The sequence below is a fragment of the Triturus cristatus genome, chromosome 5_2 (assembly GCF_964204655.1).
Source record: "Triturus cristatus chromosome 5_2, aTriCri1.1, whole genome shotgun sequence".
NCBI classification, from domain to species: Eukaryota; Metazoa; Chordata; class Amphibia; order Caudata; family Salamandridae; genus Triturus; species Triturus cristatus.
Genome location: NC_140588.1, coordinates 42,593,869 through 43,403,274, shown reverse-complemented (window position 1 = coordinate 43,403,274; position 809,406 = coordinate 42,593,869). Strand labels below are relative to the sequence as shown.

The window sequence follows — 809,406 nt, the reverse complement described above, 5'->3', positions numbered from 1 at the left end:
TTGTAGCCCATCTGTAGGAGTCACAGTTTTTGGGCCTGCCCTGATTCCCCAGAGGGTGACTGACCCTCTTTGTTTGTTTGTTTGTTTATTATTTATTTTCTACCACGTGCACTAGACACCACACCGCGTTCACTTGGTCCTGAAGAAGCGCCACGGATCCCACAGGACCTTACAGGCGCCAATCATGTCAACCTTTTGAGTTACCCAGGCTCATTACGCTTTGTGGGGTAACACTCAACTAATGGGTTTTTACTTTGACAAGGGTACCGCCACATTAAAACACATTCTCCTGGTAACCCTTAGTCAGTTTTAAATCACTGCAAGCACTTGTACACCTCTTACTTAGGACTCACCCCGCACACCCCCATGCACCATACGGCAGTTCGCAGAAGATCTCTGACAAAGTGACCCTTCGGGGGACCCGTAGGGCATTGCAGCGCCGGCCCGACGAGGAGCAACTGTCCGATGATGAAGCATGACATCTTTCGGGATGTGTGAGGGCAACAAGGTTCAAGACTTGTTCTTCCCTCTCACCAGTGGGTTCTAGGCCTAGGATCCCTGTCTTTCCTTTTCCTTCTCTTTCTTCTAAGGGAGTGAGTGACACACTGCCCCCCTCCCTAGGAACAGTGCCCCAGTCTTTTTGACCTTACCCTACCCTGTTGCACATTCCATGCCACTACTGTTCAAGCTTCTAATTTCAAATTAAAGTCTGTAATGCTTTCCAATGTTTTGTGTTGGTTTGGTATTAGCTTGCTTATTTAGTGACGCTGTTTCCTCCCTATATACTTGCAGGTTTCTGTTATATGCTTTTAGCATAACCATGATCATAGTTGAATCTAATATAAAAGCTAACGGTTGGTCTCACGTGCAGTGACTATAAATCCCATTGAGATGTTTGCTCTTCAGTTCTTGCCTGGCATTAGAGCAGAATATCTTCACAAACAAGATACTCTATTCGACTTCATTAGAGCACAAACACTTGGCGCCTTCTATTTTTTTCTATTTCGTTATCCATCACAGCCCAGGGCATTGATGTAAGATTTTCAAGACGATCAAAACATGTTAAGGCTCTTAATTAAGCAAGTACGTCAATCTTAAAGACAGACTATTTAAAGAAGCTTTAGGTGCGATTGCAGAGAAGTGAAACCATCATCATTTTCCATGATAACTCGATAATTTTGCTCAAACTTGCAGCTGATACTTATTCTAATTTTGAGACAAGGGGAGTGACAAAATCAAGAAAAAGCAACAAATTACCGTAATGAAAACACCCTCAGAAAAATTCAGAAATGAAAAATTAAATGTCCAATTATTGGGTATATAAAACCACAGTTAAAAATAATTCTAATAAAAAGCATTGAAACAGTTGCAGCTAAATATAACTAACTTTCACAAAAAGGATAAACAGTCTAAGCACAAATCATAATCCCTCACAGACAGAAAACACAACGGGGCTGATTCACAGAACTAATCTGAGATAAAATCCTAAACTTATCACCTTTGGTATTCACAGAAGGCATTTAGTAGTAGTAAAGTTAGGACTCCTAACTTTACTGCTACTAAACTGGGATACAATCCTAAACTTACTACTTTTGGTATTCACAGAAGGCATTTAGTAGTAGTAAAGTTAGGACTCCTAACTCTACTACTACTAAATTCCTTCTGTGAATACCAAAAGTAGTAATTTTAGGATTTTATCCCAGTTTAGTAGTATTAAAGGTAGGAGTCCTAACTTTACTACTACTAAATGCCTTCTGTGAATACCAAAAGTAGTAAGTTTAGGATTTTATCTCAGATTAGTTCTGTGAATCGGACCCAGTGTAGTTGAAATCAGTAATAGTGGTGTGAAGAGTGAACTGGTCTTATGGCAAATGCTAAATGAGGTAAAAATGGTATCTGGTGATTAAACCAAAAATGGAATACAAGTCCATTGGCTTCTATATATGAAAATACACATGGCCTAATGTGAAAGGCATTTATCCGCCTAGTGCAGGGAAATCAGAGTACATGAGTAGCCATGCTTAAATGTATCAAACATTATTGGCGAATATCTTTTAATCTGATCTTAAGAATACTATTCATTTATATAATCGTACATGTTTGTAATGTTTCCCTTTAGTGATTCCTAAATTGCAGATCAACCCCACCAGGTACCACCAGGTGGCCAGAAAGTGCAGTGTATGGGTGAGGGTGGGGTAGTTTGCTCTCCTCCCAGCAAGAATGGCAGTGAAAACCCTGAAAATTAGAGTATTCATACACCAGGGTAAATCTATGCAACTGTCATCTTGTGTGGAGGATGCACAAGGCCTCCCTAGGCATAAAAAGGTTTGTATTATTTAGGTGCCAGATGATCTGAGGCTCAGAGCATGGACATTTTTGTTCAAATGATGGTCACAGAATTACCGATGTGTAATTCAGCTTTTTTAGTTCTCGCCTTGGTAGTGCATGCATGCTGTCTCTTCGAGAAATGCTGTATTTACAATATGAGCTTCAAGCACCGTCCATCTTATCATTGGTTCTTCTTACTGTCCTTTGTAAATGTCAGCTTTTGTTTGGTGAATACGTTTAGTATTCCCTCCTTTTGGACTTTTGTATCCTCCCATGAGGACTACCCCTTTTACATGTGCTCTTACTCTTCACGTTATTTAGGATACTTTGAGAGCATCTTTTTTTTTGTTGGCCTGCCTTTGCTCGTGTTGATTATTTGTGTTTTGATTACTTTGAGCGCCGACTTGCTCCTCTGTTGTGTTTGCGCACTCTTTTTGTTTTGTTGCAGAGTGCATGGTTTTCCTGGCTGAGTGAGCGCCCGCTTAATGGACTCTGTGCTTTATCTTTTACAGATGCTTGCTCTCCTCCCCGTTATTTACAAGACAGCAGCAGTGAAAAGCGCTCACCTGGCTCAGTTTTGTGATGTGCCCTAAGGAGTGATAACAAACATACTTGTTTTTTTCCCGTCAAGATCCCCTTAAAAATCACACAAAGGCACCAACAAATGGCAGCATTTTGTTGGCTTTTGTCACTGTCCCAGCATTTTATTTTTGGAAGGCATGGGGAAAGGCAATGCAGAGACTCGAACCCTGTTCTCCAGGTTCCAAAGTCGGCAGTTCTGACTGTTAAGCCACATCCTCTCTCTCCGAAGCAATCAGCATTGTTTAGGGATTTGTCTAGTTTTCCTCACTGAGTTATCCTCCCACCATGCAACCACCCTTAACCTTTTCCTCCCTTTTGTTTCCCTGAGCGCCCCTTGTGAGCTCTTGGGAAAGGCGTTCCCTCGATTACAGTGAAATATACTGTTAGGAGGTAGGCACTGGCGTTGTGGATATCACGTTATGCTATTTTTTCATCTCTAAAGCAAGAAGAGTGCTGACAACCTGTATTCCTCCATTATACAACTGGGTCAGACTTGAAGCATTTGCAGGAGTCACCATAATGGCTTTCTCAGGTGCATGGCAGGACGTGGCGTACAGCAACGGGGTGTTTTGAATGGATGTACTGAATACTGAAATCAAATTCATGTTATCAGGTGAGACTCTTTTGTTTGGTAAGACGGTACCTCTGTGTTGGCATAATATTATGTGTAATGGGTCACTCTGGAGTTTGCGTAGTGTACGATCGTTTGCTTCCTTTTTGTAACACCAACTTTTCTGAATGTGGGCATTTACTCAATATTAATTATTCAGACTTTTAACACTCCTTTCCCATGGCTCCATAAATGTAGTAATCCTTCTACTTAATCCCACAGCTGTTAGGGTCGATTATGTGTGGCATTTCTCCATTTGTTAGGTGTGTAAGCCGCAGCCACTCTGGAAAGGAAATACCCAATCTCTTTAGCTATGCCCAGTCAAGACACCATGAGAGAGGAAGACCCGCGCTCAGGATTTCCTCACGGTAAGAGATTTCGGAAATCTTAGAGTATACTAAGGGCCAGATTACGAGTCTGGCGGTCCGAGGACCACTAGACTCGTGAAGGTGAGCTGGTGGCGGTCAAGCCACTGCCGCACTGGTGGTCTGACCTCCCCATTAAGACTTGGGAGCTCAGACCACCATGGGACTGCCACCGCTGCCAGGGAACCGCCACTCCGTGGCAGTGGCGCGGGTGTCCTGAGGTTGTAATATGCTTGGTGGGTGCGCCGCGGTCCTGCCAAGCAAGCATATTTCCTCTCTACCACGGTTTTCGTGGCAGTTCCACTGTCATGAAAACCGTGGCAGAGAGGAAGCATAGGGGGCCATACAGGGCACCCTGGTGCCTCACGCCATGTAGATGCACACCAGTTCCTGCACAGTATGAACTTTACAGACCATGCCGTGCAGGAACTGTTTTTGGCATTTCAATTGCGGTGCCCATTTTTAGAGGCACCACTGTGGAAACACCAAAAAAAGCCCACCAGACAGAAGGCAACACCTAATCTGGTGGGCGGCCCTACCACAGCTTTAGCATAGCGGAAGCATGGCGGTGGCGTACCTCCCGATGTCAAAATCGGGCCCTTAGTGTGGGCAGATTTCTTGCTTTGCAAGTCCCTAAACTTCTTAAACACCATCAGCGCAACCGCAGTGGCTCCCTCCCTGTGCATATTGTTCCTTCTTTAGTAAGACTTAAGTGCCAGGATGCCCTTTGTTAGGTGCGCCCTGTAAAAGTGCAAGATGTATTTATTTAGTAGTGAGGGTTTTCTTTATGCTGCACAGCCTCAGCTTTAAGTTGCACACCGGCACAAGAAATCTAGGGATATTGAACAGTCTGATGGGTTAGGGTTAATTATGTTTTTTGTTTGCCGCGGCTATTGTGGCTTTGCAAACAAAACGCAGTCAGCTCAGAAAACAATTCTAGTTTTTTTTGCAGTTTTATATAGCCTAACTCGACCTCCAGGAATGGGAACGCTTTACATGAGCACCAGTTACATTTCACAAGGTCACGTTTTTGGTACAGGAAGATTAAGTGATTTGCCGAAAATCACAGCTTCCTTAGTTAGAAAGTCAGCAATTCCGACCGTAGTATCACTTCCCCTCCCAGTAGCAGATATGGGGTGGCCTAGGGTTTTATCTTATGCTGCGAGGATTTGTGTTTTAATCCCAGCCTCAGCAATTTAGCATAAATCGTGTAATTCTGTCTGTGTTACAAATTGAAAATATATGTGATCTAATATATCAAGGCTGTCTAGTGTTGGTCCCTACCCACTCCTTGACATATACTGGTCTCGGCAATACTATATGTAAAATTAAAATTGGCAAGATCTCAGAGAAACAAGTTTTGTGGTTTTATGCTGCCAGACTCACCTAGTGTTGTGTAGTTCCTATAAAACCTATAGAGGAGCTGCACGTGTAGACAACATACACTGTAGGATTGGTGTTAAACTGATTCTAGACACCCCCACCGGGTATGTTGGCCTGTGTACCAGCTAGCTCACAGTGCCGCTAGAAACTCCTCTTATCAGGGAGAGAATAGTTCTTGGCAACCATCGAACATGACAACATTGATCCCTCAGAACCGTGGAAACAATGTACTACTTTTCGCTTAATCACTCGTGCTCACTTAGTCTCAGTCTCAGAGAGATACACAGAATAAGCATTTATTGAACAGTCGTTATTCTAGTGTAAAATAGGTGTGTTGAAACAACCATTAGACAGTAACAGATATAAATGATTAGAAGCACTAAGAAAGTAAAAGGATGATAGATTTCTACCATTTTGCTATAACCATCAATACAGGCAAGTACATAAAATACATGACAATAAAATGCGTACTCCTACGATGCTACCCTAACTAGATGTACCTAAGTGTACCTAGTATGTATGTAGGTGTTAAGCCAAGAATACCTCCAGGATAAAGTCAACCCCATTACCTGAAGTGAGAGACAGTGGGACCCCATCTTGGTCTCGAGGGATGTTAGACCACTGCGAGCTGGAGTATCTGTATGCAGGAACCTCAGCGTCTCACGTCAGTGTGTCAGCAGGGAAATCCTGATCTCCTCTACTTATCTCCGTAAGATGTGATGTTTTTATACCTAAAGGTCTCCCCGGGGGTTCTACCTTGTTGTGCCACTTGTCGGACTTAGGATGACGTCGGGAATGAACATTAGTTATTATTCAGGAGATTGTAGTCCCGCTGAGTTTCCAAGAATCCTCATGCATAATGTATGAGGCTTTTTCTAGAGAAAATTCCGCATTCTGTGTGCAGTGTCATATCTAGGTAAAAGGTCAGTCCCCAAGAACCGTTATGTGTTTAATGTAGGGGAGAGTATAGGTGAAAGGTTATGATGTTAACTGACCCTATATTGGGGTACCTATATGGAATATAACACTAGAGGCGAGCTGACTGCCTGGGGATGTCAGCTTGTCCCATGAGACCAATGACATATGCTCTCTTGCAACATTGCTTCAGACAAGCAGGGGGCGCGGGGAGGCATGGTCAGGCTTGTGTCTCAGACGGCCCTCCCTCCTCAATGGGACAAGAGCAAAATTAAATGAGCGTCTGCCGATTTTTTACTGAGGCGCTTTGCTTAGGTCACAGAACCCTAATTTTACCCATTCCCTAAAAGTGCAAACTTGAAAACTTGCATCTGGTAAAACTGCTCAGTTGGTCAATGCACATACTGCAAAGACGTGTGTGAATAATGTTGTTATGCAGTTTGGAGGAAGTTGCACCATTAAATGTGAAATAATACCAGCTATCAAGCATCTAGAGAAATTTCAGGATGCTGTGTTCACATCATCTGCATTAAGAAGCAGTTGAGTTATCTTTTTTATCACCTGCTCAGGGATATAGTTTATCTCTGTGTTACATCCTTTAGTCTGCCAAGAGTAGGATTACCATAAATCCTTATATCACTGTGTTTTCTTATTGTATCATCTATACCTTCAGGTCACAAATCGGTGTATTCCAGGAGTTGTAGTCTTCGTTCAGCTGAATTCAAGTAATTGGACCAGCATGTCTGAAAAAATAATCTGGAAAAGGAAAAGTCCAGCACTGGAAAGTGGTATCATTGTGAAATGAAGTCCTCCACTTACACTTAATAGTATTTAATTACCTTCCCTTAAATCCACAGCACACCATGCCACATATTTCCAATACACAACTCCACAGCATACCACACCACACAATCCCACAACAAACAATTCCAATACAACCTATCTCTATATCGCACTTCCACCAACCCTGTTGTCTCTCCTAAACACACCAACTGCCCCTCTCATCTCTCCCTCACACTCCCACTAGCCCCTCTCATCTCGCAATTACACTACCCCACTCCCTATCTCCTCTCTATACTGCCTGCTCACACATGCTACCTTTCTGTACCTCCTCGCGCTGTGCACTGACCCACCTCTCACCTGCCCTCTTGGGGCCCCTACCACTCGTCCCTCTCTCTCTCTCTCGCACTCTTTCTCACAACTCTCTCTTGCTCTCTCACGCACTCTTCCCACCTCTCTCATACTGGTTCACTTCAGGTCTTCAATCACAGTATCTTTCTTTCCTGTGCCTTTTAAAGATTTCCATCCCTCTAACCCATGCTCTCCTCCTATTCTTGGGGTGCCTTGTGTGTACACAGGTGCCCCTCATTTATGTGTCTGTGGCCTGCTCTCCCCTTCTTTCTCTCTTTCTCACATACTCTTTCTTTGCCTCTGTCTATAATTCATTCACCACTTCATGCACAAACTACTTTTCCTTCTCTAGCTTCCTTTCTATCTATTCTATGCAGCTATTCACCATGCCATATCATTAATCTACACAAATACTCTACACACCACCCATTTCTACCCCACACAATTCCACGAATAACAATCTCAATTCAACCCACATAATTCCACTACAAACTACAAACATCCAGTCCACCTCAAACCAAAACCATGGGTAAAATACATTTTCATTTGCAACGCCAATAGCTCTAACTCACGCAAATGTGCGCCCGATTGCACTGAAAATGCTTCTTTTGTTTGTAAGGACAGAGAGGTCATCCGTGTCTCACCCCCCAAAAAAACCTGGCACCCTTCCTAGGACAATATTTGAATGTCTCCTCAACTTTGGAGACATAAACACTATCCTGCCAGCTGAAAGAATGCACAAATCACTCATGTTGGAGAACATAAAGGTGCTCGTTTTCTGGACTTTTAAACAGGTGATGCAGCATTACCATCATACCATTAAGGTTTTCAAGTGGGAACTAAGGGACTAAAATATATAATGCTCTTACCTGTTTGCCTGAGGGTTGAGTCAGAGAAAGAGCCATGGCACTTTGTTATCCTGGATGATGTCAGGGACTGTTTAGAGTGGTGGCATACTTCAGACAAGAAGACAACTGAGACTCATCAGAGATAGAAAAGGGGTGTCCCTAGTGAGGTGAAGAAAACAGTCTTCAAGTACCCTTATTCAATATAGGGTACAGGAGAAGCTGCTCCAACTGTATCATGCACATCCTGGGGCAGGTGAGGAGATCCCACTTAGATGCACCAATTGGAAATCCTCAAAACTGGCCATGATTACCTTTTAGATCCATCTCAATATGGATTCCGAGAGGGGCACAGTACTGAGACGGCTTTGGGCATGGCTGCTGAAGAGTTCAGATCAATTCTAGATACTGCTGGTAAGGCCGCCCTGATTCTGTTAGATCTATCGTCGGCTTTTGACACAGTGAACCATGAAATACTGGCCAACAGGTTATCAGATTTAGGGATAAGAGGCACTGCCCTTAAACTGGTTTAATCATTGCTATCTAATAGGGTTCAATCAGTACAGCTGGGAGCTTTTCTATCTGAGCAATTACTCTAAATAAAGCCTCACTACCCTGAACCTGCCAATCTTTCATCCCCAGATGGATTTTGTGTCTATTGTGTCCCTCCAATAGTCAAAACCTTGTATAGACAGTTGGGAGATAAAAGGAGCTGAATATATAAGATTGGTGTTTGTCAGCATAATTTTCTTCAAAGTTGCATTCGTCTGTACTAACTTATTGTAATATAACATCGAGTCCGATGTATTAAACCCTGAAAAGTATGCAACTTTCTGTGTGAATGTGGCAAAACTACCTTTCGGTGGTGTCTGGCAATGTTCCCATGGCTGGTAAGTGTTTACAGTGCGTGGAACACTAGCTCTATGCAAAAAGTGATCACCATAGTTCTGATAACAATACATACTGTCGAAGTCAGGTGTATCTTCGTACAATTCCCTGTAAGAAAATGTAGCAGATTGTTCTAAATCCGAGAGCATAGTATTTACAGTCTCAGGGGTAATGAAATCATTCAATAATAATAATAATAATAATAATCCATATTTGTAAAGCGCGAACAATCACCCGTAAGGGTCTCTAGGCGCTGGGGGCCGTCGGGAAGATTAAGCAAGCTATTGCCCAGAGTTACATGGTGATGAGCCAATCTGCCGCCGGCGCCGAGGATCGAACCATGATCCCCGGACTCTGGAGTCAGTCGCCCTAGCCGCTGCGCCACACCTCTTCCTTCAATTCAATGAAATTTTAAATACGTGTGAAATTTTCAAATGTTCAATAGGACCAAATACACCATATGAAACCCTACCCCAGACTATACCATCTGGTACTGGAACTGCTGTAATGTTCACTAGTAACAGGTCACTTTGTTCACGGTGTGATGACGTATGTGGTTTTAAGACCAAGTTCACAGGTTGTACTGCAGAGCATTGTGGGAGGTGATGTCCATTCAGTAGCAGGAAAAAGACAGTTTCTCTGCCAATCCAAATTAAAAGGAACAGGATTCCCAATGCAATCCAAAAATGCAACCTAGGTGACACAAAGTAAGTCTTTTTCAGCCAGAGATAGAATTGTTGAAATATTTCTTTTTTGGAAATGGGTGGTGTTTGCTCAGGTTCACTGGGATCCGAAGAGAAGTCATCGAAGTTGATGAAGTAGCCAGACGCAGTTCGATCTATCTTTGGTGGCTCAGCAGTGTTTGTAGAATGGGCAGTTGCTTCTTGTAAAGGCACGTTGATGTAGATTTCATGATTGGGCCAAATTGCAATTTGCGTTTCATATGCATTTGAATGTTGTTCAGTTTCAACTGGTGTGATTCGGACTCCGTTATTTGCTACTCCGGCACCTTGCGCAGAGGAGTCTTGAAACGTTATTATTCTTTCTATCTGAACTTCCTGTATAGTAGCAAGAGGAGATCTGCGGCTACTCAGGACTCCACATGGCCTACTGTTGAGAATCGGCCACATAGTGTGGTTTGATTAGATCAATGGAGACAGTTCTTTTTTCTTTTTTGCTGACAAGAGGCAGAAGAAGTACTCTTCTTGTACCTTGAGTCGCCAGGACAGGTACAGGTATTCTGTAAGATGGCCCAAACTCATTCTTGTCCATGATCTTTTCTCTGACCAGGCCCCCAATCTTCTGGACCCAAGCAGGTCTTGCCTGAACCAATTTCACTTTCCCAGTGGTGGTGCGTTTGACTTGGACGTTGCTTTGTAATGCTCGGAATTCACTGAGTTCCTGTAAAACAGCCAAACGATCATTCAATTCAAATGGTTTTACATCTGCCACTGTGCTGGCACAATTGAGGTGAGGTAGCCACATTCTTGTCCCTAACAGGATCTCATATGGGGTACATCCTCCCAAGGATTTTCTTGGCATGTTGTTTAGTTCACTCTGGACCCCATATTGGTGATCGACCCAACTACCGCCGGCACCTCATACCCTTGTTATTAAGGATTGCTTTATGTCCTGGTTTTTCCTATCCACCTCCAAATTTCCCTTGGGGTGGTAGGAAGAGGAGTACCGCAAGGCCATGCCCATACTTTCCATGGCTTCCTTGTAAGCCCGTGAGCTAAACTCAGGGCCACGGTCGGAATGTAACAGGTCGATTGCGCATGTCCAGATAAAGACTCACAAATCCTTTATAACTGTTCAAGCATCAGCCGAGCGCTGAGTCCAAACCCATAGAAATCTAGAGCATGAATCCACTGCCACCAAGATGTGCTTGTAAGCCCCGTCTGAATTTAAGGGGCCGCAGTGATCCAAATAGACACATGCCAGAGGTCTTTCTGAAATGAGTAATGCTGTTTGTGGTGGCCGTGCTACGGTGGAACCTTTAATCTGCTGTCAGATGTCACACTTTCAGACATAGCCTTTTTCTGTCTAGACAAACCTGACCACCAAAATCGTTGCTTCAACAATGGAATTGTTGCAGTGACTCCTGCGTGTGCTGAGCCCAGGCCATCGTGTGCAGCTAGAATTAAACCTAATCTGCCATCCATGTTTGGTATGACTCTATCGCCCACTCCTGGAATTTGAGCATACGGTGTATTTTGCACATCTAATTTATAGGAGTATTTAAGTTCAAAGCCCTTCGGCACAACAGAGCCCTTTCCCGAGGCGTTGATAGCTATCAGTATGTCTCAGTCTATTCTCATGCTAGAACGAGCTGCACTGTAGCACATGCTGTGCTATACTGTTGTTCACTTCCAATGGCAGGCTAAGCAGAACCATCAGTATAGATGATATATTCATATTTTTCTTGAGGCAGGATTTCATTTGGGAGAGGGTATTCTTGTTCTTACAGTAGGAATGCTTGTGTCTTTAATGTAGAATTGTATTTGTAATCTACATCTGTTGCAGTGAGAGAATTAGCCCATTGGATCCATCGTGGATGCAGTGCTTTTGCATTTGGAATGCTCACTTTGGTAACCGCTTCGAAAGTCGGTACCGGAGTTACAACGATAATGTGTTTTCCTTGTGCAAGTGCTCTTTCTCTCACTACAGCAGTACTGTCAGTATTTTTTCTGTCACTCTCAAATCAAATCTTAGCATTTGTATATAAATGTGATTTGTATGCAATTGAGACTGCATTACCTTCACTAAAAGTGATGTATGTATATCCTGAGAAACCCGGGACTACCCGGATCACCAAGTTAGTAGTGTTTACACGTGTGTGAAAATGATTGAAAGCTAGCATGTCAGCCTGAACTTAATGGAGAGTATCTGTGTGTTGCTGTATCCACTGATGTGGTGTGAAATCAGGTCTGAATAAGTCGTAAAAAGGTTTTACTCTTTCTGCATAATCTAGAATGTTTGTTCTGCCAAAACTTAGGAATCCTAAAATGGATTGCAAAACCTTCAGAGTCTTTGGAGGTTGAAGCAGCACACACTTTTCTAAAAGGTTGGCTGCCGGGCTCTTGCCTTCCCTTGATAGCTCGCATCCCAAATATAGGCCATTGAGATGGGCAATCTTTGATTTCTTGAAAATAAATTTGTAGCCCAAGTTGGCGAATCCTACAATTATGTTGTTCACCCTGCTTAAGTGTTCAATTAATTTATCATCCGTCAGGTAGATATCATCTACATAGGAGACTGCCTCCTTGGCGCATGTTTGTAATAATTCTGAAACTCTTGCCGGGAATAGCCCCGGGCTGTTCTTATACCCCTGGGGCAAATAACGGAAGTGGCGCTGAGTGGCGAGGGCAGAAAATGCTGTCAAATATCTGCTTTCTGGAGCTGTATTTTGGCACAAGAATCCATTCAAAATATCTAATGTTATTTTGTATTTCTTCCGCATAATGTTATTAATTAATGCGGCACTATGTGCGTATTGAACTACAAATGTTCGCGTGCATATGTTCAAATGTCGGTAATCTAAAACTAGATGATATGTGTTATCAGGTTTCATTACGGGAAACAAAGGATTGTACATGGGGAGATGCAACTTTCAATCACACCTTTGAATTCAAGTTGGTCAAAGAGATCTTAGACCAACTTGAATACCAAGGTGTGATTGAAAGTTGCATCGTTTTTATAGGCTCCTGTCTCTGTGGATTTGGAGTAGTTTTTAATGGGATGTCGTGGTGAGTAGACTCCCCGTCCCACCCTACTCGGTTGCGGTATAATGCCAGAGCTAGCGCTAGCGCCCAATCCTGCGTGTATGAATGTTTTAAAGATTCTGGAACGAGGTCGGAGAAAGCAGGCAAAATTACGCTTTGCCCTCTTGGGCAATCCAACACAAACTCAATCAATCAATCACACCTTTCTTAAGTGCTACTACTCACCGTGAGGGTCTCAAGGCGCTGGGGGAGGGGGTTTCGCAGGTTAAAGTCCATCAAGGAGTGGGTCTGTCGAAGAGCCAGGATTTGAGGTTTCTTGTGAAGATGGGGAGAGATGTTGTCTGTCTGAGGTGGAGAGGGAGGGCGTTCCAGGCTCTGGCCGTGAGGAAGGAGAAGGAGCGGCTGCCTGATCTGGTCTTTCTGGTGCGGGGGACCACAGAGTAGGGCAGCTGGGCTGATCGTAGGGTCCTTTGGGGTGCGTGGAATTTGAGTCGGCTGTTCAGGTATGCTGGTCCAGTGTTGTGGAGGGCCTTGTGAGCGTGGGTGAGCATCTTGAAGGTGACTCTAGCTTCGATGGGGAGCCAGTGGAGTGTGCGCAGCTGTTGGGAGATGTGGCAGTGTCTTGGCAGGTTGAGGACCAGTCTTGCGGCGGCGTTCTGGAGGTTCTGTAGCTTACGTGTGAGGTTTTTGTTTATTCCGACGTAGAGTGTGTTGCTGTAGTCGAGTTTTCTGGTTACCAGGGCGTGAGTGGCGGTCTTTCTGTGTTCAAGGGGGATTCATTTGAAGGTCTTGCATAGGAGGCAGAGGGTGTGGAAGCAGGAGGACGAGACAGCGTTGATCTGGCGGTCCATTTTGAGTTTGGAGTCCAGGATGATTCCCAGGTTGGGTGCTTGGTCCGTGGGGGTGGGCAGACGACAGAGGGCGGGGGGCCCCCAGGTGTTGTTTCAGGCATCGGGGTGTGGGCACATGATGAGCACTTCTGTTTGGTTGGTGTTTAGTTGAAGGCAGCTGTTTTACATCCATTTTGCGACGGCTTCCATGCCTTCTTGAAAATTGTGTCTGGCGGTGTTGGGTTCATTGGATAGGGAGAGGATGAGTTGGGTGTCGACTGCGTATGACACAATGTTGAGTCTGTAGGTTCTGACGATGGGGGCATGCGGAGCCATGTAGACGTTGAAGAGCGTAGGGCTGGGGGATGGTCCTGGGGGACTCTGCAGGTGGTTGGTGTAGGGTTCGAGAGGAAAGAGGGGAGTCTGACTCACTGTGTTCTGCCAGAGAGGAAGGAGCGGATCCAGTCGAGGGCCTTGTCTTGAATCCCTGCGTCTTGCAGTCTGCGTATTAGGGTGCGGTGAGAGACTGTGTCGAACGCTGCTGAGAGGTCGAGGAGGATGAGGGCTACTGTTTCTCCTTTGTCCAGTAGGGTGCGGATGTCATCTGTTGCGGCGAGGAGGGTGGTTACCATGCTGTGGTTTTTTCTGAAGCCGGATTGGGAGGAGTCGAGGATGTTGTGCTCTTCGATGAATGTGGCGAGTTGGCTGTTGATGGCTTTCTCGATGACTTTCGCTGTGAAGGGGAGCAGGGAGATGGGTCTGTAGTTTTTGAGGTCAGTGGGGTCCGCCGAGGGTTTCTTGAGGAGGGGGGTTGATCTCTGCGTATTTCCAGTCTGTTGGTGTGGCAGAGCATGGGTGCGATGGTGTCGGCGGCTCTGTTGAAAATGTGGTGGGGGCAGGGGTCCGTGGGGGCCCCAGAGTGGATGGAGTTCACCATCTTCAGTGTGCCTTTAGTGGTGAGGGCTATCCAGTTGTTGATTGTTGGCTTCATGGTGTCGGGGTGGTTGGTGAGGGTTCAGTGTGCTGGTTGTCTTCATCAAAGTTGTCGTAGATGCTCTTAATTTTGTGGTGGAAAAAGGTGCTGAGTTTGTCGCAGAGGTCTTGTGAGGGTGGGATGTCAGTGGACTCGCTCGTAGGTTGGGTGAACTCCTTGATGATGTTGAAGAGCTCTTTGCTGTTGTGTGTGTGGTTGTAGATTCCGTCTTCAATCGCTTTTTTCCTCATTTTTCTGATGAGTTGGTGGTGGACTTTGGTGGCAGCTCTGAAGTTGTTGTGGGCTTCTGTGGATTTGGTGTTCCTCCAGTCCTTTTTGAGGCAGCGGCAAGTGCGTCTGGACTCTCGAAGTTCGCTGGTAAACAATCTAGCTTTCTTGGCGTGGGTGTTGTTGTTTTTCTTGAGGGGGGCTAAGGTGTTGGCGCTGTCAGTGATCCATCTGTGCAGGGTTCGAGCTGCGGCATTGGGGTCGTCATTTTCCACGACGGTCGGAGTTGAGTTGCTAAGTGATGAGGTTAGCTGGTCGGCGGTGATTCTAGTCCAATTTCTTCATGGGAGCAGGTGCTGGTGTCTGTGGATGGTGGGTGTTCTGAAGGTGAAGTGGACGCATCGATGGTCGGTCCATGGGAGTTCGGTGATGTGGCTGAATGTGATGGAGTTTCCTGTTGTGAAGAGAGGGTCGAGGGTGTGTCCTGCTGAGTGCGTGGGTTCGGTCACAATCTGATGGAGCCCAATGTTGTGGAGGTTGTCCAGGAGGGATGTGGTGCCAGGGTCGCGTTGGTTGTCGAGGTGGAAGTAGAGGTCTCCCAGCAGGGTGTAGTTGGTGGATGCGATGGCCTGCGGGGAGATGATGTCCATGACAGATTCGGCAAAAGGTCCGCGGGCTCCAGGGGGTCGGTAGATGAGGGTTCCTCAGAGGGTAGTGGTGGGGCTGGCCAGTATATTGAAGTGAAGGTGTTCCATCAGGTCTGTGAGCTCGTCGGGGAGTATGCTCAGGCGGAGAGTGGATTTGTGGACGGTGGCGATTCCTCCTCCCGGGCGGTTGGGGCGGTCCTTCTTGGAGATCTTGTATCCTTGAGGGATGGCGATGGTGATGTCCGGTCCCGAGGAGGTGTTGGTCCATGTTTCGGTGAGGAACGCTACGTCCGGGGTGGTGCTGTCGAAGAGGTCCCAGATTTCGGTGGCGTGTTTCTGGAGGGATCGGACGTTGAGAAGGATGCATTGCAGGGTCTTCGGTTCGGGTGTGTTCTTGCGGGTGGGTTGCGCTGGGTCCGTGGCTTGGCGGTGCTGCAGGTGTGCTGGCAGCGGTGACAGCTGATGGGTCCATGGGTGTCGGCCGATGACGCTAGCTTGCAGTTGTTGAGTTGAGGGCGTGGAGTGCCGCTGGGTCGTAGCGTTGGCGGTGCGGAGATCCAGGGTTCCTGGTGCTGGTCGCGGTAAGGCTACCGACAGGCGCAGACGGGCTTGCCTTTAGTGCACAGCGGCCACCATTAAGTAGGGGTCGGGGAGGGTTGGACAGCTGGGAGGCGAGAGCGGGGAGGGGATTGGCTGCGCTGGTCGTGCTGGGGGGAGGAGCCACGGGGGCAGCAGCGACGGGGAAAGAACGGGTTGGAAAGGAGGAATAAGAGGGGAAAAAAGATGAAAAAGAGTGAAATAAGGCAGAGAGCAGGGAAAGCACAGAAAGTAGAAAAGTGCAGAAACGATTTGAAAAAGGGTGAAAAATGAGTGAAAAACAGACCGGACCGCAGAGCTAGACAAATGAGAACAGAGGTCCACTGGACCACCAGGGAGGCTAGGGAAATAAGGAAATTAGTTGAAAAATGAGAGAAGACAGAAAAAGTGCAGAACATAAAAAGACAGGGAGAAGCAAAAACTAGTGAAAAAAAAAGGAAAGGAGAGCGGAGCGAGGCAAAGGAGAACAATGGGTCCACTGGACCACCAGGGATGAAGCGCAGGTGATCCTGTGGGTGTAGAAGGGCCTTGAACACCAGCACACACGAGAGTGCAAGTGTAGGGGCAGGCCTCACTTAATGGTGGTGCTGTGAGGGAGGGGGAGCAATTTCACTGACAATGAGTCAGTGGTCAAACTCAGACGGCCAATCTTTCTCAGCTAGCAGTATGTTATATCCAAATGTTAATTCTCCCAAAAGAGACCCTTAACTTTCCTTGAGATGTCCCCCTCTATTTGAAGTGTTATTTCGTATAGTCTATGTGGGATACTCACTCTGGTATCAGGTGTTTCCACCGTGATATGTTCATTCAATACTGCTGTCACCAGAAAATCCTCCAGGTTCTGGCGAGCTATTGCTACTTCTGCTGCTCTGTCTAGTATTGTCAGTGCCTATTCCCCGCTCAGAAGCTGCGTCCTCAGTAACCTGGGCATGTCTAATGTTCAAGCCAGCTACTTTCTTCTTTTTGAATTGAGGTTTTGCTTTAGGTTGCTCTTCCTGTTTGATAATATAATTTGAATTTTGATGTGTTTACCTTTTTGTTTTTGGTCGATCTTCATGCTTTTGTTCTGATTGTCCGTCCCTCTCCAAGCTTTTTTGATGAACCCTGAAAGGAATGAAAGGAACGTGTATCAGTGTCCTGATACCTGTCAGGTTTCCTAATGTTACCATGATTCCTAAGGTTATACTTCTTTTCAGAGAACTCCTGTTGGAGAGACCCACCCCTTGATTGTGAATTAATTTCTGAATTGTTATTTTTAGAGTTTTAATTTCCCCATTTCTTTTTAGAAGAAGTATGTGCTTGCTTTGAGTTGTCCTTGTCAGGACTACCTGCCATTTGTGGCTTCCCTGGTTTGGCTCCTAAACTATCACTAGCTAATGCAGCATAGGTTTCATCGATAACGTTTGGTAACTCTCGCTCCTTAGTTACAGGAGCTATTTCCCTTAAGCGGTGGTGTATAGCCACTGCTGCTGCCTCCCCTTTTATGTTGCTCAGCATGATTGCAGAGACTTGGTCAAAATTACCCATCAGTTTCTTCCCCAAGTCCAGGGCAGGTCCTGCCCTGTATTCATTCTGTATCTGTTTCAATACTTCTGGAACGACTGCTATGGAAGGGGTACCGTGTAGTCTTATATAGAAGGCAGCACATATTGTGCCCCAAGTGGTACAATATTCAATTGAGGAAACCATCCCTATTGGCAAGCAAATAGTTAGCATTCTATGTTTTTCCCCCGGACCTGTATGGGTCACCGGATCTGCAAGCAGGAACGGAACCCAAGAATAGAATACCTCTGATCTGAACACCTTGTGTGCCTCAATCACCAAGGTAACAGCCACCTGTTAAGGGTACGCGGTGTTCTAAGAATTTTATTATTACTGCATGTGTCTGTAATGTTGAGAGCATTAACCAATTCGTCTTCACCTGAACTACTCGAATTGTCAGGCATTTTGAATAGGAGAAAAATAATAATTTAAGAGCTATGTTTTGCACAATGTGGGAACTTTTTTATCCTTACAAGCTTGTTGAAACCTTCAGCCAATACCCAGGGTATACCTGCTCAGCTGAGGCGGATTTCCATTCCCACTTCAGACGTCACTGATAAAGTGTGAGTAGGGCTTTCTGAGAAAGCACAACTGAACTTCTCAGAATTTCACTGTTAAAATCAGAACCAAACAAACGTTGGGTGCCATGTCATGCAGTTCCCAGAAATCCCCCAGGACCTGCGTTATTTGGATGAACTAAACTGAGGGCTTGGTGTCCAAGCCAGCTCCAGACCCCCCCACTAGATATGTCAGCCATTAGACCAGCTAGCTCTACAGTGACATTACCACCCTCCCTGTATTCTACAGTAGTGTAGGTAGTTTCTGGCAACCACTGAACATGACAACCCTGATTCCTCAGGGATCGTGGAAAACAGTACAGTACTTTTCCCTCAGTCACTCATGCTTGCTTATTCTCAGGAAATACACTAGATCGCGATTGGAATGTTTTCAATAAGTATTTATTGGTCCAGGGACAGTCTTGTGTAAAACATATGTGCTGCGACAATCAGGAGACAGAAGCATATGAAAGAAATTGCCATTGCTAATATGGTAAACAGTAGATTCATTGCTACCATAGTGCTAAGAAGATGAACATATACAGTTCAGATAAGACCAGTAGCATTTGCATACTCCTGTCGTGTGTGCCTAAATGTACCTAGCCTAGATATGTAGGTGTAGCATGTATATGTGCATATGTGAATGTCACAGACAATTTACAGTTGTTCACAAGGAACTCATTTAAATCAAATCAAATTATGTCTTAACAAGGTATTACCTTCTTGTACTGATTTATTCAAAATTAGCATACAATATAGTCAATATGCATTACATTTATTTTTCTTCAAAGAACACATATGACTAGCAAGAAATAGTCCCACAAAGCAGTTCTTATGCAACCCTCACGTCAGCCAAAGTAAGTGCTTTTTATTTTCAATTGTAGTTTAAGAAATTAGAAAAATATCATACATTTATACTGTGTATTGACACTATTTACAAATGCATAATGAAAATTTGTGACTTATGCGACCCCAGTGGAGTGACCATAACCAAAATAGTGAATATAGCTACAGTGACAATTCTTAAAAGGGGTAGTTGGTTATTGGAGTAGAAAGGATGTCCATTAATATTTCAGAGTAATTCATAGGTACTAGAGTATGTTCTAGTGTTTCTTGGACTATCCTCTACCAATTGTCGATGACTTTTTGACCCTCTATGGTTACTAGATCTCTTCAGGATGGAGATTTTTGGGACCTAGGCACTTCAGTTATGCCGGTGGTATAATTTAGTTAGTCATCTAACATCAATATTCAGATTAGGGACCAGTCTGTACGTTCTTCTCATGGATAAAATACCAGCAGCATCACTGCAGATGCTGGAAGTTCATCGGTGAAACTGTCCCATGTATTAGATACCGGATTCCAAGTTATCCATAATGCTGGGTGAATTCTAAATACCCCGACCCATCTACCACACCATAAATCGACTACAGCAGCAAGGTGTCACTTAACCCTTCTGTCTAGCAAGAACACGTCCACGGAGGGTAGGACATATGGGTTGTTTTTTTTTTTGTTGAACATATGTGTATGTAGCCAAGAATCACCTAGGGACGAACCACCCCCCTCACCTGATGGTAGAGAATGAAGGACATCATCTCTCTTTCGAGCATGACACCCCGCAAAGGATGTCAGACCGATGCATGTTGAAGATTGAGCATGTAGGCCCCCGTATCAGCTCAGAAGAAATTCTCCTCTAATTTGTAAGGCAAAATGAGGGTCTTATATACTAGAGTAGACACTCCAGGGTTGCTTCTAGAATCAATATGTTTTTAAAACAATCATAAATGTTTTTCCAAATAAATGCGATCATGCACAGTGAGCTGTTGGCCAAGGATGAAAAAAGTGGTGAGCCTTATACAGAATAAGTATGCCATGCCTGTGGACATGTTTATGTACGTCATGTGCAGCATTGTTATGATACTATACTAAGAGACTGTTTACGAAGAAACAGGGTTAACTACTCTGTAAAAGGTCCCCCCTCAGAACCGTTATTGTTATGTGGATGGGACAATATATGTAAAAAGGGATATACATGACAGGACTAGCCTACGTGCATGACAATGCCTGTACTTGCTATTGTATCCAACAATAGGGCAACCCACTTAACCCCAAGGAATTGGGTATAATATATATCACAATAATAATCCTTGAGGATTTATTCAACTTCTGTTAATCAATTCAATAGTCACCGTAGTGAACTTAATTTGTAAAAAAACTCAGATACAGAAAGAAAAATACAAAAAAGCCACAATTCATTCTTTTGTATTTGCTTTTATCTGAAATTAATCTTTTTTCGAGTGTTTTCATTGATTTCATGCACAAACGTACGGAATATACAAATCAAATTTGAACATTGGCAACACAAACTACTGTCTCAATATGAAACATCAGCAGTAGTTATTGACACTTTTCTCTCCAATATGTACCATCCACAGTTGGTCATATAACACAAACCATTGGTTTCAACAATTATAATGTATATTGACATCAAATGGAATTTATTTGCGTCAAAACAGTGTCACAGCGTCGACGTTTCGGTCTCCTTATCTGTAAGATTATCCACCGAGACCATCATCAGGACCAAAGTTGCACCCTGTATCTAATATAGAAATACATACGTATATTAAATAACACATAATTTTTAACAACATCTGAGTTCTACTTAAAGTATTATCAGTACACCGAAGGAAGACAGGTCAGCAGGTGTGTCCCATTTACACCACCAGAACGGGTGTAGAAGTACTCAGTCCCCAAGAACTATATAGCCACCAGTGTACAAAACGCAAACCACAATGTTAGCGTAAGCCACACATAACTAATAGTGCCACACTTATACCTTCAAGAAACACCCTATAGTGTAAAAAACACTCATATTAAAAAACTTATAAACACTTACTCCTTCAATAAAGATCTCACTCTCTTTAAATTGTCTCGTTTTTCACGGAAGTACTAAATTTAAAAGACAACCAAAAATAAAACGAGGGAACAAAATCTACAATCCCAATCACCAGAATAAGAAACACAAAAATCAAATACTGCTACAAAAAGCCGTTTACTTACAAAGAAGCAGCTGCTTTCGTCTGCACTTCTATACTCTGAAAGTAACCAAAAGCAAAAAAGTCAAAAAGATCAAAAAGTCAAAAAGTCAACTAAGACTCGTCTCACTATATTCCCTAAACACTGCAGACTCCTATATAGCGTGTCCAGCTTACCTCTTAAACCACCAAGTCGACTTCTCTGGTTCCACTCGTCAAACAAGTCCGAGCAACAAACTCGGGTTGGGGCGGAAGTTAGTTATTTAACAGGCAGCGTCATAGAATCAAAAAGATAGCCACCGACTGACGGGAAATGGATCGGCCATCTTAGAATGTAGTCCTCATTATATATATAGCAATGGAAAAAGAATGAGAATAAAATCTGTCATTCAGGGTCAGAGACTTAAACGTCACCCAATATTAACGAAAGAGGATCCATTACACGAATGTAATCTGGCAATGGGGGTTTACCGCTTAAACATCACCTCATATTAACGGATGATGGCAACAATTAAACGTATCCGTTTCTCAAGACTATCGCTACGTTGTATCAAAGTAGAAAAAACAGTTGTAGTTAAAACGTATCAGCCAATATGTCCCAATAAATTATCTGTCACTCTTAAGTTAGAATGTCTCAAACTAAAGGGGACAGCACTTTCAAAGTTGCAATGTCCAGTATCCAACGGGTCAGCATAACAGTTCTTAAAACAGTTTATACAACGTGTGGCCAGTCTAACTGCAGCAATAAAAAACTCAAAACGTGGGCCCAGAAATGCAAAAATAATCCTGGCTCACTGAAGACTCGAGATTCTCTGTACAGAAACTAAGGCCTGTATAGCTCAACACCAAAACCTAGGTGGCTATATAGTTCACAATGTTGCCAGAGTTTGCCATTCAATGTACGAATTTAATCCCCTCTCTACTGTTTTAGCAGACCAAATCCACCTGTTTTCCTTCAATGTAAGTGATCGATCCACATTTTGTCTGCGTTTTGTGTTTTTCACAGTCTCTAACACAAACCATTTCATATCTGAGGGGGTATGTTCTTTTGTCACATAATGTTCCACCAAGGGTGCTGTGACAACTTTACATCTAATGCGTGATTGATGTTGGATTATACGCTTTTTAATCTCTTGTGTTGTTTTGCCAATATAATATAGAGCACAGGGGCATTCTATGCAATAAATCACATTCTTGGTAAGACAATTTGTATGTTGTCGCAATATCCATTCCTTACCATTTATGACACAAGATTTTACCACCGAAGTAGTGGGGCAGGCTACACAATGTCCACAAGGGTAGTGACCCATTAAGGGTGGTAATCCCCATAGGTTTGTCAGGGTAGTAGGAACTGGTTCTTTATATGCCCTCACAAGAGAGTCCCTCAGGTTTCTAGCCCTCTTGAATGCAAAACGAGGTATTGTCAACTGTGGTTCTACCTTCTGGATCAAATGCCAGTTTTTTGTCACAATCTTCTTGATTGAATTGGATTCGGTTCCAAATGTTGTTACACAAGTGATGGTTTCTTGTGTGGTTACTGGGTCATCCTTAGTCTGTAAAAGTGCCTCCCTGTCGTAGTACCAGGCCCTTTTGAGGGAGCGTTTGACTAATCTATAAGGGTAGCCCCTCATCACCAATTTAGTTTGTAATATTTTAGCTTCTCTGAAATAATCCTCCCGTCTAGTACAGTTTTGTTTATTACAAAGAAATTGTCCAAACGGGAGGTTATCTCGTAAGTTACGGGGATGATGACTGGTGTACTTAAGCAATGTGTTCCTTGCAGTGGGTTTTGTAAATAGACTAGTAGATAATCTACCTTCATCGTTCCATATCCGCAAGTCTAAGAAATTTATTGCTTGTTCGTCATACTCTAAAGTAAATTTTAGATGGTTATTCTGTCGGTTGAGCCATGTATGGAACTCATGTAGTTTAGCAGCTGATCCCTCCCATAACAGGAATACATCATCGATGTATCTAAGATACTTTTTTATCTCATTCTCAAAAGGGTTGTTATTGTAAATCACTTCTTCCTCAAAGGCGGCCACATACAGGTTCGCTATATCAGGAGCAAAAATTGCTCCCATGGCGACTCCCTACTATGGTCAAGTCAAGGGAGTCGCCATGGGAGCAATTACGAACAAGCAATACATTTCTTAGACTTGCGGATATGGAACGATGAAGGTAGATTATCTACTAGTCTATTTACAAAACCCACTGCAAGGAACACATTGCTTAAGTACACCAGTCATCATCCCCGTAACTTACGAGATAACCTCCCGTTTGGACAATTTCTTCGGATTAAACGAAACTGTACTAGACGGGAGGATTATTTCAGAGAAGCTAAAATATTACAAACTAAATTGGTGATGAGGGGCTACCCTTATAGATTAGTCAAACGCTCCCTCAAAATGGCCTGGTACTACGACAGGGAGGCACTTTTACAGACTAAGGATGACCCAGTAACCACACAAGAAACCATCACTTGTGTAACAACATTTGGAACCGAATCCAATTCAATCAAGAAGATTGTGACAAAAAACTGGCATTTGATCCAGAAGGTAGAACCACAGTTGGCAATACCTCGTTTTGCATTCAAGAGGGCTAGAAACCTGAGGGACTCTCTTGTGAGGGCATATAAAGAACCAGTTCCTACTACCCTGACAAACCTATGGGGATTACCACCCTTAATGGGTCACTACCCTTGTGGACATTATGTAGCCTGCCCCACTACTTCGGTGGTAAAATCTTGTGTCATAAATGGTAAGGAATGGATATTGCGACAACATACAAATTGTCTTACCAAGAATGTGATTATTTGCATAGAATGCCCCTGTGCTCTATATTATATTGGCAAAACAACACAAGAGATTAAAAAGCGTATAATCCAACATCAATCACGCATTAGATGTAAAGTTGTCACAGCACCCTTGGTGGAACATTATATGACAAAAGAACATACCTCATCAGATATGAAATGGTTTGTGTTAGAGACTGTGAAAAACACAAAACGCAGACAAAATGTGGATCGATCACTTACATTGAAGGAAAACAGGTGGATTTGGTCTGCTAAAACAGTAGAGAGGGGATTAAATTCGTACATTGAATGGCAAACTCTGGCAACATTGTGAACTATATAGCCACGTAGGTTTTGGTGTTGAGCTATACAGGCCTTAGTTTCTGTACAGAGAATCTCGAGTTTTCAGTGAGCCAGGATTATTTTTGCATTTCTGGGCCCACGTTTTGAGTTTTTTATTGCTGCGGTTAGACTGGCCACACGTTGTATAAACTGTTTTAAGAACTGTTATGCTGACCCGTTGGATACTGGACATTGCAACTTTGAAAGTGCTGTCCCCTTTAGTTTGAGACATTCTAACTTAAGAGTGACAGATAAATTATTGGGACATATTGGCTGATACGTTTTAACTACAACTGGTTTTTCTACTTTGATACAACGTAGCGATAGTCTTGAGAAACGGATACGTTTAATTGTTGCCATCATCCGTTAATATGAGGTGATGTTTAAGCGGTAAACCCCCATTGCTAGATTACATTCGTGTAATGGATCCTCTTTCGTTAATATTGGGTGACGTTTAAGTCTCTGACCCTGAATGACAGATTTTATTCTCATTCTTTTTCCATTGCTATATATATAATGAGGACTACACTCTAAGATGGCCAATCCATTTCCCGTCAGTCGGTGGCTATCTTTTTGATTCTATGACGCTGCCTGTTAAATAACTAACTTCCGCCCCAACCCGAGTTTGTTACTCGGACTTGTTTGACGAGTGGAACCAGAGAAGTCGACTTGGTGGTTTAAGAGGTAAGCTGGACACGCTATATAGGAGTCTGCAGTGTTTAGGGAATATAGTGAGACGAGTCTTAGTTGACTTTTTGACTTTTTGATCTTTTTGACTTTTTTGCTTTTGGTTACTTTCAGAGTATAGAAGTGCAGACGAAAGCAGCTGCTTCTTTGTAAGTAAACGGCTTTTTGTAGCAGTATTTGATTTTTGTGTTTCTTATTCTGGTGATTGGGATTGTAGATTTTGTTCCCTCGTTTTATTTTTGGTTGTCTTTTAAATTTAGTACTTCCGTGAAAAACGAGACAATTTAAAGAGAGTGAGATCTTTATTGAAGGAGTAAGTGTTTATAAGTTTTTTAATATGAGTGTTTTTTACACTATAGGGTGTTTCTTGAAGGTATAAGTGTGGCACTATTAGTTATGTGTGGCTTACGCTAACATTGTGGTTTGCGTTTTGTACACTGGTGGCTATATAGTTCTTGGGGACTGAGTACTTCTACATCCGTTCTGGTGGTGTAAATGGGACACACCTGCTGACCTGTCTTCCTTCGGTGTACTGACAATACTTTAAGTAGAACTCAGATGTTGTTAAAAATTATGTGTTATTTATTATACGTATGTATTTCTATATTAGATACATGGTGCAACTTTGGTCCTGATGATGGTCTCGGTGGATAATCTTACAGATAAGGAGACCGAAACGTCGACGCTGTGACACTGTTTTGACGCAAATAAATTCCATTTGATGTCAATATACATTATAATTGTTGAAACCAATGGTTTGTGTTATATGACCAACTGTGGATGGTACATATTGGAGAGAAAAGTGTCAATAACTACTGCTGATGTTTCATATTGAGACAGTAGTTTGTGTTGCCAATGTTCAAATTTGATTTGTATATTCCGTACGTTTGTGCATGAAATCAATGAAAACACTCGAAAAAAGATTAATTTCAGATAAAAGCAAATACAAAAGAATGAATTGTGGCTTTTTTGTATTTTTCTTTCTGTATCTGAGTTTTTTGCAAATTAAGTTCACTACGGTGACTATTGAATTGATTAACAGAAGTTGAATAAATCCTCAAGGATTATTATTGTACTTGCTATTGGGCATATGCATATGTCAACAATATTTACATGAGAACTGTTAAAGATCACACCAGTAAAGACTTCATTATTAACTGTAAATATATTCTTTGTGTAAGATCCATTTCCGATTGTGCGCTAAATAACTCTTCTTCATCACACAGCCAGAAATGTATAATGTGAATGTATACATTCTGTACACAGGTATCTCTGAACAAACTGTTGAGGAAGCTCATTAATAAGATCTGCCACATCTTTTACAAATATATCAAAAATGTCACAACCGTTTATGAAAGAGCTGTTCTCTGGTGATTCCAGCCTGGTGGAAATGCCTTTTCTTCGAAGTACTTCAAATGTGAATTCCTGGATACCAATTCAAGGACCACATCTATCAGTGGCCAGATTGTTCTGCTAAATGTGTTACACCGGTATCTACTCTACCTTGTCGAGATTAAGAGATGGTCTCTGGCTAGTTGACATTACTCAATCTAGACTTGAGAGCGCTCTCAGAATCTCCTGTGCCGAGCTCTTTAGCAATGCAACACTTGAGTAAATTTCAGTTTAAAACAACTTAAATTTGTACGTTGTTTTGTGTGAGGCCTAAAGTTATATCGGCTTACCTTTTCTTTGTTATTCTAGGCAGTCTAGAACTAGAATTGAGGTTTGTAGTTCCATTCGGCAGCCCTTCTGGGCTCTGGAGTTCAGAATTGCAAGGCTTTGATGTGCCAATAGATGAAGACATTTTTCCACGAGTTAAGTGATGAGCACAGTGTGCCACGGCAGGGCAGTCATATGGTAGAAGCAGCTAGGAAAAGGGACCTCAGAGGTAAAGTCTGAGAAGGCACAGGCATTGGTAGCCAGAGTAGGGGCTTCTATGGGATCTGGTGTGATACTGCCTTTCTTTTGTTAAATAAGGTAATTTCTGTGAGTCTTGGGTTCATGCCTTACTCCCCACTCTATTGTCTTTCACTTACAAATGATGTGTGTTCAAAAATGCCCTTCATTCAATTGCAAGTATATCTACTGAGTGTAATTATCTGTTGATAAAGGGATACATTAAGACTAACAACTAGTTATATTGGCATACGGAGGTTGGAATTAAGTAACTTAAGAAATTTCCAGATGGAACCAATGATATATCTCATAGGAAGGTGCATAGCATCATTGAGCCTTTCTTTAAAACCCCACAATCATTGTCTAAACTGTCCGTGATGATAAAAATATTGTCAAGCGTCAGGTTTCAATTAGGATTTGTTATGCATCCTGTAATCTAAAGGGTGTAATCACGTACTTTAACGTTACAAGTGTCACGCTGTAAAGTCAGAACACTGTCCCAGCTTACCTTCACAGGCCACTAAGTACTACTTAAAACTGCCAAATGGATTCTCAGAATGTGTTACATTTCACCACCTTACTCCTATGCTTGAAAAGACATGTATCTCTTTTGGCGGCAAACAACAATACCAACTCAGTTAGGCCTATGAGTCAAAGGTTTAGTATGATGGGTACGAAACCGACCTTTGTTTTGAAATCATGAAAGGCAGAGGAGATTTCTTTTCTACTTAATGAGCATCAGAGAATGTATCCAGTTCTCCTGCAGACTGCAGGAGAACTATCAAACAAATTCTAATTCTAGTAGGAAAAGTAGAAAGTGTCTTTTTATGCAGAGAAAAACACTCAGTCTGCCACCTTTGCAAAACAAGTCTTTAAAATTACTAAACCCCCTGCTGACCCTGAGTGTTGCTCCATTTGTAACACACGTTCTCATGAGTTCTGGTATTCACTCTCGATTTTTCATCTGTGACAAAATTGTCAACATCTGCAGTTCACTTGCCTCTTTCAAGTCAACCAACTTCTTGGTCACAGCCCCTGACCTCCTCGCTCCTCTCATTCCACCAATGAAAATGTTTTTCTGCCCCATGCGAAAAACTCTTGAACTTCTTTTGAGCACCAATTAGGATTTTTGCTTGATTTCTCTCCTGCTTATAACAAGCATCTATTCCCTTTATCTGGAAAAGTTCTCTCTTGTTGGAAACAGGCCTTTGCGGTTCATCTCCTGAGTGAACGTCCAGGAGATTCTAAAGTATCAAGTAACTATCAACTCATCTTACTTCTTGCTTTGCATGTTAACATATTAGCAAAGGAAGTCAATCATCATATCTCTCAGTTCATCAACTCTCAGGATATCCTAAATCCCAATGAATCTAGGTTCCAAGTTTTTACATCACCAAGTCTACACTATTTTCTATCCTTGAAAACTTAGGCCGCTCATAGATCAGGGCGGCAATGTCACATCAATCCTTTTAGACCTATCCCCAGCCTTCATTACTGTCTCTCACCTAATCCTTCTTGACTGTTTGTTCTGCTGGGATTTGAGGAGCTGATTTCGACTATAGAGAAGACTTCATTCAATACGTTTACATCCCTCTTTCTTCCTCTGCTTTTCTTGAAGTCACAATTGAGGTAACCCAGGGCTCCTCTCTGAGTCCTACTCTCTTCAACATTTACATTGCTCATTTAGCCTATTTCATCTGATAACTGGGCTTACCTTTGTTTCATATGTGGATGAGACAAAGATCCTGTTCCTTCTTTGTTAACTCCTCCTTTTCCAAGATCACCAGCTTCCAACACTGCCTGGTTTCAGTAGTCTTTTACTTGACCCACAACTTACTAAAAATCATTACTAATACAACTAAAGTTCAGATCTTTGGTTAAACCACTGCAGCATATGTCCCCAGTTATGGTGGCCTTCAGAACTTTATTCCTCCGCTGCCCCAGTCAAGGAAGTTTGCAGCTTGGGTTTTTGGCTTCATGACTCTCTCTCCCTTTCTGTTCATACCTATAAGACATCTTCTTTATGTTTTCTATCACCTATGTCTTGTGAAAAAAGTTATTCCCACCCATGAACTTGTTGATTCTTTGTAGGCTGTATTTTTATAAGTCACTCTATCTCAGCCTTCCCCACTATTCTATCTATTGGCTCCTTCAAATTCGATTCACAGAAGCCAGCAGCAAGAATCATCTTCAATCTTTCTAAATACATGCACATGTTGCAGCATCTTGTCAAGCTTCACTGGATGTCCATGCCTGCGCAGATTTGTTTCAATTGCGCCTTACTCTCGTACCCGTTATCTCCTCTCTTCTTCCCTGCAACTCCTACCCATTCCAAAAATCTGATATTCCTGATTAGGAGGTTGCTAATTCTCTTAGCTGGCAGCCAAAATTTGGAATTCAATGTCACTCTCAATTTGCCTTATGAATGATCATCTTGAGGTCAGCAAATCACTGAAGACCCACTTTTTTAGGTCTCACCTGAAATGCAGCGCATACGCTGCTCGCTGGCGAGAAATTTTGTGAGAGAGGGATTTCAGAAAAGGGCTTTAAGCCCCCGCCCCTCATTTCCACTGACTGGCGTCAACGTTTATGCTAAACGGTGGCCTGCCATTGGAAATGAGGGTTTGTTGTGGACGCCCTTTCGCCCCCGATCTGACTGGGTCGCCTGCTTTGCTGCTGTCGCAAAGCACTTTCTTATCTTTATGGGGCCACGTGTTTCTAATTAGAAACACATGGCCCCATAAAGACAAGAGATCGATGGTTGTTCTATTTATTCCTCTCTGTTTCCACTATTTTACTTATTTCTCTCTCGCCACTTCCTTCATAGCGCATGCCACTCACAGCCTCAAAACCTCTTTCCTGTTATTTCATAACAGTGTAAGATGCTTGTTTTATTTATTCCTCTCTGTTTCCACTATTTTACTTATTTCGCTCTCGCCACATCCTTCATAGTGCATGCCACTCACAGCCTCAAACCCTCTTTTCTGTTATTTCATAACAGTGTAAGTTATGAGCATTTTGTCGGCAGACCTGCAGATGAAAGGGGTCGTATAAACAAGTGATTCCCTATCCACGGAACCTGGACCTGGGAGACACTAGGTAACTAGGTAACAAACATGGCAACTCTTGGACAGTCTGGCAGGAGTCAAGTTCTCTTTCCTACGGCTGTTCCGAGGCAACCGGTGCTCCTCGAAAACATAGCCGCACTACTGCTTAGCAAGGCAACCTTGGTGTCTGAAACCTGTCTGAAACCGGGTATATCCCATTGACATAGAAGTAGGACTAGCATGCTGCATCGACTGAGGGACGCCAAATGAGTTATAACAACACTGAAAATAGATAACGACACTCTAAAGGGAATTATATTCAGTTTTTAGACATCTGTGTTAAGCTTGCCTACCTCTGTCCTCAGTCGAAGCTCACCTGCTCTGAACGGGGAGGTGTGCTTAAACGTATGGAAATTTGCTGATACCTGATGACTCCATGTCCTCTGTCACATCACCGTTTTCAGGTGTATTGGGCCATTTGATGCAGTAGACTGAAACCAAGACTATAACTCCCAGAACGCAATAGATTTTGAATAGAAAGTCAGAGAAAGGGTGTCCCTCGTGATGTGGGCACCTCTTTCTGGCGGTTCTAGAGTTTGCAAGCGCCTCATTGGCATAATTTGGCATTTGACCAGCTTCACGCTGCTTGTTGCGGTAATGCTCGGGTGCAGCACATCTCCGCTCCAGAGCTGCCTGGTATCTTGATTTTCCCAGCACTGATTTTGTCGCTCTGAGAAATCCTGCCTTTAATCATATAATTAGGTCCATCTGCAGCCCACCCAGGCGCCCCGCCCTTTGTTTCCTCAAGCCTTTGGTCTCTGAGGACCAGAGCTCTACTGAGAAAAGGGAGCACGGCGCGGTGCGCGTTCACGTCAGCCAGCGCTTTGAGGCTGATTCCCCAGAGCGCTGTAGTGAAGCAATAGTTCATTCATAGCAGGTTCCAATTATAGTCACTGTTGAAGAGGTCTGGATACAGAGGCCGCGGAAGATTTCACAACGTCACCAACGACTCAGTGATTCTGTTCTGGGCTTTCCCTTTACAAATCATTGTTTTCGACTTGGTTAGTTTTATTTGATGCGATTTTATAGAGCACGAACATTACCCAAAGGTGTCAGAGCGCTTTACAAAAGAACCAGTTGCGTTACATAAGGACTTTGGTTTAAATAAGTTACATAAGAGATACGAACAGAAAAAAATTGCAAATGTACAAGTTGTAAAGTCACTCAAGGAGAAGATATAAACAGAATTTTTTTTGTTGCAAATGTACAAGTTGTAAAGTCACACAAGGAAGAGATACAAACGGATAAACTCTAAAATCGCATAGGAATGGTAGTAAGTACAAAGGTCTACTACATATACTAGTGGTGAGAGTTCTATATATCTGGGTTTACAAGGCTTCTCCTAATATCCAAGTGGTTGAAAATAATTTCTTTCGGAAACTGCTGTCTCTACCCCCCTCTGCCCCCACTTTTAATATTCATGAGGACTTAGGGATGGGTTATATCAGTGACCAAATAGCAGTGGCCCCGCTACTAGGCTGGCTGAGGGTTTGGGCACAACAGCCACCAAACTTAAACCAACAAATTATTCAGGACTGTCTGTCCTTGGAAAAAGCCCTGTCTATTCCTTGGTTAAGTTACATCAAAAATGAATTGACTTCAATAGGGTGTTCGGAATTGTTCTCTAGTCCTTGTGTGATTAGTAAAGAGCAAATTAAAGCTATCAAGACCCAATTTTTGTCAAGAGTAATGTTGTCAAGAGAAAGTGATGAGCTGGGGAAACCGACAGTGAGGAGGTTTGTGATGTTGAGTTTAGGGAACAAGATTCAGCCCTACCTAACCTACATTAATAAACCTTTCCATATGTTTTTGCTAATAAGATTTAAGCATGGTTTGCTTCCCTGGCTCTTGGCATACCCAAAAGGATTTTTTAAAGAAGGAACTCTGGGGCCCTGTCCCTGTGATAATATTTCTGAACAAAATTTGTTGCACATGATATTTTTCTGTAAATTTTACTCTGTACAGCGGAAAAAATATATCTTGCCGATTTTAAAAAATTGCCAATTTAAGCAAGTTAGGCCTGCCTTGGCTTATTTACAAATGTTGGAATCCCCATTGATTTGTTTTGGGGTTGCCTGCTTTATAGTGGGTGCCCTGAGAGTCAGAAATAGGGCCCAGTTGACATAGTTACCTGATAATGATTATTGTGCCTACTACGTTGTCGTAGATGAAATGTTTTTTAAGGTCATTATGAAATTTTACAATGTTTTTAGCTATAGGAATGAATTCTCTAAGTGTTATTTTATTGTACATTGCGCCAATCTGTTTTGTATTTATTATTTGTGTTAATAATTTTTCAGTAATGCATTTTCCTCTATTTTGTCTGCTGTTTTGTGCTTTGATGGTTTTAAATTTTAACCGAATAAAGCAAACTTTGAGTTCTATATATACAAATAGTAAATTCACTCAGGATTACATTTAACAGCGATTAGGCTTGGACAATTATATACTGCATATTTACATATATATTTATGAGTTACAGAAGCATGGCTCAGGCATAGGGAAAAAGCAGGCAAGGTGAGAGACATTCAGGGGAGAGAGGAAAGGAATAGGGGTGGTAGAAAGAGAGTTAGAGAGGGAAGAGGTAGGAGAGGGGTTGATGAGCGATGGGATCGGAGGCATCAGCATTATTCACAAACGATGAGTAGATCCGTGGAGAAGAAAGACGATCGAAAGGTCGCCCAGCTAGAGACTGGCAGGACTGGAGGAACGGACCAAGGTCGCTAGGATGGCGGATAGGACAAAAGTGTCTTTAGGAGATTGTCCCAAAATGGCGGGGTGCATATGAGTCCTAGTCCAAAAGTTCAAAAAGAGTAGATCTTACCTCCGCTCAAATCAAATAAAAGAAATAAACCTCCCAATAGTCCCAGACGTCTTATGGGAGGCGAGGGAGGCGGGCTAGCAGAAGGGAAAAGTAGTTCACCTGGAACGACTAAAGTGACTACACCTCCCAGAATGCATTAGAAAAAGAACACTCTGAACTGGACAACCACATCATTGGTGACTGACCACTTCCTCGGGCTCTAGGGTCTGAAGCAAAGCTGTCGATATGTCGCTTTTGTTTTTCAGCTAGCAACGGTTACAAAAAAGGGTAAACCCGGAATCAGTGGGACCTGGGTACTAGACAGTATATCATAGGGTGGTCCCACCACAATAACATCATTAGTATTGAACGGGGAGAAGATTCAAAAGGAAATCAATAGCAAAAAACAACATATAAACAAACATAAACTTTTTGTTGCAGTGTTATTTAAACACACTGAAACTGAGCGTTATTTCTTTCAGACAGATTTAAAGAGCATACATTTGTAGGTTAGGGTTTCAATATGCCAGTGCCCAAAAGGAAGGAAAGAGGAGGGGAAGGTTGTGATTCAAGTGTGGTAGTGAGGTAAAGTAAGCAATAGTGACCAAAAAATCACAAGCAGTTATGGCATATATTCATCATATGCCGGTACAACGAGTAATCAATAACATATTCATCACAGTACATAATATCTGTACAGCTTAGCCATGTAGCACAAGATTTCACAGTAAAATAAGTACTGTTGAAAGGACTGGCAATTTTCAAGTGTTGACGTTTCGACCCCAATTGGTGTGTAGGTTGTTCAGACCTTACTCGCGGGGTCTTCCTCAGGACAAGTGGAGAGTGGTGTGGGGTGAGGGGGCACCTAAAAAAGACAAAGGATGGGGTGTCACATCCTCGCAAATGCTAAAAGCACAATTAAAAAAGTCCCAAGGGCTTGGGCTAGATTAATATAATTACCGTGAGTGCAAGGGAGGGGGACCTCTCACTAGTGAATCGGTGGAGGATCGGGGGGCTCCGTGGCTCTCAAAGGCTTGAAGGTAAGAGTGAGAAGACACCTGTGGGAATAAGGTGTCTATCAGCCAAATGTAAATATCCAAGGATTTAGGAAACAATTGTGGTAAAGGAGGCTCTGGAAACTAAGAACTTACTCAGTGTGATTTAACAAAGGAAGCTAATCCAATCAAGACAATGATCCATCGTGCTCGAGGTTGTATAAAATCCCAAGACTTTAGAAAGAAAATCCGGCGCCCCGAATCAATCAAGGGAGAAAATAGGATTCAATCTGAGAGAAGAGAGACAAGACCAGCTAACATTCACGACCCAGCGAACAATGGTCACAGTTACAACTTAATATGGTAAATGTATTGCCGAAAGTGAGTGGTTAAACTGCATGTGGGCGGAGTGTAAGATTACCTAACAGCGTGTGGAACACTACTGCTCATGGATTGTCAACCTAATGACAGTGACTGATGAAAAGCGGTATGGATTACTGACCCAATCAAAAACGCTTCGAATTAAACTAGGAGTGATTTCAAGGTGAGAGGCATGATTAAGGGGCAGCATGTGGAGATGCGTTTTTTAGGTGCCACCCTCACCCCACACCACTCTCCACTGTCCTGAGGAAGACCCCGCGAGTAAGGTCTGAACAACCTACACACCAATTCGGGTCGAGACGTCAACACTTGAAAATTGCCAGTCATTTCAACAGTACTTATTTTACTGTGAAATCTTGTGCTACATGGCTAAGCTGTACAGATATTATGTACTGTGATGAATATGTTATTGATTACTCGTTGTACCAGCATATGATGAATATATGCCACAACTGCTTGTGATTTATTGGTCACTATTGCTTACTTTACCTCACTACCACACTTGAATCACAACCTTCCTCTACTCTTTCCTTCCTTTTGGGCACTGGCATATTGAAACCCTAACCTACAAATGTATGCTCTTTAAATCTGTCTGAAAGAAATAATGCTCAGTTTCAGTGTGATTAAATAACACTGCAACAAAAAGTTTATGTTTGTTTATAGGTTGATTTTTGCTATTGATTTCCATTTGAATTTTCTCCCCGTTCAACACTAGTGATATTATTGTGCTGGCATCACCCTATGATATACTGTCTAGTAATCAGGTCCCAGTGATTCCTGGTTTACCCTTTTGTGTAACCTTATTAGAGCAGGCACACGCCTGCGAGGTATTCTTTGTGATACTACACACCCCCACTCAAAATGGTAGAGAGTGAGACTTTGTCATACACAGAGGAGTATATCAACCAGCTACTTCTTGACCCAGCTAATAAATTTCTCTCATCTGACACACCCAACATTGACTTTACCTTAAATGACAAAATTGCTAAACTTGAGCGCCTGGAGAAGAAGCTCATCCGCACCCGACTCCATGGACATCTACTCACGAAGTATCTACAGGCTAATATAATACCCATAGGACTGCAGATCAAAAATGAACCCACAATCTTCATAGATATCCCCAAATTTAAAGAAGGGTTCAGTTTCGTGGCAAACAATGCATCCCGCCACTGGATGGTACTAGGGGTTGAAACAGTGGCCGAGCAGGTTCAAATCTTATCACGTGAAATTGCGGCCCTTAATCAAGAAATTGCGGGAGATTCCACATTGACCGATGCTAAAGAGGCCCTCGACAATCTGGGAAAAAGTCTGAAAGACTTTGAAACAACGACTCAAAATCAGAAATTGGATAAGTTATCAAAGGATATTTGTTTCTATGACAAAAAGAACATGTACCCTTACATAAACTACGACTACTATAAGACAACCAGGGACGGTTCACAGGAAGGGGCCGAGGAGGTTATAGAGGCAGAAGAATCTACACCACCTTTTCGGACTCGTCTGCGAGCACCGACAGCGACAGTAACCAACAGGGCCCGAGTGCTGGCTACGGGTATCGTGACAACTGGTATCCGCCCCAGGGTTACCCCCTTTTTTAGGTGAGGGCCAATGGAGACCCCCGAGAGGACGGGTTCGAACTGGCCCAGTGGTCCCCCGAGGGGTCAACAGCCCAGCAACCCAGACTGGGAGAGGCCGCGGAGCGGGGCCCAAGCAAGTCTGTTTCCAACCAGAGAACCATGGGGAAATCTCCACCCGCCGGAAGGTCTACAGATGGTAGCTCTCAACAACAACCCGGTGGTTAACATTTCTTCATACACACTGAATGACGATGAACAAAGAATCCTGTCGAAAGGTCATGCCTTTGTACCAACGGCTCACCCCAATATTTTCAACACCAAAACCGAACTACACAGATTCTTTCGAAAACTTTGCCTCAGGTATTTTTTCAGAAACTCGACAAACGCGCCCACGAAGTCACTCACTGGTTTAAGAGTTCCCGCAACCTTTTTTCCATCTACCTATGCCATATCCAACAGATTATTGGCTTATGAAAGTATGGTACTCAAAGATGTGTCCATATTACTCAAAACATACAAGCCCACTGTCACAAACACCACTAAGTCCGAGAAAGCAGCCCTTGCTAGCTTGAAAAACAACAAGGACATTGTGATCAAATCAGCGGACAAGGGAGGCGCCATTGTAGTGCAGGATACCGTGACCTACAAAACGGAAATCATGAAGCAACTGCAGGATGGAGTCAGTTACACTCCACTCAGATCAGATCATTCAAAAGATCTGGCAACTGCAATACTAGATCTCACATCGAAAGCACTGGAGCTGGGTTTCTTGAGCAAACTCGAATTCGACTATCTTAATCAGAAACATCCTCACCTGCCCACCATTTACACGTTGCCAAAAATCCACAAGGATATGTCCAACCCACCAGGCCGCCCAATAGTATTGGGCTGTGGATCATTGTTGGAGCCCCTTTGCAAGTACATCGACTTCTTTTTAAAACCCATCACTGAGAACACTCAAGCCTACCTTAGGACACCATGCAGACCATAACCTTGATCGATGCACAACCTTACAACCCGGAAGAGCAACTACATAACATGTGATGTGGTAGCCCTATACACGAGTATACCGCAAGACCCTGCATTGGAGGTGATGAAAAAAGTTCTGAATCAACGACCCGCCCCAGTTGAGGTGCCTACTGATTTCATTATCGACTTACCCACAGTAGCAATGAAGAAGAATTTCTTCTATGTTCAAGGTCAGCATTACGTCCAAACCAAGGGCGTGATGATGGGGGCAGCCTTCGCCCTGGACTTCGCTATTATCTACATGGACAATTTTGTACAATCATTCGTCTTTGACAACAGCCCCTTCCAACGGCGGATTAATTTGTGGAAAAGATATATAGACGATATCTTGATGATATGGACTGGAGACAAGACCGAAATGAACCTCTTCTATGAATGGTTAAACCAATGTGACCAGGACATCAAATTCACACTGCAATCAGATGCGCTTTACACTACCTTGTACCGAAAGCCATCAGAACGCAACTCACTCCTAAGGTACAATAGCCATCACCCTAGGGCCCTACGAGATAATCTCCCAGTCGGCCAATTTTTGCGCATTAGGAGGAATTGCTCCAAGGAAGAATCGGATGATCTTTGTGCCAGACTTCTGTCAAGAGGATACCCCAAGACAATGGACAGAAGAGCACAGAAGCCTGGTTCAGCCCACATGATGAGTTCTTGATCCCCAAGGACAAAAGTGATATCTCACTACAGAGGTTAATCTGCGTGACAACTTTCTCGACGAGGAGCAATGCAATAAAAAAGGTCATTAATAAACACTGGAGTTTAGTTTCTGAGGAGATGGAACAAACAACCCCACCAATGCATGCCTTCAGGAAAGAGAAAAGCATCAAGGACCATGTGGCCCACTCCTTTTTGGAAATGGAAAAGAGCCCAACCATCCAATCAATGTGGAATCTGCCACCGATTAAGGGACAGCATAAGTGTGGTCAGTGCAAAGCCTGTACCACCACTATTCAGACAACAAATTTCACATACAAACAGCATATGATTAATCTACAGGTGTTCACAAACTGCAACGCTATGAATGTGATTTATGGCATTATATGCCCCTGCGGATTATTGTATGTGGGCCAAACACAGCAGAAGGTCAAAGATGAGAATACTCCTACACCAAAGCAGAATAAGATGCATGGTCCAGGGGGCCCCCCTTGTTGAACATTTCTCTACCCAGGGCCATAATCCAGATCAACTACAATGGCTGGTGCTAGCGAATGCTGAACTGGGACCCAGAGGTGGGAACATTGGTTCCATTCTGAATACCCGTGAGTCTAAATGGATGGTAAGCTTGGACACGATCAATAGTGGGCTTAATAAGTCAGACACCAGCAACGCTCAACTAGCCTGCATGATTACAGAATGATAGACACATGTCAGCAGACTGCCCCTACCCATTGCCCTCCATAAGCAGCCCCCACGAAACCTCAGTGGCTTGGACAAGTTCAGGTCTATTCACCATTGTTCTAACATGTATATTGTACTAACCACTACTGCTTTTTTGTCTATGTGCTTTCTAGTCTCCATGGCACGTTTTGTACCCAAGTATAGAGCAAACACCTTCTTAACCATTGTGTGCCTCTATAAATTGACTTCAATCTTTTGATGAACTTTGTATACTCAAATCTTAGTGTATGGAACAGAACCACTTCAACACAAATGTTATCTCATGATTTGCCATGTCTTCAAAAATGCTCAACCATTAATTGAGTTCAACTGTGTTTTGATTTTTTCAAACCATACAGTGAAGGTTTACCCGGCAAAATGTATGTACCCACATGTTTCAGTTAGTGTATGGTACAGAACCACTTCAATACTAATGTCTTCAAAAATACTCGACTATTAATTGAGTTCTACTGTTTTTTTCAAAACTAGACAGCGAAGGATTACTCGGTAAAGTGTTTGGACCCACATGTTTCAGTTGCACCAACATCTCTGTCCTTTTTTTGACCTACCCATCCGACATACTTGTCTCTTTGTTCAAATTAGCTGCGACAGTTAGCTAGTGACGTTACATTTGTGAAGTCTTTCTTCGCTTCCCTACATTGTCCCGGACGAATGGCATCCAGCGCCGGGTAGGTTCTACGCATCACGCCCGGTGGAGCTCGTGCACGCATCTCGCGCTACGTACCGAGCATAAAGGAGCTCACACTATCCCGCCTCGGGGCTCCACTTCAACGAAGGTTTGGACATTCGAGCGGTGAGTACGGGTTTGCCTTCTAGGCACTCTCGCAACTTGTCTTTTAAGACAATAGACATATTAGTAGGCACCTCGATCCCGTTGGTTCTTTTGAAAAGGTTTGCCCGCCAGTGTTAACATACGCTTTGCCATAAGACTAACGGGCTCATGAGCATCTCGAACACGCGTAATACTGGCATGTTATTCTGGCCGATCACTTGTTGTTAATTTGGGCACTCTTTACAGGGCTATTAATGTCTTTGCATACTGCTTCCCGTCACACCGGTTTTATGTACGCACAACAATATTTCGCTATTCACGCCGATCACTTGTAATTTGAGTCTGGCACGTCCTCCAGAGTGTACAAAGTTCTCGAATCTTGTCCCTCGACACCCCCGGTTCACGTGCGTTTTACCGTCACAACTGTATACATGCCGCGTGCAGTGTGTTTTGAAACGCCTTTTCCGCGCATTCACCGCTGATTTGGCATCCTGGTGCTCACGCATCTACACATGCTGCCCCTTAATCATGCCTCTCATCTTGACATCACTCCTAGTTTAATTCTAAGCGCTTTTGATTGGGTCAGTAATACATACCGCTTTTCATCAGTCACTGTCATTAGGTTGACAATCCATGAGCAGTAGTGTTCCACGTGCTGTTAGGTAATCTTACACTCCGCCCGCATGCCGTTTAACCACTCACTTTCAGCAATACATTTACCATATTAAGTTGTAACTGTGATCATTGTTCGCTGGGTCGTGAATGTTAGCTGGTCTTGTCTCTCTTCTCTCAGATTGAATCCTATTTTCACCCTTGATTGATTCGGGGTGCCGGATTTTCTTTCTAAAGACTTGGGATTTTATACAACCTCGAGCATGATGGATCGTTGTCTTGATTGGATTTGCTTCCTTTGTTAAATCACACTGAGTAAGTTCTTAGTTTCCAGAGCCTCCTTTACCACAATTGTTTCCTAAATCCTTGGATATTTACATTTGGCTGATAGACACCTTATTCCCACAGGTGTCTTCTCACTCTTACCTTCAAGCCTTTGAGAGCCACGGAGCCCCCCGATCCTCCACCATTCACTAGTGAGAGGTCCCCCGCCCTTGCACTCACGGTAATTATATCAATCTAGCCCAAGCCCTTGGGACTTTTTTAATTGTGCTTTTAGCATTTGCGAGGCTGTGACACCCCATCCATTGTCTTTTTTAGGTGCCCCCTCACCCCACACCACTCTCCACTTGTCCTGAGGAAGACCCCGCGAGTAAGGTTTGAACAACCTACACACCAATTGGGGTCGAAACGTCGAAACTTGAATATTGCCAGTCCTTTCAACAGTACTTATTTTACTGTGAAATCTTATGCTACATGGCTAAGCTGTACAGATATTATGTACTGTGATGAATATGTTATTGATTACTCGTTGTACCGGCATATGAGGAATATATGCCATAATCGCTTGTGATTTTTTGGTCACTATTGCTTACTTTACCTCACTACCACACTTGAATCACAACCTTCCCCTCCTCTTTCCTTCCTTTTGGGCACTGGCATATTGAAACCCTAACCTACAAATGTATGCTCTTTAAATCTGTCTGAAAGAAATAACGCTCAGTTTCAGTGTGATTAAATAACACTGCAACAAAAAGTTTATGTTTGTTTATATGTTGTTTTTTGCTATTGATTTCCATTTGAATTTTCTCCCCGTTCAACACTAATGATGTTATTGTGCTGGGACCACCCTATGATATACTTTCAGCTAGCAACAGCAAGAATTCTGTGACTTGCATGCCCATTTTATAATAAAAAGTGAAACTACACGTCCCAGTAGGCTACTTGCTGTTAGCAGAACAAAATACAGTGTGCCCCCTCCACCCTCCTGTGCCACTCCGTGTTGTTGCTTGCCCCTTGCCATCCCTTTCTGTGTTGCGTTGCTTGCCGCCTCCCACCGTCTTGCCCGATCTATATTGTTGCTCCCCCCTCTGTGTTGTTGCATGCCCCCCACCCTTCACTGTGTTGTTACTTCCTTCATCCCAACCCCCTCCTTCTTGTTCCCTCCCACTCTTGACAGTGTTGTTGTTGCCCCCACTTACCCATCTCAGTTTCTTCTTGCGTCCTTCCATTCCTCTGTGTTGTTGCGTCCCCGTCCCTCCCTCCTTCCCCTCTCCATTCTTTTGCTTGCCCCCTCCAAACCTACTCCACCCCTTGCTTGCCCCCTCCAGTCTCTTCCTGTTGCTTGCCCTCTGCGCTGCTGTGCAACATGACTAAAGACATTGACAAATCAAATAGCTTGCATGGGTTAGACTTATTATATACTTATATGTGCCTTCCAGGAAACCTGGTCCATAGAACCGATTTTCCACCCTGGTTACCTAAACGATTACATCCCAGCAACTCAGGGTGCTAGGGGCTGCCCACCGGGGGGCCTCACAATCTGGGTAAGACAAGACATAGGTCTCAAGATCCGGGCACTACTCTCAGAGTGCAGTGACATTCTTGCAATTAGGGTGGTGCTAGGGGCATATGGAACTAGTGTCATCCTAAATGTATATGCTAGAGGCCTGAGTGGGGTGCAGTTATCAGTATTAATGACCTAGGCGGGCTTTTAGACACCCTCCCAGGGGAACCCAGAGCTGACGTAGTTGGGGATCTAAACACTACACTCAAACCTCTTGATAGTGAGGATAATGATCTAGCGAGGGAGGAGGATGAGTACTTGGGTGTCACACTTCTGGAATTACATCAATCAAACGTTGGACCGAGGCTGCCATTCAACTAAAAACTATTTTTTTGGAGCATGGTCGGCAGCCAACGGCTGATCCACATCCGAGTTTCTGTGCTGGAAGTGGAGGGGAGAGCACTGAGACAAGACACAAACCACTGCAATAAGTTTGAACAGTGTGCCATTACATCTATGACACACTTGGAAAGAAATTGAGAATTTATTAATTTGTTAGTTCCCTTGTAGGCCGATATTCAAGGTGATTGATTTTTATGTAGGTTTTAATGGAGAGTCCCCAATTCATTGAGAAAGCGCTAAATGGGAAGGGGCATCCATTGGTTGAATTGTTTCCACCACCAGGATAGTATGGTTGAGGAAATGCGAGCCTTGCTCGAGCTTTCAGTGGTTTGCCCGCCTCTACCTTATGTGCTTATCTCTCCCATATTGCTTGTTTACCCATGTGCTTCTCCCCCAGCTCCACATTGCGCTTTCTCACATCCATTGCCTCTCACTCCATTTACTGCCCCTACTTGTTTCTTCTTCCACCCACTTCCTCCATGTTACTTCCCCCCATCTGCACCCTCTGTGTTCCTTCCCGCCACACGCATCCTCTTAGTTGCCTTCACAGGCCTCTGCCAACCTTCTCTATTCCTCCCCACAACATCGGTGCTATTTTCCTTTTTGTTAACTGATCCAACTTGGAGTAGCAAACAAAAAAAGACAAAAGTGCTCACGTCATTTTGTAGAGAACCTTTTGTTGTGTGCATCTACAAAATGACCTGGCTGGTTGCGTCATAGACTTTTTTTCTTTTTAAAAGCTATGCTGCACAGCATCAAGGATGCTGTCCAGCATGGCTAGAACCATTTGCAAGCCAATAGGTCACAAAGGCGATATCTATTGAGTTGGCCAATGCCTGTTATAAAAAACAGTGCTCAATTCCAACTAGCCTCACAGGATACTGCTAGCTGTGATGCAAAGAGACAGCATGTGATATTTGTAGGTTGGGCATTCAAGACCTCTTTTATATACTTTAGTATATACTTAAATGTGTATGTACTTTGTGGGCTCTGGAGATCAACCTTAGGACTTGTCTGCTTCCGCTAAGGGACTTTTTATTCTGTTCAACTGCTTCTATTTAACTGTCTTCTCTAAATTCCAGTCCATAGAAATTGTCTTCCACGAGCACCCGTAGACAATAATATTTTATCAAATCTTGTGTTTTCAGTGATATGACCACCGAAGGCCCTGATCTTGGAGCCTGGAGCAGGGTGCTCACAGCGGTGCTGCACCCGGCCACTTTGGTGTGCGAGTGGGGGCCAACTCTATACTACCGCCTGATCACCGAAGTCAGCCAGTTACACGGGGTCCGTGATCTGGGTCCACCATCTGGGCGACTTTGACCAGTTGCTTCGATTGCTCTGGGCTGCTGGTATACGTCTTGTTATTGCCAGTCCTGTTCTAGTTCTTCTAGTCGGCCCCCCTCCCCTCGGGACGCTTAACTCCTCCTTCCGATAATGTTTGCCACTGTGAGACACCTCCTTCTGACCTATGGTGCTCCGGTGCAGAGAGTAAAACTGGCCCCAGATCATGTGTTTTTTCCTATGACACTAATCTGGACCGTGGGCTTGTGGACTGCGAATTTGAGATCACACTGATGTACTATCTTCCTTTGCCGGTTTTGACTAACTTCTGTCCGTTGCTCCTGCTGCTGGACTCCTTTCCCACCAGAAACACTGTTTGTTATTAACACGGTGCCCGAGTAACCTTGGCTGATGCCTGGTGGAGCTGTCCTATGCAGCTATAGAGGAGTCTGGCTCAGGTTCACCCCCTTGGCCGTCACCTACCCAGCCGGACATCGGACATTGTTTTCCCCGTCTCCCTGTTGTATCTCCTTCCCTCCCCAACCTCCTCCTTCCTTGATTCTTTATCTTTCCGCCTGACTCAATCTGCATCCCTCCCTCCTGTTCACCATTCCCCCCCACCCTACTTTACCCGTTAAGACGTGTTCGCCTGGCTATTTTACACACTAATAACTCATATTATTGTATAACCTCTTATTTTCTCCCATATAGCCACTCTTGGAATAATGTGCAACTTGTAACTGATGTAACTTTGCAACAATGTAACCTCTTGTAAAGCGGTCTAGCCGGGTCTAGCCAGTGCTATATAAAACTCATCAAATAAACAAATAAATAAATAACATTTTATATTAAAAACAGAGCTTCGGACTATACCATTTCCCGCTGAAAGGCAATATTTCTCTCCATGTGTTTCCATACCTGGCATGTCACGCAGTTTGTTGCTTACTTTCCCTCCATGTTAAAGCACAGTAGATGTTTCAGCACCCAGGCTAACGTGCTGTATAGTTAAATGCATATAAGGTCCCAAAGGCGAGACCAATTGCATTTTTAATGCTTGTTTTATTAAGGGCATGAGGACCTTCTTGCTATGGTTTATTTTGAGATTTTCTTACAAACAACTTTAGCTTACTCTAAACAGCTTTCTTGGGGCCTCATGTAGGTAGCCCAATACCGGTCGGTAACGGCCGATTTTCGGTAAATATACCGTTACCGACCGGTATTTTGGCTTTTGAGATGTAGGGGGATCATTTCTGTATTCGGTAATTTACCGAATCGGTAAAATTACCGAATCGGTAATTTTACCGATTCGGTAAATACCGAATACAGAAATGAGATGTAGGGGGACTGTGTGGTGGGTGTGGGGATTCGTTATTTACCACCAACTAATAGTTGGTGGTAAATGACGAATATGTGTGAAAATGCATTTTTGTGCACTGTGAGGTGTGCAATGTGGCAGACATACATGCCCCTAGGGCATGTATGTGCGCCACATGTGCACACATGGACGAATCAGGGGTGCAACAGGGTGTCAATGTGACACCCTGCCACCCTTGAATGTGCTCCCCCCATTACCGAATCGGTATTTACCGATTCGGTAATGAGGCATACCTTCCCATTGATTCAATCAATGGGAAGGTATGCCTCATTACCGAATCGGTAAATACCGATTCGGTAATTACCGACTTACTCCGATTCGGTAACATTTACCGAATTATTACCTACATACACTTTACCGATTCTTAAATACCGAATCGGTATGATTCGGTATTTTAGAATCGGTAAAGTGTATGCCACCTACATATGGCCCTTGATCTTTTGTTGCTAGTTCTTCCACATATACATACAGAAGACTTCTAATGCTGACCACAGAAGTAGTACTCTCTCAGCTCATGCTGTTGACTGTTTGTTACATCATTCCACCAGTACTTGCATTGCAAGGAGTGATATAGGGCCACATGTAGGTAGCTAAATACCAGTCGGTAACGGCCGAAATTCGGTAAATATCCCGTTACCGACCGGTATTTAGCTGTTCGAGATGTAGGGGGCATATTTCAGGATTCAGTAATATACAGAATCGGTAAAATTACCGAAATCGGTAAAATTACCGAATCGGTCAATACCGAATCCTGAAATGATATGTAGGAAGCACTCTAATGAGTGTTGTGTGGGAATTAGAATTCGGTATTTACCACCAAATATAGGTTGGTGATAAATACCGAATACATTGCAAAAAGCAATATTTTGCTGATTTGAGAGTGCCATGTGGCAGACATACATGCCCTTAGGGCATGTATGTCCACCACATGTGCACACATGCACGAATCAGGGGTGCAACAGGGTGTCAATGTGACACCCTGCCACCCTTGAATATGCTCCCCCCATTACCGAATCGGTATTTACCGATTCGGTAATGGGCATACCTTCCCATTGAATCCTATGGGCCTCCAGGCCCATAGGAATCAATGGGAAGGGATGCCCATTACCGAATCGGTAAATACCGATTCGGTAATTACCGAATTTTTCCGATTCGGTAAATTTTACCGAATTATTACCTACATCACATTTACTGATTCATAAATACCGAATCGGTAAAATTCGGTATTTATGAATCGGTAAATGTGATGCTACCTACATATGCCCCATAATATTTTACATCTGGTCAGAACTTTTGTGAGAGCCTGAGAATAATATAGTCCCCTCATTGTGTTCTCTGTTTACTGATCAGTAGGTCTGACCACAAGATGAATGCCTTATACAGTCCCTCCATGGGAGAGTTGAGCAGAGCTTTCATACACCCGCACCAACCTGTTCCACTTTGACACATACTGCCAGATCCTCGTGCTCAGCGGAGATGTTGCCCGAAACTCCAAAAAGTCAAAAAGTGAAGGGTGAACAAAACTGCAATTCTATAAACTGCGGCTCTATAACTGATGGACTGTTCTCTCATGTGGTGCCATCAGGAGTGTAGACCACATATGTGGATTCACCGGGGAGAACGAAACTGCAGTTTAAAAACTGTTGCAAAGTTCTCTCCCTCGATGTGATTTGTTATTGTAGAACAAACTGGTTCACAAAGCTAGTTGCATGTGTGAGTTCCCCTTACACACGCAAAGGACATGTTTATTTTATGGAATTTACAATGTGTAATTCACAAAATATGGCTTTGCGCTGCTGAATATAATTACATGTTCATGTGACTAAATCTTCTCTTGTGTGCATTCCACAGTGGGGATGCACTGGAAAGCTGGTGGACACTTGCAAACACAGGACCTGAGTCACAAAGGTAAATTTCACTTTTGAGTAATTTACACTTTTGAGAACTTTTTCTACTTTTTGCCTATTCACAAATTCCCGAGTGTAAATTTACTCATAAAGTGTAACTTACACTCTGATTTTGTTCATAGCCAAAAAGTAATAAACTTACTTAAAAGTGTAAATTAGTCAGAATTGTATAGTACCCAGGCCCTTCAATTTGGTGGAGGCATGTAGGTTACACTTTTGGAGTAAACTCACACTCAAATTTTGTTAATAGACAAAAAGTAGTAAACTTACTCAAAAGTGTAAATTGCTCAAAAGTGTAAGTTCTATGTGAATCTGCCCCTTAGTCTTATGGGTATTCACACTTTTCTTTACAACCATTCCCACTCTGGAATCAGTCAGAATTGTACTCCTTTCAAAGGCAGGAGTAAAATAGTTTATGGGTTGGCAATGGGAAGGCAAAATCGGTGGAGGAGTAACTTACGTATTGTCCACAAGGTAGGGCAGAGTGAGAGGGTGAATTAGTTTACTGGGTAAAAAAAGCTACAGATTGCAATGACACTTCTTACAAGGCATCTTCTCTTTTGCAAATATATTCTATGTAAATGGCACATAAGCTCATGCCTTTACCTTATTCTATTTGGAAATTCACAAACGTTTTCCAGGACTACTTCTGGGAACTTCCGCGTGTGGTTTCCTCAATGATGTACTCCAGGCACAATATGGAATATGAGCAAACAAATCTGGTATTTACTCGAAACAAAATAATTGGATACATGTTTGGACTTTTTCGTCAATCAAGCGCTTGCATTTGTTTCCATTACTTGGACTGTCTAGAAGGGAAGCACTTCCTGCATGACCCACAGCATAAGGGTTCCAGGGGATGTCATGGATCTGAAGCACGGCAGCCTCACAGAAAATTAACACTCACAAAGGAGAGTACTCAATTTTTACATTTTTGTATTTTTATTTTATTTTATTATTATTATGACTTTGGCAACTGAGTAGTTTTCCATCAGAATTGTATGTCAGTGCATCATTGTCTTATGCAACAACATCTCATCTTGTAGAAGAGCACGAAGCATATGTTACCTCATAAATAAAAACAACATCTCCTTCTCAGTGCAATCCGAGAACAAAAACTGTAAAAAAAAAGTTATGAAACTGAAATGATGCAATTTCAAACTGTAAAAAGCTCACAAGGAAGTATTGTCACACAGATATTTGGGTCATGATATTGGTATAAAAATGAAAATATATACGGTAGCTTCTGTATGTGGCGTTCTCAGTCATGTTCACTCACTTTAAATATAAATGTATGGTAAGTTAAAACACAGCAACATTCACAATTGTGGTCTTTAGCCCTTAGCTGTTTTTAATGTGAACCAAAAGCAAACATTTCTAATGTGCAATTGAAACATTAATAGTTGCAGCAAGCAAAATAGCCGCAATTAACCCTTGTGTGCTTTGGTGTGGTAGTTGTGTTGTATTTTTATGTGGCATTTAAGGCACCAACAAAGACCATACCTGTTCTCCTGCATCAGATTCCTGCTCTACAATATAAAAGGCCAATATATACCAAGGAAACATGTAGCCTACTAGTGTTTTTTCCTAGGGCTCTTCACTGGTGCCGAGCTATCTTAGTGAGGAAGTCTTAACATTTCCATGCTACAGTCAAGAATCACCTGTCTCTTGGTGCTGACCGCTAAGGTTTCACTGGTGGTCCCAAAAAGATAAACTAGGTTTCAATTTAAGCCATCTTTCATGATTTCATCTGTACTTCCTCGTTCTTACCTTACTAAGCTTGCCGCGGCACCATGTATCGTGTCATGGCACTGCTGATAATCAAACATGAAGCTTTACAGGATGGAAAAGGGACAACGTTTTGCCTGACACGTCATCTACGTGCTGTTCTAGCCAAGGTATGTTACTTCCATATGGCAGTTTAAACCAGCAGCCACAAGGTACCAGGTACTGTTAGTACCAAATTAAACACAAAAATGGTCTCATGTTTCCTTTTTTAATTGTGGGGAATATTCCACCTAGGGAATATGTACTTTGCATAAAGCATTGAAAATCAAAACACTAGTCCTGCACCTGCCACCAAACATGACCTCTGCCAGTGACACTTGTGCACTTGTGCTGCTGCGGGCACCCCTCTCCTCTCAATATGGCAGCAAGATCTGCTACTAGTGATCAAAAACCTGAGGTGAGAGAGAAGCCCAGTCCATTGAAGTACAGATATGGCACCTGGGTCCCTCCCGCTGCTGGAATATAGAGCAATCTTTCCAACTTCTGCCCCATCCAGCCAGTGGAGGAGATCTTCTTCCAAGGCAATGCGATCACTTTAATTTCAGACTGATGTGAGGTTACTGCAGTGGAGACAAGCATCTAAGAGAATATAGTCCGTCCCATCTGAACTGAGAAGCTTGTCAAGCATCACACCTTTGCGAAGAATACTGTGGCATATTTCTACTCATAAACTTTATCTAAAGTTTTATTTACATTTTTTAATCAAAGTGGACACATAATTGTTAACAGGTGTCTGTGTTCAACTGGTGCCGAAATGAGGTATTAAAAAAATTATGACTAGCAAATACTTACACAACAGACCCAAAATAAGAGAATACATGTAATGTCTGTCCTATATATACTTGTGTGAACAAAAGACTATTTGTTATTTGCCCTTTAGACCACTGCTGTATGGATCACTGTTACCAAAGTCCACAATTTGAAGCCACCTGAATGCTCAACCCTGAAACAAATCCCTTTCCAGATTTTCCTGGCCATCCACTCCCTGTTTAGCAACCCTACTTATCTAACCTTCCCACATACGTTTACCGTGCTTTTCCTACTGCTCACTGAAGTTGCATTTGACCCACACAGTCGCGAAGATATGCTATTTTTCTAGTAATGCACCTTCTTGCTTGGAGAAAAGTTATATTCTTTGAAATCATAAGCAAACAAATCACGATCTTTGTAGGAAGAATGGTGAGATGTTGTAAGAATGGGCCTGAATCCATGTGGCCTGGATCTGGCCAATACAGATGCAGAGGGGAACGGTAAATATCTCAAGCACATTTGACACCAACTTCTAGATATATTGGCATTTACCACACTTTTCCACTGGTCAAGTTTCAGCAGATTTCACCTGCCGAAATTCACCAAAGAAAATTTGCAAGGAGTTTACTGCAAACCTTGAAATTCTAATCCTTGTGCAAACAGATTTTCACAGGAATAGGAATTTATCATCTCACTTCTAATCGAGGCCTAGGTAAAAGGTGAACCTACCTACCTGTTTTGCATGTGCCTTTTAAATGTTTTCATAAGTGTGAGACAGTGTTGACTTTCTTTAACGTAGATTTATTTCTGTATTGTCACTTGAAAACACACCACTGCTGTATGGACCTTCTAATGTAGAATGAATCACTTTGGACTATACATGAGTGAAGAACCAACTACACGGAGTCACGCGCTGGTTTATTAACAAACTGTCCATGCGAAGTCAATGCGTGAATGAGGAAGTGAGTGGCTCTCCACAAAAGTACACTTCAGGAAACACACAGCCATTGCCCCAAAGACTGCACTGAGTTAGGAATCCTTTCAGTAGATGCCTGGTGGCCATTTTGAAATGATTGCGCCTTAACCTCGAATAAGAGTGCTTGGTCTTGTTCAGGATTTGGACGCAAGTTTATGACTTTACAGCTAAGAAAATCTAACCTAAGTTCAGCAGTCCAAAACAAGTGCAGTTTACCAAACTAGCTGTATGCTTGGAAGGTTGTAACCATATGACACAAGCAAACTTCTGAGATATAACAGTGTACTAGGCCTTCTAAAAAAAAGATGACTGCATGGGCAGTGTGTTTGCACAGGGCTAGCCTCTATGTTTTCTCTGACAGCTTTTCGAGCCTTAGTGCCATGAAGCCACCCAGAGTACATTTTTATTAACATTAACATTAACAGTCCTTCACCTAAAGGGAAATCCATAAACATCCTTCTAAAAATATTTCGGAAGAAGAGCAACTTCTTAAGGCAGCATCTGTTAATGAACATGGCTGCCTGATGAGACCGTCAAATTTAATATTTCGAAATAGTGCGCACTGCTCGGCAAGGCCTGAATGCCACGAAATGACTAGAAAATCACAAATTTGTCAAAGATTTGGCATAGTTTTGAGTAATGCCGAGCTTTTGTTTTGACGGATCTGAATAGAGATACTCAAAACGAGATGCAAAGCAGTATCATTTCCCAGCACTATATTTAATTGTAATATTAAAATGGAATAGAAATACTTCTGAAATTATTGATGAATCATGGCTCTTTTCCACTGTTCTAGACCATAATTAGATCAAATAAGTAATATTACCTATTCATGTTTTTGACGGTGTGTTTTGGCAGCAAGATTATGAAATGGCTTTATTCTGGAAATCTTTCTAGAAAAAAGTGAAATATTTTTAGATATGTCTTGCAGACCTTAAACCATGAAGGCATCATTTCACATCTGGCCATTAAAACAATCTAACTACATTTTGATATTCCTCGAGATATGTGGGTGGATATTTCTCACTCGAACAGTGTCTTTTTCTTGATGTTCTAGATTTCCAGCGGGTCGATTACACATTTATGTCATTGGATTCCTTGCCATGGCAACAGAGTGCCATGCCATATACCCAGGGGAGAAGAGCATGCCGTCAAATGAAAACCGAAATTGTCTGTAGAAAAAGCGCATGAGGAATGCAGAAAGCACCAATGCCACAATAAAATGCTCTTTGTCAAGCTTCACGCAAAGAATTATTTTTAAAAACACCGCTTTCCCAAATACATTGACAAAGATGTAACTCCCGCAAAAATGGAGTCCATTAGCTCGATCTGTCAAATATTGCTAAATGTATGTACACTGCATGAGAGCTTTGATCAACATATAGATAATGGATAGCTTCTGTCCCAGTATGCTTCTTATTCCACCTTATCTTCGTTGACATTATCTGGCTACCACTTACAGACATAGATAATTCTAAATAATGGCTTCTTTAGAGACTGGCAAATGGGACACTCGGTCACAGCATGGCCAATATCCCTTCTTAAGTGTGATAGGGTATAATGCACTTGTAATTCGGTGGGTGGGACATCCACTATGTTTGTGACAAAAAAGTCTAAATAAGGCCCATGGACTTTTAGGGGACTAGTATCCCATAAGAGAAAAGAAAGGCAGCGCGTGAATGCTTTTTACATGATCCCTGACTGCTATACATTGAGAATAAACACAGTAGGTAATGACACCAACGAATGTGTGAACAGGTCTACCATAACACACACACACACAAGAACATATATGTTACACAGATATCTTTTCCATGATTGAATACTGATTGTTACAGAACTTTTTCTTGCATAACCACCACACTAATTCTTGCTTATGATAGCTTTATATCCAGCAGCGGGGCTTCGTCGTCCATTCTGTGCTCATCTTCCTGTTTCAAGGTGATTTTCTCAGTGGTGGGGGAGGGTTTCTCATCAAAGGGATAGTAGGGCCCTGTGTTGGTGCTGGCCTCCTTCTTCTTCACGGTCACCACCTCGGTGTAGGTGATCTCTTCGCTGATGATTTGAGCATTGCCGCTGTCCAGGGCGGCGTCCACTCCGCCCTCCTTGCTGCCCTCCTGACCTTCGGCCAGCGTGCGCTCTTTCTCCTTCTTGCTGATCTTGATCTTAAAGTTCTCTTTTTTAGGCGCTGCTTTAGCGATTGATTGCTTGAACCGTTCGCCGGACTGCTTCAATCTCTCCCCAGACTGCCTTATTCTCTCTCTTCTCTCTGGGGTCACGATCCGAGTGCGAATACTGCTCACCTTCTTGCCAAAATTCTGTTTGGTCTTCTGCATTTTTTCCTTGGAGAAGGCCTTCTTGATGTTGTCGATGCGCTGCATGCCGGACTTCTTCAGCCGCGTGGTTCTGGTTTCAGCCACGGTGTACTCCTCATCAGAGGAAAGATCTCCAGGGGCACAGAATTCCTCACTCACTTCCCCATCCAATGTGCTTTCTTTAGTAACAGTGAGTTTAGTGGGGCATGGAGTATTCTCCTGCAAGAAAAAAACAAAGTTTGTGTCAATTTATGAGGACCGTAACACTTCTGTTGCATGATGTATGCAATTGCATATGCAGATACAAAAGTCAACCATACAGAAGAATTCTTTTGATGACCTTGTTGGTTCTGTGTGAGGCTTTTCCCATACCTCACTCAACCTAGGTTAAAAAGTTTCCATAGATAAAAATACTTTCAGTAGTGAGCCAGTATACAGTTACTTTCAGGTTCAGTCACTGTAGAAGAGCTGTAAATAATAAAGTGTTGATAAAGCCAATAGGTCTAACTTTCATATTGCGCATGCACGCGTAGGCATGCAATATTCGTGCACATTTGCAGACAGGCCAAAACACCAACAGCCTTTCAAGCACACACACCACTAGACCTTTAAGCACCTATGCACACATCGCCAGAGATGCAGACTTTCATGCACACATCCACCAGACAATCAGATAGTTGTGTACAGGTAGCTACCAGTACCAATATATACTGAGAAACCCATTCACCCACACAAAACAAACAACATGTATGTACCCTTGTACAAATAGCCAACACAAATATGGTGCATGCACAGAAAGAGAAACAAGCAGACTCAATTACCGCCAGACTACACACATACAAGCACACATATAGAAACAGTGGTGATTGACAGCTGGAAGGATAGACTGATAAAAGCTTTATTGTCGCTAGAGATTCCATGTATAGAAACGTTAGGTTCTATGGTCCTGTGAGTCATTGTCACTGTTGACAACATTAGCGACTAGAAGACAAGTGAAAAAAATATTCATGATAACTTTGTATACTGTGAAATTTTACTTGCATGATAGAACATAGGTACAATGGGTTTGCTGTGAAGAGGCTATAGTATATAAATGAATTATGCTGTTAAAAAGCATGAGAAGTGATACTGGTCAGAAGAAAATTGCTTATGAAGTAAATTTGAAAATATTTCAAGTGGATCTGGTGATTTATTCACAAGACTATGGCCCTCCTTATGAGCGTCCTGTTAAAATCCACATTATTTCTCTTCTCCGAGTTTACCATTGCCGGGAGTCATGGTAATTTAAGAGAGAGGGAAATAATGGGGAATATGGGATGGTGGCCTGCCAGAGTTGCAGACCACCAAGCCTGTGGTTGCTTTTAAATAAAGCAATCTTTTTTGTCAAACGCAGTCGTTTTCCTTAAAGGAAAACAAGATGCATTTCACAAGAAAAATTAGATGTTTATTTTTTTCTAAGAGCAGGCAGTGTATTTTTTCAAACATTCTCAAAGAGGAATGTATCCCAAGGGAACTCCGTCCCATTTATGAGTGGGCTACCACCAACCTTTTTTTGTTTTTTACAACCAACATAAAAAGGTTGGTGGTAGCCCATTCAAATTTTTTTTTTGAATGAGAAGTACATGTCAATATATAAACAATTCATCAAAAAAAGACAATCAATAAATCAAATTATGGCTACACAGTAAAACACTGTTAGACCTTGCATCTTTTGGTGTGGTTTCTCCTGTATTTTTGCCTCTTACCTCCTGCTTTTTGACTGTGTGCTGCATTTTTTTTCTTGGTTTTAGGATCTGGGCACTTTACCACTGCTAATCAGTGCTAAAGTGCAAGTGTTCCCTGTCTAAATTGTATTAGTGATTGGTTTATCTATGATTGGCATATTTCATTTACTAATAAGTCCCTAGTAAAGTGCACCAGATTTTCCCATGGCATGTAAATCAAATGCTACTAGTGGGCTTGCAGCATTGATTGTGCCACCTACAAAGGTAGCCCTGCAAACATGTCTCAGGCCTGCCACAGCAGTGTCTATGTGGGCAGTTTGAAACTGCCATTTGGGCCTGGCAAGTGCACCCACTTTTACTACATGTAAGTCACCGTAAAGTAAGCCCAAGGCAATCGCATGGGCAGTGTGCAGTGTATCTAAAAGGTAGGACATGTACTGGTGCGTTTTACATGTCGTAATAGTGAAATCATGCTAATTGTATTGTTCACTATTGCACGACCTATCTCTCCCATACGGTAACATGGGGATTGCCTTGAAATATCTTTTAAGTGTAATTTCCCATTGGGAGCAGATGGAGATTTGGAGGGTGGGGTCTCTGTAGTCATAATTCCAAAATGACATCTTTTGATGAAGTTGGTTTTTGAATTGTAAGTTTGAAAATGCCACATTTACAAAATGGGCATTTTCTTGCTTAACCATTCTGTACCTCTGCCTGTCTGCAGAATAAATGTCTGGGTTGGCCGACAATTGGTCTCATGAACATTCACTTCAGACAGTCACACAAAGGGAGCTGTGTTGTGTGACTTGCATATCCTGATGGTCCACCACCAGGCTGATGGACCTTCCTGAGCTAGTGTGATGGGAGGAGTTTCACTGGCACCTGAACAGGGCTGTGCGTGTCCTCACACAGAGTTGTCTCCACCCCCTGTAGTGTGTCTGGATGTGTCTGGATCCTGGTCAGGGAAAGACAGGGTCTTGTATACTACAAAGACTTTCCTTTGATTTTTGCTTACTTCAAAAGGCAGAAAGGGGGTTAAGAACCGGGCCTCTGACACCTTAAACTCAGAGCACTTCTGAACTGCAGACATTCTGCCAGAAAGAAGAGCTGGATGCTGTAGGAGAGACAGCCACTCTGCCTGTTGCTTTGTTTTGCTGGGCTGCATCTTGCTGCTTCTGTCCTGGGAGTGAAAGAACTAGACTTTGCTTTCTGTATCCCGCTTCCAAGGGTCTCCAAGGGATTGAGTTGAGCTTGCCTCCTGTTAAGAAGTCTCAGGTTAATCAAAGACTTCACCTGCCAGGACTTGGGCTCTTCTGCTAAGAGTCCTGACTAGCAAAGCGGTGTCGCATCCAATTCCTGGGCCCTTTTAAGTACAACCTGGTTATGCTATGGAGTAAATACATGCATCGACTCCCAGCGTCTTTTTTATTGATGCATCGCTGCAAAAGATCAAAGCATCGCCGCTGCCGGCCCTGAAGCGTGGTTCACGCTTGATGCGCCGACCGCGGCTTTTACCGCAGGCCCCAAGTCACCATCGTAGAACGCCAGAAGACTCACCGCAGCATGAGTTTTGAGACCCATGTCGCGACGTCCGTAACACTTTCCCTGACTCTGAAGCTGCGCCTGCTTCGTGAGCCGCAGAGCCTGCTAGCCGCTATCGCAGCAACGATGTGTGTCTGGATTTTTGATGCATCATCCCTGGGTGTTGATTATTCATCGACACCACCCCATAATGAGGAACTGAGGCCATGTGTCCAGAAACCGACGCATCACCTCCCTTGCCAGTAAGGAACCGATGCATCACCTCCCCTACCAGTAAGGAACCAACACAACACCTCTCCTGCATAGTAAGAAACCAACGCATTGCTTTGCTTTCCAATACCTTATGTCCGCTGCGTCTTGCTGTGTCTTTGATTTTTGACGCATGTAAGCTACTTTGTGCTAAAACAAATGACAAAAAACAAAAAACCCTAATTCGTCAGAGACCTCTGACGAATTAGGGTCTATTTCGGATACTGAATATGCGGAATCGGGCAACTTGAAGACTTTGGCTTTTGTCCGTATCATTGGACGAAGTCTGAATTTGTACTATACTGAAAGAACGGGACCACTTGATGTCATTTATTTGACATACACTCGCACTCTAACTGATATTTCTTTACCTTGTGAATTGACGTTGAATGATGTTCTAGAAATTGCCCCGAATATAAATACACACCGGTATATTACTATTTACGCCCTGAAGAAGTCCCAAGTTGGACGAAACGCGTCGGCTGCTTTGGCTGTTCTTAATGTCATTATAACAAATGAACAATTAAGAAGAATTTTTTGAAAAAGAAAACGCATCAAGTACATGGACTAGTTTAACATAATTTACATTTGTGGAAGTGGTGCACCTTTTGCTGTTTGTTCTCATTTTGCCCCAGAACCTGGGGAAGTACTGTGCTGGCGGGTGCTATTCAAGAGTGCACACGTACTTAAATTATCACCAATCAATATAATGGGTTAATCGATAATCCGGTGCTGTCCTAGAGGGATACCGCTAGCTTTGCTCTTTCCTGCCTATTTTTCTAAACTGTTGTCGACTGCTTTTGTAGTGTTTTCACTATGTTACATTGTGTGTGTGTGTGTGTTTGTACAAATACTTTACACATTGCCTCTTAGATAAGCCTGACTGCTCGTGCCAAGCTACCGAGGGGGTGAGCAGGGGTTATCTTAACTGTGTGACTCCCTTACCCTGACTAGAGTGTGGGTACCTACTTTGACATGGTGCAAACGACTGCCAACTAGAGAACCCATTTCTAATAAATACTATGAATTGTTAACTTCTCAGATTTCTAACAACGAAAAGCATAATAACGATATCAATAGACACAATATATGAGATATTCATAATGCATCCGTATCTGTGAATTAGATCTTAGAAGAAAGACCTGAAAAGAAGACCTGGAAAGAAGGAAATACGGAAAGTAGACAAGGGAGGGGATGATGTAGATATTATACAATAGGTATTATGTCATATATTATAGGTAATTAGAATATAGTAGAGCTAATATAATACAAATCCCCAAGTATAACATTTCAAATGGAGATATTCCTGCTAATTCAACAATGTCTAATAGATGATCAGTAAGTCCTAATTCAATTAACAGTGTTAATGGCTAAAGTATCAAAAGTCCTAATAATTATAGCATGAATATGAATAATGATGATAATGAATTAATATGGAGAGAATAAGATGAAAAAGGAAGGGGCTCCTTATTGTAGTCCCTAATTTGGAGGAAAGATCTTACGTAATACCAGAAATAGAACGATGTGTTAGTTAGAAAGGGTTTCTAAATTTGGAGGAAAATTCCAACTTTATCATGCAGTCTGTAAATCAGTTTTTCATATGATGCAATACATTTTTTTTAAAAATATCTTTTTATTGATTATAATAAACAAACAAACAGTCGGCAAATCACCAGTAATTGAGATATGGCATGATCGTGTACAATATTTCACAAGGAGCATAGAGCAGATACAGTAAACAATTTTGTGGTGGATCAGATATTCAAGGTGACAGGGTTACATTGTCGATGGGAGCAGCTGGTGCAACACAAATATCTCCTCTATAGGCGTTCCATTTGGCCCAGACTCGGGACCATTTCTGGGGGCACCCTCTTGCGACATAGACCGTTTTCTCACGAAACATGCACCAGTCTACGTTTCACTTCCATGTTGTGACAGTAGGGGTTGCCAGTCCTCCCCATAGCTGAGCAATATCTCTTTTGGCAACCGCAGCTCTCAGTGTGACCCACAATGTCTCCGCCCCTCCCAAATCAGTGGGTTTCCACACATTAAGGAGACATCGCTTGGCCTCAGGTTCGACAGATTTGTGCAGAACTTCACTCATGATCCCATGTATCCCCCTCCAATACCTTTGAATTTTCTCACACTCCTAAAGAATGTGCATAAGAGTGGCCACTTGTCCACAGCCTCGCCTGCAGTGTGTGCAGTCGTCCCGCCCCATGCGGACCATCTGTGGTCCCGTAATGTAGATCCTGTGTAGGATTTTCAATTGTACCAAACGGAGTCGCTCAGAGATCGCAACCTCCCTGGGGGAGGCCACTGCTTCCCTCAATTCCTCATCATCTAACAGAAGACCATCCGCCTCCCACAACCCCCGCAGCCTGACCAGGGGATCCGACATGTTGTTTACCAGTTTTTGTAGGTCAATGAAATTGCCTTCTGTGGTAGCAGCCCATCCAATAGCCTATCTTCGAAGGGGGAGGAGTCAGGGAGGGGGTAGTCCCCAGTGATTGCCGTGGTTAGCGCATGTCGGATTTGTTAGTAGTGGAAATATTCAGAATCTGCGAGTTCATATTGCTGTTTCAACTGGCTGAAACTGAGCATTCTACCCTTTACCCATAGGTCGCCCACCCGGGAAATACCTATGAGGTCCCATTTATCAAATCCCTTAGAGCCGTGTAAACTGCAAAGTAGCTCCGAGTCCCACAAGGGAGTTGCTAGGGTAAGTCTCCGATCCCAACCCAGGCTCTTATTGAATGCGTGCCACACTTGGACCGAGTGGGAAGTGGGCCCAGTAAGGAGAAGCTTCCTGGGATTAGCATAAAGGGCTCTATTGTACGTCCCGCCCGGCAGCAGCCATCTGTCCATGGCATATCCTGGGTCACCTGGAGCACGGTACGTACCCTGGTTGACGGCAGCAAGGTGGGCCACCCAATAGTATTTTTTAATGTCCGGGAGACTGATGCCGCCGTCGTACCAGTTGAGGGTAAGTTTGGGAAGCGCTATTCTCGGTCTTCCGTCCCAAAGTAGTTGTCGCTGGAGATCTTCGATCTGTTTGAAATATTGCGCTGGGACCAGGACAGGGTAATTTTGCATATGATGCTATTTAACAAATTTCAATAAGCTTCACATCATGTGTAGTACGTTGTGTTCTCCAATTTCATAATATACACATCTTTGTTACAAGTGCAATAGCTATCAATTGTCTCGTATGGTTTGTTAGATTTTGGAGATTAGTCACAACATGTAATCTAACTAATTTTTGCACCAAAGGAAAGGACACATGTACAGCTCTGTGTAGAAAGGTAGTTATGGAAGACCAGTATTCCTTAAAAACTGGATATCGGAATAAAATGTATAGTATATCGAAGTCCTCCTGTGGGCATCTTCCTCAGACAGAATCGTGTAGTAAACCTTCTGTCTTGATTTATTTTGTGGTGACCAGTACCAGTTATGAAGAATTTTGAAAACAGTAAATTACATGCTGGACTCTCTGATTCCTCATCCATTTTTATAATAAGATCCACCCACTACTCATTGAAATAAGCTATAGTAAGTACCCCTTGCCATTTGATGTGGAGTTGTGCTAGTAATGGGCATGAGTACAGTTTATGCACTATGAGATTATAAAAACCAGAGACCGCTTGTTTGAAATCCCTCAAATTTGTAAGTATTCTAACACTGGGGAATCCTTAAGTAGCCACAGATATGGCCCTAGTTTACTAAATACAGCGTGTTACAGTTGTAAGTTTTTTGCCATTTGGGAGTTAGGGAGTTGAAATTCTATCTGAAGAATTTTAAAGGTTTTAAGCTCACCTTCTAAAGTGAGTAAGTGATCCAACATTAGAATACCTGCTCTTTCCCATATATCTCAGGAAATAGACTGTTTACCTATCCTAATATTAGCATTATGCCATTTAGGAGCCTTTTTATGTAGACTCAGGGTTACTCTTAAGGAGTTTTTGGTGTGTGGCCAAATAGTACGCATCGATTGAATGATAGCATTGTAAGTTTGTAAAGCAGGCGATTTATGAGTATAAAACATTCGTAAACTTGAAGTTGCCTGCACAGATTGTCCTTCAATAAGAACCCATAGTGGGGGATCATCCAGTCGGGCGAAAGATAAATCAATTGAGATAAATGGAGTGCTGTATAGTAATGCTCAATGCATGGTAAACTAAGGCCACCATATTGCTTGCGAGGACTCAATTTGGAGATTTTAAGTCTAGGTCTCAGAGAGCTCCAAATAAAGGTTTGAATACCTTTGTCAACTCATTGCAGTATTGATATTTTAACTGCCAAAGACAAAATACCTAACACATAAGTAAAACAAGGCACTATAAACATTTTCACTGCCTTTACTCTACTCCAAATGAACAGGTTAAGATGGGACAATTTTTCATACTCTGACATCACACCCCACCTGAGAGACCTGCACTGGCTCCCCATCAACAAGAGGATAACCTTCAAGCTCATCGCCGACGCACACAAGACACTCCACGGCACCGGACCAGCGTACCTCAACAGCCGACTCAGCTTCTACACCCCCACCTGCCAGCTCCGCTCTGCAGACCGCGCCCTCGCCACCGTCTCCCGCATCCGAAGAGTGACCACCAGCGGCAGATCATTCTCCCACCTCGCCATCAAGACATGGAACACCCTCCCCATCCACCTGCTGCAGACCGAAGACCTCCTAACCTTCAGGAGACTCCTCAAGACCTGGCTTTTCGAACAGTAGCAGCGTCCCCCCCCTAGTGCCTTGAGACCCTCACGGGTATGTAGTGCGCTCTACAAATGCCTTGATTGATTGATTGATTGATTGATTGATAGTAATCTGAAAATGTATTAGCAATTGCCTGAGTCTCAGTTATTAGCTTATCTTCAGAATTATAGATAGCTAGAATAGTTGTCATAGCTTCTCTCTGTTTTAAACGTGCTATTAGTAAATGGCCAGCTTTTTTTCTTTGTTTGTAATTGCGAGTCTTAAGTCCAAATGGAATATATCCTGCTTTTGAAGTATATAGTGTATTCAGTTCCATCTTAGCCTTTTCCAATCTACATCTGGAAGTTTCAGTTGGATTGGTAAAAAGAGCATGTGTCAGCGTTTTGATATAAGTTTTGAAAATAGTCTGTTGTTCTGTTCTACGTTTATGGGCCATGGCAGAATCTCTCATAATTTGCCCCCTAATGGTGGCTTTTGCAGCTGTCCATAAAATTTGTGGAGAAGAAACTGATCTTTTGTTGTCTTTCATAAAAGTAGCCAAATACGATTGCACTTGTGTCGTTTCTGCTGGTAGTTTATATCAAGATATGTTCAACGCCATGGTTTCCTACAAGGGCATTTCAGACCTCAATCAAGCTGGAGACTAATAGGAGCATGATCTGAGAGTGCAATTTCTAAAGTGTCACAATCTAGTACTTGTGGTAGAATAGAATGTGAAATGGGGAAATAGTCTATTCTAGAATGGTTATCATGTACTGCAGAGTGATATGTAAACCCCTTATCTGATGAATGTAGTAAATGCCAGATGTCAATCAAACTATGATCTTCTCAGAAGTCTCCCAGTATCGTTCTATCACTGCCGTGTTTCGTATCTAGGGGGCTTGTCTTGTCTAAGATTACATGCATGACGAGAGTACAATCGGCCCCCAGAACAATTTTGAAAATTCCTGTTTCTGTTAGAATTCTGTTTAGCTGGAGAACAAAGGGACTTTGGTCCCAACAGGACATAAATGGCACCTACTCCTAATATAATATCACAACTTTAAGCTTGGCAAAAACAAACGACCATCCTCATCTGACCATGACTGTAGTGTTTGACACTACCGTGCTTTCCATATTAGAATGGCTACACTGCTTTTTCTAGTCATACAACGGGATATAAGACCTCATGACATTTTGAGAAAGGGGTTTTGCAGCTGTAATGAATCTGGCCTACCTGATCTCATTTGAATTTTTCTGATTCCATACCAGATAGATGTGTCTCCTGAATGAGGACAATACCTGTATAACTGGAGGCAAATTAGGAAATCATTTTCTTCCTTTTAATGTAATTAGTAAAGCTATTGACATTTATAGAGACAATTAGGATAGAACTCGTTGTTATGATGTTGACTGGAAATGTTAGGGTATCTTTGTACTTTGTGAGAATGGGCCAAAAGGCTAAAAAGGGGACAGTACTACCAACTTTTAATTTGTGGTAAAGTGCAAATGTTTTTGACCTCATTTTGGTCGCAAAGCATTACTACATACCATTCAGATTCCCTATTTGAAATGGACACTTCTAAATAGTGATTTGTTTTTTGTTCACAAACCCAAAATGTTATTTGATAACAAGTTACTGAAGCAGCTTTTGGTGTTTGTACATTACAAAAAGTATTTTTGATGTTGCAAATGGCCCGATTTGCATACAACAAAAATGCTTTGTACATCTAGCCCATAATCCTATGTCATTCAAAGTGCTGGACGGCAACATATTTAGGGGCAGATTTACTAGATTCTCATGGAGTGCAGTGCAGCAGCTGCAAATGCTGCACTGCTTGAGAAGGAGATTGACATATTTACAGAAATATAGCACTCTCATCCCTTAGACCTAGCGCCGGCGCAGAAATATGCTTCCGTGCACCACGGACACACCTTTACACGATAGTGCAAGGGAGTCTCTGTAAGTCTAGCATAGGTTTTGCACTGGAAGGGAACTCTTCCACTACAAAATACCATGCTTACACCAACTTGAAACATTTTCCTACTTTTTAAGTGTGCTGCAGAGTTTAGCACACATACAAAATCGGAAAAGAAAGCAGAAATGAAAGCATTTCTCCTTCATAGTATCTATTTGAAATGGGTGCTTTTTTCTGACGCTAAACCCTGTCCACCTTTTTAAGTAAATAGGGCTTAGCGTCAGAATCCGTGGGTGTTTGCATGGTAATGCCCATGCACCACACATGGTACAACCCCTTGGCGATAAGTAATGCAAAGCAGCGCTATGTACTGCTTTGCGTTACTTTTAAGCAATTTTTCTGCATAAAACAGGTTATACGCTAGAAAGCAAAGAGCTGAAAAAAGATTTAACGTTGTCTTGCGTCACTTTTGTGATGACAACATGGCAATAAATCTTAGTAAACAGACTCCTCCCCAGTATCATATAAAACAACAAGCTAGGTAAAAATATTTTCTCCACTAGTTCTGTTGTTTTTCAGTTCTTGGGTATCCCCATTGATAGACCGAATATACAAGTATCAGCTATTTCTGAGCAGTTGCTGCAGTGCCAATTGTAGCTATTCATTTGGAAAGTGAAGGAAATTAAGCAAGAAACAGAAAAGTGTTACTTGCACAACCTTTGCAATGCTATACAGTTAGGGATTCATTTACAAGGCCATTGCGACGTCGGTGTGTCTCTTTTTTTGATGAATCGGCGGTGCCATGTGCTTGCACATATTTGAAAGGCTACGTAACGTCACCCTGCATGACTATTCATGGTCTTGTAAATATGGCCCCTTGCACCCATTACTCTGCGTGAAAGGGCATTCCATAGATGTGGCTGTGGATGTTCCCATGCGGCATCCATGAATCCTGACATTACCAGATTTACAAAGTTTTGTAAAACTGGGAATGCGTCAGAATCCTATTCCTCCCCCGTGTAGGCGTAGGAGTGGTGCAACGTGGAGAAATACTCGTTTTATTCTCTTGCTTTACATGCTGCATTCTGCAGCATGCATAGAAAGGGGAAAATGCTATCAATTATTGTTTTTGTCCAGGAAAGTGTCCCTCCCTGCACAAAAACAATCATCTCTCGAACACAGGCACCCTTGCAACCTCACACAAGGGTGACTGCACTGGCGCATTGCGGCCAATTATGCGCCAGAGCAGGGGAAAGCACATGGAGGTGCCATATTGTTGTTAATGCTTTTAAGATGACACAGCTCGGCACAGCAAAATGGCTTGCAGTGCTGCGCTGCGTCATTTTTTAATGTGAATGAGGCCCTTGGCACCTCAGAGGTTTATAGTGGAAGCATGAAAACTAAAGTGTTGTACACCAAAAAATGCTCCCATCCCTCCCCCCCACAAGGCTACAGAATCTATTGTTGCATTAGCTGGACAATCCATTTTTTGGTCGAGACTAGGCAGAGTGTGCGCTTTATCTGCTGTATTCACTCTGTGGGCTTACACCATTGGATCTTTATTCATCACTTGGGTTATCCTAAAAAATGGCTTGCTTGCTATTGGGTAATCTTTCTCCTGATTCACTCCTTGTTGTCTTTTGTTTCCTCCCACAGAGCAGGGACCAAAAACTGTATCTTCATGCTTTGGTTGTTTATCTGTTAATTTTTTGGTCAATTTGTTTTCTTTATATCTTGCTCTTGTTACTGTTTACCTGTATTCAGCTTCTCCCCTTTAGCTGCTTGCATTTTAAAGCAGCATGTGTCTCTCCCACCTGCTTCCATGTGGTTTGCAAGTGCACAAGGCATTGCAGAACCTCCCACTCCCTCTTGCCAAGTATGGTGGCAACTTCATGATGTTGCACATCTTATTTTCTGCATGTGCCTACTTGTTTTTGTACACGCAGGGAGATTACGTGATGTTGAAGCCAAGGCTCAAACCTGGTTCCCCAACTCCATCATCAGCAGCTCTACATATACGCCACATCCTCTCTAAGTAAAATATTGCTCAATTAACAATGAAAAATAGTGTATGCATGCAAACTGTATTTGGAAACATTCATCTGAATACAATTTGAACTAACACCCTTCACTATGGCTGCCCGCTGTTCTACTGTATTTCCATGTGTATAGCTGCATTTCAGGCAAAGTGTCCGGCCCTTTCCTACTGCACCTTCTGTTGGCTATGAAGTTCCTTCAACTGTACATGCTTGGTGAGTCCCGCATGGACCGCCTTCCTCCTAAGAGTATGTATTTCCCTGGCAACTGGATGCCGCACACTGGTGCAAGTGGTGCTGTGGCTTGTGCAAAGAGCATGAGGCTGAGTCAGGACACGGTTAAACTACTCTACTGATCATATTGTTCGGCTTCCCCTACTATTTCTTACGGCTTAGGAATTAAGGTTCTGTGCAGGGGTGTAACACAAGCCCCCGCATCCCCCGCGGTGCGGGGGCCCCCAAGCTTCAGGGGGCCCCCTCAGCACAGTAGTCGGCCTGAGAGCTCCGAATTCATTCCGGAGCGGTGCTCCTCCATGTGGATTGCGCCCTGCCTCAGTCAAGAGTAATTGCTTTGAAATGTGAATGTCATCCAGTACCACAATACTCCATTTGGACTCCATTGGGACTTTTCCATGCATTTGCAATTGGATATGGATATGGGAGGTTTGTTACCTGCTTTTCCTTGTTATTTTTCTTCTGTCATGACAAACATGAATTCTTTCACGCCAGTCAAATGCAGAGAATGTTTGCAATGCCTGTCTGCATTAGGAACAAAAGCAACAGTCTGTTTTCACCCTCTTACATTTCCATGTTCCCTCTCTCGCATCAAAAAGTACAAAGCGTAGGATTAGAAACAGTACTTTCGCATCCCATAAAAGTGCAAGGTCAAGGTAACATTGTTGTGCTGGTTTTTTGTAAGTTTTTGCTATTGGTGAGCTGTGTTCCTTTGTTTTGACGGATTACAAATTGGTATCTCTGGATTTAGTGATTACTGTTGTCTTCATAGTCTATTTGAAGGTTCCAGAGGATAGAACACAATTTGATCATAGTTAGCTCTATGGGATCGACCCGGCTATTTTAGCTTAGGGACCTCGCACACTACATGTTTTACAAATACATAACTGCTGTTCCATTTCTGATGAGTTTTCTTGGTGTTACATAAAGTGCTCAACAGCATGGGACCACCAAATATCTTGCCTAAATGTAACTTCTACCTAAAGTGCAAGGGTACATGAAGTTTCTTTTGAATGCAGTCTACAAAAAATCTTTAGGTGTATAGTCCAGTGGTGTAAAATTGCACATTTGATTTGTAGCTGTTTTCAAAGTTTCTTATTATGTTAGACATATGGCTGATGGGTGTCCAACACAGGTCCAAAAGGAGTGGATTCACACCAGAATTTCTAGAAAACCACTATGTAAATGATTTTCATTTCATTTATTGTATATAAATGCATGTTGAACACACAGTGCTTATAAACCTGAGCTACAAATGATATAAATGTGCCAGTGTGATGCTTTTTGGATCGTAAAATTGTTCATGGCACTTTTCATTACTGGAATATGGGAATCACAGGTCCCATTTGTCTTTGGGGGGATCAGGTAGTAATGCCAGGGTGAAAGATGTTTTTAGTGGTTGCATTCACTAAGGATGGTTATTCAAGGGGCTACTGCTGTTAAGTGTGAAAGTATCCATCTCTAAAATCTTTATGAAAATAATGGTTCACTTTCTTGGCTTACTAAATCCCTCATATGAGATTTGTACCAACCAAAGTATTGGTTTCTCTGAATGTAAACTCTGCACATATGCCATTCTGATCAAGTTCCTGTGTTGCAATAATTGTGACCTTCTAGTCCACTCTTTGTGGACATGTGCAGCGGATGCCAAATGATCACTCGTATAGCAGAATGTTAAGCTTGTATTTTATGAGTGTATGTGGATATTTACTATCATGTTTTACCATCAAATTGAAATGTATTGTTTTTGTGCAGCACCCACATTACCCCAAAGATTGCTAATGGGCACTATAAAAGAGGAGGGAAGATGCAGTAGCTTTTGAAACAAACAAAACAAGTGCCAGGGACAAGGTTGTTTGTAGTTCAAACATCAGTCATTAGAGAAAAGGCCTTCAGCTCTTTTCTGGATTTCCAAAAATCCGTCTTAAAGGACAGGGATGCAGGAATGAGTTCCAAAGGACAGTGGACACCAGGCCGTGTGCTGGGAGTAGTAAAAGAGGGTTGTTGGAGGCTGACCTTAGGAGATATTAGCGAGCAATACAATGTACCACTTGGTGGTTTCTGATCAGACAAAATACATATGAAAGTTATCCCAATGTTATAAAAAAACATCCTTTTTCCTTTTTTTAAACTTTACATATATTGGCAAGCATTGGTGGAGTTAATAAATCTGGTTTTAATGTGTCAACACATGGAAACACAGCCATACATAAAATCAGCTTGCCTCCTGTAGAACATTCACGCCAGACCTCTTGGCTTCAGCAATGCTTGTTGTGCATTTCGGCAGTAATCCTAATTTGAATTCTTCTTTTACGCAGCTATCCAGTTGCACTGATGATTCCCAGTCTCTAGTTTTGAACATCACATGCAATCAAGTGAGGCTCCTTTTGTCTCCACACCAGAAGTGAACAATTATTGGCATCTTCAGGGGTCGCCATGTTTTTTACTGGGACGGGAAGTCACAGGACCAGCATTTTAAGCGTCATCATCATAATCTCACGAAAAAATGCTCAAGTAATACACTGGGTAACAGTCACTCTTGGCACCTTTTCACCACAATTCTCCACTTTTCAGTGTTGGCCTATGGAAGTGTGTGTCACTCTGCGATTGGCCACGCAATGTATGTTAATGACATTATCAGTCTGTCTCAAATGCAGATACTTATTTGACATGTGCATGTATAGTTTATTCTTCATTTTCATCCCTCAAATTTTTCATGACTGAATCATGGTTGGCAACAGTGCAGGCCAGTTGAGACAATACAGTATGGGAGAAGGCAGCTTGAGGGCCACAAAAGCTGAATAACAGGACTGGCTGGCGTTGTGGTGCAATAGAGCATGGCCCGTCAGTGCTGTCCTTTTCCAAAAACACAAGCTTTCTCCCTTTTGGTATCTGTTTGCAAGTGGCACTCATGCATTTTCATATTCAGAAAGATTCCATGTAGTAACTACTTTGGGAATCTTTGGAAGGAAAAAGTACAGCGTTGTTAATTTGGACACTGTCTAACGTCTTCACTCCTCAGTCACCCATTGTTCCAGTTTAAAGCACTCTTAGTGTCTGGTTCCTCTTGTTGCTTTTTGCTACGCAGTATTAGTGCATGCCCCATTATTTTTAACATTTATAAAGGAAACAGCTTCAAGATGGCCACACACAGAACGTTATACCTGCTGTTGACTTGTGTGAAACCACTTGTCTTTCTGTCTGTGCGTTAAAAAGCCTTGGAATGTGTCCATAAATGTTTCCTGAGGCAGACTGCATGACCCAGTGTATAGTAATTGTATAGCACTTCCCTGGCAGCACAGCACCCAGGATAATGTGCTGCATGGCTAGACACTTATAAGGTCCCAAAGGGGAGAACTGTTGGCTATGCCAATGCTTGCTCAATCGTCTTCACCAAGGAGAACTGAAACCCTCTTGCTCGGTATACATTAGAACACCAATGGACAATAGAAAATGCTATCAATTATTGTTTTTGTGCAGGAAAGTGTCCCTCCCTGCACAAAAACAATCATCTCCGTAACGCAGGCACCCGTGCAACATTACACAAGGGTGACTGCACTGGCGCATGGCAGCCAATTGTGCCCAGCGCCCTGAAAAGCTCATGGAGGTGCCATATTGCTCAAAGAGCATGGCTGTATTCCAAAATACCTTTTCCAGAATGTCTTGCTACCATAATGCCATTGGCAAACATCGGCTGCTGGGACCCAGAAAGAGGCCAGCAGGAGTGACTCGATGTGGGAGGCGGCCGGCGGCGTCAGGTAAGGTTTTTAAATTATTATTAATCCGTCCCATGTACCCCCTCCGCTCGCTCTCCCACCCCCCTGTGCTCCCAACACCCTTTGTTAGTGGCGGCCGCCACTGCTGGATACGTGACTGTACTATTAATAAAGTGCTGAAGTGCTGGTTGTTCCTCATTAAAATGTGAGTATTTCAATTATTTTCTTAGTTTTTTTAGGAATTGAATTGTTGAAGTGAAACCTCTGAAATAGCAAGATCCTGTGGGTTTCCGGTGGTTCTGTATTGTATGGTGCTTTGGTGCTGGGGATTATATTGAAAGGTATAACGCATTGTGTTTGCTGTTATGAAACACTAGTCTTTAGCTTTATAAGTGGTTCTGCTCTGTTGCTGTTTCATGAGACACTATATTTGTCATAAACAAGGTTGGTGTGCTTTGCAACATGTGCTTCCTCTGTGGTATAGACTGCATTATGCATAGAGTTTCATTATTATTCATAGTGTCCTTGCATTTTTGATGAGAACGATTTATTGACATAGGGGACCGAGAGGAGGAGGTGCATTAAATCAAATTCAAATTTAGAAATAATCCTTTTCTTTTTTTGTTAAAATTAAGTCTCCTTTACAACAGGGTGTTTTTTATGCGCAGATTAGATCCTATAAAATTGTGAGCTTGCATCACACAGAAATTGAGAAAATGTGTCTTTATAATCAAAACGGGGTACATTGTTTCTTGGACTGCATGGTGAAACAAGTGTAAATACGCCACTCACGCCTTTAGTGACTTTATTACTCTCCCGTTAGGCATGTCTGAGTATTTAAAGCACTGAATTCTCTTGATGCTCATTCTGCAGATGCTGTAAAATACTTCCTTTTCCAAATACTAGCAAGAGTGATTTCCAGTTCGTGTCAGGTGTGCAGCATACACGCTTCGGCCATGGAATCCATACATTCAAAACTTCATCAGGTTCACTTCAATTGAAAATCCGTTTCACGTGAACATCATCTGGAAAGATAGACTGTTGCTGCATCTCCATACAGTAATAATTGTAGATGTTTAATTTGTGCAAAAGGATAAATATGTTATTCACCAGATTTATTTTTGGGAACCGGGTCTAATTTTTCATCGTCAGACTTTGATTCACAGGAAGAGAGAGAAAGGAAGAAAAGGCAGAACGTTGAAGGAAGAGAAAGACAGGAGAACGGGGAAAACAGAGAAAGATGGAAAGAAAAAGAGCTCGGAAGAGTGAGATAAAGAGAAAGGAAATGTAAGGTGTTGGAAGAAAGAGGGATGCGGTGCAATCAAGAGTAGGCAGCTTTGGTATACTGCAGTGTCTCCAGCAGTCTCCAATAAAAAAAATTACTTTTGTTTGTTGTTTTAGGGGTTCTTTTGTATATATATATATATATATATTTAGAAATTACGCACTGAATTCTTCAAATAATCCTCGTGAGCTGCTTTGTAGTGGATAAATAAAGAGCGAAAAATAGCAATGTAAAGTGAAAATGTCTCTTGGTGATGTACAATTAGACCATGGTTAGAGACTATAATGTACAGGAAAGATGACCGTATTAACCCAATGTTGAGTTATTTTTTGTGCGTTTAGAGGAGCAACAAGAGACTTGTTTCTAAAGGTCTATGGGATGGTCATACAAATTCGGATACTGCCTGGAAAGTAAATCCACTGCTCTAATGGAGCTTTGAGGTTCACAGGCATAAGAAGGGTCAGAATCAAGGAGACATTAGAGGATAACGGTGAAGCTGCATCAAAGCTCATCTGTTAACAGCTCTTGCAAGTTCAGTCACTCTTGCTACAGCTGATCAAGAGTGTGATGGGTTTGATCCTTTTGGGACTTAAAGGAGTACTCAGGGAGGATGCCAGCTTATGTCAAGGCAACGATTAGCCAAATCCTTAATAATCAAATGCTTATCTTCATGAAGAAACAAAGGATGAGGAGGAGATATTGGGAATTAAATGTCAGCAGGATAAATTACTATGTTGATTTGGGGATTACGCTCAGCTGGCAATGTAAAATGATTTCTCAGTGTGAAAAGTGGTAGGGAAGAATTAACGCCATCAGGAAGAAGTGCTTGGAGTTTCTGCTTGTCTTAGACATTAAGCCGAGCCAATCAAAAAACACCTTGTATCTTTCGCTGGCGAACATTGAACTTCATGCACATTTTCATAGTAGGAAAGCATTTCTACGGGCGCTTCAATGGTTATATTCTAGTGGAGTGGCAGCCGCATAGAAATGCTAATTTAATTCAATCTTGGAAATGATGTTTAACACCAGAGGTTTGTCTTTAAAATGGATATGAGAAGGACATCTAATGCTACAGAGAAAGGGGAAATTAACTTAATTTTTTCAGTTCTCATCTCTCAGTCAGAAAGAACTTTAAACTAGGGTATGATGAGTTAATATTTTCAAAATATTTTAGTAGAATTTCAATAGCACTGTAAGCCCCTGGTAGATCAAGTAGGCACCGCATGGTTCATTCACTGAATGAGGGCGGGTGACAGAAGGCTTACAGCAGGGCACCATGCTGGTGTCGATCGGGAGGGGGGGGAGATAGAGGGAAAAGAAAGACTATGAAGAATTAAAACCCCTCCTACTTATCCTTCATTGTTACCGGTTGCATACCGCTGTGAGAAGATGAGGCATGCTGCACTATTATGGGTTATTTTGGTCACCAACAGTGCTTTGAGACCTCATGTATGAGAAGATTAAGAAGGTACCACCCAAGACCCAAAGGACGCCATACAGACATGACAGCAGATGCTCAAGCTGTCACGGAGGAAGGTGAAGTGAAGAACACCACCGTCATTTTAGTACACCATGTTCTTTTCTCATTGCTGTAAAATCTTCAGAGCCAGACTCTGAAGAAAAATCACACCTTAAATGTTTGTCCCTCAACCTGTGAGTGATGCTAGGACTGGAGGTTTTCAACCCTTGATAGGGATAAATAAACCAAATATTAGTACAGAAAATACCACATTATCAGAAGCATGGAACAAAGGAAGGTGGATGCCTAAAGTGAATAAAAGAGCATCGTCCAAACATACACAAAGCCATATTTTGATCCTGTTGTCTGTTCAAGGGGAATTCTTTAGATCCCCGACCTTTGTTTCACAGCCAACATTTAATGAATAAACTTGAATTCATCACAGAGCCTTGGAATGTTTGTGTTTAATTGTACATTATTGCAGGTGGCAGAAGAGTCACAAGTCACCAATCATGACTTCCCCTGCTCTACTCCAGGGATTAAAATCACGCTAGGAATTCCATAATACATACTCTAACATGCCTTTGGGTACTGTCCTGAAACCTCTAACCTGTTAATAAAAGTATAAAGAGAACACAGCCCTTTCTAGTATTTCTAATTGTATATGAATATTTTTTTAATATTCACATTTTATTCCCCTTTTAGATGTTTTGGTTTTACTTTTCAAAAAGCTTTGTAAGAGTACGTAAAAGAGCACTATTTTATGTACTGCAAAATGCTTAGTGCATAGGTCTCTTAAAATTGATATGAAACTTCACTGGTAAATCTGGCTGCTGTATAACTGTTCTCATTAGATCTGAGTGGTAAATAATTCTGAGAGCATATTATGAACTGATCCAGATGATCCAACACAATTGGCACATCTGATACTGGAGGGGACACTCTATTCTTCCCCACGATAGTTAAGGTGGGTTTTAACTCGGCTATGTCTAAAGACAAAAAGAGAAAGGTGACGTGATCCAGATTCCTGAGGTTAGTGTGCTCTTAACATCTAAAATGAACTACTAGACGTTTGTGGATACTTGGAGCAACAGCTCCAAGGGCAGAGGATGTAGCCTTACGGCTAGAGCGGTGGACCTCAAAGCTGAGGAACCGGGTTCGAATCTTGGCAACGACGCTCAACATCCTGTGATTCTGGGCAAATCACTTAATCTCCCCGTGCCTAATAAAAATGAATGTGTCCATCTGTAACGAAACTGGTGCTCATGTAAAAGATCTCTGTTATCTGATTTCTCTAGTCTAGTTCGCACTATACAAAACTCCCCAAAAAACGCATCCTTTTTGGAGTGCTATATATATATGAGTAGCAATTATAAAAGTAGTGGCAGATCTGATATTTGTTTCTTTACTTCAAATGTGTTTAATCATACAATAATGGATATTTCTCCTATTGTAATTTTGGTCACCTATCAGTGAAGATCTTAATTCCAGGTATAAATTATACCCATGTTTATAAATGATCACCAAATTTATGCCGCTTGCAGCATCTTGGCGAGCTTGAAAATAGTGGGAGAGTAGAAAAATTAAAGACATATATTTTTTTAATGAATGGAGACAATTAATCTCCAGCAACATTCTGCTGTGCTTTAAAAGCATAAATGAGGAGTTTATGGTTAATTGTCTCTTGCATTTTATATTTTAATTATGAGAAGCATGAATGATGGTAGAATACTAACAGTAGACTACTAAAAGATCTTTGGAACCTTTGGCACAATGTGATTTCCCTTAAGAAGAAGTCAATAATTTCTATAAGGAGAAGCAAAGAAATATTAAATCATAGGACATTTAGACAGAATTTATATGAGGAAAGAGGTAAGTCCATCAGACTCCAGGCTTGGGAGCCTATAGAACAAACTCTTCAACATAGTATCACTTATCACTAGTTTTTGACACTTGAATGTTATTACTGAGAACAGAAGTGGAGAAGGGTTTCTAAGCTCTTTTGGGCATTATACAGTGAAGACTTGTCAAATTTCACACAAACTTTTTTCTTTCTTTTACAAATTATTCTTCATAAATCGACCGTAGGTCGGCATTTTTTTCGATCAGGAAATCATAGTGAAATGAGTTGTGGAAACTATGAAGTATGTAGCTAAGGTGAGAACTTGGGAAGAACATAGGTTTGGCTCAGGGGTACTTCCGATCAACACCAGGTCCAAAACTGACAAACTGAATAACATTACATTACAATCAAGACAAGCTACAGAGCCATTCCTTAAAGGGGTGTTCCTATCTTTCTAAAAAATCTAACCAAAAATAGTCAACAAAGCAAAACGTACAGATTTGTAAATCTGCTTAGCTTGGATAATTACATTTTTTGCAGAGATTAGGAACACAGGGGCATTTTTACAAGCGGAGATAAAACTATCACCTATTTACAAGAGGGTGCTAACATGCATAATCGCATGTTAGCATCCTTTTTCCCAAAGCCTCCCTTTGCACCTCTGATGAGATGCAAAGTGGGCATCACTGGGCTGGACTACCTTGCAAACATCGCTGATGTTCACATCGCGATATTTACAAGGCTGCCCCTGCATTTTAGCACACGTTAGTTTTTGGAGAAAAACGCTGTTTTCTCCAAAAACTAACGTCTGCTAAAATGCAGACTTACCTATCCCTAACATTGGGGTGGATTTTGCTGATACAACCCTGTGGGTCGTATCAGCAAGGTTATTGCCGTTTTGCAGGGAACATCGCTGGAAAACCAGCGATGTTCCATGCAAAACGGCGGAACCTCGCTATCTCTGGAATTTTTATCACCCTGGAGAAACGCGTTGTTAATAACGCCCTACCAGGGCGATAAATTCCAGAGTTAGCCTGCGATAACAAAATTATCGCTAAGCACGGCCAACGATAATTATCGCTGGCCGTTGATAATATGCCCCGTAGTTTGTTATTTTTATAACTGGATTGATCCATCCAGTCATCACAACGTAACATGAGCCCCTTCCACTAGAAATGTGTCACAGATTACAGGAAGGAGGGAAGAGATGAGGGCGACCAAGTGTTAACTTTCAGCTGCTAAAGTTGGATACAAGTGACAGACGTTACAGTGTAGAGAAGTAAAAGGACCGGATGACCGTGAGACTTTGTATTGCGGGAAATTCAATAACATAAGAATGTGCTGGGTGTAACTTACTTTTCCCTGTTGTCTTTTTTCTGTCAGACAGTGCCATAGACGTTAGATAAATACATTTCTTCCAGATGTAATAAAAAATATTCTTTTATTCCTTTGGACGATTGGTCATCATAAAAGAAGCAGGAAGATACCGTGTTGATTACTTTGGAATGGAGCATTGACTCTAATTTGGAATCTACTATGCTACTGCTGCACTACTTTACATGAAAGAAGTTTTACGCTCAAGTAGATGAATATATAGACGAATATATATGTCATATATATATATATGTATATATACATATATATATGTATGTCATGTACATGTTAAACATCACTGGTTCCCCTGATCAATCTGTACATTTAACACCCATTTGTTGCTGAAACAAAGAAATAGGTTCAAGATTCGCTGATTTGTAATGCAATTGTGTAAAACCCCTTAAGTGTTTGGAGATGGGTGATTTAATTTGTCTGGCTTTCTTGTGGCCGAATCTGAATTGAGGGCCATAGGAACAAGCGAAAATGAAGGCTTTGTGTTAAAAGAAATACAATTACTGAGAATTAAATGGAAATGCACGCTTATTTTTAGAATTAAAACTTTCAAAACTATTTCTTTCAGATGTACAACTTCTCTCCTTGTTAATAGCCAGGATATTCCTTTTAAATGGAGGATGAAAGCCGAACTTGAGCTGTACACCTTTGCATGGAAGAGACTTTGCACTCTTAGGGACTCTTACTGTGGGGATCAGGCAAGCGTCCGACTACCATCGTTTCGTGGAGGTGTCGAGACGACTATATGTTGGCAGTTCCACCTGCCCAATTACAATGCGACCACCATGCAGGCAGTCGAAAAACAGCTCTTTTCCATTGCCGCTTGTGCTGCGGCTTAAAAGGCCGCAGCACAAGCCGCAGTTGAAAAGGACAGTTCTCAAATACCCATGCACCGGATGTCAGCCACTATGTGGTGCCTGGCACACGGTGCATGCATGTTTTGGGGGGCACCACATGTGCCCCCTTAGGTGCATAGCAGAGGCCCACAGTGGGACAGGGCCCCTAATAGGGACCCCCAAAGTGTCATTCTGCCTGCCTTTACATGGCAGTCGGACCGCCATGTGAAGGCAGAGGGAAGAGGGCATCATAGGCACCTCTCCCATTTTATGGATTACGCTCTGACCGATGACCCGACGGGCTCCTTGAGCGTGTCAGAGATGTTGGTCGGTCCCTCCGCCAGCTGCGCTCTGACCAACCACATCATTATGCGGTAGTCGGATCACAGCCTGAGATGTCGGTTGAACCTCCCCCGATGGCCTGTCGGTGGTGATCCGCCCGACATCATAATCGAGCCCGTAGTCTCGATTGGTACGAACGTGCATTAGATGCAACAGTGTTATATATATATTATTGGCAAAGGACTCCTATTAGACTGATTAATGTCACCCCTGATATAGCATGATTTTGTTCCTGGTGTAAACAATTTCCCATTTCATAGAGGCATATATCTTGAGAATGTCAACAAATCCAAAAGCAAAAGGCTAGGATTTTCAGTACTCAGAGAAAGTTTCTTGAAGGCTGACATAAAGTAATGCTGCTTGGTTGAACAGAAGCCACCCCATGCTCCCATGCTTTCTCCCTCAAATAAGATGTTTATCTTTTTGTATTAAATACATTAACGGCTCACTCACTGTCTCCTGGGGATCTAAAAGGGCGCTCGCCTTACAGGATTAGTTGAAAGAGATAGATTTTATAGGGAAAATTATTTACAAACATATTGGGAAGGCCAAGACGTTCTTGGAGAAGTAGTTTTAATTTTAGCACACGTACTTGTACTTTTGTCTCATTAGCAGGAATCTAATAATAGGCATATTACATAGTGGCACATAATATTGTTAAAGATTCACTAGGACTTGGAATGTTTTGGACAAATCAGCTACAATAATGGCCTAACAACCTAACTCAAATGATTGAATTGCTGCATTCATATTTTGATTCTCTAAAAGGCAGCTGTTAGGGATTCCCCTGTTGGGTGTAATATGGAGGAAGAATGTGTATTGTGTAAATTAAAAGTGATACTGCATGTTAAACAAGAACACATTGTTAGATACAAGCAAGGGCTGGCTAAAATTGTCACACATGTATGGGTCTAATTGTCAGCCATGAACATAATTACCATTTTGAAGATTTCATTCATGCACAGCCATCCCTTTTTAAAACACGCCCTTATAAGTTGCCAGCATTGCAATTGCAGGCCTCTGTAAAATGTATGCCGGGGCACCCGATGACTGCCTAATGGCTAACTTTGTGCTGTCAACTATAGCTATTTCAGCAGTCATTATTAGTAATTAATCCCTAACTTCATGCACTCTCAGGTATGAAGAAAGGAGAGACCATGTCCAACTGCATTCCGCTTTGACATCCAACATTTACATCCTGCTCGGACGCAACTGACAAAATTCATTACTAATTTCAAATGGCAGAGTGAACTAAAGCCGTTCATGCCTGCCTTAGACGGATTAAGCTTCATGAGGGCTGCCAGCCTTCACTCGCACCAGGTTCCTCCAATGCAGACACCTTCTCCTTCAGCGAAATCTATGGCACCTGCACTCACCTCCAAGCTGCTGAGTACAGTGCTCACTTGATGAGCAGTTAGCACTCACTGAAGGACCCTGAATCCATGGCAAACTTATTACAGGTGGGGTTTCTAGCATCCTTTGAGGCATGCTCACCCTATCCACTACTTGTTTTTTTAGGTCTCGCCTAGGCAGCGCATGCGTTGTATTGTTGAGACATGCAGTATATGCTTTACTAGGTGAGTACCCGCCTCCCTTTTTCAATTTGTTATTGAGTGTGTCTTTCAAAATTCACTACTTGCTATTGGCTAACAGTGTTCCAAGTCCCTCCATTTTTCCTGTTGTGTACACCTATGGCCATTGGCCCCTTTACTTGTATTAGTCCACTTTTTTTTGGTCTGTTGTTTTGGGGAGATCTCTTTTTTTAATGCGCCTTGGTTTTTGACAGAGCTGAAATGTTTCAGCCTGTGCCGAGTGTGTTTCCCGGCACGTATAATTTTTTTTACTTCGAAGCAAGCGTGACTTTTGATCTTGTGCCGAGTCTGTTTTCCGACACTTATAATTGTTTTTGACGTGTCAATTTAAAGTATTTGCTAATAATTACGTATGTTGAGTCAACAACAAGGCTTGAACACTGGTCCCCAGCTCCCGAGTTGGCAGCTCTCACGGCTGAACCATAACCTCTCCCTCCGAGAGCAGCATACAGTTCCCTCTACATGCTTGATCCATTGGTAAATGGCTGTTGGCTTTAACATGTGCTTTGCACCACGAAGACGTCTTAACTTTCTTTCCTAATACACACATCATCCCGATGGCATCTGTTGCAGTATTTCCAGAGCCATGCTTTGCCATAACCCCTCAGTACTATTGTGTGGGGTGCAACACAGGCAGGCTTGTAGAACGGAAGTGGGCGGGACCTACACCCCTCTCTCAGAGTGGCCACCCTTGGAGTTGGGGAAGCAGGCTAGAGTCTTGGCGGAGACGCTCAAGCATCCTGAGATTTTGGGCAAAACACATCATCTCTCCGTGCCTAACACAATAATGTGCCTGTCTGTAATGCAACTGGTGCTCATGTAAAGCACTCTGACATCTTCCTGTCAAGATCGTGCTAGATAAAACTGAAAAAAACAGCTATTTGCTAATAATTGCGTCCGTTTATTTGTTTATTTTTAATTTAAAGTATTTGCTAATAATTGCATATGTTGAGCCGACGACAGCTCCTCAGTCGGCAGCTCTCACCGCTGAACCATAACCTCTCCTTCCAAGCGCAGCATACAGTGCTCTCTAAATGCTTGATCCATTGGTAAATGGCTGTTGGCTTTAACATGTGCTTTGCACCATGAAGACGTCTTAACTTTCTTTCCTAATACACACATCAGCCCGATGGCATCTGATGTAGTATTTCCAGAGCCATGCTTTGCCATAACCCCTCAGTACTATTGTGTGGGGTGCAATACAGGCAGGCTTGTAGAACAGAAGTGGGTGGGACCTACGCCCCTCTCTCAGAGTGGTCACCCTTGGAGCTGCTTCGTGCACAGAACAACAGTAAATGTTGCTGTACCACAATAATATGCTGCATAGCTAAATACTTATAAGGTCCCAATGGCGAGACTGATTGCATTGCAAATGCTTGTTTAGATTAACCAGCATCATAGCTTATCCTTCTGGAACAGGGAAATAAAGGAAGGATTCCAAATACATGGGGAGCTTATATTGAAAGGGATGACTTCACTTATCCTTTTAGGCACTCCTCCACAATCAAATATGGATTATTCCTTTCCAGCAGGAAGCTTCTGATATGTGACACAAGACGGGTAATAGAAGACCTGAAATTCAAAGGAACTGAGCATCGCAGTGGGTTGGTTCTATTTTTCTGTTGTGTTCTTTGCCCCTTGCATACATTGTTTTGATTCGGACTGCATTTATACAGCACTTACTACCCCTGAGGAGGCAATGAAGCACTTTACAGTGAGTTTCACGCTACTCCAGAACCCAAGGTTAGTGGTTAATCTAGTGCTTACAGCGATTAGTCAAGTGCCCTAAAAAAAACTGCATGCATGTACTCAAGTTACTTTGTGATAGATTATAATAATACCAGTGAAGTGTGATCATTAGTGGGGGCTATGTTTTTTCAAGTGAATGATTTATGAGCTAGGCTGGCAGACATTAGGTAATGTTAGGTAACAGGGATACGGTTTTTAAAGAGGAGAGGTTGTGATCTCTGAAATGAGGTTTCAGCCAAATGCAGGATTTGTCTGTGTGAGAATGGCTAAAACAAAATCTTAAATTCCACTTATAAAATAGAGATGCATGCATTTGGTGGTTCAGACAAGAAAGCTATTCCCTTTTTTTGCCCACAGAAACTGGGAAGTTCACAACATACAATGGTGGAAATGGGAAGACTAGGAAATTCTGTTCAATGATGACATGCCATTTTCAACCCAAATCAATGCTGTGGTCACGACCGTACACCATCAGCTATCTTTGTTCCAATAGATTCTTGTTTTTGGCAAGGCTTTATTACTATTATGTAGTATACATTAGGGCTTAAAAACTGATTGAAAAAAATGCAGTGATTGCAAAATGATGCTACCAGCCTGTGCCTGAACCTTTGAAAGTATTGTTAGACGGCTTATACGTTCGCAGTAAAAACTGTGCATTTGTGGGACAACATAAATGTCATACCTGTGCAAGACTGATTCTACGCACACCATCAGGATATGTTGGCCTCAGTCTTGCTAGCTCACAGTGCACCATCTGTACCCCTAACCAGGAAAGGTAACAGGTGGAATATGCAACCACAGAACATGACAACCCTGACTCCCCAAGGTTCTAGAACCCTTTTGTTTGGTAACTCATGCATTCCCAAAGAGATACACAAGAAATATACAACATGACCTTTCAATATTTATTGAAGTAGTGTTATTCTTCAGTAAAATATGTGTGCTGCAATACTCAATAGAAAGAAACAGAATAACATGATTAGCATTATGAGAATGATGAAGAAGATTAACAGTTCAACCATTTTGCTATTACAGAGAATATATGCATCCATATAAGTACACTAATATATTGTACTCCTACCTAGCGCTACATATCCTAGTGTGCCTAGGTTGGGTGAATCTGCCAAATTCCTTTCGGGTGCTCTAATTCCTCCATTACCTCTGGGTAAGTGTCATCTGGAAGCCAGTCTTGATGTAGAGCTGGGCCTCATTCCTCGCAAGAGGTAAAGAGGAATCAGCTGGGCTTGAATCCTGGCATATGGCAACCTCTCAGTGCCACTGAAATGCTCCTCTAACTAAACAAGCGAGTGATGTTGTTTATATAATTAACATCACCCATGTTGCCATACCAAAGTCCCAGTCAGGCCACTATTGATAATTCTATTGTGATAGCTCAGTCGCCTAATGGACAATAACAAACAACAACATTTTGCTCAGTGAACATTGCCCTTGTACAGAAAGTTCGAAGTATTTGATACTAAGCCTACGAAGTGGAAATGTAAGCAAAGCTGTTTTAGAGAATATTATCCTGCACAGGTACGCAAGCAATTGTGTGTCAAAAATCATAATGTTTTAAGAAAAGAAGGCAACTTAAAAATGTGAGCGTGCAAAATGGCAGTGTTTCTATTGGAGCCTATAATGTGACCACATGACAGTATCACAATGTAAAGCCAGCATTGAAATCCCTTCTTTGCCTGCCAGTGAAAGAGAGAATTAAGTTTAAAGGTCTATGTATGTAACAAGAGCATTCCTACCAGTATTAGTCCCATCAGCTACATCACTTTGGATTAATCAGCAAATTTAAAAGAGACTAAACACACGGGCTGACCCATAGAAGTTCAAGGCCCAAAGTTAAGGAATTCTGTGACCACTAACTTGAAGGCATAAAACAAATATGTGCACAACAAGAAACTCCTGGACACTTAATTATTCAGTTTAGCCCAGTGGTTCTTAACCTGTGTCCAGAGACACCTGAGCATCTGCAACTCCTACTCAGGGGGTCAGCGACTGCTTAGAAAATTAAATTGTATTAGCACATTAATACAGTGTACTTAAATAAAAAAGCAAAATGTAAAATTGTAAATTTTAAAACGTTGAGTGAACATCAAGGAATTTCCAATTGGAGGCTAAAAATTAAGTTGGTATCCTCAGACTGCATCAGTGCGAATGCATTAAACAAAATGTATTATTGGCGATGGGTGGCCTCAGTTGAAATTATAAAAGCCCCATCTTTCCCATTAAATTGGAAATTTAGATTTTTAAATATTTTTTTTGTGAAAGTAAATAAAATATGTTATCATTTGTATATGTGTGTGTTTGTTTGATGAATGCATTTTTGTGTATTGTTTTGAGATTCAAATCATCGAAATTGCTTAAAGCGGGGTTCCTGACTTCCAGTTATGACTCAGTGAGGGGTACCTAGATTTCAATAATTATCCAGTGGGGGTCCCAGGATTCCAGTAATGATTAAATTGCAATCAACAGAAATCTAAATGTTAAGAACCATCGCATTTTACTTGATCTCAAGATTGTTTGCGGAGGAGAGCGATGAATAATGGATAGAATTCATGGCTCAGACACCACTGGACTCCTATTAACAATAATGGACTTTCCCACATCCCAATTGGCGCTCTTTTTTAGCAAGGCTGTTCTATTGCAATTCCGTGTGTCAGGCGTTCAAAGACCGACGTGCAGCTATTGATACACAATAAAAAAAGGCATAGCTCATGGATTAGCCATATCAAGTAAAGATTTTGCTCAAGTGCAAGAGAACATTATTTTGGACCATTATTGTTCCTAAAATATTAAGGGACAACCCCAGGCCCGTCTAACTTATTGGAAAGTGGACTTTTGCGTACTCTTTTTTTACAGTAAAAGCGAAAATACTCCAAAGTTGCTTTACTCAAGTTTTTTGTCATAGTGAACGCGCTAGACGATTTAGATCTCAGGGGCATATTATCAAGCACGGCGTTAAAATTATCGCCGCTTTAACGGCAGAAAACTGGCGGTAAAGCGGCGATAATGGGCTTCATAATATGCCGCAGAGAATTCCATTAGAAGCCCATGTTGACACCAGAACCTGAGCTTCTATTGGAATTCTCTGCAGCATATTATCAAGCCCATTATCGCCGCTTTAGCGGCAGGTTTCTGCCGCTAAAGCGGCGATAATTTTAACGCCGTTTCTTGATAATATGCCCCTCAGTAAGTTAAAGAGGCTCGATTTCTTTGAATAATGGAAGCGTCGAAAAAGGAGTCTGTGACGTTTCTTAATAATTTGCAGGAGTGAAAAATCATAAACCCAAATTTCCACCGAGGCATTTGTAAATGTTCTGCATTAAGCTGACTTAGGTTGCATACATAACTTACCCTTGTTATGTCAATGGTTCCCTGACGTGTACTTAGCAATCTGAATTTCTTATTTCACATTGATTTACTAGGCCGCATTAGTGTTCGGCGATAACGCTAATGTGTTCAGTTTCTAAGCTCTCCTGCTAAATAAATCATCACTACAAAATGTATGGAAATTTTTGGGGAACATATATTTGTTTTCGTCAAGGACCCCTAACAGACTGCCTCTGGTTGTTTATTTCGAGTAAAGCATGTGTTTCAACCTACCTACGGTAGTATTATAATTTCCGTGTAGTCAAAGACGTTTCCACAAAGGTGTCTGTGCTGAGGTTAGGCGGGCAATTAGCGTGAGGTGTGCACGACATACTATAATAACATAAAGCCAGTAGTTTACACTACGTTAGCTTCAGAAATCGAGATTAACTCTCCCTGTAGTATGATTCCACATTCTAGGGAATTTTTGAATTTTAGTGATGATTTTTTCATTTAGTGAATTTGTGACATATTTATTCAGAAGTGATGAGGACAGAGTGGCTGATTTTGGCAACAAATTATGATTTATCAATATAAATACTTCATCTTTCCTCTCAAAAAATTCTCACATGCTTTCGGTGTGGTGATGTGAAGCACACAAGGCTTAGGAATTACAGTAATATGCAACTAGATAAATAAATAATAAATACTTCCTTTGACACTCACTAAGCGACCATACTGGAAACACTTGTGAATGAGAAGCCACATGGACCTTCATGCTCAATGGGTATTTTGTTGCCTTTTCTTATTAACTATGACTCAAAGAAAAAAAAGTTAGATACTAATGGCTGGCACAATAATAAAGTGGAAAGCCACCCAGATTAAATGGCATGTATTGCAATTAATGTGCATTAGCTCTGAAACATGACCTTTATCTCAGGAAGATGAGGTTTTGTGGTGTTTTGCCATTTTAAAAGGTGCAATGGTAACAGTGCTGTATTTACAGATGTATGTTCTTAGTACAGAGTTCATTTCAACAGTGCAGGAAAAGTCACTTGAGAAAAAATCACTTTTTTCCTGCATCTCAGATTGCATGCAATAATTAACAGAAGGAAAAAACTCTCTTAATTGTAGCATTTCTCTTCAGTGTGATTTGACCTTCAATACAAATGTAACCCTTAAGCTCTGATTCTGGTTAATGAGCCTTTTTTTTAAAAAAAAACAAATACACATGGAATATGCCATGGCTTGACCCAGAGTATAGTGTGTTATTTATAACGATTGTTGTAGGAGGGGATGGGTAGCATGACTCACTCAAGGTTTCTGCCATCGGGAGCCTAGGACCCTCCCCACACTCAATAGTGGTAATAAACAGTATATTACACTCTTTATACACACATACACACATACACACACAAGCGCATGTGCCCAACCCTCCAGCGGTAACTGCCATGCAAGCTTCCACCTCATGGTACTGCCGGACCATGCAAGCTCACTCGTAGGTGCACCATGTAGGGTGAAGCTTGAATGCTCAGTACCTCAGGACTGTGATTGGTGCTGTGAAACCAAAATGGCCAGTGAATGAAAAAAGTTCCTTCAGTCAATCAGAATGCCCTATTTATCAAATTGTTGGTACTGCATCACTCCGTGGGACCAACGGTCCAGATATACATACATTTTTAACCCCGTTCATCATATGATACCAAAGTTATTAGCAAAACAAAAATGCTTTTCCTATGGAAACTAGGTCCTAACTATATCTACCTACTGGTGACCGCCAATAAGTAATATATATATATATGTCACCAGTAGGTAGTTACTCACTTCAGCTGCTGTCTGGAAAATTTGAGACATGACTACAGCCCAAACCGCTGAACGGAATGACATCAAATTTGGCAGAAAGCTAGATCTTGGTCCTGAAAGATTGCTTTCTGTAATTTAGTGCAAATCCATTCAGTAGTTTTTGAGTTATTAAAGAAAAAGATGTACAGCTAAGCACAGATATCATGGTGAGATATGATGGGCTGCCAGCACTTCAACCAGGAAATGTGGGCTGCCATCCTGGGACTCGGACTCAGCCGAAAGCATAACGACAGTTTTAGTCATGTGAAGTTGTGTGCCAGTCCCAGTATTCATGCAGACTACATCTCTCTCTCTTCATCACTGCCTGATTGGAAAGTGTCTACACAAACTAAACCACCTGTCTCCGGTGCTGCGTCAGCAGAAGCTTCTAATACTAAGGTGCTGGACCAGCATGCATCTTTGGTCTAATCCAAGAGAGCTGTCCCTTGTTTCCCATTGATGTCCCAGGCAGCCGTGTTGGATTCCTTAACAGCCTCTCACACAACATGGCAGGTGATGAGCCAGTGGTGACACTGGGGTAGCCGCACCTTTTGCACCAACATATGTGCTCCTTGGAGAGCTGCACTGCTGCAGGGGTCAGGTGAAGGGGTCCGAAAGACCCATAGTTTCTAGGCACAACACAGGGTACAGTGACCACCAGCATGCTGGGTTCTGGAGAGGGCCATACGAAGGGGAAGATGCAGTGTGAATTCATAAATAAGGTTACACTGGGGAATAGTGGTATGACAACTAAGCAGAGGCAGATTGAGAATTTTTGATTGTATATGTGCCAAGGCTGTGAGTGCAGATTGTTATGTTAGTACATTTTGGAGCATACAAATACCAGAAAAATTTCTTAGCGCTAAGGTAGAGGGAAGGAACAAGACAATGGTAATGGGAGAACCAGGATATTGGAAAAGCTAGGTAAGGTTGTAAGCTTTGCCTGAACTTAGTAGGACATGAAGTAGATTTAAGGGACATTGAAGAGGCACTCCAACCCTGAGGGCAGCAGTACTAATCTTAAGATTTGTGTCTGGGTGCTTCAGCATCACCCTTTTAGTTGCTTGGCTGGAGACGGTGAAGATATGACATTGGTATATTCACTCCATCTACAAAAAGTGAGTTCTTGTGGCATGGTTACTGGGCGCTGTGTGGCTGAGTTTGGGGCTGCAGGCATTGATGGAGATGTTAAGGAAAATTTCATGCAGTTGTTTTAAGTGTACTTTGTAAAACCCACAAAATGTGCTGAAACAAAAATTTTCAATAAACAGTATGGTTGGCCCAATTCTGAGTCACTTTATTAGCATTTCCATCGTGACGCTGCAAGTTCAGCGAAAACAGGTAGATAAGGGTGTTTCCCTCATCTAATATGGTTGCCAGATTGAATGCAAATCTGGCAGGCGCACCAGGTACACACCCACGTAAGTGCTGGGTGGCAAAGCAATACAGCTTGTCAGATGGGCTCAACCATGTTGTCTTGAACTAGGGGTAAAATGCTTATATTAGCTGCAGTTTTTTAATTTGTTAAAATTACTGCTTACTTTTCACCATGCAATTCAGTAATAGTGTGGAGTTGGATGTATAGGTAATCTGGCATGTGCCTAAGTATTCCTTGGTGTTGCCTACATTTCACGGCTAAGGCTGTGATAGAATGAATTTGTTCCAAGTCTACATGTCTCTCTGAGATGATCCTGGAACGTGACTACAGTACTGCCAAGTTATCCCAAGTTGTATCTGCCACCTTCAGCTGGTCTGGGCTTGTTGGCCAGCAGCACACTGACTTCTGGGACATTGTAGTTTTGCCTTATGTATTATAAGAGCAGGCTCCAAAATATTATCATAAGGAGTACTATTACCTAAAATCAACACGTCTGACTGCGTGTATTGTACTTGGCATGGGGTCACTTAGAAGATTTGGCAAAGAGGCAGATTAGGAAGAGGCTGTCATAATGTCTTGTTTTCAAGACATGTATTGCCTAAGCTAATGCAAGAATTAATTTATACAGAAATGGCAACCTTTGTCATTGTATTTCCAGGCTTTCATCCATGGCCAGATTAATTTCCTTACTTGCACTTGGAAAACAGACACACCCAGAAGAGGTCAGAACAGGGTTGGATTTCAGTCTCCAGGCCTACAGAATTTCTAGAACATCAAACAAGCACTGACCCTGGCTAAGAAGATTACCTGCTTCACGCTTCAGTAAAAAGAGGGCAAACAACTTGGCCTTCGGTTTGTGGTAGTCATGAATAGTACTAGTCAAGCACAGTTTTTGCATGTACACAGTGAATAGATCCTTGCATAGATGTGGGGTGGCTTAAGACCCCCGTCTCCTCCTGCCTAGGTAACTGAAGGAAGCGAAGAAGTCTGGCAGGAGGATTATTGGTACACCACCCTGTATAGGGTCCATCAAGAAGAGTTAGTTACAATTAGCATCCTATGATTTTTTCACTAAGTTGATGAACACAATGAATAACAGGTGTAGCTCAATCAATAAATCAGGGGGCTTTTAAAGCGCACTACTCACTCGTGGTTTCCAGGTGCTTGGGGGGGGAGGGTGCAACTCTGGGTCAGCCGAAAAGTCAGGTCTTGAGGCTCTTCCTGAAGGTGTGCAGGTCAGAGAAGCGTCTGATGTTGACTGGGAGCTTGTTCCAGGCCTTGACCATGAAGTGGGAGAAGGCTCTTCCACCTGCTCTGGATCTGCGGATGCACGAGTCTCTGCTAGGGCGAGGTCGGCAGAGCGGAGGTTTCTTTTGGGTACCTGGAAAGAGACTCTTTCGTTGAGGTAATTGGGTCTGATGTTGTGGAGGGATTTGTAGGTGTGGGTGAGTAGTTTAAAGGTTACTCTGTTCTCAACGGAGAGCCAGTGGATGTCTTATAGGTGCTGGGTCATGTGCTCATGTCGTGGGGTGCCAAGGACGAGTCTGGCTGCAGTGTTCTAGATGGTCAGGAGTTCATGTAGCAGGGATTTGTTCATTCCAGCGTAGAGGGTGTTACCATAGTCCATTTGTTGGTTATGAGTGCATGGGTGACGGAATTTCTGGCTTCAGGGGGGTCCACTTGAAGGTCTTGCGGAGGATGCGGAGGGAGTTGAAGTAGCTGGTTGCTAAAATCTGGCGGGTCATGGTGAGGGAGGAGTCTAGAATGTTGCAGAGGTTCCGGGCATGGTCCATCGGGGTGGGTGGGTTTCCAAGGGGGGTGGGCCACCAGATGGTATCCCAGGCAGTGGGGGAGGGTCTGTCTTCTTGAGTTGAGCTTTAGGCAGCTGATGCTCATCTAGGCTGCGACGTCTTTCATTTCTTTCTGGAAGCTGACTTTTGTGTCTTCGGGGCTCTTCGTGAGAGAGAGGATGAGCTGGGTGTCATCTGCGTAGGATATTATACTGAGCCCATGCTGTGTGACGATGGTGGCGAGGGGGCCATGTAGATGTTGAAGAGGGTGGGGCTGAGTGATGATCCTTGGGGTACTCCGCAGTTTATCTCTGTGGGTTCTGATAGGAAGGGCGGGAGTCTGATCCTTTGTGTTCTGCCGACGAGAAAGGAGCGGATCCAGTCGAGTGCGGTTCCCTGTATGCTGGCGTTGTGGAGTCTGGCTGCAAGAGTGTGGTGGTAGATGGTGTTGAAGGCTGCGGAGAGGTCTAGCAGGGCTGAATGCTGCGGTGTGGCCCTGGTTGAGTAGCACGCAGATGTTGTCAGTGGCGGCGAGGAGGGCGGTCTCGGTGTTGTGTTTACTGCGTAATTCAGACTGGGAGGAGTCGAGGATGGCGTTCTCGTCGATGAAGGTGGTCAGCTGGGTGTTGACGAATTTCTCGGTGACTTTGGCTGCGAAGGGAAGGAGAGAGATGGTCCGGTAGCTCAGAATTTCAGTCCACACTCCTTATGAAAGCTCCATATTGGTACAAAGATATGCACTGGTTATTGTGTATTACTCAGAACACCACGTTGGGAAGAATTTAGATGTATACAGAGGTAGATGCAGGATACTTTGACCTCAGACCATTAACTGTCTGGCCAAATGAGGTATACATAGAAGTACAGAAATATCTGAGACACTCTGAACTCCTTTGTCTAATAAGGAATACAGAAAATGCAGCAGTGGCTTAAAATACTCTGATTTCCCCACTCACTGACCTATACAGCTGCTCACACACCCACTCACTGACCCATACAGACACTCACACACCCACTTTCAAAGATTACAGTTTACAGTTAGGAAACAAAATTTAAAAAACATTAGTAAATTACAAAAAAAAACAAAGGTTACAGGGACTTTATAGTTAGAAAATAACATTAAAAAACCGTAGAAATTCACTGAAAAAAACAAAGGTTAATGGGATATTACAGATAGGTTCAAATTTTACATACACAAAACCATGGAAATTCAGCAGTTATAGTTACCTAACCTAACTATAACTTATGCCCCCGTAATGCACTGCTTATGACCTCACATAGTATATCACTCATGACAAGGTTAGTGACATCACTGATGACATCTCAAATGACTAGTCACCAAACCCACCCACAATGCAGGACACACGCTAGACCCCATATTCACTGCCATCAAGAGAGTCAAGTACAGCCCTTTCATCAAGCTCACCAGGACATACCACGCCATCATCCACTTCACCATCACAGGATCCCACTGCACCACCACCAAGCCACTCAGGACCTCAAACCACAGCAGGAGCAAAGTATCTGAGAGCCAGTGGACCGACGCTCGCAACACCGCACACCAGATGGAGTGTCTGCACTGAGTAAAATACACCGAGAACAGGCTGTCAAGAGCTTCTGCACCTGGATCACCGATTGCTCTGACAGAGTCACCCCCACCAATCCCACCAAACCCAAGAGATCCACCAAACAGACCAGTTTGTACACCACAGAACAGAGAAACACAAAATGCAACTGCACGCGTCTAGAAAGGAAAATGGCGCACCAGCAAGGAGCCCACAGACCAAACTACCTTCAAGACTTCCCTCAACCAATACCACCAGCTCCTGAAAGAAAAAAAAAGGAAAGCCCAAGCCGACCAATATTGAAGCAAGTTCTAACCACAGCAAGGAACTCTTCAACCTCATCAGAGAGTTCTCCAACTCCTCTACCACCAAAAATATCATCACCCTTTCCCAAGAACTCTGCAACACCCTAGCGAGCATCTTACATGACAAGATCTCCAACATCTACAAAACCTTTGAACCACAAACCACCGCCTTTGACATCCTCAGCCTTTTCAACCAGACAGAGGCTAAACCTGACCACCTGCTCACCACTTGGGACCAGTTTACCACACAGAACACCACAGCCATCATGAACTCTGCCCACTCAGGAGCACCCACAGACCCCTGTCCCCACCACATCTTCAACCTTGAAAGCAAGAAGATAAGCAACAATCTCCCTACCATTTTCAACACAACCATCACCACTGCCACCTTCCCCGAAGAATGGAAACATGCAGAAGTCAAACCCCTTCTCAAGAAACTGTCCGCCGACCCCAGCAAACTCAAGAGCTACCATCCCATCTACCTGCTCCCCTTTCCCACCAAAGTCCTCGACAAGGCCATCAACCGCCAACTTTTGGAACACCTGGAGAACAACAATCTTCTGGACACATCCAAATCCGTATTCCGCACCAACCATTGCACCGAAAACACCCTGATTGCTGCCATGATGATATGAGAGCCTTCCTTGACTGGGGACAAACAGGGGCCTTCATCTTTCTTGACCTCTCAGCAGCATTCTACACAGTAGCACACCACACCCTTATCAAGAGGCTTCGGCACATTGGAATCCAAGGAAATGCTCTAAGATCAATTGCTTCCTTCCTCACTCTGCGCATGGTCTGTAAAATCTTCAAATGGCTCCCAGTCATCACCAGGCGAACCGTCAACCAAGCCCTAGTCAACAGCCGGCTGGACTACCGCAAAACATTCAACAAAGGAATCACCACACACCTCCTGAAGAGATTGCAGATCACACATAACTCAGTGGCCAGACTCATCCTCGACCTACGCAAATGGACTCACATCACCCCACACCTCAAGAAGCTCCACTGGCTCCCTTTTCAGAAGAGATGGCAATTCAAGATGCTGATCCACACCTACAAAGCTATTCACAAGCTCTTACTTGCTCATTAATAATTTTGCAGTAAGTCTGTCTCCCTATTACATGTTGAACATTTACTTAAGTCTCTTTCACCCACTTCCAGCTCCTCTTTTAAGTCTCCTTCCATCCACAACAAAATACCTTTAACTAGAGAAAAGTAGAAAAAGGCTTCTGTCCTAGTTGGCATTTCATTGCCCAAGACTATATGAGGACCATCTTCTCTAAACCCAGACCCAAGCCTTCAAATTTGGCTGCTTGAACTCTCTGCACACTGCAAAAAATACCCATGTATCTTCTTCAATAACTAATAATTATTTGTTTGGGTAAACAGGACAGCACTTTCTGATCGCTATTTGGGGCACAGTAAAACCTTGATAGAGGTGACATTGACAGTAAGGGAATTATTTTCTTGAAAAACCGGAGCACTCAGGGTCTTAGTTACAAATACAGATCCATAATGTGAATGGTGGTGTTAGAGTCTGATCAGAAGGTAGGACCATGTCCGATATCTTCATCGTAGGCCCTTTGGTGTATGCGGTCAGTAGTAGGCAAGTTTGAACACATCTGTTTTCAGTCATTTTCTGAAATGCATGCAGTTGTCTTTGGCTCTCTGGTAAGGATTCCAAACATTTTAAAGTTTAGGGTCTTGGACCACAAAGGATCGAAGTCCAAGCTTCACCCATTTGATGGTACCTTGGTTTACAAGTTTCAGGTTGTCAGTGAATTTGTTCTGGAAACGCACCATACTGAGTTTTCATTTGCATTTTCTAAAATCAAATTTGTTATAAAAAAAACTTGGATGTATTCATTCGGCTCCATGTTTTCTGGTATTTGGTGTGCCATCTGATCTTTTAAGGATAGCTCAAATTTCCAAGAGAATCCATTCGGACCACATATTTTTCAGAAACAACTTCAGTCACTTAAAATGATAAATAAATCCACCCCTCTTCATGCCTTACCAAGAAAAGGCGTGATTTTTAAAAACCATCAGAACAATGTTCAACTTTCTGTGACATTATTTCTGCAGGAATTTCCCCATTTCATGCTGGTGTGTGGAGGGATAATTAATAGTGTAAAGTCAGCAAATAATATCACCATTTCAGCAGTGCTCATTTCTCGAGAGAATTGGGTATAATGGAGAATGTGTGGACTTTACTCGGGTGATTTATTGTCATTTCATACATTTTGTTTTCGTTCTGTTTTAAGACTCACTTTCTTTAAGCTGTAGCATTTTTTAAGATCGTGCTTCCATACCTTTTATATAAATACATTACTACAGAAGAAGACAGGGGGTTGCTATGATTGTCTCTCTTTGCAGAATAATACCTTCTAAGAGTGAAATGAAATCTGGAAGAGCTGAAAAGCCCAATGGGGTATTGCCACCTATGTGACATACAGAATTTATTTTACGTGATGTATATCTCCACCCGCACAGTCTAGTTTTTGTCGGTTTTTCTGTTTTCCTCCATTCCGAATATGTTCACAGTATCTTGAAATAAGATGGCAATATTAAATTGTGCCTTGCAACGACCCATAATGAAACCAATTTGGGTTTTTTAATCATGGGGAATTATTTTCTAGTCCTATAAATGATCATCTTCTATATGAAGAGTAATACCACATCATGTTGGCTGCCTTATCATCATCTCAGGAGGTACTGTCCGCTGGATTTGCGACAGAAGCACCCTGCGACATATATATATGGATACAGAACGGAACACAAAGGTGTTTGATATGAATGTAGTTGTACTCTGAGGACATTTAAGTAGCCCAGAAGGCCCCTCGTAATGATTTCAGCTTCAGAGATGGCTGGGGTTGTGGCTAATGCTAGTGACACACAAAATGGCTTATTAGGTGTACATGTCTCTTTCATTCAGGGAAACCATTAAATATGAATAGAACATAAGTGACTCTCTGACAGGTCAAGCTGAGAAGAGAGAGAGATGTGGCTTTGATTAGCAATAGATTCCTTCCAACAGGGAAAGCCTTTTGGAGTCCTTCGGCCCCTTTGCCACAAATGGCCTGGGGTATCAAGGGCCTGTGGCGCAGTATGGCTGCAGTGATGAGGGGTGTGGAGCCCGCATGAGGTGCCTGATCAGAGAGGTCACTCACATGAATGAGACATCCACCACAGCGTCGAGCATGCTAATGGGGGCTGACTGTGGATAACCCCTTAGTCTAGAAGCGAAACCAGAGACAGACACCGAGGGCCCTCCCAGTGTGATATTCTCTGTAACTGCTATACTCCTATAACGCTTTTCAAATGTGGTTTCATAGTAATATGTGATTGCACTTTAGTTGTTCAAGGGCTATCCTGCAAAGTTTCTACAACTTTTTGAACAGCCTCACAAACATATTATGTCCATCTCACAATACTGAATGAATATTTATCAGACTTTCAAAGTCATGCTTAACAAACGTCATGCAACATTACACAGTGTTAAGGCACTAGCCAAGAGTAACTTTGTCTATTATTGTATGGGATTGTGATTATTTTAGTGCAAACATAAATGTACTGGTGGGTATGGAATGAGGTGTACAAGTTTGGCAATACACAAACACATCTTAGATCACCATCCACCAATACATTAAAACTGTGCTGCTACAAGTGGGCATCTATTGTCCAGTTCCATGAACCAATGGATCTGAAGATTGAACCAAGACAATAGTTTTGACTAATCATTGTGCAAGGTTTTACATTTTGATGTAAACTTTGCACCTGATTTAGACTTTGGTGGGCGGGTACTCTATCACAAAAGTGACAGATATCACTTCCACCTTATTACAATCGCTTTATTCCCTAATGCACTTGAAATATAGCAGATGGGATACCAATCGCGTTTGTGACCGAGCACCCATCTGCCAAACTATAAATCAGGGCTTTGTAGAAAGACAGGAAATCTCCTGTTAGTGATGTGTAAAGCCTGGTAATATAACTATCATGACAATTCCTGTCTGTAAGGCTCCTTCAGAAGATAAGGCTTAGGGCCATATGTAGGTGGGCTAATACCGGTCGGTAACGGCCGAAAATCGGTAAATTTCCCATTACCGACCGGTATTTAGCCCTTTGCGATGTAGGAGGCTGGATTAAAGGATTCGGTAAAATACCGATTCCTATATTTAAGGAATCGGTAAATTACAGAATCCTTAAATCCTATGTAGGGAGCACTCAAGTGAGTGCATTTTTGGTTTAAGGATTCGTTATTTACCACCAACTACAGGTTGGTGGTAAATACCGAATACCTTTTAAAAAGTAATTTTGTGCTTTTTTTAAAGTGCCATGTGGCAGACATACATGCCCTTAGGGCATTAATGTGCGCCACATGTGCACACATGCAGGGTATGTGCGCCACATGTGCACACATGCAGGATTCAGGGGTGCAACAGGGTGTCAATGTGACACCCTACCACCCTTGAATATGCTCCCCCTATTACCGAATCGGAATTTACCGAATCGGTAATAGTGAATGGCTCCCCATTCATCATAGGAATGAATGGGAAGGTATTCCTTATTACCGATTCGGTAAATACCGAATCGGTAATAACGAATATTACCAAATCGGTAAAATGTACTGATTGTTTACCTACATTCTATTTACCGATTCTTAAATACCAAATCGGTAAAATTCGGTAGTTAGGAATCGGTAAATAGAAATTACCTACATATGGCCCTTAGTCCATTAGTTTAGATCAATATGGCATTGGTTGAGTTACAGTATGACCTAGCCATTTCTTGATTATCCTTCTGAGGTCCAAAAATAACATTTGTAGTATATTTGGTTCTTGGCCAAGATAAGGCACGAAGAGCCTTTGGCAGATATTGCAGGTATCGTCTTACTCAATTCATAGCCATCTCTTGACTGAAGTGCCATCACTACAGCTGCACATTTGGATAGCAGTGCATTCAATAGGGTGTGCTCTACATTGTTGTATACAGCTCCTGATACAAGTAGTGGCTCCTGGAGGGAGTGGTGCAGGGCGGTGGGGAGGGGCGGGGGAGTGGCAGGGTGGGGGGTAGTAAACTCCGGCTCACGGCCGACCAGAGTAATGTAAATAAATAAATAAAACAAATTCCATTGCGCGCACTGAAAAGCCAAATGGCGATGCAGCGCGCTAATGAAATTTGTTTTATATATATCACCAGCTTCGCCTCCTGATGTCCAGTTTCCCTGGAACAGACGAACGCGGACCCAAAGATATGGTGCAAAATAATTTTATTTACTGCCCTGCACCACTGCCATTGCGCGTTTTGGCCTCCCAAATGCCTTGATCACATGATATATATATATACATATATATACATATAATTTTAATCAATTGATTATAAAAAATAAAATAATTACAAAAGAATAAGAAACCAAAAAACATATGAAAAATTTCCTTTAAAAATAAAAATTGTCTGCATAATCTACCTTCACACGCCAAATGACCATGATTCTACACTATAGTCTGCACAAATTACCCCATTGTGTCACTTCAGAGGAAGTTGGGTAAGAAATTAACAAGGACAGGTCTGCAATTTCTTTGCTAAAAACCAGTCTTAGGAACTTGCACCTTAGGACTTCATAAACTTTGCAAAAGAATAAAGTGCAAAGAAGATTGGGTAGAAAATGAGCTATAAAGACAAAAACTGTTACAAAAGAAAGTTTCTATATGGAATAGTCTACCACACAACAGCCAATTTAAAGCACACTTGAACATTTATTTAATGGTGGCTAGAGGTTTAAAGTAAGTGTAAATAAGGGTTCGGACCATGTCAAGTTTGGAGAATAGCTTTACCCTTGAGGAAAGAGTTTTAAATTCCAATGATTTCATTTCCTCCGCAAAAAGAGAGCATGCCATACTCAACCCACTTTTTTTTATGACAATGCATAATCTTCCCCCTGTTTTCTTAAATATTCTCTATTTAGGAGAAAAGCAAATTTCAACAAAATTGTCCATGAGGCTTATTTAATAATGTAATTCTAGTCCCGCAATATTTTAGTTAACATTGAAAATTCCCCAAGTATATTACGAAAAGAGCAAAAAGTTGCGATTTAGGATTATAGAAAGTGCAGACCTGATGGCCACACTCAAGGCAAAAAACTAGGAGTACCAAAACGTATCTTTACAAATACTGACTGCAAAGAGACAAGTTAGTTGATGACATAAGAGTAATCCAGAATCAAAACATTCCTGAGGTTTAATCTTGTTAGAATGACATGTGGGTTTGTTCAAATCTAAACCTAAAGAGTTAAATCGGAACATTTTATTATATTCTACACGCATTTCATGCTGACTTCTTTGTGAATTGCAAAGGTGGGGGAAAACATTCTCCTATGAGCCCATTTTTTTCTGACAGCAGAGAAATGATATGCACATACTCCCATAAAACTCTGCTGTATAATGCAATTGGAACACTTTTTGTCGAATTTTAGCTAGTAAATGTTTTGGCAAATGACAGAAAAAATCTCTGAAGAGAAAAATAAAAAAACTCGGGGCTGAAGGTAGTGAGTGCTCTTACCAACTTAAAATTCTTTTTTGATTTAGTGAAAATCTTGCTTATAGTGGTCATAAGCCAAAATCTTGGCTTGCATGGAATCAGATTGTAAAGAGCTATTTTTTTTTTGCTCCAGAAGTAGAGGATTATTCAGGTATGGATAGTTGAGTGTGAACCAGGAGAAAAGGATGCACATGTCCTGGTTGCTGTGTGAGTGAGAGCCTTACATTGAGGGAATCGAGGGATTTTGCTTTGCTTTTAGTATAACATGGAAGTGAATGTGTTTTCTTACACTCCCCTCCATCTTCTCTGTGAGCCAGATGTAAGATCATGGCTAAAAAAAAGATAGAGCTTTCTAATTCTAAATATTTGGATAAAAAGCATGATGATGAGAATATCTCTTTCATTACTCCTTACAGCAGCCAAAGCCATAAACAATACAGGATTTTAAAAAAACACTGGCATTTCCTAAATGTAAATGCTACACTCATGAAAGTCCTTAATAAGAATCCTAACATAATGCTCTGTAGTGCACAAACTATCAGAGACAATAGTTCTTAAGTATCAAAAATGCTCAGGTGCATTTGGCCCACATTTCATTTAGCAAAGGACAGGACAGGGGAAAGTTTGGAGCATATATTCTCTTATTTTAACTATGTCGACGGTGGGAGCATTAACAAGCAAAGCCTTGTGACTTTCAATAACTTCAGCTTACTCTTACCAGTAAGGTTTTATTTAATGTTTTGGAGAATCCTTCTTTTATTTAAACTCTATTAATGGTGGGAGCACAAACAAACATAATTCTGTGACTTTTAATAACCTTTTCTCACTGTTGTTAAACAAAGGAGTTGGTGTACAGTGTAAATAAATGCACATGGATTGTATAACACAATGCAAGTCTCAAAATAGATGGGCTTACAAATCCCGTCACTTTTCATTTTTACTAATTTAGAGTTGTCAAAGAAATATAATACCAATGTGGCTTTGTTTTAAATGGACAAGAAATAAGGCAGGAGTGATTCATATGCAGTCAACTCATCTGCCTAATTTATTTCTGTGCTAGGTGAATGATTATAATTAAATGAGGTACCTGCCTTCACCTCCCAGTGATTATGTGAACACTGGGAACAATTAGTTACTCATTTCAACAACAAGTCTTACATCAACAATTTCGTGATGACTAATTTATTTTACAGCTTATCAGGGCTGCCTATGCCGGTGTTGCCCACGACTGAATAGCTGCACCACTTCACTTGCGGTCGGTTTTGATATAGCATTTTACCTGGACTTTTGGCGGGATTTAATTGATGATACAGTTCACTCTCCTCATTTTGGTTATAGCTTGAAAATATTGATGATAAACAGATGAGGACGACTACATTTGTTAGTAGGAATAAGTCGAATAAGCCGCAGGCGAGGTGGGTCTCTCATTACCCTTTATCTCCATAAACAAATTAATAGTTGGACATGAATTATTTAGGACCCCCATCCCTTTTCAATGCAGATCACCTTGAAGAAACATGTGCTCTAGCACCTATATCCTCTTACTTCATGTGCTATTGCTAGCAGAATAAGAAAAGCAGTTTCTACTCACACACTGAGTCCTTAGCGAGGATTACCAACTAAGGAATCTGTTAGTCATTTTTAGTATCAGCACACAACTCAGCTGAATTCTTTTGGACTCAATCATGTTCTATAATTTAGTGAACCACTTGCCATTTCAAACTATAATAATCTTAGGTCATAATTACACTTTTTCTACTCTTCACTGGTTGATTTAGTATGCATTACAGGATATTCTGTTCTGTTTGGGTCACACGCCCTTTTCTCTCTGGTGCACTTTTCATGATCTCAGTTCACCCTTTCATCCAGAACATGGGTGCTCCATCACAGATACGGCTATAAAAACAGAATGATATTTTGTCATTTTCTTTTTTCTTTTTACATTTTGACAGTTTTTTCAGGTATTGCTTCAACTGTGCTATAGCACTTGGCAAGTGTAAGGAGCATTATAAGTCTGCTATGGCAGTCTCTCTTCGATTCACTTTTAAGTTCCGCTTATACCATCGACAGCACTAAGGGTGGGCGTAGTTCGCGAAGTAGCACTTCGCGAAGCTACGCAAAGTGAAGTTCGCACTACGCGAGCTACGCGTAGCACTTCGCGAACTGCGAAGTAACATGTTCGCACTGTGCAAGATGTTGTTTTCAATGATTGAACAGTGCGGACAAGCAACCGGCACTGTGCAATCATTGAAAATGGCATCTTGCACAGTGCGAGCTGTAGTTTTCTGCTGCTCGAGTAGATTTTTACTCGAGCTGCAGCTTTCTCAACGCGAACTGGTAGTTTCTCATCGCGAGCGGTCGCGAGCATACGCGACCCCTCGCAATGAGAAACCTGACCTTCTCGCGTTGGGAATCTCGCCGGGAGGTTTATTTTCCATGCTCGCGATCGCGAACAAGGAAAAAGTCTCGCCAGGATGTCATTTTGCTTGCTCGCGGTCGCCAACTTGACGTTGAGGACCGCGAGCAAGCAAAAAATGACCGCAGCACTACGCAACACTACGCTACGCGTGTTCGCACTGTGCTACGTGCAGTTCGCGTAGTGCGAAGTAGCGCGAACTTCGCAAACTACGCGAGCGTAGCGTAGTGCTTCGCCCAGGCCTAGACAACACGCAATACATGTAACTCCGATATTAAATGGACAGATTCTTGTTATGTTTTCTTGTTATTCTTTTCTGAATTTCCTTACCTGCATAGTGTGAAATCATAATTGACATTTCTGTGATGCTCTACCACTGTCTGATGCAATATTTGCACCTACTGGTGTGCTGGGACTTGTAACTGAGAAACATGGGTAGAGCACTGATGTGATCTTAAGGTCATGTAATTATTATTTTAATGCATATGAAAAAACAATAAAAATGTTTTTTTAAAACGATTACATTATTTTGATATATATTTTTAATGATTTTAAATCAGTTATACTTAAATTTGCTAACCCCCGCTGTGCATGGTGGGTTGGCAACAGGGCCTGGTCTCTAGCAAAGCCCTGCATTCACCACCCCACAGCCAGCCAACCCCTGTGCACACTCACCACAGGGGAGGCCAATCCCCTGCACAACCAGACAACAAAGGTACTCATCACATTCCAAAGGAGTGTCATTTTAAATAATACAAGTCTACTTTTCTCAAGAGGTCTACACATCTATATTTAAATGGCAGCCTATTGGCTTTGTCAGAAGGTGACCATTTCAATATACAAGACAAGCCTATTGGCTTTGTTAAGGGGTCATATACAAGGCAAGTTTATTGGCTATGTCAAGGGTTCACACCATCAATATACATGATAAGCGTAGTAGCTTTGACAAGCTGTTATGACATCATTATAAAAAGACAAACCTATTTGGCTATGTCAAAGGGTTATCACAGTATTATACAAAATAAGCCTATTGGCTTTGTCACAGAGTGAGCACCTAAGTATGCAAGGCAAGCCTACTGGCTTTGTCAAGGGATCACCACATCAATATATAAAGTCAAGCCTATTTACTTTGTCAACAACAGTAAACACTAACAGAGTCTTTCTTTGACACTACTCAGACCATAATGTAACCTAAGAACAACCACACAGAATTTCAACAATTATCAGCAAAAATACAAAAGCTCCAGCATGAGCGAAGTTTGAAAACATAATTTACTTTTCCTGGGATCATCTTCTACTGACCCCAGGAAAATAGGGTTACATTTAATAAATGTTTTCTGGGAGGCTGCTGCACTATTTGCAGCCCCTAAAACACTGTTTTAACATGCTGGTGGTACCCTCGCCAGATTGGGTCACCAAAAAGCACAATTGAGTATGCAAATTAACTCATGAAGAGCATCTTGGGGCACTCCTGGCAGGGAGCAGGGAATAATGAGTGAGTGGCTTTGGCCGCTTATTTATTAATCTTTTTCTAGTCTTTCCATTTTTAGGTGCCCAGTCCCACCCGGGACACTCACGATGTCTTAAAATGTTTGGGGCTGTGGGGGAAGCTCCAAGGCCCCTGCAGCCTTGTCGCTTCCCGCATACAGCCCCTGAGTTAAGGAGCAGCGCAGGAGCAGACACCAGTCTCTGTGTTTCCTGAAGCAACCTTTTTCTTTTGGCTACACCTGGCTGTAGCACAGCACTGTTTCCCCTGATGCCCGCTATGCAGGCAAGGAGAAAAATACAGACTCTATTCTGGGGAATAGGGTTTACAGGACAGCAATCATTGGACCACATGGGGATGAGGGTCTTCTGGGCTGAAAGTCAGCTAGGGGAGGAGGGACCCATTCATGCCCATCACAATCTTTTCAAATAATTTAGTGTGCAGACTCTTCCCCAGCCCACACCAGGGGTTCTTAAAAACTAAATGCGGCTTTCCGATTTTAAAAAACAGCCCCACAAGGCATTGGGAGTCAGAGTATTCACACCCTGCGCCTTTATCTCCTTTTTGAAAAACCAGGTCAGTCTACGAGTCCTGTAATGGCTGCTGCAACGTTTTGTTTCATTTTATAGACAGACAATCAGAGTGCTGGCTCTGAAAAAGACCCACTCATCCACAAAGTCTTGAATTTCTTAGATTCCAAGAAAAAGATCCAGATATGCACACATTTTTATCCTTAAAAAACACACTTTCTGGGTAAAGATTCGCATTTCTGTCAAATTTGGTGCAATTCTCTTCTGCCATTTTAGCTGCTGGGCTGACATTTTTTTTTTTGCCTTTGAATCATTTTAATAATGCACTGATGTTTCCAACATATCCTCATATTGGTATATTGCACATTGTACTTTGAAAATTAAACAGTTTTTTGCTTGTTTTTATACCTAGTCGTTATGGTTTTTATTAACTAAACAATAAAGTTCACTACTACTACTCCTACAACTACTATTACTACAACTGCTACTACTGTTCTGCCGTTTTGGCTATAGTGGTGTCTAAGATTCACTACGAAAATTGCATGGGGAATTTGCATCCTCCTTTTTCCTAGCCTGAGCTGGACTGGTCCCCTCAAAACTTTCCAGGAAAGAGCTGAGGTGAAAGAACTTCTTTTTTAGAAAGTTTTGTGCAGGTTTGTCAAATGGTACCAATGTTATTAGCAAACCCAAAGTCCATTTACTATGGTAACTGAATCCTAGCTATATCTACAGTGATGCCTGCCACTGGGCTATAAATACATATACACACATATATAATGTACATATTATAGACAGCATATGTTGTATATGTAATGTAAGGATATATGTATTGTCATGTATTTAATTTAAATAATGAATGCACATATTGTTATGCTATTGTTCATCTTCCATCCATAATCAATGTCAATCATCCCATCACCTTTTCTACGTATCCACAAAAAACTCTACTCTAATACTGTCGCTATGTATAGCATTTTGTGTCAAAATGTTCAAAGAATTTTTATTCAATCCTTCACCAAAATGTATCCTTCCACCATGGCTTTTCAGGAGTCACCATCTGAGCACCCGAAAACTCTCAACTGGATTTGTTTCCCTAATGAGTTGAGTTTTGGTAGGATGTTTAAGAGGCATTTGATGTGCCTTAGGCCATTTCTTTTTTTACTAAACCCTACTATAGGATAGTCCCTAGAGATTTAATTTTAAAGCCATGTTCTTCTTCTCGTTATAAAAAATCTTCCAGTGCCTCTCATGTAATTCAGGATGTGCTGGATGAGTAAACAGTGCATATGTGTTGGAATTAAAGGAGTCAAACCTGAGAAAAGCGGTTCCCGCATATATATGAATCAGACATTTGGATTTCAGGTTTTGCACTTTTTCTTTAATTTTGGTGTCTACAGAAAGGGTTAAATCTCTTCCACCTTCTTGGTAGATTTGAATACTGGAAGAGAAGGAACTCATGGAGTTACCTCCTATTGTGCAGGGCCATTCAATGGAGCTCGTGCAGCAGAAGTGATGTGTGCTATTGCTGGACATTTGTTAAGCAGTGGCTAGTGCTCCTTGTTGCAAATGATTATTGGCTGAAGGCTAAGGAATTTATGGTAGCCAGGGCAGTGATTTCTTTGTTTTATTCTGTGTACATGTAAAGTATATTTACCATATATTCACAGATGAGTAGAGTGTAATATGCTATTTAGTACCATTGTTGAGTGTGGGGCAGCCATGACACAAGAAGAGATAACTTGGTGGGTTATGATGCCTCTCCACTCCCTCAACAATGGGTATAAATAGCAATTTACTCTCTGCACATCTACATATATAGTTTATGCCATGTTATTCTTTAATGTGCAGTTGTTATTAACAGAAATATTTTAGGAAGACACAAAAAACATTCTCATTCCATATCCTACAGCTTCAGCAGTGAAGATCCAGGGTATCATCGTCTACACTCATATCAACTCTACTATGGTAATACCAAGGTGTTAGACCCTTGCACTGTAGTATTACACATTTGAATATGCATTTATTGCCACACTTGATGCATATAACATTCTTATTGAGCCATATTTGTTTTCACTGGTATGGCATAAACCTTTCTGTAGAACAGTAAACTCCCTTGTGCTGCATTATACGGCTATAAGTATTTTTACTACTGTCACAAGCATCTCATCCTCATCGCAATCTTTACAGCTCTCTCCACCTAGCAGTGTAGACGAAGCTTTGACACATGGGGGGGGGGGGACATTTACTACTATTTCAATCAATGCCGTGTAGCAAGGGAACTTGCTGTGCTGTGTTGAATGAAAGAGAGAGGGAAGAAATGTTACACATTTGCAAAGATATGGTGCATTTCTACTCTCTTCTTGCGCTGGAACACTATGTGCTGCTCAGTGCCAATGGAAGCACCCTTGCACCATAGTGCAAGGGTTCCTGCGTTACGGGCAGTATTGTTTTTGTCGAGGAAAAGATGCCTGCAAAGGCCTAATTTAGTTTCAACAGGACTTGGAACTGAAATAAACACTCTGGCCATTTGTTATTCTGCAGGAAACAGATAGCAGCAGCCCAACCAAGGAACATACATACTGCCTTTGAATGACAGGGATTGGAAGTTCATGCAGCATGTGAAATGCAGGAAGTAAAACAAAAGCAAGCCGATAACGTATGCTCTCTTGTCCACCGTTGAGGGACAGCATTTAGACCAGTCATCTTTACATATTCCTCCACCTGTCATAAAAATCAACCTAAGCATTGCACATTCCATCTCTGAAAATAAAACTAAGTTCACTATGCCATCGTTGAGTTAGAGAAATCATATTCTCAGGCCTTATTTATTATTCATCATAAACACAACATAGATCTTATCAACATAGCATTAAAGAGCAATGACGGGAAATATGTATATTATTTACACTGCAACAGCATTGCAAGCAACCAACACATTGAAACCTATATTACATTGGCATTCTTGACTTCCCCTCAGGTCCCTTTCCTGTGGCATCACCCAAATTCCATTGTTCTGGACCAAGAGGTAATACCACATTTGGTCGTTCAATTCGTTGTACTTATAAGGTGAATCCACCTGTCCCCTCAGTATAGAGGAAACCTGGGCCTGCATTGAACTGTTACCCAGCAGCATATTTCACCATGCCAGGGGCCAACCATTAGGGTATCCCCCTAGCCACCATTTGAGGATGACCTGGGCCATACCTGGACCTCCCAATCCTTCAAACACCCATTGGGGCAGCATAAGGTAAGGCTGTACACACTTACTGTAGCAGACGCCACTAGCCCTTCTCTAAATATTGTGTATTTGTGCCCTACGTTGGGACATCAGCTTTAAGGCCAATTCCCTTGTGGATTTGCCTGCACTTATAACTGATGCCAAGGTTGTCCACCAGTTTAATAGGCAAACACAACTCCTTTTCTGCCCTCGCCCCCGCCAGCCTATGGTGAGCTAGGGGATGGTGGGTGGGAAGAAAGCGGGGTGACCTGGCTGCTGCTGGCAAGGCAGGTGTGTCAGCATCTGTCAGGCTTGTCCAGGGAGTGAGGTAACAACAGGTAAAGTTGCCCTCGTATTAAAGTACCCCTGCAGGACATCCAGGTGATGTCCTGCCAGCCCAAGGTAGCCAATGCAGTGGGGGCCGAGCCAGTGAAAATTCAAAGTTTCTGCCACCACTGGCAGCCTGGTGGGACCTTCCGAATCAGAGCCGCACTTGTCTTGGGGACCTGCCAGCCTGTGGCATCGGCCCCTACTTGCCAATCCTAGCAACAAAGTACTCGTTTCTGTGCTTTTACAGAAGTGCTGGGAAGAGTGAGGAGCAATGCTGAGAGTGAGGGAGGTGTGTGCGGATTAAAGGCAGCACATGAGGGAGAGATAAACAAATGCACTCCTGTGTAGTGTGTAGTAAACAACAAGGGGGACAATGAGGGCTTGATAAAGGTCCACCGTACTTGCCCTGGGTAGAACCTCTTTTGTCTTCTACTGCTGTGTAGTGCACACAGAAAAATAAACAAGCATTGGGAACGCCAACAGGTCTCGCCTATGAAAGAGCTATTGGCTTTGCCAATGTGTTTTAGCCATGTTGTACACCAGAGTGGCTGCTGTTCAGCATGTCTAAAGATTAGTGGCGTACAGCAGAGCGGAGTGGCATGGAGTGGCGTACAGCAGAGCGGAGTGGCATGGAGTGGTGTGTCTTATAGTGGAGTAGAGTGTCATAGAGTGGAGTGGCATAAAGTGGAATAGAGTGTCGTGGAGTGGAGGGGAGTACAGCGTCGTAGAGAGGAGTATTGTAGGGTGCAGTAGTGTAGAGTAGAGAAGAGTGTTGTAGAGTGAAGTGGCATAGAGTGGGGTAGAGTGAAGGGCCATAGAGTGGTATAGAATGGTGTGGCTTAGAGTGGAGTGACGTAGAATTGAGTTGAGTGTCGTAGAGTGGAGTGGCAGAGTACAGTGTTGTAGAGTGGAGTGGCGTGTAGTGGAGTAAATTGGAATGGCATAGAGTGGAGTAAAGTGGAGTGGAGTAGTATAGAGTACAGTGTCATACAGCGGAGTAGCTTAGACTGGAGTTGAATAGAGTTGAGTAGCACAGAGTGAAGTAGTGGCCATAGAGTGAAGTGGCATAGAGTGGAGGAGAGTATCACAGAGTGGAGTGGAGTAGAGTGGCATATAGTAGAGCAGAGTGCCATGGAGTGGCATCGAGTGGAGTAGAGTGTTGTAGAGTGGAATGTCATTGAGTGGAGTGATATAGAGTGGAGTAGCATAGAGTGGAGTGATGTAGAGTGGAGTAAAGTGTTGTAGAGTGGAGTGTAACAGAATGGAGTAGAGTGGAGTGGCATATAGTGGAGTGAAGTGAAGTGGTGTGGAGTGGCGTAGAGTGGAGTGGTATAAAGTGAGGTGGAGTGTCATGGAGTGGTGCAGAGTGGAGTGGCATAGAATGGAGAGACAAAGTGGCATAGAGTGGAGTGGCTGGGAGTGAAGTGTCGTAGAGTAAAGTGGAGTGTTGTAGAGTGGAGTGGAGTAGAGTCATGGAGAAGATTGATGTAGAGTAGCATAGAGTGGATTAGGGAGGAGTGACGTAGAGTGTCAAAGAGTGGAACAGTGTAGACTGGGATAAAGTGGTGTGGAGTATTGTATGGTGGAGTGACAGAGTGTCGCAGAGTGGAGTGGCGTATAGTGGAGTAGAGTGCCATGCACTAGAGTGGAGTAGAGTGGAGTGTCATTAAGTGCGATGGCACAGAGTGGAGTAGAGTGGCATAGAGTGGAGTAGAGTAGAGTGGCATAGAGTAGAATAGTGTAGAGTGGTGTGGTGTAGAGTTTAGTAGAGTGAAGTTTTGTGGAATGAAGTGGCATAGAGGAGAGTGGTATAGAGTTGAGTAGAGTGACATGGAGTGGAGTAGTATAGAGTGGAATGGAGTAGAGTGGCATAAAGTGGAGTTGCGTAGAGTGGAGTGGCGTGGCATGGAGTGAAGTGACAGAGAGTGGAATGGGATAGAGTGGAAATGAGTGTTGTAGCGAGGAGAGGCTTAGAGTAGCATAGCATGGAGAAATGTAATGTAGATTGGAGTGACATACAGCTGAGAAGAGTGTCATAGAGGGGAGTGACATAGAGTGGATTTGAGTGGAGTGGCGCAGAGTGGAGTATGCATAGTGTGGCAGCTGTACAAACAATAGCCCAACCACCAACAGGCTGTCGTGGAAGTCTGCCCAACATCCAGGGCAGTGGTCAGACCACTGCATTTTTATGCAGCTGGTTAGACTGCAGAGGTCGGGGCAAGACTGCCGCCTCCGACAGGATCCAAGATCCCATTAGGACGGCAGTCAGAATCTGATCCCTACAGAGGAGGTGGTAACCTAGCGATTAGGATGTCCCTTTCTGAATGCCTTTTCATGGTGGTCCCAACTCCATGAAAAGGCAGATGGAAACGGAGTTTGAGGGCCCCAAGCAGGGCCCTCATCCCCCGTGCCCCCCAGACATCCATGCAACATGTGCCAGGCACCACTAAGCTGCAGTAGAAAAAAACACTTTCCAACCACCATGCTGGCAGTCTGATCATAATAGGACAGGTAGGACAACCGACTCATTGTCGGACATTCACCTGCCCGATGCGATGGTGGTCGCGGTCAGACCGACCGCCATCGTAACTAAAACCAATGTGTGGAATTGGTATCACCTAGTGTGTATTGATTTGTTTTAATCATATTTAAATGTTTGGTTCCACCATACTTAAGAACTACAAAAAAAATGCTTCTTTGTGCTTTCCTAGTTCTGATATATTCTGAAATATTTGTGCAGTTAATTTACTGGCATTTAAAAAAAAATGTGCGCTAGAAAAATATAACAATCTACAGCATTTCCTTTCACACCCCAGTACCCAGCAAGATTTTCACATCAATCCACTCACTTTGCAGTCAGAGAAAGAAAAGTAAACACCAACCCTCCTTGGTAGACAGAGCCTAACATTTGACCTCTATCTTTGAAGGCACAGCAAATATGACAAGATAAACACAGAATTTAAAGCCCTGGTAATTGCTTATTCACTTCTGAACTCCAGTATGGTTATTTTTAGGTGTGCTTAAGCATCCCTACTCTTTAGATTCCTGCGAATATGACATAGTCATGAAATTGAGGAAGAGGATTATTTAAGTTATGCCATTAGTAAAGACCACTGACTAAAAAGCCTTACCTTCTGCAGCACATAGCGCTGAGACACCTATGGGTATTTGCGCACTTTATAAGTTCTTCAAATAAATAAAATAAACAATCTCATAGACAGAAAATTGTTCCTCACAGACATGTGAGATTCATGAACTGGTAGCAGCAGAGATAAGTAGGATCAGTCAAGCAGAAAGTTAGGAGGCCGGAAACTTTTACAAAGAAATACACCACGTTTACTGCTGTGAACTAGCTTAAAAGGGAGACAACTGAAAACACATGTACTCATCATGGAGTGCTAACAAAAAAGAAAGAAAAAGTTCCCAGAAAGCAAGCACTTGTGGAAGAATACAAGGAGCCAGTCAGAGAGGTGGTAAACAGGTCATGCTTCACAGGAGGGAAGAAGACATGCTGGACAGCCTAAAACAAATAAAGCCAGCAAATAGAAAGCAAGCAAATGTGAGTTACAAAACCCACATCCAATGGTAAGCAATGGGTGGGATGCATTCCTAGGGAAGCTTTCAGAATGCCCCCCAAACGTCTCAGCAGCCAGACAGCAGTGTTGTCTGGTAGGTTTTGATCTAAAAAGTAGATCCCTGATTGATCCATAGAAGGATACAAGTCAACCAATGAAAAGTATGTAAAGAAGCTATGTTTCAAAGAGTAGCAAATACAAGAAGAGGAAAAAAGCCATTGATAAGAAGTAAAAAAAATGGATAGGAAAGCGAAAAATGTATAAGCAATGTGCTGAGTCAAATTCCAAAGCTGTCTGTAGACAAGACCTAATAAATACATGCAAATAGAAAGAAAGGAAGGGCAATGGGGTACCTTTCTTGAGATTACAACATCTATTTTATTGTTTTACTAAGCATGGTGGAAGCCTCAGAATTTAAGGAATGGGACAGGGGAAGAAAAGACTATGAAGGATTAACTGTAAATAATGTAGCCATTTATGCATGACCTCTTTCTGAAGGTGTCAGACTGCAATGCCTACAGTTTAGCGGCTGCTGGGAGTCTTTACATACTATAAACCTACAAATGTCTGCAACCTATTACCAAAGAGACACAGTGACACACAAGTGGCGGTTGACCCCCCCCCCCCCCCGATATGATCCTGTGTGCAGCAGGCTAAAAGGAATCTATTACCAGAAAACAGAGAATTGCCATCATTATGCTGTCTTCTATCCAGCAATATAAAGCTAAGGGTGGGCAGAGTATGCGTAGTGGAGCTCTGTGTACTTAAAAAAACCTCCCTGCTCCTCGCTGCAGTGTCTCCCTTCTTCCCTCGTCCTCCTCCTCGCATCCCTGTAGGTGTTACGTCTTCAGTTCACGCATGATGTAATACCTACAGGGCGGCGAGGAGGAGGACGACAGAAGAAGGGAGACACCGCGGCGAGGAGAAAGGAAGGCAGAAGACAAGGTAAGTGGTGTTTTTAAAACTTTTATATGGGGGGCTAGCATCGTACTCCGCTCCGCCATGGAGGCAGAGATTTGCCCAACTTCGCGTTCCCAGCGGAGCGCGGAGTTGGTAAATCTCCGCTGGCGGAGCGGAGTACGACGCCCAGGGTTATATAAAGCATGAGTACCTGCCACCCAACAATCTACTGCTTGAAGAGTGTAAAGCTGGAAGACATACCGGTTTCATATGTTTGCCGTGCTTGATATCTTTTACCCAAAGCAGAATCCCTGAACAGTATTGTTGCTGGATTTCCTATTACAATCGGATGCCTTCACTATGCAGTTTATCACATCACAGCACCTCAGAATACTGAAATCATTTCCATGTCTGTCATTCGAACAATAAGGAGATTCACAGAAATCAATACATGCAAACATCGTCAACCGTGACATCTTTCTGCAAAAGGGAGTTGAAGTAAAACAGTTTCCACACACTCAGCTCATCATTGTTAATGAGGTCTGCCGTCCACCAAAAGATTTATATGAGAGGAACGGATTAATAGATATATGGTTTTCCTAATTGTCCAATTGCTCTAGGATTGGGAACAGTTAAACATAATCAGGTATTTTGCCATAATTATCTGATACATGCAAACATTCAGACCCCCCAGGATATTGTGGCATAGATTACCAAATTTTGTGGCATATAAATGGAAATTTTGTGGCACAACAATGGACATATTTTGTGGAATTATTACCACAATGTATCTTACTCTTAATCATTCATTTTCAGCCATAAATCAAACTCTTTCGTCAGAGAATTCCACTTTGAAATAGTCATATTTAAATCATCTGGAAGTGTTTGCTTGGAACACAATTTTTTGTAATAAGTCTGGAGCATAGGCAGGGCCCCTGGAATTATGCGATATTGTGGATACGGTGCTTTCGGCATATTTATGAATTTGCTGCATTGTTCCACAATCTGGTGCATAATCTACAGATTTTAACAAAAACAATTGTTTCTAGCTCCAACATTGCTAAAAAATGCAACGCATGTTCTTCTGTAGTGAATGTTCTATCACAAAGATTGGCTGGTCTTCTTTCAGTTGCTCACTGCTGTTGTTGGGTGCTGCAGTGGTACTAATAAAGAGAAATCTTTTTCCAGGCAGTATTACCATGTGTACAAATGACAAAATATTGAAGTGGTATTATCACAAAATGTGCCACATTACATCACATAATTTGCCTTATCTTGCTGCATAATTTCATCCTGCTATGCTGCATAATTCAGTACAAGGTAGCCAGTCGTTCTGTTTACTGTGAGACTGTGCTGACTTGGGGCTGACTTGGGGCTGCTTATCCCATGTCCCAAAGACACCAAATGTCACAATCTTTGCCAATCAGAGATGATAGAGCACAGAAGGGGATAGGCGCTGGAGGATATGATTTATGGAGGAGGGCCAGGGACGATTCGTTGAGCATCCTGGCAGGGTATCCTTCTGTCACCTTTCTGTTCCATGTGATGTCAACTTCATGATTTTTACATACGTTATTTTCAGCGGCAAACAGTGGTTTACACAATGGCTGGAGGGAGGAGCTGAAGCAACACAGGTGTCCTGCACTAAGCTAATTCAATGCCCTGTTCTCCTAATGATCGTTCTATACATGTGCCGGGTGGACCACAATTTCAACATCAATGTGATAATCTTACCCCAGTGACATTTACATTATTTTGGCAGTTACATAACTCGCAGCCTTTATGTTTTTTGTTCTTTGCTATGGATTGTGTATTATGTAAATCTATTTTTAACAGTGGCAAGCGGTAGAAGAATTGACATGCGTGAAGGATGTTTTCAGTATAGAAATTAAAGCTTTCAGTTTTCAGTGAAAAGAAAGATTAACTCAGATCAGAGGAAGTTTATGATCTGAGGTGAAGGGTTTCAATATGAAAATGGCATACTTCTTTGAAGCTAGCAGACAGAAAGTAAAATGGCATTACAATTTAGATGGTCTGGAACAAACACAGTGCACTCTCACTCACACGTTGAGGATGGTAATTTTTTGTGTCGTATTGCATCAAAACAGTTTTCATCTGAGAATGGCAATGTCCCTGAATAATAATTTATTTTTTAAAAGTTGCTGAATACTGCAGTCCTTGGCATTTCAATGCATTGTACTCACATTACTTTATTGCAGTTGGGTTTATCGTCCTTGGTAGGCTGAAAGTCTGAATAGATTCAAGTGGGACTAAACACATACATTATTGGTGACACCAACATGTAAACAGTAAGACGTTAACTCCTTCAGCCATTTGGTCCTTAAGCACCTTATTATTTCTCTGCCCTTATCTTATATTCACCACCTTTAAGCATTATTCTAGCACCCCATGGACTAAAGCATAGTACTATTTAAGTGATCAGAGCTTCACCATACTGATCCCTATTTTACTTTAATTCTGGGATAATTGAATGCACTGTTGCAACAGTGTATGGCAACGATGTATCACGAAAATAAATTGCAACAAAGAATACCATTAAGTAATAGATCCAGTACTGTGCGCTTTGGCTACCACACCTCTCGCCCAACGGACTACTACCTCCCCCAGTTTTCTCCTCACCACTTTACTAACTCTCAGCTTTAAGATCTTCATTTACAAAGTTTTCGAAAATGGATCTTGGAGTATGAGCCTGGTCATAAGTCCTTTCCGTTCTGCTCCTTCTGACTCACACTGTTTAGGAGAACTTATGGAAAGCCATTCACGTCAACATTACAGAACTCCATATAGGACACACCCTGAAATGCATAGCACACTTCAAAATAAATATTACACACATAAGAATAAATGTAATATGTGTCAAAATAAATAAGATACCTGGCAGAAGGAATCTGACTCATACCAGAACAAATATAAAATCATGGCAGAGTGAATATGCTTCCAAGTGATTAATATCAATAACACACACTCTGAATTCAATAAGAGATATACTGAAATATATATCAGTAATACTGAAATGAATATGGTCCTCACTGTAAACAAAGCAAGCACTATAATGAATACAATATACATCAAAAAGAATGAGACATTTCTTGAAATGACTGACAAATAGCAAGAGGAATATGACATACGTTGAAATGAATGTAACAGCTTGAAATGAGTATCAGTTGAAACAGTGAATATTTTATATTCTGAAAAGAATATATTGTACAGTGAAAATAATATCACTTACCTTGAAATTAATAATACATATGTTGCAGTGTCTATGAATTGCGTTAAAATAAACATTACCGAGATTGAAATGAATATGAGATATACGTAAATGAATATGAGATGATATAAAAATAATATGACTTGGGTTATAATTAATATATGCCCCATTGAAATTAAATTGATATGCATTGAAATGAATATTACCAACACTGAAATTGTTACGACATTTTTCAAACTGAATTTTACATGCATTGAAATTAATATGGTACGCATTGAAATAGATATGACATAGGTTAAAATGGATATGAAGCATGGTAAAATTAATATGGCAAGTGTTACTATGATTATGACATCCGTTGAAACAAATATAACATTGGTTGAAAGGAATATGACACATGCTAAAATTAATATGACCTGTAGTAATATGAATATGAGCTCATTGACATGAATTTGATTTGAATTAAAAATGAATATGAGTAACATTGAAATGAACATGACATTTACCAAAATGAATACGCCTTGCATTGAAAGTTGTATGATACAAATTGGAATGAACAATATAGGTGCTGAAATCGATTTGGCTTTTGTTAAAATGAGTATAAGAAGTTTTAATGTGAATGCAACATCAATTGAAATGAGTATGACACATGCTAAGATGAATATGAAATGCATTGAAATGAATATAAGCTCCATTGAAATTAATTCAACATGTGCTAAAACTTCAATGAGACTCATTAAAATGAATAAGGAATACTCTGAAATTAATATGATACACATTGAAATTAATATGACATGTATTAAAATTATGATAACATATGTTGAAATGTATATGAACTACGTTAAAAATATTATGTCAATGTGAATTCAACATCCATTGACATGAATATGACATTCATTGAAGTTAATTTGACACAAGTTAAAATTAATATGAACCACTTTTAAATGAGACTGAAACCAGCCGAAATTATTATGGCCCATATCTAAATTAATATGACATTCATTAAAATGAATATATGACACTTTTTGAAATGATTATGAATCTATGTGAGATAAATATGGCATGCACTGCAATGAATAAAGCACATATTGAAATGAACACGAGCCAAGTTTAAATTAATATGACTCATGTTTAATTGAAAATGGATGGCACTGAAGTTAGGTTCATCTGCTTTAAGATTAATATTAGATATTTAAATTAATATCACATATTCTGAAAGTATATGATATGGACTAAAAGGAATTAATGAATATAACAAATATTTAACAGAATACAAAAAAAGGAAACACCCTTTACCATGTATTCATTATCATGCAGGTAAGTACCACACAGGTAAGTATTTCTACCTTACCCACACAGTACTTTACTATGCAGGTATAGTATTTTTTCAAATAGCATAATTTTTTTACATGCAGGTAGAGGTAACTGGAGATAAGGGTGATTTTAGGGGTTAACGGTGGGTGGAGGTAAAGGGAGGTAAGGTTAAATGTAGGATTTAGAGTATTGCACAGGTGTACAGTGGAGTGGTGTAGAGTGGAATACCATACAGTGGAGTGGGATAGAGTGGAAGGTCATACAGTGGAGTGGCATAGAGTGGAATAGTATACAGTGGAGTAGCATACAGTGGAGTGGCGTACAGTAGAATAGCATAAAGTGGAGTGCCGCACAGTGATGTGGAATAGCGTATAGTCGAGTAGCATACAGTGGAGTTGAGTGGAGTAGAGTGGAATACCATGCAGTGTAGTGGTATCGACTTGGAGTTACGTACAGTGTAAAAATGTAAAGTGGAGTGGCGTAGAGTGGAGTGGCATACAGTGAAATATTGTAGAGTGGAATAGCATATAGTGGAGTGGTGTACAGTAAAATGGCGTGGAGTGGAGTGCCATACAGTAGTGTGGCATAGAGTGGAATGGTGTACACTGGAGTGGCGTACAGTGGAATATCGTAAAGTGGAGTGGTGTATAGTGGAGTGGCATACAGTGGAGTGGCATATGGATGTAGTGGAAATAACCTTTAATAATCATGGTGTGGGTACACAGTAAAACAAAAATAGCAGAAATTTCAACACAAAATCTGATAGTGTCTATGCTGATGATATCACACTGTACCTATCCAACCCAAAACAAAACATCAGCCTAGTCACCCGAGAGTCCACCTATTCCTTTTTAAGACATCCTCATCGCTCACTCCACATCCCTCAGTCATCACCCTTCATTCTTCAGCACTCATTCCTTAAACCTTAACTGCCATACATCACTCCTCATCTGCCACTCCCATTCTTTATTACCTATCTTCCATGTCTCATCTCCAATCTCTCAATTCTCAGTAGTCACTCCTTATCTCTTGCACCTCATCACTCATTCTTCTTCCCTCACACGCCCTTCATTCTTCCTCACCTCCTATACATAATTGCTAATTCTATATCTCTTACAGTTCACCTTTTATTCACTTTGTGTGATGACTGAAATTGACAAACAATGACACCCTGAAATGTACACCACCCTGCCTATTTGAGGGAAACCTAGTCCCTTATGCCTCATGCCTATAGTCTCATTCTTCATTCCTTATCACTCATCCCTATCTCCAATTACCATTGTCCTAATGACTTTCTCATCACCCCTCATTGAACACACCTGCTTCCTTATCTCTCACCCCACATCCCTTCAAAAAGTTGGAAAAAACAGTGTAATACACTATATTTCACTAAAATAATGTACTGTGGTGTATTTACAATCTTTAACATATTTAATACTTAAAAAAGTCTATATTTACAATCTTTAACATATTTAATACTTAAAAAAGTCTATGAGGTACTGCAGTAATACCTACAAATGACTCTGCTACTTAGAATTTGTTTTAAAAAATATATATTTTTTAACATGCTTACTAGGTACTAGCAAGATACTCTCTAAACTTGTTTGAAAAATATGTAAAAAATTATTTTAAAAATGTCCCTACCTATTACCACTTTAATGAAGTGGTAATAGGTAGCGAACAAGACTAAAACCTAGTAGTTACCTATATCTAGAGCCTTTACCTAGAACACATCGTAGTGTAGGAAAAGCAATATGTCTGCCTTTTAATTTTGCACAGACAGCCATTAGCCAATCATATACTGCCTTGTCATTGCCATGTAGCACGCTATACAGTGAAGTTACAGTGGTATACCAGGGCACAATATATAATTATGGCCTACCTGTAGTATTGTAATGCATTACCCTTGCGTCACGCATGGTGTTGCATGGGCAATGCAATACTTAATTCAGATGCACAAAGCAATGCAAGGCCACCATGCGTGACCCTGCATTGCTAGGTAAATCTGTCAATTTGCTGTTTTGCATTGATCTTCACACCATAATCTACATTACTGCTATATTTCAACTACATCCATATGCCACTCCACCCTATTCCATTGTATGCCACTCCACCATACACCACTCCTCTTTGCGGAATTCCACTGTACACCACTCCAGTGTACACCATTTTACACTCCATCACTCCACCATATGACACTCCACTACACGCCATTCCACTGTACTCCAGTTCACCATACACTATTCCACTCTACGCCACTCCACTCTATACCCCTTCACTGTATGCCTCTCCACTCTACGCCACTCTCTATTAATTCACTGTACGCAACTACAATCTACACTACTACACTGTATGGTATTCCACTTTACCCCACTCCACTGTACGCTACTCCACTATATGCTATTCCACTCTATGCCACTCCACTTAACACCATTCCACTATAAGCTATTCCACTATATGTCCTTCCACTGCACGACACTCCACTGTGTGCTATTCCACTGTATGCTACTTCACTCTACACCACTCACTCTAAGATATTCCACCGTATGCCACCCCAATCGCCACCACTCCACTGTATGATATTCCACTCTACGCCACTTAACTGTACATCTGTGCCATAATCTAAATCCTAAAATTACTCTTACATCCCTTTACCACTACCTACCCCTAAACCCTAACATCACCCTTACTTCCATTTACCACTACCTGCACTTAAAAATATTATGTAAGTGTAAACGTAGAAATACTTTCCTGTGTGATACTTAGCCTGAGTGGTAAACGCATGTGTGGTAATGAATACATAGTAAAGGATGTGTCCTGCTTTTATATTCAGTTAAATATTTGTTATATTAATTGTAATTAATTCATTTTCATTCATATCATATACTTTTAGAACACGTGATATTAATTTCAGTATCTACTAATAATTTTAAATCAAATTGACATAACTTCAATGCATGGCATTTTCAAATAATCATATTAATTTAAACATGGCTCGTGTTCACTTAAATATGTGCTTTATTCATTGCACTGCAAGCCACATTTATCTCACATAGTTTCATGTTCATTTCAAAAAGTGTCATTTTCATTTTAATGAATGGCATATTAATATTGATGTGGGCCATATTAATTTCAACAGGTTGCATCCTCATTTAAAAGTGGTTTATATTCATTTTAGCATGTCATAGTCATTTCAATGAATGTCATATTTGTTTCCATGGATGTCATATTCACATTAACACTTGACATATTAATTTTAAGGTCGGCCATATACATCTCAATATATATTATAATTATTTCAATGTATGTCATATTCCTTTTGATGTGTATCATATTAATTTCAGAGCATGCAATATTAATTTGTACGAATGTCATTGAAATTTTAGCATTGTCATGTGCATTTTAACGCATGTTGAATTAATTTCAATGGGGCTCATATTCATTTCAACGCATTTCATATTCTTCTTAGCTTGTGTCATATTCCTTTCAATGGGTGTTGCATTCATATAAACACTTTTTACATTCATTTTAACAAAACTCACATCCATTTCAACACATAAAATATTAATTCCAATGTGCATCATACGACTTTCAATGCAATGCGTATTCATTTTGATAAATATCATGTTCATTTCAATGTTACTCCTATTCAGTTTAAATTCAAATCAAATTCATTTGAATGAAGCTCATATTCATATTAGTACATGTCATTAATTTTAACATGTGTCATATACCTTTCAATCGATGTTATATTTGTTTCAACGGATGTCATAAACATATTAACACTTGTCATATTAATTTTACCATGTGTCATGCCATTTTAACCTATGTCATATCCATTTCAGAATGTACAATATTAATTTCAATGCATGCCATGTTCATTTTGACAAATGTCATGAGAATTTTAGTGTTGCTCATATTGATTTTAAGGCATGTCAAATTAATTTCAATGGGGCTTATATTAAGTTCAACATAAGTCATATTCATTTTAATCATCTCATATTCATTTTCATATTTCTCATATTCATTCCAATCTCTGTAATGTTTATTTCAATGTAATTCATAGTAATTACAACATGTGTAATGTTCATTTCAAGGTATGTGATATTATTTTCACTGTACAATATATTCTTTTCAGTATATAATATATTCATTGCTGTAACTGATATTCAAAGATAACTGATGCCCTGAGCACATACAATATTAAAGTCCAGAAAATGAAGTAATCAAGTCTATATGGGAATCTGTAATTTTGATGTGCACGGCTTCCCATACAAACTGAAAGTCTGTCATATAGTGGCAGATGCAAATATCATGGCTGTTAGGGTGGCACATAATATTGTGTGTGTGTGTGTGTGTGTACAGCCAATAATCAGTCAGTTTTTTTTTTAACAAGAAAGCAAATTCTTTAAATATTTCTTTGTGAGCCAGTGAACCTTTCTCTGTGTGCCGGGAGAACTGTTTTTTTTGCTGCAACAACACACTGATTTAAAAAACAAACCTATTTAGTACTGTCAAACCTAGGACATCGTTTTTTTTTTTACATTTGCAACCACTTTCACTTGCTGCAATATTTTGTTTACAAAAATGGGAAAAACTGAAAATTATAGAAATTTCACATTTCACTTTATCGCTTTAGTGGCCCAGAGTGTAGCAGAGTGGCATAGAGTGCAGTGGCGTAGAGTGCAATGGTGTAGAGGGTATTGTGTCAGAGTAGAGTGAAGTGGTGTAGAGTGGTGTGGTGCAGGTTAGAATGGAGTTGTGCAGTGCAGCCTGCAGTGGCGTAGAGTAGAGTGGTGTAGAATGCAGTGGCATCGAGTAGAGTAGAGTGGTATAGAGTGCAGTGGTGCAGAGTATATTGGATTGGTGAAGAGTAGATTGGCTTAGAGTTCAGTGATGTAGAGTGGATTGGTACAGAGTAGAGTGCATTGGTGTAGAGTGTATTGGCTTAGAGTGCAGTGTTGCAGTGTAGAGTGACGTGGAGTGGCGTAGGGTGGTACAGAGTAGAGTGGCATAGAGTGAAGTGGTGCAGAGTAGAGTCGAGTGGAGAGGCATTGAGTGGTTCAGAGTAGAGTGGCATAGAGTGAAGTGGTGCAGAGTAGAGTAGAGTGGATTGGCCTTGACTGCAATGGTGTAGAGAGCAGTGACGGAGAGTGCAGTAGGGCTGAATAGAACAGAGTGGAGTAGAGTGCATTGGCATTGAGTGGTGCACAGTAGAGTAGACAGGAGTACAGTGATATGGTGTACAGTGCAGTGATGTGGAGTGGAGTGGTGCAGAGCAGAGTGGAGTGGCATAAACTGGGGTATGTATGGTGTAGTAGTGCACTGTCATTATAGACAACACACTTTCAATTGAAGTGACAATTACATTTGCACAGACATACAGTTTAACTGATAAAAGTATACAGTGCACAAACGATAATGTGTGGAAATGTCATCACCTAGTGTATTTATTTGTTTGGTCGTATTCAAATATTTTTTCCACCATACTTCAGACTAACAAAACATGTGTTTCATTTGTGCTTTCCTCATTCTGAAATATTGTGAAATATCTGCACAGTACATTTACAGACATTTAAATGTTGTTGCATGCCAGAAATAAAACATTTATTTCACAGCAAGGTTGTCACATAAATCCTCTCAATATGAAGTCAGAGAAAGAAAATTAAACACCTGTCTCCCTCAGAAGGCAGAAACTAACATTTGACCTGTCTTTGAATACACAACAAATGTGACGAGATAAGAACAAGATTTAAAGGACTGCTTACGGAAAGGGAGCACTTGGAAGACTACAGTAGTTATGCAATGCTCAGAGGGGGACAAAACAAATAATGCATGCAAATCGAAAGCAAGCAAATGTGAGCTACAAACAGTAAGGCCAGTGGTAAGCAATGGGTGGAATGCTTTCCCAGGGGAAGCTTTCTGAATGTCCGCAAGATGTCTTTAGCAAAGGAGAAAGCTGCACTGTCTAGTAGGCTTCGACCTAAAAAAAAAGCACCACCGTTTTGTGCCACTCCGGGACCACAGTAGCTTGCACCAGGACTGTGTCTCAGGAGTGCAGGCCTAATGAGCCAATCAGAAATTTTACATTGTATTAAGACAATCACTTGATGTAGAATCACTGCAACATTTATAAACAATCGCGTTCAGATGTGCGCAACACCTTCAACGACCCTGGGAAAGGATGTTTTGCTGTTTCTCTTATTCATGTATTTGTGAAAGAAAACGGTTCCATTTTGCGTATATTAATGATTCTTGTGTGTAAGATGTGGGATGACCGTCTTAAACAGTTTATAAAAATATTATGAAATCTGCTCATATTTTTCCATTTCCCATTTATGTACAACAATGTCATCTCTTTGACATTGCCTCTCTGTCCCTCTCTTTTCATTCAGTATAATCCCATTGCATACTATGTTACTCCTATGTTGTAGTCTGAGGTGTAAGGTATATGATGACATTGTGTAATTCTCTACCTCTGAAGACCAGAGAAGAAACAACATCACACATTCTTGGACCATAAGCCAATTAACTCTTCAGGATAATAAACCCTTATTTAGAACTATCATAAACAAAATATTTCGACCAGAAGCACAACAACATCTACAAAGCCTTCATCAAGAAGCAAAAAGGATACAATACTTATCCAGGACTCCCAATACAAAACCCGCCACTAGGGTACACAAAAGGATCTTCCCAAATTGTATTAACCGAGAGTGCACAACTGCAAAGATGACTCCATCTCAAGACTTCTGTAATTTACTTCAGACTCATGCCCTACGCAATCCTACCACCTACACTGTTGCTACCCTATCGATAAGCAGCTTCAGCAACTTATCTCCTTTAAAACCTCCCAGCAGAATTCAAGATATCCAACATTTGACCATTTCAGTAGAGGAAAAACCTAAACCCAGCAGATTCGGCCAGCTACAGACCAATGCCTAATGGCCTATTTCTTGTAAAATGTATTGAAAGTGCATTGTTCGCTCAGATTTGCAGCTTCATTGAAGAAAAAAACTTGCTCCCAAATCAAACCAGGCTCTGCCCTGGTAGAGGCAGAGAAACCACTCTAATCCCTGAGACAACCAGTCCTTAAATTGTAAAAAAAATAGGTGCCAGGGCCCTTCTCGGAAAGCCACTGCAGCCTTCGCCACGCAGTGCCTCTACCAGTGCTGCCAATGACAGTACCAACAGAACTCCTAACCAACGCACTCCAGCAAGTGTGATAATTAAGACTATTTGAGGCCACACAAGCTAAAATAATGGCTTGTCAGAGTGCTATTATTTATTTTCAGTGCAATTTGGCGTAGTAAACACATGTCCTCATCTCAAAATTAAACATAAAGTGGCCAGGGCTGTCACTGACTAGAGACAGTGCTGACAATTAAGTGCCGGTGCTGAGCACTGGAAACCACCGTCTCAAATTAAGCACTGGAGACAAGATGAGGAGAACCGATGGCAGAAATGACATTACTTCAGTCCTACTGAACCTGTCCACTGCATTTGACAGGTGGCCACCACCTCCTTCTAGAAAGATTACAAGAACTCAGCATAAAAGGAATCACACTTGACTGGAATGCCTACCTCTTGACAGATCGGGCATCACCTAACGTCCCCATTAACATAACTCCTCTTTTATATCAATACTAAGATACCTCAAGCATGATTCATTGCCCCACTGTTTTTCAGTATCAACCTACGCCCACGATCTATGGTCTAAACTAGCCAAGTCCTTTAATCTGACATGCTACAGCTACACCAATGATCATTCTGAAGCTAACTGAAAAACAAAAGGGACCTGTGAGGATCAGGATATGACCAATGTATATGAAGGATTGATCAATTGATGTGGACAAACTGCTTTAAAGTGAACTCATCATAAAGATAGATCTTGACATGAAGAGACTGGAATAAGTATCACCACACTTTACTTTGGGCTACAAGGAGCTGCAGCACCAACACCCACATTGGCAGAAGCTTAAAATCTGGGCATGATCGTGGCTTACAGCTGATGTAACCCAAACCATGGGAAGTAACAGCTCCGGGCAACCATCTCCCGTGTCATGCCAGGTAATGAATATGCAAACAGACTTGGACCATGACCTCACTCTCATTACTTAAAAGACTAAAAAGAATCGAGAATGCTCTGGGAACACAAATACTAGTGCCGCATTTACTATTTTTTGATGCATGGCAGCGCAGCATGCATTCCTGCTGCGCTGCCGTGCGACAAAATAAACCGGCAGGAATGCGCTGTATCTACAAGCCCATTGCGCCCCCGGTACGTCACTTTTTTGATGCATCGGCAGCGCAATGGGTTTGCCCATAGTTACAAGGCCACATAAAGTCACTCTGGGTGACTTTTTATGACCTTGTAAATCAGGGCCCCTTTCACATATTACTCTGCGTGAAAGGGGCGTTCCATGGGTGTTGCTGTGGGTGTTCTCGTGCAACATCCATGGAACCTGACACGATCCCAGATTTACAATGTTTTAAAAAGCTGAAAATGCGTCAGAATCATATGCCTCCCCAGGGGAGGCATAGAAGTGGTGCAACGAAGAGAAATAGTTTTATTTCTCCAGGTTTCTTCCTCTTTCTGTGCGTGCTCCATTCTGCAGCAAGCATAGAAAGAGGAAAATGTAATCAATGATTGTTTTTGTGCAGGAAGATGTCCTGCGCTGGCACATGGCTGCTGTTTGTGTGCCGGTGTTGGGGAGAAGGTTGTATCTTGTTGATACAGCGCATTCCTGCCCTATTATTTTGACGCACGGTAGCGCAGCGGGAATGCTTGCTGCGCTGCCATGCGTCAGAATATAGTAAATGAGGCCCTAGATGTGTATCTACATGACCATATCTCATGGCTCGAAAAGCACTTCATTGCCTACCTATTGCCAGGCATTCAACTTTCAAGACCCTGGATATCAGTTTTAGGCCACCAATGATAAAAGCCCAGATTTCGTTCAAATGAAGCTCAAAAGATGTTCACAGAGGACAGCCCACTATTCCAGGCTGGAGTCACACCTGACCATACCAGCAAGTAAGAAGGAACACACAGGTTGTCTTTCTTCTGTTCAAGGAGCCAAGTGCTGAGGCTCTGTCCCAACAAAGATAATAATCTTCAAAATGCACATGCCATCGAAGAAGGGGTGTACCCCTACATGTTCCCAAAGTGATACAATGATGAATACACCAAGCCGCAGAGCAGTGACTAGTACCACAGTACACCAGTGCAGGAAGACAATACTATGGTACCCTTGATGGCCTGGTGCCCAGGCCCACCATCAATGGCAAATCTAAACTTTTAGTCAAGCAAATCTCAAGTGATCTCAGAAAATCAAACACTGTTCTAGCCAGCACCATGCAAGACTTTGAACCAGGAACACTTTCTCTATGCAAAAGGCTATGTCTAATGAATTCTCTTTTGGTGAATATAAGAACCACCATAACCCACCTAGAAATAAGGAACACTGGGAGAACTGAGAGACGTGTATTGGTATAAACAGTACCTCTGACATAAAATATTACTGCTGCATTATCACTGTCACACTACATTATCTGTTGAAAGCCACTATAACACATTGCACATGCACATCTAGTTAACTGCACCTTTCGCATAAGATGTAAATGTCTGTATAAGAATTATTGCATCATTAATATATTTAAGCTACACATTAATTTGATATGTATTCTTGGCCTGTCTGTGCTGCACTCCTCAGTTCTGACTACACTGCTTAAACTGTTATCGCTCACCTGAATTAAAACAGAGACTTACTCTTTCCCTTTCACAAACATAAAAAACATAAAATGCAATTGTTTTTCTACTCTTATTACAATATCAAACCTGTCTGCAGGTCACCTGAAATGAAGTGTATTTGATGTACACGTTTTTAGTTGGCTGTATGCGTTTTGGAAGAATAACCAACTTAAAAAAGGGGTTCTGATAAAAATGTTTTTAACAAACCCCTTTCTCTCCCTCCGGCCTTAGTCCCTTTTTCAACAACAAAAAAACAACGTACTACCCTCCTGTTTTATTCGTGTTTTTTTTTTAACAAGCTCTTTATTCCTCTTGCTGTTTTACTACCTTATTGAACAAAACCTTTTTTCCTGTTTTTACTCCCGTTTTTTTTACAAACTGCATCACTCCACATCCCACTTTACTCCTGTTTTTTTTTTTTTTACAAATTCCTTACTCCTACTCTTGCTTTAGGCATTTTTAAAGTAGCCCGTTATTCCCCATCCCACTTGACTCCCTTTTTTAACCTCCCACTACACTCCTGTATTTTGTTCAAACCCTGTACTCCACCACCTGATGTACTCATGTTTTTATTTCAATAAAATCACTTACTCCCTGCCTACTTTACTCTAATTTTTAACAAACCCCTTATCCCCCTCCTGCTTTACTCCTTTTTAAGTAAATCTACTGCATTGTACCTCCTTTTATTTTATTTTTAAAAAGCCCATTTACTTCACCTCCCACTTTAATCCCACATACCCTTTTATAAATAGCTCCTCCTTTTCTTGATAGAAACAACATAGCACATTCAATGGTGGGTTTTAAAATGTCCAGATCATATGTCGCGGCTGGTAACATAATGTCTTCCTCCAGCGAGTGTAATTGGTAATTTACAGTGCATGCAGATGTAACTACAGCACCAAAGGTGCCACAGTCATCGGGCATAAATGTACATGTCACAAATATCTCCACAGCCAACATGTGCACCCTTGCATGGTAAGTCTCTTCTCACACTTTTCTTACGCCCATACAAAGCAGCGATGAATACGCCTCATAAACACAACGTCAAATTACTCCCCACACTTGCCACAAGACACTCACACACACCCTATTCATCCACCCAGTATCAAAAAAAATCCTTAAGTAGTGTATTCCTTTCTCCTTCTTAACATCTGCTCCAAGTGTAGACCCAGGGACACAGACTTAAGAGCCAAGCTCTGGTTCTTACCTTCAAAATCATACACTACACAATGGAAACACACAATCTTCTATCCAAATCACACCCATGAGCTAGTGTGATAATACTCTCCTTCTGCTGAAGAGTATCTTATTTGTGGATAAAGGAGGGGTTAACAGAACAAACAACAGTTTTTTACCCTGTTCCAATCAGAATGTCTTAGGACTGTATCACTGGCCTCAGCGTGATAAACAATAGCATGTCTGCAGCAGAGCGAAGGGTAGACTTAGGAGGTGATGGGTGTATGGCAAGCAGCAAACAACACAACTGTCTTTCTTTAACAGCGGGAACATTAATTCACTTAAAGGAGATTTTCATATTTTCAGTTGGTGGGCTGGGGTGATGTACTGTATCTGTGCTGCTGGTTATGTATGGACTCAGTGATTCGGTGGGTGGGTTGCTTGCTTGCATTGCCAATGGCAGTGAGACAGGTTGAGCTTCAAGTTACGCTGTGTGCGTTTGCAGTTGCTCAGTCGTACTCGAGTAAAGGGAGAAGTGACAAAGGAAGGTTGCTGCTAAAGTGTTTTATAGTTCGCTTCAGAACGGGCTGCAATTAAAGCAAGGCCCCGAAGTGGAAAGTTTAGACAGGTTGGGTGTGATTCACAAAGGTAAACTTACACTTTTGTGTAGGTTTACTACTTTTAGGTATTCACAAACTACAAGCGGATTTTTACCACTGCACATTCCCTATACGTAGGTGTGTGGTTCTGCGCCCCAATTGCTTCCGGTGCAGAGAATTCTGCACACATAATTATAGGGAGTGCAGAGTCGTAAAACTCAGCACATAGTTTGTGAATAGCTAAAATTAGTAAACTTACCCAAAAAGTGTAAGTTTACCTTTGTGAATCAAGCACTTGGGGTCCAAGAAAGACCGCCAAGGCAGTGGAGAGCCAGCCTGACGGATTATGAGCCTAATCCAGGGGGCAGCCGGTGCGGCAGCGGTCTCACGGCAGTGGCTTTGTTAGACTTGTAGGAGAGCCTCAACAGCATACCTCCACGGTGAGAGTGCCTGCAGCAGGTTCCTGCACGGTGTGGCATGCACTATGTTGTGCGTGCCACACCGTGCAGGAAGTAGAATGCAAATTTAGGGGGGCACAACATGCACCTCCACAAGTACCCCCAGTCCCAGATTTGGCCGAGGTCCCCATAACCTGCATGTCTGCCACCCCCTTCATGGCTGAGTCCCCACCATAAAAAGGGCAGTGGATATACAAGTCATAATATGCTAGGTGGTGCCGGAATCGGCACCACCAGCATATTCAGGCCGCTTTGCGCACTGGATCCCAGTGGAGACAGCAGTCCCACCGCCACCAGCATAATATGGAGGACAGTCCCGCAGTGGTGGTGGTGTTTGGAGCACCACCAGGAGTACAGTGGTCCCAGGGCCGCCATACTCGTATTAAGGCCCTTAGTGTTTACGAGAAGGAGAGGTAGACTTCTACTCCCCCACCTGGTAAAGCCTCTGAGTGTTACTCTTGAAGTGCAGCTTAACATGGTAAAGGCTGGAGGGCTTCATGCATAATGCCAGATTAAAAATGGCCAACGAAATGGTGGGACATGCCAGCAGTTTCATACTTAACTACCAGCAGGGCCATCGCTTCAATGGCTGGTACTATCGAATGTAGTATGTCTGAGAAACAGGAACCTAAAAAATTAAAAATATCCGAACGTGACGTTGAGCCACCCTAAGCTATGCGCTCAGGCCCACATGGCCTGATGGTTAACCTGGCATTAGTCCTTCTCTCTCCTTATGTGTCTCTGTGCGGCTGTCTGGCTAAGGTCGTCTCTGCCTGTATACTTCTCTGTAAGCATCTCGGTCTGTGTTCTGTCTGATTTCACGGAAAAGGTAGAGGCAGTTGCACATGTGCTATTCTTCTCAAATAAGTATTTTTATGTATTTTGCTTTGCAAATTTGAACATTCCAAGAGTGTGCCTTCTATTCTTAGAAATGAGGTTGGCAGGTTCCAAACAGAAGAGACAGTAAATGCTTTTGACATATGGTGGTGAAATCTACACTCCAAGGGAAACAGCATTATGAACGCAGGCTAAACTATGCGTGCCATACAACGCAAGCGGAACAGCGCTTGCCTTAACCACGCATATGTCTTAGCCATGCATATGCCATAACCACGCATGTGTGTGGATAAGGCAGTCAGCAATCTTGTTTCAGAGCAGATGGGTGGGGAGAGTAACAGGAAGAATCAGGACAGGAAGGACTGGGACGTAGCTTTGTGACTAGGGCTGGGGACCAATTTTAGGGCTCAGGGAAAGGGTGGCTGGGGTCAGGGTAGTTTTTGGGGTTGGATACCAGTTTTAGGGCTCAGGGCGGGGTGGGGGCAGGGTATTTATTTGGGCTGGAGGCCATGTTGTAGGGCTCAGGGCGGGGGTGTCGGGTAGTTTTTAGGGGGTGGATTTCAGGGCTGGGGGTTGGGTTTTAGGGCCCGGGGTGTGATCTTTCTACGGATATGCCTTTACCAGTCATGCCCTTACAACAAAATTTGTTGTAAAGGCATGCGTAGTAAAGATGCAGTCGTGGTTGAGACCACGTTGTTTAGGCATACTTTGTTTATTCATGCGTTGTTCTGTCCTACAACCACAATCCAATAATGGGGAATGTGTTGGTTGTAGTTCTGAATTATCTTTCTCCTTAGCCCCTTTATTTTGAGGCAACTGTTTCAAATTGAATAGAGGTCTGAATTAGTAGTTTGTCCGTACGTTAAGTGTAGAGGTTTTTGCCATCAGTGTCATTCAAAATGTTCTCTTGGTCGCAGTGCCTGTGAGGCAACAATCTCCTGCAGGCCTCTTCCGGTGGCCGACTATTCTTGTTGGCAGATCAACGTTTTAAATTCCATGCTGGAGTCCCAGCAGAAATCCTTCTAAGATGCCCAATGAAGCCCATCTCGCTACTTTTTATCTATAGCCCTCTCTGAGATGTGCTGTTCTGTTAATCATTTTCATTTTATTTTTGTTGGTCGAAGGTGACGCTGTTGGTTAGAAGTGGGAATATTCTACAGGATCTCTCTACCTTCAGGGAAGTGCACATCAGAGGCTCCCACTGTAAATGTGCCAGATAATGGGATAAAGTGACTAGAGCAATTTAGATAAACCACAGCTCTCGACTATCATGTCATAGAGTAGCCTTGTGACCTACCTGAAAATGGATGCTAATAATGACGTCACGAGTTAGCATCTACTGTCAATTTTCAGTTCTGTCAATCCGAGTAATTGCATGGTTTGCTCTTCTAAAATTCTAGGTATGATTAATTTAATATTTCACACACCATTACCAGAAGAATTTTGAGGGGATAAACTACATACTCTTTTAGCAGCACAAATGGAGATGAAAGTGTAGCTCCAACAGAGAATGTGTACACCTAAAGCAGGATGCGAGGTTTGTGTGACAGTTGTTATGCTGTTATACAGGTGTAAGAGCATTATGATAGGGGCCACAATAACACACATGCTCCAGGGGCAGAAATCAAACTGAAAGTGCATGAGTGAATGGCCAGTCAAAGTAGAACCTATAATCAAACGTTCTCAAACTTGTCATTGGAGTGGTGGTCCATGATATAAGCAAGAGAGTGCGTGTACAGTAACAATATCAAGTGTACATATTCTTCTGGAAAGTGGCTAAAACTATAATCAGACATTCTCCAAACCTGTCTTTGGAACCCCGCTCAATGTATGCATATATGACCGCCATGACGTGCAGGGTGATGACATCCACTGCAAGTATTACTCTTATAGGTGGCAAATAATTCCCATTGTTGAATCACTTGATCAGATTAAGTGTGATGCATGGCCTACGTTTGGCATAGGCTTGGCTTCCTTAGATTGGCTTTTCTTGCACCAGGGCCGGCTCCAAGGGGTCTCGCGTGCTCTGGAGGGTGCTGGTGGACTGAAGCAACAGATGCCGCCGACCCCTCCTCGGTTGCCCTTCTGCAGGCCTCTCCCGGATTATGAGCACGCGAACACGCCACAGCTGCTGCATTTTACAGCAACGTGAAGGCTCTCGCTTTATATTTGGAGCAGGGTTGCTATAAAAACAGAACCCCAGGGGGCACATGCTAAAATAATATACCAACACCGCTAACTGGGAATTTTTAGCTGGTAAAGGATAGATTAGCCATGAGATGCTTTGTAACCAAAAATTTAAAAACCAATATTTTATTCAAACGTTATAAGCGATTATGAACACATGTTGATTTATGGTCCTGTACATTCAAGTCAACGGACATATGGTCACACGACATGGCAGTCACGGTTACTAAAACAGGCAGAAATACTTAAAACGAGGCTACATTTAACAAAGACAACATTAAACACACTCTTTTTCCATTTGTCGTCTGGCTTCTTTGAGAAGGGGCTGAGGAATGCCGCTGTTCGGGGATATTTAGCAACAACAAGTTGAACTGAATCTCATTTTCAGAGCATGGTTTTAAACACAAACTTTCTTGACACCAGTTGTTAGCTCTCGGTTTATGAAGCAATATAAGACAATTGACACATTTAGTCTCATTAGTAAACCTCTGGTAATTCCGACCTACAGGCTGCTGCTATTCCAAAGCCCTCATACTGAGAATCTCTCAAATGGAAACCCCGAGGAGGTGTAATACTGCATCCTCGCATTTTCTGCAGACAAATTTTACACTCCTTAAGCGCAAGATTGGCTACTGTATAATTAGAAATAAAATAATTGTGCACCAAATGTCATGGTGAGTGAATCAAATATTAAACTAATAGACAGACAGACAGACAGACAGACAGACAGACAGACAGACAGATAGATAGATAGATAGATAGATAGATAGATAGATAGATAGATAGATAGATAGATAGATAGATAGATAGATAGATAGATAGATAGATAGATAGATAGATAGATAGATTTATTGATCCATAGATAATGTTAGATTGACAAAAAAATGATATTGAAACCTAGAGACACAGACACGCAAGTGCATAATTGACATTTCTAGTGATATACATCTACAGACATAGACATACTTGTTTAACATGGCCAGTGCTTTATCAGTGTCGGCAATGACAGCAAGTGTAAGTATATGGTGACAAAGCAGGAATTAAGGACACAGGCCAAGTTTGGAGAGGAAGCAAGGACTTGCATTGACAAGTTATTTAGACCTAATTCGCAATCATAGGTTTTCATGTCAATGGCAGCATTTATATTACATAATTTGTACATACCTAGAGCCCTACATAATCAATTCTGCATACTTTTCACTACATTTCCCTGCTGGAAAAACCTCCCCATGGAAAGATCACAATGAAAATGAATGAGGAGAGGAGCAGAGAAAGTTACAGCGTACCTGGAAAATGACCACACGGAATTTGTTTTTCCTCAGGAGCTCCTCTTGCTTTGATTCCACCTTCTGGACGTGACCACTTTGCTTATCCACACGTGCTTTCACATCTTTAACGTTGGCGCTAACTTTGCGGGTTTTGTCCAAGAGCTTGTTGACGGTGTAACTTGTGTTGGCATGAGCCTGTGCCAGCTTTAAAATGTCGATCTGGATAGACTTAATGGCGTCCTCCATCTCTCTGTGCCGCTCTTCGATCCTCTTCTGACTGACCTGCACATTCTCCACAATAGTCGCCACCTTATCCAGGACCGACACGATTGTCAAAGCTGCATCTTGCTCAACTTCGTCCTCGCTGACCACTGACAATCGATTCAGGTGGATATTGTCAGCCTCAAGGGTGGCTTCGTGGAGATCCATTCTTGTTGGTGGGCTGCCGGCTCTGAGGTGGCTGAAGAGTGACTGTTCCTCACTGTGACCGCGTCTGCTCAGGGCTGGAGTTTTGGCATGTGTGCAAGTGAAGGAGTGTGACAGCTGAGCTCTTGGATGTGAGGAACAGGGCGCAGAGGCTCCACCCCTGGAGGCAGGTCAAACATTTATAAATACGACATATTTCAAGAAGATTGTCCACATGCCTCTGGCAGCATGAAACCCTCTAAATTAGGAAGCAGTGCTGCTTCTCGCAGCACGAGAGACAGAATGCGCCAGTCTATGCAAAATATCGGCAAAGTGTAGAACAGAAAATTCAAGTAAATGACTCCATTTGAAAGACATCAAAAGTAGCTTTATTACATTAAAAGGAAATGGCTCCCGGAATGCCGGCCCCCTTTCAAGACAGCCTCTGTGCTCAGTTGTCAAACACCCTGCCACCCAATTCCAAAGCAACCGTTGCACATTTTTTTTATTTATTTAAGTAACTCGGAAACATATGGCAGGAGTCCCAGTCACAACAGCACAACTGTCTTCCAGTTGTCCGTTTAAAACCAGCGTTAAGGTATTTTACATAAGTCTTTGAAAAGGTCCCAGGTTGTGGCTATTGTGTTCACTGTACATTTGAAAAGGTACGTAAAGTGCAGCTCGTGCCGTCGTGGGCAGACGTCAGCTGCTCGTGAGCTCTGCCTTGACGTAGCACGTGCAGCTCGGTCCGGTAGCAGCAGAGGCCATGCGAGGACGTTTCTTTCTACGGTGAGTAGGACGCTTTGTTCGCGGGCATTTTCTTTTTTTCCAAGAAGCATAACAATATACAATCCGAAACATAAGATCATCAAAAAGAGAAAAACTGCTAATTCTGCTCAAAAAGATAATTGCTCTAGGATGCCCATTTCCTGAAGGTGTTGATATTTCAGTTCACATGCAATGTTGGGAACCGGAACCTAGAAGCACACAGATAATAGCCGGTGCTGAACAAAGAGGTGTCGGGAGGACGTACTATATATATGCTTTATTATGGCTTCTCATTGTTGTGGTAGGAGTAAAACCCCTGAATGAGTGGGATTACCTTCTTACAAGTCCTTCTACAGTTGAATATTCCCAGGAGTTAACAACGGAACAAACTGCAGAGTGAAAGGGATGTCCGTTCATTTTTCCACTTTTACGTTTCATGCAGAAAATATTTAAATAAAAAAATAGGCACACCCAAACATGAGAATGTAGTCAAAAGTTTATATCGTGACATGCCCTTCTAGTTAAAATGTTTAAAGCATTTTGTAGTTTATTCTTTTTAACAAATTAATAAATCCTACATGCAGAATTCTGACAGCATAAAAACGAAGTGTTAAACAGCTGAAGCATCATATTTCCACAGTTCCGTATCAAGACTATCGCCCCATTTGCAATAAAATTACCACAGGTAGATCGTTTTCAGAAAACCTTTTCTTTGCATATCTTTCTCGGAAAATCAAATCCGCAAAAGTTTTAAGTCACTGGCTCCCTGACTTGCAAACACACCTAGTCTGCAGTTGACTAACTCTTGGCATTGAAACATGAACACGCTTTTATCAGAATTAAAACATCTTTAATTGGTGTTAGGTCTTCTTCCAACGAGGTGAGATGCAAGGTGAGTTCTAGAGTCAACTTTCAAAAAACGGCTTCATTTTAATCATCCAAAAGAAGCTGTTATAAGTTCCAGTTGTTTTGTTTTTCATTATTAAATTATATTGTCACTCAAATGAAAGTGTTAGGAACGTGAGGGCGGCAGAGTACTCCACGTGTTCCCATTCACGATTTTAAATATGTCACAACTACACACAGTACACAGCTTCACAGTTCATGCAAATTGGCAGTGTCTAAAAAATTGTTTACTAACTTTCAAAAACATTGAGATATCTATAACACAGTGTCTCCTAGTGTCTGGTAAGAAAAAAAATGAAACTGTAAACATTGTTACCTTTTAGCTCATGCCCAGGTTGTTCGGTAACATTTTTTGTTCTGTCGCTTTTTGTGTTTTTTTTTTTTTTTTTCCATTGAATTTTATCTATAACCATTGGCAACGTTAAGTCTGTGTTCCCAAAAATATTACATTCCATGAGTAAAGCACGGGTCTATTATACAACCATGTGATACAGATACAGAAAAAACAGCCATCTTATTCAAAAGAACAGAAAAGGAGAAGCGCTGAAGTCAGCCCACTGGGGTCAGGGCTGATGCTCACTGGAATACAACAGATTGACAGAGCTACACTACAAAAATGTCCAAAAATAAGGCCTCTGAAATAAATATTTCCATTTTAAAAAAAGATATAATAAAAATGTACATCACATGGCCAATGCAAGTATAAAAATCATCGAGCTAAACCATCCTAGAGGACGCATCTGATGTGAAGTGGCCAAGGTTTTGCTTCTGCCGACGTCCTCTATTGTTCTTGGGGCATTTTCTGCAATACAGAAGTCAACAATAAAGAATGGTTAGTTTATTTCAAAATATGGTTGCCTTCTTCTACTTCCTATGAGTCTATTTTATAGCACCTGATTCTTTCAATTGGTTCGGGTGACATTAAGAATATTCTTTCAAGTATTTACAGTGGACTGTCCAGGATTTCTTTTTTAAGTTCTGGACCAATTACCATAGTTACAATTTATGGGCAAGCTTTTTTTTATACAACAATAACTGCTGACAGAAAATAATAAAACCATATCTAGTTTCCACTTTTCATAACAAACTCCGGATCTATCCTTACAAAAGAGGACACCCTCTTTCACCACTCTGGTGGTTTTATTAGTGACGGCATAAAAACATACATGCCCATCTACTCCCAGGGGCTCGTGGAGTCAATATGTTGTCTTTGCTGGCACTCTTCTAGTCTCCTGGGACTTCTAAATGTGACAACCCAAACATTCCTCTCTGGAGGAGTCGCCAAACTGTTTCTGCCACCATGACTCACCCTGGACTGGAACTACGATTAACACCCATTAAGCTACTGGCTAGGGGCAAGCCAGGTGTCCTGAAAATATGACTTGCTGAACTTGTCCATAACCAGCAGAGACCCCCCCCCCCCATTCATATTTTCAATAGCCACTGTCTAAGCCAAAATGTTTACAATCCAAGAAGCCCTAAAACTGTCTTGAAATAATTAGGTGGCCAGAATGTCAATCCATTAGACATAAAAGTAAAGTAAACGTTTGCCCCACTCTTGAAAGGCAGTCAATAATTTTACTACTTGTAATGAACAAGAAGTGTTATCATGTTGGCATGATATGCAGCAAATGTGACACACTCCCAAAGCCTACTACATTTCATAAAATATTTTAATGCTGGTCCCAGAAGTACAACGCATCCCGGGGAAAGTTGGCCAAAGACCCTAAAGCATAGTATAACTTCCTTCAAATTCCGTATAAGGTTGCAAGAGTCATCTCTGGACTTGTCGTGAAGGACAGTGAGGCACTTATAATTACCCAAATGGCTAAACATGGATGGACATTGGCTGGATTCAGGAACTGCAAGCACTAGGGAATCATGCGAGTGAGAAAATGAAGAGAATTGGACCAAGTGAGCAATATGAGTGGACAGCATGCGCAATCTCATGTAGAACACAACAATCTTACCAGGTGAATCGACAGATCTTAACCTAGGTCAATTTATTAACCTCTTCCATGCTCATGACGTCTTCCGGCCGTCATGAGTCACAATGGGCGTGTGCGGACGACGGCCGGGAGACATCATGACCACGCCCACGAATGGAATGTCCAGCACTGCGGCAGCGCTGCGGCGGAATTTGCACCGCAGCGAAGAGGTTAATAGGGTGTAAATATTTTGAACGACATACCTTGTTATGCACATGACGATTGCAACTATAATGGCTATCTGTACTGCTCCAATTATTGCTGCAATGAGGACATGAGTAAGCTTCTGTCTGCTCGGAACAACGTAAAGAATATTAAAGTCTGTTTTTTCACAATATTGACCGGTGTATCCAGAGTCACACCTACAACAAACAACCAGAAAATAAGACAAATTAGCAACAAGTTCACAGTTGTGCATTCAAGACGGAGTAGTTATTGAGACAAACATCTTTGACTGTGTACGTTCACCACTACTAAAAACATGTCCTCTGCTTAGTGTCTGATAATAGGAGTGTTCGGGGGAAATTACAATTAAGATGCACTTTCACCTGTGGCGTGAGCATGTTCGGACCATGAAATCTCTGGTACCGAACTCATTCATATCTCATTTATAAGTCATCTCCCTGGTCCTAATAGTGACTCCCTGAAATCAATGCATGTAACTATTTCCACTTCTAATAGTTCTAAAATGGATACAGTAACATCACACCCCCTAAAAGGAATGAACCGATCCCTTAACTTTATCCCACTTGGTTATCGGGTAGAAATTATCACCTAACATCACCCTCCCTACCTAGGTCATTCATCAAATCAGTTTCCCAAAACTACAGCCTCTTCGTGGACACTTCCTTTTGATGTATATATTGACGAGTGTGTGATTGTTTTGGAATATATATACAATAAACCTATCTTTGGAGCACTGACACAATGTACTTCAAGCTGCTCAGGAAGTAGATTGGAGTTCATGAAACACATGGGATGGCTGAGCCTTTTCCGTGTTGGGGCTGAGTTGAGGGGGCAGTTGTGTTGCTCCTTGAAGAGATGTGCTTTCAGCTCTATTCTAAAGCGTAGAAGTAATGCAACAGACTTGGGGGCTTATTTACAAGCCCCTTGCGCTGCCTGTACACCACTTTTTCCCATATTAAAAGTGACGCACCAGTTGTAAATAAGCCCCTTGATGTTGATGGATGGTCAGGGCCGGACTGGGAACCAAAACCGGCCCTGGCAAAGTGCTCGGCCGGCCCCCGGGGCTTGGGGGTGCCGCCGAGCTCTTTGCCAGTGCCGGTTTTCGGCCGATTTTGTTACAGGGCCGATTTTGCAGCTATGCTGCAAAAACGGCCCTGTAACAAAAACGGCCCCCAGGGCCCCAAAACCGGCCCCCACCCGTGCGGCACACCGGGGGATTGCCCGGTGCCCGGTACGGCCAGTCCGGGCCTGTGGATGGTGGTTCAGATTCTGGGCACACACTTTGGAGAAGGCTGGTTTCTGATTTTAAACATTTCTTGATCCGGTCTGTAATGTGTTGGCTTCTTGTGTGGTGTTGAGGTGTTCAATATCCTGCCAATAAGGCTTGGGCTCTATCACTGCTTTGTATATGATCCAATGAAGATACAAAGAAGATGATGCAAGGCACGAGGATACAGAGACTGCCTTTTCATCGATGAAGAGGAAACATGGACAGTGGCAGTCTATGCGATGCAGCTTGTCCTGAAACTCAATTGATATTCATGCAGAAGACAAAATGCACCAATCTCTTTTTGCAGTTGGGTGGCAACTGCTTTTTTCTATTATTGATTGATAGGTTGGAGAATATTCAGACATCTGCAATGTCAGAATTGTCTAGGTTGCTGGGATTCAGGTTGTCTGCTACACTACTTCCACCTTTTACCTGTTTCCCCAGATATTTATTTCAGGCTTCGCACATAGTTATTTTACTATGCCACCTCTTGATTATCCTTAAGTTCTGGCCTGCTTTGATTGTAGTAATGCGGTGTACCGTGCCTAATTAAAACTCCAAAATACAATAAACAAATTAAACTGAGGTAGCGGTACCATGGTGCCCCCGAAACATCCCTGCAGCCTGTGCCAGGCTCCACATGGGGCTTGACACAGAGTGCAGGGATGTTTCCAAACATGACGTTTAGCATTGAGGCTTGTGCTGCGGCCCTTTTGTGGACCGCAGCACAAGCCTCAATGCAAACAGTCATGTTTCTGACTACCTACACGGCAGTCGGATCATAATTTGGAGGTCGGGACCCTCGCCTACTTCTGGGGCAGTCCCAATCCCAAAACGATGTCGGTCGGACGCTCGTCTGAACGGCATCGTAATGAGGACCACAGTGCGGAGGTGTAAAGCTTTGCATGTGAGGCAGGGAACTCAAATAGTGCCTCTAACACCAATAGCCTGTAATTCAAGTAGGACCCTGCACACGTTCAGGAAGGACCTCAAGACCTGGCTCTTCGACAGATCTGGTGCTGCACCCCCTCCCGCCCCTAGTGCCTTAAGACCCTCACGGGTGAGTAGCGCGCTTTATTAACCCCTGATTGATTAATTGATTGATTGAACTGTTCATTTTTTTGGTGTTGGTTAGTAATCTTGCAGCAGGTTGGAAGATATCTTTTAGTGGAGCTGGTGGGGTGAGCTGAGTGGTAAATATGATGGTAAATTACAAAATTGTCTTCTGTTAATTTCGTATTTTGAATTTGAATAGAATTTGTAGGGCGCACAGCTACCCAGAGTGCAGAGAGTATATGTTTTAAGTTTTTAAACTTTTGGAATTATGCAAGAGTGTTTTGTCTCCAACAGCATAGTTTTACATGATCAATAGTAGATAGAAATCCAGAAACTCGTCTCAATTCTGCTCACCTCTATCAAATATCACAGTTCTGTCTTCATACCCATCCCGCTCGTGCTTCAAGACCTCAATGTCACTGCATCAAGGGCACCCGCTAGATTACTAACTTGGCATTTCAAATGCCATGCAATGGTCCACCCTCCTTGCCCAGCCAGCCAAGACTTGCAGGTCAACTGTCCCCGCCACTGTGATGCTACGTTTCATTTTGCTATGGCAAGACCTATTTGTGAGGAGGTTAATGGACATCTAGCGGCCGCAAAATCCCAGTGGGTATAAATCAAAGCCAGCTTTGGGGTGACTTCTATATCTTTTCTTGGTTTGAATCAATTCCCCTCAAAAGATGTAGAGTCAAGGGCATACCCAGAGCATGTGTAGAAAGGCACTCCTCGATTTCAACCTGGAGGCATATTCCGAGAGCGGTTGTGGGCAACACGCTAGTTTTTGTCTTGTACAGTAGTCCAGTAGCGGCTCATGGAGGGAGTTCAGTGGGGCAGTGAGGCGGGGCTGGGGAGGGGCAGGGTGGGGAAATGTAAACACATAAAACGAATTTCGTTGCGGGCGCTGCATCGCAAAATGCGATGCAGCGCGCGCAAAGGAATTCGTTTTATTAATTTAAATGTGTACTTACCTCCGTTCATCCATATTCCGGTGTTTACATTTCCCTACCCTGCCCCTTCCCCGACCCGCCTCACTGGCTCACCAAACTCCCTCCACGAGCCGATACTCTACAGTACAGTAAATTGGATCATATGGAATTGCATTGAAATGGCCACATCACGTGGAGGACTATTCGGTAGTGAGCTTACATCTCCCCCCATAACGTATATCTGCCCCAAAGCATTTCAGCTAACACTTCAGATCGGATCTGCAGCTTATGTCAAAGGGCCCTCCGTGCTTATTCAGACTGCAAATCCTTGACACTTAAACGAGGGTTTATGGTTGCAGCTTGTATATAGTTATATCGAAATGCCCAGTACACCGTTATAGGGAGCTAGCTTCTGGAGCCCCCCTAAATACCCACCAGGCGGCGCCAGATCATAACAAATGGCCCAGAAAACTCTTGCTTTTAGTGGAATTGGAGCACCCAAATGACAGAACATAACTTTAATTTTGCTTCGGACTATGGGAATCACCGGTGCCGAGTCTCGGCCACCTATTTAACTAAGGCATGATGCTATACATATACACCATACCTGTCACCGATGCGTGAGCACATTAACCCATTGATGATCATAAGACACATCTGTCTGAAACCATTGCTACTGAAACCATTGCTTCATGTTACAGCTCACAAGCTCCTCTGCAAAGCATAATAAAATCCACCTTTCTTATTTTCTCTTTTTTTGCTTCTGCTCGCTCCCTTACTGACTTACCGACAGGACGCCTTCTGCGTGGAATATGTTAATTCACATTTCCCGTGCACACAGTGGCTGTTGGCCTTTTCTGAGCATGGGATGGAGTTTCCAGCATAAATTTCCTCCCTTTGATCACCGGCATCTGAAAAAAAAAAAACCACAGAAATAAATGTCCTCAATATAAAAAAAAGCTGGAACACGGTGCAACCTTCAGGCAAGACTCGTATTTCTGCGGTTCATTAGTAAGACCTTGGATGCTGCTGTCAGAGTCAGCCTGGTTAGGGAGATGATTGAGCCGAGCAGACTACAAATGTATTCCAAAACTAAGGCACATGCTTTAAGAAGATAAATCCCTCTAGTTCTTGTTGATAATAAGATATGTTTGTTTGCTGGCTCGGTAGAAGTATTATTTCATTCTTAGCTCTTTTATATTTTTTATTGAAAAACTACTGTTCTTTATTGCTTTCTCTGTTTCTCAAAATTTATTTTGTTGTGGGAATTCATATGTATAAATGGGCTCAAAACAGCTGTTATGACTGCAAAAAAGGCTAAAAGCAGACATTTCAATTTATACACAACAATCCAATATTTCATAATATTCGTAACAAATTATCGCCTCCCTATACCCACATTACTGACCCAGTACAAAACTCAGTGTTCAGAGACAAGACAGGTAATCAAAGAGAGTGTGTAGATCAGTGTAGAACCGTAATATTGAGAATAGAATATTGGATAGCCACAATATCCTGACCAAAATATCGAAAACCAAACTATCGACAGGTAAGTATATATAAATACACATGGATTACAACCAGGGCTTTAAGAGGGCCGGGTCTCACCGGGTCTGAGCACCGGCAGTTTTTTAAGGGGGCCTCGAAAGGGGTCTCTATTAGGGTGGCCAACTGGCATTGGCGCAAATTCAGGACGGTGAGTGTAAAAATTCAGGACAAAGGGTCAAAATTCAGGACACAAATTCAGGACAGGAGGTCAAAATTCAGGACAAAACTTCAGGACAATAGATAAGTTTCACAGACACATCAGAGGAGGTCGCGCAATAGTATATAAGTAAGCCCACATATTCAACCATTTGCAAACCTATCCTTCATGTATCCTTCCATCTATCATTTCACTCATCCATCCATCCATCCTGTCACTCATCCATCCATCCATCATCCATCCACCCTATCCATCTGTAGACTCATCCATCCACTCTTCTACCCATCCATCCATTCACTCATCCATCCAGCCTTTTACCCATCCAGCCATCCTTTCACTTACTCATCCAGTCAGTCACTCATCCTTCCACCCACCCATCCACCCTTTCAGTCATCCATCCATCCTCCTTTTCTCTCTCCATCGACCCTTTCACTTAGCCATCCTTTCTTCCTTCCATCCATCCACCCACCCACCCATCCATCTACTCATCCACTCATGAATCCATCCATTGACCCTATCACTCATCCATCCTTTCTCTCATCCATCTATCCTTTCACTCCTTCACTCATCTATTCATCCTTTTGTCCATCTACCCTCCCTTTCACTCACTCATCCATCCTTACATCCACCCTTTCACTCATCCGTCCATCCATTCACCCTTGCACTTATCAATTCATCAATCCAGCCATCATTTCACTCATCCATCCACTCACTCATCATCCACCTTTTCACTCATCCATCCTTTCACTCATCCATCCTTTCACTCATCCATCCACCCTTTTACCCATCCAGCTACCCTTCCACCCATACATCCAGCTATTTACCTTTTCTCTCATCCATCCTTCCATCACTCATCAATCCATCCTCTCTCGTTCTTCATCTATTCAATCTTTAATTCACCCATTCACCCTTTCACTAATTCATCCAGCCATCCACCCATCCCTTCACTTACTCGCTCGCCCACCTTTCCATATTAATTTTGAGCTGATCCTCTTTGAGAAGAGGCCCATCAAGAACTCCACCCTCGCTGCAGGAGCCATTCCAGGTCAGGGGCAGAAGCCACCCAGGGCGGAGACCGGATCCACCACAGGGGGGACAGGAGCCATCACAGACAGGGGGTGGGGGGGGGGGACAGGAGCCACCACATGGGAGGACAGAAGCCATCAGGGGGGGGGGCAGGAGCCATCACAAGAGGGGGAACAGGATCCACCAGGGTGGGCACAGGGGTGGGCATGCAGTATTCAGGTATCATCTTGGCCCTTCCAGGGTGGGGGTAGGGCTCCCTCCTGGACAAGACAACGAGAAGACAGGCTCTCTTTCTAAAATGTTAGTTTTGCCACCCCACACTGATGTACAGTACTTAAAGGAGATACTCCAAGAGAACTGATTTAACGAATTGTCCTCCATACTTTGTTAATCAGTGTAGGTGCGATTGTGCCATTTCTTTATTTTATTACATTATAGACTGCATGTTTGAAGAACCGAGGTTTGCTTACAATTTTGTGACAGTAATTAAGCTCTGTGAAGAGAACCACGTGCTGCCTCGGTGTAATCAGGGCCAGTTCTAGGATGTTTGGGGCGCTGGGCAGAAAGGGAATGTGTGAGGCCCCTCTAAATTGCAGAAGGGCTGTTTGCATCTGAATAGATGCCCCTGCAGCTACAGCCCCTCCCTCTCAGTCACCTTCAAAACCTCTTAACAGCTCATCAAGGGCTGAAGGTGTGAGGGTTGCCATCCCGCTGTGCCTCTCCAATGCTGCTGGGTATCTGAGCCTTGGTACAGCATCAGAGTCAAGAAGGGAGGTGGGTGGAAGCTGTGCCGTTTTTAGGGTGGTGCGACCGGTGCCCGGTTAAAATTACGGACAAATGGCGTCCGTTAAAGAATCCTTCACGGACAACGGACAGACGGCCGAAATTACGGACTGTCCGTGAAATTTACGGACGGTTGGTCACCCTAGTCTCTATCGTGCTCTGTTTTGTGCGCTGGCACAGACGGTCCGTGTTTTTTCCGGACTGCAGTGACAGCAGTCTGCTGTCACTGCAGAGCACAAAACAGAGCACGCTAGAGACCCGTTTCCAGGCAGCAGGCACATTGATGTACCCTGCCCACACTACTCACAAGTGGAGAAGTTGCGGCATGACGTCATGCCAGGTGAGCGTTGTAGGGGGAAGGGAAATGAGTCATTTTCTCACTGGGTTTCCCTTCTCTTTTTGAAACGCAAGAGCAGCAACATTGTCGTGGTGTCACCAGGGCTTTTACTGTAAGCTTTTTCAATATTCTAAACAATCCATAGTTGCTGCTTATTAATCTCATGCAACTAACAACCATTGACAAAGCCAATATTCCTGACTTGTAGGTATGATGTTACTTGTTGTATCATATCTGGATGCAATGACAGAAACAGCAAAATACAAGTCAGGCGGCACAGTATGCTAAGCACAGATTTTTAACCTACTGTTTTTAAGCCACACCTTTAATTACATTGGCCACTCCCCTTTGAGAGACCCCCCCCAGTTTTTTCATCCCCTTAAAGCCCTGATTACAACTGTGTATTCATACAGCTGAATTACAAATTGGCAGCAGAGCAAGTAGGAGGTGTGTTAGAATATCTATGTTTTTTACCTTAAAACATGGTTTTAATAAATTGGATTTTTGATTGCGGCAGGTGAAAACCCTTCCCACACAACAACCACAATCTCAATTTACACAATTTAATGACTTTTGTGGGTCACTCTATAGAGTGACCCACAAAAGTCATTAAATTAACCTGTGCTTGGCCCTCTGGTAGTTTTGCACAAAAGTAGTCAGCCCTAATTAAGAGTCACTCTGTAAAGTATTTATGCAGAACTCAAAAGTAATAAAGTGAAAACACATCTCAAGAAAAATCCCAATCCATTTTGAAAATAGAGTAATTTTTAATAAATAGACTGAGACCAAAACAACAAAACCCCAATCAGTAGAACCAGAGTTATTCAGTTTCAAAGGTTTTAGGGAAAATTGCCTCTTACAAGCAAACCTAGCCAATTATGGTTATCTGGTTGTGCTGGACAGGGGCAAAGACACAAATTCAGGTCAACCACGATGGAGCACAGGCCGGCCACAGGACAATGTTTGGCCCGCTGAGATAGTACCTTCCGTCCTTTGAAATCAAGATGCAGAGTCCACGTCGGCCTGTGCCACACTGCGTCGATCGAGTTGCCAAGTAGGATATGCAATTCGTGATCCTGCGTCAAATACGTTGTGCAGGGTCAGTGTTGTCGAACAGGAGTTGCAGTGCTGCCGTCAAGATGAGTTGTGTGGAATCAGTGTGATGAAGCCCCTTATCCAGGGCTGTATTGCTGTGGTGCATCACACTGGGTTGGTGCAGCCACTGATCAGGAGCTGTGTTGCGAGATCCGGCGTCGAGGTGCAGCACCCTGAGTCAGTTCCAAGGAAGCCACCAGCTGGGAGCTCTCGATGCGAGGACTTGCATCGGGAGGTGTTCTGCTGTGTTTGTTCCTATGAATTCTCCAGCCAAGACCCTGTTGTTTATCTGTAGCTCAGAACAGGAGGCCAGTGGACTGACTCTTGGAGACATTCTGGTAGTAATGTGTTCAAGCAGCAAGGCAGGTTTCAGGACTCAGGGCTGTCTAACACAGCTGGGTAGTCCTCAGGCAGCAGGGCAGTCCTCAAGCAGCTGGACAGTCCTTCTTCTTGTAAAGTCCGCATGTCCAGGAGTGATCAGGATAGTGGGTCTCAGGGTCCAATATTTATACCTGATACCAGCTTTGAAGTGGGAGAAACTTCTAGACTTCCCCCAACCTCTGGTTCTGGAATTTCCTCTCTTCCCCTGCCCAGGCCCCAAGATTGCTGAGGAGACAAAAGGCTAGTGTGAAGCCCTTTGGGAGTGCAGGAGGCAGCCCCTATTGAAGTGTAAGTATTGTAGATGACAGCTCCGACCCCCACCCACCCTGTCAGGATAGGCCATCCTGATAACACCCAGTCCCCCTTTGTGACACTTTCAGGAAGGAATATACAAAGGCCAACTGCACTTAGTCATGTGACCCAGGGCACATATTGCAGGCAACATATGGTTAGGACAAGAAAATTGCAACTTGCTAAAATTAAGTTTCAAAATGGGGTTGGATCCAGATCAGGAATAAGGTACCAGGAACCTATGTATAGACAAACATTAAAGATACTCGCAACAACCATAGATTCAGAACAATCTTACAATATGCCTCAAACTTATCCTGGGTGTATGCAAACCGTTTACTCAATAGGACTTCACATTACCTAATTTACCCTATGAATCCTGGAGAACTTTCTGAGATTTAACTTCTCTGAGTTTAAAGAAAATCTTGAAATCATACCAACACTGGATTACAAGTAGGCTTATTCCATTCTTTTTATTTACCAACTTTATGTTGTGGAACATACAACTTAATACAATAATCACATCAGAAATATCATATAATAAATGAAATCAAAAAACATTGAGACAATATTAACAAGGGTGCCACAAAAACAAGTACAAATACATTTAAAAGCGTCCGTTGCTTACATTGGATATATCATACAGAAAAAAAAATGAGAAGTGTCCAACGATTGTTATTTTTTGTATCAACTCATACTTTAAGGCGCCTAAGTCCATAGCCCACAGGGTGTTGGGGGCAAAGAAATCCTCACAAGTACCTTCTGGATGTACAGTAAGTATGTGTTTCTCTACATTGGCAAATGTTATCACTTATTAAATGTAATATAGCAACCCAATGTTATCCCATAGACGAGGTAGGCTTTACAGTATTATAAAATGAATTTATGCCTTTCTTGCTACCAGGACATGTAAAACTTAAAAGTACATGTCCAACATTTTAAATGCAGTGCACCCTGCCATGTGGGCTGTTAAAGGCCTACTCTAGGGGTGACATAGATACATTAAAATGGAAGGTTTAGGTCTGGCAAAAGGCTTATTTTGCCACGTCGAAAAGGAGGTTTAAAACTGGACACGAGCTGCAAGTGCAGGGCTGAGATGTTTTAAAGGGGCTACTTAGGTGGGTGGTAAAAGAAGTGCTGCAGGCCCACTAGTAGCATTTAATTTACAGGTCCTGGGTACAAGTTCTACAGCTTTACTAGGGACTTAATAGTAAATTAAATGTGGCAATTGGGTGTAAGACAATTTTACCATGATTAAAGGAGTGAAAAAAAGCACTTTACCACTGGTTAGCTGTGGTAAAGTGCACAGAATCCTAAGAACAAAAAAAACAGATTTGGTGTCTCTAGTCCGAAATATCAACGATGGATTATGGAGATCCTTGATATTCTGGATCTTTTTTGATTCTTAAAATCTTGTGATTCTTATTATATTGTCATTACTTTTTTTTTTTTAAATATGTGCAATCTAATTTAAATTTGTATAATACAAAAACAACAAACTCAACAGTGTAATGTCTACATCTGTCCCAGATCCTTGCCTGCTACCTCCCCATCACATCCTTGTTTTGACTGAACACACAACATCATGTTCTATTTTGTCTTAATTTGAGAGGTTTTTGTTACCCGAAGGTGGTTCTCTGTAAAGCACTTCTTTTCACCATGGTGCTAGGTAAGTGCTACATCAGAACTACCAAGAACTCCACTTCTACTCATCTTTTTAGTGTGCTCCCTCAGTTCACTTCACCCATAGCACTCTCTCTGGGATGGTCACCAAACCATGTCCTCTGTGTCATTATTTCAGATTATAGGATAAGAAACAGCAACTCTTAATTTCATTGGTATATTTTAAAATAGACTAAGGGCCTTTACGAGTTTGGACGTCATGTGGACTGCCATATCGACGGTGTCGATCTGAGCATGGTGAGCTCAGTGGTCCGACCACCGTCTTAAGAGTAGAGCAGATAGGCTTAGCGAAGACCGCTGCTGGACCGCCAAGTCCACCAGCAGACCACTGGTTTTGCTGTCGGGGAAAGGTAGCTGTCATAGGATGGTACAGGGGAACTACACTGCCATGCGCATTACGAGTTCCATGTTCCACGAGTGGACCATGGCGGGCTGACCGTCTGCTTGAAGGTGGTAGTGATAAAGGATTTGTGGTGCGTACTCACCCCTTTCTTCTTCTTCCAGGCATATCTTGACTTGGATCCCTTTCGCCAAGTCTCCTCTTCACAGCAGGATCTTCTACCCGAGGATTGCAACCCTGTTTGCGGCAATCTTCAGGTGAGTCCTTTTCTAACCATATACTCATTGCCAGGACTGCCTGCATATGGGCTGAAGCCTGGTAATGGGTATATGATATTTTTCCACATATATCATGCATATGTGTGCATCCAACACATATGCAGTTGAAATGCACACACAGGCATCAATATATTTGTGAAATATACACACCACTGCATCCACACCGCCGGCCCCATGGTAAACTCGTGATATGGCGGTCTTTGCACCGTCAGCGCCTTGGCTGCTGTGGGACCAGATCTGGTTCTATGGCAGTCGGACTTCTAAACTCATAATAAGGCCGTAGATACCAAGCTGGCACCGAAGCAGCCTCTGGGCAAGGATATAACTGAGCAAACAGAAGCTACAGGGAAGGTGAAAAGCCTTGGTCTTGGAAGAAGTGTACTGAGTTTTCTCCAGTGTTGGCAAACCTCCAGAAAATTGATCTCTAAGGCAACAGAGTTCCAATGCAGCGGCCTGGACAGAAAATTATCTTCAGACCTGTTGTAATAATTGCACAATCCATTTCAGTTTCTGGACACAAAAGGAGCTTTGCAAATTCAGTAATATAATTCTGTTTAACATGATAAAGATATTATGAATTTGCCCACTGCGGTATAGCCATAATGTGTAACAGGTGGTGTAGCCATAATGTTTAACATTTGATAGTAGTTGGACCTGAGTAGTGTGATGTACTAAAATGTTTAATCAGCATATTTTATTGTGATTCCAAATATAAGGAAATACTGTTGACAAGGGCCCAGATCCAAGGAATGGAAAATGCTCATTAAAGCTCACACCAAAGAGGTGGTGAAACATCCCGTATCCAATAAAGTAAGAATCCTTTACTATTACGATCAATAGTTAGGTGACCTCTGGATTTAACATACCTGGTAGGGAACTTCTCAAGAATAGATTAAGAGGGGTCCACGGATCCTACATAAACAGGCTACAGGAGTGGAAAGGTTGAATATTTACCGCTTGGTGAAGCAGTTCCAAAATCAGTCCACGATCCTTTAGGCTCTAGTGCTCATGTGTTCTGACAATTTGGCCACCAAATATGCATCAGAAAATTGTCCTTCTAGCAATAAAGCACTATCTAAAAGAATCGGGGACAGTCAAAAGTGGAGGCTGCTGTGTGGAACAGGCAAGTCTCTTAGGGATCGCAGATGCTGAGCTAAGATAGGGACCAATTCAGGAGTTGGTATATGGCTTGCCTGGAGTCTGTGCAACTGGCTTCAGGAGAAATGAGATTAAGTAGGATAAACTTGGCACAAACCAAGAATGTCTGACATCTTAAGAAAGAATTGACTTTTAGGTCACCACTCTGGGAGTCAGTGGCGTACCACAGACATCGCAGTCCCCGCGGTGCTGGGGGGGCCAAGCTCCAGGGGGCCCCCTCAGCACTGCACATTGGCCGGGGAGCTCCTGATTGGATCCGGAGGGGGCCCTTCCACGTATCTTGCAGGGGGGCCCCTCAAGTTTCGGTACGCCAGTGCTGGGAGTTAGACAAACAACTTCAGTAATCACATAATGCATAATAGTACATTTAACAATAAGAGTGTTCGCAGTCTCTGGGTATATTTGCTGGGGATGGAGAATCGGAATTAATGAAATACCTAAAAAATATAAAGAATGATCCCAGGGACACAATCTACGTGCACTAGGTTGCATTTATTTATTGTTTTGTGTCGTACTCACACAGTCACATGGCAGCTTATAAAACATTCTAGAGGTTCTCCTTGCAAAACTCTGATAGTGACAGCTTCCCAGAAATACTCCTGAAACCCTTTGTAAATTACCAAAAAGTTAAATATTTACTTCAGACTAGGAGTAAACTGTATGATTTAGTCAATCTCGACATAATTTGGGTCTCCATTGCTGCATAATTCCAGTAGCCTTTGTTACAGCCTGTGTAGCGGAAAGTCTTCTTCCTCAACCTTGATTTCTACTCTTCTGCCAATAGTGCTCTCTAGGGCTGGCCTGTGCCAGTATCTTTATCAGCTTTCTTTGATGAAAAGTTGCAAGATACCTTTTCACTAAAATGCAGCTTTACTTAAGATGACAATCAAATTAATTATATATTCAGTAGTTCAAATTTTATTAAATTTTTTTTGATAAACCAGTCGTGTTCGAATCATCAAGGGTTTAGGGATCTTTGAACATAAACTAGAAAATAACCAGAATTTGAGATTTTGTAGAGATTAGGCCAAAGTACTGAAAATGCTTGCATACAATGGATGGGGATCATAAGCAGAGACCTCAACTAACTGAGAAACCACGGGCAAAGTATAATTAGTGTCTGGAGTTTGAAATGTAAGTACATTTTAGCTTCTGTTTTAGGTGCAATTAAAACATAGAATTGGTGCTGATTGTAACTCCCAGAACATACAATTTGGTACTTAAAATCGTCTATGACATTCTAAAGGCAAAAAACAAATTATAAACAGATTAGACCCCAATAAGACAGACGTCATACTCTTATGGTAAATGGTAAACACTGATTGTACTAAACTACTGATCCTCCTGGAAAGGGAGGGAGCTTCCAAACTGCAGCAAATTGGTGAATGTAGCAGAAAATCCCTCATTCCTTTTACAGAAAAGCTCCGCCCATTAATGAAAGCATGGCATTCCAACAAAGCACTTATTAAAATATGCCATACCACGAACACCATTACAAGGCTCAAGCCGCACCATTCATAGTACATATCAACACACTACAGAATTTGAGTGTAGAGTATATTTGCTTTGCAAGTGCTGGAAAAGTACCATATTGATGTTCACCCCACATAACAGCCATCCTCAATATGAACAATCTCTGAAATAACACATCCATTCACACTATACCGCACACTGTTTGCCACAATGCCAGCTACAAAAACATATTCTGACAAGAATAGGGACCACTCTATAAGACCAGATCTCCAGTGCAAAGCACAAAGGTGTTAGACTCCTCACACTCTGACATGAGACTATCCTCACACTCTGACATGCTTCATGGATGACAGCTTTTGTTCAGAGGGAATGTGATAAAGCTCATACTCACCTTTGGAGTTCAAGTGAAATGACTACACATTCCATGCCTTTTAGGCCATTTGTGCAGAGGTTAAGGAGTAATCCATTTACCTTCCTAGCCACAAAACTTGCCAACCTTAAGTGTGCCCAGATGCGGATGGAGGAAGGTATCAATACTTACCCACAGAATACACATATTAGACAAGCTTCGCGACCTGCAGAACAACACTCCAAAGGCCGATAAACAGTTTGGGCACTTATTTATAAATGCGCAAAAAAGTCTGCTTCTATGCCAAGGTTAGGTATTGTAGTGGTAAACCTCAATTACTTCCACAAAAGTGTCAATAGGTAATTCTGAGCCCGGCAGAATTGGTTGATATAGGTGTGCAGGAAAGAAATAGGTTTTAAAATGTTGGACAATCTGGCTGCTTCGAAAGCTGAAGTAACCACATCAAAAATAGTATTGGATGTGTCAAGTTGGTTAGGGTATTAAGTCTTCCACCATGCACAAAGGTGAGCTCAAATGCAGATCTTTATATTTCTATAGGTATAGGTATTTCTATAGGTTTCTGGGAGGCCTCCGAGTAGGCATGTGCGCTATACAAAAACATTAGACTAGACTAGACTAGACCATAGGTGAGGTTGACGCGATGTTATTATTAAGTTGCAAAGATGAGGGTGTGGGTGCAGATGAGGTTCTATCCATGGCCTTCAGCAAAGAAAAGGATGGAGAAGAACGAGAATGCTTTGTGGACGCTGTTGAAGTGTGGCCAGATTGTGTTAGGCAAAAAATGTTTTTGGCGATAAGTGACGGGTGAGCCATTAGGAGGAAAGGCTAGAGAAGAGTGACCATTCCATGCAGATAGAAGAGACCAGAGTGGGAGTAGCCAACACATGAAGAGAGAAACCGAAGGCATGGTTGGAGAGGATGTAGCATTGTAGTTGTTGATGTCCCTTAGTTCTCATTTTGGTTGGAGTTCAGTGTCCTGAATGGAGATAGATCAGGCAGAGTCTTCTGCTGGCGTCTACAGGTAAGTAGTGGTAGTTTTATGTCCACAATTCAGAATGAGTTAGATGAATAACAGAATCATATATATGAGCTGCATGAAAACTGAAGGAAGCTGTGTAGAAAGGATAATTCTTTCTGTACTGTCTGCCTGTCTCTATATGTTTCGATCACCCCATCATCAGGCTATCCTTCCCATCCCCCTGGCGCCTTTGATTTTTGTAAATCAGCACTGGTTTTTGTGCTCCCTTCTGTTTACAGATATCTTGATTAACCCCTTCAGTGCCACGCCCTTTCCCCCTCCTGTGCCGGGCGTTGCATTAGTGGGTGGGGTTCATGACGAGATAGTCTCGTCATGGGCACAGCGCGACCGTGCTCCATGACGAGACTATCTCGTCATGGGCACAGAAGAGGTGAACAAATCCTCAACTGAGGGTATACTCTCTACATTCTAACTGAGGGGTGATGTTAAGACCAGGCAAAAAGACTAATGTGATGCCGAAAAGGGTGCAGGTCCACTCAGACTGGATGATAATATTTCTAACCAGACACTACTTAGAAATAAATCTTCAATTAGTAAAAAAAATAAAAAAAATAAAAATAAGATCATATTATAGTCTATCTGGGTTATATATTAATGTTCATTACATTTGTCTGGAGAAAAGGTAGATAATATCGAAATATCTTTTGGAAGCTTTTTTAGACATAAAAGCAAAATAAATTTCCCAAAGGTTTACTGAAAATAAAAATAGCATAGAAGCGTTTGTCTTTTTTTCTGTAGGTTTTCATGAAAAAGAAGTCATTAACGTTTTGCCTTGAGTTTAAGAAAGGAAAGCTCCGCCTGCTGCTCTGAAGTGTGAAGTGAGCAGAATTAGAGCAGCATGAGCATTTATAGATGCATTTGCAGGTGCTTGTTTACTGATGCGACTGGCTGAATATCTCCCTGGTGCCTTGCATCTTTCTGATTTCCTAACTGTAATTTCCACAGTTTACATACAGCATAAGTTTGCAATTGAACATTTCTCAGTAAAGAGCTGTTGTCATCCAGCCGAAGCATCCTCCACAATATTTTATTTCTCGTTTCAGTTGATTTGCAAAAAAAGTTATTTTTGAATCACTCCTCTGCCTTCTTCATTTTGATTTCTTCTCTCATTTGGCCTGCCCCAGCAGCAGGGCAGGACTGGCCGTAGCGGGCACCGGGCAATCCCCCGGTGCGCCGCACGGGTGGGGCCGGTTTTGGGCCCCTGGAGGCCGTTTTTCTTACAGGGCCGTTTTTCGGCCCTGTAACAAAATCGGCCGAAAACCGGCCCTGGCAAAGAGCTCCGCGGCACCCCCAACCCCAGGGAAGACGGGGGGGGGGGGGGGGGGGGGAGGGGAGCTGCCGAGCACTTTGCCAGGGCCGGTTTTGGTTCCCAGTCCGGCCCTGCCCAGCAGGGGTGGAGGGTGGGTGGTAGGTGCCCTCAGCTACCATAAGCTAAGGGGCATTGAGTGTCATTCCTTGGTTTGAACCCCACAGACCTTCATATCCCCTTCATCAGTCATCTGTGGAAAATACTACCATCCGGACTGTGCGGGCTACAGTACAGAGGCTGGTTAGTGATACAAAGAGGGATGCACACATGCTATTGTGATCAATGTGTCTATTAGATGGTGCATGTCAGCACATCTGGAGGACAAGGTGAGCCAGAGCAGAACCACTGGTTTAAAATGCGGGCCAAAATGAGTGCCATTCATTAAAATTGATAATTTACTTTCACTTACAAACATTAAATTACAAATCCCTCTCACGAGTAAGTAATACAATGGCATTGCCAAGAGTGAGACAAATGACAATGGTAATTCAGTTTGTGATGCATAGTATATACATGAACAATGATGCTGGTATGCATGGCGAGGCATTATGTCGTTTTAAACCTTATAGGAGTAAGGAGACATTGCTGCCAGGTGATCGCAAATTTAGCCGCGTCATAAAATTATGTATAGAAAGCCGCTTGGGATCCCGGAGTTTGGTCATTCACAGTCTGCAATTCAGGCACTTTACAATATCGGCTCCTTTCCCTACTTTGACACAAAACAACAATGCGTTGTGTTATCAGGCCTACTCTGCTTTGAAGACAGTACAAAAGGTTTTTGAGTTTGACTTTCTGTAAAACACAGAGATGAAGATCTTTGAGCATGGAGAAATGTGGTCCACTTTTTTCAAATGAGGCAGAGCTTAGGTACTTGATTTTGCAGGCTGTGTATCTATGTGGCCTCCTTCTCTGGAACTCCGGCACAGGTAAAGCTACAATAGTCACAGTTTGTGAGCAGCAGGGTCCTAGTACGTTCAATGTGGTATGGCAACTGGAACAGTGGCAGGATCCTTCTTAGTAGCCTGGGAAAGAGGGTGGTCCTTTAGCCACTCTATTGATTAGGTGTGTAAATCAAAGATGATTGTTGAACTGCAGTCTTCATGGGTTGTAGGCAGTGCTTAATTTGATCCAGTGATTTCTGGTGCTCAGCACCGGCACTTAATTGTCAACGCAGCACTTATGACAGCCTGCCACATGGTGACACTGTTTGTGTAATTTGGAGATGAGAACAACAGTTCTTATTAGTTCAGTATACATTAAAAAAACTACTAATACCTGCCTCCCAAGCTGCTCTTATAGCTTTGGGGGCCTGGAATAGTCTTACCTGTCACACCTGTAGGAGTGTGGTAGTTAATAGTTGTGTTGTTGCTGGCACTGGCTGCACTGGTGGGGACAATGGGTGGTGCAAGCTGTAGTGGCCTCCTGAGAAAAGTGCCGGCAACTATTGTTTTACAAATTAAGCACTGGTTGTAGGCGTGATTGATGGTTCCTACTTCAGTCAGCCATGCAAATGGCAGGGTGTTGTCAGGAGCACCCTCAGTCTGAGAATGCTGTACGAGAGCCGGTTAGGCATTAATACCCCCCTTCGCCCAGTAGGAAATGCAATTCCGACATGAAGATGTGGCTTTAGAGCAGTGTTTTCCAAACGATGAAAAAGGAGTCACATAGAACTTCGTTCTCAACTTGAATGATTAAAAGATGATGGCTGATGCCTGACTCAAAGGACAGAATAACCTTGCGCTGATAATGGAAGAAGCTGCACTTTCATTCCCTGTGGTACAAAGGATCGTCCAGGGGAGACACATAACAAAATGAAACAGGTCACAAACACAACCAAAGGTGCTCTTTTCATATTGAGACTCAGTTGACGTATCACATTTATTTATACCTTTCACTTCAGGGCGATTATGTAATCCATCATCTTTCTTTCCCACTGAAATGCTGTCCTCCATTCCTAAACAAGAAAAAGTTTCAAGGCTGAATTTATTATGTTTTCACATATTGAAAGCATGTGCAGTCTGCAGAAAATCACTGTCAAATATTGTAACATGGACCACACCATTCATTTGGCAGATATAATATTTAGTTACCAGGAATCATATCAAACATTGGTTATATTTTAATATTACTGCCCACAATTATTGAGGCAGGGTGCAATTAACAATTAGATACAGAGTTCTTTGTAATCAAATATAAGAATATGTTGAGAATGGGGGTGCCCCGATGAAATGTAATGTTTCTGGCCATGGGGAAAACTGATGGCAAGATTAAGTCTTAAAAAGTGACTGGCCACTCAAATTCACTGGCTTTCCCCACACTGTCTTCAACTCCTATGCCAGCATATTCAACCTTAGTCCTGGTGCTTGACTCAAGAAATATAATAGTTTGCTTGTATAATGTGTCAGTTCAAGCTAATGTCACTTTGTGGTTTTGTTCCACTACATTCATCCAACAAAACTGCCTTTAGATCACGCTGTGTAGGAGGAAATAACATCACACTTCAAGATCTAAAGCTATGAAACACGCTCCCTAGGCCTTCTCATACAAAGCAAACTACCTCACCGTCAATACGAAACCAGAAAAACCTGAAACTCATCACTTCTACTTACTCTATCTGCCAATTCTTTCTAATCAAGAAACACGTGGAGGAGAGATAGTTTACAGTGCTGCACTATATATTTATTTCCTCAATTAATTTATAATTAGCTTGTTCATTCATGTTATTATTTATACACTCACTATAAATGGCAAGTGTACTAATACAAACTTACCAACACTCTGTTACTCTATGCAAACTATAGATACATGATCTAAATCTAAACGTTGCTGGTCACATATAGCTCTATGCAGAAGTTGCAATGAGCTACCAAGATACCTCAATGTTTTAGAATGACATGTTATGTGCCATAATATGGAAGGCAGAGTACATTACATTTGAGCACAAAGACTTTCATTCTACCCTCACACAAAAGTATTTTGAGATAACTGGTTCACTTTGTTTTGTGTTAAGCACCACTTCTTTATTCTGTGTTTGCCATGTGGAAACCCTATTTACATTGTAGTGAATATCCAATAGTTCAAATAACAATACATATTTGAAAATGGAATAAAAGATGCTGTAAATACTTGGCTAGAGAAAGGTTTAACAAACTGTACTGGCTAACTTCTTCAAAGCATCTGTATAGTTTTACGTATTTATTGGCCTGTTCAATAAGTAGGCTGTCCTGTTTTAAGTTTAAACCTATAATAACTGATAAATCCCCACCTAGGGGAACAGCCGTGATCAGTGTAAACATACAAACTCTGATAAATGGTTGCAAAGCCACAAACTAAAATCCATTTGAAAGAATAGAAAGTGAGAGAGAATGAGTCACGTTTTATTTCTTCCTCAATGGCGCTAATTCAATGTAAGTTTTATCATAAAAGGTAGGAGCAAGAAATATATGTCTAAGATTATTCTGCCTGAGTTTTGCAGTTTAGGGTGTCACTAAGATATTGGTTCCTCTTCCTTTTTTTCCTTTCAGTTTTTTGTGCTTGAATTAAAGGTGTAGGGATCAGAAGCATGTTTTTGGACTCATTATTTATTTTGAATACTATAGAGAATCTGGGAATATTAAAATCATATTTGATGTTTTGGCAGTGCTTAATTCTTTCACCGATAGGTGAAATGGCTGGCCAATATGTACTATCACATTTTCCCTCATGGTAAGAATGGGTAAAACTATTTGGTACATCGGTCCCCTTTTCTAACAAGCCAGTATTGATAGCAGGTCAACTGCCAAATACCCAAGACTTTAAACATTAAATGCATGGTATGGTGACAGGTATTTGATAAAAGAGTGCTTTCACCATGCACTAGGGATACTGGTGAAAACATGACACATAACTTTCCCCATTGCAAAAACATTCATAGCTGCTAGGTATCGTTGTAATGTGTTATACCGTCAGCTAATCCTGGATTTTTACCCAACTGCACTTTTCTGCTAGTGTTTTGAGCCCATAGTTATAGTGTTAGCAGCACAATTTCAAGTTCTAGAATACAATCTGGTTTTCTGTTAAAAGGGCAGGGCTGACTAAAAGTGAGACATTCACCATGGGGACACTTTGCAGCTATGAAGGTCCACACAACAGCAGCACCACCTTTATGTAGTCTGGTAAAGAGAGTAGAAAAGAAATGGCAAGCATGCCTACCGCATCAAATTTCAGGTAGATTAGAATGCAGGGTTACAAGGATTCACAAGGTGCTATGCTGTTGGCAAGGTTGGCTCACCTACGCCTTACTGCGTTCAGTAAGGAGTAGGTGTCTGTATCCAAGATTTTTTTTAAAACAGTTGAACGGAACACTCCTTTTTAGGTCTTGCCTGACCCAGCGCATGCGCTGGTCTGGCGAGACTTATTGAGAGGGCTCCAAAAAGTGCTACCAGGCCAGCCTAGAGCTACAGTGCATGTGCGCGGGCGCGCGCGCCGCGCTTTACCGCGATTACTTTCACTTTCGCGGCCGCTTTGATGTGTGATGGTGATCGCGATCACTTTCACTTTCGCGGCCGCTTTGCATAGCCAATAGGTCTCGCTTTTGGGACCTTATAAGTATTTAGTTATGCTACTGTTGCATGGCTAAATCAATCAATCAATCAATCAATCAATCAATCAATCAATCAAGGCATTTGTAAAGCGCGCTACTCACCCGGGAGGGTCTCAAGGCGCTGGGGGAGGGGGGTAAGTTACTGCTTGAACAGCCAGATCTTGAGCTGCTTCCTGAAGGAGAGATGGTCTTGGGTTCGCCGAAGGTGGGTGGGGAGGGAGTTCCAAGTCGTGGCTGCCAGGTAGGAGAAGGATCTTCCTCCGGCGGTGGCTCTGCGGATGCGTGGTACGGTGGCGAGGGCGTGGCTGGTCGATCGTAGCTGGCGGGTGGGCATGTAGAAGGTCATGCGGTCGTTGAGGTACTTGGGGCCCAGGTCGTGGAGAGCCTTGTGTGCGTGGGTGAGGAGTCTGAACGTGATTCTCTTGCTGACGGGGAGCCAGTGCAGGTCTCTCAGGTGTCCGGTGATGTGGCTGTGTCGGGGGATGTCCAGGATGAGTCGTGCGGAGGCGTTCTGGATGCGTTGGAGTCTTTTTTGAAGTTTGGCTGTGGTTCCGGCGTAGAGGGTGTTCCCGTAGTCCAGTCGGCTGGTGACGAGTGCCTGGGTAACGGTCTTCCTGGTTTCAGTGGGGATGCATCTGAAGATCTTGCGGAGCATACGCAGGGTGTTGAAGCATGAAGATGAGACGGCGTTGACTTGTCTGGTCATCGACAGGGAGGAGTCCAGGATGAAGCCCAGGTTGCGTGCGTGGTCCATTGGCTTGGGAGCGGTGCTCAGGGCCGGGGGCTACCAGGAGTCGTCCCAGGCGGAGGGTGATGATCCCAGGATGAGGACTTCCGTCTTGTCTGAGTTCAGTTTAAGGCGGCTGTTCTTCATCCAGTCGGCGACGTCTTTAATCCCTTCGTGTAGGCTGGTTCCGGCGGTGGTGGGGTCGTTGGTGAGGGAGAGGATCAGCTGGGTGTCGTCGGCATAGGAGATGATGTTGAGGTTGTGTTGGCGTGCGATGGCTGCGAGGGGGCTCATGTAGACGTTGAAGAGGGTTGGGCTGAGTGAAGATCCTTGTGGTACGCTGCAGGTGACTTCGGTGCCCTCGGATCTGAACGGGGGCAGGCGGACTCTCTGGGTTCTTCCGGCGAGGAACGAGATGGACCACTCCAGTGCTTTCTCTCGGATTCCGATGTTGCTGAGGCGTTTCACTAGGGTGCGGTGGCAGACAGTGTCGAATGCCGCAGAGAGGTCCAGGAGGATGAGGGCCGCTGTTTGCCCGTTGTCGATCAGGGTTCTGATGTCGTCGGTGGCTGCGATTAGGGCGGTCTCGGTGCTGTGGTTGGCCTGAAATCCGGACTGCGAGGGGTCGAGGGATCCGTTCGTCTCGAGGAAGGCGGCGAGCTGTCTATTGACGGTCTTCTCGATGACTTTGGCTGGAAAAGGAAGGAGCGAGATGGGACGGTAGTTCTTGAGGTCGGTGGAGTCCGCCGTTGGTTTCTTCAGGAGGGCGGTAAGCTCGGCGTGCTTCCAGCTCTCCGGGAAGGTGGCGGTGTGGAAGGAGGAGTTGATGATGTCCCGGAGATGGGGTGCGATGACGGAGTCGGCCTTGTTGAAGACGTGGTGGGGGCAGGGGTCGGTTGGTGATCCGGAGTGGATGGAGTTCATTGTGCGGGTGGTGTCTTGGGTGCTGATCGGGGTCCAGTTGCAGAAGGTGGTGGTGGCAGGCGTTGGTTCGGTGGTAGGGTGCGTGGTCTGTGCGTCGAAGCTGTTGTGTATGTCGGCGATCTTGCGGTGGAAGAACGAGGCGAGTGAGTCGCAGAGGTCTTGCGAGGGAGTGATGTCGTTGTTTCCGGCGCTGGGGTTGGAGAACTCTTTGACGATGCTGAAGAGTTCCTTGCTGTCGTGGGCGTTGTTGTCCAGTCGTTCTTTGAGTGCCGACATCTTGGTGGCGCGGATCAGCTGATGGTGTTTGCGGGTGGCGTGCTTGAGGGCGGTCCTGTTGTGTGTGGCCTGGTCGAGCCGCCAGGCTTTCTCGAGGGTGCAGCAGTTCTTCTTGGATTCCTTGAGTTCGTCGGTGAACCAGGGGGTTTTCTTGCTGCCGGGTCTGCTGGGAGGGTTCTTTAGTGGTGCGATGTCATCGGCGCAGGCGGTCAGCCACTTGGTGAGGTTGCTGGCTGCTTCGTTGGGGTCCGTTGTGCTGGTGGGGGTGTTCTGGCTGAGGGAGGCGGTGAGCTGCTCGGCGGTGATCTTGCTCCAGCTCCGGCGGGGAACCTGTTGCGGGTGGTGGTGGGTCGTAGTTCTTCTGAAGCTGAAGTGGACGCAGCTGTGGTCGGTCCAGTGGAGTCCGGTGGAGTGGCTGAAGGAGATGTGCTTGCTGGATGAGAAGACGGGGTCAAGCGTGTGGCCGGCGTAGTGGGTGGGGGTGTTCACCAGTTGCTTGAGTCCGAGGTTGGCGAGGTTGTCCAGCAGGGCGGTGGTGTTTCTGTCATTGTTGTTCTCCAGGTGGAAGTTGAGGTCTCCTAGGAGGATGTAGTCGGCGGAGGGAAGGGCGTGCGGGCCGATGAAGTCTGCGATGTCGTCACTGAATTGTGTGCATGGTCCCGGGGGTCTGTAGATGAGGGTGCCTCGGAGGGTGGTCTTGGGGTCGGTGTGTATCTGGAAGTGGAGGTGTTCGGCGGCGGTGAAGGTTTCGTCGGAGTTAGTCGAGATGCGGATGGTGTTCTTGTGTAAGATGGCGATGCCTCCTCCCGTCTGGTTGACGCGGTCCTTCCGGGTGATCTTGTATCCGTCCGGGATGGCTATGGCGATGTCGGGCGCTGAGGAGGCGTTCATCCAGGTTTCGGTGAGGAAGGCGACGTCTGGTGCTATCGCGTCGAGCAGGTCCCAGAGTTCCACGGCGTGCCTGTGGACGGAGCGGGTGTTGAGCAGGATGCACTTCAGGTGGTTGCTGCTGGTGCTCAACTTGGCGGGGGTGGTGCAGGTCCGGAGGCAGTTGAATCGGCAGACTTGGCAGGCGAAGGGTCCGTAGGTGCGTCTCGGGGTGGCTCGGAAGCAGGCAGGGTTCCGGCCGGCATTGAGAGCGTTGAGGGTGGCGGCGTCGTAGGTCCGTCGGGTAGTCTTGCGTCGGCGGGGGCCAGGGGTCCTGGCACTGGGCGCGGTCCAGGCGTGGACGGGTGCAGACGGGCTTGCATTTGGCGCGCCTTCGGCGCACAATCGGCGCGCCCGCTGCGCATGACTGCTGCGCGTCCGTGCGGTCGCCATTTATGGCTAAGTGGGAGGGAGGAGCAGCTGGGAGGCGGGAGCGGGGATGACGCGGGAAAAGAGGGCGTGGCCGCGAGAACGGCGGCGGCGGGAAGCGGAGAGCGGGGCAGGCGGCAGAGCGGGAACAAGTACAGAATAAACAATATTATACACAATGAAGCACAAAGTACAACAGTTGAACGCAGAAACAGTCGAAATAGCTGGGGGACAGAACGGCAGGCAGACGGCAGAACCAGGCTGCGAGCAGCAGCTACGGCACACGAGGGGAAACACACACAGCTGGGGGCCGTGCGGCGCGGGGGTGTCCTGAGAACAGGTCACACTCACCTGCACCGCGCGGTCGCCATTTATGGACAAGTGGGAGGAAGGAGCAGCTGGGAGGCGGGAGCGGGGATGACGCGGGAAAAGGGGGCGTGGCCGCGAGAACGGCGGTGGCGGGAAGCGGAGAGCGGGGCAGGCGGCAGAGCGGGAACAAGTACAAAATAAACAATATTATACACAATGAAGCACAAAGTACAACAGTTGAACGCAGAAACAGTCAAAATAGCTGGGGGACAGAACGGCAGGCAGACGGCAGAACCAGGCTGCGAGCAGCAGCTACGGCACACGAGGGGAAACACACACAGCTGGGGGCCGTGCAGCGCGGGGGTGTCCTGAGAACAGTCCCCTAAACACTTATAAGGTCCCAAAGGCGAGACCTATTGGCTATGCCAATGCTTGTTTAAAATCTATTAATAGCCTCGTAAACCAGACAGAGCTCCGACAGAGTAGGTGTGAGAGGAAATGGGATGTGAGAGACTGTAATGAGATGTGAGTGTGAGTGAGAGTGCAATATACACTCTTTTATACGTCCATTGAACACACCACCAATGGGAAGACACTACATGCCCTGCATCAATTCTCCTTTAAATTAGCCCCTTGAGTGCTCAGGATGTCCTGGAGCTGTTCACCGCTGCGGTGCTTGGGTGCTGTGGAAGCCTTTAGCATGTCCTAGCCCCCACCATGGGGAAAGCGCCGGTGCTCCCCCATGGGCCCACCTCACCACATGCCCCACCAAGGATGGCAACGGAAGCATTTCTGTTGCCACCCCTGACCCATCCCCCGGCGATCCAATGACATGAGAGTGCACATGGTGCACCAACATCATTACCATTTGCTTCCAGCACATAAAGGAATATGCCCCCCATGGGCTGATGAGCCAATTTCTAGTCTGATCTGCACCCAAGGGGGTGGAAAACGACAAAACACTAGGGAGTGTACTGCTTATGAATGTTGGGGAACGGCCCCTAGTGCAAAGATTGCTTCCCATTATCGGGGACATGTTTGGCTGTTTTCTGTCCCGGGGGGGGGGGGGCAGAGCAGCCAAGTTTTAGGCCGATCAGCTCCTGGAGGGTGGAGGGGGGGTAAAAGCTCTAGACACCAGGGAGTATATTGTTTATGAATGTTTTGGAGCAGCCCTTTGGGCAAGTGTCACTTACCATTTTGAAAGGGGGATCTATTTTGTTTTCCATCCCTCCACCACCTCTGCCCCTGGGGATAGATCGGCCATTTTTTAAGTCTAGCTGTTTGTGGCAAATGAGAGGTATCATTTTGAGGTAACTATAAAGTTCATTGTGTGGTTTGTATTGATCGTTTTTTCCAGATAATTTATGTCAGTAATGATATTTACTGTTTTGATACAGCCACAGTTTGTTGAGCTCTAATTTGCACAGTGTTTTTATTGTTGTCTTGTTTGTTGTGTTAGTTTTAGTAGTAAGCAATATGGCTGCACACAGTCTGACCGCCCATGCAGTTGTTGGATTGCTTTTTGGATCTGCCTCTGAACATGGCTCTCACACTAAGTGCCTCATTACGAGTTGGGCGTGCAGGAGTGGGACCGCCCTACTCCTGTACCGCCAAACCCATGGTAGAACCGCCCGCAGAGTAGGAGTTTTATTCTGACTGGTGGGTGGTTCTTTGGCAGTCCCACTGTGGTGCCTATGAAAGAGGCACAGCAATGGGAACATCAAAATTAGTACCTGGATGGCATGGACTGCTGCAGTCCATGCATGCAAGTTCTGGGGTGCATGCACACAAAGGGCACAACATATACTACCCTGCATGCACCCAATGGTCCTGAGGCACAAGTGGGCACTGTTGGGCCCCCTTTGCTTTCTCTCCACCATGTTTTTCATGACGGGCTCACCACCATGAAAACCGTGACAGTAAGGAAACTTGTAATATGCTCGGTGAGACAGCAGCAGTCCCGCCAAGCATATTGCAATTTCAAAACCGCCACACCACCACCAGGAATCTCTTATTCCTAGCGGCTGAGGTGGTACTAGGGTGGCCTGACCACCCTGGTCATAATAGGTCCCTGCCACGCCCCCCGAGTCTGATGGTCAGTGGACTGTCAGACTCGTAATAAGGTCCTAAATCTGCATCTGAGGCAGAGGACCAAGTTGAAGATTCTGGCAGTAAATGTTCTGTAAGAGATTAATTGTCTGATGATGAATCCACTACTAGTGCTGATGAACTGTCTCTTTTAGAGCAGGACACTGATATCTATGTACGTAGTGCAGCAAGAGCAAGCTGGAGTGCAGCGTGGGGCTGGAAGGCTTCCGATTGGATGTGCCGAACCCTGAGTTGGCCCATATATTGTGCAGCCTGTTTTGTCAGTCTTTTTGTGCTGTTGAATAGTGCAGAATCAATGAAGAGAAGTTTTTGATTATCAATTTCTTCAAATTGTTTATTGATGTTGTGTTTTTGAATGATATTGTTGAGCAGACTAATTTGTATGCAGAACAGTTTTTGAGAGCCGACAGTGTAATTAAGTCCTACTCTAGAGCTACCCAGTGGACTCCCACAAATCTTCATGAGATTAAGCACTTCTGAGGTTTAACTTTGTTGATGGGATAGGTAAAGAAGCTAGAAAATGTCTGTATATTAGTTTACTACTCCTTGATAGCAACTGCTATATTTTGAGCAACAATGAATCGAGATTGGTATTTGTTTCTGCAGTAGATGCTGGATTGTGTTGATGATGCTACAGCATTGCCATGCGATCACCCTGATTGTGACTGTCTCTTTAAGATTCAGCCTGTCCCTGAACACTGAGCAGATAATTTCTCAGATATCTATGTTCCCAGAAAAGATATCTGTGGATGAGTCTCTCATCCTGTTCAAGAGCTGTCTGGTTTTCAGTCAATACTTTACCAGCAACAGAGCATATTAAGGTATTAAGTTGTATATGCTGTGTGAAACTGTCACTGGATATGAATATAATTTAAGGATGTACACTGATAGGAATTCTTCGATTGACCCCCCTGGTTGCCCTTTCACTTTCAAAGTCAGTGAAAACATTGTGCGAGAACTTGCCAAAGGACATTTTCTTTCAAGTCTTTTTATTGAAGATATTCAAGAAAACATATACTAATAGTGCAATAATCTGCATATGTTCGAAGTCCAACTTTTACAAATTGTAATGTTGTCATAATAATCAAGGCAACCAGAGTGTATGCCAGTATAGCTAGTAAACAAAGTTGCATAAAATTTGTAGCAAGGAAGACCTCTAGGCATTGGATCAGCCAAACAATAGGATAATAAAGCAAACAGGGGTGTGACAGGGTTCACACATGTAGTGAATAGGAATAAACTCAAATTAAAGAGAATGAAAAAATAGTACAGAAGAAGAAATCAAATTTAGGTCTAGGGTACAGCAATATTGTTAGACCTGGCACCATTGGCGTGAGTCTCCCTTCCTTTTTTTCGCTGTGTCTCCTCTGTTTTTGCTGGTTATAGATGCTCTGGGCGCTGTGCCGCTGCCATTCAGTGCCACAGCGCGAATGCTCCCTTTGTAAAGATGACATATGAATTGGTACATCCATGATTGGCTTATTCAGTTTACCTGTTAGTCCCTAGTAGCTTGGCCGGTGTGTGCCCAGGGCTGGTAAACCGAATGCTGCTGGTGGGCCTGCAGCACTGGTTTGTGCCACCCACAGAAGCAGCTTGTAAAGTGTGTCTCAGACCTGCCACTGCAGTGTCTGCGTGCAGTCCAGAACTGCCATCTTGGCTGTGAAGTGCACCCGCTTCCCAGCCCCTAAACCTTCTCTTGGCATCATGTAAGCCCCCCTTATGATAGGGCGCATTGTATGTGTAAGGTAGGACATGCCCTGTTGTATGTAGCATGTCCTAGTAGTGAATTACACCCAATTTCGTTTTTCACTACTGTAAGGCTACCTGTTCTCCATAGGCCAGAATGAGAGGTCTGGGCTATTACATCCTATAGTCCTAACTGACCCACAGAACATGGTAGAAAAACGAATCTAGTATGCCTGAGCTCAGAATATTAAAATACATCTTTTAGTGAAGGTTATTTTTATATCCTTGGTTTGATACTACCACTTTTAGAGTATAGGTACTTTCTTGCCTAAGCCTTCCAGTTGCTCTGCTATTATGTGTATTGGCTGTCTGGTTTTGGAGGGACAGGGCAGGCTGAGTCAGACCTGGGTTGAATAGAGCGACCTGCCTAGGTGTGAGGGGAGGGGTAGCTCCTGCACTTGAATAGGGCTGTGCCTGGCAAGGTGAAAGCTGGCTCCACCTCCCACTGTGCGTCTGAGGCAGACCCCCTCTTTCTGAAAGGAAGGATGCAGCCTGATCAACAAAGTGCTCCAGGGCTGGGCAAAACTGGTTCTGGCCGGGTTCAGAGGCTTGAGACCCCTAAGAACAAAGACTTTGGGGGTATAAATATTTGTGCACAAACCCCTACAATTGGTATTGCTCCTGGATAACAAGAAGAACCTCTGTCCGTGTGGCTACAGGAATCTGCAAGAGAAGGACTGTCCTTGTGCCTTGTGTGCTGTTTCTGGGACTGGCCTGCAGCTGTTACTACTGGACTTCAAGAAGAGGAAAGGAACTTTGATTGGACTTTTATTTCTTTTGCTACAGCAACTACCCAATGGCTAGGAGAGAGCTAGCCTCCTGCTGGAGTCTCAGGCACATCAGACTCCACCATCAGCCTCCTGTTTCCTCCCAGCGAGGATTACTATCTGCAGGTGAGGCTCCTGTGTGTTCCAGGACCTCTATTTCTACTGTTGAGAAAATAGCGCTGAAAATCGTCGCTAACCTCCGTTAGCGAGCCGCTGCAGCTGGTGAGCGTGAGAAAAATCGCCGCTCCGCTGTCGCCGAGCGTTCGCTAACCCCGAAGATCGTCGCAGCACCTGTCTGCGGGCCTGAAAACGCCCGCTATCCGAAGATCGTCGCAGCACCTGTCCGCGGGCCTGAAAACGCCCGCTATCTGAAATCATCGCAACAGGATCATCGCAGCGCGGACGCCGAGCGTTCGCCATTTTCCCCGCATCGAATCCGGATCGTCGCTCCCTCGCGTAGCGCCATCTTTGTCAACGCAGCAAGATCGCACACGCAACAGGCTCGGTGCATCATCCTCCCTTCGCGGCAAGGATTTCATCGCATCACCGGCTTAGCGTGAGGAAGTTTGTCGCTTTGTCCTGCCCGCAACCCAGCGCATCATCCTCCCTCGCGGTAAGGATTCAACGCATCGCTGGTTAGCGTGAGGAAATTTCTCGCTACAACTCCTTAGTGACATTTTTGTTGCTTTGCTCCAGGAACCAGATACTTTGTGAGTAAAAGGGTCGCAGAGACCACTGCCTTGAACTAAACATCATTTTGCGCATCCTGAACTATTTTCCCTTGCAGCATTTCTAAAGTAATTATATTTTTATAGTATTGTGGATTTTTACTGTTATTGGTCTTGTGATTAAGTCTATATAAAAATACCTATTTTTCATAACTACTTGAGTGGTGTCCATTTGTAGTGTTCCTCATTGTATTACTGTGTATGGTCATAAATGCTTCACACACTGCCTCTGAGATAAGCCTAGCTGCTCGTGCTACGTTACCACAGGGTTGAGCAGGGGTTGTCAAAGGGTGTAGGCTGCTTACTCTGACTTAGGAAGAAGGGTCCCTACTTGGACAGTGGCCAGCCATTGCCAACTAGAGACCCCCATTTCTAACATTGGTGGTCAGCGGTGAGGATCTGGACTTGCATTTATGATTGCATACAGTAATTATAGTGTACACTACTAGTGAGTGCAGACCATAACATAACCACGTATGTTGTTGAGATTTTTTTATTCTATTTTTGATCGTTATTGCCAGTTATTGCCACAATGGGCAAGCCCAGATCAAATGCCTCTGAGGATCTCTCCTGGGAAGAAGAGAAATTAGACACCTACAATGCCAAGCAGCTCAAATGTTTTTGCAAACGCTTCACGGTCCCTATCACAGGTATCACTAAGAGGGAAGAGTATTACAAGGCTCTGAAGGCCTGGTTAGAAGCCAGGGATGCCCCTAGGAATGAGGAAGGGCCTGTGGAGGGGGGAGAGAATGCAGGAGAGCAGCAGGAAGAAATTGTAGATTTGGTAGGGGATAAAGCAGTTTCCAGCCCGGGCACTAGCGTGTCCTCGAGGGGTCTGTCTCCAGAAGAGATGGAGGACAGGGAGAGAGATAGGCGGCATAATATGGAGATGGCTAAGCTCAAATTGGATGGTCAGAGAGACCTAGAGAATAAGAAGTTAGAAGTTGAGATAATGAAGATGAAATTTGAACATGAGAGAATTTTGAGGGAGTTGGAGATTAAGGCCAAGGGTATTGAGATCTCCCCCTCTGGTGGCAGCATACCAGTAGTGCATACTGAGAGTAGAGTGTATATACCTAAAGAGGTTATTAAGGATTTTCATAAAAGTGAGGATATTGGGCAATGGTTTGCCGTGTAAGAATTAGCCATGGTGTCCCACCGGGTCCCTGAGAAGGATTGGGGAGCGGGGTTGTGGGGACGGTTTGTGAGTGAGGGGAGGGATACCTTGTTGGACCTACCCCCAGAAAGTAGGATGATTTACGCCCACATGAAGGAAGCTTTGATTACCCGCTATGGTTTGACCCCTGAAATGTACAGGCAGAGATTTAGAACCTGCAAGAAGATAGAGGGTACCACATGGGTTGAATATGTGTCTTTTTTTGGCAGAGCAATGGAGCGCTGGGTAAAAGGCAGCAAAGTAGAAACTTTTGAGCAACTGTATGACTTGATTGCATGGGAGCATTTTTCTAGTAACTGTTTTCCTGAGCTACGCCAGCATCTGATAGATTCCAAGCTGACTAACCCTAGGAAGCTTGCTGAGGAGGCGGACCGCTGGGTGAGCACCCGGGTTCGCAAGGGTCCAGTGGGAGACTTCGCCAAAGGAGGGCAGGGTCCCCAGCAGAGAGGTGGGGGGGACAGGGGTAAACCAAGGGAGTTCCACCGAGGGCCCCAAGATAATTCCCAAGGGAACCAGGCAGTGGTATCCCAGCCTCCCCCAGATAAGAAGCCAGTGCCTCCAACAGGTAATCCTGTTCCAAGGAGGCCCCCTACTTGTTTTAAGTGTGGCCAGGTGGGCCACAGATACTTTGACCCCCAGTGTCCCCAAAGGGATACTCCTGCACCACCCCGTGCACCGCCCCGCCAGCTTGCTAGTGTAGCCCTGGGGGAGGAGGAGATGGGTGCCCAAGGTGGGTGGGACCCCGTAGAATTGACCCTTGTCTCATTAGGAGACTTTGAAATGGTTCCTAAGTCTGCACTGCCTGATAACACTAAAAAATACAGGCAGTGGGTAACCATCAATGGCCATAGAGTGGAGGCTCTGAGGGACACAGGAGCCAGTGTAACTGCTGTCAGCTCCCGGTTGGTGTCCAAAGAGCAGGTTGTGCCCCATGCATTCTACCCAGTAGTGTCTGCAGACAACACAGAGAGCCACTGTGAGGTGGCTCAGGTTCCCTTTGAGTGGGGGGGGGGGGTCTCAGGAACTCTTCAGGTAGCTGTGAGGCCCGCCATGCCTGTGGACTGTCTGTTGGGCAATGATTTGGAGAACTCCCCGTGGGCTACGGTGGAGAAGAGAGCTCACTTGCAAATGTTGGGACTGCCTGAGTGGGCATGTGCTACCACTCGGTCCATGGCAGCCAAAGAGAGTATTGAGAAGGACCTGGAGCCTGAGAATATGGCCCAGGTCCCTGCCTTAGAGGGAGGGGGCAGGGGGCGCGGGAAACCGGCCCCCTTGGTTCCCACGGCCCAGGAGGGAGCAGACCCTGAGGGGGATGCCCTGGAGCCTACCGGGGAGCAGAGTACCGACCTGGGGGACCTGCCTGAGCTGACCCAGTGGCAGCAGGAAGGGGGACCCACCAGGGAGGAGTTTTGTGAACAGCAGAGAACTTGCCCCTCTCTTGAGGGTATGCGGCAACAGGCTGCAGCCCAGGCAGCAGGTGATGTGTCTGGTTCACATCTGATTTATTGGGAGAAGAGTCTCCTGTATAGCGAGCCTAAGGTTGCTGAACCAGGGTCAGCCCGTGTGCTGGTGGTACCCGAGTGCTTCAGAACCTTCCTACTGGGGTTGGCTCATGACATCCCATTGGCAGGACATCTGGGGCAGACTAAGACCTTTGAAAGGCTGGTCACCCACTTTTATTGGCCCCAGATGCGCAAGAGTTCAGATACGTATTGTAGGACCTGTGAGACTTGCCAGGCAAGTGGGAAGAGTGGGGGGAAGATCAAAGCCCCACTCCAACCCTTCCCAGTTGTTAGCACCCCATTCGAGCGAGTGGGCATCAACATTGTGGGGCCTCTGGACCCCAAGACAGCCATGGGCAACAGGTACATCCTGGTCTTGGTGGACCATGCCACCCGGTACCCTGAAGCCATCCCGCTCAGGACAGTGACGGCCCCCGTGGTGGGACGTGCACTGATGGGGATCTTCTCCCATGTGGGGTTCCCCAGAGAGGTGGTGAGCGACAGGGGGACCAACTTCATCTCCCAGTATATGAAGTCCCTGTGGAAGGAGTGTGGGGTGACTTACAAGTTCACCACTCCTTACCACCCCCAGGGTAACGGTCTGGTTGAGAGATTCAACCGGACCTTGAAGGGCATGATCAGGGGCCTAGAAGAGCCCCTGAGGCGTAAGTGGGACATCCTCTTGCCATGCCTGTTGTTTGCATACCGTGAAGTGCCACAGAAGTCCTTAGGGTTCAGTCCCATTGAACTGCTCTATGGCCATCCGGTAAGAGGACCTCTGAGTTTGGTCAAGGAAGGCTGGGAGCAATCTCCCAGGAAACCTCCCCAGGATGTATTTAGCTACATCCTGGCCTTCAGGAACCAAACTCGGCGTTTCAGAAAAATTGCTGAGGCAAATCTGGAAGCCAGCCAGGAGGAGATGAAACGTTGGCACGACCAGAATGCCACTCTGGTCGAATTTCAACCTGGTCAGAAGGTTTGGGTACTGGCCCCAGTGGAGCCTTGTGCGCTCCAAGATAAGTGGACCGGTCCCTTTGAGGTGGTGGAGCGCAAAAGTCAAGTTACCTATTTGGTGGACTTTAAATCTCCCAGGAACCCCCTGCGGGTCCTGCATGTGAATCGCCTGAAGCCCCACTTTGAGAGGTCTGAAGTGGGCATGCTCCTTGCCACAGATGCAGGGATGGAGGAGGAAAGTGAGCCTCTTCCTGACCTCCTGTGTGCAGGAGAAAAGGATGGGTCAGTGGAGGGTGTGGTCCTCTCCACCACACTGACCCCTGAGCAACAGTTAGATTGCCGCCAGCTGTTGGGGCAATTCCCTGATTTATTTTCCCAGGTGCCTGGTGTCACTGACTGGTGCGTCCATGAGGTGGACACCGGGGACAGTCCTCCTGTCAAGCACAAGGCTTACCGAGTGACTGACCGGGTAAGGGCCTACATCAAGGAGGAGGTCTCCAAAATGTTTGCTCTAGGGGTGATTGAGTCCTCTAGCAGCCCCTGGTCCAGTCCCGTGGTCTTGGTACCAAAAGCTGCAGTGCCTGGTGACACTCCAGAACTTAGGTTCTGTGTGGACTATCGAGGTCTCAATTCGGTCACGAGGACCGACGCGCACCCCATCCCCAGAGCTGATGAGCTCATAGATCGGTTAGGGGCTGCCCGGTACCTCAGCACGTTTGATCTAACGTCTGGGTACTGGCAGATCGCCTTAACTGATGGGGCAAAGGAGAGGTCAGCATTCTCCACCCCAGATGGGCACTACCAGTTCCGTGTGATGCCCTTTGGAATGAAGAATGCCCCTGCCACCTTCCAGAGGTTGGTCAATCAGGTGTTGGCTGGGCTGGAGGATTTCAGTGCCGCCTACCTGGATGACATTGCAGTATTCAGTTCCTCGTGGGAGGACCACTTACACCACCTCTGGGAAGTGTTGATGGCGCTGCGCCGAGCAGGCCTCACAATCAAGGCCAGTAAGTGCCAGATTGGGCAGGGTTCGGTGGTGTACTTAGGACACCAGGTAGGGAGTGGCCAGGTGGCACCTCTACAGCCCAAGATTGAAACCATCCTGGCGTGGGAGCCCCCAAGGACCCAGACCCAGGTGAGGGCCTTCTTAGGACTCACGGGTTATTACAGGAGGTTTGTCAAGGGGTATGGCAGCATCGTTGCCCCCTTGACTGAGCTGACTCACAAGAAGCAGCCCAAGATTGTGAACTGGACTGACACCTGTCAGAAAGCTTTTGATGCCCTCAAAACTGCCATGTGTACAGCGCCCGTGCTCCTGGCGCCCAACTTTGCTAAGGAATTTATTGTCCAGACAGACGCTTCAGAGCATGGGGTGGGGGCTGTTCTGTCACAGATGAATGAGGAGGGACTAGACCAACCCGTAGCCTTCATCAGTAGGAGGTTACTGCCACGGGAACAGAAGTGGAGTGCAATTGAGCGTGAGGCATTTGCTGTGGTCTGGGCACTGAAGAAGCTGAGACCACACCTTTTTGGGACTCACTTCCGGGTTCAGACAGACCACAGGCCCCTCAGATGGTTGATGCAGATGAGGGGTGAGAATCCCAAGTTGTTAAGGTGGTCCATTTCCCTACAGGGTATGGACTTTACGGTGGAACATCGCCCTGGTACAGAACACGCCAATGCTGATGGTCTGTCCAGATTTTTCCGCCTTAGTGAAGAGAACTTCCAAGGGGATGAGTAGTTCTCCCCACATTTCAGCTGGAGGGGACGCGTGTTAGACCTGGCACCATTGGCGTGAGTCTCCCTTCCTTTTTTTCGCTGTGTCTCCTCTGTTTTTGCTGGTTATAGATGCTCTGGGCGCTGTGCCGCTGCCATTCAGTGCCACAGCGCGAATGCTCCCTTTGTAAAGATGACATATGAATTGGTACATCCATGATTGGCTTATTCAGTTTACCTGTTAGTCCCTAGTAGCGTGGCCGGTGTGTGCCCAGGGCTGGTAAACCGAATGCTGCTGGTGGGCCTGCAGCACTGGTTTGTGCCACCCACAGAAGCAGCTTGTAAAGTGTGTCTCAGACCTGCCACTGCAGTGTCTGCGTGCAGTCCAGAACTGCCATCTTGGCTGTGAAGTGCACCCGCTTCCCAGCCCCTAAACCTTCCCTTGGCATCATGTAAGCCCCCCTTATGATAGGGCGCATTGTATGTGTAAGGTAGGACATGCCCTGTTGTATGTAGCATGTCCTAGTAGTGAATTACTCCCAATTTCGTTTTTCACTACTGTAAGGCTACCTGTTCTCCATAGGCCAGAATGGGAGGTCTGGGCTATTACATCCTATAGTCCTAACTGACCCACAGAACATGGTAGAAAAACGAATCTAGTATGCCTGAGCTCAGAATATTAAAATACATCTTTTAGTGAAGGTTATTTTTATATCCTGGGTTTGAAACTACCACTTTTAGAGTATAGGTACTTTCTTGCCTAAGCCTTCCAGTTGCTCTGCTATTATGTGTATTGGCTGTCTGGTTTTGGAGGGACAGGGCAGGCTGAGTCAGACCTGGGTTGAATAGAGCGACCTGCCTAGGTGTGAGGGGAGGGGTAGCTCCTGCACTTGAATAGGGCTGTGCCTGGCAAGGTGAAAGCTGGCTCCACCTCCCACTGTGCGTCTGAGGCAGACCCCCTCTTTCTGAAAGGAAGGATGCAGCCTGATCAACAAAGTGCTCCAGGGCTGGGCAAAACTGGTTCTGGCCGGGTTCAGAGGCTTGAGACCCCTAAGAACAAAGACTTTGGGGGTATAAATATTTGTGCACAAACCCCTACAATTGGTATTGCTCCTGGATAACAAGAAGAACCTCTGTCCGTGTGGCTACAGGAATCTGCAAGAGAAGGACTGTCCTTGTGCCTTGTGTGCTGTTTCTGGGACTGGCCTGCAGCTGTTACTACTGGACTTCAAGAAGAGGAAAGGAACTTTGATTGGAATTTTATTTCTTTTGCTACAGCTCTTTTTCCTTTCATCCATGAGCTGCTGAGTATGCATCCTCCTGCCACGCTAGCCTGCTAATATGGATATATGGTCCCCTGTATGTTATCTCCTTCATTTTTTCCTGGATGACGTCCTCCTTGTCGTTGTTGTTCTGCAGTTTCCCGTTCGGCGTTCCCTCTCCCCTGTGTAGTTCCACCACCCCCATCTTTTTTGTCTTCTTGTGGCCTCCTAGTCCCCTTTCTATGCCTATGCACCTCTGCTGAGCCACGGCATGCCGGTTAAGAATAGACGCGTTCACCTCCTCTGTTCGTTTCCGGATGGTGGGCGGACATCGGAGTTTGGAATTGTGAACCAACCCGTGCTTTACCAAGTGATTGTGACGTTCTCTTCCAGCGAAGGAAACGAATACTGATAGCGACCCTTTGCGCTGTGGGCTGGCAGTGAGCCGTCATTTGAGTTAGGGAGGTACTACAGACTGCCTAGGACCCTGTCAATTCGATTTAGCGCCTTATTTTCAAATTGTGGCGGTGGGATTTCTTTATTTGAATATGTCAGCAGTTATGTGTTAACCCTGTCCTGAGGAGGCCGAAGAAGGAGTAAGGCCGAAACGCGATTGCGTAGACACTTCAAAAGGAGGAGTCGCGGAAATATAATATTGTGTTGATTTTGTTTAATGGTACACTAGGTTCTTTGCTCCTGAGGCGGAAGCCGGGAGACGCTTTGTGTTTTACTCTGGAAAATTGTGTTTTAAAACTGTACCTTGCTGCTATTTGCTCTTTCCACACCGAGGGCTCCGTGTAGCGGTTCCAGCGCTCACGTGACGCCCTCCTGCCGGCTGGCCACGCCCACATCCAGGCCACGCCCCCTTCCCGCCCTTCTTAAGCGCCAGCTACCGAGCGCTCACTTGGTTCTTTGCTCCTGAGGCGGAAGCCGGGAGACGCTTTGTGTTTTACTCTGGAAAATTGTGTTTTAAAACTGTACCTTGCTGCTATTTGCTCTTTCCACACCGAGGGCTCCGTGTAGCGGTTCCAGCGCTCACGTGACGCCCTCCTGCCGGCTGGCCACGCCCACATCCAGGCCACGCCCCCTTCCCGCCCTTCTTAAGCGCCAGCTACCGAGCGCTCACTTGGTTCTTTGCTCCTGAGGCGGAAGCCGGGAGACGCTTTGTGTTTTACTCTGGAAAATTGTGTTTTAAAACTGTACCTTGCTGCTATTTGCTCTTTCCACACCGAGGGCTCCGTGTAGCGGTTCCAGCGCTCACGTGACGCCCTCCTGCCGGCTGGCCACGCCCACATCCAGGCCACGCCCCCTTCCCGCCCTTCTTAAGCGCCAGCTACCGAGCGCTCACTTGGTTCTTTGCTCCTGAGGCGGAAGCCGGGAGACGCTTTGTGTTTTACTCTGGAAAATTGTGTTTTAAAACTGTACCTTGCTGCTATTTGCTCTTTCCACACCGAGGGCTCCGTGTAGCGGTTCCAGCGCTCACGTGACGCCCTCCTGCCGGCTGGCCACGCCCACATCCAGGCCACGCCCCCTTCCCGCCCTTCTTAAGCGCCAGCTACCGAGCGCTCACTTGGTTCTTTGCTCCTGAGGCGGAAGCCGGGAGACGCTTTGTGTTTTACTCTGGAAAATTGTGTTTTAAAACTGTACCTTGCTGCTATTTGCTCTTTCCACACCGAGGGCTCCGTGTAGCGGTTCCAGCGCTCACGTGACGCCCTCCTGCCGGCTGGCCACGCCCACATCCAGGCCACGCCCCCTTCCCGCCCTTCTTAAGCGCCAGCTACCGAGCGCTCACTTGGTTCTTTGCTCCTGAGGCGGAAGCCGGGAGACGCTTTGTGTTTTACTCTGGAAAATTGTGTTTTAAAACTGTACCTTGCTGCTATTTGCTCTTTCCACACCGAGGGCTCCGTGTAGCGGTTCCAGCGCTCACGTGACGCCCTCCTGCCGGCTGGCCACGCCCACATCCAGGCCACGCCCCCTTCCCGCCCTTCTTAAGCGCCAGCTACCGAGCGCTCACTTGGTTCTTTGCTCCTGAGGCGGAAGCCGGGAGACGCTTTGTGTTTTACTCTGGAAAATTGTGTTTTAAAACTGTACCTTGCTGCTATTTGCTCTTTCCACACCGAGGGCTCCGTGTAGCGGTTCCAGCGCTCACGTGACGCCCTCCTGCCGGCTGGCCACGCCCACATCCAGGCCACGCCCCCTTCCCGCCCTTCTTAAGCGCCAGCTACCGAGCGCTCACTTGGTTCTTTGCTCCTGAGGCGGAAGCCGGGAGACGCTTTGTGTTTTACTCTGGAAAATTGTGTTTTAAAACTGTACCTTGCTGCTATTTGCTCTTTCCACACCGAGGGCTCCGTGTAGCGGTTCCAGCGCTCACGTGACGCCCTCCTGCCGGCTGGCCACGCCCACATCCAGGCCACGCCCCCTTCCCGCCCTTCTTAAGCGCCAGCTACCGAGCGCTCACTTGGTTCTTTGCTCCTGAGGCGGAAGCCGGGAGACGCTTTGTGTTTTACTCTGGAAAATTGTGTTTTAAAACTGTACCTTGCTGCTATTTGCTCTTTCCACACCGAGGGCTCCGTGTAGCGGTTCCAGCGCTCACGTGACGCCCTCCTGCCGGCTGGCCACGCCCACATCCAGGCCACGCCCCCTTCCCGCCCTTCTTAAGCGCCAGCTACCGAGCGCTCACTTGGTTCTTTGCTCCTGAGGCGGAAGCCGGGAGACGCTTTGTGTTTTACTCTGGAAAATTGTGTTTTAAAACTGTACCTTGCTGCTATTTGCTCTTTCCACACCGAGGGCTCCGTGTAGCGGTTCCAGCGCTCACGTGACGCCCTCCTGCCGGCTGGCCACGCCCACATCCAGGCCACGCCCCCTTCCCGCCCTTCTTAAGCGCCAGCTACCGAGCGCTCACTTGGTTCTTTGCTCCTGAGGCGGAAGCCGGGAGACGCTTTGTGTTTTACTCTGGAAAATTGTGTTTTAAAACTGTACCTTGCTGCTATTTGCTCTTTCCACACCGAGGGCTCCGTGTAGCGGTTCCAGCGCTCACGTGACGCCCTCCTGCCGGCTGGCCACGCCCACATCCAGGCCACGCCCCCTTCCCGCCCTTCTTAAGCGCCAGCTACCGAGCGCTCACTTGGTTCTTTGCTCCTGAGGCGGAAGCCGGGAGACGCTTTGTGTTTTACTCTGGAAAATTGTGTTTTAAAACTGTACCTTGCTGCTATTTGCTCTTTCCACACCGAGGGCTCCGTGTAGCGGTTCCAGCGCTCACGTGACGCCCTCCTGCCGGCCGGCCACGCCCACATCCAGGCCACGCCCCCTTCCCGCCTTTACGGCCGCCCTTATTAATGTGTCAATACAGAACGCGCAGCGGACGAGCGCAGCGGGAGCGCCGACTTCGCGCCGAAGTCGCGCATAAGTCAAGCCCGTCTGCGCCCGTCCGCGGCCGAACGGGGCAAGGGGCACGACGCTATGCTCAAATAATATCATACTCCTCTAAAGACCTTATCGCCCTCCAAGGCACCTGGCCACTTCCGGACCCTGTCCGTAGACTCGTCGATTCATTGGGCCTTGCCCCCACCCTCCCTGCACTGCCGCACTCCCCACCGCAATCTCCCCTGCCACCCTGCCTCCCCTGCCCTGACCCACCCCCCTCCACCCCAGCTCTGTCCGTTATTCTACTCAATACCAGGTCGGCGGTCAAGCATCACCACGAGCTGTTCGTCTTACTCGATACCGAGAAACCTGACCTACTGCTCTTGACCGAGACCTGGTACTGCGATACCTCCCTTCCCGCTCTCCTGGCCACCCTTCCACCGTCTTATGTGGCCCTACGTGCCGATCGACCGGCCGGCAGGGCGGGCGGTGGGGTCGCGCTAATTACTAGGTCAGATCTGCACTTCCAGTTACTTCCCTCTTCCCCTATGGCCCCTGTCGACTTCCTGGTGGCCCGTTCCCTCCAGACCGCCCCTCCCATCACTTGTCTCCTCATGTACCGCCCCCCTCAGCCCTCGCCTTCATTTCTACCTGCCTTCCAAGACCTGCTGGCAAACCTGGCGGTCAACTTTGCCTCGGTCTTGGTGCTGGGGGATTTTAATTACTGGCCCTCAGACCCACACGAGTGCTCCGCCTCAAAAGAATTTACTGAATCTCTGTCTTCCCTCAACTTTGTCCCACACATTTCTGTCCCCACTCATCTTCACGGGCACACACTTGATCAGGTCTGGGCTCTTAACCTCCCACTGGCTTCGGTGGCGGTCTCCCCTTGTCCTTGGTCCGATCATGCCCTCATCTCTTTCTCCATTCCCCACAACTTGTCCCCCAAAACCCCGCTTGCCAAAAACACCTGGGCGCGGAACTGGAACAGGTTGGATCTCCCCTCCCTGACCTCCCTGCTTCACAATTCCATCCCCCCCCTCTCTGGCTTATCATCGGCCTCACAGGCCAAGGCCATTAACACCTGGCTGGCTGGAGCCTGTGATTCAGAGGCCCCCTTACGACGCATCTCCATCCGCCGGCTTAAGGACTCTAACCGATGGTTTAACGACCATCTAAAAGAACTCAAACTGGGCGTCCGGAGGGCGGAGAGGCAGTGGAGGAAGGACTACTGCCCGTTATTAAAAACCTACTTTCTGACACTGTTGGCTGATTACAAATCAGCAATTCTAGCTGCAAAGACCGACTACTTCTCTACGAGAATAATGTCGGCCGCCAACAAACCCAGGGCTATTTTTGACATCGTAAACGACCTGGCGTTCTCAGATCGAGCCTCGCCCCTAATCCCTCCCTCCCAGCTTCTCTGCGACCAATTAAACAAATACTTCGTGGATAAGATCACCAATATCAAGGCCAATATCCCTTTACCCTCGCCTACCTTCGTCGATCCCTCCCCCCCCCCAGTACAAAATCATCTCACTGTCATCCCTCCCCTTACTCAGGAATCCTTTCTGTCGATTCTCCCCAAAGTTAAATCAGGGTCCCCGGGGGATGTCTGCCCCGCTCGCATCCTACAGCAAATCTATTCTAGCTGCCCTGATCCCCCGATTGCCTTCCTCAACAGCGCCTTGGCACAGGGTGTGGTGCCCCCGGTACTAAAAGCAGCCACCATAGTACCACTGCTGAAGAAACCCGGCTCGGACCCTTCTATCTCGTCCAACTTTCGCCCCATCTCCCTGCTGCCCTTTCTGGGCAAGGTGATGGAACGCCATGTTACCGCGGTTCTGAGCACCCACATTGAGGCTAATGGGGGGCTGGCTTCTCGTCAGGCAGGATTCCGCCCCAGGCACTCAACAGAATCGGTCGTAGTCGCCGTCCTAGACAACCTCAGAAAGGGCATGGATGACAACAACCACCAGGCACTGGTCCTCCTCGATCTTTCCGCCGCCTTTGACACGGTGGACCATACCATCCTACTCACCCGTGTCAAGGCGGCTGGCATCAGGGGATCAGCTCTTGTCTGGCTCTCCTCCTTTCTGAGGGACCGCACTCAGGCGGTCCGTCTAGGCGACTTCACCTCCACTCCTCTCCTTGTCACCTGCGGTGTTCCCCAGGGTTCCTCTCTCTCCCCTCTTCTCTTCAACCTCTATATCTTTCCTCTCATCTTTGCTCTCCAGCAGCTGGAGGTCACCGTCTTTAACTACGCGGATGACCTCCAGCTCATCTTTGATCTATCCCCCTCTTCTCTCTCGGTCTCCAATTTCCAGTCTACTATGACATTTATCAGGGACTGGATGAATCACAACCATCTTAAACTGAACCCTGATAAAACCGAGCTGGTTCTCACTGGTGGTTCGTCCAGTCCCTGGAACTCTCTTTTCTGGCCCCCCTCTCTCGGCCCTGCACCCTCCCCCTCCACCACTGTCAAAACACTGGGTGTCAAAATGAACAATCAGCTCACTCTTCACTCACACATTAGCTCCTTGGTCTCCTCCTGTTTCCTCACTCTTCGAACCATCCGCTCTGTCTCCCGCTTCTTCACCCCTCAGGCCCTCAAGACCATCATGGCCGCCCTGGTAATCTCGCGTTTGGACTACGCCAACGCTCTTTTTCATGGCATCCCTGCCTATAGTTTGCGTAGACTCCAAGCCATCCAGAACCAGGCGGCCAGACTGATATTTGGCCTCCCACGTTATCACCACTCCACCCCCCTCCTAAAGAAACTCCACTGGCTCCCCGTGAAACAACGTTCCCTCTTTAAAATCGGGTGCATGGTCTTCCAGGCCCGTCAGGGCACTGCCCCTGCTTTCATCACTTCACTCATCAAACCCTACGTCCCCGCAAGAAATCTCCGGTCCTCCTCCAAGTCCCTTCTTCTGATCCCCCGTTTCTCGCGCAAAAAGTGGGGTGGATCCAATTTCTCTACTCTGGCCCCTTCCTTCTGGAACTCTCTCCCTGATAACCTCCGCTCCGCAACTCAGTACCTTTCCTTCCGTGGAGACTTGAAAACCTTCCTATTTAGCCAGGCTTTCCCCGCCTAAATTTTCTCCCCGGTCTTCCTTCCCCTCAGCCACTGAACCTTCAGCGCCAAGAAACCGCAAGGTGTATGCTGCGCTTTATAAGCATTTTAAATTAGAAATTAGAAATTAGCAACTACCCAAGGGCTAGGAGAGAGCTAGCCTCCTGCTGGAGTCTCAGGCACATCAGACTCCACCATCAGCCTCCTGTTTCCTCCCAGCGAGGATTACTATCTGCAGGTGAGGCTCCTGTGTGTTCCAGGACCTCTATTTCTACTGTTGAGAAAAGAGCGCTGAAAATCGTCGCTAACCTCCGTTAGCGAGCCGCTGCAGCTGGTGAGCGTGAGAAAAATCGCCGCTCCGCTCTCGCCGAGCGTTCGCTAACCCCGAAGATCGTCGCAGCACCTGTCTGCGGGCCTGAAAACGCCCGCTATCCGAAGATCGTCGCAGCACCTGTCTGCGGGCCTGAAAACGCCCGCTATCTGAAATCATCGCAACAGGATCATCGCAGCGCGGACGCCGAGCGTTCGCCATTTTCCCCGCATCGAATCCGGATCGTCGCTCCCTCGCGGAGCGCCATCTTTGTCAACGCAGCAAGATCGCACACGCAACAGGCTCGGTGCATCATCCTCCCTTCGCGGCAAGGATTTCATCGCATCACTGGCTTAGCGTGAGGAAGTTTGTCGCTTTGTCCTGCCCGCAACCCAGCGCATCATCCTCCCTCGCGGTAAGGATTCAACGCATCGCTGGTTAGCGTGAGGAAATTTCTCGCTACAACTCCTTAGCGACATTTTTGTTGCTTTGCTCCAGGAACCAGATACTTTGTGAGTAAAAGGGTCACAGAGACCACTGCCTTGAACTAAACATCATTTTGCGCATCCTGAACTATTTTCCCTTGCAGCATTTCTAAAGTAATTATATTTTTATAGTATTGTGGATTTTTACTGTTATTGGTCTTGTGATTAAGTCTATATAAAAATACCTATTTTTCATAACTACTTGAGTGGTGTCCATTTGTAGTGTTCCTCATTGTATTACTGTGTATGGTCATAAATGCTTCACATACTGCCTCTGAGATAAGCCTAGCTGCTCGTGCTACGTTACCACAGGGTTGAGCAGGGGTTGTCAAAGGGTGTAGGCTGCTTACTCTGACTTAGGAAGAAGGGTCCCTACTTGGACAGTGGCCAGCCATTGCCAACTAGAGACCCCCATTTCTAACAAATATGAATTATGTTTGTCCCAAGGAAGGATATAGGCATAGGGATATCTCGGGAGGGAGCTTTGGAGATTGTGCATAAGGATCTGGGTAAAGCAAATCGATGGCACTACAGGAAAGAGCTAGTCCCCTCTCTGTGGGATGGGATGTCAGGGTCCAATGGAGATGTGCTTAAATAATTGAGGAGCTTTAAGCCAGGCGGTATGATCAATTAGGGGCTGCTTAAACAGCCTATTTGTTAGGAGCTGTTTCTGCACCATTTTTAAATAAGGATTGGCAGGAATATTTTCCAATAAACTATCTTTTTCTTCCTCCAAATCCTTTTTTAATGTTTTCACTTTACTGCACTGCACTACTTATATATCATTTCGGCATATACCCACACATTTTGCCTTTGCTAGTGGCTTGGCTGTCTTCTCTCCTTCCCCCTTCCCGGGCCTCATACAGGTGCTCTGGTCATAAACATACCACGAATGAAACTCCAGGATGGAGTGAATCACAGTGGTGGGAAGGTTTGGATATCCAGATGATGACATTTACCAATCACTGGTTATTGATGGAAATCCTACGAAATCATACAGCATTCTGAGGCTCTTTCTTCATATTCTACGCTTATTTCTATTCCTTTGGTGACTGTGCCCACTTTTCAGACTGACAGACTCCTTGTTGTATTAATTACCAATCAGAATGTGTCATTGCTGTCAGTGTGAGAGGCCGAATGTTGAGTATGATGGTGGTATATGAGTTCGGGAGAGAGAAGCCTATGGTTCCTTTAATGTGACTCAGGACCTCTTTCCAATATAGGGTAAGCGGGGGCAGGACCAACAGATGTGCAAGAAGTCACTTGTTGCTGATTGGCAACACCAGCAGTGCGGAGAGGAAGTGGGAAACATTCTCCGTAGTCGTGTTGGAGTGGATTACTAGCTAGTCATTAATTTCTTGACTGTTTCACACTGAGAAATGCTTCTGTTTATCTTGGGGATTTCACACCAAAGTTGCTCCCATTATTTCTGGGAGATACCTTCTGTGGATTCAGCATGCCAGTGCACCTAGTAGTTGTGTGGGTGTACAAGAGTAGAGTGTTGTAATATGTGCTAGGTGCATGAAATCAGGTCTCATGTCCCATCAAAAGATCTGGCCAGCACTTCAGAGGGGGTAAGTTGTCCTGTCACCCCTTGGGTGTTGGGGTTGAAGCAACCAGTGCTGCAATTGATAGTACTATGGTTGGGCAGTGTCAGGCAGTTGAAAGTCTTTTTTGCTTTGATCAAAAGTCTAAAACGAACCCCCTAAAAAACGTACTGAGCATGCAACATTCTCCCTCCCTCCAGGTGGGGAAGGAATGAGGTTGTAAGGCTGGGGAGAAGTCTGGGTTACAGGCCAGGGGGGTATTTGGAGACTGGAAGGTGGTGAGACCCCTTTTAATTGCTATTTTGTCCCAGATCTCGAGGACAGTCCTAGTAGGAGTGGCAATGTAAGCACTGCGGGGTCTAAGATATCTTGGAAGCCAGGCCAAATCTCAGACGAGTCGGCATGCCACTCCACAGTCCATGTGGAACCAGTGTTTTTTGCTCTCGTGGACAACCCATTCTGAGATATAGAATAAGTGTGCCTCCCAGTAGTTTTTCGCTCTCTTGGACAACCCATTCTGAGATATAGCATAAGTGTGCTGCCCAGTAGTATTGCAAAATATTGGGGTACAGCAATCCCCCGGTCCGTGGGGAGCATGAAGATCGTTTCGAGAACCTTGGATGCTTTCCGCCCCAGATGAAGGTGGGTAGGTCACGTTGGTGGGGAAGGATTGCATCTTGGAGGATGGAGATGGACCGTGTCTAGAATAAATACAAGATTTTCGGCAGGATGGACATTTTAACCACGCTAAGACAGCCTAGCCAAGACACTTGCAGTGGTTTCCATCTGCGTAGGTCTTCTAGGATTGATCTCCTACATTCCGACCAACTGGCGCGGGTCCTCGTTGTCAAAGATGGGGTTAAATTGAAGCCCAGATATCGGAGTGAACTAACTGTTATTTAATAAGAGCTTATGTTGTATTCAAAAGGGTTCTCTGAGCATTCAAAGAATCCATCAGATGTCGAGGTCGATAAGTCAAAAGTTTTTTTATTAGCCTTACAATAGGACTTCCACTTGCCCACTTGCCAACACGTGTTTCGCCTATCGCTGCAATCGGAACAGCAGACTTCCTCAGGGCTCGTTCTCAATCTATTCGATTAAGTCCTTTTGTTGAAGTTATAACTTGCACCCCAAGGACCCGATACTGCACAGGACCACTCCTACTATGGAGACCACAACTCCATAACCATACTCACTCTCTACACAACGCTTTTGAAAATATTAAGAGCAGACTACTTATTCTATGACCATCTGGACAGAACGAACTAGATAGAGTTATAACTTCAATTACCAGTTGTATGGTTAGCCGCACACAAGTAATGCAAATTCATGACGGGTAATGAAAAATCTGACCAAATCGGCATTGTCATTCTTTTCAGAACAGCAACTGTTATGTCTGTCTGACATGATGGACAACAGTTAGGAACAGTAAAATACTGACTGCAGCAAACTTCCATAAAATGTTTGATAACAGGTGTGACAACTAGTAATCCCATTTTTATTAGGTCCATTTCATGAGTAAACGGCACACTCATGATCTCACTACTAAAGCACACGTGTTGAAGAACAGAACTGCACTAACATTTAACTCCACTTCAAATCCTTTTTTACTCTGTTAGACATACAAGACATCTGCAAGAAAAACTTTTCTACAGCTAAACATTTATAGTCCCCAGGAGAAATGTAAAGCTCGAACAACAAACAAGTAACGTCTGAGACGTTGTATACACTTCACCGACCCATCATATTTAACTGACAATCTTGTTACACAAATGTACTTAAGCAATAATTGTGAAACCAATAGAACTCACCCTAAAGGCTATCCAGAAACCAGCTGGCAGGCACATATAATGATCATTGCTCAAGAAAGGAGGTGGAGAAGACGACATTTTCGGGAGATGTCCTGCTACAGGACATTCCCCGAGTCTCCAACTGACTTGGCATATGTAGAATTTTGACATGCTCTTCGGTAGAAAGAGTGTTCTGAGAATCTCTTTTAGTTTGTGAGCTATGGTATCCGTTGTGGATTGGCTCTATTAATTGGTGTGACAACGATGGTGAAAGCACTTTCCACTTAAGATGTGTCAAACATCTTTGTGCATGAATGGTGGTGTTTAGTAGCAGCTGCCATCGACCAGGGGTGGTGGGCCGGGTGGGGGCAGGGGAAACGACGGAGCGGGGTAATAATGAAAGAAACAGCACTTGTTTTTTTACCGCTGACTGTCGTCTCTTCTTTCTCCGTCCTCCTCTTGGCAGGAAGAGCACAGCCTCACAGAATCCCCTGACGAATCACAGCGCTGCCTTAGCAGCATTGTGATTGGTCTGAACGCCGTGGTTCGGCGCTCAGACAGGGGCTGGCAGGCTGTGCATGTTCTCCACCCAGGCTGTAATACAGGACATGCAGAATGCACATGACACTTTGGTCAGCCCGAGACTACCGGGCAAAGCGTTATGCGCACTTTAGGTGCCACCACCACTCTTCCCCGTGTGACGTGGGGAGCCCAGCCCCGCCCGCCTGGATTCAGCTGCAAGCTAAATGCAAAAAACAAAATGATAATAACGAATGTTATTATCATTTTATTTTTTGTATTCAGCTTGCAGCTGAAGCAGTGGGGCAACGCTCCTCCGCCTTAGCGGAGGAGCCACCTCTAGTGGTTTTATCAGTGTGGCGAGGATAGCACTCTGGGCTAAACATGTAAGTGGCTATTTGAAAGAAATAGACTCGCTATTTATACCTTCATGAGATATATGGACTACTGGAGTCTTTCATAAGGTTTCGGTTGTTGATGTTTTTCTATTAACCATCAAGGCTGCTGTGTGTTCCCTGATGGAGAGGTACTTAAAAATCTAGCAGGTTTGGCCCCATCTCTGGGTCACCAGCAGTGTTTGCTTTTTTTCTCTTACTGTTAAGCAAACAATTGACATTAAAATCCACTGCATCTCCTGGGAGACAATCCCCTCTCAGCCTGGAGAGAGTGGGTGACCGCCCGACTGATATTGCGCAGCAGAGAACCAGGACGTAGGCATGACAAGCTTTCTCAAAGCTTTTCAAGATTAGCATTATTTGGTTCAAAATAAAGGCCAACAGTGGGTGCAACACAGTGCTTAATTTGAGCCGGTGGTTGCCATTAGGGAGCAATGGCACTTATTTTTGGGTACAGGTACATATTTTTCGCATCAGATAGTTTCCGAGTGCAAGAGAGGGAAAAACACACTGATCAGAAATACAGAAAAAGGTAAAGATGGCAAAACCGTAACAAAGAGAGAAATAAGGACCCTGCAAGAGTGAGAAAAAGCAGCAAGGAGTGTTTGGCAGTGGATTAAAGACTACCGGCCTTGTTATGTGGCACTTTGAGGACTAATTGCACCATTGCTTTTTTTTTTTTGATAAACAAATTTTTATTTTCTGATATACAGTGAAATCAAAAGGCACATATAACAATCCGATTAACTTGGCATCAGCAAGCCCTGTCACAGAATCATTACTAAGCAATCGCAAGATCCCCCACTCCCTCCCCCACTCTTCCGCTCCCGTCTCTCGTATTCCTCCCCCTAGAACAAGCCCCCAAGCCATTTCCCCCATATTCTGCGAAACTTTTTGGGGCAGCCCCGGGCAGTGTACAGCGTCCGTTCCTGTGCTGCGCACTAGTCCACCCCTCTTCGCCATTGAGCACCCTTGGGTGGGTTAGTCTGCTTCCAGGCTGCTGCAATGTCTCTTTTAGCCACCACCAGAGCAGTAGTTAGGAAGTATTTATCAGTATGGGAACCGTCCAACCCATCTGTTATTCCCAACAGAGCCAGCCTAGGGTCGTGGGGGACCTCCCATCCTAAGACCTCGGTTAATTCAGTTTCGATCTCAGCCCAGTAGTTCCCCAAGCGTGGGCAAGACCAGACCACATGAAAGAAATCCGCCGGATCTACCCCGCACCGAGCGCATGAAGCGGCCTGGCACAGGCCCGCACGATATAGGCGGTCCGGGGTCAGATAAGCGGCGTGGAGATAGTAAAGCTGGATGAGCCACAGTCTAGCCGAGGTGGTGATCGTCCTGGGTGCCATAAGGGCGTCCCTCCAATCATTTTCGTCCAGAGGACCCACCCAGTTCTCCCACCGCTGCCTCAATCTGTTCCAATCCACCGGGGTGTTATTGACCAGGGACCGATAAATACGGGATATACCCCCCCCCCCCCCCCAAGACATCCCAGCATCACCTGAGCCTCAGGTGGGCTATGGTCGGGAATCCTGGAGTCCAGACGGACGTGAGATTGGATTGCGTGGCGCAGTTGGAGATACTTGTAGAGTTGCGACGAATGTAAAGAGAACCGGTTCCGGAGCTCTTGGAAGGAGCACATATGGCTCCCCTGCCAGACATCACCCAAGCGGGAGATCCCCAGAAGATCCCAAGAGCGAAAACCTTCAAGCCCCGATACCTCCCGCAGCCAATTACCATGCCAAAGTGGCGTAACCCGGGTCAGTGTCTGCGACCAATGGGTGTGCTGTAAGGCGGCCCGCCACGCCAGAAAAGGGGCCCGCACAACCTCCGGAAGTGACCGAGGGATCGTCGCCCCATAGACCATGTTCTGAATAGAAGAGAACCCGGTGATCTGCACCTCTAGCCTATAAGCCGGATCATCCCAGCCGCCAGAGAACCAGTCATGGACCACCAGCAGTTCGCGTGGCCAGATAGTACAAGTAAAGATTAGTCATGCTCAGGCCTCCGTCATATGAAGGAACCCGGCAACGGTCTAAAGCTAGACGGGGCCTACCGCCACCCCAGAGAAATTTAGTCGCGGTCCTGTCCATGTCCCGGAACCAAGAGCGGGAGAAGGAGCAGGGCGTGTTCTGTAGCATATATAGAAACTTGGGGAGGACCATCATTTTATAAAGTGCAATCCTCCCCAGCGGGTTCAACGGGAGCGACTGCCACTTTGCCATATCTGATCTGGTCTTGTTGACCACAGGGGCCACATTAAGGGCCCAACAGAGCTCCGGAAGAAGGGTGACCCAGATCCCCAGATATTTAAAGGAGAGTTTCCGGAGGGGAATATCCAACTGCCAGTCGAAACACTCCCTAGACGGGTGCAAAGGGACCAGGACAGATTTCCGTGGGTTGAGGTGGAGACCAGATGCCTGACCAAACCGGCAAAGAATCCGGCGGACTCGAGGACCTGAGACAGCCAGATCCGAGAGATAGAGAAGGACATCGTCCGCGTATAGGGCAATTTTATCAGGGACCATACCCGGCCAGTCCCATCCACGGAGAACAGGATCCGACCGGATCAGCACGGCCAGGGGCTCCATTGCCAGTGCGAAGAGGAGGGGCGAGAGCGGGCAGCCCTGTCGTGCCCCCCGCCCTATGGAAAACGTGCGGGACAGGGTCCCATTAACCAACACTCGGGCCCGTGGGTTCGCGAACAAGACACGGACCATGGCGCGAAACTGGGAGCCAAAACCCATTCGCTCCAAGGTCTCTCCGAGGTATTCCCACCCCACCAAGTCAAAAGCCTATTCGAAGTCAACCAGAAGAAGGGCCAGATAAGGAGAAAGGCGCTCCCGGTGGGCCAGGGCAAGATGCAAGCGCCGCAGGCAGTGTCTGGTCCCTCGGTTTGGCATAAACCCGCATTGGTCCGAATGGACCAGTGAGACAAGAAGCGGGCGCAACCATTGCGCAAGGATGGTGGCGTATATCTTGAGCTCGGTGTTGATGAGAGATATCGGTCGATAATCCGAGCAGGACTGTGATGGGGGTTGCGTCTTCGGAAGGACGACTATAGTGGCTGTGTTCGTTTCCTGCGGGAACGAACCCTCTCTACCACTTCGGCAAAGAGATCCAGAAGCCTCGGGCGAGGGTCTCGCGGAAGTGAGCATAGTATTCCTGTGGGAAACCGCCTGGTCCCGGGGTCTTCCCGGGCGCCAGGTGACAGATTGCGTCATCAACTTCCTGTCGCGTGATGGGCGAGTCAAGAATCTCACATGCTTCCTGCCCCAGCCACCCAAGGGCCACCCCGCTCGCCCCCATCAACTCCGCAAGAGAGATCCCCGGCGCCCGGGCCCGGTATAGTTGGGAGTAATAATCCGCAAAGGTCTGAGCTATTCCCACGGAGACCGCGCGGGTCACGCCCGCGGAGTTCATTTTGGCAGGAATATTCCGGCCTGCCCGGGGGTAGGTAGGCAGCCGATGGAGAAGCGTACCATTCTTATCCCCCCATCCGTAGACCCGGAACACCGAGGAGCGTCAAAGAGTCTTTGCTGCCTCCAGAGAATGCATGCATATCTCCTCCCGCAGAAAGGCCTGCCGTCGCGCCCGCATGGCATCCCTCAGCGCCTCCTGGTCTCGCTCAAGCTCCAAGGCCTGTGCTTCGCAAGCTGCGAGCTGCTGGGCTTGACGTCGGTGCTGCTCTTGCAGATGCCCCTTCGCAGCCCCCCTAATAGTCGCTTTGCCAGCCTCCCAGAGGGTGGCCGTGGAAGAGACGGAGCCCACGTTGTGAAAGTAGTAGTCAGTAATCGCACCTCCCACCATCTTCCGAAAGTCCCTGTCCTGAAGGAACCAGGCGTTCAGACGCCACATCGGGCGGGCAGAAAAGGGAGGCGGGCCAAGAGCGATAAGCATTGGCGAATGGTCAGAAAGGCCCCTCGGAAGAATGCGGGCGTCGCAAATCCCTGCACAGTCGGTAGATGGAACAAAGATGAGGTCGATCCGGGCATGAGAGTGGTGCGCCGCCGAGGTGTGGGTATATTGGTGAGCATGTGGGTGCCAGATCCTCCAGACATCGCACAGGCCCTGGGCTTCAGCCCAGCTCGACAGTTGCTTCGCGCGTGCGGCTCTGGCGAGGGAGATCGGGCCTGTCGAGTCCAGACGGGGCGTGTATACAGCGTTAAAGTCTCCCCCTAGGACGAGCGAGCCCGCCGGAAGTTTTGAAAGTAGATCTGTGGTGTAGGAGAGGACAGTCTGCAACAGGGATGGTGCCGCATAGAGGGACAGCAAGGTGAGCGGCCGCCCCTCGAGAGTGCCACAAACCTTAACAGCCATTCCCTGGGGGTCTAGATGCACCTGAGCCAGTACAAAGGGAAAGGACCATTTAAGTAGAATAGCCACCCCCCGGGAGCCCCTAGCAAAGCCTGAGTGCCACATCCTACGGTACCCATACCGGGCTAAAAAGGGACAGTTATTGCCAAGAAGGTGGGACTCCTGAAGAAGGAGCACGTCGATCCCCGCACGCTGCACATATTTAAGGACCGCCATACGTTTGAAACGGTCCAAAAGGCCATTTACATTCCAGGACAATACGCGCATAGCGGCCTTAGGAACGGGTGTGTCTGCCATAGGGATAATCAGGGGCACGCCATGGGCACTACGCCCACACCAAGGCTGAGGGGGGCGTGGGCGCGTGAGCTCCCCGAAGGGAGGGACAGCGAGAGATCGGACAGGAGATCAAGTCAAAGGTTACATGATGCCTCGGAACAACAACAGGGAGGATATCACCCTCCATCAACAAAAACCACCCTAGGAGGAAGAAACAACCCCAAACCCAGCCCAACCCCTCACCCCCCACCCTATACTTCGAGAACAGAAGCATCTGTCGCCCTAACTATGTGTAACAACAACCAAGCTAAAACGCTCGGGCTTGAGAACTGGTGGACCCCTTAATAGATCAGAACAAGCCCAATTCATCCGCCCTGGCTGAGAGCAGCACGTATACTGGAGCATTGAGGTCCGGAGTCTCATTCCGACAGCGTGGTCAACAAATCCCCACCCCCCCGTACAAATATCACAGTCAGCTGATAGAAGTCAAATGACAGGGCTGCGGGAAAGGTCCGAGGTGTCACTGGCGCGGCCGCCCCGTGGAGCGCGTGACGACCACCTCTCCCTCTGCGCGCCTCCGGGGCAGCGTGCATCGTCGTCGTCGAGATCTTGATGGGCGGGGCGCCTCCCGTCCCCCCCGGCCGCCCGCCGGTGACCCCTGTCCAGAGCGATGCAGGGGACATTCCTCCGTCAGCCAGGTCCAGGCTGCTCGTGGAGTGTCCAAAAATATTGCCTTGTGTTGGAAAATAACTCGAAGACGGGCCGGGAACTGCAGCTGGTATTGGAGGCCCAGGGATCGCATCTTCTGCTTCACCTCCGTGTAGGAGCGTCGGAGCTCTTGGACCTCCCGGGTGTAATCCGGAAAAATCATTATAGTGTGGTTTTGATACTTGAGAGTTTCTGAGCGCCTGGCCTCACGTAGGATCGCATCCCTGTCTCTAAAGTTAAGGAGCTTTAGGATGAAAGGGCGGGGGGGCGCCCCTGGAGGTCTGGGAGCCAGGGAACGATGGGCCCCTTCCACCACGAACCAGGCCGACAGGCTGTCCGCCGGCATCCAGGATCTGAACCAGCGCTCCAAGAAGTCATCCGCGCGGCCCGCCAGAGCCCCCTCCGGGAATCCCACCAGGCGGAGGTTACTGCGCCGGGCTCGATTTTCCGCATCCTCGACCCGGCGGTGCAGCTCCTTAGAATGGGTGTTCAGTTCACGCACCTAGTCCTGCAGCTGGCGGATATCGTCTTCAGCGGTCGATATTCTCGACTCGGCTTCAGTGATGCGGGTGGTGGCGTTGCGCAAGTCTTGCAGGAGAAGGGCCACGTCCATCCTGACCTCCCCCACCATACCCTCCAGGGAGGAGCGGGACGCAGTGATGGCCTGCAAGATGGCAGCAAGGTCCGTGCTGGGGGTCGGAGCCTCCTCCCCGGTGGGGCCCGCCCCCTTGTCAGAGGTTGTGAATTGGTCCATCTTGGTTTGGGTGGCCGCGGGCGTCGGCCTGGATGCCCTGTCCTTACCCATGGCGGCGGCACCCTGGACAACGGGGATGCCCCGGCCAGTCAATGGGCAACGTGTGCAACATGCAGAGAGTCCACGGGGGCCAGGGAGGCGGATGGCAGGAGGGAGGGAGCACGGTTAGGGCCCCCGTCTGTCCAAAGGGCCAGTCGCCGCAGGCCCCACAGGGTACTTCCCGCGTACTGCCCGATATGGCATCCGGTAATCTCTGGGGGTCCGTCACCAACCCTCAGCCCTGGCCCTCCAGGTAGGCGTGCCATCCTCCGCCGCACACCGCCGCCAAGGCCAGGCCTCACCGCTCCAGCCGAAATCCTGAGGCGTGCAGCCAAGCCCCGGACCTCCTCCCGGTGTGTCCGCCGCCACTACGGCCTGTACGCAGCTCCAAGGTCAGATCAGTTCAGCGCCCCCCCCCCCCGGGGGCTCGAACAGTTGCACCCCCAACGCCTGGAACGTAGTAGCCGAAAGGGGGGAGGGGGGGAAGGGGATGCCACACACACCTCGACCGCTGGCCTGCGGCCCGATCCTCGAAGGCGGCTCCGCACCCACCAAAGCATCTCCTGCGGGCTGTGGAAAGCCCGGCCCAGGGTCCGCGACGTAGGCGGGGGGAAGGGGGGGGAGCCGGCCCCCGACCGTCGACACCCGGCCCGATGGGGGGGCGTCCCCACCACCTCCGGTCCCCACAACAACTCAGGTAGCCCCGCAGGTGCGCCTCCCTGCTGCCGCACTCACCGCCTGTTTCGCGGCCCGAATCGGCTCCTCGGGACCAGCCCCACACCTCCTCGAAGTCCACAGGTTGGCCCCGGCTAGGAGCCTCCGCTTTTCTCCCGGGGGGGGGCCTGCAACTGCAGCAAAGGCGCCTCCTGCAGGCCGCCGGCACTCCCGGGCCCAGACACCTCGTGGGCGCCGCGGCCTCGAGTAGCAGCTCGCCCGCACCCCAGGACCGGGAACGCAGCCTCCTCTCGGCGGTCAGCTTCAGAGACGCCGAGTTGAGCGCCGAGGGGGCAGATGTGCTCCAAACCCGAACCAGGGAGGGCAGGACGGTTCCGGACACCAACGCGCCCGGAAGACACCGGCCAGGGCAGCTGAGGACGGATTAGGGAGGATTTGCGGGGGCCGGCGCCCAGAGCTTCACCGCGGAGCGGCCATGCTGTTCAGGCGCCACCTAGCGCTCTGCACCATTGTTTTTAAAGTCGATGGCATTTCGATCCCAATAAAAATGACAAGATCATCATCAGGGATCAGTGGGATACAGTGAGCCTGAGAGAGAGATTATGAAAAGGTAATGCACTTGGTAAAAGAGGGGGTCCCTGGTGACAAGCTTCAGGAACATTGTTGCCAGGAATAGTCTGAGCTGGAAATATGCTGAATACCCAGAGGGGGCTCCAAACATCCCACAGTGGGAAGCATGCTTGTGGTCTGGGTCTCAATGTTGAGTGCCAGATTCCTTCACTTGATTGAATCAGCCTAAAAATGGAGATTCACTGGTAGCACTGACTGGCAGCAGGGAGTCCTTTTGGGACATTGAGCTACTTCGAGAACTTATTATCATTGATTTATTGGGAACTAAACACTGTACATTGTAATAACAGGGACCCTATTTGATTGTTGAGAATTTATTGTAAAGGACCATGCTGTTCTTTTGTTTGTGATGCATTTGTTGATCATGATTTATCACTTGAGTGTATCACCTCCTCAGAGAGCACCAAGCACGTTTATTTTGCAACAAGATTCACTGCGCCGCTATGTGTCTTGAAATTGTCTTTCATAAACTCCTTTAAATACATTTTATTCGCCATTTGTTTTTTTTGCATCTAAAGTATTGTTACTATGGACCAGTGTGTTTTTGCTAAAGTGTTAATGTAGCAGACCTATTGGCAATGCACTATTGGCTATGGCAATGCTTCTGAGATATATACTTATACATGATACTTTACCTGTGCATTTCCCAAGATGTTTCACTTCAATATGTTCTTGTCTCAAGCATGATGCTTCTCGCACAAGGCAAGGATTGTTGTAAGAACTTCCATCCGAAGCACAGACTGGATTTAAGTTGTGACCACTGCAGTCTATGTTGCACACACACCTGGCAATGGAAAGATAGATTTATTGGCACGTTGTAAACATGAGGAATGAAGGTTTCTATTTTTTGCATGAAAATGAACAAAAGGCCACAGAAATGTTTTTACAATTGTAAAAGTCTATTTGAAAAATGGAAGGAAATATTTGTTCTAATTTTCTGAATTTTGCCTGTTATTTACTTTAATAACCATGATGATTTCTTTACTTCGTCAAAAGACTGAACGTCAGTGTAATCTAGAACTTCTGCCAAAAACAAGTTTCGTGATTCACTGAAATTCATACCAGAGTTTTATTTAAAGAGACCAGGCAGCACAGATTGTGACAGGAGACTGCACACCAGGCTCCTTATTACATGAACTGCTTCGTGGGCATTACAAGTGTATGGGCTTACTTTACGAGCCCCAGGAGCGCTTTTGTTTTTCAGAAGGGGTTGCAGATCTTTATGCGGGCCATTCTGTAATACAGTTTCTACCAGCATACATGTAGCACTAACATTATACTAAAGGGACATTCTTCCATTTGCATGTTGATATGGCACCATGCAATTGAGAAAAGGACTTTGCCTCTGTGCCTGCACCATATTATGGACACAGGTGAGGAGAAAAGAGGCTGCATGGAAATGTACTGACAGTGCCAGGAAGTGGTTGCAAAATCAGAGCACCTCCTGAAGGGCAACCCTTGCAAGAGAGTCCCATGAACCCTACAGAAATCCCCCAGCTGATGGGTGCAGTCACTCTCTGAACCCACCTACAGGGGGATCTCTGTTCCCCTTTAAAGTGCAGGTTGGGTGCCGCCTGCACTGGGAAAGATAGAGTGCTGTCTAGAGGCCAGTGCATTATATTTAAAATGTGATGCACTGTCCATGCTTGCACCAAGTGCACCATGTCAGAGGGCAATGGCGGCACAAACAGAGACAGTGCACCATCTATATAATACAGCACCAGGGGTTATACTACCCAGGTGCCCTGGGGATGCAACGGGTGCTTGTACACATTTTGTGTACCCCATGGCATGTTCATACCACAGACGTGACCAAAACACTTGTGCAGCACCTTTTGTAATGCTGGTTGCACAATTTGAGCCTGCACGACCTCAAGGGTGTGGTTCCTCATTTGGATGGAGATATGGCCCCATAGAAATGAAGGAAAATCTTTTTCACTTGTGCAGTATCACCAAACCGGCTCTCAGTACTCTGTCTGGGTGCCATCTTTGAAGTGGTGCACAGTTTCTGCATTCCTGAGGCTGTGAATGGGGAGGACTAAAGGGGAACCCCCTAGGGGCAACCCCTACTGGCAGGTGCAGTTTAGCAGACCTGTAGCCTGGATATGGAATCCTTTCAATCCTCTGTCATATTGGCCACTGGCATTGAGAAGCAAAACAATGTTTTCAAAATGCAGCTCCACCGATCAATGCTATGCTCTCCCCAAGACAAGTATCAGCTCAGAAGTTTGTCATTGTACTAGGAAGAGCTAATTTTCTCTGTAAACCAGCACCCAGTCCTTTTCAGTGATGGGCACATCTAATGAATGTGTACCCAACACAGACCTGGGTGTTCACTGGTTTAGAGTAATACAGCTGCAGGCCTCTCTACATAGTGGGTGGTGCTCAATACTGTAGACAATAACATTTAATAGACCAATGTTATAAAATGATAGCCCAGATAGCGATCAATTCCAAAAGGCAAGAATGTCCTAACTGCAGTATCTGTAAGCTCCTTCTAGGATGAGAGAGTGCAAACAGGGTTAAAATCACACACAGAGGAATTTGAAAAAATGAGCATCACTGTATTTACTTGCATTCAGTACAAGTATTTCTTAATCACTTATGGAAAATATAAAAGTTCAAATGGTTACGTAGTCAACAGTAGATTGGTTGACATGTATGGTTGGCCTATAACTGCTGAAAAGCTCTGTCTGCCTTACTCCCTGGCACCTAAGTGGAAAGAATTCCTGATGGACTCCAACTGGCAGGACATGCCTAATACAGAAAGGTGGTCCAAACCTGGTCCTCTTTATGATAGGCAAGGGGTTGTCGTGCCAAGACACGCACACAAAATTGCCAATCTTTCTGCCTCTCCTGGGTGACAGATAAGGGTAAGAGGCAGAAGACCACTAGGCACCCGAAATTTATTTTTTAAATAAACTTTAGGGTGGGGGCTGCCCACCAGGGCATGGCCATGCCACAAACCCACATGCATATAGTAACAGTCTTTCTGCCCCCCAACCCAGGGGAGCAGTAGGGGTAATTATCTGCTCCCTTGGGAGGGCAGAAAGCCAACAAAACACCTGGGTATGTTTTAATTTGTGCTTGATACAGGGGTGGGGGCTGCTCAGCATGGTCATGGCCATGCCCTCTCCCCAAATAAATGGGACAACAGTGTTTCTGACCTTGCTGGGTGGGCAGATGGGGGTAAATACTACGTCTAAGTCTAAGAGATGGCAGGGAATGGTTTTTTTTAATATAGGGGAGGGGCCACTATGGGCATGGCTATGCCCCCAATCCAACTGAATGGAGCAAAAATCTTTCTGCTCCCACCTGGGGGAAGATGAGGGTAATTACCCCTTCTTAGCTTCCCCCAGGGCTTGAAGCTCATTAGATACCAGGGACTGAATTAATGCAATATATTCTAATTCTCATATATTCCAGGCATGGGCCAGTTCTCCACTCCCACCCCTGGGCCAAATACACTTTCTGCCCATCCTGAGGGGTGGATAGGGTATTCACCCCCAACCTGTCACCCCCCTACGAGGGGGCAGAAGCCCCACTAGACACCAAGGATTTCAAAATGGCACTAAAACAAACTAAAGGATGGGGTCGCTTGCCCTGGCATCGATCTATACCTCTACCTCAGAGGGGTCAATAGTGTCTTTCTGCCCCTTCCCGGGGGAAGATAGGAGTCTTGCCCCAACTAGGGATGTTGCCCCAAATTTGACCCCTGGGGGTAGAAAATCCATCTGACATCAGGGATTTTGGCTTGGGACAAAGGAATGTGGTGCAGGTGCTGCACTCTGGCATTGGCCACACCCCAGCCCACCACACCCCAAAAGAGACAAACTGGTCATTTTTCACTCCCAGGGGCAAACAGAGGGTGTGCCCCCAATTTGCCTCAGGGTGGGGCAGAAAGCCCACTGTATAGCAGGAATATATATTTTTAAATAAAATAACGGGGTGGGACTTGCCCATCCTAACATCATGCCCTACTGTAGTAACCTGGCTCTCTATATAGTGCACTAAAATTAAGTACACTGTGCAGAGAGTCCAGTGAGACCCAGATTGGTATACAGAGGCAAAAGTAGATAATACTAATAATCTATTTGTGGTAGTGTGGGCGAGCAGTTAGGCTTATCAAAGGGTAGTGCTAAGCATTTGTTGTACTCACAGCGGCAATAAATGAGGCAAACACTCAGTAATAAATCTGAGACCAATTTCTGAAAATAACACTGATTTTTATGTAATTTTTCAGACCAAGAAACTCATTCTACAGTAAGTACATTTTGACAAACTAATTTTTTTAATTCGCAAATTATATCACCTTTGTGCGCAATTGCGCACGATTGATGTCAATGAGGAAAATAGAAAAATGCATGTAAAAGCATACAATTGGATTTCGAGGTTCACCTTCAGGATTGAGGTAAGTAGCAAGGCCAGGCCCACTGTTGCACCAGCATCCCAGATTCAGCTGGGAGCAGGGTGCTGAGGTCTTTGGTAGTTGGTGCGCTACGAACAAGGGGGCCACCTGAAGACACACTGCACAAGAAGATTTATAGGTAGATCCGAGGGGTCCCACTTGAGGGAGCATGTTGAATGGGCCTCAGGACCATGGGAGCACAACTGGTTCGTGGGTACCCAGGCCGGGTGGGCTGGGTGCAGAGTGGATAGGTCAGCCGGGCCACGCATTTCCAAGATGTCCTTGCGGTCAGGGGCAGACAGTTTGAAGAGGCGATTACTGGACAGCTGGGAGGCTCACAAAGTGGGTCTCAGGGGACTTGACATTCCTCAATGGGTGCTGGCTTCCTGCATAGTTGGAGTCCGCTTTGGACTTTTCGTCTCAGTGAATGCTGCAGAGGTTCCAGTACCCCGGGTATTGGTGAGGCGCGGCCCTGGTAGGTCCTGGTGTCTTCAAACTTGGTGGGGACACAGACCTGACCCTCCAGAGTTTGCGTTCGACTTTTCGTTTGAGTGCTGCATCAGAGTCGCCAGGTAGTAGCAAGTGAGGAAACGGATAAGGCAGGTTCGGGCCTGTGGATTGCCAGGGGAGTAGTACCACTACTCCAAGGGAGTTATTTAGTGATTTGTAGAAGACTGGAGGTACTCCGGGTGTCTTGGAAGCCTCACAGTTGCAGGACAAGACAGCACACCACTATTGTCAAGTCCTTAAGGCAGCAGGCAGGGTTTGGCAACAATGTTCTGCACCAAGACTCCAGTCCTTGGGTCAGCAACTTTTCTTTGTCCTTTCCATCTCTGTGTCCATTGAATCTAAGTTGCAAGGTCCAGGGATGCCATGTAAATATTACATTTCGAGGCGTCAAAGGAGTGAGCCAATGGACTACCTACCTTTTATTGACCACTTCCTGTGGGAGGGGGCACTACCCTGACCCTAATTGGCTAATTCCCCATGAAACCAAGATGGAGGGAAATGAAAAGTGAGCTCCACATTGCTTGTCCCACCTTAGGGGTGGTGCTGGCTGTATGGTGACCCACCTCTTAATTTACCTGATTTTCCCGCCTGTCCTCTAATCAAATATGGAGCAGGAAATGGGGATTAGCATCCTCCACTATTTGGAGATGCCTAGATTGCATTTCAAAGACGGCATCGCCTTTGAAGCTCCCCACCTTGGCCTGGGAGATGTATGAAGCCCCTCCACCCAGAGCAGGCTTTGTTCCTCGACTCTGAGAACACAGACCCTAACCCCATGAGGTCAGAAACATGTCTGATGCTGGCAGGCTGCCTAAGACTAGTCCGAGACCACACCAGTGCTTGGTGGATTTTCAGGAGACCCTCTAATATTAATAACTCCAACACTGGTGTCAGTGAGGATTTATTAACACAAGATGTTTGGTACCAAACATCTTAAGGTGCAGTGAAGCCATCATGGAGTTAAGAAACTCGTAATTACAAGTATCCAGCCCATGTATTCTCTATGGCTTCACTGTGCAATTACAATATCCAAGAATGGCTCAGATATTGCAGGGTCATATCTGCTCATGCAGATATGTCCACACATGGGATTTAGTGCACCTTGCCTTATGGATGTGAGGCCTGCAGTAGAGGTGACTTGCCTATACCTCATGCACTGTATGCGGGCAAGGCCCACAGGGCTGAGTGGCTTGTAGGCTCTTCAGTTTTCTCTGCACCAAGACACGTAGCCTGCAAGGCACCTTGCATGGCCTTGTGAGGGGTTTCTGGTGTGGCACAATTTGTAATGTAGTCCCAATGCCCTAGGTACCAGGGGTACCATATACTAGGGACTTCCAAAGGTGGCTAAAGTTGTACCAATCATGGTACAGTTTAAGTAAAGAGATCTGCCAGTGGTAACCTGGTTAGCAGGGACCTCATGCACTTCCAATTCAAAATCACATCAAACACCAAGCAAAAAGTGGGGGCTAAACATGTCAAAAGAGGCACTTTCTTAAACCCACACTTACCCTTAAAAATTCAACAGCCGTTCTGCTTCCCTGCGGGCTAAATCATCCCATGCCAATGTTGGGTGGTGTTTTAACATATGAGCCAGAGGAGGGTTCACTAATAGAATATCGCCTCCCAAAATATCCCCATACACAAATATCGAGTTAAAAATATCGATGTCACAAATATCGACATCCTATATTTATAATGGTAAGTACAAAAATAACGAGAAAAAAAAAACAATGAAAAAATATACATTTTAACAAATATAAAAAATAAATATAATTTAAAAAAAATGTAAACATATGTATATTCACTGAAAAAACCATAGGTTTCGGGGGCGTTATAGTTAGCTGGACATTTCCCTCGTACAAAACCCTAGAAATTCCCCTGTTATAGTTAGTTCAGCTAACTATAACTCGCGCCCCCGCAATGCACTGCTGATGACGTCACATATTACATCACTCATGACATCTGCATACAGTGCCACTCTCCTTTCCCACTCTCCTAGTTTAAAAGGGATGATATTATGATCTTCTCTTAAGACCTGTGCAAAGGGTTCTATATATAAATTAAACAGGAGAGGGGAAATGGGGCAGCCCTGTCGCGTTCCTCTGCTGATGGTAAAAGGATCTGTCAGAGCCCCATTAACAAGTAATCTAGCACTCGGAGCTTTATACAATAGTTCAATTGCCCGGCAGAAGCCGGCTCCCAAGTTAAACTTTCTCATCACTTCCAAGAGGTATGGCCAATAAACCCGATCAAAGGCCTTTGTTGCGTCTAATGTTAAAACTGCCAAGGGAAGCGAAAAAGAAGATGCGATGTCGATAGCACCTATTAGATCGTAAGTAAGATCTGTTAATTGTCTCCCTTGGATAAAGCCCTTCTGATCTTGATGGATAATCTTGTCCACTACGCCCCCTAACCTTTTTGAGAGGATGGCGGTAAAGATTTTATAATCAAAATTGAGGAGTGATATGGGGCGATAAGAACCACAGTCAGTAGAAGATTGTCCTGGTTTTAATATTAGAACGACTGTCGCTTCACTCCAAGACCCCGGAGGGTCATCTCCATCGACCAATATGCTGTTAAAAAGTCGAGATAGCACAGGAATTATAGGTTCTTTAAGAAGGCGATATAACTCTGCTGGAAGGCCGTCAGGCCCTGTCGCCTTGCCTTTTTTGGAGTTATTAATTGCCAGTCTGATTTCGTCTTCAGTAATTTCACTATCCAAAAGATCATGCTGTTCCCTCGAGAGACTTGGTAGTTTAATCTTATCCAACCAATTACGTCTTCTCGCAGGGTCCTCAATGGTGTCGTTGGTGTATATCTTCTGAAAAAATTCTCGAAAAGCCGCCCCGATGTCTAAATTAGACGAACGAGGTAGACTTTCTCCATCCACCACTATCTGCTTAATATGGTTCCGGACCTGATCAGATCTTATTTTCCACGCAAGCAATTTACCAGCACTTTCCCCAAATTCAAAATGGGAGATTTTGCTCGCTTCCCATCTGCGGGAGATTCTATCTTGGAGAATACTCTCCAATTGTTTTTTTAGGGAGTCTAATTCTACCAGATCCACCTTAGAGTTACTTCCTGGTATAATATTTAAATTTGATTGGACTTTAGCGATGTCCTCTTCTAACCCCTTAACAACATTAATGAAATTCTTCTTACTAAAAGAGGCACGATTAGTGATGCAGCCTCTCCAATAGGCTTTCAAAGTATCCCACACCGTCGATATTTTCGCTGAGTTCAAATTTAGGTTGAGAAACTGAATAGTCTCAAGATTAAGAAATGTTATCTCGTCCTCCACTAGTAATAAAGTGCGGTCAAAAGACCACGATCTAGGTTGTTGCTGCTGCGGAAGTGTTAAGGAGAAAGCTAATGCAGAATGATCTGACAGATGGGATGGAAGATATTCAATAGATTTAATCCAATCCCTTAACACATAGCTGAAGAGGGCATAATCAATCCTAGATTTATGGTGATATTTCATATTAATAAACGACAGCCCAGGTTGGTCCCCTGCACGTTCTCTCCAGACATCCGAGAGGCCGATCTGTCTCATAATACTTAAAAGTGTAAAGCGCGATTTAGAGGGAACCCCAGCTCGTGACTGAAGCGATTTATCTAATCCAGGATGTAACACAATATTAAAATCTCCCATCCAAATAATGGGATCAGGAAAATCGAGCAAATGAGTACTAACTAGATCTAAAAAGGAAGGATCATCTTGATTAGGTCCATAATAGACTACCAAAGTGAAAAGCGAATCGGACAGTAATGTTTTTAATATAAGCCATCTTCCACTGAAATCCTCCCTACATTCTAGTACCTGAGCCTTTGCTTGTTTTTTAAAGAGAACCATCACCCCTCTAATATTGGCCGTCTGATCAGTACAGGCAAAGACATCAACCCATCTCTGTTTAGTTAAAATTTCAGAGGACTCTGCTTTCAGAAAATGTGATTCCTGGATTGCAATGACTTGCGCAGGTGAATCCTTTGAATATTGTAGAATTCTAGCTCTTCTATTCCTTGTACGCAAGCCATTTACATTCTAGGACAGAAAGTGGATTAATGCCATACTAAGATTCTTATTACGACCTTTGATGCCATTCCATCGGCCCGACAGCACAATGAGCTTACAAAGACAGTGAATAAATTCTGCGTAAATTGTAAAAGAGAATTAAACCAGAGAAAATAATACTGGGGCAACAAAAAATGAGGACTTTTATTGCTATTACCCTTCCCAAACCCTCTCCCCCCTCCCATGGGAAACCCCCACCTAGTTGCTATGGCCTGATGTAAGGCCATCTTTACGTCACATTGCTTCTGCTGATCCCCCCAAACCTACTGCTAAAGGATTAAGATCTGCAAGACAGAAGAGACGTAAAAAAAAAAAAAATAACAAAAAAAAAAGTGGCCGATAGCACAAGAAAAAAAGACACAAGTGATGTCCATTTTTTTTTCTTTTTTTTTTCTTTCCCTCTCACTTTTTTTTCTATCCTGCTCTCCCTCTCCTCCCTTTTTTGTTTTTCCCCTTTTTTTCCCTTCCTTTTTTCCCTCTTTCCCCCTCTCTTTCTCTTTCTCCCCTTTTTTTTTTTCCCTTCTTCCCCCTTCTGCCCATTATTATTATTTTTTATTATTTTTTTTTTCCTTTCCTTTCTTTATCCACCTACCCCTTCTCTTTTATTTTACTTCTCCTCCCCTTTCTCATCTTTCTTTCTTTTCCCTTCTAACCTTCACCTTCCTAGCAGTGAGTGGGGGATTTGAACTTCCTAAAATGAATCCGTTCAGACTTTCTCGCTACTGCTTAAGGACTCTAATAGCTCATCAGCCTCACAAGGAGATCTAATATTAAACATTTTGTTGTTATACATAATCTTGAGGAAGGCGGGAAATCTCATCTGGACTGTGGCACCCAGTGCCCTAAACTTGTCCATCCTCTGACCCAGTTCCCACTGACGCTCCAAAGTTGCTTTGGATAGATCTGAACGCACCTCATACGAGAAATCCGCACCCTTTAATGACTTCGCCTTAAGAGCCAGGTTCAGGATCTTCTCCTTCAGTGAATATGTGAGGAAGTTTATGAGGATTTTCCTTGGTTTCATTTTCCCAGGACTCAATCAAAATGGATCCCTGTGGATCCTCTGGATATCGTTTCCAAGGAACTCTAGTGACTCTTCGAGATTGAGAGAGTCTTTAAGCATAGCCACGATATATGCCTTTAGGTCACTCCCCTCCTTCCCCTCCGGAATCTTTAAGAGGCGTAAGTTATTCCGTCGTGAATTATTTTCGAGTGACTCCACTCTCTCCCTCAGGGCCTCTCCGTCTCTACGTAAAGCCTGAATTTTATTCTCAGCAACCCCTAGATTAGCCTTAAGAAGCTCAACAGAGCCCTCCAGATTATCAGTCCTCGCATTCAAAAAATCCACTTTCTTTTCTAGGGCATCACATGCAGCTCTTATCTCAGCCTGGTTCTCTGAGGAGACCGCAAACCCTTGTTTAATGTCGTTTTTTAATGAGATAAAGAGAGCCTCTATTGATTGAACCCCCACTCCTGCTGCTCCTCCCTTCTCAGAGTCGGTCAGAGTTACAACCTGGATTACAGCCCGCTTCTGACCGTTCAGAAAATCAATCTTTTTACGGAGGTGTACGTTGAAAATGAGCACAGGCAAGATTTAAAAAGCACGTGGTTATGTGAGTAATAACTTTACTTAAACAATGCAGGCACTGAGAAGGAATCGCTAATACTGAAGCTGAAAAGGGGTAAAAATTACTATTCCCACTCCAGTGAGTACAACAGTAGGGAAAGTGTTAGATAGCGGAGAGGTAAAAATTTATATTCCCACTCCAGTGAGTGCATAAGTAGGGAAAGTGTCGGATAGTGGAGGGGTAGAAAATGCGATACCCCCTCCAGTGAGTACAACAGTAGGGAAAGTGATGGATAGCGGAGGGGTAACAATTAATATTCCCACTCCAGTGAGTGCAACAGTAGGGAAAGTGTTGGCTAGCGGAGGGGTAAAAACTTAATTTTCCCACTCCAGTGAGTGCAACAGTAGAGAAAGTGTTGGATAGCGGAGGGGTAAATATGACGATTCCCACTCCAGTGAGTGCAACAGTAGGGAAAGTGTTGGATAGTGGAGGGGTAAAAATGACTATTCCCACTCCAGTTAGTGCAACAGTAGGGAAAGTGTTGGATAGCTGATGAGTAAAAAATACTATTCCCACTCCAGTTAGTGCAACACTAGGGGTAAAAACTTAATTTTCCCACTCCAGTGAGTGCAACAGTAGAGAAAGTGTTGGATAGCAGAGTGGTAAGAATTACTATTCCCACTCCAGTGAGTGCAACAGTCGGAAAAGTGTTCGATAGTGGAGGGATAAAAATTACTGTTCCCACTCCAGTGAGTGCAACAGTAGGGAAAGTGCTGGATAGCAGACGAGTAAAAAATACTATTCCCACTCCAGTTAGTGCAACACTAGGGAATGTTTTGGATAGCGGAGGGGTAAATATGTCTATTCCCACTCCACTGAGTGCAACAGAAAGGAAAGCGTTGGATAGTGGAGGGGTAAAAATGACTATTCCCACTCCACTGAGTGCAACAGTAGGGAAAGTGTTCGATAGTGGAGGGCTAAAAATGACTATTCCCACTCCAGTTAGTGCAACAGTAGGGAAAGTGTTGGATAGCAGAGGGGTAGAAAATACTATTCCCACTTCAGTTAGTGCAACAGTAACGCAAGTGTTGGAAACCGGAGGGATACAAATTACTATTCCCACTCCAGTGAGTGGAACAGTAAGGAACGTGTTGGATAGCGGAGGGGTAAAAATTACTATTACCACTCCAGTTAGTGCAACAGTAGGGGAAGTGAATGCTAGTGGAAGAATAAAAAGAACTATTCCCACCACACTAAGTGCAACAGTAGGGAAAGTGTTCGATAGTGGAGGGGTAACAATGACTATTCGCACTCCAGTTAGTGCAACACTAGGGAATGTTTTGGATAGCGGAGGGGTAAATATGACTATTCCCACTCCACTGAGTGCAACAGAAAGGAAAGCGTTGGATAGTGGAGGGGTAAAAATGACTATTCCCACTCCACTGAGTGCAACAGTAAGGAAAGTGTTCGATAGTGGAGGGCTAAAAATGACTATTCCCACTCCAGTTAGTGCAACAGTAGGGAAAGTGTTGGATAGCAGAGGGGTAGAAAATACTATTCCCACTTCAGTTAGTGCAACAGTAACGCAAGTGTTGGAAACCGGAGGGATACAAATTACTATTCCCACTCCAGTGAATGGAACAGTAAGGAACGTGTTGGATAGCGGAGGGGTAAAAATTACTATTACCACTCCAGTTAGTGCAACAGTAGGGGAAGTGAATGCTAGTGGAAGAATAAAAAGAACTATTCCCACCACACTGAGTGCAACAGTAGGGAAAGTGTTCGATAGTGGAGGGGTAACAATGACTATTCGCACTCCAGTTAGTGCAACAGTAGGGTAAGTGTAGGATAGCAGATGAGTAAAAAAGTACTATTTCCACTCCAGTTAGTGCAACACTAGGGAAAGTGTAGGATAGCGGAGAGGTAAAAATTAATATTCCCACTCCAGTTAGTGCAACAGTAACGAAAGTGTTGGATAGCGGAGGGATACAAATTACTTTTCCCACTCCAGAGAGTGCAATAGTAAGGAACGTGTTGGATAGCGGAGGGGTAAACATTACTATTACCACTCCAGTTAGTGCAACAACAGGGAAAGTGTTGGATAGCGGAAGAATAAAAATAACTATTCCCAGTCCACTGAGTGCAACAGTAGGGAAAGTGTTGGATAGTGGAGGGGTAAAAATGACTATTCCCACTCCAGTTAGTGCAACATTAGGGAAAGTGTTGGATAGCAGAGGGGTAAAAAATACTATTCCCACTCCAGTGAGTGCAACAGTAGAGAAAAGTTGGATAGCGGAGGGGTAAAAATTACTATTCCCACTCCAGTGAGTAAATGTAAATGTTTTTGTACTTGTATAGCGCACAGCTACCCGCAGTGGGTTTACCGGCGCTTGTACGAATACCGCAAGGGAACCCTTCCTGGTTTTCCTTGTGAAGTGTCCACTCCTGGGCACCCCCATGGTGAAACCAGGCATCCCTCGCGTTGTGGGGGCCGTTGTGGAGACTAAGCAAGCTATTGCCCAGAGTTGCAGCGTGGGACCCATGATTAGAATAGGCACTGAGGCGAGAATATCCGGTCAGAGGAATTAATGAGCCCGAGACCCGCCCAGGTGGCAATCGAACCCTGGTCCCTGGCCAGAGCTCTGCATCAAGGTCTGCCTGTTCTAACCATTGAGCCACACTTCTCCAGTGCAACAGTAAGGATGGTGTTGGATGGCAGACGGGTAAAAAATACTATTCCCACTCCAGATAGTGCAACAGTAGGGAAAGTGTTGGATAGCGGAGGGGTAAATATGACTATTCCCACTCCAGAGAGTGCAACAGTAGGGAAAGTGTTGGATAGCGGAGGGGTAAATATGACTATTCCCACTCCAGAGAGTGCAACAGTAGGTAAAGTGTTGGATAGCAGAGTGGTAAGAATTACTATTCCCACTCCAGTGAGTTAAACAGTCGGAAAAGTGTTGGATAGCAGAGTGGTAAGAATTACTATTCCCACTCCAGTGAGTGCAACAGTAGGGATAGTGTTGGATAGCGGAGTGGTAAAAATAGCTATTTCGACTCCAGTTCGTGCAACAGTAGGGAAAGAGTTGGATAGCGGAGGGGTAAAAAATACTATTCCCACTCCAGTGAGAGCAACAGTAGGAAAAGTGTTGGATAGCGGAGGGGTAAAATTACTATTCCCACTCCAGTGAGTAAAGTAGGGAAAGAGTTGGATAGCGGAGGGGTAAAAAATACTATTCCCACTCCAGTGAGAGCAACAGTAGGGAAAGTGTTGGATAGTGAAGGGGTAAAAATGACTATTCCCACTCCAGTGAGTACAACAGTAGGGGAAGTGTTAGATAGCGGAGAGGTAAAAATTTATATTCCCACTCCAGTGAGTGCATAAGTAGGGAAAGTGTCGGATAGTGGAGGGGTAGAAAATGCTATACCCCCTCCAGTGAGTACAACAGTAGGGAAAGTGATGGCTAGCGGAGTGTTAAAAACTTAATTTTCCCACTCCAGTGAGTGCAACAGTAGAGAAAGTGTTGGATAGCGTAGGGGTAAATATGACGATTCCCACTCCAGTGAGTGCAACAGTAGGGAAAGTGTTGGATAGTGGAGAGGTACAAATTACTATTCCCACTCCACTGAGTGCAACACTAGGGAAAGTGTTGGATAGCGGAGGGGTAAATATGACTGTTCCCACTCCAGTTAGTGCAACAGTAACACAAGTGTTGGATAGCGGAGGGATAAAAATTACTATTCCCACTCCAGTGAGTGCAACAGTAAGGAACCTGTTGGATAGCGGAGGGGTAAAAATTACTATTACCACTCCAGTTACTGCAACAACAGGGAAAGTGATGGATAGCGGAAGAATAAAAATAACTATTCCCACTGCATTGAGTGCAACAGTAGGGAAAGTGTTGGATAGTGGAGGGGTAAAAATGACTATTCCCACGCCAGTTAGTGCAACAGTAGGGAAAGTGTTGGATAGCAGACGAGTAAAAAATACTATTCCCACTCCAGTTAGTGCAACACTAGGGAAAGTGTTGGATAGCGGAGAGGTAAAAATTACTATTCCCACTCCAGTTAGTGCAACAGTAACCAAAGTGTTGGATAGCGGAGGGATAAAAATTACTTTTCCCACTCCAGAGAGTGCAATAGTAAGGAACGTGTTGTATAGCGGAGGGGTAAATATGACTATTCCCACTCCAGTGAGTGCAACAGTAGGTAAAGTGTTGGATAGTGGAGGGAGACAAATTACTATTCCCACTCCAGTGAGTGCAACAGTAGGGAAAGTGTTGGATAGCAGACAAGTAAAAAATACTATTCCCACTCCGGTTAGTGCAACACTAGGGAAAGTGTTGCATAGCGGAGGGGTAAATATGACTGTTCCCACTCCAGTGAGTGCAACAGTAGGGAAAGTGTTGGATAGCAGACGGGTAAAAAATTACTATTCCCACTCCTGATAGTGCAACAGTAGGGAAAGTGTTGGATAGCGGAGGGGTAAATATGACTATTCCCACTCCAGTGAGTGCAACAGTAGGTAAAGTGTTGGATAGTGGAGGGATACAAATTACTATTCCCACTCCAGTGAGTGCAACAGTAGGGAAAGTGTTGGATAGCAGACAAATAAAAAATACTATTCCCACTCCGGTTAGTGCAACACTAGGGAAAGTGTTGGATAGCGGAGGGGTAAATATGACTGTTCCCACTCCAGTGAGTGCAACAGTAGGGAAAGTGTTGGATAGCAGAGGGGTAAAAAAATACTATTCCCACTCCAGTGAGAGCAACAGTAGAGAAAGTGTTGGATGGCGGAGGGGAAAAAATTACTATTCCCACACCAGTAAGTGCAACAGTAGGTAAAGTGTTGGATAGCGGAGGGATACAAATTACTATTCCCTCTCCAGTGAGTGCAACAGTAAGGAACGTGTTGGAGAGCGGCCGGGTAAAAATTACTAATACCATTCCACTAAGTGAGACAACAGGGAAAGTGATGGATAGCGGAAGAAGAAAAATAACTATTCCCACTCCACTGAGTGCAACAGTAGGGAAAGTGTTGGATAGTGGAGGGGTAAAAATGACTACTCCCACTCCAGTTAGTGCAACAGTAGGGAAAGTGTTGGATAGCAGACGAGTAAAAAATACTATTCCCACTCCAGTTAGTGCAACACTAGGGAAAGTGTTGGATAGCGGAGGGGTAAATATGACTGTTCCCACTCCAGTGAGTGCAACAGTAGGGAAAGCGTTCGATATCGGAGGGGTAATAAATACTATTCCCACTCCAGTGAGAGCAACAGTAGGGAAAGTGTTGGATAGCGGAGGGGTAACAATTACTATTCCCACTCCAGTGTGTGCAACAGTAGGTAAAATGTTGGATAGCGGAGAGGTAAAAATTACTATTCCCACTCCAGTTAGTACAACAGTAACGAAAGTGTTGGATAGCGGAGGGATAAAAATTACTATTCCCACTCCAGAGAGTGCAACAATAAGGAACGTGTTGCATAGCGGAGGGGTAAAAATTACTATTACCACTCCAGTTAGTGCAACAGTAAGGAAAGTGTTGGATAGCAGACGGGTAACAAATATTATTCCCACTCCAGATAGTGCAACAGTAGGGAAAGTGTTGGATAGCGGAGGGGTAAATAGGACTATTCCCACTCCAGTGAGTGCAACAGTAGGTAAAGTGTTGGATAGCAGAGTGGTAAGAATTACTATTCCCACTCCAGTGAGTGCAACAGGCGGAAAAGTGTTGGATAGTGGAGGGATAAAAATTACTATTCCCACTCCAGTGAGTGCAACAGTAGGGAAAGTGTTGGATAGCAGACGAGTAAAAAACTACTATTCCCACTCCAGTTAGTGCAACACTAGGGAAAGTGTTGGACAGCCGAGGGGTAAATATGACTGTTCCCACTCCAGTGAGTGCAACAGTAGGGAAAATGTTGGATACAGGAGTGGTAAAAATTGCTATTTCGACTCCAGTTAGTACAACAGTAGGGAAAGAGTTGGATAGCGGAGGGGTAAAAAATACTATTCCCACTCCAGTGAGTGCAACAGTAGGGAACGTGTTGGATAGCGGAGAGGTAAAGTTACTATTCCCACTCCAGTTAGTGCAGTAGTAACATAATTGTTGGATAGGGGAGGGATAAAAATTACTATTCCCACTCCAGTGAGTGCAACAGTAAGGAACGGATTGGATAGCAGACGGGTAAAAATTACTATTACCACTCCAGTTAGTGCAACAACAGGGAAAGTGATGGATAGCGGAAGAATAAAAATAACTATTTCCACTCCACTGAGTGCAACAGTAGGGAAAGTGTTGGACAGCAGACAAGTAAAAAACTACTATTCCCACTCCAGTTAGTGCAACACTAGGGAAAGTGCTGGATAGTGGAGGGGTAAATATGACTGTTCCCACTCCAGTGAGTGCAACAGTAGGGAAAGTGTTGGAGAGCGGAGTGGTAAAAATTGCTATTTCCACTCCAGTTAGTGCAACAGTAGGGAAAGAGTTGGATATCGGAGGGGTAAAAAATATCATTCCCACTCCAGTGAGAGCAACAGTAACAAAAATGTTGGATAGCGGAGGGATACAAATTACTATACCCACTCCAGAGAGTGCAACAGTAAGGAATGTGTTGCATAGCGGAGGGGTAAAAATTACTATTACAACTCCAGTTAGTGCAACAGTAGGGAAAGTGTTGGATAGTGAAGGGGTAAAAATGACTATTTCCACTCCAGTTAGGGCAACAGTAGGGAAAGTGTTGGATAGCAGAGGGGTGAAAAACTACTATTCCCACTCCAGTGAGTGGAACAGTAGAGAAAATGGTGGATAGCCGAAGAATAAAAATTACTATTCCCACTCCAGTGAGTGCAACAGTAAGGAAAGTGTTGGATAGCGCAGGGGTAAAAATTACTATTCTGACTCCAGTGAGTGCAAGAGTAGGGAAAGTATTGGATAGCAGAGAGGTAAAAATGTATATTTCCACTCCAGTGAGTGCATAAGTAGGGAACGTGTCGGATAGCGGAGGGGTAGAAAATGCTATTCACACTCCAGTAAGTGCAACAGTAGAGAAAGTGATGGATAGCGGAGGGGTAAAAATGTATATTCCCTCTCCAGTGAGTGCAAAAGTAGGGAAAGTGTTGGATAGCGGAGAGGTCAACATTTATATTCCCACTCCGGTGTGTGTATAAGTATGGAAAGTGTCGGATAGCGTAGGGGTAGAAAATGCTATTCCCACTCCAGTGAGAGCAACAGTAGGGAAAGTGATGGATAGCGGAGGGGTAAAAATTAATATTCCCACTCCAGTGAGTGCAACAGTAGGGAAAGTATTGGATAGCGGAGGGGTAAAAATACTATTCCCACTCCAGTGTTTGCAACAGTAGGGAATGTGTTGGATAGCGAAGGGGTAAAAATTACTATTCCCACTCCAGTGAGTGCAACAGTAGGGAAAGTGTTGGATAGCGGAGAGGTAAAAATTACTATTACCACGTCAGTTACTGCAACTGTTGGGGAAGTGTTGGATAGCAGAGGAATAAAAATAACTATTCCCACCCCACTGAGTGCAACAGTAGGACAAGTGTTGGATAGTGGAGGGGTAAAAATTACTATTCCCACTCCAGTGAGTGCAACAGTAGGAAAAGTGTTGGATAGCAGACCGGTAAAAAATACTTTTCCCACTCCAGTTAGTTCAACAGTAGAGAAAGTGTTGGATAGCGGAGGGGCAAATATGACTGTCCCACTCCAGTGAGTGCAACAGTAGGGAAAGAATTGGATAGCAGAGGGGTAAAAATTACTATTCCCACTCCAGTGAGAGCAACAGTACAGAAAGAGTTGGATAGCGGAGGGGTAAAAAATACTATTCCCACTCCAGTGAAAGCAACAGTAAGGAACGTGTTGGATAGCGGAGTGGTAAAAATTACTATTACCACTCCAGTTAGTGCAACAACAAGGTAAGTGTTGGATAGCGGAAGAATAAAAATTACTATTCCCACTCCAGTGAGTGCAACAGTAAGGAAAGTGTTGGATAGCGCAGGGGTAAAAATTACTATTCTCACTCCAGTGAGTGCAAGAGTAGGGAAAGTATTGGATAGCGGAGAGGTAAAAATTTATATTCCCACTCCACTGAGTGCATAAGTAGGGAACGTGTCGGATAGCGGAGGGGTAAAAATGTATATTCCCTCTCCAGTGAGTGCAAAAGTAGGGAAAGTGTTGGATAGCGGAGAGGTAAATATGACTATTTCCACTCCAGTGAGTGCAACAGTAGGGAAAGTGTTGGATGGCAGAGTGGTAAAAATTACTATTCCCACTCCAGTGAGTGCAACAGTAGGGAACGTGTTGCATAGCAGAGGGGTACAAATTACTATTCCCACTCCAGTTAGTGCAACAGTAGGGAAAGTGTTGGATAGCAGAGAGGTAAAAAATACTATAACCACTTCAGTTAGTGCAACAGTAGGGAAAGTGTTGGATAGCAGAGGAATAAAAATACTATTCCCACTCCAGTGAGTCAACAGTAGGGAACGTGTTGGATAGCGGAGGGGTAAAAATTACTATTCCCACTCCAGTGAGTGCAACATTAGGGAAAGTGTTGGATAGTGTAGGGCTAAAAATGGCTATTCCCACTCCAGTGAGAGCAACAGCAGGGAAAGTGTTGGATAGCGGAGGGGTAAATATGACTGTTCCCACTCCAGTGAGTTCAACAGTAGGGAAAGTGTTGGATAGCGGAGGGGTAAACATTTCAATTCCCACTCCAGTGAGTGCAACAGTAGGGAAAGTGTTGAATAGCGGAGGGTAAATATGACTATTCCCACTCCAGCGAGTGCAACAGTAGGGAAAATGTTGGATAGCGGAGGGGTAAAAATCACTATTCCCACTCCAGTGAGTGCAACAGTAAGGAACGTGTTAGATAGCGGAGGGGTAAAAACGTACTATTACCACTCCAGTTAGTGCAACAACAGAGTAAGTGTTGGATAGCGGAAGAATAAAAATAACTATTCCCACTCCAGTGAGTGCAACAGGAGAGAAAATGTTGGATAGCAGAGAGGTAAAAATGTATATTCCCACTCCAGCGAGTGCATAAATAGGGAACGTGTCGGAGAGCAGAGGGGTAAAATTGGTTATTTCCACTCCAGTGAGAGCAACAGTCAGGAAAGTGTTGGATAGTGGAAGGATAAAAATTACTATTCCCACTCTAATGAGTACAACAGTAGGGAATGTGTTGGGTAGCGAAGGGGTAACATTTGCTATTCCCACTCCAGTGAGTGCAACAGTAAGTAACGTGTTGGATAGCAGAGGGGTTAAAATTACTATTACCACTCCAGTTAGTGCAACAATAGGGAAAGTGCTGGATAGCGGAGGAATAAAAATAACTTTTTCCACTCCAGGGAGTGCAACAGTAGGGAAAGTGTTGCATAGCGGAGGGGTAAAAATTAATTTTCCTACTCCAGTCAGTTCAAAATTAAAAGCAAACAAAATATCACCAACACAAAATATTAAAAAAGTAAAATCAAATCAAAAATATGCAAAGATATTAAACAAATCTAAAAAATAAAAACATATTATAATGTTAAATATATATGACAAATACTTAGAAATATTATATTAAATACTTTGTAAAATAATTCACAAACAACTATTATTAACAAAAACATTAATTATTACATAAATGTAATCTTTTTTATTTCCAACCCTATAACACCGCACAATTCATAACACACATTTAAATTCTTTTTAAATGTACCTCCATAATTACCATAATGAACTATCAATTAACTAAAAGTTATTAATTAAAAAACATTTTAAAACAGATAAACATTAATTTACTCCCCAAACGTTACCCATATAAAACCAAAACTCACACAAAAAGAACCAATTACCCTATTTAATCATCAATTGATAAATTAATATTAATGATCAACTATTTATTAATTAAACATAAATACCTTCCACCCTCTACCCCTATAAACCCCACAACCCACACCTAAAAATCATTACACAATGTCCATAATTAATAAAAAATATGTATCATTTAACAACAACTTAAGAATTAATTAAACATACATTGCTCCCCACCCTTTACCACTATAAACCCCACAACTCACATCTAAAATTAATTATACAATTAACATGTTTACATTTTAAATTAATTAGCATTAAATAACAAATATTTATTAATTAATTTAAAATTAATGACTTCCCAACCTTTACCCCTATAAACCCCACAACCCGTTCCTAAAAAAAGACACAATTAACATAATTAATTACCAATTAATTAATAATAATTAACAATTAATAATTACTTAATAATAAAGTACTTCCTACAATTAGCATTATAAAATCTAAATTAAATAAATATTAATACATTTAAAAAAATCATTAATTTAATTTTTCCCCTATATACCCCACAACCCGCTCCTAAACAAATAACACAATTACCATGATTCAGTACCAATTTATTAATTCATATTAATTAACAACCAATTAATAATTATTAATAAATTACTTCCCATGATTAACACTATAAAATCTAAATTAAATAAATATTACTAAATAAAAAATACTCATTAATTTCATTATAATTAAATTACTTCATACCCTATTCCCCTATAAACCCACAACTCGCTACGGAACTAAAAAACATTAATTAAAATGAAATTGATAGCTACTAAAAATGTAACATATATTAAGAAACAAAAAAAATACGTATACAAAAAAAATGGACCACATACATTTAAAATACATACTAAAATACATAACACTATTTACAAAATCGATATTTTGAACAACTATATTTTGCAAACGATATTAATGACTTCAATATTTTAAAAAACAATATTTCTTACCTTAAAGTCTATATTCTTGACCACAATATTCTTGTAAGTCGACATTTCCAACTCGATATTCTGTCTGCATACCCCGAAGGAGTATTGCTATTCCCAGTATTGCCCGACTTGCAATGATGAACGGCTGCACGTTTGGGTCTTGGGTAGGCTTCTACCTGGAAAGACCTACCAAACCCAGATAGTTCTGAAAATTGGACATCCGAGGGAGTCCAAAATGATGTGCTTCGCATGCATCCCACACCATTTTCTTGCCCACAATGTCCTGCAAACCTCAAACTTTGACTAAAAATAATATTTTCCTCACATTTCTGTGAGGAAAACCTCTGGAATCTATGGGGAGCTGCAAATGTCCTTCCACACAGCATCCCCCCAAGTCTGTCAATGAAAATGGTGCCTCGCATGTGTGGGTGGGCAAAGAGACCTTGACACCAAAGGCCCTAAAGTGCTACATGGAGAGATAAACAATAGGGGTAGCTGCAGATTGTGGGGCCATGCTCGGCTGCCACCCATGGAAGTCAACCAACCACAGACATTTTTGAAAACCAGACAACCAGGTGATTCCAGGGTGGCATGCCTTGCATGAATCCCACAAGGTTCTCTTACCCATAACGCCCTGCAAAACTAAAACGTTTCCTGAAATCATGCACTTTCCTTATATGTCTATGATGCAAACATCTGGAATCCACTTGATTCCCACCACCCAGCATTGACGCACTTGTGCCGATAAAAATGCGTTGCCACTTGTGTGGTTGGGCCTAGTGCCTGTGACAGGAATGGATAAAACTGATGTAAATGGGAGTCCCCCTGCAAGGTACAATTTTTATCGGAAGACATCTAGGAGCACAGAATAGGTTACCATTTGTTATTACCAGCTAGCAGTTAAGGGGTGAATACACATCTGTGGCATTAGTGGGTACCACAGTAACTTTTCCAAAATACATAAAAAGGGGGATTATTGATGTAATCAGATTTTGCATTGAGAGCACTAATGCAGTATGTAACAAATTAATCTGACCAACACATTTTAAGGCTTTATATGAAAAATAACTTCTGATTCAGACTATGACTTAGCTAATTTACATGTTGCACTTATTTTGTCCTATTTGAACAAAACTTAAATTGCCAACAATATAGTTGTGTTTTTTATTTGATGGATGATTCGATATTCCTCTGGTGTGATTGTTGTACTAAAAGCACTGTGACAACATTCTGATACTTGAAACATTGTGCCACTGTTTCAACTAAATACTATTAATTTATTTTTACATTTAATGAACTTTTCTCTGTACTTTACCATATGGGGACCTCCACCTACATGTGACAAGTATTAAATTTACACTCTTAAATTAGGGTCCACACCATAAATTCAGGGTTTGAGGACATGTGAGTCCTCACTTTGGACATATTTTGCGTCTCTAAAAGGAAAATCAACTAAAGTAGTAAAGTTACTCAAAACGTTTAAGAGTAAACTTTCATGAGTAGGTTCATTTGTATGTAGGTTTGCCTTTGTGAATAGCCCCCTATCTCGTTTTGATAGAAGTGCAAAGCAAGAAATATTGTTTTAGAGAAAGAAACCTACAGAAACTCTTTTTTGGTCAATGACCGTTCTGGAAAAAAAATCCGTAAGATTGACTGAAAAAAGAATACTCAGAAGCAGAGCGTTTTAAAAATGTTGTGAACTTCCCAAGTGAATAAAATTCAATACAGCATGATATCAGTAGAGTAAATATGATTAACAATTTGAAAATAGTAGTGAATTAAAAAAAAAATCAATGCTTTAAAAAATCGGATTGTGGTCATCGGTTTTTATATCTCTGTTAACCTGTATAGGAAGCAAAAGGATTACTGGACAAGGAGAGAAGGACAGGAAAATGGCATTAAAGAAAACAGATAGGGCGGAAAGAGGCATGAACGATGGTGAGGTGCAAGTGATACAAGGCTATTTGTAGTCATGAGAAAGCTAAAAGGGGAAGGTGAAGGATGAAAGAGCATGCATGGGGGCTAAAGGCTGAGCAATGTAGCAAGATGAATGGAGAGGTAGAATACCAAACCCAGCAATCCAGAGTTTCGAGAGAGGCCGGGGATTATAAAGGCTCTTTTCCTCCAACAAGGCAACATTAAGAATTTATATATTGCAATGGAAAAATAGCAGGGATGTATTGAAGCTGCAATCATCAATCCATTTGAAAACATGGACACATTATTTCTTATGAAAAAAATCAAGAAAATGAGCATGTGGAGTAAGTGTTTACAGAATAGGCTTTCAAAAGTGTGTGTTTTTTGGAGAACACAAACAACCCTTCATCCGGCAACCAAGACAGTACTCTGGTGACATCAAGCATCATGGCGCTGGGAAGAACGTCCTTTCCACACTCCAATCCCTTTAATGAGGTGAGGGCGTTGTTTAAATACCGTTTCCCTAACACAAAAACCCTGTCCTCAGGAAGTATTCATCCCAAGTCTCACTTCTGCATCGGGTTTAGGTAACTGTCATGTTTCATGAGATCACTACACTATTTTTCAAATGGATGGCAATGTTTAGGTGCTGTGAGGCAGTGCTAATGGCGTACGGTGAGGGCCAATAGGTGCTAAGCCTTTTACTGTGACCTCAGGTGAGTGGGTCAAACAAACTATTGTCCAGGCATAAGAGGCAGAGCCACAGATAATTCAGGAGGGATTGACAAAAGGCATGGCGCTCGTGGCCCAATTTCAATGGTGTATCCGTTTGTGATATTTGTAGAGGCAACATGGTCGACCCCTCGCACTTTTGTGATGCGCCACCAGTGCTTTAAGTGGCCCAAAACTGTCAGGGACTGAGTACCTGTATTTCCCTTTTTTGTGATGGAGGGTATCTGCACTTCTCAGCAGATGGGAAATACTATTAGTTGGAGAGTACGTGCACTTCTCAGAAGCAAGTAGGTCTATCTGTCCATTGCAAGCATTGTGCACTACATATTACCACTGGGTGACTCCGCCAACACAAGCATTAGTGAGGTCATCTTGACATCAGATGTATGTTGTATTTAGCTTTCCTACTAAAATGTGATGTTTTAGGAGAAATGCTAATGGTACGCTCCGTCCCTACGGGGGTGGGGGTACGCTCCGTCCCTACGGGGTGGGGTGGAGGTACGCTCCGTACCTACGGGGGTGGGGGTACGCTCCGTCCCTACGGGGGTGGGGGTACGCTCCATACCTACGGGGGTGGGGTGGGTGTACGGCGCGTACATGGGGGGGCTGGGGGTACGGCGCGTTCTTGGGGGGGTGGGCTGGGGGGGTGTTTGGCACGTATGCGGGCACATGTTTGGACGTCTCCATGGTTGCTATGGGAGTTCGCTCCGTACGGTGTGTTTTTCCATACGGTTGTGCATTCGGACGGATGGGACGGATCGTACTTGCGCGCTCGGACTTCAGTTTACCGATTCGTACGTAAAACTGTCCGGGGACGTGTCGGACACTTTTTCTGACCCGAGGACGTGTCGGGGAATTTTCCCTATGCGATTTGTATGGATTTTTTAACATACGAATCGTACTTGCCAGTTTGTACGGGACTTGTACGATTCGTACGTAAAAAAATCCGGATAAGATTCGTACGGGGAATATTTTTAACGGATCGGAATCGGCACCATAGTTGTTAAAAACATTGTTTTTTTAGTTAGTGTTGTGTATTTTAGTATGAATTTTAAATGTATGTGCTCTATTTTTTGTCTAAGTATTACTTTTGTTTTTAATATATGTGTTAAATTTTTAGTAGCTATTGATTTTATTTTAATTCAATTTTGCGTTTTAGTTCCGTAGCGGGTTGTGGGTTTATAGGGAAATAGGGTGGAAAGTAATTTAATTATAATAAATTAAATATGGTTTTTTCTTTATTAGTATTTATTTAATTTTGATTTTATAGTGTTAACTGTGGGAATTCATTTATTATTAATTAATTAATAATTGGCTGTTAATTTTTGTAAAGAAATTAATTAGTAAATATGTTAATTGTGTCATTATTTAGGAGCCGGTTGTGGGTTTATAGGAGAATAGGGTGGGAAATAATTTAATTTTAATCAAATTATTATTATTATTTATTCAATAATATTTATTTATTTAATACTTTATACTGTTAATTGTGGGAATTAATTTATTATTAATTATGTGTTAATTATTAATAATTAATTGGTGATTCTGTTAATTGTGTCATTTTTTAGGAGCAGGTTGATAGGGGAGTAGGGTGGGAAGTAATTTAATTTTAATAAATGTATTAATATTTTTTATACAATATTTATTTAATTTATTTTATAGTGTTAATTGTGGGAATTAATGTATTAATAATTATTTATAATTTGTGTGTTAATTGTTATTAATTAATTCATTGTTAATTATGTCACTTGTGTCATGTTTTTAGAAACGGTTGGTGGGGTTTGTAGGGGAATAGGGTGGGAGGTAATTTATTTATAATTAATTAATTATTTGTTAATCAATGCTAATTAATGTATTAACATTTAAATATGGTAATTGTATAATTAATTTGATGTGAGAGTTGTGGGGTTTATAGTGGTAAATGGTGGGAAGTTATTTTTTTTTAATTAATTATTGATTTGTGGTTAATTGATAATAATTTATTAATGTAAAATTAGTTATGGAAATCATGTAGATATTTTTAGGTGTGTGTTGTGGCGTTTATTGGGGTAAAGGGTGGGAAGTAATTTAGTTTAAATTAATTAATAACTACTTGATAATTATTATTCATTTATTACTTGATAAATATTTTTGGTAATTGTTTATTTTTATTTTGTTTGTGGATTTTGGTTCTATAGGGGTAACGTTTGGTTAGTACATTCATTTTCATCTGTTTTAATGTGTTTTCAATTAATAATATTTGTATGAATTGATAATTAATTTGTGTTAATTATGGAGGTACACCTTTTTTTAATTTAGATGTGTATTGTAAATTGTGTGGTGTTATAGGGTAAGAAAACATTAAATTTATGTAATAATTAATGTTTTTGATTATAAACATTTCTATTACAAAATATTTATTTGTTTGTAAATTATTTTTACATTTTTGAAAATTGATCTTTGTATGTAATTCTTACTTTTTTTAACCTTATGTTTCTATTTTTCTAATTTCTTATATTTTTATATATGTTTTGTTTTTATTATCTTTTGTATTGTAGTTGATATTTTGCTTGTTTTTAAATCTGAATCGTCTAGAGTAGCAATAGTAAGTATTCCCCTCCGCTACCCAACACTTTCCCTACTGTTGCATTCACTGGAGTGGGAATACTAAATTTTACATCTCCGCTATCCAACACTGTCCCTACTGTTACACCCACTGGAGTTCGAATAGTAAATTTTAACCCTTTGCTATCCAACACTTTCCCTACTGTTGCACTCGCTGGAGTGGGAATTGTAATTTTTACCTATCCGCAATACAACATTTTCCCTACTGTTGCACTCGCTGGAGTGGGAATAGTAATTTTTACCTATCCGCTATCCAACACTTTCCCTACTGCTGCATTCGCTGGAGAGGAAATAGTAATTTTTACCCCTCCGCTCTCCAACACTTTCTCTACTGTTGCACTCAATGTAGTGCAAAATGTAGGTTTCAAAAATATTAAATATTTTAATATTTTAATGTATAATATATTTTTTTTATGAATTTTTATGTTACTGGTGTATGTATATATATATATATATGTATATATATATATATATTTATAATTGTTTATATATTTATAACATTTTAAATTAATTAAAATTATGATTTACTAATTGTTTTGAAGTAAATATATATATATTACATTTTATGTGTTTAATTTTTTTTCAATTAAATGTATTACTTAATATTTTTACAATTTACAAATAAATCTAACAAATTTTTTTAAAGTTACATTTATTTTACATTATTTTTTATACATATAAAAACGATATTTTGTACATCGATATTGTTTACCACGATATGTACTTATCATTATAAATATAGAAGGTCAATATTTTTACAACGATATTTATGGCCCGATATTTGTGTAAGTCGATATTCTGTCAGTGATCCATTTAAAAGAAGACATGAAACTCATGATTGAACCTGGATGCTGAATTAAAATGTTTCTGGCTTTAGAATAGTTAATTGTTATGCAGTGGGAAATGTAGAAGCTGATAACCTAGACACTTTGAGGTTCCCATGAGAAACCAAGTAAAATAATTACAAGTTTGTGAATGTTTTGCAACTAACTGATCCTTTTCGACTGTATCTTTCCTCATCACGTGTTTACAATGGGAACAAAACAAGAAGCTGCAGGCCCTCGGATGAATACTTTTCATTGGCTGAAGATGACCCAACACCGGAAAACATTGATGCATGTGTTTGTGTTTAATATAAGTGCATGTTTCCTAACTAGAAAATGGTACATCTTTAGGAACTACTCTTCATGAAGAGTTATTTTCCTGACTCTCTCTGATGACCTTTTTTGCAGACTTTAGCTGAAAGCTATGACTGACAACTCTTTACTTTCTGCTACTTTGGTGGTGACTTCTATTCTTTATGCCCAAAGAGTGTATAGCTACAGCAGCACCTGTTGATTTCTGATGCAGAAATTTGGCTGAGTTTCTTGAACTGCTCTTTATGGGGAATTCGACCTCTTAAATGCTCCACAGACCTTGCTCTTTTCAAGAACTGTTTGCTTTAATTTTATGGTTGTCTCTAACCACGATTTTTCTTGATAGTTCTTTAAATGGATTTATCTGACTTACTAAATTGAATAAAGCAAATGAAGAATTTACTAAGCTCTGAATGAGAAAATAAAGGTTTTTAAACTTATCCAAAGCTCTCATCATTGACTGTACTAAATTGCGTGTAATGATGATATTTATCAAGATTATTTTGACTTATGCTCCATTCTAAAATGATGACAAAGATTCAATCGCCTGAAGAGGAACATAGCGCGGAGTCGGAGTCCATATCTCGTAAGTCAAGAGCTGAACTGTTGATTTTAATCGACTTCAGCTCTATCACTAGCATGTTGTCATTACCAGTCAAAGCATGTGCTTACTGCTTTGTTCGGTGATGGACAAGAAAGAGAAATTATATGGCTATGGTAGTGTACATATCTTCGTTAAATGTAGTCATTTCTTCCTTGCCCTGGTCCTCGTCTTTATCTTACCCTTTGTCCTCTGTTGCTTCAGAGTAGTGAAGGTAGCAAAAAGGTTTGTGGCTTGAATCTTTTCACTGAAATTTCACAAAACAAACAACTGTTGTATCTAGCCAGAGTTCAAGTGTACCACACCTACTTTAAAGGACAGTTTAATAAAAAAAAAACTCTTGACATCAACATCACAAACATATATTGCTATATTCCAGCTATACCCCACCAAGGGAAACGCAGGTAGAGAAGTAACATTCAACTCAACTGCATCAAACATTAGCTGCTCAAATGAAATGAAGAGCAAATATCTTTGAAGGATATTCAATACAGAGCAGATTCTTGAGGGCTCCCTTGACTTAAATAAGGGTAAACGGTTAGAGCTATCAAACTAGCACACTCTATCTCAGGAAGGATGTGTTTGGCAGTGCTAATCCCAAATGCACACATCAAAAATGTCCTTTTAGTCCCCAAGAATTCACTAGTAGCCTCCGGTTGTATAAACACAAAAGTCTTCACCTCACCTCTAGCCCTGAGCCTTGCTGGATAAAATATGGTGATCCCCAAGTGCAATGCATTCAGTTCCTTCTGCATTTGCTGCAAATCCTGCATCCCCCTCTGTCTTGCCAGGCTGAGGTCCAGGTAGATATGCACTCTAAAACAACTCACCTTGAGATATTTAATCTGAACAGTTGTCGACAGTGCCTAACAATATTGGACCCAGGATACTTGTTTTCAGTCCAGGGAGGACCTGGCTTGGCAGCTCGGGCCGGACTGTTCCCATGGGGAACAGGGTCAAGATCGATTTGCATATGGCTGGGTCTAAAGTGGGGTGGCATGATGAGCAAAAGAACAATGGATTTAACCCAGATCTATTGACTGGGGGTGAATGTTTGATTTGCTCTGCATTCCGTCCATCATCTGTGGGTCTTTAACAATAATAGTTAGCATCTCTCTTTTCGACCACCACGGTCAACAGACGTGTCTCACCACCTAGGGCACCTAAGAGTGTCAATGCATTGCTTTCCTCTTTTTCATTAATACATCCTTGTTATTATAAAAATGTACAGCAAGAAGAAAGTGTTGCACCTTGCATTTCAAGTCACCAGCCTCAGTAAGAGTAACTGACCAAAGATCCAGATGTTAGTATAGCCTCCATTTCAAGATTTTGCAGTTTACTCTGAAAGTGCACAAAGGAGGGCTGTGTGCACTTCTCAAAACTTCTTTGTGCCTTTGTTAAGCTTCTTCCTTCTTCACAATAGTCTTCTCCATGGCCCAATTGAGGCATTCCAGACTTATTTTCTGTGATAATCACACATGGTGTCCGAGACACTTCCAAGGTAGACATTTTATTCCCTTTTGCAGTCCTCACACAGTTGCCATGATAAATTGCACCAGCTTCATTAACTAGCTCCTCTACTCCACCACTTGGAGTAAAGGACCTAGTCAACCAGGGGTTGACAACCTTACCTTAAACAAATCTGCTTTCCTCTTGGTAGTTTCTTGGGTGGCATTGGGTTCAGCGGGTGTGCATCTTCACTCCTTCTCTTTCTCTTTAAGTAAGCAATGTTCACATAGTTCCCCAGGTTGCCAGATCGTGCCTTGACATGCAGACCTGCCCTCCCCACTCTGCTCCTGCTTCTTTGCAATACTCTACAGCTGCCACCAGTAGCCAGATAAACACCCTAGGGGTGTGTTACACAACTATAGATATAGAGGCAAAGGAGCTGTCAGGAGACGCAATCACTGCGTGCATCAAAGAGATGTGCACTATCTTTGCAGCTCCTGATATCACTCCTTGAAAGGGGTAGAAAAGGGGTACCATTGATTCTCCAGGCATTTCCCTATAGATGGGTGCAGTCACTCACTGCACTCCGTTGCAGGGCTCATGCTGCTGTCACTCACTTCACCCCCTTGCAGGGATCCCGCTGCTGTCACTCACTGCACCCCCTTGCAGGGATCTCTCTGCTGTCACTCACTGCACCCCCTTGCAGGGCTCATGCTGCTGTCACTCACTGCACCCCCTTGCAGGGATCTCTCTGCTGTCACTCGCTGCACCCCCTTGCAGGGAACTCTCTGCTGTCACTTACTGCACCCCTTTGTATGGATGCATCTGCAGTCACTCACTGCACTCACTGCACTCCCTTGCAGGGATATCTCTGCTGCATTTCAAAAGCAGGACACTGTGCTGCCTATACAATGAAAGGTGCACGATTTCTTCAAACATCTAGTCCGCCTTTCACTAATGCACTGCATCCAGGACAGGCATGAATGCACATCGGGCAGCGCACTTATTGTATTAGGGTGTACTTACTTGTTCTGAATGTGGTGCACCTAGTTAAGGGTGTGCCACAGTGTGCCGTGCATTGTGACATGTACATAAAACTGCCCCAAGTGTCCGTTCGGTTCTGATTAGGGGTCACGTGTGCATTGGGTTCCCAATATCTGGAACGGCCTCATTCAACTGCATTCTAGTCACTGACATCATGAGTGTCATTTCATTCCTTGAGACAGTTCACTCCTCTCAAGAAAGCACTTTGTAAACAATAGTTGCACAATGGGTCTCCTGATGAACCCATCTCATTAGAAAAGGACTGGGACAAGAAAGAGATGACTCGCAGCAACGAAGATTACCAGTAATGCAGGCAATTTCATCCCACCAAATTCCTTTCTGCTAATCCATACACAATTTTTTTTTTAAAGGGTTAATTAAACTTTGCCTCCTTAGTGTCACCAAAGCCAGTAAAAGGCTCTGGGGAAGCCACAGGACACGTGAAACTGGCTTTTAGACGCTGGCACAGCAGTTTTTATATTCATGGTCCTCCCCTATTACAGGAATTCTAACACCATTAATAACCAGAGGAAAAGATGCTGTCAGCCACCGAGTGATCTATGCGCGTATATCATAGAATTCCTGTCTGATTACTGCACACCGCATGCACACACTTCTTTTGCAATGTGATAAACGCAAATGAGAATTGTGCACGACACAGATCTAGGGGCAGGTAAATAGACACCGGTGCATCGCTGGCAAACCTCTCTTGTTCACATAAGTTAATACAATGCGAACAAAGCTGCAGGGAGAAGGGATGATTGTTCTCTTGAGATAATTTATGCAGCCAAGGCTGTAATCTGCCTTTCTCATTAACATAACACATAGCAGTAGGTGAAAGCGGACGCTGGAAGAGAAAGAAGAAACATTTATAATGCGTGGCAGGTCAGAAATGCAGGCGTTTTTATGATGAGGCATTGCCGCTCTCCACTGGGCTCCTCCGGGGCTCAAAGCGGGCGCCGCCATATTGGCGAGTACCGCTAGTTATCTGCTCAGAGCTTGCCAAGCCATGGCACTGATGGAGTGTAATTATCTTAGTATGATTTGCCTCGATCAATTCCTGCTCATTGGATAGCGTGATACTAATACATACTTAAGAAACATGACTAACAATGTGACTAGTAAACCACGTGAGAGTTCAATCTGCATCGTAAAAGCATGCAGAACGGTCACAAACCGGATTGAGAAGAAAATTATACATGAGAGAGAGGGAAACTAATAATGTTAATGAATTCACGATCAATAATGTGCTATGGAAACATGCAAATGTCATAATGTGTGACGCAATGATATAGCCTTTAACAAAAATGACTATGAAAATGCTAAAATAAAAGCTTATTTAGTAGATGAAACCTACAATTTTCAAATGTCGAGAGAAATGTGCTTGATCACTTATAAATGATTCGCAAATGAGTTAATGCTTAATTGAAGATGAAATGGTGTTTGCATGTTAGTTGTAATGAAACAGTATAATCGTAGGAGAAATAGAATTTTCTTTATACAATTAAACGTTTGATATCTTTCAGTAAATAATGATTTAGCATGTCTGCACGCATGCCTTAAAATGCATTTCTTTCATTTCCTTTGAGTAAGACTAGAAATGTGGACCTGACTTTATTGCCCATTGTGAGAACTTCTTTCTCTAGTTTTCGAATAAAGGACACCCTAACTGTTATTACAAAATTGTGTCGACTTTGTTGCAAGCTCACAAGAGAGATCTTGGGAATGGACATGATAAGATACAAATGAACTACTTAGTTCCGAGGAGGGATGAAATTTTCCTTTTAGCAAAATAATGAACATTGGACAATGGCATTACGTATAATTTCCGGATCTTTTTGGTAAGGTAACGATCACCACATGGACAGATCATAGACTTTGGAAAATGGAAATCATGCAAACTGTGCAAAAGTTACTTTGTGGAATGGAACTATGAATGATTGGAAGAATAACTGCCCTGTGGGAAAAGGTTTGGTGCGGCTATACTTGCAAAATTTCCTATAGGCCTGACATGCTGTCGGTCTGAACTCTGACTTCCATGAACTGACCTCTCCTGTTTCTCCCCCCTCCCCACTTTGCCAGCTGGTAAAGTTGAACAGGCTAAACCTTTCGGTTGAAAGACTCCAGCGATTACACGCTGTGACTTTTCATGTGTATGTCATTTATTAGTGTTGAGTCATTTGATATTTATGTACATATGGCTTGTTAGAAAGGCGCTTCTTTATTCCAGGTCCTCATGAAAGAGTGTCCAACCGTCTCTGATTATCCAAGTGCCTATTAGCTCGATCAAAAGATCCATCAGAGGACTCTTGTAGTGAAGTGATTTGGATTGATAATAGTTATGAAGAGTATACATGGGCCAAATTCTGTGGTATTTTGAGTTGTGGTAGCTGAGGTTGTATGTATGGAAAATGTATAACATCCTTCCGCTGCATCAGCAAGTGCAGCCAAGTATGAAATACTTCGGTAGCAAAAGACTATAACAGAGCTGGATTTGAAATGCTTTTCATACAACAGATAGCAAATAAGGCGTCAGGATTGAGCACGCTCATGGGAAAGCTGTGGGCAATGGATGGCGGGCCCAGAACCGTCTGGCCTGGTCATTACTTTAAAGAATCTAAACGAGGGTGCGCATGTATGAATGACTATAGTCTCAATGAATAAATGGACATAATCCACTGGCAGTGGACGAGGCCTGAAGAATTTATGCCAAAAGTAACAAGTTCTTGTTGAGATAGATTCAGACTTAATATTTTCTCTTGCAATGTTCTTCTAAACCAAATAACTACTACTAGACACCATACCCTATCTGGCTACTTCGCCATTCAGTTGTCCATGGCTCTTCCTTGCCACTTCCCTCCCTCTTTTGTAACCAGCTACCGCAGGGCATTTCATCTGAAGGCCTCAGTTTAGGATTTCTTTAAAAAAAAATTGTTGAACCTTCAACATAACATTGCACCCCTGCCTGGACCTCTTTTTACTGAGTACATTTTTGTCACACTCATTCATGCTCTGTCGCTACAGCTTTTTTAGTACTTATGAGTCCTGTAAATAGAAGGAATTAAGCAATGAAGCTGGTATTGACATGAGTCCTATCCATTTGCCTCTTTTTAGATGTTGGGGGTCTGGGTCCTTAGAATGAGGATATTGCTAACTGTTAAGCCTTACTCTTTCTAGGTGGACATCTTTTAACCTTGCCTCAATCCCTGAAGCAAGCTGCAAAATACAATGTCTTAAGTCCTCACTGCAAGGTTTGCTGTGAACTACGGGATACTGTTTGAAACTTTCAGTCTTATTTAGATGTAATAATCCTTCCCCTCCCCGGTCCCTTTATATAGCTCCATAAATAAATGTGTCCAGAGATTATTTTCATTTTTGATTTGTGTTTTTGGGTCATTAGAGAAGTAATTTAGCTTGACACATCTAGAAATAAAACAAATAATACTGGTTTTAATCTTTTATGTATGCACCAAATAATGTTTATGATCTGAATAAGAAAAGAAAAAAAACACACTCCTGTTTTAGACACATTTTCATAGTTCACGTTATTTATTTGTTTTGGCAATCGCTCGTGGTACATTTGCCAAATGTTGAACATTTGAGAAGAGCATATTGACAGGGACATCTTTTAGTAGCACAGGTTTTGCAAGTACATGTGCGTGTACGTTCTGTGGGTAGATGCTTTAGAAATATTGTAGGTTTTAGCACCCCATCAATATCTTCCCAACCAAATTCACACAGAACTTTCTCTACATATGCATGTTCCAAAACATTTACACATCTTCTGATCAAGTATAACGCTCTTTTAATGTGTCCACGCACAGAATATGATGTTAGTGGAAGGTCACGTAGCAGGACTGATATCTTCAACTCACTGTACCGAAGATCGTCAAATATGGGACAGTCAGAACTAATTTTTTACACACGCACACTGTATTTTTCTGTCTTTAAAGTCACATTCTTCTTCTGTCTCAGCAATGTTTTTTAGAAACTTCACTGGTTCAGCAGTTAGAGCTCCAAGCTTTGTCCCACGTTTGCACATAGCATCATTGTAGTAATTGAATACCACAACGTCGATAGTGCTGAATGAAGTTTATTCAGGTTACAGCTACACAGAAGACAGGAGCACGGTGAAGGGCTGGCTTCTCCACCAACAGCTCCACAAACTGTCTAACAACAACACTGACAATAAGTTGCCTAGCAACACTTAAGATTCTATGACAGAGTCTACTCTGTCAAACCAAACTAAAGAGGTGAGATATAACATATCCTCTCTCCTCCCAACAAAAAACAAAAAAAAACGATCAAATCACCAAAAACAAAAAAAACAGATAGATAATCACATTTCAATCCCAGAGACTATAAAAACATATGTCTACATTATCAATAACGATAACTGCAAGAAACACATATGTCAACATCATCAATTACGATATCTGTAAGGTACACTCCTTGTTCTGTTGCTTCTTCTCGGAATTCCCTCTACAATATTATGTTGAGAAACATGTGAGGTTGAAGGTGACAAAGGTAAACCCATAACCTCCTTAACCTTAACAATTTTGTTAGCGTTCCACCACTTCCCTCCAACGACCTGTACCGCATTCCTTCCCACCTTAATAATCTGTACAGGACAACCAAACTTAGACTCACCTTTGTTTACATGCAAAGGAGTTCTAATACGAACAAAATCGCCTACAACAACATGTACAGATTTGACCCCATGTTTGTTATCAAACCAGACTTTTTGTTTACATTGGGAATTTGCAACATTTTCACGCACCAATGACATAAGGCTGTCAACATCAGGAATAGAAGTAAGTAACCTATTCATCAATGCAGGTTTGAAACTTGAATTGGCTCTTCTACCTCTTAAAAGTTGAAAGGGAGAAACTTTGGTAGTTGAGTGTGGGGTAGTTCTATAGAACCACAACATATTATCAATGGAACTAATAACATCAGCATTCCGAGACCTAGCCCATCTAATGCAATCACCCACCACCCTGTTCATGCGCTCAACAAGACCATTTGATTGAGGGTGATAAAGCGAACTTCTTACATGCTTGATATGACAAGAGCTCAAAAAACATTCAAACTCTGAACTAATAAACTGTGTTCCATTGTCTGTAACAACTGTACCAGGAAACCCTTCCCTCAAGAAAACCTCCTTTATAAAAGAGATTACAAAACGTGAGGAAGAATCCTTCACAACTTTAATTTCAGGCCATTTTGACGAATAGACAATCAAGACAAAAATAAATCGACACCCCCCAGGCAATATTTCCATTGGTCCCATTATATCCAGACCAACCTTAGACCAAGGTTCTGAAGGACATTCTATAGGAAGAAGAGGAGGAGTTGTCACCTTCAAACCCTTATCGGCTGAACGACAAATCACACAGTCATCAATAAGTTGATTGATAGCACCATCCATAGCAGGCCACCAAAAAGACTGGCGAACCCTTCGCTTTGTAAGCGTAGCACCAAGATGACCCTCATGTGCTTTAGACATGATACTCTTTCTGAGACTATGAGGAGCAACAAGCTTGTCCCCACGCAACAGTACACCATCCTCCACAGAGATTTCAGACGCTACTTTCCAAAACGGTTGTAAAGACTGAGGGAGCACACGTTCTTTTGGCCACCCAGATTTAACTAACTCACACACACGCTGCAAAACTTGATCCTCACTTTGCGCCTTAACCCATTCATCAACTGAGTCAAAACCATGCTCATGAAGATCCACAGAAGCTACAAAACAATCTTCAGAGTCATCATCCCCAACCTCACAATCACCCAACTGCGAAGTGTCAAAAGGAAAACGCGATAAATAGTCCCTTCTAAGGTTTCTACCTCCTGAAATATGCTGCACATCAAACTGATACTGCATAAGTCGAGAAACCATACAAAGTATCCGTGGAGAGCATGATTTTCCAGAACAGGAACTCAATATACTAACAAGGGGTTTATGATCAGTTTTCAGAGTGAAACGTTTTCCCCAAATGTATCGTCGGAACTTTTCAACAGCCCACAAGCATGAAAGAAGTTCCTTCTCGATCACAGAATAATGTGACTCAGCATCTCTCAACACTCTGGATGCGAACTCAACAGTATTTTCCCCACAGGAAGAGTCTTGAGTTAAAACAGCTCCCAAACCAACCTGGCTTGCATCAACTATGATACAAGTGGCAAGAGTAGGATCATAAGGTTTAAGGGCTCCACCCTTAACAAGTGACGATTTCACAAATTGTAAGGCCATTTCACACTCATCAGACCAAGCAAAGGTCGTCCCCTTGCATAAAAGAGAACTGATCGGACGAACAATAGTAGCATAATTCGGGACAAACTTGGAATAGTATTCCAGCAACCCAAGCAGTGATTTTACACCGGCCTTGTCCGAAGGTGATGGTGCATTAGTGATAGCATCGAGTAAACCTTGCCTAGGCCTGATACCATCACTTGAAATCAAATGTCCAAGATATTCAATTTCATCACAGAGAAATTTGCATTTCTCCGATTTAACAACCACCCCTTGATTTTTTAACATATCAAAAACTTTCTTAAGCAGTTCATCGTGTGAGGGGATATCTTTTGAGTGGATTAAAATATCGTCCTGAAAAACAAGAACCCCACTAATCCCACCTAAAATGTTTTGCATCACCCTCTGAAACACTGATGCTGCAGAGGCAAGTCCAAATGGCATTCTTTTATACTGAAAAGTGCCAAGAGGTGAAATAAATGCAGTAAAATGACGAGAGGAAGGATCTAATTCAACCTGATGATAGGCACTTGCGAGATCTAGTTTTGAAAAATACCTCAACCCCTTCACACTTGATAAAAGATCAGAGATCTTAGGTAACGGGTGGGAGTCGACCCAGATCTCCTTATTAAGAGACCTCAAGTCCACACAGACCCGAAGTTTGCCACACCTTTTCCGGGCAACTACCAAGGGAGAAAGCCAATGTGAGGACTCCGTTGGCTCAATAATTCCCTGTTTACATAACATTTTAAGTTCTTTGTCCAAATCATCCCTCACACTAAAGGGAACACCTCTCAATTTGTGTTTTACTGGAAGAGCACCTTTCTTTACTATAATTTTATGTTGAAAACCCTTAATCGTGCCCAAACTTTCCCCAAAAACAGAAGGGTAACGTTCTTTCCAACTACCCAATAGTTGATCCTCAGTAATCACTAAAACCTGTTCACTTGTACCTGGTCTGAGTACCATTCTGAATAATCCTTGATGGTACCAACCAAGAATGTTAAGACCCTTGACAGCAACGTAAATCTTACCACAAATTTTCCTGTCTTTAAAAACAAGTTCGTCTTCAAAAAAACCCAAAAGGTCAATTTTCCGTCCCTCATACGAGACTGGGGAGCGATCAGGAGGTTGAAGATGTCTATCACCCCATGTATCATTAAACAACTTTTGAGTAATCATAGTAATTCTAGCCCCTGAGTCAATCAAAAGCTGTAGAGATTTGCCGCCTACTATAATCTCTTCAACAGGATCTACACATTCAGAAGAATCATTAACATTAGCCACCATATCATGAAAATCAGTAACCACAGAAATTATTTCAGGATCAGAATCTTGATCCGATTCAACAATACAGGCAACAGATTTGAGTGGTTTTTTCCTCTTCATGCAGACTTTAGCGAAATGTCCATATTTTTTGCAATAATTGCACATGACATTTGCTCCTGGGCACTTTGATCCTTTTTGGTGTGGTGGATTTCCACATCGGTAACACATGTTCTTTGTAAATTGTGCTTGATAAACACTGTTTCCTCCGCCAATGTCTTTTCGTGAACTGATCTTTGTCGATGATGATTTTGACAAACTTAGTTTATCTTTACTTTGAGACGTAATAACATTAACAGATTCTGTAAAATTCTCCTCCAGTTCTTTCAAAGAAGTTACCGAAGTCTCAATACTTTTAGCTATTTTTATAGTTTCGTCAAGAGTGGGATTGGCTAGAGACAGAAGTTTCTGATGGATCTGTTTATCTTTGCAGTGGCAAACAAACTGATCACGGATCAATTGGTCAGTAAAATTTTCAAACTGACATAGAGAAGCAAAATTGCGTAGAACTGAAATATACGAATCCACATCTTCAGTATCACTCTGTTTGCGTTTGAAGAATTTGTGTCGTAACACCATTAGACTGGGTTTCTTGTCAAATCTTAACTTGAGTTTTGCAACAGTATCTTGGAACGCATCAACAATTTCATCAGGAGCATAACTGATTTCAGGAAGAAGTTTGAAAATAGAACGTCCTTCGAAACCAAGAGCATGTAGAAGAAGATATTTTCTTCTTTCACTTGAAAACCTAGATGCTCCAATGGCACCCAGGTAGGTCTGAAATGCATCAAACCACACCTCCCACCTAACCAGAGGTTCACCTGGAGCTTCTAAAAATGATGGAGGCGGGGCTACAGACTGCATGCTGTTGACCAAAAGAGATTATGTCTAACTAAAAAAACATTTTACCATTCACAGTCTTAGAATTTACATATATACTCTAGCATTAATAACAGTTGACAATAAAAACAGGACTGCAGCAAAACTATTTATGAAGAGGTGTAAACCAACATTTTTAAATAATAAAATGTTTTCACTACTGTCCTAATTTTGCCAAATGTTTCACAATATAGACAAAGAAAATGTGAACCTAACTTAAATACATACTTTTTTTAAAAAATAAACATACTCTTTTAATGCCCTAAATCTCTTTTTTTGTTTAAAAATAAAACGTGTCAATTTTCGTGTGAAACAAACACAGCTGATGCCTTTCAAACGCAAAACTGCAGAAATTTGCAAGACGAGCTGAACGTCGTAGGAAAACAATACTAGAAATGCCTTTAAATTTTCGAACAGCTGAGACGGAGTTTAGCCGTGCCAATCGTCGTGATTGGCTGAACTGAAACTGACGAGGCTCAAAAAATACCGTTGCGCGTCGTCCACGTTGATGACGCGATGTCCCGACAAGCTCTGACTGAAATGCTGCGGCCTAGGTCAGGCAGATCAGGCAAAACGAAACCAGCAACCGTTGTTGCGCAGGTGCAAAGATCGGCCAGCAGCTCTAGGTTTACTGCGCAAGACAGGACAAAAAACGATCCTCCACATAAACGGGAATGAGCGTCGTGCAAGGTAAGAAAATAGTCTCTACTGATCTTTATGCACGCAATGGCTCCTTGTAATTTAAATATGTCAACAGTCATCCGCTCAGCGCATATCGGACAGAAGACTTTGCGGTAGCAGTGAAACGAGATGATCCTTTTTTAAGCAAATAAATAGTCTTACCGCAATTCGTCTTCAACTATAAATAGAGCTTGTAAATCAGCTTTGCGCGCGTAGTCCGGGACGTTTCTGTGTAGCACTGGATCATCGCCACAATAATTGTAGTAATTGAATACCACAACGTCGATAGTGCTGAATGAAGTTTATTCAGGTTACAGCTACACAGAAGACAGGAGCACGGTGAAGGGCTGGCTTCTCCACCAACAGCTCCACAAACTGTCTAACAACAACACTGACAATAAGTTGCCTAGCAACACTTAAGATTCTATGACAGAGTCTACTCTGTCAAACCAAACTATAGAGGTTCTGTCTTTAAAGTCACATTCTTCTTCTGTCTCAGCAATGTTTTTTAGAAACTTCACTGGTTCAGCAGTTAGAGCTCCAAGCTTTGTCCCACGTTTGCACATAGCATCATCACCCGTAAGAATATGTGCCTTAATAAGAACACTGGGCATCTCTGGGTCAAGTTTCTTGTACAGAATACGAAGAAGGATTTAGTGTCTTTTCTGACATGTTCCATAACGCATTCATAACTCTGAATGTCCTTGACTTATGAACATTGCAACAAATGTAAGTAGCACAAAAATAACATCTGTGTCATTTGACAGTACTATTAACTCAAGTGGAACCATTTCGAACAGCTCACTCAACATGTGGCACAACACGAAGGTCAGCTTCATCCAATTTGCTGTTAAGTTCATGAACAATAGGGCCCATAACTTTTGAATATATCTCTGCAGGCACCTACTCCTCGTTGATAATCATTCCACTTGCAATAATTGAACATTCAGGTGCCAATTCCGATCCGGTAAAAAAATTCCCCGTCCGACTCGTATCCGGATTTTTTTCCGTCCGAATCGTCAAAGTAGCGTACAAACTGCCAAGTACGATTCGAACGGAAAAAAGTCCATACGAATCGCATTGGGAAGATTTCCCCACACGTCCTCGGGTCGGGAAAAGTCACCGACACGTCCCCGGGCGAGAAACCCACCGTGCGGAAAAATAAAGTCCGACTGCGCAAGTACGATCCCTCCCGTCCTCCCCATTTCACAACCGTACGCAAAAAACACCGTCCGAACCGAACTCCCATAGCAACCATGGAGACATGTGCCCGCATACGCGCCGAACACCCCACCACCCCCCGCCCGCGTATGTACGCCCCGAACCCCCACCCGTGTATGTACGCACCAAACACCCACCCGTGTATGTACGCCCCCGAACCCCCCCCAGCCGTGTATGTACGCACCGAACCACCAGCCGTGTATGTACGCCCCCGAACCCCCCCCAGCCGTGTATGTACGCACCGAACCACCAGCCGTGTATGTACGCACCAAACCCCCCCCCCAGCCCTGTATGTACGCACCGAACCACCAGCCGTGTATGTACGCCCCCGAACCCCCCCCAGCCGTGTATGTACGGACCGAACCACCAGCCGTGTATGTACGCACCAAACACCCACCCGTGTATGTACGCCCCCGAACCCCCCCCAGCCGTGTATGTACGCACCGAACCACCAGCCGTGTATGTACGCACCAAACACCCACCCATGTATGTACGCCCCCGAACCCCCCCCCCAGCCGTGTATGTACGCACCGAACCACCAGCCGTGTATGTACGCCCCCGAACCCCCCCCCAGCCGTGTATGTACGCACCGAACCACCAGCCGTGTATGTACGCACCAAACACCCACCCGTGTATGTACGCCCCCGAACCCCCCCCCAGCCGTGTATGTACGCACCGAACCACCAGCCGTGTATGTACGCCCCCGAACCCCCCCCAGCCGTGTATGTACGCACCGAACCACCAGCCGTGTATGTACGCACCAAACCCCCACCCCAGCCGTGTATGTACGCACCGAACCACCAGCCGTGTATGTACGCACCAAACACCCACCCGTGTATGTACGCCCCCGAACCCCCCCCCAGCCGTGTATGTACGCACCGAACCACCAGCCGTGTATGTACGCACCAAACACCCACCCGTGTATGTACGCCCCCGAACCCCCCCCCAGCCGTGTATGTACGCACCGAACCACCAGCCGTGTATGTACGCCCCCGAACCCCCCCCAGCCGTGTATGTACGCACCGAACCACCAGCCGTGTATGTACGCACCAAACCCCCACCCCAGCCGTGTATGTACGCACCTAACCACCACCCCACCAGGGAATGTACGGACCGCACCCCCACCAGTGCATGTACGGACCGTACTGACGCCAAAAAAACACGTACTGAACCCGGACAAACCATATTTACACAAGGAGAGTCAAGTAGAGTTTCCCCACACCACCAAACAGGCCCAACAACCCCACAAACATCACATACACTCACCTGCAACTGCCAAACTGCCAAACAGAGGCCCAAAACTCAATCACTCCTCATAACACACCCACACAAATTTCAAACACAGCCACACCCACAAATGGACCAATAAAAATGGACCACACACACAAACCATGAGCCTTTGCAACAGACCCACTGCTGCCAGAGCCCACAGACGACCCACACCACCATACTTGAACCTCACACTTGCATACCTTCACACAACCACCTACACAAACACCCCCTCATCACATTCACACACACACCTCCACTACCACACCCACACACCCACAGCCATCCACACCCACACCCCCACAACCACACCCCACGCCATGTCCACCACCAAGAATCCAAAGTTCACAAAGGAGGAGCTGGAGATCCTTGTCGACGAAATCCTCAGAGTCGAGCCACAGCTCTTTGGGACATTGGTCAGACAGACCAGCATATCCGAAAAAACCGCCATGTGGCAGAGGATCGTCGATTCTGTGAATGCTGTTGGGACAACCAGAAGGACCAGGCACGAGTGCCAATCCAGGTGGTACGATCTGCGGAGGACGGTCAAGAGGAAGATGACTGACAATCACAACCAGGGGAACATCACTGGAGGAGGGCCGCCCCCCAGACCGGTACAATACCATCCCTGGGAGGAGAAGGTGATGTCCACGCTGGCGGTGGAGGGACTACACGGACTGCCAGGACTCCCAGACCCTGGTGAGTACACAAACAACTCACCTCACATGGGGGGGATGCCATACACAATCAATCATGCATGCCACCCCCCCCAAGCCACCACCGGACACAACAACACTCCACAAACACACACATGCCACTGGCACCTCCATGCCCCATGCATCAATCAGGGCCATGCCAAGTCACAGGCCACACAAAACACCAACACAACACAGGATGTGGTCGATGCTGGGAGTGGGGGCAGCAAAACTAACATTGAGCAACTCACAAGCACACAACAATGCCCTCAGCCCATATGGCCCAGGGCACAGCCATACAAACTGTGTGTACCCACACAGTACTGTCTTGCCTGCAAATGATGGCTGCCATGCAGGATGCCATGGGTCTGAAGGCACAATTTGCACATAACAGCAGACAATGAAGATGCATCGCTCTGATAGAGTCTCAGCACACACCGCCACAGCAGCAGCCTACACTCAGACACACTGCCCAATGGGTGCCCGGAGAACAGGGACTAACTCACATGAACAAGCCAATGGCCATTCAAAGACCGGCTAACTGTGTGTGCCCAGGAAGCTGGCCTGAGGTGACAGAGAGTGACAAAGAGAGGGAGGGAGAGGGGGAATGAGAGGGAAGGAGACAGAGGGGGGACACAGGGAGACAGACAGAGGGAGGGAGTAGGGTGACAGAGGGAGACCGACAGAGGGAGGGAGGAGGGTGACAGAGGGAGGGAGGAAGGGAGACACAGGGAGACTAAATCACCCTTGGGTGGTGTGGCCATGTCCACTCGTCAGCCGGTGGACTGTGTGCATGCAGACCAGGTCTGGCAGTGCCTCAACCCCCCCTTCCGTAGATGAAGACCGGTCCATGTGTCAATCTGTGCACGAGTCCATCCGTGCTGCAGGCACAGACCTAACCACACACCCAGTATACCCACCCACCGTGTCGGTAAGAACCCTGTCACAAATGCTTCAGTCCCCTACCTGCAACATCAAATTGCCTTGCCAAAACACCATTTGGCCACGTACAGTGCAACACGTAAGGCGCCTCTGCATGGCTCGCTACGCCCGCACACCACACTGCTGACTGTGTACCCAAATAGATGCATCAACTAAGATTGTGTCTCACACATGCGTAAAGCCCTGACAGCTGTGGCCAAGGGACATAGCCATGCACAAGTGCACTGTGAGAGGAATGCAGGACAGATCCAACTACCCAGAGGAAGAGTGCCAAATCAGAAATGCATGCAACATGGATGCCACATGTGACACTGTTAACATTGTCTCTCTCACACACAGGTCAACGTCGACGAACACCCCCCAACACTGGGGGGGAAGTCACACAGGACCAGGCTCCGCGGGATGATGACCCCACCGCCAGCGATGACTCTCACCACTCCGTGGATGACCCAGACCAACCTGGCCCCTCTGGTGTCCAACCACCTGCAGCACCTGCGTCAGGTACAACTGTGCCAACCACCACCCCCATTCCTGCCACATCCCAGGAGACGTCCAGGAGCCCTGCCCGCACACGACCACCCAGCCAGTCTGCCCAGGAGGGACACGGTCCTCCGGGCACCCAGGAGGAGGCAGGCGGCAACGCAGATGCCATCCCTCAGGGGTCCCGGAGACCCGATGCACCCACAACGGCAGGCCAGGTGCACGTGGGCAGGGGTGGCGGGAGTGGAGGACGGCGGAGGCGCGAACCTGACCAGGCAGCTCAGGACCCGGTAGTGTCCCAGGTCAGCAACATCCTGGATACATACCGGCGTGACACCAGGGGCATGGACCAGATTGCGTCCACCCTCAATGACATCAAGGGGACCCTCCAGGAGATGAAGACCCTGCAGTCCCAGCAACATGCCTGTCAACTGCAACACCAAGGAAGGATGGAGGATAGACAGGCTGAGCTCGTGGCGGTGCAAACCCAAATGACCGGTGTACTCCGTCGGATTGCCGACAACATGGGCAACCCTCCCTGTGGCACCAGGCGAAGGCCATTACCAGACACAGGGAGGGATCAGGAGGAGGAGGATTCATCCGACGGAGCGTCACAGACATCGTCACGGACTGCTTCCGAGGGTCCCCGCAGGAAGGTGGGTCGTCCACGAAAAAGACTGTGAGAGTCAGCAGAACATCACCATCTCCCAGGTCACCTGGCCTGGCACCTGGCCCTCTGGCCCAATAGCAGCACATGACATTCTCTGCCACATGGACTTGCTGGTCACTGTCTGACCTATGTTGACGAAGACTGTGGCATGGACTCTGACATTTTGCTACGACAAGGATACCAACTCCCCCAGTGAACTTTGGATTCTACACTCCCGCTGTGCACCTCTTGTCATCCCCACAAACCCGTACCCCACCACAAATAAATTAATCACACTTACAAGATGATGCCGTGATTCTACATTATTACAATACATGTGTGTGTCGTACAGTCAAAGCATGCCTGATCTCAGAATTAACTCCAACCATCCAAACCGTGGGGTCGCAGTCTTGCCCAGGACACACATGGGTCCCAATGTCTCATCTGATACAGACATGGAGTACCAAACTCACCTGTGCTGGGCCCAACCAGCTGAGTGGTTCCCGCACAACTGTGGCTACAGACACATTCAGGGGAGCAACAGTCATGCGCAGAGGTCAGGGATCATGTGGAGTGACCTGGCTTGCCGCTCCCAGGTATGTCTAGACATGTGTCCCTACAATGTGCAGCATGCTTGCGTCAGGCGGATGTTGAGAATGGTGGCTAGGCCAAGGTTGGATGCATGGAGATGCCAGAATGCAGTTTAGGATCACTGTGCCACATGGTTGTGTTGGGGTTGTGGGCTGCATCATGAGTGTGGGCGTGGATCTAGAAGGTCATCCTGCAGCTGGCTGTGAAACATTCCCCCCATCCCGTTAGGACGTTGATGTGGCCTGGTTGCCCGACGCAGTAGCAGAGCTGTGCAGATGCACTCCGGATATGGACAAGTACCATGGGAGTCGTGAGGCACATGTCCGTAGACTGCAGGGTAGGATTCTACACAGATGTTGTAGTTTCCCTGGGGGATGGTCTCTCTTGCCTTGAGGTGGATGGAACTGTGCATCTTGTGCATAATACAGTTCCCACTCCCTGACAAACCCCTAGCATCTTGTCACTCTACACATAGACACATATGCACCACCTATGAAAACTATGCCAGACCTGCGGCACGCACAGTGGCAACAGGGCACCATTGACAGGGAAGAGGCACCTTGGAGACAGAGGGACAAATTTATTAGTCATGTGTGTTGGAATGACAATGATACTCTGTCAACACATACACAGGTCATGTGGATGTACATGTGGGAGCAACACTGGCACCCCCCATTGCAACACAGATGCTGGCATCCCATTGACCTGGCACACAAGTGACGGATAACAGCTAAACACCCCCTGCTGCCACGGAGAGGCCGCTATACACCATTGAGGCCCTGATGGGGCAATCACACACCATGTCAACCCGGTGCAACCTGTATGTTTCCGAGGCCAGTGTTACACACAATGATGGCCTCATCACAATCCCCAATCCCCTGCCACATGACAGTCACCAAGTCTGAGCATGGCTCCAGGTGAAGCCTGCCCCATGTCATGTTCCCCATGTAGGATCACCATGTATGCAAATGGAACACACATGAACCGGAGAAGTGCACACAGACTACAAACAATTCACACACCCAAAACGACGTGAGGCATCCCTTACCCTGAGGAGATTTCAACACTTGGCCGTGCATGTGACGCTGAATCAGCACATGTCGCTGTGTTCATGAGGAGTAGCAGGAGCACAACAATGCCACCAGCAGACAGCATGCACATGGACCTGTGGAAGAGAGACACACAAGGATTCAGCACAAAGGAGCACATCCGCAAGCATGTACTTAACACGTATCATGTTGTTAACATGACAGGTGACAATGATGACCCTCAGACAACATCCTTCCATTGCGCCATCACTTGAGTGACACTTCAATACACACCACTGACTCACTTGGCAGACATGCAGATGGACACACACATTGCAACACATGCCACACACGGCCCAATGCGTGCACACTCAGACACTGGAACTCACCACTAAGCAAAGAAGTTGCGTATGAGCCGACTCCGCATGTCCTCCACAGCCTCCTCCTCCTCCACATCACTTGCCCCGTCACCAAGCCCTTCATCCTCCACGGGTGGATGGTCCTGGTCATCTTGATCCAGTATGAGTGGAACAGCTTCCTCCACTGCCATGTTGTGCAGCATGCAGCAGACGATGATGATCTTGCACACCTTCACCGGGGCATATGGGAGTGCTCCGCCGGTCTTGTGGAGGCACCGGAATCGGCTCTTCAGAAGTCCAAACGTCCTCTCAATGACTCTCCTGGTCCGCCCATGTGCGTTGTTGTAGAGGTGCTCGGCAGCCGTGCTGGGGTTGCGGACAGGCGTCATCAGCCATGGCATGTTGGGATAGCCAGCGTCCCCTACAAGGAAACATCATGGACAGAAGTGTGTCAGCACAGGCAGTGAGATTGGAAGATGACGCCAAACACTGAACTGCCAGAGTCTACCCACCAACAATACATGCTCGCTCGTTCCGCAGCTGCAGCATCATTTCTGGCACCCTGCTACGCCTCATGATGAAGGCATCGTGTGCTGATCCTGGAAAGCGAACACAGACATGTGAAATCACCATGTTGGACAGACACACCACAAGGGCATTAATGGAGTGATAATGTTTGCGATTCCTATACACCACCTCCTGTGCCTGTGGTGGTACCAACGCAACATGTGTCCCATCTATGGACCCAATGACATGGGGCATCCCTCCCAGGGCATAGAACTCACGCTTGACATCTGTCAACTGCTCACGATTTGGGAATTTAATGTACTCATCCAGGTGAACCAACATGGCCTCTAAGAAATCATGCAGAACACGGCTGAACATCGTCTGGGACATGCCCCCGACATCAGCAATGGTATGTTGGAACGTACCCGTGGCAAGGAAATGTAGGGCTGCCATCACCTTCAACTTGGGTGTCAGTGCACTTGGATACCTGTGGCGCGGGAGGAGTTGTGCTTCCAGCCGGCCAGTCAACTCATCAATCAACCGTTGGCTGAATCTGTAGCGGCGTATACAGTCCCGTTCATGCAGGGCAGCAATGTCTGGCATACGTCGAGGGAGAGGCGGAGCCCTGCAGTGAAATGGAAGGAACACCTAAGAGTGAGCACTGTACAACAACATCGTCAATGCACTGAGCACATGTTACACAGCCAATACACATATGCCACGTTGTGAGTCAGGTCTGTGCCACAGTTCCTGGACACGAACGCCAGTCAGGTTACACTCCTACCAAGGGACAGCCACTAACGGAGGGGGGCAAGATCACGATGACATGGCATGAGACTAGCTGTGGGCCAGTGTAAGTGAACATGCACACGCATCACAGGATTCACAGACATCCACACATGTGCAGAGGTAGTATGCGTATGGTACAGACAGGTAGTTGGATGCGATATGCACTGGTCACATGTCATAGGAATAGGACAGGCCACACACATTGCCTTTGAGGAGTACATGTCGAGACAGAACATACATAGGGAGCATGTGGATATGTACTTGTGTTGATACTCCGTGTAGTTGGATACATACACACCTCATGGCAAATCACATATGTGGGCTGGTGTGCGGAACAGTGTGCCATGCCCATCGACACACAGACACATGTTGGCAGCAGCAACTGCTGACACATTGAATCACACACCTACAGCAAAATCATGGAAAGACATGCCACACACATGACATGGTTGCAGCATGCAACGCAGCCATACACGTGTCATATGTAATATTCCGTGTACCTGGCATCAGGGGACAGGTGCGGGTGTCCGTGACTGGGACATGCAAGTGACTCATGGCTCCACTAGTGTGTACGACATGCACACATGTCAAAGGAGTGCAGGGGATGTGTGGTACAATGCGCACCATCACACACGACATGTGTACACAGCTCATCGTACATGTGCTTTGCCCACACCTCAGGGGTAAAGTGCCACATCACATCCTGACACACCTGTGTCACACACAGGTGGTATTGCACAGACAATGCATTGGTGTCCACCCTTGGCAATACCTGTCCGCTCCATTCCTGTCTGTGTGCCGCCTGTCACCACTGACAGTTGTTATACGCACCGTACATACGCTCGGAGCGCGTGTATAGGGTCCCTGGGCCAATATTGCCGCTGGCGTATGCGTACGCCACAGTAGTACGGACTGTACACGCGCTTGTGCGGTCCGGATCACAATATGGGCGCTGGCGTATGCGTACGCCACAGTAGTACGGACTGTACACGCGCTTGTACGGTCCGGATCACAATATGGGCGCTGGCGTATGCGTACGCCACAGTAGTACGGACTGTACACGCGCTTGTACGGTCCGGATCACAATATGGGCGCTGGCGTATGCGTACGCCACAGTAGTACGGACTGTACACGCGCTTGTACGGTCCGGATCACAATATGGGCGCTGGCGTATGCGTACGCCACAGTAGTACGGACTGTACACGCGCTTGTACGGTCCGGATCACAATATGGGCGCTGGCGTATGCGTACGCCACAGTAGTACGGACTGTACACGCGCTTGTACGGTCCGGATCACAATATGGGCGCTGGCGTATGCGTACGCCACAGTAGTACGGACTGTACACGCGCTTGTACGGTCCGGATCACAATATGGGCGCTGGCGTATGCGTACGCCACAGTAGTACGGACTGTACACGCGCTTGTACGGTCCGGATCACAATATGGGCGCTGGCGTATGCGTACGCCACAGTAGTACGGACTGTACACGCGCTTGTACGGTCCGGATCACAATATGGGCGCTGGCGTATGCGTACGCCACAGTAGTACGGACTGTACACGCGCTTGTACGGTCCGGATCACAATATGGGCGCTGGCGTATGCGTACGCCACAGTAGTACGGACTGTACACGCGCTTGTACGGTCCGGATCACAATATGGGCGCTGGCGTATGCGTACGCCACAGTAGTACGGACTGTACACGCGCTTGTACGGTCCGGATCACAATATGGGCGCTGGCGTATGCGTACGCCACAGTAGTACGGACTGTACACGCGCTTGTACGGTCCGGATCACAATATGGGCGCTGGCGTATGCGTACGCCACAGTAGTACGGACTGTACACGCGCTTGTACGGTCCGGATCACAATATGGGCGCTGGCGTATGCGTACGCCACAGTAGTACGGACTGTACACGCGCTTGTACGGTCCGGATCACAATATGGGCGCTGGCGTATGCGTACGCCACAGTAGTACGGACTGTACACGCGCTTGTACGGTCCGTACTACTGTGGCGTACGCATACGCCAGCGCCCATATTGTGATCCGGACCGTACAAGCGCGTGTACAGTCCGTACTACTGTGGCGTACGCATACGCCAGCGCCCATATTGTGATCCGGACCGTACAAGCGCGTGTACAGTCCGTACTACTGTGGCGTACGCATACGCCAGCGCCCATATTGTGATCCGGACCGTACAAGCGCGTGTACAGTCCGTACTACTGTGGCGTACGCATACGCCAGCGCCCATATTGTGATCCGGACCGTACAAGCGCGTGTACAGTCCGTACTACTGTGGCGTACGCATACGCCAGCGCCCATATTGTGATCCGGACCGTACAAGCGCATGTACGGTCGGTATCACTGCTTGTGGGGTGCCCTAGGGCGTGGAACGCACCGTACCTGTGTGTAAATGTATGAAAACACATAGGGGACACATGAGGGACAAGTATAAGGGCCTAAATGCCTGATGGTTGCCATGGAGACTGAGTTAAATTTTTGAATTTGAGCACCAGGTGCACAGCAGAAGTCAGTTTGAAAGAATCTACATTGTTGCAATGTGGATGTTGACTTGACATCATTATCAAAACTGAAACCATGCAAAGCCACACACTGGGGTAGGTTTGAAGGGATTGGATGAAACGTAGGATGCTAATGTGACTGACCAATCAATCTGTACTCCTATACATGAACAGGCCAGCCAGGCATATATAAGGCAGCCAGGTCCCATGAGAGAGCACTTGCCTGCACATCCATTCATCCATGACCACTGCTGCTGATAGTGATTCCTCTGGCACCATGTCCAGGACTGTGGAGAGGTCACAGCCATTCACCCAGGAGGAGAACCTTGCCCTGATAGATGTGATCCTCCCACAGTTCCAGAGCCTGTATGGTCGACCAGGGGTTCAGGTGAGTGCAGACTCCACTAGCTTAGACTGTGCCCCTTTTGTGTGACAGTGACTTCTGGCATTGTGTCCATGTGTGACAGACATGCACTGTTGTTTGGAGTGGGTCCCAGGGTGTGGAAGGCCTCATGTCACCCATGCAGAGCATGCTGTGTTTCCTGTGTGCACTCCTCACTTGCATAGTGCCTACTGTGACAATGAATGCAAGGTGCATGCCACATTCTGCCTGCATACTCCTCCTGGGGATGTTGTTTCCACAGTCCTGATGTGATCCTGTGTTCCCCCCAGTGTGACAGGTGTCAGTACCCATGGATGTGTGTTTGTTCAGTGTACCTGTGCTGTGAGTGTCCAAAGGCCGTGTTCGTCCCCTGCACATTGGTGTGTGTGTTAGTCCCCTGTCATGTGGGTGAGTGCATATGGGGAGTGTTGCACACAAGCAGCATGAGGGATGGATATGGCCTGGCCATCGGATGTGAGCAGGGAGCAGTGCTGTGTGCATGCCGTGCTGAGCCAGCCCCACACCTGTGACACCCCCGTCTACTGGCACATGGGCAGAGTGAGGTGTGTACCCGCAGTTGGCAATGCCATGTGATTGTCCTGTACCTGTGTGTGTCTGTGTACTCTGCTGAGGTAGCATCAGTGTGCTGGGGCAGGTGACTGCTGTGAGGTGCTGTACATAATCCTGGTGTAGCCTGTGAGGCACAGTGTGATCCCTGGTCAGTGAGTGTGTGGTACCCCTCATGCCACCCGTGTGCTTCCACTGGCACGTAGTGCATTTGGCCTTCCACAGTGGATAATGTCCCTATGACAAAGGTGCAATTAGTTGCATGCATACCATGGCCTGTTCATAATGAGGATTGTTCTATATGTGTGTCTCTGTGTCTTTGCTCATGTGGATTAATGTATTCTCTCTTTTGCATCCTCACAGGTAGGCGCCATTGCCAAGGGGGAGATCTGGAGGGAAGCCGTCAGTGCCGTGAGGGGTACAGAGGGTCGGAGGCGGAGCCTGTCTCAGGTGAGGAAACGCTGGCAGGACATCCGGTGCTGGACGAGGAGGATTGCACGGCTCCTGCTGGGGGACTCACCTGAGAGCCGTAAGAACCGTGGCCGCCGTCGTCTGACCCACATCCAGAAGCGTGTGCTGGCGGTGGTCTTCCCCGATATGGACAGGCGCCTACAGGAGAGGCAGCAGCAGGAAGGGGGTAGGTACATGTGTGTCAGTTGTGTGTCCCCAGCCAATGTAAGTGTGCAGTTGCATGGATACACTGCCAGGGTTTGATTGTGCAGTGCGTCAACTTCTCCACAAAGTAGCACAGTGCTGTTCTCACTCCCTCCCTTCCCCTCCTTGCAATGTGTTCCCTGGTCTGTCGCCACTCTTGCACAAGGTTATTTATGCAGGCAGTTCATGCAGGTGCCCTATGCTATCAGCATCATGTGTGGGGGTGATGTGCCACAGGTATGGGGACCTTGCGTGTGCCATGGCCAATTTCAGTCATTGTGGTGTCCATGTCACTTGGCACTGATTGTGAATCACGACATAGGGGTGTGTCTCCAAAATGTACAGCCTTCCAGCATGCATGTCCAATTGTGTGCCCTCTGACATGATGTGCCTGAGTGGGAGGCCTGCTAAGTGCAGGGACGGTTGCTTAATTTGCAGTCATGTCCATCCTGGACCATGGAGGAGTGTGGGCACTACTGTGCCCTGGGGCACCTCTTCCTAGGTATCATGTGCGTCATCCAACAATATGGCCATTCACTGTGTCTTTGCCATGGGTTGCGTAGGGTGGCATTGTACCCTGGGCTCAACTGTTAGGACCTACAGGTTGCTACATGTGTCCACTGTACAGGGGGACCCATTTTGCTTGTGCATACTCACAGTGGGCATTACCTGTGTGTGTTGTTGAGACAATCTGATGATGTTTGCCTGTCAATGATGTGTGGACATGGCCACCAGGGGCTGTGTGTTTACAGTCATGAATTAGTGGAGGCCATGTGTTTCCATCCCAGAGTAAGAGGTGTACATACTTTCTCCGTCTCAATGAGATTGTCTCAGGTGTGGGTGGTTTGTGCGTACAAGGCCTACATGTCAGAAGCTTCATCCTCCTTGCTGGGTTTAGCCTGTGTGTGATGTTTGACTGGACATACGCTCAAGGTGCAGTGACCCTGTCATGTGTGGCCTGGTTTCATGTATTGCCTTTGCAGCATGCGGCAAGAGTAAATGGATATGATTCATGCTCATCCCTTTTTGACGACGCAGTGTGGTGCAGGTGCTGTGCACATTTGTCCCCAGAGGCTGACTCCTCTCTAAAAATTCAGGTGCAGTGATTTGCTGTTGTGTCATGATCTCCATTGTGTCTCAGTGGCATGGTGGGTAGAAAAACTGTGTGTTCCATGGCCTACATGTGTACATTGTTTTGTAGGTGTTACTCCTGTTGCTTTTCAGGCTATGCAATGTGACCTATGTATATTTGACTCATGTGACATAAGTGTACAGGTGTCTGATTTTCTCCTGTCTCTTCACCTTGCCCACAGCATCGCCGGGGGACACGGAAGGAGACACTAGCACGGACCGGGAGGAGAGATTGAGCACCAGTACCAGCAGTGCTGTCCTGTCTGGCACATGGAGTGGCACGGAGGCCGAAGGGAGTGAGGCGGAGGACCTGTTGACTGCCAACACAGACTATGACGCAGACGGGTCCGAGGCTGAGCTCCCAGAGGTGGCGGAGTCTGCCCCCCCAGCTGATGGCAGCCCTCCACATCCCCCCGCCACCTCAGGTTCCATCACCGGCCTCCCACATGCTCGTGGCCCTTCCCTCCGTGCTCGGTCCCCACATGTCTCCTTCCTGCCAGGCACCGCACCCCCTGCCCCTGTCACCACTGCTGCGGTGAGTGCGGAGTCTGTGGACATCCTGAGGCAGTTGCAGGTTGGTCAGACTGCGATGCTAAATGTCCTCCATGCCCACACCCAGGTGCTGACCCAGATGGAGGCATACATGGAGGGCATGTCGGCTGCGCAGTCTGACCAACGGCAGTTGCTGAGGTCCATAGACTCCACACTGACTGCAGCACTGGATCTCCTGCAGCGCTGCGTAACACCCCCTACCCCTGCCCCATCCACAATTCCCACTCCCGTGCCTGTCCCACGCACATCCAGACGTCAGCGTGCACGCACCCCAACAGACACAGGCACCACACCACCAGGGAAGTCGAAGCGCACACCTCCTGTCACGCACACACAGGGTGAGGAAGGCACACCCACTGGGTCGGGGGGGAAACGTAGAACACGCAGCCACAGTGGGAGTCCGCATTCCACACAACCCACTCCCTCCAAATCCACTCCCCTTAGCTCTCCTGGCCAACAGTCAGTGACAGCATCATCCACTGCGAGTGTGCCCCCCAGCCCCAGGATGACACCACCCCGCAAGCGGTGGAGGCGGGACCCGGCCAGGGGAGTTGAGTCCCCCACCCTGTCCACACCCTCCCCCAGTGGCGCTGCGACCCATCCCTTTGCCCCCCCCCCCTCCTTGGGGCCTGTGGTTGGATTGGGTACGGGGGAGTCGCTGGGGGAACTTGCCGACGTGTGCAGCGCCATTCTGTCCTCCACCTTTGGCGCTGGCACCCCCCCTGTGGCAGATTCATCCCTCCCTGCACCCACAACACCTACCCTTTCCCCTCCTGTCCCTGCGGTGCCTGTTTCCACCCTCCCCCCTGATGCCCCCTCTTCTGTGGATGAAATGGACTTGTGAACTGTGCAGGCAAGCTAGGGGACACACGTCCCGATGTGTACCCCCCCCCCGGACATTGCTGCTGGGCTGGCCCATGGCCCTTGTACATAGTGGACATTTTCTCTGATATATTTTCCTGCTGAATAAAGCCTTTTCTTTTTGTTTTGCACACTGATGCTTTCCTGGACTTGCTGTTGGTGCTGGTGCTCCCTGCGTTGGGGTGGTGATAATGTGTTAGGGGTCTGTGAAATGTTGGAGTGTGCTGCTCATGGGGTGTACCCTGCCATCTGCGTGCCATCACAAAGGTCTCTGCAAATGGTATTTGGTCATGTTTGCTCTCACTGTATGGTGACATTGTCCCAAGGTGTGTTCCGTCCTCTGTGGCCCAGGCCATTTTTCCTGCAGGGTGTCTCCCAAATGCTGTGCTGTGCTGTGTCTACATTTCCTGGATGTGTGAGGGTTGCCTTTCAATATAGCCATGCTGGCTCAGCGATGGCTCCGCCTGCATCTGGGGTATCACCCTTGTAGGTCACTGAACTTGTTGATGGGGTATATTGTCCGATGTCTGGGCACTGCTGGGAGTGATAGGTACACACCCCTCCTGTGTCTGGGCACTGCTGGGAGTGATAGGCACACACCCCTCCTGTGTCTGGGCACTGCTGGGAGGACCCTGCACCCACCCCTCCTGTGTCTGGGCACTGCTGGGGGTGTTTTGCACACCCCATTCTTATAGCAGGTTCGGTGCGTACATGCACGGGTGGGGGTTTGGTGCGTACATACACGGGTGGGGGTTCGGTCCGTACATACACGGGTGGGGGTTCGGGGCGTACATACTCTGCTGGGGTGGGGGTTCGGTGCGTACATACACGGGTGGTGGTTCGGTGCGTACATACACGGCTGGGGTGGGGGTTTGGTGCGTACATACACGGCTGGTGTGGTGGTTTGGTGCGTACATACACGGGTGGGGGTTCGGTCCGTACATACACGGGTGGGGGTTCGGAGCGTACATACTCTGCTGGGGTGGGGGTTCGGTGCGTACATACACGGGTGGTGGTTCGGTGCGTACATACACGGCTGGGGTGGGGGTTTGGTGCGTACATACACGGCTGGTGTGGTGGTTTGGTGCGTACATACACGGGTGGGCGTTTGGTGCGTACATACACGGGTGGTGGTTTGGTGCGTACATACACGGCTGGGGTGGTGGTTTGGTGCGTACATACACGGGTGGGGGTTTGGTGCGTACATACACGGCTGGGGTGGGGGTTCGGTCCGTACATACACGGGTGGGGGTTCGGGGCGTACATACTCTGCTGGGGTGGGGGTTCGGTCCGTACATACACGGGTGGTGGTTCGGTGCGTACATACACGGCTGGGGTGGGTGTTAGGTGCGTACATACACGGGTGGGGGTTTGGTGCGTACATACACGGCTGGTGCTTCGGTGCGTACATACACGGCTGGGGGGGGGTTCGGTGCGTACATACACGGGTGGTGGTTCGGTGCGTACATACACGGCTGGGGTGGGGGTTTGGTGCGTACATACACGGCTGGTGTGGTGGTTTGGTGCGTACATACACGGGTGGGGGTTTGGTGCGTACATACACGGCTGGGGGTTCGGGGCGTACATACCAGGGTGGGGTGGGGGTTCGGGGCGTACATGCACGGGTGGCGCTTGGGTGCGTACATACACGGGTGGGGGTTCGGGGCGTACATACCAGGGTGGGGTGGGGGTTCGGGGCGTACATGCACGGGTGGCGCTTGGGTGCGTACATACACGGGTGGGGGTTCGGGGCGTACATACCAGGGTGGGGTGGGGGTTCGGGGCGTACATACACGGGTGGCGCTTGGGTGCGTACATACACGGGTGGCGGTTCGGGGCGTACATACACGGGTGGGGGTTCGGGGCGTACATACACGGGTGGTGGTTTGGTGCGTACATACACGGCTGGGGTGGTGGTTTGGTGCGTACATACACGGGTGGGGGTTTGGTGCGTACATACACGGCTGGGGTGGGGGTTCGGTCCGTACATACACGGGTGGGGGTTCGGGGCGTACATACTCTGCTGGGGTGGGGGTTCGGTCCGTACATACACGGGTGGTGGTTCGGTGCGTACATACACGGCTGGGGTGGGTGTTAGGTGCGTACATACACGGGTGGGGGTTTGGTGCGTACATACACGGCTGGTGGTTCGGTGCGTACATACACGGCTGGGGGGGGGTTCGGTGCGTACATACACGGGTGGTGGTTCGGTGCGTACATACACGGCTGGGGTGGGGGTTTGGTGCGTACATACACGGCTGGTGTGGTGGTTTGGTGCGTACATACACGGGTGGGGGTTTGGTGCGTACATACACGGCTGGGGGTTCGGGGCGTACATACCAGGGTGGGGTGGGGGTTCGGGGCGTACATGCACGGGTGGCGCTTGGGTGCGTACATACACGGGTGGGGGTTCGGGGCGTACATACCAGGGTGGGGTGGGGGTTCGGGGCGTACATGCACGGGTGGCGCTTGGGTGCGTACATACACGGGTGGGGGTTCGGGGCGTACATACCAGGGTGGGGTGGGGGTTCGGGGCGTACATACACGGGTGGCGCTTGGGTGCGTACATACACGGGTGGCGGTTCGGGGCGTACATACACGGGTGGGGGTTCGGGGCGTACATACACGGGTGGTGGTTTGGTGCGTACATACACGGCTGGGGTGGTGGTTTGGTGCGTACATACACGGGTGGGGGTTTGGTGCGTACATACACGGCTGGGGTGGGGGTTCGGTCCGTACATACACGGGTGGGGGTTCGGGGCGTACATACTCTGCTGGGGTGGGGGTTCGGTCCGTACATACACGGGTGGTGGTTCGGTGCGTACATACACGGCTGGGGTGGGTGTTAGGTGCGTACATACACGGGTGGGGGTTTGGTGCGTACATACACGGCTGGTGGTTCGGTGCGTACATACACGGCTGGGGGGGGGTTCGGTGCGTACATACACGGGTGGTGGTTCGGTGCGTACATACACGGCTGGGGTGGGGGTTTGGTGCGTACATACACGGCTGGTGTGGTGGTTTGGTGCGTACATACACGGGTGGGGGTTTGGTGCGTACATACACGGCTGGGGGTTCGGGGCGTACATACCAGGGTGGGGTGGGGGTTCGGGGCGTACATGCACGGGTGGCGCTTGGGTGCGTACATACACGGGTGGGGGTTCGGGGCGTACATACCAGGGTGGGGTGGGGGTTCGGGGCGTACATGCACGGGTGGCGCTTGGGTGCGTACATACACGGGTGGGGGTTCGGGGCGTACATACCAGGGTGGGGTGGGGGTTCGGGGCGTACATACACGGGTGGCGCTTGGGTGCGTACATACACGGGTGGCGGTTCGGGGCGTACATACACGGGTGGGGGTTCGGGGCGTACATACACGAGTGGGGGTTCGGGGCGTACATGCACGGGTGGGGGTACGGGCCGTACTTCCACGGGTGGGGGTACGGTCCGTACATACCCCTGCCCACGCTCTGCGTGCCTGGGTACGGGCCGTACCCATGCCTTTGGTGTGTGGGTACGGTGCGTCCCACCATTGTTGCGGGCCGTGGGGTCCGCACCGTACACAGGCCTTGGGGGCGTGGCTACGGGTCGTACCACGCGTACCCCTACATGACCCCAGCAATGCTGGTACGAGCTGTACCAAGGCCTTTCTGACGTGGGTACGGGCCGTACCGCTATTGTTGGAGTGACGTAGGGGGACGCGTGGTACGTTCCGTACCCACGCTCTTGCGGCCTGGGTAGGGTACGTACCGGTTCGCGTGACCATCCACTTCCGTTGTGGCGGACGCTTGCGTTGCTGGCCTTGCCCCCACCCCCTGGAAGTGACCAGGCCCTGATGGTCAGGTATGTCCAGGCCATGTGTGATTTGGTACCATGTGTTGGTGTTGTGTGTCCTGCCCCTGCCCCCCCCTTTGCCCCTGGTTGTTGTGCTGACCTTCTGCGGCGTCTGCGTCGGTTCCTGTACGCCAGGTGGACTGCTAGGAGGGCAGGGATGGCACGTAGGTTCGGGTCCATGTCTGTTCGTCGCGTCCAGCTGCTCCTTGCGTGTGTCGTCCTGATTTCCCGGCAGTTTTTGGCAGCCGGTAAATATTTTCCGTGCGGGATGACGTCGGTTCGAATCGTACTTCCTGGTTCGTGAAACGTAGGCTGGATGCGTACCGACGTCACGTCGGCTCCTTTCAGGATCGGAATTGTGTTTAGTTTCTGTTCGGTCGGTGTTTTGTTCGAATCGTACGGAAATGGTGTTTCCGTATGAATCGTACTTGCATTTTCGGATGGATTTCGCACCGGGTACGAGTCGGACGGAGAAAAGGCTCCGTCCGACGGTTCGTACCCGGTTTTTACCGGATCGGAATTGGCACCTCAGTGTTCAGTGAAGCATCAGCAATGTTTTGGTGTGTTAACATATTCAAGTTCATCTTGCTCGATAAATATGATAACCAGAATTTATCAAGTTGCACATGTATAAATGTCGAATGTTCGATGCAGGCAAGGTCAGTTGTTCCACTTGTAGACATTTGTCTGATTCTCTGACATTCTTTAACAGATAGTTCAAGATAACTGTCAAAGGCAATGTACAGTTCTTGCAAGGTGCACACTGACTTTGATATCTGTAGAACAGTCTGAACGACCTTTCTGAAGTTTTGCATGGATGAAATCTTGACCATTCGCAATTGTGACATACAGTCCACAACAATAGCAGTTTTCAATTAGAACACCTTTTCGATCTGACATTCTTCAGGTGAAAGTTTTTTTTCGAGCTCTTTTACAAGTTTCTGCTTTGCTTTGTGGTTTGGTTGCAGATCTCCATCAAATGAAGTGTTTGTTGGAAGAAGATCATACGACAGAATGTCCTTGATAAATGAACCCCTTTCTTTTGCTACAGTCATGTTTCTATGTGATTGCGAAAGTTGTTTTTTGTATCCTGTTTTGTAGTGGCTGGTTGGATGAAACTATGATTATGCTATGTTATTAACATTTATAATGCGCACAGCTACTCAAGAGTGTCCCGGCGCGACAGCCAAAAGAAGAGGAGCTGAGAGCCAACTCAAGATTAAATGAAGAGCAGAGTTTTTAACCATTTCCTGAAGATTTTAGGATCATGAGTGCCTTGAAGATCGAGGGGAAGGGAATTCCAAGCCTCCACTGCCTTGTAAGCCAGAGAACTGCCCCACATTCTCGTAAGGCTACATTTAACAGCTTTTTCTCTTTCAATACAAATCTCCCCTGATTCAGTTCTGCGTATAGTTTTGTTCCATGTTCCAGGACATCCAGTAGACGTGTCTTTATATCGTTATCCACATATTGTTTGGTCACAAAGCTTTGTAGTCACACAGGCTCAGTCATTTCAAAGGGGTTTCCGTGCTGCTGCATGAAATGAAGAAGGCTGTCAATATGTGTATTACAACGTTCCTCTCTCTTTTCCTCAAATTTGTGGTGAGGAACAGTTTCACGATGGTCTATTAATTTTGAATTTGTCATCTCTCAACATTGCACATAGAAAGTACTTCATGGTAAACTAGCTACGATTGAGCAACATATTCACTTTTACGTGTCTGACCAACAATTCCTTCTGAGCTTTTCTGTGATCTCTGGATCGTCTGTTCCAGTTTCATATCTGGAGTCACAGCATTGAATCTTCCCTCTCTGTCTTTCACCACAAAATGTCTTTGGATGAATTTTCTGTAGAGGTATGGTTTTTCCACCTCTAGCTTCTTCACTCTTTCCAAATACCAGAACCCATATCTCAGGTAGTTTATGCAATTGCATTTGCGAAACAAAGTAATAAGTGACCCCAGAGTCTTCATGTGCAGCTCCCAATCACCAATCTGATCAGCAGTACCAAGTTTTTCACTAGAGCTATCATATGTAAAACATTTCCCCAGTGCTTGCAAAGTTCTGTTTTTTCTTCACATTCTTTGACAAACTCTACTAATTTGGTTTTCAGGTTTACTGATTTTGAACTGAGTGTTTTGAACATTGTCTGGCTTTGCATGAATGGCTTTTGAATGAAGTGCACCATGTGCCTTGTTCACTTCTGAGATAATATATGCAAAACCTAATTTGTCATTTTTGTTCCAGAAAGCATTCCAATGTAATGTTTATATAGCCTCAAATATGATGAGCATACCTTGTAACAAACTAACATAACAAGTTCTGCTCAATACTGACTGGACAGATTTGCTTCCAAAGATTTCAGACTCAATAAGTGCATTGTCTATTCCACATCCACTGAGATAACTTTTTGCACAACACAACACAACTTTTGTCATGTGAAAAAAGCCCATCATTACATAAAGATCATCAACTCCACTGGATTGCTCATAAAAATGTCAACTACAAGATATAAGACACCATTAACGAAGAAAATTGGCAGGACAGGCTTGTCTTCATGCTGAGCACGCACATTTTGGAGATATTTTAGAGCTGTATATACTGTTGTGCAGTTTGTGCCTGGAGATGGTATTAGTGGTAAAAACACAACCTTCTCCAGTGTGGCAGTATTCTGGAAAATCAGAGCATGAATTCCAGCCCACAGAGTAACTGGCTTTTCTTCATCTTCAGTCTGCACCAAATAAAGGATATGATCAATTCAGTTAAACCAGCTTTGTGGACCGCAGCATCAGGTAGAGGAAGATCCATATCCTTAGCCTCTTTGAAACTTTCTGGTAGACTGGGAAGTGTTGATGACTTGAAGGGATTTTGAAACACGTTGGCAAGGCAGTTGGGTTATAAGTTTGTAGTTTTGTTTGTTTATGCCTACAGCTGACTCAGCTTCTTTTCCAATAGCTACTTCATTGGTACAGTTTGGAAAAAGCAGCATGGCAGTATCATATGTGCTGGATATTTTAGACAAAGAAGAGCTGTCTTCAAAATCAAGATTATCAACAGCAGCAATTGTAAATCCTTTCCTGGCAAAGTGAATTGGAAGAGATGTGCTGTCGGATTCACAAGATTACAGCATGAGCTGATAATAAATTCCTGCTCCGTACTATGTCATTATAACTTGTTGGTTCACCAATCCTATTAATTGAAGTGATTAGCTCTCTACTTTTGCACTTGTCATAGATTGTGTGGGCAGTCATCGTGTGCAGCGGAGTTTTCTTTTGCCGTGATGTAATTCATAAAACATGATTTGTAAAAGAAAATATATTTGAACAGTATAAGCCTCTTGGTTCATGGGATTGTCTTTGACTTCACATAGTGGCTTCAAGGCCATCATAAATGTCTGTTTCTGTTACAAATTCAGAAACTTTAGTTTGTAACAGTTTTGCTTTGTTGATATTAAGCAATGATGTAAAAAAATGTTAAGACAACATCAGGCATTCTTGTTGACTTCCATGATTTGCGGAGTTTTGAGGCAACACAACATTTGTCATTAAGTCCAACATCTAAATCTTTCAGGACGTTTCTTAAAATGGTTCCTGCTGATTTTACTGCATACTGTGATCTTACTTTGGCATCAAGTACTTCAGGAGTCAAATCAGCTGAGAACACCATAAGTAGCTCATTCTTTTTGCTAGACTAACAAAAATGAATTCTGTCATGTACATTCTCCCCAGAAAAATCTTAATTTGGTTATTATGGATCTATACAGTTTCATCAATGTTGACCATTATTTCTCTGATCTCACTGAGTGTTAACCAGTAGCCAGCACTCAAGAGGGGCTTTAAAACTTAATTTGCTTTATCAAAGAGTGAAATTTTACCTGAAGGTTGGCAGTTACGCTGCTGCTGGGAGATCATTGTACATTCATATTTTCGAATGCATGCTCGCATGCAGTTCAGGGGGGTATAAATTCACCTCGCTGTTTAGATCAGCTACTCCGCTGAAAACAAACTTCATCTTGGAAGAAACTAGCTGCAGATGAAAGCATGTTTTCCCTTTGAGACTCACATACTCTGTTCTTTGTTCTTTTGTCAGTTCCTTTGGCCCTTGTCCTGGCTAAACCAAAGATAACACATTGAAGATCCTCTGCTTTTTGATCAGTTGTTGGCAGTGAATGAGGGGTAGCCATCAATCTTCTAAGTGGATGGGCATTGGATTTGGTTGTCATCGCTTTCTCAGAAGACATGGATTCTTGTTGTGATTCATTGGTTTCTGCTATTTGTTGATACATTTTTTCAGGCTTTTTTCCATTGCATACGAATTGTAGCACTTGTCACAATGAAAAAAAATATTTGATCATCTTCACCAATCAGTTTCAATCTTTGTGAACTTCGTCTTGCCGTATTTCTGCAGCATCTCAAACTCTCTTCTGTCCAACCTCAGTGGATGTTAGCTTTTCTTTCGGATTAGTTTGGCATATGACACATTCTTCTTTGTTGAAGGAGTCCTCAGATTTTGTAGTTAGCAACCTTCTGTCAGGAGGTAAAGATCCTCTGCTACCACCTGCTTTGCTCATGTTTACGTATTTGAAGCTACGGAAACCCTGAAACTAAAATAATATTAAAACACATTACCAATGTGATGGCTAAAACACATTATTATAGAGCCGCCATTTTGGAAAATTAAGGTAGGGTTGCTCTGAGGAGTTTTTTTCTGTTTCTATAAGACTACTTGACCCCCACAATATATGTTTTGACACCAAAATGAAGTATATAGGTCTGTTGGTTCCTGAATTATTACATCATTACTGCAACACATCTGCTATTTTTAAAAATGTTGTCCAGAATAATTTCGCCCGTATTAGCAATGTCTACCCAAGCTAAATTACATCTCTAATCATACAAAAACACAAATCAAAAATAAAAATCTCTGGACAATTTTTTTACGGAGGTATATACTACCTATTTTGTATTTATGTCAATATGTAATAGAACATTTAGGTTTCCAACAGAAGTTATTAACAGAATCCCCAGAACACAGCATTAGAATGTAGTAGAAGTAGTTTCAAGCCATAACAGGAGAAGGGCCACAAGAACAGTGGTGGCTGGTGACATTTGATAGTGGTGGGCGTAAAATTATTGTTGTTCTGCACTGCAGCGAGCGAGCGTATCGAGTGAGCTCAAACAACCGACGAAGGGCCCGGGAGAGTTCTCCCCCCGAGAAAAGTTTGAAAAACAAGTGGACAAATGGTGCATTTTCAAGCAAATTTGAGAAAGCAGGAAGGTTAATAAAGCAATACGATTTAATTATTTATCATTTAAGAAATTGGCAATTTTTATGAGCTATAGAGGAAAATCTTTGCGTATGCTGATGTTATCATTTGCCCATATTAACTTTTGAACACACTGATACACTTGTAATGGTTTTAACTATACAATAAATACATTCATTGACTGAGCAGGGCTGTACATCAATATGATGACACTACTTCCTTAAATTAGTTTTCTGTTTTCATGCAAGAAACGCCATTTAAAAAAAAGTGCAGAAAATATGAATGAATATCAAGTAGTACTCAGTGTAAAATATGTCTGCATGTAACAGCAAAGGCTTCCCATGTTATAGTTTCTACTCGTGGAGTTGCCACACACGGAAACAACACACATCCTCATGCAGTCACTTCACCCTAATGAACTTTACATCTACTGACCTCCCACTAAACTCGGGCATTTCTGTCGCATTCACCAGTTAGCACATATTGACCACTTGCACACCAGACACTCCTCTGGCCACACACCCACCGCGTACATAGTGCACTGAAGACGCTGCAGGTGAGGGAGAACATGTCAGTGCACTCAGCGCCGTGTTCTGCAAGAAAGAGCTGCTAAGCGTGGATATTCAGATTTATTTAAGGGAGTTTTGGCCTGGGGGGCAATCGGACTTAAATCAATAACCACCAGTGGTGACGCACACAAACAGCATGTTCCTACCAAGCTATATAAATTGTACAGCATACAAGGTATGTGTGAACATTGTAAACCCAAACCCCGCTCCGGCTACCTGCCAAAAATCGCTTGGTTTCCCCTGCCTGGCTTTACTTAGCTGCCAAACCAGGCTGACACTTGCAGAGCTCCCTCCCTTGTAACAAGCAATACATCCAGGCACTGACATTTCATATACCGAGGGTTCTCAAAGGGAACTGAGCCATTGGTGATAAATGTACGACCTCGTCATGTGAATCAGGACGCTTTCATGTTAGGTCATGTGTAAAACAAAGGCCTTGTTAGCGTGACACGTACGTTATACATCCCACCTTGCTTCAGGTTTCCAGATTCGGCTCAGATGGCTACAGTACAGTAAACATGAAGGGAACGCACCAAAAATATTAAAGGGGCAGAGACGTCGAGCTCTCTCAAGATAGTGGCGCATCAGAGTTGAAAGACATTGAAAGTAAGGTTCGAAGCTTGACTCCAGGCCCCCCCCCCCCCATGATTAATAACACGATGGTCCTAAAAGCACGAAATTGGGCCCCAAATGGAGGTCAAAGCGCCGCACACAGATTTAATGACCCCTAAAACATGTCAACAAACTTTTAAACAGTGACATAAATAAAATTGAGGACGTGGACCACTTGTAGACACTCCCAAATGAGCAGTACAGTGTGAGTGTGATCATTGGCATTGACGGTGCCCGGCCTGTAAGCCAAGATGCGAGTACCTTTACACAGCATGATCATCAAAAAGACTAGAACAATCCTCTTTATCATCATTTCACACATCAGGGTGAATTGGCTCATGTCCATTGGTAGGTTTTCACACGCATATAGTACACTAACATTTTCCATCCTGAGTTATGACACCTCTGTTGACCTTAACAACGTTCAATGGTTTAGAAAAATGGCTTTTGCCTTTCTCCACACATTTAGGGATAAAAATCTTAACAATATCTCCAACTCTGACATCGACTCAATTGCATTATGCAGCCTATCATAGCGAGTTTTTTTTACCTCACTTGGTGTCAATAGATTCTGATGTGTGCTTCATCTGTAGCATTTGAAGAATAGTTGGTGCAGGGTGCCTGGAACTTGGACTTAAGCCACCATGGACAGATGGGAAAAAATTGGTTTTCTACCTCTCAGTGATAGAAATTGTGACACACCTGTGACAGATGTGGCTGTGAGCCTTGAGTCCAAAGCCTTTCTCTGATGGCGAGGGCTAAAGAAAGCTTTCTAACTAATGTAAGATTAACACTATCTTTGAGGTTCTTATTAAACTCATCAATTTTACCATTGCTCTAGCAATCATACAAGGCAGTTCTAATGTGTTTCATCTTATGTGTTCAAAGGATATCCGTCACATCATTAGAAATAAATTACACTATTTCAATAGATTCAGGCAAACCCTGATGGCTAAAAGCCTCAGCGAGAAATTCTAATATTGAAGCAGTGATAACTATTTCAGTAAACATCACTTTGCGCCATTTTGAGTCATAATCAAAGAGAACTACTGTCTATTGCAAGCTAGTGGGTAGATGTAAGAAAGTGCTCTCTTTTTGCATGGTTGTCTCCACCTTTTGCTAAACTGGTGTTGCATCCATTCTGCGCTCCCAATCAACACTCGGAGGCAGCCTGCTCGCACATACCGGGCCCACACTAGACATTCCTAGATCACAACCCTATCTCACCGGTTTAATGAGGTGTGATGGACACCTCGGCTCTTACCCAGCTCCTTGCAACCACCTGAGGCCCCGGTGCCCACTGCCTGCGAGGGCAGCTATCACCTTTGAAGAAAAACAGCTACCAGCGCGGCCTCTGCATTCAGCTATCTATCCATGTACAGAAATGCTGGGCGCCGTCAGCTGTGTATTTGCACTAGCGACCATTATCAAGTTAAATGAAAAACTTGAGCTGCTGAAGGACGGCGGTATTCGACACTGACTTTCGCGTTGTTTCCGACTGTAGGCAACCCGGAAGCAATGAATACATTTAAGAATCGTGTCTATAAGACCAGCGCCTGGCTTACGTTACAGCAAAAACATGGAAATATCCATCCAGTTTCTAGGTCAGGTGAATGATATCCGAGGGGCTTTCACTCCAGGTGACCCTGTCAAGTGTCACACCCCTGTCTAAGGCGGTGCTGGACATTATCGTCTGAGTGAAAAGGGATTGGCCTGACGCTGATCCATCGTCTGTGCAGTCCACAGAAAGCCCAGATTGTTTATACGTGAGCAGTCGAGGCCAACATGACGGGCAGGTGTGGGGGTCGCGTGGGTTCGCAGGGGGGGTTGGGGAAAGAGGGGGTATTTAATTATAATAAAAAATAACTTACCTTCCCCCGGGTCACGCACCACCTCAGCTCTTGGGGCTGGGTCACGCTTTTTCCTGCTGCTCCTGGCCGGGTTTGCATTTTCCGCAGGCTGCTCCCTCCCCTCTCCTAAGCTAATCACAACGTTGCAAGGGCAGCGTTGTGATTGGTGGGGACGGCGCCCAGCCGGGCGCTTATTAGGAGGCCATTTTCTCTATGTAGGCTGCATGCAGCCTACATAGACAAAAAATGGAGAGTGAGCAATGACTGGTTTGCTACAAAACATCAATGGGGGGGAGGGAAAAAGAAGCAGTGGTCTATTCAGCTTCCAATGGTTAGTACAAAAATCAACAATGAGGGGGGGAATAGACCACTTGTCCTGTGTACCAGGGTCTTATTTAACGTGGATGCTCGTCGTTAAAAAACCCTCATATACGTACACAAGTATTGGGCGGTATATGTTGGTTCTCCGCCTTCGTGTATCGTAATAGCATGATCATTGGGCTTTTTTTGTCCATATGCCTGCCTCCCCATGGAGGAAGACCAACTGGTTCTACAGTAGTGGTCAGAGAGATAAAAAAGAGGGTGTGCTCGTGCTCAGTGAAAAGTGGTTTTGAAGATAAAATTCCCGGTTGTCAAAACTCGTTTCCTTTATTCTTGAGATATATGACTTTGGGAAATTAAAATCGTGAACGTGCATATGAAAACCTAGTTATTGGTCTAATGCACTGACAGTGATCTAGTAAGGTCTGGTCTACATGTTTCAGCCTCGTGTAGAGTCTAGAGGCTTTCGTCAGGACCAAAGTTGTTTAGGGGAGCATTACTGGGCTCACCTGGTGAATTCTGGGGGTGGTTATTGTGTACTCACCACCCTCGGTGTAAGGAGTCAGATCTTTTAGTATCTGTTCCTGTGAAAAGAAATAGTGCGTATTATCACATTCTAACAACACATTAATTGCTAGTGTTTCTCTTAGAATTATGCTAGAACGAATATTTAATCTTCATAAACAATCTTAGTATACTGGTTTAATTGCGCATTCCTGGCGCTTTTAGTACACAGAGCGGACTGAAGAAAGGTTAAAAGTCGAGTTAAAACGGAGGTAAAGCAAACACCACATCGGTTTTCATTACTTGTTCTTATTTGTCAGAATGTGTTCAGAAAGACTGCTCACGTTATATAGTCTAAAAAGTCGTCATTTACTGTCTGGGTAACCTGTAATATACCGGTATGAGTCTATGCGTTCGTATTAAGACTAAAAACACTATCGCACATTAGGTAGATAGCTTCTCTTTGTTCATCACCTATGTGATTCATGGCGTAATGATAAAAGTCTGTCTGTAAATTCACCCTGTTACTGCTACCTTTACACACGCGATGCCTCTGTTTGGTCTATTAAGAGTAGTTCGAGAAAGTAAGGCGGTTACCTTTTTTTGCGATTAGGACATCTTTCTTCAGGGTGTCAGTCAGATGGTAGTGAACCTTTTGCTGTTGGAGAGGGGGAAAAAGTTAGTTACTTTACTCACTGTTTGACGCTTTTCGGAGACAGCTTCAGCGTCGCTTACCGGTTCCTCTGGCAGACCCACTTGTTCTGACTCTGACGTTATCCTTGGGATAACGTACGTTCCGGTAGACTCGCGTTACATAGGCCGCCGCTAGTAAAATCAAGGTAGGACTTCTCGGTTTTGGTTGGCATTAGGCTAGGTGAAATGGTTGGCATTATTGCTCTTGGTTGTCAAGGCAATGCGCAATGGCCAGTAATGGTGGAGGATGAAAGGACACTTTATAGGTTTTGGTTGGTATCTTAGGTGACTCATGTGGGTGACATTTCCATGATTGTATAAATGTTTTTATGCCGTTATAAAGGTCAGTGTGTTCTGGGAATGAAAATAGGACTAATGGGTCATGGTTGGCATTCCGGTGGGCACTTGTGGTTGGCAATGTTGTTGAGATAGGGTGCCCGAATTGGGTGGATAATAATTGTCATGTTAGGGTTCCTAATTATATGGAATTTGGTATTCCTGATGTTGTATCTTCATGAGGGTTACCCTCTCGTTGATCTTTCTGAAAGTGGTGGGTGTTCATATAGTTAAGATAGGTAGTTGTTATCATTTGCAGAGAGTAGACCAGGGTATGGTGTCATTCAGTCCTTCTTTATCTGTCTTGAGACGATGGACCCAGCGTTGTTCCTTTTCAAAAAGTATATGTTCCACATTGTGGTTTTTGAATACTAGGGTCTCTAGGATTACCTAATTAAGATCTTCTGGGGTATGGTTCGCTTCAATAAAATGTTTGCTCATTTTTGTTGTCGCTCTTTTGCATGTAATGTTGCTGCGGTGTTCAATGATCCGTTGTTTGGCCTTCCGGCAGGTCATTCCTATATACCTAAGGTCGCATGGGCAAACAATCATGTACACCACATGTGTGGTGTTGCAATTTGTGTGGTTGCGTAATTCCCATTTGAGGTTGGGAAGAAGTTGTAGGGTTTTCGTCATTTTGGTTAACTTACAGACTGAGCAGGAGCCACATGGGTAGTGACCCACTACCGGACTTAAGTTCCATGCTGATGTTATGGTTTCTCTTATAGTTGCGATCCTTGGTCTTGTGTGGACCAGAATGTCTTTAATGTTCTTTGTCCTCTTATTGGCGAATCTTGGTTTGGGCCATTTCAGTGTGTTTGAGGTTAAAATTCTCCAGTTCTTATTGATGATTTTCTTTACTGTGTTTGATTCAGTATTGTATGTTGTTACACACGTCAATAGGTCCTTTGGTTCTTCTCGTTGTACAGAGGCTAATAGACTTTCTCTAGGCTGATTGCGAGCTCTCTTTTGGCATTTTTTTATCGTTTTGATGGGATAATCTCTTTTGGTGAGTTGATGCTCTAGATATCTTGCTTGCTGTCTGTAGTCCTCCAAATTACTACAGTTCCGTTTCAAACGGAGGAACTGACTGTAGGGGAGATTGTCTCTTAGAGGTTGAGGGTGAAAATTTTTGTAGGAGAGAATACTGTTTCTTGCCGTTGGCTTGTAGAAAGTCCTAGTATGTAGTGAGTCGTTCATGGAAAAGATAGTTACATCAAGAAAGTCCAGTTGTTGTTTGTCTGCTGTCGATGTAAATTTAAGGCAGTCATCCCTTGTATTGATCCAAGTCAGAAAGTTGTTTAAAGCTTCTTGGCTGTCTTCCCATATCATGAACACGTCATCTATGTAACGTCGCCAGAACTTGATCTTTCTGTAGAAGGGGTTGTTGGGGGTTTGTATGTGTTCCTGTTCGAAGTTGCTCACATACAACCCTGCTACACTAGGAGCAAATGTACTGCCCATCGAAGTTCCGTGGCATTGTCCAAATAAGGTCCCTTCGAATTCAAAGTAATTCTCCGTGAGGGCTAATCTACAGCATTCCAACACGAAATGTCTGGGTGTTTTGTAGGTCCAGTCACAAGTGAATAAGATGTTTTCAAGAGTGTTTAGAGTCTTCTCTTGGGGTAAGCTGGTATAGAGACTCTCAACATCTAGACCTACTAGGAGCATGGTGTTTTCGTTGTAGGTCTGACCTTCAAGTAGGTTAAGGAGATCACAGGTGTCCTTCAGATAAGTGGGAGTCTTTTGTACCAAAGGTTTCAGGAATTGGTCGGCAAATTGGGAAAGTGGTTCTAGGACGGACCCAATTCCTGACACTATGGGGCGTCCTGGTGGTGGTGTTTTGTTCTTATGAATCTTTGGCAGAGAGTAGAAATAAGGGACTCTCGGTGTTTTGGTTTTTAGAAAGGCGGCCTCAAGTTTTGAAATCCATTCGTTAATTTCTGCCTCATCAACCATTTGTTCGATGGTTCTTTGCAGTCTTATGGTGGGGTCAGACGTTAGTTTGATGTAAAATCTTCCATCTGAGAGAAGGTCAGTACATTGTTGATTGTAGCCTTGGTTAGTTAGTAGGACAATAGCTCCTCCTTTATCCGCTGGTTTTATTATTAAGTTGTCTTTTTTGCTTACTTCGTCCAGCGCTCTTTGTTCCTTCTTTGATAGATTTATGTAAGGTCTTTTGATGTTGGTACTTAGATTGTCTACTTCTTGCATGATTGCTTGTTCGAAGGCTTGGATTTCAACTGGTATGAGATGCGTAGGTGGATTGAATGTAGACTTAGGCCTCAGATTTGTATCACTTTCTCTGGATTGTGTTTCTTTTTCTTTAAAGAATGTCTTGAGTTTAATTTTCCTGCAGAATTCTGCTAGTTCGCATTTTAACTTGAAAATGTCGAGCGGTGGAGTTGGAACGAAGCCAAGGCCTTTATTGAGGACGGTCTCTTGGTCGTTGGTAAGTATGGTTTCCGTAAGGTTAACTACCAACGACTCGTCGAGCTGGTTCCTGGTTGTTCTTTGGTCATGCTTCGGGTATGCATTTGTCTTTCTTGCTCGTTCCAAGTAACTCCCTTTCTTCTTCCCCTCTGGCGTCCCGGACCTCTCCCTAAAAAAGGAGAGGGTGATGGTTGTGCATTCATCATTTGGCCCATCTGTGGTGGACCTTGGAAGTATGGATTCATCCATCCTGGGTAGTTTGGCATATAGGATTGGAAAAAAGGTGGTGGTTGGTCATAATATCTGGGCATTTGCCAGTTGTTTCCTCTTTGGCGTCGATTTCTCCTGTTTTGACCTCTCCCTCTTCTTGTAGTGGTCCCTTCATCACTACTCCAGTCAGAGTTGTTGTTTGAACTTTCTGCTGAGGAATCGTCGTCTTCTTTGTAGTCCGGAGTGACGTAATCTTCCCTTGAGTAGGGGTGCATCTTTTCCATTGAAAACCTTTTGAGGTCTTTGTTCAGTTTTTGAATTTTGTTTTGGGTGATGTACTCTTTCGTCTCATTCATTTCTTTGTTTATTTCTTCGAGTTTTTTCTTGAAGACAGAGATCTGAACCATAGTTTTTAATTTGGCTTCACTGGTTTGTATGCTGATTGTTAATGTTTCAACTAGGCGTGTCGCTGTTTTGATTATTAGGACTAAATAGTCTTGGGTACATTTCCATGAAATGGAGGACCAGTCTTTGCGGAAGAGTACATCTTTCAAAAAAATGCGTGGAGCATTTTGTACCCATAGGCCTTTGGGTGCTGACTTTGCGTGTAAATATTCTTTCATGATCATGCCATGAATTGCTGTTCTGACTAGTTCTTTCTTGATCTCAGTGAGTTCATCCCACTCACTTGTTTGTGTTAACGTTTGTGCCAAGTCTCTGTCTTGCAATAAAGATGATTCTGATAATATGGCATTTACTTCCTCCTCCGTGTAGCTCATTCCTTGCATCTCAGCCATGATTACTTCTGTATGCAAACAGATTCTTGCCCGTATTTAACCCACTTTCAGGGTATGAGGGGGCTTGAAGGAGACCGTTCTCCCTGGGTTTGATGTGTATTTCCCACAGCTGTGCGCTGCTTATAACTACAAAACATCAATGGGGGGGGAGGGAAAAAGAAGCAGTGGTCTATTCAGCTTCCAATGGTTAGTACAAAAATCAACAATGAGGGGGGAATAAACCACTTGTCCTGTGTACCAGGGTCTTATTTAACGTGGATGCTCGTCGTTAAAAAACCCTCATATACGTACACAAGTATTGGGCGGTATATGTTGGTTCTCCGCCTTCGTGTATCGTAATAGCATGATCATTGGGCTTTTTTTGTCCATATGCTTGCCTCCCCAAGGAGGAAGACCAACTGGTTCTACAGTAGTGGTCAGAGAGATAAAAAAGAGGGTGTGCTCGTGCTCAGTGAAAAGTGGTTTTGAAGATAAAATTCCCGGTTGTCAAAACTCGTTTCCTTTATTCTTGAGATATATGACTTTGGGAAATTAAAATCGTGAACGTGCATATGAAAACCTAGTTATTGGTCTAATGCACTGACAGTGATCTAGTAAGGTCTGGTCTACATGTTTCAGCCTCGTGTAGAGTCTAGAGGCTTTCGTCAGGACCAAAGTTGTTTAGGGGAGCATTACTGGGCTCACCTGGTGAATTCTGGGGGTGGTTATTGTGTACTCACCACCCTCGGTGTAAGGAGTCAGATCTTTTAGTATCTGTTCCTGTGAAAAGAAATAGTGCGTATTATCACATTCTAACAACACATTAATTGCTAGTGTTTCTCTTAGAATTATGCTACAACGAATATTTAATCTTCATAAACAATCTTAGTATACTGGTTTAATTGCGCATTCCTGGCGCTTTTAGTACACAAAGCGGACTGAAGAAAGGTTAAAAGTCGAGTTAAAACGGAGGTAAAGCAAACACCACATCGGTTTTCATTACTTGTTCTTATTTGTCAGAATGTGTTCAGAAAGACTGCTCACGTTATATAGTCTAAAAAGTCGTCATTTACTGTCTGGGTAACCTGTTATATACCGGTATGAGTCTATGCGTTCGTATTAAGACTATAAACACTATCGCACTATAGGTAGATAGCTTCTCTTTGTTCATCACCTATGTGATTCATGGCGTAATGATAAAAGTCTGTCTGTAAATTCACCCGGTTACTGCTACCTTTACACACGCGATGCCTCTGTTTGGTCTATTAAGAGTAGTTCGAGAAAGTAAGGCGGTTACCTTTTTTTGCGATTAGGACATCTTTCTTCAGGGTGTCAGTCAGATGGTAGTGAACCTTTTGCTGTTGGAGAGGGGGAAAAAGTTAGTTACTTTACTCACTGTTTGACGCTTTTCGGAGACAGCTTCAGCGTCGCTTACCGGTTCCTCTGGCAGACCCACTTGTTCTGACTCTGACGTTATCCTTGGGATAACGTACGTTCCGGTAGACTCGCGTTACATAGGCCGCCGCTAGTAAAATCAAGGTAGGACTTCTCGGTTTTGGTTGGCATTAGGCTAGGTATCCCAAGGAGGGGTTTTCATATGCACGTTCACGATTTTAATTTCCCAAAGTCATAGATCTCAAGAATAAAGGAAACGAGTTTTGACAACCGGGAATTTTATCTTCAAAACCACTTTTCACTGAGCACGAGCACACCCTCTTTTTTATCTCTCTGACCACTACTGTAGAACCAGTTGGTCTTCCTCCATGGGGAGGCAAGCATATGGACAAAAAAAGCCCAATGGTCATGCTATTACGATACACGAAGGCGGAGAACCAACATATACCGCCCAATACTTGTGTACGTATATGAGGGTTTTTTAACGACGAGCATCCACGTTAAATAAGACCCTGGTACACAGGACAAGTGGTTTATTCCCCCCTCATTGTTGATTTTTGTACTAACCATTGGAAGCTGAATAGACCACTGCTTCTTTTTCCCTCCCCCCCATTGATGTTTTGTAGTTATAAGCAGCGCACAGCTGTGGGAAATACACATCAAACCCAGGGAGAACGGTCTCCCTCAAGCCCCCTCATACCCTGAAAGTGGGTTAAATACGGGCAAGAATCTGTTTGCATACAGAAGTAATCATGGCTGAGATGCAAGGACTGAGCTACACGGAGGAGGAAGTAAATGCCATATTATCAGAATCATCTTTATTGCAAGACAGAGACTTGGCACAAACGTTAACACAAACAAGTGAGTGGGATGAACTCATTGAGATCAAGAAAGAACTAGTCAGAACAGCAATTCATGGCATCATCATGAAAGAATATTTACACGCAAACTCAGCACCCAAAGGCCTATGGGTACAAAATGCTCCACGCATTTTTTTGAAAGATGTACTCTTCCGCAAAGACTGGTCCTCCATTTCATGGAAATGTACCCGAGACTATTTAGTCCTAATAATCAAAACAGCGACACGCCTAGTTGAAACATTAACAATCAGCATACAAACCAGTGAAGCCAAATTAAAAACTATGGTTCAAGCGGGTGCTGCTGACAAGATTGCTCTGCTTACTTTGAACATGTTGCCCGGGAGTGAGTTGCCTAATTTCGGTGGGCTATCACTGTACGCCTGCCCGTACTGCACTCTTGGGGATAACACTGTCCTGCTTTGGATGGCGATTACTGGCTGTTGCCATCTCTCTAGGTGGTCACATCGGATGCTCTTCCTACTCTACGGGGCTACGCCGCAACTGCACTTTGCTGGCGCACTGGAACGTAGGGGTCAGGGTTGAGTTTGTCTTTTTCTTGCCTTGATACCGGTCACTACATTCCTGGGACTGTGCTGGACTGACGAGGAAGCTGGACTTTGGGTATGGTTTGCATAGGGGTCCGGGAAGCGATGGCCGGATACACTCCTGTCGATTATTTTTGTTATCATGGGTTGGCCCTCCTCCGTTGATAAATGTTTTGCACCGTTCTGGCGAGTGGGGCAGCCGGGGACCTAGTTTTCTCTGAGTGACCGGGACATGTATCGGTGGTGCTAGAAGACTATTGCGGGGGCTTACGCTTATCAATCATGGCTTGAAGATTCCTTGTTGATATTTTGGATGTTTCGGTTGGGTGTTGCTGCCTTACTTACCCTGCGCGCTGCTGCTGTGACCCCAGTTTTCTCGTCATATTGGGCATGTTATTATTATTGGGTGTCAGACTACTGTTGCTATTATTGGTGCGAGATGGCGGAGCTGGGGGACGAATAGTGGGCTCCTCCCCACCTTTCTCAATTTTATGAGAGTCTTAGGCTTCTATCCTTTTCTTACTTTCTATATTTCGGGACTCCTTTTCTTGGGCGACAGGCACACTGCTAGGGGGGGACAGGCCGTAGCCAGCTGCAGGGGTGCAGGGTGGGGTTGCTTTCTTTTTTGTTTTTCTTTTTTGTTCTATGGGCCTTCTATTCTTTGTCCTTTTTTCCTTCCCTGGGGTTTAGACGTTCCTTTCTGGGTGCCACGCAGCGACTCTGGTGTTTTCTTCTGCTATAAGATTATCTATCCTGATTGTCCAACACCAGTATTGACTTGTTGTGCTACGATATCCTGCTTATGTCTATCCTACAAGGAAAACTTTTAAAACTAGACCTCAGTCCTTCTGTAATGTATCCTCTGTGCTTTCAGTAAGTTGTAATGTACCGTATGTGTGAGCCCCCAGGGCTCTTTGTTGATTTGTATTTGTTTTTTTCTCTCAATAAAGGTCTTTCAAAAATAAAAAAAAATAAAAATAAAAACTATGGTTCAGATCTCTGTCTTCAAGAAAAAACTCGAAGAAATAAACAAAGAAATGAATGAGACGAAAGAGTACATCACCCAAAACAAAATTCAAAAACTGAACAAAGACCTCAAAAGGTTTTCAATGGAAAAGATGCACCCCTACTCAAGGGAAGATTACGTCACTCCGGACTACAAAGAAGACGACGATTCCTCAGCAGAAAGTTCCAACAACAACTCTGACTGGAGTAGTGATGAAGGGACCACTACAAGAAGAGGGAGAGGTCAAAACAGGAGAAATCGACGCCAAAGAGGAAACAACTGGCAAATGCCCAGATATTATGACCAACCACCACCTTTTTTCCAACCCTATATGCCAAACTACCCAGGATGGATGAATCCATACTTCCAAGGTCCACCACAGATGAGCCAAATGATGAATGCACAACCATCACCCTCTCCTTTTTTAGGGAGAGGTCCGGGACGCCAGAGGGGAAGAAGAAAGGGAGTTACTTGGAACGAGCAAGAAAGACAAATGCATACCCGAAGCATGACCAAAGAACAACCAGGAACCAGCTCGACGAATCGTTGGTAGTTAACCTTACGGAAACCATACTTACCAACGACCAAGAGACCGTCCTCAATAAAGGCCTTGGCTTCGTTCCAACTCCACCGCTCGACATTTTCAAGTTAAAATGCGAACTAGCAGAATTCTGCAGGAAAATTAAACTCAAGACATTCTTTAAAGAAAAAGAAACACAACCCAGAGAAAGTGATACAAATCTGAGGCCTAAGTCTACATTCAATCCACCTACGCATCTCATACCAGTTGAAATCCAAGCCTTCGAACAAGCAATCATGCAAGAAGTAGACAATCTAAGTACCAACATCAAAAGACCTTACATAAATCTATCAAAGAAGGAACAAAGAGCGCTGGACGAACTAAGCAAAAAAGACAACTTAATAATAAAACCAGCGGATAAAGGAGGAGCTATTGTCCTACTAACTAACCAAGGCTACAATCAACAATGTACTGACCTTCTCTCAGATGGAAGATTTTACATCAAACTAACATCTGACCCCACCAAAAGACTGCAAAGAACCATCGAACAAATGGTTGATGAGGCAGAAATTAACCAATGGATTTCAAAACTTGAGGCCACCTTTCTAAAAACCAAAACACCGAGAGTCCCTTATTTCTACTCTCTGCCAAAGATTCATAAGAACAAAACACCACCACCAGGACGCCCCATAGTGTCAGGAATTGGGTCCGTCCTAGAACCACTTTCCCAATTTGCCGACCAATTCCTGAAACCTTTGGTACAAAAGACTCCCACTTATCTGAAGGACACCCGTGATCTCCTTAACCTACTTGAAGGTCAGACCTACAACGAAAACACCATGCTCCTAGTAGGTCTAGATGTTGAGAGTCTCTATACCAGCTTACCCCAAGAGAAGACTCTAAACACTCTTGAAAACATCTTATTCACTTGTGACTGGATGTCAGGAAGGATCTGAATGTCATTATCACAAGGCTTAAGACAGTGGGACAGCATCGGGTGTTGGTGAAACCTTCCCTCTGCAATTACTGGACTAGTGTCTAAAGGCTATGGACTCCGTTCTAAGATGGCCGCTCAATTTTCCTTACTAACTAATGAAGTTACGAAGTCTCGCGAGAGAGGAGACTTCTTTTGCTCACGGAGCGCGTTTTGCCGCGCACTTCAATTTAGTCACAGTCGAGTGAGGTAGCTTTAGTTCTCGCTCCTCGACTCGAAGTTTCCCTCAGTAATTTAATGTATTTTGGTCATAGCAGGTCTCTAAGTGTAGTTAGAGACATTAGTGAGAGAGTAATTCTGAATTAGTCTGAGCCAATATAATCCTTGGTCAAGTAGAGATAGAACCCAGAGTGGGAGAGTAACTTGACTCCGCCGTCTCCGAAGATATTTGAGGTAATTCCAGGGTCTCCTTACTCCGGTAGGCTTACCGTCGAGTGAAGGAGACCGGCTGCAGTATTTGAAGATAACTCCACACAAGTAAGCCGTTACCGGAGAGATTTGAGAGCACCAGAACTACCACACAAGTAAGCAGATAGCAGAGAGACTTGAGCACACCTGAACTTCAGTAGATGAAAACCGTTCTTCATCTGTTTGCCTCTACCCTAACCCTCCTTGCGACTTACCTACTCTTACCTTCCTCTGTCTACCCTACCCTGTCCCTTTTTGCGCGTAATCCAAGTAACGCAAGAAGGACACAGTGAACTGCATTCTTCACCTAGGAAGCAGCTTAGACTAAAACTTCTGTTCCAGTCAGTTTGTCAACCAGAGTGGCAAGGAAGGCTGGGAGAATTGGTAAGAGGGCACAAGGGTAAGAAGAGTATAAGAATTGAAGAAATGAATAAGACCTAACCAGTTCTTTTATGTGTGTATTAGGTCTTCCTGTAGAACAAAACCAGTGATCATCGAACTGGGAAAATAAAGAGAGGCATAGCTCCTGCAGAGGAACTGGTAGGGTAAAGGTCCAGGGGAAAGCACATTGTCTAATAACACCAGTTAGAATGTTGAATGGAATTTTGTTCCCTTCTGTGCATTAGGTCTTCCTGGGCAATTACTGAAAGACGAAGAGGGAGCCAGTTTTGCACGAGTGTCTCTTTTCTGTCCACTTCCCCTTTCCCCCTGCCTGGAGCAGTTGAGTCAACGCAGCTAGCTCCGGGAGGTGGGCATTGGGAATTCAGCTTCATTCTGCCTCCGTGAAGATTCCGTCTGGCCTTCCTGATAGATTGAAGTGCCCACGTAGTTCCTTCACCTGGGCAGAATGGCAGAGGGTTTCAGTTTAAAGGCTTTAGGAGAGATGTTGGAGGGTATTCAAAGAGAAATAGGGACCTTAAGTGAAGAAAATAAGAATTTAAGGCAAGAAGTAATGGCCTCCAGACAGGAGGCAATATTATTAGCTCAGAAGGTTAGTGAGATATCCTCGGGGGCTACACCCGCTCAAACCTTTCCTAGGGAAACCCAGTCCAAGCAAGACCCGCACACAGTAGCTCAGGTTGTTCACTCTGTTTCCCCCATCATTCCACTTGCCCCTCCCGAAAGATATTGTGGTGATCCACAAAAAGCTCAGCTCTTTCTCACCCAATGTTCTTTGCATTTTATGTGTCGAGCAAATTTGTTCCCAGATGCTCAATCACGGGTGGCCTTCATCTTGTCTTACTTGGGTGGGGATGCTGCTAATTGGGCCATGCCTTTAGTTACCCGTAATGATCCCTTTTTGTATAATTTGGAACAGTTCAAGGCAGAATTCCTTAGGATTTTCGACAGACGCAGAGTTTCTCAGGCTACAGACAATGAGCTCTTAGAATTGCGCCAAGGTAACCGGGATCTAATCTCTTACCTTACTCAGTTCAATAAACTGTTGGTAGAAACAAATTGGCCGGAAGAGAAGAGATCTGCCTTATTTTATCGAGGATTACGTGATGACATCAAAGATACCCTGGCGCAGATTCCAAAACGACCTATGGAATTCTCTGAGTTGGTGGATTTGGTTTTGGAAATCGATTTCCGAAGCTCCGAGAGAAGAGGTGAAAAGAAGACAAAGGATCTTCGCTGGAATTTTCCACGCTTTGATCGGATAAAGACAGAAGCAGGCAAGACTTCAGGTGGAACTGTCGAAAATGAACCTATGCAGATTGGATCTGTCCGGGGACCACTAAGCAAGGAGGAGAAGGAGCAAAGGAGGCTGAAGAAGTTATGTATGTACTGTGGGGGATCGGGACACTTCGTAAGAGAGTGTCCGAAGAGGCCGAAGTTTTCGAGTTCGGGAAACTCTCAAAACCATCTGTAGGCGGAGTCGCTCAGATGGCGAAGTTGGAAGATCAGACTCCAAAGTTGCATCAAATATCGAATACCCTTCAGACTCGGACACCACATGTAACCCTACAGATGAAAGTGAAATTTCGAAGCCAAGAGATTGAAGGAGTGGCGATAATGATCGATTCAGGTGCCACTGGCAATTTTTGCGACATAAATTTTGCCAAGAAGATGGGAATCCAGGCGGTGCGCAAGGAGCAGAAGGAATCAGTCCGGGCGGTAGATGGTACCAACCTCTCTTCGGGTCCGATCACCCATCACACTGAAATTTTGGAATTAATTCAGTCTAATGGTCATCATGAGGTCCTTCAGTTCAACTTGATCGACGCCCCTCAGTTTCAGTTAATTTTGGGACTTCCCTGGCTAACCCTGCATAATCCAACCATCAATTGGGAGGATCGAACCATCAAAATGGACTCCTCCTTTTGTGCGGAACACTGCTTCTCTTTGGTTTGTGACACCCATGAACCATCCGTGGCCACCTTGTTGTCATTCAGTGGAGAATCCATTGGGGTCATAAACACCTTAGAAATTCCCACAGAGTATAAAGAATTTGAAGATGTCTTCAGTGAACAAGAGGCTGAGAAACTCCCTCCACATCGTTCTTACGATTGTACCATCGATCTCGAACCTGGGGCAGCGCTACCTTGCAGTAGGGTCTACGCTCTAACAGAAGCGGAGAACAGTTATTTGAAGGAATACCTAGATCGTTACTTGGCGAACGGATTTATCCGGCCGTCACAGTCCCCAGTGTCGTCGCCGCTTTTTTTCATTCCTAAGAAGGAGGGATCACTGAGGACTTGTATCGATTATCGTGCCATCAACCGGGTGACAGTAAAGAACCGCTACCCCCTGCCTCTGATTTCGGTCCTTCTAGATCAGATTAAGGACGCCCAAGTATTTACTAAACTGGACCTCCGAGGGGCGTACCATCTCATTCGAATGAAGGAAGGCCACGAGTGGAAGACTGCTTTTAGAACTAAATACGGGCTATTTGAATATCAGGTCATGCCCTTTGGCCTGTGTAATGCTCCGGCAGCCTTCCAGCACTTCATCAATGACATCATGGGAGATTTGGTGGATCGGATAGCCGTGATTTATTTGGATGACATCTTGATATATTCCACCGATCCCAGAGATCACCCTGATCATGTCAAGTTAGTTTTGGAAAGATTACGAAAACACCAACTCTACGTAAAATTGGAGAAATGTGCCTTCAGTGTGCATACAGTGGAGTTTCTGGGATTTGTGTTATCTCCAGGAGGGATCACAATGGAGGCCAAGAAGGTACAAGCAGTGGTAGATTGGCCATCACCTAAGGATGTTAAGGAGATTCAGAGATTCTTAGGATTCGCCAATTTTTATCGGCGATTCATCCAGGGATTCTCGCAGAAGATCATCCCAATTACCAGACTGCTCAAGAAGGGAGTTAAGTTTCATTGGTCGGCAGAAGCAGAACAAGCATTTGAGTTTCTAAAGAAGAGTTTCACTTCGGCACCCATCTTGCTTCATGCAGACCCTGCAGAGCCTTTCTTTGTAGAAGCAGATGCTTCGGATCAAGCGATTGGGGGAATCTTGTCCCAGCGGCACAAGTCCACCGGGCAGTTGCATCCTGTGGCTTACCATTCACGGAAGTTGAATGCAGCGGAATTGAATTACACCATCGCCGAAAAGGAACTGCTGGCGGTTAAGGACGCTTTTGTGGAATGGAGACACCATTTGCTTGGGGCACGGCACACAGTTACGGTGTTCACCGATCATAAAAATCTTCAATTCCTTAAATCAGCAAGAACCTTAACTCCACGTCAATTACGATGGTCTCTTTATTTCGCTGATTTTGATTTTGTGATTACATACCGCCCTGGAATTAAGAATGGTAAGGCAGATGCCTTGTCCCGGATCCAAACTGAAGTTACTGAACATTCTGTGGCTCCGCAACCAATTATTCCTGAATCAAAGATCGTGTGCGCAATGTCTGGAAGCAACTACAAAGAAGGAATCAGGAAAATTATGTCTTTGACGGAAATGGCTGAGTGGGCTAGTCAACAGAAAGGTCGAGAGGTAGTGGATTCCTTGCCGTACCAAGATGGAGCTCTGTACTTACCTACCAAAGAAATACAAGAACAAGTGCTGAAAGACTGTCATGATCAGCCGTTAGCAGGCCACAAGGGTGCCTTGAAAACTATAGATCTGGTTCAACGGTACTTTTGGTGGCCCAATATGATTTCTCAGATTAAGAAATTTGTGGAGACTTGTGAGGTTTGTGCCCGAGGAAAAGCTAGTAGGCAAGCTCCACAGGGATTGTTACGGCCCTTACCCACCCCACCACATCCTTGGCATACAGTCACGTTAGATTTGATTGTAGATCTTCCACTGAGTAAGGGTTATAACACAATATTGGTAATTGTAGACACCTTCACCAAGATGAGCCATTTTATTCCTGTCAAAGGGGTCCCTTCAGCTCCAGAGTTGGCCAGGCTATTCAGAGAGAACATTGTAAAGATTCATGGGGTTCCCAAGATTGTGATTTCAGACCGTGGCCCCCAATTTGTGTCACACTTTTGGAAGTCATTCATGAAGGGAATGGGAGCGGAGGTCAGGCTTTCCACCAGTTATCACCCAGAGACAGATGGTCAGACAGAGAGGGTAAATCAAGAGCTAGAACAGTATTTACGTCTGTTTCTTTTAGATCAAGGGGGTGACTGGTCAGATTTGCTTTGGATGGCTGAATTCGCACATAATAACGCCAAGAGTGTCTCTACTGGCTATTCTCCATTCTTCTTAAATTTTGGACAGCACCCTAATCCTTTCAGTAATCAGGGAGATTTTGGGGTTCCAACAGTCAACAATTTGTTAACTAACTTAAATCAGGCCCGCAAATCTGCAGAGTCCAATCTCCACAAGGCTAAGGCAGGTTACAAGAAACAGGCAGACAAACACCGGAGGAAGGCCCAGCAGTATCAGGTGGGGGAGTCGGTTTGGTTGTCTTCACGGCATCTTAGGTTAAAGGGAAATAGGAAGTTTCAGCCTTGTTACGTAGGCCCCTTTATTATTGAGCAAGTGCTGGGTCCGGTAACTGTTAAGTTAAAATTACCTACCCAATTAGGCATCCATCCTGTGTTTCACGTGTCACTCCTAAAGAAGACAGCTCCTAATCTTAGATTAGAGAAACCACCCCCTCCTTTGTTGATAGACAAACATTTAGAGTACGAAGTAAAAGGAGTTTTAGATTCAAAGGAGACAAAAGGAAACTTATTCTATCTAGTCGACTGGAAGGGGTTTGGACCTGAGGAGAGATCATGGGAACCAGCAGATGACGTACATGCCCCTAGACTGGTAAAACGATTTCATGCACAGCATCCTTTGAAACCAAGACCGAGAGATCGGTCTTTGAGAGGGGGTACTGTCAGGAAGGATCTGAATGTCATTATCACAAGGCTTAAGACAGTGGGACAGCATCGGGTGTTGGTGAAACCTTCCCTCTGCAATTACTGGACTAGTGTCTAAAGGCTATGGACTCCGTTCTAAGATGGCCGCTCAATTTTCCTTACTAACTAATGAAGTTACGAAGTCTCGCGAGAGAGGAGACTTCTTTTGCTCACGGAGCGCGTTTTGCCGCGCACTTCAATTTAGTCACAGTCGAGTGAGGTAGCTTTAGTTCTCGCTCCTCGACTCGAAGTTTCCCTCAGTAATTTAATGTATTTTGGTCATAGCAGGTCTCTAAGTGTAGTTAGAGACATTAGTGAGAGAGTAATTCTGAATTAGTCTGAGCCAATATAATCCTTGGTCAAGTAGAGATAGAACCCAGAGTGGGAGAGTAACTTGACTCCGCCGTCTCCGAAGATATTTGAGGTAATTCCAGGGTCTCCTTACTCCGGTAGGCTTACCGTCGAGTGAAGGAGACCGGCTGCAGTATTTGAAGATAACTCCACACAAGTAAGCCGTTACCGGAGAGATTTGAGAGCACCAGAACTACCACACAAGTAAGCAGATAGCAGAGAGACTTGAGCACACCTGAACTTCAGTAGATGAAAACCGTTCTTCATCTGTTTGCCTCTACCCTAACCCTCCTTGCGACTTACCTACTCTTACCTTCCTCTGTCTACCCTACCCTGTCCCTTTTTGCGCGTAATCCAAGTAACGCAAGAAGGACACAGTGAACTGCATTCTTCACCTAGGAAGCAGCTTAGACTAAAACTTCTGTTCCAGTCAGTTTGTCAACCAGAGTGGCAAGGAAGGCTGGGAGAATTGGTAAGAGGGCACAAGGGTAAGAAGAGTATAAGAATTGAAGAAATGAATAAGACCTAACCAGTTCTTTTATGTGTGTATTAGGTCTTCCTGTAGAACAAAACCAGTGATCATCGAACTGGGAAAATAAAGAGAGGCATAGCTCCTGCAGAGGAACTGGTAGGGTAAAGGTCCAGGGGAAAGCACATTGTCTAATAACACCAGTTAGAATGTTGAATGGAATTTTGTTCCCTTCTGTGCATTAGGTCTTCCTGGGCAATTACTGAAAGACGAAGAGGGAGCCAGTTTTGCACGAGTGTCTCTTTTCTGTCCACTTCCCCTTTCCCCCTGCCTGGAGCAGTTGAGTCAACGCAGCTAGCTCCGGGAGGTGGGCATTGGGAATTCAGCTTCATTCTGCCTCCGTGAAGATTCCGTCTGGCCTTCCTGATACTGGACCTACAAAACACCCAGACATTTCGTGTTGGAATGCTGTAGATTAGCCCTCACGGAGAATTACTTTGAATTCGAAGGGACCTTATTTGGACAATGCCACGGAACTTCGATGGGCAGTACATTTGCTCCTAGTGTAGCAGGGTTGTATGTGAGCAACTTCGAACAGGAACACATACAAACCCCCAACAACCCCTTCTACAGAAAGATCAAGCTCTGGCGACGTTACATAGATGACGTGTTCATGATATGGGAAGACAGCCAAGAAGCTTTAAACAACTTTCTGACTTGGATCAATACAAGGGATGACTGCCTTAAATTTACATCGACAGCAGACAAACAACAACTGGACTTTCTTGATGTAACTATCTTTTCCATGAACGACTCACTACATACTAGGACTTTCTACAAGCCAACGGCAAGAAACAGTATTCTCTCCTACAAAAGTTTTCACCCTCAACCTCTAAGAGACAATCTCCCCTACAGTCAGTTCCTCCGTTTGAAACGGAACTGTAGTAATTTGGAGGACTACAGACAGCAAGCAAGAGATCTAGAGCATCAACTCACCAAAAGAGATTATCCCATCAAAACGATAAAAAAATGCCAAAAGAGAGCTCGCAATCAGCCTAGAGAAAGTCTATTAGCCACTGTACAACGAGAAGAACCAAAGGACCTATTGACGTGTGTAACAACATACAATACTGAATCAAACACAGTAAAGAAAATCATCAATAAGAACTGGAGAATTTTAACCTCAAACACACTGAAATGGCCCAAACCAAGATTCGCCAATAAGAGGACAAAGAACATTAAAGACATTCTGGTCCACACAAGACCAAGGATCGCAACTATAAGAGAAACCATAACATCAGCATGGAACTTAAGTCCGGTAGTGGGTCACTACCCATGTGGCTCCTGCTCAGTCTGTAAGTTAACCAAAATGACGAAAACCCTACAACTTCTTCCCAACATCAAATGGGAATTACGCAACCACACAAATTGCAACACCACACATGTGGTGTACATGATTGTTTGCCCATGCGACCTTAGGTATATAGGAATGACCTGCCGGAAGGCCAAACAACGGATCATTGAACACCGCAGCAACATTACATGCAAAAGAGCGACAACAAAAATGAGCAAACATTTTATTGAAGCGAACCATACCCCAGAAGATCTTAATTGGGTAATCCTAGAGACCCTAGTATTCAAAAACCACAATGTGGAACATATACTTTTTGAAAAGGAACAACGCTGGGTCCATCGTCTCAAGACAGATAAAGAAGGACTGAATGACACCATACCCTGGTCTACTCTCTGAAAATGATAACAACTACCTATCTTAACTATATGAACACCCACCACTTTCAGAAAGATCAACGAGAGGGTAACCCTCATGAAGATACAACATCAGGAATACCAAATTCCTTATAATTAGGAACCCTAACATGACAATTATTATCCACCCAATTCGGGCACCCTATCTCAACAACATTGCCAACCACAAGTGCCCACCGGAATGCCAACCATGACCCATTAGTCCTATTTTCATTCCCAGAACACACTGACCTTTATAACGGCATAAAAACATTTATACAATCATGGAAATGTCACCCACATGAGTCACCTAAGATACCAACCAAAACCTATAAAGTGTCCTTTCATCCTCCACCATTACTGGCCATTGCGCATTGCCTTGACAACCAAGAGCAATAATGCCATCCATTTCACCTAGCCTAATGCCAACCAAAACCGAGAAGTCCTACCTTGATTTTACTAGCGGCGGCCTATGTAACGCGAGTCTACCGGAACGTACGTTATCCCAAGGATAACGTCAGAGTCAGAACAAGTGGGTCTGCCAGAGGAACCGGTAAGCGACGCTGAAGCTGTCTCCGAAAAGCGTCAAACAGTGAGTAAAGTAACTAACTTTTCCCCCTCTCCAACAGCAAAAGGTTCACTACCATCTGACTGACACCCTGAAGAAAGATGTCCTAATCGCAAAAAAAGGTAACCACCTTACTTTCTCGAACTACTCTTAATAGACCAAACAGAGGCATCGCGTGTGTAAAGGTAGCAGTAACCGGGTGAATTTACAGACAGACTTTTATCATTACGCCATGAATCACATAGGTGATGAACAAAGAGAAGCTATCTACCTATAGTGCGATAGTGTTTTTAGTCTTAATACGAACGCATAGACTCATACCGGTATATAACATGTTACCCAGACAGTAAATGACGACTTTTTAGACTATATAACGTGAGCAGTCTTTCTGAACACATTCTGACAAATAAGAACAAGTAATGAAAACCGATGTGGTGTTTGCTTTACCTCCGTTTTAACTCGACTTTTAACCTTTCTTCAGTCCGCTCTGTGTACTAAAAGCGCCAGGAATGCGCAATTAAACCAGTATACTAAGATTGTTTATGAAGATTAAATATTCGTTCTAGCATAATTCTAAGAGAAACACTAGCAATTAATGTGTTGTTAGAATGTGATAATACGCACTATTTCTTTTCACAGGAACAGATACTAAAAGATCTGACTCCTTACACCGAGGGTGGTGAGTACACAATAACCACCCCCAGAATTCACCAGGTGAGCCCAGTAATGCTCCCCTAAACAACTTTGGTCCTGACGAAAGCCTCTAGACTCTACACGAGGCTGAAACATGTAGACCAGACCTTACTAGATCACTGTCAGTGCATTAGACCAATAACTAGGTTTTCATATGCACGTTCACGATTTTAATTTCCCAAAGTCATATATCTCAAGAATAAAGGAAACGAGTTTTGACAACCGGGAATTTTATCTTCAAAACCACTTTTCACTGAGCACGAGCACACCCTCTTTTTTATCTCTCTGACCACTACTGTAGATCCATTTGGTCTTCCTCCATGGGGAGGCAAGCATATGGACAAAAAAAGCCCAATGATCATGCTATTACGATACACGAAGGCGGAGAACCAACATATACCGCCCAATACTTGTGTACGTATATTAGGGTTTTTTAACGACGAGCATCCACGTTAAATAAGACCCTGGTACACAGGACAAGTGGTCTATTCCCCCCCTCATTGTTGATTTTTGCAATGACTGGTTTGGTCAGCCCCAGAGGGCCGACCAAACAGTCAGGGCCCACAACATTGGGCTAGCCATACCTCCCCTGCTTTCCAGTAGTCCTGCCCGCCCCCAACCAGGCACTTATGCTTTCTCGCAGTGCTAGAAGCAGAAACATAAAATGGTAGTTTTACCATTTTATGTTTCCGCTTCTTGCACTGTAAGAAAGCAGTGGGCCGATGCCCCTCCACCGTAATGGAGGACCCGCCCCTGCACAAGAAGGGAATAAAAAAAACATAACTTCTGTAAATATGGGATTCACATAATGGCACTCTTTTCTAAGGCCTGGGTTGGCAATGGCCAATGACTCTTTCTTACTTAAGGAGATAGATTAGAGCATTCATTAGGGATTTGCATTTTAGTTCACTAGTATAGCTTTGTAGTGGAATAAAAGGAGGTGAACAAAAAAATCGCAGTGGCGGCAGGGTGAAGGATTGAAATGATAAAGTAGAGAGGGCTTGAGAGTAAACCGCATGGTAAGCAAATCAGCTTTGAAACTGACAATCAGGAACTTAAACCGTGTTGATTATATATTGTGCGCTAGATGACATGATGATGGAAAGACTGAGATGGGGATGGATTCAGAAAGTTTGAAAAAATCTATGGGTGGCAAAATTAAAGGCTTTTGGGCTCATTTATGAATGGGGAGAGAGTTCCACCACCCTGCTGTGGTAGCAGAGGCCAATGACTTTGTCACCTGTCAGAGGCCCAGTCACCATATCTAGAGAAAAAGGCCCACCATATAAGATGACTGATAAAGCACTTGAATTTCAAAATATAAATTTTTACTCTGAACTCTCACATGAATAAGTGAAATCTCCCGGATTCCATGAACTTACCCAATATCTTCCGCATCCTCATCACACTCACGTCCATATTTGCAGACACCACACTTCGAAGGTTTTCGATGAACTTCTGTCCCCGAGCCTTCATATTCTATATGAAAGAAATCAGCAGTGTCAATCAAAGATTTTTCTTCAAAGAAGTACCATAAACAAATGTAAACTACTTCGAGTAGAGAATAAAACTGTTAGAAAAAGTTTACCATTCCAATAGCTGGAAAATAGGGGACATTTTATAAGAGAAAAAGCAAAAAACAACATCTTTTGAAATCAGCAAACATAATTTGATTTCTCATTTCTCGCCTCTTCTCTGACAATTAATTTCAGCCCATTCCTCGCGTAGTTTTTACCATCCCTTTACCTTCTACTTTGGGACGATTTGTCCGTTCTATCTCCTGCTTTTTTCGACAATGCTCTTTTAGAACGTCTTTCTGGGTGCCATCTCTTAATGTATTTTTATATTATCTGAAGATCTCTCTTCCGTTCTGACAGATTATGTGTCCATAAGACAAGGTACAGCAGAACCCCCTTAAAGCATCAACTAGTGACGATGGCAAATTACTGAAAAGGGTCCGAAAATTGCCTCTTTGAGTGCTTGGAAAGCGCTACAACTGGCACGATTCTGTTTGGTTTGCAGCGATGAAAATTCTGACAGGCTCAGCAGCATTTCTTGCACTTAGATCGAAATGCAGACAGTAACAGCTGGTGGACTGATGCAGCATAAACCCCTTCCCTAAACTGACCGAGCCATTGAGGGAGGCAAGCTTCCCTTCCCTTCTCGCCCTGGATAGCCCGGGAAGGTTCTACCCCAAGGAACACTTGGAAACATCGGAGCCAAATGTTGCATTTAGAGAACAATTTTCAGAGAGACTGGCTAAAGCGCCCCAGCCTAATTCTTCATGGCCTGCCGATCGTCCACAGGTTTATTTAAATAGGGGTTGTTCCCCAAGAGAATCTTTGAATAAATGAGGTGAGCAGCACAATTTACAGTACAAATTCTCTCACGTTTTGGCTTAAAAACATATTTTTTACAGGCAATTCAAATGGTATAGGTATCTAATGTATAATTTCATGATACATTTCACAATTTATGTTGCACCTTTCTTCACTTCACAGATCCGCTTTCTTTCATTTGTCTCTCCTTCCCCCATCCCAGTAGATTCTCAGTCATATAGTGTGGTTGAGATTCACTTTAAAGGAGATGGATGGGAACATGAAACGTTGCTCTGGTGTTACAATCTCTGGCTAGAGACAGCAGATCTTTCCCTCACATTAGGCATATTTTACAGGAATAGCCAGCAAAGCAACTGCTCAGGGTACACAGACCACACATATTCACACAGATATTGCACTTATAGCCCAGAAATTGTCTCACACTTGGATCTACTGTATCAAAAATAGACCTGTGATACACACATACATATGAATGTATACTGGAATTATACCATTCTGTGATGAATGTATTGATTTCACATTGTACCCTTGCTCTCTAACTTTTATGTTTTTAGACATTGTTTATGTTTCCCTTTTTGATTGTTTATATGAATTTGAGTGCACAATCACTGATATGTGGACAAATTGTTATTAATAAATCACAATATTAATTTTTACTCTATTTGGTTCTTTGTCTTTGAGATATATGCGGCTATTGTTGTGGGTATTTTAGACCCTTAGTAGAGTTGGTTTGCATGGTCGGAGTGAACTTGACATGGTTGTAGCTTAGGTGATCTTATACACCCAAGAGAATCTCTTTTTTATATAAATAAGAAATGCCTTCATAAATCAAGAAATAACTGCAATAAGATTAGGAGTGGCTTGGCGCCAAGCAAATGATGCCATAATATAAGGAATAACAAAATGTGAGGGCTGGAATGCTTGAATTAATTTCAGTCAGGAGTACTTAGGGGTCTACACTCGAGTCCATTGCTCGCTATACATCTCCAAATAGGAATGAACCTCATACAAGTCAGACCTAGTCCTGCTTCAACAGAAACAGGCGAGAATGAACTGCCAGGGCAGCTCCCTTCTAGAATGGAACGCAAGCCACCCTAGACTGGCTTCTGTGTTCAGCTTCATCATTGACATGTAGCTTGAGCCATCACTAGGACCTCGCACAGTAGACGCCTGGAGGAACAAATAACCCTGGGCGTAGTTTGCGATACGCATAGCTACGCGAAGTGCACTTTGCACGACGTACGCTACGTGTAGCTACGCGAACTGCGTAGTGCGATAGGGATATGCTGTTTGCAATAATTGCACAGTGCTGGATGCTTGTCCGCACTGTGCAATCATTGTGAACAGCATAATGCACAGTGCAAGCGGTCGTTTTCTGCCGCTCCAGTAGATTTGTACTTGAGCGGTAGCTTTCTCAACGCTGACTGGTAGTTTCTCATTGCGAGCGGTCGCAAGCATACACGACCACTCGCAATGAGAAACCTGACCTCCCCGGGTTGAGAATCTTGCCGGGAGGCTTATTTTCCACGCTCACTATCGGCAACTTGATGTTGCCGATCGCGAACAAGGAAAAAGTCTCGCCGGGATGTTGATTTTGCTCGCTCGTGGTCGCCAACTTGATGTTGAGAACCGCGAACGAGCAAAAAATGCCCGCTACGCGTTTTTGCACTGTGCTACGTGCGATTCGTGTAGCGCGTAGTTGCGCAAACTACGCACACTCGGCGAGCGTAGCATAGTTTTCCGCCCAGGCCTAGGAACAACATGCTGCATCTTGAGGGTAGGGTTCTCCGGAGAGAAGAACGGAGGGGCCTTTGTAAGAAGCCTAAAACAGATTTTAAGCAGGCAGCTGCAACGGTGACAGACTACCTTAAATGGTAAAAAGGAGTGCCCCCTCAACGATATTTGTTCCCTGACTGCATAAGTCCCTGGCGGTGATTGCCCTTATTGCAACTGTGACGCGATACGACGTATTACTAAGAATGAGACTCCTTAAGGACTCGAATGGAGCAGCACCGGAATGGCATCAACTTGATAAGATTGTGTTGATGCCAACCATCGCTGACACCGTAAGCAGCTTTATTGACCAGTCAAACTGAGATAAGCGTGTGCCTATGGGCCACTGCAAAATGTGACTCTAGTGTGGCTTCCCTGGGAAGGAAGGAGTGGGTGGGAGTAGAGAGGGAGGGAGGGAATTAGTTTATGTTCATTAACACAGACCAGCATGTCAAGTACTATGATGTCTGATATGAGATATGCAATATTCTGCACTTACTGCTCTCTTCTTACTGTTACTGCAAAAGCAGTAATACTTTTTTTTTTTAAATCAGTGACTTGCAGCTTGAATGATATGACACAGTGAGCATCAATAAATGCTCAAAGGTCAGGCGCAATGAAAGGACATTGTTTAAAAGACTGACATGGCTTACATTTCAGTGCTTCCTGGAGTAGGAACCTCCAAATATGATGTAGATTGGCAGCCCAAAATCCAGGTGACCTGAACAGCACTATTTCGTTAGTGTCTGCACCACTCAAGTGAAGCTGGTAGACACGCTTTTATCAGAATGGCTACCTCAGAATAGTAGGGCAGAACAGTGAGGATACTTCGGAATTTCCAACATTTGTTTGGCAGAAGTTCGATGACTGTAGTCGGCCTCTTCTGAATCAGGGCCAGGCGCATGCAGTGTAGTCTTATACAGACGGCCGCCACCAATGCACCGCCCCCCCCCTCCCCCCTCGATAACCTTAGCCAAGCCTTGCACGCAAGAAACCTACTGGGTGCAAAGCTCGTCCTGGTACATCACAGCAACCGAATCAGAGCTACTTAAAGAGTGCGCGAGCCTTGCACCAGTCCTGCGCGAGATACCGCAACAAAAGGTCAACTCGAAAATGCAGTCAGATCCCACGCGTCCCTCTCGAGAACGCTAGCTTCATCGGAGAAAGGAAAACGTGAGGAAACGAAAAACAGAACTGAAGGCTGGCATCCGTCGCGTTTAAAAAACAAGACAGGACCGAGAATAGGCAGACTGCGCTGTCAGGTCACTCCAACGCGCAATCAACAGGTATTTTTAGAAGAGGGTAAATGTCAAGGATTTAAAATGCTAATGCTCATGCAAGTCTGACAGGAGACCACAGCTGACACCCGCGGGTAACCTCGCCATGCGGTGAGGGCAGACAACAGGTGGTGCCCTGATAAGACAACATCACACGGGGCACCGCACTAATGACTGCGGCCGCTTCACCACGTGAACCTCCAAGAAGCCTGCGCACGCGGACAGCCCGAATGAAATATTAATTTCGTTTTGTTTGACAACATTTTATTATGTAGCGCAGAAATCTGACCCGATCCTATGCCATCAGCGTTCAACTCAGAATGCAGGATGCGTTCTTTCAACGCATTATTACATTTTCGCTTCGAGCTAGGCAAACACACAGGAATTATACGGGCATTTATCTTTACATAAAGAAGGTACTCAGTGATAGGAAGTCTGCACTTAAAATGCAGTGTAAGCACGGCCCTCTACCCTTACAGGATTAGCCTGTGCCATGGGCTGGCAGGAGCCCCTAACTCCGTGGTACTGCCAATCACGGCGAGCCTCACCGCCCTGCACATGCTCCGCTGGGGTGGCGAGCCGTTCCGTATTCCTTGTCCTGCCGTGTGGGTGGTCTGTCCCGTCGTCTACGCTCAGCTGGCGAGGGACTCCAAATGTCACGCTTTTTGCTGTTCACAGCGATCTGCCTAAAGACACCTCAAGCCACCTGGCAGGGGGTCCACATCCCACTATGTCAGCATATATGAGGGGTGTAAGAGGTGCCGGTCTGTGGCTGGGAGGGGGGGGTGGGGCTGCAGGGTCACAGGAGGACCCCTGCACAATGCGGCTTTAATGACACGTCACCGTTATAGGCAGAGGCGCAACTAGAGCCACATTTCGGGGGGGGGGCTGAGCAAAAATTTCGGGGGGGGGGGGCTGAGCAAAAATTTCGGGGGGGCTGAACTTTTAAGCAATAGGCAGAGTGGAGCTGCAGGGGCTCTTAGAGGGGGTGAAACAACAGCAAGGCCTCATTAACATGCAAATGGTCTTTTAAAGACCTGTGAAGTGCTCGGGTGCGGCTGCTTTTTTGCCCGGGAAGGTGTCTCAGCCCGGGTTGCCACACAGGACGGGGGGGGGGGGGGGGGGGGGGGGCTGAAGCCCTGTGAGTCCAATGGGTGTTGCACGCCTGGTTATAGGTACTAATAGGGTTGCTTACGCGCAGGTGTCAACATTCCCCAAATGGGTGAATGAAAAAACCATGCCCGGGCCAGTCCTGGGAATATACCCTTTATGTTTATTTCTTCCTATAGGCCTCTTTCAAGGTGCACACATATAGGGGACAGGAGACAGAAGCCCTCTCTGCCCACCCTCCCCCGACGTAATCTCTAATTCATATTATTATTTTTTTACCACAAATTTGCTAACAGCTAAATTGATTGTAAATGCACATAATCTTAGAGAAAAAAAATGAGGACAGAGGAATAAATCCAAAATTTGATTTCTCAAGACCACATCATTTAGCCAAATAGGGAGGCTGGGAATGAAAACCATATCCCTAACTCCTCAGTTTGACAACTAGCCCACTAGACCACAGCTGAGGGAGCAGGGATTACAATAGAAAGGCCAAGGGACTACCTTCACTGGGAAGTGCCACTGTATTGTGGGCCCTGTCCAGATTTATTATTCAGTGCTCATTTCCAGCATATTTAGGTAAAGCCAGGGTCAGATGTTAAATGTTAAGTCAACTACAGTTGTCTTCCCAACCCAGTCAGTTGCCCACCTTGCTCACTCAAGACTTGAGCCGTGGCAGGTGAGCAGGATGGCAGGCGCAGCATCCGAGCTGGAACCTGATGGCTGCTCGGTGTGGGCAGTTGTTGCCTATGGCACAAGATCACTAGCATTGCTTGTCTGGCAGGTGCAGTCTCTGGGTTAGTGTGGAGCAGATTCATCAATAACCTGCTGGTGCAGGGAACACCACTTCGCCACGGGTTCTTATCAAGTAAGGAGGAATCAACAGTGGAGCGAAGTACAAACCATAGGTAATTTATTAAGCATTCAGAATGGGTCTCCATCCAACGAGTACCATGGAGTTACTCAATGAAAGGAGCACACTTGAACAATGGCTACATGGGTTTTTATAGGGAAGATCACAAACAAGGAACGCCCAGAGGTAAATAGAACTTTGGAAAGAACACACAAATGAGCTAAGGCAAGAATCTGACAGCCTCGGTGTTTTGTTCAATTTCTACATTTTAAGACTGAACAACAAAATGTGCTATCTGAGTAGACTTTACTTAAGGATTAACTATTGCCTGAAAACCTTTGTGCAAGCTGACTCTGCATGTCTACGCAGCCTACAATGTCTCAACTTTAGCTTTGTGACCTAATGTTTGTGCAGGTAGCGTCAGGGACAGAATCAGGCTGAAAACAGATCAAAGGTGAGTATGAATGAAGCACAGCTAAATTAAGAAAATGAGAGATTCAGATTTTAAGGTTTCACATTGGGGTCAGGCTTCTGCTTCGACTGCAACAGCAGCTCCTCTTCTAGATTCTCTTGGATTTAGGCAGCAGTAGCACCAGACTTTGCAGAAACACATGGTTACTTCTCAGGTCTGATTTGTAGACGTGGTCCACAGTAGAGGCTGCAATGGGAGGGCAGTGAGCAACTTCTGGGTGTTCCGCATGCTGGGAGCACAGCTGAATTCTCCTCTTGGAAAGTCTGTCCTCCTACATAACCACAAGAACCCTCCTTCCCTCTCTGAGCAGGTAGGCAGGGTTCTAGGTGCTAGGCAGACATCCGGCTTCTCCAGCAAGTTGTGCAGATTTCAGGTGATGTCTTCTCACCTCTGGGAGCCTAGTTATCAGGCAGACACCAGCCCTGGTCACATAGCAGTCCTTTTAGTACTCTGCAGAACACTTCCTTCCTTGGCCATAAAGAACATGGAACTGTAATAAAGTGGGGTGGCTTGAATCCCACGTTTAAACAGATTTTCTAGACAGCAAAAGTGGATCCCCTGCCTAAAGTTTCATAACAGGATTGGGGCGTTCCCTTACAGATGCCCTATTCTTGCTGTTCCTCAGAAACAGCATTTGTGCAATGGGATGACTTTCACAGCAGGTAGCAACGGGGCAGGCTTCAGGCATCTCTGCAACTGGCTGTGATCAACCGTCCTTAAGCAGTAATCAGGGACAGAAAGGCAGGCCCGTCCTATAACCTTCCTCATACTGAACAATAGAAACTGCAGTCACACTCTTTCACCTCCACTATAACCAAATTTCAGTGTTCAGGAAGAATTATTCAGCAGACATTTTCTAACAAAGTTCTCAATTAATGAATAAATGCATCACTGCCTCCATCCTCCCTTACTACAGTGTTTGGATCTCCAGCCACAGGAATGCAGTGAACACACTTTCACTGTCTGTGGAAGCCATACGTATCACCCTTCATCTTGTGTCTTGCTAAACCATTCATTCTATGCCATGCTAAACCAGGGGCCATCCAAAATGGATCTCACTGGTCCAGTACTCTGACTCATACCACACAGAGAGTCCTAGTATTACTACAAAGTCCTACTAACATACTTGTGAGCTACACTCATTGCACATACATACCCACAACATGCACACAATGTCAAAGCAAGGTTCTGGAGTTCACATAACAGCTGAACTTTACATGAGAGGGTCAGTAGACTTACCTCTCCTTGACAAAAAGAAAAATATCTGCTCACACTACTGGTTCACACAAACTCGCTATGTTGGCACCACCGCTTTATATTATTCTACCAGGGCACGAACCGTAGTCCTACGCCCATTATGAGGGCAAGATTTGCGCGCTCGTCAAGGACACAGAACTGGGTCAGGATCTTGCAATGCTAGAGACAGGCATAGGCTGCTGTGCACGTTAGATTAGCATGATGGCAGGGCCATAATAAAATGTTGGAATACCAGTTTCACATACAGCTGAGTATACAGGTCAGGGGAATATGCCTGTTTACCATGAGCTTGCTTCAACTTTGTTTGGAAAAGATCTGAAAACATTACCCTTTCCTTGATGAGATTGCACGAATGCTTGATGAAGGAGTAAGGTACCTTGAAAGTCCTTTAACAGGTGCAGTAAAAGGACTTCCATCTGGATATTTGGGCAAAGTGCTTCAGGATTAACAACAGAAACCTAGCGTTAGCCTATCAAAATATATGCATCTCCTGGCTAAAAGGCACGTATGATTTGTGGAAGGAAAGCCGCATACACAAGGCTCTGTCATTGAAGTTATTTGCCCATACAATTCTGCATCTAAAGAAAATCTCTAAAGTTGAGCTATTAACTAATTTATAGTTTCTTACCTGAAGGTGGAGTTTTGCAGCTTGAAGAATTTTCTTGATTCACATGCTGTGCATTATTCCACCATCTAGTGGTTGCGTCTGGAATCCTCCACAATATTTAAGTCCTTCTTCTATTTTTATCTTTTGTTGATGTTGGGAGCTGCTGGACAACCCATTTGGTCTATTCTGTGATGTTATACTCCCTCCTCTGGAAGCTTCCACCTTTGGTACCATCTTCAGATTCTTTTTTTTGTACTCCTCCCATCTTCTTGGTGGAGGTGTGTGGGTCCCTTGTGAATACAAAAAAATCTTCAACCTGCAAAACTACACCTCCAGGTGAGAAAATATATGTTTTGCAGTGCGAATCATTTCTGGATTCATATGTTTTGCATAGATTTAGTAGCGTTTTTGTTACTCTTGCAGTGGTTAGGTTGAAGATGAGTTTTGGTCTGTAAATAGATGTCATAAGACCCTTTGTCTTACTGGAGCTCCCTTGTTCATTTGAATGTCTATGCAGTAGTGTTTTGTGAACATGTATACAGTTGACCACATTGCTACCATGCATATTTCCTGCAGTGGTGTATGTGCTAAAAAGGCAATGGTCAATCCTTTCTTCCTTGTTCAATGTGCTCTTTGTGTGGAGGTCAGTTTTTCTCCTGCACTGGTGTGAATAGTCTGTGATATCCATCTGGCAATTGCACCCTTAGTTACTGGTTTCCCTATAATATTGCCTGCAAAGGAGACACATAGTTGTGTTGTCTTTCTGCTTGACTTTGTCTGTTTAATGTGGTACATTATTGTATGTCTAACGTCCAGCGTATGTAGATCCCTTATTGCATGCGTCTTTGAACTTTGGAAAAAACTTTGAATTTGTATTGTTTGATTAATATGGAAGTGTGACACTACTTTGGGTAAGAATTGTGACTTTGTGCACATAATGATCTTGTCCTTGGGCCCTTGAAGGTATGGCTCTTGAACTGTGAGTGTTTGTTTCTCACTTACCCTAAGCAGAACTGGCCTTGTGCATTGGTTTAAATGGTGCCTTCATTAATTGTGTGAGTGCCACATTTAGATTCCATGTGGGTGCAGGTACTTTCCTAGGTGGTGCAATTCCTTTTGCCCCTTCCAGAAAACGTTTTATTACTGGAGCTGTGAAGAAGCATCTTCAAAGACTCTGGTTCTGGGTGTGATACCCTTCCTTCTTCTAATGACAATAAATCTTGTTGTGTTGGTAATTTCAGAATGTTCACTTGAGCTATTTACATTATCTCTCAAAACTATGTCTGCCTCGCCCTTTGTGGGGCAATTAGTATTAGTGTCATATTGCTTCTCTTGCATTTACTGATCACTCTGTGCGGTATCGAGGGAAAAGCATGAGCAAATATCCAGTCTAGTAGCAGTGCATTCTCCATGGATTGGTGGTATGTTTGTCTGGAGGCAAAACTTTGGCATCTTGCATTCAGTGTTGCTGTGACTAGATCTACTGTTGGTGTTCCCCAACTTTAAAAGATCTTCTTGAGTACTTTTTGGTTTAGTTCCCATTTGTCGGAGTATGAAGCTTGTCTGCTTTGTCTGCTTCTATATTACCCTTACCTGGAAGATGATCTGCTGTTATTTTTATCCTCCTCTGTATTGCCCACCTCCAGAGTTCTTGGGTTAGTCTTGATAACGGCGGTGATTGTGTTCCCCCCTGCTTTGATGTAAAACATTGTTATGTTGTCCGTTTGTTTCAATATTGTCTTTCCAAATAGCTCTTTCTGAAAGGCTTTTAAGGCTTGGTATGTTGTTTTCAGTTCCCATACATTGATGTGTTGAGCTGCATCTTCTTCCTTCCAAATCCTTTCAACTTTGCGAGCCCACGTGAGCTCCCCAACCCATATGTGAGGCATCTGTTTTAATTGTCAATTTAGATTTGGTTGTGCAAAGTACTTCCCTTGAGTTATGTGTGATCTTTTCTGCCACGCCATCTCTTCCTGCAATTTTTGCATGACAACCACTAGATCTTCCCAACTCCCTGTTGCTTGTGACCATAGGTTGTTGAGCTATTCTTGAATTGGTTTCAAATGTAGTCTCGCATATGCAATCAAAGGGCTACATGAAGCCATTTTCCACAACAATCTGCCCACCGTCCTGACTGTTAGAGCTTGCCCCTATTGGTACAGGTGAGTTTCCAATAATAATGTCTGTATTTTTTTTTTTCGCTCGGATATACTTTCTCCTTTATTGAGTTGATCTTTGCTCCTATAAACAATTTTTCTTGCTCTGGTGTTGGTGATGACTTCTATATGCTTATTGAGAATCCCAACTTGAATAGAGTTCTTGTTACCTGCTGTATATGTACTTTGCACTTATTTTGTGCGTTTGCTCTTACTAATCAGTCGTTCAGGTACGGATAGACATGTATGCCGTATCTTCTTAAGTGAGCTGTCACTGCCGCTAGACACTTTCTAAAGACTCTTGGCAATGATTTTATCCTAAAAGACAGTACTCTGAACTGGTACTGAGTTTTTTTCGACCACAAACCTTTGTGTTTTGTATTCATTGGGATGCGCAAGTAGGAATCCTTTAGGTCTATAGTTGCCATGTAATCTCCTTTTGCAATTGTGGGATGACTTCCTGAAAATGTGTTCTTTTGAATCTTTGTGTCTTTATAAATTTGTTTATAAATCTGAGGTCTAAAATTGGCCCTGGCGAACCGTCTACCTTTGGGATGAGAAAATATGTTGGGTAATTTCCTTTATTGATCTCCTCTCTTGGTACTTTTTCTAATGCTCTCTTTTCCAGCAATTCCTCAACCTCCTTGAGTAGGAGAGATGTTTCTTCCTTTGAATGAACCTTCCTTTTTGATCCCCTTCTTGGAGGAATCTTGTCCATTTCATTGCAATATCCATGCTGAATTACGTTTAGGATCCATTTGTCTGATGTTATCTTCCTCCACTACAGGAGGAAGTTTTGTATTCTGCCTCCCACTGGTGTTTTATGTGAGAGGCTGTGATTTCTCATTTTGCCTCTCACTGGTAAATGTTTGTGAAAAGCTGTGATTTTTCAGGATGTCACTTGTTGGTGGAGGTTGTGCCTTCCCTGTGAGGCTGTCCCCTTCCTCGTGTTCTCCCACGAAAGGACTGTCGTCCTTGTTGCTGGTATTGCCAGGGCTGTTGGAGTGCCAGTGTTTGACTGCTTTCCTGGAAAGCCTGGTGTGATGGTCCTGCCTGGAAGCTGCCTCTTCCTGAAGGTCTACATGATGTCAGTGCCCCTCTTTGCATACCTCCTCTAAGAACTGTAATGCCCCCATGAACATTGCTGTTTCATTGTCCTTTTGAGCTGGTTCATGGTGTGATCTACCATGCTCACAAACAATCGTTCCCCATTGAATGGGGTATTCACAATGTTAGGCTGTACCTCCGACTTGAATCCTGAAATTCGCAGCCATGAGTGATGGCGTAAGTTGATCCCCATCATCACCTGGCAGCTAGAGGTGTCTGCTGTGTCCAATGCCGAATTGAGGCATGTGTTGATGATGGTTTTGCCTTCTTCTGCCAGATGTGCAGCTCTCTACTTGTACTGATCTGACAGGTGCTTCATAAGCTCCTCCATATCCTCTAAGTGCTGGTAGGTGTGTCTCTTTAGGAGAGCATTTGAATTTGCGATGTGCCACTGGTTTGCTGCAATGCGATCACATTTGACCCATGAGGTACATCCTCTTGCTCTCCTTGCCCGTAAGCGGTCCTGATATTGAGGGGATGTTGGCCCTGTGCTGTTGAGGTGATGATCAAATCAGTCGGCACTGTACCCTTGATGTATACTAGGTCGTTAGATGAATAGTTGTATTTCTTTTCTGCCCTTGGAGCCAAGATCTACAAGTTGCGGGTTCTTTGAAAGCTTCCATTCCTTGGTCTAGCATGCTTGGAAGCATTGGCAGGAATTGGTCCCTGGCTTGTGATGACAAGAGGGTCTACAGTAGGAAACAAGACTGCAGTTTTGTTCCTCCAGCTACACTCCATACTTATCTACAGCCTTTTTGATAACTTGGTTGTACATGCCAATATCATTCAGAGGTGAAGGCCTCGACGGATAGGAGTCTACCCTTTCCTCTGAGGAGTTTGTCTCTAGGTCTTGCCACTGAGACTCGGTGTATCTGATTTACCTGAGCCCTGATACATGCCCTCTAGTTATTCCTCTTCCTCTTTGTAAAAAAGTTCCCCTTCTTCCTCCTGAGGCTCTGGTGTTGAAGGAGGTTTGATCCCCTCAACAACTTTCTCCCCCTGACCTTTCGGCATCAAAGTGTTTGGTAGTATTTGAAATCCCTATACTGATTTGTGAAATTATTTTCTTTTTTGAAGTAATGCGGCCTTTTGACATTGAGGCGCCTTTTTTATTTTCAATTTCCACCAACTTTTCTTTGGCATCGAGGCTGGACATCAAATTTCTCTTGGATGTTGAAGAATCCTTCAACGAGGTATCGGTCGTCGAGCTTATAAGTTCTTCTCAAGATCTCTCCTTTTTCGACATCGAAACATCTTTCCCTTGACCGTCCTTCAATGAATTGGGCTTTTTTGGAGATCTTCCTGCTGCGGTGTCCCTTTCAAGGGATCTGAGGGGTTCCCTCTCTCAGGGTTAGCAAGTGTTTTGACGATGAGGCTCCTTTCGACGCCCTTGAGCCCGATTTTTGGGACACTTGCCCTTTTTTCTGCATCTCTCTTACCTCCTCTTCTTGGTTGCGTGAGGTTCAACGTTGATGATCCTCAAGTCCATGTCCGATGTTTCTATCTTGGCACCTTCAGCGATGTTTTCCTCCTCATAGCTCGGCAGACCCAGATCTCTCAGAGACGCAGCTGTTCCTTGTCCATGCATGGTATGATGCGCTTGTCTCTGCCGCTCGCTCACCCTCAGCCTCTTCGATGTGAACACGGCACAGGCGTTGCAGTCTTTGCTTCGATGTTCCATGGGCAGGCAGAAATTGCAGACCCAGTGTTGGTCCTTCTGCGAGACTCTGTGGTGGCAATTTAGGCAGAACTGGAATGGAGTCTTCTCCATTAGGCCACACAGGAAGCCCCCTGTTCGTGCATTTCTCAAAAACGTGAAGGAAAAAATCGTCTCTGTCCCTTCCAACTTCTCCTCCGTTACCACTTTGTCTGTGTTCTTCTCCAATTTTGATGCAACTTTCGGCAAACTTCTCACAAACTTCTGGTAACTTCTTCTTCCTCGTGCTGGAGAGCCTTCAGCCAAGCATTCAGACCCAACAGCAGAACGAATTTGAAGATGGCGACCAAAGGTGGGAGCTTACGGAGGAGGGAGTACAACGTCATAGGATGCACCAAATGGGGTGCCTGTCAATGCCCAACAACAAAAAAACAAAACATAGAAGGATTGAAAAATACTAGAGAATTCCAGACCCAGCCACTAGATGGCAGAATAATTCACAGCCTGTGAATCCAGAAAAGATTTGTGTGGGAAAATACAGCCTGCTCCAATGAGCACCCCATGTGTAATCACTTAGGAATTTGCAAAACTGTCTAACTTCACTTCTACAAAGTTCACAAGTTCAGTGAAAAAGTTATTTTCATGTATAACACACAATCTCCAAAAAGAGAAGCTGTGTAAGAAAAAAACAACAAATGAACCTTTCGTGGCATTTAATTTCAGGAAAATAAGTAAACCAACCACAGGAGCTTTTCTTTTTTCAATGCATAGAACTAGTTTTGTTCTTTGGATTGGAAATCCATTTTAAATATATCCCATGTTAGTCAATGTCATGCTCCGGCTTTTATTGCAGTCAATCTGCTTATTTTTCATACTGTGCTCTAGCCTCTAATTGCTGATGGCAAACCCAGCTTCAAATGTATCCCAATGACTGGTTACTAGAAATATGTTAGTGAGAGGATAAGTGTTCAACCTTTTTTTAGTAATTTCCATGTTGCTCTTCCTTTATTCCCTGCACGAAATCTCCATCCACTGCACCATGGGCTCGGACTTAACTTTTTTAGGCATGGAATTACAGAAGAAAATCGGTACTTTGTTTCTATTGGTTTACAGCACATCCTGCTGTTACACACAAGGACATATTGAGGAATCCTTCCCATGCTCCAAGCTGGGATCACACATCTAAAAGTCTCAGACTGACACGGCTGAGGTTTATTTCTGAGTTATACATCACATATTCTGTTGCATTGTAATGTTGAAGCACATTAGTGGATGGGTAGCAAGCTGCACCGTGGAGTATTGCTTGGTTGCAAGAGTGTTGAATTGCAGGTGCATGAGTGGGAAGTGTTGATGCAGTGCCCAGATTGGTGCTTTTAGCCTGACTGTGGTCATTGTTCCTAGGCATGTGATGGAAGGAAAAGAAGTGAGGTATACAATTCAGGACAGGATGTGGTGTTATGGCATGAGCGGTTGACTTTGGAACTGGGGAACCTGGTTCAAGTTCTGGTGTCAGCTCAACATCCTGTGATTCTGGGCAAATTACTTAATCTCCTTGTGGCTATAAAAATGAGTTTGACCTTGTGAAGTGTAACTGCTGCTCGTGTGAAGCCCTTAAGCTGAGTTCATGCAATATAAATCGTCAATACAAATCAAGGTAATCTAATTTAATGTTGGGCCTTATTGAGCAGGTCTCTGTAGAACTCACTCAGGAGAGACAAAGAAACAGTCTATGGGATACAGGCTGACATGGCACACCCTTTATATAGTACCTGTCTGGAGCCACAGGTCAGTGCCTACAGGCAAGCACTGTATACAGCCAGTCACAGCATCGATTGATGTCTATTGAGTGAGGAGCAGTAACTGACAAAGTGCACTTTGCCATATTGAGTGCCTTTTAGGGACTTTCCAGGTGCGACCCACAGAAGTCCTTGGGTACCCAGATACAATGTCCATAGAGTCCACCTAGAGTGAAAGGTCGAGCAGCCAATGGACATGCCTTGGATACAGGCAGCCATTGTGAAGTATGTAAGGAGTCTGCCTAGTGGCATTAAGGAGTAACCTATTGGCACGCACAGGAGAAACTAAGCCATAGTGAGAGCTCTTCCAAGTCTACTCATGAGCTATATCTTGGCAATTAGCACACATTCATGGGCATCAAGCTCATAATCGGTCATACAGGCCCACAAACAAAGACTCTATACACAAGAGACAATTAAAGTTTGATAAGTCAAAAATTAGCAGGCTACAGCTTATTGTCCAACTCGTGCAAATTACATGCACCCCTATGTCATCAAGCATTAGCAGTTTCACATTGATTTCAGAATTTGCTTGTTAGCATTCACAGTGACGTGACTGAAGAGCAGCCCACACATGAACTGGCCAAAAACAGCCAAGTCAAATACCCTAATGGGCACACCCAGGAGCAATGTATGTGCAATCCACAGTGTGCAATCATTATAGAAAGCCATGATATGTTCTCCATAGGATGCATACAGGAGAGACACAGAAGTACACTTACACATGCTAATAGGTAAACAATAACACAAGCACACAATTCAGTGGTGTGTGGTGCAGGGAATGTAGCACATCCTGCACCCCTCGCTTCCTAGCTTTTCCTTCATATGGGCTCATGTTGCAAAAGATTTGCAATTACTTAGAACTGTAAACAAAGCCTTGCTGTTTTCAACTCACTGGTACTTATGTTAGTTAATGGAGGGGTGTTAAAAAGGAATTTTTGGCCGTAAACACAAGCTTGCAGGAAAAAAAACACTTTTCAAAACTCCGTAGAGTTTCCTTGACACTGGGCAAGAGGGTTCAATAAGGGCCGGCCCTACAGGGACCTGAGGCAATGGACACTGCCCCTGTTAGCATACAAAAGGACGATTCTGATCAGTTGTCACGACTTTGTGGTGAGGACTGCTATTACTGGATCCAGGAACCCCATTTAAATTAAAGTACTCGGTGGTTCCTTTATTTTCAAATAACTCACTGCCTCACAATATTGGGCTCTGAGTATTTGAAATTTCTGCTGTTTAAAAAAATGTTCATAGAACATGTTATTGTTTTTGTAAACTAGGACAAAACAATGCGCATAGCACTGTCACAGCAAAATACGTCGTGTTTACATATTCCACAAATCACATAGGAAGCAAGACAACTTGGCACAGGCCCTGGTATGCACATCATTTCCTCCATATTTTGGCATGTTTCCGAAGGCACATAGATCGGTTCCTCATGCTTCATGCACCAGTCCATGCCAGAGCACCATTCAAATAGGGAGTGGGGCCTTCAGAGTTCCAGTACTTGGCAATGCCTCTTTAAGCGACCACTGTTCCAGAACCCCACCAAGGTGTGGTCTCTGCAGTTGCCCCCTACATCATTGAGAATGCCTGTGAGTGCGATTCATGGCGAGGGCCTACCAATCGCCCAAGGACCCTAGAGAGCATGGTAAATATTCTTTGACAATACCTCGTTACAACTGGGCAGTCCAATACCACGTGGAAAAAATCTCCAGTGACGTTGGGTCAACGAAAGTGTTTGGGTTCAGGGAGCTTTTTGAGTATTTAATCACATTCTTCTCATTATCATTATTACTGTATTTGGTAGTAGTCGTAGTAGTATAGTAGTAGTAGTAGTAATAGTATATCATTGTAACCTGTCTAGTCATGTAACATGTCAATTTCAATAGCTTACAGGAACCCTCATTCTCATTAAACCCTACATTATTTAACTTTAGCATAAGTGTCAAGTCTTAAGTTGCCAATGTCAGACTGGCCACTCTCTAAGAAGCATTGGGAACTCGATAAGGTTTGGCTTCTTGTCATGTGGTATATTAAATGACAGGGAAAACTCATTATATAAATCAACAATGTCAAACAAAAAATTGCTTTAGTTAGCCAATACTCCCACACAAATTATTGCATCTACATCAAAGAAAATAACCATTATGGAACCAACATTTTGCAAAGCCACAAAGCATTTATCATCTGGACCACACAATACTGGAATGCATATTAAAAATATGAGCATAGTTCTTTAATAGTGAAAAGGTTACTGTAGATTGGCCTGACAATAATATGCTCAAACATATTTGACTCCTTTGCAAAGCTCAATAAGGTACGCATGCAAGGAACATCCTTCTTCAATGGGAATTGTCTGAGAAGGTCTTGAGTTAAACATTTGTCTTCAATTCTACCTCTGCCCTTCTTTTACTTTCTCCATGTACTCATTGTACTCTACCTCCACAAGTACCTTTATGGCCATCGTTTTCTTTTGTGTTGCTCCCCCTCAGAACTCCTACCTTTCTTCAACCTCAGCCTAAACCCAGAAGGGGAGACCTCTGCACTCTCCAATTTCTTAAATGTACCCCCTTGGACCTTGCTTATTGTATTGAGGGGTAAGGAGACAAGGGTGTCGACTGTTGGCTACCCAATGAGGGCCAGGAATTGGTAAAAAAAACGTACAAATTAGTAATCAAGTTTAAATACACCACCCTCAATACCAAGCTGTAAAGGTAAAGGATAGCCACGGGAAGTCCAGACCTCCTGAAGAAGTTTAGTCGGGCCAAATTACACAGACCAGTAACTCAGCTGTTCCGATAAAGAACAATAATAGCAATATCTGATGTTCTGTAAATAATCTATGACTATCCCTGCTATACATTAGAAAACCAAATAACCTATGCACAGTCTTTGTACAAAGAACATTTGGATTAATTTTATAAGATTCAGACAATTAAGGTTTTGTTTATTTATTGTATTAAGCAGGTTTAGTATTCAAGACAATAATCAGCATTTAGAAAATGCAGTCAGAAGTCTCAGTATATAGTTACAGGTGTTGTATAAAACTACGCATACAAGAAATAATAACTCTCAAATCCATAAAGAAAGATTTTAAGTAGGCACGTTAGCAAGGTAAAACCTTTAAAGGGCATTTGTGAATTATTGGTCAGGCCAGGAAGACCAAAGAAAATTAACTAAGCAAAGGGGTTCCTGCCACCAGTAAGGGCAGGGGACAGTTTGTAAGAGTCTCCCAGCATAGGCATAGGATGTGGTCAAAGTCCGCGACCAGTAAGTCTGTAAGCAATGACAAAGGGGACTGCCACACGAATGGGAAAGAAAAGGAGCTTGTGTGCAATCATCTGCACTTCCTGCATGGGCTGCACTCCTCTCTCTGCTAAACCCTATACATCAGTGAACCCCCACGCCCTTCCAGGAGAAATCACTATAATAGTGTGACTAGTCCGGAGATTACATCAATTGTCACACCATCTTGGTTCGATTCACATACGATCATCATCTGGTCACAAGGTGCAGAGGTAGTTACTTTTACATTCTTTCCCACACTGTTTGTGGGAATAAGTTGTCCATTCTGGTCACAAAGGTTTGTCCACAAAGAACTATTCATTACTGCAGCTTCCTGTGTGTTAATGTCAAGAGTTTGAATCACACAGTAGTGTCCATTTACATACTGTAACATGTATCATTTTCATTCAGGAATACAAGAGTGATAACAAAGCAATATTTATTTTTACTAACACCATAGAGAAAAATGCAGACCTAAGGAATAAAGATAACTTAATCTAGTTAAACACAGTGCATCTTAATTCATAGATGAATACATAAGTAAACTCAAGCGTAGTGTTATTCAATTAAACATTTGTGTCAAATAATTAAATGGCATGAATTGTTTCATAGAAATGTTCAGTCTCAAGTATGGCCCATTGTCGCCACAATTTAAAAGTACATACATGTAAAATATTCTTACAAAGAGATTACACTTTTTTGTTTTAGGGAATCTAATAAATTAATTATTACTAAATATTAAATTAGTATAAAGCTTCAGCATAGAAAGTTTCATTCATCTAAGTAATTGTGTATGGATTTTGCACCAACTTTTCGATGTCTATGGTGCATTACAATAAAAGTAGTGAAAGATGGTACACATTCATCATAATAGTCTAAAATATGGTAGCTGAGTCTCAATAATGCATATATATATATATATATAAATATATATATATATATATGTATATATATAGTCGACATATTTTATCTACTTATTAATTGCATACATTGCAGAGAATAAATTTTTTGAGTTTTCATTTTTATCATTGTTTAAGTCTTATATGAAATCAACTGTTAGACAGATTAGTCACTCCATATATGTAAATCTTCTATTTCTACACATCTAAGCACTGTTTTACAGTGCTTGTACTGTATTTTTCTCAGATTTATTGTCATTCTCTAAAACGTGTGCAAGGTGCACATTCATCTTTATGTTTTTTAGTGCTCATGATCAGTTTATATGTTGTGTAAGAAATGATCAGCTTTTAAGATGCATAGAGCCTATGCAGCCAACAGGCCATATCAGAAAGTATACATGCCATAATATTACTATACTAGATGACCGCAATGTAAAGAGAAGGCATTTGGGACCACAATGTGTGAACTGGAGTGTTGTTCTCAATAGATGCTGGCAAACTGGAATGAGCAAATTCAAAAAGCTACATTTACAGAGGCATACTTTAAAACCAATGCTAACATACAATTACGTGGTGAGACTTAAATTGTTTAATTAGAGGAACACAAATGCAGTAATAAAAATTGTATATAATCTTATCATATAATGCCGGCTATGCTTTACAGTAGAAATATATTTTTTAAAAACTTGCTTAATTGATGCTAAAGGCAATCCCAGAAGAAAGTTACATTTGCGTCTTCGACTTCTAGCTAAAGAAAGAAACTTGTAAGCTTAAATTAAACTGTGACACTACATCTACTCGGATATGAATTTTAAATGAAAATTTGAATTGCATATTAGCGTTTGTAAATAATATATTTTGAATTTAGCTGTGCATCAAACAGCAGATCAAGGCAGAACGTTGACAGATTTGCTTTCTTCCCACGCTTACCAGTAACATAGCATCAATCAGAAACGTGTTCTTGCAGGATTTCTTTCCATCGGATGTACAAAAATAAACAAAAGTGACGCAGATCTGTATGTTGGAAGGAGAAAGTATATTTGCTAAACAGTGCATCTGAAGAAAGGCTGTGCCATAGCCATAGCATCCCTCTAAGAGTCGAAGGAAGGAGAGGTATGACACAAGGAAGTCGATTTAACTAAAAATAAAAATAAAACGTAACCATCCTATCTCTTGAGGATGAAGACCTTCTCAGAGTCAAAAGTAGTCACTAGACGTGAAGTAATAAAAGAGGAAACATTTTGATTCATCACTGCATACTGCTAGACCTCATTACATTAGACATACTACTAAAAGTATAGAGTTATTCGCCTGAAAATACAAATCAGCATGTGGCAAGTTGTCAAAAATGCAGTTAAAAATAATGTGACAATCTGAGCAATATTGTAATTATGTGTAAACCTAACTCTGTGATGCTTCTGCTTGTGGCATGTGCCACCAATAGCAAAAAAACTACACAAGATGTATATACACAACAGTGCTGATGAGTAACAATGTGTGAATTGCATCAGCAGGCATAGTGAGTATGTAGTATAAATAGGTGGTCACTTTATGAATGTCTGGTGACTACACCAAGCACACACTTTATATAGCCACAGCTAGTTATGCTTTTGACATTTAAGACCGCCCAGAGAACTTGTATGTCAGAATGTGGTACACAACAATATTGCCTGCTATAAATATCTTGGCCTAAATATTGTTTTCAAATATTTAGTACCAATGGGTATAGATTTCTATTATTAACTCAAATGGGCGATATTTTTTTATAAATGATCTCTATGAAAAAATATTTAGGTCAGACAATATCTTGACAACTATATTCTGGTATCATACCTCCCATACAGATTTAAAAAAATCTACTATCGTGTTGCCTGACCACACCATAAGTCACATTTCCTTCATTGACTTTGCTTCCCCAACAACTGTCATCTAGTTTACATGCATTAGGGGAGAGGATGTGGTCTAATGGCTAGGGCGGTCGCCCTCAAATCTGGGGAACGATGCACAACATCCTGTGATTCTGGGCAAATCACTTAATCTCCCTGTGCCTAACAAAAAAAAATTACTGTCTCCTTGTGTAACGCAACTGGTGCTCATGTAAAGCGCTCTGATACCCAATACCTTTGGGGTCAAGTTTGCGCTATATAAAAACGCTGGAAAAAAATGCATGTATGTGTGTGTGTGGGATTTCTAAAGGCCAAAGCTTGCTACAAAACAATGAACCATCAAGTGCGGTTGCATGGAGGTTGAGAAGAGACTTAGGACGTTATTTAGAGTTAAGTGGACAAGAAACGTTGTTACAAACATGACAGATATTCCATCTACCATACTACAAGGGCCACAAGGTATAGTGCACTTATAGTGCACTTGTAGTTCGGTAAACAGAGCAGCAGCCATGTTTGTGACGAAGTATCCTGTCGGTCAAATTTGGAATAAGGCTGAAGGAAAGCACTAGTGAAGTAGTGAGGTGGGCTGCAAATGGAAGTGAAGGAGAGAGCGGATTATACACCTGAGGGGTGGGCAAGTAGGAGACGTAGTTTCATCCAAGTGAGATCCAGTATATGGATGATCACAAGGAAAGGAAGTGTAATTTAAAGAGATGGGTCTTCAACCCTTTTGGAAATGAAGAAGTCAAATCTGGGCCGAGATGGAGCAAAATGGAGTTCTGGAGTCTTCCTGCAAAACAGAAGATGGCCTGCCATCTCATCTTCTCTTTCATACACATACTAATTTGAAGTTTGTTGATACTGCTGCTGCGGTTGTGGCATTGAGACGCTGGACACATAAATCTGGGTTGCCTTTTATGTCGAAGAGCTTATGTTTGGGGGTGATGTAGCAAGTCTTGAATGTGAGGCGGATGGGTAGACGAAGCCAAGGCAGTTCTCTGATGTATGGTGGAATTCTCATCACTCCTAAAAACCTTTTATTAGGTGCGTCTCAGAACACCGCACTCTCTCATGGGGTCAGGTGTGACTCTTGGACGCTGGCTAGCATGATATTGTCCCCATAGTGATTGAGGAGGACAAGTGGTCAATCAGAAGCTTCAAAGCTGGTTGTTGACGCTGTTATTGGTGTGTATGTAGAAACTCAAAAACCTAGAGCTGCCAGTGAATTGACAATTGAATCTATCAATGTTTATTGGTGACAGCCAATCTTATCCTTGCTGTTTCTTGCGTTCACTGCAAGAAGATGAGTACGCATGGCAAAATTAGTAGCGCAGTCTGTTCTTGAATTGTGATGGGGCAATCCATTAGACAGTCAATGTTATAACAGAGGAGACTGCCCGGTGCAGCTTGGTGTCATTCATTTACTGAAGGATATTAACATCCTTGATGGCCAGCAGGACTGTGAGGCGCTCAATATGCACACTTCAGATCACTGCTGACGCACTAACGCCTTGTGGAATTTCAAGGGCTACAGCAATGGGTTTGGAGGCCATTTGGTGAGTTGGGCTCTGTTCTGCAGATAGGATATGAACCATTTAAAGACAGTGCTCTGAAATGCTATGATGGAGGCAAGGGTCTTGAATACAGTGGATTAGACAGCAGATGCCAATGCCCTTTAGCCTACTCTGAATATCTTCATCAGACACTCGTTATTCTTGCCTACCATACATGGCTCCGTTTTTAAAATATGCTGATAAGTTGTGGTGGAGAATTCTCCAGCCAGAATCTCATCTCAAAAACTTTCTTCTAAAGGTACATTTAGATCAGTCAACCAAGTCATTTGCAGGAGTAATTAACTATGTATTGTGATTGTAAATTTTAACAACTATTTATACATATATGATACCGACCGTGTTTTGAACACCAACCAAGCCAAAAATGGTACTGTAAGGGCTCTGTGGCTTCTTCCTTCACACCACCATAATGGGTATTCCGCCTACAGAGTTTTTCATTGGTGTACAGACTTTGTTGGCTCCCATGGTTGTTGCACGTGTGATTTAGAAGGGCTTGGGAGCTACATAATGAAACAATACGTTTTTCAGGTACAGATGGTGGATCATGACTCCAGAGATAGGGCTGCAAAAGGGAACCCCTTAGTAAATGTCCGGATGTCACGCAGAGCCCCTGTCTTGGCAGATGACTTGAGGAAAAGAAGAGGAGATCTTCCTCCTACAGTTGTGGTGGCCAATGGAGGAGGGGCCAGGAAAACTCTCCAACAAAAATAGTATGAGAAACAAAGAGGTGGGAGACACAAAGTCATTCATTTACCATCAAAGTAGAAAATTATTTGAGAGGGGAGTGGCTCAGTGAGGGAGGAGTAAATGGGAAATGGGCAGTCAGAGGGGAGATGCGGGACCGATTGGTGGCTTTTTGGCAGCTACATTTATCTTTCTCAGACATTTAGCTTTCTAAGGTAAAGGTATAATTCTGGGGGAAATGGGTGATGCAGGCAGAAAAGTGAGGGAGCAACATGACAAGATGATGATTTTCTGATGACTATCTTTTCTTTTTCTCAGGACATGGACCACTATCAGTTCAACATTCTGGATGTAGGACCAGGAAAGAACTTGACTAAAGGGGATTTGCCTAAGGTACCTCGAAGTAACGAGCCCTATACTAATGTCCCCTGGAATTACTATACCTTTGATGGAGAGTATTAAGGTATGACAGAATACCTTAAACAATTATACAGAGCTTATCTAATAAATGTGTGAAAAAGATATCATATGTGGTTAGCCGGAACGAGTTTACTAGCCCCTCCTGCATTTGCAGTTCATTTTAAATGTAAGTTTACAGTCATTCTTTTCAACAATGCTAATCTCTTCTTTTTGCAAACTTTGTATTTGAATTTCAAACACTCAATATTGACCATGCACCTGCTGTCCCACATTTGTGACAGAATATTGATACCAGCAGCAATCTCTTGACTACCAAAAGTTGGACATATGTCCAATGTTTCAATGTAGGATAATTCCTAAAGTCATTTCAAAATTCAACAAATGGTCCAAAGCTATCAGATTGATAAAGTCTTTCAATCCCAAAAGATAGTCTTTATAAATATATGTCTGATCCCTATTTCTGGCCTTCAAAATTCAAAAAGTAATTTAATAAGTAGGGGTTCTAACGATCTAGACTACATTTCCATTCTTTGCGTTTTAGTGTTGTCACTATATTATAACCCTAACCAAGGGGTGAGAGTAAAATGGAGTAAAGTAAACCCCGTTGAATTTGAAGAGAACATCGTATGGTCCAATATTGATAAGGTTATGATATGTCTATCCGATGTTCTTATCCCGGAGGAGGTCATACAGGGCTTTGAGGAAATCTGTAGAGACGTGGCTGGTAATTTGACTAGTACCATAAAGAGAAAAGAACCACAGGATGTAAAATGGTGTAATGCTGCATGCTCTAAGGCCCAAAAAGACCTTTTGCATATGGTCCCCCAATCTTAGGAATTAATCAGGAAAGCAAGACAGACTTATAAATCAGTAATTGAGAAAAGAAAAGAAGAGTTAAGAAGCCTTGCCTGGGATGACCTGGAGAAAGCTGGTGCCCTCAAGGATTCCAGAGGCTTCTGGGAAGTCATAAATCGCCCTTTTTATTTACAGATGAGGTCAGAAATATGGAATCGTTAATAAGTAAAGAAGCATGGGTAATGCATTTCTCAATTTTTTTTAATCCTATGGGTGTATCTTTGCAACATCAAAAAGAAGACTTATCCGTTGACTTCGCAACTGCAAACCAACTGAGTTTGTCTATTACGGTTGGTGAGGTTGAAGCTGCTCTGTTTAAGGGTATTTCTGCAAAACCCCAGTGCCAGATGGTGACCCTTTTGATATGTTTAAAGGTAATCCCATAATATGGGCACCATTGCTGGCAAATGTTTTTAGATCGGTAATAGTGGGCCGTATCCCTGATTCCTGGAAGGAAGTCGTGGTGGTTCCAATATACAAGAAGGGCAGTAGGAATGATCCATCTTGTTACAGGCCTATCTCCCTAATTGACGCAACATGTAAAGTCTTGAGGAGGATAATCCTTGCCCGCCTGGAGCTCTGGGCTAATGAGACCGGCCAGATATTCCACTCAAAAATACGGCTTCTGAAAGGGGATGGGTACTAATGAACAATGCCTCAATTTGTCCTTGGTCATGGGTAAGTATATGAAGGCCAAGCGGGGATTGATACACTTGGCCTTCATGGACTTATCCAGTGCATTTGACACAGTTAATAGGGGGAAGCTGTGGTCACTTATAGAAGAGATGGGCTTTGAAGAGGCACTTATTACCCTCTTACGTAGGATGCATTCATCTACCTCCGTCTCTATACGTTATGGACCAGGAGGAGACAAATGCAGGTCCAACGCATCTACAGAGGGCGTACGACAGGGATGTATTTTGGCCCCCTTTTTATTTCTTTTATACACAAATGGGGTGAAGAAATATCCTAATAGGGCAGCACTTGGATTATCCTACAGTAGGAGGAAATCCAGTTCCACTGTTATCATATGCGGATGATACCGTATTAATGACTTTGATGACCAATAGTCTCCAAAAAGCCTTGATTGCTTTTACTGATTTTATGACGAAATTGGATTTTAAGATTAATTTTAATAAGTCTTTTATTATGGTCTTTGGCCCGAAAAACACAAAAACGAGGACATTTGTGGTAAATGGAAGAAACATCGAAAAGGTCCCTTCTTTTACATATTTAGGGAATGATTTTAACAATAAACTAAACTGGGAAAATTTGATCGTGACTAGGGCCCAACAGACCAGTAGAATTATAGAGGACCTGTTTCGCTTTGCGTTCAAATTGGGTCATAAGCCAGTGGCAGAAATTTTAATCTTATACAAATCAAAATGTCGGTCAGTCACAACTTATGGGGCTGGAGTATGGGGAAGTCAAAAAAACAGTCAACTGCAAATTTTGGAAAACAAGTTCATTAAAAAATTGCTGATGGTTCCCATAAGCTCTCCTTCAAAATGTTGCCATGCAGAGCTGGGACTGGATTTTGTCGAAGATAGAGTCAAAATCGCGCCGCTGATTTTATGGGGGAAAGTGTGGTCATCAGAAGAGTTAATACTCATCAGAGCGATTAAAAGGGATTGTTTAAGTTTAGAAAATGTATCGTCCATTCCCTGGCTCTGTTATTTTAAAAATGCTTTAAGTAAAATTGGTCTAGGACAATATTTTAAAAATCCAGATAGTATACCAACTACCATAAAATCAATGATTAAAAATGCTTATTATAATGAGCCAGCCATATTCAATCTGGATGATGAGACCCCACTCTATGGGTTGCCAAATATCCAACAATTTCATTTATCTTTTAGCACCCATAAACATTCCCGCTTTCTTCTGACAAGGTTTCGCCTCTGCACATTGCACTTTTTAGTGGCTTTCCCTATCCAGGCGAGTTGGTGTGAGAGACTGACTCCCTGCCCATGCAATAATTCAGCTGAACAAAGCACGGTGCACTTTATGCTGTTTTGCACTTTATATAAAGATGTTAGGGCACGTTTTATTAGGCCCATCCGGAGGGAAATTGCCCCCTGTCCATATCAGGATGGTTTGAATTACTTACGATCTTTGCCCAATGCCGCCATTTGTTGTGCTGTGCTAAATTTTATTAGGACTGCTTTACAACTTAGAAAAAGATATGAACTTTGATAATGAAATTGGGAATTAGGGTCTTAAGTAATTTTAAGCAATTTATTTATTTTGATACCCCTGGATTGACATGAAGAAATGGGTAGTTTATAGAAAACCATGCTCTGAAACTATATATGCTGCTTGATTATATTTAGTTTTGTAAAATGTAACTTGGAATAAATTGTATGTATTGTTTTACTGTTTTAATTATGTACTTTTATGATTCGTAAGAATCGAATAAAGTTTTCAAATGAATGAATGAGTGTTGTCACTACTCAGCCAACCAGACAACTGAAGAGCTATGTAAGATATTACATAAACTATCAAATCTCGAAACTTAAATTCTCCTCCACGTCTAAGTGTATAAAGTGTGTGTAAGAAAAATGTTGATTACACACACTTGTCCCACAAACATTAGCATAAAACTCTATAGGAGGATTTCAGACGTTCACTTTCATAGAAAAAGAAAACGATTCATTAAGTAACATTTAGCTGAGACAATATATCACAATCACCCTTCACCTTTTTCATAATCTGTTCAATATAGCTGCTCAATTTTATTTCAAATGATTTGTATTTGCAACATTCAGACCTAAATTTGAGATGGTGGTTGCTGATGAATTTTTGGAGTTCAGCAATTATTATTCCCTATCAGACTTTGAAATATAGCAAAAAGAGAGAACACACAAAAGTTGAAATCAAGAAGGAATAGAAAGACAGAAATACAGTGACAAAGCAAGAAGTGTGAAAAATAACCCGAAAGAGTGAGAGGATTGAAGGCTATTTGATATTCACTGCCCTGACATTTAATAGGACCGGGCACGGACTTCTGAGCACAACCATGGATTGAGCACCTGCACTTATTCTTTCACAAATTAAGCACTGATTTTAGATATCATTCAAGGACTTTTCTATAGTTCTACAGTATTTTTAAGTCCTCTTAATAGTGGTAAATACCATGCCGAATTTAAGAAACCATGAAAACAAACACACATACAGTTCTGTATGTGGCAACGTACTAACCATTAATATCTACTATCATGATTCCAAAATATAATGCTAAAATATTATCTTAATTCAGCCAAAACCACCTACAAAAAGCAGAGTGGTGAGATATTTGTCCCTCTCAGTATTAACTTGTAGGCCTCAATAGTGGTACACAGATAATGAAGAGTAGTGCTAACAAAACTGACTCCAGCCTACATGAGAACCTCCACATCAGGATGTCTCAAAATAAATGTGCTTTAGTTCTTAAAAACTAGCAAAGTTACCACTTTTGTTATAAGGGAGTAGCAGGGCTGTTAGCAATGCTTAATTATTGAAAGAATCAGGAGGCCACTGCAGCGAGCACCAGCCCATCGCTCCTGCTAGCGCCTTCAGCGACAGAACCAACACAACTACTAACCAAAAAAGTGTGACAATTCAGACCATTCCAAGCCCCTAACTCTATAGGAATGGCTTTGTAGGCATGTAATGGTCATTTTAAGGTATATTGATTTAATAAATAACTGTTGTGCTCCTGTCTATATTAGACAAACAGTGCCACCATGTGGCAGACTGTCATGCATGCCGGTGTTGACAATTAAGTGCTGGTGCAGAGCACCGGAAACCACCTGCTCAAATTAAGCACTGACCATTAGAATATTTTATTGCCCGATATCTGTGCTTTTTCCTGGCCCAGACCTCTTTCTTTAAAATCTATTTACAGGTTTGTAAACAAGGGGGTGGCAAAGAGGTGGTCCAGCGATCCATAGAAAGCACCGGCAGTGGAGGACTGACCAGGTGAGCGTGATATGATCTTGGGGTCGTGGCAAGCCAAACATAGTAATATTTTTGGCCAGAATTACAATCTACACTTAGGGGGCGGCCTTGGAGGCATGTCAGTGATAGGGGCTGCTGGCAAGGCTGAGGCCTCCCCCACAATTTTACTCCTGGGTCAACTGGCTGAAGCTGGCATTCCCCCCTGGGTCCCCACGATGAGCTGTGCACTGTGGAATGAGAGCGGAGATTGCTGCTGCCAAGAGGATCGGGCCCAGATGCCGGCCGAGAGGTCTCGGCTGGTGGAGCTTCTCGTTCTTGATTGTGTGCTGCTCAGAGAGACAGGCAGAGTGGCTAGCCACACTAGTTGGTTTATAGGCAGTGGTAGGTGGCGACCCCGCCTTTGCTCATATCCTTTCAACACTTCCACAGGCCCAGAATCTGACCCTAGACCCCCCCATGCCACAGACGGATCTCCTCTGTGAGTGCCCTGGGTGGCACATTGACCAACACTGTCATGCACTGCTGGGGCTCTGGGCCGCACCCAACAGGTCAACATCGCTGTGCCTGTGCATTCTTCTAGTAATCGCTGTCCCGGGTGACAGGTGCAAACTCTACTGTCTCTTTGGCCTCCCTCAGTCTCCATTATGGGCAAAGGTGACCCCAAGCAGTGCAAACTGAAATTCGGAGCAAGCAAGACGCCCAGATGGGGAGAGATGCATGGAGACACTATCAATCAAGCAATCAGGTGTTTGTTAAGCGCGGCTACTCATCCGTAAGGGTCTCAAGGTGCTGGGAGGGGAAAGGGTTTGCAGGTTCCAGTCCATCAAGGAGGGGGTCTGCCGAAGAGCCAGGTTTTGAGGTTTCGTGTGAAGATGGGGAGCGATGTTGTCTGTCTGAGGTAGAGCGGAAGGTTGTTCCAGGCTTTGGCCTTGAGGAAGGAGAAGGAGCGGCCTCCCGATCTGGTCTTTCGGTTGCAGGGGACCACGGCGTAGGAGAGCTGGGCTTATCGTAGGGTCCTTTGGGGTGCGTGGAATTTGAGTTGGCTGTTCAGGTATGCTGGTCCGGTGTTGTGGAGGGCCTTGTGAGCGTGGGTGAGCATCTCAAAGGGGATTCTAGCTTTGATGGGGAGCCAGTGGGGTGCTGGGAGCTGGGAGATGTGGCAGTGTCTTGACAGGTTGAGGACAAGTCTTGCGACGGCGTTTTGGATGTTCTGTAGCTTGTGGGTGAGGTTTTTGTTTATTCTGACATAGAGCGCGTTGCCGTAGTCAAGTCTGCTGGTGACCAGGGCGTGAGTGATGGTCTTTTTGTGTTCGAGGGGGATCCATTTGAAGGTCTTACGTAGGAGGTGGAGGGTGTGGAAGCAGGAGAACGAGAAGGTTGATCTGGCGGTCCATTTTGAGCTCTGAGTCCAGGATGATTCCCAGGTTGTGTGCGTGGTCAGTGGGGGTGGGCGGGCTTCCGAGGGCGGGGGGCCACCAGGTGTTGTTCCAGGCATCGGGGTTTGGGCCCATGATGAGTACTTCCGTTTTGTTGGTGTTTAGTTGTAGGCAGCTGTTTTTCATCCATTTGGCAACGGCTTCCATACCTTCTTGAAAGTTGTGTCTGGCGGTGTTGGGTTCGTTGGATAGGGAGCGGATGAGTTGGGTGTTGTCTGAGTATGACACAATGTTGAGTCCATAGGTTCCGACGATGGGGGCGAGCGGAGCCATGTAGATGTTGAAGAGCATAGGGCTGAGGGAGGACCCCCTGGGGTACTTCACAGGTGGTTGGTGTAGGGTCCGAGAGGAAAGGGGCGAGTCTTACCCACTGCTTTCTGCCGGAGAGAAAGGAGTGGATCCAGTGGAGGGCTTTGTCTTGGATCCTTGCGTCGTGGAGTCTGTGTATTAGGGTGCAGTGAGAGACTGTGTCGAACGCTGCTGCGAGGTCGAGGAGGATGCGGGCTGCTGTTTCTCCTTTGTCCAGTAGGGTGCGGATGTCGTCTGTTGCGGCGAGGATGGCGGTTTCCATACTGTGGTTTTTCTGAAGCCGGATAGGGAGGAGTCGAGGATGTTGTGCTCTTCGATGAATGTGGAGAGTTGGCTGTTGGTGGCTTTCTCGATGACTTTCACTGGGAACGGGAGCAGGGAGATGGGTCTGTAGTTTTTAAGGTCGGTGGGGTCCACTATGGAGAGGGGCGGCTGACCTGGCTGACTCTGAGCCACCCACTATGCCCACGGCCATACTATTGAACCTGAAGACCGGCCTGCAGTCCATTCACACCAAGCTGGATTCAATGGCAACAGAGATAATGGACCGGCAATACCTACTAATTGATAATGCTGAATGCAGTATGTTTTGACCTGAAAGACAACACCTCTAAAAACAGAGCGAAACTCGACAAAATGGAGAAACAACTGCTACCGGCCTAAAATAGTACTCGAGGAACAGCAGCATAAGCATTACGGGCATAGCAGAGTCCATGAACACTAGCCCCACTGCCACCTATGTTGAATCTCTGTTTATAGAGCTCTTTGATCGCAACAGCTTTACAGCCCTGTCCTCTGTGGAGCGTGCCCACAGGTCTCTAGGTCTGCGTCTGTCGCCCCCCCCCATCCCCCAGCCGATAATTGCCTCTGCTGAACTCCTGGGATTGTGATGCTGCTTTATGACCGGCCCAGGAAAAGGGTCCCTTGCATCATCAGGGTTCTTCCATCTCGATATTCGCAGACTTCACAATTGTGGTGTAAGAAGCATGCCTTAAATTCCTAGGAGTTAAATGCACACTCCATGGTCTTAATGTCAAACATCTGATGCTGTACCCAACCCGATTGAAAATAAGCTGGGAAGGGAAGTCCCGCTTATTCCAAAATGCGACTGAAGTGGCCACATTCTCCAAAACTGTCATAGCACCCAGCTCACCGCACAATTGGCTAGGATATCTCATAACCACTGTCCTCCAAGACTCTGATTTTCTCTCCAATGTTGAGGATTAATGCCTGGACTGATAACTTTCATCCTCCTCTTCTAATGCCCTATACTCTCATGTTCTTTACTTTACAGGCCATGCCTCGGAACAATGCAACGTCTCATGGTGTGGCTCAGCAATAGCCACTCACATAGTTTTCATTCCCTTTTGATCTCCCTGTTTTTGCTGACTCTGCTTGTGATGCTTGACTGGGGATTTTTTGCATTGAAAGTTGGGGTGTTCTGTGTAGGTGGGAGATTGATGGGTTTGTTGATGTTTTCTTTCATTTTAGTATGTGCATCAAATAGCAACAACACACTTTGTAATTCTTGAGGAGGCCCCTTTAATATTGGCATGTAAGTTCTTAACCATTTGTATGAGATGCTGACATGGCCCCAGTCCATAGGACACCAGTGACCGGGCTCTCATGGAACATAAGAGGATTTAATGATCACGGCAAAGGCCAGCAGGGTTCTAGCATAACTGGATAGACACTCTATAGATATTGCATTCTTGCAGGAGACCCATTTGTCCCTCAGCAACCATACCACATTTTCCCTCAAATGATGATTACACAGGTATTTTTCATCTTACAGTCTGTATGCTAGCGGGGTATGCATCTTGGTGCACCCATATGCTCAGTTGGTACTACACCTCACAATTGTGGACGCCGAGGAGCACTACCTCATACTTTTCTGCACCATGTATTCACTTAAGCTGGTTCTCATCAATACATATGCAACTAATGGAGATGATCCTATATTCTCCATAGAAATATTTGCCAAACTTATATACATGAACATGGATACAATCATATTAGGGGTTCTAAACCTTGAACTTGACACTCCGAAAGATTGCTCTGCATCACATCGTCTCCATAATACTCAGGCTGCGAAAATTTTAAATAATTTACTTGATCTCTGTGGATTGTGGGATGCTTGGCGCACCCGCCACCCCAATGACAGGGAATACACATTTTATGCCGCTCCTCACAAGACTTCTTCTCAGCTAGATTACTGGCTGACCAACTTCAATCTAGTCCATTCACAGATGTCATACATTTACCACATACACTTTCAGACCACTCCCCTGTTCGGCTAGCCATGGCCCTGACATTACAAATTCCACAGCCCATATTGGCGATTCCTGGTGAACTCTTTGCTAGAACCAGTTTTCAGGGCGACTCTCCGGACCTCTATCACTGAGTTCTTTCAATTTAACATGGATTCAATGCGTAAGCAGACAACTTTATGGGACACCTTTAAGGTGCTCATTAGATGCGAGATCATTGCTAAGCATCATGGTGTCGTGAGGGACACCTGTAGACAATAAGCGCAAACAGAGACATACCTAGAAGAAAAAAATCACCTCCCAATCCACTCACACCCATTTACTTGCACACACCACACTTCTTCAACAGTACAGGGAACTATCCAACAGGGAAGTTCTACATTTAAGCAAATATGCACTAGCTCAGCAAAAATTAGAGGGGGAAAGAACAGACAGGATACTAGCCTAGCTCCTACGGAAAGAAAGGCACAGACCGTATCGTCAGTGATGTGGGTGGCACTCTCATCGGTGGCGAAGATATACTTACAAAATTCATACAGTATTATAAACAACTGTATACCTCTATTGTGGCGCGTACTAGGGTTGATACAAATACTTATCTAGACGAGGTTGTGTTGGTCTTGCTCATAGAGTCTCTTAGGGAATTTCTCCAACACCCAATTAAAAAGGATGAGGTCCTCGCTACAACTGACTCTTTGGCCAATAGGAAAGTCCCTGGTTCTGATGGGCTTACCGCAGTCTTTTATGAAGCCACCAAACACCTGATAGCTCCGCATCTTACTCTAAGGACCTGCAAGACAGAGTGCCTCCACCTACAATGCGTTGAGCGATCACATCTATATTTCCTAAGCCCGGCAAAGATCCCAATAAGTTCACATCCTACCGTGCACTTTCACACCTTAATTGTGATACAAAAATGCTCTCCAGAATTGTGGCCACTTGACTTTCCCTGCTGTTGGAGGTCTTGCTCTCTCCCGCCTATTCTGGATTTCTGCCAAAATTGTGGTCACTCGGCTGTCCTTGCTGTTAGAGGCTTTGGTCTCTCTCGCCCTATCTAGATTTGTGACACTTAGCTATACTGCACTGAATTTACATACAATATTTGTAGTGCCCAACCAAATCAATTACCTCTCTAAACCTATGCCTGTCTCCCTAGGTGTTTCCCAGGGTTCTATTCTCTCTCCTTCTCTATTTAATCTCTTCATGGAACCCCTCACCCTCATTCTTAAGCAAGCAGGAATCAACTATTACCTCTATGCTGACGATACCCAGCTTTACTATAAAATCAAATCCCAAGCAGACATATTGCACCTCAATAATGCCCTGACTAAGATTCAACAATGGTTCCATCACAATCACCTTAAACTCAACCCTAAAAAAACCGAAGTCATTCTCTTCGCTCCTAAAAACAACCGGCTCCCCATTCAGCATTGGATCTCTGACCTTAAAGCTCTCAACTGCTCTTTGTCCACCTCCAACTCAGTTAAATCCCTCCAAATAAGCATTGACCAAAACCTCAGCCTTTCCCCCACATAAAAAACGCAGCTAACGGCGCTGTCTTCTCTCTACATCACCTCGCGGCCAGGCTTATTTCGGATTGGAAGAGGTTTGATCACATCTCCCCCATCCTCAAAGATCTCAAATGGCTTCCCATCGAAGGCAGATCCACCTACAAGAATGCGTGCATTACGCTGAAAGCCTTACATCTTCATACCACCTTGTATCTCTCACACAAACTCCACAAAGCGGGCTGTTCTAGAGAAATGAGGAGCACAAATACTCTCAAGCTGGTACCTCCCTTGGTAAACAAGAAATCTACCCAGTTACACTCTTTCCCCGGAAATGCGGCTAGTTTCTGGAACTCACTCCCCAAAGATCTACGTTGCAACCCCTCCTATCTCAGCTTCAAAAAAGATCTCAAGCGGCACCTTCTCAACAAATACTGGGGTCCTTAATCCTGCCACCTAACAAGGTCTCACAACCTGCCCATGACGGTGCTATGTTCTCACCACATTATATCTGACTTACTACCCCCTACTCTCATTCTCACATATACTTCCACCCTCCTCCTACTAGTTCTCTTATAATCACTGCCTACTCCTACATGCTATCTCCTCTCCCATCACCCTCCTCAGTTCCACCCTACCTCCATACTTTCCCCCCACCATCCCTGACCAACCACACTAGCACAACTATCCAATTCTGGTTATGGACTAAATGTACTCCTTATTTTCTTGTCCATGTATTTATTATTCTTTGTATTTTGCTCATATTTTCTTGCAATTTTCCTTTTTGTACAAATGTTATATTGCAATTTGTTCCACTTCCAACCCCTGTAAGGCACTCTGATACCTTTGGGTCTAGCCAGCGCTATATAAAACCGTTTAAATAAAAAAAATACCAAAGTGGAAGTGACAGTTACTTGATGCCAAAAAGATATTTGATTCCCTCAAATGACCCCTCTTGGAAGTTCTAAAGTGCCATGGAATACCATACAGTATAATAGCTATAATCCAGTTACAGTATGCCAGGCCTGAGGCGAGGGATTGTGTTAATGGCCTGATCTTGGACCTATCCCTTGTGCCGAGGGGGACGAGGCAGGGTTACCCTTTCTCACCCCTGCTTTTCATATTAGCTATGGAACCACTGACCAGGCTGCTGCAGGAGAGACATGCCCCAGAGGACTATCCTTCAGCTGTGGATGTTCGTTACATTCCATTCCATCCTACATTCCATGACATCCTGCTTTTTATTAAAAACTCTGAAGTAAACGTAAATCCAATAAATCAGCAGATTATCAACTTCAGAGGGCCTTCCTGGGGTCTCCATGAATTAGCCTAAATTGGAATTATTCCTCCTCACTGATAGCACAGTTCCCTGTGCATTGGACTACCCTACTGTGAGTGTGGCGGACTCGGTTAAATATATAGGGATTATTCTCCACAGTGAGCCTGAACGCACGATTTGTGCTAACTACGGTCTTGTCATAGATAAACTGGTGTATCAAATTGATGCATGGTTGACACTTGCTCTGTCCCTAGCGGGTTGGGTGGCTCTGATAAAAATGGAATTCCTCCATAAGTTTCTATACCTATTTATGAACATCCCCAATCCTCTGAGTACCCACTTTCTCTCTACTTTTAGAGTCCATCTGACTAATATAATTTGGGCGTGCAAGTCTGCCTGGAAAGCCTGGCACACTATGACATTACTCGTACTATGACTCGTAAGGGGGTTTTGAGGTACCAGATCTTGAGATGTTCTATTTAGCTGTGCAGTGTCCCTTTGCCAAACTATGGTACTCTACTGATATTCACCTACCACACCTCCTTCCAGAAAGTTATTAGGCAGGCAGTACCCCCTTGCTGCTTTGCTAGCGCTGGGCATGGTGAGGCCACAGAGGTATGTGAAGACGGTAGCCACCACTTGCTGAGCTAAGAGGATTTACACCGAGAGCTCATTGGAAGGTTCTTATATCTACCAGCTCTTAAACTAGCACAAAATCCATTGCTCCCCCTAACGATACAACACACTGTTCAAAAGGCCCTCTTCAAAATAACTTTGTCACACTTTGGCCATTTATTCATAGACGGGATATGTCCCCCGCCCCCCCCCCCCCCAGAAGATTTCCCTTCAAGAGGGGACACTGTAGGTCTAGATAATTTTAGACACATGCTATAGCACAACTCACTTAAAGACGAGATACATGAGTTTCCGAAGGAGCCGCCCAACTTCCCCCCAATGCCACACCTCAGTACCTCACCAGACAACAGTAGATGGGTCTCTTTATATGCTAGTAGCACAGTGCCGCTGCACCAGCACCGTGCAGGCCAGGCTTGCCTGGGAATCCAATCTCGGCGAGACTCTGTAGGATGCCTACTGGACCATTTGTTGCCCTCAAACTGAGGTCATTTCTATGAACTACAGACACAAACTTATCCATTTACATTTTTTGCATTGGGCATACATGACCGCAGCCCAGCAACACAGGATGGGAAACGGCCTTAACAACGCAGGCTGAGCCACGCATGCTGTTTCCCCGCAAACCATGCCATTATTGCCTTAACCACGCATAAGCGTGGTGAAGGCAATGCGCTGTCTAGTTGCCGAGCGGAGGCACAGGAAGGGGAAGACAGGAAGAGGAAGGACTTTCAGGAATTGGGAGAGGAGACGGTGAGGTAAGTGGAACTGGGCCTTGGTCTTGGGGGATGGAGGGGTAGTTTTTTGGGGTGTGGGTAAGTGTTAGGGTGGGGGACAGTTTTTAGGGCTAAGGACATAGTGAGATAAGTTGGGCTGGAGCTTGGACTTTGGGGGTGGTGGGGTAGTTTTCCGGGGTGGGGGTAGGTTTTAGGACTTAGGCGGGGGTTGGGTAGTTTTTAGGGTGGGGACAGTTTTTAGGGAATAAGGGCGGGGGGAAAGGGACAGTTTACAGGGCAGGGAGCAGGGTCGGGGTAGTTTAGGGATGTAGGGGATCGTTTTTAGGACTCAGGACAGGGGGGCTGGGGTTGAGGTAGTTTTTGGGGTGTGGGCTTAATTTTTAGGGCTCAGGGCAGGAGGGGTGGGGTCAGGGTAGTTTTTGGGGTGTGGGTTTAAATTTTAAATGGCAGGGGGAAATGGGACAGATTACAGGGCAGGGGTAAGATCTTTAGCGTGCATGCCTCTTTACCCATCATATCTTTACCACGAAATTGCGTGGTAAAGGCATGCATGGTAAAGGCATGCATGCTAAAGATTCGTGGTACAGGCATGCATTGTTCAGGCATGTGTTGTATCATCATACAACCCACAGGATAGACCCTGCACACACACATTGCTGCACCCAGTGCAGAGCACAGGCGACTGCGCTGGTTTCTTGCACTTAGCCTGGAACTGTCCACACGTATATGACTATTGGACAGGGGTATTATTGATGATCACTGGCGAGATGACGGCATATTCAATAGAAGTGGACCCATGCATTACCCTGTTTGGGCTATGTTAAACAGATTCCAAAGTCTGTGAGGCGCCTCGCTGCACTATCCATGCTGCTGGTTAAGTGGAAAGTGGCCATGAACTGGTGGAAGACTAGGGTACCGACTAGAACGGAGTGGCTAAAAGACCTGCTGATATGACCGAGCTGCCACCTAAGCCCTGATGCAGCCTCCCACATCAAAACCCAAAGATATATGGGAACCCATCAGAATGTATTTGGCAACCATGCAAGAAGCCGACACTGATGAGTCGGAAGCAGGGGTATCAAGGTGAGCTGAACTTGACTATAGTGGCTCGTGTCCAAGGCTGCTGAGCTGACCCTCTTGGGCCATCATGGAGTTTTCGACTTGCCAGAATGTTCCACAGATAGCCAGATGTCCCTTGAAGTCTAGCATGATGTCGACATGAGGCTCCATTATCATTTATACTTTGGACAATGTATCCTACTATGCATATCAATGGATGATGATAGGCCGGTCCTTACGGTCCGGATAATAGGAGCCATTCTCAACCACTGCTTCCTTGTATGATGATGTACGACCTACTATTGTGTTCTTTTGTCTTTTCTTCTGTTTTGATTTGTATGCCTCCTTATCATTCCATTTGTTATAAAGTAATAAACTAAAATAAAAAATTGGGAGACAGCTAACATTGCTATACATCCAGGTGGCACCTGATGTTGGAGCCGCAGAGCGTTCTTTTTCCTTTGAGGATACATTTTTTAACTTAGAAATAGGATCTTCTGCTTTGAGGGGCCCTTCATGAAACTTTAAACCCATATCTTGTAAAAACCTCTGAAATGCCTGTGGAGTAGAGAGATTTATTACATGTCTTCTAGTTATCATCTTTCTCACCTCTTCTAATTTCTGCCTAGCTTAATTCATAATGTGCACTGATACTATCGAAGTCAAAACAAATATGTTTAGGTGCAGCAGGAAGAGTAATGGGATGTTTGACTTTCCTAATCTGGTGAGAATTCCAACGACGCGGTTACAATTTTTGTATACATCCAGCTGTTGCATACAGGTTTTTGGACGTTGAGTTTTACATCGTCAGAGAGTAAAGAATAAATGCCAAGCGAAACCAGCAAGAATCATTAGAAACTAAACACAATTGTGACCAGTTCTCCTGCCAGCACATAAGGCAACTAAACAAAATTGTTTGCAGATACATCGTCAGTGTAAACATGAGTTTCCAAACATTTTTGTATTACAGTCATTTGAATTTTGTCAGGTCACACCAGTTGCAAATCAGGCAGACAAATAGTGCACATGCCAGGTTTGCAAGCCTCAGCATGGAGAATTGCGTATGCAATACTCCAACGTGGATACATAACGAGTAAAGAATTGCAATCAATATTTACTGGGTGTGCAATTTGTGCATGAGGAGGTCACGCTGCTTTCATGCTTGTAAGGATGGTATCTAAATGTCCAGATGAGCATGCACAAAAATTTGGATTCATGAAATGATTTGCAGCCTAGCTGAAATGTCCACAATGTGCTGTTTGGACTCAGTACCCCAATCTGTGCCCTACAAAGCATATCTGTGGAACCCTAGTAGCGGTTAAAGCAAATGCTGCAGCGTGCATTGGCCCAGAGCTTTCTCTTTTCAGACAATGGGCCAATGCACTGAGCACTTTCAGGCATTGCTGAGTAGAATTGGCCTCACATATGGGATTTTTAGGTCTCGCCTACGCAGCGTGCAAGCGCTGTTGTTGGAGTGACCTCTTGGAATCGCTCCGGGCTTTATTGGGCACTCGTGCATGTTTTGCACTGCTCCCAATGAGCCCTCGTGCATGTGTGGCATTTACCTTGCAGGAGCGAGCAGCAGCGCCATCTGTTAGCAATTATCGCGCTCGCTCCCTTAAGGTAAACGCTTGTCTTTCAACGCTGCTCGCTAAACAAGGAAATCCCCTGCCCGTATAAAGCGCGCTTCACTTGCACCGATTTTCTGTCACTTTCAAACACTGCCCTGACTTGCACGAAGTAGCCCTCTCGTCTCATCTGCCCCCTTACATCCCCTGTACTCAAACCGCTCCTTGCCCTGTGTTTTTTTATCACTCCCTACTGTTCCTGTGTGCTCATTTGCCTCTAATTGCCGTCCCTGCATCCCTCAGCCCACTCCTTAACCTGTTTTATTCACCCCTTCCTGCCCCTGTATTCCACTCATATGTGCACACATCTGCCACCCCAGCATCCTTCTGTTCTCATCCCCTCCTTGCCCTATATTTTAATCATAACTTCCTGTGTTCCACTCTGAGTGCTCATCTGCCACTCTTGTAGTCATCCCTCTTTTTGCCCTGTGTTTTCTTCACCTCTTCCTGCCCCCTGTGTTGCACTCTGAGTGCCCATCTGCCACTTCTCGACTCCCCTGCTACCCTCTGTTCTCCTTTCCTTGCCTGGTGTTTTCATCGCCCTTTGTTGCCCCCTATGTTCCACTTCTCTGGGCACACATCTTCCACCCTCTGTTCTCACCCTCTCCTTTTCCGGTGTTTTCATCACCCCTTCCTGTCACATGTTTTCCATTCTTTATGGTCTCCTGCCACTGCGCGCTGCTCCTGCACTCCCCTTCGCCCCTGTTCTCATCCCTGTCCTTGCCCAGTGTTTTCATCACCCCTCTCCTTGTTCTGTGTTTTCATCACCCCTTACAGTCCCGTTTCCACTGTGTGCTCATCTGCCACTAACCGCCGCCCCCTGTACCTCTCTGGTCTCATCCCTCTCATTGCCGGTGTTTTCATTACCCATCTCCTTGTCAGTCGTTTTCATCACTCCTTCCTGTCCCGTTTTCCACTCTGTGCGCTCATCTGCCACTCCTGGCTGCTCCTGCAGCCCTCTGTTTTCACCACTCTCCTTGTCCTGTATTTTCATAACCCCTTCTTGTCCCATGTGCTCATCTGCCGCTTTAGTTATCCCTCTTCTTGTCTAGTGTTTTCATCACCCCTTCCTGTCCCGTTTTCCACTCTGTGTGCTCGCCTACCACTCCTCGCTGCCCCCTGCACCCCTCTGTTCTCATTCCTCTCCTTACCATGTATTTTCATCACCCCTTCCTGTCCCGTGTGCTCATCTGCCGCCCTAGTCATCCCTCTCATGCCCAGTGTTTTCATCACCCCCTCTGTGCCCCTGCTCTTTCCCACCTACACTAAGCCCTATAGCTGAAACCTCTGACGTCACCATACCTGCTGCAAGTGCTTCTAGTTCCTCCCCAAAACTAGCTTGGTTTCATAGACACATTTTTTATTAATAATAAAAAGCACCTCGTTCCTCACATTGCAATAAACTGTTTACTGATGAAGTGCTGTGAATGTATGGTTTCATGTAAGTGCCTGGAATGGCCACTGTATGTTCCTTTGTGGTCAGTGTCCTAATTCCGTAAGTGTTTCCAGCGTATATGGTTTATTGTTTTTGGCAATAATGTGCATTTTGTGACGAGCAGTACCTTCCATGGTACTTTAAAGCTTGTGTTTTGCTGTTATGTTTCGCAACGTTACCCCCTAACATGTGTCTGGATACAGCTGAAATGTTGTCATCGTGTTTAATTGGTGAGCCTACGGGATGGCTCGGCGTGTGAAGCGACCTCGGGCGTGACCTACTGGTCACAAGGTCGAGTCCCAGCAGGGCCGACACAGCTCTTGATTCTCCCGAAGCCGTTAGTTGAGCTCCATTACGTTGGTGTACTAGGCGACGCCTTTTATGTACAGCGTTTAGGAGTTGCAGTCTCTGGTCATATGAGCCATGGTAATCCCGCACAATTTATTGTAATTGTTATCTTGAAGTAGTTTGTGCATTGTGCGCGCTTTTCATTGGGAGCTTGTAGAACTGTGGCCCTCTGTTCCCGGCTGCCACATAAATAACTTTGAACTGAGGAGGTCTTGAACGAAGAAGCGCTGTTCTCTGCGAACACTTCAAGAATGTTCTTTGGCGCTATACATACAGATACGTGAACTCAGATGACGTGCTTTAACCATTTTGTAGCGGCGAAAGTATGCGGTATCTAGTGCTTAAATGGAAAATAGAAGTGGGGGTACTCTGTATTAGAGTACTTCCTTGTTTCTGAGAAGTGCTGGTACTCTCTAATTAAAAGTATTACTACTCGCTTGAGAAGTGCAGGTACTCTCCTCTAAAAATAAAAAAAGTGCCGGTACTTAGTATCGGACAGTACCGGCCCATTTAAAGCACTGGCATCCGATCGCAGACAGATGGAGGGAGTAAGAGTATGTACGTGGTGACAGTAACAAGTGAATGAGGTAGAAACGGAGGCTCCGATTAGTCGTAATTTTTGTATAGTGCTTAAATGTTTAGTCATGTGATCAATGAGTTAAAGACACAAGGGAGGGTGATGGAGTTGTGTACTGATGACAACGATCGCGAAGTAAGGGGTTTCTAATTGGTTTTGCTTGTTTTAACTTTTTACAGTGATCTCTTTATATTGCTTTTATTTGTATTATGCAATTTTGTTCATGAGATATATGCTTATGTAATAACATATGTAAATTGATTACACTACTACAACTTACTTTTGTGCAATAACACAATAACAAGTCTGTTTATAACAGCATGAACAATACATTCTGAAGTGTTGTACACGTCAATATTATGTACCAGCCTTATACTGAGCAATTTTAAACATTGAAGCTGCATTCCTGTCTAATAAAATTCCTGATGTTCTCATATATTGGACTTTGTTTTAAATCGTGCTTGAATGTTGCCATGTCTCAAAGTCCTTGCATGGTTTTTTTAGGGATGCCCTACGTTTAGTAATGGAGTTGTTGTTACAATAGGGTTATCGCTGTGTTAGTTGGACAGCCCCCTCCAGCCCCCCCCAACAATTCCAGACAATCTGCGGGTGAGTAGTAGTTACTTGTAAATAACTTCACGTTTTGGAAAAATATCAATTATTTGAAAGCAACTCAAGTTATTTGTCATAAAATAGTGCTAAGTAATACGGTGAGCCACCACACACGTTTGTTCAGTATGGAAAGAGTTAATGTACGTGTAACGCACCGCACCACGTGACCCCTAATAGAGGCATTCCTGTACATTACCTCAGATAAAAGCCCGCCTGAGTGACAGTGTGCTGTGAAATGAAAGCTTTTGACTTAATTGAAGGACAAACACCACATAATGCAGCGCAGATACGCCACTGCTGCCTGCATGCAGCACACAGTGTACAGTCTCAAGCCGCTAAATACACACAGATCATAACTGCCGCACAGGGCAAGCGGGGTCGTGCTTGCAGCTCCCGGACTCGGCAAAACCTCAGCAACCCCGACACTAGACTAAAACACTGCACCGCATAGGACACCTCGTACCACCACCAGGCCTGAAACCCATTTCCTTACCACCAAACCAGCACGGCAATACACTAACAAACACTGCCCCGGACTGGACCCACCCCGAGGCCTGCAGCCCCTTTCCTTACCACCCCCCCAGAGTGTCACTCCACCACCACCACTTGAATGTGTGTTGTTATCCCCCATTCTTTTTCCCCACAGGGAATCACAACGCGGTCGTTACAACGACCGCGTTGTGATTCCGCATACCATTACTCTGCAAGTCGGAACAACGACTTGCGGAGGGGGGGCGCTGGATGTTGGAATAGTATAATTTACTATTCCAACTCCAGTGTGCGCGGACAATAGAGAAGGTGTTGGATTTTAAATCCAACATCTCTCCCCCCCCCCCCCTCCGCAAGTCGTTGTTCCGACTTGCAGAGTAATGGTATGCGGAATCACAACGCGGTCGTTGTAACGACCGCGTTGTGATTCCCTGCGGGGAAAAAGATTTGTGGTAAACGGTAAACGTTGTTTACCCCACCACTTACTGGAGGGAGGGCACAGACCCTCGTCTACACTGGGCGGCAATCTAGCATAGTAAGGACCAGCCAGCAGCCTGTCCCACAGAGATATAAAACAAGCATTGGCATAGCCAATAGGTCTCGCCTTTGGGACCATATAAGTGTTTAGCCATGCAACAGTTGATGTTGTTGCACCAAGGATATTGTGCTGCATATCTAAATATGTATAAGGTCCAAACAGCCAGACCTATTGGCTATGCCAATGCTTGTTAATTAATTGTAAAAGGGAGGTGACGCTAGGAGTGACTCGTAGTTTCACTTGACCCTCGACCCTTTTTAGGGTTTCATCGCTCTTAAAATATCCTCCAATCACAGCTCTTCGCCTTGCGGAATGGGCAAAGAACAGATATAATTTCCCTGAAGTGTACGCTCCGCGCAGCCAGTTCTCGCGCCCTGACTGACGCCTCTCGTCATATCGCCCGTTCATCTCATCTGATAGAGGCTAGCACGTGTAATGAGTCTAATCACTCGTCACGCGGCAGCTTTCACGTAGAAAAGCTCTTATCAGTTGTGCTACCCGATGCCCCCCGTGTTTAAAGCCGATCAATAGATTTCGTTTGCTTAAGAGACATAAATTAAATGCAAGAATCTAAGCGAGGCTTTAGCACCACGGAAACATTCTTTTATTTACCGCGCTCCGTGTGGAGTACACGTCTAGCTTCCGGGCACGTTTACCACAGAAGGAGAAAACGCGAAACCTTTTCCTTAATTGTCCGTTTAGACGGTTATTAGTTTCTGCGGTGATGAGGAGCGTGCTTCCGCCGTGTTACAGACAACATCCACCAGCGCTGCAGTTTAGTTTTAATATAGAACTTCTGCCTTTTCCGAGCACTGTAAACAACAGGTGACAGCGTGACGGTTAACCTAATTTAATGATACGCGTTTTGACTCTGTGAGAAGGAAGGAATACTGATTGAGCCTGGTTAGGATTGCATTTTGGCTTTCCGATGTCAGCTCCAAGCCATCTTGCCAGTGTAGGCGCCCTTCACAAAATCTAAATATCAGAACATAAACCTGAGAACTCGGAATACACTTAACAACCATGTGATGGCCAAACACCTATAAAAATGTAACACCTGAAAAATTTAACACCTCATATATTGGTAATAAGGGGGTTGCAGAGGTTGTCATTTTCACTTTAATTCTCGTTAGGGAGAACATGAAAACACTACACACATTCCAGTGCTCAATTTGTAAAAAAAGATACCTCAGAAGACCACTACAGCCTGCACCACACATTGCCCCTGCCAGCGCTGCCAATAATAGTATCAACACAACTACTAGCCACCACACTCCTATAAGTGTAACACTTCAGACCATTCCAGGCCCCTAAAGCAATAAGAATGGCTTAGGCGGCAGGTAATAGTCATTACCTCCTCTTAAGTCTTCCAAATTACCATTCCATGCCTCCCATCCCTCCCCAACATGGCCGACCACCGTCACCCTTGACCCAGTATAAGGAGAGGGTCAACTCACCCCACTTCCTGTTCTTTTGGTTCTGCACTGAAGATTCTCAGGAGCGCATCAGGTAAGTGGGGGCAAGGTCCTGCTCTAGCAGGTCCACGGCCCTGAGGAGGAGGCCCTGAGTGAGCGGGCTCATTTGCTGGGTTCCCCCCAACCCAGTAACCCTTGTTACAAGTGGCCCTCTCGGAAGCAGGTTCCTAAGTTTTGATCGGCCCAACACTAGTGGGCTCACCTGCTTCGAGGGTGTTCGGGCAGCGGCGGAGTTTCAGTCAGGCGCGCCCGTTCCCGAGCAGTCTGTTCTCACTATGGATCAGCTTCTCTATATCGGTCTGTTCTCAGACGTGGGGTGTGAGACGCTCTCCTGCGCGTTTCTTATTCAGACGCTGCGGTAGGGCGACTGGAGGAATTTACTGCCTCCGGTCTTCTAGCCTGTCCTGCCTCCAGGGGGGCAGCGCCTCACATAGCCGGCTTCCCGCTTGGTTAGGCGTTGCCTGGAAAGGTGGCTTGAGGCTGTTTTTTTAGATTCCTGGTATGTTTCACGACATAGTTTGCGGTATTTAAGGGGTCCGTGAAATGAATCCTCTTAAATGCTGCCTGTGTCGCGCCAGGTACACATTAGCCACTGCTGTTTTTCTTTCTTTTTTGGTGACCTCACCATGGATCCTGGTGATGGTCATCCGGTGGAGGCTGGGCCCAGCTCCCAGCTTATGGCTGATTCCCTGTCACTCCAGGCTATACAATCTATGATTCAGGCTGCTGTGGCTGCAGCCTTTAAGGCGTTTGATGGTCCCTCTTCTCCCAAGACACAGCTCCTGGATCCTCCTGCCTGCAGTGGGGTGAGGGTGAAGAGGAGGAACTCTGGGTTGATATGTGCAGGGCCAAGAATTGAAGGAAGTGCTGCAGCACATTAAGGATAACATGGCTTTTTCTGTACCTCCAGTGGAGGAGCAGGCGGAGGACTTCTTTATGCAGTACCAGAGATGGGAGCCTGAGTCACTGCCCTTACATCCTTCAGTCAAGAGGGTGATCAACAATGAATGGCAGGAGGTGGACAAACAGGCTTTCCATTGCTACCTCTCTAAACGCTTCACCATCCAAGAGTTTGCTAAAGATTTCCCATCTTCCATTAAGGTTGACTACCTGATGGTAGGACTGTCCTCTCATGGGTCCATCATTTCGAAGGATGCCTCTTCCTCGGATCCTGTCTATAAGAGAGTCGAGGCGGCCGCTAACGTCTCCATGAGGGCTTCCGCCTATTTTTCATATACATTCCAGTCCCTATTGAAGGATTTCCAATCTCTGGTCGAGCAGTTGGAGCAAGGGGCTGACATCCTGCCTACGCTGGCTGTCATGGATCAACAAACAAAACTGTTATTGGATATCTCCAGAAGATGCCCAGACAGCCCTTCTTATGAAGATCCCTTTTTCTGGGACCAACTTGTTTGGTTCCTCCGTGGAGGATATGGTGAAGAAGGCAGCTGAGGACAGGAAGCTATTGGCACCCATTCGTCCTTCTTGAGGACGATTATTTGGCGCCAAGAGGGCTTTTGGTCCTGGGTCTACTCCTAGAGGGGATTGCCCTTTAAAGGACGGGGTCGCAGCTGGGGCACCCCATTCTCCAGCAAATCCCAGTCTAAGCAGACTGATTCGACTCCGCTTTCAAGTCCTCTCCATTACTGGTTCAGGGGGAAGTTGTGGCTTCCTTGGATCTGCTGGATGCTAATCTCCATGTGCCGAACCACCTGTCATCTCAGCGATAGCCTCGGTTTTGTGTGGGGGTCAGGCATTTCCAATTACAGGTACTTACCCTTGATTTGTCTCCTGCCCCGAGGGTTTCACAAAGGTGTTGGCCCCCTTGGTAGGGATCCTCCACAGGGAAGGTATTTGGGTATTCCCGTACCTAGATGACTGGCTGATCTCTGCCTCTTCTTTCTCTAAGGGGACTCTTCACGCCCAGAGGGTCTGCAAGGTCCTGGACCATCATGAATTCCTGATCGACCAGAAGAAGTACCATCTGTATTCTACCCAGGACTTGGTGTTCATCGGGGGTCACCTGAACATGGTCAAAGGGGATGATGTTTTTGCATGCAGGGCGGAGGGCAACCTTGAGGAGGGACCTGGGTTATCTCCTGGCCTTGGATTATGCCCCAGTCCATCAGTGGTTGAGGGTACAGGGGTTGGTGTCTGCGGCTATCAATTTGCTTCCCTGGGCTTGTCTTCATCGCTATCCGTTGGTGAACCATCTCTTGTCTCATTGGGCTCCTTGTTCCACGGATTACGATCTGCCGGTGGTAGTGTCTCCACAGAGTCGGTCCAATCTAGGTTGGTGGAGTCCAATCTTTTCAGGGGTCTTCCCTTTCAGGTGTCCCCTTCCCGGGTGGTTACGACCAATGCCAATCTGTTGGGCTGGGGGGCGACGTTGGATTCCCGGTCTGTGAAGGGTCAGTGGGATCGTCTGCAGGCGGGTTGCTCATCCAACATTCGGGAAATTAAGGCCGTTCATTTGGCCTGTCTGGAGTTTGCACGGTAATATTCATTTTTATTATATATTGAATTGATAAACAACTGGTGTTGTGTTAATCTCTAAATTAGACCAACAGCAGTGCCGGACTGGGAACCAAAACCGGCCCTGGCAAAGTGCTCGGCAGGCCCCCCCCGGGGGGGGTTGGGGGTGCCGCCAAGCTCTTTGCCAGGGCCAGTTTTCGGCCGATTTTGTTACAGGGCCGATTTTGCAGCTATGCTGCAAAAACGGCCCTGTAACAAAAATGGCCCACAGGGGCCCAAAACCGGCCCCCACCCGTGTGGCCCACCAGGGGATTGCCCGGTGCCCGCTACGGCCAGTCCGGCCCTGAGCACCACCATGTGACAGACTGTCACAAGATCGAGTATTGACGATTAAGTCCTCGAGCCGAGCACATGAAACTACCAGCTCAAATTAAACACTGGGTGACCCCACACATTGTATTTTCAAGAGCCACGCAATGGCAGGGCCAGCACAACTCAGTACTGGAGCAAACTGCAATAGCCCAGGGGCATTATAGGCCCTCGAAAAATTTGATTTTCGTGTGAGGTTTGTTGACAAGCTTATTTTTTGTGGCCCTTGCATCACATTAGTGATCAGTATGTGTTCATTTTGGCTGGACTTTAATGCATAAGGTTACCTTGACCAAGCCCATAGGTGTGGCCTTCACAAGCTGGGGCAAAAGTTACTTATTTATTTAGTTATTTATTCATTATTGCAAGCATACAACACTAAATGAAAACAATAAATGCAGTAACCTACACATGGCTGCAATACGCTTTCAATAAACATTTTAAACTAAAAATAATTCACTGATGTAGCTGTTTTACTAGTGATGAAGTCTTTCAGTTGTGTCATGCATTTAATGCATTTTATTATTATTATTATTTGAGAATGAAACTAGAATAAATCACCATCTAACCAAATGTGGACGTACAAAATATAGAGTAGGTAATATTGGCTTGCCACAATTTGGTAGTCAAGATATCGAGCACTTAAATATCAAAAGGTAGATAGTTATCAGTAAATATAGGTTTATTATACTAAACACCACATCTGCGTACCTTGAAGATATGTATATCTTCAACAAAGGTAGAAGTGAAGTTAAGATAGTAAATTTATACTCATCTATTTGCACCTACTTCTTCTATATTTTGGTTCTCGATATTTCGGCTCGAAATTCTGGTAAATCAACATCTCATACTTGATACTCCTTACTACAAACCCTAACCAAACACTTAGACTGCAGGCAACTACAGAGTTATAATGTCATTTAAACACCTTATAACCACACCTTTAAAAAGGAGATGGAAAATTAATTACCAACTTATCAGGAACCAAATGTGCACTCAAAATACATACCTGGTATTTAAAGTTAATATAAAAAAATGTAACTGAAGAGCAAAGAACTATTTTTAACGGAGCTGAATGTTGCGCATAGATGTTGTGCAGTCATTCCAAGTGAAGGGAGCAATTGGTACAGTGGGATGATCTATTGTACTATGCAGTATGATATGGTAGGGGAAGCAAAATATGAGTGACAACTGAACAGACCAATGACCAAGGCCACTGAGCAGAAGCCCCTCTATGTATCTTATGTATGATTATGTTTTGGCAAAACAATGGTCTCGCAAGACAGCTAAAGTTGTTTCAAATCTATGAGTTAAAAAATGCTTACAGACAACATCTGAGCATAGGTTTGATGTGAGGTACACAAAACATGTCAAAAGATGATATTATGAGGTAAGGGTACTAAGCACAGATCAAGGCTGAACATCATGTCGATAGCATGCAGATGGGTGCCCCAAAGAATATGTCTTGTGACTACAGCATGCATGGTTATGTGGCATGGCATAGCTAAAAGCCATGCAGTTACCTTGGTACAGGTTCAGTACTTGGAGCAGTGCTCCCATGCCCCGTGGGTTTTCCAGGAAGCCAGTCACGCAAGCACTGTGAGAACTGCGAATAATGCAGAAATATGTAAACGAAAAAGGCCATTTCCTAAGGCCACTTACTGCAGTGTTGAACATCTCTCCCGGTGCTTAGGCCTCTGTTCTAATGCATCACGTCAACTATGGCCTGGTGTACTACTGTCAGACTGCATCTCATAGACTATTTTTGTGCATCATATGTGGAGTGACCCAAATATATTTTTGCACTGTGATGCCTCAATGCAAAATGTAATGCACAAGGATTCACAGATTCTGTGCCACATTAAATGTAATCAATGGCAGATGGCATGGCTAGCGGGTGGCGGGGCGGGCGCTGGGGGGGTTGCATGGCAGGGTGGTCACGCATGGTGCAAATATATTTAAAAAAAAAATATATATATATATATACTTACCTTGCCGCCGGGTCCTGTGTCTCTGCTCCTGCTCTCCACATGGAACTCAAGGAACAGGAAGCAGGCCCCTCTGACCAATCAGAGCGCTGCAATGCAGCATTGTGATCGGTGAGCACCCAGGCTCCCCTGACCGATCACAACACAGCAATGCAGCATTGTGATTGGTTTTGAGCATCCTGGTTCGATGCTCAACCAGGGAATGGGGGCCTGGGCATGTTCTCTGTGCAGGCTGTAATGCAGCCTGTATGGAGAACATGGAAAGTGCGCATGACTGTTTGGGGAGGCCTGAGAGGGCCAACAAAACAGTCACTGCACACCCAGGAGTGGGCAAACCACTCCTCCCCTGCTCTGCTCTGACAGCAGAGCAGCGCACCCACCCGCTGGCACGCAAAGCAGCAAGAAGCATAAAATGATAATAACTCAAAGTTATCACCATTTTATGTTACTGCTTCGCACTGCTTAAAAGCAGTGGGGCGACGCTCCTCCACCATAGTGGAGGAGCCGCCACTGAATTTAATAAGGCAAGATTCCCTCTGTGAATCTTTGGGAATGTCTCAAAATGTAGGGATAGTGGCCTCTGAGGGAGAGAAGACCTCCATTCCTACATTCAAATTTCCATAATGCCAACATTGCAGCTGCTGACCCTTAAGAGAACAAGGGCTGCATTTGAGAAAAAATTGACATGATGCAAGGGTACATAGATATGAGGAGCAATAAGGAGTCCTCTGGACTGCTGGGTCCTGGCTGCTTAGCACAATGTTTGCAACTCCCAGTCAAAAAAATACATAGGCACTGCCCACACCTATGCTTCTCAGCTCAGGAGACCATCTCCAGGAGATTCACATTGATGTGTGTTTTATGTGCACAACATGTAAATTCATGCAATACATAATCTAAGTGTGTTTGTTCATTCTTATCTTGGTTACAGTTCCATCAGCTCACAGATCATTCAGGAATACCAAGCTGGTAGAAATAGCATCTCCGGAATCCACAGTTTTACACTAGTGTAGATCTGGCTCAAGCAATCCCTTCCCTGCACCATCACTCTGCGGAACAAAATCCCACTGTCTCATGAGCTCTACTAGAACACATCACCATCGTACAGACTGGGGAGGGATGCAACCGCTATTGTGCGTGCCTTGACCATGGGCACTGACTCAACAGGCAGTTACCTGTTCCATCACTGCAGCTGTCTGATGCTTCCATGGGTTCTCCTCCCAATTGCCCTACCAGCCCAATCAACGCTCGTGGCCAAAAGAACAGAACCCTGGTTTCAGAGGTCTATTTTGATTAGCTGAGAGCTCGAACCGGGCAGGGGCAACAACGGTCTTTCTCTTTGGCACTCACTTCTGGGCTTCAGAATTTTCCCTAGTCTATTTCAGCGCGTTCTCTGCTAGTCAGCACCAATCAGAACAGTGTGCTGGACTATCTGTGCATCAGTGCCTTAATAGTCTGATCATTGAAGATCAATTGTGTTTGAAATCTCAAGCATGGTTTTCTGGCAGCTACTTTTAAAGCCCTAATGTTGAGAGGACGTTGTGAAATAAGTGACTAAATGGTGAGATAATAGACAGAAAATCTGCTTAAAAACATAAAACAGAAGCTTGATAATATGTTTAATGCCCTCAGACGCAAACAGTAAGATAATTGAACCACAAAGGAGGCTTGTGTCTTCATAAAAAAGACTAGCCCATAAAAGTGCTATTGCCAGCAAAGTCTATATAAAATTCTCTCAGTGTCTAGAGCACATAGCTGTGAATTATTCTGCATTATGGGCATTAAAATATGATGTTTTAGGGAGAGTGTCAGTAAAATCAAAAATATATTCAAAAGTCTCAGACTTTGGGCTGAAATGTAAAATACAACACGCTTAATTTTAAATGGAAATTACACACTAGTATATTTCTGTTTTTCTTTGACACATTTCACCATTTATACACACGGACAGAATTTCTGGCAAATGGCGAGATAGGACAAGTACCTTGTTTAATAGAGAAGCAATAAAACATTGTTATCCTGCAATGATTTCCATTATACAACATATGTTATGTTTACTTTGGAAGGTCCTAGCTAATTTCTATTTGTGAATGCATTGGTCCATCACTTCACTGTTCTGTGTAAAGTGTAGACAGGAAACATTTCCCTGCTAATTAGGCATGTGTGGGTGAGACAACCATGTTTTCTACACCTACAGTTGAAAAAAGCCAACATCTGCAAAGACTAATGTTGAAAAGGGCAAGATCTGTGGCGTAACATTGGCCCCCGCAGCCCCCGATCTTCTGGGGCGCCCCTTTGGCACTATGCACAGGAGGTGGGTCCCTGGCCTGATAGCTCCTGACTGGGTGCAAAGGGGGGGGGGGGCCTCAATGTACTTTGCAGGAGGGCCCCTTGAAGTTTTGTTGCGCCATTGTGAAAGATCAACGTTTTTGAAATGACACCTTCTCTATGACGAACCTTTATAATAAGTACTTGCTCAAGGTATATCATTCTCGGACGTCACTAGAATCTCCTGTTTTTTTTACTAAAAGGAATGCCCTGCACTAATGGTCCTCTAGGAAGTTTGCACTGCAGGGATGCAGTATGGTACTGCAGCAGTGTAATGCTCCTACTGTAATACTGAATGCATAACCACCAATGTTTACTGAGGGCGCATTATCAAATGTGTCCTTCTCTTGTTTACATTAAGGTATTTTATAATGAAGGTAAGAGAATCCCTTTAGGCTCTATGCATGCTTGAATTACTGGAGCATGCATATTGGGATCCTCATTTATGTTTTTTTTGCCGTAGGGCATCACAGCAGGTCTTGCTGCTGCACAGTCACGGCTCGCATGAACAGGAAGTAGGCATCCTCCCTCCCCTCCCCTAAGCCAATCACAACGCTGCATTGGCAGCATTGTGATTGGTGCGGACGGCACCCAGCCAGGCGCCTGTAGGGAGGCCATTTTCTCTATGTAGGCTGCATGCAGCCTAAATAGGGAAAATGCAGAGTGTGCGCTTGACTGGTTTGGTCAGCCCTAGAGGGCCGACCAAACAGTCAGGGCCCACAGCATTGGGCAACCCACTCCTTCCCGACCCGCCCAACCGCCTGCCTCCCAACCAGGTGTACAGTTCTGCTTTCTCGCAGCGTGAGAAGCAGAAACATAAAATGGTATTTAAAATACCATTTTATGTTTCTGTTTCTCGCACTGCGAGAAAGCAGTGGAGCGACTCTCTTCCGCCCTAATGGAGGAGCCGCCCCAGCTGCTGCACTGCCCTGCGGCAAAAGATAAAGGCGGAAATGTGCCGTATCTATGAGATACAGCGTATTTCTGCCCTTTTCCCCTGCGTCGGTGCACAATGGGCTGCCGAGCACCAACGCAGGCACCTTTGCACCATGGTACAAGGGTGCCTGCGTTGCGCGGATGATTATTTTTATGCAGGAAGGGAAACCTTCCTTCACAAAAACAATCACAAGAGGCTTTTTCCTCTTTCTATGTGTGCTGCAGAATGGAGCACACATAGAAAGAGGAAAAACAAGGAGAAATAAAGATATTTCTCCTCGTTGTGCCTCCCCAAGGGAGGCGTAAGTTTTGGGCGATGCCATAGACTTACAATTTCTCGTAAATCTGGGGCAGTGTCGAAAAGCCATGGATGTTTTCTGGGAACGCTGCAAGCAACACCCATGGAACGCTCCTTTCACGCAGGTTTCTGCATGAAAGGGGCACATATTTATAAGGTCATGAAAAGCCACGTAACATACCTTTAGGTGGCCTTATAAATATGCCAGAGGCACATTGCACCACTGGAACGTCAAAAAAGTGACGTTCCGGCAGGGCAAAAGTGCCGGTTGGTCCTCATAAATGAGGCTCTGAATGTATATCTCGCAACCGGGACATTGTTTTATCAAATACTTACCTTAGTGCACACTCAAAACTTCTATTTTAAATGATTCCTAGGACTGTGCTGATCTTTACTGATTTGCCCTTCTGCGGTATCATTCCAGCGAAAAAACATTACATTTCACAGGAGCAAATTCTGGGGTGCTTCTAGCTCCTAGTACTTCTTTCCTCTTCATCTTCAAAGAGACAGCATTGGAGGTGGAGTGCTTGCAGCTCGAGACCATCACAAGTTGAGGATAAGTGCACATTGAAGTACAAAACGGAACCATTCTAGTGTGACATGTTACAAATCCCAAATTAAAATTCTTGCTCCGGCGACTAAAAGGGAAGTGAGGTCTCGCTGCATCTCAATCACCTGCATTCAGAGAGGCAAAGTACATTTACTTAGAAAATTGAATTGTTATGTTATGATTCATTGTGTGATGTTAATGGATGTCGATATTTATGAAGTAACCAATCTAACCACAATTACAGAGGTGTTTCAGTCACCTTTATTGTCAAGGGTAGATTGGTTAGTTCATAAAACATTTTAGTTTTGCTAATGAAACTTTCAGTATATTTCAATCCTGCCTGAGACTTCAAAAAAGCAATTTCACTTTATCTCAATCTATGCAAATGATATTCTGTTATATATTGCGGACATGTATGCCGCCCTAAAGAGACTGGATCAGATATTTGGAATATACTAGGAATATACAGGACTGAGTATTACCCGGGGGAAACCCCTGATCTATACTCTAGGAGGATTGACCCTGCCAGAGAAGATTGCCACTGCTTGTGAGAGTTGAATTTCATTATTTAAATAATTAGGACTTTGGATCTCAAGAAATGCTCAGACTCATTACGATGACAACTTAGGGCTCCATTACGATGGCAGGCGGACTTTGTCTGCCCGCCACCGTAACGGAAAATGGGACGACCGCCAGAGGTGTGGCGGTCCCACGATTCAAATTAGGATGCACCAGCCACACTGGCGGGCGCTGTCTTGCCTTTAACATTGCGGCGGGCGGTGCTGTAAACAGCACCCGCCGCAATGTTAAAGGGGCATGTTGTGCATTGCAATGCACAACGTGACAGGCAACGTGTGGTGCCTGCCACCTTGTGTATGACAATGAAGGGGGGTACCACGGGTACCCCCCCCAGTGCAGCCACCCTCCCCCACCTCCGGGGGCCCGCAATGGGCTCCCAAAGTCATTCTCCGCATGCTTTTCCATGGTGGAGTCTCCGCCATGCAAATGCATACCCACCGCGCTCATCATAGTATGGATGGCGGTGCCTGCAAGGCACCGCCACCATATTGTGGGCCTTTTCCGCCCGGCAGGCAATCGTGACGATTGCCTGCCGGCGGCAAAGCGGCGGACGGTCTTTCCGTCCGCCACGGTACCCCCGCCATAGTAATATGGCGGGGTTAAATGGCGGTTGGGCGGGGAGTTATGGCGTGCGGATCGCCACCACTGGTCGGGCGATGGCGATCCGCATGCCATCATAATGACCCCCTTAGTCTCTTTATTGTGTAGGTTAAAAGAGTAACTAAACTGACCTAAACTCCTGATCTCACTAGTAGGGAGAGCTGCCAGGTATAAAATGATTACTCTGCCTCGCTTCGTATATACCATACAAAATAACCCATACAGGACGTTTAAAAAAAAACTCGACCAGATTGTTCAAACACTGCTATGTGCAGACGATCCACAACAAATAGCACTCAAAACCTTGCAGACGCCAACCTATGTAGAGGGGATTACACTCCCAAGTGTCCAGAAGTAATATGGGAATTCCCAACTCTGTACATTAATTGAATGGGCATATGCACCCTTAGATGACCCAGTATTTAAAATGGGTAGACGGATAGGAACAAAGGGGTGTCTGCATTTGTTGTGTGGTGGGAAAATGGATGACAAGCTCCCCAATGATAACAGTGACTTTCGAGAAACATCTTCTAGATGGAAGAATGAAAGGAAAAACAATTTCATACATGTATAATACTCTTGTACTAAACTTACAGAATTACCTACTAGGGCTAATGGCATGATGGGAGAAAGATATCAGAGACCTAGACAATAACATGCGGGGCGATGCATTTAGATTCCCCAGAGACATAGGGATTAGGACTAGTTTTAGATATATAGAATTAAAAATATTACACAGAATATACTAGAGCAGAACACTCATGCATAAGTGGGGTAAAGCACAAGACGAAAGATGTCTTAGAGGATTTGGATAAAAGGGCACTGTAGGAAAGTGCCCTTTTTGTATGGTCATCCCCCAACTTTTTGCTCCAACGCTGATGGTTATGACTCTAAAAGTACACTGGAGCCTGCTGTCCAGGCCTCGGTGCCAGTGCTCTCTCCCTAAAACTGATATGCCTGAATTAGTAACCTCAATTGGCAAGGACTTTAACCCCCCTATAAGTCCCTAGTATATGGTACAAATGGTACCCAGGGCATGGGGTTTAAAGAGATCACTATGGCCTGAAGCACTGTTCGTACCACCCTGAGTGACCCAAGTAAACTACTGACAGCAGGCCTGCCATTGCAGACTGCAAGAGCAGTGCAAACAGTTTGAATTCAACTTTGCACTCACCATGAGTGGCAAAGTCAATACAGTATGGCAGTCACCCCAAAGAAAGGCTCCTTGAGCCCAGGAGGCAAGCTGCATTACATTAAAGGCATGGACATGTAAGTGAAAACCTATATGTCCCTATAGTGGCCTTCCCATTAAAAGCTACTATAAGTGATCGATGGTCCATAGGAAAACATGGGCTGGTACCCGAGCAAACCCGAGGTTGTCAGCTGCATTATGATACCACCTAATAATGTCATGTTTGGTAACAAACAATGTGCCTCATCACCCCAGGCATGAATCTCGTGTCAAGGGCAATGTGGCAGCCTTAAAGGTTGCCCACCTAGTTGTCCCAGCCTTTCCTGTGCTCGGGCTGCCAGCCTGAGACTGCTGCCCCCAAAACAGGAATCTGACCCCCTACCAGGAGGTGTGAACTCTGCCAGGAGTCAAACAATGGCCTGGAAGGGAAGGAGGTCACACCTCCCTCCCTGACAGGATGGCTAGTGAAGTGTCACATCAAGGCAGTGACCTTTAAAGGCTGCACCAGATGCGATATGCAACAAGGCTGCCTTGCAAAGGCGGAAATATCCACCCCCCCCCCTGCCCCCAGGCACATGTGATCCTAGGCTGGTGGGAAAATTAGGTATTCTGCAGGTGTACACCCCTAGAAGATTAGGCACACCTCTAGGGTGGGCTACCTGGTAGGTACAGCTAATGAAGACGTCTGGTATTTTTAAAAGTGGTAGAACAGAGTGTTTTGGGTAGAAAAGGTGACCTACACCCCATGAAACGGTCACCTCAGGGGCAGATTAGCCCTTGGGATTAGTAACCCATTAGACACTTGCACCCACACCCTTAATGCCCCTAAATCTAGAATTTAAGGGTCTACCATTCACACCAGAACCTCAGTTCTTATCTGACTTACAACAAAAGGACACAAGACGAGACCCGAGCCTGCGACAACTGGAGCTGCACAAACCAAAGGTGTGATGCTCTGCACCTGTGGCAACCTTCCTAGAACTGCATGACTGTGACTCATCCAGGACCAAAGCTCAATTTCCCTACACAGAGGGACCCATTTGAGACCCAAAGGCATCACCAGACTCCCGTGGACTAGTGGCACAAGTCCCCTGCAACCGCTGGTAAAAACCATGTACCAGAATTAAAGAAACACTGGCCATCTGGCCCTCCGAGGGATCGCTCAGAAGTGAATGGTCCAGTGCATTTTGGGAAAAGTAGTCCTGACCTCCACGAAGTTGCAGGCAGCTACCGTGTTCCTCTGGACCTCTGGACATCGAATTAACTTTATTCTGTGCCTACCGCTGCCAAGGCCAGCTGGTCACCAGTCTGGCAACCACCCCCTTTACTCAACACTGCACTTCAAGGGAACTCCACAAAACCTTCATCCACTATAAGCAGTGGCTTTGTTGTCAAATTTTTGCACCCTGCTCCCCACCAGCATTGTGTAAGCGATCAAACCGGCTCTCCCATGGCTCCTGCTTCAGCACCAAGGATAGCCAGGACAACTCTGCACCCGGGCTTCTCAAGCAAGGTAAAACGGAACTGACTGCTGTTGCTTCTCTCGGGTTCCAAGCAACCCGACTGCAAGTGACTGATTGGCACAAGTGCTTTTTCCTATTGACCGCAATGATACCATTTTGCAGTACTTTTTGCACTGATTTAATATTGCTTCTAAATTCCATAACTTCAGTTATACTTATCTGAATTACTTACTTTGATGCCTAAAATTATGTAAACATCTACTTTATTTTTATAAATTGGTGTCAGATTTCTTTCGAGTCGTATCAATTACTTGTCGTTCATGTTGATACTCTGAAATGCTTAACACGTGGTCCGCCAGTAAAGCCTGACTTTTCTTTGCCACTCTAGATTTGTTCATGTGAATTCAAGGACCATCTTTGAGGTACTGAGAGAGTATTGCATGGTGAAGCCTAACGATCAGCACTACATAATACTCCATCTTCCTGCAGGCACTTTCTATCATATTATTTGGAACTGACCCAAAATCCATGAATATTGGAGGGAGATAGAGAGTCAACTGATGGAAATAACAGAGGTCCCTCTAGAGGTAGAGGCGCCTCTGTTGTTAATATGGGGACAAATTGATGCCAGAAATTACAAGCGAATACTGATCAACTTGGGATAGGCAGCAGCGAAGAGAGATATTGCACAAAAATAGGGAGGGGCTGAGCCACCCCACCTCAGGGACTGATATAGAGGGGTTGGATATCTGCATGGTCATGGATTAATGGATTTGTAGACACACGGGATGCCCCCAAAATCTTGAAGAAAATATGGGGAGGTTGAGCAGAGATGCGGGATGAGGGTTGTTGAAGGTGTGTCTGTGAGGTGCGGGAAAGTGGTTACATAATACTTGACTTATATCAAGATTAGGTCCGGGAGAGAAAAGGGGGATATGGAAAGGATACTAAAAGAAGGCACTACACAGGTGATAATAGGTAATTAAGAAGCGACCATGAAGTATGTTGCAGAACACATGTAGGGTTATGTGCATGAGATACAGATATACAAAACGGCTGGTGCATTCATTGTGTACAATGTCTGATATGAAATTATTAAAATACAAATATTTTTTTTAAAACAGTTTTACTTCGGTTCCGGTCTCATATATTTTTTGAGGGGATTGGTGAACAGAGTCAAAAGTTATAGGGGAATTCCAAAGCAGAAAAGTGCATCTAAAAGCTCCATGCTATTTTTTGGGGGAGAATAGTTAGTGCAAGAAGTGAACAGGACGTCGCCAAATTTTACGTAGGTACAGAGCCCACATATGCAAGTTTCTGGAACATTTTAGTAATTTTGATGTTTTTTAAAATATACAACGTTTCTATATTTTATCAGGGAAATAGTTCCTGTTCATGTGTGGACCTAAGGATTTACTTTACTGAGAGTGATTGGTTAGAAGTGAACACTTCCTTAATCAATAGCCAGCCCCATAATTAATCAGGAGAGAGGGTGGAAGTACTCCTTCCACCCACAACTACTATTCGGGGATCTGACATAGAATTCCTAAAAAATAAAAAAGATAGTATCTTAGGACAAAATAGTTTTTTTGAAAATTGGCAAGCTTTCGTTTGGGAAACGAAGTTAATCCAAGACAAAAAAAACTTTGTTTCATAAAGAAACGTGCGTTTTCAGGAACTTGCGAGTTGACGTTTGTGGAGAAATGTATTGCATCTCCTAAATGCATTAAGGGCTCTCCGCCCGTTGTCTACCTTGCTTGCCTCACTTTAACTACACCCTGGCTCATGTCCGCATGTGTCTAGATTAAATGTGCCAACACCATGTTAGCACATGGAATCTATATCTACAGGGTTTGCTAATTACTGCTTCAAATTATTTTCTGGATGGGAACACCCTGAAACCCCCTGTTGGTAATGTTACATAGGTGGTTACTGGTAGCATAGCCCAGAGAGATTAGGGCTTGCATTTAAGATTGGTATGACATTTTCAGGTACTGGATAGTAGTGTATCTGGTAGAGTCTTTAATTCTTCAGTGGCCGATAATAATATAATCCATATTTGTAAAGCGCGAACAATCACCCGTAAGGGTCTCTAGGCGCTGGGGGCCGCCAGTAAGATTAAGCAAGCTATTGCCCAGAGTCACATGGTGCTGGGCTAATCTGCCACCAGCGCCGGGGATCGAACTGTGATCCCCAGATTCCAGAGTCAGTCGCCCTGGCCGCGGCGCCACACCTCTTCCATAACAAATTATAATATATAAACATGCAAATGTCTTATGTCATGCACTGTGACAGATACAGCCGGCGTTAATGCGAACGTTTCCGAACTGAGCCGATATAACACGCTTTTGTTTATTTTTGTAAACAATCGTATGCTAAACCATTACCATTGTGCTACACTACAAAACAGCTTTCTTTTTTCAAATTTCGGACTAATGAGGCCTAATTTTATCATAGTAATTTGCATCATCAATTTCATCCATATTATTACAAATTCAACTTAGTGTGCCCTGTTATAGAATCTCAGTATACAATTACTAGTGTGGCCATTCATCATTATAATGACATACCTATAAAATAGCTTTAATATTAAATTAGTAATCCCGTGAGATTGACAACAAATTCCTCATTTTGATTATGAAGATGAATGGATCTCTCGGTTTCCTGTCCTAATGGTTGCAATGCTGGTACAATATGAGAAGGATTCAAATCTGCAAGCTTAGGATGTTACAGGTTCAAGAAGGAAACCACATACCATGGAGCCATACAAGGATACCATTGGGTGCAGAGGGCAGAAGCAGATGAGGGTGCATTACGATAACTGAGCTCTAGAAGTGCTAACTTCTCTCTTTCAATGGTGGGCTGCTTGCGCACCTGGGTGCCAAAGCTTTTATTTAAAAAAAAAAAATGTGCATTAGCTGCTTATGCAGATGTACCTTTTTGGTCTCTTTGTACACCCATGTAAACTATATTTTTGGGCACATTCAGGGCAGTGTACTGCTGTAAACCCATCTCATTGCATCCTCAAGATATAATGAAAAATTGGGAGATATTTTCATTTTCTAACTCAATACTTTGTTGCATTTCCAAATGGACAAGCTTAAATCCCGGAACACTAGCCAAGTAAATGCTGTTCTGAATGTCTGGAGTCTGACAATACAAAATGTGTGATGGTTCTCCTAGGAAATCTAGTCTGCACAATCAATTATGTTACATTATCACTGATCACAAAATGTTGGCTTAATCACTGTTTATGGCGCCCTGCCATGATTTGATGACAGATATCAAACTTAGTACTGTATAGAATGTATAAAAACTATATATTCTAAGTCTTCACAACCAAAGGAATCCATTAGAGCAATCCAGACCTTCCCTTCCCTGACTGGCTGGCCAGTAGAACAAACTGAATGTGGCGTTTGTCGAATTTCTTGCATCGTTTTAAAAAACATCATAATTGCCTCAACTTTTGCTCATGCAGGAAGATATTCCTGCCCAGACATGACCTCCTTCTTTCTTCCAGTGAGCCGCCTGAGGGCAACAAGACATTATGGCTTTATATGGACTCAAGGTGCCTATAGGGAATATCCTTGTATTTTGGAAATTTAGAAAGACGGTGCACTGATTAAAACAGTACCCTACATATGGGGGTGGGCCTACAGCACAGGGCAGGAATGGGCCAACATTGTCAATGTCAAAACCGCGTTGATAAGTATTGACTTCACACAGTCACATATTTGGCCTGCTCCTGGCAGTTACAATAGGCCCACCCACACATGTGAGGTATTGGTAGAAGTGTGAGAACACTGTGTGGTGGGAGTTGTGCTGTTCTCCACATATTCGAGAACCCTCTGCCAAACCAATGTTTGACCTGTGTGTGGAATTCTGGATAGAAAAAGTGGAAGTATTATCGCAAGCCACACGACTCAGGACTCCTCAGGATGTCTAGTGTTCAGAGATGTTTAGGATTGGCAGGTTATCCTCACTGCCTGATGACCACAGATCCAGAAGTGTGCTTCTATGCCCCAGTGAGGAGCCAGGCGCCCTTTTTATTTTTTTCTGAGGCTCTGAAATAATTGAAATAGCGTCTTGGCTCCTCACTGTGGAGCCAGCATTTGTTTCCATGGGAAGCACTGGGAGTGGAAAGAGCTTTCTGAAACTGAATTAGGGAATGGGAATTTAATGCAGAGAGACTAGAAACAATCTTAGTCCATCTCCTCTCAATAGCCATCTCTTAGTTTGTTTCTTCTGTTGTTAAGTTGGTGGGTGGGAGTTTGATAGAAGCTGGGCTGCTGCTCCTGTCCTCTCTCCTGCCCTCCCACCAACAGAAGAAAATGTGGCTCAAAGTATTTGGAAACACTAGAGAAGAACTGGGAGCTGTAAGAGCATCCTTAAGCCACTCCAGCAGCTTTGCCCACTAATTCTCTGCTTAAATGGACCTGGGAGGGTCGAAGGAATCCCTTCCAGTCCCATCTGATATGGGTGTTACACAAATACTCATGATGTGACCAAAAAGTGATCATCTCATTCTGGAGTTTACTGGTGCCCAGAAAGAATCGAGCACTGGCAAAGTCCGTCGCCTGACCTCAGGGCCTAAAGGGAGCTTGTCCCCCAGGGGGACACATAAAAAAAAACGGAGGTTCCCTCTTCACCATTCATGTGTATGTATATATATGTCATATGTGCACCAATGATATAATATATATAGGCTTTCCTGTTTTCAGTTTCTATTTTTGGGAAATTCTGGTGGTGTTTTTTCAGTGTTTTCCAGTGATTTCAATACCACAAAAAAACAGTGCTTTTCAGTGGTTACTCATTTTAGCGCCATAAAAAACAACTGAAACAGTGTTTTACCGGTGTTTATGGAACTCTTTGCTTTTATTATTGCTTTTTCCATTTTTCTTCAGAAATTGTATACTGCTCTACTTTTCAGAAGCTTAATACAGTCAGGAAATAATTTCCATTGTCCTTTGATTCTGCAGCTCAGATTTAACAAGCATTTGCAATGCAATGGGTCTCGCATTTGTGAGTGCAAAACCCTAAAAAGCAATGTATAGGGTGACACGGAGTTGCAAGATTTTACGTATGGCAATGCTGCCAAGTTAGGTCTCCTTCAGTTGCCATCATATGATCTGAACCACAGTGACGAGGCCATGAGAATACCCCATTACCATAGGGCTTTATTCCCTTCATTATTTTATTTTATTTTTTGCATATGTTATATAGCGCAAACTCGACCCGAAGGTATTGGAGCGCTTTACATGAACACCGTATTTACATTACACATTCAGGCACGGGGAGATTAAGTGATTTGCCCAGAATCACAGGATGTGGACGCGACCTCGAGGCTCGAACCCTGGTTTCCTGGCTGAATTCCAGACTGAATAAACAGCACCGAGCCCGTGGAAGGTGTAGTCTCAATCACTCACGTTATGGTCACTTTGTTAGACATGTTCACCATTTTCTCTCCACTTCTCCGTGTTGGTGAGGCCTCTTCAGCACCCTCTTCTTGTCAGTGTCTCCTACACATTCCTGTATCTCCTTCGCTTCACCACCCCTAGACACACAGGGCCTGGCCCACCCCCCTACAAGCGCTGCATTTTCTAATTCTTTGCTTTGTCAATATTTTGCACAGAATCACACTTGTAACTGGAATACATGACCACTGCTCTGAGCACTCTGCAGAGAGGCCAGGGATTGGATGGGAACGTTATTTGAACACCTTTCTGACCCAGGGATCTGAGAGTCAAATTGCCTTCAGCCTCGACTCCGGAGCACTCTGTCGAGGCTGACAGAAACGGACTCGTTTCAATATTCGTTTTTAATTACTAGCGGGCTTGAGACCCGGAGGGTTAAGCCCTGCCTATGGTCCACTATCGATGAATGCCTCCTGCCCCTCTATGTCACACCACGTGGTCCATCATTTGCCCCACTCGCTACCATTGCCTACGCGTGGTCTCTGCATTATGCCATCCAGCTCGCCCTACCATGGCAGGGTTCACCTCTAAAACACCGCGTGCATGTTCGGGCTGCTGCCTATGGCCACGTGGCTGGACTTTGTAGAGCTTAATTTGTCCAGAAGCTTTCTTATCTAAAGGCCCTTCTCCTGTTACCAAAGGTCACGCCCTATCCTCCTCAGTGGGCATGGCCATGAACCCTGGCAAGGGGTGCTTTGCCAGCGCAAACATTGGCATGCCCACTAGTGGCTGCGTTTTATTCCCAGTGCCAGCAGTCGGCTGTGCAGGGGTTCTGGCAGTGGCAGTGACGACGAAGCCAGGGATGTGCAGTGAGGAAGTCTGAGCAAGTAACACCGCAGGAACGCGCACTACAACGTGATGTTTCTTAGGATGAAGAGGCGAGGGGGGAAAAAGATTCTGAGAGTTTGCGTCTGCGGAGCCATTTCCTGAATTTCGGGGCCCAGTCGGCGGACACACGTCACTTTTGGAGCGATGGCTACAAGCCTCCCTAAGCGGCCACCAACCAGCCCTGTGGAGGAATGTCTGTGTGTACTACCAGGTGGTATCTTTCTTGCACACATGTGGCCACTTTGCTGTCGGTGATCGCAGCCCTAAGTGTGTGGCCCCTGCGGGATAAGCAGCCAATGGTCGTGCTGTGCCCCTGCTGCACTTGTAGGAGTGTGATAGTCAGTAGTTGTGTTGGTTCTGCCGCTGGCAGTGCTGGCGGGGGCAGTGGGTGGTGCACGCTGCAGTGGGCTCCTGACAAGGACCCGGGCATATTTATTTATTTTTCTTAACAAATTAAGCACTGCAGTCACCGTGCATGTAGCTTCTGACCCTTCCCGGCCGCGGCCTGGCACCCAGCACCAAATACGACTCCAGCCCAGGCTGCAGCGGGTGCTGGCATCTCCTGCCCTCTGCTCCACAGACCCACCTGTGTGACTCCAGCACCCAGGTCCAGTTTGGAAAATAAATACGAATGCCTTCGCCCCCTCCCCCGCGGGCAGCTGGACTGCTCCCGCTTTTACAGATAGACTCGGGAGCAGGACAGGAGGTGCTTTAAACCCCTGCCACTAAGAGGAATCAAATCAGGAATCATAAATTCGGATTAAAGAGCTTGCAGTGAGGTTCCCTGCTTTCTGGGCGCTGAGGGCCGGATGGGCGCTGCCCCCTGCTGGCGCTGACCCCTGTCTGGACACCTTACAGTGCCCTCCACCACCCCATGGTGCCCCCTGCACACTCCGGGCAGCAGGCAGTGCCCTGAGCCCTTGCGCCAGTGCAGAGGCGCCCACAGCTCCCCAGTTGCACCGTTAGGGTTGGGAGTGAGAGTGAGAAGTGAAAGTGAAAGTGAGAGTGAAAGTTCAGTGGCGGCCCTTCGGTGTCTCCTGTGGGTGGGCAGATGCTGTGCCAAGCACAGTGCCAATAGGCTTGGGCAGCAGCTGGCCTGTCACTGAGGCGCCGGCTCTCTCGCCCCTGCGTGTGCCCTGTAGCGGTTGGCACACATGGCAGGATGGCGAGGCTCACACCGAGGCACCAACGCAGCTCCAGGGCTGAAGACCGTTTCTGCGCTCAGCCTCGCCCACAGGGGCTCAGAGAAGGGGCGAAAGAACAATAAAGCCTCGTTATCTAAATGGTCTTTTTAAAGACCTGTGAAGTACTCGGGTGCGGCCGCAGTCAGAGAGACGGCAGTCCACAACAGCTCCTCTACCCCGTCAACTATGAAAATCAGTGACACTCGGTTTAAACCGGGTCAGCTGATTTTCATCCGGTAGGGTACTGCCGGTCAGATTCGGTTTAAACCGAATTCCGGACAGCCTAAATATATATATATATACGAGTAGTCTGGTTTACTGAAACCTTGACTCACGGCCCGGCGTGATTGTGCATTGGGACTTGAGCGTTTGGGGAGCAGAGGAAAACCTAACAGCGGATGTTTCATTTGGGACTTTCAATCGGACATCCCGCATTTTTAGTTTGACATCAAGCCCACAGGAGCAAACAATTTGAATAGCTCTCCCCAGGCAACACTTACCTAACCCAGCTTCCTTCTGGGAACTGTAGTTTAAAAGGTGAAACTGTCATCATGTGACCAGTGGTCAAGCGGACTACCGCCTATGGGAGAGGCTTGTACTGTTTAAATGCGGGGTGGAGCATTACCCTAAAACATGGCGGCATCTGAAGAAGGCTTTTTAGCCGAAATGCATTATGCCCGTTTTATTTGCTGGATTAAAGGTTTTTCAACGTTCCCCTGTGAGGTCTCTGCTTCTTCGTTTGGAGGAGGATTTGTGCTATAATTTCGCGCTTACCAGTGGCGCGGTGGAGACTCCGTTCTGTTTGAGGCCGGATCGATGCTGGTACCTGCTGCTGCAGTTCTTGCTTTATCCGAGGGATCGGAAGGATTTTGGCCCGTCCCGCAACGCAGACCGTGCCATGGGCTGCTGCCTTGTGTAGCTCGTGACTTCACGAGTAGTCTGGTTTACTGAAACCTTGACTCACGGCCCGGCGTGATTGTGCATTGGGACTTGAGCGTTTGGGGCGCAGAGGAAAACCTAACAGCGGATGTTTCATTTGGGACTTTCAATCGGACATCCCGCATTTTTAGTTTGACATCAAGCCCACAGGAGCAAACAATTTGAATAGCTCTCCCCAGGCAACACTTACCTAACCCAGCTTCCTTCTGGGAACTGTAGTTTAAAAGGTGAAACTGTCATCATGTGACCAGTGGTCAAGCGGACTACCGCCTATGGGAGAGGCTTGTACTGTTTAAATGCGGGGTGGAGCATTACCCTAAAACATGGCGGCATCTGAAGAAGGCTTTTTAGCCGAAATGCATTATGCCCGTTTTATTTGCTGGATTAAAGGTTTTTCAACGTTCCCCTGTGAGGTCTCTGCTTCTTCGTTTGGAGGAGGATTTGTGCTATATATATATATATATATATATATATACACACACACACACACACACACACGCACACACACACAGTAAAAGGGTTGAGATACGTCTCTGCTACGTGTTTTACCAGACTGGTGTTTTTACTTATTGAGGTGCTGGAGCAGCTATTTCATCACCCTGGCTAGGGCTATATGTCATTGAAACTTTAAAGGGACATGCTTCTTTTGGCTGAAAATGTAGCAGCATTTGTTGACATCTCTAAAGTAAACAGCAGAACACAAAACAATAACATAAAGCAAAATAAAAGCTAAAACGTAACATGGCACAACACAACAAAACAATGAAAACATGACTCGACACAACAACTACAATAAAACACAGCAACAAGAATGCAGCATGAAACATCACAAAAATAGCACATCACCCACACAACAAAATATAATACAACAAATATGAACATACATTCCTGTCACACATGATCACCTCTACAATTGTTTTCATAATACATTTTTAAAAAGTACTACATACATGCGCTGTTACTGCACTGCATTAACCCACTGAGAACAACAAACAAGTGATGGGTGGATTGCTTGATTTGTTTTCAATGTCAGGTAAATACTATGGGCTGAAATCCAATCCATCATTTCTTTTTTCTTTCTATGCCTCGTCAGACAAGAACTAGCCATAGGCAAATCTACCTCTGTCCTGCTTCAATAGGAACAGTCCATCTCAAACTTCCAGGCAAGTTCTCTTTGAATGGGATCACAAGAAACACAAAATCAGTTTCAGGGCTGGGGATGCCTGGCATTTCAGGATGGACTTTTCCTATTGGAGCAAGACCAAGACTTATTTGCATATGGCAAGTTTCGAGCTTGAGTGGCATAGTCGGTGAAAAAGACAGTCTGGAGTGAGGCCCCTAGTGACCGAAGTGCCCCTAGTGAGACGGTTTAAAGCATTATTTCCATCATCTCTTGGTGTGTTATTTACCACCAAGGGTCACAGTCAACAATATATTGTGATCCCGCCCATATTGTTTATATGGTCGTTGTATTCAAAACTGGCCTGATTGCAAACATCACAGCTCAGAAACACAGAGCAGTCCTGCCCTCTTAATGTCTCAGAGATAGGCTTACTGCTAGACTACATGGAGATTTTCCAAGGTAATGTACATGCTGTAGACAGAGGAATTTAGGGGAAAACAAAAGCCCAGACCCCGTGTGCTTCTAGTATGGACCCTATAGGCACTGACAGTCTGCGCTTTGAATTGAGGAGGTGATCAGAGCAGAAACATGACACACATTCAGTTCTGTAAACAGCAGCAGACTGCCTGTGTTATTAATTTCACATGAGAAATAAGGCAATATGTACAATTCAACTACAACCGCCAACACATATCTTGAGGAAGCAATGACAAAATATTGTTTTTGAAAGAAATCATTTTTCATATGATATTCTTTTAGCAGTAAGGCATCACATTAATAGGCAAAGATATTTAAAAAAATGATAACGCGCTTCTTACCTCCTTCTCCAGACCCTGAGCCGTTATCTGAAAAGACAGAAACCCTGGTTATAAAATTGGCTGCTGATGTGAATATGCTTTCGAAAGCAGTAATAAAATATTAGAAGCCGCAAATTCATAATTGTCACCGTTACAAAGTAATCTCATTGATATCTATTACAAATCACCAAACCTCCACACAGACATTTACAGATCAACTTCATAACAAGGAATTTAAAAAAACAGGAGGACACAAGTACAACCCCAGGCTGGTGAATCCCCTCTCTCCACCTTCACACAGTGCTTAACCTGCTCAGCTGCTTGCAGCCCCTGTGCTCAGTTTTGGGCCCAGAACGTACTTTTCATCAACAGGCTTTGGCCCAGGGCAAAAGACAGAGAGGCAGAAAAGGAAGAAACAAGAAAGACGAGAAAGGAAGGCAGCGGGTAGGAAGAAAGGAAAGCAGAGGGTAGGAAGAAAGGAAGGATGAAAACCAACCTCCAAGAGGAAGATAAAAGGGAAGAAGTGCACAGTGAAGGAATAAAGAGGGATTACAATGAAAATGAATCAAGGAGCCAAGGAATAAGGCAAAGGGCTTCTCAGAATATTTTGGGTCCCCTGCACGTACCCCTTTGCCCTACAAATTAAGCACTACTCGTGCCGGATTAGTCCTCATTGCAAGTATTTTCAAATGGGGTGGAAAAGCTCCTAAATAAGATTGTGGACAATTTTTTTTTTTATTAAACTTGTTTCCCTGGACTGCTACAGCCAGAAGCTGAAGTCTGAAATGTCATCAGCCCAATCAGTAGGCGCAGGAGGATTTATCACAAATGGTCAATGGGTGGAGTCATGTCCTACAATGCTGGCTGCTGTTTGAGCTTTTATGCCGCCTTAAGAAGGGAGAAACCGCAGGAAGGAAGAGGGCATGACAATCTGTAAAGCAACCATTCAAATAATTTATAAAAAAAAGAATGTATACGAGTATCAAAAATACATCCTTAAGCAATGAGATGATAAACAAATTTCCCGATATTCATCAGCAACAAGGTATATAGTGTATGTACATTCATATGAAAAAAACGGACATTGAAGTTCACCAATATTTAACTCACATACAGCACCTTATTCCTGTCAAAACAAGCACTTGCAATGCAATAGGTCTCGCGTTCACAAGAGTTTGAGCTATTGGCTTTGTAAATTACAATGCCTTATATTTATGTGCTGTTTTTAAAACAGATAATTAAAATGCATTGTCATTTACAATGCCAATAGCTTAAAAAAATTGCAAATGCGAGACCTATTGCATTGCAAATGCGTTCAACACCTGTGCTATAAAGAAAAAAACAAGCTTTAGGAGAGGGAGTGGCCTGCAGGCAGGACAAAGCTATTTGAGGTCGGAGGATTTTCAGTGACACGCCTCAGTAATATCAATACCCAGTAAACAGTATTGATGAGTGGCAGTGGAAACACTACCAATGTTAGCTCGTATTAAGTTGAAGTTCCTGTAGGCATTTGTGCAAAAAGCCTTTTTTTTTCAATTTTCCTTTATCACTGAAAGTGCCGATGGTACACCTTAAATTCTTTTCTCTCAATTCAAGTGGGAAAATGTATTCACTTGTGCATGTATTTATTTCTGGTGAAACAAAATGTGTTACAATAATAAAAGCGTGTAGCGAAATACATATGCTGAGTTGGAACCCTATAGGGCACAGTGCACTGGCTTGTGCTAAAGCAATTTCACATACCACAAATTCCAGAAATTAATTGGTATGGCCCAGCTATATTGCTAGAATTTTTCCATTTCACATACCTCTACAGTATAATAATGGTTGCCAGACGACAGGCTCTTTCACGTTTTATATGGCAGGTTTAAAAACAAAAAAAAACATATTTAAATGAGATACATTGTTACAAGAACTAAAGGTAATTATTCAAGTTTTAAATTATTTCTGCTTTTAGAAAAGCGCACCTAATTCTCAGTTTCATTGTCGAGGTGCAGAAAAAGGTCAACAATCTGTTCCTGCCCAAGCCTTCTGTTACCCAGCTCTGATATCAAAACATCCATGGTTATTCGGACATAGAGGAATAAGAACAAAATACATAAATTACATTTTCATATTCACATGACCCAGGGGAGCTAGAGCATCATAGAAATGGATGGAAAAGGATGAAGTGAAGCTGGGAGCACAGCATCATGGCCGGCTGCCTGACCCTCTTACCGTCTGCATATCCAGTAGTAAATCAGGAACTTAGGGTGTATACTTGTAAGGGGCATATGCACAATTCATTTCCTGAATCGAGCTATCCTCCCTATTTTACCACTAGCTCAAAAATCATGTGGAAAAAATTAGATATGAAAAAAAAAAAATCAAACGTATTGTATATCATCAATATTATATTTCACCATCCAGATTAGGTCTCGCCTGCTGACAGCGCATGCACTGTTGCTGCGAGACGGATTGCATTTTATACAGGGGTTGGAGCCCTTGCCCATTGAATTTCCTGTTCTTTGGTTAGGAGCATGGACTAAGTACTGATTGATTTACCTTGAGTAGTGTCCTTCCACTATCCTTCCACTGCTTGCTATAATTCGGGGACAATTTTTTTATTTATGCTTCCTTTATGCCACAGTTTAACCATAACCTTCCAATTCAAAACCTTTCAGAAACACCCTCTTGATCAGCATTTAAATGTTGCTAGGAATAGGTCTCTGAAATGTCTATAAAGGTTTATCGATTCCATATCAAATATGGCCAATATCAATATTAGAAGATTATTATTTTTTTTTGCTTCCCATCCCACCCCATTGCATCTTCCCTTGCCATTCCATTGTTGTTTATGTTGCTTCTCCACCTCCAACCCCATACTCTTGTCTGTATTGCTGATTACCCTCTCACCCCCACCCTTTTCTGTGTTGCTTCTTACCACCCACCCACACCCTCTCGCTGTCAGTGTTGCTTCTTTCCTCCCACCTTCCACCCTCTGGTTCTCTGTGATGCCCCCCCCCCCCCGCCTGCCATGAGACTAAAAAGCACAATGACGCTGTCATAGCTGGCAGCATTAGTGCTTTTATTTAGCATTTCCACCATCCCTCTTGTTGTATGTACTGTTCACCCCCACCCTACTCCAGGTGTCCGTGCTGCTCATCCCCACCTGTCATATGAAAAAAAGCACTATGATGAAGCCAATGCTACCTTTGCTTTTTTCTAACTTTACCTTTAGCCATGCTGCACAGCAACGCTGCTTTACATGGCTAAAAGACATTGGCAAAAGTTTTATGCTGACAATAATTTCCCTATAATGTTTTATGTATGAACCTCCCATTTGAGACACTCCTGCACAATAAAAAACTTTTGTGGAAAGTGTTCTGTTCTTCTTTCGAGGCAGGTTTGCAGAGGACTACATACTCAAAACACATAAATAATATATTGCATAAAGCAGACAAATTTATATAGTTATTGCTCCTAAATAAATCATGTGTTTTCCAAAGAATTGTAATATGTTTTGTATGAAGAGCTAGGCGCAATAAAATAAAATATTAGATACATTATAATACCACAGCTTGTGCCTCATTAATTAGTTTTGATCACATAATATGCTTCATAAATAGCCTCTTTTTTCAAATGCAGTCTAGTTTCGCCAACCGTACCAACATTTTATTCTGCCTTTAAGCATTATTTTAGTGACACAGGGGTTGTTTCTCCATAAGGGCTCTGGCTGTGCCCCTCTGAAACTCCTAAACACTTACATCAAAAAATATAGATCCATTTATTTAGAGATACAATTGTATCTCTAAACAAATCAATGTATTTAAGTGTGGGCTGTCTTTCCCAGGCTGCCTGCCCAGCCTTGCTCATAACCAGGAGACAAATGCCAGGCAGTAAATCAACTTTCTGCAATGTGCCACACAACACAGGGCTTACCTGTCTAAAGTCCTTCACTGCAATTGTAGTCTGTGGTAGTATTAAAAGGAGGCCAGTGGCGCTGTCAGTGCCACAGTTTTGGGCATCAAAGTTTGCATCCCTGCGTGAAGCCAGACGTTGCTCATTCACTGGCATATATCCCACCCTTTCCTATTCGTCACGCGGTTAGACTGGATGCAAGCACCTGTGATCTGGCGCCTTGTCCTCTGTAATGGTAATGGTATAATGCTAATCCTGTTTATGTATATTGTGCTGAGACCCTTGATCATGCTAACCTTCACCACTTTGGCCCCCCAGTCCCTGACTGCAGGTCACCGGCCCCTGTAGAACTGGAGCTGCTGTATTTGTACCCCCACTAAATTGATCTGAGCGATGAGCAGGGTTTATGCAATGCCAGCTGGCATTGATCGGGTGCGGGCAGAAACAAAAAGAATAAAAAACGTACCTCTTTGCTGCTGCGTCTCTTCTCATAGTCCCGCCTCATCGTCTCTTTGCTCAAGCCAGAAGCAGGAAGGACCCAGGCTCCCCTGAGCCGATCACAACGCTGCAGTGCAATGTTGTTATTTGTCTGAGCGTCGTGGCTTGGCGCTCAGGCAGGGACTGTGAGACTGGGCATGTTCTCTACCCAGCCTGTAATGCAGCCTGCGTGAAGAACATGCAAAGTGCGCATGGCGGTTTGGCTGGCCTGAGATGGCCGGCTAAACTGTCATGTGCACTGATAACAGTGCATACCACGTCCCGTGCTGACCTGTTATCCCCCTAGCCCCCCACCAAGACTCTAGGACCCAAAATAAAACAATAATAAACCATGATTTATTATCGTTTTATTTTTATTATCTTTGTGCTGTTGGAAGGGAGTGTTGACACTCCTCCGCCATAGCAGAGGAGCTGCCGCTGGGTTTGTGTTCCATGGCGAAGTTGAGTCAAATAACTGTAAAAAGAAACACTATTGTTTGCATGTGTTACAATACCACTGTATGCCATGGGAATCCCAGTGTCCACACACACCACCATCAGCCAACAGGTAAATATGGTTTCATGTTCCCTTAAAACCTATGGAAAGAAACCTCAAAACAGGAATGTTGTACTTCAAATGTTTGTGCTTGAGATGTTCTTCTCCTTTCCATCTGGTAATCAGGGTGGGAAGAAGGATAACAGTCAGATTTTGTGAATTTGTGTACAAGTAATGCTTTAAAGGCCAGGTAGCACTCAGCTGCCTCCAGTCTGAAGCACCCACAAAAGAGGCACAATGAAGTGTGACATCCTGCATCTGTCTAATTCAGCCTTCCTGTAGGAGTAATCAGACACACAAAAGGAAAGGCCTGTGTATATTATGGGAGGAAAAATGAAAATGAAGAAAACGGATAGAGCTTCTTGACGAGCAGAAACCTACTTGAAATACAAGTTTTGAAATAGCTTATTGAATGTTGCAAATAGATAACATTGTTCTTCCAGAGAGAGAAATAATTACCTATATTGCTAAGTTGGGCTGAAATCTAATGAATCAGTAAATCAATTACCAAAATATCACATCACATCACCATAGTGAAATGACATTATAATGAATCTGAACGACGGTAGCAGCCTGGAAGAGGGACATGGACTGGTGTATGTTCTGAGAAAAGACAGTCTATGAAGCAAGAGGGTTGTCCAAAAAAATGGTCCCATATCTGGAATGACTGGAATGAATACCGAGGCCGTATATGTACCCCCCTACCGCACGACACTTGACGACCCACCATCGCCGTGAACAAGTTACCAACCAAGAAAACATGTTTCATGTATCTGCTGTAAGTTAGCCGAAACGTATTAAGTGAAATTCGTACTGTGAAATACCTTGTAATGTCGATTCCTATTTGTTTAATAAAAAGAAATATGAAAAAAATATATAACGAATCTGAAAAAAACGGAAAATTCATAAGCAGCCCTTAAATTGCATGCGATGTTGTGTTTTGTATCTGCAGACATGGCCAGTTTCTTGGGCATTCACAGATTATGGAGGTACTCCAAATCATGGGGGCATTGCACTTTTGTAGTGAAAAGATGTATTGTAATTGGGAAACATCTATTACTATGATTGCGAAGTTACCACGAGTTCCATTACAATGTAAGTCATAACAACAACTTGCTTTAGGTAATGCAGTGTGTACCTGGTGTTGGATTTTAAGTCCAACACCTTCCCTACTGATAAACTGACTGGAGTTGGAATAGTAATTTAAACTATTCCAAAGTCCAGCGCTTCCCTTAAGCAAGTTGTTGTAATGACTTGCGTTGTAATGGAACTCATGGTAATGACACAGTCGTGGTATTGACTGCGTTGTTAAGCCACGTGTAGTTTTGGCATGCATGTTAACAGATGCTATTCATTATAATGGATATCTGAATGCTAGCTAGCTGATTGTCAGAAGTTGAATTGTGCAGAGTAAGCATTGTAGACTATTGCTGTTAACAGTGCAGGCCTCCTTTACGCAGCTTCTCTGTATTTTGTTACTACTACCTAGTGTTGTGGTACTGAGGGCTTTGAATCTCGTGCTTTCCTGAGTGGGCAAGCAGCTGAGGGAAAGGAAGCAATGAATACATGGTCTTGCTTCTTAAGCAAGAATAGCTTTATGGCAGCTGCATTTTGTAACCTCTGAAATCAGTATAATCAGTATAAACACAGGTACTGTTGCTATAAGTCTCTCTGGAGAGCACATCTGTGGATACATCTTAGAACCTGTGGGCAAAGGACCGGAGAGACAGAACCGTCTTTAGCACTGTAGGGTGGACAAAGGCTATCGGGTGGACATTGAAGTTAGACTTCCAAATAAATCGCACATTTCTCACTTTAGGAACAAAAGTGCGGCAAGTCTTGAGAGATGAACACTATGTGGAGTCGGGCCCAAGCTCCCAGTGAGAACTCCACGATTTCAGTCTGGGGACTGTTGTTTTTATGTGAGGCATGAGGTATTCCAAATCACGGCTATATAATTTAATATTCGCCACAACAGAGGGCTCTAAAATCACGGTGAACAAAACCAGATGAAAATGCTTATATATCAAGCTTGAAATGCCATTAAGTTTAAATGGAGCCTCCATGAATCCCACATAAAATTTAAGCAAAACTATGAAATATGCCACAGTTTAACCATAACCTTCCAATTCAAAACCTTTCAGAAATACCCTCTTGATCAGCATTTAAATGTTGCTAGGAAAAGGCCGCTGAAATGTCTATAAAGGTTTATCGATTCTATATCAAATATGGCCAATATCAATATTAGAAGTTTTTTTTAGTTTAACCAGGGATCGGCGGCGATTGTAGTGTTTTGGGACGCATACAAAGCTTTTTTAAGGGGAATACTTGGTGCACTAGCGGCAGAAAAAAGGCGGCAATTCTATTAAGAAGTGTCAGCATTGGAAGAGTTGGGTCGTTTTCTAGAAAGGGACCTGATTAACCCCAGGGCTGATGAAAAGGCCCGGGAAGGATTGCTTCAGAGAATAACAGAAGTAAAATCCAATATGGCCCATTTTGAATACAGCGAGGGATGTAGCAAGCTGTTGGCTTGGAAAGCCAAAAAAGAGCAGGTAAGAAACAGGATAAACCTGGTAAAATGTGATCAGACAGGAGACCTGATAGGTGACAATAAGGGGATTGAGCAAGCCTTCCATAGGTCCTATACTAAAGTTTATCATGAAGAACTAAAAACCACTGAAGAAGAGGCCAGGTTATGGCTAGGACAAGGTTGCGCTGAACCCCTTTCACCTGAGAAGAATAAACAGTTGAATAGGGATATTAATTTTAGGGAAATAGAACAGGCAGTAGGACAGGGTAAGACAGGGAAGGCTCCCGGGCCAGATGGCCTGCCACATGAAGTCTATAAAGCTTTGCCGAATGTATTAATCCTTGTCTTAGCAAAACATGTTAATGACCTTTTTGTTGAAGTGTCAGAAAAGCCGGCTTCATAGAAAGATGCAAATATTACGTTAATTTTGAAACCAGGAAAGTGTCTAAAATATTGCGACTCCTATAGGCCAATATCGCTTTTGAATTGTGAGTATAAGATTTATGCGAAAATTCTGGCTGATAGGCTTAATGGATCAATAGCGGGACTGATACCTGAAGACCAAAACGGTTTTATAGGAGGAAGATTGTTAAAAGAGTTGACCCATTCATTAATTGGCTCTATGGTTCTGGCAAATGCCTATGAGCTCCCGCTTGCGGTGGTGGCATTGGATGCCACCAAGGCATTTGATCGGGTTAACTGGGCTTACCTACAATATGTGGTGAAATCTTTAAATCTTGGGACAAATTTTTGTCAGGCCATGATGGGATTGTAAGCAGTTCCAGAAGCTAGAATATTGGTCAATGGCTCCTTGACCGACCCGTACGTATTATCAGGGGAATGAGGCAGGGCTGCCCTTTATCACCCCTTTTATTCAACCTTTATATCGAGCCCCTAGCCAGGAAATTTAGGGAAGAACCAGATATTGCACCGTTTCAGTACGACGGCTGGTGCAAGAAACTGGGTCTATATGCTGGCGACATACTCATTTAAACCCACATACAAAATACTTTGAGTCGTATAATGACCCTGACGGAAGATTTTGGGAGGGTTTCAGGATATGACATTAACAGGGAAAAAATGGAGATTATGACCTGGAATATTGGGGCAGGAGTTGAGGTTAGTAGAGGCGAAATGAGATACTTTGGAGTAATGATACAACAGGATATCAATAAATGGACCAAAGTTAACTTCGAAAAAGTTTAAAAAAAAGAGGTTTGTGGATTTCTGAAAACCTGGTCCCGCCTCCCGTTTACCTTGTTCGGACGTGTAAACTTAATAAAAATGATAATCCTCCCAAAGTTTACATTTCATTGACTCAGTTCCCCTGCCTTTTAAGAAGGAATGGCTTAAAAATATGCAAAGTCAAATTAGCAGCTTTATTTGGGCATGCAAAGGCCCAAGAATAGCATGGAAGAAATTAAGAAGGAGGATAGAAAAGGGAGGTCTAGCTTTGCCAGATTTGTTGTTTTACTCATGGGCCTTTTTAATGAAGAAAGTGAGGATGCTGTTTAATAGACCTACACCCACTGAGATTGGGAGATTGCTGGAGGTGCTCTTGAGGCAAAAAGCAGGGGGCAATCAGGGCTTTATGTTTAAATATGCTGACCCTAAGTACTTTGAAAAGGTCAGGCTAAAGATCTTGGCAGGGCTGGCTGAGACCTGATATAAGATTAAAAGATCTCTCAAAATACCATACTATAGCTTATTCGCCCCTATCTGGGAATCTCCTGGTTCTCCGGAATGGACAAAAGATGCTCTGGCAGTTCCATTACTTGATGCGGACATTACACGATGGGAACATATAATATAGGATGGGCATTTGTTTTCATGGTAAACGTGCAAACAAAAATCGGATTATAAAGTTTTGAGATTTAAATATTTACAAGTGCAAAGTTGGTATCAAGCACCCGGCACTATAATAGGGTAACGGAATGAGCTTGAAGACAGACTCATGCTAGAGACAGTACCTAAGAAGGAACTTGCCCGCATCTATTGGCTGATGGTCGAATTGGAAGATTGAGCCTTCACTCTGCCATTGGATCTGTGGGGAAGATGCTAGCCAGAGACATCGTTGGAACACCAATGGCAAGTATCTATGTCTATGTTGCACAAAACAGTTAAACCAGCATATCTTAGGAGAAATCATCTCTTCACTCTCCACAGAGCCTACTGGACTCCACAGAGATTGTCGAAGTTTGGGAATGGAGGCAAAATAGCCTGTCCGAAATGTGGCAGTAAGAGGAAAGACGATGTCCATATGTTTGTGGACTGTCCAGCTATCCAGATTTTTTGGAGAGGCGTGAGTAAATCTCTGTCTAGTATGTTGGAGATCAACATCCAGGTAAGTGTCCTGATTGCTATTTTCGGATGTCTAGACTCTCCAGCTAGAACTAACAAGCATTTTCAATGCAATAGGTCTTGCAATATTCAAGTTTGAGCTGTTGGCATTGCTAATAATAATGCAACACCAATAGCAGCTCAAAGATTCAGTAATGTGAGACCTATTGCATTGCAATAGTTTTTTTTTAGTTTTTTTTATATAGCACAAACTTGAGTGAAAGGTGTGTATTTACGTTGCATTGAGTACAGTGTAATTATGTGTTGTGCTATTATGTGGCACAGAGTGGTATTGTGTGGAGTGTTTTATCTTGCATTAAGTAGAGAGTAATTATGTGACGTGCAATTATGTAGTACTGAGTGGTATGTGGAGTGTATTTATGTTGTATTGAATACAGTGTAATTATGTGATGTGTAATCACACAACCACACCCAACCACACACACACAACCACACCCACAACCACACATACAACCACACAACCACACACACACACAACCACACACACTACCACAAACACAACATACACGCACATACCCACAACCCACAACGACACACACAACCACAACCACACACACAACCACACACACAACCACACACCACCAACACAACCACACACATAACCACCACAACCACACACATACCCACAACCACACACACATACCCACAACGACACACACAACCACACACACAACCACACACACAACCACACACCACCAACACAACCACACACATAACCACCACAACCACACACACAACCACACACACAACCACACACAACCATATACACAACCACAACCACACACACAACCACACATACAACCACACACACACTCAACCACACATACAACCACACACACACTCAACCACACACAACCACACACACACAACCACACACACAACCACACACACAACCACACACAACCACACACACACAACCACACACACAACCACACATACAACCACACAAACACACACAACCACACACACAACCACACACACACAACCACACACACAGCCACACACACAAACACACACACACAACCACACTCATACACAACCACACACACAACCACAAGCACTAAGTAGAGAGTAATTATGTGATGTGAAATTATGTAGTACTGAGTGTTATGTGGAGTGTATTTATGTTGTATTGAATACAGTGTAATTATGTGATGTGTAATCACACAACCACACACAACCACACACACACAACCACACCCACAACCACACACACAACCACACACAACCACACACAACCACACACACACAACCACACACACTACCACAAACACAACACACACACATACCCACAACCACACACACAACCACAACCACACACAACCACAAACACAACCACCACAACCACACACATAACCACCACAACCACACACACAACCACACACACAACCACACACACAACCACACACAACCACACACACAACCACACATACAACCACACAAACACACACAACCACACACACAACCACACAACCACACAACCACACACCCACACACACACAACCACACACACAACCACACCCAACCACACTCACACACAACCACACACACAACCACAAGCACACACACACACACACAACCACACACACACACACAACCACACACACAACCACACACACACAGCCACACACACACAGCCACACACACACACACACAACCACACACAACTTAAGGGAATCGGGTAACGGAAAGAGAAAGAACTCCATCCAAAATCACACGTTTTCAGTCCAGTCAGAAAGTATGACTTAGCCCCAATGAGTCCTTGTTTTGTAGCTAAGCAGATACAGTCAATTATTTCAGTAAGCCTGAAGCGACATTAGAAAAAGAGAAGTATAGTGCAATTATTAGGCACGCATTGTTTACCTTGTAACCACGTAAATATTTGCTGCGCATTTTCATTTTTTTTAGCTTGTAACCGCCATCATATATTTTACCTTGTAACTAAGTAAATATTTGCCGTGCATTTTCATTTACTTTGCCTTGTAACTGCTATTTTACCTTATAACCGCGTAAAGATTAGCCACTCATTCCTCCCAATTAAGCAACAAACTGTATTGCAGCCGCAAAGCCACAAGTACAGTGATCGCAAAAGTGAAAGCAAAGCCACAAGTAAAGTGATCGCGAAACCGAAAGCAATCGCTTTTGGAAGCAGAGACAGCCGCCAATGGTGCGCGCGCGCCACAGACAGCCATATGCTTTCAATTATCGCGCCTGTGTCTGGGCACGATAATTGAAACCAGTTAGGCTTTAGTGCTGTAACAGACACCAATAGGCCGTGGGCGGAGCGATGTGCCCGCCTTTGGACTATTGCGTGCTCTGTCTAAAAAATACAGCCACTAAGAGCCCAATAATAGAAGACAAACCAAAAAACACATGCACGAGTGTGTACAATTCCAGGGTCCATTTTTGAACCCCGGACAAAAGGACTCTCGCTGCGCGAGCACTGCTGCGCAGTGCAACGCTAGGCGTGAGACCGAAAATGGACCAGGCAAGGTTGATTTTCTACTCCATTTAATTGCCCCGTAGAGAGATATGTAAACATTGGATACTTTCTGTTAAGGATGTGGCCAGTCTGGACATGGTGGGGCCAAGAAAGTGTGATTTCTGGCTCCCCATACTTAGGTGGTGTGAGTAATAGGATTAAGGAGGATGAGGGGTCCAATGATTAGGCCTACTCCGCCTCGTCTGGCACTTTTGTGTCTTCCACCTGTTTTCTTCAATTTGTTAGGAGAGAGTGGAAGTATAAAGTGTGAAACTGAAGAAGAGGGAGGTAACAATTAAGGGCGGCAAAGAGAGATAACTCCCAAAACCTTTTCTTCTTTTCTCTTTCCGGCAAAAAAGGGCAGACTACCCTATTTAAAGGTGTAAATGGAATGGTGTTAAGAGGCATATGAGGACAAAGCAAAAAAATATTAGATACCTCCAAAATCACAAAATATCTCCAAAACTAGAATGAAAAGCCTTGTTAAATCAGCAGAAATTCAGCATTAATGCCCACTTCTTAGAGTAAGGCACTCGCACAGGACGTTAACCCCCTTTAGGGAGATGGTAGTGTAATGACGAGAAGGGCAATTAACAACATTAAATGCCTGACAGTGTGTGGGTTATTGGCTTTTAGTACCAATCCCCCGTCCCACGCCAAAGGCAGAATCACTGGTCAATTGTTGCTGTCTGCACTATTTTTTCCATTTTCACATTCTCACTACAAGTAGAACTCAGCGAAAGCAACAGTACTTGATGAAACGAGTCTAAATTTTGCCTGGATGAGCCAATCTCACTATTACATACAGGGTGCTATTGAATTGTCCAATGCTTTGAGTGCTAACAGAGGTTAGCGCTTTAAGTAGCGGGTGATAACTTTTGTTAATTCCTTTAACTTCACTCCCCAGGTACAACAGGTCTTATAATGCCATCGAGAGCAAGTGTAAAAGCTAGCACAAATTCCAAATCGGCAACCATAAAGGGGGTAGGTTTTGGGAAATCAGTCTGGGGGTTTGAAGGGACAACTCTGTGGTAAACACACTCCCAATTGCAGACAGTATAAGTGCAGTCCAATATATCTTCATTTAAAATGTGTTGGATCACCGACAGTTTAATATTTTTGTAATGATGATGACATTTAACCCAATATGAGTAGTAAGGACCAATGGCATACTGATATGGGACCAGTGATAAACTGGCCCAGACTCTCCCGAGACCTGCATAAGACAAAAATTAAACCAGTGGGCCAAAGCATGCCGTAATGGTGTGAATGTTTGAATAAGCTTTATTCAACATAAATTGTCATAAAAGCTACAGTTTAAAAAACACATTTTTCCTTTAAACCGGGAATACATATATAAAACATTTCCATTATGCATAAACAGTTAATACAATGAAATAAATACTTGAGCCTTTAATCCGACGAACGATGCTACATTTTCAGAGTATTAAAAGGACAAGATAACCTTGTAAATCAATTTATCAAATTTGTTTCTACAATTAAACAGTATAAAAACAGTCAATTCATCATCAGAAATGGTGAGGACCACTTTCCTTAAAGGTTATTAAAGAAAGTGGTGTGAATGTTATCTCAGAGAGCATAGCATGCCTTCTTTCTATATGAACGATCATATTTTATGATAAATATTAGGCTACTACCACATATTTGTATTAAGTAGATCTGGTTAGTTCATTCTGAGGATAATTTGGGCTTTCATGTTTAATACTTCAGAGCTGAAAATGGAGGTAAGGTTAACAGGATAAAACATATCTTCAGGCTTGGAGTTTGCCATGAACATAATGCAGATGGAGATAAGAGTAGCTTTGCCTCAGGGGACAGCAAGGGCCTAGCTCTCAGTGGTTTAGCTGGTCATTGGTACTGGGGTTCAGAGGTACGAGGGCTCACGACAGGCCCTGTACTGGCTGCATTTTACTTAATGGTCAGCCCTCTTTGTATACTTTTTGTTTATCTGAGTGTCAACTAAATGATTTTTGTGGCCCCCTGATTGGAACAAATCTGAATTGTATTACACAGATTCTGATACTTCATGTCACCATAATGGCAAATAATATTAATTTATACATGAAGCTTTCAGAAAAAAAACCAGTTGAAATGTGTCTTGCCCAGGGCTCCAAAATCCAGAAGATGACACTGGATAGAGAGAGAGACGGATGGAAAGGCAGAGTTAAGTAGACAGAGGGACAGTGGCTAAGTTGGAGAAACAGAGGAAAGATGACTTTGTGTCCTGGGAATTGCCCACTTTGTCCATGCTTTACAACCTCTCTGGTTTGCCTGTATTGGGGCCTAGATGGATCTGTTTACTCTTCACAGATCGGGTAAGGGGAATGGCACATAGAGCAAGAAAAGGCCCGCCCCCAGGTAGCAGAGGAGCAACTAGAGGCAAATTTCGGGGGGGGGGGGGGGGGGGTGCTAAGAAAAACATTCGGGGGGGTTAATTCTTCCAGCAATAGGCAGAGTGGAGATGCAGGGGCTCTAAGAAGGGGTGAAAAAACAACAAAGCCTCATTAACAGGCAAATTGACTCTTAAAGACCTGTGAAGTACTCGGGTGCTGCTGTGTGTGTGCCTGGGAAGCTGTCTCAGCCCGTGCTGACTCACATGACAGGGGGGGGGGGGCTGAAGCCCTTTGAGCCCAAAGGGCGTTGCGCGCCTGCCAGACAGGCACTGGCGCTCCAGACGTCGAGCTGTACATGTGAGCCGGAATGCACCTGGTGAGCTGCGCTGCTTTAAAACTGGGTGACTGAAGAAACTGTTAACTAATTAGAAAGCAGCTCAGTTTTAGCCAGCGCAGAAGCACTGAGACAGAACACTGCGAGCTCTAGGGGCTGGCACTCCTGCAGAAAAAGCCAATTGAACATATCATGCGGCACCAAAGAATTAACCTGCTCCACCACCTTCCTCTGGAACGCCAACAGTTCATAAAAAGAAGAGTAGAAGTGATAAAGGTATGCAAATATTTAAAGATCCAAGCAAATGAAATCCCTTACAGACTAACATTTGCAAAAAAAAGAGATATATTTTGTGTAGAATGTTAACAATATTCAAAATACATCTCACGAAATTAATGACTTCAGGAAACAACTAGTTCACTCTGCTGTAAGTATCCCAGGAATAATAAAACTTCAACCAAATGTAGAACAAAAGAAAATCATCACAAAATCTAATGGCCAAGAGAACCAGCTTGAAAGATTTACATTGAGCATATGAGTCACACTCAAAGTCTTAAATATGTTTCACCTAGACAGTAACATTTGCAAATGTAAATTCCCAGTTTTATTTTTATATAGGACCTAATGCTGTACAATAGCATGTTTGTGAGCATTCCCAAACGAAAGGCTGGGATTGGAGCTCCGGTCTCAGGGTTCCAGAGTTGCTATTTACGCCCCTCTCCCTACAATATCTGCCAGCAGACTCCATGTAATTTACTATACTCTGCTGCTGACTGGGCTGGAGCCGGGTGCACATGAGTCCGGGTTCAGACGCAAATGACTGAGAAAGAGTCAAACTCGAGACCAAGTAGGGTCAGCAGTATCTTGACTATAAACAATGCTAAAGAAGTGAATATCTTCTAGGTTGGTCAGAAAAATATACTTCTTAGCTTCTTATTTAATAGTCAAGACAGCTTTCTCAAAATGGGTGTGCCCCCTGAATATTGAATCAACAATACCATTTGGACAGAATATCGAGGACAGAATAGCAAAAATAAAATATCGACAGGTAGGGTAGTCTATATTTACTTTGCCTAACTCCACATACATGTACCTACACAGTACATATATCTCCAAGGTTCCTAGATGTGGAGTTGGAAAGAGCAAATCTATATTTCCCTATATGCACTTACCTTTAGATATTTTGTCTCTTGATTTACTGTGCTCGATCTTAGTATGCCACAATATTGTTGGTGTTGACATTCAGTAGGACAATCCTCAAAATGGGTACTCTTTTACTGGACTACAGTTGCACAGAAACACAAGGTGTAAAATATCAATCCTCGGGGCCATCTAGTCTGCCTCTGTGCCTGCCAGCTGTTTTCTGGATGACACTGCCCATCCTTTAATATTCTCTTCTTTCTGTCTCAGGCCTTCAAGTATTCTTTCCCTGTTTTTATCTCCACTCCTACTGATCGAACATTTCATGAATTCACCTTCCAAAGAAAAAACAGTTTCTAATGTTACTCTTAGGCCCCTCGACCCTCTAGTCATAAAATGTGGAACCTAGCCTTTGGAAAGCTCGTCCACTGAAAGATGTCTGCCATCTGTACAGTGTTTGCTCCCTTCGGAAAAAATAAGACGGGAACAGACAGAGATAGAGGGGAAGATTGAGAGAAACAGCTTAGTGTGTAGAGAGGGAGATAGTGGGAATATGGTCAGTGGGTAAGAAGGGCAAAGAAAAGACAGAATGACAAATAGGAAGGTGAATGAAAGGGGAAACAGGAGCAAACAGAAGGTAAAGAAGGAAAACAGCGATAAAGGAGAGAAATAACGAAACAAAAAGATAAAGGCAAGGTGATATAGGAGAAGGGAAGCGATGGAGGAGAATGGAAAGGGAAGAAGTCAGTGCAGGTGAAGAAAGGGAGAGTAATAAGAAGGAACGAAGGCAACAGAGAAGAAAGGAGAGAGTCAGGGGGAGAGAAAAAAAGGATAGGTCCTGGGCGGCAATAGAGAAAACAAGTGTGATATAAACCAGAGAAAGAAAAAAGGAATAGTGAGAAAATGGATGACGGTGGTACAAAGGAGAGAGACTGATTGAAAAGCCAGAAACAGGAAGCACAGATGGCACGGGAAAGGAGGGGAAGAAATATAAGAAGAACAGAAATAATTGAAAGAAAGATTAGAGGGGACCGAAAGAAGGAGTAAAAAGATATGAACCAGAAAAAGAAGGACTGGGGAGAGTGAGTGTAGAGAGAGAAAGGGGCAGCAGAAGTTGTGTGGGTGAAAAGACGAGCTGAAGAGGTGATGGTGAAGTGAGATGAAAAAAAGCAAGGGTAGGATAAGAGAACAATGGTGGAGGGAACAGAAAAAGAGACATAAAAAAGGAAGGGTGAATGTTAGCAAGGAGAAGAAAAAGTGAGAGAAAGCGAGAGAAAGGGGGTAGGAGTTCAGAAGGAAAGTAAATGGCAAGAAGTAGAAAGGAGAGAGGGAGGAAAAGACAAAATACATGTGAAAGAAAGCAAGAGGAAGGGGATCGAGGGCAGGGAGATTAACGGGAGTTGTGGAGAGAAAAGAGGATGACGTAGAAGAGCAAGAAGAAAGAATGGCTGGGACATCAGGGAGAGAGCAAACATGGAAAGAAAAAGTAAGGAAGCAAGGAGCATAGAAGAGAATGGAAGGAGGAAGGTAAAATCCAGTGAGAAACGGGACAACCCAGGCAAAGTGTACGGATCTAGGGATGCGAGAGTGAAACTGAGGGAGGAGATGAGAGGAAAGAGGTGTAGAGATAATGGAAAGAGTTGGAAGTCAGTTGTGGAGCTCAGAGACCCTTAAGGATGAGTGTAGATTTCATTAGTGCAACAGATGAAATACCGTTGGTTCTCAAAGATGTGAGGGCCCATTACCCCCTACTCTTTTAATACCCAGCAGAGGGGGGTGAGTGGTCCCATGACACTCTTTCTACCCTCTGGTAGACGGACTCACCCTTTCTGGCTGATTGTGTAAATGGCCGATGTAAAATGACAGGTGAAAGGAATTTGAACATTGTTGTGTAAAATGACAGGTGAAAGGAATTTGAACATTGTTGTTGCTGTGTTGAACTATGTTACAGTAATTAAAATGTTGTTGTTGCTGTGTTGAACTACGTTACAGTAATTAAAAAGGAACAACTTATAACTGAGATGCACAGCTTTAGGTCCATAGTCAAGTACACTAAAATTACTTTACACCAGCAGCTTTATTTTCATAGTTAGCAATTTCTGTTGATTTATGGTGTTCTACCAGGTATATTTACTTTTTATAACATCGATAATCTTGTGCTTACAACACAGCATTATCTAACTAGCCAATATCTGCTATTAACCAAGAAACATCATCAGCGGTTACTGAAAGTGAACTTCTAACAAAGAGGTGACTTCTTTAGCAGTTCATGTGAATGTTCAGTAGTGATGATATTTACTCTGCAAGGGTTATGAAACTGGCCTGTATCACCGATCTCCCAGCTGCCCATCACTAACAAGGGACACTCTCATTAGAAACCAATAGATTCCAGGTTTGAGAAGGGAAGAGGTGTGGTGCTGCAGCCAGGGTGACTGATGCTGTAATCTGGGGCTCACAGTTTGATGCCCGGCGGCAGGTCAGCCCAGCACCATGTGACTCTGGGCAATAGCTTGTTTAATCTTCCCAATGGCCCCCTGCGCCGGGATGCCTTTGGGTAGCTGATTGCGCTTTACAAATACTGGATTTACATTTCCAGATGCTTTTTCATGAACCCACATAAAGTCAATTGTGTCTGTCTGAATTCACTTATTGACTTGTATTATGTGTCTTCTTTGGAATTAAATAGAATACATCTATTTATTTTTAACCATTGGCAGAAGATCAGCAAAAAATATGGAAAGTATACGGTGACCATTTATTCCTGTAAGCACCTAGGTATAAATGCTAAAGGATGCATATGCTGTGATCCTGGTTAGATTGGTGCTTTACTCTCACCAACTCTCGATGTCTGTACTTTTTGCCTGCAAATGTGTAATCCTTCTTAGATCAGACATGCCAACCCTCCGAATCAAACCCGAGACTACCAATTTCAAGGCTAATGTCCTGTCTTCTGATTCCTACATGCAGAAATACGATTTTTGCAGAATCATGATCTACTGATGACAGGCAATGTAGCTTGAGCTCTTACACAATCCCTTTGTTATGTTATGTTAATTGCATTTGTAAAGCGCACGGTTACTCTAGGGTGTGCTGGCGCTATGCACTGCCTGCTAGAACGGTAGCCAGAGGATTTATTGGTTAAAAAGCCAGGTTTTCAGCCCCTTCCTGAAAGAGAGGAGGTCTGTAGCGTTCCTCAGCTGGAAGGGGAGCTCGTTCCAGGATTTGGACGCACAGTTGACAAAGCTTCTGCCTCCCCTTCCTACTTTTTTTTAAAGACTGGACTGTAGCTTTGTCATCCTCTCAAGTAATGGAAAAACAAAGTATATTTTGCCATTGACTGACTTCAGTCTTGCAGCAGCACACTTGCAAGGCTGGTCCTTCTGTGGTGCTAGTGGGAATGCAGGGTTGAATCACAAACCTCAGCTCTAAAACATCAGTGAATCCCACCAAATTCCTTGGGAGAAAAACATGTATCAAGCAGAGTTCAAAACTCAGTTTTTCTTATTTAAAACTGCCAAGAATAAAATGTTGATGCCTCATACATGCCAAAAGCACCGACTCAGGTGGGAGAGACACACATTTTGCAGCCAAAAATGACTTAATTTCAGCTGTCTCCCACCTGAAATTGCCTCTGTTTCAATAGAAATCAATGTGGATGATACATTAGCCCGAATATTTTTTCAAAATCTCCTTTCTATTTCTGAAATATTGGCATGTATGTTAGATGTGTAGCTTCTTGTAGTTCGATACCTTTTATTTTGTAACCTGACTCATTAATATTCATCAGGAATTCGTTGACTGAAGTCCCTACCCCAGCTTTGAAATCTCAAGAAAGTGTTCTTGATTGTAACCTACCTTGATAAACATACCATATTCTGATGAAGAACACTGCAGACTGAAGTTGAGGGCTGAAACATTGTATCATGATGCAATCAACACTTCCACAAATTTCCATTAATATTAACTATCACTTATGATAACATAAAAAGGACTGTAGTACACTGCAAACCAGAAACTGAGTTTTCCATTTTATCGACACATAGTGTATTTCAATTGCACTGTGTATTTATGTAGCAGGGACAGCATGTTTATCAACTGTACTATGCCTGCTTCCTGCTTGTCAAGCGCACCACACAAATTGATGAAAATATTAAAACTAATTTTATTTGTTCAAGCCTATTACAATACAGAAGACTGCAGTTCTTTAAAAACGTTCTTGTGATCGTAAGAGAATACTCTTAGGAATTGTTTTTTACATAGCAATAGGACATAGTACATAGAGCATATCTGTAGTCTATGTTATGCATGGAAAATTAATTCAAGTGATAGAAAATGTCAGATTAGATAAGGGATGCTATCTTCAAGATATAGAGCAGTAATTTGTATATTGACACTCATGTCAAAGGATCTTTCGTTATTTAAAGAAGTAAGAGGGCCATGTGAGTTCATGCTATGGCGCACTGTGAACATCATAGCTTTATGTGACATGGTTTAGTAGCGAGGTACATAGAGGGTCATATTATGTGAAGCTCTTATTCACAGAGAAAAGACTTGAAAGTGACCAGAGCTTAAATTGTTAAAGAAATAGTGCCGTGGCCCAAAGCTCTGCTCAGAAGCCCATGGTCGGCGCCATTAAATGTCAGTGCGCTGAATTACAAGCCTGCGTAGTCTTGAATCCCAAGGCTTCTTTAATTCACTGACAGACACTCCATGTCCCTTTAACTCATTCTTACGGGTTAAGCTTTCGCCATATATAATACTTTTTCAGCCTTTCTCGTCCTACTTTGTGTGTTTTTTTTGCACTCTTGCTCTCGGGAAATGTCTTAAGAGGAAAAATAAGTGTCAGTCCCCAAAAAAGAGTGCTTGTGGCCCCTGAAAGAATTGAAAGGTAGAGACCTTGAATGCTGCAAGAGAGGGAGTAGCTCTATGCCTTGGTAGGCACTCTTCTGCAGGGAGACATGTAGGTGGGGTAAATGGAAGTAGAAATTGTACAAAGTAAGCTGCTAAGGATTAATTTATAGTATGATAAGGTGGTTTGTGGCTGTGCATATTTACAAACAAAATTGCTGCAGACCTCAGTCATTATAGAAGATGTTCAGTATTAATATTGGATTAATAATGTGTGAAAATACAGCTGAATTACTTCCAATAGAGTAAGGCAAATGAGCAATCGTAATTTTAGAATTGTTAAATTGCTATGACCAATTACGTTAAGAGGGTTCTGCTTGCTTTACGGAAATCCTGAGCCAAAGACAGCAGATGTTGATGTTTGAGCCCAATCTTCATTCCCAAACATTGCCATTCATATCATAACCTCAGTTTATATTGACACTTGTCAGAGGTTCTTTTATTTTAACTAATAAATCATTGAAATCCCAACCCCCGCCTGTGCATGCACCCCACGGGCCCTCCCGCTGCTCATCTTTCCCGATCAATCATGAACACCAAGACCTTTGTGGTGTTAGAACGGCTGCAGTTTATTCAGATTATAAAATGATGCATAAGTTATCAGGATAGCATAGGTCATTAACATGCTCAGCTCTTACTTATCTTAAAATTTCAATGTAAAGCATACAGTTCATAACTGTTTGTAGAGTGTAAACTTATCTTTATTGCATATTAATAACCATATCTCGCATAATCTGTAATGCATAATCTTTAAAGTCGTAACGTCTTTAACAGGTTGTCATATATTTTTGTTTGTCGCTGCCGTGGCAACGTTCCTTCTGTCGAATACTTGGTACAGTGGGTCGCAGCTTTGGGGCTCCCCTGTTACCGAATGTCAGGCGTTCTTGGCCCTTTGGTCATGCCTGGGCTGCCAGGGCTGTGTTAGCCCAGCGTCGACCATTTCTTACCCCTTTAGCTTGCCCTCAAGTATCCCTACCATGAGGCATCCCAAGGACTTTGTTTTGTGTCCTTGTGTGCAGATATCTATTGTTAAACTATGTAGCTCCCCTCCATGCTGGTGTTGGTGTACCAACCTCCATCAGCTCCCCCAAGACTATGAGAAACCCAAAAGCTCTAACGCCCCCATGAAGTTTAGTAGGAACATGTTGATCCCTACGCTAGACAGGTGCACTCTGTTGTCTGCGTAATAGCCAGACATCCTCGGGTTGATGAGCCCATGCCTCACATATTCCCAACCCATGTCTTTGTCGAACTTGCTCATTGTTATGTTCAACTTCCGCCTAGACCTTTCTACTGCATCCTGACTCAAGGACCCCCTCCGCTCGTTTTGCGCTATGGTATCTGACCACAGTATGTCACCTGGGAACATCAGCTGTGATATGGCCGTCAGATCCACCCTGATAGCTTCCAAAAGGGCTTTATGCCACATTCCTGCAGAGTCGTTGCTCCCAAGATGAATTACCATTGCAGCGGGGTTGCTGTGTGCCCATTGCATGTTCCGTACCGCAGAGAGTAGCTGGCTCCACTTAATGTCTGGTTTGCCCAGCCATATCACCTTGGTATTGCGCAGTCATATGCGGGCATACCACTTCCTGGTGCCAGCCCACAGCTGTGCCCTCATGATGTATGAATGTCCTACTATCCATACCGTTAATTTTTCAGTTCCTTCCCCAGCAGTGAGAGAGTAGCACTGTGTTAGTACAATGAAGATCTGATGTATGATTTAAACATGAAGGATTTCCACCTCAATATGCCCCTGATCCCTTTGTCTGCCATACAGTGTGCTGCTGCTGTCCTGGCTGCCCCAATGCAGAACAAGTGTGACCCAAAGTGTGATAGTGTGAGGCTCGCCTTTGCCACTACTTGGCTCAATACTGCAGTAAATTGGAACCTGCTGAGATAACTACGTCCTCATGTATGAATGGGGAGGATGGCTACTGACCTGCATGTAGCTGCGGGTTAAGCATGCCAAGTAGTGCTCGCTTGCCACAAGACACTCCAGTTGTGTGTTCTTCCCTTTCTTCCTGATCATTTTTTGACATTCTCAGGTGCAACAGCAAATGTGTGTCCCCTATGTGTAGGTCCTCCACCAAGAGGCAAATAGAGCCTGGATATGCCCTCGACGGCATCACCAGCTTGCTCACCTTAAATGCCCCAAAGAAAGCCAGGGCGAATGCTGCCCTGAACAGGTGTGTTTCCCTTCTGGATCTACATATGCCCAGTAGGGCCCATAAGATCACCTCCAGTCTGTCAAAGTCATCTGGCAATCTGGTGTCATGGTTTCTTGGTTGCATGCGGCCCCAGCCCTACAATCCAGCGTGCAATAAAATGTGTTTTTTGGGTCAACCCCCAGTGCAGTTTTGAGTTGCATGCTATGGCACTCAGATTTGACTGGGCCCAAGTTCTGGACTTGCCCTGCTCAAAGGCCCATTGTATAAATTGCTTCACTTAGTCACTGGTGCAGGTTATTGCACCCCCCCGTCACCCTCCTGAAACATTCCAAACACTTATGATAGTTGGTCACCGTTTTTGAGGCCAGGTTTCTGTCCAAAAGTACCACTGGGTCAGCTCCATCTCACCCGATATGTTTGCTGGTAATGTCATCTAATCGTCTGCCCACTGTGCCAGTTGGCAGAACGTCTCCCACTGAAAATGAGAGATAGTATCAGCAATTGAGTAGTCACATCCTGGCATAAGCCTAGGCTTTATTGCTATGCTGCTCCCCACCTGGCAGCCAAACAGGTTTCTGGAGCAGTCCAAACACTCTTGGGCAGCATGCTGCCCCTATGTTTATCGCCTGAACCACCGCGTGGTAGCCTGACCACAACGTTACCTGCTTATTTGCCAGGTGCTATCACCACAGCGTAAAGGCCACCACTATTGGGAATAGCTCAAGCAGCGCCACATTTATTGTCAAGCCTGTCTCATTGTGACCCCTGGGCAATCTGGTAGTACACCATGCTCCACCTAGAATGGCCCTGAAACCTTCGCTACCTGCCGCATTCATGTACAGGCTCAGCCATCACCCAGGGCTCCTGCCATACCATGGTCTGATTGAACTTGCTTAGGAAGTTCTGCCATTGCTGTAATTCCCTCCTGACCCCCATGATCATCCTGACCCTGTGATGCTTCCGTGTAATACCCTTCATCAGCCAGGTCAAATGCCTCACGAATGTGCACCCTGCAAAGATAACCCTGGCTGCAAAGTTGAGCTTCCCTAGCAGCCGCTGTGGTTCCTTGAATGCTGCTATGTTTGGCCATTAGCCACTCAACATCCTGCTTTAGATCTGTTATTTTTTAGTCTGGGAGCCTGCTTACCTCCTTTCTTGAATCCATCTCTATGCCTAGAAATTTCAGGCATGTAGTGGGGCCTACCGTCTTATTCTGTGCTAGCGTGACCCCGAGTTGTTCCGTCAATACTTTGAATTGCTCCACCATTACACTGCATTGATCAGTGTCTGGTGTGCCCACAAACAGGAAGTTGTCAAGATAATGCAGCTTCCCCCCCTCTGAGCATCCTTCGCCTGGGGCTCATTCCAAGAATGTTCTGAAGGCCTCAAAGTACACACATGAGATTGAACAGCCCATGGGCAAGCATTTGTCATAGTGAAAGGCTCCATCCATCCAATTGAAAGCCTAGGAAATGAGGACTATCTGGATGCACCCGAAGGAGGCAGAGGGCGGACTCTATATCTGCCTTTGCCATCAGGGCTCCCCTACACGTCGCTCTTAGCAGTTCAATTGCCGCGTCCAGTGTGGCGAACGATGAAGACCACGGCTCCTGATCTAACCCATCATTTACAGGCCCTCCCTCCGGGTATGACAAGTGGTGGATGAGCCAGAATTTGCTTGGTTCTTTTTTGAGGACTACTCCCAGTGGAGATACTATAAAGTCCTTCAGCGGTCGCTTCCCAAATGGGCCAGCCACGTGGCTTGGCTCTAGCACCTTGACCAGCTTCCTTCTCGCCACTTTTGGTTTGTTTGTGACCGCTTTAAACTTTCACTGGCCCCACGTAAGGTATATTAAAGCCGTTCCTGAAACCTTCCCCTAGCAGGTGCTCATACTCTTTGTAAGGTAATGGTCGAGTAATTTGATAAGATATTGATACTTAATCGGGGTGGACACCAGTCCCAAACCCCAGTGTTCTCCTTTCTGCACACACTGGCTGGGTGGATACCCCCACAATTGCTGCAAGCGCGCCTGAATTTACATGCCGCACCACATTTGCACTCGCCCTTCTCAAACTTCCAACATGCCGCTGGCTGTCACCGGTCCTGCTTGCAGTGTAGTTTCCCTTATTGCTCTGCTGATACCATTCTGTCTTCCACTTGCCCCTGTATGAATGAAAGTACTGCTTGTGTGTTTCCACTCCATCTCGTGCAGCAGCCATGTGTTACGAACTCTGCTACGTCCTGATGGTCCCAGTCTATGATGGGCCATGCCTACATTTTTGCCCTTAAGCCTTCATCATACCTGAATCAGGCCTTGCCTTGGTACTTTCACTGCACTGCATGCACTTTCTGCTCATACAACAGCAATGCTGCTGCGGCACGCAGACATTTTTCAACAAACACACAAGCCAAAGTGCGAAATGCATGCAACAAGTTCTCAATTGAGCTCTCTATCTGGGGCTGGAGCCTCTCTCGCTTATCCTCATCCTTCTTGTCCTGGAGCACCAAGTCTCTTCCTGCCTGTTTGACCTCCAGCAGCAAAAATATGTCTGTCAACTCCTTGCACCATATAGGCTCCTTAACAGCCACTGGATCTAAGCTTGCCAAACCAGTCTCGCTCGCTAGCATCGGTGGGTCACCCGGGGAGGGCCTTATATATTCACTGGCTGGCTTGCCATTTGCCCTACCCAATGTGGTGTTACCTCCCCATGCCGCTGTTGGATCTGCAGTTGGATCTGTTCTTTTGTTTCCCTTCCTGCGCCGTGGTCACTTGGGTACCCTGCTGGTCTGTGTTGCTCACAACCTGCATCTGCTCTGGCTGCCCTGGTGTGCAGATCCTGGTGCCTTTCTCTGTGCGTGGGGTACTGTACTGCCTAGCCCTAAGTCCTGAGCCTACCTTGGCCAAAAGTAATGGCCCAGCCATGCAAATGGTGGTGGAGGGGATGTTCCTGGACCTCATGCCCCTTGCCATGGTCACCATGCAGGGGGGACCATTGAAGGGTGCAAATACTGCACATGACCAGCAGGTCACCCTGGTGATGTGGAAGCCACGTTTACTACCCCAACTTACGTCCCATAGTTGGCTATTCCATGAGCTGTGTCCTGCTAGTCTGCCAACCTTAACACGGTCTTTGCATTCTTCTGCCATGCACCCCCCATCAGCATGTACAGCACGCTCTGCGCTAGCTGAGCATGTGTCACCATTAGCTGCAGAGGGTCTGGCCTGATGCACCCTTCGGTCCTTGTCGGGCACAGCAGTGGGGGCTGCATGTGCCTGTTGGTTGCTCCCTGGAGATGGGTCCCTCTCGCTGCTGTGCCCATCCTCACTGTCTGACAGCGACAGAAGATACCTCCGCCTGCGTGGGGCCAGCGATGTGGCTGCATGCCCGCTTCACACTGCTCTCCTGGAGTCTGTACTGCTGCTTCTGCTTCACACAGAGACCCCTCCTGTGGTCTCTCCACTGCCGCTTCACCCAAGGTCCACTGCTTCTTGAACTCCTGCTGCCGCAGGACTCCCTCCTGTGGCGCTCCATCGCTCACGCCTTTCTGTGTTCCCTTGGGAGGGCTCCCCTCCGGGCTGCTGTCGCTGCTGCTCATACTGCCCCTAGGGGACTTCACCCTCCCTTGCTTCCTGCATGGCATTTAGTTGCCCCCGCTGTGTTGGCCCCCTCCTTCTCCCTCTGTTTGCGCCCCTTAGTGTGCTCCGTGATCCCTTTCGTTGCTCTCTTGGTGCTACTGGTGGTTGCCTGGTTCCACGCTTGCCTTTCTGGCTGCTGTGGCCCCTCACTGCCCTGCCCTTTCTGTTTTGCTCCTCAGCTACCAGGAATGCACTTTGATGCAGTTGCTTTTATAAATTGCCCACTGAAGCAGCTGCTACTGTAAACTGTCAGTTTCTAAACAATTCCCCTGTCGTCCCGCTAGCCACAGTGCTCTGTCCCTTTCGTCCTGTGTTGCAAAAATGCTCCTGCATCTTTAAGAGTCTGTCAGTCAATTTCAATGGGGTGTGGCGTGCTTGCCTTGAAGCTGGCGCCTGCTTGTGGGTACTCTGCTCCTTGAAATCAAGTGCGCAAATTGCCCCTACACCTTTAAGAAAAGAGATCGCTTCACCGCTGCCGCCTGCTTTTTGCTCGAAGAGGCTGTTCGATTTGAAGCATTTAGGACTGAAGTAATGCCGAATGCTTACTTCCTAGACTAGGCAACGACATCACGTGTTAAGCGTAATTAATGAACAGTATGTTGCATGATATTTTCCATAATATCACGGTCCTATGATTAACACCTAAATCCCGGACGACATAAGGGGATTGGTTGGATAACCTAAACAAGTGCAGGCGGTCGGAGGGCGCCCCATTGTTAAACTGACCGGTTATGTCCTGCAAGCAGTTTAAAAAAATTTTTTTTTTTTTAAAGTATTATTACTTAGCACGGGCTGGCATTCTATTCATAATCATGCAGTGGAACATCAAAGAGTAAAATAAAAAAGTTGACAGGACAGGACCCAGCCAGATGCAAGGATTACCTCAATACAACCCCTGGACTGGAGCAGGACCAAGGCTGATTTGTATATGGCCATTTCCTTTCTGAGTTTGCATGCAGCCCAGAGTAAATACGAGTGGCAGAGATGAGTTCAAACCTCCCACCTATCACTTTTTAGCTTCAACAGTGCGTTGCCCTAAGTGCTACTGGTATGTCCAGACATGCTTTCCGGGCTCACTGGGCCAGAGGAGTCAAACTGCACCCTACTGATGAGGCACAAATATGCCAAAACCAGTCCGGGCTTGCTGATACACCCATTCAATGGGGACATGGCCTAGTAGTTCAGTCTGGACTTTTCCTATTGACCATGACCAAAGCTGAATTGCATATATACCAGAGGTGACACGGGGGCAAAAAAAGCGATGGACTGTGGCCTAAAGTTTCTGCCAGTGGGTGAGATTTTCAAGCAATCCACACATCAGGTTTTTGGTTTCCAAATTTTCAGCTTGCGTACTCTGCGCAGAACCAGTGAGGTTGTTCGTAATCCTTCTGACCCTACATTTAATTGTTATACTTCTAGAAATGCACATCATCTGATCCAGAGCAGCCATGTCATTTAAGATGAGATGATTTAAAACTAGCTTTATTGCTTGAGGTAGCTTGAACAGATGGATCACTTACAACCTATACAGCCAGCTTATATTACTTTGCCATCTAGTTGTGCCTTGTTTTGTGTACTCATGTTAAGAAGCCTACATAAGGCAAAGTTTCTATTTCAAGCACTCAATGTAATGAAACAGAAGAGCAACTAAATAGTTAAACGTGATAAGGAGACGCACATGCATTATTTATCAGGCTGACTCGCGTCAATATATTGATTGCACAGTAATGCTTCTCTATGGATACATAAAGTGCAATTCAGCAGAAATGCTTATGGTCATGCAAGGCCACAAATTGCCAATTGTAGAAGCCTAAAATCTTAATGGCTGTCATGAAAAATGTTATGAACATAGATCAGACACATGTAGTCTCAAATGTGTTGAAAAATATGGCAGATGTACGATTCTGCGGCCTCAAATGTCCAAAGGTTGGTGAGCTACTGGAAGCAAACCCTAGTCTTTCCATTTGTTCCTACTAACTCGAGCGAGGGAAATGCCTAAATAAACAAAAAGGCAGATTATGCAACCACCAGCTCAAAGAACACCCTGCAGCTTTAAATAATTGAGAACACATTTACTGCCAGAGACCTAAGAACAAATAAATCGATTTACCCATCTGGCCTTCTGGCAAAATGGAGGCGCACCATATGGATTGAATATACTGATCCAATCAGGATAGGATTTGCAAAGCTCACAGAGGTTAGAACAACACATCTCAGGGCGCTATTACTTTTCATTCTGATTCTTAATTGATCAATCCTGGCATCCACCTCTCGATTTCTCGTCCCCTGCATGATTGTGGTGTGTTCTGTTTACGGCTGCCCTTGTGTAAATTGGTTTTGAACACTAGATACATCGACGTGTACTTCGGAATTGTGTGAATCAAGGCTGTATTTCTAGTATATTCGCTTTACTCTTGCTGTCTTAGAAACCTTCACAACCAATAACAGTTACCAAGTTTACAGTTCTGGGGAATTTAGGGTGCAGGAGTAACCAGCATGTCTTCCCACAAAACCCTGAGAGCAAGTATTTATTTGCTTCTTGCTTTATTTAAGGTTTTTCATATTGCATGAGATCTCACTCCAGGGAGTTGTGGCAAAGAAAACTCTCATGGGGCAAAGAATCGCTCAAATGGGAGGCGATACGTACATAGAGCTATATGGTGTGCAGGCCACAGTGTGGCCCCATTTACACACACCAGAATGTTAACTGTGAGGGCGGTGGGTTTGTGTAATTAGGACAGTACTAACTAGGCAACATTCTGTTTAGTTGTTCTTTAAACACGTGGGCAGTTTGAGACACAGTAAGAAAAAGTGGTTCACCTAATATCTGGTCCGGTCCCAAAGCTAGTATTAGTGATTGTGGGCATACTGGCTTCTGGAAAACAGTGATGCCATCACAATTTCTTGAAAGTTTTCCCCTGAATGTCAATCCAACCTATGGATTGCGTGCAGCATACTGACAGTGTGGATTGTGGGTTATGAGAAAGAACTACAGAGATTTTTTTTGTGAGCCAATTTTAAGGCAGATTAGCATTATCGATAATAGCCATTATTGTTTTTGATGCACTAGTCATTTCAAAATTTTATTGAATATTTTATAGATCATTTTATGCATCATTTGAAGTACACCTTTTATTCAATGACTAAAGACCGTTACATACCTCAATTATTCTCTCTGTAGTTCCCACACCAAAAAGGTGACAAATATTGTTGAATAGCGCAGTATTCTCCGATTGGTTTGGCTCAGGGTGAGGGAGTGGCAAAGGTGTCTGTGTCCAATCACCAATCAGTTGACGATTATATCTTATTTCTCCTATCTGCAAAATCTAGAAACTAGTTAAAGTTCCAATCTCAACTTGCAGAGAGGAGCAATGTTGGACTGCAACCCACATACGGTTTATTGTCTAATTTGTGGTATATGCTATGTGTCTAGTGGGGATGAAGTCAGTACACTAGATCCAGTGCTGTTGTGGTTTACTTAGTGCATATATCAGAACAGCTGTTTACTGTTTGAGAGTTCATTTATTCAAGGATTGCCTATTAATACGTTGAGCTTACTATGCAGAGCATACTCTGTCTGTTGCGAGGCATATTGTGGCTAACCAAGGACACAAAGAGTCTTGGAGCATGCCCATTGTTTAACATTGGTAGGCCTTCACTCTCATTTGCCTGTTTCTTATTTGTGCCCTAGCTTGTCAATCTTGTGTTTGTCCATTCCATAGATCACGGCTTCAATACCATCTCTTTGATTGGCTGGCATATCTGCTTCTACTGCTTGCTTTTCAAGCATTACATTTATGTTTTGTGTTAAACACTCCATGATATTGCTTGGATTTTCGAGCTGTCTCACTCATGTACTCCTCTCCCCTGCTCTTGTGTTATTCTCTGTTGCCCAAGTGCTTCTTCCGGTACACCTCCCTGCTGTGCTTGCTTCATGGGCTCCTCCCTATTGTCTCCTCACAGCCTCCATGTTATTGCACCCACCTGCGCCCTCCTTCTCTCTCCCCATTGTTCTTCCCCCCACCTGCGCCCTCACTGTTGCTTTCACCCATCACCCGTTTTGCTTCCCCATTCCTCCCACCTTCCCTGTATTGCTTATTCCTGCCTCGCATTCCCCGTTCTCCCCATATTGCTTCTGCTTCCCCCCAGTTGCTTCCATTCCCCTAGACCCATTTATTTTAAAAAGCGCTTTTGCACGTTTCGTTTCTGGGTCTCACCTAGCGTTGCTGCGCACATGCGCCGCTCGCTCGGCGAGATTTAATGCAGATGAGTAATTTTACAAAAGGGCTTTAAGCCCCGCCCATCATTTCCATTGGCTGGTGTCACCGTTTATGCTAAACGATGGACAGCCATTGGAAATGAGCTATGTATGTTATCTCCTTTTGGCTTTTTATGCCATCCCACTGGGACTGGCTCGCCTGCTTTCTGTTTGTCGTAAAGCTTTTCTTATCTTTCTGGGCTGATTGTATTTGGTGTTTTTGTGTTCACTGGATCATTGCGGCTGTTCTGCTGAGGGCGGAGCGCTCCTTTAATTTAAAGATAAACGCTGTGCCTGCTTCAGAGACACCGCACTTTCTGTTTCGACTCAAAGTCTTTACTTTAGAGATAAACGCGGTGCCTGCTTCAGAGACACCGCGCTTTCTGTTTCGACTCAAAGTGATAATTTGGAAGGTAATTCAGTAGGTTAATGCTTGCTCTGCAGAGATCTTTGAGTGACCCGTAGTTCACAGGACTGCATTCCCACAGGACTGGTCCAACCCTGTGTCGATCTATTGACTCGTTATTAGACAGCTCCGTGGGGAACCCGGAGAAGTCGTGCTCTGTAAAACAAGCCATAATTAAAAGACTGTGCAGGTGAAAGGGAATGAATGAAGTTAGCGTGTCACTGTTGCTTCTACAACACCACGCCCGTATTAAAGCCCGCGTTGGAAGCTTCTGCCAGGTGAGAGATGTTGCTGCAGAATTTACACAACAGTCGTGTTTTTTTGGCTTGGCCAGTATCGTTCAATTATACTTTGTCCTTGTTGTTGGCTAAATAGACGCGTCCTCCGGGGCGCACAATTCTCATTCGGCTTCTGGGCGCTTCAGGAGAAAAGGCGAGGGCAGATGCGGCATGCGGCTGATTGATAGGCGCTGACTGTTGATGGGCTGTGCGTGTGTCTGTATGCGGGTGTCTGTGTGAGCGTGCGTGCATTTGTGTGTGTTGGTCTCTGTCTCTTCTTGCTTGTCTATGTGCATTTCTGTTTGTATTCATCTGTGTGCCTCTCAGCGTGTTTGTTTGCGACTGTCTTTTTGCCTCCTCGCCTCTGTGTATTGTATCTGTGTGTTTGAGTGTATGTGAGTTGGGTGGGCGGGTCTTTGTGTGCCTTGTGGGTGCGCACGCTCATCTGCCCAAGTGCCACTTTTGCAAGTGATTGTCTACTTACGTGCCCGCACCTGTTTGCCTACATCTGTCTGTATGAATGTTTGACTGTGTGCAGTGCCTTCAGTGCCTCTCTGACTGTGCGTTTGCCTATGTTTTTGCCATAGTTATGCCTTGTATGAACATCTGTAAGGGCCAAGTACTTCAATATATTTAGGTATCTGACTATCTAGTAGAATGTATGTGTGTGTGCGTGCGCAAGCGTGCAGGTGTGTTTGGGTGTACCCATGTGTGGTGATGTCTTGTGAGAGGTTTGGTTGTGTTGTGTCTGTTTCCACTTTCTACACCTTTGACTGAAATCAGTAGTAAACTCTGCCCTATTATTCTTTTTAGTACGTAGGCAGGTGGTGTACCTTTCTTCAAATTTCTATTAATGCAGCTCCTCCAAATCACGAATTTCAGCTCGAAGCACTTGCGGATAGTTTCCCGCAATAGTTTCTGGCGTCACTAGCAGAGGCTTTTAATGAGGCATTATCGGCTAGAGCGGACGACTTTGAAGCCGAGGAACTGGGTCTGTGTCTCAGCGCGAGGCTCAACATCCTGTGAAGCTGGACAAATTGCTCCGTGCCTAAAAATGAATGTGTCTGCAACGCAACTGGTGATCCCATAGAGTGCCTCGATATCAGCGGGTCAAGTTCGAGCTATATAAACTACAAAAAAGAACAATAACAATGTACGGTGCAAGCAACCTACATCACAGGGCGGGGGCTCGGATCGACTCTCAGCAGTTGACTTGGGCAGGGTGTGTGTGGGGGGGGAGTAATGAAAAGCAGAGGGGCTTTGCGGCCCAGGGAGCAGCTGCGCAGTCACCCGTTCATAACAAAAGGCCCCTATGATCCCTGCAGGGGAGTCAGGTTGTTTGGGAAGGAGGCTGACAGAGATAGTGTACGGGGAGGGGCGACAGGACAGGTTTTCTCTTTTTTTAGGGGGTTTGTTATTGCGTGAAAGTGTTTTTTTTGTTTTTTTTACTGGAAGTGCGATAACTTGGTGTGAATACCTCAGCTTGAGGCTTAAAGGCTTTGTTCAGCTTGGCCGCAAGCGTGTTTTGTGTGGAGGTGTTCTCTTCAAATATGGAGGCACTACGATCACGGTTTCTAAGCAGGGTGGGTTGTTTGTCTGGCACTTGCTCGAAGAATTCGTTGTTGGAAGATCACAGCTGCTAGAACACAAACTAATATACTCTAAAAGGTTTCTCAGTTTGACCACATGAGCCGCCTGTCGGCATCTGCGTCACTGTGTTCGCCCTCGCCCTTCGGTTCAGGCCCTCTAATCTTCCTCTGCACACCCCGTTCTTCCTAACCAACGAGTAAGTGCACGTCACTGTCATTGTTTTGCTTCATTATTTCTTTCTTTTCCTACGCCTAAAACAAAAAAATGCTAACTACCCGCTTCTTTTCCGCCCTCCTCGCTACGATGTCTGCGTGGAACAATAGCCGCACTGTGCGTTTTGGTCTAGCTGGTCCGACTTATGCTGCCAGCCTTTTGACTTTGTCAATGCATTAGCTTTGTCAATGCATATTGGTTTTTGTAAAACTTTATTGTTTGGGACTAACAGTTACCTTAACCCCTTTCCATGACGCCCTACTGAAAACAAATGCTCATTTCATCCGGTTATAGCAGTTGTGTAAGGCTAAATGACCAGACTTAATATAACAGCCAGGATAATGTGCTGCATAGCTAAATACTTTTAAGATCCTAAAGGTGAGACCGTTGCATTGAAAATGCTTGTTTGTTTACTTACCAATCCAACTAAAAAGAAAAAAAGGCATCCATTCAATTTGTAGGTGTATGTGTGTGCATGCCTACAAAATGATAAAGGAAGTCGCATCAAAGGCTTTTTTTTAAGCTTTAGCCATGTTGCACAATCAACAGGCCACATAGGCAAGAATGAGTATCCTTGCCAAATTCATATTTCTTTGAGCCCACTCATTGTTTACTCTTAACCTCCCTTTATCTCCACCCAGCCCATAATACTAAAATCACAATTACCTCCCTTTACCTGTACGAACTCCTAACCCCTAAAATCAGCCTTATCTTCCTTTACATCTTCTCACCCTCAAACCATAAACTCAACCTTACCGCCCGTTACAACTACCAACCCCTGAACCATTAAAAAAAAATAGCATAACAAACTATGTTATTTAAAAAGAAAAACATACTTAACTGCGTGGTAAAGTGCAGCATTGTAAAGGATGAGTGGTAAAGGCAAACAGCTATATTATGCACTTACCTGCGTGGTAGTTACGTGTGGTAAAGACTGGGTTGTAAAGCTCATGTATGGTAAAGGCTGCGTTGTGAAGGCTGCATACCACAATCAAAACCACCATAGTGGGGACAAGGTATGGGCAGACTGAAACCTAGAAAGATCACCTTACCAGTGTGTCTCATCCGACCTGTTAACTCTGTAAACTGTCTTTTAACACCTCTGCAAAATGCTGAGATACCCAAGGTCAGCAACTGGCCAGTAGTGACAGCCTGTCTATAAGGGTGAATATGACCTCTGGTGCAAAGTTACTTTGGAACCCAAATTCCCAATCTAATGTAAAAAAAATGCTGCAGATCAATAGTACACTAATTTCATCAAACCTCTGTGCTTTGTGCACACTGCATAAGCAAATCTGACTTTGGGGGCCACCGTGGGTCAATATAAAACCACACAGGGCCTCTATGAGGTATTCAATACTGACAACACCTTGTCTTTTCAGTACAAAGCATTTTTGATCTGCCAAATTAAATTTAGTTAACGAGGGACACTGTTGGAATGGCCTCTTGGGCGGTTTGTCAGTTTGGCTCTCCTAGATGGGCCAGTGTTTAGCCTGGGTGTTTTTGTCCTGTCACAACCCACAGGACCAAAAAATGCCCCACACACACTGGTCCTTTCAAGATAGCCCACCTGGCAGTGCCAGACTGCCCTAAAGGCTAACTCAACACTGATGAGGGAGACAAACAAATATTCTTTAGTGTATAAAGCCTTTTTTTTACCAATCTTTTACGTGGACATATGACAAGTCAGTACAGCTTGACAGAATGGGGTGTATGTCAGAATACAGCAGTCCAAATATTGCCTCATATAAGTGTGTTGTTCTAAATGTAATTTACAAAAATATCATTCCATTGGGGTAGATTTTCTACTATTAATTACAATGAAGCGATAGACGATATGGGACCATGCCCTTGTGATAACTTCTCAAGGCAAGATACCTTGCACTTTGTCATGTTTTGCGACTATTACTTGCAGATTCGCAAGCATTTTATTTTCCCAATTTTAAAGGATAAAGGCTTCCTACAGGTTAGGCCGGCTCTTACGTATCTGCAGATGTTGAATAGCCCTTGGGAAATTTGTAATATTGCCAGTTGTTTTAGCAGCAGCAGTCAGAGCAAGGAACAGAAGGTAATATGAAAAGAATGCGGGCCTGTGGGTTTCGACTTTTCTCTATGCTCATCTATTTAATAATTTTGTAATATACTACTTTATTTTATTTGCATTTTGATACATTGGATATTTGTGGTATCAGATTTTTAGAGTGTAAATTGACTCTCCCTTTTATAAAATGTATTCTAAATTTTATTGTTCAAATTTTACACATGTATTTTATCTATGATGGATTATAGTAATTTCTGGTTCTATGTGTTGGGTATTTTAACATGCTTTTATGGTTTTGAATAACCGAATAAAGTGATTTTGACTGACTGACTGAAGCAATATTTCTGTCCACGGTAACACCAATGAACGAAGAGGCAGCGAGCTCACATCATCAGCTTAAACACTCCTGAGCCTATATTCTTCCAGCTGTGTGTTTCCTGGTAATAACTTTGCGCTTTATTTATATCCCACTCTTTATTTATATCCCACTCAGGGCGCTCCATGGCTACAAGGCTCTTTATAATGAGTGATGATTTCGGTTCAGACGGAAACTGCCGCAGCAATTATGGAAGTTTCCACTGGCACTAGCAAGGTTCCAGAGAGCAGGGAAGAACAAATCGGCTCATTGACCTCCAGTCCAATAGATCGTTATGTATTGCATCAAAGAGTTTCTAGGGTTTGACCTAAATATGAAAGCTGTTGTTCGCTGTCTTGAAAGGAGTTCACAAGACCCTATTAAGGCTGATAGTTTAACCTTCTCTGATCCTCATTTGCAAGCGCTTCCTCGTTAAGGCCAGCATTACTTACAATATGTTCTGGTAATGATGACTCATTAGTGAAAATGATCTTCAGGAGAATGCCTCCTGCATTACAGTATCCCCGAAGCTTATTGTTTTAATGAACTCACAAAGATGGCCTTTGTCGCCTCACAGTTTCTGATTTCAAATGCTGGCCCAGAAGAACTCAAATAGATAAAAACAGATATTTTATATGCAGTATTGCAGATCAGTCAGTTATATCCTCTGTTTACAACTTTATCACCCATGAATGATGCTGGAGTGTTTGTATTGTAAGAGAGGTTTAGTTCTTGCATGGGAGATCCAGACCTCACCACAAGTGTCTCCCAATCCTTCCATCTTGTCAACTGAAGCCATCGATCTGTATGTGTTTCTATTTACGGATCGACACACATTAATCTATATTCACTGATAAAACACAAAGGTTAAAAGGATGCTATAGCTAGGTGGGAATGTTAGCTGAAACATACCGTTTTACGTTAACAAAACCACAATATTCACCAGTTATAGTTTTCTCAATCTTATTTCTGATATTTTTGCACATAACATTGAATTAAAAAATCAATAATTGTGTCTCTTGTTGGACAATGTTAGTGTCAACAATATTTTATTTCCGATATTTTTGCACATAACATTTTATGCATAGGGGATGGTGGTGGGATGTTGAGAAATTATGTATGCAGATATATGGGTGAGATAATGATTTGATGTTAAAGGTGAAATGTATACAATGTTATTCCTTACTCAAAATGCCAATAAAAACATATTAAAAAAACCTTTTAAGCACAGTAGAATTTTTTTGTGGGAAGCAATATTTTTGACACAATATTTTTGTGAACGATATGGTTTACCACAATATTGTATCAGTGATCTGTCGCTACACCAGACTCCCTTCCAGTTAGGAATCAGAAGTTTTTTTAAAGCCCTGGAACACTGAATGGCGGCTGATCATTCTTGACCAAGAACAATAATGTCTCGAACTTGAAAGAAAAGATACAAAGATCCTGAATAAAAGCCTTGGGAATAGATCACTGCTCATCGTCTGCGGTAGTTCACCTTGAGTTGCGTCTTTTGAATATTCAGTGCTGCCGTACATGCCACTGCTGCTTTCATTAAAGCATAAGAAGTATTCATTTCTAGCAAAGCTTTGTCTTGAGAATATGACAATTTCCCACCGGGCTATTACCTTTCCCTCACGGCAGCTCTTCCATACATTTCAAGATGAACCTGAATTCAGGTCATTCATTACTGGAAATACCATGATCTCGTTTCAGCACAATCAACCCTTATCCATTGTTCAAAAGTGATTGGGAAACCAAGAGCATGAAGTCTCTTTCCTGGATTGTCGCATAATAAAAGCGTCTAGATTAAAGCAGATACAACAACAAGACCCCTTTTCCCAGGAGTGACTATGCGACACAGGCATTGCCACAAACGAGGATGCGTACAATGGCGGCTCTCAGTGTCGTCAACATGCCCATGACTGTCGACAGAAGTGGGCAGTTAATGGAATAACTTACAAATGGAAAAAACTGAAAGTCTGAAATGAGTGGGTCAGATGATCCATGGAAGCGTTGTCCAAGAACAGCAAAAGTACGCCAGATAAACTTAATTGGAATCTTTGCTTGGTTGATCGGGAAAGGATTAATGTTGAGCAATAAATGTGTTAAACATAGATGGAGAATGACCGTTTTGCTAACCTCCTAGGAGCATGTTAAAAAATAAGATTCCAGCTGTGTGTTGACGTATTTACAGTACAAAGTGTCTATGTTTGAGGCAAAGTCAAAAAGTTGGTTCTGGCATAAGGCCCCAGCCTTTCAGGGGGCCTCCTGTTAGAGCCAGTTCTGTTCGGCAGAGTATCTCCCTGATGATCTTGAATAATTCTTAAACATATTGTTTTAAATACTGTTTTCCTTAGATTTATTTTTAATGTTAGTAAGTGTTAGAGTCCATTACAGACATTTTTCAGAGAAATGTTGCGTTTATATTCCATGCAACATCTATAAAAAAAAATCCTTTAGATCAAAACAGGACATCACATACGAGAAATGGGAGGGTGTAACATAGATTATTTGCAGTAATATTACTGCCGCTGTGTTATAATTTTGAAAACTCATGTCACTATCCCCGATTATTAGATGTGTGTCTGTGCAGTGTCAGTGACCTGGCCAAAAAGTTCATGAATGAGCTGAAATTGGATCACAAATTCTAAGCAGTTCCAAACAGGAGCTCCCAAAATACGTTCGGTCCAGGCGCCCCAAAATTTTAAGATGTCCCTGGTTTGAGCTGTATATTTAAATGTGCTTATGTGCTTTGTGCTAATATGCACAAGCAATTTATGCACACATACTATTTGTGAACAAACATTGGTACAACACAGCGCCACCTTTAGAAATTGGCTCAAAGAGTCTTAGTATGTGTAATCCACTCTGAATAAGGGAAGTGCAAGCAGTTTGCCAAAACACCAGTACCTTATTTGAAGCATTTGTGAATGACACTCTAAAGGAGATGGTGGTAGAGAGCCGCTACTTGAAGTTGACACGCAAATCTGCCAGTGGATGTATAGTTCAGTATTCACTCCCTTCCAAATTGAAACCAGCTTGTCAAATCCAGACTAACTAAAAACAAATACACACTAACACACACACTGTCTCTTGCTTCTCTGTCTTTCTTGCTTATCTGTGTGTCTCTCTCCAAATATATATTTGATAACACATTTTCCCACAATGTATTTTCCATTAACATTTGTATTCAAAGTAGCACAAATACGGCTGAATGGATTTTGATAAATTTACCATGAGTATAGATTATAGTGTCTAGATGATCCTTTTTGATATTGTAAAGGATCTTCTGAAGTGGTTATGAAGCCAGGAGGTGCCTGCCACAGGGTGCAGGGATGTTTAGATGGGCACCATAGGTGTCCCACTAACCCCCAGAGCAGAGGACCAGGGGGAGGGGGCACTGTTAGGGGGCCCCAAAGTCACTTTCTGATAGCCTTTCCAGGTTGGAAAGGCCGGACATCATATTCCTCACGGCAGAGCCAAGACTGGCTCTGCTGTCAATTTGGGATTACTATTCCGCCCGCTGCCACAACGTGCTCTGTGAGCCCATAGGAAGCGGAGCGGAATTCCCCTGTGGGTTTTACTCCGACTACCAGTATTGTAATACAGCGGTCACACGGAAACCTATGATGTCGGGTGGAAAGCCTCCGACGAGCTGTCAGATGTCTTTCTGCCCGACATCATAATTAGAGGCCCTCAGATATAATTAAGTATTAGGTTTGATGTTTTCTGCTGTCAATTACCACTTAATTAAAGTGGTGATAGGTACAGAAAAATATCCATATATTTTTTTAATTGTTTGGAGTACTGCAGTACTGACTTTGGAGTAATGCAGCACTGCCTTTAGAGTACCGCGGTACCAAAGAAAATGAAAAAAAGAAATATAATAAAAAATTAAAAATGCACTGTAGTACCCTTTATTTAACAAATATAGTGTGCTACACTGTATTTTCCATTTGAACATATTAAAATCTTTCAGTAAAAAGTAGACAGATTTCTGCCGTAATAACTACAAATTACAGTGCTACTGAAAAAATATTTTTAAAAGTGTGCTATTCTTCCTAAATGCAGCGCAAAGCAGAACGCAGACAAAATGTGCCGAAAATTACATGGATGCCTTTTACCTTTGGTAAACACAGCCATTAACCAATCACATACTGCCTTATCATGTGTATGAATTGTGGTATACCACAAACATACCGAAGTATACCGCAGCACTATATATAACTAAGTATTTTGAAAAATATAACCTTAAAACTACTTGTACTGTTCACACATGCTACCCAAAGTTACCATTACCACCAAATAATATCATGTCCTGTCACATTACATCTACATCCGTTAACACACTTTCACGCTGTCTGTTTCAATTACCACACTAAACTCTGTTCCACTCTACTCTACCCCACTCTACTCTACAGCACTCCACTCCACATCACTACACTGTATGCTATTAGACTCTAAGCCACTCCATTTTATGACACTCCAGTGCACACCAATACGATGTACATTCTTCCACTCTATGATACTCCACTATGCTATTCCACTGTACGCAACTCCACTCTACGACACTACAATCCATGCTATTCCACTCCATGCCACCCCACTGCATGACACGTCAGTGTACACCATTGCACTGTATGCTATTCCTCTTTACGCTACTGCACGCCACTTCACTGTACGCCACCCAACCATATGCTACTCCACTCCACTCTACCACAATGCACTGTGCACTATTACACTGTACATCATTCCATTCAAAGGCACTACATTCTATGTTAATCTACTGGCTGCCAATCCACTCTGCCATGCTACAGTCTATGCTATTCCCGGCTATGCCACTCTACCCTACACTATTCCACTACATGCCACTCCACTCTACCTCACTACATTGTAGGCCAGTAACACTCAAAGTTAATCCACTCTATACTACTCTATTGTACTCTAGGCTACTCCACTCTAAGCCACTCCACTCTACGCTCCTACACTATATGGTACTCCACTGTACGCCACTGCCTCCACTCTATGCCACTCCAAAATATGCTATTACACTTTACACCACTACTTCCTACCACACTATACTGTACCCTCCTCCACTTGATAATATTCCAGTGTACGGTATTCCACCCTATTTAACAAGACTGTATGCAACTCCACTCTACGCCACTTCAGTCTATGCTTTTCCACTGTACAAGCTACACTGTACCTCACTCCACTCTATGCCGCTCTCCTCTATGCTACTCCACTGTACACTATTCCACTCTACACTATTCCACTCTACGACTGTCCATTCTACACCACTTTGCTGTGCCCCACTGCAGTGTACGCTATTCCACTGCATGCCCGTCCAGTATATGCCACTCCACTCTAAGCAACTCCAATCTATGCTATTCCAATGTACGCCAGTACACTGTACCACTTCACTCTAAGCCAGTCTACTCTACAACAGTCCACTGTACGCCACTCTACTTTATGCCATTCCATTGTATGCCACTCGACTCTTAACACAGTCCAGTGCAGGCCTCGAAACATCATAAAAATGTTACTAAATCTGCAGGTCTAGTAACTTGAATAATTTACGCGCCCTAACTGTAAAGTGCTTGACCCGTAAACTCATCTCAAATTGTGTGATCCTGGGAAAAATGTTATGTTACAAAGCTGCCTTTTTCTTCATTATCACGAGAGCACCGTCAAATATGTGAGTTCGCTATTTCGGCTGAACAAAACAACCTCTTTTGTTTGACTTACTAGACTTAACGTTTGTGCCATATATAATAAAAATCTAGCTCACACACATGACCCCTGACTTGCTTCTTAGTTCACTAATAGCATTGCTATCAGGGCGGGGCAAGAATGTTTCTCAGTTCATGTGTAAGAACTCACTTTTAATAAATGTATTACAAAAACATGGTGTGGTAGTGCACTGTCATTTACAGACAGCACGTTTTTCATTGAAATGGCCACACACTTTCACACTAACATGCAGTTATACTGATAAAACTGTATAGGGTATAAACAATTATCTTTGGAAATTGTGTTTCAGCAAAAATTATTACCATTAGCACATCAAGTAAAGTGTTATGATTTGTTATCATCCTATTAAAATCTTGCTTTTCATCACAGAGAGTTACAAAAAATGTGCTAATGAAAAAGAATGTGCAATGTTTGTACAGTTCACTTAATAGATATTTAAATGTTGTGTGTTAGAAAAAAAACGACATCCTACAGCCTTTCATTTCACACTCTGTACAGCACAATTTTCAGACAGTTCATTATACAAAATCCTCTACTTTTCTTTCTCTGACTACAAAGTTAATTGTACAAAGACATAAACTGGCCAGTAGGCCCTAAAAATACCTCGCCCAAATAAAATCTGATTCGCCATAGCAAGTGGGTGGGTAGATTTCTTCGAGGCATGCAGTGTAAGCCACTGCACTGTACACCACCCCATTGTACGGTATTCCGCTGTATGCAGCTCCACTGTACGACACTCAGGTCTACATCTATCCACTGTATGCTACTGCAGTATACACTACTACAATCTACACTATTTTACAGTACTCAACTCCATTGTACAACAATCCACTCTATACTATTCCAATCTATGCCACGCTACTGTACGTCTCTCTAATATACGCTATTCCAATGTGTGCCACTCTACTGTACTACAATTCACAGTATACTATTACACTGTCATCATTTTATTATATGCCAGTCCAATATAGGCCACTACGCTCTACACCAATCCACTCTACCCTACTACACTCTACCCTTTTCCACTGTCTGACACTCCATTTTACCCAACTCAACTGTACGCTATTCTACTATATGCCACTCTACTCTACCTCACTACACTGTAAGCCAGTAAAATTAAAAGTTATTCCACTCTACACCACTTCATTGTACGTTACTTCACTGTATGCTATAACAGTCTACCCCTGTACACTGTGCTCTGCACCACTATACGTATTCCACTCTGCAACACTCCACTCCGCTCTAACCATCTCCTGTGTACACTATTCCACTGTATGCCATTCCAGTGTATGCCACTGCACTTTACGCCACTCCCCTCTACGCTATTCCACTCTAGTCCGCTACACTGTACCTCACGCCACTCTATGTCAGTCAAATCTAGAACACTCCACTATATGCTACTCCAATCTATGCCACTCCACTGTAAGCGACTAAGCTCTATGATATTCCACTGGGGGCATCTGGAGGTTCCTGACTTTTGTGGCGTGGCGAAGAGTGAATGTGCTTGCCAGTGGCAGCTTCTCCGCTAAGGCGGAGGAGCCTTGCCCCACTGCACAAAAAGGAAAAATAAAATGACAATAACGTATCATTATTATAAAAAAAAAAATCCGATTGCGTGCAGTCAGTGGCCTGTGTGCAGTGTGGGGTGGGGCTGGCAACAGCTGGGGAGGAGTAGTTCACACTCCCAAAGTGTGCATGAACTGTTTGGCCGGCCCTCTTGGGCCTACCAAACAGTTCATGTACACTTTGCATGTTCCCCATCAGGCTGCATTACACAGCCTGGTGGGGAACATGCACAGGATCCCCGTTACAGTCTGAGTGCCGATCCACGGTGCTCAGACCAATGACAACGCTGCATTGCAGCATTGTGATTTTCTCAGGGGAACCTGCGTGCCGAGTGCTTCCTGCTGCCGGCCAGCCTGCAGAAAGGAAGAGAACGCAGAGGAGCCGGCAGCCGGCCGCTTGTCCGGCAGTTCCGAGGTGTTTTTTTTTGTTTAGTTAATTAACCCCTGTCCCCCACCACTCCCGTCCGATAGCAGCCGCTACTGGTGCTCGCACCATGGTGATTGTATAGACAAAATAATACTGGACCTCCCAGGCTGCTTGTATTTACCATAGCAGAACAATATAGGAAAGCATATTTACAAACATGCTCAGTTTCACAAGCAATCTCAGATCTTCAGTGGATTTTCAAACCAGCAATTTTAAGGCAAGAACAGTGTTACACCAACAGCAGTTTTAAGGCAAGATCTGGGTTACAATAACAACGATTTTAGGAAAGGGCTATGTTACATCAACAGGAATTTTAAGGGAAATGCTGTGATACATATTACACCATTTTATTGATACCAGGTGTATCCCAATTAATAGCAGTCTACCAGACTTAAAGCCTTGGATATTCTTTCGTTCGTTCAAAATACTTTATTCGGTTAGTAAAAAGCATAATATCATATCACAAACACAAAAAAACAATAAATAAGTTAAAATATCAAATTACCATAGAAAACATTTAATCAATATTAATAGTACAAAGAAAAGTTAAAAGATTCACAAATTACTTTAACCTTCCAGGCGTCTTTTTCTGCCTCCAAGGACGCCTGGCAAGAAAGCTACCTGCGGTAAAACAAACTAGAGGGCTGGCCAGCATTTGGAGATTAATCAGGGCCGGCCTGACTTGCCAAAATCTGTATCCTTTAAGCAATGGTAAAATGTAGCGATGTCGCACGGCCCTATAGTGATTGCAAAACATGATAAAGTGCATTGTATCTTGGTGCAAATAAATTATCACCTGAACATGTTTACCCAGTGTCTCAGCTAAGAGCCAGTGCAAGAGATCCAGTCTAAAACGTGTTAACAGAAAGTGATGATGGGGTATAGTAACCACATTCAGATAAGGCTCCAGAGCTGAGCCAGTTTTGAAGAGAATGAGTGCCCTGACAGAGGTTTTCAAAAGTTCTCTAGCTTCTCTGTTGGCCTTACCACTTAACATATGTTGTTTTTTAATCCAGAGCAGATCTTTCTTAGTAATCTTCTCTGGAGCCCCATACAGGGCCAGACACCCTTGTTTCACTAATGAGCCATTAATATAATGTACCCATAAAACAGTATGGCCTTTATCTAAAGATAAACAGGCTCTAATGATTGCCTGATTCAAATCTAGCTACGTGCTTGACCAGATTTTAAACCATCTAACTAAAGGCGAGAAGGTCAACCTGTTGAAAATATATTCCAGCCCCAGTTCTTCATGTGCTATAAATGTAGCTACCAACTGGTACCAAATAACAGCAATCTTCCAATAAAATTATTTTGCACTCTCTGGATCTCTCTGCAGTCCTTCTAACCCTTGAGTATTTAATTACAATGTGGAGGGGTATTAGCTATGGTGCACAGTAGTCCCACCTTTTAATCCGTATGCTTCTTTTCCATACAGTCTCCTCATTACCCCGACCCTTCTCCTCTCTTGATGTATCCTGGATGGAGTCTCTTAATTGATTGCATAGGCTGTCAGGGTTTGCGGTCAGGAGAGTGGTCCTTTCCCTCAAGGTTTCCCAATTAATCTCCACATTTTCACACATTCTCACCCCCTCTGTACTTCTTGCGACCGGGGCTACTTCACAACAACCCATTCAGTCAAATCTATAATCCATTTTTTGGAATTGGGGGCAGACACTGAGAGCCAGTGTATGGTTATATGCCTTTTTGCCAAATGCAAACCCAATGCCGTACACATATTCCAAATCCTACAGTCTTTCTTAGAGCGGAGTATTACACTCAACAGACATTGATTTACTATGGCACACAGTTTTAAGGTGGTCACCCGAGAGAACGTGGCAACTATCACCAACCTGTGGAAAACGTGTAATATTTTACTTGGCATAAGCTGCAGCCATTTTGGCTGTGGTGTCCATTTCCTTTCCTTCGTAATTCTCCAATCCTCTGTCGCTCGTCTTTTTCTGCCTGTGCTATCTATTTTAGTTGACTTCCTGACTCAGCTAAAAGCAATGTATGTGCTGAGAGTTTGTAGCTGCCAGTACTCCTGTTAACTATCAATTATTTCTGCTGCCATAAGCACTCCTGCTCCCCCTCCCACTTTGCTGACCAAGTGGTTATTCATCTGCCCTTGTTTGTTCAAAACTATTTCAAAAACGTGTCCTTCCTATTTCTGTTCACTTGCTTACACTGCAGAAAAACTGTATAAAAGCCCTGTGTTCTGTGACTTCAGTGTACTACCTCAGGCAGCACTTGAGAGTGTTGTGTGGACGTGGTCCCACTCATGAGTGATTAATAAACTTGTTATTTATTCCTACTCCAGTGCTGATCTCTACTTTGTTGTTTTTTGAACCCGTGGACAAAAGGGTGACCCTGCACCAGTGTACCCCTAAAAAGGTATATTTCCACAAACCCATAGTCTGTCACCCCCTTACGTTTCCAAATTAAAGGCATAAATGATGCTACACTCTCACCGCATCTTGGGCATGCCACTGGTCTTTTTGGGAATATTCTATTAAGTCGCTGGGGTGTAAAGTGGGTATGGTGTAAGTTACGGAAATGTGATAACTTACAACCGGCATAGCTGGTCACAGTCTGCAACAGAGTAGATGCCGTGTTAAAGTCACTATCAGTCAGGGGCTATTGATGGTCCCCCTCCCATAGCGCTTTTACTTTCAAAAGCTTCTTTTGTCTGTTTTTCCTTAGAGCAGCATAAAAGCACAAGACCATGTCTTATTCAGCCCAGTGTCCAATAGTAACTCCAGTGTCTGTAATATCTCCGGCACTGCTGCAAAGTCAGTCCAGCTCTCCCATTCAGTTCTGGATATTTTGGAAAACAGAAGGAGTTGGCCTGGTCCCAGCTAAAAAAAAAGTCTGCTGTGCCTCTTCAAGTAGGTGGAATTCCTCATCTAGATATAGGTCACGTGCCAACCGACATCCCCTCTTTTGCCACTGCTTCACACACAGACCTGTGGTGTCTTCTGAAATGGCTGCAGCCACCAAATGTTCAGCTGTCTAGCGTAATGCAAATGTTTCAGGACCCTTCTAATCACCAGCTCCCAGGCAGTAGAAACTTGTTCGACCACAAAAGGGCATTCCTCTGCTGTGCCATCCAGTAAAATCTTTCCCCAGGACTGTCCCACCTCGCAACACATTGCAGCATACTGCAGCAGCTCCGCAATATAATATAATTGTAGGTCCGGTAGCCTCAGTCCTCAGTCATCGCGGTCCAACTTCAGTGTGTCCGGGCTAACTCTCCTCACACCAGTAAAACCAGAAGGCTGTTCAGTTCTGGAAAGGCCAACCCTGGGATCAGGCACATGGGATTCTGAAGAATATAAAGGACGCAGGAAAGAAACACTATTTTCTAAAAAGAAATTGGGGCCTCTCCCATGGAAAGCAGGAGCACACCAATATCCATTGCTTCATTAAGGATGACGATCAACCTCTCGGAGAACTGTGCTGCAAAGGTTTATTTGAACTCAGATGGAATTCCACCTAAGAACTTACTTTGAGGCATAGCTTTGCTGGCCTCCATAGGTTCCTCACTCTGTAAATTCAGCTCCAGTTCCCAAACCATCTGGCCTGTAGAGGGCCAGGATCAAGGGGGTAGGCTGGTCTTTCTTCTAGAGCCAGGCTTGTAGTTGCCAAGTTGTATCACTTTTCCTATGTAACCTGTGCCTATATTCTTGTCTGGTGAACTGGTCCATCCTATCCCAGGTCTCACCCACTCTATGTCTAGAAGCCAACAACCCACCATCACCAGTAAGGTCACCAAGAGGCAGTCTTTGTAATCTCACCAACACATTCTCACTGTCTGACAGCTCGCGCGCAACTGTGTGCTGGCGCCATGTGCTTTCCTTAAGCATTCACCCCTAAGCACCACTTTGAGCATCTCCCACTGATTCCCACAAGGAACCGCTGAGGTCCACTTTTACTACAAATATGTGGCAATAACGCCCAGTGCAGATCGACTGGAAGGCGGGGTCCTCAAAGGTTTCTAGGTGCAGCCTAGAGAGGGGAACACGGGGAATGAAGGGGTAACTCCTGACAGTTTTATATCCCACCATCAACGGAGCATGGTATTTCATGGGAGGATGTCTACGTACAGAGAACTCAACTTTAACAACTTCAGATAAATATATGAGAGTTACATTCAAATATTAAACCAAAAATATTTTTCATGCACTTATAAACTAATAAAGTAACACAAAATATGCAAAAACGAATTACTTTGACCTATTCTACTTTGCTGTCTTTTGTCACTGTGCATACATTTCTCACTGCTTCCTTACTTGCTTTCTGGCCGCTGATTTAATTGAATTTTACAGAGGAATTCCTGATCATTTCCGATCATGACAATTTCAATTAATCATCATTCTGTATGTTACAGTTGTAAATCACGTTGATAAACCAGAAGGACTGTTTTTACAGCACAGCCTGTATTCTGGGCTCAAAAAGGAAATTTATTTCAGTTCCCTGTCCTCCTAACTAAAAAAATTATTAAATGTTTAACTTCTAAGACTCCATCTGTGCATTTATACACTTTACAAGGAATAAAAATGAAGCTAACTGAAAGAAGTGTATCAGCACATTCTGCCAGAGCAGCAGATGCTGTGTTTTTTTATTGAACCTGCAAATCTGTTGTCACATGTGGGCTGCAGCATGAATCAAGCTGTCTCTTACAGGGTACTGAGGAGCAAGGAATGATTGCACTGCCATGTAGTTGATCCAAAATGGATTTGCAGACTGGACGTGTCCCAGAATACCAGGGATGGAGCAGCAGGTTAATATTTGTATTTCCCCCAAAGGTGGAGCGATTCTGGCGTGGTGTACACGAGGTCCTGCGAGTGGTTACGCGTGTCGCGCTGTTGCCTGAAGCGAGGAGATGCTTGCTGAATGTGTGGGAGCCAACTGACTACTCGGTTCCGCAGACGCGGTGGGTGACTCTGGGATATATGATAGCTAAGCGTGACATTGCTCAATCGTGGGGATCCCAGAGGCCCCCGGCGGTGTCGGCCTGGAAAGAACACATGGATTGGTGTATGTTTCGTGAAAAGGTGGTGTATGTTGCGAGGGGTAAGCCTGGGGCGTGGGTGAAAATCTGGGGCCCCTGGAACGCCTATCGTGGGGGTATTTGCGAGCCGCCACTGCTGCCGGCTGCCTCACCAGCCCCGTCCCCCTAGCAGACCCCCTCCCCTAGCCACGGGCACGTGGTTCCCCAGTCCCTGATCTGTTCTCATTCCCCCTCTTCAGAGTTTGGCGATTGGTTGGGGTCCCCCACTTAAGGAGCGCGTGCTGTCACTTGGGATTGCGGGTTGCCTTGCGGGTGTGGTTTTTTTGTGTTGTTGTGTTTCGACAAAAGGAAACCGTATTGTGGGTTTGGAGTTATGTGGCCTGCACTACTGATATCCCCTGATTTACCTTTTTGCACCGCCAAGAGATTTTTCTGTATATATGTCATATGCTTCTGCCACTCTAGCGGCCGGCCAGACAGTTGTAGGCCCATACCTGTAACTATTTGAGATTGTAATAAACGGTTTCAAAAAAAAAAAAAAAAAAAAAAAAAAATATTTGTATTTCCCTTACACTTTTCACTAATGTCAAGTGCAACATACTCTGGATATGGGGGTGGGGGACCACCACCTCCCCGAGACATTCAATATTTATATACGGGGGAAAGTTGCCGACCCACAGGCCCCGGGGACCACCACCTCCCCGGGGCTTTGAAATGGAGGGAGGGTGGCCGCGCGGCCCCCCTCCAGGTACCCTCGATGGCCCTGGGGAGCGCCACCCCCCAGTGTCGGCTCCTGCAGTGTCCCGGTGTACCCGCCCCCGGGACACTGCTGTTTGCTATGGCAGGGCGGGAGCAGGGAAACCTGCTCTTGCTTCAAGGAAGCAAAGCAGAATTGCTTCTGAGCAAGGGGAGCAGCATGTCAGCAGCTCCCCTTGCTCAAAATCAATGCGGGCTCCCGCAGGAGGCGGGGAGCCGGCGGGACCCTGGGGGCATTGGGGCTCCCCCCACGGTTCCCAAAAGAGCAGCCAGGCCCCAGGGGATAAGGGTCCCCGGGGCCAAAAGTGGATCGGGAGGGGGGCGCGCGGCCCCCTCCCCTGTGAATAAAAAAAAAAAGGAAAGGACAGCCCTGGGGGATGGGGTCCCCGGGGCAAAATTGGCCTCCTTCCCGATTTTATTTTTTAAATGAATACAAAGGGGTCAGGCCCTGGGGGATGGGGTCCCCAGTGCCCCAAAAATGTAAAAAAAGGGGGCCACACAGCTCCCCATGTAAAGAAAATGTAAAAAGCCGGCATCTAGCCGGAGGCCTCGCCCCCTTTCTCCACCACACTGCAAATGCACCCCTGGCGCGTTGTTAGTTGGGGAATTAATTACCCTTGAATACTGAGGGTCCCTGGGGGCCTACTAGCCCACCAGGTACCTCCAGTTTGCACCACAGAGCTGCGTTGCAGAGAAGTGGTCTGAGGCCACACCCCTTTTTACACCACTCTGCAATGCAGCTCTGTGGCACTTACTGGAGGTACCTGGTGGGCTAGTTGGCCCCCAGGGACCCGTAGGATTCAAGGGGACTTAACCCCCCAACTTACAACGTGCCAGGGGGCGCATTTGCACAGTGGTGCAGGGAGGGGTTGGGGCCTGATATGACAAGTGTGCAAAAAGCCCCCTTGGTGCGTTGTAAATTGGGGGATTAAGTCCCCTTGAATCCTGAGGGTTCTGGCGGCCAACTAGCCCACCAGGTACCTCCAGTAAGCGCCACAGAACTGCATTGCAAAGTTGTGTAAAAAGGGGCGTGGCCTCAGACAACCTCTCTGCAACGCAGCTCCGTGGCGCAAACTGGAGGTATCTGGTTGGCTAGTTCGCCCCCTGGGCCCCTCAGGATTCAAGGTGACTTAATCCCCCAATTTACATCGCGCCAGGGGGTGCGCTGGCACAGTGGTGCAGGGAAGGGGTGGGGCCTGATATGACAAGTGTGCAAACATGCCCCCTGGCGCGTTGTAAATTGGAGGATTAAGTCCCCTTGAATTCTGGGGGTTTCTGGGGGCCAACTAGACCACCAGGTACCCCCAGTAAGTGCCACATAGCTGCGTTGCAGAGAGGTGGTCCGAGGCCATGCCCCTTTTTATACCACTCTGCAAACGCACTTCTTGGCGCACTGTTTGGGGGGCGATGAGGTCCTCTTGTGTCCTGAGGACCTCAGGACACACTTGGACTTCATCCCCAGAGCCTGGTTAGTCAGAGTCAGTTACCACCATTACCCGTCAGCAAAAAGTTGGGGGCACAGGATGATTTTGCAACAAGGCCTCTTTCTGCTCCTCTGTTGGTTCTTTCTGCACGTCTTGCTTCATCCTGCACTTTTCTTCGTCTTTTTGGATTTCTGTTGCCTCTTTCTGCATTTCTTTTGCTTCTTTCTGTGCGTTTATTCCTCTTTCTTCTCATGTCCTAACTCTGTAGGCATAGTTAGAAATTAGCATTTAAAAAACCTTTGAAATTCACTAAAAAAAAGGTTTCAGGGACATTATATTTAGAAATTAGCATTTAAAAAAACGTTGAAATTCACTGAAAACAACCATAGGTTTCAGGCAAGTTATAGTTAGAAATCAACATTTAAAAAACTTTAGAAATTCACTGAAAAATCCACAGGTTTCAGGGATGTTATAGTTAGTTGGACATTTCACTAGTACAAAACCAGAGAAATTCGGCCGTTATAGTTAGTTCAGCTAACTATAACTCGCGCCCCCGCAATGCACTGCTGATGACGTCACATATTACATTATTCATGACATGGTCAGTGACATCACTGATGACATCTCAAATGACATCACTGAGTGAATATATATATATATACGGTAGTTGGCCCCCAGGGACACTCATGATTGAAGAGGAATTAATTCCCCAACTTAAAATGCGCCACAGGGCGTGTTTGCACACATGTCACCTCAGGCCCCGCCCCCTTCCTTCACCACTGTGCAAACGCACCCCCTGGCGAGTTGTAAGTTGGGGAATTAATTCCCCTTGAATACTGAGGGTCCCTGGGGGCCAACTAGCCCACCAGGTACCTCCAGTATGCGCCAGGGAGCTGTGTTGCAGAGAGGTGTTCAGAGGCCACGCCCCTTTTTACACCTCTCTGCAATGCAGCTCTGTGGCGCTTACTGGAGGAACCTGGTGGGCTAGTTGGACCCCAGGGACCCACAGGATTCAAGGGCACTTAATCCCCCAACTTAAAACGCGCCACAGGCGCGTTTTCACAGTGGTGAAGGGAGGGGGCGGGGCCTGAGGTGACATGTGTGCAAACACACCCTGTGGCGCGTTTTAAGTTGGGGAATTAATTCCTATTCGATTCTGAGGGTCACTGGGGGCCAACAACCCCACCAGGTACCTCCAGTAAGCACAACAGAGCTGAGTTGCAGAGAGGTGGGCCAGGCCATGCCCCTTTTAACACCTCTCTGCAACGCAGCTCTGTGGCACTTACTGGCGGTACCTGGTTGGCTAGTTGGACCCCAGGGACCGTCAGGATTCAAGGGGACTTAATCTCCCAACTTAAAACGGTCACAGTGCATGTTTGAACACATGTAACCTCAGTCCCCCCCCTCCCTTCACCACTGTGCAAACGCGCCCCGTAGCACGTTTTAAGAGGTAGTTTTAATCCCCCTTCCCTATTATGTACTAGGGCCTTACAGAGGAGGTCATGCTAATCACAGGGGTACCCCAACGCATAGTGTTCCCTAGTGTATGTAGGTGTTTTAACTGTATTCTAAGTGTGTTTTAGCATAGCATTGGGTCTAGGCCTGGTTAGTCAGAGTCAGTTACCACCAGTACCCGTCTGAAAAAGTTGTGGGCACAGGATAATTTTGGAACAAGGCCTCTTTCTGCTCCTCTGTTGGTTCTTTCTGCACATGTCTTGCTTCTTCCTGCACTTTTCTTTGTCTTTCTGGACTTCTGTCAAGCATTTATTTTGCTTCTTTCTGTGCATTGTTACTTCTTTCTTCACCTGTCCTACCTCTGTAGGCATAGTTAGAAATTAGCATTTAAAAAACCTTTGAAATTCACTGAAAAAACCATAGGTTTCAGACACGTTATAGTTAGGAATTAGCATTTAAAAAACCTTTGAAATTCACTGAAAAAAACATAGGTTTCAGATACGTTATAGTTAGGAATTAGCATTTAAAAAACCTTAGAAATTCACTGTAACAACCATAGGTTTTAGGGTAAGTTATAGTTAGTTGGACATTTCACTCATACAAAACCATAGAAATTCCCCCGTTATAGTTAGTTCAGCTAACTATAACTCGCGCCCCCGCAATGCACTGCTGATGACGTCACATATTACATCACTCATGACATGGTCAGTGACATCACTGATGACATCACTGATGACATCTCAAATGACATCACTGATGACATCATCCAGTGGCTGTGTGTTTCTGTAAAGTTTAACTATGTTTAATATATATAGGGAAAGGCGTATTGAAAAATGAGTGGGTGCATAAGTGTCTGAATGGATGATTTATTTAGTGGGTGCGTAACTGAGTCTATAAGTGAGTGATTAAACATATCTTACTGAATGCATGGGTTGGTGAGTAAACTGTGTGAATGTCTGTATCCATCTGGCTTTTGGTGTGTAAGCGGCTGCATGGGTTTGTGAATAGCTACATGAGTGTGCATATGAGTTATTGATTGGTTGTCTGAGTATCTGTTTGGGTGGCTGAGTGTTTGGATGGGTGGGGTGTGTGTGACTGTGCATAGATGTGTGAGTGGGTGATTCACTGGGTGCATGGTTTCAAGAGTGCATCTGTGATGGACTGCATGGGTGGGTGAGTGTGTGTATGGGTGTGTTAGTGAGTGAATGTATATCTCAGTGGTACATGTGCGAGTAACTACATATTTAAAAGGCAGTATATATGTGTGTTAGAGTATTTAAATGGCTATAATTGAGAGTGTGTGATTGTGAGAGTGGCTGCATGGATGAGTGTGTGGTTGTATCAGTGTTTGTATAAGAGCATAAGAATGTTCTTGTATTTGTATGAGTAAGTGAGCTGGTGTGTGTATAACTGTATAGGTGAGTAAATGGCAGTGTGATTAATTATTTGCATGACTGAGTAGGTGTGTGAGTACCTCTATGGATGAGTGGCGGTGTGTGAGTGCCTATATAGGTGTATGAGTGCATATGATAGTCCTGTACTGAGTGACCATAAGTATGAGTGACTGTACGGGTGAGTGAGTGGATGTTTGTGTAAACCTAAGAATCAGTGAGTGGGTATGTAGGTATTGGTGTTGGAGTGTCTATGGTTTTGAGAATGGCAGTCTGTAATTTAGAGTGGGTTTATCAAATGTTATATTAGGGTGTGAGAAGATGCATCAAATTATCACATGGATGATGTCATGAGTGATGTCATTTGAGATGTCATCAGTGATGTCACTGACCATGTCATGAGTGATGTAATATGTAACGTCATCAGCAGTGCATTGCGGGGGCACGAGTTATAGTTAATTTCTATGGTTTTGGATGAGTGAAATGTCCAACTAACTATAACTTACCCTGAAACCTATGTTTTTTTTAGTGAATATATATATATATATATATATAATCTTTTTGGTGCTTTAATTGTTCGACCTGATCTTTTTCTTGGAAACTGGCACCACCACTGTCCAGGATCTGCGTCATTGGAGTAGAGGCAACATCAGTCACTGAGGTTTCAGACCCTGTCTCTCCTTCAACAGTTAGATTTAATTAACAATTAGCGAAGTGCCTAAAATGAAAAGAGTCACTGGTAATAAACTCCCCAGGGCGCTAGGCAGTTATCATGTGTCCATTGGTAGGTACTACTTGAAAATGTTCTGCATTAAATGGAGCATACAATTTTCTTCGCTGATTCTGTTGTGCGAGCACTTAATCTTCTTTCTTGAAGACGATGTTCTTTGTACATCAGCTTTATTCAGCATATGCTTTCATCTTTTGTTTGTTAACCAAGTTCTTCTCATGAGTTGCTTTCTCATCTTATTTTCTCTGATTGGTCCGTTAAGGTAACTTGGTGTTCATTGCTAGCCTGAACATCAATGTCACAGAACTGGCACCTGTGGTCGAGTGGGGTGTTGAAAGATAAGCTCTCAAGGTAGAATTCAACACAATTTACAAATCGAGCTTCTCAAGAGTAGCACGCAGCACTGCTTTCTTTAGCGTACTCATAAACCGCTTACAAGTCCAATGGCCTGCAGCCACAGACGTATGCTCTTCTGATGCTTAACATACAAATGTTTCAAGAAATCTTTTGAAACTCTATTATTGAAGGTTGGGCCATGGCTGTAAGCCCCATGTCACAAAGATGCCATCTAGTTTTTCAATGACTCTTTGTCAAGTGGCAGATGAAAGATCTTCAACTAATGGAAATCACAAGTATTCATCTACAATCACCATTAGGTGATGTTGATTGTGAAGTGGATCGAAAAAGTCAATAGCTACTCTCTCCCATACATGCTTTGAGGTTTCTGACATGTTGAAGGTGTGGTAAATAGTTTTTGTAGAAAGGCATTTGCATAGATGACAGGCCTTTAATTCCTTTTCAACCCTGTCATCAAGACAAGGACACCAGACTCGGTCTTGGAGAGCTCATTTTGTGGCAACGATTCTACGATGTCCTTCAGGGCCACTTATTATTTTCTATTGCAGACTCACCGAAATCAGGATTCTTGTAGTAGTATTATTTCTTCCTGAGTTATGGAAAGAGCATCCTTGACTTTTTTGTATTTTTGATATTCACCATCGCTGGTGAGCGGTAAAGGGTGTAAGTTCCATGCCTGATGTGTAATAAAAATTTTCAAAGATAACATGTCACTATAATGGCTCGTGGCAGTGATAATTTGGACTAACGAAATAGCTGCTGGTGTGCTTGAATTTAAAACAAAATTAATATAGGCCTCAGCTGTCTTTGATGGAGTACTATGACCTTGTATAGGCACTCTGGAAAAATAGTCAGCAGGGTTCTGATCCTTCCGTAGATGATGCATAATTGTTTCACTGTTCTTCTTAAGTAACAATTCAAGTTATTTTTCAACAGCTTCTTTGCAAATGAAAAGCAATTTGTCTATGTTTTTGATCAACAGGACAGACGTCTTCATTAATATGCGACTTTACTTTCATAGTCTTAAGCTTTCCCAAACCATGAAATAACGAAGAGAGCTGACTTACTATTTCATGGTGAGCATTTACGTTGTAATTCACAGAAATGATCCCATATCAGCGGCTGTGCTGAAACTGAGTAGACAGGCCCTTGACTCTGTGCCTTAAAGCAAATGGATGGGTGCTGGCACCTTTGTTTTATTGTGTTTCATTGTCACTACAAATGAACCTTGACTTTTTAAGGGTGTCGATGTAGCCCATGTATAATCTTTGGTTTTCTATGGCATAGATTGCGACAATGGAGATAATTCATTGTAATTCTCCTCCGGAATAATGTTTATCGATGCACCACTGTCGATAATGAAAGAAATCAAACACCCATTTACTTTCAGATTAATCTTCGGACAATGTTTGAATGTATTTGGTGCTTTGGCATGCTGATCTTTCTTTGTCTGACATTTTTCTTAACAAGCGGTCAAACCAACATTTGCATGCTTTTCTGAGACAAACATCGACATAGCACAATCATTTTCTTTACTTTTACTTGATACTGATACAGAAGAACTATTTGATGATTTAGATGATGATTGACTTCATTCATTTTTTATATGTCTTAACTGATGTCGCCGCTTGGCCATGTGGATGCGTGTCCAACAATGCTTCTTTAAAATTCTAGCATCCATTTTGTCTTTGCGCCGTGAGGCACTAACATTTCCTTCACTTTACAAACTGTCACAAAATGGGCATGAGTTATAGTTACTTGAGATAACTATAACTGCTGAATTTCTAAGGATTTGGGTGTAAAATCTGAACCTAACTATAATGTCCCTGTAACCTTTATTTTTTTCAGTGAACATACATATATATATTGTTGTTGTAGTACTTTATTCAACATATACAAAATATCATAAAAGTTCAGCACAATGTATATAAAAACAGTTTAAAAAACCATACTACAACAAATGAATTCAGTTCATACAAAGTTAAAAGGAATAAAAAATTACATATATGCACGTATTATATTCACGTGTCCCCTATAACTGATAATGTAGACAGTAATAGGCTGCAAATTCAGGGAAGTGGGTGGTTTACTTGTAGATGATGCGCCTTGAGCAGCCTGCGTCTTAACCTCCAGGCCCAACCCAGGTATTTGGCGGTCCCGCAGATTACACTTGGGACAGATGTTTCAGAGGTCAAAATACGCAGTGCCACCCTAGCTGACCTTATACCCAGATTTTTGCAGACAGGTTTAGGCCACCTTGATCTGGGTTGCCTGTACGCCTGGCAGGCAAACATGAAATGGGCAATGGACTCTGTGGGCGAGGCACAACCAGGGCAGCCTTTTGGATATATGAATGCCTTGCCCCAACTAGTTTGAAAATCATAAAGTGGGAGTGTGCCATACCGCAGTTTAAGATATAATGATCTGTCTCGAGGCAATTCAATGAAATCCAAAAAGGGCTCCAAACTGGGAGCCGGTTTCATATCTAAGAAATGCACAGTGAGGGCACCCTCTTGGCTTCTTAAGGTTTCGGCCATCACCCAATCCCAATAGATTTTTTTTATCATTAGTTTAGGGGGTGGAGCCTGGCTCACCCAGGCTTCTTCCAAACCAATCTTCTGCAGTTGTTTTTTCAAATTCGTTACCCAAGGCATCTTATGATCTGCTCCCAGTTTTAATAACTCATCCAAGGCTGAGGCGTAGTGGTGGAGTTCGGGGGACCATCTGATCCTTGTCCAGAATAGTATATATATATATATTCACTGAAAAAACCATAGGTTTCACACATGTTATAGTTAGCAGGACATTTCACTCGTGAAAAACCAATGAAATTCCCCCGTTATAGTTAGTGCAGGCAACTATAACTCACGCGACCGCAATCCTCTGCTGGTGACGTCAAATATTACATCACTGTATTTAGACACTTATTTACCCATGTCTTCTTCCATTAATTTTTAGCTATACATATATTACAAATATTTTTTTTTCAGAAAGACACATATGTCATCAGTGATGTAATATTTGACGTCATCAGCAGAGGATTGCGGTCGCGTGAGTTATAGTTGCCTGCACTAACTATAACGGGGGAATTTCATTGGTTTTTCACGAGTGAAATGTCCTGCTAACTATAACATGAGTGAAACCTATGTTTTTTTCAGTGAATTTGCAAGGTTTTTTAAATGCTAATTCCTAACTATAACATGTGTGAAACCTATGGTTTTTTCAGTGAATTTGTACGGTTTTTTAAATGCAATTTTTTTTTTGAGATTTTTGGTACAAAATAATATCCAACCTATATATAAAATAATATATGTACTATATCCTGCATTATGGAATGGTTAATTTTTGAAAAATTAATGTTTACATACAGTTGTACATCACAGTTATTATCTTCTACAACTCTTGAAACTAGTATTTTTTTTTTTATGCATTTTTTGCCATGCGCGTACGGTAAGCTGACGCTACGCGCTCCGTACGTCATAAGTACGGAGCGCGAAGTTCGCGGAATGTTTCTCGCGGAATTTTTCCGTTTACGCCGTGCGCGTACGCTACGCGCATTACGCGATTTTTCAAAAAAAAAATTTAATTAATTTTTGCCCTTGGGGGTCCTTCTGGGACCCCCTGACAAAGGCTAGGGGGTCAGGAACTGTCCACCCTACCCCCTTTTCACGTTCTCCACCTTTGTTTTTCACCCCCTCAGACTGCGAGAGACAAAATGGCAGCCGACACTTCCTGGTTTCGACCGATTCGAATGTTTACTAAGATCTGACAACCAATCAGAATCTCGCTCGTGCACGGCGGCGTGCGCGTACGGTAAGCTTACGGTACGCGCTCGGAGCGCGCCTATAGATATATATATTGATTTAAATGCTATTTTCTCAGGAAATACTGAACAGATTTACACCAGACCTGCAAAAGGCACTTCCTTGACCTTATGGCTACCTCTCTGCCAAATTTCAAGTAATTCTGTTCAGCCGTTCGGGCTGTAGCTGTGTCTAAAGGTCCTATGGAAAAATGCAGGGGGAAAACGCGTTTTGGGACCCCCCTTTTTTCTAGGCCCCCGCTTGATGAATCACCCCGAGACTTTCAGGGTAGGAGCTGAACGGAGCGCCCCATTAGTTTTGAAAATTTCGCGAGGATTCGTCAACCGGCGCCAAAGTTATTCAAAATAGAATTTTGAGATTTCCTATGGAAACACGGTCCTAACTATAACTATCTACTGGCGACCGCCAGTAGATAATATACATACATATATATATGAAGTACTCCGTAGATGAGCCGCAGTTATATCTTCACCACTGTAACAGCAAACACAGACACGGACCAGATAAATAAGTGCTAATTATTTTATTTTGTGCAGTTTTGGCGCCATGTATATATATATATATATATATATATATATATATATATATAGATATATCCACTGAAACAGGAAACCCATTCGAAAAAGGCCACTTGGAAGTATGAGTATAACACGTAGTTTAATGGCAGCATGCTGATAGCAGACTAAAACAGGAAACCACTTCAAAATGTTCAAATCGCCAGACGCGTTTCGGGAATCACCAAATCCCTTCTTCTGTGGCATATAGTGCAAAGAAATGAAGTCGCTAATACTGCCTCAGTTTATATGCAAAACCCCGCCCCCAACAGGGGGCGCGGCCGTGAACACGGCCCTCTGGATGTTGTAGTGCATAGGTAAGTTTTCCCAAGTGGGCCCGACATTCATTAAAAATAAACACAGTTCGAATCCCAAGTGGGTAGAGGTGGGAACCAGCTGTCTTCTACCTTGCTTTATTGCCGCCAGTAGTGTTGGAGTGAGCACCACCCTCTAATCGCGCTCACTCGCCTTTCATCATTGCCGCCATGACACCAACTAGGTGCCTGCTGTGACCCCCAGTTCAGCGGTGGGCCTTTCTCGCGACCGGGAACAGCCGCCATAAATCCACTGAAACAGGAAACCCATTTGAAAAAGGCCACTTGGAAGTATGAGTATAACACGTAGTTTAATGGCAGCATGCTGATAGCAGACTAAAACAGGAAGCCACTTCAAAATGTTCAAATCGCCAGAGGCGTTTCGGGAATCACCAAATCCCTTCTTCTGTGGCATATAGTGCAAAGAAATGAAGTCGCTAATACTGCCTCAGTTTATATGCAAAACCCCGCCCCCAACAGGGGGCGCGGCCGTGAACACGGCCCTCTGGATGTTGTAGTGCATAGGTAAGTTTTCCCAAGTGGGCACGACATTCATTAAAAATAAACACAGTTCGAATCCCAAGTGGGTAGAGGTGGGAACCAGCTGTCTTCTACCTTGCTTTATTGCCGCCAGTAGTGTTGGAGTGAGCACCACCCTGTAAAACTGTGTTTATTTCTAATGAATGTCGTGCCCACTTGGGAAAACTTACCTATGCACTACAACATCCAGAGGGCCGTGTTCACGGCCGCGCCCCCTGTTGGGGGCGGGGTTTTGCATATAAACTGAGGCAGTATTAGCGACTTCATTTCTTTGCACTTTATGCCACAGAAGAAGGGATTTGGTGATTCCCGAAACGCGTCTGGCGATTTGAACATTTGGTAGTGGTTTCCTGTTTTAGTTTGCTATCAGCATGCTGCCATTAAACTACGTGTTATACTCATACTTCCAAGTGGCCTTTTTCAAATGGGTTTCCTGTTATATATATGTATATATATATATATATATTACCTACTGGCAGTCACCAGTAGGTAGTTATAGTTAGGAGCTATTTTCCATAGGAAATCCGCAACATTCTATTTGGAATAACGTCGGCGTCGATTGATGAATCTTTGCAAAATTTTCCAAACCTTTGGCCAGCTCCGGTCCGCTCCTATCCTGAAAATTTCACGGTGATTCGTCAAGCAGGGGCCGAGAAAAAAGGGGGGTCCCAAAACGCGTTTTCCCCAATGCATTTTCCCATAGGACCTGTTGACGCAGCTACAGCCCGAAGTGCTGAACGGAATTACACCAAATTTGGCAAAGAGGTAGTCCTCAGTTCAGACTCGTGTCTTTTGCTTAAATGGTTTAAATCCGTTCAGTGGTTTCTGAGAAAATCAAAAGTAAAATCACATATATATCTGGCCGGAGCCTAACCACACATCTCATCGTGAGATCTGATTGGCTGTCAGCACTTCATCCAAGAAGTGTTGGCAGCCATATTGGGACCAATATACATGATAGCACCTCATTAAAAAGCATTGCAGTTAATAGAAGGTTTTAAGACTTTAGTTACATTATAAATCATTTGTTGATGGTACCATACTCATTTTAGGAATTGTGGTGTGTTCTAAGGTGATTTTACCATGTGAAAAAGCCTTCTGCTGTGATATCATGAATCATGTTTGAGAGAAAACAATTTTCTCATGCTTTTGCCACAGAGGTTTGGAAGGTGATCTATAAGCTAAACTGAGAGCATATTTTCTGTAAATTCACATTATCTTTCTCAGTGATGTGAGAATGAAGTCTGACATTCTCAGTAAAACATGTACATCCAACAAGGGCAGAGACTGTCAGTTGATTCCTTTGTGTTCTACTGCAGCTTCCCAAAGTATAGCCCAATGACAGAAGGTCCCAGAGTGTTCTAACGAACAACTAGAGCGCTAACAGTCTTACTTATGACAAACGTATGGCACACCTGAAGCCATCTTGAATGGAATAAATTGGTAACACTTAAAACATTTAATTTACAAAGGAACAAAATGAGGGATTCATTTTGCCATAGAAATTATGATTAGTGCTGCAGAAAGAAAAATTAGGGCACATTTTGACTTCTCAAATCCTCTTCTATTTCATAAAAAAATTCTGACATGCAGACTGAAACATGCACTTTGAATACCAGCGGCAGACTTCCCTGGTGAGCAGTAGCTTTACTACAGTGATCTAATGAGCAACTAGAGTGCTAACATTCAGAATTCATGGCAAATGTGTGACACATCTAAATGCCTTCTTGATGGAACCAAAGTAAAAAACTGAAAGTATTTCCTACTGAGGAGACTGTAGTAAATGAGGAAATTAGGAAACTTCATGACAAATAAATCTCCCAAAATGGCCACCAGAGACAAAAGAGCCCACATGTAGCCCAAATATCACCCAGATGTAGCCCAGGTATAGCCCAATGACAGAATGTCCCAGAGTGTTCTTAACAACAACTAGAGAGCGTACTGTCTTACTTATGACAAAAATATGGCACACCTGAAGCCACCTTGATTGGAATAAACTGGTAACACTTTAAACATTTAATTTAAAAAGGAACACAATGAGGAGGTTCATTTTGCCATAGAAATTATGATTAGTGCTGAAGAAAGAAAAATTAGGGCACATTTTGAGTGACTTCTCAAATCCTCTTCTGTTTCATTAAAAAATTCTGATATGCAGACTGAAACATGCACGTTTAATACCAGCAGCAGACTTCCGTGGTGAGCAGTAGCTTTACTACAGTGATCTAATGAGCAACTAGAGTGCGAACATTCAGAATTTATGGCAAATGTGTGACATATCTGAATACCTTCTTGGTGGAATCAAAGTAAAAAACTGAAAGCATTTCCTACTGAGGAGACTGCAGTAAATGAGGAAATTAGGAAACTTCATAACAAATAAATCTCCCAAGATGGCCACCAGAGACAAAAGAGCCCAAAAGCAGCACAAATATCACCCAGATGTAGCCCACATGTACCCCAATGACAGAAGTGTGCAAAACACTTATTTTTTGTGTATTTGCAGTTTTATATAGTGCAGACTTGTCAGGTATTGGAGTGCTTTACATGAGCATTGGTTACACCACACAACATCAAATTCATGTTGGTTGTAGACATGGGGAGATTAAGTGATTTGACCAGAATCACAGAATGTTGAGCTGAAGCAGAAACTTCAACCTGGTTCCCCAGTTGCAAAGTCTGCAGCTCTGGAAGTAACACCACATCCTCTCCCCTAGGAGCAACATTTAATCAAGTGGTCAACTGGATAAAAAAACATAAAGATTACAAATAATTTAAAAGTTCTTTGTCGCTATTTAAAAACTCAGAAAATATGTCCTCATTTTAGTTTTTTAGAGCACTAACCATAATTTTGATGCAAATAAGACCCTCTCATATACGTAATTTCTAAAGGAAATACTCTAGGTATTACAGTTTTGATTACATCAAGATGACGTCAGGCGTTCCACACTTTTGTAATAAATATAGAATGTTAGCAATCTAGTTATTCATTGGGATACTGTTGAGAGGCAGAGGCCAAGGGCACGGACTCTGAAAATTGAAGGCAGGTAGGAGAGTGCAGAGGCAACAATTTGACCACACTGGGCAGGCAGGAAGGGCAGTGGCAGCACAACAGACTATGGAGGGCAGTGGAAAGGGGGGCAGGGGCAACAAACCAACAATACAGGACTGGCAAGAGAGGCTGTGGCAATATAATAGACCATTGTGGGCAGAAGGAAGAGGCAGTGGTAGTACAACCATACATGTCAACAGACCCGTTTCAGCTAGGAAACATCCAATGTTTTTAAGCTCAAATGGGCTTTATTTGATCTGTCTCCTGTCTACAATCTTCTCCTTTTCAATGTAACTCTAAGGGGAAAATCAATACCCCAGTTTGTTTTCAAAATCTCCCTCTTACCAAGTTCAAAATGTTCGCAAGTATGGTTCATTGGATCATGGTAGGCAGGAGGAATTGGGGTAGGGACATGGACTCAGATAACAGAGGACAGGAGGGACATGGAGAGGTGCACCAAACTGACCCTACAGGGCAGGCATCAGGGTTTGCAGCAGCACAATACACCACACAACGCATGCGGGACGGGAGTACAGCACAACAATCCATAGAAAGCAATAGGGAGGGGACAGGACCATGCACATGGACAACAGAGGGGAAAGAGGCAATGGTAGCTAGCTGACCATAATGGACAGACAGGAGAGAAAGCTGCAGCATAACAGACCATAAAGGGCAGGAGGGACGGATCAGGGGCATTACAATGGAACAGACAAGCCAGGAGGGAGGGAATAGGGGTCTGCACATGGAAACAAAGGGCTGGGGGCAAGGGGGCAGGGCAGGAGCAGCAAGATGACCATGGAGGTCAGGCAGGATGGGCACTAGAAACAAGACACACCATGGAGAGCAACAATGAGACTATGATAGCATACACACAGACCATGGAGGGAAGGTGGGAGGGGTCAGGGGCAGCTAGCTGACCACACAGGGAAGGTGGGAGGGGCCATGGCAGCACAGAAGACCATGCATGGCAAGCGGGGGGGTTAGTGGCAGCACAATGGCTATGATGGGCAAGAAGGAGGGTGCAGGGGCATGCACAAAGGACCATGGAGGATAGAAGGGAGGGTCAGGACCTGGGCACAGACAAGAGAGTTCAGGGGAAGGGGCCTCACAACAGACCGCGCGGGGCAGGCAGGAGGAGCAGTTGCAGCACAACAGACCAGGGAGGGCAGAAGGGTGTGGCAGTAAAATGGACCATGGAGGACAGGAGGAAGGGGATAGGGGCATGGCATGTGGACAGGCAGGGTGGAGGTGGCAGGGACAGGTTACAGTCATCTGACAATGCTAGGCAGGTGGGAGGGGAGTGGCAGCTCAACAGAACACTCAGAGTAGATAGGAGTGGCAGGTCCATGGAACATGGTGGGCAAAAAGGATGGAGCAGGGGCATGCACAAAGACATCGGAGGGCAGGGGGAAGGAGAATAGGGGCAGCAAGCTATGCACAAAGGCTAAGCAGGAGGTCAATGATGGGCCATAGAATTGGGCAATGGAGGGCAGGAGGAGTGGACTGGTACATCGTGCTAAATGGAGGGCAGTGGCAGCACATCAGACCATGCATGGCAGGAGGGAGGAGGCTAGTCCATGGATTCAGACAACAGAGGATAGGGAGGAGGTGGATGGGGCAGCAAGCTAACTGTTCAGAGAAGGTGGGTATTAGGAACTTCATTGTTTTTAAAATGTGTATCTGTGCGAACTACTTAAAATATGAACAAGTATGCAGCATAATCTCACTTTTATTCAGGTAAGAAGAGGACGTTTGTGACTGTGACTCCGGGTTCACTTGGCAGAAACACCCCCTGACCCTCCACCCCCCATCGCAAAATGTAATGCCCGTGAAAAGGGTAGGTGGACGCAGTGTTATATAGAACATAGTCCTGAGAGCACGATTGAAAATGAAAACTAGATATAGTATATGGTATAAACTATGCACCAAAAAGTGTGATATAAGATGAACCGGGCGTGAAATATAATATGCAATACATTGTGCGCAATGACAGATTCATTGGAGAGCTCGAGATAGCACAGGCACTAACGCGTGCTATGCGATATGCGCCTTGGAGTGTAGTATGCACAGGGCAGTGTTGTGTAACCTAACTAGTCTCTAAAGTTGTAATATAAAATATGTGCTGGGGAGTGTAACGTTGCATATGCACTGTGACAAAGATATGGATCCAGATTGTAATATGTATGGCATAGCGCTGTGCGTTATAACATAGGCATCGAGGAAGGCACGTTAGATGGGGCAATATAACCCGTGCGAAGGCAAGTGTGGCATGACATATTCACAGGGTGGTGTTACAGTGCACATGGACTAGAGAGTGTCATAGCATACGCACTAGCTGGTGGAATACAACACAGAGGTGTGAGGCAATCGGCGGGCACTGGTGGGTGTAACACAGCATTGGGCTCAACAAGAAGCACGCTGTGACTCTCAAGTGAGGTTCGTCTCCTTTCCAGAGAGTAAAATAAGTATTACACATCCGGCGGTGGATGTGTGTTTTATTAACTGTGAGGGGGGTTTCTTGCATAGTTTGGTCGAATTTTTGTCGAATCCCCTTTGAATGGCTTGGTGTGCGTGTATATTAAATGTGCCCGTCAATAGCTACCCATGTTTGTATAAATAAACGACAAGGGTGTCTACTTGGAGAGTACCCACCGTCGGGGGCGCTGGGATTAGGCACGGTAGGGCGTCAGACACGTCAGAGCTTCACTAGCGGTGTAAATACATTCCATGTGGATTCATTCTATGCATAGTCGCCTTTTATTGAATATCACACAAATCGTCATGGTGATAGGTACATACGGTTTGTCCAGCATGTCCTAGGTGTTTCTATAAATATATATTTTTTTAAAATAATAAAAAACAAAGGCCGGCCCCGGGGGATGGGGTCCCCGGAGCCATAAGTGGCCTGAGGAGGGGGGCAACGCAGCCCCCTCCTAAAGATTTTTTTTTTTAAAAAGGCCATGACCCGGGGGTTGGGGTCCCCGGGGCCGATTAAGGCCTTGGGAGGGCCAAATTTATTTTTTTCAACAAAAAAAATTAGGGTGCAGGCCCTGGGGGATGGGGTCCCCAGAGCCAGTAAATTCGAAAAAGAAGGGGGGCCACACAGCCGTCCTTCTTAAAAAAACAAAATAAATAAAAGACCGGCATCGCGCTGGAGGCCACGCCCCCTCCTTGCAGCACTCTGCAAACGCGCCCCCTGGCCAGTTGTAAGTTGGGGAATTAATTCCCCTTCAATACTGAGGGTCCCTGAGGGCCAACTAGCCCAACAAGTATCTCCAGTATGCGCGAGGGAGCTGCGTTACAGACAGGTGTTCTGAGGCCACGCCCCTTTTTACACCTCTATGCAACGCAGCTCTGTGGCGCTTACTGGAGGTACCTAGTGGGCTAGTTTGACCCTAGGGACCCTTAGGATTCAAGGGGACTTAATCTCTCAACTTAGAATGGCCACAGGGTGCGTTTACACAGTGGTGAAGGGAGGGGACGGGGCCTGAGTTAAAGTGTGCAAACAAGCCCTGTGGCGCGTTTTAAGTTGGGGAAATAATTCCCCTTCAATCCTGAGGGACCCTGGGGGGCAACTAGCCCACCAGGTGCTTCCAGTAAGCGCCACTGCGCTGCAGAGAGGTGGTCTAGGCCGTGCCCCTTTTTACATCTCTCTGCAACGCAGCTCTGTGGCGCTTACTGGAGGTACCTAGTGGTCTAGTTGGACCGTAGGGACCCTCAAGATTCAAAGGGACTTAATCTCCCAATTTAAAACGGCCACAGGGCGTGTTTACACAGTGGGGAAGTGAGTGGACGGGGCCTGAGGTGACGTGTGCAAACACGCCCTGTGGCGCATTTTAAGAGGTAGTTTTAATCCCCTGCCCTATTATATACTAGGGGCTTACAGAGGAGGTCATGCTGATCACAGGGGGACCCCAACGCATAGTCTTCCCTAGTGTATGTAGGTGTTTTCACTGTATTCTGAGTGTCTTTTAACATAGCACTGGCACTAGGACTGGTTAGTCAGACTCAGTTACCAACAGTATCCATCTGAAAAAGTTGAGGGTACAGGATAATTTTGCAACAAGGCTACTTTCTGCTCTTCTGTTTCTTCTTTCTGCACGTTATCCTTCTTCCTGCACTTTTCTTCGTCTCTGAGGACTTCTGTTGCTTCTTTCTGCATTTCTTTTTTTTCTTTCTGTGCGTTTTTTCTTCTTTCTTCACATGTCCTATCTCTGTAGGCATAGTTAGAAATTAGCATTTAAAAAACCTTTGAAATTCACTGAAAAAACCATAGGTTTCAGGCACGTTATAGTTCGGAATTAGCATTTAAAAAACCTCAGAAATTCACTGAAAAAACCATAGGTTTCAGGGGCGTTATAGTTAGCTGGACTTTTCACTTGTACAAAACCATTGAAATTCCCCCGTTATAGTTAGTTCAGCTAACGATAACACACGCGCCCGCAATGCACTGCTGATGACGTCACATATTACATCACTCATGACATATATATCAAATGAAGTTCCTGCTCTGCCAAAATTCTTGACAGAACCACCAGGCACGGACCTCTTCGCAGCCTCCGAAAGAGTCCAGACAACTCAAATGTTGCGGTGAGCAGTGCATAAATGTATTTTTCCAATTTCATCCATAAGTGTTCGAGCACAGTGCCCACCATGACGTGTTTCGCTGGCACACGCGAGCTTGAACATAAACGTATATATATCCATTTACATACATATATATATCCATTTACTTATATAGTCTGCTTAGTAAGCGTTCGCTGTTGAACACGCTGTGTTTGTAGGTATTGGGTCACCATCTAATACCTGTTGAGGGGAGGGTTCATGTGAATCTGTAGCACTACATGCTACAAATAGATGCTTACAGGGTAAGTAACATGATCCATTTGTAGCATGTGTTGGCTGAAGATACACAAGCTATGCATAGATTGTAAACAAGTACCCCTCCACACAGTGACTTTAGGCATGAGATGGTGCTATTGTTTGAAATTACTTGAAGGATTCTTTGTCCAACTAGAGCTTGTTGTCTTGATTGAACATCCACACAATAATGCTTTGTGAAAGTTTGTGGGATTATCCATGTAGCAGCTTTGAAAATGTGATTAAGATGAATATTTCTTGAAAAGGCCATGGTTGCTCCTTTTTTCCTTGTTGAATGTGCTCTTAGCACAGTTGTTAATGTCCTTTTTGGTTTTGCATAACAGATTTGGATGTATCTATCTTGCTATACATGCTTTGGGTATAGGGTTTCCTTTTGTTGGATTAGAAAAAGAAACAAAGAGTTGTTTTGTTTTTCTGAAGGGTTTAGTACATTCTACATAGTACATAAGTGTCCTTTTAACGTCTAGCATATGTAAAGCATGTTCTGCGACAGTTTCTGGTTTTGGAACAAAAACCGGTAACTCCATGATTTCATTTAAATGAAAGGGAGATAAGACCTTGGGTAAAATTTTGGTTTAGTGCGTAGACGTACTTTGTCTGAGAACAATTGGAAGTAAGGTTCTTCGATTGTGAGTGCATGCAGTCCGCTGACTCTTCGTAAGGAAAGCTACTTTCCATGTTAAGAATTGTAGTTGGCAATTATGTAGTGGGCTAAATGGTAACGCTATAAGACGTGATAAGACAATGTTTAGATTTGACACTGGTATTGGAGGTGTATGTGGTGGGATTACTCTTTTTAATCTTTCCATGAAGGCTTTAATTACTGGAAAGCCGAATAGTGACAGGAGTTTCCTGTTTTGTAAATATACTGCAATAGCCACTAAATGTAGGTTTATTGAGCTATATTCTAACTGTGACTTTTGTACAAGGAGCAGGTAACATATTAGTTGTTCTGTTGGGGAAGATGTGTTAATGCACCGTGTTGCACAGTAATAAACAAAGCGTTTCCATTTTGCTGCAAAGCAAGCCTTTATGGGAGGTCTTCTTGCCTCTCTGAAAATAGACATACATTCATCAGGTAGATTGATGTATCCAAATCCTATGACATCACAAGCAAGATTGAACTGTGGAAGATTGGGATGCCTCATCCTGCCCTTGCTGGGTGTGTGAAGATTTTGATAATTGGGTAGCTTCTCGTGAGGTAGTGTGGAGAACTCCAGTAGTGTTGTGTACCATGGTTGATGAGCCCAGGTGGGTGTGATCAGAATTAGGGTTATTGAAGTCTGTCTGAGTTTCGGACCATGGAAGGTATGCATGGGAGAGGAGGAAAAGCGTACACAAATATCCCTTACCAGTTCATCCATAGAGCATGGCCCATGGATTATGGGTTTTGGATGTCTGGATGTGAAGCTTTGGCATATTGTGTTTTCCACAGTTGTGAACAGGTCTATTGTGGGGGTTCCATACTGTTCAAAGTATCATTGTAATAACGAACTGTGTATTTTCCACTTGTGAACCTGTTAGTGTGTTCTGCTGAGGAGGTCCGCAATTGAGCTGTCCTCCCCAAGCATGTGACTGTTCGTCCACTTACATATTTTTTGTGCCATTTGGGATAAATGTATGGAATGGGTTCCCCCTTTTCTGAATGCAACACATTGCAGTCATATTGTCTGTGCATAGGAGGACTGTCGTTCCCGCTATGCTCATGAGGAACGCTTTGAAAGCTATTGCCATGGCTAGTAGTTCTAACATGTTGATGTGTTGAACCTGTTGTTGTGCTGTCCAGTCTCCGTGAACTACAATGTCCTTCATGTGAGCTCCTCTTCCCAGATATGATGCATCGGTTGTGATTGTTAACTGCGGGATTGGATCTTTGAAGGCTCTCGCTGTTAATATGTTTGGAGTGTTCCACCACAATAGAGCCTGATGAACCTTGGGTGAGACCAACACTAGATCTTCCATGTTCCCTCCCATTTGTGATCATTGAGATGCTAAACACTCCAAAAGGGTTCTAATCTGTAGGCAAGCATGGGGTACTATTGCTATGCAAAATGCCATCTTTCCTAGTATGCTACTTACTGTTTTGACTGGAAGGTGATGATGTGACTGAAAAAAATTCAGTTGGTACTGGAGAATGAGAACCATTTAGGAATAGGGGTAAATTGCCCCCAAAATGGAATGGAGTATTGATGCCAGCCAAGTTTGGATTTGTGATGGTTGGAGATGTGATTTTGTAGCACTGATCGAGAAACCCAATTGATGTAATAGATTTATTGTCTTTTGGGTGTCTGATCAACATTGGTTTTTGTTTGGATTCATGGTCAGCCAATCATTGAGGCAGAGAAAGACATGAATATTTTCTTTTCTTAGTTTTGCTGCTACAACTGATAAGCACTTTGTGAAGACCTGGCCTCTTGATACTGCCGTAAACAAAATTGTTGTCCAGATATTTTCATTTTTGATTTGTGTTTTTGTATCATTAGAGAAATAATTTACCTTGGGTATAAATTGCTAATCCAGGCCCAGTTTTTTGGGGCAACATTTTTAAAAATGGCAAATGTGTTGCAGTGATGATGTAACATTTCAGGAACTGTGAAACCTATATACTTCTATTTGGTGTCAAAACATAGGTTTTGGGGGTCAAGTAGTCTCATAGAAACAGAAAATAACTCATCAGATCAACCCTTCCACCATTTTCCAAAATGGCGAATCCCTAATGATGTGTTTTAGCCATCAAATTGGTAATTTATTTCAATATTATTTTTGTTTAAGGTTTTCTGTTGATTCAAATTCATAAACAAGAGTGAAGCCAGTGGTAGCACAGGATCTTTACCACCTGACGGAGTGTTGCTAACTACAAAATCTGAGGATTCCTTCAGTAAAGACAAATGTTTAATATACCAAACTAATCCGAAGGAAAAGCTAACATCAACTGCAGCAGGACAGAAGAGAGTTTGAGATGCTGCAGAAATATGGCAATATGAAGTTCACAAAAGATTGATACTGATGGGCTGAAGAGGATCAAATATTTTATCATTGTAAAAACAAGTGCGACAAGTCGTATACATTGCAAAAAAGCCTGGAAATAATTTGTCAAAAAATGGCAGAAAATAGTGAATCACAACAAGAATCTGAGTCTTCAGAGAAAGTGACAACAACCAAACCCAATGTCCATCCATTTAGAAGAATGATGACGACCCCTCGTCCACCTCCAACAACTGATCAGAAAGCAGAGGATCTTCAATGTGTTATCTTTGGTTTAGCCTGAACAAGGGCCAAAAGGATTAACAAAAGAACAAAGTACAGAGTATGTGAGTCTCAAAGGGCAAACATGTTTTTATCTGAAGCTAGTTTCTTCCAAGATTAAGTTTTCTGCTGAGTAGCTGATCTAAACGGAGAGGTGAATACAGTTGAAGCGGATTTGTATGCCAACCCAAACTGCATGCGTGCATGCATTCGAAAATATGAATGTACAATGAGCTCCCAACAACAACGTAACCACTAGCCTTCAATTAAGTTTATACCCTTTGAAAAAGCAAATGAAGTTTAAAAGCCACTCTTGAGTGCTGGATAGGGGTTCACACTCAGTGAGATCAGGGAAATAATGGTCAACATTAATGAAACTGTATTGAACCATAATAATGAAATTAAGATTTTTCTGTTGAGAATGTACAATGACAGAATTTGTTTTTTGTCAGTCTAACAAAAAGAATGAGCCACGTATGCTGTTCTCAGCTGACTTGACTCCTGAAGTTCTTGCTGCCAAATTAAGATCACAGGATGCAGTAAAATCAGCAGGAACCATTTTAAGAAACATCCTGAATGATTTTGATTTTGGACTTAATGACAAATTTTGTGATGCCTTAGAGCTATGCTAATTATGGGAGCCAACAAGAATGCCTGATGTTTTCTTAACTTTATTACATCATTGTTTAATATCAGCAAAGCAAAACTGTTACAAACTTAAGTTTTTGTGTATGGAACAGATGCTGAGAACATTGATGATATAAGCGAAGAAGTGGAAGGCAATCTCATGAACCGACAAGCAAGCTGATGCTGTGCAATTGTACTGTCTTTTCCCAAATCATGTTTTATGACTTACATCATGGCAAAAAGAAAACTCCTCTTCACATGATGAATGCCCACACAATCTTTGACAACTGCAAAAGTAAGGTAGCTAATCACTTCAATGAATAGTATTGGTGTATCAACAAGTTATAATGACAGAGTATGGAGCAGGAACTTGTTAGCAGCTCATGCTGTAAAGTCTTGTGAATCCGACAGCACAGCACTTGCAAGTCACTTTACCAGGAACGGATTTACAATTGCTGCTCTTGATAATTTTGATTTTGAAGACAGATCTTCTTAGTCTCGAATATCCAGCACACGATACTGCCAAGGTGCTTTTCGAAACTGCACCAATGAAGTAGCTGCTGGAAAACAAGCTGTGTCAGCTGTAGGCATAAACAAACGAAGCTGCAAACTTATAACCCAACAGCCTTGCCAACATGTGCAAAATCACTACAAGCCATCAACACGTCCAGGTCTAGCAGAAAGTTTCAAAGCGACTGAGGACATGGACCTTCTTTTACCTGCTGCTGCGGTCTGCAAAGCTGATTTAACTGAATTTATCATATCACTTATTCAGTGCGGACCGAAGGAAGAAAAAAAGGCAGTTCCTCTGTGGGCAGGAATTCTTACTCTAATCTCCCAGAATACCATCCCACTGAAGAAGGTTGGGGTTTTACCAGTAATACCATCAGCAGTCACAAACTACGCAACAGTATACACAGTTCTAACAAATTTCCAAAATGTGCGTTCTCAGCTTGAAGACCAGCCTATCCTGCCAACTTGCTGTGATGAATGTGTTTTCCATATTGTAGCTGGCATTTTTATGAGCAATCCAGTAGGATATGATGATCTTTATCCAATGATGGGCATTTTGCACTTAACAAAAGTTGTGTTGCGGTGTGCATAAAGTTATCTCAGTGGATGTGGCATAGGCGATGCACTTATTGAGGCTGAAATCTTTTGAAGCAAAAGTGTCCAGACAATATTGAGCCAAACTCATTATGTTCGTTCATTACAAGGGATGCTCATCAATCCCAGGCTATAGAAACATTGCGTTTGGAATGCTTTCTGGAACAAGAATGACAAATTAGGTTTAGCATATCCTATCTCAGAAGTGAACAAGGCACAGGGTGCACTACATAATGCAAAGCCAGGCAATACTAAATACACTCAGTTCAAATGCAGAAAACCAAGTTTGTAGAGTTTGTCAAAGAATGTGAAGAAAAATCAGAACTTTGTAAGTACTGAGGGAAATGTTTTACTCATGAAAGCTCTAGAGAAAAATTTGGTACATGATGATCCGAAAGGTGCTTGTGAGCTGCACGCGAAGACTGAGGAGTCACTGATAACTGTATTTTGCTAACTTGATTGCATAAACTACCTGAGATACGGCTTCTCAGAATTGGAAGGATTGAAGAAGCTAGAGGTGGAGAAACCATATCTCTACAGAAAATTAATCCAAAGACATTTTGTGGCAAAAGACAGAAAGGAAAGGTTCAATGCTGTGGCTCCAGATATGAAACTGGAACACATGATCCAGAGATGACAGAAAAGCTCCAAGGGAATTTTTGGCCACACATGTAAAGTGAATATGTTGCTCAATGGCAGCTAGTTTACCATGAAGTCCTTTCTATTTGCAATGTTTTCAGAAAGACAAAAAATTCAAAATTAATGAAATACAGTGTTCCATTGTGTCTGCAAGGCAGCGATCCCGTCATGTCCAAATAGTTTGTTTGTTCTTGAACAATGCGCAGATGGCAAATTGTTCTTTGCTGTGCTGTGGAGACAGGCACAAATTGCACACGTCGTGTGTGTCAGAGTGGGCATACTTGGCTGTGCTCCAAGGGCACCATCGGAATCATCTTTCTTTTGTCTCCATCACCCGGAGACAGTCATTCTTGATGGGTGTTTGTTACTTGCAATGCTAAGTCTCTCCTGGTGTGTAGTCGATTGTCCGGTCTTCTTTTTCATTTCCATAGGTCGCTTGTCGCTGAATGCTGCAGAGCTCTGATGCAGTCCGTCCGATCCCAATGGCGTCAAAAACTTTCTAACAAAGATAGCGATAGACGTGCGCAATGCCTCAATGAGAAGGAGAGACGACGCACAACACCAATCATAAAACTTCCTTGAGGAAAAGCAACTTGCAGAGTCTGGACCCAACATTAGATGGCATGAGTATGCATAGCATGTGTATCTGCAGTCAACATATGCTACAAATTGTGTATTTCCTTACGTTTTGGATGTAAACACGCCTATGATAATCACTGTCAATGTTATGTCAAGATGTTATGAAACGCTTTCTAATTACATGATCCACACTCTGCCCACACTGTAGGTAAGGACTATGCTTGACATCATCAGTGTCACAATGAATACACAATCTCTGATTACTTTCATGCTCAGAACAATTATGGAGCTTGTGAGATCTAGCACGGAAAATAATTTCCAGAAAAGAGAGAGGTGATGCAGTCTAAATGCTCCGCGCTTTGTAGCATTATTAGATAAGATTTCCTGGCTCCTCTACTTATTCTTATTGTCGAATATATGACGATACAACGCGTTCCATTACAACGCGGTATGTTACATCGCGGTTTTTACTTCGCAAGTCGTTACAACGACTTGCGCTGGGCTTTGGGATAGTATGATTTATTATTCCAACTTCAGTCTGTGTGGACAGTAGGGAAGGTGTTGGAATAGTATATCATACTATTCCTTAGTGTACAGCGCCATCCAGCGCAAGTCATTGTAACAACTTGCGTTGTGAAAACCGTAATGTAAAAGTATCGCGTTGTAAAGGTTGCATAGTAAAGGATGTCTCTCTTATTGTCTGATCCTAGGCAAATGATATAAGCGCCCTTCCATTTCCTTATTAGGCAAGATCAGGGATGTTTTAAAAATAAACCAAGTCCATTATTTAGTTCTTTATCATGAAAGAAAACTGGCTATTCACTTCAAAACATTTCTTCTGATGTAATGCACGTATGGATAACGATCTACAAATCACAACCAAAACCAGTAAAGTGTAAACCTTGTTAAGTCACAGGCTACCAGACAGCGCAGCTGTAAAGTATGCGAAAGTCATCTTATGTAGTTTCAGAAAGTTGACCTGAAAAAGCATTTTGCCCATTGCTTGCCATTGGCTTTGTGGTTTATAACTGACATGTTTTTGCTTTTCATTAGCTGGCTTAGGGTCTCCAGGTTCCCTTCCTCCCTCCCATGCCAAAACCTTTATTTACTACTATTCTTCTTAGTGCTCCCTTTCTGTACACAGGCATGTAAATCTTGTTCTTGTCTTGTCACATTTTCTGTGTATTCAAAGACAGAGATCAAATGACAAGCTGTGTCTTTGAAGGAGTCTTGTGTTTGCTTTTGGCTAACTTCAAATTGAGATCATTTATAGGAAAGAGGTATGCGAATTTCTCTCTCCATGTGTGTCTGAGCACACTGCCTGGTATTTTGTTTTTAAACAAACTACATTTCCTCTCTGTAATAATTTTCTGTGTGCGAATTGCTGCTATAGATAGACGCTGTGCTTAATTCATGCAGGTATGCTGTGGCATCAACTTACATTAAATCCACTTGGGAAAAGCAAACATATATGCACTTAAATGACACTTACATGATGGCCACTATTGTGATAATGAGCAGGACCCACAAGACAAATCGTTGTCTATAGAGGGTGCCTCTTTTTCTATGTGTGTATTGCAGTTCTATGCCTGTCGTGCTTTATGTGTGCATGCATACTGCAGCAACAAAGTACACATTTAGTTCTCGATTCCATAGCCACTCTGCATGGAGCACTTAAACCTGCAGTCACTTGATGGGCACAATTGGGCGAAAAGTAGCTGTTTTTTCTTAGCCCAAATTACTGCCACTTCTTTCTTTTTAAATAAGTGCTATTTCAGCTTTTTATTGCTATTTCACCTGTGTGCATTGCATCTATGGATGCGTGCCATGGTTTCATTATGTGCATTAACTTTAAGTGTGGAATGCAAGCTTTTCTGGTAGCACGTGCGTTTCACTTACTTTTCTGTTTTGGGTGCAGCAGTGCTGCGCCTGCATCTCTGCCTTTCTATTCAGGGTGCCACCTGACCAGCACAGGCACAGCATCAGGTAGGCATCAGGCAACACCGTCTCAGCTGGCATTGAACCTAATTCTAAAACTCAAACGAGATGTGGTTCAACAAAATCTGCATTACTTTCACTGTCTCCTGTCCTCCTTCGGAACCCTGACGTCATTCGCAGGGTCTCTCAGTGCCTGTATCTGGAAGTCTCATGCAGAGACTGAAAAAGTCCGGACCAATACATTCTGTATGCAAAAAAGTTAAAGCACCTCTCTCGGTCGCCACTTAAAACAAGCATTGGCAAAGCCAATAGGTCTTACCGAAGTTGAGATCTATTGATTTTGTCAGTGTTTTTTTCTAGCCATGTTGTACAGCAGCATGGTTGGAAGTAAAAAGGGGGAAAAATGTGCTATGACGCGGCCAGCGTTGAAAGTGTCTGAGTGCTTTTGTTTTTTAATTCACGTTGAACCATGCTGCACAACAGTCGCGCTCCTGTACATGGATAAAAAAATCACTGACAAAGCCAACAGATCTCGGATAGGCAAGACATATTGGCTTTGCCAGTGCTTGTTTACTATAACTGGTCACAAAATGGCACATGGTAGCCGGAATTGATTTCTCAAACATTTGGCAACATAAGCAATAAAGGATTGCACAGCTGACATTTAGATGCACGGGTCTGCGTCGTGAACCTCCCTGGCCTCATCCCTCCTTTTCATGAGTCTGTGTGCACCCAGGGCGCGTTTCCGTGCTTCGGTGAAGGCTTAGAAGAGCTCCCCCTCATTAAAATTCACCACAGGGGGCTTCAGATATGAAAACTGGAACGAGAGATCTAATGTGCTGCTTGGAACCTGTCGTCCTTCAGCAGTCCTGTTGTAAGAATATGCAATAAAAAAAGCGTCAGAACAATTGTGAGGGAACAGTACAACATTTAAAAAGGCAGTCTTGGGGAATATTTATTGGTAGACGCTCCTTTATCTCCCGTGAAGTACACGACAGGAGAGAAAGTAAAACCGAGGATGACTGAAATCAAACGCAATCCACGCTGTAGGTGGCAGAATGAGATGCAGATTATTAGTGGACTCTTTTCAATGGCGTCCCTGCATCCTGAGGTGCACTGCCTGGTAGGCATGACAACATCAACATTCCATGCCGCGCAGGCTTCTTTGTCCTGGTTATCAAAGAAAGCGCTGTAATCGGTGCCATGTTGGCATCTGGGCCTTCCTCGATAGGACAGCAACCATCACATTGTTCTCACTCCTAAAAACTGTTCCTTTGTCCTCTGTGCTCAACAAACACTCTTTCGTGCTCAGCACTTAAGAACTCCAGTCCAGTGGAGGCACACACAAGAAGCTCTGCATTGTTAGTTTGTTTGCATGTGTACAACACGCAGTTGATGCCATGACACAATCTTCTGCTTGTCTATTGGTGTATTATCCTTTTATTTCGCTCCTCAATAAGCAACCTCTTCTCACTCTGGCCAATTAATATTGTTTGCGATGGCCTTTAACGGTAGAAACGACATGGCAGGGCCTCCTTGGTTGTTGGAGGATCAATCTCAAAAGCTGTCACTTTAAGCGATCCTTTCAAACAGGCAATCCAGGGTCTTGACAACAGGGAGAGTCATAGCACTGTGATACCACAGGAAACATGGTTGCAAAAATGTCACCAATTTACTAGGCAGAATATTATGGCAGAGTGCCGTGCTCCTTCATTAGGAACATCTATAAACTCTAGATAGAACAATATGGGGCAGCGAATCACTGATGGGGACACAAGGACAGGGAACGCACTGTCATCGGACAACAAAACATGAGCACTGATTCTAAAACGCTATGAAACTTGGACTGGGCCAGGGAGACACTGCCACATGGAGGGGTATTGAGAGGCACTGCACCAAAGAGACACACTTACTGTAACAGGAAGACATTAACACATACAACAGGAGAGGGTGACACTGATATGCACACCATCGCAGAAGCAGAATTCTTAATGATAACACCCATGCATGATTTGTGAGACAGCTCAAGATGTGACACTCTTACATTTACCCAGAAATTTGGAAAATGTGCAACTAACTGACAGCAGTCTGCACAAGCAGAGCCTGACATGCACATCATAGATAACCACAAGACCAACTGATCACCTTCCCACACATGAGTTTGTTGGAAGACCGCATTGTAAGAATGCATCACATGGCCAGTAAAACTAGCTTGGGTGATCTGCTCCTGCTGATGTGTCAGTGCCAGCACAGCCAATCACTGCTTGGATGTCAACTTCTTCATAATCGTCCTCAGGGTGTTCCTGAGCAGCCCGAGCAAAAAGCAGGCACAAACACAGGAATCATCTCATTAGGGCTGTTGAGGAAGGAAGGGCCCCACCACATACTAGTCACTAGCACATACACCCCCCAAAGCCACAAGAACTCAAACTCTTGCTCATCATCGTACACTCTGCAGTCACCACCACTCCTGCCCTACCGGACATCATTACACAACCCTGCCTAGACCCACTGTTCAACACAGAAACATGCTTCACACCCACCTCGACACACATTCTAAATATTGCCATCCCTGTAACCTACAGCAGTCAACATACGGACCAACACACAAGACAAGACAAAAAGGGGACCTAGAGCCTTCCAAGCGTTTTTCTAGCATTGCACCCTCATTGACCCACCAACACTCAGGTCATTTAAGCTCCTAACCTGCCACTTCCATCTCTCAGTATAACACACTTCCTCTTTCCATATGATCACCCTGACCCTAACATGAACTTCATAGATGAAATCTCACACTGCATCACCACTGCCTATATTTACCATATCCACCCTATGTTTTTACAGAGATTCCAATCGACCCAGAGTTTCCAGTAGAAAGACAATAAATGAATCCCTCTGCACATTCTTTATTGCTTTGCATATCAGGCAACACATCAGTAAAATAGAGCACTACAAAGGCAAAACACTCAACCTCCTCCTGCCAGTCTCACACAATTGATTGCAAGGTCTCCAGGCACCAGATGAACCACTACATCGCCCCTTCTCCATCCTTTATACCACACTTCTGTATCACAGTACTCCAAATAGAGTAAAATAGCCAATTCACTGCTTCAAAGATCGCTCCATGGATGCCCTTGAAGAAGTGTCATCACCCGTCCAAACTCCCACCAGCAAATATCAGCTGCTGGTATGATGGTGGTGCTTCATTTACAAGCTGAGAGGATTTGGAAGGTCTCAATGGAGGAAAAGGATCCCTTAAGAGCCACTACTGAGTACATAATGGGGGTATTCTCGATTAAATCACATATCTAACACAAGATACAGTATCAGAATAGCCAGGATCCACTCCCAGGAATTTTGAAAGTAGTCGCCAAAAGAAGCACTCAACTTGTGCTCCTCTGTTACAAGTAAGCCATATATTGGCAACCGGTTGCTGCTGCAGTTGCATAAATAATAGCCATTCACATCAAGTATGGGAAGTGGGTATGAGCAGATGCTAGATATGGACATATCTCTCTGGACTTGGAGGAAATCTTGGAAGGGTAGTTTTACAGATCTGCTTGCTCACCAATCATTGTTTTCCATGAGTGGTGAGAGCACATAAATGCAGAGACCAACTTAAGTCATTGTTGCACTGCTAGGTGTGGCTTGTAGCATCTGCAAAAGAGACCCCTTACACGGTACACATTCATTTATTTAATCCACAATTGGCTTTAGAATTATCAGGTCTGGTAGGTAAGTCTGGCAGCTAAATAACCATCCTGCTGACTGTATATGATCCATGCACCATCTCACCAACCATGGGTGACTGACTACTGGTAGCAGAGATAAAATAAATTACCAGTGAGCTGCTGGGTGTGGCTCTTGTCACCAGCACCGCCAAGAGGTTGCCTGAGCTACAGAGCGAGATTTGTTAGTTTTGCGGAACTTGCATCAAATCCTATTGCGGACGACAGAAATGTTGTCTCCGTACTCTTAAAGACTATTGACCACTTTACATCCTCTTAGAATTTCATCAGTCTGGGGATGTAGTAGGACTGATGAATCAACTTTCACATCTTTACCCCAGAGACCCCACATCAAAACTATGTGTACGGGCTGTTTTTTCTTCTATTGCACAGATGATGCACAGCCCCACCAACATCAGCAACCTTGAGTACACGGAGATCCAGTCACCAACTCCAGCATTACTAGATGGCAACACATGACGGAAATGCTGTTAAGTGACCAATACCGAATGCACATATTTGAAAGATCCAACAGTACGATCAATTCTATCATCTGCACCATTGTCTTTGGAGGAATGAACTATAAGATAACAACTGGTTTATAAAAAAAAGCCCCTACGCATATTCCACTCAACACAATCATGTATTTAAAAGGGCCCCTGAGAGCAGAAGCCAAACCGCAATTATTTTTCACTAACCACTGCTGTAGCCACCAAAGCTAATACATACGCTCGCCAAATTGCTTTTCAATTTAGCATTGTAACGGTTCCCCTTTTATCATTTTCCTTTCTGCTCTGGAGATCCATTTTCTTAATGTCAAGGCAGCAATTCCTTCTCCTTTGCAGCGGAGCAGAGCTGTAAATAAGCTAATCTCTAGCAGCCCGCCAATGTAGATAAACGAAAGGGCAACCTTCGCATCGCTAGGACTGATTACTCAGACGTAGTCTGCTGAAAGTACCTGTCCCCAGACCGGAGTTCTCCTCTTTTCATCCGCTTGAATTGATTTCACATGTCATATCAGTAACAAGAAGTCGACTCCTGCTCTCCAAATAAACACGTTCCAGGAGGAATCAGATTTTTCGGTTCGGAGTTTATCTGCGTAGTTTATTGTAGTAAAGACACGAGAGCGCGATAGTCCTCGTGAGGGCAGGCCTAGCCCGACCGGAAGGAGCAGGCTCGCGCGCGTTTCAGTTGACACCTCCGAGGCGTGCTCTCTGCACGTGGAGGTCATCGGTCAAAGCCCAGATAAACTTAACAAACAACCGTCCTCGCTGGTACAAAAACAGCCCGCGCGCGGGTTATAGGCTTCAGCAGTTAATTATAGTCTGTTCCGCCTGCAGGGACACGGGAATGACTACACTACGGGGATGGGGTGTAATTCATGCTGCAGTAATTGCTTGTACAGAGGCGGGCATAGCCTCTTTGCCAGGACAAAGACCGAGGGGAGCCGCGGCCAGTGCAGGTACGAGCGGTGAGGCGCTGGCGCAGTGGGGGGGGGGGGGGATTGGCGACGACGAGGGAACATTAATTATTTATTTAATATTCCCTCATCCTCGTCCGACGAAATCCCCCATCTGGCCCCACCTCTCTTACCTGCACGGACCTCGGCTGGACCAGGGTACAGTGGGATCGATAAACATCGATTGGATAGTTTCAATAGTGGAGAAAGCAAGCCTTGATGTATTGTTTTTTGTTTTGCTTAAACCTTTTATTAGGCATTTCAATAAAATAAAACATACATACAGAAAGCAATTATATAGGAAAGGCGAGAAGTAAAGGACATCACAGTTAGTTAAGTTATCGAGTTTCTGTTCCTCATAGTTTCCAAACAACTAGTTAAAATAGCTCTAGATTCCCAATCCTTCTCTGCTTGGTTAGTCTTAAGCGCTGGGATGCTCCCGAGTAGCCATGCGCTATAGAAGAGCCTTTTAATAATAATAATAATAATAATGGGAGAGGAGCCTTCCAACCATTCAGGGAGTATGAGTCATACGCTAGTGTGGGTCAGAGAGAGGTATAATTGTCTGAATGAGCAATTTGGGAGTATTGACTTAGTATTTCGGTGGACAGGAGGAGAAACTACTCATTTAGAAAGGGCAAGAAGAGTGGAAGAGAGGACAGAAAAGAGGGGGGACACGTTAGGGAGGAATGAGGGTGGATGTCAGTGGATCTGGATAGAGGGTTTGAGGGGGAGGAGAGCGGAGGAGATGGGGAGGGGCTATCCTAGAACTTGGACAAGGTGGTTAGTTAGGTTGGTTTTGTTCGCATGTGGGGGTTTAATGGTGACCAGAGTAGTCTTGACTTACGATCAATATTTTGGTTGAGGATGACGATGTCTGCACTCCTCAGAAAGCAAACCCAGGCCCATCTGGTATGGCAAAGAATAGTTTTGACACCCAGTGTGAGCAACAAGTCCAATAATAGTAGTTCCATTGTATTGAGTGGTGGGGGGTTGGGGAGGGCTCAGGGGCTTTAGGAGATTAACACTGGATTCAGGGATACCCTGCAGTGGAAGATGATATTAATGGTTTTGTTAATGTCTTCCCAGTAAGACCAAAGCAAGGGATAGTAAAAGATCACGTGTTCCAGATTGCCCACTTCTGAGGGGCAGTTCCAACATTTATCTGAGTTAAGAAGGCCTAATTTGCAGAGCTTAGCTGGGGTTAATGTTTTTAATGTACCCAGGAAACTTCTTTACCATAAAGACATTCATTTTAAATATGTTGTATATCATTATATCAAGGACTTGTAAATGAAGATGGCCTGGAAGTGCAACCTTGTTTGTTAAGCATGTTTCCAGGCTTTCTTCATTTGTATGCAGAGGTGGAAGTGGATAAAAAGGGTGGAACTTTAATCCTAAATGCCCTGGGGACAGGGAGTGGGGTGGCAAAGTCAAAGATGTGGCTAAAAAGAGGAAAATATTCAGGAAATATTGCTTTACTTTTTTCATTGTCAGGTAATTGCACAAAAACATGCACACATCTTAAATGAACAATAAATGCAAGTTAAACTAACTGGTAGAAAATATACTCTTTTACATTATCAAAACTCAGTTAGCTAATGCGAACAGTGCAGATGTCTGTGCGTGACTAAAGAGTCACAGAACTGAATAGTGAGTGGTGGCGCAGTGGGGAATAGTAACTTGTGCATTTATAGTGCTACTCAGTCCGAGCCTGTGGCAAAAAGCACTCTGCATATGCAAATGATTTTTATATCTATATATTTTAGTAATAAGTAATCAGACTATACCTAGAACCATCTTAGAAGTGTCAATTTAAAGGACGCACTCCAGAACTTAACTAGTAACACCTTTACATTACTTCTCAAGAAAAATAAATTTTTGTCACAGTGGAGCTCCAAGTATTTACTACATCAGTTAAACAATATACTGGCTTCCAAGCAGCCTCAATTTTTGGCACTTGTGGCAGGGTTGACTACATTATGCAGCAGGAAAGGGCAAAATATGCGGTGTAATGCAGCACATTTTGTGATATTATTACTTCATTATTTTTGATGTTTGTTAACACTGCCTTGGGATAGGTTTCACCCTATTACTACCAGTTTAACTCTCAAATACAGCAGTAAGCAACAGAAATGTGGCCAGTCAACTTTTGCGAAGGGCTTTTTAGGTCTCGGCTCGAAGGCTGCGCTTGCGCAGTCTCGCTCCGAGATTTAATGTTTTGGAGAAGAGGGGCTTGAACCCGCCCCTCTTCTCTCCTCTTCTCCATTGGCTGGCCTCTTAAATGCTGGCCAGCCATTGGAGAAGAGGCTTTGTCTCTCCGAACAGGCCCCGTCCTTTTCGGATTCGGGGGCGTGTTTTTTGCTACTTTTCTAATTATCTCCTCCAGCCAATGGCAAGAGGAGAGAAAAGAAAAACACGCCCCCGAATCCGAAACCGCCGCTGCCTTTCTCCGAGGCATTTCTGCTTCGCCTCGGAGAAAGGCAGTGGTGTGTGTAGTATCGGGAAAGTTTAGGCAATTTTAGTTGTTTTTAAACATACATTATCCGTCCCTATTTTAACTCTTCCACTTAATTCAGCAATAACTTCTGTCAAATGACCAATTGTTTCCGCAACAAACCTAGCATAAAATGTATCTAATTTTTCAGTAGCACGTTTTATGGAAGGTCAAAATAGGGGCATCGCAGTTCTACCCATCAACGCTACCCCACAAAAGACTACATCTTCCCTGTAAATTAACGCATTTTGCCCTTGAGATCTTCCTCTTGGCTCCCCTGCACAACCAATGCCTCCCCTGAGTATTATTTCCTCCTTCCTAGCTTGGTTAATCCTCCGGCCCTTCCCTCATGTTGCCCCAGGCCCCCTCCTTCTCTTTCGTACACCAGCCTCAGCGCCTTCTTGTATATTTATACCACGAGCCTAGCTCAAAGCCTTAGCCAATCAGAGAGCAGCCACCGCTCCCGCCTCGTCACCCATTTGGCTGTTCCGATGGTTGGGCACTCCAGTTGCCCCGAGTGACAGCGGGCCGGGCCAGTGTGCCCTGCTCGGTTGGGGCGGGACTTCCGGTGCGCAGAGGCCTGTCCCAGTGCTCCAGCCTGGGCTTGGCAGAGGCCTGGGCTTTTCCTTCGGCCTGTACCCCGCTTGAGTGTCGCCATGCCGCAGTACAGCTTCAAGGCCGGAGACCTGGTCTTCGCCAGGATGAAGGGCTACCCGCACTGGCCCGCCAGGGTGAGTAGATGGGGTCCGGGCATTGAGCCGCGTGGGGCACGCTGCAGTAATCCCCCTCTGGCAGGGGGCGGGGAGATGCAGGCTTCTCCTCAACAGTCGTCTATTTGGGGCGGCTGCGTAAGTCTTCTAAGAAGGGGTCGGATGACGGGGGGGTAGGCTCTGGGTAGTAGGGCTAGAATAAGCCACCTGTGGGGCAGGTGGAGAGAGCCCGAGGGTGGGCACATGGAGGAGGCGGGGCTTGCGAGAGAAGGACACTTGGGGCAATGGGAATCTGCAGCAGGAGGGAGGGATTAGTGAGAAAGCTTCCCCCGTGTAGTGCGTGCCCCATGGCGGCGGTGGCCACCTTTGGTGGGAGTGGTCATATAGAGGGATTGGGCCAGGGGAAGGTAGAGTTAGGGAGTAGGGCATCTAGGAAAGGTGGCACACGGATTCGGAGTGGGCTACCTGGAGGACAGAGAAAGATGAGCAGCAGAAACTACTTGGGACAATGCGGATGATGATGGGGGGTGTGGCTGATTGGGGACCAGGGCATCTGTGTGTGGATGATGGGGGACCAGGGCATCTGTGTGTGGATGATGGGGGACCAGGGCATCTGTGTGTGGCTATTGCAGCAGACTGTTGAAACCTCCTGCTTTTAAAGCCAGACAAGAGATAAACACTGCTTAGTTCATGTGGTCTCTCTTCAGTGTTTAGTAGCCTGTGCAGCCCCCATTGCCTACCTGTTGTGATGCTTGCATTTTAATATCCTTGGCAGAAAGGGCATGATGCTGAGGGTGTGTGGGACCTTTGGAGCTTTCACTTTGTGTATGTGGCTCTGTGTATGTGTGTGTGGCTCTGTGTGTGTGGCTCTGTGTGTGTGGGGGTGGCTCTGTGTGTGTGTGGGTGGCTCTGTGGGTGGCTCTATTTGTGTGTGGGTTGCTCTATGTGAGTGGCTCTGTATGTGTGGGTGGCTGTGTGTGGGTGGCTTTGTGTGTGTGTGCAAATGCAATAGGTCTCGCATTGGAGAGTGATTAAGCTATTGACATTGTAAATAACAATGCAGTTTCTTCTAATGTTTTAAAAACAAAAACATAAACAAGAATAATGTCATGAACAATGCCAACAGCTCTAACTTTAACAATGCCAAGACCATTGCATTGTAAATGCTTGTTACTGAGTGGCCACACATGTTACGGTATTTTTAGTAACTTTTGATCCGTTTGAGCTTAAACTATTTTTTGTTAAACTTTACAGATTATACATTATATGATAGATTATGTGGCAAATATGGCAAATCCATTATAACGCAGGAAACACATTAGCCGCAAAATTGCATAATTGGAGTGGCCCTGACTAAAGCTCAATTATGTCTGTTTTTTTATCTTTTCTTGCTTGCATGAGGGGCCAGTGCATACATTCTGTGCCAGAGTTGCTTTGGGCCTCAGAGCAATGATTCACGGGAGGGAAAAATTGAAGCAGAGGAGACACCTTAGTTTGGCAGTCAGAGGGATGACTTTAGGACCTTGTGTAATGTAACTGGTGCCCGTGTAAAGTGTTCAATTACCCCTGGGACCACTCCATTCTATATAAAACTCCAAAAAAGGGACAGAGAGCCTTTTTCAAGTTTGTGGTGATGATCAGGTATGGTGGGGAAGGGGTGAAAGAGGCGGAGGAGATAGACCTCTACTCAGGGCCACAGTTATCATTAGTACAGTATGTGCGTTTTATTGGGGCTAGGGAGTGTGAGGGGCTCATGACACCCAGATTATGAGGAGCACAATCTTCTGGTCAGTTTCTGTTTTTGTTTTATGTATTTGCCAGATTATAAATCTCATATTTAGAGTTGATTATGAGCTACAAAAAAAAAATCCATGAAATGATCTCATAAGCTACGCATCTGAGCTCAGCCTTGCCCATCCCACTCCCCAAATTTTTGCCATAAAGGTTTGGAAGGGGGGGCCCAACTGAATTGTATTTTGCTTTTGGGTGCTCAGTGCAAAAGGGTTTAAAGACATCTGCTTTAAGTGGAACAATGTGACATGGCCATAAGGAATCTATTTCCTCCCCTTTTTCTTTTGTTACTCATGGCATGGGGACAATTGGGTCTTGGAGACTCCTAGGAAGCTATCTGGCCAGCTGATGTATTTCCTGGTTATTATGCAGTAAATAATATTAGGCAAAATTATCTTAGGCTAACACCATATTCACGAGACATAAGCAACATTAACAGAAGTTCAGTTGCTGATCTCTGGTGTTTATCCTCAATGTCCTCTAGACGGGATCCATAAAATGCATCATTGTCCTTCTTTTGTGAACTGGTGTTTATACTGATGCTGAGAAGGAGTTCCTCTCTTGATTTTCTAAACACCATAAAACCTTGAGAAAGCTCTACCCATAAGAGTAAAACATATGTTGGCTTGTCTATTACTGACAAAATAATCTAGGAGGTACCAAGGGTTGACAGTAAGAATATTGAATAGTGCTTGCATGACTAGAATATCTGTCTGACTTTTCTGTTCATCAAAGGCAAAAAGGCAATGGCTGTCAAAAAAAGTTACTATGTTCTAAATAGATGATTCATCTGGCTGCAATAAGTGAATTTGCATTATGAAATCAAAACACACAATCTAACATACATAACTGCGATTTGATAGGTAGAATTTGTTGTGGAAGTTGTACTGGATGAAGAGAAAAAGTTTAACTGAGTCCACACTCCTACTTTTGCATACCGGTATGAAAGAGTTTTTGGTCCTTCGGGCATTATTAGAACAACAATAAATTAGGACTAATAGTTGCAGGGTAAGAAAGCTGCACATAGACAGTACCTATTTGTTCTCTCCTTTGGCAAGTCCTGATGGGCTCTAAATCAGATGGGTTTCCCTTCAAAGTTAAGGTGTTTCTCAGTGCACTCCTTGTTCTGTCCAGTTCTGTTTTATATATATCATGCTGAGGTAGCTTATGTGATAACTAGCTTAAGAGCAGCCTTGCTATGGCCTCCATCATGCTTACTGCTAATGACCACCGTCTGAATAATTATGCTACTATCCCTTTGGCCCAGTTTAGAAATATGTTTGATCCACCTGTGAAAACTACTACTGAGGACACTCTGAGTGATCTTCTGTCCACCAGATATCATGCACTGTAAGCAATTAGGTAAAAGGACTTTTTGCACCTTTGAAAGTTGCTTTGCAAAGAGATAAAAGGATAAGCTGGTACAGAATAATTGCTCTAGTATGCTGACTGGACTCAAAAAATTGCTCATGTAAGTTAATTCTAAACTATTGGAAAGAAAGATAAAAAAAAAAGTAAGGAGAAATTCAAAGGACACTGCCTTCTGTCCTGTGCAGGTTTGAAAGGCGAGGTGAACAACAGCTGCAGGGGCTTCCTTCCTGTGAAAAGGCTACTCAAATAGAAAGTTCTAAAGAAGAGAAAGACTGCAGTTGATGCCTGTTATTGGGTCTGTATTTTAGCAATAGTGCATTGTTTCATTATGTATTGGGAGATCGGTTCTATCTTTTTATGGTCAAGGCACAAGCATTTTAATCAATATAGCGGAACAATATAATTTGTTTTTAAAGCTCTAAGTCAGCTTCTTACAGAGATCTACATTGTTAGATAATGAACCTGCTATAATGTATTCTGACCGATCTGGGTGAACTATTGCAAGATAGGCACCATGAAAAAGAACACTGCAAATATAGTATTGCACAAAGTGTCTTACAAATATTCAGATAAGGTCAATGCGTGTAGAATGCGTCGCTCATAAAGAAATGTTTCCCGTTGGTACTATTCCTACTTGTTATTACCCCATCATATTTGAATACCTTGACTTGAACAAAAGAACCCTAAGCTGGGTTGGAGAACCATTCTTAGGTCATTAGTTTAGATTCTTGCCATGACACTGGTTTCACTAATGTGGTAATTTGGCAGTCACATGTTGTAAGAAAGGAGAGCGAATAATTTGAGATTGGAGATTAGGATTGTGTATGTGTCAGCAAGACATCTACAGTCCTTCTAGAAAACCTCAGAAATCTGAGTCACCCAGCGCATTACTGAACCCACCCACATCACTGGACATCTGTTGGACCCAATTTTCTCCTCAATCAACAATATTAAAGTCGACAAGCCAGTAAAATTACATTGTCAGACCACGCTCTCATCTGTTTCATCATAACCACCACAGACCTACCACCACCATACCCATCTGCCACAGCTGGTAAAGCATCATAGAAAAGACTAGGCTTCTGCCTTCTTCACACACCGGCCTGCAGCTTGCAGAAAGCTATCAAGAACCTCAAAAGCTGGATCAGTGCATGTACCAACACCAAGCTCCCCACAAGCGCAACCCGGTGGCAAGGGCCCGACTACAGGCCAGCTAGTAAACAGAGGGACTCAGGCTTACAATGCGACTGCAAGCAACTGGAGCATAAATGGAGAACAAGTCAAGCTACCACAGATAAAGACATCTTCAAATCTGCCATAAAATGCTACCACCAACAGATAACTTAACAGGAAGTGCACAGCTCCTGCAGACTGTATCAATGCCAGTGCAAAGGGGGCTGGAAGACACTGACGCCGCCGCGGTGAGAGAGCGGGGGTGAGTCGTACCCTGTTGCCGGAGGCGGGAACCTCGGGGGACCTGTTGGAACTGCTGCTTTGGAGAAGTTGCCCTGGGGGAGGGGTGACTTGCGGCCCCCTGGTGTCCGTCCTTACCTGGGAGCATGGGCAAGCCGCGACCCAAGATAGGGCCGAGCCCAACGGACCCTGTGCCCGACGCCACTGGCGGTGGGGACGGTGGGGCACGCCTGGCGCCCGCGGCGGGCCTCCGACAAAGCCAGTTGGACCAAATCCTGCAGGCCATATCGGACACGCGGGCAGCGCTGCAGAATGACATTGCACAGGTGTCTACGGACTTGGGACTGCTTCGGGCAGACCACAGGAACTTGGCAGACAGGGTCAAGCAGACGGAGGGCTCGTTAGAGTTGGTAGTCCATGCGCAGAAAGCATCGGAGGCTCAGACGGCGGACCTTTTGCGGAGGGTGCAGCTCCTGGAGAAGAGGGCTGAGGACGCAGAAGGGCGTAACCGCCGCAATAACATTTGCGTGGTGGGTCTGCCGGAGAAGATTGAAGGGGGAGACATGGTGACTTATCTGGAGGACTGGCTGAAGGAGGTAGTGGCGCCGGGGGGGCTCACGCAGTTCTTCACGTTGGAGCGGGCGCATAGGGTCCCGGCTCGCCCCCCGGATCCGGGCCGGCCCCCCAGACCCGTGGTGGCACGCCTGTTGCACTATAGGGACCGCGACATTATCCTCCAGAGGGCTAGAACAGGGGGCCCCTACCAAGTGGCGAATGTCCCAGTCTCTATTTACCCTGATTACTCTATGGAAGTCCAGCGCCGGCGCTCCTCCTTTCAGGCAGTGAAGAAGGCACTACGGGACGAGGGTCTGCAGTACTCCCTGTTGTTTCCGGCCCACCTCCGGGTCGTGCTGGACGGTAAGACATCCTTCTTCAATGACCCTGCAGCAGCCTGGAGTTGGCTGGAGTCATTCCGCACTGGAGCCGCGGCACATGCAGATGGGGGAGAGTCCTCGGGGACCCCGGCGAGGGCCCGTCACAACCGGCGCCCCAGGACGAGGACGGCAGGGGTCAGGTCCCCGGGGGCGTCCCAAACGGTGCTGGAACGGATGGCGGCGCTGCGGGCTGTCTCCGTGACCTCGGGGGCCGCAGCCTCCGGACCCAGCGATGATTCGGGATCCCAGAAGGGGTCTGAGGCTTCCCTCTCCGATGGCACTGGAGGGGGTGCGGAGTTGCTGCCTGTAATTACTCCGGGGACGGCGGATGAGATGCTGGACGCTTGAAGCTCCGGGACTCGATTGTGTACCGTAAGAGGGACATGTGCAGGGCGGGAGATGCCTGGGGGGGGGGCCGAGTCTGGCCCTGTGGGGCAGGAGGTGCTGACGGTAATTGGCGACGAATTACGGGTGTGGTCTGCTGGGTGGATCTGGAGGCGGGGGCGGGGGGCCTGGGCGGCGAGGAGCATCAGGGGAGGATTCATAGAGACTGGGCATGGATGCACCAAAAGGGACAGTTGACAAGCCCGTCTGGCACTGAGCCACCACCTCACCCTCACGGACGCTGTGAGACCCTGATGGCTACCAGAGTGTTTGATTCTTTGGGGTGGTATTTGGATGGGTAACTGCGGTTTAGCGCCTGTTCTGGGGAAGTGTGGGAGTTTGGGGAGTTGGGTAGTTACATGGTTTTGGGGAAAAGTCAGTGTGCCTAGGAAGGCCAGGAAAGGGCAGTATTTGGTCAGGCGCTGGGATGGGGACCCCACCTGAATTGCGATTTCTGACTTGTAATGTGAGGGGGCTCACCTCTATGGCGAAGAGATATAAAGTCCACGCTTACTTAGTGCGGAGAGGGATCCAGGTGGCCTTCCTCCAAGAAACCCACTTAGATAGAGAGGCGGGGAAGGCATTGCATCGGCGCTGGCGGGGCCAATTGTTCTATACTACTTTCTCGAAATTTGCGCGGGGGGCCCTGATCTGGGTGAGAGCGGGGGTCCCTTTCCAGCCATTGACGACCTTAGTGGACACGGAGGGAAGGTTTGTAGCAGTGCAGGGACGACTGGATGGGAGGGACATGGCCTTTTGTAGTGTGTACGCGCCCAATGTAGACCAGGCCGCCTTCTTCTCGAGACTGTCGGGGAAACTGGCGTCTTACTTGACGGGAACGGTGGTGCTGGGAGGGGACTTTAACTCGGTGATTGACGTTGATTTGGATAGGTCTCACACCCCCCTTGCTCAGTCGGCGGTCCGTCGGGTGGCCAACAGTAGACGGGTATGGCAGGACACTTGGGGGTTGGTGGACACTTGGCGGGCCCATCATCCGATGGACAGGGATTATTCCTTCTACTCCGCCCCCCACGAATTATATGTCCGGCTGGATAGTATACTGTGCTCCCCGGAGGCTCAAGTGTTGATGCGACATAGCGAATACCTGGCAAAGACCATCTCGGATCATAACCCCTGCATGGGGGTGCTGCACTGGGCCAAGCCGAGGCAGGCGATCCCTACTTGGCGTCTAAACCCCTTGCTGTTGGAGGATCAGGTCTTCCGGGCTGAGGTTAGCGTCTGCGCAGAGCAGTACTTTGGGAATAACTCTGGAACGGCGTCGAGTCGGGCGGTGGAATGGGACGCATTCAAGGCGGTCGTCCGGGGGGTTTGTATATCGTCCACCGCTGGAGTGCGGAAGACGTTGCTGAGGGACATTGCAGGAGCGGAGGCCCAACTGCGTACAGCCGAACGCGCGCATCAGGAGGGGGGGGGGGAGGAGCTGGCCGCGGTCGTTGAGGCGCGCGAGGGAGTGGCGGTGCGGGTGGAGAAACTCCGTTGCTTTGATTACAAAGACTACCTCACCCGGACACATGCGGAGAGGGATAAAGTGGATTCCCTCCTGGCCTGGTTGGCATCCCCGACGGCCAGGGGTGCCCCAATAATCTCGCTGGTTGAGGCTGCGGGAACCTCGGTCTACTCTCAGGCAGAGATTAATAAGCAGTTTTCTAGTTATTACACAGGGTTGTACGATAGCACCATGCGGGGGGTACCTGACGGTTTGGAGGAATTCCTATTGGCGGCCCGGCTGCCCCGGTTAGACCCAGAACACGGCAAAGACCTGGGGGATGCCATATCGCTGGCCGAGATCCGCGCCGCGATCAAGCAGATGGCCCGGCGAAAGACCCCGGGGGCGGATGGTCTGCCTGTCGAGTTTTATGCGGCGTTCACGGAGTTGCTGGCTCCGCAGTTGCAAGCCCTTTACAGTGAGGCGTGGCGCTTTGGGTGTTTGCCCGCTTCCGCCCGGGAGGCAATCGTGATACCTTTGCTGAAAACCGGAGGGGACGCTAGTGCCCGCACGGCGTACCGTCCACTCTCCATGCTGACGGTGGACTACAAAATCCTGAGCAAGGTACTGGCTTCGCGCCTGTTGTCCCATATGTCGGCCCTGGTCCATCCAGATCAGGCGGGCTTTATTCCCCGGTGTAACACGGCCACTTCGGTCCGACGCTTGCTGCGGGTGATGGAGGTGGACCAGGACGAATTCCCAGAGGCCTTGACACTGTCGGTCGACATAGAAAAGGCCTTTGACAGTGTAGAGTGGCCTTATCTGTATCGGGTGCTGCGGGCGTTCGGCCTAGGAGATGGCTTCGTACGATGGACCACCTTGCTCTATAGCGATGCCACGGCCCACGTAAAAACGGGAGCGACGATATCGGCCCCCTATCGAGTGCGGCGGGGGACGAGGCAGGGCTGTTCACTATCCCAACTGCTGTTCGCCTTGGCCATTGAGCCACTGGCGGCGCATGCCAGACTGGGGCGCTCCTATGCCAGAGTGCATTTACGGGGAGAAGCCCATTACATTTCCCTTTATGCGGATGATCTGCTGATGTTTTTGGCAGACGCAGACGACGCGCTGCACGGAGCAACCGCCTTGTTGGAGGTATTCGGTCGCCTGTCGGGGCTCCAGGTCAATTGGGGCAAGACATGTTTGTTCCCGTTGTTGCCGGGTGGACAGGCTCCCCAATCGCTGGGAGCGATACGATGGGAGGGCAGCTGCCTGCGTTATTTGGGGGTTAATATCTACCACTCCCAGCCTGACTTGCTGGAGGGGAATGTCGGCAGAGCCATTCGGGGCTTGCAGGGTAGCATAGGGTTTTGGAGCACGCTCCCACTTTCATGTGCTGGTAGGGTAGCGTTACTGAAGATGGTGGCGTTACCAAGCCTCTTATATTTTTTTCGCACCCTGCCCATGTGGATACCGGTGTCGTATTTCGAGCGGCTTCGAGCGCTATCTGTGGGCTTCATTTGGGGCTCGGGACGGTGGCGGGTAGCGTTGACCACCTTGCGGCGACCGAGAGCAGAGGGGGGCATGGCAGTCCCGGACTTTGAATGGTATTATCTGGCGGCACAACTCCAATGGCTCACACTGGCGGTGACCAGGGAATATAGAGGCCCGGAGGGTCCACAGGGCAGGCTGATTCCGTGTCATGTACTCGCCTTCATAGTCTTCCAGCAGAAGATGGACCTTGCTCAACTTACTCTGGAAGAGCGCACCCTTAGGTTGTGCTGGAACCGGTGCCAGAAGAGGGCCGCCACAGATCACCCTTATGCCCCGGAAATCCCCCTGGGCATGTGTACGGCGCTCCCGCACGGGGGCGATTGGTCGGGACTAGCCGTTTGGGAGGAGCTGGGCGTACAAGTAGTGGGTGATTTATTCAGAGAGGGGGTGCTGTTGCCCTTCCAGGACTTGCAGGACTCATATGGGCTCCCACGGGGAGATTATCTTCTTCACGCAGCCCTCGTAGCGGGCCTCCAGAGACATTGGAACATGGGGCTCTCGGAACCGCCGGTCGCCACGGGCTGTCAATACGTAGTTATGGCGGCGGGGACGTCCAAGGCGATTACCTGTCTCTACCGCAGACTGTCAACGGCATGCCTGCAGCCCCTGGACGCGTTGAGGGCTAGATGGGAAGTGGACCTCGAGAAGCCCATCCCTGAGTCGACATGGTCCACATTGGTGTGGCGGGCCTGGAAGGGAACGCGTAATGCCCGGTTCCAGCTGGTTCAGTTTTTTACCCTACACAGGGCTTATCTAACGCCGGTTAAGATATTGAAATATTTTGGGGGTACGCACTCTCAGTGCCCGCGTTGCGGGGGGGATGGGGCTGATTTTCGCCACATGTTCTGGTCCTGCGCGCACTTGGGTGAATACTGGGAAGGATCGCTCTATCGCTCCGGAGATGGGGGCCTGCCTGTTGCTTTGGTTTCCCCACACGCGCCGCACGAAGCTTACTAGCAAGTTCTACGACTTAGGGTTGATCATGGCCAAGAGGGAACTGACCATGCAGTGGAAATCACGGATGGGGGCTAGCTTTAGGAGGTGGAGGACGGCGTTCGCGCGATGGGCGGGCGCAGAGGGCACCCTCCGGTTGCAATTAGCTCTTAGGAGGGACGATGACAAGGCACTAGCGACGGCCCGGGCATGGGAGGCGCTGGTGGTGGAACTTCCGGGGCTGATGTCTGAAGCAGAGGGAGAGGGGAATATGTCTGATCAACAGGAGGAAACGGTGAGCGGGGAGTAGGGGGGGAGCAGTGGGGTGCACAGGTCGCATGGGGTGTGGTTAGATGTGTGGGGAAGCATTAGTTGCCTGGAGGAGGTTTGAGCACTCATACCTGATTCATAGAGCTGGGTGGGGTGCATCAGGACAAGGGCTGGCAGAGGGGGGCACACTGACAGGGGGTGGGGGAGGGAGGGGGTGGGGGGGAGCCCCGCGCGGGATGGGTGACTTTTCTGTTGTACAATTGGTGTCACGGTTCAATATATACTCTCCGCTGGGGGATGGAGGGCGTTGAGCAATTGTGTTGTGTGATTGCTTTGAAAATAATAAAAAATGTTTAAAAAAAAAAAATCAATGCCAGTGCAAACAGCAGCAAGTTACACAGAGGAACAGCGACTGCAAGCAACTGGAGCACAAACGGAGAACAAGTTAATACACCACAGATAAACACATCTTCAATACCACCATATGACGCTACCACAAGCAGATACTGAACATCAAATGCACAGCTCTTGCAGTTCTCTTCACCACTGGCACAAACAGCAGCAAGGAAATCTTTCCTATCATCAAAGTTTTCACCGCACCCCCTGCTGGCTTCAGCAACAGCACCACCGTGTAAAACCTTTGCAACAAGCTCTCAGAATACTTCTGTAACAAAATCTCCTCTATACACAGCTACTTCGGCCCTCAACCAGACCCTGTCTCTGTCGCAACGCAGCTTTCCTTCATGGACAAAGAAGTAATCCTGACCTCATGGCCATCAAAACCACCGCTACCATGATGACCACCCACTCGGGGGCGCTATCTAATCCTTCTCCACACCAAGCATTCACCAAAGGATTCCTACTAATCAACAAACCACTAACTCACATCCTCAACACCTCCATCGACTCAGCCACATTCCCAGACACCTGGAAACACACCACCATCACATCCCTGCTTAAGAAATCATCCACTGACCTAGCCACGCTTTCCAACTACAGATCTCCTTCCTATCATACCTAGCCAAGATGTTAGGAAAACGAATCAAGTAAACCTCACTAACCACCTCTGTAGCAATCAATGGGGTCCACCCAATAACCCTAAGAACCTTGGTAGCTATAACGTTTCAGTTGGTTCACTCTGGGGGAAGGGAAGAGAAATGTAAGCCGGGGGTGACAAATACAAACAAAAGCACACATCAAAGGTTAAATAAATTCATATCAATTTATAAATCAAATAACAGTGAATTATAATGCCACAGTACAAAAAGTGTGAAGGCGCAGTGCAGAATTGGTGAAACTCAGTTATTAAAAAGACATGAAAAAAAAGGAATAGGAAGAATTCAGAAACAAATCATGAAATAATTTCTTAACAACTGGAAACTATTTCCAGATATATGTGATGGGTATTGAAATACATGATGAAGTCCATATTAAGGCACTAAATTGATGTTTCAACACCTATGGTTTAATTCATTAGGGCTAATTGTCAAAAGACATTTGGGGAAAAGCAACCTAAAAAGAAAAGAAAAGAACAAAGAAAGAAAAAGCTAGTCACTGTGAAAATTATGTTATTGTAAAAAGTATGTTTGTAAAGTATTTTTTATGCAAAAGATGTTTTTAGAAAAGTATGTTATCACATGCTACCATATTTTCACCACGCTACTCAAATCACAGCATGAACGGACTTTGCACAATCTTGACAAGATTTTCCAAGACTACCAGATCGGAATAAACATATGCTCAGCATCCCTCAACCTAGAGATCATCGGTGCTTTGGAGCTCCCTCCCACTCCACCTAAGATTTGAAAAAGAGCTTCTAAAGGTTGAAAGAGGGATGCAGGAACACCTGCTGTTTTTCAGCTCTCATCTGGTACCTTCCTAAGGGTCCAACGGATTCTGTGCTACTCCCACCTACCCACCAACCTGATGTAGTGGGTGAAAGATGAGGAGCTGATAAGTTAAGTGTGCTGCACAAACCTACGTAAATAAATGAACAATCAATAAAATGCAATGTCTAGTTAGAAAACACATCTCAATAACCTCTGCATCTCATTCTGTTAGAGTTTCTACCTCATGACCTTCCAATTGTGGATCCTTCTGAAATTTAAATGTGTTTAAAGCACCAGAAAACAAGCCTTTATTAATTTGATACCTTCCACCCTCACCACGACAGAACGACAATTATCAAAGACAAACACATTGATCTTTTCTCATAAACCAGCACAAAAACACTACCAAAATTATGATTTGAGTAAAAACAACAATTCAAGTGTTTTATGATGCAGCATAATTGATTCCTGAAAAAATGATGAGCTAAATACTCAAATGGTTAATTTCCACTTCCTTCTGACAGACTGCCATTTCAAATTCCCCAAAATCATAAATGTTTCCATGTGCTAAATATCCTCAAGTTAATGTGCTGAAACAACTTCCAACTGCTGAGCAAATCTAACTTTTTTAATGAGGCCACACTAAATAAAAAAACATGTCATGTCTCTAGCGCACATAAAAATGTTAGTAGGTGTAAACAGGAAGCTATGCTGCTTTGCAGTGCCTTCTACTTTCCCACTTCAGGATGGGAATCTGAGCCACCCATGGTCCTAAATTCCCCCTCATACCTTTCCCTTAGGTTGACTTTCACGGACAATAGGGTGATTCTGAAAGGAAGGAACGGGGTCAACAATTCTGAATTTCGATGCACACATATTGGGCAACCAGCCCTACAGGCGGACAAATACATATCTGGACATTGCAGTCCCCCAAACCAGCAGAGTGCAAGGCTGAGATATTACTGTCACACCAACATGTCCGTTTCTGTGGATAGTTAGGTGTTAGTAGACAATAGGACACGGAAACAAATGATCCTTCCATCAGGAAATCAAAGGATATGGGGAGGGCCTGCTGCATATCTACATCATGTACACCATGTCAGGTAAAACGAAATGCCAAGATGAAGGGGTCGGCTCTCTATATAAAGGAGGAGTGGCTTATTGGACATAGGATGCCCCAGGATCAACTAACAGAGGAACATTCCCTCTAAAGGCCAATCTTGGACTGGTTCCCAAAGAAAGCAATAGGACAATGACAGAGTTATCCCATATAAGGTAGCCATCCATAACATTCAATGGAGAACAACAGGAGAACAGAACATACCATTGAAAGCCCCTCTTTCTTCTTCCAGACATGTGGGAGCTTTGGGAACCTGACTGGAAATTTGAAAACTATTTTTTTAAAAGCACTAAGAATATTGAATGCCACATTATTTTCCTTCTCTTAACCCTCCTGCCTTTGAAGGGAAAAAGGAAGTACTAGTCACAAATTCTGAAAGCAAAGGGTAAGAGAGTTCAGAAATAACCCCTACAGTAGTGACTATGTGCACAACCCGTATCCAACTCGTGAACAAGCAAGCAGAATATATGACCTCTGACCAAGAATGTAGGTGAAAAATATAAGGCAATATTTCTCAGGTTCTGTTTGAATGATTGCAGAGGAAAGTATTAAATACCATAGCCAAAAACCTAATAAGACTCTGTCGCACTAAGACAACTTACAAGGGGCTAATGACAAAGCTTCATCTCTACAAAATATTTTGGTCCCTGAGAGAAAAGCCTCTGCTGCCTTCTCTAAATGGCTGACATTAGGTCAGCCAATGAGGGGAGTCAACAGTCCCTCACTCATCACAGAGTGGGATAGGTTAAGTGAGCCTTGCTGACCCGACCCTACTCTGTGAAGAGGTGTCACTGATTGACACTTGGCCTTGGGCACTTCAGTGCCCAGGTCCAAGGCAATCAGTGATTCTCCCCTTTATCACAGGTGGGAGGGCCTTGAGGCACTTGTGCCAGGCTGAGGTGGTCACGCCCACAGGGCTGTGCAAAACCTGGCAAAGTTCAGTTCAGGCAGCTAGGAGCCTACACATTTAGTGGAAGTACAACACCTAGCTGTCTGCAATGAACAAGAAGAGTGTCTATCAGGGTGACCTTTGATCAGTCTGCCAGACACTCCTCTTCTCCAGAAAATGGTGAGGGGCATGGCCCCTAGCTCATATGGACGAGCCACAGTTGTTATATTGACAACTTTGGAAGTTGAATCTGTCAGTGGTTTGTGGAATGAGATGTCTTCTCGAAGTGGATCTTGGGGACACGGTTTTAACCAGTTGAATATCTATGAGCTGTGGCCCACATGTCCTATTGGTAACCAATGCACCTTGCATATTTTGGGATTACTTAGCGTTCAGAAAAGAATGGTCACAGATAGCGTGGAATTGCACCACGGACTGACTGATCTTAACCATTAATACATTTAAAAGACTAGCAGACACCATATCAATCAAAATTACCATGGTATATAGTGCACTCCAAAACATCAGTACAAATAACACTGTACAAAACATGATTGGCAGAGGTAAATGCGGAGATTCATTAAAGTAAGGAGTTTCTGACAGAGCAAAAAATCATGAAACAACAGAAAGACATCAAACGCTTTAGCAGAGAAAAAGCATTTTCCTACACTAAAGAAGACTATCAAGAGGAAGCACAATCTATATCCTCAGGTGAGATATCTGTCTAGGACTAGAAGCATAAGAACTTCAGTGAGAGTTCTGGTTCAGAAGGTTGGAGTAGAAATTACAATTGGAGGGGACCACCTAGGCATCAGAACTTTCCAAGGAGACCTTTTCCTTTTCGACAAAAAACAATGTGGCAACCACAGTTTCATCCTTCCAGCCTTGGATGACACCCTGTCTTTTTTGGGAAGAGGGCATGCAGGGGCAGAGGCAGAACGAAAGGAAGAGGAAGACATGTTCAGTGGGACAAACAAGAACCACAAATAAAGACAGGGAGCCAAGGGAAAGAGTTGCACAAAACAACTTAATTGTAAACCTGTCCAACAGATCCCTTGCAGAGATGAAAGCAATGGCCCTCAATAAAGGCTTGGGTTTTGTACTTACACCCTGAGAAGATCCCTTTAGACTGAACTGTGAACTGACACAGTTCTTCCAAAAGATCAGACTACAAGCATTTTATCAGGATAAGACCATCGCACAAACATCACCTGATTCAGGATTGAGAAATCCATCACAATTTACCCCTCCTACATATACCACCCCATGAGAGATCCTCACTTTAAAAAAGCAGTCATGAAAAACGTCCAGAGGGTACAACCTAAATTATAATTTCAGAACCTCACTAGAGAAGAGAAAGGAGCCCTTAAGACTTTGGCCAATGATGAATCAATAACCATCAAACCAGTGGACAAGGAGCCACTGTTGCCCTCTCCTCTGTGGATTATAGACAAGAACGCCTGAGATTGTTGAGTGACAACAAAAGAGCTATACTCAACCCCAACAATCCTTTCCAATATGGCATACAGCTGTGGTGGAGCTTTTTGACGATATTCTGATCATTTGGAAAGGGAACTCAGCTGAAGTACTGGATTTTAGTAATAGGGTCTCTAGTTGGCAGTGGTTTGCACCATGTCCAAGTAGGGACACTCACTCTAGTCAGGGTAAGGGAGTCACACAGCGAAGATAACCCCTGCTCATAACCTTGGTAACTTGGCATATGCAGTCAAGCTTATCTCAGAGGCAATGTGAAAAGCATTTGTACATACACACACAGTAGTAACAAAGTAAAAAACACTAATAAAGGAGTTCACATCAGTTTAGAAAAATATTCAATATTTAACCAAATAAAAGACCAAAATGACAAAAATCAAACATATCCAAGTCAAAATATCACTTTTCAAAGTTTGAGCAAATTTTGTCCATAGAAACCAATGGATGTATTTGCTCTAGCACACAGTACCTTAGATGCATCAAAAATCAAAGACAGTACGAGGTGCATAGGAGGTGAGGTTTCGGAAAAATAAAGCAATGCGTCGGTTCCTTACTCCACAGAGGAGGTGATGCATTGGTTCCTTACTACTAGGGGAGGTGATGCATTATTTCCTTACTGCTAGGCAGGAGAGGTGATGCCTCGGTCCCATACAGAAAGGGGAGGTGATGCGTCGGTTCCTTACTGGAAGGGGAGGTGATGTGTCAGTTTCCGCCATGCAGACGCGGTTCATTACTGTGGTGTTGATAAAGTCTCGGCGTCGAGGGACGATGCATCAAAAATCCAGACACGCTGCATTGTTGCAACAGCTGTGATGCAGACACTTTGTCGATTTTACAGCCGCAAGCAGGAACTTCGTTGATTCTTCAGCCGCAAGCAGGTGCTGCGTTGGAGTCAGAATGGGTGCCATGGACATCAGTGACTCGGTGCTCAAAACTCATGCTGCATTGATTTTTCTGAAGCTCTGCGATGGCAAGCTGGGGCCAGCACAACAAAGCAACAGGCAGAGTGGCAGTCCGTACTACAGCATCCAGCTTTTCTACCTGGCAGAATGTCCTCAGTCCAAAGTGTTCTGATTTTGGGGTGTCAGAGGTCCAATACTTATACCCCTTTCTGACTCTGGTAAACTTCAAAGGAAAGTCTTTGTAGTGCACAAGACACTGCCTTTCACTGACCTTTCTCCAGACACACTACATGGGGGATGGAGATGACTTTGTGTGAGGACAGGCACACCCTATTTTCGTGTCAGTGACAACTCCTCCCACCACTGTAGCTCAGGTAGACCCATCAGCCTGGTGACAGCCCATCAGGATATGCAGGCACACCTCAGCTCCCTAAGTGTGATTGTCTAGAGTGAATGCACAAGGGCCCAACAGTAAGCCAACTCAGGTGTGTATTCTACAGACAGACAGAGGCACAGAATGGCTAAATAAGAAAATGCACACTTTCTAAAAGTGGCATTTTAAAACCCACTATTTAGAAAACAACTTCACCAAAAGATGTGTTATTAAATTGTGAGTTCAGATACCCGAAACTCAAAATCTCCATATGCTCCCAATGGGAAATTACACTTAAAAGATATTTGAAGGCAATCCCTATGTTACCCCTATGGAAGAGCTAGTGCTTACAATAGTGAAAAAGGAAATTAGCAGTATTTCATTATTACGACATGTAAAACACACCAGTCCATGTCCTACCTTTTAAATACACTGCATACTGTCCATTGGGCTGCTTTGGGCCTACTTTAGGGGTGACATACATGTAGTAAAATGGAAGGTTTGGGCCTGGCAAATGGGTGCAATTGGCAGGTCGAAATGGCAGTCTGAAACTGCACTCTCAGACACTGCAGTGGCAGGTCTGAGACAGGTTTGCATGGCTACTCAGGTGGCTGGCACAATCAGTGCTGCATGCCCACTAGTAGTACTTAATTTACTGTCCCTGGGCACCCCTACAACACCTATAAATTGAATGATAACCATTGGAGACAGTTAGTTGAGAACAAGTACATTCTATGAGTCAATGGACCGGAAGAGTCTCCTCCTCTTCGATAGTCATCACCTGCAAGCCTTAAGAACAAACCTCCTTTTTGGCTAATTCTGAAGAATCAGACGAAATTGTGATGACATATCCACATTTGAAACACAACCAGATGACATGACTAATAAATTACGCAACTGAAATTATCCAGAAAAGATCAGAAGACACTACACGAAAGAGGGCCCTTAATAACTATAGAGAAGCCCCATTCTAGCAACTCAAACCAGTGATGACTGACTTAAACTCACGTGTGACAACATTTACTCCTTTTTCCAACATTATCAAAAGAATCATCAACAATCATAGGCCTATATTGGTTAGCGGTGGATTGGAGATTGAGAGGACTTTGTTTGCCTTCAAATGAACCTGCAACCTCCGGGACATTTTAGCCCATGCAAGACTGAGAAGAACTACACCCTCTGACAGTATCACAAAAAGTTGGGGTCTCCCGCCCATCACTGGACACTGCCCAAGCGAACAGTGTAATTAATGTCAGCCCTCTGATGGAAATCACAAGGGAAGTGGACTTGGGATCAGAAGGAAGGTGGAAATTGCTGAAACGTACAAACTGTAAAACAACATACTGAATTTACCACACACAATGCCCATGTGGCTTACGCTACATAGGGATGACCACAAGACCTTTTAATATCTGAATCAAAGCACATAGGAGCAACATTAGAAGTCTGCACAGTACAACTAAAATAAGTACCCATTACATTACAGCTAAACACTCCCCTGACGATTAGCAGTGTGTGATTATAGAGACACTTCCTACCGGGGACACAACCAACAGAAAATTAATTCAGAAAGAACAACGTTGAATGTTCCGCCTTAAAACAAACATGGTTGGTCTTAACGATTAAATCCCATGGGCAGAAATTTCAAGATCATGATAGTGTTTTTTTATGACATCACACTCTAGATTCTGAGATATAAAATACGAGGAAGATTGACATGTTACATCATGACACAGTTTTTGAGACCTCTATGTTGTCTATTCTCACTAGGGGACACAACCTCCCCTCCTCTATTTCACAAATCCTCCTCACAGATGGTGATATAGCCTTTATGAATTAACCCAACTGACACATCTCACAGTGATTTTTCAATGTCCCTTTATACAGTTAGAGGATCTGAACTTTACACCTTCGTCTTAGAGCATCCACTGATTCCAGTGATTTTCCCCTTCACAGTTGAATGTTGGTCAGTACTTCTTTGTGGAACATTCACCATTCCCGCAGGCATACTTTGAAAGAGCATTGCCCATCAAGTAGTTAGGTAATACTCCTCTGCATTTGGTGATTTTTTTTGTCTTTTTATTTTACAACTCTCTGCTGACAGTTTCACTGAGCCGAATAAGAATAAATATATACATATTGACGGACTACACATAAATGTATTACAATTTTTGGTTAATCACACAACCATCTCTTACATTTTTACATATTTTCAAAAATGTTGTTCTTCTGGATCCATGATAATAGTATCATCTTGAAGATAGTGCCAGATGTGGTTGCGAACTCAATGCATGTGCTTTAAGAATTTTTCAGAATTACAAGTGCAACTTTGCTCCTTAGTCTGTCTACTTGTGGAAAAATTTCCATCCGATTCCAGTGTTGCCTAGCAACATGCTGTGAGCGACGTATGCCTGCCCCTACCTTTGACCTTTGGATGGTGCGTATAATTGAGTGGTCCCCCGCCCTGCTGTGTACTTCTGGGGTCGTGGACGAGGGGTATGTGAATTAGTTGACATCCCACCTTCATAGAGTAAGTGTCCTTTACCGGTAGTCATGTCGACCATACACATGCAGGCGAGATCATTTTCTATTAACAATTGCTCTCATTGTCAGAAATCCTGAAACTGTCAGGAGTATTTTTAGTAACAATTTTTATTAACGATTGCTCTGAAATCCTGAGAATGGTTTGTCCATGTACTCCAAGGGGCTGATTCTTTAATAGAGGAGGTCAAACTTGATTTGAGGTCTATGGGCAGAGTAAAGGTGCAAGGCAGGTTTTCTGTTCAAATCTTTTGTTCTCTTACTGAGCAAAAACAAAGTAAATGAAGTGTCTTTCATTCTGAAATTGTTTAACTATTAGAGCCTTAATGAACATATTGGCCCTGATGAAGCGACCGTGATGTCATGAAACATACGTTGTCCAGCTTTAGTTCAGTACAAGAATAAGAGATTTAAACAGAAATACTGGCTTGAACATTACTCTGTCCTTAAACCTCAAACCAGGTCTGATTTTATATTTGAGTTTTGCGGGGGCAAGGGAGAATGCCCCGCTCACTTTGAGATTGTGTTTGTCTGATTACAAGAGCCTCCATGTCCACCTGTCACAAGTAGTCCTTAATAGAGGAGGGTAAGGTTTAGGCATTGTTCCTTACCGCACTGACAAGGTTATTCTTTTGTTACACAGTTTGCTTCCACGATATCTTAGAGCATGTTTGATGCATGTGTGTCATTCATATTTCTCCATTACAGAATTGTGTTGTCACCCGGCACAGATTGAGCAGGTTTTGATGCATTCTGAATTACCACATCAAGTGCTTGACAGATATTTGATTAACTGTTATGTTTGCCATTTGCGACTGGGTCACTAGTACTTGAACTACAACCTACACATAGAGAGTGTAAATTTGCAATATATAAAATCTGTTTTGTTGTTCTATACAGAGGTGGGGATCCCTGTCTTCACACCATTAGAGCAGGATCTCAATCCCTAGAGATTCTATAGGTCCTGATGAAATGCAATAGATCCTTAGGGACAGAAGAGGCAGAAAACATGTCGACCAGGAATCCCATTTAAGTTAATTCTACATGTATCTTGTACAAAAGAATTGCTACTTATCAGAAGAGTCTAGCAACATTATTTCCTGAGGTTTCTCACTTTATGCTTTTTAACCTTGACATAGATCTTATATCCCCAATTAAAAAGACAGTGACGCATGTATAGTCAATTTTAATACACCCTAACATCCACATTTTCTAATTTAATTACTTGTGCTCACCAATACACCCAGACCTCTTGGCGAATAATAGGATCTTTGGCAAAGTGGGGCCCGTTGGGCATTGCCCCACCAGCCCAGCGAGAAGCAAGGCCCAGTGATAAAGCATGGCACATTCAGGTGAGTGTGGGCTTGTGCTCCTATGAGCAGATGCTCCTAGTGACTGATTGGGTTCTTGGTATTTAATATATTGCCTTGAACCAACATTGAAACAGTATACTCTATTGATTTTTTATAAACCTGTCGAGCCATTGTACAGAAAAATCCAGTCAGGTATTCTGGATATCTAAAAAGAATATGTAGGAGGTCAATGTATATATAACGAATTTCAGTGGAGGGTATCTATCAGTCATTCTGAAAACCCAACTATATTTTACTATTTGGTGGCTCGACGAGCCCGCAAAAAACAATGTCCAGGATTCGAACTATGCCCTTGGCACTCAGCCATGTGCCTTGTGAGCCTGGGCAAATAAATCATTCTTCCTTTGACTGAAAATGTAAATAATGTAATATAAAAATTTTTAATTCTGTATTTTTAAAATTTATTAATATGTGGAAAGTGAACATGTACCAAATGAATCACCCAATGTGGTGTCTAGTTCTCTCCCAATTAAATGCCCCTATTCTCATTAAATCCTGGTTTCTGTAATTATAACTAAACCAGTCCCGACATTCAATACTGTTCTATGCACTGTATTTCATGTCTGAGATGCTTCTGATTAGGGCTGGGCTCGTTGTGCTAAGGAAATGAAATTTCATTGAGATTTTCAGAATGACCTACAAACATGCAAATGTTCTCTATTTAAATTAATTAATATTCAAATTGGCCTAGCACATATTCATTGTGAATATTCTGAAAACCTAATAGGATTCTACTGTTTGTCGGCTCAACAAACCTATTCCTACGGTCAGCGAGTGGAAAGAACACATGGACTGGTGTATGTTCAGAGAGAAAACGGTGTACGTGGCGAGAGGCAAGCCTGGCAAGTGGATTAAGGTGTGGGGTCCCTGGAACTCCTATCGCGGAGGTATATGTGCCCCGCCTCAGACGCGTGAGATAGATGCCGCGCTGTCTCCCTAGCCCGCGCATTCCTGTATGCTCCTGCAACATGCAAGTTTGGTTTCTTCGGCCTTGCCCCCCTCCCCCTCTGTTTACCCGGGATGGTTTACTCCCTCGACACGAGGGGCACATGCTACTGCTATTAAATTCCTTTGCCTTGTGTGTTTGTTGTTTTTCGTTTCTTAAAAATATGAAACCTTCGTTTGTTCATGGACTGCGACTGCGGCCGACTGCGAGGATTTACTCTTCAGTGACCCCTTTTCATGGCTTCATCGACGTGAATGTTCAGCTGTACCTAGGGTCACACTGCATTTTAGCGGCCGGCCTATTGGTTGTAGGCCCATACTTGTATTTCTCTGAAATTGTAATAAAGGTTTTTCAAAAAAAAAAAAAAAAACCTATTCCTATTCCTTAAACAATGAAAATATTCTCTGGATGTTTTTTTTCTTTTTCCCTATATCTGTACTGGGGAGGCCATTCCGTTGTGTAGAGAAAATCCTACAGTTTGATAGTTGCCCGTGATCAACAATATAAAGTCTACATGGGTACTACGTAATGGACTGTGGGTTTGATGGAACTAGCCATATTCACCCCTCCACATCACCATTATCCATGCACTGTGTAATTGTGCATGTTATTTAACTGGTGTGGGGCATGACCAAAAGGAGGTAGTCCCTATGCCCCACTATTCCACTTTATTGGGTGCATCAACTATAACCAAGTGTAACATCAAGAAATCCATAATGTCTGTAAATGGCACATCTGAATTCCATTGGAAAAAGTACCTCTTGCATTTCATCAAGCGTGTGGCAACAAGTTAACAACAGGTACACACACAACATATGCTTTCTGTCTGATGATCAGTTTTCAACATACATGCTCTGTTGCTTAGTTGCATTTTGGATGGTATGTAGCAGAAACTTCACTGTGAGGCTTCCTTGGCCTGAATAAACTGCATTATTTGTTCCTTTCTGCCAGAAGTGGTCATTCTTCAGAACTTTCTGAAAAGCTCTATAATTGTAGATCTTCCTCAGTGGATTGGGCCACGCATTCTGCAACCCAGCGGCCATTGTTAAAAGAAGATTATGTAGCCAGACGACAGTGTGAGATTTATACCCATCAGCCTACAAAAGCCAAGCAGGACCCCTATTGGTGGCACGAGAAGCAAAACGGTCAGGTCTACCTATGGCTCTGTGCATCAGAGAAAGATTAATTCCAAGATGAAAGAGTTATCAAACCCTAGTCCATTTTGCAACATTTCTTCTACATTCTGGTAGGTTGGCAATTTATTTTGAGTCAATATACGTAACTAATCTTTAATTTGTAATTTCAAAAAACATCACTCAAGAAATGTCTGCTCCATGTCTTCCTGAGTTGTCAGACATTGCATGTATGAACATTGTTTTGATGTTAATTGGATTTTAATTCAAATGTTCAAAAAGTATATCACGCTGGGACTCAACGTTTTGCAGGAAGTGAGAAATGAGTAGGGGAGCAGAGTTGGTGGCTCTGCTGGGTGACTATGGTTTTAGACGTCGAAGTTCCGATCAGTCACAGTCATGAACATTCTCAGAAAATTCAAACATTGCAAAGATAAAAGATATATGGCAAATTCCTAATTTCCTTTTCAATCTGTTTGGAACCGAACAAAAAATGGAAATACATTTCTGATTAATGCAAGTGCTCTGTCAGTTTCGCATTCTGTGTATTCTTGAATACTAAAGAACATTTAAGTAACTATATAGTTTAACATTGCTTACCAGAATAACAGGGACCATGTGTCACCATTATAATATCTCTCTGCTGTTTACAGGCAGCTCTTCGGAGGTAGCATTCATTTTGGTAAGTGTCTCCATTTGATCCACAAACGGGAATGTAATTGGTGTGACACTGAAACAAGGAGATACAGCAGTTAGTTTTCTTGTGTCATCAGTGGACTGTAATATGGTCATTGTACAAAAGCACAGTCTAGCAAGAGAAAGCAAGCTTGCTTGCAAACATTTGAAGAGTGAATTTTTATTTCTAAAGACAGCTTAATATACTTTGGCTCTAATTGACTTGATATTTCTATGCACAATTCCCTTGGTATATCACACATTTAAATCAGATGAGGACAAATGTTCACAAGGCAGCACGTATCATAAAAAGCTTTAATATTCCCATTTATTTTGCATTTGTCAGGACTCAATATGTACCTCTCATTGAGTAGCACAGTTCATCAATAGACATTTTTTTCCAAATTATATTTTAAAGTTCGTAAGGCACGAAACCAAAACTGAAGAATTCTGCCATGCCTGCTGATTGCACAAATCATTCTCCAAATATTTAGCTCATGTGACAAAAGGAGTGATGATCTATTGTGAATTAATGGACATTTTAAGAGAGTAATAGAATAATAGCAGACCCAAATTATTTATTGCACTTCCAAATAGATAATTTAGGAGAAAGACAACATCAGATGGTTGCATTAATATGAAAATTATTAATAGACAGAATGTGAAAAAACCCATTTGCTCTGGTAAATATGCCTATTTGTGATTGTTTTTTGGACCACAAGGTTTTGGATCCCTACAGTAGACTGTGACCTGAAATACAGACATAGTCAGTGTATGGTCTGTTTGCATGAAATGCTCCTGCGTCTTCATTGCAACACTATACTGTGGGATTCGCATGACCTAAACTAGGTGATTTGGTAGGTATTGAAAGTTGTGCACAAAAGCCCTCTGTATAAAAGCATAGGAAAAAGAATAATAATAGATGCAAAGTGTACTAGGCATACACAACTACGCATACGCCAGTTAGTGTATTATGAAACAAACTAGGATATTCCCTTAGTCCATTAAATATGTGTTCCTGACACAGATAACCAAAGTAGGCTATTAGGCACTTTAATGTGCCAACGTTTTTGTTAAATTATTAAATGAGAGTTTAATTAAGTCATGGCTGCTAGTGGCCCACGAGCTAAAAAATATATATTAAATACAGTTTCTGCTCGAACATAAAATTCTGCAAATACATTTTTATTTTCACTTTTTGATGAAACATTATCAGAAATTACGTTAATTTGTGTTGGGCAAACGTGCCAGATGTTGACGTTCAAAGGCTTCACTTGAGGAAAAGCAGGATCAAGGGACAAAGTCATTAAGACGTCTCTGAGAGATGTAAATCACTGTGATTTTATTTCCATAGAAGGGCCATGTCTGGACCACCTTACCTCCAAGGAATGGCAGGGAGGCTGGCTAGCTTAATTCACATGGTGAATATCTTTCTTCCCTTTATCAATGGGAAACTATCGATTCTGTTGAGATTTCATTTTTACTTTAAGACTTTTTGCATTTTTAAGAAGCCTCCCACAATATGGCTTTGCGTACATGCACTCTGTGGAATTTGTGCCAGCCTACAACCACACATCTCAATACTAGTATTACATAATTTCCCTGCCAAAATTGATGTGTCCTGAGAGAGAGTTATTTCGTGTAGGCTAGTTATGGTTTGTCCATTGACATAGGAGGGTCATCCCATAGCTGTTTGATACTTGTTAAAAGAGAAGGAATAGGAATAATATTTGCTCGAAGTCAGTGAATGAAAATACTTGAACTTTAATTTTGTAAGGCTTAAATGACGGCTAAATCAGAACTGTTTACTGACTGTCCACCGAGCTATCAAGGCTGCACTAGGGTAGTTGCTATGTTTTTTTAGCCCTTTTCTGTTCCTGTAAGCTGTGGTTTGGAGACGGTTCTGTGTGTCATAAGGAAGTGTTTAACTATTCTGTCTGCCTATCAAGTTAACTGGAATCTTGAAGTGGACTTTTACCAGCTTTCAGAGGTAAACCGGCATTCAGATGGACTCATTTTCTAGGTTGGTCATCCTGAAGCTTTGTGCCTCATCCCTCCACCGTATTGTACAAGTAGAGATGTCCATTGTACAGCTGAATGGAGATTCTGAAAACATGGTGCAAATGAAGGCCACATTTATCCTTTTCAAAACCTGCAATTAGAACCTCTAAATCTGGATCAGAAGAAACTCAAGGGTGAAGCCATTGGACCTCATGCGATCTGTAAGTAACTTTATTTCGTTGAAAAGGGGCTATGAGATGAACTTTGAGGTACTTTGTTTAGGCACTTTTGGTTTACCTGTAGCCAATGAAGCTTTTGAAGAGACAAATTTTGCTCTTATAAGAACCTTGGCAAAGTTTCTCATTTTAAAACTGTACACAATTATTATTTTTGTTTTTATATTGGATGAAGAACTAAATTGAAAAAGTAAAGATTTTATAAGTTATCCGAGAAATTAATGTATTAATTATAGAGGTTTCGAATGGGAGCAGTTCATGCCTGCTCTTATCTGATACTCCCAAATAACTGTTACACCAATAAGGAGTTAAGGTGCTAGCTCACCAGACCATCATCCTGAAGAGGTCTCATAGGGGTTTCATAGGTCACAATAGCAGTAAGAAATTGAGTTATTAGTTGTGACAGATGCACGCCGTTCACAATTAATAAGTCTACAATGTTCTTATAAGTGGGAATACAACAGGGACGTACCCTGTTGTAGCACTTAACTCTTTCAGGGTATTAAAGCAAAGCAGTCCAAGGTCTACTCATGGAAGGTGGTATGGGCTAGCAATCCCAATTCGTTGGCACACAACAACAGAACTCAATAATTCATGGTCCAATCAGTGCTTTTTATTTTGAAAAGAAAAAGTAAATGTATTACTCACGCAAAAAAATACTATACATTGGTGACAACCGTATATAACATTTCTCCTCCAGTGGGTCCTATAACCCATAATTACAATACCACCCCACCTATACCAGGTGTAACATCATAATAAAAAGGGTGTCCTTACACATAAGACCTACTGGCTTTGTCAGGGTGTCGTTACCACATTAATAAAAAAGCATTGGCAAAGCCAATAGGTTACGCCTATGCAAGATTTATTAGCTTTGTCAATGTTTTTAGGTCTTCCCTGGCATTAGCAGCGCGCATGCGCTGCCCTCGCCATGCGAGGGCTTCATGGAACCAATACGGATTCCGAAGCTTTCAGAGGCGGACTTGAAGCCCCGCCCATCTTTTTAATTTGCTGGCATCATCCCCCATGCTAAACGCTGGCTCACAATTGAAAAGGAAGCTTAATAGTCCCTCCTTGTTATCGCCCTGTCCACTTTTGGCCCCACCCACCGGGATTGGATCTCTCACTTGCGGTGTTACACGGTCTCCTTCATTAGCTGGGACGCACTCTTTCTTTGTCATTGTGAGCGCGGCCCGCCTGGGTCGAGCTTGTTTTACATGTATTGAAGACCAAGCACTAGGCTTTCACGGACGCACTTGTTATTCTTTAACTGCTCTCAGCTTAACAAAGTTAAAATGGCCTGCACTGTTTATCACGTGCACTCCAGGAATGAAAGATGCTTTTAACTAATAGTTTTACATGTACTGAAGACAAAGCGCTAGCGCGCGCTTCAAAACCATTTTAGCGTGTCTGGCTGCAGTCGTGTGCGCACGCACACAATCCTGGCGGTATTCCGCAGCGCCGAGCTGTTGGTGCTAGTTTGTTGATTCTTTTAGGCAAGCCCTTACAGATTATAATAGTGTCATATTAAGTGATTTTATTTGTTGCAATAACTCATGTTGGTGAACATCCACACTTGGAGGTGGTAGCCTAGTGAGCGAACATCCCAAAAAGATAAAATGCTTGACTTAGACGGTCTCTCCTTTATTACTGCTCCCAATGCGAGTCAGTCACTGTAAGCAAAGTTAAAATGGCCTGCACTGTATATCGCGTGCACTCCGGGATTGAAAGATGTGCCAAAATTGTGCCAGTTTTACATGTATTGAAGACAATGGTTTTGCGTCTCCCCAAAATGATGCTCCAAAAATGTCTCAAATATTTTGGATACGAAGTCACTGATATTCTTGTTTAAAAGTGATATTTTCTCTTCCTACGTGTGTGTAATGTTATCACACCCACCTGTTACATTTTAAGGAAAAATGAGTGTTAGAAAAGTGTTTATTAAATGCACACGAATGCATTCTGGAAACCAGCACGCTTTACTCACATATTTACAGTATTTCTTGCTTTGTGTACTAAAGTAAATGAAATGTTCTCTTTCAGTACTCTTGTCTTGTTTGATTTATTTTTGACTTGTATAGTGGAGGCTACACAAAACCATCTTATTTTTCTAGTTTCTCAATAGATATTTTGTTCCATGAGATACACCACTTTGCAAATGCGAAACTTCGAACACGCTTTTTGTAACTGTTTTCTACTTGGCCCTTTTATCCGTGTTTTTGGGTAATCAAATGCTAGTCTCAGAAAAAAGCTTAAAGAAGATTTCATGAAGCGTTGGCTAAAACAACACAAACGTAGACTGCACCGTTTCTTCTATTCTTATTAAATTCTAGGAATGTTTTATTTAGGGGTTCCAAACGTTTGCAGTTGCCTCAAGTGTGCTTTGCTTGTTATCTCTGTGCCTGCCTATGCAGGCCTAAGACCGCAACCATCAACTACCACCTACCCAGTCCCTAGTGTCTCTCGTAGGGGAGTTGAGGCTCATTTTGCTCCCTGTCTCCTGCAGGCTGAAAGCAGCAAGGAACTGATGTGCCAGATATACAATTATCTGATGGGTAAAAAGGACATAATGGCTCAGAGCTAAGGCGGCCGACCTCGGAGCTGGGGAACCGGGTTCGAGTCTCGGCAGGGACGCTCAACATTCTGTGATTTTGGGCAAATCACATAATCTCTCCAGTGCCTAGCAAAAAAAAGCATTGGCATAGCCAATGGGTCTCGCCTTTGGGACCTGCTGCATAACTAAATACTTATAAGGTCCCAAAGGCGAGACCTATTGGCTATGCCAATGCTTGTTTAACATGTTACACAGCAGTACGAGCCTCTGTGCAACATGGACTAAAGTAAAAACGAAATGCTATGACATGGTCAATGCTAACAGCGTCATTGCGCTTTAAAAAAAAAAAACTTTAAGCCATGTTGGCTGTAAAACATTTTATGAAAACGATATATAGTAATTTGGCAAAAGGTTGCCACTTGTCACAGCCGTGCATGGAGTATTAAATTACACCAGGAGTGGCATGTATGCATTTCAAATAAAGAGCTGCAGAAAACTGCAGTCAATGCCTAATTGCACAAGAGCACACAGTACAGCCACTGCTCACACAATTGCCTGAATGGGAGGGCTGGCGGGGGTGTTGACGGGATTTGGGTTGGGTAGAGATTTATATTCACTATATGATTTTTTTCAAGCACAGCACAGACCTTTGCAGGTGAAACCTAAATTAACAAGCATTTGCAATGCAATAGGTCTCGTATTTGCGAAAGTTTAAGTTATTGGTAGTGTAAACGACAATGCCTTTTATTTATCTGTTTTGATAATAAACACATAAATAATATTTATCTGTTTTGATAATTAACACATAAATAAACGACATTGTCATTTACAATGCCAATAGCTACAATTATTCCTGAAATATATGCTAAGAGGTGTTTACAGGTGGAACCAAATAATCAAAAGAAGAAATCTAAAACGCACCATCTAATCTAGTTTATAACTAAAAGCCCATTCAACACAATGAAGCCGACAGGAGCGAATATGATAACCATGCTGTCCCAATAAATATGAAAAGTTAACTTCTACATTTTTGTCTGCTTGCTGTGTTTAACACAGTCCTTTGAAAAGTGAATTTTTCTGTAAAAATGCACTGCTCAGTGTGGCTCGTGGGTTGTGTTTATTTGCTTGTAAGCAGAACGCTGCACGGTTAAGTAGCTTCTGCGTGCTCCAGTAAGAGCGTGTCCTCAAGTGCACCAGGGCTTTTAATATTAATAAAAGCGGATAGGTCATTCGCTGGTAAATCCCGGTGGCTTAATCCGGCCAACAGCCGAAGGAGTACTTTGCATTAGGGTGCGGAAGCTGGGATGGGATAAGGGGACTAATTTGAAAAATAGATAGCTATCCAGCCATCTTTAAACTACAATTTACACAAGAAAAATGACCAATTGCTAACAAAACCACAAGTCAATCAATCAAAGGTAACTTTATTCGGTTCCATGGACCATACAAGTTTAACATACATAATGTACGTCGATTTCTTACATTCGGGCCATAAACTTTGTGTGACTCTACAACTTGGAAAAGTTAAATGTAAAAGGACTGCATTCATGTTATTAAGCGCTGCTTACAATAATGCTATAGACAGTGCGACTGCACTGCCCATTCTCAAGCACTATCACATATAGGAAGCACGGCCTGAATTCAAGGAAGATCACAAGTCCAAAGAAATGGCTATAGGGCAGGACATTCAACATAGGAAACAAGCATTGACAAAGTCATTAGGTCTGGCCTTTTTTAAACGGAAGTGCATCAATTTAAGCCTGAGTAAACTGCTTCTCCTAAAGTCCTTTATGTTAATCCCACTAACTCCTAAAACATCAGAATCATGGTTAAAGTAGCATAGATCTTCAACTAAAGGCCTGAACCTCTTAAAAAATCTTTACCAGTATCAAAGAATAAAGAGAGTGAGCAGGTAATATAAGAGAGAACTAAGCAAAGTGAAATACAAGCTGGAGAGTCCTATGCGGCAATTTTTTCAACAGAGGTTAAGCCAAAGAATCTCTAAAGAACAGGAAAGCAAAAAACAGCATCCATTTAATGAATAATGGTTAAGGGCTAAATGAAAAATCCCAAATTCTACCCCCAAAACTGTGTCTTTGCCTCGGTATCCAATTACCTTACAAACGTAGTGGTTGTCCAGAAGCGGAAAAAACAGCAGCATAGAAGAAACACCACTAGTGGTGTAGTATTAGCACCCATGCCTTCCTCCCTAAGTCCGCACTTGCTGGGAGGAGCATATGTGCCAATACCTGAAAACCACACCAGCTTTAGGCAATGCTGGATCTTTAAAGAAAGACTCACCTTATTCTTGACCAATGGACCCATGGAAGTAAGTACAGCAAGGGTTCCTGCATCACATTCACCCATGGTTTCCACCAGGGACATGCATGTCTATTAGAATGAAATCTGTTTCCAACTATTCAAAAATGATTTTTATTGGCAATTACAATTTGATTGTGAATTGAACATATGCCATTAGCATGGCACTACAGCGGAATGCCCTCTAAAAAGGTTAGTTCTTTTCAGTTCTCATATATGGTAAACTGTGGTGCAAAATGCTCGAGACAATTGCACAAAACATTTCTTGGCAACGGTGCTCCTGTGGTCTTTGCATTGGGAGATGACTCACTTGATGTGCTCTATTAGTAATTTGATGACTAATTTATTTTAAAATGATTAACTTATGAATATAAAATGAAAATAGGACAACAGCAGTCTGCTTGAAGTTTAATATCCCAGTTAGTCTGAACTGCTGTCCTCTTTAAAGAAACTCATTAAAAAAAATATCCTGGGTGTCGAGGTCAATCTTTGTGTTGCTTGCACTGGCGAGTACATCACAATATTAGCTTAGCACGGTAAAGGAAGCAAGGCTTGTGAACAGCGCATGGGTTTGTAAAATCTGTGAAGGTTAAGGTTTTTCCCAAAGAGGCACACTAGGAGAGCGGGGGCATTGACCGGCGATCTAGGAAAAGTGGGAAGCGGAGAAAGACAATCAAACATGCGTGCACCACAGTAAACAAGCATTTGCAATGCAATAGGTCTCGCATTACTGATAGATTGAGATATTGGCGTAGCAAATAATAATGCAACGCCAATAGCTCATACTTTCAGTAATGCGAGACCTAGTGCATTGCAAATGATTGCATAGTGAGCCAGGTACCAGCATTGTATGTCCCAGTGCACTACCACAAGCTGCTCCTGGAGCTCCCTAGTGAGCAAGGCACTAGCACTGCACGTCTAGGTGCAGTACCGCAAGCTGTTCTTAGAGGTTCCTAGTGAGCAAGGCACCAGCACTGCTTGTCTAGGTGCAGCACCGCAAGCTGCTCCTAGAGGTCCCTAGTAAGCATCATAAACTTTAAAGATATGGTAAATCCACCCTACCCATAATGCATTGCATGCAAGACAGTACCACGGGTACATTCAAATAGCTATGTCCATATATACAATTAGTAACGTTGAAATATGACAAAATAATTATATTAATTCTGGATTAGGTTAGGTTGTACCCTATGTGGAACTGACGAAGGAAAATTTATAGAAGGTTCAATATAAATATGAGATGTGGTAGGTGCAGTACTGCAAGCTGCTCCTAGAGGTCCCAAGTGAGCAAGGCACCAGCACTGCCAATACCCCAAGCTGCTCCTAGAGGTCCCAAGTAAGCAAGGCACCAGCACTGCCAGTAACGCAAGCTGCTCCTAGAGGTCCCCAGTGAGCATCAAACGTTTGGTCACATATGGTACTTCCATAATGCATTGCATGCAAAACTGTACCAAGAGTACACTCAAATAGCTATATCCATATATACAATTAGTAGCTTTAAAATGTGACAAAAGAATTATTATATTAATTCCGATTAGTTTGTAATCTATGTGGAGCTGATGAAGGAAAATTTATAGAAGGTCTAATATAAATGTGAGATGTGTGGTAAACAATGTTTACCACAAAACTTTTTCCCGCATGTAATTACAACGCGGTCGTTACAACAACCGCGTTGTAATTCCACATACCATTACGCCGCAAGTCGGAGCAACGACTTGCGAAGGGGGGGGGAGAAGGTGATGGATTTAAAATCCAACACCTTCCCTACTGTCCGCACAGACTGGAGTTGGAATAGTAAATTATACTATTCCAACATCCAGCGCCCCCGCTCCGCAAGTCATTGTTACGACTTGCTGGGTAATGGTATGCGGAATTACAACGCGGTCATTGTAATGACTGCGTTCTAATTCCCTGCAGGGTAAAAGACTGCGTGATAACGAGGTATATTCGAGTTGTGTAGGTGCAGTACTGCAATCTGTGCCTAGAGGTCCCTAGTGAGTATCATAAACTTTCAAGTTATGGTAAATCCACCCTTCCCATAATGCATTGCATACAAGACAGAACCACAGTACATTCAATATATACAATTAGTAGCTTTGAAATGTGACAAAAGAATTATTATATTAATTCCGGATTAGGTTTGTACTTTATGTGGAGCTGATGAAGGGAAATTTATAGAAGGTCTAATATAGATGTGTAGGTGCAGTACTGCAAGCTGCGCCTAGTGGTCCCTAGTGGTACAAAAGGGGGTGGTGATGGACGGAGCATCAGAACCAATCAAACACTCACACCCAGTCAACAGATCTGGGTTTGATCCATTACCGTTCTTTAGCCCACTCTGCCACCCCATTTCAGACATGGCCAGACCGGTCCTAGGAAGCTTGTTTCCGGTCCAGGGAAGGCATGGCTTGGCAGTTCGGGCTGGACTGTTCCCATAAGGCACAGGGTCAGACTGATTTGCATATGGCCATGTCTGAACTGGGGTGGCAGAGTGGGCTAAAGAACGGTGAAGGATCAAACCCAGATCTGTTGACTGGGTGTGAGTGTTTGATTGGTTCTGATGCTCCGTCCATCAGCACCTCCTTTTGTACCGCTTTGTTCGCCACAAGTTGGCAGGGTATGCTCAGACGTGAGTCCCTTGCTCACTTTGCCACTGGATTCAAGCAAGCCTGGCTGAAGACGGCTGAAATGCCAGAAACCGGTCCTAGGAAGCTTGTTTCTGGTCCAGGGAAGGCATGGCTTGGCAGTTCGGGCTGGACTGTTCCCATTAGAGACACAGGGTCAGACTGATTTGCATATGGCCAAGTCTGAACTGGGGTGGCAGAGTGGGCTAAAGAACGGTGATGGATCAAACCCAGATCTGTTGACTGGGTGTGAGTGTTTGATTGGTTCTGATGCTCCGTCCATCACCACCCCCTTTTGTACCGCTTTGTTCGCCACAAGTTGGCAGGGTATGCTCAGACGTGAGTCCCTTGCTCACTTTGCCACTGGATTCAAGCAAGCCTGGCTGAAGACGGCTGAAATGCCAGAAACCGGTCCTAGGAAGCTTGTTTCCGGTCCAGGGAAGGCATGGCTTGGCAGTTTGGGCTGGAGTGTCCCATGAGGCACAGGGTCAGACTTATTTGCATATGGCCATGTCTGAACTGGGGTGGCAGAGTGGGCTAAAGAACGGTGATGGATCAAACCCAGATCTGTTGACTGGGTGTGACTGTTTGATTGGTTCTGTTGCTCCATCCATCACCACCCCCTTTTGTACCGTAGTGGTCCCTAGTGAGCATCAAACCTTTGCTCACATATGGTACACCCCTAATGCATTGCATGCAAGACAGTACCACAAGTACATTCAAATAGCTATGTTCATATATACAATTAATAGCTTTGAAATGTGACAAAACGATTATTATATCATTTCTGATTCGGTTGTAATTTATGTGGAGCTGATGAAGGGAAATCTATAGCAGGTCTAATATAAATGTGAGATGGGTAGGTGCAGTACCCTAACCTGCGCCTAGAGGTCCCGAGTGAGCATCATAAACTTTGAAGATATGGTAAATCCACCCTACCCATAATGCATTGCATGCAAGACAGTACCACAGAACATTCAATATATTCAATTAGTAGCTTTGAAATGTGACAAAGGAATTATTACATTAATTCCGGATCAGGTTGTACTCTATGTGGAGCTGATGAAGGGAAATTTATAGAAGGTCTAATATAAATTTGAAATGTGCTAGTGAGTACAGTAACCACTGCCAACCTTGTTTAGGACAAAGAGAGTGACCTGTCTGAAGGCCTTATAGAAAATAGTGCCTTGAGGCTGTAATTAAAACCTAGGGCATAACAACACATGTAGTAGGGGGTGTCCTCATGGTAGGTTACAAAAAGAGACAGGGAGGTACTAAGGAGGGACTACAAGACCTAATGAACAATGAAAAGCCACCATTTACAAAGGACAGGACCAGGAGCCAATTACAAAGATGGGCTGGAAGTAGGCTGAGCTTTATGCACATATCCTGAATACAGCATGTCTCGAAGAGACAGCGCAAGCGCTGCCTATGCGAGACCTAAAAATGGGGTGTTAAGAGATCTGTCAGAAGCAAAGAAAGTGCAAAACTGAGTGAAGAAAACAGAAATAACGAGCACCTTAATACACTGCACAAACATATTTTGTAATCCGAAAAGTAAAGGTTTAAGTTCTCTTTGTGTAAATTAAAAACGCAGTGCTGGGTCCATACTAGGCACATATATGTTATACAAGAAAGATGCTATCCTGTACCAGCCAAACAAAGCTGAGCGGCTCAGACTGCAATAAAACAATTTTACTTATGAGCGAACTGCAGGAGGTTAGGTGAAAGGGACATAAGGATCCAGGCTAAGGATTCTGTTGACCCTTTGCGCTGCAGGCATGATGCAAGTGCAATCAATCAATCATAGCATTTGTAAAGCGCGCTACTTACCCGTAAGGGTCTCAAGGCGCTGGATGTGGGGAATGCTGCTACTGCTCGAAAAGCCAGGTCTTGAGGAGTTTCCTGAAGGTCAGCAGGACATGGGTCTACCGTAGGTGGATGGGGAGGGTGCTCCAGGTCTTGGCGGCGAGGTGGGAGAGCGATTTGCCGCCGGAGGTCGCTCTTCAGATGCGGGGGACTGTGGCGAGGGTGAGGATCGGCGGAGCGGAGCTCGCGGGTGGGGGTGTAGAAGCTGAGTCGTCTGTTCAGGTACGCTGGTCCGGTGTTGTGGAGTGCCTTGTGTGCATGGGTGAGGAGTTTGAAGATTATCCACTTGTTGACGGGGAGCCAGTGCAGGTCTCTCAGGTGGGGTGTGATGTGGTTGCGGCGAGGGATGTCGAGAATCAGGCGTGCAAAGGCATTCTGGATGTGTTGAAGCTGTTTCAGGAGTTTGGCCAAGGCTCCTGCGTAGAGTGCAGCGCCGCTCTTGTGTTTTTAAAGGTCTTAAGTAAAGTAAGCGACTGTAAACTAGACACTTCGGGCACAGCACAACTGAGTATATGCAACATTCTAATTGTGGTTAGGAACAGGTTATAAAAAAAGAAATAAAAAACTGGATTGTTTTGCCAAAATCAAACTCACAGTGACCTTTTTCAAAGCAAGTCACTCCGTTTTCTGGCAGATGCAAGGTTGTAATCAAGGGCGTGACGTAATATAAATAAGGAAACATATATTGTCTTACTTTGGAGAGCTCTCCGGTCACGCTGTACTTTAAACCAAGAATAAACAAGCGCCCCATGCTCTGCTTTCAAGTTAATAGAGGCCACACCCCTTTCTTTACACAAGCCGTGTCTAAAGAAAGGTTTGCAGCTGCTATTAAAGTGAAAGCTCGGTATGGGGAACTTTTACCAAAAAAAGCATTGGTTTGTAAAGTTGACAAACAAATGATTGTTTTTGTAAAAGTGCCCTGTGAAAGCGCACATGGCTAGCTGAATATTGCAGGAAAGCATATCATGCCTGCAGTAGGAGAAACTCATTAAAGAAAATAGTGCTGACAAACTAAATAAGACGTACCGTGTAACAACCAAAATAAAAGGGCCAGTCCTCATGGAAGGTTACAAATGAAGACAAGACGGTACTAAGGAAGGACTAACCAGCCTATTAACAAATCAGAAGCCAGCACTTATGAAGGACAATGACACAAGCCAATGACAAATATGGGCGGAGAGTGAGCGGGCTTCAAGTCCATACTCCAATAAAGCATGCCTCACAGAGCAGCGCATGCGCTGCCCAGACTCGACCTAAAAAGTGGAATCTCTTGTTGCTTTTGTGCCTCGTCTTTCAGAGAAAAGCCAGAGGGCTTAGAATGTACAAGCTGGGCCCATGCTAGGGTGCATGCCTATTGAGGGGTGCAGGAGCTGCCTACAGCAGTCTGTTTTCTGACACGGCTCCAAAGAAAGAAGCATTCAACAGTGTGTCTGAATGCTGATGGTGCGCATGTCTGCTTTTCTTGTTATGGCTCTTCTTTCTCTTGCCCCGTTTCAACTTTCCCCTAACTTCCATTTTTACCAACACACAGACAGTTAAAGAAGACGAATGGGAGGGGTGTTACATTTAGATTTGCCAAGGGTGCTTTCTGAGCAAAAGCCTGCTCTGGTCATAGATCTTATTTTTAAAGAGGTTTTCTACTGCACTACTGTTTCTAAGAATGGCAAGTATCACTTCTGCCAACTTTAATTCAATGATTCGGTACAGTAGGTGTTGATCTGTGTTTTGACGTATATTTGATTGAAGCCAATAATAACGCCTGCAAACCGTGATTGCTGACTGAAGCAAATTCGGTTTGATAATCTCAGAAGCAATGTGTATGGCTAGGGCGGAGATATGTTGAAAAGCTGCTTTAAATGAGAAAAGTCACAAACGAATGCAGGTAAATGTTAGGGGGCATGTTTCAAATGAAGGAAAATGGATCACATTACGCTGTGAGAACTGTCCATGGCTTCCTCCTAGCGGTGCTCTAGTGCTGTTTTGGTAACAGGCCTTTTGCCGACTTAATCTGCTCTCACAAGTTTCTGAACATTGAAGCATCTTTATTTCCAAGGACAGGGATTGCGAGCTGAGATTTTCTAAGATGGCTTTTGACAACAAAAGTGCAGCAGCATTAATCGCAAGTACCATCAATAAACAATCACAGATGTACTAAACAAGGGTGGTAAGAACAGGCCCCTAACTAAAAACCCATACTGTGGGGGAAGCGCTATTTCTTTTACAAACATTATTTAGTCTCCTATATCACTAGGGATTGACAAGTAAATTGTGCAAAACAACACATCAGCAATAAGCAAATAAACTGACACCAACAAAGAAATTTAACACATTATATTGCCAATCATATATCGTGAAGTGATGCAGACAATAACATATCACAGGCACACACAGGACTGTCATGTAACATATACAATAACGAAATATGAAATAAAGAAATATAACAGGTGTCAAGACTGAAACATATTAAATACAAAACCATTACACAGATGAACATGGATGACTCATTGTGATGTCCCAAGAAAATAAATGGCTGTTCAAGTGGATATCCTCTTTAGCTTGGATGGGTTTCGTCGAACGTTTCGACCCATTCAGGTTATGTGTTTATATCAAGCACCACCGCGGGTCTTCATCAGGACAGTGAAACAAAAAAACAGCCAGTAGTTATGGTGAAGTAGCCTCAATAGTAGGCATCCTGATCCAACAATAAACGCAGTATCAACCAATAAAAGGTCCTTTTGTTTTGCGAGTGAGGACCTTAAGCCCCTTGAGAATCTTCTTCAGGGACGATGTGAGATGGCAAAGCCAATGATTTGACTCCCATGGGAGTATGGTGAAATAGCCAATATCTCCGAGAACCAGAATGCTGTTACATACTACTGGATTTCCCAGGTTCTGCAGGATACTGGGTTTCCCCATTAATATTAATTTTAAACTGAAACCTGGTAGCTTATTTCCTGTGGGAAATCTAGTATGTGTTCTCAGATGTGAACCATACACTGACCAGTTATGGTCTCATCCAAATTTGCCCAGGTTGCAACTGGTATGTCACAAAAGGAAAGAGATGTATGGCTGACAACCCTACCAAATCAGAACACTTGCGGCTGTAAAATGTTCCCATTCTCTAAACACCATGCACCAGGTCTATTCAAGAGCATACCTTCATCTTCTCCCAGTTTCGGACCAAGATGGGCAATAAAAGCAAAGTGCATGACCATCACCATAGTAAACCCACCAAGCATTGCATCTGAGGAGTCTGCTGTGGCCATAGAGATGGGAAAGGAGGCATTTTAGGCAATGTGAGATGGTCTTCTACAATACGGTGTATCACATAAGTGCAGCGGCATTCATAACACTGTGACAAGCAGGAACGCAAACAAGCGTAATAGAAAAACAAGATGGCCGGCGCTGCTTTGGAACTCATAATGGGAATGCATTTTAATTATGCGTGCCAAAGGAGTGCCAGTCAATTTATATGCTGACCTCAAGGGGAGAGGATGTGGCGTAAGGGCTTGAGCAGCTGACCTGGAAGCTGGGGAACTGTTCAAGTTTCCACAGGAGGCTCAAAATCGTTTGATTCTGGGCAAATCACTTAATCTCTGTATACCTGTGAATGTGCCTGTCTGTAATGCAACTAGTGCTTGTGTAAAGCACTCCAATACCTCCGGGTCGAGTATACACTATGCAAAATTGCAAAATTAGAAAGAAAAAAAAGAACGAACAGTGGGAGTGAGGTGGTAAACAAACTCAAGGGTGTGTGCGAAACAACAGCGGGTGGGGGGAGTTGATAGGGGGCACGAACAATGGGCAGTAAAAAGACAGAACACATGCACTCGTATGGAGTACAGAGATTCATTTATTTTTAGAAGTACCTCGGAAGTGCGTGGCCAGTGGAAGGGCACTGGCGTCCTGCCACTGACTGCCAAATGGAAAGAGTACTAGGTCCAAGCTCCGGGGAACAGTGGAAGCCAGGGAAGAGAGAGGAAGTGCAACCTGATGACATTAGAAACTGCTGCTGACCAATGAGAAGCAAAAAAATGAGAGTGGCCGGCTCAGCCTACAAATGGTAAGTAATGGGTGGGCTGTAAGCCTCTTTTAAGATGTTGTTGCTAATTACAAAAGATTTCCCAAGCACAGAGCAAGCGCTTAGCTGGCGAAACCTAAGCAGCCACATGTTATATTTTGCACAAGTGTAATCAATAAATCACTCATAAGCGTAAATGTAGCGCTGTTCATCACCAATACTTATAATAAACCATTTTAATTCAAAGCAACTATAAACATTTGTGTTAGCCTTTCTTTGCTATCAGCTGGCCACAATATGTAGCGAAAACATCAAACACCTGGTGGTCACTGCACCCCACAACATAATAGCAAAAGCTCTAGTTCTGGGAGTGCTTGATGTTAAGGCAAGCCTCTCCCAGGGCTGAAGTTTTAATTCCCTGGGAGAGGTAGGGTAACTTTGTTAAAAACATAAAGGGGTGGCGTTCAACTCCAACAACCATCCACTGTAAGCATTAGTAGTGCCTCTGCCCATTTTGGGGAAACCACAAGGAAAAGAAAACATGTACATTATTAGCCCTTGTACGAAATTACAGGGGGCTCTAGTGATGCAGTCTCAATGAATAATTTATGAGTGGTCTGCTCTTTCTGATGGATACATCTGCCAGTGGATTCCTCACCTTGTGAATATCCCCTGCGCCAGCATTCCACTGAACTTTTTTCCCCAGCTCTCTACGCCGACGTGAACGACGTCATAATGCATCGGCTCCGCTCGCGACTCCGTATGACGTCACCGGAGCCATAAGAGAGCCACGTCGGCGTGATGACGTCAGTTCCCTTTTTTCCGCGCCGTCGACGCGCAACGGTTTTTCCAGTACTCTCCTGCTACTTTGTAGTTGTTAGGTGTTACTGTTGGTGAAAATCTGTTATGTCTTCGACGAAGAAGTCGGGTTTTAAGCCCTGTAGGGAATGTGGGGGCCACATGTCTATGATGGACCCCCATTATGACTGTTTGTGGTGCCTTTCATCCGACCACGACGTCGAAGATTGTTCAAGCTGCAGGAGGATGAATCCGAAGGCGTTAAAGGAGAGGAAGGCGAAGCTTTTTATGGCTAAGGTCGGGAAGGTGAAGAGAGGAAGAAAGAAGGAGAAGTCGAGGCAGGAGTCGTCGACTTCGAGGTCATCGAATTCGAAAAAACATCATAAAAAAGGAAGCGTTCCTCTCGGTGCCGGTCTTCAAAGAACAGGAAGTCGAGGTCGACTTCGCCTCGACGACGCCGAAGTAAGGATTTGTCTCCTCCTTCTCCTTCGAAGTCTCCGGAAGGATCTCCTTCGCCGAAGCGGGCTCCAGCGCGGTCACCGGAGCAGTCCCCGGTGCAGTCACCGGCGCCTTCACCGGCGTCGTCTCCGGCTCCAGTGGAGTCGCCTGTTTCGGATGGTGAGCGGGAACAAAGGGGAGAGCCTTCTCCAGGACCTGAGGATACGACGGCTCCGGTAGAGGACACTGCGGCACCGTTGCCAGGTACTCCGCAGAAGGATACAGGTTCGGTTCCTTATCCGCAGTTCCCGGCTCTAGGTACTGATTCTTCACATTTTTTAAATGCCATGTACGGAATCTTCAATCGGGCTGCCTTCCCATCCGGTGCACCGACTGGTCCCGTGGGTCCTATGGCGTATACTTTAGGGGTGCAGCAGCATTACGCTCAGGCCCCGTTTATGCCCTTTCTGCCGATGGCGCCTTCGTGGCAGTTTCCGGCGCCGTCTGGGGATCCATCACGACTTTGGCTGGATCGTCCTGCTTCGGAGCCTTCCTCGACGCCGTTGCCGACTCCCTCGGCGCCGCGTCCGGAGCCGCCGACTCTGTCTATGGCGCCGCCGACTCCATCTCCTCTGGTTCCACCGACGCCGCGTACGACGTCGACGACGCCGGCCCCACGGATTCATTCAAGGAGGGAGGCCCAAAGGGTCTTGGATGAAGAAAGGTATAGAATGGAGGTAGAGGAAGGTGAAGTGGACACGTCCTCAGATGAATTTGAGGGGATACAAGAGGCTAGTGGCCTGGATACGACCCCTGAGTGGGAGCATACTTCGTCTAGATCCTCTCCACCACAGGAGTTGGCTCCTTACCATGTGGTAATAAAAAAGGCCGCAGAGCTGTTGGATTTGCAGTTACCTTCTGCGGAGTATAAATCTAACCTGCTGACAGAGGTGTTGCATTCACCTACTTCAACATCTGAGCCTTTACTGCCTTTTAATGAGGCTATTTTGGAGCCTGTTTTGGAGGTATGGCGGAAACCTCTTTCTTCAGGGTGGCGCCTGGGGATCCGGATTTTCTTTCTACGCACCCTTCTCCAGAGAGCCTGGTTGTGCTGGTGTCCTGCTCTAAGCATGCTTCCGGAGCGTTCCCTCAGTCTCCTGCGGACAGGGAGTCCAAAAAGGTTGACCAGGCGGCTAAGAAAACTTTTTCTTCAGGAAGTATGGCACTTAACTTTACCAACGCCACGTGTCTTTGCTGGGTCGTTATGTGCATGCCTTAATGGACTCAATGAAGTCTTTAGCCCCTAAGCTGCCTGAGGGTGATAAGGCATCCTTCATGGAGGTGGTCGCGGATACTCAAGCTGCTCCTAGACAAGTGATTCAATCGGGGCTTGATACAGCAGATTCAGTGGCGAGGATAAGGGGCTCATCTATAGCCACAAGAAGACAGGCATGGCTCCGTTCATCTGGCTTTTCTTCAGATGTTCAGGCCACATTGGTGGATTTGCCGTTTGACGGACAGAAATTGTTTGGAGAAAAGGTTGACTCCGCCCTACAAAGATTTAAGGACAGCAGGGTAACAGCTAAATCTTTGGGTCTGCAGGCTCCTGCTAAAGGATTTGGTTTTAAAAAGTTTAGGGGTTTCGGAAGGTCTTCATTTCGCTCCTTCCGACAGCCTCAGCAGCAGCAGCAGCAGCAACAACAGCAGAATCCCCTCTATAGGTCCTACAGAGGGAGACAAAAGGGTCAGAGAGGTTCTGGACGTAACCCCTCTTCTTCTTCCTCCTCCTCTGCTCCCAATGAGGCTTCAGGGAAGCAGCCCTAGATCCCCCATCCTGGACCATGTAAGACCTGTGGGGGGTCGGGTGTCCTACTTTCTGCGGGGTTGGAAATCTGTTACGACCGACCTTTGGGTTTTAAACCTCATGGAGACTGGGTACGCCCTTCCCTTTCGGGAGATTCCTCCCCCTTACCCTCCTTGCCAAGGTTACTGCTCAGAGGACCATCTGCTTCTTCTGCAGAAGGAGGTTTTGGCTTTGCTTCAAAAAGGGGCGATAGAGGTGGTTCCGGAGCAGGAAATGGGTCAGGGATGCTACTCCCGTTTCCTGATTCCAAAAAGGACGGCAAATTGCGTCCTATACTGGACCTCAGAATCTTGAACTTTTACCTGAAACAGGAGAAATTCAAGATGCTGACCCTTGCGCAGGTTCTTCAGGCGTTGCAGCAAGGAGACTGGATGGTGTCGCTCGACTTGCAGGACGCGTACTTCCATGTCCCGATCCTGAAGTCGCACAGGAAGTATCTCCGTTTTACGGTTGGGTCGCAACATTACCAGTTTGCGGTCCTCCCGTTTGGTCTTACTACCGCACCTCGGGTCTTCACGAAGGTGATGGCAGTGGTGGCTGCTCATCTCAGGAGGTCGGGGATTCCAGTTTTCCCCTACCTGGACGACTGGCTTCTGAAGGCAGAGTCCCCAGAGATGGTGCAGCGTCATCTGCAGGTAACATCTCAGCTGTTATTCGACTTGGGTTTTTCGATCAATGTGCCCAAATCTCACCTGGTGCCCTCTCAACGCAACCTGTTTATAGGGGCAGTACTGGACACTACTGTGTGTCGAGCATTTCCTCCTCCTCAAAGAATTCTCGACATTCAGGAAATGGTCCCTTTATTCCACAATGGAGCGGTTGTTCCGGTTCTGAAGGTCCTTCGCCTGCTCGGTCTGTTCGCTTCCTGCATTCTGTTGGTCAGCCATGCACGCTGGCACATGAGGGCGCTCCAGTGGTGCCTCCGCAAGCAGTAGTATCAGCACAACGGAGATCTCAGGGAGTCGATCAGGATCTCCAGAGAAGCTGCAACGGATCTGTCTTGGTGGAGAGTGGAGGGCACCCTGTCTCAAGGAAAGCCCTTTCATCTTCCTCCATCGGTGGCCACAGTGATAACGGATGCCTCTACCCTAGGGTGGGGTGCTCATCTGGGGCATCTGGAGATCAAGGGTCTTTGGTCTCCAGAGGAACGGTTGCTTCACATCAACCTTCTGGAATTGCGGGCGATTCGTTTGGTCGCTCAAGGCCTTCCTCCCTTCCCTTCGCGGTCAGTCGATTCAAGTCTTGACGGACAACACTACCGCGATGTGGTATGTCAACAAGCAGGGAGGAGTGGGGTCTCTTTGTCTTTGCAGAGAGGCCTTACGTCTATGGTCCTGGGCTCAGGACCATCGTATTTGTCTGAGGGCAAATCATCTGGCCGGGGTGTTGAACGTATGTGCGTACAGTCTCAGTCGGCAGTTCTCCGTCGATCACGAGTGGAGGCTCCATCCAGAGGTGGTTCGTCACGTCTTTCAGACGAGGGGGAAACCTCAGGTGGACCTGTTTGCCACCCGCGAGAACGCGCACTGCCCGTCATTCTGCAGTCTCCAGTATCCGATGCAGGGGGCGTTGGGGGACGCGTTTCAGTTGAGTTGGGGCTCGCAACTCCTTTACGCGTTTCCTCCCATACCCTTGATTCCTCGGGTTCTGAGGAAGATTCGCCAAGACCGGGCCCAAGCCATATTGATCGCCCCGGATTGGCCAAGAAGAGTGTGGTACACAGATCTCCACCTCTCCTCGTGCCCTCCGCTCCGTCTCCCTCTGAGGGCAGATCTCCTCTCGCAATCGGAGGGGCAGGTTCTACACCCCCACCTCCAGAGCTTACACCTTCATGCCTGGAGATTGAACGGGGCAACCTGAGTTCGTTCTCTCTCCCGCCTGATGTGGTGGATGTTATTTTATCGGCCAGGCGACACTCCACCAAGTCCATTTACTCCTACAGGTGGTCGAAATTTGTTAAATGGTGTGGAGAGAGATCCATTGACCCTTTAAAGGCCCATCTTTCTAATGTGCTTCAGTTTGCTCTTTCCCTGGCTCAGCAGGGCTGTGCTGTGGCCACGGTTAAGGGCTATCTATCTGCCTTATCGGCTTTTCTATGTCTTCCTGATCAACCGTCACTATTTAAATCACCGGTTGTACTGAGGTTTATCAAGGGTCTTACAAACATGTTTCCTCCTACTCCCTTTGTAATGCCACAGTGGGACCTTAATCTTGTCTTGACTTTTCTGATGGGGTCCCCGTTTGAGCCTCTTCATAGCTGTCCTTTGAGGCGGTTGTCCTTTAAGGTGGTCTTTCTTGTGGCCATAACCTCGGCAAGGAGGGTGAGTGAGCTTCAAGCTCTTAGTTCTAAACCCCCTTTTTTAACATTAGATGCTGAAAGGATGGTGCTCAGGACCAGGGCTGCTTCCTTGCCCAAAGTTGTTACTCCGTTTCATTTGGGGCAGTCTATTACTCTCCCTGTTTTTTATCCACCTCCTCATCCCTCCAAAGAGGAGGAAAGACTCCATCGCCTGGATCCAAAGAGGGCTGTGAGTTTTTATTTGGACAGAACGAAAGACTTTCGCCTGGACAATCAGCTCTTCGTGGGCTATGTTGGTCATTCGAAAGGAAGAGCGGTGCACAAGCGCACTTTATCGAGATGGATTATCCTTGCCATCAAGATCTGCTACGCCCTGGCTGGTAAGACTCCTCCTGAGGGTATTAGAGCTCATTCAACTAGAGCGAAATCATCTACATCTGCTTTGGCCCGGGGTGTTCCTGTGGCAGATATTTGTAAAGCTGCGACGTGGGCCTCCCTCCATACTTTCGCAAGGCATTATTGCTTAGACTATAGGATGAGGAGGGAGGGCCACTTCGCGCGCTCTGTTTTGCAAGACTTTCTGGTATAGGAAGGTGGACACCCTCCTCCAGGAGTGGGGACTGCTGTGGGAATCTATTCACAAGGTGAGGAATCCACTGGCAGATGTATCCATCAGAAGAACAAGTTACTTACCTTCGGTAACGCTTTTTCTGGTGGATACAGTATCTGCCTGTGGATTCCTCACTGGCCCACCCGTCTCCCCGTTGTCCACCTTTGAATACCTTAAAAGATGTCTTGCTGGAGATGTTGTTATGATTTCTAGTATATTGGTAGGAAATGCTTGTTTTATTTAGCTTTCCTTTTCCTTGTATACTTTGTGTATATGATTGTATATTGTATACTGTGTATACTTTGTATCTGTCGTTGGTCCACCTGTGCGCCTCGGAGGTACGGAAAAAATGGGTGGAACTGACGTCATCACGCCGACGTGGCTCTCTTATGGCTCCGGTGACGTCATACGGAGTCGCGAGCGGAGCCGATGCATTATGACGTTGTCCACGTCGGCGTAGAGAGCTGGGGAAAAAAGTTCAGTGGAATGCTGGTGCAGGGGATATTCACAAGGTGAGGAATCCACAGGCAGATACTGTATCCACCAGAAAAAGCGTTACCGAAGGTAAGTAACTTGTTCTTCTTTACAGCCGCTTTGCTGCGTTCTTTCCGCCTTTTCTTCATTTCATTGCTGGGTGTCCGTAGCCAATCAATGGGTGCTGTGGGGGGAGTCCTAAGGTCCCCAAAACCCTCAAGCTCTTGTGCCCCTCATGAGCCACATCTTCCTTTGGGCTCCTGCTTTGGTTGGAGGAAATTCTTTTCTGCTTCCACATTGGGAGCAGCGCTGCCTGTGTCTCTCCCCTACCTGTCTGCTTTCTGTTCTCCTGGGCTTGGGCGGTGTCAGGTACCTCCCAGTTTCTAGTTATCATTGGTCTCAGGGCATCATAGAAGCTTTCTAGCACTGCAGTGCTTGTTCCTCTGTTTCTTTGCTCTGACCACAGGGAGATGAGGATCCCCGATGATATTGAATAAGCATGGGAGGGGTCCTATGCACACCTTCTCCTGAGGTACAATTTAAAAAGAGGATTGTGGGAAGCCCTTGTGGCTTGGCCCTCCCCATGGGAAATCAAAGAAATCCCAGCAGAGCACCACATGCTCAGTTTCTCTTGTCCTTTCTTTTAACAAAGAAAGTCCTCAAAAGGGGTGCATTCTGTGGAAGTTGGGGTTTCTGCCTCCCGGCACCAGCCTTGTCTCTTCCTGGCTCCTGGTGCTCCTCTTGTGCTGGAGGAGGATCTTGCACAACTCATCTACAAACAGCCAGCAGAACATCATTCTTGCCACCCTCTGCAGGCACCAGAGGCTTCTGGCTTATTGAAGGTACCTAGGTGGCAGTGGTGTCCAAATCCTTTCCCTCAACATGGTCATCAGGGGGCATAAGGGGACCAACTCCACTGGCCCAAGAGAGACCTAGCCTTGCTGTGGGCATTAGCTAGAGTCAAAGTCCTTAGTCCATCTTTCCATGCCATCTGGCGGATTCTCCTTCAATCTGGGCATTGCTCCCAGGGGCTTCTCAACTGTCTCTCCCTTGTATACGGGCTTTTATGTGGGAGTTGAAACATCATGCCTTCAACCCTGTCCCGACCATCCTGTATATTATTCAGGGACTGCAAGTTTTCTCTACTAAGAACTCCTCTGAGAACCTCAGCTCTGCACCTAAATGACACAGCTGCCTGATCCTTTCCCACCAAAAATGTCAAAGGTGACACACTCCTGTGTTGGCTCAAGGGGTCTGGGCTTCCTCCTTTGTTTCAGTGGGCCTGGGCTGTCCCAGCCCAAGAGAAGGGTTACAAGCTAATAATCAGGTGCAGATTGCATCCCCTCACCTTTCCTTTCCCAGGAACTGAATCAAGCACTGTTAATTGCCCTTTTGTCTGTTGAGGCCTTTGCTGCATCTGCTGGGGAGCAAAGTAAATAACTTGGCCCAGTGCTGTGGGGGACAAAGGCTTGGTATTTGAGTATGAGCTGATCCAGAGAAACACGACAAATCTAGAGGTCCCATAACATGTGTTTATGTGTTATTGGGGACTGCAAATTCAAATTCAGTGTACATATTCGAACCCAATTTGATATCTCCATAGATTCTGTAGGCCTAAGTAGCTGAAACTGTGCTTTAGGCAGATTTCACCAATAATGTATAGTATAGTGAAAACCTATAGATTGCAGTAAGCACCATAGACCTACACTATGAATGCCCACTGAGGAACAGGAAACTTGACCATACCTTGATATATACTTTTGCCAATGATTCATCGGATGAACTGAACAAAACCCTGATGAAGTCCCATTTTGGGGACGAAACAAATTGGTTGTGCTGATGTTGGAGTATTACAGACTGACTCAATAAAAGAAAACTTTGGATGGAAACACAATTTTGTGGCTCCTACTTTATTGGAGGTTTGAAGGACTGTATTTTACATGGGTAAGGTTCTCAAGAACATGCTTCAATATTAACTTCTTGAACAGTCTACAAAAAATCTTTTGGACTCCTTGATTTCTCCCTTTTTGTACAGGATTAAATAAATATGGATCCTGTCTCGCCCGCACACCCAAGAAGGACTTCAACATGTTAAAAATGTTACCTCATACTGGAGCTAAAATCAAATGCAGCTTTCAGGTTAGTCCCGATCAAGAATTTTGTTGTTGCAGGAGTATTTCAAGATGTAATTATTCAAGAGGAAATTATCCGAATCTTGTATCTGAAAGTGAGTTCCGTTATGTGTAACTACCAGGATAGTCTAGATTCTGATAAACTTCATGAAAGTAACACTTTTTACTTTTTCAATAGCTCTCTTATTTGGTACTTGTCCCACTGGACTTTTAACCTTTTCATTGCTTGGGACTCTGCACATTGTTGTTCTGGGCAGTTTCTCCAAAGCCTGCACAGACCCTATACATATGCTGCTAAGGCTTTTCACTTGAAATTTGTGCCTTGTGGTCATAAAGGCATACTGCATGTACAATTGTATGACATAGGTGTACATTAATAAGTGATTAATTTAACCAACTGTTTTCACTAACATTTTTCATTGAGGAAACTTTCAATTATTATGGTCGCCATTTATTTGAAGTTGCTTTTTTAAAAATTTATTTCATTTATGTAAATTATTGTTATTTTTCCCTATTCTGTTTTCTGAGTGGTGTTTATACTATTGCTATACTATTCTTTTCTGATTTTTTTGCGATGTGCTTGGTTCCCACAGATGAAATTTTCCCAACAGCCTTCATTAATCACATTTATGTTTATCAACTTTTCTCTTGATCCTTGATTATGGGCCTGATTTTGATTTTGGCGGACGTGTTACTTCACAATAACAACAAGAGGGTGAGGGAAGATCACTCTTGATCCCCCTGGTTAATAGTAAATCAACAACAAAAGAGTGAGCTAGGTAAGGAGCAAACCAAGAGAAAAAGGCGTGGGCAAAAACCAAATTAGTGTTTTAAAAGAACCCTCACTCACCAACCTAGTTGGTGACATGCTTCATCATCGGGTTCCCACCAGAGAGGCCGAATGCCTCTCTGGTGTGCTGCAACGCCTGAATTACAGTGGAGCTGGTTGTGATAGAACGGAAGGTGAAAGTTTAAAAGGTAAATGGTTTTAACCAATAACCAATTTAATTCTGGCAAACCAAAAACCGGATAAAAACAAGTGAGTCGGACAAGAGCCGGCCTATTAGGTGGGACAAGGCTCGTCCTAATTATGGATAGGTCAACATGTTTCTGCTTAACATGCCTAGTTGGCTAAGCATTCGTCAGGACCATGGGGAACACCACGGCGGTATGCACACGCTAAGGTGCACCCTAACCAGTGGTGTTATTATACGGTACAACTTACTCTTATACCGCAAAAAGCCATCCTATAATTCAGGGGCTAGTAACGCCTGTAAAGAAAAAAACAGACATAACACACATAAAGACATATAAAGACAGACACTTTGTGTCACTTGAATTGCTTATACTCTATGTGATTCAGGTGAACACAAATGGTAGGCCCATGCTGTGACGCGGGAGTCAGTGTTAAATAACGTTATGTGGTTATAAAAACTCCCACAGTAGGGTGCGGTGCTCCTTAAGGGCTAAGAGGACCTATACATTTATAGGTGTCTTTCATTACGATACTTAGCACTATTTGTGTCTGTGAAAAAGTTCAAATAGAACTGTATTGACTGGTCGACCAGCGGTATGCAGTCGACAGGGGCTATTTAGCCATTGTGTATGCCGAAAAATAGCTGACTCGTTCAAGTGGAGTGCATGCTGAAACGAGCGCACATAGTGTTTGCCAGGCGCCGTTGCTCCAGTGCATGACTACAAATAAAGTTGATAAAAACAACAACAACATGGAAAAACGGGGCTGAACTCTTACTCAGTACAAAGGTATTGTTAGCGTCATGGGTCCGAGAGGGGGGTAGTGAGCTATAGTATCTGTGAGGGTAAAAAACAGAAGAAACTAAATTGTCTAGGTACTCACAGGTGGACCTCTCTGGGACCGAATGGATGCGGCGAAAAGAAATATCCACTTACTTCCATGCTCGCACACTCCCGTGGAATACCTGGCTTCGTCCTGCTCGGCCCGGATATTGGTGAGTGCAAAGCGAAAGCGGAAGAAATACTAGCGCTAACCAATCAGGTGATCGCATTTACGTGCGTCACGTGATCGCAAATGCGTGCGTCTACGTGTGACGTCAACTAAAGGGGCGTGTGGTAGCAGACTAAATCCCAGCTGTGTTTTGCTCGCGGAATGCTCTTTGCAGAGAAGTTTAAAGGTTTGCATTCTAGTTTTAATTTCAAGACGGCGGGGGACGGGTAATGTTCCTGTCACTCTGGTTTAGCATATGAGGACTCGTAAATCATATGCGTGCATTCTTACTGCAAGAACTGTGTCCCATCCTATAAAGCTTGCGAATGGTAGTCATCCCGAGATGCGTGTGGCAACGGACGAACTCCTAGATGCCATTTCATCGTGAGTGGTCATTTTAGTAAAGTTTAAGGTGGCATACTAGTCTCATATTAAAAGGCGGGGGACGGCTAATGCTCGAGAATAAAATAGCTAGCATATGAAGGCACACTAGGCATTTGCGTGCATTCGCATGCTAAAAATATCTCATAGTTTGTTGGTTTGGAATTGCAGTAAGCTGCTGGCTGTTGGCTACAAGAAAATAAGTAGTGTCACCTTTTCAGTGATTATATGTTAATATGTGGGTCTCCAAAGTCGCAGCCGCCTGAGAGGTCATGTCAGTGCGAGGCTCAGTTGGGTACACACTTATTTAAAACTACCCTTTTGATCAGTGAGATGAATCAATAGTGAAAGGGTATTTAAAGGCATCATAAGCTATGCTACACGGAGGCCATCAAGGTGTCATCCTGTGTTTGGATGGAAAACAAACAACACATTAGTTCTTGAAGATAGAGTTCCATGGGATGGTGTCATTCAGACCTGTAAGGTGAGTCGAAAGGCGGTACACCCATCTCTGCTCCTTTTCGAAGAGTCGTTGCTGAGTATTTTGTCCAGGTTTCAGTTTCTCAATGACTGACCAGGCCATGTCGTTGGTTGTGTGATTGGCCACAAGAAAATGCTCTGTTAGTTTAGTACTCAATTTCCGACAGCGAATGGTGCTGCGATGTTCGCAGATGCGCTGTTTTATCTTCCTGCCTGTCATCCCGACATATCTCAATCCGCAGGGACAGGTAATCAGGTAAACCACGTCTGTGGAGTTGCAGTTAGTGTGTGTCCTCTGCTCCCAACGTTTCCCTGGCTCTAGTTCAAGATATTTTGAAGGGGAAGTCAGGTGGCAAACACTACATGAGCCGCACGGGTAGTGGCCCACAATGGGAGGAAGGCCCCATGCGCTGGTGATGGACACAGTCTGATCTTTGTCTAGTGGCCTCGGGCGAGTATGGACCAAAGCATCCTTTAGACTTCTTGCTCTTTTGTAAGAGAATAACGTGTTACTTCGTCACAATGGTGACGGATATCCCGTCTGCCGAAATCTAAATGACATAATTTCCTGTGAAATTTAGATTTCGGTGGAAGGAATATCCGTCACAGTTGTGATGGAGTAACCCATCCACTGAAATCAAAATCAGGTCCTAAATCTTTGTAATATATTGCAGGAAATGTTTTCATTATTCTTGATTTCACCTTAATTATGAATATGATGTCATTTTAACACTGTTTGTTTATTTTTGCTACTTTTTTTTGCGTCTAACCTTTGAAACTCAACCTTGTTGACTGTTTTTGTCTTATTTTTTGAATAAAGGAACATTTATTTACTTAAATTATTTATGGGCAATGAAGATCTTGATTTTTACAGCACTTTCTATTAGATTATGGGATTATTAACCACTGTAACCACACACAAACCAATGCACTCTGTATGTTGCTTTTACTATTTGGTTCAAACTACTTAAATTGAGGAAAGGTAATTGTCAATGAAAGTTGTCTACTAATTTTTTATAAATTTTTTATTTATAAAGTTTTATATAGCGCGAGGATATCAGAGCGCTTCACAATTAAGGATGGTCAGGGTTAGGCAGGCATCAAATACATATCATTGGAAACAGTTACAAAGGGTGCAACACAGCAATGCAATAATGAAGGGGAAAAAAAGAAAAAAGAAAAAATATATATATATATAGTGGGACTGGGAAGGGAAGAAAAGATTAGGTCAGGGGATATAAAACATCAGTACAAGACATGAGGGTATAAGTCCAGTATCTTCCAGCAAATGATAAGAGCCTAATTAGGTTAAGAACTTGCACATAAGGAATCGTTTTACATCCATTTTGAAGGCAACCGTGGAGGTGAGTCTGCGAATTTCAGGAGGGAGAGAGTTCCAGATCCGTGGAGTTGAGCCAGAGAAAGCTCTTTGACAAGTTCTCTTTTTGCTACATATCTGTGGTTTAAGAAGGAAGGTGTTAGCACTTCTTAAGGGTCTACCACCTCGAGATAGTTCTAGCTTTTGGCATAGATACTTGGGGGTTTTGAGATGGAGAGTTTTGTGAGTCAGGCAGGCGATATTTAGCTGTATTCTTGCTTCAAAAGGCAGCCAATTTAGAGATTTTAGAACTGGGGAAATGTGTGCAGATCCTTTTGTGCCCGTGGTCAGTCTGGCCGCCGCATTAAATACAGCCTTAAGGGGTGCCAAGGTATATTTCGGGAGGCCACATAGTGTAGCACTGCCATAGTCTAGCCTCGGCAAAACCAGCGCTTGAACCACCTGTTTGAAGTCAGCTTGTGGGAGGAAAGGTTTGAGATTCCGGAGTAGTCTCATCTGGTGATTCGCATTCTAGCAAACCTTACTAATGTGGTTCTTCAAATGTAAGTGTTTGTCCAGGCTGATTCTGAGCGATTTGGCTGAATCAATAATGACGGGGGCAGTTGAAGGCAGTGAGATGGTTCAACCAGAGGTCTACCTTAGGGGTATGATTCGGAGGAGAAATGAGCAAGAATTCAGTTTTGGAAGTGTTGAGTAGGAGGTGGTTCTCCATTAGCCAGTTTTGAGTGTTCATGAGGGTAGTGTTGAGTGATGTGAGATTGTCAGGGGAGGAGATTTTCAGGTAAAGTTGCATGTTGTCTGCAAACATGTGGAAGAGAATGTTTAGTGCATTTGCAAGTGGTTCCATGAATAGGTTGAATAGTATGGGGATAAGGTGGACCCTTGTGGGACACCCATACATACAGGCGTGGGCTGGGATAGGGAGTGGTTCACCTTTATTCTTTGAGATCTGTGGTGGAGGAAGGACGAAAACCATTGCAGCACCTGACCAGAGAAGCCCATCCTGTGTTCCAGAACTGATAATAGGTTGTCGTGATTTACAGTGTCAAATGCAGAGGAAAGGTCAAGGAGGATCAGGAGGCAGGATTCATTGTGGTTGAGCATTTTTAAAATGTCATCGAAAACATGAATGAGAGCCGATTCAGTGCTGTGTACACTCCGAAAACCAGATTGGTGATGGTCTAGGAGTTGGAAGTTTTCAATGTGAGCACAAAGTTGGGATTGGACACATTTTTCAAGGAGTTTGGCCAGAGTAGTGATGTTGGAGATAGGGTGGAAGTTGTTGAAGTCTGCACTATCAGCATTAGTTTTTTTTTTTAAATAAACCTGAGCCGCTTTCAGGCAGTCAGGGATCATACCTTGAGACAGGGAGGCAATGACAATATTTGTCCAGAGGGGGATGATGACTTCCTTTATATCCTTGAAGAAGGCGGGTGGTAGCAGGTCATTAAAGTGATTGGATAGGCTGATACTCTGAAGAATTTTGTTAATGTCTCTTTCGCTAAAAGGGGTGAACGTGTCCCAAGAGGCATTATTTTTGGTGCTCAGACTAGCTGATACGGGCTGTTCAGAGGGGGATAAAGGGTGCGCAGGCCAATAGGATGGTAACGAGGCCTTTTTAGATTCCAGTTCGATATTGATGAGTCTCGACTTCTCAGAGAAAAACTTAGCCAAAGCATCGCAAGAGGGTGGGCTGTGTCCTGGGTCAGAATGAGTGGGTGCGTCACACGATTGTTGTTTAACAATTTCAAAACGTTTCTTGGGATGATTAGAGGCTTCGTTAAGTTGAGATCAGAGGTAGTCGGTCTTGGCACTCTTAATTTGTTTGTTATAGGAGCTTCTTACTGTTCTGAGGAGTTTTAGTTGACCCGAGGAAGGATTGGATTTCCGAGATCGTTCAGTTGCCCTTAGGTTGCGTCGTTCGGAGTTTAGGTTGTCATTAAACCATGGTTTGGATATTTTTGTTGATGCGTTTTTTTGTAGGATTGGTGCGACGGAGTCCATGATACCTGAGATAGTAGAGTTGTAAAAGTTGGTAAGTAAGTGAACCTCTGGCTTGACAACTTGGGCGGAAAGGGAAAGTTTACATTGGGTTGCTAGTTCCGCTGTATTGATATGTTTAAGGTCCCTTTTCCGTACCTTTAGCTTCTTCAATTGAGGCTTCCTCGCTGACACCACCCGGTTAATGTAAAAGATGATGATGTGATGGTCAGACCAGTCGCAAGGGGAGATGATATCCAGTGATATTGTGTTTCCTTTGGAGATGATGAGATCCAGGATTTCTCCTTTATTGCATTGACCTGTCACAATATTGGGTCAGCTCGTGATCATCTAAGAAGGATTTCAGGCATGTAAAGCTTGGTCATTGGGATAAGACTAATGAAGGTTGAAGTCACCAAGGAAAATTTGAGGAACTGCAGAATCGAGAAGAGATGATTTCCAGTAATTGTTCGATGAAGGAGAGATTGTCCCCCGGGGGATGATAGAAAATAGGGCTTAATGGATTGCTGCAGCTCAAAGTTGTTTTCCAAATATATGGCATGGCCATTGTGAATTGATCACTGTATGCATGCTAGGAAATACGTGTACACAGGTCTGAAGGCCTTAAGGAGATGGCACTAGTCATATGTCAGTAGTTGAGGTGATGCAGCAGAATTGTAATGAAAATAGTTGACTGGTAGCACAATTGTGTGCAGCACAAAGCTTTCCTGCTATAGTGTCAGAGAGATACAAGAATATGATATTCCCATCGCTTAGCTGAGGATAGCATGATATAAAGAACACAGTAATGAGGACATGTTCCAGAAAGAGAAATATTGATATTCTTTAACACTTTTATCTTAAACAAAGGCTCTCACCTCTGCTTGACTTTCGAGTAAAAAATGTCTTGCTTCCAAGTACTACAACTGCAGCTAGTATGCCATTTGCCTCATAAAAATATATTTAAAAAAAACTCCTTACCTGAAACTGGCATGCACACTTGACACCGTCTGCCTCCTCTTTACACACTCCACCGTACCTACAAGATGTTTCATCACATCCTCGCACTTCGGATTCTTTCACATTTAGCTCTGCGATAAAAGAGGATAAAATATTTTTGACTAAAACGATTCAATAACAACAGTTTTAACATCAGGCTAGTCTTTTAACATACAATAAAAAAAAACGTTGTTTCCAATTCCAGTGCTGTCAGACTTCTCCGATGCACTAAAAGGATTACAACTTTTATGCTTGGGAAATAAACACATTTAATGACTATTGCATGCCTAAAAAAGTTCTGTAATGCAAAATGTCCACTTAGATGTTCAGAAAACAACATATCGCTCGTAAATTATAAACGCCCACACAAGTGTAATGAGTACAGATATCTACAAATCGCCGTGGTGTAATTAGTACTGTAACAGAGAAGTTGGAAAAAGAGAGGAAGGCTACTCATAAAATGGGTTTATTAGGTACTTAGTATAGTAGCCTGCTATTTTAAGTCATTTTACAGCTTTATCACAACATATGCTGCAAAGAACATTCAAAGAAGAAAATAATGAATTAACTATATACAGAAGGTAATATGTTGGAGTTGTCTTAATTAAGAACTAAAGAAAATAACCAAAACACACTAAGAGGAAAATACTGGCAGATGATATCAGAATAAAAGCAAGCTCTCCACCATCTTCAGTGCTTGGGTTGATGTACCTAGAACCAGGATTTCTCAATTTAGAATGACAAATTGTGCTTCTTCCTCCCCATGCATATTCTTTTTGAGAACATCGATTCCAACAGTTTCTGGTGGTGTGGAAAAGATGGAATTCCACCTGGTTCTAATTCACCAAACTCACCCATAACCTCTACTTTCTGGAGTGAGATTGAGGTTGGCTAAGGGACCAAACACCCCATATTTGATCCCTTTCCTAGGATAAGTGAGCTTGGTGTTTTTCAAGGGACCTAGAGTCCTATATTTTATCACTTTCCCAGGAAAAATGAGCTAGGGAACGGTCAAGAGACCAAGAGTGCCATATTTTATGTCTTAATTGGAAATTAGATGAAGCCCATGTGTGGATTAGTGGAGACAGCCAAAATCCAAAGATGGGAGGGTACTGCCTAAAGGAGTGATACGAAAACCGTACCGTGATCATCCGCTAAAGATGCTAAAGATTCTGGAGGGCTGGAATGTGAAAATAGTGCCTTGGGCTAGGAGCATTATGACCAAAATTGAATGTGAAGTCCAGGACTGCAAAAGGTATGCATGAAGGCAGCAGAGGACACTGATGTGAGGGATCTGGAATGTATCTGGCAATAGGCCAAACATTATTACTGGTAAATCCTATGGTCATTGGAAATCTATGTGTGAACGGCAATGATTATGCAGTTTCCTTCCCAGCATACATCCTGCTAATTTCAATCATAAAAATATTTATTCTTATAATTATTGTAGATGATATCTGAGCACCTATTTTACATGCAGTTTATTCGATGTCACGCTGTCTTTATGCTTGCAATTTGGGACCTTCAAAACGTGGCACAAGAATCACAGAAGCTTAGTTAACGATTCACACACAGATTTCCCCTTTTTTTGTGAATTAAACCACAACTTCTGATGGCCACATTCAATAGCTGTCCTAAGGCAGCCACCTTTAATATCAATAGGATCTATTCATCTTCGTTACTCCAACAGCCACAGTAAAACATGTGCAACTGTTCAGCATATGACAAACCTGTTTTCACTCTGATGCCATTACACAAAAACATTCATTAATGTCCCAGTCCTCAGCAATGTGCACTAATATTGAATTTTCCTAATCCGTTACGCAAACCTCTAGCAATGACACCAGTGAAAAGTCCTCGGCTTCAGTACCTCCCTCTGTTTCCTCTTAATCCATCCATTCTCATTAGACAGGAGGATGGTGGTTGCAAAGCACAACAGGGCCTATGTTCATATTCCATATCCTGGTTCTCAAACCAGGAAACAACCTTTTCCTTTTATTTATAACAAGCAACACAATCATGACCCCAACTCACCACTTCCTTTCCAAGCCTCGTGCCACCACAATGCAACAAAACCATCCCACGCCCCTTGCAGATTGTGTGCCTTTGTACTCCTAGTTCCTTTCCTCTAGAACGCTACTAATCTTGACATTGGATTATCATTCATCTGCTTAACTTCAGAGCTGATCTCCTAAATGACCATTCCCAAGGATGATTCAACCCTCCTCTATCAACAACACAGACACTAATAGCACTTCAAAGCCTTGCATAATGTATACAAAGTGCCATAGAGTCCTGTTGGCTCTTTGTGGTTGGCCACATAAGTGAGGTGGATAGTGACAAGGAAGTGATCAGATAGCCATAACTTAATGTCCTTTGCGTCCAACCCTTCATTAAAAGAGTGTCAGCCATTGTGCTCAGTTGAACATCTGTAGCCCTTCTCCCATTAATTTTCTCACACTGTTTGGTCCCACTTGACCATCTTATCCTCTGCACCCCTGCAATCACAGTAAGTCACAACAAACTAAAAAATATAAATTTTTTCCAGCAGGGGTGGCTCCTCCATTTGAGCGGAGGAACATCACCCCACAAGCCCTAGAGCTGAAAAATAAAATGTTAATAAAGTTAATTTATTACCTTATTTATTTTTTCAGCAACTCATCCTGAACTAAGTGTCATGAAGGGGTAGGGGCCAGCGCTGTCGAGTGGCGGCAGCAGGGAGACATGCACTTTAAAATGTGCATGTCCCTTTGGCCAGCCATCTTGGGACGGCCAGCCAGACATGCACATTTTAAAGTTCTCTAACCTAGCTGTCTTAGACAGCTAGGTTTGAGCAAGCACAGGCCTCCAGTGCTCTTAGGAGTGCTGGAAGAACCTGCCCTATCCAGTTCTGGTGCTGCTTTCATGCTGTGAAAGCAGCACCAGGATTGGGTAGTGCAGTTTCTTGCATCAGGAGCTTCCTGAAGACACACTAGGGAGGAGGATGTACCACTGTGAATAAAAGAAGGTAAACTTATTTTTTATTTGTTGTACCCCCCGCCTGCCACCCTCAGTCAATGCGAGCCGCCTCTGTTCTACGGCTTACCTTTACAAACTTCTCAAAAATCCCCAAAATGTCAATAAAATAGAAAGCGCAGTGTTGGACCTAGAGTCCTAGGGTAGCTTGGCTCAGGTGGCAAGGCCTTATCCCAGAGTTACATGTCGTGCTTGCATCACACTCACTTCACAATCCAGCGTACCACCACTACAAATGACGCTACACCAAATGGTTAGATAAGGTAAAAAATAACTTTATCCTTCCTTTTATCTTGTTCTACCTTTCTTTCCAAATAAATTCAATCAGTTCTCATCTATAATTCATTTTGGTCAAATCATATCACTGTGACTAAATTGGCAGTACTTTCTTATTTTAGACCTAGGGTGGGATCAGGCGTGCCACCTAGTGGTCAATTCCAACACAGCATATTCATTAACACATTAAATCAAGTCATTAAAAGTAGCGCTGCACATGACAACCACAATGCGCTGGACATGAGGTCATTAATCATAGCACTGTACACAGCAATCACAATGCTCTTGACATTTAGATATTACTCATAGCGCTGTTCGCAGCATTCACAATGCTTGAAATGTAACTATTATTCGTAGCGCTGTTCACAGCCTTCACAATGCGCTTGTAATTTAGTTATCAATCATAGCTCTGTTCACAGGCTTCACAATGCACTTGTAATTTAGTTATTAATCTTAGCGCTGTTCACATTAGATCATTAGCACTTCAGACTTGGCAATACCGGGATGCCTGAAACTTAGCCTTACATAGGCCTATTATACATGGCTGGTTCTGCTTTTGCCCCCAAAATGCCCAGCTTACTCTGCCGATGTCACATCCCTCACAGGGTGGAAGAAAAGGGGCCAAGAGCCGAGTTATCTCTTCTGCAGTACAATGGAAGTCCGCCGGGCTCGGGGAGAGACTTCCCCGGGGGAGAGGCGAATCCAGGACCACTCCGGCCTTCCGCCCTCCTCCCCCAGGGGTTTCCTTACTTGTGAGCCAGCTGAGGATCGTCCGAGCCGGTGGAGGGCTCGTTCCTCACAGAGCTCCTCTCGCCGGCAGTCCCCACTCTCTGGTGTCAAGGGGGAAGCTGTAACTCTGTCGCGGGGCGTCCTCGGGCCTCTCGGTGACTCCTGGGGCCTGGGGGACTGGTCTTAGCAGCTGACAGGAGGCGCGCCCGCAGCCGCCAGAGGCAACGCGGCTTGCGGGGGCGCGACCTCCCCAGCCTATCGAGCAACAGCGGGGGCGGCGTTCCGTAGTCCGCCCCCGGCACGTGATAGGGGTGATGCGGACTTCAAAGCCTAACACGGCCTTTTTCCACCCTCCGGCGAACCCCTCACAACTCCGGGTTGCACGGTGCAAACGTCTTCTGTCACAGCGGGGCCCCGGTCTCCTCAGCGGGCCCTGCAGAGGTCAGGCGCTACACTTCTCGGCCCCGGGGCACAGCGGTGCTTTTCAGGACCCCCCCTCAGCGGGGGGGAGGGGTAGAAGTTAAGGGGGGTGATTTGCAGGCTGGGGGTGGCGATTGATTGAGCGCCAAGCACCCCCTTTCGCCCTCAGTGTTGTCCCAGTTCAGGGCAGGCAGGCTGGGTCGTGGCAGGCCACACGCCAGTGGCGTCAAAGGGAAGAGGAGTCCCAGGCAAAGTCAGGAAAGCAAGAAATAATTACTCTATTTCGCCGTTCTCCTCAGGAATCCTAGCTAGGTGGGGAGCTCCTGAGCTTGTTGTGATCCCAGGGTCAGTGGCTGAAGGCAGGGTCAGGTCAAGAGGTAGGGGGTAGTGTCAGCCGAGGGGGAAGAAAAAGCAGGCCCTAAAATCTGTCAGTTTCCCTCTCTAGCGCACCCACCTCCCCCACTCCGGTGCGTTACTCCTGACTACCTCACGTCACACCTTCTACCCACACAAAATGGCCGACGCACCTCACCTCTATTTATAGCCTGGGCCCTGACTGGCCAGAGTGGCCCAGAAGGTTCTGGAACCCCTCATGACAGCCTATGGCCCAGGTTCTGAGGTGACAGTTTAGGCCACCATTTTGTGTAAGAGCTCTCTCCCTCCCTCCATTTTAGAGAAGCACCTTGCGCCTCACCCTCAGTCAGTGAAAATGGGGCACCCAGAGCCTCTAAGTCAACACTAAAAAAAACTAGTAGACAGAAAAATTAGAGGGTAAAGGAAGAAAAATGAGGAGGGGACAGACAAAGGGCTGGCATGTCTAACACGCAGCAACTATTTTTTGATAAATTAGTAGATCATTTCATATTTTGGCAGACTGAGACAAGACTGCTTCTGAACGGTCTTTGCACATAACATTGGGATGTATCATATGAAAGACCAAATCTTCTCTGTTTTCGAGGCAACTGATTAAATGCATTACACAGATCTGTGCCAGAAAGGATAAGAGATCTTATCCCAACTGAGTAGGAGCGTCCCATAAAGTAATCATAACAGCATTTATAACATTTCCAAGCACTGTAAATAACAGGTTTATTGGGACGTAAAAGTCCTCCGCAAGGTAACAGGCGTGCACCCCTTCCCTGAGTGCCCCAACTGTACAGATGTCTCCATCCCTAATGCTGATTTTTGTTGTTGTAGACAAGCATGGATCATGCGTGTGCCTCATGCATAGGCCTGCCTCATGGATTGTGGTCTTATTGGACCACTTTCATAGTGATGAAAGGCTACTGCCTTTACTAGGAGTTAGGTAGAACAAGCACAGTGATGGCAGCATACCGCGTAGTGATCAGTAGGAGTGAACAGGTCTATTTAACCTGTGTCACTGAAGTGAGGACTACAGACTCACACATTCAACGTTCTGCTCCTGTGTGCTTAACTCATCTCTTGGCCTATATTAGTTTGATGTTGAATGCTGTGTAGCACGAGTGGTGTATCTGTGCTGGGTATATGTGTGCCCGGGAAGGGTACAATACAGGTATAATGCAGTACTGTGCGTGCATGTTGAATACATGTGCTGGATGTATGCGTGCCTGTGATTGTTACAGTACATAAAGGATATAGTGCTGTGCAGTGTGTACATGTTAAATGCATGTGCTGGGTGTATGTGTGCATGTGAGTGGTACAGTATGTGAAGGATACAGTGCTGTGCAGTGCATGTATGTTAAATGCAGGCGCTGAGTGCATCTGTGCCTGTGAATGGTACAATACATGGCAGACTAAGGGTTCCATTTTGGGAGACCCAGGGCTGCATGGTGAAACATGAGGAGAGGAGGTGGAGAAATCCTCCCAGACATATTTGTGTATTACTGCATTCATAAAAGCTGGGTGGGACACGCTGGAGAAGGGAAAGCCAGGCTTCCTCTATATAATTCAAAGGGTGCTCTTTGATTCTGAGAGGTCACAAGAAAAAGAGGATGAGTACACCTCAGGAAGGTTATGGAGCTGATAATAGAATCATAAAGAGTATGGCTGTGGCCCTGGGCTTTTTATTGAATGTTATCGTTTCAGAAAACACACAGGTTAGAGGGATACAGGTCATGTATATCGATTTACACACGCATTAATTTTACAGCTTACAATGTACCGCAAAGCTTTCAGAGGCCTTACAGGTTAGACTCGGTATACACTATACAGCAATGTTTGTTATATGCATCATACTGGTCCAATTTCCCATCTGCAGTGGCTCTCGTATTGGGGCGTGACCTGGTGGATGGCCCTGGGCTAACCATTTGATACACATATCCTTGTGGCTAACATCCAGGTGCGAACTCTAGTCACTACCATGGCCTGTGTTATGGAGCTATCAGATTTGCAGTTGCTCCTGCTGTGACAGTTGGCTTTCAAGAGGAGTGGGCACTTCAAAAGGAAGTAGAACCCCAGCATAAAATACAAAGACTCAGACCCTAAATCACAAGTGGGGTCTAGATGTGGACTCAACGAAGGGGCAATTGAGACCCCAGAATTATTAACTGTCAAGCAGCCAGTTGGGTTGTGCAAGAAAGAGAAGATCAGCAGGACTTCTGCCTGCAACCAGGCTTGGGGCCAAGGCCTCCTAGTCTCCCTGCTGGGTGAGTGGCTATCACCCAGGGAATCCAGAACCACCTGCCCAGGAACCTGGAGCACCGGGGCCTACCTGTTTGGCAAAACCAGTGTGCTCTCTGAGGAAAAGGAGAGCGTTGAAGGGAGCGAGGTCCAGTGAGGAATCCTGTTGAGTGGATTCTCTGAGTGAGATATGAAGAAACAGCAGCTGCATCAATCAGGTTGTTGCTCATGTGCAGTACAAAGTCAGTGATCCCCGTGTGCCAGGAGGGCCACTGTGAAGAGAGCCATGGATATTGCTGTGTCAATTGGGCCTGAGCCTGTGCAGTAAGGGATCTGTGACCCCATATGACAGGAGGGGCTATTGTGAACAGAGTGCTATGCAGAGTGGGCTGTAGCCTAGCACCATGAAGAGTCGGTGACCCTGAATGCCAAGTGGGGCTGCCATGCAGGCATCTGCTGTGCCGATCGGGTCAGTGTCCATATGTAGTAGCGATACGATGATCCCATATGCCAGAGAGGTCACCAGAACTAACAAGAAGTTTGGAGTTTGACCCAACCAGGAGCTTCTCTGGGGAAGTAATCCCACCAACGGAAAACGTAGGCATCTATGCCAGGAATTTCGCATAACCTTCCCCCCCCCCCCCGTGGGTCAGACCTAAGACTTACCCTGAAAGGAGCAGTGGCAAGGAACCTCAGGTCACTGTGGGTGTGCAACCATATGTGAAGTACTCTGGGATCATTGAGTACAGCCTGCCTGGGTGGGGTGCAGTGATCTCACCTGAACCAGCTGCTGTCGCTGTGGCGCCAACAAAGAGAGTGTGCTCAGAAACTCCGGACGCTGCAATCCCGCCGGCGTGGGTAAGTCTGAATTCGGGGCAGTCAGCCCCGGGAGAACTTGCTTGCTAGATAGTACTTTGGCAGTGTAACATTTTTAATTTCAAAATAGAGTCGAAGTGGACTCTTCAGACTCAGAGTACTAGTGGATCTTACCCGTGATGTTAACTATAGTAAATGAGGGACAACTACTATCACCAGAGTGAAGAGGAAGTGGGACACACTCCTGTGAAACACTAGACTCCAGACCTCAGGGGGTCTATGTAATTGTTTTTGAATGTCGTATGACCCTTTGTGTTAGTAACAGTAAAAATAAAATACTTCTTGTTTCATAACAGTGAATATTTGGCTGGACAATAATGTATTGCTGCTACTGCGTGTATTTTGAGCCCACCCCCGAGGGAGCCTTGGACTGCTTGAACCACACAATTCCTGAGAGTTAAGTTCCAAAGGGGTACTTGGCCCAGTTGTTCAGATTCATAGTAGGTAGGGCCCATGACATCAGGAGTAAAAATCCTCAACCCCAACGGTTGGGCCCAGTGACTCCAGCTTCCCCCATGGCCCTCTGAATGGGGTTCTGACAATTGGCAGCAAGCGGTGAGGCACCTAACAGTTAGGAGCATGGATACAGGAGTGGTATTTGCCATTAACAATTTGCACCGGTAGTACAACAAGTCCATTTGTTTTACACACAAAAGTGACACAATGGAAAACCTAGGGTTGGAAATAGACCTCAGCACCATGTCCATAAACCAGAAGTAGGATTTATGTAGGTACAGAGGGTAGACGATTCCCAGGAGTAGGGCCAGAGAGGTCCTTGCTAATTTCATTAGGAACCAGTTTGAGACACTGGGTGAAAGGGATGAGACTGTAGTTGACTCAGGGGAGAGAACCATGGTAGGTAACCCAGGAAGAGAGCTCTGTGGATTAAGGCTCTAGGATCCCCATAGGACAAATGTATCTCAGACACACACAGAGTGTGTTCCTTAATGCATTTCCAGAGTTTCACCAAGACACTCACCATCTTCATTTTCTAGAATACCTCAGGTGTTTACACCCCCAGGAATTTCTAGGATACTACTGTCACCAATTACATGAGTTAATGCCTTGGTGGGTTGAGTCTAGCAGAGAATCTCTGAGCTTACAGTTAGCACTTCAGAAAGGTAAGGTTAAAGAAGATGAGATGGCCAGAGTGTTTGAGAGGGAGAAGCTAAGATTAGCTCACCGGGAACAAGAAGAGAGGAGGCGAGAGAGACAGGAGGAATAGGCCTGGGAGGAGAAATTGCAAAGAGGGAGGAGAAGCAGAGAGAAAGGGAGGAAAAACAAAGAGAGTGGGAGGAGAAATGGGAGGAACGGGAAAGAGAGCTCGAAAGAGAGAGGATAGCCCTTGAGAGAAAGATACATAGGATGGCAGAAATGACAACTGTATCTGGGATAAGTGATTCGACATATAGTTCAGGCCACGTTGCGGCCAAGGTAAAAAAAGATCTTGTGCATGTGTTTTATGGAACGTCAGAACATTTTAGAATGTTTTTTTACATTTGAGGTAGTTTATAAGGGCAGGCATTCAATTAGGTGCCTAAGACAGCTACCTTAATGGGGAGTATGCCACTGGAAGGGACAGCGGTCATTGGGAAAATGCATGTGGCAGACCAGAGGGTTAATGAGAGAATGAAGGAATCTCTGATTGGGTAGTTTTGGGCTGAAGCCAGATCAGTACCTTCAGAGATTCTGCGACTGCAAGAGAGTGAATAGTGTCCCATTCAAAACTTGAATTCATTGTATATTTGGGTATTAGAATGAGCGAGTAAGAGGCATTTGACAACCCCGCTTATAGTCAGGCAACAAGTATATCTTGGTTGTGGTGGATCAGGTCACTAGGTACCTGGAAGCTGTACCTCTGAGGAGTTTGACTGCATGAGTGGTAGCAAGAGCTCTCCTGGGGATGTTTTCTATGGTAGGATTTCCAAATATGAGAATTTCTGACCGGGGCACCAACTTCATCTCCTCTTAGATGAGAGAGATGTACCACCCACGAACTAATGGTGTGGGGGAACAGTTTCACAAAACACTAAAAAGCATGATGGAAACTCTCCCTGAGAACCTCAGGAGGAAGTGGTAGCTTCTCCTGCCATGCCTCTTGTTTGATAACCGAGAGATTCCACAGAAAGGGGGTAGGGTTCTGGCCCTTTGAGCTTCTGCATGGACATCCGGTGAGGGGTCCACTCACCTAAATTAGAGAAGGGTGGGAAGGAACATCAGAGTCCCCACAGAAGGATGTGGTGGACAGTGCGATTGGTCTCAGGAAGTTGATGGCACAATGAATGAGTCATGCAAAGGAAAACCTTCAGGACAGACAAGCGCTGATGAAGATATGGTATGGCCATGAAAGATATGCTGAGTCAAGAAGGTCAGAAGATGTTGGTGCTAAAACCTATTGGTCCAAGGGCTTTGGAGGACAAATGGTGTGGGCCAAACAAGGTAGTTTAGAAGGTTTCTGATGGACACAGGTGCCACAAGAGAACCCCATAAGGGTGTTCAATGTGAACAAGCTAAAGCATTACCTCCGGAGAGATTACACAGTGAACGTCATGGCGATGGCAGAGGAAGTAGAGGAATATAATGAGCCTCTTCCTGACTTGCTGCATTGTGAAACGAAGGATGGCACTATGGAAGGGGTTCAGTTAGCCCTGAGATAACGCCCGAGCAGCAGAGGGAATGTTACAAGATGTTGGGATGGTTTGCCAACGTGTTCTCGCTGACTCCAGGGTTGAAATCTGTGGTAGTCGTTCAGAGATCTTGTAGTCCGTGATCTTGTCCTATGGCTCTAGTACCAACGCAAGGGTCTACTGACTTGTGGTTCTGTGCAGACTACCGAGCCCTCAATGAGGTCACCAAAAATTATGCCTATCCAATTCAAAGAGCAGATGAACTTGTGTACTGGTTAGGTGCTGCAAAGTACTTTACTTGAGCACCTTTGTTTTGACCGGTGGATATTGGGAGATTACTTTGGCACCAAATGCCAACAAGAGAACTGCATTTTCTATCAGTTAAAGGTGATGACCTTTGGGTTGAAGAATGCTCCTGCTACTTTTTGAAGCCTGGTGAACCATGTTGTCACAGGGCTGCCAGAATTCTGTGTGTCTACCTGGATGACATTGTGGTGTTCAGCAATTCATTGCAGGACCACCTCAGGCACCTAAGACAGATGTTGGCTAGGATGCAAGAGGCGAAACTGACCATCAAGGTGGCCAAGTGTCAGGTGTGGCAGTCCTCTCTATTTTACCTTAGGCATGAACTAGGGAATCGGAAGAATTGCCCGTTTGATGCCAAGATTTAGTCTGTGATGGAGCTAGAAATGCCTACTACCCAGACTGAATTGAGGGTCTTTTTAGGACTCACAGGAGCTGTATGGTGAACTATGGAAGTATAGCTGTCCTATTGACTGCTTTGACCTCCAAGGAGCAACCCAAGAAAGGTATATTGACTGAGGAGTGTCAGAAAGCATTTGAGGAACTGAAGACGGTATTATGCACTGCACCTGTACTGAAGGCACCTGACTACAGTCAGCCTTTCATTGTACAAAAGGATGCCTCTAAAAAGGAGTTGGAGTGGTGTCAGCTCAACTGATTCACAAAGGTAAAACGCATCCAATAGCCTTTACTAGTAGGAGAGTATTGCCCAGAGAACAGAACTGGGTGGCTATTGGGATTGAATGCTTTGCCATAGTGTGGGCCTCATGTAAGTTCTATCTTTATTTGTTTGGCACTAAGTTAATGAATCATAAACCACTGAAATGATTGATGGCTACAAAGGGAGAGAATCCAAAGTTGCTGAGATGGTGTATTTCCTTGCAAGGGTTAGACTTTGTAGTGGAGCACAGAGCCAGAATGAGCCACAGGAATGCTGATGGACTTTCCTGCTGGTTTTACAGATCTGCCCACCCTACCTCTCAAGGTAATGAGTTGGTGCGGGGTGTTCTGATCTTGGTGGGACATCTAAGGGTCCTCTACATGGTAACAGATGTCCACCCCTGCCCTGAGGGTCGGAACTGTGCTGACGTCTGGATCCCTAATGATGATTGTTTTTATAATAGGCAAACATGGATCATGTGTATGCAACGTGACATACTCCTGTCTCATGGATTGCAGTCTTGTTTGACTGGCTGGAACGCCTAAAGTGCTACATCTATAGTGGAGAATTCTACTGCCTTTACCTGGAGTTAAGCAGAATGAGTTCGGTGGTGGAAGCATGCCATGTAGTGATTAGTGGGAGGGAACAGGACCTCTTTAACCTGTGTCACTGGAGTGAGGCCTACAGGCTTACTCATTCAAAGTTCTGCTGCTGTGTGTTTAACTTACCATTTGACCTATATGTGTATTGCTGAGGATCCATAGTAGGTCGGGCCCTGGGACTTCAGGAGTATAAGGCCTCAGACCCTACGGTTGGGCCCAGTAGCTCCTGCTTGCCCAGGGCCCCTCTGAATAGTGTTCTGACAAGGTGTTTCTATTACCTAATTTAATGATACTCAGTTTACAACTGGGGAATGATGGAAGGCTGAGTCAGCCTGGTCAGGACTGAAAATAGTGATTTGCAGGTCAGTACACATCTTAGTGGTAACCATATGTTCGTGGTAAGCCATTCAAGTCACTACATTTGTATTACAATTACTACTATTTTTTGGGGAGGGAGGGATTCACTCTTGTAAAATAAAAAGCGGAAAGTGTCTGACCCTACTAGAAAATCGCAGTCACGTAGCTAATTATCATAGTCCCAAATGTGCAGCAGGCTGATGGCCTGAAGGCCATAACTGTAACGGATGAGCTAATGTATAATTTATCAGTATCTGGTAAATTGAGCAAATAATGAAGGAAACGTTCTGCCATAAATGAGAAAAAGGCTGAAAATAAAATGTGTCATAATTATAATTCAGTTTTGCTGTCTACTTTTCTTCTCAGCAGGACCTCAGTGAGCTGTGCAAAGCAATTTGGAAAATTATATTCCTCCCAAAATCACTGCTGAGGTTAAAGGTATGTTTGTATTCCACAGGCATGCACCTGGTGCAGGATAGGAGGAAGATATTTGTGTAGAATGTTTGTCAAGGTGGGCGATTGGGCTAGTTTTATATGCACTCATTACAGTTAAAGGTAGGGACCATATGTCAGGGAGGGCCCTGTACAAGAACCACACATCAACATTTCACAGCAAAGAAGCAGCCCTTTTCCACCATCAAAAAATAATGTTTGCAGCAACACATCGTAGAAATATGGGAGATATCTGTTATATTTTACTGTGTTTGTGAAAAGTGCTAATATCTATATATTATATGAAATATATGTTATAAGCAAACTGCTCCGCGGCCCAAGAGTCAGGTCCAAACAATGTTAATACTACAAATAAACAATAAAGGGATGGACGCCAGTACAAAACATTCTAAACCTGAATATTGATCTGACTGTGGACAAAGCATATCAGTCAACTATGTAAGGCAGACACTACTTGCTCTCCTAACATCTTATTTTTAAGATGTGTAATGGATATTAATACAGTAGCTGTACTTTCAGTAATACATCTCCAAAAATATTTCTCCTGCAGCTGGCCCAAATGGGCGGGATTAAGTTAAATCCAGAATTATAGATAACAATACAACCATTATACAAGAACAAGTAAATAAGAGATGACTCATACCGAGAGACCCCAAAACTAGAGGATTTTGGAGTGCCCTAATTCAGAGGGAAACTATTTGCAGGGATGATGTTGAACCACAAATATGAACGGGTTAGAACAAATAATATTCTGCACCACATGGAGCTAGATTTAGAATGGATAGTGTAAGAAATGGAGTTACTGGTTGAAGTGGGGGGACACCCTTCTCAAGCAGCAACCACAATCCCTCTCAGCAGTGGCGTAACAAAACTTGAGATGGGGACCCCTGCAAAGTACATAGAGGGGCACCGGCCCTGCATTTAATCAGGAGCACTCAGGCCAGAGAACTGTGATGAGGTGGCACCCTGCAGCTCGGGCCCCCCCCCCCCCCGCTCCGCAGTGGCTGAGGGGTCCTGTGTTATGCTACTGCCTCTCAGGGTGAAGTCACAAGCAAGCCGTAAATTAACCTCTGTTCACACCTCAGGTAAGTTGGCACAGAGCAGTCAGGCTTAACTCAGAAGCAATGTATAAAGTATTTGTGCAACACTTCAAACAGTAACACAATGAAAACACACCACAAAAGGAGCTACAACAGAATTAGAGAAATAAAGTAATTTGTGATGAATAAAACAGGTCCAAAACAAAAATAATCTAATTAGTAGAACCAACGATATTCAATTTTAAAGATTTTGGTAAAAATAGAGTCAAAAGGCGTAAAGTGTCAACTGTGGATATCTGGTTGTGCCGAACTGGGAAGTCACAAGTTCAGGCCAACTGCGATGGAGCGGGCCGGCTGCCGGGACCCAGTTAGGCCAGCTGAACAAAGTACCTTCAATCCTGGTTTGCAGAATGTTGCAACAATCAGCTCTGAAGATGCGTCGTGTAACCTAAGTGATGCATCAGTTCTGAGCTGTGGTGAGGCTGCAGTATGAGGTCCTGTTGTGTCATCATCGAAGATACCATTGATGAGGGCTTCTAATGCGAAGTCCGGATTCACAGATGTGCTGCACAGTCAGGATGATGCATCGTTTTCGAGAAGCTGTAAGACTGAGATGTGGAGTCTGGCATCATCGTGGTGGCTATCGTCGATGTGGGATGCCAGACCTGCATCGAGGATCCATCGTGCATTGGTGGTTCTGATGCGGCCATGGGTTGTGATGCGATGCGGGTCTTTGAGGCGATTCTGATCCACACAGTATCAGCGATTCTTCGGTTCTGCTTAGCTTGAGGCGCACAATAGAGGAGATGCCTTGGTTCCGCAGGATCCACATGGGATGGCAGAGCGTCTTATGCCCATTTCCAAGGGTTCAGGACTGGGGTGGCACCACTTGGAAGGGCAGACTCACCGACAGCAGGGTCCAAGTGCAGGTACAATGTTGTTGGAAGCCTATGTCCCTAAGGCTTCAGATAAGGAGGCCAGCAAACTAGCCCTTGGACTCACTCTGGGTTCTGGGTTCAAGAGATGCATGGTCCAGTCCTTTTCACCCAGGCAAGAGGGCAACAGGTCAGCAGATAAAGGCAGTAGCACAGCAAAGCAGTAGTCTAGCCGGGAAGCAGTCTGGCAGGGTGGCAGTCCTTCCACAGGTCAGCAGTGCACAGGTCCAGAAGTCTATGGAAGTGGTGGTGCCTGAGGTCCAGTATTTATACCGAGCTGTGCTTTTGAAGTGGGGGAGAAGCTTCTAGAGGTTACTCTCTGAAGTCCCCTGGCATCCTGTGGCATCCTGCCTTCCCTGTCCTGGCTCCAGGCTAACTACAAGGGGTAGAAAGCCTTTTGTGTGATGTAGAACACAGACTATTCAGGTGTAAGTTGGGCTGTGCCCAGCTCCTCTCTCCCATATGACCAGTGATGGCCCATCCAGTCACACCTAAGCTTCCTATTGTGTGTGACTGTGCATGAGGAATACACACAGTCCAAATATCAGCTACACCCAGCCATGTGACCAGAAACAGGCTACTGGCACTAACTTGCTAAGGCAGGAACATGGTAGATTTCTAGAAGTAGCATTTTCAAAACTGTAATGTAATGTAAATTCCGACTTCACCATAAATTAGGGTTTTAAATTAGGATTGCAGAGACACCAAACATGAACAGATTACCTATTCCCATTTGGAAATCACACTTATAAAAGGTAATAAGGTAACTCCAATGTTATTGAATGAGAGAAGTAGGTCTTGCAGTAGTAAAACCGAATTTAGAGAGTTTTTATCTAAAAGGACATGTAAAACTTAAGAGTACTGACCCACTTTTTAAATACACTACATCCTGCCCTCTGGGCAGTCTAGAGCCTACCCTAGGGGTGACGTGCATTAAAAAGGAAGGTTTGGGCCGTGCAAAAGGTTTATTTTGCCAGGTTGAAATGGAAGTTTGAAACTGCACACACAGACTCTTCAGTGGCTGGCCTGAGACATGTTTAAAGTGCTACTTAAGTAGCTGGCACAATCAGTGCTGCAGGACACGTCACATTTACTGGCCCTGGGCACATGTAGTGCAACTTTACTAGTGAGTTGCAGGTAAATTAAATATGCCAATTGGAAGCAGCCAATGTTACCATGTTTTAAATAGTGAGCACATGCACTTTAGCACTGGTTAGCAGTAGTAAAGTGCGTAGAGTCCTATGGCAAGCAACAATAAGATCAGCAAAATGGAGGAGGAAGACAAATTATATATATATATTTATATTATCTACTGGCGGTCGCCAGTAGATAGTTATAGTTAGGACCGTGTTTCCATAGGAAATCTCAAAATTCTATTTTGAATAACTAATGGGGCGCTCCGCTCAGCTCCTACCCTGAAAGTCTCGGGGGGATTCGTCAAGCGGGGGCCGAGAAAAAAGGGGGGTCCCAAAACGCGTTTTCCCCATGCATTTTCCCATAGGACGTTTAGTCGAAGGTACAGCCCGAACGGCTGAACAGAATTACTTGAAATTTGGCAGAGAGGTAGTCCTCAGGTCAGGCCTGTATGCTTTCATCTTATAAGTTTAGATCCCCTTTTTTCCTTAGCACAAACTCGTTGTACCTTTGTACTATACAATTGAATGGTTATTAATTTCAAGTCTGGTCACTAATACCAGCCAATCACTTAATTTCGAGTTTGGTCACTAATACCAGCCAATTTGCCAATGTTTTTGACATTAGTCAGTTGTTTTTGTAAAAGAATTTAAAACAAGCAATTTGTTTTTTACTGTCACAAGGTGTTCTGTTCAGTAGTAACAAGAACTACAAATCCCAGAATTCCATGGGTTTCTTTTGAATTCTGTGTACACAGGAAATGATGTATAACAGTTGCAGGAAGTAATGCCACCTACCGTGAGCAAGGCCGACAAGGCTGAAACGCGTTGGTATGACAGACTAGGGCTCTGTTAACTAAATAAATATTTACAAGGTTCCAGAGTGCGGGCGTCTTTTGTTTGAATATTGACTCCTGGCCATTGGCTTGGCCCAACACCCGCACCCGCTGTTGAGCGATCCAGATTAAGCCACATTGTGAGAAAATTGAAGTGAAACCGGAGGCGCCTGACAGAGACGAAACGCCGAAATCTACACTGGAAACCCGCTGGAACGCCGAAAGACGGGGCAGAGAGCGCCGTCTTCACGGGAGCTTCCCTACCGGGTAAGTGTTAAAGCATTGTGCTAATAATTGATGGCAATACAGTCTCTACCGAAGCGACTTGAGGGTGTAACATTGTGTCAACCGACATTGCGCTGAAAACTAAAGCGCTCATTTGGCGATGACCAACACCAAGTGGGAACCTTGCAATCTTTGTTAATATTAAAAAAACAGCCCGCACTAGAATCACACGGACTGACAAATCGGCAACAAAATCATTACCATTATATATTTTTTGAACAACATTGCCACTAATTAGAAGATTAAAAGATCTGAACAAAGATGGAAGCGCGCAAAGCCAAACGAGCATTGAAAGTAGCAACCTTTGTCCAGTCCGATGGGAACGACGATGCGTCAACAGATGCAAACGCAGTCCCACCTAACGATACAAATCCAACCTTAAAACAACTATTCTTTTCAATCGAGAAACAATACAAGCGCGAAATAAGCAAAAGCTGGGAAGCACTATCTCTACAAAAATACCTTGAAATCAATCGAATCCCACGAGGGTTGAGGATCTTCACAATGCCCACACATCCAGATACGAGGACTGACATGCTTGAGGAGTGGGGAGCAAACAACACAGCATGCTGCCAAAACATGATGCGCATACTAATCAAATACGCAGAAAAAGATCTTGAAGAGATACATAATCAAATCAAGGAGCTAGAGGCTAAAATTTCTCAAAATAACAAGGAAGACACCGACAAATTACGGAAAGAAATGGAAGACCGCTTAGAGAAATATGAAGATGAAATCGAGCAACGGAAAAAGAGGAAGTTTGCCCGCGACGAAGCCGACTACAAACAAGGCAGAATACTTACATTTGCCAAAAGATTCGATGTACTCAAAATGAATCAAGCCAAAAAACCCATACAATCTTTGGGAGAAATTGAAACTGAATCAGATGTAAGCGGAAGTGAAAATGAAACAACTCCCAGCACCAATATACCAACTAACACTACTTTTTTAGAGGAAATGCGCCTTGTCAACCTGGACCAGAATCTATCCCGGACCCTGGGGAGAGGCAGAGGCAGAGGACGAGGCAGAGGGTTTGGAAGAGGCAATATAAAGTTTTCAGAAGCCTCAGGAAAACTCGAAGATCCAAACGAAAAAAGAGCATACTCACTCAGGAACCGCACGAAGAGGAACTAGACATGAACAATTTAATAATCAACCTATCAGATTACATGCCAACAGATACTGAATATCGAATTCTAGACAAAGGCCTCTCTTTCTGCCCACAAAAACATTTCGATTATACCACCACTAAAATTGACATGTATAAATTTGTGCGCAAACTAAAACTAACTAAAATCCATGCTCTAAGGAAACATAGTAACCAAAACATAGAGGCACAAGACACCACCAAGCAGACTCGAAGTGACCTATTATTGACGATAGAGGAAATTCCACACTTAAAAAATCTATACGATCTAGCAAATGACTCTGAAAATGGACAAACCACAGAAATTGAAATATTACAACATCTTGGAATCGACACGAAACAACATGAGCAAAGTGGCCTAAAACAAAAATCCAAATACTGTCCACAGCTATCGCCAGGCAACAAAATTGACTTCTTCTCAGAAATAATCATGAACGGAATTGACAAACGTGAAAAAGTAAGAAATAATAAAATCAGGGAAAATACCTCCAAGAAAGAAAATCTAGCAATTCGAAATCTGGCTAAAAATCCAAAGATAATTATTAAGCCCGCAGACAAGGGCGGCAACATCGTGATTTTAAACACAAGCGATTACAAGGAAGAAGCATACCGGCAATTAAATGATATCCAAAAATATACCAAGCTGACCAACAATCCAATGTACAGAATGATTGAGGATATAAAAAAACACCTGAATGAATGGCATGAACACAATTTAATCAACATCGAGGAGAAAAAAATCCTACTGAAGGAAAATCCAACAATTCCTACCATATACTTCCTGCCAAAGATTCATAAAACACTGATAAATCCACCAGGAAGACCAATTGTATCATCCTGCGACTCACTGTATGAAAATATCTCATCATACATAGACTGCTATCTTGCACCCTTGGTAAAAAACTTATCCTCCTACATCCAAGACACAAGCGACTTCCTACGGATCCTTTCCAATACATCATGGAATCCAGCATACCGCATGGTAACTATAGACGTAGTGTCATTGTACACTTCAATTGAACATACCATTGGATTAAATGCCTGTGCATATTTTCTGAGACAAAGAAGCATACACGAACTAGAACATTCAGCAATGTTGCTCACTATGATTGAAAATGCTTAAAGAACAATATTTTTCTTTTCAATCATGAACTATATCATCAATTGTGTGACTGTGCTATGGGAATTTCCTTCTCACCCAACTACGCCAACCTCACAATGGTTTGATGGGAGAAGGAAATAGCCTGGGGCCCACAGAACAACTGGGCCCTGGACAAAATCATTTTATGGTCACGTTACATCGATGATCTGTTCCTAATTTGGAATGGGAACAAAGATGAATTCATGCAATATTTCAACACACTCAACAATAATGACATTGGACTTTCCTTTACTTGCAATACATGCCGTCATAAAATTGATTTCCTTTATATATCGGTATACATCGAGAATGATCAAATTGAAACCACACTTTTCAGGAAAAAAACTGCCACAAACAGCATTCTGCATGCAGAAAGCTTCCATCCAAAAGCTTTACTGAGAAGCATCCCTTATGGCGAATTTATTCGAATGAAAAGAAACTGTTCAAGAAACGAGGATGCAAATAAAGAAATTCTCAACTGTGCCATGAGATTACAAAAACGAGGATATAGAGTGAGAGATCTCAACAAGAGCATGGATAAAGTCAAAACTATGAATCGAACAGACATTCTCGTCAAGAAACATCCATATCCAGACAATGAGGACATCATCACCAACCAAACAGCACCGCGATTAATAATGACATATAGCAAAGAATCCTTTAAAATCAGACAAATTATCCAAAAATACTGGCCAGTCTTACAACAAGATCATGACTTAGCGGAAATCATCGGAACACAACCATCAATCTCATACAGAAAGGCACCTTCCATCAGAGATCTCACTACTCAGAGTCATTTCCAAACTAAGAAAAACGAAGAAAAAAACTGGCTTGCAATACAACAAAACGGCGTTAGGAACTGCAACAATTGCAAAGCTTGTAAAATTGGGACCAACATGAAAACAATCAAAGATCCAGAAGGAAAAATCATTCATATTGATCAAAAAATTACATGCACAACCAAGTTTGTAATATATGTGATCCAATGCAACTGTGGCATGATGTACATAAGCAGCACCATCTGCATGCTAAAAAAGCGTATTTTAGAACACATTAGAGCAGTGAAAAACAAAGACCTGACCTATGCAACCGCCAAACACATATTAACATGCCAGGAAGGAAATTGGAGAAATATGTCATACTTTGCCATCGACACAATAGAAAGCAATGAAAGGATGGGTGATCGACAAAGAAAACTGCGACAACTTGAATCGAAGTACATCATTAGATTACAAACAAAGAACCCGAGAGGGATGAATCTGGACGAAGAACTTTATGTTCATCTTTGACACACATCTATTAAGTACAAGAACATATCTGGGCATATCATCAACTTCGAAATCAATTGAATTAACAAACTGTATCCATTGAAAGATATGGGCACACCAAGAGACTGAACCCCATAGATATCAACTGCTTATTTTTTTTGGGACTGTATACTTTGATCATTGTTTTGGCCTGTACGCTTTCATCTTATAAGTTTAGATCCCCTTTTTTCCTTAGCACAAACTCGTTGTACCTTTGTACTATACAATTGAATGGTTATTAATTTCAAGTCTGGTCACTAATACCAGCCGATCACTTAATTTCGAGTTTGGTGACTAATACCAGCCAATTTGCCAATGTTTTTGACATTAGTCCGTCATTTTTGTAAAAGAATTTAAAACAAGCAATTTGTTTTTTACTGTCACAAGGTGTTCGGTTCAGTAGTAACAAGAACTACAAATCCCAGAATTCCATGGGTTTCTTTTGAATTCTGTGTACACAGGAAATGATATATAACAGTTGCAGGAAGTAATGCCACCTACCGTGAGCAAGGCCGACAAGCGTTGGTGTGACAGACTAGGGCTCTGTTAACTAAATAAGCACTTAATCATCAACACCAGCGCTTGAGCACCAATTAAAGACACATTCATTTTTGGCGGGCACAGGCAGATTAGGCGATTTGCCCAGAATCACAGGATGTTGAGCCGGCGCCGAGACTCAAACCTAGTTCCCCAGCTCCGAGGTCGTCAGCTCTGACCATTACGCAACATCCCCTCCCCACTTGTAGGGTCTGTTGGCTCTGTGTTAGGCAACAATAACAGGAGACAGGAGGCTGGTCGAAGCTGGCTCCTAACAAGAGGCCTGGCACTTATTTCTTTACAAATTAACCTCTGCTTGGGAGCAAATATGTGTATGTTGGGTTTCGATTAACGGTTATTGTGCTGCTGTGTGAAGGAGAAGCGCACATTTTTATGTCCTGCTATAATGATTAAGGTACTGAATACTGACTTCTAATTGAATTATATAAGACAGGTCACAGAAACACTTACCGCAGGTTGGTCCTGCAATTTATTTAATACAATAATATGTCATGTATATAAGACTGCTGACTATAACTTAAACAACCCTGCTTTTACTCAGAGTGGTCTACTAGCAAAGTCCACCTAATTTGATGTGCTTATTTCATCAATGTTATTATTGCTGTATTCTTCTTGATGGCATTGTGTTTGCCCTAACATTTTGAATAAAGATTGAAAATATTAATAGGTTGTGCACTGTGGGGTCTGATAGATCTCGTATATACGTTATCTATCAGAAATCACCGTGCATAACGTAAAAATCTCAAATCTGTGGATAAAGGGATCAAACAGTGTCTCCTAGGCTCTCCATTTCAGGCTTGGAAAACGTCAAAGATGTACACCACATTGCACAATTCTCCTTTGGTGTAGGAATCAAGAAATCCAATGAAACCACCAGACCTGATATAGGTGTTACCTGCAAGGAAAGCTTCATTGAAGTGTGTGATCCAGTAATGAGATGCAAAGGCATCTTTTCAATGGCTTGGTCGAAAAATATTCGAAGTATTGTGTGACATTTACAAAATACAATGATATGCTAATTTATCATAAGATAAATGGGTTCATTACAAAAGAAAGCATTCTGATTGTATTACCTTTTGAAGCTAAATAAAGAATTAAGTAAAAAGACATTGCTACAGATGTAATTAGTTGAGTGCATGGCAGGGCTGTAGTCTAAAAATGAATGTATCATTTTTAAGTCCTACGATAGCATTAGATAGATTTCTCGATTTCCGATCGCAGTTCTAACTCATAATTTTGACATGTACATTCCCATTTTCTTACTCCCTTTATCCATTCTCTGAAAGCCGCATCAAATGTCTAGGGTGATTACTGAGGCAGTGTTGACAAGTGCTTTGACCCGGCCAGTGCTTAATTTGAGCAGGTGTTTGCTAGGGCTCGGCACAGGAATGTTTTCTACAGCACCAAACTTAAGTGAGGAGCTTACATTCATGATTATAATAACTCTGCAGTGGCTAGATATCTGTGCATTTTGACTGAAAGAGTCACTGCTTCTGCAGGAGAATTTCTAATGGTGAGAGACACCCATACATTAAGGCTTGTGTGATTTCTGGAAAGGTGGTCCACACTAGTGCTTCCCTTCCTGTGCACCTCACAATGAATCATTTAGCAATGTGGGACCGGCTGGTACATCTATCATTGTTGTGGCTTTACTTACATTTATATTTAGCATTCCAGCAAAAATATATTCAACCTCTCAAGCTCATCCCTGGGAGAGATGTAACATATCAAGCAATGATTTGTAGCTTGTTCTCTATTATACAAAACACCAAAATGTAATTGAGAAACTGGACAAGCTACTTACACTAGACATGGAATAACTCAGGATCAGTCCATTTCTGCATGAAGATGGAAAGTTGCTATTTGTAGTAAAAAGCTCAATGCAATATAAACACTTAACATTTCCACAATGCTGTGCACACCCAATTGGAGAATAGTGTGCGTGATACAAAGAACAATGTCACTGAGCGAAATGGAACAATATGGGTGGCACCTGCAGCGGCAATGCACTCCTAAGAAAATGTTTGGGTTCTGAGACTTATTTCATTATAAAAAATAAGGACTGGAAATATTGAAACCTAATGAATGGATTCAGATTCAATCTTATTTCTAAGTTGCAGGTTTTCTTTAAGATCCAGTACTCCTGACTCTGTGGCTTATTGATGTGTTGTTAAAGTCGTATTGATGTGTTGTTAAAGTCGTTATTTTTTCATTTTAAGGAGCGGATTCTGTGTTCTGCAGTGCCGCACAGTTAGCTATGTAGGTACACATGAAGCTCTGCGTGATACCTAACAGAATTGCTCATGTGGGCAGAGATCTTCTTTGAGGCTTTTAAAGTGTGGCATTGTGTGCATTGTATCAGGTATTTTGGTCGACTTTGGATGTAAGCATAACAGAGTTAAACGCAGTGAAAAGACCTTCAGATCAAAAGCTTTTGCAGCTAATTTATAAAGAATCTCAAAAACTTGTAAGAAATGGCTGATGTTTTTGTAAAAAGCGCACTAACATTATTAAAGAAAGAAATTGAAGATTTGTTTTAAGAGGAAAGAGTTTTGCAGTTCTTGCATGCACCTTCTGGGACCACATGGGCACTGTGAAAAGTTAGATTTCAGAAATAGATAGTCTCTAAAGAAAGTAGCATAAGGTAAAAATAGAAAGTAGTCCTGCTTCTGTGTGCACTACGTGCCACCTTAGAAACGGTGCATCCAAATATCTGTAATTTGAGGTGCAATTTGCCGATTGTAATTACACAGTGGTGTGTACCAACGGTTAATGACACACTGAGGCTGTGTAGAGATATGCAAAGGAACATCAGTTGTTACAATGCATGACACTTACATCCCTTTATTTCTACCACCCCCTGATCCCTAAAAAAAACCCTACTCACTTTACCTCCACGGCCCCTGAACCCCAAGAAGCCTCTGTCCCACACATGGATGAATACTAAAAAACACTTACTTCCCTTTACTTCTACACACCACTGAACCCTAGAGAACCTCATACCTTCCTTCCCCTCTAGCCACCCCATAACACTTAAAAAACACTTACATCCCTTTACCTTTACTCACCACAGAACCCTAAAAATGAATTACCTCCCTTTACCTCTACCCATTACTGAAGAAACTCTTGCCTCACATTACCTATACTGACCATTGAACCCTAAAACCCCCTTATTTCATTTACCTCTGCATAGCCCTGAACTCTAAGAACCCCTACCACATTTACCTCTACCTACCCCTGAACCCTAAACACTCTTACTTCCCTTTACCTCTACTTACCCCTGAACCCTAAAAACTCTTACTTCCCTTTACCTCTACCCACCCCTGAACCCTAAAAACTCTTTGCCCCTTTACCTCTACCCACCCCTGAACCCTAAAAACGTGTTGCCCCTTTACCTCTACCCACCCCTGAACCCTAAAAACCCTTACCCCTTTACCTCAACCTACCCCGAAATATTAATACCCGATTCCTTAACCCTAAAACCCTCCTTTCTTTAGTGACATAAAAATGCTGTCATTTAAAAAAAAATACTTAACTGCATTGTAAAGGCATGCGTTGTAAAACGCTCAAAAGGGGCCCTAATTGTACTAAATTGCGTTGTAACGATTTGCGTTGTAGCATCCATCATGGTGAACAACACGTTGTAAATGATACATACCTTTGGAAAGCATGTTATTCTATTTTTCAGAGGGAGTTTAGTTCTCCTTTCTTGGGTATATAGCATCCGGTTGGCACAAGTAACATGACAAGAACTAGACTTTCCACTGAAAACATTTGCACGAGGCTTTCACAAGCGCATCAGCACAGCTCAGGGCCCCTTAAATTAAATAGTTTCTTGAAATGGAAATAAATATCTCATGTGGTTTGTCTCTTCTAGATTTTTTATGGATTAGGCAATACATTGATTGTCAAAAGTGGTCTGGTTCAGTGAAGAGGCACTAAGTCAGCCACCTTGTAGACACACATATTTGCTCCCAAGCAGAGGTTAATTTGTAAAGAAATAAGTGCCAGGGCTCTTGTTAGGAGCCAGCTTCGACCAGCCTCCTGTCTCCTGTTATTGCTGCCTAACACAGAGCCAACAGACCCTACAAATGGGGAGGGGATGTTGCGTAATGGCCAGAGCTGACGACCTCGGAGCTGGGGAACCAGGTTTGAGTCTCTGCGCCGGCTCAACATCCTGTGATTCTGGGCAAATCACCTAATCTCCCTGTGCCCGCCAAAAATGAATGTGTCCTTAATTGGTGCTCAAGCGCTGGTGTTGATGATTAAGTGCTGGTGCTGAGCACCGGAAACCACTGGCTCAAATTAAGCACTGCTCCCAAGTATGATATGTTTAATATTGTCAGCATTGAACAAATAGAAAAGACAAGACTTACAATGAATTTGTCAGCTGAAATGTGTGCTCATCTCTTGCACCCTTTAACTTTTAATACAATAATTGTAGCGCGAGATAAGAAAACTAGGAAGTGAAGACACCGACCAACGCACGACTTAACAAAGCATAGTACTTCTAATTGAGACATGTATTATGTTCACGTGAATCTGAGAAAAAAACATATTCCCCGTTCCCCCCTACACTGGTAAGTCAAAAACCCAAACGTAACCCTTGCACTTGACAACACAAGTGTGCAACGGTGGGGGAAAGGAAGTTTCATAATGACATCCCAAGTGTGGGCAAGGGGAGAATTTCCCTTTGTGGGTGTCACAGCGCGTAGGTAAGACTGGGAGGAGTGAATGCTGCACTACATCTCCCAGAATGCCTGCCACTGACTGAGCGGGTGTCCTACCTCTCTTTCCCTTGTCTTCCCTATGTAACCTCCTTCTTCCCGGAACACGGGGCTCGTCACCTGATGACCTCGGAGAAGTCCCGACAAGCCCGTGAAGTTTTCAGAGTCTCCTGAAGCAACTAGCGCGACCTCAGAATCCTGAAAAGCAGGTGGTGCCTCCCCGGAGACCGTGTATTTGAAACCCGAGTTAGACAGGGGTTTCAGCGTCAGAGCTACGTTGCACTCCCACGTCTCCTCAGGTGTATGCCTCAGCCCTTCTCTCGGGCTGCCGTCAGAACTACGGACCCTCGGCGCTGCACACGGATACGGAGCACCATTGCAGCCGACTCCAACCTTCAGTTTGGGACTCGTCTGGTGAACGCGCATAGTGGCGCAAGTTCTAGTACCCCTGGGGCGACCTCCACGTTGCCTCCTTATCGCGAACAACGCGGAAGCTGAATTCAAAGCGCAGCAGCGCTTTCCCGTTGTTTGAGCACAGTACCAGAAGAGAGAGCTGTTGTAGGCTCTCATTTCACAGTGCGCTTTATATTTCGTCGTAACCTTTCCTGGGTGAGCAGTTGAAGGCTCACAGTGACACGCGCAGGAGCGCTTATCTCTATGTTAGCAACAATTCCAGGGTGAGCAGTTGAGGGCTCACACCCACACGCGCAGGAGCACTTTGTACTCGCTTTGGTGAACACCACTTCGGAGAGCTGTGGAATAAACTCCGACTCCTCAACAAATACCGTTACGTGGCGGTTGGCGACACACGTGCGCCCCAGAGCGCTGCACCGATAAGTTGAGCCGCTGCAAGGCTCGGACTCTCATACCTTGAAGCATACACATTGGGGAACATCCTCCGCTGGTAGAAGCCTATTTGCCACGAACACTGACCGTCTTCTTAGGTAGTGTTCTGTTTTCTTTCATCCTGTATGCTTGTGGCAGAATTCGCAAGGTACGTGCATTACTTACAGATGTGTATGACTTAGTGGGGGAGGGATTGGGTCCCATTCATGTTCTGTTGTGTGTCTTTTCTGCAGGAAGAAACAGACGATAGAGAGTGAAAGTTACAACTCCCTGAAGTCTTCCCAAGTCCTGCGACCCCTACGTTCTTGTTTCATTTATCCCTTTTTTCCCTTTCCCCCTTCCTTGTGGTTTCCCCAGACGAGGTATATCTCGTTTCTCTCTGGGGGGAACACACAGATAGGGGAAGGAGTTACTCCCGTCCATCATCGCTCCTGCTGCATCCGGCTTAAGGTTAGTGCCTACCACCTGTGACAGAGGGAGGCAAATCCACGTTTACAAAAAAAGAAAGAAACTATTGTGAGGCGAAGCATCTGATTAACATAATCAGCACTCAAGATGTCTGAGCGATTTTGAACCCAAAATGGCGACCACATGCCCTAATGAGAGGCAAAAGTAGGAAAAAAAACACAACCGTGGAGTGGAGAGAAATATGGCCTAAGACCTCCAAGTTAATGGTTTGCTTCAGGGGCAAAGAACAGGCACTTATATGATTCTATAGATAGAATTGCATACCAGAAGATTAAAACAGATGTAAATACTGGGAATGTACCTTTCGGAGAAGCAATGTGACTTTCTGGCAAGGGTACAAGTACTGACAAGGTATGCTTAACCCACTGGTCACAGAAAACTAAAGGAACTGTAAAAGGTGTAGCCCTAAACAGAAAGGATGGCCAGGAAAGGCGCTTCTTATGTTTTTACATGCTAAAATGCCCTCGCCTAATGACAGATGCAAAATTACATCTGCATATTGACGCATAAGGCAGAATCGTCCAGAAAAAAGAATTTGCCCAAAAATAGAGGTGATAATCCTCTTATACTCAAAGGCAGTTAAACACTGTTAAACCAGATTGTGACACTTCAATCCAAATTAAGGTTTCTTGAAGAGAGAGAGCAAAAATAGCACAGAGAAAGACACTGTGGCAAATGAGAAAATAAAGAGGAAGTGGCAGAACATTGAGTAAGGGGGAGGAAAAGGGAGAATGACAGCATGCTGCAGGGAATGCAAGTTAACGCGGGTAATAGAGAGACAGAGAATATCTAGGACAAACCTAGGCAGGCAACACACACACGCGCACCAGACCATCAGGCAACCAGAACATTAAATGAAGTGTAACCTTAACAAGAACAACTCTCCCAACAAAGAGGGAATGAAGAGAGGGAAAAGCAATCTTCATTCCTATTGACTTTCCACAGGTATGTATGCACACTAGTGTACACAGATAGCAAAGGGTCAGACAAAACGCAATGGAGAGAAGAGATGCTATACAAAAAAAAAAGACGGAGTAAGACATCAAGTAGATAATACTTAACAAGCAACCAATGGTCAAAAAGAATAGACTGGCCAAATGAGAAGCAAGAAAACACACACACGCACACCACACTCGCCCCTGCATGTGAAGTAGACTTTGAAAGTCCTACAATTACATACCCAGAAAGCATCTGGTCTAAACAAAATGAGGAGTTTCAACAGGTATCCATGTGCCCAAGCAAACTAATATGTCCTAGCTACTAATACCATTGCCTTAAGCCGGAAAAAGCACGTCGCCATGTTATTCTATCCATTTCACATCCAGATCTGGCTCAATATATTTTAACAGCTCCCCACGTTAAGAGGGCAGGATAAAGATATTGGAGGGGTGGAAGCTAGATAAAGCAGGAAAAAAACCCAGCATTGATTTATAAATAATAAACATATACAAAGACTTCACAATAAACATAAACGCAAGCAACAAAACCAGAAAAGATGTATAAAGAGCTATACACTGTTCAAAATGAACCCACTATAATATGGGAGAAAATTACACCCAGCAACAAATTGAGCAAAGCACCCCATAATTAATCATGTCACACAACAACTGGTGTTTCAGCAGGATAAGGACCACAATGCAAATGTTCTTTAAGTCAGCTCTCAGGGAAGAACTGTAACCCCTGGCCCAAGCCAAATAGTGGTTAATTGGTGAAGGTGGTTGCAGGTTGTGGTACTGGTACAAATCTTTGAAGAACACGACTTATTTTTGTCATCAAGCTTTGATGCAGAGAAAAAGAGAAAGACAGAAATTAGAGAGAGGGGACGAAGAAAAGGATAAAACTTTGGAAAAGGGAAAAAAAACAGGACTAAAAAAAGAGCCTGCAAGACCTAGATAAAGGGAAAGGAAGTGTATAAAGGTAAAAGTAAGAGGCATGAGATTAAATTTAAAAAATCAGCAGTTGTGATATTTGGCAACCCTGCTGTTTTGCAAAGTCAGCAACAGGCTCCTAAGAAAAATTAAGGGCAGCTATACTTATTTTCCCCAATTTAAACACTGAAGCCAACAATCGCACAGGTGGCGCACAGCCACCTTGTTCAATGTGTAAAACACAATACAGACAAGAGCACAAACCTCCAGGACAATAAGGGGCAGGTAAACAAGAAGCACCCAGAGCAGTGTCTATTACTGCAGCAGGGAAGAAGTCATCTCATTTAAGAACCTGATGAGGACTCCCGAATAATGCTTTCGGACATGGCCATCATATGACAACATCTCACAATCTCATAGTAGTGCGGCCAGTCATGTACCGTCAATGGTACTCACGAGAGCCAGTCAGGATCAGAAGAGTGCTAACCCTGAAGAAACCCAGTCATCGCAGCTACTCAGGCAGCTCTGAATAATAGCCGATGACCCAGAACAGACTCTGATCTGCACCACACAACTGAATGAAGACTGCAACAAAAAAGGCCAGATAGACTTTCTCAGGTAAAAGAAATAGCAAATACAAGAGAATGTAACAGAATTATAGCCCACCTCAATCCTGACATAGTAAATCCAGTGAGTTGTGTCCCATGGGGAGAGTCTTGAATTGGATTCTTTGTTGAAATTGGCAACACAAGGAATGTTCTCAAGGCCGGGAAGATGTGGCCTGGGCAAAAAAGATATGAGGGGGTAACAACATGTTGTGCTCTTTGTCGTTTGCTTATCACTTTGGAAGCAAACGCTCATAGATGGCGGTAATCGATGTGTGGTAAGGCTACTGCTGTGATTTGAGCTGCACTGTTAGTACATGCATTTAGTTTGAATACACGTGCTTCCTGCACGATCAGCTTGAATACCCTTTGTGTTTCTGCACTGAAATACAAAGCATTTCTCTTTGGGAGATCCTATACCTAGCGTATTTGTAATCAGTAACTAAGACTGTGATACTCCTAAAGGACTTCATGAGGTAAACTGTCCCATGAATACGGAGCATCAAACATTGAAGAGATTATGGTGCCCCAAGGGTTCAACTAATGCATGTAAGGGCCACACATAAATGGCTTTCCACGTTGTGGACTACTTATGACGTACATCATTGAACATTATAAATTTATCATTACCGCCCCTCCTTGGTCAGACCATTCACTGACAACAGCCCCGGTTTGAAGGCTCATGCGGTATCTGACTGTGCCTCTAAATGAATACAGAGCAGGCGGCTATAGTAGTTCTCAAACAGATAATGCCAGAACTAACTTCAAGCACCCACCTCATCCTGCAGAGGACACATTATAATTTTTTCGAGGATGGATGGAAGAGTAACCTTACCTCCTTACTCCATCACCCTCACCCAGTTCTTTACAACATCAGTGTGTCATCTGATTAAAGACACTCTTTTGGTTTCGCTGATACAAAGTGACTTTACTTCTCACCTGTAACCTTACCTGCTAGGCTCCGCCCCCGTCCGAGGGAGACATTGCATAGGGAACTCACGCACTATAATTGTTTGAAAAGACACTGGGGTTCAGGTGAGACCTTTTATTGTTTTAGGCGGTTGGAAAATGGAAAAGGGGGGGCTGTGGTCTTTGGAACTAAAGTTTTGTTGGCAGTATTCCTGGAAGGATGTACTTGAGTGCGAGTTGTGCTATTCTTCATTAAAAATGTAGATGAATGTTAGTTTGTTAGCACTGTTAGAGTTAGCCTTTTGGTATTCACTCTGGGGATCTGGTCGAATAAATATCGCTCATACGCATCCTCATGCTGGAAGCAATTGGATAAGGAAGGGTGGTTTAGGAGGCTTTGCTTGGAGTATTTATTAGCATTCTTCATTATTCTGGGTCCTGGTATGCTTTGTCTCATTACTTACATCCTACGCTTCTACCTATTCTCTTGGCAGAGGTATAGTGCTCCCTTTGTGGCGCCTTCCTCAGTGGGTTAGTGGTCTGGATGAGCAAAGGTTAGATAAGGAGCAGGATTATTTTGCTTTTGTAGAACAAATTGGAGTCTGGAAAGAGGAGGCATAACTCATACTATAAGTGATGAGTCGAAGAAGACAGAAATAGGAGTAATGGCGATTGCTGGCATCTCTCCAGAGATTAGCAGGATTCTGACTTGCAGGCTTGGAAAATCACTCTGCAAGATGTTTTTACGAAGCTCAGCTTGTCAGCATTTTTTTCTAATATCTTTAAAGCATGAGCTAAGAGTAAACCTTCATTTTGAAAAGTACTGTGGAAGATTTTATCGGTTCCATGCAGCAATAGACAAACAATAATGTGTACAGCAAGCAATGATGGGCATGTGATCTTGGCTTCCAGTCTGATTAAAGCTGATTGGCTCTGTGTGGTCATCAATTATATGCTATGCTGTGCAGCGAAATAGTACTTCTTACGCAATGTTTCCAATGTGAGCCAAGTAGATTTGCTCATTGTGTCCTATCAGCCAGCTGCTTAAACAACCCACTAGTTTCCGATCCTCGTGCTCAGCTTACATCATTCATCGTTTTTAGGTCTCGCCTGACCCAGTGCATGCGCTGGTCTGGCGAGACTTATTGAGAGGGCTCCAAAAAGTGCTACCAGGCCAGCCTAGAGCAACAGTGCATGTGCGGGGGTGCAAGCGCCGCGCTTTACCGTGATTACTTTCCCTTTTGTGGCCGCTTTGAAGTTTGAACGCGATCGTGATCACTTTCACTTTCACGGCCACACGGCCGCTTTGCATAGCCAATAGGTCTCGCTTTTGGGACCTTAAGTATTTAGTTATGCAACTGTTGCATGGCTAAACACTTATAAGGTCCCAAAGGCGAGACCTATTGGCTATGCCAATGCTTGTTTTTATGGGGACAATGCTTAACATGTGCCGGAGGTTGCGGGTGGGAGCACCGGCACTCATTTGTGAGGGCCAAGATTTATTTATTTTTCATCATCAGACTCTGACACATAGCACTAGTATGAAACATAGCAAAGGGAGAAAGATTTAGGAAGAGAAGGAAAAGAAAACAGCGAGAGGGAAACGAAGAAAAAGAACTTGCAATATTGAGATAAAGAGAAAGGGTTTTAGGCGTGGTGGAAAACAGGAAGAAAAAGGTGGAATCAAGAATAGGCAGCATTTGGTATTTGGCAGACCAGGCATTCAGCACCGCTGGCATCCTGCTCCTCAGAACAACCAGGGATCCTGCACTCCCTCATGTACAAAACAGAGGGATGTGGCATTGGCTAGATTGTCAACTGTTAGGCACCCATTTTGAGAGATTTCCCTAGAAACATTTTTTTAAAAAAGCATACAACTTTTCCCGAGGATCATTTAAAAAAAGCATACAACGGAATTTGTTAGATTGTCCTCAGCAATTCACCTGTTGCGAGTTTGCAGAACTCTTTGCTGCTGACATTGATTTAAAGACAATAACCTAGTATGCGAGTCAAGGCAGGCACAGTATGCGATGCATGCACTCCTCCAGTTGTTCCCAGGTGCTTTGCAGGTACTTTTAAAGTATGCATGCATATTTCAAAATAAAACCGTAATCCACAACGAGTATGTAAACTGTCACTTTAGTTTTTACGTTATTATCTCTCACAGCTGCAGCATTTGCGTTCTGAGCGGTGATTACCAGCTATTTAAATATGGAACATAAATTGCAAAGCCCGCCTTAAAGTCCCAGCACCGCCACTTAGGAAGTTATTATTGGTATTAGCAATTGAGCGTGATTTCCGAACTGAAAAAAAGCGGAGTCCTGAAGGATTTCTCACGTCGTTTATTTCCATCTTTGCAGGTCTGGGCAGGAAAGTGCGCCGCGGAAACATTTTTGACAAATTGGGCTGCATAAATCTGCGTGCGGCTTCCTGTGGAAGCGCCAGGGTCGGACTGGGCCAGGACCGATCAAGCAGTGCCCGATGGGCTGGTCTGACCGGTCAGTGTGGGCTTGTTTGCTGGTTATTTGGTGGCCTGTTTCATGATTTGTTAGGCCTATTTTTACTATTGATTTCCCTGATATTAAAACAAATATTACCTGCAACAAGCTCAAATTCATGCACTCTTTCATATTTAAAAAAAAAAAAACATGCACTATATTTAGCATGTCACAGAAACTGACCAACAGGGTCGGCGCTAGGCATGGGCAGTGTGGGCGGCTGCCTAAAGCCCCGCGCTCTGCTTAAAAACATGGGGCCCAGTTTCTGTGTTTAATGCCACACTATTAGTCAGCCCACCTGGTCCTCCAGTGCCACCTTCCCCCATCCGATTACATCACAAATGTATTTTTTTAAGGGAGGTGTGTTGATCTCCCTGTTCCAAGGGTGTTCCTGGGCGTGAAGGAGTGGGGGGGGGAGGGAAACAGTAGGTGGGGAAGGGGGCATCAGCAAAGCCAACAATTGTGTTGGCTCCTAATGTCAGGCAGCACCTCTCTTAAAAAGCTGCAGTAAAGTCTTGCCTGTCCTTTCTGTTTTGCTTTGCCAGGCAACAGAAAGGCCCCTTTCCTCCAAGCATCAACCAGACATTATAAGGTAAGGAGAGGCGTGTTGTGGGGAGGAAGGAGCATCCAGAAAAGACAGGCATTGCAGGGCAGTGTTCAGCAAAGCGCACTCCCATGGGCCTGAAAGAGATGCATCAGGCTGCAAGGTCCAGGTATAGGGCCCCCTTCCTTGGGCCTTGCAGCCATTATCCAGTGCTACAAGGCCCTGTGCAGGAGACGCCCTCTCTCATTGACTTCAGTGCTACACAATTGCTGTGAAGCCCAGGGGAAGAAATGCCCTTCCCCTGAGCCTCGTAGCACATGGATGAGATTAATGGAAGGGGGAACCAGGTACAAGTCCTGGCATCAGCTCTAAATCCTGTGATTCTGGGCAAATCAGTAAATCTCATCAAATCTAAAAAAACAAAAAAACATTTTGTAATGTTATAGTTACTCGTGTAAAGTGCTCCAAAGACCTTGGGCCAATTTTTTTCTATAAAACAGCAAAAAAGAAACCACAATGCCACAGTCACCTCACGTCCTGACACTGTGCATCAAGTATGACTCGCAAACTCTTAGCTGAATGGGTGGGTGGAAGGGTGGATGGATGAGTGAAAGGATATATGGCTGAGTGAAAGGGCGATTGGATGAATGAGTGAAAGGATTGATGGATGGAGTGAAAGGATGGATGGAGTGAAAGAGTGGATGGATGAATGAAAATATACGAGTGGATGGACGAATTAGTAAAAGGGTGGAAGTCAGGATGGATAAGATGATTGAAAAAAATCGATGGATGAGTGAAAAGGAGGGTGGATGGACGAAAGGATAGAAGGATGAGTGAAAGGGTGAATGGATGAGTGAATGGATGGATGAGTAAGTGAAAGGATGGTTGAAATGGTAAATGGATGGAGGGATTGGGGAAAGGATGGAGTCATTTTTCAGGTGGAGCCTGGGCAGCACATGCGCTGCTCTGTGAGGCATGCTGTATTGAGGTAGGGACTTGAAGCTCTGCCTATTCTCCGCCCACATTTTTCCTTGGCTTGTGTCATTGTCCACTGTAAACTCTGGCTGTTCATTGGTCAATAGGCTTAGTAGTCCCTCCTTAGTATAGTCTTGTCTCATTTTGTAACCTCCCATGGTGACACCCCCTGTTACATGTGTTGTTGCTCTGTAGGCTTTAATTACAGCCTCTGAGCACTATATTCTCAAATAGCTTTTTCCTGCCTGCTGCTGCATGTAGGACACGCTCTCTGCTAATGCTTTTAAAAAAATGTTATAGCATGCATTTTCAGTGCAATAGGTCTCTCATTCGCGAGAGTTTAAGCTATTGGTATTGTAAATGACAATGCCTTTTATTTATCTGTTTTAGAAACAACACATAAATAAAAGGCATTGTCATTTACAATAGCTCAAACTCTCATAAATGCGAGACCTATTGCATTGCAAATGCTTGTTTGTTAAGCGTTAATGTTGGGGGAGATCCCTCGCCATTATAAAGAAATAAAAACATTGGCTACAAACAAAAAAAATGTTGTCTCCCAATGTGTGCATTTCATAGTAGTCCCATGCACTTAAGGAAAATACTCTGTGTTTAAATGCGCTCCTTGTGAAAGAGCAGAATGTTGTCACTCACAGTGAAGTTAGCCAGTGGCCGATGTGCGCTGAAACGTCACCCCTTACTGCAGTGGTTCCCAAACTTTTGACTCCTGAGGACCCCTATTGAGTCACTATTGGAAGCCAAGGACCCCCAAACAATTTGTACGATTTAAATTTCAAACATTAAAACAGTAGATTGAAAAAAGTAAACACACACTTGTGCACACCAAACAAATACTCGAATCACTAAAGATTTTAATATTTTATATAGAAAAAAATAGCAAAATCAAAAACTTTTAATGGAATGGTTATTGCTGCATCTCAGCAACTAACTTTTCAATATTTGGTTCTATTTCGCAGTATGAGGCTTCTGCCAGGGCCAGACTGGAAACAGTCCCAGTACTAAGTGCAGTGAGTGAGCCTGGTCACTGCAAATCAAACTTTGGGGGGCTCTCCCACCAAGGAAATTTGGGGAAAACTGGTGCATTCTGCAACACATTTGTCATTATATATTAAATTGAATTTGCTTTCAAAGCATAGTAAATGATGACCTTACTATGCACCAATACAACAATCTTTTATGAATTCCTCACTATCACTCTCCAAGAGTGCCTCTCTTCTTTCAATAGCCCCTCTGTCACATGTATTTCATTTGTTTTATAGCATCTCTCATACAAGTGTAGGGTGTCAGAGCACTTTACATCACACACATACAGAGACAATGAATCATATGTGTGTAAATCGGTGTATAGAAAATGTTATGTTATATAAGGCAAAGGGGGCTTCAAGGTGTAGGATTCACATGTCATCCATACTGGTGAGCATTTTTTAAGAGTGCTTGGTCTGGAGAAGCACAACATCTTGATACAGAATGTAACATAGGTGTTAGCTTCGACTTTAATGGCAAAATGAGGATTATGAAAGACTGGGAAAAACAGATAGCATACTAACTTGTACCATGCTGTTTGCATTCAGGTGTTTGATGGCAGGGCATAGCTTAAGATGCTAGATTATGATTGCAACTCATAAACTGCACAATAACAAAAGAATTTCTGTGACAAAAGCAGAAAACCACTGAGCTATGCACATAAACTACTGTTTTTTTTTTTAATGCATGGTACACATTATTTGCAGCAGGCATATTAACCCTCTGCGCTACCTTAGTTGAGTCAAACCTGCTACTGAACAAAACACGCTTCTCTCTCCAGCAGGTACATTAATCACTGGGTGTTATCTTGACACTTTTATAGTTGTCCGAAAACTACAGATTATTCAAGGAACTTTGAAGTGCTTTTAAAACGGTTACTTGCGGACCCCCTGGGAATGTGTCACGGACCCCTGGAGGTCCGCTGACCACAGTTTGGGAAACACTAACTTACTGTATGCTGTAGTTGGCGGATTAAAACTGTAAATGAGCCAACAACAGACCAAGGAAAATTGTTGGCTGGCAAAAAAGCTCCTATAAGCAAATACAATATATATATATATATATATATATATATCCAATTACTCTCCAAATGTGCGTTCGCGCACAAAAACAGGAACGGATAACTTGTTTTGCCGGTGCCAAAAAATATAGTTTATTCAATAATTAAGATAAGTGCACTGCTCATGACGCGTTTCGGATATAAATATATATATATATATATATATATATATATATATATATATATATATATATATATATATAAAAAATCTTCTTCTTCTTCATAGAATCAGGTAGTCTTGGTTAATGCCAGACATAAAAATTATTCGTTAACCAAAATGATAAACAGCAGTTTCTGATGCATGAGAGCTTTTAAAAAGAGAGATGTTATATGGTATGGCAGCCACACTGGCATTGCATTAATACCACCAGTGCTCCTTTAGTGTCGATGAGAGTGTATAATTTTAATGGGCAAGTCACTGCTGGGCTGTTGGAGACAGAGCCTCTGACAGCGGAACTCGTTGATGGCCTATCTGTCAACCTTTATACTTGCCCCTTTGTATGTTCCAAAAGTGCCCAGAAATAACGGGTCCACATTATTTGGAGGACAGATTTGTCAAGTATTTGCTGCTAATGTTATTTGGCTATTAGATGCATTCCGGCTCAATGTGACCCACTATTGGTTCTCTAACTCGGGAGACTGAATTTTTTAACTGCTGACACCATACTTTGAAATGCGTTCCTTCAAATTCTTTCTGCAGCACCTTTCCATGAAATTACTCAAACTCAGTGATTCTCTCCTTAACTAATCTAGCTTTCATTGAGGGGTCTTAGCTATGTAAGGGATGCATTTATCCTTGAGCTACAAAGAGTGATTACCAGAGGCAATTGGTAAAGTAAAGAAGAATTGCAAGCAAAGTGATCTACTCCACCAAATCAAAAGTGATAATATTTGGTCACATATATAACAATTCCGATGGAGTCTGAATGTCCATCATCAGATGTGGTTCATCTTTATTTGGATAGTCGATTAGCTTCTTTTTATCCACACTTTTCATGGAGGACCTCAACTCGTACATAACAGCTAAATTCAGATCTCAATAAAGTGGTTTGGGAATTGAAGTAGAATGATGGACATCCCAGCAGAAGTGTGCTCTCAACATTATGTGCAGAGCAGCCCTCTGACCAGAGGCAGATAACACTGACCTTTTAAATTTGTAAATGAGCATGCTGTATCATACAATAAAATTTCGGGTAGCAAATTTAGGGTGAGGGAGTAGGGGCTGTAGCCTTGCACCTTGGAAAGAAGCTGTGGAATTGGGACTGTTCCAGAGTGAACAGAATCCAATGGCTGAATAATAACTACTGGACCAAATAGGTGGTGGAACTAACAAATGTGGACATTTCATATTATGTAATGGTCCAAATGGTGAACGGATGGCCGGATATATGCCTTGGGTTACCTGTTCACTCACACTAGAGGATGAAAGCCCCACTCTCAATGGAAGATGCGGAATGAAGAGAAACGCATGCAAAGAATGGATCATAATTTCTGTCATATGTAAAGTGCTGCAATGCTCCTAGGACATAATGCCAGCAACAAAATTAAATTACAAAAGTTTAACAGTGTGGATCTACAGTGAACTGGCAGACAAATAGACCATGCAATTCACCACTACTTGCTCTAAAGAACTCTTTCAGGAAACATGTTGTGCCTTGCACCATTATCTATTCATGCTGAGAAACAATATATACTGTTTTTGCAAGTTCCCTTAATAAGCTCCCATTATCCTTCATAATTCATACATTCCAACAGATGACTTCAATGTGATGTTATAAAACAAGGGTTTGCTGAACAAGTCCCTCACAGTACCAATCTTATCGACCTCAGGGTCCACAGGTGGAATATACCACGGTCTCAAACACGAAAAATTAAACTCTCCCTTGAAAATGTTAATTGCCTGGTGACCACATTATTCCCTGCCAACTTCAAACCTCACAAAATGTTGAGCAGCGTTTGGCTTTCAGCCATGACATTAAACTGAAACCATGTTATTAAATATCCCACAGATGCTCCTCTCTGCCAGTGATCAAGGCAACGCTGGCACACTCATTCTCATGGACAAAATGTGTTAACCGTCAGCGTGGAATCTTTTTTCTAAAACTTATTTTTATTATAATACTGCATTGTTAGTCACAGAAATGATTACATTCTACATTTACTCGTGATCTGCCCATGGGCCATCAACGAAGAATACATTGCAATGTGCGTGATGTACCACTGTTACTCACCCGTTAATCAGTTATGTTTACAGTCCACGTGCAGTAATCTCAATAGTCAGCTAGAATCTTTCACAATGTATTGCATGGTTATTATTCTTTTCTTAAGCCACACCAAGCAAGTAAAACTAAAACCCTAAAGTCTGAAATCATCCCATGTGACTGCCTCCTTCCTGGAGCACAGACGTTACTGAGACCCCTAACCAGCTCCTATGTGGTCTTGCTGGCCGGCATACTGGAAGCTATGCCAAATCGGCCACCAGATTTAGAGGGCTTATCAATCTGGAACATGATCCCTGCATATCTGAGACCCAAAAAAGACTTTCCAAAAACCTAAAAGGGCCTTAAGAACCATCTCTACAAACATGCCTATAAATAGGGGTTACATGAACCATATGAGCCCTACACACCACTTGCTTGAAGTCATTCAGATGCCTAGTGTTACCACTTATTGGCTGCCAATTTATGATGCATTTAGATTCATACACCAAGACTTTAGCAGCTTTTATTGGATATGCATCTAGTTTCATAGGAGATCAAAAATGGCAACATCTACCTAGATGCAAACCTAGCCAAACACCTGTGGAAGAATGGGAAGGACACCTGACTCAACCAAGGTCTACCTGTGTAATTTGCTTGCGTATCACAACCATGCCAAATCACTATGGTCTGATGTAACAGCACGCAATTCTTTACTAATATTGAAAATAACTAAAAGAAGCTCATTATAGGATTTAAAGAAGGGTTCGGTTTCTGTTCTCCAAAATGTGATCCTGTAAAAGTGTGAAGATGCAGAAAGCCTAGTGAGGGGATGGCACAGCTACAGGAGATTAGTTGGAACAATAATAGTGGGTCACTGAGTATTCACAGGTGATCAAGGCCGCTTGGACGGCCGAAACGCATCCTGACACAAGAGGAGATTAAGAAATAAAAATAATGCTGCACAAGTTGGTCTGCACTGGTGATTTCCGCGCACAAGCGGGAGCATATTGCGGGCTGCTGTGAGATATATATATATATATATATATATATATAACACACCACACTTTCCAATAGAAAAGTCACGCACGGACACTTTGGAGAGTTGCAGTTAAGTTGATTTATTCACTGCAAACATATATATATATATATATTTGGTAACCAACATTATAAACAGCAGTTTCTGATGCACGAGAGCTTTTAAAAAGAGAGATGTTATATGGTATGGCAGCCACGCTGGCATTGCATTATCACCACCAGTGCTCCTTTAGTGTCGGTGCCGATGAGAGTGTATCATTTTAATGGGCAAGTCGCTGCTGGGCTGTTGGAGACAGAGCCTCTGACAGCAGAACTCGTTGATGGCCTATCTGTCAACCTTTATACTAGCCCCTTTGTATGTTCCAAAAGTGCCCAGAAATAACGGGTCCACATTATTTGGAGGACAGATTTGTCAAGTATTTGCCGCTAAGGTTATTTGGGTATTAGATACATTCCAGCTCAATGTGACCCACTATTGGTTCTCTAACTCGGGAGACTGAATATTTTAACTGCTGACACCATACTTTGAAATGCGTTCCTTCAAATTCTTTCTGCAGCACCTTTCCATGAAATTACTCAAACTCAGTGATTCTCTCCTTAACTAATCTAGCTTTCATTGAGGGGCCTTAGCTATGTAAGGGATGCATTTATCCTTGAGCTACATAGAGTGATTACCAGAGGCAATTGGTAAAGTAAAGAAGAACTGCAAGCAAAGTGATCTACTCCACCAAATCAAAAGTGATAATATTTGGTCACATATTTAACAATTCCGATGGAGTCTGAATGTCCATCATCAGATGTGGTTCATCTTTATTTGGATAGTCGATTAGCTTCTTTTTATCCACACTTTTCATGGAGGACCTCAACTCGTACATAACAGCTAAATTCAGATCTCAATAAAGCGGTTTGGGAATTGAAGTAGAATGATGGACATCCCAGCAGAAGTGTGCTCTCAACATTATGTGCAGAGCAGCCCTCTGACCAGAGGCAGATAACACTGACCTTTTAAATTTGTAAATGAGCATGCTGTATCATACAATAAAATTTCGGGTAGCAAATTTAGGGTGAGGGAGTAGGGGCTGTAGCCTTGCACCTTGGAAAGAAGCTGTGGAATTGGGACTGTTCCAGAGTGAACTGAATCCAATGGCTGAAAAATAACTACTGGACCAAATAGGTGGTGGAACTAACAAATGTGGACATTTCGGATGGCCGGATATATGCCTTGGATTACCTGTTCACTCACACTAGAGGATGAAAGCCCCACTCTCAATGGAAGATGCTGAATGAAGAGAAACGCATGCAAAGAATGGATCATAATTTCTGTCCTATGTAAAGTGCTGCAATGCTCCTAGGACATAATGCCAGCAACAAAATTAAATTACAAAAGTTTAACAGTGTGGATCTACAGTGAACTGGCAGACAAATAGACAGTGCAATTCACCACTACTTGCTCTAAAGAACTCTTTCAGGAAACATGTTGTGCCTTGCACCATTATCTATTCATGCTGAGAAACAATATCAACTGTTTTTGCAAGTTCCCTTAATAAGCTCCCATTATCCTTCATAATTCATACATTCCAAATGATGCCTTGAATGTGATGTTATAAAACAAGGGTTTGCTGAACAAGTCCCTCACAGTACCAATCTTATCGACCTCAGGGTCCACAGGTGGAATATACCACGGTCTCAAACACGAAAAATTCAATTCTCCCTTGAAAATGTTAATTGCCTGGTGACCACATTATTCCCTGCCAACTTCAAACCTCACAACCTGTTGAGCAGCATTTGGCTTTCAGCCATGACATTTGACTGAAACCATGTTATTAAATATCCCACAGATGCTCCTCTCTGCCAGTGATCAAGGCAACGCTGGCACATTCATTCTCATGGACAAAATGTGTTTTCCGTCAGCGTGGAATATTTTTTATAAAACTTATTTTTATTATAATACTGCATTGTTAGTCACAGAAATGATTACATTCTACATGTACACGTGATGTGATCTGCCCATGGGCCATGCCCATGGGCCATCAAAAAGGAATAAATTGCATGGTGCATGATGTACCACGGTTATTCACCCATTAATCAGTTATGTTTACAGTCCACGTGCAGTAATCTCAATAGTCAGCTAGAATCTTTCACAATGTATTGCATGGTTATTATTCTTTTCTTAAGCCACACCAAGCAAGTAAAACTAAAACCCTAAAGTCTGAAATCATCCAATGTAACTGCCTCCTTCCTGGAGCACAGACGCTACTGAGACCCCTAACCAGCTCCTATGTGGTCTTGCTGGCCGGCATACTGGAAGGTATGCCAAATCGGCCACCAGATTAAGGGAGTTTATCAATCTGGAACATGATCCCTGCATATCTGAGACCCGAAAAAGACTTTCCAAAAACCTAAAAGGTCCTTAAGAACCATCTCTACAAACATGCCTATAAATAGGGGTTACATGAACCATATGAGCCCTACACACCACTTGCTTGAAGTCATTCAGATGCCTAATGTTAGCGCTTATTGCCTGCCAATTTATGATGCAGTTAGATTCATACACCAAGACTTTAGCAGCTTTTATTGGATATGCATGTAGTTTCATAGGAGATCAAAAATGGCAACATCTACCTAGATGCAAACCTAGCCAAACACCTGTGGAAGAATGGGAAGGACACCTGACTCAACCAAGATCAACCTGTGTAATTTGCATTTGTATCACCACCATGCCAAATCACTATGGTCTGATGTAACAGCACGCAATTCTTTACAAATACTTGGTTGCCATGACGAATATTTATCACAAAAGACGTGCACGGTTTTTCCAGAAGCCGCCGATAAATGCAATATCGCGTCTCATAAGTGTGTTCTATACCGGCTCCACAGTCCCACACACTTTGGCTAAAAATCGTATTCTGTCACATAATTCTGTCGCAGGAGCACTGTTGCCACCTTTTTTAAAACAACCACCTCTTCTTAAAAATTATCACCTCTTCTTAAAAAAAATACCTCTGCCGATACCGTTGCTAATACACTTTTTCACTGTTGTCACTTTGAACCAATGTAGGTTCTTTAAAAAAAACACCTCTGCTAATACCACTTCTAATACACTTTTTTACCTTCACTGTGAATTTTACATTTCATAATCCACAGACTGTTATGACTCGGTATCGTTTTTAAATCACCGCATGCTGGCATGAAACACATGCATTAACCCACAAGACTAGTGTAATTCGTCCCCCCACAGTATTATTGCTAGTTCAGATTTTCCCTGATGAAGGGTTTATAACCCGAAATGCATTGGAATGAAAAAATGAGACAACAACGCTATGTAAAGCAATGAATATCCATGGAAAAGTGAATAAAACTTTTGCAAAGAAACAAGACATACGTCAATTAACTTTATTTTCAAAAACTTTATTTTCAAAATGTGGTCGACAAAATTGAAACCTCAGTCCAGAGGACACAGATAGTGCCCAGGGGGACACATCCACACTGTGATGTGCAGCCATTCAGTTTACATTGAACGCCCTTGACCGGTGCACGTTGCCCCAGGAGCACACCAGAAAACTCTTACACTGACCAACTTTAAAAAACACTAAACCTCAGGTAGTAGCGCGTACTATCCCAACAGGAGGGAGGCAGCACAGAAAATGGGTGGGAGGTAAGAAGCAAACACGTCAGAGGAGGAAGGAAGGAAGGAAGCAGATGGACAGGGGAGAAATGCAGGACAGATCCAACTATAAAAGATGCAATCTGTAGAGTGCCTCAACAAAAAGATAAAAATAGCTCCCAAAAGCATGAGCAATGGAAAGACACAAGTACTTGGGCCATGCTCCAGGGGATGGCCACACACAAGAAGAGGAAGTGATGAACACAGTTCTGACCCACAGGATGCAAGCTATTGAGAGTGACCATGAAGCCAACCAATGGTAAGTAACGACAGCCTCCAAGCCCACTGGTAGTAAACAAAATGCCTTGAAGAGACAATGCATGTGTTGTCTAGGCAAGACTGAAAAAGAGGCCAATCATAAAAGCATTTATACGCACAGAAAATAGTACTACAGGGGTTCTCTTTTATGTGCTCTTACATGCCTTTGTGAATAAGCATAGAGACGTCCAACTCCCTATTTGAAAAAGTTGAAAGCGGTCCAGTCCTTTCTATCTCTACTAATATATATTCTGTGAATGTTCCCTTCTTATTCCCAATTGAGACGTTTGGGGCCCAATTCACAAATGCACACAAGAATATGTAAGAGAGTACTGTAGGAGTATTACTTTACGTAATCCAAAACGCCTTCATGCATAGATTCCATAATGTTTAGACACATGGGCCAATAGTTACAATTGAGTACAAGTACATATTTAACTCAAATTGAATAAGCTTCAATTATCTCTGAGGACAAGAGTTGATATGAATTGCTGTTGTGCACCTTCTCAATGACAAGTAAGAATTAATTATATGATTTATCATACCTTGGTATTCATAATAATCTGTCATTTTCGAAGGTTAAATTACAAGCATTATGATTTTAATTGCTGATTTTGAAAGCAAATAAACCATGAACTGAACAGAAAAGTTTTTAGCCCAAATCTTTATCTGGAAGCCTGATTGCATACCCATGTGATTATCCACTAACTTGGCACAGGAACATTGGATCTATCACATCATATATTTCATCTGCAATGTTTAAATAGAGAAACTATTCACATACTTAGTGATACCAAAAAAAACACAGGGACAATAATATTATTTATGGTTTTCAATGAGATCAAAAATGTGTTCTCAAAAGAAATGTATATTTTCAAAAGAAAATTCACATATGTAAACAGTATGGGCTCGTTTTTATTACCTACTTCTAAATGAGGAGATTTAAAATCTTTTTTCAATATCTCTAAAAAAAAAAAAAGAATAATGTTTGTGGCTTCAAAATTATTTGCATGATTTCTGCTGTTCCAGTGTGGAGTGTGTTCAGCACATTAAACTGGTAGAGTAAAAATATGCAACTCTACACAGAGCACTATTAACCTAGAATTGTGTAATACGGGGTATCATAAACATAACAAACAAGCATTGGTAATGCATCAGTTTCGCCTATGTAATGAATAAAGAGCTGTCCGGGAGAAGGAAAGAGCCCCCTTACGGATAGCACGGGAGTGGAGAGGATGTGGTGCAGCGGCCAGAGCTGCTGACTCAAGAGCTGGAGATCCCGGTTTAAGTCTCGGCGGCGCCGCACAACATCATGTGATTTATGCAAATCACTTAATCTCTCTGGGTGATAAATTATTATATAAATATGCTGCAATAGTAAAAGGCAAAACTTTATCAAAACATAGTTCCACCAAAGTGGATGTTAACAATATTTTGGTGGCTGGAAACTGATAAGAGAAGGAGATGAGGAACAAGCATTGATAAATGCAGGAAAATATGCTACAGCCAATAGAAATTGAGGAAAGGTAAGTGGCCTGCACAGGAACCAATAAGAAGCCAGGAAAGAGAGGAGGCAGGATGTAAGTCCCTTTTAACTTTATATTAAAAACAATACATTTCTCAAGCACAGTCAAGCACTGTGCAGACCAAACTAAAAAAGACACAATGTTAAATGCAAATGTGCCAGTGATCTGATTTTTTTTCTTACTGAAACACTGCGTTTACTAACATCTCTTTTCTGGAGGGGCTCACTCTAGTATATGGTCAATCTTCAATCTACATACCGAAATGAGCACATCGATTTCTAATACAACACCATTTAAAAGTGTAATTATTCATGTGAAACGCGGAGGTGCGGATTGCAGAAAGATAAAATGTGAGACAAAATCTAGGGTTAAATTGCCTTTCACTGTTCGCTGGAAGATCCTGAGCTCGAGGGTGTTTAAAAACGGCGCAGCAGTGTATTCTGCTCTCTACTCCGAGTCCGTGCTCAGCATGAAAAAACACACATTTCACACTTGTAGAGATAAACACGGGGAGTAATAACTTAAATCAGAATGAGAACATATTACATACACCTGCAGTGTACAACATTCAAGGGAATTAATTCAAGCACAAGGTATGGCTGAAATGGTAAGAAATATAGCATCTACGTTTTCATATATTCCCTCGCATTTCCCCCAACTAAGGGGCCTATTATCATGGCGGGCGGATTGCCACCGCCCGACCGGCGGTGGTGATCCGCCTGCCAAAACACCCCGCCGGACGGCCATTTACACCCGCCACATTAGCATGACGGGTGGTACCGCGGTGGACGGAAAGACCATCTGCCGCTTTTCCGCCGACAGGCAATCATCATGATTGCCTGCCGGGCAGAAAAGGCCCATAATATGGTGTTGGTGCCTTGCAGGCACCGCCATCCGTATTATGATGTGTGCGGTGGAATGCCTTTCCATGGGGGAGACTGTGCCATGGAAAGGCATGTGGAGTTTACTTTCGGGGCCCGTTGCGGGCCCCCGGGTGGGTGGGGGGCTGCACTTGGGGGGTACCCATGGTGCCCCCCCAACATTGGCATTCACAAGGTGGCAGGCACCGCACGCCAATGCACAACATGCATTTTCAATATTATGGCGGGTGCTGCTTACAGTACCGCCCGCCACAATGTTGAATATGCAGGATGCGACCGCCAGGGTGTCGGTCGCATCCTAATGGGCACAGTAGGACTGCCGATCCTCTGGCGGTCGGTCCCATTTACCATGACGGTGGCGGGCAGCCTTTGTCCACCCGCCATCGTAATGGGCCCCTAAGTTCGTGAATTCATATTGTAATACGGGTCCTGAAGCACTATGGAGAGTCTTTGTGTCCTTTTTAGGTCTTGTCTACAGACAGCTTTTAAGTGTTTGTTGTTGACGACCTATAGTGGACATTTCCAATACTTACAGTGGGTTTTGTGTGAACCCATTGCTTACCACTGGTTAGTCTTCTTGTCAATCTCATTTGCTTTCATCTTATTTGATGACTTTCCTTCCGCTTTTATTCTTACACCTTCCCTGGAGCATAGCTTCTTAACCATCTTTTTGATTGCAGACTCGCATCCTTCAACAGCACAGCAACAGGGAACTACTTTTTCTTTCAGGACTTCATGGTAGTACACATATTTTCTTGCTCTCTTCCCCATGTGCAGCTTCGCCCACGCATCCCTGCCACCCAACCTATCTCTGTAGGATCCCCTCCAGCTTGTCATTTGCTTCCATCACCCTGCTCCATCCCACTCTGCTTTTCTGTCTTTTTTTTTTTTAATAAGCCCCGCCCAGCCTCTCTATTGCTCCTTTTCCACTACCCTTTAGCCATCCTATTCTTGTCATACTTTTTATATTATTTTATTTTGGCACGCCAAGATGGTTGCCCGCGATCATGAAATGGTAAATTAAAATAAATACAAAATGGCAGCAGAATCATGAAGCAGGCTCACACATGTATGGTTATACATACATACATTTATCGAAATGCATGCATGCGCATGAGAGTTGACGCTGGGGCGCTTGTAGTGTCATAATGCATGTATGTGCATGTGTGATGACCCATGCTTTTTTTTCTTTTTGTCGATAATGAACACCATTTGTAAAGCCAACAAATCTTCATTGGCAAAGTTAAAAGGCGAGATATTTTGGCTTTCCTAATGCTTATTTTAAGGACAATGTCAGTAAAGCCATAATATGAAAATATGCCAAGGGCGAGAAAGAATCTGGCCAAGAGAACTTGTGTTGTTTTGGCTCGTTAATCACTGAGAACTGACAAGAGGAATTATTACTGGTGGTACTAGATGTGAGAAGAATAATGAGGAAAACAATGGATGTTGAAAGCAACTTTTTTTCTTCAGCTACGTTATATTAAAAAGTTTAATAGAACCATCGGCATTATTTGGGGTTGGGTGGGTAATCTTTAACAGCATTGACTTTGAGCTTGTTATCACATAGAAAGTTGCTGTGCCGGGATTGGCTCATTTGTGTTACTTTATTTAAAGGTGAATCTCGCCATGCTCTTTCCTCTTTAAGAATTTTCTTCGCTAGATGTATTGGTTAGCTCTTTTTTGCTCCAAGAAAAAAATTAAAAAAAAAAAAAGTTTATGAATTTATGAAACCATGGATTTTTTTTAACACCAACATTTTTTTAGAAAGCTCTGAAAATACTGTTTCAAAAAAATATATACTATTACTAGTGCTATTTTACTGAAAAGACACAATTAAAACATTTTTATTTCAAGAAACTCAACAGAAAATAACCAACTTTGTACCGACATATTATTTACCTTTCTCCTCTGCATGAAAGACTTAAAATGTACCTGGGTATAGTTACTGAGGTCTGAATTTGAGTATAATGCATGGGAGACTACAATCTCTGTATTAAAACACATCTCTGGTTTCCTTATTAAAGCCACCAGCCAAGAGGAAAAGGAAATAAACATAGCATAATTAAAGCTGAAGTTCATAAAACAAAACCAAAACTTCACTTTTCCTTCTTCTGAACTGTTTTTCTGAATGAATAGTGATCATTGGAAAGTAAATATAATTATGAAAATATGTTTATTTTTAGCACACTTTAATATAGTTAAAAGAAAGAGAGAACCTCAATGCATGTTTTTACACAGTCTGAACTAGACCATTCCTTAAAATGTGTTGTACATTAAACTGATTATAATATCTTTTTGCAACAAATATCTAACTGCTGTTTGGTGAGTTTAATTTTGCACTGCAGGTTATCTATGTCTACAAACATCCTATACATTTCATATGAAAGAGCAAACACTGAGGATTAAAGTCGGTGTGGGAAGATTAATGCTGTGACCTTGCAATATAAGGAATAATGTATCCCGCCATAATTTATAAGTAACCGCCATAATTTATAAGTATTTTGCAAGTCACCTTGGAGTTCGATGAGCTTATAAAGGAATTCGGCCTTCAGCCTCTTTCCTCTATATGGTCGCAGAAATCCTTTGTGACTTTCAATATCCTTATAATGTACAGCAGGAGGTACTTTGCCCCATAAACTAAACATTTTCTCTTGGGACTTGCTCTTGGAACATGTCAATCTAAAGCGCACAGCTACCTCAGCTGAGGTGTCCCGGCGCTAATGCGGACTGACAGCAGAAATCAGAGTAAGAATACTACATCTGAGTAATAGCAAAGTCTTTAAGGCCTGATCAGGCGTATATGGAGAAGCAAGGCGTTCCAGAGTCTAGCTGCCTAGACCGAAAAAGATCTTCCCCCTTGATGCTCTTTGACATATCGCGGCACATGAAGGAGGCAGACACGAGTGCCTAGATCTCAGCAGGTGATCCTGATGAACATGTGACTTTATATCATAAGTGTATGTAGTTTGGAAGACTGAAAAATATACAGTTTAAATGATAAAAGCATTCTCATGGCCACTAATCTTAAACTGTGAGGTAATCCTCTGAGTATACTTTTTCACGAGTTCTTAGCTTTGGACTTCTGTGGACCCTCACTCAGTTGTTACTGAAATCCAGGGATCCCCACTGAATCATTACAATTATCAGGGGATCATCATTGGGTCATTACTGGAAACCCAGGACTAAGCAATTTCTATCAGTTGAATTTAAAAACAATACACAAAAATACAGCAAGAAGTATAAATCAAATGCATTAAAAATGATGAAATATTTAATTTAATTCACAAATAAAGAAAAATAAATCTTTTAATTTTAATGGGATGGTAGAAGCATTCCTAAATTCTGTTTTTAACTCTAAACGATGAAGATTCTAGCATCTTACTATTTTTTACTCATAATGTGTCCTCACCTTTTGTTATCTCTCCAATTGAGGCCATTCATTGTCCATACTATATTCGGTTTACTATTCTTGGCCTGCTCCCACAAATCCAGCTAAGGATTACAACCCAATTTTTAGCATCCAATTTCAAACTCCTATAGAGTTACAGAATGTTTTTACATTTTGTATTTTACATTTTGCTTATTTACATATACTTCATGAGTCCAACTATATTATTTTAATTTTCTAAACAGCCGCAGGCTTCCTGAGGAGCCGCAGACCCCCCAGTCCATGGACCCCAGGTTAAGAACCACTGTACTAGATGATTTATTCCCACTATCAAATTGCAGCACTGTGTTCCCCTTGGAAAAAATTAAACAACTGTGGGTGGTACTCTGCTAATATTAACACAATTTGTAGTTCAAGCTCCTAAGTATTGAATGTGTGCACAATATTCAACTTCCACCAATTCCACAAATGTGTTCAAGCATGCCAAACACAAATTTCATACTGTCTGGCAGTTTTGCAAATTTCATACAGATTACAGAGTCCGCAAGGTACTCATTCCTCCAACTGCTTTCACCAGCCACCAGAAACGAAAAAAATCATTAAAATGATCTCAATGCTGGTGGTCACACATCTGGCCATTAGTAGGACCCATGCTGCCCCCTGTCTTGTGTGGTGGTCCTTGCAAGCCTATGAAAGGGAGAGGAGGAACAGACAGACAGCAGCGCTCCCCACCTTCGTAAGAAACCTCAAAACCTGGCTTTTCAACGAACTCCCCCCCCCCCCCCCCCCGAGGCACTGGAGCCTGCTACACCCCCACCCCCAGCGCCTTGAGACCCTCACAGGTGAGTAGTCGCGCTTAATAAACGCCTGATTGATTAATTGAGGAACAAAACTGAGTGATGGTGAAGGGGTTCTGATTTCTCTTGGTAGCCAGTTCCATGGTTTTTGCCCTTTGAACAGCATACATAATGAATATGAGAAAAATAAGGTATATTTTGATTTTTAGGTTTGGCACTAACAAAGATCTTATTATTTTAACAAAATTATGTATAATATATTATATTTATACGGGCTTGCAGGCAGCCCTCTTTATCCATTGGTCTATTAACCCCAGCTCTCTAGTAATGCCGGTCTCCTCCCAGTCCCCTGTTTTAAAAAGTAGAGCCGAGGAGGCTCCTCCTTTACTGTCAAGGTGGCCAGCATGTGGAACAAGATGCCTGGACACCTGAGATTTATGATGGAGGAAAGAAAATTTAGGAAGGAGCTGTAAAAACATTTACTCAAACTATAGGGAGAGTAGGCCGCCCACTGTTCCCTGCTTCCACTTCAGTCTTGATTGCCTAAGCGCTGGGACACTCCTGGAGTAGCCGTTCCCTATATAAGATCCTCTCATTCATTCATTCATTCATTCCTTCGTTCATTCATTTTGTTGTGTCATTCACATTTTTCTTCCACCCACAACAGCAAACAGCATGGAGGGATGGGCAGCCCACTTCATACATTGGCTGTTATCTCTAATAAGTGACAGCATTCTGTTCTTTCATAAGGAGAACGTCAGCACACAAAATATTTCCCTTCAGCGCCAGGGACGATATTGCTGTTTGAGACCCAAAAATAGTTTTGCTTTTAGGCCATTTTTAGTTTTTGGAGAGATCCCACCAGATTCCCCAGCAATAAAATGTTACAAAAACATGACAAAATATACATTAACAAAGCTATAAAAACTGTCAAGCCAGAACTATTGGCTTTTCCCGTGCTTGTTTGTATTGCTCTCCGTAATATCTCTGTTTCCGTATTTTGTGGCCGCTGGTGCTTTGGGGGCATAGCTGTTTTACTCATGGCAAGACCAGACGTGGGATTCTGTTATAAAACTGAAAAAGTTAGCAGCTAAACAACTGCGCTCGTGAAGGAGTAAGGCTTGTCCGCTGATTTACGTTCAAAGGTGACCAATCACTCCTGCTGATATAACGTAGTTGTTTTTACAAACAGGGGCTTCTGAATGGCATACTGCATCTCTTGCTAATGACTTTCTGTGCACAGCCTGCAAACCCAGTAGCAAGCCTATGGGAGACGTATGTCAACTCATACTCACAAACACAGCAAAACAAGTTAAGACAATCAAAACATGTTACACACGTCAAGTGACACAGCTATATAGATTCACCACAATTCCACGGGCATTACAAATGGAATTGGGTGCTCTTTTCCCTCAGTTCCATTTACGCCATGGACTGTATAGGACATCACATTGGTTATGAACCCTTCTGATATAACAGGCAGTCTTGTCACATGACTGTCGACCGTGATGGCGTCACACTAAGTGATGTGGAAAGGCAAAGAATGTTCTTATCTTCTACTGCAAGCCTTAAGGTTGAGGTGTTTTTTAGAAATCACAAAAGTTATTTGTTGGTGTATACCAGGATTAACAGACGAGTTGAGGATGTCTTAAACATGTTTTAAATATTTCAATAGTATTGTAAACTCCACAAACAGGCACGACATTCAAGCGCCGAGTGACTGAAATCGCTGGTAATATATGACACCTCATCAGCGCAGGCATTTAAGTTGCATTTTCAAACAAAATTTAATTACAAAATGTTGTACTTTGCTGTGAGCACTGAGTACACGCACATAAATAAGGAACAGCCGAAATGTGTTTGCGAAATTTTTATTTTAATTACAGTGAAGTAAAAGTCCAAGTGTCACAGGCTGGTTCCAATTCTTTTAAAATTATTTTATGTCCTTATTTCACATCCTGCAAAAAAGGAAAATTGTAATCTATATCTAGAAGAGGCTAGGCATTGGAAACAAGAACACGTAGGTAGGAACCGCTACGAGTGGAGACTTCTGGTTCTCAATTCCGTACTACAAGTACCATAATGCAAAGAAAAAAACACCTGGATTGCATGAGCTACTCACACGCATTGGAACAGCGCGAGCTCTGCAGGTGTCCGTGCACAATTAATCACCTTTTCCTTCAAACCTTTACACATTTCATGGCTGTGAAAGGTGTTATGCAGCAGTCTGGGGTGGTGTTACTTTGTCAGCTGCCGGGCTGTTTCTGTGTCTTTCCCGTGGAGGCCTGGTAAGTGCTTTCATAAGCAGCCTGTTCCCCAGGGAGTCTCTTTTCGGTCTTTCAAACGTTAGCCAATTGCTTCGGTGACCTGACCTGACTGACAATGTTATGCAACCCACTGTACGATGATAGGGCAACCTCCTGTCACGCGCTCGCGCGCATGCACGTTGCATCCCTCCTTCGAGCCGCAGGTTGCTTATCGGCATGCCTGGTCCTGACCGTCCGAGTAATTAAAAGGGACAGATCCCCGTTTGCTCTGCAAATCCACTGCTGCGCTTCTACCAGGAGGCCGCATATATAACACTAATGCAAAATGGCCGTCTTATAGCACCGATCTGTCTGTTTCAAAGCAGAATTCACGTTTTAAGCGGCTATGGAAAGATCAGTCTGCAAAGAAGAGAATTAGCTCGGTAGCCACAGTATCAGTCAATGCGCTTTAATCCAGTCTAGCAGCCTTTCCTAGTGTTGTGAGCGTAAAGATCAAAAGCAAACGACCTTGGCATTAAAACCGGGTCAATCCATCTTTTGCAGCGTCAACTGGATCAATAATTAAGTTCCAGAGCATTTAATTAATGTGATGTGACAATTTGTTGTGCTGTGTTTCTCCTACAATGTATTTTGGTGCATTGCCAAACAATATTCCTCTGAGCCAGCAGTCAGTGTTGTAAGCATAAACGATAAGGTAGTTTCAACCAGTGGTCACCAGTTTTATTATTCCCAGTAGGAACGACTTAGTTTTGCATCCTTCTGAGTTTATTAAATCGAGTTGCATTCATTGAGGCAAGGGAAGTCTGTTATTTACATCATAATTCAGCAGTAATCAGAGTGTAAAAAAGAAGTTATTTTTTTGTTTGCTATCAAAACCATCCTTATAAAATTGCTATGTTTAGTGAATAAAAATTGATCTAAAAGACATATGGTAAAACACAGGAAACAATCAATTCTGATTAGATTTTATGAATAACCGTTTAACTCATGGGGATATTATTCCCAAATGAGACGTGTAAATGAAGTGTCATTCGTAGTGAACTCTGAAATGTTCTCTAAATATGGGAGCCCATATTTTACAGAAAACTGTTAGATGTGTAAAAAATATTTTATGGTTTCCTAAGAAGGATATTTTGTGTGCTTTTAATTACTTTGGTGCTGTGTCACAAATCTGCACACAACTTTAAAATAAAATGCTCGGCCACCTCAGCTCCTCACTAGAAAGTTTTGCTTTGATTCATCAAGCAGTTATATACATAAACACACATATATATATATATATATTATTCAGCGGCGTTTGCCACAGGGTGGTTATAGTTAGGTCTGTATTTCCATAGGAAATGCCTTTTTTGTTTTGCTAATAACTTTGGCACCAATTGACGAATCTTCGCAAAACATTTAAAAAATAGAGCGTTCTGGCCTAGTGGCCATCACCTAGACTGTAACTTAAAAGTAAAGGGGAGGGGGCGTGTGGCCCACTCCAAGGCTGTTAAAGCCTCGAGGACCCCATTCTGGGGCCTACTGTGTTTATAGAAAGAGGATCACCAACCCCTCCATGATGCTGTAATGGCCCTGGGACCCCATCCCCCAGGGCTGTAATTTAAAAGTAATGGGAGGGGACAAGCAGTCCTCCTCCCTCAGCCTGATAAGGCCCTGGGGCCCCATCCTCTCGGGCTAGTTCAATGACTGCGTCTCAGGGATCCCACCCTGGGACACAGTAGTTTCCATGCCTGCAGGAGCGTGCCAGGGAGGGAATGTTTGCTTTAAAAAGTGCTCCAGACTGGTGGGAGCAGACTTTTGTTTCCCTGCCCAAGCAGAAAAGCTGCTCCTGCCAGGCAGGGGCAAAGATGTCTTTCAATACATTCAGGATTGGTGCATGCCACCCCCCACTGTACCCAATGATCTGTGCTGTGCTTGCCCCATGTGGAGACCGGGGCACGCACCTGATGCCCCAGAAGATGGGATCACAGAGGCTGATAAGGCTTGTGGGGAGGGAACGAGAACCATCCCTTTATAATAAATACAACCCCTGGTGACGAGGTACCCAGAGCCCATAGTGGTTTGAGGAGGGTGGGCAGGGACTCCCCTTAGTGAAAAAAATATGGCCGTGGGGAATGGGGTCCTTGGGGCCTGCAAAGGCTCAGGGAGGGAAGCTGCCTCCCCCCATATAGAATAATGTGTGGGTGTTCTGGGTGGGCACCAGGACACCCAAAATACATAAAAAAAAAATAGAATAATAAATTAGTGGCAGGAGTCCCTCATTCATTATTTACTGGAGTGCGACATAATGTCCTAGTCATAGAACAATAGGCTTCTGAAGGAGTAACTTGCATGTACTCTTTATTAATTTGGTATAAAAATCCAACCTATATTGAATTACACAAGTAAGACATTCATATAATATGGTGCACCACAAAATACATTTCAAAAAAGTTTTGCTTTTAAATACAAACACAATAATTTAGCAATGAGTGCCAATACTTATAAAAAATATACACAATCCAAGTTCAGAGTCCAAAATGTAACAGTGAGAAAAGCACAGCCAACCAACAATAATCACAAAATCCAATTTGTAGTAAATTTATATTATATTAGGACATTTTTATATACAACATTTGTATGCTTCTTGTGCCCCTAGAAGAGGCAGGGGCACCACCACACATCATTTTAATATTTTTTGTTGGAGTGGGGGCTGCACGAAGTGAAGTATTCCCCCCTAAGCAACATTAAAAAAGAAAAACAGTAAATTCATGACCCCAGCAGAACTTACTATATTTTTTAAAAGCCCTCCTCGCTGGGACTCTATGCTTTTCAGTTTAAGTGCAAAGTGCTCTTCTGGTTGGTTTTATGATTGCATTTTAGGGTTAAAAAATGCTAAAAGAAAAACTCAGAAACATGTTGGTTTTATTTTAAAATAATCAACATTTTTGTTTTTACATTTTTCATTCCACAAAATGGAATCTTAAAACAATGTCAAACGAAAGGGTCACATGCATGTAGATTTCCTTTTTATTAAAACTTTATTAAACATTTTTATAACAATCCAGGGGCAGTTCCTCCATGTGGGTGGTGGAGCATCGCTCCACTGCTTTCTCACAGTGAGAGAAGTAGAAACATAAATTGGTATTAAAGCAGAAGGGTTTGGTTTGGGGCTGGCGGGTGGGCGGTACTGCTCTAGGGCAGGAGAGGAGTGGCTTGCCCACTCTAAGGGCGCTGACTGTTTGGTCGTCCCCAGGGCCGACCAAACCAGTCATACGCATGCTCCTTTTTCTCCATTTAGGCCTACAAGGAGAAAAGGCCTCCCTGTAGACGCCTGTGTGGTTGGCGCACCAGCCAATCACAATGCTGCCATTGCAGCATTGTGATTGGCTTAGGGGAGGGGAGGGAGGCTGCCTGCTTCATGTGAGGAGCAGAGACGACGCGGGACTTAACCAGGCAAGCAAAGATAAGTTAACCATTTTTTTATATTTAAAATTAACCCCCCTCACCCCTCCGCACGACCCCCGCTCCCCCACCTGCGAGTCATGCCGGCTGCGACTATTATTACAAATTTCATTGTGTGACTTACTGAAATATACATTCGATAAAAAATATTGGTGACTTTTCAAGCACATTTTTGGTCTTGATTTATTCTTATATTTCATGCTCAACCCTTGTCATAGCCAATAGGCCCACATTTTATATTTTTGTGAGTGCATCCAGGACCTGCAAGATCAACCACAGTGTGTGGCCTGAGGTTTGCTGCTCGTGAGGTGTTGCCACAGAGCCTGGCTACAGGCCAGGAGGCTGTGTGCAGTGTGGGGTTGGCTGCTTGCGGGGGCTGGATACAGGGCCTGGCTGAAAGCCAGGCGCTACAGTGGGTAGGCTTTATGTATGGTAATAAAATATTATTATACATAAAAGAAACTAAGAGATTCTCTGAAAAAGCAAAGGTTAAAGTGAAGTTATAGTTAGGTCAAAAGTTCAGTGACAGCTTAATATTGTAAACTAAAAAATACACTGAAATTCACTAAATAAGCTATAACTCATGCTCCCACCATGAACAGTTATCTCACATATTACATCACTCATGACATGTTCTATAACATCATTGATAACATCACTGCAACATTTGAAATTATAAAATTGCCACAAATCAACATTTTCTGCTACGCAGATAACACTCAACTCATCCTCTCCCTCGCAGACAACAACCACCGCACCATAAGGACCAACTTTATAACTTGTATGTCAAGCTTGGCAAACTGAATGAAGCAGAACTGCCTAAAACTGAACACCAACAAACTGGAATTCCTGCTTTTTGGGAAAAAGAGCTCTCCGTATAACTCCTCCTGGTTGCCAACCAAACTGTGAGCCATGCCCATCCCCACAGACCACAACAGAAACCTCAGAATCATCTTGGACGACAAACTCACGATGACCAAACAGGTGAATGCAGTAAACTCTTCATGCTTCCTAATCCTACGTATGCTCTGAAAAATCTTCTAATGGCTCCCCACAAACACCATACTCACGGTCAACCAGGCCCTCACCACAAGCAGACTAGACTGTGGCAATGCACTCTACACTTGCATCTTGAATCAACTCATGGCCTTCTGCAATGCCATTTCCAACCTCATCACCCACCTGGCCATTGACTCCAACCACTACGTCCTGCTTGGGGATCTCAATTTGATTAACACCAACAACACCGTCTCTCTCCTAGAGAACCTCAACAACATTGGCCTCAGCCAACTATTCACCGAACCCATGTGCAAAGCCGGACACACACTTGATGCCATTTTCACCTCCAGCGACAGACTCAAATTCACCCATGCCTCAGAGCTCACCTGAACCAACCATGCCATCGTCCACTTTACCATCTCTGGCAGAGCTCAACATACAACTACCAAGCACCACAGTGCCACCCAGCGCAGTTGGGGAAACATTAATAAGATGCAATGGACCCAATCCCTCAGCACCCACAACCCAAAACCTCAGCAGATCTCAACCAAGAAATCCAGAACTTCGCCACCTGAATCGCCAATTGCGCAAATGAAATCGCCCAGCTGAAACCAGTCAAAACTAACAAAGCCCCAAAACAAGCCAGCTGGTACACCCCAGAGCTCAGAACCACCAAGCGCAACTGCTACCGACTTGAGAAGCGATGGGGAGCTTCTAAGGACCCCCCGACAGAGCTGTCCACAAAGCAGCCCTCAGCGACTTCCTTGAGTTCATCAAGGAAGCCAAGAGAGTAGCCTTCACCAACCGCATCGACACATTACCAACCACATGAAGAAACTATTCAAGATTGTCAAGGAATTCAGCCATAGAGAACAACATCCAGCCCTCCCAGGAACTCTGCGACTCCCTCTCGGACTACTTCCACAGCAAGATAGCAATGATATACAACAAATTCAACTCACCACCCCCAGACTCGACAACTTTAAGCAATCAACATTTACCAGCTGAAAGCTAACCACCTGGTTTCCACTTACTGCGCAGACTACCTCTACCATCATGTCATCCATCCACTCCAGGGCACCCACCAACCCCAGCCCCCACCATCTCTTCAACCTCAGAGCCCACCCTAACAACACAGAGCTCCCCAGCATGCACAACACCTCCATCTCCACAGCAACCTTTCCAGATAGATGGAAACACGCGGAGGTCAAACGCCTACTGAAAAAACCTTTGGCCGACCGCAATGACCTAAAAAACTATAGACCGACCTCCCTTCTCCCCTTCCCGGCCAATATACTTGAGAAAGCCATTAACCAACAGCTCACTGACTACCTGGAACTCAACTAACTACTCGATGCCTCACAATCTCGATTCCATGTCAACCACTGCCCTGAGACTGCGCTGATCAGCGCCACAGACAACATCAGATCTCTCCTCGGCCGTGGAGAAACTGCTGCCCTGATCCTCCTTGACCTCTCTGTTGAGTTTGACACCGTCTTCCACCACACCCCTATCGACAGACCCCACACTGCCAATACACAGCAAAACATACTCAAATGAATAACTTCTTTCCTCTCAGGACGGACACATGGCACCGACTGCCTCCCTTCTCCTCCACACCCAAGGACCTCACGTGCAGCGCACCCCACAGTTGTTCCCTCAGCCCCACCTTATTCAACATTTACATTACCCCTCGCAGACATTGTCAGATCCCATGACCTCAAAATAATCTCCTATGCCGACGACACTCAACTCATCCTCTCTCTCACCGAGAACCCAAACAACTGCAAAACCAACTTTCGCAGCGACCTGACAAACGTAACAAAATGGATGAGAGACAGCTGCCTCAAGCTCAGCTCCAACAAAACAGAAGCGCTGATCTTCAGGAAGAACACCTCCGCATGGACCGCAGCTGGTGGTCAGCAGAACTTGGACCAAAGCCCACACAGACAGACATGCACACTGAGTTAACAGCCAACTGACAATTAAACAAAAAGTAAATGCAGTCGCCTCCCCATACTTCCACACCATCTGCATGCTCCGCAAAATTTTTGAGGTGGATACCAATCAACACCAGAAAGACCGTCCCACAGGCTTTCGTCATCAGCGGCCTAGACTACGGCAACGCTGTCTACACCTGAATCTCCACCCACTTCTCAATAGACTCCAGACCATACAGAAAACCACAGCCAGACTCATCCCCTGCCTTCCCAAATGGACTCACATCTCCCCTCACCTCAGAGACCTCCACTGGCTCCTCATTCAGAAAAGATGCCAGTTCGAGATCCTCACACACACCTACAAAGCAAACACAATCAAGAACCAGCTTACATCAACCATCGACTGAACTTCCCCCTGCCCGCAAGACACCTGCACTCCATTTCACTCACCCTCGCACACCTCCCCTACATCTATCGCAGCCGCAGCAGGGGCCGCTCATTCTCCTACAATGCAATCAAGACCTGGAACGCCCTACCCCTTCACCTCCGAACAGTTCTCTCCCTGGCAGGGTTCAGAAAGAAGCTCAAGACCTGGCTTTTCGACAGAGAGAAGGCCCCTCAGTGCCCAGATGCCCCTAGGGGCAACACTATAGCCTCTACAAATACCGATTGATTGATTGATTGATTGATTGATACAAAGACTCTGGACTACCCAGAATGCCACCACCAAACGTATCCTCAATGTCTGCTGCAGCCCACACACACCACCCCATTTCAGAGAGCCACACTGGATACCCATCCAGAAGTGTTGCCTAATCAAGCTGCTCATTTATGCCTATAAACCCGTTCACAACGCCGGACCTGCCTAGCTCAACCACCACCTTAACTTCCACCATCAAACTAGGCAACGGCGCTCAGCCACACTCTGCCTCATACCGATACCACGCATCAGCAGAGGTAAAACAGGAAGGCGTGCTTCCTAAATTGCCGCCAAAACCTGAAACAACCTTCCTCATCAGACCAACTCCTCTTCATCTCTACTCGAAGTCCACAAGAAGCTGGAGACCTGGCTGTTCAATTAGGAGCTTCGATCAGCCTACAGATTTGCTCTGGTGGCTGGCTAGCCCCTCTCTGATAAGTGCGCCATACAATTCTTCATAACATAACATGACAACTCTGTGCAGGTCGGAAGCGCGGGCTATAGTTACTTGAGGGCACAACCAAAGATAACTATACCTGGTGAATATCAGTATTTTTTTTGTTTAAAACATTACATTGTCACTGAAATTTTCACCTAACTTTAACGTCACTCTAACCTTTGGGTTTTGTAGTATATATACATACATATGCACATCTATGTAGTATGAAAGCAGATGTGGTAAGTGTAATTTTGTGGGTTTCAAGTGTCAGAGCTTATATTAGTTTACAGCATGCAGAAAGAAATATCTGCAATATCCAGACTCTACTCATGTGCCTAAACAGTTTATACCGAGGCATCATTTTATTTCATGTGTATTTGCTTTAAAGGAAGGTATTAAGTTAGGTAATATCACATAGAAGGACGCCAACTGACTATACTAGTCCTAGTTTTCAGTCCTAAGGTTTTAAGTCTCCCTTGCGTCAGTGCTTAATTTGAGCCGGTGGTTCCGGTGCTCGGCACCTGCGCTAAATTGTCAACACCAGCACTTATGGCAGTCTGCCCATGGTGGGGCCGTTTGCCTAAATTAGCGGTGAACACAACAACAGTTGTTTATTAATTCAACATTCATTCAAAATTACTAATACCTGCCGCCCATTCCATTCTTATAGCTTTGGGGGAGGGAGGCTGGAATAGTCTGAACTGTCACACCTGTAGTGTGTGATGGTTCGTAGTTGTGTTGGTTCTGCCGTTGGCAGTGCTGGCAGGGACATCGAGTGGTGCAAGCTGCAGTGTCCTCCTGACAAGGGCCCTGGCACAACTGTATATAAATTAAGCACTGCCCTACCTCAAAGTCCCACTTACTTATCCCACACGTTTCGAAGCAGCCTCACCTATCTGAACATGTAAGAATAGGATTAAGAGTAATGAAGATTATCAGTAAGTAGAACATTGCGCACTTCTAAAATCAGCTGAATCTCCTCGCTTTAATACTTTCCCCATGTAGAAACTGGTATACTTTGATAGTTTAAAGGATGTTGCATTGGCAGGCAACATGCCTATGCATGCTCATATAGTCCTGTCAATAAGCACCATTGCACTTTCTAAAAGCAGTCAGCAGTTCTGTGGTTTTTAATCAAATCATGCATGTCTCGAATTGTAAACCTTGGTCTTTCATGATAATCTTTCTCTATGTGTGAAGAATTGAGCGATTATCGGAAAGTGATTTTTCTGCCACTGCAGCTATATTTTTGTTATTCACTTTAACGACTATATCTGTTTTTCCTGTATCTCTTCATTTATCAGTTGCTGTTGGGCCTTCCAACTTCATGGTGTGATTGTTTTCATGTTTTTCAATGTCTGACCTCCCCGTACTTTGCTCATGCAGATGTAACAGAGAGTTTAGTCTTCTCTGCTGGTTGCCTGCTGTGAAGCATACCTCTGCTACGAGCCCTTGAACCCACATAAGAGAATGTATACTATTAGTAGAGTTATTTGTTAAAGCCTGGAGATTTATGATGGTTTTAGTGCATGCATTGAACCAATACATTCACACAGCCTTGAAAGCCACAGGAATGGTGATCTTTTTGATGTGTGCGTCATGTGCAGGCATTCTTGTGGATGACGGGGAACGATAGTGCTGCTTTGACTTGATTTTGTTTTTTGATACAGGTTCTTGATTAATAGTCTGGGTGAAGGCGTCGAATGTGGTGGCTGTTTGAACAGGGTGGGAGTCTGTTATGAATCAGAATGCAGGGGGCTGGTAGGTTTGTGAGCAGTTCTGTGAGGAATTGACCTGTTAGCAGACCCCAAGGGTACACACATTTATCAATCTCTGGTTCTCCCAGATGAGGTCTTAGCCTCAGTCCCCTCAACTGTAGAGAAGTGAAGGGCCTCCAGGCCCTCTTCCCAGACCCTGCGTGGTCCTCTCTTCATGATATGCAGAAGCTTTGCTTTCAAAGCATGAGGCTCATGAATGGATTCTAGAGGCCACAAGTGGGGCATTCATAGCCAAGGGGAAAATTACTGACCACTGGCTGTCAGCTGGACAGGTATTGGGGGTGCGTGGCACGTGGTATGCGTGTGTTGAAACAGAGCTATTACCCTGTTGTGCATATATTTCCTGCATGTAGACAGTGAGAAAAGACTCATTTGTGAATGATGGATGCATGCAAGCTATCTCTGTGTGTGGAGCTTTTGATCCTAGTTCTGCATGCTTGACATTTGCTCTGTGGTGTTTGGATCTTACCCCAGTATGTCTCTTTTGGGAGAGATTGATATATATATATATAATTCCACTGTTATAGTTAGTTCAGATAAATATAACTCGCGCGCCCGCAATCCACTGCTGATGACGTCACATATTACATCACTCATGACATGGTCAGTGGCATCACTCTTGACATCACTGATGACATCATCCTTGTGATAGAGTGGCGGTCGCGCCAGTTATAGATATCTGAACTAACTATAACGGTGGAATTTCATTGGTTTTTTACGAGTGAAATATCCACCTAACTATAACATGTGTGAAACCTATGGTTTTTTAAGTGAATTTGCAAGGTTTTTTAAATGCTAATTCCTAACTATAACGTGTGTGAAACCTATGGTTTTTTCAGTGAATTTGTACGGTTTTTTAAATGCTAAGTTATGTATGTATTATTATTTTTTTTGTATATTTATTTTTCAATAAACTACGTATACATTTTTTTTTTTAATGGTTTTTCACCGTGCGCGCACGGTGCGCGCACCCCTGAGATTTAAAAAAAAAAACAATTTAAATGTTTTTTTCTGCCTTCGGGGTCCTTCAGGGACCCCCTGACAAAGGCTAGGGGGTCAGGAACTCTCTACCCTGCCCCCTTTTCACGTTCGCCACCTTCCTTTTCCACTCTCGCACTGAAAACAAACAAAATGGCGGCCGACACTTCCTGATTTCGACCGATTCGAACGTTGACTGACATGTAACCACCAATCAGAATTACGCTTGCGCACGATAGGGTGCGCGCACGGTGCGTGCACGGTGCGCGGCTATAGATATGTATGTGCTTTTAACTGCAATTTTCTCAGGAACTACTGAACAGATTGACTCCATATATGCAAAAGGCACATCCCTGACCGGAGGACTACCTCTCTGCCAAATTTCAAGTAATTCTGTTCAGCCGTTCGGGCTGTACCTTCGACTAAAGGTCCTATGGGAAAATGCATGGGGAAAACACGTTTTGGGACCCCCCTTTTTTCTCGGCCCCCGCTTGACGAATCCCCCCGAGACTTTCAGGGTAGGAGCTGAGCGGAGCGCCCCATTAGTTTTGAAAATTGCGCGAAGATTCGTCAACCGGCGCAAAAGTTATTCAAAATAGAATTTTGAGATTTCATATTGGAACACGGTCCTAACTATAACCAGTAGAGATATATATATTACCTACTGGCGGTCGCCAGTAGGTAGTTATAGTTAGGACCCCTTTTCCATAGGAAATCCGCAACATTCTATTTTGAATAACTTTGGCGCCGGTCGATGAATCCTCGCGAATTTCTCAAAATAGGTGGGGCGCTACGCTCCGCTCCTACCCTGAAAGTCTCGGGGGGATTCGTCAAGCGGGGGCTGAGATAAAAGGGGGGTCCCAAAACGCGTTTTTCCCATGCATTTTTCCATAGGACCTTTAGACAGAGCTACAGCCCGAACGGCTGAACAGAATTACTAGAAATTTGGCAGAGAGGTAGTCCCTAGGTCAAGGAAGTGCCTTTTGTATGTTTGGTGTAAATCTGTTCAGTAGATTCTGAGAAAATAGCCTTTAAATCAATATATATATCTGAGCCCGCTTACGGTACGCTTACCGTACGCTTACCGTACGCGTACGGTGGCGTGCGCGAGCGCGATTCTGATTGGCTCTTAGATCTTAGTAAACATTCGAATCGGCCGAAACCAGGAAGCGGCGTCCGCCATTTTGTCTCTCGCACTGAGTGTTATTTATCAAATATGAAGCCCAAAAACATGTAAAGGGGCTGTTTTGACAACTCCCACCCACATAGTCATGTTGAGGGAGTCCCCAAAGATCCCCCAAGAGCAAAAACGTTTTTTTTTTTTTCCGGCAAATTCGCCGAGTACGCTTACCGTACGCGTACGGTAAAAACATAGAAATAAAAAAAACACTATCCACACTCACCCCACCCCCTGCGCTTTCGGTGGCCGTTGGCCACCAAATGTACTGGGCTTATCACAGCTGAAAAAAAACTAAATTTTGGCAGCATGAAATTATAAAATCGAAATAAAAAAAACACTATCCACATTGACCCCACCCCCTGTGCTTTTGGTGGCCGAAGGCCACCAAATGTACAGGGCTTATTAAAGTTGATAAAAATATAGATCTGAAAACCTATGGTTTTTTCAGTGAATTTGCAAGGTTTTTTAAATGCTAATTCCTGGCAACTATAACTCACGCGACCGCAATCTTCTGCTGATGACATATGTGTCTTTATAAAAAAAAATATTTGTAATATATGTATAGCTAAAAATGTATGGAAGAAGACATGGGCAAATAAGTGTCTAAATACAGTATTAGCATCAGCAGAGGATTGCGGTCGCGTGAGTTATAGTTGCCAGCACTAACTATAACGGGGCAATTTCATTGGTTTTTTATCAGTAAAATTTCCGCTAACTATAACATGTGTGAAACCTATGGTTTTTTCAGTGAATATATATATATATATATATATTGGGTTTGCTGGTAATCAACGTGTGCGCACTGGGAGCAGATATCTTCTCTGGTCCTTTTTTATGTGTTGGGTATGTGGTTTTACCTATGCAATCACGGCGTTACATACTATGATATGGATCTATGATTATTAATTTAGGGTTAAAATTCTGCTTTTAGAACCACGCTGGTTTCATTTAATGTGCCGTGGCCGTCAGAGACAGAGCAGACTGGCGTTGCTGGACATCCTCCAAATCCCACAAACATGGAATTATCGGAATGCTCTAGCTGTTTGCACAGCATCCTTAAATTCTTTTGATTTTCAGCACTTTACCCATGGTGATATTCGATTAACCAAGTTAGAGTTTGGCCTTGTAATAACTATGAAATTGGCCAGTAAGTGGCTAATGTACATTAACATTATTTTCCTGTTAGGCAGATGGGCTTTCCTCTATTTTGTGATGGATATGGTCTTGGAGGGCATTTCCGATGGAACACAACACCTGAACATGGCACCAAGTATTGTTCAGAAGATTCTGTCAGGCCTAATTTAAACAGTATCACACTACAGGAGGTAGCCCATATACCCTAAAGAGACTAGGGCAATCATCTATATTGAACAACAATGTCTCAAAAGGGTGTTAATTAAAAGTCAGTTACATATAGCACAATTAGTTGCTAAGAATGGAATCAAAAGGAGGCAAAAAACCAGAGAGACAAATATCTTTTTAACATAAATTGTATTTTAGTGAATATACATAATTGACATATTAACTTCATATAACCAAACGCATGGGAGGGTAGCACTGCGTTACATTGAATGACATGTAACCTGTGGAATACTGTGCACAAGTACTCGTGAGGAATTGTAGTCGTGCAAGTGACACGTGAGGAAGTATGTAGAAGCAATAGGAGGGGGCTCAACAAGGAACAAGTGAAAAATAAAATATACAAAGTTAGGATACCCGAACAATAAATGGTAATGAATACAAGAATGATTAAGAATGGTATCCTTGAAGGGAGCGCCGACATTTCCGCTGTTAATGTTGACGCTGTTTTGGCCTGTAGAGTTAATTAGGCCATCATCAGGACCATGTTACTGTGATTTAAATGCAGTGGCGAGAGACGGCACTGTCAAACATCCAGGGGGGGGGGAAAGCACTGTCAATTTGTCCAGGCGAGGCAAGGACACAAGAAAGTTAAGCTTGCGTGCTGTTGGAAAGGACGAATAGGAGGTCCCGAGGGGTCCAGCAGAGTAAGACGAATTCGCTCAGAGTCATGATATTCGTGGAGCTGCTAATCCGGTTATTTGTAATATACAGCTAAGGTCATGGCTAGATGCTTCATACAGCCGGCATGAGTGAGGCACTCATTTAAAGACATAACACTACGTATGTGCAAAGTCAGGCTGTATTTCCACTGGTATTGATGATGTAGGTTGTGAGGGTATCTGGAAAACGAGTGGTACGATGATTGCTTCAATGTGGTGTTTAAGTCAAGGTACTCACACCTGCAAAGCTAAAAGCAACATTTACTAGGTATAGATCAATATCTTGAGGAATTTGCGATGAGAATAGAATCTGTATACATGTAGTCCCACAGCACACGTAGATTACATGCGTTTTGTTTGGCTGTCTTTGACCGCATACTAGGGAGGAGGATGGTTCTTTCTACCTCATTAGCACCGCTATCTTTTATAACTACTCAGACATATTATCTTGTGGACTTTCCCTACATAGTCACTGACCAATTTATTTAGTGAGAATGGAATCTCCCTTCCACATGTCTGCCCAGTTGGTGACCATTTAATAATGCTGAACAGCTGATGCCTGAAAATGAAGAAATTTGGATGTCCTTTTTGAAACGCTCGCTTGCATGTTTCCCATATCAGCAAAGTACTTGTGCTTTTCTTTTGAGTGTTCTTCTGAAGATTGTTCTCTTTAAATGCTAGTAAGACAGCATGCAGCCAATCACCTCACCATGCCTCGACTACGAGCATTAATTGCATTGCGGCCTCCCTTTATCCTAGCTACAAATAGTTCACAAAAATGTGGCCTGGCATATTTAATGTGTACTCTATTGCACCTAACAAGTTTTCATCTCCTGGAACTGCACTACACTTTCTGGCGATACACGTGTTGGAAATCGTGAGATCATGGCAACAGATCCCATTGTCTTATTTCTGACACACTCACCCACAGCAGACACAATATCAGCTTACCTTTAGGAAACAGCATTAAATAAGGCAACTATCTTGTTCTTATGTTAGCACCTCGAAGACTGTTAGAATCTGTGCACCATATAAATGAACATTCGTTCATTTATTCATTCAATCATTTGGGCATATGCATCAAACTGCAGTACTATTGGACATGAAGCTATTCAATTTAATGAAAATGGAATGAATTATGATATTAGCTGCTTCCATGGTGATATTGTGTTGTGTAACGGGTTGATTGGACCAGCATATTGCAATAAAACCCAACCATTGTCAAGATAAAATTTGTAATTTGATTAAAAAGTGTTGGACATCGCGAGCGGCTGTCCAGAGCGATATGCCAATGCCAGTATTTAAATCCTGCGCTTAGAATTACATTATTCCTTAAACTATTCTCAAAACTGTTCTATATTGGGCAGATTCTACAATCATGGTAAGGTTCACTTATCAATCCAATTCACAAAAAGAGACCGAAAAATGACCTTAAAAAATGTCTTCTTTTAACACTTGTTGAAGGAGGGGAAAAAAATGTGCAAAATTTGTACTGCATAAATTATCAATCTGGACAGCAGTACAAAATCTTTTACAGTTGATCCAAGCTGGTTTTCAGCAGGATTGTTCCTAATCTGACAACATATCAGACCTTCCATTTTTAGCAAAGGATACAATTAACAAAATGCAACATAGACTATAGTGCAGCCTTTGGCAAAGTAGATAGGGCGAACTATGGAACAAATTATCAACTAATTATCAACTACTTGTTGTTACCTCTTTGTGCCGGTTTATAAGGTGAAACATGGTTGCAAATTAAATTAGCAACCATGAACAATCCATCCTCAAAGATGTACACAGAGACTGGGATAAAGCAAGGGTGAATTTGAGCCCCAATGCTGTTTTTGTTATGCAACTCAGATTTATTTTCGTACTTAGAAGTCCTTGCAAGGTCTGCCACCAAACTTACATACTCACCCAGCCTATATTAAAGATTTAGTCATTTTCTCACTAACTCCTGCCGGCCTAAAACACTAAATTTCAAAAGCACATTAATTAATTAATTCTGAGAACAATTTAACAGTACATTTAACTGAAACTAAAATCATGACCTCCTGAATTGTGCTAAACGACCACATGAAAATTCGGGGACAAACTCATTAAGACTTATGACTACCTGGGGATAATTAAACATGACAAGTTCACAAGTTAAGAGGGTATGAAACAAAAATCATACATTATAACCAAATACACCATAAGATTTGCGAACATTTAAGGCGGGAAAGCCTTTGGTTCGTCAATTGCAGCCTTGAATTCGAACCTTATACCAGCCCTTCAAAATGTATCACCAGCCCTTAACTCAAAAAGAATAACAAAGCTAAATAAGATTTATATTCAAAATATCAGATTCTTGTTTAATCTCCGGCCCTCAACACTACAGTACAAAATTAGATTGGAATTTAATCTCACGTTATTGCTTGCAAGCCATATTTCCACAGAAATTATCTATGTCTGTACTTGCATGAGTGCTACCACAGACATCTTAAAAGGTTTCATATTTGCTCTATTAAAACAAATACCAAAAAGACAACACAGATTTAAACGTATTCAGCACTAGAAATTTATTTCAGGAGTATGACCAGCCGCCACTGAATTTGCTACTAACTGTGAGCTTCCCCAAATGTGAAGAGATAATAAGGAATACCTTAAGGAATTACAAACAAGCTAATGATATACTATCTTTATCAAGATACTAATGCTAGATTCTTAGTCATGAGAATGTCAAGACTATATAACTTCCGCATTTCAACAAAAAATAAATACTTAAGATTCCAACTACTCTATATCCTGTTATTACAACTTGAGGGATCATGGAAATTATTAAGTATTGAGCTGTCAGGCTGCAGACTATTTGGTTACAAGGTAGAGACCGTGGAGCAGGTAATCTACCCGTGTCGTACATTATTACATATGGAATAAAGATCTAAGCAGACAATTCAAAGAAGCCAATGTAAGGTCAACTAAGGAGGCAATTCAATGCTGCAAACTGACTTTTTCATTACAAAGCTTTTTAATTTTGGGATCTTGCTTCTAAATTGTTAAAAGATTGCCAGAACCCCACTTAAAATTTCTGTGATTTAAAGATCAATTTTTATTGATACATGAAATTGATAATCATGCGTTTTATTGTTTCTACAGTATTATTTATTGCAATTGATTTATTTAAATACAATAACGTATTAATTCATTCATTCAGCATGTGCAGAATATGTTCTCTATGGGGTTGTGGTATCTACTGCTATCCCATTTCTCCTGCAGTGTCATTTGCATTACAGAGAGTCTGCATTTTTTTCTTTGTTCGCAATTATTCTAAAGCATACATCGTTGTTCTCTAAGTTGTTTTTCTGAAACCCCAACAAACTTAAATAGAATTCTAGTCACTTAATAGGGACTAGGACGCTCTGGTTTGTGGGCTCACACTTTGCCCTTTCCTTAATGACTGTGTTGGTTTGCCTAAACGTTATGGCTCTCCAGTACCCTTCAGAATGTCTGCCATAAAATACAAATAAAAATGATGTGTTTCAAAACACATGGTCCGCTACGGTCAAGCAGAGGGAGCAGTACATGATTTAGAGTCGATTAGGTTTTTTTTCGGATACAACATCCTTAAAAACTCACAATTGTAAAAAAAAAAATAGTTACATTCATATCGTCCAACCACATCAACTTCGAGATCAACTAAAATGTATAAAACAAATAATAATTTTATCTTTTAAACCAGGAAAATGGATTCATATAATTGCACATGGGAAAAGTACATGATTTCTGCCTATTAGTCTGGAAGGTCCATTGTTGTTAGAAGTCTCCTTAACAGCAACGCCTACTGGTTACACCTTTGTGGTAGAGGTTTAAGCTTGTACTTCACTTGTATACTTTAAACCTACCTTTCTATGTTTTTAAAAACTGGCATCTTGTCAGGAACAGGGCTTCATACCCAGTGAGCTACTGGAACAAGGAAGAAGCTATGAAAGACAGCTGCACTTACTGAAGAATGCCAACATCATAAAGGCTGCAAGGAATATTGTTTGACAGTAGTACACACATCTTCTCAATAGGAAGGGTGTAAACCGCATGCAGCAATTGATTTCTGCCACTGCAAGGATTTGACTGATATCACAAATGCAAGGCACAGCTAGTTTCCGGCGCTTTCTAAATGCACATTTTAAATCACCAAGAATGATTGGCATTGTTTTTCCCCTGCTGCACAGCAGAGGAAAAATGATTTTATATGCAAAGGCAGCAGGATAAACATATGTTTGCGGTGTAGCTCTGTTGCTGACAGTTAACTAGAAGACAGGATTGTATTTTTGAAAGGAAGGGACTTGAGTAAGAATATGTGCCAAAGTTGCACAAAGCTCATCATGGTCGTTAACATATCTAAACTGACTGAAGGCTTTTTGGAGCTAGCAGGAGCACGGGAAAAATATACATTTTCAGGCCTCCGGTAGTAATTTGATGCTACCATTTGGTGGCACCCTAACCCAGCTGTCTTACTTTTCTCAATGGAAGCACTGGAGAGTGCAGATGAGGCCCCATTATTGCCAATTATTCGCTAACTTGCCAGGGCCTCACAATTAAAAGATCACCAAAGCATATATTGATCAATGTTCTGATTTTCAGTGTTTTTCTTCAAAAATTAATTAGGACTTTGTTTGGAAAAAAGCAATTTACTGTTTTTCCCTCTGAACTACAAAAAGCTCGGGGAGCAAGAGCATGGAGGCAAAGGAGAGAGAAGTGAAAAAAATGAAATTTCGTTTTGAGGGAGAGGGACAAAAACGTTCATACATCCACTCCAACTTCCACACTACCATTCTCAAAACCATTGACACACCCATATCAGTACCTGCACACCCACTCAATGATTCATAGGTCTACACACACATCCACTCAGTTACCCATACAGCCACTCATACACCAACTCACTCAATAATATAGCCACAGATATATCCACTCATACAGCCACTCACACACTGCCAGTCACTTATAGAGCTACTTACACACCTACTCACTCAGCTAGAGTTAATCAGATACCCATTTACTCACCTATACAGTTATACATGCACACACTCACTTATTCATACAGATACTAACACATACTCACTCACCCATACAGCCCCTCGCACACACACTCACTAACCCATACAGCCACTATCACTATCCCTTACTCACACATACAGTCACTCATACACTTCCCTGTGCTGCCTTTCACATATCCACTTACTAATGTATCCACTGATACATCCATTCACTCACTGACCCAGCCATACACACACTTAGTCACTTATACAGGCCTTCTCTTACACACTCACTAACCCATACACCCACTGACTCACCCACACAGGCACTCACACATTCTCTCATCCACCCACACAGACAATCATACAACCATACAGGTACTCAGACAGCCAATCAATCACCCATACACCCACTAATGTACCCACTCACCAACCCATATAGACCCTTAGACACCATCTGACAGACTGATACAGGCACTCAGACAACCTAGTCAGTGACCCATATATTCACTGAGACACCTAATCACTCACTTATACAGTCAGTCACGCACCTACTGAAGCCTCGATACAGGCACTCATATACCCACTGATTTATCAATACACCTTGGTATATATATTTAACACTCATAAACATTTTAAAAACACTGACAGTCATTGGATGATGTCATCAGTGATCTCATCTGAGATGTCATCAGTGATGTAACTGAACTTGTCATGAGTGATGCAATATGTGCGGTCATAAGAAGTGCATTGCGGGGGCGCGAGTTATACTTAGCTCAGCTAACTTTAACTGCTGAATTTCTCTGGTTTTGTACAAGTGAAATGGCAGTCTAACTATAATGTCCCTGTAACCATTGTGTTTTTCAGTGAATTTCTTAGTTTTTTAAAATTCTATTTCCTAACTATAATGGTCCCGTAACTGTTTTTTTTTTTTCTGTGAATTTCTAAGGTTTTTTTAAATATGAATTCCTGACTATAAAGTCCCTGTAACCTTTGTTTTTTTCAGTGAATTTCAAAGGTATTTGTAATTTTATTTCCTAACTTTACCCTGTAAACTTTGAGAGTGGGTGTGTGACTCGCTGCATAGGTTGGTGACTGGGTGTGTGAGTGACTGTATGGGTTTGTGAGTGAGTGAGTGTGTAATGTCTGGGTAATTACATAACCTCATCTGTAGTTCCCTAGGTGATTGTATGATTGCATAGGTAATGACTGTGTTATTCTATGAGTGCAATTGACAAGGTAATGACTGTGTTATTCTATGAGTGCAATTGACAAGGACTCAATGCGAATACCAGGTGTTTTTGATAAAGTGTAAAACGGATATATAGACATATTTTACATCAAGTTTCAGTGTAGCTATTTAGTCAGATGCTAATTTAACTTCCCCCTTGTATTTATTTGTCGAAATAACTACATCAAAAATGCATTTCCCTTCTTCACAGCAACACCGGAGGTCACAATGACATCAGTAGTCACAAATACAAATGACAAAGTGTAAAACAGATATACAGACATATTTTACACAAAGTTTTGAGTTTAACTATTCAGTAACATATTGGTATAACTTTATTTTAACAACACATTTGTAAAAAACAACAGTTTCAAAAAATAACTTTCAACATCTGAACTCACGACTAGAACATAACTACCAAACACCCATCAAACTACCCATTGTTACCTAAATTCATAGGTGAGCAAAAACTGCTGCAAAACTAGTGCAATGCACAATCTGTAACAGACCCTCTTTAGAGGGATGAACAAAAAATATTCATGTGGGACGACGTCCATGTTCTATTATCTTAAAACCTATCATAGAATACATCTCCAACTGACGATTAAGCAGAGGAAAGCTGGAGGACCATCTACATGAGTGGCAGTACCAACAATTCCCGGCTAGAAAGTCCCTTCAAAGGTGCAGACTACTACAATAGATATGGCTCCGGAGTTTTCAAGAATGGATGCATATTGCATGGACTGTAGTATTGTTATAAGTGCTGTTGAGCAGTGTGTTACAGCTATTACCAATGCTGCAAAAAATCATACATGCTAATTTTTTGCCCTTTTATATTCTTTGCACATTTCACAGTGCACATTTTTCAAATTCCTCCTGTCCCAGTTGCCATTTTTGTTACCATAAAAAGAACACATTTTTTAACACAACTTTACAAAACCACAAAAAAAATCAAAAACAAAACAGAAAATTATGTCACCAGGAAATAAAGGAATATCATTGGATAATACACTTTCCAAATGAAAGAATAATAAAAATACGCCCATTTATCTATCTTGAACATTCTTTAAGAGGACTCCATAGTGAGCAGATTTGCGCATAACACAATATGTCACAAGACATTGTCAAGAGGTACAGATAAAAAATATTTTTGTAGGACTACGTCCATGCTTTACCATCTGAAATCATACCATAGCAATAGTGTAAAAGGAGCAAGAAGGCAATGCAAGGCTGAAGGGCCCTCAATTTAAATAGCAGCCGCAACAACACTGGGGCAGAAAGTCCCTTCAGAGGTCCAATCTCATCTTTTTTTTTTTTGTGTTGAAATTTTTTATTGAATTTTTATAAAACAAGTACATCAAAGCATAGACAACTGAAAATGAAGAGAAAATAGATCCATGTTGAAAGAAACAATGCTGAAATATACATATGAATAAATATGATATAAATAAGATATAAATATGCATTTAGATAGATAAATACTAATTGAAGTAATAATGAAGTCAAGGCATAGGATGATACATCATAAAGACATAACCTATAAGGAAAGGAAAAGGGAAAAAGCTTAGACAATGGAAATGCGGGAAATATAGATAGAAAGAACAAAGAGAAAGTAATTAGATAAAGACAGAAGAACACTACAATGAATAAAGCAGAGGATACAGAAGGCAAAGAAAAGAAAAGAAATAAACAAAGGACAAGAGAGGATAAAAGCTGGTTAATATGTTTGGGTAGAAGTAGAAGCAGGGGAACTAGCTGTATTTGATTTAAGAAATGGAGACCAAATTCGGAGAAAGGTGTCAGCTTGATCCTGAAGGTTATAGATAGTGCGTTCATGTGAGGCAGTCTGAATCATCGCTACCAACCAATCTTCCTGAGAGGGAGGCAAAGATGATTTCCAATGACGCAGAATACATATTTTAGCAGTAGCAAGTGAGGTATGAAAAAGACGAAGTTGTGGTTTCGAGAGCTTTGGGGAGTGGCGTAAGTCATGCAGGAGAATGTTAGTTGGTGTAAGTGGCAATTTTAGGGGCATAGTGGAATTCAAAGTAGTACCAATGTAAGCCCAATAGGATTGGATACTAGGGCATTCACAAATGATATGAGTAATATCGCAACCTGGATTGGTACATCTCCAGCAGTTAGAATGGGAAAGAAGACCAGCTTTGTGCAATTTGACTGGAGACCAATGCCAATCGTGTAGTATTTTGAAGAGACAAAATTTGAGCCTTGATTCACGAGCTCCCTTGTTCAAATTCTCCAGAATCAAATCCCATTCGGTGTCGGAAAAGGAAATTGAGAGGCGAGCTTGCCATTTACGCTGAAGGTCGTGTGAAAGAGATTTAGAGAAAAGATGGGACGATAAAATTTTGTATATACCGGAGGTAACACCTTTAAATTTCCCCCAAACGTGCAAATAGGATAAAATAGGGGAGTCTTGTAGTAGCCATGGCGGTGATCCCATATGGGTCTTCAGACATTGCTGGAGCTGAAGGTATTTAGAAGAATGATGTAGGGGAAGATCAAATTCTACCCTTACCTGAGAGAATGGCTTAAAATCCCCACCATGTAGAAGCTGATCCGGATAGAGGATACCTGCAGCACGCCAATCAGGCCAGGATAACATACGACCATTGATACGAATGCCCGAATTATTCCATAGGGGGGCCTTAATGTGAATTCTTGGATTCGAACCTAGCAACCTATGACTTCTCTGCCAGGATTTATGCATGGCAGATAATATCGGATTTTTCGGGTCAAGACGACTAGTGCCACTACCATACAAAGGGGTGAGATTCGATTCCGAAGATAGAAGATGTCGTTCTATTTGGACCCATTGTGGCAAGTCTTTAATACCGGGTAAAAAATATGAGAGTTGGGAAATATGTAACGCCAAAGAGTAGTGTTCAATGGATGGAAGACCAATGCCGCCTGATAACTGATGAGCCTTCAACTTGGTTATGGCAAGACGCGGCTTAGCAGTACCCCAAATGAAGGTTTTAATCTGGGCGTCTACTGACCGGAGTAAGGATAAGGGAATCTGTAGGGGAAGCATGCCCAGAATGTAAATGAATCTCGGAAGAGTAACCATTTTAACAGCCTGAGCCCTACCCCAGAGAGAAAGACCCAAAGCCTTCCATTTATCAAAATCCCGACGCATTTGGGAGATAAGAGGAGACAAGTTATCTGTAACCATATCTTGTAACCCTTTATTAACTAGGACACCCAAGTATTTGAGGCGTGAGGACTGCCAATGAAAAGGAAAACCAAAGATGGCTGCTTTTGTGGTACCGTTAGAAATAGGTAAAGCCTCACTTTTGTCCCAATTAATCTTATAACCTGAAAAGGAAGAGAAATCGTTAATAATTTGAAGAAGAGAAGGGATCGACCGAGGAAGATGAGTAAGAGTGAGTAAAATATCATCAGCGTACAGGTATATTTTGGAATGTCCAATAGGGAGGGGAATACCAGAAACTTCATCAGATTGACGGATGGTAGCAGCTAAAGGTTCCATAGCCAAAAGAAACAGAAGGGGGGATAGTGGACAACCTTGGCGTGTCCCTCTCTTAATTGTAAAGGAATCAGATAGAAATCCACCACAATTCACTTGAGCAGAAGGATGGTTGTAAAGTAAACGTACTTTATCAATAAATTTTGTACCTAAGCCAAATTTTTCCATGACCGTGAAAAGATAATTCCATTCGATGCGATCAAACGCTTTTTCTGCGTCAAGTGAGAGGGCTAACGCATCATCTGTGAGATGTTGAGCCGACCACAGTGCATGGGCCAGAGAACGCAAATGGTTGCGGGAAGAGCGTCCCGGTACAAAGCCTACTTGGGAATGGTGTATCAAAGAAGGCAAGACTTTACGTAAACGAGACGCAAGGATACTAGCCAGGATTTTAATATCAGAGTTCAACAGGGAAATGGGACGATAACTACTGCAAAGCTGGGGGTCTTTGCCTGGCTTTGGTAGCACAACAATAATAGCTTTGTTAGAAAGGGGACCCAATGAAGATGCAGTATCCGCCTCCTGGAATGCGGCATGTAGAGTGTCAATAATATTGAGACCTGCCCAACGATAGAATTCAGGAGGAAACCCATCCTCACCAGGGGCCTTGTGATAGGGCAGGGCAGCGATCGCACTGGAAACCTCATCCCTAGTTATTTCACCCTCAAGGATGGCCTTACCATCCGCTGAAAGAGAAGGGAGATGCACCTTCGCAAGAAATGCCGTCATCTTATCCGAATCCATTCGATTATCAGAAGTATAGAGGGATTCATAAAAGGAGGCAAACTCATTGACAATGTCTTGAGGTTTTGTGCATAAGTGTCCTTGCGCAGATCTGATGGCCGGGATGGCCATAGATGCCTCCCTTTGACGCAACTGTGCGGCTAATAACCTTCCCGCCTTTTCTCCTTGCTCGTAGTGTCGACCTTTCATTTTCTGTAAGGCGTATTCTGCCTTAGATGTAAAAAGACTGTTTAAGGCCATTCGGGCTTGTTCAAGCAGTTTACGATTTTGTAAGGACGGAGAAGTGATATAAAGGCGAGAATAGGTTTGTATGTCATGTTCGAGCTCCACTTGTTTCCTCGCATTTTGCTTATTAGCGAGTGCTGCATCACGCATTAATTGTCCCCTTAAAGTAGCCTTAGCTGCAGCCCAAAGAGTCCTGCTGGAGGTCACGGATCCCTGATTATTAGAAAGATAAGTTTGAAGATGTGACTGCAGTTGGGATTTACCAACAGGAGTTCTGTGGCGTTGGATATTCATTCGCCAGGGCTTACGTCCAGGACTAGAAAGTCCCAGGTCTAGGGAAAGGAGAACCGGAGAGTGGTCAGACAATGCCGCTTCCAGAATACAGGAATCCGTGACCAACTTAACTGCATTCTGTGAGATGAGGAAGTAGTCAAGGCGAGAGAACGTACCATGAGTCGACGAAAAGAAAGTATATTCTTTATCCGTTGGGTGACTGATACGCCAATGGTCAACCAACCCGATATCTGAGATAATGTCACCTAGCAAAGCTCTATCTGAAGCATTGCCCCTATCCAGTGGACCAGTTTTATCTAGAATAGAATCTTGCGTCACATTCCAGTCTCCACCAATCAAATATTGCGATGCATTAATTTCGAGCAACAAGCGGGATAATTGAAGAAAGAATGTTTTCTTGGTACCCGTAGGGGCATATACAGATCCTACACAGACGTGAGAATCACCAATTTTAAGTTTAGCAAAAACGTAGCGGCCATTTACATCTGACCATGTTTTAGAGACAGTGACCGGGAGGGACTTGCGAAGAAGAATTGCAACTCCACACTTGCGAAGGGGACCTGCGTCCGTGGATTCATCCTGTTGAATGCTGCTATGTATAACCTTACCCACCCAATCTCTACAAAGTTTGTCTGAAGATATGAAAGAACCTTCTTCCGTTTTATGTAATGGGTGAGACCATGTACATTCCAAGTAATTGCATTAAGAGAGTGTGTTTTTGCCATATTAGAACAACGCAAATATCAGAAGCGGGAGAATGAAACACAAAACAACGTGCTGAACCTAACAAAGGAAAAAGAAAAGAAATGACAAAAAGAAGGGGAAACAAAAATAAAATAAATGGAAACGAAACTTTGATTTAAATGGAATACATGAAAGAAGCGATCAGAAGAATAATAAAAGAAGAAAAAGAGAGATGAAATTTAGAGAGGTGATACAATAATAAGGAAAACTATAAAATATTGGGTAAAAGCAAAGAGAGATCAAGAGACCGTAGACTGTTACCCGCGGGTCTGGGCGCACTAGAGCACCGCCACGGGAAAAGACCCCACAGAAAAGAGAAGAGATTAGGAGAGTAGCAATGGTATAGAAGGAAAGCCCATAAAAACATTGTGAAAAAGAACCTAGGTACAATAAAAAAATAGAAAGAGCAAAATAGAGATTCAGAAGCAATATTGCTTAGAGGGGGGAGTTTAGTGATAATTAAATGTAAAGTAACCTAATATCATAAAGCATACAATGCGTGTATAAATAAACATAGACCAACATGCAATCGTGCAAGTAGAATAATAAAACTGTAATTAAACCATTAGACGCCAAGGCGCCCAAGTAAATGCAAAATTAGTAAGAAATATTTGAGCAATAAATTGTAACAGGAGAAGCAATGAATATAAGAAGAAGAAAGAGTGATATTATTAGGCAGAGAAATAACAGTAAGCAGACTGAAGGAGAAAAAAGAAATAAGGTAGAAAGCTAGGAAGAAAGAGGTAGAAAAGGACAAGCAGATATTATAAGAACAGCAAAACATGTGAGAAATGTGGTAAATAATTAACAATAGAAATAAGACTTCTCAAGAAAAGAGAATCTATAGTTAACTGCCAATAGTATTAAGGTCAGCAACTTCCATAAGTGAGAGAGTTATTCAGTCCGCATCCGAAGGAGTTTTAAGAGGAGAACGTGACTTGTCTCTCTGCAGATCTTGTGAAAATGTAGCAACCGAAACCGATTGTATTGCAGATTTCCTATCTTCTTGTGAGCGATGAAGACGTTCAAGGTCCCTACCCCGAGGTCGGGGGCTGCTAGGAGGGCGCTTGTTGCGATCTGGCAATGTGATGGAAGACTTAGAGGATGAATGGGGCTGAACTTGCTGTGAGGGTGTTGTGAGAACCTCCATTTCTTGAGGATGAAGACGGTCCAGGAATTGCTGAAGATGCTCGGGGTCAAAAAAGTCCTTAGAAACTCCATCTTTGGTAACGCGAAAGCATGCTGGGTCAAATAGGCCATATTTCATACCTAATTGACGTAGTTGAGGCCGCATGGAGAGAAAGGCTTTCCGCCGCTCGTTAGTTTCCTTGGAGAAATCAGCTGCCATAAAAATACGATGACCTTCAAAAGAAAAGGAGCCTTGAAGCCGAGCCGCAGATAATATTTGTCTTGTTTGTTCATGACCAAGAAGACAGGCAATAATCGGTCGTGGGCGTGCGGCAGGGTCATCACGTGGAGGACCAATTCTATGAGCCCGTTGTATCTCCAGAGGTGGATTGAAAGGAATACCAGTTAGCTTTGGGAGTATACGACACAAAAATTCACTGGAACTCTGCCCTTCAATGCGCTCTGGAAAGCCAAAAAAACGAATGTTGTCTCTCCTACTTCTGTCTTCCAAATCAATGAGTTTACTATGGAAGAGTAGAAGGTCCCGATCTTGATTTGGAAGAGATTCCAATCGATTCTCCACTGCCAGAACTCTAGAATCAAGGGATTCAAACTTCGTATGAAAGTTGGTAAGTTCTGTCTTAATTGATTTAGTCTCCTCAGCTAGTGATGTAATTGTAAGGTGCATGTCATCTAATCGGCGACTAACCTCGGAAATTTCATGCAGGATACGTTGCAAAGCTGCCGCCGACGCCTGCCCACCATTAGAGACCGAAGCCTGAGGTGAAGCGGAAGGAGAGGAGGCATTGCCTTTTGTTGGCATATTGGTGGACTGCTTAAGGGCTTCTGCAAAAAGAAGTGGTTTAGAAGCCTTATTTCCTTGCTTAGAGGCAGACATTTGAGGAGGATGTTTGATAAAAATTTTGAAAGTACGTAAAGCCGTCTTGCTGTTGAGGAATGCTTATATGTAGTTGCAGAAGAATATCAAGACATGCAAAAGAAACACTTAGTAACTGCATATGTATGACATTAATAAGCTAAAAGAAACTTATAATGCATTTCTAAACAGTAAAATGTACATCATTGCTTAATGACCCCCACTATTTACACTTGTTAATATGATAACAACTGCCACTATATTCAAAGGCATGTAAATAGAGGTAAGATAAAATGAAACATCATATGCGCGATTATGGTAATAATAGTAAGCACAGCTACATGCACAGCAAGATGAACAAGGCTGTAGAATGTAAGGTAATCATAGTCAAAGCAGAAAAAGCACAGCCTAACTGAAGGAGTTGACCTGGGCACTATAATGGCATTGGAAAAAAGCACACTCTTGAACAAGACATATGGACTACGCTAAAAGAGGCTGTAACCAAAGTCAAAAGGCGCGAAACTGTGACTGTAGCAAAGAAGTTCAGCTTGGAAGAACAGTTTAGCGTGATGAATCGCAAATTAATTGCTGACCTGATAATACGCTCATTGACTGGATGAGATGAGCGATATAAGTGCCACAACAGGATTATAAAAGGAAGTAATCCTACCAGTAGCTGAGCGTCGACACGTCAAAAATGCTGACTCCTGTCAGGCGACATTCCTGAAAAGAAACATTACCGCAGGCAATTTGAGAGAGGCGCGGTTTCATGAGGAGATAGATACTTGTCAGGAGCAGCGAAGGCGCGGCCTCATGAGGAGGCGGGTGCCCGTCGTCAGCAACGAAGGCGCGGCTCCATGAGGAAGCAAGCGCTTCAGCAACAGAGGCGCGGCTCCATGGGGGCAGGCGTTCTTCGCAACAGAGGCGCGGCTTGAAGAGGAAGAAGAGGCAGCTACGTCAGACAAGCCCCGCCAGACCCGCAGCTCCACACAACCCTGTCATCGAGGCAGTCACCACCAGGGAAACTTCGCCGTCACATCGTCGAAAAACTCGCCCAGATCGTGCCCACCACCTTCCGGCTGTCGCAGGGCACAAGAAGAAGACTCCAAAGCCGCTGTGAGGTAGGAAATATCCGTTAAGGGTCCATCCCGTGACGGAGCTCACTCGTCAGGCGGCCATCTTCCTGCGTGGCCAGACCACGCCCCCCGTCCAATCTCATCTTAAAGATTTGACTCCACAGTTTTCCTGGATGGCATCATACTGAATAGATTGTGAAGTTGTAGTGAGTGCTGGAGAGCAGTCCATAACAGCCCTTCGAAACACTGCAAAGACTCATGAATGTTGATGGTTTATTTTTTATTTTTGGCACTTCATAGTTTTTCTACATTAGCAGGCGTTTTATTATCTTACAAAATGGGCATCTAATATCTATGTGTTGTTCATTTTATTATCTTCTAATTTATTGTAACACAACGTATATATATAACTTGCCATATGGACAAGTCAGTGTTCATCTACAAATAAATACACCACTAACCTTTGGTAGTTATCATTATTTACTTTTTCACTTTTTAAATACAAGTCAATAGTCTGTGTTTAAATATTCTAGTGAGTGTGTGGACAACATAAACAAGCATACTCTGGTTTTTGAGACCACACAGTGTTAGATTTTGTAATCTCTTTTTTCAGAACTATCAACTGTAATATCTGTGTCCTGTTCTGCAACTCCTCCTCTTAACAACTCTTCATTTTTCCTAGAATCCTGCTCAGGACCAAAGAAACAAAACTGCACACCATCACTAACCTTTTTTACGTCTGCCACAGTACCATGCAAAAGTGCTCTATTAATTTCTCCTAAACAAAAAGTAGGAGTTTTTACATAGTACAGCCTCCTAACAAACGTTTGCATTGTTGAGTAGTGTACAGCTAACATCCTGAAATGATGAAAGGTGCTTTGGCACACTTTGTTTGATAAACAAGCTAGTGAGTATCCCTGCAAATTTGTATGCTTTCTGAATTTGCAAGGATCCAATCCTTGTAAAGTACTTATTTTGTGTTTTAAACTTCACCTTGGAAAGATATGTAGAAATATCCATAAAATATCAATGGATTGCTGTTGAATACTACAAACACGAGTACAATTCCATTTCTATACAGGCGCCTGACTCCACCTTCCTTGTACCTGTTCGTCAATAACCTTTGTAGGTACCATTACCTCTTTTACTGTAGGACAGCTAGTCTTCATTTCATAATATCATCCCTTGTAATCAATAGCATGAACTAATCTGTTATCCTGGAGATAGCTTAGAGCTACAGTGCATGTGCGCGGGCACGCGCGCCGCGCTTTGCCGCGATAACTTTCACTTTTGCGGCCGCTTTGATGTTTAATCGTGATCGCGATCACTTTCGCGGCCGCACGGTCACTTGGCATAGCCAATAGGTCGCGCTTTTGGGACCTTATAAGTATTTAGTTATGCAACTGTTGCATGGCTAAACACTTATAAGGTCCCAAAGGCGAGACCTATTGGCTATGCCAATGCTTGTTCTATACTTCTTTACATTTTTCAGTAGATTGGTAACTACTCTACTATAAAACATCCTGGCTCTGATTTCCTCAAACTGCTCCTGTCTCCTGATTAAGGTGTGTCCATCTTTGTTACATTGTTTCCCGTTCTTGTTATATAGATTGTGTCCATTGTTAATCTTTCTCATAGTTTGAGTTTATTTCATTATTTCATAATCTTTGGGAATGTCCACATATATTGTTAAGAATTGACGGGAAACATCCTTTACCCATCTAGCTTTACTCCGCATGCCATTGCTGTGCAAAAACTTTTACAACGCATGGCTTTACACTGCAAACTGTTACAACGCATTCCACAAAGTAACGCCCCCCCTGCAGTTAGAAAAGTAATTGCATTGGAATGGTGAAAGTATTGTAACGGTTTGCGTTGTAAAGCCCTGTGTTGTAAACATTTTTGCGGAGTGAAAAATGAGGGGTAATTGCATGCGGAGTAAAAAATGCGGGGTTAAGTGTCCTATTCAGAATTGACGTTGTCCTCTTACGAATACCTCTTTTTTCGTTCACCACTTCATCTTATTTTTGCCCCTTTTGAGTCTCAGTTCTGCATAGATACTGTAGTTGCTTCTGATCCTTTTTCCTCCAAGCTTTTGTGGGCATTCTATCTGTAATTATGCAGATATTGTTCTGTTAAAAAACTATATTTTTTTCCAGTCAATGTACCAACTACTTTACTACTGGCTTACACATAATACAAAAACAGTTTTTGTTATGTTGCAGTATTAAATCTACCAATGAACCTACATACATAACTACAAGCACCTACTTCAATGTACCAAACTCAAACCAAAACACAAATCTTAATTTATTAATTACCTTTTAATATTATAGCACCCTCTCCTACAACACAGCTGCACCATATCTCAGTTCTCATTTATGCACGCTAAAAGACAACTTTATCCCTTATGTAGTCAATTCTAAAATAAACATCAACCAAAGTGTAAAAGTACATATGGTGTCTCAATACTGTAAATCCCAAAACACAACTTAAGAGCTATTTCTGTGCCTCTCTACCACTGTGTCACTGGTACATTTAGTGTTTTAATACTTTTCTACTTAGATGTGTCAGATTTAAATTTAGAGAAACACTGCATAAACAAATCTGCACATTAATTTGTATCACAGCATATAGATCACTAATTCTTGTGAGTACATGCAAACAATGTGTGGCAGGTTACATATACAATGCACCAGATGGTTCTAAAAGAGTACATATTCCTCACTAAAACATCTAACTGCATGTGTTCTGGTTGAGTACAACAATACTCCCTGGGTGATTGGATGAGCGCATAGGTAGTGCCTAGATGATTACCTCAGAATATAGGCAGTGCCTGCATGATTCCTTGAGTATGTAGGAACTACTGTGTATTCACATGACTATATTGCTACTATCTCGGTGATTGGATGAAAGCATGGGTGTTGCCAGCGTAGATCAACAAGTACATAATTAGTGCCTGCGTGATTGGAAGAGTGCATGTGTAGTGACTGGGTAATTGAATATGTCTGGATATCACACTTGATACATAATTGCATACATGCCTCTCTAAGTGCATACATTGCTCTGTTACTCAGCATGCACATGCATCAGTTTCTAAAACTGAAAACAACAATTCTCACTTTTTTAAATCACACACCCTTTGCTTACTGGCCTACCTACATAATTTCACACATATTTCTTGTGTCTTTAAAACATATATTCAGCATTTTTCAAAGAAAAGTTACATGCCTATTGAAGCTAACTCAAGAACTCTCAAGAGACATTTTGCACTATTAACCTTCCTCAATTTTAAACATAGCTTGTTTAAAAAAATACACCGCCCTCACCATATAAATGAAATCTTCAACATCCTCAAAGATCATAGATCACCATGTAAACATATATGTGATTTCATAATAGATATACACCTTCAGGCCATTTATCTAAAATATATAGTACTCTGCATCTTTATGTAAACACAGGAGTCTGCTCGTACATATAACTATCTGCAAACACAAAAACCATATCTAACCATCTAAGTATATGCAAACTGATCATTTAAGTTAAAAACCACATTGAAAAACACTTCCTAATACATACCTAACAAGTATTACTACTTTATAATTCATATACAGATGCAACACATTTTCTTATCTTTTATTTCTGACTATACTATTTCTGTTTAATAGTGTGACTAAAACGACTCCAGAATGCAAATACTATAGATGTATCTATTCTGCACATAATGCTTAGACATTTAAATCATTGTTTTAAAGGCATTGCTCATGGTAATCTTTAACAGTACTGACATCTTAAACACATATCCGCTGCCAGATATAGTTTGTCTGATATTTTTTTCACAACACTGTGATACTCTTTTTAATCAAACTCCCATATAGAGCTTAATTTCTAATATATATATTTTAAATAATTAAAAAGTTATATGTATACCAGTGAATTGAGTTTGTAGATTATACTGTTGGTTTAACTCTTTCTGGATAGTTTTGACACTGTTAAGATTTGTAAAACCTAAGCACAAGAATGGTCCGCCACTCTCATAGAAGCCACTCTAAAAAGGCAACCTCTTCAACTTTCCACTCTATGGTCATGAGAAAGGCAGCAAATAAAATCATGCCCTTCATTTTAGACTACCACTTGTGATTAGTTAGCATCTGTTAACCCTTTCCCTCTGTCTCAAACCGAGGTTCCTGTCTCCGCAATGTTTTCACAATCATCGCGGAATAATTGCGAAAAAAACGGGAGTCCAAACTGATATTTTGCTTCAATTTTTTTACATTTAAACACTGAACAACTGTTTATTATTTAGTCCTGAATTGGAAATTAAAGTTTCCCATTACTTAAATTGTGTCATAACTCCTCAACTTTAAAAAAAAATGTTCTGTCTCTTTAACACCATTCCCCACAATACACTCAGCTTAGTGTACCTAGCAACCCAGTGGAACCAGTAAGTCACAAGTTCGCAGCACATTCTAGAAGGAACATGCTACTTCCAAATTAGATAAAGCAGGTGAGGTTTTCTCCACAAATTCAAAACCATATTCATGTCTGTAGTACATTTCATTTTGTAAACAACAGCCAATATTAGAACTTCTTGCTATGGCATCCAAAACACTACCTAATTTTATTATCTTTCATGCTGACAGCATCCAATGAAATATGTCGTTTTTTTTAAACACCTCCATTTTAACTGCTTTTCATTTGGAAAACTACTTCATTCAGCTCCTGCATTCTCCTGACTGCTATTGCTCCTTCACTTCGAAATGCTTAGAGTGAATGTGGGCCACAGCTATGTCTATTAGGCTAAAGAGACTGCAAAAAACAGAGCTATTAACAGGGATTTTGGTTGGCCAAATGTGAAGATTACTTGGTTTGAACAGACAGGGTTAAAGGTTCATCAGTTGCTAGCTTTGGTTAAATCCATTGTGGATTGCCAAGCTCCTCACCTTGTGATTGTGCACTGTGATGGCAATGACCTAGGCACATTGACTGGAGTAGGGCTGGAAATCCTAATGAAAGATACCTTTGCAGAACTGATATCGCTTTTCCCTCACACTGTCTTGGTGTACTCTAATATATGCCAAAGACAAATGGAAGTGGTCAAACCAATTCTCTCCACAGATTGACAAAGTCAGGAAACATGTTAATAAAACAGTTTCTGCTTTCCTCAGAGACCATAATATGGGCTCTATCTATCACAACAATCTTCATTTTGGCATGCATGGAATATATAGAAGTGATGGAGTTCACTTTACAGATGAAGGGAAGAGGGTGTTTCTAAGCAACCTGAAACTCTGCATACAGTCTTATCTGTAGCTGTGACTGTGACTATATGGGTGTGTGAGTGTCTGAGTGGGTCCGTGAGTGGATGTATGAGTGTGTGAGTGGTTCTGTGAGTGGGTGTAGGAGTGTCTCAATGGGTCTGTGAGTGAGAGAATAAGTCTCTAAGAAGGTGAGTGAATGGGTGCATGCATGAGTGTCTGAGTGAGTGTGACTGGGAGGGTGAGTGTCTAGGTGGGTCTATGAGTGGATGCATGAGCCTTGAGTGGATGAGTTAGTGGGTATGTGTATATCTGATTGACTGTGAGTGGGTGTGTGAGTTTCTGAGTATATGAGTGACTGACTGAGTCCATAATCTCTGAGAGGGTCTGTGACTGAGTGTGGAAGTGACTGTATAGGTGTGTGAGTGGGTGTATTAGTGTCAAGTGGACCTGTAAGTGGGTGTATGAGTGTCGCAGTGGGTCTGTGAGTACATACATGTGTGTGTGTGTGGGTCTGTAAGTGGGTGTGTGGGTCTCTGAGTGGGTCTGTACATAGGTATGTGACTCTCTGAGTGAGTCTGTAAGTGGGTGCAGGAGTATCTGAGTGGGTCTGTGAGTGGGTGCCTGAGTACCCAGGTGGGTCTGTGAGTGGGTGTAAAAGTCTGTACGTGGGTATGAGACTGTACGCATGAGTCTATGACTGAGTCTCTAAGTAGGTGCAAGAGTCTTTGAGTGGGTCTGGACATGGGTGGTCACTCTCCAAGTGAGTCTGTAAGTGGGTGCATAAGTACCTGAATGGGTATGAGAGTGAGGACATGAGTATCTGAGTGGGTATGTGACTGGATGCATAAGCGTGTGAGTGGGTATGTGAATGGGTGTAAATTGTTAGAGTGAGTTTCTGAGTGCGTACATGACTTTGTGACAGTGTCCGATGAGTGTGTACAAATATATATATATTTTATATCTCCACCAATATTCGCAAAAATGTCACGATAGTCGCGACATCTCCGTGATGGTACCGTGGGGCCGGGTTGGTGCTCACGGTGTCATCACAAATATCATGTGCGATTAAAAAATCAATTCTGGACACATAACTTGTGCCACTAACATACTCATTTCTCAAACATGGGGTCAGATTATCCCCACCATTTCTCAAACATGGGGTCAGATTATCTCCACCCTGACCCCATATGTTAGCTTTCACACAAATGTTCATGATAAAATGGCAGCTGCAATCTGTTCAGGTTGTATCCAGTCAATCACATCATTCCAGATGGCGCGAGCATCCGTGATTAATCGCAAAGCCACCACAAAATATCCACGGCCGGAGATGTGTGTATAATTTCTTATATTTCTCAAAAACTACTGGACAGATTTACACCAAATAACAAAAAGCACAATCTGCGTGACAACATCTACATTTCCGCCAAATTTGGTGTACTGCATGGATCACCCCCAGACTTAGGTGATATATATTATAGGTAGTAGAATATGGGAGTCATATCTACATTTTGCAAAAATGCCTTATGAGAGAAAAATTCCTCCATAAATAAAAGAATGACCACAAAGACAAAGCATCAAAAACAATTGTTTGGCATTTATATAGTCAAAAGCCTTTCTTTTATTGCACAGAGGCTCAAGTAGATAGCAAAAGGTAGTTGGGGGACCCAACAGGCACAATGCATTTTTGAACACATGTTCTAAATTTTCTGGAATACTAGTCAAAGGCTCTGCATGTTACTTCTAAAAAATGTGTTTGGTACGTATGTGGTTTCAGAAACCTAATGTATAGATATACGTGTCACCTGAATGTCATCAACTACAATTTTAGTGCAATAGAATTTTTGTCAATATAGTTATTGTTGGTAAGGTCTAGAACGGGAGCAAGCACTGTGGTTAGATTTTGCAACTAAGTATGTCCAAACTTTTAGTATTTACATATAGCGTCTAGTAGAGGTCATGTTGGTGATTAGTGGTTAGGTCAGATGGTGGTGACATTGGGCACGGAGGATTTAAAAGTTGTCACCTGCTTTCCCCAGGTTCCAGCAGACATTGTGAGTATATGACACAAATCTTTAAAAGCAGGGTCCATGTGTGCACTGTTGAATTGACTAGCTGAGCAGGGCCAGTGTAAAGCTGATTGGTACCCTAGTGAAGTACCAGCTTGCCATACTCCCTTGCCAATGGAACCACATTTTGTGTTTCTGGGCATGATCTGGTGCCAACTTGCTGTAGCGCTGAAGGCGGCTTGTTGTTTTGCTCTAGCACCGCTCTGCAGCAGAGACAAGATTGAAGCCACACCAGTGAATAATCACAGAGACTGTAAATCGCAACAACGCACCAAAGGTTGCATCAGCAGAGTGCAGTTATTGGCACTGTCATAGCACTGCATGGGAGATGTATCACCGTTAACAAGAGAAGACTTAAAACGGTGTCGAAATGCATCTCAGTAATTGCCTGTTGCTTAACGACTGAAGAAAGGTATTAGGGAACTCTGCTAGTAAATCAGCTGTAAATTAATTGGCAGAATGCATTGAACACATAGACGTGTAATGTGAGAGCTTCCGGCTTCTATTCACGGGCTACAAAAAGAGAGAACATCGCTTCCTGTTGAATCTCTCTCCCCATCTCTAACAGCCAGGGTCAGCCTAGGCATGGGCAGTGTGGCGGCTGCCTAAAGCCCCGCGTTCAGGTCGAAAACACGGGGCCTAATCTCTGTGTTTAATGTCACTCTAGTGGGCAGCCCACCTGGTCCTCCAGTGCCACCTCCCCCATCCGATCACATCACAAATGTAATTTTTTAAGGGAGGCGTGTTGACCTCCCTGTTCCAAGGGTGTGGTGGAATTCCAGGGGTGCAGAGGTGGTGGAAGGGAAGTGGGCATCAGCAAAGGCAACAAGCATTGGCATAGCCAATAGGTCTCGCCTTTGGGACCTTATAAGTGTTTAGCCATGCAACAGTTGCATAATTAAATACTTATAAGGTCCCAATAGCAAGACCTATTGGCTATGCAAAGCGGCCGTGCAGCCGCGAAAGTTAAAGTGATCGCGATCGGGATAACGATCAAACATCAAAGCGGCCGTGAGGCCGTGAAAGTGAAAGTAATTACGGCAAATCGCAGCGCGCGCGCCCGCGCACATGCACTGTAGCTCTAGGCTGGCCTGGTAGCACTTTTTGGAGCCCTCTCAATAAGTCTCGCCAGACCAGCCCATGCGCTGGGTCAGGCGAGACCTAAAAATTGTGTTGGCTCACAACGTCAAGGGTGGGGCAGCACCACTCTTAAAAACCTGCCTGAAGCCTTGCCTGCCCTTTCTGTTTTGTGTTGCCAGACATTATCAGGTAAGGAGCGGGGAGTTGGGGAAGGAAGGAGCAGACAGAAAAGACTGGCACTGCAGGGCAGTGTTTAGCAAAGCGCACTTCAATGGACTTGAACGAGCCGCATCAGGCTGCAAGGTTCAGGTATGGGACCCGCTTTCCTGGGCCTTGCAGCTCTAAATTCTGTGATTCTGGGCAAATCATTAAATCTCTTCATACCCCCCCAAAAATCTGACCTTTTGTAATGTTATTGGTACTCATGTAAAGTGCTTGAAAGACCTTGGGCCAAGTTTTTTCTATAAAAACAGAAAAAAAGGAACCACAATGCCATGCCACAGTCACCTTACATACGTCCTGGCAATGTGCATCATGCATGACTCGTGAACCCCTTGCTGAATGGACGGGTGGAAGGGTGGCAGGATAAGTGAAAGGATGAATGGTTGAGTGAAAGGGTGGATGGATGCATGAGGGAAAGGCTGGATGGATGGAGTGAAAGGGTGGATGTAAGGATGGATGAATGAAAAATGGATGGATGCGCGAAAGGGAGGGTGAATGGATGGATGAAAGGCTGGATGGATGAGTAAAAAGGTAAATGGATGGTTTGATGAGTGAATGTGTGGATGGATGGACGATGAGAGAATGGATGGATGGATAGATGAGTGAATGAAAGGATGGATGAATGAAAGGGCAAATGGATGGATGGGTGGATGAATGAATGGGTGGAAGGGTGGATGAATTAGTACAAGGATGGAAGGCTGATTGAAAGGATGGCTGGAAGAGTGAACTGGAGGATGGATGGGTGAGTGAAAGGGTGAATAGACGGAGTGAAATGGTGGATGGATGAATAAAAAAAGGATGGATGTAAGGGTGGATGAACGAAAGAATGGATAGATGAGTGAAAGGGAGGTTGTAGGGATGGAAGAGTGAAAGGGTGAATGGATGAGTAAATGAATGGCTGAGTAAGTGAAAGGATGGGTAGATGAGTGAAAGGGTAAATGGATGAGGGGTTAGGGAAGGGATGGAGTGAAAGTTTGAATGGATGGATACAGGATAGGATGATGGATGATTGAAAGGATGGATAGATGACTGCATGGATGAGTGGAAGGAAGGATGGATAGGTTTGGAGATGGAAGGGCACATAGATGGATGGAAAGGCAGAATGTTGAAAGACTGAATGATGGATGAAAGAATAAATTGATGACAGAATAAAGGTGTAGGAACCTCCCTTAGACGTAATAAGATGCTTAGACACAGAAGTTCCATGAAACAATTGCAGGTTTAATCCAAGTAAGAGGACCCATCCAATCTCACATCCAACTCAACAGCAATTCAGTTGCTTTCTCCCAACCGTCCCTGGTCCCAGAACCCACCTTCAAATCAACACATTCTATAACCAAGGTAACAGTCTGAGCATCCCTACATCATAAAGACAGGCTAGAGAATCCAGATGACATAAGCTAGACATTGCTATGACAACCAGGATCCCACAAAAGGTGAAATGGTGGATATCAGTGGGTGGTTGGAAAGATGAAAGGATGACTGGATAGATGCTTGGATGGAAGAGATAAGAGAGGTCTTCTGGGTAGGGTTGTGATGACGTGCTTCATCTGCATGGTGCCATAAGGGCTTTGATTGAAAGTGGGGGTATATTTATTTTCTGGATACTCCTGCCTATGTGTGACATTTCTATATTTGCAGTGTGATTATGTGTGGCATCTCTACATCATACATATGACATTTTGAGTGACAGCCAACTGCTACTTGAATGTTACACTAATAATTGTAAACTGTAGCATGTTTTGTTTTAAGTTTTTATGTTCCAGAGAGAGCCTTATATTGCCATGATCTGTGCTTGATATGTACATTTTCTTTGTAGTAATAGGCAAAGTGTCCAAACTAACCTGTGTAATAGTGCATCTCAAGTGCCTTCTTCAAGAGAGCTGCAGGGAAAAGCACCTTTGTGACCTCGGGCAGCCAGTGGAGCTCTCTGCAAAGCCCCAGTAAACAAAGTCTGACTCCCTAGTTTAAGTCCCACTTGCTGGCACTCCAATAATGTATTCCCTATAGTGGATCGATCACAGCAATCCCTCCTTAGTCCACCATTAAAGCGAGAGCTCTTTAGTCACATCCCCGCCGCAATGCGATGTGAGAACTTCTTAATGAATTCAAGAGTATAAGACCAATCCTTCAGGATGAGTAAGAGGACAGCTTCCAGTTTCTAGCTAATAAAAACTGAGCTGTTCTGCAGTAGTCTCAAAGCAAAACCTAATTGCTGATATTGTTATTTTGTCCAGATGATAAAATTGCCTAAACTTTCATCGCAGTAGCAGAAATAGACAGCACTGCAACAAACACAAACACTTGCATGTACACACTCGCACTAAAGTTGTGCACTGCCTTATCTTCACAACTGGCTTCACTAATGGTTCCAAAATATGTGCATCATTATAATTTCTTTTCCAGTCACAGTAAAAGGGATTTTTATGAAAACTGTAACTTTCACTTGCACAAACTTCCACCTGAGGAGGTCTCTAGTTGCTTCTTTATTTCACATGTGAGTAGCTCTTTCTGCTATTTCTTTGCATTCTGGAACTTGCCTTTTCATTTTTCCATCATAAATGCAGCAGTACAATATCCAAATGAAAGGAATAAATCAAATGATATGTAAGTTTGAGAACTCTAAAAACATATTTTAAACAGCCTTTTCAGTACAGAGGTGATTCTAACCCTTCTTTGATGCAGCCTCACATGTAGGAATGGTGTTTGTATATAATATATGCTTTGCTTTGTTTCTACAGAACTCTGCTGCCTTTTTTAGTTCTGATCTTTGTTTTTTAAACATTTAAAAAAAAAATAGAAATGTACATATATTTGAACTAAAATTTATTTCACTATACCCTGTTGCATAAATTTTACCATAGTGATCACATTTAAATAATTTTCCACAATGCTCTGGAATTGTTATCATGCACTAATCAGGAAACAATCAGTTAACATTGAGAAAGGAAATCCATCTTTGTGAAACCTGTTCCTAGCTTTTCCAATCAATGTGACTAATGTAATCCACTTTATGCAGTTTAAAGCTTTAAAATAGGTAGACATTTTATTTAGGTATTTATCTTTTAGCCCGGTTACTTATAGCCATACTTGCTCTGCTCGTTGGAGATCTCCATGCCTTTGGATTAGCTGCCATCACGGTAGCTCCTCTAAAGGCATTCAAACATTGCCAAGAGACTACCATGTGTCATGCGACTGCTCAGCAAATATTTTTATTTGACAAAAACAAAACCCCAAAGAAAGATTCTGTTTATATAAGACAAAAATTACCCTGAGTTAATGTGTATTTTTTCCAGGGTGTAGGGGTAATTTTTATGTTTTCCTTCTGGGACTGCAAGGCTTTTCCTAGTGGTCTCCTGAAGAGAAAATAATGCATTAGAACAGCTTCTCTAAATAATGCAGTGGTCTGATGTACTTACACTGATGACCCCAAGTGTGTTGGGCTGTTGCGTAAGATTTCTGCTGGCAGAGTCAGCAGGGCTGCCATCGCTGGTCCATTGGGGCCAAGGGCCACACCCCCTCACCTTTTTCCTCTCAAGAACAATGTTTATCAGGCTGAGCAAAGGTCGGCCTGACAGACACTCTTCATTTTCAGGTCTGACAGCCAGGAGCTAGACATGCGCTAAATGTGCAGGCTCCTAGCTGCCTGAGCTGAACTTTGCTGGGCTGGGGATGTCACAGCTCCTGTGGGCGTGGCCTCCTCAGCTCAGCAAAGGTCCTTGAGGCACTCCCCCTCGGTGATAAAGGGTAGCATCACTGATTACCTCAGACCTGGACGCCTCAGTTTTAAGCTTTGAAGTGACCAGGGTTGAGTGTCAATCAGTGACACTTTGTCACTGGCCCATCCCACTCTGTGATGAGGTTGGGAGGTTAGGTCAGCCAATGATGGAAGGCAGCAGTCCCAACCCTCCTGGACCTCCGAGGCTTGGGACTGCTGCCTTCCCTCATTGGCTGACCTAAAATCAACCAATGAGGGAAGGCAGCACTCCCAATCCTCCGGGGACCTCCGAAGCAAAGCTGCAGGTAAGTGTGATTTTTTAAAAATGAATGTTTGATGCATGCATGCGTGTATGTTTCAATAATTGAAAGTGAGTGTTGCAAATGGATGCATGTGTGCGTGCACACATGAATAAATGCATGGGTGTGAGTGAGGGTGTATGTGTGTCCCTTCCGCCCCCTTCCCTCCTAAAATTCCCAGCCACCACAGCAGCAGGGGTTCCACCGGCAGGAACCCAATGGCCCTTTCAACACTAAACAGAGTAGGCAGTTTGTTAGTTTGGTGAACAGGGTACTCTGCCATGTTTGGGGTGGAGTACCCTGACTGCCCACTTCTAAATCAGGGATCATGTCATGAAAGAAAAAGGTGAGAAAAGCATGCGGGCCTTAGGAGGCTGACCAACCATAACTTCAAGGAACAGATCATTATGAATATACTGGAGAGGACTGATTTATCCAGATGTGAGAGAGAATAGGTCAGTCTTTAAGACATTTCTACCCCCCTCCCTCAGATAGGGAATTCCACAGTCCATAGTCTATAGTCGGTCAAGTATTCACGAGACCCATGCTGTCAGACCTCAGCCTTTTGGTTGATTTTTTGGAGACAAACAGTTTTGGAAGGTAATTGTTTGACCACCTGTGGCTTACCTTTTGAACTAGGAAAAGAGTTTTGATGGTAACTCTCTCTCTCTCTTATAGGGAGTTAATGTAGTGGATTCTGGGAAAGGGTAAATTGATCATATTTCAAACAAAACAACAGGCCGGCAGCATGATTTTCATATCTCTGAAATTTCGTCAGAGATGCATAAGGAGGCCTGTGTATACGCCGTTGCAATAATCCATGCAAGACAAGAACCAAGTCAGCATTAGAGGGAATTTCTGGGAGAAGTGAAGCAATGACAGAACCTCCTTTTGAAAGATGTGGATTGTCGAATGCTTTTTGGAAGACCACATGTAATTGGGGGTTACATTTATAATTGCAATCAAACAGTACACCGAACTTGCCAATTTTGAGTTAGAAGCAGAACTGAATTCCTCAGAACCCAAAGCATGACATTTCATTTGGTAGAGGCAATCAGTGTACCGTTTATTAGTCTTTAAGGGGAGCCAAAGTATCCAGGGCCTTGGTTAGTTTCGAACGAAGCTGATTATAATGAGATTGTATGTGTATCCTGCATCTAAGGTCGGTTTGTTGACGGCATCAGGCTGCATTTTGCTCAGGTTTTGCAAACAATGACCTGTCCAGTGTCATGAGAATACTTAAAATGGCTGTGATACTCACTACCAAAGTAGAATTTAGGCGGTCTCCAGCAGTTGTTTAAATCCTATGTGGAGGAGCTCGCCTTTCCAGAAGAAAATCAGATCAAGACAATGACCGCCCTCATGAGTGGGTTGGTTGATCAACTTGGTAAAGCTGAGGGAATCCATATCTTTGATAATGCATTGACTGTAAGCACCAGAATCATCATCAACCCATATATTCAGCAGTTTCCGCTTAGCCAGAGATTGTTAGAATGTGTTTGACAAGATCAAGGAGATCAGAATGGAAGGAAGTGAGCAATTTCTTGGGTGGGTGGTAGATGATAGCACAGACAAGGGGGGGTTGGCTGTGATTAAGCCTGGGGGTGAACTCCGCTCCGTGCGCTGAGTTTGTGGAGCTTTTCGCACTCCACACTCCACGGAGCTTGCAGAATTCCCCAAAAGTTTTTTCTTGCTCGCACTCGCCAAAGGTAAGTTGTCGACCGGGAGCAAGGAAAATCCAATGCTAGATCACTTCCCAATGAGCTTTCTCACCGCGGGTGGTCGCAGATGGTTGCCACCGCTTGCGTTGAGAAACCTTCTGTTCGTGTTGAAGAAGCTATTGCTCGAGTAGAACTTCTACTCGAATCGCAGAAAGAGACAGCGCCATCTTGCACTGTGCAAGATGTCGTTCGCACTGATTTTGCAGCGCGGACAAACATCCGGCACTAAAAATTAGTGTGAATGGAGTGAGGTAACCCACTACGCCGCTCATGGAACTCCGTGTAGCTTGGTGGATGCGGAACTCCGCGAACTCTGCCCAGGCCTACTTGTGATAGGTGATACTCAAAGAATCATAGGATGACCCTTGAATCTTCTTGAGCACGAATGCACTATGATGAACCAGAACAGGCCCATTCCCTGGCCAAAATGTTTAGGCCAGGGAATGAACATTAGTCATACCAGCCACTGTAAACATATTGAACAAAGACTCCAAATTGGCTTGAAAGTGTCAGCCTTTTACCATGATGAGGTTGGAAATATCAAAGGCATCTTTGACTGCAAACCTCCCATTGATGAGGGCTCCTGATAAGGCTTTGGCAGGGCTTAGGGGCAGCACAAGATATTGGGCATGGTTATGGGAGAGTATAGATTAAATTGCAGGTGCTTTGGGGGAAAGCAGTGATAGAACATTGCAGTGGGGGCGGGAGTCAGAGCATTGGGTTTTGCTGTAACATTCTAGCCAAATGCCAATGAGTGACACGATTAATCGGAAAGGATCTGTCACATGTAACAACTGATAGTTTTGTGACATTCTAGTTAAAAGACTCACAGCTATAATGGTTCACCTTAAAGAATATTGATCTGTTATTATGGATATTAGTGGTAATTAAGGAGGTATGAACAATGTGGAAGACTACAAGCTTAAGACCACTTGCGGTCAGTGAAAATTAAGAGGTTGGATAGCTTTGAGTGACAGACCTTACTCATGCAAAATGTCTGGGGTATAAAACAAAATGGCTGTGTCAGTGTTGCTTTTGAATGGGTTGAGATAGATATCAGCAATTGGAACCTCTTAGTAGGTGAAGAGTCTTTTAGTTTAAAATTTCTATTTGATCAGTTTTGAGCAAAAAGATGGGAGGTAAAGAACTTCATAGCTGCACAAGATGGCATGGGCCCCATGAGCTTTTGCACAGTCACTATAAAGATGAGAACTATGTACAAAAGGTTTAAACTGAACAAGCTATTTGTGGTATGGCAGAAAAGCCTTATGAAAGAATGTGTTTTTAACTACACTTGTACAGCATCATCATACTCTTGCTTATCTTCTAGTACAAAGATAACCTATTTTACAGCTTGGTGCTATAATGCTTGGACTGTTGTAGTACTGTAATAATATCCAAAAATCTTTCCTCTAAAAGCCTTTGAAATATGTTTAACTGGTATAATCTGAACAATGAAACTTGGTCTAAGCAGGACAGGGCTCAAAGATCCCACATCAATCCCTACACTAGCTACCTACCTATGGAGCATAATGCTACAGGCAAGATGCTGTGTATGATAGTGAAAGCATACTGGGCTTCAGATCACAAATACATAAGTACGTTATCTACAAATCAGCATAAAACATGCACTCGGAACAGCAGAGAAGAAGAAACCCTACAGTATGGCTTCTCTTTTGTTGTTTTGGGTTGCTATTTGTCTCTAACAAATCAGAATCTTTGTACTGATATGTCAATCATCTACCCTGGTTTGTGTACCCTACCACAAATACATATCACGCTATGTATCTCTCTTGCCACATGTACATTTCTGACTAACTTGTCCCCCGTACCAAGATGTGGCGAATCTTTTTGGCACTGGGAATGCCACAAGACCTTCTGGCATTTTTGGTTAAGCTACATGTTGCCAATTATGCGCAGGTGAGATGGGATGCGCAGGGGAGTACTACCAAAAAGTTCCCTGTAGAGAAGGGTGTTAGACAGTTGTGCGTTCTAGCACCAACCCTCTTTTCACTATATATCAACGGGGTAGTGCAATATTTCAACAATTATCCCATGGATGCACCATCTCTACCCGGGATGAAAATCCCGTTGCTTATGTTTGCGGACGATACCCTTATAATTTCCAAGACACGAAAGGGCCTTCAGCGTGCCCCCTCAAGATTTGAGGAGTTCTGCCAGGACCATGACTTTGTAGTCCATGTTGACAAAACAAAATATATGGTCCAACATAAACACAGGACTATTAAGGGTAGAGTCGAGATGAGGGAAGGTACTCTGGAACAAACACAGGTTTTTACTTATTTAGGGGTAACCATTGGTAATAAATTAAGTTGGAAGCCCCAAATAGACTTGCTCTCCGTCAAGCATGCCCAACTTTCAGGAGCTTTGTTAAAGGAACAGCAACTATCCTATACTAAACCCATTGCTCCGGCATTACAAATTTATTTCTCAAAAATTAGCGCTTCGATACTGTATGGGGCTGAATTGTGGGGTTACGCCATCTTAGACTCCTTGGTAATAGCGCAAAATAAATTCTTAAGGTCATTGATTGGCCTCCCGCAATCCACCCCACTGTTGCCCTTGTTTTTAGATCTGGGCTGCAATTCGATTGAGCATGTGGCACACTATAGGCCTGTGGCCTATTGGAGAAGGCTATGGGTTACACCAGAGCTTTCGCATTATGCCCAAGCCCTAATGGAAGTTAGGGAGGCTGATGGTATGAGCAAAATCATGTGGCTAAAATGAGTAAAGGCCACCCTTTGTGATATGGGGATGATTTGTCTATGGGCTTCCCCAGCTGACAATGTTTTTCCGTCAAAAAATGAATTTAAGGCAGCATATTGGAATATGCTAGTTATGAGGCGATTTGCTGCCCTAATGGGCCCCTCTCTGTCTAGAGACTTTCTCGATCGTAAGCACGAAGTGAAATATAAGGGGTATTGGGATCTGATAACCATCCATAAAGACAGGAAACTGTATCACCAGTTTAGGGTGGGTTTGCTCCCTACTAATGTATTTACCAGCAACTGGTGTAGCTCGAATAGTAGCAATTGTCTATTTTGTCTTAACCGTTACGAATCACTGGCTCACATTCTTTTTGCTTATCCAGCCTATAGAAAACCCAGGTCTAGATGGTTGAAATCCGTATGTTTAAACCTAGGGACTAGGTCAAGTAGCGAGGCATTCAGGATCTTAAAAACGTCCACTGAAGACCATATTGTGATTGCTGTCGCTAAGTTCTTGGGCTGGGTTTGGGTGATTCGTTCAAAGAAGAGGAGCTGCTAGTAAACGTTTTATGCTCTATAGTTTCACCTCTGATGATTTTCTATGTACAACGCATTTTTTTTAGAATGACTTTCTAATGAACTTAATCTGATTGTATACGAATTATGGAAAAATGGTCACCCTAGGAGATAGCATTTCAGGGTTGACCATCTAAATTGGTTTGTTTTAGTTCTTTTTAACTATTTATTCCTCAATTATGTATTTTTTAAAGGAAGGAGTGTTTGAAACCCATGTAACACACCTGTATGTTTACTTGGCTATATTTTTTATATATTCTCACCTCTATGTACAATGGATTAACTTTTGTGATTTTATAAATCGAAATAAAGTTTTTGACTGACTGACTGACTAACTTCTGACCTTACTTAATATAACAGAAATCCAATGTGACTTATGTAGCTGTAAAAATACTTCTATGGTCATCCCTGAAACAACTATGCTGTATACCCAAAGATTTTACCCACCTCTTGTCTATCAAGTTCTTCTTTGTCATCAATACCATTTTCAACAAAACTACAAACCCTCAGACTCTTACAAGTGTGACAAAACAGACTGTTCCAGATCCCCAAAGCTATAAGAATGGCTTGTGCGGCAGGTAATAGTCATTTATAATGTATATTAAATTATTAAACATCAGCTGTTCTGCTGTTCTTTAAATTATGCAAACAGTGCCACGATCTGGCGGACAGTCATAAGTGCTGGTGTTGACAAATAAGTGCCGGTGCCAGCAGTGGAAACCACCAGCTCAAATTAAGCTTTGGTTTTATGGTTAGAGTGCTGTTTAAGTATTTTTACAGCTCAAGAATAGTTTAAATGGGGGGTCTGGGATCACAGATCCATTCTCTTTTTCGGGCAAATCTCGATCCTTGAAAAGAGCATTTTTGCAGAACAAACAGCTGGATTCGCTGGCTGGTCAAACCGTGGCAGATTACCTGATAGCTTGTTCGTTGATGAGTCGGCCATGCCTGTGTTCCCGGCAATAGCTATTGGTAAGGTCCAACAAAAAAATTATAATACTATATAGGTCCTGTGTCATTTCAGGATTGACGTTCATATTCTCTTCTGGGTTCGCGTGCCGCAGTCTGACAGGGCACTCAATCACACACACAATCACATCAATATTGAACCATTGCTTTGCTCCTGCTTGTCCCTCACAGCAAGCTTGACCCTTTCCGTATCAGCTATTTTTTGAGTCGGCTCTGTTGAAGAACATGTCATTGTGAAATTAGAAATACTGCCGAGGGGCGCAGTTCTATAATAGCAAGCCAAACCAAAATCACTGAGGAATACTGTTCGGACTGCACCAATCTACAGATCTGCACAGGGCACAGGGAGGGGTTAAAAATTATAGGGGTGGCTCGTTTTTTGTCATTTTTTGCTCCTAGGTTACTAGAACCCCCACCGATAGCAAAGAATGCAGTGTGATTTCTGGTTAAAAAGAAATGTGTATTTATTTCTGAGATTATATTATAATATTTTCAGCCAAATCTGGTGTCTCAGTAGGCTAGCACCAGGAATCTGCGTAAATGGGTAGCATTGAGTTGGGTAGCAACATACATCTGTTATTCAGTGCCAAAAGACCCCAAAGGGTGAATGTAATCTAAACCAATACATATGTTAAGTTTATGTATATTTAAGAATGGGAGAACAAATTAATTCAGAAGCTTATAATGGTCAGATGTCGTTTCAGGTGTCCACCATGGAACAAGGTTTAGGCAACATGAACCAGTGGCGTAACATAGTCCCCCCCGCAGCCTGCGCGGTGCAGGGGGTCCCGAGCTGCAGGGGGCTCCCTCACCACATTACCCTGGCCGAAGAACTCCTGACTGAGCCCGGAGGGGCCCCTCCATGTACCTTGCATGGGGGCCCCCTCAAGTTTCGTTACATCATGATAAACCTCGAGTTGTATCACAGCATTTAAATCAAATACTGTGACAGAAACTGCAGAAAAAATGTACCATCACAGCCATTTTATGTGTTTTATTTGTCAATTATTCAGGGAGAGTGAAAAATGCTAATGACAAAACAAAGTAAAAGGAATGTGTGGAGAGTTTTTTTTCCCCAATTTATTTTACGTGCAAATTTTATTTTGGTGTGTGTGAGTAAGTAACTATACGATGTACAGCCATACACAGCATATAGATGTTACTGAGCAATCAACTGTTAGTGTTGTTTAACTCATGATTATCCACTTATAATGCATGGGTTTTTGCAAACCCTATGTAAAAACCTGTCTCCAATTTCTTTATAATAGGCGATGTGTGACACACCGAGTCACAAGCCACTCAACTGTAATAACTTTTTACAGTACAGTTCTGACATCACAGTGTCTGCTGCCCGAGCCAGCATGTGCTGGGGAAGGTATGTCAGGATAATGAAAGCAGCTGTTTACCAAACAGAAATGAAACATTGCTTTTCGTTCTTCTGCCCTGTTTCTCCAGCTGTACAATGACAAGCACAAAGGAGCTATTTAAGGCAGCATGTTTATTTTTTGCACTGCTTAGGTAATTTTTTGAAAAGTTTGAATCTTTCTGCATGCTTCTACAAATTCTGAGCTATTGTGACTTTAAAAATAAATTTAAAAAACTGACTTGTATTAAACTGATTCTAATATTTTTTGCAACAAATATCTAACAGCTTTTTGGTGTTTTAATTTTGCACTAGACATTCTATTTTTAATCTTTAGGTTTTTCAAGTATGTTCTCTCTTTTATGTGAAACAGCTACCCACCAAGGATTTAAGTGATTTGTGGGAAAGGTGATGGTGTGACCATGGATTATAAAGAATAATTTATCCCCTGCCGTACATGATAAGGATATTGCAAGTCACCTCAAAGTTCCATAACTTTATAAAGAAACTAGACCTTCAGCTTCATTTCTCTACATGGTTATGAAACTCCTCAGTAACTTGCAATATTACATTTGTACATGAATTACAGTGGTTACAGTTCGGTACAATGTAGTTAACCTTGAGTCCTGGACCACTTTGTAACTCGGGGAGGGCGACAGATCTGGATGTCATTACATTGAGGTGGATCCGCATCAGGGGTTGGAGTAGGTATGTTGTGTGAGTGAGACATAACTATGGTCGACAGCACTAGAAGCTCAAGTGATGGGTCTTGACGTATGTGTACCTCTAAAAAAGGAAACTTTGGGGTGAGGAAATAACTATGTAGCAGCACGAGTGTGAGCAATGTGTATTGTGGCAGAAGGGGGGGTAGTGACTGGAGGGTGCTAGAAGCAGGTTGGGCCAGTGATGGGACAATAACCGGCAGTGGGGTTACCTCCTGTCCATTTGTGGAGGCGGCGGTGTGTATTGACCAGGGGTATGCTTACTCCCAAGATTAAGGGTCAGGGCTGTTGTGGTGGGCATTGGGCCCTGTGGTGGTTCTGCATTAGACCATTATGAAGGGGGTGGGGTAGCTGCTCACATGTCAGTTCTAAAAAGTGTGTAAGTATGGTGTCCCACACCGCCGCAATGTGCCTTTTGCGAAGGTGTCACACCTCCTCTTAGTGTAGATTGGTGCTTTCGTCCTCTTCCCAGAGGAGGAGCACCTTGTGCCACTGTACGTATGACAGCAGCAGGGGAGCTCTCCAGTGCAGCATAAGGGTAAGTTTGGTAAGTAGTAGGTCTAGGTTCGCAAAGCGTGCCTGACTAACTGTTTCTTCCCTTGTTTATAGACCCCCAGGGCAGTCGCCGCCCATGTTTTCAGGTTTGTGAGTTCAGTGACTGTGACGAGGGTATCATGGACAACACATCAGTAATATTTTAGGGTAGCGTATATGACCAGAGAATGTGTTGGAGGTCAGCAGTGTTAGACTGGTGTCTGGGGGCATGTGAGATTGGCTGCTGGAAATATGCGATTGAGCTTGGACGGTGTTAGGTAGGCCCCATGTAGCACCATGTATTGGAAGTTTTTTAATCTTGCATTGCGGGAGATACCTTCTGTCGATTCCAGTGCCATTGCCCATTCTGAATCTTGGAGTGGGCACCCTATATTATCCATCCACACCTGCTGGAGGGATGTTAGAGAAACACCTATGTGCCCCCGAATGGCCTTGTGCAACCTGGTAATTAAGTGTCACACAGAGCCCCTGGTTTATAGGGTGTGCATGACAGCATGGAGAGGGTTTCATCATCAACCGAATGCCACAAGAGGTGGCACATTGCCAGTAACTGCCGTGGATAAGGATTTGACCAGGAGGGATACTGTGGTCCTGTCAGAGCTGGTCGAATGTTAGAAGGTGGTGGTCTTGGAATAGGTTTCTTAGTATATAAATAGACTTGTTGTGCCAGGTGGCTAAGTCTTCTATGGTGCAGGACCAGGGGAATCTTGGTAGGCCTCCAAGAGGGATCTTGGGAGCCTGCAGCATACAGCAGGATGTGGAGCGTCAGTTGGAAAATCTGAGCTAGACATCTACGAGCTACCAGACATGTAGTGACCACTAACAGTGCAGTTTAACTGTGTGCAGCAGGAGTTGGTGGAGGATATCTAACACCAAAGGCCCATCTCAAGGGCTGGTTTCATATAAGTATTTGCCTGTCAACCAGGATGATACCTACAGGAGTTGGGCCACCAGGTAATACAACCTGTGCCACTGTTTGTTGGCGTTTGCTGAGAGCTATTCAGCACCACTTGTCATCCCAGATCAGCTCCACCAGCATGGAGTCCAGCTCCCGGAGGAAAAGTCTGGGTGGACAGACCGGTGTATTGATGAAGTAGTACGATAGGCGGAGTAGAGTTACCATTTTGAAGAGGGCAACTTTATCTGTAATGGCAGTGGTAGCTGCTTCCAAAACATGGTTTGGGATTTGAGGGCTAGCAAATAGGTCGTCTGTGAATGGTATGGCTGGATTCTGAGATATCAAACCGTTTCCCCTCTCTAGGCCAGCTGGGTGCTGCATAGCTGGAGTTCTTGCGGTGGCTCATCACAGCAGAGGGGGAAGGCACATGACTTTGTCGAATTCCCTTGCAAGCCTGCCGTCCCTTTGAAGACCTGGAGGATTGCATATATCATCTCAGCACCAACATTGCCATTTCGGAGGTACAACAGCATATCGACGGCGTACATAGACACTGCATGAGTCCTCCCATCTAATGAAATCCCCATTATTCTCCCTCCACTCAAAGTCAAATAGCTAGGGGTTCCATGGCAATGGAAAAGAGGCTGGGGGCAACCTTGATGGGTGCCTCAGCCAACTGGGAAAGGAGCGGAGATTAAGCAGCCTACTCGCACCCAAGAGACTGGGTCGGTGTATAGGCACTTCATGTACACTAGGAGACAGCTACGGTTGCCTAATCCGGCAAACACGTTGAAAAGGTAGCCCCAAGACAGAATGTCAAATACCATTCTCTAGGTCAAGTATCAAACTCAGAGTATGTGGAAATCTCAATGATTTAATCAAAAAAAGTATCCAGCCCTAACAAAAGTAATAAGGGAGGTAAAGGCACAATTCCTTATCAGGAAGTGAACTTAATGAACTACTACTAACACTATTGGGAACAGTATGTCTTTGTTATAATAACCCTCACACACTCTAGTAGTGTCATGCTTCATCATCGGGTTCACCCTGGTTCCTAAAGGCCAGGGTGGACTCGACCGTGTTTCAGGGACCACTTAAGAGAAAAGGCAGGGAGGTTAAAGATTAAACTACCTACAACTCCCTTCAATCTGGAGCTGTGATAGCTATTAAAAATAGATAACAAAGGTGTCCCAAGGATATGATGGTCCTGTGCCCCTAAAATATTCGCCAACATGTTTCAGACAACAGACGGCCCTAGGGGTCCATGGCTTTCTTCAGGGCAAAACAGCAATATTAATTCCCTCCCTGGAAACAGTAAGTAGAAAAATTATTATTCAAAAGTACAAAAATAATAATATAATTGTTTTAAGAAAGAACGCCTATGGATATACTTATCCTCAGTGTGGCGTTAAACCGGTCAGATGTCCAACCAATCTTTGGAGGACCACATGCCTCCCACGAGTGCAGGCAACAGGGCAGTCCTGTAGTCAAACATTCATCAAGGATCCTGGCCCCGAGGATATACCTACAGAGCCCTGCAGCTCCCGGCTTACAATCTCAATGATGCCTGATTCATCACATGGAAGTGTCATCGAAGATTGCTGGGTGTGTTATGGCCGGGGAAGGAAAGTATTTTGGTCTAAATGTCTGACGTTGGGCTGTATCTGGATGTAGCAATATGCTAGTATCTTACCCAGTATTTTATAACTGGCTCCTAGAATGACAATGGGCCGATATGGGGACAAGTGGGTGAGGTTCCTGCCGGGCACGAACAGGGAGGAAATGAGGGACTTCCGTAGAGACAGTAGGAGGTACCAGTGTCAAGGTCTTTGTAATATCTGTCTGCCAGTTTAGGGCCCAGATGAACTGAAAAGTGTTCTTAGTAATCCAGAGGGAGTCTGTCCATGCCTGGCATTTAATTCCTGGCTAAGTCATGGATTGCTTTTTTCACCTCTGCCACTGTGATGGGGGTATCAAGTTTTTCGCGTTTCAGTGCTGAGATGTTTGAGTTTTGTGAGGATGGAGGGAGAATAGAGAAATCAATCAATGCAAATGTATAGATCGTGAGGGGGCGAGTAGTGTAAGCATTGTTTAAGGTTGGGGTTGTGTTCCCCCCAGGCGTCCAAAAATGCCCAGTGTTAGACCGAGTGGGCAAATTGCATGGAGTGGAGCTGAACAGCTGCTTGAGGGAGAGGTGGATGTGACCTGTCCAGATGGACATCAAGGACAGTATTGTAATAACCACCATTTTTCCATTGGACGTCCAGCTATTGGGCCAGAACCCTTGAAAGAAAGGCCCAGAAGCCAACATATTCTGAGTTAGGTGCTTACTTGTTCTCGGGAGCACCTGGGTGCTATCCCAGTGACCATCCACAAATACGTACTTGTCTTCACCATTGATTACAGTGGTGAATGGCTAGAAGGGCATGCTAGGGTACAGCCAGATCAGTGCTCCTCGTGCATTTGCAGAGTACTTGGTGCCATTTATAGTGCCTATCTAGCACTTATGCAGCTGCTGAATGTCTCCACTGTTGAGGTGAGTTTCTTTGAGGAAACACATGTGCACGCTTTGCCTTTTAAAGTAGGAGTAAATTGATCGCCGGCGGCGTGCTGTGTGTATGCCCCTAACATCAAGAATCATGTATGTGGTCAGTGTGTCATGTGTTTGGGGTATGTGGTCGCATGCTCTGATGTTGCCACCCTCCCCGGGTCGCCTGCTTCCTACTTCAGACAGTCTTGTGGTGTTGACTTGGTACACTAAGATACTCATGCTGCGAGGGAAATAACTGCATTCACATAATAACAAAACTAGAACAGTGGTAGTGGCCTGTAGCAACTGGCTGCTCTCCCAAACAATGGCTAGGTACACACTTCCTAAGTGTAGTGGGGGGTTTGCCAAGTGGTCCAAGTGGTGACTTAGGTGGAAATACCAGGGAAGAGAACGGTGCCTCGGATAGGCAACAGGAAGTTTGTGTTTGTGACTCTGCTCAGTGCTGGTTGCAGTGTGCCACGTGCTTGGACAGCTTGAGCCTAGTATCTTGTGGGGTCAGGCAATGGACGGGAAGGGTACCCATGAAGGTTGTACTGTCCCCCGCCACTGGCCAGGGATGGACTCACACCCAGCCCCACATTGCGTGGAGAGCAGTGATAGACGTCAGTCACCAGGGATGAGGAATGCATCAGAGTATGTCTTCGGCTGTCTGCAGGGTGACTCATGGCATGTGGCAAATTCCAGACAGTGAGGGGAGCTCGTATCGATATTATACTCACTGGTGGTTGAGTTAGTGTCTGATTCTGGCAGGGGGGCAGGTTGGCAGAACGTCAGGGGTGTGGCTATGGCTGATAGTTGCTCCCTTTGCAGGTCCTGCTGAGAGGGCATCTTGAGACCATCAGGTGGTTCATTGGCTCGGCAACCTTGGCGTCCACATCTATGTTTGTTCCTTGATGCAACGTCCGTACCTTTGACGGTGTGTGCCAGCATCTGTGTGATGCTCAATCCAGTCATAGGCCGAGGAGGGTACCATGAAGAAGAAACTTTGATTGTACTGGATGATCTTTAACTTTTCTGGGTATAGCAGCAAGTATTGGAGATGGAGGTCTTGAAGACGGCATTTCACTTGAAGGAAGGAGGAGAGCTGCCACTGCACCATCATTGTACAGGCCGGAAATACTGAGAATTTGCTATTTTCAATTTCTAGTCTGCGTGCCCTTCAGGCTGCTCTCAGGATAGCATCCCTATCTTTGTAATTGAGGAGTCTAGCAACAAAAGGTGAGGCATTAAGCCTGGCAGCGGGCGGCAGGCGGTGAGTGGGGACCCAATATGCTCGTTTAAACGACAAATATGGTGACAGATCCTGCGCTGGGGTGAAGGTTCTATTCAGCCTTCTCTGAAGGTTATCATCATGTTGGGGTCTTCGGATCCTTCTGGGAGACTCACCACTCGGATGTTGTTGCAGAGTGCCCGCCCTTCTGCATCTTCCACTCTGTCTGTCAAGTCGTTCTACTCATTCAGTAAGGTCTTGGGTGCATTTCACCTGGTCCTTCAGCTGAGGTGTGATATCCTTTAGGGAGTGCTCTGGAAGTCAACTTACATTGATTGTCATGGAGAAGACTGAGTTCTGCTTGTAGCTCCTCAATCTTCGTTTCTACTAAGATTCTAGACGTCTCTATCCCTTGTAATATGGCATCCGGTTTGACTTTGGGTTCCAGGGGTTGCATAGATTGCATGTGACTTGGCTCAGCTTGCTCTGTGTGCTCAGAAGAAGGTGACCGTGGTCTGGAGTGCCCTCGCGCTAGTTTCTGGTGGCCCATCATGGAGCAAGGGCAAATATAAAGAGGGTGGAGGTAGTGTGCTAAGCCCCTGTTGGTTACTTTTGAGGACACACTCCACAGGTCTGGGTGGCCTTAGCCCGCAAGTGGGGAACCCCAAGGGCCCAGTGATTAACTGTGCCCTTTACTGTGACCTACCAGCGAGGACACTGCGGCTTCCATTTGGGGAGTGCATTACTGTGAGTTGTGGCAAGCACTCAGGGTGTTTCACTACGTCATGGGATAATCCGGCATGACTCCGCATCTCCACTGGCTTCTTCTCAGCTCATGCCATGCCCTCAAGTTCCTTGTCCACTTTAGGTGGCGGGTGGAAACCAAGGTTCAATAGGGGGTGCCAAGGTGTCACTTCTTGCAATCCTCTTTATTGGATGTCTCAGAGGAATATTGCTTGGGATCCCATGGCTATGGGATTGGTCCCACAGTAGGTGTACTGTATGTGCCGCCTCCAGAGGCCCCAGCCATCGACTTCCTCAATTCCCCATGGTTATGAGCTGAATGTTGTCCCCAGTGACTACTCCATCTCAGGACCTCTGGGGAGGTGCCCCTTTTGTCCTCTGGGGGAACTCTGAGTCGCCCTCGGGACAGCCCATCCCTTGGGGCCTCAGCCTCACCTCTGCACCTGACAGTGTCTGTTCCCAGGTCTTCACCAGCTGTATCGGCCAAGGGGCTACCTCTGTCCTTGCCCCTGCCCGGGACTCCACTGCAGTGAGTGATGGTGCAGCATAGAACTATCCCTTGGGCCTTTACGCAGTTTACAGCTGCTCTGTCCCTATCGGCTCAGCAGGCTCCTATCTGTTATAGGGGCGCCCCGCTGCCAAGTATCCCACCCACCTGCGGTGGGCACTGATGACCAGTACCTGTGTTACTGCTGGTATAGGTTGTTCCTGGGTACCTCAGCGATGTCTTGGGGGCTGCCCAATTCTCTCTACAGTGGGGGCCCCTCGAAAAAACAGCTTTCCCAGGTCCTCAAGGGAGCCCCAGTGGGAAAGTGCTGGTCAAGGCCCACCAGGCAGAAATTGTTTCAGAAGCTGCATGCTCTTTGACAGCTCCAACAGCCAACCAGGCTTCCCACGGTTGCTGTCCCCTTACAGCCTGCAGGAGAGGTGCCTTGGATGCACAGGATAACTGCGGATTCTGTTGCTCTCCACTCAGGAGCAGCATTAGCTATGGTCAGCCATCTTGGGCAGCCAAGCCATACCCCCCTTGCAATATCCTTATAATGTACGAGAGAGGGTACTTTATCCCATATATAATAGTGAGCAAATTATTATATCGCACACCCTTCTACAAATATGGTATTGTGTAGTAAAGAGAAATATGGCTGTGTGAGTGAGTGAGTGTGTCAGGGAACGAAGTAGTGCACTTATACAGCCTGCTACACAGAATTAACTATGTGTGAATTAGTGGGCTGTCAGATCACCTGCTGAAATGATTAGTATTTTCTGTCACTTTACAATACATGGCAACATTTAGGCTTTGACAGCCATTTCTAGTGATTTCTGTTTGTGCATATGACACTACCCTTGTGGGCGATGAAAATGGCCCCTAGTGCAGACCAGTTTTCAGTATCCACATACACATTGTTAATGAGACACTGGGAATCTTCTTCCATCATGTTTAGGACGTTTTAACAGATGTGCTCAATGGCAGTGCTGTTGGCAGCTCCACCATCAAGAAGTGCCATGAGTTTCTCTCTAAATGTAGCAGTGAAATTCAGAGGAGGGTGGACAGGACATCCTTCCTTTTTGGAGAATGTCTCATTACTGCCCTCCCCTAAATTAGCCTCAAAGGCTTGTGGACAGTATTCAGGTAAGATTTAGTGTGTCTGTTTTCTTTCATCACCATTCACCAACATACTTAGCAGATTGTTTCTCCAAAAGAAAATTGGCCAGATGCATGGCCAAAATGGCTATTCATATGATTTCTTTGAATTCTCCACTAAAGATTTCTTTCACATATAGTTTATTTATTGGTCTGTCTCACTGCATATGAATCTAGAGGGGGCCTATTCACAAAGGTAAATCTAAATGTATAGATTTATTACAACTAAATGTATTATTATACTTTCAAGTCATTTTACGGCTTTTAGCTATTCATCATTTACAAGTGTAAAGTTACTCAAAAGTGTATACTTGCATGTTGCAGCCCACTAAAACAAGTGATGAGATAAGTAAAGACATCAAATATGACTATAATGTTCCTACTTGTAGAAACTTTATGAAAGTATTTGATATTCGATACACTTAGTGAATGCCTCCGCAGTCAGAGCTCCCTCCGTTAAAATATAGGGAATAGTTTTAAATCCTTTTAAACTTAAAAAATAAAAAATAGAAAAGCATTTTATGTTAAATATTAATGTTCATTTTATACATTTACTTTCAATGTAGAACAACATAAAAATGCCACAGCATCAATACTTTAATTTTAAATTATTTCAAATGTATTTTAAATATTTGAAATTTAGAAAAATATATTTTTCTGAAGTTCAAAATAAAAAAATTCCACATGAAGTAAAAAAATATGTTTAATTACATATTAAAAATTATTATAAGTGAGGTATAAAATGTTTTAAAAGTGATTTTATTTTTATACATTATAGTTACTTTAATTTTTCAATTTAATAAAGTTAATGAAATATTATGAGGATCCCCTGTTGATCCAATTAGTTCTTCCTCCTCACTTTCAATATTCGACTATTCTTCATATATCAAACCAAGTTCTCTTTCTACAGCTGCCATTTTATTCTTTATCCTGAAACTCACTGCAGTAAACCAATTTCCTTCCCAAAGAAGGATTGCAAATTTCATTCCATTATGAAAAGAGAGTTGTGCAGAACTAACCATGAAAGGTTCAACAATTACCTTGATCCTGGTGTCTCATCTGACCACTTCTCAACGTACACTTGTGATTTCACAGAAAAAATTGGAAAAAAAATGCATCAACATGGATCTGAAATCGCTCAGAACATGATCCCTTTTTCACGGGATGCTTAAGCCACTTCTGTGAGTGGTTCTTCCGTGAAGCGTGTCATGCCTTGCGTCAAGGACTTCCTGAAGAGTACTTTAAATTGTCGGTGTCAACGTTTCTGCTTCTTGGCTCTCCCCCTTTGCTTTGCGTTACTCGTTCGGCTGCATTCTGAAACTCGTCTGAGATCTAGAATGGCACCTGCTTCCAAACTGTCCATCAAACCCTCTCAAAATTGATTATACATAATACATGTGTGCAGCCCTTGAAGCTCATAATAGTTCCAACCTTAAAATGTTCAAAGCCTGACCAGATCCATTCTCAAGGACACACTTATGCTACAACGTGCTCTAATGCATGTTTGTGTACCTTTTGGCTGGCGTGCCATGCACATTTCTCTAAGCCTTCTTCGTTTCTATTAAAACTGTAACATATTGCAAAACTGCACAAGCCTAACACACTTCATACAGTATCATTTGCTTCAACCTAAATGTAAGCTTTGCATTTGTTTGAGAGTGGGGATGCAAATGCACCAGAGATCTGGTGCCTGCGTAAACATCAGCTGCATGCTCCCAGTGAGGGCATTGGGTGGACAGAGCAGTGTCTCAATCCACTGCACAGCTCAGAGCAGGTGGATCCTGACAGCCTTTGGAAGGTCACAATTGCATGCAAATGAGGGAACATTGTCTTCATCTGGCACAAATATGAGCCTTGCACCCAAGCAAAGGGTATTACAGAAGGGGCTGCAGAAGTGTCCGCTGCCTCCCACCCTAATAAGAAAATGCCAAATGTGAGCAGAACGCTCAAATGCCAGCCGCTCTTCTAGAGTATCGGGTGTTAGCGTCTCAGTCACATCCAATGGCATTTTTTAAGATGTTTAAACCTGTGACAGTTGTAACAATTCCAAATCTATCACACTTGCATTTGTGTTAAGGGAGTACTATTACAATTATAGTTTAATATGAATGTGCTGCAACACTATGTATGTACTGGCATGATGTCACATTAATTAGGCCTGGGCGGTAAATTCCGTTCCGCTCGCGGAATTTGGGTAATGTCACGTTCTACGGAGAATGCGGGCCCAAAAATCTGCGTTCTGCGACTTCGTGGAATATTTTGCTTGTTTGCGTACTTAAAATGCGTGTTCGCAAGATATTTTCCCCCCGAGCACACAAACAGCGATCGCGAACAGGAAAAAAGCATTGCGAACAAGCAATTCCACGTGTTCGTGAAATTTCTGCATGTTCGTGGAGATTTTTACCATTTCGCGGAGATTTGCGTAGCGCGACTACGCAAATTCCGCCCATCCCTAACATTAATGAGTACCATGAATTCAATTTGAATCTGAATTGCCAGTATTGACAATGATCGTATCCCAGTGACATTCAGCAGCTTTTTACGCGTTAATCATTAGCACAAATGTCGCCTTGACCAATCCCCGTGGTTCTGGAATCTGATTACACTAATAAGCGTTTAAAACACCGTTTCCATCACAAAGCTTTCGTTTAACTGTTACTTTACCCATAAAACATTTAAAGTTCGTGAAGGAAGGATGAATTTAAACAGCCGGTCATCAAGTAGCTCTCCTCACATGACAGAGTGCATCAGTGTCATCAGGCAAGAGAGGTGAATGCAGTGATTTACTTGTGTGGATGCTTGTTTAAATGATGGGAAATATTTATGATTTGTTGATAGCCTGGCAGAAAGATTTAACCTATTTGGAAAAAAATACATTCACTACATTATGCTATGTTAATAGGCTTGTAAAGCGCATGTACACCCTTCGGTGTCTTGGAGCTGGCTCAGCATAAACGAGAACAGAGACTGTAGTAGTGACTAGTTGTTAAAAAGCCAGGTCTTTAGGAGATTTATAAATGCAAACAGCGAGGGGGCAGCTCTGATTTTGAAGGGTAGAAGGTTTCAGTGCTTAGAAGCTCCTGAGACAAAGCTGCTTCCGCCCCATTTTACTCTTTTAAATCTGGAGCAGATAACCTTCTTTGTTCATCTTGAACGAAGGTTTCTGCTGGGTTCGAAACCTGCTAGAGTTTGTTTCAACTGTCCAGGGCAAGTATTATGTAGGGCCTTGTACGTTATGCAAAGTGCCTTGAATTTGATGTGTTTTCTAACCATCGGCCAGTGAAGTCCCTTGATGGCCTGAGCAACCAAGTGAAATTTAGGAAGATCTAGCAGTAGTCTGGCTGCCGCATTCTGCAAGATCTGCAATTTGTTCAGGTATTGTTCTTGAAGGTTTAGGTACAGACCATTACAGTAAACTATCTATCTTTGTTTATACTAGCAAAGTGATTACTGTTTTCTTAGTGTTGGGGGGGGGGGGAGGGGGGGGGAATGAAGGGAAGAATTTTCCTGATGATGCTAAGGGTGTTAAAGGAGGAAAAGGTGACTGAGTTTATTTGTTTGCTGAAGTTAAGCTTATCATCAATTATAACTCCCTGACCTTTGGCCTTTAAGACCGGGGATGGAGTGGTCCCACTTCTGAAGGCCAACTGGTAGGGATCCAGAATTGTGGATTATTTCTGAAAAGGATGACCTCTGTGTTATCCGAGTTTAATTTAAGGTTGTGTTTGGCCATCCAGACACCACTTGCTCTCATGCAGTTCTGTAGTTGAGAGGTTGTAAAGTTAGCATTGTCGGAGGCTGACAGCACAATTTGTTTGTCATCTGCGTAGGAAGTAGAAGAAAACCCAAAGGATCTGATAAGAGAGGCTAGTTCAGTGATATATAGATTGAAGAGTAAGGGGCTAAGTGAGGACCCATGTGGGACTCCACAAGGAAGGCAGAACGGTTTAGAAGTGAAACTGTCCAGCATCACTGTATTTTCTTTATTCCTCAAAAATGAGTCCAGAAGTGCAAGGGCTCAGCTTTTTATGCCCAGAGATTTGAGATAGTGGACCAAGATGGTATGGGCCACGGTGTCGAAAGCCGCTGATAGGTCAAGAAGGATGAGGCCTGCAGTGCTACCCTCATCCAGGGTGGCACTTTACTTATCAGTGGCTTTGATCAGTGCAGTCTCTGTACTGTGCCCAGGTCTAAACCCAAACTGCATGGAATCTGATAAAGGATTAGTCTGGATGAACTGGGTCAGTTATGTATTCATACTTTTCTCGGCAAACTGTGCAGTGAAAGGTAGTCTGGATATAGGGCGATAGTTCGCCGGGTTTTCAGGGTTCAAATCAGGTTTATTAAGAAGTGGAAGAATAGAGGCCATCTTTCAAATTGTGGCAAACATTCCAGTTGCAAACATATCATTACAAATGTTGTTCAAATTTAAAGCTATGGGTTCCGGAATCTGTTTTAGCATGAAGGGAGGACAGGGGTCATAAGTAGTTCCTTATTTAGTGGAGTGAAAGAACTCAATCACTTCCTCACGAGGAGATGGGAACAAATTTGATGACGCTGGTTTGATCAGGATTGTTTAGAGTGTTGGGTTAATTACTGAAACAGTGATTGTTAGAGGGATGATTGCTGGCATCTGGCATTAAAAAACATAATTTTTCACTAAAATGAGTGCCAGGTGAGGCACTGGAGGCACAGTGAATTTAGTCAAATTGATGTATGTACTATTAGGGAGAAATTCATATTCAGTAGAATTGGAATGCAGATTTGGTTTGTTGCTAGTTATTTAACTTTTAAAAAGCCTCAAATATTTCTTGCTCTTGACTAATGGATCTTCAGATATTGAGGGTTTCGGTATTTATTGGATGTGATAAATATCACATATTATTAGTTATTAAGGAATAGCATGCAGGTTTTGGTGTTTTCTGACTAAACTCTGCATGTCTCAGTAAATACTTTGCCTTTTCCCTCTGTTAAATTAAAGGATGTGATCTTCATTGAACTGGGTAATCACTGAGTTTTATAAACATTTCACCTCTTGTAATTGGGACCTATGCTCATCCGGGTTCAGTAGGGATCACAATTTAATGGGCAAATTGTGATAAGGCTCATAGTCCCTACAATATGGTGGTAGGACCACACAGTATATTCAGCATGTCATTCCCTGAATACAAATGTAGTTTGAAGTTTGATGTCCTTTCTGAAGTTTTCTGTGTGTTATTGCAAGATTAGTAGTGCTAATTATTTGAAACCTTGAAAGTGCCCTCGAAACACAATCCCAAGTTTCATTTAATATTTTAAAATGAAATAAGGAGACCGTAGTAAATTCTTCAGGCTATATTGCTCTGAAGTCTTTAAGTCCTGCATATGTTTAAGAGATGAGCACTTCAGAAGTAGGGACTTGATCAGGATGTGGGATAAACCCTATTTATACACTTTTTGTGAGATTCCTGAAATGGGGACTTTCAAACACATTCACAATGCCATTTTTGTGAAGTTTGTCTAAGTTGTACTATCTAATGAACTTCGATTGCAATTGCTGTGGACACGATCCCTTGTTTTCCCCAGTCTCTTTACGATCTCCATACCACAATATTTTCTAAAATATTTAATTTGTAGCCTGTCACTCCTGCAAAGTCTGAGCTTTAGCCCTAACTGTCCTCATATTAATTGAGGTATATTGAAGGCACATTTCTTTTTTATCATGCAAAAAGGCCTGCTTAATTATGGATCACGTTTGAGAGAAGGAAATCTGCTTAGTAGTGTAACTCATACATTTGAGGAAAATTTGCAACTGTTTGGAATTCGCTCACAACCCTGCAATTCAATAGCTGTTTTCCACAAGTACTCACATATATAAAGTTTAGAGATGTCGAATTCACATCAGGTGAAAGATTTTGCTTGTGTAAATATGACACAACTCTGCACTTGCACATTTAACACATGTATTGTTTCTATAAAAGAAATTGATTGTGGTAGATCCCTAACTCAACCCTGGAAAGACATTAACTCACGCCCTTGCTAGGAGTAAATCTTCATGTCTCCAGAGTGGCGAAAAACCTGCAATAGGTATGTGAATATAACAGCATCACAGGTTTGTGGGGACTTTAGCAGGTGAACCCACCCAGAACCATCCCCAGTCTCGATCCTAATAATCAAAAGAGTCTTCCCAGGCCAGTAGAAGTGATGCAAATGTCCCTTCAATCTAAGGTTTGGAATCTGAAGGGTTTCTTTTTGAGTTACTTTTTTTAATGGACTCATGTTAGACTACAAATAATCTACTCATTTTAGTGTATTAACTTCACAATAAATGATGCTGATTGTTAACTTGTGTGCCTATTGTCCATGTAAAAAATATTCAGGCTGCAGACCAATATCTAAATCATCACTCTGCTGTAGACACAGTACTAATTTAACTGCATGTTGCAGGAAAATTATATTCTGCGCCTTTCCACTGTGCACTATGACACTGTATGTGATGGCACTGTAGACCACTCTACTCCACTCCACTCCTCTCTATCCCACTGTACAAGACTGTAGTCCACTCTACCCCACTGTACTACACTACACTCTATGCCACTCTACTATATTACACTCTACTCCACTTTATGCAACTCCACTCTACAAGATTGTACTACACTCTATGCCACTCTACGACACTTTACTGTACTCTATACCCCTACACTCCATTGTACAACACTTTACTCCACTATATGTCACTGTGCAATACTCTACTCCACTCTGTCAGTCGACGATACTCTACTCCACTGAATTACACTCTATGTAACTCTCTGTATACCATTCCACCTCACTTTTCTCAACTCTACTCCTTACGCAATACTCCACTCTACTCGACTACTCCGCTGTACGCCACTCCACTGTATGCCACATTATGCAATTAACCTCTATGACAGTCTATGCGACCCCACTCTACCACACTCTACTCTTCTACTCTACTGTACACCACTGCACTCTATAACTCTCTACCCCACTATATGCCACTCCAATGTATGACACACTAATCCACTCTATTGTTTGACACGCTACTCCACTCTATGGCACTTTACTCCACTGTATGCCACTGTACGATTCTCCACTCTACAATACTCCACTGTACCACAATCTACTCCACTGTATGCCCCTCCACTATACGCAACTCTACTCCACTCTACTGTACTCTTTGACAGTCTGACACACTCCACTCTACGACACTACACTCTTTAATACTACACTGCATGAGTCTCTCCTCCAATGCACTGTACAAGACAGCACCAAAGAACACTCCAGTCTACAACACTGTAGTCCACTCTATGACACTGTATGCCACTCCACTCTACAACATCCAATTCTACTCTGTCACTCTATGACACACCACTCTATGACACTCCATTCCATGACACTGCAGTCAACGACACTCCACTGTCCAACAGTCGACTCTACTGTACAACATGCCACTCCACTGTACAACACGACACTCCACTCTTCTGCACTCCACTCTACGACACTACACTCTAGGACACTCAACTCTACAACACTCACTTCCACTGACTATACAACACTCCACTTAACAACATTCTACTGGATAGCCGTACACTTTAAGATATGAAACATATTTTTAATAAAAAAAATTAAAAAAATGAAATTGTATGAAAAAACAAAGGTAAAGGATAAGTTATAGCTAGGAAAACGTTATTTCTTCTTTCTATACAAACCCAAATTTAACTACAAAAACATTAAAAATGTCAAAGTTGTAGTTAAGACTTATATTTTTAATTTTCTCTTCCAAAACAAACCCCTAGTTAAATTACACAAACATTAGAAAATCTGCAGTGAGAGAGATAACTGTGATTTATAATTTAGGCACCACCCTCAAATTACTATAAATCTCACACCTCCATACACAATGTTATCAGCTCACTCACTCATAGCACAACTTTGTCACTTCATGTTTACCAGCGGAATCCGACTTCTCTGTGGGCATAGTTCTAGAGATGCTCATTTGTAAATCAGAAGCTATAAATTCTATGTGCGGATACCAAAGTTTCTGCTACAGTGTTGACACCAGGTGGTGGGAGGAGAATGCTTTGAGACTGGCTATAAATAATAGTTTCTTAAAGACCAAGGAGGACATTCTTCACGTCTATTTTGTAAACATTTAAGGAAGCCAGGACAAAAAAAAAGGCCAGATGCAACATTCGATCTGCCATTTCTTCTGTCAGGGCTTCTTTAATGATACACTTGTTGGATTGAATGAACGCTCTACTTAGTACGCATGTCCTTGGCACTCAACACCAGAAAGGGCAGATGGATCCAGTACTCTGCCCTTTGAATGGCTCATGCACATGGCATTATAAAGGACAGATCCATGCACAAGTCCTTGCAAATGAAACCTTCTGCCCCTTGCTATAGAAATGCTAACCGTGACGTGCTCGAACTTTGCACAGCAGCTTTTCACAAAGTCTGCCATGTTAGGTCTGGGTCTAGGCCAAGCAAGGGCCCAATCCAAACACAAAGCACAACTGAATTGGGGTGAGGCTTGAGGCAAACATCTGTATAGACTTACACCATGCAACGAGATCATACACATGTAATTAATCATTCTTTTTCTTTGGGTAATGATCACATAGTGTATACACCACAAAAGCCTTTGGTTTAAATGGTAGTTTTGATGCACACTCTCTACAAACTTGGAACAAAAATCCTGCTCGTGATGGACACAGTTCTTTGTTTCTACACAGTGGATAATTGCTCTTTAAAAAGTGTATCTTTAAATGCAAATTTGAGCACATTGTTATTCATTGTACTGAAACTCTGAATTGATAACCTCCAGAAGGACCCTGCACAATTTCCCTGCTCTTTGACAGGTCTGTTCATTGATTGCGTGTTCCTGTCATCCAGGGTTTGTTACGCATTGTGCTGAAATTAATTAGCATAGCATTTCCCTTCTTTTTACTTTAGACCGCGGGCATGTGGGAGGATACATATTGATTTGACTGCCTGGGTTTTGTATTTAATATAATTTCCTGTTCTTTATGGTAGCTAGTTTCAGTGTAGGCTCAATAAGCTATAATATATGTTCTATTCAGTTTTCTCAGAAAACATATAAATCTTATGTATGTTTGACTAATGCAGAGTGGTAGAGTGGACATAATCCCTGCTGTCATGTGCTATTTTTATAGCCAACATTGTTTTGAGATAAACAAAAAAAAACACACGTCAAACTATATGGTTGCAAATGAGCAGGGTGAATTCACTGAGTTTTCCTCAGACTTTCCGTTCAATTTTACCATTATGATCTGGATTTTCGCAATCTTTTTTTACTTGTCAAAACAAAGCAGTATCACCCATCAGAGAGTTCCGAGACGCATTATCCGGGAATAGCTTTGAAACCCACAGAGCTGTAACATTTTCAAATGTAAAACCATCATACCTAAGCATAATAACCAAGTAAACATTTCACAGAAATCGAATAATTATCTCAGTATATTGCCCTGAGCACGTATATTGCAGTTGCTGTAACTCTAGTCTCTTTGGGTGCAACATGGTGTACCGGTCAGCAGTCCAACTACTATAATGTCCATGAAGCCCACCAAGCTGTACACATGCCACACATTGGTGGTACCTCAAACCAAAGTCTAGTCACAGCGATGTGTCATCAACAACTAAACAGACAGTTCAAGGTTGTATTAATATTTTGCTCAATGATCTACCACCAACTCACATATTATTATTATTTGAGTAAAGTTACAGCTTTCACTTTCCATGTATTTCTCTTGCTATAAGAAATTATCTTTGCTTATGTTGCCCTTAATGGAAATAATGCCATCTGCACACAACTATTAATTTTTACTGAAGATAAAATGAGGCCTTTCGGGTCTGAGTCTACTGGAACCTCAGCTAGTCACTCGCCTTAGTGCATCTTTGACCACAGTAATGCTGATGAACAGATACTGTGGCCGATGCCAGCCTCATCTGACATATTTTAACAACTAGGCAAAGTCAACACTCAAATCCCATTTGCATGGCTCACTACTCCTACCCAATTATTTATTTATTTTTAGTGAGCGGCAAGAAGGAATCCATGGATGGCATGTGGCAGTATTCAAGTAGATGATGGTGATTTAAAAAAAAAAAATGTGGACACCCAAAAAAAATACAAAACAGTGTAACATGTTTAGTGAAAGTGCCATATTGGAACAAACATTTGCCATAGTCAATATGTCTCGCCTATGCAAGAGCTATTGGCTTTGCCAATATGCCTTAACCATATTGTACACCAGCGTGGCTGCTGTCAGCATGGCTAAAAGTTAATGGCATAAAGGAGAGTGGCGTGGAGTGGATTGTCGTAAAGTAGAGTGTTGTGGAATGCAGTGGTATGTTATGAAGTGGAGTAGAGAGTCATGGACTGGTCCAGGGTAGAGGTGAGTAGCATGGAGTGACGTGGAGTGTCATAAAGTGGTGTAGAGTGGAGTGGCATTGGGTGTGGTGGAGAGAGTAGAGTGTTGTAGAGTGCAAAGGGATAGAGTGGAGTAGATAGTCATAGAGTTGAGTGTTGTGGAGTGGAGTAGCGTGTTAGAGTGGAGAAGAGTATCGCAGAGTGGAGTGGAATGAAATGTTGTGGAGTGATGTAGAGCAGAGAGGAGTGGCATAATGAGTGCTACGTAGAGTGGACTAGAATGTTGTGGAGTAGAGTGGCATAGAACGGAGTAGATTGTCATAGAGTGGAGTCGCATAGAGTGTGTAGTAGAGTTGAATGGTTTGGAGTGGAGTAGAATGTTGTAAAGTGGAATGGCGTAGAGTGGAGTAGAGTGTCATAGAGTGGAGTGCCATAGAGAAGAGTGTCAGAGTGGAGAAGCATAGAGTAGCATGGAGTGGAGTGGAGTGGAGTAGAGTGGTGTAGCGTGTTGAAGAATAGAGTGCAGTAAAGTGGAATGGAGTGGTATAAAGGGATTTGCATAGAGCATCGTAGGGTGGCGTAGTGTCACATAGTAGCATGAAGTGGAGTAGAGTGTCAGAGTAGAGTTTAATCGAGTAGAGCATCATAGAGTGGAGTGTCAGCATCATGGAGTGGAGTGTCAAAGAGTGGAGTGTTATAGAGTGGAGTAAAGTGGTGAGGCCTCAGACAACTTCAATTTCTCAATTTTAGGGCTGTGACAATTTTCCCTACTCTATTTCTGACCTGACCTGCCCTGCCCTGCCCGTTTGAGGTCATTTGAGCTCACTCAATTTAATTTTGCTAGCACTGTGGGCAAAGTTTGTCCCAGAACCACAGGGTTGATTTGTAGGCCAAATAAATCCAGGCCTGCAAATCCACTTCCAATCTATTTGCCAGGCCCATTGCACTTTTTGGGAGGCCTAATAATTTATTCAAACATTTGCCCTCGCACTTCTCCCAGCTTGCCTTCGTACTAAGGGTGAGTAACTCGACCCCATATAGGTATTGAGCAGGTACTATTGCATTATAAGCAGTTAAAAAGAGGTTTCAAGAACGGCCTCCAAAAGTATTTTTAAAACGTACTAGGCCTCCTATCATTGAAACATCCTGCGTCTCCACTAAATCTTCGTGTAGAGTCCAGTTCAGATTGTTAAAGAACATCATACCTAAGTATCTGTACCAGGATACCACCTCCACCGTCCCATTACCCAGATGCCATTAAAACGGTTCCAAGTTTTTCCTAAAGGCTATTATTTTAGTTTTTTCCACATTCACCTTAAGTTTATTATCTTCACAGTAACTATTAAAACTATTACATTTTCTCTGTAAATCTACAGGGGTCCAATCCAAAATAGCCAGATTTTTTGCATAAAGTAGTCATGATATGTGCCTACCCCCAATTTTTGGAGAGAAAGAGATGGTGGAAGCAAGTGCTCCAGGGAGGTCCGCAAGAAACAAGGAAAACAGCATAGATGCCATGAAACAACCCTGCATTAGGCCATTTTCTATAGTTATTTTTTTCTATAGGGCTCCATTTAGGCCATGCACTACCTGGGCCCAATTCTCTGTGTGCAATTCCTGTAGGGTTGCAAGTAAACTGGAGGGTATTTCCAGTTGCCCTAACTTAGCCCACAGGATAGTTCGAACCACAAGTTCAAAGGCCGAGCTAAAATCGACGAAACAGCATAACACAGTCCCTGATGTTTTCATCACCTTTTGATCAAGGGTCTGCAAGCTGAGACAATGTTCGACCATTGAATGCCCTTGCTTGAAGCCACCTTGTTCCAGTTGGATCATATCATTGTACTCAATGCAGTTCTTAAGTGAAATGAGGATTACCTTTGAGTACAATTTAACACCAACATCAAGGAGGTGTATCAAGAGGAAATTATTCGGGACATCTGTCTCCCTTTTTTGTGTATCTTTTTTTTATTACACCCTTCCAGCTAGACAGGAATGTACTTGACTTTGTTATAACTACAAAAACTTTAGAGAATATACTTGCCCACCACACAGAGTTTAACTGTATTACAATTTCAGGCAGGTTATCCGGCCCAGCCGCTTTAGCTAATTTTAGAGAACATATCAAGTTAGCTCTAGCTTGTACAGAAAAAGAGTCCAATGACCTCTCCCCCAGTTTGTGCCATTTTCCTCAAGCGATTACCTACCTAGCCTTGGAGATATTACTTAGGTAGGCTACACAGGCGTTTTCAGGTACCGTACATCTGGTGGGGGTTGAGCTACTACACCCCCTTTGGATTAACTTCCAGAATTAAGTAATATCTATATTTAAGAGGGTAATAATAATAAGGTCCCAATTAGATTGATAAAAGGCCTGCTTTTTAGTACGAATCAGGGCCTCATTCTCCTTTTTCCTGTAATTGCAGCCCTCTCTTCCACTAGAAGCCTTTATTGAGCCCCTTGTTCTCCCAGGTTTCCTCAACTTCTTCCTAGCATTTAAGCACTCTTTATCAAACCAAGGTTGATTTGGGGGCCAGCTGGATTTATCCGTCTTAGTCTCAGAGTTACAGATACTATCTATAGGGGTCAACATCTTTCCTTCCTCTACCATGGTTTGTGAATACCATTCTCGGATTTTCGTCTCTGCGTCCTCCCAAGGTCCAGGTCATTAGACACTTTGAATTGCATCAATTGGAATATATACTGTGAATCCATTCTTGTTGTCAAGCGCTTTGGGAAGGTTACTTCCATCAGGATCACATGTTCCTTTCGGTGAAGGGCTGGAAGTAGGACTAATTTCGGGCCCCAGTGGTCGCTACCAATAATTCTCAGCACCTCAAAGCTTGTACAGATGTCTAATAACCATGCTTGTTGAAACATAATATCTACAGGGTAGGTCTGATTCCCATGCAGTAATGTTTGAGCTGCCGGTATGTCCTTCCTGACCCATCCATTTAGGCCCACAAATCCTAGTGTGGAGAGAAATCTTATAAATTGCAGATTATGCTTAGATTGTGTACACTGTCGAAACGTTGCATTGAGAATTCCATAGCTTTCTAGCATTTCACTGCAACGAACATCTACCTCAGTTGCGGACATAATTCGGTCCTCACTAGCCTCCAATACCAAGCCCAAACAGAAAAAGGGTCCGAAACCAACATTTATGATTTCTCTTCCTCCTTTAGTCTCTCTGAAGGCTACTTGCTTTATATCCCTCGACATAAAACTCCTTCAATGCCTTACAGGCTGAGCATACTCTTAACAAGCTTGACATATTTAACGGCTTCCATTTACTTTGTTTTTTCTCTTTCTGTGTCACATCCAAGTACAAAAACTTTACTCTTGGGTCCCTGCGAGGGATTTGGGCCCGACCATGGGCCGCTTATAAGTCTAGGTGTCTAGTAGTTGGGAAGCCTTAGCGCTACATTGTCTTCTGGCGCCTATCTGTGTATGCGGAGTGATTTCTCATGTATATACAAACTAGATTCCCAGTTCCTTTGGGGCTCCTAATTCCCTTCTTATTGCTTTGCATGCTAAATACTTTGGTTGGGGACCTAGATCCTAACTGTGATTTGTCAGGGACCTCCTTTACTATACCCCTTAGCTCTTTTTATCACACCCTTTCCCCCTAAGCATGCTCTCCTTTTCTCTTGTTGACTCTTAGCAAATTGGGACTGTATAACTTGGTCTATCAGTAACCTAGGCTTCTGAGTAAGATTTGTCAGCTTTTTTCCCTTTCCCCTGCCTTTCCTCACATTTTAACGACCTAAGCACAAGTCTCAGGCCCATCCATGATTCCATGTGCTGAATAGCATGGGTCTTCTTGATACATACTCAGTGGTTTTACCCTGATCCCCCCTTGCACCGGTACCTCTTCACCAAACTCAATTCTTTTCAAGGCTACCAGCTAACAAGAGTAGGTATGCAGGAATTAATAGATTTTAGTTAGCCCAGAATCTCCATAAGAATACACGTTTCTGATTCAGAGACTCGTTTGTAGTTAGGGAGGATTCTAAAGGACTGTTGGACTTGGCCCTTTTTGGCTAAAGTTCCTTAAACTTTTTGCTTCCCCCTAGACCTTTTTTCTGACATGGTTTTGCCAACTTAGATGCTTTGGGCCCTTTGGCACTGCTGATCAGTGTCAAAGTGCAAGTGTTCCGTGTGTAAAATGTATTGGTAATTGGTTGTCCATGATTGGTATGTTTGCCTTACTAGTAAAGTCCCTAGTAAAGTGCACTATGTGTGCCAGGGCTGGTAATGCAAATGCTACTAGTGGACCAGCAGCACTAATTGTGCCACCCACACAAGAGCCTTAAAGAGAGAACTCAGGCCTGCTATTGCAGTGCATGCGTGCAGTTTGTTAAACTGCCAGGTTTTCCTGACAAGTGCACCCACTTGCCAGGCCTTATCCTTCCCTTTCTATGCACATCAGACACCCCTATGGTAGGTCCAAAGTACCCCTGGGCAGGGTGCAGTGTATGTGAAAGGTAGGACGTGTACTAAGGTGTGTACCATGTCCTGACAGTGAAATAATCTCCATTGCGTTTTTCACTGTTGAAAGGCCATCTTGCCCATAGGATAGAATGGGGAGGCTGTGTAATATGCTTTCCAGCCTATATTCCCAAAGGCTTAAGATGGAGAGGTGAAGTTTAATGTGCCTGAACTCACAATGTAATAACACATCTTTTTATGAGGGTGGTTTTTGCATTGTGTGTTTAGAAGCCACTCTTTTAGAAGTGGCTGGGTTTTTGTGCTCTAACATTTCTGTGTGTCTCTGCCTGGTTGTGGATTGACTGTCTGGATTTGAAAGTGATAGGATCTGGGTAATGTCTTGACCCAGGGGAGGAGGTGAGACAGCAACAGGCTGACCTGCATCTGGAGTGTAGGGGGGAGGAGTAGCCCCTAGAGGTGAAGAGGCCTGGGTTGCTGCCATAAAACAATGGTCCCATCTCCTGCTGAGTGATTGAGAATCCAGACCCCCACTAATCAAAGGAAGAAGGTGTCACTGGCAGGGAAGCACCCAGAACTGGTTTAAACAGGGGTCAGTGCCCCCTGAACACAAAGACTTCAAAGACATTGAGGCATATAACTATGAGAGCTGAAGCCCCTGAACTTTGGAGAAATTGATTGATCAAGACTTAAAAGGATTGAACCTAATTCTTGGTCAAAAGGAACCTCTACCAAGGAAGAAACAGCTGAAGAGACTGAAGGAAAGGACTGACTCTTGCTGTGTGTTCTGAGGCTGGCCTGCAGTTTGCTGCTTTAACCAAGGAGAGGTTAAAGGGACTTTGCTGTGTGCTGTGTCCCCCTGCTGGAAAGGACTTTGCTGTGTGCTGTGTCCGGAAGTAACTTATCCTCAAGGTCCCGAGGTGAGCTGGGTCCCTGTTGCGGAAACTCAGGAACACAAGCGTTTCCAAGAGAGTCTCAGCGACGCTGTGTGCGTGTGCTTTTTTCAGCCTGAGCCTTTCGTGAGGATTGCCCTGTTATCGTGCACATCCGGAGTCCAAGTGAGTCTCAGCGATGCTGTGTGCGTGTGCTTTGTGCAGCCCGAGACCTTTGTGAAGATTGCCCTATTATCGTGCACACCAGGAGTCCAAGGGAGTCTCAGCGACGCTGTGTGTGTGTGCTTTGTGCAGCCTGAGACTTTCGTGAGGATTGCCCTGTTATCGTGCACCCGGAGTTCAAGTGAGTCTCAGTGACGCTGTGTGCGTGTGCTTTGTGCAGCCTGAGACTTTGTGGGGAGTGCCCTATGATCGTGCCCAACCGAAGCTCAAGTGAGTCTCAGCGGTGCTGTGTGCGTGTGATTCGTGCAGCCTAAGACCTTTGTGAGGAGTGCCCTGTGATCGTGCACAACCGAAGCTCAAGTGAGTCTCAGCGACACTGTGTGAGTGTTCCCTGTTGTAGCCTGAGATCTTCGTAGCACCAGCGGCTTGGACCGGCAGCCCCAGAGGAGCTGAGCCGCCGGCCCAAGCCCGCCGTTGCCAGAGCGGGTCCTCGAACTAACCCCGTCGAGGGAAGGCCTGAGTTCCACTGCCCAGAATCCACAAAGATTGCATCGGAGGCCCAAGTAGCGGGAAGAGGAGAGGAGAGCGAGGTCACACCCCCCAGGTAACGTGTGTCGCCACCTGGCGCGGGGTGCGGGCTCGGAGAGAGACGCTCTCGGCCTCTCTCATTCCTGCAGCGCGAGCCTCTGCTGCGGCCTGTACTTGCCGAAGAGTGGCAGTACCGGGGCTGGGGTGCGGAGCGGCACTTTGGTTTACACCATACCCGTGTGGGGGCATTTTTTTGACAGAAACTGACAGCGAGTCAGTACGAGTGGCGGAGAGACCGCCTAAGGCACCGTGATCGGTGCTGGAGTGTATTACGCATTGCATTATTTCTGCATTACGAACTACCTGATTGTCGTATTACGCATTGCATTAATTCTGCATTACAAACTACCTGATTAGTGTATTACGCATTGCATTATTTTGGCATTACGAACTGCTTGATTGTTGCATAACGAACTGCATTATTTTTACATTGCAAAGCACCTGATTGTTGCATAACGAACTGCATTATTTTTACATTGCCAAGTGCCTGTTTCTAGCATTACAAACTGCATAGCATTGCATTAGGACTGCATTGGATCATCTAGAATTGCTCATTAATATCGCCAGAACTTACAAGAGCTGGCTGGCCTAACAACCGGCCAGGAGTAATATTACAAATACGCATATGTTGGATTTATATTGTGTGGTCTCATCGTATATCTTTTTATATAAATTTATACTTGTTTTTATGAAACTCGTGTGGAGTCCATTTGTGGTGTCTTCATTGGGTTACTGAGAGCGTGGTTGCAAATACTTTACACACTTGCCTTGAAGATAAGCCTGGCTGCTCGTGCCAAGCTACCCAAGGGGGTGAGCGGGTGCTATCTGAGAAGGTGTCCTTCCTTTCCCTGACATGGAAATAAGGGTCCCTATTTGGCCTCTAAGGTACCTACCTCAGCCAACTAGCGACCCCCAGGTCTAACAAGGACCATGCAATGTTTTCGGCATTAGAAAAAGAACATCCAACATCGGTGAATTAACAGTCTATAAGGAGTCAATATTTGTATCTGAAGAAGCCATTGTCCCTTGGGCCCCACCATAAAGTGACACACCGGCCATGTGAGGCATAGCATCCAACACACTCTGAGAGTGACCATTAACAGGTTCTTCCCTATTAATTTTATTTTCCACTGATCTCCTCACAGAACCCTCTCAGAGGTTGCTCAGCTCAACTCAGAGGGGCAGGACAAACAGAGACAGGAGGAAAGATGTAGGTGTATCACTTCAACATATACAATCAAATTCAAAGCCTCCTTTTCCTGGGCATCAAATGCCTCAAAGGGACATCCTGTCGAGGAGGCTATATGACCTCCATTTGCAGAACCCTGTATTGCAATGGACCTAAAATGCATTCCCACAACGCCATTGATTAAAACTGCCAGGATTTTAGCTAAAGAATGCATATTTCCAAATGGTGGGGAGCGTTCTGCATCCGCATGGGTTGCCCCATCCTGGGGAGTAGTCACAATAGCATCAGGCCTTAAGAGTCCAGAATGTCAGGGGGGTATTGACTGCCATCCCACCGGTTCTTTTGTTTTTCCAGTCACCAGGAGCTTAATGCCTTTTTTCCTTTGAGGAGGCATCACCGGCCGACCTTATCATGGGATGTAAAAGAGATTCCAGCCAATTGTAAAACGCTTTAGAATAAAAATAAGCTCACTTACCTCCTCCTGCTGCACCCAAGGACTGGAGCCCTGCTGCTACACCTCTGCCACCACACTGTACAATCTGTTTGTAGCTGGCTGCTGTTGCTTCGGTTATGCACCCTTAAAAATTCCCTCTCTAAGTAAGTACTGGGACTAAGTCAAGCGCCCCAACTCCCAGGGATTCTCCCCAGACCCCTTTGCGGATTGCTGTCTGTTCAGGGCCTTTGATAACCGGCCCTTGTCAGCACACTACAGCTTATAGGGCAGTAGTGCAATACCCTGCCCCTATGGCTTCGACTCCTATAAGCTCCTGCCAGCTCTGACTCTGGCAATAGAGCTAGGAGAGCGGGCTTGATGCCACCAACAATATGCAACCTAGAAGAGAGGAAAGAATTCTCCCAAGGCCGCCAATTTCCTCCAGTGCCTCAGTGACTTGCCCAAGTCCCTATGCAGCAGCATTTTCAGCAATAGATCCAGGCTGTTCGAGGGAGATGCAAGTGTCAGTGTTCCAGCGAGTGGGCATGGGCGCACAGCACAATACACGTTGCACAAGCTTCAGTAGGAGGTTGGGGCAACAGACAAATGACTACTTTTGAAGCATGTTCCAGAGTAGAGTGCTGTAGATAGCAGTGGTGTGCAGTACAGTGGTGCAGTACAGTGCAGTAATGTAAAGTACAATGGTGTAGAGTGGCATAGCATGCAGTGGTGTTCAGTGCAGTGGCTTAGAGTGGTACAGATTATAGAGGCATAGAGTGCAGTGGTGCAGAGTAGCTGGCGTAGAGTACGGCCGCCTATAGTGCATTGATTTTGAGTAAAATGGTGTAGAGTACATTGAAGTGGAATGCAGTGGTTTAAAGTAGAGTGGCATAGAGTGCAATGACATAGAGTAGAGTGGTGCACAATAGCGTGGCATAGAGTGGCAAAGAATAAAGTGGAGTGGCGTAAAGTGGTTTAGAGTGCAGTGGCATAAAGTGTGGTGTCATAGAGTAGATTGATTCAGAGTACAGTGAAGTGGCGTAGAGTGGAGTGGTGCAGGGTAGAGTGGCGTGGCATAGAGTAGTAGCGTAGAGTGCATTGTTGTAGAGTGGAGTGGGTTAGAGTAAAGTGGAGTGGCCTAAACTGGAGTGGTGTAGAGTGCAGTGCCAAGAGGACAGTGGGGAATAGTAGAGTAGAGTGCATTGACATAGAGAAGAGTGGTGTAGAGTAGAAAAGCATAGAGTGGATTGTTTTAGAGTGAAGTGGCATAGAGTGTAGGGTCATAGATTGTAGTGGCATCAAGTGTAGTGCCATAGATTGCATTGGTGTATAGTGCATTGGCATAGAGTGGTGTAGGGTGGATCAGCGGTATAGTGAAGTGGCATAGACTGCAGTGGTGCAGAGTACAGTGACATAGTGTTTTCTTTGGCAGAGAGTGCAATGTTGCAGAGTAGGGTGCAGTAGAGTGCAGTGGTGTACAGTACAATGGTGTAGAGAGCAGTGGTGTAAAGGACAGTGGTGCAGAGTAAAAAGAGTGGCATAGAGTTCATTGACATAGAGTGCAAGGGTGTAGAGGTCAGTGGTGTAGAGCAATGGAGTAGGGTGCTGTGGCGTAGAGTAGGGTGTTGCACAGTAGAGTATAGTGGCGTACAGTGCAGTGGCATAGAGTGTATTGGTTTTGAGAAAAGTGTTGTAGAGTGCATTAATGAAGAGTGTGCGCTGTTGAGTGCATTGGTGTATAGTGGTGAATAATAGAGTGTAGTGACGTAAGGTAGACTGTAGTGGCATAGAGTGGAGTGGCATTGAGTGGAATAGCACAGAGAGGAATAGAGTGGTGTAGAGTGCAGTGGCATAGGGTAGATTGTTTCAGAGAAGAGTGAAGTAGCGTAGTGTGAAGTGGCATAGAGTAGAGTGCTGTAGAATGAAGTTTTGTGGAGTGAAGTGATGCAGAGTAGATTAGAGTGGCTTAGAGTGGATTGGCGTAGAGTGCAGTGGCGCAGAGTGGAGGGATGCAGGTTAGAATGGCATACAGTGCATTGGCATAGAGTGGCATAAAGTAGAGTGGTGTAGAGTGCAGTGGTGCAGAAAAAAGTGATGTAAAGTTTAGTGGCAGAGAGTGCAGTGTTGCAGAGTAGAGTGGCGTCGCGTACAGCGGAGTGATGCAGAGTAGAGTGGTGCAGGGTAGAGGGCAGTGACGTAGTGTGGTGTGATGCAGAAAAAAATGACATGGAGTGTAGCTGTGTAGAGTGTATTGGCATAGAGTGGTGTGGAGTAGAGTGGTGCAGAGTAGAGGTCAGTGGCATAGAGTTCAGTGACAGAGAGCAGTGTTGCAGAGTAGACTGTTGAGTGCAATGGTGTATTATGGAGTGGCATAGTGTGAATTGGCATAGAGTGCATGGGGTGTAGAGGAGAGGGATGCAGAACGGAGTGGCATAGAGAGCAATGGTGTGGAGTGCAGTGGTGCAGAATAGAACAGGGTGGCGTGCAACGACAATGGTGAAGAGTGCAGTGGCGTAGAGTGTTGCAGGGTAGAGTATAGTGGAGTAGAGTGCAGTGGTGCAGAGTAGATTGACTTAGAGTGCAGAGGCATGAAGTGCATTGTTTTTGAGTAAAGTGGTGTAGAGTGATTTGGTATAGAGTGCAGTGGTTAGAGTAGAGTCCAGTGGTGTGAAGTAGAGTGGAACAAAGAAGCATAGAGTGGCACAGAAAGGAGTGGTGCAGCGTAGATTACAGTGGCGTGGAGTGGTGCAGAGTAGAATGCAGTGGCATAGAGTGCAGTTGCATTCAGTAGATTGGCATAGAGTGCACTGACAGAGTGGAGTGGTACAGAGTAAGTGCATTAGCGTAGAGTGCAGTGTTGCAGAGTAGAGTGGCATAGAGTGGTGTGGCGTAGAGTGGAGTGGTGGAGAGTAGAGAGGAGTGGTGTAGACTGGAGAGGTGAGGAGTGCTGTGGTGAAGAGTACAGTGGTGCATAGTAGAGTAGAGTGGCCAGAGTGTACTGGGATAGAGTAGCATGATGCAAATTAAAGATGAGAGGAGTAGAGTCAAGTGGCATAGAGTGGAATTGTGCAGAGTAGAGTGCAGTGACACAGTGTGGATTGTTAAAGAGTGGGGTGGCGAAGTGTGGAGTGGTGCAGAGCAGAGTGCAGTGGTGGGGAGTGGTGCAGAGTAGAGTGTAGTGGGGTAAAGTTGAGTATAAATTGTGTGGTAGTGCACTGCCATTACAGACAACACATCCTCAGTTGAAATGACCATTTCATTTGCACACCCCTACAGTTCTTCTGATAAAAGTATACAGCCATAAGTGATAATGTATGGAAATGAAATCACCTAGTGTACTGATGTGTTTTGACGTATTCAAATATTTGTTTCCACCACACTTCAGAATTAGAAGAAAATAAACTTCTTTTTTACTTTCCTAATCCAGCTATATTTTGAAATGTGAGCACAGTTCATTTTGCGCTGGAAAAAAGCCTTTTGTTTTTCATCAAGATTGTCACATACATTCTCTCACTTTGAAGTCAGAGAAAGAAAAGTAAACTTCAAGCTCCCTCAGAAGACAGAGCCTGCCAGTCGACCTCTGTTTTTGAAGGCACAGCAACTGTGACAAGATAAGCACAAGATTTAAAGACCTGTTTACAAAAAGGGAGCCTTGAGAAGGCTACAGTAAGAACTCCAGTTGGTCAACACAAAACAAATAAAGTCAGCAAATAGAAAGCAAGAAAATGTGAGTTATAAACCACGAGGTCAATGGTAAGTAATGGGCAAAATGGATTGCGATGGAAGCTTTCCGAATGTCCCCAAGATGTCATTAGCAAACCAGACTGTTGTTATGTCTGGTAGGGTTCAACCTATAAAGTCTGGACATATCCATTGTTACATTGAAATATAATCTTAGCCCTGAGCTATTGCTTTACAAGATCATATTGCGTACAGTGGAGGGATATCTCACCAAGTGCTGAGTATCATTTCCCCACATGTGTGCAGATTAGTCATTACATGCTTCTTTCTAGCCCTGAAGGGACTACTACTTTAACATTTCTGTCCTCAAGGTAAATATAGTTTCACACCATCTTAATGTGCTTTATCTGGGACATCATAGCTTTTAATTTCCGGTTGACCTGTGCTATCTGGAGAGCTTTTACATGACATCACAGCATGATGACCTAACCTCTAGTTCCTATATCACAGGATCTGCCTGTCTTTCTTCATTTGAATGGCCTGCAGAGCCTGCTCAAGTGGTTTTTATTTTCTCGTCATTGTGTGCAGCTTCCAGCTCACACAAGGCTGAGGTACGGGGATGCTCTGCTCATTGTGTGCAACCTGCAGGCCACGCAATGCTGAGGTACCGGGATGCTCTGCTCATTGTGTTCAGCCTCCAGCTCATGCAAGGTTGAGGTACGGGGATTCTCTGCTCATTGCGTGCAGCCTACCGCTCATGCAAGGCTGAGGTACCGGGATGCTCTGCTTATTGCGTGCAGCCTCCAAGTCACGTAATGCTGAGGTACCGGGATGCTCTGCTCATCGTGTGCAGCCTCCAGCTCATGCAAGGCTGAGGTACGGGGATTCTCTGCTCACTGCATGCAGCCTACAGCTCATGCAGGCTGATGTACCGGGACTCTACTATCCATAGTGGGTAGAACAAAATGCTGGACACTTACAATGAATCTGCACTAACATTTTGTCAGTAGCTGCTGATTGGTAAACTCAAGCAATAATAAACACTTTAGTTAGGAAAGTCATGGAAAAGCAGAAGCAAGCAAGTCCGATATCTCAGGAACCTGCTGCTCTATTGCCATTGCAATGGGAAAAAGCCCTTTATGTTTTTAGGTCTCATCTAGGCTGAGCATGCACTGTCTCTTCAAGACATGCTTCATATTTTTAGGATTCACCCAGGCAGCATTTGTGCTGTCTCCTTGGAACATGCTGTATTCACTCTGTGGGCTGACAGCCCGCCCATCACATTTGATTGGTTTTTTTCACACGTCCTTCCCAAAAGCTTGCTTCTGTCTGGGTAATCCTTGTCTTGTTGTCCCTCTTTTTGGCGTCTTGCTCCCTCCCACAGAGCAGGGGCCTATTACTTGTATCCTTTCACTTTGTATATTTCTGTTCAAGTAGGCCCACAATTTTTTTTATTGGTTTCTGCCTGTCTGTGTTTTCAGTCGCTCCACATTTGCTTTGACAGATGTTGCATTGAGCTCCGTTCCTGTTTATCGTCACATTTGCGAGATCACCCTCACATCCCAGTGTGGAGACCAACTCTGTATATAAGGTTCATGATGTTTAGAAAACAATTAATATTAGGGTGAGAAGTAAACTCTCATAAACTGATTAGTATGCATGGCTGACACACAGACTGAAATAGTTCAACTATAAATAGTTTCACAATGTCAATTGTTTTTCGCTATTCCTACATTCCCAAAACGCTCCTTGGCTATATGTAAAGAGCTGTGCATGACCATACTGGAGGGTTAGTCTACCCCCTTTCACGCACTCCAATTGTTTCTGCTCCTCAATTATCTTAATTTGGAACAATGAAAAAGGACTCTACAGAAGCCACCATTTTAGAAGAAAGCTACAGGAAAACAAGCAAAGGTTACGACTTGTTAATATTTTGGCATGTGATGTATCAAGCTTCTTCGCTTATCTTGATCCTGATAACGTCCAATCCACTAACAGAACCAGAGCGCATGAGAGTATCTGTCACGGGAGGGATGGGGCTGATACTCAGCACACTGCGCATATGCATACTCTCTGTGCATGGCTAATTACGTTCAGCAGGTGCCGGTGTGGCAGGCAGTTCCTGTAACGAACAGTGGGACACTTGCGGGAAGGTCGAATGTATAACAGCTGGAGCTTATAGGAAAAGTACTCACACTATGAGGCTGCCTCCACCACCAATACTTTAAAAGCAGAGGGGCAGCACATGAGTCCATTTATTCTGCTTAAAAACACAGCAGCAAGGCATTAGAAATGTGGTGCGTTACACGTAAAAAAGGTTGTAGTCAACTCCCTGATGGAGCACCGTTGTCTGTCATTGGAATAGGCACACTAGAACCAGTGGGGACTCTCTGTGTTATTTATTCCCATCCACTCCTTGTTGTTTCTTCCCTGTCCCTTCTCCCCAAACCCAGATCTCTGTTTCTTCTCTACCCCTGTTAGCCACCCCCACCCAATTGCCAGAGCCAATAGCTCGCCCATGGGCAAGACCTATTGGATTTGCCAATGCTTGTCATGCATTTTCATCACCACAGTAATAAAAGCAACCCAGTGAACGTGTAAACAATAAGGAGGGAGTCTTGGTGCCCTGATGTACAATCTCTAGCATGCATTCTAAGGATGTTACCAGATGCAAGTAGGGCTGGGATGTGAAGGGTGCTATTTCCACTAGCCCCATCCCCCCTCAAGCCCGCCTGCCCTTGGTGTCCTCGGACCTCTGCCAAAGAGGGAACAGGTCCCTGGCAGTGTGTGAGCAATGGGAAAGATTGATTTTCCCCTCAGGTTATTACTTTAAGACTGGGAGTGAAAAGAAATTACAGACAAACGGAATACATTAAATGTGATTCACCAGTCATTAACTCAAAAAAGGCTTAGAGCATATAAAACGTCAATTTATACAAATGAAAAAATGCATTTTCAACTAGACCAAAACATCCAAATTGTCTCTTCATTTTAAATTGTTCACATATTTGTAGAGTGGCGGGGGCCCGGGGTAATTGGGTCTAAACGGTGCCACTAATAAATGCACACCACACAGTTGGCTGTAGTATGGCGGGAAGACCCCGAGCGGTCTTTCGCCATTTATTATATCTCCTCGGGTCGAGCCCGCCCCGAGAAGTGCATTCTGGACTCATTGTATAGGAGAGCCCGGGTGTCTCTCTACATCCCTCCTTTTCTTTAGTGTCTGTTCACTACAGTCCGCATGCCTAAGGGGATGTGCACAGGAAGTCCTTCAACCTTTGGCAGGATGCAGGATTCGGCCGGAGATCATACTTCTGGCTCCGAGAGTTGGAGCTGGCCACTGCATCTGCCTGGGTACTTGGGGAGGTTCAGTCACAAGGTCACGGCTGTGACTTTGAGTGTCAGTCACGGCTTGTCCGCTTCCTGCTTGTGAGTGTATTGGTGGGAAGGTCACAGGCTTCGGTGAGCTGATGGGAGTGTGACACAGAGCCTCTCCCATATCCTCGGTCTCCTCCGAGTCGGTGTTCAAACCATGGGTTTTCTTGAAACATGATACATTCTGGGTCACCACCTGCTGTCCTCTCTGTGCTGTGACCATGGTCACTTGCACCTTGACAATGGTCCATTCTTCCGGTTTGTACAGTGTACTGAATTTCCAGCCGGGGTGCCTGTCTTTAACCACGACGCTATCCCCAACTTTCAGCTGGGTCTCTTTTGCTCCTCTGGTAGCGCTGGCCTTCTGGTTGGTCACACTCCTCCTAGCCTGTGTGGCTATGTTGTCCCTCTCTGGAGGCTTTCATGCCGAATCAGTTGGAATGCTGTCCCGAGGGGCTCTTTTGAAGAGCGGGTGAGATGGGGCACACTGGGTGATGCTGTGGGGCGTTTGCCGGTATGCATCTAGAAATTGGTTGAGTGCCGACTCGACATCTTCCCCTTGATCCACGGCAATGCGCAGATCCTGGTTAAGCGTGCGCATGAAGCGTTCCATCTCCCGATTAGCTTGGGGCCACAGAGGGGTGATCTTTCTGTGGCGGATTGCCTTGCTCTCTAGATACCCTTGGAACTCGTGGCCTTGGAACGGAGACCCATTGTCTGAGTGGATTTCATCCAGCAGGCCTAGGAGGGCAAAGGTTTTATCCAGAATTTTCTTGACGTGCGTGAACGCCAATGACACTAGCACTCCTACAACCGGGAACATTGAAAATGAATCCACGAGCACTAACGTGTGGCGGCCATTGGGAAAGCGCCCGAAGTCAATGCTGACCTTGGACCTTGGGAATTTGCTTGGCTCTTCGGTGATGACGGGTGCCGAGTCACTGCCCATCAAGGTGCACAAGTGACACTGTCGCACAATGGCCTCGACTCGGATGTCCATCGCTGGGAACCAGACCTTATTTCGCAGCCGAGCTTTGGTTTTAGCCATCCCTTGATGCCCCACGTGTGCCAGCTGGATGATGCAGTCTTGCAGCACCTTCGGGATCACGACGACATGCCCTCTCAGGACTACTCCCTGTTCTCCTTCGCTCAGCTCATGTCGGATCTGCCAGAGCTGTCGCTGAGCATGACTATCTTCTGCCCGGAGCGACTGGGCCCCGTCCAGGAAATGGGTCTACCCGTTGTTCAGTAGGGCATTTTTCCCCCTGGCAAGCGTCTCATCCTCGGCCGTTGCTTGGCCAATCTCCTCCAATGTCATGGCATTTGGGCACGCCCCGTACGAGACCATCTTCACGAACGCCTCAGAGCATGCTACATCCACAGGCGGGGTTCGAGCGACAGACGGCTCAGGTTGAAGTGAGAGGTTATCTACTGGGTTATGAGCCCCTGGACTGAATACGACCTTGAAGTTGTATGCCTGCAACTGAACGGCCCACCTTTCAATCCTGGGAGGCGCCAGCCTTGATGACCCTGCAAAGAGTGGGAGTAGCGGCTTGTGGTCCATCACAACCTGGAACTCCTGTCCATATAGATAGAGATGAAAATGTTGACATGCCCACTTTATTGCCAGGGCCTCCCTCTCGATCTGGGCTTATCTGGTTTCGGTGTCTGATAGCGCCCGGCTGGCGTAGACGACTGGATTCCATGTTCCCGGTCATGTTCCCTGTAGGAGGACTGCTCCCAGGCCTACTGGACTGGCATCTACCACCAACTCTGTTCGTCGCCCTGGGTTGAAGTAGGCCATCATTGTCTTGTCCATGAGGGCAGTCTTGATAGAATTGAATGCTGCGTTGGCAGCTGCGGTCCATTCCCACTGACGGTCCGCAATCTTCCAGCCACTGGAGGTTAGCTCGGAGATGAGTGTGGTGTTCTTCCAGGGTGTTAAAGAACACCAGGATGTCATCGCTCAGATTGATGATGCCCTGCAGGCCGGACAGTGCTTCCTGGATGGCATTCTGGAAGACCTCGGCTGCAGACGACACCCCGAAGCTCAGTCTCCTGCACCTCCTGAGGCTGACGTGGGTGGAGAACGTAGTGATGTACCTGCTCTCAGGCTCCAGTTCCAACTGGTGGTACCCCGCGTTCAGGTCTAGCTTGGAAAACCACTTGGCCCCGTTCATGTCTGCCGTGATGTCATTAATGGTGAGTCCGCAATCTTCCAGCCGCTGGAGGTTAGCTCGGAGAGGAGTGTGGTGTTCTTCCAGGGTGTTCAAGAACACCAGGATGTCATCGCTCAGATTGATGATGCCCTGCAGGCCGGACAGTGCTTCCTGGATGGCATTCTGTTAGACCTCGGCTGCAGACGACACCCCGAAGCGCAGTCTCCTGCACCTCCTGAGGCTGACGTGGGTGGAGAACGTGGTGATGTACCTGCTCTCCGGCTCCAGTTCCAGCTGGTGGTACCCCATGTTCAGGTCTAGCTTGGAAAACCACTTGGCTCTGTTTGTGTCTGCCATGATGTCATTAATGGAGGGGGTAAGATGACGTTCCCTTTTGACTGCTACGTTCTGGAACCTCATGTCCACACAAAGTCGTATGGCTCCCGGCTGTTTTGGCTTGGGGGCCACGACCAACTGGGACACCCATGGGGTGGGGCCGGACACCTTCTCAATGACGTTGAGGTCCTTAAGTTTCTTCATTTCCACCTTCCACCTATACTTGCGGGCGGAGGTTAAACGGCATCCTCTGGTGCATCAGGGCCGTAGGTCTCACGGTGGGGTCAATGTGGAGCTTGAACTGTTTCCCTTTGAGCTTGCCAAGCCCTGTGAATAATGGCGGGAATTCGTGCAAGATGGGGTCAGCGTGGGAGTAGTGAATCTGATGAGCGAAGAAAACCAGCCCGAGATCTTCTGCGGTGGGGCAGCTGAGAAGGGTGCCTTTGCTCCCTTCCGTGATGTGGAATCTGGCTCTCGTGACGTGTTTGTCGCTGGTGACCTCCGCCTCAATGATCCCCTGAGGGGCAGCGAAGGTGCACCTCCATAGGTGTAGATCCGGGCCTTGTTAGGTGTAAGAGGAGGTGGTGGTGACAGCCGCTCGTACTGTTCTGAGTCCATGATGTTGACCGATGCGCCTGTATCGATGAGAGCCTGGACTGTAGACCCTCCAACCAGGACAGAGCACATTGGCGGAGGCCTTCAGTGTTTGTCCGATCTGCTGACGAAGGATATGACAAACACTTCGTCGTCATCTTCGAGTGCAAGGCAGCACCCCCGCGTTGAGTTGCCATCCTGCGACTGTGCATCGTCAAACGACACCTGACATAGACGTTGCGTCATTCTTCGAGGCCTGGAGAATGCTGTCTCGACCGGCTGCTTCAGCACACCTTGGCGAAATGATTCACCCTCCCGCAATGGGAGCACGTCTTCCCTTTGGCTCCGCACACGGCCGTTGGCAGATGTTCCACTCCAGAGTTGCCGCACGCCCCACTCATAGACGGTTGCGGTGCAGGACGAGCCGTACTTGGGCACCATTGTATGGCCTCGACTCTTTCTACTTTAATGGGTGCATTCTGTGGCGCTGTGGCGGTTCTATGCAGGGCAGCTTTCATTTCGCCTACCGGTGCATCTGAGAGCATATGAGACCTGGCCAGGATGAGGACCTCGTCCAGAGAGATCCCCGGTTACCGAAGGATCAGTTTCCTTAGCAGCGCTGAGGGGCATCCCTGGATGACTTGGCCACGTATTTCTTCTCTCTGGTCCATGAAGGCGCACGTGCCCGCCAGCCTGCGCAGCCGCGCATAACACATGTCCACAGACTCTGTGTTCGACTGTGACGCCTGCCTGAACTTAAAATGCTCGTAATCAGGGTTCAGCTGGGGGTCGAAGTGCCTGTTGAGCATAGCGACCGCAGCTTCATAGTCATCATCTTTCCCTGTGTTGGGCAGTGTCTTAAATAGGTCATAGATCTCTGCGCCGCCATAGTATATGAGCAGCGACCTTTTGAAAGCAACGTCCGTTTCTCTAGTGCCCCTGAAATAATGGTTCACAAGTCCGATCCATGCTTTCCAAAGTGGGTCCGACGTTGCGGGGCATTCCCCTCTCTGTGCGATCCGCCAGCTCCAGCACCTGTGGTTGACAGCATGCTCATGGCGTAGCCATGCTCGGGCGCAGTGTCAGCGCTGTGGGTCCTGAATACCTTGTGTGGTTGGCGTGCAGCCGCGTGCTTGGCAGGTCTGAAAAGGCGCGCCATGTCGGACTTTCCTCTTTGGGCGAGGTAGCTCTGAACTACTGTGGGCTGTGTGGACACTAAGACACTCCTCTGGAGACCTGGCTGTCTGCTCGTAAGTTGAACTCAGCTTGTGGAGCCTTGCAGGGCCTGGAGGGGTTCTTCTGATGCATGCTGTTGGGTGCAATGAGTGACAGTGGCCACCGGGGGCCTGCTGTGCGTGGCCGGCTCCTCATGCTGCAGATGGGGACACTGGCCACCTGGGGCGCTTCTCCTGCTCCTGCCTGCCACTCAAAACCTTATGCACTGCCGCGCGCTGCTGGAGTGGCTCCCCCTGGGTCAAGGGACTCCCCGGTGACTCGTGGAGATGTACGAGTGGGTACAGGACGTGCGCAGTTCCCAGCAGACCGTGACGATGGCGGTGATTCGCAGCAGGGTATGGTGCGGACGCCCTGGGCAGCCCCAGACAGTAGAGGCGAGGTGAGAGGCTTGATGGTTGCGGCAGCGCAGGGCACAGGAACCAAAGCCCAGGCCGCCGACAGCAGAGATACGCTGTCCTCTGGATGACCAAGCGTCGCGGGTGGGCTCCGTGGGCTCCGCAGCAGGCAGAGATGATGCCCCGGGGTCCGGCCGCCCTCGTTGTCAATATAGCCCGGAGGGGGCACCGGGGTGATTGGGCCTAAACAGTGCCACTAATGAATGCACACCACACAGTTGGCTGTAGTATGGCGGGAAAACCCCGAGCGGTCTTTCACCATTTATTATAACTCCTCGGGTCGAGCCCGCCCCGAGGAGTGCATGCTGGACACATTGTATAGAAGAGCCCGGGTGGCTCTCTACATCATTCAGACACAATTATTGTTTCATTAGTAAATAAATGACTAAATGAGTTCAACTGGATGGAGGCTTCTATAGAAATGTTCTGGGAATTTGTCAAAAGGCATATTATTTGATTGAAACGTCACAAGACTAGCACAGAAGACTTGGGGGCAGTGTATGGTTCTCCGTGGAGAAACTCTGGGATCAAGAGTCATTCAAGGCGTTTCATCTTGACAATGAGCGGGAGAGTTCTAAGATTCGTTGCACATCTCTTAATTTGATGTACAGTATACTTTAGAATTTAACCCCAAAAAAAGCAACGTTTTTATTTCCAAGAAGCAATGCGCGGGCGTTGACAGTGTAGCAAGAGCAGCTTTCCAACCAAAAAAAACATGCTAGTCATATTGAAACCACAGCAATTCTATGCTTTGAAGTTCATCCGCCCCTTACGTTGAGCAGCACTGACTGCAACCAAAAACACACCATCAAGATTCCCAAAATTACAAATACCACAAGTAAAAGCCGCCCTAAGGAAATAGCTATGTGTGCTTCCAGCAGTGTGTGGTCAGCAGCACGCCTATTAATTGAGGTTCAGCCTCTGGGGATCTAGCCGAAAAGCAATAGCTGAGGGATTTGGAATGAAACAGAGGTCCCACCACAAATATATTTCTTTAGGTGGAACAGGCTTTTGCTGACTTATGCTCACTGGGGCTTTCAAATTGCACTGTTTGGAGAGCCGGGGCGTTATATGCTTAATGTTTAAAATGGCACCAGGCCAGGACTGGATGGCAAACTAATTTCTTCCAGTTTCACGTGCATTTTAATGACAGGCATTTCCCTTTTTCTTGTTGTATGTTTTGTATCTCATAAAACAATCTTTTATATGGTTAAGGGAGCAGTGAAACGGCACACACGCAAAGTTAGTATAACTGGTTGCTCTTTAGGGACACAGCATTTGCTGAAAACCTAACTAGAGGTATCCCCTCGACCTGTACCCGAGATCATGGATTACCGATTTTACACATATATTTAGTTTTTTTTTTTTCTTAAATCTTCAGGTTCCCGTAAGCAAGAAGGCTCTCTAACTACTGTACATTTGTATAATGTTATTAAACGAGATTCTAAAACATTAAAAAAAAATACCACACAAAACAGAGAATACAGAAAACGCAATGATACGAATTAAAACGAACATCTTGAATGTGTCTGGATGTATTTTTAGTGTTTGTCCAAACTTTTCAGGAGAGTATGAATTATTCAGAGACTTTCAGGAAAGGAGGGGATATATAATCTATACAGGTATCACTTTAAAGCAGGCTGTTCATCTATTTCGAGGACAGAGGGTACAAACCTCGGTCGACTATCAAAACGACTAATGCTCAGAAAAATTCATCCTCAAAACACCTCATGTTGGTGCGTCTTATACTGCCTGGGTGAATTGGTGAACTCAACGTAACTCATACTTAAAATAAATCAGATTCAGCTATCTATCTCCCCAACCTCATGTTTTCCAAAAATCAGAATAAAACTACAAAGATACATGCTTCCTAACAAGGTCTTTCAGTCAGCCTTCTTCATCTAGTAATCTGTTCCAGTGTCATTCACCTTATCTTATCCCTACAGCACAGTGCAAGTGAGAATGGGTCAGTCCACTTGGCCCATTGACTGTCTCACACTCAAAGTTGCAGCCTTTTGATTGATCTCGTGCACACCCGCCTGAAGAGGAGTGCCATGCGGTGACAGGACACAAGTGCCTGTGCTGCAGGGACGGACCTTCATTTTTTTTTTTTATTGCCCTTTTTCGGGGCATTTTGCATTTAAAAAAATCATGGTGTTGCCAATACTTGTATCGGTTTAGGAAGTCAGCTGTTCATCCTCTATGCAACATACCTCAAAGTGACCTATTTCAAAATTACACATCTGATGCACATTTAAAGTTTTGCTTTTCTTTATTTATTTCTTTAAATTGCGTAATTATTATAACAGAAGTCAGAATATCACCAGTGCCAATCTTCATCTAGAAGGAAAGCCAACAGTGGGAAGTGACTAGATACAGCGAAAACACTAATGATAATGCCACCCATTTCCCTCTGCTCAAGTCAGTCCTGTTAACACCTTAACGAATAAATGAGGCAATTTAGACATAATCAATGTTTAGTTCTGGACTTCCTCGTCTTGTAACCTCTGCCTGTTTCTATTCTACTAGTGCATACATTACCAAATGCATCGTTTTAAGTGTGAACAATTAATGTCTGATGTGGGCCTCCCAACCCAGGTTCCTGTTCCCACCCATCCCAGCTTCTATATCTGCTCCTATACTCCATAGGGGTTTATGGGACTTAGCAGTGGCGTTATAAGAGTATAATGCCACCACAGTGAACATCCTGGACAAGTAGATGTTGCAGTGCACGCTATAGATTGGGGAATATATTGGTTCAAGTTATTTTTAGGTAAACTCTGATATACACCACACCAGTCAACAGGTGGCACAAACCACCTAAAGCATGTGTATTATTTCAGAAAACTCTCTCATGTCCTACAAAAATCGAGCTTTATATAAAAATTTAAAAAAAGCGCTTCAGGTCTACTACATCTGCTCTGTAAACATTTCAAATAAATCACCATGATATATTTTGCTGTACACTTTTAACCACATAAGTGTCGGCCAAGGACGAATACATTCCCTCTCCTGAGCCCTCTTGCCATTTTCGCAGTTCGAAGTTAATGCCCTCATATTTTGTCCACAAAAGAGTTCTAGCTCAAGTTTGAATACTCTTTTCCCTGCAGATTGGGGATTGAAAATGACAAAAATGTGGTAAAGTAAATTTTTATGTATATGGGGAAAATGGTACACATGAGGGTGATTTAAAAAAAATGGCATCAACAATAGGTTTACAGTGCTAAGAACACCCTCTAACGAGGCTTCACAAACGGGCAGAACAGAGTAAAAAAACATTTTGTCACTATTTTTTTACATTTTTAAGTGGAGGTGAAAATGTCCTATTTTGCATTTTATAACTATTTGCACTTTGAGTGGGAAAGAGGTATAAAAGCCACAAGTGAACCTGGAAGGCTATTCATTTCTGAAAACCAGACAAATTCAGTCTCCAGCAAAGGACCACTTATGTAGATGCATAGGGTTTTAACAACGAAAACTACCTGCTGAAGTAAAAACGGTGAATGTAAGGAGGAAAAAGAGAAATTTGCGACAATGTTTTCATTTGTACATTTTTTGCACTGAAGGCTTTTGTGCAAAAGAAATATACTGATATGTACACTAGACTCACCGTTTCACACAGATATATTGAGTTTGTCTAAAGACATGCAATGCCCAGATCCATCAACTGGCTGCAGCTTATAATGATGTTTCATTGTGTTTTGCAATACATCATAGCATAAGGCAAATCTAATGAATAAAAATGGTACTTAAGGAAGCTATGCATTTTTTAAATGTGCCCTAGAATTGGAGTTTAGGAGCAAGGGTTATTCATATCATCATCATCAAGTTTATTTCAGGTATTCTTTCCCTTAAAACATACAAACAAATACAAGATAAAAAAATAACAAAAGTGCTTTGTGCAGTAACTAAAAGTATGAAAATCACTATGTACACATAAAATTCCAATCTAAGAGTAGACCCATGAATTCCTCAATCAGTATCAGACACAGTTACCAATATTTGGGTCCCTAACAGCTACGTTTAAAATCTGAATACAATTCTAAAATTACCTATAACGCCAGTCCTAGTTGTTTCCTAGAGTCATGCACATTGTAAAAACCTACTGAAGGAAACTACTGTAGAAAAGAGGAGTCAGCTTGAAGAATTCTTAGAGTGGGCAAATACTGCCGCAAGCCCAAATGAAGACACAAAGGGAAGATCCACTTTCTCCTTATTGCTGAATAAACCAGACAAAAGAATAGAACATGCTCAATATTTTATACTACCTGGCAGTTACAAAGAGAGCAATAAATGCTAGAGGAATGGGCAGTGTACCACTTAGATGAATAACTTTTAATATGGAGGATGCCAAACCGAAACTTCAAATCGAGAGATTGTGCTGGTGGTGGATAAATGTCATTTAAAACACCTCTGTGGGGGAGGGACGGCTCAAGATTTAATTTTCAAATATTTGGATGTAAGGCTTCCCCCTGGGGCAGTTACTTGTATCTGGTCCACAACAAAGTCTCAAAAGGACTTTGTTTAATTGATCCTTAGTCAAAGATTTAAAAGGGGTAGGGTCAAATCACCAATTTTCTAGTCTTAATGCGTGAAGCCAACATTTTACATGACAAAGCTATGATAAGGTGTTAGAAATACCATGTTTTAACATTTCGATAAGGATAGTCTTACAAGAAGCCAAATAAGCAGTTGATCATAATCATCCTCAAAATAAGAGAGGTCTGAAAGCGGCCAAGTGCTCAATTCTCAGTCTTCGATATCAAAGAACAAGGGAGTCATGGGAGTGATTTGTAGCAAATTGAAGAGGGATCTGGCAAACGTATTTTCCCCTCCTTTCAATATTGACATATTTGCATTTCCCCAGATCTCAGCCTGTAGAGGGCAGCAGATTGTGCTTCCAACGCAGGAGAGAAAGGTCTACAAATTGTTGCACATTGGAGCTTTAGAAGAGCAGCTGCCCTATGCTGTAGAATTGTTCGTATCGCTGCAAATTTGGCATGGCCCATGATATCAGTTGATTCTGAGGGATTCTTCAAAATGTGCTATTTTGTGCACATAGTCTTTGAATTGAGCACTGCACAGAGTGAAAGTAGAAGAATCCAAAAGATTGCTTTTACTTTAACGTTCATTACCGATGATGTCAGCACAACATGCACTGTGAACACCATTAACAAAAAAAGTCTCAGGCTGCAGTGGAATCCCTTCCTCAGCAGTCCGAGGCCTAAGTATGTAAAAGGAAGTCTTCTGTTGCAAGCGCATTATGGTTTAGATGGCCTGGATGCAAGGACATGATAGCCACGCCCTATGCGTTCCAGAGCAGTGTGGAATATGTGGATGTCATGTCACCTGGACTTAAAGGGTTAATTTGAAAGCCTTTTTGTTTATTCCATTGGGGGGGGGGGTGGTTTGCCTCCATGCTTCATGTAAATAGTACCTCTGTCCTACACATTCAACAGTAACGGAAGATACCAGGCCCACCGGAAATATGAGTATGTATATGGTATTTCTATAGTGCAAACCTATTAAAAAAGTAGCAGAGCCTGTACATGGTCAAAAACAATCATAAAGTCAATGAGTAATAGGAGATTAAACTGGGTTGCGGATGGCTAATACATTGTGATGTAGTGTTCTTTAAAGCGGTGAGTCATCAACTCGTTTATTAAATTGGAGCAATGCTGGGGTGATATAGATGGATCTGAGGACGTTGTTCCAGGTCTTGGGTGCATAGATGGAAAAGCCCTGCTGCATTTTTTTCTTTTTTACATTTCTGCAGGTATGCCAAGAACCACCAGAGATGGTGAGCTTGTCTACAAGATAAGTGGGGGTGTTGGTCATGATGGCTTTGTAAATTATGCTGTTGGTTTTGATGATAGTGCAGGCCAACAAGAGGAGCCAATGGAGTTTCATCGGGATGGGGTGACGCGATCATATTTCTTCAGGCCCTGGAAGAACGGTGATGTGGTGTGTACGATGCCTCTAACTGGTGACAGTGGTGTAGTCTGAGAGGCCATGCTGTAGGGAATTACCACCATACACTTGTGAGGTTGTGAGTGTACGACTGTAGTTAGAACACCCTTACTCAGTGACGTTCTACTTGCTGATTTCACTTGCTTCAAAATGGAGTAGTGTCCCGATGATATGCAACAGAGAAACACACACAAATTAGCATAACATTTTATTTTGCAAAAACTCAGAAACCCCAGGGAGTCTGGAGAGGGGGGCAGAAATAACGTGTTTATTTTATGGGTCACTCATAACGAGAGCCATATTTGTTAGTTTTTCTCGTTACACACGCATCACGCTAAGCTCCTCTCTGAGCCAAGCGTATGTCTATACTTCTTGTGCAAAAAAAGGTTAGGTGGTATGAAGGAGTGAGAATCGGAGCACTTCAAACCTGTCTCTGGAGCCAGTCTCCATAAGCAGATCGTGATATAATAGCTTGTTTACCAGCTTCTTTGTAATGTTCTAAATTAACCCTCATTTGTGCATACACACAGTCTGTGCATGAAAAAGTGCGAAAAGCTTCAAATTAGCTGTCCCCATCCCTGCACGTATTAAGGACCCAGACTGCTTAGTATGCAAACTGAAGGTGCCCCTTTCCTTGGAGTACAGCCTCAGTGAATACAACTGCATCTCATTAGCACTCAGTTTACCACATTTTTCCGGTGCTGTTGTTTTAAACTTTTCTACCAGAAGATGTTTTTCAAAGCGGGAAGTTCAGCCACACATAATTCAACCATTTCCCCCAATGGTTCTCACGAAATCCCCCCTTAAATTAGAATGCTAAAAAAAGAGGAATGATTGGGCGTAAAAGATTTTGGATTACATCAGACAATTAAAATGTGTTGGGCACAATTGATTTTTAAGTGTAAAAATACAAGTTCAAACAGATTGAAAATGGTTCAAAACGGGAAAATGTAGGTCTAAGAAAAGAGACGATCTATTTCAGAAAAAGTAATTTTAAATTCCTAGGGTGAATATTACACATTATTTTTCTGTTGGCTTGCTCGCAGATCAGGCTCACTCCATTAGTCTATTTAGAAGGAGCAACATAGCTATCTCAATATAGAGCATCTCAGCTACAATCAACTAAGCCAATCTGGTCAAAACGCATTGGTTTGGGAGAGCTTGATGGTGTTGGCTGTAAAAGCACTGGATTAAAAAGCTTGAAACAAATATCTTGGAGTGCGAGTAATCCCTTCCTTTTGATGATGATATATATATATATCTTTTTTTAAATTATATATATATATATATATATATATATATATATATATATATATATATATATATATATATATATATATATATTATCTACTGGCGGTCGCCAGTAGATAGTTATAGTTAGGACCCTGTTTCCATAGGAAATCCGCAACATTCTATTTGGAATAACTTTGGCGCCGGTCGATGAATCCTCGCGAAATTTTCAAAATAGGTGGGGCGCTACGCTCCGCTCCTACCCTGAAAGTCTCGGGGGGATTCGTCAAGCGGGGGCTGAGAAAAAAGGGGGGTCCCAAAACGCGTTTTTCCCATGCATTTTTCCATAGGACCTTTAGACACAGCTACAGCCCTAACGGCTGAACAGAGTTACTTGAAATTTGGCAGAGAGGTAGTCCTCAGGTCAAGGAAGTGCCTTTTGTAGGTCTGGTGTAAATCTGTTCAGTAGTTCCTGAGAAAATAGCATTTAAATCAATATATATATGTGGGCGGAGCCTAACCACACATCTCATCCTGAGATCTGATTGGCTGTCAGCACTTCATCCAAGAAGTGTTGGCAGCCATCTTGGGACCAATATACATGATAGCACCTCATTAAAAAGCATTGCAGTTAATAGAAGATTTTAAGACTTTAGTTACATTATAAATCATTTGTTGATGGTACCATACTCATTTTAGGAATTGTGGTATGTTCTAAGGTGATTTCACCATGTGAAAAAGCCTTCTGCTGGGATATCATGATTGAGAGAAAAATATTTTCTCATGCTTTTACCACAGAGGTTTGGAAGGTGATCTATAAGCTAAACTGAGAGCTTATTTTCTGTAAATTCACATTATCTTTCTCAGTCATGTGAGAATGAAGTCTGACATTCTCAGTAAAACATGTACATCCAACAAGGGCAGAGACTGTCAGTTGATTCCTTTGTGTTCTACTGCAGCTTTCCAGAGTGTTCCAAAGAACTACTAGAGCGCTAACCGTCCTACTTATGATAAATGTATGGCACACCTGAAGCCATCTTGCTTGGATTAAAGTGGTAACTCTTAAAACATTTAATTTAAAAAGGAACAAAATGAGGTGGTTCATTTTTCCATAAAAAGTATGATTAGTGCTGCATAAAGAAAAATTAGGGCACATTTTGAGTGACTTCTCAAATCCTGGCATGCAGACTGAAACATGCACTTTCAATACCAGCAGCAGTTTTCCCTGGTGAGCAGTAGCTTTACTACAGTGATCTAATGAGCAAAAAGAGTGCTAACATTCTGATTTTATGGCAAATGTGTGACACATTTGAATGCCTTCTTGATGGAATCAAAGTAAAAAACTGAAAGTATTTCCTACTGAGGAGACTGCAGTAAATGAGGAAATTAGGAAACTTCATAACAAATAAGTCTCCCAAGATGGCCACCAGAGACAAAAGAGCCCAAATGTAGCCCAAATATCACCCAGATGTAGCCCAAGTATAGCCCAATGACAGAATGTCCAAGAATGTTCTTAAAAACAACTAGAGCACTTACTGTCTTCATTATGACAAAAGTATGGCACACCTGAAGCCATCTTGATTGGAATAAACTGGTAACACTTAAAACATTTAATTTAAAAAGGAACACAATGAGGGGTTTCATTTTGCCATAGAAATTATGATTAATGCTGAAGAAAGAAAATGAGGGCACATTTTGAGTGACTTCTCAAATCCTCTTCTATTTCATTAAAAAATTCTGACATGCAGACTGAAACATGCACTTTTAATACCAGGAGCAGACTTCCATGGTGAGCAGTAGTTTTACTACAGTGATCTAATGAGCAACTAGAGTGCTAACATTCAGAATTCATGGCAAATGTGTGACATATCTGAATACCTTCATGATGGAATCAAAGTAAAAAACTGAAAGCATTTCCGACTGAGGAGACTGCAGTACATGAGGAAATTAGGAAACTTCATAACAAATAAATCTCCCAAGATGGCCACCGGAGACAAAAGAGCCCAAATGTAGCCCAAAATCACCCAGATATAGCCCAAATATAGCCCAATGACAGAAGTGTGCAAAACACTTATTATTTTGTGTTTTTGCAGTGTTATATAGTGCAGACTTGTCAGGTATTGGAGTGCTTTACATGAGCATTGGTTACATCACACAAGAACAAATTCATTTTGGTTGTAGACATGGGGAGACTAAGTGATTTGACCAGAATCACAGAATGTCGAGCTGAAGCAGAAACTTCAACCTGGTTCCCCAGTTGCAAAGTCTGCAGTTCTGGAAGTAACACCACATCCTCTCCCCTAAGTGCAACATTTAATCAAGTTGTCAACTAGATAAAAAAACATAAAGATAACAAATAATTTAAAAGTGCTTTGTCGCTATTTGAAAACTCAGAAAATATGTCCTTATTTTAGTCTTTTAGAGCACTAACCATAATTTTGATGCCAATAAGACCCTCTCATATATGTAATTTCTAAAGGAATGCTCTAGGTATTACAGTTTTGATTACATCAAGATGATGTCAGGCGCTCCACACTTTTGTAATAAATATAGAATGTTAGCAATCTAGTTGTTCATTAGGATACTGTTGAGAGGCAGAGGCCAGGGGCACGGACTCTGAAAATTGAAGGCAGGTAGGAGGGTGCAAAGGCAACAATTTAACCACACTGAGCAGGCAGGAAGGGCCGTGGAAGCACAACAGACTATGGAGGGCAGTGGAAAGGGGGGCAGGGGCAACAAACCAACAATACAGGACTTGCAAGAGAGGCTGTTGGAGGGAAGATCTATTACGGGTCAAGGAAGCTAGGGGCGGTCCCCAGAGCCTCGGGAGCCACCACAGAACTGAGCAGGAGAGTGAGTCAGGGACAAAAGGGGCACCTTAATTTGAGCCGGGGTGCCTAGGAACGCTTGCTCCAAAAATGAAGAAAACAGACATATGAGACATGGAATTGGAGGCAGAATACAATGGCAGTTTAATGAGAAGATGCAACTTCAAAGAAACCGCAGAATAGAGACCTAAAGTACAAAATACAGAATCCAGATAATCATACAGCTGTCATGATATTCTCTGTATCTCAATTAATGGACTGACAGAGAGAGAGAGAAAACACATCTATAAATGCATCATGAGAAACAAGTTACACCAAGGAAAATGTTACCTAGGGACACTCACATTTACTCTTAGAGCAAGCATTCCTGCAATTACAATACAACATCTTTTAAATGCAAAAGTAAAGAGAACAATGGTTAAACATAACATGACATTTCATATAGGTAAAATAGAATAAGATACTTCAAGCAAAGCCGAGCAAGACATTTTAAGCAAAGGAAGACAAGAGCTCCCAGTTCTTGGGGAAAACCTGCACAGCCTGTTAACCTACATACAGACGGCGAGGTTGTCCGTCGATATCTGTGGGTGCTCCCTTTTTATATCATTTTGTGGGCTCCTTTGCACGCTACATCTACCTACGTATGCTACCCAAAAGCTTCGTCTGCAGATTTTACCAGACATTTCGTCATTTACCCACTTAATGCTGACAATGGACTGGGTGAAAAGGTCAGTCTCTCAGGCCAATCGCTTATCGTAAGTTCCATAGAGCAAGCAGAAAATAATGGGTATTGTACAGGAATTCAATATATTCATGTATAAAATCTCCTCAGTTCTCCTAACTTGACGCTCTGCGGTTGCCACTTCCTTAAAAGCGGGAAACCTGCCCAGGAAGCAAGTACCAGTCCAGGATGCAGCCTACTGTATGTCGACAGCTTCAGGGGGATGTTGAACTTTGATACCGAGCACGGAGCACTCGGGTAGGGTGGGACTACTAGTTTGGAGCAGAAGGCCTCGCAGACCTGCCTTCAGACTGCTATACACTAAAATTGCAGAGCTATGGTCAATTTAACAAAGAGGCCTACATATTGAACAGAAGGGCCTACACAGGGGTTTTATGCTGGCTGAGTGGTAAGGATGTCTCAGGATAATTATATAGCAACACAGGACCCGCTGGTCAATTTAATACGGCCTACAAATGCGGCTGGCAGGGCAAGGACAAGGGTCTCATACTTCAGGTGTGGACAGAACGGGCCAGGGGCCCCCTGTGATACAAAATCTACCCTCCTTCAAGGCTGTGGCAATGTAATAGACCATTGTGGGCAGAAGGAAGAGGCAATGGTAGTACAACCATACATGCCAACAGACCCGATTCAGCCAGGAAACGTCCAATGTTTTTAAGCTCAAATGGGCTTTATTTGATCTGTCTCCTGTCTACAATATCCTCTTTTTCAATGTAACTCAAAGGGGAAAATCAATACCCCAGTTTTTTTTCAAAATCTCCCTCTTACCAAGTTCAAAATGTTCGCAAGTATGGTACATTGGATCATGGAAGGAAATGGGATAGGGACATGGACTTGGATAACAGAGGACAGGAGAGACATGGAGAGGTGCACCAAACTGACCCTGCAGGGCAGGCATCAGGGTTTGCAGCAGCACAATACACCACACAGGGCATGCAGGACGGGAGTGCAGCACAACAATCCATAGAAAGCAAGAGGGAGGGGACAGGACCATGCACATGGACAACAGAGAACAGAGGGGCAAGAGGCAATGGTAGCTAGCTGACCATAATGGACAGACAGGAGAGAAGGCTGCAGCATAACAGACCATAAAGGGCAGGAGGGACGGATCAGGGGCATTACAATGGAACAGACAAGCCAGGAGGGAGAGAGTAGGGGTCTGCACATGTAAACAGAGGGCTGGGGGCAAGGGGGCAGGGCAGGAGCAGCAAGATGGCCATGGAGGTCAGGCAGGATGGGCACTAGAAGCAAGACACAACATGAAGAGCAACAGTGAGACTGTGATGGCATACACACAGACCATGGAGGGAAGGTGGGAGGGGGTCAGGGGCAGCTAACTGACCACACAGGGAAGGTGGGAGGGGCCATGGCAGCACAGAAGACCATGCATGGCAAGTGGGAGGGTTAGTGGCAGCACAATGGCTATGATGGGCAAGAAGGAGGGTGCAGGGGCATGCACAAAGGACGATGGAGGATAGAAGGGAGGGTCAGGACCTGTGCACAGACAAGAAAGTTCAGGGGAAGGGGCCTCACAACAGACCACACGGGGCAGGCAGGAGGAGCAGTTGCAGCACAACAGACCAGGGAGGGCAGAAGGGTGTGGCAGTACAATGGACCATGTAGGACAGGAGGAAGAGGATAGAGGCATGGCATGTGGACAGGCAGGGTGGAGGTGGCAGGGACAGGTTACAGTCATCTGACAATGCTAGGCAGGTGGGAGGGGAGTGGCAGCTCAACAGAACACTCAGAGTAGATAGGAGTGGCAGGTCCATGGGACATGGTGGGCAAAAAGGATGGAGCAGGGGCATGCACAAAGACATCGGAGGGCAGGGGGAAGGAGAATAGGGGCAGCAAGCTAAGCACAGAGTTTAAGCAGGAGGTCAATGATGGGGCATAGAATTGGGCAATGGAGGGCAGGAGGAGTGGACTGGTACATCATACTAAATTGAGGGCAGTGGCAGCACATCAGACCATGCATGGCAGGAGGGAGGAGGCTAGTCCATGGATTCACACAACAGAGGATAGGGAGGAGGGGGATGGGGCAGCAAGCTAACTGTTCAGAGAAGGCGGGTATTAGAAACTTTATTGTTTTTAAAACATTTTGTCTGTGCAAACTACTTAAAATATGAACAAGTATGCAGCATAATCTCACTTTTATTCAGGAAGAAGAAGACGTTAGTGACTGTGACTCCGGGCTCACTTGGCAAAAACACCCCCTGACCCTCCACCCCCTATCGCAAAATGTAATGCCCGTGAAAAGGGTAGGTGAACACAGTGTTATATAGAACATAGTCCTGAGAGCACGATTGAAAATGAAAACTAGATATAGTGTATGGTATAAACTATGCACCAAAAAGTGTGATATAAGATGAACCAGGCGTGAAATATAATATGCAATACATTGTGCGCAATGACAGATTCATTGGAGAGCGCGAGATAGCACAGGCACTAGCGTGTGCTATGCGATATGCGCCTTGGAGTGTAATATGCACAGGGCAGTGTTGTGTAACCTAACTAGTCTCTAAAGTTGTAATATAAAATATGTGCTGGGGAGTGTAACGTTGCATATGCACTGTGACAAAGATATGGATCCCAAATTGTAATATGTATGGCATAGCACTGTGCGTTATAACATAGGCATCGAGGAAGGCACGTTAGATGGGGCAATATAAACCGTGCGAAGACAAGTGTGGTATGACATTTTCACGGGGTGGTGTTACAGTGCACATGGGCTAGAGAGTGTCATAGCATATGCACTAGCTAGTGGAATACAATACAGAGGTGTGTGGCACTCGGCAGGCAATGGTGGGTGTAACACAGCATTGGGCTCTGTCAGGAGCGCGCTGTGACTCGCAAGTGATGTTCGTCCCCTTTCCAGAGAGTAAAATAAAAAGTATTACACATCCGGCAGTGGATGTGTGTTTTATTAACTGTGAGGGGGGTTTCTTGCATAGTTTTGGTCGAATTTTTGTCGAATCCCCTTTGAATGGCTTGGTGTGCATGTGTATTAAATGTGCCCGTCAATAGCTACCCATGTTTGTATAAATAAATGACAAGGGTGTCTACCGGGATTAGGCACGGTAGAGCATCAGACATGTCAGAGCTTCACTAGTGGTGTAAATACATTCCACGTGGATTAATTGCATGCAGTCGCCTTTTAATGAATATCACGCAAATCGTCATGGTGATAGGTACGTACGGTTTGTCCAGCATGTCCTAGGTGTGTCTATAAATATATATTTTTTAAAAATATTAAAAAACAGTGGCCGGCCCTGGGGATTGGGGTCAAAAAAATATAATTAGGAGACAGGCCCTGGGGGATGGGGTCATCAGGGCCAATAAATTAGAATAAGAAGGGGAACCACACAGCCCCCCTTCTTAAAAAAATAAAATAAATAAAAGACTGGCATCGTGCCGGAGGCCATGCCCCCTCCATGCAGCACTCTGCAAACGCGCCCCCAACAGGCATCTCCAGTATGCGCCAGGGAGCTGCGCTGCAGACAGGTGTTCTGAGGCCAAGCCCCTTTTTACACCTCTCTGCAACGCAGCTCTGTGGCGCTTACTGGAGGTACCTAGTGGTCTAGTGTGACCCTAGGGACCCTTAGGATTCAAGGGGACTTAATCTCTCAACTTAGAACAGCCACAGGGCGCGTTTACACAGTGGTGAAGGGAGGGGACGGGGCCTGAGGTGACGTGTGCAAACACGCACCATGGCACGTTTTAAATTGGGGATATAATTTCCCTTCAATACTGAGGGCCCCTGGGGGCTAACTAGCCCACCAAGTGCTTCCAGTAAGCGCCACTGAGCTGCATTGCAGAGAGGTGGTCCAGGCCGTGCCACTTTTTACACCTCTCTGCAACGCAGCTCTGTGGCACTTACTGGAGGTACCTAGTGGGCTAGTTGGACCCTAGGGACCCTCAGGACTCAAATGAACTTAATCTCCCAACTAAAAACGGACACAGGGCGTGTTTACACAATGGTGAAAGGAGGGGACGGGGCCTGAGTTAACGTGTGCAAAAACGCCCTGTGGCCTGTTTTAAGAGGTAGTTTTAATCCCCATGCCCTATTATATACTAGGGGCTTATAGAGGAGGTAAGGCTAATCACAGGGGGACCCCAATGCATAATGTTCCCTAGTGTATGTAGGTGTTTTCACTGTATTCTAAGTGTCTTTTAACATAGCACTGGCTCTAGGACTGGTTAGACAGACTCAGTTACCACCAGTATCCGTCTGAAAAAGTTGAGGGTACAGGATGATTTTGCAACAAGGCTTCTTTCTGCTCTTCTTTTTGTTCTTTCTGCACGTTATCCTTCTTCCTGCACTTATCTTCGTATTTGAGGACTTCTGTTGCTTCTTTCTGCACTTCTTTTGTTTCTTTCTGTGCATTTTTTCTTCTTTCTTCACATGTCCTATCTCTGTAGGCATAGTTAGAAATTAGCATTTAAAAAACCTTTGAAATTAACAGAAAAAACCATAGGTTTCAGGCACGTTATAGTTAGGAATTAGCATTTAAAAAACCTCAGAAATTCACTGAAAAAAACATAGGTTTCAGGGGTGTTATAGTTAGCTGGACTTTTCACTTGTACAAAACCATTGAAATTCCCCCGTTATAGTTAGTTCAGCTAACTATAACTCGCGCGCCCGCAATGCACTGCTGATGACGTCACATATTACATCACTCATGACATGGTCAGTGACATCACTCATGACATCACTGATGACATCTCAAATGACATCACTGATGACATCACTGATGACATCATCCTTGTGATAGAGTGGCAGACCTCCTCTCACCCTAATATAACCTTTGATACACACATTCAAAAATAGAGACTACAATTTTCAAAACAATGGACATACCAATACCAGTTACAACAACCTCTTCAGTAATTCTAAGATCCACATACACATCCACTCATTCACCAACAGTCCAATACAGTCACTCATACATGTACTCACTCATCATATGTACTCATACACTTATACATCCTGTTACACAATGCCACTCATCCATAGTTACTCACACACATAGTCACTCATGCTAATAAAGAATCAAACATACATTTACTTGCATATACAGTTATACACACACCACCACACTTACTTCTACGGAAACTTACACATACTTAGTCTTTTAAACAATCACTTATAGAAACACATACTTATTCATACAGGAACTCTTTCAATCTCTCACTCTCACATATACTCACATATATACACCAATAGTCACATATACTAGTTTAAAACATATGTAGTTACTCATAAAGACACTATTGAGACAGTCATTCACTCACTAACACACCCATACACACACTCATCCACCCATACAGTCCTGCACACATACTGTGTTCAACACATACAAACAGTGAGTCACTCATTCATGCACCTATGCACTACGTAATACCCCCACCGAACCATGCAGACACTCAGACTGATACTCAAAAAACCAACTAATAACCTATATAGACACCCATGTAGCTACTCACCAACCCATGCAGCCACTTATACACAAAGTGAGAGACTGATACAGATATTTACATATTTAAACATTACTCACTAAGCCATGTATTCACTATGATACACTTAATCAGTCAGTTACACAATCAATTTTTCAAAAACAAATCATCCATTTAGACACTTATATACCCATTTATTCTTCCATCGACCTTGAGATATACATATATAAAACATATTTAATTTTCAGAATAACACACATTCACTGGATGATGTCATCAGTGATGTCATCAGTGATGTCATTTGAGATGTCATCAGTGATGTCATGAGTGATGTCACTGACCATGTCATGAGTGATGTAATATGTGACGTCATCAGCAGTGCATTGCGGGCGCGCGAGTTATAGTTAGCTGAACTAACTATAACGGGGGAATTTCAATGGTTTTGTACAAGTGAAAAGTCCAGCTAACTATAACACCCCTGAAACCTATGGTTTTTTCAGTGAATATATATATATATATGTATGTATTCAAGGTAAGCATATCTGGAGTTAAGAATAGCAAATCCACACCTTTCTGTTTGGACTGAACCCCTATATATTTTGTCCTAAAAATATTTTTTTCCCCTTCTTTATTCTGCCTTTGATATTCCCTACCACAATTCGGGTTCTGTTTACACACGTGATGTGTAAAAATGCTGTCATGAAAGTAGACGGCCAGCAATTCGGATTGAAGTGGCCTTTATGCGCGCACAATAACCCTTTATGTATACAACAATAGGGCAACCCACTAAACCCCAAGGAATTGGGTATAATATGTCAGCACAATAATAAACCTTGAGGATTTATTCAGCTTCTGTTAATCAATTAAATAGTCACTGTAGTGAACTTAATTTTCAAAAAAACTCAGATACAGAAAGAGAAATACAAAAAAGCCACAGTTCATTCTTTTGTATTATTTTTATCTGAGATTAATCTTTTCTCGAGTATTTAAATAACTTTCATTGATTTCAACGCTGTGACACTGTTTTGACGCAAATAAATTCCATTTGATGTTGATATACATTACAATTGTTTAAACCAATGGTTTGTGTCATATGACCAACTGTGGATGGTACATATTTGAGAGAAAAAGTGTCAGTAACTACTGCTTAGGTTTCATATTGAGACAGTAGTTTTTGTTGCCAATGTTCAAATTTGATTTGTATATTCCGTACGTTTGTGTATGAAATCAATGAAAGTTATTTAAATACTCGAGAAAAGATTAATCTCAGATAAAAATAATACAAAAGAATGAACTGTGGCTTTTTTGTATCTCTTTCTGTATCTGAGTTTTTTTGAAAATTAAGTTCAGTACGGTGACTATTTAATTGATTAACAGAAGTTGAATAAATCCTCAAGGTTTATTATTGCGTTGACAATAACCCTTTATAACATGAGGGCATCAACAGAAAAAGACGTGGATGTGTTGTGACAGCACCCATACGCAGGCAGGTACCCACAGAAGCATACACGTGTGCACATCCTTTCATAGGCATTCACATACATATCAGAGTGTGTGGTGTACTGCACATTTCCGTTTACGGTTTGTAAAACATATAAGTTTAAATGGGGGACAGTGCAAAGATTCCTTTTAAATAGCCTCGGAATATAATGCTTTTTGTTCTATCCTGCTCATATGGTTAGCACAATAACCCCAATAGCTGCACATCAGACATCATTTAGCAGAGTACAATTACAGGGAAGGGAGAGCGGTCCTCACAGGCAATACAAATGTTGTTGTACATTTTTCTCTAAAACATAGCACCGTCACCAGCATGTACTGTATGTTAACCTCAGTAAATACGTCGAATAATATCTCAATTACTCCACTCTGCTGCTGGTATTCCATCTCGCAGACATCATAATCTGGGTTCTGCCTACTTCTCTTCCCAGATGATATGACACCATCTGTCTGTCTTTTTGTATCCCCCCAAAATACAAGACTTTCACATCCCTCTGAACTCACCATCTGGGATGCAATGTTTAATAATGCATTGTGTTTGAAAAACTGGGCCAGATTTTTCAAAGGCTTTTCCTTATGTTCTGTCTTCGGAAAAAAGCCTCGATGCATCTGGCTCACTGTGTTGAACGTTTAATGTGTTCCTCTATAAAAACATGTTTTCAGAAAACTCTTTCTTGAAATAAAACTTTCCCCAAAAAATAGTTTTAGAAACGGAAAAAGTGGAAACAAATGTTTTTCAACTCTGGACTGTTTCAAAAAATCACACTCGTTTTTAACAGAGAACGCTGGGTCATCGTAACAAATAGTTTGACCTTCTTCCTTCCAGCCACTGCTGGACTCTGAAATGGATAGAATGCTGACTTGCTCTTGGAAATTGGAGCCCTTTGGCTGCCATGTTTATGACTAATGCATTCAGTTGTAACTTCGGATCCCTTTGAGTACACATGAACACCGAGTTGAGCGATTATACCCTACATAACAACCTTAAAGCAATTCGTCTGACTAAAACTGACTGGACAGCAACAACAAAAGGGTTCATGTTTTGAATTTTAATGAAATGTTATTTATTTATTTTACAAGTTTATAATTGTGCTTAAAGAATGCTACAAAGGGTTGAAGCACCAAGAGGGAAAGAGGGAAAACACCTGATTGGTCTGTGGTGAGGGAGTTGCTATCCATCTCCTAGCACAGCCTTTGTCATCAGGCTGAAAATTGGGACAACTATGCATATCACAAACATATTCTCATATAGTCATATTACATGAAACCTCGATATCACAGCGAGGGTATTGGTTGGAAAAAATAACTGACGTTGCCTTCCATTTCTCAACATATTGACCAGAAAAGTATTTTAAATTTTTAAATACACAGTAAATGAATACAGAGTGAACACAAATCTGAATATTTGTAACATTCCCAGCAAAAGCCAACTTGGCCCTACACCCTCCTCCAGGTTTTTAGTGACTTACCTGAACCCAGCTCTTAAGTGCCTGTAGCATTAAATTTGCAAAAATCTGCCCTGCTGTGCCCAGCAAAGATGAATTTATAGAACTGATGTTTTTCTACAGCCTCTTTGGAACATCAATTTAATAATTGGGCTGTTTTACATATAGAAAAGCTCACTGTCATCGAAGTCACACAAAAACAATGCGGATACTGCTTGGAGCAGCACAACATTGTGTTGATATCTTTCTATGTGTCTCAGTCCCTCGGGCGGGGCTGATAGTCTTACTAAAATCTTCCACTATTGGCAGCCCTTTTAGTTCCTCATTTAAAGCATATTTTTTGCTTGTCTCCTTTAAGCCACTACACAATCCCCCCCAAAAAGTAGTCCAACAGCCCTCGACGAAACGTAAAATTAGATAACAAAGTCTACAAGATACACTGTTTGTATTGTTACCAATAACTAACCTTGCACTGTTTCCTTTTAGTGGGAAATTTAATTGAAGGAGAACCTTATATGAACTTCAGATACCCCTTGAAATGTCTAAAACCGAGGGGTTCTGAGCTCTGCAGTGCTGATTATTACAGCAAGTCTTACAGTGCCCAAGCACTCCGATTGGATGGCACTTGCACGCGACCCAACATCCATGACTGCATAGCGTCCTTTGGCCATCATTTGTTCATAGGACACCAAGGTTGTTTCAGTATTCCGTTTAGTCAGACTGAATGTATCATTTATTTGCAGTTTCCGTTGTAGCGTCCTGGTAGTACAGTTTCTTCTTTGTTTCTGGCTCTTGCCTTTCTGGTCTAACCACCTTGTTTGCCAACATATTCCAAAACCTTGAGATGATAAAAGTCCCTCTCCTCCTGCGCTTCAAATAGAAAGTCTTTGTAGACACATAAATGCCTGGCTGTGTTACATACGTATATATATCACTTGATGCAATTGCACCACTGTTACTATTTTGAGTTTCTACGCTGAGAGATGTACCGTGAAGTGACAAGTCACAGCATGAATCTAGAATGTACTGAAAATGTACACTCTGTGGTTTGCTCATCACTGACGCTCCCTCAACATGATATTGGACCTATGGATATAAAACAAACCATTCAGGGCCAGTTTCCCTACCAGTGTCACTCGCCACTAGCCCGTAAAAAGAAGCTTTTCCTAAAATTAATGAAAACTTCTTTCTACTACTTGGTTTACTTATCTGTTCTCAATATTTATAACTGGCCTGAATTCACATGAACAATGGAACTGCTATAGAAATATCTGTGAAACCTGCAGTTCACATACTTTATTCAAATGAAGGTACCTCAGTCAGTAAACGCACCAGCTGCGGACATGTGTGTGAGATCAGATCGATTGATTCCATTGGATTCCATTCATTTGGGGAACGTCAAGAACTTGTGAGTAGGATAAGAGTTTTTTTTTGTTTATTGTCTGCATTACACAAATGGGCAGTCAGTCAGTCAAAGTACTTTATTTCGATAAATAAATATCATAAAAAGGCATAGAAACAGTACAGTCAATATTACAAAAGATCAACAATTCATATTATCTAAAATGTTTAAGAGGGGGGTCAGTAAGGTAAAACATCATAAAAACATCATTTAACATAAAACATTAATATTCTCCCAAATTCGCAGATGATACATTTCATGTAAAAAGTTAAATAATGGACCAATTCATTACATTAAAAAAATCTGATTAATGGCAAGCTTCCTTTTCTTAACCCTAACAGCGCCCACTAAAAAACTAGCAACGTGGAACATAATCCTGGGGGTCTGCAGTAACTGTAGATACAAAAGGGCAGGTTTGACCTGTATAAACCCCGCCTCCTTTAAAATTGGGTACAAATATTTCTTTCTTAGTGCCACGTAATGATCACAGAACATCAAAAAGTGCATTGTGTTCTGGATCGAAAAATCATCACAATTACACGGCGTTCCATTTTCTGGAGGACACCAAGTTTGGAAATGACCAAGAGTTAGATGAATCAGATTGAACCGAAAACGTGTAAGTAGAAACCGGTGAAAGGGTTGATTTACAATACACAGATATAATTCAGGACCCACATGAGTACTCAAAATAATACTGGCCCGCACCGATGGTCATTTATGATAGTAACAATATTATTATCATTTGGGAGCGAGTGTGTAGATAGTAAAGGTCCTGTTCCCACTATTAGATGTCCTTTGTGTGAATATCTGTATTAACACAAATCATAAAAGGCAGACATTTTGTAAGCGCTCCTCTCAGGCCTCTTATTTATGTGAATGGACAGTCTAGTCTAATTTGCTGGGTTCTTAAGATATTTGCAAAGCTCTTAAGGAATAACCATGGTAGCTCTTCGTTCTTCTTTGCTAACACAGTAACGTATTTCCAAAAAGATGGATTGATGGCCTCTGGATAGTTATTTTGTTAAGCTGCTCTCACCTAACTCACACTGTCTGAACACAGATAGTTTTCTTCTGATGTGGACAGTGTCTGCTTTGAGCTTCCACTTTCATCACAGCTTTTGGAGTGTATACATCCAGTTGGTATGAATCTGCAAAACCTTGATTTCAACCACAGTTGCACAGCCGCGTGGAATGATTCACACATTTCTGTTTAAAAAAAATCACATATCATTGTGAATCCCAAATGACCCAAAATCTTTTGGTGGTGGAATTGTGATACCCGGCCTTAGTGCAAGGTCACAGTGTAGAGGCAGGATTACGGGAAAAGGCCAGATAACCCCAGTTAGTCCATGCTGCCAACTGAATATTTTAGCACACTGACGCCGCGTGACCGCTGCTATAATTAACCTGACCCAGTAATCTTCAAGTCTGCATTAGCAGTCTATGAGCTGAAAAAAACCACATAAATATCTATCTGAAAGACTGTCCTCATTAAAACATCCCGAGGATCAGCCAAACTATCCGAGGGGATATAGATGGAAATGTAAAAGAGCAGGAGGTATGTTGCAAGAGATTTTATGGGCTGCCAGAGGGCACATCTACCAAGAACACATGCAATACAGGCACCTATGGAGAAAAGAGCAAAGCGCAGACTGAATAACTCACTTTCAGTCCAGATATATGACAGTATCAAACAGTCTAAACATTGACATGGCCAAGAAGCTGTAGTAGTAGTAGTAATTTATTCGATCAATAGATGCTCATTTCCAAAATTATATCAGACATAAATACAAAAAACACACCTATACATAATTTAAAATTACCAACAATAAGAAACTGTCTATTGAAGAGATTGCCATGGGAAGTCAGATAGGCCCTCAGTGTAAGCAGCCCAATAAAACATGCAATAATAATCCATTCAGGATTAGGGATATGAGTGGCATTACTTCACTTTTAAATGACTTTTAAAGTTCCCCACCCGGAATGGAAATCATTGTTACCACGTCAATTTCTGAATGCACTTCTTGAAGTCTGTCCTATTTTGATGTGAACATGTTCCATCATGTTTGACCTGATGGATTTCTCCCTATATCACATTCAGTATTACATTGTGTGGTAATATCAAATGCGGTATTATCTCCTGACTCAAAGTTCTGAGTCTATATCGGCATTGGGATGCATGTAATAATGATACCCCCAAGATATTTATTTGATCTATATTTCAAAATATTTTCAAAACTTTAGGGTTGGTAGGGAAATGACTCTAGAGAGAACCAGGATGGTTTTGTTCCCTTAATGATATCTCACACTTGATGGAACTTTTAGGGATATGCTCTTGAGGGTCTCTCGTGTTATGTCCTTCTAAAGCGCAATTAACTTCATTGTGAACATAGCTTGCCTGTTACCAGCAAAATGATGCTGCTGAGCTCATCGCAGCCATTTTTTTGTATTTGATCTCTTACAGGAAAAAAGATGGCTATCTCTCATTCCATTGAATAGTTTAAATGCACAATTTCCCACTGGAGAGTAATTAATTAGTGATACGTTTTATATTTACCGGTTCTGTTAAAAAGTCATGGTATGTATGGATTTACCAATCAAGATTAGAATAACCTTCAATGTACTCCATGAATTATATTACGATTTCAATATGACTTTTAGGTATGCCACCCTGCAGGTTACAATAGCAGAGTTGCAGTAAGATTTTAATGAATTTTAGCAACTGATGTCATGAAAAATATTGATGAATTTAATCCCACAGTAACATCATTTAATCACCATATCGATGCATGAATTAACTGTCATAAATTGCGCATCTTTAGCTTCTTGTTCACTACTTCGCCCCAGTTATAGTTCTGTTATAATTTTCCCCGTAGTTGTGCAGCGATTTTCCCTGTGGAATGGGCTTTTTTTCGCCTGTTGCATGTTCTGTGTTTGTCCGAGTATGGTGGCATCATGCCACGTCATGCTAAGGTGTTACCTGCATTTATGCAGCATCCATGGGCCATTGGAGTGGCCTCGTAGGTTCAGGACAGTGATTTTATTGAGGCTTGGTGAAGTACCTCAGAATAGCTATGTTGCCAGAGGAGTATCTTGGTGATTCCAGATCTCTCTCTCCTAATGGCACTGTTGTCTCTGCAGAGTTGAAGGTTACAGGGGTCTCCACTCCCCTTTCTGCTTTCCTGCTTGTGAAGCACTCTGGCTGTGTGCCAGGGAGGAGTTTTCTCTCTCCGCAAGCTTCAGTCATCTCCGCTGTAGAAAGATCTCTACATGACCTAACTGGATTGGACGATGGGCCTGGACGATGGGCCTGTGCCTTGAAGCAGTTAGCCAAGTACCAGCTGTAGTGTTGCCTTCTCCTCAGGATGGTCAACATTTTAGCCTTTTACGATCTGAAAATATTAGGGTATGCTCGTCAAAGAATGTAGTGTAAAGTGCAAAGATATATGTCACTCATCTATTCAGGCACATAACTTGTTTAGACTGGCCCTGTTCTGGTCAGGATGAAAATTCAGATACCTTCTGAACTCCAGGCAAAGGATGTAAGACACACTAGCGTTTTTCTGCATTTTAAACTTCTAGTATCTATTGAACTTAGATTACTTTGGAATGCAACCTCATTCAACGTCGATTACTTGGATGCCCTAGTATATATTTGGTAACAGGACCAAGGAGTCTGTCACTAGGTACTTTCATTCTAAATTAGTTGCAAATCAAATTTTTTCGGGTGATTTGGATATTTGTTTAGTGAAGTGAGGACTCCATTCTGTCTTAATCAAAAGAGGAGAGCTACCCCGCTAACCACTATTCATTGGCTCACATCTATTTCCTATCACTTCTTAGGTTGACAGCCAGTCTTTGTTCCAGCTGCTCAGAAACAAATATGAATTAATGAATAAATGGATGAACTAAGGAAAGAGTGAATGAATAAATGAATGGTAAAAACATATTAGGTGCAACGTTCACCAACAACAGTTGGCCATTAAATGTGGTATTCCGTATGCTGAATTTCCTCTATGACCGCATCAAAGATCATGGCCCTGGGGGTCAATACAACATTGTTCTCTGCTGGAGTTTTTCTATATTCTACTAAACCAAACCTTCTTCGGTTTCAAGCAAATACCTAGAGTTTCCACAGAGCAGTAAACTTTGTGCAGATAAATGATAAAGTTTCACCAAGCACTTTCCACTGCAGAAACTATTCCAGATGTAACTGCTGATTTCAATGAGACTTAATTTACCAGTGTTTAACTTCCTTAAACTGAATGGGTGTAATAGATTATGCATTATTCAGACCCTGGCCAGTGGCTTAACAAAGGCCCCCGCAGCCCCTGCAGTGCGGGAGGGGCAAGCTCCAGGTGGCCACCTCAGCACTGTACTCTGGCCTGAAAGCTCCTGAGTGAGTTCAAAGGGGGGCCCCATCCATGTACTTTGCAGGGGAGGGGCCTCAACTTTAGTCACGCCACTGGCACAATTTATGTTCTTGGCGCTCAATTGTGTAGGGAGCAAGTGTTTCCTTTAAATCAAATCGATGCACTGATTGGATGGCTTGTTTTCACATCAACCACAGATCCCTTTAACTAATGAACAGGTTGGCAGAGAAGCCAAGACATCCTACTGGGAAAGTGGCCTATTTTAAAGTGACAGTGCATGCCCAAACCACGCCTCTGGTCATAAATACAATTTGAACTTGCAGAACCGTTGCTTCCGCAACTGGAGCCTTCATGGTTTTCTTAGCAATCAGTGAAGGACGGTGTGCATTGTATTAATGTGTAGGTGTAGATTTTCACCATCCTTACTGCTAACAACGTATTCAAGATTAATCGACCAATTAACAAAGAGCCTCCGCACTCATGGTGGAGGCTCCACACTCAGGACAAGATCTTCGCACTTACGGTGGGGGCTCCACACTCGGGGTGGGATCTATACACTAGTGGCAGGATCTCTGTACTCGTGATGCGATCTCTGCAATGAGAAACTGCAGTACAGTGATCCTGCCACGAGTGCGGAGATTCCGCCATGACTGCGGAGCCTCCACCACAATTACAGAGGCTCTTTGTGAACGGGGCCCGTTGTATCTCCAAATTAAGAAATGTATGGTAGTTCTGAAAGGGGAGCACTCTGTGCCAGTAGTGTTCTATTCTTCTGTTTTATAAGGACTACACTTCCTGATTGTTATGTTATGAATCACCGTAGGTAGTCATTTTGCCCCAAGTGCCGTTCTTCAATAAGGTTTTTCTCAGAAAAGCTAAGCTGAAGCTGCAGCTGTAATTTTTATCTTCTTGAACATAATTTTGGAAATGCTTTAATATGGTACTCAAAGTCTTTATTTTTGATTAGCTAGGCTTCGCTTAAGACATGGGTTCAGGCCGTAAGGCTTATGCAATATTATATGTGGGGTTTTTTGTGTGGAAGTTATTCATGATTTATTTTCTTCCAGGGAGAAAAAGCTAGGATAATAAAAAAAATCTACAGTCCTATGTCTTAATAAAATTAGCATTTTCATAATCATCTGGTCTGGAAAATAGGGATAATTATCCAAATTAACTCAATAATATTGTGAATAAACAAATTAGGTTGAAAGTTACTGTCAAGATGTGACAACACCCATCCATGCTAAGCTTTATTGTATGCACATTCTTTCCAGAGAAAATATATTTTCTTTTATTTTAAACAAAACTATAGGTAAGAATCTCACTTTATAGTGAAATCTTTTTTTTCTGTTTCTCATAGCAAGCATTGCCAAAATTCCTGCCAATAAACCACTTTCAACAAGCAAACTTTAGTAAAGAGGGGTGATACAACTTCAGAAATTCACTGTGCAGGTAAAGCCAGAATAAAGGTGGAAGGTGGATTGCTAGCATTTGCTGTCTCTCGCTTATTTCCCCTGTGGTGGGTGGAGGATGACTTGTGAAATTTCACAGATTTGAACCTCGATTATCATAAAAGGAATTTAAACAAGCAGTGGCAAAGCCAATCGGTCTCCCCTATCCAAAAAGTATTGGCTTTGCCAATACGTTAGAGGCATGTTGTACACAAGCATAGCTGCTGCTCAGCATGGCTAAAAGTTGGTGGTATAAAGGACAATGGCATGGAGTGTTGTAAAGTAGAGTGATGTGGAGTAGAGTTGAGTTTTATGGAGTAGCATAGAGAGTTGTGGAGTGCTGCAGAGTAGAGTTGAGTTGAGTAGTGTGGAGTGGTGTGAAGTGTAGGGTCATAGAGGGAAGTAAAGTGGAGTGGTGTAGAGTGCAGTAGAGTGTTGTAGAGTTGAGTGATAGAGTGGACTAGAGTGTCAGAGTGGAGCAGTGTGTGTAGAGTGGGGTAGTGTCATAGAGTGCAGTAGCATTGAGTGGATTTGTATAGAGCATCTAAGGGTGGAGTAGTGTTGTAAAGTGGCATAGAGTGGAGTAGAGTGTCAGAGTTTAGTAGAGTATAATGGAGTAGAGCATCATAGAGCGGAGTTTCATTGGGTGGAGTGATGCAGAGTGGAGTACAGTGGCCAGAGTGAAGTGACATCAAGTACAGTGGTGCAGAGCAGATTGGCGTTGAGTGCAATAGCATAGAGTGCATTGGTTTTGTGTAAAGTAGTGTAGAGCGCATAGAGTGCAGTGAGGTAGAGTAGAGTGGCGTAGAGCAGGGTGGCACAGAGTAGAGTGGAGTGGTACAGCATAGAGTTCAGTGGCAGATAAGGCAGTCTTGTAGAGTGTCGTCGAGTGCAGTGGTGTAGAGTGCATTGGCACATAGTGCATTGGCGTAGAGTGCAGTGACATAGAGTAGAGTTTTGCGGAGTAGAGTGCTGTAGAGAGCAGTGTCATACAGTACAGTGGTGCAGAGTAGAGGGATGCAGAATGGAGAGGTGTAGAGTGGTATGGTGCAGAGTAGAGTGCAGTAACACGGTGTGGAGTGGTGTAGAGTGGAGTGGCTTAGTGTGGAGTGGTGCAGAATAGAGTGCAGTGGCTTGGAGTGGTGCAGAGTAGAGTAGAGTGAAATATGAATGATTTGGTAGCACACTGCCATTACAGACAACACATCTTCAATTAAAATGACCATTACATTTGCGCAGACATACAGTTTTACTGATAAAAGTATACAGTGCACAAATCATAATGTGTGGAAATCTCATCACCTAGTGTATTAAAATAATATTATTTTTACTACACTTCAGAATTTCCAGAATTGCCCCCAGTACCCAACATGATTTTCAAATATATCTTCTCACTTTGAAGTCAGAGAAAGAAAAGTAAACACCAAGCTCCATCAGAAGACAGAGCCTGACATTTGACCTCTGTCTTTGAAGGCAAAGAAAATGTGACAAGGTAAGAACAAGATTTAAAGGCCTGTTTACAGAAAGGATACACTGGGAAGGATTCAGTGAATAAGGTATGGGCCACAAAAGGAACAGCCTCAAGCTGGACAGCCTAAAACAAATAAAGGCAGCAAATAGAAAGAAAGAAAATGTGACTTACAAACCACAAAGCCAATGGACAGCAATGGGCTGAATGCACTCCGGGGGTAGCTTTCCCAAAGTCCCCAAGATGTGGTTAGCACAGCTGTCTGGTAGGCTTCGACCTAAAAACTGGTAGAAATGATGATCAGGGTACGCCAATTAGAAAATATACTGGTGCTTCTGTCGTGAACTCAGGATTTATTTAGCTATCCATTTTTGTTTTATCCAAGTATTCATTTCATTTACTTTAGTTGTAGAGCTCACGTCAAAAAGAGACCTTCCAGAGCACTTTAGGCGAGTGGTAAAGGAAGGAAAACAGGAACACGAGCTCTCATATTCAGCATAAGGCCTTCACGCAGGGCGGTTTTATGTTTACCAAATTATCCGTTCCGTTTGCAAAGAGAGACGTGATGTAAAGGGAACCCAAGTAAAGTTTACGAGCATCCATTGAAGCATAGCGTGCTCATTTTATTTAGTTGCAAAACTGTCCCCCCCACCCTTTGGGAACATATTACATTACAATGTGTGTCAACGCGGTGACCCGTGGTGACCTCGTGTTCTCACCAACGGAAGCTCGCAGTGGACCTGCTAATCACTTCCACAGGCGGTATTCTTGCGCATGACCCAGTGCTTGGGTTTTATGGGGATGCAGGAAAAGACTTTGTGGGGGGGGGGGGGGGGGGGAGGCAGCTTCTTGTCTAATGCAAGTGAAATATCCATTTTTATTTATTTAAAAAGTGTTATATAGCGCTTGCTTGACCCGTGGGTATCAGAGCACTTTTACATACACACCGTAGGGGCAGAAGCAAAATTGCATTACATAGTAGGCAGGCGTTAAGGAAGCAAACAGAGATTTAAGTACAACATAAAAATTAGGTAAACAGTGTAGGAGAGGGAGAGAAAAAAGAAAACGAAGGTGGCTAACATCATCCATGCCACAGATCCCTAGTCGGATCTCAGAGTACCTTTCGGAAGAAGAGATAAGTGGAGGGCATTACAGACTCTGAAAATGAATAATCATGAATTCATATTGGGTCTGGCTTAGAGACAGCTTTATTCGCCTTGTTAGCCTTACGTTTAAAATATTCCTAAAAAACATACATAGATATATAGGTACATAGAGGGACTTTCAGTCTAGCCTCCTCAGCCACAGGTCTGTAAAAGTAACATTCATATTTTGGGTTTACCCACCACAGCGTACCATGTGGCAATGGTTCAACCCACTTCAGTTATTGGCTGTTTCGGCATTTGGCTCTTGCACATGTATCCATCCACGTAAAACATAGATCCACTTCAGTGCCAGGGCTGGTCGGCCAATCTCTGCTTTCATTATACTTTTTTAAAATAATTTTTAGCAATATCTCTGCTTTCATTATACTTTTTTAAAATAATTTTTAGCAAGTGATATTTTTATACTTATTTTTAAACACGTGAATGCTATCTTTATATACTTGCATTTTTGCTTTGCGCTGCTTTTAGATGTGCAATACTTATTGCCACTCGTTGTTTTTACATAGCGCCTCATAGCACATTTTCACACTATTTCAAGATGCGAATTAAGTGTTCCTTTGTTCTTACTATATAACAAGTAAGTATGTGAAATTAAAAATAAGTAATTGAACGTCCCAAAAATGATAATGGACTTTGGACAGTGAATACCTGTATAAATATATATACAGAAGGTGGGGGATTCCATGTTTGAAGACCACTGACCTGGACTGTTGCTAGCCCTCTTTAGGATGTATGACGTTACAACGCGTGCTGTTACAACGCATGCTGTTACAACAAAACTGTTACAACGCAAGTGGATTTACAACGCATGCCATTACAACGCAACTCTTTACAACGACTTGCACTAGATGGGGTGCTAACATTAGAAAAGTGTAATTTACTATTCCAACTCCAGTCCACTTAACAGTAGGGAAGGTGTTGGGATAGTAAACTACATTATTTGTAATGTTAGCACGCCATCTAGCGCAAGTCGATGGAAAGACTTGCGTTGTAATGGCATGCGTTGTAAATCCACTTGCGTTATAACAGTTTCGTTGTAATGGTAGTGCGTTGTAAAAGTTGCGTTGTAAAGGTTGTTCCCCCCTCTTTAAGTTGTCTGTAATACTCCTCTCATCTGCCTCCCTGTCCCGGCATGCTGCATTTCAAGGCCCAGGCATTCTCCACATGGCGATTTCCGCCCACTCCAGTGAAGTTCCATCTGTGGCAGTTACACCGGTCCCCACAAATACTGAAACAGAAAACCTAAGGCTTCTGACAGTGAGCTATTTTGAGGAACTACATGGAAATGATAGTGAAAAAGTACAGATAATAATGCCAAGAATATCGAAACCACGTTGTTGCTTTGTTAATAGAGGTACACGGAAATCAAATTCGGCATGCAACAGTTGTGCATAATTCACAGTTTTGTGCCTAATGAAATTGAAAAGTTTATCAACTTTTCACACCTTTGCCTATTAGTGCAACATGGTGCAAAAGTACCGCGATCTGAATTTCTCCTAGAAAAGTCTACTTTTAACAGAATTCTTCGCTCACTTCCTGTTATCAAATTTGGCATACTTTATGAAGTTTAGAAGGAGTTTCACAAAAGTGCCTAGGCAAAGTCTCCATACTTTTTCGCAATCCCTAAAATAGTTTCCACATCAAATTCAAATTCAAGATTTTTTAAAGGGACTTAGACCAAGGATATTAAAGCACTGCAGGTTTAAGTGGTCCATTGGCCAGTTAGTTTATATGTGTGCCTTACGTTATCATTATCTTAAGTAAGGTCTGTGGTTAGTCTAAATATCACAGAAAAGTCATTCTGCCAAGTAGCAGACAGACTGAAAAGACTTGCCACCAAAGCATATCTTCTTCAAAAGAGGGCAGTTCTCCAGACACTTAGAAAGCCTCAGAAAAAGGCCGGGTACATACCATGCAGAGGTGCAGGCCATATTACACTGTACGACCAGGCCTATATTATCAACACTAAAATGGTAAAATACCACCCCGAACCTAATCAACCACTATCCACAACCTAACGAGGCAAAAATCACATTTAAAAATGGCTTCCTAAATTATGCATCCGAATAAATCTACCTGTCTTTCAAACCTGCTCATTATCTCGGATACACAAGGAGAGCTGAGAAGCAGGAGCCCATGGTGCATGAAAGTGCCAAGGATCAGCACACGACAACCCACCACAGGCATTGGCACTGCCATGCTTTATGGAGCTCTTTGTCTTCCAACCTTAGGACGAAATGTTCTTTCCCATTCTTCATATAGTGTTTAAAAAACCCACATTTCAGAAATGTGTTCTCGCTGATGTCTTTGAGTTTACCTTCCTACCTCACCAGTTGTAACTCCATGTGGTGGTTAAAATGTACTTTGCTTTTATTCAAACGTGAAGCGGCCTAATATTAGTGTTTGTGCAGGGGTTCAGTAAAAACTGATAAATATGTAAATAAATACATAAAAAATAAACTGTGTAAATACCAGAACATATTCTCTGAGTTATCCTAATACTGCTAGTACATAATTCTGCATATCGCCCTTCCCACCCCGCAATTACCATAGTGCACAGGTATTGCAGTTTTACAGCACAACCCCTAATAAAACTACAGCTAAAATCTAAATACTTGTAAATAGAGCTTTTAGGACAGACAATCTACGAAATGGTGGTATTGTATTAGTTGCGCAACAAAGGTTGAGAGGTGGTTTTACCTGCATTATCCATTGCACCACCTCCTTTATTGCATGGGGATTGAGTATGTCTGCTTTCTCATTTTTCCTCCTTCCCGCCTATCACAGTGACCTGCACGGGCATTGCTAAAGGAGGGCATAGGGTGGCAAGGGTAGTGAAATGGGATGGGACCACCTTTACCAAAAGTCGTCACGGAGGAGCTCCTTTTGGGCAGTGGCTTTACAACACCTGATGTTGCAGTGGGGAAGCTTTCTTTGGATTTTTCCCCTTTAACCGTCTGGTAGAACCCTATTCTACTCTACACCATGCTGAAAGGTGCACCCACCCACCCAAATCGCCATGATCAATATGGTGTGGCTTAAGGAATCAGAGTATTATGGTTTAATTACCAAGAGCTACACTTATTTTACCATATTGATTCTCTAAGACTAAACCGTGGGCATGAGATTTTCTGGATTGGGAGGGATTGACCTTCCGGTGGTCTAGAGCCTCTAGCTGAGGCTAGGCACAAAGATGGCTCGGAGTGGACTCACCTGCTGGTGGTCTAGACGCTTAAGCTTGCCCTTGGGGTGCCATCTAGTTTACCAGTTATTGGGTGTGGCCATTAAGGATCACAATGGGTCCCTAAAAGGGGCGTACCGCATAGCAGTACACTATTTATGTATTATGTGATTTTGAGGTACCGCTCTGTTTGATATATCATGGTGTGGCTCTAGCGGAAACAGTTATTGATGTTTGCACCTGCCCCACAGCGGTGATGTAAAGAATAAGCTGTTTACTGCTTCATGATGACTGCACTGCTATACAGCATGTTATCTTGTTTATGCCTGCATTATAAGTTGCTGATAATGATATCCGGTGCTGATTTGTGTTCAAGTAAATGACAGCTATGCTCTTAGTGCATACCATATGACTTGGTCTCTAATTGTTCTCTGACTTTCCACCCTCAGGTGTCAGTGGGTGATCAGTGTGTTGTTGCCTTTTCCGAATTCAGGGGGTTGGGGGTGAGAGTAGAGGGCCTATTGTTCAAAATTTTAATTTCTCACTGATTAGTAAAGAGTAGTCCAAAAGATATAATTTCCTAATGTCCTATGCTCTGTCTGAACTTTATGGCTAAGGTTCAGTTTATTTCAATTCATGTTAAATAATGAAGAAGAATGTGCATTAGAATATGATCTGTTGGGTGTGGGCAGGAGCCTATTGCTCATTAGTGCAGCAGATGCAGTGGTATAGTGGCCCAGGCAGTGATTAGATCATTAAAAGGGCATGGGGTAAAAGGTTTTATGAGGAGGCTCCACAAATCATTGACTATCCCCATCACCTGAAGCCACCTGCAAAAATTAAGGATTGGGCCTGGTGATTTGAGGAGCCAATTGCACCCAAATTATTTCTGTGTTTTACTACTTAATGGGCATTGAGAGACATGCTTCTTGTTTGTATTAAGGCACCTTACCTAAACCACTGGCCAGGGGTAGGGCTCCACACAATGGAAGTGAGTTATATTTTCATCAGGCTTCATATTTAAATAATATATTAATCTGCCTTTTCTGTCAGTAACATATTTAATATGTTTTGGTACGCTCCACATTCCCTTCTCCATCCTCGTTGGTGCATTCCAATGGAGGAATTGTGAAGTTCAAAGCCAGTGAGTGACCATGAAAGGATGTCAGGAGGTGAAGGAGTTGTTGCACTCACTTATTAATAAATCACCTGTTCTTCTCATTCACAAGAGTTTTATTTACTAATTAGTTTTTGAAATGCAGGGTAATGGGGGCTGACAAGCTGTTTGTTAGTCCCAATTGCAACAGCGCATGCGCTGCATGAGCTATTGCTTTTGAGAGATATTGTATAAAACGAGGGGCTTGGTTTTATTGTCAGTCTTCTTTGGCTTCACTTCCTCTTCTTTCGGCTGGAGCATGGACCAAGTACTGATTGCTTCAGCTTGATTGCTGTCCTTCAGCTGATTGCGCTGTTATTAAGGCATTACTTGAATTTTTTCTTTTCCCCTTTAGTACTTGTGGATCTTTTGCCATTTGTAACTATGTCTAACTATGCAACATTCACTTCAAGGAAGCCCTTATCTCCCTTGAAATGGATGGTTTCTTTTAATAGCAGAAGTTATCTACCTTTATCGTGAAAACAGATGTTATCTGCTCCCAAATGTATTTTCACGAAGACATGAGAGCAATTGCTTTCTTTATGTTAGGACTTTTTTGGCAAATGTCTTATTTTTTTTCCCCTTTACACGCATGGAGAAATTAACTGATTTGCTCAAATTGACAGGGGTTTCGTGCTGAGACCTAGCAAGCATTGGCAATGCCAATAGATCTCACCTTTGAGACTATTGGTTCTGCCATTGTCTTTTGTTCATGCTGTACTGCATGGGCACTGTCGACGGCAATGATTTGCATTCATTCTGTATAACAGCATGGTTGCTGTGCAGCATGGCTAAAATTAATAATTAAAAATGGACTATGATGCATCCTGCGCAAATGCCCTTTTTATTTTATTTTTAAAAGGAGCGGTATAGCCCTTGCTGCTTCATAGTGCTTTTTTAGGTCTCGGCTGAGCCAGCGCATGCGCTGCCTCAGGCAACACATTTAGTAGGTGGGTTTTCAAAGTGCTACCCCACGCTTTGGCTGGCCTAGCGCTTGCATTCACGCGAGCGTGCACGCGCGCAACCGCCAGCTTTCAGCGCCCGATCAGGTGCCATCTGCTATATAGGCTGGCACATCCTTCCTGAATCCTGACCCACCCTCGACCTTGAGGTTAGAGTTAGGGGGAGTACCTGACTTTCTTCTTACTTAATTCATTGCAGAACGTTCTGCATACATCAGCCAAGATGAAAAAACATACATACATGTTGAAAAATACATTCCCGTGAGTGCTCTGTTGTGTTGTAATGTACCTATGGGTGGGGTGGTAGCTGGAGCTCTCTTTAGTTTAAGTGTTGGACCCTAGTTAGTTTCACATTATGTTTACATTTTGCTCCCTTCGCTTCACTTGGTGCTACACGCTAGCTTCTAGCTCCGTCGTGTGCACACAGCGTGGTAACACTTCGGCATCAACCCAAAGCAACAGAAAGGCTGACGTGAAGTCGCGTGCCGGGCCGCAGCGTCCGTGTGCGGTCTAAGTTGACATCTTCCATGATCCTCCGGGGATGCACGCTTTGCGCTGTAGCCTCATCGTGTCCACTGGAGCCATGGAGCTGGCCTCTTGCCACCCTGGAGCCGTGTTTACACGGAGTAAAGAGGAATCAGCAGCCCTGGTTACTGGGAGGGCATTGATTGGTAACCGATACAGAGGGCCAGGCCTCTGCTCTGCCATCCATCCTTGTGTTCCTGCTGCGCTGGCCTCGAGATGAAGTCACCATCAATCAGGCCATTTGAGGCAGAGAGTTTAGGTCGAAGGTCAAGGCTTAGGCAGCATGGACTCTTCCGAAGGGCAAACACTTGGTCAGACCCCTCATTCTATCAGTCTAGGGCCTTTCACTTTCAAATATTTCAAGTAAAGTAAACTAAGACTACAACAACCCGAATGCATTAGGTTGCCATGCAACACACCCCATGTCAAATAGTAATAACTAACTGGCAAATCTTTGATTGACATGAAGTAACACCATAGCTGGCAAGCTTCCTGTTCATTAACCCACAAAAAAAGAGAGACGAGGGATAACAATGTCTCTGACTCCCTCAATCAGACTTAATCACACTAAACAGAGACAAAGGAAAACAGAAAAAAGCAAATCTTGCAATCAAGGATGCAGAAAGTGGGAAAATCAATAGATTTTATAATACTGCCCTCACACACCCGAGAGTGTCATGCTTCATCATTGGGCCGCATCATACACCAAGGTGCAGACCAACACCTTTGGTGGAGCGCAATTTTTTAGAGAATGAATGATGAAGAAAATGGTGGTGAGGGTAAAGTATAAAAGACAGAAAAGTAGAATAAGCACAATTTCGTGCTATTCAAAAAGAAAGACAACAGATAGTCTCTCAAAATCAAGGGACCAAGGGAAGCAGAAAGAAATTAAAACTGTCTAGGGGTTGACTTTGGTATTTTATTCGTGTCAACCTCTGGCAGGGTTAAAATGAAACGTATGGGGTCTCTAGGGCAGGTAACGACCCTATAATCCCCCTGCTAAAACCAACATGTTTCTGCCAGTTACTCGTGTGCCCAGAAAGGTCACTCTGGCATTCGTCAGGGTGTTGGTCCCTATGAAGTACCCCTTGTCGAGTACTTATTACCTTGGGTGTTATGGACAATATGCCCGTCTCGCTCTTTTAGGAAATTCCAAGAGGAGGAACATATCTAGGAGGAAGAGGAAAACAATGCATTGTCATTCCCTCCAAACTTCATAATAAAAATGAAACATCGTGCTATGTCCCACACATCCATCATATGTGAACCATGTTATCACACTACAGCCCATTAACCAGCGCACCCAGTGAAAAACACTCGCACACAGACACCCCCACACACAACAGTTTGGTGGGTATACTGAGTCAAACTTTTGTCTATGTGTCCTGTTCTTGATCAGGACCCCACTCAAACCATATTGCTAAAACCGTGCTTGGTATAATACTACCAACTGTGTGACCCCCAATTGTTCGATCTCTCTCACCCCTTCTGTGTGTCCATCTCTACATAAAACGTAGACATACTCACAAGGGTTTACGAAAATTTTTCTAAACCCGGGGCTGCGGGGGCGGGTGCTCTTGTAGTCACACTCTGCATAAAACAGACTTAGTCAGTGTCTCCAACCAAAAGGCACATCTATACACCACAGAGACTCTTATTTCTGAATCGCCTCTTTCAAAAGAGGACGAGATCAACTACGTAATTCAGGTGCCTGCCTTGTCCTGCTTTGTTCCGGGCGGTGGTCGAAGGTATTTAAAACCAACTCGCCAGAAATCAACGTGTTTGCGGTTTTTTCAACCCCACCCTGACTCTCCATTCGAGCGCTCAAAGCCCTTAGTTAAATCCAAATGGACCGTTACTTCTACTCGCGCTTCAGAGAATCAGTCAGCACTTACTACTCCAAAGAGGCACCCGATCCTTTCTCCCTCCGTCAGTCCTCTGCCGATACCCTACGCTCCTCTCGTGTCCTACTTAAACACAGTGGGACCTTGCTTCCGTGTGGAGGCTGTTAGTCACGCCCCTTCTCCTCATTGGCCAAGCCCATCGCTGTATTCCCTGATATAGAAAGAGGCCTTCTGTGTACTCTCTCGCCTGGTTGTTATCAAGGCGGCCATCTTTGAATTTCCCCATGCAAAGTGGTTTGCAACTGTAAATTAGTTAACAACAATGGTACCCAAAAAGGTATTTCTATCGGTTATAAAGGAATGTTGGGGGAGGGTTTTATATGCTCTTATTTTATTCATACTCGTGAGCATTAGGCTTGTCATGTCCTCATCCTGTGTGAAATAACGGTGTATGCAGAGATTGAAATTTTATTCTCTTCTAAATTTCCTTCAACACAGCCAGTACAGATCTTACAATCATTATATCCGGGCTTATTTTGTGATACCATACAACTGGAACCAGGGAATTCCATCATTTAGTCCTGAGGTATGGCTCCTCACCCGTTCGACCCATCTCTGTTCTCTTATCAGTAGGAAGTTTGAAATATCATTCACATTTTGCGGGATAAAGGGTTTGTCCAACACTACCCACCTAATGTCTTTCTCATCATGTTTTTGCTCTAGACAGTGGGCAGTGAGCTTCGTGTTGGATTTACCACACCGAATTGTGCTCATATGTTCTAGAATTCGAACCTTTACTTTTCGCGTGGTCATGCCAACATATAATAAATTACATGGGCACCTCAGCAAGTAAATGACATTTTCAGTGTTACATGTGCTGTGCTGTCTTAGTTCCCATGGACTTCTCAGACCAATGTCAATCTTTTTCCCATTGATAGACAAAGGGCAGGCTCTGCACGATCCACAGGCATAATGCCCGACAACCGGGGGCAAAAAGTGTGTGCCCATACCTAAGTTGCTCATTTCTCTTGGTGGTCTCGGACGAGTATTTACGATGATATTCTTCAAACTCGCACTCTTCTTAAAAGCAAATAAGGGGACTGGTTGGTTCAGTCCATTTGAGTTGAGAATCTGCCACTTTTTATGGATGATTTTTTTAAGGTTGTTTGAAACTGTATTATATGTGGTCACGCAAATACTTCTGTCCGTGGTCTCTCTCTGATTAGTCTCCAAGAGAACCTCCCTGTTGCAATTCCGTGCTCTTTTTTGGGCCTTTTTAATAACCCCCTCTGGGTAATCCCTACATCTTAGCTTTTCGCTCAGGAGATTTGCTTCCTTTTTGTACTCTTCCAAGTGCGAACAGTTCCTGCGAAGACGCAGGAACTGTCCATAGGGAAGATTCTCTCTCAGGGTCCGTGGGTGGAAGCTCAAGAATGATAGTAAGTTGTTCCTGTCTGTATCTTTGTGGTACACACTGCTAGTCAGGCCCCCTCCCTCGGCTTTGATGTTCAAGTCGAGAAAGGGGAGGGTATTGTTCGTAATTGACCCAGTAAAAAATAGGAAAGGATTTCTCAAATTAAGCCAAGTTAGAAAGTTATCAGCCGAGGCTCTATCACCCCGCCAGATTATCAAAACATCATCTATATACCGATGCCAACCCCTTATGTTGTTGAAAAAAGGGTTGGTCGGTTGATAGATGACATCTTCCTCAAATTTAGAGACATAAAGACACGCCACACTGGGGGCACAAGAGCTCCCCATCGATGTTCCGTGGGTCTGTAGGTAGAACGTGTCTTCAAACTTAAAGAAGTTCTCAGTTAGTACCATCTCAAGTAGGCAGAGAATAAAAGCCCTTGGTGTCTGAAAGGCCCAATCTTCCGAAAACAGTATGTTTTCAATCACCCTCAAGGTTTCTTGTTGGGGAATGTTGGTATATAGAGATTCTATATCCAACCCTATCAACAGATCCTTTTCTACATCAAACTCAAGGTCTTTTATGAGGTTGAGTACTTCTCTAGTATCTTTCAAGTAGGCTGGCATCTTTTGAACAATTGGGCGAAGATAGAAGTCACAGAACTTGGACAGGGGTTCCAGAATTGAGTTAACCCCTGATACGATCGGTCTCCCCGGGGGCGGTCGTGTTGGTTTATGGACCTTGGGCAAGGTGTAAAAGTAAGGTACTGTTGGTTGATCCTTACTTAGAAATGCTGCCTCATTTTGGCTTATCCAATCATTAGATAACGCTTCTTCCAAAGTGGATGCAATTTTAATCCTCAGATTTTCTGTAGGATCCCTCTCAAGTATGGTATAGTTCCTCCTGTCATTAAGGAGGAGGAGACATTGTGCATTATACGTATCCAAGTCTTGAATAATTATCGCCCCGCCCTTATCCGCTGGTTTGATCACAATTGATTTCTCATTCTTGAGTTCTTGTAGGGCCTTGTTTTCCATTTTGGAAAGATTGAAAAATGGTCTTTTCGCTCCTTCTTCGTTCAATCGATCTACCTCTCTCAAAACTGCTTGTTCAAATACCCCTACTTCAGGTGGCAACTGATTGAGAGTGGGGACAAAGGTTGACTTGTTTCTAAATTCTGTATCTCCACCACTTTCCGTTGTATCCTTTCCCTCGAAAAAGATTTTTAGTCGGATGTTTCTAAAGAAACCCGCTAATTCACATTTGAGTTTGAAGTTATCGGGTTGATTAGTGGGTACAAAACCCAATCCTTTCGCTAGTACTCTCTCCTGTGTCGGTGTAAGAGTTAATTTGCTCAAATTCATGACCAGATCTATTCCCTGCTCGTGCTCGGTTCTCCTTCCCGGGCCATGCTGCGTGTGATCCTCTGATTCAAGTCGTCCCACTGCACCCTCTGTGTTCTCTGTGCTCTCTGTCTCCCCCTGCCTCTCCCCCTGCCTCTCTCTAAAAAAGGAGTGTAGTCTTTTTGAAAAAATTGTGGGGGGCCCATTGGTGGGTACATCGGAGGCCATCCAAAGCCCATTTGCGGTCCCTGTTGGTATGGTCGCATGTATCCTCTGGACCAGCCTCTACCCCTATATCTTGGTCTATAGTCGCTGTCACTACTCTCGCTCCCTGAGCTGGAGTGATCTGTCGCCAGACGAGTCTGATTCTTTTGTTTCATTAGAATCTCTTTGTTCTTAATATATTCATCATTGATATAGGGGTAGACCTTCTCCCTTGAGAATTTCTTCAGATCTTTTTGAAGTTTCTGGACTTTGGAATTAACCAAGTAGTCTTTATACTCATTGACTACTCTATTCGTCTCCTCTAGTTTCTTTTTGAACACAGAGATTTGAATAGCTGTCTTTAGGTTGTCTTCACTTATTTGTATTTGGATCAATAGATCATCTGAGATCTTCTTCGCTGTCTCTATGATCAATATTAGCCAGTCCCGGGAGCACCTCCACGCTATCAACGACCAGTTCTTTCTGAAATTGGTGTCTTCCAAAAAGATCAAAGGTTCGTTGACTACTAGGAGGCCCCCAGGGGCTGCATTTGCTCTTAGGTATTCCGTAAGGATAGCACCATGAAAGATCGTTTTGACCTGTGTTCTCTTTAACTCGGTGAGTGCATCCCACCCCTCCACCTGTGTGAGTGCCTGTGTGAGTGCAGTATCCCCCAACAGGGACGGACAAGCTAAAATACGGGCTGCTGCCTCATCTCCATACGAGAGGCCTTGTTCCTCCATTTCAGATCCTAATTAAATCTAATAGGGGAACCCTTATTACCTATTGGGGAAATCCCCCTTACTGTCTCTACGGCTCAGCGGCCGTGCTCAATCATTAACCCACAAAAAAAGAGAGACGAGGGATAACAATGTCTCTGACTCCCTCAATCAGACTTAATCACACTAAACAGAGACAAAGGAAAACAGAAAAAAGCAAATCTTGCAATCAAGGATGCAGAAAGTGGGAAAATCAATAGATTTTATAATACTGCCCTCACACACCCGAGAGTGTCATGCTTCATCATTGGGCCGCATCATACACCAAGGTGCAGACCAACACCTTTGGTGGAGCGCAATTTTTTAGAGAATGAATGATGAAGAAAATGGTGGTGAGGGTAAAGTATAAAAGACAGAAAAGTAGAATAAGCACAATTTCGTGCTATTCAAAAAGAAAGACAACAGATAGTCTCTCAAAATCAAGGGACCAAGGGAAGCAGAAAGAAATTAAAACTGTCTAGGGGTTGACTTTGGTATTTTATTCGTGTCAACCTCTGGCAGGGTTAAAATGAAACGTATGGGGTCTCTAGGGCAGGTAACGACCCTATAATCCCCCTGCTAAAACCAACATGTTTCTGCCAGTTACTCGTGTGCCCAGAAAGGTCACTCTGGCATTCGTCAGGGTGTTGGTCCCTATGAAGTACCCCTTGTCGAGTACTTATTACCTTGGGTGTTATGGACAATATGCCCGTCTCGCTCTTTTAGGAAATTCCAAGAGGAGGAACATATCTAGGAGGAAGAGGAAAACAATGCATTGTCATTCCCTCCAAACTTCATAATAAAAATGAAACATCGTGCTATGTCCCACACATCCATCATATGTGAACCATGTTATCACACTACAGCCCATTAACCAGCGCACCCAGTGAAAAACACTCGCACACAGACACCCCCACACACAACAGTTTGGTGGGTATACTGAGTCAAACTTTTGTCTATGTGTCCTGTTCTTGATCAGGACCCCACTCAAACCATATTGCTAAAACCGTGCTTGGTATAATACTACCAACTGTGTAGGAGGAGAAGGAGCGAAAAGACCATTTTTCAATCTTTCCAAAATGGAAAACAAGGCCCTACAAGAACTCAAGAATGAGAAATCAATTGTGATCAAACCAGCGGATAAGGGCGGGGCGATAATTATTCAAGACTTGGATACGTATAATGCACAATGTCTCCTCCTCCTTAATGACAGGAGGAACTATACCATACTTGAGAGGGATCCTACAGAAAATCTGAGGATTAAAATTGCATCCACTTTGGAAGAAGCGTTATCTAATGATTGGATAAGCCAAAATGAGGCAGCATTTCTAAGTAAGGATCAACCAACAGTACCTTACTTTTACACCTTGCCCAAGGTCCATAAACCAACACGACCGCCCCCGGGGAGACCGATCGTATCAGGGGTTAACTCAATTCTGGAACCCCTGTCCAAGTTCTGTGACTTCTATCTTCGCCCAATTGTTCAAAAGATGCCAGCCTACTTGAAAGATACTAGAGAAGTACTCAACCTCATAAAAGACCTTGAGTTTGATGTAGAAAAGGATCTGTTGATAGGGTTGGATATAGAATCTCTATATACCAACATTCCCCAACAAGAAACCTTGAGGGTGATTGAAAACATACTGTTTTCGGAAGATTGGGCCTTTCAGACACCAAGGGCTTTTATTCTCTGCCTACTTGAGATGGTACTAACTGAGAACTTCTTTAAGTTTGAAGACACGTTCTACCTACAGACCCACGGAACATCGATGGGGAGCTCTTGTGCCCCCAGTGTGGCGTGTCTTTATGTCTCTAAATTTGAGGAAGATGTCATCTATCAACCGACCAACCCTTTTTTCAACAACATAAGGGGTTGGCATCGGTATATAGATGATGTTTTGATAATCTGGCGGGGTGATAGAGCCTCGGCTGATAACTTTCTAACTTGGCTTAATTTGAGAAATCCTTTCCTATTTTTTACTGGGTCAATTACGAACAATACCCTCCCCTTTCTCGACTTGAACATCAAAGCCGAGGGAGGGTGCCTGACTAGCAGTGTGTACCACAAAGATACAGACAGGAACAACTTACTATCATTCTTGAGCTTCCACCCACGGACCCTGAGAGAGAATCTTCCCTATGGACAGTTCCTGCGTCTTCGCAGGAACTGTTCGCACTTGGAAGAGTACAAAAAGGAAGCAAATCTCCTGAGCGAAAAGCTAAGATGTAGGGATTACCCAGAGGGGGTTATTAAAAAGGCCCAAAAAAGAGCACGGAATTGCAACAGGGAGGTTCTCTTGGAGACTAATCAGAGAGAGACCACGGACAGAAGTATTTGCGTGACCACATATAATACAGTTTCAAACAACCTTAAAAAAATCATCCATAAAAAGTGGCAGATTCTCAACTCAAATGGACTGAACCAACCAGTCCCCTTATTTGCTTTTAAGAAGAGTGCGAGTTTGAAGAATATCATCGTAAATACTCGTCCAAGACCACCAAGAGAAATGAGCAACTTAGGTATGGGCACACACTTTTTGCCCCCGGTTGTCGGGCATTATGCCTGTGGATCGTGCAGAGCCTGCCCTTTGTCTATCAATGGGAAAAAGATTGACATTGGTCTGAGAAGTCCATGGGAACTAAGACAGCACAGCACATGTAACACTGAAAATGTCATTTACTTGCTGAGGTGCCCATGTAATTTATTATATGTTGGCATGACCACGCGAAAAGTAAAGGTTCGAATTCTAGAACATATGAGCACAATTCGGTGTGGTAAATCCAACACGAAGCTCACTGCCCACTGTCTAGAGCATGGGTACTCACAAACTTTCTCTCGGGGGCCAAATTTACAGTGTGGTTTCTGGCTGAGGGCCGCACCGGTGGGGGCGGGGCCAGTGGGGGAGGGGGCGGGGCTAGAGCAAAAAAAAACTATGACCATGAGGTTGAACACAGGCCACTGCAGCAGACGCCTTCATCTACTGAGCCACCAGACCCGGTATGCACACCTATCTATCTATCTATCTATCTATCTATCTATCTATCTATCTATCTATCTATCTATCTATCTATCTATCTATCTATCTATCTATCTATCACTCTGTCTCCCGCTCTATCTATCTATCTATCTCTCACTCGGTCTCCCTCCCTCCCTCCTCCGTTCTCCCTCCGTCTCCCTCCTTCTCCCTCCCCCTCCCTCTGTCTCCCTCTCTGTCTCCCTGTCTTCCCCCCTCTCCCTGTCTTCCTCCTCTCCCTGTCTTCCTCCTCTCCCTGTCTTCCTCCTCTCCCTCTCTCTCCCTCCCTCTTCCTCCCTCTGTTGCACTCTGTCTTCCTCCCGCTGTCACCTCCCCCCCTGCTCTCACTCCCTGCTGCCCTCCATCAACTCACCCTGCTGTCCTCTGTCACCTCAACCCGCGGTGAGACAGATTCCAGGGACCGCACACAGCCGCCGCACCCAAGTACTTCACAGGTCTTTTAAAGACCATTCACTTGTTAATGAGACTTTGTTGTATTTCACCTCTTCTTAGCGCCCCTGCATCTCCACTCAATGAGAGGGGAGATGCAGGGGTGCTAAGAAGAGGTGAAATACAACAAAGCCTCATTAACAAGTAAATGGCCTTTAAAAGAATCGCTCGGCCTCACAGCTCCGCGCTGCTGTAACCGGCGGTGTTCGCTGACAAGCACAGGGCACAGGCACTGTCTGCAAGGTCCGCGGGCCGCCAAGGAAGGCTTGCCGGGCCGCCAACGGCCCGCGGGCCGTACTATGAGTACCCGTGGTCTAGAGCAAAAACATGATGAGAAAGACATTAGGTGGGTAGTGTTGGACAAACCCTTTATCCCGCAAAATGTGAATGATATTTCAAACTTCCTACTGATAAGAGAACAGAGATGGGTCGAACGGGTGAGGAGCCATACCTCAGGACTAAATGATGGAATTCCCTGGTTCCAGTTGTATGGTATCACAAAATAAGCCCGGATATAATGATTGTAAGATCTGTACTGGCTGTGTTGAAGGAAATTTAGAAGAGAATAAAATTTCAATCTCTGCATACACCGTTATTTCACACAGGATGAGGACATGACAAGCCTAATGCTCACGAGTATGAATAAAATAAGAGCATATAAAACCCTCCCCCAACATTCCTTTATAACCGATAGAAATACCTTTTTGGGTACCATTGTTGTTAACTAATTTACAGTTGCAAACCACTTTGCATGGGGAAATTCAAAGATGGCCGCCTTGATAACAACCAGGCGAGAGAGTACACAGAAGGCCTCTTTCTATATCAGGGAATACAGCGATGGGCTTGGCCAATGAGGAGAAGGGGCGTGACTAACAGCCTCCACACGGAAGCAAGGTCCCACTGTGTTTAAGTAGGACACGAGAGGAGCGTAGGGTATCGGCAGAGGACTGACGGAGGGAGAAAGGATCGGGTGCCTCTTTGGAGTAGTAAGTGCTGACTGATTCTCTGAAGCGCGAGTAGAAGTAACGGTCCATTTGGATTTAACTAAGGGCTTTGAGCGCTCGAATGGAGAGTCAGGGTGGGGTTGAAAAAACCGCAAACACGTTGATTTCTGGCGAGTTGGTTTTAAATACCTTCGACCACCGCCCGGAACAAAGCAGGACAAGGCAGGCACCTGAATTACGTAGTTGATCTCGTCCTCTTTTGAAAGAGGCGATTCAGAAATAAGAGTCTCTGTGGTGTATAGATGTGCCTTTTGGTTGGAGACACTGACTAAGTCTGTTTTATGCAGAGTGTGACTACAAGAGCACCCGCCCCCGCAGCCCCGGGTTTAGAAAAATTTTCGTAAACCCTTGTGAGTATGTCTACGTTTTATGTAGAGATGGACACACAGAAGGGGTGAGAGAGATCGAACAATTGGGGGTCACACAGTTGGTAGTATTATACCAAGCACGGTTTTAGCAATATGGTTTGAGTGGGGTCCTGATCAAGAACAGGACACATAGACAAAAGTTTGACTCAGTATACCCACCAAACTGTTGTGTGTGGGGGTGTCTGTGTGCGAGTGTTTTTCACTGGGTGCGCTGGTTAATGGGCTGTAGTGTGATAACATGGTTCACATATGATGGATGTGTGGGACATAGCACGATGTTTCATTTTTATTATGAAGTTTGGAGGGAATGACAATGCATTGTTTTCCTCTTCCTCCTAGATATGTTCCTCCTCTTGGAATTTCCTAAAAGAGCGAGACGGGCATATTGTCCATAACACCCAAGGTAATAAGTACTCGACAAGGGGTACTTCATAGGGACCAACACCCTGACGAATGCCAGAGTGACCTTTCTGGGCACACGAGTAACTGGCAGAAACATGTTGGTTTTAGCAGGGGGATTATAGGGTCGTTACCTGCCCTAGAGACCCCATACGTTTCATTTTAACCCTGCCAGAGGTTGACACGAATAAAATACCAAAGTCAACCCCTAGACAGTTTTAATTTCTTTCTGCTTCCCTTGGTCCCTTGATTTTGAGAGACTATCTGTTGTCTTTCTTTTTGAATAGCACGAAATTGTGCTTATTCTACTTTTCTGTCTTTTATACTTTACCCTCACCACCATTTTCTTCATCATTCATTCTCTAAAAAATTGCGCTCCACCAAAGGTGTTGGTCTGCACCTTGGTGTATGATGCGGCCCAATGATGAAGCATGACACTCTTGGGTGTGTGAGGGCAGTATTATAAAATCTATTGATTTTCCCACTTTCTGCATCCTTGATTGCAAGATTTGCTTTTTTCTGTTTTCCTTTGTCTCTGTTTAGTGTGATTAAGTCTGATTGAGGGAGTCAGAGACATTGTTATCCCTCGTCTCTCTTTTTTTGTGGGTTAATGATTGAGCACGGCCGCTGAGCCGTAGAGACAGTAAGGGGGATTTCCCCAATAGGTAATAAGGGTTCCCCTATTAGATTTAATTAGGATCTGAAATGGAGGAACAAGGCCTCTCGTATGGAGATGAGGCAGCAGCCCGTATTTTAGCTTGTCCGTCCCTGTTGGGGGATACTGCACTCACACAGGCACTCACACAGGTGGAGGGGTGGGATGCACTCACCGAGTTAAAGAGAACACAGGTCAAAACGATCTTACATGGTGCTATCCTTACGGAATACCTAAGAGCAAATGCAGCCCCTGGGGGCCTCCTAGTAGTCAACGAACCTTTGATCTTTTTGGAAGACACCAATTTCAGAAAGAACTGGTCGTTGATAGCGTGGAGGTGCTCCCGGGACTGGCTAATATTGATCATAGAGACAGCGTAGAAGATCTCAGATGATCTATTGATCCAAATACAAATAAGTGAAGACAACCTAAAGACAGCTATTCAAATCTCTGTGTTCAAAAAGAAACTAGAGGAGACGAATAGAGTAGTCAATGAGTATAAAGACTACTTGGTTAATTCCAAAGTCCAGAAACTTCAAAAAGATCTGAAGAAATTCTCAAGGGAGAAGGTCTACCCCTATATCAATGATGAATATATTAAGAACAAAGAGATTCTAATGAAACAAAAGAATCAGACTCGTCTGGCGACAGATCACTCCAGCTCAGGGAGCGAGAGTAGTGACAGCGACTATAGACCAAGATATAGGGGTAGAGGCTGGTCCAGAGGATACATGCGACCATACCAACAGGGACCGCAAATGGGCTTTGGATGGCCTCCGATGTACCCACCAATGGGCCCCCCACAATTTTTTCAAAAAGACTACACTCCTTTTTTAGAGAGAGGCAGGGGGAGAGGCAGGGGGAGACAGAGAGCACAGAGAACACAGAGGGTGCAGTGGGACGACTTGAATCAGAGGATCACACGCAGCATGGCCCGGGAAGGAGAACCGAGCACGAGCAGGGAATAGATCTGGTCATGAATTTGAGCAAATTAACTCTTACACCGACACAGGAGAGAGTACTAGCGAAAGGATTGGGTTTTGTACCCACTAATCAACCCGATAACTTCAAACTCAAATGTGAATTAGCGGGTTTCTTTAGAAACATCCGACTAAAAATCTTTTTCGAGGGAAAGGATACAACGGAAAGTGGTGGAGATACAGAATTTAGAAACAAGTCAACCTTTGTCCCCACTCTCAATCAGTTGCCACCTGAAGTAGGGGTATTTGAACAAGCAGTTTTGAGAGAGGTAGATCGATTGAACGAAGAAGGAGCGAAAAGACCATTTTTCAATCTTTCCAAAATGGAAAACAAGGCCCTACAAGAACTCAAGAATGAGAAATCAATTGTGATCAAACCAGCGGATAAGGGCGGGGCGATAATTATTCAAGACTTGGATACGTATAATGCACAATGTCTCCTCCTCCTTAATGACAGGAGGAACTATACCATACTTGAGAGGGATCCTACAGAAAATCTGAGGATTAAAATTGCATCCACTTTGGAAGAAGCGTTATCTAATGATTGGATAAGCCAAAATGAGGCAGTATTTCTAAGTAAGGATCAACCAACAGTACCTTACTTTTACACCTTGCCCAAGGTCCATAAACCAACACGACCGCCCCCGGGGAGACCGATCGTATCAGGGGTTAACTCAATTCTGGAACCCCTGTCCAAGTTCTGTGACTTCTATCTTCGCCCAATTGTTCAAAAGATGCCAGCCTACTTGAAAGATACTAGAGAAGTACTCAACCTCATAAAAGACCTTGAGTTTGATGTAGAAAAGGATCTGTTGATAGGGTTGGATATAGAATCTCTATATACCAACATTCCCCAACAAGAAACCTTGAGGGTGATTGAAAACATACTGTTTTCGGAAGATTGGGCCTTTCAGACACCAAGGGCTTTTATTCTCTGCCTACTTGAGATGGTACTAACTGAGAACTTCTTTAAGTTTGAAGACACGTTCTACCTACAGACCCACGGAACATCGATGGGGAGCTCTTGTGCCCCCAGTGTGGCGTGTCTTTATGTCTCTAAATTTGAGGAAGATGTCATCTATCAACCGACCAACCCTTTTTTCAACAACATAAGGGGTTGGCATCGGTATATAGATGATGTTTTGATAATCTGGCGGGGTGATAGAGCCTCGGCTGATAACTTTCTAACTTGGCTTAATTTGAGAAATCCTTTCCTATTTTTTACTGGGTCAATTACGAACAATACCCTCCCCTTTCTCGACTTGAACATCAAAGCCGAGGGAGGGGGCCTGACTAGCAGTGTGTACCACAAAGATACAGACAGGAACAACTTACTATCATTCTTGAGCTTCCACCCACGGACCCTGAGAGAGAATCTTCCCTATGGACAGTTCCTGCGTCTTCGCAGGAACTGTTCGCACTTGGAAGAGTACAAAAAGGAAGCAAATCTCCTGAGCGAAAAGCTAAGATGTAGGGATTACCCAGAGGGGGTTATTAAAAAGGCCCAAAAAAGAGCACGGAATTGCAACAGGGAGGTTCTCTTGGAGACTAATCAGAGAGAGACCACGGACAGAAGTATTTGCGTGACCACATATAATACAGTTTCAAACAACCTTAAAAAAATCATCCATAAAAAGTGGCAGATTCTCAACTCAAATGGACTGAACCAACCAGTCCCCTTATTTGCTTTTAAGAAGAGTGCGAGTTTGAAGAATATCATCGTAAATACTCGTCCGAGACCACCAAGAGAAATGAGCAACTTAGGTATGGGCACACACTTTTTGCCCCCGGTTGTCGGGCATTATGCCTGTGGATCGTGCAGAGCCTGCCCTTTGTCTATCAATGGGAAAAAGATTGACATTGGTCTGAGAAGTCCATGGGAACTAAGACAGCACAGCACATGTAACACTGAAAATGTCATTTACTTGCTGAGGTGCCCATGTAATTTATTATATGTTGGCATGACCACGCGAAAAGTAAAGGTTCGAATTCTAGAACATATGAGCACAATTCGGTGTGGTAAATCCAACACGAAGCTCACTGCCCACTGTCTAGAGCAAAAACATGATGAGAAAGACATTAGGTGGGTAGTGTTGGACAAACCCTTTATCCCGCAAAATGTGAATGATATTTCAAACTTCCTACTGATAAGAGAACAGAGATGGGTCGAACGGGTGAGGAGCCATACCTCAGGACTAAATGATGGAATTCCCTGGTTCCAGTTGTATGGTATCACAAAATAAGCCCGGATATAATGATTGTAAGATCTGTACTGGCTGTGTTGAAGGAAATTTAGAAGAGAATAAAATTTCAATCTCTGCATACACCGTTATTTCACACAGGATGAGGACATGACAAGCCTAATGCTCACGAGTATGAATAAAATAAGAGCATATAAAACCCTCCCCCAACATTCCTTTATAACCGATAGAAATACCTTTTTGGGTACCATTGTTGTTAACTAATTTACAGTTGCAAACCACTTTGCATGGGGAAATTCAAAGATGGCCGCCTTGATAACAACCAGGCGAGAGAGTACACAGAAGGCCTCTTTCTATATCAGGGAATACAGCGATGGGCTTGGCCAATGAGGAGAAGGGGCGTGACTAACAGCCTCCACACGGAAGCAAGGTCCCACTGTGTTTAAGTAGGACACGAGAGGAGCGTAGGGTATCGGCAGAGGACTGACGGAGGGAGAAAGGATCGGGTGCCTCTTTGGAGTAGTAAGTGCTGACTGATTCTCTGAAGCGCGAGTAGAAGTAACGGTCCATTTGGATTTAACTAAGGGCTTTGAGCGCTCGAATGGAGAGTCAGGGTGGGGTTGAAAAAACCGCAAACACGTTGATTTCTGGCGAGTTGGTTTTAAATACCTTCGACCACCGCCCGGAACAAAGCAGGACAAGGCAGGCACCTGAATTACGTAGTTGATCTCGTCCTCTTTTGAAAGAGGCGATTCAGAAATAAGAGTCTCTGTGGTGTATAGATGTGCCTTTTGGTTGGAGACACTGACTAAGTCTGTTTTATGCAGAGTGTGACTACAAGAGCACCCGCCCCCGCAGCCCCGGGTTTAGAAAAATTTTCGTAAACCCTTGTGAGTATGTCTACGTTTTATGTAGAGATGGACACACAGAAGGGGTGAGAGAGATCGAACAATTGGGGGTCACACAGTTGGTAGTATTATACCAAGCACGGTTTTAGCAATATGGTTTGAGTGGGGTCCTGATCAAGAACAGGACACATAGACAAAAGTTTGACTCAGTATACCCACCAAACTGTTGTGTGTGGGGGTGTCTGTGTGCGAGTGTTTTTCACTGGGTGCGCTGGTTAATGGGCTGTAGTGTGATAACATGGTTCACATATGATGGATGTGTGGGACATAGCACGATGTTTCATTTTTATTATGAAGTTTGGAGGGAATGACAATGCATTGTTTTCCTCTTCCTCCTAGATATGTTCCTCCTCTTGGAATTTCCTAAAAGAGCGAGACGGGCATATTGTCCATAACACCCAAGGTAATAAGTACTCGACAAGGGGTACTTCATAGGGACCAACACCCTGACGAATGCCAGAGTGACCTTTCTGGGCACACGAGTAACTGGCAGAAACATGTTGGTTTTAGCAGGGGGATTATAGGGTCGTTACCTGCCCTAGAGACCCCATACGTTTCATTTTAACCCTGCCAGAGGTTGACACGAATAAAATACCAAAGTCAACCCCTAGACAGTTTTAATTTCTTTCTGCTTCCCTTGGTCCCTTGATTTTGAGAGACTATCTGTTGTCTTTCTTTTTGAATAGCACGAAATTGTGCTTATTCTACTTTTCTGTCTTTTATACTTTACCCTCACCACCATTTTCTTCATCATTCATTCTCTAAAAAATTGCGCTCCACCAAAGGTGTTGGTCTGCACCTTGGTGTATGATGCGGCCCAATGATGAAGCATGACACTCTCGGGTGTGTGAGGGCAGTATTATAAAATCTATTGATTTTCCCACTTTCTGCATCCTTGATTGCAAGATTTGCTTTTTTCTGTTTTCCTTTGTCTCTGTTTAGTGTGATTAAGCTTCCTGTTCATGCATGATGTGCAGCTCCAGTCCAGGTTTTTTTTCTTTGTATCTTGGGACTTGTAGTCCAAGTCTATCATGGAACTAAGAAGAAGACAAGCCTTAGAAATAAAAGACAAAACCTGCACTGAAGCAGCACATGACACCTGGATCTGGGAAACACGGCAGGGCTGTAACACGCAAGGTGGGGAGCCTAACCTGATATATTTGTTGGGAATTAACAAGCATTGGCATAGCCAATAGGTCTCGCCTTTGGGACCTTTAAGTATTTAGATATGCAGCACAATATGCTTACTACAACAACATTAACTGTTGCATGGCTAAACACGTATAAAGGTCCCAAAGGCGAGACCTATTGGCTATGCCAATGCTTGTTTCAATTAGTTAGCCACACTGCAAAGCATCCACATTGCTATACAGAATAGCTCTAAAACATTGCCAAATCCAGTAGCGCTTACGGGCGACACCTATTGGCTTTGCCAATGTTAGTTTTCACTCTGCTTTCATCTAACACTAATGCGATTCGGTGAGAGGTAAGAGAGAAATAATAATTCATCAGCCGAGCGTCCACGAAATAATTTGTGAAAGAGGGAAGCATTGTTTAAAAAAATCTGGTGATGGTGTGGACACTTCGTCTGGGTTATACTTATCAACATTCATTTATAGGCTTAAAAAACACACTATAAGCCCGCAAGTAGCACTGCACATGACGCAGGCGGCTGGGAGATCTATCGCGCGCCTTTTGAGGGCCCAGCTATTCTGCCACGTGACACTACGAATTCAACAGCAAAGTATTTTACCACAGACTGACAAGGGCATCTTTAGCCTGAAGAAATATCTCGCCGAAGATTGCAATTGTTTTGTTTTTAAAAAAGAAACTGTAACCCCGTTTTGCGTGCTTCAGCTGACACTGTTACAGCAGACAATGCTGTGAACTCGCGTACAGTTGTCAAGCTTGACAACTCGTTGGTTAGCGTGTGACAGTGCACCACACGTTTTCCAAAGCATTTCTGTTCACAGTCATTGTCTTGTTTATATCACTGTATTCTAACGTTAAATAGCATTTCATTATTCAGTTCAGATGGTCTAATCAGCTTTGTGTTTAAGAGATCTGTTTAGTTCAGAATTAACATTACATTTAGGATTCGTTTTAGATGTTCTTTGATACCCCGCGTCTCCTGAGAGCTTTTCTTCCCTTGTCTCATGACAGCAGCTGATGAGGCTCAAGGCGAAGCTTCTGGAAACATGAGTACTGCCATCCCCTCCCTTGCTTCCTTCAGAGATCACCTCTGGCTAAAGAAGAGCCAGGAAAGAGGGTGCCAGGAATTAGAACTCACATGTGAAGTATAATGGCCCAACACTCTCAAAGAGTGCTCTGCTGATCTCATCGCATCGGCAAATCACAGCCTGCTACTGGGTCTCCAGATGCAGAGGTGACCTTAGCCTGTGGCCCTGACAGAGATGAAACTCTCCATCAACGCGGCCAGAGCCAATAGTGGGTCTTGGAGCTCAGTCCAGGCAGGCAACTAGAGCCAAATTTCGGCGGGGGCTGAAAAAGATTTTTTTTTGGGGGGGAGGGGGGCTAAGTCTTCCAGCCATAGGCAGAGTGGCTGTAAGAAGGGGCGAAAACGCAACAAAAGCCTCATTAACCAGTAAATGGACTTTAAAGACCTGTGAAGTACTCGGGTGCGGCTGCAATTAGACGGACGCCAGCCTACGAGGCTGTCTCAGCCGGGCTGACACACATGAGGGGGGGGGGGGGGGGCTGAAGCCCGGCGAGCCCAATGGGTGTTGCGCGCCTGGCTCAGTCACAACACTAAAACTCCTTCTTCACATCTTGGGCAGTGGTGGATTGGGAGGCAACTCCCATCCTCCATTTTTTGATTATTAAAATCTGTTCTGTTGTGTAATGTTACTCTATATTATATGTAAGATTTTGTAAAGCTATGTTACATTATTTTATGAGCAGTAATGTTAGATATGTAATTTTCAAAGAGCATAAGTTTAGCAATTATTTTGGCCCTTGCCACTGTTGGAGATGTTGCTTGCTTTTATCATCTACAAGTGGTTGGTTTGACCACCAGAGAGAGATGTGCGACCTTCCAATGAATCTCCAGGCAAGGGTAGTTTGGTAATGGCTATGCATGGGTTGTTGGTGTCCTGTTGGTGTCCTGCTGTCTAACGTAGGTGTGTATGCTGTTGGTATTCCATTGGGGCTGCTCCAAATCAGGGCTGCATCTTACAACCCTCCTCATACCCCAAGCATGTGATCAGTGTATGTTTGTGCTTATCAAAGAATCACTTATCGTCTGTATTTGTGTATGTCTTCCGTGAGTCTGTGCATTGAGCTGCACGTGTGGTAGTGCAGAGGCCTGTCATATGGTCTGTAGAAGTGGATTCATGCTTCATTATTACTATTACTATTCCCTTTTGAATCCCATGAAAATCCAATCTTTGCTACAAGCACTGAGCAATCCTATGGGATCTAAACTCTAACTTTCAAAGAATGGGCTTTGTGAATTTGGCCCTTGGTGCTTAAACAAATGGTCATAAACTCCCCTATTGGTATTGGTCTGCTTCTGCAAAACTGATTTTTTTTTTTGCAGCACAGAAAATGGGGCTGTGTTCAGGCCTTTGCTAATTCCCGGAAGAATGCATTGTACACAGTGGTGGCTCCTCCTCTATGGCGGAGGAGCGTCGCCTCACTGCTTTTAAGCGGTGCAAATAAAGGAAACATAAAATGATAATAACTTTGAGTTATTATAATTTTATGTTTACATGCTGCTTTGAGGGTGGGTGGGGCTGCTCTGCTCTCAGAGCAGGGCAGGGATGAGTGGGTTGCACACTCCTACGTGCACATGATTGGCCGGTCCTTTGGGACCGGCCAAACAGTTATGCGCACTTTCCCTGTTCTCCACGCAGGCTGCATTACAACCTACGTGGAGAGCATGCCCAGGCCTGCATTCCCTGGCTGAGCGTCGAAACACGTCGCTCAGACCAAACACGACGCTGTATTGCAGCATTGTGATTGGTCAGGGAAGCCTGGCTTTGCTTCCTCTTCCTGGAGTCTGATGGAGGATGGCAGCGGAGAGACGTGGTACCAGGCGACAAGGTAATTGATTATTTTAAAAAAAACTTTTTCATTGCGCCCCTTGCCCCCCTTCCCCGCGCCTACCCCCACCACCCGCGAGCTGTGCCGGCTGCCAGGTTATCCTTTTTCAGTGTTTAGCTTTTAGGGATTACTATGGTGTTTTCTCAGTGTTTTCTATACCTTTTGGAATCAGTGTTTATTCAGCTGCCCAACCCCCCAAACAAACAACAACTTTGTTTTTCCAGAGTATTTGTACAACACATATTTAATTGAAAGGAGTAGAAATGCAGGGTATGTAGTGTCTTCCCTCTGGCATTGTGATCAAGGAATTTATCTTAGACTGTTTTAAGCATAGAAAGCCTGTGCATTGCACTCTCACTCACACTCACATCTCATTACCTCTCAGGCTGACATTCAAATGTTTTAATAAACATCCTAAGGCACCTGAAACTTTATGCTTTATTTTCTGTACTCTGTGCCTGACTTTGTTAAGGTGGTGCTGCTGTTGTGTGAACATTCATAGCTGCTAAATATTACCATGTAAACTTTCTCACTTTAAGACAGTGCTGACCTTTTAACAGACATCACATTGTATTCTGGGACTTGAACTTTTGATGCTAACCTTGTAACTATGGGCTCAAAAACCCCAGCAGTAAAGTGCAGTTGAGTAAAAAGTCAGGATTAGCTCAAGGTGTAACACATAACAATGGGATACATTTCAGCTATGAATTTAGTTGGTATGTGGTAAATCTAGTGTCACGTTTTCACTACTATGCCTCTTTTTTAAGGTGCCTGGTAGCACACCTTGCAGTGAATATTTGAAGCCTGGGGTATTTGGCAGGTCATCTGTTATCAGTACTAACTTGTTAGAAAAGAGGGCTGATATGTCAATGGATTTTAGCCAGTCGGTGTCTAGGGTAAATGTGATACTACGTTTTGACCAAGATTCTTATGAGGCAGTTATTTCACCATCAGTGCATGTATCAAACCCTGTCAAAAGATAAAATATGATTTTTATATTTCCAAATTCTAAACAGTGTATAGCATTATTAGATCATATTTAAAACATGCTTCTATCCCATTCACCTTCAGTCCAAGCACACACAACTGGAAGAAACATAAAGAAGAAGAAGCAATATTTTAGTGAAATCCCTAAACAACAAAACTGAAGAAGAATCATACACCACCAGTATTTCTTGCTGCTACCTTGAATAACAAAGATACATTGTGTCGGCCAAACCAGGAAGAAATAAAGAAGACTCATACACTCTCAATTTCCTTGAATGAAATTTTAATTTGTTGTCATATAGATGTTTATCAGTGTTTGTATGTTTTCACTGATGAGGGCTGTTACCCTTTCAGTGGGGTTTTACCAGTTATTATAGGGTTAAACCTAAAACGGATAGCCTAATTGTACATCAGCAAGCTTTCACAAAGGCATTATTTTGACTGTCATTGAGGGCTGGCAGACTGCTCTTAAGGTGACCCAACTGTTTTCAGAATGTTCATCAAGGGAGCTGAATGAAACCAGATTCTACATTGAAAATGTTAAGCTTCAAAATTATGAAATCCTGACCAAGTTGAATTTTCAGATATTTCAAAGTAATGTTAGATATTTATTGTCTTCAACTGTGAATTATGAACCAAATAGTACTTTTACTGGTCCTCATACTGCAGAGGGTGAATTGCATGCTGTTGTGGAGTCTCCCAAAATGATTTTGATCAGAACTTACAGATGGCTAAACTTCCCACGGTGCACCAGTGCTATCGTCCACCAGGAGCAGTCACATGACAGAGTTTCACGTTCACACGCTGTAGTACTAAAGGCTGGTCAGGTCATGTGAGCAAGCACACATTCAGAGAGACAATGAATTACCCATCACTTAACACAGGCATTCTTGTGGGCTCCCCAAGAGAGACTGTGGGGTTGAAGAATGTCATCATACAATTCCCCGATAGATGTTCCCCATCATAAAAAACAGATTGTTCAGCTGCAACCCCTTTCCATACATCAAGGGAATCTCTGAGGTATGTGCAGCTTGTATGTGCACCTCTGCCAGCCTGTCCCTCCTTACAGGAAGTCCACATGCATTCCTCCTTGCCACCATCTGATGCTAAAACTGATTGACAGGGGCTCCATAAGGTGCACCATGTGCTTACTGGGTTGTCAACATTCTGTGCCCTCGTGTACATAAGGCATTACTACTCCGTGATTTTTCCAAAGTCACATCGAAAGGCACACTATTGCAGAAAATCTTGTACCACATGATGTCTAATTTTCTATTCCTCCAGCAATCACCAGGGAAACTGATGAACAATAGACATAACAGGCACAGTGAGAGTTGTGCTTCTAATTATCATGTGCTATATTTGGCTTTGATAAGTGTGCATTGCAGTTCTGTCCACTTAATGTTTAAAAAGATATATTACAAGTGAGGACAAGGGGTGAGGACGCACACCGATAGTGTGAAAAAGTCTTTTATGATGTAGACTCTCCTGAGTCTCTTTTTCTTTACAAAAATGTTTTATTAGATTTTTGTACAAACAAAAGAAAGTACAGGTGAAAAGACATGCAGAATAGGCCAAAAGACAAAGAATGGATGGGTACCAAACATATTGTATGGTTACATAAGTACATTAGACGCTGAGTGAGCCTCATAAACCTCGGAGGATGGGTGTAATACTGTAAGTGTGGGGAAATTAAGAACAATTGTATATATATTAATAGGGTATGGTTGTTCAGTGAAGGGAGACTCAGGGGAACCCTGGATGGGCCATACTTTTTGTAGAGCGCAAAGAGGTTGGCCTCAAAGAGAGAGAAGAAGAAGAGGCGACCAAGGCTGGAATTGGAATGGGAGGATCATTACAGATAGGCAGTCAGTTAGCTAATGGGTGAGTGATGGATGAGGAGGGGACTGGGTAAGGAAGGTGGGCAAAAATAGGGGAGGTAGTTTAGTGGAAACCATTGTTGTTAATTTAGTTAGGGCATGTTTAAATTGTCTAATTTGAGCCTGATTTTACAGTTTTTCATTGGTGGAGTCATTAAATATGCATTTAGTGAGTTAATTGCCCCTCTGGTGAAATGGGCCTATTCCCACCAACTGTGGGAAGATAGTTTGGAAGAGTCCTTCAATTTGGAAAGAATGATTTTGAGGCCGACTAAGACCAGGGTGTCTCATAGTAGGCGGTCTTTTTTGTTCAGTGCATATTTTGTATCTGAGGGGAGGATTGCTAATGTAATGGAGGTTAGGAGTCCATTTAATTTGTGGAATTTGAGGGATGGCATTACTAATATCCACCCAGAATTTCTCAACAAAAGTGCAGTCCAATAACATATGTTTAAAGTCGCCTGCTGCTTTCTCACAGCTCCAGCAGGTGATAGTGGGTCAAAGTCTGAGTTTATATAGTATTGCAGGTGTCCAGTGGACCATATATGCAATCCAAGATCGACATTGCGCTATTTAAGGTGTAATTTTATTAGATTGAAAGTTCTCCCATATAGATGGGAAAATCAAGAGACTCATCTGGGTTGCGTTTTGAATCGGATAAGAGGGATTTCCACTTATTTTGTATAGATTTGGTTAGAGAAGACTTTGTAGGAAAGAGGAGTGAGTATAGTTTGTATGCTAGGTGTCCTCCTTTGGTGTGTATTTGTAGAACATTAGGATGGTCGGGGGTAATTGGTGTTTTTTGTCTAGTTATGAGTGTTTTAATCTTTAGGAAGTGGAAAAAGTCTAGGTCATTTAAGTCAAAGTCAGCTTTTCACTGGGAGAAAGGTATAGGCCTGGAAGGAGTACCAATGTCTCTAACCTAAAAATTACCTTTTTGTGCAAGTTTCTCTATAAACAGTGCTTTGCCATCCTGTTATAGGTATTTATTGTGCCATAGGGAGGCTAAGTGTGACAATCACATTTTGTTAGTGAGTTTATTGTCGATTTTACGCAGTGACTGTACTGAGCTTGAGAGGATGTTTGCCAAATGGTTAATTTTAATTTTTTTAGAGTTATGAGAGACGTAAGGGAGCAAGGATTAATTAGTTCTTTTTCTATAGTGAGCCATGAGGGGAAAAGTTATTAAAAGGTAGCAACCAATGGTTTCCTTGTTTCACTAGGAAAGCATGTTTGTATCTCCTATGGTCTGGTAATTTAAGGCCCTCAAATAATCTTGGCAGCCTTAATGTCTTTAGTGTGATTCTGAGTTTTTTTGGAACACCATAGGAACGTATTGAGGATTAAATCTATTTTCACAAATAAGGTGTCTGAAAGGTAGATGGAAGGCATACTGATTAAAAAATTGATAAGGGTAGTGATCATCATTTTGATGGATGGTACTGTCTTTTTGCATTTTAGTAAAGAGTCGCCTGCCTTCAGGGTCTGCTTCTGAGGTGATAGTGAGTCCAGAAGATTTGGGGATGAGGGTAATTACACCATTTTTTTGTTAACAGCCAAGGCACATGATACGTCGGTCCCTTCTCACTGGAAACACACCATGGTGACCCCTCTTCTAAAGAAGCCCGCCGCGGACCCTGACATACTTTCCAACTACCGACCTATCTCCCTCCTACCGGCCTTCTCTAAAATTCTGGAGAAACACAACCATTTCCATCTTTCCCAGTTCATTGAAACCAGCAAAATCCTCCACCCATCGCAATCTGGCTTTAGAGATGGTTTTTCCACAGAAACAACACTGTTGGGTGTTACGGAAAGGCTGTGTCACCATATGGATGTTAGAGATACTGTTGCTCTCATACTGTTGGACCTCAGCGCAGCGTTTGACACTGTCTCTCATCCCATGCTAATCATCACGCTGAGGTCACTTGGCATCTGCGACTCAGCCTTAGTCTGGCTTATTTCTTTTTTTAGCTAACCGCACCTTTCTTTTCTGCCACTGCTAGTTCCGACATTCACCCCTCACCCTATGGGGTGCCCCAGGGCTCTATCCTCAGCCCTCTGCTTTTCAACCTATACATCAGACTGCTAGCTGACATAGCCGAAGATGCTGGACTAACTCTGGTTACATACGCCGATGACTCCCAGATTATCTTCTCTCTCTCTAACACCAATTCCAGCACAACCTCTCCCCTTCAGTTAGGTCTCAGGAAAATTGCCTTATGGATGAATCAGAAGCATCTGAAACTTAATGGCGATAAAACCGAGGTCCTGATCCTTGGCAAGAACAAAGATCTATGGGGCCCACTACACTGGCCCGACGAGATGGGTGCTCCCCCTCAGCCATCCAGCCATATTCGCAATTTAGGCATAACCATTGACGATTCTCTAACCATGCACCACCAGGCAGTCAAGTTTACTGCCATTTGCTTTACCATCCTGAAATGGCTTAAGAAGATAATCTGGATGCTGCCAGTTGCTACCCAGAGAACAGTAGTTCAGGCCCTCATCACCTCAAGGCTTGACTACGGAAATGTTCTCTACCTCGGCTCTAACAAAGCGGTGACTCATAGATTGCAGCTGATACAGACCTCCGCAGCAAGACTACTCTGCCGGGTTCCCAGAACCACCTCCATCTCCAGCCACCTCCGTGACCTACACTGGCTCAGGGTGGAGAACCGTATTAAGGTCAAAGCCCTGAGCTATATGTTCAAAATCAAAACAGGCACGGCACCACAGTATCTGCAATCTCTTGTCAGCTCCTATGTCTCTACCCGCCACCTCCGCTCTGCCACTCAAGAAAATTTCAACGTACCCAGATTCAAACTTTCCAGGATTGGAGGCAGATCTTTCACCTATCTTGGCCCCTCCCTCTGGAATTCTCTTCCCTTAGCTATCCGTAAAGAAACAATCTACACCTGTTTCCGCAGAGCCTAGAAGACTTGGTTATTTAACCAATAATCTCTACAAACTGCCATTTCCTTTTCTCTCCCAGTCCGCTCTGGCACTGGAAAACCCTTTTTGGGTAGCTGTTGCGCCCTATAAATTCAATAAATAAATAAATACGTCTTTAACCCATGCTTTCTTTATGAGAGTGGCCTCGTTCAGTGCAACTTTAGTTTTTTGTAGGAGTATGAGGTCTCCCTTAAGTTTATGTGTATAGTTCAGGATTTTTGGGCATTTTGTACAGTGGTTTAATCCCTTACCATTTCGTGAGCATATCTTTATGTTGTGCATCGGAGTGAGCTAGGGCTCAAAGCAGTAACATCCCTGGATGGTTGCCGGCCGCTATTGGGGGGTGAGGGTTTGAGAGGAGGTTAGGAAGCGGGTGTCTGGGGGCAAATGATGGGGGATGGGAGGGGGGGAAGACATGGGATGAGGGAAGGTATAATGGGAAAGAAGATGATAGAGCATAGAGTGCAGAGCAGAAGAGAATAGAAATGAGGAGGGAGCAATAGAGCGCATGGAGCGAGAGAAGTAGATAGTAAAATGTTAGCCTGTAGTGTGGAAGCAAGCATCTGGGTACCCAGAGGGGGTACCTAGGCGAATCTAACTGAGGGTAGGCGGTGGAAGACACAAGAGGGCAAGTCTAATTACCAGAGAGTATGAGGCTGAGCTTCTGTGATAGCACTAAGACAAATTATATATGTCTATGGCTGAATTCAGCAGGGGTGTGTAAGTAATAAGCCAGTATTGTGTCCAGTATAGGGAGCTAAGGGCTGAGCAATACTTGTATCATAGTGTGCTGTGGGTGGTAGTATGCACAAAAAACATGCATTTTAGGTGGAGAGAGCTGTGAACCAAGTTATTACACAGATGGCTGAGGGTAGTCCATTAGTTTCCAATATTCAACTAGTGTGGAGAGAAGTGACATATGAGGCAATTGCGAGATATCTGTTAGTGACCAATACAGTTCTAGGTGACGAACAACATGTAAAACTAGTAACATTCTAGTAAAGGAGAAACCCTATTACGTCAAATTCCGTAGTGAGAATGGAGTAGGATAGAACTGAGGACTGAAGGAAAGAGATATTGTGTGGGGTTATTAGTAAATTAGTGATTGGTAGGTAGGTAGCTGGTTAGTAAGCTGTGGGAGGTGATGTTAATTTATTATTGTACCAGTGTGTTATTATATATGGGGATATACCTTGTGCACCATGTACCCCATTGCTGGAGTGTGGCGATCTGCGCCAGACTAAGACCCTGTGGGAGCCAGAATACAGATAAGTCTGCAGGTGGCATTTATCCCCATTGACTGGACTGTGGTCCAGTCAATGAAGATAAATGCCACATTCAGACTTATCTGAATTCCGGCTCCCACAGGGTCTTAGTCTTAGAGGTTCAGCTGCTGCAGTGTAGGGGGGACCAGGAGAAAGAGATCCATGCCGGAGACTGTCAGGGAGAAGCTGATTTTGGAGAGTATGTACCCCAATTCCATCATTTCCGCCGACTCTAGGCAGGTGGTCGAACTGCCACATTTGGGTCACCGGAAACACACATTATAATCCAGACGGCGGTCAAAGATCCCTGTACTGCCCTATGGATGCTGTTTTCTGCGACCGCCATCTCCAGAGTCTGAGAAAGGCTGTTGGAGGTCTTTCAGAAGTCGGGCGTAGTACAGGAGGCAGGCATTGGAATTTGGCGGTTGGACCGACCACTTCTGATGACACCGGGTGGTCGGACCACCTCCGGCAGGACTGTGGATCCTGGTCCGGCCGGCATCATAATCAGGCCCTTAGTGTTTGCTTTCACTTGGCGAAAGCTTTAAAATTGCTTCTGCTAAGCAAGAGCAAACGCAGGGTACCCTGCCCATGCTAGTGCAGGCAGGGAAACCACTCTTCCCCGGGGTGAGCACCTGAGGACATAGCTGAAGTCAGTCCTGGAGGAAGGGGTCCCCAGGGCCGTTAATGGCTCTGGGAGGGGGGCTGAGCAGTACCCCTTCAATTTCTTTGCATGGCCAGGCCCTGGGGGTTGGGGTCCACAGGGCAAAAAATGGCCCAGGAAGGGGGGCCTACCTCCCATTTTCTTTTTTGGACAGGCCCTGTAGGGTGGCAGTCCCCAGGGCAAAATTAGGCCTGGGGGGCGTGCCCCCTTCCCTTCATTTTGGATTTCTGGGTCCTGGGGATGGCAGGCCCTGGGGCCAAAATCAATGCAGAAGGGGGGCTGGGTGCCCCCTCCCAATTTCCATTAAGATCACACCCAGGGGGAAGTGGTCTCCGGGCCGAAATCGGCCTGGGTAGGGAGGTCACACACTCTCCTCAATATAATGCTAATTATCCCTCCCAGGACCTGGCCCAACCATAGGGCATTTTATAAAACAAGCACAGGAGCGGATCATCCACAAACCAGTGATAATTGTTTTGAAAAAACCATTTTTGGCCACAGACATGGTCCTTCTGGGACCCCACAACCAGGCCTAGGTGGTCGGGGTATTCCTACCCTACCCCCTTATATATATTTTTACAATCTTTTCTTGAGACTCGTCCGACTCCGAATTCCAAAATGGCTGCCTAGAATTCGTGGTTGAAGTGTTAGCAGCCAATCAAATCTCACCAAGAGATCTGTCGGATTCGCAGAGAATTTGCGTCCCTAGATATCTATAAATCTTTTTTCTTTAATTTACTCAAAACTTATGACCACTGTTTTTAATGTATTTCTGGTGTTTGCCCCTTGACCCATGAGCATGGAGAGTGGTTGTTTGTCAATAAACACTGAGAAGGTTTGTGGACTTGTTTGTTGTGGTGAAACAAGTATTTGGAGCGGCATACCTGCACAAGAACCATCACAGAAATATATATATATATATATATATATATATATCTCACAGTCCAAGACCCCCCACAGAAGAAGATCCGGGCACACACAATGGCTTTCAGGAACCGGCAACTTTATTAGCAGCATAACGCGTTTCGGAATGAATTCCTTCATCAGATGCTCTCAGACAACTAGTGTTGCCAGTGTCCAATCTTTAAATGGCACTGACTTCGCTACGATAGGCGAAGGCTCGAAGGGAAAGCATGGCATATAACACACCACACTTTCCAATAGAAAAGTCACGCACTGACACCGTGGAGAATTGCAGTTAAGTTGATTTATTCACTGCAAACACAACGCGTTTCAGCTTTCGCCTTGTTCACGCTTAAAGTAAAGTTTTGTAAAAGTTAAATATAAACCAGTGTTATCAACACAAACAACGGACTAATCATGACACCAATAGTGAATAAGTGGGAAAAGGTAGTGGCCATCTTAGCACTGTACACAATTCAATACAATGACTCGCAGTAATAAGCACAATGTCACTATACCATAGAATTGCGTAGTGGCACCACTCCACATTGTTGATCAACAGTGCATAAATATTCACACAATCAATCAAAAAAAGATATCAAAAAGATATATAAACAAAATTTCATGAACAGAATATTAATCATGAAATAAGACAAAATACCAAAATAACGCCCCAGTGGGCAGAGTGGCAAATTCATAATAATTACACTCCTACTGTCAGTCCATGAATGGTACAGTGCTACGATGAGTTGATAAATCAATAATATGATTATACATAGACCAAATACTTAAGTTCATCAGTGGCCAGTTCAAAAATTCGATACCAATCCCTGAAAAAATAAAATGTATTTTAGTATAAAACAACAAGTCAAATTTACAACAGTAACAGCATGCACAAAATGTAACAGATTTCAAACTATTAATTAATTCTGCAAGTGTACAGACAGTTCCTCACTAGAATTCAGCCCTTTGGGGGACATGGTCTCAAAGTCCACAATGTATCTAGACTCTAATTGTCTCAGATGGAGTAGTTTATTACCTCCACGCACATTGTCATTAACAGCATCAACAACTACCATTCTCAACAACCTTTCATTCTGAGAATGCTGCTCAAAGAAATGTCGAGCAACAGGATATTGCATGCTTTGCAATTTTTACAACACCGAAAACCAGGACGGCCACCAACTCTGGATTTAATAGAGTTAGTCACCACATTGGGACTTAACTCATCTCTTAACGATTTGTTCCTTTTAAAAGTAATTTGTGGATGATTGTTCAGATATTTCTGCAAGTTGCTGTCAGTTAACAAAACATGCCAATGTTTGTCTAAAATATGGCGCACATCCTGCGCTTGTCCTGAATACATGGTAATAAACCGCAAGCCCTCCGTTTCAGTTTGTCATTTCCCTGGATGCAATAACTGGTTGCGTGAAACTCGTCAACTCTCTTGCATGCTTCAGTAATAGTTCTTTGATGGTAACCCCTCTCTCTGAAGCGTTGCATCATAGTTTCCTTTTCACTTAGGTAGCTACTTTCAGTACTACAATTGCGCTTGGCGCGCAATAATTCGCCATAAGAGATACTGTAAACCAGCTTCCGAGGATGTGAACTAGAAGTGCTCAGAATGCTGTTTCCGGCAGTCTTTTTGTGAAATAAATGTGTATGTATGGTATGATCTTTTATCTCCACTACAATATCCTGAAATTCAACAGTGGTCCTACTGATATGTTCCGTGAAGACCAAATTGAACACATTATCATTCAGTTTCTTGACAAATGCGCTAGCAGAGTCAATATCACCATTCCAAATTAAAAAGATGTCATCTATATATCGCAGCCACAGGACACAGTTAGCAAATTCTGCCAATTGTGAGGCCACCTGCTCCTCCCACCAGCCCATGACTAAATTAGCATAGCTGGGGGCGAAGCAGGTGCCCATAGCTGTGCCCTGTGACTGCCGATAGATGACATCATCAAACAAGAAGAAGTTATTGGTCAGACAAAATTCGATCATAGCAAGAATCATTTCCGAATGATGGAGTAACGAAATAGAACGGGTCTTTAAGAAATGTTTTACAGCCCTTAAACCTAGCTGATGTTGTATACTGGTATACAGGCTGCCAACATCAAGAGTAACCAAAGTATACTCAGATTCCCAATGAATCCCATCAATTGTTGTTAGGAAATGTGTAGTGTCCCGTAAATATGCTGGCAAACCAACTACAAAAGGCCGTAAGTAATGGTAAAAAAAACTGGATGTATTTTCCAACAAGGAGCCAATAGACGAAACTATAGGCCTACCCGGAGGATTGACTGGGTCCTTATGCAGTTTGGGAAGTAGATATAGAATAGGGATCCTGGGATGAGGGCACATAAGATAATTAAATTCCTCCCACTCCAATAGTCCCCTCTCTCTCCATTCAACCAAAAGCTCACCATAGTAGATTGCGTTATTGCACTTCTATCAGAAATGGAGTAACAAGTTTGATCTTCCAACTGTCTGTATCCCTCACGTAAATATGCTGATTTATCTAGGACAACAACATTACCGCCCTCATCGGATTGGCGGATCATGATGGTATTATCTGCTTTTAGATTCTCTAGTGCTGTTATCTGATCCCATTTCAGGTTTTTCTTAAAAGCTGGAGTTTTACTATACCATATATATATATATATATATATATATATATATATATATATATATATATATATATATATATATATATATACATACAGTATTAGAGTATAGAACACAAATATATAACAATATATATATATATATATATATAGTTATATATTTGTGCTCTATACTCCAATACGGAAGCTCACACCTGGCAGGAAAGGATGTCTGATCCTGTAAATGCATTACAAAAACACAGGCACTTCGGGAAACAATGGTGTTTATTTAAGGTAATCACTATGATATTCATATGGAAAGGGGAAGTAATTACTACGCCATTTAAATACCACAAATACCTTGGTGGAGCTTTTTGTATTCATGTCACATGAGTACACGTTTTGCATGTTTAATTATAATTATAATAATGTGCCAGTTACAATAAATAACGGTCGGATCAAAATACGTTCAAAAATTGTATATTTCAGAAGTTGTCAAAGAAAGTTATTAGATGTATGTACCAGGAGGGCACATGGGAAGAGTAAGGGTAAGATACAGATGATGTGATAACTGTGATAGTAAAAATGGCATGGGATACTCATATGTAGAAAACAATGGAAAGGTTTACTGAAAATAGCCTCTTTGATGAATGCATCACCACACATGTTGTACATCAGAGCTGATTATGCATATATTACCATAAACTAATGGAAAATAGATCAATAACTCCTCCATACAATAATTTTAGTTAGTGTGTCAAGTAGCCCTAAAAGATTAATTGTGCTACTTCATTTTAATTGTCAAAATAGGCATTTTTATTAACATGCCTCCCTTTTGTTGCCAAAGATTGGGAGTTCCCGTTTCAATGATTTATGAAACTGCCTCTGTCTAATCTTCATCATTAAAAACTGAGCAATCGCAGCTCGCACCACATGCACAGATATAATCTCGCCATTTGTTTTGAATCGGATTTTAGCGTACATGAAATAGTTTGGTTATCATCTTTAAAATTAGAGCTTGCTATTTCACTAATGTACAAAGGCAAATATTTATATACTGTAAAGAAAATGAACAAAGTCCCTCCGACTTACATCATAATAACTTTCATAGGTAATGTGGATGTTGGTTTTGCCAGCATCACAATTTCGAGGTGTTTGCAGTGTTAGCAACAAAATGAAACAGTAAGAAAATATGATCTGATTTTCTAATACTGCAGTTCTGCCATTTCTAATGAGGCCCAGGTCACAATAACTGGTTTGCGTCAGTGGTATATGGACTCGTTAGCAGTAAAGTGTCAGTACTTAGTTCCAGCTCCATTTGCTGTAATTTGTTAAGTATGGCTCACCTAGAAAACCATTAGCCGAATACCTTGTCCTGAACTCAGTTAATCTCTGCCATGGTATATCAACAGTGGAAAACAAAAGTTGATTTTTGCTACACCAAAAAGGACAGCACATGCTTCTTTTACTCACAATGAGGGAGAGAGAGGAATTAATGTTGCTATCCTAACCTCCATAAACTCAGAACTGTACACAAAAAGGTATAGCCAACAATTTCAATATTTAACTGATTTGTATCTACTTCCCTTGTGCCTAAGTGCATCACTCTAATAGACGGGAATCTACACCCACATTTCATGGCATGCTTATCATTGGTGGTCATGGTTAACGCGACCTTGTCAAGGAGCTCCAGAGATTGATATTGGATGGCAAAAGGATCTGCTCAAGTTTAAAACTGTGGCTTGGAATCCATCGGTAAATTCTGTTTAATGTGGATTCAAAATCAGTTGTAATGTCCATGAAATATTATTGGTCCCACATCAGAAGGTTTCTACATGGTTAATCCAAAGTAAAGGTAGTGAAAGGTCAAGGGGTCCCTTCAGAAAAGTGATCAGGTCAGTGAAATACACCCTGTCATTCATAGCTTTTTCATACAAAGTGATTCATTCTAAGAACAACATGCTATTCATGCAGGTATAATAGTTAGCAGGGCTGACTCAAACAATCATAATTATTACTAGACACGAATCCAGAGAAATTATCCCCAGCATGCGCATAGAGTCTGTGCAAACACTACAACAACACGCTTCATGGAAAGCAACCATGTATGAGATTCAAACTCACTTCGATTTTAGAGGTATTTCCATATTGGAGTTCTGGAGTCACTCTAATTAGCACTATATCTATTACTATAGGGGGCTCAGAGAAGGCAGCCTCCTGCAGTCACACACTGTAAACATACACCACAGATATTAAAGTTGAAGGTAAAGCAGAGATTTAGGTAGATCACTAAACATGGTCAAAGTAGTCCCAGTCTAACCTAGGTGGGGTCATGGCTTACTTTGTCGAGGAGACACTGCCGGCATTCTGCATACACACCGGAGGTCCCAAATGTTAGAAGTCCTCGAGGTGGGTAGGCCGCAAAATACATGTCTCGTTTCCTGGAAAGATGCATCATGACATTAGGCCATGCGTCGAACAAATGTTGTAATTATACCATTGCGCTATTCCTTCTGAGGACTTGGACCTGTACCGTGCATAAAAGATCATTACATAAAGCCTCATCTCTGTCATCATATTTATGTCTGGTAACTTTTAATTGATAGATACGAGAAGATATTTGCATTAATGGTGTGAATGGGACTGAGACACTCCTAAATCAATAAAATGGGTCTAAATTTCAACATGATCGCAAATGCAAAAGTTAAAATCACTCATGGGCTTACCTATACCAAAGAGAGCCAAACTCATGGGAGGCATATGCTTCCTCTGTGTTTCACTGACTCCTTTGGGGCACCAGAGGCTTGTGCGAAGTGGCAAAATGTCGCTGGCAATCTCACCTGCCTTCTTCCACATCTCTCACGCATCTACAGACCAGAGAGGGGCAAGGTAACACAGGCAGCACTCTGCTTCCACCAACCTTTTCATTCCCTGTCAGCCGCAGGTCTCTGCTCACTCACACTGACATGGCGAATTGAAAGCTACACTTACAGGGGTCTCAGAGAGCCTGTCACTGCAGTGTCACCTGTCTGCGGAGAGTGTTACTTCAATAGGGAGGGCAAAGGAAGGCAAAAAGGGTGGTGGGTGGTTGGCAGGAGGCCAGGTGTTTTTGTTCTGTTTGAATAGACAACAGGGTAGGTCTACTGGAAAGAGGCGGTGGTGTGGTTGGAATTTCACATTTAAAGGACTTTTTAAGTTGGGTGGGGGGTACCAAAGAACTGCCGGTGGATAGCAGGATATAAGATTTCTTTAATATTTGGAAGGCAGAATGGTGGATAGTATTGAGGGTAGTATGGGAGGGTGCCAGGATGGTTGGCGGATTTTCTTTTTAAATTGGTTTAGGGAAGGGGGCATTGCAAGCAGGGGTGGCTCCTCCACCCTAAAGGGTGCAGGAGGAGCGAAGCCCTACTGCTTTCTCGCAGTGCAAGAAGCAGAAACATAAAATGGTAATAACGTTCAGTTATTACCATTTAATATTTGGTTGCGTGCAGGCGTGTGGGCAGGGCTGCTCTGCGAGCAGCGGAGGAGTGGTGTGCCTGCCCACTCCCAAGTGCGCAAAGACTGTTTGGTCGGCCCCCTGAGGCCGCCCAAACCAGTCATTCGCACTCTGGCCTTCTCCATGCAGGCTGCATGGAGAAAATGGCCTCACCATAAGCCCCTGGCTGGGCGGCGTCCCGACCAATAACAACGCTGCTTGCAGCATTGTGATTGATTAGGGGAGGGAGTGTGGATGCCAGGAGATCAAGAGCAGAGAAGACGCGGAACCCGGCCAGCGGAAAGGTACGTTTAATTATTATTATTTTTTATTATTAAATTAAACACCCTCCTCCCCTGCACGACCCCCCCCCCTCCCTGCGCGACCCCCCCTCCCCTCGCCCTGCAGGACACCCCCATCCATGGGCCATGCCGGCGGCGACTAATTGCAAGTGAGTGTTAGGGGTGAGTAAGGATTCAAGACACAGGACAAGACAGTGTTCTGAAGTAGAAGATTCCTTGTTTTGTATGATTCTCGCACATCAGCACAACTGATAGCACAGGGAGAGATGAAATGGGAGGCCCTGGGTAATATAAAATGTAGATGGGCATCTGTGAGCAAAGGTGATGTTTTGCAGCTCAGGTTAGTTAAAGCTCAAAGTGACATTATAGACAGCACCAGCTTAGCCCTCTTTGTGTAGCTGATGCCTCTCAGAACCCCGAGGTGAAAAACATCCCAATTATTCACAATTTCCCATCTATAATTCTATATTTTACCAGTGCCATTTCATTCAATAGCTTTTTGTAAAGTAAATATTTAGTACCTCCAGGCAAGTTTAACAATGACAAATTTAATTACCGCTACAGCAAAACTGTTAATTTGATATAGTTAATATCACTGACAAATTATAATACCACCAAAGCAAGACTGCATGATCCGAGCACATTACTCTTGTTTAGTGCCATTCAATTTAACAACCTTCAAAGGATGGCTGGGTAAGTTTAATCCACAGTGAAGCAAGCAATCACCTTTCTGAGCAATATTACTTTAAATAAAATTCATTCAATGCTAATTTTGATAATGTTTCGCAATAGTTGTTTTTGTGGAGCTCTGCTTAAATTGATTCAGTGCTTCCAGGGTAAGTAATCTGACAACAGGGGCCGATGATAATGGGAAATCTCATTGGACAATTAATTTGAAGATAGCTAAAAAGAATCACTCGGAACTTAAACACATGAATTGAATGAAAATGCTAATTATTATTGTATTTCTTTTACAGTGTCAATGTGAATTCCCCAAATGCTTAGTAGATACACTGTCAAAGAAACAACCCTGAGGTGGTCATTGAAAACACGTGGCACTTTTAGTAAAAGAAAAACGAACTGCTTGAAGTTTCTAGTCTGCCTGACAGAACAAGCATTGGAAATGCCAATAGGTCTGACTTTAAAAAAATGTTGTATGGTAATGTGAAGAATTAAATAGCATGGTAATGGATATATATTTGAATGGAAGCAAATAACTGTAGCATAATATTGGTGTATATTAAAAGGTCAGGTGTCAGGTGCACTGTCAAGTCAGACATAAAACTCCAAGTAATTTAATGACTGACCTCCCAATTGTAAGCCCAATCGAAACATGTACTCCTGGCTCGCAACATGCGTATACTGTCTTGCGAATTAGAAATGATGGAACCCTTTTGGGTCCTGATAGACTCCGTAGAACTGTGACATAAGCGTTTGAGCGGAATGCAATGAAGGCTGGTTTAGAATGATGAGTTTGCAAATACATGCAGACAAATAAAGACATGTGCTACTAAGCTCCGTGTGTAGCGTTGTCATTGGTGGGTGCCCAGGCTGGGGAGGACACTATAACTGGAAACGAGATAAGGGATAAGTAAGCCGAATATCGACAGTGCTTTCCCAGAGAGTTTGACGTGGTCCAAGCAAACTGCTCGTGCGTGCAACGTGCATTGCAGTCAAAGTACGGAACCAACATTTAAAGCGTGTGGAGTCAAAGCACAGCTCCAGCCACAGTAAAGAATTTAAAAACAACTAAAGCATTTCAAAGACATCTATGTATCAGTGACAGAGAACCTACTGGTCCAGATTGTACATACAGGTACAGTGCTGCTGTGCACGATAAAGCCAGATGAAATACGGAAAATTAATACTGAAGGTAGATACAACCAGGTTATGAAAGAGCAGCTATTGATCATCACAAATTACAAGATAACGCTATAATTAGAAAGTGATGAAGACAAAGAGCGCACAAAGAGCCTCCAAAGAATAAAAACATTATTTACTCACCAAAACCTGAGTTAAGTGAGCCGGTATGACCTGACTACCAAGCATACCAACCCAGGCCAAACACAGGGGTTGTGTTTGCCTAGTGCATGACAATCACCACAGTCTCTGATATCTTCGGTATAGTGAAGGGTGTTCTTGGAAGTGAGGATTAAGGCCGTCTTTCCAAAAGTCATCTAAGATGATCCAGAGGTCAGCACATCTCAAGCCTTCGAGATGGCTCACATGAACAAGTTCAAGATGAACCGCCAAGGTAGCCGCAAAGAGTTCCATCCTCAATGTCAGTCACTCACATAGATGGCTACAGCACTGTCATTTTCCTGAAACCACCACCATTGTTTGATACCTCCAATAAGCAAAATATCAGCGATCGATGGACTGCTTGGATAGAGACCTTTGATGATTTCATTGATGCACTTGAAGAGACTGATAACAAAAACATTATCAAGTATCAAAAATCTTGCTGATGATGGTGTAAAAGAAGTCATAAAGAAAATGCTGCGAATTGAATAAGTCACATATCGTCAGATTAGAGAAGTGTTGAACCTCAAGTTTAATCCAATGCCAAATGTTGATTACGAATGATACATCTTCAAGCAAGTACACCAGCAATATGTGAAGATACTCAACACACTTATCAGATATTATAAGTTCAATGAATTCAACGATAAAGAAGCTATGCATCTGAGAGTTGTTGACGGATACTAGTCAGATTAATTCAGAAGACAAATCCTTAGAGAAACTCTTAGTCTGTAGTGAGTGTTAATGGCTGCCAGAGCTGAAGAGCGTGCTGATAGACAAGCTGCTGACATGGAGACTGGAGCTGCCCAGAATTAATCATGAGTGTGAAAAGTATGCCAAAACAAAAGACTGAAGGACACAAAGTGATGTCTACACATAAAAAGAAGTTGTGTTCTACATGTGGATTTTCATTTCCACACAAAGGTAAATATCCTGCTCTTAGACAGATATGTAAAGGCTGTGGGAAGAAAAAACATTGTGTGATGATTTGCACAGCAGACGAAAAAGTAAGTGCATCAAGGGGTGAAGATAAAATGGTCGCCAGAACGTTGCAGAAGCAAGGTTCGACGCACACCCATATGGCCAAACGGTGACATCAGTTAAGGCAAATTGACACTGAGCGAAGTCGATAATCACCTAAATCATCGTCGGACAGTTCTTCCGTATCTGTATCAAGTGAAAATGAAGAAAATGATTGCACCATGTCGATGTTTACTGCAGAAAAGCGTGCCCATTTTGTATTGGCCCATTGAGAAGAAAAATGTCAGTCAAAGAAAGATCGACATGCCAAATCACCAAAGTCATTCAAACATTGTCCGAAGATTACACTGAATGATTGTCCTTTACCTTTCATTATCAACCGTGGTGCATCGATAAACAGTATGCATGAGAATAAATACAATTAATTTTCTCAATTACGCAACTTACGCCATCAAAACTAAAGTGTATAAATGGGCTGCATCAACAGCTTTAAAAGTCAAAGTTCATTTGAGGTAACAATGAAATAAAAGAAAACAAGGGTGCAAGCACCACCCATGTGCTTCAAGGCACGGCATCAAGTGCCTGTCTACTCAGTTTCAGCACAGCCACTGATATGGGACTGTTTACAGTGTATTACAACACAAGTGTTTACCATGAAATAGTAAGTCAGTTCCCTTCATTATTTAATGGTTTGGTAAAGCTTAAGACTATGAAAGGAAACTTACATATTAATGAGGACATCTATCCTGTTGCACAGAGCCATAAACAAATTGCATTTCATTTGCAAGAAGCTGTTAAAAAAGAACGTGAATCATTACTTAGCCATGACATTATTGAGCCTTCCACTGGTCCAACGCCATGGGTTTCTCCCATAATTGTAGTGCCTAAAAAGGACAGTGAAGGAGCTGTATACATATGCATTGACATGTGTCAGTTAAACACTCAATTGAACGAGAACGGCATCCAGGTCCACACATTGGTGACATAATAATACAATAAAACGGTGCAAAGGTCTTTTCTTGCCTTGATCATCAGTTAGAACTCAAAGACTGTAGGTACATTACAACCTTTTCTATACATGTTGGTCTGTTTCGATACAAAAGACTAAGGGCCTGATTATGATTTTGGCAGTCTATAGGATCACCAAACTCGCGATGGGGGTGCGGTGGCGGTGGGACCGCTGCACCAGTGATCTGACCTCCGTATTCCAACTACGCCGGTCAGATCACTATAGAAGCATCACACCCGCCAGGGATCCGTGATCCCTGGCAGTGTGAGGCTTGCTTGGCATGGCCACAGTATATTACGAGTTCCCTCACTGCCAGCTGTCTCATGGCGGTGAGTGCACCATGAAACTGCTGGTAGTGGGGAAACTTAGGGGGCCCTACAGGGCCACGTGGTGTCTAAATACACTGGGGTACATTCAGGGGGACAAATGGTGTACCCCCTGTCTTTACGCACCCCCAGTTCCAGCACGGCATGGACCTTACAGTCCATGCTGTGCTGGAATGCACTCTGTCTGACCCATTGCGCTGTCTTTCTTAGGCTTTCCTATGAGCTTTTGGAGACAGCGCTGTGGGCCAGCAATTGCAGGACCACCTGCCCTGATTACAACTTATAATCTGATTGGTGGTCGACTTCGGCGGTGCGGGAGCGGGGCGGTGGCATGCCTCCTCGCTCTCACAAAGCCTTAGTAATAATCAGCCCCTTAGTTTTGGTGTGTCATCCTCTGCAGATTTGTTTTGAGATGTCACTTGATACATCATACAGACTGTCATGAAAGCGATGACATATTGGTTTTCAAAGCTTCACAAAAGGAGCAAGTTAACAGGTTTGACTTTGAATGTAGACAAGCGTGAGTTCCATAAGACAAAGCTAAAATTCTTTGGCCATATCTTTTCTGATGGGAGTATTACACGAGATCTTGCTAAAATATAAGTGCTGTCAAATGCTGATCCCCAACAAGATGTTTCTGTGGTGCGTTAATTTCTTGGCATGGCGTGTTACTGTTCCAGATACAAACAAGACTTTACTACTGTAAGTGCGCCATTAATAGACTTGACAAAAAAGAATGTTACACTTCATTGGTCACATGAATGTGAGGAAAGCATTAAAAGAATCAAACAAGCCTTTGAGAATGCTACTGAAATGCCATCCTTCAAGCCGAAGCTTCATACAGAAGTTGTTCTTGATTCTAGCCCAGTCTGGTTAGGCGCTATCCTTGTACAGAACAGCGGACACCCAAATGCTAGAAGACATATTGTGGCATATGCAAGTAGAAGTGTGTCACACACAGAGCGTACTTACTCACAACCAGAAAAAGAAAGTTTAGCCTTGGTAAAGATTTGTGAAAATCTCCATGTATTAATGTATAGAGAAAGCTTTACGCTGGTAACGGATGATCAAGCGTTACTGACTATATTTGGTAATCAAAGTGCCAAATGCCTCCTCACATTGAATGATGGGTACTACAGTTACAAGAATACAATTATACCATGGTTCACCGTCCAGGGAAGGATCAAAACCCTGCTGACTACTTTTCCAGAGTGCCTATCCAAGGTCATGGTACTCCATGTAAGACGGATGAGGCCTATATTAACTTCACTGTAAAATCAAACACACCAGCTGGCATTTTGTTAGGCAGATTATCACTACCATGAGAGTGACATGTGAAAGTTGAAGGATATAATTACACATCAGTCATGGAACCAACACACTCGACTTCTTACCAGTGATGGTGAATTTGAAAAAATACAAAAATGTCAAAGAGGAACTATCCATAACTCAGTAAGAAGTTATGCTACAAGGGCCGAGAAATCTGATTCTGAAGATTCTGCTACAGAAAATAATTGAAGTGGCTCATGAAGGATATTGTGGAATTGTTGCCACAAAACGAGCTCTCCAACACCAAGTCTGGTTTCCTTATATTGATGACAGGGTTGAAAAGTAATTAAAGGCCTATCATCTATGCAACTGCCTTTCTACAAAAACTACTCTCCACACCTTGAACATATCAGAACTCCCAAAGCATGCATGGGAGAGAATAACCATTTTTTCGGGTCACTTGACAATGGACATCACCTGCTGGAGATTATGGACGAATTCCCACGATTTCCATTAATTGAAGATCTTTCATCTACTACCCCAGAACAAATCATTGAAAGAGTAGATGGCATCTTTGCGACATAGGGTGTTCGAGCCATAGTGAAGTCTGACAATCTCTTGCCTTTCAACAGTCGAGAGCTTAAAGATTTCTTGGAGCATTTGAAATTTAAAGCATCAGAAGAAAACACCTTTGTAGCCACAGGCCAATGGACTTGTTGTGCATTTTATGAGTACTCTAAATAAAGCAATGCAGTGTGTTACTCCTGAGAAGCTCGATTAAAAACTATGTTGAATTCTACCATGAGTGAATATCGTTCAACACCACACACGACCACAGGTGAAAGTCCTGCAACATTGATGTTCAAGAAATTAAAATTAAGTTACCTCAAAGGACCAATCAGAGAAAGAAAGATTGGAAAGCAACTCATGAGAAGGACTTGGTTAACAAAGAAAAGATGAATGCATATGCTGACCAAAGACGATGTGTGAAGAACATCGTCTTTAAGAAAGGAGATCAAGTGTTCGTGTGCCACATGCATAGAAGAAAATCTGATGCTCCATTTGATGCAGAACCTTTTCAAGTGGTGTCTACCAAAGGACACTGGTTACTGCCCAGGAAGTCTATTATCAGAGACTCTTCTCATTTTGGGCACTTAACTTATCGTTTAACAGATCTAACTATTGAAGGAGAGACTGGGTCTGAAACATCAGTGACTGTTATTGCCTCTACACCATTGACACAGATCCTGAATATTGGTGATGACAGTTCCCAGTTTCCAAGAACAAGATCAAGTCGAACAATTAAAGTGCCAAAAACATTGATGGAAGAAATGTAGGCGTTAGAGCGGAATGCAATGAAGGCTGGTTTAGAATGTTGAGTTCGCAGCTACACGCAGACGAATAAAGATGTGTAATACTAAGTGTGGCATAGTCATTGACGGGTACACATGCTGGAGAGGACACTACATTGTGAACGAAGCCAAAGCCCCTCTCTAGTGATGCTCACATAATTGTCCGTCGAGCCAGGCCATAAAAAAGGCTATGGGTCCCATTTACAAATGTGTTTTTCCACATAATCCAAAATATCATTTGGAACACAAAATTCCATGTTCTGATTCACAGAACCAATAGAGATTTCTGATCGCAAAGTGCGCTTATGACTGAAAAAAATCAGATATCATGTTCACAGCTAGAAATGTAGCGAAAAACCACAAATAAGCTGTTTTCAATTGTATATACTATGCACAATTCCATTCGAATGTAACCAAAACTCTAATAAACGTACTTATAGTTTTGGAGGTTTTTACAAATATTTTGTGGTTAGTTCCCACACTGGAAAAGCACTACTTCTCTGAAGGAATGGAGGAAGGAACTTTCAAGAGTGGAGAAGGAATGAGTACATTCACAAATTTCATTGTATGTTCGGTAAGGAGCTTCTACATGGGAATCAACATTTTTCCCAATGAAAAAGAAAAACTCATGTATACTCAAAGTGGAATTTCCAGAAAGCAGAAATTGGTAGGCAGGAAGAGGTAGGTATGCATATTTCCCTGTGTACTCTTGTCGGGTCTTCTGATTTCTGACATTTTGTAAATGCACACAAATCAGAGGCAAAATCTGGAAGTCATGTAGTACTCAATTATTCACATTTTTTTAAAAATTATTTTTATTGAAAATTGGTCGCAAAGCGAATATAGTAAATAACCTTTGATTCGGTGCATGTTCACAGTATCAATTCTAACACATTGCAAGACAAACATCAGAGTTGATATCACCACCATTATCGATTGCATATCTGGTGCTTCTCTGCCCCTACCACTCCCTGTGTGTGGAAGATCCATCGAGCGGCATGCACAGCATCCCCCTGCTTTTGTTCCATCCCCCCCAGATCTTTGACCATTTTTGCGGACAGCCTCTTCTTTCATAAACCACTCTTTCCGCCTGCATGCACCAATCCATATCTGCCTCCCAGTCTCGATATCTAGGCCCAGTCACCCCCTTCCATGTCCTCGCAATATTGCATTTTGCAACCATAAATCCTAGGGCGACCCACGTTCTTTCTCTAGCCTTGAGATTCTGTTGTCCCCAGACATTTAGGAGGCACCATAATGGCGTGGCCACCACTTCCTTCCCACATAGTGTTAGCATTCTTGATATTATTTTGTCCCAGTATTTCCAGATTGTTGAGCAGTCCCACCATTGATGTGTGAAGGTTCTCACCTGACCACACATCCTGGGGTACAGTGGTGAACTGGAGGTGCCCATTTTAACTAGTGTCATACTCGTATAGTATGCTCTGTGTACGATCTTTAATTGTATTAATCTAAATCGAGAGCGAATGGCCACTTCCCGAGAGGATGCCAGTGCCTACTGCCACTCCTCGTCACTCATGTCCCCTATGTCATCTATCCATTTAGCCCAAGGATTCCCTAGGGTGTTAGGTGAATTGTTTAGTATCTATCTATAGGTTAGTGATATTGTTTTCTCTTTTAAATAATCATCCAAGAACCTATCCTCCAGGGGGAGGAGGCTGGGAGCTCAGTGCCGTTAGGAATGGCCCTTTGCAATGCGCTTCGTACCTGGAGGTATCGAAACGTTTCTCCTGAGTCAAGTTCATAGCCCCTTTGAAGGTCACTAAAGAGTATAGCCGTCCTTCGCAACCATAAGTCACCCACCTTAGAGAGACCGATGAGGTCCCATTTGTCAAACCCAGGTTGTTTTGCTAACAGTCCAGGGTGCACCGACTCCCAGAGTGGAGAAGACAGTTATCTTCTCTTTCCACCCCAGTGCTGGTGATGCAGTGTGCCATAGCGTAATTGTTGTTGACGTTTGTGTATGTTGCGGTGCATTCTGTTTCCCACCATAGATCGCTCTATGATAGTTCCCAGGTTCCATATTATGTCTGCCCATCCTATAAGCTGGTTCTGCTTGTGGCAAATGTACCCAGTGATTTGTAACTGTACGTTGAGCTGCCCAATTGTAATATTGAATTGCCGGGAGGGTGATTCTTCCATCATACCAGCTCTTTGTCAGTTTGGCCAGTGCTATTCGGGGGATACCACTGTCCCAGAGGAGTGTGCGTATCTCCAATTCTATAGCTTGAAAATATTTTGATGGGACGGGATATGGAGTGTTCTGTAGGATATAAACAAAACAAGGGAGCGCCATCATTTTGTATAGGGAGGCTTTACCGAGTAATGATAGGGGAAGTGTCTTCCAATGTAGCATGCCTTCCTGTAGCCGACGTAGGGGGGGAGCTAAGTTGTGTTTGTAAAAAAACTGCTGGGTTTATGGTGACATAGATTCCCAAGTATCGAAACCCTTCAGTTACTCTTCGTGCCGCGCAGACCTTGGGGAGGTTGGTACAAGGGCTGTAAAGGACATATATTGCCGACTTGTCCCAGTTTATTGTATATCCTGAGTATTTCTGAAACAGGGTAAATATATGCAGTACTCTATGTGAGGAGGAATAGGGGTTAGCTAGATGGAGTAGTATGTCAGCTGCATACAAAGAGATTCTGTCTTCCCAATCCTCTGTCTATTTAAGTCCCCTTATGAAAAGATCACCTCTGAACCATATTGCCAGCAGCTCAAACACCAGCGCAAATATTAATGGTGAGAGTGGACAGCCCTGCCTTGTCCCCCGCTTTCTTTTATCCCTCCTCTTTGCTCTCTAATTGTTTTCTCATTGAGACCATGCCGCTTGACTTATGCTCGGTGGAGCTACCTGATAGCTATAGAGGAGATGGGCTGTGGACTTCCCCCTCGGCCGTCACCTACCCAGCAGATTCTCCTTCGTATCTCCATCCATCCTATCTCCATCCTTTCTCCCTCCTACACATTTACCCCACCCCCTTACCCTTCTAAGCTCAATTTATTTATTCTTCCGACGCTCTTGAAAATGTTTTCTTGTAACTTGTAACTGATGTCATTTTGTAATTTTACGGATCCTTATGTAAAGCGCTCTGATACCTGATACCTCCGGGTCTAGCCAGCGCTATATAAAACTCAAAAAAAAAAAAACAGGCAATGATGTCTCCTTTCAGTATGGTGGGTCTGTGGGAATCGCTGTCCCACTCCCTAGTTGTCTGTCCCTGCTGCAGCCCTTGTCGCCGTCGTGTCCTGCTCCCCAGGCACTGCATCACGATTCAGTCCATCACCGCGATCTAACCCTGGTACAGACTCGACGCTCACGCCTCCCATGTATGGGCCATCATATTGCCTGGATAACTAGTGTGTCACCAAGAATGGACACATACATGTCAGTGATGGACCAGTGTTGTGTATAGAAAGTCGGCGTATCTCGAAGAATGCTCATAAGATGCCAACTATAGCTCTCATTAGGCAACGGCGAGGGTTCCTCTAACCCTTTTTTAGCGCCAAACATACCCCCATCGTCCCAACAAACAAGTTTACATGAACAAACAATCAAACAAACTCCCTCACAAACAATCACATATTTACACATGTACTGACATTTTGTAGGATTCACAAACTCCCAAAGAGCACGGTTGGGAAATCATTAATATCAACCATTTTCTGGCATAGGTTTGCTTCTTCTGATCATGGTACATAGGTTGCAAAAATGCATTAGGAGTGTTTGCAAAGAGCTACAAAGGCTTTGAAAATGTTTCCAGCATTCCCAATCACCACCACCCTGCCCCTCTTAGGCACTCCTTGCTTCCTTCTCATCCCCAAACTTTCAGCAGCAGAAAAACCTGCTTCCTGGTAGATTATCTGCAGTTGCAATTCCATGTTTGTTTGATTACTCCAGCAGACACTCATTCTACAAACAATCATTCATTTGTAGGGAGAAGATCATGACACTACGCCCGGGGTAGCACGCGAACTGGTCTGGGAACAGTGAGATAATTGTGTGTTCTAGCATCAAGATGGACCCTAAGTGAGTGCTTTACAAAATGTGTCGCATCACAGCTTGGCACCGATTAGAAGTGCTTGATTAAAAGTCACTTGGGCACTTTTTCTCTGGTACCAACCAAGGTGCAGATTTGATCCCATTTGCTGTGGGAAGCATGTACAAAAGGGGGTGGTGATGGACGGAGCATCAGAGCCAATCAAACACTCACACCCAGTCAACAGATCTGGGTTTGATCCATCTCCGTTCTTTAGCCCACTCTGCCACCCCAGTTCAGACATGGCCATATGCAAATCAGTCTGACCCTGTGCCTCATGGGAACAGTCCAGCCCGAACTGCCAAGCCATGCCTTCCCTGGACCGGAAACAAGCTTCCTAGGACCGGTTTCTGGCATTTCAGCCGTCTTCAGCCAGGCTTGCTTGAATCCAGTAGCAAAGTGAGCAAGGGACTCACGACTGAGCATACCCTGCCAACTTATGGCGAACAAGGGGCAGTGTCAGCAGGCAGTGGAGGGACAGCAGGCAACGCAGGGGTAGCAGGCAGTGCAGGGGCAGCAGACAGCGCAGGGGAAGCATGTAGCATCTGCTGATATAATGCACCAAAATATCAGATTCTCCTGACGTTGATATACCTCCCATTTGGACCCCTGATGTCAACTTCCTCCATCATGCATATATGCAAGGAAGTAAAGCGCAGGACGCTTGTGTAGACATTACCAGCGCCTAACGCAGTGCGACTGTCTGCAGCCTGCTGACAAATGCTTCATAAATCACTGCCTTCAAAAGACTCAACATCAAACAGACAGAAATCGTTTTGTCTTCTGATAAATTGCATATAATGCAGACGTAACCCATTTTCATTAAAAAACAAAAAACGGTTCGACAATAATGTGTACTTCGTGAAGAAAAACTTCCACACAAAAATAAAAGAAAATACGTCTTCAAATATGGAAAAAAGAAGCGCTAATGGAAAGAGAAAGACGAATTGGCGAGTTATAAATCAATCTGAGGGCTTGTGACGTTCTTACAAAATGCTTCAGTTCCACTCAGAGCAGCTCCGCGGCTGATTTATAGCTTGGCAGCCTCTTCCATGCGCCCATAATCTGTTATCATGGATGTGAGGATGGGCACGCCTGGACGGGCACAGGAGAGCCCCAGCTGCAATACGAGGGCAGGGGCCCTGTTATGTTTAAAGGTGTTTGTGTGAGAACGTGAAAGTATTCATAGTTTTGTGAGATTACATCTGGGCAAAGGGTATTTGTTGAACAGCCTTTGGTACATTCTCTATGACTACGGAATAAACTAGAGGGCCTATCTAGTGATAGACACTGGTTGATTTTTTTTCTTTAAAGGGTCTGTTCAGAAATAGCTACTGATTGCTGTTTTCTTTCAAGGGCCTGTCTAGTGAATTTTCAATTTGTATGTTTGAAGGGCATATAAAGTGATATCTGTGTTGTTGAGATTTAATTTAAACAGTGTTCTGTGTAGTAAAGCCTTTTTCATTGTAACCTTTTTTATGACGTCCCATATGCAATGTTGTCTTAACTGTTAGTCTTTAAAAGACCACTCTAAGGATGTGTGGCAGAATTCTTTGTGCCCCCTCTTGCTCCCGGCGCCCCTTCTGCCACTCTGTGCTACTTCTGTTTCACTCTCCTCTATTTCTGTGTTTTGTAATCCTCTTTATTTGTGCTCCTGCTACCTCTCTGCGCACATCTGGCCTCTGGCCTCATTTACCGCTTTATGCCCATCCTCTCTGCCTGTGCCCATCCTATCTCTGTGTGCATGTTTAGTCTGTCTATGCTCCTGCTGCTCAACAGTGTTTTTTTTTTAGGTCTCTGTGCTCCTTCTATTGCAAATTCCCCCTTATGTCTCTCTGCTCACTCAGAATTTGCGTACTGTCTTTGTCACTGTCATGGGTGGTTACTTTCACTGTCATGGGTGGTTACTTTCACTGTCATGGGCGGTTACTTTCACTGTCATGGGCGGTTACTTTATATGGGCGTGGAGGCTGCGCAAGTCCCATATTTTCTGCTTTCTGTTTTGTTTTCCTTCCGCCAGACTACATATCCTAGCAGTCTCCGCTCCTGGGAGGTGACTGAAGCTTCCTCACCCTTCGCTTCCTGCCCAAGCGCCTCAAGAGCACGCGCCGCCACCCACATCACAGGACTCGTTTAGATCCCTTCCACCAGACCATACATCCCAGCAGCCTCTGTTATTCAGAGGTGATTGGCGCTTCCTCGCCCTCCACTTCCAGTCCAGGCACCTTAAGAGCCCGCGCTGCCTCCCGCATTGTGGGCCAAACACAAGTGGTGCTCAGACGAAGCCTGAGCCAAGGCCGAGCCCGTCCACGCCCATCAGAGCCGGGAGGAGGCTGGGCTGGTCCACCCCTCTTCACCTGAACCCTTCCTAATGTACTGTGCCTGCCCCCCCTGCCCATGGTTGCCTGCTGTCCCTGCACTGCCTTCTGTCCCTGCCCATGTGCTGGCTGCTGTCCCTGCCCCAGTTCTGCCTATTGTCCTTGTCCTTGCATAGCCTGCTGCCACTGCGCAGCCTGCTGCCCCTACACTGCCTGCTACCCCTGCGTTGCCTGCTGTCCCTCCACTGCCTGCTGTCCCTGCCCCCTGTGCTGCCTGCCGTCCCTGTACCTGCACTGCCACCTCCAGGACCTGGCCCGGTCCCCAGGTTCACTTGGACCACCTACCAGAACCACTAATGGAGACAACTTCATGGTCACGCTGCAGATGCATGCAGTGGGTGCACCGTCAACGCACCGGCAGTCGGAAAACGGACACCTGGCCCTCCCATCTCCCGATCGTGCACCGCCAAGGAAATCCTGGACCCCAGATGCCACAACAGCTGCGTCTCCTCCTCCCCACGAACCACCCAAGGACCTTTCACCTGCCGATACTGCCAATTCTCCTGCAACACAACCTACAAAAGATCCTGCCCACAACATCAAGAACACCCAAAAATCGCTCCATTGTATCCTGCTCAACGCCCGCTCACTCTGCAAACACGCCATGGAAACCTGGGACACCATCACCACCCTCTCCACGGACGTTGCCTTCATCACTGAAATATGGCTCAACTCCTTCTCGAACCCCGCCATCACCACCGCCACTACCGAAGGCTACAAGATGATACACTGAGACCGTGCCACCAAACAAGGCAGAGGCATCACCATCATCTTCAAGGAAACCATCAGATACACCATCACCGACGACCCCCTTCCTCTCATGGAACACCTCAACTTCCTACTACAAACTGACTCGAAGACCACGATAAGAGGCACCTTCACCTATAGACCTCTGGGACCCTAAGCAACATTCTGCTACACCATCCCCAACCTCATCACCTCCCTAGCAATTGACTCTCACCACTACGTCCTACTCTGCGACCTCAACTTCCACATCGACTACCCCAACTATGCCAACTACACCACCCTCCTGGAGAACCTGAACAACACCGGCCTCACCAAACTGGTCACTGAACCTATGCACAAAGCTGGACACATACTCAACACAATTTTCACCTCCAGCACCAGAATCAAATTCAGCCACACCACAGAACTCCCCTGGACTGTCCACACCATTGTACACTTCACCATCACCAACGCCCAGCACATCATCACCAGGCATCAGATCTCCTTCCACTGCAGTTGTAGCAAGGTCACTGAAACTCAGTGGTCACAGGCCCTCGCCATCTCCAACTCGAGCACTCAACCGACCTTGACCAGGCCATCCAGAACTTTGCCACCTGGATCACTGACAGCGCGGACAGAGTCACCCAACTGAAACCTACAAAATCCAATAAGACCTAAAAACATGCCAGCTGGTACACCCAGAACTCAGGACCACCAAGCGCAACTGCCACAACTGGAGAAACGATGGCCACCACCAAGCACTCCACAGACAGTGTAGCTCACAAAACAGCACTCAGCAACTATCACCGGCACTTCAAAGAAGCCATCGCCACCAGCATCGACTACGCGACCAATTACACAAAAGAACTCTTAGAAATAGTCAAAGAATTCTCCAACCCTACAGCCATTGAGAACACCATCCACCCCTCCCAAGAACTCTGCGACACTGTCAGACTACTTCCATAGCAATCTCACCAACATCTACAACAATTTCAACCTCCAACCCTCTACCCTCAAACCCAACCAACGAACATCAGCCAAACCATTACCATCTGGCCTACGCTCAATGCCTTGACCAACTCAGCCATCGTGTCTTTCACTCCAGTGCGCCCATCAATCCCTGCACCCACCACCTCTACAACCTTGCAACAAACCAAATTAGCACTCAACTCACCAGCATCCTCCACACCTCCATGTCTACAACAACCTTCTTGGACAGATAGAAACATGCAGAGGCCAGACCCCTCCTCATGAAACCCTCCGCTGACCCCAGCGATCTCAAAAATTACCATCCGATCTCCCTGCTCCCGTATCCGGCCAAATTACTTGAAAAAGCCATTAAACAGCAGCTCACAGAATTTCTGGAACAAAATCACTTACTGGACACCTCACAATCAGGATTCCGTGCCAGCACCGCACTGAGACCGTGCTGATCACCGCCACAGACGACATCAGAACACTCCTCGACCATGGAGAAACTACAACACTGATCCTCCTAGAACCTCCACCAACCCTCTAGACACCTGCTCTCCTCTTCAATCGCTCTCGCACAAACCCTGGCATCCATCGCAGCGGTGGCTCCTCCTTCTTTTACATCACTGCCAAGACCTTGAACGACCTTCCCCTCCAGCTCAAAACAGTCCCCTCACTGGCAGACTTCAAAAAGATACTCAAGACCTGGCTCTTCAATAGAGACACAGCACCCAGACACCTCTAGGGGTGACAGTGCTGCGCTTTACAAATGCTGTTTGATTATTTCATCAAGAAATGATCTATCACTCTAACCATCGCTCTGTGTGAGGGTCAGACAATCATAGAGACGGTCTGGCAGGCACATGCAGTATAGCGCATGTGCCATGTCACATATTATTCAGGGCTTGCCTTCTTTCAGCCCTGGCCTGAGTCATCAGGGACATCTTAAGGATTGGGGGCCTTTTGGGGGCCCTGGGCCAAACATAATTCGGGACCTCTTGCTCACAATAACTCTGAATTCATTATACATTTTCAGCTCAATCACAACCTCAGCAACATGGTGGGATCATTGACAAACTTCTGCCTTAGCTAGCCTACATCTAGGCCCAAACCTGCCATAAATAGTTTCTCTCTGACTGGTCAGCACCAGTAATGCAGAAAGACTAGTAGCATGAGTAGTATATGGTGCAGTGAGCTGGTGTCTCATCATGTGCATAGAGAGGGTGCGTTTTTGTTTAATAAACTCCAGTCACTATTGTGTGAGGAACAGGGATTCTGAGTCAGTTGGCACTATGCTGTGATTCGACTGGGCCCAGCAGCAGTTCCACAACCACAGTGCAGTCAAGAAGGGAGAATATGATGCTGTTCTGTACTGCATATTGACATGTGACCCACACTCATGGCCTACCCTGTGGTCCTACTGCACCAGAAGAGCAGAAAGACTAGAGGTCCATCCAAGCCTTCTACCCTGTGTGGTGTAGTTTGTCTGTCAGCACCGTTCAGGCATATGGTGCTGATGATTGCTTTTGTTTACTGCACTGCCTCTACTGCATTCGACTAGTATTCAGAGTTCTGGGGAACGACACTGTGAGCGAACTGTCTGGCAGTAGCTCCAAAAAGAATGAGGCAGAGGGAGCATACAATGTCAATCTTTACTGCACAGTGGGATGGGCACTTACTGCATTAATGCAAAGGTTAGTGCAATTAAACTCGACCTATTTACTTTTCAATGTTAAAAGCTTGCTGAATCTAACTAGAATCTAATAGGTATTTTTATTTAACCCCCACTGTCTCTCAAAAAGAAAGTAGGTTAGGTTATTTAAAAATTCTGTACAGTTTAGAACTGTCACTGAAGCCTAACAATTACGCCCCTTGCAAGGCGAGGTGGGGCCTGGGCAAGAGCCCACTTTGCACATGCCTTAAAGAAGTGTCAGTAGAGTAACTAAAAATCCTTTGCAGGAAACTTAACCCATGTAACATGGGGAATTTCAAACAATCTATGAACTACAATTCTGTGTTTGAAGTAGCATGCAGTCTGATCAGTATTAGGATTCTTGTGCATGTATTTCCAGGTAGTACATCTAAATGTATCACACAACAAACATACACTTAAAATAAGCCAGACTTATTGACTTTACTAATGCTAGCTAGAATTGATGTTTATCAAGTGTCAGGAAAATTATCATCAACTGTTATTGCTCTGTTCATATTGCTTCCCTCCACAATTTCTGTTTGAAAAAGTCCCTTACATTTAGTGCTGAATTTGAGTTGAAAGTTGCAGGTGGGGCCCACCGGCACTTATTTTTGGGGACTGGCACATATTTCTCTCTAAAGACCTCGACCCAGAGCATAGAGATAAAACATTAAAAAACAGGGGAAGAACAAGGAAGAAAAAGAGGGCAAAACAGCGACATAGAGAGAAAACAGGGGAGATAAAGAACCTTAAGAGTGAGATAAAGGCAGGGCAACTGGAATTATACGGCAGGAGAGGTCCATAATATGCAGCATGGTTGAGTAAATTATGCTGCAAGAAAAAGCTAAGTATGCTGCATAAAGTGGCACATTTTATAATAGTCTTTCTTCTTTATTTCATAATTTTTAAACTTGGTAACACTCTTTGGGCATTGGTTGCACCTCATTAGTACCAGTTTAAATCCCAAATATATCAAAGGTCCTTCCACTGCCCTGCAACATGTGTCATTGTATTTTTAGTAACTTTTGAACCGTTTGAGCTAGAAACAAATTGTTGTTGTTAATATCGATAGATTATGCAGTTGATGGATTATGAGGAAAATACGACAAATCTATAATCAAACAAAAATCGCCACAGTAGTACAATTGCATAACTTCAGTGGCCTTGGATAAAGAGGAAAACAGAGTATGGTGGTGGATGAAAGAGGTATGAGGTGGAATCAAGACTATACAGCCTTGGCATTTGACAACCATGATATTCAGCAGTACTGGCTGCAGGCTTCGCAAAAGTCTTTGGATGTTGTCACTTATTATTTTACAAATTAAGCACTGCTTCCATCCTTATTCTTCATACATTTCCTTCCTCTCAATTGCTCTTCTTTTTACTCTCTCTATCTGTATGTACTTCGTTTCATATCTTCCATTTCACGATTCCTTTTCTATCTCTCGCTCTCTTACACACAACATACACACAAACTCTTTCTCTGGATTTTGTTTTCCTTTGGTACTGCCAATTTTGGAAAGCTGGGCACCTCCTTCACACACTTTACATTAAGATCATCATTTTAATTACCACATATGTGATTATCTTCTACCTAGAAAGCAATGATCTGAGGCATCCAAGTCAATCTGGGTTCCGCTCCAGCTGCAGTACTGAGACGGCGCTGGTGGAGGTGGTTGATTACATCAGGTGTACCCTAGATGTCGGAAGCAGGGCTGTGCTGATTATGTTGGATCTGTCAGCAGCATTCGACATAAGCCACCCCGCAATCCTAGCACGTTTCCAGACTTGGAGCCCATCGTTTGTGTCGAGCCTCGTGATCTTCAGGTGGGAGTGACACAGGGCTCCACCTTGAGCCCCACATTATTCAATATATACCTTACTCCTCCGGTATGCTTGGCTGAGACCCTGGGTGCTAAATTAGTCTTGTATGCTGATGGCACCCAGTTACTTTTCTCCTGGGGCGGGGATGAAACATTCCCTGGTAAAAAAAATCAGAACTTGTCTGTCGGGAATTTTCCAATGGCTATCTCACCATCAGCTTAAGTGTAATGAGGGTAAAACAGAGCAACTTTTCTTCAGTTTAAGATCGGAGGAGCCTTGGCAGTCCTTCTGCTCGGAGGATGCTCCTCCACCTCTAGGCCACACTAATTCAGTTAAAAATCTTGGTATTACGTTTGATGGTGGGATTTCCTTTCAAGCACTGGTTAATGCAGTAGTAGGGGTTTGCTTTGGTCTGCTGCAAGTGCTCAGGACGTTTCTCCATTTTTTGTCCCTTTCTGCTAGGAAACTGGTAGTTCAAGCACTGATAACATCTAGACTTGACTATGGCAATGCACTGTAACTGGGCCTACCCGAGTACTTGATCAGTAAGTTGCAGGGGTCCAAACTGCAGCAGCCCGAACGCTACTCAGCTTGCCCCTGAGAACTCAGGTTTCCCCATATCTTAGAGAGCTGCATTGGCTTCCTGTTAGGAAGAGGATTATCTTTAAGACCTTGTTATCGATCCAAAGAGCTTTGCATCAGTCAGGCACAGGGTACTTGAGAGCGAGAAATCTTTTTTATGCTCCTTCTAGTTGTCTGCGCTCCGCCAACCTCTTTCTGGCCAAAATCCGTCAGATTCGCAGTGCAGAATGGGAGGCGGGTCCTTCTCTTTTTTGGGACCCTCTCTTTTTTGGGACCCTCTCTTTGAAATAAACTCCCTTTGGAATTAAGATGCATCTCATCCACCCCCACCCATTTCGGAAGAGGCTGCAAACATTGCTTTTTCTGAATGAGAAATCTAGGTTCTCTCTGATGTCCCAATTCCCCCACTGATAGTGCAGAGTGCCGGGACACTCTTCGGAGTAGCAGTGCACTGTAGAAATGCCTTCTACATTACATTACATCTCTCTGTGCATTCTGCAGAAAGGTCAATGATTGGCTGGCCATGCATGTCTTTTTTGACAAAATGACAGGACTCAAACCAGAGCTCTCTATTGTATCCTATCATAAAAACCCATCGACCCCCCCCCCCTGAACTCACCCAAACACCTAGTGGCAACTCAGGTTGTACTATAAACACACTAACTATAAAACGTTAAGACCTACATATTTTGCATTACAAATGTAGAACAGCTTGGAAAACGAACTGTTCCAAGGTAATAGGGACACACATACGACGCAAAATGAAGCAAAATGAGGGAAATACAACAGACGAATCGCTGATTTTGCTTTCCTTTCATGGTTCTTGCACACTTTTTCAAGACAAAGTTTTACCTGTAAAGGTGAGGTCATGAATATAGGGCCTGGTAGGATCCCGTTTCAATGTATGATTTTAATTGCTGCCAATGATGAGGTCTACCAGGACCTGCCGCACCAAAAGCCCTGAGCATATTTCGCCTTGAAAAGGGGCACAAAAAAAGTTCAAGACTTTAAAAAAAAGATATACCAAAACAAGCTTGGCTCATAAATAACAGGAAAAACCCTAAAATATCTATCAACGTGAAAAACATATTTGCATGAACGCTTTAACACAATAACACTTGTTTCACATGCATTAAAAGCACAACCGTTCATTTCAGTTTGCAGGTGTAATAAGAGGCATGCCAGCACCCAAACTTGCCGAGATTCAAGGACAAAATGTGCACAAACTGTGGAATTACACCACTGAAGCAGCTGCTAATTTTTGTGTCCCTTCATTGATATAATCAGTTTTATTTGTTGTTATTATCTTTCTCGTTTGTGATCTACTAGGATTGGCCCATGCACTCACTTGCATGAAAATATTAGGTGCTGTGCGCTCTTCCCCTGCAGGAGCCAGGAGGATACACCCGGATTCTAAAATGGATGTCACCTTGCCCTTGAACGGAGCCCCTTCTTTGTTTTTATGATTTTGTGCAGATGGCTCTTCTAAAGGGTAGTCCCTTTAGGCCCTCATCTGTTCTGCTAGTGGTTGGCGATGATCTTGATAACTCTTCCTCTTCATGATTGGCTGAGCTATACACTCACTTCACTCGTAGCAGATGCTCAAAGCCAGGCTTTAAATATAGCTCAGACCATAAGGCTTTTAGGGCTAAACAAACCCAAAATAAAATTAGCAAAATGATAGGTAACCATGTGCAAAACTGAACCAAATGGCCTCTTTATCTTCTTTCAGGCTCCCGACTCACTCTTCCTTTCCACCATCTCCTTTCACACCCTTCTTCATTTTTCCACAATCCTATTCCAACTTACTCCACCTCTTCATCATTTGTCTTCTCCCTCTTCATGCAAGGTCACAGCAGACAAGTGGAGGGCAGCAGCTGCTGTAAGTCACTCACCTATGTGCATGGGGAAAGAAGGCGGCTAACTATAAATACCATACACCATTCATCAGTGCAGGCAGATAGATGAGTAACTTGCAGCTCTTGTTACACTCTGCCCACTATCGGCCGAGGCAGAGGAAGTGTAACAAGAAGAGAAAAGTGAAAGAACAGGAAGAGAGTTAAGAGAGAGGAAGCATAAAAAGAATAGAAAAGTGAAAGAACAGGAAAAGAGATAAGAGAGGAAGCATAACGAGAAGAGAAAAGTGAAAGAACAGGAGGAGAGTTAAGAGAGAGGAAGCATAACGAGAAGAGAAAAGTGAAAGAACAGGAAGAGAGTTAAGAGAGAGGAAGCATAAAAAGAAGAGAAAAGTGAAAGAACAGGAGGGGAGTTAAGAGAGAGGAAGCATAACGAGAAGAGAAAAGTGAAAGAACAGGAAGAGAGTTAAGAGAGAGGAAGGATAACGAGAAGAGAAAAGTGAAAGAACAGGAAGAGAGTTAAGAGAGAGGAAGCATAAAAAGAAGAGAAAAGTGAAAGAACAGGAGGAGAGTTAAGAGAGAGGAAGCATAACAAGAAGAGAAAAGTGAAAGAAGAGGAAGACTTCGGGCGTTCTCAGAGAACAGAGAGGGTGGCAGTGCATAAGGCCTTCTGAATTTTGAGCTGCGCTTCCGCACGTGTATCCTGCCTTGCTGTAGTGAAAATGAAGGAAAAGATTAGGAGGGAGGAGAAGACAGTCTATAAGATATAACATTTCAATGGAAGTACACAGCAATAAACCCCTCCCAATTAACAGTATTTTTTTTGTACAAGTCACATTCGCCTGACTTCGAATGGAATGTCACTGGGCCATTACTAAGCCGGGGATAAACTTGCTTCATTTCCTTTGCGGAAATTATGTAAAAGCGTTGAAATACATTAAATGAAGTATATTTATACTTTATGGCACAATGGCGCAATCGGAAGTCTTTCGCATAATAACCATCGCCAATATTTAAGGGTATTTATCACTATCCATTGAAGTACCCCCTCCCTATGTTTCACTGGCCCACTAAATGTCATTGAAAGTAGGTTTCTTTGACTAGACCCATCCATTCTAGAAGACTTGGAGGATACAGGGAGCTGACACATCACACCGATCAGCCTATTTTAGTTTAATAAAAGGCAGAGGGGCTTATCATGCATTACTGTATTTGTAAGTCTCAGGCTTGCACTATTGTCCATTCAAGCACAACCTCCACAGCATTTGCAGATACAGCGGTTTTACACAGTACAAAACAATGAACCAAGCCCAAAAAACCAAAAGAAACTTTGCAAAATGGTAAATCACCCTTTTTAGGTCGAGCCTGGGCAGCGCAAGTGCTGCTCTGCTGAATGCTGTATTGAAGAATGGAATTAAAGCCCTGTCCACTCTCCGCCCTTATTTGTCATTGGCTTGTGTCATTGCCCTTCATAAATGCTGGATTCTGATTCGTTAATAGGCTTGTTAGTCCCTCCTTAGTACCGCCTTGTCTTCATTTGTATATTCCCATGAGGGCTGGCCCTTTTATTTCGGTTGTTACACCGTAAGTCTTTTTTAGTCTGTAAGCACTATTTTCTTTAACGAGTTTCTCCTACTGCAGGCACCACATGCTTTCCTGCAACATTCAGCGCGCCATGCACGCTTTAACTTTCCGAGCAGCCCGGGACAATGGCGGACGTTTCTTTGAATAGGTTTCGAATTTACAAGAGTTTGAGCTATTGGCATTGTAAATGACAATACCTTTTATGTATGTGTTAATTAGCAAAACAGATCAATAAAGGAAAGGCATTGCCATTTACAATGCCAATAGCTTAAACTCTTGCAAATGCGAGACCTATTGCATTGCAAATGCTTGTTAGCAAAATGGCACCAGCGCAGTTCGGAGTCTAGACCCTGCAGAGGTGGGGCGGGGCCTGAAGGGCGGGGCTTCGTTGCCTCTCGCTTTGCTTAAGATAATGGCCTTTCGTCCCTCCAGTGTAAGAGGCATTCGTTCACTTGCCGACTCGAGCGTGGGCATAGACACACAGTGCAGCTGGGAGAGTCTCTGCTGACATCTCGTCATGGCGCGCTGCCTCCCGTCACAGCAGAGTGCTCGTGAAAGCTCCCTGGCCCTCTAGAGTGCATTAACGTATGGACGCCATTAACAGTGGATGATTAAACAAACAGATATTTCTAAAGGAAACACAAAGACGCTGCCGAATGGGATTTTTCGAAGACATTTTATTGATTCCGAAAAAAGGCTAGAGACCACAATTAAGCATGTGCTAAGTGGACGGAAATGGAGGGTCGTGATAGCGCGCGCTACCTCAGCTTAAAACCAGTACTATCTGAGAATAATATGTTGTATTACGGACCCCTAGTGTAGCCTTGATGCAGGGACGAAACGGAGACCCCTGCAGTTCAGAGGGAGGGGTGCATGTTCAAGGGCCCCTAGCCGTTTCAGTCCAAAGCCTACGATACGTGAGAAATATCGGAGCTTCGGCGCCACTCATCACATTATGCAGTGATGTGCGACATTTTTAAAAGGTTTTCAACAGCAACGGCCAATACCGCAGTGGCAACCATCTGTTAAATATGTGCAAGTGAGAAAGGCATGCTTAATCACTTTCTTGGCAATATAAACATCTGTCTTTCCATTTTTAATGTAAAACATATCTTAGCTTTTCCTAATTTAGCTTGAGCAGGTGTGATGTTTTAATTTTAATTCTATTTTTTTCATTTTACATTTTGTTTCTGAATTAAGATATAGACCATATCTTATTTCAGAAACAAAATGTAAAATGAAAAAAATAGAATTAAAACTATCAAATCACATTCCTTGATAGAGAATTTCTCAACGGTAACAATATTTTGAAATAGTACAGTACCAATGATTATTGAAGGCCCAGTATCCATTTAAGCTTTTTAATAAAAAATATATATATATGGTACTGGGCGTTACCCACCATCTTTGGCGCTAGGGATGGATGTGTTCATTTTGTCTGAGGTGCAGTGCTCGTCATTTATATGTTATTGATTTATCAGGGGTATTAGATTGATCCTGTTGAGTCAATGAGTCCAGGCCGTGGTCGAGACTGGGGGAGCATGTTGTGGTCCCATTCAGGTGCTGGTGCGTTAAATGCTTTCCTTTGATTAGTCACTGTGAAATGGCCATCAAATACTGGACATGGAATAATAACCGGATAATGTGCAATGGGCATTCACATGCCGCTACGTTCTGTGCACGAAAACCCCGAACAAAGGCTTGGCCATGAACTACCCACTTACTCTCCATGGCATGAACAGTTGGCGGTACGAGAACTCCCAACTTCATAAAGGTGTGTTTGTGCCGGATTATTTTCCCGCCTTCACTCTCCTTGTAGTGACAACCTCCCTTTACGGATCCTAATCCAGCCTCATTCAATAGTACACCATTAAATTAGAAGGCTTACGTCATAGGAGGTAGGAAAAAGGGAACCATAATGTGTGGGATCAGGGGCGTAGCTTGGTCAGTAAGATTCGGGCGGTGTGAGCTTCGGATTTCCCAACAATCACACTGGCATATCTTTTTAACCCACAAAATCTGAGAAGCAGGACATAAGTGGGTTTACGGGGCAGTGGAAAGGGAGAGCTGTGCGGATTGTTAGTGGTACTTAAAACAAACTATTTTGTAACATAACCAACATTTTTTAAGAACTTCAAAACGGAGAGGGGGAGAGATAGAGAGAGAGAGTGTGTGTGTGTGTGTGTGCGCGTGTGTGTGTGTGTGTGTAAAATCCTAGGTGAAATCCAACAGGCACCCCACCACACCTGACTGACAGCACCTGTTTCAAACTATTTACTACATAACACATTTAATAGGGGGTGTAACACCCCAAACAACCCCCTGAAGCTACGCCCCTGTGTGGGATACAATACAGGGACCGATGCTGTGACTAGGGTGGAGCCAGTCCCATTATTATATGACAGAAGAAGGTGGATTTGTATGAGCTGGGGGTGAGATGACCCTTAATGGGAAGAAAAACTGAGCATAAAAGAGAGGTGAGGAAGAATTATGGTGAGAGATTGCACTCTTAAGCTCTTTTGTGTACATTGAGAACCCCTTACAGAATATAGAGAAGTGCATGAGGCTTAAATGAAAGGACCATTTTTGGAATCATGTGACTGCGCAAAACAGAAAGTACAAGAAATGTGTTCTTTGCTCTTTCTGGATCATTTAACCTCATGCCTCAGAAATCGTTCTTTAAAGCAGGACTTAACATGGACTAAAGCAACACTTTAAATTGAGTATTTTTCCATTAATTTTCACTCAGTTTAGATACAACAGATTTGGGGATTTCTACTTTGAATATGGAACACCAACGGTCTCTTGGAATGCTTTGGAACAGAAACCACATACACCAAACTCAACTGAAGCAATTCTGCAAAGCAAAGAGTAAGTGCTTAGCTGGGATGATAGCACCCACCAATTTGTAGCCCATCCAGAGTAATACACCAAGCGACGGCTAGGGATGGCCAATTTAATCTAGCAGAATCCATGCAATTGTAAGGAAAACTGGCCTTCCCTGCACAATGCCCCAGTACTTCTCACTGGCCATGGTAAGGCAATGTAGGAGAACGCCTCTAAGGAATCTTACCTGATCACCGATTCATGGCACTACAGATCCTGAAGGGCTTATCCGAGCCAACACTAACACACACTTCTCTGTCACTTTTGGGTCTTACTTTCTTATCTCCTTCATTGTAGATTGTAGGTTATTGGTTGCTAAAGCATCTAGGTTGATAAGGAAAGTCACACTGAATTTTCACGTTCAGAGGACTGAAAGTGTCTGATAACTGTACAAAAATGGAGGGAAGCAGGAGGGGGAGAGGGTCTCAAGGGTGTGAAGCAGTGTGTCTCGTGGAAACTGGGGATGCGTTGGTAGCAGAGATTATCACGTCAGTGCAAGCTCAGGAGATCAAGAAAGACAGTGCAAAACATACATTCATTGACAATTCTTATTCATTTGCAGGACGTGACAGATGTGCACAGCAACCATGTCTAAAATGCAAGGAAGCCACTGAGAATAGTGTTGTTTTCTGGCCTGTTTGGAAATGGATGGCCAAAGAACCTTTGACAACTTACTTATTATTTCCCGGCCGGACACCAATTGGTGACCCCTGGGGCGCATTACAAATAGATGTCACTGTCTCACTCAGGCCCGTGGCGCACACTTAACCGGTTTTGCTGAGCACAGACCGGGGGACTCGGAGGCCTATTACAGTGAATGCCCTGTTCAGAGCGCATGCGCGAACTAACACCACTGCTCTGGACAGCGAATCAGTGAAATGCAGATCAGCTGTTGGAAGCCACCGATCTGCCTTTCACTTGCAGCCGGAGACCCAGCCTCAGTTTAAAGGTGCTCTTGCTTCACCCGCGTGGAGGGGGATACCAGGGGCTTCTTTAACCCCTGTATATGACTCCCCCGGGCGGGTGGGGGGTGGGGGCACTAACAGGGGATCCCCTCAATCTGGAGCACTGACAATACACCTCTTGGCCGCTCCTTCTCCACTGTGCACACCTTTGTAATATGGTGTGAATGCAAAGGAAAAGTGTTACCCCATTTGCATGAATATTATTCTCAAGACGTCGCATCAGCTCTGCAGATGACTAACCGGTCTTACAATGGAGGATAAAAGCTTAGACGCTTTACTAGCGACATTAGAAGTGTGGTTACTTGATGAGAGGAAGGAATTTAGTAAAATGCTATGATGTATACAAATATAACTAAATTGCTCAATGGTGTCGAAATGGGTAGCATACCCTTTAGTGTTCTTTTTTAAGTTTGGTGTTAGGTGAGACCTTTTGATTTTAGAAAAATGTCATACTAACATATAGGAGCTTTTAATGCACCCTCTACATCCATTGGTCTGCGATTGTGTCAGTCTCACTTTTCTTCCGCCCACTACAGCGCACAGAACGGGCAATGGACCACCCCCTTTAGCCATCACCTAATTTCACAAAGAGTGACAGCATTCTGCTCTTTCACAGAGAGCACATCGGCACACAGAGTAGCTAGCAAACTACTATGACAACTGACAGTGTGTGATTTTGGAGATCAAAAAAATGCATTGCTTTTAGCCAATGTTTTTTGTATTTTTGATGTTGGCGGGGCTCCGCAGATCCCAAACAAAAATGTTTTACTAAAGCTATGACACAACAAGCACTGGCACAGCTAGAACGTTGGCAGCCAACACCAGACCTACTGGCTTTGCCAGAAATTTATGTTGCAAACAAGACAGCTTTGTTATTGTGACAGAGCAGTGGCTATTCTCCCAGAGAGTTTGATGCACATATTCCTTGTGGATTTAATATTTCTTTTTAGGTCTAGCCTGACCCAGCGCATGCGCTGGTCTGGCGAGACTTATTGAGAGGGCTCCAAAAAGTGCTACCAGGCCAGCCTAGAGCTACAGTGCATGTGCGCGGACGCGCGCGCCGAGCTTTACCGCGATTACTTTCACTTTCGCGGCCACACGGCCGCTTTGCATAGCCAATAGGTCTCGCTTTTGAGACCTTAAAAGTATTTAGTTATGCAACTGTTTCATGGCTAAACACTTATAAGGTCCCAAAGGCGAGACCTATTGGCTATGCCAATGCTTGTTTTTTCTGTAAGAGCACCGTTATAACAACAGAGGAACAGACAAAACCGCAACCTTTTCAAAATTATCCGCGATATTCATAGAGAACAGTGTCTTATACAAACCTTGCTTCCACCCTCTCATTTAAATGAATTGAAGACCACCTTTAGAACATATGTATGGTATACGACTATTTCAAAACACGAATTTCATGCATGAAATTATAGTCACTGTTTTTCTTTTATTCCTTATGTTTTTTTTTATCTTACTAATATTGTTACAGATATATAAGTAGGAAAAACAAACTTCTAGAAAGGTGGCAATGGGCCACCAGTATCAGGCTACATGAAATGGGATCCTTTGTAAGTGACTGCAGCCGAACACTTTCTGGCACCGACAGAAGAACTGGCTCTCAACCCAAGCATTTTTCAATCAAATATTCAAATGACCCCTCGAGCTGCCAGAACAGAAATAGCAGCTCCAAGACAGCGCTTGCTTAACAAGAAGCTTTCATTGTAGCTCGAAACTCTGTCCAAACAATAAGACATTCTTAAGGGAAGTTAAGGCAATGCTAGCAAATTCGTGCCCATTTGCTGTTATTGTTTTAATTAGCATAATGCGCTGTGTTCAGACTGGGGTGGCATGGTGAGCAAAAGAATGATGGATTTAACCCAGATCTCTTGACTGGGGGTGAATGTTTTGATTTGTTCTGCATTCCGTCCATCAATTGTGTGTCTTTTGCTTTCTCGCCCAGGGTGCGCCGGGTATGCCCAGACGTCGGTCCCGGGGTCACTGTGCCACTGGAATCAAGCTATCCTGGCTGAAGAGGGGTGAAACCCCGAAACCGGTCCTAGGATGCTTGTTTCCGGTCCAGGGAGGACCTGGCTTGGCAGTTCGGGCTGGACTGTTCTCATGAGGCACAGGGTCAAGACTGATTTGCATATGGCCAGTGTAGGAGAGTGGAATCTGACTAATGGTTGCCCCCAACTTTTTGCCTGGTATTTAAGTGGTTTTTGACTAGTCTGGCTGGGATCCTGCTATCCAGGACCCCAGCCTATCTGCTTTCTCCCTAAAACTGTTGTGAGTACTCTAGGTACAAACATAATTGGATGCTGGGCATGCCCTTCCAGTCCCTTGTAGATGGTACCCTAGGTACCCAGGGCATGGGTCCCCCAGTAGGCCTACCAGGGCTGCAGCACTTATTGTGCCACCCTGGGACAGCCACCCAAACTGACACCACCAGGCCACTACTGTAGCCTGGGTAAGGTGGTGCTAGCACCCCTTACAGGGATGTAGGTACCCTATGTCCCATACAATTACAACACATATACTCTCATAGGTCACCCCTATGGCAGGCCCTGGTAATCCTACAGGGCTGGGTGCTGAGGTATGTGTGAGGGGGGACCCCTACGTGAGTAGGACCTCCCTGCAACCTTCGTAAAACCGTTACTGGGTTGTTTGTAGTGTAGCCATACCATATACTCTTACCGCATTATAAGTTATTGCGTCATCGCTGTAACTTGGGACTGGCTACACAGAACCATATCGTGTTTGGTGTCAAACATGAAGGAATCATACCCCCAGTCCAGCCATGGGCATGGGGGCACGATTCCCCCTTGCTAGGAGGGTGATATGGGAAAAGCGGTAGATTTTAGACACCAATTTAAAAGTGCACATGTACCACAAAATGGCTACTGTCCGCCACCTACACGACTCTGGCTGGCTGTTGCTGGGGAAAATCCCAGCCTCGCCAGCTGGACAATAGGGCTCCTGTGGCAGGGAGGTGCCAGCACCTCCCCAGACAGGATGATGTGGATTGGAACAGGGTGGGTGCACCAAATGTCCATTCAGAGTTGCACGTAGGCAGCTGCAGAGCCCCAACTCTGCATACACCGCCTGGAACCGGTTCAGGGGCATCCTGCCCCTCGCCCAGGCGGGAAACACACAAAGGGGAGTGGGTGTAGCCACCCTTTCCCGCCTCTACTCTGATTGGTAGGCTCGCTTTGGGACCATCCCCTAATCTTGGGGATATATGGGAATTACTTTGCCCTAGAGCTTTAGATTCGCCCAGAACTTTACAGAACTGACCTTCAACGAGCTGCTGCCCAGCTGACCGAAGAAATCTCCCTTGGGATAAAGGAGTTATCCCCCTGCTTGGCAGGCACCTAAAAGACTACAAGATACCCGGTTGGAACTTCGTGGCTCTCCCGACCTTCGACTCCTTCCAGCAACCTCGAGGTGGGTCTCCAGTGCATCCCAGCGTCCTGTGAGTGTGCCCAGCAAGTCTGAGTACCCTGGACCACGTGGGTGTCGAGATCCCCGCATACCCCGAGACACCGGCCACTTCTTGTCCAGCACACGACCCCGACCAGTGGGGAAGTTGTGCTTTGGCCCATTTCTGAGCCAACCATCCAGCAGCATTTGTGCCGACCCTCAGCTCCCTGGCCCGCTCCGGTGGCCCGTGGGAGCCCTTTTACGCACTCCATTTTGCTGCCTTCCGCGGTCCCTTGTCCCTCGACTTGTGGGCCCTGACGGAGGACAATCTTTGTTTCTAAGAGTTCCCCTGGTTGCTCCAGGCCTGCTCTACGCTCCCTGCAAAGGAGAGCACCCTCAGACCTCGTGGGTCTGCACCAGCAGCTGCTTTGTCCATCTTGCGTGGGTTGCGGTTGCCAATGCTTAGTGGATCCAATCGGGACACTAACACCGCAGCGACCCTCAGCCAACGTGGGACAGTCGCCCTCCAGAAGCTGGCCTTCCTTGAAGCCTCCCGGAGCCCGTGACTGCAGAGCCCAGCTGTACCTCCTACACCTGAAGCACCCGACTTCCACGAGCTCCTTGCTGTGAGCTCCCTGGTCACTTGCTGTGACCCAGACTCTGTCCCCTCTGCTTTCAGGTTCATCTTTATCTTCTCTTCAACTTCAGTCTTCACGACTTCAACGACACTCGCAGCTAGCAGCAGTTTGGACTACTTTTCCATAGGAAATCAGCCCGCGACCCGACACCAGAATCGACCTATGCACCCGGCTTCCCTGGGGCAGGTAACAGTGGTACTTCGGTACTCCCGTGGTGGTGGGCTCCCCAAAGCCTTAAGTCTCAAGCCTTAACTTTGTACTGTTGCTAGAAGTGTCCTTTAACTTTAAATATTCAACCGCGACATTCTCCATAGGCTATCATTGCGATCCCGATAGCAGCTCTTTGCACTGCACGCGTCTCCCGTGGGTCCCCTTCCTCTTAACTGTGGGTGGATTCTGAAGGGGCAAGCGATCCTGAATGCCCTAGGCATTGCCTGTAGAATTGTCGTGGTTCTTATACCACTATTTTAGTATATGGTTTGGTCCCCCCCTGGGGCCCATTGATTTCTGTGCTATTTATTGTGTTTAGAAATGCTTGTTTGAATTGTAACTTTGCCACTAGCCACATAAAGTGACTGTGGGATTCTGTCTAGAATAAATACATATATTTTATATATATACCTGTGTGGGCTACTCTTTCATTTGGTTATTCAAGAGGTTATTATGGTAAAACAATAAGCTTAACACTCCTTCAAGACTTAGCCTGAAGGCTGCTCTCCACAGCTACCACTAGGATAGCTTTCTTTAAAGGTTGTCTTAAACCTAACATCAATAGGAGTCGAATTGGACTGGTGCAAGGTGTCCCTATAACTAGGAACAGCATATGCCAGGCCAACTTCTCACATGACCCCAGCCTATCTGCTTTCTCCCTAAAACTGTTGTGAGTACTCTAGGTACAAACATAATTGGATGCTGGGCATGCCCTTCCAGTCCCTTGTAGATGGTACCCTAGGTACCCAGGGCATGGGTCCCCCAGTAGGCCTACCAGGGCTGCAGCACTTATTGTGCCACCCTGGGACAGCCACCCAAACTGACACCACCAGGCCACTACTGTAGCCTGGGTAAGGTGGTGCTAGCACCCCTTACAGGGATGTAGGTACCCTATGTCCCATACAATTACAACACATATACTCTCATAGGTCACCCCTATGGCAGGCCCTGGTAATCCTACAGGGCTGGGTGCTGAGGTATGTGTGAGGGGGGACCCCTACGTGAGTAGGACCTCCCTGCAACCTTCGTAAAACCGTTACTGGGTTGTTTGTAGTGTAGCCATACCATATACTCTTACCGCATTATAAGTTATTGCGTCATCGCTGTAACTTGGGACTGGCTACACAGAACCATATCGTGTTTGGTGTCAAACATGAAGGAATCATACCCCCAGTCCAGCCATGGGCATGGGGGCACGATTCCCCCTTGCTAGGAGGGTGATATGGGAAAAGCGGTAGATTTTAGACACCAATTTAAAAGTGCACATGTACCACAAAATGGCTACTGTCCGCCACCTACACGACTCTGGCTGGCTGTTGCTGGGGAAAATCCCAGCCTCGCCAGCTGGACAATAGGGCTCCTGTGGCAGGGAGGTGCCAGCACCTCCCCAGACAGGATGATGTGGATTGGAACAGGGTGGGTGCACCAAATGTCCATTCAGAGTTGCACGTAGGCAGCTGCAGAGCCCCAACTCTGCATACACCGCCTGGAACCGGTTCAGGGGCATCCTGCCCCTCGCCCAGGCGGGAAACACACAAAGGGGAGTGGGTGTAGCCACCCTTTCCCGCCTCTACTCTGATTGGTAGGCTCGCTTTGGGACCATCCCCTAATCTTGGGGATATATGGGAATAACTTTGCCCTAGAGCTTTAGATTCGCCCAGAACTTTACAGAACTGACCTTCAACGAGCTGCTGCCCAGCTGACCGAAGAAATCTCCCTTTGGATAAAGGAGTTATCCCCCTGCTTGGCAGGCACCTAAAAGACTACAAGATACCCGGTTGGAACTTCGTGGCTCTCCCGACCTTCGACGCCTTCCAGCAACCTCGAGGTGGGTCTCCAGTGCATCCCAGCGTCCTGTGAGTGTGCCCAGCAAGTCTGAGTACCCTGGACCACGTGGGTGTCGAGATCCCCGCATACCCCGAGACACCGGCCACTTCTTGTCCAGCACACGACCCCGACCAGTGGGGAAGTTGTGCTTTGGCCCATTTCTGAGCCAACCATCCAGCAGCATTTGTGCCGACCCTCAGCTCCCTGGCCCGCTCCGGTGGCCCGTGGGAGCCCTTTTACGCACTCCATTTTGCTGCCTTCCGCGGTCCCTTGTCCCTCGACTTGTGGGCCCTGACGGAGGACAATCTTTGTTTCTAAGAGTTCCCCTGGTTGCTCCAGGCCTGCTCTACGCTCCCTGCAAAGGAGAGCACCCTCAGACCTCGTGGGTCTGCACCAGCAGCTGCTTTGTCCATCTTGCGTGGGTTGCGGTTGCCAATGCTTAGTGGATCCAATCGGGACACTAACACCGCAGCGACCCTCAGCCAACGTGGGACAGTCGCCCTCCAGAAGCTGGCCTTCCTTGAAGCCTCCCGGAGCCCGTGACTGCAGAGCCCAGCTGTACCTCCTACACCTGAAGCACCCGACTTCCACGAGCTCCTTGCTGTGAGCTCCCTGGTCACTTGCTGTGACCCAGACTCTGTCCCCTCTGCTTTCAGGTTCATCTTTATCTTCTCTTCAACTTCAGTCTTCACGACTTCAACGACACTCGCAGCTAGCAGCAGTTTGGACTACTTTTCCATAGGAAATCAGCCCGCGACCCGACACCAGAATCGACCTATGCACCCGGCTTCCCTGGGGCAGGTAACAGTGGTACTTCGGTACTCCCGTGGTGGTGGGCTCCCCAAAGCCTTAAGTCTCAAGCCTTAACTTTGTACTGTTGCTAGAAGTGTCCTTTAACTTTAAATATTCAACCGCGACATTCTCCATAGGCTATCATTGCGATCCCGATAGCAGCTCTTTGCACTGCACGCGTCTCCCGTGGGTCCCCTTCCTCTTAACTGTGGGTGGATTCTGAAGGGGCAAGCGATCCTGAATGCCCTAGGCATTGCCTGTAGAATTGTCGTGGTTCTTATACCACTATTTTAGTATATGGTTTGGTCCCCCCCTGGGGCCCATTGATTTCTGTGCTATTTATTGTGTTTAGAAATGCTTGTTTGAATTGTAACTTTGCCACTAGCCACATAAAGTGACTGTGGGATTCTGTCTAGAATAAATACATATATTTTATATATATACCTGTGTGGGCTACTCTTTCATTTGGTTATTCAAGAGGTTATTATGGTAAAACAATAAGCTTAACAGTCCTTCAAGACTTAGCCTGAAGGCTGCTCTCCACAGCTACCACTAGGATAGCTTTCTTTAAAGGTTGTCTTAAACCTAACATCAATAGGAGTCGAATTGGACTGGTGCAAGGTGTCCCTATAACTAGGAACAGCATATGCCAGGCCAACTTCTCACAGCCAGGTCAAAACTGGGGTGGCATGGTGAGCAAAAGAATGATGGATTTAACCCTGATCTCTTGACTGGGGGTGAATGTTTTGATTTGTTCTGCGTTCCGTCCATCAATTGTGTGTCTTCTGCGTTCAGACGCAGGCATTTTTCCAGATAAAATAATGCAGGCTCATGGTACATAAAGGGAGCTCAGCTAAAGCGTCAGATCACGCAAGGCAAGGTGTATAAGTGAAGCTGAACTGAACAGGAGTTCAGACAAAAAGTCAACAAAATCACCATGGAGAAAACACCACGTTCAAGAACATACTAGCATAGCCCTATAAGAAACCCCACTGCATAGCATAGCACTGTACTCAAAGCTCCGTGCACAGTGTCACAGATAGTAATCTCACGCCAGGACACTTGGAGGCACACGTCACAGGACACGCCTATATGTCAATGACAATTCCTGTCAAGCCAAACAGCTGAAGATACACATCTCCACGAACTAATGAACACAAAGTGCAAGCGACTGAGGCACTTTGTTAGACAAAAGAGGCCAAAAGATACATTCAAAAGAGAAATTAAAACCATGTTAAATTGGATACATAATGGGCACACGGGCAACACAAGTAGTGCTTCAAAAAAATTAAAATATGCACCAGAATGGCAAAAATCTACTATATATTGCATTGCGTTTAAATTACAACTTCTAGATTTGAAGCCCCCGAAATATTCTTAAACTAGCCATATGCAGTGTTTTTTCATTTTAATGGCTCCAGGCTTCCTAATTCCAACACACATAATGCTGAACACAGTAATGACACCGGCAGCAACTTATTAAGGCGACCACAGGGGACCATGCCATGGACCAGAAGAACAAGCATTGGCATAGCCAATAGGTCTCGCCTTTGGGACCTTATAAGTGTTTAGCCATGCAACAGTTGCATAACTAAATACTTATAAGGTCCCAAAAGCGAGACCTATTGGCTATGCCAAGCAGCCATGCGGCCGTGAAAGTGAAAGTAATCGCGTCAAGCGCGGCGCGCGTGCCCGGGCACATGCACTGTAGCTCTAGGCTGGCCTGGTAGCACTTTTTGGAGCCCTCTCAAAAAGTCTCGCCAGACCAGCGCATGCGCTGGGTCAGGCGAGACCTAAAAATGTAGCAATGGCTGCCTATTGGTCCTTCTGGACCTCTCTGCGGAGGTTACCACAGTGGGTCATGTCCGTTTGGACGGATAGAGCAGTGCTAGTCTGCATTCCCCTGTTCCTTTCTCAGAGGTCACCACTGGGGAAAGTAAAAAGTCCCTCCTAGGTACCACGCCTTTCTACTGCACGCTACTTCTTTAGGCTTCACCATGGGCTCGCATAGTTCTCGACCCCATCACAGAAGTAAAATAATCACCACTGCTTTTTCCCCTAACAAAGTAATCCACTCAAGCCTTAGGATGACCACCTCCGACCACCATGATTGCGGAATGCAGACCGCCCAACATGTAGTCGGTTGTTCCTCCCGCCATATTATAATATGACCAACGTGTAGGCAGTTGGAAACATACAGTTTACTATTGCAGTAAGTGCTACGGCCTGGAAAAAGGACCAGCACAAGCCGCAGTAGCGAAAGCATGTGTGAAAACATCCATGCACCGTATGCCTGGCCACATAGCAGAGGCCCACGGGGGATGGGTGCCCGGCTAGGGGCCCCCAAAGTCCCCTTTCATGGTGGGACCGCCCTGAAAAGGCTGAGGGAACTAATAGTAATCTCTACGACGGTGCCTGCGCTGGCACCTCCTTTATTGTAGGGATTACGGTCTGACCGCTGCCCCGACGGGCTCGTTTAGCCTGTCAGAGGTAGCGGTCTGTCCCTCCGACAGCTGCGATCCGACCAACTGCACTGTAATGCGGTGGTCAGACTGCTATCCAGAATGTCGGTGGAACTCCCACAGACAGCCTGTCGGTGGCGGTCCCACTAATATCATAATAAGGCCCATTGTCCTTTTATGGCTTTCATTCCACATAAATGGCTGGGATACTCTACTTAAACCCTCCCTGTCTCCAGTCAAGGTCACCCTTCACTCAATGGTTTGATTACTTTTAGGTTCAAAATCTAGCAGCTGAGAGCAACAAGGTAAAATTGTAGTAAATCCCAGCATTTGAATTTCCATGTAATAGAAAATCAAAAGTTGAAAGAAAGCTTCTGTTTCACCCTAAGAATTAGGGAAATTTTCATTTGTCTAATTCTAAATCTTTGCCCCTCCAAAAGGCCATAATGATATTTTTTACAACAAATCTCACTCATGTGGCTGTCTGTAGGGTTACAATCTCCTGCTTCTTCTTCCAAGCCCCTCGTGAGGCATGCAGGTGCATGTTGTATGCTAGTTATGTATGTATTTATCTCTTATTTACAATAACTAGGTTTATAAGGTGGCTGTTTGCATTGCTTAGTGGTGGGACAGGGGAAGAAAACAATCAAAATGGAAGACATAATTAAAATTAATAAAATTGCACTTGCATGCCGCGCCAACAGCCGCCACCTTGCTCCTCTCTCCCAATCCTCGACTCCGTCTGCACACTGCGCAGGCTCCCAGATGCCAATCCAGGGGCTTCTCTCATGCTGAGAATACTATCAGGGCCGGCTTTAGTGCAGGTGGCGCCCTGTGCGACTATTTGTTGGCGCCCCCCAAATGACCACCTCCACCACGGATTCTCTCATTAGCACCCTTTAACAGTGACCTAGTCACCATAACCACACTCTCTCAGATGCATTGAATTAGTTATATAGCGCCACTCATACCAGTGTAGGGTGTCCGAGCACTTTGCATCACACACACATTACACAGAGACAATCAATCATAGGTGTGTAAATCCGTGTATAGGAAAAGATACATAAGCCAAAGGACTGAAAGTGTAGCAGTCACATGTCATCCATACTGGTAGGCAGTATAGTTTAAGAGTGCTTGGTGTGAAGAAGCACAAACGAAGAGTCGAAAAAGAAACAGCATAGTTGGGAGTTTTCTTTAATAATAAGAATCGATTTCTAGCCCAATTAACCCTTTTTGCAACATTAATCAATGTTCTAATAATGTATACTTTGCAGTGTGTATGCAGTTCTGGGATGAAAGTTAATAGTTCACTATTCTATATTAGGACTTTAAGTTATAAATACCAAGTAAAAAAAGGATGTCTCTTTTGAATGCAGTAATCTGCTGATCTGTTTACATCATACGCACTCTCTAATCTACTTGGTACATGTTCTTCACAGCAGACATATTAACCCTCTGCACAAACTTCACATGAGTCAAAACCTCAACTATACACAATGCCGAGCTCTCTCCAGGAAGATAATTAATCACACGAGTTATCTTGACATTTGTGTGAGGCCTGGTAATTGCTGGGGGAAAGAAACGCTGCAGCAGGTGCTTCAAAAGCATAATGAACTTTCAAACATGTCGCCCCCAGGAAGCCAGCACCCGGTGCGGTGGCACCGGTCGCACCGCCCTAAAGCCGGCCCTGAATACTATTCCCAGCATGAGAGAAGCACTGGGATTGGTCTCAGAGGCTTAATTTGCAGCTTAGACAGTGCCTGGGATCCTGCGGTGTTTCTCCAACCTGGCTGTGCAACACAGCTGGGTTGGAGAAACCTAAGTGCGCATGTCTATTTGGCCGGCCTAAGATGAATGGCCAAAGTGACATGCACACTTAAAAGTGCCCACCACTCCTCCCCTGCCATGAAAGGATTGCCTGACCCCGCCCCACTGAAGACTCGTGTCGTCGGCTGTCAGGTAGGCAAAAATAAAATGATGATAAATGCTTTTATTATCATTTTATTTTTCATCTTTTAGCAGGGGGCGACCCTCCTCCATCATTGCGGAGGAGCCGCCCCTGTTCCTATGGCACTTCTGCTGTATCAAAGTGCTGCAGATAATAGGTGTGATTATTTCCCAGTCTCAGACTTCTCAGTTTACTGAACCTTGGCAGGGAGCAAGGCTGAGCTGGCCCTGCCAGGATTCAAATGAGTGACCTGCAGTTCACAACAGATGTCAGCAGTCAGCATGTAAATCAGTGAACCACCTGGTCACTTTGTAGCTCATTGACCTTGGTGAAGCACTCTAATGACTTGGTCTCTGCTATATATATTTATTAAAACACATAATTAAAATCAATAAGAATTTGCATTTTGAGTAGCTAAACCCAATTGTTGAATTATTCATTCCTTTCATACTTCATTCTGGTTCATGAAAGCCAGGGCTAGCTTCTGTAAATCCAGCTGCTGAAAGTGAAGGCTGAGAACCACAATAATACACACTCAGTGGCATTGCTTTCTGCCATCTACCTCAGCACCAGGCCGCCCGGACACCACAAAGCCTGCCTAAGTTTGCAGTGCAGACAAGTGCTTTAAAGTACATTTCAGGCGCTGGGTGAGGACTCATGTTGCAACCTCTGTATCCTCACAGTGACTTATATGAGTAAAATATTATTAAAATGTTCGAGATGAAACACACTGTACTTGTGACGTGGTCTACTGTCTGATTTGATAACTTGAAGAATAGAAACCAGGGTCCCTCCTTTGTCTCTTAACCAATCATCGTGGGGTTATATGCAAATTATTTCTCAGAGCCCTCACATTTGTGAAACTGTGAAATATTAAAAATATGGAATATAAAAACCAATGTACAATGTTGTGGGTCAAGCGCATGTTCCAGCCTCCACTTCCCTTCACCTCTTTGTTATGAGCCAGACACCACCCAACCAATACTGTTTTATGTTCAGAACCTTATCTTTGAGAAACTTTTACCGCACTGAGGGCCTCATGTAGGTAGCGTACCAGTTACCACTTCTTAAATACCGAGCCGTACCGACTCGGTATTTAAGAAGTGGTAACTCGTATGTAGGTAATGAGTCGGTAATTTTTACCGATTCGTTACTAGTCGGTAATTACCGAATCGGTATTTACCGATTCGGTAATGAGGCATACCTTCCCATTGATGGGAAGGTATGCCTCATTACCGAATCGGTAAATACCGATTCGGTAATGGGGGGAACACATACAAGGGTGGCAGGGTGTCACATTGACACCCTGTTGCACCCCTGATTCGGCCATGTGTGCACATGTGGCACACATACATGCCCTAAGGGCATGTATGTATGCCACATTGCACACTGCTACGCGCGTAAAAATGCATTTACACATACATTCATTATTTACCACCAACTATAAGTTGGTGGTAAATACCGACTCATAAACACACACTCACACTCCCCCTACATCTCGATTTTGCTTTCGGAATTTACCGAATCGGTAAAATTACCGATTCGGAAAAGTTACCGATTCGGTAACATTACCGATTCGGTATTATTACCGAATCGGTAATTTTACCGATTCGGTAAATTCCGAAAGCAAAATATGTCCCCCTACATACCAATGGCCAAAATACCGGTCGGTAACGGTATAATTACCGAATATCGGCCGTTACCGACCGGTATTTGGCTTCCTACATGAGGCCCTGAATGTTCTCAGTATAGCTTTCCGCGGCTCCCTTCGATTATATTTGTGGGAAAGCAAGTACTAACTCTCAAAATGCCTTGTGATCCTTGGGTGTCACCCTACCTTATCAAACTGTCACACTAAACTTAACGGTCAGGGGTTAACACCCTTCATACCCTACGGGGCAATTTTGAGCTTCTGACAGAATTAGCTACAATAAATGTCATTTTGGAATAATACTTCTGCGTGCTGAAATTGCTACCATACGACATGGGCAGTATACTTTCCTGTCTGATATTGCCCCAAAATGACTCAGTCTCCTCTCCAAAGAACGACTTAGCTGGAGTATATTAAGGTAAAACGTCGTTTTCTAGTCACCAAGCAAGGTGTGACCTTCGTCCACTCTGGTGCAAGGCTGCTAAGAGCCTGAGGAAAATGAGGCAGCCATACGGCTACCTCTCCCCGGGCAAACTGGCCTTTTTTTTAGGTCATTTGTTGAACTGTGGCGCACACTTGTGTCCTCTTGCGGTGGTGCCATCGGGCAACTTACAACAGCTGCCTTATGCGTAACGGCGCACACACCCTGACCCTTATTTGGAACAGTGAATTCGCTACAGTCGGCCTGCTTCTTCTGTTGTCATAAGTACACAATTGCCGGATGCTTACACTATTCTAAACACGTGCTTTATTAGTGTTTGGTCAAATGCCCTGGTTGAGTTGACAGCTAATGCCACAAGCACAGTAACCCTACACCCTGTTTGAATAAATGTTACAGAAAGTGCACACAATTTGCAAGGGCCCTTCTCACAACACAAAAAAGCTATCACTGCTGAAGCAGCATTCGAAGGAACATTGCCAAACTCAATAGGTTTTGCCTTTTATACTGTGGATGATGAGACAAGCAAATACACCAGGACACGAACAGACACATCCATACAGACCAGCCACTCCAGGCGCTTGTGTTCACAACCATCTAATGATATCCAAGCACGATGCACACAATCAACATGCCTACAGTTCCCAGGTTGGCAGAAGACACAGAAGGTGTGTGCAACAGTGCAGGATTATGTACAAAGAAAGACACAAGATAATGTGCATGAGGGCACAGTGTCATGCATGGCAGGCAAGTAAATGGCAAGGTGCACAAACGGAGCCCTAGTGATGCACCTCAAGAGAGCACTAGTGATGTGCCCGAGAAGAGCACTGGGTGATATGTTCAGTGAAACCCTTGTGGCGTACCACAAGGGACCTTTGGCCGGTGTTCCGCTCTGAAACATTAGTGATGCACCTCAGGAGAGCACTAGAGATTCACCTGGAAAGAGCAATGGGTGATATGTTCAAGGAAACACGAGTGGCGTGCCTGAAGGAAACATTGGGCAGTGTACTCCATGGAGAACCAGTGATGTACCTGAGAAGAGCACTGGGTGATATGTTCAAGGAAGCACGAGTGACGTGCCTGAAGGAAACGTTGGGCAGTGTGCATCTATGGAGCACTAGTGATGTGCCAGAGAAGAGCACGGGGTGATATGTTCAGAGAAACCCTTGTGGCGTACCACAAGGGAGATTTGGCCGGTGTTCCACTCTGAACATTAGTGATGCACCTCAGGAGAGCACTAGTGATGCACCTCAAGAGATCACTAGTGATGTGCCTGAGAAGAGCACTGGGTGATATGTTCAGGGAAACCCTTGTGGCGTACCACAAGGGAGCTTTGGCCGGTGTTCCGCTCTGAAACATTAGTGATGCACCTCAGGAGAGCACTAGTGATTCACCTGGAAAGAGCAATGGGTGATATGTTCAAGGAAACACGAGTGGCGTGCCTGAAGGAAACGTTGGGCAGTGTGCTCCATGGAGTACTAGTGATGTCCCTGAGAAGAGCACTGGGTGATATGTTCAGGGAGGCACGAGTGGCGTGCCTGAAGGAAACATTGGGCAGTGTGGTCCATGGAGAACCAGTAATGTACCTGAGAAGAGCACTGGGTGATATGTTCAAGGAAGCACGAGTGGCGTGCCTGAAGGAAACGTTGGGCAGTGTGCATCTATGGAGCACTAATGATGTGCCTGAGAAGAGCACTGGGTGATATGTTCAGGGAAACCCTTGTGGCGTACCACAAGGGAGCTTTGGCCGGTGTTCCACTCTGAACATTAGTGATGCACCTCAGGAGAGCACTAGTGATTCACCTGAAAAGAACAATGGGTGATATGTTCAAGGAAACACAGTGATATGCCTGAAGGAAACATTGCGCAGTGTGTCTCTATAGAACACTAATGATATGTTCCTGAGAAGAACACAGGGTGATATGTTCAAGGAAGAACTAGTGACATGACCGAAGGAAACGTTGGGAAGTGTGCCTTTATGGAGCCCTAGTGATGTCCCCGAGAAGAGCACTGGGTGATATGTTCAAGGAATCACCAGTGGCGTGCCAGAAGGAAACATTGGGAAGTGTGCTCTATGGACCACTAGTGATGTCCCCGAGAAGAGCACGGGTGATATGTTCAATGAAACACTCATGACGTGCTAGATGGAAACGTTAGGAAGTGTGCCTCTATGGATCACTAGTGATGTATCTGATAAGAGCACTGGGTGATATGTTCAAGGAAGCACTAGTGACGTGCTAGATGGATGTGAGAAGTTGGCCTGATGTATGATGTCACTAGTTATAGTGTACACCTTATATCAGTCCAAATACCCTTATGGTGATTGGTTGTAAAGTCAACCTTATAGACCAGCTATCCTAGTGGTAGCATGGACAAGAGCAGTCTTAGGCTAAACTCTGAATGGCATGTGAAGCCAGCTGTGATACCATATATAATCCCTTGAATACCAAATGAAAGGACACCACAACAGATATATATATATAAAATAAAGTGTATTTATTCTAAGCAAACCCTCAGCACTCTTTATGAGTTTAGAGGTAAGTACAACACAGTCTTATTAATGCATACAGTAAGTCACACAGGTAAGTAATACAGTTAGGCCCTAGGGGCCACGCAAACCATATACTAAATAAGTGGTATAAGAACCACTGTCACGGAAATAGAATAGGCCTAGGCCTAGGGAATCGCTGGGGCAACACTACACTAGCGTTAGTTAGGGAGTGGGAGGCCCACGGGATTCGTGTGCAGAGTGGAAACACTCACGCGTAATGCGTAAAAGTCAATAGCAATGTTACAGTTTAGAAATAGATAGATTTAGGACACTTCCGGAGTAGCTAGGAAGTTGAGACTTGAAAACTAGACACTAGGATAGTCACTATCCTGATGAGCACCGGAGTACCCAAGTTACCTAGCCCACAGGCTGCGGGTGCATAGGGGTGAAGATGCGTCGTTTTCGTCGTCGACTCCTATGGATGCCTGAAGAAAGATGCTGACAGGCAGTCAGGGGAGAGTGTCCGGTGGATCCCAAGCCTGGGATCAAGAAGAGAAGAAACCTGCAAGCAGAGGGGACAGAGTCAAGGTCACTAGCCAGTGACCACGGGGAACCAGGAAGGAACCAGGCGATGTCGTGAAGAGTTGCAGGGGAAGGTGAAGCTTGTCGCTGGAGCCAGGAGGACCAGGAAGCGTCGAGGACGACCAGGACCAGGAGGCGAGCTGTCCCACGAAGGCTCTTGCTGTCGGCGGCGTCGAAGTTGGACTAGGACTCACCAAGCCTTGGCAAGCGGAACCCACGAAGAACAAGGGACTTGCTTCTGGTGCAGACCAGGAAGGTCTGGGGTGCTTCTTCTTTGCAGAGAAGCGGGAGCCAGTCTGGAGGAGCCAAACCAGCGCAGAAGATTTTAGGGAGCGTCGTCACAAAGGCCACTAGCCAGCGGGCAAGCAACCGGACAGACGCGGCAAGCAGGAAAATGCTGAAGGGCCCCACGCAGGACTCGTGGAGTGTGGGGGGCTGGTCTTCGGTGCAGATGGTGCTTGGGGTTGGGGCTTCTCAATCCCCGGTGCACAACTTCGAGGGTACCTCAGAAGCTGCGCTGTAAGTTACTAGCCACTTTTCCCAGGTAGCCGGTCCCACGTCGCTCGTCGCCTCCACGGATCTCAGCTCTGCTGCAGATGTGGATGAGGGTCGGAGAAGTCTGGAAATCAAGGCTCTGGTCGGGCTCTGCAGTCGGTTCCTCGTCGAACGTTTCACAAAGCAAAGGGTAGTCACTTGATGGTGCCTGTTTGCACAGGGTAGCCACTCCTTGGCTACAAGGGAGATTCTTCAGTCTTCTTCTTTCGTCGAATGTCGAAGGTCCAGAGTTTCTGTTCAGTTTTGCAGGTTCAGGATAATCTAATCTCTTGAGGCCCAACTCCCACTCTTATACTAATCTGGGGGGCTGGGATACCTGCTAGGTCACGCCTTATGGGTGGGACCTGGGAGGGGGTGGTTACACCCACTTCCCTTTGTCCAGTTTCGCGCCAGAGCTGGGGCTGGAGTGCCCCAGCACCGGTTTGAACTGGACTATGCAAGGAACACCTTGTGTGCCCCAGGCATGTCTCATTCCTTTCAGCCCACCCTGCCCCAATACACTAAAGGCTGTCTGGGGAGGTGCTAGCACCTCCCCAAGCAGGAAACCTATTGTCCAGGCCTCCCTGGCTGGGATCACTCCCAGCTGCAGGAGGTCAGACTTGTGTCGTGGCAGCAGCATCCATTTTGTGATGCTGAGGCTTTGGTCAGAGGTTACACAGCAAAGTATGATTTTAACATGTCTCTCCCTCTAGAAGGGAGGAATAATATCCTCATCACCAGAAATGGTATGGGGGTATTATTCCAAAGTGTTAGACACCTTACACGACATGTTTTGATACAGCCCAACCATAGTTACCATAACCGTTTAAGATTATAAGGCACTTTAAGAGTATATGGTAGGCTATATCATAGAACAGCTATAAGGACATGGTTCCGAAAGCTGCAGACAGGCTCAGCTCATGCTAGAGCACCATCTCACATGTTACCAAGCACTCTGCCTCCAGGATTGTTAAGGCCTGCCATAGGAGTGACTGATAGGTACACATGTGTCTATATATAAGGGTAGATATAGGCATACTATATCTAAGCAAGGGGTGATTACACGACCTTGCCCCAGCTGAGTGATCAGCCAGTTGTGTCTGATTGGAAGGCCAGACCAGGGGTGGCATAATACATGCTGCAGCCCCTGGGAGGCCTAGGGTACACCTATGCCCTGGGTACCTAGGGTACACTGTACAGGGTCCAATAAGGTGACCCTTACCAATTGGTTATGTACCTAGGGTACCTGGAGTCCATTTTACAGAGAGAGCAGACAGCCTGAGACCCTGAATGGCAGGATCTCAGGCCAACTAAGTCGAAAAACCAGCTAGACACTAGGCAAAAAGTTGGGGGTAACCATAGTCAGATATCCACCTTCCTACACAACCCCCCCCCAAACGAAAGGAGATAAGGCTGGCCTTGACAAGGTAAGCCTCTATTGCCTGAGTGGCCATATAAGGAAGAACCAGCACTGGCATGGTTACCCCCTGTCTCATGGTCCACTAAGCAATCCCTCATCCTAAAGATATCATAGGGTCTCCACCATAGGGAATCCCTACCTTTGGTGTGTCTTTGCAAAGAAAAAGGCTGGTGTTGAGATGGAGTACTGAAGTGAGTGCCCTCAAAGTGAGGCCTCAGCTTCCTCCAATCATCCTCCACCATGGATGCCTTTCTTTCTCTAACTGAGTTGCACTGTGCTCTCAGGGTCAGCCTCTGGCTACCTAAAGCTGGAGGCTGGGTCCCTTTTGTGGGCTTACTGGAGGGACAGGTCAGGTTTGGGGCCCTAAGGTCCCATGTTTGCCTGTGCCCAACAGAATCCCTCTGGGGGAGGTCCCTAACTACCTGTGAAGGGGATCCCTCAGGAATGTTTTTACCCATCACCTGGCTAGGGCAACTAACCAGGCAATCCTCATTCTTTTGAAGGGGGGGTTCTTGTGGACAGGGGCCCTCTTGGGGTCCACTGGCCTCCCTGACCTCTGCAGCCCTGGGCTGACTGAGGCAGGGTAGAGAGAGGCAGGCTACCTGCACCAGACTGGGTCCCACCTTGGAAGGGGCCACTGACATCAGAGGCTCTGCCAGGCCAGGCCTGGCTACCTCTGGGGCAGTTCCTTCACAAGGGGTGAGGTCAGATCCCTGAGGAGGCTGACCTCTTCCTAATGTCTGGGGAGAGGGAGACTTTTCTTCCTCCCCACTACTCTCTGTTTGTGTGGAGTGATCCATAGTTTCAGGCTTCACTACACCTATATCAGTCTGAGTGTGGGCTGAGACCATTACAGCCTTGCCAACCTTTTCAGGAAGGCACTCAGTTGGTGTTTGAGCTGTGACTGTCACAGCTCTGCCAATTTCTACAGGGAAGTCTGTCTGTGCCTGGGCTGTGGCTACCACTGCCCTTCCAACCTTTTCAGGGAGGAAAGCTACTTGGACAGGGGTTGTGACTGGCACAACCCCACTACCCTTTTTGGAAAGGCCTACCATTTTAGAATGGGTGTCTTGTTCAACTCCAGCCCAAGCTGAGAGTTCTAAGTCATTCCCCAGCAAGCAGTCCACAGGCAAGGTTGGAGACACTGCCACCCTTTTAGGGCCAGTGACACCTCCCCAGCTGAGACATACCTCTGCCATGGGATGACTGTTCTGCTTGCCATCAATGTTAGTTACCTGGTATGAGAAACCAGGCAAAAGCTGCTCAGAGGGAACTAGCCTATGGGCCACCATAGTGATGCTAGCTCCAGTGTCTCTGTAGGCCTCAGCTTTTCTACCATTGATGTAGGGTTCCTGTCTGTACCTACCCAAAGTGTTGGGACAGGCAGTGAAGTTGGCAAACCCCATGCCACCATCACAGACAAGAGTAGCTGCTGTAGGGGAATTGGCTAAGCCAGGATCCCCCTGTGTTCCCCAAGAAAACCCAACCAAATTTTTGGGGGCACTCCCACCACCTGGGGGATTACTGCTGACAGTAATAGGTGGTGTGACAGGAGTAGTTGGAGGAACAGTTTTGTTTTTAGCCTGTGGACAACTGCTGTCAGTTTTCCAATGCCCAGGTGTTTTACACACATGGCAGTAAGGCTTTTTAACTGTGGTAGAGGAGGGAGCTTGGGACCCACCACCCTGTGTGGAGTTTTGGGGCCCTGAGGAAGATTTCTCTTTTGCTTTATCCCCACCCTTCTCTTGAGGTTTGGTGGTATCTTTCTTTTGGTCACCACCCTGATTTTTAGGCCTAATCCTGGTCCTGACCCATTTATCTGCCCTCTTTCCCAATTCTTGGGGAGAGGTCAAATCTGAGTCTACCAGGTGTTGATGGAGAAGCTGGTTCTGACAATTACTAAGGATCTGCTCCCTCATAATCAAGTTGTACAATCCTGTGTAGTCCTGCACCTTGCTGCCAGTTAACCAACCTTCCAAAGCCTTAGTGGCACAATCCACAAAATCAGACCAGTCCTGTGTCTGTGTCTTCTGGGTGTCTCTGAACAACAACCTATATTGCTCAGTGGTTAAGCCAAACCCATCTATCAGAGCACTCTTCAGGACTTTGTAATTGTTTGCATCCTCATCACTGACTGTGAGGAGCTTGTCTCTACCTTTGTCAGAAAAGGAGAGCCACAAGATAGCTGCCCACTGACTTTGGGGTACCTGCTGTACTTTGCAGGCCCTCTCCAAAGCAGTCATCCATTTGTGGATGTCATCCCCATTCTGGTATGGGGGGACTATCTTGCTTAGGTTTCTATGGTCATAAGACCTATCCCTATCTCTAGGGATGTTGCTGCCACCAGTGGGTTCTGACCCACACAATTTTTGCTCTCTAGCCAGAGCAAGCTTCTCTTTGGCAAGGGCAATTTCTTCCCTCTGAATCCTCAGATTAGCTTCCCTCATTCTGGCTTTATGCTCCTTTCTCTCAGGTGAAGTCATTCCCCTGTGAGAGGAAGCATTAGAGATGCTAGAGACATGGGAGTGGATGGATTCCCCTGAAGGGGATCTGTCCCTCCTGTTTCTCTGTGAATGCCTACTTGTGGGTCTGTATGGGGGGACCCCATGCAAACTCCCATGTAAGCTTAGGTTAGCCTGGCTAAGTCTCCTTACTTGGCCCTGGCTGTCTACCTCCCCATCTGAAGGCCCATCTGACTCCTCTGTGGTGGGTAGACCCCTATCTACAGCTATGGCACCATCCCTGGCAGCTCTTTCAGCATCATAGGCCTCCAGAAGCTCCACTAGCTGTCTAAGGGTAGGGTTTGCACCCTGTTTTATTCCTCTGGAGGTACACAAGTGTCTCATCTCCTGGAATGTGAATGCATCATACCTAGAGGGAACCTGTCTAGGATTCTCCTCTCCTGAGGGAGCATCAGTGTGATCTCCATTCAGGGGCATGATTCTAGTGAGGGTGTGGTGTGTGCACCTACCTACACTAGTTGTTTCTACTAAACCTCTCTAGTAGTTGTAGTCAGGGTGTGTTACTCCCTTCAACCTACCACTACTAAGTCCAGTAGGACTTAAGTATACTAGACTATGTTATATGTACCTAGACAATATCTGTGTGATCTTCCAATTTAGTATCTCAAGATTATAATGGTATTACAACAGCAAGCTCAGATCCCAACCGCTGCTCACCAATGTGAGAAGTTGGCCTGATGTATGATGTCACTAGTTATAGTGTACACCTTATATCAGTCCAAATACCCTTATGGTGATTGGTTGTAAAGTCAACCTTATAGACCAGCTATCCTAGTGGTAGCATGGACAAGAGCAGTCTTAGGCTAAACTCTGAATGGCATGTGAAGCCAGCTGTGATACCATATATAATCCCTTGAATACCAAATGAAAGGACACCACAACAGATATATATATATAAAATAAAGTGTATTTATTCTAAGCAAACCCTCAGCACTCTTTATGAGTTTAGAGGTAAGTACAACACAGTCTTATTAATGCATACAGTAAGTCACACAGGTAAGTAATACAGTTAGGCCCTAGGGGCCACGCAAACCATATACTAAATAAGTGGTATAAGAACCACTGTCACGGAAATAGAATAGGCCTAGGCCTAGGGAATCGCTGGGGCAACACTACACTAGCGTTAGTTAGGGAGTGGGAGGCCCACGGGATTCGTGTGCAGAGTGGAAACACTCACGCGTAATGCGTAAAAGTCAATAGCAATGTTACAGTTTAGAAATAGATAGATTTAGGACACTTCCGGAGTAGCTAGGAAGTTGAGACTTGAAAACTAGACACTAGGATAGTCACTATCCTGATGAGCACCGGAGTACCCAAGTTACCTAGCCCACAGGCTGCGGGTGCATAGGGGTGAAGATGCGTCGTTTTCGTCGTCGACTCCTATGGATGCCTGAAGAAAGATGCTGACAGGCAGTCAGGGGAGAGTGTCCGGTGGATCCCAAGCCTGGGATCAAGAAGAGAAGAAACCTGCAAGCAGAGGGGACAGAGTCAAGGTCACTAGCCAGTGACCACGGGGAACCAGGAAGGAACCAGGCGATGTCGTGAAGAGTTGCAGGGGAAGGTGAAGCTTGTCGCTGGAGCCAGGAGGACCAGGAAGCGTCGAGGACGACCAGGACCAGGAGGCGAGCTGTCCCACGAAGGCTCTTGCTGTCGGCGGCGTCGAAGTTGGACTAGGACTCACCAAGCCTTGGCAAGCGGAACCCACGAAGAACAAGGGACTTGCTTCTGGTGCAGACCAGGAAGGTCTGGGGTGCTTCTTCTTTGCAGAGAAGCGGGAGCCAGTCTGGAGGAGCCAAACCAGCGCAGAAGATTTTAGGGAGCGTCGTCACAAAGGCCACTAGCCAGCGGGCAAGCAACCGGACAGACGCGGCAAGCAGGAAAATGCTGAAGGGCCCCACGCAGGACTCGTGGAGTGTGGGGGGCTGGTCTTCGGTGCAGATGGTGCTTGGGGTTGGGGCTTCTCAATCCCCGGTGCACAACTTCGAGGGTACCTCAGAAGCTGCGCTGTAAGTTACTAGCCACTTTTCCCAGGTAGCCGGTCCCACGTCGCTCGTCGCCTCCACGGATCTCAGCTCTGCTGCAGATGTGGATGAGGGTCGGAGAAGTCTGGAAATCAAGGCTCTGGTCGGGCTCTGCAGTCGGTTCCTCGTCGAACGTTTCACAAAGCAAAGGGTAGTCACTTGATGGTGCCTGTTTGCACAGGGTAGCCACTCCTTGGCTACAAGGGAGATTCTTCAGTCTTCTTCTTTCGTCGAATGTCGAAGGTCCAGAGTTTCTGTTCAGTTTTGCAGGTTCAGGATAATCTAATCTCTTGAGGCCCAACTCCCACTCTTATACTAATCTGGGGGGCTGGGATACCTGCTAGGTCACGCCTTATGGGTGGGACCTGGGAGGGGGTGGTTACACCCACTTCCCTTTGTCCAGTTTCGCGCCAGAGCTGGGGCTGGAGTGCCCCAGCACCGGTTTGAACTGGACTATGCAAGGAACACCTTGTGTGCCCCAGGCATGTCTCATTCCTTTCAGCCCACCCTGCCCCAATACACTAAAGGCTGTCTGGGGAGGTGCTAGCACCTCCCCAAGCAGGAAACCTATTGTCCAGGCCTCCCTGGCTGGGATCACTCCCAGCTGCAGGAGGTCAGACTTGTGTCGTGGCAGCAGCATCCATTTTGTGATGCTGAGGCTTTGGTCAGAGGTTACACAGCAAAGTATGATTTTAACATGTCTCTCCCTCTAGAAGGGAGGAATAATATCCTCATCACCAGAAATGGTATGGGGGTATTATTCCAAAGTGTTAGACACCTTACACGACATGTTTTGATACAGCCCAACCATAGTTACCATAACCGTTTAAGATTATAAGGCACTTTAAGAGTATATGGTAGGCTATATCATAGAACAGCTATAAGGACATGGTTCCGAAAGCTGCAGACAGGCTCAGCTCATGCTAGAGCACCATCTCACATGTTACCAAGCACTCTGCCTCCAGGATTGTTAAGGCCTGCCATAGGAGTGACTGATAGGTACACATGTGTCTATATATAAGGGTAGATATAGGCATACTATATCTAAGCAAGGGGTGATTACACGACCTTGCCCCAGCTGAGTGATCAGCCAGTTGTGTCTGATTGGAAGGCCAGACCAGGGGTGGCATAATACATGCTGCAGCCCCTGGGAGGCCTAGGGTACACCTATGCCCTGGGTACCTAGGGTACACTGTACAGGGTCCAATAAGGTGACCCTTACCAATTGGTTATGTACCTAGGGTACCTGGAGTCCATTTTACAGAGAGAGCAGACAGCCTGAGACCCTGAATGGCAGGATCTCAGGCCAACTAAGTCGAAAAACCAGCTAGACACTAGGCAAAAAGTTGGGGGTAACCATAGTCAGATATCCACCTTCCTACAATGGAAACGTTAGGAAGTGTGCCTCTATGGATCACTAGTGATGTATCTGATAAGAGCACTGGGTGATATGTTCAAGGAAGCACTAGTGACGTGCTAGATGGAAACATTAGGAAGTGTGCCTCTATGGATCACTAGTGATGTTTCTGATAAGAGCACTGGGTGATATGTTCAAGGAAGCACTAGTGACGTGCTAGATGGAAACATTAGGAAGTGTGCCTCTATGGATCACTAGTGATGTTTCTGATAAGGGCACTGGGTGATATGTTCAAGGAAGCACTAGTGACGTGCTAGATGGAAACATTAGGAAATGTGCCTCTATGGATCACTAGTGATGTTTCTGATAAGAGCACTGGGTGATATGTTCAAGGTAGCACCAGCGGCGTGCAAGAAGGAAACATTGGGAAGTGTGCTCTATGGACCACTAGTGATGTCCCCGAGAAGAGCACGGTGTGATATGTTCAAGGAAGCACTTGTGACGTGCTAGATGGAAACGTTAGGAAGTGTGCCTCTATGGATCACTAGTGATGTATCTGAGAAGAGCACTGGGTGATATGTTCAAGGAAGCACTAGTGACGTGCTAGATGGAAACGTTAGGAAGTGTGCCTCTATGGATCACTAGTGATGTATCTGAGAAGAGCACTGGGTGATATGTTCAAGGAAGCACTAGTGACGTGCTAGATGGAAACGTTAGGAAGTGTGCCTCTATGGATCACTAGTGATGTATCTGAGAAGAGCACTGGGTGATATGTTCAAGGAAGCACTAGTGACGTGCTAGATGGAAACGTTAGGAAGTGTGCCTCTATGGATCACTAGTGATGTATCTGAGAAGAGCACTGGGTGATATGTTCAAGGAAGCACTAGTGACATGCCTGAAGGAAGCATTTGTTGATGTGCCTCTATGTAGCACTAGATCAGGTGTCTCTGAGGAGCTATAATATCTCTTCAGCTACCTGTGAGTAGCTCTCCTGTGTGCAGCCCCGGCTATTAATATAGAAGCTTTTGCTTAGTTTAATTATTATATGTATACCAAAATTAAAAATAATGTATTCAAGACGAAAATGAGTGTATTTTCAGAACTCATTAGCTGATGTTTGGAGAAAAATGGTAGAATTTTAAAAATATGTTTAAAGCTATTATTTGAGTTGGAGAGATTTCTTACTCATATTTTTACTTGGTGCCAAGGGGGTTGCAGCTATTGCCTTTATGTATTACCTGTGTAATATTTCGATTCAATTTATGAAAGCCTTTTTTACTTTACTGCTGAAACCCTGCCTAATGCACTGATGTAATCACTGCTGACAGTCTCGGATGGGATGGTCACTCTCACTTGACTAATATTAGAGCTCGGGATGATTTTCATTGAACAGGAGTAGCTCTTTTGCAGAATAGGTTGGAGATCCCTGCACTAGATGCTACACCCCAGGAGAGTGCTACTGACGACCCCTGAGAAGACCAGTGGGTGAGATGTTCATACGAGCACCAGTTAAGTGCCAAGTGCAGCGCTGCGCATTGTCCCTCTGTGAAGCAATCAGGAGAACAATTCGCCATGTGCCTCATGAGAGTCCTGGGAGTTGTGCACCAGGGGAGGACTTGGTGTTGTGCATGAGGTGAGCAACATGTGTTTTGCATCAGGGTACTAACTGGTGCAGTGCTTCAGGAATACACAGATCTGTGCATTATTGGGCCACAAGGCGATGCACAGGAGAGGGCCGCAAGTGATGGATAATAGGGACACATGGCGATGGGAAGTAGCTGAGCACGAGTTGCCATCAGAGAGGGTTCCGGCCTTCCTTTGTGAAGCATGATCTGCTACCTGAAGCATGCTTTTTAGGTGCTTTCTGAGACTTCCAGTTTGCTTCAGCCTATAAATGCAGGAGTGCGAGTGATGAAATATGAAGAAAACCTATTGGATCCAGATAAGTTACTCAAACCTAACGTTTTGGGGAGCAAAAGAAGGGCATATTCAGCCTTGCTTCCTAATACACTCCAGTGATTTATTGAGAAGAGCCATGCCGCAATCTGAGATGGAGGCCACATTAAAATGAGACTTTTTGTGCAAGGACCTATGACACATACAGACAACAGAACTCACTCCCAGTCCCATAGCTCCAAGAATCCTCATGTCATCGGTGGCGCTGTCAGGCAGTCTTAGGTTGTTGACCGGCAGCATCTGGCCTGCTGGGATCTTTCAGTTCTAGGCTTATAATGAGAAAAGAAAAACTACAAGGTCCACGTCCTGTGCCTAAAAAACTATAGCTGTCTAAAAGGGTTAGGCATGACACCAGCCACTGTCCAGTTATGTACATGAATTAATGGATGAATGGAAATGTACTCAAATGTGCCCTTCTGATATTAATAATACATTTCTTTTTAGTTTGCTGCTTTATAGTTTTTTCAGCATTACTGGAGCCTGCATTGGGAGCAAGAAAATGTTTTATTGCTTCTGCTACACTCAAAAATGCTCATAGCCAGTGTTTACATATAATATATAAATTCAGCCTCGCAGAACCATAAAATATAGGTGACACACTAAAAGTTAATCAGTCAGTGCAATGCATGACTAACATGATTTATTTGAAGACTCTTTCTTTCGGACAGTGATTCATTGAAAACACCAGGTGACTTGCATGGGTATCCTGCCGAAGCTTGAGCATGACAAATCAACCCATCACAAAGACATCATTCAATTTCTAATATTACAGCTCATTTTACCCTAGATCTGTTTTGGCATTCTGAAAGCCACAAGAGACATCTATTGAAACCAAACTAAAATAAGCATAGCCAGCGTTTTGCTTCTCTCACTGAATGTTTTGTTGTCAATACTGTTTTGCTTTGTCGTGTTTTTTTTAAAAATAAAACTTTAATATTGTTAGAGCTGCTGGGGCCAATATAAAAGAAATATTAGTTAAAATAAAAATTATTATTTGGTTTCTAAAAGCACACCTTGCCATAGTAGTCCCTGGCAGGGCAGGGAACTATAGTGTGTGCAGATGTGTTCCTTGGGGGGCTGGGGGCCAACTTTTACTGATAAGTTAGGCAATGGCTGAAGTGGGCTGACCCACTGCCCCATGATGTATGCTGTAATGGGCAGAAGAAAAATGTGCATGACACACCAACAGACAATGGAAGAAGAGTTCCAGCTGAAGCCCCTGTAAGTAAGTATATTAATATATTCGTAGTAAAATCTAAAAGTCTTGGCCTGACTTAAAAAAGGATCACAGATTTCAAAGTCTCCAAGTCATGGCTAAAGGGATAGGTCCTTCATGGGTCTGCTGACATGGGTAGGGCTTGATCTGTGGGTTAGAGTTCAGGTGCCACTAAAAAGCTGTCACCCAAGAGCCGCAGGACCACCAATGCACAGAAAGAAGGATAGAAGATGAATTGATAAATGAAGGAATAGAAAGAAACAAGACAAACTACAGTTTGAATGAGAATAGCAAAGCAAATAGCATTGTCTTGATGAAAAAGAGCGATGCTTACTTTTTACACCTAACATCTAGGGACAGATTAACGAAGATTTGCTCTGGAGATAATTTGATGACGTAGCTGAGCATATCAGATTCACACCCCACCTTATATTCTATGCACAAAATACTGTATTGGGACAAATCGTAGACGCCCAGAGCTTCTAGGAAAAGCGTAAGCTCAAATGTGCACAAGGGCATCGTGAAAATGCTCCCAATATCCCCATACGTATTTGGTCCTTAAAATGACTGATGTAAATCAGAGATGGAAGAGGACCTCTTTTAATTTACATCAGGGCAAATCTTCGTGAATACGGCCCTCCGTTTCAAGTGGAATTGATGTTATACTCTGGGTTTGAGCCACAACGATTTTCACTGGTCGATTTGGGAAATTGACGTTTGTGCTACCAAAATTGTTTTGGAAAGCATCAGGGCTTCGATTGCTTATAAAGTCCGTTCTTGACTAACAAGGAGATACATAATGACTGGTTTTGGTCCTTTTGTGATTGGAGGGGTTCCTAGGTTCCTAAAATGTGCCGGTAGACCAAGAACCCTTGGTCTACCATGCAGTTATGTGTTCTGAACCTGTGATTCCAGAGGAAGCATCACCCACCTGGGGATTGACTGTCCACAAGGGAAGGTCTGCTGACATTACTGAGTGCGGTCGGCTTGACCTAGTGCGGTTGGCTGATTGAATGCTCTTGATAGGACTTAGTGATGTCGGCATGACTGATTGCTGTTGGCATGGAGAGGAACGATCGGCATAGGCAAGGACTATCATTGTGATAGGCTTAGAGGTTGATGAGCATGGTAAGGTTGGGGCACCGCCCATCTCCATCTGCACAAGGTGGCCCTCCAGCATTCCGAGCCCACCCTGCTCTGGGAGGTGCTTGAGTCCTGTGCCCAGGTCTGCCCTCAGCACACGGTTCTCTCCAGGCCAAGGCTGGACTGGCCATATTGCCCCTCCCCAACCCACTCGATGCTGGCAGGGTGGGGGGGGGGGGTGGTTTTGTTACTGGGGGCCGGCTTTGTTACAGGCGGTTTTACAGCAGTGCTGCAATGTCAGCCCCCAGTAACAAAATGAGCAGGCCTGCATAATGCACACACAGCGCGCACTTTCATTTCCAGCCTCCCTGTGTTTTGAAATATGGTATAGTTTTAAAAGCACCTGCTGCAGAGTTCCTTGTATATCCAGCACATTTCAGAAACAATAAATGTGTCAAGCTATCTCTGGTGATCAATCTTCCTGCTGGGCTGAGCTGGAGTTTTGCCTAGTGGCAGTTTTGACTCATCTAAAGGTAGAGCAGTGGGTTAATATGCCTGCTGCAAAGAAGCTGTACCACGCAGATCATATAAGCATATTTTATGTGCATAGCTTTGTGGGTTTCTGCTTTTGTCACAGAGATCCTTTTGTTACTGTGCAGTTTATAAGTTACAATCGTAATCTAGCACAGTGAGCTATGAACTGCCATTAAAGAGCTGCATGCAAACTGCATGGCACAAGTTAGAAAGTTATGTTTTTTACAGTCTTTCATTATCCTAATGCTAAAAAGGGTTTATCTGGGTACAAATGATGCTTATTTAAAAACGTAACCCTAACCACTGTGTTATGTTCTTAATCCTGAGTTTGTCCATCTCTAGCCCAAGCACCTGTAATAAAAGCCTAAACCTTGTAGTGCCCTCTGCCTTATGTAACATTTTTTATTCAGTGACATACACATGTATTCATTGTCTCTGTGTGTTTGATGCAAAGTGCTCCGACACCATAATCTGTTATGAGAGGCGCTATAAAATAAATGAAATACATGTGAGAGACTGACTATGGAGAGATGAGGTGCATTGTAGAAGGAAGATAGTGAGGGAATCTTTGAAGAGCTCCATTAAAGATTGACGTATCCTAGTGCACTCTACACCCAACATTTACTATGCTTCAAAAGCTAATGCAATAGAATATAAAATGAACAAGCATTTGCAATGCAAGAGGTCTCGCATTACTGATAGTTTGAGGTATTGGTGTTGCAAATAATAATGCAACTCCAATAGCTCATACTTTCAGTAATGTGAGACCTAGTGCATTGCAAATGCTTGCATAGTGAGCCAGGAACCAGCACTGCATGTCTCGGTGCTGTACCGCAAGCTGCTCCAAGAGGTCCCTAGTAAGCAAGGCACCAGCACTGCATGTCTCGATGCAGTACCGCAAGCTGCTGCTAGAGGTCCCTAGTGAGCAAGGCACCAGCACTGCATGTCTTGGTGCAGTACTGCAAGCTACTCCTAGAGGTCCAAGAGTCAGCAAGGCACCAGCACTGCAGGCCTCTTTTGGTCACATATGGTACTGCACCCTGCAGAAGATATGGTAAATGCACCCAACCCATAATGCATTGCATGCAAGACAGTACTATGAGTACATTCAAAAAGCTACGTCCATATATACAATTAGTAACTTTGAAATGTGACATAAGGATTATTACATTAATTTCGGATTAGGTTATACTCTGTGTGGAGTTTATGAAATCAAATTTATAGACGTCTCATATGAATGTGAGATGTTCTAGTAAGCAAAGTAACCACTGCCAGGTTGGCTTAGGACCAAGTGTGTGTCTTCAGTGAAGCCTTTAAAGAAAATAGTGCCTTGAGGCTGTAATCAAAACTTAGGGCGTAACAACACGTGTAACAGGGGTGTCTCATCATGGGAGGTTACTAGAAAAGACAAGGCGGTACTAAGGAGGGACTTCTAAGCCTACTGACCAATGAAAAGCCATTTACAAAGGACAGGGACATGGACAGGAGCCAATTAAAAAGATGGGCGGAAAGTGGGCGGAGCTTTATGCACATATCCTGAATACAGCATGTCTCGAAGAGACAGCGCAAGCACTACCCAGGTGAGACCTAAAAATGTGTTGTAGAATGCACCATTTTAGCCATTTCCCCCAAAATTTTCTTGGGTGGAAAACCCCACCAAACCTTCCTTGTAGTGAGTGGGCATCACTAGCAACAGAACGTACTGGGGCTGGTCTGACAACATTTGCCAGGGCTGCTTTGTGCTGCTCCAGGGCATGCTGCGCTCTGCGGCTGCAGATCTACTTTCCCTGTCTGGGAGGGTTGGGATGCCAAGTCCTGGCACTGCTGTGATACTGTCACAGCGAGAGTGGAAATGAGCTGCTCCAGCAACAACAGAGGGAGCAGAGGAGGAGGGCCGAGGATGGGGGCGAGGATCAGGCGAGGAGCATAAGAGGGAGATGGTGTATGGAATGGATGAGGGAGAGATGACTGAGGAGAAGAAGGGCCCGTGGGGCAGGTCAATGCAGAAATCGACTGTTAAACTGTTGTTTATTTGGGGTCCTGCGGCTTTCCATCGCAGTGGCTGCCGTGACACATCTAGAGCAGGAGAGCAGGCCACACGCCGTCGGTGCTGATGCTGCAGATTCATTCAGCCTCGCCTCATCTCTCGCCTCCCCTTCCCCTTGACCCAACCCCCCAATGCTTCCAGACTGTGAGCCTCACAAAGAAGCAGAACCCCTCCCCCGGCTCTATTCATGGGCGCACAACAGTATGCGTAATGAAGTTATTCTGCTCCTTTTTAAGCACACTGTCAGTTTCCCTTCATCTTCTACAGGGGAAAATGTGCTTTGGAAAACAGCAGTGCCGGGAGTGAACATGCTGCTACAGAGATGGCTGCCCTGTAAGATGTGCTCCGCGCGGCAGACCAGCGGAGTATTTATTGGAAGACGAGACATCGTCCATTCGCCTTCTTCTGTGCCGCTCCTGCGCCCCTTTTACCCAGTGCCTCACCATGTCCCGCTCAGCTTTTCTCCCCAGCTCTCCCTTCTTTGTCTTCCCAGCTCGCATCTCCTTTCTTTATCTCCTATTCCATCAACCTTTTGAGCGTGTCTTCATTTCCCCCACCATCTCCCGTCTCCCTCCTTAATCCGCATGCACATCCTTACCGAGCTCTCTATATTATAAAACACTCATACCTTGCAAAACCCATCCCAATGTTTTTTATCCAAAATATTGTATGTGCGCATGTTTTTTGATGGCACATGCCATGCAGAGGAAATTTAAAATAAACTGAATAGACATGCTTGAAAATGAAGTTTAGTCAGCGATGAATCAACCAAGTCTACTGCCACCAACAATTTCTCAAAACAACTTGTATAATATTTATAACATTAAACTTGCAGAGCTATGCACGAAATTATTAAAGGCTGCGCTGAATGTTGAGGTTTTTTTGAAGCATGTAAAGTAATTATAGCGCATTGCCTTTACTCCGTCTTTGGCTGTGAGAAGCTCCCTTTAGACACCAATTAGAAACTCTCCTCACACTGCCCAAAAGCCAGCCGGCTCTGTGTTCAAGTAAAGCGGCCAAGCGGGCAGGGCCCCATTGATAATGGAGTCTGCTCTTCCTGGGGGTCCCCACTCCCTGGACGTGTGGAAGAGAATGACCTCCCCTTTAAAGTCAGACGTGCCCAGCTGCCCGCTCCGCGCGCGCCCGCTCTCACAAAGCTGCTTTATTCCTAACGTCGTTTGTGTGACACATTCACGTCACTCGGAGCTTCCCGCGTGATATTAATGCCAGTCATCCCACAGCGCACGCAGCACTGTAAACAAACACGCAAACACCTATCTCTGTGCCGACGAACAGGAGCAGATAAAAAGGCAGAATTCCATGTAAATGGGCAGCCCATCTGCCGAGAGCACATTGTTCACAAATGTCAGGGAAACAAAAGACGATTCGGACACGGAACGGGAGAGGAAAACATCTGTTGAAAAGACACCCCTGACTTGAAAACTCCCCCTCACGCCTGCTCAATATTCAATGTAGCCCAACAAAACAGGAGACGCACAGCTCCCACTGACAGATGCTCTACCTGCTCATATAGCGCCTGCAAGCCTTCCCTCTCGCCAGCCCAGGAATCTACACTCCCTCTGCTATCCACCCACCACCCGCTGTCACTCCATTATAGGCTTTTATACTTGTAAAACATGAAGACAATACATCAATAGCATTTTAGGGACCATCATTTACACTTGTAACATTAACACCAACTACAGTAATAATGATAAAGATATGCGATACTTGTTCTTATTATTGGTAATAGTAATAGATGCAGCAGCTGTATTAAAATTAGTTGTAGTCAGTGGTCGAAGTGGGCGGGATCGGCAGGGCACGGCGTGCCCCTACTTCTTTCATTTAATACAGTCCGCTCCCCTACTTTATTATCTTAGAAATGCGTCCCAGGACGGCCGAAATAGCCCGGCCGTTGGTGGCTGTTCAAGGGCGGGCACAGAAGGAAAAGGGCTGTCTGTCGTTTCCTTCTTGCCCAGAGAAGTCAAGGACCGTGTCCACTTCTCCTGCTCCACCGCTAGCAGCCGCCCCCTCTCTTTCTCTTATTCTCTACCTTTTTGTCCTGCTCCAGGTCACTTGTTGAAAACCGTGACTTTTCTTTCCTCAGCTTCCGGAAACACTTTTGCTTCAAATATCTTTTTCTGACATTTTTCTATGCGGTTTATAATTTGAACAATACATACATAACTAAATAAAGCAAGAGAGAGTGGTCGCAAATTGGCCTGATTGATTTTATTCACCCCCAAACACATTAGCGGCACTTGACAGCGTTTGCCAATGAATCCCTACTTTTCCTTTCTCATCTTTCTTTGAAAAGCATTTTCCCCGTGGGGAAGTGCGCCATTCATGGAGGTGCTGGAATACCTGCTTGATGAGTGGATTGGAAAACATTTAATGTGATCCTTATCAGTTGTTTTCCCTATTTTAGTTCATAAAATGTGTACTGCGGCTCTGCGTCCAGGGATGTGGTCTTTTTAAACCATACTGCCTACGTTTTGTAAGGATATAAGCAATGGACATTGAAACGGGTCCCTTCCAAGCCCTTTAGTCATGTGCTTAACTTTTCAGGCAAAAACGCTCATTGATTTCTGAATAATGAGTGTAAAAGTGTTAAGTTGTATTCCCTATGAGTGTTTGCTTTTTCCAGAATGTTGTTACTTTTTTCAGCCAGTGTATTACTCTTGTCAAGTGTATGTTTTGAATTGTATCTCATCTAGGTGTTTATAGAGGGGCACAATTTGGTAGTAGTTAAAGGCAGTGTGATTTTCTCTAAGTGGGGCAGTATGGTGTCCAGTGGGGGAGAGGATGTGGCACTTCTTTGGCCAGAGATGCCGAATTTGGAACTGGGGAACCAGGTTCAGCCTTTATGACCAGTCCACCAGACTACTCTCCTGAGAGAGCACATTCCCCTGCTAGACCTTAGAAGGCCCCGCTAGACCTCAAAAGCCCTGGTGTCTTAGCATCAGCAGGGGGACCCTAGGGGTGGCAAGTGTGGGTTAATCTTCAAGGCAATCCATACTGAAGTTCACCTCCAGTCTTGTCGGCAGGCATACGAAGAAGCACACCCTAGAGCGACAGTGACTCTGTTCCTGAGGTCCCAGGACCCTTGTTGCCGGTCTGCCTCACCCATTGGTACCTTCATCTGCCTTGTTTCAGCAGTATTAGCTGCAACTCATCAGGGCTCGGCAATGCAGGATTTGCACGCACACCAAAATAAGTTCACAAAGTTAACAGACTCTTTGCTTCATGCACAAGCACTTTTAACATGTGCTGCCTGCTTTGAAGTCGCTGGAATTATGCAGCAATGGAGGACAAAATTATGCTGCAGTGTTAACTAAATTATGCAGCAAGAAAAAGGCTGCAGCGTAATGCGGTATATTTCCTGATACTTTATTATTTTGACATTTTTACACATACTAACAGTCTCTGCAAATATTTTGACTCGTTAGTACCAGTTCAACATACAAATGTAGCAGTGATAAAGGTAACCACTCAACCTTTGCAAAGGGCCATTCACTTCGCAGCAACACAAGTCACATTTTTAGTAACTTTTGATCCGTTTGAGCTACAAACAATTTATTAGTTAAATGCTTCAGATAATGCAGCAGATGATGTATTATGTAGCAAATATGGCAGAGCCATAATTATGTGGAAAACATTTGCAAAATAGGATATTTTGCCATTCATGTTTGAACTGCTTTTGTGGAAAAGGGGAGGCAAAGCGCTGATGACAGAAACTGCACGGCTGAGAGACAAATGGCTTGTGATAGCACTTTGAAGCGTATTTGGGACATTCTGTGATTGGATACGTATCCCAATTTGTGAATGTATTTTAATGTCAATTTGAATTAAATAACGTAATGAGCTGTAACTGGTCAGTGAAATGCAAAACAAATACAAAAAATTGGTATGTTTTGCTCCTTCTGGCCACACCTCTGACTCAGTCCACTGCCCCAATCCTCGGGTTATTTCCACCCTCTGATTCTCCGCCCACAGTTCCCCTACTTTTTTCCCCCCACTTCGACCACTGGTTGTAGTTTAAGGTTATTGTGCGTCTTTAGTTCTGAGACAGTCTGTTTTATTTTGCCCTCCCCCCTGGTCAGTGAAATGCAAAACAAATACAAAAAATTGGTATGTTTTGCTCCTTCTGGCCACACCTCTGACTCCGTCCACTGCCCCAATCCTCCGGTTATTTCCACCCTCTGATTCTCCGCCCACAGTTCCCCTACTTTTTTCCCACCACTTCGACCACTGGTTGTAGTTTAAGGTTATTGTGCGTCTTAAGTTCTGAGACCGTCTGTTTTATTTTGCCCTCCCCCTTACATCACGGAACTGGTCGCAATTCCATGAAAGCGTCACTGTGATTAATTGTTCTATACATGTGAGTTTGCTATGCATCACGAGATGCACAGTAGTAGATGTAAGTCTGGTTATTGTTATTTGATTCTGGCCGATTGTCAGGTTCTGGCTCGTTGGGAGCTGCAGCAAGGTTCTTGACTCTGACCACAGCTCCGGACGTGCGGGGACCTGGTCGCGGGCTCCTCTTGACTGTGACGCTGCTCTGGACGTGCAGGGACCTGGTCCTGGGCTCCTCTTGACTCTGACTGCAGCTCCGGACGTGCAGGGACCTGGACATGGGCTCCTCTTGACTCTGACCGCAGCTCCGGACGTGCAGGGACCTGGTCGTGGGCTTCTCTTGACTCTGACGCTACTCTGGATGTGCAGGGACCTGGTCGTGGGCTCCTCTTGACTCTGACCGCAGCTCCGGACGTGCAGGGACCTGGTTGCGGGCTCTTCTTGACTCCGACTGCAGCTACGGACGTGCAGGGACCTGGTCTTAGGCTCCTCTTGACACCAACCGCTGCTCTGGACTTGCAGGGACCTGGTCGTGGGCTCCTCTTGACTCTGACCGCAGCTTCGGACGTGCAGGGACTTGGTCACGGGCTCCTCTTGACTCCGACCGCTGCTCTGGACGTGCAGGGACCTGGTCGTGGGCTGCTCTTGACTCTGACCACAGCTCCGGACGTGCAGGGACCTGGTCGTGGGCTCCTCTTGACTCTGATGCTGCTCTGGACGTGCAGGGGCCTGGTCACGGGCTCCTCTTGACTCCGACCGCTGCTCTGGGCGTGCAGGGACCTGGTCGCGGGCTCTTCTTGACCCCGACTGCAGCTCCGGACGTGCAGGGACCTGGTCGCGGGCTCCTCTTGACTCCGACCGCTGCTCCGGATGTGCAGGGACCTGGTCGCGGGCTCCTCTTTACTCCGACCGCTGCTACGGACTTGCAGGGACCTGGTCGCGGACTCCTCTTGACTCCAACCATTGCTCTGGACGTGCAGGGACCTGGTTGCGGGCTCCTCTTGACTCCGACCGGAGCTACGGACGTGCAGGGACCTGGTCACGGGCTCTTCTTGACTGTGTCTGCTGCTACGGACATGCAGGGACCTGGTCGCAAGCTCCTCTAGACTCTGTCCGCTGCTCCAGACATGCAGGGACCTGGTCTTAGGCTCCTCTTGTGATGAGACATTAATAAAGTCTCCAACTGGAATATTGTGGGGTCTCAACTCATTTATGCTACCAACAATAGTTCACTCTGAAAGCCTGTTTCCCTCAGGGGACCTGTCTTTTCCATTCCCCGACTTGAGCTTGTGATGTCATGCTGGGACCCTGTCCATACTCAGTACCACAGTTCGGCTGCCCCCTCTCTGCCTCCTCTTCTGCTAGCTTGGCCTAACCAGTACAGTTTTATTGGGAACTAACCACGCGCCAATCCATGATGAAGCATAAAATGCTACTTTATTAGGACAGGTTTTGCAGTACTATAGTAACTTTAATTTAACTTTACATAAACATTAACTTCTTCAAAGTATCAACACCCTTCCTCATTCTTTCATTTGTCCTTCCATCCTCCTTATGTTCCCCTGTCTCTCTCTCAATTATCCTATCAGACATCCTCTAATGCAACCTCCTTGTCCTGTTATAGAGCCCTACACACCTTCTTCCCCTCCCCTGTGCTTACATCCCCCCCATGGGGTGACTCTACCCTCATCTGATTCACCATACCCCCAAACTACTGCAAAACAGGTAGAACCCTGGAGGCCATTTTTCTGCCCCCAGAGCATCTTTTGCCTCCCTACTCATAGACTCCCTTGCAACAGATAGTCTCATTCCACAGTTTCCCCACCACATTCCGCATCTCCATCAAATAATATGCATTCCCAAAATACAACAAACACACCCAATCATTGCAAAACATAAACTGATCCTCCTCCTTAATGCCACCATGGGATATCAACTTAATGTCATGTACAAAAGACCCTCATAGCTCTGTTAAGCTTCCTCCTGCCTTTCTAAATGGCATGATGTTTCAATGACCCTGCCATTGCCTCCTCGGAACAAGCTCCATCCACAACAGTCATGTCCCTGAAAATTGCCTTTTATTCAGTTGAAGATCCTCCTTCAAAAGCTGCAATGGAGTCAGCCCGGGCAACTTAACCATATCATTTTTGCCCCAGGTGTATAAGCAACATGTCCGGGCACCCCCACTGCATAACCAGGCTTGTCAAGAAAGGCAAAAGGTTGCCCCAACGCATTACACTTTTCTCCCACCATATCACCTTGTGCCTGCCACTAGGTAGTTCAAGGCTCCATTCTTAGATCTGCTGATCTGTGTATTTAGCTGCCAATTACACAAAAAATTCCCACAATCCATGTCACCAACTTACTTGACCATGGACAGCTCACACATCCTATGGCAAAAAACAAGATGTTAATAGTGCTACCACCCCTAAATGCGCCCCCCACCTCACCCCTTTGCCACTCGTTTCTGCACATAGAACTCACAGAACCTAGATCTCCAACAACCTATTCTTTGAATGTTCCCCCAATCCCACCCCAACTGCCCACCACTGTGGCCACCCCTATCTGAAAGAGTGAGTCCCAAATCTGGTCGGGTCCACTCCCACCTGCCATAATGTCCTGCGCAACATTGAGAGAAAATGGACAGCCGTAACCCTCCACCCACTGTCATGACAGAAAATCTCATCCTGCCTGTGCCAGGACCACAACAAAAACAGCTGCCATTCCTGCACCGCACAATCATCTTGCCTACTCCCTTCACGGAGCCACACCCATCTACCTTTCCCTGCGTGGTCAGATTTTGAACTTCGCAACCATATCCTCAACTGTCTCTGTTACAGTCGGATGTCATCATGCAATACTCTTGCCTTCTGCCCGAGCCTATTAACTCGGAAACTCTGAATGCCCCAAAAACATGCATAACCTAAAAAACCACAACCTCAAAATGGTCATAACAACATGCTGGTAACACCTCCACTATGCATAGCAACATCTCAAACGTAATGGCCTCCAGCAGTCGAGACACAGTGCCCCTCACTCTATCACACCCTTTTATAATCCTACCTACAATTTCTCCTTGAGCCAGGTACAGTAGAGTTTGCCTTAAAAGGAACCTCCAGCCAATTTCCCAGAGATCGTTGTGGGGATAAATGCTTCTCAATGAAACCCAAAACAAAACTGATTACTCTCCTTTCCTTGCTTCCTTGCTCATGCGTTGTCACCATCTGCGAGTTCCACTCAAAACTCCTAAACTCCCTCTGAGCCAGCTGATAACCTTTCGTTGGCAACACTGCTAAGGCGTGCTCCACCAAACCGCTCACTCTCATTTTCCCAATGCTTAAATTTCATGCAGGAGCTGTATCTTCCTGTCCTCTGCTTACGGCAACAGCTGACAAAATCTGTGCCACTGTGAACGAGATAAGGAGTCTGCTACATCATTGTTCACCCCAGGCACATGCTTAGCTCAGAAAACAATATTCAACTGTACACATTTCAACATAAATTGTCGCAATAAGCACAGCACCCTGAGATTGCAACCTTTCTGCCTGTTCACCAAGTACACCATAGTCATGCTGTCCACATTGAAAAGCACTCTTCTGTTAGCCAACTCCCCCCTCAACACCACCAGAGGGAAAAATTCCAAAAAGGCAATGCTGAGGCCCTGTCTCCTCCAATGTTCAGGCCATGTCTCCGTACACCATCTCCCCACCCTTAAAAGGCAAAAACCATGCTCTCCAGCAGCATCTGAAAAGATTTTTACCTGTCAAACCATGTCATCATCCTAAAACAGCATGGACACACCATCAAAATCCTCCCAAAAGGTCCTTCACATGCATAAGTCCGCTCTCACCGGCAGTGAAATCTGCACCCTGTGTTGGGGCAGACTCGCCATGAACATAGCCATGCCTGGGATGCGGCCAAACTTCCTGTCACCCGCACTACTCTGCAAGCGAAGTTCAAGAAACCCAAAAGTTTCTGTATCTTCCTCAACACCGAACTCCGCACCCCAATCACCTCATCCATGAATTGATGAATCTTCTTGACTTTGTCCTGCGGTAGTCGCACCAATAACTCTTGTGCATCCAAGTCAATGCCCCAAAAGGCCAAAACCATGCTCGGCCCCTCATTTTTCGACTTCCTCAGCCAAATTCTCGAAATGTCTCAATGCTCTGAAACACTCTCCTGATTTCTGCGGGCCCAAAACCAAAAGTTATCCAAGTAATGAGACACCTCTCTATGACCACTCCTTTTGGAAAAAACCTACTGCAAAAAGGTACAAAATGCTTCAAAGAGTGCACAGGAAATCGCGCGGCCCATGGGCAACACCCTATCTGCATAAATGGCCTCCTCAAACTGCATGCCCAGCAAGGAAAAATCAGACGGATTAATGAGTAGAAGACGAAAAGCCCATTTCGAGTCATACTTGGAAAATTCTGTCTCTTTCCAACACTGGAGGACTAACCGCACTCCATCATCCACAGGTGGATTCACCATTCTCATATCTTCTGCAGCAATTAAATCATTGACTCACCCCCTTTCTGGCCAAGAAAAGTGATGTATCATCCTGAATTCACCATCCACTTTCTTTGGTATCACCCCCAATGGAGATACAATAAAATCCGGCATTGGTCAGTTGTAGAAGGGACCCGTAATCCTGCTTTCTGCAACTTTCTTTCCCAACTTTGCAGATACCACCTGTGGCAAAGCTTTCGCAGATTGCAAATTATCTGCCCACGTGGTCCTTGGTATCACAAGCGAAAACCCTCTGTGAAACCCCATTCCAAATGTAAAGCACTTTCCCTATCCAGGTAGGCCTGTAGCCAAGGGAGCAACTTCTCTATTCTAACTGGCATAGGTGCCCTTGTGGCCAGCAGGGGCTGTTTCCTCCTCTCTTGTGTTGGCAGCCACTGTTCTGTTGGGGTTGCCAATGTGAAACATTGCATGATGGGTTGTCTCCCCCATATTTGGACCACTCATGTTTGAATTTACACATTTGTCTCATGCAGAAACCTTTATCAAAGTTCCAGCATGCCCCTGCATTGGCTCCTGAACCTTTAGTATCATAACCCACCCCATGTTGAGCGAGACGCTGCTGAGAAGACTGGTAAGTGACCGGTGGGCCACTTGTCGTGTGCTTCGTCGCTGTCGTTGAGTGGAAGACATCCACTGAAACCACAATTACGAGTCTATGTCCCCCAGAGACTTGTCTGGATTGAAGCTGACTCGGGCCATAAACTCCTCATCGTAGCTAAACCACACATAACTTGGCCCCCTCATTGTCCTGACTCATGCAGGTACAACACAGCTCTGGTGCACACCAGTAGTGATGAGCAGCCTGACAATGCCTCAGGTGATTGGGATCAGAATAACGTGTTTCACTCTTTGTGGGCATTGTCTAAGGCACACCCTGAACAAGGACTGCAATCGCCATTCTAATTGCGCCTCGCGCCTAGGCACTGCTGTCCATGGAGACAGTCTTACCTCATGTGAACAGTGATCCCCTACATACAGTGTACCCTACAGTCACGGCACTCCATGCTGCAGCCTCCCCATATTCACATTGCCCCACGCAGTGGCATACTCAAAATGATGAGTCCCCTCCAGAATGTGACGGGTGGCCCCTCATTATCTAATATCTCACAAATATTCATAGACCTTGGGCTGAATATCCCCGGCTGAAAGGTGAGGTCTGCCCTGAACCACAGCAGGGCCCTGCTTTACACCCCTGGCCTCGCGCTGACACAGAAAACATTGCTCCTTCGAATCTGTATTCCTCACTCACCCCTAACCCCTGGGGCGTATTCTAGACCAGTGGCCCCTCCTCCCCTAATTCAGAGGAGCGTGACCCCACTGCTTTTCAGCAGTGTAAATAAAGAAAAAAGAAAATGATAATAACTCAATGTTGTTATTTTATTTTTTCCTTCTGTGGAAGCTTTGTGAGTGGGGCGGGGCTACTCTGCTGACAGAGGAGCACGGGGAGGAGGGGTGGGCACTCTGTAAGTGGCCGGCCGTCTCGGGCTAGCCAAGCAGTCATGCACACTTTGCATGTTCTCCACCCAGGCTGCAATGGAGAACATGCCCAGGCTCCCAGTCCCCATCTGAGCGCTGAACCATGGCACTCAGGCCAATCACAACGGTGTATTGCAGCGTTGTGATTGGCTTAAGGGACCCTGGGTGCTTCCTGTTCCAGCAGGAGCGGAGGGACGACGAGGAGAGACGTGGCGTGGAGGTAAGTGTAATTTTCTTTTTCTGTACCCCCGCCATCCCCGCTCCGTGCCAGCCACCACTGCTCTAGAGTCCTGTCTCTTCACCTGCTTGATTCCAGTCACTGGAGTGCCCTGCCCCTGACAGTCGTGCCTGTCCTACACTTAATGATATTAAGACCAGTTTAAAGAGCCCCCGATGACACTGGGGAAGGAGAGTGCATACATTTGCTCTTCATATCTAAAATGTATCAAGTCCACCTTCGGGGTGTACCGGGTAACCTGCAATCTACGCACAAATGCTTTAATTAGCTTCTACAGTTTATGTTCACTCCTGTAACTACAGTTCAGGCTGTGTACTGTTTCTACCTTTATATACGTGATTTCTGTACCAAATGCCAGTAAGCGCATGTTGCAGTAAATAAATTCATAAATACATAAATAAGCAAAAAAAGAAATAAATACTGATGATAGCCCATACTGACACTACTCCCCCACATAAATAGTGAGCCCATGCTGACGACGTGACACATCATCACACTATTCACTTATGTATGTGGCATTTGCATAGTGCAGACCTTCCAAAAGGCAGCTAACAACCCCACCCTCCTGGATTTAGGTTACTCCCATGCTAACATCGCACCTCCTTCTTCACAGTGGCCCGTGCTGCCTGTGCTCCCCATTAGGACTAAGCTTTCACCTGCTACCACTTCTCCCACATTCACCATGCTTGGAAGCTCCCATGCAAGCAGTGCTCCTCTATGCTGAAAGGTGCTACCCCACATTCACAAAACTCTCATCCTCATGATGCCCCACTCTCACAGTGCTCCTCTATGCTGATAGGTGCTATCCCATATGTGCAGTACTCTCTTGCATGTGATGTCCCATGCTGACAGCACTCCTCTATGCTGATGGGTTCCTCCCACATTCACAGTACTGTCATGCACATGACGCCCCATGCTGACAGTGCTCCTAAAAGCTGACAGGTTCCACCCACATTCACAGTACTGTCATGCACATGATGCCCCATGCTGACAGTGCTCCTAAAAGCTGACAGGTTGCATCCACATTCACAGTACTCTTATGCTTGTGATGCCCCATATTAACAGTGCTACTCTATGCTGACAGGTTCCACCCACATTCACAGTACTCTTATGCTTGTGATGCCCCATATTAACAGTGCTACTCTATGCTGACAGGTTCCACCCACATTCACAGTACTCTTATGCTTGTGATGCCCCATATTAACAGTGCTACTCTATGCTGACAGGTTCCACCCACATTCACAGTACTCTTATGCTTGTGATGCCCCATATTAACAGTGCTACTCTATGCTGACAGGTTCCACCCACATTCACAGTACTCTTATGCTTGTGATGCCCCATATTAACAGTGCTACTCTATGCTGACAGGTTCCACCCACATTCACAGTACTCTTATGTTTGTGATGCCCCATATTAACAGTGCTTCTCCATGCTGACAGGTTCCACCCATATTCACAGTACTCTTATGTTTGTGATGCCCCATATTAACAGTGCTTCTCCATGCTGACAGGTTCCACCCACATTCACAGTACTCTTATGTTTGTGATGCCCCATATTAACAGTGCTACTCTATGCTGACAGGTTCCACCCACATTCACAGTACTGTCATGCACATGATGCCCCATGCTTACAGTGCTCCTAAAAGCTGACAGGTTGCATCCACATTCAGAGTACTCTTATGCTTGTGATGCCCCATATTAACAGTGCTACTCTATGCTGACAGGTTCCACCCACATTCACAGTACTCTTATGTTTGTGATGCCCCATATTAACAGTGCTTCTCCATGCTGACAGGTTCCACCCATATTCACAGTACTCTTTTGTTTGTGATGCCCCATATTAACAGTGCTACTCTATGCTGACAGGTTCCACCCACATTCACAGTACTGTCATGCACATGACACCCCATGCTGACAGTACTCCTATTAGTTAATAGGTACCACCTACATTCACAGTACTCTCATGCTCGTGGCACCCCATACTCAGAGTGCTCCTTTATGCTGACAGGTACTACCCACATTCACAGTACTCTCAAGGCTTGTGACGCCCCTTGCTGACAGTGTTCTTCTATGCTTGCAGTTACAATTTCTGCATTCAGAGTAATCTCATGCTCGTGACACCCCACCCCTGACAGTGATCGTGCATCTCCATGCTGACAGGTAAGCCACCTTATTCACGGTACTCCCATGCTTGTCACACCCCCTGCTGACAGTGTCTGTGCTTTTCTGTGCCAATAGTCCCCCTCTATACTGACAGGTACCACCCACATTCACCGTACTCTCATGCAGCTCCATGCTGATAGGTACCACCCACATTCACCATACTCTCATGCGGCTCCATGCTGACAGTGCTACTCCATGCTGACAGGTAACACCCATATTCACAGTAGTCTCATGCACATGATGCCCCATGCTGACAGTGCTCCTGTATACGGACAGGTACTACCCCACATTTGCTGTGCTCCCTTGTTTGTGACACCCTAAGCCGAGATTGCTCCTTCATGCTGCCCAGAACAACCCCACATTTGTAGTACTCTCATGCTCATGATGACCCAGGCTGACAGTGATCATGCTCTTCTGTGAGACAGGTTTTTCTCCATATTCACAGTACTCTCGTGCTTGTGATGCCCCGTGCTGACACTGCTACTCCATGCTGACAGGTACCACCCACATTCACCGTACTCTCATGCGGCTCCATGCTGACACTGCTACTCCATGCTGACAGGTACCACCCACATTCACCGTACTCTCATGCGGCCCCGTGCTGACACTGCTACTCGCTGCTGACAGGTACCACCCACATTCACCGTACTCTCATGCGGCCCCGTGCAGACACTGCTACTCCATGCTGACAGGTACCACCCACATTCACCGTACTCTCATGTGGCTCCATGCTGACACTGCTACTCCATGCTGACAGGTACCACCCACATTCACCGTACTCTCATGCGGCCCCGTGCTGACAGTGCTACTCCATGCTGACAGGTACAACCCACATTCACCGTACTCTCATGCAGCTCCATGCTGACAGGTACCACCCACATTCACCATACTCTCATGCGGCCGAGATTGCTCCTTCATGCTGCCCGGAACAACCCCACATTTGTAGTATTCTCATGCTCATGATGACCCAGGCTGACAGTGATCATGCTCTTCTGTGAGACAGGTTTTTCTCCATATTCACAGTACTCTCGTGCTTGTGATGCCCCGTGCTGACACTGCTACTCCATGCTGACAGGTACCACCCACATTCACCGTACTCTCATGCGGCTCCATGCTGACACTGCTACTCCGTGCTGGCAGGTGCCACCCACATTCGCAGTACTCTGATGCTGGGGGGCGCACCCTGTGGATGGTGGTTGTTCTCCTCTCTGCTGACTGTGTTCATACTCACCACATTCTCACATTATGCGCGCCCATAAATCCATCCGTTCTGCACATCTGGGGTGTGTTACACAAATACCTCGCACATAAATACACACACACACACTCATATGTTTGATCCGTGTCTATTGCTTGCCTGTAGCTAGCACGAAGATGGCTTGATGCTGTGAGGTCTGTCTTTCTGTTTCTTATTCAAGGGCCGCTGTTTTGTATTCTAGCTTCGTTTGCTGTTCTCTCGGTTGCTTCATAAAACTCGTTTGCTTAATTAGCCCTGCTCCCGGCCACTCTGGGTCTCTAGGTCTACTGGTTCACAGTGCAAGGTCGATATTGGGCTAACTGTGCTGCCTTCAGTTTATTTTCCATCACTGTTTGTGGCTTGTCCTTAAAAGTTAATGCTGGGCCGTTATGTAGTGTTACCTTGTGCGTCTAGTAACTCCTCGTTATCCCACGGTGGTACAATGAATGATAATAACCCCGTGTTGTTTGGTACATACAAAAATAATATTCTGGCACAGCAAAGCGTCAAAACTGGCGACATGTTGTATGATGTATAGCAAAGAACAGTACATAATAAAAACAGATCAGTGCCTACTTCAGATGCTGCAGTTTCCAGGCTTTTTAGAATCCCAAAAATGAAAAGATTGGCAAGCAATAATGGTTCAAAATATCTAATTTTATGTTGTATTTATTAGTTTATTGTATTTAGCACCAAACATCGGCCTATGACCACTTTGACATCCTTTTTAGGTCGAGTCTACCAGACTGTGCAATCCATCCGGTTAAAATAGACCTTGCGTCAACTTTTGAGCCTAAAGATCTACTGTCAGTTTACAAAGATCTTACAGTGGGATTGAAGCCTGCCCATTTGGGAAACAACCTTTACAACGCAGTCATTACATCGCAACATCCTTTACATCGCATGTCATTACAGCACAGCCATTACATCACATGTCACTACAACGCATGTCATTACAACGCATGTCACTACAACGCAGGCATTACATCTCAAGTCATTACAATGCATACCATTACAACGCATAGTACCCTTACACTATCCAACACTTACCCTATTGTTGCACTCACTGGAGTTAGAATAGTAATTTTTACCCCTATACTATCCAACACTTACCCTACTGTTGCACTCACTGGAGTTAGATTAGTAATTTTTACCCCTACACTATCCAACACTTACCCTACTGTTGCACTCACTGGAGTTAGAATAGTAATTATTACCCCTATACTATCCAACACTTACCTTAAATGCGATGTAATGGTATGCATTGTAATGGTATGCGTTGTAAAGGTATAATGCGATGTAATGGAATGTGTTGTAAAGGTAGTTTCTGAAAATGCGATGTAATGGCATGCGATGTAAAATAATGCGTTGTAAAGGATGTTGCGATGTAAATACTGCGATGTTAAGGCATGCATTGTAAATGTATGCGTTGTAACGTCATACATTCCCCATTGCTTACCACTGGTTCGTCTTATTGTCACACTAATTTGCTTGTATCTTATTGTAGAGAGTGTCTCAGTGAATAAAGAGATTGAGACTGCAAGTAAGTATCGAAGTTCAGGAAACTTTATTTCCGTTGCAGAGACCCATGACAGGTCAAGCTGGTGGAGAGGCAAGGAATGAGTTCACATCCAGAATTCTAGACCGCAAAGTACAGTGACCTAATACATTCTTATATCATCAGATTAAAGTGACATACAACTTTATAGATAAACCCAAGAATACAAGAGAACTTAAGAATAACCAATATACAACTCTATACACTTATTCAATGGCTTTCATTGTCTATCTTGTTTGTCCCTTCCCTGCACAGTATCCTCTATACTTTTGTACCTCCACTGCTCATCTTTAGAGAACATTTTTTTTCTTTTTGCTTAAGCACTCCATGAGAGTGCATGGATTTTCCAGCTGTCTCTCTTGTGCACTTCTCTCCGTCCGCATTACGTGTTGCTCTCTCTTATCCTTGTGCTTCTCTCTGCTGCACTCTTTGTTGCTCTCTCTCGCCCATGTTCTTCTCTTCTCCAAGCTGTGTGTTGTCTCTCCCAACTGCTGCTTCCTTCGCTCATGTGTTCTCTCCCTCATGTATATCTCCCCCACCCTCTTTATTGCGCCCATGTGTGCTTCTTTTGCCTTCCTCTCCCACCCGCTTCCCCAACTTGCTCCTTCATTGCCCCCGTTCCCTCACCCTTCGGTCCTTTTAAAAATATAAAATTAACATTTTTTTAAAATCCAGGCAGCAAATTGCTTCTTGGCCTTCTGCTTTGTAAATAAAAGTGATTATTGCAACTTCATTTTCATATTTTAATTAATTCACAGAATTTTCTATTTACACCTTGTCACATGCATGTGCTTGCCTACACAATGATACAGCATACAGCACACACCATCCTGCTTTTTTCCTTTTGTTTACGGTGTACAGCATCAGTATCTTTGATGATCCTGTACATCACGAACAAAAGGCATTGGCAGAGCCTTTGTGAGGTCACAGTCCTCCCAGGTGACTTCCGATATCACTTGTAATGTACACTTATGGATATATCATTCCATGGTTCTATCAGATATGGGACTCTAAAGATTGCCCAGGTAAGGAACAAGTAGGTCATTTACATTTGGATTTTTGTAATTAGGGACTTATAGTTTCTGTTTCACCCATAATAAATAAAGAACAACAAGTCCCAGGGTGGAAAAAGTAAAAAATAACTTTATTCTCACCTCATGACTGACCTAAGATAACTGCAACAAGCAACACAATGCTGGAAGGAAAGCTTAAATTAATCTCATTAACTGACATTAGTTCGGGCCACATTCGGGCCCATATGGTTTTGTCCACACGCACAGACCAGATGTATGCAAACTAGTCTTGGCCCTGCTCCAATGGGAGCAGTCCAGCCCAAACTGGCAGGCCAGGTTCCCTCCAGATGGGAACACAAGCAACTCCAGGTTTTTAGGTCTCGCCTATCGACGCAGCGCATGCGCTGCTCGCTTGGCGAGATCTATTGTCGTTGATTTTTCTTCCAAAGGGGGACAGGAGATGTGCACGCGTACGGACAGGAGATATGCACGCGTACGGGCGTTTCAGCACACCGTGAGCATGGCGCGCTTTCACGGGGACAGGAGATGTGCACACATACGGACAGGAGATGTGCACGCATTCAGCACAATGCTCGCATGGCGCACTTTCACTTTCCCTTCCTCCTCCCGTCGGCTCCAGACCATGTCAAAACAAAACAAGAATTGGCAAAGTTAAAAGCTATTAGCCAATGCAACTTATACAAAAGCAAGACTACCAGTACGAGGATACAAAACAAATAGACCATGTATTTCTTCCATTCTTGGAGTACCATTGTTGTATTATGTTGAAACATAGAGTGTGCACATATGCTCCGTTCCCACTGCATCAATACAGAAGTCTTTTGTTCCCCCCCAAAGCAGCCCCATCCCACCTCGCATATGCCCAATGCTCCTTTATTTATTTATTTATTGATTAGCTGTCCCGTGTGCTTCAGCTCGCTCATCTCCTAGGCTGACTCATTCTCCTCCTCCCCCCTGCTTCTTTTTTCAAGGAGCGTGATTTTAGCCCACAGGAAGCTGATAATGTGGGCTCGCTCATAACAGGGCTTAGTGGGGCAGGAGTTGGAGAGTGAGTCGGAAATGTGAGCCCAGCTCATCTGTCCGGCTGCTGCGCGTGAACCAGGCAGCTGAGGAGCCCTGACAATGTGGGCGGTCCGATCCCTGCTCGGGGAGGGGCATCTCTCCCCACTAATTAAAGCAAAATGTTTTACAGGTGAGAGAAAACATCTTGCAGCGTAGGGGGGAGATACTTCCTTTCATCTGTTCCATTCGGCGACAGGTTTGAGGGCTTCCTCGTGTGCACTCAATTAAACGAAGTCGCCATCTCCTCCGTGTCGCATCTCCCCTACCCCTTGGAGAATGTCCACCATATTACTGGCTTTACAACCGTGCATTTAATGAAATCCAGGGTACTGTAAAGCACAGCCCCAGAGGCTGTTCACTTTTCTTTAAAACTTTTGATGATCCAACTCAAGTACGCTAAAGCGCCATTGAGGCACTATTAGTGAGGAGGGCGAAGGGGAGATGGAACAGTGTTTAGAGCAGGGGTGGCTACATGTCAGTATTGTGACCTCATTATTTTTTAACCACTGCAATATTACTGAACGGTAATGCACAGACTGTTTCACAATTTGCTCTTGGTAATATCCAAAACTCACATGGACCTCTGTTAATGATAACACCTATGTTCATCTATTCATAGTGCTATATGCACAGATTTGCAGACACCTGTGACTTGGACGGTGCTCACATAGTGACTAGACCTGGAAAGAATGTCAATTACTCGGGAGTAATTGGAGTGATTCCATGTTACTCTTAGGCGCATTGGGAGAAGCATTTGCAATGCAATAAGTCTAGCATTTGAGAGAGTGTAAGCTGTTAGTATTCTAAATGACAATGTCTTTTATGTTTTAAAACCCAAAGCATAAATAAAAGGCATTGTCATTTACAATGACAATAGCTCAAACTCGATAATGCGAGACCTACTGCATTGCAAATGCTTGTTTTTGATCTTCCTAGGTCTTGTAAGGGAGACGGACACAGTGAGCATGGCACCCAAGATAAATGCAGGGATTTGTGGCGGCAGAAGAGAGCTACATTTAAAATGGTGGCTCCCTATTGAAAGATAGGTGAAAACCAGCATAATGTGTGACAACTGTAGCTCCTCGTCCCTTCCAGTAAAGGCCTTCCTGGAGCCTTCTTCGTTTTGTTTGAAGGAGGGAAAGGATGAAGCGTTTCCACATCATGCTGAGAGTTGGGAGACGAAAGCACGCTTAGAGTATGAGTTTGTTGCCTGGCTGGTCAGTGCCAGAGCTCAAGCGACCGTCCACAATCCAGTCTGTAAGAGGCAGCCGAGGTCTGAGCAATGGCCACTAGGGGCAGTCAGTTAGCCACGTGCAACATGTTGCTGCCAGAGGTACCATTCACAAGGCTTCCTTCCCCTGGGGGTAAAGTGCAGAAGGGGGAGGGAAGTTCATAAATCTCCATATACATAGATATAGCAGGTGACAATGGGACGTCACAACTCACTTCAATTACAATTTTACAAGAAAGTACTGATACAGTAATCTTATTGCAGGCAGGTCTGATTTTTTTTTTTGTTTAAAATATTTTTATTGCAGGAATCCGTAAATCGTTACATAATCGGCCAACATTATATATCACGCCCGATCAATGAAATGCAACCCTCCGTTCCCCCACCGTAAGTTACTTACACAGCCATTCAGCCCACAACCCTAGGGTCGGGCGGCGAAATTCAATGGGGGCTCAGGAGGATGTCGAAGCTGGCCCGGAGAACCCGCTGTCCGTCATCTGCTTTTCCAAACAAGCCCATAAACCCAAAAGAACACCCCACTCTTAAAACACCCCAAACCCAGGTAAACCCTCCCCCCCCCCCCCGCCATCAGCGCGCGGTACCAACCGCCACAGGATCTCCAAAAGGACCCACTGGGAAAGCAATAGATCTGAAAAGTGCAGTCGTCTATCGGGACTCATGGCAAGCCTCTTCCTCAAGCTCGGAGTCGCCGGGGGCGCAATAATCCCTAAGGGCCTGCACTAACAACTCCCATTCCAGCGCTGCCTCCTGTGCCTTCTCATTACGCTGCCTCCAAGCTAGCTGGTATCTGAGCGTACTCTCCCCCGCCGCCCACTTCAAAAATTCGCTGCGCCACCGGCTTCCCGTCGGACCAGCTCGTGCCTTCCAGTTCCTGGTCACCTCCCGTTTAGCAAGGAGCAGCCCCAGATCAATGAACTTGCTAGAAATTTTATTTTTGGGGGTATGAGGGAACCAGTGCAGGAGACCCACCGCCGCGTCAAGCGATAAGGATCTCCCCGTCGTCTCCTCCAGGGTCTTCCCCACTTCCTCCCAATAGGATGATAATCCCGGGCAGGCCCACAGCATATGGAGGAGGTCCGCCTCCTGGGCCGGGCACCTGGGGCATTCCGCCGAAGTCGTATCAAAATATCGCCTGATTTTCACCGGGGTCAAATAGGATCTATGGAGCACGTAGTAGTGGACCAATTGAAAGCGGGCGTGGCGTGTGCCCTTCCAGGCCCTCCGCACTAGCTGGGCCCAGGTCGTCTCCGGGATCTCCCTGCCAATGTCCTCCTCCCAGCGGTTTCTCAAAGTGGTGAGGGGAGCCATCCCCTCATTGATCAGTCTGCCGTAAAGGCAAGTGACCGCCTTCACCGTGCCCGCAGACATCATCACGTATTGGCATACCGGGGATAAAGGAGGTTCCTCCTGCCCGCGTCTCCAGTGCGCCTAGATCGCTCGAACAAGGGCCGAGTGCAGCAAAAAGTCGCCGCGGGGAATCCCGAAGCGCTCGATGAGCTCCTGGAAGGGCAAGAGCGACCCGTCCCCGTATAGATCCCCGATTAACTGCAGACCGGCGTCCTCCCAGGTCGCCAGCCGCGACCAATCACCCCCATGGGGCAGAGCCGTTAGCATCCCCAGCGGTATTTCGGGCGCGTACGGTGTTCGCAGGTGGCCCCGGGCGTGAGCTCGGTTCCAGCACAGGCGGATAGTCCGCTCCTCCATTGATAAGTCCTGCAAGGCCAACCGTTGTCTCATCGCTATGAAGGAGAGAACATGCCTGGCCATGCCCGTTCCCCTCTTTTCTTCGGGGCCCCGGAACTCCCGGGCGATCTCCTGGGTGAAGGCCTGGAGCTGCGCCGCTAAATAATACTTTTCGAAGTCCGGCACCGCAAGCCCACCCTCCTCCTTCGGCCTCAGTAGGGTCTTGAGGGCCACCCGCCGGCGGCCCGAACCCCAAAGGAATCCGACAATCATGGATCGTAAAAGTCGAAACGTGGTCGGTGGGACCCAGATCGGTAGTGTCCGGAAATAATATAGCAACCGGGGGAGCGCCACCATTTTAAGCAAAGCAATCCTCCCAGCCACCGAGAGCGGTAGCGTGGCCCAAAAGCCCATATTGCCTCGAAGTGCTTGAATGCCCCGGGCAATGTTCCCATCCAGGAGGCCAGAAGGTTCATGATAGACATACACCCCTAGATACTTAAAGCAGTCAGGTTCCCATCTAATCTCCCTACTCAAAGTAGGGGTAGGGGTGCCCCTGCGGACCGGGAAAAGACAGGTCTTAGTCCAATTCACTCGGAGGCCCGAGACCTCCCCAAACTCCGTGAGCGCCGCCGCAGCCCTATGTAGGGCATCTAGCGGGTCTTCTAGGAAGAGCAACAGGTCGTCTGCATACAGCGAGATGTAATGCGGGCCCGAGGGAGTCCACAGGCCCGTGTAATGGGCTCCCGACCGGAGATGCAGCGCAAGAGGTTCCACCGCCAGCGCAAAGAGCAGTGGGGATAACGAGCATCCCTGCCTCGTGCCTCGTTCCACCGGATATTGTGAGGAAATCAGCGGTCCCGCCCGAACCCTGGCCGACGCCGAGGCGTACAGAACCCTGGTCCACCTGATGAAGCCCTCCCCGAGGCCGAACCTCCGCAACACAGTACAAAGGTAGTCCCATTCCAGGCTATCAAAAGCCTTCTCTAAATCCACTGATAGGACAACCGGGCACGGGGCGTCCACAAGCGGTTCCCCTAGCAAGCGGAACAACCGGCGAATGTTCATGGTCGTGTTACGCCTGGGGATAAAGCCAGCCTGGTCCTCATGTACCAAGGAGCTCATGTGGCCGAGCAGCCTCGAGGCCAGGATACTGCTCAGTATTTTATAATCCACCGTCAGCATCGATAAGGGACGGTACGACCCCGGATCGGAGGAGTCCCTTCCAGGCTTGAGGAGCGGGACCACCAATGCCTCACACATCGAGCCTGGGAGACGCCCAAGCCTCTTCGCCTCCCTGTATACTACCAACAATCTAGGGGCTAGGAGATCGGCATAGGCCGCATAGAACTCCACCGGAAGACCGTCCAGACCCGGGGTCTTCTTTCTCGCCATCTTTTTGATGGCGCTACGGATCTCTCCCAATTCTATGTCGGACCCCAAGGCTTTCGCCACGTCCCGCTCCATTGGTCGGATCTCTAAAGGCCGCAAATAGTTATCGAGCAGGTCAGGGTCTCGGACCGAGCGACTGCGGTATAAGCGCTCGTAATATTGCCGGTAGCAGCTCAGAATCGCAGGCTGGGTGTACACCTGGGTTCCGTCTGCCCTGCGCATGGACGTCGTCAGTGAGGACTGCCGCGTAGGGTTGGCCAGCCATGCCAACAGCGCGCTCGACCTATATTGCAGGCAGGTCTGATGTCAGTATATCCACGTCTTAATAAAATAATCAGTGGCCCATTATAATGACTTGGTTTACTCTCACGTATTATAATGGCATGTACAGAATTATATTAGGTGCGATAGGACTGGAGAGATCCCTGATCATAAGCCTAAATTATACAGACAATTTAAGGAGAACATTGAATGCATGCACACAGGTTGAATCAGCCTGAGTCCTGTCAGGAGACTTGGTTGGCCATATGATATGGCTTGACTTTGGACCTGAGATCCATGTTGCATATTAGTTGTGAAAGATTTCTTTGACTAGGGCAGTATTCAGAGGCTTCTTTAAGGCCGAGTGGTTCCAGAGTGACCTCAAACAAACAGGGAATGATCTGCAGAGCCCGGGATCGGTACAGAGAGAGGAGGCTCTTGCATAGCTGAGAAAGCTGAGACAATCTCCCTGTATGCAACCTTTTGTGCTGTGACCTGTGTTTTTCATCAGTGGACTCAACACGCTATCAGTTCATCATAGGCGTCCGTAAATTTTCTGACCAGCAGTACTCATTTTCTGCTTGTCATGGGCTATGACCAAATATGTGGGTGACTAATGACTCATCACAGCACATCATGGGAGGCTCACAATTGATGTCAGCTGATTCTAACGAGGGAGAGCCAGCATTTTAACTGGTGCACCTTGATGAGAGAAGAGCTTCAGGCTACCACCTAGAAGATCAGCAGTCCACCGTAACTGAAAAACATACTTTCCCTCACAGTGGTAGTGCTTGGAGCTGTTTTTGACATGGTACAGGATTGCTGTTTTTCCTGGAGGCCATTTGCCTGATAGAGCATGACTTATGGGGGAAAAAGGGAAATATATCCCAAAATAGTGACTCTAAACCTAGTATTTTTTTCCTTCCGTTTGGACAGAACAACCTGTATGTTTCTTTTGCTGTAGATCAGTCCCAGACACCCTGTACATGTCTGCTGGCTCGTGGAATATGCACCCGTTCTCTATCAGTCTCACCTCAGCCAAGCGACAGTACCTGAGCTCACCTCTCTCCTTCGGCTCTGCTGAGGGCATCTACCAACCTAGAGACCTAGGCTGAGGGTCTGGCTTCATTCCACGCTAACCCATACAGTCTGACCAGTTAATTCCGCCTTCCTACCCCCTGCTTTAAAGCTTGGAAAGGTAGGGATGGATGGCATGGAAGATGCAGTGTTCTCAGACTGAAGGAGACTTTATATTTCAAAAGAATGTTTGAGAGTTGGCTGACTTTCACTTACCATCAGCGCCCTAAAGGAGAATAAGCACTAGCCTATACAACCAGTAACTTGGACTTAAGCTGGTTTTAGAAAGAACGTGTGCATCAACTCAGAAAGATGGTTGCCGGGGACAGGACTCTCACTGTGGCTGGCCTCAATGAAGGCCAGGACACTTCCTCTGTTCTAGAAGGAAGCACTGAAGGTTTGTCTTGGTAGAAGAGAAATACACACTGCCTGCCTTGCAGAGGAACAGGCATCATTCCATGCAAACTCAGAAGCCAGGCACAACTGTCTGAGGCCTACATAGAGTAATTTTCAGAAACTGAGCTGTTTAAGAGCAATGGTGACCTTGTAATCCAGCTGGCCAGGGCTGACCTAAAAAGATATGTGGGGCCATGGGCAAAGGACACACAAGGAGCATGCCAAGACTGAAAGTGAGGACCATCTGCACTTTTTCATCAGGCAGATGCCATCAAGGACCACACATAGGTGTCCTGCTGGTGGTGGCCGGTCTCCCAGATGGTGAAATCATTGACTTACCTGTGTAGTTACTGTGGTTACAAAGTTACCAGAGTGCAAAGATGCAGTCAGACTCCAACAGTACATCCAGGCTCCCCATTTCTTAACTTGCCATCTAATCGGCTGAATGGTGCATGTCACGGTGGAAGCGGGTAATCGAGGGGGCACTGGTGAGCACACACTTGTCTTTAATGATTTATAGGACCCAACATGAATTTGTCAATTGTTTTGAAAGAATGATTTAATCCACCTTTGAAAAGTGGGCAAACTCATAAGCACTCTAGGCAGTTGTTTAAGCAGGAGACTGTGGCCTACTGTGTCACAGGCATCAGTAAGGAGTATAGTAAATTCGTGTCCACATTTTCCTTCTCGATCGGCTTTTCATGGTTCCTCTGACACTTCGAATTGTTCTTCTTCTCCCTTGCTGAGCCTATCCAAATTTTCTTGACTCTCCTACTCTTTTGCACCTAATAACATTGGGCAGAGCATTATATGCCACTTTTGCGCCGGTGTTTACTTGCACATTTTATTACATGGAACCCAATAAAAACACAGCTCAACTGGAGGAATCATCTATTTGCGATCAATTGCGTCTATTATGTTTTCCAAAGCAAAGTTTGTGCCACAAGTTTATCAAGAACTACTATATACCCATATATATTGAAACCAATGCTCCCGTGAAGTGTCTCCTATTCCATGTGTATAAAATGTACACAAGGAATATATGACGTTACATCGCAGTCTTCACACCGCGATACGTTTACAAGGCAGGCATTACAACACATGTCGTTACAACGACTTGCGCTGGAGGGCGCTAGACTTAGGAACAGTATTATTTACTAGTCCAACTCCTGCCTACGTAACAGTAGGGAAGGTGTTGGAATAGTAAATCATACTATTCCTTAGTGTATAGCGCCATCCAGCGCAAATCGTTGTAACGACTTGCGTTGTAATGCCTGCGTTGTAAACCTATCACGGTGTGAAGACCGCGATGTAACGGATATCTCCCGTGTGGCTGAACTTAATATATGCCTTCATTGTTCTTTTGGTAGTTCCTTCATGATCTTTAGAAGTCCTGCATGTGATCTGACCCGGAAGCTGTTTTGTGCCGGCTAAACGCAAACCTATTGTGCAAACACCAAGCACCTCCCTGCTTTTATGCAGAAAGAGCACACAACCTAATTGGAGTTTTTCTTCTATTTCATCATTGGCCCATCCAGAGCAGACAGCGCTCACACTGTGCGGCTCTTATGCGGTTTCTTTTGTGTGGGAGTGGGCTCACAAATGATGTGCACGTTGTTACAGTCATGTAAACAGGCTAATAGGTTAATGTGTCAGTGCCATTAGCAGCCAACTCACCCAAGAACAGTCAATTATGGGATTTTAATAATGTAAGCGCTAGGCAATTATATAATTATGACATCAGAAGAAGTGATAATTGGAGCAGTGGAAAGAAGCAGAGGCAGGGGCCATTCTGTTCGAATGAAAGTCATGCACACACTTGCTGTTAAAGAACTTTATTTACGCGAAGGTGCACCTGCGAAATCACGCTCACCCAAGGCGTAACTTTGCACCATCAACACAAACTGAGAAACGTGCCATTGCTCGACCTCCGTATATCATGACATGGGCCACAGGAATTATCCTGCAATGCTACATCCCATTTTGTGGCAGGGTTGGTGGGATTCTGCATGCTGAAAATGGCCTACTTTGATAATATGCAGGAAAATGGAATACATACAGCACAATCAAAACTGAGTCCAAGTCTACAACTTGTTTTAAGGAAGGCAACTACATACATTTAGCTAATACCAGATACATGTTATTCAACAACAAATAGAGACTTGTTATGCCATACTATTCTTATCATGAAGGTTATGATTTAAAACCTGGGACATTTACGCTTCAGGGCGGCTGCGTTAACCATTTGTAAACAAAATGCCCTGCAGAACAAACAGAATGTCAGATTAATTAGTATTTTTTTTTTAGCGTCATTCAAGGAGAAGAACAATAAAATGGAAGCAACAAACCTTGAAATTAGATGCAAAACGTTTGTGGTTCTTTAAAAAATGGACGGCCCTTTGAGAGAATTTAGCAAACATTGGGATGTAACTTAAATCCCATCAATGGTTAAAACAAACGTTTTAGCAGATAAAATAAGTATCATAAAGCTGGTCAACAATGACATCCAGTCCGCATTATCTCATATAGGTATCTTCATATCTGCAGCCATCTGGGCATCCTCCTACATCTCTCACTTTCCCTATGTGGAACTGGTGCTCAAGGACTTCTGAAGCAACCCACCCATCCGCAGACCTCCCTAACGACTCCATTCTTGCCTCCATTTACTTCTGCCAACATACAAGATAGTTATTACTTATATGCTAGCACCCGGCCATTAAAATACAAATAAAGTTTAAAATATGCCAAACATATTCAATATACGTAAAAAGCAACATTTCATTAGCTCCTTAAAACATTATGGTGCTTACCTATTTTATAACAAAAATCAATGTTTTGTATGCAAGTGTGTTCTTAGCTGTTTTTAGTACCCTGAAATCAGTAGTACCAGAATACAACAATACTGGGCAGGAGCACCACGAGCAATAAGACATTTTTAGGTCTCGCCTGACCCAGCGCATGCGCTGGACTGGCGAGACTTATTGAGAGGGCTCCAAAAAGTGCTACCAGGCCAGCCTAGAGCTACAGTGCATGTGCGCGAGCGCGCGCGCTGCGCTTTACCGCGGTTACGTTTAACTTTAGCGTCCGCATGGCCGCTTTGATGTTTGATCGTGATCGCGATCACTTTCACTTTCGCGGCCGCTTTGCATAGCCAATAGGTCTCGCTTTTGGGACCTTATAAGTATTTAGTTATGCAACTGTTGCATGGCTAAACACTTATGTCCCAAAGGCGAGACCTATTGGCTATGCCAATGCTTGTTAATCCTTGTCTACACAGAGAGCAAACTTTCTTTTTCATCAACCACTTAGTCCAAGATCCAAGTAACTTGCATAATTGGTAACTGGCCAAATCTTGAATTTTAAATCCACCTCGGAAATTGACTAGACCAAATGTTTTCAGATAAGCATGCAATTGATAAAATCAACTTGTAAATCAATATCCCTATAATTAGAAGATTGTATGCATTAACCCTGGCAGTGTTACATCTTGTAGTTCCCAATACAGATCAACTGACAGATGTGACCATAGGCTTCAAGATAGAGTGATTTATCTCAATACATGATTCATTTGGTAGCAGTAAGGAGAAAAGGACATCCTAAAAGATCAATGCCAGTGACCCTGAAGGCTTATTTTTCAGACACTTTTGAAATTATACTTTTTTTTCTCTTTTAAGCAACAGTCATTAACCGCTACCAATTGTGTCACCCAGTAGTAGAGGTGCAAGTCGGGCAGGGTGATGCCCCTATCGAAGAACTTCCTCATAAACTTGGGTAGCGCTATTCTCACCACCCCCCTCCCATTCCATTGCAGGAGCCCCGTTCCGGCCTTACCATCACAAAGAAGCAGTCAGGGAATCCAAAGTTCTGGGGCGCATAGAGAAATTTAGACAATTAAATCATTTGATAAAGTGCCACTCTGCCCAGCAGAGACAGAGGCAGTGAGTGACAATGTTGTACTTCTCATCGATAGCCTACTAACAGTCATTCCAGATTTCTCTCGTAGAATGATTTCTGATCTTGAGTTACTTAGATCCCCAAGTACGTGAAGCCCTCCTCCTTTCACGGTATTGGGCAAATCCATCCCTCGTGGGGCTTCCCCCGCCAAAGGGTACAGACAGGATTTGTTCCAATTATTGCGATTTTTGGGGTACCCATCAAATATGCCAAGAATTTAAAGAATTCTTTCAATAGAGTTCTCAGGCTAAGCTAAATACAGTAGGATGTCAGCTGAATATAACGAGGTGGCATCTTCCTAGCTATAATACAACTGGAACCCCCTCACCAGAGTGCATCGGTGGATCCACGCACCAACCGGTTCTGTCGCCACTGCAAACACACAGGGGAGAGGGTCACGCCTGCCTAGTCCCCCCCCATTTGAAAGTCCCTTAAAAGCATACCATTTACCCGAACCTTTGCAAATGAACGGGTGTGGCACAACCGCACCAATGTCAAGAAGGGGCCAAAATCCATCCTTCTCAACACTGCCATCATAAATGTCCAATCCAGGGAGTTGAATGCTTTTTTCGCATCTAGAGAAACCAGCATTGCTTGTCTCCTCAGCCTTGTCTCCCATGCCAAGCATCCAAAAACCCTCTGTAAATTATGCCACATCGACATATAGGGCATAAAACCTGATTGGCCTGGGAAGACAATGTCATGTATCACCTGTATTAAGCGATTAGTGAGCACCTTCACCTAGATTTTCATTTCCATCTTGAGGAGGAATATTGGTCTCTATGAGGAGCAGTCCTCCGGCGGTTTCCCTTGTTTGTGAATGAGAACTATGATTGTGTGCCGCAAATCTTGAGGGAGCTCTCCCGTTTCTCTGGACTCACAAAGCATGGTAGTAATCAGTTTCACCACCCCTACCCTGCTTCATAAGCATTTGAAAAATGTATCAGGCAATCCATTTGGGTCAGGAATCCTCCCACTCTTCAATTGAGTCAGAGCTTCCGCAATGTCGCCCTCCTGGATTTTCTCCTCCAAGAGCTTTCTCATCTCCCTCCCTAGTTTGTGGATCAGGAGATCATTAAGAAAGGCAACCAGATTCACCCTTTCCTGACACTGGATGTGTGGGGCAGACAGTTCCCTTAGAAAGTCTGCAAACGTTTGTGCAATCTTCCTGGACCTTTCCTCCAATCCTGGAAGGAGTAAAAGTGGGGCGTCTTGTCAGGGCATCAACAAGAATGAAAGAAGTAGCAAAAAATAAAAAAAAGGATCTCCCCCTCCGGTGTCATCTCAGCCACGTGACGAGACGACACCAGGAGAAGGATCCGTTTTCATTTTTTGCCGCACGACTACATCCGATCTTACTTAGAAAGTTTTATTTACATAAACGCCGCATTCCAGGAAACACACTACCAGATCTGATCGGACACAAGATCAGTCTTGGTTTCCCTATACCCACAAAGTGGCGTTCTCCTTGAATAACCACCTCCTGTTGCAGACTTTGGCCCATTAGGAAGAGAGCCTACGCTTCTTTCATTCTTGTTGATGTCCTGACAAGACGCCCCACTTGCACTCCATCCAGGATTGGAGGAGTGCGTCTCTACACGACTAGACTGTCACATCCCCTTCTTTTGTCCTGAAGAAGACCTACCGTGATGTCCACAGAATACAGACATTTGGGTGAAAACATCGACGTGCCAATCTCTCATGTCCGATAACAGTGCAACCACAAATAATTGAAGGCTCTGGTTACCAATGTATTTATTCACTTGGACAGAGATTTTTTTGTTGTTGTTATTTATATACTTGTGTTTTCATTTCTTGTTTCCAGTTTCTCACTTTATTCACTTCATGTCACAAGTCACTATTGAACCACTTTCTTTTTGTATTGTATCACAGCCTGCTCTTCATGAACAAGATTTGACATGTATATAAAAAAAAGAGAATATATATACACTCTATTTATCAAGAATTGGTGTAGCGTGTTTCTTTCTAAGAATTCATGTTCTTTATTGAATGATTATATCATTATTGCATGTTTAAAGTAATTATTTGCTACCCAACGGAACTACACTGTAGACCATATCGTCAATACCCATGTTCCGAGGGATACTGGGTTACCCAGTTGTCTTTAATTGCATCCCAGTAACAAAATTGGCCGAAAACGGCCCTAGCAAACAGGTCGGCCGCACCCCCCATGCTCCCAGGGGGTTGGCCAAGCAGTTTTCCAGGGCCTGTTTTGGTTGCCAGTCTGGCCCTGCACTGGACCGCATTAGTGTAATCTGGGTAAATGTTTACTGGAATTCCCTCAATTTGCCAGGGTCCATGGGCTTGCACCACCTGCAGTATATGATTGCGGTCATGGAAATTAAGTAGTCATGCAGTTATTGGTATTGGTGGCACTCCCAGCACTGGCGGCCTTCCAGGGACTTTGTGGGCTTGTTCGACAGTGTAGAGACTAGATGTTTCCACTTTTTCAGGGACCTCATTATTGCAACGGGAGCGACCCTCTGCATCCTTCAGTCTCTGCATCCTCCAGCCTGCCATCAAATTATCACTGTCCTTTCACAGTTGCTGTATTTTGGCTCCTCCATCCACAGTCATAAGTTCAACCTTCATTATCATACCCTCTTCCTCCTTCACCCTGTCTACCAATTTGTTGTGGTGGGTGTTTATGAGCTCCACATTCATGCCCATTGCCTCTATTTTGTGCTCAAGGGCAGTCTTGATATCACAAATCGCTGCTGGATCCTCTCTATGTGTGCTGCTAGTTCCGAATCACCTTCTTTCTTGGTGGCTATCATCTGGCATGCTGAGCTACTGTCCTGCACCATTTTCAAGGTGTTGGGGTGCACACAGGGGGCCGCTCAATATCCTGGGTGGCAGTGACCAATGGTCTGACCTACACGGTTAGATCTCCACATCTGCCCGGGAGGGGGACCCCCAATCACCCCACACCACAGTGAGACTTACGAGGCACCAAGCCTCCTGTTCATCACCCCTGAAAGTGGCTTGGGCCGCAATCCTGGTCTGCACAGGGCCCCCTTTCTATTGTCCCCCAACTCTGGACCACCCGGCAGGGCAATGTGTCCTCCTGAGGTGGGGCTCAAAGGGTCCCCATTGTGCTGCCCATGGTCCACCCATTTTGTGGGGCCTCACGGCTGTGCTTCTATACCAGGAGGATGTGCTCTGACCCCACTGCCACCACTCTCAGCTCCTGAGGGCCACCAAGCTGCACTTACTTTGGTTTCACGGCCGTATCGTCTCCCCCAGAGGCTGCTGCCCCTGCCTTTTGGCAACTATCACTACTCAGCAGCACCCGCAGCACCTGCCATCTTATGGTCCACTGAACCTTTGGCTTCCTCGGTGCTCTCCTTGCTACAACCTCCGGGGTTGGGAGCTGCTCAGTCTATCAGCACCACGGGAGCCCCGGTCATCATTGCATCACTCCTGGCAGAGTATGGGCTGCGATTGTAAGTGCGGATCTCTGCCATCGGAGCTTCTACCCAAGTGGCCATCTTCCTCGCTGCCCCCCCCCCCACAAAGTGTACATGATCGTACATTCTCTAGCAAGTTATATTAAGTGCCATAAAATCACCATTAAGAATAATAAACATACCCAGTTCTAGAGGTTGAGTGAACCCGCGCGTCCCTTTGCTCACTTATAGCATGATTTCCACATGAACATTCCAGCTGTTTGAAGATATAGAAAGCAGTGTGTGTGGCACATCACTGATGGCGAAGCTTAGTTATTATGCATGTTTCCGTGCTTTTAATGAGGTATTGCCTTTTTTGTACCCTCCTTAAAGGCACTGCAACAATCTCTGCTTGAGTTATAATTGACTTAAGGTAGACTGCATGTAACAAATTAGAAGCAAAGTAAGAATAAGCAGATGCCAGCCAAGGAAAGGTTGTTTGTTCACCAGATAATCATCTGATTCACTGTTCTTTTCCTAAAGAGCGTCAACATAAGCTTAGGTTTGGTAATTTCCAAATTGTTTGCTGGCGACGTTTTTTGTAGGCCCATCAAAGTCTGATCCACCACGTGGTATCATCATCTTGGAATAAACCTTATTCTTCTTCCTAATGTAGCTTCAGTTAAAATGCCAGTACATTTTTTAGATGTTTGTGGCATTTGAGACATAAACAAGACTGTTCTTTCATTTAGATAGAATATTTTCTTTGAGACGGTCAATTGCAACCAGTCTGCACCCAGGTGCATTTATCCATGTGCAGTCTGATAATTAAGGTTAAAAAATAATTTGGGAATTTCCATTTTCCTATTTCAGTTGTAAGATATTGCTATCAACCAGGTCAAAAGTCATATTTTCCACTAAATCTGCATACATGGAAGGGTTTTCTAATAGGCATAGTTTTCAATTAGATTATGTGTGATTAAAAATGAAACTCCAATTGAATTATCCTTCCTAAACCAAATTTATTTTTTCAGCAGAATCTGCTTTGGTTCACCTATTCTTTCAGATCATTGAGAAGGTAACAAGCAAACATGATTCCTATTATACCCCCTAAGGCAATCATTTTATAGTTGTTTAGTAGGAGTCTCCTTTATTATAACTGAGAAACATTATATCACCTTTCCATGATTCGCGTATGATTGAATATTTGAAGGCAATTCATATCACCTTACTCAAAAAGGTATGACACATAATGCTGCAATGGATTTAATTGAAATAAAGACCATGGGAATTCTTTGAGCACGCAGAAGATTTACTGCCAAAATCAGTAAGTCTATTTGCACACAATTCGGAGATGACCTGCCTGTAATGTACTCTGCCCTAACATTTGTTTAATGGTAGATATTTGTCCTTTTATTACTTCTTCTCTTGGAGAAGCATTTCAAGCATTTGTTTTAATTTTGTATAAAGCAGAAAGATAGTCTAACTGTCATGGCTTCTTAGTAGGTAATTATTTTACAAATGTACATATCCTTAATATCTTTACTGTGGAATTCTAAAATGTGTTCAGCTTTTTTTAATGTTAAGTCATATATTTGGGGAGAGAATGTTTTATTTCCTGTTTATTAATGATCTGAATTTCTTCTAATGAAAATGAACTGCATGACAATATCTAACCTAAACCTCATCGGACACGTTTACTTAGGCTTTTCCAAGCATATAATACATTTTTGATACACCAAGTCTTTCCTTTTATATAGTTGTTTACTTTACATTTTCCCTGATGCTCATTATGAAAACATTTTATACTTCAATCACGTAGGCGAGAAAGTTAATTACAAGAATTACATAGATACGTTGGTCTTTGCACTAAAGTAGTGCCAATGGAGTCTTTTGTATAAAACTCACTTATGAACATACAATGTTCCTAAGAGGGTCAAAGGACTGCACTGATTACCAGTCATATTTAATTCTATTCTGACTAGATGATGAACTTTCTCCCAAATCGCTCATACTATTAATTTATTTACAAGACTAATATACAGGGAAGGATAAATAACATTTAATATTAATAACATACTAGCATTGAAGCATGCTCTGTAATCTTCCATATATTATGATTAAATTAAGTGACTGTAACAGATTACTGTGAACAGATTAGTCAAAACAATCACTGTAGCAGTTTCCCATGAAGATCAGATTTTTCCTCTGTTAAAAAGCCATCTCAATGGGATTTTCAGTTTGTCCAAGACCGTTTCTGTTAAGATATTTCCACTGAGATCCCATGGGACACAAACAGGGGCATTAGGATACTAAAAATGTATATCTGTTAATAGATCATTTTTCTCCTAAAGTGAGATAAATACACTTAAAAGTGTTAAATCTCAATGTTGAGACTACTGCTTTTCCAATATTCCGATATTGGAATTTAAGGGCCATTGTAAGGAAATAGCTATGCTTCACCTGCAATTGTTTGAAGTTGATCTTCAAGGAGTCACTAGTCCATTGCCCTGTCTCCCCTTTACAACCTTCTGTAGCCTATTAATAATATATTATAGTTATACAGTCACTGAGTTTTAACTTACACATTGACTAGGTGAAATGTGTCACACTGATGACAACCCCTTACTTTTTCAATTCTAATTCAAGGTTGAATAAATGTTCTCTCAAAATCAAGTGCATTCCAACTTACACGTGAATGTTAAGAATGTTGATCACTATTGTGGTTGATGTTGGTGTAATTGAATTTCCCATGATTCTCTTTTATGGGCCATTTCCTCATATTTGTATAATCATATGTGGCTCTTCTTGTGCTGTTAGTGATAAAACATAGTGCATCTGTGGACGTGTCGTTTGTTGATTCATCATTGGATAGTGTTATAAACTAGACTTGATTCTTCTTGATCCCATCATCAAGTGGCACTTGAAAAATAACGAGAAGATGGTTGTGCCACATTTTCATCTCTAATTTATATATTTTATTATTCAGTGTGTAACATAACCATTGATTTGTATAAAGTGAGTTTACTTTTTTTATTGCAGTCGGAGGCCCAAGATTACATGTATCTTGCCCAGAATTTGATTTCTACGCAGAACCAGGATGCATTTAGGTGTTTGACATATCTTCAGACAGAAAGGCCCTGATTTTCATGGCGGTTAGTCGGACCACCGCCCGCTAGTGCATTGGTCCCAGAGCATTCCTTGATCAATTTTTCAGAAGGTATCCACTGTATCTCTATAACTGTATTTGTGTAAATAACAATTCTACCACTACGGTCTACAGCAGCAGATTTACAAACACTGAAAGGAACAAGGTGTCAAGAGGGCAGCTGTCTTACACTGAGCCACTGCCCAGCTTTCATAAGAAACAAGATAACAAAATAATCGGCACGTAAATACTTAATCAGGAAATTATGATTTGGCCTAGAAGTAAATCGCTCCCCTGGAGCTTGGACAGTGCAAACAAATTATCTGGAAACTAAATGTTACTTGCTTCAATAAAAATCTGAAGCCTATTTATTTAAAAAGTTTTATATAGCGTGAACATGACCCGTCAGGGTATCAGAGCGCTGTACAGAGAAGCAGACAAGTTAAACAAGTAAAGGTGTAAATAGTGCATACTGTACATGTAAGAGGTTAAACATACAAACATGCAGGAAAAAACAGCCAGCACCATATTGCCCATGTTTTCTCTCATAGTTAACTGTGTAAACCCAATAAAGTGTACCCCACTCACAGTTGTAGATATGTGTACCACTTCTATGTAGGGTATTTTTTTATTCCCCATTTTCCTTTGCCTCTTTATTTCCCTGTTATTCTTTTTCTCCCGTTCACTGTTTCCACCACGGACAAGTTTTCAGTTGTGAATACTCACACACAAGGATTGATGGAATGCTCTTTCTTGGGATATACATGCCACATGCAGGTTCTCTGCATAGTTTTGGACCAAGGTGTGTCCACTTCCTGTCTATGTGGTACGGTCACTACTGTTCCACCCATTTAGGTCATTTCGATAAAATGTAAAATTTCTACCGTAAAGTCATAAGCTACCCAGTCTTTAGCTATCAGTCGCTGAATGATTCAAGAGCACCCATGAGCATGCTGAAGCACATTAAAAATCTGTAATTTCTCTTTATAAGTAGGTCAGTCAATGATTACCCTAAAGAAAACACAACATTCAGGAATTGGGATTGGTTTTGATGCTCATGCTTCATCTATGAAAAATATGGCCTTTTATCCTAAACGATATCGTGAGTGCCATGGGGATTATTGCTTTCTTGTTTACAACCTCACTTGTTAGCTTTCTTTGACAGTAACTATTCTGTGTGATAAATTCACCAGGCCACCAATTCTAGCCACTTTCTCCAAACTGTATTCTTTATTTTTGGTTACAGGGTCTTCACAATGAATTGGCTTGACCATGGTGCTATGAAGCACAGCCCTGCACCCTACTGGGGGATGCCTTTTTGGGCTTCAGCCAACAGGTATCAGACTCAAGGACCGAGACAGCCCATCTTACTACACCACTGGCACTAGTTCAAAAGGTAAACAAGCATTGGCATAGCCAATAGGTCTCGCCTTTGGGACCTTATAAGTGTTTAGCCATGCAACAGTTGCATAACTAAATACTTATAAGGTCACAAAAGCGAGACCTATTGGCTATGCAAAGCGGCCGTGGGGCCGCGAAAGTAAAAGTGATCGTGATCACGATCAAACATCAAAGCGGCCGTGCGGCCGCTAAAGTGAAAGTAATCGCGGTCAAGCGCGGCACGCGCGCCCGCGCACATGCACTGTAGCTCTAAGCTGGCCTGGTAGCACTTTTTGGAGCCCTCTCAATAAGTCTCGCCAGACCAGCACATGCGCTGGGTCAGGCGAGACCTAAAACATAAGCACTATTGACTCTGGTTGTGTCAAAGATTAGGTAGCAGGCTAGCCAATCAGGTGCACATACGTAGTACTAGTTTAGCCAATCAGCATTTGGCCTGAGAGTGCTCTATTATTTAACCAGTGACTTATTTAACAATTATCCACTGCTGTCATTTTTCAATAAATGCCTTGATGGCTAGAATGTTTTCTGGCTTCAGGTTTAGTAAGTAACCTGTAAATTGAAGACACTTCGATGAGATCCACAGAGGAACTTGAAGTTTGAGAACAACTAAATCTGTGCAGGTGTACCTTTCAAGAATAATTGTCAATTGATAATCCTGCATGTGTCCTTCTCTTTCTAATGCTTGCTTCAGTGTGATGAATTATTGTAATCTCTTTTTGAATGTCTGCCTATTTGTTTTCACTGTTATGTTAACTGTTCTAACTTTATATCCGAAAACGTGTCTCCCCTGACATAAGGTGTAACACCTGCCCTCTCACTTTTGACATAAGGGAAGCGGTTTTACACTGGCCCGACAAGGGTGCTATACTCAGGGCCTTCTACGATTAAAGTCTCTTCCTGATCTTAGTGTCCAATGAACTATGCACAAAAACCTCACAATGCACGTGTTTAGCAATATTTTCAATAAACTGTGTCACTAAAGTAAACAATACCAAAAAACAAATAATAAAGCTAAAAACATTAACAATATTAATGACAAAAATACTAGCAATACCAGGTGTGATCAATGGAATAGCATTGACATTAATAACTATATTAGAATTAAATCAACCGTCAATTTAAGCTGCATATAACAGGTGATACAATGCCCAACTCAGCGATATTTATTTTAAGACCATGAAGGATGACTAAGCTCACCTGTCAGGACTTCAACCCATGAGCTCAAGGTCTCCCTCCACTTTTGCACTGAGAGCTTTTATGCACTAAGCTATTGCACCAGCCTGATACATAAATGATATCCTTGTCGTCCTTACCCAAGTAATTTTCTTGCTTTAAGCACATGACTTTCACTAATATATCCCAGGATACAGAAGAATGATCTGCTTCTAAGCAATAAATGACACTGAAGGGATATAAAGTAATTCAGTATAAAGTAATTTCATATAATACCCAAGCAAAGGTATGAAAACAATAGGTCCTAAAGTGACCATTCGGAAACTATTAAACATGTATAGTAACACTTCATAACAAAAACAATCCATAAAACAAAAGATGTACAGATATGCGCAGTACAATACAGTAAAGCACCAGTAAGGTAATCTAAATAAGCTCATTATCACCCCTTTCAGGTTACAACTCTCCAATTAACAAAAAGCATGTATCCAAAAAGGTTTTGCTTATATTACAAATGTCTGTTGTTTTTCAAGTCCATATGAAACATTATCAGTTTGAGACAACCTACAGATTTCCACGATCCAGGTTTCACTATGTGCTTTTCAGGCAGAAGTCCAGTTTTATAATAGCATTACTTGAAGACATAAAACTGTGTCAAATCTATCGTTTTTGTTGCTTCCTAACCCATTTAAATTAGACATATTTTTAGATAAAATAAGAAATTGATTCTGGTCACCCTGGAAATATAAATGAAAAGAGAGATTATAATGATGTCAGGCATATACGCGCTTTTATGCATTTGACCATAAATGGACTCAGTGCTTAATTTGAACCGGGGGTTTCTGGTGCTCAGCACCGCCACTTAATTATCAACACCAGCACTTTTCATGAGCATCAGTTAAGGACACATTCATTTATGGTAGGCACAGGTAGATGATTAAGTGATGAGCCCACGTTGAGACTCGCACCTGGTTACCCTGCTCCCAAGTCGGCAGCTCCAGCTATTATGCCACATCGCCTCCCCACTTTCACACTTAGTAGTTGGTTCTGTTTTAGGTGGCGCTAACAGGAGAAATAAGCTGGTGCAAGCTGCCTGCTGGCGAGAGTCCCGGCACAAATTTGTTTACCAATTAGCCACTGTATAGACTAAGTCATCATATATTAATAAGCCTTAATGTTGAAAAATAACTTGATATTCTTCTTTGCCTTTATTTGCCATTCTGGAGAAATATTTGATATGAGTGCCCTTCAGAGAGGGTGAAGGCACATTTTCATAGTCTCTTATCTAATGAAGTGCATTGTTTAAACGATCCTAGATATAGTGTTAGACTTATAGCATTCAGGCATTTGAGCTTTTAAATATTGCTAGTTGAGAAAAGTAATTCCTTAATATGAATTCAAAGAGCGGGCATGAATGCAAAGGCCTATTTTTTACAGAACAGATGCTATTGATTTTTTTCGTCACCAACAGTTTTTTATGTACAGTTTAACAATCGGATGAAAAATGTGGTTGCTCGGTTGGTTCAAGTCCATGATGATGGCTATCTCAGGAGAATTTACAAGCAAGACTACAATAAACTGTCTCTCTGAGGGGAGCAGAAGCAACAATATCTTGCAAAAGACAAGGAAATGTTGAATGATTTTGAAGACAAACTAGGGAGATTATGTAAAGAATTGCCTTGGATTTTGAATGGTGGCAAAACTTGAGTATGAGATGGTGGGCAAAAATAAATACAGTCACAATGAATCTCTCCTGAGAATCTAGTAAGTCTTCTAAAAACGTTTGTGCTACAGGTGGGAACTCCATTCAGATAAAGCTGAAATCCATTTTTTTAAAATATATTTCTTGGCTACTAAACTCAAATTATTGTTTTCTGTAGACAAATGCACGATCTATTACATAAATAGAGGTTTTGAATTCACAAACTTGGGAGAATATCATTTTGTTTTTACGTTTTGGCCAGCATGGCATAGGTTTTTACTACCCAAAGTTAGTACAAAAAAATTGTGAGATATTTATCAAGTATCAATAAATAGGAAGCCTACTATGTTTCCTTTTCCAGCGATGTTAAATTGGATTTGGCTAGCTAAATAGTTTGAACTTGCAAGGACTTCTCCCATAAATGTTTTGAAAGGTGTTGATGCGATGTACCTTCGAATGCGCATGTTTCTTTGAGACAACATAACAACAAGCATTGGCATAGCCAATAGGTCTCGCTTTTGGGACCTTATAAGTGTTTAGCCATGCAACAGTTGCATGACTAAATACTTATAAGGTCCCAAAAGCGAGACCTATTGGCTATGCCAATGCTTGTTTCTGTTTGCCACCATTACTACATAGAAGTAATAAACAGGAAAAAAAAACTGGCTCACGGAGAAAGTGATCGCGATCAAACATCAAAGCGGCCGTGTGGCCGCGAAAGTGATCGCGATCAAACATCACAGCGGCCCTGCGGCCGCGAAAGTGAGATGCGCGCGCCCGCGCACATGCACTGTAGCTCTAGGCTACAGTGGTAGCACTTTTTGAGCCCTCACAAAAAGTCTCGCCAGACCAGCGCATGCGCTGGGTCAGGCGAGACCTAAAAACGCTTCAAGGGACAATACTGTATTGGAAAACGTGTATTGACGGGTAGATTGTTTCCATCATAGAGGTAGTGAATGGCAATGGAATCATGACACCTTTTATAATTTTTGGAGGTAGAACCTTTGAAACTGATAAACCTTTAAGCACCACTTCATAGAAGGTGGAGTCTGATGAAAGAGCTGAGAGAATGTTCCCTTAATTCAGTTTGGGTTGCCATAATCATAACATTGCTTCATAGATCCAAGATTTATAAGATCTTGCCTAATGAGAAAAAAAAAATCCGCAAATGAAGAGTGGAGTGGGAGATGGAATTTGATTGGGCTATATCAGATCCACTTTAGTCTAACTACATAGCTCTTAAAGGGATTTTCTGCAACAATCCTGATGCAGCAGAAAACCTTTTTAAGATCCTATTGAGAAACCCTTAAAATAGAAAGACTGTTTTGCTGGATGAGGGGCATTTTTGAAGTATAAGACCGCACATGCTAAAATATCCCCTAGGATCTTGGTTTGCAGCAAGAAGTTCAAGGTTATCCTGCTATTTTTAAGATCTTTTTTGAGACATGTATTTTCCTTTTTCAGTTTGTGTCATCATTAAAGATATTAGATGAAGTAATGGAGACTCCACTTTATAGAACTCTAAATTCATTTAATGGCCTAATGCATTACGGACGTGCTAGTCCTGGTTCACTCAATTGAACTAAAACTGTAAATTACAACCCTTTTTAGAATGAGAAACTCGACTAAAATGTGATGCTCAAGTGTGAGGCCCTGCTGGCTCATATGGGATCCTTGTGGGATGTACTTTTGCCCCCTGTCCCTGATCTCTGGGCTGCAGCCACTTAAATGAGATTCCCATCACAGGTAAAGGACGCATTTGGAATAAAGAAGGCAAGACCCTCACACTTTGTAGGTCTTCCTTGACAACGCAGCTGTCTGCAATACCTATTATTCCCAATTCTTTAAAATGTACATTTAATGGGCTCCGGGTCCACCCAGAGATGCATTTTTCTCACCTCGTGTGATTGGCTGTTTGTTCCATCATACCACTTTTCAGGAAATGCTTGCATTGGAATGTATGAGTAACTATTTTACATCAGAAAAGTACACTCACTCATGCCATAGTGTGACACATTCGGGTCCTAATCTCCTGTATGCATTCTATACATAAAGCATTCCTTGTTTGTTATTTTCCCACTATTGGCAAAAACAGTCTGACTTTAAAGTCATAAAGAGCTTGTGTGCGTAGCACATGCCAATTGCATTTGAGCGTGTCTGTATTTGTTTAGGATAGCACATTAAAGCCATCCCTATTTGTTTTACAACTGCTTCTCTTTAGCTTTTATACTCAAATTACACCGTGTAAAAGAGAGACCTGTGAGTACAGCTCATGAGGAAGTTAAAACTGTGTGATGAGCTGCTCATCTGAGCAGTGTTTCATCTGAGGCACAGCTCCCCACTTGGATTGTCGGGGTGATTGGGAATTCTTTTGTGTTGAGGTAATAATCTGTGCAAATACGTTCCCACCATCAGATTCCCCCAGCTCCATCTGCCAATGAACTATTTTGGTGCTTTGTGAAAACTGGCAAGTATGAAACTAGGTTTTTCTTCTCTGAAAAGGAGTGGGTTTCTTGGGAAGCACTTGCCACAGTGATGGGTGGGTGGTGCTCAGGGAGGGAACAAAATTCTGCATTTTTGTGGGAACCAGTGGTAGATTGATGGATTCAGAATACAGCCCGGGTCGATCAGTTTCCACCTGGCACCCTTCATAAGCATCTGCAGGTCAGAAGAAGTGCTGCCCTATTGTAGAGGAAGTAGTTACACAGTCTCATTCCAACTGAGTATTAGCACCCAGCTCTATACTTTACAATCTGTCCAAACTGACAGTGAATTATACCTAATGAGGACCATTGGCTCTTACTTCCAGCCATTTTAATCCTGGTGTAAAATGGATCAACCTAGACATTGTGTTGCTCAAACCACACATGTTGCCTTTTTGTTACAAGGGCTCATACATGGCACCAGGAGTTGTTAGTAACAAAACGCATTATGTGAGCTGCTGGCAAAAACAACAGTTTTCCATCCTGCTCCCCCGCTGATTTTAACAATATGGACTTTTCTTGATCATGGCGACCTATGGGTCTTGGTCCTGTGCAACAGGAAAAGGTTTTGAATCCAAAGTCTGGAAACGCCCACCACACACAGCACCTAACTAGTGGGTGCAAGGTGACACAATTGGAGTTCTGGAGCTGGAGGATGACTCAACTTTGAGCTTCCTGCCCGCTCTGAGAAATATCATGGGCCGAACAAGGCTAGCAGACATTGTCGCCTCCCCGATTGGCCCTGCGTCATGGGTGACACCTTAAAGTTTACGTTATTCCTGGCTGAGCCGGATGCACACTACATATTGGACTGGAGGTTTATTTTAAATTTACAGAATGAACTTAAAAGTTTAAACTGGCAGAGTACATGGTGTACAGAACAGCACTGCTTAACACGTCATAAATAACTTGGAGCCCCTTAGCAGGTTTAGTTGCTGTGAGATATGGGAGGTACTCCCAGAAGTAGCAGGGGAATAGTGGACGTGGAACCGTAGCAAGGTTACTATAGGTGCTGGCTGCTCCAACACAGACATCACTTTGAAGATTTTCGGTATGACTGCAAACATAGATACTTGTTCTCACTTCACAGTATGGGGGTTTTGTCGGCCTACGCAAGCGACCAATCTCCCCCCTACCCCACCTCTCCTATGACAATGATGCAAGCTTGCTTTTTTAGGATCAATCCGGCACCCGTGTGCTGCTTGTGCCCTGCGTGGCTGCTTAACGGTGCCTTCTCATAGAAGTAGCCCTATTCACTCTGTAACTGATACAGATTTGGCTGCTAAAGGAAAATCCTCAAAGTTCTTGATGAAGAGCTAGATCTGCATGCAAATCTAAAGGTGGAATCTTCTCCACCATACTGTTCAGCCGGCGGCATTCATTCGGTGGATTGCCTTCCTCTTCTGAACTTAGCATTTGTTTCCAGACTTGTAGAATTATCTATTGCAAAACACACAAGATGATGGACGGAATGTTGCACATTGGCAAAACATTCACCCCCAGTCACAGATCTGGGTTTAATCCATCGTTATTTTGCTCACCACGCCACCCCAGTTCAGACATGGCCATATGCAAATCAGTCTTTACCCTGTGCCTCGTGGGAACAGTCCAGCCCGAACTGCCAAGCCATGCCTTCCGTGGACCGGAATCAAGCATCCTAGGACCGGCTTCGGGGTTTCACCCCTCTTCAGCCAGGATAGCTTGACTCCAGTGGCGTAGTGAGCATGGGACCCACATCTGGGCATACCCTTCCCACATACGGCGAACAGCAAAACACACAAGATGATGGACGGAATTATCTATTGCAACATAACTAGATAATGTGTCTTGTGCCAGTGTCGAGGATAGGCGAGGAATACCTCATCTGTTAGACATGAGTGCTCATCAACGCCTGTATTGCTTCTATCCATTCTGGTGTTTGGTTTTATCTACTTATACTGACAAAAATCAAACAACATGTATGAGACCACAAAAGACAGCAACAAGACTGGATGAACTATCCATGCCTGACCTGGGGTAGCTTGAGGTGTCAGTGGTCAGAAGCCAGGGGAGATTTGAGGCAGATCATACGGCATGTCTAATTGTGGGGCCATGCTGAGGAATCACTGAAAGTGGCATGCTTTCTCCAGGATGGGAAGGGCCATGGCAGGAATGCTCTTTCAAACTATTCTCTGTAAAATAAAACATATTCCCCTGCATTGGTTGGCCATATACAGAATGTGATGGGTGGCAATGTTTAGGAGCAGAGTATTGTGCAAAATCTCTGCTTGTCTATTCAATTTTAGATGTCAGTGGTTCACCAGTCCCTGCTTTTCATCACAATCTGGTCCATGTAATTTCGTTTTTTTTATCTTAAAAACAAATTAGGCCATAGTACCCATTTTTTTGTCTAGCCAAATTGCTGGAAAGGATGCTGCGCTTACTTTAGAAATAAGGGGGAGGGTTGGTTTGGTACATTTCTCTCCACACTGTTGCTAAAATCCGCTGTGCAGAAAAAGATGATTTGCTTCAGGGAAATGATCCTGGTGAAAATTAGCTTCTTTGAGACATAGGCACAACCCATGACAGGTATTCTTTGACCACTAACTGTCTCAACACATCTGCCTACCCTTTAGCCCTTTCCTCACCCGGTCCTCAAAGAAAAGCTGCAATGCTGGCACCTCTAGTAAAGAGTCCAAAGGCATGTGTGGCACCTTCAGCCATTTCTGACTTTTTCAACAACAAATGGCTTCCTGTGACTTGTAGTAAGAATAGTCCCGAAACCCACACCATGCACGGAGCTTTGGACTAAAAGTGTAGCAATGGTTGAAGGTCAGGGCACGAGCTGGGGGTACTCGCGGTTGGACGGCGTCCAACCACTATTTTCACAGGGTGGACACCATCCACCCTGCCAAGAAGTCGGGCCCCACTGAAAAATATGCTGAATTCATCCCAGTGTAATTTGCAAACACCGGGACACATTCAGCAGGCCCGCACGTTGTTGTCTGCTTTTGATCCGCAACAATGTGCAGGGGGGGAGCACTTTCTTAGTTCAGACTCCTGCTGGGCCCATAACAATGGCTGAATCTGAGGGGTCATCAGGTCTCCTGTTGTTGGAGTCTCCTGGCTGGGAGCAGTCAGGAGCCCCACACCTGATGCAAATGAAGCGGATTGGAAACAAAGGCTCACACCTTGTTAGCACTTCACACAAACTTAAGAGAGGCAACTTTTCACTTTGTTCAGTCCCTGTTTACAAGATATGCATTCACTGTAAGAATGTCAGATTTGTTGGTCTTTCCCAGTATTTACACAAAATAAATGTAATTTATATAGTGCTTACTACCCCTGAGGAGGTGTTGAAATAATTTAAGTACCACTATTTTTTCTTTTAAAGCACTATGGGTAGAGGACGTTTACACTGACAAAAGGCAACACTGTTTTATGTGTAACTTACAAAAGTGTGAGTCTTCTACCTAAATCAGGAGGGTTTCCCTATATTCTCGAAAAATGCTCCAATGTACTCATGATAGACATGTTAAACATACATGTGAGGGCTTAAGATCTGATGCCACTTCTTATGGTGCCACTTCCTGTGATGTCACATGCTGTGATGTCACGCGCCGTGAAGTCACGCACTGCCATGTCACACGTTGTGATGCCACTTGCATTCTGATTAACTAGGTTATCCCCCCCACTTCTTTTTTTAGGACTTGTGCCCTGTTGAAGGTGGCACACATGACATGAGGCCACTTCAAGAGGCGAAGAGGCTAGGGCAGGGCTGAAGCTAGTGGCTTATTGGAGTATGAGATATAGTAATTCCTGTGTGTTTAGTCTAGTTAATAAAGCATTGGTTAGTGTGTTGTACTGTCCTGTGGTTGTGTCCTTCTACTTCAACAGTCCTTGCTCAAACACGGTGCATTGTGGGAGCTCCGCTCGTCTAGGCACCACCACCATTGGAACTCCTTTCCTTGTAGAAGATACCAGAATCCATCACGGCTTTGAGTCTGCTCGGGTAGGGCGGTGACAGCATTGCTGTGGGTACCAAGCAGCCACTTTCCTTGTATTTGTTACCTTGCAAATACAAAGTAAAAGAGAGGGGCTCTATGCCACAAAAAGGGGTAGAGCACCAAAAGACAATAGTCCAGAGAAAGATTCCCCTTTTTGGCACATATATGGATAACCTCACAAACTCATACAGGTATCAAACTCAATCAATCACCAGAACAAGACACCCGAATCTGAACCCAGTCCAAAATTGTTGTGAGTAAAATTACTGTATTTTATTAAAAACATGACACAATAACAAAATGTGTGACAGTTACAAAACAATAAAATCAACGCTTGACGTTATATTTGTTGTACAATGAGCAAGAAATAAAAATTACAATAAAAAAGCAATTCAAAACATAGGGAGAACACAAGTAAGAAAGATGTTTTCTAATCCAATAAAATACAGTCATTTTACTCACAACAATTTTGGACTGGGTTCAGATTCGGGTGTCTTGTTCTGGTGATTGATTGAGTTTGATATCTGTATGAGTTTGTGAGGTTATCCATATATGTGCCAAAAAGGGGAATCTTTCTCTGGACTTTTGTTACCTTGCAAGGCTTGTAGCACGGTGAAAGCGCTAGTCTCTGTCCAAAAATAAATGCGATAAGGCGGTCTCCAGTCCCTCCCTTGGCCGCCAATCCACAGATCTCTGCACTTCAGCTCATTCGTAAGGTGTCGCTTACCTTGGTGTCCCTGGGGCACAATCATGTCAACCCCTATCATCTGGCTAGGTGGTCATGCTTCAAAATTCTCTGTCGGGATCGCGGGATTTGTCTAATATAATAACAGGGCTTTAAGTGGGCCGGGTCTCACTGGGTCTGAGCACCGGCAGTTTTTTAAAGGGGGCCTCGAGACGGGTCTCTATTGGGCTCTGTTTTGTGCCCTGGCACAGGCGGCACATTTTTTCCCAATCTGCAATGACAGCAGATGTGCACGTGCTCACACTGCACACTTCTCACTAGTGGAGAAGTTGCGGCATGACGTCATGCCAGGTGAGCGTTGTATGGTAAGGGAAATCCTTAAGAGAGGCATTTTCTCTCTGGATTCCCTTTCTCTTTTTGAAACTCAGGAGCAGCAACATTGCCTTGGTGTCCGAAGGGCTTTAAGTGGAAGCTTTTTCAATATTATCTACAAGCCATAGTTGCTGCTTATTTATCTTATGCAACTAACTACCACTGACAAAGCCAAAAGTCCTGACTCGGTGTAGCTATAATGTTACTTGTAGCTGTATACAATGACAGAAATAGCAAAATACCAGTCCGGCGGCACACTATATGGTAAGCACAGATTTTTAGCTACGTGTTTCTAAGCCACGCCTTTAATTACATTGACCACGCCTTTTTGAGAGACCCCACAGTTTTTTCATCCCACTTAAAGCCCTGTATAGGAGGGTGGGGATAGTGTGATTTCTCTTAATATAGAGGGTGACTTCTGGGTTCCAAAAACCTGTGTCTCCAAAACTGAGGGCCAGATACCCGCCATCATTACTTACAGGCGCTGCAGGGTCTCCTGTGTGCCTTTACTTCCGCACTATTAACTGTATAATGTCCAGGTAAGTCCCGAGGTATAATTATTGTAAACTGACATCATTTTGAGAAAGAGCATTCCTGGAAGCACAGCAGGAGCTGCAGAAACACCACCTGAATGTATTAGTGGCATAGATGGCCCTTTGTAGCATCATCGTGCACGTTGTTCATAGAAGGCGTGGACATTCACACGGACAACACACCGGCAGAGCTCTGCCCACTGAGCGTCTTTCCCCATCACACATGCACACTGCCTGCTAGGCCAGGCCCTTTGTACAACTCCAAGTCAGCCTGAGAAGACTCCGCATGAATATTTATGTCTTGGGCACAATAAGAACAAGCAGATAAACGTCTGGAATCACCGGTGGTACATAAGCAATACATTGCAGATTTCATATATTCAGAAAAACATGCACAATTAGAAAGTACCGCAGCTGAAGGAGAAGTGCAAATGCAACCAGAGGGATTGTGGAAAGAGGCGCGTGGCTCGAGGGGTGGCAGCCTGGGGAGGGGTGTCGGCAGCTGAATAGTAAGGCGAGGAAGGGAAACGAGCCAACATGCACGTTGGGTAGAAACATGTGGAGAATGACGGGTGGGCTTATGGGCAGTTCTCCATCGTGGTAGACGGGGGAAGGTCGGGCAGATGTGTGGGTAGGTGGGTGGGGTGGGCGAGTGGTTGAGCAAGGCGTGATCCAGCCCATGCAGCTTTTTCCAGGGGTGGCTGTACCTGAACAGTTGATCCCTTTGCCTTTGCCGCCCTGGCATTCGTTGTTGGGTGGCGGGTTGGACGCCAGGCTGACGGGCACGCAGGACACGGCCAGCACCAGGAGCACCCAGGTGGAGCACAGCGGCGCCTCCGCCATGGCGGCCCGGGGGTGGGGGCTGCGGGCCTGGGGTCTCAAACGGAGCACAGGGCGCCGCCGCCTGTCTCCTCCTGCACAGGGTGGCCCTCCAGCATTCCCGGCCCGCCCTGCTCCCGGTGTCCTGTGCCCAGGTCTGCCCTCAGCAGCCGGTGCCTCTCCAGGGCATGCTGCGCTCCGCGGCTGCAGATCTCCTGTCTCCGTCTGGGAGGGTTGGGATGCCGAGTCCTGGCACCGCTTTGATACTGTCACAGCGAGAGTGGAAATGAGCAGCTCCAGCAACAACAAAGGGAGCGGAGGAGGGGAGGGGGAGGGACGCGAGGAGAGGTGGAGGAGGCGTGGAGGAGGAGGGTGTGTGGAAAGGATGAAGACCAGAGAAGGAGGGGGCGGGAGGAGGGTCTGTAGGAAGACAGGCTGGCCACGTGACTAACACCCCCCTCTTTCTCTTCATCTGCCGCCCCGAGACGCGGGGCGGCCCCCCTCTTTCTCTCGCAGCCGACAGTAGCAAGGGGGCACGTGTGGGAGTGTGTGCCTCCGGGTCAGAGGGGTCTTCTCTCCATCCATTCCTTTCTATGCATGTGTTGCTTGGGATGCCCGGGACCTATACAGCAGCTGCCGGCGTGACACACACCTCCAGCAGGGCAACAACATAAACTCACCCGGACCACACGCCTGGCGGTGCTGATGCTGTCGGTCTGGGCAGTTGCCCAGGGCGGAACACCTCACAGACACTCCTAGTCACAGCCTCGCCCACCGACGCCCTACTCTGGGGCGCAAAAGTGATACGCGATGCAGTTTGCCTGTGTCCTTTTATGCACACTGAAGTCCCATTTATATTTTCAAAAATGGGGGGGACGTGTTTTGAAAAGCAACGTTACCAATAGTAACTGATTCTGCCAGCGAGAGCTTTTCTGCATGGATGTGTGCGGACAGAGTCAGACTAGTAGGGTTATGTTTTTTTATATATATAAAAGACAATTCGCCGGCTGTCGTTTTCTCTCTTCTGCATCTCTTCGCATGCAAACGTCCTCTGCCTGTAATCCCCGTGCCTCCCCAGTGTTGCTATATTTCTACCTTTTCCTCTGTATCTTTCTCTCGCTCTCTCCCGTGCGCCACCAATCATCACTCTGTTTCCCCATCTCTCCATTCTCTCTCCTCCTTTCCTCGCTCTCTTTATTACATAGTCGGCGAAACAACTGTAATTATATTTTTACGGCAACAAACACGAAAGAAACCTTTAAACTATGCATGCACATACGTTTGATCTTGGCACATTTTGTTTAGGTTTGTCAAAGGGGATGAAAGTCGTGCAGGTGTCCCGAAAGTTGTTTTTCCTAATCCGAATTCTACAGGGCATCTTTTGTCTCGGATTGTACATGGAAGCCGAAGAAGGACCGAGACCAAGCTTGGCACGAAGACAGAATTTGGGCCAAAGATGTGATGTTTTTAGGCCCTATTACAGGCGATCCATCAGCCAGCAAAAGCTCAGACGATCTAAACCGAGAGGAGGACGAAGGTGCAGCCCCCAGTGATTGCTCATTGGGCCATTCCTATACTGATTGGCACAGATCACCAGCCATTGGGTTATAGTAACCAGCTTGTCAGTCATGACGGATGGAGTTACCATTGCATACCTGCCAACTAACACGGTGCCACAGTGTGACACACGATATCGGCTCCCATCACACGGTTACCCGATGAGGAGCCGATATCACACCATGGCAGGGAAAACGAGCTGAACACCACAGTCAACAGTGGTTTTCCAGGCCCCAGCTCGTGTTCGAGAGGCTTTGAACTGATGACGCTCATTAAAGGGGCGTGAAAACACCCCAGGACATCACCTCAGTAAGCTTTTTTCTTTTTTTGGGGGGGGGGGGAGTTCAAAAGTGCCTCCTAGGTACTTATCGGCACGAGGCACCGCCCCCTCCTCACACTGAGATTGTTCTGCAAGTTGGCAGGTATGCATTGCATGGGCTCACTGGCATTTATTTGGGGAAGGAGGTAAATTAGTCCATTGGGGATGTGCCATGTTTTGCCCCTCCTCCCGTCTATTGTACCTCAGAACATAGAAACTATAACATGCACCCGCTGACCTGGGCAGCAGTGCCAGAGTTAAGGACATTGTCACGTGGAAATGACTTCCAAATCTTGGGATGTGGCAGAGCTAAAGCAACGCTGGTGAGACTTGGGGAGGGGTGTGCAGCAGAGGCGCAACTAGAGCCACATTTCGGGGGGGGGGGGGCTAAGAAAAAATCTGGGGGGGGGCTGAATCTTTTAAGCCATAGGCAGAGTGGAGCTGCAGGAGCTCTTAGAAGGGGTGAAACAACTGCGAGGCCTCATTAACATGCAAATGGTCTTTTAAAGACCTGTGAAGTGCTCGGGTGCGGCTGTGTGTGTGCCCGGGAAGCTGTCTCAGCCCGGGCAGCCACACACGAGGGGGGGGGGGGGGCGGGGGGGGGGCGCTGAAGCCCTGTGAGTCCAATGGGTGTTGCGCGCCTGGTGTGCAGTGTGAAGCGCTGGAGCCTTCCAGTGAGTTTGAGGGGGTGACCTCACTGTCTGCCTCCACCTCTCTCCGTTTGTCTTCGGCAGAGGCTGGGACAGGACATCCCCGAGATAGAGGTGGTCGACTCTAGGAGCTGGTGCATCTTGCAAACTTTGCCTCCTATTTACTATTCTGGAGTCCAGGCGCTTTGGTGACGCTAAGTGGTGTTGTGTGAGGAAAAGCGATGCAAAATGCACGACCATTAACTTTCTGGTTCCAAAGTGTTTTAGAACCAAATGTTGATGCGAGCAATGTGTCAAATGTGCTTTGTACTAAGCAGCATCAAAGCATGTATATAATGCATACACTACAGAGAGGGCAGCCCAGACACAACGTTAATCATGGCCTGCTACGATCATGTAAAATAATAAGAGAACACCCATGCAAACAGCATGAAAAATAGCACAAAATGAAAATGGGTCCAAATATGTTTGCTGTATTTTCATACGAGATAAAAGACACCAGAAATCACATCCCAAACCAAAAAAAGCCACAATGGTGTATGCAGTGGTCGAAGTGGGAAAAAAAAGTAGGGGAACTGTGGGCGGAGAATCAGAGGGCGGGATTAACCTGAAGATTAGATCGGTGGGCGGAGTTAGAGGTGTGGCCAGGATTGCAAAACATCCCAATCTTTAGTATTTGTTTGGCATTTCACTGACCAGTTACATCTTATTATGTTATGTAATTCCACCAATGGATACACATGATTATTTAACGATTAATATGAGTTATTGACATTAAAATAAATTCACAAAGTGGGATATGTTTCTAATCACAGAATGTCCCAAATATGCTTAAAAGTGGAAGCACAAGCCATTTGTTTCCTAGCCATGGATTTTCTGTCGTCAGCAATATACACAGAGACAATCAATTTTACGTCTGTAAATCACTGTATGGGAAATGTTACATAAGACAAAGGACTACAAGGGGTAGGAGTCACATGACAACCATATAAGTAGGCAGTATAGTTTAATAGTGATTGATCTGGAGAAACACAAACTCAGAATTTAAAACTTAATACCATGTTTGAGGGTTCACTTTAATAATCATTATTGATTTCTATCCAAATGAACACTTTTTGCAACATTAGGATAATCAAAGGCTTAGGGAAAAAAACATAAAGCTCTAGTTTATACCTTGCAGTTTGTATGCAGCTCTGAGATGAAAGTTAATAGCTCACTGTTCTTTGTTAGGATTTTAACTTATAAACTGCAAGTAGCAAAAGGATCTCACTGACAAAAGCAGTAACCCACTGACCTATTTACAATATGTGCACTTTGTGATGGGCATGGTACATGTTCCTAGCAGCAGGCACATTAACCCTATCTTTCCATGAGTCAAACCTTCCACTAGACAAAACTCCGATCTCGCTCTAGGAAGACGTTTATTCACCGGAGTTATCATGACATTTTTATTATTGCCGAAAATTGTTGTACGCCAGGAAGGAGGCAGCAAGTGCTTTTAAACCCATAATATACAACGCCCCCACTCAAAGTCAACACCCGTTGCGGTCACACCGGTCGCACTGCCCTAGAGCCATCTCTTCTCAGGGGTCATGTGACCTCAGTGACAGAGTCACTGTTGCTCTAGGGTGTGTTACTTCATAGGCCTGCCTGCAAGACTGGAGGTGAACGTCAGCATAGATTGTGGTGGGCAAGCCTTCAAGGTGAACCTGCTAGGGTCCACCTGCTGGTGTTAAGACACCAGGGCTTTTCCGGATTTGCGGGGCCTTCTAAGGTCTAGCATGGGAATGTGCTCCCTCAGGAGAATGGTCTGGGGGACTGGTCATGAAGGCTGAACCTGGTTCCCCAGTTCTAAATTCGGCAGCTCTGCCCCCAGTGCTACATCCGCTCCCTCACTGAACACCATACTGCCCCACTGAGAGAAATTCACACAGCCTTCAACTACAACCCAATTTGACCTGCTATAAACAACTAGATGCAACTCAAATCAAATTACGCACTAGGCAGGAGCAATATGCTCCCTAAAGGAACAAGCATTTGCAATGCAATAGGTCTCGCATTTACACGAGTTTGCGCTATTGGCATTGTAACTGACAATGCCTCTATGTTTTGTTATTTAAAACAAATAAAAGACATTGTCATTTTACAATGCTAATAGATTAATCTCTCGCAAATGCGAGATCTATTGCATTGCAAATGCTTGTTAGTGCACACTACAACCACAAAGGCAATGATAAATGGGCAGATTAAAGTGATTTTCACAGAATCTACGGTTGATGTTAATTTTGAATGAAAGGTCCTAAAAGTACAAATAAAGACATTACAAATTATAAGGGAACTAACAGCCTTTGCTACAATTGCAAACACATGGATTTTATTTCCATGCTTGTGATGTTTTTCTTTGCATGTAATTTTGTAGATCAAGTACTTGCAGACTTTAGTTCGTTTTATATTGTTATGACTGTCCATTGCTTTCCTGCCACCAGCCCTAAACATTCTTTGGTTCTCATTTCACCCTGGACTATGCACTGAATTTAAAACATGACAGCATCTCTGGGAGGCCTGATAAATATCCCATGATGCTCTGCTCTGTACATGGGGCTCGCCATCTTCAAGGCGCCAAAGCAAATGAATTATTCCGACATAGTTTGGCACAGCCTAGGCAGAAAATACCAGTGTCAATTCGCTTAGCAAATATAGCTCTGCGTCCATCTAGCACATCCCTGGATATTAACTGTACCTAACTAACCAAGTGACAGTTGCACAACAATTTGGATGAGACATTCCAAGAGTGACAAGAATACAGGCTGGAATGAATTGTATGTCACAACACCAAGCACAAAAATATTGCGATGCAAAAATATCATACTGACTGGGTCTAAAGTAAACGGAGGTGGGTGGTGTGCAACATAAAGATGGATTGATATTAATACAAAAATATCATAGCCAGAGTATCAGACTGCCAAAATACTGGTAAGTAGACATAGGGCAATATAGATTTAATATAGGTAAGCCCACATGTACCTTCCAGAACGTACGTATTTGTGGAGTTAAGTATTATGAAAGTATACTTAACTATGTATATTTTCCTTCACAAAATGTTGGTAGCCGAAATTCTGGCAACCATATTTTTGTAAAACAATATTTAAAACTCTTTTCTGGTAAGATAACTCTGAGGAGCCAGGCTCCTCCCTGTAAGGCGATTCAGAAAAGGCTTTTATATGTGGTTTAAGAAAGCTGGAGGTTATATTGATAGGCATAAAGAGCATAGAAAAGGCTATCTACGAAACGCTGCACGGTAACGACTCGCGTTAGCATGTACAGCCTCGGGGAAAATCAGACGGCTGGACATTCAAGATTTGGTTCGGTGAGAAGGCGTAGGCAACCAATTCAGGGGTGTCGATTGGCTAGGAGTGCACGCTTTAAAAAAAATCATTTTTATAGTAAACATTTTGTCGATTGAAAACACATTCTGTGACAAAGCATCATCGCTCAAGACAGAAAACGAAACTATAAATAAAAATTTAGCACATCACATCGGAACAGTATTTCCACTCGGAAAAAATAAGACGTCAGGTGGCCTATTAAGCCTGAAGGCGGGGCTACCTCTAAATTGCCCAATAATGGGAATTTATTTGTCTGGCAACAGGAGAAGGAATATATCAGAAAAGGCAAATTTATGAACTTAACGTTGGAAAAGGATTTCACAACGTGGAAGCGGTAGTCGCCATTAAATATTCTTCACTCCAGCGGGCCATTCTTTGGGCAACTGAAAAATATGCAACTGGCTTCAGGTCAAATAAAACTAAAAAAGGGAGCGCAAGCAATCAGCCATCCTAAAGATGGAGATGAGGAGGAGCGGATGTCACTGACGGCTGGCGACAGCTGAGACACCACGAGAGATCATAACTGACAGTAAAAGAGCATGCAAGACAAATACAAGACCTGCCTGTTTATCCTGAGCACCAAAGCGTCTCCCGACTTCCAAAGATGGCTTAAATACAGGTGACTGGTGCAGAAATAAAAGTTCTCCTGATTACCATATCAATAGCAATGGCGATAGACATTAGGGTAAGGCCAATGATAAGTGTGCCTTTTGGAAGATCATAAACTCCTTGTGCTTTTAATAAAGTGTATATACTCCTGATCAAATGGCCGTCCTTCCTGCAGTCTTCCAGCACAGCGTTGAGCCTTTTACACGTTTGTGCTGCTTGAAGAACAAGCATGGAAAGAGAACTATACGCTGCTCTCGGAGGGCGAGGTTGTGGTTCAGCGGTCAGAGCTGCAGACTCGGGCGCTGGGGACCAGTGTTCAAGCCTTATTAGCAAATCTGGATCCGGATCTAGCACTTTAAATTACAAAAATAAATAAATGGCATCTCAGAAGGGCAGGGGTGGGATAAAGATAAAGCAAGCGAGGGGCTGCTTGGTAACTGAAGCACGCATCGTGCGCTGAAAGCATGTGGTGCCTGCAGTAGGAAGAACTCATTAAAGAAAGCAGTGCTTACAGATTAAATAACATGAACCGTGTAACAGAAGTAAAACGGCCAGTAGCCATGGGAGACTACAAATGAAGCCGAGGCTGTACTACGGAGGGACTAACAATCCGATAACTGAGTTAAAAGCCAGCAGCATTTACGAAGAACAAAGTCACAAGACAATGAAAAATATGGGTGGAGAGTGAGTGGGGCTTCTCTCCCATACTCTACTGCAGAAGTCTCGCTGACCAGCGCATGGAGACTAGCCCTGTGGTGGGGGAGGGACAGTTGTGAGAGGCGCCATGAGGAAACAATCTCTCGGCATGCTGTGGCGGGGGAGCGCATTCCAGGCGGGGGAGCGGACCCTTTGAAGTATGATTCCGAGGCTGTGGCTACACGTGCACGTGCCAGTGGGCTGAAGCGCTTCCCCAAACGGATTGCATGGTGGCACGATGCACGTGATTGTGCACGTGCTCGCCATGCAATCCACTTTTGGGAGCACTTTGAAATGCCCCTCTTACTAGAGTCTCGCATAGCGATTGCGTAAACGCAATAGCTAGGTGAGACCTAAAAAGTAACATCATCCTGGAAAAAGCAAACACTCATAGGGAATGAAAGATTAAATAAAGCATGTGAAATGTAAGCAGAAACAACATGGTGAACTTAACGCTTTTACACTCACTATTCAGAAATCAGTGAGTGCTTCTGCCTGAAAACTACAGGGCCCAGAAAGGACCCATTTCAATGTCCACTGCTTATATGCTTACAAAACGTAAGCAGTATGGTTTAAAAAGACCACATTTGTGAACAAAAAGCCACCCTACACATTTTGTTTTCCAATCCACCCATCAACCAGGTATTGCAGTACCTCCAGGTTTGGCGCACTTCCCCACTGGGGAAAACAGCGCGAAAAACAGCGCTTCACTGGCAAACTCAGTAAAGTGACACTACTGTTTTTGGGGTTTGAATAAAACCGATCTGGCCACTTTAGGAGCACTCCGTCTTGCTTTATTTAGTTATTGATTTTTCATATTTTGAACCTTTTATTTCCGTGGCTGCACTTTGGAATAGAAAAATGGCAAAAACAGCATTTCCAGCAAAAGTGGTTTTCTTTCTTGCATCCATTTCACAGGGAAACAAATGAACGACAGGAAGAAAGAGAGGGTGAGAACCATTTCTTGAGTCACGTTTTCGGTAAGTGAGGAGGAGCTAGACAGAGAGAGGGAATAAGAGTAAGAAAGAGAGGGGGGGGGGGCAGCTGCCAGCGGTAGAGCAGAAGCGGACACCTTCCTTGTCTTGTCTGGGCAGGAAGCAAGAGACGGAGACCTTTTCCTTCTCTGCTCCCCGCCCGTCCCCGAACAGCCACTAATGTAGAGCCTTCTCTGCAGACCTTGGATGTTTCTTATGTCCAGGGACGCATGTTCAAAATAAAAAATTAGGGGAACGGAATCTATAGAATTAAAATAGTAGGGGCACGCCGTGCCCTGCCGTTCCCACCTACTTCGACCACTGTAATACACAGATAGAGACTGCGACTATTGCAATTGGCTAGTATCGGCTCTGAACAAGTCAGCACAATGATAACATCTGCACACAGAGGGTGACACCAGGAACCCTGATGAGGTAATCAAACAAAGGTATAGGTTTACCAACAATACAATATTGTGCCTCCATGAACTAATTGCACCCTCCTTTGAGCCTCCTACAGGTAGATCACATGCACCTCTAGTGCACGATAAACTACTTCTTGCATTGCACCTAAAGGCAACAGTATCCTTCCAGGCCATGAATGTCAAAGTGGCTGTGTTGCCACAAAATGTTAGAAATCAGCATGGTGTTTACCTTTCTTTCTCTGCAAAGTGAGAGGAGTTAAAAAAATGAATTATGTGACAATCTTGCTGGAGTACAGGGAGTGTGAAAGGAAAGGCTGTAGAATGTCGTTTTTCTCGCAACACACACTGGCATAAGGAAACTCGAACAGGCCTCCTTGCAACGCACGTGGAGGGGCCCCCTCCGGGCTCAATCAGGAGCTCTGCAGCCTGAGTGCTGTGCTGAGGCCCCCCAGCACCGCGGGGGCTGCGTGGGCCTGTATGATGCCCCTGGCAATACACAACAAATGTAAATACCTATAGATGAATTGTATGCATTCAGCAGATAGGATAAAAATAAAGCAATTTTTTTTAGTAATTCTGAGGTGTACTAGAAACAGAGGTTTTGATAGAATCAAAACAAATACAAGAAGCTTTACTTGGTGATGCTCAAATGATAAATATTCACAGAAACTCGATTCCCACACATTTTCCTATATGCGCTATATCGTTTTATCAGTAAAACTGTATGTGTGTGCAAATCTAGTGGCCATTTCAATGAAAAATGTGCTGTCTGTAAATAACAATGCATTACCACACAATGTTTTAGTTACATTAAAATATCGTACCGTCTCATGTCCATTATAGGTAGGTGGGTCGCAAAAGTTTGTTGTTCTATAAATTGGGTCGTGCTGCAAAAAACTTTGAGAAGGACTGCTGTTTCTGCATTACTATGACTTGTGTTTGAGGCGGTCCTAACCATCACTCCCCAGGTCTTCAGCTTCTGGAATACAGTGCCCACTCAGCTAAAAGCAAAGACAGAATTGTATGCAGTCAGTCAAAATTACTTTATTCGGTTCATAGCAAAAACCATAAAAGTACGATGTACATAAAACAATACAACCATTATAAAAACATTTGACATAAAATTACAGACATATTAATAAAAAAAAAAAATTTAGTCAAAATTCAGAGGTAATATACACTATAACCATGTGATCTTTTTCCTCAACCTCATTGAGATTACTAAAAAGGTAGCTATGTTAAATATCTCCCAAGGAGAGCCCAACATCTGAAGATACATGAGTGCTGGTTTTACCTGTCTAAATCCTTTATTTTTTATAAGAGGAATAATGTGTTTTTTACGGATTAAAGACAGGTGGCTACAAAAGAAGATAAAGTGCGTGGTATCTTTAATGGAAAATCTGTCGCATGAACAGATCCCCAGATCCCTCTCCTTCGTCCAACCAGGGGAGTCAGTAAGTAAAAGATGGAATTTGTTCATTCTGAACCTAGTTAACAAAAAACGATGGTTCATATTATTAACGATACCCAGGTAAGGCTCTAAACTGTTAGATGTGATGATCAACTGATGAGCCCTTACTGTGGGTTTGAGTAACTCCTTTTCTTCCCTTATTAGCATTGCCCTCTGTTTATGGGTAACTTTAGCCCATTTTAGATCCCCCTTTACTATATTACTTGGATTTTCAAATAAATCAGGTCGGCCCAAGTACCTGGCTAGATACCTAATATAATTCAACCACGGGATAGTTTTGCCATACTTTAAAGATAGGCAGTCTTTTAAAATTGCGTGATTCAGTTCTAGTTCAGGATTTAGCCAAATTGAAATCCATTTCAAGAGTGGGGCAATAGCTATACGGTCCGTTAGGTAGTCTATCCCACATTCTTGCTGGACGATATAGCCCGATGTTGAGCAGGGGAGGGATAGTAAAGATTTTAAGAATCTATCTTCTACAACCTGCAAATCGGAGATGTTTTTAAATCCCCACAAATCAGCACCATACAGTGCAATGGAGGTGCATTTGGCTACGTAAATGTTCAACATAGCTTGCATGGGCTTCACCCCCAATTTGCGTCCAAACTCCAAGACAGCAAGTGTGGCCCTAGCAAAAGCATTACGTTTGGCAGCTAATTGTGG

At 44.2% G+C, this 809,406-nt stretch overlaps 2 protein-coding genes across 2 annotated transcripts; both read right to left on the bottom strand.

The window, feature by feature from the left end:
• Positions 1–47,260: 47,260 nt before the first annotated feature.
• Positions 47,261–129,427, bottom strand: CAVIN4 (caveolae associated protein 4). Its single transcript, XM_085606813.1, has 2 exons — positions 128,819–129,427; positions 47,261–52,385 (listed from the first exon to the last, which is right to left on the bottom strand). Exons 1-2 carry the CDS (start codon positions 129,227–129,229, stop codon positions 51,726–51,728), a joined length of 1,071 nt encoding a protein of 356 aa, XP_085462939.1. The 5' UTR covers positions 129,230–129,427; the 3' UTR covers positions 47,261–51,725.
• Positions 129,428–130,457: 1,030 nt separating this feature from the next.
• On the bottom strand, positions 130,458–798,996 carry TMEFF1 (transmembrane protein with EGF like and two follistatin like domains 1). Its single transcript, XM_085606812.1, has 10 exons — positions 798,545–798,996; positions 484,708–484,817; positions 453,267–453,396; positions 345,433–345,459; positions 277,389–277,485; positions 189,177–189,325; positions 151,465–151,530; positions 137,096–137,219; positions 133,071–133,229; positions 130,458–131,681 (listed from the first exon to the last, which is right to left on the bottom strand). Exons 1-10 carry the CDS (start codon positions 798,678–798,680, stop codon positions 131,597–131,599), a joined length of 1,083 nt encoding a protein of 360 aa, XP_085462938.1. The 5' UTR covers positions 798,681–798,996; the 3' UTR covers positions 130,458–131,596.
• Between the last annotated feature and the right edge of the window lie 10,410 nt (positions 798,997–809,406).

Bases quoted from the DNA above. Each gene is read 5' to 3' on its own strand.
- TMEFF1 (XM_085606812.1), bottom strand. From the start codon at position 798,680: ATGGCGGAGGCGCCGCTGTGCTCCACCTGGGTGCTCCTGGTGCTGGCC. The intron at 137,220-151,464 runs GTATAAATAAAT...TTTTTTTTTCAG, and splicing joins TAATCGCCCTGAAGTGAAAG to ATGCCGGTGATCAAAGGGAG. The intron at 131,682-133,070 runs GTATGTCGTTCA...TCTGTATTGCAG, and splicing joins ATCGTCATGTGCATAACAAG to AAAATGCCCCAAGAACAATA.
- CAVIN4 (XM_085606813.1), bottom strand. From the start codon at position 129,229: ATGGATCTCCACGAAGCCACCCTTGAGGCTGACAATATCCACCTGAAT. The intron at 52,386-128,818 runs GTACGCTGTAAC...TTTTTCTTGCAG, and splicing joins TCCGTGTGGTCATTTTCCAG to GAGAATACTCCATGCCCCAC.